At 43.4% G+C, this 1,153,433-nt stretch overlaps 3 protein-coding genes and 1 long non-coding RNA gene across 59 annotated transcripts; 2 read left to right on the top strand and 2 right to left on the bottom strand.

Moving 5' to 3' along the window:
* Positions 1-42,563: 42,563 nt before the first annotated feature.
* pkma (pyruvate kinase M1/2a) lies at positions 42,564-80,299 on the bottom strand. Of its 3 annotated transcripts, none has more exons than XM_067973631.1 (11): positions 80,207-80,299; positions 69,716-69,897; positions 67,532-67,623; positions 63,624-63,755; positions 59,695-59,881; positions 58,571-58,841; positions 57,154-57,304; positions 55,761-55,913; positions 49,522-49,688; positions 43,323-43,504; positions 42,564-43,206 (listed from the first exon to the last, which is right to left on the bottom strand). In XM_067973631.1, exons 2-11 carry the CDS (start codon positions 69,876-69,878, stop codon positions 43,100-43,102), a joined length of 1,605 nt encoding a protein of 534 aa, XP_067829732.1. In that variant the 5' UTR covers positions 69,879-69,897; positions 80,207-80,299; the 3' UTR covers positions 42,564-43,099. The 3 variants fall into 3 exon arrangements, with proteins under 3 accessions (XP_067829732.1, XP_067829734.1, XP_067829733.1); XM_067973633.1 differs by lacking the exon at positions 49,522-49,688 and adding an exon at positions 48,913-49,079; XM_067973632.1 differs by having other exon boundaries at positions 80,202-80,263.
* Positions 80,300-114,635: 34,336 nt separating this feature from the next.
* LOC137304840 (protein mono-ADP-ribosyltransferase PARP6-like) lies at positions 114,636-197,408 on the top strand. 5 transcript variants are annotated; one of them, XM_067973630.1, is made up of 24 exons: positions 114,636-114,785; positions 128,862-129,017; positions 130,764-130,880; positions 132,727-132,804; positions 145,802-145,896; positions 148,574-148,634; positions 152,539-152,629; positions 153,640-153,706; positions 155,196-155,345; positions 156,296-156,446; positions 157,284-157,337; positions 159,473-159,568; positions 162,656-162,748; positions 165,861-165,986; positions 166,940-167,005; positions 174,659-174,726; positions 177,680-177,728; positions 179,973-180,085; positions 182,215-182,287; positions 184,257-184,326; positions 188,092-188,171; positions 193,318-193,381; positions 194,915-194,999; positions 196,986-197,408. In XM_067973630.1, exons 2-24 carry the CDS (start codon positions 129,015-129,017, stop codon positions 197,086-197,088), a joined length of 1,953 nt encoding a protein of 650 aa, XP_067829731.1. In that variant the 5' UTR covers positions 114,636-114,785; positions 128,862-129,014; the 3' UTR covers positions 197,089-197,408. The 5 variants fall into 5 exon arrangements, with proteins under 5 accessions (XP_067829731.1, XP_067829729.1, XP_067829728.1 ...); XM_067973628.1 differs by lacking the exons at positions 184,257-184,326; positions 194,915-194,999; positions 196,986-197,408 and having other exon boundaries at positions 179,976-180,085; positions 188,092-188,174; XM_067973627.1 differs by lacking the exons at positions 184,257-184,326; positions 194,915-194,999; positions 196,986-197,408.
* A 32,991-nt stretch (positions 197,409-230,399) lies between these two features.
* On the bottom strand, positions 230,400-811,111 carry LOC137304833 (CUGBP Elav-like family member 4). Of its 50 annotated transcripts, none has more exons than XM_067973601.1 (14): positions 810,862-811,111; positions 808,645-808,727; positions 415,449-415,500; positions 382,348-382,356; positions 333,045-333,062; positions 275,194-275,322; positions 273,779-273,858; positions 268,341-268,484; positions 266,832-266,976; positions 264,899-265,048; positions 258,337-258,402; positions 249,566-249,649; positions 246,866-246,949; positions 230,400-230,527 (listed from the first exon to the last, which is right to left on the bottom strand). In XM_067973601.1, exons 1-14 carry the CDS (start codon positions 811,103-811,105, stop codon positions 230,400-230,402), a joined length of 1,416 nt encoding a protein of 471 aa, XP_067829702.1. In that variant the 5' UTR covers positions 811,106-811,111. The 50 variants fall into 50 exon arrangements, with proteins under 50 accessions (XP_067829702.1, XP_067829704.1, XP_067829706.1 ...); XM_067973603.1 differs by having other exon boundaries at positions 249,566-249,646; XM_067973605.1 differs by having other exon boundaries at positions 249,566-249,646; positions 258,340-258,402.
* Positions 722,043-738,215, top strand: LOC137304839 (uncharacterized). Its single transcript, XR_010958644.1, has 3 exons — positions 722,043-722,181; positions 730,589-730,636; positions 738,020-738,215. It is a non-coding gene; the product is annotated as an uncharacterized lncRNA (long non-coding RNA).
* Positions 811,112-1,153,433: the final 342,322 nt, after the last annotated feature.

The following is a 1,153,433-nucleotide window of genomic DNA, read 5'->3' as shown; positions in this document are numbered from 1 at the left end:
CATCCAAGACTCAAATACAGATCCCAAATCTGGGGAAGATCTTTCAGCATCTGTTTCATACTCGGACAGAATACAAGAAAAGATTCTCTCACCGCTAGCCTTTAGCTTTCCTCTCTCTCCCCCTCACCTCCCTCAGTCTTTTTTCTTGTGCTCCGCTGTAAGTCAGTACACTCCTCCAAATCTTCCTCTCACTGCTTCTGTTCTACGTATCTTCCTCCTCCGTGTCCTCGCATGTTGAAATTAAGATTCCTACTCTACAGCCTCCTACTGCAACACAATCTACTCCAGGACCTCAACACTACCGTACGCCTCACCCTCTTCAGTCTTCCCCATCCTTCTGCTATCTAGAGACTGAAAATCCAAGGTTTGTGACACTTAACCATTACTTTATGTCCCTTTATCCAGATTTTTCAGTCTTAAACAAACTAAATCATAAGGTTTGGTCAGGACTTGTTGGGGTACTCAATAAAAGTGAGCCCTCCCAGCAAAGAGCTTCAGTCAACGCAAATGCATGTTGGGAATTTAGATGGAAAATGGAGAGGGCGGAGGAATGTCCTGAACTCTCTGCCCGAATTCCAGTTTCATTAGGCTGCGCTCTGGGAGCGCTAACTCAGAAAAACTACCCACTGTCTATTTAATGTGACAAATCCTTCCCTCCCTTTATAACTGACAAATTGGGCAGGACATTACACAAGCACTTTTTGTGGAAACCATATCGAAACATTTTTGCACCAAATCAAAGAGCTTTATTTGCATTTTATTTCATCCAGAGAATCCTTCAGAGTCCCTACGACCACGTATATATATCTGTCCTTTGGAGCAGTCAACAGTAATAAACGCAACAGGGAACCTCATTCTGAAGGTTGATGGGATTCTCTCCAGCTGTCACAAAGCAATGTGATTTCCTATCAATTATTTTCCAAACATAAAATAATCGAAAAGCATCTCAGAACTGGCCTACGGTAACTTTCAAGTGCAGACTTGCCACTTTTTAATAACAGGCGCTGTTTTTATTTATTCTTTTCATAGACTTGGATTAGTTTGTGAAGGGAGATCGAGAAACTGCACGAGCTCCGTCCTGTCGGCAAGTGTGATCCTCATCTCTCTGTGGATCACCCCCACCCCCCGCTTCCCATTCTCACTGACTTCAGTACACGGTTTCAATCAAGCGGAACTCAAGTTTCAGGAATATCATCTCGTCTTTCTTCCGGGCACTCGACAGCCCTCTGATTTGATCATCGACTGTATTTCAGACCTTAGCGTTATCTTCCATTGTCTTTACATCAAAGGGATACTGATGATGTGGGAGGGGTCTGTATGTGTCTGTGGGTTGATATTCCAGGTGTAAAGCCCTCACCCACACACAGTTCTGGTGAAGAGAGTGCATTTATGCCCTTTGGTGTTGGCCTTTCTTATCCCCCCCTCTGTTTTAAACCTGATGAACCGACCGTGTGTTGCCAGCATTTTCAGGCCTCTTCAAACTGCAGGTTTTTATTTTCTCCAAAGTCCCTCATTTTTTTGCTCGTCAATGGGCCACTCGCCATCTTAACTACTTGCGTATTTTTGTTGTTGATTAAAACCTTTTCATTGCCCACACTGAGATCTTTTATATCTGACAATTTTCCAGCCATCTTTTGAGCAGTTTGCAGCTGTTCAAATCCCTCCCTGTCTCTAACCTCCTCCAGCCCTCCGAGATCTCTGCAATCCTCCAAATCTGGCCTCTTGCACATCCCCGATTTTCATTGCTCCACGATTAGCGGCCGTGTCTTCAGCTGTCCTGGCCGTAAGCTCTGGAAGTTTCCCCCCAAAACCTCTCCATCCTCCTTAAACCCTACCTCTGATCAAAATTTTAAGTCACCCGTCCTAATATCATCTTATGTGGCTTGGTGCCAAGTTTTGTTTGATAGTCGCCCCTGTGAAGCGCCTTGGGACGTTTTACTGTGTTAAAGGTGCTATATAAATGCAAGTTGTTGAAGTCTCCAGCAGCTGTTCCCACCATTAACAACGGAAGGCAGTGGGAAGGTGGAGACTTTGATCAGCGGATACGTTTAACGTTAGATCAGGTCAACTTCTGCTACAAGGGGGACAAAAAACAGAAAATGCTGGAAAAGCAGTATCTGTGGAGGAAGAAACAGAGTTAACGTTTCAGGTCGAAGACCTTTCGTCAGAACTGCTACAAGGCCTTGGTTCTATGTGTGTCTCTGTGGTTCTAACATCTGCCTGTTTATGTCGTAAAGTGAGATGATGATTGGATGCAGCCATATATTAAAATTTTTTTTATAAAAGATTAGCTTTTAAATACTGAATGGCACGAAGTAGTCGGCGCAATGAGTACATTTTAAGCAGCGCCTTTGTAATTGAGGCATTTGGTAATGGCACCATTTACCTGCTATAGGCGGCTGCCGGTGATAAACGAGGGTGGTGTAAGTTGAGGGGATTGTATTACCCCTTCTGTTCACAGATTCCAGGATTACTGACGGGGTGCTGCACTGTCAGAAGTGCAGTCTTTCAGATGAGATGTTAAACAGATGCCCTCTCAGGTGGATTTAAAAGAGCCCACTGCACTATTTAGAAGAGGAGCAGGGGAGTTCTCCCTGGTGTCCTGGCCAATATTTATCCCTCAACCAACATCACCATGGACTACTCCTCAGAATCAGTTTCTTTCTTGGACACACGAATCTCCATCAAAGACGGGCACCTCAGCACCTCACTCTACCGCAAGCCCACGGACAACCTCACAATGCTCCACTTTTCCAGCTTCCACCCTAACCACGTCAAAGAGGCCATCCCCTATGGACAGGCCCTGCGAATACACAGGGTCTGCTCAGACGAGGAGGAACGCGATGGACACCTACAGACGCTGAAAGACGCCCTAGTAAGAACGGGATATGATGCTCGACTCATCGATCGACAGTTCCGACGGGCCACAGCGAAAAATCGCGTAGACCTCCTCAGAAGACTAACACGGGACGCAACCAACAGAGTACCCTTCGTCGTCCAGTACTTCCCCGGAGCGGAGAAACTACGCCATGTTCTCCGCAGCCTTCAACATGTCATCAATGACGACGAACACCTCGCTATGGCCATCCCCACACCTCCACTACTCGCCTTTAAACAGCCACCCAACCTCAAACAAACCATCGTTCGCAGCAGGAGAACAGCGTCCACGACACCACACAACCCTGCCGCGGTAACCTCTGCAAGACATGCCAGATCATCGACACAGATACCACCATCACACGAGAGGACACCACCCACCAGGTGCACGGTTCATACTCCTGTGACTCGGCCAACGTTGTCTACCTCATACGTTGCAGGAAAGGAGGCCCCAGAGCATGGTACATTGGCGAGACCATGCAGACGCTGCAACAATGGATGAACGGACACCGCACAACAATCGCCAAACAGGAGGGTTCTCTCCCTGTCGGGGAACACTTCAGCAGTCATGGACATTCAGCCACCGACCTTCGGGTAAGCGTACTCCAAGGCGGCCTTTGAGACACACGACAACGCAAAATCGTCGAGCAGAAATTGATAGCCAAGTTCCATACCCATGAGGACGGCCTCAACCGGGATCTTGGGTTCATGTCACACTACACGTAACCCCACCAGCGAACAAATGTTATCTGTTTTTAATATAACGGGTCATTGACTGTCTTCCTTCTCTCTCTCTCTCTCTCTTTTTTTGTTTTTGGGGGTTTGTATATTCGGTGGCCTTTTTAGGCGACACCTTTCTGTCTGCTCACTGTGATTGCCTTGGCAACGGGCAGTAATCACCAGGCATTGTTCTGTGATCTTAAAATGCGAAGGATTCGAAAATGTTATTTCCACACCGTTCACCTGACGAAGGAGGAAGCCTCTGAAAGCTTGTGGGATTAAAAATAAAATTGTTGGACTATAACTTGGTGATGTAAAATTGTTTACAAACATCACTAAAAACAGACTATCTGGTCATTATTTCATTGCTGTTTGTGGGAACTTACTGTGTGCAAATTGGCTGCTGCGGTTTCTACAACAGTGACTACACTTCAAAAGTACCTCATTGGCTGTAAAGCGCTTTGGGTCGTACTGAGGTGGTGAAAGGGGATATATAAATGCAAGGCTTTCTTTTTTCCTGCCCATTGTGCTGGATGAAGCTCTGTGCTTCAGTAAAATGCTCCATCTAGTGATCAAGTCTGAAACTGCCAAAATTGTACCCATTACAAAAAGGTGAGTTTGAACCTAGATCCTCAACAACTTTACTGCTAAAGGCAACGAGCTACTTCTGTTTCCTTTCCAAATCTGTCTCAAGAGTTTCCTGCACTTATGTTCATGTGTGTTGGCTTTAGCCTGCAATATACAGGGGGACAAGAGAGCTAAGGTCTTCAAAATGCACTGCTCTTTACTCACTCAATTAAAGATAATTCTTTGTATAACTCAACTAAATTTTGTAGGTCATTGGATTCTGAAACACAGCCACAATCATTCTATGATTATAACTACTTCTTTCAAAGTGCAGTCAATTGTTCTGTGATCCATTATCTGGAAAGTGGTCCTTTTCATTATTAAGGTAGTCATGATGTGGAGATGCCGGTGATGGACTGGGGTTGACAATTGTAAACAATTTTACAACACCAAGTTATAGTCCAGCAATTTTATTTTAAATTCACAAGCTTTCGGAGGCTTCATATGTATAAATGCGTAGGCTTCGAGGAGCTCCTGAACATTTACCTGAGGAAGGAGGAAGCCTCCGAAAGCTTGTGAATTTAAAATAAAATTGCTGGACTATAACTTGGTGTTGTAAAATTGTTTACAATTATTAAGGTAGGGCAGTGTCTCACTTTCTATAGTTTGATCACTGCTAATGAGTGCATGCTGTGTGCTGATGGCTGGTCTTCCTGCTGTTTTCCCAGCACTTAAAGCTCAGTGGGTAGAGAGAGCAGTGCCAATATCATAATAAACATCTCTACCACATTCTGGAAATATAATGGAGATTAAAAAAGGTGGGGAGGGAGGAAGGAGAGAGAATGACAAATGCTGGAAATCTAAAATGGAAACAGGAAAAGCTGGAAGTGCACAGCAGGTCCATCAGTTTCTGTAAAAGGGAAAGAGCAAGTTAATGTTTCAAGTAGAAATCCTTCATTGGAACTAGAAAAAGGAAGATAAACAAGCCCCTTTATAAGGCTGAGCAAAGGAAGGAGAGAACAATTTTTAAAGGTTGATTATCAAATATCCTGACTATTAATTTAAAAAAAGTTAATGGGTTTTTCTTTATACTTAATTCATTCTCAGGCTGTGGACGTCATGGGCAAGGCCAGCATTTTTTACCCATCCCCAGTTTCCCTCGAAAAGGTGGCGGTGAGCCACCTTCTTGAACCGCTGCAGTCCGCATGAAGGTACTCCCGCAGTGTGGGAGTTCCAGCATTTTGACCCAACGCTGAAGGAACAGCGATATGTCCAGGAGACATCTAGATCGCAGAGATGTTACTGAGCAAAGATGGACCTAATGCCTGAAGCTGGCCTCATCTCTAGCCATCCACCCCAAAATTTATGTATTGCAGACTTCAATTGCCATAAAAAGGAACACAGGGACTCTGATCAATTTAATTTACCATTTCAATAGAAGTGCAAATTCAAATTTGTGATCCCAGATACATATTTACATACGAAACATATGGAAGGGTTGTCTTTGAGGAAAGATTGAACAGGTTGGGACTCTACTCATTGGAGTTTAGAAGAATGAGAGGAGATCTTATTGAAACATACAAGATTCTCAGGGGACTCGATAGGGTAGATGCTGAGAGGATGTCACCCCTGATGGGGGAATCTAAAACTAGGGGGCATAGTCTCAGAATAAGGGGTTGCCCATTTAAGACGGAAATGAGGAGGAATTTCTTCTCCCAGATTCGTGAATCTTTGGAATTCTTTACCCCAAAAAGCTGTGGAGGTTGAGTCAGACAAATTTTTGATCAGCAAGGGAGTCGAAGGATATGGGGAAAAGGCAGGAAAGTGGAGTTGAGGTAAAAATCAGGTCAGCCATGACCTCATTAAATGGCAGAACAGGCTCGAGGGGCCGAATGGCCTACTCCTATCTTATGGTCTAAAACAGTGACGTATTGAGGGGGTGCTGCATTGTCACAGGTACACTAGATGAGATGTTAAGACTGGGCCCATTCTGCTTGGCTAAATGGCTCCCATGGCACTATTCATTGAGTGTAGATTTCTCTGTGTCTTGGCCAACATTCCCCCTTCAATACCACAGATCAACTGTAAATTCATCTCATTTATGTCCAAAGGATTTTGCTGTATGAAAAATAGTTGGTGCATTTGCCTGCACAGTAACAGTCAGTGCAATTTAGAGTAATTTTTTGCATTTCAAACTCTTTGGGACATATGACACTACATAAATTAGAAAGACAGATTTGCATTTTATAATCACCTCTACAGAGGGATCTCTTCTATATAGCAGCCACCTTTTGTGTTCCTAAATTAATTAAAAGCAATATAAAATTTCCTCTGCATTGGCTGCTGCCCTTTGAGGGATGGAAGGAGATGATCTTAATTGAAGAAACTAGGAGGAACTGGCAGAATTGCTACAGCATGGTAGAATATTGTGCATTGAAAGCACTTGGTCTCAAAAGTGTGGAAACCAGCAATCAGGATAGCTAAATGTGAAGTGCTTAATAGATCTGAATAAAACAAAAGCAAACCAATATCACACAGGTGACCTGCATAAATCAGCCACCTATAGATTATGGCCAATTGGGCCAGTCTTGAGTGGCCAAATGGTTAGGTTGAACAATATTCTCAAACAAACAATGTAAAAGGCACACAGCTACCCCATGACTAAATGGCATATGCCTAAAAAAGTGTTAACATACATATGAAATCTAATCCTTTAATAGTAACTTACTACATAGATTCCAGACTAGTCAATCTCCCATCGGTTTGCACTTGGAGACAAGTTCCAGGTAAAGCAAGATAATTAGGCCAGGATATACAGGCATAAACTTTAATAAATTACAGATATCATTCTAGATGCCAAAAAATGTAAATTGTAGCTGGAAAATCTATTGGTGTACATTCACCTTTACACTTTGGACTTGATAATCCAAAAGAGTGTGTTGCTGGATATACACAATCTTATACAGAGCTGCAGGATGAATGCAAAGGTAAAGTATCTCTAAAAGATAATATATTGAGTTAGGAGGATATGGAATTCATCTCCAGGAGTGAGCAAGGTCCAACAACTCCAGGTTTCCTCGGTGAATTTTATTATTCAGCAGAGATCTTACGCTGACCATCGCAGAATTATTTGAAAAGGATGGCAACAAAAGTATTAAAGATAATAAAATTTTTAAAATGCAATGATTTCTCACTTACGTTGTGTCTTCAAAAGTGATAAGAAAACCCATTAAGGTAAGTGGTTAAATAGGAACAATGCAGAGCTGATAAGAGTAACAGATTACAAGTTAAAAGAATGATTATAGCTACATACGAGCTATTCACTACCTCACCAGTTGAAATCAATGTCAATTAATAAACATTGATATTGTGACACAAGCCAATCAAAGCCAAGTCACATCCTCTGACTTTTGTAGAAGGTGCTGATTCCTAACTGGTCTTTAAGTGTTAAAAAGCTACGCACAATAAATCTGAAGCATTTTAGTGGGGACTGCTTGGTGCAGGGGAGTAATTATAACAAAGATATCCAGGGTATGGTAGCATAGTGGTTATGTTTCTGGATTAGTATCAGAGAGAACATGAGTTCAAATCCCACCATGGCAGCTTGTGAATTTGAATTCAGTTAAAACTAAAAAAAAGTGAATAAATCTGGAATCAGTAAAAGCAATCATGAAGCTGTCAGGTTGTTGTAAAATCCCAACTGGTTCACTAATGTCCTTTAGCGAAAGAAACCCATCATTCTTACCCGGACTGGCCTATACGTGACTCTTAAATGCCCTCTGAAGCCATTCAGTTGCATCAAACTGCTACAAATAATAAAACCAAACCTAGTCAGACATGACAAAGGCCTACCCAGCCCAGTTGATCCTGTAAAGTCCTCCTCACTAACATCTGGGGACTGGTGACTCGAGCAATATCCTGACAGTCGTACTCACAAAATCATATTTAGGAGCCAATGTCCAAACTCCTCCTTTACCATCAAGCCAGATGACCAACCCTGGTTCAACGAGGAATGTAGAAGAGCATGCCAGGATCAGTATCAGACATACCTGAAATTTGCAACCTGCAACATGGGACTACATGCATGCTAAACAGCAGAAGTAACATACTTTAGACAGCTGAGCAATAACACAACCAACTGATCAGGTCAAAGTTCTGCAGTCCTGCCACATCCAGTTGTAAATTGCATTGAGACAGTTTGTTGGACACCTTGGGAGAGGAGGAGGAGAAAAATTTAAGCCAGTGGGCAAGCAAATTAATCTTAAAAAGCATGTCACAAGTGAAAAATTCCATGGTGGGGGGGTCTAGTATTGGGCGAGGGGGTTGCATTGAATGAATCCAACCTGTGAGGGGGAAAGTGTACATCAATAGATTTTCCAGTTACATTTTACTCATGCTGCACATTTATATTAGAAGAATTCCAGTTTGTTACTAAAATGTCAAACCCTGTTTGAACAGTACTTGTATTGTAGAGTTAGAGGCCCCAATGCATTGGGGTTGGATCAGGTTGTTGGTTCAGATCTTGTACATTTTAGGTAGAAGTAGCAATGGTCCATAAAAGAGTCGGAGTCCATTTTGATGAGTGCAGCTCAGTTTATCTTGCTTTAGTGCACAGCCATCTTACTCCTCCCTCCTCACACAAAGCATTTGTGAATGGTTTATGCAAATGTCACATGATCAATAATTCACAAATAAGTGATTATACAATTAGTGCAAGTTTAGGGGAGGAGATTTCCTTCATGTGCTTTTTGTTGTGACAATTAAACATATTCTTTACAAACACATACAATCGGGTCACAAATAAACAACTGACGAAATGCTTGCCCCATGACCATCATTTCAAACAGTTTTAAAACCAGCATTTGTTGAATTAAAAAAAGGAGTAGAAGTGAACAAGTCCTGTGGCCTTTGTGATGCGACTTGAAGCTTTTTGTGTTTTTAAAGGCTCCCTTCCATCTCCCATAGTACCACTAGACAGCAGGGACACACAATTGCCCCCTACACTTTGCATTGCTCTGGCTCAAATGACTGAAAATATATTGGTTGACATTTTTCTGCAGTTTGCATTCTAGTATGGTTAGCCCGTGCTTATCAAGTGAACGTGTTATACGTTCCCCATCACTTCTGGTAGGAAATCACACTGGCGCAAAAATGGACCGAGACCTGGGTTGAATGGGCCTCTGACCCATTACCCCCTCCGCCAAAAAGAATTGGCAGAGGAAAGTCGAAAAATCTGGGCCAGCAAGCCGACATTAGGATTGTCTAACTCCAGGAGCTTGTAGTATAGTTGTAATAAATTTCACAAGAGGACCTATTTAATAATGAAGTGGTACCAGGTAGCAAACCTCATTAAAATTACAGAATTCTATTAATCAGTGGTTTTGAAAATCCAACCATTAATCAGGAACATTCTGCTGCTGACCTTCTGAGTCAGAACAAATGAGCAAAACTGGATCTTTTCACCTTCCTTGAATGAATCAATTTGTCAGGTCTGAATGTGCGGTACTCACGTGACAAGCGGAGTGCCTTGTGGCCATCTGAATTTGCTAAGTTCTCAGCTGGATCAATGGCAGAATTCAACAGCTGTTCCCAACAGACTACAAAATAATGGCCTGTCATAAACAAATGGGAGAAGATTAATGGCACTCAGTTTGGTCTGTCACATTAGAGAAATCTATTAGTCCACCACCTAAAAGTGAACTCAATCATTCTCAGGTATCCTCCAGCAACTAATATGAAGACCTTGAGGTCTTTTCAGGCTTTGACTTTGAAGAAAGTAAAAAAAAGGTCCTTACTATCCAAACCAATTGACCACTGTTTTCATCACACCATTTGTGAGGTATATCAATTTGATGAACCCAAATTCATTATGGTCAATTCAATGAAATAATAGAGCCACATTTGGACAATGTCAGCCTTTCAATTTCTCATCCCTGAACGAGTGTGTAATAACCATCTGATTGGCTGAATTTAAAATATTAACATTCCCTATAACCTGGGTTAATTCTAACAATGTTGGTTCAGCAGGTAATCGATGCATGTTCGTAAAGTGGGTGACTACCATTAAAGCTGACACACAGGTCAGTGCTGCCCAAATAAACTTCATATTTTACATATGGACCTAGTTCATATGGCCCCTCCCTATCTCTAACCTTCAGCCCTGCAACCCTCCAAGATCTCTGCACTCCTCCAATTCTGGCCTCATGTATCCCCGATTTTCACCATCCCACCATTGCTGGCAGTACCTTCAGCTGTCTAGGTCCTAAGCTCTAGAATTCCCTCCCTAAACACCTCTCTCCTCCTTTAAAGACGCTCATAAAAATCTACCTTTTTGACCAGGCTTTGAGTCACCTGTCCCAATATCTCCTTATGTGGCTTTGTGTTAAATTTTGTTTGATAACACTCCTGCAAAGCACCTTGGGACATTTTACTCTGTTCAAGGCACTATATAAATGCAAGTTGTAGTTGGATATTAAGGATCAGAAACATCCTGCTTCGTTAAAATAAGAACTTAGGAGAAGGTGGTGATGGTGACCTCCTACAACACCACCAAAACCATCAGTAAACATCTCATCACCATCTGATAGCAACTTGTTCTAAATGTAATCTAACTGTAAAATAACTATTTAAGCATCAGAGAGGATGATTTGCCTGAACACAGCTCCATGTAAGGTCCCACCCTTTCCTTAAATAGAACTCAACACAGTACACAGCAAACTATTAAAAAGAACAATTAAAGCAGATATTCCCTAAGGAATTGTCCAGCCACACATCAGCTTTTCTACTAAAGTTCAACAGGAATGGCTTAAAATGCCTTTAGCTGCTTTCTGCTCTGACTGAGAAAGGTCATGGTGCTCCTCATTCTGAAAGCAGGAAATAAGGCAACCCAATCAGCCCAGTTACTGGTCATCTAGCAACCACATTATTCTATAGATAAAACATTTCTTGGCCAACATTAGCTATAACGATAGCATTAACCTCAGTCCCATTGGATTATAGGTGCTCACCAGCAAAGCAGGAACAGGAATTGGGAGCAAGTCACCCAGGGCTATCGGTCCTTCTCAGGAAGGTCAATAAACAGAGCACCACCCACATCCTGAGAACAAGCAAAGAAGAAAAAGTCAGATCAACCCTCTTGGCTAGGAACGATGCAGGATATGGAGAGAATTAAAGAGAGTAAAACCAGGTGTGTTAAAATTGGGGCAAAACAAACTATAAAATATTAGAACACAGTGAGCCATTATATATTGTACCCCTGTTTTATTATTATTTAAATAAATGTTATTGATGTGATTATTAAATACAATAGGAATAGTCATGAGGACACAATACCTTGATAGTCTTCAGGGCCACAGGACCCATTTCTCACTCCTCTTGAAGTGTTTAACCACTATCTTGAAAATTCTCCCAAACCAGAGAGGGATCACAAGTAAAGGCCCAAGAACATTATATTTCAGTGCACAGTCATGGCCATGGCCATGGTACCTAGGGGCCTGCAGCAAGAAAATATAGCTCCTACACATCTGTCTACCCTCAATCTAAAAACAGCAACTGTTTTTAAAATACTCTATATTAAAAAAAAACACACACAATATACTAAATTGCTTGCCTTGGTTTTAAATCAGACTATGCCTGGTCTCAATCCTACACCTAGCTGCCACATGTTGTTCAGGGTAATAGCTACTATTTAGCAGTAAGCTGTCTTAGTCTGACTTTTTATCTAGTTGGGAGCGACCACAAGCTGTTAAATAGCAGGAAATCAGTGCCTTGTGTGCCACATAACTAATACTTTGAGTCCATGTGGTATCAATTGACACTAATCTTCTAATCCCCATTGATTGCTAGTTTGCTAATCCCATGCATTTCACACTTTGCACACTTCACTTCCTAAACTGGAGTTTCTCCAAAAAAAACAGCTAATTAAAGAGCAAAGGTCAATTAAGTTACCAAAGTTCCTTTTAATTCAGATTCTGTTGTCCACGAGCCAGCTCCCCGGTGTTTTAAATTGGTTTTTCCCATAGCCTGGCAGCAGACTCGGAGAATAAAGCAACATCAGGCCCTCAGAATCTGAATTAAAAGACCAACATACAAGCAACTGTAATCCCTTTACATTTCACATTTAACAGGTGAAGTGTGCAAGGTGTGAAACGTATGGAGATTAAGTAGCTGTAGATTAGCTGACATTATTCAGAGATAGAGTACTGGTACACCAGTTCACTAGCTGACACTATTCAGAGTATTGGTGTACCAGACATTCGTTCCAATATAATCACAATGGAGAAAAATTTTTGGGTATGAAAACAAGTGACAAAAATGGCAGGGAAGAAATTCTGCCATGGGGTACGAGGGACCCGGAGCATATTGGATGAAATAAATACATAGGCTCTCCTTTTCTTTTTAAAGATTGTTTTAATAACTATCCTGTTGGGACTGTCAAAGTTTGGGCTTGTTGCCCCCGATATTAGAGAGGAGGCGGGACGGCAGCGGGGGGGGTGATTGGGCGCGCGGGTAGCCCGACCAATAAAAAATGTCCGTTTCCCACGCGATCGCGATTCAATTGGTGCCACTTAACGTGGCTTCCGGGTTTGCCGTCGGAAAGCTGCGCAGCGGGCGGACTGCGCACCCGCATCACGGGCTGTCAGCTGGAGGAGCTCTATTTAAAGGGCCATTGCCTCCAATGGCTTTTCCTGGAGCAAACACCCACACAGCACAATGGAGCAGCACAGGGGCAAGGCAGCTCCTAGATTCAACGATGCCTCACTCCAGGTGCTACCGGACGGGGTGAGGAGGAGGAGGGATCTGTTTTTACTCGGCAGACGGGAGGAAGTGGCCTGCCTCTGCCACCAAGAAGGCCTGGCTCGAGGTGGCAGAGGAGGTCACCAGCAGCAGCTACATCTCACGCTCCTGGGTCCAGAGTGCTTCAATGACCTAACTAGGTCAGCCAAAGTGAGTACGCTTACTCATTCTCCTACATTCCATCTTCCACATCATCACCCCCACCCCACAACTCATTCTGCACAGTCCACACTACTCTATCACATCACTCCTCACACCCACTCAAAGCTCATCCTCAACTTACCTGCACTTCCTCAGCACTTCCTCACCTCCCCACCACTACCACTCAACCCAATCCTCATCCAATGTCATTGGCTCTGTCTCATACTCACCCTCTGATGCATCTCTTCAGCCTCACGCAAAGCATTGCATTCATCGGTTGGCCACTTCACCATCACTCCCTCACATGTCTGTTCTTTCACCCCTTCTAGGAGAAGAGAGCACAAAATGCACGCGAGAGGGCGAGGACTGGAGGGGGGCCGCAACAAATCGTCATCCTTACAGATGCGAAGCAGGAGGCGCTGGAGCTCAGCCGAGCCCTCGAGTGCCTGTCCGTCGGGGACGCTGAGACTGGCAACCCACAAACATCTGGTGACACAACTTTAACATTCATCACACACAACACACAACATGAATTGATGTTAACATGTCTTGCCATCTTCAGCACCTCAGTATGCTCACCGTAACGTGACACATCTGTGATGATGCTTAATATTGCCTTGTGTTCTTTTACAGGGCCTTCAGCGACCGCTGAAGGCAGAGGGCGATTCCTCAGAGGACCTGCCGGCCTCTGAGGGGGCACCGTCACATCTTAGCGAGCCATCCACCAGTGCAGATACTCACACCTCAGTGGGTCCTAGTCCTCAGTCAGTTGGGTTGGCACCTGGTGAGTTACCACACACGTGCGCACGAGCAGACACTGGTGGCAGGGATAGCTGCGGAGAGTCTGCGTCGGTGGGAGCACTCCTCTCTAGGCTCTGCTCAGCTGGACGCAGATGCGGAACTCTGGGGGCCATCCTTTAAAAGGAGAATGATCGAGGGACAGCAGCACCTTTGCGAGGTACTGGAACAGGTGCCATGCGCACTCTGCACAATAGCACAGAGGATGGAGGAGTCCAACTCTTGCATGAGTGGAATGGTGACACAGGTACGAGTGCGCATGGCACCTGTTCCAGTACCTCGCAAAGGTGCTGCTGTCCCTCGATCATTCTCCTTTTAAAGGATGGCCCCCAGAGTTCCGCATCTGCGTCCAGCTGAGCAGAGCCTAGAGAGGAGTGCTCCCACCGACGCAGACTCTCCGCAGCTATCCCTGCCACCAGTGTCTGCTCGTGCGCACGTGTGTGGTACTGTCACAGGGACGAATTTAACAACTTTTCGGACCCCCTCAAATTCACACCATCAGGATAGGAGGACACCATGGCTGCACTCACCACTACATCCGAGGACGAGCAACATCACCAGCCTCGCCAGGCACGGCGTCCACCTCCGCCACTTGCAGCTCCACGACACAGTGCTGCGCCACAGGCATCTGCACAAGAGCACAGAGGGCAACAACAGAATGGTGCCGCTTGAGGAGGCCCCATCCACATCTGCCACCGACATGGAGGAGGAGGAGGAGGAGGAGGAACCCATGGGCAGAGCAACGGCTCACCTGGCTGCTCGTGAGGCCAGGGAGTCACTGATATGTGAACGGTTCTCCTAACATCAGAGAGTGTGAACAGTCCAGTCGTCACACCACCTGGAAAGACCAGTGCCCACACTAGGCTGACCACCCCTCTCTGCACAAAACAGTCCTGCAACTACACATACACCCACTGTAAACTCAGCAAAGACTGTGGGAATGGGTCTTCCTAGTCTGTGTGGCTTAACCTTGTCACTGCCTTAATCAACTGATGTGGAGATGCCGGTGATGGACTGGGGTGGACAAATGTAAGGAGTCACACAACACCAGGTTATAGTCCAACAGCTTTATTTGAAATCACAAGCTTCCGGAGCTTTGCTCCTTCGTCAGGTGAGTGACTTCACCTGACAAAGGAGCAAAGCTCCGAAAGTTTGTGATTTCAAATAAAGCTGTTGGACTATAACCTGGTGTTGTGTGACTCCTTACATTAATCAACTGAGCCATCGGGAGAGCGGGATTTGCTGAATAAATGCTCCAATTTCACATTATGTGGAATAGCATCTACATAGGAATCTTCCATGAGCTGCCTCGAAAGGGACATTTCCAGTGATGCTGCAATCAACTTTCTTTTAAAAACAAAAAACGATTAAATATTTCCCACCAGTTATTCTGCTCGAATTGCTGACTAATCAGCAAAGCTTTGCCCCTGGGCATTTCTCCTGATGGCCCGGCTCTGACTGAAACCCTACCACGTGGAGAAAGCACAGGGGAAAACTACAATGAGCCACTCGATGGTCCAGCAAGTTAGAACCTTCAACTAGAAAAACCTCACAAAAGCTTCAGCACATTTTAAGGGATACCACAGATGGAGTTCATTAAAAGTGTAGTTATTTATAATGTGTGTGTGTGTGTGTGCTGCACTGGTGTGACTGTGCATATTTGCATGTGCGTGGTGTGCACGTGTGAGTGTGCGCAGATGTGTGTGTCTGTGTGCGCGCATGCACGTGTGTATATGTGCGCAAGAGTGAGTGGGGGCGCACGCACTGATGTGAATGTGTGTGCGCGCTCATGTGATTTTGTGCGCGTGTGAGTGTGCACGTCTGTATGTGTGCACATGTGTATGTGTCTGTGTCCACGTGAGCGGGAGTGCACACACTAATGTGAATGTGTGTGTATGGGGGAGGAAATAAAGCAGCAGGGAAGAGGGAAAGGGGAGAATCATTGGACGTCCATGAGGGAAATCTTGGTGGATTACCTCTTGATATCAATTTAATGATGTTGCATTCGCATCAAATTAAATCAAATCCCCCCGACATGCAACTATTTCAGAAACAGCATGCCTGTGACTTTTTATTAAAATATTACCTTGCCAATGCATGTTGTGTTTGTGATAAAGCTTTCAAGGGGAGCTTTGAAAATTGTAGTTAAGAATATAACAGGTGATTTATGACACTATAAAGTGTGTTGTATTATTGATCTCCTTTAAAACCTCAATACTGACACTGGGGGATCTTGCATGCTTATGTTCATGTAGTGCAAAATGTAACATCACGTACATATATACAATGTCATTGATATAACTGTCCAACTATCTTAAGAAACAGCCTACTTGCATCTAGAAAGTGCAGATCCTAGCTGACAATTTCTCTTGATTTATTTGAGGACGTTGCAGATAAAGTACCATTTCTAGCAGCATACTTGGTGAGGAATATTTAATATATTTTGTTTTTCAAACAAAAGGTGATTGAATCTTCACTGGAAATGTCCCTTTAGAGGCAACTCATGGACGACTCCTGTGTATGAAACAGTTTATTTGGACTTCCAGAAATTTTTTGGCAAAGTTTTTCACGAAGGGCTTTTCATTAGAAAGACACAGAAAATGAAAGAAAGAAAGCGAGAGATAGAAAGAGAGAGAGAGAGAAAGAGAGAAAGAGAGAGGGAAGGAGAGAGAAAGAAAGAGAGAAAGAAAAGAATGAAAGCCATTGGAAGGCTGCATAGAACTTGGCAGTGGATAAAAAAATGGTTAAAATTAAGAAGTAGAGAGTATCTTGAGAGGGACAATATCGGACTAGAGGGACGGTATGGAGTAATGTGGGAAAATTACATTTACTTTAACAATGGCAAATGTAAAGTATTTGTAGAGTATTACGAATAGATTATAAACATATAAGTCAGAAACTGACAATTCAAAAGGCACTGGGGGATAATTCTGCCCCTCACCTGGGCAGTGACCTGGAAGAATGGATTGCCCACCTGTTGTAGAACCCGCCCAATTTTCCTTCCCATTGAAATCAGTAGACTGAAAATCGGACGGGCGATCCACTCCACCAGATTACCGGCCAGGTGACAAAGGTGAAAGCTGAGTTTAGGTACTAGAGAAATTGAGATTCAATGGGCTGAATGGCATTTTCTCATTCCTGACGTTTCTTACATTCTTACCAGAGATTCCAGATGGATGAACGCTGGCTCCTCCATTAACAAGCCAGCCCACCTTACTTTGAAATACCATTTTCTACAAAATCAACACAAACTGAAATGTCAACTCCTCCAACTCCTTTGGGCACCAACTACAAAAAGAAAAGAAAGAATGTGCCCTGATATAGCGCCTCATCATATCTCAGAATTATCTCAAAACTATTCAATTCCAACCTGAAATATTTCAAAGTCCGGTGACTGTTGTTATGCAGACAAACATGGCGACCATTTTGCACACGGCAAGTTCTACAAACAGCAATGAGATTGAATGGCCAATTTATCTCATTTTGGTGGTGCTAGTTGAGGAAGGAATATTGCTGAGGATACTGGAAGAACTCCTTGCTGTTTTTCAAATAGTGCTATGGGATCTTTAACATTCACTTGAGTCAATGGAACAGGCAGACGGGACCCCAGTTTAACATCTTATCTGCAGGATATTCAGTGCTTCACTATCTTAGTTTTGCAGTGGAGTGTTGGCTTTATCTCATATTCCTGCCATGGGGCTTAAAGCTCGAATGTTTTGACTCAGAGATGAGAGTCCTATCAACCGAATCCAGCTGATACGCAAGCTAATGACTTATATCACCACCAATTGAAAACACACTGATGGTTACCATGGCTACCTAGTTGTGACATTTTAGCAAGTCTTTCACCTCGGTTCCATCATCAGTCAATCAATTTACTCACGGAATGCTACAAGTGACCTTTACTTGAACCGATGGATAATCACTGTTGGTAACCAAGTGATTATTCATTACTCCGACTAATGGAATATCAGAAGTAATGTCATCAGGTGGAAGGGATAACACGATCAATAACTGTCATTTTTAAAGACTCAATGTTAACAGTTCCTCAGAGAGAGGGTACTATTGATTTTGGATGTTTCTTTGCAGCAGTCCTTTAAGCTGCTTAGTTTAACTTGACCAGATTTGCAATCTGTAAAACCGTAACACACAGACAATGTAAACTATATCAAAGAATACAAAGAAGTTTTGACCAAGGATCCAAAACATCTGTTCTCTCCACAGATGTTGCCTGATCTGCTGAGTGTTTCCAGCATTCCCTGTTTTTTTGTGGAAGAGTATGCACTTTGGCCCTGATATTCCACTTCACTGCTCTGACTCGCATATTAGGAAAATTTACTTCCCAAGCCTATGATTTGTTAACCATGGCTGGAAAATCATGGTCCGGGAGTACGGAATTTCCTGATTTATAACTCTGCATGCGCTAGGACACTAATGGAAATTCCCGGCCTCCACAAGTTCAACCTGATGTTTTTACTTTGAGACAGAGAAAAGTTAGTTTCATTGGTAGCCACTAATCCAATCTTCACAGTGACAAGTTCATTGGAAAAAAAAACATAAAAGACAGAAGTTTTTAAAAAGTCCAATATAAAAAGGTGATTTAGTCAGTGACTAATTGAGACATAGAGACCAGAAAGATCCTAGATGGATGTCAGATAAAGAAGAACTTGAATTTATATAGCGCTGTTTCAGGTCTTCAAGATGTCCCAAAGCGCTTTACAGCCAATAAAATACTTTTTGAAGTGTAGTCACTGAAGTAAAATAGGCAAATGCGACAGCTAATCTGAGATAAATGACCAGATAATCTGTTTTAATGATGTTGGTTGAGGGATAAATGTTGCTCAGGACACCAAGAGAAACCCCCTGCTCTTCTTCAAATAGTGCCATGGGATCTTTTACATCTGCCAGACAGGGCCTCATTTTAACATTTCATCTGAAAGACGGCACGTTTGACAGTGCAGCACTCCCTCAGTACTGCACTGCAGTGTCAGCCTGGATTATGTGCTCAAGTCTCTGAAGTGACACTTTAACCCACAACCTTCTGACTCCAAAGATGAGAGTGCTACCCCAAAGCTCCCATCAGTGATGCTCCTGTGGTAAATAGCCTGCTGACATTTGCTCAGTGCCCAGTTCAAATCCAAGTTTAAATAATATGATGAGATAGGGTAACAGAGTGGAACTACAATTAACCTCAGTGCGCTGGGTTAGGGAAGGGAGGAAACCACAATCAGCCAGGGTTCTCATTTATGATTACAAATCAGTTGGGAAGTGAGGGCATTAGGTGAGGTTAGGCTTGGCTGTGGTGTCAAAATGCCTGCTGACACTTAGGGGCCAGTTTTAACCTAACTCACCCGATGGAAAACGGACGGGATTGGGTGCAACATGGTTATACACCCTGTCCAATTTTACTCTCCAATCGAGATTAATATTGGGCGGAGTGTAAAACCGGCATTCCACCCGATCCCGTGGGATTCCCGCCCGGCGAGTTAGGTTAAAATTACCCCCTTTGCTGTCTAGGTTCAAATATGAATGGTCTGGGCAGACGAGGGAAGAGAAGACAGTCTGTGAAACGCCGAGGATGAGAGAAAAGAGAGAAAAGTGTTCTGGTAGATGTCTTTCCTGGAAACAGCCAGACTTTTAACCAACCATTCCCTTTATTCAATCATTCCCATTATTTGTACACTATAGAAAATTTAGGGAATCAATTCATGCATCTTCTTTAACACTGACATGCGCTCCATTGTATATGAGTGGAATTATTCTAACGTTTAGCTCAGTGTCCGTTTCCAAAACAAAAATTATTGAAAAGCAATGAGGAAAAAGAGCCCTGGTTTATTTTATTGTCACTCTCTAGCTGTGGATTACTGAGGCCAATTGTAAGACTCTCTCCTCCACGCCCCGTCTCCCCACTGCTGCCCTAGCTGAACTCAACTAACTGAACGGAGGCTGGAGATCAAACACTGTATCTTCAGGGGCTGCCTGAACCACTGAAGGTACTGAAGGAAATCACTGATTTGTTGCGCAGACTCAGATAATTTTTTTTTTATTTTGGCTGAGCCAATTCACGTGTCACCCATAAATATTCTGAAATAAGTTTGGAAAAAGATGAAAAAAAAAAAAATTTTATGCAAAGTAGACATCTGTGTATCTTTTAAATGTTTCTACTTTATGGTTGCAGAACATACCAACAAAATTGCTTTTATACTGCTGGCCAATATTATTAATTGATGAAAGCATCTTACAGCTGTAGAAAAGGACAACAATGTCCTTCTTCCAGGGAATTCACCAGCAGTGTCAAAAACTAGGTGGATGGAGTTGCCATGACAACTGGATCTTCTGCGGGAGGGAGCTGATTGGGAAGGCAAACTAGGTCATGTTAGCATACGAATTAGCCAGCTGCTATTTCCACTTGGTTACATAGCCACTGGTAAGAACATGAGAAATAGGAGCAGGGGTGGGCCATACAGCCCCTCGAGCCTGCTCCGCCATTCAATCAGATCATGGCTGATCTTCAACCTCAACTCCACTTTCTCGCCCGATCCCCATATCCCTTGATTCCCCTAGAGTCCAAAAATCTATCTATCTCAGCCTTGAATATATTCAATGACTCAGCATCCACAGTCCTCTGGGTTAGAGAATTCCAAAGGTTCACAACCCTCTGGGTGAAGAAATGCCTCCTCATCTCAGTCTTAAGTGGCCGACCCCTTATCCTGAGACTATGGTATGTGATAGAAGCCCCCCCCAGAGCAGGGGGAGTGAGTTTGCAGAAAGAAGGCCGTTTCTTAGGGGAAAATCCCAACTTTTACTCATGGTATTATGGAGGATACATGGTGAAGAATCACACTATGGATACAAGTAGGAAATCTTATTTGTGTAATAATCCGATAAATCTAATACAAACACGATTGACAGATTAAACTATAATGTAATATGACAGGCTTTATTTACATCAAATCTCCTCTCAACCTTCTCTGCTCTAAGGAGAATAATCCCAGCTTTTCCAGTCTATCCATGTAACTGAGTTCCCTCATCCCTGGAACCATTCTAGTAAATCTTTTCTGCACCCTCTCTAAGGCCTTCACATCCTTCCTAACGTGCGGTGCCCAGAATTGGACACAATACTCCAGTTGTGGCCGAACCAGTGTTTTATAAAGGTTCATCATGATTGATGTTGATTTCCACAATTTATATTTCCATGGACACAGCAGCAGAGTAACATGTGTTCCATGGAATATTTGGTGAGGTGGAGCTCCTCTGTCCATCCATATCCTTATAACCATAAATCCTATTCCTAACCAGATATTTATCCAGTTCCTTTTTGGTAGAGTACGTCAACAGCAATAACTGCTTTTTCACAGAGCCTGCTCCACCTAGCGAATTATTCTATATGAAAAACAAAGTTCCTTCTAGTCTTGCACCTGTGTCCTTTTAGTTCTAATTGTCAATTCCTGCCTAAATTTTCACCTGGATGATTTTTCAGTACACTGAGTGGTAAGCCCAGAAATGACTGCCCTATTAACTCCTAAGTATGACTTGCTACTGTTTTACTAGAAACATCAACCTAATTAAAAGAAAAAGGTTCCTGCCTCCTTAAAGTAGCAATCAATGAAATGGAACACAAATGTGTTAAGCATTCACTTGCTACCGTCAGCAGTAACTCACTTGCACCTGTGATGTTGATGATTCTTTGGTCCTTGACATTCACAAAGAAGTTCCCAAAGACACCATCACCGGTGTGAAATCCTGATTTATTATGTATTCATTGCTGTGAAATTAAAAATGGTGTTACACACTTGTGAAAGTATCATTCACTGTGCTACAAAACATTGCAGTCTTAATAGGCACGGACTGAGGATTCTATTTTCTCCAGAAATGGGCACAAATTCAGCTTCCAAGGCCCAAAATGTGATATTTGCAAAATCAAATGTAGACATGACAAATTCAAGATGGGACCTTTTAACACGTTCATTATCTGGAACACAATTAAGAAACAGAATATGTGCACAGACAACTTCGACTTATAATCCTTAACAGGTATAAAAATGTTCGGTTATATTAATATTGAAAATATGAAAAACTTATCTTTTTCCACATCTAAGCTGTATAGGTTGACAATGGAAATATTACACCAGTAACACAGCCTTACTCTGCAGAGAAGGACCTTACTTGCACTCATTGTATAAATCAGTTAGTGCCACTGGTACAATTTCCTTGATGTATTCACTGTGGAGGAATACTATTCTCATAAAAAGAAATACACTTCTCGCAACCTCTCTATACTCCCCATTTCATCTTGTTAATAACAGACAGGAACTGAGATTGACGAACACTTAGATTTCATTAAATAATACTCAATTCCAAATGATAGGACCTTAGGGTAATTAAGCTGTGATCTTCCATACCAATTTAATTAAACATTTTTCTGATTTCATTGGATTCCGCTGTTTTGTAAATTTCTTTCGAAGGGCTTAATGAATGGGTAAACCTGACAGGAATATTCATGGCTTATTACTTTGTAGTGCTGGCTTTTGCTTTGTTCATGTAAATGTATTTATAGCCATTTGTGGATCTCGGGTATTAACCTATGTTGCAAGGAAATTTATGGCTGAGGTCTTGGGAGTCCCAGACATTGGATGAAGGTTAACAATTCATTCACATGAGTCGTGAAGGAATAGCTACATGTCTCTTGCTTTTGGTGTCAGTTCCTGCACTATTTTATTTTTGCATTTATGTAGCACTTCACCATATCCTCAGGACATCGCCAGTTTCTTGTCTGACCTCCATTTGGCCACTGCCCATACAATGGTAAATCAGCAACTCACTGTGGTTGGGGGGAGGGGGAGCTGAAGGGGGAGGGGGGAGGGGGAGGGGGAGGGGGGCGGGGGAGGGGGAGGGGGGGCGGGGGAGGGGGAGGGGGGGCGGCGAGGGAATTCACAGGTCCTGTCGATCTGGGCAGCAGCATTCCCGAGGGCAGCATATGCTGTGCTAATGACAAGCGGTGCTCAGCTTTCTAGCATCAGACACAGATACTGAGCTGTGCAACAAATGGCTTCCATACAATGCGTGCAATCGGGGAGGCTTATGTTGATATTTACACACTGCACTGTGCAGATACCAAGAAAAACACTGCATCGAGCAAACACCTGTAATATACAGTCCCCACCATTTATACCGTCTGCACTTATCACAGGCAGCTGCCTATATCGGGCAAATAGCGCTCGTCATTTGCCTGTACCATCAGAGTCAATTACAAAGGCGCTGCTTATAACGTATTAAGTGCGCCGGCTATTTCGGGCAGTTCTTCACACCTCATTGACCCCGTACAGTATTTACTGATGTACGATGTTCAGTTTTTATCCCCGCCAAAGACTCCAGGAAGTGTCGGTGTTGTTGTTCGTCTCTCCCACGGTTCTCGCTTTGCTGGCAAACTTGCATTTTCTGTTGGTGCTTCTCTCCGTTGGTACAGGAACTGAGTGGAAGCTGCATCCCATATCAATTTATATTTTAGTGTAAGTGTCAGTGGTAGCACTCTCTGCCTTTGAGTTAGGCGGTTGTGGGTTCAAATCCCACTGCAGAGACCTAAGCACAAAATTTAGACTGACACTTCAGTGCAGTCCTGAAGGAGTGCTGTCAGAAGGTGTTTTCTTTCGGATGAGATGTTAAACCGAGGCCCCGTCTGCCCTCTCGGGTGGATGTAAAAGATCCCAGGGCACAATTTCGAAGAAGAGCAGGGGAGTTCTCCCTGGTGTCCTGGCCAATATTTATCCCTCAAGCAACATTAAAATAGATTATTTGGTCAATGCTGTTTGTGGGACCTTGCTGAGCACAAATTAGCTGCTGCGTTTCCCACATTACAACAGTGACTACACTTCAAAAGTACTTCATTAGCTGTAAAGTGCTTTGGGACGTCCTGAAAGGTGCTATAGAAATGCAAGTCTCTCTTTTTTTAGTGACCAGTAGGGCCCTAGGAGATCACAGCAGGTGGAAATTGGTGTACAGCGTTAGGACCAATCCGACCGCTATAAACAGTGGGGACCATATCAATAAACTTCACAGTGTACCTTGGCTGGCTGAATATCGCTGATAGGTAACTAAAATACAGCAACAAACATCTGGTCATAGCGAGAAGCTTCCTTCCTTTCTCACTTGCTATAACGCAGAACAAAGACAATAATTCCATGGTTCTAATCAACTGAAAAACATTTCCCAGCAGAGTACGTTAAGCTTGAGCAAGACGTTGGTGATATTGTGAGCTTCAACAAAAAGTTTGTACCATGGCACTGCGATGTCGTGCTCTTATCTTGTGCTCAGCTGTTTCATAAAACAGGCTCTGTGAATGCCATCTAGTGACAAAGCTGCAAAATAATTCAAACTGAAGTATCCAAAGGACTGAAATAACTCTCAGCGGCTGTGATGCACACATTGGCAGACTTGTATAAATTTCCTCTGCGTTTTAACGCATTTGTAAAATTCACTTATTGATCAACATGTTAAGCTAGCTCACAGAGGAATATCATTCTAAGGCACTATAATGTTACAAATACCATCGAGAGGACTTTTAATCCTTATAGTGTTACCAACCCTCCAGGAAAGTCTTCAGGAGTTAAAGATTAATCTCCTGGACACTGCTGCGAACAACCTGGGAGAAAAATCATTGGGGTATTAACAAAAATGATTTTTTTTCCATTATCTTTGAACACTTTTTTTTATTAATTATAAAAATATTGGAGATGTGAAGAAAAGGCTGTTTGACTGATAGTCCAAGAATCATCCAATCAGGAAATGTTTGCTTTCTAATTGGCCGTGGTAAGGAGGGGTACCGCGAGGATGGACGTGTCGGGGGACCAATGGCAGGAGTGTGGGGGTGGAGCAGTTGGAGGCAGGAGGTCATGTGATTAAACTTCCAGGAATACGTCCAAGCAAAGTTGGCAACCGTAAAGCCTTATGCTACTGGATAACTATTTGTAGTTAACTATTTGTATGGGCTATGGATATTTAACTGCCCTCTGAAGTGGTCTAGCAAGCCGCTTAGTTGTATCAAAAAAATCAGGAGAACTAGGGATGGGCATTAAATGCCAGCCTTGCCAGTGGCACCAATTTCCTGAGAATCAATAAAAGAAACAGTGTTTAGCATTGGATTAACAATATAACATACACAAGTGGGATTTATCTTTCTTATTCATGTGTATAATTTATTCAGATATCGACACTGGGATTACTTTCTCTGTTCTATTTAGCTTGCACAACTACCTCAAAGGTCCAGTCTGGATGTTCATCTCTGTGACTCACTGACATTATAAAATGTTTAAATATTTAGGTTTAAAAATCAGCAGTTCATGAAGGAAGTATGTGGGAGAGAAATACTTAGCAATGAGGCCCATAAAATGACTGATAAAACTGACTTATTCTTCAAACATTACACAGTATCCAAAGGTCATGGAGAGCTAGAAATTTAAAATGTCAATAATTTGAACCTTTTTGTAGATTTTTTTTGTGCTTATTGAGATGAGGAACATCAATGCTGGGAAATGTAAAATGTTTCCACTTTTGGCATCCATTTACAGCATCAATGCTCACAAGGCAGGGAGCAGATAGTGAGCTCTGGGGTAAATCTCCCTCTATTATGCCCCAACAGGCCTTGCACGATGCAGCCATGGGCATCTGATGGAGCCAGGGAGGTACGCTGGAGCCAGGGAGGCAGCCAGGCAGGTGTGGTGCAGCCAGGGAGGCACAGTGGAGCCAGGGGCGTCTGATGGAGCCAGGGATCTAGAGTGGAGCCAGGGAGGCACAGTGGAGCCAGAGCAGCTTAATAAAGATGAAAGGTTAACAAAGTGCATAATGACGTAGAAACTGCAGGTGCACAGAATCACGTGGCTGGTACTGTAAATACCCACTCCTTTCTTGCAGAGTAAGAAAAATACAGGACATTATATCAGGGATAGATCGAAAAGATAGAATTATTTTTCCAAATGAATTATGGGCAGACTCAAAAGGTGTACAAAAGAAGATCACGCAAGGCAAATCGTTTAATTTCGAGCAATTTTATTTTCACTTAAAAAAAAGAGCGAGGAGCCACGAGAACTATCTCCACGGGTGGCATTTTTGGTGCATAGATTGTAAAAAGGCACCCGATGAAGACAGTTTATTCCGCAAATTGGGTTAGTCGCCCTAATTGACTTCCATAGACTGTAGTCAAACTGAGCATCCTTTACAAATGGACAGAGTGTGTTGAGGTCTTGTGCTGTCTGTAGAGGGAGCCAAAGAACATGCTTCCAAGATGACTCCCAATGATCCAGACATCACTGGCCAAGTTAACACTCAAGGGCCGAATCTCCGATTGGGGGGGGGGGGGGGTGGGGGCTCCCAGTGAGGAGCGGTGCTCGAAGAGGCCACTGGTCGAGAACTCTGGAACCCGCAGCCCTGATCTTCCGTCCAATAATGAAATAATGAAAATCTGTTGCCTTGTTTTCCAAAAGCTGTTGAGTTTGTCACCCAAAGCTTGGCATGACTCCATTCCCCATTAAGATTTGCCTTTAAAAACAGTACATTTGATTATCATTTCAATGGAAATCTTGAACTTTGTGCTCAAAGTTAAGGGTTGTTGATGCTAGGGTAATTTCCACTTCAGACACTCCAGGGGCAATTTTAATCTAACCCGCCCATCAGAAAACGGGATCGGGTGTAATGCTGGTTTTACATCCCACCGATTTTACACTCTATTGAGGTCAACGGAGAGTAATATTGGGCTTGGTATAGTACCGGCGTTCCATTCGATTCTGGGGGAATTTCCCGCCAGTAGGTTAGGTTAAAATTACCCGTTCCGTGTCAGCAGCAAACATTCCCAGATCAGGGGAAGACAAGTCTCCTCAATCTCCTTACTGCCCCGAATGTGTCTCAGCCCCAATCTCAGAAGAGCAGCCCTTATTATGTCAGTGCGATATTTTCTGCTTCCCACCCCAGCGGCCCCCGTGGCCTTTCTGAAAGAGCTTATCAACTTAGTGGCAGTTAATGATGAATTAGGGGTAGTTTTGCAGTGTGGACCCACGCCAACTGGGAACTGAATTGGGACGGCGCAAACTCATTTTGCACAGAACACCTACAGCAGACAGGGGACACTCTCGCCCCTCGGTCTGGATTTGAACCCAAGTCCAAGCAAGAGTTGAAAAACCAGTGTCTAACCCAAATCCACTCCCCACCCTCCACTTTGAATTATCTGTAGTGATTGTAGATCTTTTCCATCTTAATTTAAATTTCTAAACTTTAGACTAGCACTGCAAGTTACTTTACAAAGTTTTAAAAAAGCACATTCGAGTGAAAATTGGATCTTAGAATCAATTACTTGACTGATATATTCAACTTCTACATATCAGCAATATATTATCTGAAAACAAACGAAAGACTCATCACCTGAATTCAGCATCATATAATAAACTATAAAGACACACAGTAACAGGTGCGCCCAAGGTCAATTACTCTGAAGCAATCTGACAGCTTTCTGTATCAAAATACAGAGACCCACACAACAGAGGTGAGTCAAAGTCAACGAGTGCAGAGAAATTTAATGGGGTAGTAATCCCCCCGCTTAGACTGAGGACAATAGGAGGGATTGGGATATGGGTCTGGACCTAAAGAGTTTTACTGAGAAAAGATATATTGCTCTATGGGATTATAACTTGTTTACTTATTATGTTGGTTCCTTTTCTGAGGAAGTTGCTCACAAAAAATAAAGACTTGCTGTTACCTTAGGCTGTTAACTGATTCAACACTGTGTTTAATTGACTCATATTAAGCTGTAAAATACAACACTGTGTTTAATTGACTCGTATTAAGCTGTAAAATACAGTAAAGGATAATCTTGGTCAAGTCAAAGTTTATTAGGGGAGATTTTCCACTTTGGTGCTCCTGGCATGGAACAGCACCCTGTAATGTGGTGACCAGGACTGTACACACAGTACTCAAGCTGTGGCCTGCCCAGTGTTTTATACAGTTCTAGCATAACTTCACTGCTCTTATATGCTATGCCTCAGCTAATAAAGTAAAGTATTCCATATGCCTTCTTAACCACCATATCTATCTTTCCTGCTACCTTCAGGGATCTGTGGACATGCATTCCAAGGTCCCTCACTTCCTCTACACCTTTCAGTATCCTCCCATTTATTGTGTATTCCCTTGCCTTGTTTGTCTGACCCAAATGCATTACCTCACATTTCTCCGGATTGAATTCCATTTGCCACTTTTCTGCCCACCTGACCAGTCCATTGATATCTTCCTACAGTCTACAGCTTTCCTCCTCACTATCAACCACACGGCCAATTTTTGTATCATCTGCAAACTTCTTAATCATTCCCCCACATTTAAGTCCAAATCATTAATATATATCACAAAAAGCAAAGGACCTAGTACTGAACCCTGCGGAACCCCACTGGAAACAGCCTTCCAGTCACAAACACACCCATCGACCGTTACCCTTTGCTTCCTGCCATTGAGCCAATTTTGAATCCAACTTGCCACTCTCCCTTGGAACCCATGGGCTTGCACTTTTTTGACCAGTCTGCCATGTGGGACCTTGTCAAAAGCCTTGCTAAAATCCATGTAGACTACATCAAATGCGCTACCCTCATCGACCCTTCTTGTTACCGCCTCAAAAAATTCAATCAAGTTAGTCAGACACGACCTTCCCTTAACAAATCCATGCCGACTGTCCTTGATTAACCCATGTCTTTCTAAGTGACGGTTTATCCTGTCCCTCAGAATTGATTCCAATAATTTGCCCACCACCGAGGTTAGACTGACTGGCCTGTAATTACTCGGTCTATCCCTAGCTCTCTTTTTAAACAATGGTACAACGTTAGCAGTCCTCCAATCCTCCGGCACCATGCCTGTATCCAGTGAAGATTGGAAAATGATGGTCAGTGCCTTCACTATTTCCTTCCTTGCTTCTTTTAACAGCCTGGGATGCATTTTATCCAGCCCTGATGATTTATCTACTTTCAAAGATGTTAATCCCCTTAACAGTTCCTCTCTCACTGAGTCTATCCCATCCAATATTTCACACTCCTCCTCCTTAACTACAGTGCCTGCATTGTCCCTCTCTTTTGTGAAGACAGATGCAAAGTATTCATTAAGAACCATACCAACATCTTCAGCCTCCACACATAGGTTACCTTTTTGGTCTCAAATAGGCCCTACTATTTACTGTCAGCACTTACCATTGTAAGTAGCTATGTCAACATTTCCCACTTAATCTTACTACGTCAACTGTCACAACATACTTGCAAACTTTGACCACTAGTTGGCCCTGTGGAGTGAGTTTCTGAAGTCTGCCAACTCCATGGGCAATTTACTAGTATTTTATAAAATTCCTAAGTTAACAAAATCCTGGTCAATGGATAAAATTCTGGGCAAAATAGGTGTGTATTTATCAAGATCATGTAAAAGCATATTTTGTTTGTTTGGGAATGAAAAGACATGGGTGCAGTAGATCAATTTTACTGAACATTTGCAGCACGTTTTATAATGCTGATGTTATACAAAACTGTGATAGCTTGTTTCCAATGGTCAGCAATATGGGAACAAGAGGCACAAATTCAAGAATCACAAAAAGAATTAAGAAGGAGGTTAGATACACAGAGCGTGGTTAGAATGCGGAATTCTCTGCCACAAACTAGTACTCAGGCAGAGTCCAAACGTTCTTTTCAAAGGGAATTAATTAGTTGCTTGACAAACAGATGAATATTAAAAGAGTATGGAGAAGTGAACAGGAATACTGGATTAGAGTAGGTGTCTCATGTGGAGAAAAACACTGGCACAGACCTGATGGGCCGAATGGCCTGTTTCTGAGCTGTCACAATCTATGGGGTGGAAATACATCGATTCTACATTGGGCTCAATATCAACTTTTGTTTACATTGCTGACTCATCTTTTTTTGTAGGTCTGATTGAATGTAAGACTGTTTCGTGAGTGCAGTTGTCCGTAGTTGTAGTACGCCAGTTGTCCTGTGAATCATGTTTATTAAGCCGATGGCACACTGGACCATTTAAGTCCAAATAGCACATACACCTACCTGACCTACATTCACACGCACCACTTTATCACAAGGCAAGTGAGCGCCTTGTAAAAACATGGAAACCCACAGGAATTGAAATAAATGGTCCCACGCGTCTGTACTTATCAACACTTGCGTTCCATAAATAGAACACCACACATTGATCTGTTCGGCACAGAAAATATCCTATTCCTAACCGTGTGATTAACATGTGAGGTTATCCGCTGTTATCAACCATGGGATATGGGACATTAGCCCAGAGATTACTGTTGTAGGGACTGGTGGGCAAATGCCTAACATGGTGGCATCATATTCTTCCGACCACCATCTTAACAGATGAATCAACTAGTTTAAAGTAAATGGGTTATTACTACTTTAAAACACAGCAACATCCCACCAACAGACTAAGCATCAGTTCACTAATATCACCAGTTATTTTTAGGCTATTGGGTACATCCCACTGGTCAAGGTGCAGCATTCTCTATTTCAGATTAAAAAGCTACTTTTTGCAGCAGTTATAGAGAGAAAATATATGCTCAGGGGCCAAGACTGGCCTGGGAGGTACTAGTAAAAATGTGTTACATCAAGTCCACAGCACAGAAACAAGTCATTTGGCCCAGCCTGTCTATGCTGGTGTTTATGCTCCACACAGCCTCCTCCCACCCCTCTTCATCTCACCCTATCAGCATGTCCTTCTATTCCTTTCTCCCTCATGTGCTTATCTAGCTTCCCCTTAAAGCATCAATGTTAGTCACCTCAACTACTCCTTGTGGTAGCGAGTTCTGCATTCTGACCACTCTCTGGGTAAAGAAGTTTCTCCTGAATTCCCTATTGGATTTATTAGCGGCTATTTTATATTTATGACCTCTAGTTTTGGACTTCCCCACAACTGGAAACATTTTCTCTTCGTCTACCCTATCAAACCCTTTCATTATCTTAAAGACCTCTATCAGGTCATGATGTGGAGATGCCGGTGATGGACTGGGGTTGACAATTGTAAACAATTTTACAACACCAAGTTATAGTCCAGCAATTTTATTTTAAATTCACAAGCTTTCGGAGGCTTCCCCCTTCGTCAGGTGACCTATCAGGTCACCCCTCAGCCGTCTCTTTTTTAGAGAAAAGAGTCCCAGCCTATTCAGCCTTTCTGATCAGGGGCTTTAATGTATTATTCATATATTCTGTTCTTTGTCTCTGTATATTTTTAGCCTTAGGAATGAATTCTGCTTTCCATCTCCCTATTGAAGACTGACTGAATGTCTGTTCCTTTACAGCTTGACATACGGTTACTTATTTGTAGAGTGTGCCTCGTTTACATAAGTACACCGTCAAATAAATATTCATCCAATCCACATGGAAAGCAGCCATAGAATCTCATTGACAACCAAGTGAATAACAATGGTGAACTACAGTCACAATGAGTCCATAAACAAAGCAAACAAAAGTGTGTAATCAAGGAGAATGGGGAGTGCTGTGAGTCACACAAAGAGCATGAGCACTTCCAGTAATAATGGATGTGGAGATGCCGGTGATGGACTGGGGTTGACAATTGTAAACAATTTTACAACACCAAGTTATAGTCCAACAAATTTATTTTAAATTCCACAAGCTTTCGGAGGCTTCCTCCTTCGTCAGGTGAACGGTGTGGAAATGGTCATTTCCATACCGTTCACCTGACGAAGGAGGAAGCCTCCGAAAGCTTGTGGAATTTAAAATAAATTTGTTGGACTATAACTTGGTGTTGTAAAATTGTTTACAAGTAACAATGGAGACGGACGTGTACCTTTTGTCCAAACTGAGGGTAGGCCGGATGAGTAAAAGATGAGATCAAAGGGTGACTCTGCAAATCTTCTGGACTGCCCCGATTTGGTATTGGGCAACCGTACTAAAGTCTATTATTTCTAATAGATGGATCTCTCTATGACATTCTGGGAGGCCTGCTGATGAATAAGGCCCCCATGCTGACCACCAACACGGGGCTTATGCTCAGCAATATAACAAGGAGCAGGGGAACTCAAATTCAGTCAATGGGTTCTGCCTCAGAATAGACGATTACTGCAGTCTATTGGCATGTTACGACAAACTGCGTGATTAGAGAATTAGACAAGATTTTCTAGTTATATTCTGTTCTGTGAAGTAAAAGATCCCTTCAATCCAGTCAGGCAAGTCTGGTGTTGCTTTGTATTTACTCAGGTTTAATTTAGAAGTCTTACTTAACTAAAGTTTATACCCATTACAGACAGAAAACTTGTCCATTCAGCATTATTTACCATTTATAGTAGCCAGATTTCAAAGAAAATCATCCATCACAAGAAATCCATTTACTAGTCATTGGCTAGAAATTATGCTGTGCAGTATAAATGGATTTAATGCCTCTTTTAAAATATAGAACAAAGTAATTTAATATGGACGTGTTCAGCATTTGTTCTTCAACATCACATAGGTTAATTTTTAGGCTATATCTTTAACGAAAGAATATTTAATGCCTAGGACCTACAATAGCCTATTGTAATAACCTCCATCGTACAAATGGGAATATATTCCAGCAGTTAATTCAAAGTCGGTTTATACTTGAAAACAAAATGGTTTATACAGAAATTCAAACTAAGCAATTTAAGCAGCACAGGAGGCATTTTTATGCTTGAATTTTCTTCTTGAATTACCAGATAATTTGAATTGAGCGATTTCAAATTAAGAGGAGTGGACTGCAAAGGCTAAGCAAATATACATTGTTGTATCTTTGCCTTTAGCCTCAGAAATATAGCAAAGAGGGCAGCCTTATCATTGTATTGCATTAGATTAAATTAGATAAGGGATTTATTTTTCAGATGAACACTTGAGGATGAAGTTAATTTGAAGCCTCATCCTGAAGCACTTTTTTTTACAACAACTTGCATTTATAGAGCACCTTTAACGTAGCAAAACATCCCACGGGAACGTTATCAAACAAAATGTGACACCGAGCCACACAAGGAGATATTAGGACAGGTGACCAACAGCTTGGTCAAAGAGGTAAGTTTTAAGGAGCGTCTTAAAGGAGAGAGGTAGAAGCGGAGAGTGCATTCCAGAGCTTAGGGCCTAGGCAGCTGAAGGTATAGCCGCCAATGGTGGAGCGATGAAAATCGGGGATGGGCAGGAGGCCAGAATTGGAGGAGCACAGAGAGCCTGGAGGGTTGTAGGATGTCGAGTAGATAGGGAGGGGTGAGGCCATGGAGGGATTTGAAAACAAGGATGAGAATTTTAAAATCGAGCCATTGCTGGACCGGAAGCCAATGTAGGTCAGCGAGCACAGAGGTGATGGGTGAACGGGACTTGGGGCGAGTTAGGATACGGAGGGTGCAAGGCGGGGGGCCAGCCAGGGGAGCATTGGAATAGTCAAGTCTTAAAGTAACAAAAGCATAGATGAGGGTTTCAGCAGCGGAAGCATGGGGCAGAGACAGGTGATTTTACAGAGATGGAAGTAGGCAGTTTTGGTGATGGAAAGGATATGGGTTTGGAAGCTTAGCTCAGGGTCAGATAGGATGCCGAGATTGCAGTCTGAGGCTGAACAGTCTGGTTCAGCCTCAGACAGTGGCCAGGAAGAGGGATGGAGTCGGTGGCTAGGGAACAGAATTTGTGGTGGGGACCAAAGACAATGGCTTGGGTCTTCCCAATATTTAATTGTGAAGACCGCTGTTAAAAATCTGCTGTTTCTGTGCTTGAACATATTGTGATGTGATTATCAAAATGTTGGTGAATAATTTAGTGTTAGTTAGCATTCCAGTCTTAAGTCTTCCTTTGATTCAGATTCATTTGGTCCACAGAAAGCGCAAATGCTGGAGGCAATTATAGCCATCAGCAGCAAAACTCCAGTCTCCTGGTACTGCACATTTACATGTACATGTACAGGATACAAAGACATTAAAATGATTGGCCTTGAAATGATGCTGTGTGAATGTTGGCACATGAAAACTTAATGCGTGTGTGTGAAATGTCTTGCTTTTTAACAGGGATGTTAACTTGCTTAAAATAAATGGGCTAATGCCTCAATTGAAATAGTTACAAGAGAATTTCAAACGTGTCATGTGTTTGTAGGCTAATATCTTCACAGCATCAACTCATGGTCATCATGTCTTCTCTGCACACCAAAGCTGAGGAACCATGTTTATATTAAGGAATTTCAGCCGGGCTCCCGATAGTTTAGCGGGTTCACAGTGAGTAGCGAAGCCGCACAGTCCGAGTAAGCCCCAGTTCAATGCCTTTCTTTAGCTTAACACTGGCAAGTCTGAATCCACCCAGTTTAGCTCCTGTCAGAAATGGTGCACTCCAGGTAATGATTCCATTCCCCTTTCTGGCTGCTCGTTAAAGGCTGAGCCCAATGGAATGTAACCTTGGTATCTTGGTACACCCTAAACTGAGCTTAAAATCCCAATGCCCATTTCATCACCAAGAATACCTACTTCCACCTTTTACAATATTTCCCACCTACGTCCCTCGCTCATCCCTATCACTGCTGAAACCTAGTCAATTACTTAATCACCAACTTGATTTCTCCAACACTCTGTTCACTGGCCCCCAAACTCTAACCTGCACAACTTTAACTCATCCAGAACTCTGCATCCTGTCACACACCCCTATCATGCCCATCTTCAATATCTCCATTCAATCCCTGTCCCCAAGCACATCGATTTCAAAATCCTCATTCTCATTTTCAAATCTCTTTGTGGTCTCTGAATTCTCTTTGTAAGCTCCTCGACTTGCTATCTTCTTTCCAAATTTCAGAAGCCTGCTCAAAATCTACCTCTTCTTCCTATTGAGGCCCTCCTCCCTGCAAAGTGCCTTGGGACACATTGTGAAAGGTGTCTCAAAATTACAAGTTGCTGTTAGCGCAATGGGGATGAGCACTGTTGCTCTGCAAAATCTAAGAATTTTATTGCTGCCATACACTTCTTGTTTGGTTCTCCTTTAAAAGCAAATCGTGAAATACATCAAGGAAATACACAAAAATGGTGATATCTGCAGCAAAAGCCTAATCAATGTTCAGGGGCACTGATTAGGTAGCTGTCAAAGATCACACTTGGAACCGTATCACTAAAACCATCAGCTTCGTGGTCTGAAGTAAGATAACACATTGATTCTCATCTTTTATGAATAAGCAATTGCATTTAAAAGGCTTTGTAATGTGATTATGGATCACTAATGACTGATTGATGGGACAAACTACACAGGAGAGTACAAGGACACTTTGAATTTCAGGGCAGGGTTTGTATTAAGAAAAATAGTGGTGCAAAAGAAACTTAGCTTGTTGGTGGTGAATTTTATGTCAAATAAATTAATGAGGAGGGAGAAGGACACTTGAGGGCAGATTTCCTCTGATCGCTGTTAGCGACATGTAGTGGTGAGATTTCATATCACTAATTCTAACAAAATCATAAAAAAAACTCTAAAAGATCTTAGTTATGGTGTCACCAACAAATAAACAAAGGAATCTCCCCCCCCACCATGAAAACTCTCGACCAAACAGCCAAAGTCCCTCAATAATGATGGGGGGATGCTACCAGTTTAGAGTACAACCATCTCTTGTTCTATAAAACGCCCCATTATCTCTTGGAAAACACCTCTGTTAGATAGCGAAAAATCTCTCAATATGCTTGTGAGGAATAGCACATAGTCAGTGAAAATAATGCACATGCCAACCCTTCACCAGACAGAGCTGACCCAACAAAAGCACCTTATTCAACTAGTACCCACAAATTGATCATACTTGGACTAGGTACTGGAATGATGGATGGGATCAGACCTCAATTGCTAACGGCAGAATTGTAAAATTTCAAGTAAGTCTAATAATGGAACAGCAAAGTCAACGGTGAGACTATCATAAAGACATACGACTGGAAAAACCCTGTTCATTCATTTCTTTTAAATATCTTATTTACTGAACAATCAGAAAAAGACTGAATTTGAGAAAAATTCTTAACTTTAAACAATCAGAATGAAACCTATTTTTGTACCTTGTATCACAGAAATATACGAGTGAAGTGAAAGTGAGAATAAAGCACTGACTACAAGCTCAGTGTTACTCACCCTCAGCACAGCGACTTTCTCGGTGCCACTATGATGAACTTAGATTGGTCTATTTTTCCGTCCTCTGAGCTGTGGTGTCAGCCAGTATCTTTAACTTACTCAAACCTTGAACATGTGAAGTGAATATCTTATTAATCGCTTTGTGGAAAATGGAATTCTTAGCCCCCCCCCACTCACTTCAGCTCCTTTCTATACAAGGTGACTTCTCCCATTTGCCTGGCCATTTGAGAAAAACAATGACATCTCTCTGCTGTGTATTTGGTCTCTGGCAGATCCAGTATTAGATATATTTGAAATTTTAGAATTCTGCTGTTCCTGTGCTTCTGCTTTGCTGCCTTATATAGTACCACACAGGGAAAATTACTGTGTGTTATCGGTAACAAAATTGTAATTGCACTCTTTACAAATTCATTTGTGATTTTGCTAGAGTGCACAGAGGAAACGTTCCACACATTGAATCAACCACTCTGATCGCTGTTTGAAGTGGAACTGTATATGTGTTCACAGAGAAATCTTTGCGCTGAGTTTAAAAAGCTACTAACACAGCAACCACCTATCAGGCAGTGCATTCCAGATCTTAACAACTCTCTGCATAAAAAAAAATTCTCATCACCTCTGGTTCTTTTGCCAATTACCTTAAATCTGTGTCCTCTGGTTACCGATCCTTCTACCACTGGAAACCATTTCTCCCTATTTACTCTTCATTATTTGGAACACCTCTATCAAATCTTCCCTTAACCTTCTTTGCTCTAAGGAGAACAACCCCAGCTTCTCCAGTCTCTCCACATAACTGAAGTTCTGCATCCCTGGTACCATTCTAGTAAATCTCCTCTGCACCCTTTCTAAGGCCTTGAGGTAGTCACTAATAAATCCAACAATGAATTCAGGAGAAACTTCTTTACCTAGAGTGGTTAGAATGTGGAACTTGCTACCATGTGGAGTAATTGAGGCAAATAGCATAGATGCATTTAACGGGAAACTAGATAAGTACATGAGGGTTAGATGAAGTAGGGTGGGAGGAGGCTCGTGTGGAGCATAAACACCAGCATGGACCAGTTGGGCCGAATGGCCTGTTTCTGTGCTGTGAATTCTATGTATTCCTGAAGGAGTGGAATTATTCTCAAGTATGGTGTCACTGGTACCAAGGGTAAAGGGCAGCGAATTAGGATTAAAAAGATAGAACTACGATAGCTAACAAAATGGAAGGGCAAGATCAAATGGCCAAACGTTACAGGAAATTTTGGCAAATCATGGGACAGTTTCAGCTAAAACTGGGAAAAAACACACTAGTCAAACGGCATGCAATGATAAGGCAGAAATAAACAAATTTCAAGTTATTTTAATTGTTAATTATGCCTCATGATCAACATATTATATGGAATGTTTCAGACAGATGTTGAAGAGTCCTGTTAACTGCTGCTATCCTAGATGCAGAGTCAGCTTTGCTCCTCGACATTGCAATTTGTTAAACAACGTGCAAAGTTGTAGGCAGAAGAGAACAGGATGAATACTGTCAGAACATTTTTAAATATGGCTTGCTAATTGTTTCTCACTTGATTGGTCAGACTGACAGCACACTGGCATCACTCTTTCGACAAATCTGGAGTCTGCCAACAATGCTTTAATTTATACAGCTTGCAGCAGTGTACTTTAAATTGATTTGAACGTGTCAGAAACAAGGACATTTGATGAAATCACTGCATCTATTATGTAAAGGATTAGTGAAAATCAGCAAATTTTGAAATTTAGAAAAATCTGGACAAAATCCTACTTGTCACAATAGAAAAATCACAGGATCTGACCCAAGTTAAATGAAATAGAATAAATTTGAATAGAGAAAATAATAACCAGCTCTGCAAGGAATATTTGTCATCTGTCTTCATATTAATAGTCCGTTGAATTCACGGTAGAAGATTTTGTTCAGTAAGAGACTGCCATCTGCAGCCCACAATACTGTAGTTACAAAAAAACGCACAAGCTCAAAATGTCCTCAGAATAGTTGCAAGTGTCCATTTTACTGTAATCTGGCATTTAAGCCATAGAGGTGCTGCCAGTGGACTGATTTAAGAGGAAAGACTGGTAAATATTGGGCTCCTGAAAAGAGCCAACTCAGCAGGGACCGCAAGCTTTGAAAATAGTAAGAAGGATAGAAAAGGTAAATCAGAACACTGCTTCAAATTAAACTGTGACAGTCGGAGAAGGGGCATGGCTTCAAACTAGCAAAAGCCAATTTTAGTACACAGGAAGTTTATACAGAGTAACACATGGAATGGATTTTCCAAGTACAGTAGTGGAGGCAACCATAGCATCAGGTAGACATTGTGATGGGAGACCCATAGGGTTTTTCTGAAGGGGCGAGTTAACATAAGAACATAAGAAATAGGAGCAGGAGTAGGCCAATCGGCCCCTCGAGCCTGCTCCGCCATTCAATAAGATCATGGCTGATCTGAGTTGGGATGGATCAACTGGCCCGTCGTGCTCCATATACCACCCCCACCGCTTATCGCGAGCATGTTGGTGCCAATGCGGTTTGCGCGCTGTACACGGCGGATGCTGTAGCCAAGAAAGCCCCGTGCGAAAGCCCAGACCCTGGAGGTGGCAGCTGGCTAAGCTCGATTGCAAAACAGAGCCTGGAATTTGAGATGGGAAATAGGGAATAACCTGATGATAAAGAAAACCATTGTGCGAACAGCTGCTTGAACTGCCTGAAATAGCCAGCCAAGCCAGCTTAATACGGTTTAAGCGACACCTTGTAATTGACGCCTACGATAATGGAAAATGGTTAGCGCCATTTGTCAGATATAAGCAGTGACGGTGTAAGTGATGGGGACAGTAATGGGCACAGAAACAGGCCATTCAGCCCATTACATTTGCACCTGTATCTCTTTCCACAGTGTGCCTAGTTGAATCCCACCCTCCTGTTCACTCCTCATACTCTAATATTTCCCTTTTCAAGTGACTAATTCCCTTTTAAAAGAATTGATAGTTTCTGCTTCCCCAAGTCTGTGGCAAGGAATTCCACATTATATCCACCATCCATTAAAAAAAACTTTTTCTAAGCACCCCTTTGTTTTTACCATTATCCTGAAACTTGTGCCCTCTCACCATCTCATTGACCAGTGTAAACAATTATTTATCCTATCATAATCTTTAAGACCTCTATCAAGTCATCCCTTAACCTCCTCAGCTCTAGTAAAAACAGCTCCAACCTCTCAGATCTCCTATCTATCCTGTGATCCAACTATCTTCCAAAGTTTTTTTTTAAAAAGTGCTTTATTATGTAACATTTCTTGTATTAAAGTTCAACTCAATACTCTAAATTTTCAGTTTAAAACAAACATTAACTAACACTAAAACTTCAGTTTTCTATTGCCTCTCTTTACACTTCATCAACTCCAAATAAGATTAGAGCTCAGCATTTAAACAAAAATATCCAGCTCACCCAAAGAAAAAATAAGATAATCATTAACCAGGTGAAATGGTCCTGTGTGCAGTGATATTTTAGTGCATTTGGCATTCATCACAAAACAGTCATTGATTTCTTAATCTATTTATTGCTTTTATATCTTTTATGCAGATTTCACATCAAATTGATGTATAATTCATGGTCAGAAAAGCATTAAGGGGCAAAATCCTTGATCAATAATCTTTACACACCTGAACATTGATTAATAATGATTGGACATCAGGCTCTGATTCAAGTTCAAGATTATCAAGACACTGAAGTAAACTAGAAAGAAATCCCTGAACTTGTTTTGTTCTTTTCTCTAGTATACCAATTAACCTAGTATTGCCCAATAATTAAATCTGCAATTAAATACGGCTTAGTACAGTCCCATCTGCAGGCTGTAAAGTGTAACAGTAAACCCCCCTCGCCCCCATCAAAAGCACAGATAGCAATACTTGAGCTCTGGGAGTTGGTTTACTGGAAAAATTAACAGTATTACAGACACTTCTGCTCACTCTTGCCTCTCGTCCGTCTCTTGTTCACTCCTCGCTCTATGCCTCTAATGCAAACTTGTGTCTCAAGCCCCCGAAGTTCAGCTGGTCAACATGAGTCTGTATTACAGCAATGCTACCATGTAGCGTAAGATCCAGGGAACATGACTGGTGAGGTAGGTAGTAGAGAGGGGGAAGCTGTGGTGGGAATAATGGGCCACAGATTTTGTTTTAAAGAGTTCAATATGGAGCAACGACATGATCACTCAAGACTTTATGGTCTACGAATTAAATGTGCCATGAACATTACGTACAAGTTTTTTAAAAAAAGAAAACTCACTTCCGAAGCCAGAAACTTATGGGTATGTATTCATGAGCACCAAGTGCCCTTATATTTTGTACAATTGGTCATTTGTTAAACTCAACTTATTTGACCCTAGGGGCATCAGACTGTGAATAGGTGTTGGGTAGGATCTGCTTCTAGTGTATGTAGATGACCTCAATCCAGAGAGCAACTAAAAACTTAAATGTAAGGTTGGTGTAGCATCGAGGGAGTCGTTTAATGTCACAGTTCAGAGACTTTCTCTGCCTGTTCTAGTGGTTCATAAAAGACCCATGCCGCCATGTGAAATGTTCCTTCCTCAGCCGTCTGCCAAAAATCATGTTAACTGGGTTGTTCATGTCATTGTGATTTATGGGATCTTGCTGTGTGCAAAATGGCTGCCATGTTTGGCAACAGAAGTGACTGCATGCAAAAATTCCTCAGCTGCAAAGCACTTTACAGCATCCTAAGTGATGTCAAAGTGCTATACAAATGATAGCAAGGGACCTGCTGTGCTATTTGGATATTTACCACTGGTAAATACCCAAAGAAATACAAAATTATAGTTACCTTAGACAGTAAACCCAGGTAGCTACACCTGACTGCCAGATCTGACTTTTTTTTTCAAAAAAAGGCTGGTACTTTTAGAAATTAAATCCATGACCAATTTGTTGAATTTAGGAAAGCAAAAGGCCCTATGCTAAAAACAATGTTGAAAAAAGTGTTTTAATTTTTTTAAAAAAAGTTTATTCTATTGCCCAATGTGTGCTTCTTCCTTTGTTAATGAAATGTTGGACTGATGACAGGTTTAGATTTTCCTGGGGTGACAAGTTTTTTTTTTGGGGGGGGGGGGGGGGGGAGGGAATTTTCTCTGGTTACTTATTGATTCCTGCAAGAGTCCATGTGCAGATAAGTTGGTGAGTTCCCCAACCAGGGAAACCCCTATAATCCAGATATGCCATTCTGTATTTAAGAATAACCTGGTGAAAACACTAGTGGGTGAAAGAACATCTGCTGCTATTCAAGTTAATGAGCAGATCTTGGAATCTTACACATTTTCATATTTGTGGCCAAGACTTTAAGATTACTCAAATCAGAACTTGTGCAGGAGGCCATTTCTGTGCCCCACTTTAATCTTTAAGTGCTTAAATTTCCCAGTGTTTCAACTTCAAGTAACCTGTAATGTACTCCACATCCTAGTAACACTGGAAAAAATCCTAACTTGTCCATTTCTCTCTCCAATACTCATCTTAAGTTCCACCCCGGTTACTGATTCAATGACCAGTGGAAATGGTATTTCCACATTTCTTGAACTCTTCAGAATTAGCACACATTTTATTCCCCTTCAGCTGCTGAACACGGCCAACATATTTTCAATTCTCAACTATACCCACTGATCCTCACCAGCTCCTTCTCTACTCTGCCCCAGTAAGATGTACCTTAGACTAACATCCTCAACTGCAGGGGTGTCCAAGCTAATCCAACTTCAAAGGGCACATAAGGTTTATGCCGAAAGATCTTCATTTAGAATCTATTCACCTGTGAGGCACACCATGAAGAACCACCCTTTCCAAACCCCCCGGATCAAAGTTCAACAGAGCAAAGCTGTGAATACGGCAAACACAAGATAAGGGTTACCTGTGCTTTCAAGGCCAGATTGCCAGGACCCATAGACCACAGTTTGCACCTTCTCTCCTCCTCTCCCCAACCATGCATCATTCTTCCACTTCCCATTGTGACCTGAATACAATTGCCAATTTAATTATCCATCAGGGTCAATTTTGCACAAGCCCATAGCAACCAGATCAGGAGTGCCTATACTCATTTCACACAGCACCCTTGCAGCCAGAAGGGAAGACTTCCATCCCAGTCTGGGTTGGGTCCAAACAGTTCCCAAGGTGAAAAATGTCCAATTAGAAGACTGGGTGATGCAGATCAAACATCATGACATGGGATACTGTCCTGTTCATAGACCAATCTTATTTGCACATGCAAGACAAAATTCAATTTTCTTAAAATTTTGTAGAAGTTAAATGTTACTAGTGATGCTGCACCAAGATCTTTCAGTACTTGGCCCCAAATATCTGCAACCTCAACTGTGCACTTTACAGTACAGGTGCTTATTCCAGGATGCCTCTTAAGCCAGAGTGCAGAACTCATACATAGGACTTGCTAGTTCACATGGTCCAAGATCTGCAGTAGTCAGGATATTCTGAGGATCCAGGAAGTAGGACATGCCAGTCTAAGCAGTCAGTGTTTGATTATGTTTGAAAGTGAAGACAAGACAACAGGAGTAACTTGTGGGAGCTAGCTTTTATTGATGTCATCCACAAACGTGCAACAATTAAACTACATGCTACTCCTATATTCACAACAGCATGTTGTACCAAGTGAAATGTCTGGCCTAATCTCGGACACTGCAGATCAGGTAGGATTTAAACAGAATTGTATAGTATTTCTGAATAATGCACAAGTAATTTAACCAACAGTGTCAGATTAATACTGGAGCACATTATTGGGCACTACTCTTTCATAGGTGTCAAACACAAAATATAAATAAGGGTTTGTGAAGGAAGGTGCACTTAGTACAACACAGCACACTGACTGAAACATTATAATAGTCTTACATCAGACAGTCAGGTGCAGTACAGTGGAGCAGAGTGATCAGGAGCAGAACACGTTATAAACGAGAATGTTGCATTTTCTTTAATTTGCTTAAGTGGAGGTGCTTGAAGGTTAGCAGCTGGCAGCTGCTCTGCAGTACACAAAGCTGCTGCTGCCTAAAGGGAAGAGGTACTGCAGTGGACATCAGAAATTAGTTCCTACACACTCAAGACACTTGCAATACACGCATGGTGTTGGTGGAACCAGATCCTGGGCGCCAGCCAGTCAGCACAATCACCAGGTCACAGGTCTTGAAGAAACCACGAGCCTTGCCTGCAAGTTAAATTGATTCAAGTAATTATGCAGAATAAAGGCAAAGTGCAGTTGAAATCTATTCATTTAGCTTTTTTTCCTTGAACAAAATGAATTTGTTCACGTGCTTAACTTACCGACATCCATGGCAAAATTCACTCTCTGGTCAACATCATCGGACCACACCGCATCAGCCGATTGTCTGAAGAGGACAGGGAAAATACCTCGGAAAAGGTGGGCCTGACGTGCAGTCTGAGCTTCACGAGTTACAGCAATGATAGGAGCACGTGGGCGATATCTGGACACCAGGTGTGCAGACCTAAGCAAACAAAGAGCAAAGTCAGTACTCAAAAGTAATGGGGCAAACAGTTTTATGGCTTAGCAATAGGGAGATTTTCAAATCAATTCCAGTGGATTTCATTTACATCAAACTTTGAAGATTCAGCCTGCTCAACGCCTTAAATACAGGCTCAAACTGGTTCTGAAGTTATGAGATGCAACTTGATTAGAGATTGTACAGTCAGGTTTAAGCATTTCACTGCTCTACTCCGTCTGCAGGTCTCCAAAGGCCAATATTCATTTTCACCCAACTCTTGAAGGCACCAACTCATGTAAAGCCACGGTGCCTGCAGCCCCCATTGCCTTAATAAAAGGCCATTCATTTGAGCAAGAACCTGGACACCAAGTGTTGGCAGGCTAGTCAGCAGGGCATCACAGCTCAAGCCAACCTCAACTTTACCCAATGTTAGCATGGATACCATTGTCCTTTGCACTGATAGAAGAGTAAAGCTGGGGACTCACCTGGCACTTTAAAATATTTTAAGCTCTGCAGTGTTGCAATCTGCAGACCTTATTGCTCAGCAGAAAATAGCCAGTTATAGAGCAGGCTTCCTGCACGTGCCCAGAACAACCCAGCTCATTTTTCCCCAGAGGTTGGAACTTTGGGGAGCCCAGTAGCCAATCCCCAGTGTGAACCCCAGAATAATTATAAGTAACAAACAAAGAGGTCTGAACAAGAATCTGGGCTTGCTGTTCCCACCATAGTTGGGTTCTCTAATCATGCAAGCCACCATGGGAAGCAGAATAGGTCACTGCAGACTTCTATCCATATGTTGATCAAAACAGAGAACCCACTTAGCTCTCAACATCTATCTGGTATTCAACTCAGCAGCAAGACACGAGAATCATAGAAAGTCACGGCACAGAAGGCCCATCGTGTCTGTGCCGGCCGAAAGAGCTATCCAGCTTAATCCCATTTTCCAGCACTTGGTCCGTAGTCCTGTAGGTTATGACTCTTCCAGTGCACATCCAAGTACTTTTTAAAAATGAGTTGAGGGTTTCTGCCTCTACCACCCTCAAGGCAGTGAGTTCCAGATCCCCACCACCCTCTGGTTGAAAAAAAATTCTCCTCAGCTCCCCTCTAATCCTTCGATCCATTAATTTAAATCTATGCCCCCTGGTCACTGACCCCTCTGCTGAGGGAAATAGGTCCCCTCAATTTTATACACCTCAACTGAATTTCCCCTAAGCCTCCTTTGTTTCACAGAAAACAACCCCAAGTCTATTCAATCTTTTCTCCTAGCTAAAATTCTCCAGTCCTGGCAACATCCTCAAATCTCCTCTGTATCCCCTCTCATGCAACCACATCTTTCCTGTAATGTGGTGACCAGAGCTTTACAGTACTCTAGCTGCAGCCTGACCAGTGTTTTATACATTTCTAGCATAACCTCCCTGCTCTTATATTGTATGCCCCAGCTAAGGGAAGTATTCCATATGCCTTTTTAACCACCTTATCTACCTGTCCTATCTTCAGGCATCTGTGGACATGCACTCCAAGGTCCCTTTGTTCCTCTACACCTCAGTATCCCCATTTATTATGTACTCCTTTGCCTTGTTCGCCCTCCCCAAATGCATTACCTCACATTTCTGTGATTTGCAGAGAACAGGAATTAGCTGCTTCATTCAGGACATTGAAGTGCTCAGCATATAGATTTGAGTTATGATAATCTAATTTGAAACTTATGGGCTCAGTGCAAAAAAAAACTGATCAAGACAGTATCCAAAGCTATTTTACTTCCCTTTCCACCACATAGGAATACTACAACATTTTATGCAGAGAACAAGCTAGTTTATGCCTAAAATAGTTAGACTGCAATTTCTAAAAAAATCATTTTAGCTTTACAACTCACTTGAGCCACAGGCACCCAAAAGTATTTGAATACCCAACATTGACAGCAAGCAGAAGCTGTATTCAATCCGAGCCCCTTTAATGAAGGATAATCAGAGTTATGGGCAACAAAGTGCAACCAGGAAAGTAAATTCCATCCTGCTTGAGAAATGTCAAGTTTTATTATCTATGAAATTTCTGCTCAGACCAAGAAATGCTAGCACTGGGAAAGTCATGTATAGCATGGGTCAAGGTATAGTGCCATGTCCTTTACTATATCCCAACTTCACTAAATCAGGGTGAAATGTTTGTATTTTCCATACTAACCATGACATTGCCAAATTAGCAGGTAGTTTTGTGCTTTGGCCTCATGGGTTCAGACTGCCCACTCATGTCATACAGGATACCTATAGCTAATGGAGGCTGTCATCCCATCAGAGTGGACTGGACTCAAACCACTTTTACAAACACAGGCCCCAACAGCTTTCTAACAGAACTTCTTAGCATTGATATTTAAGAGCCTGTGCTCCCCATTTTCTGCAAAATATTGGGCTGAGTGTTCCCTCTACTGTCTTTTTTTTAAAAAATAGCCCTAAATACATCAAGACAACTTTCAAAGTATACTGGAGTTAAGCTGAAAATTCAAGTATAAGCCTGCCATGTCCTACATTCTACTGGTTTAGGTAACTAAACATGGAAACAAAAAGAAATTGATTAATACATTACACAATAGCTGCAATGAGAATGAAATTGTACATTCAGATACAGTTGATTACCCACTTTGTAGAATCAAACCATTTGACAATTAGCTAACAGCTCAAGTGTAAACCCAAGTTAGTGATGGGGTAGCTAAATTTTATGTTATGTACTTTAGCATTTTGCTCTGCCACAATGCACTGTTGTACTAGGGAATCAACAGCCACTTCAAAAAGGTCAATGTAGCATACAGCTGCTTGCATCACTCCATTTCAATCCAAGGAGAAGCTTGCTACAGGTATACAGTACCAGCTGTGTTCACCACATATGAAACAGCTAAAGATTCCACCAAAGCCAGACGATCTCATGAAAGTTAAAGAGAGGCTGGAAAAACAATATTGCTGCAGCTTGATAATGTAAACCAGCAGACCACTGCACTGCTATCATAGGCCAGATAAGTCTCCATGTCAAATGAACAAGAAGTCAATGTCAGATATATAAAGAGGTGAAGATGAAATTGAAACCAAAGGAAAAGGCATATGCAAAGTATATAAATAAAGGGGTGGGCAGCAAAGGGCAATATGAGCAGCTTAGGAAAAAGGCTAAGACAATTGAGAAGGCAAGAAATATTAAATGAAAATATCAAAGAACATAATAAAAATAGTAAAATATTCTAGAGGCACAAGTAACAAAAGGAGAATTAAGATAAGGATGGAGCCACTAAGGGATGAGCAAGATAAATTCACAGGAGGGGATACTGAAATAGATCAGTTTTCACAAAGCCAGAGAAAATGACAACAGTAGAAGTCAAGAAGGATATTACAAGATAGAAAGGAGATACTAGACAAATTTGAGAACAAAGCACTGGGTCCAGGTAGGGAGATGACAGCAGCACTATTATTCATATAAAAAAATAGAAAAGGGAATAGTGCCAGAGGACTGGCAAACAGGAAATGTAATTCCCATCTTCAAAACAGAGATGGAACTAACCCAAGGAACTAGCTTAATGTCAGTGGTAGCAAAGATACTAGAATCTTTGCTAACAGATGAGATAATAAAACATCTAGGAGATGGAGAATAAATCAGGATGGATTTCTAAAAGGAAGGTCATCTTTAACCAACCTTACTGAATTATTTTATTATTGTTGAATTATTTTGGTAGGAGGACGACCACTTATTCCTTGGAAGCCAAGAAACTAAATGGAGTAAATGAGCCAAGAGATCTGGGAATAGAGATATATTCTTTTTAAATAGCTGGAAGTAGCAACACAAGCAATCAAGATTGCAAAAGAAGTAGAGTGCATTTCTAGAGGAACAGAATACATAAGTAGGAAGATAATGTTAAATTTTGTAAAGAACTTTGGTTAGACCACACTTGGGAGTACAGTGTGCAGTATGGTCTCCATTCCACATAAAGGATATTGAGGCACCTGAGTGCAGAAAAGATTTACAGGATGCAACATGAGGAAAGACCAAGCAGGCTGGGGCTCATCTCTGGATGACAGAAGACCAAGAGGAGAACTAATGGAGGTCTTCAAAAATTATGAAGGGGTTCAAAAGGGTGGAGAAATTGTTCCCACTTGTGGGTGAGTCCAGAACAAGGGAGCATAAATATAAAATAGCCACTAAGATCAAATAAGGAATTTGGGAGGAATATCTTTACACAATTATGAGAATGTGAAACTCAGCCATGTGGAGTGGTTGAAGCAGATAGCACTGATGCATTCAAGGGGAGGCTTGGTGCATACATGAGGGAGACAGGAACAGAGATACAGGGGCAAGTTGGGAAGAGGTAATTAACGAAAGAGAAAATGCTCCTGGAGTATAAACACCAGTTGGGCCGAAAGGCCTGTTTCTATTCTGTACATTCCATGGAGGTAATTTTAGCTTCTGGTGATATCTGATCACCTGCCTGTCATATCTACTTAAGTCAATGGGAAGAAAAATAACAGATGGCCTATTCAACATCACCTTTACACTATGTTAAAATTACCTCCCATGTATGTAATTCTATGTACTGGGGGAGAAAAGAGAAAGGAGATAGAAGGGGCCAGAGGAAACATTGAAGTGGTAACTGAAGCAAAGACTTAAAAGAACAAGTCTGGAAGCCTGAAAAAGTGTACCTAAATGTGCCATAAAGCATGGTGCTGCATACTTCAAAGTCAAGACAGCAAAAGTGAGCTATTGTTGAAATTAATCAATAGTTGGTAAAAATTAATGCAGTCATCAATATCCACTGGTCTATGGAGGCACTCCTACAAACAGTTGTCAAAGGCTCCTTCCAATGCTCATTTTGCAGCAAATTTGTAAAAAACAGAAAATGGGAAACCCAGGTAATAAGGCCAAGGCTGATTTACAAGCAAGGCACAAGGAATGATTTTTCGTGCCACTGTGCTTAACTTGCTTATTTGCAGGCTCACGTCCCAGTAGTCATTTACTGGATATGGATGGCTGCTCTTCTGGTCTAGCTTAAAAAAGTGACAGCCTTTTAATACTACGAGAAAGCTGCAATTTTAAGAGCCAATATTCCTAAAGATAGATTTTAGGTCCAGTTGCTCCAGCAAGAAATCCACAAGTCAGTGCTCAGGTTCCTAGCCAGCTATACACCAGTTTCAAATTACATCTACAAAACAGTCCACACAGAGTACTGCATGCAGTACTAAGTCTTCAGAATATGGTCTTACAACACAGTTTTAATGCAGAAGTACTACTACACAGACATCTACGGTTTAAAATCGGATTGACATTTTCAGTTTGGACTGCTCTCTACACACCCTGAAAGGAAAAGGATAACCAGCTGACAGGACAAAAATAGGCTCGTGAAATGTCAACAGTTCAGGGACAAGCAATGGAATCATTCCTACCTTCCAGACTTAGTCAGCACTATCACAGCTGCAGCACAACACTTGAAAGAGGCCTCGACGGCACCAATGGCTGCTACTTCTGATGGATCTCGGGAAAGAGGTGAAAGGCGACGCAGCTCTTCAAATAGCTGCCTATGGTACATGGCAGCCTCAGCCTCACGAGCAATCTGCAGATGCCACATAAAACAGCACCAGGGAAGGGAACATTCCAGTCAGTCACCACCACTTCTGCTCCATTCATCCTGCCTACACCTTGTGCACCGACATTTTCAGGCTACCTTCAACCTACCTGCCAGCCAAGTTCAGCCCAATTGATGCTCTGTTCCAATCATTAGATCTGGACAATTTTCTAACTTGGCAGCTGGATAAAGCCAATAGGTTGGGTGTATTCCTGCTCAAATCTGGATCAATACAAAAGAACACTTGGGTCATTTTGTATATCCAACTTATTTTACTCCAAATTACCCCAATGTCAGTTAGAAAAGCTTTCAACCACAAGAAAGATTCGGCTATCCAGCTGCCAGGCCATTTAACAATCCAGAAGCCTGTAAGGAGAAATGGTTACTTCTAAACCTTCTGCACAGCATCGCTCCTCATTTACTACTCTACCTGCCAGATTTGGTCAAGACTATAATACCAGCAGCAAGGCATTTGAAAGAGGCCTGCACAGCACCAATGGCAGCAGTCTCCGTGGTGTCTACCGTGGTAGGAGAGAGATGAGAGATCTCCGAATACATCTGTCGATGATACATTGCAGCCTCTGCCTCACGAGCTATCTGTAGGCCACAAAATAAGACAGGAAAAGAGAAAGATGCAAGAGAGTCAGGTATATGATACTTTCACTAATGTTAAGATTTGGGTAGTTGTGCAACATTTGCATATCAGGAATATTTAAATGAGAATAAAAGCCCACTTGTATTCAGATGCCATTCCAGCTAGAACAAACTAATGCTCCACTTCATTAAATTAGAAGGGAATCATTCCTTCACTGCAGCTGCAAAGAATCTCAGATATTTGAAACTTATCCAGAATTTTGATTTGCAATTAACAGTGGTAAATTTGTACAGATACATGTGACGAGTTTGATTTTAAGCTTATGATCTCTAGCCATTCTATACAAGTTGCACAACTGCCATCTAAACATGCCAGTGCTCTAGATCATGCAAAAGAATAAAGGCTAGATACATTCAAATTTAGTGTTCAATTGAAAAGTTAGAACAGAAGGCTAATCATAATAGCAGCTGGCACCGTTAGTTGGTTTACTGATTTATTGAGATTGGATGGGTCCTTGGATAATTAAGATTTGAGATCAATTGGGGAAGGTTTTGGGGCGGGGGGGGGGGGGGGGGGGGGGGGGGGAGAAGGGAAGAGAGAGAAAAAAAGAGATGAAATGAGAAAAAAAGACTAATACCATGAGGTCTTCCAGGCAAGCGCTGTTGAAACATCCAACCAATCCTTCTTTCTCCCACTGGAGTTGAATTGTCCACTTGCAGCAAGGAATTTACAGACTGCAAGATCCCAGCCTTCTCCTTCCAAATTCCAACACAATATATACTGATGTGGAATTGGGTTCAAAAACTTCCAAAAATGTGGAACGTTTGCTTCCACACTAATAGAATGTGCTTACTTACAGAAACCAGGTCTGGAAATTATTCCCCATATGGGTATAAACATATTTCCATAAGTGAGCAAACTTTTTTTAAAAAGTGCAGTGGATAAGTGCACTAAGCCTATGAAATACATAGGTTACATATTCATTCTTGCTTTGTGCCAAGTTAACTGCAGAGGGTTATACAATTTTAGATTCAGGTTGGAAGGGTAAAGGCTGTGATACTGGAGCAATGCTTAGTCATGCCTCTTCCACTATAAATTGTACTTGTACAATTAGCAAGGCCAAAGTGCACATTTGATGCCACTGAAGTAAGATATTCAGTATAGATCTGGATCCACCTTTGTTTCTTGTACAAAACTGAAACATTTAAGAACATAAGGAATAGGAGTCGGCCCTACGGCCCCCCGAGCCGACACCACCATTCAATAAGATCATGGCTGATCTTCGCCCTCAACTCCACTTTCCTGCCTGATCCCCCATATCCATTGATTCTCCTAATGGCCAAAAAATCTCTCAGCCTTGAACATTACTCAACTACTCAGCATCCACAGCCCTTTGGGGGTAGAAAATTCCAAAGATTCAAACCCTTCAAGAAATTAATTTAGGTGTTGGGCAGTAAAGTGCTCAATCCCCAAGTCTTCAAGCAAAGCATAACTTGGTAGAACTAAGTTTGCATCTTAAAAAGTCAAGGCATCCTTGAAGAAGTCACTTTACACTCCTACAAATTTTCTACAATATACTGGTCAGTAAACTTTCCTGATAATTGCCATTATGGGTTTTGTGGCTGGGCAGCAACATCAATCTGGTTCTTTCACACAATGCCGTTACTTTTAAGTCCAGGTCGGGTACTTGTGTCTGGGGTGCTGTCTCCCCTGGTGGTGCTTCCCGCTCCAGGCCTGTGTGTCTGGTTCTCCTCTTCCTCCTCCATAATAGCAAGCAGGAGTAGAGCCATTTTCATTTCTTAAAAAAACTGGAAAGTGGCTGTCTGCATTAGCAGGATGAGAAGAGCTTCAATGCTTCCTGGAGCAGCTGACTTGGGTGCCTCTACGCTTGAAAATCTGATCCCAATTTGAAGAGTGCCTCCGAGCCAAGCACAATTGCAAGAAACTCACATGTAACTTGGGAAAGTGACCATTAGAGCAGAGATGCGTTTGGGCAGAGGGGCCGATGACTATCGCAAAGAAATAAAAAGAAATCTGGATGTATTATAATTGCACGTGTAAGTCACTTGCGCCCAATTCCAATCTTTCAGGCCGTGTATTTGCTTTGCATATCAATTGCACGCGTCTGTCTCTGGGTGCAAATACGCAGGAAATTCCAGGCCATTAACTTCTCCAGTGAAGTTGCTACTGTGAAACATTAGTTCAGAGAATATTTAATGTGCCTAAGTCAAGGTGGCTTGGAATGAAAGAACCAAACAAATCCAGCCTGTTAACTTCAGCTGGGCCCTACCACTCCCTCAGAGCAGCAACTGTTACTGGTGTACCACTAGAATATCTGTTCTGTCTATTCTAAGATTAAAAAAATATTGCACCACTTCTGAATTTAAGTAGCTCCCCAGAGATATGATCCAATATTGCCAACTATACTTCCTTTCTAGTTTTAACTAAAGCTTGGGGAGGAGGGAAATGGGGGTGCACACAAATTAAATGCCAATTTAAGATTAGAACTTTCTCATGCATCAAAACCCATGATCAAGCAATGTAACCCATACATCTTCCAAATCCCCTAGAGGATGCTTTGTTGCCTCAGATTAACTAATTACCACTTTGCAATTTACCAGGTGGCTGGACATTTACTGCGGTTGTCATTTCAATGGCCTAAAGGAGATCTAAACAGTCAACTTCTAGTATCTGCATGACTGAAAGCAGTATTGGCAAGACAGTATCAGTGAGCAGCTGCATGGCTGAAAGCATCAGCAAAGCTAAAATTGACTAATAAAACTGGTATCAGCAAGTTTACAGGAGAAATTTTACCCTGTCCAATAGGCAAGAACAATGGACAGTCAATCCAATGCAGTTCTAGAGACTGGTTAATGCACAATACCTTTACTGCCAATGTTCCCAATTTCAATATTTGGGGGTGGGAAGTGGAAGTAAGCCCTTTCCTTTAAGAGTTATACATGGCCACTCAGCCACCTTTGGGAACAAAAAATCCAGCTGTCTAGGAGCAACAGCTAGCCACTTTCTCCCAATACTGAACGAGTCACACAACCCAGAGGGTCTCCCCTCTCCAATCAACTGCACTGGCTTACTAGCCCAAGTACTGAATCATTGGGGTACACCCAAACTCATGACCAAGCATGAATATGTGAAACACAAAGCTGGCACAGGTTGTAAGTGGGTGACAAAAGTACAAAAAAAGTTGTGGGCTGAGACAAGAGGGTTGTCCTCTTGTCTCAGCCCAATCTTCCAGTGAAAGAAGATAGCACAGCAACAGGTGGCCCTGATGAATTTGCCTTGGTCAACTTTACAGCCATGTGTAAAATGCGATTACTGCAGGGCCAGTTTACAGTGAAAACCATTTTGAAAGCAGCTGTCCTCTTACTGGGCAAAATTAAGTACTTGTAATGCAAGACAGCATTATCAGAGAGGGCTGAAGTAGCAGCAAGAAACCCCACTCCAAAAATCTCTTCCTCTCCCTAACAGTGTAGTAGTTTGGTTAAAGCTATTGCAATCTCGGCAGAGTATCGACTTTGCTGTTCAGGTTTCCACATTCATATATTCAATCAACTAGATTTCTTGCAGCCAAAAAAGAGGCTAGTTGAATCCTCAATTAAGCCACATATACTTGGAATTGAGAAGTAGACTGCATATGATTCAATTTTAAGCACCAAATTCCCATTCATTTATACTGCTTAATACAAATTAATGGATAATTCAATTTAAGCACAAAACTTTTGTCAGTGGACTGTAGTCACACCACATACACTAGAAACTTATTTTAAATCATTACCTGCTGTAAACGTTGCAATACTTGGGAATTGGAGTCAAGCAGATCTTTTGCACAAGTTAGCGATTAAATTGATCATCTCACATGCACATGTGCTCATTTCAGTTTGCAACTGAATAAGATTGGAGCACTGGATTTGGTTACTGAGTGCTACTGAATTGCTTCAAATTTAAAATCTGTTCTATACCAAATCTAAAGTTTACATAATAAAAATAAAGACCTAAAATGAAAGTTTATTTTGGGGTATCCTACACCAAAGTTTTCCAGCAGCTTCAAGTTTTTTTTTGGAAAGATTGATAAATGTGTGAAAAGAATCCCTACATGTTCAGTCATACGGTGATATTTCCTGTGGCAGCAAGAAAGGTGCAAGTGCACTTCTCATCTCCAGTTAATCCATCCAGGTACCGATCTTTAAGCAATGTGGGTGGGCAAAGACTTGCACAAGATCACTTCAAATAGCAGAGGATTACAATATAGGCATGTTGTTAACAGGCTTCTAACCACTAATTAGTTCATACGTGCAGATACTTTTCCTCCCCTACCAGATCTTTACTATAAAAAGTGTGCAATTATGCTCTTGGATGACCATAAGAGAAGTGGTTATCAGAAACTCCCAACATAGCTTTTGGAAGAGGTGGTTGTGTCTCACCAACCTGGCTGAATTTTTAAGGAAGCTACTAGGTTGGTGATGTAGGTAGCCCAGTTGAATGGTATTCCTTGTTTGTCAAAAGCTTTTGATGAACATGTATCACAATAGGCTACTTAATAAGATAAAGCCCTGTGGGATTAGGGAACATATTTTGGGTTAGATGAGGAATTGGTTACATTCTTATAGGGAAAAGATTTTATCAATAGCAGTGGTTCTTAGTGGGGGACCAGTTACAAGTCCTGCAGGAATCAGTATTGGTTGCTCTTCAATGATCTGGATGAAGGCATTGGGGGAAACTGTCCTTAGGTGAGAAAAGTAGATTAGATGTGATTGAGAAAATAGATCGCTATCTAGCAGATGTCATTCAATATAGATAAATGTACTGTTATGCACATGGGTTGGGCCAACACCAAACAAGGTTGCAAACTTAAGGCCATTAAGTGAGACCTAGGTGTCAGTACATGAATCTCAAGGCTCGTGATCAGTGCCTCAAGGCTATTGCAAATGCAAATAGATTGCATGTAATGGGGAGTAAACATTAAAACAATACTATTCTTGACTAGGGACATGAATACAAGTTATTAAGTATAGAACTAGGTTAGATGTCAGGGGTTGTTTCTTTTCACAGATTTATCAACCTATGGGACAAGTTGCCAGCTCAAGACAACAAATGAAGGTTCAAAAATGAGCTGGACAGGTTGCTACCTGGTTGACATTATTTAGGTTTAAAAAGGTAGTTGGGGATGTCTCCCAGTCAGCATGGTTGCCTGGAGCTTCTCATTTTCAGGGGTCAGAAAAGAATTGTGTTTCTCCCTCTTACCCCACTGCCAAAATTAGCCTAGGGTTTTTTGCCTCTCTCAGGAGATGGCACAGCTGGCTGGGATGGGACAGAAGATGGGGGTCATGGTGTGACTAAGTTGCACCATGACAATATTGAACAGGCCTGATGGACCAACTGGTCTTTTCCAGTCAAGTCATTTTCATGTTTGTGTGCCCGACAGCAGTTAAACACAAGTGTAAAAGGGTTTCACTACTCAGAATCCAATATTCAAATCTTGTTGTATAACAAGTTTTAAGCCACTGGTTTATTTCAGCAAGCCAAACTAGCCATGGTTACATCTTTTCCCCCCAATGCAAGCGTGGCAGATTCAGCATTACTTTTTTTTTAAAAAAGCCAATTACATTGATCTGGCAATGAGGTGAAAGAAATGACCATTACAGTCAGATGAAATCTGTCAACTTGGTATATGGTGGTTGAGGTAAATCAACCAAATATCTAGTAGCCACAAGGCAGAAAGCAAAGCATCACAGGCAGCTATTTCATTCATTTTAATTAACATTTATTAGTTCAACAGCCCAGGAATCTGCCAATTTGAAAAAGATTGAAATTGCTAATGCAACATTAATGATATCCTCCCCACCCAGTTACATTATGTTGCAAGGTCACTGTACTAATACTGCATTTCCCCAAAATTGTTTGCCTTCGCTTCCTTACAGGAAGCTGAAAACAAGAGTCTCATCATACCACTTCTACATTCATTAGTTCCTAGATCAAATTCCTACTGTCTAATTTGGCAAGTATTAATTGCTTCCAAAAAATTTTGTAAAATTGCAAGGTTGCTGTTAACTACATACCAGGTGCTGCATTTTCACAGCCTCAAGGGGGTAGTCTCCTTTTGCAGTCTCTCCAGACAGCATGATACAGTCTGCACCATCTAGTACAGCATTAGCTACATCACTGCCCTCAGCTCGGGTGGGTCTGGGTTTCTTGATCATGCTCTCCAACATCTGAAAGTAGAGAAAAGCCAAAGGTATAAAGTGCATTCCATAGACATAATTAGAAGCAAGCACTTCAAGCTCCATTAGTCCACCTCACTGAACAATTGCTATATGGTCTGACAAATCATTACCCTTACTTTATATATGCACCAACAGAAGCTGCACTGTTAAAATCTCTAGCTCTGTTGGATAACAGACATTCTGGGTAGAAAGCTCTACCAACTTTGCTGAAGCACAGCACTATGCCAAATTATGGTAAAAAGGTCTAAAGTGGAGGCCTCCTCCCAAGAAATCTGAAACTTAGAAAAAATACAAAATCACTCCACAAGAACAGCTGGCCACTTTCTCCTAGTAATGTATATTGTACATATTTATATCTATAAGAGGTGGAGCAGTTACTGATTAGTAAGCATTTCCATTAGAAAGTTTCTGTTGCAGAATACAGACAGATGGAAGCCAGAGAATTAACTTTCAAAACCAACCGAGTTGTGCACTGGCATTTAACCTCTAGGACCTACATTCAAACTCAACCCAGACAGAGAATGAAAACAGCTAACAAGCAATGGAGACAAACAGTCCCAAGTGAAATGAGCTTGGACAGTCAATGGGTCCACAGCATAAAGCTGCCACTTACTTGGCAATCTTATTCAGATATCATAGGTTAGTTGACATGAAAATGACTGGTAGTCAAGGGTGCTCTTTCAGCTTAGGGATGAGGCAAGAGCACTTTACTCTGCATAACCACACTAACTTAAAACCTGACACTAGGGTGAAGAAATGGGAAAGTTAAATTTCTTCACTAACATCCCCCACCTTGACTAGCACCAAGTTTTTAAAATTTCAGTTTCGTTTCAACTTAGCATATGCTCAAGAATCTTGTGCATTCCCTAATTCAGAACCATAGAAATGTGAATGTCTGCAATTTCAATTAAGATTTTTGGTTCTCAAAAGAAACTGAACACCAATTAATCTACTGTGGAAGGAGGCCAACTCCAAATACCCTATTAGGACATCACATACCTCTTGCTGTGAAAGGAGGCTAGCTCTAAGTACACTACTTGGTTATTGCAACATTCATCTCCGGCAAGAACCAGTTAGACTTTTTAAACTGTAAAATTCATGAGATGTATAATTGAAACATAGCCCCCCGTGAGCATTCTAGGATGGACTTAAAAAACCTCATCCAGCAGCTGGCTATGAAGCACTCCTTTGTATAGCACAATACAGTTTGAAAAAGATAACTACATACCTGAGTAGCACAGATGACAGGTTTGCCAGCTCTGTTGCAGCGCCCAATCACCATCTTCTGAGCAAGGAACACTTTCTCACCAGGAATTTCAATACCCAGGTCTCCACGAGCAACCATAATGCCATCACTAGCCTCCAGGACCTCATCAAATCTGAAGAGGTGAATTTTAGAAACTGATTTATGACTGCCATGTGGGTTCTTCAGTTATACAGATCAAGCACATAGCTATACTTGGGGGGAATAGTTACCACACAGATTCTGGGCTAATTAGAGGAAGAGCCTTTATTCTTCAAGTTACAGAAATACTTCTAATATTGGTCATTCAGTATTCCTCTTAGTTATTGCTAAACTTACAGAATTAGTCTAGATAAAGTTTGCATCAAAAGCAGAAGCTAAAATGTAAGACTCCTTGAGAGCCCAAATATTAGGATACACAACTAGGAATTTGCTCAAATATGAACATTTTGTTAGCCTTTTATTTAACTTGTGCTGGGTTCAAAATAGGATCCAAAAGTAAAAATCAAGTGTACCAAAATTCAGTACTTCCAGTCTGAAAAGCGAAGGACTGAAACAAGATTCAAATGAAATGCTCAAATTTTACCTGGATTTAGCCTCAAAGGCTTAATCTCAAAGTACTTCAGAAGAAGGCTGAAGGTAATGAATGGCATTTAGTAACAGTTGCTCATAATTCTTACAGGCACCTGGAGTGGACACTCCATTAGTTTCTGCACAAGTTAATACTTGCGCGAGTAGAGCTGGCGCGGACTTGATGGGCCGAATGGCCTCCTTCCATGCTGTAACCTGTGTTTCTATAATTCTATATTCGTAACTGCAAAGGCAGCATCATTCCATGTGTCAGATTTGTTTTAACATGGTAGTAGCTGTATTCTAGTAACTGAGCAATGTAAAGTTTGATTAAAATGTGCTTGAAAACTCAGTATTTACAAAAATCAACTCAGGTTGGGAGCCATGTGTCAAAAAGTGTGAACAATCAGATCAAAGCTGGAGAAAATTGAGTCATTTTAAAACAAGACTAATTTTTGGTATCAAACTATTTGTAGTATTAATCGGAAACATGTTTACTCAATTATAAATGTACTCTTGCTACCCAGGAGACCCTCCTTCTCAATCTGAGACAACAGTCTGAACCTGTAATGGAATGAAGTGTCATATTTCCTCTGGGAATTGCCTGCCTTAATCTAGAGATTTAAACCACAGTAAGCAGCAGCCACATACAAAACAAAAGGTGTAAAAATGAGTTCAAGTGCTGTGTAAATAACTGGAGGCTACAGATATGTGGAGAAATGGACACTAGCTAAAATTTGCACATTTGGCACACCCAAGATAGTATATTGCTCCAAATTCCTGATCCTGTCATTATTGGATATTGGTCTGGAGTTAGTTATTGGCCACTCACCGACGCACTCCCTCATGGTTCTCAATTTTGCTGATAATTTTGATGCGCTTTCCTTTTTCACCCAGCACAGCTCGAACAGCATGAACATCAGCAGCCTTGCGTATGAAAGAGGCAAACACCATGTCTACACCTTGCTCGATTCCAAATTTTAAGTCTTCAATATCTTTCTCAGAGAGTGCTGGAAGGTCAACAGCTGCTCCGGGCAAGTTTACACCTTTCTTGCTACCCAGGAGACCTCCATTCTCAACCTCAGTATCACAATAGTTGGCACCTGCAATGAAATGAGCAGGGTCATGTGGGCACAGACTGTACACAGCAAAAGACAAGTCTACAAGCAGGTAAACTTAATAGAACATTAAAACAGGAAAGTAACTGAATACAGATCATACTAGGAGGCAGAGGGAAGAGTCAACTCAGTGCAGTTAGAGGCTTCTGAAGATAACTTATGTACATCCAAGATTGAAAGTTTTGACTGCTACTAACAAGCTAAGAAACACCAGCAACATATTTTATGGCGTAACTAGCCTATTTGTTAGTTTGAAGATTCTGCAAAGTGAGATCCTAGAGCCACAGAACAGGTCAAGTGTTTTTTTTAAATTATAAAGGTGCGTAAATGCAGCACTATGAAATGCCACACTTCAGGGAGTGAAAACATCTCCCTCTACAGGACATAAGCATGTGTCACCAGGAAAGCAACCACCATAACTGCTCCTTAAATCATTTTTTAAAAATCAACACACTTGCTTGTGTTTGCAGGATAGGAACTGGAATAATGACATTTCTAATCAGCATCTAGCCCAGGAGGGGAAAATGGGTGGCACAAAATACAACCACGGTTTAAGTGCTCAGGCATCTTACTATCCGATACAGGACTTCTTTACTGACGACACCAAAAATAGCAAACTGGGGCAAGTCACAAAAACTGAACTGTTTTTGAAGGAAAAAAGGGAACTAAATGGCAGATGCCAAGTTTTGGTCAGTGCCTAAGGACTGAATGTCACCAATAAAAAAGGTAATTTTTGGTGTAAAGAAAACTAGCTTGATGGAAACTACTAGGCTTTCTAGAAGAGTGTGGCATCAAAGTTGCCTTCAGAGATCAGGATCAGTCTTGATAGGGCACTTACCTTTTGACAGCACACGGAGAGCGATCAAGCCATCGTCCACGTAGATTTTACTACCTACGTCAAGCACTTTAGTCAGATTCTTGTAGTCTACCCACAGCACATTTTCATCACATGTGTCTTTATAGGCATCGTCTAGTGTGATTTTAAGTTTGGCTCCTTTCTTCAGTTCAATTTCAGCAGTGCCACTCTGCAGCAAAATGATAGCAAGTGGAGTCACAAGTCACATTTACACTGAACTATAAACTGATATAGGTGGCATTTTAGGGAATTGTTGCTTAGGCAGAGACAGATGCAGGATGGACAGTAGAGGAAACAAGAGTTGATTAAGACTGGAACTAGCTTTAGGATATTATGCTCAAATCAACTATCAATTGTTTGATGCACAAAATAGGCAAGTTACAAATTTTATAAAGACATGCAATTGTGTAGCCTATGCTCAAGCCTGTGACTTCTTCACAGAATATTAAAGTTACCCACTAATGAGCAATAGTAACTGCTGAGAATTACAACACTAATTAAAAAGTGTAAGTGCTAGCCAGCTTGTAATTTGCAAAGAAACAGGGCATTTAGTAACCGTGATACAAACGACAAGTTGATGTTCCCATTTTCCAGACTACTTGTGGGAACAGTTTTTTTTTCCAAAACTCCTTCTCCTGCCCCCTCCTGGCAATATCCCAGCTGGGGAACACTGATGTGCCAGGACTGGCACCTGTAAAGTGGCCATCTAAGTCCAGATGGAGTGTTTGGCTACTGGCATCATAGCATGCAAACAAAGCAACATTCACTTGCATTTTATGACATGGGGTGTGGGGTCATTAAATACAACTGATTAGGAAACCCACCAGATGTCTTTTCCCTAGGGCACCAAAGCCAACTGTAGCACTCCTACTGCAACCTAGCTGAGCAAAGTTCAAAAATCTATGGTCTATACAGCCAAGCTACATGTTGCCTTTACCAAAGGAGCCATCTGGTCCCCACAGAGACCTAGAAACTATCCTTTTCCTGTAGTACTCTGGCTAAAAAGATTAATGCTTCACCAGTGAAGCTGAAAGCTCCCTTGTATCCAATCATGAGGCCCAATGGCTGCTGCAAGGAAGTCAGCAGGGTAAAAATTGCACATTTCATTCATATGGCAGTAAATATCACTGAATTCCACAAAACAAAGGAGTACAATCAAAGAAATTGGCCATTTGGCCACAGGGCTTACATGAGCATATACTGTTGATTGTAATAAGCTAATTAGGCATTCAACACATACAGCTTATTGGCACTTGAACCATTAAGATTCAAAAATACTCCTCTAGGACCAAACAGATTCGACTGCTGAACAGTGCACAAGATTAAATGAACTGATTGTACTCCACTTTGACACTTCAATCACAAACTGTTCTTAAAAAACCAAAATTCAAATAGACTTCAATTTAAAAGAGGTGGAAGATTGGGTACTAAATATTCCTGGACACTGGGGGTATTCTATTGGCCACTAACTAGGGAAGGATACAGAGGTGCAAATTTGCAGGGAAATTACAGAGATGTGCAAGTGCCATGGAGCAGTGATAATGGGGGACTTCAACTATCCTAATAGAGTGGGATAGTAATAAAAAAAGAGGGGGGGGGGGGGGGGGGGGGGGGAGTAATTTTTGAAGTGGGTTCAGGAGAACTTTCTTGATCAGTATGCTTCTGACCCAACAGGAACGAGGCATTACTGGATGTGGTTCTGGAAAATGAGGTGGGCCAAGTGGAGCAAGTTTCAGTTTGGGGGGGGGGGGGGGGGAACATTTAGGGAACAGCAATCATAGTATCATAAAACATTTAGATTAGCAATGGAAAAGGACAAGAACCACTCAAGTAAAAACTCAATTGGAGGAGGACCAATTTCAGTGGGATGAGAACTGATCTGGCCTGGGTAAATTGGAATCAAAACCTGTAATTGAACAATGGGTGATCTTTAAAGAGATGGTTCGGGTACAGTCTAGATACATTCCCACCAGAGAGAAAGGTAGGGCAACTAAAGCCAGAGTAAGATGAAGCAGAAAAAAGGGGCATATGACAGTGGTCAGGTTAATAATACATGAGAACCAGGCTGAATATAGAAAGTTCAGAGGGGCAGCAAAAAAGGAAATATATGGGGAAAAGAGTATAAGGGAATCCAAAGGTCTTCTATAGGCATGTAAACAGTAAATGGGTAGTAAGAGGAGGGGTGGGACCAATTAGGGACCAAAAAGGAGATCTACACTTGGCAGAGGGCATGGCTGAGGTACTAAGTAAGTACTTTGCATCTCTGCCAAGATGATGCTGCCAACAGTAACTACAGACCAGTCAATCTAACCTCAGTAGTGGGGAAACTTTCAATGATAATCTAGGACAGAATTAGTAGTCACTTGACAAGTGGGGATTGATTGGAGAAAACCAGCATGGATGTGTTAAAGGCAAATTGTGTTTAACTAACTTGATAATCTTTTTTGATGCAGTAACAGAGGGTAGGTGAGGGCAATGCGGTTAATGTGATGTATATGGACTTTCAAAAGGTGTTTGATAAGGTGCCGCATAATAGGCTTATCAAAGTTGAAGCCCATGGAATAAAAGAGGCAGTGGCAGCATGGATATGAAATTGGCTAAGTAACAGGAAACAGTAGTGATGAACAGTTGTTTTTCAGACTGGAGGGAGGTATATAGTGGTGCTCCCCAAGGTTGGTAATGCAGAAAAAATGTGAAGTAATCATTTTGGTAGGAAACTCAAGGGTACAATTATAGAACGGATGCAGGAACAGAGATCTGGGGGTATATGTGCACAAATCTTTGAAAGTGGCAGGGCAAGTTGAGAAGGCAGTTAAGAAAGCAAGTGGGACCCTAGGCTTTATAAAGAGAGGTATAGAGTACAAAAGCAAGGAAGTTATGATGAACCTTTATAAAACACTGGTTTGGCCACAGCTGGAGTACTGTGTCCAGTTCTGGGCACCACACTTTAGGAAAGATGTTAAGGCCTTAGAGAAGGTGCAGAAGAGATCAACTAGAATGATTCCAGGGATGAAGGAGTTTGGTTAAATGGATGGACTGGAGCAGCTGGGGTTGTTCTCCTTAGAACAGGTAAGGATGAGAGGAGATTTGATAGAGGTATTTAAAATCATGAAGGGTCTAGACAGAGTAGATAGAGAAACTGTTCCCATTGGCAGCAAGGTCAAGAACCAGAGGACATAGATTTAAGGTGATTGGCAAAAGGTGATATGAGGAAAAACACTTCAAAAAGCACAGCAAGTGGTTATGATCTGGAATGCACTGCCTGAGGGGGCAGTGGAGGCAGATTCAATGATTGCTTTCAAAAGGAAATTGGATAAGGACTTGAAGGGGAAAAAAAAACTGTAGGACTACAGGGATTGGGGGGGTGGGACTAGCTGGATTGCTCTTGGAGAGCTGGCATTAATTAAATGGGCCGAATGGTTAAAGCACAGGAGGCCATTCTATGATTCTAGGTGCATTACTGTTATGTAATTTACATGTGCACTTTGTAGGCTACTGTATTAAATTGAGAGCAGTGATGACATGAGTTTCTAGTCATCTGGCAGTTCGGTAGTTCATGTACTACAAAATGAAATGCTAAAAAGGCAAATTCTATGTAAAAGTCCCAACAAAATTTGAAAGCAGCATATAAGCTACTCCTAGTGAAACAGCTCAGCCCAAAGACAGTGTTGTCCACTTCATTTTCTGACTCAAGCCTGCAACAGAAAATCCATGTTGCTTTCCTTTGATTTACAATGCCATTTTTATAATTTTTGGGCCAACTAGTTCATAATTATCCTAAGTGGCATAGCTGGAACACCACAAACATTGCCACTTCTCCCACCATCACCCAGAGGAATGGCATCACCTACACATTTCATTTTAATTAGAATAGCACACAGTTGAAGTTAAGCATTACACGAAGTACTTACTCCCTTGATAAGTCCAGTGCGGATTTCAGGTCCCTTGGTGTCCAGAGCAATAGCAACTGGTCTGTAGCCGATGGGGTTCCCAGCAAAGCTTTCTGTGGCTTCACGGACATTCTTGATAGTCTCTGCATGATACTGCAAACAAGAGTTTAGTTTAACTTTCCAAAATTTTATACTGAAATTAAGCAAGTGCTTTTGAGAAGGCTTCAGGTAAATATTAGCTTCTAAAAAAGTTATAGAAAAAGTTAGTTCAATGTTCATTTAGGTTCATTAGTTCTTGACCACAAACAAATATACATAACACAATATAATTTTCCCTAGGTGAGAATGCCTTTAATCTCAAGCTAATGAGATCTAATTTTGTAAGTGGGCTGCCTAGTTTGAGAAACATTTTTCATATGTAAAAAGCCTCAAGTGAAGCTACTGATTGTCAGGCATCCTGTGCAGATTTCAAGGCCATGTTGGACAGCCCAACGAAAAAATAAATCACTAACCAACTAGATAATTTTCCTCCACAAGACCAAACCTACACCACCCAAGCAGTTCAATTTGATGACACTGCCCAATACAAAATGCAGCAACGTAGTCAAGTGATTTGGTTCTCAGGACTTTCTGCACATGTCCTACAATATGCATGTGTGCAACAATCCTTAATCCCATTTCCAGTTGGATGCAGTCTGGCACAGAATCTTATGGACAGACAGAACAGTTTCCCTAGCAAATTCACTATTATAGGCACTAAAGTGAAGGCGTGACCCCAGGTCAAATTTGGTTATCTTTATTGATTAGAGCTGCTGGGCAATTTTAACTATCCAGTGTATTACTTTCACTCTGCCAGATAACAGGCCATTTGAACAAATACAATGCTTGGTTTTGTACAAACATTTTAGCAGTTTTTCCCACGGCCATAGAACAGCAACACGCTCAGAGAGCAGACACAAATGAATCTGTTCTGGAGGACTGACTGATTTTAAATATATTATAGATAAGATGACCCAGTCGATTCAGTCTCTAGCAGCAGTTTATAGCACTAAGCATTTTAACAGTTATTTCACTTCCCTGGGAAGTGTGTTTAATCTGTAAAACAGTGGGTATACTTCAGAGGAATTATTCCATTTCAATTTTTTCAATAGCATTGCAACATATTCTGTTATGTTTATGTCACTAAAAAGCTGTATAGCAACGGAATCCAAAATAGCTGACTATGGCAATAAAGTCATAGGATGTAACATGATCTGATCAGGCATAACTGCTGGTTAAAACTTCCATAACTGGTTAGTATTTATCCAAAATATTGATGCTAGCTCTTAATCGTTCCCTTCCCCTTCTTAGTAACAGGATAGAAAATGAGTTGAGTTAGAAAGACTCAAACTATTTCTGCACTTCAAATTATTGCAGTGCCTGTGAGCTGGAAGTCATAGATCTGAATTGCTTTAATGTTCTACAACAATGCCAATTTGTATAAAAATTGCTTCCCAGTCAGTAGGTACTTAATATTAAAATACTTCTCTAGTCTGGCAACAGCTACTCCTACTTTCATTCTTCTATTCTCAGGAAAACTGCCATTTTGAGTCACGCACACAAAAAGGAGACACTATCAGGTTATGGGCTCATGGAATAGCCTGAAGGGAATCCCAAAGATCAACTTTTATTCATTAGGCAGCTGAACTGATTAGCTAAACTACAGAACCACCTATCGTGAAGGACAAAGCAAAGCAGTGAAATCCTCTATGCAAGGATCAAAGTCAAACATTAATCCTGGTTCCAGACAGGCCAAGTAACCCTGTTTACAGCCTGGCTTCCAAAAATGAAGCCATTTTCAGGCTCATCTAATGGCACAGTTGGCAAATACACTGCCTGATCCCATGTTTGATTTCCAAAATATGAAGGCATGCAGGAAAAACAAGGGCTCCTACTTAAGGATCTTATCTAGTACTTCCTGTTAGAAACCAGCTGAGAACAATAAGCTTTGCTATGATGCTTCCCCCATAGTTAAGTAATCAACATTTACTATACACTTGCAGGAAGATATCCACTAGATGTACTGGAGGCCAACATAGGAAACTACAATCCACAAGTTACCTTCAAGGTGAGGAGACAGTATTTAAAAATGTTTTACATACAATTCAAAATAGATCATACTAATTCTACAGGAGCTCTATTACTGCAGATAAAATTATGCATGCATTGGGATACTGCTATTTAATATCTGGAAAGAGCATTGGAATCCAGCCTTGCAAGTAGATTCCTCATCAAAAAAGTGAATAAAGCCAAAAGAAACCCACCAATTATTCCAGAGAACAACTCAGTGGAATGGATGATATTCAGTCAAGAGTTTGCCCTGAAACCAGAATGGAGCCATATACTTGACCTAGACAGTAGGAGCATCAAATGTGCTTCTTGGTACACATTCCTCACTTGTAACTTGAATACAAGAGCACTCAAGTTACATTAATGAAAAGTCTAAGTTAACTGGGTAGGAACGCAAGTAGACCAAATCTCTGTTTTTCAGCACTAACATGTTTTCCTTGCCTTAGATCCATCTTTTTCATTATTTGGAGCATCTATTCTACCATAATATCCATTACTACAGGACACCCCTGCTATGCATTGCACTGCCAGGGAACCTATAAATAGGTAAGCTTGATCAACAGAACATATTGCATTTCACTTGACCTCTGCTATGCAGACATGCACATCAAATGACACATTCCAGTCTTAATAACTGAAAAGGTCTAGCAGACGATCAGTTGGCCTCACTGAGACCAGCCTGCATTTGATAGGTCAAGCATGTGAAATCCTGATCTTCGACCCTCCCAAGATCTGATGTACCCAGTTTGCTTTGAACTGCCCATTAGTGACTCATGTTACAACCATCTGTTTGTCATAATGACCCTTTCAATATTACCAAGCCCTGAAGCTCCAATGAAAGTTATATAGACACTACTGTACAACTTGAATATTTGACTTTTTGGTAACAAGTAACATCTACTATTCACTTTCCAACCACAAAAAGCTTTCCTTAAATACTGCACAAGAGTTCATGTCCAGAGTAATGACTTCAACCTCCCCACATACAAATCCTTCAGTTTTTATGTGGGGAGGTTAAAGTCTTACTCAACCAAAACTGCCAGAGGAAACTTTGTAAAGTAAGCTTATTGGCATTGGTACAATTGGAAGCATCAAGACATACCTCCAGTGGAATTTTACCTAGCAGCCCCAATGAATATAAAACAGAAGCCACTCATGGCTGAGATTGAAGCTATTTTAGGTATTGCAACTGGCAAATTGACCTCAATGCACCCAGCACAGTGCTTTTGCCAGTGACAACTTATGGATGTCTCCTCTCTCCACTGCCTCCTTCCCCAGAGATTGTCCCAGCCAGAAGGGCAAAGAAATACAACTTCTGAAGCACCTACACATGCATAAACCTGTACAGTTATTTAATCTACCCAACAGTATAAAAAGGATAGATACAGCAAGAAAACTGGCATGTAAAAGTGCTACACCATTTCATACTGTAGTAACTGATTTTCAGAAGGATTTGTGTTTTTTTTTTAAACAATGCGGCTCCCAGATGATAGCAGGTTGAGTTGAAAGGAGAATCAGGAAAGATGCTTCAACTACTTTTAGTGCACAATTCTTCAAAAAAAGTAATTGGAATGCTCCATTATTCCACACTGCAGGTGATGTACTAAAAAAGGAACTGCCTACATCATGCAGCACTTTATTTTTACACTAGGACACCTACTGACTAGCAGAGGGTGGTTGACCCCACTTTTCACACTTCAAATGGTCACTCTGGTGGAGTCAGCTAACTGCACAGAGCAGAATCAAATCAGAACCTTCTGACTTGTATGGCTTGGTGCTGCACCAGCACTCCACTTTAAAGAGCTGAATAATGTGGATACCTCGTGTGATCCATGTGAAAAGTTCATCCGTGCCACATTCATCCCAGCTTTAATCATCTCCTTCAGCAGGTCAACAGATCTGGAGGCAGGCCCTGCAAATAACCCGTGGAATTACATCAGTTTTCTACAAGCACATAATTGCTGACAAATTTCTACTTTCCTCTGACAAAGGAGAAATGCAATGCAATACCACCACACAAATTCTCAGCAGAAAGTGTAATGAGGTAAATTGCATAAATTGCCTTATGGCTGGTCCGCTTAGGGATCCAATGCAACACAGTAGCTTTGGAATGCAACCAACATATCCAAGTTAATAGATAAAGGATAAACTTGGAAGAGGTGCAACAATCAGGAGTATATAATCAAGACAGACAGGAATGGATCAGGTGGAGATAAAGTGCAATGCATTAAGAAAGCTATCAGATCTATTTTAGGCCACCAGGTCAGGCAGAGATTAGAAACAGAACTTTATACTCAAAGGAAAGCACGTTGAGTACTCAACATAATTGTCAAGGAAGGCTTCAGCAAGGATAAATTAGGGAGATCCATGTTGAGTAAAAAGGAACACATTTCTGTACATCATTTTGATTGCTACACAATTAAACAGAACCTTCGTTAAGAAGGGATGCACACAGTCAAACCCAGGGTGATGGGAGAGAATCTGGTTGTGCTTAAAGATAGGTTTCCAAGCACAACAGGCCCAACTTTAGGATGACAAATACAAACAAAAATTGCTGGAAATACTCAGCATGTCAGGCAGCATCTGGAAAAAAAGTTAACGTTTCAGGTCGATGACCATTCATCAGAACTGATGAAGGGTCATCGAACTGAAATGTTAACTCGTTCTCTCTCCAGAGATGCTGCCTGACATGCCAAGTATTTCAGCATTTTCTATTTTTATTTCAGATTTCCAGCATCTGCAGTATTCTGCTTTTGATTTAGAATGACAAATATTGGTGGATGGTTGGAAGTTCAAAAGGAAAAATATAAATTACCAATAAAAAAAAACTACTAGGAAGGAAGGCAATTATTGGCCAAAAGTAGTGTGAGAAATAAGGGAAGAGGAAAGTTTCAAATTTAAATCTTCAGTTGGAACCATGGGATAGATGAATATGAGGTTAAGGAAATGGCCAGAAGAGCTAAAATAGAACCCAAATTCAGATTACAGGCAACATTCAAGACAATATGGTTGAAGCAAAATACTTCACTTAGCAGCAAGCAAATCTGAAGAATCCTCAAGCAGCTTTGAAACAGATTGCAAATTGAAAAAAAAGTGCTAGTGTTGACAAAGAGCACTTTCCAACACAGGAGGTACAATTTACAGAATAGAAGATATTAGGAATGATAGAAATTACTGGAAACCAGAATGGCAAGGATTTAGAAGGACAAACCAAGGTGTAAAAGAATAACCCTGCATTTTAACACACCCCAGAAACTACAACCCAATGAACTGAGTTATCAGTAAAACTTGAGAGCATCACAAACACTGAAGTCAGTCAACCTGGCCTTATAGGAGGGACAGGTATGCCCAAGTCTTCTGGAGTTCTTTGAAGAAATCAGATTAAGTGGTCAAGGGGAATTTAAGAGGGTCTTACATGTCTAGATTTTAGCAAACCCAACAATGCCACACGAGACCTGGGCACATTGTGATGAAAGGCAGTACTTGTTTTGCCCCTCTAGCTCTTTCCCAAGATGTGAATGAGCTTTAAGTGGAGTATTTGCACATAGTTCATCTCGTATATTGAAGCTACAGTGAGACTACAAAAATGAACTTTAGATTAGGCACGTAAACCGAAGGAGGCTCAAAGTAGGAATTTTTGAACTGGGGGAAAATAAGATGTATATTTTAAATAAACCACAGTATGCTTACTGTACAAGGGGGCACAGTCACTATCACAAGCTCAGGGGATGAAAAATGGCAAGCTTAGATTCAAAAACATTATGTAGAGGGTGGCAAACAGACTGTCTAGAATACTGCAGTAAACAAATTCAAGACGTGATTTTTTTTATTAACGTTGCACCATAATTGTCTCTGTACATTTAAGTTTTAAATAGTTAGTTCAGAGCCATGCAGCTGCAAAATACTGTCAAAACATCAAATACAAAGATCTTAACTAATTCCATACCAGAGTACACTAAATCTGAACTACAGAAAGCATTTTGTGGCTATTCTGCAATACTTACCGATGGTACATATAATACCAGTGTTCCGTGCAGTAGTTGCTTCGGAGTCGATATCCAACAGACACAGGTGCTCCAGGAAAGTGTCAGCCATGGCAGCATTCAGCTGCTGGCGCTGAATGAAGGCCGTTCCCATTTCATGCGCAGTGTCTTTTGAGGTTGGCATGACTGTTGCAGATTCTATCCTGAAATGGAGAAAAACAGACAATACTTAGTCTGCACTGAGCAGTATTTAGTCAATATTCCATTCCCTGCCTTTACATGAAATTTTTGCAGCTAAAATTCATTACTGGACAGGTATGGAGAGGTGGCTGTAGCTTTTTTTTAAAAAAAGGTACTGAGTTGAAAGCACCCTAATGCGTACTAGGCAGGAAGTTTATACAGTTCCTGTCCTTTCACATCTTCAGGACATCCCAGAGCACTTAACACCAGTGAATTACTTTGAAGTAGTCACGTAAGCAAACAATCTTCACTCAAATGGAAATGCTACCACTGAGTCAACAGACACTAAAATTTGATGAATCCATAACCTTTGTACTACTGCTGAGAAATTCTCAAGTTCAGTGTGCTAGGCATTCCAGAGTCACCTAGTCAACACAACTAGAAAGCCCCAAGATCAATACTGAGCTAGCCAATCTCAATTAGGGTAAGTTGAGACACCCAAACTTGGTTCAGCAACCCTGGGCAAGCAAGAGGAAAGAAGCTAGATCTATTCTAGATCTAGTGCAACTTCTGGAAAATATGTATGCACAAACATCAGGTGAGAACAGAATTAGATGAGTCTGTAATGCTCCCAGTCAAATAGCCTGGTGGCACTCACTATGTTTAAAACAGAATGGAAACTTGGGTGAGGTACTAGAAGGGTTAGCAAGACAAAAGTACTATAAAAGCAGGATGTAAAGTTACTTATCCTCAAGATCTAAAAACAGGTTTTGTTTAAGAAAAGCTTTTGTTGGGAATACATTCACCAACCACCAATTAGCATTCCCCCCCTGGCCACCGGCTCAGGCGGAATCAGACTGTTTGCATCCTAGTCGACCCCATATCCTCTCCATCACTAAGACCGCCAACTTCCTTCACATTACCCATCTGCCACAGAACCTCATTCATGCACTCAATTATTCTAATGCTCTCCTGGCCAGCCTCCCATCTTCTAAACCCCGTAAACTTGAGCTCATCCAAAACTCTGCTGCCCATACCAAGTCCCCTTCACCCCTGTGCTTGCTGACCTACGATGGCTCTTGGTCTACCAATGCCTCAAATTTAAAAGTCTCACGTTAGTGTTCAAATCCCTGCATGGCTTTGCCCCTCCCATCTCTAACCTCCTCCAGCCCTACAACCCTCCAAGAACTCCGCAATCCTCCAATTCTGGCTTCTTGTGCTTCCCCGATTCGCTTTGCCCCATCATGCCTTCAGCTGTCTAGGCCCCAAGCTCAGGAATTCCCTCCATAAACCTCACCGCCCCTCTGTTCCTTAAAACCTACCTTTGATCAAACTTTCAGTCATTTGTCCTTAGTGTCAATTTTTGTCTGGTTATGTACCTGTGAACATTTTACTATTCTAGGTTTAAAATGAGGTCACAAAAAATGCAGAAGTCTTGATTGATGTCTTTGACTCTTAACCTTACTGCCATGAAATAAGTTTGTGCTAAATTCCAAAATTAAAACCAAGGAGAGATTGTTGAAGCCTTCAAGACACTTAAAGTGAAGCTTAATTAGTATGGATCAAGGGTGGCATCCATGTACTAGCTATCCATGTTTACATGACTAGACCCATCACCCTTACCCTGGCAGTGGGATTGTAGACCCATGAGAAAGTGGAGTACTGCAATGGAGGAAATGCAGTCCATTGAATACAGATAAGATTTTAAACCAAGGCCCTGACTATTCAAGTGGTTCAGATACAAGTTAATGATTCCATGGCACAACACAAAGAAAAGTGTTCTCCTGATATTCAGACCAATTTTCTCCCCTTAAAACTACCAAATAGTTAATCTGGTCATTCTAATCATTACCATTTGTGGGACCATGTGTGAAAAATGGCTGCTGTATTCACTTACAAAAGTTATTTCAACATAATTCACTGCACGTGAATTAAACATTAGTCAGTATACAATGATCTTCATGAATTCAGTAAATTCACATTGGGGTTTCCTTCGATAACTGGTGGCACAAGCCCCTCACTAATACAAAAGCAATTAAAATGATTTGTCTTTCAATATAACTTAGTTATTTGGACATAAGCAGTCAGGCTAACTATACTTCAAATGCACATTAAGAATTTCATTGTGTAAACAAATCATTGAATAAATTAGGTTTGCTAGCAGTTTTTTTTAAACAAGTAGCATCCCTCTTACACGATATTAAGACCACAAATAAGTACAATTGAATGGCAAACTTTAAAGACAGCAATTATAAGCATAATTAGGTCAAAACAGCTCTACAGTACAGCTAAATACATTAAGAAGCTAGCCTATGTAAAAGCTGTGCTCACAGGATAATCTTTACCAAGGACAGACTGACTGCTTATACTGCCATGCTATGCTTAAACAGAGGACATAATGGCCTCCAATATACTAGTTGGCAGTGCACATTGCTAACTAAGCATTCCTGAAGTCACATTAAAATCACAAATTAGTATCCTATTTTCAATATTCTTGATTAAAGCACAAGCAAGCAGCACATCAACTCAAAGCCCAATTCCTACATACACAAAGCAATAAAAACACTATCCTCCAAGCTCCCTAAAGGCCTTGAGGCAAAAAGCACCACCTAGCACAGACACTCGTTGTTCAAGTTCATACATGACAGATAATCACTTCAACAGGATATAAGACACTTAGCACACATCAAAACAAGTCAACATCTTCATGAGGAAAGAAAATTGGAGGATATAAACTAAGTTAGACTTAAATAACTTGCATTTATAAAGCACATTTAATGTGAAGAACATCAGTGTTCCACAACAGGGCATATGTAAAATGGATGTCAAGCCAGAAAAGGAGAAATTGAGGGTTAGCCAAAAGCTTGGGTTGAGTAGATGATTTTCAGAGCATTTTGAAGCAGGGGAAGTGAAGGGGTTTAGGGAAAGAATTTCAGGGAGGTGGACTCAAGTCAGCTGAAAGCTCAGTCACCAATTCGGCAGAAAGAGGTGGAGAAAAGGAAAGGAAGATACACAGGGGGCAGAGTCAGGACAGAGGTTTCAGATGGGGGTGGCAGGGGTAGAAAGTTAGCACTAGAGGAAAATGCAGAGATAAAGCAGATCATGGCCATAATGGGATTCAAAGATGAAGATTTTTGAATGAGGCATGGGTGGATGGGAGCCAGTGAAGGTCAGAGAAGACAAGGGTGATGGGCAAATGGGACATGTTATGTGCAGAGTTTTGAACAAGCAGCACATTGGAATAGTTGGGTCTGGAGGCAGCGAAGGCACATGTAATGTTTTCAACGTAGAAGGACCGCGATCAGAGCAGGCACAAGCACAAGCAGTCTTGTGGTGGAAAGGATACGTGGCCCGAAGTGCAATTCGGTCAAAGAACAAGGTTGGGAACAGTAATTCACCCTGAGGCAGTGGTCAGAGTGAGCAATGCTATCAGTGGCATGGTAGAACAGTCTATGACAGAAGCCAAAGATAATAGGCATTGGTCTTTCTAATCTTGAGCTGGAGGAAGTTAAGACTCATCCAGGGCTGGCTCTTAAGGTGACAGGAGTTCCTTATCTCAGACTTAACCTGCACCAAACGTTCAATATGCATCTAAAAAAGAGGTCGGATAGAAGAGTAGAGAAAGCAGGTTCACCAATTAACACAAGCAGCTCTAGATAGGTAACATGATGTGAAATTAATTTACTGTTTTTAAAAAAATAATTTTATTAATGCTATTTAATACTTCAGCATTTAGAACACTAGTCAACAATTGCAAAATGCCTAGCTATAGGAACTGCATGCAGGATTTGTACACTAGTGCTGCTTAATTCTTCTGCGCTCGAATGTAAAGGGGTTACTGGTTACCAACCCCCATTCTTTTGTTCTCTAGTTTTACCCACCTCCCTCAACTCCACTGTTCATGAGGCCGTACCACCAACAGTGGAGCAGGAGGTGGAATACACAGCAGAACTGGATACTTGGAACTCTCCCTAAACTCCACTGCCTTGCTCTCGCCCCATCTTTAAAGGGCCTCCTCCAAACCCATCACGTCTCAATTCTACTGCTGCTTGGTATCAGTTTCTCCTCTGAAATGCCCTGGGACATTACATTAAAGGGGTTACATAAATGCAAGTTGCTGGTCATACAATAGTTCAATATTTGCAAACAGATCGTATGATTCTAAAAATGTAGCAGCACCTTCCTGTGCAACAAAATGTTTCTAGGAACAGTAAATTTAAATTTACCATTGGAAGAATCAATACACCCTTTGGATACACTATAAAAAGGGGCCTTTTATATTATCTGAACTTGGTTTTTTTTGCAACATTTTTATTGGCACCAATGATTAATGCCATTGCATTTCCTGTAAGCTAGCAACAAAAGAATCTGTTCAAGAACCCTTCCCCCACTTAAAATCCTGGGTAATCTTTGCATTTTCCCACTTGTCCACTAGAGCTCAAAGCACACATATTACATATCGCCATATGAATTGCTTAAGATTAATTAAAAATGCCAGCTGGTTTACTTGGCTGATTCCAATTAATTTACAATAAAGTCTAGTCAGTAAAGTGAAATGGCTCTGATCAAAAAGCATTTTTCTGCAGAAGCACCATAACATACCACATCATCTAGGCTCTCAGAATTACACCTTCCTACACAACAGTGATTACACTTCATTGGCTGTGACGCCCTTTGGAACGTCCAGAGTTTGTGAAAGATACTATATAAATACAAATTTGTTATTTCCCTCTTCTGCTGTAACTTCAGAACCCTTTCGATCAAAAGCTTTAAGAGGTAAGCAGTTACTATTTTATGTTGCATACATTAGGTTAAAGGCACAGTTCCATTTGCAACTTTGAGAGCCAAGACAATCAGACTATGCAACTATAGGAGTCAGAATTCCTATCCTCATTCAACATTCATAACTATCTTTCCCAACAGGCATTACTGGTTAGTGATCATGAGTGGGTACCTTGCCTATTTTCACCACCATCGCAACCTGGGAAGCTAATTCTAAAGGCCTTGCTGAGATCAGTTAGCATTGTGAACCAAATTCAGGACTTTCCATACAGCTCATTACCTGGTGTGGCACTGCATTTACCCACTGGGGAATCCTTGTGGCCCCTCCTCCCAAAACCACAATAGCTGCAAGTTCTTTATCTCAAAGTAAAGAACCATGCAGATTTCTTCCTAAAAAGGGGCAGCAAAAACAACCAGTCTTGAGAATGCATTCCTCATCAGCAGGCAGAAGTTTTAAGTAACTAGTGCACATTCAAGGTCTGATCCTTCAAAAGTAACTTCAAAGCTGCTAACTATAGGTAGGGGAGCTCCACTAACTAGGATTTGGTTGCTAATCCCAGATTACAGTAGTGACCTGCAGATTAAGAGATATAGATTAAAACAAGCCTTCACCCTTCCCATAAACCACACTCACGACATCTGCATCACTGCTAAGTAACAGACACCTAATGCTTCAGTGCAACCTTGTAAAGTGATCCAATGATATATGGTCTTTAAGGTCACTAGTCTTGTAATTCTGCCCCAAACCAATTTACAGCTGTGATGGTAGATAAGAAACCAGTTCCAAAATCTATTACACTCCCAAGTGCACCTGCCAATGATATCTGGTGGCAACTAAAGCCACACGTCTCTTTCAAGGTTGAGGAGAGTGAGTATGAAGCAAACCAACCAGTAGCTAAGAGGCACCAAATCTGGCATGTTAAAATACAAGATAGTAGGAAAGGAAGACTTGGGAGTTAAGAGTGCCAAAGTTTGAAGTCCTAGGAAATAAGTGACAGCTAGATTGAGACTAAATAATCACTTAAAGGCAAACTGAATTTGTGCTCAAGCACCAGGTGTAACCATGGTCCTGGGTCTGCCTATAGCTAAAAGCCATAATCCACAATACTGCCATTAACTACAACCAGTGAGATGACCAGTCTTGATTACAGAGAGTCAAGAGATGTTGGAAGTCTCATGGTATTGATCAAAGACTACAGCACCTAATCTAGGAGATATGTATGGAATTTCTCTAGAGAACTAGAAAAGTCATTCACACTGGTCTGTGAAAAAGATTTATGGATGGTCTGTTGATATACCTTACCACTGCAACAGCCATTGAAATACAAACTAAGCTACTGAAATCAATAGTGATCATATCAAATGACTAACTGAACTTGCACCCTTGAGATAGCATCAAGTAGCAGGTAACAACAGGCTCAAATTTATGGTGAAAATAAAAACCATTATTCTTGATATAACAGATGCATCGAGTGCATGACTAATGATCATGATAGTCGCCAGATTAGCAGTACATCTTTTGCTCAAGCAAATTGGTGCTCAAATTAAGAGGGACATAACTGAATTAGACTCGTCAATATGCTAACATGTCTTTCCAGGCAGCATTCTCTGGCCAATGCAGTAGTCTTGGATGAAGGAACAGTGTATTGTGGCCAAATTTGCTGATAATACAAAAGATAGGTGGAAAAGCAAGTTGCAAGGAAGACAGTGTCTGCAAAGGGATATTGACAGGTTAAGCAAATGGGCAAAAATTTGGCAGATGGAATATAATGTGGAAAAATGTGAAGTCATCCACTTTGGGAAGAAAAATAAAAAAGATTTGAATGGAGAAATACTACAAAATGCTGCAGTACAGAGGTGTCTGGGTGTCCTCATACGTGAAATACAGAAAGTCAACACACCGGTGCAACAAGTAATCCAGAAGGCAAACGGAATATTGGCCTTTATTTCTAGGGGGATGGAGTATAAAAGCAGGGAAGTTATGCTACAACTGTACAGGGTGCTGGTGAGACCACACCTGCATACAGTTCTGGTGCCTTTATTTAAGGAAGGATATACTTACAAAGGCAGTTCAGAGAAGGTTCACTAGGTTGATTCCAGGTATGAAGGGTTGTCTTATGAAGAAAGATTGAACAAGTTGGGTCAATACTCACTGGAGTTTAGAAGGATGAGAGATCTTATTGAAACATAAGAGTCTGAGGGAACTCAATAGGGTAGATGCTGAGGGGATGTTACCCTTCATGGAGGAATCTAAAACTAGGCGTGGGGGGAGGGGCACAGTCTCAGAAAAATGGGTCACCCGTTTAAGATAGAAATGAGGAAGAATTTCTTCTCCCAGAGGGTCATGAATCTTTGGAATTCTTTACTCCAAAAAGCTGTGGAGGCTGAGTCATTGAATACATTCAAGGCTGAGTTAGACAAATTTTTGATCAGCAAGGGAGTCAAAGGATATGGGGAACAGGCAGGAAAGTGGAGTTGAGGTAAAAATCAGATCAGCCGTGATCTCACTGAATGGCAGAGCAGGCTCAAAGAGCCAAATGGCATACTCCTGCTCCTATCTCTTATGGTCCAACAGTATATAAATCTACAAAACAAAAGCCACCTGCACAACTACATTCCAGGTGTTTCCTCCAACTGAGGAGAAATCCTGGTGAAGCAGAGGCACATGGGGACATACAGCAAACAGGTACACTAAATTATTGTGTTTATAGAACACAACAGGCTAGGACAGTCTCTTGTTTCAATCTCTGGAGTGTTCTGTAACAGGCTGGGTGGTATTGAGAGAAACCAATTCCATCAGCTGCACTTCATAGTTGGAAGTAGAGGTTCCAGGTTCAGAACATTCGCAAATCCCCGAAAAGGGTCAACAAATGTCCCATTGGAATCATGGACCGAGTGAGAAACAGATGCAGGAAGCAGGTCTTCACTCTGGGGCTCATTATTTAGTGGAAACCAGCAATGCTAGAGACTGACTAAGTGCAACTGTAACATGGAACAATATTTGTTCAAAATGTTACTCATAGCAGCCAATTTTATTAATACATAAAGCCAATCACATTCTCACTGAACAAAAGGCCAATCATATTACAAGATTAGTTTTAATGCAAATTAATTGTTCGTTTTACTAAAAATATGGATTAATCAGATATGACATACAAAAAGCAGGAAATGTATTGCGGTTAAGGTAATTTTGGACATCAAGCTCACAAGGAAGGGTACAACTTCTCAAAATTCTGTGCCGCATCTATCGCTGTGCGTAAGCATTGAACTACAAACTCAATTCCGATTAAATTGTTCAGATGCAGGCAGCTGCTTTTCTAGTTGGTGGGAGGGACAGGGAGGAGACAGATTAAACAGGGAAACGTGTTTTTATGATGGCATCGTTGTCTGCAAACAGATTTCTAATATATAAATGCCATACTGGAAAAAAAGTACAGTGCTGACAGGTCAAGGTCATCTAATTCTGTGCAAGTTTAGTTTTATTTTAATATCACCATTAAATTTAGTGAAATAGAAATCATAGGCGAGGAAATTCAATCTGCAACAAAAATAAGGGCAAGGACAGGTTGGTGGAGGTCGGATGTTGAGATTACAGAGATGCTCTCCCTGCAGCACTAATCTACGTGCCGTGGTAGTCACGTCTCAGTAGCACTGCGTGTACGTGCCGTCTGACTCGTATCCATACCCTGACTCAAAGGAGAAGGGGCGGAAAAAATTTACACGAGTACGTAAAGGAAATAAAACGGTGAATCATTCCGTAAATTATCGAATCACTAGAAAAAAATTGAATTTCGCAACGTAAATGAGAGAACCCGAAACATCTCAAATGACCGGCACTTAATTATCAAAAGCCGACAGTAGAATATTCCGATGTTTTAATACTTAATGAGATTGGGGGCGATTTACAATGCAGCAAACTGAACCGCTCCCCTTGCCCAAAAGGGAATAAAGATTCGGGTTAGAATTCACCAGAAAATGCAGAATTGACCACATGTCGACTGCTGGTATTCCGGTTTCACTTCTCGAGGAAGTGAAGCAATTTATATAGACTCCATTTTCCCTTTCTTCTCTTCCTCTTCCCCCCCCCCCCCCCCCCGGCACAAAAAAAATCAGCAACCTGCACTGATCTTCATATCGATAAGACTTGGGTCCGAGCGATTAAATGGACAAGTCTGGATCTCCATGCAACATCACATTGTAAATCCCAACTTTACTGACCCCACAATTTCCCTGCGATATCTAACAAAAAAAAGCTGGAACTGAATTTTTGATTTATTGATCTGGATAGAACTATCACACTACATTGGGAAGGGTATTCATTGGGATAGGGAGAGAATTCAAAACTCCCACATGCTGGGAAAACAGGTTTTATCGGCAAATGAAGGTTTAATTAATCTTGGTCAGAACCGAATTTGGTCTGCGACACATTTCTGTTTTGGATTTCTTTAGAATATGGACGTAGAAATTTCCATATTTTACACAAACGCTATGGACCATTTTAAAAGGAGACCAAAAATCCTGTTCCGAGTTAGACTGAAACAAATCTCTTTAATGGGAGTCACAAGATACATCAAGGCTGGGATATATATCTTCAAAGCGAAGCTAGCCGGATAATTCGATATCAAAGGCACATCGGGTGAAGGCAGGTCCTGACTCACGAGTGCCAGGTATCACATTGCTGGCCACGAGGAATCATTACTGCCTCCATTACCATCGGGCAAGATGTCTATCCTTCGTGTAAACCACCGGAGATTAAAATTTTAAACCCAGGAACAGGTTACCACCCTGCGGATGGAAAGTTTTACAAGCGACCTGGCAAAATAAAAGCGAGTTAAAACTGATTTGGTGAGGCAAACCAGTTGGGATAAACTTCTGATCAATAAAACATGGATGCAAATTCAAATATAAAATTAATCAAACAAAAAGGGTCGAACAACAAAAATAAGCAAACGTGAAGCAGAAACACATTTCAAGGGCATTTAGTACATTTCATCTCTCCCCGCCCACAACAGTCCGGGAGTAACCGGTTTCAACTCAGGATTAGATGAAGAACAAAAAAAAAAGATTAAAACCATCCCAAGTTATATTTTAAAAGTTTTCTTAGCGCTTAAAAACAAAAAAAGATCATCTGCGGTAGTCCGCACATTCCCCCAGTCTACGTGCGGGGACCGCGCCGCATGATGAACGAGGGCGGGCGGGCGGGGAAAGCAAAGAAATAAATCGCCCTTCAGAGAAAAATCCCCAACCCCGAGCGATCAGGGCAGCGGCTTTAGGATTATTTTAAACGGTGAAAGAGCGGGATAAAGGCACAAAGAGCCGGAGATCGCATGGTCTGAGGTGGCGGGCGGGGGGGGGGGGGGGGGGGAAAGCTGCCGTCTCGTTGACCGGGTTACCGCAGCCGGTTGTTAAGGGCGGCCTACGGAGGAAGGACAATAATCAGAAGCGCTCCCCGATCGACCGTCGCCCCGCGAGATTGACGCCCTCCCTCATAATATTCTTTTTTTTAAAAAAAAAACTACCCGCCGTTTTCTAAAAAAAAACAAACCTGACCGAGATTAGACCAGAGCTGAGATCCTCCTACAAAGTGCGAGCGCCGTGTGCCCGCCTCCCCTCATATACCACCGCGCCGGGACTCACCGCTGGAGGACCGGCCGCTTCACACTCGGAGGACCCGGCTCGGCGTATCCATCCGCCCCTCACCACCCCCACACACAAAACCGGCCCTTTCGACCGTTCTGCCTCACCCGTTCGAAGCGTTTCAACACTTAACGGTTTCGTTATCAAAAACAATTTCAAAAAAAAACCCGGTGGATTGTTTTCAATAAGAGGAATTACTTTTCTTGTAGGGGATGGATTTCACCGCAGGGCTGTGATGCGGATGCCGGCCAATGGGGAGAGGCGTCGAGGACCGCACGTGACCAGGCAGCTTCCCCTGTGCTGCAGAGCAAGTGACTCCTCCTTGCTGAATAGTCAATTATATTATTTTGCTTTTTCTTTGCTTTAAAACGTAACATATTTTGTAATCTATCTCACTCTTAAAAATAAATGCAGCTCCTTATGTTTAAATGGGTTGGTCACTCTCTTTTAGAACTTAGATTTCACTCCTAACAGTTCTCTGATCAATCATACCAGCCAGCTTATTGTATTTGTTAAAAGCACCATGCTTTCAAACAAATAACTGCTTTAACTTCGAGAAATATTCCTTGAAATGAAGTTGCTCTGAATACTCGAACGTAAATTAAACTAACTTAATGCACTATGGTGACATTGAGATTGATGGATTTTTGTTAGGCAAGGATTTAAGAGTTATGGAACCAAGGAGGGTTGATGGAGTTAAGACACAGATCAGCTATGATCTAATTGAATGGCGGAACAGGCTTGAGGGGCTGAATGGACTCCTGTTCCTATGACATTTATTTATTGCCTACTACTATGAATGCACGTAACAAAATATATAGTGAGAGATGATGTTCTTTTCACATAAGTTGAGCAATTTGTGTAACATAATTGATAGAAAGTGCTTGTCATGTGAAGAAATGATTATACGTTTGGAAGAACTTGCCTAAATTGTCAGCTTTTTGGAAAAATGCAGTTCCCAGAATTTGAAACCACAAATGCACAGCAAGTTTGACAACATCTATAAACAAAAGAGACAGGTTAATGTTTCAGCTGTATAGCCCGCAAGTTCTTTCTTTTACACATAACAATCATTTGGAGATGGAGCGGTAGTTTGCAAGGACGGAGGCGGGTCAAGGCTTAGTTTTTTGAGGAGGGTACTTATGAACATAGCAGCTTTGAAAGGAAGGGGATCAGTGCCTGAGGGGAGGGAACTATTTACAGTGACAACTAGCATAAGGGCCAAGAAGAAAAATTGGGTTGTCAGCAGTTTAGTGGGAATAGGGTCAAGGGAGGTGATGAGCTTGGAGCGGGCGTGAGGGGAGAAAGAGTGGAAACTAGAGAAAGATACAGGATCAAGGTTAGGGCAGGGCGACCCACAACGGTAACATGTCTTTTCTGTTTAAAGGTGTTGACAGACCTGCTGTGCATTTCCAGTATTTCCTCCTCTTATTTCAGATTTTCAGCACTTGTAATTTATTTTTCCTTTTTACGGTACATGAAGCTTGCAAGTAAATTCAGTATAGTAGTAAGAAAGAACTTGCATTTGTTTAGTCGTTTTCATTTCCTTAAGAGATCCAAAAGCATTTCACAACCAACAAATTACTTTTGTGGTGTAGTCACTGTCGCTTTGTTGGCAAACCTGGCAGCCAATTTGCTCACCGCAAGGTTCAACAAGTGGCAATGAGATAAATGAAGCACCACAGATTTGCCTCTACCTTCTCCCACACAGTGGTATGGCATGGACATTCTGCACTGCTGCTAATGATGGGGTAGGAGAAGAACAAATTAAACACTGGCATTTAGTTCCTACAGTTCTAAATAGCATTATCAATGCACATTTTGCGGTACAATTTAGCAACGACTATGGAAAATCTGCTCAAAGATCTTTTAACCCTTTCAGTGATTGTACTAAACAACTGCTAATGCAATCAGAAATATAACAAGGTTTCTGTATTGTATTTAATCCAAGAATATTATGAATACAGTCATTGCCTCTTTCTATTTATATATAAGAGACACCATTGCAGATTTTCCCCCCATTCTCTGCCTCCTATCCTGAAAGTGATATCCTTTACTGGGGTACTGTTCCATGGATTCTGGAAGCCCTCCGGTACCTTGCCAAAGAGGCCACTCTTCACCTGTTGGCCTAGAGAATGTCAACTGGCTATTTGACTGCAGAAGGCATCACATCCAAATCTGATCCTTTTTTACCCTATCCCCCATCCCCACACACGCACTCACTGTCATTGGATAACAATCCTCAACAGGAACCCTGGTTTATTTCCCCCCTTCTTCAGCCCAGAGGTAGTCTTGGCCAATTGTAGCATCCCAACTCCTGCTCCAGTTAACTCAGCACAGACCAACAATTGTATGTAAGTCCATCTGTGCCTTTACCCACATCAGGGAACTCTCATCATTATAGATTGAAAGGAAACCATTCCCATAGATGTTATCCTGGGCAGAAAGAGTCACTATTTTACAGGCTTTCCTCTAACTTTAAAGATTTAGTGATGGTTTCTGGCCACCTCGTTTACTTTGATTAGTTAGTGGTTTCCATCAAGTTCGCAGGCAGATATATTCTTAGTACTGCAATAGCTGAGTCACTGTTATCCGTATTGATGTAACCTTAAAAATGCCAATGCTCCAAGTGAAAGAGGCAAGATGTACCATACGTATTAAAAGTTGTAGCTTTGGAGTGAAATCTCAAAATTTAAGAACTGAAAAGCTCTTTCCACAGTTCCATTACCACATCACCTCCTAGGAGTCAGGCACATATGTATCTCCAGATTATTGGAACAATATTTTAATAAAAGTTGCATTTTGAGTGCATTTCTTCAGAATATGTTTTAGTGTGAATACATTACAGATAGGTGTTGGATTATAATCATGTATTAACCTCGCTACAGTAATTAAGCAAAGTAAGCATCACCATTTCAAACTATAGCACTAAGTCACAAAGGACAGCTGGCTGAAATTCAGTATCAGACAAATGCTGCGAGCCATTCTTCCATCCCTTTACTTTGTCAAATCCTCGCGTCAGAGAGGAAGTAATGTAGAGATTGCATTTAAGTCATCAGAAAATGGAAAAGGGAAGTACAAAAACATTGCCTATCACAACTGGAAGACACTCCCCCCATCAAGGAGGTTTAATTTTGGCACAGCACAGGATAGCAGGATATGGGCTGAGGGAACATAGGAACAGGAGCAGGCCATTCAGCCTCTCGAGCCTGGTCTGCCATTCAATTAGATCATGGCTGATCTGCATCTTAATTCCATCTGCCTGCCTTGGTTCCTTAACCCTTAATACCCTTACCCAACAAAAATCTATCACTCTCAGTTTTGAAATTTTCAACTGAGCCCCAGCCTCAACAGCTTTTCCAGGGAGAGAAAATTGATGCTTGCAATTCTACATAAAGCAAAATCTCAGTTTGAATCATGTAGTCAGTAGAGACATTAAGAAGAACTTCCCAGAGAGAGAGAGAATTTATGTCTGAGCTCCAACTCTTGGCTGCTGTCCTAGGGTTCATTAATAAAGTAACTGAGGTAGAGGTCTGGGGCAAGACTACCCATCACAAACTCAGCTGGAGAATGGTGTGTGGAGTGAGATACATGGAACCAAAAAGGAGAGAACATTTGAAAAAGAAGCAGGAAAATAAGGAACCTATTCCTTGGTAACGTTTCATCTTATAAGTAGAAGTCACTACTTAGAACTATTTGAGTTCCATTAAACTCTGCAGGCTAAATTCTGTTCTTTGTATGTGTACTAATGTATGGTTTAGGTTGTTGACCACAAGTATTTTGGGTGTGTGTATATTTAGTATTTGGATTGAAAAATGATACTATAAATCACTTGGATATAAAATTTAGCCCCAAGTCTTATGGGAGAGAATGGTGCTAATTCAGAAACCACTCCACCTCCACTCCTACCAGATAAACATGTGTTCACGTAATGTAGCATGGTTAACTTTGAAAGGCTTCACTTTAGCCATTTGAATAACAGTTGAATGGGAGCATGTTCCAAGGAATCAATAGGGCTCTTACAGTGTATGACAGACCTCAGGAAAGCATATGATTGCACCACTCTCCCAAATGTACTTTTAAACCTTGCCGCTGGTCTCTTGTGAACCGGTGGCAAAGGGAAAGGATTAATAGAGCGATCATGGCTAATTGGCCACTGTGCATGCACAACATACTGAGGGAGTGTTGCATTGTCGGAGGTATTGTATTTCAGAATGAGATGCTTAGCTGAAGTCCTACCTGTTCAGGTGCTTCTTAAAAATGACTTGATGCTATTTGAAAAAGAGCAGGGAGTTGATCCTGGCCAATATTCACCCATCAACCAAAAACAGATTATCATAGAATTATAGAGCACAGAAGGAGGCCATTCAGCCCATCGTTACTGTGCCAGCTCTTTGAAAGAGCTATCCAATTAGTTCCACTCCCCTGCTCTTTCCCCATAAACCTGCAAATTTCTCCTTTTCAAGTATATATCCAATTCCCTTTTGAAAGTAAATATTGAATCTGCTTCCACCATCTTTCCAGGTAGCGGATTCCACATCATAACAAATCAGTCATTAATTGGTCATTAATCTTAATTACAGTCTGTGGAACCCTGCTGCAATTGCCTACTTAACAATAGTGACTGCACTACAGACGTAACTGATTGTGAAGAAGATGTTAAACATAAATCCAAGTTTTCTCTTATCTTGTAGGTTATTCCAAGTGTTTACCATGTTTTGAGTAAAGTGCTCATATACAGGAGTCATACCTAGCACAAAGGAAGATGGTAGTGGTTGTTGGAGGCCAATCATCTCAGCCCCAGGACATTGCTGCAGTGTACCATCTACAAGATGCGCTGCAGCAAATTGCCAAGGCTTCTTCGACAGCACCTCCCAAACCCGTGACCTCTACCATCTAGAAGGACAAGGACAGCAGGCGCATGGGAACAACAACACCTGCACGTTCCCCTCCAAGTCACACACCATCCCGACTTGGAAATATATCGCCGTTCCTTCATCGTTGCTGAGTCAAAATCCTGGAACTCCCTACCTAACAGCACTGTGGGAGAACCTTCACCACACGGACTGCAGCGGTTCAAGAAGGCGGCTCACCACCACCTTCTCAAGGGCAATTAGGGATGGGCAATAAATGCTGGCCTTGTCAGTGATGCCCACATCAACATGAACAAATTAAAAAATAATACTGTAGGTCATAGGATTATGTGCGGACATTAGCATTTGCTAAATACATCCAGGTACTGCCGGCTGTACTTTTTAGTAGTTGTGGTAACTGTCCTGTTTTCACCACAGCTTCATTAATATCAGCTTGTATTTGGCAGAAAAAAAAAGGTTTATCTTTGCAGATAAAGGTTTGCTGCAGGGAAAAGCACTTTAACATGTAAGTTGCTTAATTCATTCTTTCTCTGCTGTTCACATGAGCATTCTGGTGTGAATAGGTGGAATAAATTTAGGCTGTTCATCCCTCCTCCATTCATCCAAATTACAAAACATTGCCTTTGCAACTGGCATACGCATTGAGGTCGTGTTCGGGGATCAAAGGGGTCAAGCCACAATTCGTGGGAATTTTGTACCATCCATTATTGTATCTGCAAACACTGTGTAAGAATGGGTGTCAGGGGAAACCACCTACTCTTGGAAAACAGATCAGCTCTTCCTTGAAAGGCCACAATGCATATCTCACATCCTTTGCTTTTTTGACTCACAGGGACAGAAGAATATTTTCGCGATGGATTCTCCCACAGCTGCTGGCAAATGACCTTCCTTACAAAGGGGTGCACACGGCTGATGTCACTGAATAAGATCATCACGGAGCAGGCCATCATTTCCTTTCTTTAAAATCAAACCTTGCTTTTCTGCTTGTTACCTGCCTCATTGTGCATTATAGATCTGGAAACATATCGCCCTCGAAGCATTCCCGGGTTTTTTGCCAAAAAAATGATTTCCTACATGGAATCCTTGACCTCACGCGGTGAGCTAGAGGGGACCGTCTACTTTCGAATCAAAAATCCACATCTTTGGTAGGTACTGCACAGCACGTTGACTCCGTCGTGAACCCCCTAAGATGCACCTTGGTTCTATCAAATGTTTCTTCAGTTGAGCAGCTGGTTAGGGACAAGATGAGTGTGAGGTGTGAATACATCCCATCACTTGTGCTGCAACCAAAATCATTTGTTAACTGAACGTTTAAATTTCAATTGATCATGGTCAGAGGGCTTTGAGCTTTGAGGGCAACATTCTGTGGGCTTGTTCAATTGTCGGGTTAATCTTAAGGCCCAGGTTCAGTCTGCTTCACTAAATGATCCCACTGAATCTTTGCCTTCCAGGTGCGCTGGGATCACAAAAATTAGGAGATCATTTTTTTCTTTTGTGATTTTTTTTTCATCATTTGGTTTCGTACAGATAAAATTATCTTTTGACACTAAATAACTTAATTCCTTTGTTGGCATAACGTACTTTTCCTCTCAGTTTCAGTTGTTTCAACTTTGCCTTCAACAATCCACAACTATTCTTTTATTTCTTTAATTGTGCTTTTAATTTAATTGAAATAGATTTTGTTTACTTTAATTGGGATTAAACACAATTTCTGATCACAGTAATGTGCCTTGAACTGCAGGATTTTATCACATAATCCAGGCTGACAGTCCAGTGCAGGACTGAGAGAGGGCTGTATTGAGGTGCCTTCTTCAGATGAGAGGCTAACCCAAGGTCCCGTTTGCCTGTTCCAGTGATTTGGGTGCACATAAAAGATCCCACAGCACTATTTGAAAAGTGAGGCGGGTTCCCAGTGATCTCGCCAACACTCCCCTCCCCCCTCGATCAACACCACCAAAAGCAGATTAAGTGATCGTTCATCTCATTTGCTGTTTGTTGGATCTTGCTGTGCACAAGCAATCTGCTGCATTTACCTACATAACAACACCTACTGTATTTAAAAAGTAATTCATTTGCTGTGAAGCACTTTGGGAGGTCCTGTGATAAGCTGCTTGTGACAAGGGTCCACTTTAGATAGTCTTTAGGGTACAGCAATACTGGTTAATCCCATAAGCAGTCCAAGTGTTTAACATTCAGAAGTGTGCCTACACTGCCCAATATCTAATCATGCAATAGTATAATCAAAGGGTGTGACAGTAGGAGCCCCCACCTTGTGATCTGAACTGGATACATGTGCACTCACGCGCATTTCTCCAATCTTCCGAAGGCAGACTGAAACACTTTAGGACAAGCCAGATTCAAATTGTTAAACTGCTTTAATTTACAGACAGGAAGTGAATGCACAGAGTAACAGTCATAATCCAATCTCACCTTGATTCAACTAACTACAGAACCCACCTTACGTACAAGAAAAGTAATGAAAATACGCCACACAATCTCGATTATTGTGCTCACTTAACGTTTCCTGCCCAATGTTTCTGATTCTGGCCTTGAGCTGGGCGAGTTTCCTTTCGCTGTGCCAATTTTCCATCCAAGAACCAGCTGGAAGGCTGACCACGCATGAGTTTTTATCCTTTTCTCCGTCTTCCCAGTCAGTGGGAGGGCTGTCCCTCTGACTCTTTGCCCAGTCGGTGACTCACCAGTAGGTCTGTCATTAAAACCAGCCATCTCTCCACCTCCCCCTCCCCCCCACCCCCCCCCCCCCCCCCACTCCTTGGAATACGGGTATAAGGAAAACATCTCCTGCTTTCCTGACGTCGTGGGCCTGGGATAAGACAAACAAGCCTCAGTGCATCAGTTTGAAATAGATTGTGAGCTGTGACATTCCACAAACCAGCTCGTCTGTGCACAGTCTTCAAAATTAAAGGCTCCAACTGAAAAGTATATATTTTTTAAAAACTCACATTACAAAGGTTAACAACTACAGTTGGAAGGACAATTTAAGGTTAATGGAGAAAACATCACATCGCATAAGCAACATGGTTAGGACAGGTTAATTGTTAAATGTTGTATCAAATGGGATGATTCCGCGATCCCATGATCTCAATGGAGTGCTCTGTTCACAGAGTTTACGGATCAGAGAATTGGTTGTATTCTTATCTCCTAACTGCACTCCCGGTGAGTGTGGCTTCCCTACTGAGAGTCATAGATCACCCCTAATGTTTATTCTCCCTGTATTGGAGTTATGGGGGTAGATTTTCAACTTGCCATCTGGGCATAAAACTGACGTTGCAGATTGGAATTCCCTCCCTAAACCTCTCGGCCTCTCTCTCCTCCTTTAAGACACTCCTTAAAACCTATCTCTTTGACCAAGCTTTTGCTCACCTGTCCTAATATCTCCTTATGCGGCTCGGTGTCAAATTTTGTTTGATAATCGCTCCTGGGAAGCCTTGGGATGTTTTACTACATTAAAACGCTATATAAATGCAAGTTGTTGTTGTGGTTAAAAGTCTACATCTAACTCCAATATACTGATTTCAAGAGAAGTGAAAATCAGGCAGTTTCCATAAGAGGTCATTCCTCAGCACCAGTTTTATGCCCAGGTTGCAAGTTGAAAATCTACCCCATAGAGTGATTGATAATTCTTAAAGTTAATGGATACTCATTAGCAGGATGCCTTATCTCAATGATACTAGAAGTCCCTGCTTAATTTATCTATCTTTAGATACGTTGTTTTCAGGACTCAGGCTCTGGTGCTGGCTGTGGTTTCTGGCCTGAAGATTCTGTACACAATGAATTCCCAATCCCCCAGTCTGTGTTAAGTTAGCTGATCTCAGTTAAGGAGACAGTCGAAGTGCAACAAATGAGCTCCGTGTTCCAGCTCGGGAAGGGAAAAAATGAGTCACAGTTCTCGCTCCTGATTGCTATCCAGCGACCCTGCTGAAAAATGCTTGTGTTTGAAAAGAATAGGGCTTGATTATGATGTCTTCTGCAGAATAGCCTACTGTGACCTGAAACTCGATCTCTAGGGTCCCACACGAAGAATGAGCAGTTGGGCAAGGTAACAGTGAGTCGGCTGTACCCGCGGGGATAGATCCCAGCGTGAGTCAGTGCCCTCCAGTGAGCAGAAAATTGGATGGGAAGAAAAAATAAATTCAGTTGGGCCAGCTTGAAGAAAATGACAAGCAGATGCAGGATGGTTTACGAATGAAAGGAAGGGACATGGTGGGGGGGCGGGGGGGAGGGAGAGGGAGAGCTGACATCCACCACTGCTGTTTTGTTATCTTTCTGCAAACAGTTATAGTGCGACAGAAGTACATCACTTGCTGCCATCTTGGTTGAGGAATGGCAAATGCCACAAGGAAACCTAAAAGAGTGGCAGAGACTAGTGCACAGTGAGGGGGGATACCAAGTTATTCCATGATAGCGGAAGGCCTAGTAAGACATAAGCTGGTCTGCCCCTTAAGTGGAATAAGTTGTGTATTAAATTCCTATTAAATAAATGTCCACACTGTAATTAACAGCTACAAAATTATAAAATTGCTGGTAAACTCAGTTGTGTTCTCTGCTCACTTCTGTGTAAAGGTAATGCTTGATTCTGGTTTAAGAAATGTGATTCTAATACTTCATTGGCTGTAAAGTGCATTGGTGCATCCTGAGGTCAAGAAAGGCGCTATATAAATGCAAGTTCTTTCTTTCATCTAGAGTGTGAAATTCCTGTCCGATAATTTTAGTAAAAAAAAGTTGGCATTAGTTTTAAGCAAGAAATGCCGCTTTATACTGAAGCTAACTTTCCTGCTAAAATTAGTGAAGAATTTCAATGCCTCAGGGTCTTAAAAAGGGCATCAACTTTCCCTGCAAATCTTTACAAACCTAATAACCATTTTCATGCTGAATCATGTCCACATCTTAAAAGCTACTGGGAGCATCATAGATCACCAGTGCAAGTCCCTACCACCAATGTTGTGGGTGCACATCCCAACCCTGCAAGGCACTGGATGAGGGCGGTTGCAACATCGGGGATTGGAGTCAATACAGATGATCTGCAATTCTCACAGGTAGATTGGGAGACTTGTAACATATCTGTGTAAGGAAAAGGTACGACCATCATTGCTACAACTGTTTTCACATTCCTGTACAGTTGCTTTTGGCTGATTTACCACGTTTGTTGCTTCTGTACCAGGAAGCAAAGTTTAAAATAAAAGATTAAAAAAAAATGTGTGAATCATACTTACATAGGTAATCTTCCTCTCTATTTTTACTTTAAGTTTCAATCACTGGTACAGCAACAACAGGCAAAGTTAGCTAAGTAAAAATCACCTGTGGGAGGGGAAAAGAACTGAAGCCAATGAAGGCTATATTTTTGTCATACGTGATTTAGAAAGTGCTTTGGCTTGGCAGCACTTTTGACCGTGGGTCAGAAAGGTGGTGAGTTCAAACCCCACACCAGGACTCGAAAACCAAATCTAGCCTGATGCTCCATTGCATTGCTGAGGGAGTGCTGCACTGTCGGAGATGCCGTCTTTTGGATGAGATGTTAAACTCAGGCGGACATGAAAGATCCCATGGCATTATTCGAAGAAGAGCAGGGGCGTTCTCCCCGGTGTCCTGGCCAATATTTATCCCTGAACCACATTTCTAAAACAGATAATCTGATCATTATCACATCGCTGTTTGTGGGAGCTTGCTGTGCGCAAAGTGGCTGCTGCATTTCCTACATTACACCAGTGACTACAGTTCAAAAGTAATTTATTGGCTGTAAAGCGCTTTGGGACATCCTGAGATCGTGAAAGGTGCTATATAAATGCAAGTTCTTTCTTTTACATAATAAGCCGATGTGAGATATGCCCTAATTACAGTTATGACCAGATCTCACTGACACCATTTATGTATGAGTTATCAAGTCAACCAGTTGCGTTCTATAAATGGGTGCAACTCAAACAAGATCATCACATACCCTTTATTCCTACAATGGCCTGCATTGTTCAACCATGAAGTAGAATTTTAAATGAATTTGATTCATTTATAGGCTTAAGAGCTTCTGTTAAGTGGGCTATACTCTTGCCTCAGAATCAGACGATTACAGTTGCAAACCCCACTCCAGAAAATAAATGCATATTCTAGGCCAACACTAAGGCAATGCTACATTGTTGAAGGTGCCTATTCTTCAGACAAGATATTAAACTGAGGACTTGTCTGCCTGTTTCTTAGGTTCAGAGGAATGGTAAAGCTCTATGTGAAGGGAAAGGAGTTGTTCCAATGTCCTGGTCAACATTCCTTCATCAACAAACACTATCAGAAACAAATTAACTGGTCATTCATGAATCTTCTGTGAACAAAATGGTAGCCATATTTGCCTACGTAACAACAATCAATGCACTTCAAAGAAATTCATTCTACGTGAGATATTCCTGAGAGATTCGATAAGGTGCTGTACAAACACAAGCCTTTAAAACAGTTTGCTTTGTAAAGTTCTTTTTGTCCAAATGCTTGAGAAAAGTGTGTATGAACTGACACTAATAAACGGGAGACCTAAACTAATTAGTCAAAATGGTATCTGCCATTTCTACCAAGACAGAAATAGTGATCTTTATTCACTGCTTCGAGAAAACCTGATATTTTCTGTGCTATTATGACATACACGCTGCAACACCTTAATCTGCAGCAAGTTCACCTCACATTTTGCCACTTTCTCATCCATTCTAACTAAAAAATATATTTATTTGATACGAGATTCATTTATTATAGTCATCAACATGACCTGAAACTCTAACTGTTTTACATAAAGTGTGTCACAAGCCTTAAAGCTACACCGTGTGAAATTTGGCAAACAATCTACTATTTTAACCCATTTAAAATATATAGGTTAATGTCGCTGTTAAAATAGCGGACTAAGGAATTTAATATCAATGTATTCAGCCCTTGTACGCTAATCTTCGCACAGTTTAAGTTCAAAGCCACTGTGGTTTGTTAATATAGTTATCCTAATGCACAAAAAAAGTTTATGTAGATCGTCAGAATGGACCAAACTCTGGACTTGGAAAACAAAACATAACAAATTAGGATTCTAAAACTTGGAGGCCACTAGTCATGAGTTCTTTGAATAAGTATCAGTTTAGATTCTTGTCTTTTGAGTTAGAAGATTATTGTTTCAAGCCTCACTGCAGGACTTCAGCACATAATTTAGGCTGATATTTCAGTGCAGTACTGGGGGAATGCTGCATTGTCAGAGGTGCCATCTTTTGGATGAGATGTTAAACTGAGGCCCCTTCTGTCTGTTCAGGTGGATGTAAAAGATCCTGTGGCACTTATTTGAAGAAGAGCAGGGGAGTTTTTCTGGTGTCCAGGCCAACATTTATCTCTCAACTAACACACCACCAAAAACAGATTCATTAGTTATTCACGTTGCTTGTTGTTTGTAAGGTCTTGCTGTGCACGCTTCAAAACTAATTAATTAGCTGTGAAGTGCTTTGGGAGGACTTGAAGAGATATGCTACGTAAATGTAAGTTCGTTCTAAAATAAAAGCAAAATACTGCGGATGTTGGAAATCTGTAATAAAAACAGAAATCACTGGAAACACTCAAAAGGTCAGGCATCATCTGTGGAGAGAGAAACAGCATTATCGTTTCAGGCCAATGACCTTTCATCAGAACTCGAAGAAGTTAGAGATTTAACAGTTGACGACCTTTTGGAACGAAAGCTCCCAAGATTTCCAGATCTGGCCGTGGCAACAATAACTTATGTTTCTATAATGCTCCTCACGTACAGAGAGACATCTCAATGTGCTTTACAGGGGGAAATGGATAACAAATGAGCAGGAAAGAAAGAAGAGAGAATTTAGGAATGAAAGCATGGTCAAAGAAGAGAGTCTGTCAGAGACTTCCTGAAGGCACAGAGGGAAGTGGCAAGGCAGACATACTGAGAGAGGGACTTCTAAAGGGTTGAATGGAATGGAGGGAGCAGGGAACAAGAATTTTATTTTTTTCTCAAAGTGTGGTTGAGCACAGCAAAGGCCAGATATATTACCCATCACCAAATGACTGTTTTTACAACTGAGTGGCTTGTTAAGCCAATTCAGAGGATACTAAGAGTTAACTACATATTGTAGGACTGTAGTCAGGTGTTCCCAGACCAGGTAGGGGTGGTAGGTTGGCCCTCCCTGAAGGATATTAGTGAACCAGTTGCTTTTTATGACAATATGGCAGCTTTTATGATTATTTTTTTCTAGAACTCAATTTCACAAAATGTTAAAAAAAATTCACAAAATAATAAATGTTGGTGTTCAGAGGGATTTAGGTGTCCTTGTACATGAAGCACAGAAAGTTAACATGCAGGTACAGCAAACAATTGGGAAGGCAATTGGCATGCTGGCCTTTATTGCAAGGGAATTGGAGTACAAGAGTAAGGAAGTCATGTAATGCTACAATTGTACAGGGCTTTGGTGAAACCACACCTGGAGTACGGTGTGCAGTTTTGGTCTCCTTTTGGTGGTGCAACGAAGGTTCAACAGATTGATTCCTGGGATGAGAGGGTTAACCTATGAGGAGAGATTGAGTAGAATGGGCCTATATTCTCTGGAGTTTAGAAGAATGAGAGATGATCTCATTGAAACATATAAGATTCTGAGAGGGGTTGACAGGGTAGATGCTGAGAGGCTGTTTTCCCTGGCTGGAGAGTCTAGAACCAGGGGACATGGTCTCAGGATAAGGGTTTGGCCATTTAGGACTGAGATGAGGAGGAATTTCTTCACTCAGAGGGTTGTGAATATTTGGAATTCTCTACCCCGGAGGGCTGTGGATGCTCATTCATTGAGTATATTCAAGACTGAGATCAATAGATTTTTGGACTCTAAGGGAATCAAGGGATATGGGGATCGAGCGGGAAAGTGGAGTTGAAGTTTGAAGATCAGCCATGATCTTATTGAATGGCGGAGCAGGTTCGGGGGGCTGTATGGCCTACTCCTGCTCCTATTTCTTACATTCTTATGTTACCAATGTGGGATTTAAACTCACAACCAATGGATTTTTTCCCTGGAGAGTAGGAGGTTAAGGGGTGATCTTATAGAAGTCTATAAAATAATGAGGGGCATAGATAAGGTCGATAGTCAAAATCTTTTCCCAAAGGTAGGGGAGTCTATAACGAGGGGGCACAGATTTAAGGTGAGAGGGGAGAGATACAAAAGGATCCAGAGGGGCAATTTTTTCACTCAAAGGGTGGTGAGTGTCTGGAACGAGCTGCCAGAGGCAGTAGTAGAGGCGGGTACAATTTTGTCTTTTAAAAAGCATTTGGACAGTTACATGGGGAAGATGGGTATCGAGGGATATGGGCCAAGTGCAGGCAATTGGGACTAGCTTAGTGGTATAAACTGGGCGACATGGACATGTTGGGCCGAAGGGCCTGTTACCATGTTGTAACTTCTATGATTCTATGATTCTATGATTATTAGTCCAGTATCATAACCCCTACACTGTCAGACTCTATTTCAAGCCAGATGGTGACTCAGTTTTGTAACCACTTGCGTTCGTTTTCCAAGTGTAAAGTGCTGAGGGAACAACATTCAGTTGTGCGTCAGGCCTGCTGTCACCTAAACTGTTATTCCAAAATATCCACAGAGGGTAGCTTCTTGCACTAAACATCTTGCAAGGCAGAATAATTGTTGACAATCCTAGATCTTCACATGAACCAGCCACAATATCTCATGTCTTTGCCGGTGTTCCGCCCAGAATTCTGCTAAGAACAGAGTAATGCGGAACAAAAGATAAGTAATATTTACTGTCTTTATTCATTGTAAACAATTTTACAACACCAAGTTATAGTCCAGCAATTTTATTTTAAATTCACAAGCTTTCGGAGATTTTCTCCTTCCTCAGGCAAATGTTTCAAGAGCTCCTTGAAGCCTACGCATTTATACATATTGAACAATACATGGTGTTTACAGACTGCCCCTGCAACTGCCCGTTGCCAAGGCAATCACCGTGTTCAGACAGAGAGGTGTCACCTGCAGAACCCCCGAATACACATTCAACAAAAAAACAAACAGGGAAAAAAAACAGAGAAAAAAAAAACACAGAGAGAGGCAGAAACATCCGGAAGGCAGAGAGAGCCAGCAAATGACCCATTATATTAAAAACAGATAACATTTGTTCGCTGGTGGGGTAACGTGTAGCGTGACATGAACCCAAGATCCCGGTTGAGGCCGTCCTCATGGGTGCGGAACTTGGCTATCAATTTCTGCTCGACGATTTTGCGTTGTCGTGTGTCTCGAAGGCCGCCTTGGAGTACGCTTACCCGAAGGTCGGTGGATGAATGTCCATGACTTCTGAAGTGTTCCCCGACTGGGAGGGAACCCTCCTGTTTGGCGATTGTTGCGCGGTGTCCGTTCATCCGTTGTCGCAGCGTCTGCATGGTCTCGCCAATGTACCATGCTCTGGGGCATCCTTTCCTGCAACGTATGAGGTAGACAACGTTGGCCGAGTCACAGGAGTATGAACCATGCACCTGGTGGGTGGTGTCATCTCGTGTGATGGTGGTATCTGTGTCGATGATCTGGCATGTCTTGCAGAGGTTACCGTGGCAGGGTTGTGTGGCGTCGTGGACGCTGTTCTCTTGAAAGCTAGGTAGTTTGCTGCGAACGATGGTCTGTTTGAGGTTGGGTGGCTGTTTAAAGGCGAGTAGTGGAGGTGTGGGGATGGCCATAGCGAGGTGTTTGTCCTCATTGATGACATGTTGAAGGCTGCGGAGAACATGGCGTAGTTTCTCCGCTCCGGGGAAGTACTGGACGACAAAGGGTACTCTGTTGGTTGCGTCCCGTGTTAGTCTCCTGAGGAGGTCTATGCGATTTTTTGCTGTGGCCCGTCGGAACTGTCGATCGATGAGTCGAGCGTCATATCCCGTTCTTACTAGGGCGTCTTTCAGCGTCTGTAGGTGTCCATCGCGTTCCTCCTCGTCTGAGCAGACCCTGTGTATTCGCAGGGCCTGTCCATAGGGGATGGCCTCTTTGACGTGGTTAGGGTGGGAGCTGGAAAAGTGGAGCATAGTGAGGTTGTCTGTGGGCTTGCGGTAGAGTGAGGTGCTGAGGTGCCCGTCTTTGATGGAGATTCGTGTGTCCAAGAAAGAAACTGATTCTGAGGAGTAGTCCATGGTGAGCTTGATGGTGGGATGGAACTTGTTGATGTTATCGTGTAGTCTCTTTAGTGATTCCTTGCCGTGGGTCCATAGAAAGAAAATGTCGTCGATGTATCTGGTGTATAGTGTTGGTTGGAGGTCTTGTGCAGTGAAGAAGTCCTGCTCGAACTTGTGCATGAAGATGTTGGCGTATTGGGGTGCGAATTTGGTCCCCATGGCTGTTCCGTGTGTTTGGGTAAAGAACTGGTTATCGAAGGTGAAGACATTGTGATCCAGGATGAAGCGGATGAGTTGTAGGATGGCTTCCGGAGATTGGCTGTTGTTGGTGTTGAGTATTGATGCTGTCGCAGCGATGCCGTCATCGTGGGGGATACTGGTGTATAGTGCCGAGACGTCCATCGTGGTGAGAAGTGTTCCTGGTTCAACTGGTCCGTGGGTACTGAGTTTTTGTAGGAAGTCTGTAGTGTCACGACAGAAGCTGGGGGTTCCCTGTACGATGGGTTTCAGGATGCCCTCGATGTATCCAGAGAGGTTCTCACACAGGGTTCCGTTGCCTGATACGATGGGACGTCCGGGTGTGTTGGCTTTGTGTATCTTTGGGAGGCAGTAGAAGTCTCCCACGCGGGGATTACGTGGGATGAGAATGCGTAGGATGCTTTGAAGGTCTGGATCGAAGGTCTTGATCAGTTTGTTGAGCTGGTGGGTGTGTTCTTTGGTCGGATCTGCGGGTAACCGTCTGTAGTGTTCCTGGTTGTCCAGTTGTCGGTATGCTTCTTTGCAATAGTCTGTTCTGTTCTGTATGACTATGGCTCCTCCTTTGTCCGCTGGTTTGATGACGATGTTGCGGTTGGTCTTGAGAGCGTTGATGGCGTTGCGTTGTGCTCGGGTGACATTCTGGACTGTCTTCTGAGTGCGGCTGATGAATCTGGCATTGACGCATTTCCTGACAGCTTGAGCATACATGTCCAGCTGAGGGCAGCGACCCTCCGGAGGAGTCCAGTTTGACTCCAGGCTTCAAGGAGCTCTTGAAACATTTGCCTGAGGAAGGAGAAAATCTCCGAAAGCTTGTGAATTTAAAATAAAATTGCTGGACTATAACTTGGTGTTGTAAAATTGTTTACAATTGTCAACCCCAGTCCATCACCGGCATCTCCACATCACGTCTTTATTCATGCCAGCGATGCAGAGACATGTAGGTGTTCAAAATCCAATTGAGAGGACTATGAGGTTACTTTCCAATATGCCCTGCCAACAGGGGGCCTTGCCTGTCAACGGTGGGCATTGGACAATTGCTGGCAGTCCAGCCGCCATTTTCTGACACGTTCAATGGAAATTACCCCCCATAAATGTTTTTCTTCTTAAAACAAGGTTGTCAGAGGAAATTGTTCCAGAAACTTATCCGTGTCTGGAGATGTCCCCCGCCCCCGCCCCTTCAAATTTTCACTCCTTCTGTCTTGAAGGCCTTGGGGAGTAGATTTTCCTCTTCATCGTCAGGGTGTAAGAGCTTGGCAGGTGGGGGAAGGGAGCCCTTAGTGCAAAATCGGGTACGAGCTGCTCGTGACTTCCTGTGCAGATTATTCTGCAGTGTGTGTGGACATAATTGTGCCGGGGGTGTTGTAACGGACAATGAAGAAAAAGGAAATCAGAAGACTTGATGATCCGGTGAGTGAAGAGACCGCACGATCGCAGCATTACACCAGAGAGAAGGTTTCAGGTTCAATGCCTGACCTTCTGTCTGAATTAGCTGACCTCAGCCCAGGGCAGTAGTAGGGGTGCAACAACCAGTCTCAGTGCTGCTGGGTTAGGGACGGAACATCAAGCTGGGGTTTCTGTTGTCCGCTGTGCGCGCATTTAGGGTTAGGGCGGGGTCAGGGTTAGGCTGGGCCCTCCACAGTCGAATAGCCTGTCAGGACTCACCTCGCCCCAAAAAAGAAAGGTGCTTGTGGTGTGGTGACAAGAGGCTGCAGCAGGAGGTTAGAACATTGGGAGGGGGGAAAGAAGTGGAAATTTAAAGAAACTGGAACAGTTTTCTTCACCGTTCATTGAACAGGAATGATGAAAGTAGATGTTGGAATCATTGGATTGAAACAAAAACAAAATCTAGGTTTTCATCAGGTTTAAGAATGAGATTCGTCCATCCAATTTTACAATAAATAGGATTTGTGGTAGATAGGACGTTCATAATTAATAATTATGGGCTTGCTAAGAACTATTATAAGGCATTTGACTGAATTGAGTGAAGAACTCCCTCTTCTGGTGAAAGAACAAGTATCATTTGGGCACAGCAGCAGACACATTTTATGGTAGCTGCCGTGCACAACTTGTGCTAAAGGTGTGGTTTTTAGCCTACTTGGGATTGTCGATCAAACGGCAAATACGATAGATGTCATAGTAAAGAATTGCTCAGGTGTGAGCAATTGTTAGCTGTGGCTCAGTTGGTCGTACTCTCATCTTCTGAGTCAGAAGGTTGTGGGTTCAAGTCCCACTCCATGAGACTTGAGTACAAAAAAATCTAGGCTGATAATGTGGGGAGTGCTCCAGTGTTGGAGTGATGCCATCTTTCAACTGAGATCTTAAATTGAGGCCATGTTTGCCCTCTCAGGTTGATGTAAAAGATCCCATGGCACTACTTGAAGTAAGAGCAGGGGAGGTGTCCTGGCCAACATTTATCCCTCAACCAACACCTAAAACAGATTATCTGGTCTTTATCACATTGCTGTTTGTGGGCCTTTCACTGCAGGTTGCACTGCTTAAATTCACCAATAGAGGAATGGTGTGGGGGAGCTGTCCCTGTACAGGGAAAATTTTAAGCACCATTTTCTTGTGGTATCTGAGATGTCTTGCTGCTAGTTTAATTATTTCCCAGGTATATATTATACAGTATTGTAGTTGTAGTGATGAGGTAAGGAGCTTCAGAATGTTGGAGCAACAAATCACGTCAGAGGGGATAATAATTCATTTAGTTTTATACCAGTACCAGGGCTACTTTGTAGTTTTCCTACATTACAACAGTGACTACACTTCAAAATGACTTCACTGGCCGTGAAGCAATTTGGGACGTTTTCTGCACTGTAAGGAGGTAACTTTTAACCTAACTCGCCGGGCGGGAAACCCACGGGATTGGGTGGAACACTGGTTTTACACAACGCTCAATATTACTCTCGATTGACTTCAATGGAGAGCAAAATTGGGAGTTGGAGTGTAAAACCAGCGTTGCACCCGATCCAGTCAGTTTCCCGACGGGCAGGTTAGGTTAAAAAGATTCCATTTTACTCAGATTAACACCCCACAGGCATCCCAAACAGGTGTTAATTTGATGGAAAATCCAGGCCAGTGGATGTAAACCATTGTCCTTTAACATGTTTTATTGTTGGTGTGTTGGAACGTTCAATATTGATGAAAGCTGAATTGATTACTACATTTTTTCAGATGATGTCATGTTCCTATAAGCTGCAATGTGTTCTGGTTATTGATGAGTATACTGCAGAATATTCTTAAATATGGTTAATTTCAGTGATAGAATGATTTACAGAAAGTTGACCCATTCTCAATGGAAATTACAGAAGTCGTAGAGAATTCAGTGCTATACAGCTCAACAGCTCCCTATGAGGGAAGCACGGAGGTCACTGCTCCATTAGCTCCTGCTATTAATATAACAGTGCTTTAATAGATTGCCTAAGCCTACACATCATACATTTTAAATGATGTGTTAACACTTCACTTGCCTACTCAAGATGCAGCTTTGCTACTGAACAGTTCAGTGATGGAAACATGCCCCTTCCAGTTTGAACATACTGTCGTGTTCATATAGATGGCACACCTGGCTATTTTCTCGATGGCTGCATATAATGTCACCACAAGTCCTGGCCAGAATGGAGGTGATTGGGTAATTCCCCCGTCAATCATGCCTGGAGACTGCACTGGGATTGATCGTACGCAAATAATTTGTAACTGTTCTCCACTCATTGTATTTTGCTTGGGAAATAATCCTGCGGGAGACTCTGCTGTAATTTCGGTCATGAGTTCGGAGAATGTTTTCAAAACCACAAGTCCCGCCCCGCCCCGCCTCCAACTCATTGGCTGACACAGAGGTGTAATATTCACTCAGTTTCTTTATTTGTTTTTGAGTTGACGCTGGCACGGCCGCTTTTATTGCTCATTCCTTGTTGCCCTGAGAAGGCGATGGTGCACCTTCTGTTTCACCTTCTGCAGCCCTTGTGGTGATGGTGCTCCCACATTAGTGTTAGGTAGGAAATTCCAGGATATTGACCCAGTGACGATATAAGTACAAGTTAGGATGGTGTGTAACTTGCAAGGGAACTTGGAAGTGATGGTGTCCCCACATCATTGCTGCTCTTGTCTTGCTTGGTAGCAGAGGTCTCAGGGGAAGGAGGTGCTATTAAAATAAATGTGGTGAGTTGCTGCAAAGCATCCTGCAGATTGTAGATGCTGCAGCCACAGTGCGCCGATTGCGGAGAGGGTGGATAATGAGTCCAGCGGCATGGACAGCGATCAAACAAACCACTCTGCGTTGGATGGGGTTGAGTTTCTTGAGTGTTGTTGTGGCTGTACCCATCCAGGTGAGTGGTCAGTGTTCCATTACACTCCTTACTTGAGCCTTGTAGATGGTGGAGAGACTTTGAGGGGTCAAGAGGTGAGCCACTAGTCACACAGTGCCCAGCTTCTGTCCTGCTCTTGTAGCTATAGTGTTGATATGGCTGGTCCAGTTCAGGTTCTGGTCACTGGTGATCCCTCCATGAAGTTGATGGTGGTGATTCAGTGATGGTGGTGCCATTGAAGGTCAAGGGAAGATAATTGGGCTTTGTCTTACTGGAGATGATCATTTTCAGGTTCTTAGTGGTGCGAATGATACCTGCCACTTTTCAGACCAAGCCTGGGTGTTATCCAGGTCCCACTGTAGACTGGCACGAGCTACTTCACAGCTGAACACTGTGAAATCATCAGTGAATAGCTGCACTCCTGACCTTATGATGGAGGGAAAGTTATTGATAAAGCAGCTGTAGATGGTTGGCCCGAGGAACTCCTGCAATGATGTCCTGAGGCTGTGATGACAAGCCTCCAATCATAATCATCTTCCTTTGCTTCAGGTATGACTGCAGCCACTGGAGGATCTCCACTTTGTCCCCCATTGACTTTGATTTTAGTATAGTCCCCACCACTTAAAACATCCACGTTTAAGGCAGGCAGTTGCTTATATTGGCCAAAAAGCGATAACCATTATCCATTTGTATTCACATCAATTTCAAAGTTGCCGATTATAGCGTCTTAAGTGCTCTGTTTATTTCGGGCAGAAGCAACTGTGCTTACTCACTAGTTCGCTCAACCAGGCAATAATCAGCCCAGGAGACTGGCACTAGCCCCTGTTACCACATTAGATCAAACTAGAACAGGAGTGTTAGATGTTCAGTGATTGAAGGAGTGAATAAAACGATCAGTAATAAAGTAGTGGAATAACGTAGACCGGCACCGCTTGAAATTGACGTCAGTGTAAACGGTAATTTTCGTGAAATACAGAGTCGCCAAGATTCCGACTGTTCTCTGAGGTCAAAGGTTAACATGGTATAAGACTAAAGCCAATAGCCAAGTGACTGCACAAGCTAATGGAGTTAAAGGGCCCGATATTACCATGGTGGCGGGTTCATGGCGGGGGGGCGATTGGGCGCGTGGGTAACGCGCCCGGTGAAATCACTCTGCCCCGCGCGCAATCGCAGGCTGATTGGATCCACTTACCTGGTCTTCCAGGTTCCCCGCTGTTGAGCTGCGCAGCAGGCGGACTGCGCATGCGCAGTAAGGTCTGTCAGCTGGAGGAGCTCTATTTAAAGGGGCAGTCCTCCACTGACTGATGCTGCAAGAAATAGGAAAAATTACAGCATGGAGCAGCCCAGGAGGAAAGCTGCTCCCAGGTTTAATGATACCTCACTCCAGCTCTTATTGGATGGGGTGAGGAGGAGGGGGAGGACAGAGATCTTCCCCCCGGCGGGTGGGAGGAAGCGGCCTGCCTCTGCCACCAGGAAGGCCTGGCTCGAGGTGGCAGAGAGGAGGTCACCTGCACCACCAACATATCGCACACCTGCATACAGTGCAGGAGGCGCTGCAATGACCTCAGTAGGTCAGCCAAAGTGAGTACACTTACTCATTCCCCTACATTCCATCTGCCACATCACCGCCCCCACCCCACATCTCCTTCTGCACTGCCAACACTACTCTGTCACATCACCCCTCACACCCACTCAAACCTCATCCTCATCTTACCTGCACTTACTCACCTCGCCAGTACTCATCCCGCCACTACCACTCAACCCAATCCTCATACAATCTCATGGCTCTATCTCATACTCACCCTCTCATGCATCTCTTTCACGGTCAGCCTCACTCAACCTGCCACTACCTGTGCTGCAGCCACAGGGCATGCATCACATATGTGCAGTAGGCAGCGTAAGGCAAACGTGTCGTGAGCATGAAGGGGATGCACAAGGGTGTTTGAGGGTTTGTCATGGTTTTTACTTATATTTAATTTCTGATCAACTCACATCACATATTATATTGGCACCACTACTGCCACGACTTTGCGAATCCTGTCTGGTTTGTGCCATAATGCCCTTTCCTGAGGATCACAATGAAGACCCACAACTGATGCCACCCAATGTGTCACTGCAGAGTGGGTGTTGGTGTATTTGCAGGGCTCTTTTGTGCAGACGACTGAGAGACGGGCAAATCGCGTTCGCCCAAACGTGCCCGCTATAAGCGGTGGGGATTGTACCATGCTTGGTCAAATGCTGCCATGATGGTGACTGCAGCTACTCTCACCTCTGACATTCAGCTCTCGTGTCCTCGTCTGGATCAGGGCTATGATGAGGTCTGGCGCTAAATGATTCTGGCGGAACCTGAACTAAGTGTAGAGTGCGCAGGTTATTGGTGAGTAGGTGTCACTTGATTACTGTATCGATGGTTTTTTCCACTTTACTGATAATTGGGAGGAGGCTGATAGGGTGGTAATTGGCTGGGTTGGATTTATCCTGTTTTGTCGAGGCTGGCAGATACCTGGGCAATCTTCCACCTTGTAAGGTAGATGCCAGTGTCATAGCTGCACTGGAACTGCTTGGCCAGGGGAGCAGCTAGCTCTGGTCTTCAGCACTATAACCGGGATATTGACAGGGCCCATTGTCAGGGATATTGTTGCGTCCATTGCATGCAGCCACTTCTTAATTTCACGTGGAGTGAATCAAACTGGAACCCTCTCTATATTGGAGATGTTGAAGTTGCCAAAGGCTCTGAGAAATGAAGCTTTCTGATCCACTCAGCGTCAAGTACATTGTTAATCAGAGGACATCATTATACCTAAAAATGTATTTTCATCAATCGTCTAATCACTGCATTGTATCTAAAGTATTTGTTAATTGATAGATGTCACCAGCCACATTGTTGGACAAAAGTGGATTTTAATATCAGACAAACTTTCTGATAGACTCTCTGCCTTGTGGACACCAGGAAAATGTAATTGTCCACCTGTCTGGCCTGTTTCTGTGCTGTAAATTCTATGTAATTCTATCAAATCCAATATTTATGAAAAATTTGGAATGGAAGCGACTGGCACATTTTCAAATTTAGTCAGTGCGATTGACCATGATTACAGCTACACACAGTGTAAATGTATTAAAAATATTGCAATGCTGGAGCTTTTGATGGCATCAACAGCTGTCGAAAATAACTGTCAGAATACAGGGGATAAGCACTGGCAGGTTCACATCCCCACACTGACAAAGTTGAGTGCTCAAAACGAAGCCACACGTCACTGAGTTTTGCTTTGTCATTTTAAAAATATGTTTGCACCATATAACTTCATCGCATGTTATTGGTCATGACGCCTCTAAAAGTAAATATTATGGAATAACTTACTAATTCATGAAGAGACAACAGCAATGTAAGCTTGGCTTACATTCTGAAAACCCCCTAGGACTGGGCACTAAATATTTATGCAGTTGATTGTTTTCAGGCCAACTTAATGGCAGTTGGAAACTCAATGGGTCGATCTTGACTTTGTCTGATGGTGTTAGCGAGTCGGCAGCCCGCTTTACATCTCTCCTGATTTCTATTTCCGCTGAAGTCAAAAGCGGGGAGAGATGTAAAGCAGGCTGCCGACTCGCTATCACCTGTCTTACACTATCGCACAAAGTCAAGATCACCCCCCAATCTCTTTTTACTTCTGACTTCTTGTATTTTGGGTGGAAATCAACTCGAGCCACAAATTCCCCAGTTACTGAATGTTAAAAACCCAATACAAAAAAAAATACACTCGAAGAGCTCGTTCCTACTGTACTGACTAGAACTCAGAAAAAGATAGGAACTAAACATAATCCTCAACAACTCCAGACAAGCTGGCTCCAATCAATCACTCAGGGCTCCTAGGTGCTACTTACAAGGATTATGATTTCAGGGGGTGATACAGTACTCTGGTCTCTTATTAGCAACCTACGTGATTGACGTCACCCCTCTTTCCTCAAAAAGTTTTCATCGGTATAACAAAAGCAAGGGTTGCCGTGGGATCTTTTCCGTCCGCCTGGTAGGGGGTAGACGGGAACTTGGTTTAACCTAAAGCTGGCACCTCCGACAGTGCAGCACTCCACTGGAGTGACAGCCTAGATTTTGTGCTGAAGTCTCTGGAGTGGGACTTGAACCCACGACTTTCTGACTCAGAGGTGAGAGTGCTACCCACTGAGCCATGGTTGACACTTTGAGGTCGATTTTGCAATGGTGGGGGGTTGGCAGCGGGGGGGGGGGCGATTGGGCGCGTGGCAAATCCGCATGATCAAAACTTACCGTTTCCGACGCGATCGCATGTTGATTGCTGATGATTAACGCCCTCTCCGGGTTTCGCGCCTCGTTGACAGGTTGGCTGCCGTCAGGAACTGCAACGCGAGGGGGGAGCGGGAGAGAAAGAGAGAGAGCGAGACGTTATCTGGTGCTGGAATGGAAGACCGGGGCGGGGTGGGGGGGGGGGAGAGGGTGAAGATCGGGGGGGGGGGGGAGAGGGGAAGATCGGGGGGGGAGAGGGGAAGATCGGGGGGGGGAGAGGGGAAGATCGGGGAGGGAGATGGGAAGATCAGGGGTGACGAGGGGGACATCGGAGGGGAGAGGGGAAGATCGGGGGTGACGAGGGGAACATCGGGGGGTGAGAGGAACATCGGGAGGACATCGGGGGGGGGTGAAGAGGGGGAGATCAGAGAGGGAGACATCAGACATCGGAGCAGGGTGCAAAGGTAGGTTCATTTTGTGTTTTAACTTCCTTCTATGATGTTTTATGTAATTTATTTAGTTTCTTTTTCCCGGATCCGGCGATGGGCAAGCCGCCCAGGTAAGTTAAAAATCGTTACAATTACTTCATCTGTTACAGGTAAAGTGCCTCAATGAGGTTCATTTGTCTCTTTAACTGTCACCCAGCCCACTTTAATTGCCAGCGAGACTTCCGTTTTCGGTTCGCCCGCGCGCGTACAGGTAGGTCCCTGGGAAACTCGGAAGTCGGTGGGATGGAGCCGGCTTCCGAACCTGAACGGGATTTCTGCGATTTTTGGAGCCCCCCTCCCCGCTCCCCACGCACCCGCAAATGCCCCCCTAAAATTGAGCCCTTTAACAGCAGGACAAGTAACTTGGTGAGGCACGAGATCACCGCAACAGATCCCGTGAATTTATACCCTTGCCATGTGAAGCACAATTTGCTTCGTGATTACTGCAATCTTTCATTAAAAAGAACCTGTGGGAGTAAGAATACCAGTTTCTGAGTGGATCTGAGCAATAACAAATCTTTTGCCCTTACAATCAGTTTTCAGCATGAATATATATTGTGGCACAAGATTCAATTAAGCTGGTCCAATGTGCACTGCCTACCTTTTTGCTTGCTTAACCTGGGCCTACATAGTTAGGATTTACAACTACATTTAAGTTTAGTTTAAATAATTGGTCAATTAAAAAGTCGTATCTACGTTTCTGGCTACTGCATGCTTAGAAAACTGGATAGTGTTCCTTTGTGTGTGTGTGGTTATTATATATGCATTTAATGGGAACAATAGATTATGGCCCTAATTTAGAAAGATGACACTGAAATGTATAATTTTGGTGCATAAATACAAAGGTAATAGTATGTCACTGCAATGACTATACAGTATTGGCAACGCTATCTCAGTGAGTCATGGTATGATTCAATCCACCACACTGTGGCTGTAACTCTAACTCACAGTATCACTCAGTAAAGGAGCTTATTTTTTGTCATGTGTGTATACAGATATTGTTGGACACACAATTGCTGTATCCCTCAACATCTGTTCCATGTTTCAATTCTTTGAAATGGCTTAAATGTAGAATAGATTATGCCTTTGTGTGTTTATTGGAAAATAAACCATATGGTATTGGACCTCAGGACTAGGCTTTCTGGTTTTTGAATGAAGCAATAGGACCGAACCATGATTGAAAAATTTTGAAATTGGTGTTTACTGGATTTGTTAACATTGAAGAAATAAAGTCTGTTCAGCTCCTGGACTCTCCTTGTCTCTCAGTCCATTCCACAGACTTAGTTCACAAACAGGCAACCATCTCAACAGAATCCTGGCTCTCCTCCATGACCGTCAATGTCTGTCTGCTTCACAGGTCTTCCTGGATTCTTCTCTTCATGGCCTTCCCGCTCTCTCTGCTTTACAGGCCCTCCCAGCTCTCTATTGGACAGTCTGCTCCATGGGCCTTCTGGTTTCTCCATGCCGTAGCCCTCCCTAACTCTCTTTTCCGTGGTTCAACTCAACTCTTAGTCCCATGGCTTATATGGACTCTTTATACCATGGGCCTCCTGGATTCTCCACTCCACAGCCTTCACAGAACCCTCTGCTCCATGGCCTTTACTGTTCTAATGCTTGCTCATCCAGGTCATACAATATAAAGCTGACACTCAGGGTTGCTGGTTTTCATCTGATTAGATTCCAATATTGATTTTTTTTTACACTAAAGAAAAATGAAAGTTCCAATAAAATGACGAATTTGAAAAACACGAAAATTTGTTACGTTAAAAAATGAAATGCAAAAAAAGTAAAATCCACTGAAGCTGGAAACCCAACTTGAATTTTAAAGGAGAAGGTTTAAAAGTCCAGCATGAAGAAGAATTATTTATATCACATGGTGGACAGCTTTCTATATTTCCTTTAGCAGTGTGGTAGATTCTCCGATGGTAGCTATGCATTTTAGTGTGAATAGAAACTTACAACTTGCCTTCTTATTTTTTTTCCCTACAATTTGCTCCCTTTGTTTCCGCTCCTGGAAGTCGTTGAGTTTTGCTGGCTGTGTTCCAGAACTTCACCTAATTGGCCAGCCTTCATGTGTGAGCGCGGACTGCAAGTATTGGCAGGCTGTTCAACTGTTGGGAACATCACAGCCGAGTCCTCACCTGACTATTACACACATGCACCTTGCAGCAGGAATCACTGGTTAACAATTAGGAGTGTGAACTCCTGCTGATATTTCCTTTCTCTTGCTCAGGGACACTGAGACCTGTTGTAGCATCTGTACTGAATTCTGGCAGAGATCAGCTAGCTTGACAAAAACCAAGGGCTGAATCTGGGACTTTACTGGTCTGTTTCACTCAACTCCACTTTGGACTAAGTCATTCAAATTGTGGACAAGTGTGTATTTTTTTTCTTGTGCTCTAAATCCATTTTACTAACACTTGTTGATGGTGCATGATGGCCTCAAATATGGCAACAATGCAATTTTCCTTAACAATAGTAGGATTTAAGATATGCATCTTCTGGGTCTTAACAATTGATAGACAGTACACTTAATTACAATAAACAAGCTGAGCATTAAAACACAGCAAACTTTATGTAGATCTTGCATCCCTTGTGGCAAGGCTACCAGAGGACGTGGGGGGAGTTTTATCTGTCAAAATTACTGAGGATCGAGGCAGAGATGAAATGTGATAAGAGACATACAGGACCACTGTGCAACAGCAGTGTGATGTTTGAAGTGTGACGAATGCGCTCAAAACCTTTACATAGGTAGATAAATCCTATCTATTTTCATTAAACATAACTATTTTCTTTCACCATCTATTTTCAGGACCACGGTCACCTCATAAAGTTCCCCCATGTGTTGAAGGATATTTATTTTTGAAAACCTGTTTCCTCAGCCAATCAGGAAATGGATTATAAAGGTTTGACTTGATCACAACCATTTGATGTACTTTTGCGCCAAATTCAGGAAGTGATGAGATAATTTGTTGGTAGCCCAAGTTAGAAACCATATCTGACTTGTTCACAAACAATAGTGAATTGGAGACAAGAATACCCCAATAGTCTGTGCTCCTGCATTATTGATTTTCTATAATTTTCTAATCATGACTGTTATGTTGAAAGGGTTAGATGAAGAGGGGTGGGAGGAGGCTCGTGTGGAGCATAAACACCAGCATGGACAAGATGGGCCGAATGTCCTGTTTCTTTGCCGTACATTTTATGCAATTCTATGTAATGACTGTTGTAAAACAAACCACAAACAGAAGCATAGACTATTTATCATTCACAGCATTTTTAGAATAAACTAAGAAAAACAAGACTGGCTCATGTTTAATTGTGCTGCACAAAATCTTGATGATGTCCTGAAAGGGTTAAGTTAGAAAGTAAAGAATGGCATATCTTTACAATACAATTGCTTGTGTCTGTCATCTACGTCATGACTGTCAAGTCCATGTGTCACTTTTCCTCTTCCTCATTGATTAAGTGTTTAAGTCTGAGTTTATCTTCTTTCAATTGGTTATTTTCTACTTTGAGCATTCACCAATAATGCAAAATTTCAATTTACTCCCTGCCATGATAGTTTCTCACCCACCCCACCATAAACCCATAAAACTAAAATGTATCACATAACACCTAAAAAATTCACAAACTTTCCATCAACTTGGGAGGAGTTGGAAGGCTGAGGGCATGATTGGGGAGAAGGACCTGGCCACGATCAGGGGGAAGGGAGGTAGCCCGGTGCAAGGGAGGCCCAAGGCTTTCGTGTGAGGCCCGGAGGAGCAGTCCTGCCCCTCCTGGCCCACAAAGAAACCTAAAATATAACTAAAACTTACCTTCTGGGCCTCATCTGGCCCAGAGCCAGAAGAAGCCCAGAAAAGGTTTGTGAAAAGGCTTCTCCCGCCTTTTCACAAGCAGATTGATGCACCATGCCAAGCATCCTGGTCTCCAGGTACAACCTCCTCCCAGCTGCTACACACTCCCCTCTGGCACATAACAGGGCTAAATTTGTATTAAATTTGTCCACTGGTGTTCAAAGTCTCCAGTTCAAAGAAACGACTGCAGCCTTCTTTTGCTAAAGAACTTCCAGGAGCCATTGTCTGGCCATTCCTCCTTGCCATACTAAGAATGTATAGGAGCGCCACTTGCTAACATAAGAACATAAGAAATAGGAGCAGGAGTAGGCCATTCGGCCCCTCGAGCCTGCTCCATCATTCAACAAGATCATGGTTGATCTACGACCTCAACTCCACTTTCCTGCCTGATCCCCATATCCCATGATTCCCTTAGAGTCCAAAAATCTATCAATCTCAGCCTTGAATGTTCTCAACGACTGAGCATCCACAGCTCTCTGGGGTAGAGAATTCAAAAGATTCGCAACTCTCTGGTGAAGAAATTCCTCCTCATCTCAGCCCCCTAGTTCTAGACTCTCCAGCCGGGGAAACAGCGTCTCAGCATCTACCCTGTCAACCCCTCTCAGAATCTTATATGTTTCAATGAGATCACCTCTCATTCTTCTAAACTCCAGAGAGTATAGGCCCATTCTACTCAATCCCTCCTCATAGGATGACCCTCTCATCCCAGGAATCAATCTAGTGAACCTTCATTGCACCGCCTTTAAGGCAAGAATTTCTTCAACTTTCTCCTGACCTCAGTGCCCAGGACTGCAATTCTCAAGTGCATCCCGCAATGAGGAGCAAATTCACTGCAATGGCTGGAGCTCCAATGCATGCACAAAAGAACATACTTCATTCTGTGGACTCCTCCCTCCTGGTCTTTGTAGCTTTTCTGTCGTCTGCTCCTTCCTCATCCAGCATGCCTTATATGTGGCTTAATCCTGTTTTCATGACCCTTTAGTTCTTGCTTCTACTGTCAGCCCTGGCTCAGTTGGTCGCACTCTTGCCTCTGAAGTCAGAGGATTGTGGATTCAAGTCCCATTCCAGGCAATTTTATCAAGAGGTTAAATGAAAGTATTTGGATCTCAGTTAAGGAAGTGGAGACCCAGAGGGTGAAATTCCATCTTGGTGGGGGTGCAAAATGGCGGTGGTGGATTGGCCACTCGATTTACACCCCGACTGATTTTCCTTCCCATTGATTTCAGTCTTCTCCCTATGCACAGAAGACTGGATCTCCATTTGCCGAATTGGCCTCCAGTGTCTACCAGTGTCAAGGCCAGTAGTGGAAAAGGGCAAAATGGGATGTGGGAGAGCCTGGCTGATGGACATCACTCTCCCAAAACCTGGTTTGAAGTAAAAATATCTGCAGATAGACAGAGAGGGGAGCAGTTCATTACAGAGTCTATCCAGGGCTCACTGGCAAAGTCAAAAAGATCATTTTTAAAAATGTTGTAAAAACTGTGAAAAAGAAATTGAAAGATTAATTACAAGGGCAGACATTGACATTCTAATGTCTTCATTGAGTGACTGACACAGTAATTCAGGTTCGGTATTAAAAGGTTCTGTTGCGTTTGTAGATAAAATTCAGGATGGACATGCCTATTAGAAGTATTTAACTGAAAAATGCACTGATTGTTCCTCTGAAGACAACAGAGGCATTTCTGCACAAAAATACTAATTATCACACTTTTAAAGAGAATAAAATGGATATCTAGGCGTGAGTGCAAGGCATTGATCTAGTTGAGTTCAGATGGCATCATGAACTCTCAAGATTAAAGCCTGTGCTGTTTTATTATTTATAATATATACGTCAATTAACGTGGGTGTTTTGCTCAGTGTTAGGGCCTATCTGTTGTGCTAGCAGCAGCTGTCATCAACAATGCTGTCTACATGGATATGTCATTGACTTGTGATGCGGTTCACACAAAAGGGTTACTGACTGTGATGTTATTATGGGATATGCTTTCAGAATTAATCCTCAATTGATCACCCAAGGAAATTCTGCATTCGGTAAAACTGCTGTGCGCCCACTGAGCAATCTCATTGGTCAAGTCACCGTGTGCTTTTTCGCACCTTGTCGATAATTTTAAGCAATCTCATTGGCCAATAATGATCGCATAACCATTCGATTTGTGCCATTTTCCAGCGATCGCATTGACTGCACCTCATCAAGCGATAGGCCTCATTGCTTTGCTCTGGATCAATGTCAGTAAAGGCAGGCCAGTGGGGAACAGGGATTCAGCAAGTTGATTCAGAAATGGGTCATTGGTTTCTGGTAACCACATGACCATTTCCATGGAAACCACTGCCCATTGGCTTTGAGGGCGACCATCGATCAGTGGGGACAATGTGACTGTAAAACCTCACTTGCCATTGGCCTATGAGTGCTGATTGTATAACACAGTAAAGACACCTTTAAAAACATTGCCATGAAAGATCAACTAGTATATTCCGTATTTTTTAAGCACTCACGCTGAGCGTATACTGAAGAATTCAAACTGAGGATATGTTGTTATTTCCTATATTTGGCTAATTTCAATATACAATTACTATTAAAAAGGTGCAGAAAATTTGAATGGAATGACAATGCTAAGCATTTGGGCTTTGGGACGATGACACTAAACTGATGTCCATCTCACCTGTATTTATATTGTCCTTTGTCTCTCCACTCTCCTGTGGGCCCATTGGAGGGCCAACCAAAAATTGATTTGACCTCCACTCTTCTGGATACCGCTCTGAGATGTGGACCAGGGAATTTTGCAGATTGGAATGTTCGTTTCAGGTAGTGAATCAGAAGCACCAGCATTTTTAAAATTGCTTTGCACCTCTAACAAAGAACGATGTCTGGAGCAGGTCATCCACGCACAGTGAGGTCCCATTTTTAATATTTTACTGGTGGAGCTCCTGTGGCCTTGCTCATTGTCAGTCAGACGATATGTGTCTTAAAAAGACTGCAGTTTTATGCAGTGTATTATTTTGCTTATGTGGAGCCGTCCCTTTAAGGCAACAAAGTCTAAAAGTTGTTAAGGAAACATAAGCTCGGGTTATTCAGAGTTTAAAAGTTGTTGGGTTGGGGTAATTGTGCAAATTGCAAGTTGCTGGTGGCTTTCAGCTCCAGGTCCACTCTAGAATGGTACCAAGGATGAGAGGCTTCAGTTATGTGAAGAGACTGGAGAAGCTGGGGTTGTTTTCCTTGGAGCAGAGAAGTCTAAGGGGAGATTTAATAGAGGTGAGAGTAAATACGGAGGATCTGGCTGAAGGGTTGGCGACCAGAGGACACAGATTTAAAGCAATTGGCAAAAGAGCCAGAGGTGAGATGAGGAGAATTATTTTTACACAGTGAGTTGTTATGATCTGGAACACACTGCCTGAAAGGATGGAGGAAGCAGATTCAATAGTAACTTTCAAAAGGGAATTTTGGAAAAATACTTGAAGGGGAGAAAATTGCAGGGCTATGGGGAAAGAGCAGGGGAGTGGGACAAATTGAATAGCTCTTTCAAAGAGCTGGCAGAGGCATGATGGGCCGAATGGCCTCCTTCTGTGCTGTATGATTCTAGGTCATAAATACCAGCAGTAAGCAACTTTTTAAAAAATCTTTTTTTTAAGATCATTTTGCTTCTGTTGATACACAAGTATCACAAGGACAATGACATCATGCCTTCCCTAGAAGAAGATGTTGCCTTGATAGACATTGAGAAACGATAGATAAAAGCCAAGGTCCTTGGTGCAAAAACACCACCAAACTTTGAAAACATTAGGAGAGAAGGTGAAACCAATCATTATTCGGGTGACATCAAGTTTGGGTTTTAAAAGTCGGCATATTGTAGGAAGCAGTGAAGGCAGAGAGAGGTAAGGAGTCCCACAACTCTGAGGTCTGGGAAAAATGAGTTACAGCACAATGATTTAAAGTCTTGATTTCAACACACTGAGGATCAAAGAGGAAGAAGAGAATGCAGGATAGTGTATTTATAGATGAGGAGAAAGGAGAAAGAAAGAAAAAACTTCTCTAACTCAGGATAGCCCAAAGCGCTTTACAGCCAATGAAGTATTTTTGAAGTGTAGTCACTGCTGTAATGTAGGAAACGCAGCAGCCAATTTGCGCACAGCAAGCTCCCACAAACTGCGATGTGATAATGAGCAGGTAATCTGTTTTTTTGATGATGTTAGTTGAAGGATAAATATTGGCCAGGACTCCTCTACTCTTCTTCGAAATAGTGCCATGGGATCTTATACGTCCACCTGAGAGGGCAGACAGGACCTCGGTTTAACGTCTCATCTGAAAGACGGCACCTCCGACAGTGCAGCACTCCCTCAGTACTGCACTGGGAGAGTCAGCCTAGATTATGTGCTCAAGTATCTGGAATAGGACTTGAACCCACAACTTTCTGATGAGAGTGATATCAACTGAGCTCCAGCTGACACCTGGGAGACACCAAAAGGGATAGTCCAGGGAAGCAATGGCCATAATTTTAAACAGGGAGATACAAAAAAAAGGTTGCAACAGACAGAGAAAGGCCAGAGGCAACAGATAAAAGAAGGATTATCTTTCAAAAGACAACATTTTCTTGTAAATATTAAATCAAGGTGGGTAATATATTTTTGTAGTGAAGTAAGAATCCTCAAAAGTACTTTAACCTGAGTTTTCTGCCTGTTCTTTATATTTAAGTGACTAAAACTGTTATTTGGACATTTAAAATGCTCTGGGCAGCAGATCTGTAACAGCAATATAAAATGCATCAGGTACAAAACAGCCATTTCAATCAAAGGATCACTTGGTGAGTGTGACTGCAACAGGAATTCCTGAGGGCGGTTACACTGTGCGGCTCCCACACTGTCTCTCTTATCTCGCTGTTAGATATTCCATATGACACATTTATGACACAAATAATTTTTAAACAAGATATAATTTTAATGATCTACCAGCTGAAAAAAATGGACAGTCCTGCAGACTGCGCGTTTGGTATAAAACTGAGTGAAACACAAATAATTAGAGAAAGATGTACTCGGTACAGAATGCCACGGAAAATCACATCTCCTCACTGTTGTCTTACTGGTGCCTTTATATGGCGAGGGTTTGGTAGGTCATTCAGCTGGAAGTCATGTGACTTGCTCAGCACAGAGCATGCCCGAAGCTAATTGTGCCACAGTGCAGCTCAGAGTACATCTAAATCCAAGAGCTGGGAGAACACGGAGCTCAAGATTCATCCCTATCTGTTTCTCGGTGCTTGCCTTCTCTTCTTGCATCTCTGTTGTCACAGTGCTACAAGCCAGCACGCTGGGAGGGGGGAAACATCATCAGAATCCTTGGCCACAGTGAGTACCGTATTGTTACTTTTCATGGCAGTGTGAGCTCCTTTAATCAGACAATGACAACAGGCACTGCTGTGGAACAGCATTAAGCTCACCTACTAGACTGTTCCAAGTAAAATACGCCCCCACCCAGTGCTTCCCTTTGTTGCAATTTAACATCTGCAAATTCTGAGTGTATATATATTTTAATTTTTTTTTTTGGGTGTGTTCATAGTTCCCTAATTTGAATCAGACCTATCGCTGTTTATCAACTAGCCGGTTTGAGCTCTGAATGGTGACATACTGTGCTTTTCTGGTCCCTCTGAACATTTGCGTTTGCCTTTCTTCCGAGTGGAGAGCTATTGGGCCTGTCTGCCGCTGGTCGGATAGATAATAGAAGGAAAAAGTAATCAGTAACCTGGCTGTGCAACAGAGCTGGCACTTATAGTTTTTAAATTAGTATTAAAATGACACAGATGTAAAGTCATATTTTCTATGCAATAAAAATCAAATTTAATAAGGGAGAGAAAGAAAAGGACTGTTGTTTTTCTGGAGTGGGTCATGCCACGTATAGATTTTGTTGACTGAACAGGTCTATTGTTGCAAAATATCAGGACTTGTATTCATTAAAATAATGTCCCTTTTGTAATTATTTTTTACAGTAAAATGTACATCATTTAATTTTTGTCAATTAGGCTTTCAGGCCCAATTTATAATCATGTGCATTGAATACGTTATGCTAATGATATATAATTGTATTGGTTTAAAATCATTTTGTTTGAATCAATTATTAATTTGTTAAATTTGCAAATCTGAAGTGAGAGAATTTTGAAAATGTGCGCACCGTATTGCATAGATTTATGAATCCAGTGTTTGTGGTAATCCAGGATATTTGTACCTGTGTGCTGTGTTGATGTGCACCCAGAATGGCCTGCTAATCAATGCACAGACGGTTACAGGTCCACCACCATTTAATGTAGGACTATCCAACATGTGGCAATCTCTTGAGCCCTGGCAATCCAGTGCTATTTGAACTTTTGTTCCTTGTTTACCAGTTTGTTCTGTTTGAATTTCGGAGGCCTGGAGGTCTGGAAAAGGCTGTTCTTGGTGCTGTTGCTTCATTGGTGGATAATTCCTAAATCAGCAATTTTGAGATATATGAAGATTAATGGGAACAGGAAACCAAACTTAAAAGGAGACCTCCCCCCCCACTGAGGCTCCACGTGTACACATCTATGTGGCCCACTAGGGCTTGGACAACCCTGATTTAATGTAAATAAGAATTTAGCACATGATTTAACAATTTGTGAAGATGATTGTTCGCTGTGAACTCATCAGGGCTGCGATTCCCCTGCTTTTGATTCTTAGCGAAGAAGTAGATATGAGTGAAGAGTGGCAGAATATTGGTAGAAAGCGTCAACAGATTATTCCTCCGCATTTAGCTTCTCTGAGCGTTCCAATCCCCCGAAAACAAGAGCAAAAAACACGTCAATAGTAAAACAAAAAGGCCAATTGAACTTGTTGAGGCCTTGTTAAAGGCCATTAATGAGGGACTTGCGCAGCATTCCGCAGGTAAGGTGACACCTCATAAAATGAGTATTTAACTTCAGGCCAGATTTGGCATTGGTGAGGGTAATGAAGGCAGAAAATTGTGAGCAGGAGGAGAGCAGTGAATAGTACGGGAGTTTTGAAAAAGGCATGAGTGTAGGGGCCTTTGCCTGGCATATCGTAGGGGAGGGAGGGAGGGAGAGGCTGGGAGTGTAGAGGCCGGGAGTGTAGAGGCCATTGGAAGTTTGAATCTCAGCAGCTACTACTCTAGACAGCAGATTTTCCACAATAAATTAAGTGGAAATAATGGAGAAGCAATACCTGAGGAGGCTCAGGCTGAGCATGGAGGTTGTGCATGAGGTCTGCCATCGGTCCCATGTAAACCTCCAGGGACAATCAACCTTTCACACTGGCAGCAAAACACACCATAGCCCCTGGTTCTTCTGCCACAAGGCCCTTCCAGGCACCTATATATCAGGAATCAGTCACCTTGCTTCTGTTGAGGAGATAATGGAAGCTCTCTACACCTTCTTCATCCTCATCAACCCCAAGTCTGACCTGGAGTTAAAATATTCACCTGTTGAAATGCCTCCTTGCCTGTGCAAGTCCCTCATTAATGGCCTTTAACAAGTTCAATTGGCCTTTTTGTTTTACTATTGACACGTGTTTTTTGCTCTTGCATTTGGGGGGGTGGGAATGTTCGGAGCAGCGCTAAGTGCGAAAGAATAATCCATTGACCCTTTCTCCCAATATTCCGCCACTCTTCACTTGTGCCTACTTCTTTGCTAAGAATCACAATCAGATGCATTGGCGCCCTGATGAGTACACAACGAACAATCAACTTCACAAATAGTAAAACCATGTGCTAAATTCTTATTACATTAAATCTGGGTTGTCTAAGCTCCGGTCTTTATCGGCCACATAGGTTTACACGTGGAGCCTTGATGGCCTTATTTTAATTTGGAATCCTTGTTTCCGTTAATCTGCATCTATCTCAAGCCGCTGACCGCAATGGACCACTGTGTCCTCATTTAGGATTTATCCACCAATGAGGCAAGTGTCTCACACTCTTCTGCATACATCTCAGTAGATCAGCCAGTGCAAGTGGGAAGACAGATGAAAGAGGGGGTCTCATTGCCCAGTTCTTCCATTGAGCTCTGCATCTGGGAGCCATTATTTCCTTCTGAATGTATTTACAATCACAGAACTGCTATTTGCCATTCCTGATTAATTTTGTTGTGCGCTGCATATACTTGGGTTGTTTTGGCATTCAGGCAACTGACACCTCATTTCCTACACAATGAAAGAGTGACAGATTGCCAGGTATAGCAACAATGAGTTTGTTTTATTAAGTTGGGCAGTGCTTGTTGTGTTTAATGTGTTTTTGCTGCCGCTTATGCCCCTTGCGTGTTGTGAACTTCTCTGTGCTGATTTGCCAATGAGCTCTGCCACTAAGCACTTCACTAATTGAAGGAGCAGCGTTGATGCATGGCTGCACCGCCAACTGCAAAGGTGCAGGGAATGCAGATGTTATTCATGACTAACCCTGATGGACCTGCATCAGTGCTAATGGTCTTTGGTGCTGTAGTTGCTATGATCTCAGTGCTTTCAGAGGAGGCACTTGTGCAGGGCCACGTGATGGCACAGAACTATCACTGACGACGAGTGCCGACCGGTGCCACCTGTCCGATTCTATGCCTGCCATTGCTGGTGGGCATCTTCTCTCAATTCCCATTTGAGTTTTGTCGGCATTTATAAAGGTTTAAGACTCCTTCCCTCACGATTACCCAAGCAGTGTTGAATCCAACCGTGACAGTATCTTGGACTCCAAAACCCTGGGTGGCAGATTTTATAAAAGATGCTCCTGTGGTGCTGATAAGCTGCATAACTGAGGTCTCCACTATCGATATCACCGGCATTACAATGTGTTCAGTAGCTGCTTACAGTGCTCCAATATATCACTCACAAGAGACTGAGTTACATATCTCAATGATGGACTTTTCCAAACTACACAGACCATCTTCGAAAGTTGTGTGAAAATCTTCACAGAACTGATTCCTTCTAAACTCTACCTCCTACACAAAATCTATCATTGTTTGCTCATCTGCAAATACCATAAGATTTGGAAGTCTACTACTTGTTGAATGCTGAGTCTTTCATTATGCAGATGTTTTGCCTTTAAACATAAGAGCAATGGGGTTTGAGACAGGGTGATGTGGCCCATGGAACGTCCTTCCTGCAGTGTACTCACTTACCCACCATGGTGTGTATATCGTGATTTACATAACCTTGCAGTTTTCATCTCCGATACCTTATCTGGTGCTTTCTTGCTAACATTTCTCTACAGGTATCTTTTACAACTACAATTTTCTGTCATGTCCGTATATGTCCTGTGGTCATTTACAGTAACTTCCGTGCCTTACCTTTGAAGTTATGCAACTTCTTAGGGACCTCCTGTCAGGTCTTCTGACACATCATTCTTCCAGGCTGTTATGCATTGCCACATTTTGTGCTTTCTTCGAGTATTGGAGCTGCTTCCCCCCACCTTAAAAAAAATGTTCTCCATCACTTCATGATGGTATTTAACAGCACTCGCGATGTCTTGACACTTAAACTGGCTTCACGTTGAGCTATTTTTAGCCAAAGTTTTAGATTCCACAACTCGACTCTCACTCTTCTATATTTATGGGGGTTTAGTGGCTTGTACGCTGCTTCTTACAATAGTTCAGAAACATATTTTTTTACCTTTCTCCTTGAACAGGAGAAGGCTGGCGTCTTAGTCCCAGGTACTGGATCGTTGCTGCCGAAACCTGTTGCACTTCAAGTCTTTCACGTTCATCAGAGAGAAGAAACCATCCTTCTTTGTTCTGGATGGCTGTTAGTTGCCTGAGGTGAATACCTCTAGTGTACAGTTTCACACGGTTTCCAATCTAACACACTCTTTTGGATTACTATACTTCAAATATTATTTTGAAGGAACCAAGTTGTGTTTTTAAAACCTTTAAATAGACTTTTACTGCATTTGAAATTAATTTTTGTTGCAATTTCAAAAATTAATTACCATATCTGGAAGAGTCTGTTATGTCCTAGCAAGTTACTGTCTCACTTTTTCTCTGACATGTCACTTGCCTCCACATTCGCCATCCACAGTGGGGAAGGAAAAGTGTAGAATGATCCTAGGTACTCAGGTCTCTGCAGCTGCTCCCAGTGCTGCTCAGTAATCATGGGAGGAGATGGTCACCATAATATTTCCACCCTCCCCTCGCGAAGGTGGATTGTGGGTACTGTTCTGAGGTGCTTCCTCTGTGGCACACAGCAGGTAAAAACCTGACACTATTGGTTTTATCTCGTGCAGGAACTGGATGGCTCTATACAGAAACAAATACCGTGCTGATAGGAAATATATACCCCTCGTTTAGTGTAGAACAGACTTCAAATATGGGCGATGGAAGTTAGAAGGGAAGTGGGGCACAACCTTTTACACAAAGACTTGTGGAACCAATTACCAAGAAAGGCCAGTCATAGGTCAGTATTAGTTCAAGAGGGAATTAGAGGTATTTCTGGAATGATGAGGGATGCGGTGAGAAGGTGGGTTGGAGGGGTTGATCTATCAATCAAGAATGGGTACATCTTACAAGACTCTCAATCTATCTGGGAGGTTCCTGGATCACCTGTTCTAGCTCCTAACTCTTGATTTTCCAGTCAAATCTCCTGAACCTGTGGCACGATATGTTTTATCAATGGAAAGCCATTTTGTTTAAAAGCATCGTTTACACCATTGCCATCTTTACATTTAATGTTATACGGACAGACAGAAGAAAGCCAATGGGACATAAAGGCTTGTCTGATGCCCTGCCGAGCTATACAACTCTTTGCTAGGTGTGGAAATTCAAACAACAGTGCTACAGAAGAGGCCGCCGGTTGTCCTATAAGGGAAGCGAAAGAGAACAATGAACGGGCACTGTTAGAAAAGAAAATGATAGGACACCATTACATGTTATCATTAAGTATATCAACTCTACGGCTTTAGATCTGATACGTTACTTATTACAGAGACTTCATGGCATCTCCCTAAAGGCTCCACAATCTACCTGAAGCATCTCACTAAAAGGCATACACAGCTTTGTTGGGCTTAATAGCCTCTTCCTATTCCTGGTAACCCACTGCTCTTTGGTTCACTTACATGGCTGTTGTGCCTACCAGAGATGGTAGAAAAATGAACACCATCTCATCTCACCGCTCGCTTATATTGCCCTAAAATACCAACCTTACTACTGCGATGGGTTATATAACCCACTTACAGCAAGTATGTACAGCAGGTAGGGTTAGGGTTAGATGTACAGAGACTGCCATTTACATGGTAAATATTCTAACAAATGAGACCCTGGCAGGCAACTATTTGGTTGAAGAGCATGTTACTGGAAAGTCTTAACAAACCGACAAAAACAATCGGAATTTATATAGCATCTTTAACATAAAGAAGATCCCAAGGCTCTTCACAGGTAGGTGTAAAGAAGATGGACGCCAAACCAGGGAAGGAGAAATTAGGACGGGTGACCGAAACAGCTTTGTCGAAGGTACCACCGAATTGAATCACTTTTCCTGATAGCTCATGACCTTAAACATATTGTTTGTGGCTTCTTCTTTTATGGAGAAAGTATATGAGACTCCCTTTGCTAAAACGTGCTTCCCTTTTCAGTTTCCAAAGACAGCCTTACAAAGGGGATCAACTCCAATAATGGCTAATAGAAGAAGCAAATTATGACATTAATAACATTTAGATATAGGCATCAGACAAAAGGTAAAGAAATCCAGACAGCAGCTGATATTTTGTGTGACTGCAACACCTGATATTGATGCAGTGAAGCTGTTTATGTACTGCCATCTCTACATTTAATTGTCACAAGCGCTTTTAAATGAATCATTCCCTCTCCTCTGTTGCTCTTTGTGTCACAAGACTGTGAATCAAGGAGAAGGTTATCCTGTGACACTGAAAGGATATGACACATAGAAACATGACACGCAGAAACATTATTTCATGTTTTGAATGTTTCAAACGCAATTTAGATAGACGTTTTAAATTTATATTTTTGTCCTCCAATAGTGTGATTTCCTCATCTTGCGCTTCCTACGTTTAAGGCGGAACTCATGTTGGGGTACAGTTCCACTCTATGTACATTGTATCTCCATTGGTTGCACGCCCATCATGATAGAGGATCTTATTTGAGAGCAATACAAGTTGTGGGAGAAGGCAGCTTTCGTTTTTCTACTATCTCAGTCTAGCAGAGTAGCGACCTCCATCACCTAGAAGGACACAGGACATAGGTGCATTAACTCCAAGTTCCCTTCCAAGTCACATACCACTCTGACTTGGACATATATCAACCGTTCCTTCATCGTCGCTGGGTCAAAATCCTGGAATTCCCTACCTAACAGCACCGTGGGAGCAGCTTCACCACACGGACTGCAGTGGCTCATTGAGAACATGTTGGAGGAAAGCTTATGCCGGGGGTACTTGCAAGTTTAAGTGAAATGGTTCTCCAGTAAATGTTGTCGGATTTGTCATCCACGTTGCTGCTCCTCGGCTGTGGTGTCTCCATCTACTGGGCTTTCCTGACCCTCCTTTACACCTGCTGCATGGTGACTCCTGATGGCGTACAACACACTGCTATCAGGGCTGTACAGTAGGGCACCCTGGAGCTGTCCAGACAACAGAATCATTGTTTTTGCATGTTTAGTGTATCTTTATGGAGACATGTGCCTCCTTATGTTTTCTTTCTGCTGCAGCTCTTGGTGTCTGCACCAGTTTTATTAATTATGGATTGGGTGGGTATCACTGGCCATCCACAATCTATCCGCCTAGGGTGGAAATGGTTTGAAATAACGGTGGAACTGTTCACCGATGGAGAATAAATGCATCATGGCAGTTTCCAGGGTACCTGCATGATGGTCACATACTACATGTATGCTGTGGCTCAGTGGGTAGCACTCTCTCTTCTGAGCCAGAAGGTGGTGAGTTCAAGTCCCACCCCAGAGACTTGAGCACAAAATCTAGGTTGACACTCCAGCGCAGTGCTGAGGGAGTGCTGCACTGGCGGAGGTGCCGTCTTTAGATATGCAGATAGGGTGAGATAAAGTAAGGTGGAAGGAAGCTCATGTGGAGCATAAACTCTGGCATAGACCTGTTGGGCTGAGTGGCCTGTTTCTATGCTGTAAAAGCTATGTACCTGGATGTTGAAAAATGGAAGTCCTTCTTAATCATAAATGTCAAGGCATTAGTAAAAAGAGCCAGAATGGACACACTATTAGTGAAGCCCTGCAATACTGGGAAAGCGAACACTCTGGAAAAAGTGATGAGCCTCTCTTGCCATTAGCCATTGTCCTTAGGAAAAGCAACCCACTGCCCTCTGCTAGAAAATGTCAATGGATGGATTTAAGGTGAGGGCAGATCAGGCTTGGCTGTGATGCTCCTTTTAGTTGAACAGCTTGCCTGCACTCACTGTGTAGGTGCACATGTAAAAGACGGCCTCTTGGACGAGCTAACAGAAAGCTACCAGTGCCTGTAGAACTGTACTCCAGCGTCAGTCACTGCCTTCAGAAAGGGGAGGGATGGGGAACTATAAAGCAATAGTTGTTTTTAAATCTAAAATTTTGTCAGTCGGTGCATCTTTATTTTGTTCACATTCCTTTGGTTCCAGCTTCCCTACTTATGCTGCTTTGCTCTGTGGCCACTTGCTGTTCTTTGCCCAAATGTGGCAGTGTTTCATAACTCAACTCTGTGGCAGTGGAAGAGAATCCAAGCACATAACATCATGACATCTGTATACGTGCCAACTTCATCAATAGGCACAACTCCCTGCAACCATCATTTTGTCTCCTATGGAGACTGGCATGAAGAAATTTGCAATTCTAAATGTACATTAGTACATGAGGAGTAATCCAGTGTCATCAGTTGCTTGCAGGTAAAATGACCACATTTATACACTGTGGGTTGCCAAAACGTAACCTGGGTTTAACACTAACATGGAAAACTTATAAGTCTTCGCCCAAAGGCTCAGTGTCAGTCGTGGCTCAGTGGGTAGCACTCTCGCCCTTGAGTTAGAACGTTCTGGGTTCAAGTCCCACACCAGAGACATGAACACTTAACGCTAGGCTGACACTCCCAGTGCAGCACTGAGGGAGTGCTGCATTGTCGGAGGTGCCGTCTTTCAGAGGAGATGTTAAACTGAGACCCCGCCTGCCCTCTCAGGTGGACTTAAAAGATCCCATGGCACTAAAGGAAGAAAGGCAGGGGAGTTCTCCCCGGTGTCCTGGCCTATATTTATCCCTCAAACAACATCACTGAAAAACAGATTTCCTGGTCATTATCTCATTGCTGTTTGTGAGACCTTGCTTGCGCAAATTGACTGTTCTACATTACAACAGTCACTGCAGACTGTGTTGTCTGAAAAATGGGGTCAGTCTGCAAGTGTTTGATAGGGAAGATGTAGAGAAATGTTTCCACTTGTGGGGGAGTCCGAAACTAGAGGTCGTAAATATAAGATAGTCACGAATAAATCCAATAGGGAATTCAGGGGGAACTTCTTTACCCAGAGAGTGGTAAGAATGTGGATCTCGCTATCTCGAGGAGTAATTGAGGCAAATTGCATTGATGCATTTAAGGGAAAGCTAGATAAACACATGAGGAAGGAAGGATATGCTGATAGGGTTAGGTGAAGAGGGGTGGGAGGAGGCTCGTGTGAAGCATAAACACCGGCATAGACCAGTTGGGCCGAATGGCCTGTTTCTGTGCTGTAAATTCTATTTAAATGGGAGTGAACATGCAGCGATGATTCCCTCATTAAAAACGACGGCCTTGGCAATCAGCCTAGTTCAATTAAATTCTTCAAAATAATTGTCAGGTTGTGAGCAATAGAATCACAATATTAATGATTTCAATACCAAAATGAAGCATTACTCCACTCTGAGCTTCCTACTGGTCGCTTGCTGTTTTAAGAGGTAGACAGAACAGTAAACTGTAGAAAAAACGCTTAATTGCAATCCTACTGGCTGAATTAGAAAATAATGCTAGTTGCAAGCTCTAAATGAGTATTCATGGCATGTCTCGTGATTTATCGCAAGGACTGTTCTATGATACCTGTTACAGTCTTCGTTAACCTGCCTTTCTTCCTTTATTTCCTGCTCCGGTCTCATGGACTACTTCTCTCAGACTTCCTTCACTGCAGTTGTTAATAGGTCCCACTGACCGCTACTGCACTGAAATCAATCCCCCCATGGACTAAAACAAAAATCAATGATAAACATGTATTACCAAAATTTTACACCATGAATGTGTGCTATCATTAACATTAAACCTGCATGTTGACCTCACAAGTTAAGGCAACATTTGTGTACTTTGTTGTATTTGGTGCTGGTAACTGTGCCTACTCTTGGGAGACGCGAGGAGTGAATGGCATTTTATTGTACGCTTTTGGTCCACACAAAGTTGTAAAAGAACAAAGAAAGAACTTGTATTTATATGGGGCCTTTCACAACCTCAGGACGTCCCAGGACCTCAAGACTATGGAACTCCTTCCCTTCCTCCGACGACCTACAGACTCTTAAAAACATAGGAACAGGAGTAGGCCATTCAGCCCCTCGTGCCTGTTCCGCCATTTGATAAGATCATGGCTGATCTGTGCTCTAACTCCATATACCCGCCTTTGGCCCATATCCCTTAATACCTTTGATTGCCAAAAAGCTATCTATCTCAGATTTAAATTTAGCAATTGAGCTAGCATCAACATTGGCATCGCTAACTACTACTTCTCAATTCTTAACATGGTGATTGTTGCACTTTGGGCCTTGCTCCTCCACCTCGGTTTCACTGGGAAAAAATTAATGTCATAACCCATGAGGTGAAGCTCAGGTGCATTATAAGTGTCACCTGAACCCCTTTGATTAAATTGCAGCTTGATATCAGCTATTTTTAATAGGGAGGACGCTATTCTGTTTAGAGCCATCAAAGACAATGTCACCATCAATGCACCTCATACTGTTCTCTGATGATATTCATACAGGAGGGTTGACAATTTGAAAAACTTGGGAAAAGAAAAAGATACCTCATTGAAAATTGTTTGAGAAAAATATTTAAATCTATATGTTTAATATTCATAGATTTGGAGAATGATCAATGTACTTTTTTCTCTTTAAAGAAATATTGGGTTTTCTTGCTCGTTCATACTTGTCAATTAAATTCATGCAGGATTCAGATTCTTTCTCAATGATAATTCTATTACTGGGATAAATTGTTGTTGCTGCAACTTGCTGGTTTCCTGTGAGCAGGTTTAAGTCGCCGTAATGAATTTATTCCTGTTTCCTTTGAGAAATTAATTTGGAAGTGATGAAGCAATGTAGCATTGAGCAATCCTGGCAAACTGAGTAATGATTCAACCAATGTTTTGTGAAAACTGAAACCTACAGAGCAGTTTAGTGTTTTAAAAAATGTGTTTTCCTTTGTCCTATTTTTAAAAATGTACTTCCTTTTCATCTCTTTGGACCACCTTGGGCTTATAGATTGCTTCCTGGGTCAGAGGTCAAGCTCAAAACCTGCACCCAGGGCTGTCGCCAATGGCACTTTTGAGCTGACCAAAAGGAAGTCCTTCTCGATTTTGTAAACCCCTCTCTGTGGGCTCGCCTCATGGTGTATTGCTCCCCCATTCCAGCGTGGCCAAACTCAAAGAAGTTGGTGTGTGGGTAACTCTGTGGCGCAGTGTATTGGAACTCCAATCTGCTGTGTCACCACATCTTCTTTACCCGTAGAGCATAAAACCGCAAGTGCACCCTTAAATGCAGCAGGGCAACTGTATTACTCTCCAGGAGCCAATACCAAAAAACATCTGGGAACTTTGCCAATGAATACATTTTTAGGCCTAGTTTTTTAGGCTTTTATTAATCACGATTTATTTTCCTCCTTTGTCGACTCCACGTTAAAGGGGAACAAGGCAAGATTCAGCCTGAATTTGCCAGGTAGCCACCACATCACTGTGCCGTATACAGTCGTGGTCGTGGTAGGGAATTCTGATCTCAGTACAAAACTTCTTTTTCCGAGCCTCAATCAAAAATACTCTATGCTTTGAGGTGAAATGTGGCTGTATACGTGTTAAATTCTGTGCAACCAAAGTTTACTACACGTGTACAGGCACAACATAGATGAAAGAAAAGAGCATTATATTGGTAATAAGAACATAAGAACATAAGAAATAGAAGCGGGAGTAGGCCAATCGGCCCCTCGAGCCTGCTCCGCCATTCAATAAGATCATGGCTGATCTGATCCTAACCTCAAATCTAAATTCATGTCCAATTTTCTGCCCGCTCCCCGTAACCCCTAATTCCCTTTACTTCTAGGAAACTGTCTCTTTCTGTTTTAAATTTATTTAATGATGTAGCTTCCACAGCTTCCTGGGGCAGCAAATTCCACAGACCTACTACCCTCTGAGTGAAGAAGTTTCTCCTCATCTCAGTTTTGAAAGAGCAGCCCCTTATTCTAAGATTATGCCCCCTAGTTCTAGTTTCACCCATCCTTGGGAACATCCTTACTGCATCCACCCGATCAAGCCCCTTCACAATCTTATATGTTTCAATAAGATCGCCTCTCATTCTTCTGAACTCCAATGAGTAGAGTCCCAATCTACTCAACCTCTCCTCATATGTCCGCCCCCTCATCCCCGGGAGAGCAAGTATGTCTTTTCTTAAGTATGGAGACCAAAACTGTATGCAGTATTCCAGGTGCGGTCTCACCAATACCTTATATAACTGCAGCAATACCTCCCTGTTTTTATATTCTATCCCCCTAGCAATAAAAGCCAACATAAGAACAAGGAATTTTTAGGACAAGAAAAGGCCTTTAGTCCCACAAGCCTATTTCTTTTTGGAAGATTAATTTCTTCACACCATATCCCTCCATCCCTTTTCCAGAAACACGTGACTGCCTCATTTTGCTTGCAAGGTAACTTATTCCAGTAGTATATTATCCTGGGGTGGAAAAGTTCTGCTTGACTCTTTTTCTTACTCTTCACTTCCTATTTTTTAACCTGTGGCCCTAAGTATTTGAACCCATCACTACAGCAAACAATTTGCCTGCAGCAACAATGTCATTTCCCTTCATAATCTTGAAAACTTTAAGTCAGGTCTCCTCTTTTCCAACGTAAACAATCTCAACTTTTCCTCATAACTTAAATTCCTGATTTAGAAACCATAGAAAAGATACAGCACAGAAGGGGGCCATTCGGCCCATCGTGTCCGCGCCGGCTCGAAGAACAACCAGGTGCCCATTCTAATCCCACCTTCCAGCACCCGGTCCGTAGCCCTGCAGCTTTAGGTGCAGGTCCAGATACTTTTTAAAAGAGTTGAGGGTCCTTGCCTCTACCGCCAATTCGGGCAGCGAATTCCATACACCCACCTGGGTAAAAAAGTTTTTCCTCATGTCCCCTCTAATCCTTTCGTCAATCAGCTTAAATCTGTGTCCAGGATAATCATCACTTGCTTGCCTCTCACATCATCTTCAGGCCACGGAGACCCTTCACCATAATTAAGTGACCAGAACTGCAAACAATATTCCAAATGGGGTCCGCTGAATATCTTCTACAGCGATAATACGAGCTCCCTTGATTTGCACTCTATCCCTTTGTTAATACAACTGGGTAACTTAATCTAATTCATTAAGTTGGCTTGATTAATACAGGACCGGGCTGATTAGAAACAATGGAAAGTTCAAGCAATCCACCCCAAAACCAAGCCTAGTGCAACAAATTGACTTCATGGTCGCATCAGCTCAGATACATTCCTGTCACTTGTAAATAATTTCTGTCTGTCTGTCAGTCAGTAGCAGCAATTACAGGCAAATTGAATGTTTATACATTTGCTTTTGTAATTATCTAACTCTATATTTGCAGCTGAAAATGATATTTGTATTATTCAATTATAAATATGAGATTGATATTTGCAAGCGTATGGCTAATGGTGCAGGCATCCCATCTCTCCCCTCTCCCTCCTCCTCCTCCCTCTTTCTCTCCACCGCTCCCCCCCCCAACAACCCCTGCCAATTGGGAATTGTTCCCCTTGTACATTTCAGTTTGTACAGCTGTCGGCCCTGTTCACCCAGGACACTTCTGCTACCTCCTCTGCCCCTATAATGTCATCTGAGAACGGGCTATTGTTCCCAACTCCTGGTGACATCTGTTCTTCATGAAAGATCCCCAGGCACAATGGTTCCATATTTCGCAGATGTCAATCTCTTATGCCCAGTGTGCATGGTGAGCATCTGCCTGTTTCACCTCAGCTTTTTTGACAGAAGCAGATGGAGACAGAGAAAATAATCGGAAGCAATATGTCCAGAATTCAGGCGGTGGATACTTGCTATTAACATGGTTACTTTAAATCTTTTGAAGCAACATTCTTTAAATATTACCTTTTTCAGATTCTGAATTTAAAAAAAAATATGTTAATTGTTATTTTAATTCAAAGTTACAGACACTACTTACCCGTATTTGCTTTCCTTTCCTTTGATGACAGAGGAAGTTGTTGAGTGATCATCTGTTGTCAAGGAGATTGCATGGTGCAGGCGGTTGTTTGCCAGGCCCTTTCTTCATCATTTCCAATCCATCTGGCAGAATGGAGGACCGAGGCCTAGTCCTAACAGAGACACGTCTCTGAATTTCAGCACAAATGGTGAGTGAACTTCATAGATTTACACGCAGGTCACACATTGTCTCCAAGGTGTTCGATAACACCCCATTATCAAACTTATATGTTTCATTAATTGTGGGAACTGAGTAAGGACATTTATAATTGATGATTACACCTTCCTATCATAGGAGTAGACACAGAATGTGCCATCAATTCCTTATTTAAATAAGATACCTTCTGCACATTAATTGTAAATGGCCTGTCGCGTGTGTTCGTTCTTTAATTACTGCAAGTCACAGGTTATATTTCCTAATCTCTCTATGTGTTTAATTCCCTTTGTATGGCATTTTCCAAGCGCCGATTAACACATTTGCATCAATTCCTAGCTGCCGTATTGAAATGTAGCAATTAACCCATTTAAAATATGTTAAAATAAGACAGATGACAACTGGGTGAACACATTGACCAATGAGCTAGAAATAGTGGAACTCAATCATGGGGATACGCAGCTTTTTAATTTTATTTACAAACTACCCACCTTTTCTCTTTGAATTCTGTATTAGATATTTTTTTAAAAGAAAAATGAAAGACATGCATTGATATAGCACCTTTCACAACCAATGAAGTAATTTTGAAGTGTAGTCACTGTTGTAACGAGGCAGCTAATTTACACTCAGCAAGCTCCCACAAACAGCAATGTGATAATGACCCAATAATCTGTTTTTAGTGATGCTGGTTGAGGGATGAATATTGACCAAGACAGAACTCCCCTGCTCTTCTTCATATAGTGGCTGTGGGATCCTTTTACATCCACCTGAGAGAGCAGACAGGGCCTCAGTTTAATGTCTCATCTGAAAGATGGCACCTCCAACAGTGCAGCATTTCCTCAGTACGGCACTGTAGTGTCAGCCTGGATTTTGTGCTCAAGGCTCTGGAGTGAGATTTGAACCCACAATCTCCTGACGCAGGAGCAAGAGTGCTACCCACTGAGCCACAGCTGTCACCAAACTGACATCCTTGGAACAGTTACTGGGAAGCGCTTGGGGATATCCTGAGGCTGTGATAAAGTGCTATATAAGTGCAAGTTGTTTCCTTCTTTCTTACTTTAACCCTTACAGGTTTAGTATTAAAGTTACTGGGCACAACATTCAACTTCATACAATGGATAATATGGTATTGGTTTCCCATTATACACCCTGCCCTTCAACGGAACGGAAATTCAGGTGGGCTGTAAAACAGGCGGCTGGTCCCATATCGCGAGATTTACAGCTCGAAGTTGAACGTTCCGGCAACTATCTTAAATCGTAACTATGTCCTTCTGCTAATCATCCCAATTATGGTTCTACCCCACAGAATACAGAGTATCTTACACACTTAAGGGCTAATAAATTGGCTGTGGCATTGCCCGCAGTCAGTTGATGAACATAATTTATTTCTATATACAAGATGGTGACGGGAGTTGGCATCGAGACTTCACAAACTCGCTCCACGGAGTCACCTAGTAGGCAGAGCCTGAATCTACATACTGACAACTGACATGAATGGGAAATGTTGACTTGGCAACTTACAATGGTAAAAGTTGAAGGAAAAGCGTGACCAAAAACTATGACAACCCGAAGGTTTGCGGACAGAAAGTTCACACCCTACACCATATTTTTAATAATATATGGATAATGGATACAATACTGTAATAAATGATTTTTGTTGCTGTTTGATTGTACCTTCAAAATTGTGATGAAATTGGATGTATTTGTGTGCTTAATTATTATGGCACTGGTTTCACCTCAGGCTGGGAACAGTGCAGAACGAGGTGCAGCCTGTCTGACGAGGCTTTCCCCAGTCGTGTGGCGGTTTCCTCACTCGAGTTTGAAAGGATGGTCAGGAGGCAACCAGAGCTGTCCGCAGGTGGGATCACATTAAGAAACATGACCCTCTAACATGCTCAGTATTGCCAACTATCGGGATTAAATACTCTCTTTTTGTTAAAACTTTTGTTTACCACTTTTTTTTTTGTACATTCTCTTTCCCCCGATTAATCTCCTGTTACCTCTACATTTGACTATTCCAATGCTCTCCTGGCCGGCCTCCCATTTTCCACCCTCCATAAACTTGAGCTCATCCAAAACTCTGCTGCCCGTATCCTAACTCGCATCAAGTCCCGTTCACCCATCACCCCTGCACTCGTTGACCTACTTTGGCTCCCGGTCCACCAATGCCTCGATTTTAAATATTCTTATCCTTGTTTTCAAATCCCTCCATGGCTTCGCTCCTCCCTACCTCAGTAACCTCCTCCAACTTTCCGAGATCTCTGCGTCCCCTCAATTCTTGCCTCTTGAGCATCCCTGATTTTAATCGCTCCACCATTGGTGGACGTGTTTTCAGCTGCTTAGGCCCTAAGCTCTGGAATTCCCTCCCCAAACCTCTCCGCCTCTCTCTCTTCCTTTTAAGACACTCCTTAAAACCTACGTCTTTGACCAAGCTTTTGGTCACCTGTCCTAATATCTCGTGGATCGGTGTCAAATTTTGTTTGATAATCGCTCCTGTGAAGTGTCTTGGGATGTTTTAATATGCTAAAGGCACGAAATAAATGCAAGTTGATGTTGTTACTTCTCATTTTTGAACTGAGTTCCTTTTTCAGGTCCACTTTTCCCAGTACCCAACCAGGTGATTGACTGGCTGAGAGATGTGGCAGGTCATCTGCTCCCAGGTACATAAAAGGCATCTGGTGCAACCTGCCCTGTAACCCTTCCTCTCCACCTCCGGGGAAGCACGCAGAGCCCCTTGGAAGCTTAACCCTAGCCACATTACCAAGAATGGGATCTTGCCATGTCAACATGACCTGTCTGAGCAGGTCAGAGGCTGGGTATTCTGCGGCGAGTGACTCACCTCCTGACTCCCCAAAGCCTTTCCATCATCTACAAGGCACAAGTCAGGAGTGTGATGGAATACTCTCCACTTGCCTGGATGAGTGCAGCTCCAACAACACTCAAGAAGCTCGACACCATCCAGGATATTGCAGCCTGCTTGATTGGCACCTCATCCACCACCCTAAACATTCACTCCCTTTACCACCGGTGCACCGTGGCTGCAGTGTGTACCATCCACAGGATGCACTGCAGTGACTCGCCAAGGCTTCTTCGACAGCACCTACCAAACCCGCAGCCTCTACCACCTAGAAGGACAAGAGCAGCAGGCACATGGGAACAACACCACCTGCACGTTCCCCTCCAAGTCACACACCATCCCGACTTGGAAATAATCGCCGTTCCTTCATCGTTGCTGGGTCAAAATCCTGATACTAACGACCTAACAGCACTGTGGGAGAACCTTCACCACACGGACTGCAGCGGTTCAAGAAGGCGGCTCACCACCACCTTCTCAAGGGCAATTAGGGATGGGCAATAAATGCTGGCCTCGCCAGCGACGCCCACATCCCATGAATGAATATAAATAAAAAACGACTGGTTTTGTGAAGCCACCTTCCACCAGTCCATCACACAAGAGGCAAGAATACTGGACCATGTACTTGATTTTACTTAAAACTTGTGATGTCCTTATAATTTATAATATATTGCTTGCAAATAAAAAAATCAAATTAAAATATTCAGTTTTTTAAATTGACTCCCAAATCATGATTTCTGTTTGATTTTTATTGCCGTCTGGAGCTTGGCAATACTTTGCAGCTGTACATTATCTGTGCTCAGGTGGCATAAGACGTGACTTTCTTTTTATATCTGCAACTTTTCTTCAGGACATCAAAGGTCAATACTGGACTGATGAAGATTCAGATGGAGACAATGACTCTGATGAGTTCCTGTACGGCGTGCAGGTAAATAATTCTTTGACGTTGTTCACTTGGACGAGAGTCTGAAATATACCGGCTGCTACTTCATTATTCCAGACATTAAAGAGCCATTGGTTCGAGGGGCTGAATGGCCTACTCCTGCTCCTATCTCTTATGGTCTTATGGTTTCATAGATGGGGAAGGAAGATATCTCAACAGGTCTTAAAAAACATTCTCTGAAAGGATGAAGGAAGCTGATTCAATAGTAACTCTCAAAATGGAATTGGATACATACTTGTAAAGGATAAATTTGCAGGGCTATGTGGAAAGAGCAGAGGAGTGGGTCTAATTGGATAGCTTTTCCAAAGAGCCGGCACAGACACCGTGGGCCGAATGGCCTCCTTCTGTGCTGTATTATTCTATGATTCTATGAACACCTACTCTACACCTCTCATATCCTTCCATTTATTGTGTATTCCCTTACCTTGTTTGCCCTCCCCAAATGCATTACATCACATCTCTCTGGATTGAATTCTATTTGCCACTTTTCTGCCCACCTAATGAGTCCATTGATATCATCCTGCAGTCTACAGCTTTCCTCCTCACCATCAACCGTGCGGCCAATTTTTGTATCATCTGCAATTTCACCACCAATTTCATCATGATCACCACGCACAACAACTTATATTACCTAACGTCTTTCAAAGAATGTCCGAAGGCCCGTTACAAATAGCCATAGGGGAAATTGGACGTCAAGCAAGGAAGGGAGAGATTAGGAGAGGTGACCAGAAGCTTAGTTGAAGAGATGGACTTAAATGTAAGGGACATGATTAAGAAGTTTTCAGATGATACAAAAATTGGCCGTATGGTTGATGGTGAGAAGGAAAGCTGTAGTCTGCAGGAAGATATCAATGGACTCATTAGGTGGGCAGAAAAGTGGCAAATAGAATTCAATCCAGAGAAATGTGATGTAATGCATTTGGGGAGGGCAAACAAGGCAAGGAGTACACAATAAATGGGAGGATACTGAGAGGTGTAGAGGAACAAAGGGACCTTGGAGTGCGTGTCCATAGGTTCTTGAAGGTAGCAGGACAGGTAGATAAAGTGGTTAAAAAGGCATATGGGATACTTTCCTTTATTAGCTGAGGCATAGAATATAAGAGCAGGGAGGTTATGCTAGAACTGTAAAAAACACTAGTTAGGCCACAGCTTGAGTACTGCGTACAGTTCTGGTCACCACATTACAGGAAAGATGTGATTGCACTGGAGAGGGTACAGAGGAGATTTATGAGGATGCTGCCAAGACTGGAGAATTTTAGCTATGAGGAAAGATTGGATAGACTGGGGTTGTTTTCTTTGGAACAAAGGAGACCGAGGGGAGATTTAATTGAGGTGTATAAAATTATGACGGGGCCAAATATAATGGATAAGAAGGACCTATTTCTCCTAGCAGAGAGGTCAATAACCAGGGGTCATAGATTTATAGTAATTGGTAGAAGGATTACAGGGGAACTGAGGAGAATTTTTTTCACCCAGAGGGTCGTGGGGGTCTGGAACTCACTGCCTGAAAGGGTGGTAGAGGCAGAAACCCTCAACTCATTTAAAAAGTAACTTGGATATGCAATTGAAGTGCCGTAACCTACAAGGCTACCGGCCAAGTGCTGGAAAGTGAGATTAGGCATGATAGCTCTTTTTCGGCCAGCACAGACACGATGGGCTGAATGGCCCCTTCTGTGCCATAAATGTCTATGATTCTATGATTTTATCAACACTATTTGACATGAATTGCATTATCGTGCTTGAGTACTTTGACAATGAAACAAAAAAGGGTTGCCACAAACTTTTATATAAAGACTGGCCCTTTAAGGACATAAAGTTGTGAACTTATTTGGAAGATTATATTTCTCTTTCCTTGTTTTAATATAGCAAATGCATCTTATGGTTTAATGGTCTGATCACGGATAATGAGTAACAATGAGTTTTTCCTCAAATATCCTTGATTATCACAAAAATACAGAGAACCAAATGATCAGAAACACTACACAGCTGGGAATTGAGAGATATGGAGCCAATGTGGATGGATGGAGTTGGGTTATGGATTAGCCTTGATCTCATTGAATGGCAGAACAAGCTCGAGGGGCTGAACGGCCTACTCCTGTTCCTATGTTTCTAAATCTATCACAAAACAGTGACAAGATTTACAGCGCCAATCTCCAGTAGGTTTTATTCAAGCTTTCACCACATGACTGAGAAAGATTCTGAAGGATGAAAATTGTTTCCTGATTTTTCAATTAATGACAATTGATGATGTGCAAACCTCTGGCGTGTGGCTTGACAATCAGTCAGTCAGCAGCGGTGCACTGCTTAGAGGAGTGCTGTGTGCTGCTAGAGACATTTCTATGTGAGCTAGCTTGTTATGTAAAACAGTGAATGTGATTTCCATTGAACAGAGGTGAAATCAGGCCAGTACAGATGACAGTTGATTCATCGCTCCAGAATTCAGCAAAGACAGCTTCGGTTTCACGAATTTTACTCTGAAAAGGAATTATAATGCCAGGTAAAAGGGGCAAATCTGACCAATAGATTTAAAGTAAACTGAACAAACTTTACAAATGGTCGAAGCTCCATATATTACACCACAAAACTCTTTCATATGTAACAACGCAAGTGAAAGACCTCAGTAACATGCCCATAGTTTGATGACATATTATATAAATGTGTAGTCAACATCATGGTTCCCAAATAGCCCAGCTTCATTTTTCTGGAGCATTTCTGAACTTGACAGCCTTGATTTGTTAGAGCTGGGACAAAGCTCAGCCATTATCTCTACAGATTTGTCATTTTCGTATGCCAGACTTCACCTTTGCTCCCACTGGTTGTGCCTACAGCTCCGTTACCCGCCCCTCTCCCATTACTGCTACACTTTGAGGAAGAATTAGTTCCAATCTAATGAAGCTAGAGTTTATCCATATGAATGCAGAACTGCTGCACAATATATAGACAAAAACACTCATTTCATCTTCAGCTCTTGGTAGAATGACGATTTGTGAATAAGGATCATTTTCCCTCAGTCGCTGTTTGTTATAGATTTCACTGTCTCAGTCCAAGCGTGCAGGGGAAGTCTTGAGAACTCACTCGCATTAAAATGCCTTCCAGTGGTACAAGCCATTCAAGAATTGAAGAAAAGTTACCACGGCAACAGAACTTTTTGTACCTGAGAACTTTGCGATACACGACTATAGCTGAGTAGTTTTCCCACAATACTGACAAATCAATACAAAAAAACCTTCCTATCATGTAATGTGAATAGTGGGGAAAACTCTATAAGTTAACTCATGCTCCTGGGCTCTTTATATTCTGCAGGAGAGATTCGCCCAATTTCATCATCAGGACTCACTATTTAAACAATAATCTTCAAAACAAAATTGGATGGAAAAAAGCAAAAAGATGTTGGGATTCATCACAACTCTTTGAATTGGCTTGATTTTTAAAGATGATTGCTCATTTGTTAAACTCAGAAACTAAAGGTATTTGAGACTTACTTGTTAGAATGCTCAAGGATTAGGTAGCTCCAAACAGATCTAAGCCAAGTATTCTGTCCTCCTTCCCCCTCCCCCCCCACTCCCATAAAGTAACTCTAAATTGATTAATGGTGAAAGGCTCAAGTGAACAACCCTGGAAGATTTATTTGGAATCCAAACTGAGGAACATCTGGTTGCATTAAGACATTAAAGAAACTAAATTATACAATTTTAAAGGGGGTAAGGGACAAAGAGACCTGGGGGTTCACATACGCAAATCTTTGAAGGTGGCAGGACAAGTTGATAAAGCTGTTAAAAAAGCATATCGGATTTATAAATAGAGGCATAGAGTACAAAAGCAAGGAAGCTATGCTAAACCTTTGATAAATCATGGTTTCAGCCTCAGCTAGAGTATTGTGTCCAATTCTGTGCACCACACTTTAGGAAGGTCGTCAAGGCCAAGGAGAGGAGGCAGAGGAGATTTACCAGAATTACACCGGGGATGAGGGACCAGTTATGTGGAGAGACTAGAGAAGCTGGGGCTGTTCTCCTCAGAGCAGAGAAGGTTCAGGGAAGATTTAATAGAGGTGCTAAAAATCATGAGGGGTTTTGACAGAGTAAATAAGGAGAAACTGTTTCCAGTGGCAGGAGGGTCGGTAAACAGAGGACACAGATTTAAGATAATTGACAAAAGAACCAGAAGGGAGATGAGGAGATTTTTTTTTACGCAGCAAGTTGTTGTGATCTGGAATGCGCTGCCTGAAAGGGCGGTGGAAGCAGATTCAATAATAACTTTCAAAAGGAAATTGGATAAATATGTGAAAAAGAAAAATTTGCAGGGTTGTGGTGAAAGAGCAGGGGAGATCTTTGAACTCCGATTGAATGTACCTGAGCATATCCATCTCTACAGATATGTGAACAAAATAGTCACAGAACCATTACAGCAAAATTCCTCAGACCCGTTGTCCCTCAACTTACCATTTGATAATATCAGTGACACGAGGAACAGAGTACAAACTATATCGCTATAGACTGGCCTGGTAAATGTTGGTGCTGTTCCAATACTACTGATATATTTTAAATAAAACTGTCAACTCCCTTGGACTCACAAACATAACAAGAACTGTCATTATAACACACATTGTTGCTTCAGTGAAATTTCATTCAGTGTAATAATAGAAAATGCAGCTGGGGAAGTGGCTGAGGAACCATCTCAAGATTTTCATCGTTACAGTTTAACAACTGGCAAAGGTCAAGCTGACTGACTTTGTCAATGTGATAAGATTCATCAGTTATTACATCCAATTTACAGTGCAGAAACAGGCCATTCGGCCCAATTGGTCCATGCTGGTGTTTATGCTCCACACTCCCACTCCTCTTCATCTAACCCTATCAGCATAACCTTCCATTCCTTTCTCCAAGAGAAGAAGGAGTCGTCTTTCCAACTGAAAACCGATAAGGCTCCTTGACCTATCTCCCCCAGATCTCTCCCCTGCTGTCACTCATGTGATTGCTACAGGGTCAACATCTCATAATAAGTCACGGCTCACGAGGAAGACACGTGATAGAACAAAGAGCTTTCCTCATTTTAAACCTTTATCTTATTGCAAGACCTGTTCAGATTTTAAAAAGACCCTTCAACCCCTTTAAACTTGTCCATTGAGAATGTTGCCCTAACATTTTCCCACTACAGCTTTAATGTGCACCTGAGCAGCAGAAAGAACCTCTCTAAAATAGCACCTGCCGCAATTCTGCACTCCCTCAGTATTGCACTGGAACATCAGCCTAGATTAATGCACAGGTCCTGATGTAGGCCTCATACCAGCAGAGGTGGGAATGCTACTAACTGATCCAAGCTGACACAGTTATGGATAACAATGTTGGGAATTGGAATGCTTTCCCTTGCTTTTTTGCATCCATAAACTCAAGCTAAGTCACAGCACAGATTAAATGCAAGATAGAACTCCCCATACACTATCCCAACGACATGCTTAGACTCAACCTCAGAAGTAACTGATAGACCCTTGCTTGCCATCTACTATTGCACTAGAGAAATTAGTATGGGCTGGTAAGGCCTTTGTAAGAGACACATGCTGGATCTTTGTGTTTGTGTGGAATCGGAAACCCAAACCCCAGATCACCTGAATTTGGCTAAAGTCCAATAGTTGCAAAAGTTATTAAAATGATAAAAGTTATTAAATTGGGTGATTGCAGATTGGCACAAACTTCTAGAAACTACACTGAATGTTTCTCTGAATAGAGACTAGAATGCAAACCAAGTTATTGACATTGTTGACAGAATATCAATGAAGATGGTAAGAGAAAAGAATCTTATTTGGAAATGTGAGAATTTGGAACCCACTTGACCAGAAACAAATTTGATTTGGTCCAGTGTAGTATAAGAAACAATGTCACGTGTGATGCTTAGATTGTGCATTGGCTTAATAATCAGTTGTGCTGATACTCTCAGAATTGTCCATTAGAGCTGACTGAATTTGTTAAGGTTCTGTGGGAATGCGACTGGGACTTTTAAAAGCTTTTTCAGTCATAAGCATTTTATTACCTTAAGCATTGCTGCTTAGCTCAGATCCACAAGGTGATGGTGAAACAATTAGGCTATAAGTACTTTCCATTGCCATAATCTTAACAAGCAGTTTCCATAATATAGGTGATCAATTAAGGGCTCTGAATCCATATTGTCAGCTTAATAGTTGTGTTTATTTTTTGTTAAGAGACATTAGGGCTTGCATGGGTACTCATTATTGAATGCTTTAAGCAAGAGTAGTGCATGCAAGTTCAGCCAGTGTATCCTTTGAGATGCCTGTCTTTTAGACCCACTGAAATAAATCGATAGCCTTGTGGTCTTGGGGATGCCTAGACTCTCACTTCCAAAATGAATTGGCTCTTGGGATATTTCACTCCGATTTTCAATAACCGCTACAATCCCAGGGGCACAGCCTGACCACATGAAGTCTACACAGCCGGAGTTTCAGAAACACTGCGGATAAAAAGACACGCAGCTTTCACAGAGAACAAGTTAAAAAGAGACTATCATAGTTGAGTGCACAATCCATAGAAAACCAGGGAAAATACAGTTGATAGAGTAATTAAGTTATCATTGGGAAATGAATGGATAATATTTGATTATCGGCATTATACGATGTTATAAGTTTAAATTATTCCTTATTTACGAGTGGAAGTAATTAATGTACTCTGCGAGACATCTTTGTAAAAGATAGAAAAGGAGACTTGATATTAGGTCATTTTATTAGGCTGTGCAGGACCCTAGAGCTTCAGCACACTGTGCCATGGAGCGGTAGAACGTGAGTTTGTGCCCGTGACGAGTTTCTGATCTGAGCCATGCTCCATGAGGAATTGCCAGGCAGAAACACAATGCTGGCAAGTTTGGAGGGGGACTTACCCCCTGCCTTTCTCAAGCACCTCTCAGTAGATAGTTATTGTCCATCATTAAGGCCTTGACGCAGGTTAGTCCTTCGATCTGGAATGATGCATGGCATGGGGAGGAGAAATGATAATGATTATCCCTTCATATCTTCATTATAGTGGAGATTGGAAATCTAGTGTTCCCAAACGGGCAAATGTGAATTAATTGAAGAATACCTGAATTTTTCTAGTTTGGATCAATGCTGGTTTTGATTGGCTCCTTTGTGCATATCTGCCACCATTATGGTAACCTTCCATAATGTTGGGTGAAAGATACTAGCTATGGTTGAAAACAGTGTGACAAAGGTAAGAGTCTAGGTCATCCATTATATGGTTGCTGATGGTCCAGTGGGTATTGGCTAATCTCTGCCAGTCCGTTGGACAGTTGATCTCCTAGTAATCTATTGGGAGGGGGTCTAACGTGGCCTCAAGGCAGCGATGCAGCTATCTGTCTCCAAATAGTCTAAAACAGAGTGTGGTGCCTCCTTCCTCCCAACAAGGATGTCACAAAACTCACGTTCAACAATAATTGCTGCAGATTGAGAAATGGTGGCCCAAATATAAAAGAAGTACTCCAACAGAGAATGAAGACAAATCTTCCCTGCAAATGCACTGTGCTTTATTTAAAAAAAAAGACTGGATAATTCAAAGCCATATCTGGGCTAAATTTAGATTTTCATATATCCAGTTTTGACCCAGTTTAGATTTGGAACTTGCTTTGCTGCTCATTCCCAAGCAGTGCATGTCACTGAGTGGTATTCTCTCCTCCATTTAACAGAAGTGGCACATGGAAGCTGACGGAAATGTCTCGTGTCTGTAGGGAACGATTTTCGTATTGCATTTCACCGTACATGGTGGGGACAAAAGCAGAAAGGTGCATTTCCCCCACAATGACATTAACTTACCATCTTCTGAAGTGCTTTGAAGTTTACAGAATCATCTATCGAATTGAGTTTCAAAAAACTGCATGAAAGATGTATCCGCACGGTTAGCAGCAGGCAGAATATGTCCATTGCGCTATCACAAGAAACTTAATTTTGGATGAACTCATACTGTTACAAAAAGGTGCAAAAGGTAAGCAACCAAAGTGATAGGAAGTAGATCCACCTCCCTGAGATTCCTCAGGCTCCCAGTTCCAGATCTCACTTGTACATTTAGGGAGATACCAAATGAAGGTTAGGGGTGTCACTGTCATGTGCAACCTAGCCACTGCTCATTGGGCAGTGCTGATAGATGCCTTGGAATGCATATGCACACCATTAGTCAGCAAATGGTGCATAACATTGAGGTGAGGTAGAAAGGAAAAGAAAGAAACACAATGAAATATAAATAATCAATAAGTTACAGCTAGATAGCAATGCTTTATGTTTCCCTAGCTGGCCGTGATTTTCCACTTAAAATGAATGGATGGAAAATTGCAGATTGAGCACAGAAGCAAACACCCCAGCCACCATCTGCATGTAGAAAAGTTTCATGTCTGGTGCATGCCCCTCACACTTCAAACTTGCAAAAGTATATTAAAAGAGGCAAAAGAATGGCGGTCATTTCAAACTAGTTTCTCCTGATCGGGAACCAGAAATTTACAAGCACTCGCCAATCTGCAAATTTCCCTCACCAACAGCAATTGACCTTTAACTGACCTCAGAATTTACAGCACTGATTAGACTTTGTGGACTTAAAGGGCCGGACCATATTAAACGTAGCCGCAACTTAGCAGCAGAATAACACACTGTGTATTACATGGTAATAATGCTCCTGTCATTATAAAATAGCATATTGTCTGACTTACCATGAGCAATGCCATGGGAGATCCACTAGTTCCCCCCCCACCCCCAGCATATTATAACTGTAAGTAGGGAGCTTATTTAATATCAGAGAGTAGAACTAGATGTGCACATTCCTCAGGAGAGTTGAAATGTCACGCATAACTCTTAGGGATAATTTGCTAATGTTATTGTCAAAGAGTCTGTTAATGAGAAGAAATACATTGCCCATTATCACCTGTAAACCCCCCCCCCTCCCACCCCATACACTTGAACATTGATGATTTGTTATAAAATACTCGACAGATGTTGCTCAAAAATAATACAGTCCTTCCTTTCCAATAGATACATGAAATGGCCCAGTCAGAAATATCAACCCATCAGGTAGGAGCACATCCTTTGGACAGATCACAGTAAAGCTTTCTGCTAGTGAGAGCGTTCAAAATTTTGTTTATTGTAAAACTGCTGTTGAATGGATCACTTTGTTACGTTGGAATCCTCCTAGAGATCAGTTTTTGTTTACCAGGGAACAATTGATCAGAAATAAGACTCAATCTTAAATACACTATGGTTAATGTTTGTTGATAGGAAGAAATTTAAAAAAACAATCTTCCTTAAGATGCGATAACTGAGTATACGAATGTTGTACCAGAGGACTTGATTCAGATCTGAACCTCCTTAAGGATTTTATAGGCCCGTCAAAATTCTTTTTCTTTTTATTCATTCATGGGATGTGGGCGTCGCTGGCGAGGCCGGCATTTATTGCCCATCCCTAATTGCCCTTGAGAAGGTGGTGGTGAGCCGCCTTCTTGAACCGCTGCAGTCCGTGTGGTGAAGGTTCTCCCACACTGTTAGGAAGGGAGTTCCAGGATTTTGACTCAGCGACGATGAAGGAAAGGCGATATATTTCCAAATCGGATGGTGTGTGACTTGGAGGGGAACGTGCAGGTGGTGTTGTTCCCATGTGCCTGCTGCCCTTGTCCTTCTAGGTGGTAGAAGTTGCGGGTTTGAGAGGTGCTGTCGAAGAAACCTTGGCGAGTTGCTGCAGCGCATCCTGTGGATGGTACACACTGCAGCCACGGTGTGCATTGCAATAGGGTTTGATGTATGAACCTTAAATATTGTTTCATTAAAATTTCAATTTACCTCCACATTCTGTTTAATTCACACAGCCTGAAGGACTGGGAAATGTTATGGGTTGTTCCCGATGATGTATTTTCCAGTGCTGGACTGAATGCAGTTTTGGTTTTAAAGAATGTGTAAAAAGATATCCGCTGAACACTGTTGCAATGTAGAATACTTCTGGATCTCAGGCAGACTCTCTGTTTTAATATAATTTGATTTGCCACATGCCTCCCCACTGGACTGTTGTTCTTTGTTATTGTGCGTATTATTGCATGGCACTGTGTTACAGTATAAAACATTTACAATTTCCAGAAATGTCTAGTAATAGCAAAAAAATGTCCTGAAAACTTTATCTGCGTCACTTAAAGAGATGTTGAAAAGATCGCCGTAGAAATAAAAACAAATTTATCTTAAAGGAGTTACAAACAGTGACACAATTACAAAGTTTTAAACAGTGGCAATTCTTAATACTTGCAGCAAAACCACTTTTAAAAAAAATTATAGAAGCAATTTGATAAATCATGTTTATATCTATATCAAAAATCTTACATCTGCTCACTTTTATGGTCTACACAACCTTACTTCCTGTTGTTCTGGTTTTGTCACATTTTTCATGTGCAACTTTTTCCACTGTCAATTCCTATGTTCACATTTATAATGGAAACTTTCTATGTAAACATGTCACGCTGTAATTACACCCTCCCACTATTGGCGATGCTGTAGCACCTCAATTTTGCATCTTACAGCTCCTCAACCTGTAGAGAAACTCGTATACTCCGACCAACTCTACTTTTCTGCTTCCTAAATTGCTGTAGGCTTTACTACAAATAATAATACAAAATCAAAATGTAATAGAAAAGTAAGGAGGGAAGATATAATGTTAAAACGGGGACTCGGCCTGGTCCAATTATCTCCCGCCTTCTATCCGCACTTCCCCTGAGGACTACGCTTGGCCTTGACTTCCTGTGTGCAAAGCCCACAGATGATTGACTAGTAATATAGCAAAAATATTAAGCATAGCACACACTTCCTGCAAGTGTCACACTTACTTCCTGTAATACTTTGGTTACCATACTTGGCCCATCATATTCTTCCGACTCACTGTGAACACTGCCACAGGAGATCTGCTAATACTTTAATAAAAATATATAGAATATGGAGGTGTTCTACCAGATGCATGATGGGATAGCCTGGTTGCTCGGAGTCCAAAATGACAGTGCTGGCAGGTAATAAAGGAAATCGCCCAGAACAAATACTGTTAGAAGAATTTGTTTTTACATATTATTCAGGCAAGAGATTGATACCAAATTACTATTCTTTCAATAATATGAATTCCGGCAATTTGCTCTTTCAAATGATTCAGACACGATGTCAGCATTTTCCATTGCACCTCATCACTCACTTGTACGGCACTTCCATTCCTTTTGGAGGCTATGACAATTTTGTTTTCTCCATCATTCCCCTTGGTCTTGTTGATCAATGGCAGCCACTCCTAAGTGACCTGCTCCCAGGCGTACCCTGATTGCTTGCGAGAGATGCCTAAGGATGACTCTTTAAACTTACCTTGCCCTCTGTGGAGAGGAAACTTGCTGCTGACATCAGGAACCTTGTGGAGGGGGGGGATTAGGTCTGCGTTCCACCCTCTGAGGCAATGCTCTAAGACACAATGCCGCTGACACACCCTACAAACCTTTGTTACTTCTCCCCTCTCTCCTGCTGACTCTTTCTAGGAGATGGTTCCGTTGGAGTTATTATTCTTCCAGTACCTCACCTAAGTGGCAATTCTTCATATGTGAGATTTAGCAGGTTATTAGACCCTGGGTCTCCTCACAGCCCTCACCCCACATTGTCACATATGCACTTTCCAGTAGGGAGGGGTCACTGGATAATGATCAGGAGTTCAAACCCTGACTGATTATTTAACTTCACTAATCTAGTGATGTAAATGCCAATTGCATTGGCCTGAGAGCAGCCCATCTAAGCCAGCATACATCAGAGCTGGAGCCTGGGGCCTGGGGCCTTCCTGCTCTGTATGGCTCAGCAGTGCAGCAGCCTGTGTGCATTTGCCCAGTAAACCATTAGAAGAGGTTGTATTGATGATTTTGGAGGAGCACTGGTAAGGCGACATACAAGACAGTTTAGCAGATTTGTAAACAGAGTAGCAGTCAATTGCGTCGTTGGTGACAGAATGGCAGCATTGCATCTCCAAATGTGTCTGCTGCTAAGGTTTTCTCCAGAAAAGAGAAGGCTGAGGGGTGAAAGAGGTCTTTAAATTTATGAAGGGGTTTGATTGGGAAGACGTAGGGAAGAGGTTTTCGCTTTTGTGGGAGTCCAAAACTAGGAGCCATAAATATAAGATAGTCACTAATCCAATAAGGAATTCAGGAGAAACTTCTTTACCCAGTGAGTGATGAGAAAGTAGAACTTGCTACCACAAGGAGTAGTTGAGGCGAATAGCATAGATGCATTGATGGGGCAGCTAGATAAACACATGAAGGAGAAAGGGATAGAAGGGTATGTTGATAGGGTGGGAGGAGGCTCATGTGAAGCATAAACACTGGCAAAAAATGGCTTGTTTCTCTGCTGTAAATTCTATGTGAAAGTTAAAGACAAAACCATGCATTCAAAAACTTCAACTCTACAGGCAGTTATTGCATCTGCTGCAGTGTGAAATTATACCAGTTTCTCATGTTAAACCAACATTTTTTAAGAGAACCACTGGGGGGAATTCACATTGCAGCGGATAGATCTCCAGCTGCAACTCAACCTGTCCCGTAGAGTGACTCATGGCACTTTTGTGGAAGGAACTGTTGCAGGATCCTGGGCTCCAACCACAAAACTTTCCAACACGACAACATGGGCCCTGTAAAAATTCAAGAGAAAGGACTTGCCTCTTTAAAGGTGAATCCAAACATTACATCTATCACTGAAGAACATACAAGAAATGGAAAGAAAGAGAGTGAGAGAGAAAGAAAGAGAGAGAGAGAGAGAGAGAGAAAGGTAGAGAGAAAGAAAGAGAGGGAGGGGGGAGAGGGAGAGAGAGAAAGAAAGAGCAAGAGTGAGTGAGAGAGAGAGAGAGACTGAGCTGGCCTGAATCCTAGGCAGGCCGAAACATCAGCAGTGCATGTGGTGACAGCTCTTTCTTAGGCAAGCCCCGCAATATATTACAGTGTGTGTCTGTTTTTATAGGGTAGCTGTGCAGCTGATCTATACCGACACCCACAGCTCGACGCAGACATCGAAGCAGTGAAGGAAATTTATGGAGAAAATTCTGTCTCTGTCAGGTAAGTATTTAACGTTACGATTTTCAAGTGTTGCAGAACTGATGGTTATTTTTATTGCGCTCTTTTTCAGCCTGACATTTTGGTTATAATTTTGAGTTTCTTCAGGGAATAAGAGCTAAAGATTCTTTTTAAAAAAAATTCTTATTTAGATCTTTTTAGCTCCATTTTTCCTCGCTCTTTGCTTCTGGGCTTCATTCCATCTGCTGGAAGGATAAAATAGTCCGAGATGTAGACTCTCTCACTGCTGCCGTCATTGCTGCTTTCTGATTACCACTGCAGTATGGGACTGGGCCTGTAAGCTTTACCTTCTGCTCTGTCCAGAGATGGAGCACTCCTAACCTACAAAGGGTTCAGCCTAACAGACAGCTGAGGGGAAATGAGTTTGAATGACAAGTCGAGACTTGGATTCAAACTTGGACCCTCTGAGTAGGATCTCAAATCCATACCTTCCTGATTATATAAGGCCACTTAATCCAAAGTTGTTTATTCCTTTTTAAGTTATTAAGATTCTATGTAATTTGCTGGTTTCTTCACATCCTCTTTTGTTATATGAAAAACATGCAATTTATCATTGTGATACGTGAAAATATTTTTAAAACACATCATACATATCTATCAAATGATGTATTTTGCACTTGACTAGTTGGGGGCTCTTTAAAGAGTATATTGACTGGTACAATTGGAGCAGATTGTAGCTACTGGTATCAATTTTGTGCCAAAGAAAAACAATGCATTTTGATTCTAGTGGTTCACCATTCCTTTTCCTAAACTCCTCCTCCTTCCTACATCTCCCTCCTGCAACTTCAGAAGCCTCCTTAAAATCCATCACTTCTACCTCATCTCCTAACTCCTGCTCATCATTCAATGCCCCTTCTGAAGCACCTGTGGACCTTTCGCTGTGTTAAAGGCTCTCTGCAAAGCGCAAGCTGGTGTTCCTTCATGGTTCTGTAAATACTATGGGAAAGAATAAATTAAAGCAGTACTGTCTGCATGGGAAACTAATTGGCAGATTTCTTCAAACATAAATAGCCATGCCTATAAGCATCTTTGACCATAAGCATAAGTAACCTTGCCTACAAGTAGCCTTATCTATAATAGCTTTGTCTATAACTATCTCTGTCTATAATAGCTTTGTCTATAACTATCTTTATCTATAAGTTGAGTTTTCTAAAATTCTAATAAAAACTAATTAAAGCTGATATTACACCAGCGCCGACATACTGGAACTAAAAATCTTTAGCTTGGCTCGGTTGGTAGCACTCATGCCTCTGATTTAAAAGGTTGAGGTTTTAAGTCTAACTGCAAAACTTGAGCAGGCACTTCAGTGCAGTGTGGAGGGAGTGCTTCTTTAGGTTGAAATGTTAAACTGAGCCCCATTTGCTTGTTCAGGTGGACATAAAGGATCCCACGGCCCTGTTCAAAGAAGAGTAAGTGAGTTCTCCTAATGACCTGGCCAATATTTGTCCCTCTACGAACACCCCAAAACAAATTGACTGGTCTGCTGTCTGGGATCTCGGTGAATTGGCTGCTGTGTTTGTCTACATAACAACAGTGACTAAACTTCAAAAGTAATTCATTAGCTATGAAGTCCTTTGAAACATCCTGAGGGTATGAAGTGTGCTGTATGGATGCAAGTTTTTTCTTTAAACTGTCAATTTGTGATTCTACCACTGTTTTCAAAATAGTTTAACAAGTTGCATTTTCACCAGAATGTATCCATTTTTTTGGTGGGCCTGTCTGGTGATGTTTAAAAGTTGCACAAGTAGCTTGTGCCAATGGTGAGCGACCCTTGAAAGAAAAATATTACACTGTTCATAAAAATGCACAAGTAGAAATGCTCCCATTTTGAAGCAGGCTGGTACTATTCCTTCAGCCACATTTTCCCCCTAAGGTCCTGTATCCAATTAGTTTTATTCCCCGAGCTATCAACACTCACACTTGCCAGTCTTTCTATTTAATTCACTCTTGGGATGTGGGTGTCGCTGGTAAGGCCGGCCTTTATTGCCCTTCCCTAGTTGCCCTGAGGAGGAGGTGGTGTTGGGCCTTCTTGAACCGCTGTAGTGGTTTGATACAACTATGTAGCTCGCTGGTCCACTTCAGAGGGCAGATAAGCGTCAACCACATTGATGTGGGACCGAAGTCAGGTATTGTTCAGACCGGGTAAGGACGGCAGGTTTCCTTCCCTAAAGGACATTAGTGAACCAGTTGGGTTTTTATGACAATCTGACAGCTTCGCGGTCACTTTTACTGAAACCAACTTTTTAAAAATAACTTCAAATCAAATTTTGAAACTGCCACGATGGGATTTGAACTCATGTTCTCGGGGCTATTCGTGCAGACCTCTGGATTACTAGTCCAATAACATAACCGCTACGCTAACATACCCCCTTTTGACAGCCCTCATGAATGATTTGCATTGAATTGCCATTCTAGGTTTTAAATGACAATTTTCAAGAGCTCCAAGTTGGAAGCCTTGAATTGGACAACATTTCCCTGGAGATCTCCCACCGTTTCTCCAGTGTTCCCATCGATCTTGCGCCGAAATTAAGGCAGGAGGTCGGGAGAATTCCCTCAGAAATTCCAAGCACATATTCCGAACATGTCAACTGAGGGGGCCTAAAACCTTGAACGTTTGGACGGGCCGTGATTTACTTATTTTAAATAATTCTTTCTGCAGGGAATATGGGACGATTGATGATCTGGATGTGGACCTGCACATTAATATGAGTTTTCTTGATGTAAGTACTGACTCCAGCGTCAATTGGTTCACATTCCTCCTTTTGCTTTGCATCATCCTGATTTACAGCTGGAAAGATTAATATATAAAAACCCAACACATGTAGAGAGAAATATCAATGTAAACAAAATATGATATTCCCACTGGCCTATAACATCATAACGATTTTAACCGATATCACAATGTAGTTTAAATATAATTTTCTTTTACATAAATTCGGGTAAAAATATATAGAAGAATTTCATATATATCCATAATATATTAAAAGCCTTGCATTTAGGGACCTCTTCCTGCAGGTTTTGCACTTACTTCTTGTAACACTTTCCCCATCACATTTTGTTGCTAACACCCCGATTGTAATTAAACTGCGTAGCCACTGATTCACCGTGAGCAATGCCACGGGAGGGCTGTAGTGTAAATAGAAAAGTCCTGCATCTAGCGTGTGTCTGTCATATTTCAAAAATGTTAAAAGAAAAGGAAAGCCAGTCCTTAATCGCCATTTTCCTAACCTTAGTAACCTGGCCTCTTCCAAAAGGCAGGCACAAAGAATTTACAAGCAGCTGCCAATCTACAGAAACTTGATCAAAAGCAGAATACTGCGGATGCTGGGAATCTGAAATAAAAACAGAAAATGCCGGAAAAGCTCAGCAAGTGAGGCAGCATCTGTGGAGAAAGAAACAGAGTTAACGTTTCAGGTTGACGACCTTTCGTCAGAACCGGAAGATGTTAAAGAGTTAAAGTTTTTAAGCAAGTACAGAGTTGGGGAAAGGGTGGGGGAGGAAGGGGAGGGGAGGAAAGAACAAAAGGGAAGGTCTGTGATAGGGTGGAGGGCAGGAGTGATTAAATGACAAAAGGGATGATGGTGCAAGACAGGGAGGGTGGGAATGGGACAGGTTAAGAAACAAAAGATTGGGCAGGAGTAGCTGTAAATGGCAGCAGCAGAAACTCGATATGTTTAGTTCAATCACTTCCCAAATGGTTGCACACGAAACAGTGGGGTTAAAGGGACAGTCTAGCTTGAGCACAGCCAAATCCTAGCAGCTAAACATCACAACTATGATCCAGATTCCAGGCTCCATGGGAAGAAGATCCACTGGAGATGAATGTAAAGAATCTTACAACACCAGGTTATAGTCCAACAATTTTATTTGAAAAAAAAATGGAGATCACTGGAGATGAGGCAGTGAATTCTGGGCAGCAAAGGAGATATGGTAAATTTCTCCTTCTGTGAGACTGACCATTTTCAAAAAAAAGGTTACATTGAATTCACTAAAGTCTACAGGCTTTCTTGGGTTGTGGTACATTACTTTGCATGGTACTTGCACATACATACAATAGGAATCTTGCATAGCTCAGTATGTTTCATAAGCACTATGTATTGAAGGTTACCAGACCAGAATCATTCGTTGGGATCTTTGGGTGGACATGTTTGGTCAGGTGGGTCACTGGGCACTGCCTGAGTGAGGCTCATTCAACGCAGAGTCTCTCGTGTTACTGTGGGGCTGAACGACAACCCACCTTGATTATCTCACTCATCCAGCCCACTGTTTGGGCATCTTGTGCATTTTCACCTACCCGGGGTCACTGTAAGGAGCCATGAGTTTCACGTGACCATCACTGAAATGTAATAATTGCAGCACCCAGTGCTTGTGGGAAAGGACTTGAAATAAACACAATCATGTCAGTAAAGTAATTAAAAATAGCCTGCTGGCAGCGAGAAAAACAATTAGTCCAACTCCATATGTTCGGCAGTTTACTTAGGGGAGGCTGAGTATTTATTTTTAGTGTTGCAAGACTTCACCCTGAACAGTTGCTCTGGTTTGTGTTGCTCAGACAGAGAGAACTGAGACGTGTTCAAATGACACGTTGCCTCCTGGTACTGGGGGGCGTGTCGACTTTGGTCATTTATCCCCTCGGGTAGAAGTCAGCATTGAGTGGCAGCATTTCCCCCCGAGTCAAAAGCTGATTAGACCTGGTGTGACGGCAACATCGCTGGAGGGAGACACCGAGAGGAAGGACAGCAAGAGAGAGTTGGAGCATGAATCGTACCACATGCTGTATTTATTTAAGCTACTTCAGGACTGACTACAGATGCTATACCTCAGTGGATTGCTCCAACCACGTCACACACCTAGCAGGACTAACGGGCTCCCGCCCAGGGATAATGCTCTTTCATCAAAATTGTTTCAACAAAATTAAATAAAGAAACGTACTTTGCAATGAAACTCCGAGGCAAACTACCAAGAGTTATATTTTCATGTCTATTAATTAGATGAGTCTCTCTGGTTAGGTGGTCTCTTAGGTGGTCCTACTGGTTGGGGGTCGCTGTCCACGACTTCATTCCGGCAGGTCACTGCTGTTGCCTTATTTCAACGGAATTCATTCTGCCTCGAGGCTTTGTGTTTGGCTCACCTCCACATCACCTGTGGACCTGTGCTGACTTGTTGATTCCATGTACCGTCGGGCCTCTGCCCAGCCATAGGTGTCAGGCCTGGCTGGGATTTAGTGGAGTTCCCTTTCGTTCTTGTGCTCTCCAGCAGAAGATGACAACTGACTGGTATTAAGAAAGATGCTGTGTCCTTTCTTCGATACAGCAAGTGAAGAAGCTATAATGAGGCAGAACAATTTTGTATGTGCCAAACGTCCAGGTGGAACGCTGACAGCCAACATTTCACACCTGGTGTCCACACATCTGTTTGCAGGCAAAAATCAGTGGGGATTTAAACTTCCTATGCTGCACTAAAGTTGCCCAATGAGCCACTGTGACTCAATTACAATCATCCCGCTCCGCTCCCAGCATCTAACTGATGCTTATGATGCCAGAGATTGAACCTTGGAAGCGAAGATGGAAACCGGACGTGACGTCAAAGGAAAGCGGCCTATCTGCCAGCGTTGACTTTGTGACTCCCAGAGACCAAACCCAAATAAACCACTTCATCCATTGCTCCCAGCAGAGACACAGCCAGGCCGACAGACCTAGTACACAAATGTAGTCTCCCATCAGCAATTAATATGTACAGTGGGTAACAAAACATGTAATTGCATATTCTTGAAAATATAATTTTAAAAACTGCAAGTAATCAAACCAGATGAGACGCCTTAAATTGTAGCCCCAACTGGAGGCAGAATTACAAGTTCTCAAACCAGCTCTAATTGTAACTGTATCAAAGTGATGTTGTGTAGAAGTGACCTGTCTCCATGAAAAAAGCATAGGATGAAAGTAAAGGTAGAAATGGGCTGAACTTCTCAGTGTAGTTCAGTTCAAGAAACATCATTCCATTGCAGCAGGTCTCGGGCAGTGCCAGTCACGTATTTAACATTCATTGTTAAAACAACCCTTTTCCCAGGTTCAAATGGAGTTTAGATCACAGCCAATGGAACCAAAGAAGCCCATTAGAACACAGGCACGTGGCCCACCAGGTAGTTACATGATCCATATTCTCGGGCCTAGCCTTCACCATAATGACAGGCCCAAGGCTTCTCTATATTTACTTAACAAAACGTGAGGTGCTTCCAAGGGACAGAGTAGAAAGACCAAGCAGTTTGATATTTTCCCAGCAATACAAATCTGTAGCGCTAAGATTTTCTTCCATTGGCTCCAGCTGTTCAAAGATTGAACAAATTGAGCAGAGCCCACAAAGGTATTAATTTTACACATCCTGACGGAAGGAGTCAGCTTCTTAGGCCTAATGACCTTCTCGTGTTCTGTACTTTCTTTGGTTTTTAGGCTGTTAAACAAAACCATTCATTAAAGCTCACATATGTGCAGGCATTTTGTTAGTTTCGTGGTCAATGTAAGCTGTCCCCCTACATTTCCTGCCTGCTTCAGGATCAGATATTACTGACTACAATTGTGTCCATGGAATCAGAGCTTTCTGGATGTAACTAATGTAATTTGTTAATAGGAGGAGATCGCAATTGCCTGGAAGGTGGCGAGGATAGAGCCTATCGTACTCAGAATGAGATTTTCTCTGTCTCAGTACCTGGATGGACCTGGTAAGTGACGAGAGTGAACTTCATTCAAGTCTCTTCTTGAAAATTACCCGAGCTGATTGTATAACAGTGCCTTCAATTTCGTCCAGACAAAACCCGGAAACTGGTTATGTGCACGGGGCAGAGGGTATTTAATAATAACCGGTAACAATGATACAAATCAGCAAATGTGCCAGACTTGCCTTCTCTCTCTCTTCTCCCCCTCTTCCGTCTACAGAATCTCTGGGCTTTGCCCCAGATTCCCCCCCCTCCCCATGGGTGGTTGAACCTTCTCACAGGGCAGCCTCTCAGGATCGTTACACTATCCTGGGACAAAGCTGTAAAAATGGCAAGAGTACAATTAAAGTAGAGGAGACGTAAAATGTGGCATTCAGGAGGCTTCTGGCCGTTCATCCCCATCAAAGTAGCCTACAGGGTAACTGGGTGGCACAGTGAGTTAGGACACTTTCACCCCCAGGACCTGAGTCTGCCTCCAACCCAATCTGATGAATTATAAGTCTCTCCATCTGATAGCAGGAGGGATTCTACGTGAAACAAATCTGGGGAAGTCCAACTCACCTGTGTGTAGGCGAGACCCCACAGCAAACACTGACTCTCATTCGGATTTAGTTGCCGATAAAGTTGGGTTGTCACAGTGGACACTCTCCCAAGGTTAAGATGTTCAGGGCTGTTTTTTTTTTTACATAGAATTTACAGCACAGAAACAGGCCATTCGGCCCAACACTGTGCTGGCGTTTGTGCTGCACACGAGCCTCCTCCCCATCCCACTTTGAAATGAGGGCAGCGACTTACCCGCTCTGATCTTGCCGTCTTCCCGCTGTGCCTCGATGTTAGTCTTTTGAGCAGGCGAGTGGGACACCCGCAGGAAGCCAGTGGGATCCTACTGTAAACAAATCACGGCGGATTCAAAGATTGCTGATGCACCGTGGAAATCAGCATCTTGACCCAGCGGATTATTTGTCCTGGAAGTACCTTTCGCCCTCACAAGTGACGATATTTTAATCACCCAACAGAGCCATCAGTAGAGGTTTTCCAACCATCCAACAAAGAGGGATTCGGCCTTGGACTACAACTGAAGAAGTAAGTGCTATAGTCTCCACCATAAGGGAATGTTATATTTTAAAAGCTAATTTATGTTTACATGTAATTATGTACGCATTTATGTATATTACATAAGTGTATCCCTCTAACATATTGGGAGTCTTGCATCTCACCTGCATTTCCTGCAAGTGGCACACCTACTTCCTGTGATAACTTTCCCATCGCACTCTATTGTTATAAGACAGCAGATCCTCCGTCTCAATGTGAGCAATGCCACAGGAGATCTGGTAGTATATGTAAAATATACACACAGAATACAAGGAGCACAACATTGTGTGCCTTGGTAGAAATCTGGACCTCTAGACTTTCTTGGATCTCTAAAGATTTCGATGGTCCTTACTTGTACAGACTCTTAATATACTGGTTTCAAATGCTGGAGATCATTGTTCACAAAAGGCATTAGTTAATTATTGGACTAAAGCAATGCAATAAAACACATACCTGACATGATGATATTGTGGCACTGAATGGATCTCACTCATACACTCACATAGCCCTGCAAACCCTGATACAGTGAACTACTGAACATCTATTTGATTTGATTGAAAAACATTGCTAATTGGCAAACTCACTTAGCGGGGTTGTAAAGATGGATGGCAGTGGAAAGTTCACACTGATAAGGTAAGGGGTGGTTTGAGGAAGGGGTTAAAGCATATTAGTGGAGCAGAGTAAATGGAACTAAAAACGGGGAGAGATGTAAAATGGGCTGCTGATTCACTATCATCATCCTTACACTATCGCACAAAGGCAAATTGCCTCCATTTTGACACACCGCAGTCTAAAATCTAAAATTTAGTGCTTCCGACAGCTTACATTCGTGGACTTCTGTGTCACTGACGACAGCTGATCTTTCAAAACAAAATATCAAAATTACTCGTAATGGGTCCTATGTGAAACGAGTTTGGAACGTCTCAATCCAGTTCTTGGTGGACGGTTTGTGTGGTAAATGGAAAAATGTCACGTTGGTGCAGTGCAGTCTCAAGTTTGCGCCGAAGCACACTGTTTGTCCAGGGGGTGCGGGGAGCTTTACTTTACTGTACTAGACCTGGGATTGCTTGATGGGGACACTGGGTGCCTGAAATGGAAACGTGTCCCATTTTCCAGCACTAACAGCCCTCGTCTTGATCAACACAAAATTCATAAAAAGAACTACGAATGGTTTCAAATTTTGTCATGAATACTCAAACATGTAGCAAACAAAGCGTAATTGAAAAATAATGGCCCTGAATTTCTTTGGACTTTCTGCTGCTGTGCCCCTTTAACTTCCCCAGAAGTGCGACGGGAATCCCGTTTAGGCGCATAAATCGGGTTCCTGCCGCACTTCCGACCAAGTTATGGCACAGCGGGAGCAGCTGCGAGGAAGTTCCCGGCCAATGGTCCTACAGTCCCGGAGGTGGAGGTGACCGGTGTTGTTTGGGGCGTGCGAGGGGGAGACGATGGTCAATCTCCTGTGTTTCCTACTTTGCAGAATTCTGGGAATGTTCACTTCTCAGCAGTGGAAGCACCTGAGCAACGATTTCCTGAAACACCAGCAGGAGAAGAGGCAGAGCTGGTTTAAATCGAGCGGCACAGTGAAGAAATTCCGGTCGGGACTCAGCATATTCTCGCCGATCCCAAAGTAAAGCACGTCTGGGATTTTGTTTGTGTGTTTGTTTCAAAAACGGTAGCACTTAAGGAAAATTCAGATGGCCGCGATGGAGACTTCTTTAAACTCTGGTCAATGTGTGTGATTCCATTAAGGTAGCGTCCGTCATAAGAAATTTGTGCCAAGCTGCTGTTCATGAATAGTAGGATGCACATCTGTGCCTGTAGTCTTCTCTACCTCACCTGGCCCATCGCTGTAGGGTGGAAGGCAGTCAGCAGAGTTTTAAGTGCTTCCTTGAAAGGGTGAGGATGAAAGGGGCAAGTCACTCCAAAGTTAAAAGCCTTTACACACCTCGAGGTGTCCCATTGCAGAATGGCATTGGCAGCAGCTGCGAATATTGCCGCCTTGCTGCCTTCTCAGCTGGATGGAAACCTAAAGAAGATAGGGAGGAAAAAGGCAATATTTCACCGAATGAATCGAATATCAAACCCATTTTTTAGTTTACGGCAGCAGCCATTTTGCACTCTTTACGCATTTTAGCGACAGAAAAAAAAATGAGAGCCAGACTGGGTGACAGAGCGCAGGTCAAGCACAAAATACAAAAACGTAATCATTTTTGAACTGTTCCCTTCCACATTTGAATGCCATGGTTGGGGTTCTATCCGAATTAGGGCAAGACTTCAGTGTGAACAAAGAAACATTAGTTAAAAGGAAAGTTAACAGTGTATTAGTGTTAGATAGAATCCTTTTCATGCTAAGTTTCAATGAGGTGAGAATTCTACTGATGCATCACTGATGACCATTGTCCATCTATAGGAGCAGTAAGTTTTTACTATTGGTAAGATGCATTATTAAAATCATTGGGAAATTAAGCAGTGGATGTCCACCAAATGGAAAATATAGGCCTCCACATTCTGGTAGTTTGTGAAACATTTGTATTATTCTACCAACTGCTGAAAATAACTCTCCGCTTCTCATTGTAGATCTCCAAGTTTTCCCCTCATCCAGGACTCCATGCTAAAGAGCAAACTCGGGGTGCCAGACCTCAGAGTGAATCGCATCATAAATCGTTCCATCTCCTGCACTATGAAAACCCCCAAACCCGAACTCTTTGGATACCCCTCCGCGAATCAGGCAAGTTTCACCCAGCGTAGTGCAAGTGATCTGAAAACGCTGGTTCATTTATATGGAAATTGAATATGTAAAACTTATTTGTGTAGCAAGGAGATTTAAACCAATGGTTTCCAACAGTTACAGGAGAATGGCATTCATCTGAATTGCTTTAGTTTCAAATGGTCTCTGAGCAGAAATGTACAAAGCACTTTTAAGGCACAATGTTGTTTCCCCACTAATTACCATTGACCAGATTGACCATGACCAACAACACCAAAGAATTGTACAATAAATTATTTTCAACGATACAAAGTACTTCATGACACCCCATGCCCCCCTCCTTCCTGTGGGCAAGAAGCTGAAATCTGTTTGCTCCCTCCCCCATTCCATGGACGACATTGGGAATGTGCCAGTGGAAGGGTCGTCAACCTGAAACGTTAACTCTGTTTCTTTCTCCACAGATGCTGCCTGACTTGCTGAGTATTTCCAGCATTTTCTATTTTTCTTTCAGGAGTGAAGTTAGGAAACACTTCTACACGCAAAGGGCGGTAGAAGTTTGGAACTCTCTTCTGCAATTGGCAGATAATGCCAGCTCAATTGTTAATTTTAAATCTGAGATTGATAGATTTTTATTAACCAAAGGTATTAAGGGATATGAGGTTAAGACAGGTATATGGAGTTAGGTCACAGATCAGCCATGATCTCATTGAATGAAGGAACAGGCTCGAGGGGCTGAATGGCCTACTCCTGTTCCTATGTCCACATACCAGAGCTTGGCTCATTGAGACCAGTATTAATTTATCATCAAGTAATTCTCCATTGCTCAATATCTTACCAATCTTATCTATTGATTCACAGGCTGGGAGTCACTGTAAGAACATTCCAACGCTAGAATATGGCTTTCTTGTACAGGTAAACTCTGAGGAAGTTGTGGCGTTAATAGTTAGCTGAACACTGTCGGCACACCTGTTCCTTTTTAGCACCATCTTCCCCACTTGTGTTTCTTCTAACACCAACATCCATAACACCACCATGTCCTCCTCCTTTGTTCAGTTTATTTTTAAGCAGTCTGTTAATGAATGCTAAGAAGCACAATTAAGGGGCAACCAGCTAGCTGTAATACTGGAGATCCAAAGAAGAATTCTAGTTGCAAAGTAAGTGTTGACACAACTGTGTCAGCCAACAAAGTCGAGGAGGTGGCGGGACTTACTATAAACAGAGTCTATTTAAACAGTCTCTGCAAACTACAGCAAACAGAACTCATGACCAAAACTACAGCAACATCTCCTGATAAAAGCAGGATTATTTCTCCAGGAAAATGCAGTGAGTGGAGGATAGTTACATAATACAAATTATGTGCATAAAATCAATCCCAGTCACTTACAGCTGTGCAGTCTCCAGCTGTGATTGAGAGGGGAATTACCCAATCATTTCCATTCTGGCCGGGATTTGTGGTGTCACCATAGGCAGCCCTCTATTCGAGACAATTGTCCTCTGACATCTCCTGGAGGGCAGTGTCCTCATTCTCAGATTGTTAAGGGGAAGGGAAAGAGTCCTTGCCACACGGAAAACAATTACAAAAGTAAAGTTTAAAAAAATCTTTGAAGAATCCGGGAACTTTCAAGGCAGGGGCAGCAGAGCGGCGATTGTAATATTTTACGGATTTGTTTTTGGGCATCTCGCACAAGTTTTTTCCGTCAGACTCCAGATGTCACATTTTGTTACAGATGCAAAACAATCTTAAACAAAGAGAGAAAACCAGTCATTGACCTGGAGCTTGTAATTTACAACGGCCTTCGGATCTCAGCTAAAGTTACCTGGATGCACCAATTTAGAGTACAGGCCAGTCACTAAACGAAACGTCACAACCATTCTTCAGGCTAAACTATATCCGCTGGTATTTTTTTCAGTTTGCAGTCGGTAACTCTCCATCGGGTATATTGAGCATATATCTGTAGATAAGGATACATTATATAATGTATATATTATAGTCTCTTAGGGAAAAGAATCGTTCTCATCGCTGTGTGTAGCGACTTCATTAATCTTATTTAAAGGGACAATGTCTTTACTATGTTGCTACACGTAGAGATCAAAGCAGTCCGTCCCTTTTAATAGTTATCTCCAGGTTCTGTATTTTTCTCCCCTTTTTGTCCCCCATTCTTCTCCTCTTACAGGGTGTCGGCCAGCTCCCATCTCCCCCCCCCGGCAGATGAAGTGAGAGACAAGAACCAGGCAATGGTCCCCTGTGTAACCATTGTCAGTGGCACTCTGTGATCTGCCAGAAGCAAGCCTGATTTAATTGGGACACGTTTGACATCTCTGTACTTTGCTTCGTTCAGTCAGCTGGTCAAAAGCTAAGAAGATTCACTAATTTATACAACTCTTTCTGTTGATAGACGTCCCTTGGTCATGTTGGGACTCAGCTTTAAATCACTTGAGCGATGAAGCCAGTTGTTTAGTTTTTCAAAGGTCCACCAAAGCTGGGAAGTGAGTCTGTCTTGAACAGTTAGTGTCATTTCCCAGCACTGTATGAGGGATCCTATTCATTCTCTCCACCAAGTTAATATTGACGTGATTGCCCGCCTATTTGAGGTGGGTGCTTCTATTGCTACTGGTGCCAGGCACCTGGAAATTTGCTGGGGTGGAATTCCGGTGGGGCAGGACTTTTGACCATTTTCCACTCCCGGTCACCTATTGCCAAGCCTGAGAGTAGAAAATCTAGACCAGAGAGGGTTATTTCTGTTCATTTCCCTCTGCTGTGTGAATCTGGTGATACCTACAATAGGGCCTATTTTAATTTGGCCAACCTGGCAGGAATGGGGCAGTGGTATTTAAAATATGGCTGAATGCCATTTGGGAGAGTTAGGGTACTAGAGGAAGGTATTTTGATGGGCCGAATGGCGATTTTTTTTTTGTCCTTCACTATTCTTCTGTTCTTGTTACAACATATCAATGCATCACAACATCTGTGTACGTGTACCTCGAAGAAGAATTCAATTAGTTACAGGCATATCGTCATTAATTTATATCTCAATTTTTCCATTCAGACCATGAAATACGCTGAGCAAAGGATTCCCACCTTGAATGAATACTGTGTTGTGTGTGATGAGCAGCATGTCTTCCAGAACGGATCGATGCTGAAGGTAAGCACAATGTAATTGATTTTGCAGCATGGCAGACGTAGAGTGGACGATAACTTGGTAATGCAACAGTTTGATGGACACAGCCGGGATCATGGTGTGATAGAACATAGCCATGGTGTGGTACATAGCCATGGTGTGGTACATAGCCATGGTGTGGTACATAGCCATGGTGTGGTACATAGCCATGGTGTGGTAGAACAGTGATTAACATTATTGGGTTCCCAAACAGCACGTTTGCTGTCTTGGCCTGATTACCAAATCAAAGAATGGTATTGCTATCTGGAAGATTGGCCATTCTCCTGTAACAGGGAGGAAAATTAGAAGGCAAATCATCTCTCAACAAACAGTGACACAGAAACATTGGCTAAAGCTCAGGAGTCTGATCCAGGAAATGTTAACAGCTTCGTGCTTATTTTTACCTCTTCCAAATATAGAGAAATAACTTAGAAACAGACGGAACTTGTAGGGTTTTTCTTGAAAACGTAACTGATATGGCACGACTTAAATAGTATGGGAATCCTTTGTACATTTTCCAACCAGAAGTAAAATAACAAAGACGAGAGAAAGCAAGAAAAAGGAAAGCAATCTCTCACATATCTACACACACGTGTACATATACCTACACACACACACACACGTGTACACATACCTACACATACCTACACACACACATGTGTACACATACCTACACACACACGTGTATACACATACCTACACATACACGTGTATACACATACCTACACACACGTGTGTACACATACCTACACACGTGTACACATACCTACACACACGTGTACACACACACATACACACACGTGTACACATACCTACACACACGTGTACACATATACACACACACACACACACGCGTACACATACCTACATACGCACAGTCTGAGAGTGCCCCGTTAAAGAGACAGTTGACTCTCAGCTTTTGCTTGGGTTTGGGCCTAAATCCCAGAGACGTTGAAACTCATTCTGTACCCAGTTCTTAACATTAGTCATATACAGCAGTTGCACCCATTATTTTAAGAATTTTGTATGTTTCAATGAGATCCCCTCTCAGTGTTCTGAACCCGAGTGAATACAGGCCTAGTCGACCCAATCTCTCCTCATACGACAGTCCTGCCATCCCAGGAATCAGTCTGGTGAACCTTCGCTGCACTCCCTCTATGGCAAATATATCCTTTCTTAGGTAAGGAGACCAAAACTGCACACAATACTCCAGGTGTGGTCTCACCAAGGCCCTGTATAACTGCAGTAGACTCCATCGACCCACCTTGGTTCCATAACCCTTGATACTCTTGGCCTAACAAAAACCCATCAATCTCAGTTCTGAAATTTTCATTTGACCCCCAGCCTCAGCAGCTTTCTGGATCAGCAAACTCAGCACAGGACCGTCCTGATCTCTACATCTCCGCACCGATTGCTATGACCAGCTGTGCCACTACGCGAGTTGATCCGACTACTTTTATGTTTTTAATTTTATTGAAACTATTATTATAATTTCGAAAAGTGCTCACTCCAGCCATCCATAACTCCGTGTTACTGCAAATAAGTATGGGATTCACAGAGGTCACGGGGTTTAGAGATGGCTGTTCCAGAGTGATCATTTAATATACTACGAACAAATGAAATTGATGGGCAGAAAAAGACCAACATGACTAAACACTTCTTCCCACCTCCCCCTCCCCCCGCAGCACGATAACCTCCCCCTCCCCCTCCCCCGCAGCACGATAACCTCCCCCTCCCCCCTCCCCCGCAGCACGATAACCTCCCCCTCCCCCCGCAGCACGATAACCTCCCCCTCCCCCCTCCCCCGCAGCACGATAACCTCCCCCTCCCCCTCCCCCCACCCCCGCTGCACGATAACCTCCCCCTCCCCCTCCCCCCACCCCCGCTGCACGATAACCTCCCCCTCCCCCCACCCCCGCTGCACGATAACCTCCCCCTCCCCCCTCCCCCGCAGCACGATAACCTCCCCCTCCCCCTCCCCCCACCCCCGCTGCACGATAACCTCCCCCTCCCCCTCCCCCCTCCCCCGCAGCACGATAACCTCCCCCCTCCCCCACAGCACGATAACCTCCCCCTCCCCCTCCCCCGCAGCACGATAACCTCCCCCTCCCCCTCCCCCCACCCCCGCTGCACGATAACCTCCCCCTCCCCCCTCCCCCGCAGCACGATAACCTCCCCCTCCCCCTCCCCCCTCCCCCGCAGCACGATAACCTCCCCCTCCCCCTCCCCCTCCCCCCTCCCCCGCAGCACGATAACCTCCCCCCTCCCCCGCAGCACGATAACCTCCCCCCTCCCCCACAGCACGATAACCTCCCCCCTCCCCCACAGCACGATAACCTCCCCCCTCCCCCTCCCCCGCAGCACGATAACCTCCCCCCTCCCCCGCAGCACGATAACCTCCCCCCTCCCCCACAGCACGATAACCTCCCCCCTCCCCCTCCCCCGCAGCACGATAACCTCCCCCTCCCCCCCAGCACGATAACCTGCCCCCTCCCCCACAGCACGATAACCTCCCCCTCCCCCCCAGCACGATAACCTGCCCCCTCCCCCACAGCACGATAACCTCCCCCTCCCCCCGCTGCACGATAACCTCCCCCTCCCCCAGTAGCACGATAACCTCCCCCCTCCCCCCCCAGCACGATAACCTCCCCCTCCCCCAGTAGCACGATAACCTCCTGGGAGAGGCAAAAAAACAGAGAAAAAACCCAGGGCCAATAAGGGAGAAAAAATACCCTTGAAAATTCCTCTCCGACCCCTTCAGGCGATCAAAACCAGTCCAGGAGATCACACGGACCACGTGTTATCTGTATGGACACTGACCTTCTATATGACGTGATCTCTGCCCCAGTTAGGAACCAGTCCAGCTCCCTCTTGAAGGTAAAGATTCAGCTCCCACCTCACCAGCCACCAACACCTTCCAGAGGCTCACTGCTCTCTGGGAAAAGAAGAACGCCCAACACGCAGTCTATTCCTAATCTCCATAGTTTAAGACCTGCTGCTCGTATTACTCTTGCATGGGGCTTGAATTTCAGTAGACTGACGGTCTTCTTTCTGTATTCCACTCCTGCCCAGCCTGCTGTGTGCACACGGGAGCTATGTGTTTTCTCATTCTACACCCTGGGAGTGATGTCAGGAGCAGCAGAAGAGGTCGCCACTGGAGCAGAGGTAGGTAAACAAGCTTTGTCCGTCACAGAGCGAGAGATGGAAGCCATTGGACCTCTCCAGTGGCTCAATGATAAAGTCACCGTTCCCAACCGTACTGATCTCACCCAGTCTGTGGTGAATCAGCTGACCTGAGCCAGCTCTGGGAAATACCCGCCCCTCAGGAGGGCAAAGAAATCAGCTGACTGTGTCTGATCGCTACCCAGCGACCCCTGCTGGGAGTCCACGTGCGCGAGGAAGAGATTGGGCTATGGCTGTGGTGTCCTTCACGCAGTCGAATAGCCTGCCAACGCTCATATGCAAAGAGCAGTCACTTGAGCAAGATGCTGGAGGGCAACTTGCTCCCGTGGAACCAGATCCCAGTAAGAGACTCAACATCTTCAGGAGAAGAGGTGAAAAGAGAAAAGCTGGAAAGAAAAAAAATGTATTGCAGCTATAAAGAGAAAAAAAGAAAGATTTGCATTTATATAGCGCCTTTCACAACTTCAGGATGTCCCAAAGCTCTTTACAGCCAATGAAGTACTTTTTGGCAGTGTAGTCACTGTTGTAATGTAGGAAATGTGGCAGCCAATTTGCGCACAGCAAGATCCCACAAACAGCGATGTGAAAATGACCAGATAATCTGTTTTAGTGATGTTGGTTGAGGGATAAATATTGGCCAGGACACCGGGGAGAACTCCCCTGCTCTTCTTCAAAATAGTGCCATGGGATCTTTTAATGTCCACCTGAGGGAGCAGACGGGGCCTCGGTTTTAACGTCTCATCCGAAAGACGGCACCTCAGACAGCGCGGCCCTCCCTCAGTACTGCACTGGAGAATCAGCCTGGATCTTGTGCTTAAGTCCGATGGAGTGGAACTTGAACCCGTAACCGTCTGGCTCAGAGGCGAGAGTGCTTACCCACTGAGCCACTGCTGACACCTATTAACAGAGAGCGTCCTCCGAAAATTACAACAGCCCAGATTTTCCGATTGACGTGGGTTAACTGATGCTGGTAAAATGACACCAATCAGAAAATCTGAACCAACGTGGCTTCCTTTCAATGTGACTTCCAGGGAGGCGGGGTGGGGGATTATATTATGGGGACCTCAGTAAATTTCTGAAGGTGCTGTAAAGCCTGAGTGCAATGATGCTGAATGATTTCACTCTTACCATTACAGTGAATTGGGATGAACCCCATAACGGGCATCCATATTTCAGTTTAGTGTCTGATTTATTTTTTGTTCTGACTGAATTGTTTTGCTGTGTTTAGATTATGTCACCTGAAGCAGTGTTACTGGGAAATCTTTATAATATTTCTTGCATCTGTCACAAATGGGTTGCCTGCCTGTGTGGAGTCATCAGTCCAAGTATTTTTAAGTCCCAGTGCTTTTCTCCTTCCCAATTGGTTAGTTTCTACTTTCGATGTTCACTAATTGCGTTACCAAGACCTTTCTCCCCAATCACATTCCACCATAAAAAATTCTGAGATGCAGCTGCCATGACAACGGCCCCAACGGCTCAACAACAATTTACATTTATATAGCACCTTTAACGCAGTAAAATGTCCCAAGGGTCTTCACAGGAATTTTATCTGACAAGAATTCTCAAGGGTAACTATACATCCCTCAAGATAAAATTTATAAAACAACCACTTGCATTTTTATATCGTCACTAATGTAATAAATTATCCTGAAGTGCTCCACATAAGATGCTGAACAGTAACAGATGAGCTAGGAGAGGTGAGATGGTTGAAAAGAGTTACGAGGTGAAGGAGGGAGTTTCAGAGGGTAGGGCTGAGATAACTGAAGACACGGCCACTGATGCGGGGGTGGGGTGGGGGAGGAGGGCTGCACAAGGGGCCAGACTCATAGGACTGAGAAGAAAGAGCTGGGATCCAAGATGGGAGAAGATTGCTGAGGTGGGGTGGTGCGAGTCCTTGATAGGATTAATAAATCAGGATCAAGGATTTCAAATTGAGCGCTGGGAGCCATTGGAGATCGTCGACAACACGGGTTGTTGAGCGAATGGGACTTGGTGTGGGAACAGGAATTTTTGGGTGAGTTGAAGTTTCTGTAGAGTGAAGCAAGGGAGGCCAGCGAGAACTATGTTGGAGAAATCGAATCTTGAGGTAACAAAAACTCACCATGTTTTACAATTTTGATGCTCACCCAATGGATTAAGACACGAGTAGCTGAATCATTCCAGCCAAACCGTTCCCAGGTTTGACGTCCAGTTAGTTATATGTTAGCTGATCTCAGCCAGGGTGATAGTAGGACTGCTACAATTGGTTTCACCATCACTGGAGAGGGAGGCGATCATTGTCTAAACATTCTGCTCCTGATCGCTATCCTGCTGATGGTCATTTGGGTAAAATGCTGGAGAGCAATCAGTGGGTGTGGAGCTGTACTCCAGCAATGCCTCTTGGCAGAGAAGGAGGAGAAGGGAGAGGAGGAAATGGGCATAAAGAGGAAGAAATATATTTCTGAATGCAGAATTTGTAATCTAGGAAGGTTCGAGTAACGGCGACATGGAGCGGGAATGTCTGTGACACTATTACTATATGAAATATTCTCTGTCATGGTCTATTGGCCCCTCCCTTAATGTTTTGGGTTGTACATTACCACAGATTATAAGGTACTCTGCAGCGATCAATATTTGCTCCTTGTACAACCCCACTCCTCACTTCTCAACCCCTTCCTGCTTGTCCAAATGTGTTTCTGGAAAGCCCCTTCGACAACACCATGGCTGCTTCTAACTATCCCACCACTGTTGCTGCCATGGTCTCCCCGCCTTTCTGTCACAGCCACAAAAGAGTGACAAGGACGGAGGGCTATCCTGTCATTCTCAGAGCCGCCCAGAAGAAATAAACCTTAATGCTGTCACCTAGACATGAAAAGTATGCAGACCATCACTGTAAATAACAGAACCTCTTACTCCTGATCCTTAGCATGTATGAAACAGAATGGCCTGAGCGGAGGGATGAGACACAATCACATAATGAAGATGTTAAGGACCATTGTATTCTAAATAACTTAAGCATTTCATCTTTGATTAGCCTCGACCAATGCTAAGCTTGAACTAAAAGTGGGGAATGTTACTTGCCTCAGAGAGTGATAACCGAGGACTTATTTTTCAGGTGGTGGACTTGTTAGTGGCAATGTGCCGAGCTGCTCTAGAATCTCCAAGGAAAAGCATTATATTTGAGCCTTATCCTTCTGTTGTGGACCCAAGTGATCCCAAAACACTTGCGTTCAACCCCAAGGTGAGCCATTTAAAAATAACCTTATATCAAACTCCAACCTTATAGCTGATCATATATCAATGAGGTAATGTCACCTCACCGCCTGCACTTCTGGTAATGCCTTGTGTTGCTGGAGAGGGGAGATTTTGGATTAGTCCCTAATCCCCAATTCCCGATGAATCTCTTTTATCCCCTACTTCATCTCATCTATCTCGTTGTGCTTGCCCCCTATTTCCCCGTCCCATGTTTTGTAAACACAAAGGGTAATTGCTAAAAATCATCTCAGTCCACTAACACTGTATTCAACACTAAATTAAAGTTGACTATTCAAACTATATATTGGTCTTTTTAATGGTTAAAGAATTAGAATTTAGCAATTTAATGTGTTGTTTTGCCACATTTTTACCTGATTAGTTTTCTTCTGCTTCCTTTTCATTCTGTTCTTCAGCCCAGGTAGATTTGTAAGTAATCTCCTCCCAGCCCACTCAGGCAGTTATTAATAGCTACTCTGCCCAGTTTTTAAGCGAGTATGGAACTTTCTCAATGCCAATCCCGCCCTCAGATTCTATTGTTTTACCTCAGTGGTTAACTGCCATCAACAGAAATTGTTGTTCACAATAACTTCATTGGGATCTTCAGTATGTAAGGACAAAGTTACACTTTGTGGGATAATTTAGATGAATTTCTACCCAAGAACAGTTGGAATTTTAGGAACGATCACTAAGGAGTTCCACTGGATCTCGTGTCCATCTGAACTCTAATGTCCACCCTTTATTTCCTATTATCTCACCAATTCATTATTCAATGTACAACTCCCATGAGTTTGGACTTCAACCACAAGTCCTTTGTGAGGGACTTCCTGCCTCCATCATTGACAATGTTGGCAGCTTAAGCTGCTGTAAACTGTTATCACAATCGTGCTGTCACCCACAGGATGACCTGTGTCTTACCATTTTCCTGTCCTCCATTTGTAGAAGAAGAACTACGAGCGACTACAGAAAGCCCTGGATAGTGTAATGTCCATCAGAGAAATGACCCAGGTATGTCAACGGTGCTTACTCTACATGGCTGCCCTTTGGATTACAATATTTTCTTCACTGGAAATGCTGCTAAAGACAGAAAATTACCAACTTAGATTAAAGACAATGAACATTGACACTTTGCTAGTTACTGGGATGGATTTTCAACTTGCTGTCTGGGTGTAAAACTGGTATCGCACATCAGCCGCCCTGATTTTCATTACCATTGGTTTCAATCAAAATTGGGCGGTTTTTATAACGAGTGGATAATCTGAAACACCAGATTTACGCTCAGGCAGCAGGTTGAAAATCGACCTCCATTTGTAGTTGTACCAACAATAGCCAATAATATTTATTCTCCTCAGTAAAACCTCAACCTGCCTTGAAAAGACTCCTTAACTCCCTCAGTCTTCTACACCTTCTACAATCTATACTTCATGCCAAAGTTTTCTGATTAGTTTCAGTGTTTTTGACATGAAAAAAACAATTAGGAAGAAAAAAAATGTCTCCTCCCCTTTATGATTGGTTCATTGTTTTTCACAGTAGAAACAACCAATCAGATACACTGGCAAAACAAAATTGAGCTGCCATTGCAGTTTGCTGCTTAACTCTGCATTGCCACCCCCAAAAATGTGGAAAAGCAAAGAAATAAGTTGTAATTTATCTCAGTGTTACCTGCTAATTTGTTTCTGACCCATGATCACCAGCATCATCTGCCGCTCTCTTCCTGGACCTCCCATTGGTACCAACAGTTTACAAACCAGACCTCCCATCTGACATAACCTAGGCCCTTGCCTTACACCTCTTCTAAGCTTGACTCAAGCTTGCTTTTGGATCTTAGCTCCCTGTGTCAGCTTAGCTCAGTGGTAGCACTGCTGTTTGAGTCACACGGTCTTGTGTTAAAGCCCTGCTCCTGGGGCTTGACCATATAATCTAGGCTGACACTTCAATCTAGTTCTGGGGGAGTTCTGCATTGTTGGAGGTCTTGTTTTTTGGATAAAATGTTAAACTGAGTCCCTGGCTACCTGCTCAGTTAGATGTAAAAGATCCCATGGCACATTCGAAGAAGAACAGGAGAGTTATCCTGGTGATCTGGCCAACATTTATCTCTCGACATACACCATCAAAATAGTTTAAATGGTCATTTATCTCATTGCTGTTTATGGGACCTTGCTATACTCAAATTGGCTGCCATGTTTACCAACATAACAATAAGTATACTTCAAAATAATTCATTGGTTGTGAAGTACATTTGGACATCCTGAGAATGTGAAAGGTGCTGTATAAATGCAAGTTCTTTCTTTACCCATTGAGGAATGCTTCAGGAGATGAAATGCTACATTGTTGGAAGTGAAGTCCATGATACAGTTTTGAGTTTCAGATTCATATTTATACACCATTTGATTTCATGGGGGCAAAATTGGACTTGGGCGGGGATGCAAAACAAATGGAATCGCAATTGCCTCTCGTCATACCACGCCCAATATCCACTGAAGTCAGCGGAACCGAATCTCAGGCGAGGCTTATAACGGGGGGCCGATGCGATACCCCTTGTTTTGCCTCCCCGCCCAAGTCCAGTTTCACCCTCTATGTGTTTATGATGCTGTTGGAACTCCAGGAGTATGTTGCAATCTTGTAAGAAATTCACAGGCAAATAAATATTTCCTTCTTGATAAAGTTTCCAGCATCACCAAGACTCCTGGGTCCAGCCGATAGTCCCTAGGACCCTCGGAGCTTTGTCCCATTCCTGCCAAAAATAAATTCACTTAAGGCCTGCTAACCTTGCCACTTAAAGTAGGGGATTTATATTGTGGAGCCTCCTAGTGCTTTTTCTTTTCATAATTTAAAAATGGTTCATCAGATTTTACCCTCACTTCATGAACAATTTCCACTTATTGGTCCTCAGATTCCTTTCAAAAATAATAATAGTAATAATCTCCGTCCAATGCACTGGTTTGTGGATGTCAGAAAGGAATGTGGTCCCCAAAATCCTGAAATCCCATGTAATAAAAACACAGTTTCACTTATTCAGTCACCATAAACCATTGGCTTTGCCTATAATCTCCCAAACTAATACAAGAACATCATGTTGTCTGTTTGCTAAGCAACTTCCAATCGTCAGCTTGTAGAATCATAGAATGATACAGCACGGAAAGAGGCCATTTGGCCCATTATTGAAAGAGCTATCCAGTTAGTTCCATTGTCCTGCTCTTTCCCCATAGCCCTGTAAATTTCAAGTATTTATCCAATTCCCTTTTGAAAGTTACTATTGAATCTGCTTCCACCGCCCTTTCAGGCAGCACATTCCAGATCAGAACAACTCATGGGTACTTTTTGAAAGCAAAACTTTTGGAGTCTAAAAGAATATTTGATTCTGCGTCTGCAAACACGCTGTCCTTAAAGAATCATTTATCAGTTCAGTAACTACAAACATTTGATTAGCAATTTGCTGGATTTGACCAGAGGCTTGTCACTCAATCTTGATGCATCAAAAAATAAACACACTTAAAAACTCCATTCACAAACGTCAATCACCACTGACACATCACCACTGTAACTTAAAATGCTTTATTAGATTTTGTATGAGCTTCATAAATAGGTTCCTTTTGAAAATGGGCATATCAGGAGCTTTCCCCGCATCTTGCCTACAAGAAACTGTAGGAACTATTACTGTCACAAAGTGCCCACGCTTTGAGTTTTAAAAATATCTTGAAATGCATGATTTTGGTTAAAGGCCCACAAGAACGATTGTGATTGACAACAATTTGAAGCAGATTTCTGCAGCTCCTAACAGCTCAGCAAAAGAGACGGACAGTCTGTCAAATGAAATAAGTGAAGGAGGAAGGAAAAAATGGTGATGTAAAGGAAAACACTAAAATTGCAAACAATAAGAAATTAAAGTGTTGCAGCGAGTGGTTTAGTGTGCAAAAAGCCAACTTAATGTGTTTTTCTGTACATCTTGTTGGTCAAACACTGATGAGAGTCACAGAGAAGCCTCTAACTCGGTTCCATGTCTGTCTCACTGCAAAAAGAAAGGGAGTGGGAGGAAATCAATCTACAACTAGGAAACAGTTTCTTTTTATATGTATAAATCACTGAAAAACTCCAAAGCCAAATTCTTCTGCATGTGGTGAATTAAGTTCCTACTTGGGTCTGGAAGTTCTTCCAGAGTGTTTTTTTTTAAAAAAATGTTTTTCCTATTTTCGCCCCTCCTAAATCCTTGGAGTCACATTGGGACATTGTTCCACTGGTGCCATCTGCTACATCACCCAATTGGCCATTCATCATGTGTCAGCCTTGACAGTGAGTGTCGGTAGGCCCATCACAACCAAGTCTGATAATGTTACCGTAAGTCTTCACATACATATGGACACGATGGGCCAAATGGCCCCCTTCTGTATCTTTTCTATGGTTCTATCAGGGGTCGTTGGATAGTGACCAGGGATGCCGAAGGTAACTGTAGCACCCCATACTGCTGTCCCAGCTCAGATGAGCTAACAGCATAAACCGAGGATCAGACATTTCTGCTTTGCTGAGCTGGGTTTTTTAAATTTACGCATTGGGTCATCAGCGGAGCTTTCAAGATTGCTTTGATTATTGACGTTTGCCTCAGTAATCCCAGTGAGAGCAGGCGAAGACTTGAGGCAGTGAACTGAAGTGCTCCCTCAGATGTTTCAGAACACTTAAGATAGGAATATGACAGCAAGTCAAATCACCAATATAATCCTCAGTACATCAAGAAACTCTTTCCAAATACAAGTATGTATGTATGTCTGACATGTAAATTATTCAGTATTGCAGATACTTCACCAGGAAGTCACCTAGGAATATCACCAATAAGTAGCCCAATTTATTTATTGAGAAAGACAATATGGGGCAGATTTTCCTCGTCGTACTCCGTCTTGTGTGCCAGTTTCTGAAGCGTTAGGATGATAAAATTGGAGCCGGTTCCCATAACAACAGGCCTCTGCCTTCTTTGTGCCTGAAGGAGGCATTTGCAGGGTTATTCCCAACATACATTTTATGCAAATAATGCAGGATTGATGCCACAATGCCTCCCACATCATTTTCCGGGGTTTCTACCCAACAATTGCCACAAAGAAGGCGTGCATAGACAGAGTGGGCCCCTTCAGATCGGAGTGTCTGCAAAGGGACTACCAGCGGCCTCTTTGGATCTCCAATAAGGTGTTAAAATTTATTTGGGCCAGCAAAAAAGAATAGTGAAGCAGGAGACCATCTGGCTGCTGTTTCTGATGGGTCCCCCCCACCAAAGGATATGGGCTAGACATCTTTTCATAGATGGTATCTCCACCCAGTGCACGGCCAGCCCATGCAAATAACCTGAACCCAGAACTTCAACCAAGTTCAGATATGTTCAAGGTTGGACGGGTTTCGACGACTTAGGCAGGGCTTCATTTTTGTCAAAGCCCTAATAAACCAACACCTTAGGAGGAATGAGAGAGGATAGTTCAAAGGAGCAATTTCTCATGACTCAGCTTCATTGAGCGCATTTGTTTGGGGTGAGCTGCTTTCCATTTGTGCTGACTTACCTACCCTGCTTGTAATTTTCCTCATCATTCCTTCCTTGTCCTGCTAGACTTTGAGTCACTCAATTGCCTCTTTTTCCATTTGATCTTAATTATTGTTTTAATGATTCAGTGATAGAAGATTTGCAGTACAGACAGCGTAAAAGTAAATTATATGGCTATACTTAGAACACATGTATACACATTGGAGATGAGAAAGAAAGGAGTTGCATTTATGTTTCATAGTATCATAGTATGTTACAGCAAAGAAGGAGGCTATTCGGCCCATAGTGCCTGTGCTAGCTCCCTGAAAGAGCTATCCAATTAGTCCCAATCCCCTACTCTTTCCCCATAGCACTCTAAATTTTTTCCCTTCAAGTACTTATCCAATTCCCTTTTGAAAATTATTATTGAAACTGCTTCCACCATCCTTTCCGGCAGCGTATTCCAGATCATAACAACTCTCTGCATAAGAAAATGTTTCCTCATATTGCCTCTGGTTCGTTTGCCAATTACTGTAAACCTGTGTCCTCTGATTACCGACCCTCCTGCCACTGGAAACAGTTTCTCTTTATTTACTCTATCAAAACCGTTCATGATCTTGAACACCTCCATCAAATCTCCTCTTAACCTTCTCTGCTGTAAGGAGAACAATCCCAGCTTCTCCAGTCTCTCCACATAACTGAAGTCCCTCATTCCTGGATACCATTCTAGTAAATCTCTTCTGTACCCTCTCTAAAGCCTTCACATCCTTCCTAAAGTGTGGAGCCTTTCACATAGCTTCTTTCATAACCTTGGGACATCCCAGAATGCTTCACAGTCATTGAATTACTTTTGAAGTTTTTTAAAAATTCATTCATGGGATGTGGGTGTCGCTGGCAAGGCCAGTATTTATTGCCCATCCCTAATTGTCCTTGAGAAGGTGCTGGTGAGCTGCCTTCTTGAACCGCTGCAGTCTGTGAGGTGAAGGTTCTCCCACAGTGCTGTTAGGTAGGGAGTTCCAGGATTTTGACACAGCAATGATGAAGGAACGGCGATATATTCCCAAGACTGGATGGTGTGTGACTTGGAGGGGAACGTGCAGGTGGTGTTGTTCCCTTGCATCTGCTGCCCTTGTCCTTCTGGGTTGTAGAGGTTGCGGGTTTGGGAGGTGCTTTTGAAGAAGCCTTGGCGAGTTGCTGCAGTGCATCTTGTAGATGATACATACTGCAGCCATGGTGCACCGGTGTTGGAGGGAATGAATGTTTAGGGTGGTGGATGGGGTGCCGATCAAGCGGGCTGCTTTGTCCTGGATGGTGTCAAGCTTCTTGAGTGTTGTTGGAGCTGCACTCATCCAGGCAAGTGGAGGGTATTCCATCACACTCCTGACTTGTGCCTTGTAGATGGTGGAAAGGCTTTGGGGAGTTGGGAGGTGAGTCACTCGCTGCAGAATACCCAGCCTCTGGCCTGCTCTTGTAGTCACAGTATTTATGTGGTTGGTCCAGTTAAGTTTCTGGTCAGTGGTGACCCCCAGGATGTTGATGGTGGGGGATTCGGCGATGGTAGTGTCACTGAATCTCAAGGGGAGGTGGTTAGACTTTCTCTTGTTGGAGATGGTCATTGCCTGGCACTTGTCTGACGTGAATGTTACTTCCACTTATGAGCCCAAGCCTGGATGTTGTCCAGGTCTTGCTGCATGCGGGCTTGGACTGCTTCATTATCTGAGGGGTTGCGAATGGAACTAAACACTGTGCAATCGTCAGCAAACATCCCCACTTCTGATCTTATGATGGAGGGAAGGTCATTGATGAAGCAGCTGAAGATGGTTGGGCCTAGGACACTGCCCTGAGGAACTCCTGCAACTATGTCCTGGGGTTGAGATGATTGGCCTCGAACAACTACTACCATCTTCCTTTGTGCTAGGTATGACTCCAGCCACTGGAATGTTTTCCCCCTGATTCCCATTTACTTCAATTTTACTAGGGCTCCTTGATGCCACCTGAAGTCATTTTGTTATATAGGCAAATGCTAATTTGCTCACAGCAAGGCCCCACAAACAGCAATGAGATGAACCTGTTTTGGTGGTGTTGGTTGAGGAGTAAGGGGATCTTCCCCTGCACTTCTTCAAAGAGTGCCATGGGATATTTTACATTTGCTTGAGCAGGTAGCCAGGGCCTCAGCTTAATGTCCCATCCAAAAGAAACAACACCTGTCAACAATGCAGCAATCTCTCAGCACTGGACTGAAGTCTACATCATGTACTCAAGTCCTCGGAGTGGGGCTTGAATCCATCAACTTCTGACTCAGAGGTGAGAGTGGTACCAACTGAGCCAAGCTGACACATGCAGAGAAGCACGTTTGTATGGAAAGTGTAATGAATGGGTACTGTATCCAGGCAAGAAAGTACATAAAGAAATTGCCTGTCTCACCCTCAATTGTTAAGTGGGGATGCAAAAACTACACATGTAGGAATTGGGACACGTACAAATCACACCCTTCTAGGTGGGCATGGTTTTTTACCTCTTACCCAGAGCTATTTGCTAAATTTGTACAGATGAAAATGCATTATTCTGAATTTGTATCTAACTAGCCTCAGTGTGTGTGTACTAATATCAAACAGCACCAGGGCTCTGGTCACACCTCACCCTGATTGTTGTGACCAGTTTTGGTCATTGAAACACAGAAGGAATATTCGCGCCCCAAAGATGGTGTGAAAGGTGACAGAAGGCCGATCCCTAAAATTAGAGCGCTGAATTATGAGGAACCACTGGAGAAATTTGGGCTTTTCAACACTGAAAGGAAACAACTAAGAGGGGATCTCGGAGATTGATAAGATAGTAAATGGTACAGAAGAGGTAAAGCCAGAGCATTATGTCAAGTCAAACCACGAACAGGGAACGATGAGACACTGAATCAAACCGGTGAAAGGCAAATTTAGTACTGATATAAGGAAATTCTTCATTTAAGGAGGCAAAAGCTTATGGAATCATTTAAGAAACCAGATGCTGTGACGGAGGAGTGTAGGTTGGTTTTGGATGGATGAAGTAGGATGGGTTGAATGGGCTTTCTCAATCTCATCTACTGATCTCATAAATTGATTTTTTTTAAAAACTAAGGCTAAAGTGCAGAGTTTCCCCAACAGGTTAACGACTTGTCATGTCTCTTATAGGGATCATACCTGGAGATCAAAAAACAAATGGACAAGCTGGACCCCCTGGCTCACCCATTGCTGCAATGGTATCTCAACTTAGTGTGTGTGTTTTCGTAGTGTCTTTTGATATTGCTCAGAGTTGCCATTATATTTCCTACATTTTTCTCCCTCCTCTAAAACATGTAATCTGTTTGTGCATCAAGAGATATTTTGAAGACAGTTTTGAAGCACCATCAGCTACTAGTAATAACTGTAACATAAATGAAAGGGAACTGAACCCAATCACATTGTGAATTTCAGTATAGATTAGTTGGAGTGGAATGTCTTGATGAGACTTAATGCATGATTCACCAGAACATATCAAAGCAGGCTGCTTTTAACTAACTGCTTGAAAGCTTAAAACATGACAAGACATGGTGAAGAAAGACTGATAAATACCAGAAATAATATAGATATTACAGTTTATAACTCTGATTTTTAAAAAATCTCAGTTTAAATTAGCTTTAAAACATCACAATTGAAATAGAAATACTTCAGAGCCAATATATTGGTTGGAGAGATGAACGTTTACAGTAGTAACTCTTTGAAGGGACAAAGTATCCTTAAATTACAAATATTTTGAACGCAAAACTTGCCAAGAGTGACAGTTTCAGTAGTACAATCATGGGATCTGGTCAAAGAAGCTGCTTACTCCCTGATCCAAAGTGGGTCAATTGAGTTAATGGTGTTTTAAGCCAAAAGTCAGTGTGACATGTGAAATAGCTCAAACACAGGCAGGCTGTTATCATCTTGCTTTCGCATTTATAGGTCGTTGGTATTGTTCAGGTGGATTACCTGGGTCTCACCTCAAAGCATTTTTCTGAGTATAAAAGTCCTGCACATTTCATACCTCAGCAGTTAATCTGGTTTTATGTAAGGCACGGGGATGGGACACAGTGCTAGATCATAAATCTTGCACTGTATTCTATTGGTTCACTGAGGAGTCAATGTCCTTTCTCTGAAAGTTAATTGTTTCATCCCAAGTTGTGCAGGGTCGTTTTCAAAAAATCTCATCCAATTGGTTTGTCCATATGACCCTCTGTGAATTGGTTCCAGATTACTGTATTTTGAATTCATTCAATACTTTGCATGTATTGCTCTTTGTGAATAAACCTGTTTGGTAATTTAGTTTGGCACCAAAGCGTCTGACAAAACTGGTATCCGTTTTCTGAAGCGATGTGGAATGTAGTGGAATTGCTACATGCTATCCAGTAACTACAAAAGGGTTAATCGTTCATCCAGGGCACATTATCTCAGATTATTTCATTCATAATGTCATATTTCAGTTTGTAGGGAGTGTGGGTTTGCCCGTGGAAGTGGAGTTAATCCATTGGGCAAAAGAAAAAAATACCTGGAGTGAACTTCAATTGTAAAAGTAACGTTGCACTTCAGACTCCTAGGCATGGGAGCTGGGTGTCTTGTGGTGGAATATCTTCATTTTATCCTTAATCATGTAATGGGAAAGCCATTAGAAAACCAGACAGTAAAGAGATGCTCCCCCATATAATGCGACTGTGGTATATATTTATCGACCTGTAATGGCTAAGGGAAGCACTGTTTATTTACTGACTTACTGGACCATCTCTGAGACCACGGAATCATACGGCACAGAAAGAGGCCATTTGGCCCATCGTGCCTGCGCTGGCTCTTTGAAAGAGCTATCCAATTAGCCCCACTCCCTTGCTCTTTCCCCCAAGGGACCTCTTAGAAATTTCGCTTTAAATTCTTTCAGTGAAATATGCACCCCTATCCATTTTCATATTGCAGCAATCTCCACTCTTCCCCCCACCTCCTGCCCTTACAACAGCTTAAGCTCGGACTCACTATGACCAATACTACTGGAGATGGATATATAAATATATTTGGCATGCATCTCTCATACTCGGGAGGGTACACACTCGATGTCACATTTTGTTCCAGATATAAAATGATCTTGAAAATAAAACCAGGCATTACATTTGGGTTCTGCCCAGGAGCCTGAAACTTAAATGTCATTTACTGACCACTAATTCACCTCACAAATTCTCGACCGACTACAGTGACTTGGGTTCACACAAGGAGTAACTGAGCAGTGGCCCTGAAGAGACAGACGAGGTTAGCAGTTAAACATCACCACCGTGTGCCAGACACTGGACTAGCAATGCTTGTAAATAATTAGATTAGTATTTATAAAGTGCTTTCTCACATTAAGATATCTCAAAGCACTTTAAATGGTGCCTTTTGAAGCGTAGAGGCCATTGTCATCATCTTACATAAAGAATGGCTGTCATCCATAGAACCTTGGCGTTTGTTCCCCGTTAATTTAAATAAGAGGAAACTTGAGCATCTCGGGTGTGCAATTTTCCAACCAGTGCTCTCTATACGTGCCAATTTCCCCGGGGACACCCGACAGGGAAATCAGCCCTCATATACCATCCTAAGTAAGTCTGTCACAGTGTGTGACATCCCATGAGAGTTTTTCCCTGCCTACCATGAAGAGTTTGAATTTGGTCTTGAGTCAGCGGGAATTTCCTCGGAGCTTCCGCTGTAACTTTGGCCGTTTAGAAGCGTAAACAAAGTTTCTGCCGAACTTCCAGCGGTGATGCAAGACAAGCCCCGAGGGTCGTGCCTTGCAGATCAGCTGATTTCCCCGAATGCTGGCCCTACCCACCATCATTTTGGCTGCTTTATTTGCCCATCAAAGGAATTGCAACATTATAAAGAAGAAACTTCAAGCCCTTCAGCACTTAACACTCTAGTCATTTATCGCACTGCTGTTTGTGGGATCTTACTGTGCAGAAATTGGCTGCCGCGTCTCCTACAGTACAACAGTGACTACACTTCAAAAGTACTTCACTGGGTGTAAAGAGCTTTGGGATGTCCTGAGGTTGTGAAAGGCCCTATAGAAAAGCAAGTCTTTCTTAATCTCAATCCTTTATCAGGTGGTGGGAGGGGGGAGAAAATTGGTTGGGGGAAAGTTATGGAAATTTAGCAACGCATTATTTTGTGTTTATTTTCTAGGATTATCTCAAGCAACAGGTCACACATCGTGAAACTACCACTTAGCAGAGTAAGTGGCTTCATTCCGTTAAATATTCCCGACCTAGTTTGACTAAATTTATTGTGCTGCTCCGTATTCACCACCCATCAAAGGGGAAGTAGGCCGTTTTTCTGCACATGTTCACACGTGACCATTGGACAGAGTGCGTGTATTTGGAGAAATTGAGTGGAGCTCCTTCATTTACACGGCCTGTTATCTAACTGCTGTTGAAGGGGGTACTGCCCTCTTAAGAAGTGACTGGCAAAGGTTTTATTGTAATGGGCATTCCCCTGATAATCCAGTTGCCAATCACAAAGTATGGAGCTGAGCCAATCAAACCATGAAGGTCCCAGGTTGGACGCCTGGCCTGTGGTGAATTTGTTGATCTGATCACCATTTGGTGATCTCTTTCATCGTGTGGGCATAGGGCAAAGACTGGATTGGGCTCAGCTGTGATATTCTCCAGTTGTATATCCTGCAGATACTTGGGAACAAGTTTTCCTCGTTGGTGAGGTTTCCATAGGAAGCACTTCGAGACAAGACTCCTGTCCACCTGCGTGACCCCAGCAAATTTCCTGGCCGGGGGTGGGGGGTGGATGGTTTCAGGCTGGTTCAAGTATTCACGGTGGTCTGTCTTGGGATCTTAACTTTGGGTGTGACAGTAGGGGAGGAAAGTAGCTGTGGCCATTGCACCAGGCCAGGTGTCCCTTTTTGTAACTCCACCCTCCACTTCCTTAAAAAAGCTGGAAGCCCAGAATACAATGGGGTTCCCAGTGGTGTGAAGGGATGAATGGGCTGGCATAGTCAACGTCTCGTCAGTTCTGGCGGGAAAAACTCCGGAAGTGGTGGCAGGTGTAGGTGGGACCATTCCCGCTTCTACCCGCCCCCAAAACGGGCGGAAATTGAGAGGAAAATTGGGGCCTTACCCATTGTCTTAGCCTGGCTATGGAGAATGTCCACTTCGGTGGTTGGCAGTATGGGGCACTGGTCCCCAGTAAGGGTCAGCGGGCTGAAACAAATCATATCAAAACAAGCCAATGCGCCATTAATGCCTGAAGTTATTGTGATGAAAACGCATGGTCTTTTCTGGCTCCTTTCCAAACCGGAGCAGTTTTCCAGGGAGATAATATCCCAGTGAGATGAAAGGCAGCTTGAAGCAGCCTTCAAGTTGGCAGGTGTTCCCATTATGATTTAGTGTAGAACTCGACAGTTCGTTTTGCAGCCTTATCTTACCTCATGCCAGGAGAAGTCCCAAAAGCTTGCACCTTGTGAGCCACAAGCTGGCGCTGCCTTCTTCTTTATCTAAGATTGATGGCGTCGTGCCATCGATGTGCCGCCTTCCTACTGGACCACTGTGCAGTGGCGCAGAAAGATTTCAAGAGCCCTGCCAATGTTTGCAACGTCCTATTGTGCAGTTCCCTGGTCACGTCTCCTCACCCCCTGTCAGTACCGCAATGCAGAAGCCTGCACCAGTGATAATGGCGGAATAAAATATAGCGACATTTTGGCCATCTTGTAATGGTAGTGCCAGGGGGGAGTAAAATTGAGCCCCTAGTGAAAAACTGCACTGGATTGAAAAATATCACATTAACGTTGCGGCTATTTATTTCACCGATTTGGTGTCTGGTGTTAAATTTCAATATCAAATCCAGAATGCATGGCAGGAAGGAGAGACTCTGGCTTACTTTCACCAACCAATGTTAAAAAGCTGAATATCTCCACGCTACTGTACTGAACACGAGATGGTTTTATTTGTGAGTGAAACACTGAAACGTACTTTTTTTTTCATTATAAAATCTGTACACCTTGCCTGCTGATTCATGGTATTGCCTGGGCCGGTATGAAGCAATAGAGACCCAAAGGTTGCAGGTTCGATCCTTGATCAGTGGTGAGTTCGGCAGGTCGGCAGCTGGGGCCTCATCGCCTCTGGAGTGCGGTGAGAAAAATGAGCAAGTGTTCCAGCTCTTGATTACCATCCAGTGATCGCTGGCCATTTGTGGACATCATCCAGCTGGTCTTGTGATGTTGACACTTAGCTGTCCCGAGAATGGTCCCTAAGGTGACATACCAGAGAGTTGCTGTAGAACCAGACTCTAGCGTGGAGACAGCACCTTCAGGAGAGTGGGGGGGTGGAATTATTTAACTCTTTTACAGTGGAAGAGCTCGACGTGAAGTGACTCCCTCCTCGGTCGATGTCACTGAGAGGGGTGGGGGAAGAGTAACTGTACATAATGCCATGACTTTGTGAACCTGCCATGTCTTTTTTCTTCACAGCAGTTGAAATTCATGCACACGTCACATCAGTTCCTCCTGCTGAGCAGCCCGCCAGCTAAGGAAGCTCGTTTCCGCACTGCCAAAAAGCTCTACGGCAGCACTTTCGCATTCCAGTGAGTCTCAGACCTTTGCCGTGGCGACTGTTTGCAAACAATAAAATAAAAACATTAGCAAAGAGCTGGCCTTTACCAGCGGTTCCAGGATGCCTTGTCAACACTTAATTTTCATAGCCCCCCTGGGTGCAGCATTTTTAAAATGATGTAAATGTTCTGATCTGGAATGCGTCGCCTGAAAGGGAGGTGGAAGCAGATTCAATAGTGACCTTTCAAAAGGGAACTGCATAAATACTTGAAAGGGAAACGATTTGCAGGGCTATGGGGAAAGAGCAGGGGAGTGTGATTAATTGGATAGCTCGTGTCGACACAGGCATGATGGGCAGAATGGCCTCCTTCTGTGCTGTATGATTCTATGATATAAATGTACAGAGGGAAAGTCATGCAAAAAGGCTCAAAATGAATAATTACTTAACAGCACTTTTTATGAGAAAATAACATTCAGAGATAGTTCCATGCGCTTCAATTGAGTATCCATATGAATTTACTGGCAATAAACCGAGTGGTCATTGTTAGCTGGATGAGGCGACCAGAGCTACTGTTGTGAGTTTTACAAATTGCAGTATCACTCTTGGCAAAAAGCTGAAGTAGCTGCTGCCAGTCTGCGATACCAGTTATAAGTCACAGAGACCAAATCCGTCCCTATCCTCATGATGGCAGCTATGCGTTACGTTGTGCAGATACCTCAGTGAGACCCTGCGTTTATACAGCACCGTATCGCAACCCCAGCATATCCCAAAGTGTTTTACGACACGTGCAGTGAGTTACTTTCGAAACGCAGCCGCCGTTGTTATGAGAGTAAATCAAATTTCTGCACAGACCCCATAAACAGCAATGAGATGAATGACTAATTAATTTAACCAAAGAGTGGTGAGAATGTGGAACTCACTACCAGAAGGAGTAGTTGAGGCGAATAGCGTAAATGCATTTAAGGGGAAGCTCGATAAACACATGAGGGAGCAAGAAATAGAAGGATATGCTGATAAGGTTAGATGAAGAGGGGTGGGAGGAGGCTCATGTGGAGCATAAACTCTAGCATAGACCAGTTGGGCCGAATGGCCTGTTTCTGTGCTTTACATTCTATGTGATTTGGTTTTATTTGAGGGAAGAATGTTGGCCAGGACATCTGGTGAACTTCCTGCTCCTTTCCAGATTGTGCCATGGGATCTTTTAAATCCACTTGGACAGGCAGACGGGTCCTCGGTTTATCATAAAGCCAAAAGACGGCAATTCTGACAATACAGCCAATACAGCACATCCTCAGTACTACACTGAAGTGTGAACCTAAGTTATTTGCTCAAACCCTGGAGTGGGGCTTGAACTCATAACCTGCTGATTCAGAGGCAAGAGTGGTACCGACTGAGGCAAACCGACACCTTATAAAATTCTTCTGGTTGCAGTAATGTGAGGTGTTTGCTTCCTTGTTTTTTGAGAGCCTTTTGACATTCTGCCTCTCAGTGATACCGCACAAGAGCGAATCCTGAATCTGCATTCCTGAAGGTGGAGAAAAGTAGACAGTTCTGGGCCCTGCACCTCAGGAAGGATATATTGGCCTTGGAAGGGGTGCAGTGTAGAGTCACCAAAATTATACTCGGGGCTAAAAGGGTTAAATTATGAGGACAGGTTGCATAGACTAGGCTTGTATTCCCTTGATTGTAGAAGATTAAGGGGTGATCTAATTGAGGTGTTTAAGTTGATTAAAGGATTTGATAGGGTCGATAGAGTGAAACTATTTCCTCTGGTGGGGGGAGTCCAGAACAAGGGGGCATCACCTTAAAATTAGAGCCAGGCCGTTCAGGGGTGATGTCAGGAAGCACTTCTTCACACAAAGGGGAGTGGAAATCTGGAGCTCACTCCCCCAAAAAGTTGTTGAGGCTGGGGGTCAATTGAAAATTTCAAATCTGAGATTGATAGATTTTTGTTGGGAGAGGGTATTAAGGGTTATGGAACCAAGGCGGGTAAATGGAGTTAAGATACAGATCAGCCATGATCTAATTGAATGGCAGAACAGGCTCGAGGGGCTGAACGGCCTACTCCTGTTCCTTCGTTTGTTTCTATTAATTTCTAGTAGTGTTGAAGATTGAATTATTTTACTCTAATGAATTTCTCACTCTTCATTTCTTTAACAGTGGCTCGCACATTGAGAACTGGCATTCTATTCTGAGAAATGGCCTAGTCAATGCTTCTTACACTAAATTACAAGTAAGTATTCCCTTACGAATACGAATATCAACTCCATCCCTACTGTCTCAAGAATATAAAGAGCATTAGTTAGAATATTGCAGTCAGTTTTTGGCACCTTACTCTAGGAAGGATGTTAAAACCTCGGAGAGGCTGCAGACCAGATTTACTAAGGTGAACTATGGACGAGAGGCTTTAGTCATGAGGAGAAAGAAATCGGGGGAACTTTGGGAAAAAAAGGTTAAGAGGCGATCTGGTGGAGATGATCAAAATTATCAGGGGTTTTGATAAGGTAATTTATTTCTTCTGGTTAACAAGTTGGTAATAAGAAGGTATAAATTTAAGATCACCAAAAGAATGAGGGGAGAGCTCAGAAGAATTTTATTTTTGTGCAGAGGGTAGTTTGGATATGGGATGTTTTATCAGAATCTATAATAGCTTTTAAAAAGGTAGTGGGTAAATATTTGAAAAACAAAAAATGAAAATGATATGGAGAAAGGGTAAAGGACTAAGTGGATAGCTCTTTCAGAGAGCTGGCACAGGTTGGACGGACTGAATGACTTCCTTCTATGCTGTAAATGTCTGCGATTCTAACATGACCGTGTTAAAATGACAGGTCCTGGCTAATCTTAGGGTGGAATTATACAGTAAACCGGCCTGACACCAGGCCCTGCAGTATAGCTGCAGTCAGCCCTGTTGATCCTGTCTGGCTCTGCATGGGTATAGCTCTGTCCTTGGACGTAAAATATCTTGAGTGAATGAGAGTATCTGTATTCTCAGTACATGTAAATAACACACAAGGGGCCCCCTGAGTACTTTTTATACCAGATTTCTTACCACTTTGGAGTTATACTCTGTATGGTGTTAAAATCAAGCAGTGTGATATTGCAATAAACACACCCTGAGAAAAAAGCTTTAAAGTAAAACATATACACACACATGTGCTAGTTTTTAGTGTGTGTATCATATACATATCTTGCACACCTGCACAGTTTGCTCTGTTGTCAAGTCTCAGATCCTCTGTTTTGGGGACCATCCAGTTTATAGCCGAGACATAAAGGATTTGGCTGGGAGATATGTTCAGGCCATAGAATAGCAGTTATGAATGAAGGCCAGTAAGGGTCCCTTCCAACACACAATATTTATACTATTGTTGACACTCCGTAAAGAACACTTTGCAAGTACATTTTCCCCCCCCGTCTCTCCTAAAGTTGTTGACACATGCTGGCACACAATTCAACAGAATTTGGTGTTCCTTTAGCACCTTCCCTGAGTGGTCTAGATAGTGAATACTGGCAGGCTAATTGACCATTTAGGGCATCACAGCTTAGCCTGGTCCTGTTCTCACCTATTGCTCATGTACCTTCCAGCAGGAGCTACTGGATAGTAATGAGGAGCAGGAACTATGCCCGATTTCCCCTGCCCAAGATCGGAAGTCTTGGCATAATTTATCATCATTGGTGCCCAGGCTGAGATTACTCAACTCAGGAGAGTGGGCATTCAATCTGCTCTCTACTCTGAGTGGCTCAGTTCTGCACGAGGCAATTAACAGCCAAGCCATTGGGAGTTCATGACGGTTTTTTTTAAACTGAAATGAGTTTATTTCATTTCATTCATTACTTTTGCAGTCCAAGAAAATTGGTAGTAATCTGCTTTGCAATGTTGCTTTCAGTTAAGTGTTTCTAACTGAGGATGACACGGGCTCAACAGTACTAATAAAACAGCACGCATTTCAGATTTCCATCCCAGTCCAGACCTCAGTATTCACCCATGCTCCTACAAATAATTAATAGGAACATTTCCCCTGAGAATCGGTTTTTGTTCACATCTCCACGTGGGTTTTTCTAGTTTGACAGAGTACCAGGTGTGACGTTCGTGCTCCAGGCAGCTTGCTGTCCGTGTAAATATTGTGATATACTTAAGCCTTTGATTACAGTCCAAGTATTTGCTCATCTATAGTCATAACGATCACCCTGCTGTCTCTTACAAGCTGCACGGTGCAGCCTATGGCAAAGGGATTTATCTCAGCCCAATCTCCAGCATTTCATTCGGATACTCAGGTAAGAGAGCTTTCTGTGCACCTCACTTCAACTGCCTTCAAAGCGAGTTAACTGGAAGATGTGAGATCAGCTCTTAAATATAACACTCTTTTCTTCAAATGGTCAAGCGTTTCTGTTAACAATGCTTGAGAATTAACTGCAGGTATTATTACAATAGCTTCTTGCTGCACAATACTGGATTAGGACACGTACTCTATTGAGGATCTGAGTGAGGGACTCAGCTTCAGATCTTGGTGCATTTGCACGAACATTCACTATTCTGTTATGTGGTTTATCATTGCCAAAGAAAAGTCCACAAACAATACAAACAATACAAAGTACTGAAACGCTGAAGTAATTTAACCAGGCTGTGTTTTAATCTATTCATTAACCAATTAAAGCAGGGTTAAGATAATGTTAATAGAGGAATGTCACAAATAAGGGCAATTTCAACCCTGTCATTTTCAACTGATTTTATTGTATTTTTACCTTCCAGAACAGTGAGACTCTCTGCCTCAATCAGTGGGAATTTCAGTTGGTGCTGATGGGGTCAGGGGACCAAATTGTGTTGAAATATAAAGAGAAAGGAATGAACTGGGTAAAAAGACATTGCTCGTGCAGTTAAAGGAATATACCAGAAGAGGGCGGTGTACTGGTCTTGTCCTTGAAAGATACCGTCCAATGATTTGATATTTTTTTTAAAAATGAAATTTAAACATAAAAACTCACCACATAGCAGTGGAATCGGGAAGCTCACCTCCAGCTTTTGCTCATCAGATCAGCGATGGACACCCTTTTTCTGCTGGTTTTACTGAGATTGCTACAAAACGTGCCCACTGGCTGCCTGAAATGTTAAGGGGAACTACCAATAAAAAATTTTTGATCGAGTCCATCTCTGCCATTACCAGTGTGAGGTCTCTTATCAGCCTTGCAGTTCCCAATTTAACCCCAAAGTTTTGCTTGGCTGTCGGCTGATATGAACTAATCTGAAGAGCAATGCTTCATGAGTGACAGAGTGTGCAACCGCGTAAAGTAATAAAATATATAGTTTGTAGAAAGTACTACTTGCGATATTAGCATAGGACGGCTTAATATGTTCACATGACATTCCTCCATCTGATGTTTTAATGGAGGCATCAATCCATTCAAGATAGATGGATTTCCATCCCTGTTAAAATAATGGGGAGAGGATTGCTGATGTCTGGCACTGGTATCACAGTTATCTCTAGCCTTAAAAAGTTTTTCACAAATAAATATCATCTCTATCATAATTTTAATAGATGCTCAAAGGTCTAATTCTTTGCCATTGAAAAAGCAATGGGAGCTTTAACTTATAGAGTCTTCTCTCTAATTATTGCCTCCTGTCTAATTTTCACAAAGGTCACTGCTTGCGAAGTTTAAATACTTCACCTCACACTGAGTAATGAGAAACATGTCTGCCTCTATAGTCCATGAAAACATTGGGAAGGTTTCCTCGAGTGTAACAAAATCAGAAACTTCTTCTTTCTGAATGTGCTTATGATTTTGGTACACACAGCGCGAGAGACAAGCTGCTCCATAATGGTTGGACAACGCATGGAACAGACTTTATCTCCTTTCTTCAACTCAGTTATTTTGCTTGGTGTTTTTGAACATTGGTGTTGGCTTGTTTCGCAGAAAGTGTGCAAGGCGCAGTGAAACCTGTCTCAAACATACAGACGTATCACCTGCCCAGAGTAACCATCAAAGTCTAGTCCTAACAATTATGCCTTTTCTAAAATAACCATTAAGGAGACACTGGGTTGCCCCAGTGTCATCAAACAAAAGTGCCCCCCTTTTTAGAGGGGCACAATTAATAAAGAACGTAACCATAAAAAACAAAGGAAACTTAGAAATTTAAATAATAATATTATTACCGCTATCCACTTCACACTTCAGCCCCTGCGGTGCCCACTGGTCGCGGAAGGCCTCAAGTTTACCAGGGGACACAGCGTGCTCCTTCTCCAGGGCCACCCGGGAGCGGACATGACCGCGGAAGAGGGGCAGACAGCCAGAGCGCCCACCCCCAGGGGCCACGTCCAACATGGACCTGTGGATGGCCACCGAGGTTAGGCTCAGGAGCAGACCCACGAGGAGGTCCTCTGACTTGCCCCCCCCCCCACCATCCCTAACGGTTGAGAATTGGACAGAATATATTTCAGAAGACCATCTGTCTAAGTAATTACCACTTGGGTGAAAGAGCCCTCCTGGTCGCTGTGTGTAGGGACTCTGTAAATATGTTTATGAAGATTTCCTTTATTTGGTATTTCTGGTGAAATTATAAACATTCCAAAAGAAAGCATTCGCAATTTCAGGATATCTTCACAAACATATTTATTGCTACACATGATAATTTTTGCTTCCTGAACACCATGCCAGAGATGGCCAATTGAGACAGATTTCACATGTCAATTTTGAAAGGGGTCCATTTCATCTTAATATTTGCCTAATTCTGGTTATATTTTGATCACCATGACTGGAAGGTGCCCTAAGTCATTCTATGGGTCCTCTATGTTTCTCTCTTGCAAATCTCCCGGCTTACACGTTTTACAAAAACCTCACTACATAAAATCATCAAGCAACAAATAATGACTATCTTGTTTCAACACACTCACTGTGTAACATGATGCCGGGCTGGAGACTGGTTTACCTGCTGTATATCTATTAAGATCAGGGCATTTACCAACTTCTGAACAACTAATTAAGACTTTTTTGTCCCACTTGTACGTCAGCATTCTTCATGTGTGAGCTTAGACAGGGTACCAGTAGGCTGTTGACCATGGGATTGGGAGAGGGGTGGGATTAGTCAGAGCCAATCCCAACATCCGCACATTTCAGCGGAAGTCACTGGATAATGATCAGGAGCGCGAACTATGGATGATTTTTTTTTTCCCCTTTCCAAGCCCAACGATGCTGAGATTAACTGGAGTGTCACCACTGCCACCTTGGTTTAGGTCAACCAACTCAGCCCAGACTGGGCACTGAACCAGGACCTTCCTGATCTATATCGCACTCGGTGAGGCACATGCCAACTGAGTCATCGTATTGACAAGAAAATGTGTGTTGTGATACTCCAGGTCAACAAACCATGGAAACTAATTGGCAAGTTTAGTATGTGGCAGTCATCGAACGCTAACTTTTCTGGTTTTGCGTTTATATCAGATGGCAGAAAGTTGCTGTCATTGCTAAATTTATTAACCCAACCTAACCCAATTAGGTAATGGTATCAAGGGATATGGAACAAAGGCAGGTGAACAGAGTCGAGGTACAGGTCAGCTATGATATAATTAAATGGCGGAACAAGCTCGAGGGGCTGGATGTTCAGCGTACTGTTGAGGGGACCACTCCTGTGCCTATGTAACCTCTGACACCAAAAAAAGCATTGACAAATGATCAGTTACAGGTAAATGACGTAGAATAATATGAGTGAATAAATTGAAAATGCACTGATGCAAAATCAACATGTGCATGAACACAGGGACACTGGGGTGCATTTTCCAATCAGTGGTGTTCCCAATATGAATTTTAGATACATTTGTACTGTGTGCGCTTTTTTTTAGTGGCTGCATTAAAAAAGCTCACGGAGAAATTTGGTACGAGTGCGTTGTTAAGCACCTGTACAGGGATAGTGCTGACCAGAAAATATACCCCATTGACTTCTTGGTGGTATTTCCTTTATCAACTTGGCGAAGTCATTAAAACAAAAAATAACTTTGTGCCGTTATGTCTTTTGTGAAGTGGAACAGTAAACTCGAGTTTTCTTTGTAGGAATGGGCAAAGGGCAGCATCGCATGCCATCAAAGGATGAACTGGTACTACGCTACAACCAGATGAACACAATTCCCCAGGTATTAGTACCACACTTCCTTCTTAGTCGCTGCAAGAATAGGCCGTAAGCTTTCTAACTACTCATTAGCCCTAACGATTGATAATTCTTGTCAAAGTGGATGAATGAGGTAGAAATAATGGGTGATGGTTTTGGGATAAGAGCAGCCCAATTTCATCCGGTCTATCTAATCGTACCATACAACCATTCATAGATGGAGGTGGACTCCCTTTTACAGCTTTTTAATTTCCTCATTCTACTACTTTTCTGCTGACTTAAGTGCGTGGACATCACAGGTAACTCAGTTCAAAGTGAGTATCAGTCTAGTGCATATCACAATTATGTTCTTGTGTGCGTACTCGCTGATCCCCCTCTGGGCATTGCTCATAGTCTGGAGCACAGGTGTAATGTTTAACTGTCTATTTGAGTTGTACCTCTAAGGCCACTGCTCAAGTAATGCCTGTAGGGAATTACCTCAGTCGGTCCTGGAGGATGAGAGTTTCTCTAGATGTACACCTATTGAGCATCTCTCCCTGTTCGAACTGACATGACTATTCTGCCCTGCACTTGTTGCATGATTTATAGCATGAGTTTCCTCAGCTTGTCCCCTTGTTCATAATGTTTAGCCCTAGTGTGTCGCAGGAGTTCCACCACTCCTGATGACACCACAATGAGGCTTGTATCAAAGCTCACTCTTTGATCTCCGATCAACGTCTTTTATGGCAGGCCTCAAGTTTTGTTATCCTTTCCTCCAGTTTTTGTTTTGCTTTATAATGCTGTGCATCTTTTGGCAGACAAGACGGCCGTTATACGGCCTTTGAGGGTTGCTTTAGTGATTTCCTAGACAAGCGCTGGTGGAGATGTCACGGTTCTCAATTTCAGATACTACAGTGGGTGAGCTGCAGCCAGGAGGACATTCACTGTGGGTCACCCAGGACTGAAGGGTTTAAGTGCCAGTGGCAGGAATGCGTGGTGGGCTGGCAAGAATGAGTTAGACAGCAACTGGTCAGAGGCAGCTCTGGTCTCAATTTGGGAGCTTTTCACTCATGTTCAGGGTGATTACTTCAATGAAAGGTAATCAATTCTGGAGTAGGTTTTAGGCAGGTTTGAATAGGCAGACACAGAGTGCATAGTTCATCATACCTCTGTAAGGGAAAGAGGCCGATCTGTTCAGAATACAGTTTGGACCAGTTTCCCCCAAGGATGCGAATTAAAATGATGCAAATAATGTAGCAGCAGTCAGATGTGGATTTTTTTTTTCTTTGTTAAATAACTGAAGAAAGTTTATTTACAACAAAAAGAGGCAGTTTCTTCCCTCACATTCTTCATTCAAGTTACAGACGAGAATGTAACACTGAGCACTGAGCCAGGAAAAAGCTTCTTTTTCACAACAGTTAACAGACGATCCCACAAACTGCTTCTAGAGATCAAACACCAAAGTCACAAGTTAGGGGAGGGAGTTTATACCCCATTAGCCCCTCCCCCCTGCCAGGGGTTCTCCCAATTGTAGGAGATGAATCAACATCTAGGATTCTAGGAGTAGGGGGCACAGTCTAAAAATTAGAGCCAGACCTTTCAGGAGCGAGATTAGAAAACATTTCTACACACAAAGGGTGGTAGAAGTTTGGAACTCTCTTCCGCAAACGGCAATTGATACTAGCTCAATTGCTAAATTTAAATCTGAGATAGATAGCTTTTTGGCAATCAAAGGTATTAAGGGATATGGGCCAAAGGCAGGTATATGGAGTTAGATCACAGATCAGCCATGATCTTATCAAATGGCGGAGCAGGCACAAGGGGCTGAATGGCCTACTCCTGTTCCTATGTTCCTATGTTCCTATCCCTTCCCCCACTGCCAGTCTGAGCCAAATGAAACAACTCCATTGCCCTAGACTGGGACATTTTGTCCAGAGTTTACTTTACAGGGGAACTTACTTACAGTGGCACTTTCTGTTTGAGTGCCCTTTACTGGCATTTGTGCTCTACATTGTTCACAGATACTAGGGATGAGAATATGGTCTTGAGCACCACTTGTGATGGGACAGTTGCTCATCAAGAGACATTGCAAATGCAGCATCGACGAGCCTTGCAAGAATTTAGTGTACAAGGTCCCAGTATCTTCATAACATCCCACCTGTATTTTCCAGTGCTCAGTGGGTCAGGTGCAGGGCAGACCTCCATGCCTGACTTCTAAAACATTATATGGGTCATTTTATTGTTTAGAAACAAACCAAGATTAACAGAGATCGCACTGTTCCCAGTTTTCTATTGCTGTAAAATGAATACACCGCGCTGCTAAAACTGTAAAACAAGAGCGTGTTAAATAAAAGGAGATGAACTCAATCGGCATTAAGAATTAACCCAGCCGTAGACATCCATGTCGCTTTTCGACTGTTCTGGCTGCTTGCCCTGGGATGGAGGGTGCAGTTTAGGTCTCCTCCCATAATCACTATGCCTTCCGTTTGGGGGTGAATGAGAAGAGGTGCTGCTTCAGGGCATGTTGGAGAATCCACATTCGAGAGATGTATGTTGATCAGACCCCTGCTATTTGACCCCTGATCAGAATGAAGCAGCCATCCTCTCCGGGAAGGGAGAGGTTTGTTAATCAGTGTGGTCACTCCTCTACTCTTGGCTGAGCAGGAGGCTGCCATTGTTTTGGCCCACATGAGCGTCCTTCATGAGTTTGGCATGTTCTGAGGAGATGAGGTAGGTTTCCTGCAGAAATACACAACGTCTACTCGTTCCCTTTTTGAGTTACGTCAAGATTTTCTTCTCTTTGATTGGGTGGTTAAGTCCTTTGACATTGAGGGAGCTAATTTTGAGCCATGGTGGCATTCGGGTTGGTTTGTTGTGTGTGTCCGTGCTCGGCTGTGCCCTGGTATGAATGCCATTCACAGATGGAGGGGGAGCCTCTATGAGTTACAGACGTACATTGATTTCCCACTCTGTTGTGCCCCCCTCCGCCCTGTCTGAGATTTGAACAGTGTTCCCATGTGTGCATTACCATATTTCTCTTTTCCCCAGTACTGTATTTTAGGGGTTTTCCTTTCCCCTCCTCTTCCCACCTCCTGTGATATCCCAATTCGCACTCGGAAGGTAAATTTCTGTCAAAGGTTTGACTGTCGGACAATGTTGGCCTTCAAATAAAAGCAGAAAATGTTGGAAACACTCAGCAGGTCAGACAGCATCTGTGGAGAGAGAAACAGGGTTAACGGGCAGAATTTTAACTGTGAAAAACGGGTGGGTTGGGGGCAGGGGGAGCATTGAAAATTGCAACAATTTCAGACCCGCCTCCAACCCGCCCATTTCCAGTCTTCACCGGGGTGGGTCGAGGGGCGAGAAACCAACCTGCTCCCAGGAGGCGGGTTGGTCACTAAAACCTTTCAAGAAGGCTGCGGGCCTCCATTTTATTAGATTTTGCGATTTCAACCCCTGGGGGCCGGGATTCCAGAGCCTTCTCCTTCACGCTGCGTGAGAGGAGGGGAGAAGGCCCGAAACTGCAGGTAATTGTCTTGTGGGGCCGGAGGAGCAGGAGTGCTTCCCCCAGGCCCAATAAGTCTACCTGCAGTGACCACCGCCCCCCCCAACGATCGCAGACCACTGCGATGACCCCTGACCCCGACCACCGCCCCCCCCCCCCCCCAGTAACTGACCCCCCGATCCCTCCCCCCATGACTGACTCCTCTGATGACTGACTGACCTGCCTCCCCCTCCGATGACCGCCCCCCCTCCTCCCCCCACTCCCATCCATACAATCTAAGACTTCCTGAATATTTACCTTTTCATGTCCTCTTCCTTGCTCTGCTCCCGTCTGACTGAGACCAGCCTGTCAATCAGGCCGGCCTGTCGGACTCTCAAAAAAAAAACATGTCTTTACGTCAAAATCGTAAGGACATCTGGGAAATCGTACTTCCTGGTTTCCCATCCGCGATTCGACCTCCCGTCCCCTTCCTGGCTCCGGGTCAAACTCCTGGCCAACGTTTCAGGTCGCTGACCTTTCATCAGCTGGCCTTCAGCTGACCCTTAGCCCTTCGCTGAGTGTTGTACGGCTTGCTGGTCACTCAGGATGGCTGGGTGACCCGTGAAGCTTGTCTGCCAAATCCTAATGTGTTTCAAAGGTTTGTGTCCCATTGTATTGCATTTAATATTTCATTATTCAAATAATCAGGCGGGAGGGGGCCTTGGGTGAGGAGATGGGGGCAGGGGAGTGGAATTTCCTGGTGACCTGCAGGGGACATTTAATGGCCTTCGAGCCACTTTCCTTCCGGCCTATCTTAAGTTTTTGTGTTAGCTGCTTTCAGGCTCTGCCAGGCTGATTTCTGCCAGGAATTGGCCTTGGGATCCAGAGCTGATATCCTCCTTGAGAACGGTGCCACTGCGAATTGTAGGTGTTTGAAGTGTGACGCCTGATGGGTGACTTCTGGAGTGCGACAACTGAATAATAGGCGAAGACATCCAACTCCTGATCTCCTGGACTGCTTTCAAACGCCTGGGGGGGGGGCGTCGGAGAGGAATTTTTCCAGTGTATTTTTTCTTTTATTGGGCCTGGGGTTTTCTCTTTTTCTGCCTCTGCCAGGAGGCTACATGGCTGCGGGGGAGTAGGAAGCGTCTGGTCTCGATGCCCCTCATGGTGTGTGGGGCAGGCTGGATGGTCTTTTCCTGCCTGTCATTTTTGTATATTCATAGGCCCCACCATTAATAAAAAGGCAACATGTGGGCGTAGGGGAGCAATTTCAATGCAATGTATCATCCCCATAGTATTGAGAAATGTACGGAGTCGTACAACACCAGGCTAGAGTCCAACAGCTTTATTTGAAATCACAAGCTTTCGGAGCTTTGCTCCTTTACTCACCTGACGAAGGAGCAAAGCTCCGAAAGCTTGTGATTTCAAATAAAACTGTTGGACTCTAACCTGGTGTTGTACGACTCCATACATTTGTCCACCCCAGTCCATCACCGGCGTCTCCACATCATAATATTGAGAAGGCAGGGAAATTATAGGATAAACCCTTCTTTAACAATCCAGCCCTCATTCCTACACCAAATAGCAAGAAGTACGTTTGCAGTTAAACAAAAAAGACCAGTGTCTGTTTTCAATCCCCCGGAGCACATAGTTCAGTTATTTCTTGTGTTATCACCTGACTAATATTTCTATGTTTCTTCTACAGACGAGACCCATTCAGTCCAGATTCTTACAGAGTCGAAACCTGAATTGTATAGCACTTTGTGAAGGTGGGAATCATTTTTGCTTCTTCCACAGCACATGCACATGATATTGTTATCCAAGAGGATTACCAACACTATTTTCCTGTTTAAATAATCCTCCCCCCCCACCACCCTGTTAAGTTCTCTCACAAGTGGATAGGACCTGCTTTCCCAGGTTACCTTGTTTTCTGGTATTTACTTCCTCAGAGGAAGTTCCTCATCTCAGTTCGATGTGGTTTTCCCCCAAACGTGTAGCTGAAATTATGAGCCCATTGCGGCGGGAATCACAGCATTCAACTGCTTTCCAGCCAGTCACCATCGTAGAACTGTTCCATTCCACCAATCCAACTTTATCAGGGAGAAGGTAATTGGTTGCCAATTGGTACATCTCATTCTCAAATATTTCCATCGTTGTTAGAAAGAGCTATTATTGAATGTACTTATTGTCAACGATACCATTGGTTAGGTTGAATCTAGTCCCTAAGTATAAGATACTGGTTACCCTGAACATGTTTTCATGGAGCTGGTTCATTGTTGACTAGGTTTTTTTTTGTCAATATGCGATTTGTTAACACATTACACAATAATGCCTCTTCCTGTAATTTCCAGATTTCCGGGGTGTACCTGAAAGCAGATATACTAACGATCAGTTATAATCTACAAAGCTACACACGCTAAAGGATCAAACAGCACAACTTGCACTTAAATAGGGCCTGCAACAGAGCAAACTCTCCCATGGAGCTTCACACTGGAGGAGAATGGATATCACGTGGGAGTAGGAACAGATAGGGAGAGTGACAAAGATACAGTCGAGGAGACAGATTTTGAAGAGGCTTTTGAAGGTGGGGAGAGATGCAAGAAGGGTGAGGGTGTTTAAGAAGGAAATTGGAGAGTGCAGAGTTGTGATGGCTGATGACTGAGCTGCTAACGGTGGGGTGGGAAGGGGCTGTGTGTACAGTAGGGCTACATTGAAGAGTGAAAGATGCAAACTGGGTTGTAGAGCTGGAGGAGGTTGCAGAGTTAAAGTCAGGCGAGGCCATGGGAGAACTTATAAATGAGGATGAGGATTTTGAAACCAATGCTTTTGGGGACGAGCCAGTGTAGGTCAGTGAGGATAGCAGTGATAGGAAGTTAGTACATGAAGCGGATGATTGGCGCTTTCCAGCCCACTTTAAGCACTGCTAACAACTAACAACTGCCACAAATATAATCTGACCATCAGTTTAGTGACTTTGGGCCTCCAGGAGTACACATGTATTTGCAGGATATTCATGTAATTGTGTCATTTTTGCAGTTGGGTTACCCATGCAGTCTATAAACCTCCTAGAATAACCCACCCTCTGCCATTTTACTCACAGAATTAATCATTAAGAACAAAATTCGTTAAAAAATGATAGTCAATTAGTTGCCTCCCAGCAACATCTGCTGTCCTGAACTTGGCATGACCTCAGCTGAGATCATCAAAGAGCTTGTGGTGAACAAAAATGTTAACGAGACTGAATACAGTCTTACCTTTTTAACCAGTCTCCTTGTGATCATTATTTTTTTTCTTTCTCTTAGTTATAACGTCAAAAGACCTCCAGAAACATGGGAACATCTGGGTCTGTCCGGTCTCTGATCACGTCTGCACTCGTTTCTTTTTTGTGTGAGTAACATGAGCAACATGAGGTTGGGCCCAATCCTGATCATCGCATTGAGTTTGCCAAGATGAATTGGGCTTGTTTCAGAATTATACCTAAATCAGGATTTCTACTAGGGACTGGGTGTGTTGTCAATTGGTCCATTGTCCTTTCACCACTTAGGCCTGTGTTTGAATGTGGACTAGATTGATGGGGACAAATACAACATACCACATGGTTTCTGATGCGATATCGTATTTAAGCAACAGTTCTTCAGTTCCATCTGAAACTATTCTGATGCCATATCCTTGACATGGCCACATGCCTAATGGGTAAAATAGCCTGGTCGTTACAGTTCTGGACTAACAATCTTGAGGTTGTGTGTCCAAATTGCACCATGGCAAGTCGTGAAATTGAATTCAAATAATCTGGTCATTTGTGGGCTGGCACCAGATAAATTTATCTCATAGAAACACATAAGATTCTGAGGGGGCTTGACAGGGTAGATGCTGAGAGGTTGTTTCCCCTGGCTGGAGTGCTTAGAACTAGGGGGCATAGTCTCAGGATAAGGGGTCGGCCATTTAGGACTGAGATGAGGAGGAATTTCTTCACTCAGAGGGTTGTGAATCTTTGGAATTCTCTACCCCAGAGGGCTGTGGATGCTGAGTCATTGAGTCTATTCATGGCTGAGATCGATAGATTTTTGGACTCTAAGGGAATCAAGGGGATCGGGCGGGGAAGTAAAGTTGAGTTCGAAGATCAGCCATGATCTTATTGAATGGCGGAGCAGGCTCGAGGGGCCATATGGCCTACTCCTGCTCCTATTTCTTATGTTCTTAAAATGACTATGAAAGTTGTCAGTTTGTTGTAAAAATCCAACTGGTTCACTAATGTCCTTCAGGGAAGGAACTTGCCACCCATTACCTGGTCTAGCCTACCTGTAACTTTAGTCCCACACTGCATGGTTGATTCTTAAATGCCCTGCCAGTATTGCCAACAACCTAATAACAAAAAAGTGTCCCAGAGCAATCCCTTTCAGTAATGGAGAAGTCATTAAACCCGAGGTTCAGTATCGGTCCTTTTTAAAATAAATGGGGTAACACCTCTGTTAGGATAGTACTGTTGACCGGAGTTCACCGGTTACGGTTATTGGCTTAGTACAAAGAGGAGAAGAGTCAATTCTCTCTTAACTCTCTATTCACTTTATTCACGCCGTTAGATCATATACATATAGCTTATACGTCTGGTTAGATATAGGCTTGCAGTTTACACCAGGTTATACAGTTTTATACCCAAACTAAGATCTAAATGCACACCCACTAGGTTTCTCTGACACTCCCTGAGTGGTCACAGAATTTAAAGGATAATACCCGAAAAGGAGAGCTGACGCTGGCCAGGCGTTCCGTTTTCTCTCTCTCTCGATGTCGTCTCTACGTCCCTGACGTAGGGTCTTCCACTTCCGCGATGGTTGGTCTCCGGAGTCTTCGCTCTGGCTCCACGCCCCAGATCCTTCATTCTTATTCCGAATCTTATCTCTTCAAGCTGTGGCTTAGGCCTACTTGCTTTTTGCCTGTGTCTTCTCCTCATTGGCTCTGTCCCAAGGACTTAGGTAGCATTACCTCATTACTCCTTTTCTAAACAAGGACTTGTGTCTTATCACATCTCCTTTGTCTTTCACAAAACTTGGTTAATTCAAACCGGTTCCAGCCAGCTAAGGCCAGCGCCTGAACTCAGGATACTTTAGTTCAAAAGTCGTTCCTGCCTGTATCAGCAGCTGACGTCTTAGGTTACTTTCTGCAGCCCCTAGCCAACAGTACAGATAAGAAGTACCTCATGCATTTGTGTAATAACATCACCAATGGTAAGTTCTACTCTATAGTCCTTAGGTTGTTCCATTGCAATAGAGAGTTGGTGCTTTTCAACATTTTCTAAAGCATAACAATTGTGGGCTCTTAAATTAACATCAAATTTCCAGCCAACAGTTATGGAGCTCATGACCTTGTCCTTTACAGGTATGAAGATGGGCAAGTTGGAGATGCCAACATCAATACTCAGGACCCTAAAATCCAGAAGGAAATTATGCGTGTGCTTGGAACTCAGGTTTACACTAGCTGAGTCCCAGCAGGATATTTAAGAAAAATTCCAAAGGATTTCCCACAGACTTGAGACCTGTCACAATCATTCCCAATCTTCCTATCCTGGCTTTTGCAAGGATTCTTTATAAATATTTTCAGCAGAATAGTGTTTTTAAAGCCAGGATAAGAGAGAAGTCAGACTTAGTCAGTTTGTCCCCCATGATGCATCAGTGCTGTAATGGTGTTATTATATATATATTTAAATATATATATATATATATATATATATATAGAATGTGCTTTTTTTGTATGACTGTATTATGTATGTTTGACAAGAAAATGTCATCAGTTTCATTAAATTATGTGTATGAAAAAATAAATATTTTGCACAATTTTGACTGGATATGTGATAATATTTTTAATTGCTCTAGTTACCTTTAAAATACAAGGTTTGAGGACCCATGTCACTTCTTTCTTGGTTATTATTTACAAAGACAGTGGTCGCATTAGCAGTCGTCTGAAAAAATAATCAGTGCTGTCTTTTACGTACATGTGTCTTGTGTTTTCCTAAATTAGCAACTAGTTAGTAACTTGAACTATTTACATAACATTGGCTATAAATGGCCAACTAAATAGAGATGGCCAAACATAATACACAATTATTGCTGGTCATCTGGCTTAGGTTTATTTCTTATTGATGCTATCGTTCTTTTATTGCTCCATATATTTTCCACTCCACTGTTGAGAATATTGCTCACGGCTCCATTTAACTTGAATCTTTAAAATTTTGGAATCTCAAACTAATTGCTGAGTTTCATATAATCCACTCCAGCTCAAGCGAGTTTCGGGTATTTGGTCAAACAAGCCCAATTGTTTTTGCGAACGTCTTTTGCAGGGCAAAAACACCACGTGGAATAGTTTGACAGTTGTAGGCTAAACCCTCCTTGCATGCTCACCGTGTTAAAATAAAGACTTGTCACATTACTCTGTTTCCTGCTTTCAATCCAAAACTCTGGAACCTCTCCCCTCCCTTAGTTTTCCTTTCGCTCTACAGTCTACAGGTTTTAAAACCCAATATTGACGTTACTTATTTGTTGATTTACCTCATCTTCTCTCCTACTCTTCTCAGTTTTCTCTGTGCTCTGCATTATTGGCCTTTACCCAGGCTACAAATTTTTTTTAAAAATCCAAAGTACAAAAAACGATTCCAAGATCAGCTTCAGTGACTGTCATCATAACACTTCAACACAGCAGCCATTATACTTGGAGTTTAGCATTAAAGTCTGGCCATGGATATGAATCCAGATAGATTTTCAAGTCATGCCATCAACATGGCCTATGAACTTTACCTTTGACTGCTGTATGAGGATAATAACCCTCTAAGTCTGGTCTACCAGCTCTTGATTAGCCCCTCCCATCTCTCATTAGGGGCAGCTCTCATCAAGACAACGGATATCCTTTGGTACCAACCTTATTTGGCAAAGATTCCCGGAACTGGGTCTGAGGAATGTGGAATTTAATTTTACGCGTAGCTTTATAAAGGATTAATAAAAAATTCTATACTGAAGCAAGTCTCCAACTCCATTAATTCTTGGTTTTGTCTAAATTTCAGCCCAAATGGTTTACCATTGATTTTCAATTTAGTATTATTCCAAAGTGACGAGCCATTCAATTTTCAGCAGGGACCTTGTTTTTCCCTCACCCTTTTGCGTGTGTGTGTTGTCATTTTGGACTTCATATCAAATGTTTTGTGGGCTGGTATCAGTTGTAGCTGGAAAAGTTAAGGTTATTTAATTTGTTCTCGGGATATGTATAACACTGTCGAGGTCATATTTATTGCCCATTTTATCTGTAGCTGCTCTGAGACGACTGTGGTGGGGCCTTCTTAGCGATCATTTGCTTTACAACTGTGAATGACTTTCTAGGCCACTTCAAAGGGCAATAAGAGTCAAACCACTTTGTGTCGACTAAATTCACCTGTAGGCCAGAACAGGTGTAAGTGGCAGGTTCAATTCCCTAAAATATCTTAGTTGGATTTTCTTAACGATCCGGCAGCTTTCTTGGTCATTTTACCAGCTGCTGGCCCAACACTTCCCCACAAGAGAGAAATAAAACCTACAGGACCAAAAGTGCTATTTCAGTAGGGCCCTTTCATCTGGTGTTTGGGAGGCAAGATCGCAGTGCTCCCTATTATCATTCCCAACCCATATTTTGCTGGAGAATAAGAAAAGGAGAAGGAAAAGGCACTGAATTCTGGCTCCATCTATACCCCACATGCCAGGTAGGCCGCAAATGAAGCCTGAGGCACACGGAGCAGCAAGAATGCTGAGTGAAGAGAAAGTGGGCCATAAATGCTTCAGTGACGTATTACCACTGAACTGTACAGTAACAGATTGAATGAACGGTGCGGAGAATATCACATACTTCAGTGTTGCCAACGGGGACAAACTGGGAACCAACAGCTTTCAGTTGCCTTAGAACAATAAAACAAGAGACAAATTTGAAGCTTTCCACTGGACTGTGCTTTATTTCAGTCAAAGCAGAATAGCATTAACTACAGAACTACTGCATTTTTACACTACATTAAATTGTCAGAATTACAGGGCATGTTCTGCTTGTGTATACAACCTCTAATTTAAATTACATCTCTGGCAGGAAAGAAAACAGGAGGGAAAAAAATCTCCCCCCAAAAATAAATAAGAGCAGTTGTGTGGACAATTAAATTATTAAAAGTCAAGAAGCAACAATGAGAACAAATTACATCCAGAATACTTTAAACCTGATCATAAATAGTAAATAATAAATTATTTAAATATTGGATCTTAAATAGACAGACCATACAAATATCCGTTGTGGCCTGGTTTTATTTTAAATTTCATTTAATATTATTCCTCATGGTAAAACACTGAAAATCTTAAATTCTTTTTTTTCTTCTTCTGTGAATTATAAAGAAAACCATTGATAAAGAAAGAAAAATATGCTATAGTATATATACAAGTGCAGCAAGATCTCAGTAGCTAGTTTGCAGTACCTGTAATTAGAGGAATTTGTTAATTAAAAGCTCTTATCTGTTATGCATTTTTCTGCTGGCTCAATGCAAGTGTGATCCCCTTTATCCTGGCTGACTTTCATGAACGTGAAGTCTACGCAGAGCAGAAGCAAAGGCATTTACAATATCTGTGGTAATGTAAGATATGTTATTCCTCTTTGTTAATTGCTGACGTCTTTTTACATGTTGCTGCTGTTTTACTGCCTCTCTTCATAGTAGAAAATGACTAAAATTAAGGTCCCACAATGTAAAGGATTTGTTTCTCAGGCAATGTAGTATTTATTTATTACCGTTATTTCAGAGATGGTTCTATTAACGACATGAGCAATCCAGTCCTGTATTTTGTATATGTTATGATGAGGAGGCAGATATTCTAGTTACTGCGCTTTGGCGTATTATATCGTCTAGGGCACGGTAGCATAGTAGTTATATTACTGGACTAGTAATCCAGAGGCCTGGACTAATAATCCAGAGAACGTGAGTTCCAATCCCACCACGGCAGTTTGAGAATTTGGGAATTGGGCGGGCGAGGGAAAGCGTCTGGTCACAATGCTCTGGCCATCATGAGGAGTGTGGGGCAGGTTTGATGGACCAGCTGTCCTTTTCATATGTTCGTAATAATGTAAGGAAGGGGAGAATGAGTCTCAGTGAGGCCAGGGTTACTCACAGTGGGAAAGCAAATAAGGGCCTATGTGCTAAAATAATTCATGGCAAAGATATAAATCGATCACATAAAAGTGCTGTCCACTTGCAGTATAAATAGAAAACTCTCATCACCCGCCGAGAAATCCAGTTTTAATTTCAAAGAGTGGGACTGGATAATTGAGGAGCCTCAGGGACGTGAATTACAAATCGCCTCGTCTATGGATACAATAATTGTATCACACAGGCAGGTGTTGCATATTCTCCTCACTGCGTTTCTCAGGTTTCAAAAGGATTTAAAAAAAAATAAGGCTTCCAGTTCTTTTCCTTTTTAAAGCCAGTAGAGCAGAATCAAACCCCTCCACTAAACCCCCATTGTAACACGGCGAGAGTGGAAAGTATAGGAAATGATTCCACCACTTCTGGCCTTAGGTTTGGACCTGGAATTTCTGCCGACGGGAGATTGACGGAACCCCCACCCTCGGGGAAACGGCCAAACGCGGCCGTCAATACTGTTTCTCCGGAGGTTCCGCCAAAATTGCGGCAGGAGATCCACGCGCAAATTCTCCTCGTGTACTTAAGTGCAACATCAAGCAATCGCAGGATATCTAAAGGTGCTTTGCTCCGAGAGCTTCTCACTGGTATCCACCATCAGCAGTAAGATACCAAGAATAGCAAAGGTGGTCAGTGACGCGCAAGGCTAGCTGAATTTTTTTTTTGCAATAGAGCTGTTGCTGGATTATTTCAAAGGTGCACTCCTCACAAAAGGCAAACGTTAACCTTTAGGCTTCTTCTAAGATCTTTAAAAAGCGCTCTCATTGCCGTGAGCATTTTCAGCGCTCTTGAACTAGAGCGGATGAATTAAAATCCTTTTCTTTCCCTTGGTACAAAAATAAATCTACAAAATGGCACAGAAAGCAAATGCCTTGAGGCACAACATAATAATACAATTAAACTCTTTGCTGTTTGTTAACACAGATATTTGGCTTGCAATTTATAAATTCCTCTGACAAAGGCGTTTTTAATTTGTCAGATTTGTCAAACACTGGATTTCACATCTTTCTCAGTCATCAGAAGGAAATTAATGCAAAGGAAAGGATTTAAAAATTAAGTTCACTCTTGGATAGCATAAACTTTTACTTTGCACAGTATTGGGGGAAGGGACATTCTTTGTGTGTATTGGATTGTATTAGCCCATCTGTTGTGGCTTTGCATTTGGGCAGTCAAGTCCAAGTGTAGTCTTCAGGTGAAGTGGGATTAGAGGGCGGTGGGGTAATTGGACCAAGGTGTGTAGATGTAAGTTTACGGCAATTCGGGAAGTGGAAGAATTGGTCGGAACTCGAGAGTTTGTCAACAGAACAGGCTGAGGAGCCGGGAGATGCAAAAGTGAGGGGCTGTAGCACCACCACTGTTAAGAAGGTGTAATTGCAACGTGACAAGTTTACATAGGCAGTTTTCATTATGAAAGTGGATATAGGAATCCATAGTGTGGAAAAGTTAACAAAAAATTGACAACAGGAGGTAAGATTTTGTAGACGGGAAGTGTGTGCAGATGTATGATTTTAATAAGCTATAAATAGGTGTGCAATGATATGAAATGGATGCAATTTGGTGTCACTTAATCATTCCCTGATTTATATCATCTTCTCTTTTAATCTTCTCAAACTTTAACCCTTCAACTTGGTGTCTCAATTTTTTTCTCTCAATCAGCCCAGTGAGATGGAATGAAAAGTACTGGGTCAAATAAGTTGGGAGTCTCAATATGAAGATAGGAGCCCATGGCAGAAAACTGACGACATCAAGAATTCACAGGATCTTAAAGGAGCAGTGTTTGCTCTCCCCACTGCTGTGCTTTTTAAGCCCCTCACATTGAGCACCAGTGTCCTGTCTTCTGTTCAGTTATTGATTGGTTGGAGGTGCACTTTGAATCATACAGCGCAGAAGGAGGCCATTCGGCCCATCGTGCCTATGCCGACTCTTTGAAGGAGCTATCCAATTAGCGCTTGGGGCTGACTCATCTTTGAATTAGAGTCATTGCTGAAATTGAGAACAACTGCGCAGAACTGCCCTAACATATCACACTCATTGGGTGGCATCTTTTGGTGCAAACTATTTTAGGTCAGTAAGTTGAACAACAAAAGAAATGTCAACTCGAGCCTACATGATGGACCGGATCTCCTGGTGCATTTGAGTTGTCCGCAGGCAGTGCTTTATTTGTCTATTAAGACTGTGTTGCACCCAGATTCCACACATTCTTGTTTTCATGGGGAAATATCCTAACGAATGAATTTTGCATTTCGAAGTTCCTTTCATGTGTCAGTGGGGCTCCCCAAGAGATGTAATGTTTTTAGAATGCATGATATCTAGATGTAGACTGAGGAGGAGATCTGCAAGGAAATGTGAGCCATATCAATAGAAGAATTGCAAAAAAAAGATTGCTTACTGCATCATATACACTTCCCCTCCCAGTCTAATGGTCTGAAATAGCACTGTGTGACATTAGTAATGAACCTGTTAATATAATTCCTATGAAATGTCTTTGTTAACTACCTGACAAAGACATTACTCTTAATTTTAGTTGAGCTAAAGCCTTCATTAAGTTGTGAACAGTGGAATTTTATAAGAACGGGGTTCATTACTAAAATCGCATGGTGTGATTTCAACCTACATGGCCCCAATTTCTATCTTCTGATGTAGGACTATTTGCTGTTGACTTTGTTACAGTATTGTTACTAAAATATGTTAAAAGATTCATTTTAACTTTCTCTCGATCTACAGCTATATAGGATCTACATTCTCTGCACTGTATTGCCAACTGAACTCTGATTTCTCTCTTTTTTTGGGTGGGGGAGGTTAATTTTTATGCTAATCAAAGTGAGGGAGGTAAATGGTGGGAAATGAAAGACTTGTACATGTCACACATCTGGTGTTTGCACAAGCAGTCTCTGGCCATGTGAAGTTCGTCATCTCCACTTGAACAACATGTCTTAACCATCGCCTCAGAAGAGCATTCCCTATTGGATCAGTCAGTTCCATTTCCCACATCACCTATCATGATCAGAATGTAAATTTAATGTCAAATTAAGGACAGTTTTGTGCCCAAATTCATTTCATATAACTAACAGATGGAGACCTCTCGCAAAGCGCTCCGTTTCAATCAATCAGGCTTGGACTCACGTCCCAGACAACTTGCAGTTCACTAACTTCACTGCGTCAACTGGTCCCTTTAAAAAAAACATTTCTCAGGGGACTTTTTTTCAAATCACAAAGAAAACATCTTTTTCTATAGGTAATTAGGTAGCATAACAAGCGAGGGCAGAGAGAGGCCACTGTAATGAGGACAGACGTCTCACATGGTTGAAAAGTACAGAAAGACTTTGAGAAGTTGGAATGGGGAGTGATCAGGCCAGTCTGATTCACTTGTACTTTCCTTTGCTGCCAATGGTAGCCCTAACTTTGAAGGGTGGTCTGTAAAGTAAATGAGATGCTACAGCTGCCCCCTGATATATCGAGAGCTGCCTAAAGAAGGGGTTTCTGAAGCTGCATCTGAAGGCAGCAGAAGAGCCTATCATCTTTTCTGGCCAAAGTCAGCCCACCCTAGATATGGATTCTTCTTCTCTGGTATGAACAATCTTTCTCCAGCCATTGGAAAAGATCTGGCAGTCAGAAAACAAAGTATGGATCAATGATGTTAAGACAACTGCACAAGCCCAAACTTGCAAATGCTCATGGAATTTTACAGCACCAATAGGGAGTATATTACACTTCTTTTTTTGAAGAGTGCTTCAATATAAAGAAAGGCGATCGACTTCTCATAGGCTAATCAATACTTTTCAACCACCAAGTCAGCATCAGCTCAGCATTAAACGTACAAGGTTCCAGATAACATCACTGGCTGGACTAATGTGCAATAGGTGGGAGAAATGTTATCTGAAACTTTGCTACTGATAGTCTGTGCTGATATTTTGATCTGGAGGTGAGGAATCTCATGGACATGATGCATAAGGCATCAGGCTAGATGGACCAGCTGGTCTTTTCCTGTCCGACATTTTTGTATGTTTGTATGCTTATATAAAATGTTGAGATGCAACAGCAGAAATTCCAGTGTTCCAGGCATATTTAGGGAGGCCTGCTAGCAACTTGTGTGGTGCTGCTCCAGTTATAATCTTGTAGAGGGCTGATAGTTTAGACACATCTCATTGATGTTGTACTGTATTTATTGTAGTACGAGAAGCTAATAATGTGACTTTTTACTATCGTAAGCCTAGGAGCTAGAGATGGGTTTTCTCAGCAGCACCATTAGGAAACCTTAAGTTTTGTAAAGTACTCTTAGTGGCAAATAGGGCTGAGATTTTTAGAGGATTCCCATTCTGCTATAAACTATTCCAGCCAACTTCTCTGCTCGATTCCTGCAGTACATTTCTGAGGTGGTTACCAAGCCAGTTAATACAATGCTTGTAACTTGATACTACGTCAGAGTACAGGCGGTAGGACATCATCACAATCCAACTTTCTCAACAAACTTACTGCCTTTGTGTTCTTGGTGCATTTTTCTACGCACTGTCTGATTTTGCTTGCAGTAATTTGTCACTGTTCATTTTTCGAAAGGGAAGATTATCCATTCTGTTGAAGGTGGTTGCCATTAGTAATGAGAACAACATTGCTGATAACATCCAAGAGGCAGCTGATGAAGATAAGAGTCACAGTGGGTCTTGGCACACTTCCTTGAGGTGCCCCATGTACGTGTTGCAACAAGGCAAGAATTAGCCACTTATCATGACCCGATGTTTGATTTTCTAAGGGGTTTGTGTGTGCAGTTGAAAAGCTCACTAGGTATGCTGCATGAAGTCAGATCTTTCAACGTAGTTGGGTTCCATATCTCAAATGCTCCAAAAATGCTGAGGGTTTCTGCTTTGGATTTGTGCTGGTGATTGAGAATCACTCATTTATCAATCACAACATTAAGAGGGCCTTACTTTGACTGATTTAAAAGAAAGACTTGCATTTATATAGTGCCTTTCACGACCTCAGGATGTCCCAAAGCTCTTTACAGCCAATGAAGTTCCTTTTGAGGTGTAGTCGGTGTTGTAATGTAGGAAATGCGGCAGCCAATTTGCTCACAGCAAGGTCCCACAAACAGCAATCAGATAATGACCAGATAATCTGTTTTTTAATGATGTTGGATGGGGGATAAATATTGGCCTGGACACCGGGAAGAACTACACTGTTCAATTAGTGACTGTGTGGCAGTTTACTGTGTTTGAGGTCCTGCAAGAGTTTCTCAATAACTATAGTTTTGATGAATTTTGATGTAATTGGGTGTTGGTACACTAGTTTGTAGTAATCAGGATATGACTTTGATCCCTTCATGTGAATAACCATTTCTAGTGCCTATCCACTCAGTTGGGACAATACCAGTTGCTGAGGACAGTTGAGAAAAAGTTAAGCAGGGAGCATTTGGTTCGTCTCTAGGGCTTTGAGAATAAAAGTATCTTCGTGATTAACAACAGAAATTTTTCCAAGATCAAGTCTTTGAAGGAAATATTTGACATTTTTGTGCTTGATTGCAATTTGGCTGATTGGGTTGTTTGCTGCATGAGAAGGAAAATTTGCTATCAGATCTTGGATTCCAGAGGACAGCTTAACAAATATAGTGCTCAGGAACGTAGGACCATTAGGAACAGGAGTAGGCCATTCAGCCCCTCGAGCCTGATACACAGGAACAGGAGGAGGCCATTCAGCCCCTCGAGCCTGCTCTGCCATTCAATTAGATCATGGCTGATCTTTAGCTAAACTCCATTTACCCGTCTTTGCTCCATATCCTTTGATACCAAATAACGTCATCTGATCCACAGAGCTGTCAGATGTCACTGTCTTTCTCAAGAGAAGGGGTTGTGTTGTTGGGTTTGATATTGGAAACAGATTTGACAATCTTCCACCAGGCCGTGGAACCTCTTGGAGAATAATGTGGATTGGAATGGTACTTTGGAAGAACCATTGAGGGGTTCTTTCCATGCAGGTACTTAACAAGGAGGAATGCTTTCTTCTCCATCTATTTGCCTGATCTTCCCCATCCACCAAAGAATTTCTATAACTTGACCAGCACATTGTGACACCAAGGCTGTTAACCCAATGCCAATTGTTAACTGCTTGGATTGGAGATCATGCTTTGCAGCACTAGTTATGGTCTGCTTGATCTCAGTCCTGATGAAGTCTGGATCATTTCACTGATAAATGATATGTCAGTACAAGGCAGCAGCTCCCTGATTTGGACCCTTCCTAAAAGCTGCCACGTAGCCAAACCTTCAGTTTGGTATCCTTTCAAGATGTCAGAAATTCCCCTCGACTCTGGATCAAAGGAGGATGAAATGCTCTTGTTGCCATGTCCTTTTTCAAGGATTATTTATGATATTGCTGTATATAATGACGAGAACAAGCGGTGGTCAGGTCATGTCGAGCGGTGCTTTTGCCGAGTGCATTAAGGCGATAAGAAGGAAAGAAAGAAAGACTTGCATTTATATAGCACCTTTCGGGATGCCCAAATGTGCTTAACAACCAATGGAGTACTTTTTTGAAGTGTAGTCACTGTTGTAATGTAGGAAACAGGCCAGACAATTTGCGCACAGCAAGCTCCCACAAACAGCGATGTGCTAATGACCAGATAATCTCTTTTAGTGATGTTGGCTGAGGGATAAATATTGGCCTGAGACACCAGGCAGAGCTCTTCTGCTCCTCTTCAAAATAGTGTCATGGGACCTTTTACGTCTACCTGAGATGGCAGACAGGGCCTCGGTTTAACATCTCATTCAAAAGACGGCACCTCCGACAGTGCAGCACTCCCTCAGTGCTGTTTGTGCTGCAAGTCTCTGGACTGGGACTATGAAACCCACAACCTTCTGATTTAAAGGCGAGAGAGTTACCACTGAGCCAGAGCTGACACAATACAAGAAATTGGTCAATATATAATCTAAGTAGGTATTACAGCACCAACTAAATGTGCATTCATATACCTTCAACGTAGAAAAACATCTCGAGGCACTTCACAGAGATATGAGGAGAACGGATGCCAAGTCAAAGGAAAGATCAGGCGAGGTGACCAAATGCTTGGTCAAAAAGGTGGGTTCAAAAGAGGTCTTAAAGGAGGAGAGGAAGGCGGAGAAACTGAGCAGTTTAGGGAGTGAATTACAGAGGGTCGAACCCAGGTGCTGAAGGCATGGCTGCCAATGGTAGGGTGATGGGAAGGTGGGAATGTACAAAAGGCCGGAATCAGAGGAATGGAGAGTTTCGAGGGGTTTGCAGGTGACAGAGATGGAAAGGGGTAAAGCCACTCAGGGATTTAAACACAAGGATTAGAATTTTAAATTTGAGTAATCAGGGGAATCGCGAGCCAGTGTAGGCCAACAAGACGGGGGCAAACGGGACTTGAGGGTAATTTTTTGTATTTGCATGACTGGTGGAGAATCTTGCTCACTGGCTCTACATACTGGGAACTTCTGTCCATTAATTTTAATGGGTGGAAAATGGTGGGCAGCGAGCCCATGATCTCCCAATACACGTGGCCAGTAGACAAGGCCATATTGTGACAGGATTAACTTGGAAAATTACCCCCCGCATCAAGCTGGGCAACAGACCAGATAAGTGAGGGTGTTAATCACTTGGTATAGTACAACCATGCTTCTTAGTTAACTTTCCCGGTTGCAAATAAAGTTACTAATCAGAACAATAGCTTGCCTGAGGCAGAGAATCCACATGGTGAGTTTGTGGGCAGTCCAACATGGAACTCATAGGAATGTTTCCCAAAAATGATCAACTAAATCTAATTTTTTCAAGGACACTCCTTAAAACGAAAAGCTGTGGACATGACGGCAGCTGCCGTTGCTGATAGTCCCTATTTCACCCGCATGAGGTTTCTTTCTTGTATCGCCCGTCTACAACAAATCTCAGCCAAACACTGCCCAGCATCATGAAAAGAACTCGAGATCATTCTGCCCACTGTTTACCTGAGGTGGTCAATAATTTTCAAAGGCGGTCACAAATGCCACCATTCTCAGGGAGCCGTCTGCTGTCCAGAGGTTAAACGTTAGACTTTCAAATTATTCCACTGGCATCAGTTGTTTTGTCAGTTCTGAGCCTGCCCATTATGTAAAGTGCTTGGTGACAGCAAATGAGAGAATTGAAACTACCTGTACAAATGCATCTCTACTTCACCATGCACTAACATGCAAAATCAATCAAGGGCAATGACCCAGCCCTCCACAAATTGTTGGCACCGGATGAATCTCATCTCCCCACCTGGAGACCTGATACTTTTAAACATTGGTCATTGTATGTACATGATGAAGGTGGTTCCATTTTCCCTATTGCTCAGATGGAGACAAAGAAAGGAACAGCAATTATCTGAGTTGCTTTCTCTACTGCCTCTTACAGAGCCTCCATTACATAGTTGGTAATTATGAATGCAAATGGTGTATCTGCTGAGGTTAGCTAAGTCAATGACCCCAATCTCTTGTCTCGAGGTTGGATTTTTTTTTAGGATACACTCATACTATTTTGAGACTGTTGATACTCGAGGTTATCATGAAACGTTGTCGGATTTGATTTGTAAATGAAGAAGAGTTGAGTGGCAGGGGCATAGAGTCTGTAGGCAAGGAAAATGAGTGAGAAATGGAATTGGGACATGGGTGCAAAGTTTGATGCTCACTGCATCACAACATTAAATGTGAATGCGTGGAAGGTGTACAAGGCTAGGGTTGAGGTGAACTGTAAGGCAATGTTTGGGGAGCTGTGCCAAACTGGCAGGACTTATTAGTACTAACAATGCATGCAAAGCACAGAGATGATCCATTCATTGGCACTGTCAACAATTATCTTAAACAAAGACAAAACAAATGAAGTGTACAAGGAATATTGCTTAGCTCAGCCATCTTGGACAGATTATTGTTGCTTTTGCCCACTGAAGCTTGCAACTCCAGTTTTGTTACTCTTTTGTTGTGTAGTTAGTGCACCTTACCTACAAGTGGCAATGTAAACAAGTCCTCGCTCACACACATTCTCGCGTGCGTGAGTGTCACCTCCTACAGTTCCGGTCGTGACGAAAACGCTAATGAGCTCACAAAACAGATAACACTCTGAGCAACAGAATCACTAAATTGCCTGAGAAACATTACGTTAATCATCACTGGGCTGATCTAGTATGAACAGATTTAGTATTTATAGTACTAAATAAATACTTAGGAACAGCAACAACAGCATTTGTATATTTTACATGTAACCTCTAGTGCTTTTATGGTGAAAGTTCCAGTATTTCATCAGCTACTGTACATAAGGACATAGCTCATGAGTCAGCTCTTCTGTAATATAAAATGAATGTTCCGCTCTCATATATTTGCAGAATCGATTGTCTCTCCACTGTCTCAGCGCCTCCCAAAATACTTAAGTGTTCCTAAAATGACTCTTAAATCCTATGAAGTCTTTCCTTGTACGCAAGTATTTTCCCCTAAATCACCATGAAATGTTATGATCTATTTTTTTTTTACTTACAACTATAAGATAAGATTTAAAAAAGTTTGGTCCTTTGGTCCCTAATCATCTAAGGAATGATGTGACTTTACAGTAGTAGAACTTTTAAATCCCTGTGCCAGCTTCAGAAATGACCCTTTATCTGTAATATCCTTCCTGTTTCAGAGGCAAGGATGTGTCTCGTTGGCTGTAGGCACACAATCTTATCCAGCTGGCTTTGGTTTTTTTTTTAAAGTCAGTAATTACCATTTAATCCTCTGAACAACAGTTATTCAGTACTTCTGGATTAACTCAGTCATGGTGTGTCTCAATGCCCTTTTATCACAGTTCCAGTGCGAATATGAATTTTTTTTTGTTGTGATTTTTTTTGTTTTGTTTTTGTTTTTTGTTTCCATCCACTTCCATTGCTTTTTCCAATCGCTTCTGAAGTATTTTCCCCTTTGAAATCTAATCTGTTTTCTTCCACAGTGATACGCAGCAAAAAAAAAGAGTCATAGTTTTCAGACTGCACTTGTGAGAAAGGTTCACTGAATGCGGCGGTGTTTCCATCCTGAGAGAGAAAGAAAGAGAGAAAGAGAGAGAGAGAGAAAGACAGAAAGGAGAGAAAGATGAATTAATACAACAGGTAAACAGTAACTGGTAGTGACCATCCATAAACCATTCAGTGGCAAAGCTAGGCCCTAGAATTACCTAAAATGGATGATATCATGTCGGATGTGCCCTAGGTGGGATGCGATATATTTTCATCAAAATGCAAGACCTTTTCTCCATACGTTGTTAAATGTTTTGTTAAGAACAAAGATTCGGGGAACATTTGCCAGAAATGGAGGGATTTTCTGTGAAATGAGTTTGGGGAATTTTCCCTTTTTGCACCTAAAGGTGGCACCAAGTACTTTCAAGATGCAACATGGAGATTCCTCTAATTTACCATGACAATCTGTCCTAACCACAAACTCAAGAGTTACCAGTGCCACACCAGCACACTCTTTCCATTAACTGTACTGAGTTGTGTAGTTTTTGTAGAAATTGAGTTTTGAACGTTGCAATTGAATTTGCAGGAGGCACTTGAATGTATTTGCAAGTGATTTCTGTACATCAGCTAACTTCTTTGACATAGGAACAGGCTGGGATGACCAAAAGAGAATAATGAGGTGCTTTAAACATTCAACTGGGAAATGGGAAAACAGAAAAAACAGATTCCTCCATGGATTTGAGGTCAAAGACACTCCCTGAGTCAACTGTTGGCAGATGTCTACCAGAGTCCTGAGAATGAAAACAATGCAAAGAAAAAAACACACGCGTTTAAAATGCAACTAAACTTTACTTGTGCCACCGAGGGGTCCTCAAGGTGCCCAGAATGATTCCAGACCTTTGGAGGCTAAGTTACGAAGAAAAGGTCAAGAGACTAAATTTATTTACGCTGGAGAGATAACTAAGGGGGAGACATGATACGTACCTTCAAAATACTAAAAGGTTAAAGTAAACAAATTATGTAACTTGGACAAGATGCTCAGTAGAGGACACAAGTGCCAAATTCGTCAAGGTTCACCTGAGGTTAGGGATTAGTAAAACTTTCCCTCTCCTCACGAGTTAGTGGAGATGTGGAACAGATTCCCAAAGAAGGGAACTGATTCAAGGTCAACCGGCTTCCTTAAAATGTTGCTGAATTGATACTAGTTCTTTTCAGAGGGAAATTAAGGAATGAAATTCGTGCTCTGTGCAATCAGGGATTAAATGGGAGAGAAGTCCATCATACATGAACTCTGGTGGAGTGGGTTTGAGGGGCTGAATGGCCTTTCCTCACTGTGGATTTTCTTATGCTCTTAAAACCAATCTTCAGTCACTATTTTAAACCTGAGACTATAGGGCTGATTTTATAAAATTGTGCTCCCAGTAGGGAGCCTCATCTGTCGGGAGAGGATATTGGGAATTTGAGCACATGCTTGGCACGATTATCGGTCCATGGATGGAAAATCACAGGAAGCGTACTCCCAAATTCACTGCCGGTGGGCGAGACTGCCTGTGGGAGAGCGATTGTATGAAAATAGCTCCTGTGCCCTTAATTTGCCTTGTTTAAACTAGCTGAGCACAGTTAGACCAGACTGCAGACATCCATCTTACTCTTAGTTTTCCATCTGCCAATAATGGGCATGGATAGCAGCGGGGTCCAGAAGTTTACTGGGAGGGTAAGAATATTTCTACTGATGCAAATGAGAGATAAGTAAAAAGTAAGTGTCAATAGGCTGATGAGTGAAGATCTCCCTCTCAAGTTCCCATTGTCCCTTCTTTCCCTTTCACCCTCTGGAAGGAGAAACTTTCCCTGCTGCTGTTTCACCATCTGTCTATCTGTAACATTACTGGTCTTGAATACTAGTGTATATCAATTAACTAAAAAGACAGTGTTCAATGGGCTTTCCCAAACCCAACTGTAATGCCATCAAGCGAATACTGAGATGTAAGTAGAAGCAATCAATGTAGCGAGGGATGTTTCAGGATTTGAGCTCTTCTGGAAGAACGGAGATAAGCAAGGATGGAGCTGCCTCTTGGGTCATCCTTTCATACAAGTTTATACGAGTAATGATATTCTTATAGCGGACTGTTCTTACTAGCTTACCTAATCTGCAAGCTAAATTTGGGGTATTAAATAGGCTTTTGTCATTAAGATGGAGCGCAAAAACAGAAGGGATGTAACGAGAAAAATAACCTGAATGAGATGAAAGGCGATTGCAAAAAGGTCAATATAGAACGGAAGAGAGCAGTGTTCAAATGTTGCAAAACAGTTGAAAAGGGATTAAAGCATTAACTTGATGATCAGGGTGATTTGAATGCTGATGTGTTCATGCAGCTAATGATGGGATGGTTGCATAATGATGAAGTGTAGAAGGTGGCATAGGAGCATAGGAATGTACAGGGCTAGAAATGACCATTGCAATCCATCCTAGTGACCGGGAAACCTCATATCCCACAATAACTCTCATATCCCTCTATCCAATTTTTCGCCAGGCATTGATCGAACTCTGTCTTGAATTTGCTGAGACTGTTACCATCTCCCACCACTGCTTCCCTTTGGCAAAGTTCCATGCATTCACCACCCTTAAATTTAAACTTTCTTTTCACTTTTGCTCTTCTAAGTTCTGGTCCTCCTGTAGAATATGTTACTGTATTAAATATATTGACATTTATCTTGCCTAGACCCAAAATCGATCTAAGTGGAGAAACCCAGTTCTTGTGACCTTCTTGTTGCAACTTCAGTGTTAAACACTTTGAGCTATCCTGGCAATAGGAAGATATGTCATGGCTAGCAATTTGGTGTTATAAATATCTCCACGAGTGATTATGATGGACTATTACAAGGGACAAGAATGCATTGCAGTCGGCCTCCTGGGTGTAGGTATCTATCATATTACACAGTTGGCCTGAATGTATTCTCGTAGTATGCTTTTTGTCTCCCACTTCTTTCCATCCTCACCTAAACGTGACCATGTAAGATCCTGGACAATGAGTGTCAGCAGGCTATTTGACTGTGGCGGGCATAGCAATTGAGTTCTCATCTGATGCTCACGCACAGGCATTCCAGCAGCGATCACTGGGCAGTGATCCAAAGCAGGAACCCTGGCTGAGGTTCCTCCCCCCCCCACCCCCCTCCCTAGTTTGGGGACACCGAGGTCAACTGTAGGGGCTCATTTTCCAACCTGGCTGAAATTGGCTAACTCACCAGCGACTGCCGCTGGGATCCTCCTGCTCTGTGTGGCTCAACACACAGAAACTGGGTATTTATATTGCCTAACAAAAGTAGGTGTCACAAACTCCGTTCCATGGCCATCAACTCCATCCCTCTCCCTGGCCACAGTCTGAGGCTGAACCAGGCTGTTTGTAACTTTGGTGTCCTATTTGACCCTGAGATGAGCTTCTGATCACATATCCGCCCTTTCACCGAGACCACCTACTTCCACCTCTGTAACATCGCCTGTCTCCGCCCCTGCCACAGATCATCTGCTGCTGAAACCCTCATCCATGCCATTGTTACCACTAGACTTGACTATTCCAATGTTCTCCTGGTCGACCTCCCACCTTCTACCCTCCATAAACTTTAAGCTCATCCAAAACTCTGCTGCCCGTATCCTAACTAGCATCAAGTCCCGTTCACCCATCACCCCCTGTGCTCGCTGACCTACATTGGCTCCCGGTCCAGCAACGCCTCGATTTTAAAATTCTCATCCTCGTTTTAAAATCCCTCCATGGCCTCTCCCCTCCCTGTCTCTGTAACCTCCTCCAGCCCTACAACCCTCCGAGATCTCTGCGCTCCTCCAATTCATGCCTCTTCTGCATCTCTGATTTTAATCGCTCTGCCATTGGCCGCCGTGCCTTCAGCTGGCTAGGCCCTAAGCTTTGGAATTCCCTCCCTAAACCTCTCCACCTTTCTATTTCTCTCTCTCCTCCTTTAAGACACTCCTTAAACCCTACTTCTTTGACCAAGCTTTCGGTCACCTGTCCTAATATCTCCTTATGTGCATCGGTGTCAAATTTTGTCTGATAATCGCTCCTGTGAAGTGGCTCGAGACATTTTACCAGGTTAAAGGTGCTATATAAATGTAAGTTGTCGATGTGCTGTTGTTCCTCAAACTTTACCAGGTCCAAGTAACATGTGGCCTACATGGGCCTTTTCAAGTACAGAATGTCCCTCTTAAGATCCAATTGAGGCTATTTCTAATTAAAGCTAAAAGAGCTGGGGAAATATTTTAATGTTAAAATATATTTCATAGATACATTGATTTTCTACAATGTGTGGCTACATGACAGGCAAATGGAATAGTCAAGTACCAAGGATCAGAAAGTTTGAACCTAAACCGGCCTGGCTGTGCCACTGAATAACATTGAGCTTAAAAATCCATCCAGTCACTACAGCTGAAAATTCCACTGCATCTGAGGTCACAGGGTACACCCAAGCTTGTTAAATTTTTGGAATTTTCACCAAAAACAAAATAAAAAAAAAAAACCAAAAAACAAATTAAGTGGTTCAAATGCTGGCACTGGTGCATGCTGGGATAGAAAGAACAATCATGCTCATTTTAGTTTCATCGAACGCAAAACACTGCAGCTCCTTCTGATACCAGAAATAAAACACAATCACAAGTGGCAACCCCACAGCAACAGCAATATCCATTGGAGGACCCTTTTCATTTGCTTTTACGGCCTTCACGGAGCGAGATGAGGTAAATATATGAGGTGACACAAAATTGCCTTGTGGTACGCGGCCCTGAGCCCGTTAACTCAGGTCGCTGCGCGTCATTTCGCGAGTTTTGTGTAGGCTGTCTCAGTAACCTGAAGACCACGTTAAGTCAGTGGAGCCTTACGGATTGAGGGGAGAACACAACCAGAACGGTTTGGAGCACGCACAGGACAAAATTTAACATTGCACAAGGGAGTGGTTGAGAGGGGTCTTTGAGAGGCAATGCCTTGGGTTGAAGCATTGACGGCAACAGCAAAATGGGAAACATTTTTTTTTTCCTCGGTGAAGTTGATACGGTCGTTTCTTGTCAGATGCTTAATTTCAGGGCTGTTACAGCATCGTTCACGACCTTTAGTTTATTGAAGTATTTAGGAATAATGTGTATATATATTTAAAAAACTGTAAAATGTTTTAAGCAGAAGTTTGAATAACTTCACACTGGATCCAGAGACCTTTATACATTTAATTTTGATCTCCGCTGAATAGAAAAGGGGAGGGAGCCAGAAATTAATGACAATCTTTGAATATTTATGAGTAAAGCTGTTCAAAGTATCGAGACTGTCTGGTTGTATTGTTTCTCAGTGTTCAGCTTTATTACCTTGCTTTTGCGGCTTTCCTTTACATCGGCAGGAGTTTTGATAGACGTGAGTTCCAGGTGAAGGTGAAAGGGCAGGGGTCAATATACAGGCTAATTCCTCATGAACGTGAACAGGTTTATGAGTTATTTTTAAGTTTAAAGATTAAATGCGTGAATGTGGAGTGGGGAAGGGGCAAGAGCACTCCACAGCAGTCCTGAAGACAGTTGCCAGCCCCCCACTCAGCCCCGTCCTGATCGGCCCCCCTCTCCCTCCCGATTGTCCCATCCCTCCCGCCCAATTCCATCCTCGTGGAACTGGCAAACTGCCTCTGGGCAACCCGACTGCCATTCGCAGCTCACTGGCAATATGCGGATGAGGCCCGAGGCCCAATTTCGGGTGAGCATCGGGCTGGAAACGGGCCGAAAAGAATTTCCACCTCATAATGTGTTCAGCCTGACGTTCCCCACTCTGCCATTTTAACCAGGTTAACATCTCCACGGAAGCAGGAGTGGGGAGGAAATCCAGATGAATGTATTAAATGATTGTACATTCGCATCCCACGCTTTAGTTACAAAGCCAGTCTTTTTTTTTCATATATCTTATTTTGCAAACTTACTAGCTCCACTTTTTACTTGATTCCGAGCAAGCACACAAAGATCCCAGGGATTAAATGAAGCTTTGCTAAGATTTTGTAGCAGAGAAGCATACAGGCAATTTTGTGTCACATTTTTTTCCAGAAGAATTTTGATGTAATGGAATGATATACAATAATACTGTAACCATATGAACAACAGGAACTGGGTTTATATATCAAGTGAAAAAGGTCCCTGAATTTCTTCATTTTTTTTGGTAGATAATCATTAAAGTGGAGACATCAAAAAGGCATCAATTGCTCACATACTCATGACCAGTGGTGAAAGAGAAAGGAAATTGCAGGAATAAAGCCAACTGTATATCCATTTTTTCTCAATAATATGTTACACATTCAATATGGCACAACACATAACACTCACTACGACAGCAAAGGTCAAAGGTCACGATCTGGTCAAGATAGACCAATCAGCACTCCAAGTTTACTTACAACGACCACTAACGGTACCATGGGCAATAATAATAAACGCACGTCACAACCGCAAAAAAACGTGACCTCACGTCATGCAACGCAGCGACAGTCCGTCACATGACGTCATCAAATGACACCTTCACTGCAAACGGGCAACTTACGGGTTGGGACATGTCTCTCCCGTGACTGCTAGGGTCGCTAGGTAACGTCATAGAGTTTTGAGAATGACTTGTGGTCATCTGGAGCTATGATTGGGCCCTGCCTGGTTTGGTTGTGGTTAGTTGTAAAAGAAGAAAAAACGTTTGGAGATGTAGAATAATCCTGTTATCTTGACTTTCTTTTTGTTTTCCTCTCTAGACTGACTTTCTTTTCGTTCGCACAAAGCATTTTATCTCTGTCGCACACAACTGTTTTGACAACAAAAAGACATTTAACAGGGATGCAACAACATAACTTATACAACAAAACAAGATAATGCGTTCAAAGGGCATTATTACACCCTTGGGCATAATGCCTGACTGACTCTACGGGTAGTAGGACTGTATTAGAGTTTCACATCATCACCCAAACTGGGCATCATGGTCCTCTGCTACATTTTACTTTTCAAAGAATTATTTGAAATCAGAAGGCTTCAGCTGGAGTATTGTGTCCAGTTCTGGGCACCACATTTTAGGAAGGATGTCAAGGCCTTGGAGAGGGAGCAAAGGAAATTTGCCTGGCATGGTGCCAGGGATGGGGGACTTCAGTTATGTGGAGAGACTGGAGAATCTGGGATTGTTCTGCTTAGAGCAGAGAAGGTTAAGGGGAGATTTAATAGAGGTGTTCAAAATTATGAGAGGTTTTGATAGAGTAAATAAGGAGAAACTGTTTCCATTGGCAGGAGAGTAGGTGACCAAAGGACACAGATTTTCAATAATTGGCCAAAGAACCACGGGGGAGAAGAGGAGAATTTTTTTTTAGGCAGCGATTTGTTATGATCTGGAATGCACTGCCTGAAAGGGTGGTGGACGCAGATTCAATAATAACTTTCAAAAGGGAATTGGATAAATAATTTAAAAGGAAAACATTTGCAAGACTATGAGGAAAGAATAGGCGAGTGGGGCTAATTGGATAGCTCTTTCAAAGAGCTGGCCCAGGCACGATGGGCCCAATGGCCTCCTTCTGTGCTGTATGATTCTATGATAAATTGGTTCTGTTTCCACTCTTTTTGCACCTTCTCATTTGACTGATTCATAAATTGGTTGTTTGGAATAAAAATAGAAGACATTTTAGGAAGACGAAATGGTTGTTAGATCCAACAATCCCGCCCCTTTTTAATAGATTTCAACTTTACTGACCTGCCTTGCAACCATCTTCTGCAATTCTTCCTCTCCCCAGAAAAGTACCTAATTCCATCTTGAACCCACTTATACCCATCCCCATCAGTGGACTTTACGGGAACTTATTCCACAGTCTATTATACTTGGTGTAAAAAACGTTGTGTCTAACTTCCCTCTTTACTCCGCGGTAACTCCTGGATGAATAAATGCACCACATAATTTGGTCCTGACCAGCGTAGGCAGGGCAGGTCCCAGGGTTGAAATAGTCTATCCAGGTTAGTTGGTTGTGCCAGGCAGAAGTGAAAGAAATGTCTTCGGGCTTGGGAAGGTTATTGGACACCATGGTCAACCGGGGATGAGCGGATATAGAGAGTCTTGAAAGACTAGTGCTAATATTCAGAGAAACAGAGAAGGTTAAAGTGGAGCGGGAGGGGCGACTTAATAAAGAATGTTTAAAACTACGAGTAGGTAAATCGTGAAAATTGCTTCCACTGGTTGGTAAACAAATAACAAGGGAGCATAAATTTAGGATTAGTACGAAAAGCATAAAGGTTCAGAGAATTTGTTTTAATGCAAAGGATTAGAATAATATGAAATACATTACCGCATATGTCTATTAAAGCCAAGTCAATCACATTTAAAAAAGAATTAAATAAACACATGGAGAAGAAAAAGAATATGGGGAAATGGGATTAAACAGCTCATGCGGTGCTAGAACTGCAACAGATACAACGGGCCGAAGGGCCTTCTCCTGTGCTGAAATTTGTATTATTCTATGAAAAGGCAAAGGAGGCACAATGCTGCATTAATTTGCAACTCTGTGTGACTCACTAATGACTTCTGAAAGCTTTGATACAGTCCTAATAGACAGCCTCAAGGGAGCTGATCCCAGGGCTGGGGTCTGACCCCAGGGCCCAGGTCTGACCCCAGGGCCTGGCTGAAATTTCAATGTAGGCCCACGATTCCTACATCCCACTCAGTCAGGACGATGGAAGGTCCTGAGCCCCGGACACTAACTGCCCTGCTGCAGTCAGTACTGGACTGCCAGGTGGCTGGGCCTCAAGAACGTTAGCCAGACGTAGTCAGTCTGTAGCTTCTCCGCTATTTAAGATGGCGCTCACTCATACAGCCCAGCTGAGAACGGTCAAGCTCGGCCCAGCCGAAGCAAATGACAGGCAGGCCCAGGGCGCCAATCTGTGGCACTGTGGCCAGGCACCAAAGCACTCAGCTTCCTCGGGCTATACAGAGGGCCGACACGGACGTGAATTCGATCTCGTTTCGAAATTCAAACACCAATACCAATAGAAGAGATCACCTGTGTACAATACAGATACATCCATAGCCCCTTGTTATTTGAATTATTTTAAAATCAGGCATATCAAGGCCACCCAAAGGTATAATAAAACAAACAGTGACGATGGTTTCTTGGCAACAATGCTAAGATATTTGCTCTTGGGTCCTGCAACTGCAGTAGTTCACAGTCTGTTCTGAGCGAAACAGTTTTTAGTAAACAGAACCTCAGTTTTAGTTCCGTCATCTTGAAAACCCATCACCTTTCGTGTAGCACCAATTCTCTGTGAATGTCAATTTGATTTTTTTGTTGTTGTTTAACTGATCGACGAAACCAAAGCCACTTATTCCCACCTGCTTCACATGTCACCGGGCAGAGTTTGCCCTTTATGGAAAAAGAAAAACATGGAACAGAGAAAAGGCGTCAATCGGATGTTGCCTCATTCCAAAGTAAAAACAGCGAATGACACAATCAGACATGGACTCGGATCGGAATGGGACAAATCCCAAGGGTTCACATGAATTAGACCATTTGACGGTACGTTCACTTATCACAGTAGGGAATTTGCATTTAAAACAGACTCGCCAATCTCCCGTGGCATTGGGTAGTCGGGGAGGGGGAGGGGGAGGGGGGTTCTGCAGCATGGTTGTGATGTGTCGCTGCTAACCTGGCCTGTCCCTTTAAGGCCACTTCACGATAAAACTCCCTGTGGGAATCCAAGTAATTGTAAGTGCTTGTTAATTGCTCAGGTCAATAATTGGCCAGCAAGTGGAGTTTTTATCATTTTATTTAATGATTCTTTTGCATCTGTAAGAAAGTGCGATGTCTGGCGTATGACATCTGACACGTGACAAGTATACTGTTATGTGTACATATAAAATGTGGATCTCCCGTGGAATTGCTCAAAGTCAGTCAGAGGATGTCAGGGGACTGGAATATTATCCCATGCAATGCACGTGTATTATTCTGCTGCTAAGTGTGGGCACACGTCCATCTTAAGGTTACAATGCATCACGGATGTTAAGCAAACAATGAATGAGTTTGTACACAGTACAATTATGAAGCTGTAGACATTGTGACTCAAGCATTTTCTCATTTACATTCCAAATGGCTGCCTTTGCTTCTTTGCACTATTTTTCGCAGACGATACAAAAGATTTTGCATCAGCAAGAGCGGTGGACAGGAAGTGCGTAGATATGCAAAGTTTATAGGATTATAATTTGCTGGTGGTCTTTTTTTCGTGGTTGGCGGGAGGAAACGGTCTGTCTTAAGCTGTGTTTGTTGTAATAGGCCAAAATTAGGGGGCGGAGTTGGGCGACTCGTGTCGCAGTGCCACCAGTGGTGGGAGGACTGAATTTAGGCATTAGTGTTACCCACTAAAAGTAATTGGAGCAGGTTTAATGTCACACTTTAGATGTTACCAATGTCGTAATAGTGCGACAATATCGTGACAAGAGGAAACAGACGTGACAAGCAGCAAATCTTAATAATTTATTGTGTGTGTGTATTTATAAAAACACACACATCCCCTTTCCCTTTTATATTAAAGTTCAATTGGGTTAATATGTGCGTGAGGGGAGTAGGGTACAGGTCGATGTCAAGGCCCTTACCACTTCAAGATCGGGCTGAGATAAAACATCCTCCAGCTCAGCAATGAAGCCATCCTGTTTAGCTCCCACCAGAAACTTCACATTCTCACCTCACCCCCACCCCCTCACATTCTCCTGCCCCCTCTCCCCCCCCCCCCCTCCCTCCTCCCCCAGTTCTACCCCTCTCCCTCACTGCCTGCTCAGGTTGAATTTGATGGCGGTGTACTTATTTGACTCCGAGCTGAGCTGATTAACCCATATCCTGCCCCATTACCCGGACCCTCAACACCCCCTCCACTTCTGGAGGACGCCCGTAACCTCTCACCCCCCCGCGGTGCCATTAAAGACGTCGAGACAAGTGTGGCTCGTTGTTGCTCTCACACATCTGGAACTGGGCAGGGAGGGGGGGGGGGGAGGGAGGGGGAGACATGGCTCGAGCTCTGGTGTCCCCATGGCCGCTGGTTAAAGGTCACTGCAAACCGAAACGAGCTCAATAGGTGTCATTTTCCAAATTTACACTTCTGGCGGAGGATCTTGTTCACTGGGACCGGGTGAGGGAAATTAGATGGCAGGAAATTCATGTGCAAGCACGCCTGGATTTGCCTTGTCTGCTATCAGTGGGCTGTCGACAGAGGCGGAAAGTGACCCTTAATAATTAACACCTTCTACCCCATTTAAACAAGTGACGAAAAACAACTTCTGTTTTTTAAAGAAATATTCCCATTGGCGTCAATTCCACTTCCAGTAAACAAAGGGGAAGTAGGCCAGGTAAAACAATTATCTCCCCCCCCCGCAACAGTAGCCGGACTCGTGCTGGGTTTGTACATGGGCTACGTGCAAGTTCCTAATAACAAACACTTGCATTTATATAGCGCCTTTAACATAGTAAAAGGTCCCAAGGTTCTTTATAAATGCAAGTCCCAGTGCAAATGGTGGAGTTAAGGTGGGAAATTGGGTTTGATGTACAGGATCAGCCATAATCTAATTGAATGGCAGAGCAGGCTCGAGGGGCTGAATGGCCTCCTCCTGATCCTATGTCTCTTCCATACATAAAGAGGTGAGTGCAAAGTCCCGATGCGAGGAAGCACTGACGTCGCAAAGTCATTTGATTGAGTCTGGCCTGACGACACTACTTTGGTGAACACTTGCAGCACACTAACCAGTCTGAGAACGCTGGCTGTGCAGCGTGATTTACAGCCAGCAGCACTCGCGTGCCTTCTAACAGTCAGGAGAGAGCTCTGAGCGTGCGTGCTTGGGTGTTCGAGAGCGTGAGCAGGACTGTGCACGTTCCCAAACACCTTTTCAACTCAACCTGGCACCATATTGTAGTTCCACCCCATGTCCACCCCTTTGCAGAAACGTAAATGAGGTGGTATAACTGGACTCTAAGCCCACCGTGGCCTCCCCGGCAGCTTCTGATAAAAACATTCCATGACCTGACCCGAGCACAAGATTTTCTCCATATCAGAAATTACAATCAACTCCCACACTCTGCCCCCATCATATCTGCTGGCGGTATCGTACACCCTGTAAAACACAGGAGACAGCATGGAAACTGTTGATGTTTGGTTAATTCTAAGAAGTTGACTCCAAACTTTGCACAAGGTTGATATGCCCTCCATTGAAGCTGATATACTGTTATTAAGCCGTCATTATCCCCATCATCCTCACCCTTGCTGACCTTCTCTAGTTCCCTGTCCCCCAATATATTAAATTTAATATCCTCACCCTTCTCTACATGTCCCTCCAGGGTCTTGCCTCACCCTATAACCCCTCTCAAACATTCTAACTTTGGACTCCTGTGCACTCTCCCTTCACTTCACAGCTGGAGGCAGAGCCCGTCAGTAACATCGGTCCTGTTTTCTGGAACTGCCTTCCTTAAATCCCGCCACTTCTTCCTCCCTGGGTAAGACCCAATCTCTTCAACTGAGCTTTCGGTCACCCCTCCTAACCTCCGCTGTCCTCGCTCAGCCCATCTTTGGGAAGTACTTTGGGACATTTCATTATGTTCAAGGCACCATACAAACTCAACTTGTTGTTAGCGCCTCACTGCACTGGTCACCTTCATCGATCCAGAATGTACATCCTCCCCTCTGGAAACTCTTGTTCCCCTTTTGCATTTTCTCGTATCCCTTCAGCAATATCCTTTTATCTGTGGGATTTTCTCAATTGGCTGTCGGCTTGGCTCAGTTTATACTGAGTCTCCTCTCTGACTCACAAAGCGGTGGGTTCAAACCCCCACTCCGGGCACTATCTAATTATTAGAATGCATAATCTCGAAACCACAACTGATTTTTAAAAAAATAGAAATCCATTTACTTCTGTGTTTAGTGATGTGGAGATTTTCATCCAGAATAATAAGGTTTTTTTAAAAAAATAAATTAGCAAAAAAATGTAGGAATTATAATATTAATGATAAAAGACCTGAAGAAATTTGATGTTGTTTTATCCTTAAAACCAAATCATCTCTCCAGTTTGATCAAATCTGTGTGTTTTTTTTCACGACACTACTTTATAGTGGATTAAACAATCCCTTTTTAAAACACATTAATCTCTTCTGCATTTTCCAGTTTACAGGAACAATTGCCTCCTCTTGTGGTAAAGCAAAGAATCACACCTCTGTTCAGTCTTTTCATCCTCAACAAAGCATTGACTTAAAAAAAGAGGAAGTTATCCCTGATGACACTTCTGCCCCATTTATATCTCACAGAGACCATTTTCCCTCCTTCAACACCATCCTTGACAGACAAGCCTCAAGCTGTCTGGTCAGAAAACCGGTGCCCAGCTCCAGTAATGATGATGTTAATAACAACAACAACTTGCCAACTTGCATTTATATAGCGCCTTTAACGGAGTAAAACTTCCCAAGGCCCTTCACAGGAGGAATACGGTATGGCCTACAGGGTCAAAGGCTGTAGAGAGGCAGAGGAGGTTGAGGAAATGATAATACACCATGGATGCAATCACAAATAATATCTGTGAAGGATATGCTGATAGGGTGAGATGAAGTTGGGTGGGAGGAGGCTCGTGTGGAGCATAGCCAAGTTGGGCCGAATGGCCTGTTTCTGTGCTGTAATTTCTATGTAATATAATTTGTGACTTTGATTAGGGCTGTTTTTTGTGCTCTGGCATCAACAACAACGTGTATTTATATAATGTCGTTAACATAGTAAAACATCCCAAGGCGCTTCACAGGAGCGATTATCAAACAAAATTTGACGCCGAGCCGCATAAGGAGATATTAGGACAGGTGACCAAAAGCTCGGTCAAAGTGGTAGGTTCTAAGGAGCGTCTTAAAGGAGGAGAGAGAGGCGGAGAGGTTTAGGGAGGGGATTCCAGAGTTTAGAGCCTAGGCAGCTGAAGGCACGGCCACCAATCGAAAATCAGGGATGGTGCAAGCGGCCAGAATTGGGGGAGTGCAGAGATCTCAGAGGGTTGCAGGGCTGGAGGAAAAAGTTACAGAGATAGGGAGGGGCGAGACCTTGGAGGGATTTGAACACAACAACGAGAATTTTAAAATCGAGGCACTGCTGGGCTGGGAGCCAGTGTAAGTCAGCGAGCACAGGGTTGAAGGGCGAACGGGACTTGGTGCGAGTTAGGATACGGGCAGCATTTTATGACGTAGCTGATTTTAAGTGTGCTTTCATAAAATTGAGCAAAAGAGCAGAGAATGAATGACCTCTCCCCAAGCTCCCCACTGCCAATTTAAGTGATTTTTGTCTCCTTTTCACCATCTTTGGTGATCACCTCTAATAATTGGGCTTGTTTTATTTTTCGGTGAATCCATACTGTCTGAAATTGTAAGTGAAAGTACTTCAAATATGTAAACATGAAACACATACAGACACACGTACAAACTAACACTCCACTAGCCTGATATCTAATGCTGGAAAATAATGAGGGCACGTACTCAAGAGAAACAGGTTATGCATAAATTACAAATCAAACGTACCTTTGAAGTGAATTTAAATGAGCAAACATTTTAAATATAACACAAAACAAACAGTTTGCAGTTAAAGACAGACATTATTCCCTGTCAAACACACCGACATCTCCTTTTTAATCTCTAATTAGGACCAACTCTGTGTAATTTGGTGGGGTTGACAGGACTGCATTTTGTTCTTATCAGGCAGAATGGTCACAACTTTGTGAGAGGATATTGAGGATGGCACCCTCTAATGGGGCAATTTCAGCATTACATGGAAAATACAGTAACAAAAATACAGTCGGTTAAAGGGGGCATTATTGCCTCAATTGGGAATCTTTAGGCAGGCTCAGTTCCATTTACCTCCCCTGTTATGTTGCCATATTTACGCTGCATGGATTACAGCACAGACTTTTTGAGCGCATTGTTTTTTTAATCTTAAAAGTAGAAGTCTCACAGGAGAAGTTTCTGTTCACCTCCTTTCCCCGTTTTATAGAGGAAAATAATGGCCTGAGCAGAATTCTTTTGAGGTGTCGTTAAGTGTCACCTTTCAGTTAGGTGTTGCTCACTGTGAGGCTGCTGAGGTCTGACAGCCAGCAGCCCCGAGGGTCCAGGGGGCGGCTTGATAGCAGACGTCAGAGGACGCAATCGAGCCACACTAAAGGCTGGGCGTGCAGCATGACAGGATCCAGGGCCTCGGGAGCAGCTCTCAGGCTCCATCTTAAGTCACAGGTCAGGCTGTTTGCTGCAGAGCCTCTCAGGGATACGTGGAGGCACTCCTTTAGGTGACACCCACTGGGGTGGCCTAGCTGAGGGGGAGATCCAGCTCCGGGAGGGGGACCTCTGCACCAATAAGATACTCGATGTTTCTACTAAAATGTCAGAAAAAAAAACTTTGCTCTTATAAAATGGAGAGAGGGAAGTATGTTGAACATAAGAACTTTTAAACTTTCCTTCCCCTTTAGGTTTTTAAGATAGAAATAAGATTTTTTTTTAAAGTTTAAAGAATAATGAGTAGCAGCAGATATGATGGTCATTGTGACTGCATTCTCACACTATATTCTGGTTTCGGTAAAGTCCCTCGACACCGCCCCTTTAATTGCTGAGGGAGCCAGAACTTGGATTTTCTGACTGCATACTCTGGAGGTGAAGCTCATCCTATTGATACTTTTACTGGAAAAGACAACTTGAGGACAAAAGGGGATTTCCAGCTTTGTACACACAGCAACGTTTTGGGTAAAAGATTCTAAGATAGACTCGGATGAAGAAGGCCAATCTGCCCATCCTACCTCTGCCTTCCCGCATCAACTATATCTTAGTGATTCCAGGGCTAATGCTAAACCCCCCTATCTAGAAATCCATTCCACTTTGTATGAATAACTTCCTGCCATCAGTCCTAAACTTGCCCCTCACCAGTTTACCCCTTTGTCCTACTGCTATCGCTCAATTTGCAGTAGTGCTCCTGCTTTATATTTTCTATACTATTCACTTTCTTATAACACCTCGGTGTAGACACTCCTCAATCACCTCCTTTGAAGAATGAAAAGACAAAGAGTCTCCAGAAAAGAAAAGAAACAATTAGGCTCTATTACGCTGCCCGATTGTGTTGGTTCATGGAAGATTTTAGGTTGGTGGTTTTGCAAATTAATTTTAGCGGTAACTTGAAACGTAATCTAACCAATGCAATTTCAAGCGCATTTTAGGTGCAATTTCCCGATTGCGTCCAAAATGTAAACTCTACCCCCTTGTACTTATCTTCAGTTTCTTCCCTATAGGCATTCTTTAGGGTTCTTCTCTCTTCCCTAACTACCCTCTAATAATTCTACTGAAACACTATCATCTTTTCCTTCTGCAGCAACCCTCATTCCTAACTTCCTCTTTGGCCCTTCTAACATGCTCCTGAATGCTTCTATATTCATCCAAGTGGTTTTCCTAATCTTTCTCTCCATAGAATTTGTTTTTCTTGCTTATTTTACTTTTGATTAATTTGTTTATCAATCTAAGCTTGGTAATCTTAGGTGTTTATTTATCCTGCATGCTCAGCACTGTGCCTTCAAAGGTGTTCCACTTGCCTTCTAATTATGTGTTGTTGTCCAATTCGGCCCCTCCCCACCGAGTCAAGAGAAGGAACTTTATTCCCTTTATACCCATGAATTCATATCAGATTACATCTATCAGTCCAACTCAAGATCGCAGGATATGAATTGTCCAGTCAGAGAATGGAGTTTGGTTCTCATAAAGAAAAGTTAAATGGATCCTTGTCTTTCAAAAATTTCTGGTCTGAAAGACAGAAGTCCAGTTCACCTAAAATTGAGATGGTGTGATACTGATATGGTCATTACCACCATTTGTAAAGGTATCAAAAATGGCATTTCTTAATATCAAAGATAGTTGGAATTCTGATGGGATGCTTAATAGGGATACCATAATATCATATATTAAACGGAAAAACAATTAGAATTCTTTTCAGTAATTCACAATTATATTGATGTTAGGTTTAATATCTTTAATGTAATTAATTTTCACATTCTGGAATTTCCATTCACTGTTTCATGATAATCTCACCTGCCCAGTGCTCCAGATCTGCCATATTTGGGGAATGCTTTTGACACAATCTAGGCTGACATTCCAGTGCGATACTGAGGGAGTCTGAGATGCCATCCTTTGATGAAACATAAACTGGGGTCCTACCCGCCTGTCCAGATGAGTGTTAGCAATGGGGAAATGGTAGGGTTTGGTATTCTGGAAGATGATCTCAAATGGGACAATGTGTCTTCTTCAACTTGTGATCTTTACTGGTTACAGCACTCAGTGTATGAGATCAAACCATCAGTCAATAAAAATAATCTCCCTTCGCCTTTAAATAATAGCCTTATTTTTAAGTTTTACCAATAAAGCTGCTTTGTGACAGTTCCAAAACTACAAATCATCATTTGTAGTCTTGTATGTTTGTGACTGTCAGAAAACACCTTTATGACACATCGAAAAAGAAGAGAAACTCCATCCAATCCCAGACACTGAATTGGTGCAATCATACTGTGTGATATTAGCAATAATTGTATTAATCCATTCATATGAACTTCCAATGCCCAACACTATATATTATCAAATTTACAGTTGCATGCATTTCCTTTCCATTATAAATTCCTATGTCCATATTTATAATGGAATTTCCTATGTAAACTTGTCACGCTGTACTTACAGCCTCCTGCCAACAGTAGAATCATAGAATCATAGAAGTTTACAACATGGAAACAGGCCCTTTGGCCCAACATGTCCATGTCGCCCAGTTTATACCACTAAGCTAGTCCCAATTGCCTGCACTTGGCCCATATCCCTCTATACCCATCTTACCCATGTAACTGTCCAAATGCTGTTTAAAAGACAAAATTGTACCCGCCTCTACTACTGCCTCTGGCAGCTCATTCCAGACACTCACCACCCTTTGAGTGAAAAAATTGCCCCTCTGGACCCTTTTGTATCTCTCCCCTCTCACCTTAAATCGGTGCCCCCTCGTTATAGACTCCCCTACCTTTGGGAAAAGATTTTGACTATCTACCTTATCTATGCCCCTCATTATTTTATAGACTTCTATAAGATCACCCCTAAACCTCCTACTCTCCAGGGAAAAAAGTCTCAGTCTATCCAACCTCTCCCTACAAGTCAAACCATCAAGTCCCGGTAGCATCCTAGTAAATCTTAGTAGCACTGCAGCAATTCAGTTTTATGTTATCCACTTCCTCAGCCTGTATTTCAGAGAAACTCTTACATTCCAACTAACTCCCTTCCTCTGTTCCCCAAATAGTCCTAAAGTTTGCTATTTAACTGTAAATGACGTCAAATCAAAGTTTTATGTGAAAATAAAAACAGAATGTACCTTTTTAAAATGGGGACTGAATTACATCTGTGCGCCCAGGTCCAGTTATCTGCCACTCTCTAAACCTGCTTCAGCTGAGGACTATAGCTTGATTCCCCGTGTGCAGTACCACGGGAGATGGACTGTTTTAACAGAAATGATAGTCCCAAATGGGCTTTCGATAACCCACACTGGAATTTCACATGATTGTGTTAATACATTCACTGCGAACGTCACACAACAAGATTTCAACCCTGGGGCCATCTGGGGCACTCCTTATGTCTGACACGAAGTAACAGACAAGACGGAAGCTCTCTCTGCCGCTATCACTTCCCCTATACCCCTCACCCACCCACACACATACACACCCACATACATACCCACATACACACCCACACACACACGTCAAAATAGGTCATATTTTGTGCACAGTGTGTTCACAACCATGTGAAAATCACTAAAAAAACTTTTGCACACAAAAATAATTTTTAAAGATCACATGCTGTGGGTGGGGAGAGGGGGGGCTGAAGAGGGGGTGAAAGATTGTGTTGTTTAAAAAAAATTGATTCTACCTGGAGCGGAATGTGGAAGGAGCTTGCTTTGTGAAAATTCAGAAGGCTACTGTCTGACGCAGTTTCCTATATTACAATGCCAGCGAACTGGAAGGGCTTTCTGACATCCTTGATATGGACTACCAAGGGGCACAGGCAATGCTACCCTATCGTCACTGGGCAAAGGAGTTACCTGTGTTGAGCTGCCATAGCCGCCCGTGAGACAACAAGACCCCTTTTAACCTGCCACTGCCTCAAAGCGGGGGGTCACGTTATAGAGATAAATGCTTGACGTTCGGAGTGAATGCTCTTGAGGGATCTTTTCACGAGAACATCTTTGGTCTTAAGGCTTCCTCGTAACAGCACAAGTGGCATTCCCATTCACTATTCCTGAGTTAAGTTGCACTTATTTGATTACGACACGTCACAATATCGATCAGAATGAATTCTGCCCTCACGTTCAAAGAGTAATTTGCCTTTTGTTTTGGATTAATCCCGAAGTACTGTTGTAAAAATGTGACAAGTACACTTTTTAACTTTTTAAACTTTGACTGGATTATGGTTTTTTTTTTGTAAAGAAAGTGCTTACTCTGACATTCACATTACTGCAAGGTTGGAGTGAGTAACCTGTGGTAATATTCTTGTTTTGACTGCAGCACTGTGTGGCGCCATGTGAACTGTAACCTGTTCCATGCTCACACAGTGCTGGGATGTCTACCTGTTTAGGAGCGTGGGAAGGTCAGTACGGTCGGTTAGCATCTTTTGGTCGTTTCAGTTGTACTTTTAGCCTCTTCATTCCAATCTGAAAGCCGTTCATAGCCTGAATGGCAGCCTGAGCACTGGCAGGATTGTCAAAACTCACAAACCCTGGAAATAGCAAAAGATACATTTCAGAATGGTGAAATCTACTGACCGCCTAGTTCTGAGGTCCCTGAAACATGGCCAGGGATTCAGACACAAATGTCAATCACATCCTCAATTTAAAGACCTGACCTTTTAGGCTTGGACCTCATGAACCATGACCATCACACGACCTTCTGAAATAAAGACAGAAAATGCTGGAAATTCTCAGCAAGTCAGGCAGCATCTGTGGAGAAAGAAACTGAGTTAACATTTCAGGTCGATGACCCTTTGTCAGAACTGAAACATTTAACTCTTGTTTCTTTCTCCGCAGATGCTGCCTGGCTTGCTGAGTATTTCCAGCATTTTCTGATTTTATTTCAGATTTCCAGCATCCGCAGCATTTTGCTTTTGACACCGACCTTATGATTTGGTTACGAGTGTATTTCTCATGACCTTGCTCGTGGCAAGTCAGAGGATACGTTGCTTGAGAATGACAGGAGCGTTATACCACGTAACGCACAATGTGTAAGTAAGGGAGGGGCTTACATTCTTAAAGGCCTTTCCTAATTGATGTAAAGGGACTGCTTTGAGGAAAGCTGCTAAGATGGAGCGGTGTTTAAAGTGGACTGGCCCTTTAAGATCCCACTGCTTCCTGTTTCGGGGGGAGAGTGTTATAAATAAGATCATAAAACCAATTAGAGACTAATTGCTTTTGCTCAGGGGTGTTTGTTTAGGGGGAATAAATCCCATGATACAGCAATTCAACCCCTTCCGCCAAAAACTGGGCAGAAGGGAATGGTCCAGTGCCCTAGATTAAAAGCTGCTTACACATCCCTGGCTCCTCCCCATGGTCAAGGTCAGAAGAAACCAGCAGGAAACGATTGGCTTTCTTTCTCCATTTAAAAAAAATACTTTTTCTTTACAGTACACTTGTTCAATGATAGGCTCGCTAGATATTCAGTGGTGTTTAATTATGATATTTGAACCAATCAGACGCAAGTGTGGCACACACTTTGCCTACGTGACATTTTGAGGCGTGACGGACGAATTGCTTTTATTAAATATAGATATTTCATCCTAGTTCCATCATCGTTCTAAAGGAATAGAATTGAAAAGCAGAGGGGTTACGTTAAAGTTGTATAGAACCTTGGTTAGACCACACTGTGCACAGTTCTGGTCTTTGTATTACAAAAAGGTATAGAGGCACTGGACAAGGTGCAAAAAAGGTTTACAAGGATGATACCAGAACTGAGTGGTTATCAGGAAAGACTGAACAGGCTGGGGCTCTTTTCTCTAGAAAAGAGAAGGCTGAGGGGTGACCTGATAGAGGTCTTTAAAATTATGAAAGGTAGACGTAGAGAAGATGGTTCTATTGGTGGGGAGTCCAAAACAAGGGGTCATAAATATAAGATAGTCACCAATAAATTCAATAGGGAATTCAGGAGAAACTTCTTTACCCAGAGAGTGGTCAGAATGTGGAACTCGCTACCACAGGGAATAGTTGAGGCAAATTGCATAGATGCATTTAAGGGAAAGCTAGCTAAGTACATGAGACAGAAAGGAATAGAAGGTTATGATGATAGGGTTAGATGTAATTGGGAGGGAGGGAGGGAGGAGGCTCGTGTGGAGCACAAACACCGGCATGGATCAGTTGGGCCGAATGGCCTGTTTCTGTGCTGTAAATTCTACCTTTCATCCTTCTTGAAACGGGACTGGTCGGAATGGGATTGTTTTCAAACTTCTCCATGGCTGCTGTTGGTGCTGTTCTATGTTTGACCCAACGGAAGTGCAGCTCTCTGGTGCAGGAGTGATGTCTCTCCGAGCTTTTCATTTCCCCTCCCCTTTCCCTACTCCCGAGAGACGGTGCACGTTTCCAAGACCTCCGTCGTTAGGCCTAGCTGGCTTTTAGCAAAGAAAAAACCCAGCCACTGAGGAGATTGGAATCTGAATAACTGGGATTGGAATTCAAGCTTTCTGAATGGAAATTCACCATCCAATCGCTTGGAGTTACTAGTGCAAGTACATCTGCTTCTTGTTAAAAATACCGGGGTAGGCGGGGTGAGGGGAGCATTTATTCTTTGTTGGCTATTTTTAATGAAGTGGACACAAGGAAGAAGCATTTTATACTTTTTCACTAAAAATAATAGGAAAATACACTGCCAGATGTAAATTAAACACTAGAGAGAGGTAACAGGCCAGTTCTGCAAAGCTCCATGCTCAAATAGTGCCTCTCTTGAGCGCACAGTGGATTGTAGAATCAGGACTGATCTCCATGTCCAATTTGCAGTCCTATTAAGTCAGGCTCCACAACAGCTCGCAAAATTCATCCTAATTTATATCTTGTTACAATCAGAAAACTTTGGTAACTGGCCTCCCAGTAAAGGTCCTTGATATTTTCCTCTCTCATTTCTTCCCAAAGACTTGAGGATAAGTTACTTGCATCCTTGAACATGTCACATCTGATTTGTACTGTGGATCTGGAGATAATCTTGTCCTCACACCATGGCCGGTAATCTGCCACAGCAGATCACCCACCTGATTCTCATCCCTTTGAGGACTACAGCAGCACTTCTGGACTAATATAACAGGATCGCAATTTAAAAAAAGAAAGATCTTGCATTTATATAGTGCCTTTCATGACCTCAGGATGCCCCAAAGCACTTTACAGCCAATGAGATACTTTTTTTTGAAGTGTAGTCGCTGTTGTAATATAGGAAACATGACAATTTGTGCACAGCAAGCTCCCACAAACAGCAATGTGATAATGACCAGATAACCTGTTTTTTTAGTGATGTTGGTTGAGAGATAAATGGACACCGGGGAGAACTCCCCTGCTCTTCGAAATACTGCCATGGGATCTTTTACACCCATCCGAGAGAGCAGACGGAGCCTCGATTTAACGCCTCATCCGAAAGATGGCACCTCTGACAGCGCAGCACTCCCTCAGTACTGCACTGGAGCGTCGGCCTAGATTTTGTGCTCAAGTCTCTAGAGTGGGGCTATGAACCTACGACCTTCTGACTCAGAGGCGAGAGTGCTACTCGCTGCACCACTGCTGACACCTAATTTATGTCTGACATACAGAGAGAGCAACAAAGTCATTAGGAGTTCCAAAGTTTTTACCAATCAGTTTTTATTAGCAATGCCTTTATGGAGGCAGTCCAAGGTTGACCATCTGTAGTCTTTCTCCAGTTGTCGTTAGTAGCCTTTAAAAGTACGTGCGCTGGTCCTGATTTAACAGTAAAATGCCCTACAACCGTCCAAGGAGTCATGTTCATTTTCCTGTCTCTAACATGAGGTTGTAAAATTGTCCCATGTAGCTCTTTAGAGCAGGGTCTGGTGCACAGCAGTAAAAGGGAGCTGATGTGATATTCTGACATTGTTAATAATTGATTGGTGTGAGATTACCAATGGGGAGCAGTAGTAAATGGAACATAATTCTCCGAGTGATGTTGGAAAGACATAATTCCTGAGTTTGCATTACTGGTCGAATAAGTTTCCATAATCCTGATCACCTACTTTCATTTATATCAGAAATTATCGGTACAAAAATAAATTAATTACTGGTTATACAATAAGAAATATTGGTGAAGGTTAAAGATGGATGCCCAAACTAAACCCAATTTGGACATTTTAAGTTTGAGTTGGCCTATCCCTTCAATGCTGCCGAAGGTTTTATCTGATAAAGGTCACGGAGCACCATCATCACCTCAGGCTACAAGACACGTACAGGTATTGTCGTTTCTTCATTGTTGCTAGGCAAGGACCTGAAATCCCTGTCCACCATTATCATGGGACCACCATCGCCACAGGGACTGCAGCAGTTCAAGAAGGTGGCCCACCACCACCTTCTCCAGGCAACTAAAAGATGGGCAATAAATGACGGCCTTGCCAGCGACGCCCACGTCCCGAGAACAACTGAATTAAACAAAATGAGGGAATGAAGATGACCCACTGCATCTTGCATCACACATGGGTTATGTTGACACCACTGGGAATTATTTGAGATGATGGGGTTTTAAGGCATTTTGCCTTCTCTTTGCTTTTGTCTTCTGCCAAACTCTGACAAAATCCAAAACCGCCCTGATTAGTTACATGTTCAATTATTTTCCCTATCTCAGAGCTCTCAAGCCAACACTTCCAAACATGCTCAATAAACACCAAGGTCAAATTGTTTGAAAATAATTTATCTGGGCCCAGAGTTTTACACTATCGACACTTCTTTGACTAATATCGATGGGTGTTGGGCAAAGACACAGGCAGTCGGAACACTGGGGGCGATTTTAACTCTACCCTCCAGGCAGAAACCAGGTAAATGGGCAACTAAAATGGTCCAAGTTACTGCCCTGGAGGAGCCGAGAGCTGACAGTTCCCGATTTTAACCTGTCAACTGAGCAGGCGCCATGGACACCCGCCCAAAGCTGGAGAAGTCACATTTTACACGTGTACAACGGGACCCGACGGCAATTTTAAACTCAGCGGCCTGAGCGGGAAGCCGCAGTGAGTTTCCTGCCACGTAGAGACAGAGGGGAAGTGGATCGGGGCCAGAACTTTCTTTGTGTGGCCAGGAGGAGCAGGAGTGCTCCTCCGGTCCTTACAAGGAAAGGTTAGGCCTCCCCTGCCGGGGACTTGCCCCCCCCCACCCCACCCCTCCCCCACCCTTCTCTCCACTTCCCGATCGTGAGAACCCCACGGGACGGCCCTACTTGATTTTGGCGGGCGTCCATTGCTTCTCGACGACTTCCCATCGGAATGGGTGGGAAGCCGGCTGGCAGGATTTAAACGAAGCCCGGGAGTTAAAATACCCCCGGCCTCATTTCTGGAGCAGCGGCCGAGGTGCTAATTCTACTCACCCACCGAAAACTGGCCCGGGGTTAAAATTGGGCCTACTTCTTGTTACAGTGCCAAGCGATGTAATACCAACATTTTGGATGGCAGGTATCCTCTCCATTTTGAGACTGCGAGAGGAGAAAAGTCAAAAGAAACTAGTCTCAAAATGGCGTTAGGGTAACTTCTATAATGTTATAACCTTTCTGTAAGGTAGTTAGACCTTAAAATTATGAAAGAGAAACTATAAAGGAAGACTAGAGGAACCTGGGCCTATCAGCCTTGATAGAGGGTGACAGTGTGAGGTCTTTATAGAAGTAAACAAGATATTAAAGACGTAGAAAAAGTAAATCTGAGCTACTAATTAAATAAGTCATGACAGTAGGACAAGGGGAGCATAGGTTCAAACTGGTAAGAGTTTAGTTTAACTCTGATGCCAGGATGAATTTCTTCACAGAAAGCACGAAGAACAGTAGGAAAAGACTTCAATAGAGAACAGCAGAGGTGAAATCTTAGTGTTCATTCAAGAGCTCGTTGGATGGTGTGGGAGAATTGAAGGATATTTCTTCTGGATAGTTTAGCAAAGATGGGCCAAGTGGCCTTCTCATCTGTATTGCCTTGTGATCGACCTGTCCTCTGGACTGAAGAATGATGTGTGTATGGGCAAGGAAATAGTAAAACCCAAAAAGCTGAGAAAACAATTTTAAAATGGGGCAAAACAAAGGGATATTCACTCCTGATATCAAAAGGAAAAGAAGCCATTTTATCTTATGGAATATATTAAATTATGAGGACGGCTTGCATAAATTTGGCTTGAAATCCCTTGAGTACAACATCAAAAACAACAACAGGGGATTGAGTGGTGATTCTGATCGAGGTGTTTAACAGGATTTTGACAGGGTAGATACGGAGAAACTATTTCCTCTGGTGGGGGAATCAAGAATGAGGGGACATAATCTTAAAATTAGAGCCAGTCTGTTTAGGAGGGAAACCAGGAAGCACTTCTTCACACAAAGGGTAGTGGGAATCTGGAATTCTCTTCCCCCAAAGGGCTGTGGATCCCGGGGGTCAATTGGAACATCAAGACTGAGATCGGTAGATTTTTGTGAGGTAAGGGTGTCAAGGGATCAAGCAAAGGCGGGTAAATGGAGTTGAGATACAGATGAGGCACGATCTAATCGAATGGGGCTCGAGGGGCTGAATATCCCACTCCTGTTCTCATTAGAAAATAACCAGGTAACCCTGCTCGTTTTTTTGCTTACATTTCGTCTACATAATTTAAAAGGGAAAATTAGAGTGTGCGTCAAAAATTATTTGTGGGGTACTCGAACTACAATGGCAGAGTTTAAATAAGACCAGCCTTTTATTCCTTCTTTCCAATTAACATAATCCTCCAAAGAGCCCAGGAAACTCTCATTTGAGCAGGGCAGTCGCTGTGACCAAAGTTCAGTGATGTTGGCAGAATCTCTGTGGCATTTGACCACGAGCTGTCGTTGAGATTTTGTATACACTCATTTATGAGACATTATTTTATTTTAAGCTTGCTAACCAAATGGTGAAACTCAGCAAGGGCAAGTTTAGAATAACAGTTCCCAACTGGTGTGTCTAAACAAGACACTACAGTGGTGATTTTATGAGGCCGTGCTCTTGGAGGGGAAGCTTCGCCGGTCAAGGCCGCATATCAGAAATTCCGGCCCACTGACCACGATTTCCAAACCTTCATTTGATCTATTGGTACGGGGTTAAAAATAAAGACGTGCATTTCTATTGTGCCTTTCACGATCTCAGGACATCCCAAAACCCTTTACAGCCAATCAAGTACTTTTGAAGTGTAGTCACTATTGTAATGTATAGAAACATGGCAGATAATTTGCGCACAGCAAGATCCCACAAGCAGCAATGTGATAATGACCAGATAATCTGTTGGTTCTTAGGTGTTGTGATCGAGTTAAGGGGACACTGGTATCTGGTTCTGTGATCTGACTCTACAGCACTACATTACCAAATTATACATTTCACAAGTCACAGGATAGATAGTTAGAGAGAGAGAAAGAGATGGATAAAGAGATAGATGGAGAGGATGAGAGTTAGAGATATTGATGGGTAAAGAATTACAGAGGAACATAAAATAGGGCGAGAGCTTGAGAGAGATCGATTGGCAGAAAGGAAGATGAATTAGGAGATAAAGAGAGAAAGAGCGAGACAGAGAGATGGATTGAGAGATAGATGGATGGAATGAGAGAGTTGGATAGATGAGTAAGAGATAGATGGAGGTGGGTAAAGAGATAGAGAATTACAGAGAGTTAAAATGGGGAGAGAGCTTGACAGAGATAGATTGGAAGAGAGATAGAGAAATGGAGATGGATAATGATAACGAGAATGAGAGAGAGAGAGAAATAGAATTATTTCATGCTTTCATCGAATTGTAAGAAGGCAGCTTAGCTTATTACCTTGGTGCTGCTGAAGGACAATATACTGGAGTGGTTCCAACTACCAGCATAAATGGGATTTTAAAGGGATTCAGAAAGGTCCAAATATTCAAGGGCTAAATGCAGATCGCTGCTGTTCCCTGACGGTTGACAGACAATCTGATTTCATGCAACCAGGGAATTAATTCAGGACCGTATGCATATTTCAGCCTTGAAATGGCAGTGACATTTTCCATGACCTGATTCTATGAATAAAGTATTACCATCTTATTGTGGTCAGAGCTGCTGAAAATTCAGAGCTGAGTGATATGGAGATATCAAGTAGCATGACTGACAGATCATTTTAACTGGCTGCAGCCTCTCCATACTTAACTGCATGAATTATCAGGCTCCCAGCTGCCATTTATAGATCAAATCATATAAGAGCAGGTCACGTTACAACTTTGGGCGTTCAGGATGTTAATGCTACCCTTTTGAGCCGCATCTCGATAACAATATCATCCCAGTTCTCAAAATGCAAGTTGTTTTTCCTAATTATTTCACAAAATGCTTTGGTAGAAGCTCAAAGGGATCTTAGCCTCCACATTTCCAGGCGGGGTCCCAGGGCAGCTGAGGGCATCGCGTTCTTAAAACTCTGCTACCGAGACGTCATATTGAGCGCTCCGTCAAATTCATGCTACGGTCTATCTACAGGGCATTGAACGCCAAAGCAAATTCCTTATGAAATGGTCCCATCCGATATGTTAATTCTTTCGGTTGCTAATCCATTGTACCCTTGTGCACTTCCAGCAGTTTCTGGGTTTGGCATCAATGTCCATAGGAGCATAGGAACATAGGAACAGGAGTAGGCCATTCAGCCCCTCGTGCCTGCTCCGCCATTTGATAAGATCATGGCTGATCTCTGATCTAACTCCATGTACCTGCCTTTGGCCCATATCCCTTAATACCTTTGGTTGCCAAAAAGCTATCTATCTCAGATTTAAAATTAGCAATTGAGCTAGTATCAATTGCCATTTGCAGAAGAGGGTTCCAAACTTCTACCACCCTTTGTGTGTAGAAATGTTTTCTAATCTCGCTCCTGAAAAGTCTGGCTCTAATTTTTAGACTGTGCCCCCTACTCCTAGAATCCCCAACCAGCGGAAATAGTTTCTCTCTATCCACCCTATCCGTTCCCCTTAATATCTTATAAACTTCGATCAGATCACCCCTTAACCTTCGAAACTCTAGAGAATACAACGCCAATTTGTGTAATCTCTCCTCGTAACTTAACCCTTGAAGTCCGGGTATCGTTCTAGGGCTCATATCTTTATGAAAACCTCTTTTACTCATTACCAACTGGGAGATCTACTGTGATGTCACTCATGGTAGCCTGGAGTAGACCACTGCTCTACAAAAGTTGCTTTAGGTGCTAAAAACTTAGTTCTTCCTTCCTCAAAACCTCTTATACCCAGTTATTTACATTCTAAGAATATTTTATTGTTGCTTTATCTCCCTTGCTTAAGATGCAAAGACTTAACTTATTGGTCTATTTTACCTTCCTCCCACCCCAAAAATCTTCCTCCAGTTTCTCAGTTATGTACATGATTATAAAAGACATCTTTTCCACTGTCCAGGGAGGTTTTTAATGATCATACGAAAATGACGGGCAGAGAAAGATCACCTGGCCCATCAAAGGTGTCCCTCATTCATGATGGATGGAGCTCCGAGTCTAGACACTTCCCTCCCCCTCCTCCCCCGCAGTCTCCCATCATCAAGCCAACACCTAAGCAGGTGGTCATTTGCCACAGTCCAGGCCCACCTGGCTGACTGGCTCCAGCCGCAATATCTGTAATTGGCATCAAACGCTTTCATAATAACCTTCCCCCTGGTCAGAAATCACAACAAAGAAAACTAAGCAAGACTGTCAGTTCCGAATTTTTACTGAATGGTTTAAACTGTATTGAGCACTGAGAAAAATGAAACCTTTTTTATTTTTGATGTTCTTCTGTTCCGGTGCCTGAGCTGGACAGGTGCAATTTGCAAATTTTCGGTCTAGTTATCACAGTATGCTCGGACTACTGTAGTTCCACAGGAGCAGGGCCAAAATTACAATTTTCCACGATGCAGATTTCTCTCACTTATAGAATGGGGATGGTGTAAAAACGGGTGATATCGAATTAGCCCGATTAAAGTCCATGGAAAGGAAAAATCGGGCGGGATGTATAACGGGTGGCCAATTCGATATCGCACGTATTACAGTGTCGCCCAAAGTTAAAATCACTCCCCCTAGTGTGGGCTGGACCCCACACCTTCTGGCCCAGAGGTGGGACGGCCATCAGCTGAGCCAAGCTAACAGAAGATTGTTAGCACTGGGAGACTGAGAACTTTCCCCTTTCGGGCAACCCGTGTCTGTAACCTGGGAGTGTTTCTCAAAGTCAGAAGAGCAAAGTCAGCTATCTCCATTTTCCCCCCATTGACTCTCTGCAGTCTCGAAGATTGTCAAGAAAAAAAGATTTCTATTGATGTAGTGCCTCTCAGATATGCCTCAAATCACTTTACACAGAATGAATTAGAAATGCAAAGCAAAATCCCACAAAAACAAAGGGGACAAATGACAATTTTGATGGTGTTGTCTCGAGGAGGAGTGGTTTTTCGGGTAGACTATCTGCTCACAGTACCCTGGTATCTTTAACATCCACCTGAATAGGCAAGCATGTTAAAGATTATTGGCAAACTCTATGAATGTTTACCCCTTGGAAATTGAGATGGTTGTCCAAACTCATTTCATGCAAGACCCTTTGAGAAAAGGAGGAAGGTGGCTCTTATCTCATCAGCTTGGGCTGGATTCTAATCCAGATCCCAGAGGTTAAAATGTGCTACGGCACTGTTACACCCAGTTCCTTTACAGCTAAATCGTAAAGCCACTACTGAAAAAAGGGCACAGCCTAAAACATTGTCTTTCTCAGAAATTCTGATTTCCAACCTTTTGTGTAGCGGCACACACCTATCATTTCTACAGTGATTAATTACTGCACTTAATGGTAGGCCCCCCTGTGTATGCATTTGTAGATAAACTAGCAATTATCGTTGCTGTTCGTCCTCATGAGGGCAATGTTGATCAAAGTCTAATATCTTCTTGAGCAGAAATAAGAATAGAAGCATACAATGAGGGAAGATGGCACTCTGCTGCCTTTTATATATTTACAACAAAAGTTAACTCTTTCAGCTTGCTTCCCTCAGTCATCTCCACTTAAGATGTACAATCTTAAGACCCAACCTTGACTTTACATAAAATTACACAGAACTACATAGAATTTACAGCACTGAAATAGTCCATTTGGCCCAATGGGTCTGTGCTCCATAACAGTCTCCTCCCATCCGACTTCATCTAACCCTATCAGCTAGATTTTACCTAACCATCACTTCTCAACTTTCTCCGTCTTCTCTCTTACTCTTTTCAACCTGACCTGTGCTATGGGTCTTAGAGTTATATAGGCCATTCGGCCCATTGTGCCTGTGCTTGTAACTGTCCTTTATTTATCTTTCTCAAGTGTGAACAGCCCACACTAGTACACGTTGCTTCATTTCACACTTGCTTTGTCACATTTTCACAACTCATTTACCTAATGAAGGAGTCTTACAGCGAGTACATCATTTCAAACGCAAAGTCTTAAAAAAGATGTCTAGATCCGCGGCTCATTTTCAAATATAAAATTTTCGTTTTATCAGCATTGATTATGCGAGGGGTTAAAAACTTACGAGATTATATTGTCAGATTCCAGTTTATATTACCACATACAGACTGCGGGAGTCATTTTGCAAGGTTCAACTGCTGTCATGGTAAATGCAGATCAGAGACTCAGGGTTACAATTTTATAGTTTTATCTATGTCTTAAAACCCGAGCTCGGCTTTACTTAACCACTACTCCTCGACTTCCTTGGCTTCTCCCTTACGGTTTTCAACCTGCTCTGTGCTGAGGGGCTCCGTCTTTTATTTATTTTGCTCAGCTCAAAAACAAAACACGCTGCCATAATGTGAGCAACTTAAATGTGGATTAGGCAAAGGGAGAATTATTCTGGTAAAATTATGTGCTACTTGACTCCCAAATGGTTAGTACAGAGCTCTCATTGCCCAGATAACAACCTCCCCCCATAACATGATTTCACCCACCCCCCCAACCACCCAACAAATGAAAGCCTAAGTGAAGGACTGAGGCCCATCCTGCAGGAACATAGGAACAGGAGGAGGCCATTCAGCCCCTCGAGCCTGTTCCGCCATTCAATTATATCATGGCTGATCTGAAAGGACAGGAACAAGATTGAAAAGAACCGGAGAGAACGGACACAAATCAACAAGTGGTTATTTGGTCGAAGCCCATCCAAAGTTTTCAAAGCCTCTAAATTATACGAGGAAAAGTGATGACCCATTTGATTTTTTTAAAAAAACCTGCCTGCAATGACAAGAAGGCCATCAAAAGTATCTACTAAACCTTTGTCTCTGCTTGTGCTGTAAACCTTGCTGCAGTTTAAACAATCCCATTTTACATCCATGCCAAATTCTGTGAATGACTCATTGCAATTCTTCAGCAAAAATTTTTTTAAAAAAGTATCCCCAACACTTAACATTCAGAGGTAACTTTGCAAAAAGTAGAACTTAATGTTTCTCTCGGAACTTCTGTTTAACTGGAATAAGCTGATGATTAACAGTTAAAGGAGGAAGTAACTGTAGGAGAAAGACTGCAAATTGCAATGAGTAAAGGGGTAAGCACTGCAAATAAGTAATATGATGTGCAAGTACTGCAGATTGCAAGGGCTATGACTGGTACTAACACTAGAAAGTGCTGTTACAATTCTTGGAGCTGGTTAACTTTACGTTCAGAATTCCATTTTTACAACTTCCTCAGGTGCGAACAGCTTATAGCAGGGAATCTCGAGAGGACTCGTCACCAGGGAAGTGCCTCTCAGTACCGTTAGAAAATCCCGTTCGGTTATTAATTCCCACATAATTTTGCATTAAAACTTCAATATGATTCTGCTGTTGCACCCACCTGTGGATTATGTGAATATTATTCCGGAATGATGAAATCAAAATGGCTTCTGGCTGACTTCATAGAGTCACAGATTGATACAGCACAGAAGGAGGCCATTCGGCCCATCGTGCCTGTGCCGGCTCTTTGAAAGAGCTGTTCAATTAGACCCACTCCCCTTGCTCTTTCCCCATAGCCCTGCAAATTTTTCCCCTTCAAGTATTTTATCCAATTCCCTTTTGAAAGTCACTGTTGAATCTGCTCCCACCGGCCTTTCAGGCAATACATTCCAGTGCAATCATTGTCACTCCCACATTCCTCTTTATGGCCATGAGTACATTGTGTTGAGATTCTATAGCATACATTTTAGTTTAAAAAAATGATAAGACGGTGACCGTCAGCAGTAATTTAATCTAGGGATTTAGATGAGATTGATACACCAGTTGTGTTGTTCCTCCAATGATGTACTGGGTACGTGCACTTGTCTTGTATGGGACTGAATCACACATATATTAGAAGGTCACAAGTTGCATCTGTGCTGATTAGCTGTTCACTTCCCAGGCAGGAGCTGCACGTACAACAATTGGCCTCAGTACCAGTGGGCCAGGAAGTTTGAGGGGGGGCGGGGGGGAAATCAGCCAGGTTTTCGAGATCCCCTGCTGGAAAGTGTGCCTGTGTGGACAGACCAGACTGGACTGTGATGCCCTTTCCAGGCGAATAGCCCGATAAGCCTCACTATGCTAGGCTCAAGTACAGCTATTCGGGTGGGTGATTGAAGGGCTGTGGGGAGCCCAGGGAACTGTATTCCAGCAGGAATCAGCACCATCGGGACAGAAAAGGGACAAAATTGGATTGAAAAATATCATTTAAAAAAATCTTTCGGGCTTAGTTCTTGTGCCTCAATTCACCGAAATCCCCAGAGTAAAAGATAATTTTTTAAATCCTTATGAACCGTCCATAATTTGACATTGTATAATTTGAAAACACCACGCTGACTCATTAATTTCTATACCTGTTCCACTTCTGTCACATTTCAACTGGCTCCATGGTAAATAGCTTACTCTGCCTCAGCTCACATGTGCAAATATACATGGAAAAGCCTACTCACGCCAAACACAGGTGTGAACAGCCTATCACAAGCCTCACTGATACACACTCTTTCATTTCACACTTACTTTATCACATTTTCACATCTCATTTACCCAAGGAGAAGGACGATGTAGACATAGAAATACGGCAGGGGGACTGTGATATACTCGAACATATTAACATCGAGCGGGAGGAGGTATTGGCGGTTTTAGCAGGCCTAAAAATGGATAAATCCCCAGGCCCGGACGAAATGTATCCCAGGCTACTGTGTGAGGCAAAGGAGGAGATTGCGGGGGCTCTGACACATATATTCAGAACCTCTCTGGCCACAGGGGATGTGCCAGAGGACTGGAGAACCGCTAATGTAATACCATTATTCAAGAAGGGGAGTTGGGAAAAACCGGGGAACTACAGGCCAGTGAGCCTAACATCAGTGGTAGGAAAATTATTGGAAAAAATTCTGAAGGACAAAATTAGTCTCCACTTGGAGAAGCAAGGATTAATCAGGGATAGTCAACATGGCTTTGTCAAGGGAAGATCATGTCTGACTAATTTGATTGAATTTTTTGAGGGGGTGACTAGGCGTGTGGATGAGGGTAACGCAGTGGATGTGGTTTACATGGATTTCAGTAAGGCCTTCGATAAAGTCCCCCACAGGAGACTGGTCAAGAAGGTACGAGCCCATGGAATCCAGGGTGCCTTGGCACTTTGGATACAAAACTGGCTTAGTGGCAGAAGGCAGAGGGTGATGGTCGAAGGTTGTTTTTGTGACTGGAAGCCTGTGGCCAGTGGGGTACCACAGTGATCGGTGCTGGGTCCCTTGCTGTTTGTGGTCTACATTAATGACTTGGATATGAATGTAAAAGGTATGATCAGTAAGTTCGCTGATGATACAAAGATTGGTAGGGTGGTAAATAGTGAGGAGGATAGCCTCAGTCTGCAGGACGATATAGATGGGTTGGTCAGATGGGCGGAACAGTGGCAAATGGAATTTAACCCGGAAAAGTGCGAGGTGATGCACTTTGGAGGGACTAACAAGGCAAGGGAATACACAATGAATGGGAGGACCCTAGGCAAGACAGAGGGTCAGAGGGATCTTGGTGTGCAAGTTCACAGATCCCTGAAGGCGGCGGAACAGGTAGATAAGGTGGTAAAGAAGGCATATGGGATACTTGCCTTTATTAGCCGAGGCATAGAATATAAGAGCAAGGAGGTTATGATGGAGCTGTATAAAACACTGGATAGGCCACAGCTGGAGTACTGTGTGCAGTTCTGGTCGCCACACTACAGGAAGGATGTGATCGCTTTGGAGAGGGTGCAGAGGAGATTCACCAGGATGTTACCAGGGCTGGAGCGCTTCAGCTATGAAGAGAGACTGGGAAGATTGGGTTTGTTTTCCTTGGAGCAGAGGAGGCTGAGGGGGGACATGATTGAGGTGTACAAAATTATGAGGGGCACAGATAGGATGGATACTAAGGAGCTTTTTCCCTTCGTTGAGGGTACTATAACAAGGGGACATAGATTCAAGGTAAAAGGCGGGAGGTTTAGAGGGGATTTGAGAAAGAACTTTTTCACCCAGAGGGTGGTTGGAGTCTGGAACTCACTGCCTGAAAGGGTTGTGGAGGCAGGAACCCTCACAACATTCAAGAAGCATTTGGATGAGCACTTGAAATGCCATAGCATACAAGGCTACGGACCAAATGCTGGAATATGGGATTAGAGTAGACAGGGCTGATGGCCGGCGCGGACACGATGGGCCGAAGGGCCTCTATCCGTGCTGTATGACTCTATGACTCTATGACTCTAAATGCAAAGTTGTAAAATGACGACGAGATCCCCGGCTCATTTGAAAATATAATATTTTTTGTTTTATTGGCGTTAATTATGTGAGGGGGCTGAGGTTTAAAACCTACAAATGTAATTGACAGATTCCAGTTTATATTACCACATACAGGCTACAGGAGACGACAGGACCAGCTGTCAATGGGGTAAATGCAGACCAGAATCTCAGGGCTACAGTGTTGTCGACAGATCTCTTACCCTCCCTCCTGTCAAGCCAGCGTCTGCATCAGCAGTGCAGCCTTGTAAAATGACCCCTTATATTACATCTCTGTTCATCCATTCAAAAAGAATCTCCTCCTTTCCATCAGAGCATCCTGTTTCTCAACTAACTCCAAAGTCGATGCCTCCACTCCCCGATCTAAAAGTTTAATTCGTATATTGTGTGTGGAAGGGAACGACCCGATTGCTTGTTTGAACTCGAGCTTCCTTCTCCGATTACTACTTCAAAGTAATGTTTTGGATTTACCTTTGCAGTACTGTTTGCCACCTTGTATACCTCTAGGAGGCCCTGCCTTAATCATCTCTGTTTGAGCCATTCCGGCCAAGCTTTTCCAACCTCATAACTCAGTCCTCCAAAGCCTCCACTGGACGACATCGACAGATGCTAATTCATAACAACACACGCAGCCTATATTTAATAAAGCCATTGCCCTTCCCTCACATTGTCAGGCTTAGCAATTTCTCCAAGTCAGTTCCTCTGATGATGGTATCACTCACAGAACTGTTCACAAAATAAATGCACGTTAAATTTAATATGAATCACAATTGTATTTCGAGGTTTAGAGGGGTTCAGATGAGGAGATCCCAGCTTTGAGTGAAACTCCATCTCGTCTACCTTTCTTATTCCCGTCTTCTGTTATTTAAAGTCCTGGCTCCACTTAGCGTTCAATGAAAGCTCACTTAACACCTTCAATTGGCTCAGTTAAAGACTCCGGATAAAGAAACCTCAATAGAAAATCCTAATCGTTTACAATCGTTTTTTTTTTTGCTTTTAGAGTCGGTTCTGTGCATCACTATTTCTGCCCCAACAGATCAAAGGCCCAGCCCCAATTCCTCCCCCCACCCCGCCACGCACCCACCACCCTCACTGATTAAGGGATTTCACTCACCGAAGCATTTACTTTGGTTGGTGGCACGGTCAACAAACACTTTGGCAGAGATGACGTTGCCAAAAGGCATGAACATCTGCATGAGCTCAGCGTCCCCAAACTCCTGCGGCAGATGGTAGATGAACAGATTGCAGCCCTCTGGTCCTGAAGGAGAACAAATAGCGCTATCAGATACTTACAGTATTCAAGTGCCAAGGCATTCCGTATTAAATCATTCCACATCACTGCACGCAGAAGAATGGGTGGCCAAGGGAGTGACGACCAACATGTATGCCTCTCCGATTGGTACAATACCTCACCCCAGAAACAAGGAGGGTCCTCCATGTGTCTGTATTTTATCTCTGGGTCAACCAACCTATTGTAACACGAATGCACAAAGTAGATCTTATTTTGTGTCTATTTGTACATAGCGAATGATATTGTCTTCAGGCAGGTTAACTGTGAGGGTGTTGAGGCGTCAGTAATGAAGAACAATGAGCATCTGACATCCCAGTGCCTTTTAGGCTGGATGGCTCCATTTTGGCCGGCACAGACACGATGGGCTGAATGGCCTCCTTCTGTGCCGTAAATTTCTATGATTCTATAAATCCAAATGATCTGGACATCGCAGGATAAGAAAGTGTAGTTGGCAGAGATGTGTGTCCACTACTGTCAATGCCCCTGGTAGTGCAGTGGTTATATTACTGAGCCTGTAATCCAGTAGACCTGGACTAATAATCCAGAGAATGTGAGTTCAAATCCTATCATAGCAGTTTGAGTTCAGTTAAAAAAAAAAATCTGAAAATATAAGGCTGGTGTCAGAAAAAGTGACCAAGAATCTGTTGGATTGTCATAAAAACCCAACTGGTTCACGAATATCCTTTCAGGAAGGGGACCTGCCATCCTTATCAGGTCTGGCCTATATGTGACTCCGGTCCAGAGGCCTAGCAAGCCACCCCGTTATATCAACCGACAGAAGAAGGCCCACCATCAACTTTTCAGGGCGACTAGGGATGGGCAATGAATGCCAGCGATGCCCACACCCCGAGAAAGAATTACATTTTTAAAAAAAATTCCTGCTTCTGGAGTGCGATGTGGTTGCCTCTGGCTGTAAAGTGTACTTGTGTGGGTGTCTAAAAGAGGGCAGGATTCGGTTAGGCTGTGATCTCCTCTCCAATTAAAAGAGTCCGCTGACTGTTTGGGTTCACACGTGATCACTTGGTGCGACAGGACTTCTGGCACCTGGCGCCCAGCAAAAAAAATTCGTGTCTTCAGGAGAAAGACAGGGTAGAACTGATCTTAGTTTTCCAAAAAGCACCTACCTACGTTGCATTCCATTATTCTACAGATACGATTGATAAAGATCACTTCCTTCAGAATCAATTCTTTATCATGGTGTACAGAGCCATTACAAGATTCCATTTTGCACTTCAGATTAACAGGATGGAGGGGGGGTGTCAGGAGAAGAGATTTTCAACGTGGAATGAAGAATCTTTCGGTAGCATTACAACGTTTCAGAGATCGTTCTCCTTTTCAAAAAACAAAATCGTCAAATGACACCATCAAATAAATTGCTGAACAGGTGAGTCAGAAAGTTGCCATGGGAAAGGGACATCATCTGCGGGAGTGTGTGTACGTACCAGGAATCGTTTAGCTCGTTGAAAGTATCTTTTAAGGTGGTGAAACAGGATTGTTTGCTGCACACTTTCAGGTGACCATAGCACACCAACAGAGTCAACATGACTTTATCGAGTTGCAGCCATCGCTTCATTCCAGAATCATTTCAAAGGGGACATTGTCAGCCCATTTGGGAGGGAACTGATGGAAATGATTAGGGTACCAAATTAAAATAGTCTAATTGGTTACCAATAGCAACAGCACTATCCATGATGATGCTCTGCCATTCTGTGGGTGGCCCCTTGATTCACCATGTTTATGCTCCAATATTTTGGATTACAGAGTGATAGGACACAGGTCCTCCCCCTTTTCCTCATACTTCTTCCCGCCACTGTGAGTCCTCGATCTCAGCCAGGCTACACAGAGGGAGGGGCAATCAAAGACTGCTCAATCTGTGCCATTTGTTTGTGGCTGCCTCAGACTCGTATTGGCAGAGGCCACCGAGCCGCCATATTGGTCGGAGAATGATTGCATGGCAAGAGGAGGGGTGGGAAAACCTAGAGAGAGAGAGAGAACTTATTCCATTTCCACAAAGAAACCTTGGATAGTGAACTGTTAATACTGCTCACAAACCATGAAAAGAATTCAGTCAACTTGCAATCATGTTGGATGCAATCTATCGGGAGTTCCTAATGTTCTCTTTTACGCTTAACTGATCGATGGCAATAAAATAATACCAAAAGGCTGTGGCCTGCCATGACAAGTGAGCCTGATTGGATTACTTATGAAGGATGACTTATTGTCACCTCGTGAGTGAAGATATTTGTCATGTCATCTGACACATATACTTGTAGATTTTCGACTAAAAGAAAGAGTTCCTAATCTGAGAAAATCACTTGAAGCTCGCTTTGTCGTGTCACATTGAGACCAGATCAACAGAAATATAGTTTCCATTTCTGCTGGGATTTAACCACCAGTCATATAAATCCGGGCCTGTTTCACTTCAAGCCAAAATGCTCTCAAATTCCCAATAAACACACACCTTGGGATTAACGGTTGGCAGAAATCATGCAGCGAAGTGAATCTTTCTTTGTTGTCCATTTGTTGCTTCAAAACTGGCAAGTAACATTCAGGTAAAATTGATCAAAGCCTCCTTTGTCTTACCTTCTCTTTGTTGCTGAGGAATTATGGGGGGTTGCTGTGGAAACGCCTGACTAATAGGAGCGTAGGCTGCTGGATAGGCCGCTGTTGAATTGCAAACAGAGAGTCAGTCTCACAAACCATTTCATTTCTTCAACATGGTCAAACAATGTAAATAATCAGTTCAATCAATTCAAATTGCTAAAGAGCAGAACAATGTCCAAAAATATTGGTACATTACAGGGTTCTCTAGAGTAAAGAGAGGGTAGCCCTGTCATTGGAAAATTAACGTTCAGTAGTAACCACTGTGGACTAGAACAACATTGGGCTCAATAGCAATACTACATTATCCCAAACCTTGCCTCAATTTAAAAGGCCAGTGGCCTTCAGAGACCAAATCCTTTTATTTCATTCCCCCATTTTGGCTCTTAACAGACTCTTATATTGTCAAAACATTGCTACATTTTCAACTAGTATTTGAGAGTTCAAAGTTATTCAATGGTCAGCCTGGGCCGGACAGTGTGCACAAAGTCCTGTGACAGTTATTTAAAAAGTTGTTTGCTTTGAGGACCTGCCCCCAATGTTCTGCCACATTGGAACGCACAGGAGTTATTATTTCAGCGCCATGTGGCGCCATGTGGCCATGTGCTTCGTAGCGGTACGATGCCACTTCATGCCCACGGTTCCTCAAGAGTTGAGTTCACTATCTCAGCCACGAGGCAGGTAAAGAGCAGAGGCTGGAAGGAGGGGGGGGGGCAATGAAATGGCAGGGCGTTTGACTCCCCCTCCCTCAGGCCGCTCTCATGCATCCCCTACCATCTGATTCAGGAGGCCGAGGTACAGGTTACCTGGCTGCACTCTCAACTGGGGATTGGAACATGGAGCAGGAAGATCTAAACAAGGGGAGGAAAAGAAAATAATTATTTGATATTGCAGTTCACTTTTTTTTAAAAATATTGGCAGGAACTGAAGTACTTATCCATCCATCTACTAATAAAAAAGATTCTTAGCACCCTAAAGTTAAAGGCCGTTCCCACACTCCCAACAGGGCTCGAAGGGAGCACAGGTCAGAGATAGGGTCGCCCTGATTCTCCATCCCACACTCCTGGTGAGTAAGAGCGGGGAATTAACCCCTTTGTTGTTCAAAAACAATCAAAACACACAAATTTTTAGGATCAGGAAATGACCATAATGGCCAAATAAGGGCATAATCTTAAAATTAGAACTAGGCCATTCAGGGAGCTGTCAGGAAATATTTCTTCACACAAAGGGTAGTGGAGGTTTGGAACTCTCTCCCCCAAAAAGCTGTCGAGGCTGAGGGTCAACTGAAAATGGCCAAACTGAGATTGATAGGTTGTTGGGCAAGGGTATTAAGGGTTACAGAACCAAGGCGGTTGGATGGAGTTAAATACAAATCAGCCATGATCTAACTGAAGGCTCGAGGGGCTGAATGGCCTGCTCCTGTTCCTATGTTTCTAAAAGCCTTGGGACGTTTTTACTATGTTAAAGGCATTATATGAATTCAATCGTTGCTGTTGCTCATTTCGGATTGAAAATTTAAGTCCATGTGTGGATCAACAGTCTGAGTCCTGTTACAATCAGATTAGGAGTTTTTAGTTCCATTTATTTCTTTTAAAAATAAGTTGTGGCGTGATGCCCAGTCGATGCCACTTCTGCCACGTAATTACTTAGCAGAGAGTGCCAACCTCCTCCTGACTCAAGGCAGCAAAGGTGCCAAATGGTCTCTCGATGGAACAAACTGCTTTGGCTCCAGCAGACTTTTTATTTTCTGTGCGACGTGCCACTCATTCAGGGGACAGGATTTTGCTTCGCTTTATTCTATATTAAAATAATTAGGGAATTAAATCTCCAACCCAGCCGGTCTCGCCTCCTCTGGGTCAGAACGGAGTGACTGAAGCCAGTCGGGAGCTCGTCGCGTCGAGCACTGCGCTGGGAAATGGGTTGGATGAAGCATGTACAGGAACGAACCGACAATCTGTTCAGCCCACCTGTCTGAAAATGGCAGCCCAAACTGTCTCAACCTCAATCCAACGCTTTGCCTTTCAGTAAAATAGAATTCTTTTTTGTATCTTATTTTCCCTGATTATCTCCCCTTTTGCTCCTCCACTTCTGACATTCGCTGACTATTCCATAGAATGTACAGCACAGAAACAGGCCACTAGGCCTGCTGGTCCATGCCAGAGTTTATGCTCCACACGAGCCTCCTCCCTCTGAGCCTCCTCCCTCCCCTCTTCATCTAACCCGATCTGCATAAACCTCAATTCCTTTCTCCCTCATGTGTTTATCCAGCTTCCCCTTAAATGCATCTATGCTATTCGCCTCAACTACTCCATGTGGTAGCGAGGTTTTTTTTCACTGGGGTAGTTTCTCATTCAATGCTTCATGTGTGAGCCTATAAAATGAGCGTTAGCAAGCTAAGAGACCCTGGGGTGCATGTGTCGGGGGGAATGGATCCACAGTCAAGCCAGAATCTGCCCTCACCTAATTTCCAAGTACCCGAATGCACTTTCTAACAGGGTCACGAGATAGCAATTGGGAGCAGGAACCCTGGCTGGCTTTTCCCCCCCTCCCGATTCCAGGGCCAATGAGGGAAACTTGGGGTGAGCCGCCTGCTGCTGAATCTGGAACTGTTGTGGTTTGCGTGCTTCAACATTACATAGAATGTACAGCACAGAAACAGGCCATTCGGCCCAACTGGTCTATGCTGGTGTATGTGCTCCACACGAGACTCCTCCCACCCTACTTCATCTCACCTTTTTCAGCATGTTACCTGGTGCACTAACTCAACGGGGAAGTTTTAAAGTATTAAAATTATACATGCCCCAAAATTCCTGGGGAGCATGGTTTAATGACAAAATGACATGGCGGGGGGAGGGGGGGTTGAAATTTAGGGCGGAACCCTGTTCCAGCAGTTATTCTTCCCCTTTGTGTCCAAGTTGAAATTCTGGGCCATCATAATACAAGTTAAATGAGGGAACTACTCTATTTGAGCAACTCCCTGTCCCTGGCGGTGTCCAGGGTTACAAGGGCTGTGGAGGTAGAGGAGGAGGAGGGACAGTTTACAAATTTGGAGACCTTTTTATAAATTATTCACAGGGCGATTGCTTGCATTGCCAAAACTGACAGAAGATGGGAACCGCAGTTGTGCCAGAAACAGCATGGGCGCTGGCCCAAGATCCCGGGGTCAGGGATGGGGTCAGGGACGGGGTCAGGGACGCTGTCAATGGGCAGGCAGATGTTTCCCTTCAGGTCTCAGGTCTATCCCCCAAAACCTTCTCAGAATTTCAGGCTCTGCTTATCTGGCAGATAGTTGGTGCAGTATTAATAATTCTACAATCACAAATATCAAATGGCAGCAAAGAAGCCCTTCCAAAGTTAGCCCCGCTGTGTTCTATACTGTTAGTCAAATGGCAGAACATTCTGGAAACCAAGGACTCAGATTCCAAGAACTAAATAGTCTCATCTTCATGGTTAGATCAAATATGTAAGATTTTTTTTTCCCCCATGGACAATAATTTCAGACTGATAATGCAGTTCCAGTGATAAAGCAGTTTTCATCGTTCCAAGTTGTCTTGTTTACTCAGGACCAGACAGTCTTCAGCGAGGGAACAAATGAATATTACCCGCCAACATCATAATGCCATTTATCAGTTCTGTCAGAAATTATCCATCTAGCTTCATTCAAAAGTTGTGGACCTTGTAATTGCTACTCTGAGCACTTCATAGGAAAAAGTAATTATTGCCTCTGAGTCAGAATGGGCTGTACAATGTGTACGGCACTCTGTGACGATTTAAGACCATGTTTTGGAGTAGTTCACAATGAGGGAGAATCTCGTCCTATCTGCGGTATACAGCAGGATACAGGAATCGCTGCATTCAGCGCCTCTCTTGTTCAAAGGTGGTTATGTCCTCAATGGGGAGTTGGAACAGGCTTGTGTCCATTCTAAAACTCCACTACAGATGCTACTGGCTTCCCCCAGTGACCCACTCGATGCGTGAACTGCCCAGTGTTGACCAGGTATGACCCAGGATCGGACGGCCAGGGCAGTAATAGTTGCACTACAGGCTCGTCACAGTGCCCCCGAGCTAGGGACGGAAATAAAATCAGTCCAGGTTCGTGCCCCCGGTTGCCAATCCAGTAAACTCCTCCTGGAAAACACACGTGGGTGGAAATCCACTGAGGGCAGGGTCAGGCTCCTCTTTGATGCTCCCGACAGTTGAAGACTTTGTCAACACTCACTGGCTAGGATTGCGCATGAAGATTGGCCACTTGTGTGGTGTACAGGAGGGTGGTGGGTGCCTGAGGGACGGTGTCCCAGCATCAACAGTACCTTCAGACGAGGAGGGGAAGAAATTAGAGGACAAAGAAATGCTAGAATGGGCCCCGAAGAAAAATCAAACTATCGCAGATCCCAAAACTGCTGCAATTTCAGGCACATTTTTATGCTATTGCCCTAATTTTACTGACTTTTTTAATATTGGTAATCAGTGATTTAGGGGTCAAATTCTGTTTGATAATCGCTCCTGTGAAGCACCTCGGGATATTTCACTACGTTAAAGGCGCAAAATAAATACAAGCGTCGTTGTGATGCAAATTAGCTTATTATTGTCCAATAAATACCCCCCGCCCCACCCACACCCCCATTCCCCCCGCCCCACCCACACACACTCCCCCCCCACACACTCCCCCCACACACACACTCCCCCCCCACACACACTCCCCCCCCACACTCCCCCCACACTCCCCCCCCCCACACTCCCCCCCCACACACACTCCCCCCCCACACACACTCCCCCCCCACACTCCCCCCCCCCACACACTCCCCCCACACACTCCCCTCCCCCCACACTCCCCCCCCCACACTCCCCCCCCACACACACTCCCCACACACACTCCCCTCCCCCCACACACTCCCCTCCCCCCACACTCCCCCCCCCCACACTCCCCCCCCCCACACTCCCCACACACACTCCCCTCCCCCCACACACACACAGACACAAACTATTTTTATCGGAAGATAAGAAGTTATTTCAAGACAATTTAATCACTAGTAATTCCCCTTTATTGGATCACTTTCACCTTCACCACCTGATTACTGATGTCGAGGAGTGAATGTCGAGGAGTGAATGTCGAGGAGTGAATGTCGAGGAGTGAATGTCGAGGAGTGAATGTCGAGGAGTGAATGTCGAGGAGTCGAGGAGTGAATGTCGGGGAGTGAATGTCGAGGAGTGAATGTCGAGGAGTGAATGTCGAGGAGTGAATGTCGGGGAGTGAATGTCGAGGAGTGAATGTCGAGGAGTGAATGTCGAGGAGTGAATGTCGGGGAGTGAATGTCGAGGAGTGAATGTCGGGGAGTGAATGTCGAGGAGTGAATGTCGGGGAGTGAATGTCGGGGAGTGAATGTCGAGGAGTGAATGTCGGGGAGTGAATGTCGAGGAGTGAATGTCGAGGAGTGAATGTCGAGGAGTGAATGTCGAGGAGTGAATGTCGAGGAGTCGAGGAGTGAATGTCGGGGAGTGAATGTCGAGGAGTGAATGTCGAGGAGTGAATGTCGGGGAGTGAATGTCGAGGAGTGAATGTCGGGGAGTGAATGTCGAGGAGTGAATGTCGGGGAGTGAATGTCGGGGAGTGAATGTCGAGGAGTGAATGTCGGGGAGTGAATGTCGAGGAGTGAATGTCGAGGAGTGAATGTCGAGGAGTGAATGTCGAGGAGTGAATGTCGAGGAGTCGAGGAGTGAATGTCGGGGAGTGAATGTCGGGGAGTGAATGTCGAGGAGTGAATGTCGGGGAGTGAATGTCGGGGAGTGAATGTCGAGGAGTGAATGTCGAGGAGTGAATGTCGGGGAGTGAATGTCGGGGAGTGAATGTCGGGGAGTGAATGTCGGGGAGTGAATGTCGAGGAGTGAATGTCGGGGAGTGAATGTCGGGGAGTGAATGTCGGGGAGTGAATGTCGGGGAGTGAATGTCGGGGAGTGAATGTCGAGGAGTGAATGTCGAGGAGTGAATGTCGAGGAGTGAATGTCGAGGAGTGAATGTCGGGGAGTGAATGTCGGGGAGTGAATGTCGAGGAGTGAATGTCGGGGAGTGAATGTCGGGGAGTGAATGTCGGGGAGTGAATGTCGAGGAGTGAATGTCGGGGAGTGAATGTCGGGGAGTGAATGTCGGGGAGTGAATGTCGAGGAGTGAATGTCGGGGAGTGAATGTCGAGGAGTGAATGTCGGGGAGTGAATGTCGAGGAGTGAATGTCGGGGAGTGAATGTCGAGGAGTGAATGTCGGGGAGTGAATGTCGAGGAGTGAATGTCGGGGAGTGAATGTCGAGGAGTGAATGTCGGGGAGTGAATGTCGAGGAGTGAATGTCGGGGAGTGAATGTCGGGGAGTGAATGTCGGGGAGTGAATGTCGGGGAGTGAATGTCGAGGAGTGAATGTCGGGGAGTGAATGTCGAGGAGTGAATGTCGGGGAGTGAATGTCGAGGAGTGAATGTCGAGGAGTGAATGTCGAGGAGTGAATGTCGGGGAGTGAATGTCGGGGAGTGAATGTCGAGGAGTGAATGTCGGGGAGTGAATGTCGGGGAGTGAATGTCGAGGAGTGAATGTCGAGGAGTGAATGTCGGGGAGTGAATGTCGAGGAGTGAATGTCGGGGAGTGAATGTCGAGGAGTGAATCACCCTCCCGTTATCGATCAGAGGATCACAACAATAACATGACAGTGATATTGCGTTGTTGGGCGGTGGGGGCAGGGTCCAGGGGGTTTGAGCATTGCCCCTTTCCCATTCGGATGTGGGTTAAAACCCACCCATGACTGACGGGATGAAAATCTCTGCTCTCTACCTGAAATCTATTTTCAGTTTCAGCAGTTTCCGGTCGTCTTCGTCTCAGCAAAAAAAGGCCGACGATTTCCTTTTTTGCGTTAAATCGGTAATCTCACTTAGAGTAGGCCAGTGTGGGGAAAGGGTCCCCTTCAGAGGCTGGGTTTAAAGCATTGAGCTGCAGAAAAACACAGGAAGCTTTGCTCTGCAGCGGAACTCGATAAATTCATGAAACTAAATTTAAAATTGAAGTGCCCTGCTCGCATGTTATTAAAGAGAATATTTTACTATTCTCTTCTATTACTACTTGGGTTTTTCTTATCCACCAGAAAGTATATATAAAACATGTTTCCACTTGTGGGGGAGTCCAAAACTAGGGATCATAAATGTAAGATAGCGACTAATAAATCCAATAGGAAATTTAGGAGAAACTTCTTTACCCAGAGAGTGGTGAGAATGTGGAACTCGCTCCCACATGGAGTAATTGAGGTGAATAGCATAGATGCATTTTAAGGGAACGCTAGATAAGCACATGAGGAAGAAAGGAACAGAAGGATATGCTGATAGAGTTAGATGAAGTAAGGTGTGGCACAGACTAGTTGGGCCGAATGGCCTGTTTCTGTGCTGCACATTCTATGTAATGATATAAAAACGCTTTCATGTGTTCTCATTGCTGTTGTTATTCTGGGCACAACATGAGATCAGACTCGGGAAGTTTTAAACATTGAGGACTGGACTGATAGATAGATAAATCGATAGAGTTTTATTGAGTGAGGGCATCAAGGGATGTGGAACTAAGGCATGTAAATGGAGTTGAGGTACAGATCAGCCAGGATCTAATTGAATGGCGGGGTAGGCTTGAGAGGGCTGAATGGCCTACTCCTGCTCCAAAGTATATAAATGGCGATTTGACAAGACTGCACCCAAAATCGAAAGCATATGGAACATTGGTCACAGAAAGGACGAGTCACAGTACTTGTGCACACTACCGGCAGCACCCATTGATGTAACAAGGTCAACGAGCACGGACTTCAAATCTTCAACAAAGTTAGCCACTCCCCCCAAAAGGCTGACATGCTCCTCCCCCCACCCAGAATGCTCCAGTGCCCTCAAATCCTGTTATTTAAGAAATATGTACACTTTAAGTTCTGGTCACTGATAGCATCCCAATTTTACAGTGCAGTGTAAACATCACCGTTAAGTCAACATCATAGGGTCCTGATGGTCGCTATAGCAACGCCACCAAAACCGAGTAAGATTGTCCCACCAAAAAGTTGCATACCTGGGAGTCTTTACAAGGCAGCAAACTCGAATATTGCTTTCACAGCTTGTGAAGTCACTCCGAGATTACTGCCTTGTAATTGTTCCTCAGTATCTATTTATCCAATCTTCTCCCCCCTCCCTTCCTCAGAGTGCTGATTCTTACACTGGGCTGCTCTCAGTAGTTCACCCAAACAAACCATTGTTCATATACGAGCCTGGGCTGCCAAGTGCTAGTGGGCTATTTGACCAGAGCAGAGCCTGGTCCAGCCCTCACTCAACGTCCAACAGAGAGCCACAATGGGCAGGAGTCTTGACCGATGGTCTCCTGTCCTGGTCCAGAGGTGCTGAAGCCAATTGTAGTATCCCAACTGATGCCTCAGCGGAGCTCAGCCAACTCAAGACAGAACCACTAATTGAACCTGGAATGCTTCTGGTCTGTCTGGCTCAGTACTATACTGGGTGGTGCATTTACTGTAATTTTCTTCATCGTATTCAACCCTGATATGTTATAAAAAACAAATCCTTCAAACTGTTGGGAGACTAAGCCCCCTTCTCTCCCCAACCCTTCATCTAACTCATGTTATTTGCTTTTACTTGTTAGCGTAACACTGAGCTCATTTTTTTCCCTCGTAAAAATCAACAGAATTCAAACAAAACAGGCCATTTTACAAAACAGGCTGTAATTATGTATGCAATATTAATGACCTGTATAGTGCTGCATGCCTGCATAAGCTTGCTGTAAGGGATCGGCCACTGTTGGACTTTGTGCTGGGGAGAAAACAGGAAGGAGAAGCAGAGAATGAATAAGGCAGATTAGTCACTGTAAAACACAGTGCACCTGCGGAAACACCACCTAAAGCAGAATGGAGCCACAAAAGAAAGTTTTAGAGCAAGCGAGAGGGAGCGAACAAAAGAGGAGAGAGATTAAGGTCAGACCAAAGGCGTGGATTCTGCAGCATATAATAACCACAAAGTAGAAACACACAATCGAGAAGCCCACAGATTATACATGTATGTGATCTCCTGGACCGGTTTTGATCGCCTGAAGGGGGCGGAGTAGGGAGGGCATCGGAGAGGAATTTTCCACATTTCTCGTTGGCCCTGGGTTTTTTCCCCTGTTATTTTGCCTCTCCCAGGAGGGGGAGAGTGGGGTAGAAAGGGTCTAGTCACACGCTCCAGGCATCACGAGTGTGGGACAGGCTTGATGGACCAGCTGGTCGTTTCCTGCCCGTCATTTTTGTAGGTTCCTATATCACTTAGCCTGGGTCATTGTCGGATGTGTGCCCTCTAATGGTGCAATGGAACCATGAGATGCCCCTTGTTCTGTGTGGCTTGAAACGCAGTGGCCACTTCATCGACTAATCGCTTCAAACTTTACTCATTAACTTGTTTTTGAATTCATTGAGCCTTTTTTGGGGACAGCCAGGTCATGTTAAACACACGACTAACTTTTCACAACTTCTGAGCAGCGTATCAAACAATGACGTTTGTCGTGTTTGTCCTATTCCAACCGCATCTAAAAGAAAATATTTCATTACACGAAAGATGACCCTCTGACAATATGTAACATACAACAAACAGACACTGGGTGCGAAATACATCATTTGCGAGGTTTAGTAATTCTATAGACTGGCAGTGATTTATTGCATTGCATTTCCATCGGGTGGAGTGTGAACTGGAATTCCACAAAATGGGAGTGAATAGGAACACCCTGAAATTGAAAAGTATAAGAAATTATGTGACACATTGGATTGAATGGAAAGTTAGACCATTGAAAATAATTTAAGACAATGAAACTCTGTAAGATGGGACTTAACAAGAAGCGACTTGAGACACTGTAATCTTGGATTCAAATACGTATTTAAACAGTCAATAAAATTTGCTTGGTCAATTTGTGCTTGTAGAATAACGCCACAGAATGATGGCTTAATAACACGCAGAAGTATGTGATGGATAGTACTGATCCGTAGAAGTGGGTTTAAAGGCTATTGAAAACAAGTGGACATAAAACTTTCATGTCAATCATCTGTCTGAAATGAGATTTGAATTGAAAGCCATTCGTCTGCCAGTAAAAGCTGGATCCTCAATCCCTTGCGTACTTAAAGTAAAAACATTTATTAACCCCAACTCACACTCAAATGGTCACTCAGGTTTTCTATAATACATCCTAAATTCAGAAACATATCCTATTTAGAGGTTAGAGATCAGACTTAGATTCAAGCACTTAAAATCTAGTTGATTTGAAATCCGTTACCCATTACATATATATTTTTTCAAAGTGAACAAGTCTTCAGGGCAGTCTCCAGATAGGATTGGATGATTGGATGTCTTAAAATCATACAGCACAGTAGGAGGCCATTTGGCCCATCGAGCCTCTGCCGGCTCTTGGAAAGAACTATCCAATTAGTCCCACTCCTCCACTCTTTCCCTATAGCCCTGCAAATATTTCCTTTTCAAGTATACATCCAATTCCCTTTTGAATGTTTCTGTTGAATCTGCTTCCGCCACTCTGTCAGTTAGTGCATTCCAGCAGTCATAATCTTGGATGCAGAAGCTTACTGTTATCGCCTGGGAAATAGATAGCTCTATTGGGCACGCTCCAGACGATTAGATAAATAGATGCCTTGGACATGTAGGCACTAGACCACGGGTACCAGGAATATATACAACAGGGTAAACATCTTAAACGCTTAGCAGATATGCAGCATTTTTCTTTTAACCTTCCAGTTACTGACAAAAGAAGCCACTGAACATAGAAAGGTTGGGGTTTGACTTGTGACTGGTAGTACGGTTATAGAATAAATATTTGTCAAAAGTCCCGCAACATTAGAATGTCATTTTCTTTAAGGCGCAAGCATATCAAGTCACTGAATCTGGTCAATTTTTTTGTTGTCAAATAAATGCATTTCTAATTGAAATCCATTTTGATGCTTTTCCCCAGTACTGTTTGATATCAGTGATTGTTCTTTCTGTCAATAACTGACCCTGTTTTGTTTTACAAGCTTTATGTAATACTTTCTATGATTCTATGATAATATGAGTTGAGTAACTCAATCATTTTCTTCACATGAAGTGAATCCTTCTTAGAAGACAAAAAAATATTTCACGTAAGTAGTTTATTTTTATCAAGCAATACGTTAATAAATCTATCTAGGTTCTGTCTCACCATGCATCCAATTATCAAAGTAATCTATTTATCTATCTTGACAATCCATCCATTTATCCAGCCTGACAATTCATCTAATCATCCGTCCATTGATCCATCAAGATAATTTTACACAGCAGCCTTCAATCAAGGTTTTCTATATATCTATTTTTCTATCTGGCTAATCTATCAATCTGATCTACACATCTGTCTGGCCTATGCAATATAACCTAGCCTTCCACTTTTCCAAGTAATCTCTCTAACCATCCATCTAGGTATTCTATTTAACCAATCATTTCTTAAAATTGTTTATTCATCCATCATCTATTTATCCCTCTGGCCATGTATGTGCTTATTCCTCCATTTAACTATCCATCCATCCCTCTAACTCTCAACCTAACCATTCAGCTATCTGTCTATCCAACCATCTATCTAGTCATTCATTCATCTATTCATTTAATCCATTTATTCATCTATTATTTAGACAGCCAATATATCTCGATAGTCATCCAATTCTAAAAATAAATGTGAAGATCAAAGCAGACAACCAACTGGACCTGATCATAGACCATTAATCGTGACTGATCAAGATTTTGTTTTTGCTTCAAAGCAGCTGTTTGATGCAAAATAAGTTCAGGTTATTGCTGACATCGAACCTCAATTACTTTTAAGTAAATAAATTCTGTCTAATTATACCATTTAAAAATCCATTTGACTGATAGTTTCTATTTTAATGAGATACAATTGCATTCTGTTGCTGCAGTGTTGCGCTCAATAATTATAATTATAGAAGAGTTTTAAGTTGTATTAGTGGGATTATGAAGATGAACACATCTTATTAAACAGAGCCAACCATAGCTTGCTAACTTCACAGAAAGGAGAAACAAGTACAAACTTGAATAATGAATGAAAATTGCTCCACATTAATTAAAACTTACACATCTTAGAAAAACCATCGCAAACACATCCGTGTAAGTGCTCCCTCTGTTTGAGAGTGCAGCAAAAGCAATTCTTGCCTGAAGCAAAATCAACTGTGCGTATACACTTACTCTCCCATTGGTTTAGGTAGGAGCCAATGGCATCCACGGGAATACATCTGCCACTGTGTAATTTAAAAGGCAAAATAGCTCTGTTTATTTTTTTTAAACATAGAGGGCTCTAAGTTGGGCCGTGTAGCGTCCATTGTGTAGGCACTACGCGGACTCCTAAGGACCCAAAACGGCATCCGGAATGCACGCGCACACTTCTAGCGTGAAGAGCGCTGGACGCCATAATGGTAAAGGCGTTCACGCACGCACAGATAACGAAGGCCGGCTGCGTGTAAAGTAGGGAGGATATGTGGTAGATCAGTGTGCGACGCTGATTTAAAGGGACAGATGTGATTTTAGAACTGAACGCTCCACCAATGCACTGTCTTAACCTCGCAGAGCTGAGCAGGTCGTAAACAGCATGGAGGACCCTGCACCACCCCCCCCACCAATGCTGTTTAAAGGGATCATGCAGGAGTTACAGGTTTGTTGCTGGATTATTGCTCCTGGCTGCTGATGCATTTCTACCTGTTTTTGGAGGTCACCTATACTTGAATACTAGGACTAGGGGACAGAGCCTAAAAATTAGAGCCAGGATTTGCAGGAGTGAAGTTAGGAATTGCTTCCACACGCAAAGGGTGGTAGAAGTTTGGAACGCTGTTCGACAAATGGTAGTCGATGCTAGCTCAATTGTTAATTTTAAATCTAAGATTGATAGATCTTTGTTTACCAAAGGTATTAAGGGATATGAGGCTAAGGCAGGTATATGGAGTTAGGTCACAGATCAACCATGATCTCATTGAATGGTGGAACAGGCTCGAGGGGCTAAATGACCTACTTCTGTTCTTATCTTCCTATGTTCCTATAATAAAGTTTCAATACTCTACAGGGAGTGGGCTGACTAGCTCACAGGCAACAGCAAGGGCACTGTCAGAGTGGCAGGGGTGGTTCAGGAATGCTGTCATCCTGAGAGAGGACAGCAGGTTCATGTTCCACGGAGCCACTGCCACTTGCTGCCTCCTGTTATCTGCCACCTTCTCCTGCAAGAAAGCGGGACGTGTGTCGGTGAGTGTCCTGCAAGATGTTTGGGTGATGTGCCTGTCATGGTTGAATAGCTGTCAGTGTGTGTGACCTGTGAGTTGTGGGTGTGCGGCTTGCAACAGAGGTAATGTGTGAGAGTGAGAGGAAGCATCTGATTGGAAGAGTGAAGTATTGGTTGAAAGAGTTTGTTGGTATGTGGGTGATGGGGGGGTGTAGTGAGTGGAGCAGTGGATGTGGCTAGTGGTGCAGTTGGTAGGAGATGTCACTTGACAGTTGACCTCACTCACCTTGACCACTCGTGTCAAAGCATTGAACTTCTTCCTGCACTGCATCCATGTTCATGGTACTATGCGTCTGGCATTGACTTCGTCCCTTACTGCCTTGGGAGCATATGTCTGGAGGGTCTCTTGCCCCTTCTGCGGATATAGGATGCCCCTCCTCTGTCCACCTTTTGCACCAAGGCCTCTAGTGCATCATTAGAGAACCTGGGTGCACGCACCCTCGCAGGCCTGGTACAAACTCAGATTGGCAGAATCTGGTGTGCAGATTGGAGGATGTGGGATTTAGTAGTACGTAACCTTTATTCAATGTTTTAACATAACTCAACAGTTTGTAAACATAGGAACAGGACTTGCATCTGTGTTTTACGTGTGCGGTGTCTGACCTCCGTTCAGACCTCATTTGGACCCATATCTTATATTTTGCAAATATCAGAGTCCCGCAAATGTTGAGCAGCCCAGTTGTTGCTCATTAAAATTTACAGAGGTCCCATCATCACCGTGCTGCACGATATCACAGCACAGATTCACTTCACCACTGACTTCCACCACTTCCTGCAGCCACACTGCACCTCCCCTTTAAGAGGTACCAGCTGCCTTTAAGTGGTGCGAGCCACTCGCGATACTGGGCCCCCTGCTGGTGAACAGCCACTCAATAGCGCAGGTAGCAATCAGGTAAATCGCCAGGCAGCGCGAACGTTAGGTGCGTTCGGTTTCGGGGATTATCCAGTGTAACCGCTCGGGTGTATTAACATCGTGTTTCATCGAAAAATTAAACATGGCATGTTAGAATATTGTGGGGGGGAGGGAGTGGAGGGGAACAATTACTCTGATCACTATGGAGAGTACTATTGCGTGGCACAGAGTCTTGCTAATGGTGAGTCATAAAATCAGGGCTATAATGCCGTAGTCCTGTCTCTGCTCTCTCCCTCCCTCCCTCCCTCAGTGGGGCTCTCTGCTGGAGATGGCATCTCACAAAATTACCCCCTTCATTTGTTCACAAAGACTTCCTCCAGTTGGTATTTCTAGTGAGTCTGTAAATGTGTTCTTCACTTACGATGCTGTTATAGGTTGGTGTCCAGACTAGCTGCTTCCCTGAGCATTACTGTATTGTACAATTTCTTTTTCCCCACGTTTTGGAGAGAAAACAAAAGGACCAAACACAGCTAGGTCTCATCTTCTGTAATCCGACCGTGATCTCCAAACACTATACAGAGCAGCAAACTGTTAGCACACAATCATCTTAGTGTAAATTTCAGATACCGCACTCACTGATGTGACATGCACTGCCATCGGCGATACCATACAAAACCTCACAATGACGTTCTCTGATATATAAAATTTAGGATCCAAGGCATTTGAGTGTGGATTTTCCTGGCCTTGCATCTGGGCATTCTGGATTGTTGAGATGCGGGGCAAATTGAGCAAGGAGGAACATATATCCATTCATTTAAATGGGTGGAAAATCTGGCGGCCACTCACATGGACATGCATTCTTTCGTGTCTGATTTTCCTGTTTTCACTGCACCATGGTGATTCAGAACACCCAGGAACATCTACCCTATTTTGTCTAAGGTTCCTCTCTTGTCACTTGCTCTTTAGTACAAGATTATTTTTGTATGGCTCCAAAAGATATTAAAGGTTTATTGTATTTCTGAGAATAAAGTAACTATTTTAAACCAAGCATGCAATTTAATCTTTAATGTTCTGGCTTTTGATCCAAAAAAAAAAGCAGCCGCCATAAGTTTGTGATTTGTTTTCCCAGCACATACCTGGGTACGGATGAATGCCATTGGCATAGATGGTATCTGACGTTGGCTGCCCATTGGTCTGTGGTGGCATGGCACTAAATCCATTGACTCCAATGGGCGTAGCTATGCTGGGTACAGCTGCTGCACTGATACCCGGGGGTGTACTGGTGCCTATAGAAGAAAGCGAACAACAATCTGTGAAGAAAATATACTCCTGTGAGCATAAGTCTGAAGCAAAACCAGGCTGTTCATTTACAGTGGCTGCCATGTATCTCTTTGCAAGGCAGCAAGTCCCATTTATAAATAGACATCAGGGGTGTAAAATGATATCATCGCTCATGTGCAATAAATTAGGGCATTCAACCTGACCAATCAGTGGAATTACTATTACACCAATGAATTGGAGATAGGCCAAGCAAAGGAGATAGCTGAAATAATGTTTTTAAACCAATGTGAAAATATTAAAGCAAGCACAAAGTTCACTCTAACTGGATTGTTACATTTCATTAACTAGTTGTAGTGGTTATAACACAGTCTTTACAAATGCTTTTAAGATGACATTACAAACTATGCCTTTAGGAAATCTTCCCCCTAGCTTTTCAGTTCACACTTTATACTATTTTCAGCAGCACTGGTTAATTTGCTCGTGTTAAATTCCTGCCTGTGCTAATTTAACGCAGGCTTTACACCAATTAAAAGGAACGGTTTAACGACTGTGTTAAAATAGCATCAGCAGGAATTTACTCCAAGTTTGTTAACCAGAGCACCAAAAAGATTGCATGTAGGAAATTAAACTGCCCCTCCCTCCCCTCTGGCCCCCCCCGCCCCCCCAATACAGCTTTTCAAAATAAAAACCAGATTGTGGAGCAGTGCTGAATGAATGGGCAATGTGATTTTTTTTCCTCGTTTGTAGAAAATTCTTGCTTATCACATTTATTTCCTGTTGTCACAATTTACTAACTCTTTTATGACACTGGCGGTGATTAGATAAGATGCCTGAAGTGTATTATTGACAGCTGCTTCTATCACCTTTAATAGGTAACACTGGAAGGCCTACTGGCTCAGTGGTAGTATTCCCGCCCCTGAGTCAGAAGGACTGGGTTCTGAATACTGGATTGACATCCCTCAGCGGTGGGGGGGTCTTGCGTCCGATGGGCGTGGGTGGACTCCCTCCCTTCGCAAAGGGTAGGTGTGGGGCTCCTTAGCCTTGGTTCAAGCCCACCTAGGAGAAGATACTCTGAAGATAAAACTCCATGAGAAAAACATCAGGAAACCACCTCAGCTATTCTTCCCTAAGTAAGTGTGTGTGTGTTATTTGAGTTATAGGACTTGCCCTAGGGCAGAAGACAACGGACTGTAAGGTCAGCCATTTAGTCCTCCCATCACTGGTGGCTCTGTGGGTCGAGTCACACAGGTCTGCTGCCATTTTGTCCTCTTACAACAAATACAAGTGGGCCCATGGTGCAGCTCAATACCATTCCAGAAAATGGGGGCACTCCCAGATGTTCTAGCTGACAATGAGGCAATCAGTATCTCAATGCGATACCTGAAAACGGGGCTACTCCCGGAGTTCAGCATCATACCTGACAATGGGGACAGGAGGAGGCCATTCAGCCCCTTGAGCCTGTTCTGCCTGATCACGGCTGATCTGTATCTCTACCCTCCTTGCCTAACAAAAATCTATCCATCTCAGTTTTGACATTTTCAATTGACCCCCAGCCTCAACAGCTACTCTTCCCTAAGTAAGTGGTATGTGTGTGAGAGTTGAGTGATAGGACCTGCCCTAGGGCTGTCAGACAATGGCATGGTAATGGTATCTTTGGGGATCCTAACCGCTTTCGAGTTTGTGCGCCGAAAACTCAGGATCACAAACATGTGCCGTGTCACCACAATCTCTGTGACCACCGAGGAACTGGAGTGGACAGTGGGCCTTTGGCGCAGGTCGGTGACGTACCTGACGATGGTGTCATTGGCGTTGCTACGAGTCCGTTCACATTAAAGGCCGCCATCTGCTGCATTTGGGCTGCTGCAATTGCAGCCATTGGGTTCAAGTAGGTGCCCTGTGCTGCCGCCATTAGAGCTGCCTGTTGCTGCATCAACTGAAAGAGAACAGAAGTGGAGCTTTTCATGTAAAGTCCTCTCCTGCATTATGCATCGCAAATCCTGCTTACACATGGGTAAGTACCCACGCAGACATTTTCACACACACACTAGCGACAAGGCGAAAATATGCCCCAAAATTGAAGAGTATGCATTGGGTGCTTGGGCTAAATATTGGCACTGAGCAGGGGGGCCCCTTCTCTGCATCTAGCCAGGAGTACCATCCATTCCCCAGCACTGACACCCTTCATCTAAATCCACATAAAAAGGTTCGATAGGATAGCACCTTAGCTTGAAATGCTATTGAATGAAAGACTTAGAGAAGGTTTTTTTCCTGGTTTGGAGAGGGGGAGGTGAGGGCAAGCAGTATTAAGAAATAATAAATACTGACAGTTAAGAAATTTGCGGTTGGGCAGAACGAGCTTGATTGTAATGGACTAGCTTTGTGATGGGCCACAATTGAAGTAAATTGAGTGGAGAGTTGCTGCCATATTCCGATGACACGGGAGAAATGATCTGAACAAGACGGCAATAATTTAGGCAGCAAGAGATCTGTACATGTACTGTCTTGTTAAACGTAGAACAGATTGGATATTTGAAGGGTGAGGCTGAAGAGTCGAATCCCTCATTCTTTTAGTCTAGCCCCAATTCAACAAGACATGTATACATGAAGTTGCTATTAAATCATGGTTAACATTCTTCATTTTGTTAAGTTACTGTACCAAACATTAATGCATTGTGACATTCTGAAGATATCCTCAGATTCAGACAGTCAGTAAAAGTAAATATCAAGTCACGTTGCTCAGCATTTCATTGTGTCAACAGCCTGAGTGTGACCATTTTTCACAACAGGAAATTGATGCTCAGAACACACTTACGGATTTATCAATCATTTTGCGAGGAGAGACCAGAGAAACTAGGGCTATTTTCACTAGAAGGTTAATAGATGATCTGATAGGAGGATGCAGAATTACGAGGGGTTTTGCTAAGTCAAATAGGGGAAAAATTATGTCTATTGGTCAGTAACCAAAGGGCATAAATTTAAGATCAGCATCAAATGAATGAAGGGAGAGGTTAGAGGGAATTTTTCTAACAGGGCTGTTAGGACATGGAGTGCATTTCCAGAGAGAGGGGGAAACAGAGTCCATAAAGGGAGTGGGACTCCATGGATAACTCTTTCAGAAAGATGGCATAGGCGTGATGGGCTGATTGTCCTCCTCTTTGTGCTGTAAGATTCAAATGATTCTGTGCAGTTAGGTCTCTGGATTAAGAAGCAAAAAATAAACTTAACACATCAGCTGCACCCTATTTAGTGAACTGCGGTGTTTACGTATTACAGCTGGCGCAGTGCTGGGTTACCTACCGCTTGAGTGTAGGCACCGTATGCGCCAAACTGGATTGCCATCGGATTAAAGATCCCAAGCTGCCCCGCCATCTGGTGCATGCGTCGCAGTGTGCGTTCCTTATCTGTGTCTGCAAATTTCACCACCAGACTGGACGATGCCCCCTGAAGGAAGGAAGGAAGGAAGAGAGATGTTCAGGAGAACAGAAAGCTCTTGGCTGGCCAGTCACACATCGGCACAGTTCACAGGGTTTGCAATGCAATGGAATTATACTTTATTGTTTGATCAATTAAAAAAAAATTCTTCGAAGATGTGTGATTAAGCATAGACATTTCACATGTCGATCAATCGTGGAATATCACACAGTACGGATGAACATTTGGGTTTTGAGACTTACGTACTGAAGCTGAAGAGCAATTGCTTAATACATTGCAGGTGAAATGTGACCCTTTCTAAAGTCACTTCACCACCTGCTCATTTTGCAGCCAGATACTTTAAGCAGGCTGCCTGTTTTTCTTTTGAAACTTTTGATGGAAACCAGGCAGTTAATACTTCGTGAAATTTGGATTATATGAATCTAAAGTCGGTTAAAAGAAATGGCAGTGTGCAACTGGGAAGAGCCCACTTATTTCACAAGGGAGATTTGACGCAAGAGTCTAGACCAAGATAATGATGTACACTCCCAGGAAATCACCTACTACCTCGAGGCCATGGGATGAATAGCCGTTAGATCAACAGGGGCGGCATAATATGGGTTCCCCGACCACTGTGACCCCAAACTGATCTGTGGTGCTTCTCACTTGCAAGATTTTTCTTTGGCCCATTGTACCGTTAGTGAGTGTTTAGTAAACCTAGTTCCTATGTTCTTCAGTAATTTGATTAAACATTTTCCCTCCTGTGCACTTTTACTTTTTTGTATTTTTAAATTACAATTTTTATTCACACATCAAAATTATGGTCATCCTTTTTAAAGAAAGAAAGAAAAAGACCTGCATTTATATAACTCCTTTCACAACCTCAGGATGTCCCAAAGCGCTTTGGGTGTAGTCACTGTTATAATGTAGGAAAAGTGGCAGCCAAATTGCGCACAGCAAGATCCCACACACAGCAACGAGATAGTGATCAGATAATCTGTTTTAGCGGTGTTGGGTGAGGGGTAAATATTGGGCGGGAAGAAATCCCATGCTCTTCTTCAAAATAAGAGTGCCCTTGGATCTTTTACATCCAACTGGGAGGGCAGATAGGGACTTGGTTTAATATCTTACCTGAAAGACAGCACTCTGACAGTGCATCAATCCCTCAGAGCGACATTGAATTGTCAGCTTAGTCTTCCCTGGAGTGGGACTTGAACCCACAACTTTCTGACTAAGAGGTAAGAGTGCTACCCACTGAGTCACAGCTGTTAACAGACACTTGCACTTGGGTTGTTTCCAAAGGGAGAAAAAGTAGAATGTAGTTCATTTCCACAATGGAATTAAAGATTTCTGGGTTTCAATCACTATTAGGAAGTTCCAGGTGGAAAGCACAAATTCGAGGCCATCTCATAAGGACGGAGTCCGCCCATGAAGCCCCTCCACTAGTGACTACACTTCAAGAAAGTACTTCATTGGCTGAAAAGCGTTTTGGGATATCCTGAGGTCGTGAAAGGTGCTGGAAATAAACGCAAATCTTCCTTTTTTTTTCTTTAACTTACACAGGATAAGATGTATTTTTCAGCCTTCCCACGTCTCCAGTTTTAGTCACTAGAAGCCATGTGAAGAGATGTGTTCGAAAGGACAGAGACAAACAGACAGCACAACTTTAACAGGGAGGGTTGGGGGGGGGGAAATAAGAAATGAAAAGAAAGTCAGTGTCAGAGGAATGCTGAACGTCTATTATAACCACGGGGTCTGTTTCACTCTGCTGCTGCCTCATTGATGACAACGTTGGCTACAGCAGGCAACACATTTGTTTTTTTTCGCTTAATTGTTAGTTTGTCAAGTAAAGGGACAACAAGAATAACAGTGCCAAAATCTCTTCCCAGAAATCTGCTATTGCTGGCTTGCCTTCTGCCACTCCAAATAACAATTTGCCAAAGCGAATCTGTGTAAACCGCAAGACCTGCATCTTCACTTCTATCAAGGTTGGCACACAAATGAAAATCAATTTATTTTTCTTCCATAACAGGCCCCTGTTTCTATCGACTCCACAGCTTTCCGTAGCATATGGGTAGCAAGACTGAACGGAGTACGAGTGAGGCTGCCATCCTAATTAAAGTGCTCTTGGAGCCCCTGGGATTAAAGCTACTAACTTAAAGATAAGCTATCAAGAGATTTTCATGTAGGAAGAACAGTGTTATCTTCCAAATAGCGTAGACGCAAGACGCTTTCTGCCATATGTTCCCTCAGTCTATTGACACCAGCGTTCCAGCCACAGATAAGCTCAGAATCCGACTGAATCTGTGCTGAAACTTTCATAAAGGTTACAGTCAAAACACAGCAGAATGTTTTGTGTTGCGGGTTCCTTTCTATTAACTCGAATGAATCATCTATCGATGAAGGGGGAAATGAGGAGAATTTTATTTTTTACGCAGCGAGTTGTTACGATCTGATTCTACGATCTAATATTTTACACTGACATCTGATCCAATTCATGTTACAATATGCACAGAATAATTGATACTTCTGAGTGACTGCGAGCCAGTGATCAAATTGAGGAGTTAACATAATGTTAAAGACCTTGGTCATGCCGCCTAGATAGTTTTTAACTATGATCTGAGCTCCAAGGTTAATTTTTATAACATACAGTGTTTCACTACTTTATAAAAACTTTACTGTTAGCCCATGGTTGTACCCCATGCCCTCAATATGAAACGGAATCATAGAATCATAGAAAATTTACAGCACAGAAGGAGGCCATTCGGCCCATCGTGTCTACACTGGTTGAGAAACGAGCCACCCAGCCTAATCCCACTTTCCCACATTCAGGTCACGGCTCTTCAGGTGCACATCCAGGCAGTTTTTAAAATGAGTTGAGGGTTTCTGCCTCTACCACCCTCTCTGGCAATGAGATCCAGACCCCCACCACCCTCTGGGTGAAATTTTTTTTCCTCATCTCTGCTCTAATCCTTCTACCAATCAGTTTAAATCTATGTCCCCTGGTTATTGACCCCTCCGCTAAGGGAAATAGGTCCTTCCTATCCACTCTATCTAGGCTCCTCATAATTTTGTACACCGCAATCAAATCACCCCTCAGCCTCCTCTGTTCCAAGGAAAACAACCCCAGGCTATCCAATCTGTCATCATAGGTAAAATTCGCCAGTCCTGGCAACATCCTCATAAATCTCCTCTGCACCCTCTCTAGTGCAATTACATCCTTCCTGTAATGTGGTGACCAGAACTGTACGCAGTACTCAAGCTGTGGCCAAACTAGTGTTTTATACAGTTCCAGCATAACCTCCCTGCTTTTATATTCTATGCCTCGGCTAATAAAGGAAAGTATTCCATTTGTCTTCTTAACCACCTTATCTACCTGTCCTGCTACCTTCAGGGATCTGTGGACATGCACTCCAAAGTCCCTCACTTCCTCTAAACCTCTCAGTATCCTCCCATTTATTGTGTATTCCTTTGCCTTGTTTGCGCTCCCCAAATGCATTACCTCACACTTCTCCGGATTGAACTCCATTTGCCACTTTTCTGCCCATCTGACCAGTCAATTGATATCTTCCTGCAGTCTACAGCTTTCCTCCTCACTATCAACCACACGGCCTATCTTTGTGTCATCTGAAAATGGTGAACATCAATGTTGGTGAGACAATTTCTGCAGTTTAGGGCAGCTTGGGGATCTGGAGTCATCTATATGTCTCACGATGCAATGTGTTCATGCCCATGCATGCACCATGTTGCTCCGAGTTGTGAAAGTGAGAGACGGAGAAGTTTAGGGAGGGAATTACAGGGCTTGGACGGCTGAAGGCACGACTATCGACGATAAGGTGAAGGAAGTGGGGGATGAACAAGAGGCCAGAGTTGGAGGAGCCCATAGTTCTCGGAGAGTTGTAGGGCTGGAGGAGGTTACTGAGTTAGGGAGGGGCGAGGCCATGGAGGGATTTGAACACAAGGGTGAGAATTTTAAAATTGAGGCTTTCGGGGGCTTGGAGTCAATGTAGGTCAGCAAGCACAGGGGCAATGGGTGAACAGCACTTAGTGAGAGTTAGGATAAGGGCAGTTTTCAATGCATCCCACTCATGCTCATTATAACTGCAGTTGGTAATATCCTGCCCAGCATGGAATGGATCCATATAGACCAGCAAAGTCACAATATGATCCATGGTCTGTGTTAAGTCAGCTTAATTCAGTCAGGGTGGCCGTTCTAGGTGCTAAAATTGAACATAAAGTACCCTTGAACTATAGTGGGGTTAGAAAGAAAATCAGCCAGGTTCACCATGCTGATCATTATCCAGCGACCCCTGCCAGTAAGATCACAGAGCAGCTTTACCCTACCTCATCTGTTGTGTGCACATCAGGTAAGGACATGGGTAAAACTCCACTAGGATACACCCCATGAAAGAAAGAGGTTACATTTATAGAACAGCTTTCATATCCTCACGATGCCCCAAAGCGTTTCATAGACGATGAATTACTTTTGAAGTGTAGTCACTGTTGTAATACTGTAGGCAAACGCAGCAGCCAATTTGTGCACAGCAAGCTCCCGCAAACAGCAATGAGAAAGTGACCAGTCAATCTGTTTCTTTGTGATGTTGGCTGAGGGGTAAGTGTTGGCCAAGTCACCAGGAGGACTTTCCAGCTCTTCTCTGAATAACGCAGTGGGATCTTTTACATCCGGTCTGCACAGGCAGATGGGGCCTCGGTTTAACATCGCATGGAAATGTGATGCCTCCGACAATGTAGCACTCCCTCAGCTCTGCTCTGAAGTTTCAGCCCAGATTATGACTATCCCATGGTGGAAGTGGGGGGGAAGCCTGCCGCCTCTCATGATCTAGGCCCACTGGAATCATAGCCACTTGGGTGAGGCACTGGAACGCCAGTCAGTGCCTGCAGAAGTGTATCTCGACAAGAAGAAACAGCGGCATGAGATGAGGAGAGAAAATTAAGGAATCAAGAGAAAAGTAAAAGGCAATAATACATTAAAACCTCTGGTCCTGGCTTTATGCCACTGAAAGGGCAGTACTGCACATCTTTCTTTTGTGCTGACGAGAGGAGGTTAAAGACTGTAATCTCAAGATCAGCAGTAGTCCCCATTGAAAAATAAGAATTGCATTACATTGTCCAAGGCCCGGCTTTATGCAGACAAGCATATATATCTCGTTATTTTAATAAAGCAGCAGTAGACAACGGTGCTGCAGAAGCTTTTATAATATCAGCGACAATGCAAGATAAGTAAATATAATCTTTACACACAACACAGCGCATTCAGCAGGCCACAAATTATTCATGAGCTTGTTTCTTAGTGTCTGACTTACTGGCATAGTCTGGCTTCCATGCAGGCTGTTAATGGCTGCTTGGGCTTCTGCATGAGAGGAATATTTTACAAACGCACAGCCTGGGAGAAGAACAGAAAGAAACAGAGCAAAAAAACAAGAAAGCAGAGAGAATTATCTTATTGTAGGACTATTACTCATGATGCCCCATTATGATGAAATTCAACAGGGTGAAAGGCTAGAACCCCAACACAGTAGAAACATTACACAGAATTACACCGAGCCTACAGAACAGAAACAGGCCATTCGGCTCAACTGGTCCATGCCGGCATTCATGCTCCACACGAGCCTCCTCCCACCCCTCTTCATCCAACCCTATCTGCTTATCACTCCATTCCTTCCTCCTTCATGTGCTTATCCAGCTTCCCCTTAAATGTATCTATGCAAATCTCCTCAACTACTCCATGTGGGAGCGAGTTCCACATTCTAACCACTCTGTGGGTAAAGAAGTTTCTCCTGAATTCCCTAATGGATTTATTGGTGACTATCATATATTGATGACCTCTAGTGTTGGACTCCCCCCGACAAGTGGAAACATTTCAGCTCCAGGTCCAGGCTGGACGCGGCCCGTGGGGGCAGTCTCTCCGACTGCCTGCATCTCTTCCACGGCATTCTCCGTGCCCAGGTGTCCCTGGAGAAGGAGCATGTGGTATCTGCCGGTACACTTGAGGCTTTCCGAGACCGGTGGTCACTGCAGGGACTGGAGTGCATCCTTGACCAGTATGACAAAATTATTATTTGACTTTGTTTATTCATTTGGTTTCGATTTGTTTTTAAAAAATAAAGTTACGCCCGAACAAAAAAAAAAGTGGAAACATCGTCCCTGCAACGACCCTATCAAATCCTTTCATAATCTGAAAGACCTCAATCAGGTCAAACCTCAGCCTTCTCTATTCTGGAGAAAAGAGCCTCAGCAAACAAGTCCATATTGGTTAATTGCCACATTAATTTAAGCATCTAAATGATTGAAACCAGGCTGGTTGTCCTCACATTGGATTCAATCAAGTTCCCATTAGTGGATACTAATTAATCATTCATTTAATCAAACTGAATCACTGAAGGAGATAAATATCACTTAGTTCCCAATCTAACTGAGCCTGCTCTCGGTTTGCTAACTAAGCTAGCTAACTCCTGTACTGGTTGATTACTAAATTAGTAAACCAATGAAATTCATGTCAGCTACCAGCGCAATTCATGTCAATCAATTAATTAAACTGAGCGACCTAACACCAAGTCACTAAGTTACCAAGTTACCTAATCTGCAGAGCATCCAGCTGGTATACCAGGCTGACTAAGTTAGCTAACAGGTAGAGACCATCCTACTTAACTGCCCTGTAACCATGTATAAACATACTTAAAGAAAACAATGGATTGAGGTAGGAGGGGATAAGACAAACCTTTGCTGGTTCCATCAGGGCCTCTAAGAATGGTGCACTCTTCAATAGAGCCAAAGGATTCAAAGAGCCTTCTGACGTCATCCTCCGTTTGCTGTTTCCCCAGCATACCCACAAAGAGCTTTCTGTCTTCTGAAACAAAGAAAGGGCATCTTAATCCTCTAAGGAGCCAATGGCTATCGCACGTTTCAAAATACCATGGGTGTACTAGTTATCAGAGAGCTATCCCCCATGAGAAAGGGAACAATTACTACATTTTCTGCAGTTCCCAGTGTGGAAAGTTACGAAGGAGAATCAATAAAATGGATGAGGCATGGACCATTTCCTAATTGATACAATCATTTAGAACAAAAATGGGGGCAAAAACTATGTAAATAAAAAGAGCAAGCGCCTCTTTACTTGTTATTTATATGCCAGTTAGATTTAGAATTTCCACAGCAGTCTTCCAAAGATTAGTGAACCCTTCTCAGTGTCTGCACATTCACTGAACCTCCCAGCCTGACAGAAGTTAGCCCCGAGAAGTGCTACTGTTCACATACTGCCACTCGCAAGATGCAGACGAAGTGACGGAATGTGATTCGTTGCTGCGGCCCTTGTGCATCATTGCAGTGTTTAGGTTTTATATCTTGTCGGATCAAGGGCGGGGGCCAAGAATCTTTCGAGTGCTTTGCACTTCACCAGGGATTAAAGAAACCACTGAAAAGATTTGTTTCTTGCATTTATTTTTTTCACAAGGCAAGTCGATATTTCCCTGTCGTAGGGTTCTGGGATCCTGTACTCGCTATTGGCTGAGAAAGCAGGCAGTAGTGCTCACTTGCAATCTGAGAACGCGTCTTGGTCTAAGCACTGCATCTGTTAGCAGCCATAATGAATTGTTCACTGAATCGGAGAATCTCGAGCAGTCACAAAACAACTTGCATTTATATAGCGCCTTTAACGTAGTAAAACGTCTCAAAACGCTTCACAGGAGCGATTATCAAACCAAATTTGACACCGAGCTACATAAGGCGATATTAGGACAGGTGACCAAAAGCTTGGTCAGAGAAGTAGGTTTTAAGGAGCGTCTTAAAGGAGGAGAGAGAGGTAGAGAGCCGGAGAGGTTTAAGGAGGGAATTCCAGAGCTTAGGGTCCAGGCAGCTGAAGGCACGTCAGCCAATGGTGAAGCGATTAAAATCAGGGATGGGCAAGCGGCCAGAATTGGAGGAACGCAGAGATATCGTAGGGCTGTAGAGATGGAGGAGGTTGCAGAAATAGGGAGGGGTGAGGCCACAGAGAGATTTGAAAACAAGGATGAGAATTTTAAAATCGAGGTGCTGCCGGATCGGGAGCCAATGTAGGTCAGTGAGCACGGGGTGATTTAGCATACAGGCAGCTGAGTTTTGGATGCGCTCAAGTTTACAGAGGGTGCAAAGGGGTCAAAGATGAAATCTTATTGAAAACAAATTTCTACTGGCCATTTCTTTGGCTGGTGTTTCCTTGTGTTTCCTCTTCTTGGCCAATTGAAAGGCAGATGAGCAAAGATGGACATGGTCATATCAAAATAGGAAGGCTGCTAACAACACTGGTCAGTAGCCCCTGGAACAAGAGTGCACCCAGGAAAGTTAACTTGGTCCCAGTGTTAAAAGGATTAATGATATGAAGAAAAGAGTAAGAATTCATCTTTTACAGATATTTCAAGAATGTTTTTGAAGATTACCACTAGTGATTGAATGTTTTTACCATTCTTAAATCTAACTCCCTGCTAGAGAAGGTTAGAATGACAGGCAGACAGATGGCAAATGCAGTTCAATGCAGAGAAATGTGAAGTCTTGAGAAAAAGGAGCAGTAATAGGAAATATACCCTATACAGGGCTTTCTTTGTTGGTGTATAAATTCAACACAACACAAACTCTGCTTACAGATCATTAACTCCCAATTTGGAATGTTAAGACGATATCCCAATCAGTTGGATTTTGTTTCATACTGACTGCTAATTCTTTAATTGACAGAGCCCTTCGAAAAGCTTACAATGGCAAGGCCATTTGGTTCCATGTTCATCCACAGAAAACTATAGTCCCCCTATCACGTCATCTAACTGTTTCTTGAATGATTCCCGAGTTTGTGCCTCCACAGTAGACCATCTCCTGGTGTTGTCACCCTTTGCATTAAGAAATTCATCTTGACAGCCTGAGTTTGCCTATTAACAGATATTGATAGACAGAAGAGGAATGGCTGCAGACAGTAGCTGGATTTCATTTAGTTCAAGTTCAAATAAGTCCACCAGATCTTATGAAAATGCAATCATCTGAATTATTATGTAATCCAAATTATTATAAAGGGAGATAGTTGATTAATGGGGGTTTCCTTAGATTCCCCCTTGTTTCCATGCCTTATGCCTTAAAATGCCAGGCCAGAAGCATTCTAGCAACTTAAATTATGCGTAGAATTCCCTCCATGGCACAATGGGTAGCAATTTTGATTTAAGATACCAACGTAGAATCAGTCTGATGTACCGCAGAAGAAATTCTGCAGAAAGTTTCAGCTCTAACAGGCTGCCCTGGCCTTGCAATTTCCAAGTACAAAGCAAACAAATATGAGATGAACTGAGAGATACGAGGCAAACCTCTGCCTTTGTGATATTTAAGAGTATGTGGCAATTCTGGAGAAGACAGTTCCCTCTGAACCCCAGAATTCCTTTATTTTATTTGTCCCCATCATATATGTGCGTCAATCATACCACCCATGACCTGGCCCTTTGACCGAGACCTACATTTATTTTGTTCCAGTCCAAGGCCTGCCTGCTGCCTGGAAGTGTATCTACATCCTGTTCACTGGCCATCCTTGTCCTTGAGCTCTTGTCAAGGTCGCATGCAGTCCCTGACTTCGGTCTGCATTCTAATTGGTGACAATTATTCATCGCACCTTGATATGGGGTTTATCCGCAAGAAAACAAAACTAAAAATAAACCTGATGACTCATACGTAGTGAGGTCACGAGGTATAAAACACATTGTTCATGAACAGGATATGGTCACATATTCATAGCAATTATCTGCACTTTTACAGTTTTTATAAAAATATCTTATACCTTTATCATCTGTTTTTCATGTACAGAAGAGGCCATAGAATGTCATGTGATGCACTGAAGTAAATTGGGCTCCTCAGAGTCTTCCAGGAAACGTGCCAATTAGTGCTGGTTGAGTTGTTGCAATACTGCAGAAGTACTATTCTTATCCAACCAGATAATGACCTACTTGTGACATGCACAGTTCATACGTACACAGAGGCCATTTCTGGATGCTCATTCTGCCTGAAATGGGGCCTACTTTCTCATTCAACGCATCTGATTATGTTATGTGGGGGGGAGGGGGGACAGTGTGAACCAAGATATCTCAGTGTGTAACATAACCCCTCGTGAATGAGTTTTGCGATTTGCCGTGATCTGTTTGTGCATCAGACCCAACTCCTATACCTTGGGGACACCACTGTCATTAAAAATGAACGGGCGGCCTGATCTTTTTTTTGTGCTACCTCTGTGCAGAGAGGTCCATCTGTTCTGTTACCATGGTAATGGCTATACCTCAATGACATCATTACAAGGGAAGTCAAGTCCCAACGATGACATTAATTTCCATTGTGTCGCTCTCATGTTTTCCAGCTACCAAAGAACCAAAGATGGGCCTTCCCAGTTTGATTCATTAGCCGACTTTAGAAATGGTTCACCTCTGCTCATTTATACTTCATTTATTCAGTCCACAGGCTCTGATCATGTTGTTTGTTTAATACTAAGCATAGTGCACTAATTATATGCAGATAATTATAATAAAAGTAAACTAGCAACAGAAAGCTCCTCTCAAGTATAAACAGCCCTTGTGCTATCAAGATAAATGGAGGATTCAGCTGATGGGTACTTAGCTGTTTTATCTTCTCTGACTTACAAAAGTATTTATCCAGCTGCTACAGACACTAATGTCATCACTACTTTAGTTACCAGTGTGGCTTTGGGTTGACATCACAAGGTGCAACATCTTTTTATGGCAGTTCTTTTCCCACCACCTTAATGCACCCAACCCCAGATTATTAAAATGGAGGAATTTCATCGGCAGACATTAATGTGTTTGTTGCCAATCTAGCACAGCATGAGTTCAACCCACAGAAATGTTTATGGTCATCCTTGGTTCCTTGAAGCTCACTAACCTTTGATACGCCAACCGGATTTTTAAAAGGTTGCTGGGCCCCATCCCAGAACAGGCCTTTAAATGACCAATGCATAGCCTATTTACATAGCAGTTAAGTATGTCTGTAAAGAATAACAAATACTTACTGTACAAATTCATAAAGTATACCCTGAAGTTGCAGCTGAACAGTCAAGTATCTGGTGAGATAGTTGGCCATGTTATCATAGGGCTAAGTTAGAGAGTAGAATTTGCTAGATTGCTATTGTCCGTTGGAGATTAAATTTAGGAAGATAGCAACTAACTCCCTCCCCTCATATATACATTGCTGAAACTACATAGACCAAACTCAGACTTCATAAAGGCTTTAATAATAATGCACAAGGATTTATAGATGTACTTTTTGTTCAGTAAGTGTAAGTTATTTCACATCAATTTGCGTATATAATTTAGAGACATCACTTAACAATCAGTATTTGACAATGCTGGCATTAAGCAAATGGTTTAATCCAAACTACACTAGCCAAGAGTCTAGGAACATAGGAACAGGAGGAGGCCATTCAGCCCCTCGAGTCTGTTCCGCCATTCAATTAGATTATGGCTGATCTGTATCTTCACTCCATTGACCCGCCTTGGTTCCATATCCCTTAATACCCTTGTCCAACAAGCCTGCAAGATGGAGCCTGTAAGCAAAGCTTTAACTGATGCATATAAAGTTATCTTGAAGCTTATTAAGGTTACTCCTCTTCGATTTGTTCTTGGACTACTATGGACCCCAAAATAAATTCAAATAAGAACTTTACATCTATTGAAGTGGACAATTATTCCTCCTCTGCTCCCCCCTCCTCCCCCCTCCCTCCTCCCCCCTCCCTCCTCCCCCCTCCTACCAGCAAAAGAAATAGGAAGTGCTTTAAGATTCCACCTCACCATGAAGTGTACAAACACTAGCTACTTTGCAATAAAATCACTATAAAGTAAGCCAGTCACTTTTCACAAAGATTGCAATGGTAATTTGGCAGACTTTTTTTTCAAAATTGCTTTGCCCATTTAGAGAGACCTGAGGGAGCTGTCAAATCTTGCATCTGAATCGATAAGATGCAGAAGTGCCAAAGAGCAAAAAAGACATCCACAGACTTAAATCTGAATATTTTACACAAGGAACTGGGAACCGTCAGAAAAATCATCAGATTTAATAACTACGCTGATCAATTCATTTTTTTTAATGGCGTGGTGTGCATAATATTTTTCATTTTGGTTAATGCTTACTCATAGATGGTGCAGTAAATCAACAGAACGCAATAATCCTCTAAATAACAACCAGAATTAATGGCTTGAAAGACACTCATTAAAAGGTCCTGTTACCCTCTTAACTCTTCCTGTCCCAGTTATTCAAATTTCTGATTAATTGGGGCAGGAATAACACTGGAATACCTGGAACAATCCTTTCTTTGGTTTTGCTATCTCTCCCCTCCTCATCGAAAGATGCTGATTCATGTTGAGGTATGGTTCGAAGGGCATTGGCACCCCGGGTATTTTCATTGGGTGAAGATTCGTCTAGGGTGAGCCTCGGCAGTGGGTGTCTGCAGGCTCCCAACTGCAGTGGGCATCACAGCTGAGCCTAATCTTCTCCTCACTTGACGTCCATACATGTGAACTTCCAATGGGAGCCATTGAATGGCAATCCAGAGCTGGAAAACTGACTGTTTCCCTCTCTTTAATCCAAGAAGGTTAAGGCCAATTCAAGTACTATTAATGCCACCTTGACCAATTCCAGTGCCACTAATGCCACCCTGGACAATTCTAGTACCACTAATGCCACCTGGCAAATTTTGTACCACCAATGCCACCCTGGCCAATTCTAGTACCACCAATGCCATCCTGGCTAATTCTAGTACCACTAAAGCCAACCTGGCCAATTCTAGTACCACCAATGCCATCCTGGCCAATTCTAGTACCACTAAAGCCAACCTGGCCAATTCTAGTACCACTAATGCCATCCTGGCCAATTCTAGTACCACTAAAGCCAATCTGGCCAATTCCAGTACCACCAATGCCACCCTGGCCAATTCTAGTACCACTAATGCCAACCTGGTCAATTCTAGTACCACTAAAGCCAACCTGGCTAATTCTAGTACCACCAATGCCATCCTGGCCAATTCTAGTACCACCAATGCTACCCTGGCCAATTCTAGTAATACTAATGCCACCCTGGCCAACTCTAGTACCACTAATGCTAATCTGGCCAATTCTAGTACCACAAATGCCACCCTAGCCAATTCTAGTACCACTAATGCCACACTGGCCAATTCTAGTACCACTAATGCCACCCTGGCCAAATCTAGTACCACTAATGCCACTCTGGCCAATTCTAGAACCACTAACGCCAACCCAGCCAATTCTAGTACCACTAATGCCACCCTGGCTGAGATCAACCAACTCAGCAAAGATGAGAAACTAAGCCATCAAAAGAACATCCCATTTCAATGAATGCACTAAACTTCCTTGGGAAAACATAAACTGGACATCAGCTCCTATCTTGCCTTAACCTCTTTAGTGCATTAATTGAAATAGAATGTTCCCTTGATAGTTCAGGTTCTCATCTTAGTGTAATCCAGTACTCAAAGTTTATTATGACCTCTTTCAATGCAGTTTGCCATTTCTAGCAGACTCGTGATTATTGACAATCTGCCAGAAGCAGGTGGAACTGGGACTGGGAATTGCGCCAGGTCATTTGTACCTGGATACAGTACAAACATGGCATAAGGTGACTGTAGACTTGATATCTTATGAATTTCATATGGGTTAGGGTTAGGATGTTCTTCGCATAAAGACTGGTCAAGACGTGGAATGGTAGACTGGTGGAGTTATTTAGGGGATGGTTGGGTGCGGTGATGGTGGGAGCTGTAGGTTCTTTTTTGGTGGATGAGTCAACGTGGGCCAAATGGCCTTGCTCATTCATATTTATTTTGTGATCTTGTGATGTTTAATTTTTTCTTCTTCTTTATGTCAGCTATGTATTTATTTATTTATTTATTTTTAAAAGTAGAAAATGGAGAGCATAAAGGAAATCCCGAGGTGAAATGATTTTGTTATCAAGGTGAGCGATTGCGTATTTTTATACTGTGCGTGTTAGCGAAAAGGAGACCAAACGGTAATGCAACTCAGATCTTTGGTGATGAATGTGGAGAACAGCAGCTCCTTCGAACATGAGTCCAAACTGAGAAACACGTGAACTAAAAGTCGAATGAAGGAGGAGGTTCTTTATAAATGGAGTTGTGAAGGTGGGCCAGAGTGAGACTATGCTGTCCGATAAATTCTACATCAGTGATTTCCTTTAATAAGTATTTGGATGTAATTCTTCTATTTCTAATACATTGATGTCCTCGCTGAAAATACTGTATGTCTTTGAATGAAGATGTCCTCAAAGTGCCAGTGAACAAACATACCCAATTGTAGAAGTGTGCAATTCCATTCAGTTTTATTTTTAAGAAGAAGTACCTGCATTTATATAGCGCCTTTCAAGACCTCAGAACTGTCCCAAAGCGCATTACAGCCAATGAAGTACTTTTGAAGTGTAGTCACTGTTCTAATGTAGGGGTCCGGGACAGCCATTTTGTGTACAGTAAGATCCCACAAATAGCTATGAGAGAAATGACCAGATAATTTGTTTTGCTGTTGTTGGTTGAGGGATAAATGTTGGCCAGGACACCAGGACACATGAATCCTCTGCTTCCCTACAGCACAAATTTGTATCTTTGGAGAGAGACATCAACCAACATCTGATTAAAAGCCATGTCCATCCAAGACTGGAATACTGTTCTCAAACTTGGACAGGGTATAAGATAAAGTTCGTCACTGGATAGGTGTCCTCCAACCATTCTCTCCATCACAACTTGTCTGATTTCTTGGTTTATATCAATATCATACTATGATCATGGTTCCTCTGATCTATCCTTTCTTGTCCCTCCTAAGGTGCAGGTATGCCCCACCTGACCTGCTCTTCCTCCTCCCAGTATCCCACTGTGTTGAAATCAAGACTTATGCCCAAAATGTAACTCGTTCTTTTCCGGGACCTCAAAACTGTGAAACTCCTCATTTTCCTCATTCTTCCTATCCTCCTACAATCTGCAGCTTTTATAACCCAAACTTACTGCTTTCCCAGTCACTCCTCGGCTTACCTCACGTCTTCTCCTATTCTTTTTAACCATGACTGTCCTCGGCAAGATGGACCGTGGCCTGTCATCTAGGTTTCTTCATCAAAAGTAAATAAAAGAAAACTGGACAACGATACACGACATTCAACTGAATTTTAAGAAGTTTAAAGGTTGCAATCATTTCTTTCTAGGTATTTGGTGGGCCATCAGCTAAAACGTTGCTTGGAAAAGAGTAATACTAAAGGGAGCGAGCAGGAGACTGAGCTAAGAATAGGTGGCTCATGCGGAGAAAAATACCAGCACTGACTTGATGGACCAAATGGCCTGTTTCTGTGCTGTAACATTCTATGATCGTACTGAGATTCATCAAATTTTGTTTGTTCGACACAAAATCCAAATTAAAAGAAGGAACTATTAGCGAGTAGTTGGGTTCATCTAATTTTGAACTCAATAATAAAGAATGAAATAGTCTCTACTTTGAACATAGGACCAGGAGTAGGCCATTCAGCCCCTCGAGCCTGCTCCTCCATCCAAGCAGATCATGGCAGATCTGCGTCTCAACTCCATTTACCCGCCTTAGCTCCATATCCCTTGATACCCTTACCCAACAAAAATCTATCCATCTCAGCCTTGAGAGCTCCAATGACCCCCAGCATCCACAGCCTTTTGGGGGAAGAGAGTTCCAGATTTCCACTACCCTTTGTGTGAAGAAGTGCTTCCCGATTTCCCTCCTAAAACACCTGGCTCTAATTTTAAGATTATGTCCCTATATTCTTGATTCCCCCATCAGGCAAAATAGTTCCTCTGTATCAACCCTATCAAATCCTTTCCGCATTTTAAACACCTCAATCAGATCACCCCTCAATCTACTATACTCAAGGGAATACAAGCTAAGTTTATGCAACCTGTCCTCATAATTTAACGCTCCAAGCTCCTGGTCAAAGGAAAATCAGGTGGGTTCCCTTACAGGCATGTGCTCTGATCGCCCGATTTTCCAATATCCACTGCACCTCGACAATTCAGTGCATCCAGGCACAGACTGAGGAAACTCTCCCCAGTAAATTTAAATAAATGGCCACTTTAAGTTGCGTATACATCTACAAACAGAAGCAGAGCTTAGTTTTCTGATTTAGGATTGATCCATAAATGTGCAAACAGTACCATTTGCAGCTCTTTTCAAACCTGTATGCCCACCAAATTTAAACAGTTTAAAAACCAGTGAATAAGAAACATAAGAACAAATCGGACTTTTGGCCGCGATTGGCAGGGTCCATGGGGTGGGATGTGGCCTTCGATTGGACACCCCCGATATTAAAATGTCATAGGTTCAATGTGAAGTAAGATTGCTGAGTTTGTCCTGACTAGAAACCCCTGTTAAGGAAGAGGGCGGAGTTTGTGAAACCTCAGTCTATCAAGGAACCAATGACTTCAGGAGAGATGGAGCGGGATCGGAGGGGGCAAGAAAATTGGCAGAAAAAAAGAGCATAAAAAAGAGGGAGGGACTAAGATGGAACATTACTTGAAGGCCTTCCTAAGATCCCCCTAAAAAATCAATAAAATCGAATAGTGACTTTCAGAAAATATGATTTTTTTTATTCATTCATGGGATGTGGGCATCGCTGGCATGGCCAGCATTTATTGCACATCCTTAATTGCCCTTGAGAAGGTGGTGGTGAGCCACCTTCTTGACGACTGAGTGGCTTGCTAGGCCATTTCAGAGGGCAGTTAAGAATCAACCATATTGCTGTGGGTCTGGAGTCACATATAGGCCCAGATCAGGTAAGGACGGCAGGTTTCCTTCCCTAAAGGACATTAATGAACCAGATGGGTTTTTACAAAAATCCAGTAGTTTCATGGCCACCATTACTGATACTAGCGTTTTATTCCAGATTTTATTTAATTAACTGAAACTGTTGTGGCAGGATTCGAACTCATGGCTCGAGGATTAATAGTTCAGTAACATAACCACTATACCACTGTACCCAAAGAGTTGTGAGAATGTGGACTGGTCTGCCCCAGATGACCATAGATGCAAAATCAACTGCGATGGGTAAAAGGGAAAGATATTTATTTGCAAAATAAAGTCAGTAAGGGTTATGGAGAAAGGAGGGAGAATTAGTTGCTATGGCTAACAAAATGGTGGAGCAGAGCCAGTGGGCTTACTCTTGTTCCTAGTTCAACAGGAAGGTCACGGTGGACAAAGCTGTAGAAGTTTAACAACGGACCATCATTGTATGGCACATTACTCTAAGCTCAGTAGTAGGGGCAGGTCTCCTAGGTACAGACAAAAGTGAAGGGAGGGGGCGGGGTGTGCTTATTGTGTAAATAGCAACATTTTGCGAGTTAGAAAGAATTATCCTTTTCATTAATCTCATTCACAGGCTGGAACTGTTCCAGAGTCAGAAGGTATTTAGTCATGCTTCAGTGAGTTTCACTTCAAATTAACCAATTTTCCATTTCGCTCATTAATGCTTATCTTCCCGTTTAGGTTTGCCCAGAGGGGTTTAGCATTGCACACAAATTGAACCTGAAGGTTCTTGGGACTGGAGACACAATAGTGGAAAACAGAAGAGCAAAAGCAGAGTAGATTTGGCAAATTATTGGCATTTGGAGATCTTAATCATTTGTATTTTAATGCACATAAAAATAATGAAAACCTTAATATGAAGGCATGTTGCAGCTTTTATAGCCCCTTAAAGGGACCGTGACACAAAGAGTTTCTGGTTTGGAAGCCAAAACAAGTCCTATTTGTATGATAGACCGATGATACCACTGCATTGTTGGCGGTGCTCCCAGAGTTTGATAATATCAGAGACAGAAGTGTGAGGTGGGTGTATCGATCGCACGGTGAACAAATTAAGCCGAGGTCCAGAAATGTAAACAAAATCCATTTTCTGGCCCAATAGGAGATCAAATCAAAATCAGTTGTGCTGTTGTTGCTCAAGGCATTGGGCAGACTCTATATGGAGCACTGCAATTGTCGGAAACATGTAGTTGCCTTGTGAGGGCAAGCAAGAAAGATCAGTCTGGATTTCAGAAATTTGGTCTGAGGGCAGCTTGATTAATTTTGGCCTAAAGAAAGTTTGCGAAGAGAAAAATGATGTCAAAAGACAGGAGGACTGTGTCATTAATGAAAGTTCAAATTTAAAATCACTAAAATGCTGAATAAACTCCATGAAAAGGGGAAATTATAGGTTTTAGGAGCCTCAGCTACAAACATAAAGGGCATCTGAACATAAAGGTAAAAGGCAAGACCGTTCTATTGGAGAGCTTCTCAGCTCTCAATAACGCACGGGCGCACTGGCCTTTAATGTCCGGGATCTTGGTTTAAATCCAGACCAGACTTATGGGTTGAAAGTCTTATCTTTCTGCTGCCTGTGCTATGTGAAATGTGCTTGTCAGTCTTAATCTGGTTGCAAGTGGGCATGGACCTAAGGCACAGACCTACTTTTAATTTGACGCTAAATTGACAATCTCACTCATGGGATGGCTGGGGTGGGAGATGGGGGAAGTGTCGCGCCACTGGGAAAATGTCACATTGGCGTAGTAAAGGATGCTGTTCTGAGGCTGGAGCTACGGCACAGTTTGGAGCTTTACTCTGCACCTAACCCATACCACATCTAACCCGTGAGTGCTTAAACTGAACACCAGATGCTTGAAATGGAAAGTGTTCCACTTTCCAATTGTAACCTCCCTCATCTTGATGATCACAAAAAAAAATGACAAATAAATATGAAATAAATACCACATTCTCACAGCGGTAACTGGCACGGGAATATAAGGGGCACTGCTACATTCACATGGCAAGAGAAATATTGAAATGGCAGCTCAGTGATCCTCCTGTAGCTTGTCAGGTGAATACCATGTACCTAAGATCTGCGCACACTACCTGCCAATTTACACGTACATAGTTTCATTGATTATAATCCATCTGCCCACATTCACAATGGCCTGTTTACACATATAGATAGTCGGAGGCACCTGATCTCTCACAAGGACCTTACCTGTTAACTGTAGAGAATTTGGAAGAGGCCAGCCGTCTGCAAAAAAGTCACACATATAAACTGCATTGTATCTACACAACTTAAGTGATATGTTATTACCTTAAGACACACCACAAGATCACAAGATAATTATGAATGAGGGAGACCATTCAGTCCATCTTAGCTCATCCATCCAAAATTACCCCAAAGTCCCCTTCACTGTAGGCTTGCCAACTCTGGTTGGATGTTTCCTGGAGGTTTCATCACATGACCTCATGTCGCCAACTGCTCCGCCCCAGTCAAAAAGTCATTTTTCCCCATCTCCAATATTTTTATCACCAATAAACGAAAGTGTTCAAAAAGAATGAAAAAAAAACACATAATTTTTTTTAATGCCCCTGTGATTTTTTTTCTCTCCCGGGTTTTTGCTCACAGTAGTGTCCAGGAGATTAATCTTTAATTCCTGGAGACTCCAGGACAATCCTGGAGGGTTGGCAACCCTACCTCACTGCCACATCTAATTGGTTCTTAAATGATTCCAGGATTCTAAGACTCTAAGACTCTATCCAGGAGTCCATTCGAATGAGTTGATCACTCTTTGTATAAAGAAGAACTTGCCTGGTTGGACCTTTAACCAGTTTGAACCTGTGACTCCCTTGTTGCTCTCTCACAATTTAATTTAATTGCCTTTCCAATACCGTTTACAATTTTAAATGCCACAATTAGATTGCTTCTCAGGCGCCTCCCTTTGAGGCTGAAAAGCCCAAGTTTTTCCCAGCCTTTCCTCGTAACTCAGACCTTTGACTCTATGGATCAGCTTTGTGACTCTTCTCTGCACTGCCTCCAATACTTAAATGTCTCCCTTCTGACTCGGTGACCCAAAGCAGACCTCTCGATTATTTTTGTGAAATTTGAAAGTAACACCAGGGCAACTCAAAACGTTAAGGGATCTTGGCTCTCAGATCCACCCTCTGCCCAAAAGGCAGAAGATCCTGAACTCAAGTCCCAGGGTTCCATATCACTCCAGCTGGTCTGGTGAACTTCACATGGAAGCTTACACTCCAACCAGAAGGCAGAACATCAAACAGAGGTGCAATATTTCATTGCAGGCAGAAGAGAAGATTAAAAGTACTTTTTGAGGCTATTACTCTATTCATTCTCAGGATGGGCATCACTGGCAAGGCCAGCATTTATTGGCTATCCCTCGTTGCACTGAGAAAGTTTGATACAACTGAGTTGCTTGCCAGGCAGTTAAGAGTCAACCGTGTTGGTGTGGGACTGGTGTCACATATAGGCTAGACTGGGTAAGGACAGCAGGTCACCACACGGACTGCAGCGGTTCAAGAAGGCGGCTCACCACCACCTTCTCAAGGGCAATTAGGGATGGGCAATAAATGCCGGCCTCGCCAGCGACGCCCACATCCCATGAACGAATGAAAAAAAAAGGTTTCCTTCCCTAAAGGACATTAGTGAACCAGTTGGGTTTTGTTAGGACAACCCAACAGCTTTATGTTTTTTTACTGATGCCAACTTTTTATTTTCAGATTTTATTTTTAACTGAACTCAATTCTCAGGTGGGATTTGAACTCACATTCTATTGAAATATTAGTCCAGACCTCTGCTTTATTAGTCCAGTAACATAACCACTACACTACTGTATCCACACGCTCACGATTATGTGATCTCATTCGGATTCAGTACTTCAAGTCTATTCCTCTTTTTTCTGCTCATTACATGTTTTATTTTCATTTTTTTTTGGTGCCAATCTTTTCCCCTCGTCTTCTAAGATGCTGAACCATGCTGGGGTGGAGTCCCATGAGTGCGGGCGCCCCACTGGTACCAAATGCCAGGTGGTCATTCTTCAAGTGTAAGCCCAGAGAGTGAGTGCAGTCAGTTTTCTTTGTCTATGAACGGAATCACGGCCAAACCCCATCCTATTCTCACTTGATGTCCACAAAGGTGCACTTCCCAACACAGGTGATGATCAGAAGTGGAAACTCGAGCTGATTTCTTTCCCTCTCCGCCCCATCTTACCCAGCCCAGGGTAACTGAGTCCAACTGTAACCATATTACAGTTACCCTAACTGAGATAACCTAACTCAGCACAGATCAAGGATCGAACCTGGGACTTTCTGGTTTAATTTCCACACCAGACCATCGGGGCTCATCAACATTCTTAATCAAAATAGGTCAATATACATTTTCCGCAAATTGTCTGACACAAAAAGGTAAATATGTCGATGTTAAAGATATCAAAATGGGGCAACTGAAGTCTGTCGTAGAACATGAAGAAATTTGCTAATGCCAACAATATAGCATAAACAGTGCCTTTGAAGTATTAGCAAAGTATCTTGAATAAACATCCAAATGTAATGATTCTGGGACAGAATCTGAATGAATCACAGTCACGTCACAATGCTTCAGCGATTCTCGAATACTCTGTGAATCCACTTAACAACTGCCTAGTCAGAGCTTGTATCACAAGATAGATCTGGATGTGGATGGCCATTCACATCAAAGCTCATCTAGCCACAGAAAACCTGAAGCATTTTTGTCTAAGGTTTTGCACAGTATTAGTTTCTTTAATTCTGTCACACGAGGAGAGACTGGAGAAGCTGGGGTTGTTCTCCTTAGAGCAGGGAAGGTTAAGGGGAGATTTAATAGAGGTGTTCAAAATCATGAAAGGTTTTGATAGAATAAATAAGGAGAAATTGTTTCTAGTGGCAGAAGGGTCGGTAACCAGAGGACACAGATTTAAGGTAATTGGCAAAAGAACCAGGGGCGAGATGAGGAGAAATTATTTTATGCAACAAGTTGTTATGATCTGGAAAGCACTGCCTGAAAAAAAGGCAGAAATTGGATAAATACTTAAAGAGAAGGGCTATGGCGAAAGGGCAGGGGAGTGGAACTAATTGGCTAGGTCTTTAAAAGAGCCGGCAAAGGCACGATGGGCCGAATGGCTTCCTTCTGTTTGTATCATTCTATGATTCTAGTACATAAAGAGTTAAGGACTCGCTACACTCACGGAAAAATGTTCTGGCTCATTTTCCTTACATTCTGTTGCAATAACTAGTTGTCTTGCCTAATGCAGTGTTGTCAAACTGTAATTGCTGACTTGCTGACAAGGGCGTATTTTACCGCCCATCACTAGTTGCCCCAACACAGTGGTGGTGGGGCTTCCACAACTGTATCTGATATTTGCCGATGAATAAACAGAGTTGGCAAGCAAGGGGGTTGAGGAAGGGAAGGGAAAATCAAAGTGACGGTCATGTCTGGGACAGTCGCATATCCTTCCCAGCACCGGCTGAGGCCCAGGCAACAGTTGTCCATCCATTGGTAGACTACATGGCCCGGAAAGAACTGGGGATTGAAGAGAAACAGGGCTCCATACTCACAGGCAAACGGGAGAATAAAATGATTGCATGTTACTATAGAGTTTGTGTTACTATACAGTATCTCATTTCTAATATTCTTAAAGATGCACAATTAACAGGGCACACTTGAAAAGAAAGATGCATAACAGAGACAGGACTGTCATACCTCAGTCAGTGCACACTGTAAAGGGATTATCCTGTGCCTGGTATATAGTGACACTGGCACCTCATTCCATCTACACAATAAAGGTACAGTATTATTCTGCGCTACGATTACAGTGCTATTCACATCTCGTTCCAGGCACATAATAACAGGATTACGCTGAGGTATGATTATAATACAGCACAATGGGCCAGATGTTTCCTGATTTGCATATAAACAGACTATAGACTTTTAAGATTTTCATTATAATAGGTTCTCTGTACACTGTGAAGAACACAGCCCACCATGAAAGCACTGTTAACCTTTTAACTTCCAGCATGTTCTGGGAAATTTTAGTCTCCCAGGCCCGGGCATTTTTTTTTTGCAAGTCACACTGTGATATTGGAGCATGCAGTAAGATCACAGCAAGAAAGCCATTAGAAATAGATTTATTGCTGCAATATTACCCTTTACGTCTCAAACACCTGCAAACATTTTAAAAGAAGCATGGTCAATTTTAAGCAGGTCAGCCTCGAAAATCCACGGGCCTGCAATCCTGGCAATGATGGTGGAATTGCGCCTGCCAGGAACCCCCGCCACTGGCTCTGACAGACGTTTCGGGGTTCGGGGAGGTTCCCTGATTTGCATCTCAATGATGGCTGCACTACCAGGGCTACATTTGATCCCCCCCCTCTTCACCCTCCCCCACTGAAGAGGGTGGGAATTCTAGCCGTAGACCGCCTGACCAGGTGGGAGTTGTTTCCACTTGTGGGGGAGATCAGAACTAGGAGCCATAAATATAAGATGGTCCTTAATAAATCCAATAGGGAATTCAGGAGAAACTTATTTACCCAGAGAGTGGTTAGAATGTGGAACCCGTTACCACAAGGAATAATTGAGGCGAATAGCATCGATGCATTTAAGGGGAAACTAGATAAGCACATGAGGGAGAAAGGAATAGAAGGATATGTTGATGGGGTTAGATGAAGTAAGGTGGGAGGAGGCTCGTGTGGAGCATAAACACTGGCATAGACCTGTTGGGCCGAATGGCCTGTTTCTGTGCTGTACTTTCTATGTAGCCAACAGAGGGGACCCTGTTTGCCCATTTATAAGGAAGTGCTTTAAAATTTAGGGGGATAAAAAGGCGGCTATTGTCTTCAGGAGTCTTCCAGGCCAAGATCACAGTGGGCCCCACTTCTGGTAGTTGCCTTGGAGATACATCTAGTTTTACCAGGTGTTACTCAACTGACCACATGCCACCCCCCACTGAAGGCCCAGGACAAGGGAACTCCCAACTTCGGGACTCCCATCTCTTGTAACAATGGCAATGTTTGAGGCGGGTGGAGGCTCATTTCATTGGAAATAAAAATTGATTCACTATCGTCCATTTTACACTATTACAAAGTCAAAATTACCCCCACGGAGTCTGGCCATGAGTGAGGAATAAACTAACACACACACTAGCTCTTTGACCAAACTTTTGGTCACTTGTCTTAATATCGCTATATGTGGCTCGTTGTTAACTGATTAGGCTCCTGTGAAGCGCCTTGGGAAGTTTTAGGCGCTAAATAAATGCAAGTCGTTGTTGTTAAGCAAAATACTGCAGATGGCTGGAAATCTGAAATAAAAACAGAAGATTTGCGCCCCCTGGGGTTTACCTGCCTTTCTTCCACCACATTCCCGGTCCTCGGCATCTTTCTCCGCTTTGCCAGATTTTCTATGTTTCCCTCCTGCTGTGCTATTCTGCTGTAACCATTTACACCTCCGCTGGGCTCATCTTTTGTTTCACTATCACCTCCTTGCCTCGCACCATCATCCCTTTTGTCATTTAATCACTCCTGCCCTCCACCCTATCTCAGAACTCTCCCTTTTGTCCTTTTCCTGCACCCCTCGCCCCCCCCGCACCTTTTCCCTGGCTCTGTATTTGCTTAAAACCTGTTCATCTCTTATCATCCTCCAGTCCTGATGAGAAGTCATCGATTTGAAACATTACCTCTGTTTCTCTCTCTCCTCAGATGCTGCCTGACCTGCTGAGTGTTTCCAGCATTTTCTGTTTTAATTTCAAATGTTACTTGCCCATTCACAGTAGAGGGAGGAACCCCAGCCTGTGCAGTGCTCTCTGTTGGGAATGTGAGAGTCCGTCCTGCAGTGAGGGATACGGTGTCCGTCCCAATTTTGGACTCTGATTGCCATCCAGCTGGTTTCTCGATGAGAGTATCTGTTTCTTCCAGTGGCCTGTCTGGAAATTTCTACATTCAAAACTAGACCCTAAAACTTTTTAAAACGGAAGACCACTTTTTCCCCCTTTACTAGTCGGTAAGGGTTTCGATGAAATTTCTATTATTATGAAACGAAATGTCAAACTTAATTGAACATGCCCTGAGCGTTGAGCCTGGAAGCATCTGTTGCAACACTATCTATCCCCCTGTAGATGGTGCTGCCATTCCAAATTACCACAGCTATTTAGCTGCGACAGATTGGTGCATTTAGTGATTAACCCTTTGCTGACTGCTGCAGCACCCTCCCTGCACCAAAATAGAACTACTTTTTACTTCATAAAACGAATTAAGAAGTGATCTGGAGTTGAGTATACATCCCTAATCCCACTTCGTCATACTTGACACTACAGATTTGCCAGTGATTACATTTCGAATGGATGGTGTTTTGACGGTAACTGTGCAGGTATTTGACACACTGGGAAGAGATCCTGGGAGCACTTGAAGGATCAAACTGTCATTCTGGTTACACAGTGTTCAGAATCTAAGAGTTGGCCGAGTCCAGGCCTATAGCAGGCCTGATTCCAAGAAGCTTTTAGACGTTGTTGCCTATTTTTAGAACTGATTGAGAAAGACAACTAGGTGCTTGGAGACTCTGATTTAAGACAATAGAAAATGAAGGCAAGCAGCTTAGCTGATAACTTTTATGAAGGGGCCTTTTACATGGAATTACATAGAATGTACAACACAGAAACAGGCCATTCGGCCCACCAGGCCCATGCTGGTGTTTATGCTCCACACGAGCCTCCTCCTACCCCTCTTCATCTAACCCTATCAGCATAACCTTCTATTCCTTTCTTCTTCATGTGTTTATCTAGCTTCCCCTTAAAAGCATCTCAGCTCTGCAAAAGCAGCTTTTTGATATGTAGCAAGTATTTTCACAGACGTGTACCTCACATTGTCATCCACAATTAACTTTTAAAGCTCAATTAGCGTTAACAAGTAAACACAGCTTCTTCACTTTTGTAAAGGACAACAACAACTTTCATTTATATAGCGCCTTTAATGTAGTAAAATGTCCCAAGGCGCTTCAGAGGAGCGATTATCAATCAAAATTTGACACCGAGCCACGAAAGGAGATATCAGGACAGGTGACCAAAAGCTTGGTCAAAGAGGTAGGTTTTAAGGAGCGTCTTAAAGGAAGAGAGCGAGGTAGAGAAGCAGAGAGGTTTAGGGAGGGAGTTCCAGAGCTTAGGGCCTAGACAGAGATCTCAGAAGGTTGTAGGGCTGGAGGAGGTTACAGAGATAGTTGGATCATAATAAACATGGCTTCCTCTGTGTACAGCAGTTTGAACTGCACCCCATGTGCGCTGGACACTTGGTACTGGGATGAATTCAGTCACATTTTTCAAGTCTCCAGTTCTATCAGTTACCTATCTAGACCTTGACTCTGTATTGGTTTTAGATTGCAGTTATACTGCCACTTTTGCGTTACTTCTTTTTAAAAATTTGATCTCGGCATATGCGCGATACTGGCAAGGCCGCATTTATTGCCCATCCCGAGTTGCCCAAACGATTGTTTTTATAACTATCATTTTAGAGGGCATTAGGAGTCAACTGCGGAGCGTGAGACAGGTGTCCTGTGTAGGCCAGATGGGATAAGATACTTTAGAGAAACAGGTGGCATTTTCAGCAATCCGGCAGTTCTCATGGTTTTTTTTCCCCTGGTGATAACCCATAAATTTATTGAGTTCATCTTCGCAACTTGCCATGGTGGGATTTGGAACTCGACCTCTGCGTTGCTTATCCAATTCCACAATCTCTATGCTACCGCACCCTTCATAGAAATCCAAAAATGTCAATATAACTCAGGGGTCAGATTCTCAATGTAATTCGATAGTGCATTTCAGCAAGAGGATTGAAACCTTCAACAGTTGTGAATAGAACGCGAATTTTCAGATGGCAGCATAATTCTGGTTTCCCACAGCTCGAATGTTTTGGTAGGACCTTTGCTCTGACTCACGCACGGATGATAGCTCATCATCACTGATGTCAGACATGTCTAGGGACTGGCTTTGGGATCATGGAAAATCAATGAGCTGCAGTATAAGTGGTGTCTTTGCAATCAATGGCAGGTCAACCAGTCTCTCCTTGCAATTGGCAGTATAGGTGTCAGTTTGGCTCTTTCCTCAGTCAGAAGGTTGTGGGTTCAAGCCATTTTCCAGGATGTCAGCATGTAATATAGGCTGACATTTCAACACAACACTGTAGGACTACTGCATTGCAGGTGGCACTGCCTCTTGGATGATAAGTACAACCAAAGTTGCATCTGCCTGATCCCATGTCACTCTTCGAAGAAGAGCATAGGAGTTCTCCCCATTGTCATGGCCAACATTTTTATCCCTCAACCGACACCACCAAAAGCAGATTGACTGGTCATTTATCTCATTGCTGTTTGTGGGACGTTGCTGTGTGGAAATTGGCTGTTTGCCTACATAACGACAGTGACTACACTTCAAAAGTAACTAATTGGCTATGAAGCGCTTTGGGATGTCCTGATGTGAAAGGTGCTATATAAATGCAAGTTGCTTTTTCCTTCTTTACAACTGAAGCCTTAGTCTCGGTGCATACTGGCAAATGAATGAATGCTTGTCTATTGGCTCCAATGTGCATTATGTCTGGAACGAGTTGCGGGTTTCCCAGACATCTTTTGAGCACCCGTGCATTTATTGCGTGTACAGATTTACCCTCCGGCACTGCCAAGGGCAGCTCCTGCTTCAATAACGGCCCCTTGAAGGTAAATGAGGAGATGCTGCTGCCTCTAGGAAGCACAGAGACATGCCTTCGTGGCACTGACTGCTCCCCTCAGGTGCTTTCAGAGCCAGCGTTGCAAACACCCGAGGTCAAATTCTCCCAATCATCCACTGTAAATGCTTTGGCCCTTTCCCCCGGGGGGTCTCTGCAAATCTCCCACCGAAGTTGCTGCAGACGATTGAGAGAATCCCGGCAGAAATTCAACCCCGCACTGTGCGCGGTGGCACTGGTCACCGTTCTGTCTGACCACAGGTGGGCGGAGCACTCAGCCTGTCTGAACTGCAAAGTGATTTGTCTGTCCGTACCTTCCCCAGCCAGGGGGAAAGTTGTGGATCACAATTTTTGAACAACTATACAACGTCGCACATGTGTAGTTGCTTGTCTGTTGTTGATGGGAATTTTATTTTTATTTGGTTTGTGAGATGTGGGCAGCTCTATCAGAAATAACACAGATTGGCATCTTATTCCATCCTGATTTCCAACTCGGAGATGTTTGAGTGGCCAGCAACAATGGACCACTACTGACTTGGCCGCACATTCAGGACCCAATACAGTAAACAACATTGATTTGTTATTTCTTGCTAATTTTTTCCTTCCCCTCCTCTCCCTGAAGGCATTAATTCCTTGAACCTTACCCAGGATTGTCAATATCCATGTGTGAGCTTTGATAATTAAGTGTGTTTAGGCTATTTAACCCTGAGGCGTATCACAGCTGATCCCCAGTCTGTCCTCACCGATGTCCAGACACACCTGCACTTCCATTAGGGTGGCTGCTATCTCGCAATCAAAAGTGACACAACTGGCTGACTTTCCCTTCCCTGACCCAGGCACGCTGAGGCCAAATCAACTCCGTCTGAGATCAGATACCTCAGCATAGGCCACCTGGGACCTGGGACCTTCCTTGTCTGTATGGTGACCTACTATCTCCATAAACTCAGTGAGCCATTAAAGGAACCTTAGTCGGTTATTTCAAATGGCATTGGAATTGCCTCCATCGAGGCTTCTCAGCTGAACATGGAGACTGAAATGGAGAGTACTAGCTTGTCTTTTACGTAAGAGGTTTTCAGTGTCTTTTTACATGATCTACATCGGGGGAGGGGGGAGTACTTTACGTTGAAAAGTGCTTTCCTCTTTATTTACCCTCTCCTTCAAGAGATCTCTGCAGACCAAAAGCAATTTTCATACACTCCCATTCAATCAACTTCTGCGCAACGCATGTGGAATTAGATTGGAATCTGTTTGAGTGTAAAGAATAATGCCCACTGACAGCTTGCCTTGTACACTTAGTACCTTCAATGAATTAGCTGGCATTTTTCTAAACCATACTTTACCAAGGGATTTGTCCCTGCTTTGACCTTTATTTTAACACTTCACAAGTCATTGGATAATCGAGACACAAAGGTCATCGTTGACACTCAAGAGGGGTCTTGGAAAGTCAAGTCTGGGATTTATATATTTTTAAAAACGTCTTTATTTTTTTCAGGTGAATATTGTATCCACAAGGGTAAGGAATGTTCTTGTTGGGGAATGGGGCATTTTTCATTTTGCATGCTGGACTGTGTTGCTGGCTGGTGTTGCTGACTCTCTGCCTTCAGGAAGGAGCTGGATTGGTTCCTGACTAGGGCAGAGATTGTATCATGTAGAAGGTAAGTGTCTTTATAGATAACACTTGGTCCGTGTGATTCCCTGGACTGGTTTCAATTGCCTGAGGGGAGACTGAGAGGAATTTTTCAGAGTATTTTTATTCCCTTATTGGTCCTGGTTTTTTTTTCCCTTTTGTCTTTTGTCTCCCTCAGGAGATTACATGGCCGTGGGGGGGGAGGGGGGAGGGAGGGACATGGGGAAACGGGGAATTGTCTGGTCACGATGCTCCAGCCATCATGGTGTGAGGCAGGATTGAAGGCCCATCAATTTTGTATGTTCGTATGACACTCAGGCCCCGGGGGAGCTGGTGGGAGGGAACGAGGGGGAGGACCTGATTTGAAATTTTTGGAGTCCCGGCCGCAGTCAGGCAGATTGAGAGACTGTTGGGCAGGAAGGCCTGCGGGTACCAGGCCACAGCCGGGGAGCAGGGAGGAGGGAGAGAGTGTGAGATTTTAACACCTTTTTGCAATATGGAATTGGACATTAACTTAGAAACAATGGACGGCTTTGAAAGATACAGCATCAACCAAAAAAACAGAACAAATTGCTGGCCCCTTTGTGCAGCTGGACTTTTGATTGATTTAAAACTGCAGTTCTATGGGAAAGTCTCTAGAAGTTTTAAACAAGACAAATAGAACTGATACCATTGAGGAACTATTGAGACAATTAGAACCATGGACACATAAAAGCAGATGGGCACAGATAAGGAGGGCCTTCACATTTTAAAGTGCTGAGCTAATTGTACCTGGTTTTGAATGAAGTAACTGTGCATCATAGAGGCCTAATCACAGGAGGTGATTGGACAGAATGACACTTCTGCCCCAAAATGCAAAGACACCATAAAAAGAAGACATGGCAATGGAACCGGCCCTGCAGTCAGAGGACAGAGAAACAGGAGCTCACCTCGAGAAGGAGGACAACACCAAGAAGAAGCAGCCTTGAGTACGACGGACTGATCACCCAGAAAAATCAACCATCACTCTCTACTTTGGAAAGGTTGCATGAACTTGTGCCAGTAAAGTTGTTTGGCCGTAAAGCAATTTGTTCATGTAGTACTTTTCCAAAAGTTTCCGTCCAGAGTTCACCAACCCTTGGGCGTCGGTAAGGACCGGTGTTTGGATTGTGTAGACAAACACTACAGGAGAGATCATGGATCGGGGGGACATCAGGAGGAGGTCCGGTTAGATCGGGGAGGGGGGGCCCTGAACAGATCTGTCGGGGACCATGGAGAGATCAGTCAGGGGCCGGAGAGATGGGGGGGGGAGGCATGGATAGATCACGGGGTCCATTTGTTGCGGTGGGGGGGCGGTCCGATCGCAGGGAGGGGGAGTCCAATCGAGGGGGTCCGAACGCGAGATTGGAAGCAGGTTTGCTTGGGGGGGTTCTGGGGGAAGCATTCCGGCTCCTCCTGGCCCACAAGTAATGCTGGAAAGGCACTTGTTGGACACGGCCATTCTCGCCTCCCTTCAGTTGCCAGGTTTCCTGAGCCCTGGGAAACCCAGCCCGCAGCGATTAAATTTGAAATGGAGGTAAAATTTGAGACACGCAGCCTCATTAAAATATTTAAATGAGGGACGCTCCTCTGGAGGTTAAAACTGGAGTGGGCGCGTTGGAGGCAGGTTGGGGTCGGGTTTCCCATTTTTGAACTTTTAACCCGCCCGCTCCCCTCCCGCCCCTCTTAGGGGGTTAAAATTCCCCCCTGAGTGTCAGTACCAAGCACTCCCATCTCAAGTTGCATGTTTAGATGCAGTGTGAAGTACATCTATTCTGCCCAAGAACATGCACTGGCCAAAGTGACATTGTTATTCTCTGCATTAACCTCTCCCAACCAGGATTGCAAATTTATTGCCAATTTAATATTGAACGAGAGACAATTTTGTGCTAGGGAACCATTCTCCCTAGGAACTGGGTTGGTGGATTATGGACTGGACCCTTGGCAGACAGAGAAGCTTTTCGTCTCAACACTCTCGGCTGGATTTGAACCCTGGTCCCTTAGGTGAAAGGTCCAACACAGGCTCCACTAATCCTCGCATTCTTTAATCAAATTATTTTCTATCACCGGGCAAGATACCTCACCAGACAGTCACTGTTTGTAAGCAGAAGAAAATGCAATGAGCAGTGACATCATCGAGTCACCAATTGTAACTACCTCCCCGAATTTAAAGTAGGACTGGAATCAGAACAAAAATCAGAATTCTGTCATCACAAATGTTAGTAATGTAGGAACAACATAAGTACTGAGGGCTTCGATTGTCCAATGGAACTATACCAGCACGAGTCTGTCCTTCGGAGGGGGAAGGCACAGAAAAGGGGACAAAATTAGGGGGGACTATACACTTAAAATAAAAGCTACTATACATTGTCCAGCATTTCTATCTTTGTCCAGGTTTAGAAGAGGAAGTTGTGGATGTTAATAACAAGAAATACTGTTTCATTTCTCACTGTTGCCCTGGAGGCTCCCTACACAGAACTGGTGACAGTGTGGAGTGCAGAATATGCATTACAATAGGGAATCTGTATAGTATATAGAGAATCAAATGCAATACAGTATCATTTAATAATGCTGCTTGGAAGGCTATCTTAGGGATTTTTCTGCTTGTGAAATACTACAAAGTGTTAGCTGAGCAGGAAAAATACGTAAAGAGTATCTGTGAGGTGCCTTGTCATCAGTTTTATTTGGGAAATTGTTTGATTTTGTATTTGCGTCACATTGTATCTCTACTGATGGTCCCAATGGCCCGATATTCTCACCATCGAGATGTTGGGTACAGGCAATGCTGCTCGACATCAACAGCCAAAGCTTGTGCAGCAGATGCACCTCATCCTGTCCGCACCACACACACACACACACACTCACACACACACACTCACACACACACACACACACTCACACACACACACACACACCCACACACACACACACTCACACACACACACTCACACACACTCACACACACACACTCACACACACTCACACACACACACACTCACACACACTCACACACACACACACTCACACACACTCACACACTCACACACACTCACACACTCACACACACTCACACACACACACACTCACACACACACACACACACACTCACACACACACACACTCACACACACACTCACACACACTCACACACACTCACACACACACTCACACACACACACACTCTCACATTCACTGTCATTTTCACACTCACGCACTCTCATATTCACTCTCACACTCACACACTCACTCTCACACTCACACTTTCACTCTCTCACACTCACACTTTCACACATTCACACCCACACTCTCACATTCACTGTCACACTCACACACTCTCACACACACTCTCACTCTCACACTCACATTTACACTCTCTCACACTCACACCCACACATTCACTCACTCACACATTCTCAACCTCTCACTCATGCTCACATTCACACTCTCACACACACACTCTCACATTCACATACTCACTCTCACACTCACTCACACGGTCACACTCACACACGGTCACACTCACGCACAAACTCACATTCTCACACTCACACTCACACTCACACTCACTCCCATGATCATATTCACACACACTCTCACAATCACAGTCTCACACTTACACTCTCAAACTCACACTCCCACACACACACTCTCACACCCACATCTCTCACACTCACACTGACTCTCACACTCACATACTAACACATTCTCACACTCACTCTCACACTCACATTCACATGCTCACACTCTCTCGCATTCACACTCACACTGTCACACTCATACTCACACTCACTCTCACTCACATCTCACACTGTCACTCTCACACTCACACTCTCACTCTCACACTCACTCTCGCACTGTCACACTCACTCTCACACACTTTCACTGTCTCACTGGCTCTCACTCTCACACTGTCACACTCACGCTCACTCATTCTCACTTTCAGACTCACACTCACTCAGCGGGCTGATATTTCCTCTTCCCCTAGCCCAGGTCTGGTGAGGTCAATTCTAGCAGACCCGAAGCCTGCCCTGGCTGAGATAGAGTAGCTCAACATGGATTGGGGAATCGAAGGTGGGATTTTCTGCTCCACGTGACCACAACAGGCAGTGCATTTATCCTCTGAGTCATCGGAGCCACTCACATTTTTAAAAAGAGGAGAGAACGAGAATTCGATGAGCCCAAGGCAAGGATGCATTCTGTCGAAAAAGAAAATTAAGGAGAAGGCTCTAATTCTTTAAAGATCGCAGATTGGCTTTTAGACAGACTAAAGAAGATTTAATAACACCAAGAGTGAGTGTGTGTAGAAACTGCATGTAGACCTTGGTTATTCTATTATAAAGCATCTCTTAACTACAGCCCTGCTCCTCATTCAGAAAGAAGGGTCAACATCAAGAATTCCTTGATGACCCGGGAACACATGTCACATTTAATTATGAGGCAGACGTTGACAGGGGTAATTTTCTACTCAAATGAGGCTGTCAAATGCATTTACTCTGGAGTGCTAAGAACGAGCAGTGGATAGAGCCTTGAAAGCACAGGTTCGTAAAGGTTTGTATTAGGTTTGTAAAGGCAGCAGTCGAGCGAAATTAAACAGATGTTCTTTACAACAGTGCCTTTAGGATCCATTCCAAATATGAGTTTTATAATGAGGTAATAAGATACGTGTCTAACGAAAGAGATTTGTTACAGTATGAAATGCTGGCCATCACCGGTCAGTTTTGCTATGAGTATTTCTTTCCCTCTTGCCCTGCTCACAACAACCACAACTTGCATTTATATAGCGCCTTTAACGTAGTAATCCATCCCAAGGCGCTTCACTGGAGCGTAATCAGACATAATTTGACATGAACCACATGAGGAGATACTAGGACAGGTGACCAAAAGGAAGCTACATCATTAAATACATTTAAAACAGAAATAGACAGTTTCCTAGAAGTAAAGGGAATTAGGGGTTACGGGGAGCGGGCAGGAAATTGGACATGAATTTAGATTTGAGGTTAGGATCAGATCAGCCATGATCTTATTGAATGGCGGAGCAGGCTCAAGGGGCCGATTGGCCTACTCCTGCTCCTATTTCTTATGTTCTTATGTGACCAAAAGCTTGGTTTTAAGGAGCATCTTAAAGGAGGTAAGAGAGAGGTGGAGAGGTGGGAGGGAATTACAGGGCTCTGGGCCTGGGCAGCTGAAGGCACGGCCGCCAATGGAGGAGCGATGAAAATTAAAGGGATGCGCAAGAGGCCAGAATTGGAGGAAGGCAGAGTACATGGACACTGTCCGCCCGCACTATCTACACCATGCCTTCTCCCCTGTTCCCAGTTGGCTCTATCCACTCATCCCCTCACACTGCAGGCTGAGCACATTGTGGTCGCACTCACCCGAACTGAGTGACTATGATTTCACCTCTAGCATCCCCTGAGCAAAATCCATTGCTCAGGGAGACAATCACACAGTAAAGAGAGAGGTTGGTGCTGCAACAAGTCATGCGCCTTCATTATATAAGGGCCCAGCCCATGCACCGAGAGGGGAGCAGTGCTCGCAGGCACACACAGTTAATGATTTTCATCCATTCATTCTGACAAGCAGAAAGCCATGGGCTGTGTGTCCGGGATGCATTTGCTGTGAGCAGAGCTCCCCACTGGGAGGATGTGAGCACAGAATTGTCCCTAATAGTTTATTAAACAGGGAGTTATCAGCATGTGCTCTATCAAAGCTTGATGTACTTCAAAAACCCCACCTATATGGCACTGCTTCATGGGCAATGAACCTTGGGCATCGCAGTTACTCTAAAGTCTCATTCACAATAGAAAGTCTTTAATTTATATAGCGCCTTTCACAACCTCAGGATGCCCCAAAGTGCTTCACACCTTTTGAATTGTAGTCACTGTTGTAATGTAGGAAATGTGGCAGCCAATTTGCGCACAGCAAGATCCCACAAACTGCAATGACCAGATAATCTGTTTTTAGTGATGTTTGTTGAGGGATAACTATTGTCCAGGACACCATAGAGAACTCTCCTGCTCTTCTTCGAATAGGATGTTTTATGTCCACCTGAGAGGGCAAACGGGGCCTCGGTTAAATGTCTCATCTGAAAGACTGTACCTCCGACAGTGCATCACTCCCTCAGTACTGCACTGGGAGCGTCAGTCTGGATTATGTGCTCATGACTCTGGAGTGGGACCTGAAACCACAACCTTCTGATTCAGAGGTGAGAGGTGCTACCCACTGAGCCACAGCAGACACCAATATTATGACTCTCACTTGGAGCTTACTTGGCGTTAGCAAAGATAAATAAAAGGAGCTTTGTTGGCCTTGATGGGCCCTTTGCGAAAGTCACCAGTGGCCCTTTGCACCAAAGGGAAGAAAACAACATTGTTAGTTTGTGTCCTTTGCCTCCAGAGGCAATAATGGCTCCAAGTTGAATTACAGTGCTGCCTTTGAAGGCAGGGCTGTGATATAAATAGGATAATATCGAGGGGTATTTTATACAGTATTTCTGCAGAAAGCTATTTTGAAACAATATGCATTTTATCAGAACTTGTGGCATATAAAAAAAGATGAATCATGGTCAGATTGGGACCACCGGGGAATTAAAAAAATACTGAACACTAGACCACCAAGGAGTGGACTGAGGAAACAGGACTAAACCCTCAGGGGACCTAACATACCTGCAAGATCTCCAGGGAATTAACTCAAGCACAGGTCCTTACACCAGAGAACATGAACGCAAACAGGACTAGACCTCGAGGGAATGGGCCGAGATATATGAGCTAGACCTCCAGGGATCCTAAGAAATACCCATCTCGAGGTTGTCATGCAATGATGTAAGCATGAAAATCAAACCCATAATTACTAGACCGTGATAGAAAATGAAATTATTGACACTATAGGAATATTTCCCATTCTCTCCAACTATTTTCTATCCATCTAATCATGGCGGGGGGGGGGGGATATTCCAATATTTGTCCTGGGCGGAGTGGGCAGACAGAAAACCATGGAGGCGGGGGGCGAGTGTATGAATTGCTGATATGCACTCCTGCCAGACAAGGCCGCATGCCGGAAACATGTATCCGTAAGATTTACTCCATTAAAACAACTACAAGCACAGCCACTTTACTCCCTCGAAAGATGGACAGGCCCCAGACTTCATTCTGATGAAGGTCTAATGATTATTGGTCTTCTTTTCATGGCTAAGCACTTAACCCCATTCGATAGCAGGCTCGAGATGTTCCCTGCTAATCTGGCTCCTATGTTCTCTGGCCTATTCTCTTGAGATCTAACGCTGTTTGTGTTATAAGCTCACTGCCCGAGTCCATTCGTTGAAGGTCTTGTGTATGTGTTAGAGTGCCTGATAGTCTAATGACGTTGCCTCGGTGCATTCCCTGTTGATCTAAGCATGGAACTTTTGATTAACATATTCCAGGTACAATCGCATAATGCTCTCATAATACGTTCCTCTGTGCGTTACTTTTCCTCAGGCATTAATCCCTTTTTAGGTAATCATACTACACGCAGAAATGTAATATGAACACATTAAGTGGTTCTACATGAACTTTGTCAATTGGAAGTTCTGCTCTCCTGTGTCCAATATCTGTTCAATTCCCCAGTGGCTCCAACCAGACCATCTTTCATCCATGCCACAAATTCTAGATTTACTTCTGTCGAAAAATGATACGTATCTAACAAAGCCCAAACAAGAAATAAAAGGGACATTCCCTCATCCATGAATAACTGATCCCACAGAATGCAGGCAAACAAAAGACATTGGAGCCTTTTCCCTTCCAGAAAATGAGACCCAAGATTGCTGTTAAAAACAAAGGCAGAAATCCCTTCTCCTGAGGTGCCAAGTCTAACTTATGTACGTGAGTGATCTCTCCCATATCAAACCACCGTGTAGCTTCAACGTTAGTCTAATATGGCTTAAGTCTTAGAATACTATATTATTGATCTAAACGACATAGCAAATCAACAGCTCAAAACCAAATGACTCATTGTCGGCCTGAACATAATTCAGTAACTTGACACTTGACCAACCAAATGCAACCAAAGTGCCTTTGGGGGTGAGGGAGAGTCCCTGGAGAGTTAGAGTCAATGCAAAGAGCGGGTTCTGAAGGCCACAAATCCCAAGCTGTTACAACACTGAACATGTTAGTTTTAGACTTATGCAAACTGTTATAACATCATTTTTTTCTCAGGAAGTACAGCAGTTACCAGTCCCGAGACACCCATTACCAAATGAGCACCTCAGGGCTGGTGCAGTGAGGCTCCAGAATTCTGCTACTGCAGGAATTTTTTTAGCAGATGTGTGGCGCCAGTCAATAAATTCAGATATTTAAAACTATTTCTATCGGGTTCCTTTTTCCTGCCTCGCGCTGTAGTGAGGATGGGTGTCTGCCTGAGCGTTGTGACTGTCACGTTTGTTGAATTACTGTCGGGTGAGATGCTGCTGCTTATAAGCTACTCTGTGTTGCACTAGAGCTTGAGAGTGCATGCAGTGAACAGAGATTGTTGAGTAGATTTTTCTCTTTGGCATAATTGCCAGTACAAGTGTGGTGTAGGAGGACTGGTACCCCCCCCTCCCCCCCTCCCCGCCCCCCCCCTCCCCCACCCGACTAACACACGCTGACCCCATTGAATTTCCCAGGGTCAGGCCCATTTAAATATTTTTGGTAGGTTCCCGACAGTATTTCCACTTTGGGGAAGATATGGCAGCTTGTCCAGGAGTCTGGTTCCCGTAGCAGGCAGCCCCAAAAAAGCAAAAGGTTTTAGGGCTTCTGACAATAAAGAAAAAAAATGTCCTGTTGTGAATCTGTCCATTGGCCGCCTCCAAATTGATTGCACTCTTTTACTCTCCATCTTCCCCCTTTCACCCCCTGTGTCCCCGACACTGAGTGAAGCCACGATTGGGCTTGGCCATGATGGCTGCCTGGTAATAGTGTCTGTAAAAACACGTTGTCAAGGTTCGCACATGGCCAACTGGTTGAGATACCAGAGGGCTGTCAACCTCCATTGAACCTTATCGTAGCCTGTGGCAGAATCTTCAGGGAGAAAGGTGGGGGCGGGGGGATTGGAAAACAATAGTATCGCCATAGATTGAGATCGTCCGGTCATAATTTTCAAAAACCTCCTGCTACAATATTTTTTTTTTGCCATGTGATTCCACGGGCTGCTGCTACTCGCCAAAATAACGTTATTCCTCAGTATCTTTGTGTGGCTTCAAACAGCCTATTCCACTTCCAGGAGTCAGAATCCATGACAATCTCTAACAGGGTACATTGTCTGCATTCAGTCTGAGACATCGATAACAAAAGTGTGTATAATTTGCTCAGTGAACAGGGATCGCAGTCCAGCAGCAAGCTTAATGTGGCCTTTTGAAGTCACACGCTGTGAAAGGAGGGCTTTCACGAGATGAATGTCTCAAGCTGCTACCCTTAATCAACACATCCTGACAGGGAAAAATCCAGGAGTGATGGATGGCAAAGGTTCTCCAATATACCTCTGTTGATAACGCTGATGATATGCTCATAAGTTATGGTGTCCGCAGACTCTATATATGATTGTATGGTTCCAGTCACTAACCATTAACCTAATATGGTTGCTATATGCAGCAGCAGTTTACAAGTGGGAAAGAAATCCTTTATATAAATGTTGTCCAGATCTTTGGCCATTATAATGTTGGGTCTGCAGACAATTTTCCCCAACGTGAGTGTTGGTTGCTATTATGGCTGGAATTCAACATGTCAACAACAACATAAGAGATTATGGGCTTATGCGTTACAGCGATGCCAAACATATGGCTTGAGGTACAAGACCTGCCAATGTTATGTCTGATAATTGCCGCGGGATTTGGCTGTTCTCAGTTTCACTCCAGCTGAACAAAGTACTGCACAGAAGCATAAGTTGAACACTAGGATGGTAGGAATGGATGGGGGGAAGGAGGAAGAGAAAAGCAATAGACTTTGGCTTTCGTCACTTCTCCCTTCTCATTCTCTCCCACCTTCCCCCCAGTTCCCTAGCCGAGAGATTGTTTACGTAACCAGTGCCACTCTGTAACTATCAGCTAAGGAGTGCGCAAAAGTGGTGTATGGTGACCCACCCTCGGACCATTCATGCCCCGACACAACGACCAAGATTGAAAATGCAGCACCTGGCGATTCAAACAGTGAATTGGCCTCCTACACCCTAGTGTAGAAAAGTGGTCAAAAGCTTCAAAATAGCTGCCAACAGTTCCCAAAAAGAGTTAAAAAAGCCCAAAACATAATAATTTTGAGATATTGGAAGTTCAAGGAGCACAAACATAGCGACAGACATGTGTCCAGTCTGCAGCATATCTTGGATTTCGATAAGTGACGATGCATCATGCAGCTAAGCCGTGTTGTAACGATTTTACCTGTGAAGACTTGTAAAGATGTGAATGTTCAAAGGCTTTCAACTGCAAGCTGCAGCTTGAATGTGTGCCCTACTGGAGTATGGATATGCGCAAGAAGCAATGCTAAAGTTGTGTGGGGGTTTGCAGAGGCCAGCAGTGACAGGCAACTGCATGCAACAGGCAGTTCAAGGGGAAGCTAGATAAGTACATAAGAGAAAAATGAATAGAAGGATATGGTGATAGGGTTAGATGAAGTAAAATGGGAGGAGGCTCGTGTGGAGTATAAACACCGGCATAGACCTGTTGGGCCGAATGGCCTGTTTCTGTGCTGTAAATTCTATGTAATTCTATATAACACTTGGGGTACCTACTTGGTAAATGATATCATTGGGTAGTCTGATGTTGGCAGCTTTCTTAAGGTGTGTCATCTTCTTCTAGATTGGTTCCCAGGTCCTGTTAGCAGTGTACACAGCACTGATCCTGGCTATCACCTCTTGCCAGCCCTGCTGCATTGCTGCCTTATGGGAACGGTGCCCTAAAGTGCCGAATGGTGCAACCCACCTCTTTGCCAACCAAATCTCTTTGAGTGACTTTGCCCCGAATTTCATCCGTTGTTCTATGAGTGAAACCCATTCCCATCGCAGCCCCGAGGCTGTAACACGGAGGGGCTGGTTACCCGAGTCACCGATGCCTGCTTGGAAGACGAGATTTGATCCGTCTAGGACTAGAAAAGAGTTAAAAGCTATGTTTCGATTTTGCAGACAATTCTAGACAGCATGCACTCTTCGCAGAAGGTAATTGGACCAAAGCCCCAGGTGTTTGAAGACCTCGATGACACCCGATTGCAAGAATCCACCATAGATCTGGATGAATGATAGCACGGAGGCCTCGACCTTCATCATAACAAGAATAAATGCTGTTCAAAAAACTTCATCTGCTCGTATCAGGCATCTTGCTGACAACTGCAGATGGAATCGGCTGGCAATCAGATAACCTTTACCGGCTTATTTCGGAGAAAAGAGAGAAAAAGACAAAAGAGGAGCATATAAGCCCGAATGATATCTTCGGAATGCAAATGCAACATTGAAGGTAATGCAAATAAAAAGCTGCATTTCCATAAAGAGCATCACAGTTTTACTGACAGCTGACAATTTCTGGTCTAACCTTTCAATTTCTCGACAAACAGCATTAAAAATTCATACGGCCTTTTTCAAAAACATCGCAAATGCTGCCAAGTTTTTCATTTTCCTTCTCAAACTGCTGAATTTTTCAAGGAAAACATCTTTTCAAAAACCGCAACAAGGAAAATAAAAAGTAAAAAATGATATTAAATGTGTTTCAAAAACAGGTGGGATGATTTCCTCCAGTCCGATTACTTATAGTAGCATCGTAAATGAATCCAGGAAGATTTCCTATGGCCATCACATCCAGTGAAATTTCAGAATCTTTCTGCCCCCAACAGATGGCAGAGACGTTAAACAAATATTTTGTATTTGTCTTCACAGTAGAAGACACAAAAAGCATACCAGAAATAGTGGGGAACCAAGGGGCTAATGAGAGTGAGGAACTTAAAGTAATTAATATCAGTAGAGAAAAAGTACTTGAGAAACTAATGGGACTAAAAGCCAATAAATCCCCTGGACCGGGTAGCCTACATCCTGGGGTTCTAAAAGAGGTGGCTACAGAGGTAGTGGATGCATTGGAGGTGATCTTCCAAAATTTGTTAGATTCTAGAACGGGTCCCAGTGGATTGGAAGGTAGCAAATGTAACACTGCTATTCAAGAAAGGACAATTAGGGATGGGTAATAAATGCTGGCCTCGCCAGCGATGCCCACATCCCATGAACGAATAAAAAAAAATCAGTAGCCAGGAAAATGCTGGAATTCATTATTAAGGAAGCGGTAACAGGGCACTTAGAAAATCATAATATGATTAGGCAGAGTCAACATGGTTTTATGAAAGGGAAATCGTGTTTGACAAGAGTAAGGATGTCTTACTACAATTGTACAGGGCTTTAGTGAGACCTCACCCGGAGTACTGTGTACAGTTTTGGTCTCCTTATCTAAGGAAGGATATACTTGCCTTGGAGGTATTGCAACAAAGGTTCACTAGATTGATTCCTGGATTGAGAGAGTTGTCCTATGAGGAGAGATTGAATAGAATGGACCTATACTCTCTTGAGTTTAGAAGAATGAGAGGTGATTTAATTGAAACATATAAGATTCTGAGGGGGCTCAACAGGGTAGATGCTGAGAGATTGTTTCCCCTGGGGGGAGACTCTAGAGCTAAGGGGCATAGTCTCAGGATAAGGAGTCGGCCATTTAACACTGAGATGAGGAGGAATTTCTTCACTCAGACGGTTGTGAATCTTTGGAATTCTCTACCCCGGAGGGCTGTGGATGCTGAGTCGTTGAGTATATTGAAGGCTGAGATAGATAGGTTTTTGGTCTCTACGGGAATCAAGGGATATGGGGATTGGGCTGGAAAGTGGAGTTGAGGTCGAAGATCAGCCAAGAGCGGAGCAGGATCAAGTGGCCGTGTGGCCTACTCCTGCTCCTATGTCTTATATTCTTATGTTCTAACAGTGCAGCTCAACCCCAATCACAGAAGACCATCTCCTACTGTTTGACTCTGGTATTTTCCATTTCCCTCAGTAGCCACCTATGAACAAGACTGAATTAAAGTAGAACCCATTGCTGCTGTAGACCTGTGCCCTTTAGGAGGTTACATAGAATTACATAGAATGTACAGCTCAGAAACATGCCATTCAGCCCATCTGGTCCCTACCCGATCAAACCCTTTCATAATCTTAAAGACGCTATCAGGTAAACCCTCAGTCCTCTCTTTTCTAGAGAAATGAGCCCCAGCCTGTTCAATCTTTCCTGATAGTTATAACCTCTCAGTTCTGGTATCACCATTGTAAATCTTGTTTGCACCTTCTCCAGTGCCTCAATTTCCTTTTTATAATTTGGGGACCAGGTGGATTGAAATTTATTTCATGTAAGACCCTCAAAGCCAGAAGACATTCATCCCATTAGTGTGGTCTGGACAGGAATTCAGGTCCAGAATTGATGGGCTGATATCTAATCAACTGCACCACTCAGTGCCCAGCTTTATATATAGACATTTAAGTTTCGTGTGAGATGCCTTTGTCACCTTCAGACTAGACGATTCCAAAGCTCTTCCGGCCAGCCTGCCATCTTCCAGAAACCTGTTCACCTGAAACCCTGCTGCTTATATCCTATCCCACACCAAGTTCTGCTCCCTTATCAGGGACTGGTAGGAGTGGAAGGGAGGTGTTGGATTTTGGTAACACTGGGGGAAGTTCTAGGGTGTGGGAGAGGTGTTTCATGGGGTGGGACCACTGGGTGGGTGTGCGGAGTGTATGTGACATTGATGACAAGGGTCATCTTGGAGTGTGGGAGGACTGCAATGGCAGTGGTGGGCTATGGAAACATTAGGGAGGAAGACAGCTGGGTGTGGGATTACGGGGAGAGGGGGGGTCTTAGGTGGATGGGAATAATGGGATTGTGAAGGCGGCATGCCGCTCAGAAAGTGGAAAGGGTGGGCAGAAGTGGTGAGAGGAGGCAAGATGGAGAGGGGACAAAATGACAGATGCGTGGAGCTGAAACAGTGAGGAGAGAGCAGCAAGCATCCCTAGATTCTGGAAGGGTCCCATCTGATTGGAAAATAGCAAATGTAACTCCTCTATTCAAGAAAGGAGGGAGTCAGAAAGTAGGAAGCTACAGGCCAGTTAGCTTAACATCTGTCATAGGGAAAATGCTAGAATCTATTATTATGGAGGTTATAGCAGGGCACTTAGAAAATCTCAATGCAATCAGGCAGAGTCAACATGGCTTTATGAAAGAGAAATCGTGTTTGACTAATTTATTAGAGTTCTTTGAGGAAGTAACAAGCAACGTGGATAAAGGGGATCCTGTGGATGTGGTGTACTTGGATTTCCAGAAGGTTTTTGACAAGGTGCCACATCAAAGGCTACTACAAAAATAAGCGCTTATGGTGTGGGGGGTAACATATTAGCATGGATAAAGGATTGGTTAACTAACAGGAAACAGAGAGTAGGCATAAATGGGTCATTTTCAGGTGGGCAAGATGTAACGAGTGGAGTGCCACAGGGATCAGTGCTTGGGCCTCAACTATTTACAATCTATATCAATGACTTGGATGAAGGGACCGAATGTATGGTTGCTAAATTTGCTGATGACACAAAGGTAGGTAGGAAAGTAAGTTGTGAAGAGGACATAAGGAGTCTGCAAAGGGATATCGATAGGTTAAGTGAGTGGGCAAAAATTTGGCAGATGGAGTATAAAGTGGGAAAATGTGAACTTGTCCACTTTGGCAGGAGGAATAGAAAAGCAGTATATTATTTAAATGGAGAGATTGCAGAACTCTGAGGTACAGAGGGATCTGGGTGTACTAGTACATGAATCACAAAATGTTAGTATACAGGTACCGCAAGTGATTAGGAAGGGCAGGGGAGTGGAATATAAAAGTAGAGATGTTTTGCTACAGTTGTACAGGGCATTGGTGAGACCACATCTAGAATACTGTGTGCAGTTTTGGTCTCCTTATTTAAGAAAGGACATAATTGCTTTGGAGGTGGTTCAGAGAAGGTTCACTCGACTGATTCCTGGGATTAGGGGGTTATCTTATGAAGAAAGGTTGGACAAGTTGGGCCTGTTTGCAATGAAGTTTAGAAGAATGAGAGGTGATCTTATTGAAACATATAAGATCCTGAGGGGACTAGAAGGGGTAGATGCTGAGGGGATGTTTCCCCTTGTTGGAGAGACTAGAACTAGGGGCCACAGTTTAAAAATAAGGGGTCTCCCATTTAAGACGGAGATGAGGAGAATTTTTTTCCCTCAGAGGGTCGTGAGTCTGTGGAACTCCCTTCCCCAGAGATCGGTGGAGGCAGGGTCATTGAATATTTTTAAGACTGAGTTAGATAGATTCCTGATTAACAGGGGAGTCAAAGGTTACAGTAGGTGGATGGGAAAGAAGGGTTGAGGTCACAATCAGATCAGCCATGATCTTATCAAATGGCAGAGCAGGCTCGAGGGGCCGAATGGCCTACTCCTGCTCTTAATTCATATGTTTGTATGTTCGTAAGCAGGAGGGTGCAGAGGGATGAGAGCTGAGTCAGAGCCGGTGCTTAAAAGGGTGAGAGGACACTCCTTGGGCAGGGGTGGGGGGGACATGGAGGGATTAGCAGTGAGCCTGAAGATTTTTGTGGGGCCAGGAGGGGCATGAATGAATACCCAGTACAGTAGCCCTGATGTAAAGTCCTAATATAAAGCCAGACTTTTGTTTTTTCCTTGATCAAGGCAAGCAAGTCCAAAAATGTTATAATATATTGAATGCTAATATTTAAGTAAATATTGTAATAGCTAAAATCGCATTGACATTTGATTTTTAACACTGGAAAAATGTGGTGGGAACAGATGATCGACAGCGCAGTTTATGTGCATCACAAGGAGCTTCACACTTGCTTCTCCAAAATGGGCATTATTGCCACCATGTCACCAAATTAAATGGCGGCATCGAGGGCCCAATTAATATTTTTTTACCAGGCGTTATCCACGCATGACAGTATCATGACAAAGATGTGCCATGGGCATGCTCAAAATCATGATTAGTAATCTCATAGTAAGGGATCCTCTGGGGAAGAGTGATCATAATATAAATTTCACATTGTGTTCGAGAGTGGCATACTTAAGTTCGACACTACAGTCTTAAACATAAACAAAGCCAATTACATAGGTATGAGGGGCGAGTTGGCTAAGGTTGATTGGGAAATTAGATTAAAAGATATGATGGTAGTTAAGCAATGGCAAAAATTTAAAGAAATATATCATAATTCTCAACGAACATACACTCCATCAAGGAATAAAAACTCCACGGGAAAAGTGATCCATCCGTGGTTAACTAAAGAAATTGAGGATAGTATTAGATTAAAAGAAGAGGCTTATAATGTTGCCAAGAAGAGTAGTAAGCCTTAGGATTAAGAGAGTTTTAGAAACCAGCAAAGGATGACCAAAAAATTGATAAAGAGGGAGAAAATAGAATGAGAATAAACTAGAGAGAAATATAAAAACAGATTGTAAGAGCTTCTACAAATATGTAACAAGGAAGAGATTAGCAAAAGAAAACGTGGGTCCTTAGAGGCTGAGACAGGCAAAATTATAATGGGGAACAAGGAAATGGCAGAGATGTTAAACAAATATTTTGTATCTGTCTTCGCAGTAGAGGACACAAAAAAACATGCCAGAAATAGTGGGGAAACAAGGGTCTAAGAAGCGTGAAGAACTTAAAGTAATTAATATTAGTAAAGAAAAAGTACTGGAGAAATTAATGGGACTAAAAGCCGACAAATTCTCTGGACCTGGTGGCCTATATCCTAGGGTTCTAAAAGAGGTGGCTGCAGAAATAGTGGATGCATTGCTTGTGATCTTCCAAAATTCCCTAAATTCTAGAACAGTCCCAGTGGATTGGAAAGTAGCAATTGTAACCCCGCTATTCAAGGAGGGAAAGAAAAACAGGGAACTAGAGGCCAGTTAGCCTGACATCAGTCGTTGGGAAAATGCTGGAATCCATTATTAAGGACGTAGTAACTGGGCACTTAGAAAATCATAATATAATTAGGCAGAGTCAACATGGTTTCATGAAAGGGAAATCGTGTTTGACAAATGTACTGAAATTTTTTGAGGATGTAACTAGTAGGGTAGATAAAGGGGAACCAGTCGATGTAGTATATTTGGATTTTCAAAAGGCATTCAATAAGGTGCCACACAAAAGGTTGTTACACAAGATAAGGGCTTATGGGGTTGGGGGTAATATATTAGCATGGATAGAGGATTGGTTAACGGAAAGAAAACAGAGCATAGGGATAAACGGGTCATTTTCAGGTTGGCAGGCTGTAACTAGTGGGGTGCCGCAAGGATCAGTGCTTGGGCCTCAGCTATTTACAATCTACATTAATGACTTAGATAGAGGGGCCGAGTGGAATGTGTCCAGGTTTGCTGATGATACAAAGCTAGGTGGGAAAGTAAGCTGTGAGGACGACACAAAAGTCTGCAAAAGGATGTAGACAGGTTAAGTGAGCGAGTGAGAAAGTGGCAGTTGGAGTATAATGTGGGGAAATGTGAGGTTATTCACTTTGGTAGAAAGAATAGAAAAGCAGAATATTTTTTGAATGGTGAGAAACTATTAAATGTTGGAGTTCAGAGAGAACACCAACATGAAACACAGAAAGATAACATGTCGATACAGTACGGAATTAGGAAGGCAAATGGTATGTTGGCCTTTATTGCAAGGGGGTTGGAGTACAAGAGTAAGGAAGTCTTACTACAATTGTACAGGGCTTTGGTGAGACCTCACCTGGAGTACTGTGTACAGTTTTGGTCTCCTTATCTAAGGAAGGATATACTTGCCTTAGAGGGGGTGCAACGGAGGTTCACTAGATTAATTCCTGGGATGAGAGGGTTGTCCTATGAGGAGAGGTTGAGTAGAATGGGCCTATACTCTCTGGAGTTTCGAAGAATAAGAGGTGATCGCATTGAAACATATAAGATTCTGAGTGGGCTTGACAGGGTAGATGCTGAGAGGTTGATTCCCCTGGCTGGAGAGTCTAGAACTAGGGGGCATAGTCTCAGGATAAGGGGTCGGCCATTTAAGACTGAGATAAGGAGGAATTTCTTCACTCAGAAGGTTGTGAATCTTTGGAATTCTCTACCCCAGAGGGATTGGATACTGAGTCATTGAATATATTCAAGACTGAGATTGATAGATTTTTGGACTCTAAGGGAATCAAGGGATATGGGGATCGGGCGGGAAAGTGGATTTGAGGACAAAGATCAGCCATGATCTTATTGAATGGTGGAGCAGGCTCGAGGGGCCGTATGGCCTACTCCTGCTCCTATTTCTTATGTTCTTATGATCAGGCCATGGGAATTAAGTGTGACAAGAAAGGAATGCAGTTGCAAGACAAAAAAGAGGGAGAAATGCACATTTATTGAGTCCAACTGGAACACTTCTAAAAGCTGATTAGGTCAATTGAAAATTTCAAAACTGAGATTGATAGATTTTTGTTGGGCAAGGGTATTAAGCGTTACAGAACCAAGGCAGGTAGATGGAGTTAAAATACAGATCAGCCATGATCTAATTGAATGGCAGAACTGGCTCGAGGGGCTGAATGGTCTCCTCCTGTTCCTATGTTCCTATGCAACTATCAAGGTGACTGGATTTTAGAATGCCCTTCCAAATATCTCTGTTGCAATAAAAGGCTACTTTCCATTCTGTGATGTCGTAATAGAATGGCTTTCGAGGTAAGAGTAACATGATTCTAAGGTTCAATAGATAAACCACCCCACTCTGTTTACGACACTCTTTAGCATTCTGTGGACCTTCCTGCTAATACACTTTGCTTTGAAGTCTATTGGCCCAATTATGTGCATGGGGAGAAGATTGTGTGTTATGACCTTGTTGCACAGAATGCAGGGAACATTGCTCATGATTTGCCAAAAAGCCTTATTTGTAAAGTTCATAAGATTATCTGTGAATACATTGCTTCCGGCATCTTGCACAGAAAAACAATGCAACACATACTTTATAGTGATGAAGGTGTTAAAACTTCATGTATCCTTACATGCTAGAAAGTTGAAAAGATAAATTATAAACTAATGGTTTTTGATGCAAGATATCTACACATTACAATCTGGCAAAATCAATTCACAGAATAACTCATTGGCAGGTACTGTACAATAAATACAGATGGGTCTTCAGGGGCCATTGACTCAACATGGAGTGCGTTAAGTATCTTCCCATCCAGCAGCAGAAACACAGCTGGATATATTAAAGAAAGTCCTTTGGTAGCTGTAAAAAGCCTGCAGAAGATGATTAGAGGAGGTTACTCTGTTTCTGTCTGTCAAATAAACATAGAAGTAATGACTGTAACAGCTGCACTCCCATTACATTAGAAATATATTAGCTAAATGCCTGTTTTAAAGCTGTACTACGGTCAGGATGCACATCACAGAGTCCATGGTATACAGAGCTTATTCAGCAGGGGACCCAACTAAATATCTGCCACTGACCGGTACGAATACAGCCAGAGACTTGGAGGAGAAAGTCTTGATTCAGATTCAGGTTGAGCCAAGTTGACAACACGTAACAAATGAATGAATGCAAGTGGCTGCATATGTCATCAGAATCTGAATGCACAAATATCTAATAGATGTGAATTTTCACCATTTGGACCTCAGCATTTTAAGGAAAACGCAGCCAAGCTCCAGATGTTTTATGTACCCTTTAGCATTAAAGGTACTGGATTGATACATTTACCTGCTTTAGATCGGTGTAGCTATACTGCAAGCTCCACACCACTGTGCACTCAGGCACAACGGAGCTCTTCACATGTTTTTTAAAATTATTATTCATATTCAGGATGTGGGCGTTGCTGGTAAGGCCGGCATTTATTGCCCATCCCTAGTTGCCCTTGAGAAGGTGGTGGTGGGCCTTCTTCTTGAACCGCTGCAGTTCACGTGGGGAAAGTACTCCCACAACGCTGTTGGGTAGGGAGTACCAGGATTTTCATTCCGTGATAAAGAAGAAACGACGATATATGTCCAGGGATACCTCCTGTTGATCAACGAGGACATGGTAATGGCAGCGATAACGGAGGAGTCAATGGTCCTATTTGTACCGTCAACCTGGCTGAATAAAACAGTGCTGAGATATTTTAGGGGAAGAAACCAGGGTAGGTGGATCAAAGATACGCTCGGCCCTGTTTGTGAAAATTGCCTGATCTCTAAAACTGGGTCAGTTATGACCCTTACCCATAGTGAAGTACTTACATTTCACTTTGGCCAAATTCAGTTTAGAGATGTTGGTCCCAGTTCAGCAGATGCACATCAACAAACTCTGCTGGTACAAGTCTGATAATTTTACTGGTTAATCACAAATTCAAGAGAGGGTTATTCTGATCACGTAAGGGAGTGGTGTTTATGTGCACCAAAGCACAAAGGAATATTGCTGAAGTGTTAGCAGCATAAAGGTGACCTTCAGTGCAAAGGAACTGAAAAGATTGCTGGAAAGGTCAGAGCTCAAGGCATGTCATGGTGCAACTCTTCTGAAGGACAGATCCTTTGAGAGGCATGACAGTGCTTTGAAAGAAGGATCTAAAGCTGCCGGAACTGATTGAGATGCCTACACTAGAATGTTAAAAAGGACCACTAGAACATATCACTACCAGAACACTGTGTGCCAATTGGCCTGCAGACAGATTGTCCTTGCCTTGACTTTCACAAGTTTTGATCTTCTTATCCTACTTTGTTTATAATATTAATGCTTGACAGAAATATTATTTTGATTTTGTAGGACTATTTGATATGGTTGAAAGAAGGCGAAGAGATAGTTTAGATTTCTTGAATACAAAGGGGTGGAAGTTATGTTACAGCTGTACAGAGCTCCGGTTAGATCCCATCTGGAGACTGTGTTCAGTTCTGGGCACCGCACCTCAGGAAGGATATATTGGCCTTGGAGGGGGTGCAGTGCAGATTCACCAGAATGATACCGGGGCTAAAAGGGTTAAGTTATAAGAACAGGTCGCATAGACAAGGCTGGCATTCCCTTGAGTATAGAAGATTAAGAGGTGATCTAATTGAAGTGTTTAAGATGATTAAATAATTTGATAGTGTAAATGGAGAGAAACTATTTCCTCTGGTGGGGGAGTTCAGAGCAAGGGGCATAACCTTAAAATTAGAGCTAGCCCTGAACGGGCATTTCTTCACACAAAGGGGAGTGAAAATCTGAAACTCTCTCCCTCAAAAAGCTGTTCAGGCTGGGGGTCAACTGAAAATTTCAAATCTGAGATTGATAAATTTTTATTAGGCGGGGGCATTAAGGAATATGGAACCAAGGCGAGTAAATAGAGTTAAGATACAGATCAGCCATGGTCTAATTGAATGATGGAACAGGCTCAAGGGGCTGAATGGCCGACTCCTGTTCCTATGTTCCTAGATTTAACTACTTTACACAGAGGGTGGTGACTACATGGTGTCGAGTGCCTGGGGAGATAAAGAAAGCACCTGCATTGAAAAACCACCTTATCACATTCTCAGGCTGTGTCAAAGTGTCTCACAACCAATTAAATTATTTTTTGAAGTATAATGATTATTATTATGTAAGCAACCCTAATAGCCAATTCTGTACATAGCAAGATCCCACGAACAGTAAATGAAACGAGTTGCCTATTAATCAATTTTTTTTTTGGTGGATTTAGTTGAGAGAAATATTGGCCAGGAAACCAGGAGAACTTCCAACTCTTTTCCAAATAGTGCCATGGGATCTTCAACACCCAAATGAACATTGAAAGAGGCAGACAGAGCCTCCATTTAACATCAATTCCAAAGGATGATACTTCCAACAATGCAGCACTCCCTCGGCAGTCCACTCGAGTATCAGCGCTCAAGTCCTGGAGTGGGGTTTGAACCCAAAACCTTTTAGCCCATAATGGGAGAGTGCTACCAACTGAGCCAAGCTGACAGTGCAAAAGAGTACTGATAATACCTACAATACTCAGTTCATTGTTATTTTATCACTTTTTCAACGACAACAAATATTATTGCAGCTGTAATTTCCGACTCAGAGCAAATTTGCAAGCGCTGGAAACAATAGAATTTAAATTTAATTTATCAAAAAAACTGCAGTCTTGCTGGAATCTGTTTTAGTGATGTTGGTTGAGGGATAAATATCGGCCGGAACAATTAATATCAGCACCGTGGGGTTAGAAGGGAGAAATATCGACCAGCGTTCCTTCTACTGGTCACTTTCTAGTGCCCCATGCTGGAAAGTGAACACGTGAATGTTGGGCGTGGACAGGGTTGGGCCCAACTACGATGAAATAGCCTGTCGACGCTCATCTTCTGGGCTCTCGCATGCTTTAGAACGGCCGCATGCCAGAAGGCAGCTTGTATCCCAACTCCAGTGTAAGCCAGCAGTTTCAGGAGAAGAGGGGAGAAAATTGGGAGCGGGGGGAGGGACGAAGTGGGGGGCTGGGGGAGGAAGTTATTTTATTAAGAAAAGAATTGCGACTTGAGCAAGGTATTGAAGGGCAGAATGAGTCAGGCACCTTCAGAAAAAGAGGAGAGGAAAAGGGAGAAAGTCGGAGGGGGAGGAAGTTAAGGGAAAGAGTGAAATGTAGTTTTCTCTCTCTACTTTCTCCTCTTCTTCCAACATGGCCCCATGATATTCCTTTGTCTCTGATTCTATTGAAGGCCTAATCTCATTTATTTTAAATGGGTTAATCGCTCTGTTAAAATAGCAGACAAAGAAACATCGTAAGAATGCATTTACTAATATCCCTAACAGTGATTTCTAGGCTTATGATTCCTGAAGACTTCGAAGGGTATAGTCTTCATATAGAAGTTTCATTCTGAATGACACTCGACTTAAACTCTTCATAACTGACTGTCCGAACCATAGCACAATGCCACTCGAACAGCACTGAGCGTGTGCATATATTTTTGGCATGCACATTAAGAAATTCCTGACAATAATGACTCTAGTTTTGGAAATTACTTTAGGATTTTGTTTCTCAGAAGGCTGTGGGATTTTAGCAAGTGCAAATTATTAACAATTTGTACCCCACTGTATATGAACTGAATATACATTCTGTAGAATTGAATTACAACCATCAAAGGTTGAATGGCCTTGGCGTTCACATATATTAATAACCCTGGCCGGCGTGGACTGAGTTACGCAGACCAGGAGGCCTCAGACCCGATCCCTCATCTATGCTGAGTTAGTTAGTCTTTGCTGGGGACACTAAAACTGTCAATCTCACAAAACAAAAGTGCAGATCATGTCCTCCCAGTTCATCCCACTGTGTTTCATAGAATCAGAGAGTCTCATAGCACAGAAAGAGGCCATTCGCCCCATCGTGCCTGTGCCGGCTCTTTAAAATAGCTATCCAGATATTTTCCTTCTCAAGTATTATTCCAACTCCCTTTTGAAAGTTACCACTGAATCTGCTTCCACCTTTCAGGCAGTGCATTCCAGTGTTTATTTTACCATTTGATATCTGGACGTATTGGTGTTGGGTGGCTGTATTAAGAGCAACACTGAAGAAGAAAACTTAATGACCCAGGTTATGCCTTCAAAATTAACTGGGTGAGCTGTGTTAACCTCCTGCCCTGTCCACTTTTGACCAGTTGGACAAAACTATCAGCAATAACAACAATGACAAGCGTCCCTCTGAACATATTAGAGATATAGTTCCTCTGTTCCTTCCGAAACAGAAGAAGGAAGAAATAAAGAAAATAAAATGTTTTGAAAACACAGTGAGAACATTATATTTTTCATATAATTCAACATGAGGGCAGTCAATAAAGATGCATTGTCTCTCTATTGTTCCATTATTCTCTTCTAAATACCAAGTGTCCCCTAAAAATGCAATATAAGTAATATTAATATAATTAGAAACAGAATGATCTTTACAGACAGGAGATAATACAGTAAATTACTAAGTTACTTCTGTTGAATGTCAGGTAGACATGAAATAAAAGAGAGGGAAAGTTCCTGAATGGAATGGGCTGTCATTATGAAGTAAAAGCACACATTGGACTAGCATTCTGAGCAGAATGTTCTAGAAGACAAAGTAGCCCAAAGGCAACGCTTCTTTCCCAAAACCAATGCCAATTTACAAAGAGTAAAATCCCTGTCCAGGCTCAGGAATTTTGGGGTCCTCGGTGGTTCAGGATTGACATGAAGAATGACCACTTGAGCATGATACCAATGTCCATGGGCAAGTCAAGACTTTCAGGAGAAGGAAGGAAAGGGATGATAGATGGGATGGGAGGGGGCAGAGAGCTGGTCAGGTCTGTAGAAAAAAAGTCTTTTTAAAGCACGCAATCATTAGCTGCCAAACTTAGACTCAGGCAATACAGAAACAATTACCACATTATAGAAAATTCTTCAAGACACAAACTATTGACAACCCTTGTGGTAAACTGATAATTAACTCTGGGTGATAATAATTCCAAATTCATAAGCTTTTTTTTTCAGCTATGTGTCAGCGTCACGAGAAATACCGAGAGCTTTTCACGCTTATTCCTCTCCAAATTATGTGAGTCATAAAATTAATAATACAACGATTGTGCAGTTGATATCTTTTACCACCCACTCTAGGTCAAAACTCCTGTTTGGATTTTGACAGTACTGAGCGTAATTATGCCCTTACAATGTTAAATCCAGGGATCAGCAGCCTTGTTTCTCAACAACAACTTGCATTTATATAGCGCCTTTAACATAGTAAAACATCCCAAGGCACTTCACAAGAGCGATTATCAAACAAAATTTGACACCAAGCCACATAAGGAGATATTGGGACAGGTGACCAAAAACTTGGTCAAACTTGGTTTTAAGGAGTGTCTTAAACGAGGAGAGAGAGGTCAAGAGGCAGGGAGGTTTAGGGAGGGAATCCGAGAGCTTAGGGCCTAGGCAACTGAAGGCATGGCCGCCAACAATGGAGCGATGGAAATCGGGGATGCGCAAGAGGCCAGAATTGGAGGAGCGCAGAGATCTCAGATGGTTGTGGGGCTGGAGGAGGTTACAGAGATAGGGAGGGACGAGGCCATGAAGGGATTTGAAAACAAGGACGGGAAATTTAAAATCGAAGCGTTCCCGGACTGGGAGCCAATGTAGCTCAGGGGTGATGGGTGAATGGGACTTGGCACGAGTTAGGATACGGGCAACAGAATTTTGGATGAGCTCAAGTTTACGGAGGGCGCTTGTCATAGATGCTCAGCTCAGCTGACCAGCTCGAGACTTGACTTGATGGATCCAAGTCAATACGTCTATATGTGAAATGCACCAACTGACAGTCTACGAGACATGACTGTGATACCAACCTTTTTTATTTCATTGATGGTGTCAGCTGTGGCTCAGTGGGTAGCACTCTCATGGCTGAGTCAATAGGTTATGGGTTCAAACCCCACTCTAGAGACTGGAGCACGTAATCTGGGCCGACACTCCAAACGCAGTACTGAGGGAGTGCTGCACTGTCAGAGGTACCACGTTTTGGATAAGACATTAAACTGAGAACCCATCTACCCTCTTGGGTGGGCAGAAAAGATCCCATGGCAGTATTTCAAAGAGTAGAGGAGTCCTGGCCAATATTTATCCCTCAACCCAACTTCACTAAAAAACATGATCTGGCCATTAACATGTTTGTGGGAGCTTGCTGTGCGCAAATTGGCTGCCACGTTTCTTACATTACAATGGTGACTACACTTCAGAAAGTACTTCATTGGCTGTAAAGCATTTTGGAACTTCCTGAGTTTGTAAAAGGTACTACATAAATGCAAGTTCTTTCTTTAAGTCTTATGGTATCTCGTCCGATAGGGTCGATTTCATGAGCACACGTTCCGCAGAGCCTTGCACGCTGGGAGTCTCAGGGATGCACGCCGTGATTTTCCGACCATTCATTTTAAAGGGGAGCTCGCTCAGTAAGCGGACCCTGCTAGGAACACATATTGATAAAGTTTATCCTATAATGTCCATTAGTTTTTGTATGAGACCTGTAGTCTGGTAATCACACGCTGTGCCTCTAACAGCCGTTTCCCACCCCCGCCCCACCACCTCCAACATTCTGCCTCATTAACCCATCCCCTTCTTCTCTCCCAATGAACCTTTTGCTCACTGTGTTCTATGAATTTCTCCAGGCTGTTACCACCAGTGCTTTTTTTTGCTTTGATCCACTGATTGATCCTCTTAAGCTATGGGAATAAAAATAGAAACTGGCGAATGCTGAAAACCTGAAGTTAAAAAAATTAAAATAGGCGAGAAACGCACAACAGGTGGGTCAACATCTGAAAGAGAAAGACACAACTCTCACACTTCAAGTTGTGACGAAGGGTCTCTGTCTGAAATATTTAACGTGACGTTCCTTCTTTCAGCTACTGATGGCCCTGCTCAGTATTTCGAACGCTACTTTTCATGTAAATTTCTGTGATGGTCATAAATATAAGATAGTCGCTAATAAATCCAGAGGGTGGTTAGAATGTGGAACTTTCTACCACATGGAGTAGTTGAGGCGAATAGCATAGGTGCATTTAAGGGGAAGCTGGATAATCACATGAGGGAGAAAGGAATGGAAGGATATGCTGACAGGGTAAGGTGAAGTAGGGTGGGAGGAGGTTCATGTGGAGCATAAACTCCGGCACAGACCAGTTGGGCCGAATGGCCTGTTTCTGTGCTGTACATTCTATGTAATTCTGTGTAATTAATGGTCAGTTGATGAATGTAAGTTTATTTCTTATATACAAGACAGCAATGAAATTGGGAGAGACATTTCAGAAACTTGCTCCAAGGAGCCATCTAGTGGCTAAACCCTGCAGTGACACCATGACAGTTGACATAGCAAAATTAATTGAGGAATGTTGACATAGCAACTTACAGTGGCAGATATGTTCAAAAAGGCACGCCCAAAAATTGTGACAATCCGGCAGCTTTAATGGTTACCTTACGTGATGCTAGCTCACAAATTACCAGGTTGACTGAATTCAATTCGACATCTTGCCATTGTGGGATTTAAACTCATGACTTCTAGAGTACTAGTCCAGAACCATAACCATTTGTCCACCAAACCTGTACTGATGGTGTAGGCATCGGTGCGGTGATCTGGAGCCAGCTAGGTGCAGCACTTGTAGTGACCGCCTGCAGCAAATTGCATGTGTGAAGCCTGATTTTGCCCAATAATTGTAATGGATGGAAGATCCCAATCTGCAGGCGCACGATTTCTCGCACTGTGTTCTGCGCGAGTGCCAATCCCTGTCGGGAACGCCGGATTGTGAAACCGGCCCCATAAACGTCAAATCCATGCTCCCGCTGATTTGCATATTCTTCGTTTGTTAATGCTAACAGATCTTGGTGTTCTGATTTAATATTAATCCATCAATCAGGCATCAAGGAGGGCTTTCCTCAACCTCCTGGACCACGATATTCATACGGGCTGAAACAGCAGAGAAAATACCGAAGGACAAATTGAATTAGGCCTTTCAGAGCCAGATTGCCAGGGCCTCAAGCCTACTTGTGGTCCTCGGACCACAGTTTGGTCACCGCTCCCCTGCTTCTCGGCCTTGTATTAAAAAGCAGGTGGCCAGGAGCGTGTTACAAGGTTGTAAAATAATGTGAATAGAAGAGAGGGGGGTCAGATTGTGTTAATCAAGTAGTTCATTCGTTTCTGGCCCACCCCTCTACCACCGACACTGTATTGTCCTACTGAGCCAACCACTATTCTCTATGCTCAGTTTTCTCCAGTTGCACAGAAAAACAAGGAAGCAGAAAATCCTGGTTTATGTTTACCTGCCTCTTACAAATCCTGTTATCCCACAAATGATAAAGAATCCAATAAAGCGACAGTGATTGTCAAGTGGTTGCTATGGAGCTTTTTAAGTTTTGAACACAGTATGAAGATGAGGCTGCAGTTGCTATGGTGGATTAGTATAATCCGGGCTGCACAATAACTCAGAAACCCAGCTGTGCCTGTCATGTGGAGGAATTGAATGAACAGAGTACCTTGCACATCTGTGATCAGATTATAGATTATCCCAATGTTAAATGTAATTCAACTGAACACAATTGTAGGCAAGTAATCCCTTGTGATTTACCTATTTTTAAAAAAAAAAATCAGAGATACACTTGAAGAATGATAATTGGGATACCTCAGAGGAAATTAAACTGCAACACATCATCCCCATTAAGTGAAGTCTATCGGTACTGATTTATATAAACTGGAACAAATCTGTGCCTGCCCAAAGTGTTGGGTTGCCAACCCTCCTGGATTGCCCTGGAGTCTCCAGGAAGAAAAGACTAATCTCCAGGACACCGCTGCGAGCAAATCTGGGAGAAAAATCACAGGGGCAATAAAATTGTGTTTTTAAAAACGTTTTCTTTGAACACTTTTGTTTATTAGTTATAAAAATATCGGACACGGGAATAAAGGCCGTTTGGCTGACAGCGAAGAATCATCCAATCGGGTAATAAAGAGTCTATTCACTTTCCGATTGGCACAGGTTGGACATGTCGGCTGACCAATGATGGGAATGTGGGGGCGGGGTGGGCGGAGGCAGGAGGTCATGTGTTGAAACCCTAGGAATATGTCCCGTCAGAGTTGGCAACCCTACCAACATGTCTCAGTTATAAGGGCCTCCCAACCACCATATGTTTGGCAGGAGTCTTACACAGGAGATTGCAATCTTTTGCACATCCGCCACAGGACTGCAATCCTTCATATGTATTGGCTGTGCCGGTAACTCTAAAATGAGAGGGAAAGCAAAGAAACACTTTGGAGACAAAGCTGTGCCAGTGTCTGTGGTTACAGTGAAAACCCTTCACCGAGGCCTGTGCATCCTAATATTTTAATAGAGGCCTTTTGCCATTGAAAGCTGTCTCTTGTGGGTATATATATTTTTCTTTGTTCGCTGATGTTAGTGTGTGAGTATAATGCATGTTGCGTTAACTATTGATAACAAGATTTACTGTTAGTTACAAAGGTTTGTGAAGCAGTCACAGGAAAAACAGCGACTGCCACCCAAAATGTAATGGATTTCATCCTTCGAACCTGCTGCGCTCCCCTATCTGGCTGGGCTGCCTCTAACTTGCGTCCTGAAGAGTGATAAGTTACATAGGAGCATAGGATCAGGAGTCGGCCATTCAGCCCCTCGAACCTGTTCCACCATTCAATTAGCTCATGGCTGATCTGTATCTTACCTGCCTTGGTTCCATAATATACATGTTATTATATAGATATACACAACTGTGCTATCAATGTACTCTGTGTGTTGAGAATCTATCCCACCAGCATTGCAAGGTGAAAACGAGTGTACAATTATTCTCGTTTGTAACAATAGTTTTTCTAAAAAATGTTAAATTTTAAAGATGTAGATTTTCTGGTCTGTTAACCGTGAACTGTTTGCTGCGTCTCCTGTTTCTGCTGCTTGTTTGTCACACTTGGTTTCTTGAAGTGATGTAAGAAACAACTCCGCAAACTTCGAGGAAGAGCGGAATATTCAGCCGTTGCTTTTTCTAACGTTCCAGCAGGGAAAAGGAAGGAAAAGTTGCCACTTTCAAAGTCCAATGCCACGTGGGATGTGGGGAGAGAGAGAGAGGAAAAGGATAAGAGGGCAAGAAAGACGAGGCAAGCAGAATACGTGACATTGGCCACCCCCTCCGGCCAGTTACCAGCTTGCCACATGTTACCCATGCTTATGTTTTTGGCGTGAGTCGTTCCTCGGGTATATGGCTCAGTAATGGGAATATTTAAGAGCCAGTGTCTGAATGATCCATTGAAGGAGAGTGTGTAGTGGTGAGAATGTGGTCGAGGCAAATAGCATAGATGCATTTAAGGGGAAGCTGGAGAAGTACATAGTGGGGAAGGGAATGGAAGGATATGCTGATAGGGTTAGAGGAAGATGGGTGAGAGGAGACTCGTGTGGAGCATTAACACTGGCATCGGCCTGTTAGGCTTAGTTCTACGCTGTAAATGCTATGTCATTCTATGTAATATGTTGCCCAAAAAAAGAGGAGGGAGGGGGAGGGGGGATTTTAAACCTGAGTGGATTTTGGGTGGTCGGGGAGGGGGTCGCAGGGCGAATGTGAAACATGCCCGCTGTCAGAACTTCCAGGCCCGGATACTGGGCCTCATCTACATCCCGCTGGTCAGCTTCCAGTCTGAAATGGGCAGAAAGTAGCAGCTGGCCGGCGGGCGAAGGGAAAGTTTGGGCAGCGTGGAGGCCTCTCGCCATCATGCAGGCAAGTCGCAGGGTCGTTTGAAATGCGTGTGGAGGAGGCCCAGGCTTTCCTTGTGGGGCTCGGAGGAATGTAGGAACAGGAGTAGGCCACTCAGCCCCTCGGGCCCGTTCCTCAACACTCCTGCTCCTCCTGGCTCCACAAAGGAATGTTCTGCACTCACCTTGGAGGATCTCTTCTGTCTGGAAGACCTGCCTCTGCCTCGCAGGTGGATGACCAGGCCTCACTTAAAATACCATCGGGATCCTACTGACAACACAGGACCACGATTGGCATTTAGGCACGAAGCTCCCGCCTGAGGCTAATGGGTGCCACATCCGCCGGCAAAAACCATCAGTGTTAAAATCAGAAAACTGTCGGGAACGGAATGGGAAATGAGGCTGCTCCATTTTGCTCTGTTCCCACCCAGCCAGGAGCGTTAAAATTTCCCCCGGGGTTTCTGCTACCTTCAAGTGGTGCGGAGAACCAAGAAGCTGGTGACACTACCAGCTGTGAGTGAAGGCATACCTGCAGCCTTTGAACAACAGAGTCCTGCAAACTCCAGCCTCCCATGCAGACATTCTTGCTCTGCGCCTGACATCTTATTTTCGACCAGTACTTACTCCACCACTGCAGTCAGAGCACAGCAAAGGTTTTGCTGTTGATTGACTGTTACTTTCATAGAATTACATGGAATTTACAGCACAGAAACAGGCCATTCGGCCCAACCGCTCCATGCCAGTGTTTATGCTCCACACGAGCCTCCTCCCACCTTGCTTTATCTAACCCCATCAACATATCCTTCTATTCCTTTCTCCCTCATGTGTTTATCTAGCTTCCCCTTGAATGCATCGATGCTATTCGCCTCAACTACTCCCTGTAGTAGTGAGTTCCACATTCTAACCTCTGGATAAAGAAGTTTCTCATGAATTCCTTATTGGATTTATTGGTGATTATCTTATATTTATAATCCCTCGTTTTGGACTCCCGCACAAGTGGAAACATTTTCTCTACGTCTACCCTATCAAAACCCTTCATAATTTTAAAGACCTCTATCAGGTCACCCCTCAGCCTTCTCTTTTCTAGAGGAAAGAGCCCCAGTCTGTTCAGTCTTTCCTGATAGTTATAACCTCTCAGTTCTGTTTTCACCCTTGAAATTCGGATATATTTTAAAGAAGGTTAGTTGCGTTGGGGAGGAGCAGTGTGCTTTGTGCAGACGTAGTATATTTACATTGGAATCATACAAGTGGAACATTGCTCCAATATTTCTGCTTTGGGTATGTGTATAGGGAACCCCAACAATCTGTGCCTTGTAACTTCCTAGTTAATGAGCGCCTCTCTTTATTTGTAGATCTGCTGACATTGGACAAATCCTAGATGTTGTCGTGAAAATCGTCTACGTAGGACTTGTCCAAGGCACTACAGACTGAGTTGGTATGAGAGTTGGTATGGCCTCTGTACATCGCTCTCCTCCTTTAAGTCGCTCCTTAAAACCTACCTCATTGATTAAGCTTTTGGTCATCTGTCCTAATATCTATTTACCTGGCTCGGTGTCAAATTTTATCTGATAATGTGAGGCGCCTTGGGACATTTTACTATGTTAAAGGCGCTGTATAACTGGAAGTCGTTGTCAAGAGCAATACGAGAGCTGAAAACTATGTACTGCTCCAAGGAAAAGAGGCGATCACTGCTGACTCTGCACAACAGGAGCCTAGCCTGGCCAGCAATGCTGATGGCAGGAAACATCTGGAGTGAATGCAGTGACTGGAAGACAGAGAGGGTGGCCGAAAGTTGGATTGTCTATGAGATATAGAGTAAAGAAAGAACCTGCATTTACATAGCACCTTTCACATCCTCGGGATGTCCCAAAGCAGTTTGCAGCCAACTAATTACTTTTGAAGTGTGGTAGGCAAACACAGAAGCTAATTTGCACGCAGCAAGCTCCCACAAACAGTAAATGAGATAATCTGTTGTGATTGAAGGATAAAAGAAGCATGAGATCTTTTACATCCGCCTGAACAGGCAGATGGGGCAATTTAATATCTCATCCAAAAGACAGAACATCACTTGGGGAGTTTGCTATCTGACTGACTTACCCAGCATGTTCTCGCACTCACCTGTTCCAATTTCCTCAAGGCTTTTTCTAACCATTTTTTGCACCCCTCCCCTCACCCGAATGCCACTTACACCAATGTAAAAAGCTGCCTTGCCCATCGATGCCATGGCTGACGTAGTGTTGCCCAATGTTCTGACATGCTGAGGCCTCGCAGGTTGCTCTCCCCAGCACAGCCAGCTATCACGTTAACAAGCCAGAAAACTTAACCTTTCTCAATCTTGGAAGCACAGTGTTTATTTTAATTTCCTGTTGGAGCGTCAAATTAGCAGGGCCTTCTCCGAACAGTTCTTGATAATTAAGTGTTAGTTAGCACTTAGCATCTCTGAGGCTTTTCACCAGTTAGTGTGAAAATTGTCCAAGAATGGATTCAACACTTGTTGGGGAAACTTGAGCATTTATTTTCACGGTTGTTAAATTTAATACGTTAACCCTACAGAGTTGGCGGGACCAGATTTCACATCTAATATTAAAAATAGAACAAAGTGCAGATAAGAAATCAAGGAAGCTTGAAACATAAAGATGGGTTAATACATTAACCCGTCAAGAGTAAAGCCTGTGCATGATTGTCACAAGATAACAAGAAAATTAAAAATGAAGCAGGCCATTTGGCCCATCTTAGTTCATCCATCCAGAGAGACCCTTCGGTCTCCCCACTGTAGCATCTAACTGTTTCTTAAATGACTCCAGGATTTTCGCCTCCATTACACTGCCTGGCAGTCCATTCCATGAGTTGCTCACTCTTTGTGTGAAGAATAACTTACTGATACCAGTCTTAAATTCACCTTCTACTAGTTTGAACCTGTGGGCCCTTATTGCAAACGTGGTCTCCTCACCCCACCTCAGATGTCTTCCTCATCACTTGCCAATAAAACAGATCTGTTAATATTCTATAAACCCCCCCACATCCCGAATCCCCTTTCTCGACAATGATTGATTCAGTTACGTTTTAAAGGTATCAACTGACCCTGAATTAACTTTACTATTGTGTTTATAGCACCCTATAAAGGAAAGCTGCTAAATGGCAAAGGGAGTAGAGGGGTTGCTTCACAATGTGGCACTTGAGATGGTCCTAATGATCTTGAGATTACCCCCGGATGATGGAGCAGTGAGGCTAGGGATTGAGCAGCAATCAGAAGTCAAAAGAACAGAAGGTGCAGGATGGTGTGTGTTGCTGGAGAAGATTCCCCAAATTGGGTACGGCAAGGTTAAGGGGGGGGTTTAAAAGTGAGAGCGAGGATCTCTAAGTCCACAGAGAGACAGAAAGGGGACAGAAGTGACAGGAGTGAGGAACTTTGTGTGGGAGAAGACTCGGGCCATTTCTGGATGAGCTAAAGCTTATGTAGGATGGAGGCATGGAATGAGAAAGGACCATTCATCTCATCAGGCCCACTTCTTCCACAGCCCATTCTCCATCCCTCTTGTGGAGTCGACTTCATTTACTTGAGGGAAAATCGTGAATAAACACGCTGTAACCCCAAAGGGAATCAGTGAACTTGCAGACTGTCAATCTCCGCTCCTCTGTTTATCAATCCTGACCAGATGCCTCTACAAATGACCCTCTTTCTCCATCTCCCTCTCTCCCAGTATCCCAGGGGACAGAGTTGCCCTTTGAAGTATTTGAACATCTGAGCTTATGCTAATCCTTATCATCATTAATCTCTTTCATAATCAAATATTTATTTTGTGAAATGAATCAAGCCTGTATCAACTGATTTTACAAGAGTCTTTTGCACAGATATACTGCTCAGTCGCGAACATAAAATTGTAACATCCAGTCTCACTTCTGGCTTACTAATTTTGAACCTGCATCCTTCAGTTCCATGTGTACAGCAATAATGAAACATCCTGCACAAACCTTTATCATCTCTGCCTCTCAGAACTTAGAATTTATTTTTTAACATATATATATATATTCTACAAAAGTGCCTGTTCCCAAGACCACTGCTGATTAATGTAATTCCAGATTGCTGAGGTGAAAACACAGCAGGAACGTATTTAAATTAGAGAATTAATATTAACTTGGCAATGTGAATCTGCGCCTCGCTCTGCCTAACAGGGTATATATTTTGTGCTCCCTTGCTTGAAACTGTGTTCGGCAAAGCTCTGCCTCTCATGCATATCAACAGAATTCAATGCAGGCCTCAGTGGTCTTAAAAGAAAAGATAAGTGCAGTGTAACTCAAGCAGCACTTGGGGGCACTCACAAGCTTTGAAAATGTTCGACAGTGCTGCATTTAATGAGGGACTAGCGACACCTTATGTTTGAATTTTGAATCCACGCCTTTCAGAGCAATCCCGGGCAAAGCCTTCACGGGAATTCTTCTGCTCTTTTTTTGTATCTTCTTCTGGCATCTGATGGTTGATCTTAAGAGGAGCCCACTGTACGTTTCCAGAAATTAATTCAATTGGGAATGGACTTGGACACTGGTAATTTCTTCAGTCATAGTAAGTCATGCAGAGATTGGCCAGTGCCAGCCAGCATTTACACAGGAGTGATCAATTGATTGATTAGGTTCCAGTTTCACTCGAAGACTTAAGCCCAAAATCTAGGGTGGGGCTTGAAGGCAGTATCAAGGGAGTGCTGCATTTTTGGAGGCGGCGTCTTTCTGATGAGATATTAAACCGAGGTTCCATTTGTCTGTTTCAGGAGCTCAGGTGCAGAAGAGCCATGACAAAACGGACAAGGGGAGGAGAGTAAACAGGGTCATGACCAGACAGGACAGGTGATCACGATTGGGGAACAGAGGATAGGAGTTGGGAGAGACTCGAGGTGAGGTTCTGAGGTTGGGCAGGAAGTAAAGGAGACCAAGTGACTACCCAATATTGGGAAAAATGTAACATGCTCGGGAGGAACAGGTGACTTTGGACCTATGGTTCCCAGAGCTCTCCACCACTGGGGTTATCCTCATGTCATGTCTGGGTCTGTTGTGGGCTAATTGATAGAGATTGATTGCTATGATTAGTCAACAACTCCATTATTATTGTATCACGTGACTATCAGGATGGTAGGAGGTGAACTAGATGGATTTTGGTCTTTTTTCGACTAGTAATTCCTATGTTCCTATGAAAAGACAGGACAAGACTTGACAGGGACTTGAAGGTGACCTCTTCACTTGGTTGAAGAGCTTAATTCAATGGTAGAATGTTTAGCTTTACATATACATTGGATGCCATGACATTGCGGAGAGTTACTTTATGAGAAAACAGAAAATAAAATACACAACAAAGTGCAGGTGCCAATGTAGGTGATCAAATAATAAAGAGCTGACTTTGATCAACTAGATCCACTCCAGTCAAAGATCTAGGTGACATTGATGCCTTAAGTACATATGGCCACTTCAAGCACAGAGAAAAAATGGGGGTCACTGCCCTTTTAAGGCACCAGGACAAAGAAGGAAAAAACATTTATATAGCACCTTTCACTACCTCAGGACGTCCCAAAACGTTTTACAGCCAATGAAGTACTTGTTGAAGTGTAGACACTGTTGTAATTTAGCAAACGTGGCAGACAATTTGCCCACAGCAAGGTTCCACAAACAGCAATGAGGTAATGACCAGATAATCTGTTTTTAGTGATGTTGGTTGAGAAATAAATGTTGGCCAGGACACTGGGGAGGACTCCGCTGCTCTTCTTCAAAACAGTGCCATGGGATCTTTTACATTGACCTCAGAGGGCAGACGGGGCCTCAGTTTAAAGTCTCATCCAAAAGGCAGCAGTGCAGCATTCCCTCAGTCTTGCACTGGAATGTCAGCCTAGATTGTATGCTCAAGTCTCTGGAGCAGGACTTAAATTCATAGCTGTCTGACTCAGAGGCGAGAGTACTAGCCACTGAGACATGGCTGACACCATAAAACAAGTGTTAGCACAGTTTGCAGAACCCCCTATATCATTTCTTGTTTACTAACCTTTTCATTGTTTATTTCAGATTTGAAAAGCAACTTCACACCTAATTTTCAGAGATGACCTACACTTAACAGCTGCTGGCTGAGTCACTCTCAGAGCAAACACTCTTATGGCCACATCTTCACAGTGGCTGTCTGCACTGGCAAACACTATGAATGTGTGCTGGGCTCTTTCACTGTCTGACAGAGCTGACGGAGGGGAAAATAATAGCATTTTTCAGGAGAACTTCCATCACAATCACTTCAACAATACTTGGGATTACACAGTTAAAGGAGAGCAGGCTGTAATTTAAAGTTTTCATTTAGTCCTGGGCAAAGATAAGAAATTGAAAAGAAATCATTTCACTGCTGACAGTCTATTTTCATTTTGCTTCATAAAGGTCTCTCTGTGCCAGTGTAGCCCATAGAAGGGGGATTGTAGGTGCTATTGTGATTGTGTTTCTGAACCTACAAGGACTACAATGATTAGCTGATCAATCGACTTTAAACTGTAGTCGATTAACACTTTTATGGTTCAGTAATTACAAAAGAAGACAGAAAATAAAATGAATGGTTATTATAAATGACACTTTCAAAAGAGTCTGCTCTCTCTTTGAGCAGGTTGGCATATTGGTAACCTGATCATCCATTGGTGCAGAATTATAAGTTGGGAAGTGTGTGATTGGAATTCCAGATCACCTTTGCTAGCTTCCGAAATATCCCGGGACTGCACTCCGCTAGACAGGACAATGGGGTAGTGCAGTCAGGAAGTTTTTATCCCTGCGACATCAGGAGTCAAAAGCCAGAATATCCAGGACTGACCTCAGATAGGCTGGGAGAGTATCTCAGTCATGAAGATAGATCTTGTATTTATATAGTGTCTTTCACAATGTCCCAAAACACTTTACAGCCAATGTTGTAATGTAGGAAACACAGCAGCCAATTTGCACTCAGCAAGATCATCTGTTTTAGTGGTGTTGTTTGAGGGACAAGCATTGGCCAGGACACCAGGGAGAACTCCCCTACTTCAAGATAGTGAGAGGGCAGACAGAGCCTTGGTGTAACACCTCATCTGAAAGACAGCACGTTTCCAACAGATGCAGCTCTCCCTCATGTCCCTGGAGTGGGACTTGAACACATGACATTCTAACTCAGATGGTTAGGAGTGTAACCCTCTGAGCCACAGCTGACACCTCACTGAGGACCCAATCTTGGTTGTGCTTTTGTCGGGAGGTGTGGAGCAGAGGCTGGACTTTTGCCAATAGGGGACGAACCAAGAGAAAAATCAATGGGTTGATCACAACAGGCACATCTCACACTTCTTCCAGCCACTGCTTTGAAAGCAACACTAGCAACAAGGTTTTATAAAAAGATTGTTTTGCTCAGATTAGCTATCTCTAACTTGCAGCGAGCAAAATGGGCAAACTCCCATGATTGATAGAACATGAAGATAGAACTTGCATTGATACAGCACCTTTCATGACCTCAGGATGTCCCAAAGCGCTTTACAGCAATGAAGAACTTTTGAAGTGTAGTCACTGTTGTAATGTTGGAAACGCAGCAGTGTGATAATGACCAGATAATCTGTTTTTCAGCGTTGTTGGTTGAGGGATAAATATTGGCCGGGTCACCGGGGAGAACTCCCCTGCTCTTCTTTGAATAGTGCCATGGAATCTTTTACAGCCACCTCAGAGGGCAGCCGGGGCCTCGGTTTAACGTCTCATCCAAAAGACCGCACTTTCAACAGTGCAGCACTCCCTCAGTACTGCACTCGAGTATCAGCCTTGATTTTGTGCTCAAATCTCTGGAGTGAGGACTTTGAACACACAACCTTCTGAGTCAGAAGCAAGAGTGCTACCAACTGAGCCACAGTTGACACCTTTAAGACATCTTTGGCAAAGTGGCTTCAGTGGACACAGTCAGGTATTTCTGGGGTGGAGACCTCCTGGGGCAGATGAGCATCAAAGGTTTTCCCTAGTAATGTCAGTGCCCACCACCCCATGCTAGAATCGTGGCCTGCGGAATGTTCGCCCCTACATGTGAAGGACTTTGCAACATTTCAGAGAAACAAATGAGGAACTGTGTGAAATGAAGCCTTTTTCTCCTCTCCTCCTCTGCTGAAGGCACTGAGTCCTTCCGGGGATAACGTGACATGAGCACAGGGCACCAGCACCTTACCTGAGCATGATCCTTGGCACGAGTGTAGAAACTATTCAATTGTGGACACAATACGGCTGAGCCTCATCCTTTCCCACCCAGTGTCCACTTTCAGCAAGGGTCATTGGATAAAGATCAGAGCTGGAACTGTGGAGAATTTTCCTTCCCTAACCCAGGGGTGCTAAGGCCATTTATAATATCTCTACTGTGATTCTGGATTAGATAAGTTGAGCACAGGCCAGGGACTGAACACGAGACCTTCCTGGTCTCAGCTACTCACTGGACAAACTCACCGAGCCTTTGAGAAAGCCTTCCTTACATACTTTTGAACTTATGAATGAAATGCACTATGCCTTGGGATAGTGAGCCATGGGATGCACAGTACGTTCTGCAATCTCAGCATCGCTGTCAGATCAGGGTACCAGGCAGAAGCCAGTGCCACTCCGAATCGATCCACCAAGGGGTATGAGAGAATGGCCCTGTGCGTGCTACCCATGACTTTCTGTCCCTCTTTATGAGGAGTCACCCCTTCTGAAGCCACAGCTGATGTTCGGAAGTGGCCATGTCGGGGAATTGTCGGTACAAAGCTACACCCTGTGACATTGTAACATCTTGAGACAACACTCAAAACTAACATATAAAGAAATATTATATAAGGTTTTACTAGGGGCCATAAATATAAGATAGTCACGAATAAATCCAATAGGGAATTCAGGAGAAACTTCTTTACCCAGGGAGTGGTTAGAATGTGGAACTCGCTACCACAAGGAGTAGTTGAGGCGAATAACATAGATGAATTTAAGGGGAAGCTAGATAAACACACGAGGGAGAAAGGAATAGAAGAATATGCTGATTGGGTGAGATGAAGTAGGGAGGGAAGAGGCTCGTTTGTAGCATAAACACCGGCATGGACCTGTTGGGCTGAATGGCCTGTTTCTGAGCTGAACATTCTATGTAATTCTATGTAGGACATTAGAATGAGGTTTCTAGTCACCCAGACATATAGAAGCCTAACTGAATTCTCAACAGCCTTGTTTTGAAAGGTCCAGTGAAAATGTAAGGAGTCTATCGTGCCCCTAGTTTGTTAATTCAGTCTACCACCTAATGAATTTGGATTTTTCGGAAATTAATTGGTACAAACCAACATCAAAGGACCCAACTCTGGGAAAACCACAATGGTCTCCTCCCATCACCGGAGGTTTGCAGACCAGGACTCTGGGTTAGCAGGATTTTTTTGCTTCAATCAGTTCCAGTCAGACAGGATGAAAGCATCCTTTGAAATTTCAACAGCTCAAAAGCAACTCTGCCCTTTTCTCTGCGTTCAAAAGTTAACATTTAAAAAAAAACAAAGCTTGACACAAATTCTTGACAGGTTCTCAATCGTTCAGCAAGTCTGAAGGACATTTTCATTTTTCTCGGCAGGGGGTGGAGTATGAACTTTTTAAAACACTGAATAATTTGTGGAATTAAAATACTCTGTTTGCTTGGCAGATGATTGCCCTAGAGGGGTTAAAAATACAGGTTGGGACCACAATAAGAGCTGGACTTCCTGAATAATGGGATGGTCAAAATAGCAGGATTTGGTATAATTGTGATTTCAAAACAAGACTTGAAAAAGGCAGTCAACTTAGTCGGGTCGACAAATTCGAGGCACATGCAACTTGTGAGGCAGGATCTTGGAATTTAAGAGCACAGAAGTAGGCTACTTGACTTACTCTTTCCTGTTCAGGCTCTCTGAAAGAGTTATCCATTTAGTACTGTTGCCCTGCCCTTTCCCCATGCCATTTTAGAGTTTTCTTTTAAAAAATATTTATCCACTTCCCTTTTAAAAACTATTATGGATTCTGCTTCCATCACTCTTCCTGATAAGAAGCTCCATTTTCTAACAATCCACTGGGTGTAAAAACAATCTCCTAACTTCTTCCTTCACTCTTTTAGCGATGATGTTAAATTTAACCCCTCTAGTTACCAACTCACCGACCTGCGGAAATAGTTTTTTCCCCAATTTACTTTATCGAAACACCTCATAATTTTGTACACCTCTGTCAGATTCCACTGTGTGAGCAGACACCATAGTTCCAGAGAGAAAGACCAGGGTGGGAAAGAGAGTGAGGGAGAGTGGAAATGAGATAAGTGCCAGAAGTATGGAGGAAGTAGTAATGGCAAAGTAGAGTTCCTGCTCACCTATCTCCTTGGTTGGTGGCACATTGTGAGGGGGAAACATAAAGAAAGAACGTGCACTTATATCATGCCTTTCACAACCTCAGGACATCCCAAAGTGTTTTATAGCCAATGAAGTATTTTTGAAGTGTAGTCACTGGAAAAATGGCAGCCAATTGTGCACAGCAAGGTACCACAAACAGCAATGTGTTATTGACCAGATAATCTTTGCGTTTAGTTGTTGGCTGAGGAATTAATGTTGGCCAGGATACCAGAAGAACTCCCTGCTCTTCTTTGAATAGTGCTGTGGGATCTTCTACATCCACCTGAGAGGGCAGAAAGACCTCAGTTTAATGTTTTATCAGAAAGACGGCGCCTCTGACAGTGCAGCACTCCCTCAGTACTACACAAAAGTGCCAGCCTAGGTTAGTCTCTGGTGTGCGGGCTTGAACCTACAATCTTCTGATTCAGAATTGAGCATGCTACCACTGAGTCAAGGCCGACACTTTGAAACATGAAGCAGTTCCAGACGTGGTTATAAATGGCAGCCCTGAAAAACCGAGTATCTCAATTCTTGCCATGATATGGTTTATTTAACGTGTTATATTCACATTTTATTAATTTACTGCTACGCACACAGGTCTGGTACTGAAAGTACAACAAATAGTGAAATGTGCATCTACGAATGGGGTCTCGACTCCAAGTTAATAGCTGTTATAATTCCGATAGACCATTGCAGTTCTTCACAATGATAAATCTCTGTTGCCATGGCAAACTACAATTACTATAAAGAAACACTAACTTATATTGGCAGCTAAAATATTTCACAAAGTGCCATAAACACCCATCTCACTGAACAAACTGGAGTCTTTCCCATGACTCCTGGCCTGATGGTATCCTCATTCACCTGCCTCACAACGGAAATGGCCTCCTTCAATCGAAAGAAAAATTACATTTCTCATTGATATTTTCATCACTAAAGGGACAGTTGCATTCATTCACAGTCGCTGTGGGTTAATTCCACTACGATCTTGGGAACAGCTGAAAGACATCAGACTGGGGCCAACTCAATGAAACAAAGAGGAACAAGATCAAATTCCTGGGGTACTAGAAGAAAGGAAAGTTCTAGCAACTCTCACAGATTTTTTTTTTGTTGAGTGCTATAGGCTCTGGTTTCTTAATCTCATTAAAAATTTCCCAAATTTGCATTTATATAGCGCCTTTAATGTAGAAATATGTCCCAAGGTGCTTCACAGATTGGCCTCAGTACCTTACGCTACAGAGGAGAAAAAAAATCAGCCATGATTTTTCACTCTTGATTTGAGTGATCGAGTAAGCAGTGAGGAGAAGAGGATTCGAAGCCAAAGGAGGAGAGATTTGGAGGAGTGAGCAGATGCTTGGTCAAAGTGATGGGTTTTAAGGAGGGTTTTAAAGAAGGAGAGAGAAGTGAGGAGGCAGAGGGAATCCCATTTGCATGTCCTGGGAGTTATTATGGCAATCGTGAGTTATTCGTGAGATTGTGTGGCAAGTGAGGGGAGTCGGAGACTGGATGGGTGAGGCTGGATGGACCAGATGGTCTTTCCCAGACTTTCTCTTTCATCTCATCAACCAGAATAACAGCAACTTGCATTTTGCCATATAAATTGCCATAACTTCCCATTTAAACATTGTGGCTACAAGAGCAGGTCAGAGGCTGGGTATTCTGCAGCGAGTGACTCACCTCCTGACTCCCAAAAGCCTTTCCACCATCTACAAGGCACAAGTCAGGAGTGTGATGGAATACTCTCCACTTGCCTGGATGAGTGCAGCTCCAACAACACTCAAGAAGCTCGACACCATCCAAGATAAAGCAGCCCGCTTGATTGGCACCCCATCCATCACCCTAAACATTCACTCCCTTCACCACCGGCACACAGTGGCTGCAGTGTGTACCATCCACAGGATGCACTGCAGCAACTCGCCAAGGCTTCTTCGACAGCACCTCCCAAACCCGCGACCTCTACCACCTAGAAGGACAAGAGCAGCAGGCGCATCGGAACAACACCACCTGCACGTTCCCCTCCAAGTCACACACCATCCCGACTTGGAAATATATCGCCGTTCCTTCATCGTTGCTGGGTCAAAATCCTGGAACTCCCTTCCTAACAGCACTGTGGGAGAACCGTCACCACACGGACTGCAGCGGTTCAAGAAGGCGGCTCACCACCACCTTCTCAAAGGCAATTAGGGATGGGCAATAAATGCCGGCCTCGCCAGTGACGCCCACATCCCATGAACGAATAATTTTTAAAAATTATACCGCCTTTAATGTAGAAATACATCGCAAGGCGCTTCACAGAGGCGTAATCAGACAAAAATGGCTGTCAAGATAAAGGAGATATTAGGCAGAGTGACCCTGATGAAAGAGATGGGTTTTAAGAAGGATCTTAAAGGAGGAGAGGGAGGTGGAGAGGTTTAGGGAGGAAATTTCAGAGTGTGGGCCCTAAACAGCTGGAGACATGGTATAAAATAGACAACCTTTCACTTCTTTCTGCCTATGCGCTATAGAAAGTACATTTTAACACAAAGCTGCAGATCCCAGAACAAAAATAAGACACAATTTACAAATGTAAATTCTAAAGACAGCCAAGCGATTGTCTTCAGTGTCCCTGAGCTGGGGGAATCAGCCAGGATTCTCACTCCTCACCGCTACCTAGTGACCCTTGGTGTAAAAGATGGAGCCGTGGACATTGGGGTGGGGACGGACTAAGGTCAGCTGTGATGCCCTCCATGACCAAATAACTTATCATCATGCAAAACTGCACTCCAACGCCTTCAGGGAGCAAAACAGCAAAGCAACCGTACTCAAAACACAAGAAGAAAAATAGGTTGGAAAACCAAAAAAGCAAACCTTAAGTGTTTTTCAGTATAATCCGGGGGAAATGGGAGACAGATTTATTCGAGGGAGTTTTGCCCGATATGCTGAGAAATTCAGATCGATCTTTCTAACTTTGCAGCATTTTTCAGCCATCTGATTTTGCCAGGAGCTAACTGCGCAATTTTAGCTTAAAGTGCTGCAGTGCGAGGCATCAAAATGGACACTGACTTTCTGAACAGACGTTTAGCAGCTCCCGATATTTGTTCAGCATCATTGCTGGAGACAAACAAATATCTGCACAGAAGTGGCGCCTCTCTCTCTCTCTTTCTCTCTCTCTCTTTCTTTCTCTCTCTCTCTCTCTCTGCCTTCCCAGTGCGTTTCAAGGATTCCGCCTGCGGGGTTCGAGTGATTCCTCTTTTAAGTTATTTTTTTAAAAAGAAAAATAAGCTGGGATTGAGCTAAATGCCAGGGTCTGTGCATCAGTGTGGAGTCTGATACCGAGTGACACAGCAGGACTCGCCTGAACTATGTGTTTCCACAAATCTACGCTAATCAAATCTGATGGGGCAGCAACTCAAACTCTGACCAGAGGACTGCTTTCAATCACCGTGTTTACATTTTTCTCCCCTCATAGAGCACTGAGCTGGAGAATCATATTATTGTTAAAGCTTTTTCTTTCAATTTACATTGGGATCTCCTGTGATATTGCTCATGGGTAGTCTGCACTCACCATTGCTTCTTATTGCGGAGATAATGACGAAAGCTACCCGTTCTTGCAAACGATGCGTGCTTTGCTCGCCGATTCCAATACTCCCCTGGCTGGCCTCCCAACTTGCACCCTCCGTCAACTTGAGCTCATCCAAAACTCTGCTGCCGGTATTCTAACTCGAACTAAGTCCCGTTCACCCATCACCCCTGTGCTCGTTGACCTGCATTGGCTCCAGTCTCAATTTTAGAATTCTCATCCTTGTTTTCAAATCCCTCCTTGACCTCGCCCCCTCCCTATCTCTGTAACCTCCTCCAGCCCTACAACCCTCCGAGATTTCTACGCTCCTCCAAATCTGGCCTCTTGCGCATCCCCGATTTTCTTCGCTCCACCATTGGCGGCCGTGCCTTCGGCTGCCTAGGCCCTAAGCTCTGTAATTCCTTCCCTAAACCTCTCTGCCTCTCTACACCTCTCTCCTCCTTTAAGACGCTCCTTAAAATCTATCTTGGTGACCAAGCACCTGTCCTAGTATCTCCTTATGTGGCTCAGTGTCAAATTTTGTTTGATAATCGCTCCTGTGAAGCGCCTCGGGACGTTTTACCACGTTAAAGGCACCAAATAAATGCAAGTTGTTGTTGTGACATGTTTTTAATGGATTGAAAGTTTTGTAGTAGAGATCGAGAGTGATGTGGGGAACAATTTAGCAGCATCATTATTATTCTTTCACCTCTGGTACGTGTCCGAATCCAGCCCAGACTGATGGAATAGAAGTCTCCTCTTTCTGCCACTTGTAAGGTCCTATATGAAACAAGGCAGTCTTAACACAGCTAATAGAAGGCACAGGCTCCAAACCCCACTAGTCTCGTGCAGAGAAGCCTCAAAAGATGGCTGATGGGAGGAAATGCAAGTGCTCCACCAGTGCAGCTGGAGTTGATCTTCTGAGGTTGAGTTTAACGCACATTGGGATAGACTTTTGACTTTGTGTGATAGTGTAAAACGGGGGCTAGTGAGTCGACAGCCCGTTTTACATCCTTCCGCATTGACTTAAAATGAAATAAAAATGGGAAGAGATGTAAACCAGGCTGCCGACTTGCTATCACCCGTTTTATACTATCGCACAAAGTCAAGATCTACCCCACTGATTTTGGAACTTTACCATGTGTCAAACCCACTTGGCTTGGGAGTGCTTAATGTTAATGCAGAAGAAGTGGGAAAGCATTCTACACACTGGCACTGATATCTCTCATCGTGATGAACACATTCACTAAAAATATAAAAGTCAAGAAGAATAATTCTGACTTTGGGTGATAGTGTAAATCAGGTGAGATCGTTAGCAGGCAGCTGATTCGATATTGCCTGTTTTACACTCATGCCCAAAGTCAAAATTACCTCCAAGTACAAGGCAACTGTGAAGGACTGCAGCTTCGATTAGGGTGACTCCCACCCCACACACCCAGTCCCTTTACAATCCCCAGGGTCAGGTACCAATAAGTCTGTTTACCTCTCATGCATTGCTTTGGAAATGGAGTCAAGCTATTGGGAATGGAAACATACCATTTCCCGCAGATACACAGCTGAGCGAGAGATCTAGGAGCAGCTTGGCCAATTTAAATTAATTAAAAACACAGAGAGAGAGAGAGAGAGATGTGCAATGTGGGTAAGGGGCATATTGCCAGGTTTGATTTCCCACACGGTGAACTTATAACCTTGATTGTGGTATCAGATGGAAATAGTGAACAGAGGGAAGGAGGAAAATAAATCAGAGAACAAAGAATCACTCTGCTGCCTTCAATTCCACACCAGAGTGTAGTTTGATTCTTCCTGTTTAATTATTTTTTTCCCTTATTGGCCCTCGATTTTTTTTCTGGTTTATTTTGCCTTTCCCAGGAGATTACATGGCTGTGCGTTTGTGTGTGTGTGTGTGTGTGTGTGTGGAGAGGGGGGGATTTGGGGGGAATGGGGTGGGGGTTAGGATGTGTATAGTCATGAGACTCTGGCCATCAGGAGTGCGGCGCGGACTTGATGGATCAGCTGGACTTTTCCTGCCCGTTATTTCTTATGTTCTTGCTACTGTCTCATTTTTCCAGTTCTTTGCCTGGGCTCAAACAGGAGGTGGTTAAGTATCGAGTACTGCAGATATAAGAGCATTAGAAAGCCAGTGTAGGCCATCCATCCAAACAAGCCTTCTCCTTCAAAAGTCCACATACAATCTAATGTATAATGGAATCTATCCCATCCCATTTCATTGTCCAAGGGAACCTTCTGTTAAAAAAAACTCCTTGATCTCCAAAAGCAATCAAGCAAAACTCCAAAAGATTCACTCATCCCTACAATTCAAACCCAGCCTATTGTAGTTATTAATTCCCGCCCCCGCCCCCCCGACCCCAAATCCAGCTACAGAGGACATTCGTGCCTCATGAGACATTTGTCCATCTCAGTCGATAGCTATCCCTAAAGGGATAACTGATTGACAGATAGCCATACGCTAGAGCATCTATTGAGGGCATCTTCACATCAGATCACACTGCCCTCGATGTATAGTGCTCAGCCAAATTGTATTTACAAACGCTGTAACTGAGTATGTATTTGGAAGGAACATGGTCCCAATTATCAAGTGGCTTTGGTTGTGCTCCAGCGCATGCATTGAGCTAAAGCCTTTACTCCAGGACAACGGCACAGCAGAACCTAACCGGCAAAAATCAGTGTGATTTTTAAAAATATGATCCACACATTCAAGATGGATTGCCCTGAAGGCCACAATGCTTTATTTATGCTCGGGAACAGATCGACAATCTCTTCGAAAAATAAGCTAGTGAAGGAAGATTTCTCTTGTGAAAACGTTCCTCGCTAGGTTAAGTTTTATTTTTCTGAGAGAGAGATTAACCAGAGGAGCAGGATTCCAGAGGAGCTCGTGGGGGCTGGCCTTTCAGTTTTCATTTGTTCTTGGCATGTGGGCAACATTGGAAAGGCAGCATTTATTGCTCATCTCTTTTCTTGAGGGCATTAAGAGTCAGCCGCATATTGTGGTAACTCGAGTCACATGTAAGCCAGACTGGGCAGTGGTGAATAGTCCCAACAGCAATATCCAGGCTATCACCCCAAAAAGTCAGGTTTGATCCTTCAAGAAATTTGAATAGTCTGATACAGATATTTGTTTTGAAATTCATAGAGGGTGCCCTCCCTACACTGTCAGGGAATTGAATGCCAAAGATGAGTAGATCCTGCCTAGATCACCAGGGAATCAGATACAATACACATATACTCCCAGACTGACAGAGAATAATATACAATGCACATATACTTCCAGACTGTCAGAGAATAATAGACAATGCACATATACTCCCAGACTGTCAGAGAATAATATACAATGCACATATACTCCCAGACTGTCAGAGAATAATATACAATGCACATATACTCCCAGACTGTCAGAGAATAATATACAATGCACATATACTTCCAGATTGACAAGGAATCACACACCTCACATATATGCACAGGGAATCAGAAAGTGCACATATAACTTCAGAAGACCCAGAGAATCAGACATTTTTGTAGACCAACAGGAAGTTAAACACTGTATGCATATTTTGCTCCCTCCCAGACTAACAGGGAGTCAGCTCCTGTGGACCAAAACCCCAGACTGACATTTACAGATAGACCCTGCTTACCACCACTATCCCCAGTCAGAACGCGGAGAATGGGCCATTGGGCACAGGGAACCTTTGACCTTTTTCAAAAATCAAAATGTTCACATACACTCTCCTCCAACCCCACCCAACCCCCACCCCACCAACACCCCCCTACCCCACCCCCCCACCCCACCAACCCCCACCCCCCACCCCACCAACACCCCCCTACCCCACCCCCCCACCCCACCAACACCCCCCTACCCCACCCCCCCACCCCACCAACCCCCACCCCCCCACCCCACCAACACCCCCCTACCCCACCCCCCCACCCCACCAACACCCCCCTACCCCACCCCCCCACCCCACCAACACCCCCCTACCCCACCCCCCCCCACCCCACCAACCCCCACCCCCCCACCCCACCACCTAACCAGACATAATTTAAAAGATGCTGCCTTGATTATAGGGAAAGCAGATGAATGCACATTAAACCCCTTCCTCCCATGAACACTGGGGAATCAACCACTTTATACATGTACTCTTCTGGACCACCCAAGTTTCATCCATTTTGACCCCAGACCACCATGGAATTAGACACTGCATCCATTCCCTCCCCCCCTCCCTCCCTTATAGGAAAGCAGATTCAAGAAGGCGGCTCACCACCACCTTCTCGAGGGCAATTAGGGATGGGCAATAAATGCCGGCCTTGCCAGCGACGCCCACATCCCGTGAACGAATAAAAAAAAAAGACATATGGATACAAACCTCTCTGAGGATACCAGGTAACGACATACTCCAAAAATGATCCCCCCCACAATCTCAGCACCTTCTACACCCAAATCTAGATGTTCTGAAATGCTCCAAAACATTGGACTTTGGCCCCAATTTGAATTGATGAGGATTGGGAGATCAGTCCTGCTCCGATCCCTGATTATGTATTCCCTTTACACATGAGTGCTTTTGTATAGACTTGTGGCTGCTGCTTTACAAACTGGTGTCGAATGCAATTTGTCATAGTTTTTCTTATAAAAACACCATTGAAAAATATTTTATGTGTCACTAAATTAAATCAGAGCAGTAAAAAGGGCATCGTGCCTAAAAGCATTCCTTACGGTTTTTTTTCTCTTCTGCTCTAAATGACTCGATGATTGGTGTTATAATTTAGAGACCTGTGTTTTTAGCATTTGGAATACATTAAGCACTGCAATAACATTTTAGCAGATTGATCTGTAATTACTGCAGCTCCTTGCTAGACAACCTCTCTGATATACCACGTCCCCTCATTCATTCCTTACAGCTTCTTCATTTTTAGGGAAAATGTCTCAAATGCCCTCTCTGACATGCCCCTTGTTTTGATCGTACAGGTAGTGCTGTAGGAAGAGTCAACATCCCAGCAACATTAAGTTCCTCCGCCATACTTGCTGTTATTTTTCTTAATTTTCACTTTTACTAAAGGGACAGGCACATTTGACTCCAAAAAGGTTCCAATTTTCTTTTAAATAGAATGTTCAGCACCGAAACAGCCCAACTGATCCGTGCTGGTGTTTATGCTCCACACGAGCCTCCTCCCACTCCTCTTCATCTCACCCTATCAGCATGACCTTCTATTCCCTTCTCCCTCATGTACTTATCTAGCTTCCCCTTAAATTCATCTAAGCTACTCACCTCAACATCTCCTTGTGGTAGCGAGTTCCACATTCTAACCACTCTCTGGGAAAAGAAGTTTCTCCTGAATTCCCTATTGGATTTATTAGTGACTATCTTATATTTCTGGCCCCTAGTTTTTTGTCTCCCCCACAAGTGGAAGAGAAGCCAACGTCAATGTTCAAGGCCCAGAACGCATGTCACAACCAAGGCTGAGAAGAGTAAAAGAGAAGACAAGTTAAATCAGGAAGCAGTGGTTAGATGATGCCATGTTTTAAGAAAGAAGGAATGAAAGAACTTATATTTATATAGCGCCTTTCTTGACCTCAGGACGTCCCAAAGTGCTTGATAGCCAATTAAGTATTGTTGAAGTGTAGCTGTTGCTGTAATTTAAGAAACACGGCAGCTAAATTGCACACAGCAAGGTCCCACAAGCAGAAATTAGATAATAACCAGATAATCTGTTTTAGTGATGTTGGTTGAGGGGTAAATATTGGCCAGGACACAAGGGAGAACTCCCCTGCTCCTCTTCGAAATAGTGGTCGTGGGATTTTTTACATCCACCTGAGAGGGCAAACGGGGCCTCGGTTTAACATCTGATCCGAAAGACGGCATCTCCGACAGTACAGGAATGGGACTTAAACTCACAACCTTCTGACTCAGGGGCGAGAGTACTACCACGGTTGACACCTTAAAACATTGGCTAAAATTTGTTTGGTGGAAGGAAATATTGAAGAAATAAGGAGGGTTTCTTTTTGAGGATTTTCCGGAGAAATGTGTTCCCATTTGGAGTTCTGCTTCACAGTTGGCACTCATTTCTCCTGATAGCCAAAAGGGTTAGTAGTGGTATGTGGGCAGCACTCTCAACTCACAACATCACTGCTGTGGAACTTCACGATGTCACTGCAGACAGGATTAAATGTTCACACTCAGGCTGCCCAACTGTGCAAAGATATGTCCTTCAGTTCAGCTACTGGTACACTGCTGAAACCACAGTCATATCATTTATACGGTTATTCTGATGCTCTTGTATCATGCAGTTTTTCTCTCTCCCCTCTCTTGTTCACATACAAACTCACTCACAATAAACATTTCATCGTCTCAGTTATCTCCCCTCTGACAAAGGAAAGTACAATTGTTTAATCTTCCATGAAAAGATCACACGTACATCCCTCCCACAGAGTTGGGTTTATTTTTAGATTTATCTGTGGCATCTCTTTGTGAAATTATAGTACATTTAAAGGTTATTTCTTATTACATGCAATTAAAGGGGAAGTGTATTTATCTAAATTACCACATAATCCTAAATGTTCTAAAGGACGATACATGCAATCTTACAGGTGCCTCAAAGTCAGTCTCTTCATCTCCTGCGTCTTATGTTTTAAGATGGCTGGTGAGGAGCAGCCTAGCAGCGGACATTTTGTGTAGAATTTCTTTATCAGTGGTACGAAATTCAACCGAGGGACATCGTGAGGAGAGGAGGCGGCAGTCCCAGCTCACCAGGGAACTGGGAAGGAACTTCTTGTTGCTTCAGAAAGGTTTTTACGGGAAAGATTTTCTGCTGGTTTTGCCACAGACCAGGAAGAGGGTTTTAAAACACAAAACTCAAAAAAAACAAAAGGCTGACACAGAAGGAGCAAGAGCAAGGACTTATATCTCCCTTTTTGTGACATTTAGGGTGTCCATATGACAATTGGCACATTATCACCTTTAAATAAGAGACAGCCTGTTTTCATGAATGTTTATGAAGTTGAAAACTGCAGACCATGTAAATGTATATCAACTCCGATGTAGGTAATAGCAGATACTTGGGAGCAATTATCAGACAATAATTAGCTGACAAGAGTAAAGTTAAAGCAGTTTATAAGGGTCGCCTGAGACCCAAGATTAGAATACAGTCTTAAAATCCTACTGCTGTAAAGCTGTTAATATATATGCTCACAGAAAGGCAGAGCTTGATAAGGAGAGGAGCAGTCTCTAATGTGCAACATCTTATTCCTGCCATCAAGACGGTGCTGTTTTTAATGCGGCCTGTTCCTTTAAGGCCTAACTGTGGTAAATAGGCACATCCGGAGGTCAATTGGAATGCAAGGGCAGATGTTCTATTTGGGTGGCCCTTTTGATTCTGCCTTGCTCGCTGAAGGACCTTAGCTCCAAGCAGGCTGGCTCACTGCCCTCTGATCCATCGTCTAAGTGGCCTTTATTTATATAAGCGAGCTTTGCCTGAGGTTGTTAGCAAGCGATTCAATTGAAAGAAGCATCACAGCCAAGCTCGATCCAGTCATTGTCTAGGCCAAGATTCTCCCCCCGGCAATATTCCTGACACAAACGGGAGCTCTGACCAAAAAGATCCGGGAGCAGTGTTAGAGAGGCAGAAGAGTTCCAATGATTGCAACAGATGTCCAACTGAAGACCATGGATAAGAGCAGCTGCTTCAGCAGGAGGGGAGAGGAGTCCCCGAGGCTCCCTCTCCCTCCATGGGGATACCTTGGGCCATTACCGCTGGTTCCCAGAGCCTAGCGCCACCTTCCCCATGGCGGCTGTGGGAAGTGATGGTGAGTGGGCCAGATGGGAGGGAAATCATCCGGGGATCCAGGACCCTCCATGGGAGGGAAGAGGGAATTACAGTGGTTGGCCTCTATTCCCCCCCCATCCCCCGAATCTTCCCTCATTTTCCAACAACATCTGAGGAGAATCTGGCCCTTAATGTCCTTATCCACATATGCATACTTTACAGCAAGGGTCACTGCTTACCAATCATGAGTGGGAAACTATGGTTGATTTTTTTTCCCCCTCTGTAGTGTAAAGTGCTGAAGCCAATTTTTGCTCTTGTATCATCACCCTGGCAAAGATCAGTCAGTAGCACAAACCAGGGATCAAACCTAGGAACCTCCCTAGTCTTTATGACTCAGTTGGTTGCTCACTCACCTCTAAGTCAGAAATATGTGGGTTTAAGCCCCACTTCAGAAACTTGAGCACAAAATCCAGGCCGACACTCTAGTGCAGCACTGAGGGAGTGCTGCGCTGTCGGAGGTGCCATCTTTCAGATGCCCTCTCAAGTGGACATAAAAGATCCTGTGGCACTATTTCGAAGAAGAGCAGGGGTGTTCTCCCCAGTGTCCGGGCCAACATTTATCCCTCAACCAACATTGCTAAAAACAGGTCATTATCACATCGCTCTTTGTGGGATCTTGCTGTGCGCAAATTGGCTGCTGCGTTTCCTACATTAGAACAGTGACCACACTTCGAAAGTACTTCATTGGCTGTAAAGTGCTTTGGGCTCCCGAGGTTGTGAAAGGCGTTATATAAATGCAAGTTATTTCTTTAGTTCTGCACTCGGCAGTGCAGCTGCTGACTGAGCCACTGGAAGAGCTCGTCTCTGTTTAATGAGGGGGCGTATTCTTTCGTTACCTTCTGTAGGAGCAGTGCGGCTGGTGATGAAGGGCAGCGGCTTGAAGCTCTGTGTTTCATAGGTAGGGCAGCACTCAAATGAGACGATCGTGACATGAGTTTGGGTTTTTATTGGGAAATCATCTGCAGTTGATTAAATCTAGGTTGAATCACACCCCTGTAATTACTAAATGCTAAGTTTTTATAGGCCTGCTATAAATCAACTCAAGCACTGTACTTAAATGCCTTTCTGCTTTCCGTTCAGCCACAGCATGACCGTGTGATGATAACATTGTTCAGACCCTTACAGAGAGGGATTCTCATAGACTTCAGCAGTATCTTCAATAATGAATGAAGATGTGGCAATAATCATAAATAATATCTGGTCTGTAATGGTAACCTGACATCTTTTTTTCTCGATTGCATTGTTGTATTCTGCATGATCGGATACGATATGGTCTGATACCCAGACTGAGGCTGTTTACATTCAAATCTACACTCCTCCTCACCCCTGACGTGCTGGTATAGGTACCAGCTGTGGCTCAGTGGGTGGTACTCTTATCAGCTGAGTCATGAGTTTCAAATCCCACTCCAGAGACTCGAGCACAAGTTCTAGATTGAAACTCCAATGCAGTACTGAGGGAGTGCTGCACTTTTGGATGAGATTTTTGTCAAGGCCCCCCTCTGCCCTCTCAGCTGGACGTAAAAGATCCCATGACACGATTTCGAAGAAGGTCAAGGGAGTTCTCCCCGGTGTCCCGGCCACTATTTATCCTTCAAGCAACGTCATTAAAACAGATGATCTGGTCATTATCTCATTGCTGTTTGTGGGATCTTGCTGTGTGCAAAATTGGCTGCTGCATTTCCTACATTACAACAGTGACTACACTTCAAAAGTACTTCATTGGCTGTAAAGTGCTTTGGGACGTCCTGAGGTCGTAAATGGCGATATATAAGTGCAAGTCGTTCTTTTTATTTCCATGTTTTATTCCATGATAATGTTAGGGAGGCTTTGGCAGTGTCGATGATAATTCTGAATCATGTTTGTCAATTGGTAACGATGTCAACACACAACTAGCCTCTCAGAGCTAGTGAGACTGACTGTTATTTTATATTTTATTTGTCCCTCCCAGTTTCTCCCCCTTTCTTATATTCCCTCCTCTCATGAACTAGGAGCTGGCAGCTTGGCCTCCAGCCCCAGGCTCCTCTATAATTAATGACTCAGTGGGAAAGTGGGATTAGGCTGGGTGGCTCATTTTCGGTCGGCGGGGACACGATGGACCGAATGGCCTCCTTCTACGATTTTTCTACGATTCTATGATTCTTCGTCGATACCCAGGCATGACAACTTTTCAATTTCCCTCACTCCCTCTGCACACATGCCAACTGTCCGAGTTTACCGACAGTCAACTTTTCACACTTGGTGTCCAGTTGTCCACAGCGCCATTTGCAAATAGTTTTGGGAGATCAGAAATTGCAGCTCATTACATGTAGCAGACGTCACTGTCTGGAGAAGAAGCTTTGGTAGGGGTGAGGGGAGAATCAGGAAAGAACAGTGCCAGAGTGAATTGGGGGTGAAAATCGGTGAAGAGTACAAGCATGGAATGGGGAGAGGCTGTAAAGGGGGGAGGAGGAGAAGTGCCCCAAAGTTAATTGGAGCAGATAGATAGGAGCATTGCTCAGTGAAATAGAGAGGGAGGGAGAGGGAGAGACAGCCTTTATATCACTGTGACAACCACTTAAGCAATTTTAAAGCAATCCAACAATCCGATATTGGTAACAGAGTATCAATACATATCCCCAATTGCCCTCAATTTCTTCCCAATTTCTTGTTATACAAGATGATGGAATGTTGGATATACCGACAGCTTAAGCTATGACAAGTCTGTGTCTCACTGCACTTTCAGTGCAGTTATGTGTCATCGGCCTATATTAAGGCTCGTTTCTCAGTTCTCTGCTTTCCAGGGGCTGTACTAGCTTTTTTTGAAGTTATTGATTAGCTTTTGATTGATTTCTGCTCGGAGGGGCTGTGAATCAGGATCACGGCCAGTCCATGTAAAAATGTCTTTCATTACGGGAACATCTCAGAGACAAGAAGGTTTAAATCTTATCTCGGAAGAACGGGTGGGTTAGGGCGGTGGGGGGGGGGGCGGGGGGAGGAGGAGGGGGGCTGTAAACATTTAAAAAATCTAAAACGCGACTCTCTCCCCGATAATCCCCCCGATGATCCACGACCTCCCCTGGTGACTCGCGACCCCCCCGACGACCCCCGGCCCTAATGCCCCCCCATGACTCCTGACCCCCGATGACTCCGGACCCTCCCCCCCATGACCCCCAACCCAGACGTAAAATTCTGCCATGGCCTCGCTCTCCCTATCTCTGTAACCAGCCCTACAACCCTCTGAGATCTCTGCTCTCCTCCAATTCTGGCCTCTTGCACATCCCCAATTTTCATCGCTCCACCACTGGCGGTCAAGCCAGCAGCTACCTCGGCCCTAAGCTCTGGAATTTCCTTCAAAAGGCATTTGATAGAGTGCCACATAACAGGCTTGTCATCAAGTTGAAGCCCATGGGATAAAAGGGGCAGTGGCAGCATGGGTACGGAATTGGCTAAGTGAGAGAAAACAGAGAGTAGTGGTGAACGTTTTTTTTTCAGACTGGAGGGAGGTGTACAGTGGTGTTCCCCAGGGGTCAGTACTAGGACCACTGCTTTTCTTGATATATATTAATGACTTGGACTTTGGTGTACAGGGCACAATTTCAAAATTTGCAGATGACACAAAACTTGGAAGTGTAGTGAACAGTGAGGAGGATAGTGATAGGCTTTAAGAGAATATAGACAGGCTGGTGAAATGGGCGGACACGTGGCAGATGGAATTTAACACAGAGAAGTGCAAAGTGATACATTTTGGTAGGAAGAACGAGAAGAGGCAATATAAACTAAAGGGCACAATTCTAAAATGGGTGCAGGAACAGAGAGATCTGGGGGTTTATGTGCACAAATCATTGAAGGTGGCAGGGCAGATTGAGAAAGTGGTTAAAAAAGCATAGGGGATCCTGGGCTTTATAAATAGAGGCATACAGTACAAAAGCAAGGAGGTTATGATGAACCTTTATAAAACACTGGTTCGGCCACAACTGGAGTATTGTGTCCACTTCTGGGCATCGCACTTTAGGAAGGAAGTGAAGGCCTTAGAGAGGGAGCAGAAGAGATTTACTAGAATGGTTCCAGGGATGAGGGACTTCAGATATGGGGATAGACTGGAGCAGCTGGGGTTGTTCTCTTTAGAGCAGGTAAGGATGAGAGGAGGTTTGATAGAGGTGTTCAAAATCATGAAGGGTCTAGAAGAGTAGATAGAGAGAAACTGTTCCCATTGGCGGAAGGGTCAAAAACCAGAGGACTTAGATTTAAGGTGATTGGCAAAAGAACCAAAGGCGACATGAGGAAAAACTTTTTTATACAGCGAGTGGTTAGGATCTGGAATGCACTGCCCGGGGGGGTGGTGGAGGCAGATTCAATTGTGGCTTTCAAAAGGGAACTGGATAAGTAGTTAAAGGGAAAAAATGTGCAGGGCTATGGGAATAGGGCGGGGGAATGGGACAAGCTGGATTGCTCTTGCAGAGAGCCGGCATGGACTTGATGGGCCGAATGGCCTCCTTCTGTGCTGTAACCATTCTATGATTCTATGAACCTATGATAAACCTCTCCACCTCTACACCTCTCTCTCCTCCTTTAAGACACTCCTTAAAACCTACCTCTTTGACCAAGCTTTTGGTCGCCTGTCCTAATATCTCCTTATGTGGCTCAGTGTCAAATTTTGTTTGATAATCGCTCCTGTGAAGCGCCTTGGGACATTTTATTACTTTAAAGGCGCAAGTTGGTCTTCTTGTTGATGTACGGCAAGATGATATTTCGATGAAGTCAAATAACTTGCACTGGACAGACAGCAGTGGACAAAGTGGGCTGCCTCACGAGCCACTAGGAGACTCTAAGTAACTGGAGAGTTGAATCCCCTCACCAGTCTCTCGTCTTTGATACCCTCCTCTCTTGAAGGCCGGGGTACAATTCCATGGGCAGTGGGCACCCTCTGGTACCCTGTCCAAGTGACCATGCCTCATGATTGAGTGTCGGCAGGACATTTCAGCCACCCATCCTGAGCTACTTGTTTAAAAAGCTGTCTTTGCAAAAACCAAAGTGCTGTGAGGCTGCCTCCTTGTGATGGTCTCAGACCCAATGCCAAACCCAAGCTGATTCCAGTTCGGCTGCAGATACGAACATACAAAAATGACGGGCAGGTAAAGACCAGCTGGTCCATCAAGCCTGCCCCACACTCATGATGGCCGGAGCATCATGTTTAAAAAAAAAGACCTGCATTTATACAGCACCTTTCACAACCTCAGGATGTCCCAAAGCGCTTTACAGCCAATGAAGTACTTTTTATTGAAGTGCAGTCACTGTAGTGATGTAGGAAACCTGGCAGCCAAATTGCCAACTGCAAGATCCCACAAACAGCAACATGATAATGACCAGGTAATCTTTTTTTTAGTGATGTTGGTTGAGGGATAAATATTGGCCAGGACAGCAGGGAGAACCCCCCTGCTCTTCTTCGAAATAGTGCCATGGGATCTTTTACCTAAGAGAGCAATTGGGGGCCCAGTTTAACGTCTCATACAAAAGACAGCACCTCCAACAGTGCAGCATTCCTTCCGCACCACACTGGGGTGTCAACCTGGATTACGTGCTCAAGTCCCTGGAGTGGGACTTGAACTCACAACCTTCTGACTCAGACCGCTACCCACTGAACCACAGCTGACATTTCCCCCTCGTCCTGGGAGAGGCAAAAAAGCGGGGACCAATAAGAGAAAGAAGTAATCTGGAAAATTCCCCTCTGAGCCCCTCAGACAACTGAAACCAGTCCAGGAGCGCAGATGGACCAAGTGTTATCTGTAAAGCCACTTACTATTTACGCGATGCGATCTCTGCCCCAGTCTGCACCACACAATTTGCGTTGCTACAAAACCAAAACTGCTGGCAAACGATGCAAAAGAAAAGTGGCGCAAGAACTGAGTTTTGTTGCAGTTTTTGCTCTCAGAGACTACTCATCTTTGGAGTTCAGTCGTCAGAGAAAGAGTCCGATCTTTTTGTTACAGTCCCTACACTGGAAGGCTCTTCTTTGAGTGATAACCATTTATTTAATAATATTAGGAGAGCAGTTGGTCCTACTGAAAGCTGCATTAGTGTTTGGAAACAGGCTGCATACTGTAAAAATACTGCACTGTTCTAAGTGCTTTTTTATATAAACATCTAACACTGCTGATGAAGGGAATATGGCTTTTTAATGCTTTATTTAAACCTTTTATGCTTTCCCGAATTTCGTTAGGATAAACACAGTCAATCAATCCATTAAAAGTGTATTTTATTCATTTTAAATCTTACATCTTTCAAAATGAAACATTTTTTTCACGATTTGTTTTAAGGAAGACATTGTTTTAACAGGCATCTGTGACATGAAAAGATACAGGTTTTGAATTGTAATCTGATAACTCTCTCCCAGTGTTGTGTAGAGAGGGGTGATACTGTAAATTTTTACTCACTTCTGGGTAGGTTTGGTTATCACTGGCATGAAAGTGTGTCTTTGATGATAGACGGGAGTTTGTATTTTTGTTGAGAGAGAATATTGATATGGCTTTTAAAGGCAATGTGGTAATTGTTCAAATTATTCACTTTTAGAAAGAACTCGCATTTATATCGTGCCTTTCACAACCTCAGGACGTCCCAAAGCCCTTTGCAGCCAATGAAGTACACTTGAAGTGCAGTCACTGTTGTGATGTAGGAAACGCAGTAGCAAGTTTACTCTTTGGGTGCAGAGCATTATATAATGGGAGCACTGTTCGGAATGTTGGACACAGAGGATAGTATGTGCCTTATACAGCTGGCCCGATTGTCAACCCATTTATATTTACCGGGTAAGGACTGAAAGCCAAGGGAATGCACCTCCCTCCTTACAGCATCCTCACTGTGCTGAAATCAAAGCTCATCGCACTGTCTCTCTTAGTCGAATTCATTCTTTCCCAAACTGTGAAACTCATTACCCCCTCCGCCCCTCTCAATTGTCCTACAGTCTGCTACAGGCGTAGGAACTGGACGATTTCCTGCCCTCAGCCCTCAATCTGTGGCAGAGTTGCCCATTTGGCTCCCAACAACTGCCTTCAGACAAGGCCTAAATCTGCAAATAGTTCAGGCCTCCTGACGCCGGCTTTGGGCAGGCGGTGTGGCTGCTCCACTCAATTCACACCCGTTTTGGGCGGAAGTCGATGGCGGCCGCCCCTTTCACTCTAATCAATGCAGTTGTGAAAAGAGCCCCGTACTGTATTTGCATTGGATGAGATCCAATTGCCAGTAGTGAAGGGTGGCATTATGATTGTGAGAACGGCTTCTCAGACTGGTGTGAACTGCACAGCAGTACAATGACACTCAACAAGAGGTGACACACTCAGAATGGGGGGATACAGTGACATATACAGTGCGAACCTATAGTCAGTGAGAGAGGGCACACCTAGACCTGCAGTGTATCACACCAGGCACAATCAGCGATGGCAAACCCAGAACCGTAGGATATTGTGCCAAGCACATCCAGACTGATATAATATTGTACCAGGTATAATATCTCCCCATACACAGATGGTGAGGGATGGCCTGCCCAGATTGGTAAGATATCATGTGAGGCACAGTTCCACCTTCTCAGTATCGACTTTGGTGCTTTCAGCCCTTTTTATTTCTTTTCGTGTTGTCTGTGAGGCAAATCAGGAAAAATTGTCTTGTGGTTGAATGGAAGTCGGTGGGTTTTATTGGTAGAAATAAGTTTTTAATTCAGCAGATGTCAAGCCCGTGAGCTACAACAACGTGAAGCAACTCTTAACGTACACAAATCTACTTCATTTAGGTCACTGTGGTCTCACAACAGGGTGCATTTCTGCCTATTTATCCTCTGTAAGATAATGGAATTATTGCTCAGGACGGGTTTCTCCTTAATGGAGATAAATAGCAGCAATATTTATTGAGACGTAAAGCAGATAAATAGAAGCAATAATTATCAAAACATAAATTATTTACCAATAATGCTAGCATGTTTATGGTCTCCCGTTCGCCTGGCTGGTGTGACCAAGGGCATCTTCTTGATTTCTGCACTAAATCACACATAAGTCAATATTCTCCACATGCTCAGGATGTTCTCTGGAGGTAAGAAAAGCTGCAGTTTCATTTAAAACGTTGACAATACCCTGATCAGAATGAAATAGGTCATTTTATGAGAACGTTTGCAATAGATGGAGAGGCGAGTGTTAGTCAGGCAACCGGAATAATAGAGCAATACCGGACAACCTTGAAAGCTGATGCCAGTCCTGAACCGCACAGCTTAAATAGAGAATAATGAATACCTGCGAGCGGTTACTTGGTAAATATCTAGGGGTGCAGATAATACAAACAAGGCCAGCAAAACACGAATGCTTTCTAACCACCTCTTGAGCCCTGTTGTTAGAATGCAGCCTTCCTGTTATTATTTATTAAGAAAGAACTTGCATTTATATAGCACCTTTCACAACGTCCCAAAGTGCTTTACAGCCAATTATGTACTTTTTGAAGGGTGGTCACCATTGTAATGTAGGAAGTGTGGCAGCCAATTTGCGCACAGCAAGATCCCACAAACAGCAATGTTGATAATGGCCAGATAATCAGTTTTTTTTTAGTGATGTTGGCCAGGACACTGAGGGGGAGCTCCCCTGTTTTTCTTTGTAATAGTACCGTGTGATCTTTTACATCTACCTGAGAGGGCAGACAAGGCCTCGGTTTAACGTCTCGTTCTAAAGACTTGAGACTTGAGCACATAATCCAGGATGACACTCCAGGGCAGTACTGAGGGAGTGCTGCACTGTCGGAGGTGCTGCCTTTCAGATGAGACGTTAAATCGAAGCCCCGTCTGCCATCTCAGTTGGACGTAAAAGATCCCACGGCACTATATGAGGAAGAGCAGGGGAGTTCTCCCCGGTGTCCTGACCAATATTTATCCCGCAACCAACATCACTAAAAAACAGATTATCTTTTCACTAGTCTCGTTGCTGTTTCTGGGATCTTGCTGTGCACAAATTGGCTGCTGCGTTCCCCTACATTACAACAGTGATTACAATTAAAAAATACTTCATTGGCTGTGAAGCATTTTGGGACATTCTCAGGCTGTAAAAGGTGTTATACAAATGCAAGTTCTTTGTTTATCTGTTCACCAATGAAGTATTTTTCAGCTCAAGAACATTAGGGCAAATTTTTGCCTTGAACTCCTGGGCAGAAAGTATTGCTCCAGTGCAGCACAGAGAGGAAACTCAGGCACGGTCCACCATGCAGCGCCAAGCTCCACGCCTAATTTTCCTCTGTGCAGCATAGTTTCATAATGGGTACAGCACAGGGAGAGGCCATTCGGTGCATCGCGCCTGTGCCAGCTCTTTGTAAGAGTCCCGCTCCCCTGCTCTTTCCGCACAGCCTGTAATTTCTTTTCCTTCAAGTATTTGTCCAAATTCTTTTTGAAAGTTACTACTGAATCTGCTTCCACCGCCCTTTCAGGCAGTGCATTCCAGATCATAACAACTCGCTGCGTAAAAAAATGTTTTCTCGTGCTGCTCTGGTTCTTTTGTCAATCACCCTAAACCTGTGTCCTCTGATTGCCGACCCTTCTGCCACTGGAAACAGTTTCTCTTTATTTACTCTATCAAAACCGTTCATGATTTTGAACACCTCTATCAAATCTCCCCTTAACCTTCTCTGCTGTAAGGAGAACAATCCCAGCTTCTCCAGTCTCTCCAAAAAACTGAAGTTCCCTCATTCCTGGTATCATTCCAGTAAATCTCTTCTGCGCAACCGCTAAGGCCTTGACATCATTCCTAAAGTGTGGTGCCCAGAATTGAACACAATACTCCAGTTGAGGCCTAACTTGTGATTTTATAAAGGTTTAGCATAACTTCCTTGCTTTTGTGCTCTATATCTCTATTAATAAAGCTCAGAATCCCATATGTTTTTTTAACAGCCTTCTCGACTTGTCCTGCCACCTTCAAAGATTTGTCTATGTGCACCTCCAGGTCTCTCTGTTCCTGCATTCCCTTTAAAATTGTATCATTTAGTTTATATTGCCTCTCCTCATGCGCTGTGCAGATGTTTTACAGCCAGGTGCTCCAGATGAAAATCTACTCCATTAGTTTCAATTCCCTCCTGTTCAAAAGAACGAGAGATATCTTTTTTTTTAAAAACGTACTCTCTTTCAAAATGTAGAAACTTGTTAAGAATCCGGCTTAACATTCTCACGTCCCCTATTTTTCCAGCGCTGTTAAACGGTATCTGTGTCACATTCATTTGCGCCAATTTATTTTAATGGCAGCGCAGTAAAAGTGACATTTTGTCAATAAGTTTTAATCCGTCAATAAAAAAAAAAGTTTCGTGATTGGGCGAGGAAGATGAAAAGTACCGAGATTAAAATGTGACACTTTAAGTTAAAACGAAAATCGCCGTGGAAAGTACGGAAAGAGATCCGAATAACCATTAAAAAAAAAAGAAAATTCTGTCAAAAGATCAGAACAGCAACATGAAACAATTTGCCTCTTAAAAGGGCGGCAGATTCAGTTTGCTGCAGCATTAACCACAACATGGATTTTGTGAGGAAAGAAGTCTAGCCGTGCTGTTAAGATTAAAAATGTTAAATAAGAAAACCAAAATGACATTATAATTTACTGGCCTGCCTTCTCGCATAATACAAAAATGTCAAACTTGTCACTTGACCTTTTAAAGAGTAAGTTATGGAAAGAGACATGGTTAATAATGGAGTATTAGAGCTGCTTTCACTGGCTGGTGAATTGCCTTGTACACCTCATCGATCTGAAATAGGGTGCGCTCTCCCCAATTAAATACGGAACGTGAAAACTCAAAGATATATTTTCCCTGTCTGGGTGCCTGAATTCCACAAACTCATCCATCCAATCTAGATTTTTCTCTGGTTCTCCGCACCTCTTACATATTTCCGGAATTTCCTGCTGTTGACCCACAAAGTATTACCTGGCTGGGCGAGGGGAGGAAATCAGACACCTTAATGCTCGGAGTGAGGTGACGTCCATAAGTTCCCCTCCGATTTTCTCCCTTCTTAATAATAAAATATTTGCGTTTATTGCTCATCGTGTCGAAACGTCCCAGGATGTTCGGCACAACGCTTCACTTTGAAATGCAGTGACTGGAGTGAGGTAGATAAAACATGGCATTCTTTGTTAGAAATATCCCACCCACAGCAACCAGGTCCATCAGCAGTTAATGTGCACAGCATTCTAGGCCAGAAGTGTTCCACAAACAGCAATGAGATCAAATGCACGCACTCTGTCCCCCAACGCCCTGTGGATTTTCGGGGCCGCAATGTATTTCCAGGATTTCCTGTGCTTATTCAGCAACAATTTGCAATTATATGGTGCCTTTAAAACGTCTCCAAGGCCCTTCACGGGAGCGGATTCAGACAAAAATATTGACACCGAGACATGAGGACAAGTGACCAAAAGAGGTGGATTTTAAGGAGCGCCTTAAAGGAGGAGAAAGAGTTGGAGAAATGGAGAGGTTTAGGGAGGGAATTCCAGAGTGCGGGGCCTAGGCAGCTGAAGACACGGCCAATGGTGGAGCGAAGGAAGTGAGGGATGATCAAGAGGTCAGAATTGGAGAAACACAGAGTTCTCGGGGCATTGTAGGGCTGCAGGAGGATGCAGAGATAGGGAGGGGGCGAGGCCATGGTGGGATTTGAACACGAGGATGAGAATTTTTAACGTGAGGCACTGGTGGACCATGAGCCCCAATGTAGATCAGTGAGCACAGGAGTGATGGGTACACAGAGTCAGCTTGGTGTAATTGGTGCTTTTGTCTATCTATGACTGAGGTTATTTGCAAAATCTTCGGTAGACTTCAATGGAGCTTGCATGAAGATTCCTGCGTGTCTATGCGATAGACAGCTTAGATATTGGAAATGATCCAGTCCTGATATCTGCTCATGCAAGTGCTCTCTGGGCAGAACTCTGCGTTCTGAGTTTCCCTTCCTGCTAGACTGAGCTTCCCATCATAACTACTTAATCTTAACCATAGGGATAACTGAAGGCAGTCAGAACCTGGGAACTGTGTTCAGTACAGGACAATTACTGCAGCAGGGCTACTAAGTAAAATAGCACACTCTAAAATTTGCAGAGGTAAAAGGAAAATCCTACGAATGCTGGGTTTCTGAAATAAAATCAGAAATGCATAGCAGGTCAGTCAGCATCTGAAAGCGAAAGATAGGTTCATATTTTGGGTGTTGTAACAGCTATTCAGTTTGATACAAGAACTTAAGAGCTGAGTGCTGCATTAGCTATGCAATTTTTTTTATTCGTTCATGGGATGTGGGCGTCGCTGGTGAGGCCGGCATTTATTGCCCATCTCTATTTGCCCTTGAGAGCCGCCTTCTTGAACCGCAGCAGTCCGTGTGGTGAAGGTTCTCCCACAGTGCTGTTAGGAAGGGAGTTCCAGGATTTTGACCCAGCGACGATGAAGGAACGGCGATATATTTCCAAGTCGGGATGGTGTGTGACTTGGAGGGGAACGTGCAGGTGGTGTTGTTCCCACGTGCCTGCTGCTCTTGTCCTTCTAGGTGGTAGGTGGGATGTGCTGTCGAAGAAGCCTTGGCGAGTTGCTGCAGTGCATCCTGTGGATGGTACACACTGCAGCCACTGTGCGCCGGTGGTGAAGGGAGTGAATGTTTAGGGTGGTGGATGGGGTGCCAATCAAGCAGGCTGCTTTGTTCTTTATGGTGCCGAGCTTCTTGAGTGTTGTTGGAGCTGCACTCATCCAGGCAAGTGGAGAGTATTCCATCACACTCCTGACTTGTGCCTTGTAGATGGTGGAAAGGCTTTGGGGAGTCAGGAGGTGAGTCACTCGCCGCAGAATACCCAGCCTCTGACCTGCTCTTAAGTAACCAGTTATTTTCAGATTGCAGAAGTGAGTCAGTCGGCAAGATGAAGGAGTTCTCCCCGTGTCCTTTCTGACATTTATTCCACAAGCAACACCTAAAACAGATGATCTGGTCATTTATCACATTGCTGTTTGTGGGATCTTGCTGTGTGCAATTTGGCTGCTGCGTTTCCTACATTACAACAGTGACTACACTTCAAAAGTACTCCATTGGTTGTAAAGCACTTTGAGACCTCCTGAGGCTGTGAAAGGCGCTATATAAATGCAAGTCTTTCTTGATTTTTTAAAAGCTATAGTTTCCCTCCCCCCATCACAGCTTCTAACTCCCTTTTGGATAATACTTGAATTTTTTTCACCCTGTGACCGACCTGGAAATTCACTTCAGTCTCTGCATGAAGAGATGCTTCCTGATATCTATCAGTCCTGAACTTTCAATATTGACTGCATGAAAAATAACTGCAGAACATACTTCAATATGGTGCAATATATATTTTAAAAAGGCAACACTTAAACAGAGAAACTCCAAAATCTCCCTATTCAAAACTTTACCTCATCTGAATTCATGATATTAAAATGCAATATTAATTGAGTATTAATGGAATTAAAACTTAAAATGCAAATATTCAGTGCATGTCCAGGGTTCAAGTCTACAATTGGCTCTAAATTTTCCATGACAACCATGACAATTAACTATAATATTTGTAAATGTTAGCTGCAGACTTTTAAATTGGAAGGAAATGTCAGGTGAAGCATTTTTCTAAATGTCACTATGAATGCCCTTTTTGTGGAGGCCGAAAGATAACAGGCAGAAAGCAAAATATTTCATTTTTTTGTTCCCCCCTCTTAAATAATGATGTACATATTATACAAAGTGCCGCAAGCAAATTTGAAAAAAAAAACACAATCCAGCTACGGGCAGCTCACTCATGCAGGGCGCTGATTCCACAGATTGGTGGCAGGCGTGTTCACACCCAGCACAAGCCACACAGCCATTCTGTGTTGTCAAATGGATGAGGAAGGGCCAGTTGTCAAGTGAAGACCAGGTCATTGTGCCTGGTCCTTGTAGTGACGTCACATTGGCATTCTGATCACACCAGGGCGAAAGTCAGCTGTGGCTCAGTGGTTTGCACTCCTGTCTCTTAAGTTCATGAAAGTTGTGGGTTCAAGTCCTACTCCATGAGACACAAAATCTAGGCTTGACGCTCCAGTGCAGAGCTGTCGAAGGTGCCACCGTTTCAGGGACAAGATGTTAAACTGAGGCCCCGTCTGTCCTCTGAGGTGGATGTAAAAAGTCCCATGGCACTATTTCAAAGAAGAGCAGGGGAGTTCTCCCTGATGTCCTTGGCCAATATTTATCCCTCAACCATCATCACTAAAACAGATTATCTCATTGCTGTTTGTGGGAGCTTGCTGTGTGCAATTTGGCTGCTGCATTTCCTACATTACAACAGTAACTGCACTTAAAAAGTACCTCATTGGCTGTAAAGTGCTTTGGGATGTCCTGAATAGGCGCTATATAAATGCAAGTCTTTCTTTCTGATGCAAAGCAGATTGCGATGATTCCCTTGTGGCATGCTGAACTCAGGGATTGCTATAAAAGGTAGGAGCTATTCCCATTTCTTTTCTTTCATTTAATTTGAAGGAAATGAAAGTTTATCCAATGGACCTAATATCCTAGCACTCTCACATTTAAGAACGTGAGCAATGTAGAATGAGAGCAGGCCATTCGGCCCAATGAAATTCATCTCTCTGGTACCCTAAACTCTCAGCCTTGCGAACACTGCAGGCACATTAGACAGTAACATTTACTGGTCCCTGAAGGTTAGTTATTGTGTTACTCTACAGTCACTCTCACGAGCTGTTATCAACGTAAAATGAAGGTACAATTGGGTTGAAATTCTGTTGTGCAATATTAGTAATGAACAGGCCTCAAACCTAGAAGAGAGAGGGAAGCTTAGATTTAACTGTGGTCTTTTCTGGTCCTGGACATTCCTATATTCCTTATAACAATTGGATCGTGCAATGGGAGGGGCGCGGGTACTTTCCAAATGGCCTTTCTCATCTGTATTTATGAAATCCGTTTGTCTGTTATTTTAACAGGTGCCAATCGTTTTATTTAAAAGTGTTCATTCATGTAGTGGGTAGAAACATTTCACACAAACACATAACTTTGTGTTAATTTCTCACAGCTGGATTACAATCAAATGCGTTTTTTAACACTATTTTAGAGAGAAAAAACTTCAAAAATTCATTTGGAGTATAACAAGTGAGCAATGTTAAAGTCTATTGTGGGATTTTCATCTTTCAGCTACACCTTTACAATACTTCTTGGAAGAGTAAAAACTCAGCAGTAAACTGGAGGAATATACTGGGAATCACTATATTGGGAAAGAGACCTCTAATTTACCAATTTATTTTAGATAACAGGTAATTGAAAGTATGCTTTTAATATAAAGGTTGAAAAAAAATGTATTTTCCTTTAACTTGGTTGCCCGTGTCAGATTCTAAGAAGCAATTTTAAACTCAAAGCACATGGCATCTCATCTTAAGGTGCTTGTGCTTACTGGGGTACAAGTTCTACAGGTGCTGACAGTTCTCCAGTCTCATCTTTTATATGTCAGCCTGGACAGTAAGTTGTAGCAGGCTGTTCAACCAAGGGGAGCAGCACAGCCAAGCCTGATCTTCATCCGACATCCACACACACACATACACAAGCGCACAGGCATGCACACACTCACACACACACACACACACACACACTCTCTTCTCACACATGCACACACTAACACGTGCACACACACACGCGCACACACACACGCACACGAACACACTCTCACACTCACACTCACACAGACACAAACACACACACTTCCCAGCAGGGGTGACTGAATAGCATTTAGGAGTTGGAATGCTACCTAATTTTTGTCCCTCCATAGATCAGGGCATTGATCCTAATTTTAATTGTTGGCATCAGCAAACACAACACAAAATAGGGACTGGACTTGGAGCTTTCCTGGTTATTAATTTTATAGCTGTTAGTTGGATCTTGCTGTGCATAAAATGGTCCCCACATTTGCCCACATAACAACAGCCACTGCACTTCAAAGTAGTGTACTGTATGCAAAGTGCCTGGATCTGTTTTTGAGTGATGTGATAAGGAGCAGTATAAGTCCAAGACTCTCTTTCTTACTCGTACATCACGGTCTGCTAAATCAGCTTTTCTCAACTGTCCTTGAGCTACTTTCCTCCAAAATTGCAGACTCCACAGACAAATTAATGAACTTAGTGATTAATGAGAAGTGTCCTGTTGGGCTATTTTTTTTCATTGTCGCTAAGGCAATCATCTTCTTTGGAATCATAAGTTTCAAAGCTCACATTCCCGAGACTGCATTAGCAGAACATAAAGTTCAGCGGTTATGATAAATGGGGAAAAACTTTGTTTACTTATGAAATGGTGTAAAGTCACCGATATTCTCATCCCTCCTGCTAATAGCAACGACGCCAAAAGCACTGCCTGTGTTGTTGGTACCTCATGTATCCTTAAATGACAAAATAAAAACTTGTCAGTATAAATCCTTCTCTTTAGGGTCATCATTCTCCAGAAGCTGTCTTTGAAACTGCCCAAAAATAAAAATTTTTCCCCACCTGTGTGGTGTATAATTAAACGATACCTGTCAGATATCTGATTTTTTAATTTTATTCCAATTTTCTCCCCTCACTTGAATTCACTAACCGCTGATGGGCATCACTTGACTTGGCCATTCTCTGCCCGAGTCTAGATGGCGAGTGTTGGCAGGTTATTATGAGGGCATAACAGCTGAGTACAGCCCTGTCCTCACCCAACATCCTATGCGCCCACTTTCTAGTAAACCCGAGTGGACTACTTGCGGACTGCCAGGTAGGCTGGCCTTTCTCATCTGGCTCAGCTTCTTGCTGGTTAAAATCACTGAGGGAGCATATTTCGAGAGTTTAATTGTTATAGTGTGTGCTTGCACATCGCAAAGTCGTATCATAAATTATTCATATACATGCAAGAAAATGCACACTCCAAAATGCTGGAAACTGCAACAAATCGTAGAATCATAGAATGACATGGCACAGAAGGAAGCCACTCGGCCCACTGTGTCCGTGCCAGCTCTTTCCCCAAAGCCCTGCAAATTTTTCCCCTTCAAGTATTTATCCAATTCCCGTTGTCAAAAATCTAAATTTGCTGAGAAGACAAAGCAGTCATCTCCCAGCTCGCCCCCCCACTCACCCCCCCGCCCATGGCCGCAGAAAGAAAATCTTATGCATGATGTCCAGTAAACCCACTTCTAAAATTGCCACTCCGTTACTGCTCAATCGAGATCAGCCAAATTAGCACAGACCTGCCATGGACAGCACAACCACCAGTTCATTTACTAATCAATCGGGTGAGCCACTAGTTAAAATGTTTACCTGCGTTACTGAATTGTAGCTAAAATATTTTTTAAAAATGGTTTTTCAGTTCAGATGCGGTTGTCTGCTCCAGCAAAATCTGCTTCATCAATCGTGGAGTTGAGCTTCTGCCCTGAAACATATTCCTGGACATTTCATACATACACATCCATAAAAATAAATACCTACTACATGAAGAAACATGTATGAGGTAATGAAGCTGGTTGGTAAGGTCAAAGAGATGAAACAAAACCATGATTACATTGTGTGATTTGACTTGAAGTAATTTGAACTTTGAACAAACCGTGTACATATTATTGGTTTCTAACATTTATAAGATTAGATGTCTCTTTTTTACGATATATCCTCAAGGCTTTCTCTCAACCTTTAGAACTGCGAGGGATCATGCATGAAGGTATACTGGGAGAAGGAATGCAGGAAAGGCACTCTCAAATCGAAAGAAAAGACACGCTCGGAAAGTTATATACATTTGTAAACCATTGTCAAGAATTTAGCATATGGCGGTACCTGGTAATTTCAGCTATGCTTCTGGCCTAACATCACCCGCTGCTCAAAGAGTGATGGTCACATTGGGATAGCTTTGGAAAATGAGGGTTTCCATCAAGAGATCTTTTAAAGGAGGCCTGTCTTTGTCGCTGAGGAAGAGAAGGCCTGGATTATGATGGTATCTTGCTCGAAAGTCCGTAGAGTCGGTCCTTTTCCACATGATCGAGGAACATTTCATTGCTGAATATTTACAATCGGGTTTTTGCTCAATACGTCAGGCTAGAGGGCTTATTTCAGGAGATTTCATAAAATCTTTTGCCAGAGGTTAGACACAAGAGGAAAATACTCTGCATTAATGCCACCAAAGCACCATACAGGTTTGCAGCACAGGAGGAGGCCATTCAGCCCATCATGTCTGTGGCAGTACTATGCTAGACCAATTGAAAACTAACCCATTGCGACTTCCTCTCCATATAACCCTGTACCTTCCTCTGGTTCAAATATTTATCCAATTTTCCCTTAAAAGATGCAATGGTCTCTGACTCAACCCTGTTGCAAAGCATCCCATGCTCCAACAACCCACAGTGCAAAGAAATTTCTCCGAACCTCACTCCCTTAGTGACAATTTTAAAGACACGACCTCTCGTCACAAACTCCCAAAGAAAGGAAATACTTCTTCCTTGATTCACTCTATTAAAACCCTTCATAATTTAAGAAAACCTCTATTAAATTTCCTCTTAGTCTAATCTGTTCCAGTGGAAATAGCCCAGGAATCTCAAGACTCTCCTTATAACTAAAGTTTCTCATCCCTGGCATCATCTACACTGTACCATCTCAATGGCTTTAATGTCCTTTCTATTAATGGGGTGCCCAAAACTACACACAGTGGCCTAACCAATGTTTTGTGGAATTTTTTCTTTGCTTCTTTATACCCGTACTCGTTCCCTTATTCATTAAACCTAAAATATTGTTGCCCTTTTCCATGGCTTTATTTACCTGCACTCGTACTTTTAGGGAATTTTGTATCTGAACCTCCTGGTCTCTCTGATTTCCCATCCGACCAGTCCCCGCTCCCATCTACAGTGAAAATATAAGCCTGAGGCCCAGAGGAAAAACAAAGCTGGGAGCTGCACAAGGACTGCAAAAGTAAACGTTCAAAATATAGACAACTCCTTTTAAACTTAAAAGGTAGTTGGACAGATATTTGGTGAGAAAATCAATTTAAGGTTACAGATTGTGAACTGTGTTTTCTGTTTTTGAACACTGGAGCCAGCCACCTGGACTAAAATGGTCTTTTCCATACCTGTACATCAATGTAAAGTTAGAGTTTCTCAGGAGTTAAAGAAAGAAAGACTTGCATTTATATAGCACCTTTCACAACCTCAGGATATCCCAAAGCACTTAATGAAGTACCTTTTGAAGTGTAGTCACTGTTGTAATGTAGGAAATGTGGCAGCCAATTTGCACAAAGCAAAATCCCACAAACAGAAATGTGATAATGACCGGATAATCTGTTTTTTTTAGTGATGTTGGCTGAGGGATAAATATTGGTCAGGACACCAGAGAAAACTCCCCCGCTCTTCTTTGAAATAGTGCCATGGGATCTTTAATATCCACCTGACAGGTCAGACGGGGCCTCGGCTTAACATCTCGTCTAAAAGACAGCTCCTCCCTCGGTACTGCACTGGAGAGTCAGCCTAAATTATGCGCTTGCGTCTCCGGAATGGCGCTCACAAATGAAACTCACAACACTCGGAGACGAGAGAGCTACCACTGAGCCACAGCTGACACTGCCCGTTTTACCCATTTTGTCTTTTTGGGGCAGAGATAAACTTTGCAGAACCTTTCCCCAGGAGATTAAATGGGTTGGGTTGATTCCACAATAGAAGGGACTGTATACCGTCTACGAAAGCAATGGGTTCGATAGGCCAAGAGGTCCTTTCTCGTTCTATGCTTTTCCTAGGGTCTAAACTGTGAAGCCTGAAGAGAACTCAAGAAGTGACATTGAAGTGGAATACATTGAAAGGGCAATTCTCATCAAGTAAATTGCTTTACAAGACCATTTATTAGGTTAGTAAAATGAAGGCGAGTGCAATGATGCAATCAGCAATGCCAATCAGGTCCGATGCTGTGGCAAACATTCTGTACATAAAAACTGCATTCTAAAAATCCTCACTGTGACTCACAGTCAATATGGCAGCAGAGGAGCAGGCCTGAAAGACCCACTGGGCTGAGGACTTCCCTTTCAAGTATCTATAAGGAACTGTTTGCCCTCCCTAACTTACGTTGATGCCAGAGTTTACAAATTACTATGACTGCCCATTCAAAAATACAAACAGAATCTTGACCAGCCGAGGTTAAAATCAATAACTTTCAGCTGAAAAGAACTTGCATTTTTACAGCACCTTTCACAACCTGAGGATGTCCCAAAGCTCTTTACAGCCAATAGGAACATAGGAACAGGAGTAGGCCATTCAGCCCCTCGTGCCTGCTCTGCCATTTGATAAGATCATGGCTGATCTGTGATCTAACTCCATATACCTGCCTTTGGCCCATATCCCTTAATACCTTTGGTTGCCAAAAAGCTATCTATCTCAGATTTAAATTTAGCAATTGAGCTAATATCAATTGCCGTTTGCGGAAGAGAGTTCCAAACTTCTACCACCCTTTGTGTTTTCTAATCTCGCTCCTGAAAGGTCTGGCTCTAATTTTTAGACTGTGCCCCCTACTCCTAGAATCCCCAACCAGTGGAAATAGTTTCTTTCTATCCACTCTATCCATTCCCCTTAATATCTTATAAACTTCGATCAGATCACCCCTTAACCTTCGAAACTCTAGAGAATACAACCCCAATTTGTGTAATCTCTCCTCGTAACTTAACCCTTGAAGTCCGGGTATCATTCTAGTAAACCTACGCTGCACTCCCTCCAAGGCCAATATGTCCTTCCGAAGGTGCGGTGCCCAGAACTGCTCACAGTACTCCAGGTGCAGTCTAACCAGGGTTTTGTATAGCTGCAGCATAACTTCTGCCCCCTTGTACTCTAGTCCTCTAGATATAAAGGCCAGCATTCCATTAGCCTTCTTGATTATTTTCTGCACCTGTTCATGACACTTCAATGATCTATGTACCTGAACCCCTAAGTCCCTTTGGACATCCACAGTTTTTAACTTTTTACCATTTAGAAAGTACCCTGTTCTATCCTTTTTTGATCCAAAGTGGATGACCTCACATTTGTCTACATTGAATTCCATGAAGTATTTTTGAAGTGTAGTCACTGTTGTAATGTAGGAAATGCGGCAGCCAATTTGCGCACAGCAAGATCCCGCAAAGAGAAATGTGATAATGAATAGATCATCTGTTTTAAGTGTTACTTGAGGGATAAAAATTGGTCAGGAAAACTCCCCTGCTCTTCTTTGAATAGTGGCCAAGGGATCTTTTACATCCACCTAAGAGGGCAGACAGGGCCTCGGTTTAACGTCTCATCTGAAAGATGGCACCTCTGACTGCGAAGCACTCTCAGTCCTAAACTGGAGTGTCATCCTGGAAGACGTGCATCGAGTCTCTGGAGTGGGTCCTAAACCCACAACCTTCTGACTCAGAGGTGAGAGAGCTACCCACTGAGCCAGAGCTGACACCTTTAAGCCAAGAACAAATCTCACTGACATTATCGGAGCACTGCTCTTGGAAGGTTTCGAGACAGAAAAGATCACCTGACTTTTCTAAACTGCTGAATTTAGGTAAAAAAATGTTAAGTGTTGCTAAAGAGGAAAATGCAAGGATTAGAGCGAGTTTCTAATTAAAAAAAAAATCCCAGCAATTATCACATTATGTGTGAAATTACCACTCTGGGGTTTTAATATGTCTTGAAGCAGCAGTTTTATTTTTAAGCAAAACTACCTTTGCTGCTCAAGGCACAGAGACAAATACAGACGTGTGAAGTTCTGGATTTTCGGTTTTTCGAAACTCTTGTGTGTTGAGTGTCATCAAAGGCACTGTTCCTATGGTGAAGTGTCTTGCAAGACAGGCCACTGTGTTTATGCACGGAGCAGGGACTGAGGGGGGCACGCAGCAATCGGAAAACCACATCATGTCGCCAATCGTGTCTGCTGCTACAAACTAGTTTTATATTTGGTTTTAAACTTATGCCCTGAAATTATCTGATAGGATGCTGGCAAACAATCATGGGATTGCTGGAAATATCTCACTGCTATTTTAAGCAGATTAATGCTGCTGATATAATAGCAGAGAGAGGAATTTCAGATGAATGCATCAGTGTTCGGCTGCTCGTCCCCAAAAGGTAATTTCAAAACCTTAAAATATAAGTATTAAAACTGCTTTGAAAAAGTACACAAAATTACTGCTGCCACGTTGCGGACTGGGCGGAGTTTTCAAATCAAGTTGTTCCATGAACTGAGAGTACAAAGAGGAGGTGCAAGTCGACGTATAACGTATTCTCCTTCTTATTTGGGCATCACCACCCTGTCACGCCTCTAGGTGGCGTCTCAATAGGAGGTTCCCATTATAAAATGACCTGTCAGACTGTCACGCCTACAGCTGCACACTGCTACCACTAGATGGAGTTTCATTGGCTCCAGAAGCTGCAGAATCCCTATACCGACACCTACAACATTGCTAATGCACCGAGGGATGTTCACTTAGTCCCAACTTCCTGTGGCCAACACCACTGGAGACTGACTTGCCTGAAATAAAATGAAAGGGTGCTGTATATGCACAGCAGGTCGGCCAGCGTCTGAAAGAGAAAGACGGATTAAATGCTTCGGGCGGGACCCTTCCATCAGAACTCGCAGGACGATTTCACGATTGCTTTTTGGAATGTTATCTTTTTTTTTCCCCCCCCCTTTTCCAGATGTTGACTCAGCAGCTGTCCAGTTCCTGTTTTTGCTCCTTAAAACTGAACGGGCTCGATCTTGATTTCAATGGGAATAAAAATCGGGGAGAGATGTAAAATGGGCCGCCATCTCACTCTCACCCGTTATAGACCGTCGCACAAAGTCCAGATCTACCCCCAACCACTGTTAAAAAAACCAGATAATTAAGACTTAATTGCAACCGGAAAGGCCTCTGCGCTTAAAAAATAATGCAGCAGTTAATATTCTGCCTTGGATCATCTTTTAACAGGGTGACACACAAGTGTGGGACATTAGTTACTGCACATAATTTACCCTGTGCAACACGCATTATAATAAACCTTACAAAACCCATTTTGAATCAGGGCACAAATAGGCTGAAAATCTGTGCTAGCGAGACTGCCTAGTATATCTTTTGTTATCTTACAGAGTCAGCATGATGCAACTGTCAGAGTTCAAACTCTGCTATTTGCTTTTGCACTAAATCTCAGTCCTTAGTAAAATAAAGCTGAAGACCTTTCTCCTTTGGGTAAACTCAGAGGGGGAAGAGCAGCGATGGGACTGAAGTGAAACAACGGTGAGGTCTTGTAATGACCTCTTCTGAGAAGTGAGATGGAGGGCCTGCAATTGCGTTTCCTCCTGTCTGGCATTTTGAAAAAACCTTTTGGCGCGTTGGGCTGAATCCTCACGTTGTGGGGTAAGCTTCATCCTCTCCGAAACAGCCTCTCTAATTTACAGGTTGGTGATATCACCGCACTGCGGCTCGAGAACAACAGCAGGGTCTGAGGTTTAAACCGTCGCCAGGCTGGTTAGGGGAGGTTCTGGCAAGTTATGTTCTTCAAAAACAGGCCAACATGTTGCCCACTGGTGCATGTTTGAGCTGCAGCTAAATTTGCTACACTGCAAGCTGTTGCAATTTATTCCCCCCTCTTTCTTTTTCTACGTGTATAATTAGCGTTTAAAAATGTCCTGGGATAGACATGACTAGCGTAGTGATATTGGGGTTCAAAAAGGCACAGAATCTATTAGGCTGAGTAAATAACCAGCACAACCTGGTTCCTGGTTTGAGACAGAGGACCACTAGATAGCAAGGGAGGCATTGGCTTCTGGATATAGGCTGTAACAAAACGGTCTCTATTTACCAGACGATTTTAAAATTCTCACCCTTGTTTTCAAATCCCTCCATGGCCCTCGCCCCTCCCTATCTCTGTAACCTCCTTCAGCCTACAACCCTCTGTGCTCCTCCAATTCTTGCCTCTTGCACATGCCAGATTTTAATCGCTCCACCATTGGCGGCCGTGCCTTCAGCTGCCTAGGCCCTAAGCTTTGGAATTCCCTCCCTAAACCTCTCCGCCTCTCTGTCCCTCTTTAAGAAGCTCCTTAAACCCTACCTCTTTGACCAAGCTTTTGGTCACCTGTCGCAATGTTTCCTTATGTGGCTCGGTGTCAAATTTTGGTTGATAATCGCTCCTGTGAAGTGCATTGGGATGTTTTACTACGTTAATCTCATTGAAACATACAAAATTCTTACAGGGCTCGACAGGATAGATGCAGGGAGGATGTTTCCCCTGGCTGGGGAGTCTAGAAACAAGGGTCACAGTCTCAGAATAAGGGGTCGGCCGTTTAGGACTGAGATGAGGAGAAATTTCTTCACTCAGTGGGTGGTGAATCTTTGGAATTCTTTACCCCAGGGCTGTGGAGGCTCAGTCATTGAGTACATTCAAAACAGAACTCGATAGATTTCTAGATATTAAAGGCATCAAGGGATATGGGGATAGTACAGAAAAATGGCGTTGAGGTAGAAGATCAGCCATGATCTGATTGAATGGCAGAGCAGGCTCGAGGGGCCGGATGGCCTACTCCTGCTCCTATTTCTTATGTTCTTATGTTAAAGGCGCCATATAAATGCAAATTGTTGAGGTTGTTGGGTCCTTAATATAAATATCAGTGCAGAGCAACAATGAACGAAGCCAAGACAATGTTGAACATAGGAGATATGGTAATGTAGTGGTTACGGTACTGGACTAGTAACCTTGAGGTCGTGAGTTCAAATCCCATCCTGGAAAGTTGTGAAATTGAATTCAATAATTTGTTGGCTGGGTCCAGGAAAAAAATGACGATGAAGCTACCGGATTGTCATAAAAACCCATCTGGTTCACCAATGTCCTGCAGAAAGTCAACCTGTCACCTCTACCCAGTCTGACCTACACGTGTCTCCAATCCCACACAATGTGGTTGAGAATATCCTCAGAGTAATATGGGATGGGCAATGAACAGCATCACCCAAATAAAACTACGTACACCTCTGAGGGAGCCGTGACCAAACTGTATGCTGCTCTCATCAGAACACACCTTAAATACTGTGCTGGTCACCGAGACACGGGGTTACACACAAGCACCAGGGGCAGTGCGACGAGGAGCCATGAGGCTGATCCCTAGTGTCAAAAGAGCAGGTTTAGGCCATCCGGCCCCTCGAGCCTGCTCTGCCATTCAATCAGATCATGGCTGATCTTCTACCTCAACACCATTTTTCTGCACTATCCCCTGAGCTACGAGGAAAGACTGGAGAAACTTGGGCTTTTCTGACTTAAGTTCATCTATGCTAGTCACCTCAACTACTCCTTGTGGTAACAAGTTCCACATTCTAACCACTCTCTGGGTAAAGAAGTTTCTCCTGAATTCCCTATTGGATTTATTAGTGACAATCTTATATTTATGGCCCCTAGTTCTGTTCTCCCCCGCAAGTGGAAACATCTTCTCTACGTCTACCCTTTCATAATCTTTAAGACCTCTATCAGATCACTCCTCAGCCTTCTCTTTTCTAGAGAAAAGAGCCCCAGCCTGTTCAGTCTTTCCTGATTGGTATAACCTCTCAGTTCTGATATCATCCTAGTAAATCTTTATTGCACCTTCTCCAGTGCCTCAATATCCTTTTTATAATACGTAGACCAGAACTGTGCACAGTACTCCAAGTGTGGTCTAGAATCATAGAAAGATTACAGCACAGAAGGAGGCCATTTGGCCCATCGAGTCCGTGCCGGCTCTATGCAAGGGCAATCCAGCTTGTCCCACTCCCCTGCCCTCTCGTCATAGCCCTGATTTTTTTTTCCTTTCAAGTACTTATCCAGTTCTCTTTTGAAAGCCACGATTAAATCTGCTTCCCCCACCCCCTCGGGCAGTGCATTCCAGATCCTAACCACTCGCTGCATGAAAAAGTTTTCCCTCATGTCACCTTTGCTTCTTTTGCCAATCACCTTAAATCTGTGTCCTCTGGTTCTTGACGCTTCCGCCAATGGGAACAGTTTCTCTATCTATTCTGTCTAGACATGTCATGATTTTAAATACCTCTATCAAATCTCCTCTCAATCTTCTCTGTTCCAAGGATAACAACCCCTGCTTCTCCAGTCAATCCACATAACGAAAGTCCCTCATCCCTGGAATCATTCTAGTAAATCTTTTCTGCACCCTCTCTAAGGCCTTCACATCTTTCCTAAAGTGCGGTGCCTGGAACTGGACACAATACTCCAGTTGTGGCCGAATCAGTGTTTTATAAAGGTTCATCATGACTTCTTTACTTTTGTGCTCTATGCATCTATTTATAAAGCCCAGGATCCCGTATGCTTTTTTAAACCGCTTTCTCAACCTGCCCTGCCACCTTCAACGATTTGTGCACATAAACCCCCAGATCTCTCCGTTCCTGTACCCCTTTTAGAATTGTGCCCTTTAGTTTATATTGCTTCTCCTCGTTCTTCTTACCAAAATGTATCACTTTGCATTTATCTGCGTTAAATTTCACCAGCCTGTCTATATCCTCTTGAAGTCTATCACTATCCTCCTCACTGTTTACTACTCTTCCAAGTTTTGTGTCATCTGCAAATTTGGAAATTGTGCCCTGTACACCCAAGTCCAAGTCATTAATATATATCAAGAAAAGCAGTGGTCCTAGTACTGACCCCTGGGGAACACCACTGTACACCTCCCTCCAATCCGAAAAACAACTGTTCACCACTACTCTCTGCTTCCTGATACTTAGCTGATTTTAACCAAGGTTCTATACAGGTTTAACATAACTTCTCTGCTTTTCAATTCTATCCCTCTAGAAATGAACCCCAGTGCTTGGTTCGTTTTTTTTAAGGTCTTATTAGCCTTTTTAACTTTTTTGGATTGGTACAATATGCAACAATGGCTCTTGTGTTCCAGGTTATGTTTTGAAAAAATCTTGTGCAGTGTGTGTGCAAACACTTCAGATGTACAGCACAACTAACCTAAACTCAATCTATACTAGCCAGGTATTAGCAGCCCAAAATATCCCAGCCAGTCAAAGGTTTTACCAGCAAATATCCAATGAGTTGGTAAATCTTTAATACTCCACTCAACTCGTTGCTTAGCACGTAGGAGTTAAAGTAGAAAAAATATTTGTAATATAAAATGATAATCCGTTTCTATCAGAATACAGCACTGTAAATATTTACAACCTACGACACTTTGGGAGACCCAGAGCACGACAGTTTTCAGCCCGTTGGTCCACTCTAACCTTGAATTGTTTTCCTGGATACGTTTACTGCATCAAACTTGGCAGAAACTTCAAAAATCACTCACACAACAAGCGTCAAGGTGACATTTTAAATGACAACGGTCCATTAAATGAAGGGCAAGTGCCATTCAATCTGACTGTTTACCAGCAGAACTAAGAAGCATCTGCCTCTAGGGAAGTCCAGGCTTCATCAGCAGTAGGGTTCAGCAGAGGAAATGGAATTTCCACCCCATTTAAAGTAGACATACTTGAGCAATTAGACATATTACCAACTCACAAGTGGTATAAGACAGTGCAAGACTTCAAATTAAAGGGGCAGTACCGTTATGATAACATGTATTTTATTCACCGTCTGGGTTACAAATCCTATCTGACAAAAGTCTCCCCTACTTTACAATTATGTAAACTCGGTTGTATCGGTTTATAAATCACATCTTAAAGAAGATACGTAAAAAGAAAGACTTGCCTTTCACCACCTCAAAACATCCCAAAGAGTTTTACAGCCAATGAGTTACTTTTTTTTTGAAGTGTTGTAATTCAGGAAACGCGGCAGCCAAAATGCGCACAGCAAGATCCCACAAACAGCAATGTGATAATGACCAGATAATCTGTTCTGGTGATGTGGGTTGAGGGATAAATATTGACCAGGGCACCGGGACATAGAGGAGAGTGTGAGAGATTTACTCCGCACAATGTGGAATGAAAGTGTCACGCTGTTCTTTAGAAAAGGGGTTAATGATCCTGTTACACATAAGGGCAAATTTTCTAATGGTGCAATCCCACAGGAGAGCCTCACCCGCCAAGGTTTACTTCATAGCACACAGAGGAAACCTCCCCCACCCATCTCCCGAATGGAAAAGCGGGAAGGGTGTTAGGGGAACTTCCAATTGCATGGGAAGGTCAAAATTAGCTGGTACTTTGTGATTTCAGGGAGTAAGCAACTTTTGAGTCCATTTTACACTCATCTGTGTTTTTAGCCATTACCGACTTCATAAGATTTTCCCAAAATCGAGCAGTGATTTTCTTCCCGGTTGTATTGTTACCTCTGGTGCGATTCGAACAGTGGGGGTGAGGGGGAGCCAGGAAATTAGGCAGGGAAGGCTTGCATCCAGTCCCCTCTACAATCACGCCCCACAGTGTTCTCCTTACGGGCTCCGTGCCTGCATTATTAACTCCTGTTCAGCCTGAGTGGCTGCCTAATTATGTGAGCATCCAGCATGCTGATGAGCGCCTTTAACAGATCTGCTCACATTTCCCATGAATGGACAGTCATCCCTCCTAACATTATAAACAGCCGTTAAAGGAGCAGTGGTTAAACGTCCAATTTAAAGGGATGGATAGATTGCCAGTGTACATATTTCAATTTTGGAGTGCATGTTTGTGTATTCATTTAATAATTTATGTTTCCACCAATGTTTAGATTATTAATGTGCTTTTCGCAACTAATGTTTGATAATAACAAATGTACTTGTTTTCCAGGTCAGATCATGGAGAGAATGTTCATGAAATGAGAGAAGCAGCAGAATCATTATTACACCAATATCAGAGAGAAACTGACTGTACAGAAACTCTCTCCGAGAGTTACGTACAGCATATTAAAGAAGATGGGATCTGTAACAAGGGCAATTAAGGATGGGCAATAAATGCCGGCCTCGCCAGCGACGCCCACATCCCATGAACGAATAAAAAAAAACCCCACAAGACCAGTGTTCATGCCATCGGGTACCAAGGCATCAAACTGGAAGCCACATCAAGTGCGATGCTCTGTGGCATGTCACTGTTATTTTAATATTGGCCGTGTGTTGAAAGTGGAGACTGCACTGCTGTAAGCGACTGTGATTGACTTTACGCACATAATTTGTATTAAGTAACTATCCTCCACTCATTACATTTTGCTGGAGAAATAATCCTGCTTTTATCGGGAGTCGCCACTGTAGTTTCAGTCATCTGTTCTGTTTGCTGGAGTTTGGTGTTTAAATAAATGCTGTTTGCTGAGTAAATAAACTCTGTTTGCTGCAGTGCGTGGAGGCTCTGTTTAAATAGACTCTGTTTGCTGTAGTGCGTGGAGACTCTGTTTAAATAGACTCTGTTTGCTGTAGTGCGTGGAGACTCTGTTTAAATAGACTCTGTTTGCTGTAGTGCGTGGAGACTCTGTTTAAATAGACTCTGTTTGCTGTAGTGCGTGGAGACTCTGTTTAAATAGACTCTGTTTGCTGTAGTGCGTGGAGACTCTGTTTAAATAGACTCTGTTTGCTGTAGTGCGTGAAGACTCTGTTTAAATAGACTTTGTTTGCTGTAGTGCGTGGAGACTCTGTTTGAATAGATTCTGTTTGCTGTAGTGCGTGGAGACTCTGTTTGAATAGACTCTGTTTGCTGTAGTGTGTGGAGACTCTGTTTAAATAGACTCTGTTTGCTGTAGTGCGTGGAGACTCTGTTTAAATAGACTCTGTTTGCTGTAGTGCGTGGAGACTCTGTTTAAATAGACTCTGTTTGCTGTAGTGCGTGAAGACTCTGTTTAAATAGACTTTGTTTGCTGTAGTGCGTGGAGACTCTGTTTGAATAGATTCTGTTTGCTGTAGTGCGTGGAGACTCTGTTTGAATAGACTCTGTTTGCTGTAGTGTGTGGAGACTCTGTTTAAATAGACTCTGTTTGCTGTAGTGTGTGGAGACTCTGTTTAAATAGACTCTGTTTGCTGTAGTGTGTGGAGACTCTGTTTAAATAAACTCTGTTTGCTGTGTAAATAGACTGTAAAATAGATTCAAATCTAAGTCCCATCCGCCTCCAACTCATTGGCTGACACAGTTGTGTCTATACTCACTCCCTATCTCTATATAGGTAGATGTAAGGAGCGGACCTGAAGACACAAAGAATCCAATTTATTTTGTCTCATGGCAAAAAATGTATATCACTTTCCCTTAAAGAAACAAATTTACCCCATTTTATAAAAAGACCTTGGTCCATAAAATAATGTCCCTCACGCTGTTCGGCTGTAATTGAGTCAGTACAGTGTGATGCTCATCTTGTTGCTGTTCTGTTAAACATGTGATGACTAACACACTGAAATAAGATTGCGAATGTCACACCATGCAAACACCCCTGTTATGACAGCATTCATGTGGCAAACCATCTAAAATGGCCTGTCGAGGTTGATTTAGTGGGTTCATTAAAGCTTCATCACCCCATAAAGCTTATCAATACAGTCTGTTACTCATCAAAAATTGTGCTTGAAGAGCAATTCATTTAGCCGAGTTTTGCATTTGTTTGTGGTGAAAACTGATTTTATGGGCCAGCACTAGAAAAAAATAACGATGAAAGCTGCCGTATTGTCATTACAACCCAACTGGTTCACTAATGTACTTTAGGGAGAGGAACCTTTTATGTCTACATGGTGTGGTATATGTGTCTTCAGTCCCACACTACATGGTTGAATCATAATGCCCACAGGGCAACTAGGGAAGGACACATGGGCAATCTTGCCCAAGTGCCAAGAACAAGCATGAAAAACACACTGAAATCCTAACTCAAATACCTTGATTGAAAATATAGCAGAAGTGCTCTCTTCACTTCTGCTGCCTGTAGGTCATGGAGTCAGCAACTAACAGCTTAGAGGGCTCTAACTTTCAGTCTGGCCCTCCTCTTCTCTCCTGAGAGACTCTTGCTGAGGCAACCTCACTTGACGCTGCTTTTAATTGACAGCCATACCTGTGCTCTGTTCAACAGGGCTCACAGGACAACAATCAGGAATGGGGTCCCTGGCTGAATTTGACCTTCTTTACTTCAGCTGGTCCAACTGATCTGTTGAAAATCCAACTTATGCTTTTAAAAGATTTTAAAAATCCAGTTAATTGTGAAAAATAAAAGTGCTCAAAATGAGTCAGAATTCATCATTTTTGATTTTATAATTCAACATTGTTCTGAGGGAATATGCCCCCGGCCCGCCCCCCACCCTTTAGAAATGCACCAGCAATTCACCAGAACTAATGGAGGTTTTAAAACCCTTGATTATTCACACATAGGTGAATCCTCCACAACAGCTTGAAAGCCAAACTGTTCATCGCAGAAGAGGATTACTCCGGGTTCAAATTTATTCTCCCTTCTGCTGCAGAAATAGGAGATAGCACCTCCGTTGCTGACTCCATACTATGTATTGCTATCTTTGTCAAACGGTATCAGTTGTGCCAGTAGATATAGCAAGAGGAGAGGGAGGTGTTGATGTGACTGGAAATATCCCTCATGCAACATATGGTTTGGTTTCCCACCTGCAATCTGTGTGATCTCAATCTCCATTTGAGAAAGGATTATGTTGTCAGAAGAAGTGGATTGTCAGAATATCTAAATATCTTTTTTATGGCTTGTACTCTCTACTTTGTTGACATTCAGTTAAGAACATAAGAAAATCCAATGTGAGAAAAGGCCAATCAAGTTCACTTCATCCAGTGTCCAGGTATGAATATTCTATGATGGATTTCTTCACTACAACCAACACCTATTGATCACCAACTTTTGGGGAAAACATACCTCCTTCACCAACCCCACACCCCCACTGAAAAAATCAAACAGTGCTGTTACTATCTCCATGACCCTTGTCCTTTCCATTAGACATTAATCCAGCTCCCCTTCTAAAGGTGTCAATTGACCTCAAAGGAACTATCGTCTCTGCGATGGTCTTTGTTTTTCTGAATGTTCCTCTCTTGTTCTTCCTGAGCTTCATGCACATAGTCCTACAGACAATTCCTCCTCCCTGTATCTTTCACTGTGTTACATATCAAGTTTAACTCTGGAGGTGGGAAATTGGATAGGGTGGCCAGTTGTGAAGGGCCTGCAGGGGAGGATTATTAGCATCAGGAATAAAAAGCAGAACTTAGAAGCAGCAGGTAAAGTACGTGCAACAACAACTTGCATTTATATAGCGCCTTTGATGTAGCAAAATGCTCCAAAGTGCAGAACCTTAGCAGCAACTGCAATACATTTGAAAGCCTCTAAGATGCAGAAGCCACCAGTGACTGCCATAAAAAACGCCTCCCAAACCTCAATCCTGCGTTCTCTTACTGCAGGTGAGGATCCCCTTAATTATCACTTAAAATATCTGCCACCTGACTTGTACCACCCATGGTTGGGGGCGGGAGCAGGAGCTGGCAGTAGTCAGACGGGTCGAGACGAAAATGGTATTGTGATGTTAGCTGTGTCATTTGTCCCCAATTTGCATTTTTGTATGAGTGTCTCAGACATATATGTATAAGGAACATGGTGGCAGAGTAGGAGTCCATTGTAATCTTTTCTAAATCACTACATCTGAATAGTTTAAATGCAGGAATCAGCCAAATTGAGTTGCTGCAACACTGCTAAGATAGCATGTCACGTGCACAGAACAGATAAAGTAAATTGTCCTGCAGACACTTGGTGCAGTATGGTTAAAGGGACAGGCATATTTGAACCTTTGAACTAGCCAAAATTTGGAATTTGTTTTAAAACAAACATGCTTCACCCCTTCCCTCCTTCAATTTAGGTTGATTCAGTTTAGATTTTTGTTCACTGCTCAGCCTATTTTGCTTTCTATATTACATAGAATTACATCGAATCCACAGCACAGAAACTGGCCATTCGGCCCAAGTGGTTTATGCTGGTGTGTATACACCACACGAGCCTCTTCCCACTCTAATTACCTCTTCACACCCTGCCCACCAGTATCCCTCTGCATCAACCCTCCCCTTGAATACATCAATGCTATCTGCTTCAATCACTCCATGTGGCAGTGAGTTCTACATTCTGACCTCTCTGTGTAAAGAAATTCCTCCCAGATTCTTTAGTTGATCTGTTAGTGGCTAACTTATATTTCTGCTCCCTTGTTCTGGACTCGCCCACAAGTGGAGACAGTTTCTCCACATCCACTCCTTCATAATATTAAAGGCCTCTCAGGTCTCCTCTTAGTCTTTTTTCCAGAGAAAGGAGCCCCGACATGCTCAATTTTTCCTGATAGTTGCATCCTCACAATTCTGGTAACACCCTTGTGAATCTTGTAAATGTAAGGGTTAATCGGGAAGGTTATGTCTTCTTAAACAGACATAGCTATTAATCCAAAAATTGATTATTTGAGTAACTTTTTGTTACGTTAATACAGACCTGTGATCTCCATCAGTCTGTTTGTCTCCATTGGTCCTCTCTCTCCCCCAGGCTGCATTCACACCACATCTGTAGCATCATTTTGCTTCCGATCGATGCTGCAGATACGATGTATATGCAGAATCTGAAGAAGGGCAGTGTCTGAAATGTTAATATTTTGCTTTCTTTACAGATGTTGCCTCACTCGCTGAGAGTTCCCAGCATTTTCAGTTCTTTTTCACACTTTACATTTTACTGTCAGTGTGAAATTAAACTAGTGGAGTGTGAATACACCAGACGTCTAACTCTTTCTGTCTCTCCCAACACCCCCTCAATGGAAGCAATTCTTGTTTCCTGGAGGCTGCTGACGTTTTCAGAATAGATCTCTTTCTAAAAAAAAATTTAAATGTTAAATAAAAGAGTTGACAAGTCGGTTTGATGGGGTGGGTTTACGAGCAGGTAAAGGCAATCCACTTTAAATGAAGGAGCAGACGGACCTTAATGTGCAGATGCACAGGTCATTAAAGGACACAGCACAAGTAGATAAGGCCATAAAAAGACAAACAGAATCCTTAGTTTTGTATCAAGAGGCACAGAATTCAAGAGCAAGAAGATAATGCTGGACCTGTACAAGACCTTAGTTAGGCCGCAGTTGGGAGTATTTCATACAGTTTTGGGCGCCCTATTATAGGAAGGATATAAAAATGATGGGAGAGGTGCAGTGTGGATTCACTAGGATGTTACCAGGAATGAGGAGGTCATATTTATGAAGACAGAATTGAGACGTTGGGGCCATTTTCATCAGGGCTGAGAAGGTTTGGGGCGATATAATAGAGGTCTTCAAGCTCATGAAGGGTTATGATAAGGCAAATAGTGACAGGTAGTTTCTATTGATTAGTGAGATGCCAACAAGAGGCTAATCATCTGTAAAAGAATCACAAACAGAATTTCTTTACGCAAAGAATGATTAGAATCTGAAATTCTCTGCCAGCAACTGATTTTGAGGCAAATTATTTTAACTGAGAATTAGATAGTTGCTTGAAAGGGGGAATATTAAAGGGTATGAGGAGCAAGCAGGATTAGCTAGGTGGCCCTTGTGGGGAAAAACTCCATCACAGACTATTCCCCATCCCTGCTATGCATGCACAATGGATCTGTATAGGGACAAGCATGATCCAAATCGCTCTGAATGATCTCATTGACACTACCGAGACAACGCAAAAAGATCTTCTGATTATTAAGGTCAGTCAGGGAGCTCAATAGTTAGATTGTAGGGGTCAGTGCTGGGGTCGTCATCCAGTACCACCTCTGTTGTCCCTACAAAATACATTCATGTGAATGTGAATAACTTTGTGGAACCTGCTACCACATGGAGTAGTTGAGGTGAATAACATAAATGCATTTCAGGGGAAGCTAGATAAACAGATGAAGAAGGAAGGAATAGGAGGACATGCTGATAGGGTTAGAGGGGTGGGAGGAGACTCGTGTGGAGCATGGACCAGTTAGGCTGAATAGCCTCTTTTTATAATATTAATAGTGTACATCACACACACCTTCCTGCACCTACACATCTCCTTGCTGGGGGACAGCTCGTTCTGTGAGGAAAACCAAGATAAAATGGGGGAAAAAATACTTTCTGGAAGAAGAGCATCATTCTAAGAAAAAGATAAAATTTGAGACTTACTGTAACATCTGAGAGTGCCAGATTCCAGTGTCTGATTGTGGTGTGATACCTTTCACTCAAATATCTCCATTTTTCACAACATTTTAACTGAAGGCAATAAACAGTTGGCTCAGCAATAAAAAGAGGTTTACAGCCAGTGTCAGTCTCGGGTATTCTGCTGTGTCACTGATACTCAATAATCTTCATGCTGACATCATTAATGTAGGTTTAAAATCTAGAAATAATTTATCATTGGTTACTGGGAAATTCTATGGCTAGAACCTATTATGAAGAAGAATATTAAAAAAGAATTTCCATTTCTACAGTGCCTTTCACGACCTCAGGACGTCCCAAAACACTTCACAGCCGATGAAGTACTTTTTGAAGTGCAGTCACTGTTGTAACATAGGGAAACACAACAGCCATTTTGCACACAGCAAGATCCCACAAACCGCAATGAGACAATGACCAGATAAGCTGCTTTAGTGATGTTAGTTGAGGGATAAACATCGGCCAGAACACCGGGGAGAACTCCCCTGATCTTCTTTGAATAGTGGCATGCGATTCTGTCCACCCGAGACGGCCGACCGGCCTTGGTTTAACGAGTGGGGATTGAACCCCATATATATATATATATAGGCCTATTCTAGGTTATGGGTGTTGTCTTTTATATTCCCTCAGGTTTAGTGGTGGTGGTCACTCCTGTAAGTAGTCTGAGCACCTTACATCCTGTGCCTGTTCTGCCCAATATCAAACTATACGATAGCAGAAACCAGGAGTGTAACAGTGGGACCCTCTTGTGATCTGAACTGGATATTCGTATCTTTTACACATGCCCCTCCAATGTATTTGAAAATGAACCGAGAAAACTCATGGTACGATGAGGGCAGATATGAATCGTTAACTGCTTTATTTCTCACACAGCAGGTGAACATACAAAAATCAACAATTATGATCAGGCTCACTTAATTGAATCAGTACAATTTATCTTTGCTAATAATACAAAATAATGAACACGCTACATTTACCCATGTCAATGGGCCGCCTCACTTGATTCAGACAAAATAACTTCCAACTACTAAACTTTTGAGTCTGGTGAAAGACTGCCCTAACAGCTTTCTGTTTAAAAACCTGACGGTCAGTGTGTGTTTCTGTCCTGATTTTTATCTCCCTGTGTTCACAACTGAAGGGGAGCCTTATTCGAGGCAACCTCTTCCAGTGCCCCTGACCAGTGGCAGGGCTATTCTAGGTTATAGGTGTGAATTAGATACTTATTAATTACCAATAAAGGCTAACAAATTGCTCAAAAAATGTGTGAATCTACTTTGCCTTATAAAAGCAACATTTAGATGTAACTCTTTTCCGAATCCTCTGTGAGAAAATGGTCAAATATCCCAACAATGTGACAAGCACCTGACTGACATCTCTTACAAAGCTCTCAAAGTGTTTGACAGGCAATTAGTTACTTTGAATGGCAATGACTGTGGTTATGCAGGAAAACGGAGCAGCCATTTTGCACATTGCCAGGTCCCACAAACAGATCGAGATAAATGGCCAGTCAAATTATAGAATATAATTTATATATAATTTGACTGGTAATGGATCTCATTTCAAAGTAACTCTCGATGTGAATAGCTTTGAGAATATATATATATATATATATTTATTTACACACACACGTACATACACATACATACAGAGAAAGGAAAGGACGAGAGAGAGACAGAGAGCACTTCTGTCACACTTCAGATGGAACACTTCAAAGTATCAAAAGTATTAAGAAAGGGAATGAAAGGCAGCCATTTCATGCTCGTTTCTTCTGTCCTGCAGTTGGAAATCTATAAGCACTTGCTTCAGTGAGAACAATTAACTTCTAATTGGCCTCAGGATGTTTACAGCAATGAGATACACAACCTTAAAGTGACAGGTGAGATTAAATACAGCTCCACTTTAACAGCTGAATATTCCAATGCAGTGAGCAACACCAGCTAAGATCAGCAATATATAATAACTACGTAGCAAACCAAGAAACATAAGGTAGCGCTGAAATATCACAGTCCCAAAAGTAGCTCAGTGAGGGGTTTCACTTGATGGCTCTGTGCTTTGTAGAAATCTAGTCAACACTACATTATTCAGTTGTACATAAACATACATATATATCAATCAAAAGGGATTAATTCAAGGAACTAAGTATGAACAGATAGCCTACCGACTATTTGGTTGTTAATTTTAGCTACAGTTGAAGTTCGGGGATAAGATTTCCCTAAGTATTCAAATTTCTATTGAACACGAGTAAGTTTTAACCTCGTGTTCCCTCACCGACTGAATGTGCAACAATGTGCCCCACCCCCAATCTTCGGCCCGATATCATATTCTGCACAACGGCAATCCTCAACTGCAATCTGGATCATTTGTGGACACGTTTGGTGAGGTTTTCATCAGCTCTCATTTGTCCTGTGTGCTCCAAGGTCATCCAAGGTTAGATTCAGTGCCAGAGGTGATTGAATCACATCTAACATTGAATGAATCATTCTCCAAGGATCAAAATCAATCAGTGCAAGGAACATCCAGTCAATTCAGACTGCAACACCTTCCTTCCTCACCTTTCTAAATTACGGACCTTTTATAGAAATGGAGAAGTCCAATTATCGTCAGTTCTTTTTTAATATGGAGTAGGTTCTGTCCTTTTGTGTAACCGCAATTGCATTTTTAATCCTGATATAAATGCAGAATAATTGATTTGAAAGTAAAAATTGTGATTATAAGTCACTGACTGTATGTCTAGTTTGCAAACTGGTGAGGCAGCATTGGATTCAAAAAGCATGTCGAGCTTCCCCGATGGTCCATTTGGTGAAGCCAGTGTGTAACTGGACCAATGTAAACCAGGAAGGTCCCACATTTGATTCTTAGCCTACTTGAGTTAACTATTCTCCTCAGGGCAGTAGTTGCTGTGCTAAGTTGACCTCAATGCCAAGTTCTTCCCTCTCGATTGGTGGCCAATCTGGAAAGTGGAAGTGTGCGGAACTCAAGTGAGAAGAGGTCAGAGCTCAGCTGTGATGCCCCCTCCAGTCGAATGTCACTGTGCGGGCTTGCACATGAAGAATAGCCAAGGTATCAAAGGCAACCAGTGACTGTGGAGCTATTAACTCAGCACAAGTCAGCACAAGAGATAAGGGAAGAATACTGGACAATATGTACACAGCCTACTATTCATATTGATGGGGTTACTGGAATAGAGCTTCACAATGTCACATCAGGGGGAGCTCTGCACAAAATGTCTCCCTGCAGGCTGCCTCCTGAGGGCAGTTCTAAAGCATAAAACACAGTAATCATGTCCAGGCATCTCCCTTTTAATATTTAGGACTACATGACAACTCAGTAGATACATTGTCCCTTTAAGAGTCTATTTGAGCGTTATATATAGAATAATCAATGGCACCCAGCCCCTTTAGTGACAGGAGGTGGCAAGAGATTGCAGGCGTTTGGGAATGGTTCATATATAATTTGTCTTTCAACTTGTGAAGTGATAATAATTCTCAATCATAATTCTAAGAAAAGGAGAATCATCAGTTATCAGTTATTCTTTATTGACCCCATAGCTTGGGTTTATAGATCTTTAGATAATGCCCATTACATATGATTTTTGCTGTCAATATTTTAATCCCATCTCTGGGCAGTAACTAATTTAAGTGATCTGATGGGTGCATTAATAGTCTACCTTAGCCACTTTCCCACAGCACATTGCACTTCTCTCAACTCTACAGTCACCAGCACGACACGTACAGTCACCAGCACGACAGAAGTCCAATCTCTCCAGCACAGAACCACTTTTCCAAAAACCTAGTCTGTGCGGAATCAATTGATCTCAAACAGGGTAACAGTATAGTAGCTGCACTTTGCCTCAGCACCCCTGAGGTAGGATCGCTGCTCCTGTTGGAAAGTGTATGTGTTCGGACACCAGATGAAGACAGGATTTGGGCTTGGCCAAGCCAGCACTCACTGTCTAGGTCCGCACATGAAGACCAACCGTTTAAGTGAGGTCCCAGCGGGCTGCCACCACCTGTGGGATCACACTGCAGAAAGAGTCAGCCCTTTCAGGAGCCGGAGATAAGAAAGACCCTTTAGGCAACAGCAGAAAACATGACAGAGCTCTCCTTTGATATATTTGTCCAAAGAGCAAATTCTACATTAGTATACTTGTACCTTCATTGTGTAATTGTTATCTAGTTAGGTCTACTGATTGAGTGGAGAGATCCTCTCCAATTCCTGCGTGTCCCTATTCATCTGACTTTCAATGCGATGCGTGCGTCCAGGATTTGGTTGTTCTCCCACTCGTGCACCCAAAACAACTGAGACCCATCCGTCAATTCGACCGAAGACTCCATTAGTTGGTAGCACTCTCCCCTCTGAGTCAGAAGGTGGTGGGTTCGAGTCCCATTCCAGAGGCCTGAGCACATAATCTAGGCTGACACTTCAGTGCAGTGCAGAGGGAGTGCTGCACTGCCGGAGGTGCCATCTTTCAGATGAGACGTTAAACCAAGACCCCTTCTGCCCTCTCAGGTGAATGTAAAAGATCTCACGGCACAGTTCGAAGGAAAGCATGGGATTTCCCCTGGTGCCCTGGCCAACATTTATCCCTCAAACAACACCTAAAACAGATTATCTGGCCATTTATTTCACTGCTGCTTACTGGAGCTTGCTGTGCACTGATTGGCTGCCACTTTTCCCTACATTACAACAGTGACTACAATTCAAAAAGTACTTAATTGGCTGTAAAGCACTCTGGGACGTCGTGAGGTTGTGAAAGGCGCTATATAAATGCAAGTTCTTTCTTTTATCCCTATGTACATTTAACAGCAATCTACTACATTGTCTAGTTTAACAAAGCATAGCTGACATCATGGTACGCATGCCAGTGTGCAATTACGTCCATGATTAACAACTGTTGACAGCTATCACAGCCGCCCATTCCCATATGGCAACAATCTCTCGCTGTCTCCTTTCACTGAAGGACTAATGCCAAGCCTGTTAATCACAGCATGCATGATTCTTAAAATGCAACTCCCTGATCACGACTTGAAGTTTCATAGTGGGTTTCTCGAAGAAAAGGGGAGGGGGAGGGAGGTGAGTGGAGAAAAGATAGATGATTACAGGCATCATCCTAGGGTACACGATTATACGCAACTCGCTTGCCCCTGAAATCCAAAACCATTAAGAACTTAAAGTCATCTTAAAATACCATCAGTTACCCTGTAATTGTTTATTTGATTTCAGATGACACCCTGCATTTTTTTTAACACTCTGCACTCACAGAAAATCAATGCGATACATAGCTCTTCAAGATTGAAAAATGCACTGGGCGCTGGCCACCGATTGATAAAATAAGAGACATTGTTTGCTGTTATACTTCACTTATTCAGCTTAATTGCACTTTTCATTACTTCTGCAGGGCAGCTTTCATTGTGTTCACGTGGCGACCTTTCCTTCTCCCCATGACCTCGTCTCGGGGAAAAAAAATACAATGACCTTTGTTGTCACTGTCTTAATCTGTCATTCCGGACAGTTACTGTGTGTCAGGTGGCCTCACTAGTTCTTAAGATGCTAAATCATGCTGCAAAGGCAAGATTGGTCCATTGCCACAATCGCCACATTCTGTAAAATGGGTCTATAAACAGCTCCCCAATCAAGGCCTTTTTATCTATGCGTGTAGCAGGAATTAAAGATTGGTGCTTTTCTTCTTTGCACTTAATGAGGTGTATTGATCCCAACATGAATCGGGGGCACTGGGCCCATCCCAGCACAAATCTGAAGCCCTGTGACAAAGATCGAAATTTGTGTTGTTATAGATAATGGTGAAAATTTGCAGCTACAAGAGCAGCTCTTGGTGGTAATTGAAAAGGGAATAAAAGGGCTTGATGGATTTGACCTCCATCTACTGTATTTATACTCCAATGGGGGAATTTAACCATCACCCCTTTGTAAACTCAGAACAGCGAGAGATGGCCTGGGCAGCTTTGTTCTCAGGTTGACCCTTAACATGTAATAAAATGTGTTAGCTGCTGCAGCGAATCAATGGACGATTAAATAGATGAACTCAATTAAGATTTAAAAGGGAATGCTTCATGGATTTTTTTTTTGGTTTAATCCTCTCTCTTCATTTGTCTGCAGGAGCTATTCCCTGTCAGGTGACCTCTTCAGGATGCAGGCTGACCAGTAGATATCTTCATGGTCACGGTCAAAAGTTACCCGACCCCCATTGTGAATGCATCTAGTTTTTACTTCTGTGACCAGCCGAGAGGAGGTGCCCTCGCTCCAGGAGAGCTGATTATCCCAGACTTTTAAAACTGTGTCCTAACAGGGCTCTTTAATTTGGGATGTTCCCAGAAACCAAGGCAGCTCATTCTCAGCAGAATGCCTATGACAAGAATCCCTGAGACTCAGCGCATGACCATAGAGATGGTTTGCAAGTTTTATACCTCCCAAGATGTTTCGGTCTGTTGTTATAGATTTGATAGTCAATTGAGAAGATGAACTAGCCTTGTAAAAGGTTCATTTCTACATGACTTTGGATTAAATGAATCCAAATGGAAAATAGATCAGGACAAAGTCCCCGATGCTCTTCCCCAGAAATGTGCATTAACCCCAAAATTAGACCAGCAGATTCTAATGCAGCAGCCTGACAGCGATTTCTGGATTCTAATCTTGGTCTGAAGCACGCATTTTGATCTCACCTAACCATTTTGTTATGTTGTATAGATAATATTTGTACAGAACAATACTCAAGTCTTGAAATGTTGATGATGCTCATCCCCATCATTGGCCAAAAAGGCCAATTATTCCATTATACAATCAGAGAGAGCAACCTCGGTAACAATGACTTAAATAATTACTAAGAGCAAGTGTGGGATGGGGATTCATTAATGTAACTTGTAACTTCAGACTGGTGTTCTGAAGATTTTGATCGATTGTAAACAATCCCCCTTTTTCCTCAAATACAAAAGTTTCAACTTCTAGGAAGCTTTATCTGTGAATATTCCCTCCTCCTCCCTTCAAGGTCCAAGATTAAATAACTTGAGAAGAGGCTATGACAGCGCAAATTGTACATGCTGTACTGAAATAGTAGGCTTGATAGGCCAAATGGAATCAGCTTATGTCCTTACACAATCCAAGATGATGATAGACTGGGAGTCCACCACAATCATTTCAACAGTGTCAACTCTCAGGAGTATTATCTGTACAATCTTGACACTGAACCATCTAAATGAAAAAAACCTCCATTCAAACACTTCAAAAATAGTAATATTGAAATGTAGTGGGATTTTAGTTATGAATGTATGGAATTGGTGGGCAGGAAATGACCAGCTGGTCCATCATGCCTGCCCCACACTTACGATGGCCGGACCATCATGGCTAAACACCTCGTCCCTCTCCCCCACCCCCACACCAATGTCTTGAGTCATTCTAGTTGCGACATTATTTACATTGCCAATTTCTGGATTGCAGGCCAGAAATTCTTGACAATGATCCTGCTGCAAGTTTTACTCTGGAGGTCAATCGATTTTGGATTCACTGCACAATGAAATGTGTAAAAAGGGTAATAATGCGCGGCTGCACGTAAACACAACTAATAGGCTTTACTGTTTGAAGCAGGCAGGAGATTAACAAGGTTTCACTTACCCTCTGGGTCTTATTAATCTCCATAGTGTTTACTCTGCTCACGTGGATGGAATAATACAACAGTTGCACAAATATCCATTGACGTCATCCCATTTGTTGAAACATTTCCGGAATACAAAGGGCCAGAACGTGGTTTTATTGGGCCCTTTAGAGTGCGTGCTGACACACTGTGCCTCACGGTATTGTTTCCATTATTCTATTTAATTCTGGGTTCTTGTTCATCCCCCACCTCCTCCGCTCCACCATTGGCGGCCATGCCATCAGCTGCCTAGGCCCTAAGCTCTGAAATTCCCTCCCCCTCTCTCCTCCTTTAAGACACTCCTTAAAACCTACCTCTCTGACCAACTGTCCTAATATCTCCTTATGAGGCTCGGTGTCAATTTTTGCCTGATTACGCATCTGTGAAGCGCCTTAGGACGTTTTTACTATGTTAAACCGCTGTATAGATGCGAGTTGTTGCTTGTTATTATGATGTGAAATGAGGTACAATTCCACGGGCATGGGGCTAGCTCTCAGGGGTCACACCCAAGTATTCATTCCTCATGTGTACTGCAAGAAGGTGCTATTCAACCATGGGGTGGCGGGGTTGTGGGGGGGGGCACAGCTGGCCCTCTCCTCATCCGATGTTCATGCCTGCACACTTTCCAGCAGAGATCACTGTACAGCAACCTGGCTTATTTTTCCCCATCTTAGTCAAGTGGTGTTGTAACCAATCTTAGTGTTCCCATGGTCACCTAGCTCAGCTAACTTAGCACAGACCAGGGCTTGAGTCTGAAGCCTTGCTGGTCTATAAGGCTCAATACTACACTGGGTAATGCAGTTCACCACTCAGCCATGAAGAGAAGTCCATCATTTCTCATTTTAAGTAAAGAAACACACAACAAATAAAGCCTAGATTAATGTCTGTTTGAAGCCCAAACATTGCATTTGCCCAGTTTTTTCCCATTTAATGCCCAGTTCTCCATACTTCAGTCTTCTTTTGCAGTAGGCCATCCAAAATCCCAAGAGCATGAGGTGATTTTATTTTAAAAAACACAAAACATTTTGGACAGTCACAAGACAGAGAGCTTCACAGAAACAGATTTATAAGACTTACTGTGTCCAAAAAGATGTTTAATGTAAAAACAGTGATAGCCCGCGATCTATATTTTTGGACACTAAGGGATATGGGGAACAGGCGGGAAAGTGGAGTTGAGGTCGAAGATCAGCCATGATCTTATTGAATGGTGGAGCAGGCTCGAGGGGCCGGATGGCCTACTCCTGCTCCTATTTCTTATGTTCTTACCACCTTAGCTATTACAAGCATGCTCTCCGAGGAGCAAGGTCACATTACATAACTAAAAGAGAGTTGCCTTGCAAGCAAAATTCCTGGATGACTCAGGGCCTTTCAAGTTGCAAAGTCACCTGAATCATTAATGCCTAGCATGATATAATTATGGCTAGGGGGGCAATCTGCAATAAGAAACAGTCTAGTTTCAAATATACAGCTGTTTTTGAGGGCACTGCAATGGCACATTACCCTAGCAGCCATTTGAATCCAATATGTTGTGTGAGGTAGAATAGAACAAGGGTCCATCCTTGCCATTCCACAAGGCGAATAATGCTCTCTCGGTCCTGCCTCCAGTGGCACCCACTCACTATCGCATGGAGAAGATAACATGGAGAGTCATCCCAGATATTCTTGTGCCTTGCACTCCCATCCGTTAGTGATGCAGTCGGTAAGGTGACAGGAGTTTGGCAGACCTGCTCTTATGTTAAATAAACAGTGGGGCAAAATACTGGGCACTGCTCGGTCTGTGTGTGTTCTGGGATCATTACATCCTGTCTTGCTGTTAATAGGTAATCTACATGCTTTGCTCAAATACATAACACTAGAGAACAGGTTGAAAGCAACTATATGTGGAATGCAGGAAAGTAGACAGTAAAAGATGCAACCTTCACAACTTGCAGTCTCTGTATCGTTTCTTTATTAATATCTCTCCCTTAAGGATATCTACAGATATTATGATAACACGGGTTAATAATAGGGCAGTCTAGGAAACATATAGGTGCTTTAATTCGATTAACCTACATTGGCCAAATTCAGCACATTCTCGCAAAGAGGAAATGACTTGGATTTAAAATGTTCTCTTTCATTGACCCTCGGTTTTGTTTCCCTCACTTTTTCCCTTCTCTGGGTTCTTTAATCAGGAAGTGCGAGTGAGCATCTCAGAATGACTCACTTCTGTCTGGTTATATAGATTCTTTTATCGCAGTAAAAGAGAAGACTGACGGGGCCTGGTACGAGGTCCTTAAGGTTATGAAGGGTTTCGATAGGGTAGACACGGAGAAGAGATTTCCACTTGTGGGGGGAAAGTCCAAAACTAGGGCTCACTAATGAATCCAATACGGAATTCAGGAGAAACTTCTTTACTCAGGGTGTGGTGAGAATGTGGAATTCGCTCCCACATGGAGTGGTTGAGACAATTAACATCGATGCATTTGAGGGGAGAAAGGAATAAAAGGATATGTTCATAGGGTGAGATGAAGTAAGGTAGGCGGTGGCTCATGTGGAGCGTAAACACCAGCATCGATCTGTTGGGCAGAATGGCCTGCTTCCGTGCTGTAAAATTCGATGTAATTCAATGTAAAAGATGCAGTAAATACCACTGTTGCATGTGGCCGCTTCAATACTCATTCAATCGGCTGAACGGCTTGAGGGAAATTGACTGCATTTGGTATCGGAATCACAATTTCCCCATTCTGCCGCTGTCTCCGTCTCCAGTACTCACCCAGCAGAGTTATACACACACACACACACACACACACACGCGCGCGCATCCAATTTTTCACATCAAGCCAAGCTACTCAGCAAAGCCAAGGTTCAATGGCCTCTCCATGAAGGCAGCAGTGAGGATTAAAACCTAAACCATAGCCATCAGTGCTCGGTCCCATTAGCAAGCTGTCACTGTTACAACGCTGGAACTGTGCTCAGAATGAAGCCACTGGAACGCTGCCTCGACAAATGATAAACCTGAATGGGAAGGCATGAAATTGGAAAGGTGAAGAGGCACGATGACAGAGAGAGGACTTGCTGGGGTGAGAGAGAGAGAGAGAAAAAAAACTGCATGTGATGAGGCAATCAAGATAGTCTGGGAAGACTTTAAATTAGACAATCTTACAGAGCTAGAAAGAACAGGTGGTATCGCAAACCAATCATGTATTTCTCTATCAAATTACAATCACCCTGCACTATGTCAGGCAGAATACTAACACAACTATTAGACTTTTAGCAACACTTTCTCCGGATTTTTATCCTCTACTTGTTCTCCCCCTCACATACATGTATCAGAAAGATTATTCCTTTTTTGCCAACCTGTGCTGAGTTTCAAAATTGACATGGGAGAAATAAAATTGAACACAGTCAAGTCTTTTCCCTCATTCTTCTTAATTTTCCTTCCTTCTTTCTTATTCTTACCTGATTCTTTTTATTTTGTTTTTCCACCTTCCTTCCTTCACTTAACGCGCGCATGCAACGGATGCAGCGAGAGAGTAAGATCCCAAGTAAAGGTGAGCTGACAAAGAGTCCTTGTTCATCCCCCCCATCCCTCTCCCCCCGCCCCCCCATTCCGCCCCCACCGCCCCTCAAGGGGATTCCAAACTCATTCCTATCAAATCTGATGAAAAAGAATGAGTTGATGACCTGGACAGGGTATCTATTTATTGAAGCAGTAATTGGATGTATTCGACATCAGACAGGAGACAGCTCGCCAAATTCTAACAGGGGAGAAAACAAACAGATGCTGTTTAGATAACAAACCCTTTCTATCAGACATTATCAAGAAGGAAGCCATCATTTAATACTGAGAGGAACAAAGAGAATGAGGTCAGATCTATTAAGACCCAGTGATAAAATGTGTACTCTTTTTTCCCTTGTAAAATATTTGCACAACTTTTAAGAGAAAATCCCACTGCTTTCATTCTAATTACGGCATGGAATTGGTATTCTGAGCTGAGCCGCATTGTATTCAGTGAAGGACAGAAGAATAGTAATTGCCTCATTTCTAAACCTAGGAAGGGTTGTTAATAGCCTGACATGCTGTCCAGTTATTTTACCATCTCCCTGAGTTAGCTGGAGTATTTCAACCAATATTTTGTGACGGCTAGCTGCCCTATTACGACAGTCAATTTCTGTTAACTGAATAAACACCAAATGCTACTTGTTCTTCAAGAACGGACACTCAAAAGGAAGGATGACAATGCCACCCCGTTTCTTAGCACAATGTCAGGGAGTATGTGTCGTTTATTAATATTAATAAAGAAATGACACAGAGTCGGGATCTTTTATCCCTTTCCTTTCGGCAACCACCACCGGTTTAGACCTGTTCTGTCTGGTTACTGTGCAAATTGGCTGCAACGGAACATAGGACCAGGAGTTGGCCATTCAGCCCCTCAAGCCTGTCCCGCCATTCAATTAGATCATGACTGATCTGTATCTTAACTCCATTTACCCACCTCGGTTCCATATCCGTTAATACCCTTGCCTAACAAAAATCGATCAATCTCAGTTTTGAAATTTTCAATTGACCCCCAGCCTCAACAGCTTTTTGGGGGAGAGAGTTCCAGATTCCCACTCCCCTTTGTGTGAAGAAGTGCTTCCTGACATCACCCCTGAATGGCCTAGCTCTAATTTTAAGGTTATGCCCCCTTGTTCTGCACACCCCGGGCGCTAAATTGGGCCGTGTAACGCCCATTGTTTCAGCGTTACATGGCCTCCCGAAGTGCCAGGATGGCGTCTTGGCTGCGCACGCACGTTTCCAGTGTGACGTGCGCCGGACGCCATCTTGGTATAGGAGTTAGCGCAGGCGCAAATACCGAATGCCGGAAGCTTGTAAAGTAGGGAGAAAATGGACACAATCAGTGTGTAACACTAATTTAATGTGATAGACACCATTTTGGGACTTAATGCTCAATTCAACGCACAATCTTAACCCCGACCATCTGAACGTGTCTTAGAGTGCCTGGAGGACCCTCTTCTGCGCTATTTAAAGGGACCGTGCAGATTTACAGGTTTGTGCCTGGATTATTGCTTCTGGCTGCCGAGGCATTTGCAACTGTATTTGGAGGTGTTCTATACTTGAATACTAGGAGCCTAACAGTTAGAGCCAGGACGTACAGGAGTGAAGTTAGGAAATGCTTCTACATGCAAAAGGTGGGAGAAGTTTGGAACGCTCTTCTGCAAACAGCAGTTGATGCTAGCTCAATTGTGAATTCTAAATTTGAAAGATTTCTGTGAACCAAGGGTATTAAGGGATATGGGGCTAAGGCGGGTATATGGAGTTAGGTCACAGGTCCACCATTATCTCATTGAATGACGGAACAGGCTCGAGGGGCTGAATGCCACTGTCACTTGCTGCCTCCTGATATGTGCCACCTTCTGCTGCAAGAAAGTGGGATGTGTGTCTGGGTGATGTGCTTGTCATAGTTGAATAGCTGCTGGTGTGTGTGACCTGTGAGTTGTGGGTGGGCGGCTTGCAACAGTGGTAATGTGTAAGGCTGAGAAGAAGTATCTGGTTGGAAGAGCTTGTTGGTATGTGGGTGATGGGGGTGTAGTGTTTGGAGCAGTTGGTAGGAGACACCACTTGACAGTTGACCTCACTCACCTTGGCCACTCGTGTCAAAGCATTGAACTTCTTCCTGCACTGCATCCATGTTCATGATTCTGTGCGCCTGGCATTGACTTCGTCCCCCGCTGCCTCCCACTGCCTTTTGGGCATATGTCTGGAGGACTTCTTGCTGCGGATATAGGATGCCCCTCCTTCTGTCCACCTCTTGCAAAAAGGCCTCTAGTGCATCAGCAGAGAACCTTGGTGCATGCACTCTCGCAAGTCTGGTACAAACTCAGATCGGCAGATTGGTGGGGCCTGGCATGCAGATTGGAGGATGTGGGGTTTAGTAGTGCGCAACGTTAATTAAATGTTTTAACATAACTCATCAGAATGTAAACATATGGATGGGACCTGCATCTGTGTTTTACACGTGCGATGTCTGATCTCCGTTCAGACTCCATGCAGACAGCAGGCTGTTATTTTCAGCAAATAACAGGTACAGGCTACCTTTAAGCGATTTCTAACAGACATCCTGCCTTTAAGAGATTGGAGCTCCCCCGTGCTGGTGGAAAGTGTGAATTGCATGGAATCCTCGCGCCAACGCTGATTTCCAACGCAGATTGCAGGTAAGTCCTCAGGCCTGACGAAAGTCATGTCCTGCCTGCGCAGGGGCCATTGAGTGCAGGGTAATCTCGGATCGCGCTACCCGCACCCAATAATAGGCCATATCCAATTTCCCCCCCCCCCCACCAAGTTTACATACAAATCAACAGTGACAAAGGAACATAGGAACAGGAGTAGGCCATTCAGCCCCTCGTGCCTGTTCCGCCATTTGATAAGATCATGGCTGATCTGTGATCTAGCTCCATATACCTGCCTTTGGCCCATATCCGTTACTACATCCCTGACTACACTTCAAAAGTAATTCATTGGCTCTGAAGGGCTTTGGAAAGTCCAAAGATAACAAAAAGGAGTTCTATGAATGCAATTTATTTATTTATTAAATATTTAAGCAAAGCATGTAGATTACCGAGTTACCAGACAGACAGGATGGAAAGATCTCATAGCATTTTTAAAGCAACTTTAATAGTTTATTGGACGTTACACTTGGGATGATCCAGACAGCAAAGTTTCACTGTCTTCAGTATGTACATCATTTTATTTACACTGAAGTTATTAGGCCTCGATTTTAAATTGCAGGGGGCAAGAACACCCGTCTGAAGCAGGTGGGGTCTCCTTTAAATATGCAGATCAGGCTCCGATGATGTCATTGGGGCCCGATCTGCGATTTTAACCAGAGGCCTGAGAGGGGGAGCAGTCGTGGCTTCAACACCAGGCCAAACCTGCCGAGACCAGGTGTTAATTTTATGATTAGTGTTAATTGTATTCAGGTGGTGAGTATCAATTGGGGACTCTCATGTATCCTTTTTATAGGAGAGTTTATCTAGGGTGTGGTGTGTGTGTGTAAGGGGGAATCTCCGTGAATGAAGGCTTGGAAGCAACTGAAGACCAGGCTTCAGTATTCCATCCTTCACCACTGGGCTATTCAATTTTAACACCAGGAGTCAGGGCCAAGAAGAGTCCCAGTGCGGAAAGTTATCCTTCGGGCTCCACGAGGAAATCTTGGACTTCCATTGCTTAAGGATCCCCCTCACCCACTTACCAAAGAGCCGAGGACCATTCCCTCCGGTCCCTGACGACTGCCTCCAACCACTACGATTTTAACAGCCGAGGAGCTTCCAACTTGGGAAGGGAGTATTCTAAGATCTCCACCCCCCCCCACATCGTCCATGCTCCCCATGCTATCCCTCAATGGAGATAGTCACACATTGCTTTTCGCTCGACACCTCATGGACTATAACAGTAGCGTAGTGTCAAGTTGGGTTTCCAATGTGCTCGGGAGAATACCTTGGAGCTCCCGGAATTTATTGAAACATATTAGGGAGGGAATTCCAGAGCTTAGGACCTAGGCAACTGAAGGCACGGCCGCCGATGGTGGAGCGATTGCTGGCATTTACCGGCTGCGGTGTGGGCTCTGTGCATGGGTATGAGCAGGTGGAGAAAAGCCGTCTCCTGGCTGAGAGACCATGATTCAGAGCCAGGCAAGAGTCACATAATACAAACAGCGTACAATTGCTGCAAAATAAATGCACCCTTAAGTGAAAACACAATCTTCGGTACAACACTTTTACTCAACGGTTGTAATTTTACATTTCTGTACCCTGCCAAACAAAATGGCAGCCCCTGTGGCAAGTGCAGCTAGCAGCGGCCATTTAAACAACAACTTGCATTTATATAGCGCCTTTAATGTAGTTCCAAAGCGCTTCACAGGAGCGATTACCAAACAAAATTTGACACCGAGCCACACGAGGAGATATTAGGGACAGGCAACCAAAAGCTTGGTCGAAGAGGTAGGTTTTAAGGAGCGTCTTAAAGGAGGAGAGAGAGGCAGAGAGGTTTAGGGAGGAGATTCCAGGGCTTAGGGCCCCGGCAGCTAAAGGCACGGCCGCCAATGGTGGAACGAAGAAAAATAAAAAAAAAACAAAGACTTCCATTTATATCGCACCTTTCATGTCCTCAGGATGTCCGAAAGTGTTTCTCAGACAATGAATTACTTTTGAAGTGTAGTCATTGTTGTAATGTGGGCAAATGCGACAGCCAATTTGTGCTCAGCAAGGTCGCACGAACAGCAATGTGATAAATGACCAGTTAATCTGTTTTGATTGTATTGGTTGAGGTTAAGGGATGAATGTTAACCAGGGCACTGGGAGAACTCCCTGTTCGTCTTCGAAAAATTGCCATGGGTTCTTCCACGTCCACCTGAAAACGTTTCAGCTTCTCACCGAAAGGCGGCACCTCCAACAGTGCAGCACTCCCTGCACTGATGTGTCAGCTTAGATTATGTGCTCAAGTCTGTAGTGAGGCTTGAACTCTCCACCCGGAGGCAAAAGTGCGACCACTAAGTCAAGCTGACACTCATGTTTCCTGCGGCCAGTTCTCTGTTTTCGGAGGCAGGGAGAAAAACCACTGCAGGAGATGAAGCCCACCGTCACTGTCGGCGGGCAGACGGGGTTGTTTCTGTGGAGGGGGCAGCGTGTAATATAAATGGGGTAAAACAGTCATGCTCTGCTGAGACTTAGACAGTGGAAGATAGAATTGTTAAGGAGCTTCAGCTCTTGAACTGAAGACGTTTTTTTTTCAACTAATACTGCTTAAAAATATATTAAATTAAGAGAGACTATGTCATCAAGTACTTTTTTTTTTCCAGGGCTCTTTTTTATTGTAAGTACAATAAGCATTAATGTTGGTGCCTTCAGGCTTGATTAGACATGTAATCTCGTGTGAAAGGGAATGAGAAGAGAAAACAAAGGATAAATGAGCTCTTCACTGCTAAAGTGCGCGGTCGCCATTAAATTAATTGTTTCCATTCATGTGTGACGTCCATCAGATGTTCTAATGGCTGGACTTTCACAAAGGCAAACCAAACTTCCTTCTTTTTTTAACTCTTAAACTACCTGCTCCCTGCAATGTATCCTGTTCCTGCTGCATTGCTCCCACCTCTCTTAAATTGTGCTTATCAAGGTGAGGGTTGTTAGGGCTGAGGGATGGAGCTGTTCTAACGTCAAGTAGGCGGATCATCTTCAAGTCCTCAGAGTGTCGGTACAGCATAGCCTCAAAGCTCCCTCTACTCTGACAGTCAACCCCTAAAAGAACACCCCTTACTGCACCAAATGTGGAAGCTTCCTGTTTCACACACCAGCTTCCTGTGACCTCTCTCTGGAGTCAGTTTGGAAATTAGTGCTGAATTAGGGACTACTTTATACTACAAGGTCCATAGCCACTGGGGAGTGTATGATGACAACCCAAACTCATTTTACACAGGGCCCTTACAGCCAGCAGACAGACCAGATCTTTTCTTTTTATTCATTCTTGGGGATATAGGCATCGATCGCAAGGCCGGCATTTATTGCCCATCCCTAATTGCCCTTGAGAAGGTGGTGGTGAGCCGCCTTCTTCTTGAACCGCTGCAGTCCGTGTGGTGAAGGTTCTCCCACAGTGCTGTTAGGAGGGGAGTTCTAGCGACGATGAAGGAACGGCGATATATTTCCAAGTCGGGATGGTGTGTGACTTGAATCGTCATCCCATCACTCAGGCTGGATTTGTACTTAGAGGTAAAGAGTGTGAAAGACCAGGGTCTGACCCACTGCACCACCCAATTCACTCCCACATATTGTGCCCCTTGCACGTTGCTGTCTTTAATCCATTTTATCCTCTGTTGCTCAGTATTCTTCCCCTTTGCTCCCAGCACTCTGCCCCGTTATCACATCCCTAATTTTTTCTCATCCAGAGTGCAGAAACAGTCAGAACAATTGAAGCAGCCACAACCCCAGCTCTCTGTGTAGCCTCGTCCCTTCCCAACACTCTGTGTAGCCTCGTCCCTCCCCAACTCTCTGTGTAGCCTCATCCCTTCCCAGCTCTCTGTGTAGCCCGGTCCCTTCCCATCTCTCTGTGTAGCCCAGTCCCTTCCCAACTCTCTGTGTAGCCCGGTCCCTTCCCATCTCTCTGTGTAGCCCGGTCCCTTCCCAACTCTCTGTGTAGCCCGGTCCCTTCCCAAAACTCTGTGTAGCCCGGTCCCTTCCCAACTCTCTGTGTAGCCCGGTCCCTTCCCAACTCTCTGTGTAGCCCGGTCCCTTCCCAACTCTCTGTGTAGCCCGGTCCCTTCCCAACTCTCTGTGTAGCCCGGTCCCTTCCCAACTCTCTGTGTAGCCCAGTCCCTTCCCAACTCTCTGTGTAGCCCGGTCCCTTCCCAACTCTCTGTGTAGCCCAGTCCCTTCCCAACTCTCTGTGTAGCCCAGTCCCTTCCCAACTCTCTGTGTAGCCCGGTCCCTTCCCAACTCTCTGTGTAGCCCGGTCCCTTCCCAACTCTCTGTGTAGCCCAGTCCCTTCCCAACTCTCTGTGTAGCCCGGTCCCTTCCCAACTCTCTGTGTAGCCCGGTCCCTTCCCAACTCTCTGTGTAGCCCAGTCCCTTCCCACTCTCTGTGTAGCCCAGTCCCTTCCCAACTCTCTGTGTAGCCCAGTCCCTTCCCAACTCTCTGTGTAGCCCGGTCCCTTCCAACTCTCTATGTAGCCTGGTCCCTTCCCAACTCTCTGTATAGCCCAGTCCCTTCCCAACTCTCTGTGTAGCCCGGTCCCTTCCCAACTCTCTGTGTAGCCCGGTCCCTTCCAACTCTCTGTGTAGCCCGGTCCCTTCCGAACTCTCTGTGTAGCCTGGTCCCTTCCCAACTCTCTGTGTAGCCCGGTCCCTTCCGAACTCTCTGTGTAGCCCGGTCCCTTCCGAACTCTCTGCAACAGCGTCTAGCCACTACCGACTGCAATGTGTTCCAGAGAGATACAAGGAAAAATACTACGGATGCTGGAAATGTGAGATTAAGGGTTGGAAATACACAATAGATCCATCAGCATACGAAAAGAGAAAAGATAGGTTCGTATTTGGAGCAGAGACCGGTCATCGGTTCTGATGAAGGATCTCTACCTGAAATATCGACCTGTCTTTTCTATGGAACATTTTTCAGTTCTTATCAGCAACACATTCTGCCCCTGTTCCCTGTTGACGTCGAACGGCCTCTGTCCATACATCCTCCGTTCCCAGCGTGTCTCAATAGAGTTTGTGCCCCACTCTCAACACTCGACAGTGTATCTCCCTCCCGGTACTCAGTCCACAATTCACTAGCAATGTCCTCTGCTTCCTTCTTCGACCTATTTCACTGTAGGGTAAATTCTGTGAGGCAAGACACTCAGCATGGGATCAACGAGAGCGAGGAAGGGAGAATGGGACTCGGAGGTCAGTCTGCCTGATTAAACGGTGCTCCCGATTTTTGCGGTGATTAAAATTAACGACTGGAAAATTGAGAGCGCTGCAAATCAGGAACATTGACCTCTGAACCCGATTCCCTGAACCCGCCTGCTTGTCAAGCAAGACTCCTGGCTTTTCCTTGCCAAATTTACCTTTATATCCCTCAATTACATCTCGCTCCATAAACGCTTCTAGCTGTCTCTTGAATCATTTGTGTTGTTCACTTTAATGGCCTTTCCCTGGTAACATATTGCATTAGTCCTTGGATTAGAGGATTCCATTTGACCTCCCGACTTGTGGAATAATTTTCATCTGAATAACATCAATGTGACTTGATTTCAATCAATAGAATACATCCATTTTAAATCATTTCCAAAGTGCTCATGTATAAAAAGAAAAGCTTTGAACCTAATCATTACATAAAAATAATACATTTGCATTCATTCACTTGCATGGCCTCCATTTTATACTCTAATGAAGTCTAATGCAATGGGTTTGAACATGTCCTAACATCACTTTGTTCTTTTCTTCCGATTACTACATGTGCACTCATACAGTTGCTTGCCATCAAGTACTATATAGACTGTGCAGCAGAATAAAAAACTTGGTGTTCAAACTTGAAAAATGCCCACTGTCTCTCCCTTTCTTTCCAGGTCATTGTGTTATTCAAGTGCTGTGCTTTCCAAGTTCCAAAACGTGGGCTCAGAAATCAGAACACAAATGAGAAAAACCTTCTCTTCGCTTAAAGTTGCAACTCGTTTTTGTGGCTTGCTCTGCTCTGTTCATGAAGATACAACCCTCTTGTCATGCTGCAGTTATATAATGATGTGGAGATGCCGGTGATGGACTGGGGTTGACAATTGTAAACAATTTTACAACACCAAGTTATAGTCCAGCAATTTTATTTTAAATTCACAAGCTTTCGGAGATTTTCTCCTTCCTCAGGCAAATGTTTCAAGATCTCCTTGAAGCCTACGCATTTATACATATTGAACAATACATGGTGTTTACAGACTGCCCCTGCAACTGCCCGTTGCCAAGGCAATCACCGTGTTCAGACAGAGAGGTGTTACCTGCAGAACCCCCGAATACACATTCAACAAAAAAACAAACAGGGAAAAAAAACAGAGAAAAAAAAACACAGAGAGAGGCAGAAACATCCGGAAGGCAGAGAGAGCCAGCAAATGACCCATTATATTAAAAACAGATAACATTTGTTCGCTGGTGGGGTAACGTGTAGCGTTACCGGACACCGCGCAACAATCGCCAAACAGGAGGGTTCCCTCCCAGTCGGGGAACACTTCAGCAGTCATGGACATTCATCCACCGACCTTCGGGTAAGCGTACTCCAAGGCGGCCTTCGAGACACACGACAACGCAAAATCGTCGAGCAGAAATTGATAGCCAAGTTCCGCACCCATGAGGACGGCCTCAACCGGGATCTTGGGTTCATGTCACGCTACACGTTACCCCACCAGCGAACAAATGTTATCTGTTTTTAATATAATGGGTCATTTGCTGGCTCTCTCTGCCTTCCGGATGTTTCTGCCTCTCTCTGTGTTTTTTTTTCTCTGTTTTTTTTCCCTGTTTGTTTTTTTGTTGAATGTGTATTCGGGGGTTCTGCAGGTAACACCTCTCTGTCTGAACACGGTGATTGCCTTGGCAACGGGCAGTTGCAGGGGCAGTCTGTAAACACCATGTATTGTTCTATATGTATAAATGCGTAGGCTTCAAGGAGCTCTTGAAACATTTGCCTGAGGAAGGAGAAAATCTCCGAAAGCTTGTGAATTTAAAATAAAATTGCTGGACTATAACTTGGTGTTGTAAAATTGTTTACAGCAGTTATATAAAGTCTCCCCCACCCCCTCTCCCTGCATCCTCACTCTTTTTGCAATCCCGACTCATCGGGAGGTCTCCTACTCCAACTCCATCACCTAACCATCACCACTACCACCAACAACTTACATTTATATAGTGCCTTGAACGTAGTAAAACATCCCAAGGCGCATTACAGGAGCATAATCAGAAATAATTTGACACCGAGCCACATAAGGAGGTATTAGGACAGGCGACCAAAACCTTGGTCAAAGAGGTTTCAAGGAGCGTCTTAAAGGAGGAGAGAGAGGTAGAGAGGGAGGGAATTCCAGAGCTTGTGGTCCAGGCAGCACCACTCTCCAACCTGCCTTATGCTCTCTTCTACTATGTACTTTGGTGGTGTCCTGCCCTCTCGCTGGGTGCTCCACCTGGGCTCCTCAATATTAAAAGAAAGCGGTCTGGATACCAGCAGGATTTTTTATGGTGGGGTGAGGACATGGGCTCCAGTCACAAGAGAAGCAGCCAATATATTGGGACCTCCCACCCACTGTGTTGCTAATCACGTAGTTCAACATGTTAGTCGCATACAAGCACGATATTTTCTTCTCGAGCTAAGAAAAAATATAATTGAGTCAGCATGAGCTGAATTTTGTTTTAGTGACGGAATCAAAATCGCATATGCCTGATGTCTTACAGCACCCTTTTACAGCATGAAAGGATTGGGGTATGATAGTACTGGTACTGGACTAGCTGTCTGGAGGGTGTGCGTTCCAATATTATCATGGCAATTTGTAAAATTGAATTCAATTGAATGGGGAAGGATCAGTGATGATGAAAGCTGCTGGATTGTAAAAACCCAACTGGTTCACGAATGTCCTTCAGGAAAGGGGAACCTGGCCTGACTTCAGCCCCACACCATGTGAGAGACTCTTCATGTCATCTGAGGTGTAAAAATGACGCCAAAGTTACTGGCATTTCTCTTTTAACTGTACAGGATGTTAATTATATCCATGTGATTTATATCAATTAGTGTTAATTGTATTCAAGTGGTGTGTATCAATTGGGAACTCTCTTGCACCCATTTTTTTTGAGAGCTGATCTAGGGTGTGGTGCGGGTGTAATGTGGATCTCTGTGAATAAAGGCTTGGAAGCAACTGAAGACCAGGCTCTAGTATTCCATCCTTCACCACCTGGCTATCCAACTTATAACACAGGACATGTATCCCAGCCAAATTCAATCTCCCGTTTCTTCCTGTAGGTCCTGTTTTCAAAGGTGTTAGAAGTTTGGAACTCTCTTCCGCAAATGGCAATTGATACTAGCTCAATTGCTAAATTTAAATCTGAGATAGATAGCTTTTTGGCAACCAAAGGTATTAAGGGATATGGGCCAAAGGCAGGTATATGGAGTTAGATCACATATCAGCCATGAGGGGCTGAATGGCCTACTCCTGTTCCTATATTCCTACGTTCCTATGTTCCAAAGAGGATTTTTGTTCACCGGATACATGATTGCCTGAATCTGAACTAAAAGTGTTTAGTTCTGTAGGGGGAGGGAGGTCCCAATATTCTGGTTGCTTCCCTTGTGATTGGAGCCAATGTTCTCAAATTTCCCTCTTCCTGCCATAAAAAAAATCCAGATAGTTGAATTTTCCTTTAATATTGAGAGACGTAGGTGAAGAACACGGTGTGGGACACCACGAAGATTAAAAAATAGTGGAAGAGAACACAGGGTGAAATCGTACAGCAGTGGTTAAGAGACCCTAAACTTTAGCTTTCAAAGCTTGAAGATTGCAGCGGGAAGGAAAGACTAAGGGAGTTAAAGAATTCCGCAGTTTCAAAATCCTGGGACAGACGTTGTTGGGAGTGGGGTTTCGCACGATGAGTTGCGATTGTAACATGAGCAGGATGCAGCGTGGTACGAGGGCAGTGTTTTTCATGAACAGCGCAGAGCAAGCGTGCGGTCACCCGATGGGAGTTGGCACGCTGTGGTTTGGCAGTGGCAGTGATGCCACCAGGTGCAGCTTGTACTCGCTTGACAGGAGGGACAGCCTACTGCCATTGGATGCGATTGGCACAAGGCATTTGGCAGAAAGGGCGGCGTCACCAGCTGCATTTGGCACTTGTAAGCAGCACCACTATCAGGTGCACCCTTGCGCTCGACTGTGATGTTACCAGTCACAGTTGGCACAAAGTGCCTGGCAGTGGCAGCGACCTCACCAGATGCAGTTGGCATAACTGGCACAGATACCCTGTACAAATAGTGCAAATCTCTTATACAAATGCCACAGTGATCATGTGAGATACTGGTCTTAACTTTTACACAGTCTGCTTCTCAGGGCCAATTTTTTTTTTAAATAGAAAAATAATAAATTTATCTTTTGCACATGTTGCTTCCCTATTTAATATCTGCCTACAGGATACAAAAACTTCACGAGCAACACTTCCAGAATAAAAAATTGCTAATATAAAAATAAAGCAATATTCATTCAGAGTGACGTTCTGCACTCACTGTTACTAATAACAATAATTATTTGGCACCTTACTGCATTGAAACAGCTCAAACCCTGAACAATGAATTCCTTTCGAAGTGCAGAGACTGATGATAAGTAGATAAATATGGGATTCTGTAACAGCAACATCCCATAAACAAAACAATGGGGTGAATGTGAAGGCAACGCTTTCTTTGGTGGCGTTGTTTGAGGGTGGGATGTTGGCCAGGAGACCGAGAGAACTCCTTGCTTTTCTTTCAAAAGTGCCGCTGGTTCTTAGCAGAAATGGCCTTAATTTAACATCTTGTCCAAATGACAGCACCTCCAATAACGCAGCACTCCCTCAGCACTCCTACACTGGAGTATCAGCCTAGACAATGATCTCTCTCGCCTCTGAGTCAGAAGGTTGTGGGTTCAAGTCCAACTTCAGAGACTTGAGCACAAAAATCTGGGCTGCCACTTCCAATGCAGTACTGAGGGAGTGCTGCACTGTCGGAGGTGCCGTCTTTCAGATGAGACCTTAAAACGAGGCCCCGTCTGCCCTCTCAGACAATGGAAAAGATCCCATGGCACTACTTGGAAAAAGAGCAGGGGAGTTCTCTCCAGTGTCCTGGCTAATATTTATCCCTCAACCAGCACTCACTAAAAAACAGATTATCTGGTCATTATCACATTGCTGTTTAAGGGATCTTGCTGTGCCCAAGTGTTCCCTACATTACAACGGTGAAAGGTGCTATATAAAAACAAATCCTTTCTTTTTTTCTTAGCATGGGGCTCAAACACAAAAACTGGCCCAGAAACCTGAGAAATACCAACTACATATTGATGTAGCTGTGCAAATGTCATTCACTGGGCAAATGTCTGTGGGAAGATCTCACCAACTCGATGGAGTAGAATAGTAGCAGCATTAAAAGGTCACAGGGTCAGTTCAGACGAAGAACGCCCTTCGGCCCATTTAACCTCTTCGTTCCAAGGTGCCAACGCTGCCATGTTTGTTTATTTACAGCTATTACCACCCAACCGGCAGAACCTCAGTTGAACGTCTCGTCTAAAGGGCGGCAGGTCAGACAACGCGGCGCGATCGCAGCATTAACCCTGGAGCGTCAGCGCGGTTTGCCGCCACAGATTCATGAGCGTGGGACTTGAACCCGTGGCCTTCGAGGCCAGAGCCGAGAGCGCGAGCAGCAAAGCCGAGCTGACACAGCGTGAGCAGACGGAAGCCTCCGATTTTTGCCTTTGCTGTGAGCTCACTTTGTTTGCCCTTCCCGATGTGCCCAGGAAGACAATGTCAGCCTTTAACAAGGAGCACTTCAAACGGCACTAAATTTATATGGGCGTGACTAGCAGCTGAGCAGGACAATAATAGGGCTCCATGAAAGTCTGTGCTTATTCTACTGTTTATTTTTTTTTATAGTTATTTTATTTCATTTTTTCTTGACAGCTCTTTTATCCTAGATTGCAGTGATAAATGACTTCATCCATTGAATCCTGAGCCACACATCCAATTCATCTCTTTAAATGTTCTGGCTGCCTCCCAAGCCGTGCCATTTGGACATTGTCTGCTGAAGGCAGCCACTAATTTATGCAGCGCTGCAGTAGAAATAGGATTTGAAAAGAGGTTTTCTCTAGCGTACCTGAAAGAATTGATTCCTGCCACCTGAATCTGAAACTAAATCCGCTGCGTGCCATCACTTGGCACAATCAGGCCCCGCACTGAACAGCCCGCGCCATTCAATAGGCGACAACTCATTCGCAGAGCGTCCTCTTGGCAAAAGAGCTTAATTCGCCAGAAATGAAACATTTTGTGCTTTGAAATACAAAGAAATAAAGAAAGACTCGCATTTATACACGTCCTTCATGACCTTAGGATGTCCCAAAGCGCTTTTTTTGAAGTGTAGCACCATTTTGTTGGATGTGAGCAGAATTAGCCAAAAAGAAGCCCCAAATTTCTTGCCACCCTTTCACCAGGACTTCATTTTATATTTATTTCTCTCTTGCCCAGTGTGGAGCTGAGTTATACAGACGCCTCGATTATATCCCCAATCCATGCAGGATGCACTGGTCTCAGATGAGGTGTGTTGCTTCAATAGCCTGGAATTACCGAAGGGAAGAAAATCTCCCGGGATTCCCGCTCCTGACCGCTATCCATTCCGCTAATTCCTCGCCATCTGATGCACTTCCAGAATTTTTCACCGGAAGAGATATCAGGCCTGTAATAAGATTGTCCAAATATGGGCGGGCATATTACAATGGGAGGCAAATGATGGGATGATGTTGTGCAAGGCATTTCCCATTATTTTCATTCTAGCAACGCTGGACATGATGGATGCTTGGTCCTTTCCGGCGTCCAGTACTTCAATGATCCACGGGGAAAGAGTTAAATTTCAATGGCAGGTTAGCCCACGGCAATCGATTGCAGAGCGGCGTTTTAAAATCTTCAAAATTATTTTAAGTGTTTGTTCAAACTGCTGGCACTGCCGGCCAACTTACAGTGCAGCAAAGGCGCCCCACCCAGCAATGTCCCTCCCACCCACCTGAGGCAGAGAGCCCAGGGGCTCGGTAAAAGGCCCCCACTCCCTGCCCTCAATGGGTAAACGACCCTGACCGTTGGAAAAAAGGGGCTGGGTTCAGAGGTGCAGGCAAGAGGCAGCCAGACGTCCCAGCCCATCGAGAATCCACCACCATTACGGCTTATAGGAAATTCAAGGCTCACTTATCTTCCACATAGAATCATACAGCTCAGAAGGAGGCCATTCAGCCCATTGTTCCTGTGCCAGCTCTTTGAAAGAGCTATCCAATTAGTCCCACTCCCCTGCCCATTCCCCATCGCCCAGCAAATTTTTCCTTTTCAAGTATTTATCCAATTCCCTTTTGAAAGTTATTATTGAATCTTCTTCCACCGCCCTTTCAGGCAGCGCGTTCCAGATCGTAACAACTCACTGCGTTAAATGAACTCTTAACCTTCTCTGCTCTAAGGAGAACAGTCCCAACTTCTAGGAATATAGGAACAGGAGTAGGCCATTCAGCCCCTCGAGCCTGTTCCGCAGTCTATTCTAGTGTGCACCTGGTGGTAAGTACATCAGTCTGGTATAGTGAGTAAACCTCCAATATTGCTTCAAGAAGGAGGCTTAAAATGCAGAGCTGCATCTACAATTCCCTACTCCAGAGTTACCAACGTTCAGCCACGTCGTCACGGCAACCCTTTCCCCATAGCGACGGAGAGAAAACGTGGAAGAAGAATTACTCCGATCCATTCTCGTACATCTCCAATGGTTTGGCTGTAGAGCAGCCTCGGCGGAGACTGACCAATGGGATGATGACTTGGCCTCTATTCTATTTGATTGGGATATCATAAGGAGAAGGGAGAAAGCAATGGGAGGTGAAGGGTCAGCATAGATTAATTTTTAGGGAGTAAACTCAAAGTATTTAGGCAGCAAATAGCTGACAAGTGACTTTGAGAAAGGAACGAGGAGCCTGCTTGAAGTTCACACGCTACTGCTCCTTTGTATATTACACGAGAAACATATGTTGATAATCATGTCTCACTGGGGAGTGTGGCTTCTTCACACTACTGTTTCTATGTGATATATACAGTCTTGCCTTTGTGCCAGAGAGTTATCTAATTTTTTCAGGACTGGGCAGTCCCACAATACCGGCGGGCTATCCTCGAGCAAGGGCAGCACCCGCAGTAAACGTATGCAGGCACAACTAGATAAATGATTACCGAAAGATAATATAAAAGGGCAATGTACACAGCGTAATTAGCAGCTGTGATCAGTACAAGTGTGTGCAAAGCCTCCTCCAGGTATCTGCCATTTTCCTCTGTTCTTAGTTTGACTCCAGTTACCAGATTCGAAAAAGAAATCTCAATCGTTTACAGTACAGGTGTGTGGCAGGCAGGTTCCGTTGGTTAAGTGTTAGACTGGGGGTCCAGAGGGCCCTGAGTTCGAATGTGGCCAGGTTTCACTCAGTCTTTCAGTCCCGAGGTGGATCTTAGCTGTAGAGGGGAGAGCAGGAGACTGCGGGGAGGCTGTGCTCAGTACGTGCAGCGTCCTCACAGTAAATGTCCTAGGACTCTCGCCCATTCCAGCTAAAGAAACAGAGATCAGCACTGCCTTACATTATATCCTTGTGGCGATGAGATATATCTGTCCATTATATGATTACTCCTCCTTCCCCCTTCCCAGTTTTGCTCAACGATTTTCCATTTCCTGAATTCAGAAGGGAGCAGCTCCCCTTTTAAAACATTAAACAAATTACAAATCCAAAATCTAAAGCAAACATTGTTGTATAAAAAAGCCAGCAGACACACACAGTTCATTCATTATCACCAGATCCCGACCCACATTCACTGATATACAGAAGTTAAAATCAACGAGTGGTTTCTAAGATATACAAGCTATGATTTACAAATCCCAATATCAGTGCTTGCTCCATCGTATGGTACAGTATCATTACACGTCAACCCATATGATTTGTATGTGAAGCCTGCTGTCAATCAGCAACTGTCATGACGATGACTTTGGTTAAAGGAAGAAGAAAGCTAAAGGTTATACACAGCAAGAAACACTTATGCTTGTATGTGTTATAAAGGGTAAAGGCAGCCGGGCATGTGTTCGAAGACAGTTTGAGTGAGCTTAATATTTCTGATATTGGCTCACCCCTTTCATAGTAGTAGAAATGTGGAATTCTCTCCCCCAAAAGGTTATGGATGCTGGGGGTCAATTGGAGCTTTCAAGGCTGAGATCGATAGATTTTTGATGGGTCAGGGTATCGAGGGATATGGAGCCAATGCAGCTGAGGTACAGATGATCAAACTGAGTGGTGGAATAGACCTAGGGGCTGAATGGCCTGCTCCTGTTCCTCTATGTCACGTAATACGCTGGAGGGTGTGTGTTAGCCAGCATGTGGTTAAAGTTTTATTTAAAACAACCTAAATTTCGAATTACAAAGCTAAAAGGTTTTGAGGCTGAACCTAGAAGAATGGCATTCCAGCAATGAGACAATGAAGAGGTTCATGGAGTACACAATTAAAAGGGAATGGTCATGGTATAGTTACGTTAGCCAGTTGTATTTTGGTTGTATGTGCAATATCATGAATCACACGATATAGTCTTCATTTTATCAGTGAGAAAAATGATGAACTCTTCTAGTTCGTCTCCCTCCCCAAATAACAAAATAGTCTGCAAACACGTTTCGATGAAGACACTGTCCTTTTAAAATCCCAAAATCAAGTGTAAACATTATTAGAATGTTAAAATTGTTTTCATAGTGAGCCAATAAACTTTCACATTCATTTGTTCATTTCTGATGACTTTTTGAATATGTTTAACATTGATTGCTGATGACGTCATCAAAAGAATTCACTTGGGTACTAATGACAACATCAGGGGAAATAGCTTAGGTGCTGACGACATCATCAGGGGAATTAACATGCATGCTGATTACATCAGGGGTGGTAGCTTGGAGACTGATGACATCTTCGGGAAGTAACAACAACTTCTTGCATTTATATAACATCTTTAACACAGGAAATGTCCCAAGGCACTCAAGGGCCGGAGGGAGAATAAATAAATTAAAATAGATAAAGGAACAGATGCTGAACCATGAAGGGAGGGCTATGGGAGAAGGTGCCTGAAAACTTGGTCCAAACGATGGGTTTTAAGAAGGTTTTAAAGAGTGAAGAGATGGAGGGGTTTAATGACCATGTTTCAGAGAGTGAGGCCAATGTGGCTAAAGACTCCATAACCATTGGTGGGGAGAAAGGAGGGCAGGATGCACAAAAGGTCAAAGTCAGCAGATCGAAAAGCGCAGGAGTGGATTTAAGACTGAAGGAGGTTGTGGAGATTGCGTGCCGTGGAAGGATTTGAGGAAAGAGACTTTAACTTTAATGCATTGGCAGGCAGGAACCAACACTGGTCAGCAAGGACGAGGGCGGGGGATGATCAGGACACGATATAGGGGACTACATTTTGGACAATTTGCAGTTTATGGAGGATGGGTGGCCAGTGAGGAGAACACTGGAGAAGTTGAGTCTTAAGGTGACAGAAGCATGGATAAAGGTTTCACAGTTGTGGTGAGGATAAGGTAGGGGGCAGAAGTGGGCAACACTGTTGAGCTAGAAATAAGTGATCTCGGTGATGGATCAGATGTGGTGTTCAAAACTCAGCTCCAGGTCAAAGAAGATGCCAAGATTTTGCAAGGTCTGGTTCGGCTTGGGTGAGTGGCTAAAGAGGGGAATGGAGTCAGGAGGGCAAGGGTGCGGAGTTTATGGCTTCTGTTTTCCTGATGCTCGGTTGGAATAGATTTCGTCTCGTCCATGGCTGATTGTCAGGCAGGCAGTCCAATAGTGCAGAGATGGATGTGGGATTGAGGGAAGTGGTGAAGAGGTGCAGCTGGGTTCCATCAACATAACATATGGAAGCTGACCCCCATGCCTGCAGAAGTTGTCAATGAGGGGCAGCATGTAGACGTAACTTCAGAGGAAGGTGGACGCTGAAAGCATGATTAGGAGATGTGGCTTAGATGCCAATGACGTCTTGGGAAATAGGTTGGACACTGATGACATCATCGGGGAAGTAAATTGGATGCTGATGACATCATGTGGGAAGTAAGTTGGATGCTGATGACATCATCGGGGGAGGTTGGATGCTGATGACATCATCGGGGAAGTTGGATGCTGATGACATCATTTGGGGATGTTGGATGATGACGACATCATCATGGAAGTAACTTGGTTGCTGATGACATCACTGGGGGGAAGTAACTTGGCTGCTGATGACATCAGCTCAGACGGGTCATTCACCCCAATGCTGTGGTGGAGCTAAATTAACGAGTACAGTTGAAATGTTAAAAAGTAGTCCAACATTCCAGGTAAGTGACCACCAATCGATGGAAACTCAGCTCCTGCCCAGCAGTTTTTTAGGCAAGATATTTAAAGTAAATTCCCGGGCGATCTTTGAACTGGATCTGCTCTAGTCTAAGTCCTTTGGTTTAACCCTGGCCCAACACGTACAGTATCTGCGTCTGGCTTCACAAGTGTCTGAATTACTGTCACTCTTAGGGAGGAGAAGATGTTCGATCGCTTCATCTGACATAGAGCATTACCTGACATCACAGTGCTTACTACACTAGCAAGAAGAGAAAACAAACGCCCATAAGCAGGCAACCTGCGTTTCCAACGAGCCAGGGAAGGGGCTGGGACCAACAGATTAGATTCATCAACCTTGATGCCGACTGCAATTGCTTTAACACTCTGACATTGCCAAAAAAAAAACAGGATTATTTGTAAACAGCACTCCTGGACTGTCAGTAAAGCAACACATTTGTGTATTTGCCAATTGGGAGAAGGGACATTAAGTGGACAAATTAAATTGCACTTGGCATGGAATGCTATTTGTCAGTAAAATCAGGCACATGATTATCGATTAAATTTCTTGGCTAGCTGGCTACACACAACAACACAATGTGGTGATTTGTCAGGCCTAGGCTGCTTTGGCTGATGGAAGGCCTATTTTAAAAGGCACATGTCTAATTTTGGAGTTGATAACTACCTCCTCGGCCTTCGCTGTCTGCAGGCTTCACCTGAATCGGACGGTTCATCTGCAAAAATAATAAAGAAAAGGCGGTTAGGCATTCGGGAGCATTTGTGAGTGAAATACATTAAACAGAGGACCTAAAGCCAACGAGGAATTGTTTCTCCTCCATACTTGACGAAGCAAAGATACACTTTCTTGCCATGCGGTAGGACTTATTTTTTTGCCAGTTTTCTCCGACAATCTTCTCCCCTCTCCTTCCGGAGCTCCACAGGCACTGGCTGCTCTCTGAGACCTTTACGGCCTGAGAGACACGGCAACGGCCATCGTGGCTGCAAGGAACACCACAGCTCAGCCTGAACCGACCTTCACCCACACACACACACACTCTCCCAGTCACCAGGGTGGGCTCTGTTTACTCCTCGTTGACACAGTGGTGCTGAAGCCAGTTGTGTGTTAGGAGCGTCCATCATCCTCCATTTACTGCCCCCACCCACCCCGTCCCACATTGAGTCTGACATTTTCTTTTCGCTCGGTGTCTGTCGTTAAAGCCTCTTTCAGCTCAGCTGCCAACTTTGTGTCACATTAGTGCCAACCTGGGGAGCTTCTCATTCCTATAAACCCACATTCAGTGAAAACTGGACTGAGGTCTGCCCAAACGCCTTGAATAATAGATTACAAACATGCTTTTAAGGAGAATCCATAATTTCAAAAAAGGCAAGAATGTAACGAGATATCCTGTACACTAAAATTCAGAATTTTTTTTGCCGTCAAACAGGAGAACAGTTGGGGAGCGACAAACGGACTCAAAGTTACTGATCTAGAGTGAAGTGAAAAATTTGGGCCTTGCTGTGATGCTCTCCCTGGTAGAATAGTCCAAAAGAAAGACGTGCAAATATATATATCGCCTTTCACGACCTTAATTCTCTATTGATAGGGTTAGATGAAGACGGGTGGAAGGAGGCTCATGTGGAGCATAAACACCAGCATGGACCTGTTGGGCCGAATGGCCTGTTTCTGTGCTGTACATTCTATGTAAGACTTCCCAATAATGTACTTTTGAAGTGTAGTCACTGTTTAATATAGGAAACGTGGCAGCTAATTTGTGCACAGCAAGGTCCCACAAACAAAAATCTGATAATGACCAGATCATCTGTTTTAGTGATGTTGGTTGAGGGATAAATATTGGCCCAGGACACCGGGGAGAACTCCCCTGCTCTTCTTTGAATAGTGGCCGTGGGATCTTTTACATCCACCTGAGAGGGCAGGAAGGGTTTAACATCTCATTCGAAAGGCAGCGCCTCCGGCAATGCAGCACTCCCTCAGTACTGTGGGGTGTGAAGTCACAACCTTCTGACTCAGAGGCAAGACTGCTACCACTGAGCCCCAGCTGACATCTCTAACCGATCCTAACTGCCTAAGCTCAAATGTGCAGAATGACCAGTTGGGTGACGTACTGGAGGTTTGCTGGGTGCCCTTAGAACCATTCCCCAGCCTGAGTCAGGACCTTCAGGACAGAATAGCAGCAATGGAATTCCTTTTCCAGTAACGGTTCCTCTGCCTATTTAAAGGACTTTTTTTCATTATTGAGTTTCCACAATTAAAGCTCCATTTTTCTTTTTGGCAGTTAATTTTTTATAGCAGGATAATAGACACCCCCCCGCCAATTCACACTGCCCAAATGCAATTCCTTAATCTGTCATAAATTCTTTATTTTAAAATTAATCTTCTCCTCTAATGGCCTGTGTTCATCCAACACTCCTCATTCTAAAAAGTAAATAATTCATTCAGAAATTAATCCTGACTGAGATTTACCCACAGAGTAAAATAAGTCCTCACGAGTGGACTGCTCTTCCAAAATGAACTGGTTGGTATAAAGTGACTGCAACAGAGGAGATTCCCGCAGTCTGCTGCATCCAGACATTAATCGGTATAAAAAAAATTATCCTAATAACAAATGATAAATGCAATTTATTTCCTTAAAGTGAACCTGTTTGCTACCAAATGTAATTCATTTGTCAGTAATATTTACGTCATGTCTATGCTGAAATATTGATATACATCTTGACTTCTTGTGATTGAAAAATCCTGGCTTCAATAAAAAGAACTGTGAAAATGTGAAAGGTAATATTCTCAGGTGGAATTTTTTTTTAAACTACATATTAAATGAAAGAAAGAATTTGGATTTCTAAAGCACCTTTCACAACCTCAGGATGTCCCAAAGTGCTTTACAGCCAATGAAGTACTTTTGAAGTGCGGCCACTGTTGTAATGAAGGAAACGTAGCAGCAAATTTGCGCACAGCAAGATCCCACAAACAGCATTGAGATAATGACCAGATAATCTGTCTCTTTAGTGATGTTGCTCAAAGGATAAATATCGGCCAGGACACCGGGGAGAACTCCCCTGCTCTTCTTCGAATAGTGGCCATAGGATCTTTTATGTCCACCTGAGAGGGGCAAACGGGGCCTCGGTTTAACGTCTCATCCAAAAGGTGGCACCTCCAGCAGTGCAGCACTCCCTCAAAATGGAGAACGTGAAGGATTTTTCACCACCATGAAGCTTTAAGGGGTTGATTCCCTTGGCCGTTGCACAGGAACCCCGCTGTACGTCCAGCTCGGGAAAAGGTTGGGACCTGGATTATGCTAGGTTCTGACCTTAGCGGAAAACCCCAGCCCACTTTGTAAGGGGTGGAGGGTCTGACTGCTTCTTGCAAGGCCAACAGTTATCAGAGGGGGTGAGGCTGGGGGATCCCTGAGAATGGGTATCCCTGCTCACTCATAAAGGACTTAGCATAACACTCCCCATTGAGACAAACTCCACCATCCTCCAGAAGAGAGGAAGTGGGCCCCATCGGTGGGAGGGAGGTCTTGGGTCTAAGCTATGTAGGTGGACTGGACCCCCAAGATGGGTACATTTTTTAAAAAAAGGTTACTATTAGTGCTCTTACACAGGGGGCCAGAGGGGGTGATGAAATGGGGTTTCTTGAACTGGCTAGCTCCCCCCTCAGATGGCTACCAGTGACTGACAGTCCAATGCAAAGAAGGTGTCCTCCTCTGACCCTAGAAAGTTCCCTGGAGTCAATGCTGGAGGTCGTAACTATTGGGATTATGTCCAGTGCATTTGTGGGGTCAACATTTCTGAATCACAAGGAAGAAAAGACTTGTATTTATGCAGCACTTTGTCACATCACGCTAAAACATTTCAAAGCCTTGGAGATGATGAATTACTTTGAAGTGCGGTGATTGTTCTTGCAAAGTCAAATGCAGCCATTTTACGCACAGCAAGATTGCCATAAAGAGCAATGAGAGCAGTTAGTTTGTTTTTGGTGGCACTGGTTGAGGGAGGATTGTTGGCCCGGACACCAGGATAACTCTCTGCTCTTTTTCAAATATTGCCATGGGATCTTCAATGCTCGATCTGTAGAGGTAGACAGGGCTTTAACACCTGAGATGACATTATATCTCGCAAAGCTGCTTTTCATTTCTTTGTAAACACACGGGGGTAGATTTTCAAAGCTGCCTGGGCATAGAATTGGTGTTGTGTATTGGCTGCCCGTTATAGAAACTGCCAGGTTTTCTCTCTCGAACTCGAAGGGGCTGAGGTCAATTGTAGCATCCTGACTGCCTCCTTGATTGAGATCAGCGAACTCATGACAGACTGGACATCAAACTGGGGTGCTCCTGGTTTCTATGGCGTAGCTATTTTCTGGATCAACTTGCGGAAGCATTGGGAGGGTTGGGGACAGAGGTGCCTCCTTCCATCAGCATTTTCATCACAAAGTTGCCATGTCACACGCAGCGCATTTACAAAGAACGGAGAAAAAAAAAGTGCATTTTCATGACAATGGTTGTGAATTGCAGCCCCTCAATCCCTCCCCTTCATTACGGTGACAATGATTCCTGTTCTTGGTGAGTGGTCAGATGGACCACCATTGCTCTTAGAGTGCTGTACATTCCTGTGTCCTTATGGGGTCTCTTTAAAATCTAGTCTACTAAGTATTTGCTGACAGCAGCACATTGACTTAAGATATGAACTGGTACTGTTAGCTCACTTTTATTTCTCCCCAAATGCCTTGTGAAATAAAAGAGAGTTGAGAAATGCTCGCCTGGCGCTGCTACTTGACAGACTGGCGGGATACTATAAATGTGAGACTTGATGCGCTATCTGTGCATAACAACAAAAACCAATAAAGGTTCTAAGCCCACAAACATCCCCAGGTACTCGACTTCTCCCATCAATAATCTGAGTTGAAATACAATCCACAGGGGTGTAATCATCCTAATCCTACCTGGGGACATGGTGAAGAATTACTCTGATGGATTCACTTGGCATCGAGGAGCAAAACGCAATTTGCAAAGGGCTATTTGGACCAATTCAATTCAGGACTTTGAAGGAAAACGGATTTTTAAAAAAATACACTTCTTCCGAAATCAGCTTCACCAATGTTTATTTGGCCATAAGTTCTCTGCTCTACGGTCCAAGGTAAACTTACTGCAGAGTTGCAGATAAAGAGTTGGCTCTAACTAAGGCGGAGGCGTCCAAGGCTTTGCCTTTGTGGGCTGGACCATGGAACCTTTGAGGGCCACAAGTAAAGTGTTTCTATTAAGCTGCATTTATCTCAAGTCATTGGTACTAACCAATCTGGAGGATGAGTGGGTCATGGTAGGAGGTCCAACCTTCTGTCCTTGAATGCCGAATTGTTCTAAGACCATGGGAGCCATGTGTAAAGATCGTAACCATGTTTCCATATATTTCCAGCAATCTCAAGTTGTTGGTAGTATCCGACCTGCATGTTCTGATTCAGGATTTATTCACCAATGAGGCAACAGCACTAAGAATGGCCCTTCCCAAATCTCCCGGCACACAAGATTCAAACAAGTCAGCAAATAAGAATTGTAATCACAAATAGGATTTAGTTATTGGGTTTTGAAGTCAGATTTCCAGGATTTGGAGAGGCAGCACATGGCTACAGGTTGAACACCATTTCATCAAGGGACTGAAATCAAACTGTGCACAATTAGCAATGAACGGGTTAACACCTCTGTATGAAATTGCACTGTGGTTTAAAAGGTGTTAACCCATTCATTTTAAACAGGTTACTATTTCCCCTAAATTGGCAGACAGAAGGATTTCATATAGATGTGTTAATCCACCTGTTACTAATATCACACTCTCTGATTTCAACCCATATGTTAATGGTGTTTTAAAAAATATTGGTGTAAAAATCTGAACATACTGGCAATACACAGTAGGCGTGTCAAGCTGGATGCTGGAATGTTTTGGCAACCAAACATTTGAGAAAAGGAAACGTTTTGGGGTAAATAGTCTGTGGAGCAGCAGTTGAGAAAGTATATTTGGTACATTTGGCAATGGGACAAGAGGTGCTGGGTTGAAGCCCAAGTGAGAACTCCAAACAAATCATGACTAAAAAACAATTAACCCCATGCGTGTATGTGGGCAGGCTTCCTATTTAGGCAAAGGGTTTTCACCCTTTCTCTGCATGGGACCCTTTTAATCACAATCCTGGAGAACCCCCTCCATCCATTGACGCAGCTCCAAGAAACCCTAACCTAGCTTTTGAACAACATTGCTACCTACCCAAAGGAAAACAGTGCTATCATTGAATTGTTTATTAGCACATAGCAACAAAAGTAACATGCTCGTAATTCAACAAAAACAGAGAAATGGAGAATTCTCAGAAGACCGTGCTTAAGACATGTCTAATGATCTCACCAACCTCAGCACTGCTAGGGTCCACAAACCTATGTATTAGGATATAGGAGTAAAGGGCATTTGCTAACAAGGAATACTCCAGTTTAAGGCTAATAATTGGCTTGAACTCAAGTATTCATCTGAAAATTATAAGATATTAGAAAACATCCAATTCAAGAACATTTTTAGAAGCTCACCTCAACTTGCTCGCCCACCTGACTGGTGAGGTGGGTCTTTGCCATTTTACCGAAGTTAGGCACGGAAACCTGACCTGCCTTCAACCAAGAAACATCCCCTACCCGTACACTACTCAAAGTATTCATCCTGGGGAACCAATGGCAGGTGAAAAAAATGTAATTTTCCATGGTCAGTCTTGGATTTATGGCCTTGATTAGGAAGTCGAGGACTTCGCAATTACATGTGTGACACAATCATGCATTTTGATGTGAATAACATCACTGCATCGAGTGTTGGCCAAACAAATGCTCTTTAAGTATAATTTTGCAGTTTCCCTGCCAGCCTCCTTTTGATCCAGTGTCTCTATGGAGATTTGACGAGAGTCAAATGCATTAAAATTCCTGCTCTGGCTCTGCTTCTCGAGTTAGATGCTGTTCGTGGCTCATTAGCATTTACTACTGAAAAATCCGCAACAGATGCTAGACATTCTGGGCATCTAACCGTCATAACAACATCTTCATAACATGGCAAACGTATGAAGACGGTGTTCCATCACATCATTGCATTGTACTATTCTCGCCCTGACATCTCTTGTTAAACCAGAGCACACAGAACAACAGTCCCAAGCTAGCAGGGAGCGTTCAAAGAGATGCAGAATGGCCTTGACAACTTTTAGCATTGTGATTGTCAGTGATACGTCCCTCATTTCCACAGACCCCCACATTGCATCGAGTGAATAGTTTGCTTCCCACTTGCCTGCTGAATCACGGCATAATGACAAACAAGCTGTGGCATCTTTGCCTGTTGTATAATGGCTTTATCGCAGAGTTGCAAAAGCTTTATCGGTGCAAATATTGTAGCATCTTGCGTGCCTGTGCGGATTGACTGTAGTTGGGATGGATTTCAAAAGGCTTGAGTAATGTATTGTTTGTCCTGTCAGCTATGAGTTCAACACATGTTGATTTATGTTTGACAAGGGTGTTTGAACACAATTGGCTGGCTGACTGATTTCTGATGCAATGCAACATGGTACAAGATAACTATCATGTTGGGATTGACGTGCATTGCATTGGAGCTCCAAAATACTATGCTGCAGCGTGATATGCCTACAGTTCATACCAGAGATACTCCACATGTTGTCAGCCGTGGCTCAGAGGGTAGCACTCTCGCCTCTGAGTCAGAAGATTGTGGGTTAATAAAAAAAAATGATCTGGTCATTATCACATTGCTGTTTGCGGGACCCTGCTGTGGGCAAATTGGCTGCTGCGTGTCTTACATTATAACAGTGACTACACTTCAAAAAGTACTACATTGGCTGTAAAGCGGTTTGGGACATCCTGAGGTTGTGAAAGGCGCTATATAAATGCAAGTCTTTCTTCTTTTGTGTTCATTATTGATCTGTCCTATGCGGCTGGTGGGAGATGTTAAGCTAACACCATGGCTTTCCCTGTCCCCCATTCGCCCTCCCCCACAAAAGGGGAGTCACATTGAGTCATTCATGCACTTCTTCCGGTGACGGTGATAGCATGACACTGGCCGAGGTCTGGGAGTAAGGTAGGTAACTTTTCTCTCAGTTAGGGAGTGTGTGTAGAGAGGGAGGGGGAGGAGGAAAAGGATAGAACAAAAATCGAGTGAGAGACAGAGAAAGAAAATGATAATGAGTGGAGCAAGAAAATAATAAATAAATGCAAGAAACATGACATAAATTCAGGTAAAGATGTCAATATTGGTCACTACCCACACAGACCGGAAAAATCCGAGGTTGAATTCTGGTCAATGCTGTGTTAGTTGGCCTCAATAGGTGGGAGTAGGAGCAGAACAAGTAACTTTAGTGTCTCTGGGTTAGGAAATGGGGAAAGAATCAACCAGGGTTCCCCTTCCTGATTGATACCCAGTGACTCCAGCATGAAAGTGGATCTCTGAGGGTGGGATCAGGATCAGGTTCAGGTTCAGGATTGGGATCAGGAGCAGGATCAGGATCAGGTTCAGGATTGGGATCAGGATCCAGACCAGGTTCAGGATTGGGATCAGGATCAGGATCCGGATCAGGTTCAGAATTGGGATCAGGATCAGGTTCAAGATTGGGATCAGGATCAGGTTCAGGATCAGGTTCAGGATTGGGATCAGGATCAGGTTCAGGATTGGGATCAGGATCAGGATCGGGATCGGGTTTAGGATTGGGATCAGGTTCAGGATTGGGATCAGGATCCGGATCAGGTTCAGGATTGGGATCAGGCTCGGCTGTGGTGTCCTCATGATTGGAAAATACACCCTACGCTCAGCATGCGGAGAACATGTTAAGGAAGCTCACTTGTGCGAGGTCCTGGAAGGTGGTTGGGCCTCTTGGCCTCTGACCAATCTTTTTTTACTGGGGGGAGATGGGGGGGAAAGAGGGGAATTTGTTTTTTATAAATAATTGATTTGATTAATTTTTTCATTGTGTAGAACACAATCTCTCTTTCATTTCATTCCATTTAGAAAGCATCAGCATGACATGTGTGTCCTGTAATGGAATGCACACTCTGCAGGCACAGAGATTTATGAGTACAAACTTATCTCTCGGAGTTTAACAGTTCTATTTCCAATTCCGCAATGAACAGCGAGAGTTTTTTTTCTCATCTTAGCAGTAAAATTCAGCCCTGCTTCAATCTCAAAATTCCAGAGATGGCATTTGAGACAGAATCAAACTTTAGACTGGGAGCAATATCGAATCCGGGTTATTTTTCAGAAAGATCATTGTAGTTTTCAACTCTTTCTCTGAGAATCAAGATTTGGCAGTGGATTGAGTCTGTAGAAGTGAGAATTCAATTTTCTTTGGCATTCATCAAGCCTTCAACTGAATCTTGATCCCAGTCCACCTGTTGATTACTGAACAGGACTAGAATACTGGATTTTGCTTTCTACATCTTCATCCAGGTGGTGAGTGTTCACTGGATTCTTGGCCATGGGCCATCATTCTTGAGCCCAAGCTTGACTTGGCGTGCCTCAAGATCATTGATGTCCACCTGACCCACCAGAGATGTCCTCCATTTAACGTCTCCTCCAAAGGACATACCTCTGACAATGCAGCGTTCCCTCGGTGCTGCATTGAAGTGCCAGCCTAGGTAATGTGATCAACGCAGCACTGAAGCTTGAAACCACATGCGTCTGACTCTGACGTGGGAGTGCTACCAGATTGAGCCAACTTGATGCTGACACTAACAGGGGGAACAATCTGGATAGCAATGTGGAAGTGGGGAGCAGCTAGCAAGATGATAGAAGGCACAGTCAAAGTCTTGAGAAGGCTTTTGAATGAAGGGAGAAAGGTGGCAAGACAAAGAGGTTTAGCAAGAGAATTCCAGAATGCTGTGCATGGAAGCTGAAGGCTCTGGCATCAACAGTGGAACAGAAAGAGAGGGGTCTGCTGTTGACCAGGATCAGAAAGGTGGTAAGTTTTTGCTGGGACATTGGACTGGATTATAAGGATGTTGCTTCAAAGGTTTATTGGATCCAACTGGGGAGGAGTTGTGGGGGGGAGGTGGCAGGGAGAGAGATTTCCTGTGATTGCTTTGCGTTAGCAATATCATGAATAAGGCAGGAATGTTCTTCTGGTGGCTATTTAAATATGTCCTTTCAGAACACCTACAATTTCACGAGACATAGGAAATCCTCCCGCTATGTCTACATGTAGCGAAAAGAGAACATCTTCTCAAATGTCCAACTATTCATTGGACAATTAACATTGCAATTGGATGTTACAGAAAGGATCTAAGGTGTTTAAGTTAGACAACTTGTCAATACGATAAAAACAAAGGTTGGGACAGTATTGATGTTCTGCCACTTGATGTGATGTGGTATCAGTGGCACATTCAGTAAATAAAAAAGTCACGTTATATTTACAAAGAATGCTGAGGTGATATAACGGCAGAATATACTCTCTGCTTTGAGCCCATGAATACAATATCCTGCAAGAGAGACATGAATCAAATCGGACACATGAATCCAGCCTAGCCCTCTAGTTTTGGAAGAATAGTTCTGAGAGTGGATTATATAGTTTCACCAACTAATGTAAGAAAAGTTAAAAGAAAGAAGACTAAAAGTTTGCATTTATATAGTGCTTTATCATGTTCTCAGGGGGTCTCGAAGAGCTTCACATCCAATCAATCACTTTTTGACGTGCAGCCCCTGTTATATAGGCGAATATGGCTGCCAATTTATGTACAGCAAGGTCCCACAAACAGCAAATGAGACAAATGACCAATTAATTTGTTTTGGTGGTGTTGGTTGAGGGAGGTAATGTTTTCAGGGCACTGGGAGAAGTTCCTGCTTTTTGTAAGTGCAATACGATCTTTCACGTCCACCTGAACAGACAAACAAGGCTTCACCTTCACACCTCATCTGAAAGATGTCATCTTCGACAGTGCACCTGTCCAGTACTGGAGTGTCGTCCAAGATCATATGCTTCGGTCCTGGAGTTGGGCTTGAACCTGTTACCTTTGTAAGAACATGGCAGCAACTGAGCCAAAGATGAGAAAAGCCGATTTGGCCGATTAAAGCTTGGCCCTCTGGCATCCGAATCCTTCAAGCCTAGCATCCAACTGCATTTTAAATGACTCTAATGTCCTTTGCTTCGACTATTGCTTGGCACATCATTCCAAAAACATTTAGTATCCTCTTCGTTAAAAATTTTTCTTAATGTTGCTTTTAAATTGTACTTTCCACTAATTCAAATGTACGTTCTCTGGTCCAAATAGCCTAACTATCTAAGAGTCAAGAAATCTCGTTGACCCTAGAAATTTCCAGAGAATTAGACACAGCATCTTTTTTTTATTGACTTCTACATAGAATCATAGAATGATACAGCACTGAAGGAGGCCGTTCGGCCTATCGCGCCTATGCTAGCTGTTTGAAAGAGCCCATCCAATTAGTCCCACTCCCCTGCCCTTTCCCCGTAGCCCTGCAAACTTTTCCCCTTCAAGTATTTATTCAATTGCCTTTTGAAAATTATTATTGAAACTGCTTCCACCGCCCTTTGTTCCAGATCGCAACAACTTGCTGTGTAGAAATAATTTCATATTAAAATATGTAGATGCACATTAAAAAACTGGAGAGGTAAAATCACCCAATGTCCCAGATGGAGTTAAAAAGAGTGGACGAAATGACACCAGGTTACGATGTTTCCTAATCGATTTCCTCGCGACTATTCCTGGAATCGTAGAATTTTACAGCATGGAGGGAGGCCATTTGGCCCTTAGCACCTCACTGGAATGCTGAACGAGCTGTCTATTCAGTCCCATTCTAGGGTTCGAGGTAAGGGAATAGATTGGAAAACAAAGTATGTTGATGGCATGTCCTTTCCCCATGCCCAATTTTTTTTTCTTTTTCAAGTATTCATCCACTTTCCTTAATGTTTCTCCCTGGGTATGCTCCAGTGAAACGACAAGCTCTTTTAACACATTTACAATGTCACCAGAAATTGCCGAGGGAACCATCACAAACTTATCCACAACATCATGACAGATAGCAACCAGAGCAACTCTCACCCTCCAGATAAACACTAAACTTTGTAGAATTTTCCTTTTCTCTTCACTCCCTGAAATGCCCTTATCCACCTGTCGACAATTAATTTTTGTTAACTTGCTTTTAAGGGGATAATCTCCGAAAGCTTGTGATTTTAAAATAAATTTGTTGGACTATAACCTGGTGTTGTAAGATTCCTCACATTTGCTTTTAAGGGGGCAGGAAAGAAAATCAATGGAGCGGTTTCACCTTTGACCCTGGGTCGGGCAGTTTATTAACTTAAGCTGAGAATCATCAGATTTATATCTTGTTGAGGTCAGGGTTTAGGAATTGTGACCCAGGATGTTGATATTGCTGTTGATGCCTCAAAGGAATGAAGCTACGTTCTCAATTTTTAGTCTAATTTAGCAAAACACAAGAACAGGCTGCTCAGTAAATCAATAAATAGCTACTTTGTGTCACTAAATTTGATGTAGTAAAGGATGGCTTGTGTGATTATAGGGCGTGTGTGCTTGTATTTTGTCTCACGATTCAGGCTGCTGCTTGCTCAGGTGGCTTAGCTTTTACCGAAGGAGTGAAATTGCTCTTTGCTGTTTGTAGCAAGTGGGATTATCCATTCACGTGAAATTAATCTTTTCACTACTTTTAACAAAGTCTTTTGAATAGAATCATAGAATCATAAAATGATACAACATGGAAGGAGGCTATTCGGCCCATCGTGCCTGTGCCGGCTCTTTGAAAGAGCTATCCAATTAGTCCCATTCCCCTGCTCTTTCCCCATAACCCTGTAATTTTTTTCCCCTTCAAGTATTTATCCAATTTCTTTTTGAAAGTTATTATTGAATCTGCTTCCACCGTCCTGTCAGGCAGCGCATTCCAGATAACAACAACTCGCTGCGCTAAAAAAAAAATTCTCCTCATCTCGACAAATAAACGGAAACCAGTGGAATTTAATATCTCAGCTTCTACTGAAACTCTCATTCATACCTTTCCCAACTCCAGACTCAATTATTCCAATGCCTTCCAATCCTCCATCCTCTATGAGCTTCTGCTCATCCAAAAGCTCATCTTCTCCCTCACCCATCGCTCCCGTTTTAGAGTTTCCTCAGCTTCTCCCCTCCCTCTTTTCAATCCGAGTGACATCCCACATAATGGGCCTTACCTCAGTTCCTCAATAATAACAATAAAAAAAAGCACTTGACCCAAGCAAGGACCTCGGAATGGAGTTATACTGCAGCTTGTATGAACTCAAGCAGGTGCGAGGCGGTTTCCTGAAGGGAGTCGTGCAACTCACTGCTTTAATGCGCTTGGTGGTCTCTTGCTAATGTTGCACCCAAAACTGCTTCTCATTGACATAAAAGTGACAGTATAACTGCAGCTTTAGATAAATTAAACCACATCCATAGTGGGAGTTTCTGGTCATGTTGGACACTTCAGATCCAAAAAGCAAAATGTTCCAATTCCTCATTACAATTTAGAAGTTTAAATCACCTTTATTTAAAAATATAGTTTCCTGTTAAGTGTGTTCAGTTGTTTAGATTGAATTTCTGAATGAATCATTAAATGGGCTCTGGTATAAAGATTCGCAAAGTTGGCTGTTCCTTTCGGATCTGGATCTTCACCGAGTTCAAATAACATTTCTTGGCACCTAGTTGAGCATTCATCAGGATTCAAATGTATTGCCAAAAAAAAAACTGATATCAGAATGTAAAGATTGGGATTTGGTTCTGGAGTTAGGGGTTATACACCTCTTCCTGTCAGCCAAATGACTCTCTACAGTTGAAGGTTACTGCACTCAGAGTTTCCAATAGGATTCATTAAATAAGTACCATCGGGGGAACTGAGTGGAATACCATGCTGTCTTTCATATCTGGGACTTGGTTTCAAATCCAGCTCAGGTTGAAGGAATGCAAGCTTGCTTTTACACAGGAACAGGAGTAGGCCATTCAGCCCCTCGAGCCTGTTCCGCCATTCAGTTAGATCATAGCTGATCTGTATCTTAACTCCATCTTCCCGTCTTGGTTCCATAACCCTTAATACCCTCGCCTAACAAAAATCTATCAATCGCAGTTTTAAAATTGTCAATTGACCCCCAGTCTCAGCAGATTTTTTGGGGAAACAATTCTAGATTTTCACGACCCTTTGTGTGAAGAAATGCTTCTTGACTTCACCCCTGAACGGCCTAGCTCTAATTTTAATTATGCCCCTCTTGTTCTGGACTTCACCACCAGAGGAAATAGTTTCTCTCTGTCAACCTTATCAACAGCTCTTTGTAATATATCTAGTCCTAGATAATAATTTGATTTTGGGCAGTGGGTGCAGTCCAAATCTACATAAAATTTGTCATTAAGTTGCCAATCTCACTGAGGCAATAGCTGGCATTGGAAGTGGAAACACTCATACTTCTTCGATGGAATGTTCATCTGAGGCTGGGATTAAGGTCCATTTTGGGGCAAAGTAGAGGGAGTTGGGTACATGCTTAGCAACTGCTGTTGATGATATCAGTGGGTGAATGCTTAATATGTTTGTACGATGTTCCTTTGAAAGATGGAACTTGCATTTATGTCCCAAGATGCTTTAAAGCCAATGGATTTATTTTCAAAATCTGGTCAACTTTGCAATGTTGGCAAACTTGCACACAGCAAGATCCCATAAATAGCAAATTTTGATAGTGCTGTTTGAGGGATGAATGTTGGCTTGGATACCAGAAGAGCTCCCTGCTTTCTCTGAACAGTGCCGTTGGATCTTTTACATCCACTCAAACAGGCAGATGTAATGTCTCATCCAAATGTCAGCACGTCTGACAACATAGCCACTCCCTCAATGCTGACGGCAGCTTCAGTCCCTGAATGGAGCTTAGAATCTACAACCTACGGACTCAAAGGCAAGAGTGCTAGCAGCTGAGCCAAGCTGACACCTAACAATCAAAGGAAGCTCACATTAAGGTGTCACCGATTTTTATTATTAAAATATGTTGCACGACACAGTTTTTAAGTCATTTTGATTACCTTGAAATGCCGTTATTTCAGAGAAGCACCTTGCCACTCTAAGGTAGAAGTCAAGGAGTCTAAGTCCTTGCTTACGCCGAGATCCAGTGTTATAATCAGATTTCAGCATTCAAGTCCACTCCGCCTGGTGTTGCTCTGTCCTGGTTATACTGTCAACCTTCAATGGGGCAGCCTCACAGACGGTTTGTTTTGCTAATGCACGTTGAGGTGTGTTTGGCCCACAAGAGGCGGACAATTGTTTTTTTTGGTAGCAGTGCGGAAGTTCGAATGAAACCATTTGCGGAATCGACAGTGGGTTGTGCCTGCAGGAGTCGGCACAGAAGGATGAGCTGACAGCTATGGAGTGAGGAATCTGTTCTCCTGTGGTGGGGAGAGGGGGGAGTGGGGGGAAGGGGAGAACGGAACAGGGCCTGACTTGCTGAGCTTCTCCATGCATTTTCTGCTTTTATTTCAGATTTCCAGCATCCGCAGTATTTTGCTTTTGATTTAGGGTCACAGAGTTTCCTCACTTGTGACAACGCAGCCAAATTGCATGTGGTGACGGTTCTCCCACAGTGCTGTTAGTTCGGGAGTCCCAGGATTTTGACCCAGCGACGATGAAGGAACGGCGATATATTTCCAAGTCGGGATGGTGTGTGACTTGGAGGGGAACGTGCAGGTGGTGTTGTTCCCATGCAACTGCTGCCCTTGTCCTTCTAGGTGGTGGAGGTCGCGGGTTTGGGAGGTGCTGTCCTTACTGTTTTACGCTGGCAACACGTCCAAATTACAAGCGTCGTGAAAAGCACAGCCAAGGCGGGTGCGGTTTAAACTGGCACTGGCTCGATGAGGGTGATTTATAATGACAAATGGAGGTCGGGTTTGGGCTAATTGGTTCTCAGGATAAACGTACAGGTCAGCTACAGTTAACCAATGACAACCAGCTCGTTTTAAAATTTAAATCCTGAACACGGAGGAGCAATCATTCCCTTTTGCCAGGTTCGCCATCTGGATTTTTGTTAATTGTCCTAACTTTCAATTTGTCTCTGTAAATGAGGGATAAGTAGATACATTTAAAGGCGATGTCGCGAGAAGCCATGCTGGTAAACACAGCTGGATGAGATTGTCAATCTACAACATCAGCCAGGCAGAGTTGGGAAAGTTATTAAAACAAGATAAGTTACATTCATAGATGCATTTAAGGGGAAGCTTGATAAATACATGGGGGAGAAAGGAATAGAAGGATATGCTGATAGGATGAGATGAAGTAGGGCAGGGCGAGGATTGTATGGAGCTTAAACACCAGAATAGACCAGTTGGGCCGAATGGCCTGTTTCTGTGCTGCAAATTCTGTGTAATTCCAGGCAAGTTAAGCAACATTAAATCTGAGTTTTGAAATACAGAGTTCGAACTGAAGTAGGTACGGTTTGTAGTGACCCTTTCTGGCCAACAGCAGCAGAGCAGATTTGTTCCCGGAATCAAGTCAAAAGCAATGACATGGCCCCTTTAATTGCCGAGCACTACAGTTGATAATAAAGCAACGTGATCACTCATTCTCACCACAGTGACGCTCAGCATTCCCCATTTCTGGGTCACCCTCGCTGTGAAGGCCAAGACAATTAATTAAAGAAAGATGAAAAGGTGTCCCAGCCCCCTTCCCCCCCCAGGTACCGAATAATCCCAGCAACTCGCCACAGGGGCAGCGGGAAGGGCTCCATAATATTGACGTGTCTCTGCACGTACAAGTAATATCACCTCCTACTGTCACTCCCCATCGGCTGGTGCAGCTTTAATGAGTCTAAGCAGCAGAACCGGTTAGACTCTCGGGCACCTTGGCATCCGGCAGTCAGCGGCAGGCTCCGCGGGGTGGCGAGAGACTCTGGCTGAGCGCCAGCTCCTGACTCAAGAGTGCTCGTTTGTCATTACAAGTGGGAAAACCATTTGGAATTTACTTAGGCCTCGACTATCTATTGATGCACTGCTGCTGTCACCTTTGTCTAAACTAGCCTTTCTTCCTTAACAAAGATAACACTTCATTTATTCATCTAAAGTCATGCCTCCGGTGAAAAATTACTGTTTTATTACTCACACTAAAAAAATAACTTGCATTTATATAGTGCCTATCATGACCTCAGGATGTCCCAAAGTACTTTACAGCCAATGAAGTATTTTTGAAGCGTAGTCACTGGAGAGTCTAGAACTAGGGGGCATAGTCTCAGGATAAAGGGTCAGCCCATTTAGGACTGAGATGAGGAGAAATTTCTTCACTCACAGGGTTGTGAATCTTTGGAATTCTCTACCCCGGAGGGCTGTGGATGCTCAGTCGTTGAGTATATTCAAGGCTGAGATCGTTAGATTTTTGGACACGAGGGAATCAAGGGATATGGGGATCGGGCAGGAAAGTGGAGTTGAGGTCAAAGATCAGCCATGATCTTATTGAATTTAGAGAAGGCTTGAGGAGCCTTATGGCCTACTCCTGCTCCAATTTCTTATGTTCTTATATAATGTAGGCAGCCAATCTGTGCACAGCAAGCTCCCACAAACAGCAATGCAATAAAGACCAGATAATCTGTTTTAGTGATGTTGGTTGAGGGGTAAATATTGGCCCCAGGACACCGGGGAGAACTTCAAAATAGTATCATGGGATCTTTTACTACCACCTGAGAGGGCAGACGGGGCCTCGGTTTAAGATCTCATCTGAAAGACAGCACCTCTGACAGTGCAGCACTCAAGTGGAGTGTCACCCTCAAGTCTCTGGAGTGGGTCTTAAACCCACAACCTTCAGGTTCAGAGGTCAAAGTGCTACCGACCGAACCATGGTTGACAGCTATATATGCTGGCAGCATGTTTTTTTAAATATATATATGTATCATATACACAAATATTTTTGCTTTGGCTTTGGCCTCTACTATAACTGATGAGAGTCTTTTACACTTCCGCTAACTGCATTGTAAAGTTGCCAGCCCTCAATTTGAAATACATCAAAATTCTCTCTACAAAAAAATATATGATTCCCTCTCAAAGAAAAAATTTTCATGCCTGGATTTGACTGCACTAAATCACATATATTCATATATCTGTGAGCAATGCCATCGAGGATCGATTCCAATTAAAGGTGTCTTGACATCTTATAAAGTGTCGTTCAAGATACTTTATGTGCAGGTTACACCTTGTGGTGATGCAGTTCAGTCAAATCAACTTCTACACTTGTTCAATCAAATGGATCAGTTATACTGTGGCTATGGGTCTCCGATCGGCATTTATAGAGTGTGATGTACAGCCACTGAACCTGAGTTCCATTCTTGGTTCCCATTTGACTCTCACTGGGTGCATTTTCAGTGCTGAAAAGATGGACAGCTCCCTGCATTCAAATTGAAGTTGAAAAGGTAGCTTGCCTGGAGGTGGTCGAACATGTTTGTTAACGATGGCTGGCCTGTACATTCAACCTGAGGGCCAATTAGCCAAAACCTGATCTCCATTTATCATTTGCCATTGTAAATCAACTGATCTCCCCTCACTGAACCTGTGCCAGATTAAACCACGCCTCACCTCATGACTCTTGAAATTTGAATGCATTGCCAGTGTAAACTGTGAGGAAAGTTGTGTACTGTGTATTGAATTGTAACAATGGGATCATAGTGTGTACAATCTGCATTGTATTGGTTTGAATGGCATTGCTTGGAATTGTGTCCTTTTACATTGAGCTGTTTGTATCTTTAAATTTTATGAAATGAAGTAAATTTTGAAATATTAAAAAAAAGTGAAACTTGTGAGCCCGTTCTTTGACTGCACCTCACAAACACGTGACCTTCACCCCTAGAAGGACCATCCCGACTTGGACATATATCGGCCATTCTTTCATCACCGTTGGGTCATAATCCTCCCTAACAGCACTGTGGGAGAACCTTCACCACACGGACTGCAGCGGCTCAAGAAGGCGGCTCACCACCACCTTCTCAAGGGCAATTAGGGATGGGCAATTAATGCTGGCTTTGCCAGCGACACCCACATCCCCAGAATGAATTTTTAAAAAACACCTCTGGGTTATAATAGTCAGGAGTTTGATCGCCAATCTGACTCCCGAGTACTGCCAACATTTGCATTGAGACACATCCAAAAGCGATTGGCATAATGATCTCAAAATGGCCTTACACACACTTACAACGCCTCAGCAACACAAGATAAAACATAAATAAGGAAAGTCATTCGGCCCATCTTCGCTCACCCATCCTAAACTAAACTCTACAGTAGCCCCTATCCCACCATCTCTTAATTGGTTCCAAGATTTTTGCCCCGACGACTTCCTGATATCAGTCAGAAAGTGGTTCTTCAAGTGAATAAATCACCTCAATCGATCAGACACTTCCACACAGAAGCTCAAAGAACATGTTGCCAATAAAAACTATCTTACTAACAAAAATCTTATTAAAAAGAATCACAGAATCATAGAATGATACAGCACAGAGCGAGGCCATTCGGCCTGCCGTGCCTGTGCCGGCTCTTTGAAAGAGCTATCCAATTAGTCCCACTCCCCTGCCCTTTCCCCGTAGCCCTGCACACTTTTCCCCTTCAAGTATTTATCCAATTCCCTTCGGAAAGTTCCCATTGAATCTGCTTCCACCGCCCTCTCAGGCAGTGCGTTCCAGATCATAACTCGCTGCATTAAAAAAAATGCTCTCATCTCACCTCTGGTTCTTTTGCCAATTACCTTAATTGAAAATGTACAAATATATCCCATGCTTAAATGAGTTCATTTTCTCTCACTCTGAATCCAAAAACAAACTTAGTTTAGGGACAGGTAGGAACAAGATAAGAAATTCAAATCTGTTTTTGTGGTTCTGATTTTAGATTCTGAGCGAAATATTTTTGAGATTGCCCATCGGTTGAACCACTAGACATGATCACTAGAGGGAGACACACTGGCACAGCTGCACTGTAACCCCCATTCAGAAATTCAGAGTGAAACAACAGGAGCAGATCTCAGGAAAACACTAATGTTACTTAACCCCCTGAGCACTGCCAGCAGCAACCTTCGTCTTAGTACATCTGCTCACACAGGCCCAGAACCTCATCGCTTCTGGGGCCTTATCCTTTCCTAATTTCAATGCAGCCTGTCAAAAAATGTACAGAAACTCACTCTGATGACGCAAGTCATTAAAGACCCAGCACCTAAGTGGCCTTCAAAGCAGTATTTGAAATCGGTTTTCAATTAATCGGCTTCAATAAAAATAAACAGAACACGTGACGTGAATAAAACGGGCAACGCAGATAAAAAGTAACAGGGAAAACAAATAACAGGTAGCAGGCACAGGCAAAATAGGGAAGGAAAAGCAGACAAAATAGAAGCAATAATTTTAAGGTTGTGGGTTCAAGCCCCACTGCAGTGCCTCGAGCACAAAATCTAGGCTGGCACTCCCAGTGCAGCACTGAGGGAATGCTGCACTGTCAGAGGTGCCGTCTTTCCGTTTAAAAGTTCAACCGAGGCCCCGTCTGCCCTCTCAGGAGGATGTTAAAAGATCCCACGGTGCTATTTCGAAGAAGTGCAGGGGAGCTTTCCCCCGATATCCTGGCCAATGTTTATCCCTCAACCAACATCGCTAAACAAAAAACATATTATCTGGTCATTACCACATTGCTGTTTGTGGGAGCTTGCTGTGAGCAAATTGGCTGCCACGTCTCCCTACATTTCAACAATGGCTGCATTTCAAAAGTACTTCATTGGCTGCAAAGCGCTTTGGGATGTCCTGAGGTTGTGAAAGGCGCTATATAAATGCAAGTCTTTCTTTTTTTCTTTTTTGTAATAGTTTTGCCAGCAACATAAACAAGTGGGGTGCACACAATATGATCAGAAAAAATTGAAATATGTTCTTATGCTATAAAGCCCCCCCTCTACACACTCCAAAAAAAATCCAACAGTCGAACTTGGTGTAAGTAAAATAAAAGTTATACTTCAGGTTGGCACAGGATAAGGATTCCTCACATAGTCTGTTGTGGCTGCTGGGTTTTGTAGGTTGAGATCGGAGCCTTTTCAGACTGCTCAGACACTCGAGGGATTTGTTTTCAAATCACAAGAAGGAGAAGAGTCCCTCAACTAAACCACAGGTTTTGCCCATTCTTAAACTAATTAGCCTTCCATTCTCCTTTGCATCCTGCTTGTTGGTTTTCCAGGAGAGGCAGGATTGGAATCTGTATTTTCTGCTGTTGTATAAACAACATTAGCTTCTGTTAAAAACCAGCTGCATGCTCCCAGCCCAGAGCTCATGTATAAATGCTTTCTGTTAAGTGCAGGTTACAAACCATAAATGTAGCCAACTATATAAACAAACCAGTAAAACAGTGTAAAAAGTCGGTTAGTCAGGTGGTGAAGGATGGAATACTAGGGCCTAGTCTTCAGTTGCTCCCAAGCCTTTATTCTCAGAGATCCCCATTACACACCTCCGAGATAAGCTCCATTCGATAAATGGATACAAGTCCCCAACTGATACCCACCACCTGAATACAATTAACACTAATTGATATAAACCGCATGGATATAATTAACAAACAGTGCATCTCAGTTCAAACAAGGCCCATCACCAAATCCACAGGTTAATCCATTCGTGGAGGTGAACGCAATTTATTTTCTCAGTTGGTCTTGTGTAGGGGTCCCAAAACTCTGTGGTCTAGGGTAGATCTGTGGCCATGGAATTGTGGTGGCCTAGGGACCTTGGTTATATGCAACTAAACTCAACTGAAATGCTAGGCGTAGCAGTCTGATGGAGAGTTGACATTTATTTTCCATTGGGAGACCTAGGTGAAGGGTTAAGGTCGACAGCGTAGGGTAGCGCCAAGGTTAAATGGATTAGGACAGAAGATGAGATGAATCAGGGTGTAGCGATTAGTTTTTAATGCGTGAAGATTGTAAGAGGAAGGAAATGTTAAGGTAGGTAATGAGCTCCACAGTTTTGAGGTCCTTGGAAAGAGTGAATCATTGGAGACAAGTACAGTGAGTCCAGATTTCAATAAAGTGAACAGCATGGAGGGCAGAATATTCAGAGCTTAGGAGGAACAGAGGGGAAATCTAGCAGGAACACTAAACGTTCCTCTCTTGCCCCTCCTCATTTCCACATACATCTCTCACACAATCTTCCACCTCACTAAAATAGAGATATGAAAGGAGGGAGAGAGCCTGGAGCTAAGAGCTGAGAGAGGGTTCACCTGTACACAACAAGATTTTAGTTACGGCCTTGCTAGAATTGTGGGATAGATGTTAGAAGAGTCTCCCCAGAAAAGGAGCAGAATTAAAGTATACTCGATGCAGAGCCTATTGTTATTCTTTCCTCCGATCACTGTGTGTTAGCAACATCGTAAATATAAAGGGAAGATTTCCTCTGGTCGTAGTGTGTTAGTAACATCGTAAATACAGAGGGAAGATTTCCTCCAGTCGTAGTGTGTTAGCAACATCGTAAATACAGAGGGAAGATTTCCTCCAGTCGTAGTGTGTTAGCAACATCGTAAATACAGAGGGAAATTTTCCACCGGTCGTAATGTTTTAGCAACATCGTAAATATAGCAGGAAGATTTCCCAGTTCTAGCGAAATCGCAATTGGTGGTGGCCTGGGGGAAAACCAGTGTATCTGCCCACACGGTTGTAAGTGTCAGACAGGGTTGTTAACCCTCCAGGATTGCCTTGACTCTCCAGGAATTGAAGATTAATCTCCTGGGCACAGCTGCCAGCAGACCCGGGAGAAAAATCAGAGAGCTATAAAAAAAATTATGTTTTTTTTTTCAATTTCTTCGATGTATTAATTATAAAAATATCAGAAAAGGCTGTTTACTGGGCAGGGCAGTTGGAGACGGAAGATCATGTGATGAAACCTCCAGGAATACGTCCGACAGTACTTGGTAAACCCCAGACAGATGAGGCAAAAGGAGGAAAAGACAAAATAATAAAAGGGGTTAAAGGTCATCCAAATACCTCTCCTTCTCCCCCAAAAAATCTATCAATTATAAAATTAATAATTTCTGTTTTGCAATACTGTGGCTGACCTCCCAGTTTATGCTGGCAGTTAGTAGGACATTCTGCACGACAGTGAATAGCAAGGTTTGGGGCCTAGTACAATGGTCCTGTCTTATTGCTCTGCCCACCGGTACCTAAACAGTATCTTCTCAACCGGCCAGGATTCAGGAAGAAGAGGCCATTTTCAAACTGTGTGTTTTATATGTTTGAAACGATGCTTCGGACAATCTTGTGAGAATCCTCTTGTCGAGAATTCAGTGCATTGAAAAACAACCGGGGTGACTCTTCATGTAGTGAAAAGATGACTTCATTTTTGGGTATCCGGTCTGATCCAGCTGGATCTGCTCCTTCAAAGGGCTGAAAATAGCCATCAAAGAAATCTCCCAGGGGTTAGCTGGAGACAGAAATTTACAGCTCCCTTTCCTAATTTTTAGGATTAATCAGCCAAAAAACAAATGGGTCTCAGATGGCTGCCCGCATCTGTAGGAAGTGCCTCTGCAAAACTATTCTCATCTCTTAATTGGGCCAAAGATCTGGAGGTACTGGCAATAATCTTTCTTTCTTAGTGATGTTGGTAGAGGGATAAATATTGGCCCAGGACACCGGGGAGAACTCCCCTGCTCTTCTTCAAAATAGTGCCATGGGATCTTTAACGTCCCCCTGAGAGGGTGAGATGTTAAACCGAGGCCCCGTCTGTCCTCTCAGGTGGACGTTAAGGATCCCATGGCACTATTTTGAAGAAGAGCAGGGGAGTTCTCCCCAGTGTCATGGCCAATATTTATCTCTCAACCAACACAAAAAAAAACAGATGATCTGGTCATTATCACACTGCTGTTTGTGGGGCCTTGCTGTGTGCACAAAGTGGCTGCCACGTCTCCCACATTACAACAGTGGCTATATTTCAAAACTACTTCATTGGCTGTTAAGCACTTTGGGACTTCATGAGGTCATGAAAGGCGCTATATAAATGCAAGTCTTTCTTTCTAAAATATAGCTTTATTCAGGCATTTACAAGGGTGGCTGTTAGCCTGGATACACTGGATCTATGAAGCAAGAAAAGATGTGCAGGCAAAAAAAAAGGCTGGAGAGAAGGGTAAGAAGCTTCTATTTAATCATTTCATCCTGTGTCGATGTAGCTTGAGCCTATCGATATATAAAGTCTTACATTTAGCACATGTCTATCACACTTTAGATGACACAAAAGATTCACAAGGATGATATCAGAACTGAGAGGATATACTTATCAGGAAAGACTAACCAGGCTGGGGCTCGTTTCTCTAGAAAAGAGAAGGCTGAGGGGTGACCTGATAGAGGTCTGCAAGATAATGAAAGGGTTTGATAGGGTAGACGCAGAGAAAATATTTCCACTCGTGGGGGAAGACCAGAAATAGAGGGCATCAATATAAGATAGTCACTAATAAATCCAATAGGGAATTCAGGAGAAACTTCTTTACCCAAAGAGTGGTAAGAATGTGGAACTCGCTACCACAAGGAGTAGTTGAGGCAAATAGCATAGATGCATTTAAGGGGAATCCAGATAAGCACATGAAGGAGAAAGGAATATAAGGATCTGCTGATAGGGTGAGATGAAGTAGGGAGGGAGGAGGCTCATGTGCAGCATAAATGCCAGCATAGACCAATTGTGCTGAATGGCCTGTTTCTGCACTGTAGATTCAATGTAACTCAATTTCAGATGCATAACAAACAGAGAAAGAGAGGCAATTATTTCATACCAGTTTCTTCTGACCTGGAGCTAGGAATTTACAAGCATTCATCAAACATTGCATATCAACAGCAATTAAACCTGCAATCAATCTCAGGATGTGCCTACTCACTGCCCTTAAAAGGGATTGGCACACTTTAAAGACACCTCCACTTTACAGCAGTAGAATACCGTTGTGTGCTCCCAACTTTAGAAAGCAGCATATCCTCCAATTTACTACCAGAGACTTAAGGGAGACCCACGAGTTGGACAAAGAAAAACTTCTCAATTACTTTCCCTTTTACAGTGAACTTTTTTTTGTCTCTCTCTCTTTTGAACTGCAACTACAGTTCAGTCTGGTATCTTGCTGATAAAATTCCTCCATCACTCAAGCCCGATTGGAAAGATCTACAATTCCACCCTCACAAACCTCTGCTCCAACTTTCATGCTCCAGTAGTTTAATAGATTCAAACCTTCTTTTTTCTCTCTCTCCCCTTTATTCAATCAAGTGTATAACTTTAGAAAAAAATTCTTATCCTTATAAATGTCAGATATTCTAGCCTGCCCTCATCACATCCCCTCCCCGCCTCCTTCCCTCCCAAAACTACAGCTGCACTCTTGCCAAGGGCGGGGGGGTCAGAGGTCATGAGTGGAACAGAGGCAGACAAATGGCTATGGCAGGCTCCTAGAGAGTTCACGCCAACAAAGTTTCATTCGGCACCCCGGGATGAAATGTGTGCCTTGACAGATATACCTTATCAGAGGCAATTCGGCCCAGATTCACTCAATCCCACACATTTGCCTCAAAGGCAAACTGATCTGCCAGATACAAATTGCTAAATGTTAACCAGTGGATCTCGAACTATTTATATCTTACAGAAGCTCTGCTCCTGCTGGCGTCCCTGGCTCTGTCGCTATATGTAAACTTGACAGATTCACTCTAATCCTTTCCAGCCTCAGACTTTGTATGGGGAATGTGCAGCTCTATTGATTTTTTTTTTTGAAAGTCGATCCAACATGCACACAATATTATGTGTGACCGGCCATCCATAGTTATTACGTTTCGTGTTGCATTTTCTGAGGGGATTTTTTTTTAAAATAAAATTTTGTTTCGAAGCTGTAATATTTTAGCTGAACGAGAATCATAGAGCAGGTAATTACGAATCAGATTACATGCAAGGATTAAAAGGGTTTATTTTCAGGAGCATTGACGGTTGTTGTACATCTGATGTGCTGTTGGAATGCACGTTACTGCCTACAGTTCCCCCTGTATAGTTCTTAGTTGTGGGTGAGCCATCAACAACAGCTTGCATTTATATAGCGCCTTTAACATAGTAAAAACATCCCAAAGTGCTTCACAGGAACAATTATCAGACAAAATTTGACACCAAGCCTCATTAAGAGCTATTAGGACAGGTGACCAAAAGCTTGGCCAAAGAGGTAGGTTTTAAGGAGCGTCTTAAAGGAGAGAGAGGTAGAGAGGTGGAGAGGTTTAGGGAGGGAATTCCAGAGCTTATGGCTGAGGCAGCCGAAGGTACGGCCGCCAATGGTGGAGCGATTAAAATCGGGGATGCGCAAGAGGCCAGAATTGGAGGAGCGCAGAGATCTCGGAGGGTTGCAGGTCTGGAGGAGGTTACTGAGATAGGGAGGAGGTGAGGCCATGGAGGGATTTGAAAACAGGGATGAGAATTTTAAAATCGAGGTGTTGCCGGACTGGAAGCCAATGTAGGTCAGCGAGCCCAGGAGTGATGGGTGAACGGGACTTGGTGCGAGTTAGGATACAGGCAGCAGAGCTTAACTGTGAGGATAATGCTGTTTACGTCATTGTTGGGAAAAAAAATGTTGCTTTAATGTCGAGGTCCACTGTGGTTTAACCTGCTACTTTTCAAAAGCTGACATTTTATCAATTCCCATAAATCACCCTGGGCTGGTGACAAAAAAACCATGTTGGATGCATTTTTGTCCCTGACTTTAACATCTTAACAAGCACCAAGGCAGATTATCTTTTAATATTAACTGTAAAGAAACAGACCGTAGGTCATCTCAGCTCATTTGCATGAAAAATGGGTATTTGCATAATTAATATTTGCCATTTTTTGTGATCACATCTTTTCTCTCAAAAATTATGAATAGAAACAAACCTTGATATGTATTTAGATCAAACCTTCAACTCTTTTTGCTGGCAAATATGTGTTAAACACTATATCAGTAGCTAAGGCTCTCAAATCAAGAAGGTCCCAGGTTTGATCTCCGTTGTTTAGTTTGGTGGTATGGGGGCTTTATCTGGCTTTAGTGCTTCTGGGTTACAGAGGGAATGAATCAGCCAGGGCTCCTGTTCTTCATTGCTATCCAGCTGCTGAAGGTTTGTGTGCCTGATGTTAGGTGGTGAAAGGATAAGCCTTGGTTTGGATGCTGCACATGGTTGGAATGCCTGTCAACACTCACCGTCTAGCTCAACCTCAAAGAACAGGCGCAAAGACCAGGTACTGACGGGCACCATGGAAAAGTGCTCATGTACTGTTCGAGAGAGAGGTAGAACGGTGGAGAGGTTTAGGGAGGGAATTCCAGCCCTAAGCTCTGGAATTCCCTCCCTAAGCACGTGGAATTACTGTTCAATTCCTTCAAATGATAGCTGGAGCTGATTCTGGCTGGGGTGGAGATCACTTTGTACAAGAGGTAGGTACCTGGTGATGTTAATTAGGACCAAGGGGCAACGGAGAAGAATTTTCCAGATTTTTCCCCTCTAATTGGTCTGTGTTTTTACCTGGTTTTTCACCTCTCCCAGGACATTACATGGCTCTGGGTGGGGTGAGGTGGGAGGGGGAGTGATGCATAAAGCATTACAACTGTGTGGGACAGGCTGGATGGACCAACAGGTCTTCTCCTGTCCGTCATTTTCTCATATGTTCACACTCCACTAAAAGGGTAATATCTTCAGAAGAGGGGAGGGGAGAAAATAGCAGGAATAGAGCTAAATCAAATAAATGGATCTGGCTTAATTTAAGAACATAAGAAGTAAGAATAGAAATAAGCCATACCGCCCCCCCGAGCCTGCTCCACTATTCAATAAAATTATGGCTGATCTTCGACCTCAACTCCACTTTCCCGCCCGATCCCCATATCCCTTGATTCCCTTAGAGTCCAAAAATCTATCGATCTCAGTCTTGAATATACTCAATACCTGAGCATCCACAGCCCTCTGGGGTAGAGAGTCCCAAAGATTCACCAACCTCTGAGTGAAGAAATTCCTCCTCACCTTAGTCCTACATCACCCACCCCTTATCCTGAGACTATGCCCCCTATTCCAGACTCTTTGGCCAGGGGAAACAGCCTCTCTGCACCTACCCTGTCAAGCCCTCTAAGAATTTCATACATTTCAAAGAGATCACCTCTCATTCTTCTAAACTCCAGAGAGAATACTCAATCTCTCACAGGACATCCAGCTTGTCCCAGGAATCAATCTAGTGAACCTTCGTTGCACTGCCTCTAAAGCAAGCACACCCTTCCTTAGGTAAGGAGACCAAAACTGCACACAGTACTTCAGCACTCCCCCGAGTACCTGTTTAGATCTTTTTATAATAAAAATTACATTTATCGTGGACCTTATCCAAGTATTTAAACTCAAAATAGCCCACAATTAAGCAGCACTTTGTGATCCTTCCTCACCTGGAAGTGATGTGGGAAATAATTGTGACCATGATTCAGATGAACACTGTACACCACGGACTCCAGTATACGGGAGCTGTCCGTTCAGCACCATTGCTACTTTAAAAGTCTAACATCATACTGGGGGATTTAAATGAGCACAGAAGTTGTCTTTCCAGCACTACTCGTGTTTTGCTTTCAAAAAACATTTTTTTAAAATAAAATCCGTTTTGGGACTAAATAGATATGAAACCAAGGCAGATAAATAATTCCCCTCATTACAATAATTATCTTTTTTTTATATTGAGATATCTCTCTCTGCTTTTTCTTATTCATGTGCACACACTACTACACGAAACCTGAAGGGACTCATCCTCTGGGAACCTGACTCACTTTTCCATCTGGAAAGCATATGTTTCTTTGTAGCCCATTCTTCTTAAAGAAGTCCATCTCTATAATGGCATATCTGCATCTCATCTCCGTAATACTCTATTGGACTTGAACTATCTCAATTCTGATAGAATCTCACTCCTAGTACTGTGGTGGCAGAGTTAACTTATTAACATCTCCTGGTAGTCAAGGATTCTATTTTATTGACAATCTGATGGATGGCAGGAGCCTGTCTGTCCACCGCATTGATTATCCTGGTGGTCTAGAGAGCCCACCAATCTCCCTCACTCACCACTTCTCCTTTCAGGCCTCAGATTCTGATAATCAGAGTTTCAGTAGGATCCAAATTCATCCAAACGTTCATCTCTACTGCCTGAAATCCATTCTGCCCCGAACTGCTGAACCTGAAACCTCATCCAATTAGGGCTGTTGAATGTGAATGTCAATGTAAGGTAGGAGTCAGAGATACAGCCTTGGTCTAGAGCTCCCATTTTATCTTTACCTACTAACAAAACAATAGCCTAGTATTAAAATGACAATGCTCATTTTCCTTTAAAACAATGCTGACAGTGTTGTTAATAAGTTGTATATTTATATTTGTACTGGGAACTGCTGTGTAAATGAGAATAAAGATCACAGTGCAGTCTAGGCCCTTTCTTAACTGTACGCGAGAATGTGGAAATTTGCCATTGATGTGTCAGTCAGAATTTCTCCCTCTGTTCTTCAGACGGTTGAAAAGAGACAGAATTTCCTTTGCTGGCCCACCAAGATATTTCAGAAACCATTAAAAATCAACTCAACACAACAGCCTTCACAAGTTGCTCAACTGCAATGAAAATATTGCAGACAATGGGACTTGTCAAAGCTGATAGAAATTAATAGTTGTCAATCAGGAGTCAGCATAAATCCAGCGGGCAGGATCAGTTCAGTTGGTGCTGCGTTCCCAGACTGATTTTGGCAAGTGCTGGTTTAGTTGACATGTCTGTGGAGACAACTGATTGTTCCCCTCCCATTCCTCCTCCACCCTCCTCCTCTCCTCAAACTGCTGGCTCTTGCTAGCCTATGGTTCTATGAGTTATGGCCTCCCTCTGGTAACTCACTCAAGTCTGAGCCTAGCAAATGTCAACAGTCTATTTTATCATGAAGGGCATCGCAGCTGAGGTCTATCCTGTCCTAAACCAATGCACATAGACGCACACTTACCAGCAAGTGTCACTGGACAGAAATTAGAAGTGGATTGGCTTTTTTATTCCTCCTTCTCTAGCCGAGAGTTGATGAGATCATTTGTATGCCAACCTGGCTGAGATGAGCTGATGTAGCACCAACCTGAGGCCCAGCTAGTTTTGTACAGCTCATTTCCAAACTGGGCGGTACATGTAATAATCCACTTTTTCTTGCAATCTCCCACATGTACTGCTAGCATTCCCCAGCCACAAAAAGTCAGAAGACAACCTCGTCCAACTAACCTATGTTCAGAGATGCTGAGCAGAGAGAGATTACAGGAAACAAGAAGTGTGATAATTCTACTTTTGTAAAAACTCTGCCTTTTGCAGGATATCCTCCAGAACTTTCACTTTTACATTTTGGTCAACCTGTCCGATTATCTCCTCATGTGGCTCGGTGTCAAATTTTGTTTGCTAATCCCTCCCGTGAAGCGCCTTGGGACGTTTTACTATGTTAAAGGTGCTATATAAATGCAAGTTGTTGTTGTAGATGTTTGAACATTGGCAGCATTGATTGCTTTGCCTATGGCATGGCATTGTGAGCTGAACCACTACCCAAGTTAAAACCTGATTAAGTTTGACAGAATACAAAGAAGGAAAAGAAAGAACTCTCCATCACATATATGCGACACTCAAAGACTTAAAATCACACTCCTACAGTTAAAATCTCACATACGCCAGGTACGTAGATATGTGGTGGCTTGTTTGAAAAGACAGTTGTTAAAACCAAACATTTCAGTAATTCTCTGTGATCTTAGAGTCCTTCCTTCCGAAAGGACCAGAGGGATCTCTCCAATCAAGAAACAGCAAAAGCAAAATATGACGTTATTTGTGTTGACATTACATATGCAAATGGTTTAAAACTATGTTCAAATTAGAGTCAAACAAGCATTTTAATGTGCGTGTATGTATGAGGGATTCCTGTAGCCCACCGATGAAGGCTCTTTTGTTCGATTTACTTCAGAGAAGATTAAAGAAAGAGACAGCAGTGATCTGTTAAATATGCAATGGAGTCTGAAATAAAAAAGACTTGCATTTATATAGCGCCTTTCATGACCTCAGGATATCCCAAAGCACTTTACAGCCAATGAAGTACTTTTGAAATGTAGCCGCTGTTGTAATGTAGGAAACGCAGCCGCCAATTTGCGCACAGCAAGATCCCACAAACAGCAATGTGATAATGACCAGATAATCTGTTTTAGTGATGTTGCTTGAGGGATAAATATTGGCCAGGACACCAGGGAGAACTCCCCTGCTCTTCTTCAAAATAGTGCCATGGGATCTTTTACGTCCACCGGAGAGGGTGGATGGGTGCCTCGGTTTAAAGTCTCATCCAAAAGACCACATTTCCAACAGTGCAGCACTGGATTGTCAGCCTAGATCATGTGCTCAATTCCCTGGAGTAGGACTTGAACCCACAACCTTCATGAGTCAGAGGTGAGAGTGTTACCCACTGAGCCATGGCAGACAGATGGGGACAGAGTCAAGATGGGCTCAAAATACATCAGTCCTATTTAAAAACCTGGTAAAGTGCTTATGCAAGTGATGTTAAAACCCTTCCCATAATATTAAGCAACTCCCTCCCCTCTTTTAATTCTCCAGCATCAGCACACTGTTTGCACTGGTCATAAACACAACCATTAAAAAAAAGCCACTTATTAACTGTCTGAACAGCCCTAGACGTTTTATGAGCAAATAAAATCATCTTCATTTCGGTCAGCTAATTAACATGGGCCCCAGAGTTTGAATATTCCAGCGGGGGTCAGTGAGCTAAAACCTAATTAATAGCAGCTCGCAGCTGTGGATAGGGCCAACAATTAACACTGTCCCAGGATAAAGCTCAGATCTCCTTGGCTATCTGATGGCAGCTAACACTGCCTCTGCACTCCATGCAGTAACAGGAGGAAGGAATGAGGAGGGCTAAAAACCCCCAAACAATGAATTTAAAAGGACTCACAGGACGGCTAGCACCATCTGTCCTGCAGGATGAAGATGTGCGGTATTCTTTCCAATTTTTGACCCTATCCTCCACTGCCCCACCCCCCCGCCCCTCCCAATTTTCCCGTATGCTTGGAATAAACAATATTCTGACTCGCACTCCACTGGGCGCTCAGGACAGAAAAGTAGTGCAAAGCAACCCATGGTTTCCCAGTTTACGCACCTGCCAGGCAAGGCTTACTGGGAGCGTGCCTTCATAAAGGATTCCCCGTACCTTCGCACTGTCCGACACATGACGCTCCTCAGGGCTGAAATGGAAGCTGATCCTAGGCTGGAATATTGCTGAGCACCTTAGACTTTCAAACAGCAAATAAGACCCTCCTTCCACAACAAAGAGAGCACTCTTATTAAGAATTTCTATTGATAATATTGATCTTAAACTTGGTGCAATATAGTAAATGGCTTCTTAAGTATCATATTGCCAATGGTGGCAGCCCAATTTTAGGGAGGTGGCCTCAAACAGGCGTTTACATATGCAAAGAGTTGAACACCTGTTTCAGGCACGGGCACTGAACGCCTATACAAGAGCCTTTACCAATATGGCGGGTGACGTACTTTTGGTGCAGAATGCCCCCATGCACATCGTCTGCCATATTGGATGATTAGGTGCCCGTTTTAGGCCTTTAGAACGGGCAAGGTCTCAATGAATTGCTAGGCCAATGCATTATTTCTCAGGAGAGCCCTTTCAAATTGCTGTGAATTAACACCTATTAAATCCCTGGTGGACTGATGTTGAACTGAGTGGAAATACTGCTCATTTAATGGTGGTACTAGAAAGATGCACAGCTGAGGCCAACTTAAAACAGCTCCTTTCAAAAATACTTCCCTCTGAAAATTATTTTAGGTACAAGCTCTGTGCGTTTGAGATCCAATTATTTCCTGTCACTGTGAAGTGACAGGAAATAATTTCATCACAGGGTGAGTTTCCTGGATTGTTTTGAATGAGGGTCAGGCAGAGCCAGGGACTTCCCTAGAGGAGGGAGGTTGTGTCAGAAGGAGCCTGAACCCAGGCTTTTCTCGTCCACCTCGTGGTGGCTGATTATTGAGTTATTGGCCTGGGGCTGGGTCTAGAGCCCACACTTTTGCAAGGCACGGGGGAGGCTCTATAAGGAAAAGATAGAGAGACACTTATCTCATCGCCACCAGATGGTGGCGTGACGCAGTGCTGATCTCTGTTTCTATTGCCGAGCACCAGTATTTGTGACAGTGGGGCCAGCCCTGCACACAATCCCCGCAGTCTCCTGTCCTCCTCGCACGCATCCCGAGACGCAGCACTCAAATTATCCACCTAGGAGAGAGAGAAGGCTGAGTGAACCCCACTGGGTTGCAGACCCAGGACATTACGGTCTCTAGCGCAGTGCTCACCAGTTAAGCTACCCACCGCTTTCTCTCACTGGAAAGTAATGAAAACTTAAAACTAAGGGGGAAAAAAAAGGACAGACATTGACATCAAGGCAAAAGTAAAGGCAGTGGAAGGGTGAAAGTTTGAAAGTAACTTTTAAAAGGGAATTGAATATATACTTGAAAAGGAAAAATTTGCAAGGCTATGGGGAAAGAGCAGGCGAGTGGGACTAATTGGATAGCTCTTTCAAAGAGCCGGCACAGGCACGATGGGCCGAATGGCCTCCTTTTGTGCTGTATGATTCTGTGATTTGTCCAGTTGATATATTTTGATTTATTAATGTTGGCTGGATAATAACGCATGAATGCTTACTGGTCATAGGCTCACCATAGACAAGGTGGCTGACTTCTGGGCAGAACCTTAATCTGCGGCCCACACCCCGAAAGAGAATTCTGCACAGCACAAGAGTATTCAATTTGACACTCGGATGTACGTCAGGCTCAACTCACTTGCTCGGTGATGAAAAAAATAATTGCCACCCCACCCCTCCCCAATTTTTCTGCTTATTGCTGCAGTGAAGGAATGGTCAGTCGGGGTCATTATTAAGAACAGGAGGGTCTTTCTACACAGGAACCCAGCACTGAACAACACCGACTCTGTCAGGTGCTTGATTTCACCCTTTGTCTTGACAAGCAGGCATCCTATGCAAGTGTACGTGACTTATTTAATCTCTCCTTAAATCACAAGGATTTGGAGCCCTGATTAACAAAATTTAATTACATTAGTTCATCGCAGCTCAAGATCATTGAAAGTTAATTCATTTTTCTTTTCCGCAGCTGCAAGGCTAAAGTGTTCCCCAGTGTGTATTCTGAGAGGCTATGTCCACAAATACAGATGCTTCTCTGAATGAAATTTCGGAAACCCTGAATGAGAAGCAAGAGCTATTTATTAGTGGTTGACGGGCCACAGCTTTTCTAATGGCACGAAAGGGGGTCCCGGCCAGATCCACCCTGCTGCCTATGTATTTCCCAGAGTATTTTTTTTTTTCCCCTAGCTCCCATCTTCACAAAACCGTCAGTGGCCAGAAACATATTAAAAAAAAGATACCCAGCTTTCCGGCAGCAGCTGTTCTGACATATGCTGGGTGAGAGGACCCCATCAGACGATAGGAGGGGAGTGGGGCAGGGGGTCGTTTGCATCAAGGTGACCAGGGTCAGCAATCCAGAGGGTGGGAAGGGTAGACCTGTAGAGGCCTGTTTGTTTTTACAGTGGTGGAGGCTTGGTGAGTTGACGCAGACACAAACTGGCAATTATGGGTAAACTCCCAGTCAAGTACGAGTACATTTTAGAAACTGCAACTTCGATTTAGAAATCTTCCAAAAGGGACCTGCGGCTATATATATTTTTTTAACACCGGCCCTGTTTGGATTACATTCTGACCCAGAGCTCCAGACAGCTCGAGCCAGCGCTGACGAGGAGTATGAAGGTATTGATGAGGTCTAGCACTGCACCAGTTAATTCTTTGGCAGCTGCTCGAGCAGACATTGCCACTTCAGCTCTCCGGAGAACTTGCTCTCCCCGAAGCTCGGCATCTACATCGTGAGATCCCCGGAGCTAAACATACTGGCTCCATGCTGCAGGGATGCAGCTTTCCCATCAGTACGGAGCCCTGGTCCAAGTCCAGGTTCAGGAGCAGCTTCTCGGCCCATTCTAGCCGTCTGATTTAATGTCCAGTGAAGTATGAAGAGTTGCAATCAGGACTGGGCCTACTGATATTCATCCCACTATTCATTAGGAGGGACATTCGCTTTTCATTTTGGTTTAAAAATATGACCTATTTTTAATTACCCTGGGAGAGTGGTTAAAATGTGAAATTCACTACCACATGGAGTAGTTACATAGAATTGCATAGAAACAGGCCATTCGGCCCAACTAGTCCATGATGGGTGTTTATGCTCCACACGAGCCTCCTCCCACCCTACTTCATCTCACCCTATCTGCATATCCTTCTATTCCTTTCTCCCTCATGTACTTATCTAGCTTCCCCTTAAATGCATCGATGTTATTCGCCTCAACTACTCCATGTGGGAGTGAGTTCCACATTCTCACCACTCTCTGGGTAAAGAAGTTTCTCCTGAATTCCCTATTGGATTTATTAGTGACTATCTTATATTTACGGCCCCGAGTTCTGGTCTCCCCCTCAAGTGGAAACATCTTCTCTACGTCTACCCTATCAAACGCTTTCACAATCTTAAAAAGATTATTTGAGACGAATAGCATAGATGTATTTAAGGGGAAGCTAGATACGTAGATGAGGGAGAAAGGAATAGAAGGATATGCAGATAGGGTGAGATGAAGTAGAGTGGGAGGAGGCTCGTGTGGAGCATAAACACTAGAATAGACCAGTTGGGTCGAATGGCCTGTTTCTGTGCTGCACATTCTATTTAATTCTAAGTAATTCTATGATGTATCTCACTCTCAAAAATAAACACAGCACTATGTGTTTAAATAGTTGGGTGATTGTTCGTATCATAAATCCTGCCCATGACAGTTCCCTACTGTTGGCAGCTCGGTGAAAGCTCTTGTGGAGCTCAGGCCTGATCTCACTCACCTTCATGTCAGGTTTGGCCCTACCCCATTACAATTCACAAGTACTTTTGTGGACTTGCAAAAAAAAATGCAGCTTGCTGTAATTTATCTGTAAACCACTAACTTTTTTTTTCATTCTGCCTCCTTCATTTACAACTGTAACCTTTTGAAGGGGAATAGGTTGGTGCATTGGGTTAAAACACTGCCCTTCAATCTCTGGGACAGCCCAAACAGATGGGGTAAAAGTCATTCATAGGAACAGGAGGAGGCCATTCAGCTCCTTGAGCCTGTTCTGCCATTCAATTAGATCATGGCCAATCTGTCTCTTAACTCCATCTACCCGCTTTGGTTCCCTTAATACCCTTGCCTAACAAAAATCGATCAATCTCAGTTTTGAAATTTTCAATTGACCCCCAGCCTCAACAGCTTTTTGGGGGAGAGAGTTCCAGATTCCCACTCCCCTTTGTGTGAAGAAGTGCTTCCTGACATCACCCCTGAATGGCCTAGCTCCAATATTAAGGTTATGCCCCCTTGTTCTGGACTCCCCCACCACAGGTGATAGTTTCTCTCTATCTACCCTATTAAATCCTTTAATCATCTTCAACACCTCAATTAGATCACCCCTTAATCTTCTATACTCCAGGGAATACAAGCCTAGTCTGTGCAACCTGTCCTCATAATTTAACCCTTTTAGCCCCGGTATCATTCTGGTGAATCTGCGCTGCACCCCCTCCAAGGCCAATATATCCTTCCTGAGGTGCGGTGCCCAGAACTGAACCCAGTCTGATGGCTGTGGGTTCAATGCCAAATGGGTTTTGGCAATCGCTAGCTTGCTCCTGGTGGGCACAGGTCCACGTACAGACTGTTCAGAGTTTGGAAGTTGGTGAGGTGTCAAATTGTAATGTCACATTAATGCCGGTCAGAGTGCACGACTGATCTTGAGTGGAGCCACACTGTATCTGACCAATGTTGTATCCGACCTGGGGGTGGCTCATCAAAGGGTTTCATTTCCTTTGTCACTATTTTTAACCGGCCGACCAGCTCCCTTTGAATTCCTGTCTGTGCTACTCCACCTGGTTGTCAGCCCATGTATTTTAAATGGGTTATGGCTGTGTCAGTGTAACGCAGACAGGAGTGTAGCATGAACGGGTTAACCTCTATAGCACACAGAGGGAATTAAACCCTCCAGGTGAAAAATGTGGGGAAATAATTAATTGTCTCATGCTAACAATTCTCACCCAATAAGCACAGAGCAGAGTAAATTAAAGTAATTATTTTTAAAATGGAACATGAGCTACCTAGGCCCCAAGCTCTGGAATTCCCTTCCTAACCCTCTCTACCTCTCTCTCCTCCTTTAAGACGCTCCTTAAAACCTACCTCTTTGACCAAGCTTTTGGTCACCTGTCCTAATATCTCCTTTTGTGGCTCGGTGTCAAATTTTGTTTGATAATCGCTCCTGTGAAGCGTCTTTTACTATGTTAAAGGCGCTATATAAATGCAAGTTGATATTGTTGCTCTCTGCTTGCTGACTCCTTCTCAGCATCAAGTAAACACGTACCAGTCCAAAAGCCTTCGTTTGGACCCACAAAATGAATAGGAGGCACCATTCGAATATAATGGGCTACAGCGCAAGGCATACTTAGCTTTAAGCTTGGTTGTTGAAATACTGCAATTTTCCTGTTAGTTTACTGGTAAAATGTTATTTGGACAATGCAAATTTGATAAAGCATTTCAGAGCTATCAGGGTTTAATGTGAAGCAAAGTCTATAAACGGCAAAATGCAGCCACTTAGCTTCTGCAATGTGTTATCCAGCAGCTGCTCGGGTTAACTGTTAACTAAAGAACCAGATGGTGGCTGCGATCAATTTAACAGTCTCGCTTAGCCAAATCCCCTTCCTGATTTTTTTTTCCCTTTCCCATCACCTCTGCCTCACAGCCAAAGCTCTCATACAAATCGTCCCCCCCATTCCCTTGCATCCGAGCGAGAGAGAGAGAGTGCCTTGTCCTCAGAGCTGCTCTCTGCCTCACGCCCCATCTGGCTCGTTTATCTGAATATTAGCAAAAAAAGTAGTCGGTGTCATTCGATGGTCATAAAAGCCAATTAAAGCTGCTTAAACCAACCGTGATCCCATCACCGTGACAGAGGCAGGGAGCCAGACGCTAGGCATCAATCTGCTCCCTTCTCCTGTGTAACCACACACTGAAAGATAGCGGTCAGTTCATGTGGCTCTGTCTTTTCTAATAAAACCCATAAAGAGAGATTGGGTTTACCCCAGTGTCTTCAAATAAAAACAAAAGTGCCCCCTTTTTGGAGGGACCATAAAACAAAGGAAACTTATAAACCTAAATAATAATGTTATTATCGATGTCCAGTTCACAATCCAGTCCCTGTGGCTCCCACTGGTCGCAGAAGGCCTTACATGTACTAGAGGACCCCGTATGCTCCTTCTGCAGGGCCACCCGGGAGCAGACAAGACCGCGGAAGAGAGGCGGCCAGCCAGAGCGACCACCCCCACGGGCCACGTCCAACCTGGACCTTTAAATGGCCACCTTGGCAAGGCCCAGAAGGAGGTCCTCCAACTTGACTCTGCTGCAAGAAAAAACAAATGCATGTTTGTGCCTGAAACACACACACACACAGACTGGAAGTTGCATCATTATTTGTGTGAATTTGTTGTGGATTTTTTTTTTATAAACAGGCAGACAGTTTTTTTTGTTAAAGCGTCTTCACTCGGTACAATTCTGACCCACCTCTAAATGCAAAAAGATCCAACAAGCTCTCCCATGAAGTTGAGTGATCTCAGAACTGGTGCATTAGATTTGCATTTTATCTAAAGCAAAAACACACAACCACCAATCAAGAAAATAAAACACACAAGCGCCCGATGAGGATGCAAATCCTACATTTCCAACGCAGTGTAAATAGTTACAAACATGGAAGAGAATGGATGAAAACTACGTCTCAAACTGGGGAGGGAACGGTCCACGTGTGGGCGACAAAAAGCAGAAGAGTTGGGTCATTCCACTTGCAACGATGCAACCAAAATGCATCGATACTAACATCTGGACACATGTTTCTTTCTAATATCATTGAGCTGTCATCTTGTAACGTAAGTGCTGTTGTTATACAGGTTTCTCTCACTCACAACCTGGATTTCAGTGAACTGTAACGGGTTGCATGGCACAGCAAGAGAGTCCATGGGCGCCCCGTGATATAGCCCATGTCAGTGCCGTAGGCTTTCAACGGGCCTTTTCGGTGCAGCCAACGAAAGGAAAGACGGCTTGGTTGACAAGGGTTAGCGTGCAGCCTCGGGGAATCCGGGGAGGTTCGCTTTCAGGTTGCAGCCGGCCGTGTGTTGAAAGTGGAGAGCACCAGAACAGATCTCAGCACAATATCATACAGCTTCAATTACACACAAACCTAGAAATGGCTGTTGGAGGCTATAATGGGAGAATTAGAGTACTGGAGGGATGGGCTTCGATGGGAGAGTTAGGGTACTAGGGGGATGGGCTTCGATGGGAGAGTTAGGGTACTAGGGGGATGGGCTTCGATGGGAGAGTTAGGGTACTAGGGGGATGGGCTTCGATGGGAGAGTTAGGGTACTGGAGGGATGGGCTTCGATGGGAGAGTTAGGGTACTGGAGGGATGGGCTTCGATGGGAGAGTTAGGGTACTGGAGAGATGGGCTTCGATGGGAGAGTTAGGGTACTAGGGGGATGGGCTTCGATGGGAGAGTTAGGGTACTGGAGGGATGGGCTTCGATGGGAGAGTTAGGGTACTGGAGGGATGGGCTTCGATGGGAGAGTTAGGGTACAAGGGGGATGGGCTTCGATGGGAGAGTTAGGGTACAAGGGGGATGGGCTTCGATGGGAGAGTTAGGGTACTGGAGGGATGGGCTTCGATGGGAGAGTTAGGGTACTGGAGGGATGGGCTTCGATGGGAGAGTTAGGGTACAAGGGGGATGGGCTTCGATGGGAGAGTTAGGGTACTGGAGAGATGGGCTTCGATGGGAGAGTTAGGGTACTGGAGAGATGGGCTTCGATGGGAGAGTTAGGGTACTAGGGGGATGGGCTTCGATGGGAGAGTTAGGGTACTGGAGGGATGGGCTTCGATGGGAGAGTTAGGGTACTGGAGGGATGGGCTTCGATGGGAGAGTTAGGGTACTGGAGAGATGGGCTTCGATGGGAGAGTTAGGGTACTGGAGGGATGGGCTTCGATGGGAGAGTTAGGGTACTGGAGGGATGGGCTTCGATGGGAGAGTTAGAGTACTGAAGCAATGGGCTTCGATGGGAGAGTTAAGGGACTAGAGGGAAGGGTTTCAGTGGATCAAATGGCCATTTTATATTGATGGCTTTTCTCATGTCGTTAACATGCCCACTTTTAAAATGTTCTCAAAGCAGTACACACCTTAAGTTTCCTTCCCCCAAATATTAACTCCATTGAGAACAATGTTCTGAGAATTACCTGGGATGCTCCAGTCTTCCTCATGGCTGTTTGTGGATTTGGTATTGGAAAGGTTCTGGGAGAAAGTCACTCACCCACCCGGGTTCTCCACTTTATGGAAAATTGGGAGCAATCATATGCAGGATGGATAACACTTAAAGAGTGAATTGAGGCTAAAATGGAGAACGGCCTCTCCCTCACTCCAGCCTTCCCCTGTGATTAATAAATATAATCCTTAGTATTGAGCTAAACAGGCCAGGAAGGCTTCAAGATCCATGTCACAGTCTACACTGTTAGCTGATCTCAGCTGGGTCACCAAAATCAGCCTCAGTCCCTCTGGATTAGGGGTGGAAACGTAAACCAGGGTTCCCACTTCCGATTGCTGTCCAATGACTTCTGTTGGAAAGTCAGATGAGGACAGGGTCAAGCTCATCTGTAAAGCCTCCCACAGAGGAACAGCCTCTTGACACTCATACTCACCTGTGAAGAATGTCTATTTGTCAAGTTGCCCGATGAACAGTGCCCCAGAATGAAGTCAGCACATTCAGGAAGGGAGGAAAGAAAATTAGAGAGGAAAAATATGGCAAACAGGATATTCAGACAATGGGCATCAGTCTGGCTGATTGGCACAACTTTCATCTTTAGTTTTTTTTGAAACATGAAAGAAGTGAAGAGTAGAAGTTTGAAATGAGTGAATGATTAATACAGTTATGTTGGCAGAAAGTAAAGAGGGCTTCTTACATTTGGTTAATAAAGTCCCTCTTTCATGTATTTGATATACTTAACACTCACTCTCGTGATAATAGATGAAAAGTCAAATGAAAGGAATTGGTCTTAACTTATCTTCAACCGAAAGGACTGACAGTTTCTACAGCTACAGAAATCCATACATCACTACATACAGGTACTTTTTCAGTACATTAATTTTACTCCTCCGTATCTTATATGAGTTGGGAAGAATATTAAGAATGATAAGACTTAAAAGAAATTAGTCAAAGTGACAAGAGAATTTGCAGCACAGACATACTTCAACTGAAAATTGTATTTTGTACAGTAAACCTGCACTGTAACAAGGACTCGGCTCCATCAATTACCATGGGAAGCAAATTTGAACACTGAATTTTATCATTATATATTCTCTATGGCTTTTGCAGAAAGCAATACAAATGATCCGTTCTTTCAAATGTCCTGCATTCTGGAATTCTCTCCCTAAACCCCTCTGCTTCCCTATCTCTTGCCCCACCTTCACTTATGATGATAGGGTTCAAGGAAGAGGGGAGGGAGGAGGCTCATGTGGAGCATAAAGACCGGCATGGACCAGTTGGGCCGAATGGCCGGTTTCTGGGCTGTACATTCTATGTAATTCAACCCAGAACCACACCAAATCTGCCTCTTCTAATTCCTGCCATTTCCCCCAGCGTCCCTTTAATCTTGGAACCTTTCCCCGTGTTAAAGGTGCCAATAAGTGCAAGTTGTTGCTGTTGGAGTATTTCTTTTCCCCCCCATTGTAAATGCAGCCGAACTAAAGCCTGCTTTTACCCGAAGGAGTTGCTGGAATACCATCCCTGAGTACCTTCCCCAAGCTTGACTCGATATTTTTACAAATCACCTTGTGCATAACTCGTACACTTTCATTCGCCTCAAACCATTCTGGTGTAAACCACACCCATATCAGAAAAACAAGGCCTCAAATCATGAAACTTCCTGTGATTTAAATTATGGCCAAAAGCTTCTTTAAGTGAGGAGAAATTGGATTCCATTATATTCTTTGCAAAAAGGAAAGTCACAGGAGCGAGGTTTTTTTTAATGTTTCTATGATTTTGAGGTGAAGGATGTTGGTGTTGGGAGATAGAATTTTTTTCCCACTTTTTACACCCCAGTGTCAGTGTCCAGCTCTCCCACCTAAGGTATAGGAAGGCTGCAGATCGGGACCTCAGAGCTGAAGCAAATGATATATTGCTGCATCTGGTTTATTATCCCTCAGATTCGCTCCGAAGCGGATATTTTTGGGAACCTCTCGGCCAAAGGTGCTGTACCCGGGGAGCAGATTGCGCTGCAGGCATCAGGTCTGGAACGTCGCAGATATTGCACCGTGCCCAACTGCGTATCGCGGGGATGGCGACCAGTGCAGAGGCACAAGGGGCTGAAGGGAGAGCGAGGCGGCAGCTTCCCCGTATCATGTTTTTGCACCCGGCCGATTTGGCCACCGTTGACCCTTGGGGCATTTTCCGGGTGCCTGAAACAGCGAACTCGGCCATCGGGACAGCAGAAGAGTTCTCCAAATTCTTCTTAAAATGTTACATTTCGTCAGTTCCCGGCAGTCATTTTACTCCTGGAGGGGGGCCTTTTAAAAGTTAAATGCACTCTTGTCTGCCATAGCAATGCTGGATGCCAGTTACATGCTGGCATCACTTGCGTTTAGCGTCGCTAAGCTGGTAAATACGATGCCGTCCCATCAGTACTGCCCACTTTGACGACTTCCATCCATATTTGGACGTGCATTCAACAGTCACCATCACTTATGGCAGTGAACAATAGCAAGCCAGCAAAATGGCTCTCCACCCAAATTTATGCCTCTGCCCACGCCAGATCTGCTTGAAATCGGGGCAGAACGCGAGCAGGAGATTGTGCATCCCATCTCCAACTCTTCATTGCTTCTTTCTCTGCTTTCTACCTACAACAGGTCCTTGAAGGCCTGTTGTAGCTCCTCACCACCTCAGCGACCAGACTCTTAGCCTTCATGAGGAGCAGAAGGTTCTCCCCGGTGCCCTGGGCAACATGCAGCACTCAATCCAACATCACCAAAAACAGATGAGCTGGTCAGAGTGCTGAGTGTGGGATCTTGCTGTGCACAAAATGGCAGTCACGTTTACCTGAACAGTTACTCAAAGGAACTCATTTCACACAAAACGCCTTGAGAGGTTTATGACAGACATGATAAATTGCTATGTAAATGGAACGCTTTCGTTTTTAGACTAAAGGTATATTTTATTTCATTTTTAAGATTCATTCCCTTAGGCTCACATTTAACTAATAGTTTTCAATGAGCGAGAGGTAATTTTGCTGAATTGAGAACAGGTCTACTCAGGAGAAACTTTTTTAAAAAGTGAGATTGGGCCCTGACTCTGGATTCAGGCTGCACATACATTATAAATGCAATGGAATTGCTTGACGCCAACATTACATCTGTAGTGTAAATGGACCCTTAAAAGTAGCAGCAGCACTTTTTTCCATTAAAATTTAAGTTTGCTCCACTTTTCAATATTTATCATTTTCTACACTTAAAGGTTCCGTTTCCCTGCCTGCTAACAATACCGTAACAGAATGATATTTTATTGAAAATAACGCACGGTTTGTGGCTTCGAAAATAAAAGATAAAAATCAACAATTAGAAAAGAAACTAGTTCATTAAATCGGTAGTCAGCTGTATACAGTTTCCTTTCCTTTGCTGGCTGCTATTGATAATATCGAGGTAAGGTTTCCTCTGCAAATCCATTTATGAAGAGAGGTTTTGCAATTTTGTTCGACAGAGAGTGCTGAGGAAATCTTCCCCTTCAATCTCTGAAAAGTTCTGCTTTTTTTTGAGTGTGTTCTTGAAGCTCTGGTTCTAGAATTGTAAATTTAAAGTAATTTCAAACTCTGTAGAATGATGAGAAAAAAAAAGACTTGCATTTATATAGCACCTTTCATGACCCCAGGACTTCCCAAAGAGCTTTACAGCTAATGAAGTACATTTGAAGTGTAATCACTGTTGTAATGTAGGAAACGTGGAATCAATTTGCATGCAGCAAGCTCCCACAAACAGCAATGAGACAAATAATCTGTATTTAATGATGTTGATTGAGGGATAAATGTTGGCCAGGAGAGAACTCTTCTGCTCATTCTCAAAATATTGCCTTGCAATCTTTTACGTCTACCTGAGAGGGCCATGGCTCGTCCGAAAGACGGCACCTCCGACCAGCACTCCCACAGTACTGAACTGGGAGAGTCAGCCTAGATTTTGTGCTTAAGTCTCTGGAGTGGGACTTGAACCCACGACCTTCGTGACTCAGAGGCGGGAGATGAGAAGGATGGCATTAAGGTGTGGATTAACTTTCTTGACTCTCGTGTGTCCGCTGACATTACGGCAACACGTGTGGGTTAAACAATCAGCTGGTAGACAATGTATAGCTGCTGTGTTTGTAAAAGGAGACAGGCAGCTATTTCTTTGCAAACAGTGGAGGGAAGACATAGGTCATTGAAGGAACAAGTGATTGTGAAATGGCTAAACGTTTCTGATCAGGCTCTGGCACAATGAATGAGCCAAGTTAGCGAACACAAGAAGGGGGATTAGGAATGAAAACTGAAAGGTCCAAATCAACATGAAAGATCATTGGGGAACAGATTCATTCCCAATGCCAACCCCCACCACCCCCCCCCAATTTGGCAAATGACCAGCTTTTGGTGTTCAAAATTGCAGATTAGGCGACTTCATTTTCTGGAAACTTACTGCGTGCTCCGTCAGAAAATGTCCTGTGCGTTTGAGCGTGTAATCTAAACCAACGCACCAGTGCAGTGCTGAGGGTGTGCTGCATTGGGAGATGCCATCTGCTCTGGTTGATGCTAAAATGCCATGCTACTGTTCGAAAAAGAACAGGGAGATCTCATGGTGATCTGGTCAATATCGATCCCTCAACCAGTACACTGTCACTAAAAATGGATTAACTGGTAATTTATCTCGTCGTTCCTTTGGGATTTTGCTGTGCACAAAATGGCTGGTGCCTATACTGTAAAGTAACTCAGTGTACATAAAGCACTTAGAGATGTGATAAGGCACCATATAAATGTAGGTCTTTATTTATTTTTAAGGATCAAAATTGAGCACAAGACAATGGGCAAAGTTCATCCTTTTGGCGCATGGTATTGTTTGCAATATGAGCAATGCTTAGTGGCACAGCCGCTTTGCTAGTTTGCTCAGCTGTCAAGCATCAATCTTCTAAAACACCATGAATTCATTGGAAAATGCTCACTTCTGAACAATCACCCTACATAGGAACATAGGAATTGCTAGGCGAGAAAAGATCAAGGTCCATCTCGTTCGCCTTCTACCATCCTGGTAGTCACATGATACAACAATAATGGAGTTGTTGACTAATCATAGCAATCAATCTCTATCAATTAGTCTACAATGGACCCATAAATGACATGAGGAAACCCCCAGTGGTGGAGAACTCTGGGAACCATAGGTCCAAAGTCACCTGTTCCTCCCAAGCACTTTACAGTTACCACATGTCATGTCTGAAATTACTCATGTATTGTATCCCAAAATATTATTTTCTTAAAATAATCTATCTAATTTGAATGAATCAATGCTAACTACTTCCACCGTCTCCCTAGGGTTACCTACACTTATCTCATTACTTAGTTTGCTGATATATTTTCTATTGAACAGAATAAATGAATAGTTTGTAGCATGAGGAATGAGGTGACATGAGGAAACACTTTTTTTATGCAGCGAGTTGTTATGATCTGGAATGCGCTGCCTGAAAGGGCGGCGGAAGCAGATTCAATCGTGGCTTTCAAAAAGAAATTGGATAAATACTTGAAGGGAAAAAATTTGCAGGGCTATGGGGAAAAAGTGGGGGAATGGGACTGGATTGCTCATACAAAGAGCCAGCACGGGCTCGATGGGCCGAATGGCCTCCTTTTGTGCTGTAACCATTCTATGACTCTATGATTCTAACTTAAAGCTTCTGAGGGGCTGAAGACAGCCCCTGAACCCTCTGCAAATTTGGTTACACATATCAGTTAGCTGAGTATTTATCCTCATAAATGTTTTCGCCATTGCTTTGGTTCAAAATATAACCAGTGAATCTCCTAATGCCCTGGTAGTGGACCACCCAGTGCAGTATCAGCTGTTGCTCAGATGGTAGCACTCTCACCTCTGAGTCAGAAGGTCATCAGTTCAAATCCCACACCAGAGACTTAAGTACATAATCTAGGCCAGCACAGTACTGAGGGAGTGCTGTGTTGTCGGAGGTCCTATCCATCTCTCAGGTGAATGTAAATGATCCCATAGCACCATTTGAAGAAGAGCAGGGGAGTTTGTCCTGGCCAACATTAATCACTCAACAAACAGATGATTTATTTCATTGCTGTTTGTGGGACCTTGCTGTGTTCAAATTTGCTGCTGTGTTTCCTATGTTATAACAGTGACTACATTTCAAAAGTACTTCTTTGGCTGTGAAGCACTTTGGGACATCCTGAGGCTATGAAAGCACATTATAAATACAAGTCTTACTTTTCTTCTGTCTTCTTTCAATTGAGTCATACAGGCCACAAGGTCCCAGCTTCGAACCCAGGCCTGTGTTTGAGTTATCTGATTTCAGTTTGAGTGCTACAGTTTGGTCAAGGGAGGGGACAAAGCAGCAAGCAGCAAGCTTTGTACCCCTCCCGATTGCAATCCAGTGACTGCTGCTGCAAAGTGAGGGACAGTGAACCATTACTTTATATAAACACAAATGTTTAGAAATACAAGAGGAAGATGTCCAATTTGGGCTGGCCTGACATCACAGTATAAAAGTAAAATCACACAGCAATTTCAACCAAGAGCCATAGAATGATGGAAGCTTACAGCGCAGAAGGAGGCCTTTCAACCAGGGGTGGATTAATGCACGGGTCTATGGGGCCCGTACACAGGGGCCCCCAGCCGAATATTGGGCCCCTGTGCAAACATGGGGCTCCTGGTCAAACTCACCATAACGCAGGAAAACCTTATGCAACTGCTGGATCAAAATATTCTATTTAAAAACACTATCAGAAGGGGACGAGGCGGAGTTGGCAGATTCATTACAATATAAATACTGACATTTGCTGTTGCAGTTCGCGTTGGTGTTTTAATGGATTGGGGGTTTGCAGGGGGGTTTGTACGGAGAATGTGGAGCGACCCCTAATGTTCTCGGTGCCCAGCATCCCAAGAGTTCGTAATCCGACTCTGCATTCATCTCATCGTGTTGGTGCTGACTCTTCAATAGAGCAATCCAAAAGTAATCCCACTCTCTCTGTACCTTCGTCTGCCTCAAATGCTTATACAGTATGGATAGACCATGTAAAGACATACTATGCCAATGTTATGTTTCCATGGGAAATATACTATGTTTGTCATAACTGGATAAGTCGCAGCCAGCAGTATGCCACAATCGATGCAGATTGTAAAACTGACCTTATCCCTCTACTGACTTTGTCATTCATCAACCTAACTTTCTGCGTTATCTATCACAGCACGCCACTGATCCTGACGTATTTCCTTATCTCTTCTTGTTCATCTGTTAAAGGGTTTAAATCGCGACAGAATGCAAAGGGGAATATGTCTTCAGCCCAGTGCTTACTGCATTCCAATAGGCAGCTTTTACAGGAGGCTGAAACTATTCGCATGGGAAAGGCAGCTCCTGACAAGCATCCTCCGGCAATATAAGCACCCCCCTCCTCATTCCACAGTTCCTGCACACTTCTTCTGGCTGCGCAATTATTACCAGCACTAAGAAGGACTTGGTTGACAGCTTTCACCCCTTAATTTATGTCTGCATGATCAAATTTCAGTCTATGCCTCACCCTCCTCTAATCCCACCACACAGGCATATGGCACAGACAGCTGTAGAACAATGAGTGACAGAAGGAGAAGGGGCCTGAGTTCCCCCTCATGTCAAATCAAGAACTGGGCCTTGTCACTTTGCCTGTCATCGTCATAATACCCGGGCAAATAACTGTGACCTTCACCACATGTGCGGAATGCAACTCTACAATACAGGCTGGCAACAGCAATACTCTCTCTCACTCTCTCTCTTTGTAATCTAAGCAGGGTTGGTATTATTAAAATGTTTCACCTTTTGAATTCAATTCTGCCCTCCAAGCCTACTTATGTATTTAGAACTAAAATCGCAAAGCTTTAAATCCTTTTTATTTTAAGTTTGTCACTAGGTGCGCCCGCAACTAAGTTTTATTGCATAAAACAACAAGCTATCTCTACAGCCAGTGTTCATTAGGTCAATGGCTCATCTGCATTCAGATCTTATTTACAGATCCGAGCTAATCTCCCGTGACATTCCTCATGGGTAGTCTTGGGTCTGGAGCACTGTTATGGTTTTAGATGGTAAGAAAGAAAGAACTTGCATTTATATAGTGCCTTTCACGACCTCAGGACGCTCCAAATCGCTTTTGAAGTGCAGTCACTGTTGTGATGTAGGAAACGCTGCAGCCAATTTTGTGCACAGCAAGATCCCACAAACAGCAATGTGATATTGACCAAGTAATCAGGTTTTTTTATTAATGTTGGCCAGGAACTCCTCTGCTCTTCTTTGAATAGTGTCTTGGGATATTTTACAACTGCCTGAGAGGGCAGACAGAGCCCTCATCCGAAAGACAGTGCAGCACTCCCTCTGTACTGCATTGAAGTGTCAGCCTGGTTCAGGTACTCAAGGCTCTGGAGTGGGACTATTGAACCCACGACCTTCTGACTCAGAGGCGAGAGTGCTACCCACTGAGCCACGGCCCACACCTTGACCCTTGGCCTATACCTTTAAGGTCATCGCTTCAAATAGGCAAATCCAGAAAACTGCATGTGGTTATAAACTGCTATGGACATTACTTGTAAGTTTCAGGCTCCAAGTCAATGACTAGTTTTCTGAGAGATTTTTTACAGATTTTTTTGCATTCGCAATAAAGTGTGACACTTTGAGTGTTTGGATATATTGTACCATTATTCAAGTTTGGAGGCAGCAGAAAGTCTCAAATAAAAAGTCCAGAATTTAAAGCTTTGTTTAATTTATTTATTTTCATTAACACTGTTGTAGAGATATTGATGAAGGAAAAATGCAAATTAATTTAAACTTTCCTTAAGTTTTATATATTTCTTGGAGTTCATTATAAAAACAGATGGACAGTAAAGTTTTGGAGATTTATTGATGTAAGTGTGGTATTTTACTCATATCCCTGCATTACAATAGCGACCACACTTCAAAGAGTATTTCATTGGCAGAGGCTGGAGTCCCTTCCCCCGTTTCTAAATCGAGTATTCATCGACCATTCCCCCTACTCCCCACCCTCCGCATTGTAATATTGTCACTTCAGACTCACCATCACATAGAATTACATCGAACGTACAGCACAGAAACAGGCCATTCGGCCCAACTGGTCTATGCCGGTGTTTATGCTCCACACGAGCCTCCTCCCTCCCTATTTCACCTTACCCTATCAGCATATCCTTCTAGGGCATCTGGGCAATGCCACAGGACACGTGCTGGTGTATTAAAGTCTTGACATTCATTGATCTCAATTCAGGCATCACGTATTGTCAAACATTCCCGTTTTTGTGTCATGTTGTTAAAAATGGAATTAAAAAGCAAAAGAGAGCAGATCATTTTTTGCTGGTTTCAAAGAAACTTCCCTTGAAACAAGAAACAACCTCTAAGTTTCTCTCAGGCTGTGCCTATTTACAGCAATATGACTTTAGGACCCTAAAGAGGCTGGCCATATTACACAAAGGTTCCCCTCAGCAGCAGAATAATATATGGTCCTTATAAAACAGCAAACCCCCCTGACTTGATGTGATCTACATTGTAGAGCTGGATTTTCCATCTTAATCCAATTAACCCACAGAACTACCCAGTCAATATTCCAAAATTAGTACCTTTTTAGTCATTTGCTGCAGGCCTGGTGTGACTTTAACCTGCACTGGCAATGTAAAAATTACAATGTACATTAATATCAGCTGATCAGGGCACATCTCTGATTCTATCATATAATAAATAAATTCCATGATTCTATGATTCCATCCCTATCTGAAGGATATTAGTGCTGGGGAAGGGAATAGTTTTCCACGGTGAAGTATTAAAGACGTCAAGGTGAGGTTTGGCATGCTGATACGTACAGTAAAATTCCCTCAATCGTGCCCCAAAAATGTCTCTCAGCCCCAACCTTAGAAAAGCACCATCTACTGCATCCTTCTGAACCCAAGTTCAAGGGGTGAAAATGAAATGTGTTGAAGTAATAAGCTCTTATCAATACTTGCTCCTAGAGAAACTTTACTCCTTTAGCCATTTCCCCCCAGGTGATTTTCATAAATTGTACGTAAAAGATCCCATGGCTCTATTTGAAGATCAGCAGGGAGTTATCCTGGTCTCCTGGATTTTATTGCTCAACCAACTGGCCATTTATCTCATTTGTTGTTTGTGGGACCTTGCTGTGTGCAAATTAGCTGCCATGTTTGCCTACAAAACAATAGTGACTACACTCCACAAAATAATGCACTGGCTGTGAAGCACTTTGGGATGTCCTGAGGATGTGAAAGACACTATATGAATCTCGTGTACCAGCTTCCCTTCTGCAGAGATGTGTTGTGTTACATAGTCACATTGAGTTTACAGAAATAGAAACAGGCCGTTCAGTCCAACTGGTCCATGCTGGTGTTTATGCTCTGCAGGAGCCTCCTCCCACCCCTCCTCATCTCACCCTATCACCATACCCTTCTATTCCTTTCTCCCTCATGTGCTTATCTAGCTTCCCCTTAATTGCATCTATGCAATTCGCCTCAACCACTCCTTGTGGTAAGGAGTTCCACATTCTCACCACTCTTTGGGTAAGGAAGTATCTCCTAAAATTCCTAATGGGTTTATTAGTGACTATCTTATATTTATGGCCACTAGTTCTGGTCTCCCCCACAAGTGGAAACATTTTCTCTACGTCTACCCTATCAAACCCTTTCATAATCTTAAAGACCTCCATCAGGTCACCCCTCAGCCTTCTCTTTTCAAGAGATAAGAGCCCCAGCCTGTTCAATCTGATAAGTATGGGGGAAGGGGAGAGTCTCGTTGCATTTGTCTTTGCACAGGTTTCAGACTGTAGTTTTCAGTGCAATACCCCCACATTCACATTCGATCGCACTGCTGACCAACCTAAAAGCCGTGGCACAATCGAAGGGGGCTCCATCCATCGCTTGTCTCTTTGCCATTAATCCAGCCGGGACCCTCAATATTTGAATGTTTGTCAACACAAATTTCTGGATTGCAAGCAAACTAATTGCTGACATTGGGACTTTAAGTAATGAGAGCACAGCAAATGACAAGCGCGTGATAAATGATCAGATCAAGCCAGGCGCCAACTATCGAGGGATACCAATTAAATAATCATCACCCTTTTAAAGCAAAGGATACTCTTCAGTAATTATAAGGCAGAAAGAAAGGATAGAATTGCACTTTTTAAAAAACAAGCTTGATGGCGCCACGTTTGGTTTGGTTTGTGACCAAATAGTCCCACGTTTGATTGGGCTCCCCAGGAATTTCTAAAATGTTAAAAGTCTGCCTTTCAAAATCAGGCGTATAAATCCCTCTGGTGCCACACTGGCTAATGTGTTCCTATAAAATTCCTTTCTGCCCTATTTTAACTATGTCAACAACTGCTTCTTTTGAGCAGGTTAGTGACTGTGTTGATATAGCCCTGCGTTAATCAATGCCTCACTAAAGGAAATGAAACACCAAGAAGTTCGTTCCCTTTTCCCCGCCCCCCCTCTCCATTTACTTTTGTGTCTCGTGATGCGGAGGCACGAGTTCCTTTGAGGGTCCAGATGAATGTTGAGCAATGATAAAACAATCATCAGAACTCAAGCCATTATTTCACCCCCCACTTCCCAGCTTCACCATAAACAGACGCCCTCCCCCCGCCCTGCCCACCCCCCCCTTCCTCCCCTCCCACCCCACCCCCCCCTTCCTCCCCCTCCTCCTCCCTCCAAACAATCCAGTTTTGGACTTGGCGACTGTAAGCACATTATTTTCTGGAATGAAGAAATCTGTTGAAACTGAGGGTACAGTGTGTTGATGTGTTCGTCTGGCAGAGTCAATCCTGTCATAATCCTGATCAGGGTTTCTCCAAGGATCACACCTTTCTCCCCTTCACCTTTACTCTGTGTATGTTTGCTTTATCCTGCATATTCCATTGTCTGTGCTTCCTGTAGACACACAATTGTATGAAGATATCTAAATAATGTGAAAACTTTTTTTTTAATGGTTTTACACCTGTGTATATGAGAATTGTTTTGAATCTAAACTTATGTACCACCTAAGATGTATCTTTCGGATGAGGCGTTAAACCGAGGCCCCGTCTGCCCTCTTTGGTGGACGTAAAAGATCCCAAGGCACTATTTTGAAGAATAGCAGAGGAGTTCTCCCCGGTCCTGGCCAATATTTATCCCTCAACTAACATCACTAAAGATTATCTGGCCATTTAGCTCATTATTTGTTTGTGGGATCTTGCTGTGCACAAATTGGCTGCTGCGCTCCTACATTACAACAGTGATTAATTACACTTTAGAAAGGGCTTCATTGGCTGTAAAGCACTTTGGGACGTCCTGAGGTTGTGAAAAAAAAATGATGTTAAACCCAGCCACAACGTTCTTTCGTATTGTGTAGGAGCAGGAGAGCTCTGCTCATTGAGGAGGTAATATTTAATACTGGGAGAGTATAGGAGGGAGCATTACTTCTCTCATAGCACTAACAAAAAGTTTTAGAAAATCCCCAAGAGGCCCAAATGCACCCAGCTGAATGTTTTTAAAATACAGCTTTGCATCGGACTGAAGTTATACTGCACCTGTAGCGATGCCAAGTGCTATGAATCTATTTGCTAGAGCTGATACATCAGGTGCCACGTTCTCTGTATAACAACAGTGATCACACTTCAACAGAAATTCATTGGCTGCGAAGCCTTTTGGGAGATTGCAGGAACGCAAAGGGCACTATATAAATGGAAGTTTTTTTTTCACCAAAAATATAGCAGCGTTGTAAATAATCTACGGAAACTAACTGGAACTTTGCTATTTTTCAAACCTAAACTGCAATATTGTCACATATATATTCTTTCTTTCTTTATCGTAGCAGGACTGATGTCCCATGCTCACCATTTAGTACCCACAAGTTCAAAGTCAAATAAGACCACAGGCTGAATTCATCAGATCATACTAATAAAGGAGAATTCAATGTGTGTTTTATAAGTATTGAGTGAACCAGGAGACTGCAAGGCTCTCGTACTGTAGGTCCAACCAGGACACTTGAGTTTGAATGCTAATCTCAACTGACATTTGCTCTCGGGTTTCCTACAGAGGGCCCATTTTAGCAAACTGGGCCAGGACATCTGAAGGAGGGAGGAAGTCCCTATCCACAATGGCTCAAGTACAACTGTTGACAGATTGGTCAAGGAGTCCCATTGAGAGGGTGTATGGAGGTGTGTGCCAGTTGTATTGTACTGTCCTCTTCCCGGTGAAGAACAGCATAGGACTCAAAAACAATTGTGCGTTGCTACAAAAGCTGCTTAACTACAAAGGATCTGAAATAAATAGGTTATACAACTGCTGTACTCATTTTTGTCACCACATATTAATGTCCACTTGTTTTGCCTGCTGTGTCACATACTTACAGTGGCTGCATGCACCAGTTCCAGAGAGAGAAGCACAGTAAGTCAGAAACAGACAGAGAGCGCAGAAAGAATCAGAGCGCAGAATTAGACAAACAAAGCATAGGTTGAAAGGGTGCAGAAGGAAAGAAACAACACGCCTACAAGAAAACGACAGACAAAGCACAGAGAGAAAGAGAGATGGAATGCACAAAAAGGGATAGATTGCAGACAGAGAAAGAGATAGACAGAAAGAGAAAGAATACAGATTGGAAAAGAGCATAAACAGAAAGACAGAACATGGAGGGAAAGAGAGGGCAGGCAGACAGTGGGGAATGAGGCAAATCACAGAGAGAGAGGCGCAGAGCACATAGTGAGAGGCAGGGCTCAGAGAGAGAGTCAGAGCACAGACAGAGTGAGAGACAGAGCACAGAGAGAGAGACAGAGCATAGAGAGAGTGAGAGACAGAGCACAGAGTGACAGACAGAGCAGAATGAGTGAGAGGCAGAGCACAGAGTGAGAGAGAGAGAGCAGAGCACAGAGTGAGAGGCAGAGCACAGAGTGAGAGAGAGAGAGAGGCAGAGCACAGAGTGAGAGACAGAGCACAGAGTGAGAGACAGAGCACAGAGAGAGAGAGAGCACAAAGAGAGAGAGAGGCAGAGCATAGAGTGAGAGACAGAGCACAGAGTGAGTGAGAGGCACAGCATAGAGTGAGAGGCAGAGCACAGAGAGAGTGAGAGACAGAGCACAGAGAGAGAAAGACAGAGCACAGAGTGAGAGACAGAGCACAGAGAAAGAGAGAGAGGCAGAGCACAGAGTGAGAGGCAGAGCAGAGGGTGAGTGAGAGGCAGAGCACAGGTAAGCAGAGCAGAGAGAAAAAGACAGGGCACAGAGAGACCCAATGCAGTGAGACAGAAAGAGCTGAGAGAGACAGGGTACGGATAGAGAAACAGAATGATGAAAGAAGTAAAACCACTTAACCTCACTATCTCTCTTTCTACCTTCATAAATCTGCTAAAAATCCAGGAAGAGTCTGACAGAATCTAATGCCTTTATATTTTCTTAAACAAATATTCAATTTTGAACATTCTCAAAGCTTTTCACAGGGGAAGTGAGGATGGTGGGATAGAAGTGAAACTAATAAAAATGACGGTGAACACTGTATCATTTCACTAATTCTACGGTAATGCCATTATCCCCTATCCTATGTACATTATATATTGTGCCACCTTTCACACCACTATAAAGAAGAAATCATATCCTCATAATACAGGAAGTACCTTGATTCAATGCACTGTTAAATACAGGAAACTTTTCAACAAAGTCTGTCCCTGTTATCTAAGGCGACTGACATTGACTTACAATAAGTAACAGAGTAATTGGCGAGTGTGCAGTTTCGGAGTGGGGAGTGCTCTCTCCCCCCAGCTTGGGCATCGAGTTTAATAGACGATCATTTATATGCATTTGCAGTTTGAACACATTTAATTAGATGTAATGATCCCATAGTTGCTGGGGCAATGACACATGGAAAATGAGATGACACAGGATTTAAATTAACTGTCAGTCAGCCTGTCTGGCAGCAGATCCGCCTGGAAAAGAGTCAGGGCTTGCAATATATGTTCTGCATCCAACCAGTTAATCCAAGGCAGCGCTGGATTAGAGGCTGTGATCAGATCCGTGCCTTCAACAGATGGGTCGGACAGAATCATCGCTCTTCTGGGCTGTTTAAAATTCATTCATCACAAAATCAAGGTTAAAGAGATTGTGTCCCCTTGCTTAACCCCTTCCAGACTTGGACACTGCATTAGCACGAACTTCATGATATTGATACAGACAAATATATGGGTGCACAAACAGAACGCATGACGCCGATAATGAAACTGCAATGCCTAGCTAAGTAACAGTTTATCGTGAAAGTATTATATTGCATATAGAATATGTATATGATACATGTATATTCTCATCCTTATTTTCAAATCCCTCCATGGCCTCACCCCTCCCTATCTCTGTAACCTCCTCCAGCCCTACAACCCTCCAAGATCTCTGCGCTCCTCCAATTCTGGCCTCTTGTCCATCCCCGATTTTCATCGCTCCACCATTGGCGGCTGTGGCTTCAGCTGCCCAGGTCCTAAGCTCCGGAATTCCATCCCTAAACCTCTCCGCCTCTCTCTCCTCCTTTAAGATGATCCTTAAAACCTACCTTGTTGACCGAGCTTTTGGTCACCTGTCCTAATATCTCCTCATGTGGCTCGGTGACAAACTTTGTTTGATAATCGCTCCTATGAAATGCCTTTGGGACATTTTACTATGTTAAAGATGTTATATAAATGCAAGTTGTTGTTGTATAGGGATTGTGTTACATAAAAAATAACTTGTAGACAGGATAATGTTATCAGACAGTGACAAGAGTTCAGCTTACCCTGCAAATACCAAGATCCAATCGTGGACAGTTTTTCAAAGCCACCTGAAGCCGCCCAGGTATGTTACCACCAGAAATAAATGACTGCATGTGTTACTCTAGTTAAAATATATATAAAACTTTTCTTAAAATTTAATTTGCCCATTTTTCATGCATGAGTCTTGACAGTAATTATCAGCAGGCACTTTGGACATGGGGAGCAATGTTAGGAACAGGAGTAGGCCATTCAGCCCCTCGAGCCTATTCCACCACTCAATGAGATCATGGCTGATCATGGCATATCCTAACTCCATCCACCTGCCATGGCTCCATATCCCTCGCTACTCTTGGCTAGCAAAAATCTATCGATCTCAGATTTAAAATTATTAATGGAGCTAACATCTACTGCTTTTTGTGGGACAGAGTTCCACACTTCTACACTTTGTGTGAAGAAATGTTTCGTAACTTCTCTCCTGAATGGCCTGACTCTGATTTTAAGGTTATGTCTCCTTGTCCCGGACTCCCTCGCCAGCAGAAAAAGTTTCTCTCTATTTATCCTATCAATTCCTTTCAAAATCCTAAAAACCTCAATCAAATCGCCACTTAACCTTCTAAATTCCAGGCAATACAAGCCTAGTTTATGTAATCTCTCCTCATAATCTAACCCTTGGAGCCCTGGTAACATTCTGGTGAATCTGCACTGCACTCCTTCCAAGACCAATATATCCTTTCTAAGGTGTGGTACACAGTGCTCCAGATGTGGTCTAACCAGGGCTTTGTATAGATGTAGCAAAACTTCCTCCCCTTTATATTCTAGCCCTCTAGGCATAAAGGCTAAAATTCCATTAACTTTTCTGATTATTTTTTTGTACTGATTCAAGCTGCATTTTACACTATAACTGCATAATCAGTGCAAAGTGAAACCACTTTAAACCAACACTAGTTATACTGTGAGTGAACCCTAAGATTCCATTGCATGGGGAGTAAGAAACTACAGGTCTGATTTTAACTTTCGGCCTTGGGGGAAAACAGGTGGCATCGGATTGGGCATCCAATGTAGATCCTGCCCAGCTACATGAAACATGTTTTCACTTTTGTCCTGTCTTATTCGATAAGACAGGTTTCCAGTGCATTGTTTTGGAGTCAGGGTTTTTTGCCCTGAGCTTGAATGGCCTTGTCTTTCATTCATTCATGAAGGAGGAATTGTTGTGGTCTTTATGTGCAGTGAAATCATAAAACACATTGGCCCAGAAGTTGCTTGGAAAAGAACAGAGAGCTCAACAGTGCTCACCATTGTTAGTGGCCAAATTGAGGAGAAAGTTTCCGCGTTCGCACATGCTCAGTGAAACACGGAAATCCGGAACTTGCTCCTCCTGGTTCGCCGGCGATATGACAGCTTGGAATTAAAGGTATATCACCAGCTACCATCAGTGAAATCATTGAACCAGCACCAACTTACTCATCCGCCCAACTGGAAAGTAACTAATATCACCACAAAACAGGTACACTTAAAAATACGAGGTCTAAACTAAGTTTTAACAGTAAGTCTTAATAACTGCCAAACAACTAAAAATTAATTTTTAAAAATGTGGTGCCTCATTACTCCTTATTTTAATAGTTTTTGATCATTAAAAAAAAAAATTTTTTTTACTTTTCCCTTCTGTCTCTTTAATTTAATTATTTCTTACCCTCTTTTTTTTTCGCTGTCTACAACTGTTTTTACAATGATTTTAATGTACCTTTCACTTCTTGGATTTAACGTTCCAAGCCTGCAGAGACAGTTAACGCAGCTTGTCAAAAAATGCTGCAATCTGATTAGACGAGGGGAGAGATCGATCCTCTCGCTGCTCCCAGGGGTCCGAGCTTCGCTGGAGCTAACACTGGGCTCTTCTCCACTTCCTATTGGAGGAAGTGCCCGAAGTAAAGACCGCGGTAAGTTAGTGGGTTAGTATAAATCTATGGAGCGGCGAGGAGTGTTGGTTTGCTGCTCCGAGCAATTTCTCAGCCATTAATTTTGAATGGCTTTGTGATGTGACCACACATAGCAACCAAGCAATTCTTCCTCCGCAGTTATTTGTTAGAGATATATATATATATATATATCATAGAATCATACAGTACAGGAGGCCATTCGGGCCATCGTCCCTCAGTGAAAGAGCTATCTAATTAGTCCCAATCCTCTTGCTCTTTCCCCACAGCCCTGGAAAGTTTTCCTTTTCAAGTCTACATCCAAGTCCCTTTCGAAAGTTACCATTGAATCTGCCTCCATCTCCCTTTCGGGCAGTGCATTCCAGATCATAACAGCTGGCTGCGTAAAAAAAATTCTCCTCATCCCTCCCCCCACCTCCGTTAGCTTCAGTGGAAAGGAAAATCAGGCCTGGTGCATAACGGGAGTCCGAACCGCTACCGGCCACTTTCCACGACTACCAAGAGTTAAAAGAAGTCTTCACAATTCAAGGCTAAACCCGAGTGACAGGGCAGGATATTGGCAAGAAATGGCTGAATATTGCAGAACACAAACAGAATTAAAGTATCAGCACTTTCAGGTTATCTTCACTTACACACTGGTTTAAGGAAAAGCATCTGTCTGCACTAGATATCTGGGATGTAGCACAGAATTTCCACATCAGCCTCCGTGGGCTCATCTTCTCCAGGGTTTTAACTGGAAAAGTTCAAAGTCTCTTTTTGGAACATCTCTGCAGACCCTGAATATCTCTGGGGTCACTTGGTTCTGTTAACACTTTTCTATTATTGGAGCCTGCTCCAGTTAGAAATTCATAGAAGCTTTTTAAACATCTAATTACGAACTCTTGCTGGTTTTTGTTCTCACGCCCTTATTTTGTGCATGTCTGCTTGGTTCCTTTGGTAACACTCCACCTGCAAATTGGGGGCTCGAGCCTCTCACGCCCACAAGTTAAACTCATACTCCACTACTGAAAGATTGTCAAACTATTGGGGGGTGCCATTCTTTGGATGGGTTGTTAAATAAAGGCCAGGGGAAGGGGGGAGAACTGGCTTCCCCAAAGGGGCACAAGATTCTTCGGGCTTCTCGTAGAAAAGGGAGGGAGGGTGGAGGGGGGCACCGATAATACAGCACAATGGAACCATTCATGGGGGAGCTCACGAAACCTCTCGATTTGCCATAGGGGCCGGTCCGCCCCTGATAGAGGCCCTAGGTACCCGTGGGTGGACATTGGAGTACATTCAAAGAAGAGAAAGGAGTTCTCCCACTGTCCTGGCCAACATTCCTCCAAGGAAACACCGTTAATGTCATCTGAAAGACAGTGTTGGTGCAAAATGGGTATCTCATTTGCCTACATAATAAGTCATGCCCATTCAGAAGAAGTCATTAAATGAAGTACTGTAAGGTGTTTTGCATTGGTAAAGGTTAGTCTTACTATCTCTTCCCTCCCTAATATACCATTCCTCACACAATTTCAACCTCGCTAATGGCATTTTGATTAGAATAGAATGGTTTCAGCACAGAAGGAGGCCATTCAGCCCATCGAGCCCATGCCAGCTCTCTGCAAGAGCAATCCAGCTAGTCCCACTCCCCCTACCTTTCCCCGTAGCCCTGCAAATTTTTTTCCTTCAAGTACTTACCCAATTCCCTTTTGAAGGCCACGATTGAATCTGCCTCCACCACCCCCTCAGGCACTGAATTCCAGATCATAACAACTTGCTGCGTAAAAAAGTTTTTCCTCATGTCACCTTTGGTTCTTTTGCCAATCACCTTAAATCTGTGTCCTCTGGTTCTTTCGCCAATGAGAACATTTTCTCTCTATCTACTCTCTCTAGACCCTTCATTATTTTGAATACCACTATCAAATCTCCTCTCAACCTTCTCTGCTCTAAGGAGAACAACCCCAGCATCTCCAGTCTATCCACGTAACTGAAGTCCCTCATCCCTGGAATCATTCTAGTAAATCTCTTCTGCACCCTCTCTAAGGCCTTCACATCCTTCCTAAAGTGCGGTGCCCAGAACTGGACACAATACTCCAGTTGTGGCCGAACCAGCGTTTTATAAAGGTTCATCATAACTTCCTTGCTTTTGTACTCTATGCCTCTATTTATAAAGTCCAGGATCCCGTATGCTTTTTTAACCACTTTCTCAACCTGCCCTGCCACCTTCAACAATTTGTGCACATATACCCCCAGGTCTCTTTTTTTCCTGCACCCCCTTTAGAATTGTGCCCTCTAGTTTATATTGCCTCTCCTCATTCTTCCGACCAAAATGTATCACTTCGCACTTCTCTGTGTTAAATTTCATCTGCCACGTGTCCGCCCATTCCACCAGCCTGTCTATATCCTCTTGAAGTCTATCACTATCCTCCTCACTGTTCGCTACACTTCCAAGTTTTGTGTCATCTGCAAATTTTGAAATTGTGCCCTGTACACCCAAGTCCAAGTCATTAATATATATCAAGAAAAGCAGTGGTCCTAGTACCGACCTTGGGGGAGCACCACTGTACACCTCCCTCCAGTCCGAAAAACAACTGTTCACCACTACTCTCTGTTTCCTGTCACTTAGCCAATTTCATACCCATGCTGCCACTGCCCCTTTTATTCCATGGGCTTCAACTTTGCTGACATTCCTATTAGTGGCACTTTATCAAACGCCTTCTGGAAGTCCATTTACACCACATCCACTGCATTACCCTCATCAACCCTCTCTGTTACTTCATCAAAAACTCAATTGAGTTAGTTAAACACGATTTGCCTTTAATAAATCCGTGCTGGCTTTCCTTAATTAATCCACACTTGTCCAAGTGACTGTTAATTTTGTCCCGGATTATCGTTTCTAAAAGCTTCCCCACCATCGAGGTTATGGCCACTAGAGCATTCACAAAGCTGGCCCAGGGGAGAGTGGCTGATAATTTTCTCTCTCTCCCTCTCTCCTTCCAGGGGGAGATACGGGTCTGAACTTCACCCCCTCCCCTGGGCACCAGCAACATGTGTACCATCCACAGGATGCACTGCAGCAACTCGCCAAGGCTTCTTCGACAGCACCTCCCAAACCCGTGACCTCTACCACCTAGAAGGACAAGAGCAGCAGGCACATGGGAACAACACCACCTGCACGTTCCCCTCCAAGTCACACACCATCCCGACTTGGAAATATATCGCCGTTCCTTCATCGTCGCTGGGTCAAAATCCTGGAACTCCCTTCCTAAAAGCACTGTGGGAGAACCTTCACCACATGGATTGCAGCGGTTCAAGAAGGCGGCTCACCACCACCTTCTCAAGGGGCAATTCGGGACGGGCAATAAATGCCGGCCTCGCCAGCGACGCCCACATCCCATGAACGAATAAAAAAAACAGCAGCACACTTGAGATTGGTGATACATCATAATTGCACAGGTGAACACAGCACCAACCAGTCTGTGGTACCGCGCCATCGGAGTGCACAACTAGCCAGAAAGAATAAACAACGTGGACGTTAAACCTATCCCAGCTCTTTTTAACCATTTGATTTGTGAAAGGGCGTTGCACATCCCCTTGAGGTTGCAGTGACTCAGTTTCCTCACAGAATACTAATTAATGCGTGTCCTTTGTGTTGTAAATCCGAGCAAAGAGTTTGGATTTGGCGGACTCCTTTGATGTGATTGCTTTGATCTTAATGCAAATAGTACTATTCATGACCATCTTCTGTGAGGATTCGTTCCCCTTCCCCCGCCCCATGAAGACAAGTCACAAAACTGAAATAGAAGCTCGAGAGTTCCAGAAGCAACACAATAGTCTATGCACAGTGCTGCAATAACATTAAAATGGGAGTCAACGTAGGTCAGTGAGTACAGGGGTGATGGGTGAACGGGACTTGGTGCGAGTTAGGATACGGGCAGCAGAGTTTTGGATGAGCTCACGTTTACAGAGGGTGCGAGGTGGGTGGCTGTCCAGGAGAGCATTGGAATCGTCGAGTCTAGTTCATTCTTCCAAGTTTATATTACTGCTTTGTTCCGGTCTCTACCCAGACCTGTTGGAGACTGGTTCAGGAGGCAGGCCTGGGACTATTGCATCAGAGTGCAATTCCACAACGCATGTAGGCCAGGGAATCTTGATGCTGTTTTTGCACCACATTGCAGGCATGCTGGCACACTGAACCTCACTGTGATTCGCAAACTATGGGAAGTCATTCTGATGGACAATCATAGGGGCAAAATGGGTCTCCGCCACCATCAGCTTTGTGGAAATCAGGTTACTCATGTTGAGCCTACCATTGACAGAGTGCAGCCCACACACTGGAAATCAATGATATTGGAATAAGGGGAAAAATGACCTATGGTCTTACTTGGGGCATCTGCCCAAGATAATGAAATTGTATCTCACTCGCTGGTATTTTTTTCAGCCTCGTCCTGTTGGATATGTTGTACAGGTAAATATTACTTCCTTTTAATTTTTTTGCCTCAAAGTATTTTTTGTCTGGTGCCTCCCAATCAGAGAGCGGGCTCCCCTTTCCCAGGTCTCAGCCAGGCATTACCCAAAATCTGTTTTCTTTTTAAACCACCTTTCTCTTCTCCGCTTTCCTTGTGTGCTTTATAACGTGAACACATTAGTTATCAATGAAAAGACCTTTCATCAGCAAGATTAGAGTTAAAGGCATAATCCGACCTCCTGCCTCACCCCTAAACTAACCCTTATCTGCTTTCGGAATTGGGATAAAGGGAACGGTGTCTCATGTGAGGGACGCAAATTAACAAAAAAGCTGAAAATCCACTCCCATGTCGACTTCTACAGACAGTGTGGAAAAGACAATTTCGAATCCTTTGCATTTTAAGATGCAAAGGATTCAAAATTGTCATTTCCACACTGCCTGAGGAAGGGGAAAGCCCCCGAAAGCTTGTGGGATTAAAAATAAAATCGTTGGACTATAACTTGGTGTTGTAAAATTGTTTACAATTGTTAACCCCAGTCCATCACCGGCATCTCCACATCATGACTTCCACAGAGGCCTTTTCCCTCCCGAATACACTATTCTCCACACAATTTGCACCAGGCCATTCAGGAGAGAAGTTACAAAACACTTCTTCACACAAAGGGTGATAGAAGTGTGGAACTCTCTCCCACAAAAAGCAGCAATTATTCATTTTAACTCTGAGATTGATGGATTTTTGCTAGCTAAGGGTACTAAGGGATATGGAACCAAGGCGGGTGGATGGAGTTGGGATACAGGTCAGCCATGATCTCATTGAATGGCGGAACAGGCTCGAGGGGCTGAACAGCCTACTCCTGTTCCTATGTTCAGTGCGTAGTGACAACCTTCAAAGTCATTTCTGAATTGGGGACCTTCAGATTTGCCCAGTTGTTATAAATTCAATCTTCTGCCATTTCCCTGTAACACAGAACATTCGAGGCTGGGTTCAAAGCTGATTACACTGAACTTCAATTTCAGAGATCCCCAAATTGGAATTCCAAATCCGAAACTCAGATCTGGATTATCCTGATGTGCAGCAGCCTTGGGCTCATTTTCATTTAAGTGTACGGTTCTGCAGTCGATGCACAACATAAGCATCAAATTAAGTGGCTCCAATCTCACCTTTGTAAATGCTAATCTATTCATTCCTCATCTGATCAGGTCAATTTAGCAGCTCATTTTACACTAAATACAGTCCAACAGTCTAGCCAGTGTAAATGGCATTGTTCTTATTTCATCTCTTACTCTCCCACTTTGTGCTCCTCTCCGCACTCCCACCCCTCCCCACACACTCCTAATTTGATAGTAAAGAACTTACATTAATATAAGGGCTTTCATACACTCAGCTGTGGCTCAGTGGGGAGCACTCTTTGCCTCTGAGTCAGGAAGGTTGTGGATTCAAGTCTCACTCCAGAGACTTTGAGCACATCGCTAGGCTGACACTCCAGACCAGTACTGAGGGAGCATTGCACTGTCAGAGGTGCTGTCTGTCAGATGAGATGTTAAACTACGATCCAGGTACAGCACAGAAGGAGGCCATTGTGCCTGTGCTGGTTTTCTGAAAGAGCTATCCAATTAGTCCCTTTCCCCATAGTGCTGCAAATATTTGCTTCTTAGGTATATATTCAATTCCCTTTTGAAAGTTACAATTGAATCTGCTTCCACCACCATTTCAGGCAATGCATTCCAGATCGTATCAAATCATTGAGTAAAAAAAATTATCTGGTCAATTATCTCATTGCGGTTTGTGGGATCTTGCTGTGCGCAAATTGGCCGCCGCGTTTCTCTACATAACAACAGTGACTACAATTCAAAAAGTACTTAATTGGCTGTAAAGCACTTTGGGATGTCCTGAGGGCATCAATGGCGCTATATAAAAGCTAGTTCTTTCTATCTTCTTTCACGACCGCAGGACGTCCCAAAGCATTTACAGCCAATTTTTTTTGTTGTGCATTCACTGTTGGAAGGTAGTAAAATGTTCTCCAGGTTCTGAGGTCCTTCAGAAGGTACTGCGCAAGACCCGTGCAGGCGTGGCCAATTCCCAAAGCTCCTGCCTTGCCCAGCCAGCTGCAAACAGAACGTGGAAACCGTCAGGAATCTCCAGACCAGTGGCCCTGAAGGTCCACTTAAGAACGAGGTCTTCTCGGCCTGAGTGAGTCTGTCAGGTCGCACATTCGACTTGCTGTTGGCTGCATGCAACCCACACCTCAGGAACTGCCCCCACCAGCGCAGTTCTCGCACCAGCACAGGTCTCGCTCAGCATTAAAACAGCTCAGGTCGTGTCCTGTTGGTGAGAAGCGATGGTCTGAAGTTAACAAGGACGCCGCAGGCTAACGTTCCACCTGACTTCATTGCTGCCAACAGCTTCAATTCATCTGCATTGCTTCTCGCATAAAATGCTTTACAGTGGTGAGCTGGACAGTGAGCAGAGAGTGGGAGTCCAAGACTGAAGGCGTATTCAAAGAGGTAACAACTGAAAATGCTGGCGATATATAGCCGAGGTCAGTCAGTAAAGAGAAAAGACGGATTATGTCATTTTGGGTAACCTCTTTCATCAGCTCGAATGAAGGGTATAAACTAAAAGCATCATAATCTGTCTTTTCTCTTTATAGAGGATGACTGATCTGCTGTATATGTCCAACATTTTCTATTCTTGTCACCACTGCCCTCACTAACTTCCATTGCTTTTTATTTACCAGCACATTTACTTTAAAATCCTCATCCTTGTTTTCGAATCTCCCAAGGCCTCGGTCCTCCCAACTTTTGTAATCTTCTCCCACCCAATGTCCCAGTGCACCCTCTTCATTTCAAACTCTACCTACTATGTGTCCCTTCTGACCCATTTTTCAACTACACCCCTGCACTCGGGAATGCTCTCACTAAACCTCTTCACCTTGCCACTTCTATCCCGACTTTCAAGCTCCTCTTCAAAAATCTCCCTCTTTAACCTTTGGTTACCTCATGCTCAGTGTCCTCCCACCTCCTGTGAAATGCCTTGGGACATTTGTTATGTGAAAGGGGCAATACGTCCATCTAGAATCATAGAATCATAGAGAGTTACAGCTCAGAAGGAGGACATTCAGCCCATCGGGTCCGTGCCAGCCGAAAAAGAGCTATCCAGCTTAATCCCACTTTCCAGCACTTGGTCCGTAGCCCTGTAGGTTACAGCTCTTCAAGTGAACATCCAAGTACTTTTTAAATGAGTTGAGGGTTTCTGCCTCTACCACCCTTTCAGGCAGTGAATTCTAGACACCCACCACCCTCTGGATGAAAAAAATTCTCCTCAGCTCCCCTCTAATCCTTCTACCAATTACTTAAAATCTATGCCCCCTGGTCACTGACCCCTCTGCTAAGGGAAACATTCCCTCCCTATTCACTCTATCTAGTCCTGTCATAATTTTATACATCTCAATTAAATCTCCCCTCAGCCTCCTTTGTTCCAAAGAAAACAACCCCAGCATTTCCAATCTTTCCTCATAGCTACAATTCTCCAGCCCTAGCAACATCCTCGTAAATCTGCTCTGTACTCTCTCTAGTGCAATCACATCTTTCCTGTAATGTGGTGACCAGAACTGTACGCAGTACTCAAGCTGTGGCCTAACCAATGTTTTATACAGTTCTAGCATAACCTCCCTGCTATTATATTCTATGCCTCGGCTAATAAAGGAAAGTATCCTGTATGCCTTTTTAACCACCTTATCTACCCGTCCTGCTACCTTCAGGGATCTGTGGACATGCACTCCAAGGTCCCTCACTTCCTCCACACTTTTCAGTATCCTCCCATTTATTGTGTATTCCCTTGCCTTGTTTGCCCTCCCCAAATGCATTACCTCACACTTCTCTGGATTGAATTCCATTTGCCACTTTTCTGCCCACCTGACCAGTCCATTGATATCTTCCTGCAGTCTACAGCTTTCCTCCTCACTATCAACCACACGGTCAATTTTTGCATCATCTGCAAACTTCTTAATCATGCCCCCTACATTCAAGTCCAAATTATTAATATATATCACAAAAAGCAAGGGACCTACTATTGAGCTTTGTGGGACCCCACTGGAAACAGCCTTCCAGTTGCAAAAACACCCATCAACCATTACCCTTTGCTTCCTGTAAGGAATCTTACAACACCAGGTTATAGTCCAACTGTTTTATTTGAAAATCACAAGCTTTCGGAGGCTTTCTCCTTCGTCAGGTGACCTGGTGTTGTAAGATTCCTTACATTTGTCAACCCCAGTCCATCACCGGCATCTCCACATCTTTGCTTCCTGCCATTGAGCCAATTTTGAATCCAATTTGCCACTCTCCCTTGGATCCCATGAGCTTGTACTTTTTTGACCAGTCTGCCAGGTGGGATCTTGTCAAAAGCCTTGCTAAAATCCATGTACGCTACATCAAACGCATTACCCTCATCGACCCTCCTTGTTACCTCCTCAAAAAATTCAATCAAGTTAGTCAGACACGACCTCCCCTTAACGAATCCATGCTGACTAGCCTTGATTACTCCGTGCCTTTCTAAATGACGATTTATGCTGTCCCTCAGAATTGATTCCAATAATTTGCACACCACCGAGGTTAGACTGACTGGCCTATAATTACTCGGTCTATCTCTTTTTCCCTTTTAAACAACGGTACAACGTTAGCAGTCCTCCAATCCCCCGGCACCATGCCTGTAGCCAGGAAGCTTAGGAAGATGAAATATTGGAGTGGGGTTAGACCTTCCTGCAAGTGAAATTGTCAATTATCATCTTCAATTAAACTAAAAGCATTTTGACCAAGTCTTTTTACATTATGGGTATCTATCTATATAGTCTGGTGGAATATCTGTACATTTTTAAACCCCCATTCTCCGTCCTTGATAACATATTTGGCAACTTGGTCCACTTAAGATGCCTAGTCTCTTAGAGTGATTCACCTGCCAATTCTCATCCTTGGGTTCAGCTCCCTCCATCGCCTCGCCCCTCCCTATCTCTGTCACCTCCTCCAGCCCTACAACCCTCCGAGATCTCTGCGTTCCTCCAATTCTGGCCTCTTGCCCATCCCCGATTTCCTTCGCCCCACCAGTGGCGGCCGTGCCTTCACCAGTGCCTGGGCCCTAAGCTCTGGAATTCCCTCCCTAAACCTCTCTGCCTCTCTCTCCTCCTTTAAGACACTCCGTAAAACCTACCTCTTTGACCAACCTTTTTGGTCACCTGTCCTAATATCTCCTGATGTGGCTCGGTGCTAAATTTTGCCTGATAACGTTCCAGTGAAGCGCCTTGGGACGTGTTACTACGTTAAAGGTGCTATATCATTACAAGTTGTTGTTGTGGGGTTGGTGTCTTATCTCCATTGATCTAATTTCTTCAACCCCCAATCCACCCTGCTCCCAAACCAAGATTAAACCTGAAGCATCCTATTAGTCCAAGGCATAATATATAGGAATGTACCAACACACACTGTGCCAGCACAGTAAACCCAATACAAGCACTTAACAGGATCACTGTGCATCTCTGCCTGCTTCTGCACAGAAGAATGATATATAAATAGCCCAAAATGAGGGCTGCAGCAGCTTTCATTTGAAATAACAGCCACTTTACATAAAATTCAAATTAAACCATCTTGTAATAACATGGCTAGCCATGATTGCACTGTGTAGAACTTACATCCTTATGATAATTCTACCATAACAGAATGGCACAGCACAACTGTTGTAGGCCAGCGGAATTATCATCTAATCCTCTTTCGACTCCATTTCGCACTATTAAAGCAGTTAAAAGTGTGAAACCTGTCATTCTAATCTCACAAACAGCCCCGCTTGTCAGCCGTGAGGCGCTGGAGCAGCAACGATAAACAATACAACTGGAGGAGCCGAGCCGTCTGAAAGCTGCCGCAGACGTCCGTCTGCTGAGCGTCTGATAATAACAAGCTTTCTTTCTCTTAGGCTCGGAACTGCACATCTCCCATGCGGAGAGCTTGCGATTCAACTAGATGGAGCGGAGGAGCAGGGCTCGGAGGTTTCACGGTTCGATAATGAGGCTCAGTTTTAGGAACATAGGAGCAGGAGGAGGCCGTTCAGCCCCTCGAGCCAGTTCCACCATTCAATTAGATTATGCCCCCTTGTTCTGGACTCCCCCCACCAGAGGAAATAGTTTCTCTCTGTCTACCCGATCAAATCCTTTAATCATCTTAAACACCTCAATTAGATCACCCCTTAATCTTCTATATTCAAGGGAATACAAGCCCAGTCTATGCAACCTGGCCTCATAATTTAACCCTTTTAGCCCCGGTATCATTCTGGTGAATCTGCGCTCCACCTTGCAGTTTTCCCTGGGAATGATCTTAGCGAGTATTCCTGTTATTCCTGATTTTGCGATGTGCAAACTTTGAGAAATCCAACCTATCTCACATTCCACCATTATCAGTCTAGCCTTTATCAGACAGGAATTTTCCAGAGCATTTTTTTCCTCTTAATGGCCCAGAGTTTTTCTCTGTTTCTTTTGCCTCTCCCAGGAGATTACAGGTCTGTGGAGAGTGGAGTTGGAAGTGCCAAGTCATTATGTGTGTGGGGCAGGCTTGATGGACCAGCAGGTCTTTTCCTGCCAGTCATTTTCGTGTGTCTTAGAACCACGTCATGCAGAAGCAGTTGATGAATCTCTTTGCAAATGAACTGCCCAATGCCAAATCTGAGCCACAGTATCATGTTCAATCACCGGTCTGTTTTGAGGCTATAGATCTCAGGGTGGCAGGCAAAGACTGGACTAGAGAGGAGCAAGAATCAGCTGTTCATGATTGATAGCTGCTGGAAAGCCTGCGTGGGTGGACATCAGGCGAGGCCAGGATCAGGTCCGGCAAAGACGAGATCCACAGTTGAACAGCCTGCTAGCGCCCATCGTCCAGGCCCGCACAATGAAGTATGGGCCACTTTGCCAAGAAACTGGAGGGCAGCTGACATATTGGCCAGCAGAAGTCAGTGCCTCTGGATCCAGATGGAAGAAAACTGCAAGGGTGAAAGAAATAGATGCCTTCGATAAGGTAAATGCAGAATATTACTTCATTGTAGGAGCACCATCACCACACGGGCTGCAGTGGTTCAAGAAGGTAGCAGTCCACCACCGCCGACTAAAGACATCTTGAGATCAGCAATAAATGAGGACTTGAGAGTGTCGCCCACATCCCCGGAACAAATAAGAGAAATGTAACAGGAGGGTGGGAAATTACATTTTAAACAGATATTAGGAAAAATTGGTTTTCTCAGAGTAATAAAACTACCAGGTAGGGGAATAGAGACAACAAGAGGAGAAGTGTTCAAAAAGCAACTGGCCACTATAATGGGAAATTCAGGGTCCGAAAAGGATGAACTTCGATGGGTCAAATGGTCTTTTATTGTCTTTGACTTTCCCTCTTCCTTCTTGGGTATTAGCTGAGGTTAGCTCAATGGTAGTGCTCTCACCTCTGAGTCAGAAGGTTGTGGGTTCAAGTCCCACTCCAAAGACTTGAGCACAAAATCTAGGCTGACTCTCCCAGTGCAATACTGAGGGAGTGCTGCACTGTTGGAGGTACTGTCTTTCAGATGAGATGTTAAATTGAGGCCATATCTCCCCTTTCAGGTGGGTGTTAAAGATCCTACTATTTGGAAGAAGAGCAGGGGAGTTCTCCCCGATGTCCTAGTCAATATTTATCCTTCAACCAACATCACTAAAACAGATGATCTGGTCATTATTTCATTGCTGTTTGTGGGACCTTGCTGTGCACAAATTAGCTGCCGCGTTTCGTACATTACGACAGTGACTACACATCAAAAGTACTTAATTGACTTTGGAATGTCCTGAGGTTGTGATAGGCGCTATATAAATGCAAGTCTTTCTTCTTTTATTTCCTTCTTATATTTTGTGATATGCTGGGCTCCTTGTGCTGGGAGATCTGCTCCAATTACACTGCAATATAAATATTCAAGGCAACAGACAAAGAGCAATGGATTGTGACTTTCATTTTTGGTCACTGAGCTTCTCTTGTTGGCCAGTGAAGATCTCTACAAGCGAGCCAGTAAGACAGCTGCTTAAAACCTGGCCAGAGTTGAAGAAATTTAAAGTAATGCCGGTAGAAAATGTTTAAAAAGAAACGATTTGGGGTTCAGCCAAATGAGCACAGTGGAGAAACAAAAGTGGGAAAAGGGACAAGCAATTTTTTTCATGCAAAATGTTTTTGTGGTGTGGAACTACAAGTGGCTGCTGAAATCAAGATACAAAATGTAAGGGAAAATTAGATAAATATTTGAAGAAAGATATTAAAGAGTGTAGAGAAAGAGAAGAGAAATGGGATTAGATATCTCCACAGTGGCTGCAATCAGCACAGACACACTAGGCCGATTTGCTTCCTTCTGTAACAAAAATTCCCCTGATTCCTCAAAAAACGGACTATATACCAGCTAGGGATTGGAACAAATGAATGACCCGAGTGCAAAGATTTGTGAGCGAATACTTCTCTTAAATATGAGGTCAAGGTCAGCTCATGTGGGTCTCTGGAGGACGTGAGTTAACGGCATTACATTGTGGGCAGTACCAAGGGGGAATTCTAAAAAAAAAAGGGCAATGAGATTTCAAAAAAAAATTACATTTATTCTCTTCTGCCTTATGGTAAAAGGATTTTATTTTTTAAAACAATATTTTCTTTGAAAATTCCCTCATTTTTAATTTTTAAACAGATTTTTTATTCAGAAATTTATCCCAAAACAATTAAGGTTCTCCTGATGGCTCAGGGGGTAAATGCTCAGCCCAGTGTGGTACAAGTGGGAAAGGTCGCAGATTCAATGTCTGCGTTGAGATTAAAGAAAGAACTTGCATTTATATAGCGCCTTTCACGACCTCAAGACATCCCAAAGCGCTTTACAGCCAATTAAGTACTTTTGAAGCGTAGTCACTGTTGTAATGTAGGAAAACGTGGCAGCCAATTTGCACACAGCAAGATCCCACAAACAGCAACGAGATAATGATCAGATCATCTGTTTTTAGGTGGTGGTTGAGGGATAGATATTGGACAGGACACTGGGGAGAACTCCCCTGCACTTCTTCCAAATAGTGCAATGGGATCTTCTACGATCACCTGAGAGGTGATACCTGAGATAGTTGATCTCTGCCGGGCTGACATTCTGGGGTTGCAACTTTGGGAAGCGAAATAGATTCTGATCCCGATTACTCCCCAGCCACTCCCGTTGGTAAGCGAGCACTTCTGTGCATCGGGTGGGGACAGGATGGAGCTCGGCACTCAATAGAATTCTTTTGAGAGGAGCATTCTCTTTCTCACCAAACAGATTTTTCCTGTCACTTCCAATGCCAGCGATGTGGTGACATTTATGCACAACATGGTGCATTTCTAACATAATTGACATCATTGTGTCTTGTGTTTACTAAATAAAAGGCTTGCCAAACATAACTAACACTACAATAATACTTTCATTGATATTGTGCCGGAACAGGTAGAAATATTTATCAACAATTCATACAATCATTACCTTTGGAGCATATTAACTATTGTTATGTAGTAAACATTCTGCAGCTCCAATAATCCACAAACAGCAATGAGATGATTGATCTTTTAGTCTGTTTTTGGCAGTGTAGGTTGCTAACCAGGCACTAGGAGAACTGCCTGGAATCTATAACAGTCACCTAAATAGGCAAATGTATTTCATAGAATCACATATAATACACAGTACAGAAACGGGCCATTCGGTCAACTAGTCCATGCCGGTGTTTATGCTCCATACGAGCCTCCTCCCACCCTACTTCATCTCACCCTATCAGCATACCCTTCTTTTCCTTTCTCCCTCATGTGTTTATCTAGCTTCCCCTTAAATTTATCCATGTTATTCGCCTCAACTACTCCATGTGGGAGTGAGTTCCACATTCTGACCACTCTCTGGGTAAAGAAGTTTCTCCTGAATTCCCTATTGGATTTATTAGTGACTATCTTATATTTATGACCCTAGTTTTGGACTCACCCACAAGTGGAAACATCACATAGACATTTAAAAAAACATTAAAGTCCAAACCACATAAACTGTTGGGTTCAGTGCGTAGTAACAAACTTTAAAGTCATTTTTGAATTGGGGATCTTGAGATTTGCCCAGTTATAAATTCAGCCTTCTGCCATTTCCCTGTAACGCAGAACACTTGAAGTTGGGTATAAAACTGATTCCTGGTTTTGGAAACAGGATCTCAACAATAACGCTTGATTCAAAGAATGGGACTTTTGACAATGCTGCCCTCCTTAGGTGCTGCACTGCAGTGATAACCTAAGATTACTCACTCAACTACTGGTGTGGGGCTCTAACCCACCATCTGTAACCCAGAGGTTAAACCATTGTTAACTCTGCCGAACTGACCATTTCATAAAGAAGGTGTCCTTTTAAATTAAAACTGAAGGATTCCCAGGAAATCTGAAAAGGAATGAATACCGAAAGTGAAGAATTCTATCAACAGATTGAACTTCACAGTGACAAGGTTAAAAGCTGCAAGGAAGCTACTGGTACCAAGTGGCCTCAATGTCACTGGGTTGAGCAGGAGAAAGTTAGTCACATTTCCTGCTGTTCCTTCCTTCTTAGGTGTTAGCCATGGCTCAGTGCGTAGCCAGAATGTTGTGGGTTCAGGTCCCACTTGCAGAGACTTGAGCACAAAATCTAGGCTGGCATTTCAGTGCAGTACTGAGGAAGTGCTGCACTGTCAGGGGTGCCGTCTTTCAGATGAGCCTTAAACCAAAGCCCTGTCTGCCCTCTCAGGTGGATGTAAGAGGTCCTATCGCACTATTTCAAAGAAGAGCAGGGGGATTCTCCTCGGAGTCCTAGAAAATATTTATCCCTCAACCAACACCTAAAACACATTATCTGGTCATTATCACATTGCTGTTTGTGGGATCTTGTTGTGCGCAAATTGGCTGCTGCATTTCCTACTTTATAACAGTGACTACACTTCAAAAGTACTTAATTGGCTGTAAAGCGCTTTGGGACGTCCTGATGCTGTGAAAGGCACAATAGAAATATAAGTTCTTTCTTTCCAGTGATTCCATCTGGAAAACACTATGGATTTTTCTATGTTGCTTTCCACAATCAAACAGCCCAAGGCGTTCACTGTCTCGACCTACATATGAAGAATGACCAGTCGGACAAGTGGGGGAGAAGGGGGCCCTTCGGGTTCTCATGTGACCTTACACCAGCATGACTCAGCACCTTCAAAAGAGGAGGAAAGATTTGAGGGGGTGGAAAACCACTCTAATGGAAACAAAGCAAGCTGTTCACCATGGCAACCGTGCACAGCACACATTATTCCGACAGCACCTCCCTCCCCTGTGACCTCGAGCACCGAGAAGGGCAAGAGGAGGAACGTCATGGCAAGACCACCACCTCCAAGTCACACCCCACCTTGACTTGGACGAAAATCACCGTGCCTTCATCGTCGCTGGGCCAAGATCCTGGATTCCTGCAACCAACACTGTCGTAGGGGGCACAAGGAATGCAGCGGTTCAAGGTGAAGTTCCATCAGGGCAACTACGCTTGGGCAGGAAATATGGCCTCGCCAGCGACGCCCATGTCCCAAAAATAAATGTAAAAACAAGTTTGTGTCAGGTATTTCTCTGAGGCGGCAGATGCAGCAACACAGTATGTTGTATGGAATAACAAATGCTGACAATCCCTAGGATTCTAGTGCATAAAAGGAACATATAGATTATTTTGTATAGAAGTTATATACCCCATTGATCCAACTAGACACCAGACACTCCTGGTTTTGTCTTGCATGTGTAGTTTAGTTGCTCCCACTAGCTGTATAAATACATCAGATTCTAGTTGCTTGCAAACTGCGCCTCCTTCGAGAGGTGGTCGTGAAGTTTGATTAATCACTCACGAAACAAGTAAAAGAAGTAATTATGTTTACTCCAGCTGGCTGCCTTTTTCTTCGTACCCGACTGCAGCTTAGCGCCAATGAAAAGGTTAATGAAGAAAAATCAGAGCCAGCAATGTCAGAGGATTTACCACTCGGAATGGTCTATCTCGGCAGATTTCTCACCCTGGAGATCAGAAAGAAGGTTAAAAGTACTAAGATGTCCGCCCATTCTTCATATTAAACAGCCAACACTCCTGGCCCACTCTTTATATTGAAACAAATCTCCAGTCAGCATCACATAAATCACCAGCGCACAATGTATCACCGGAGCCAAGTCACAGTGTACAGCATCAGTTCTTCAAATGACCCCTCTCTTATCACACTGACTGCTGTACGCAAGGTGATTCAGGCATTCCATTTCTTTCTGTTAAGGAGAGCCTGATAATGTCACCAGAGATAGATACAGATCCACACAGTGAACATCAACCGTTAGCTTATCAGACTGTCTTCCTCAAAGCAGGAATTAAATCTCCTCCCTTTAACTGCCCCTGCACAACACACTCACATGCACATCCAAATTGTCCATTTGAATCTAGGCTCTTCTCTTCCCATTTGACCTCAAAGGTTTGACCCCATCATTTTTTCTTCTACATCTAAGAAGTCGACGTTTTACGACTTTTTTTTATTAAGGTTACAGTAATCTGAAGTAAAGGCTGCTGTAAATTTTTCTCCCTACTGGGTTTAGAACTCGGTAGTGACAACAGTGATGTGCAACTTGGTGTTTTTCTCACAGAAACAGAGATAAAGCCCAAGAGCAAAAATGGGAGAGAAAAACACAGATAAATACACACACACACACACAAACACACATAAATACACACACAAACACACATAAATACACACACATAAATACACACACACACACACATAAATACACACACACACACACACATAAATACACACACACACACACACATAAATACACACACACACACACACATAAATACACACACACACATAAATACACACACAGACATAAATACACACACACGCACATAAACGCACACACGCACATAAACACACACACATAAATATACACACACACATAAATGCACACACATATAAATACACACACACACATAAACACACACACATAAACACACACACATATAAACACACACATACAAACACACACACACAAACACAAACACACATAAACACACACACAAAGACATACACATACATAAAGACATACACACACATAAACACACACACATACATAAACACACACATACACATAAAGACATGCACAAACATAAACACACACATACACATAAACACATACAAACAAACACAAACACTACACACAAACATACACAGACGGACACACACACACAAACACATGCACACACACAAACACATAAACACAAACAAACACAAACATACACACAAACACACACAGATGGACACACACACACACACACACACACACACTCTCTGACATATAAACATTTTGGCCGACTTCCTGCTTGAAACATATCTCAGGTTTTTTTTTGCTTTTCACAGTGGTTGTGACACAGTGACCAAAAATCTCTGTTCCCGATTCACCAGCCACTTTGCAATTCAAGATAAGAAAAGCTGTCTTATCAGTCGCACTGATATCAGCAGCAATTCAGCAGCACTTCCAACCTGAGTCCCATTTCAGTGACTTGGGCTGTCCTGGATCAGTTTCCAGTCGATACAGAGACACTGGCTGTCCTCGGTGCTTTGAAGTATATTTCAAAGGGGTGATTTTGTTTTGGGGAAAATCTGTAGAAAATTAAATGTCACAAGTTGTGTCATGCAGAGGTGAGAAGACAGAGAAAGAAAAAGCTTCTCTTACCTTCTCCTCATTCCTGCATTCTCTCTCTCCATGATGGATACTTCCTTATTTCCCTATCGTATATCTCCTCTAACGATACTCAATATCTATCGGTTAGTGATGGGCACCTTCTTTATTGGTCACTCATACTATTCCCCTCCCTTGTAAGGTACATAGGAACAGGTGGAGGCCATTCAGCCCCTCGAGCCTGTTCCGCCATTCAATTAGATCATGGCTGATCTGTATCTTAACCCCATCTACCCGTCTTGGTTCCATACCCTATCCTAACAAAAATCTATCAATCTAAGTTTTGACATCTTCAATTGACCCCCCCCTCCCAAGCCTCTACAGCTTTTTTGGGGGGGAGACAGTTCCAGATTCCCATTACCCTTTGTGTAAAGAAGAGCTTTCTGACCTCTGCTGCCTGTTGCAGTGGTTCATGTGGATGCAGAAGATCCTATGGCATTATTCGAAGATGATCAGAGGGTTCTCCTGGTGTCGCAGCCAACAATTCCCCTCCAACACCACGACTAAAAGTAGCTTAACTGAGTATTCATCTCATTTGTCGTTTGTGGGGCCTGGCTGTGCACAAGTTGCCTGCCACATCTATCCACTTAACAACACTGACTGCATTTCAGATGTAATTCAGTGGCTGTGAAGGACTTTAGAATGTCTGCAGGATATGATCAGACACTATATCAATGTAAGTTCTTTCTTTAGTATGGAATGTTTGGAGAGACAAGAGAGGAACACTTAGAGGGGCACCGACCATTGTGTTTGCAATAAAAGAGTAATAAGAAAGGTTGTGATAGAGAGAGTGAGATTGGAGGCCAGGGGTGAGAGAAGGATCATAACTGAATGTTGGACTGAGAAGTGCTACTTGTAGACCCAGAAGGTCTAAATCACTCTATTATAACAATCAGTTCAATTATTCCTGCAAACCATTACCATTTGGCTTCTAAATACTCCTCAGAACTATAACTTGCATTTATATAGCGCCTATAATGTCCCAAGGTGCTTCACAGGAGCGATTATCAAACAAAATTTGACACCGAGCCAAGTAAGGAGATATCAGGACAGGTGAAAGAGGCAGGTTTTAAAGAGCGTCTTAAAGAAGGAGACAGAGGTGGAGAGGCGGAGAGGTTTAGGGAGGGAATTCCAGAGCTTAGGGCCCAGGTGGCTGAAGTCATGGCCGCCAATGGTGGAGCGATGAAAATCGGGGATGCACAAGGGGCCAGAATTGGAGGAGCGCAGAGATCTCGGAGGGTTGTATGGCTGGAGGAGGTCACAGAGATAGGGAGGGGGCGAGGCCATGGAGGGATTTGAAAACAAAAATGAGAATTTTAAAATCGAGGTGTTGCTGGACCGGGAGCCAATGTAGGTCAGCGAGCGCAGGGGCGATGGGTGAGCAGAATTTGGCGCAAAGTTTTCAAAGTTAGGCTAGCAGCAGCTTTAAATGTTTGTTTGCTTTTTAACAGCGGCAGAGCTAAGACGTGCATGATGAAGTAGCTTATGGAAGACTGTTGTCCCCAGGGTGTTACGCTACAGCTCGCTAGGCCACACAAAATATGAATATAGTGATATTATATTACTGCACAATACAGTGCGAGCGCATAATTCGGCAGCACTTCCAACCTGAGTCCCATTTCAGTGACAGGACCACTAGAAATTTTACTGCCGTAATGTTTGATGACTTCCTTTTCCCTGCAGACTTTATACTGTATTGTCCTGTGAATTTATGAGTTAAGAAAAAACTAATTTCTCCTGAGTTCTTACGTTAGCTACCTGACAGGCTGACGAAAGGCTAGGCTGCATGAGAATTGCCCCCCTGTGTCCTCAGTTTAGATAAAGGCAAACTATTTTTGATGGGACATGCAATCTTTCTGTGCCCTTCAGGGTGTAATTTGCTCAATAATGTCATGTTTTAAGATACAGCTGCTTGGCATGTGGAGGACTGAAGATGCAGCTAGCATCAATTTCATGGTGTACTCTTTGCCCCCAGTGGCAAAATATATCTCCTTCTATTCTCTCCACCCCACCCCCCCCGCCCCCGCCTTGCCAGTCCATCAACCAACCCTGCCAGCTTCTGTATGTGTAACAAACGGAACAGCTCCTGTCTGGGGCAGAGATTGCATCGTATAGAAGGTCAGTGTCTTTATAAATAACACTTGGTCCATGTGATCTCCTGGACTGGTTTCGATCGCCTGAGGGGGGTCGGAGAGGAATTTTCCAGAGTATGTTTTCCCTTATTGCCCCTGGGTTTTATTCTCTGGGTTTTTGTCTCTCCCAGGAGATTTCTTGGCTGCGGGGAGTGGGTGGGAAGTGGAAGGGGAGGTGGGGGAAGAAGTGTTTTGTCGCGATGCTCTGGCCATCATGGTGCGGGGCAGGTTTGATGGACCAGCTGGTCTTTTCCTGCCTGTTAATTTCGTATGTTCGTATGTAACTATTAAGCTGCAGCAAGTTGTCCACACTGACTCCAAGCACAGAGCTCTCTGGAGCAGAGGCTGAGTAATTTCCTGTTCAGATAGGAACATACAGCACCAACCCCAACTGCGGGGCCTGGGAAGCAGCAAGTGACCAGCAGCACTGCCACTGTAATTCAATACTTAATTTTGAAATGCTTCCTATGACTTCTCAGTCAAGGAAACACACGGGCAAAACAGCAGAGGTTACCGAAGAGCAGGCCTCAAACCAAATCCAGTTGCAGTGAAAACAGTTCTGGTATGATCGTGGATCAATCCCAAATCCCAAGTATCTTCACTCCCAAACTTCTGGTTGTCCGGCACACTGGAGATCTCAAGCAGGGCCACGGGTCTCAAGCTACTCTGGGTCATGGCCCTAATTAAAGCTTTTAGCTCTTTGCATACATGCTGACTGTTTGTGTGAGTCTAGTGTTTGGAGGTCACTGCCCACTTCTCCACATTTTGGACAAAAACCTCTGCTGTTTTGTGCAAAGTAAACGTATAACTGAGGAAACAAGCAGTTTGGCTTTTACATGAGCCACAGTTCAATGCGCGAGAGAAAAACCTTCCATCCAACAGGTGGGGAGCGCCTGTGTGCAATCATAGAATGATGGGATCATAGAAAGGTTACAGCATGGAAGGAGGCCATTTCGCCCATCGAGTCCATGTCGGCTCGATGCAAAAGCAATCCAGCTAGTCCCACTCCCCCGCCCTTTCCCCGAAGCCCTGCAAATTTTTTCCTTTCAAGTACTTATCCAGTTCCCTTTTGAAGGCCATGATTGAATCTGCCTCCACCACCCCCTCAGGCAGTGCATTCCAGATCCTAACCTCTCGCTGTGTAAAAACGTTTTTCCTCATGTCACTTTTGGTTCTTTTGTCAATCACCTTAAATCTATGTCCTCTGGTCCTTGACCCTTCCACCAATGGGAACAGTTTCTCTCTATCTACTCTGTCTAGACCCTTCATGATTTTGAATACCTCGATCAAATCTCCTCGCAACCGCTCTCTAAATCCGAATGGCCTGACTCTTGTGCTGTAAATTCTATATAATTCTATGTCATTTGGTCACCTCCTTTCGAGACTGAAAGTTTCTTCAGCCTTTCCTCATATCTCAGTATTCCAAGGTTTGAATGTCTCCTTTGTGCTTTGCTGATCAAAAGTGGACACTATAATCAAGGTATTCACAGGATTTCACTCAAAGGCAAGCGAAGATTAAGATTTGTGACACCAGGTCACTTCACTTTAGAAAAAAGGGAGTGAACAGGACTGGAATAGATCAGTGTGATCCTAATGGCTAATGCCACCATCTAGGAAATATCAAATCCCACCACACTTCTCATACCCCTCCAGCAAATTTTTCCTGGTTGTACTTATCAAACTCTCTGGTACAATCTGCCCCCACCGGCTCCCTTGGCGATGTAGTCCATAATTTCACCACCCTCTGCGGGTCAATTTGGAAGCACTCAGGCACCTGCTCCCTGGCCGCTGTTTGGTGGGGTGTTGATGCCGCGGTCTCCCAGCGCACAGTGATTGGCAATCCCAAAGGAGTCTCGCTAGACTCAGCAAGACCGGCTGCTGAGGAGACTCAACAACAAAAAAAAGAACAGATGTTTCTGGTGAAGGACCTCAGCGGACGCGGCAAGTCTATTTTGGATGTTGCTACCAGCGACATGTGTGATCCGAAACTGTCTGACTGCAGTTTGCTTTAAGTTGCTGTCTGCTGGAAAACTGCTGGAAAGAGCCAGGGAGAAACAAAATGGAAGCATGTCCATATATGGGTTAAATGGGCTACGGTCTCACCGATTGGCTGTGGTTGGGTGATGACATGGTCCTACGGATTCCACATGGAGTTAAGGGGGGCGAATAAAGAAACAGACAGTTTCAAGACTATGATCGCCTGTTCTCCAAAGGATTGGGTGTAATGTCCATCTTTTGTACTTACTGCGTGTTAACTAATCGCGCTGTAATCATTAAAATTACCGATTGCCACCGCATTGGTTGTTTTGTCGGACTGATCGACACGCGTGACCCAGTGGCCCTAACATAGCAACCAATCAATGCAGAAGCAGGTGTGGATGGTTTAGCAGAGGCAGGGAGCAGGCCCACATTGTCTGCCAGAGAACGGGGTTTGCGAAAGGGGGGGGGCCGAAAGCAGGGTTAAAAATAAAAAATGGAAGCGCAGGCCGGAGGCTGCAGATCCTGTCAACCTGCCAGAGAACGATTCATTTCTGCCAATTGTGAGATACTGCAGCCGCAATTCAAACAGGGGGAGGCCATACCAATACGCCTGTAAATACCAAACACAACAAATTAACTTTAGTTTCTTTTTACTATCGATTCCTCTCACTTTAATTGATTTTTTTTTGTTGTTTAAACAGCCAGTACATGGCACAGTAGGTTAAAGCATCACCTGATATGTTATGGATTCACACAGATCAAGAAAGTAACAGGTCTGCAATGAAAGAACTCGTATTTCTATAACATCTTTCACAACCTCAGAACATCCCAAAGTGCGTAACAGCCAATGAAGGACTTTTTTAAAGTGTAGTCATTGTTGTAATGTAGGAAACGCGGCAGTCAGTTTGCGCACAGCAAGATCCCACAAACAACATAATGACCAGGTAATCTGTTTTAGTGATGTTGGTTGAGGAATTAATATTGACCAGGACACCGGGGAGAACTCCCCTGCGCTTCTTCAAAATAGCGTCATAGGGTATTTTACATCCACCTGAGAGGGCAGACGGGGCCTCGGTTTGACGTCTCATCCGAAGACGGCACCTCCGACACTGCAGCACTCCCTCCGTCCTGCACTGGAGAGTCAGCCTAGATTCTGTGTTCAAGTCTCTGGAGTGGGACTTGAACCCACGACCTTCTGACTCAGAGGCGAGAGTGCCGCCCACTGAGACATGGCTGACTCCTAAAGAGTTAATTCATCTTGGTCAGGGAAGCAGTGAAGGTGCTTCAAATGACATTGCTACCCGTAGGCTAAGACGGGCAAAGGATGGGAAGAAGATCAAACAAGGCTCCCACTGCTGATTGCTACCTGATGACCCCTGTTGGATGTTACATCAGGATAGGATGAGGCTTAGCTGTGAGATCCCTTTGTGCCGCCATGCTTAAGTTACCTGGTAATATTCATTGTCCAAACTCGGATAAATTACATAGAATTAGATAGAATGTACAGCACAAAGATTTGCCATTTGGCCCATGTTGGTGTTTATGCTCCACACGAGCCACCTCCCTCCCTACTTCATCTAACCCTATCAGCATATTACCTATTCCTTTCTCCCTCATGTGTTTGTCTAGCTTCCCTCTTAAATGCATCTATGCCAATCACCTCAACTATTCCTTGTGGTAACAAATTCAACATTCTAACCACTCTCTGAGTAAAAAAGTTTCTCCTGAATTCCCTATTGGATTTATTAGTGACTATCTTATATTTATGGCCCCTAATTCTGGTCTCCCCTACAAATGGAAACATCTTATCCACATTTAACCTATCCAACCCTTTCATAATCTTAAAAACCTCTATCAGGTCACCACTCAGTCTTCTCTTTTCGAGAGAAAAGAGCCCCATCTTGTTCAATCTTTCCTGATAGATATAACCTCTCAGTTCTGATAGCATTCTAGTAAATCTTTCTTGCACCTTCCCCAGTGCCTCTATATCCTAGTGAAGAACGTCCTCTCGGGTAAGGTACCAGAGGGCTGACCGTGCCGACAATACCAGGCCTCGACATGAGTCAGCGGCTTCGCACGGGGAGAGAAAATAAGCAGTGAGCGCTGTCGACATGTTGGAGGGCGGGGAACTGACTTGAAGGAGTTCTTGAGGCTGGCTGTGCAAAGGAGCTGAACCAAGACACACTCACACACACACACACACACACACTCACTCACTCACACACTCACACACATACAAACACACACTCAGAGTTGAAGTGACATGATCACTGAAGCTCCAAGGTTAATGATTGTATTTCAAGTGATGTTAATTTAGTTTCTCCACTCTGTCAATTCTTTCGATGACGACCTCAAAACTCACCGATGAAATAAAAATATATTTTTTTTAAATTGAAACTTAAAAAAAAACTAAGAGACGTGAATGTTCGTAGTAATTTACTTCACTGATTTTTTTTTTGAAACAATGGATAAATTTCAGCTCCGACTGGACGTATCCCCTCCTGAATTCAGTGATTCAGTGAAGAGTGCATGTATGGGCATTGGGTAGGGTTACCAATCCTCCAGGAATTAAAGATTAATCTCCAGGACACTGCTGCGAGCAAAACCCAGGAGAAAAATCTCAGTGGCATTAAAAGAAGTGTATGGTTTTTCTTGGGAAGACTTTCATTTATTAGTTATAAAAATATTGGAGATGGGGAAAGGAAAGGCTGTTTTACCGGGCGAGGCAGTTGCAGGTGGGAAAACATGTGATGAAACCTCCAGGAATATGTCCAACCAGAGTTGGCAACCCTAACATCGGCTGAGGATAGAATCGGGCTTGGCGGTAATGACCCCCGGGGTCAAATTGCCAACCCCACTCACTTTTACACGAGGGGTGATTTTCTGACGTCGCACTCCCACAGGGAGCCTCGCCCACCAGGAGCACATTTCGTCCGTAACAATCATGCACTGCGTGCGGCCGCAGCTCTTAACATCTGCTCTCGGGGGAGAGGGGCAAGTTATAAAACCACCCCCTCGGCCCCCATCCCGGCCTCACTCAGTGCTTCGAAAAGGGGAGGAAACGTTCTTTTTTTTAAAAAAAAGCACCAGTCACAATAATTACTTCTTTCGGAGTTCTTGAGTTAGAACCGTGCCCATCTCCTTGCGCTGAGGGATGACGTAACTAAATGATAAATAATAAAGGTAGGAGGCTTATTTGCACAAGTTCAATTCAGAGCACAAAGAAGCCACAGTCCTGCCACACAGAACTCAACAGACCTGCACTAGGCCTCGACTGACAGAACAACCTGATGAAATTGCGCACTAAAAAAGATATATGCTAATATATGCTAATAGATTCAAAAAGCAGAGAACAGAAGTGCCTGAGGGTAGTTTGATTGGCAGCCCTGCTCTTTGTATATTATTATATGGCTCTTCATTTCCATTCACTATTTACATGCAAGTGACTTGTTTCAATCAGTGGTTTTACAATTCTCTTCATAACATACAGCAAAATTAGACACTGAAGGAAATGTATTCAGCATCCCCTCCATCTCTCCTCCTCAACACCCATCTATCGAGAGTGCTGCCAGATTGGACTTTCAGTTTTAAGATGTGCTCCGGTCAGTCTGGCCTCTTGCGCATCTCCGGTTGTCATCGCCCCACCATTGGCGGCCGTGCCTTCAGCTGCCTGGGCCCTAAGCTCTGGAATTCCCTCCCGAAACCTCTCCACCTCTCTTCCTCCCTCTCTCTGCCTTTAAGACGCTCCTTAAAACCTACCACCTTGACCAAGCTGTCCTAATATATCATGTGGCTCAGTGTCAAATTTTCGTTTGATAACCCTCCTGTACAGGGCTTTGGGACATTTCACTACATTAAAGGCACTTTATAAATGTGTTGTTGTTGTTGTCGTCGTCGTCGTCGTCGTCGTCGTTGTTGTTGTCATCGTCGTCTCCAACGCCTTTTGTTAAAGTCCCTCAAAAGTGTGATCGACTTGTCTGTCTTATGCATCTTTCGTAAAGTCAAACCCATCCCAGCCAGAGATCTTTCAGCCAGGCTTGTCATGCGAGACTGACAGTAAATGTTCAAACTCACAGAACACATGAGAGAGGAGTAAGTGCCGAGTCCAAAGATATTCAAAAGACTTCCGCTATCTGGGAGGTCCTACCTTTTGGAAAATGACTACGTTAGGTCGAAAGTGGACCATTTGAGTTCAGCTGTGGTTGGGACACGTGGAACACAATTCGTCAGGCCTGTGCAGTGTGTCAACTGGACAGCGGTAATGACCCCCGGGCTTGGCGGTAATGACCCCGGGGGTCATTACCGCCAAGCCCGATTCTATCCTCAGCTGTGTCCCTCTATCCACACATTTCCCTCACAAAAGGACAGTGTTAATCTAAGAGGTCTGAATTGAGACAAGACTTGAGTTTTTCTTCCCCAACATCTCATGTCTGGCCCCAATCAGATGCCTCGTCTTCAGTTGGTTTGCAATCCAGTCAAGAGGATAATAGCAATCTTCCGTCTCTCTGCCATAAAAGTTAACTATCCCAGTAACTACCGAGCAGCTAGCTTTAGAATATGATGAAAATTGAGCCAACTGTGGGAGATAGATTTTAGTGAGATGCTTTAAATCCATTGCCATTTGTTCTTTAATTAGAAGAAGGCCCTTCAGCCCATTTAATCATATCCTTCCAGCAGAAAATAATCAATAAGGCTAATGGGATGCTGGCCTTTATATCTAGAAGACCAGAGTACAAGGGGGCAGAAGTTATGCTGCAGCTATACAAAACCCTGGTTAGACCGCACCTGGAGTACTGTGAGCAGTTCTGGGCACCGCACCTTCGGAAGGACATTTTGGCCTTGGAGGGAGTGCAGCGTAGGTTTACTAGAATGATACCCAGACATCAAGGGTTAAGTTACGAGGAGAGATTACACAAATTGGGGTTTTATTCTCTAGAGTTTAGAAGGTTAATGGGTGATCTGATTGAAGTTTATAAGATATTAAGGGGAACGGATAGGGTGGATAGAGAGAAACTATTTCCGCAGGTTGAAGATTCTAGGAGTAGGGGGCACAGTCTAAAAATTAGAGGAGTGAGATTAGAAAACATTTCTACACACAAAGGGTGATAGAAGTTTGGAACTCTCTTCTGCAAACGGCAATTGATACTAGCTCAATTGCTAAATTTAAATCTGAGATAGATAGCTTTTTGACAACCAAAGGTATTAAGGGATATGGGCCAAAGGCAGGTATATGGAGTTAGATCACAGATCAGCCATGATCTTATCAAATGGTGGAGCTGGCACGAGGGGCTGAATGGCCTACTCCTGTTCCTATGTTCCGAGACCAATCTTACTGTCTTGCCATTACTGGTTATTAATATCCACCTGAACATGCAGACAAGACCTTGGTTTAAGTGGGGAGGATAATACTCCCACTGTTTTCTGGCTGCATGCAAGGTTGCAAAGCCCATATATAATTTACCGACTCACCCTAAGGTCAGCACCTCTCACAATGCAACACTCCCTCAGTACTGCACTGGAGCTACAGCCTAAAGGATGCACTCAAGTCCGGGGTTCGAACCCATAACTTTCTGGATCAGAGACAAGAATGATTGCATTCTTGTCAACTGTGATGTCAGGGAGCACTTCTTCACGTAAAGGGGGGTAGAAATCTGGAAACTCTCCTCCCTAAAGAAACTGTTGAGACTGGGGGTCAATTGAAAATTTCAAAACTGAGATTGATAGATTTTTGTTAGGTAAGGGGATTAACGGATAAAGAACCAAGGCGGGTACATGGAGTTAAGATACAGATCAGCCATGACCTAACTGAATGACAGAGCAGGCTTGAGGGGTTGAATGGCCTCCACCTATTCCTATGTTCCTAACTGAGCCAAGCTGACACAATGGAAAGCACTGCTGCAGGAAATTGGACTTCCCCTAAGGGAGTTTGATTGGATTCTATGTAGTCCTGAATTGAGGCAGTATTTGTAACTTAAACCACTCAACCAAGGTAATGCCAGTGAAGTGAATCTAATTAAAAAAATAAATTCAGCAAAAATCTACACCTTCTTTGAATTTCTGTCACTGTTTTATTTTCTTTGTTTTTATTCGTTCATGGGATGTGGGCGTCGCTGGCAAGGCCGGCATTTATTGGCCATCCCTAATTGCCCTTGAGAAGGTGCTGGTGAGCCGCCTTCTTGAACCGCTGCAGTCTGTGTGGTGAAGGTTCTCCCACAGTGCTGTTAGGTAGGGAATTCCAGGATTTTGACCCAGCGACGATGAAGGAACAGCGATATATTTCCAAGTCGGGATGGTGTGTGACTTGGAGGGGAACGTGCAGGTGGTGTTGTTCCCATGTGCCTGCTGCTCTTGTCCTTCTAGGTCTAGTTTAGAAGATGCTGTCGAAGAAGTCTTGGCGAGTTGCTGCAGTGCATCCTGTGGATGGTACACACTGCAGCCACTGTGCGCCAGTGGTGAAGGGAGTGAATGTTTAGGGTGGTGGATGGGGTGCCAATCAAGCGGGCTGCTTTGTCCTGTATGGTGTTGAGCTTCTTGAGTGTTGTTGGAGCTGCACTCATCCAGGCAAGTGGAGAGTATTCCATCACACTCCTGACTTGTGCCTTGTAGATGGTGGAAAGGCTTTGAGGAGTCAGGAGGTGAGTCACTCGCCGTAGAATACCCAGCCTCTGACCTTCTCTTGTAGCCACAGTATTTATGTGGCTGGTCCAGTTAAGTTTCTGGTCAATGGCGACCCCCAGGATGTTGATGGTGGGGGATTCAGCGATGGTAATGCAGTTGAATGTCAAGGGGAGGTGTTTAGACTCTCTCTTGTTGGAGATGGTCATTGCCTGGCACTTGTCTGGCGCAAATGTTTCGGCCTCCGTGAAGTGTTTTGGGACTTCTTACTGCGCTAAAAGACACTGTATCAATGCAACTTGTTGTATTGCATTGATCCCTTTGCTTATAAGAAGCAGCTGATTTTTCTTCAAGGTAACACAAGATCCGAGGATACACAAGAGCTGGGACTATTCAAGATTCCAAGAATACTTGGATTACTGTGTTCACATAAACATTGGCCTTGAGTATCAGAGAAGCACATGCTTAAGAATAGACTTAGGAGTAATGTCACAAACAGGGAACTTCAAAGTATTAAAGGCCAAATATTCCTGCAGGCAGCGCAGCTATATTAAACTTTTGGAATAATGTAACCTGCTGTCTCCCAGGTAAAACATTTCCTCGATCTTTTACATGTCAGTAGATATACGTTACCACTGCCGTTTTGAATAGAGAGTCAAGGCAGGACTAGGACAGGCAGAATTCTTGACAATTAAGCATAAACATAAGTGAAAGAGGAACGGGAGGGAAGAGAAGGTTTGGAGACGTGAAGAAAAGGCAAAACGTCGAGGACAAAATTGACAAGGGAAGATTACAAAATCAAAAGCAATAGCAAAACAAATGGAGAACGAAGGCAAATAAGAGAGGGGGTTAAGGAACAGCAACAATAGAGCAGAAAGATCGGAAAGAACAATAAAAAAAACAAAGATACAGCACAAACAATGGTAGAAAGGAAAATAGCAGAGATAGAGAAGTATCAGTAGCAAAGGAGCAAGAGGTGCAAGATGTGAGAAAACAATGTTTCAGACATGGAAATATGAACACAATCAGGAGAAGGCAAAGCTAAAATAGGCAAATAACTGAAGTGTTGCTTTTCTTAGTGATTTCCATTTGCAGAAAATCTGTGGTGACTATAAGGGGGAAGGGAGACAAGTATGATCTAAAGAACACCCAATCAACAACAACTTGCATTTATGTAGCGCCTTTAACGTACAGAATTATCCTAAGATGCTTCACAGAAACATACGTAAAATGGATGCCGGGCCACAGAATGTAAGATTAGGAGACAGATGATCAAATGCTTGGTGAAAGAGGTGGGTTTTGAGAAGGGTCATAAAGGAGGAGGAGAAGGAAAGGAGAAGTGTAGGAAGAGAAATCCAGAAAGTGAGACGTAGGCATGCCCCATGATTGACTGCATTCCCTTAGATGGGCCTTTTTAATTCCCTACCAACACTGGACACTGTTGCATACAGGCTATTATAGAAAATGTGACACTCCATTGGTACTATCCACTTGGCTTTCTCCAACCTTTTTTGGGCTTCTGGCACCCATTAGAAGTGTTACATCGAGTTACATCAAAGCTACAACACAGAAACAGGCCATTCAACCCAACTGGTCGATGCTGGTGTTTCTGCTCCACACAAGCCTCCTCCTTCCCTACTTCATCTCACCCTATCACCCTAACCTTCTATTCCTTTCTCCTTCATGTGCTTATCTAGCTTCCCCTTAAATGTATCTATGCTATTTGCCTCAACTACTACTTGTGGTAGCGAGTTCCACATTCTTACCCCTTTCCAGGTAAGGAAGTTTCTCCTGAATTCCCTATTGGATTTATTAGAGACTATTTTATATTTATACCCTCTAGTTTTGGACTCCCCCACAAGTGGAAACATTTCCTTTATGTCTACTCTACCAAACCCTTTCATTATCTTAAAGACCTCTTTCAGGTCACCCCTCAGCCTTCTCTTTTTTAGAGAAAAGAGCCCCAGCCTGATAAGTATATCCTCTCAGTTTTGGTATCATCCTTGTGATGGATGAGCCAGAAATGGCATAACTCAAGAGAACTTCGCAACTGGAACATTGTTTGGCTAGCAAGACCCTTCATCTTGATAGCTCCTCCTTGGCCAGGGGAAAAAGAAATCTATCAAGGTCTCAGAAGTGCTAGGCTGGGACTTTGATCTGCAATAGATAGAGGAGGCAAGGCAGGACATTCATCTTTATTGCGCTTGCCTTTCCTAAAAATGAATTGGGCAACCGATCCTAACTGTTGAGGTCAGTTTCATATGCTGGTTTGTTGTGGGAAGGGGAGGAATGGGGGAATTCCTTGTCTACAAGGTTAGTCCTTTCTTTAAATGGACTGAGCAATGTCTCAGGAGGTTAATGCACCACTACCTCGTTTTTCTCCCAGATTAAGTCAACTGCAAAAACCAATGAAGGCTCTGATGAAATTGCTGATATATCCGCTGATATGATCTTCACGGTCATTCTACGCCGCAGCTCTCTCTTAAAATCAGGAGTAGTGAAATGCTGACGTGAATTAAATTGGAGATACTGGGGAGAAGAAAAAACTTTTGGAAGAAAATGGGCTGATTGCCTGAGGAATATTTCTATAGATTTTTAAGGCAATGCTTCGAATAGCTGTGTGTTGGTATAATCAGGGAGGAGAAAATACTGTCTGAGATGCTGTGACTGACTTTCAAGACATTTAGAAATTCAGCTTGTATAGTCTGTCAGAATAGAAAGTGGAGTTTTTATTATATTTATTTTTTCTCTCCATCTATAAGTATTATTCAGGTGCATCACCTCCCTGAACCCACAGGCTTTCGAGTGCTTTCATATTCCACAAAAGAGGATCCATCCAAAGCCCATCCACACAACAATGATTGTTGCCATAGGGATGGGTAAGAGTTTTCATCTGTTGCTATGGTTCTCTGTGGCTTCCTGCAAGGGGCATCTGCTCTCAAACTATGGTTGCCATGGAGATGCAAAGCACACAAATTTATTTTTGAATCTGTACCAATAAAGCCATGTAAACAGCAGGAACAGTTTCATTTGGAGCATCAGGGTGGAACTTACCGTGGGCGATATCATAGAATCATAGAAATTACAGCGCGGAAGGCGGCCATTCACCCCACTAAGTCTGTGAGGACAAAACGGGCAAAAGCATTCTTCTGACATCCCCAATTTAAGCGATTTAATTCCATGGGGCTGGAATATAAAGGGGCGGAAGTTATGCTACAGTTATATAAATCTCTGGTTAGACCACAACTGGAGTACTGCGTTCAGTCCAGAGGACGGATATCTTGGCCATAGAGGGGGTGCAGTGTGGATTCACCAGAATGACACCAAGGCTGAAAGGGTTAAATTATGAGAACAGGTTGCATTGACGAGACTGAGATTGATAGATTTTTGTTGGGTAAGGGCATTAAGGGATATAGAACCAAGGATGGTAATTGGAGTTAAGACACAGATAAGTCATGATCTAATTGAATGGCGGAACAGGCTCAATGGGCTGAATGGCCTCCTGTTATGTTCCTAGGTGCTAACCCATTTAAAATAACTGAGTTAACGACGTCTCCCTTAAAATGGCGGTCAGAGGAATCTCATACGAATGCACTAAATATTCCATCTAATAATATGACCAACAGGAGAGTGGGGCTAATTGGAGAGCTTTTTCCAAGAGTCGGCACAGGCACGATGGGCAGAATGGCCTCCTTCTGTGCTGTATCATTCCATGATTCTACGATAACAGTGATTCCTGCCCTTCTCCGTTTCTGTTCTGCATCCCTGTGGCATTCATGGAATTGGAGGCTCAAGTGATTAGCTGAGCGTATAAAAAAATAAATGATATTGAGAAGTGGCTTATTGGAAATAAAAATGGTGTGGGATCATAGGAGAGCATAGCCCTCCATCCCCAAATCGGGTCAGCTGATCTCGGCTGCTCCAATTCTCCACATTGTCCCCGAACTCGGGAAAGGAATAAAAGATATCAAGATGGATTACTGCTCCTGCTCATTATTCAGTGAGCACTCGTGTAACGTGTGTTGACGTCGGGTGTACAGGATTATGAAATGCCCCCTGAGGTTGAATAGCAAGATGATACTCACAGATAAATAACGGGGGTGCTGGGGTGTCCATGGAACCTTTAGCAAAAGATGGGAGAAAATAGGAAGAAAAAAAAAAATCCACCAACCTCAAGGACGAGTGACATCAGGATGATATGACCTATGACCTTTTAGTCCACAGATACAGTAAGAGATTTTATTTTATGGATTTATCTTAGATTTGATCCCTCAGTCATTCCAGTAAATCAGTGCTCAGACTTTACTCCTCCTGGTATGAATACAATTAAGAACATACAGAAAAAGACCAGTCCCATTCAGTAATGTTGCAACTAAGCATCATGAACCCCAGTGTTCCCCACTCACATTTGTCAACAGCTCTTGAGAGAACAAAACCATTGGCTGGCATGGTACAAGCATTAATAAGTTCAAAATGTTAAATAGACAGGAATTTAAATCAAAAACCATAAGACAGGCAATGTGCAGCACTTTAAGAAATGTTTTTACTGGACACCCTACTGCCAGGAGAGAGATTTTTATCCCTTCAGTCTGGGCTGCATTAAAACCACCGTCTTAAAGTTGAAGGAACATTGATATAACCCACCAAATATCAACTGATGGATATTTGGGGGTCGAGCTGCCGTTTCCGCTAGTTATACCAGCGCAGTCTGGATACAATCGGTAAACCTAGCAACAAAACCATTTCCTCTCGTGTTTTCCGCTGGTTCAAGATTCCAATCACTCGAATCAGGCCCCGCCCGCAAAGCTGGCCACGCCCCCCCTCCGGGTCGAAATTGCGAGATTCCAAACAATTGCGCTGGTTCGGGAAAGCTCTTCAAACTGTGCTCGTTTCCTTAGACACACAGGCACCAGTAGACATGTTTTAAAAGCTTCTTCATAACAAAAAATATTTAATTCACTAAGAAACAGACTAGTGTACACCAATGAAACTAGTAAATGGATCAGTATAGGTTTTTCAAGTCATTTTCAATGATTTTAAACCAGGTTACTCACAGGTGGACGACTGGATACCCTTATTAAAAATACTTATTTTTACTGATAAATCCATTTTCAGCTGTATGATTAAAACTGCACCAGTTTACCACTCTTAAATACATCAAAGGAATGCTTTTTAATGGAAAGAGAAAGAAAATAAATAATTATGTCCTATGTAATCGCTGCCCGATTGCGTTGGTTCATGGAAGATTTTAAGTTTGTGATTTTGCAATGAATTTTAGCGGAAACTTGAAGCATAACCTAACCAGCGAAATTTCAAGCACATTTTGGGTGCAATTTCCCAAAACTCTACCCCAGGATGTATAACTCTGCTTGTCACCTGAATTGGAGATGAGTCGTTTCCGAAGTTTGTTCCACCACTCGCATTTTAAAAATAAGTTTGAAAGAAATATATTAACTTTAAAAACTTCATAATGTGTTTGTTTGGAGGAATCTCATTTGTTTGCTATTTTAACGGACCTGCGGGTTACCAATGTTTTACGCCACTATCTCACACCGTCATTTCAAAGTCTTGCTCTTCAAATGATATCACAGTGGATGCTTGGCTATCGGCAGCATCGCAACAAAATTGCACACTGACCTCAGAGATAAATCGCCTCATGAAAAGAGTCAAATGTCACTTTGCACTTGCGACCTGAATATTCGTGATGTCTAAGTTTAGCAAATATTTAGGAACACACACACACACACACACACAAACATTAATAATTTATCTCTATGGAGATCAACAGACATGATGCCGAGAGGACCCCCCCATTACGAGAATCCTCTGCCATATTTCACAAGAGTCTGTCCGTTAGCAAATGGATGTACGTAGGACTTTGCCAGAAATGAACTTTTTACTGCTAAAAGCACACAGTTGTACTTGGCATTCGCAATCCCAGAGAGATCCTCTCTCCCTTAAGAACATGATGTGGAGATGCCGGTGATGGACTGGGGTTGACAATTGTAAACAATTTTACAACACCAAGTTATAGTCCAGCAATTTTATTTTAAATTCACAAGCTTTCGGAGGCTACCTCCTTCCTCAGGTGAACGATGTTACCCTTAAGAACAAGCTGCTCCTCTGAGGAACACATCTGCATTCATCAGGTGCTGTGCTCCCCGATGGTCCAAGTTTTCTTTCAAACTTTTTTTGCGTGGGGGGATCCCCTGCAAGTATCGATGCGCTCCCTGAGCCCCCCACCTCCCTGTTAATAGTGAACACTCTCAGGGACACTTGTCCTAATTTCTGAAAAACCTGTCAGCTACACAAAGGAAAACAGCGTTACGATTGAAGAAAATATTGTTGTTATAGAATCATAGAATGATACAGCACAGAAGGAGGCCACTCGGCCCATCATGCCTGTGCTGGCTCTTTCATGGGGCTAGCCAATTAGTCCCATTCTTTCCCCTGAAAACTGTTCCCCTTCAAGTATATTACATATTATTGGTATACAGCAATAGAAATAAGATAGACGCAAGTCAACACATGCAGAAAAATATAAAAATCCGATAACAGATGGACAGAAAACTGATAATGAGGGTTGCAGTGTGTTTTCATTAAATCCAAGCTTAGTTTGTCAAAATTAACTTGTTGTAACAGGAATTATTCTTAGCTCTTCCCACTTTTATGAATTGATCCCAGTACTGATGGACAGGGATCAATTTGCTTTTAAACCACATGTTTCGAGTGAAGCAGTGACAGATTTACCGTTGTCTCAGAAACAGATTGTATTGCAAGAACAGCTTTTGCTGATGCAAGTGTATCCACTGTACAATAAAAGTGACCCTATGCCTGGTGTGACACAGGCCTATTGAGTGTCACTCATCTTGCAAGATCACAAGATAAATACTGGTGAGGACGACAATTCAGCCCATTTTACTCATCCATTCCCCTTACGACATCCAATTGTTCTTGAAATAATTCCAGGGTTTTTTGTCTCCACTAATTTACCAAGAAGTCCATTCCATGTGTTGCCCACTCTTTGGGGTTGATTTTAACCCCCAGGAACGGGTGGGTTGGGGGCGGGCAGGAGTTGAAAATAGTTGTTCCTTTGGGTCGCAACTGCAAAATTTTCTGACTTTGCATTCCCAGTGGGAAGCCTGTACTTTTACGCTCAGATGTTAAACCCGTAAAGAAAGCTGGGTTGCGGCTATTTTCAACTATTTTCAACTCCCACCCGCCCCCAACCCATCTGTTCTTGGAGGTTAAAATCACCCACTTTGTGTTGGACAAGAAATTAATCTTAAGTTTGCTCTTCCTAGTCATAGAGGCCTGAGTTATGGGGAGAAACGGGAAGAACTCTGGTTTTCCAGCCTTTAAAGGAAACATCTGAGCGGTGATCTTACAGAGGGATATAAGATTGTAAATGGAATGATAAAGGTAAATCTGAAAAATTACTTTCCATTAAATTGTGAGAGTAGAACAAGAGATCACAGGTCTCCTTATAAAGGGCAAATATCAGGATGTGAAAGGGAATGGGAGTTTAGAAGAATGAGAGGTGATCTCATTGAAATATATAAAATTCTTACAGGGCAGATGCAGGGAGGATGTTTCCCCTGGCTGGGGAGTCTAGAACCAGGGGTCACAGTCTCAGAATAAGGGGCAGGCCATTTAGGACTGAGATGAGGAGAAATGTCTTCACTCAGAGGGTGGTGAATCTTTGGAATTCTTTACCCCAGAGGGCTGTGGAGGCTCAGTCATTGAGTACATTCAAAACAGAGATTGATAGATTTCTAGATATGAAAGGCATCAAGGGATATGGGAATGGTGCTGGAAAATGGTGTTGAGGTAGAAGATTATCCATGATCTTGTTGAATGGCGGAGCAGGCTCGAGGGGCCGGATGGCCTGCTCCTGCTCCTATTTCTTATGTTCTTTTTCACACAGAGTGAGCCACACATGAAATGGTCTCCCAGGTATAGTGGAGGCAAAAAACCTGGAATCATTAAAGGACCAAATAGAGGACTTTAGGGTCATAAGAACATAAGAACATAAGAAATAGGAGCAGGAGTAGGCCAATCGGCCCCTCGAGCCTGCTCCGTCATTCAATAAGATCATGGCTGATCTGATCCTAACCTCAAATCTAAATTCGTGTCCAATTTCCTGCCCGCTCCCCGTAACCCCTAATTCCCTTTACTTCTAGGAAACTGTCTCTTTCTGTTTTAAATTTATTTAATGATGTAGCTTCCACAGCTTCCTGGGGCAGCAAATTCCACAGACCTACTACCCTCTGAGTGAAGAAGTTTCTCCTCATCTCAGTTTTGAAAGAGCAGCCCCTTATTCTAAGATTATGCCCCCTAGTTCTAGTTTCACCCATCCTTGGGAACATCCTTACCGCATCCACCCGATCAAGCCCCTTCACAATCTTATATGTTTCAATAAGATCGCCTCTCATTCTTCTGAACTCCAATGAGTAGAGTCCCAATCTACTCAACCTCTCCTCATACGTCCGCCTCCTCATCCCCGGGATTAACCGAGTGAACCTTCTTTGTACTGCCTCGAGAGCAAGTATGTCTTTTCTTAAGTATGGACACCAAAACTGTATGCAGTATTCCAGGTGCGGTCTCACCAATACCTTATATAACTGCAGCAATACCTCCCTGTTTTTATATTCTATCCCCCGAGCAATAAAAGCCAACATTCCGTTGGCCTTCTTGATCACCTGCTGCACCTGCATACTAACTTTGTGATCTTCTTGCACTAGGACCCCCAGATTCCTTTGTACTGCAGTACTTTCCAGTTTCTCGCCTTTAAGATAATAACTTGCCCTCTGATTTTTCCTGCCAAAGTGCATAACCTCACATTTTCCAATATTGTATTGCATCTGCCAAATCTCTGCCCACTCACCCAGCCTGTCTATATCCCCCTGTAGGTTTTTTATGTCCTCCTCACTCTCCACTTTCCCTCCCATCTTTGTATCATCTGCAAACTTTGATATGTTACACTCGGTCCCCTCCTCCAAATCGTTAATATAGATTGTAAAGAGTTGGGGACCCAGCACCGACCCCTGCGGAACACCACTGGCTACTGGTTGCCAGTCCGAGAATGAACCGTTTATCCCAACTCTCTGCTTTCTGTTAGATAACCAATCCTCCACCCATGCCAGAATATTACCCCCAATCCAGTGATTCTTTATCTTGAGCAATAATCTTTTATGTGGCACCTTGTCGAATGCCTTCTGGAAGTCTAAATACACTACGTCCACTGGTTCCCCTTTATCCACCCTGTACGTTATGTCCTCAAAGAACTCAAGCAAATTTGTCAGACATGACTTCCCCTTCGTAAAGCCATGCTGACTTTGTCCAATTAAATTATGTTTATCCAAATGTTCCGCTATGGGTCACTCTGGATGGATGAAATAAGATGGGCTGAATGGCTTTCCTTGTCTGCAGTTATCTTGTGATGCTCAGTCCGAATGGATAGCACCTTATCTATGGATCCATTCCAGATTGAGGACTTCATCATCTTCCTATCACCTGGTTAACTTTGCTCATTGAAATATTGGGGTAAATTTTCTGAGGAATCCTCCCGACACTAATGCATATCAGAAAACCAGACTCAGAAAATTGGTTAATCCTATCTGTTTTCTCCATGTGGAGATCTACAGCTTTAATATAATTGACTGCTTGGATTTCAAGGAATAGCCTGTGGTTGGTGTTGAGGGGGGAGAGTAATGATGGAATTGCTAATAGACGGAGGAATGCTAAGGTGACATTTCTGAAAGACCGACAGCCACCATCACAGCAGGGTTGTTGGGGATAGGTGGAGACAAAGCATTTCCTCAGAGGGGACAGAGGAGAATCAGAGTCTAAGTCAACTTTCCGATGGCGACTGGTGCACCCGGTCGGACTACTGCGAGAGGCCTGGCAATGAACGGATGGATTTGGGAGTGCAGGAGACCGAAGGTCATCTTTGTGACTCAAACCGCACAACTGCTTCCAAAATGAATCTCCAACCCATATTTAGGAGGACATCTGGCAGCGTGCCTGGAATCAAGCCATGGAAAGATCTGCGGCCCAATTCTCTGCTGAAGCAACTGCAAGAAGCTAGGAAAGAGTTACCGATCACTTTTGCTCTGTTCCCCCTGCAATGGGGGACAGAGCAAGAGTGAAGAAAAGAAAAAGATACTGATAGAAAAGATCATGAATCCTGACAGAAGTGTAACAAACTGGGCCAACTCGAAAACTAAATTTCTTCAATTACATCCCTAATTGGCCTGAAGCAAAGCAGTAATCTATTCCAATCCATCTCTTCCCCATGGTTATATTTTTGGTGTGATTCCTACAATAAATTCTTATCCTATCCCGACAGCTGATACAGAGACAAGATAAATAGTCAGGGGGATTTGTGCAGGACTGAGATTTTTTCTAATCCCAGACCTGTGGCAGGTATGGAAATGTGACATTGGGCTGAGGTTTATGAATCCTGCGTCTGTTAGTTATCGTAGTTTATTGTGTGTGATGAACTTGTGCGTTTGGTGGCTGGGTTCTGGTGTTCTTCAAAATAACTGAAAAACAAAAGTGAACCTCAAACACCAAGTATGTACAGGGTGTTAGAAACTGGACAGCCATGTGGGGTCGGATAGAATACTAAAGCCTGGTCTTCAGTTGCTGCCAAGCCTTTATTCACAAGCTCAACATTACACACCCTTCCATAAATGGATACAAGAGAGTCCCCAATTGATACTCACCACCTGAATACAATTAACATTAATTGATATAAATCACATGGACACAATTAACACAGGTGGGATGCCCAAAGCGACACTGAATGAGAGTTGCACATTTTAAGAATTTCATTTTATTTTTTTTCCCCTGGAATCATCCCCAAAAATGAGGGTACTTCTCAAACTATTCCCTTGAGGAAAGGCGGGAGCACGTGCATACCAGGAAACACGGATGTGTATTCTCCTGCCCCAATCACCAGCCCACCAGGGGTAGGACATATTCTCATCAATGGATTGCACGAGTGAGACCAATAGCCGAAAGACCACTATGCATCCAATCCCTCACACAAACACAAGTGCGCGCGCACGCACACACACACACACACACACACACACACGCACACACACACGCACACACACACGCACACACACACACGCACACCAAATGAGATCACTAAGGAAGATAGATCCATCCACACATCCCCATCCTCCTACACCCCCTGCTGTTACCATTATGGAATATGAAGACCAATATTCCGAATGGACAGGAGCACACATTGGAATATTGGGCACAGAGACCCACATGGCCATTGGACACTAAGCTGCCTCCTGCGGTCAAGATGTTTTCCTTCTTTTTTAAGGCTGCGCTACTGACTGGCATGAGCAAATTGATCAATTTTTAACATAATTCTTGGGAAACAGAGAACGCTGTGGCACCAATTCGTCCTCATTATTTTCTACTTAAAAAATAGGATTTGGGGGATTGAGTTAAAATTTTGCCCCCTTCTTCTCTGTGACCTGGGTTTGAACCCAGTCAGACTAATAGGCTATAAGTATCTGAACTGATAAGCTGGCTCAGAGCCACACTCGTGAGCACACACCACAGATCAGCCACCTTACACTATAGAGTCGATTCGAGAACCTGCTCTCCTATCGAGTGAGGTTCAGGGCCTCCCACAATAAGCTCTAATGTGCCTTAAAGGAAAGTGTTGTTTCCTGGCAGTGATATTCCCCAACTTGATGAGAGCAAAAAAAAACATTTTTAATGATACCCAAATGATTGAATTGAGTAGAATTATCGAATCTTACAGCACAGAAGGAGGCCATTCAGCCCATCGTGCCTGTGCCAGCTCTTTGAAAGAGCTATCCAATTAGTCCCACTCCCCTGCTGTTTCCCCGTAGCCCTGCAAATTTTTCCTTTTCAAGTTATTGAATCTGCTTCCACCGCCCTTTCAGGCAGCGCGTTCCACATCATTACAACTCGCTGATAAAAAACATTTCTCTTCATCTCCCCCTGGTTCTTTTTTCAATTATCTTAAATCTGTGTCCTCTGGTTGTCGACCCTCCTGCCAGTGGAAACAGTTTCTCCCTATCTACTCTATCAAAACCCCTCATAAGTTTGAACACCTCCATTAAATCTCCCCTCAACCTTCTCTGCTCTAAGCAGGACGATCTTTAGGTTTGAGTAAGCTCCCAAATAACTAAACCTGGACAACATTTAGATTTTCAACAGCTTGTGTTCACAGAATCTTACATCGGGAATTCAGGAGAAACTTCTTTACCCAGAGAGAGGTTGGAATATGGAACTCGCTACTACAAGGAGTAGTTGAGGCGACTAGCATAGATGCATTTAAGGGGAAGCTAGATAAACACACGAGGGAGAAAGGAATAGAAGGATATGCTGATAGGGTTAGATGAAGAGGGGTGGGAGGAGGTTCGTGTGGAGCATAAACACTGGCATGGACCTGTTGGGCCGAACGGCCTGTTTCTGTGCTGTAAATTCTATGTAATTCTATGTAACAAGCAAGAGGGCATGGCCTAAAAAAAAGTGCCAGTTCTTAAAAGACTTGTACACGACCAGGAGTGGCTTGATGAGCTGTGGATAAGTCAAGAGCGCACAGGGAATTGAAAAAAGATTTGACTCCTATCAGCAATGTGCTTTTATCAGATTTACATACAAGGTTTATCCTGTCGAACTACATTATCGCACAACACAGTTCTGTTTCAGCAGATCCAGGGCCTCAGGCTCTGCCTTCCCAATGCAGTCTGAAGAAACTAACCTTTGTACCGAAACCAGCTTATGTTATATTCACTGTCACTGATAAATTCACTACCGTTGGTTTTTGCAATTGTGTCTTAGACCACTATGTACAACAGACATTTTTTGGAGGGGGGAGGAGAGGAGGGGGGGGGGGTGGGGAAGAGAGGAGGGGGGTTTAACCAGACAGCTCATACAGGACCTCATCTCCGTTGTAGTCCTCAGCTTCATCTGATTTGTCTACTTTCATCTCCGTCCCTTTTTCTCAAGGCGTCTTCACATAGGCATAAACAATGATTAAATTTGCACACATACGACCTGCCTGCTCCAGTAATATATAGAGGCATCAAGTCACAATCCGCAGGAGATTTAAAGCAATATTAGTCTGTGGTAAATTGGACTGAAGCAGCCTGTGCTGCTTTGCGTCTGATCAGTGACACTATACTTATGCGCAGCAGAATGACAATCTATTATTATTTTCAACTAGTCGTGATAAAAGTATTAAGGGCAGAAAGCTTTTCAATTACTGAAATGCAAAGCTCAATTAAGAATAAACACATAAGAGTATTCATTTTATCCTTTATTTCCTCACCACCTCTCCCGAAGGCACTGACTCGGGCTGGATTATGATGCTGCAGGCCTTGGCAGGCTCCTGGGGACCTCAGCCTACGTGGCCAACCTTCACATGAGTGGCAGCAGGCTGTTCCACCCTGGAGGGCATCACAGCCATACTTGATTAGGCTCTCACCTGACGACCAGACTTTTAAGAGGGCTAGCCATCAAGATCAAGAACATCGGCCAAATTATGGCCTCCCTAGTCTAGGGGCCTTGAGACCGATTGTAACGCACCAAATGCTGGCTCAAGAGGTAACTCAGGATGTGTTGGACCAAGCCTGGGACTTTCTAGTCTATTTGGTTTCATACCACAGCAAAAATATTAAATATTTTACTTCTAAGAATCTACTGGGTTGATTTTCATTATCTGGCACACAATGGGCGGTCAGTGGGCAGTGCCCAATTGACTTTTGTCCTTGGACCTGATTTAAACATAGGAGGGAGGAGCTGTTAATCGTGCTGCTTAAAATTATCATCCTTGTTTTCAAATTCCTCCATGGCCTCACCCCCTCCCTATCGTTGTAACCTCCTCTAGACCCACAACCCTCCGAGATCTCTGCGCTCCTCCAATTCTGGCCTCTTGCACATCTCCGATTTTCATCGCGGTCGTGCCTTCAGCTGCCTAGACCCTAAGCTCTGAAATTCCCTCACTAAACCTCTCCGACTCTCTACCTCTCTCTCCTCCTTTAAGATGCTCCTTAAAACCTACCTCTTTGACCAAGCTTTTGGTTGCCTGTCCTAATATCTCCTTATGAGGCTCGGTGTCAAATTTTGTTGACAATCGCTCCTGTGAAGTGCCTTGGGATGTTTTACTACGTTAAAGGCACTATATAAAAGCAAGGAGCTATTGTTGTTATAGGCAGCTCGTAATTTGAGAGGGCAGGAAATCCAGGGGGGCAGAGACTGAAGTGGGCATGCAGTAGCATCTTAAAGGGAAGGGCTGAAAAGATGGGGAGGGAGTCCACAGAACAGCAGATTGAAGCGGCAGAGATAGGTAAAGAGGCCTTTAAGGTTTAAAAGTCCCAAAAATAATGAAGGAAAAGTAACTGCCAGACTTGTTTCTAGCTTCACTGAAATGTAGCTTCTAATCCCTTTAAGTAGCGTTGCAAATGGCCGCCCCTTGGCTTGAGGAAGCAGTGGTGATTGGCACAAATATAACTAACAATATCGTAGGATCCTCATTTTAATATGTTAATTAGATGGCCTCTTGCCCTCATTTTGATGATTTTTGCCCCTATATATATATATATTCCATATTTTGAAACATTGGCAAATTCAAATCCTATCAAAATCAAATATGTATTAGTGCATAAATGCAAGTTCTCTCTCTCTCAACTGCAGTGCATCACCATGTGTTGCTCCGTTTCTTTAAGTCATCCTGTAGAACACATCATTCTCTGTGCCAAGGGGTATGGGTGGTCTCAGTCACTCTGGAGCTAACTGCTTGGATGTGCAGGAGACGTCCCTCCATACAAGGAAAGAGAAAGGAAACACTCCCTGTCTCGTCTGATGGTGGGGCTGACACAGAAGACTTTGTGTGAGGGGAATCACATGGTGCAAGCTCCTCCTTGACAGAGTGCATTGGAGGGTCCAAGCAATGTGATACCCCTCAGCAGTGTCATTTTACCCAACTTTGTGTCACATCTTGTCATTTCTCTTCCATGGCATAGGAAAGCTATCTGAACAGTCAGTTGAAATTCAGTCAGTCATTTCTCGGTGTGGGGTCCCCTTGGCGAATTCTGAGCTCTCCAGACCATTCCCTGAAAGTATCAGCACACTGCTGAGAACCCCTGCAAATACTGACACACTCCGCGGGACTCCCTGCAAATACTGACACACTCCCCCCTGCAAATACTGACACACTCCGCGGGACTCCCTGCAAATACTGACACACTCCGCGGGACTCCCTGCAAATACTGACACACTCCGCGGGACTCCCTGCAAATACTGACACACTCCCCCCTGCAAATACTGACACACTCCGCGGGACTCCCTGCAAATACTGACACACTCCGCGGGACTCCCTGCAAATACTGACACACTCCCCCCTGCAAATACTGACACACTCCCCCCTGCAAATACTGACACACTCCCCCCTGCAAATACTGACACACTCCCCCCTGCAAATACTGACACACTCCCCCCTGCAAATACTGACACACTCCCCCCTGCAAATACTGACACACTCCCCCCTGCAAATACTGACACATTCCCCCCTGCAAATACTGACACATTCCCCCCTGCAAATACTAACATACTCCCCTCTGCAAATACTGACACACTCCCACGACCCTCTGCAAATACTGACACATTCCTGGGACCCTCTGCAAACATTGACACGACCCCAGGAACCCCTGCAAACACTAAACGCACACCCACTATCCAAATTTCCGAAAGACAGTGTTATCATTGCAAAAATAATTTTTATTGCTATAGAGCAGGATGGCTTGTAAGTTATCAAATGCAGAAAAATACATGGGCCGATCCTCCGATTGAGTACTCACAGGGAGTGCTGGTTGGTAAATCGTGGGCCAACAAACCTTGATTTTCGGTTCGTTTTAATTAACGGTCGTGAAATCAGGGGCTGCGGGTCCATGGTCTCTTGAACGGTGCTCCTTCCCAGCGCCCGATTGGAGAATCAGAGTTTGGGAGACAGATTGCTCCTGGTGCATTGGCGCATTTGGCTCCAGAGAGACAGAAATCTGGTCACCTGGCACCAATCGCTGCAATCCCCTAAGGTTTGTGTACCCCAATTCAAAAATCCTGTGATTTACACGAGGTGTGCGCAGTCCTGGAAGGACGCAGCTCAAATCAGCCTGGTTTTTACACATCAACAACAACTTGCATTTATATAGCGCCCTGACCCCCAAGTCGCATAAAACGTGGCGATTGAACCAGGGCCTCGTACATACAAAGCATGCGCTCTGCCACTGAGCTACATCCCCACAGCTCAGGGCCAAACTACTGGCTGGAAAGTGATGTTGGCAGATATTACAATTCACATCCATTTTATGCGTGGATCCAGAATCGGGTCCAATGGCCTCCTCAATTCAAACTGAACGGCTAAATCAAATTGCAGCTGTCTCAGGTATCCGTGACGATAATGTCAACTATTTATCCACATAAATATGTGCATCAAAATGGAAATTCAAAGTCTGCACCTCGAGTATTTATGTGTCTACTTTCTGTCTAAGTGCTAAGGGACCTGGTTGTCTTCTGTTGAAAGGTTAATTAATAGGATTTCCCTATCTGAGACCCGACATTTCACGATAATTGAATTTATATTTTATGGTTACAGATAGAAGTTAGTTTAGGGCAAACAATAGAATAAAAGAGTGTAACAAAAAAGGAATACAATTCACGTTCTCCCTGTGGGTCTCTCTCCCTCTTGCCCTCCAGTCTTTCCTCTATCTTACCACGGATATTAGTGCGTATTTCAGCTTTTTAATCTCTAGCTATATTGATTGCTGATGAATGTCACATGATAAATCTGTCTGTCCATCCACATCTATCTTAAGGTGTCAGCCTTGGCTCAGTGGGTAACACTTTTGCCTCCGAGTCAGAAGGTTATGAGTTCAAGTCCCCCTCCAGCGTCTGGAGCCCATAATCTCGGCTGACACTCCAGTGCAGTACTGAGGGAGTGCTGCACTGTTGAGGTGCCGTCTTTCAGATAAGATGTTAAACCGAGGCCCCGTCTGCCCTCTCAGGTGGATGTAAAAAAAATCCCAGGGCGCTATTTTGAAGAGGAGCAGGGGAATTCTCCCCGGTGTCCTGGCCAATATTTATCCCTCAAAACAACATCATTAAAACAGATTATCTGGTCATGATCACATTGCTGTTTGTGGGAGCTTGCTGCGCACAAATTGGCTGCTGTGCTTCCTACACTAAGAACAGTGACTACACTTCATTGGCTGTAAAGTGCTTTGGGACGTCCTGAGGTTGTGAAAGGCACTATATAAATGCAAGTCTTTCTTTTGATCTATCTAATAAAATACTTGGAGGCCGAATTTCGGGGAAAGGCCTTTTTGGTGGGATGGACCGGAACTTCCAGCCACTCCATGGATGCGTTCCGACTCTATCCCACAGTCCAGGGTCAGGGGCATTTACCCACTGTCGATGGGCACCCGTGCCATTTACAGCACATCTGCAGTGCCAGCCTCAGGAAATTGCCAGTGGTGACTGTCGTGGGCGAAGTAGTTGGGCTGTTCCATTCATTAAATAGACCGGGTTCCATAAATCCAATCTATCGTTGGAAATTGGAAACACCCCAGCCTTCTCATTTTGTAATCCCCCTTGGCAACACTTCTGCAACGCCATGCCCGATTATGGGCAAGTTTATCATACTCTAAATCGGATGGAAATTTTGATAAGTGGAATAAAGGGATAGCAGGAAGAGGAGCAATGCTCCTCTGGACCTCACAAGGAAAGCTGTGGACTTTCTCCACCACCTTTTCCGAAAGGGAGACAACCCCTGAAGCCGATCCCGTCACCAACCTGGTGTCCGCAGGCAGCCCCGGGGCCGCACGATTTTCCGCTGCTTCCTGCCAACTTCCCGTCCGGAAGGGATGAGAAGTTAGCGAGCCAACAGGATTTAAATGAGGCTCTGGGCTTAAAATAGCCTGAGTCTCATTTCTGGAGCAGCGGCCGAGTTTCCAACCTCACCTCGCTATCCCAACCTCCCAGAGTTAAAATCAGGCCCCCTCGAGTCCTGTGTCCAGTTCTGGTCGCCAAAACACAAGAGAGGTATTCAGGTGTTTGGCGTAGTGCAGAGAAGAGGCAGGTGACTGATCTCTAGTGTTAGAGATCTGAGAAAAGACTGGAGGAACTTGAGGTTCTCAGCCTTGAAAGGAAACATCTGAGAGATGATTGTGTATAAAATAGTTAAGTTAATGGAAAAGGTAAATTCAGAAATTGCCTGGATGAGTGCAACTCCAACAACACTCAAGAAGCTCGACACTATCCAGGACCAAGCAGCCTGCTTGATTGGCACCCCATCCACCACCCTAAACGTTCATTCCCTTCACCACCGGCGCTCCGTGGCTGCAGTGTGTACCATCCACAGGATGCACTGCAGCAACTCGCCAAGGCTTCTTCGACAGCATCTCCCAAACCCGCCACCTAGAAGGACAAGAGCAGCAGGTACATGGGAACACCACCACCTTCACGTTCCCCTCCAAGTCACACACCATCCCGACTTGGAAATATATCGCCGTTCCTTCATCGTCGCTGGGTCAAAATCCTGGAACTCCCTTCCTAACAGCACTGTGGGAGAACCTTCACCACACGGACTGCAGCGGTTCAAGAAGGCGGCTCACCACCACCTTCTCAAGGGCAATTAGGGATGGGCAATAAATGCTGGCCTTGCCAGCGATGCCCACATCTCATGAAGGAATTTTAAAAAATTAAATTGTGACAAGGGGGTCAGAGGGTCAAACTAGTAAGAGGCAATGGAAAGGACTCCCAGGTAGAGTAGTAATGGTGAAAACTCTGGAATCATTTAAGAGTGAAGTGGAGGCTGCAAAGTGGGACTTTTGGTTCATTCTGGATGGATGAAATAAGATGGGCTGAATGGCATTCCTTATTCATAATGATCTTGTAATCTGGACTTGAGACTCATTTCACCCTTACAGCCAACGCAAATCCCATCAGTGCATTTTGCAAAAGTTTATTTTGATTCGAAACTAAAGAATCTATTTATATTGAATAGAAATGTAATGGCAGGCCATTCAGTGACATGCAAACAATTCAATTGTGCCGCGTCCTTTCTCAATCAACATGCAAGCTGCCTTGCAGAGACAGTCTGTTGGAGCAACACAGTGCTTTTAAATAACCTTCGCCAACTTTTCTTTGCACTAATCTAAGTGTCATATTTTAAAGAAAAGAGAGAGTGGGGGGGGGGGAAAAAAACCTGAAAATAATTCAATTCATTGAGCTATTAGTATGAACGAGGATAATGGGAGTCCATGGAAATAAGGTCCTTATCTGTGGAACGCAGCGACTGATAACTAGCACACAGGGCGTAAATATACGAGTGGAAACTTTCTCTCTTTCCCCTGGCAACCAGGATGGAAGCAATGCGTCATCTACTATCATTATATGTGCATTAAGTGCAGATGAGTTTCCATGGCGACAATCCTCAGTGTTGCTTCGCCAGGGAGACCAAAATGTCACAGCCGTAGATGATGTCTGGGGCCCGGATAAGACTATCTCATGAAAATCACTGCTCGTCGAACAAATTCCCGCTTGCTGCGTTCTCTCTCTTTTCATTCCACATCGAACATGACAACCGGCTAACAAATGATTCTGTTTTGTTTTTTTTTGCTCTCTCTCCGCCCCTCCCCCCACCCCCTGCAGCCCCCACCCCCCCCCCCCCCCCTCCACCCCCCGACTTCTCCTCTGTATGGCAGGTAGATGTAAACGGCTGATTCGAAAGCAAAGTCGCTTTATTAAGAGATAGTCTAATCGCATCTTTGCATGGCACTAATTCGCCAAAGTTACTATTTGAAAGATCAAGTGGCTAATTGCTAAGTGTGTCTTCCCTCCGATAGCAACAGCCTGTCATGCTTTTAGATGTAATATTCAGCAGTTTAAGCGAACTTTAGAATTCAATTTGATGCAGTTTTCCCTCTGTTCTATTATTAAGGCTGTATTGATTTCCTTGTGTTTGTCGACCGATTGATATTTGAAAATGTCAGAAAGGATAAAGGCTAAAAAAGTTCAGAAAAATTACATTCTTTTCATTTGATTTCTTGGTATAAAACACTGACTTGTAAAGCACAGTGCCGGGGGGGCTGGATTGTTAACTCTATAAGATCTGGGGCTGGGATCAAGGGGCTTTGAGGGAGAAATTGGTATTCGTCAAGTCCATTTTTCAGGCGCAAAATGGGCACCATGTATACCAATTTCTGAGCCTGATCTGCACTGGAAGCATGGACACATCATATTGGTCCTCGTGTTTTTAAGCATCCCTGGCGGCCACCTGAAAGCAGCGGTGTCCCAATTTAAATATGCAAATTCATGGAAAACTAGGCGGAGTGTGCGTCGTGCAAGCTCCGCCTAGTTTTTCCAGATCTGCAGCGGCCGTGGGAATAAAAAGCTAGCTTTTTAAAAAAGTTTTTACTTACTTTGATGTGGAGCCAGGAGGAGCACCTGTCTCCTTAGCAAAAAACTGCCCCCCCCACCTCCCCCTCAATCTCGTTTGCCTCCCCCATGCTTCCTGGACTTAACTGCAGGCCAGGTCGTTGTCGGAGCCGGCCAAAATTGGGACAGCCCGGACCATCGAGCTATTTGGGGGCACTAGATTGGCAGCCCGCAGCTCGCCATTATTATTACAGTGATGCTTGAGGACCAAATTCTCACGATCCTTGGCCTCCGTCCTCAGGCAGTGCGATTGCTCCTTGCATGTATTTGGTGCCCCGAAAACCAATTTCCACCCCTTTAAGTTCAGGAACTTGCCGAACCCAGTGGTGATCTTCTGAACTACCTTGATGAGATGGTCCTTGTAGTAAGTGTGCGGTCTAGAGTCACCCCGAGACAGACTGGCCAGGGTTGTGTGCCAGCCCTTCACCATCCAAGAAGATGTTGCGTTCTCGTGAAGCGTTGGCACGAGTACGATGGAAGCATGATGACGCCCGTCTTCCGCACACCGGGCTTAAGTCTCCAATTTGTTTTTGCAATAGCCGCTGATGGTTGCTATGTCCTGGTTCAAGTTGTCCTCTGACAATACAGCACTCCCTCAGCATTGCCTTTTCCAGCCTATGTTGTGACCTCAGGTCTGGAAGTTGGGCTTGAGCTTCTAGCCGTCTTACTCAGAGGTGAGAGTGCTACCAACTGAGCCATGCGTTATTCAGCCAGGGGGGGAGTCCAAAGAGTCTACCAACGGGGCTAACTGAATCTATGCAGTAGCTGCTCAATGTGAGACCTCCTTTCTATGGGGAAACATTTAACCTGTACAAACCATCTCTCCTGATGGCTCAAATCCTATGAAGGATGAAACCAGGGCACAGTAGGTTAGCTGACAGTGTTTATTTATTTGAAAGCATTCTATTTTCAAATATAAAATGAGATGGGCCCAGGCCACTATTACAGAACTATTGATTCCAAGTTGTCTCACTGACACAGCGTTGCTCTCCTGTTAAATGCTCCTCAAAAATATTATTATTTGCTGGTCTCTTGGTACCGCAGATGAGATAAGTACCTTCAGCAATGACACTGTGAGGAGCAGAAGTCCTTATTTATCCTCACCTCCATAGTGATTGTGTTCAATAAAGCTATAATGGGAGGCACACATCATTGGAGGTCAGGTAGATAATACCAACACAGAGATAATATTTACAAACACGGTGCAAGTTGTAAGATTCAAATCTTGCATGTCCAAGTTGCTTCCCTCCTGGTTAGGTTATTAGATGGATCTCCCGTGGCATTGCTTATGGTGAACCAGATGACTTGCCGTTTTATAAAGGCAGAAGCCTTGTACCAAGAAGTGCACAATGTATTATTCTGCGTCTGAGGTACACCTGTGTCACTTTAAGGCCACAAAGTCTAATTGTTGTTAAGTAAACACAAGGAGAGGTCAATCCGAGTTTAATTGCTGATTGGAAGGTGCTTGTGAATTTCAGTCTCCAGATCAGTAACTGGCTTGCTCATTTCTCAAAGATTGTTTTACATCTGTGACCCTTTGAACCGTGACATCTGGAACGTGACATATGTATGCTAGGTGAAAAAATGTTACACGTATGTAACATATCTCTTTGATTTTCTCCTTCCCTCTCCTGCATTGCCAGAGACGCCATCCTTCAAAGGGGACGTCGAACCTGTCCTGTCTGCATCTTCCCCTGCTCCCGATGGATGGCACTACGAGAAGAGAGCAAGGAGTTCTCCCACTGGCCGACGAACTCAATTTATCAGCCCTTTTTTCCCTGTCCCGAGGCCCCCAAGCGGGAATAACTCAAGACGAAGGGAAACGGTGGGACTTACAACTTTGTCCCGGCATTGAGGCTGAGCACTGTGAAAAGATACGGAGAGTTATTGTTCTCACATGTGGAGCGGAGATCAGTGCGCGGGATGAAACGCAAAAAAAAATGATCTGATGCTTGCATCGCAGATTAGTTCATCAACATAGAATCCATCAAATTCCATTATCCTCTGCAAATGACCTACTGGAACAGCTATGCCTCAGCCAGCTGTGTTGTGCGTGTGTTTTTTTGTTTAAATAGAGATGATATCCAAGCGACTGGAATGGAGAAGGCTTTATAATTTATGATTTATAATAGCTTTATATGGCAAGTGCCGGCATTTCGTGGCAAGATAAGGAGAGGCGTTGTACTGGCGCGCACCAGTGCCCGAGATAACACTCTTATCTCGCCACTAAATGCTGGTGCTCAACATACAAATGCATAATAAAAATCATACTACAAGGTCTTTAATCGGCTAACAATTTGGGTTAATTTATTAGCTGATGTAAGTGCTGCAAAGGCAAAGCAATAATCTGCACAGTTCAATACAAAATTTAAGTTGCTACTCAAAGCTAGTATTTTCTCTTCGATTTCACTCTGTCCACCTCTAAGGGGCTAATTCTAGTTGGATAGAGGTGCCTGATTTACCAGTCACCAGTGTTATACTGAGGAGACTTGCCCCCCTGCCCCACCCCACCTTATTCCTTCTTAAATTTCCCCTCAGGATGTGTCCAACACTTACAAAGCCACATTTATAGCCCAACCCTAGTTGTGTACAACTGAGGAGCCTGGTCTGTAAGGCTCAGTACCACACTCACCATGGGAGCTTCTCATTGTTGTTTCTATTTTAGCCAAGCAGTCCATTCCTCTGGAAGTTGAAGATTTCCTGTACAATTGTCCCATAAAACCTGTAATTCAGTCTGCTACAGAACACAACGCACAAAGGCAATCCTTCGGTCCTTGCTAGTCCCAAATTATCTTTCCCATTGGACCCTTTCCAGTCTTGCTTTATTTCAATGATAATATTGCAGTCATTGTTCTTCTGAACTTTTCTCTTGTCCTTCCTAAGGTCCAAAATAGGCCATCCCAATTGCTCGTCCTCCTCTCTGTATTCTCACTGCATTGAAATCAATGGGTCAATTTTGCACGGCCTTGTACACCAGCAAAGCCTCGTATGCAGCAAGCTCATGTTGGAAAATCACAAGAGGCTGGTCCCAATTTTCTGTCCATCGGTTTAAAGGATGGAAAAGCGTGATTTCCCAGTAAGTGCCAGTACCATGGAGCCTTGTCAAATTTACCCTCAAGTATCATTGCACCATCTCTTACTCATACCTATTCCTTGGCCAGAGCCTCTAAATTATAAACTCCTTATCTTCCTCAGTCCTCCCTTCCTCCTACAATGAAAGTATTTATAAAACTAACACTCAGTGCCTCTATTTAATGACTTAACTCATCTCCCCCCCGTCTTGGTGTTGTCCTGCATTACAGGCCCTCAACTTAAGTTTCTCAGTTAAAAAAAAATAGTATGTTGGTCCAAACTATGTCCCTGCGACATAAATCTGTGAGTGGTTAGCTATCAGAATATTCTAAAACCCTCACTATATTCATTAAAAACACTCATTTTACAATCTTAAACCACATCTTCCCTGCTCCTTGCCAATGTGTCGAGCCAACATCTTTTGTTTAAACTCCGCTTGAAAATCTCTGTACTTCCAGATTAAGATGGCCTTTAAAACTTTAATCTCAAGGAGAACACTCTTACTAACAGATTAGTGAGGGAACAAACAGTCATCATGAAGTGGAAGGAAGGTGTACTGGAGGCTTCAATTATGGTGGTGTTGGTTATCCCACACCATTTTGCCTCCTGGCGATATAATTACCAACACGGTAACTGTTCTGTCCCCCTGACATGTTCAGTTTAATGTTTGCATTGTTGCCAAAACCAGACTGCACTTGATAAAAGAGAAAGGTTAATTTATTTGATAAAGATGTAGAATTTTTTTAAAAATCACTGTACTGCCCTGACGTTCTCCAGGGGATATATGAAGCACTTGGACTTACTTTGGGCCATACGGGTCAGGAAGATCCCAGGTTCGGTCCCTAATCTCTGATGAGTGAGCTGTTTTCAGCCATGATGGCAATAGGGGACTGCACAGAATTACATAGAATGTACAGCACAGAAACAGGCCATTCGGTCCAACAGGTGTTTATGCTCCACACGAGCCTCCTCCCACCCTTCTTCATCTATTCCTAACAGCAGAATCTTCTATTCCTTTCTCCCTCATGTGTTTATCTAGCTTCTCCTTGAATGCATCGACGCTATTTGCCTCAACTACTCCCTGTGGTAGCGAATTCCACATTCTAACCTCTGGGTAAAGAAGTTTCTCCTGAATTCCCAATTGGATTTATTAGTAACTATCATATTAATGGCCCCCAGTTTTGGTCTCCCCCACAAGCGAAAATATCAATTAGCCTCGACATTACTGGATTAGGGAGGGGGTAGAAAATTCAGCCAAAGTTTCCATTGCTGACCTCTGCCAGAAAATGCCCATGCATGGAAATCGGGTGGGAGCAGAGTTGAATTTGGCTGTAATACCTTTGCTGGTTGTAAGATCTGTGCACTGTCTAGTCTCACGCAAGAAAATAGCGCCTGGGTAATGTAATGGAGGATCCCTCAAAACCTGTCGAACTGTCCTCAGTGCAAATCTGCGGGAGGGGAAAAATTGGAAAATGGAAGTCACTGCACGTGGTCAAGTTGAGGGCTTCCGCTAAACCTATGCACAAGTCTTATAATGATCAATATTTTATCTGACTCTACTCAAAGGAATATCTGTCAAGTGTCAATTTCTATTATTGTGTTGTGTGTGTGCTGATGTGGCAGAGTCCACTTGTACAAATATGGTACAGTCAACCTCACTGAGTACTTGCCAAGTGTTGGTATTTTGTTGTTTGCAAGTTGAAGTGGATGGGTCCACTTGTCAGAAAAATAGAGGAGAGTTGATCCTGTTCAATCTCTGTCAAGTGACTCTTTCTGTAATGTGAATAGAGATTGAAATTCCACCACCATTTTCGACTTTTAACCATTGTATTCGCTCCTGTTAACAATCATTTTAATCCCGAGACTGCAGACAGGTCCAGAAAAATGACAGTCTCCTTAGGTTGGTTGGCTTTGTAACTCAGGCACTGTAACACTGAAAAATACTCATGAATATTACAGCACTAAAAGTATTGCCTTATAAAAGAAAGAAAGGAAACTTGAATTTATATTGCACCTTATCAAGTACTCAGGATGCTTCACAATCAACAAATTACTTTTTGTTGACGTGCAGTCCCTGTTGTTTTGCAGGCAAAAGTGGCAGATAATTTGTACACAGCAAAATCCAACAAACAGCAAATGAGATTAATGGCCAGTTAAACTATTTTTGGTGTCACTCGTTGAGGTAAGAATGCTGGCGAGAACAACTCCCTGTACTGCCACAGGATCATTCACGTCCATTCAAACAGGTTGTCGGGGCCTTGGTTGAACGTCTCGTGCAAAAGAAGGCACCTCTGACAATGCAGCTCTCTCTCAGCACTACATTGAAGTGTCAGCCTAGATTATGTGCTCAAGTCCTGGAGCGAAGCTTGATGCCACTATTTTGTGACTCAGAGGTGACCCAAATGGAAGGAAGGAAGGAAGGAAAGGAGGAAAGAAGATTTGCATTTATATAGCATCTTACCATTTCCCCAGGATGTCCCAATGTGCTTCACAACCAATTATTACCTTTTGAAGTGCAGTTGTCGTTGTAATAAAGGCAAACACAGTATCAAATTTGCACACAGCATGTTTCCCACAAATAGAAATTAAGACGAAGAACCAGTTATGAACATATGAAATTGATGGACAGGAAAAGACCAATTCGTCCATCAAGCCTGCCCCCCCACCATGATGGAGGGAGCATCATGGCTAAACACTCCTGTCCATCGCACCCCATCCCTCCTCCCCCAGCCATGTCATCTGGGAGAGGCAAAAAAACAAGAGAAAAAACCCAGGGCCAATAAGAGAAAAAATATTCTGGAAAATTCCTCTCCGACTCCCTCAGGCAATCGAAACCAGACCAGGAGATCACATGGCTCAAGTATTATTTATAAAAGACATATACCTTTTATATATTACATTGTTAATGATGGTGTTGGTTGAGGGCTGAATGTTGGCCAATAAACCAGGGGAACTCAGCTGCCCTTCTTTGAATAATGCCATGGGATCTTTTACATCCATCTAAACTACACTGACTTTTCTCTGCTTTCAATCATAGAATCTTAGAATTACAGAATCGTTACCCATCGAGCCCGTGTCGGCTCTTTGTAAGAGCAATCCAGCTAGTCCCGTTCCCCCGCTCTTTCCCCATAGCCCTGAAAATGTTTTCCCTTCAAGTATTTATCTAATTCCCTTTTGAAAGTTATTATTGAATCTGCTTCCACCGCCCTTTCAGGCAGTGTATTCCAGATCATAACAACTCGCTGCGTAAAAAAGCTTTTCCTCACGTTGCCTTTGGTTCTTTTGCTAATCACCTTAAATCTGTGTCCTCTGGTTCTCGACCCTTCTGACAATGGGAACAGTTTCTCTTTATTTACTTTATCCTTGGTTACGCCAATTTTCCAGGTACAAAGCATGGGAACAAGGGACGGAGACCCATTGCGCCTGGTCCCTGCCCTCTTTGCGATTCACGCGCATTTCCAGAGTTTTCCTCGGGCATGGATGGAAAGCTCCCCACCTGAAATAGGCGGAGAGCATTTAAATCCAATATTAACGAGGTGGGAGTAATGTCAAAACACCTCCTGCTTCATTCTCCTGGGTCTCCACTTGGTGGAGGCCCAAACGCAGGAGTGCCCACCGAAGGTGGACCTTAGAGGTTATGCCCAGCTCTCTCAGATTGAAGGATGCGATGAAGACCCTGCTAGCAACCTCCTCCCAACTCAGAGCAAGTAAGGTCTTGCTTTTCAGGGCCAGCAAAGTGGATGAGCACAGCTGGATGGGACATCTGGCTGCTGTTTTTGGAGAGTGGCCAGAAAGGGGCCAAAGCCAGTGGCCATTAACGCTTCAGTAACGCATTCAGGCTTCCAGCCCACATCTGGGCGCACACACCCATTCACAACAACACTTCAGTCGGGTGCAATGCAACAGCTAATGCTGGAGTAAAACGAAGGAGTGTTATCAGCCCCCTTAAATATAATATTAATTTAAAATATTTTAAAAAATCAATCAATTCTACTTGCCCTGTTGTCCCTTTCTTTCCAAGTCTCTGCCTACTTTACTTGCATTCATTTTAATATATTTTTATTGGCAGCTCCGAGGTAAATCACTTTTTTACATGTTAAACGAGGAAGGGGTTGACAGAAAAGCAACGACAGAGTGATAAGGGTTAGCTCCTCAGAAAAATATAATAATGTGTGGAAATTCTGTATTATGTAAAATCGCACAGCAGCCACCAATGAAGGTTTTGTCCTTTCAAAACTGGGGGCTGTGCCTGGAGAAAACATTTTGTGCCGGGCGACATGTAACCTCCTCCAGTCCTACAAACCCTCCGAGAACTCTACGTTTCTCCAACCCTGGCCTCTTGGGCATCCCCCACATCGCCCCACCGTTGGCACCGTGCCCACAGTCGCCTAGACCCTAAGCTCTGGAATTCCCTCCCCAAACCGCTTCACCTCTCTCTCCTCCTTCAAGACGCTGCTTAAAACCTACCTCTTTGACCAAGTCACCTGTCCTGATGTCTCCTTCTCGGGCTTGGCGTCAATTTGTGTCTGGTTACGCTCCCGTGAGGCGCCGCGGAACGTCTCACTGCGTTAAAGGTGCTATATAAATGCAAGTTGTTGTTGAATGAGCACTCCCGGTGCAGAGCGTGGTGTGATGGCAGGACGTAGCGTGACCTTGGACACGGGGGTCTTCACACCCCACACGGTTATTTGGCCGCTTAAAATTTACGGATGGAGAAAGCTGCAAGGAACACTGACCTGATTCCCGAATTCCCAATATGTGCTCCTGTTTTATGAAGCTTTGAATCGGAATGCCAATCCCTTGCATAACACAAATGTGAAGTGACTGGTTCGGTCATCAGCGGTGATAGCAATTTGAATGAAGGGCATCAAATAGAACCTTATGGGCACATAAGTATGGTTTTTAATATAGAATATTTCTTGTGACAACACCTTAAAATTGTCCTACATGCTTTTCCATTCTCTCTACGGGTTCTCACTGTAGCGAAATCAAGATCCATTTCACTGTCTGTTTAGTCCCATTAGGTGAGTACTTTGTTTTATGCCCAGGCTACACATTTTAGCCCGTTAGCAGCCTGTCGGAGGGAGCTGAATTATTTTAACCATCATCCTAAACTGCAAATTAAAAGCGATAACGCTGCGAGAAAAAAAACATTTCACGTTTCAGATCGTTTCCCACTCCAATTGAAAGTCCGCACAAGAAAAAAGAATCATGTGACAGAAGATTATTACTGATATTTTGCTCCCGATAAGTAAATAAAATGTGAGGAGCAGGTTAATCAATGTGCGTGGGGACAGGCGATTCCTGAAAATTGAATGTTCTTGCCCTCTACTGATGAAATTTAGATAGCACTGTGCGTGAAGAGATGCCAAAGCCTGTTCAACTAGAATCTGTCGTTCCAGTTTACTGTGCTCTTAATAAAATGGATGATAACCTCTCATTAGAGCAATGCTTTCATTCTTTCCTCACCATTTTCCTTTAAAGCTTCTTTTTCCTTTCCCTTTGATTTATTTCCCCCACCCCCCCTGTAATGTTGGTCTCTCATCTCTTTCCAGTGACTTGTTTTTATGCATGTATGTCGCCGATTTGAATTTTTCAAGACTGTTTTTCCCCATTCTTGGTGGGTGTTCCACTTGGCCCTAAACATTTTCACTTAAGGTCATTCTGAGGACCCTTTTTCTCCTCACTTCAAATATCCTTTACTCCACTGGACAATACCCTTCCTTTCTACAATCTGCTCCTCGATTCAAAATAGCTTCATTTGAGCTATCTCTTAATTTGGCCTCCTCGTGTTGTTTTATTAAATTGCCTCATTCATGCTACTGGATAATTACATTCCTTTTCAGGCGCAAAATTACTTCAAATCAACAGGAATAGACTGCACATCATTTCTGGTATTCTCATTCACAGAGATACTATAGAAGGCACCCTCTCTATACAGACTGATTAGCGACGCAGTGTGGGAACTTTTGGATTAAGGGTCTTCCAGTGACGTCAAATCACCTGTTCTTGCTGCTGTTCCCGTTCAGTGAAATTCACCTCATGAAACCAAAAGCCAAGCGTGTGATCCAGGTCTAACTGGGGGAGAGGGAGAGGGCGATCCAGGTCTAACTGGGGGAGAGGGAGAGGGCGATCCAGATCTAACTGGGGGAGAGGGAGAGGGCGATCCAGGTCTAACTGGGGGAGAGGGAGAGGGCGATCCAGGTCTAACTGGGGGAGAGGGAGAGGGCGATCCAGGTCTAACTGGGGGAGAGGGAGAGGGCGATCCAGGTCTAACTGGGGGAGAGGGAGAGGGTGATCCAGATCTAACTGGGGGAGAGGGAGAGGGAGAGGGTGATCCAGGTCTAACTGGAGAGGTGTGGATTAACCTGAACAGCAAAACAGAAGATTTAAAAAAATTCCTTGTTCAGATGGGATAATGGCATTATGACAGCAAGAGCATGGTGATTGCCCAAACTGGTGCTCCCAGCGTGGGGAGGGGCCTCTCACGGGAAGCATATCTCACAAAATTACAGGTGCACGGAATGAGAGCGAGAGAGAGAGAGAGAGCAAGAGGGAGGGAGCGCAAGAGAGGGACAGCGCAAGAGACCGAGAGCGTGAAAGAGTGACAGAATAAATGCAAATATAGCCCTGCAACTTTTATCTCTGTTTTCATTGAAATCAATGTAACAATAATCACAATGAGATCTTGGGGTTGAGATGAATGATCAACATTAGATATTGGGAAGGACTCTCGTTTTCAGCTTTCAACAGAAGCCGTTGAATTGCAAAGATGAAGGCACCAGTAAAAATCCTGAAATTCCATTGAAATATAACCTGAATTTGAATTAACCAATTGCCACAAACCAGTGGCCCTGATTAGAGGGAATAACAGCTCATCCGTATACAACACAGGGAAGGCCACCGATTCTCCAATATTACAGAGGAACAGGCAGAATAATAATGAGTTCTCCAGAACACCAATAAAAATATCTGGAATTTTATTTAAAAAAACACATGGAAAGTTGACATATTCAGTGACCATAAAACAGTGGTCCAGACGGTGGTTGATGTCTCAATGTTTGTAGAAACCTCTCTCTCAGTATAACTGTGAGAATCCTTAGGCTTAGGGACCCTAAAAGAATGCTGACCTTACCCCTTGCTAAATAGTTCACGACCACTGTATTGCAACACGCTGAGGGTCGAACAATAGCATTCATTATAAAGTATCCTGTTATGTCCTAACGGTGCAGGTGACTTGATAAGACATTGTGCAACTGGAACATTCTGTGGTTTTGAGATGATTGTCCGGTTGAGTTGTTTACTGGACATTGTGCAGCTGGAACAGGTTAATGATTACCTTGACCTTTAAGTGTTTTGAACTATGTAACCGGGGCGTGACTCCGCTTATGATTGGCTCCTGATAATCTGCTGTTATGCTAATGTGCTAGCTGTAAATGTATAAGAATGCAACACATTGAATGTAACTTTGCCTTTCTCTGCTGGATTCAACGGACTCCGGTAGGAGTCACTGGGGTGCACGAGAGTAAAACCCCGCGGAAAATAAAGATGTGTTTAATTCTGAAGGTGTGTTCGAGTCAGTGTTTGCTGAACCAGACTGAGGGAAAAGAACCCAGATCAACAACTGTACGTGGAGATGTCCATTCAATGATCGGCGTTCCAGACATTACCGAGAGACTTCAAGCTGCGCAAATTTGAGATGTGGATTATTCGAAAGAACTTGCATTTATATCACGCCTTTCACGACCTCAAGGCGTCCCAACGCGCCTTAAGACGCTTCAAAGTATGTTTGAAGTGTAGTCACTGTTGTAATGTAGGAAACGTGGCAGCAAACTGGTAACAAGGTCCCACGAACAGCAATTTGATAATGACCAGATGATCTGTTTTAAGCGATGTTGGTTGAGGGATTACTTTGGCCAGAACACAGGGGGAGAACTCCCCCGCTCTTCTTCAAAATAGTGCCATGGGATCTTTTACGTCCACCTGAGGGGGCAGGCGGGGCTTCGGTTTAATATCTGAAAGACGGCACCTCCGACAGTGCAGCACTCTCTCAGTACTGCACTGAAGTGTCAGCCTGGATTATGTGCTCAAGTCTCTGGAGTTAGACTTGAACCCAAGAGTGGTACCATTGGATCAAGGCTGACACCTATTAATATCTTTTAAAGTTGATACATTCTGTCCGAAGATGTCACCAACCCATTTACTAAATACCATATTGCATCCTTTTTACAATAATAATATCCTATAATAATATTTTTAAACATGCACGTCTGGTCATCAGTCTAAGCTAGTGAAATTCAAATTTTTATAAACTTAGGATGGTTAACTCATCTACACAGAGTAGATGAGTTAACCATGCACTGTCCATAGCATCTTTTTAGTTCATCAAATGTCAACAGATTCCCTGCTTGTAATAATTACTTGAGGCAGAAACCGTCCTCTGTGCAGAATTAAATCATTAGCACTAAAAAGTACATTACATAATCAAAGGTTTGAGGGGGCTGATTGAAGCAATGACTTGGACACTTGCCTTTCAATTCTCGGACCTGGTTCGAATCCAGCCCAGGCTAATGGGATGAGAGGCTCCTCTGCTGGCAATAAAGAGCCTATATAAATTGAATTTGGGCACTCTTAATCTAGTTACTAATGGGTAATGGGCCCAAAGCATTGAAGTGCCCGAATTCAATACCAACTAGCACTAAACTGGCAATTGCACCAATTTAGTGCAATTGGATTGTTGGTGTACAACGTAGAAAATGTCATCCTGCTGCAGCAAGGCTTCACTCTCCTGAGGTTAAAGGTGAGGCTCACTGTTAGCAGAGCAGAGGGAGCTTTGGTCCGTATCTACCTGGTAGGACTTGATGCTGACCTGGAATGGAAACGAGTCCTGCAATCCAGTATTAACGTCTCTCATCTTGATGGGCACAAACATTCACTTGGAAGGAAAATAAATGTCAGACAAGTTTTCCAATCCAAAATGAGTCTGTTCTCAACGAATGCATCTATTATGGGATGCTGCGGCCTGAACCCACTCCACTCTATTCCTCCTTTCCAATGCTGTGCAATTTTGTAACACGGCACAGAATGGTATAGAAAAGATAAATCCAGAACACTACTTCAAGTTAAAGTGTGATGGTTGGACATGGGGCCACAGCTACTAAAGATTCATTTAGTACTAATAAAGAAAGGCTTGCATTTATATAGCGCCTTTCACAACCTCAAGACGTCCCAAAATGCTTTATAACCAATGAAGTACTTTTGAAGTGTAGTCCCTACACTGTTGTAATGTAGGAAACTGGCCAGCCAATTTGTGCAGAGCAAGCTCCCACAGACTGCAATGAAATAAATGACCAGATCATTTGTTTTAGGTGTTGGTTGAGGGATAATGTTGGCCAGGACATGGGAGAACTTCCTTGCTCTTCTACGAAATAGCGCCATGCGATCTTTTAAGATTTGACAGGGCAGACGGGGCCTCGGTTTAACGTTTTGTCCGAAAGACAGCACCTCTGACAGTGCAGCACTCCCTCAGTACTGCGCCACTATTTCAAGTTAAACTGTGATGGTAGGACAAGAGACCACAGAACTAAAGACACACTTAGTACTAAGTCTCTCGCAAAAAAGTGATCAACAATGTGAAATGGGATTTTGGGCGGGGCAGTGGGGGCAACACATCCAGAATCATTTTAAGAGACACCTAGATGCTGTGATTGAGAGATTGTCGGTTCTTTCTTGATGGAAGAGTGGGTTGAAAGGGCTTCCAAAACTATCTTGTGACCCAGCTCTGAAAGCATTAATGCTGTAATTAGGGAATGTTATCCTACAGGCCCAATTTACTAAATGCCACTGAGCCCCTCCTCCTTCCTCTGCTGCTGCAAAACTCCAGGCATTTCGCAGCAGACGCAACGGCCCACGATTTGCCCATTAACCACTTTGTTATTTTGTTTCTCCAAATTTACAACTCCCCCATCCCCCCCGTGTCTGGTCCTGTGAGCCAACCTATGGAGAAACCACTTAGAAAGTAGGACCATAGTCAAGTCTTTATGCAATCCTTTCATGCTGGACAGTCCAGCAACAAATTAAACGAGTGATGAGGAATCAGCAGGTAAATACCAGCTCACCAACCTCTATACGCTGGGAATGAGCCTCTCAGCCTCATACAGTATTTTGCCCCAGACTTAATGAAAACCAGCCGAATTACATGATTATTTTGTAATTATCTTTGTATTTCTTTGTACTCCCTTGGCTGGGTAAATTATTATGGATCCTGCATTAGTTTTAATTTAACCTCTTGTACCCTGCTTCTCCTCCTTGTAAAGAAGAAGACTGCTTTTTATATTATTCTTTTCAAATGGTGGCTTATTGGTAGCACCCTCACCTCAACTTTCAAAAGGGAATTGGATAAATATTTGAAGAACATTGCATGGCTGTGGGGAAAGAGCAGGGGAGTGGGAATGATTTGATAGCTCTTTCAAAGAGCCAGCACTAGCACAATGGGCTGAATGGTCTCCTTCTGTGTTGTATGATCCTATGAAGCTCACCTTACAGCCAAAGAGGGAAGACTTCCATCCCAATAGTTTGGGACGAATTTGAACCCAGGACCCAGAGGTGAAAGATTTGCTTCACCACCCAGTCTGACCACCTTTAGAAAATTCTAAAACTAGGAACCATTAAACTGAAGTTAGAGCACGGTAATATAAACAGCAACTATCATTTATATAGTGCCTTTAATACTTTAATTTAGGAGAACACCCCAGGCCGCTTCACAGAAGCATGAGGAGAAACGCATGTGAGCTGAAGGAGAGATTAGGAGGGGTGAGCAAAAGCTTGGCCAAAGAGATGGGTTTTAAGGAAGGTCTTAATGGAAGAGAGGCAGCTGGAAGGGCTTTAGGAAAGAAATTCCAGAAAGTGGGATGTTGGTGACTGAAATCACAGCCAGCAATGGTGGGTTGAAAGCTGGGCTGCCATGATACAACTGGCTAATACAGTGTTGTAATCTTAACCTCAGCTACTTCCCCAATGTGAATCTTGCATTGTAATTTTTAATTATATTCCGTATGTGCGTCTTAACATTCCCTCTCCGCCCAATGGGAACTAATAGTACAAGTGAACTCAAATATGTACTTATTACTAGGCTTTCACAAGTAGTGGTGATTATCGTACACAGTGAAACCCTTCCCTTAACATACATGTGTCCTCACAATCATTCCTAATTGTATAATTCTTCTCATGAGCTTTGGTTCATCCATAATCAACATCCTTTTCATTCGAGTACAAAGCGTGCTCCTTATCTTCACCCTCCTCTCCAAAGCATACTGTGCAGAAGATGAAAACTGTCCATTTGTGTTTATACATAAAACAGTGTACGTGGAACATTAACTCACAATACACTTTGTGAAAATCATTAGATTGGTGGCTGGGCCATCAGGTGTACCGGCCAGATTCAAAAAAAGCCATCAACGGCTTAGCAACAGAAGAGCAGCTATTATGATATAATCGATATAGCAACCATTGCCGCAGTATAGTCAGGCACCTAAGCAGCCTGTTATTATTACAGGTTCACTGTTACAGGATGTAGTGCAGTAAAAAGAACTGACGATACATTGGCTCCGTCATTCAATAGCCTTCAGTTCTGTATTCCTAGATCCTGCCTTTTCAAACCTTTAATGAGGGGGATGGCCGCCATTTTGTCAAGCTTGAGGCAGATGTAGAGACTCGATACGAAACCATTCTCCTTTTTCTTACTTACGGTTTTCATTTGTTCCTTTTTATCATTTCCCAATTTCCATTTTTTAATTTCTTTCTTCCCGTCTCACACATTCCTTTCCCAGGCTCAAAGAGTGGACAGGTAACCTACTCCCAGTCCTCCGGTAATGGCTTTCCAAGTGGATACCGACAGGATGTACGAGAGCATTACAGGTAGACTTGCCATCCCAATTCGGACTTCTCATGGGAAGTGAACCACCTTCCTGCCCCTCTCTCCTTCCCTGACTAGTCCTAACTGAGATCAGGTAAAATCAGGACTCTGAATCTTTGGCTGACCATTTTGCATCCAGTGAGATACAGTGATCAAACGGATCTTACTACATCGCTTCTTCACTAAAACTGATCCAAAATTGATTCTTATCTAAGGAGAATAGCAACAGGAACTTCTGCCCCTCCTGTACTGCACCTCACGTACATAATCCAGGTCATGTTATAAAGGCAATTGAGAAGTTGCATTACCAAAATTCAGAGAGAAGCTGAGTATTTTTGCTCTGATCTTCCTCTCTCAGAAAAGTGATACAATAGTGCACTGTACAATGTGGAACTCGAGCCATGCTGGCCAGGAGGATACTAGGTTGATCCTGGGCCTGTACTGGGTCATCTGATCGCAATAGGGTAGCAGTTAGATGCTAGAATTGGCCTCTGGGCTAAAGAGGGGAATAAATAAACCCCAGAACAGGCTCTTAACATTATCCCAGCACAGCTGCTTAAAAGTGTGCACAGGTGGATATCTGGTAAGATCACGAGCGAGCTTGACGGTGATGCCCTTACAGTCGAATATCCCGCTGACACTTGCTGCCCAGGCACAGACAAGAAGAATAGCCGAGGTATCAAAGGCCTACCAGCAATTGTGGAATTCTATGTGAAATTTGAACAAATTATACACACGAACATTCGAAAATGACGGGCAAGAAATGGCCAGCTGGCCCATCAAGCCTGCTCCGCACCCCTGATGCCTGGAGCACGTGACTAGACCCTTCTCCCCCCCCCCCCGCCCTCCCCGCCCTCACCCTCATCCCCTGCAGCCATGTAAACCCAGGGCCAATAAGGGAAAAGAAAATATGGGAAATTCCTCTCCTACCCTCTCTGGCGTTCGAAACCAGTCCAGGAGATCACATGGACAATGTGATCGTTAAACCACTTAGCTTCTATATGATGCCCCAGACAAGAAGCAGTCCAGCTCCCTGTCAAAAGGCGTGCAGAGACAACACACGTAACACAAGTCAGCAGCGCATATATATTATATGGTACCTTGTAACAACTCAACCAGGCAACATCTAAACTATCCAACTAAATGGTCAGAACTAAAAACCCAACTGTCTGATTGATTCTTTTGACCATAAAAGTGAATGTCCCTCTGCTGGAAGGTTAAGCTGTTAGAGGGCCGATGTATTTAGTCTGCGTTGGAACAGTCTCACAAGCCACTGCATTTTAATTAATCGAGAGAACAACACTGCTGGTGCTGCTGCTTGCTGCTCAGCAGCAGTCCCTGGCCAAATACACATAGTGTTTGACAATAATGTCCCCCATGAGAAACAGTTACATCCAGTGTTAGAGATTTGCTTCAATGTGTGGCCATTTGTAGCACAGGGGTGGGTACTTAAAGAAACAACCAAATAAGGGTGGAGGATAAAACTATGGGATGTTCTCGTTGCTTCTCGAGAGAGGTTTAGGAACGAAAGAAGATCGCCTGCTTAACTCGGCCGTTGAGAGCGAATCGGCCCGTGTAAGGTGGCCATCAAGGGGTGAAATCATCTGGTGTCCTGGTCAATATTTATCCCTCAACCAACATCACTAAAACAGATTATCTGGTCATTTATCTCATTGGTGTTTGTGGGATCGTGCTGTGCGCAAATTGGCTGCCACGTTTCCTACATTACAACAGCGATGACACTTCAAAAAGTATTTCATTGGCTGTAAAGAGCTTTGGGACGTCCTGAGGTCATGAAAGGCGCTATACAAATGCAAGTTCTTTCTTTCTTTGATAAAAAGACCCTCTATGATGAGGGTTGGCTCTCTGGCTAAATTTTACTGAGACCAATTGTTGCTGCCCTACGGTCACCCCCGGTTGGGATTATTTAACTCAGCACAGATCGGAGCTTGGAATTGGGCCTTCCTGGTCTATCTGGCCTGTTACCAGAGGCCTGTTGCCCACTGAGCCATTTTGGGGATCTCGGAGATCGTTCTTGCTGTCTTATTAAACGGTAAGTCCCATAATCAGAACATCACCCTAAAAGAAAAGTCGCACAGAACTGCGTTTGGATTTAATATCCTTGTTAACTTCTGTTGATTTTTAAAAATATTTTGGTTTAAACGCCGCATGCTGGTGACATCAGCTTGGAGGAGTTAATGAACCTGACGGTGCAAGGCAGCTGAATTAATGCGCACAGTTGAAATGAAACAATTGCGGAAACACCCCTGGGTTAATGATAACGCTGCTGATATGCACGCGGCCTCCTGGAAGTTTCAGGGCTCAGGACGTCCTCTGAGCCTCTTCACCAGGTAATGTCATGAGCGCACAGTATCAAGACAAAAAATACATGTTATAAAGCCAGAAGGGAGAGGCAGAGTGGCAAAGAGAGAGGGAGAGGGGAAGGGGAGAGAGAGAGGGTGAGAGGGGAGAGAGGTGGAAATGAGATGTGGGGAGAGAGAGAGAGGCGAGGGAGAGAGGAGGGGAAAGGAGGGAGAGAGAGGTGTTACAGAGGGGGGAAAGGGGAGAGAGGGAGAGAGGAGGGACAGAGAGGGGGAGCGACAGAGGTTAAAGGAGGGAGAGAGTGAGAGAGGGAGGGAGAGAGGCAAAGAGAGAGGGGGAAGAGAGGGAAGAAAAAAGAGAGGGAAGGGAAGAGAGAGGAAAGTGAGAGAAGGGAGTGAAAGAGAGGATGAGAGGGGAGAGAGGAGGGGAAAGGGGGGAGAGAGAAGAGATACAGAGGGGGTGAAGGGGAGAGGAGTGACAGAGAGAGGGAATGGTAGACAGAGGAAGTGGGAGAGAGGGGAAGTGGGAGAACGAAAGAGAGAGAAGGGCAAGAAAGAGAAAGGCATTAACAACAGATTTAAAAGGATACTTTTGTCATAAAAAAAGTGTTTGGCAACTTATTTTGTTTAGGAAAAAGCGGCAAAGTGAGACGAGGCCTGCACCATTTTGTTGCAATGATGTCATATGCAAGTGACTCAATGATGTGTTTTAATGTGACTCTGTCATGGCCTGTGTGTTCATAAAAAAAGTTTGTTGAATATTTTTATCATGAAGACTGTGCACAAAAGAATGCCACAGAACATATAAAAATATGGGCTCTATCCTACATGGACAAGATTGAAAATGAAGACCTAAGAAAGACAGTGAGACAGAGGGAGAAACAGAGGCAGAGAAAGAACTGAGAAACACGGAGACAGAGGGAACCTTGACAGAGTCAAAGAAAGACAGATAGGCCTGGAATTTCCAATCACCGTTACTTCATCACCAGCGGCAACCCATTTGACATCAATGCCTGTGTTAAAACAACGCAGATTGGAAAATCAGCAGAGAACAGCGAGATAGATTGAGAGATAGAAAGAGAGAGAATTGTAAGAGAGAGAAAGAGACAATCGCATGAGAAATCGATTCAGAGAAAGGACTGTGGGAGCGGTAAAGAGAGAATTGTGATAGAAAACTAAAAGAGAGCAACAGGACCGAGAGATGGAGAAATTGTGAGAAGAGACAGAGACAGAGATCTAAGACAGACAGAGACTGAGCGAACTGTATACATATAGGGAGAGCCAGAGAGACGCACACAAAGAACACTGAAAGACAAGGAGAAAACTTTGAGTGAGAAAGAGAAACAGAGACAGACAGACAGAGAATGTGTGTGTGTGTGTGTGTGTGTGTGTGTGTGTTTGCACGTGCATATATATATAGCTTGTACTCTTATCATAAGACAAGCCACACATTGGTGACACAGCCTACCCTTGTTGTAAGCCTCTCCTTTAGAAATACTATCATCGGTAGTTACTCACCCCAACATTATTGGCAGCCTCTCCTTTATAACATTATCCCTGCCACACCTAGTGCTTGCTTTAAGTCTCCTTGTTATAATGTTCTCTGTTGCACATTCCATTGATTGTTGTAAAAATCTCCTTTTAACACTATTATGGTTGCCAGGCTCATGACTTGTTCAGGTTCCACCTTATGCCCTGAGATATTACGGGGTCGATTTCAACCCTGCCCAATGTCATTGGCGTGAGGCCCGAGCCATTTTGAGGGCTGGGCATACATTAGACTGTTGAGTTGTGAGCACTGTTCTGGGGGAGCCTTCACACCGAGCCAAAGAAGGAGATATTAGGTGATTAAAACTTGGTCAAAGAAATAGGTTTTAAACAGCATCTTAAAGGAGAGAGAGGCGGAGACGTTTAGGGAGGGAATTCCCGAGTTTAGGGCCTAGGCGGTTGATGGCCTGGCCGCCAATGGTGGGGCAATGGAAGTGGGGGATGCACAAGAGGCCAGAGTTGGAGGAGCGCAGAGTTCTCGGAGGGTTGAAGTGCTGGAGGAGGTTACAGAGATAATAAAGAACTTGTATTTATATTTATTTACAACCTCATGATATCCCAAAGCGCTTTACAGCCAATGAGGTACTTTTGAAGTGCTGTTGTAATATAGGAAACGCAGCAGCCACTTTTGCGCACAGCAAGGTCCCACAAACAGCAATGAGATAAATTAGTAGATCATCTGTTTCAGGTGTCAAGAGATAAATATTGACCAGGACACTGGGGAGAACTCCCCTGCTCTTCTTCGAAATAGTGCCATGGGATCTTTAATGTTCATCTGAGAGGGCAGACGAGGCCTTGGTTTAACGTCTCATCTTAAAGACGGCACTTCCGACAGTGCAGCACTCCCTTGGTACTGCACTGGAATGTCAGCCTAGATTATGTGCTCGAGTCAGCCTAGATTATGTGCTGGAAGTGGGATAGGCCATGGGGGGATTTGAAGACGAGGTTGAAAATTTTTAAATCGAGGCAATGGTCGAGCACAATCAAAAACAGATTAACTGGTTATTCATCTCATTGCTGTTGCTGGGATCTTGTTGTGCACAAAATGGGAAACGCGTTTGCTTTGAAAACAGCAGTGGCTAAACTTCAAAAAGTAATTAATTGGCTGTAAAGCACTTTGGGACGTCCTGAAAGGTGCGATACAAATGCAAGTTCCTCCTTTATAATATCTGAAGTCACATCTCAGTCTCAAGTTTACAGAGAAATGGAAAAGAAAAACTTTTTTTCTCTGTCCGACAGAGGAAAATAATTGCTGCAGTCGTTAAAAGCTCAGCTTCCTTTGCCAATAGAGAGAGAGAAAAAAATGATGCGTTCTCGTGTAAGTAATTCAAAAGACGTTTGAGTAAGGAAAATGTCACTTGTGCCAAATGACTAACTAAAGCCTTGGCGTCAGGTACTTCTTCATGTCTCGTGCTTGTCTTCTGAGGGAAAGCTACTTTGCGACCTGCGCTTTGCATTTCCATCCGTAAGACAGCCTTGATATACTGCATTATTAACAGCTAACAAATAGGTCGCATAATGCACTTTTTAAACGTGGTGCTGGGTTGGGGGAGGGTGATGGGGGGGTAATTGTTTGGCGGGGTGGCGCATGTCGTCTTTAATTTGCGGACGGACGATTATTTTTCCGTTTCAGCACATTTATTTTTCGTCCATAAGCATTCAAAATACACTATTAAAGTCTGTCACTTTGCCAAATTACTTTCCATAAATCATCTGCCGCCCGTCTGATGTGGGTGAAAAAGCATAAAATCTTCCAGGCGACCTTCAGTTACAGGGCCGAGGTTGCAAACAGTTCCAAACAGCTTGTTCGCCAGGCTCTTGAAAGAAAGCAAGTCAGAAATGTAACCTTGGGCTCATTATGCAAGGCTCATTTGCATATAAATTAGAATATCATTGGAGACACCAAGCGCTACCTGCATTGGTGATCCAAAACTCGTTGGGCCTACAGTTGAGGCCTGCTCTTCTGCTGGTCCCTGATAATTTATAATAATTTAATGTCTTTCATTAATCATCATTTATTTTGCCTGTTTGCATCAGTGCAGTGCATCACCAGATCACGTCTGCTCTGAATGTATACTCGATGTGCCTCTGACAGAGCCATATTAGCCTGTGCCATGCCAAGCATTAGTTTACACGATCAGCTAATGTAATAAAAATTTCAATTTTCACCTGAACATAAATCAAAATCAGCTCCACTTTACAATACTGTAAAACTTTCCGGGGATCTAGAAGGGCTAATATTGCAAGTCAGCACTGACAATAGAACATGCCACAAATTTATGCCATATCTAAAAATCCAAGATTTGTACAGCTGTGTTGTTCCAAATAGAGTCTGTTGCTAAGTGATTATGCCAGGCCTTTCTCTCCCTGTTAACTCCGTGGCCTCTGCTAGTTTTGATGTCCAGCCAGTGCTCACGCTACATTGAAAGTAAGTTTACACCGCCTTAGCATCAGAGGTAAATCATTTAAACTGAGGTATAGTGTGTTAGTGGTACACTGCCTGTTTGCACTGGGAGTCTGGGCCTTGATTGATGCTCAGACAAAGGGCTGTTATTTGTTTGCGATGAGGCAGCAGAGAGAGGACAACCCAATTCAGGTCAACTGGACAACAAAGTCCAAAGAACTAATTCTCCAACTGTGCTCTTCTAAGATATGCTTCGATCGGCATCTGCGAGCAGCCTGATTGCAGCCTGGAACCGTTCTGGGGACAACCCGAATTCCGGAATGTAGGCCATAGGTTCACTTGAATAACTGGCCCCTGCGTCAATGGGGGGGGAGGACGCACCGTGATGCCAGTATCACTTAGTTTAGGCTGAAGCAAAGCTGATTGTGACTGAACCACAATGGGCTTCTTTCCCCATTTGATCAGCTGCCTCCTGACATATTGACACTCCTGATACGTGAAGGGATTCAGCTTTTTTTTTTCTGCAGAGTTGTATCTACTGTCAGGCCTTTGTAGGGTAAAGTGAGAAGAGCAGCTTCCTTATCTGCGCTTCATGTATTCAAGCTTTGAGACCTCTAATGGATTACAGAGCTCCTGGTGCACACAGGGAAACAAGGCTATACAGTTGGGTTGAAATCATACCCTGTGATACTAATAATGAACACATTAACAAGGTTGCATATAATTCTTCTGTCCATTATTTTAATTGAGGTTTTTTTTGAAAAGGGTTAGCACCTTTAATATCCTGTCAGTTTGGCTCAGTAGCATTCTCACCTCTGGAATATGGGATTAGAGTAGACAGGGCTGATGGCCGGCGCGGACACGATGGGCCGAAGGGCCTCTATCCGTGCTGTATGACTCTATGACTCTCTATGACTCTAAGTCAGAAGCCTGTAGATTCTTAAAGCTAAGTTGGCACTCCAGTGCAGTGTTGAGAAGGTGTCCCTTTGTTGGAGATGTTAACTTTTAGATACGAATGTTAAACCAAGCCCCAATCTTTAATGTTCGGGTGGACATTAAAGATCCCATGACTCCGCTTGAAGAAAGCAAGGAGTTCACCGCGTGTCCTGCACCCACTCAACCAACACCACTAAAAATAGAGTCATTGGCCATTATCTCACTGCTGTTCGCGGGGCCTTGCTCTACACAAAATGTCTCCCAAAACAACGGCCATTATACTTCAAAGTAATTCATTGTATGTAAAGATCTTTGCAAATGTTCCTGAATTGTGACGAGCTACTTTATAAACTATATATAAAAAAAATAGCAGGCAAATGAACACATTCATTATTAATATCGCAGAGAGAATGTTCAATCCTGATGAGAGATGAAATCAAGGAGTTTTATTATAATGGGAGCTTCGTAACAATAATTTATCATAATAGGTTAACAATAAAGAGACGCTGTCGGAATGGTGTTTATTGGAGGTTTGTAACAATAAGTTTCACTAATGAGAAAATTGTAATAGATTTAGTTATAACGGTAATATTTTAATAACTGGCTGTGTTTGCAGTCCCAAAATGATTTATAATAATGAGGCTGGAATTTACCATTGGTAGTAATAGTGGATAATGGGTTAACATGTTTGTGTGACATCCCTAGGTCTGCAATTTTAATGCGGATATTGGCCCATTTATTTAAAATAGGCTAACACTCATGTTAAACAGAGAAGAAGGTCATACAAACACATTAAGCATTTGTTCACGAATATCACCCACAGTAATGTTTGATCTATGGAGTTTATAATAGAATTTCTTCTATGGAGATTCTGTTATGTCTACTCCTCTTCATTCAAATTATCTGATGCTTACCAATTTCCTTTGAACATTAAATTCCCACTTTGCTGTGTTATTTACATTGCTTAATTGAAATGATTGGATAATTCAATTTTTCTGAAGCACAGAAAGACAACTTTGAATTATCAGGAGTATACTGTATGTGTGGGTTTGACCACAGACCGTAAAACCCATTATAATTTATTTTAAAAGGCAAGTTACAAGTACATACTGACTCCGAAAGTTAACTTGTCACTGAGAGAGTCGAGGGGAAATAACACTGGTGTCCTAATGAGCGCCACAGACTCATTCCAGTTGTGCTTTACAGATGTGGGTAGCAGCAGGTCTTTTTACTCAAAGCATCTTCAGACCCAAAGCAATGATTGTTCTCCAAGGGCAGAGCCATTTAACTGCTGTGCCATTTTGTGACACTGAATGGTCCTTCCAAGGGCAAGACTGATGGCAGCGTGCAATCAAGTCAGTTCAGCCTCACTACCCCGCACTGGCTTTGCAACTTTTTCAGAACAGCTCCCCATATTCCAGGAAGGACTCCTGCTCCATCAAAGCTGCTCCATCACCTGCAGCTCCTCGCCTGCCCGTCAAACCGTCTGGACTTGAAATGAATCCAGATGGCGCGGCTGTGGTTGCTGTTGGCTTCCCGGTCGACTGCAGCACGCTGGCGGACTTGTAGACTGCCCCACTTCTTATACAGGAGGCTTGAAAGGGCTCATTACTGCATCTGTGCGCGTGCGTGTTTCTGTAACTGAGACTGATAACAGTCATAATATCTTACCCGTACGCTGATGAATACAATTAAAACTGTGCATTCAAGTTTCTGACTTTCCGAATCAGTTAAAATAAGAGTGCTAAATAATCCCGTTCCTTTACATTGATACCCAGCCTTTTTACTTGGTCAGTGTAAATAGCCTATACTTTCCACGGTTCATAAGATCTGACAGTGCAGAAAGAGGCCATTTGGCCCATCGTGCCTGTGCAGGCTCTTTGAAAGAGCTATCCAATTAGCCCCGCACCCCTCCTCTTTCCCCACAACCTCGCAAATATTTTCTTTTCAAGTATTTATCCAATTCCCTTTTGAAAGTTACAGTCGACCCTGTTTCCGCCGCCCTTTCAGGCAGCCCATTCCAGATCATCACAACTCGTTGTGTTAAAAAAGGTCTCCTCATCTGATCAAAGAAGAGATGCCGGGAGGGAAAGGGAGAGATGTTCCATGGACTGATGCCATTAAGGGGGCCTGAAAAGTGGTAATAGGTTCCTGAAAGAATTATCTCTATTCCGATGGTACAATCTCTGTAGCTATAGCAGCGTGCAATCCCTCTATAGTGCATGAGGACTGATTGAAGTTCTGATTCTTTTATAGGCACTGGTTCTAAAGCTTATGATTAGCAGCTTCAGCTATTGTAGAGCTAGAATATACTCCACAGAGAAAGTAATGGCAAAATGTGTGTTGCAACCGAGTTGATTTTAATCCTGTAGGGGTATGGGGGCTAATAGTTAAACCCAGAGGAGTTTAAGGGCCTCTCCTCCAACTCGAATGGGGTTGCCATTTTAACAAATGTCTGTGTGAGTGAGGAAGCAGTGTTTGTAAGGACACTTGTAATTATAGTGCACTTTGCCACCATCAAATCTCTCAAAGCGCTTTAGCATAATGGATAACATTTTTGAAGTGGTGAGTGTTGGGGGACCTGGCACGGTGGGGAGAGATTCTGGAAATGTTGGAACAGAGGGAATTGTCATAATCTGTCTGTGTAAAGGATATGGAGCTCCTTTTGTTTTGTTTATCTGTGCATTGGTACACTCTGTAAGGATTGTTGCCCAATTGAACATTTGCACGTTCACCCAGTAATTTCTATTGTCATTATAGCCGGCTAATATCATCAGCTCACGATAATTCAAAGTCACTTTGTGTGTGTTGAAAACATTTGAATTATCCAACAATTTGAATTAAGCAACGCAAAAAACAAGTCTTTCTGATAAGACGTTAAACCGAGGCTCCGTCTGCCCTCTCAGGTGGACATAAACGAGACCATGACACTATTTCGAAGAAGGGCGGGAGAGCTCTCTCCGGTGTCCTGGCCAATATTTACCCCTCAAACAACATCACTAAAACAAATGATCCGGTCATCACCACATTGCGGTTTGTGGGATCTTGCTGTGCGCAAATTGGCTGCTGCGTCTCCTACATTACAACAGTGGCTGCACGTCAAAAAAAGTACTTCATTGGCTGTAAAGCGCTTTGGGACGTCCTGAGGTCGTGAAAGGCGTGATATAAATGCAAGTTCTTTCTTTTAAAGATGGGAATCTAGTGCCGCAAAATAATTTGAATTATCTGTTAACTGTATCCATGTGATCAATTAGTGTTAATTGTATTCAGGTAATGTGCACCCATTTACAAGAGAGATGGTCTAGGGTGTGGGGTGTGTTGTTGTGTGGAGCTCAGTGAATAAAGACTTGGAGGCAACTCAAGACCAGGCTCCAGCATTCTATGCTTCACCACCTGGCTATCCGCTTTATAACATGATCAGATAATTTGAATCAAGCAGCTTTGAATTTATCACTGACAGTCATTTCTAGGTGCGAATCAGATTGTAATCCTGTCCATGCTTGTTCTTTTAAATTCAAAATAAAGTAGAAACATTTCACTGAATAAAAAATAATTTGATGACTTTAGTAAAAAAGCCTCACTTTGTCTGAGTACTAAGCTCTCTTGTTAGAGGGTAAGTGATCAACCTGGACCCCCAATTGCTGCATTGCTGATAGAGCATGCACACTCAAATCAGAATGATTACCATATAAAGAAGGCAAGGTGTGATGTTGCCGAACATTCTTCGTCATGGAAGCAGCCCCTTGAGTTGAAATACATGTCCCTTTTTTAATGGGCCATTTATTTCAAAAATCCAACAGCCATCAGAAACACGTGAAAAGTTTGTGGGGGAAATTTTCGACTTTAACGCCTAAGCGTAAAGTATTACCTGGGTGGAGCACAGAGAGAAATATCGGAGGAGGGATGTGAGAAAGATGTAAGTGGATCGTAAGAAAGACCTTGCATTTATTAGCGCCTTTCACGACCTCAGGACGTCCCAAAGTGCTTTAAAGCTAATGCAGAAATTTTTGAAATGTAGTCACTGTTGTAACATAGGAATCGCACAGCCAGATCCCATAAGCAGCAACAAGATAATAACCAGATTATCTGTTTCAGTGACGTTGGTTGAGGGATAACTATTGGCCAGGACACCAGGGAGAACTCCCCTGCTCTTCTTCAAAATGGTGCCGTGAGATCTTTTACATCCACCTGAGAGGGCAGACGGGGCCCGTGTAAGCCTGTGGCAGAGACGACCTGACTTTCCTTCCATTCGTCTAAATGGTGTTGTGGTTCGGTGATCCTCCCTGCCCGATATTCCTCTCTGCACTCCGCCCAGATGGTAGAGATGTAAATCCACTCCAGGACCTTTAGATTTCAGATGGTTTTGATTTGCATTGATAAGAACATTGGGCTGAAAGTTCGTAACGAACGGAGCTGACTAGGAATCCCTACACTTTAATGACACTAATGCGCAGAGCACAGTAGGGAAAGGGAACTCGTTCAGCTCAAACTCCAATGCTCTTTCCCTTCTTGTTCCCTCCAATTTTCTCCCCTTCTCTTGCGAAGATGTTGACTGCTAATTGAGTCGCTTGATGCCCTTCAGTACTGTCGAAACTTAACACTATACAAATGCATTAACACCCAAACAAAGTAGTACAAAGAGAAACTTGCCCATTCTATGGAGCGAGTGACAACAAAATATATGGCAGTGGGGGTGAAGGGAAGCATTATAGCCAAGTCAGTTATCATCTGACTTTCACTTAGCTTTTCCAGCATGAGTCACCAGGCAGTGATCAAGATTGAGAATCCTGGCCGACTGTTGCCCTCCACAGCTCAGAGGCACTGAAGCCAATTCTAATGGCCTCATTTCCACCCTGGCTGAGATCAGCTAACTCATGGCAGACTGGAGTTTGAACCTGGGATCTTCATAGTCTGTTTTATCAGTACAACACTGAGCAATGCACTGAGCCACTAGGGAAAGCCAGAGCTTCTTTTGTAATTAAAAATGTCTAATTAATTATTCCATTACATAAATTTATCTTTTTTTTAATATATCTTTTCCCTACACATTTCTACCTCCCCTCCTACCCCCCCCCCCCATCTTCTTCTCAATAACTCCATACATTCCCTTCATTCAAGAGGTGAGAGGTAGCAGTGGAGATAATGGTATTTGAAGACGGTATTCAAAACAACGATATAAGGTATGCTTGAACTGGGGAGAGAAAAGCAGGGCGATTTTTTAAAAAATCAGCTCAGGCACCCCCATTAAGTGACAATGGCTAAATCTAAACTCGTTCCAATCCAGTGGTGGATTTGAATGGCGAGTTATCCTGGGACTTGCCTCCATCTCTATTTGGTTTTGTTCTCATGCTAGATTTCCTAGTCAACATGAACTGAATCCATCCTTTCACTTCCCAGGGGCACATAACAGATCCCATGGCACTATTTCAACGAAGAGCAAGGAGTGCTCTCAGTTTCATAAAAGGAAAGGCTTGCATTTATATAGTGTCTTTCACAACCTCAGGACATCCCAAAGCGCTTTACAGCCAATGAAGTACTTTTTTTGAAGTGTAATCACTGTTGTAATGTAGGAAACGCAGCAGCCAATTTGCGCACAGCAAGATCCCACAAACAGCGATGTGATAATGACCAGATCATCTGTCTTAGTGATGTTGGTAGAGGGATAAATATTGGCCAGAACACCAGAGAGAATTCTCCCACTCTTCTTCAAAATAGTGCCATGGGATCTTTTAAATCCACCTGAGAGAGCAGACAGGGCCTCGGCTTAACATCTCATCTGAAAGACGACACCTCCAACAATGCAGCACTCCCTCAGTACTGCACTGGAGTGTCAGCCTGGATTCCCTGAAATGGGACTTAAACCCACAACCTTCTGACTCAGAGGCGAGAGTGCTACCCACTGAGCCACAGCTGACACATAGGGGCAGGAGTCAGTCATTCAGCCCCTCGAGCCTGTTCCGCCATTCATTTAGATCATGACTGATCCGTACCTCAACCCCATTTTCCCGCCTTTGCTCCATTTCCCTTGATACACCCTTACCAAACAAAAATCTAATCGATCTCGGCCTTGAAGGTTCCAATTGACCCCCAGCATCCACAGCCTTTTGGGGGCGGTGAGGGTATCATGTCCCAATAGTCACCCTCAAGCAAGCCACCAAAACAGATTAACTGGCTTGGTGTGCACAATTCTCTGCTGTGTTTGCCTACAAGACAACAGTGGCTACACTTCTCAAGTAATTTATTGATTGCGAAGCACTTTGGGACATCCTAACCACGTGATAAAGTGCAGTAGAAACACAAGTTCTTTCTTCCCTTCTCCGCACAGCATTCAGAAACCCCTAACGGAGATGAGAACCATGCTCCCTTTTTCATTTGTTTAAAACCAACTGTGCAATTCATCTCTAAATACTCAAACCTTTGAGCAATGTTGAAGCTTAAATACACAAATTACTCTGTTTGCCTCAAATAACTTTGATCTGAGATTCCACTACATTAAGTACTCGTCTCTGATTGCACTTCTGAACTTATAAATAATTTACCGTTGAAGGACACACACAGTTCGGGTTTGAAATCCTACGTTTACCTGACCTTTTCAAGATGGCATTACGGTTAGAGACGACCTTCTGATTTGACTGCGCATCGCGGTTGACATTGCAAGACGGCGACCTGTAATGAATGCTCTACCAAGGTGGGTCATGGAGTGACGATTTTGCATAACTAACCGAACGGAGGATAATTATAACATTCCACTCAGTTCAGGCAAGAGATCGGGCTTGGTCTGTGAGGCTCAGTACCCATTCCACATTATGGATTTATGCGCCAATCATCAGACAGCTTAGAAGGGTTTTTTTTAAATAATAATTTCTTTTGCTTTTTTTTGAGGAGAGAGGTGCTTCAAGTGAAAGAATTCAGGGGACTCAAATAGTTAAAGCACGGCTCTCACTGCTTTAGACAGAATCCCACCCGTTAGGTGGGAGTGGTAACACCACTAATCTTAGCTTGCCTAAATAATGAGTAATTGCGCTTAATTGAATGAAGGTTTTTCTGCTGAGGCTCTTAACCAATAGTTATGGATGGAATGATTAACTACTAACTAATCTATCAAGGGATTTTGAAATTCATGCTTCCCTACCTCTCAAATACAAACAAGAGAATCTCTTTCTTACAATTATTCTTACAATTACAATTTCAAAATTTGCAAACGACATGAAATTTGGGGGGTGTAGTTAAGGGAAAGATAGACTTGCATTTATTTAGCGCCTTTCACGACCTCAGGACGCCCCAAAGCACTTTACAGCCAATGAAGTACTTTTTTTGAAGTGTAGTCACTGTTGTAATGTAGGAAACGTAGCAGTCAACTTGTGCACAGCAAGCTCCCACAAACAGCAATGTGATAATGACAAGATGATGTGGGTTTTTCTTTAGTGGTGTTAGTTAAAGGATAAATATTGGCCAGGACACCGGGGAGAAACTCCCCTGCTCCTTTTCAAAATAGTGCCATGGGATCTTATACGATCACCTGAGAGGACAGACAGGGCCTCGGTTTAATGTCTCATCAGTACGTCGCCAGCTCCGAAGAAGGTGTTAAAATGCAAGAAGACGTTAATAAACTTGCAGAATAGGCGTGTAATTGGCAAATGAATTTCAATATAGTTAAGTGTGAGGTGGTGCATTTTGGTAGGAAGAATAAGGAGGCCACATATTGCTTGGATAATAAGAATCTAAATGGGGTAGGGGAGCAGAGGGATCTGAGGGTACAGATACACAAATCACTAAAAGTAGTGATGCAGGTTAATAAGGTCATAAAAAGGCAAATCAAGCACTGGGGTTCATTTCTAGAGGGATAGAATTGAAAAGCAGAGAAGTTATGTTCAACTTGTATAGAACCTTGGTTAGACCACACTTGAAGCACTGTGCACAGTTCTGGTCTCCATATTATAAAGAGGATATAGAGGCACTGGAGAAGGTGCACAAAAAGTTCACAAGTATGATATCAAAACTGAGAGGATATACTTATCAGGAAAGACTAACCAGGCTGGGGCTCTTTTCTCTAGAAAAGAGAAGGCTGAGGGGTGACCTGATAGAGGTCTTGAAGATAATGAAAGGGTTTGATAGGGTAGACATGGAGAAAATGTTTTCACTTGTGCGGGAGTCCAGAACTAGGGGTCATCAATATAAGATAGTCACTAATAAATCCATTAGGGAATTCAGGAGAAACTTCTTTACCCAGAGAGTGGTAAGAATGTGGAACTCGCTACCACAAGGTGTAGTTGAGGCAAATAGCATAGATGCATTTAAGAGGAAGCTAGATAAACACATGAAGGAGGAAGGAATAGAAGGGTATGCTGACAGGGGTAGATGAAATAGGGAGGGACGAGGCTCGTGTGGAGCATTAATGCCAGCATAGACCAGTTGGGCCAAATGGCCTGTTTCTATGCCATAGATTCAATGTAGCTCAATGTAACTGAACTAGCAAGAGGCTGGCAAGTCTCCCAATCCATCATTTCTTAATTAAAGAAAGGGATCCCTATAAATATTATATTTCTTCTATTTTAATCATCGCAAAGGAAATTAACTACCCTGGAATATAATTAAATCGCGCTGTATGGGTGTCTTATCAAGAGGCGAACCTATAACACAGGCTATAGGGCATTCTTAAGGGAGGATGTGTTAAGAGTGGGAATCTGCATTATTTGTTCCACAGTGGAACAGTAGAGGAAGCTGGGAGTTACGCAAACAAAATGCTCTGGAGGTTTCTGGGTAGACGGATGGGACCCCACGTTTCCACAGCTTGATAAGGAGTAAACGGGGCAATTCAATTAACCCCAAACTGGGCAAATGGAGAAGAATTCAAACTTCTTTTGTTATACAAAAAATCCAGGGGGGAAATTAGGAGAAATTTTTGGACGCAGCGAGTTGTTATGGTCTGGAACGCATTGCCTGAAAGGGAGGTGGAAGCAGATTCAATAGAGAATTGGAGATGTACTTGAAAAGGAGAAATTTTCAGGGGCTGTGGGGAAAAAGCAGGGGAGCGGGACTATTTGGAGAGCTCTTTCAAAGAGCCGGCAAGACAAGATGGGCTGAATGGCCTCCTTCTGTGCTGTATGATTCTATGATTCTACATGGAAAACTGTTCTGTTTTAATACTGTCCCTCTGAATTTCTCCCTTGCTCTTCTGAAAGTACTGACTCTTGCGGAGTCACTGTTCTAAAAGTGGCGGGCACCCTCTAGTAACACAATAACGTGGCTGTTCTTCAAATCTGAGCCTAGACAGGCAGTGAGTGTCAGGAGGCTATTCCACCAAGAAGAGCATCACAGCCAAACCTGATCCAGCCCTCATCTGCATATCTTTTGAGGCATGAGTTTAAAGTTCTGTGTGTAAAGACTGTCTACATTTTTACAACTTAAGATTTCAATATTTTCTTTTAAAAAAGGTAAGAGTCAAAACTGAGCTAAATTTCTGAACTGATACTTGATTGGCTCCTTCTCCCTCCCATATGGGTGTTAGATCTTTTTAAATCCCCGACAGTTATATCTAGGGCATGCAATCTGTTATTGCTCAGATCTTTTGATTCACCAAAAGATTGTGCACAAGCATTAAGCTGAAGAAAGAAAAATCAGAAAAGAACAATATTTGACAAATAGCTGCTCAGTGAGGAAAAGCCACAAGTGATCGATCCATTGAGAAATAATTGGAAAAATAAACAAATGGATGTCACTTGCAAGATCTTGCACCTCCTAATATCTAAATGTGCCATGGTGCGCACTCCTGTATCCTCACTGTGTTGACAGCAAAGGAGTGATTCCATAATCCTTAGCTCCCAGTGAGGAGATGTACTCAGAGGGAGCACGGGTTAGAGTTGGGCCTCGACACCATAGTCCTGATTCTCCAACCTGCACTCCCTTTGAGAACAGCTCCCAAAGTGAGAGCATGGAACCATGTCTCGATTCCCTCCTCTGACACTAACTCATCACTTTCCCAGATCTCAAAGCCGCAGAACTCCTCATCTCTCTATCTCCCCATTCCTTCTGGAATCGGCAGGTTTCTAAAAACCTGAGCGTGGCGTCAACCTCGCTACGACTCCTCGTGTCACCTCCTCTTCTACTTTTCTCAATTTTTGAAAAGCCGGTGAGATTGCTCACCAAGGCTGGGGAGCAACTAACTTCAGTTCCAATTGGAGATGGAGGAGGAAGTGAGTTGGCATTTCTAGTCTTGGTTTCGGCACTAGGCAACAGGAGGTTTACTGGTCCTGTCCCATCCTTGAAATCCCAATGCAATCTCACCCCAACCAAAGCTGGCAGATTGTGTGGGGCAGGCTTGATGGATCAGCTGGTCTTTTCCTGCCCGTCCTTTTCATATGTTCGTAGATTGCGCATACCATAAATGAAAAACCACAGTCCCCTAAAGCAACTCTTGTCAGATTTGTCACACTGCTTTTCCGACATCCAATACCGGATGAGCAGAAATTTCCTCCAACTAAATATTGGGAAGACTGAAGCCATTGTCATCGATCCCCACCACAAACTCCATTCCCTCGCCACTGACTCCATCCCTCTCCCTGGTTACTGTCTGAGGCTGAACCAGACTGTTCGCAACCATGGCGTCCTATTTGACCCTGAGATGAGCTTCTGACCACATATCCGCTCCAACATCAAGACCCCCTACTTCCACCTCCATAACATCGCCCGTCTCCTGCCTCAGCTCCTCTGCTGCTGAAACCCTCATCCATGCTTTTGTTACCTCTAGACTTGACTATTCCATTGCTCTCCTGGCTGGCCTCTCACCTTCTACCCTCCATAAACTGCAGCTCATCCAAAACTTTGCTGCCATATTCTAACTCACACCAAGTCCCATTAACCCATCACCCCTGTGCGCTGACCTACTCTGGCTCCCGGTCCAGCAACGTCTCGATTTAAAAATTCTTATTCTTGTTTTCAAATCCGTCCGTGGCCTTGCCCCCTCCCTATCTCTGTGACCTCCTCCAGCCCTACAGCCCTCCGAAATCTCTGCGCTCCTCCAACTCTTGCCTCTTGCGCATCCCCGATTTTCATCGCTCCACCATTGGCGGCCGTGCCTGGGCCCTAAGCTCTGGAATTCCCTCCCTAAACCTCTCCGCCTCTCTTCCTCTCTCTCCTCCTTTAAGACACTCCTTAAAACCAACCTCTTTGAACAAATTTTTGGTCACCTGTCCTAATATCTCCTTATTTGGCTCGGTGCTACTGTGAAGCGTCTTGGGATGTCTTACTACGTTACAGGCGCTATATAAATGCAAGTTTTTGTTGTTGTTACACTCTAGCTTCCAATTCTTTAACCATGTTTAATTTGAAGGGCAAGATTAATAATAAATTCTTAGAGTGAGTATATTATTTTTTCAAAAATTAAGTTCATGAAGACCTTAACTAAGAATTAATATGAAATAATATGTTTGCATCTGGATGATGCATCATATTACTTATTAAGAATTGTTTCTCTTGCTTCCAAGGTTGCATCATGCCTCCTCCGCATGGTCTAGTAAAGAGAGTCTAGTGATTCGTTTACAGTGTAAAATCAGCTCTGCTCGTTAAAGGAGCGCACTGACCATCAAACAAACATATGTAAAAAAAATAAATTCTTTCTCTTCGCTGCCCGTCACTGGATTATTATTTTTTTAATTTTTACTTTTGTAACCAAGTCACGTCATGAGTAGTTGAGGACATGTTGCCTTGGGCTTTTGGGGAAGTTACAAAATCCTCAGCTACAGCAATACAATTATGACCGTCTCCTGCCTAAAACATTAAAAAGCTATTTTGCTTTAATTATTTCTTGTGCTATTGCTCTGTGAAATTGCTTTGTTCTCTTGCAAAAATTTAAAAGTATGATAGTTATATTCAGGCAATTACATCCCTGCCCTCCAAACACTGGGCAAGTGCTCCCAACAGCAATGAAGTCACAGGTTTTGTGAGATATATACATGATCAGTGCCTTTTTAATATACTGGTGGTCCTGGCTTAGCATTCTCATGGTAAATGAGAGGATATAGTGTTTTATAAGGACAGGGACATTAGAGAATGCAATGCACAATGTATCATTCTGCTGTTATGTGCTCAGTGGGCAGAACTCTCCCCTCTGAGACAGAAGGTCATGGGATCAAGTCCCACTCCAGAGACTTGAGCACAAAACCTCAGCTGACCCTTGGAGGTGTCGTCTTTCAGATGAGATGTTAAATAAAGACCCTGTTTTGCGGGTGGGAGGGGGTGGTGTAAAAGATCACATGGCATTATTTGAAGTCCAGGGAGGTGAAAGAGCTCCCCTGAAGGGCTGGAATTGATTACAGGGTTCTTCCGTCCCTTATTTTTAAATGATATGTACAACAAACCCCTTTCCTAATTGGCCCTGCATGCGGCCAGCCCCACTCTACCACACCAGGCCCCATCGCAATAGCCATGTTCCAACCTCCATGAGGCGGCCTCCCAGGCAAGCTGCAATGCGCCAGGAACCTGCCTGAAAGATGGAAATCAGGCTAATGCTGAGAAACTCGTCAGGCTCCATGGTGCACCAGTCAGGCGGGCGGGAGTCCCTCCCCATCACACTTACAGCAGAGACATCTCAGCCTCTGTGGCCAGAGGGGTTCCTCCCTGCATGTGGCATTCTCGTTGTTGGCAGCATCACTTGGTAGTGACATGAGGGTTTGTTTCAACACCATGTGCATCATCACTTTGTGTGTTTGTGGACAACAAGGGGCAGCTAAATACTCTTTCACAAAGACGTAATTGATGCTCATTCGCGGACAGGAATGGAGAAGTGACAGTCTCATAAAAGCAACTCTTCTTATCCGGATCCTCGATTTTCCGCGATAATAGAGGAGGCCCCACCTGTGTATAATGTAAATTGGAGGACAATTGAGAGCATTCCTATACTTAGTCTGATGCATTGAGTTTTTAATTCTGTTTGATCTATTTAGATTAATCAAGTTGTCAAGATGTCAAGGAGCATACAGGGTAAGATAAGGCAGAAAAGGAAAGCTTATGTCAGCCACCGAGAACTCAATACTACAGAAAGCCTAGAGGAGTATAGAAAGTACAGGGGTGAAATTAAAAAGGAAATTAAGAAAGCAAAGAGAGAGCATGAAAAAATATTGGCAAGTAAAATCAAAGAAAACCCAAAGATGTTTTATAAATACATTAAGAGCAAGAGGATAACTAAGGAAAGAGTAGGGCCTATTTGAGACCAAAAAGGTAACCTATGTGTGGAGGCAGAAGATGTTGGTGTGGTTCTTAATGAATACTTTGCGTCTGTCTTCACAAAAGAGGGGGACGATGCAGAGATTGTAGTTAAGGAGGAGGAGTGTGAAATATTGGATGGGATAGACTCAGTGAGAGAGGAAGTATTAAGGGGATTAGCATCTTTGAAAGTAGATAAATCACCAAGGCCAGATGAAATATATCCCAGGCTGTTAAAAGAAGCAAGGAAGGAAATAGTGAAGACACTGACCATCATTTTCCAATCCTCACTGGATACAGGTGTGGTGCCGGAGGATTGGAGGGCTGCTAACATTGTACCATTGTTTAAAAAGGGAGCGAGGGATAGACCAAGTAATTACAGGCCAGTCAATCTAACCTCGGTGGTGGGCAAATTATTGGAATCAATTCTGAGGGACAGGATAAACCGTCACTTAGAAAGGCACAGAGTAATCAAGGACAGTCAGCATAGATTTGTTAAGGGGAGGTCGTGACTGACTAACTTGATTGAATTTTTTGAGGCGGTAACAAGAAGGGTCGATGAGGGTAGCGTATTTGATGTAGTCTACATGGATTTTAGCAAGACTTTTGACAAGGCCCCACATGGCAGACTGGTCAAAAAAGTGCAAGCCCATGGGATCCAAGGGAGAGTGGCAAGTTGGATTCAAAATTGGCTCAGTGGCAGTAAGCAAAGGGTAATGGTCGACGGGCATTTTTGTGACTGGAAGGCTGTTTCCAGTGGGGTTCCTCAGGGCTTAGTGCTAGGTCCCTTGCTTTTTGGGGTATATATTAATGATTTGGACTTAAATGTAGGGGGCATGATTAAGAAGTTTGCAGAAGATACAAAAATTGGCCGTGTGGTTGATAGTGAGGAGGAAAGCTGTAGACTGCAGGAAGATATCAATGGACTGGTCAGGTGGGCAGAAAAGTAGCAAATGGAATTCAATCCGGAGAAGTGTGAGGTAATGCATTTGGGGAGGGCAAACAAGGCAAGGGAATACACAATAAATGGAAGGATATTGAGAGGTGTAGAGGAAGTGAGGGACCTTGGAGTGCATGTCCACAGATCCCTGTAGGTAGCAGGACAGGTAGATAAGGTGGTTAAGAAGGCATATGGAATACTTTCCTTTATTAGCTGAGGCATAGAATATAAGAGCAGAGAGTTTATGCTGGAACTGTATAAAACACTGGTTCGGCCATAGCTTGAGTACTGTGTACATTTCTGGTCACCACATTACAGGAAAGATGTGATTGCACTAGAGAGGGTGCAAAGGAGATTTACAAGGATGTTGCCAGGACTGAAGAATTTTAGCTATGAGCAAAGATTGGATAGGCTGGGGTTGTTCTCTTTGGAACAGAGGAGGTTGAGGGGAGATTTAATTGAGGTGTATAAAATTATGAGGGGCCTAGATAAGAGTGGATAGGAAGGACCTATTTCTCTTAGCAGTGAGGTCAATAATCAGGGGGCATAGATTTAAGGTGATTGGTAGAAGGATTAGAGGGGAGCTGAGGAAAAATGTTCTCATCCAGAGGGTGGTGGGGGTCTGGAACTCACTGCCTGAAAGGCCCCACATGGCAGACTGGTCAAAAAAGTACAAGCCCATGGGATCCAAGGGAGAGTGGCAGCAACTCGCCAAGGCTTCTTCGACAGCACCTCCCAAACCCGCGACCTCTACCACCTAGAAGGACAAGAGCAGCAGGCACATGGGAACAACACCACCTGCACGTTCCCCTCCAAGTCACATACCATCCCGACTTGGAAATATATCGCCGTTCCTTCATCGTCGCTGGGTCAAAATCCTGGAACTCCCTTCCTAACAGCACTGTGGGAGAACCGTCACCACACGGACTGCAGCGGTTCAAGAAAGCGGCTCACCACCACCTTCTCAAGGGCAATTAGGGATGGGCAATAAATGCCGGCCTCGCCAGCGACGCCCACATCCCATGAACGAATAAAGAAAAAAAAACCCTCAACTCATTTAAAAAGTACCTGGATGTGCACTTGAAGAGCCGTAACCTACAAGGCTACGGACCAAATGCTGGAAAGTGGGATTAGGCTGGGTGGCTCATTTTCGGTCGGCGCGGATATGATGGGCCGAATGGCCTCCTTCTGTGCTGTAAATTTTCTATGATTCTATGATTTTAAGTTCCCCGTGGGTGAAGATTTGAACCTCATTTTTCCATTTTGTTTATTCTGGCAAAAATTGCTGGTCACATAACTCCTGTTGACCTGACTCTAAACATCGGAGCTTGCCTGGACACTAAATGCTACCAGATACCCGGGCCCCCAGACTACAGCTGGTTATCCTGTTGGGTCAAAAGCCCGGGGACTGTTAAAATCAATCAATTTAAAAACTCTCAACAGCATTTTAACAGGTTTATGACAAACTAAACCTTGACTTGCATGGAAATTCTTGCAGATAATCGAGAGCCTGGACAACAGGAGAGTGGATGATCACATATGGACACTGGGAATGCAGATATTCCATTGGTGTAGACAGTTGAGAGTGCGGATAACGGGAAAGTGGAGAATCAAGGGCCTGCTGCAAGTTTTCTTTTCCTTTGAAAACCAAACTTGAAGGGAGCAGGCTGTACATTATATAGAATAAGAAATGATAATGATCAAAGATGAGACCAACATGGTCCAGGATCTGAAAGCCTGATTGCCTCTCGCTCTCCATTGCCCCTTCTTTTGAAAACATCCTGCAGATTGTTTCCGATAAACCTTCAGTAATGATATTGCAAAATGATACAATGGTCTTGCACCAAGAGTCATTTATCTGACCACTGTGTCTGTGAAAGAAAAACCTGCCTATATTTAAAGTCATTTATCACCGTACTGAGACTCCAGCATGTTTACAGGAGCAGCAGAAAAGCTACAGAACGTTCAACAAAACATTTGAACTTCCAACTCCATGTGCACACGACCCCTATTATACATATATATTCACACTGTGCGATGACACTAGGGAGTGGGTTAAAGGCTGTAACCTGGTCATGGGGATTTGAGATGCTATTTGTAGCTTTGCTCTCTCTCTTTCTGAGATCACCTCAATTCTTAGATTAAGTTACTAGCCACGTTACTGACTCTCAGTTATTTATTCATTTCACATGTACAGTGACTGGGTTGATCGAACATATTTCATATGCTGATCCGACAACAATGAAGTTACAGGAAAGTCAGACTTTACGTTGGGTTTGTTAGATCGGTTTGCTACAAATTGAAAGACTTGCATTTATATCGCCCTATATCCCATCTCTCAGAAACGTCTCAGAATGTTTCAGTGAGTTACCCTGAAGTGCAGTGACTACTCTTATGTTGGCAAATGGGCCAGCCATTTTGCATAAAGCAAAATCCCACAATGAGATGAATGACCACTCAATCTGTTTTTGATGGTGTTGGTTGAGCGAGGAAGGTTTGCCAGGATAGCGGAAGAGTTCCCTGCTTCTCTTTGAATACCGCCGTGGGATCTTCTGCAGCAAACTCAACCACTGGGGCAAGGGATCGAACCTCGATTTAACATCTGATCCAAAAGACAAGCACCTCAGCTCTCCCTCAATACCACATCGCAGCGTCAGCTTAGATTTTGTACTCAAGTCCTGGAGTGGGACTTGAACCCACCGCCTTCAAACTCTGTGGTGAGAGAACTACCCACTGAGCGAATACTGAGACTTGCAGTCAGCTACATCCTGCCCATTTCTCCAGGATAATCGTAAACCACAATCGCTAGGAAGTGTGAGCTGAGGAAATAAGAGGCTTCAGTTTGGCCCTTTGAGTCGGGACTACAGGACAAAAGGCACTAAACTGATCCCTACCCATCTGAGACTACTTCCAGGCCAGATATTAAAAAGGCAACAACCTTTATGAAATAAAATGTTAATCAACATCTTTTTACCTTTTGTCGTTAGAAGAGGATTTCATCATTTTAGCACTTGTGATTGAGGTGTGTTGACAAGGTATGTGCGACTGTATTTCTCCATTCCCTCCCCATTTTCTCACGCTTTTGTTTGTGTGGCCCTCTCCTATATCTTTTCACCTTCCCTTCTTTTGTCCTTTTTATATCTGTATCATCCAATAGTTATCCCTCAACCAACATCACCAAAACAGATTATCTGGTCATTTATCACATTGCTGTTTGTGGGATCTTGCTGTGCGAAAATTGGCTGCCGCATTTCCTACATTACAACAGTGACTACATTTCAAAAGTACTTAATTGGCTTTGGTACGTCCTGAGGTTGTGAAAGGCGCTATATAAATGAAAGTCTTTCTTTTTCTCACTGATCAGCTATTTTTGATTAAACCGTTTGCTGGTCTTTTGGCCCACCTCTTCTCTGTGATTGGTGTGTCTGCTGCTCTTTGTCTCTCTGTTTTTCCCAACATTGCTAAAATGTCTATCTTACAGTCTTCACGTTCCACCTAAAACATCGTGATCTGTCGTTCCCCTTTACAATGCTGACTGACCCGCTGTCTATTGCCTTTATTGACTGCAAATCAGAAAAAGTTTGCGAGTTTTTTTTTCATTGAAAAATATCAAAATCGCTCTCTCCTGTGCTGGAAATAGAACTTTAGGGAGAACTTTTAAATTCTGTCAACTTAAATCATCTCTCTAGGTTAAATTTGCTATTTATTATTCTCACTCTTTAATTGGGCAGCGTTGTTCTGTCACGCCTCTAGGTGGCGTCTCAATAGAAATTTCCCATTATCAAGCTCCCTGTCACATTGTCACACCTGCAGCTGCACACTTCTTCCACTAGTTGGAGCTTCATATGTCTAAAGGGTAATTACGGTCCTTGATGTGTCCAATCATACATCATTTAGCGCCTTTCATGACGTCCCAAAGCACTTTACAGCCAAAGAAGCACTTTTGAAGTGTAGTCACTGTTGTAATGTGGGAAACACAGCTACCAATTTGCGCACAGCAAGATCCCACAAACAGCAATGTGATAATGACCAGATAATCTGTTTTAGTGATGTTGGTTCAGGGATAAATATTGGCCCCTTCTCTTCTTCAAAATAGCACCATGGGATCTTTTACGTCTACCTGAGAGGCCGCGGTTTAACATTTCATCCAAAAGATGGTACCTCTGACTGGAGTGTCAGCCTAGATTTTGCGCTCAAAGTCTCCAGATGTGGGACTTGAACTTACAACCTTCACACATCAGAGGAGAGTGCGCTACCCACTGAGCCACAGCTAACACAAAAAAGCTACTAGTACCTCTAATGTGTCTAAAGGGTAATTACGGTCCTTGATGTGTCCGATCATACATCATTTAGATTACCTTAAAGGGGCACAATATTTGTTGCCAGTGAGAAAAATAAATGTATCTCATTTTCGTCGCTAATAAGTAGATGCAGCGCCACATTCAAATGCAAGTTGCGTTGCACGTTGATGAATGCAAAATAAAAATTTGCCAAGCATTTTTTCATTAAAGGTAGTGCCTCTTTGCAACGTACACGACTTGGGGTCATAAAGTGGCCTCTTTAATCATTATGATTTAAAGCCACAATTCTGCCTGGGTTCCAGGAGCTGGCTGGGCATTCGGTCTTTATAAATGGGCTGAGTGCGAGGGGGGTTTTTTTTTTGCTTTGAGAATACAGGCTCCAAGATGTTTCAATGCTTCCCACCCTTCAATTGTTTGGGAGTAATTTAATGATTTAACATTTCAGTTTCGGGATCCAAAAAGAAGTGAAATATGGCCCATAATTTATTTATCGATTTATTGCACCGTTTTGTAGCAGAACTCAATTAAGTCAAAATGACTTGTTTACAACGAGCGGCTGAGACAGACGACACACGCATAAACATCCAAATAATAGGGGACATCAACATAATCTGACATTATACACGCAATTAACATTCTAGATATTACCAAGGAAACCATCCAATTCAGAGGGATATACCAAGGAGGGAAATTCTCAATTAACACCAGTGATGGATTTATCTACTTCACTCTTTATGGTGTTTCTTCTTAACCCCGAAAGTGGAAAACCTATTTATTGAAGGGTTTGTGCTGTATTTTCAATTGTAACAAAAAAAAAATGACCTTTAAGATGCATTTTCATACTGTGCACACAATCAATCGCACTGCCAAGTTTCTGATCTCATTCCCTTCTCCATTTTGCTCTAGAGTGGGCAGGAGCAGAGATCAGACAATTCCCAGCAAAAGAGAAGAACGTGAGATTCATTCGCAGGCTGTTCCTGCACATCTCTTGTTGACTCGATCAGGGCCCGAACATTAGGTGATGCCCAAGTTTTGCTTCCACAACCTTGAACATTAAAAGGACAACGGGTAAGATAAGGGAGATCGTTTTGAGGGAATAAGTTGTACAATGTAATGAAATTTGATTTCAGCATAGTTGGCGACATTAAGTGGAGGAACAGTGTGTAGTTTGGCATATTAGTCTCTCCACACCACCCTCCATCTCATTTTCCTTCCTTTTTTGTGGGGAGACGTCTGAATGTCATTGCTTGCCCACCCCATGACAAAACAGAGCAGGACTATCATCAGAAATTCAGCAATTTGATCATTATTTCTCTGAACTTTCCTCTTGTGCTTTTTCCAGCCTTTAAATATGTCATCCCATTTGCTCCTCCTTCTCCTATATCCTCAGTTGGCAGCACTCTCATCTCTGAGTCAGAAGGCTGTGGGTTCAAGTCCCACCAATGCAGTAATGAGGGAGTGCTTCACTGGCGGATGTGCCAGTCTTTTGGGTGAGACGTTAAACCGAGGCTCCATCTGTCCTCTCAGGTGGACATAAAAGACCCCACGGGACTATTCAACGAATAGCAGGGGAGTTCTCCCAGTATCCTGGCCAACGTTTATCCCTCAATCAACATCACTAAAACAGATTAGCTGGGCATTATCACGTTGCTGTTTGTGGGACCTTGCTGTGCACATATTGGCGGCTACATTTCCTACATTATAACAGTGAGTTACATAGAGACTACAGCACAGAAACAGACCATTTGGCCCATTGGTCAATGCCGGCATTCATGCTCCAAACAAGCCTCTTCTCACTCCTCTTCATCTAACCCTATCAGCATATCCTTCTTTTCCTTTCTCCCTCGTGTATTTATCTAGTTTCCCCTGAAATGCATCTATGCTATTTGCCTCAACCACTCCTTGCGATAGCACGTTCCAAATTCTTACCACTCTTTCAATACATTTCTAAAGTACTTCATTGGTTGTAAAGCGCTTTGGGATGTCCTGAGGTCATGAGAGGTGACATAGAAATGCAAGTCTTTCTTTCATTCATTCCTTTTGAGCTGAAGTCAAAATTCATCACAATGTCTTCCACCCTAACTTATTCATTGAGTTGCTGTTGTTGAAGTGTTCAGACCCACTGGGCCCCCACCTCTCAGCCCAGGCCAGTCCTGAGGTTAGAAGGTGGGATGGGCTCTAATTCTAAAACACAACTGCACCGAACAAAGCATCTCTGTTTATGTCTTACGGCACGTGGTAAGTTTTGGCTTCAGAGGTCAGGAGGTCCTAGTGCTTAAGGTCAGGTCAGCATAAGCTACCCGCCTGTATTCATGCCAGTTAGCAGTTAGCACCTGTGTGGGTTAAGCATTTGAACGCTGGGGAAGAGTGGTACAAGCTACTCTCAAGTGGGGTCGGGCATTATAAATGTTCTGAACCTAGAGGTGGGGGGTGGGAGTGGGCAGCAGAAATGCATCGAAACCCTAGTAGAGAGGGTGCATTTTGGCTTATTTTGGGCTGATTGAATGCATCTGAACCTGAGAGGTATGGGGAGATATGTATGTAAACACATGGAGAGGGAGTACGTGTCTGACCTCTTTTACACTGGTTGGGATAGTTCAGTCTAAATTTGGAAAGATGTGTCTAAACCCCGGTGAGATAGATCAGATATCTGCGTGTGAACCTGCAGAGGGAGGAATGGAGAGCCAGTTATTTGAATCCTGGAGGGGAATGATTAAAGAACAATTCTTTGCCTGAGGTGCATGGGAGAAAAGCATCTGAATCGGAGGGGAGTTGGGGACTTGTTTCCCATTTGGTGCATCTAACATTGCTGAGATCAAGGACTCAAAAGGTGCAGTAGATCACAGGAGGAAAACCAATATCTCCCCACTGCATGGTTCTGTGCACTGCTGCTCAAAATCAACTGCATTATTTAAAGAGATAAAAACTACAACAGTTGAGAATTGGGAGAAGGCAGTGGGGCTCAGCAATAGCTCCATAAAAAGTCTCTTTTTCCCCTTTCCCTCTGATTTCAATATCATCAAACTTGTATTATGACATTGCTACTCATATTTCAGGTTTAGTGATGAGCCAGAAACAAACCATTTCACCTCGTAGTTGGGAAATCGTTTCCTTTTGAGGCATTAAGTCATTAGCATAATCAGTACCTCATATTAGTTTATAACACTGCAGTCATTAAGGTCCATGTCTGTTTTTACTCAAATGCCAGCAGCTTCGTTATTCAATGCTTTAAATCAATGATTGGCTCGTGGCTTTTCCCATCTATTCCGGATTTTTACTCATGGGCTGCACTCTTTCCAAATCTCCCTAGGCTGACACTCTCAGTGCAGTACCCAGGGAGTGCTGCACTGTCGGAGGTACCGTCTTTCGGATGAGACATTAAACCGAGACTCCCGTCTGCCCTCCCAGGTGGATGTAAAAGGCTGCGTGGCATTGTTTTGAAAAAGAGCAGGGGAGTTCTCCCCGGTGCCTTGGCCAATATTTATCCCTCAACCAACATCACTAAAACCGATTTTCTGGTCGTTTATCTCATTGCTGTTCGTGGGAGCTTGCTGTGCGCAAATTAGCTGCCGCATTTCCTACATTACAACAGTGACGACACTTCAAAAGTATTTCATTAGCACTTTGGGATGTCCTGAGATCGGGAAGGATGCGAGAGAATTGCAAGTTCTTTCTTTTCTTTGACACTAGTTTAACTGAAGCTGTTGCTTTGCAGGTCATTCAGAGTCTAATATTTTAAGCTGTCCATGCAAATTTCTGTCTCTCTGAACCTACCAGTTTGGTAAGTTTTAAGCTTCCACGCTAGAACAAACACTAATATTACAGAAATAAATGTTAGGGATAGTTTTATTTCTGCAATATTTACCCTTAACTAAACAGCCAACAAGTTAAAAAAGATTAGTTAAAAATGAAGCATTTAAAGCACGTTAATTCTAATCCCTCTATCTTCCCTTTTTTCCTCCATTCTCACTTCTCTTCCTTCCTCTAGTTTTGCTCCTGGTCCGGCAATGCCTCGATTTTAAAATTCCCATCCTTGATTTCAAATCCCTCCATGGCCTCACCCCTCTCTATCTCTGTAACCTCCTCCAGCCCTACAACCCTCCGAGATCTCTGCGCTCCTCCAAATCTTGCCTCTTGCGCCTCCCCGATTTTCATCGCTTCACCATTGGCGGCCGTGCCTTCAGTTGCCTGGGCCCTCAGCTCTGGAATTCACTCCCTAAATCTCCACGTCTCCACCTCTCTCTCCTCCTTTAAGACGCTCCTTAAAACCCACCTCTTTGACCAAGCTTTTGATCACCTGTCCTAATATCTCCTTATGTGGCTCATTGTCAAATTTTGTTTGAAAATCGCTCCCATGAATTAACGTTTTACTACGTTAAAGGCGCTATATAAATGCAAGTTGTGATCGTTGTGCTCAATCCAACAAACTCGCAAACTTTGAATCTTCCTGGTCCATTCCATACTGGGCAGCACATTCACCAGCTGAGTTATTGGGGAGTCAAGATGATACATCTTAATGCAAAACATCAGAAAGTTTTTAATCCTTAGGAGATTATGAACACATCTTTGAAAAAAAATTTAAAAACTGCTGCAATGGCTTCATTTGAATCCCTGTAATTATTTCATCTTGTTGTAGCAATCAACTCAATCATAGTGTTGCTTCCAGTATCAATACACAGAGATTACTAGTTATTTGATTTTGTGCTGATGAAATTGACCTGAAATTAACAAGTAGATCATCAGCAAATTGGATACTGTAACTTTAATTGGGTTTTGCTGAGGCAAAGCACTTCTTGCCCCTGAAGTGCATCCTTTCCAGGCAGTGACACAAGTACAGCGGTACATGCAAAGCTAGGGAAATAGTAAAGGGGCTGCTGCAAGGATCACTGGCAGAAAGAAAAGCTTAGAATATGCCACACAGCGCCCTTACAAACATCATTGTTAAGAGGAGGTCTGATGGACATTATCACGATTATGATGGACTTTGATACGGTTAATCGAGGAAAATTATTCCCACTGGTTGGCAAGTCTGTAACGATAGGGGGATCAATTTAAGATCATCGCTAAAAGAACGAAGGAAGAGTTTAGGGTAAATATATACAGGAGCATTACTTCTCTGTAAAATGCCACGCTTATAGTATACCGTATCCTAACTCACTCCCAGTCCTGTTCACACATCACCTCTGTGCTCGCTGACCTACATTGGCTCCTGGTCCAGCAAGGCCTCAATTTTAAAATTCTCATCCTTATTTTCAAATCCCTCCACGGCCTCGCCCCTCCCTATCTCTGTAACCTCCTCCAGCCCTACAACCCTCCGAGATCTCTACGCTCCTCTGGCATCTTTGCGCATCCCCGGTTTCCATCGCTCCACCATTGGCGGCCATGCCTTCCGCTGCCTTGGCCCGAAGCTCTGAAATTCCCTCCCTAAACCTCTCTCTCTCCTCCTTTAAGATGCTGCTTAAAACCTACCTCTTAGACTAAGATTCCTGTCCTAACATCTCCTATGTGGCTTGGTGTCAAATTTTGTCTGATAACGCTCCTGTGACGCACCTTGGGATGTTTTACTGCGTTAAAGGTGCTACATAAATACAAGTTGTTGTTATATAAAGAAGCATAACACCTCTGTAAAAAAGAATGATTACAATACATAGAGCAGTGTTACAGCTCTGAAAAGCATAGCTCCTTATAAAAATCTAGGACTGCATTACACTCGCATGACACAACTGGCTATTGCTGTTAAGTAAGAACATTTTGGGCAAAGTTGGACAGCCATGACACTTGCCTCTCCCTTCACCATCATCCATCACGTTAAGTTTGAGTAAACACTGTGACTCGTTCTTTGTGAAAAGACATAGTGGGTTAGGCATGATCGGTTATTACAGTGAAGTCATTATCTTCTAACACGTGCAGCCCAGTAATCACAATATTAGCATCAAGTCTTCGTTCTCAGTTTAAAACCTGAATGAGAGTCTTTCAAGATGCTTTAAGAGATAACAGGCTCCCTTTTATGCAATAAAGACACTTCAATGAATAAAACACATCGCTGTCCTCAGGGGCTGTAAATAATCATCAACAGGCGGCTGTTGACTCTGATCCAAATGATTTTATTTTAGAAATTAGCACTTTTCTACACTAAACAATCTCACTAGTGCTTTGTCAGATGTGAGTAAAATGTGCTTTCTTTTCCTCTCAGTTTATTATTTGGTTTTCCCTCCTGTTCTCCTCTAATGAAATCTCTTCAGGATTTTCCCGATCTCCATCTGTTCATGTGAACGCTAAAGACGCACCACGTAAATGTGAAACGGAATGAACTGCACCAAAAGGGAAGACATTGTTACAAAGGTAACTGTAGTTCAATTGTCACTGGAGAGAGTCCAGGGAGAATCTAAAAGAGACAAATCAAGCTGTCTCTCCCGAGTCTTACAATATCCGTCTTAGAATACGTACAAGAATGTTACACCACTTTAAAACTGGGTAATTATAATATATGTACAGGAGCATTATACTTCTGCAAAACAGACATACAAAAGTGTTAGACCTCTATAAAGGAGAATGATTATAATGTTAGTATAAAAGTGTGTTATACCTCTATAAAACAGAATGAATATAAACAGCAATGTTACAGTTCTGTAAAACAGTTATAAAGGTGCATTTCACCTCTGGAATAAAGAGACATAGTAATATATGGAGGAAGGTCATACCTCTGTAGCACATCACATCTCTGCAAAACAGCGTGATTTTACCAACAACTGCTTGCATTTATATAGCGCCTTTAACATAATAAAACATCCCAAGGAACTTCACAGGGGTCTTACCAGACAAAATCTGGCACCGAGCTACATAAAGAGATATTAGGACAGAATAGCTCGGTCAAAGAGGTAGGTTTTAAGGAGTGCCTTAAAGGAGAATAGAGAGTTAGAGAGGCGGAGAGGTTTAGGGAGGGAATTCCAGAGCTTAGAGCCTAGGCAGCTGAAGGCACGGCCGCCAATGGTGGAGCGATTAAAATCGGGGATGCGCAAGAGGCCAGGATTGGAGGAGCGCAGAGATCTCGCAGGGTTGTAGGAGGAAGTTACAGAGATAGGGAGGGGGCGAGGCCATGGAGGGATTTGAAAACAAAGATGAGAATTTCTTCATTCGAGGCATTGCCGGATCGGGAGCCAATGTAGGTCAGTGAGCACAGGGGTGATGGGTGAATGGGACTTGGTGCAAGTTAGGATTTTAATATTACATCTCTGTAAAATAGACATGCAGGAGCATATTTTACCTCTATAAAACACTGATTATAATATAGATCTCCAGTGCCATTCAATGTGGGTTTTAAAGGTAATGACCAAGAAATATCTGAATTAGTTTAAGTTTTCCTTTCTTAAATATCTCTGCAATAATATTTAGCTACTAAAAGGTTGCACTTAAATAAACATATTTAAATTCAGGACTTTTAATTAGAACCTCCCTGCAAACTTAAATAATACTACAATCCTTGCAGAATTTCTGCTGTTCATAGTAATCATTTTGTTTGGTGATTCTTCACCTTGCTTTGATATTATATACGAAAACATCCTCAAAGTCCAGTTGATTTCACCGCTCTTTAAAATCCCTGGAGAGTTTTCATCAGCAGCAACTTTCCATTGATGGAAATTACAGCTTGTTAACCTGTTGAGCCTCTTTGTCCAGCTCACACTCTTAAGTTTTCCCTTTCCTTGCAGAGAAATGACTGAGTTCCAATTGGCAGCTCCATACTACAGTACTCTGGAGATGGATCAGCTGGCCGTGTAGGGAGCCACGGGCACCTTGTGGCATAGCATGTTAGAGCTGAGTTGTGCTGTGCCCCTTGCCACCCTGAATAGGCACAAAATTACTGGTGAAACCTGGGTGCGAGTTGGGAATTTCTATTGCAAACAAGCTTTTACAAATCCAAAATGATCTGAACCTGGTTTGCAGTATCAGGTTGTCCACAATTCTGTACTAATTGGTATTAAAATGGCTGCCTTAGTGAGCCCATAACAACAGATGGTGATGTCGGAAGTAGCAAAGTCACACTGGTGTAGTAGAGGATGATCTTCTGAAATTACAAACATGTGAACAATGGCAGACAGGAAAAGACCCTTTGGTCCATCCAGCCTGTCCCACACAATAGTGATGCCTTGTGTATCACAATATATACACTCTTCACCCCACCCAAAACCATGTGATCCCCTGGGAGAGGTGAAAAAAGCAGATAAAAACCCCAGGGCCAATTTGGGGGAAAAAAATTCTGGGAAATTCCTCTCTGACCTCCTTAGGCGATCGAAACTAGTCCAGGAGATCACTCTGGCCTTGATAATTCTATGCGCTACCCACTTTAGCTAAGGTAGTGGTGAAGGTGCATCATTGATACAGTATAACCCCAGTCCTTTCTTTGCTTTTAATCTACGCTATACGTAACCTGGGATAATGCTTCATATTAACACTGGGAGATAATAGGATGAAAATGAACCGTGACATCTTCCATCTTGACAAGCGTACATAAAAAATAAGTGGTTCCTCCCCTGGTGAACGAGCGAGTAAATGCACTGCAGGTCGTGGTACTCAAGAGACAACACCAGATTCAACCCCTGGTCTGTGCTGAGTAGCAGATTCCAGACGGAGCAGCAGCTGAGGTTGCTACGATGGGCCTCGGCCCTCCTGCTCTAGGGGAGGGAAAATTCAGCCAGAGTTCCCTACTCCTGATGTCCTCCCGATGATCCTTCCTGGAAAGAGGGGACGTGCGGAAGTCAGGAGCCGTATATCACCCGCGATGCCCGTCATAGTGGAATAGCCGACCGTCTGAGCTCACATATTAAGAATGGCTTAATAAGTGCCTCTGCAATACGCCTCAGCAGGAGACTCAGAGGATTAAATTGGATAGGGCAGGAAACCAGGCGCGGGTAAGGCGATCCACGATTAACCCATGCCTGGTGCTTCCTTCGTAGGCAGGACGAAACATTTGTCCTGCCTCAGTACTCTCCTGAAAGCAGCGTTCCAAATCATCATTGCCACAAGTATTGATTGACATTTGTACTTTTCACCAGCAGGGGGGTCCACAATCTCTTAAAGGCAGGCTGTCTGACAGCCTGTTAAAATCTCTTAAAGGTAGCCGGTACCTGTTATTTGCTAAAAATAACAGTCTGATGTCTGGATGGAGTCTGAACAGAGATCAGACATCGCACACGTAAAACACAGTTGCATGTCCCGTCCCTATGTTTACAAACTGATGAGTTACTTTAAAATATTGAATAAAGGTTGTGCACTACTAAATCCCACATCCTCCAGTCTGCCGCCAGACCCCACCAATCTGCCGATCTGAGTTTGTACCAGACCTGCGAGGATGCGTGCACCAAGGTTCTCTAATAATACACTAGAGGCCTTGGTGCAAGAGGTGGACAGAAGGAGGGACATCCTATATCCATGGGGTGGGTGGGGGGATGAGCACGAAGCCGTCCAGACATATGTCCAAAAGGCAGTGGGAGGCAGCGGGGGACGAAATCAATGCCAGGCGCACAGCATCACGAATATGGATGCAGTGCAGGAAGAAATTCAATGCTTTGACATGAGTGGTCAAGGTGAGTGAGGTCAACTGTCAAGTGGTGTCTCCTACCAACTGCACCACACACTACACCCCCATCACCCACATACCAACAAACTCTTTCCATCAGTACTCAACTCTGCCAATCAGATGCTTCCTCTCACCCTTACACATTACCACTGTTGCAAGCCACCCACCCACAACTCACAGGCCACACACACCAGCAGCTATTCAACCATGACAGGCACATCACCCAGACACAGTGTCCCGCTTGCTTGCAGGAGAAGGTGGCGCATAACAGGAGGCAGCAAATGGCAGTGGCATTCAGCCCCTCGAGCCTGTTCCGCCATTCAATGAGATCATGGTTGATCTGTGACCTAACTCCATATACCCGCATTAGCCCCATATCCCTTAATACCCTTGGTTCACAGAAATCTATCGATCTCAGATTTAAAATTCACAATTGAGCTAGCATCAACTGCCATCTGCAGAAGAGCGTTCCAAACGTTTCCCACCCCAGCAGCGTTTCCTAACTTCACTCCTGCACGTCCTGGCTCTAAATGTTAGGCTATGTCCCCTCGTCCTAATATTCAAGTCTAGGAGACCTCCAAGAACAGGTACAAATGCATCAGCAGCCAGAAGCAATAACCAGCAACTAACCTGTAAATCCTGCATGGTCCCTTTAAACAGCGCTGGTGGAGGGGTCCTCCAGGCACTCTAAGACATGTTCAGATGGTCATAGTTAAGACAGTGCATTGAGTGGAGCGTTAAGTCCTAAAATGGTGTGCATCACTTTAAATCAGCGTTGCACACTGATTGTACGCATTTTCTCCCTACTTTACATGCTGCCGGCGTTCGTTATTTGCGCATGCGCTAAACCCTTTGGCAAGATGGTGACCGGCTCATCCAAGACGCCACCTTTGATGTTTGGGAGGCCGCATAGCACTGAAATAACGAGTACTAGACGGCCCAATTTCTAGCCAACAGTGTCTTCCGGAGAGGAAGGGAGAGAATTTGAAGAACAAAATTGGTGAATATGAAGAACAAAATGTTACGTTCTAAATCTGTAACGGCAGTCATTTTAATGGTCACATCATTGCAAAGCAGTGCTGTGGCACTGAGGGTCGAGGTGAGATGGGGGGTGTTGGGAGGGGGGGTGGGAGAGAGGTCTGTAACCCTGTCTAGTAGTGGTCTAAGGTAATTGAATGACTGTCACACAGCACTCTCTGTCAGCCACTCAGACAGGCTTAGGATCTTCATCTGCAGGAGATGGGATGTGAATGTCAATCAATCCTCATTTCAGCAGAACCCCAATGCGAGGAAAGGTCTCATCTCTTTCCGGCAGATCAAAGTGAGACGTCCATCAATAGCCACACATGTCAATTGTCAAATTAAGCTGTGTGCAATTGCATCTCTTTATCGTACTCTCGACTGGGTTGTAACAAAGTTACCATCTACCACTACAAACAAAATTTCAAGGAGGTGAGGGAGTGGAGGGAGAAGGAACAGAAAAGGTGCTCCAATAGGCTTTATGTCAACAGGAATCTCTCTTTAACTCAGTGAAGATGGCTTTTGAAGTCGCTTGCTAATAAGGTTCTGCAGTATTTACTGCATGGTTGGTCCTGACTGTTTTCTCTCACCTGGGAATACATGTAATTAGTATAGAATAATAGTATATGGAAGACTGTTTGAAGCAAATCATCTGTCTGGCGTGGAGTCGGAGACTCGTAGGAACAGAATTATATAGGAACTGCTTGGAAAAAAGAAAAGAAAATCGGTCCCAGGTTTAATTCTGTGTTGAGTTGGCTGGTCTGAGCCAGCCTGGCTGTAAAGACCTCGAACTGGCTTCAGTGCTCCGTTGGTCGTGTCAGGGGCAATAGGCCAGGAATCATCGTGATCCTTAGCCTGTTCTCACCCGACACGTGTACTTGCTCCCCGGCCCCAATGGAAAGTGTGCCCGTCGGGTGAGCGCAGGAGGGGGCTCAGTTACATAACCCGCCAGCAAGTGTGGCACAAGAGAAACGGCCACTTGAGAAAGTGCCAGAGGGCAAGGACAACAGCCGAAAACAACGTCCCAGCAAGACTCGGTGCCTGCCAGAGGTAAGGAGGGGGGAGAATTAGCAGAGGGGGGGGGGAAAGAAAACGTAATATTTTACTGATAATTATTGGAATTCTCAGTCGCAACTGCATTTTTCTTCATTTGTTCTCGGGCTGTGGGCGACGCCTGGCAAGGCCGCATTTATTGCCCATCCCGAGCTGCCCTACCGGAGGAACCAGCTTTGAACAGTGGTCGGGCCCGATGGAGCAAGCAAGCAGGAATTAACATGCACAGTGGAAATGATACAATCACTGGAGTAGCATGGGGTAAATGAGTGTATCTGCTGATGTTAATTCAGGTCCCATGCACTGTCGGGCTCAGTAATTCCTCAAAGCCAGTCCGCCTGATGATATCGTCAGGACTCTCGGTTTCAAGAAAAAAACATATATTTGCACATCTGTATACGTACATCTGTATACACTTACATCTGTATATGTGCATCTGTACATGTACATTTGCGTTTGTACATCTGATGCACCAAATCAACAAAAATAGGCTGCAAAAAGGATACTAATTATAATTCTTAAATGATGTTCAAAGTGAAACCTAATATTGAATTTCCTTATTTAAACCATTGGTATTAGCATATGAATAAGTGTTAATATTAATAAAATTACTAATATTGCATTAGTCCTATCAAGCTTTCTCTGAAATCTTCTATCCATATTCTTGATAACAATCACAACTTCAAAATTACTGTATTGGATGTCTGTCTATAATATATTAAAAATCTTACACTTGCACCCACTTCCTGTCAACTCTCCTGGTTGTGAGTTCCTAAGTGTGTATAATTGCACCTTCCCCCCAGTAGAGGGGCTGTAAACACACCACTGGCAGGAGGGTCTAATTGCAGCATGGCAAATTTACATAGGCAGTTTCCATTATAAATGAGGACAGAAGCATTTAAAATAGTAACAGAAAAATAAGGATAGAAGGTGTGCTTTTAACATGGAGGCCGAATTACTTCTGGTCTTAATATTCCCGATCTAACCTCACTTCACCTGCAGACTACATGTGGTCTTGACTCCCCATGTACAACGCCAAAGGAAAACGAGTAGATTATTAAAAAATCTTGCAAAACGCACACACTTCCTGTCCACAGAGCTCATTCCTGTTGTCGTGACTTTTGATTACACTTTTCTATTGTAAATTGCTGTGTCAACATTTCCCATTCAATTCTGCTATGTAAACTGTCACAGTACAGTGCAAACTGTGGCTACTAGGTGGCTCTGTGAACTGAATTTAAGTCTCCCTATACACATATATAAAAAACAAACTTATATTATCAATTGACCATGGGTAACGGCACGGGTAATTTACTGGTTACAGCACAACTTTCATCTGACAGTACCTGGTCTCCTATTTTAACAGGTGTGTCAGCTCTTGTAGTTGAGTCAGCTGGGATAGGGTGTGAGATCTAGTGAGCTGGGAAAGTGAGCTGTGGGAGTGAGCCGAGAGTCAGCTGAAAATGAGATGGGGGGCGTGCTTAGAAAGGGAGACAAGCTCCTGAATCACCCGGAGGGACTGGTACAATCGGGGGGGCGGGGGAAATGCTTAGCGAGTGCTGATGACAGGCAATCACTAAACCTTTCTGAGTGAAAGGGATACACATGGAGGTATAGTGGTGGCTGAGGCACCGAATATTGACACCTTATACAGAAGCGAAATACTGCGGATGCTGGAAAACACTCAGCAGGTCAGGCAGCGTCTGTGGAGAAAACATAGGAACATAGGAACAGGAGTAGGCCATTCAGCCCCTCGTGCCTGCTCCGCCATTTGATAAGATCATGGCTGATCTGTGATCTAACTCCATATACCTGCCTTTGGCCCATATCCCTTAATACCTTTGGTTGCCAAAAAGCTATCTATCTCACATTTAAATTTAGCAATTGAGCTAGTATCAATTGCCGTTTGCGGAAGAGAGTTCCAAACTTCTACCACCCTTTGTGTGTAGAAATGTTTTCTAATCTCACTCCTGAAAGGTCTGGCTCTAATTTTTAGACTGTACCCCCTACTCCTAAAATCCCCAACCAGCGGAAATAGTTTCTCTCTATCCACCCTATCCGTTCCCCTTAATATCAGAGTTAATGTTTCAGGTCGATGACCTTTCCTCAGAAACGGAAGGGGTCACAGATTGACCCCCTTAGACGTTCTTTGTTATCCATTTGGATTTGTTTTTTAAACAATAAATACATACTTTACAGAATTCTAGTCTGTGAAAGACAGAATTAAATGTGGAAGTTCAATGTCATATTTAGGCAAAAGGGATAATTATCATGCAGGAAGATACTCCTCATCAATACATTTAGAAACCCGTTCTATCCTTTACTTATTTTAGCATTCAAATGTTTCTGAAAACAATTTAATTTATTCAGCTAAAAAACAGAAAATAAATAGTCCAAAGAGACTTCTGTTTGCTGCAGATAAACCACATTGAAGCTTAAATTAATTAATAGTCTGCTTGCAATTGTATTTAGAACAGAAAGGAGCACGAATTTATCATTACAAAATCTATATTTTTATTTTGCAGGGATGCTCATCATTGTCTGGATTTTTTTTAAACAGAAATCCTGCAGGATTAGTTTCTACAATGGGATTAAACTGGAGTATTTATTTCCCAAGTACAGCTCTCCGTCTGATTTAAAACAAATTGTAGGAGTGTGCATTTTATAAAACTGAAATATTAACCACTTTGTTCCCAGAATTCATTTAACACAATTTTCACTTTTTTTTTGACCTCTGGTAAATCCAAGCTTTTCTGTTTATTTTTCCTAGATTTGAACTGCAAAATGCTGCTTTCCTTATTCTCTCTATTCTATCCCCACCCTATTTTTCATCTGTTAAGCAATGTATGGTGCAACACACAGAGAATACATGGAGATTGATGCTGATGACATGCACACAACTTTCATTAAATGTTACATTCTCTCTCCCCACAGAGCTTTTAACTTTAATTCCCCCCAACCCCCTCTCCCCTCCCTTAAACCTCTGAGAATTTCCTGGGAATATTTTTCAAAAATAAAAAAAAAGAGCTGACTGCAGAGCTCGAATTATCTGTACATGATTTGTTGTTTTTAAATCTTCAGATGGTTGGGTTTCCCATCAAGGCCTCTGACCTCTCCGTGTTTCCAATGGTGGGTATGGAACATGGCATTTTGCTGCTTAGCCTCGGAGCAGAGGGATTGCTGCTGGATATCCAGTGATTCCTACTGGATCGTGGACTTTGAATGAGGCCAAGGTTAGGCTTGTCCAGGAAGGCCCCCACTTTTTACTAAAGCAGACCCTCCTCATAGGAACATAGGAATTGCTGGACAAACAAAGACCAGGGTCCATCAAGTTCGCCTTCTACCATCTTGGTAATCGCATGACACAATGATAATGGAGTTGTCGACTAATCATAGAAACAAATCTCTATCAATGAGTCGACAGCAGACCCAGACATGAGGCGAGGAAACCCCCAGTGGTGGAGAGCTTTGGGAACCATTGGTCCAAAGTCACCTGTTCCTCCCAAGCATTGCTACACTTACCAGATGTCATGTCACAAATTACTCATATACTGCATCCCAAAATATTACAGTATTCCCCAATACCATAACATGCCCCATGGCCGAGCGGTGAGGGGTAATGGGAGCTGAAGTCCAACGATAACTTTTGCACCTTGCAAATCTGGCAAAACTGGTAGGCTTAACTAGAAGGCCAGATAATTGGTGATTTTTTTTTAATTGACCACAGTTCATTCATTGAAACAAGAACAAGGCTACACCTTTCAGTGGATAGTTCAAAGAGAGTGCCATGGCAGGGGCTTGTCCTGAAGCTTTCCTTTATGTTCGTTCTCTCTCTTCAGGTCTACATTCCACTTGCTAGCTACAAAGGTGCACAGGTGACTACAGAAGCTCCCCAGGCAAGGGCTACCACAGCGCCTCTCATGGTTTTAGTCAGTGCGCCACATAATATGGCACAAGACCGGAGAGATGGTTCCGAGATTAATTCCCTGTTTGTGCCGAGTTGGCTAACCTGAGCTGGGGCAGCAGCAGAGACTAAAACTGACCTCAGCGCTTCTGGGTTAGGGAGCGGAAAACAAAAGAGGAACTCCATTAATTAGTGCAAGTGCGACATTTCACAACGAACCCTGGGAACTCCTACACCCAATGCCTGTGATATAATCTGCTGCCCAGGTATCAGAGGCAGTGAAAATTGCAGTTCCTGAGCAGATCTGAATGGTAAAAAATCTCGTGCTGCATCAGTTGCCCTACATATAATACCTCGAAACATGGGACCAATAAGATGCCTACTTTGTTAACTGGAATGATTCTGGATGACAAAAGTGTAATCTGCACTTGTCTATCCCGTTTAAACTTATCAACCAGCTCATTGACTACAATATGGCAACCAATCTCGATCTTCCAAAATGAGTTGTATACGAGATGCGAGGAGTTGGTTCTGACTATTCCTGTGGAAAATGAGAAAACACAATTTCACTAGAAGTCGAGGCGCATGTGGGGTCCATTTTAATTTTGATGGGAATCCACAACATGGAAACAGCAATATAATATTTTCCATACTAATGACATCATTTGCTTTTAAAGGTTGGCCCTCTTCGTGGAACTATTCATTGTTGTTTCGATAGGGCAAAGAGACAAAAAGGCTGTGTGCAACTCTTGTCCGAATCAGAAGGTTGTGGGTTCAAGTCCCACTCCAGACACCTGAGCCCATAATCTAGGCTGACACTCCAGCGCAGTACTGAGGGAGTGCTGCACTGTTGAAGGTGCTGTCTTTCGGATGAGACGGTAATCCAATCCTGTTGATTCAACATCCCATGGCGGTATTTAGAAGTTGTTTTTTTATTGGGTTATGTGCCACGGGCTCTCAACGCACGTGTCTTGTGCAGTTGTCAGCAATCTTCAAATGAACCTGGCAGATGTTCTAAAGCTGGCCTCCAGCAAGACCCCAGTATGAAAAGACTCACCAGTCAGCCAGTCCAGGTGGATCCTCTGAGTTTATTTTGGCATTGATGTTGGCTGTGCAAAAACTTGCGTATCCAGGAGAGTTCTCATAGAAGAAAGAACTTGCATTTATATAGCAACTTCCATGACCTCAGAACGTCCCAAAACACTCCACAGTCAATTAAGTGCTTTTGAAGTGTAGTCACTGTTATAATGCAGGAAACGCGGCAGCCAATTTGCACACAGCAAGGTCCCATAAACAGCGATAAGGTAATGACCAGATAATCTGTTTCAGTGATGTTGGTTGAGGGATAAACATTGGTCAGGGTATCGAGGAGAACTCCCCGGCTCTTCTTCGAATACTGCCATGGGATCTTTTACATCCAACTGAGAGGGCAGATGGAGCCTCGATTTAATACCTCATCCAAAAGACAGCACCTCTGGCAGTGCAGCACTCCCTCAGTACTGCACTGGGGTGTCAGCCTGGATTATGTGCTCAATTCTCTGGAGTGGGGCTTGGACCCACATGCAGTACAAAAGTAGCTGGAGTAGAGCAGGGAGTTATCCCAGGGTCCTGGCCAACACATCTCTCTCAACCAACAACATGAAAAGCAGATTACCTGGTCGTTCATCTCACTGCTGTTTATGGTATATGTATATTGTACTTGCTGCGTACAAAAAGTTGTTGTATTTGCCGACTTAAAAAGGATTCATTCTACGTTGAGGACTTTGCAATGTGACACAGTTTGAAAAATAAGTCATACTTTGTCTCCCTTCTTGTATCACAATGGTGACTAATTTTGATGGAATTTATGTCCCGTGCCTGCTTACAAGCAAATCAATCCACCAAACATCTTTTCCCGTGAAAACAGTGCCCCTTTAATACAATGCTGACTAAAGTTAGAACTTTAATGACTAATCATCAAGCAAACCTGCCTGCACTGCATTGCAAGCTGTGCCCATTTAGATGTTGAAGCACTCAAACTGGCTGACAAACTAGATTAAATGAAAGATGACACCTTCATGTGAGTGGAGTCGACAGTGACATTAATTCCTCGTACCAGTGCTATCTTGAGCGCTGGCCCATGTAAAAGATCCCAAGAGGTTGTGAGCAGCGTGGGCCCCAGTGACGGAAAACACTTCTCGTGGACAGTACTTAAAGAAAACTGCCACTGTGACTTGGTATTATTTAAAAGGGCAACGACACCTTAATACATATATATACTTGTGTCACCAATCTTTAATAATTTGCTGACACAATTAATCGCCTATCAAATGTTCTGAACCGCATGCTCTTGGGAGTCAAATGAGGTAGATAGCTTTTTGGCAACCAAAGGTATTAAGGGATATGGGCCAAAGGCAGGTATATGGAGTTAGATCACAGATCAGCCATGATCTTATCAAATGGCGGAGCAGGCATGAGGGGCTGAATGGCCTACTCCTGTTCCTATGTTCCTAAATCCAAACACCAACATTTTCTTTTGCTTCTTGGTTGATTCCATTGCTTCTCCCTTGCTGCACAGGATTCTGAGTGGGACTACATTAACTTTGGGTGGCTTGTTCTAATCGCTCCTCGATACGGTTACCACAGAGCGTCTGCTCATTAATAAAAGCAGATTTTTCTCAAGGCCTAAATGAGTCAACAAAATCTGAGGGGAGAAAGTGAGTCAGCATTAAAGCCAACTTGCTTTTATAGAGTCAGTTAAAAAGGAGGGCACTTCCATTTAAGGTGAGATCTGAATAGTTGCATCACTCCAACTTTATAAAGCTTATAAATGTTACTCTGTAAGGTGATTCCACAATCCATCTTGTCTACTGCGATGGTCTCATTGTTTAACTGTGAGCTTGAATAAGTTAACTTGAAATTTTCCTTTAGGATGGCTAATGTAAAATTAAAAAAACTGATATTTATTTATTGAATCATGGAATGATACAGCACAGAAGGAGGCCATTCGGCCCATCATGCTTGAGCCGGCTCTTTGGAAGAGCTATCCAATTAGTCCCAATCCCCTGCTCTTTCCTCATAGCCCTGCAAATATTTCCTTTTCAAGTATAAGGTGTCAGCTTTGGCTCAGTGGGTAGTACAATCACCTACTGAGTCAAGAAATTTGTGAGTTCAAGTCACACTCCTGAGACTTGAGCACAGAATCTAGGCTGCAGTTCTGAGGTAGCACTGCACTGTTGGAGGTGCCATCTTTCAGATGAGACACTAAACCAAGGCCCTGTCTGTCCCCCCAGATGGATGTAAAAGATTCCATGGCAATATTTCGTAGAAGAGCAGTGCAGTTCCCCCCTCCCCCCCCCGGTGTCCTGACCAATATTTATCACTCAACCAACATCACTAAAAAACAGATTATCTCATTTCTATTTATGGGGCCCAGCTGTGTGCAAATTGTCTGTCGGGTTTCCTTATACACTTCAAAAGTACTTCATTGGCTGTAAAGTGCTTGGGACGTCCCACATGACTTCAGTCCCACACTATTGTGCTTGACTCTTAATGCCCTCTGAAGTAGCCTGACAAACTATTCAGTCACGGCAATTAAGGATGGGCAGTCAAAGTGGGTCATGCCAGAGTTGCCCACATTCCAAGAACAAATATAAAAAACCTATTTTAACACAGCCGTTAAACCATGTGGTTTGTTCAAACAGCAGAGAAAAGAATTTCATATCAATATGTTGATAAATGTATTACTGATACTGCACAATGCAATTCATTAATGAAACCTGGCAGATAATAATTAAACCCCCAGTGAAGCTGACACTCACGACCAAGGCTGACACGTGAATAATGCCCATCTTGGTAAGCAGAGGTCCTACGCTTCCCAGACGATCAGACCCTAGTGAGTGAGTCAATGCCTTCAGGAAAGAGGAAGGGAAAACTGAAGAACAAATATATCACCAGGTTTCTATTTTAACAGGCGAACATTTACAGCCATTATTTTAGACACGACAAAACTTTTTGATGAATGGTTGCCATTAGTGAACGCCAATGCGAAGTTGATTCATCAATCAGTTAATGGATTAATCATTGGGTCTCTATTGATCATTCATTGCAGCTTGAATCGCGTCTTTTGGGGAACAGGGATGGGAGGAGGAGGAAGAGAGGGAGGTGGGAGAGAGAACAAAGAATCTGGTGAAACTACAGTCTAAAATTAGCTGCCGAATCTGACAGGTAAGCAGAGGCACATAGCCTCGTATCCCTGTGACAACAATAATTGATCATGACAGAGCAGCGACAGGAGGGACTATCTAAATCTGGCAGCACATTCAGTGCTTCGCAGAAGAAGAAAAATGAGGATTTCGAAGGAACTAAAGTCTGGCATCATTCTCGGGTTGACACAAAAATGTGTTCATGTCGTGTATGTACCATCCCATTGCACTGCGCAAGCAACTTGAAAAGAATACAATTCATTCAATGAGATGTAGCAATTGAAGACCATAACAACATCACTAGAACAGATGATCAAGTCATTACCTTATTGCTGTTTTTGGGACCTTGCTGTGCGCAAATTAGCTGCCATGGTTGCTACATTTACAACAGCGACTACACTTTGTTCTTGGAATATCAGTAACCCAGACAAGACCACTTTTATTGCACATCCTACTGAATAATCCTACAGGGTTACAACCGCTTCATAGTTCAAGCTCTCCTTTTGTTTTGCATTGCGCTAATATCGCTAGGGTGGGGTTGATGGGAAATTCATCTGCCCACACTCTCATTACAACTGGAATCTCTTGACAGGCGCAAAACAAGGGGCAGGGACTCAGGGTAACAGGTTCCCTCACCATTTCGAGAGAAAATTCCCATCGTAAGATATCAACCTGGAGCCAGTAGATTATTGGAAAAGAGTTAATGAAGATCAGAACATCTTTGAAGTTAGCAATGTTTGGGATGTTGACAGGGAGACGCCATAGAGACAAGTTGGCCCAATGCCAAGCACATGAGCCTGAAAATGTGGAGCGTGCAGAATGTACACACTGTAGGGTATATTTCTTTGATCAGTGAACTTCATGTGCAATTGCTTAAGGCACTCATACTAAATTCCTTGTGCGCTATTTTTAAGCAGGAGTTAACCCATTTATTTTAAATGAGCACAAACTTCAAACATCAGAAAATATCACCTCTTTAAAGCTACCACACACATCTCAGTGCTGTTTTACTGGTCTACACTTAAAGGGATATGTATTGCAGGTGTCAGCCATGGTGGCACTCTCGTTAGAAGGTTGTACCAGGACTTGTCCACATAATCCAGGCTGACACACCAGTGCAGTACTGAAGGAATGCTGCACTGTCAGAGGTGCCATCTTTCAGATGAGAGGCCCCATCTGCCCTCACAGGTGGACGTAAAAGATCCCATGGCACTATTTTGAAGAAGAGCAGGGGAGTTCTCGCAGATGTCCCTGGCCAATATTATCCTTCAAACAACACCTAAAACTGATTATCTGGTTATTATCACGTTGCTGTTTGTGGGATCCTGCTGTGCGCAAATTGGCAGTTGTGTTTTCTACATTACAACAGTGACTACACTTCTAAAAATTGCTTCATTTGCTGTAAAGCGCTTTGGGTCGTCCTGAGGTCGTGAAAGGAGCAGTATAAATGCAAGTTCTTTCTTTCTACAGCTCCTTGGTGGAAGGGGGAATCGCATGAACCATTTCTCATCGAATTCAGCATGACTTCAGCACCTTTGGGGTGGGAGGGGAGGAGGAGGGAAGAAAAGGACAAGGAAATCAAGAGGGGGGGATTTAAATCTTCTGATAAAAGCCTGTTTCAAAGTAAGAGAATTGTTGCAATGAAATATAGTTCAAGCCTTTGCTGTGTAGCGTGAAACATCGGCCGCAACCAATATGGCGGCTGAGCACTGGAGTCGTCAGGGAGCGCACTGTTCCAGGAATTCAGTCTGCTCCCCAGCTGCAACGATGCCCTTTTCAAGTAACCTCTCACATTATCTTGTACAAAAAGGTCTCCGCAGTTTCAATCAGGCTCCCAGTGGAGAGCAGCCCGCAGCATAAAACTGGGCTAATTGGTGCCAATCTCGTTTGAGCTGAGAGGCCATGAATATTATATGTATATGAGAGAGATGTCACATTAACGCAACACAGGGGGTTTCTTCAGAGGTTGCAGCTAAGTGAAGGCACCCTTGTCAGCACTTTGTAGAAAAGCCACGCAGTGCCTGTACTACATTCAATCCAGGTCACACTGCGCCTTGGGAAAGTTTCTTCTGGTAAACGGCTTTCATAATAAGTACATTTTCCATCACCTACGCCCGCCCCCCTCCTTCCCAAAAATGAGACGAAACCACGTTAAAAAAATAACTTGGAGCGATGGCTAATTTTCATAATCATTGCTGAAACTATTTCTGCCCCTGTTATTATTTCAAGAATCCCTCCACAATTTCGGACCGTATGTACATCAGCTTGGCTCAGTTGGTAGTACTCTTGCCTACGAGTCAGAAGATTGGGGGAAAAGCCTCGTATCGGGTTCTAAGCTCATAATCCAGGCTGGCACTGCAGTGCAATAATGACGGAGTGCTGCATTGGTGGGAGGTGCAATGCTTTAGATAATTCATTAAACTCGTCGTCTCATTCTCTCATTCCCTTAACCCCCCCCAAATCTGCCTGTTCCAGTGGTTCAGAAATGGCACTATCCTGGCCAAAATGTGTTCTTCAACCACAAAATAATTATCCCGTTGTTCAACTCACTGGTGTTTGTGGGTCATTTCTAGCTCAAGATGGCTGCCATGCTTCCCTACATAGCAACTGTCGCTGCACTTCAAAAATATTTTAGTCTGAGAAGTGCTTTCAGGCATTTCGTTATGTCAAAGAACTTGCATTTTTGTAGCAACTTTCACATCCTCAGGACGTCCCGAAGGCTTCACAGGCAATGAATTACTTTTGAAGGGTAATCACTGTTCTTTTGCGGGCAAATATGGGAGCCAATTTGTGTGCAGCAAGGCCCCACAAACAACAAATGAGATAAATGACCAGTTAATCTACTTTCGCAGGGGTATATTGAGTGATGAATGTTGGGGAGGACGCCAGATAAAACTCCTTCTCCTTCTGTTGATATACATAAATAATCTGAATTCCTTTCCAATAAATAATTAACAGTTACATAAAATAATTAAGTTAGATTCACCTGGTGCAGTTACGTGGTCCAGGGAATAAAATTGAACTAAAACTGAAATCAGACGTACCTGTAGCACCACCTGCAGAGGTTGAAAGATGGGCGTTAGGGTGGGCAGTGCCACCTAATGCTGGGAGGATTGAAAGGCAAGTAAAATTGGCAAGGATACATAGAATTTACGACACAGAAACAGGCCATTCGGCCCAACAAGCCTATGCTGGTGTTTATGCTCCACACCAGCTTCCTCCCACCCTACTTCATCCAACCCTATCAACATATCCTACTATTCATTATCTAGCTTCCTCTTAAATGCATCCACTTCCCCTTAAATACATATCAAACAGTTAAAAGTTTCTCAGAGGCACAGCACCAAGTGTGATGAAAATTGTGACACAGGAAGTAAATGTGCCAAATAGGAAGTCTACACCAGCACAAGACTTTTAACACTTCATATATTAGATCATAGGATTATTTTGTCCTGAGCAGCGTTATGACAGGAATAGACTTCACCTCTTCCTTCCCTGCTCCTCGATGAACGCTGACAGGCATTTTAAAAATTCCTAAATATAGATTTGGGTGCTCATATAGTGTCTGGATACTCCCTATCTCTGTAACCTCCTACAGACCTACAAGCCTCTGAGATCTCTGCGTTCCTCCAATTCTTGCCTCTTGCTATTCCTCGATTTTCTTCGCTCCACCTCCGTGCCTTTAGCTGCCTAGGTCCTAAGCTCTGGAAATCTCTCCCTAAAACTCCCCGTCTCTCTGTCTCTCTCTCCTCCTTTACAATGCTCCTTAAAACCTACCTTTTTGACCGAGCTTTTGGTCACCTGGTCCTAATATCTCCTTATGTGACTAGACGTCAAATTTTGTTTGATAATCGCTCCTGTGAAGAGCCTAGGGACCTTTTATTACGGTAAAGTCGTGATATAAATGCAAGTTGCTGCTGTTGTTGGACACATTAACAGCACTGTAGGGGATTTTCTCTTCCCCAATTTTGAATTACTATTCAGTCAATGTCTTCAGTAGCTCTATGAGCAGCTACAAGAGAATGTTGAGACTCCGAGCTGTAATGATCCATCATTTTTGATCCAATTCTTTACGATGGGGATTTTTCAACATACTTGCCAAAAAACCTCCAAAGAGAGATGGATGCCAAGACACAGGATTATGGGATTATTAAACTGACTAGTACGCTCCAAGAACCCCCTACTATAGATCCAGAAATTCTTAGGGAGCTGCTCTGCTGGCAAGAGAGTGGCAGAGCTGGTGGCCCATAGATCCACTCCCAAATCCAAGGCGACGGGCTCCTTACCATGTTCAGGTGGGCCACCAGCACCTACAAGGTTGAAACAGTAGTGCCTGGCCCCATTGGAGGGCCCCAGAGGCCCAAAATGGTGCCATAACGCTCTAGTCCAGCCCAGAAGCTCTGGGAATGGCCTCACCAGACACGGAGTGGCCTTGGCACTGTAGCTTCCAAAGGAGTTGTCGGGCCATTTCTAGAAGGTAAACTGAACCCCCCTTCAGGATTGATTATCCTACATTTAGGGGCCTCTACTGGGCCCATAACAGAACCTGTTAGGGGACAAGATTTCCCAAGGAAGTTTGGAAGCTCTCCCAGCCAGATCTCTTTGACCTGGTGGTGGAGTCGGCAGAAGTTGCGCCCATGGCCTCTCCCCGCCAGATTTAAAGGGCCAGTACCAATGGGGTGGGTCCCTGCTCTATCTGGGTTCTGCCCAAAATTCCTTGCAAGCTTTCCGTCCTCCCCAGCACCAGGAATTTTGGCACCAAAATTTGTAAGAAACGCCCGGGATAAACTGAATACTCAGTTTGACCGTGGGATACGTTATTTATTCCACTCACGAGGAAGGTCTTTGTCACATCGTGTGTTTACGCCATTTCTCCGGGATTTCTGCTGATTCTCTAAGGTTTCTGCCCGGTTAGGGCTACAGCGAGCGATCAGGACAACCCCCGTGGAAATTCTTCCCCAAATGGACAATCCAACACGCTCTTCCTCCTCCCTGCACCCTCGCGGTGTTGAAATCAAAATTTATCACGTTGTATCCTGCTGTAACTCATTCTCTCCCCGGATCGTAAAACAGCGGAAATCCCAACTCTCCAGATCTTCCCTTCCTCCCTACAACCTATAGGCTTTTAACGACCAAGCTTAAAGTCACCGAATCACGACATAATTTACCTTATTTTCCCTCTTCTTTACAACCTTAGTGGCGACCTGTACTTTGGGCCTTGAGCCCTTCAGCTAGATTCCTCAATTTAAAGAAAGATAATGGTCAAGTTGGGCCCCTTTTTCTTGGACCTGAAAAGTTTTGATGGATTTGAACTTGTGCATGGGTTTAAAGGGGTACTGTCATTATGAATAAGTGTTTGGCAAACTTTGTTTGAGAAGGGCCAGAAGCCAGGGATGTTATTTCAATATGATAACGTCATCCGCGAATCACATGATTTAAGTTATCCTGTTGTGAATTTCTAGACAACAAAACGATTTGCAAATACTTTTTGATGCCTTTAATATCGCAGTTCCCATTTTTTGGCTCAATCTCTGTCCTTTGCATAGTCCCAGGCTCTAGGGAGAATTGTTCCTAAAAAAAGTATTTCCGTCACTGGACTGTGCGTCATTAATACGGGATTGATACTAGCGTTGCCAACCCTCCAGGACTGCCCAGGGATTAAAGACTAATTTCCAGGACACTGTTGTGAGCAAAACCCAGGAGAAAAAATCATAGGGGCATTAGAAAAATTGTTTTAAAGATGTTTTCTTCAAACACTTTTGTTTATTAGTTATAAAAATATCGGACATGGGGAAGAAAGGCTGTTTGACTGATAGTGAAGAGTTCATCCAATCAGGTAGTGAAGAGTCTATTCACTTTCCAATTGGTGTAGGAAAATGGTGCATCATGAGGATGGACATGTCGGGTGACCAATGGTGGGAGTGTGGGGGCGGGGCAGTTGGATGCAGGCGGTCAGGTGTTGAAACCTCCAGGAATATGTCCAACCAGAGTTGGCAACCCTAGTCTGATGCTGTTGTAATCCGGAATAATTATGCATCCCGGACAAATACCATCGCAGTCTCTCTCTCTTAGCCAGGTCAAATACAAGAATGTAATTATGGAGCACTGACTACTGAAAGCAGTTTGAAAGAGGGAATAGTTTTATAATGTAGACATATCAACTCTCGTGCATTTGGTACAAGTTTCACAAGGGACCATAACCTCCTGCCTGAGGATCTCCGTTGACTACAATGTGCACTGTACACTGTAATTCCCATCATTTCTCTTAGCTGGAGTGTGAGCAGAACTGGAGATTGCTTTGAAGGCGGGGCAAGCACAGTAAAACCGATGGGCCGTTCTTAAAACAATAGAGGCTCTCGTTTCAATAGAGGGCTTTCACTGCCTCCAGGAATGCTGGGATGGGACCTAGCCTTCACGAGCGTCTCTCGCTTTGCCTCGTGCTCCAGCAAGAGAAAACCAGAACCAAATGGTTGCAAATCTCAAGAGTGAGGTTGGCTGCAAGGGGAGAGATAGAAATGCAGAAAATAGAAGGCAGAGAAAGAGAGACAAAAGAAAGTCAGGGAAGAAATAAGAGGAAGGGATGTATCCAGGTTGTGATGAAGGTTCTACAGCTGAAACATTTACCCAACTTTGCTCTTTTCAGACGCTGTGCATCTCCAGCATTTTCTATTTTAACGCATCAACAGTATTTTGCTGATCCAGGTGACCCATATAACAGACACAGCATATTGATGTTTTGTCTGTGAGTCTGCACATCAGGTATATGGTTCGTGACTGAAAATCCCACATCTAGCATTTGACCAAAGCCAACAGTTCTGAACTGTCGGAGGTGCCTTCTCTCGAATGAGACGTTAAACCTAGCCCCGTCTGCTCTCAGGGTGTACGTAAAAGATCCCACGTCACTATTTCGAAGGAGAGCAGGGGAGGTCTCCCCAGTGTCCTGGCCAATATTTGTCCCTCAACCAACACCTAAAAACAGACTATCTGTTCATTATCACATTGCTGTTTGTGGGATCTTGCTGTGTGCAAATTGGCTGCCATGTTTCCTACATTACAACAGTGACTACACTTCAAAAAAAATACTTCATTGGCTGTAAAGCGCTTTGGGATGTTCTGAGGTTGTGACTGGCACTACAGAAATGCAGATCTTACTTTATTTACTTATGTTATGATACATCGTCTCACAGCACCGAACACGCACACCCATTACAATCCATCTGCGGGTGGGACTGCATCAGAGCTTTGTAGGGGTAACAGTCGCACACCATTAAAAATGGAGCACGGGCTTGAGGTACTGGCCACAAAGCTTGACAAAAACAAGTATAATTTTGCGCAGCACTAGCAACAGAATCACAAACCTGTTTACAAAAAGTAGGCTTACAATTTTGTTACACACAGCGCACAGAGAGGAACAGTCCCCAATATGTGGTTAAGTAAAGGTAGGACTTTATTTCATCTTTACAAACAGAAAGATGCATTTACAGTGATGCGCTGCACAGCACTTCACTCCAATATCGGGCTTTATTGTTCATAAGTTGCTGCAGATGCAATACCTGATATGACCGTGCCTCTGATATCCATTCTGATATAACTTCAAGCCCTGCCTTTGCAACACAATTTTAACGAAGGTGGCGAGCAGCAATTCTTGGAGGGCATTCCAGGTACTGTAGTGTACTAGTTACTACTATGTTACTGAACTAGTATTCCAGAGTCCTGGGCTAATAATCCAGAGAACGCAAGTTCAAATCCCACCATGGCAATTTGAGAATTTGAATTCAGTTTTAAAAAGTTGGTATTTACTGATACTGGTATCTGTAAATAAAGTGACCGTGAAGTGTTTTGTTGTAAAACTCCAACTAATGCCCTTTTGTGAAGGAAACTTGCCGTCCTTACCCGGTCTGGCCTATACGTGACTCCAGTCCCACACCAAAGCAGTTGACTCTTAACTCCCTCTGAAGTGACCAAGCAAGTCATTCAGTTGTGTCATATCAAGGGCTGACCTTACCAGCAACACCCACACCCTGAGAATGAATAAAAAGGCCACGACCTGGAACCAGTATTACACAATGCAAAGCAAATGTAACTAGAACAGAGGCGGGTACAGATTTAAATGAACACAATTTGACCCAACGGATGTCACTTGCAAACTATTTGCTTTTGTTTTTCAAAATTTGAGTTGGAAAGCTTTTCCCGCATTGATTGGCAAGTGTAATTTCTCTGTCCTGCACAACAAGTTGACATAAAATAAACAGATTGCAACAGTGCCCCATGTAAGAATTTTCACTCGCTAAAATACCCTTTCCACCCTGATAAACAGCTGATAAAAAAAGAAATTGCCTGTGATCATTCTCCCTTAAATCCATGCCCCTCAATGATTAGCGTGTAACTATTTTGTGTAGGCTGCAATAAGCTTAGCAGACCTGAACAACAACTAGAATTTATATCATGAAACGACCTGTGGCGCTTCACAAGAGCGTAATCAGACAAAAATTGACACCGGGGTTAACGGAGGAGATATTGTGAGAGGTGACTGAAAGCTTGGTCAAAGACATAGGTTTTAAGGAGTGTTTCAAAGGAGGGGGGAGAGAGGTGGAAAGGCGGAGAGGTTGAGGGAGGAATTCAGATCTTGGTGCTGAAAGCACGGCCGCTAATGGTGGGGCGAAGGGAGTGCACAAGAGGCCAGAGTTGAAGGGGCGCAGAGATCTCGGAGGGTCGTAGGGCTGGAGGAGGTTACAGAGATATGGAGGGGCGAGACCATGGAGGGATTTGATCAGGAGGATGAAAATTTCAATGTCAGGATGATGGTGGACCGTGAGCCAATGTAGGTCAGCGAGCACAGGGGGTGATGGGTGAACAGGACAGAAAGTATCAGGTTTGATCCTAGTTCTGGGCTGGGTTAGCTGAGATGGTACATTTGGCCCCTTCACCCCTAGTATAAGAAGGCAAAAAATATCAGCTGGGATCCCCAATTCTCATGGAGATCCAGTGGCCCCTGCCGGAAAGTGCGAGTGCATGGATGTTGACTAAGGATAACATTGCTGTGCTGTGATGCCCCACAAAGTTGAATAACCAACCCTTCAGGCTCACAGATGAAGAATGGAACATAAGAATAGGCCATTCAGCCCCTTTGAGCCTGTTCCACCATTCAATTCGATCATGGCTGATCGGTATCTTAACTCCGTCTATCCGCCTTAGTTCCATTACCCTTAAGACCCTCGCCTAACAAAAATCTATCTCAGTTTTGAAGTGGCAAGTTATCGGCAGACGGACGGCCCAGAGTCAAGCAAAAGTAAAGAGCCATCTGACAAAGGGGAGGAAATTTAAAAAAATGAACAAGCACTGTACCAGTTACAGGCCATAACTCAAAACACTTTAAATCAGAAGAAGGATTTGAAATAAAAAAGAAATCTCGTTTCCAACCTTTCCTCTCCCCACAGTCAATGAAATGAAATCACGGAAGACAGGATGTAGTTTCAAATATACAACATATAACGTGCTATAAACTAACAAGCCAGGAGCACAGTGTTCAGTGTCATTCAGGGGCTCGGGACAAATGAGTCGACTGTCTAGGTGGGATTCTTCCGACACGCTCAAATCTGCACGGAGACGCACACACAAAAAAAAAACAATTTCCGGCTTCTCGGATGCATTTAAGATAAAAATGGGTTTGGAGGATTGATGGATGATGTGACCTTTGCTACGTTTTATTCCACCATAGAATCTATTATTTTTCTGCTTTTGTTTGGTTTTTCTCCCCCACCACCCCAATAGTCAGTCTGTATGTTCTCCTCCATCCCCGTTAAGGTGCTCCTGCGCCACCCACCAGCCAAAAAGGACGATGCAGTGGACTTTTTCTCAGGCCGAGGTGCTGAGGACCATTGCAATTGCTCTGACGCCCCCTTTGCTGAGACAAACACAATTTGCACATGTTTCCCCTTGTGGGGGAGTCCAAAACTTGGGGCCATAAATATCGGATAGTCACTAATAAACCCAACAAAGAATTCAGGGGCAACTTCTTTACCCAGAGAGTGGTTGTAAGATGGAACTTGCTACCACATGGATTGGTTAAGGCGAATAGCATAGATGCATTTAAGGGGAAGCTCGATAAACACGAGGGAGAAAAGAATAGAAGGATATATTGATGGGGTTAGATGAAGCAAAGGGGGAGGAGATTTCTTGTGGAGCATAAATTCCAGCACAAACCAGGTGGGCAGAATGGTCTGTTTCTGCGCTGTGCATTCTATTTAATTCGATGTAATTTGTTTTTATACAGCATGCAAAGAGCCTCCTAAGGTGTTTCACAGGTTTAAGGGAACCGGAAGCCTAGTCAAGAAAGGTTGAGTGACCAAAGTCTTGGTCAAAGAGATGAGCTTTGAGGAGGTTTTCAAGGGATGTGGGAGAGTTTTAGCGATAACATTCCAGAGAACGGGACTGGGATCAAACCTGGGATCTTGCTGGTGTGTATGATTCATTACCACTGAGCTTTTAGAGGATTCCAATTCTGGATTTAAGTAAAAATTTGCTTCTATCCTTTATCATTTTAATTAGTTACCTAATCTTTGGTATAGAAACATGAAGAGGAGCTAGCTGTTGGATACAATTTATATCTCACTCTACAGCACTAACCATAATGCACAACTCAGTTATTTACATCAGGCCAGCTCACACAATCAATATAAGTCATATCCTGCTGTGTCTCATTATGTATCCTCTATTTAAATCATATCCCGTACTTCCTTATCAATGCACTGTCTATTTAAATCATATCCTACTGCTCCTTGCTATATCTCCTCCATTTAAATCATATCCTACTGCTCCTTGCCATATATCCTCTATTTAAATTACATCCAACAACTCCTGATCATATATTATCCACTCACTTAAGCATCATGTTTTTAACAAGTACTCAAATCTCAGAATTCAGTTTTGGAGTGTTTAGTTTGCGCAGGAGTCCATTTTTTTGGAGCAGTTAATCTTGGGAGTAAAAGGATTAATGCAATAAACATCAACATTCAAGAGCTACGAAGGAATTGCTAACAGCCACACAATACAGATACAAACTAATTGACATTAAATATTGTGTTAGCGGTACAGAAATGCCATTACTCGGTTAGTTTAATCGGTAAATGTCAAGCTCTTCTGCAGACATGGTTTCTGTCACAATGAAGCAATACACGACTGCAGCTCAAAGGTCTTTTTTTCCCTCCAGCAGCTTGGAGAAATGAATTAGCTGCTTCACAGGCAGCTCTCCGGGTTACTGACCCTTTGAAAGTTGCACTACCCTTTTTCCTGGGCCTTCGCGGCTCATCTTAGCTGCAGAAGAAAAAACTGTAACAGATTGATTTAAAGGAAATGCTTCCATTTTAACCTCCGCTCAGACCTGGCAAATCTTTATCCAAAAGAAAACTGGCGTGAATGGGCAAAACAAAACCACCATGTGGCTAATGTTTACATGCGATAAATGGTAGCTGCTTGGACGGGTGAAGGGTCATTTTGGGGCAGTCCCTATTGATTGTGCCATTAAAGCAATAAGATTCCCCTCCCCTCCTCTTTTTCGGCGCGATATAGAATCAGAAAATGACCCAGCACAGAAGGAGTCCATTCAGCCCTTCGTGCCTCTGCTAGCCCTTTGAAAGAGCTACCCAATCAGTCCCAATCCCCTACCGTTCCCCCACAGCTCAGAAAATGTTTTGCTCTAAACATGAATGGTTACCTGGGTGACCATAATATCCTACCCAGTATGGCGATGGTGGGTGGAAAGATCTCTTTCTTTCAGGAGCGCCAATGCACGACTTAAAAATGTAGGCAGAAGCAGACTTAAAAGGGTTAATATCAACATAGCTAAGTGTCTTATGCATCAGCAATGGAGGGCATTGTCATGTGATCAGCAGTGCGATGGCATAATCACTTTGCTAGCACACACCTGCCACTCACTGGAATTATTAATCTCAAGATGGAGATATAGGAACCATGCTGTGTAAGTTTGAACCACCTCAGGTAAAGTTTCCGACATTACAATAGTGACTACACTTTAAAAGTACTTCACTGGCTGTAAAGCGCTTTGAGGTGTCCTGAGGTCGTGACAGGTGCGACAGAAATGCAAGTCTTTCTGTTCTTTTTATACCATGGATTGACTAATGTAGTGGCTTGATAGCAAAGTTTATGGATGGGTCTCTTACAAAAAATGACCAAATGCCCTCCCTCCTCCCACTCCCCCATCCACCATTAAGGGTGTAGGCCTTTAATATTTTAAATATGGTTCACTTTCCATTCAGAGGAGCAGCTGATGTTCTCCTCCTCCGGCCCTACAACCCTCCGAGATCTCTGCGCTCCTCCAATTCCGGCCTCTTGCACATCCCCAATTTTCATCGCTCCACCATTGGCGGCCGTGCCTCCAGCTGCCTAAGCCCCAAGCTCTGGAATTCCCTCCCTAACGTTCTCTGACTCTCTACCTCTCTCTCCTCCTTTAAGATGCTCCTTAAACCTACCTCTTCGACCAATGCTTTTGATCACCTGGTCCTAATATCTCCATATATGGCTTGGTGTCAAATTTTGTTTGATAACGTTCCTGTGAAACGCTTTGGGACATTTTAATACATTAAAGGTGCAAAATAAATGCAAGTTGTTATTGTTGCTTTTCTTGACACCAAATTGCACCTATTTGCTCTGTATTTAATACTCCAGTCTTATTGCTTCATAAAACACTGAACTTTAAAAGAGACCGAAATATATATATTTCCAATCAAGTAGAAGCAAATCTTGGCTTCTAATTTTTCTCAGCAGCAGTCCATCAACCAGAGTATGTTTTGTGCGTCTTCAACAGTGTGACCGGAGTACTCCCAGAGGCCTCCATTGTCCGTGCTCCCACCAGGCCTGCAGGTTAAGCCAACTGCACAGGAAGAATAATGTCTACATTTGCAATTGTGCTCAGTAACTCAGTACTTCTGCGGGGTATCAGATAACTGCAGCTCGCCTTGGCTCATCACAAGCTCCCACTTGAAACTGAAAGTCGCTCTATCCCTCTAGCTCTGGCTTATACAGAGGCCAATTTCAAACCCATCAAAAATCGAATCTAATTAAACCTCCACAGTCACTTTCCACAGTGTTCACAGTATCCTGACTTTTTAAAACTAATTAAATCTCTAGCTAAATAAAAAGGCACAGGGCCTTATTTTATATCCTTTATGTCTTTGCAGGCCCACTGTTCCATTGGGTTCTGGTGCCAATAATGTTTGGTGTAATTGCTTGTGAAGAAAATCAATGAAAAATCATTTGAATGCATCAATGGCCTAGCCAGGCATTGGTGGCACACTGAGGGGATGTGCCAATATTGAAGTGCCCAAACAAAGTTCGCACAAAAGACGTTTTACACTGAAGCTATGGGCATATGTCGCTACCCATGCGATGTCACCAAAAATGATTGTTAAGAATAATTTACTATTTATTAAAGAGAACGTCTTGTTCTCAAAAGGACAAGCGCCCTCTAGCATTTTTAGAATTAATATCAAGGCTGTGGCAGAATTTTCCCATCGTTAAAAATGATACGATTCGAATAACTTGCAGCAAGACAGGGATTGGCGACGGAAAGGTCTCATCGCATCACGAGCCGCACGCTCCTCTGTGCTTAAAAGTGGCGTCACCTCGGCAACTCCACCTCTTCAGCAAAGAATTAGTGTTTATTTGTATGCTCGTGAATCACCTTGGTCATGGTTAATCAGAGGAAACGGTGGCCCAGGTTTTCTGATAGTAATGACAACAAGAGCCTATAGGTTCCCATTGGTGTTCTGATTGAACAAATCAATTGTGTTTTCTGGCTCCAATTCTGGCCTCTTGTGCATCCCCGATTGTCTTCATTCCACCATTGGCGGCCGTGCCTTCAGCTGTCCAGGCCCTAAGCTCTGGAATTCCCTCCCTAAACCTCTCCGCCTCTCTACCTCTCTCTCCTCCTTTAAGATGCTCCTTAAAACCTACCTCATTGACCAAGCTTTTGGTCACCTGCCCTAATATTTTCTTATGCAGCTCGGTATCAAATTATGTCTGATTGCACTCCTGTGAAGCGCCTTGGGACGTTTTGCTACTTTTTAGGTGCTATATAAATGCAAGTTGTTGTTGTGTTTGCTGTAAGAGGCTGAGAGAGGTGACAGCACCTCCTCTGGAGTAAATGGGACTAGCTTGTCATACTGTTTTTTTTTGAAGGGACAACACTGCTATCTCTGGAGGGAGTAAGAACAGCAGGTGTTACCGTCACAGCGTTCCCCATTGATTTCAACATGCCAAAAGTGTCACAATCATAAAAATCTCAAAAGGTTTCAAGATGTTTATGTAGGTTTTCTTTATTTGAAGCAAATGTGTACTAGCCAGGTCCACAAAAGACGATAGGGGATTTTTCGTGAGGCAGCGATCATGGCTGTGTTTACATCTACACGGTAGATTCTGCAGGTTTTTATACCACTAAGCAGGAGAAAGTGGAATGAAAAATACTTTGGGAGTTTCCCCTCTCTCACCAAGCCACTGCAAAGGCCTGTGAGAGTCATAAGTCACAAATGTTAGGCACCAGCATAATTCATTCTGAGGCAAATAGCATTTGCACGCAGGGAAAGCTGCAGCCTCCATCTTCCCTCGTAAGATTAAGGTCTGTTAGTGTTAACTGGGCTGCCCCATTGGAACTTAAGTTGTTCCATTTTTCAGTCAAAACCCAGCATCAACTGATTTAAATTCACTGAGAAATCAATTGCTGCCTCAGAAAGAAAAAGTTCCCAAAAAGGAACATCTCTTATCAATCAAAATCCCATTATGCAATGTTGATCTTATCTTTAAATTTTAAAGCATATATTCTTTAGATTTTTTTTTAAAACAGGTCTTTCAAGTCTGATTAGACAACATCAAATTGAGTCCAATATTATGGAGATAAAAAGCTGATGGATAGTATAAAAAAACGGTTACATTAACCGTGAAGCAGCAGAGTGCTTGTCATTCTTCCCCATGAGAGCAGGTCCCTGCCAAAGTAAAGCTTCTGTATAGGCTTAAGGCATGTCACCTAGGTAATGTGGGAGACAGGACTACTTTCACGTATTTAGGGTTGTCAGCTTGGCTCAGTCGATAGCACTCTCACCTCGGAATCAGAAGGCTGCGTCCCACTCCAAGACTCCAGCACACTAATCTGGGTTAACACTCCAATGGAGTACCAAGGGAGCACTGCATTACTGGAGGTGTCGTCATTTGGATCAGATAGACCCTTTAGACCTGCCTTCCCGCTCTGGTGGATGTTACAGATACAACGGCACAAGTTGAAGAAGAGCAAAGAGTTTCCTCATTGTTCTGGCCAAAGATTCCTCTTCAACCAACACCAGGATAATCAAATTAACCAGTCATTTGTCTCATTGCTGTTTGTGGGATCCTGCTATGCACAATATAATGGTCATGTTTGCCTACTTAACACTTCAAAGTAATTAATTGTATGTGAAGCACCTTGAGATGTTTCTGAGATGTAAAGTGCGACATAAATGCAAGTTCTTTATACATATATATATATATATATATATACATATATGGACCCTTGAATCTTATACTGCCTGTCACTCCAATCCATCGACCATTTTATGGGTTGGGTGCAGGAGGGTGAAGAATGTCTTGCTGTTAAACTATTTCCCTCGAGCACAAAGTCAATTTACATTATACTCTTAGTCCATAACAAATGGCCTAGTTCTGGAATGTCATCATCTGCGATCACTGACCGTTTTGGTTGAAAAATAATTCATGAGGCAATGTGAGATTCTTCCAGTTAAACGACAGATAAGCTATGCAAATTAACTAAAAGCTTAACAGACATTTCTAATGTTGACCAAATCTAAATTTTGATTGACATGTAAAGCTAGGGTTTGGTGCATTTTGACAGTGTGATGCTTTAATGTCACACTTGGCATTTAGGACTCAACGCAAAAGATGTAATTAAGAGGCATTTTACAGATACATTCAAATTCAAAATGCGCCTTAAAAGTTCATCATCTTCCATTCAAATGTAGTCAGTTGTCATTAAACCTCTCACACCGAAACATTTTCTAATATGGCTCCCTGTGGGCTCCAATACCATAAATTAGGTTTGTCTAACACCACAATAATGTCAACAGCAAGTTAACACTCTTCAAACATTGAATTTTGAGAGTCAGCAAGCTTTATAAAGTATGTAAAATATTACTATCAAACTTTCTGACAACCAAAGAGCTGCTGAAAAAAAAACAATTTAGCTAGACATTGTATTTTGGTAAACCTATGAGATGCCACATCTTATATCTGTTAAAAGCACGGAGATAAGGGAGTTGGGGTTAGATGTTTCTTGGGGACATGTTGGTCAATGTATCAGATGGCTTTATAAAAAAAACTAATTGTCATTGCCTGTTGCTACCTTGCTGGCCAAATTGGACCTTGTCTCAACATGCACATCAAAGTCCTGCAGAGATAATTGTAGTTCCATGGGCTCAATGACACGTGACAAACATGTCATTGAGCCCATGGCCTGTCTATGTTAGGAGGTTGTTGACCGTTATTTGCAAACACGGATAATCATGAAACTTGTCATTTATATTTCCATTTTAGCCGAAGATGGGAGAAAGTTGTTCAGCATGGTGTTTATGTAATTGTGGTTATTGAAAAGATGAGCACGAGTTTCTCTGATCCTCATTCGGTAAAAGCAGAGAGTAACGTAGATACACACCAGAAAGCCCCTGGTTCAGTTCCCATTCTAAGTTAATTGATCTCAGCAGGATAGCAGTGCGGCCTCATTTCAATGATTTGGGTGAGCCTATTCCCAGGGGATGAATTTCAGGCCTCTTGCCTCGTCGGCAAAGGCCCTTGGGCAAGTTCAGTGGGGGTGGCGGAGGGGGAAGGACAACAGGAGGAAGGTCGATCGTGAGCCGACAGGGCCCCCTCGGGAGTGCTGTGGAGCGGAGAGGAGCAGTTATGCTCCTCCTGGCTCCAAATCAAACTTTTGCTTTAAAACAAAATGCGATGAATTATATGTTGGCAGTTGCTGCTTAGCTGCAGTGACTGCTGAAGAATCCTGAACGGAGCAGGCCCGGTGCCTACTGTCCAGCAGAGGAGGCTTAAAACAGGCATTAGGCCTTCATTTACATATGTAAGGGGCCTTACGCCTATTTAAGGCAGCCGCCAGAGACACCTGAAAGAGCGCCCAACACGATACTGGGGTCGGATATCGTTTAGGCATCTTTGGGGGCGTGGTGCATTCACACCAGAAATTGGTACGTTTTGAGCCCATTTTCCATTCGGAAAAGGACCAATTTCTTGCCCAGCTTATAAAGCGTAAGGTAGAGCGGGATAAGTCGGCCAGCAAGTCGTGGCGATTCGCAACTCACGGCGTAACTCTTCTTCGCCTGAACTTGCTAGCCGATTTGCGCATTAATAACGGTGTGTGTCGTGAACGCACCGTTATTTTTCCAGCGGGATTTGGGCCAGTATTGTAGCGTGAATGTGTGAGGTAAAGAGGTTCACAGGTTCAGGTCTCTGAGAAGGAATGAATTACTGCCCATCTCCTCCCCGACAGCTACCACTACTGTACCTTGTGTGTCGATGCTCAAGTGCAGAATTACTAGGTTGCTGGAGCATGCATTAGTATAATGAAAATCTGTGAGTTGCTCAATAAAACCCCAGTACTATTTCTCTGAATGTTGAAGGGTCAATTTGGTAAGATATCTGCCCTTGTTATAATTGTCTCTGGCCGCATACTGTGGTGTATCATTTTAATAAATATATATATATATATATACACACACGCACAGAGATATGGTCTAAAGTCCCTTGACTGAACAGTTGGGAAAATTCTACAGGAATATCACCCAAACGATTCAAAGCAAAATATCTGCACATAACCACCAGTGATGGACAGAATGATACAAAAATACAGTATAATGGTTTGGTGCATTCCAGTAGATTTTTTTTTATCCAGCTCCTGTCAGAGCAGGTCAGAGGCAGTGCTGTTAAATCACAGCTCACGAAACTGTGGAGGGAGCAATGCAATTAGTGATTGACAGTGCATGACATCAAGGAGAGAGGCTGACCCATGTGAATACATTGGGAGGCAGAACTTCTTGCTTGGTGCCAAAGTTGCTCTTAGTCGCTAGTTGTGCCTTGAGTCGTCCCCAGCAGATAAATCTCCGTCTAATGCTGTCTCCAGTGCAGCCCTTGCAGTGAGGAGGTTGTTGCGAGAGCTTCTGTCTTGCAGGCACTGTGAAGTTTATTTTCTTCAAATTTCCTCTCTACTGAAGGCACTGGGCAAGAAATTGGTCCTTTTCCGAATGGAAAATGGGCTCAAAATGTACCAATTTCTGGTGTGAATGCACCACGCCCCCAAAGATGCCTAAACGACTAGAGACCAGGAGACCCCCGGTTAGATTGCTGGTTTGTATTAAGTTACCTGATCTCAGCTTGAAAAAAAGATAAACTTGCATTTGTATAGCGCCTTTCACGACCTCACAACATCCCAAAGCTCTTTTCAGCCAATGAAGTACTTTTGAAGTGTAGTCACCGTTGTAATGTAGGAAACGCGGCAGCCAATTTGCGCACAGCAAGATCCCGCAAACAGCAACGGGATAATGACAAGATCATCTGTTTTTTTTAGTGATGGCGGTTGAGGGATAAATGTTGGCCCCAGGACACTGCTCTTCTTCAAACAGTGCCATAGGATATTTTACATCCACCTGAGAGGGCAGACAGGGGCCTCGGTTTAACGTCTCATCCGAAAGATGTGCAGCGGAACTTCCTCAGTCCTGCACCGGAGCACAGCCTAGATTAGGCGCTCGAGTCTCTGGAGTGAGTCCGCAACGTTCTGACTCGGAGGAGAGGGTGCTACCCACTGGGCCACGGCTGACAAGGAGCAGTGAAAAATGGGGGACAAACATCTTCTCTAAACAGACTGAAAACTCTAGCCACCAGTTCATCACCAAGATTATTCATATACTTTCAATAAATCGGCTTAAAATAACCAAGGTACTGTGGTGTGGATAAACTGATTGCATTTTTCTGAAGGGCTCTATAGGTATCACCAAGGATTCCCACAGCAGCAAACAGTAGCACAAGCCATCTGTAATTTAAGTACAATTGAATTCTAACCAACATCGTCTTCTTGAAATTAAGCTAATCTGATTGGGTGTCTCTGGCCTGCTTCAATTGTTTTCCACTGCAGTGAGAATTGCAATAAACACATACTCCCTCCACAATTTATCAGGTTTGAATTGAATGTGCTCAAGGTGTTGATAGGCCTAATGTGGTGCATTCATTTGCTTCAAGTCAATGAAACTATCTGACAACCACAAACCCAAATTACCTCATCTCTCTGGAGCCTGCCTCCGTCTCTCTTGTTTTCGCTCTCTCTCACTCTCTCTCTCTTTCTCATACACACCTTTGTCTTACTTTCCCTCACACACACACACACACCTCTCCATCTCTCTCTCTCCCTCTCTCATACACACTTCCATCTTTCTTTCACACGCACACATCTCCTTTCTCGTTCTCACACACACACATGCCTCCAACTCTCCCTCTCTCTTACTCTCACACACACTGCCATCTCCCTCTCTCCCTCTCTCTTACTCTCACACACACTGCCATCTCCCTCTCTCTCTCTCTCTCTCTTACTCTCACACACACTGCCATCTCCCTCTCTCTCTCTTACTCTCACACACACTGCCATCTCCCTCTCTCTCTCTCTTACTCTCACACACACTGCCATCTCCCTCTCTCTCTCTTACTCTCACACACACTGCCATCTCCCTCTCTCTCTCTCTTACTCTCACACACACTGCCATCTCCCTCTCTCTCTCTTACTCTCACACACACTGCCATCTCCCTCTCTCTCTCTTACTCTCACACACACTGCCATCTCCCTCTCCCTCTCTCTCTTACTCTCACACACATGCCTCCAACTCTCCCTCTCTCTTACTCACACACACTGCCATCTCCCTCTCTCCCTCTCTCTTACTCTCACACACACTGCCATCTCCCTCTCCCTCTCTCTTACTCTCACACACACTGCCATCTCCCTCTCTCCCTCTTACTCTCACACACACTGCCATCTCCCTCTCTCTCTCTTACTCTCACACACACTGCCATCTCCCTCTCTCTCTCTTACTCTCACACACACTGCCATCTCCCTCTCTCTCTCTTACTCTCACACACATGCCTCCAACTCTCCCTCTCTCTTACTCTCACACACACTGCCATCTCCCTCTCTCTCTTACTCTCACACACACTGCCATCTCCCTCTCTCTCTCTCTCTCTCTTACTCTCACACACACTGCCATCTCCCTCTCTCCCTCTCTCTTACTCTCACACACACTGCCATCTCCCTCTCTCTCTCTTACTCTCACACACACTGCCATCTCCCTCCCTCTCTCTCTCTTACTCACACACACTGCCATCTCCCTCTCCCTCTCTCTTACTCTCACACACTGCCATCTCCCTCTCTCTCTCTCTCTCTCTCTTACTCTCACACACACTGCCATCTCCCTCTCCCTCTCTCTTACTCTCACACACCTCTCCATCTCCCTCCCTCTCTCTCTCTTACTCACACACACTGCCATCTCCCTCTCCCTCTCTCTTACTCTCACACACTGCCATCTCCCTCTCTCTCTCTCTCTCTCTCTTACTCTCACACACACTGCCATCTCCCTCTCCCTCTCTCTTACTCTCACACACCTCTCCATCTCCCTCCCTCTCTCTCTCTTACTCACACACACTGCCATCTCCCTCTCCCTCTCTCTTACTCTCACACACACTGCCATCTCCCTCTCCCTCTCTCTTACTCTCACACACCTCTCCATCTCCCTCCCTCTCTCTCTCTTACTCACACACACTGCCATCTCCCTCTCCCTCTCTCTTACTCTCACACACACTGCCATCTCCCTCTCTCTCTCCCTCTCTCTTACTCTCACACACACCTCTCCATCTCCCTCTCTCTCTCTTACTCTCACACACACTGCCATCTCCCTCTCTCTCTCCCTCTCTCTTACTCTCACACACACCTCTCCATCTCCCTCTCTCTCTCTCTCTTACTCGGACACACACATTTCCTCTCTTGCTCTGTCTCTCACACACTCACGCCTCCTCTCTGTCTCTCTCTCTCGCATACACCTCCGTCTCTCATGATTTCTTTCCCTCACACACACACACAAATATATATGGTTATCCAGACTAAATTAAATTTAAAATAAATGAATGGAGCTGGTCTTCTCCATCCAAATATAAATATTCCATTCACAATATATATCTGATATCTAAAACATTTTGTTGTGTTTGGAATTTTTTTAAGTTATAAAAGGTGTCAAAATCAGGCCAGTACAATAGCTGTGCTGGGAATGTCACCAATCGGTTTTTTGGACTGAGCTGTCCAGAATTTTTTTTTTAAATGATCGAAAAGACTGTATTACCGAATAAATTTTGGGACTTGACTGGTGTTTGTTTTGCTGCTGCTGAAAATCTTATAAGCCGATGTCTCTGCATCTCAAGACGCTAAAAAGCACAGTAGACAAATGGTGTTCTATTTTAAAAATCAAACAAGCCTTCGGGTATTTGGTTTAGAATTTCGAAACTACATGGAATGTGCAGCACAGAAACAGGCCATTCGGCCCAACTGGTCTGTGCCGGCGTTTATGCTCCACACGAGCCTCCTCCCTCCCTACTTCATCTCACCCTATCACCATATCCTTCTATTGCTTCAAAATCAAAAGCAAAATACTGCGGCTGCTGGAAATCTGAAATGAAAACAGAAAATGCTGGAGAAGCTCAGCAGGTCAGGCAGCATCTGTGGAGAAAGAAACAGAGTTAACGTTTCAGGTCGAAGACCTTTCGTCAGAACTGGAAGATGTTAACGTGTTGAAGTTTTTAAGCAAGTACAAAGCCATGTGTTTATCGATCTTCCTCTTAAATGCATCTGTGCTATTCACCTCAACTACTCCTCGTGGTAGTGAGTTCCACATTCGAACCACTCTCTGGGTTAAGAAGTTTCTCCTGAATTCCCTATTGGATTTAGTAGTGACTATCGTATATTTATGGCTCCTAGTTCTGGTCTCCCCCACAAGCGGAAACATCTTCTCTATGTCTACCCTATCGAACCCCTTCATGACCTTAAAGACCTCGATCAGCTCACCTTGATTGGCATGCAGCCAGCTTGCCATTCAGACTGTTTTGGTCCAAAAGGCCCTGGCCTTCTAATCCAACGATCTCTCCCCCTCTTCTGTTCTGACTGATCAGGAGCAACACAGCACAATACAGTAAAGCCAGTCTTAATTGCCGGACTGGCCTTGCATGTAAAACTGTTTATCATCTAGGCCCAGTGGCACATCTGTATCAATTTTACATCCCGAACGGATTATGAACATTGAAAAAATCGCCCGGTTAAGTGCGACCAAAAAATCAATCAGCGTGTGCTTGAGAGGATGATAGACTCACCACATGCCTTGCTGAAATTTGTAAGCTTTTGTTAGTCTGTGCTGGGACTGCTAGATATTCAGTGTACATTAGAGCAGATTCTCCTCTTACCCCCTATATCAGGGTCCGAGAACAGGCTATCGCAGTCTTTAAACAAAAAATATAGGATAGACATACTGGCAGGTAGATAGTGTGTCTGCACTGGCAGTGATAATGAGCTTGTGGTTCACATAATGGCCTCCGGGTTAGTCCATCAGGATAATATTTTATAATACAATTACTACTGCTTTAATACTGTGCCATGCATTACGATTGTTCTGTTTTGCCAATCCTCTGCGTTGATTCATCTTTCATATCGTAGCAATCAATGGTTTATATACAGTTAAAAAAGCACACCGAATTGTATTAATCAGAATTTTATTATCTCAATAGACACTGCGGTGGCAGATGGAACGACAGGATTTTAAGATTTCAGCAACCTAGGATTTAAATTGCGTGCTTTTTGGCACTGGAAATTTGACTGTCACATGACTGAATCCAACAAAAAGGTCAAGTTAAACATTCTGCCTTAAAAGAACCACTTCCAGGTCACCTCTCAGTCTTTTGTTTTCCAGAGAAAAGAGCCCCAGCCTGTCCAATCTTTCCTGATAATCGTACCCTTTCGGTTCTGGTATCATCCTTGTAAATCTATTTTGCACATTCTCCAGTGCCTCTATATCCTTGTTGTAATATAGAGACCAGAACTGTGCACAGTACTCCAAGTGTGGTCCAACCAAGCTTTTATACAAGTTTAACATAACTTCTATGCCTTTGAATTCTATCCCTCTAGAGATGAACCCCAGTCGTTTGTTTGTACTTTTTTTTGGCCTTATTAACCTGCGTTGCTACTCTTAATGATGTGTGAAACTACTCCTAGATCCGAGTTTGGTTTAGTGTATGTGTGTGTGCATGTTGCTTCAAGTGTGTGCGTGTTTGATGTGTGTTTTGTATGCATGTGTGTTCAGAGTGCGTGTGCGGGTTTGTTGTACATGTATGTACTGAGTATGCACATGTGTTTCTGGTGTACTTATGTCTATCAATGTACCAATAATAGACTACATGAAGAATAATAAAACATTTGGAAAATGTTGAAAGGCTGTAACACACTGAGAGAGTTTGGATGGCAAGGTAAATCATTAAGCCGATTCTACTACCACTTGCATCGAGGCAAAACAGTTTCTGCATTGCAACAATATAAACTCTGCCAGTATAATGTAAGGAATCTTCCAACACCAGGTTATAGTCCAACAGTTTTATTTGAAAATCACAAGCTTTCGGAGATTATCTCCTTCGTCAGGTGAGTGAGTGAAAGGTTCTCAAATCGCATATGCATCAGCAGCGAGCCAATGGAACCAGCCGTTTTCTCCAAGGAATGAAACGGGGCTGGCATTTCCATCTTCGGTGACCCCCGCCAGAGAGCGACGCACGCTGGCAGTATGACTCGGGTCCGCCAGCTCTGTGCTGCTCTGACACCAGTGCTTGGGGTTCATTGCCTGCCTTAAAATAGCAACCAAAGGGATATTATGCGAATGGGTTTTAAGTCTTAGAATCATCCAGCACAGAAGGTGGGCATTCGGCCCATCGTGCTTGTGCTGGCACTTTGAAAGAGCTATCCAATTAGCCCCACTCCCCTGCTCTTTCCCCATAGCCTTGCAATTCTTTTTCCCTTCAAGTATTTATCCAATTCACTTTTGAAAGTTATTATTGAATCTGCTTCCAACGCCCTTTCAGATCATAACAACTCACTGCGTAAAAAAAACTTCTTCTCATCTCCCGTCTGGTTCTTTTGCCAATTACCTTCAATATGTGTTACCGACCCTCCTGGCAGTGGAAACAGTTTCTCTCTATTTACACTATCGAAACCCATCATAATTGTGAACACCTCTATTAAATCTCACCTTAACCGTCTCTGCTGTAAGGAGAACAACCCCAGCTCCCCTCCCCTCATAACTGCAGTCCCTCACCCCGGTACCAATCTTCATCTACTAATATCATAAACAGTCATTTGTAGGCTTATTATTCTAAGTTTCTAATTGACACGGGAACCCTTTATAAGAACATAAGAAATAGGAGCAGGAGTAGGCCAATCGGCCCCTCGAGCCTGCTCCGCCATTCAATAAGATCATGGCTGATCTGATCCTAACCTCAAATCTAAATTCGTGTCCAATTTCCTGCCCGCTCCCCGTAACCCCTAATTCCCTTTACTTCTAGGAAACTGTCTCTTTCTGTTTTAAATTTATTTAATGATGTAGCTTCCACAGCTTCCTGGGGCAGCAAATTCCACAGACCTACTACCCTCTGAGTGAAGAAGTTTCTCCTCATCTCAGTTTTGAAAGAGCAGCCCCGTATTCTAAGATTATGCCCCCTAGTTCTAGTTTCACCCATCCTTGGGAACATCCTTACCGCATCCACCCGATCAAGCCCTTCACAATCTTATATGTTTCAATAAGATCGCCCCTCATTCTTCTGAACTCCAATGAGTAGAGTCCCAATCTACTCAACCTCTCCTCATATGTCCGCCCCCTCATCCCCGGGATTAACCGAGTGAACCTTCTTTGTACTGCCTCGAGAGCAAGTATGTCTTTTCTTAAGTATGGAGACCAAAACTGTATGCAGTATTCCAGGTGCGGTCTCACCAATACCTTATATAACTGCAGCAAAAGGAAGTGGGCATGTTTCTTCCTTACAATTCTCGTTTCTTTCACATTGCTACCAAACTCAACACACTTCCATATGGAGCAGCAATATACAAATACAACTTTAAACTTCATGTGAATATGATCGTTATTATACTTATTATGATGAGTGGACATGGAATTGACTCTGATAATGCATTAGTAATGAATAGCTCAAATATTCTTTGATCAATAAGTATTGCTACTGACTCGCATTGGACATGTCCCTTAAGGGAATTACACTATCAATACTCTTATTTCATTATCTCCTTTAAATCCCTTTTACCTTTCACATGAACAAATTTAGTTACTTTTAGCTCCTTTTCACTCTAACCCTCACACCCCACCCCACCCCCCCCTCCGCCCCACAAGCTTATTTGCCCTCACCGTGACCACTTGCCACAACACACTCCCTATTGTATGTGCGATGGGTAACAAATCACAAAGCCTTTTTGTCAAGAATGATTTATGAATTCCCGACTTAACACCATTGTGGGAGCACCTTCACCACAAGGACCGCAACGGTTTAAGGAGGCGGCCCACCACCGCCTTCTCAGGGCAACCAGGGATGGGCAATAAATGCCGGCCTTGCCAGCGATGCCCACCTCCCGCGGGTAAATAAACAGTGTACAGAGAATAGCTTCCTCCTCTGTTGGAACACACTGGGTTATGGATGCTTTGCAGTTGGACGGGTGGATCATGCCTACCAAAGCAACCAGGGGACTTTTTAATCTCCTCCATCTCGTGCTCGATTCCAATGCCATGTTCCATCCAGCAACCTAGCTAAAAGTACTGCTTTGATAAAACACAACGTGTTCACCCCTTGAGTGTCTGAGTGCAAAAATGAACTGCCCGGTGTGAAGTTGAGCTGCATGGACAATGCGGTTTCTTTTCTCCTGGTATAGACTGGTTGGTACTTTCACATGAAACACCTTTCCGTGTTTCCTACATGCAGTTGCTAACCCCTAGGAATTTGATCTGGATGTGTTCAATGCGGTCCCAGGTTCGATTCTTGGCTTTCGCTGAGCTAACTGATCCCAATTTGCCTAAGCAAGTATAGATTAGGAAGGAGGACGAGAGGGGGCTGCAGAAATATTTGCGAGGGCTCCTGTTTCTGATCATCATCCAGTGACCCCTACTGGAAAGTGTGTGTAGAAGATGGGTGGTTTTTTCATGAGGTCATTGTTCCTTTAAAAAGACTTTTCAAAACACGCTTCATTACAATCAGCTTTTTGAACAATTTCTATTATAAGTCTCACTTTTTACAAGGTTTTCTGATTGAATACTGGTCGACTCAGTTGATCCTAAAAGCTTATTTACAATGGATCACTCTTGGGGATCTTAAGGCACAGCAAAGCATGCACAGTATAAGTCAAGATGGCACACCTCATTAAACGTCTCATTATTAAGATTTTGACACTTGTTATTTTGTAATAAAGCTGAATTTCCAACAACAGTTCTCATTTGGCTGCTTTCAGCCATGGCTCAGTGGGTAGAACTCTCACCTCTGAGTCAGAAAGTTATGGGTTCAAGTCCCACTCCAGAGACTCGAGCACAAAATCTAGGCGGACGCTCACAGTGCAGTACTGAGGAAGCAACGCACTGTCGGAGGTGCCATCTTCTGGATAAGATGCTAAACCAAGTCTGTCCTCTCTTGTGGATTTAAAAGATCCCATGGCACTATTTTGAGGAAGAGCGGGGGAGTTCTCCCTGGTGTCCTGGCCAATATTTATCCCTCAACCAACATCCCTAAAACAGATTATCTGGTCATTATCACATTGCTGTTTGTGGGATCTTGCTGTGCGCAAATTGGCGGCTGTGTTTCCTACATCACAACAGTGACAAGGCTTCAAAAGTACTTCATTGGCTGAAAAGCGCCTTGGGTCGTGAAAGGGGCTATAGGAATGCAAGTTCTTTGTTTTGTGGAAAGTGCACTGTGCAAAGGTGCTTTTATATTACCCAGTTGTTCTCATTCTGTTTAAGGAAAGGAGCATCCGTGCAACTCTCTCTCCCTTTCCCCTTGTACAGTTGGATGATGACCCTGCTGAGCTGTGCCCTGGCAGATCAGGGCTTGTCTCCCACAACACGTTGATAGACCCACATTTTCATGGCTCTATGATGTCACTGGTGCCCCAAGCATAGAATCATACAGCACATAAGGAGGCCATTCGGCCCACAGTGCCTGTGCCGGCTCTTTGAAAGAGCTATCCAATTAGTCCCACCCCCCTGCCCTTTCCCCGTAGCCCTGCAAATTTTTCCACTTCAAGTATTTATCCAATTCCCTTTTTGAAAGTGACTGTTTAATCTGCTTCGACCACCCTTTCAGGCAGCGCATTCCAGATCATCACAACTTGCTGCGTTAAAAAAAAATGCTCCTAATTTCCCCTCTGGGGGACACTTATCCTGTGGATTGCAGCTGACAATTGGGAGACTCGCATGTCTACAGTATAATAGTGTCTTAAGATGTTCTTTGCGAATGAGTAGTGCCCGGAGAGGGAGAAATATTGAGTGCAGTATGGGTAAACATCAGATAAACATATACTTTATCCAAATCTGCCTTAAGGGGAGTAAATAATGACAAGTCATTGAAAAAAACACAAGCATTCGCTTAAAATGCTAGTTTTCCTTCCTTCCTTTAAAATGCTTTATGTTACACATCTGCGATGTGAGATTTTGAGTCTGCTCACAATTCAGGACGTTGACTTGAGCAGTGACTCATACCAGTGGTCCATGAAGCATCATCATCAGTAGTTATATTGCGCCTTTCACACAGATAAACATAAGGAATCTTACAACACCAGGTTATAGTCCGACTGTTTTATTTGAAAATCACAAGCTTTCGGAGGCTTTCGGAGAAAGCTTGTGATTTTCAAATAAAACAGTCGGACTATAACCTGGTGTTGTAAGATTACTTAGATTTGTACACCCCAGTCCATCACCGGCATCTCCACATCATAGATAAACATGACATGTGAGCCACGACAGTCCACGAACTGACCCGTCTAGTTTTAATGCACATCTTCAACGCTTGGCCTATTAACAAATAAACCCTTTTGGGGGTCATTTCAACCCAACTCACTGAGGGGGAAACCCACGGTATCGTGTGGAATGCTGGTTTCACACCCCGCCCAATATCGCCCTCAATGGCGGGGTGTGAAACCAATGTTGCACCCGATCCCCATCAGGTTTCCCGAGGGGTGGGCTAGGTTAAAATTGCTCCCTTTGTCTCAGCTGCCTTGGCTTTTGCAACCTGTGAAAATTCAATTTATCTGAAGCACAACACTTAAATATAACTCCTTCTCAAGTTTTTTCTGCGAAGAAAAAAAAATGATCAAAGATCTCAAGATGTGACACCTGCTAAAATGTCTGCTGATCTTTATGTTTTCAGCTCTAACACGGGCATTCGCCAGGTATGTTGACCTTTTCTTTTTATAAATGCTGGCTGACCTGCCGTGTAATTTCCAGCCTTTACTTTTGTTTTGTTTCATTTCCTTCTCCCCGTTGCCTTGGTGATAAGCTGTGATTTCTCTACTCCTCTTGGAGACAAGAAACCTGCTCACTTCTGTTATAAAATGCTTCAAAACAAACCGTATGCATTTCTGCTTGGTAGCTGGTTAACTATGCACGTTATGGACTCAACTAAAAGAAAATACATCCAGTTATACCACCTTATTATGTCATCGAAACAATGATATATTACACAGAGATCAAAAGAAGACTAGAAAAATGTTGCAAGGTTATTACATAGAATTACGCGCAATTTACAGCACAGAAACAGGCCATTCGGCCCAACTGGTCTATGCTGGTGTTTATGTTCCACACAAGCCTCCTCCCTCCCTACTTCATCTCACCCTATCAGCATATCCTTCTATTCCTTTCTCCTTCATGTACTTATCTAGCTTCCCCTTAAATGTTTAGATGCTATTCGCCTCAACTACTCCTTGTGGCAGCGAGTTCCACATTCTCACCACTCTCTGGGTAAAGAAGTTTCTCCTGAATTCCTAATTGGATTTATTAGTGACTATCTTATATTTATGGCCCCTAGTTTTGGACTCCCCCACAAGTGGAAACATCCTCTCTATGTCTACCCTATCAATCCCCTTTGTAATTTTAAAGACCTTCCCCTCAGCCTTCTCCTTTCCAGAGAAAAGAGCCCCAGCCTGTTCAGTCTTTACTGTAGTTATAGCACTGTGGGAGAACCTTCACCACATGGACTGCAGCGGTTCAAGAAGGCGGCTCACCACCACCTTCTAAAGGGCAATTAGGGAAGGGCATTAAATGCCGGCCTCACCAGCGACGCCCACATCCCATGAACGAATAAAAAAACAATGCTCAGTTCTGGTATCAATCTTATAAATCTTTTTTTGCACCTTCTCCAGAGCCTCTGTATCCTTTTTGCAACATTGTAAGACATTGACAGGATTTGGATGTCTAAGCCCTTCATACAACAAATCACTTATTGGAACGCAACCATTTCCACGATCAACATCCCATAAACAGCAATAAGATGAATGACCAGGTAATCCTATTTTTTTGCTGAGATTGGTTGAGGGAGGAATGTTGGCCAGGACACCAGAAGACATCCCACCCTCTTTCACATGGTGCCATGGGATCTCAAACATCCGCCTAAAACAGGCAGACGGGATCTTTTTGTAACATCTCATCCAACAAATGGAAAACCCAGAACTAAATGCAACTTAGGGAGCAATGGGGTAAGAATTTCTCTGGTTGCCTCTAGCTCTGCTCAGTTGGTACCAGTCCTGCTTCTGAGTCAGATTCAAGCACCAGTCCAAGACTTGAGGGGTATCATCTAGGCTGAATCACCCATACAGTGTTTACAAGTGCTGTATTGTTGGAGGGTAGTAAAAGCAGCTCCCTTATCCCAATGACAGAAACACAGGGTCACATTTTCAGTGGAACATAGGAACAGGAGTAGGCCATTCAACCCCTCGAACATGTTCCGCCATTCAATTAGACCATCACTGATCTGTAGTTTAACTCCATTGGCCCGCCTTGGTTCCGTAACCATTAATACCCTTGCCTAACAAAAAATCTATCAATCTTGAAGTTTTGAAATTTTCAATTGATCCCCAGCCTCACCTTTTACAGGAGGGGTGGGGGGGAGTTTCAGATCTTTCCACTACCCTTTGCGTGAAGGGTCTATGATATTGTCAGCTTACACAATGAAATTCAACTGAGTGAGACGTGCACTTGTGCAGCCAGTCACTTTCCTGTACTGTAAAAGCACTTCATCAATGCAAGCGTCATGCCGGGAAAGAGGACGCTCCATTCATTCAATGAAAGGCGAATTACCATGACAATGCTACATTTTCTTTCGCGTATGTTCACCAGCAACAGCTGTGCACTGCTGTCTGTCATCCTCAGCCATCTGAATGCGCAGACCCATTAAGCATTAAATAGCTTTTAATGCGCAATCTGCATCACCAGATACAAATGATCAGACAGTTAAATAAAGATTATGCGAGAAACATTCCCCTCCAAAGTGCCGAACGCAAAACGCCTGGAAAATAATGAAGTATTATTTTAGGAGGAAAACACAGAAAGACTTTAATTGATCCATTTCTGTTACAAGAAGAACCCATTGCTTTTTAAGGTATTATTATTTGAGACTTAAACGCAGTGGTTAGATATATTTTCTTAATATGCCAGCTGATCTCCTGCGGCACGACTCATGGGTAGGCTAAGGTTGGAGGTACGGATGTTTATGGAACAGGCTGGATGGACCAGGGGGCCTTTTCCTGTTCAGCATTTCCATATGTTTGTATGTTCGGAATGTTTTGTTGCTCATCTCGTGAGCTCTGTAGTGAAATGGTCCAACTAAGTCCTGAGGTTAATTCGAATTTATTTATTATTATTATTATTATGGCTGGAAGTTTCTCCAGAGTGGCTCCTCTCTGTGTTTTCGCAAAACCCTCTCCTGGTTATCTCCAGGTCAGAAAAATCAGCAGGAAATGACTGGGTTTCTATTTCTTTCTGTACATACGTTTTAAGGCTGTTAAGTTGTGATTTGTGTCTGTTTGATGCACAGTGTGACATCTGGAGTGTGACATCCAGCTATAAAAATAGAAGTAACTTGACTTGTTTATCGGACTCTTGTTAACGGACTCAGAGGGCTGGAGTTCCAATCTCTAGTCTGGATCTTCACACTCGTACATATAATGTCGGCTGACACATCAGTGCAGTACAGAAGCAGTGCTGCATTATTGGAGGTGCCATCTTTCAGACGGAGTGTTGAACTACCTGCTCTGGTGGTTTGCAAAAGCTCCCATGGTATTATTCGAAGAAGTGCAGGGAGTCCTCCTGGTGTCCTGTCCAATACTCCTCCTTCATGATAAACAGACTAATCCCATCGTTGTCCGTGAGAATCTTGCTGTGTTCAAAATGGCTGCTGCATTTGCCTACATAACAACAGTGACTGCACTTCACAGTAATTCATAATATGCTTTGGAGAGATAAACGTTATAATAATGTGTACATAATGTATTATAATAAAATACTACACAATTGAGGTAACAAGGTCGCTCATCTTTGGGAACTCCCATCCACTCTTACTGAATAATTCCACTGACTGGTGGCCATTGTGTACACAGAATGCTCTACATTGTTGTTATAGCATTGCTGTCTCACATATTTACGTCCCATTTTATTTATAGGGTAAATGGCTCTTGCAGTGGACGTCGATTCACTGAATTCCTTCAAGCGAGAGCTGGACCTGTTTCTGGCTCGGGTGTAGATCACCTCTTACAAAAAAGGTGGGTGCTGCATAGAATTATCCGGGCCAGAGTGATCTCCTGGATTAGGTTTGATCGCCTGGGGGCGGGGGGGAGGGGGTGCGGAGAGGAATTTCCCGGATTTTATTCCCGCCAAATCGGCCTGGGTTTTTATCTGGTTTTTCGCCTCTCCCAGGAGATCAGATGGCTTTGATGTGGGGCGGGAAGTGTATTTATTGTGATGCGCAAGGTATTACAATTGTGTGGGACAGGCTGGATGAACCAAGGGGTCTTTTCCTGTCTGTCATTGTTCGTATGTTCCTATGATTTGATATCAGTTCTGCTTAGTAATCAGCAGTTGCACTTGCCCCGGGGACGTTTCCTGTAAAATTGCTGTAACTCAGGGAGCCACACGCAGTACGTGTAGAAATTAGTGGGATTCATCGACCGGATGCCATGGCAACAAATGGTAGCTGTCACAGCCAAGATCCACCACCCTCTCCTGTCCTGGTCCAATGTCTAGCTGAGGGTGACACGATAGCAATTAGGAGCAGGAATCCTGGATGATGCTGCTCCCTAACTGTATTCCTTACTAGGCTGGCACTCCCAGTGCAGTGCAGAGGGAGTGCTGCACTGTCGGAGGTGCCGTCTTTCAGATGAGATGTTAAACCAAGGCCCCATCTGCCCTCCCAGGCGGATGTAAAAGATCCCATGTCATTATTTCGAAGAGCAAGAGAGTTTTCCTGGTGTCCCGGCCAATATTTATCCCTCAACCAATATCACTAATAACATTATCACACTGCTGTTTGTGGGATCTTGCTGTGCGCACATTGGCTGCCGCATTTCCTACACGACAACAGTGACGACATCTCAAAAAGTACTTCTTTGGCTGTGAAGCGCGTTGGGACATCCTGAGGTCGTGAAAGGCGCTATATAAATGCGAGCTCTTTCTTTACTAATTCAGCACAGAGCAGAGATTGGATCTGGGACGTTTCTGCTCTTTGCACGACACATGGTCACATTTCCGGACTGGCGCAGCCTCTTTTGTTTCCTAATCGAGTCTCAAAATTAACTCACTCATTACCAAAGCCACAGCGCTGAGTGGAGTAGCACCAATTTGCCCTGATACATCGGGGGAGGGGAGGGGGGAAGTGGGGAGTGGGGACGTATTATATGGTATGTCAGTTATTGGAGAGAGGGGCCCCGCACTGCAGTGAGTGACGTCGCAATGGCACCACACAGTAAATGAGTTGAAGTAACTACTGTCAATGGATAGCAACATCTCAATGAGAGGCATCATTCTTCCGGCCTCCTCTACAGCACCCATCTCTTTACACAGCTGTCAGTCGCAAATCAGTCATCCTTATGTCGTGCGAGCGTTCCGCTCGACATTCAACCCGCTTCTGAGGCCTTTGATGAGTTGGTATTTTAAATTATCTTCCATCCAGGATCCAATTTGTCAGAACCCTGGGTGATTTATTGTTAATTTAACAAGTTCTGCTTGAGTTCATGTTTCCAGGAAAACCAAGGCCAAGAGCCGAGAGGAATTTTACAGCTTTCATTTAAAGTAAATAGGGTCTGTTCCAGTAAAAACTAAACCTTCAAATAATTCACTGAGAGAGAGAGAGAAAAAAAACAAGGGGAGAAAAGAATTGTTTCCCGACCGAACAGGAAGTGGCAATTACTGTGGGTCTGTTGTAGTGTGTCTTTAATTTTTAAAAAAATGCAGAAAAGAAATTACTGCTCTGAATACCGCTTAAGGGTTAGGTAATCACAGAAAGCTTCACCACAACGCAAATTCACACAAACAATGTTTCATGGGCTCAGACATCGACTACAGAGGCTATTCCCAGTCATGCAGCGAAATACTGTACCGTGCAGACTGACACGAGTTCCAGCGTTGAAATGTTAAGTCTCTTGGAAGGACTGTCCCTCTCTAGTGTCAGCTTGGCTCAGTTGAGAGCACTTTTACCTCAGAATCAGAGAGTTGTGGGTTCGAATCCCACCAGGGTTGCCGACTCTGATTGGACGTATTCCTGAAGGCTTCATCACACAATCGCCTGCCTCCAACTGCCCCACCCAGTCAAACAGCCTTTTTTTCTCATCGCCAATATTTTTATAATTAATAAACAAGAAGTGTTCAAAGAGGGTGCAAAAAAGATTCACAAGGATGATACCAGAACTGAGAGGTTATACCCATCAGGAAAGATTGAACAAGCTGGTGCTCTTTTCTCTAGAAAAGAGAAGGCTGAGGGGTGACCTGATAGAGGACTTTAAGATAATAAAAGGTTTTGATAGGGTAGATGTAGAGAAAATATTTCCACTTGTGGGGGAGACCAAAACTAGAGGTCATAAATATAAAACAGTCACTAATAAATCCAATAGGTAATTCAGGAGAAACTTCTTTACCCAGAGAGTGGTGAGAATGTGGAACTTACTACCACAAGGAGTAGTTGAGGCAAATAGCATAGGTACATTTAAGGGGAAAACAGATAAACACATGAGGGAGAAAGGAATAGAAGGTTATGTTGATGGGGTCAGATGAAGTAGGGAGGGAGGAGGCTCGTTTGGAGCATAAACGTTGGCATAGACCAGTCGGGTCGAATGGCCTGTTTCTGTGCTGTAGTTTCGATGTAACTCAATGTAAAATGGAAAAAAAACACTTTTTTAAAAATTCCCCGATTATTTTCTCTCCCGGGTTTTGCTCGCGGCAGTGTCCATGAGATTAATCTTTAATTCCTGGGCAATGGTGGAGCGTTGGCAACCCTAAATCCCACTCCAGCATCTGAGCACATAATCTGGGCAGACAGTCGAGGGTCGATATTAACCTCCCACCCCGGCCCCTGGAGGATGGGCAGTTCACAGTGAGCAGCTCAGTTACCCGATTGGAACTTGCTCCTTTCCCATCGCCCGTGATCTTAACCTGCGGGGTTCTGCAGGCGGATGAGGCAGCCGCCTGAAGCGGAATTTATACAAATTGGGGGTCCTATTACGTCAACCGGGCCCTGATGGCGTTTTAACCCAGGCGGTCGCAGCTATCCCGCTGGGTGAAAGCAGGTTGGTGTCTGTCAGCAACTACGAAGAGGCCCAAAAGTTACATCAGGAACTTTCCTCTGTGGGGCCAGGAGGAGCAGGTGTGCCCTGCCTGGGACTCCCCCCACTTCTCTCCCACAAGACCCTCCCGAAACCCTTTCCCCGCCACTTACCCTGCAGGTGGCCAAGGGCCGTCCGATCCCCCGTAGCTAGCAGCCATTCCGCGCCCTATTCCCACCCATTCCGGGCCAGAAGTGCACCGGCAGCATTGAAATGAGGGCCGGTGGGTTAAAATGACCGCAGGACTCCCTCTGCCACTGGCAATGGGAAATTAACTCACTTCCCCACTGGAAATCCGCACCCAGTTAAAATCCCTGTTAGAATGCAGTACTGAGGGAGTGTTGCATTGTCAGAGGTGCCGTCTTTCAGATGAGACATCAAACCATGTCTGCCTGGTCTAGTGGATCTAAAAGGTCCCATCGCAGTACTCAAAGAGGAGCAGGTTGTTCTGCACATTCTAAACAACACTTCTCCCTCAGTCAACAGGAGCAAAACGAGAATAACAAGATAAGAACTTAACTCATTTGTTGCTTGTGGGACCTTGCTGTGCACAAATTGGCTGCCGTCTTCGCCTACATAACAACAGTGACTACACATCAAAAAAGTAATTAATTGGCTGCAAAATGCCTTAAGATGTCCCGGGGATGTGAAAGGTGCCAGATAAATGCAAGTTCTTTCATCAGTGCAGGGGTTTTCATATTTTGGTGTGTGTGTGGGGACCCCCATGCAAACAATGACACGCTCCTGGGACACTCCTCGAATACCGACACTTCCAGGAATTCTTTGTCCTAACTTCAAAAAAGACAACATCAGTTCCTCACAAAACAAAACAGTGCTGGCATTGCAGAAAATATTGTTTATTGTTCTACACCAACAGAAATAGTGTGCTAGTAAGTCTACCAATGCAGAAACTAGATGACAGATGAACAGAAAACTGATCCCTTGGGCATCCTTAGCCTGTGGTGAACCTGGGCTGAAAGATCTTAGCTGAGACCATCCTTTTCCAACTCCTGGCAAAACCCTGAAGCCAGAGTCCTGCCTTGGCACCAAACTCCAGTTTACTCATCGTTCCTATCCTTGCTCAGCTTCACTCGCTGCCTATTTCCCGGTGAATTGAAATGAATGAGACACAAAGGCCTGCTGGTGATCTACTGAAGTGCCCGCAACTCACCACTAGAAGCACCGGATCGTGGCATCACCCCAGTGTCAATCTGGAAACATTGGATCACCAAACGCTACCAACATTTCTTGAGCAAAATTAACCTCGCTAAACGGTGAAGGTACGGAAGTTAAATCGGGGACCAATTCAAATTTACGGTAAATTTAGATATTACAAGTTTACTCGAGAGGGAAAATGTTCCGAATTGCAGTATTTAGCTCTGTTTCACTTCAGAGTTTACCTGTCAAGTGCTTAGCTTTTTAAAAGCCAACATCTGCCTCATTTGTTTCTATGGAAGCTCATCGCTGTTAAGTGTATAATAACACGAGTCACTTTCTGTTAAGTGTGTAGTTTTACAGCTCCCACCCTCATTCTTAACATAGCAAAATGCAAATCTGTTAATAGTTCATTTAGCTCCTAAAGTCGAGTCAATTTAAATATGCTCTAAGCTCTTCACGCTTTTAACTATCTATTACAATGTAATAATGGATAACCACCTGTATTGGCCTGAGGAGATGAGGATAGGCAGGTTGATCTGAAGGACAAGACCACAGCTTGAAATGTTCCATCAGCAAGCTACTGTCGATTGTTCGGTTTCAATGGAGCAAAGGACATGGATTAATTGCCATTGTTCCCAAGCTGGCATCTTCCTGATCTTTGGCAGGCCATGGAGGAGGAGGTGGTGGTTAATGAAGCCTAGATGCTTCCCCAACAAGTGGGAGAGTGGATAAATCACAGACATGTCCCACCTTTGCACTACTTAAAAGCAATATTGGCACCCCACCCCACCCAACCTCTCCCCTACACTCCCAGACTGAAACCCTCAAAGGGATGGAAGAGCAGACAACTCTTTAAATGAAGGATAAATAGTCATTCTCAAAAAGAAAGACATGGATTGCGGGCTCTCATGTCTGACTCTCGCTCCTTAATGAGAAAGACAACACGAGAATAAGAGAGAGAGACTTTCAGCAAAGTATTTTTTAATGCAGAAAGACAACCTACCATGTTCAAATAAACATTGCATTTAGGTCTTGTAGGTTGGTTTCAGAAACTTAATAGAAATTCTGTCAAAGTTGCCAATGAGATTTTTTTCTCTCTCTGTCCTGTCCTAAAGGCATTGGCCAGTTTTCTGCCTTCGCACGTCCGTGACCGAGAGTTATCGTTCATTATAACGAGTGGCTGAAATCATTTCCCAACTGAGAGAAGATTTAGGATTCCGATTCCCCATTTTGAATCAATTGAACAGGGGCAATGCTTAAGGTGGTCTCTGACAGTGTGGAGAACGGTGACACATCTGTGAACAGGCCTGTACCTCTCTTGAAGATACAGGCCTGTCTGCTCTCACAGGTGAGTGAAGCCATGTAGAACAAAACCAATACGTGGCCAATTTAATCCATGCCATTGGTGATGACCCCTTGCCAAAACATTGGCCAATTCAGGTTGAAACCTGGCATTGGGCTCCTGCTTGGTTAACCCGTTGAACAGTCCAGTCTTGTTATTAAATGCAAAGTTAAAAATGATCCACTCTAAAGCACTGCAAATCCTTAGAGTAATGACTTCAAACATGCAATCAATTCTGTTTAGTCCATGATTTAATCAATTCATTGGCTGTTGGTATTGCTGCTGCTCTGCTAAATCTTTGCTTTAATTTCCATCCGTTTGCATCCTGTGGTACATTGATACAAGGTGCTCCTGGGAATCCAAGCTAGGTTCAGACAGCTTCCCTCCTCAGTTACAAGGTGGATTCCAATCACTGCGACAGCCGTTGTCCCAATCTAAAGATTTGGCCCAGGGAAACCAGGCAGACAAAGCTCACAGGTGGCACGGTGCATCAGAAAACTGGCAAGCTGTGCCGCGGAATGGTGGCACAGGGGTTTGCACCCACAATTCAACGCGCAATGTTGATCTGCAATTAGGGGAGGCCTAAGGTGGACATTGGGCATGGAGAGCAAAAGGGATTTTAAAAAGTCATTCTGCCAGCAGGTCGCTCTGCACTGTTCTCATGGATGCTCTGGAGGACAGTTTGAGAATGGCAATGGTTGAGGCCTGCAGGGATCCTGTGGGTGAGTATTCTGAGCTTTTGAGAGCATGGCGTGTGGTACGGTGACGTACGAGATAAATAAAGCTCGTGGACTATCAAACTTGGAAAGAGGCAAACAAACATATAAGTTAACTGGCAAAAGAACCGGGGGGAATATGAGGAGAATTTTTTTTTTACGCAACTAGTTGTTATGAGCGACAGCTGGACCTTTTTCTGGCTGGGGCGGAGATCACCTCTTACAAAAGATAGGTACTGCATAGAGTAATCAGGGCGACAGTGATCTCCTGGACTAGTTTCGATCGCCAAGGTGGGGGGGAGTGGGGGGGAGGAGAGGAATTTCCCAGATTTGTTTCCCCCGAAATTGGCCTGGGTTTTTATCTGTTTTTTTGCCTCTCCTAGGAGTTCACATAGTTCTGGGGTGGGGTGGGGACTATATATATATATATATATATACAGGGATGCACAAGGTATCACAATTGTGTGGGACAGGCTGGATGGACCAGAGGGTCTTTTCCTGTCCGTCATTGTTTATATGATCTGAAATGCACTGTCTGAAAGGGTGGTGGAAGCAGATTGAATTGTAACTTTCAAAAGGAGATTGGATATATACTTCAAAAGGAAAAAAACTGCAGGGCTATGGGGAAAGAGCGGGGGATTGGGACTAATTGGATAGCTCTTTCAAAGAGCATGATGGGCGATGACACTGTGATTCTATAAAGTCTGCTCCCTGGTCCCTTGAGGTGAAGATTCTGGGAAACAATTGATGAATTAGCAGCGGCTTTAAGTGAATTTTCTACTCGATATATGTTTTCTGCCTGGACACCTTACTTATGTTCAAAATATAACATTTTTGAAAGCAGCAGGCTGGTGCTGTGGTGGGCCATGCTTTCATTCAATGTGGGCATTTCTGGTCACTGCAACATCACAAAGCCATTCGGGCCTTAGTGATGATGAAGTGGAAAGTAATGAGGCTGATTCCTGGTGTTGCAAGAGATGAGCTATGAGGAGCAAAACGGCAAGCTAGGCTATTCATATTTTTAAATTCTCATCCTTGCTTTCAAATCCCTCCATGGCCTCGCCCCTCCCTATCTCTGCAACCTCCTCCAACCCTACAACCCTCCGAGATCTCTGTGCTCCTCCAATTCTGGCCCCTTTCGCATCCCTGATTTTCATCGCTCCACCATTGGCGGCCGTGCCTTCAGCTGCTTAGGTCCTAAGCTCTGGAATTCCCTCCCTAAACCTCTCCGCCTCGCTCTCCCCCTTTAAGACGCTCCTTAAAACCTATCTGTTTGACCAAGCTTTTGGTCACCTGTCCTAATATCCGCTTATGTAGCTCAGAGGTCAAATTTTGTTTGATAATCGCTCCTGTGAAGCGCCTCAGGACGTTTTACTATGTTAAAGGCGCTATATAAATGCAAGTTGTTTTCGTTGAAAGGAAATGTCTTAGAAGAAAATTTATAGAGGTATAGATGATACTCAGTGGGATGGCACCTCCAACAATGCAGCACTCCCTCGCCGTTGCACTGAATTGCCAGGTTAGATTACATGCTCAAGTCTTGCAGTGAGGCTCAAACCCACAACCTTGTGGCTCGGAGATGCTGAGAGTTAACAACTGCGCCAAACGGTTAATCGCGAAGCAGTATAAGTGGAGAAAACAGCTTACGACCAACCACCTTCATCTTGCTTTTGTGACTCTATTACCATATTGCTGCAAGATTTATGTTTGTAATTTTGTTCTACAGACAGAGGCAAAGCCATCCACTGATTTAGCGAGAGATACTTTGGTCGGTCACCTTGAATACATGCATTGTATTAACGCAGGTCACAACTGCGGTGCAACGATGGGTTAATTCAGCCTTCAGAAATCAGGATTCTCACGAGACTGAGGGAACAAAAAACAAACATACACGCCATTTTTTTTTTAAGATGGAATTACATAGAATGTACAGGACGGAAACAGGCCATTCGGCCCCACTGGGATATGCCGGTGTTTATGCTCGACAAGTGCATCCAACCCTATCAGCATAACCCTCAATTCCTTTCTCCCTCATGTGTTTATCCAGCTTCCCCTTAAATGCATCTATGCTATTCGCCTCAACTACTCCATTGTGGTAGCAAGTTCCACATTCTCACCACTCTCTGGTTAATACCCAATCCTTTCATCTGCACTCGAGGCCTTTTATTGACCATGTAGCGAGTTGTAGAAAGAATTGAAGGGGAGAAAAAGAATGTGCTGCTGGGCTTTATAAAGGGGAAGGAGAGCAGGAGAACGGCCATACAAACTCAGGCAGCTTCTATTAAGGGCACAGAAGGGAAATGTCAAGCAGCAAGCTGACTTAACGCTCTTAGAGAAAGCAGAAAACGTTGTTGTTTCCCCTAATATCAGTCCCCCTAAGCTCTAAGTGCTGCAAACTGTCCCTCCTCTGTGCATCATCCTCTCTGGGTTGAAATCAGGGCAATTTTCAAAAGGTTTTGAGAGAGTAAATAGTGAACGATTGGCAGTGGTTGGCAGAAATGGTACTCGCACAGGGGGGAGGAGAGCATCAGCAGAAGAATGAATCGGGGAGTTGGAAGAATGTTTTCACACAGATGGTTATTAGAACATAGAATGCTCTGCCACAAGTTGCTATTGAGGCAGAGACTACAACATTTCAAAGGCGAACTGGATAAGTATTTGAAAAATTAACGTATTACAACATGGGGAGAAGGCAGGGGACTTGAATTGGAGCAGATAGCTCAGCTAAAGAGTTAGCACTGATGTGCTGAATGGCCACCTTCTTTGTTGTAAGTTCTATGATTCACCATCTCCTACCCTGACCACTCTTTACCTTGACTTCAAAATTGGAAAATTCCTTACCCTTGCAATCACCCCTTTCTCCTACAATCTACAGGCTTTTAAAATCCAAAACTTGACCTAACCATTTCCCAATTTATCTTGTCTTACTTGGAATTACATAGAATGTACAGCACAGAAACAGGCCCGACTGGTCCATGCCGGTGTTTATGCTCCACTCGAGCCTCCTCCCACCCCTCTTCATCTAACCCTATCAGTATATTCCTTTCTCCCTCGTGTTTATCGAGCTTTCCCTTAAATGCATCTTCCCTTAATTCTTTGTAGCCATGACCGTGTGTTGCAAGTTGGACTTTGCCCCTTCAGCTAAATATCTCAATAACAAAAGTGTAACTATGTGCCGATCTACCAGTGAAAAGTCGTTCCTTTTTTAAGGTGTTTTTTTAAAACTTGTTGCACCTGTACTTCAGAATGCCCGAGAACCACACCCATCGAGCATTTACATTGGGAAAACTGACTCCTTAATCCGGACGTCACAATCATAAGTATGGTCTGTGATTCTGCCATTCGGATAAGGGAGCTTGTTCCAGTAAATGTGAGGAGTCATTGTACAGACATTAGTCTCCTTCAACCTGATCTGCAGATGTATCAAATATAAAAGTGTCTTTAATGAAACACCTTTTTAAAAAAGTGCCACAGAAAGCAGATCGCAAATCCCCATTACGCTCCTAGGAGTGTTTCATCAACCCTTCGAAATTGTTTCTTTTCATACAACTCCAAACAGGACCAGAAAACTGGCCAGACTTTCCTCTGTCACAACCACCCGAATTTGAGATGAGGCGGGGGGAGGAGGAGGAGGAGGGAGAGCATAGGATGGACCGCTGGACAATTCCTCGCTTGCATCCTTCAGGAGAAATAAAAAGGGTGGGGAGAAAAGTGATGAAAGATCATAAATAATTTTTTTTTTAAATGGGAAGTGAATCCCCAAAGAGAATAAGCAGGGACGTTGCTGCATTTAAATATCCTGCTTTTCTCCCTGTCCCAGCTACGATGCCACACAAGTTTATTCAGAAGCCTATCCTTGAGCGCCAGCTGCTACAGTTAATATTTCCACTTGTGTTGTTCAGGCAATTTTTTTTAAGGTTGCGAACAATAGCTGCATATGTGAGTCTCATTGTTTTAATGTCTGATAGCGTGATACACGTGAATCCATGCCTTCTTTTATCACCCAGTCAGGATTTATCGAGAAGTAATTTTTCTTTGCATCCGAAGTAATTCTAAATACAGATCTTTTTCCTTGACTTGGTTTGACAGTTAATTTCTACTCTCTCTGCCCGCCTGCCCCTCCTCTCCCCTCCACCTTTCTTTTCCCCCCTCTATCTGCACCTTGTGCTGGCAGGTCTGAACATCTGCAAGGTGGGAACTGCTTTTTTGAAACAAGGGCGTCCTCAGGGGCGAGGCAGCCCATGTTATTGGTTTCCCTTGGAGAAATATGTGCTTGTGCAGGAACCCGTGTGCGCCAAGAGCGAAAATCGGAAAATTAAATTACTGCCGAATTTGACATTTTTGCTCACTTGTTCCCTCTTTACAGGTGCCTTGCAGTGTTGTCATAGTGAAATGCAACAGCTGGCCCATATGGTATGCTGCGTCGTTTAAATTCCCCCACATCTCTTAATTAATGACTTTGTAGTCAAACGGGAGGTCAGAATCCCGTGTAACGTAAAAGATTACAATTCCCTCCACATGTATTAAAAAAAATACCCTTTCTAATTGGTTTTTGCTTCTATTTAATGGGAAATACAAAGATATCAGCCAAGGCAAAGGATTCTAATTGTCTGAAAATGCTGCAATTTAATAATTAGCTTCTTTTCCTCCATTCAATGCGAAAAATGCAAAGCTCCAGAATGAAGGGAAAATGCAATCAAATAATAGAGTGAAGCTTGATAGTAAGAATGTATTAATTATGTATGGCTTCATTTTATTAACCGTGTTGCATGAAAAATGTACTATAAATCCTTGTAAAGTTATGAAGTTGCTTATCAGGATTACAGAAAGAAGGAACGTAATTACTTCTTGCATTGTGCTAGGGGTTGTGATGTGCTCCTTCCTGCTGATTCAGCGTACATCTGTATGGATGCAATCAGCCAAGAGGCCTGTTATCGCTTCTGAAGTATTTGCTACACGTTCTTCCTCCTTCTCAAGCCCTCATGGTGTTGAAATTGCATCCCATTGTACAGCCTCTCCCACCCCCACACTCTCCAACTAATTCTTTCCCAGAGCCTTAAAACTATGGAATTCCTTTCCTCCCTCAGTTCTTCCCTTTCCTCGACAATCTACAGGCTTTTTTTGGTTTGAAAAGATTTTTGGTCAGTAAGGGATGTGGAACAAAGGCGGGTAAATGGAGTTGAGGTACAGATCAGCCATGATCTAATTGGATGGTGGAACAGGCTCGAGGGGCTGAATGGCCTCCTCGTGTTCCTATGTAACCCAAATTGGCGTCATCTAATCATTCTTTGCCTCTTAGTCTTCTGAACATTGTGTGCTGAGGCATTGGACCTTCACCTTAGTTTCTCAATCAAATAAATAATTGCCAACTTGTTACTGTTTCCCCTGTTAGTACTTGCCCTGAATACAGTCAGTCTTCTACATACTGATTAGAGATGGCATCATATTTAAAGATGATGGATGTTCTGATGGATTCTGACTTGTTTCCCCCTCCAAAGTTCTCTCCTGCAGGTGTTGACTCTTGCTTGGTTACAGTTCCGTGGATGACAAATATACCCCACCCAAGCGCCCACTCTTCTCGCGGGGACCTAGGCAGTGTGCGTTGGCATGCTACGCCCCCCCCCCTCCACCCCGAGCCCCCCACAGCGGGCATCACAGTCAAGTCCTGTTGCTTCCTCGCCCAGAATTTGAATCTTTCCTTGCCGTTTAGGGATGGTTGACTGGGTGAGCAAAAACGCGAGTAACACAACCCATCTCCTATCACAGTCAGAGGCCTGATATCGATCTCCCTGTAGCCTAACATCCGACAACGGCTTGTGCACAACATTGTGTGTAAAAAAAAAAATTGACAGAAAACATGACTATTTCTCAGACGCTGAAAAAGAAATGAATACATTTCTAAGCCTCAGGAAGATTAAAATTGATTTTTATCTGTTTGTATTAGCTCTCCTCTTGCTACAAACACAAGCTTTCTCGCGAAGCATAACATCCTATTCGGACCTAACTACAATCAGGAGTCTAGCCTGCTACCAACCGCAGCTGAAGATGTGCTCCGTAAGTCTCCCTAATGGTCTATTCACCCACATTGCAAATGTACCGTCATCCTGCTTGCACCTGCCATCAGCAGGACCAAGCAGCAGCGATACAATCCATCACGTAGGCAGGTTCAGTAGCTGTTCGGTCCCCCACGTGACAGGTTTCTAGCTTTCATTAACGTTGATCCTGAAACACTCATCGCCTCAGTGCAAGGGGTGACGGTATCAAACCAACCTAAATCCAAAATTTCCCTGTAGGTTCCTTAATCCCCTGCCCCCCTCCCTCTTGCCCCCTCCCCCATGCTCTAACTCAAAAAGCTGTCGGCATTTTGAACCCTCGAGAGTGAACAAGGCTGCAATTTTTAGCAAATATTTTATTCCCAGGTCCCGCATCATCAGTAGTTTGTCGCTGGAGGTAATATTGAGTGGCGAATGGAATTCTAAATCCAACTTGGGACAATTGTATTTACTGTAAACTTAGGTCCAACTTGGTTGACTTTTATTCAAAAGAAAGAACTTGCATTTATATAGTGCCTTTCATGACCTCAAGACGTCCTAAAGCGCTTTACAGCCAATTAACTACCTTTTGAAATGTAGTCACTATTTTACAGATATTACAGATAATCTGTTTTAGTGACGTTGGTTGAGGGATAAATATTGGCCAGGACACCGGGGAGAACTTTCCTGCTCTTTGTCGAAAATAGTGCCATGGGAGGGCAGACGGGACCTCGGTTTAACGTCTCAGCTGAAAGACGGCACCTCTGAAAGTGCAGCACTCCCTCAGTATCATCTGGATTATGTGCTCAAGTCTCTGGACTGGGACTGGAAGCCACAACCTTCTGATTCAGAGGCAAGAGTGCGAAGGAACAAAATATTTTTGGATCAGTTTTGTGAGGCGTATTCTCATATTGGCACTAATTGGGTGAATTTTTTTGTGCTTTTTGGATTTTCACAACTGCAAGGGTGGATGCAGTGACTCTAGTTAAATTAAAAATGATTGTTCAGCTTGTAAATGCAGCACCAGGTGTGGTATCGAGTCCAATAGCCCAGGAAAGATCCTACGTCTAATCCTCAAACTGTAATTAGTTAGCTGATCTTGACCTGGGATGGGGGGGGCAGGCGGGGAGTTGGGAGTAGAGGTGCTAACATTTACCTCAGAACCAGAGAGGTGGGGGGGGGGATCAGAATAATCAAGGAGGGCTCCCACTACTGGGGACTGTCCGCTGGAAGGCACGCATACATGGGCGTCAAAACCCCAGCTCTGGTGCCCTCCATTCATGGGAACGTCGGAATTGCCAGACAAAAAAAGATCACGGTCCATCTAGTTCACCTTCTACCATCTTGGTAGTCACATGATACAATGACAATGAAGTTGTTGACTAATCATAGCAATCAATCTCTATCAGTGAGTCTACAACAGACCCAGACATGACATGAGGATAACCCCAGTGGTGGAGAGCTCTGGGAACCATAGGTCCAAAGTCACCGGTTCCTCCCAAGCGTGTTATACTCACCACCTGTCATATCTCAAATTTCTCGATTACTGAAAGGAACATACATGCTGGGCGAGGCTCACATATGAAGAATGATGACTTGTGTGCAGCATTGAAAAGTTGCTAGCCTCCCGTAACTCACCCCAGGTTACTTTGACGGCACCTCCCTCCCCTCCAACCTTTATCACCGAGAAGAACAAGAGCAGCAATTTGTGGGAACACCGTCACCCCCAAGTTCCCCTCCAAATCACGCACAATTCTGACTTGAACATACACCGACGTTACTTCTGGCTGCCGGGTCAAAATCCTAACAACCTTGTGGGAGCACCATCGTCACAAGGAGAAGGCCCACTTATCACCCTCTCAGGGCAGCTAGGGATGAGCACTAAATGCGGCTCTGCCAGTGTCACCCCCGTCCCAAGCACAAATTCGAATCAAACTCGGAGCTTTCAGTGTGAACGCTGCCCTCTTTCTCTTCCACCAAAGTTTGGATTTCTGGCCTGAATTCCTCAGGCAGATCACACCTTAGTGCAATTTGTCGGATTTTGTCCATCAGTCGCGAGTGGTACTTTGACTTCATCAGAGTGCTTGCTGAGAATGTTTTTCTCCATGAGCTGCGCCCAAGCGATCTTCCACGGCCGGACACAATAAGAAGCAAATTTGCCCCGTTGACTAAAATAAGTCAATAAACACAGCCTCTCTGACATCCAAGATGGCGTCTTGGATGCCCACGCTTGTTTCCATGCTGGACGCCATCTTGGTATAGGAGTTGGCGCAGGCGCAGATAAGGAACGCTGGAACCATGTAAAGTAGGGAGAAAATGGCTTCAATCAGTGTGCAACGCTGATTTTAAAGTGATAGACACCATTTTGGGACTGAACGCTCAACTCAATCTACAGTCTTAGCCCCGACCATCTGAATGTGTCTTAGAGTGCCTGGAGGACCCCCCACCAGCGCTATTTAAGGGGACCATGCAGGATTTACAGGTTAATGGCTGGATTATTGCTTCTGGCTGTCGAGACATTTGTAACCATTTTTGGAGGTCTCCTAGACTTGAATACTAGGACGTGGGGACATAGCCTAACATTTAGAGCCAGGATGTGCAGGAGTGAAGTTAGGAAATGCTTCTACACGCAAAGGGTGGGAGATGTTTGGAACACTCTTCTGCAGACAGCAGTTGATGCTAGCTCACCTGTGAATGTTAAATCTGAGATTGATAGATTTCTGTGAACCAAAGGTATTAAGGGATATGGGGCTAAGGCGAGTATATGGAGTTAGGTCACAGGTCCACCATGATCTCATTGAATGATGGAACAGGCTCGACGGGCTAAATGCCACGGCCACTTGCTGCCTCCTGATATGTGCCACCTTTTTCTGCAAGAAAGCGGGACATGTGTCTGGGTGATGTGCCTGTCATGGTTGAATAGCTACCAGTGTGTGTGGTCTGTGAGTTGTGCATGGGCGGCTTGAACCAGTGGTAATGTGTAAGGGTCAGAGGAAGCATCTGGTTGGAAGAGTTGAGTACTCATTGAAAGAGTTTGTTGGTATGTGGGTGATGGGGGGTGCAGTGTTTGGAGCAGTTGGTAGGAGACACCACTTAACAGTTGACCTCACTCACCTTGACCACTCATGTCAAAGCATTGAACTTCTTCCTGCACTGCATCCATGTGCATGATGCTGTGCGCCTGGCATTGACTTCATTCTATCGCTACCTCCCACTGCCTTTTGGGCATTTGTCTGGAGGGCCTCTTGTCCCCCACCGCACCCCACCCTGCAGATATAGGATATAGGTGCACGCATTCTCGCAGTCCTGGTACAAACTCAGATCGGCAGATTGGTGAGGTCTCGCGTGCAGATTGGAAGATATGGGATTTAGTAGTGTGCAACCTTTATTCAATGTTTTAACATAACTCATCAGTGTGTAAACATAAGGATGGGACCTGCATCTGTGTTTTACGTGTGCGATGCCTGATCTCCTTCAGACTCCGTGCAGACATCAACAAATAACAGGTACCAGCTACCTTTAAGAGATTTCTAAGAAACATCCTCCCTTTAATTGAGCTCCCCCTGATGGTGGAAAGTGCAAATTGCATTGATTCCAGTGCAAGGCCCGGAATGGGACGCTGATTGCAGGTGAGTCCTCGGGCCGGCCGAAACTTGCATCCTGCCTGCGCAGGGGTCATTGGGCATGGGGTAACAGCACATCACGCTACCCGCGCCCAAAAACGGCCCCTATCCAATTTTTCTCCCCCATCATCTTTTCCAATCTTCCCTCTTCAGTTGTTAAAATGCATTGACAAACATGAAGCTTAACACTGTGGAGACAAGTGTAAAGTAGAAACATAGGAATAGGAGGAGGCCATTCAGCCCCTCGAGCCTGTTTCGGCATTCAATAAGATCATGGCTGATCTGTGACCTAATTCCGTATACTCGCCTTAACCTCATAGCCCTTAATACCTTTGGTTAGCAAAAATCTATCAACCTCAGATTTAAAATTAACAATTGAGCTGGCATCAATTGCCGTTTGCGGAAGAGAGTTCCAAACTTCTACCACCCTTTGTGTGTAGAAGTGTTTCCTAACTTCACTCCTGAAAGTCCTGGCTCTAATTTTTAGGCTATGTCCCCTAGTCCCCAATCAGCGGAAATAGTTTCTCTCTATCTGCCCTATCAGTTCCCCTTAGTATCTTAACTCTATCTACTCGCCTTGGTTCCGTTACGGCACATAGGAAGAAAGACTGGGCCCCAGGCTTACTCCATGAACAGTGTTAAAACAGCTAAGGATGAAGTTGAGTGAAATCTCGGAGCCTCATAGGCCTGAGTGTCAAAATGTCCCCTCAGTGGGCAGTAGCAGTCAAAATAGCAAATAGAATGCTGAACGAAAATGGACTAAACAGTAGAGTGTAAGACAGAGGAAATCATGTCCAGTTCCTCTGTCTTTGGTCAGATCTCTGGCTTCAGGGATCAGCTTTATACTTTTGCTCTGAACTGCCTCCAGTCCTTGTATGTCTTTCCGGGACACCGGAAAGACATACAAGGACTGGAGGCAGTTCAGAGCAAAAGTATAAAGCTGAACCCTGAAGCCGTAGATCTGACCTTTGAGGAAAGACTGAACGAAACTTGGGCTATTCACCCCTAAAAGGAGGCGTCTGAGAGGTGACATTGTGGAGATCGTTTCAGATAATGAGCGGTACGAAAAAGGCAAATCTTAAATATTACTTCAAACTAAATCATGAGAGCAAGCTAAGGAGGGCACAGGCTCAAACCACTAAAAGGCAAGTTTAGAACCGACAGCAGGAAGCTCTGCACACAAACAGTGATCAACACATGGAATGGACTTCTGACAGTAGAGGTTAAAATTTAGCAATCATAGCAGTTGGCTGTTACAATTAGGGAAATTTAGGATTTTTCTGGTTGATTGAATCAAATGGATTGACTGGCCTTCCTTATTCTGGACAATAGACATAACAATGTATAACTATAAGTACACATACATCGAAGGCTCTGGTGATCTTATGTGGAATGGGTCCAATTCTGATGTATCCAGTCTCAGCTCAGCAGTTAGTATATGTCCAAACTCTGACAGTGGTTATACATATACTAGTTTGGGGAGGGGGGTGGGGGAAGAGAAGGGAGGCAAGAGGAGAGGGAGGAGTAGCGACTATATTTCCAATTTAGGATGGGATTAGTGAGACACCTTAGTTAGTCCAGTTTTGAGAGACCTCGGTGTGTCGGACATCAAAATAATTGTAGCAAAGATAATGAAGTGAATCAGGAGATAGTAATTAAGTGACACCCAACTCGAGACGCCTCACATTTGCCTCATCAAATCTAAAGTTGGGATTTCGAATTCTGAGCCTGAATGTTAATCCCTAAATAAAAGGTAGTTAGGTGTTCGTTGCTATGGAGGGGAAACAGTTTCAGCTGGAAACCAGCTACAGGCCATCTAAATTGTTTGTCTTCTTCCTCTCCTTGGGGTCAGTTTATTAGCACTTTCATTCTACCAACATGCTTTCTCTGTTCCTTTTAGCTACTGGGCCTTGTCAGAAAAGCCTGCAGAAATCTCGTAAATACAACTCCTCACCTGAACAGCACAGCTCCCCAGATGCTCCATGTATCCTCTTAATGGCCAATTAGCTGTACAGCAATGTCATTTGTAAAGCCCTTAACCCCAATACAATACACTTCCTGACACACATCAAGTCTGGGGACTTTTCCAGGCATTTCACCAATTTAAGAGTGGCAAAAAAATTGCTGGAAAATTTTGAAGCCGTCAAGCGTTTTAATTAAAAACAAAAGCTCGCTTGTCTTTGGTTGCAACAGAGTGTCTCCAAATTAGTCAAAAGAAAAGCAAATTGTTTTAGTTTAGAACAGTCTCGATACTCGATGTCTACACTCCAAAGGTGACCTAAAGATCAACCATGAACATGACTGACAGCTACTCACCTCTTGACACTGAACCAAGGATATTCTGCGCATTGAAATAAAGTATTGGAGGGGTCAGGGAGAGTTGCTGCTGATTTAGGCCACTGTCAAGGCCATTGATTTGTACTTTTCATGGCGAGGTGGGTGGAATTGCGGGTTAAAACACCAACTAATATTCCCGAACCCCAGGTAATACAAATGGAATTTGACTGTTTTTTAGTCAGGATAAACCAGTGACTCGCGTCAATAAAGACCTGTTCCCACTGTTAATTGTATCATGTGATTTATATCAATTAGTTTTAATTATATTCAGGTGGTGAGTATCAACTGGGGACTCTCTTGTATCCATTTTATATGAGAGCTTATCGAGGGTGTGGTGTGTGTGTAAAGGGGATCTCTGTGAATAAAGGCTTGGAAGCAACTGAAGACTGGGCTTTATCCTTCACCGCTTGGCTATCCAATTTAGAACACCCACCTCATAACCAACGAGTAGAAATACATTTTAATTTCCATCTCTCATTTTTTTTTGTTGCAAGAAACGTTTTATTCACTTATGCATAACGTCTGAAATTTTACAACAACAACTTGCATTTATATAGCGCCTTTAATGTAGTGAAACGTCCCAAGGCGCTGCGCGGGAGCGTAATCAGACAGAAATTGACACCGAGCCAAAGAAAAGGATATTAGGACAGGCGATCAGAAGCACGGCCAAAGAAGTAGATTTGATGGAGAGAGAGGCAGAGAGTCGGAGAGGTTGAGTGAGGGAACTCCAGAGCCTCGGTTCACTGGGGACGTGCACTGCCTGGTATGGCACGATGTAATACAGGGAGGTACATGATTCAGCCCCTGGCACATGTATTAAGTTAGCTGACCTCAACTGGAGTGTTGGTGGTCACCCCAGTGCCCCTGGGCTAGGAAGGTAGGTGAGGGTGGGTGAAAATCAGCTTGAGGTTCTGCTCCTGATCACAATTCAGTCACCTCTGCTGGAAAGTGTGTGCAACAGCTCATGTGCTTATCAGTGACTCCTGCTTCATTGTGGCAACTTTCTCCCAAAGGGGTTGACTCGTGCTGGGGTAAGAGTCCAGGGGTGTTGGTCAACCTCCAGTACCTCACCCATGTAGCTTCATTGTGAGTATTGACGGGCCATTCAACCACACGTGGTGGACTATCAAAACCTGTTTCTGTCCTCAGCCAACATGGACATTTTCCTGCGGAGGTCAGAGGATAAAACTCTGGAGTCAAACTGCGGCCAATTTTCCAGCTCTGTAGCTCGGGAGCAAGAGGCCCAATTGTGGCACTCCTATCACCAACAGCCATGGGTCTGCCCACACCCCACTCCGCAATCGGCCGACAACACCCCTACCCGCCCCCCGCAATTTTCCGACTCACCCCCGCGGTCGGCCGGACCCCCCACTCCCACCCCGTGATTTTCTGACCCCCCCCCCCGCAATCAGCCAGAACCCCCCCACACGATTCTCCGAACCCCCCCACCCCCCCAACGATCGGCCGACCCCCACCGCTATGCCCCGATCTTTTCTGATTGCCGGGGACCGTCTTCGACCGCAAGCTTTCCTGCCCGGCCCGGTCAGCCTCTCGATCTGGCCAGCTTCTGGGCCGGAAACAGAGTAAAAAAAATGACAATGGGATCCTGCTGCTAAATTCGGCAGGACCTCCACATTCCTGACATTTCCGGCTGCAAACACGCTCCCCCGCTCCCCCGTTCCCTCCCCGCCTCCCTATAAATATCGTGGCCACTATCACTGCTTTGAAACAGCCATAAACTCAAACTGGAACATCTGACCTGTTGGCCGCCAAGGTAACCTTGTGTTGCCAGAAATACCGAAGCTCTTGACTTGTAAAATTTTCCAAACCTCTTGGTTTGAGACCAAAAGTAAATAATCGGTGTAAACACAGTCATTCACATGATAATAGCATTCTGTCAATAATGCCCTTAAGGCCACCAGCTCTGAAGAGCTTGGAAAATATTTTCAGATACTTGAACAGAAAACAATGCTTCATTTTTAAAGAGAACAATATCCCAGTTTCGCTGCTCCCTCCTGCGGGAACATTTTGTAGAAGTAAATTGCGCAAAGTATGCGCGAAGTTTCATCTCTGAACCAAGCAAAAGCCCTATGTCCTGAAGCCAATCAGACTTTAAACTGGAGCACTCCCACCTGGCTCCTACTCCTTGTGTTTCCTGCAATGTCTTCATATAAACTCCGCTATCCATATTGACAGCCACCCTCTCGACCTTGTCATCTCACATGGCCTCTCTACTCCCATCGTGTCAATCACGGATAAGACCATCTCTGATCACTTCCTTGTATCCCTCTCCACCCACATCCCCCTTCCCCCTCCCAACCCCACTTCCTTCAGTGTCCGCCCCAGGACAAAACTCTCCCCCAAGTCACTCACAACGGCACTTTCAAATTCCCAACCGTCTAGCCCTTTGGCCCTCCATCCACCATAACATTTCTGCAGCTACCGATCTGCTCAATCACACCCTCACCCACACCCTTATCCCCATTAAAATATTACTCTCTCTCACTGTGTTCGTTCCCTATGTAACGGTCCCCATCTCCGTTCCCTTCAGTCCAAGGGTCGCAGACTTGAACATTTATGCGGGCCACTGGTTTAGCCATTCGTCGTCAAATCTGGCTGGACCACATAAAGCACTATTGGGTTCTGCTCTCCTCAGCCAAAACTGCTCACTTATTCCAGGATCATCCTGGAATGCAAAGATAATCCCTGGCTTCTCTTCTCCACTACAAACCATCTCCTTAAACCCCTCTCCCCTGCCCCCTCCACCTTCACCTCCAATGAAAAGTGTGAGGAGCTCATGGACTACTTTGTCACTAAGATTGAGACCATCCATTCAGCTGCCTCTGCTGCTTCCTTCCCTTCCCCTAGCCCACCGAGCCAAACTTCCCCTACGGTTCCCCCCTGCACAAGCCCCGAACTCGCATCTTTCTCCATTTTCTCTCCAAAGTCCTTGAACGTGTTGTCACCCCCCAAATCCGTGCCCATCTTTCCCGCAACTCCATGTTTGAATCCCTTCAATCAGGTTTCCGTCCCTGCCACATTACTGAAACGGCCCTTATCAAAGTCACAATTGACATCCTATGTGACTGTGACGATGGTAAACTATCCCTCCTCATCCTTCTCGACCTGTATTCAGTCTTTGACATGTTTGACCACACCATCCTCCTCCAACACCTCTCCTCCATCATCCATGGGACCGCGCTCACCTGGTTCCATTCTTATCTATCCAGTCATAGCCAGAGAACCACCTGCAATGGCTTCTCTTCCCACTCCCACAACGTTACCTCTGGAGTTCCCCCAAGGATCAATCCTTGGCCCCTCCTATTTCTCATCCACATGCTGCAGCTCGGCAACATCATCCGAAAACAGAACGTCAGATTCCACCTGTATATTGACGACACCCAGCTCTACCTCACCACCACCTCCTTCGACCCCTCCGCTGTCTCTCATTTCTCACACTGTTTGTCTGATAAGCAAAAATTTCCTCCAACTAAATATTAGGAAGACTGAAGCCATTGTCTTTGGTCCCCACCGCAAACTCCGTTCCCTAGCCACCGACTCCATCCCACTCCCTGGCCACTGACTGAGGCTGAAAAAGACCGTTTGTAACCTTAGCATCCTGTTTGACCCTGAGATGAGCTTCCGTCCACACATCTGCTCCATCACCAAGACCGCCGACTTCCACCTCTGTAACATCGCCCGTCTCTGCCCCTGCCTCAGCTCATCTGCTGCTGAGACCCTCATCCATGCTTTTGTTACCTCTAGACTCGACTATTCCAATGCTCTCCTGGCTGGCCTCCCATCTTCTACCCTCCATAAACTTGAGCTCATCCAAAACTCAGCTCCCCATGTCTTAATTCATAACAAGTCCTGTTCACTCATCACCCCCTGTGCTCGCTGACCTACATTGGCTCCCGGTCCAGGAACACCTCAATTTTAAAATTCTTAATCTTGTTTTCAAATCCCTCCATGGCCCTCGCTCCTCCCTATCTCTGTAACCTCCTCCAGCCCTACAACCCTCCGAGATCTCTGTGCTCCTCCAATTCCTGCCTCTTGCGCATCCCCGATGTTGACTGTTCCACCATTGCCGGCCTTGCCTTCAGCTTCCTAAGCCCTGAGCTTTGGAATTCCCTCCCTAAACCTCTCCGCCTCTCTCTCCTCCTTTAAGATGCTCCTTAAAACCTACCTCTTTGGCCAAGCTTTTGGTCACCTGTTCTAATATCTCCTTATGTAGCTCGGATTCAAAATCTTTTGAAAAACGCTCCTGTGAAGCATCTTGGGACATTTTACTACGTTAAAGGCGCTATATAAATGCAAGTTGTTGTTGTCCCACTAGATACAGTAGTATTAGATAAAAGAAAGAAACATTTGCATTTATATAGCACCTTTCACGGCCTCAGGATGCCCCAAAATGCTTTGCAGCCAATGAAATAATTTTGAAGTGTAGTCACTGTTGTAATGTAGGAAACACAGCAGCCAATTTGCGCACAGCAAGATCCCACAAACAGCAATGAGATAATGGCCAGATAATCTGATTCAGCGATGTTGATTGAGGGATAAAAATTGCCCAGGATGCCAGGGAGACCTCTCCTGCTCTTCTTCAAATTAGTGCCATGGGATCTTTTGCATCTGAGAGGGCAGATGGAGCCTCGATTTATTGTCTCATCCAAAAGACGGCACCTTCAGCAGTGCAGTACTCCCTCAGTACTTCCCTGGAGTGTCAGCCTTGATTTTTGTTCTCAAGTCTTTGGAGTGGGACTATGAACTCACAACCATTTTAACTCACAGGGGTAAGAGTGCTACCCTCTGAGCCACAGCTAACACCTAAAGAAACTTGCAAGAGTCCTGTGCTGGTGCGCTACACATTTTAGCTGGTCGAACTCCAGCTGTATCCTTGGGGGTCCTTAAGCTTTGGATTTTTCCCACCTGTCTTCGCTGATTATAAGTGGGTTGTGTCCCTTTGGGAAGAGACTATGCAGTCCGGGGAAACAGGCCCCTAACTTACCTGGGTTCCTCAATAGTTTGATTTGGAGATTCTTAAACATCACAATGAGCTTCAATGAAAAAAAAATGCAACTGAATTGCCAATATCCTCAACTATCTACATTCTTGTCGAGTTACCTCATCTGTTCTTGATCAACCTTGGGAGTGTGTTATACAGCGACTCTTCACCTCATTTCATCAATTAAAAAAAAATTGTGGATTGCTAAAATCAGACTAAACAACCAGACTAAAAAGGGTTAAATCATGGGTGTTTCTCGACTCAACAAAATACCAGTTTGGCTGAAGGTATTTCAAAGACTGATAATAGTATCAATCCAGTTAGTCGTTTTTGAGATGGTCTGACACAGACAACAAGGCAAACAGTAATCCTATTATTGCTTTCTTGATGGCTTTAATATGACAGTATTATTTCCATTTTGTTTTGAATAGATTAGATTTCCATTCTCTTCATAGGGTTCTCCTTTAAAGAGACAGTATCACTTTGTGACAGCTTACCTTGTTTACATCTGCCGACTATCAGAAAATCCAATCTAGATGATATACCTATTTAGGATGGAATGTTTGAAGTTTACTAGCAAGGTTCGTTGCATTGCCAATATCTCCAGTAATTCCAATCTTACAGTTGGCTAAAAGCAACATCATCTTTAGAACCTGTTCATATGTTCCATCATAGCTGAGAAGTTCCCCCGATGGCTCAATGGGTAAAGTGGTGATTAGCCGGGCCATTTAAACCAAGCAAGTCCCAGGCTTGATTCATGGCCTGTGCTGATTTAGCTGATAGAGCTAGGGACCTGGAGTTGACCATGGCCCTTTTGGTTTAGAACGAGCAAAATCAGGCGGGTTCCCTTCTACCGATTGGGGTTTAGAGGGTTAAATTATGAGGACAGGTTGCATAAACTTGGTCGGTATTCCCTTGAGTACGGAAGATTGAGGAGTGATCTGATCGAGGTGTTTAAAATGTTAAAAGAATCTGATAGGGTAGATGCCGAGAAACTATTCCCTCTGGTGGGAGAATCAAGAACAAGGGGACAGAATCTTAAAATTAGAGCTAGGCCATTTAGGAGGGAAATCAGGAAGCACTTTATCACACAAAGGGGAGTGGAAATCTAGAACTCTCTCTCCCCCAAAAGGCAGTGGATGTTGGGGGTCAATTGGAGCTTTCAAGACTGAGATCGATAAATTTTTGTTCGGTAAGGGTATCAAGAGATATGGAGCAAATGGAGTTAAGATACAGATCAGCCATGATCTAATGGTGGAACAGGCTAGAGGGGCTGAATGGCCTCCTCCTATTCCTATGAATCCCATCTGTTTCTCTCCCCCCCCACCCCCCCCCACCCCGGCTTGCCTGGGGATGGCTGAAGCCAATTGTAACACAATTACCGACACCCAGAAATGTTTTTTCTCTTCTACATTCCACGCTTATGTTTTAATATGTGAATAAATAAAACGTGAGGGTGGGGGGGTGGGGTTTTGGGACAGAGCGGAACATCTGTCTGATCACCTGCCGATGTCCTTTGACCCTTTCAGAGATCCTATTTTAAAAGATTTTGACCAAGTGTCCACACCATTCTGGCACAATCTATCCCAGCGGGCCGGTCGGACCCTCGAAGTGGGGGGGGGAACACGTTTTTTTTAACGAATATAAAAACAGTCGGTTTCTATATACAGCCAATCTCTGCAATTGACTCTTTCAAGGTTTTTGGGGCGGGGGTGGGCAAGTGGAAAAGAGTTGAAAATCCTTCTTACAACAGGGAATCAAAGGGCAATTTTTAGTCCTAGTTAGTAGCCATGTATAGGACAGACAGTGGTCTGTGCAATAGGTCGCCAAGAGAGCTGAGTGAAAGGGTGGGATTTAGACGTTGAACTTGGCACAATTTAAGACTCCACCCCCTATCTGCCCCTGTTTCTATTTAACTCAGTCCGAGTCCCTTGCTGCTTTTCGCAAAAAAAAAAATCTATCAAAAAGCAGATGACATCTCGAAAACAAAAAACATAAGAGGCCAAATGTGAGAAAGAACTCAGATGAGTTTTACCTTTAATCAATGCTGGCCCTTCCTTACAAGCCTCCCTCCTCCTAAATATATTTGCACGGCCTTAAGATTCTGGATTTGGGCTCGTCCCATCCTTGGATAATTGGAATTTCTAGATCAGATTGAAATGTTTAATATGGGCCGGGTCGAATCGGAGTGTAAAGTGTTAACTTATGTTCTGCAGGAGTTCAAAGGGCAAACCATACCTCTGGCCTCTCTGGAGCCATAGTTTTCCACAGGCTGTGTGTATGCATTTCAGCTGCAGAGCGTAAGAGTGCACATCGGGATTATAATGAAAGATTTCCCTTCCTGAGTTGTACAAATCACTTTGCCTTGACCTTCAGAGCAGTTCTGCAGGGGTGCTGATTAACATGAAAAGCTAGAATCATGATCAAACCATGATACAATCGTGCCCTATCAATACTATCATACAACTGAAGCAGACCCAGGCCTTCGTTGCCATGGCAACCACAGCTGATAAACATGGCCACAGGCCATGGTTACACTGTGTGCACTGAGCACGTTACCACTGCTGCCCCCGAGACAAATAACATTATCTCTGTGGAAAATGCCACTCTTAAATCCTTTTTTTTCATATAAATGCTAACAGGTCAATCATTCTTTGATTTGGTGTCACTCGCACAGCTGAATTACAGGCCAGGGTAGCTTCTGCATTGGGCAGCTTTGTATTTTCCCAGCCCAATTCAGAGTTTAGGTATATCATCTAGATTGGATTTTCTGAAAGTCACTGATTTAAATGGCAAAGAACCACCGTGATATTGAGGAACATTTATAGGCAGATCCTTACCCATCGATATCCGGCAATCTTCAGGTTAAGCAACTGACTTTTAAACAACTAATGCAGTTCTCCCTGGTGTCCTGGCCAATATTTATCCCTCGACCAACATCACTCAAACAGATTATCTGGTTATTTATCTCAATGCTGTTTGTGGGACCTTGCTGTGCACAAATTGGTTGCCATATTTCCCACATTATAACAGTGATTACATTTCAAAAAATGCTTTATTGACTGAAGAGTGCTTTGGGATGTCCTGAGGTCATGAAAGGCACTGTAGAAATGCAAGTCTTTTTTTTTCTATAACATAGAAAAATGTCCAAAGATACTTCACAGGTGTATAATCAGACAAAAATTGGATGCCGCACCAAAGAAAGAAATAATAGTGTGGTGACCAAAAGTCAAAGGGGTGGGTTTTAAATAGGATCTTGAAGGAGGAAAAGGAGGTGAAGAGACAGAGATTTAGGCAGGGAATTCCAGAGAGTTAGGGCCTGGATGGCTGAAGGCACGGTTGCCAATGGTGGGGTGAAATACAGAGGGGACGCACAAGAGGCCGGAGTTAGGCAAGGCCATGAAGGAATTTAAACACAAGGATAAGAATTTTTAATTTGAGGCACTGGGGGACTGGGAGCCGATGTAGGTTAGTGAGGACAGGAGTGACAGGTGAGCGGGACTTGGCGCAGTCAAGTCAGTCAATCTGCAAGATAGAGTTTGTAAGAGGGACATTGAGTGTTTCTTGTGTCTTCATAAACAGGATTTTATAGCACCTCCAGGTTTTCAAAACTTCAGGCTATTTTCATGCAGGGAAGAATTGCTGTGGTCACTATGCGTAGCAATATTGTTAATACGCTCATAAAGAATTCTTCTGATTAATATTCCTCGCAAAATCAACGTGTTCATGACTTTGATAGAAGTACCAACCAGAGGAAGCCATCCTGAACGCATTGATGATGTCATGACTGGTGCAACGCTCTCCTTCTCCCCAAAACGGTCTAAAATCTGTCAAACAATTTAATTTCTTATTTTTGGTGATCACGCAGTGTTGGTTTATTGACAAGCTAAGCAGCTGCATATTGATGTATGGAATTTGCCAATGAATTAGGATAAGTTGTTTTCTGCCTCTGATGGGCTACAGAACCAGAAGAACATGTCAGTTTGTAAGTGATACGAGTGTGTTTATCACTCCATTTCTAATCCTTCATTGTCTCTTTCTCTACTGACTCTCTGCATCTAATTCTCCGTGGCCCGTTGCAGCTCTTTGTATTCCATTGGACTAATGCATTGTCTACATGCATTACTCCTTTCTAGAATTAATTCACTCAAGTGACATTCAATTCTAAAACAGCCTACATTCCAAGCGGTGAATATAAAACACTTTGGAACCACTTTATTGGGTGCCCAGTGCTGCTAATACAGGATGGAAACACCGAGGTACCTTGATAATCATGCTTATCAAGAATGCTCGTACTAGGACAAGTGCGCAGCTCACTGGCAAGCTGGAGTCTGCTTCTTGATACTGGCTCAATTGCTAAATTTAAATGTGAGATAGATAGCTTTTTGGCAACCAAAGGTATTAAGGGATATGGGCCAAAGGCAGGTATATGGAGTTAGATCACAGATCAGCCATGATCTTATCAAATGGCGGAGCAGGCACGAGGGGCTGAATGGCCTACTCCTGTTCCTATGTTCTTCTACCTGTGATTGCCAATACACCGGATACCTGGTTTTAGCATGGCTGCTGACAGGGAGTGTGCAATGGCAATAAAGACCTTCAGAGAATCGGAAGGAGGTTCAATCTGTGCTCTCACCGACTTCTTCGTAGCTGGTTATCAAGGCTGGGACCAGGTCTTAATTGAGGAACAACACTTGTAGCCAAGTGCAAGAAAATTAAGTAATAAGTGGGCAGATGGGAAGCGTAAGCTAATGTATGTAAAAATAAAAGGAGGAGGAAAACCTAAATATTGATGGTCCCTTTAATTTGAGATTGTTGCTAACGGTTATACCTTTTCCTTTGCACTTTTTTTATGTGAATAGTGCTGATTAGTGTCACAATGTAGTATGAGCATTTATAGATGCTCACTTACTTCAGTCTATATGCTTCATATCAGTTTGAGCATTTATAGCAATTCCTTAACAATCAACAAATGATTATGATATCAGGCAGCTGGTTAAATCCAGTCAGCTAGTCTGCATGATGGAATTTGTAAGAAAAGCTGAGTTACGTTGAGTTACGTCGAGACTAGAGCACAGAAACAGGCCATTCGGCCCAACTGGTCTATGCTGGCGTGTATATCCGAGTCTCCTCCCACCTCTCTTCATCTAACCCTATCAGCAGATCCTTCTATTCATTTCTCCCTGAAACACTGCAGAAATTAAATGTGCTTGAAATATTAAGAAATCCATTCTTTCTCGTTCATTTGTGGATTTTAAAGAACACTCTTTCCCGTTCAATTGAAGGACCGTACAAATTGCACATACTTAATACTTATTATTTATAGTAGAGCACAGAATGAGAAAACAGTGGACCGTCCATGTTTTGGACCTTTAAGTAAAAAACAATAAAGCAGCTATTGCCTCCGTCTTCACTCCAAAAGGGAATGAAAATTCAGCTCCTTTAAGTGATCTGTACTAAGTTATTGCTGTTATTTCATCATTGCAGCAACATTAAAGCTTAACTTGATAAGCTATTCGTTAATGTATTAAATCAGAGCAGCAGTCCTGACAGTTGCAGTAGTGGCTTGCAATTGGAAGAGTTCCAAATGGTGCTGTTGTACAGTGACATTATCACGTTGCCAACACACAGTAACTTACGAGCCTGCGCTTCCCATTAATTTCAACGGGGAACAGAGTTATCGGATTTGAAATCCAGTTACTGACAATCACTAATGGCCCCCCTTCCTCCCAACACCAAAACAAGCCTTGCTTACAGTATACCAAAGGGACAGATACCAGCAGACTACGAACTAATCATTGCCGAGTTGTTCTTCGTTTTTTTTTTAAAAGAACAATTGTCCATTTACTGCATCGGAAGGGCCTGGGAAACCCGCATTGCATGTCTTCATGCGTCGGCCGCATTGGGGGCTCCCAGCACTGCCAGCTGGCGTGCCTCACTACTGGCACTATATGGAAGTTTTGTCGTTCCACGTCAACTTCTGTGCCTCATCATAGCAACAGTGCACATGGAGTTTATGCATAAAATGCAATTTGATCGTTGTACTCAACTCAAACAAAGACCAATAGATTTATAGCAGAGGAACTGGTGTTTTGCTATCAGCACAGTTTTGGAGCTGCCTTAAGTTGTGCAGTCTCAATTCTGTATAGACAGAGTTCTGGTATTTGTAATGGATTCGGGGTGGTGAGGGGACGGTGCAAGCAATCTACCCAACCCTCATTATAGCCTTCAGTAGACATGGTGCTCTATATGTCAGAGCCATGCCAAGTATAAAAGAAAGAAAGAGAAAGAAATAAAAAGAGAGAGAAGGAGAAAGAGAGTGAGAGGAGAAAGGAAGGGAGAGTGGAGAAAGAAAGGAGAAGAGAATGAAAGGAGAAAGAATGGAGAGAGGAGGGAGGAGAGAGAGAGAGAGAGAGAGAGAGGTTGAGAGAGAGAGGGGGGAGGAGCGAGGAGAACAAGATAGAGGGGAAAGAAAAAGGAAGGAGAAAGAAAGAGAAGAAAGAAGAGACAAAATAAGTAGACCAAGGAGAGAGAAAAAGGAGAAAGAAAAGAGAAAGAGACAGAGAAAGAAAAAGATAGAGAAAGCAAACAAAAAGGGAGGAGGATGAGATGGAGAACGAGAGAGAAAGAGACAGAATGAAAAAGAAAGAGACAGAACGAGAGAGGAGAATGCAAGAGAAGGAGAAAAAGAGAAGGAGAAAGAAAGAGAGAGAGAAGTAGAGAGGTCATGTGTGAGCTGAGACAGTGGATGTCAGCATGATATAGAGCATCACAGCCAAGCCTGATCCAACATCTGCACATAAATGCTTTCCAGCAGGGGCTACTGGATAGTGATAAGGAATTAGAATCCTGACTGATTATCTTTCCCCTTCCTTGCCTGGGGGCACTGTTACTAATGATAAAACCCCATTGCTGAACTGGCTGAGATCAGTAAATTCAGTGCATTCCTGGTGTCGTTCAATGCCACACATTGCATTTGACTGTCAATCTTTATCACGTGGCAGAGTCCCTCAAGGCTTACCAACTGAAAGTCTTTTACATTTTGCAATATTGAAAAAAATAGATCAGAGGTCAACTTTTGTACTGATAAAATAGACCCAAAAGGAATGGGGATTGATTTTCCTGTGACCCAACAGCATTCCTGAAACTTCCTACCAGAAATGACATCATGCATTTTGGAAAGGAAAACAGTTTAAGGAAGGAGAAACTAAATGGTTAACAGAGTGGAAGAACAGAGACATCTCAGGGTGCAGATCTCTGGTGGTTGGAGTGCAGATAGAAAAGGTCCTAAATAGACAAGTGAGATTCTGGGTTTTGTGCACTGTTTAGGAGCATTTAATATAAAGCAAGGAAGTAATGTTGAATTTGTATGAGAGGTTGGTTAGGCTACAGTTCAAGTACGGTTGCAGTCTTTTTTTGTTCTTGTTCTTGAAAGCATTAAGAGGCAACCACATAGCATGGGACTGAAATCAATTGTAGGCGCGGCAGGTTCCCTCCCCAGAAGGGCATCAACAAACCAGTTGGGTTTTGACAACAACTGGGCAGCTTTCATGGTTACTTTCTCGTGCTAGCCTATAAATTACCAGATTTATTTTATTAAATTTCGCTACTTGCCATGGTAGGATTTGAACGTATGACCTCTGGACGACTGGTTCAGTGCCATGACCTCTACCCCTTCTAGGCACCTCATTATTGGGAGGATATTAGAATCGTGGAAAGTGTACAGTAAAGATTCACTAGAACATACCAGGAAAGAAAGGCTAAAATAATGAAGAAAAACGTTAAAAAAACTGAAGTTTTTTTCACTGCAACAGAGAAGGTTAAGGGGGAAATCTAATAGAAGGTTTTGAGAGGATAAATAGACAAAAATTGTTTACATTGCTTGGCAAATTGGTTCCAAGAGGACATAGACTCAGAATGATCACCGGAGAAACAGAGTGGGAATTTAGAAGATTTTTCTTCACACAGGTGACTAGAACTTGGAATATTTTGCAACAAGCGGCTACTGAGACAGAGATGATGATATAATTTCAAAGAGAATTGGATGAATATTTGAAAAGGAAGAATATAAAAAGATACAGGGAATGGGCAGGAAAATGGGACGAGGGTAGGTGTCTCCAATGAAGAGCTCGCACCAGTATAGGCTCAATGGGCCAAATGGCCTCCTGCTGTGCTGTAATTTCTATGATTCTATGAACTTTTCAAACAATTTCAAAACTTGCAGATGATATTAAACTTGGAAGTGTAGTGAACAGTGAGGAGGATAGTGACAGACCTCAAGAGGGCATAGACAGGCTGGTGGAATGAGTGGACACATGCCAGATAAAATTTAACGCAGAGAACTGCGAAGCGATACATTTAGGTAGGAAGAACGAGGAGTGACAATATAAACTAAGGAATACAATTCCAAAGGGAGTGGAGGAAGAGAGAGACCGGGGGTATATGTGCACAAATCGTTGAAGGTGGCAGGGCAGATTGAGAAAGCGGTTAAAAAAGCATATGGGATCCTGGGCTTTACAAATAGATGCATAGAGCACAAAAGTAAGGAAGTTATGATGAATCTTTATAAAACATTGGTTCGGCCACAACTGGAGTACCAATTCTGGGTACCGCACTTTAGGAAGGATGTGAAGGCCTTACAGAGGATGCAGAAAAGATTTACTAGAATGATTCCAGGGATGAACAACTTAAGTTAGGTGGATAGACTGGAGAAGCTGGGGTTGTTCTCCTTGGAACAGAGAAGATTGAGAGGGGATTTGATAGAGGTGTTCAAAATCATGAGGGGTCTAGACAGAATAGATAGAGAGAAACTGTTCCCATTGGTGGAAGGATCAAGAACCAGAGGACACAGATTTAAAGTAATTGACAAAAGAACCAAAGCCGACATGATGAAAATCTTTTATACGCAGCGAGTGCTTATGATCTGGAATGCACTGCCTGAGGGGGTGGTGGAGGCAGATTCAATTGTGGCTTTCAAAAGGGAATTGGATAAGTACTTGAAGGGAGAAAATTTGCAGGGCTGTGGGGAAAAGGTGAGGGAGTGGGACTAGCTGGATTGCTCTTGCAGAGAGCCGGCATGGGCTTGATGGGCTTGATGGGCTGAATGGCCTCCTTCTGTGCTGTAACCATTCGATAATTCTATGATTCTAACTCATGGTTTTCAGATGAGTACAGGCATTCTAATACTTCTGTATAGACAAAACAAAAGAACAAACAAAAGGAAGAACTTGTATTTATATCGTGCCTTTCATGACCTTAGGACGTCCCAAAACACTTTAGAGCCAATTAAGTACTTTTCTGAAGTCACTGTTGTAAAGTAGGAAATGCAGCAGCCAATTTGCGCACAGCAAGATCCCACAAACAACAATGAGATAAGACATCTCTCCTTGATATATACACAACTTGTAAGTTCCAGTCCTCATTTTTAAAACTTTTCCACACTTATCAAATGCACTAATTCAAACTTTAAAAATGCCCCACATACACTATGCAAACTATTAATGCCTTCTTGCAGGTAGAATTAAGAATATAACAAGAAATGGCCATTTAGCCTTCATGGATCACAGTTATAAAAAGTTGCATGGTTTCCCCCGCCATCTTGCAGTGACATGTTGATGTTATAGAACCGTAGAACCATAGAAAAGATACAGCACAGAAAGGGGCCATTCGGCCCATCGTCTCCACGCCTGCTCGAAGAACAACCAGGTGCCCATTCTAATCCCACCTTCCAGCACCCGGTCCGTAGCCCTGCAGCTTACAGCACTTTAGGTGCAAGTCCAGGAGTTGAGGGTCCCTGCCTCTACCACCAATTCGGGCAGCGAATTCCATACACCCACCACCCTCTGGCTAAAAAAAGTTTTTCCTCATGTCCCCTCTAATCCTTCCACCAATCAGCTTATATCTATGTCCTCTAGTTCTTGAACTCTCCGCTAGGGGAAACGGGTACTTCCTGTCTACTCTATCTGGGCCCCTCATAATTTTGTACACCTCAATCAAGTCTCTCCTCAGCCTCCTCTGCTCCAAGGAAAACAACCCCAGCCTATCCAATTTCTCCTCGTAGCTGCAATTTTCAAGCCCTGGCAACATTTATATTATGGTTATATTATAGGTTACATTGTGTATTCCACAAATTTAAAAAAAAACTCTTTCCCAAAAACGTTTTTTTTAAATTATAAAGATAGTGTCCCTTTAAGAAACAATCCCATTCTCCCCTTCCCCACAAAAGGTGAAACCAGGTAACTAAGTGAAATGAGTTTGGGCAGTGTCGGCCCAGTAGACACAAATCCACCCGGAACTCTGATAAATGTCTAACTAATTTGCAAGAAAGAGTATATTTGAATCAGGAGTTCTATAAACTCCAGATAAAAATAGGCAATTTGAAAATCTTTGTACCATGGACTATTGAATCATCCACTCTGTAATTCAATCTCAACCATAACTGAAAAACAATCAAGGATTTTACAAAAGTGGTTCCTTGAATTTCTATGCTGTTGCCTCCAAATCGACTGAATTTCATGTCCTGTGAATTAAAATACGGATAATTGAGGAACTTTTTATCTTGCGATATTTGCATTAAATTGTTTTAATCAGATCACAAATTCTCTTTATACAATGGCAGTGACTGGGATGTGTTTAGTCTACTAGGATTCAATATAATGGCAGAGTCTGGAATGTGCTTCAATTCATTGTTATTCTATTAAAAAGCAACAAAATGGAGATTGCTTTGTTCCCTTATAATTCTATGCAAAGGGAATGAATGAGCTGTGTACAGATTCTGTGTACACCCAGAATGTAGAAACCATGGAATGGGAAAGGCCGAGTTAGCAGTGAAACAGCCAAACATCACAAACTAAAAAGAACAAAAAAGTCTTGCCTTTTATATAGCGCCTTTCACGGTGTCCCAAAGTGCTTTGCATCCAATGAAGTACTTTTAAAGTGTAGTCACTGTTGTAATGTAGGAAATGCGGCAGCCAATTTGCGCACAGCAAGATCCCACAAACAGCGATATGGTAACGACCAGATAATCAGTTTTTTAGTGATGTTGGTTGAGGGATAAATATGCGCCAGGACACCAGGGAGAACTGCCCTGCTCTTCTTCAAAATAGTGCCATGGGATCTTTTACATCCACCTGAGAGGGCAGACGGGGCCTCAGTTTAACCCAAAAGGCAGCACTGGAATGTCAAGTCTGTGGTGTGGGATTTGAACCCATGCTACCAACTGAGCCACAGCAGACCAACTAGTCGACAAAAGAAAGCTCCAAAGACAGCAAAGAACTCCAAAAAAAAAGGAATTAAGAGGTACAGGAGCTCGGGCTAATCTCTTCCTCTACTTGGTTCCCAGAACAGCCTCGGTGAGAGCCCAGAAATTGTAACAATTCTACAATCAGGGTGATCCGACCCGCTGGTACTGAAAACATTAAAGATGAACAGGAAAATAAAACTACGACAACAAATTCCCTTGCTGCCTCTGTGCTGAATACCCCGTGTATTTGCCTTGAGAAACAAGCTTGAAATTAGATTAAAGCATCAAGTCCACTCCTAGTTCCTGTTCGTTTTTCATAACACATCTTATTTTAATTTCATGGGGTGGGTTTACTCAGTCTTAAGCCCACTTTATGCTGCACTTGGTTGATCAAACAGTCACTTGCAAGTTATGGTTTCACACCGCAGGATTAACGATTGCAACAGCAGTGCAGCAAGTTTATCGAGGAATAATTTGCTGTTGATTATCAGGAGAGTCCGTAGCCAGTAGATATTATAAAATGATAATTCACCGCAGTGAATAATCGCTTAATGGTCCAATCCATGAAAGGCATTCATAACATATTTAAAAGCTACGATAAATCGGGACACTCTGCACTCGATCACAAGGCACCTATTAATACGCATTAGAGAAGCCAAAGATTAACGACTCCAGTGGAGAATTCAAATAGATCAGTCCGTGAGAGAGGCAGGGGAAAGTTCAGGAAAAATGAAAGTGATTCAGTCTGCAGCTATTACATGCAGCCCCTGTCACCTAGTCACAGAAAGAATATTACTGCCCTTAAGAGGGTGCGGAGGGGAGCAATGTATATTATCATACACATCAGGACGTTAAGTTAGGAGCAAAATAATTACCAGTTAATCTGTCTTATGGTTGTGCTGGATGAAGGCAAAATATTGGTCCCCACATCGGGAGATCTCCTTGCTCTTTCTTAAATATATATTGGGATCTTTGATTATGCTTGAAATATCCTGGCGTGATAGGTCCTTGATTTATCAACTCAGCCAATGGGCAGACCTCGGAAGCAGCAGTCCCTCAATGCCGCACTGCAGTGCCGGTCTAGATTATGCACTCAAGGCCTCGAGTGAGGCTGGAACCTCTGCCTTCGAGGCAGAAGTTCTACTGGCCGAGCCAAGTCAACAGCAACGACTCTGTCTTCTTTTGTTAGCTGTAAAACAAGGGAGAGTAAGCAGATCGACAGCAGACGGATAGTGCTTCTTCTGTCCGCTGAGCACCACGGTGTAAATAACCCAATACCTGGGGAACTGATGGGACCACCAGGAATGGAGATCCATGAATCTGCAGTCCTGTTAAGGCTGGCGGTCTCAGGGGAGTCAATGCGAGGAGGCCCGTCCTATGCATTTGTCTGGATTTTCTGATCGAGCCCGCCAATAGTGGGCAGAACACGAGACGGGTGCTAAAGTGGGTGGAGTTTAAGGAGAACGCAACTCCTGCCTGATTCTGTTGGCGGCCACCCGATTTACACCATCTGTCCTGGTCATCATTCCTTCCCAACACCCCCACCCTACCTCGCCTTAGCCAACACTGACAGGCTGGTCATCTCAATGCTGCTTTGTGAGGTCTTGCTGTGCACAAAATGGCTGCTACAAGCAAAATATCAGCACTTCAGAGACAGAAACGTAGAGTGAAAGCTGGAAAGTGATGAGTGGAGATCCGTTCCAAAACATGATGTCTTAATCCGAATGTTTATGCACCAATCTAATGGTATCTGAGAAGCGAGATGAAGAAGATCAGGAAAGGGGACACAAGCAACAGCCCAGTTACACCTAATTATAGCTCAGCCCGTGCTGTGGCCTGTCAATTGGGATCTACCAGGCAGTCTATAGGATAATTTCTTCACTTTCCCTCAGGGTAGAAGACTTCAGTGCCGTAGTTAATGGCTCCGTATCTGCCCCATTAAGAATTGCTGGCGTTGGCCCACTGTCTATAGTCACCGGCCCATTAACACTTGTGCGGGCCTATCTCCAGAGGTTAATGGGGATAATCAACGCTTGAAGTCAATGGCTAAATTTGGAGTGGCTCACCGCCATTTTGAAAGTCTTTACCTCTTGCAAATTTAGGACTTACTGAAGATAGAGTTGTGCAGTCTTAAAATTTTTACATTTTTAACATTTCTAAACAACCAAATCCAACAACAACAAGTTGCATTTGTATAGTGCCTTTTTGCTGGACCTTGACCCAACATAGGTCAGCAAGCACAGGAGTGATGGGCGAATGGGACTTAGGATACGGGCAGCAGAGTTTTAGATGAGCTTAAGTTTAAGGAGGGTGGAAGATGCCAGAAGAGCATTGGAAATGTCGAGATTTGAGGTAACAAAAGCATGGATGAGGGTTTCAGCAGCAGATGGGCTGAGACGGGGCAGAGGCGGGCGATATTGCAGAGACGGTCTTGGAGATGGAGAGGATATCAGGTGGGAAGCTCAGCTCCAGGTCAAATGGGACACCGAGACTGCAAACATTCCATTACAAAAATACACTTAAAACAAATCTACCGTCCGAGTCAAACCAAACAGGGCTCTCATACACTACATCAAAAGCAAAATACTAAAGATGCTGGAGACCTGAAATAAAAGCAGAAAATGCTGGAAAAGCTCAGCAAGTGAGGCAGCATCGTCACGAAAGGTCATCGACCTGAAACGCCAACTCTGTTTCTTTCTCCACAGATGCTGCCTCACTTGCTGGGCTTTTCCAGCATTTTCTGCTTTTATTCTCTCACATACTACTGTGTGAACAGGAAAATCCTGCTCTGTACAGGGAAAGTCCTCACTGGCACTTGTTTAGTTCAGATACTGGGAGACTGACTTTAACATGCTGGCTCCCTACGTTTGCACTGCTAAGTCCAGCGGCAGAATTATACAGCCAGCCTTTCATTTCGTGGGTCTATTTTGTCTGACACTGGAATAACGCAGCCAGAATCAGCAGTGTAAATGTAAGGAACCAACACGCTGATATCTGTCTCCCAGGATCTGAACTGAACAATTTTTGAGCATTTTTTTAAAAATCATCCTCACCGAGACCTGCACTGTATTTTCTGTTTATTTTCAAACATTAAAAATTGAAAAGCTTCCCCAATTTCGGGTTGCTAAACATGTGCCTCGTTGTGCATGAATGATGGTTGAAGTTAGTTGAAACTTTAGTTTTCATACTTCAAAGAAGGAAGATATGTTGCGAGTTTTGGACCTTCCTTGGGCCCGGATTGTTTACGCTCATTTTAAACTCGGGTGTATCCTAATGAGATTGGCAGGAGATTTAGGTCTAACTCGACAGCGGCAGAATGGGTGCATTTCCAGGTCTAACTTCCAGGTCGGCTCAAAGGAGGAAATTCCAGGCCTATCGGGGTTTTCTCACAAACCAGGCCTTCCAGAAACAAGCCTGGAGCCTCGGGGCCAGATATTAAGTTTAAAACCGCTCATTGGTATTCGTCCCGGGTGGCTGATAGGAACAGACTGTGGTGTTCTGATTTAGGGATCGTACACTGGTGAGGCACCAGGATTAAAAACAGTCCTTTCCAAACGTCCAGGTCTCAAAATTCAGAGGACTAACCAGCAAATAAGGGATTCCAATGGGGAATTCAGGAGAAAAAAAGATGCATTTAAGGGGAAGCTAGATAAACATGTGAGGGAGAAAGGAATAGAAAGTTATGCTGATAGCGTTAGACAAAGGGGGTTGGGATAAGGCTCGTGTGGAGTGTAAACCATGGACCAGTCGGGCCAAATGGCCTGTTTGTGTGCTGTACATTCTAAGTAAGAAACACAAGCACCAATAAGACTGCGCTGCCTGTGCTTGGAGGGCTGATAATATCACTTTAAGTGATGCAGCCTGTTAAAGTGCTACGTAAAGCAGCCCACCATCAATCAATGTCATGCAGATCCATAACATTCAGAAATGGTGAGATGTTAAATATATAAGCTTTCCTTCATTGCTGGCAGAATGTGTAAAATATCCACAAATTGTTCCTCTAGGAGTAATAAATACTCATTACTTTACCTCTCCTGCACTTTATGTGGCTTCATAAACCTTTGCATTTTAATAACAATAATAGTGAGGAATTGATTCAATGGAATTATTGCAGACATCTGCTTGTGAACTGCAGTGACCTCAGTCAGAATTACTCTTGTAACCTATTCGAAACTAATAGAAACATTTTTTTTTTCCTCCCAACACATCAGGTTCCCTGAAAGCTTTAGCAACTTCGTTTAGCTGTAAATCACCAGACGGCTGGAATTTACACCTGACATTTGAAGAATTCTTCTCATTTTTGGCTTAAGGTTTTAAAAAAATACCGCTTAAGAAAAAATCCTCCAGCTGGGCTCTGTCGCTAAATTGATGCAAGTTCCAGTTATTTCTCATTTCCATTCACGCCTGCCTCAACGTTACGACTCATAAAACAGGACTACAATCCATTATAAAGTGACACCGCTCCCCTTTTTAATTAGAGGCCCACCCTTTGTTGGATGTCCACATTAGAAAATAATTTGTATTGCAAAATTTAAAGACGTTCAAAATAAGTTCTCTTCCATTTTTTTATTCCCTTTCTTTACTCTCCATCTTCCCTTTGCAGTCGATCCCAATTTGCTTTCAGGGCAGCAGAGCAGAGTTGGAAAGCTTCCCGTGGTGTTTAGTACATGACTCGGGGAAGCAGGATAGGCTTAGGGAAAAATATATCTCTGTGGGTGCCCGGGAGATTTTTTTTCCTTCTCTGTAAACCTCTGAGCTCATTATAAACCTCCCGACCCGCACTATGGCTCAGTGGATAATTACTTCACCAGTTGTAGTACTGAGCCTTACAGATCCCAGGTTTAATCCCCAATCTGTGCTCGCTAAGGCCTCTATAATCAGACCTGGTCCCTGAGCTAGGCGGAAAGCAGCCATTCCTGATCGCTATTCAGTGAAACTATAAAATGTTCTACTCAGACTGCTCCTTTACTGTGTCTACTTCAGGTCACTGAGATACAAGGGAGACATTCAGGCCTTAGAGATAAGTCAGGGTCGAGCCACGGGACTGATCTCCAACATCCAAGGATCGAGTCCTAAAGGCAGACTGGAGAATCTTGGGACTTTTCAGCCTTGAGAGGAGGTGACTGAGCCAGACCTCGTAATAGGTTTTTAGCAGTAATTGAATCAAAAACCATGAGAATAAGACACGGGGACAAAGATTCAAACTACTCGGGGGGGCACATTTAGGACTTACCTCAGGAAGTTCTTCACACAGAAAGTAATTAACACATGGAATATACTTCCAGATAGATTAGTGGAGGTAAAAACCCTGGAATCATTTAAGAAACAAATGGATGCTGTGATGGGGGAAATGAGAAGATAAGACACATGCAATATACTTCATCTATATTCATCTTCTGACTTCTACTAGAAAGTACATATACATGGATATTGGTTGGGAAAAAGATTACACTTAGCTGTGATGCTTCCCCATAGTAAAATAACCTGCTGATATTTGCTATCTCGGGCCATTTGGACAAGCTATAAAAGGACAACCGGTGGTTTGAAACTGTACCACACGACCATGAATGGCTGAACAGGCTTCAGGAGCAGAATGGCCTACCGCTGTTCTTTTTTTCCTCCCGATGAGCCAGCATCTTTCAGGGAAGAGGGGAGAAAATTAGGTGCGGAGGGACGGATAAAACAGTGAAAGCAATTAGAAGGGCATCATGGCGCTCCCGTTGGGCCATGGACCTGTGAAAGGTACAAGTGAGTGTTTGTGATTCTTCACACATCGAGCTCGCAGACTTGGCTAAACTAGCAAGGGGGCGCTGACACCAGGTGCCAAGAAGTGTGAAGGTAATGACCAACACCGACATATTTAAGGACACTGCATTCAGCAGAACCTGTTTCTGAATCTGCCAACTGTGTTCCTATTAGATTCAACAGCTTCTCTATTTTGAAAGGGGCAGCAAGAGGAAAATATGGGAGCTGCCGTCCCAGACTGATCTTGCTCTCCCCATAGTTGACAGTTTTTGGCTGACCTGTCCCTGTCGCCCAGTTCAGGTGGGCGTTAAAGATCCCAGGGCACTAATTCAAAGAAGAGCAGGAACTCAACCAGTCTTCATGCCAGCATCCCTCACTGAACAGATGAACTCATTTCAAGGCTGTTTATGGGACATGGCTGAGCAAAGAACAGCTGTTGTATTTGCTTACACAATGACAAGTCGCTGGAGTTCAAAAGTAATTCAATATGTAAATATTTTCGACCAGGCTCTGTATAAAGTCAAGTGTTATTGTTAATACAGCCATTGGTGTCAGTGGTTGAACATTAACTGTTAAAAACACTCAGTACTTCTCCAAATACTATATGGTGTGTAACACACATCAAAGTGTGCTTCCAAATGATAAGAATGTGGAACTCGCTACCACAAGGAATAGTTGAAGCAAATTGCATCGATGCATTTAAAGGAAAGCTAGATAAGCACACAAGGGAGAAAGGAATAGAAGGATATGCTGATAGGGTGAGATGAAGTAGGGAGGGAGGAGGCTCGTGTGCAACATAAACACCGGCACAGACCGGTTGGGCCGAATGGCCTGTTTCTGTGCTGTAGACTCGATGTAACTCGATGTTGGAATGAGATGTTTGAATGTCTATGACATTGTTTGAAATCTTGGTAAATTACTGCCTCATATGACGCTGCTAGTGAAATTTTTAAAAATTCATTTTGGGGATATGGGCATCGTGACCAAGGCCGGCATTTATTGTCTATCCCTAGTTGTCCTTGAAAAGGTGATGGTGAGCCTTCTTCTTGAACCGCTGCAGTCCGTGCGATGAAGGTACTCCCTCAGCGCTGTTAGAGAGGGAGTCCCAGGACTTTGACGACGAAGGAACGGTCAAATGGGGATGGTGTGTGATTTGGAGGGGAACGTGCAGGTAGTGTTGTTCCCGTGCACCTGCTGCCCTTGTCCTTCTAGGTGGTGGAGGTCGCGGGTTTGGGAGATGTTGTTGAAAAAGCCTTGGTGAGTTGCTGCGCGCTATCCTGCAGTCACACGTTATCCCAAATGTAATTATATATACAGGGTGTGCGATGCAGTGAAGTGAAAGCTAGCATCACTGCAGTCCAAGTCACATGATACAACACTTGTCCACCAGGGCATCTTGCACCAGAAAAACAAAAAGTTGATGATACTGCAATATGGTCAAAGGCTGCAGATCTATTGCCTGCATCAATTGGAGACCAGCTTACATTAAGGGTGTCACATAGACTGCAGTTATAAATTGTTGTAAAATGGCAATATGACTTAGCCAAAGGCTCCAGCAATATCCACTATGAAGAATAACACAGAGAGTATTTCACAGGCATAACGCTCCTTGGGATTCTCCCTGATGCTGACTACGGTTTGAACTTTGACCTCACGGTTGAAAGGAAGAAAGATCTTGCAGTTATAATGTTTCTTAGAAACATCCCAAAGTAGTTCACATACAATTGTGCAGTCATTGTTCTGTAGCCAAGTACGGCAACAAGATCCCACAAACAGCAACAAAATCAATAACCAATTACTCTGCTTTTTGGTGAGATTGGTTGAGGGAAGAAAATGTTGGCCAGAACAACTCCCTCCTCTTCCTCAAAAAGTGCCGTGGGATCTATAATATCCACCAGACGTGGCCTCTCGGTTTAACGTCTCATCCAATGGCGGCACCGCTGATAATGCAGGACTCCCTCAGTACTGCACTGAAGTGTCAGTCTCGCTAATACGCTCAAGTCCTGGAGTAGAACTGGCACCTACAATCTTCTGACTCAGAAGCAAGTGTGCTACCAACTGAGCCAAGCTGACACCTACAACACCACTGCAATCCATCAATGTGCTTTCTTACACGTTCTAGCCCGAGTGTTGTACGTGCATGTATGTGTGTTTACGACAGCAACTTGCATTTATAAAGCGTCTTTAACGTAATAAAACATCCCAAGGCGCTTCACAGGAGCGTTATGAAATAAAAAGACACTGAGCCACATAAAAGAGATATTAGGACAGGTGACTAAAAGCTTGGTCAAAGAGGTAGGTTTTAAGGAGCTTCTTAAATGAGGAGAGAGGTAGAGAGGCAGATTTGAACACACAGATGAGAATTTTAAATTCGAGGCATTGCTGGACCGGGAGCCAATATAGGTCAGCGAGCACAGGGTTAATGGGTGAATGGGACTTGGTGCCAAGTTGGATCCGGGCAGCAGAGTTTTTGATGAGCTGAAGTTTATGGGGGGGTGGAAGGTGGGAGGCCGGCCAGGAGAACATTAGAATAGTCGAGTCTGGACGTAACAAAGGCAGGGACGAGGGCTTCAGCAGCTGATGGGCTAAGGCAGGAGTGGAGGCGGGCAATATTACGGAGGTGGAAGTAGGCGGTCTTGGTGATGGGGGTTGCAGGGTCGGACATATACACACACATTAAATGTGAACTTTTTTAGGGCAGTCATACTACAGCATCAGTGTGAAGTGGTTTGAGACTCACACTGATGCAAACTGTGTTGAGTAGCTCAGGTGAGAAGTCACCAGAATTGCATTAGGGTAAATGGTGTGCGACACTTCCAAGAAATAATCTAACACCACTTAAGCTTCACATTGCCTGCAGTATCCAATGAGCCACCTGGGATTTTCTTAAAACATCATTTACAATCTTAGTTGAGAATGAGTAGGGTCTACTTTCTCTAGCTGAGACAACTGTGCAGATCCAGAAGTATAACTTGAGGTTCATTGTCCCTGTGTTACTTCAACTGAGTCTCAAACCATATATCCTAAGGTATGGTTATGGGCTCTCAGGTGTTGAGAAACTGAGTCAGGTAGCCAAAAGAAAACCCAAATTAACAGGAAAAGAAAGTCCTAAAAATACAACACCTACCAGATGACGACCCACAAACAGTGTAGAAAAACCTATTTTAACAAAGCTATTAACCTGTTTAGCATTAATAGATTTTAGAATGGATTTGCCAAATGCATGTATGAGATCTCTGCAATTGGTAACAAAAGCAATTCTTCCCCAGGTGTTAAATCTCCCCTATTAACCCTGTATTTATGACACCTTACCGATAATGACTACCTTGTGTCTGTAAATGTGTCCTATTCCCCGGGTTTACTAGTTTATGTGTGCGAGCTTGACTCAGTTAGTAGCACCCTCACCTCTTAGTGAGAAGGCTGTAGGATCAATCTGTACTCCAGGGCTTGTGGATATAATATAGGCTGACACTCGAGTGCAGTACTGATTGAGCGCTGCATTTTTTGGAGGTGGTGTCCTTTGATGGAACGTTAAACCAAATCTGGCAGTTCAGACATATTTTGAAGATTCTATGTAACATGACGCCCATCAAAACCAGATTCACTAGTCATTGCTGTTTGTGGGATCTTGTGCAAAAATAGCTGCTGTGTTCACCTACATAACAAGAGTCATTACACTCTAAAAGTGTACGTGATGCACTCTGAGGGATACGTTAAGGCACTAAATAAATGCAAGACTTTTGTCTTTATTTTATTACATATTAAACAGCTGGCACTGTCTCTCTTTTCTTGCTTAGGTCTGTTTATGTTCTTTGTGTTTTTTCTTGCCAACCTGTTTCTGATACGATAAAATTCTGAATGAAAAGCATCTAAAAATGACAACCTTTGATCGATTCTCCCAGCCACAATATCCTTTTTGTTTAAGAAAAGAGAGGAAACAATTTCTCAAAAACAAGGAAAAATGAATCATTAAATTGGATGATCAATGAGACCTCGAAGGAATGCGACAATGTCTTATTTTAAAGATTGCAGTGTTATAATTACGAGACACATTTTTAATCATCCAGACGCAAAAGATATGCAGATATTGCAGGATGTCTGTAACGAGCAAACCCCCAATCCATCGCCTTCCGAATGACATCTATGGACTGTTAATGACAACTGTTGCCAAGGGTGCTGATCGTCGTGAGTGCAGCTATTTCCGAATGAATTTCCATACATTAAATCAACCCATAATTCCAGTCAGCACCTCAGGTTTGATAACCCAATCATTTCCCTGCCTCATTATCATCATGGAGCCTATTATGCATTTGTAAATATGCAACAATTTACTCCCTTGAGGTGGGGGTGGGGGAGGGAGGGAGGGAGGTGTTGAGATGCCAGTTTCATCCCTCTACACATGGGTGCTTTTCACACATGATTCCGCAGTAAGCAGCCTGTGCCAGGCCATCATTAATTCAAAAGGCACAAATTAAAAAAGCAATGTTGGTTTCCATTGGATGATTTCTCACAGCCAATGGATCTTGCAAAGGAACAAATTGCTGGTGTGCTTCAGAGGGAAGAGTGTTGTTTATTTTGGAGACGTGTAGACACAGCGACCGAGTGCTGACCCACAAAGTAAAAGTTATGGATTTATGTAAGAGGTTAGGGGAGATTTCTTTACATAGGGGGTTGTTGGGAGCATGGAATGCTTTGCCTTTGTTCGAGGCAGAGGCCGTTGCATCTTTGGATACGCAAAATTGGATAAGCATTTGAAGCAGAGGACGATACAGGGCTGCAGAGAGAGAGCGGAACTCTAGTATTAGTCTCGTATTGCTCTCGCACAGAGTCTGCACAGGCATGATGGGCTGAATGGCCTTCTTCTGTTCTGCAAACATCTATGGTTTCTCGCCACAAATTAAAAGTTGAAGTCAGGTCTGGGCACCAGTCATCAGCATCACCCTTTTGCTACGTTATATAGTCAGGGTAAAACAAATATCAGACAAATGCCCCTTTAGAGAGAGACTTGCATACATAAGGCACCTCATCATGTCTCTCAGAAACTTCATATACAATTACTTTGAAGTACGTTGACTGTTATGTAGGCAAATGTGGTACTTTGTGCACAGGAAGATCTCATAAAAGTCATTCTGACGAATGACCCTTTAAGCAGTTGAAGGAGGAATTGTTGGCCCAGGACACTGTGAGAAATCCTGGTTCATTTGACGATGGGGCCACGATCACAAGCTCTAAAGTGCAGCCCATCCCACATATGGATTTGAGGAGATAGTTGGGCGGGGGACACATACAAAAACATGTTCAGCATGGCAGTTCTCACCTGTTGTTATATTGTGTGAGACCCATGCTCGTGCTGCTGGCTCCCGGACACCAGGTCTCATGAAGATAGTGGCAACTCCAAATTAAAATTATCAGATTCACCAGATCCAGCTGCCAGGAAGACCCAGTAAAAAAAAACATGTCTGCTAGCTGAGACCTTCACACTGAGAGCCGAACCAATAGAAAAGCAACTTTCCAACCAAAGTCGAGCCAGTATGCAAAACTCCTTCACCAACTCCTAATTACAGAGGTGTGAACAGATGTTTGGAAACTAGAGAACAGGGAATGACAGAGAAACCACTGAAGGCTGTACTTTTACACAAGGGAGGGGCTCAGAACACAGTCTCTTCAGGAAATGTTCAAACCTTTATATAAGTATTACAAATCTGCTGTGCACTTACAAAAACAAAACTGTTTCTTTAATAACAAATGGAGGGTCAAATAAGCACAGTCATTACAGATGGTACTTCAGACCTGATACCAGCTCCTGTTCACAGCCCTGTGTTATATTGAAAGTCACTTGAAAGTCTGCTGGATATAACAGTCCTACTTGTTAGCCATGGCTCAGTGGTACCACTCTAGCCTGTGAGTCAGAAGGCTGTGGATTGAAATCCCACTCCAGGGACTTGAGCACAAAATGTAGGCTGACACTCCCAGTGCAGCACTGAGAGGTGCCGTCTTTTGGATGAAACATTAAACTGAGGCCCTGTCTGCCCTCTCAGGTGGACGTAAAAGACTCCATTATTTTGAAGAAGAGCAGGGGAGTTCTCCCCGGTTTCCTGCCCAAGGTTTATCCTTCAACAACAACTAAACACAGGTTATCTGGCTGTTTGTGGGACCTTACTGTGCGCAAATTGGCTGCTGCATTTCCTACGTTACAACAGTGAATACACTTGTAAAGTAATTCATTGGTTCTAAAGACTTTGGGACATTCTGAGGTCACGAAAGGCGCTATATAAATGCAAGTCCTTCTATTTTTACATGAAATGAGTTTGGGTAGTCTCAAACCAGTTCCTAGCGGGAATAAGCCCATGTACGGTATGAGAGTGTCCATAATTCAACACTAATTGGCAACCTCACTCAAGACGCTCCACTGGATGGATGGCTGGTGGGGGAAATGAAAAAATATCAAGCTAGAACAGGAGGTGCTGCTTTTCTAAGATTGAGGATGGGGGAGTTTCAGTTATGTGGAAAGACTGGAGAAGCTGGGATTGTTCTCCTTAGAGCAGAGAAGGTTAAGGGGAGATTTAATAGAGGTGTTCAAAATTATGAAGAGTTTTGATATGGTAAATAAGGGGAAATTGTTCCCACTGGCAGGAGGGTCAGTAACCTGAGGACACAGATTTAAGATAATTGGTAAAAGAGCCGGAGGGGAGATGAGGGAAACATTTTTTACGCAGCGAGTTGTTATGATCTGGAATGCGCTGCCTGAAAGGGTGGTGGAAGCAGATTCAATAGTATCTTTCAAAACGGAACTGGATTAAATACTTGAAGGAGAAAAAATTGCTGGGCTATGGGGAAAGAGTGGGGGAGTGGGACTAATTGGATAGCTCTTTCAAAGAGCCGGCACAGGCACGATGGGCCGAATGGCCTCCTTCTGTGCTGCAAGGTTCTATGAAATGTTGGCCAGGACTATGTCAACTGTTTGTCCCAATGGACCTCACTGCATTATTACATCCTCTTCTTTGGCTCTCAGATTCACACATTTCTGATGGGGCTTGAAGTTGGCTTCCAGGGTTCCCTAACAAGACATTATAGGCAGAAGTTGGAATTTGGCAATAGGAAATGTTTTTAGGGAATAAATGTCAAGCTGCACAGTGTTGCGGCCAAACTGATGTAAAAATAAACGTAACTCTTCAAAAGGAAGGCTTACGGGAGTTGGTAATTCCCTGAGATGAGACCAATTAGCCTCCTTCAAATGCCAGAGTAAGAAAAATAAACATTATTTACTCAGAAATATATGTCACTATTTTTTTCTAAAATATTGCATTTTTAGATTGCATTGGATACTTTTGAATGATAAAATGTCACTCAGAACATTAGTTGAAATGATGTTGGTTCACTTTATGACACTAATACTGTAAGATATTAAATTGCTGAAGACAAACCTTTTACGTTTTGACAGGCACGAGTCACTCATTAAAATGTTAAGATTAAAGGGGCTAAGCTTGCAAATACATACCTTCAGCTTTACTGCTAAATTTATCTTGCTCCCTTAGGAAGACTCAGCTTATTGCATCTCTCAGAAACAATCATACGGTGAGGTACTTTGCGTGAGTTCTTTTTTAAATGGAGTGATTGTTGGTACGTAGGCAAAGCATTTTTTGCATAGTAAGATCTCCATAAATACCAAAGAGATGAATGACCAGTTCATTTGTTTTTTGTGGTGTTGGATGAGAGAGGAATGTTGCCCAGGTAACTGGGAGAATTCTCTGCTCTCACTGTAGGTGAGGAGCTGTTTGGCAAGGTTAGTGAGGAGGGATGTATCTGTGGCACTTCAAGTAACTGCACTAGCTTTATTTGGTCAAGCTATCACTTGTGTTATTGACTCACTGTCAAAAATTTAGGGACCTGGGCACTGCAATGGGTTAGACACTGGCCTTTCACCTCTACGGCCTAGGTTCAAATCAAACCCAAACTAATGGGATGGAGGTCTCCTCTTACTGCTGGCTGAAAGGGTCATATGTGATATGAGTTTGGGCAGTCTCAATCCTCCTGGGCATAGACCTACTGTACAAAGCTGCACCTAATTTAGCCCTAATTGGTAGTGTAACTCTTCAGTTGGTCTGTAAAATGGAAAAAAAATGGTACACTGTACTGTAAGGGATACACTACTGCGATTGTCCCAAAAACATGCTGCAGCTTCAGAGTAAAGGTAGCTTTGCACTGCATCTCGCCGTGCTTTCCCTGATTTGGAATTCCTTTTTTACTATTCATTCTAGGGATACGGGCTTCGCTAGGATAGCCAGCATTTATTGCCCGTCCTTAGTTACCTTTGAGAAGGTGATCCCTCTTCTTGAACCGCTGCAGTCCATTTGGTGCAGGCATTCTCACAGTGCTGGTCGTTGGGAGTTCCAGGATTTTGACCTAGCGACGATTAAGGAACATTGATACATGTCCAAGTCAGGATGGTGTGGGAACTTGGAGGTGATGGCGTCCCCAAGAACCTGCTGCCCTTGTCCTGTCAGGTGGTGGAGGTCACGGGTTTGGGAGGTGCTGACAAAGAAGCCTTCTGACACTGGGTGCCTGAAATGGGGAGAATTCCATTCACCAGCACTGAATTCCTTCACCTTGTTGAGCCGCTAAAAAAAAAAGCTCGGGTTTTAAATGGATTAACCATTGCATTAAAATAATGGAACAAGCGTACTACCAGGGAAAAGTAACCTCCCGCAAGTTATTCCGATATTAATAGTGGAACAAGGTACGTAGCGTGAATTATGAGCAAGACATGTCAGATTAGATTTGCTAAGAGTGGATCCTAACCATGATATTGTATGTCAAGGGGCAACAAAACTAGTTGCATGTTTGGAACATGGAAAGAAAATCTCAAGTGGCATTGGGTTTGTTAGTTGTTTTGAAAGGGGCCTTTAGCAGGTTGTTAAAGCAAGAATGTAACAACACATTTATAACATCAAAGTGTATCATGTGCTCAGTGGAATGGAAAAGTTTCATCCTGAGCACTACTTTCAACTTAAACTATGATGGTCAGAGAAAGAAACAAACTGGTGAAAGACTAGTTCAGGATTGAGGCCAGATAAGATTTCTTCACACAAAGTGCAGAAAAGATTTACTAGAATGGTTCCAGGGATGAGGGACTTTGGTTACGTGGATAGACTGGAGAAGCTGGGGTTGTTCTCCTTAGAGCAGAGAAGGTTAAGAGGAGATTTGATAGAAGTGTTCAAAATCATGAAGGGTTTAGATAAAGTAAATAAAGAGAAACTGTTCCCATTGGTGGAAGGGTTGAGAGCGAGAGGATACAGATTTAAGTTGATTGGCAAAAGAACCAAAGGTGACGTGAGGAAAAACATTTTCACGCAGCGAGTAGTTATGATCTGGAATGCGCTGCCTGAAAGGGCGGTGGAAGCAGATTCAATCGTGGCTTTCAAAAAGGAAGTGGATAAATAATTGAAAGGAAAAAATTTGCAGGGCTACAGGGAAAGAGCGGGGGAATGGGACTAACTGGATTGCTCTTACAAAGAGCTGGCATGGGCTCGATGGGCTGAACGGCCTCCTTCTGTGCTGTAACCATTCTATTCTACAATACTAACTGAATGACAATGTTATCTAAAATTATTAATGCTACATATAAAAGAAACAAAACTCCTATGGCTTTATGGATTATTTCCAGTAGCCGTTCTTTTGTAAAATACAATCTGGCCTTTCTTTTCTACAACCTGAGTCACATTGACTTACCTTGGAGACTACACGAATTTCCAATTTTTCTTTCTCTTGTAATTATTTCTTATTGAGATTCTTTACAATGTGACCTTTTCCATAAAATGTACCACCGCGACCTTTTAGCGACTGCTATTAATTCTTTTTTTAAATCACCAACCTTTATGCGTCCCTGTTTTTGAATTCTTTTGTATTTAATTTAATTTCTTTTTTTTTAAAACTTCTGCCATTATGCTGACTCTTTTCTGGCTGAGACGAATAGCTCTGGGCTCTGAGTGTAGTCATCACCATCAATATAGAGAGAAAAAAGAAAGACTTGCATTTATATAGCGCCTTTCATGACCTCAGGGCATCCAAAAGCCCTTTACAGCTAATGAAGTACTTCTGAACTGTAGTCTCTTTGTACTGCAGGGAAACGCAGCAGCCAATTTGTGCACAGCAAGATCCCACAAACAGTAACGTGATAATGACCAGATAATTTGTTTTAGGTGTTGGTTATGGGATAAACGTTGGCCCGGACACTGAGAAGAACTCCACTGCACTTCTTCAAATGGTGACCATAAGACCATAAGAGATAGGAGCAGGAGTAGGCCATTCGGCCCCTCGAGCCTGCTCCGCCATTTAATGAGATCATGGCTGATCTGATTTTTACCTCAACTCTACTTTCCCGCCCTTTCCCCATATCCTTTGACTCCCTTTCTGATCAAAAATTTGTCTAACTCAGTCTTGAATGTATTCAATGACTCAGCCTCCACAGCTTTTTGGGGTAAAGAATTCCAAAGATTCACGACCCTCTGGGAGAAGAAATTCCTCCTCATTTCTGAGACTATGCCCCTAGTTTTAGATTCCCCCATGAGGGGTAACATCCTCTCAGCATCTACCCTATCGAGTCCCCTCAGAATCTTGTATGTTTCAATAAGATCTCCTCTCATTCTTCTAAACTCCAATGAGTATAGACCCAACCTGTTCAATCTTTCCTCATAAGACAACCCTTCCATACCTGGAATCAACCTAGTAAACCTTCTCTGAACTGCCTCCAATACAAATATGTCCTTCCTTAAATAGTGGTGTCATAGGATCTTTTATGTCCAACAGAAAGGGCAGATGGGGGGCCTTGGTTTAACATCTCATCTGAAAGACGGCACCTCCAACAGTGCAGCACTCCCTCAGCAGCGGCACAGCCTAGATTATGTGCTCAAGTCTCTGGAGTGGGACTTGAACCCACAACCTTCTGCCTCAGAGGCGAGAGTGCTACCCACTGAGCTATCGCTGACCCCCTGTATGACATATAGGGCTTCATACTGCGACCGGTTGACAGCACACACCGTTCTCATTGTGGGTGGACAGCCAAAGCTCGTCTCCGAGAGATGTACAGGTTACTGGACAACTAGTCATTGCTGGGGAAAGGGGTGTCACAAACAAGTGAGAGCAAACTGCGAGCATGTTTTATTTTTAAATAGAGAAACCAAACTGAAGGCCTATAATGCAACACCAAAATGACAAGACAAGGTGAATCAAGAAGTAATGTTTAGGTGAGGTCAAAGATGGGTTTTCAAAGGCAAGAAGGGAAGACTGAGGGAGTTCCACAGTTTGAGGAGCTCGAAGTAGAATGGAAGATAGTGCAATTGATCTTCATTTCAACATACTGGACCGTTTCGATCTCCATTTTGAAGTGTGGGAGGAGCAAGGCAGGAGATGTCAGAGGTGCAATGATCATTAGAGCAAAGATAAGAGAGAGACAAGAACATTTGTATTAGAGAGAGAGAGAGAGGTTGTTATTTAATGCTTAAAATAAAGTAACAAAGTGTCTCAGCCAGCCATATTCCTCTTATGATATTGTAAAAAGATGCACTTTGCTTGGAGGAAAGTTTTAAGCTTTTCTACCATTATTTTCACTCAATCCACTGCATGTAGTTGTTCAAACAATGTCTTAGTTTTGAGTTATGCCCAAGAAAGATAAATGGAAGGTGTCTTTTGATCACTACATGTAGTAAAATCGTAGGTGCATTCTTTACAAATATGCTTATTTGTGACACAAGTAACACAAATCTTCCCTGCAGTGTTTCATTTTGAAGATCCCAATTAAAAAAAAGCCCATTAAAAATAGCAAAAGGCTTGGAAAAGTCCAAAGGTATTGCATTACTTCAAATGCTCTCATCCACCGCACTCTCTAATTCCTTATGACTGCAGCCTCTTCCTCCTCTCTCTCCCTTGTGTATGCGATTTCAACACTGAAGAAGTGGTTCACCAATAGAGTGCCAGCAGTGTGAGTGAAATGGGCAGATAGCAGATATTTCCAACACACTTTGAGGTGGTAATAAGATAAACCTCAAAAAAATACCGGCACAATAGAAGGTCATATCATAACTGTTCGCAAGAAAACCTTACCAGTTAGCAAGCAGGGAGTGAATCTCAGGCTATAGGTGATATGGCAAGATGCTTGGTTAGTGGATAAATGCAGCACATGGTGTGGTAATGAGCCATAGAGGCCAGAATGGCCCAGGGTTGATCCCTGATTTGTTAGCTGGTTTCTGCTGAAGCAGTGGCTGAGGTATGTTATTGGGAGCTTTGCTCTTCTCTATGGCTAAACTGGTAATGGTTGATCCAGATGCTTAGTGAGATGGTAGTTTACTCCTCTTAATTTAAAGTTGCTTAATCTGAATTAACGTGCCTTCAGCCGCCAAGGCTCATAGCTTTGGAATTCCCTCCCTAAACCCCTCTTTGCCTCTCCATCTCTCTCTCTCCTCCTTTAAGACACAGCTTAAAACCTATCCCCTTCACCAGGCTTTTTGGTCAACAGTCCTAATGTCTTCTTCTTTGGCTCGGTGTCAATTTTTATCTGATTACGCTCCTGTGGACCACCTTGGGGTGTTTTACTACATTGTAGTATAAATGCAAGTTGTTGTCTGTCAAGTCAAATTGAAATTGTTCAAAAGAAACTCCCCCCATGCTGTTTTATTTAAATTGCTTAATTTGAACTACTGGATAATTTCATTTCTTTTGCCGAGCAACATACATCGTTGTATCAACAGTAGATAGTATTCCAATCCCCAACACAAAACATCGGCAAAAGAACTAGAGGCAAGATAAGGAGAATTTTTATTTTACGCGGCGAGTTGTTATGATCTGGAATGCGCTGCCTGAAAGGGCGGTGGGAGCAGATTCAATCATAACTATCAAAAGGGAATTGGATAAATACTTGAAGGGGAAACATTTGTAGGACTGTGGGGAAGGGGTGGGGGAGTGGGACTAATTGGATAGCTCTTTGAAAGAGTCAGCACAGGTACGATGGGTCGAATGGCCTCCTTCTGTATCATTCTATTATTCTGTCTCTCTCTTTGATGAGCACAAATAAAAAGAGCTGATTTGAAAAAAGGATAGTATTCCAAAAAAATAGGGAAACATATCTAATGATAATGTAAAATGTTTTAATTCGTAGGCCAGAAACCACTGTTGGAGATATTAGTGGCCGACTGTTTAACACATTTGGATGATGTTCCTCCATCCACTGTTTTAAGGGAAGCAATAACCCATTTAAATAAATGGGTTAACACCTACAGTAAAATAATGGTATCAGACATGTCACGCTAATGCGTTAAGCATTGATTTCGAACATTACCAAGAGCAATTTCTAGGCTATAATCTCTGTGACCCAAGGTTTCTTGTGATTATTATGTTGGTGAATGACAGAATCGAGTAACACTGGACACGGTCACTACTAAAACATACTTGTAGGCAATGACCGATTAAAAATTCTCAATTTCATTTCAAATCTGGGGAATGTTGAGAATCCAAAGTTATTAATTAATTCCTTTTGACCAGGGGAAGGGGAGAAAGAAAGCAGAATGCACCTGGAGACTTTAGATAAGGTTGTCATGGAGGATTGCTTTGTGCCACTTTTAATGCTGTAGGTTAGAATGCTGTTGCTAAAAAAGAACTCTCCCAATATCCCAACTGGTACACACACTGCCCAGTGTGGTGGCCCGGTCTAGGGTTGCCAACCCTCCAGGATTGCCCTGGAGTCTCCAGGAAGTGTGAGCAATCCAGGAGAATCACCATTAAAAAAAAATGGGGTGTTTTCAAAAAAAAAATCTCTTTTGTTTATTAGTTATAAAAATATTGAAGATGGGGAAAAAGGCTGTTTGACTGGTCGGGCTGGAAGGAGGAGCCAGGTCATGTGTTGACACCTCCAAGAATGTGTCCCACCAGAGTTCTCAACCCTAGCCAGGTCCCAGGTTGGACACCTGCTCTATGTGGCTTGAGGATAGGGGAAAGAGAGACAGAACCTGGGGTTGGAGAGAGGGTGTAAATATAGCAAGAAAGAATTTGCATTTATATAGCATCTTTCACAACCTCAGGAAGCACTTTACAGCCAATGAAGTACTTTTTGAAGTGTCATCACTGCTCTAACATAGGAAACACGCCAGACAATTTGCACACAGCAAGATCCCACAAACAGCAATGAGATAATGTCCAGATAATCTTTTTTTGTGTGATGTTGATTGAGGGATAAATATTGGCCAGGACACCAGGGAGAACTCCCCTGCTTTTCGAAATAGTGCCATGGGATCTTTTACATCCACCAGAGAGGGCAGACGGGGCCTCGGTTCAACGTCTCATCCGAAAGACGGCACCTCCGACAATGCAACACTCTCTCAGTACTGCACTGGGAGTGTCAGGCTAGATTATGTGCTTAAGTCTCTGGAGTGGGACTTAAACTCATAACTTTCTGAATCAAGAGGCAAGAGTGTTAGGAACTGAGCCACGTCCTACTCAGAGAATCTCCTAGAGGTTTCGGGAGGGAATTCCAGAGCTTAGGGCCTACGCAGCTGAAGGCACGGCCATCAGTGGCATCGTGAAGGAAATCGGGGATGCACAAGAGGCCAGAATTGGAGGAACGTTGCGTTCTCGGAGGGTTGTAGGGCTGGAGGAAGTTACAGAGATAGGGAGGGGCGAGGCCATGGGGGGATTTGAATACGAGGATGAGAATCTTAAATTTGAGGCATTGCTGGACCGGGAGCCAATGTAGGTTGGCGAGCACAGGGGGTGATGGGTAAATGGGACTCGTTGCGAGTTAGGGTACGGGCAGCAGAGTTTTAGTTGAACTGAAGACATGGATGATCAGGCTTGAACGTGGTGTCCACTTCCTGGAAAATAGCCTGCTGACAATTCCATGCGGAGGCTGACACATGAACATCGTTCACCTGACGAAGGAGGAAGCCTCCGAAAGCTTGTGAATTTAAAATAAAATTGCTGGACTATAACTTGGTGTTGTAAAATTGTTTACAAACATGAACAATAGGTAGTTGGACATCAGCCTCCTGTGCAACTGTATTCCAATACGAGTCAGTACCTTCTCGGAGGAGAAGAAAATTAGAAGGGTAGAGAAAGGTTTTTTTGATTTTTTTTTTAAAACTGTGGAGAAACTCTCACAGAAGGTGGGTCAGGCTGACACATATTTCCAGGACTCAGCTTTTGATCTTTTAAGCTCCGGCGAATTTTCAACAAAACCCACCTGACATCCTCAGTAGCCGAGTACAATTGTATTACTAATCTTCTAACATGTCTGGTCTGCATCTCCGATACTGGATACAAAAGCACTGCGAGTGAGGGCAGCAAAGCCATGCATAGCTTCAGGCAGTACATGACTCACAAGCACATTTGTGCTGATGGGTGTTTTTGGTGGGAGGGGGTAGGGTTTGGAGGGGGTGGCGTGAAAAGAAATAAATTGATCTTTGTTCATTTTTCACATTTTGGCTTGCAGACATGATGGATATTATAACACTCCGGGAGACTGAAATAAATGACTGCCACATGCAGGAAACCAAAGACAGACTTCTCGCATCCATTGTTCAGGGAGCCGGGGGGGGGGGGCAAATTCTCCGAGTGGGACTGGGAATGACTCTGGAGAAGTCACTTCTACTCCCATTAATATTTCAGCGCAGCTCTGGTAGCTGCCCTACCCCCCGAGTCCTTGCTGTAATCACCTGTCTCCACAACAAGGGGACGAGGGCCTAGATTTTTAAACCCCAAGAACGGGTGGGTTGGGGGCAGGAGGGAAGATAAAGATTGTGAAAAAAAATACTAAAACCCGACCCCAACTCGCCTCCATTTCCGGTTTTAACGGAGGTGGGACGAGGGGCCGACCAACCCGCTCTCAGGGGGCGGGGCGGTCAGTGAAAGCTTTCAAGGAGGCTGCGGGCCTCCATTATTACAGATTTTTTTATTTTTGACCTCTGGGGGCCGGGATTCGTGGGTCTTCTACATCACACCGCGAGAGAGGAGGCGAGAAGGCCCGAAACTGCGGATAAGTCCCTTTATTGCACTGCTTGTCGGCCCGAAGGAGCAGGAGAGCTTCCCCCCAGGCCCAACAAGCCTACCTGCAGCAAATCCCCCCCACCACGATCTCCGACCCCCCCCAACGATCTCCGACTCTACCCGATGACCCCCGACCCCGCCCATGACTGACCCCCCCCCACCCCGATGATCCCTGACCCCGACCCCCCCGCCCCATGACCGAACCCCACTCCCCCCCAATCTTCTCACATCCCCTTCCTTCCTTTGCTCCCGTCAAAATCGTAAGGACGTCCGGGAAACCCGTACTTCCGGATTTCCTGTCAGGGAATCACCTCTCCCCACCCCCATGCCCACTTCCCGGCTCCGGGTTAAAATTTAGGCCATAATCCCACAAGTGATGTTTCCCTAAAAGTCTCCAAAACTAAGGGCCATAAAATATAAGAGAGTCACTAAGAAATCCAATAAGGAATTCAGGAGAAGCCTCGTCTTTCAAGGGAGGGGTGAGAATGTGGGACTCACTATCGCTTGGAGTGGTGGAGGTGATTAGCATCGATGCATTTAATGGGAAGCTAGATAAGTACAAGATGTAGAAAGGAATAGAAGGATATGTCGATAGGGTGAGATGAAGTAAGGTGGGAGGAGGCACATGTGGAGTTTAACCACCAGCATCGAGCTGTTGGGCCGAATGGCCTGTATCTGCACTGTAAAATTCAATGTAATTAGAACCATAGAACCATAGAAAAGATACAGCACAGAAGGGGGCTCGAAGAACAACCAGGTGCCCATTCTAATCCCACCTTCCAGCACCCGGTCCGTAGCCCTGCAGCTTACAGCACTTTAGGTGCAGGTCCAGGTACTTTTTAAAAGAGTTGAGGGTCCCTGCCTCTACCACCAATTCAGGCAGCGAGTTCCATACACCCACCACCCTCTGGGTAAAAAAATTTTTTCCTCATGTCCCCTCCAATCCTTCCGCCAATCAGCTTAAATCTATATCCTCTAGTTCTTGAACTCTCCACTAGGGGAAACAGGTACTTTCTGTCTACTCTATCTGGCCCCCTCATAATTTTGAACACCTCAATCAAGTCTCCCCTCAGTCTCCTCTGCTCCAAGGAAAACAACCCCAGCCTATCCAATCTCTCCTCGTAGCTGCAATTTTCAAGCCCTGGCAACATTCTTGTAAATCTATGCAAAATTAGAGCCACGCCCTTCAGGAGTGAAATCAGGAAGCACTTCTTCACACAAATGGTTGTGGAAATCTGGAATTCTCTCCCTAAAAGGCAGTGGATGCTGGGTCAATTGAAACTTTCAAGACCGAGACGGATGGATTTTTGTTCGGTAACAGTATCAAGGGACATGGGCCAAAGGCAGGTATATGGAGCTAGATCACAGATCAGCCATGATCTTATCAAATGGCGGAGCAGGCACGAGGGGCTGAATGGCCTCCTCCTGTTCCTATGTTCCTGTAAGATAGGTTTACAGTGAAGGACATTGAAGCAGGCGGTGTAAGTGGGTTCAACATGCAATTAGGTGTGTTTATGTTTATGGAGAGAGAGAAGGGATTGAGGGACATGGTAAGAAGAAGGGAGATGGATTTGAGATCTACCGAAAAGCAACAGAGTTTCTTTGGACATAATGGCCTTTTCCTGATCCTAAAAATTCTGATGTTCTTTAACTGGAAGCCAGACTGCATGGGGGAATTATTTGATTTTTTTTTATGTTCATCTGACACAAACACATAAACTGAAGTGCACTGAATTGGACAATTTGGGATTTATAGGCAAAGAAAAATGCAAAATTTGGCCTATTTCAGTCAAAGTTCAGTTCAAAAGTGTCCAATTCCCCCTCTCCCTTTACAAAAAAGGGTGACACAACTGCCCATGAGCCAAATGTTTTTTCTGTGCTCCACTAGTTTCTTGGTTAAGAAAGTATTTCAGGATAAAAGAACTTCTCCATGGAATAATGGATATGTGGGAGTGATTACATAGAGAAGAACTGATGCCTGGGAGGGACTATATAGAGCATGATGGGCATTTAGATCTAATTAAAAAGAAGAGTAATGGATATCTGAGAGTAACTACTTGAAATAATGGACATTTGAGAGTGATTACATTGAAATGATGGATACCTGAAAGTGAGTATATAGAGAATAATGGATACCTTAGATTGATTGTAAGGCAGAACTCTAAATGTAAGGTTCAGAAGCAAAAATGAAGCACAAGAGGGCTCTGACTTTCCAAATGCAGAGATTAGATTACTGCCTTGAGATCACTTCAGACTACCTGCTACTTCTCGTAGTAATATATACCTGAAATATTATGAGGTGCTTTTATTCTGCTTAGCTCTATTTCTCCATTAGCAGCTGTCAATGAAGATATAGGCTGCCATTGTACTCCACGTCATTGATGAGTAACAAGGACCATGCTGAAAAATTAATGATAGGTATGTTATTACCACAGGGCTTCTGAAAAGTATTTAGCACTTGGTTGCAGGGGAATTCTGTTGCTGGGATATGTTCTAAAGCAATAATCTATTTAGGCCTGCTTTTCTTCCCATGGCATTTAACAGGAAATGGAGCCTTGTCAGATATAGCACCATGCCAACAAGACACAGCCTCACCAATGTTTGGTCTTGGAGCGTTTCCAGACAGTCTGAGTTGCAGCAATATCTTTTGAGGACAGCCTTAATCCCACCAGCTAGCCTGAGCACAAACATAATGCTGGTTGAATTAAGCAGTAATGGCCACTTGTGTATACAATGCTGCATGTTGCCAAATTGAAGGTAAGCCAAACGATAGCATAACAAGACGCAAGGCTGAGACTTCCTATCTTCCAGCCCGTCTTCTGCAATTCACTTAACGTTTTTCACATTTCAGTTCCACATTGTTTTTTTAAAAAAATAATTCACATATTTCAAAGGGCAGTGATGGAGACAGGGTCCTCTCCGATTTGCTTTTGTCCTCTCCTCAAACTGCTCATTGCCCTGGGGTGTGGGCCCATTGGAACCAGTTCCCTCCAGTATCTCCACCATTCTCCATGTGTGAGGCCAGACAGGAAGTTTTGGCAGGCTATTAAACTGTGAACTCACAAAACACACACACACTCAACACACACACACACACTCACAGAGACAAAATACATGTTTCAGCAGGGGTCAGTGGGCATTGATCAGGAGCAAGGATGTTGTCAATTTTTCCCTCCCTGGGGGCACACTGTAACTAAGTCATACCTCTACCATCCTCTGGTTCAAACCTGCCAACCCAGCACAGACTGGAGACTGAGCACAAGGCCTCCATGGTGTATGTGGCTCCATTCTACGCCAAGTCAATGGGATGCTTGTCTTTATTTTTAAATCATATTTTGTGCTGTTTATGTAATCCCACTTGTGATTTGAAAAAAATTACAAAAATCAAAGAAGCCAATCTTTCCTTAATTGAAGATAGCCTGGAGATTATACGTAGCCAAATGTCCATTTCACTTACCATTATTAAAGGAGCACTCCAGAATAATAGCCTTACCTTCAAACCACTCCACTGTTGAATCTTTGGGTGGTCAAAATGTCACCTACATGTAGCATCAAGAGTTAAGCAAGGATTGGAGTCATTTTATGTCTAGTGGTTACAGTGTCAATCTGACTGCCTAAACACTAAATATTCTCTCCGGATCTCAAGATATACACATGCACCATCTGTTAAGATAATCCAATGTAGGTTTCTGAGGCTGAATATTATGAATTAGAGATAGGGCGCCACAGAATGTATCTGCTCCGTAATACAGTGAATGAAAACCTCAACGTTTTGAAACCTTATTTAGTGCAAAGGCAAATAACACAGCAAAGAGCTCACACTACATGGATTTCACTCAATCAAATCACTCTTTAAAAAATGAACTGTCTGTGCAGTCCACAAAAAAAGGGACAACCACATTAAAACAGGGATAACCACATCACTCAAGTTCGTATTCAGTCCTCCAGATCCAAAGTAATGTGGAAAACTTCCTCAACTTTTCCAAGTTTATCATTTTGCGGAAGGGCTCTCTCTCGACACAAGTTTGGAGAAATCTCTGTCACGCTACAGCTTTGCCAAATCTGTAAATTTCCACGTCACATTTAAATGCAAAGCAACCAGCCATTTCCGACTGATTTCAGAAAAACCTTTCCAACAAGAAATATCCTCTAACTAACCTCAAGCTGGATCCAGGGGCAATTTGTCTCTAAATTACCTCAGGTTGCACCCATTACAGCAAAGAGACCTCATGGCCTTAAACTCCATGTTACACACAGCTCTCCCTGAATAATGGCCCAGAATTTCTTGGAAAGTTTCGATGTAACAACCCCGAGGAAATTTAAGCAACTGATCGACACCCGTTTTATGTCGAAACATCGAGACGTACAAATGTACTCGATTATTTGCGCCTCCCCTGAGGCTTTACTTTAACTTTCCATCCAAAGGATGGCACCTCTGACAATGCAGCACTCCCTCAGTACAGTACTGAGGCAACAACCTAGATTATGTACTTGCAATCTGTGAAACTTTACACCAAAATTAGCCTACATTGGGCAAAATGGATGTCTCTTTAATGAGCTGGCACCTAGCGGCACATTTTTTTTTGTTAATCTATAGAATTACACTAAACCTTTAAGTGCCATGCCATTACATCAAAATTACACTGACACGCCAACATAGTGACAAGCCATTTGAATAAAACACAGGAACTCACTTGGGCTAGCTCTTATTGGCTCTTTGATCAATAAATCATGGGTCCCCGGTTTGATGAAAACTGTTAGAAATGCCAATATAGTTAATTGGGAAAACAAGCAATAATGTGTCTTATTTCTCTTTAAGCAGCGAGTAGCGAGCGATTGCAAATACACACCTAGAGGGGTTCCAATCGATCGCAAGGTAGTTCAATGTTAAACTGATATAGTTCAGTCTATGTGCTTGATACAACCCAAGGTCACAGTTCAATACTGATTTCCCACCTGAACTGATCTCAATTAGCTTGGTTTGTGAAAATATCTTTTACCTTTCAAAGTGTCTGCAGACTGCCACAGGAGCCAAACCTGTCATTATTATTGTCACCAGATAAATGTAAAACCTTTGTTCTCATCTCGAATGCTACTAGTTAATATTCCTGACTACACCTCTTCTTGCATTGGGCTTTCTGTTGTTGACACTGAAATAAAGATTTGTATTAGTCAACAATCCATTTGCATCAACCATCCAGTTGAGTGGCAGCAGACAGCGTGCCAATGGATAGGGAATGAGAAGAACTTGCATTTATATAGCGCCTTTCACGGCCTCAAGACGTCCCAAAGCACTTCACAGCCAATGAAGTACTTTTGAAGTGCAGTCACTGTTGCAATGTAGGAAACGCAGCAGCCAATTTGCGCACAGCAAGCTCCAACAAACAGCAATGTGATAATGACCAGATAATCTGTTTTTAGTTGTTGGTTGAGGAATAAATATTGGCCTGGATACTGGGGAGAACTCCCCTGCTCTTCTTCAAATAGTGCCATGGGATCTTTTACATCCACCTGAGAGGGCAGAAGGGACCTCAGTTTCAGGTTTCATCCAGATGATGGCAACACCAACAGTGCAGCACTCCCTCAGTACTGCACTGGAGTGTCAGCCTAGATATTGAGCTCAAGTCCCTGGAGTGGGACCTTAACCCACAACCTTCTGACTCGGAGGCGGGAATGCTGCCCATTGAGTCACGGCTGACACTTAACTAATCTTCTAAAGCCTGATGTATACAAAACCAAAGTTCCCTAATAATACTTGGAGAAGGCATTGAAAGAGCTTGGTAGTATGATGGATATGGTACTAGTCTAGCAAACCTAGCAAGTTGTGAAATTGAATTCAGTTAATCTGATAAATGTGTGAGCCAGAAACGGAATGGGGAACAGAGATCTGGAGTGGCCAGGAACGGAGTGGGGAACAGGGATCTGGAGTGGCCAGGAACGGAGTGGGGAACAGGGATCTGGAGTGGCCAGGAACAGAGTGGGGAACAGAGATCTGGAGTGGCCAGGGACGGAATGGGGAACAGAGATCTGGAGTGGCCAGGAACGGAATAGGGAACAGAGATCTGGAGTGGCCAGGAATGGAGTGGGGAACAGAGATCTGGAGTGGCCAGGGACGGAGTGGGGAACAGAGATCTGGAGTGGCCAGGAACGGAGTGGGGAACAGAGATCTGGAGTGGTCAAGAACGGAGTGGGGAACAGAGATCTGGAGTGGCCAGGAACAGAGTGGGGAACAGAGATCTGGAGTGGCCAGGAATGGAGTGGGGAACAGAGATCTGGAGTGGCCAGGAACGGAATGGGGAACAGGGATCTGGAGTGGCCAAGAACGGAGTGGGGAACAGAGATCTGGAGTGGCCAGGAACGGAGTGGGGAACAGAGATCTGGAGTGGCCAGGAACGGAGTGGGGAACAGAGATCTGGAGTGGCCAGGAACGGAGTGGGGAACAGAGATCTGGAGTGGCCAGGAACGGAGTGGGGAACAGAGATCTGGGGCTCGATTTTACCAGGCCTGCGGGTTTCCGGCGGGTTGGGTTTCGGGAGCGTGGTCAACACGCTCGGTGAAATTAGTGGGTTGCCTGCGCGATCGTAGCAGGCAAACCACTAATTGGAGCCACTTACCTGCTCCTCCGGGCTCCGCGCTGCTGGTCTGCGCGTCGGGCGGGCTGCGCATGCGCAGTACGATCTGTCAGCTGGAGGCGCTCTAGTTAAAGGGGCAGTCCTCCACTGACAGATGCTGCAACCAATAGAACAAATTACAGCATGGAGCAGCCCAGGGGGAAGGCTGCTCCCAGTTTAATGATGCCTCACCCCAGGTATCATCAGATGGGGTGAGGAGGAGGGGGAGGACAGAGCTCTTCCACCTAGCGGGCGGGAGGAAGCGGCCTGCCTCTGCCACCAGGAAGGCCTGGCTCGAGGTGGCACAGGAGGTCACCAGCACCTCCAACATATCGCCCACCTGCATATAGTGCAGGAGGCGCTCCAATGACCGCAGTAGGTCAGCCACAGTGAGAACACGTAGTCTTTCCCCTACACTCCGTCTGCCACAACACTGCCCCCACCCCACATCTCCTTCGGCACCGCCAACACTACTCTGTCACATCACCCCTCATACCCACTCAAACCCCATCCTCATCGTACCTGCACCTACTCACCTCGCCAGTACTCACCCCGCCACTAACACGCAACCCAATCCTCATACAATCTCATGGCTCTATCCCATACTCACCCTCTCATGCATCTCCCTCACGGCCAGCCTCACTCAACCTGCCACCACCTGTGCTGCAGCCACAGGGCATGCATCACATATGTGCAGTAGGCAGCGTAAGGCAAATGTGTCGTGAGCATGAAGGGGATCCACAAGGGTGTTTGAGGGTTTGTCATGGTTGTTACCTATATTGAATTTCAGAACAACTCACATCACACATTATATTGGCACCGCCACTGCCATGTCTCCGCGAATCATGTCTGTTTTGTGCAATAATGCCCGCTCCTGGTTATCACTATGAGGACCCACCACTGATGCCACCCATTGTGTTACTGCAGAGTAGGTGCAGGTGTATTTGCAGGGCTCCTCCACGCAGACGACTGAGAGACATCGGCGGTATACCCGGCTGCACCCTGGAAGGATGCGGTGGAGAAGTTGTGGAGGGCAGTGGTGACTTTGGCGTGGCCAGGAACAGAGTGGGGAACAGAGATCTGGAGTGGCCAGGGACGGAGTGGGGAACAGAGATCTGGAGTGGCCAGGAACGGAGTGGGGAACAGGGATCTGGAGTGGCCAGGAACGGAGTGGGGAACAGAGATCTGGAGTGGCCAGGAACGGAGTGGGGAACAGAGATCTGGAGTGGCCAGGAACAGAGTGGGGAACAGGGATCTGGAGTGGCCAGGAACGGAGTGGGGAACAGGGATCTGGAGTGGCCAGGAACGGAGTGGGGAACAGGGATCTGGAGTGGCCAGGAACGGAGTGGGGAACTGTTGCTGGATTAAAACCAACTGATTCGTTATTTCATTGATGTTCTTCAGGGAAGGGAACTCGGCTATAGCTGCCCAGTCTGGCTTACACCTAATTCTAGTCAACACTATGCGGTTTACTCATAAAAGCCTCTGGAATGCCTTAGCGAGCCACTTAGTTCAGCACCACTAGGAATAAGTAATAAATGTGGCCTTGACAGTGCCACCCACATCCCAAGATCAAATAATAAAAGTTTTATTTATTTAGTCGGTTATTTGATCGCCGTGATGTTCAAGCCTGGAAACTCTTTGTGCCGCATCACCACTCGGGTTGCCAACTCTGCTTGGAGATATTCCAGGAGGTTTTATCACATGACCTCCCGCTACGAACCGCCCCGCCTCCACATCCCCGCCATTGGTTACCCGACATGTCCATCCTCGCAGTGCACTGCCTTCCCACGGCCAATTGGAAAGCGAGCAGACTCTTTTACCCAATTGCATGATTCTTGACTGTTGGTCAAACAGCCTTTCTTTCTCCCTCTTCAATATTTTTATAACTAATAAACAAAAAGTGTGCAAAGCAAATGAAAAAATACACACAATGTGTTCCCCTGGGTTGCTTGCAGCAGGGTCCTTGAGATTAGTCTTCAATTCCTGTAGACTCCAGGGCAATCCTGGAGGGTTGGCAACCCTAATCACAACTGTACGAGAACCGCTGTTTAATTGAGTGCACTGAAGCCTTTTAATTGGGCTGACCTGCTAGGAATGAAACTGTTTCTTTTATCAAATTGTCTGTATCAAGTCTGGCCTTACATGTAAATGGTGCTGAGAAAATGTCCCCACAAATGGCTGATCCACATGAACCATACTTTAGCAATGGTATAATACTATAAAAGTAATGACACCAGATCCTCAATCATCACTGCACTGCAGGCAGTGCCAAGGAACAGTTGCTATGTGTTTAAGGTCACGCACAAGTCAGCTGTACTGACTGCGAACCAAAATATCTTGTTCTCTCTTTTGTTAATGACTCAACTTTGGAAATGAACCTCAACTCAATATGACCATTACCTGTTAAAAGGCCAAGTTGCAGAAATAAAAACGTATAAGCACAGTGCAACAGTGACTCTTATCTTTGGTCAGTGTGCTGTTGGGCACAAACTGAAACTCATTATCATAACGGTCTCCAAACCAAACCACTTAGAAATCCACAGAAGTAGAATTTCTGTTTCCCTGCTACGAAGTTCACGCTCTTCCTACCTACTCCACTTACCTGAGCCGGTGCAAGTTGGCACTAATGGTGTGCCCAAGATTACTGCTGAAGTTAAACCAGCTAGCACTGCCTACCAGCATACAGCCCAGGAATCTGACCTGTTTATAGCACTTTATCATGTGTCTCAGAAATGTATGAAGGGGCTTCACGTAGAATAAATTTCTTTGAAGTCCATTCACTGTTGTGTAGGCAATGTGGCAGCCATTTTGCACAGAGCAAGGTCCAGCAAACAGCAATGAGATAAATGACCAACTAATCTATTTTTCTGGTTGAAGTTAGCCAAGACATATGGAGAACTCCCTGCTCTTCTTCAAATATGCCACTGACTCCTTAACATCTACCTGAACAGAGAGAGACTCAATTTAATATCTCAGTTGAAAGACAGCACCTCCAATAATGCAGCACTTCCTCAGCACTACACAGAAGTGGGGCTTGAACTCATAACTTCCTAACTTTGGCAAGAGTGCTATAAATGGAGCCAAGAATTAATAGAGAGATTATTCATGGAGGTCAGTCTCCAATAGGTTGTAAAATGTGAATTGGGTGCATTGCAGTGCAAGTCAGGAGTGTGATGGAATACTCTCCACTTGCCTGGATGAGTGCAGCTCCAACAACACTCAAGAAGCTCAACACCATCCAGGACAAAGCAGCCCGCTTGATTGGCACCTCATCCGCCACCCTGAACATTCATTCTCTTCACCACCGGCGCACTGCGGCAACAGGATGCACTGCAGCAACTCACCAAGGCTTCTTCGACAGCACCTCCCAAACCTGCGACCTCTACCACCTAGAAGGACAAGAGCAGCAGGCACATGGGAACAACACCACCTGCACGTTCCCCTCCAAGTCACACACCATCCCGACTTGGAAATATATCGCCGTTTCTTCATCGTCACTGGGTCAAAATCCTGGAACTCCCTTCCCAACAGCACTGTGGGAGAACCTTCACCACACGGACTGCAGCGGTTCAAGAAGGCGGCTCACCACCACCTTCTCAAGGGCAATTAGGGATGGGCAATAAATGCCGGCATCGCCAGCGATGCCCACATCCCATCAACGAATTTTAAAAAAATTGCTCATCCAATTTTATTACCAGGAAATACCACAGCAGTTTAACCAGCACTGCACACTCCCTTTCATCTCTTGGTCTCTCTCTCCCAGACCCCTACATCCGAATACATCGTATCCACCTCCAAAGAATGAAAAGTTGAGCGAATCTGATGGGATTGAACCAAAGAACAATCAAGGCCACAACGCTCAATCAACTGCTGAGCCTAAATTAATGGAGGGATGGGGATTGCAGGGAGATAGATACTGACTGTGCTTGATTGCTGCTACAAGGAATTACTGCCACAATTCGTGGCACTATCACCTTCCCAATTACAAAGTGACAGAGGAGGCGGCTTGCACATTTTTTCAGCCAGAGATCGGTGTGTAGCAGCTAGCAAAGGGGAACAAGTGATATTTGTTCTTTGGAAATAAGGGGAAGTAAGTGAAATTAAAAAGCTAGTAAATCCTCGTGAATTGGTTTCCAGCTCTGTGGCAATTTCCTTTCGAAAGTCACTACTGAATCTGCTTCCACCACCCTTTTCAGGCTGCGCATTCCCGATCATTGCATCTCGGTCCATCACCCAAGGTTCAGAATAGTGATGAAGAAAAAAAGAACTCCCTGACATTTTGTTTCCCTGCTGAGTGTTTTTGGGTGTATGGCGCCATTGCCCATTGGCATTCCCCGCGATAAAGCCCACCTTCCCTTTATTTCCTGGACTAATATCACTCGAAGTTAGCATGAATGATGCTGCCAAGGAATCATGTGCTGTGGGAACACCTTAATCAGGCATGTTTTAAATGCATGAATAGGCTTCTTTTCTGCCCACAATACAGCAACAAATCTATTTGAAAGGTACATTTTAAGTTCCTGGTCACTGAGCAGCCTCACACTTAATAGCAAATTAATTTTTATAATGTTCTGATATGCTACTAAATTATGTATTATGGTTATTAATCTTGGTTGTGGAGCAAGAGAGAGGCACACACACAAATGCTATCTTTCTTTCACAGATTAATGAAAAGGGTGGGACAATTATGCACATTTATTGGTACAACTGCCTATAGATTTGTGAGACCAAACATGGCGTCCCAAGCATTATTTAATAAACAGGAAGGTGCCACTTTCATGTATGTTTCAAGGCAAGAAGCTCAGCCATTCATAGAATCCTAGAATCATAGAATGATACAGCACAGAAGCAGGCCGTTCGACCCATCGTGCCGGTGCTGGCTCTTTGAAAGAGCTATTCAATTAGTCCCATTCGCCTGCCCTTTCTCCATTGCCCTGTAAACGTTTCCCCTTCAAGTATTTATTATGCCAAAACAATGCTTGGGGCCAAATGCAGACAGGTGACCTGCTCCCATATCGAACCCAAGAGTGTTGATTCCTGTCACGATTCCCCAAAATGTAAGAAATATTTTCTCACATGCCTCCAGCCTTCGAAACGAGAACAACACTTAGCCAGTCGGGAAATATCTAGAAGAGAGCCCATTTGATTTAGTTTCTGCCTTAGGAGGGCAGAGGAGGGCAGAGTTTAAATACCTCAAAGTGAACAACATAAGCCTTTTGTTTTATAGTTCCTGTCAAAGCTGCCAAACTGAATCTTAAATCTGATATTCCTTGCTTTTCTGTTTTTGGACGTGCAATAGATGTGACGTTACCCTCAAAGGCAAATGTGTACTTATTTTACCTTTTATTTATGCAGGGATTTTGTTTCAATTTCTAGGTCTAATTTCCCTTCCCCGTGGATATATTTTTGACAAAACGTTAAAATGCTTTCTAGCAAAAGATTCCGTGGTTAAAATGGTGGCATGCAATATTAACAACAAACTCGGCCGCACATTTTCACATTTACTCAAAAATTATCAGCACAATAAAGGATGTCAACACTGGGGGCATCAATAAGCTAAAATCGTTCACAACATTAAAAAAAATAACTGTTGTAAACCCTAGGTGAAGGGGCAAGGTTAATGGTGCAAGTTACCATCAAGAAACAGGAGAAACGATAAGGTACATAGATAAGTAATAGTTAGGGTCAGGCCCTATGTTAAATTAGCAGACAAAGGAATTTCACACGGCAGCTGTATAAATAGTGCATATTTGTCGAGGAGTTGGGACAAAGCAGCCCGCTTGATTGGCACCCCATCCACTACCCTAAACATTCACTCCCTTCACCACCGGCGCACTGTGGCTGCAGTGTGTACCATCCACAGGATGCACTGCAGCAACTCGCCAAGGCATCTTAGACAGCACCTCCCAAACCCGCGACCTCTACCACCTACAAGGACAAGAGCAGCAGGCACATGGGAACAACACCATCTGCACGTCCCCCTCCAAGTCACACACTATCCCGGCTTGGAAATATATCACTGTTGCTTCATCGTCACTGGGTCAAAATCCTGGAGCTCCCTACCTAACAGCACTGTGGGAGAACCTTCACCACATGGATTGCAGCGGTTCAAGAAGGCGGCTCACCACCACCTTCTCAAGGGCAATTAGGGATGGGCAATAAATGCTGGCCTTGCCAGCGACGCCCACATACCATGAATGAATAAAAAACAATGGGAGTTTAAATTCATGGGTTACATAGAATTACATAGAATGTACGGCACAGAAACAGGCCATTCGGCCCAACAGGTCCATGTCGGTGTTTATGCTCCACATAAGCCTCTTTCCACCCTTCTTCATCCAACCCCATCAACATATCCTTCTATTCCTTTCTCCCTCATGTGTTTATCTAGCTTCCTCTTAAATGCATCTATGCTAGTCACCTCAACTATTCCTTATGGTAATGAGTTCCACATTCTAACTACTCTTTGGGTAAAGAAGTTTCTTTTGAATTCCCTATTGGATTTATTAGTGGCTAGCTTATATTTATGGCCCCAAGTTCTGGTCTCCCCCGCAAGTGGAAACATTTTCTCCATGTCTACCCTATCAAACCCTTTCATTATCTTAAAGACCTCTATCAGGTCACCCCTCAGTCTTCTCTTTTCCAGAGAAAAGAACCCCAGCCTGTTCAATCTTTCCTGATAGGTATAACCTCTCAATTCTGGTATCATCCTAGTAAATCTTTTTTGCACCTTCTCCAGTGCCTCAATATCCTTTTTATCATATGGAGACCAGAACTGTTCACAATACTCCAATTGTAGTCTAACCAAGGCTCTATACAAGTTTAGCATAACTTCTCTGCTTTTCAATTCTATCCCTCTAGAAATGAACCACGGTGTTTGATTTGCTTTTTTTTTAAAAATGGCCTTATTAACCTGCGTCGCTACTTTTAATGAGTTGTGTATCTGTTCCTCCAGATGTAGTATTAGTCGGGCTATTAAATGTCATGGTGGCTGTAGACCACCAAAATTGACCACTATGCTCCTGAGATAAGGAGGGGGAACAATCAGAAAGGGTCCCTGCTCAGCAATGTTCGGTTTTCGTGCTGGAAAACTGCATGTGGCTGTCAGCCCAGGAACAGACTCAGCTTGGATACATCCCCACACATTCGAAGAGGCGTTCCGATGTACAGGTCAACTGTAATTTAGCATTAATAGAAAATATTCGGATAATTTGACATTTTGACAATATTTTCGGTCTGGTTTTCAATATGCAGTGCGACACGCACCACTGTTTGGCATGCTTGCCAAGTTCACCTATGCCCGATATTTCAGCTGTCCAATAAATAGCAACTAGCAGAACATTATATAATGGTCTGTCACAGCCATTATAACCTTGCCTGCACATTAAAAACATTCTTCTCACATCTAAATCTCGGAAGTTCTTCAAATTTTGCGACTGCCACAAAGTTTAACAAGCTTGCAACGGAAAATTTCCATCCTCCCGGATCGACTGTATGTAAATTTTGACTGAAGAAACATGTATATTAAGAGGAAATTTATTTCCCAGGGCAGAGAATAGAATTGTTGTTTTTCATTTACTGCCGTGAATTGATTAAACCGCTCCCACGTGCTAGGAAGAACGTACAATGGGACAACGAGGGAGGTTGGGCCACTTTGCTTCGGAATACACACAGGCCAGGGCCAAAACTATGTCGTGGCCCACTTACGAAAATAAAAGCGAGTCCATTTCACTGTTAATCTACACTGATGGTTGTCTCATGCCATTGCCCACTAAGTTGGAAGATGCATTGTTTTACAAGGAGCAGAACTATATCACGCAATATTGCTCATAAGTGTGAGCTATGTGCAGCTTTAAGAGTCAAAGATCTAATTCTGGTAAATAAGGGACAACTGAGGAGAAGTGAAGGAAATTGTCAGATAATGATCACATTTAGATGCAGTTGGGGATAACAAGCGAACAATTGATGTCAGAAAATTAAACTTATCTGTTAAAGTCATTAACTTTGCCTTTTGAACAGTTCTGTAGCTACAAAATTTTCCTTTTAAGATGCTTTAAATTTTAGACACAATGCACATTTAATTACCCATTTATATCAATGATCAATATATTCATCTCTAGTTAGTGGCTGACCATAGATAGTTTTTAAACTAAGAAACCTGTCAAAAAGTTCCAAGGCCAATAGTACAAGATACCACCAAGAGTAAAAGTCGAAGTTAAATCTAAAAGTAATGGGTATCAAAAGTCTACAGATCATAGAAGGAAGGGAATACAACTTGGGGAGTTAGAGAGTTCCACAGTCTTGAATTCTTGATTTCACTGTGCAGATGTAGGAAGGAGGAATAACATGCAAGACTGTGTATTGGGAGTTTGGGAAGAGCAGAGGAGCAATGAATGATATCAGAATAAACCTGCCGGGGAGTGGACCTTAAAAACTTTCCTTAAAAACATCCACCTGAACAGGAAGACAGTGCCTCAGTTTAATGATTCATCTGAAAGACAGCACCTCCAACAATGCAGCACTCCCTCAGTCGTGTCAGCCTAGATTACGTGCTCATGCCCTGGAGTGCTTCTCAGGTAGAGGGATGTTAGTGCTGGAAATGACCTCATTTCTATTTGATGTCCAGCGTCACCATCCAAACACCTCAAGGTCAGATGCAACATTGGTCAGGTGTAGGGTAAAGCCACCTATACTCCTCCACAACATTGTGCCTCAACCCCAACTTCAAAAGAGTATCCTGGACATCAGCAGTGTGATATTTTTCCAGTTGTCACCTTTACAATCATCGTCATTGTTCTGTGGGAGATTGGCAATTAGTTCCAACTTCTATTTCTGTCTCAGAAAGCTGTGGGTTCGATTACAGATGAGTATGAGAGGCATTGGCTTGGGGTTTAGTATGTAGCTTTGATACTCAAATACCGAGCCTTCGCTGCCAACTAACTCAAAATTGCATAATGCCTGTAATTCCCCTGAGCAGCTATATTAAATTCAGAACAAGGCCATAGTGGCAATAAGATCCTTTGCAGCAATATTATTCACTTACAGTGACTAAATAAGCTTGCTCATCATGCTCCTCTCAAATGTGTTTGTTTGGAATGAGTAGGTTGGAAATGGATGAATGAAATTTGGCCAAGTGTCAGATCGATACAATCAAAAAGCCAGGTTTAAATTTCGACAAATGACTGAAGTCAGGAACCATTAAAATAAAAATAGTTCAGCTGTTGTCAATGGCCAAGTGAAAAGTCAAACTTTGCGATTGTCTAATGTGACTGGCATCAGATTTCTTAAAAATTAAGATGTTTCTATCCCACAAGCAATCTGAACTAAACCAAGACCAGAGGCAAGTTTCACTTTCACATGAACCATTGGCTCTGGCCTGGGGGCTATAGAGGTTCTGACTAAGATTTCAGTTCAATAGACCAGAGTCAATACAGTCTGAATGGGAGCTCGTAAATTCTTCTAATGCCAATTGTGATGTCTCTGTGTGCCTTTTATAGAGACAGGTTAATGAACAAGTGACACTTAGGATGCAACTTATGGAGACTGAATATTTTACTTCATGCCTCCCTGTGCATCTGGTTTGAACAGATTCTTTCTAACTATTGAAACAATGCATGGAGATTACTGAGCTAATATCTGGATAGGATGCAGCGATACGAGAACTTTCTTTAAGCAACTTTATCGATATGTTGGACCAATATGATATCATGACATCACAGTTATCACAGCCAAGATATATCCAAAGAGGGAGCCTTTATTAAACTGTTAGCCTAGCAAAAGAGAATGCTAATGATATCATTGCCGATATTACAATGGTTGGCACCTCAAAGATGTCACAATTTACTGGACACCCAAACGGAGAACAAAAATAATTTGTAACTAATTGGCAGCCTTCCACAGAAAGAAAACAATGAGTGTAAAGGTGACAACTGAAAATATCGTCCAAGATACTCTTTTGAAGTTGAGGTTGAGGCATAATGGCTGCGGAGAGAGGCGGGGGGGTTTGGGGGTTGGGGAAGGAGTTTAATCATGATGATCCAGCCATCAGGAGTGTGGGGCAGGCTTAGTGGACCAGCTGGTCTTTTCCAGCCAATCAATTTTGTATGTTCGTATAACTGCCATTCACTGCTCTCCCAACACTGCCATTCCCCACTCTCAATGGCTCTGAAACTTTTGGCTTTCAAAAGGAAAGTTATTGGTCTCAGGTCGAAGATGGGGGCTTGGCCTGTGGACAGACTGTACGTAGCGGAGGTCTCTGGGGCCGGTGCTGGAAGCAGTGAGTGGAGGGCTTTACTCCTACAGATGTGGGGTGGGGGAAGGGGGGGGGGGGTTACAGGGATGAGATTACATCCTTGCTCACACACAACGAATGGCCATTTGGCGAGTTATAGGAGGACTACTGTCACCAGAGAAACTGTGTCCAACCCATGAGGAGAGGGGGGAGAACTCATAAGAATGTGGCATGAATAATGGACACGTTTCCAGTTTAATATTCTGAAAGCATAAATAATGCCCATATTCAAATCAGTATTTCCCCCCACGCAGTGTGTCTGATCAACACAGATGTAATGACATTTATTTTAGAATATAGATAAACATCATTACATAATATATAATTATATAGTGATAATGCAATTAGTGTTCGCACACAGAGATTGTAATCATCGTTAATGAATCCCTGTTGTGAACACTGAAATGGGCTAGGACTGGACAAAATGTGATATGAACTCCAGAAGATCACAAGGTCAGGTTAGAGAGTTTAAAATAGAAATCCAACAGTCCCTGTAGCAAGAAAAAAGTCCTTATTGAAAGCGACTACCAACAGAATAGGGCATCTTAAATCTGCTGTAGTCTGGATTAACAGACTGTATTTTTTTACCAACTTCTGTCATTTACATTCGCTGTGAATTATAGGCCTCCGTGCAAACAGTGGCGACTCAGTGAGGAGTGGACTCTGAGCGTTAGACTGGGCTAAAAATAGAGCCCCTTTAAAGTGGAAGAATGCACCAACATGCTACGAATCGCAGGCTGCAAAAATCAGAAGGTTTTTTTTATATATTTAAGAAAAACTTTCAATGACCTGCATCCCGCTCTGCATCATTTCCCATTATTTCCAATTAGCACCTCTTACAAGCTGTCTGGAAACCAGAAAAAAAACACTTTGTAATACAACAAGCGAACTGTTCATCAGCTTTTTCTTCAACTGTTTAAAAATGCATTACACTCTGCGCTGCTACAAACTGTTAATCTTCAGTTTTTTTGTATATTCTGTTTTCTTTCGTTTTTCCATTTTACTTTCCTTGCTTTTTTTAACCCTCAGACGGCTGGTGGATCTCCTCCTGAGCCCCACTCCAGAGACTTGTGCGCCTAATCTAGGCTGGCAGTCCCAGTGCAGTTATGACGGAGCGATGCACGGTCGGAGGTGAAACCTTTCGGATGAGACGTTAAACCAAAGTTCCCATCTGCCCTCTCAGGTGGATGCAAAAGGTCCTACAGCACTATTTTGAAGAAGAGCGGGGAATTCTCCTTGGCGTCCTGGTCAATATTTATCCCCCGACCAGTATCAGATCATCCGGTCATTATCACACTGCTGTTTGTGGGATCTTGCTGTGCACAAATTGGCTGCTGTGTTTCCTACATTACAACAGTGACTACACTTCAAAAAGTAATTGGCTGTAAAGCACTTTGAAGTCATGAAAGGCGCTATATAAATGCAAGTCTGTCTTTTTTTTCTTTCTCAAACAACTTTTTAAAAAAACTACAAGTGAAATGTGTCTCTTAACATTCAGCCAACGCAGGGTAACACAAAATAATATGGCCGTGCTAATGATTTTGAAATAAGGTAATAGGCTCCACAATTGGACTAAAAGGGCCACTGTCTCTTTAAGTGCGCTGTGATTGATTGATAATCAATTCTTGAATCCTTCTGCTCCTGTACTTCTTCACCTACCCAGGCCACAGTAATCCAAAGCTCATTCGGGCAGGAGTTATTTTCTCTCAATGAGTTAAATTACAGCAGTGCCTGACTCCATTCCTTTGACCAGAGATATTGGCGGCGATTCAGATCCTAATAAATAATGTACACCACTTGAGGATTCTGCCTGCTAACAAACATGGCAATATCCATTATTTAAATCAGCAGCAGACTTGTATTTCATTGTATCTGTAACATAAAGTTTCACTAATGAGGAGACGTTTGACAGAACACTAACCTAATTGGAGGTGAGGTGAGTTCAGGGAAGGTCATTCCGAACACAGAGAAATATAACTCAAGTGTTCTAGAGGCTAAAAAAAAATTAAATTAGATTCTGGCCATGCAAAGAGAGCACAGGATCCTGAGCTAACATTATCCAGCTCCTCTCTCTCTCTCTCTCTCTCTCATTCAGCGATCATACACTCCATGCAACACTGTAGTGCCAGTTCTCCAACCCGTACTCCCTTTCAACGAGACCCCCTCATTGGAAGCATACACATGTATACACACACACACACACATATGTACGTACACACACACACAAAGTACACACACAAACATACACACACAAACATACACACTTGCATTTTCATTTACATTGCAGAAAGGCTGCAGAATAATCCATAACACTCACAGTTCCATTGCAATATTGTCCAGAGGCGGAGTGAGGAGGGGGGACCTTAACTCACAACAAGACACCAGTTTTTGAAACCAAGACTTTATATGGGTATTTGGTGTGAAGAGGGAGGGTGAAAATTTCACCAGGCGCATTATAAGTGGAAGTTGTTGAAGTAAACTTTGAAATGAAGCCTTATTTAAATATAACAATAGGGTTATAAACTGGTTGTTTTATGTCAGGTTGCTAGGTATCAGAGACTGAGGCCTTATAGACAAAGTTGGGGAATATTTTATAAATATAATTTTTTTTTAATCATCATACCATGCTCACTTTAAAAGGAACAGAGAGCAAGGGCTGAATATTCCTTTCCTGAGGGTTCGGTTATCCTTCAGATACTGCAGCATGTCAATACAGTACAAACACACTCCGAGCTCTGATAAAGCCTGCTCCAAAGAAGACCTGCATCTACCTCAAAGCACAGGATGGGTGGGTTGCTCTGTGCCCGCATTGTTGGGGGGGGGTTGCCCCACATTCGACGCAGGCAGGGCGAGGGGATACTGAGGAGCAGCACACACAGCTGAACAAATAGCAGGGAACACCAGGCACTGACAGTGCTCGGCATAATGCTGTTGAAATCTTTCTCCACGCGCATTTTCAGACTCTCCCAAGCTGCGCTGGGAGTCCCCTGCATCCAGCTTAGCAAATTAATTTTTTTTTAAATCAACATCGCCTGCAATTTTAATTTTTTTAGTATTGCTTTTTAAAAAATTATTTTTATCCTTCTCCGCAGAGTTGAAGGAATGTTATTCAGGCAATTCTCTCATCGATCTTTAGTAGGTCCCCTGTGACTGTATTTATTTATTATAACTTGAGTATATGTAGATTAAGTTTGAATGATGTGGTCATTCGACTTCCCTGAAGATACTTAGGATTCTTAATTGTAGTTTTTGCATCAAGTTAAAATTGCAGCAATTCTCCTTCCTGGGTCATTCATAGTTCAATGTCACATCAAACTCAAAATACATTGTCCTCAGTCTGAGCATCTATTTATTAAGAGAGTGTCGGCTTGGCTCATTTGGCAATACTCTCACCTTCGCCACCTCCCAAACCCGCGACCTCCACCACCTAGAAGGACAAGGGCAGCAGGTGCACGGGAACAACACCACCTCTAAGTTCCCCTCCAAGCCACACGCCATCCCGACTTGGGACTATATCGGCCGTTCCTTCATTATCACTTGGGTCATGATCCTGGAACTCCCTACCTAACGGCACTGAGGGAGCACCTGCGCCACACGAACTGCAGCGGTTCAAGAAGAAGGCCCACCGTCACCTTCTCAAGGGCAACGAGGGATGGGCAATATTTGCTGGCTTTGCCAGCGATGCCCACATCCCAAGAATGAATTAAAAAAAAGGTTGTGAGTTCAAGCCCCACTCTGGGAATCATTCACATAATCTAGGCTGACACTCGGATGCAATGTTGAGAGAGCGCTGCATGGCTGGAGGTGCTGTTCTTTGGACGAGACCCAGCTACCTGTTGCAGGTGGACATTAAAGATCCCACGGCTCTATTTCAAAACCTTGCATTTAAATCCTCATGGTCATATTGAAATCCCTCAAGGCTTCTCTCCTCGTGTTATCTCTGCAACCTTGCCCAGCCTTACATCCTACGGTCCCATGACTCTGACCTTCTGTGCATTCCTCCTTCCTTTCACCCCAGCATTGGTGACAGAGCCTCCACCTAACCATGAGCAGGGCCATGGGGGTTCACTGGTAAACATATAAAAACAAGGACAACGGTGATCTGCGATGTGTTCAGAGATCATAAACCATGATAATAATCACGATCAGCATCTATCATCATCAGACCAGAAGGATTCCATGTTAGATCCCTGGTTAGAACGGCCAGCTAAAGGAGGAGAGAAAAAAAATCAGCCAAGGTTCCTGTTTCTGATTGCCATTTAAAGAAGAAAGAAAGATTCCCATTTATACAGTACCCATCAAGCCCTCAAGATGTCCCAAAGCGCTTTACAGCCAATGAAGTACTTTTGAAGTGTAGTCACTGTTGTAATGTAGAAAACGAGGCAATTAATTTGCGCACAGCAAGATCCCACAAACAACAATGTGATAATGACCAGATAATCTGGTTTATGTTTTAGTGATGTTGGTTGAGGAATAAAATGTTTGGCCAGGGCACCATGGAGCACTCCCCTGCTCTTCTTCAAATAGTGTCATGGGATCTTTTACATCCAATTGAGAGGGCAGACAGGCATCAGTTTAACGGCTCATCAAAAAGGCAGCACCTCTGACAGTGCAGCACTCCCTCAGTGCTGCATCGAAATGCCAGCCTTGATCAGGGGCTCTAATCCCTGGAGAGAGGCTTGAACCCACAACCTCTGCCTCAGAGGTGAGAGTGCTACCCACTGAGCCACGGCTGACACTGCTGTTGGAAAGTGCGTGTGTGTGGAGGGTGGGTGGGGGGGAGGATCAGGCTCATCTGTGATGTCCTCCATTTGGTGGAACAGCTTGTTGATACTTACGGCCTGGACTCACACATGAACAGTGGTCACCTGGGTGAGCCACTGCAAGGTCATCAGCACACAAGGAAGCGGAATGCAGTAGGACTCGGCCAACTGCACGATTTGGAAGGGAGAGAAACGGTTATCTGAGCCTTCAGATCAAACTACATTAGAACTCCTCCTTTGTGTCAAATTCAATGATTAGAAGCAGTTTGCCATTTTCCACAACATGGTCCAAATGAACCCAACCATTCAGTTTCTTAGCCTTCAGAAGCCATAACCAATATATTGTGGGATTGATTATATGGTGTGTGTGGTGTATATAGAATACATACAAACAAGCAAAGGTTTACCAATATTCCTGAAGCTACCTGTTCCCAACAATCTTCACATTTCTACTAGCCTCCTTGAATTCCCTAATTGCCCTGATTGCAAACTCACCGGGGTAGAAATTGGATGGCAGTGCAACACGGGTGCTATGGGACTGGGCGCCCATTATACACCCTGCCCGTATTTCAATAGAGCTGAATATCAGGTGGATGTATAATAGGTGGGCAATGCCGTACTGCCCGCTTTGCGCCAAAGCCCAAGATCAATTTCTACCCCACCATGTATTACCCACAATGGACACCATCAGTGCACGGGGCCCATTTAGCGGCAGGTCAGATGATTATTTCTCCTCCTTTATTTTCTCTCTCCCCCCATCCTCCCCATTTATCGAGTTGTTTGGAATGGAGGCTACATGGGGTGCAGTTGAAAGTATTGGATACAACTCACCGATTTTGCGCTCCCAGTCGCTGGAAGGGTGCACAGGTTGGAGAATCGGTGCTACTATGTTGTAGCCCTACCTCCAATCACACTCCCTCTCAGTGTGACTCCTCAATGGGAAGGTGGGGGTCGGTGGCCTTATATTAGAACAGTCGCACTCTTGTTTTTGGTGCTGATAGTCTCTCAATGATCTGTATATTAACCCAAGCTTTTACTGTCCAATGTTTCTTCTTGCAGTTTGTTCAATCTGACAAGTAAATAAAATTTGATTAATCAAAAAACAGGGAGAAATGTATTGAATCATTTCAGTAGCTGGTGCGTAATGAAAGCTCGAGTTCCAGGCTCTGCCATGTCCCAGGATAGTCCTATCATGGCTTCTTTCACAGTTCTTCATGGTTGGTCACTTTTTTATTTACCTTTCGAAAGGCGAGTTCACGGCTCCCAGTACACTTTCAATCCAGCCTTGTCTTTTGATTTGTGCCTTCACGATTCCTTGAAATTGCCATCGTGGGCACACACTGCCCATCTGTTCTGCTTACATCTCCAAATCACCTCCACTACATCCACAGTAGGTACTTGTATTTTTTATTTCTGCGGCAGCGTTGTGGGCCTGGTGGGACACCACCGAGATGCACAGCTTTTATTCCCACAAATGGAACACACTGAAATGCATTGCTGCGCCTGGGAAAATATCCAGCTGCTTGGGTTTTCATCCTGAGCTGCCCACTGTGTTCAGTTCGTGGGCGATCTCCCCCATCTTTTCTGCTCTCCCCACCCCTCAGTATGGAACATTAAGGGGTGATCTAATTGAGGTGATTAAGATGATTAAAGGGTTTGACAGGGTAGACAGCCAAGACGGCTGACGGTAGAATGTTAGAGAGCCTGAAGGTGACAATGGCATGGTTGAAGGACAGTGGGGAGAGCAGTAAAGGTGGGTAATGCTCCAGAGGTAGAAGTAAGTAGTCTTGGTGAGAGATAGGATGTGAGGTTTGAACTCAGCTCAGGGTGAAACAGGAAAACCAAGGTTGTGCACCATTGGATGTGGCCTAGGTGATCACTCAGAGGTGGGGGGGGGTATGCAATCGGGGGCGAGAGTTCGGCTTTTTAGTGGGATCGAAAAGAACTTCTCCAGCCTAATCAGTGTTAAGTTGAAGGAAGTTCTGCCTCATTTATGACTTGATATCAGAAAAGCAATCATTTCTCAGAAACAGTGACTATTGTTACATAGGCATAATGCAGCAGCCATGTTGTACCACAAAGAGCAATGAAACAGAGGGGTGGGGGGGCGGGTGGAGGTGGGAAAGAGTTCCCTGCTGTTTCGGATTTACTACCATGGGATCTTCCACACCTAAATGAACCTTAACTGGTTGAACATCTCATTCAAAGGATGTCACCTCCAACAAAGCAGCAGACCCTCGGTACCGTACGGTAATGCCATCTTGTTAATGTGCTCAAGTCCCAGGTAGAAGCAATGCCAATGCTACAACTTTGAAATTCTCCAAAACTGGCACTGTGGGAAAGACTATGGTTGGCTCGCACTGCCAGGTCATTTTGAATTGTGTGGAAGCGACAGCTAAGACTCTTCTAATGATACTGACCTTGACCTCTCTAAAAGGAAATCCATGCCCAGTTACATCTTGTGCCACATTTCCCGTTGGCCCAATTTGATACTTTTAATGCCTGGCACAAAATTACATTTTTGCAGCAGTAGCTGGCAGCTATTAAGGCCTGGCATTTGTACTGACTTAATCCTGTGCATAGCCTAAAATTCAACGATGTAGATTAAAAGACCTTGCTTCTCCAAAGAAGCCACGGATTTTCTATTGAACTGGAAGTGATTAGCCTTTAAAATATATTGGCTTTCAAACAAATAGGTTTTCAATAAAAAAAAATGAAAGGCTCTAAAGCTTTCTCTTCTTAAATACTTACTGCAATTTGGAATTCAGGGAATTCTAACAGGATCGCAATGAGATCCACCTTTTGCAATTCCCCAGTTCAGGAAGGAAGCCTGGGTAAAATTAGCAACTTGGGATTTTTATAGCACACGAGCAGAAAAGCATGCCGAGCATGAGACGGGAAATATTATAGAGGGCTACAGCCTGTGTTCTCAAAGAGGTAGGTTTTTAAGAGGCTTTTGGAGAAGGGGGAAAGGTGGTAAGATGGAGCGGTTTTGGGAGAGTGCTCCCAAACGTGGGGGTATGGGGCTGTTTGATAGACTCCTGAAGATATACTTTTCACCAGTTGGCTAATGCAAGCTAGGAAATCAGTGTGAATACAAAGCAGGGAAAAGGCTTTATCCTGAAACCACACTTTTGCTCACACGACTGACCAAACTGAAATACAGCCTCTGGCCTGAACTCCTACTACTCATCTGCGACTGGATGACAGGGTTTGATGAAGTTGCTGGTTCCTGTCCATAAACCCTGAATGACAGAGCAGTTCAGAACCCACAGGACTGCCTGATATACCCATTCCAATTCACACTGTAATTTAAGGCAAACTAAAGGTTTGTTTTCCATAACAGGTGAAAGTTTGTTCCTGGCACTGTGGACTTTGAACTTTGAATCAATAATCTTGAGTTTGTTTCACTGCCTTATTTCAGATGCCGAGACTCCCTCCTGAAATGGTCCTTGGAAGCTGTTCTCCATCAATTAGATGTCTCTGTTCCCCTTTTCTCCCATTGTTTTCTCTTTCTTTTAGGGAGTGCAGCTCTGTACTCTGTTCGCTCCTCTAATTTAACGACATTCCCTCTCGTCTTCCCGCTCTCAGTCTCACCTCCCTTTCCATCCTTGCTCCAAGTAGACAAGTTTCATGGAGCGGAGTTTTCTGGTCAATTGAAATCATCTTGCTTACCAATTTATCAGATCAGTAACCAGAAGTGAGGCCAAGATAACATAACTGAAAACACAATGACAATCACTGATCGGCCTCACTACAAATAGTTTTAGAAAGGATAGCAGAAAATTGTAAAAAGTGTTAAAAAATATGCTCCACAAACAGCCGACTGCAGCACAAAATGGATGCCACAACCAACATGGTGGAATGCCAATAGGGTTGCCAACTCTGGTTGTACGCAGTCCTGGAGGTTTCATCACATGATCTCCTGCCTCCAATCGCCTCACCCAGTCATACAGCCTCCCCACCTCCGCCAATCTCCAATATTTTATAACTAATAAATGAAAGAAAATGAAAAAAACATTTTTTTTTAATGCACCTATGATTTTTTTCTCCCTGGTTACAATGTCCAGTAGATGAATCCTTAATTCCTGGAGACTCCAGAACAATCCTGGAGGGTTGGCAGCCCTGCATGACAAACTCGCTTTTAGAATAGTCTTGTACACAAGAGCCTTTCTGAGAAGTCCCCTTTGTCTTTTTTTTTGCCAACAGATCTATAACCAACATGACCCTGCTCTACTCTAGCCTCAATTCCCTTTGTTCTCAACCTTATTTGGTATTTATTTTTAGTGAGGCTGAATGTGACATTAGCTGCAGACATACCTCTGTGCTGATAACTGGATCAATACCATATGTAGGTCAAAGGCTACAGGTGGACAATCAGGTGGGGGTTGGTGGCACAGAGGAGGACACAGCCTATTGGAAAGAATGATTTTTAAAAAAGGAACTAATGTGTTGAGATTACTTTTGGATAATATGTTCGCGCGATGACATGAAATTCCTCGGTGTGCTGTCTAAATGCATTTGTTAATCCAATTAAAGTAAATGGGCAAGTTAATGCATTAAAATACCTTATCGAGAAACTGTGCTAACGCATTCATTACAAATACCGCCGACAGCAAATTCATCCCTTAAGAGGCTGCTTAGCTTCTCTTGCACCAACACTGCGGAGTCTGAGGGACTGGTGGCTGTGAGCTAGGCCCTGTGTGTTCACACTGCTAAATCTAGCTGCTTTACCCCAGCGGCAGAATTGCAGACCCAGTTTGGTTGTTTTTAAAAAGTCTACAGTGCTGGCGCTGGGATGAGGGAGCTCGATTGAGCAAAGTTAACGCAGGGTTCTGGCACACAGACAGCCGGAATCCAAACTAAAATAAGCCCCAGTGTAAAAGCAGCTTTTGAAAATTGACATTGGGGATAACTGGGAGAGAGGGAGTGAGAGAGATGGGTAGCGAGACGGAGGAGAAAATAAAGGAAGTGACAAAGAAAGTGTGAGAGAGAAGAACGACAGAGAGAAGGATTTAAGGGATAAAAGGGTCATATCCAAAAGCGAGGGCTTATTTTCTCTTCCGCATGCTCAATAATCTGTCATGCATTTCCAGTATTTTCTGTTCTTATAGAGAAGATGTGTGCTTGAGAGATAGAAAGAGAGGAAGAGAGAAAAAGGGAGGGACATTAAGAGAAAAAAGAGGGAGCAGAGACAGAAGAAAATGGATCCCATTATTACACGTTACTGAAATCTTAGTGACAACACTAGTGTGTGCGTGTGTGTGCGTGTGTGTGTGCGTGCGTGCGTGTGCGTGTGCGTGTGCATGTACGTGAGCTAGAGGTGCAGAGAGACAACAAAATGGCAGCCTCACTGACCTAGCTTGCTGTGGACAGTTTGGTTCTCACTCTTTCACTGCCTGGCACTCTGCCATTCTGCAGTCTAGTAGATGGCTCACAATACACTGCATTAGTATTAGTAAAACAGCCTTCGGTGCTCCGTCCTTCCAGCATTCTCTCCACTCATTCAGTTCCTTCTCTGGTTCCCGTCTTCCTTAACATCCTTGTTTAGTGTGCCTTTACTTCTGCTCAGTTGCAATTCCTTACTGTTGCTGCTGTTCCATTTAATTTTGTTCTTGTCCGTCTCAGTATTATGTAATGTCCTATCTTCTCTCTTGGCACTTTTAGGTTTCCTTTAATAGCATTGCACTGTCCAGCTCTTGTGTTCAGCTCTGTTGAGACATTAAACCAAGGCCCCGTCTGCCTGTTCAGGTTAAATATTCCATAGCACGATTTGAAGAGGAACAGGGAGTTCTCCAGGTGTCCTGGCCAACATTCTTCTCTTGACCAACATCACATTAAATGATCATTTATCTCATTGTTGTTTGGGAGTCCTTGGCTGCTGTTCACCGTCATAGCAAGTGACTTCACTTCAAAAGTAATTCATTAAATGAGAAGCACTTTGGGACATCCTGACAACCTAAAGATGCTATTTACATGCAAGCTCTTTTGATTAGTGATTTATAAATATGTTTCGACAGAGTGCATTATGACTCTGGTATAATCTTCCTTTGTAATGATGACATCGAAACCCACCCCTGTTTACACATCTGGCAAACGTACAGGGCAGATTTTTCCTATTTTGTACTTGGCTGTTAAATAATCGTCCAGGTGCAGCACGGAGAGGAAAGTCAGGTGACGACGATTGCACATGTGTAAAGGAGCCTCCCCTCAATGTTCCACCCATTAATTCAGAGAGACAATCGGGCTACTCCACTACAGACATGTAATTGTCCCCATCTGATTTCCCTCTACGTGTTGCATCCAGCTGGTTATTTAATCCACAACATAGGAATTGCCAGACGAAAATTGACCAAGGTCCATTTTGTTCGCCTTCTACCATCTTGGTAGTTGTATGATACAACAATAATGGAGTTGTTGACTAATCATAGCAATCAATCTCTATCAATTAGTCCACAACAGACCCAGACATGAGGTGAGGAAAACCCCCAGTGGTGGAGAGCTCTGGGAACCAGAGGTCCAAAGTCACCTTTTTCCACCCAAGCCGTTACTCTCACCACATGTCATGTCTCAAATTACTCATATATTATATCCCAAAATGTTACTTTCTGAAAGAAATCTAATTTGCAATTGAATGAATTAATACTAATTGCTTCCACCGTCTCCCTAGGGAAAAGCGGAAATTATGTATTTCATATTGTCCTGTATGCACACAAGACTGAGCACGCCAAGAAACAAAACCTTCTTTATTTCTCTTGCTATATTTACAGACTGCTGTTTACTCTCATGTTCTCCTTGTCTCTCTATGCCGTTAGTTGTCTTACCAGGTGGCATTTTGCAATCCGGTGCTCCCAGGATAGCACAGAAAAAAGCAGGTGATTTTTCATTCCATAATCATGGCTGTGCATGGGGACTTAGTACTTGAGGGGCCAAAACTGGCCTCAGCTTCCCCTGTGCTATAGGCGGAAAAGGCCAGCTGGGATTCCGGCTCCCGAGAGCTATCCTGTGACCCCTGTCTGCATCTAAATGTCAAGACCAGGCTTGCCCGAGATGCACTTCATGGTCAAACATGCCTGGGCTCATGTGTGAAGAATGACCATTTAGGCTAGCTACCCGAGAGCTGCCAGTTAACTGGGGAACCTTACCCATCGCGAGTTGGCACCTGCAGGAGAGGAGGGAAGAGAACACAAGAACATAAGAAATAGGAGCAGGAGTAGGCCAATCGGCCCCTCGAGTCTGCTCCGCCATTCAATAAGATCATGGCTGATCTGATCCTAACCTCAAATCTAAATTCATATCCAATTTCCTGCCCGCTCCCCATAACCCCTAATTCCCTTTACTTCTAGGAAACTGTCTATTTCTGTTTTAAATTTATTTAATGTTGTAGCTTCCACAGCTTCCTGGAGTGAGGAGGGAAGAAAAGAAGGCTGAAAATTTGAAGGATAAGTCTAGAGATAGATGATCAAATGCTCTGATTTTGCAACACAATAGGACCTGTGCAGCCGGGACCTTGGCGATGTCATCTGTGAAAAGTATATGGTTGGACTGAATAATATCGATTGCAATGGGAGACCACTGTCCTGAAGTTTTACTGCTTGAGGCATCAGCGAGAAATTCCACAGAATTATTTTCTTTGAAGTTTCATTTGTGACTCTTTGTCTCTCAGAGGTGATTAAATAAATTGAGTGGAAGTCTACAACAGTGCAAGTGGTACAGGCTCTGTTAAAAGGAACAGGTTCGAGGGGCCAATTCTTGTTCCATGTAATGTGTACTAATCTTCTGTTCATCACCTTTACTTTCTCTCACTCTCCCAGGTCAGTGCCATCTGATGCTCTGAGATAATTAATTCAGAGGGAGCTGACTCGACAAGATGAACTTTGTGGGACCCCCACACTCAGTGTGGAATCTCGTTCAACAGGAGCACGAATTGGAGAATTGGGCATGGAAGTTAGTGTGACGGATTCACAATGCTCGACTGGGGGCACCATGAATCGGGGGCAGCTCCCATCAAGTGAGACTCCACGTCAAGACCAGAGTCTGGCAAAATTTACCCTGTATATGTCTACGTCCAATTCTCCTCCTTGAATCCACTGAATGCGAGATGCCCGTCATCGAGTATCTGATGCCCCCATACCTGTTATGCCCAATGCCCCTCGTGCTTCTGAAATCCAGCGTCGCATAACCCTTGTGCCTCTAATGCCTAGTACCTTGTGTCCATTGCCCATCAATGTCCACGTCCAATGCTGGATGCCCCTTATGTTCTCCCCCGTGCCTCCTAGACCAGCTCTCGCATGACTGACTCTGTACCCGTTTTGCCCCAACCTTAACGCAGATCTACCATCCTGTGCTTTCCTCAGCCAATCTGACAGAAACCAACACTAAATCTCAAAGCCAAGAGTTCTCAAGTGGTCTTCTCATTGTTGACCTATAGATTAAGGTTCACCCGTCAATTTTTTGTCACCGATCGGACTGTTTTTTTAAATAGTTTTGAGATGGTCCCTTTATTTCTTTAGGAAATTATCTTTTTTTCCCCATTCCAGTTGCTTCAATCGCCCCCTTATTGCATCAAACATATTTTTAATTTTTTTGTTGTTGAACAAAGCCTGTCTCAGGCTAAGGTGACCAGATTTGCAATTTGCAAAACAGAGACACCCAGACAGCAGGCAGCCTATTACACAGACTGCAGATGTGTGTGATTAAGTAGCTCATTATGAGTTGAAGTCTCCATTAACTGGTTGCAAATGTATGTTTTTTTGAATTTCAAATCATGTGCATGTACGCATGTATGTGTACTCCATATATCACGGATTACATATTTATATATAGATGGCAAGTCTTTCTTGATGCATAATTATATACATAATGGATTGGGATTCTGCCTTGTTCTTTTTTTGTCCCTTGCTGTGTGTAAATTCTCCCAGAGTGTTCTGAGATTACTGCCACAAATTCTCTTTAGCTTCTGACTCGGGTTTTGATACAACTGTCGGGTTTATATTGTCGTACAAGAGTTTTCCGCGGTGAGTTCAATACGGACATGGAGCGTGACAGAGTGTGGGCTCGTGGTCTGTCCCTCCCCCGCTGGGATCCTTCACCCCACTGGATTTCCCAATCTTAGCCGCACCGCGGTGGGAAAATGCTGATTGGAAGCTGAGTTCTGGTCCAGAAGGAGGGAGAGTCACGAGTGAAAAGATTACGGAACTAAGAAGTACAGGGGGGGCCTTACTAGTGTGACCACGAGGGACCACAGTTGCTTGGATGTTAAGGTCCTTTCTCCCCTTCCAATTTTCCTTCTTTACACCGCTTTTGCTGAGAGGAGGGGCATACCCAAGTATAATTCATCAAAATACCGATAGTCTCTGCTCCTGATTGTATCCAGTAACCAGAAAGTAAATGTGCGGAACCTAAGGTGAGCACAAAGAGCCCTCTGCGACTGCCATCAGGCTCAGGTGTGGTAGTTGACTTTGTCTGGCTTTAAGTGTCACAGTTGGCTCAGTTGGTAGCACTCTGGCCTCGGACTCAGAAGGTTGTGGGTTCAAAGCCCCACTCCAGAGTCATCAGCACGTAATCTAGACTGGCACTTCAGTGCTGTACTGAGGCAGTGCTGCACTGTCGGAGTTGTTGCTTTTAGGATGCAATATTAAACCGAGTTCCCATCTTCCCTCTCAGGTAGACGTAAAAGATTCCATGACACTATTTGAATAAGAGCAGGAGTGTCCTGGCCGACATTTATCCCTCAACCAACATCACTAAAAAACAGGTTTTCGGATCATTATACCATTTGTGGGAGCTTGCTGTGCGCAAATTGGTTTCCCTCAACCAAACATCACAACAGTGACCACACGTCCAAAGTACATCATTTGGGACGTCCTGAGGTCTTGAAATGCATGGGGTATAAAAGCAAGTTCTTCTTTCTCACATATAACGAATGGACAAGGGGCAAGTTATGAGAGGCCATTTGGCATCCATCAAACCTTCCTCCAACAAGGAGTCAATGTCTTCAGGACTGGGGTGCGTAGAGGTGCGGGGGGGGGGCGGGGGGAGAAGAGAAGATTGATAGAAAAACACAATGCTGCCCACCTGAGGAGAGATAACCATCAGGTTGCTCATATATCCTATTAGAGGGAAGTGACCAAATGCAAAGGAGGGGGGGGTCACATTCAGCCTTTGCTCAGTGCATGCCAATCAGGTCAATTCAGCCGACTATGACTTTCCATTTAGCACTAGCCCCCCTTCACATAACATTTTACATAAGGTCCATTCATGTTTATAACCTCAAAATTACTACTGGCAATATTAGCATACAACTGCTTAATACCCTTGAGTGACGTTCATTTGTCCATTACTTTGACAGAGACATTGCCCTGTTCATTTTAAATGAGCTAATGCCTCCATTAAAATAGTGGATAGGGGATAAATCCATCCAATAATAGCACGCAATAATCTCATGTCGGACCGTGAATAAAAATGAGAAGCAGGAGTTTGGGTATGAATTCTTTTTGTTGTGCATGTGAAACAGAGAACCAGTGAACTCTCGGGACAATTGGAATAATCCAACACTGATCATTTTTTCTTTACTTACAAATTCTCACCGAGATTGGTTTTAAAAAAAACGTACAGTTTAGGCGTTGGAATATATATTGTTTGAAAAACATCAAATCTCTGTGCAGCATCAGTACAAGCAGCATCCTGTCAGGGTCCAGCTTACACCACACACTAATATACGTTTACACTGGTTCCTCGGGAGAACTAATTACAGCTCACAATGCTGACAGTAATACGCATTTTTCAATAAAGCAGTAATTTGATTTTTCTAATATCCTGTTTCACCTGTGGAAACCCAGAGACTGCAATGGCACAAACTGAGAGCTGTGTTGACTTGCCCTCTCATAAATCTGGTTTTGAGAGCCTCCTTGCTTTAAATCACACTCTCTCTTAATATTTTCCTTGATGTCTATCTTTGTGCTGCTGCTCCATCCGTGTTGCTCTCTCTTTCTTCCCTGCCTGGTTAAGGTGGATGTTAAAAATTCCCTGCCACTATTCGAACAGCAAAGTTCTTCTAGTGTCCTGGTCAAAAAACAGACCAACTGGTCATTCTTCTTATTGCTGGTTGTGGGATCTTGCTGTGTGCAAATTGGCTGTCACATTTGCATACATAGCAGTCATCGTATTTCTAAGCAATGAGAGCTTTGAGATATTTCTGGGAGGAAAGAAAGAGTTTGCATTTATATAGCGCCTTTCATGACCTCAGGACATCCCAAAGCGCTTTAAGGCCAATTGAGTACTTTTGAAGTGTAGCCACTATTGCAATGTTGTAAACGCGGCAGCCAATTTGCACACAGCAAGGTCGCACAAACAGCAATGTGACAATGATCAGATAATCTGTATTAGTGATGTTGGTTAAGGGATAAATACTGGCCAGGACACCTGCTCTTCTTCAAAATAGTGCAGTGGGATCTTTTAGGTCCACCTGAGATGGCAGACAGGACCTCGATTTACCATCTCATCCGAAAGACGGCACCTCCAACAGTGTGGCACTCCCTCAGTACTGCAGTACTAGATGATGTGCTCAGATCTCTGGAGTGGGGCTTGACCTTCTGATTCAGGTGCGAGAGTGCTATCTCTCAGCTACGGCTGAAGCCTCAGACGTGGTAAGGTTAAATAAATGGGTTTTTCTTTCCTCCCTCTTTTCCAGGTAGGTTCCAGGTTTGAACCCAGGTCTATATGGAGATAGTTGATCTCAGCTGAGGCACTAACTGGGGCTCCCATCGGTCTTGGAGCCCCTTGAGTAGGGAAGGGAGAAAAAAAGGCGCCAGTGTGTCCAATCCCAACTGCCATCCGGAAACCCCTGCTGGAAGAGGATGTGTGTGATCATCAGGTGGAAACAGGATTAGATTTGGAATGCCCCTCATGGTCAAATAGCCTGATGACTGGCAAGGCTCACACACCAGGAAGAGCCATTTGGGTAGGTACCATAGAGTGATCACACATGTGGAACTCTGCTCCACCACAAATCCGTGCCTTCAAAAGAGGACAACAAAAGATTGTAGGCGGAAACATAGTTAATCTGATTCCAGGTGTCGGGATTTAGCATATTACTCTTTAAGTATTTACTATTCTGAAAGCATTGATATCACCAGTTTGGAATAATAATCATTATAAGGGAACGTTTTTAATTCACAATTAGCTGATCTCCCACGTTGTTACTCACAAGCATTCGCGACCTGGAGTGCGTTTGTGATGTTTAACCACTAAGATCGAGCCGTGTTTGGAAGCTGTCCGTTTAAGACCTGTTGGCGTACTCTCTGTGGGACATAGGCACACCCTGAGTACAGCTAGAGGATAATTATTGACGTTTTTTGTACGTTGGCAGATGCTTGTAAATCCCTGGCTCCTGCCTTTGGGGAGAGACCAGGTTGCAAGGTCAGAAAAAAACAGCAGGAACTGACCGGCTTTCTTTCTCTGTTTTTTTTTTATTCATTTGACTCTTCGAATCATGATGTTTGAAGTGTGAGATATGCAAGCAAAACTTTGTTAAATATAAACATAAATTTATAAGTACATCATTCACCTTAAATAGCTCTGAAGAAAAGTGTTGCAATCTCAAATACAAAAAACTAAATGCCGCAAGCAGACAGAAATTATACTCCCCTTATGATGTAAGCAATGAAGAATTACACCTCTCCATCTCGCAGTCCGTCAAGAATGTACATTGTAAGGTGTTGAGTGTGATCCCTCTCTCAGCAATTTCTATCCTGAGCCGTTCCACAGACTGAAGTGGCCATTTTGTGCCCGATGTTTCATCCCTGCAGGTCCATGTGCTTAAAATGATCTATCACCCTTCAGCACTTGACTAACTTAAACTACACATACGATCGTCAGCTTACAGGGCCACAGTTCACAACACAGTGACTACTTTTTTCAAACAGAATGCATGTGTGCTCGAGGGATGTTGTTACCAGCCAACCGCACAAAATAAATAAATGTGGAAAAGGCAATAGCTTTCAACGTAACAACAACAACTTGCATTTATAGAGCGCCTTTAACGTAGTAAGACGTCCCAAGGCGCTTCACAGGAGCGATTATCAAACAAACCGAGCCACATGAGATATTAGGACAGGTGACCAAAAGCTTGGTCAAAGAGATACGTTTTAAGATTTGCCTTAAAGGAGGAGGAGAGAGGTAGAGAGGCGGATTTTAGGGAGGGAGTTCCAGAGCTTAGGGCCCAGGCAGCTGAAGGCACCGCCGCCAATGGTGGAGTGAAGAAAATCAGGGATGCGCAAAAGGCCTGAACTGGAGGAGCGCAGAGATCTCGGGGGGTTGTAGGGCCCGAGGAGGTTACAGAGACGGGGAGGGGAGAGGCCGTGGAGGGATTTGAAAACAAGGATGAGAATTTTAAAATCGAGGCGTTCCTGGACCGGGATAAATCCATTGAGAATCAAATCACACTAACCACTGATCACAGGGATTCCACTAATTAGCAATTGCACTAACCAGTGGTCACACTACCTAAAACAATGCTCTCATCCGCAATCATACTAGTTGAGATATTCCATCAAACAGCAGTCACACATAACAGATGGATCTCACAAACTAGTGACCTTACTAACCAAATGATCTACTAACCAACAGTAACACCAACTGAAGCATTGCAATATCCATTGCAATAACCCTAACCCTAACCCTAACTGGATTACTTCACTAACCATATTAAGCAGTTCCTACTGTCTATGTACAATTTTGATAAATAAAAAGAAAGACTTGCATTTATATAGCGCCTTTCACGACCTCGGGACGTCCCAAAGCACTTCACAGCCAATGAAATACTTCTGAAGTGTAGTCACTGTTGCAATGTAGGAAACACAGCAGCCAATTTGCGCACAGCAAGATCCCACAAACAGCGATGTGATAATGACCAGATCATCTGTTTTAGTGATAAATATTAGCCAGGACATCAGGGAGAACTCCCCTGCTCTTCTTCGAATTAGTACCATGGAATCTTTTATATTCCCCTGAGAGGGCAGACAGGGCCTCAGTTTGACATCTCATCCGAAAGACGGCACCTCTAACAGTGCAGCACTCCCTCAGTCCTGCTCTGGGAGTGTCAGCCTAGATTATGTGCTCAGGTCTCTAGAGTGGGACTTGAAACCATGACCTTCTGACTCAGAGGCGAGAGTGCTACCCACTGAGCCACGGCTAATTGGCAAATTAAATGCAAGATAATTGGCGACAAAAGGGCTGTCACTCAGTATGAATCAACTTTTAACATCTTTACTTAATAGTGGAGAGAGCACCGACTCACAGTTCACTGTTTGTTCCTGTTGTATTGTGACGTTTGTAGCAGATTAAATGGGGAAACTTTGAGCCAAGCATTAAAGTTCACAAAGGTCACAATTGCTTGTTGAACAGAGGCTTGAATTACATGCATTAGTGCTTTTGTATTAATGTAATCTGTTGACCATGGATCTATTCTAATGTTAACCTGCCGCACTCCACTACATCTCCCACCACTGTCAATCAGCTTCGAACCGGGCGCCACCCAGAGACTGAACCAAAAGTACGACTTTCACCATCTCTGCGCGTTAACCCTTTCGAGGCTGGAGGATTCACAAGTTTATTTTTCCAGTCTTCTCCTCTTGGTTAGACGTGGCCAGTTCCAAGGGCACAGTCAGCCCTTCTTCACCTCACTAAAGCAGCCATGCTTCATGTGTAAGCTGATATACAGTGAGCATCAGCAAGTTATTCAACTTGGGGAGGGTGGAACAGAGCTAAATCCAGTGTCCACAGACTTTCTAAAAAGTGCCACAGGAGTGGGAACCCTGGCTGGTTAAATCAAATGGCACTGAGGCCTACTGTGGCTCTCCTGTCACCTGGAACTGATCAGCTACCTTGGCACGTACCAGGGATCAAACCTGGGATCTTATCCATCTGTATAGACTTCAGGTTCTTAACTCATTTATTTTTTACAATGTGATTTTATATTTTCAACCTCTCTTTTAATTTTTAAAAAAATCAATGCCAACAAGGCTTCAAGGCCTCTCCCAACGGTAAAAAAAAGACTTGCATTTATATAGCGCCTTTCATGACCTCAAGACATCCCAAAGCGCTTTGCAGCCAACGACACACTTTTGAAGTGTGGCCACTGTTTTTAATCATCGCACTGCCGTCTGTGGGATCTTGCTGTGCGCAAATTCGTTGCCGAAGTTTCCTACATTACAACAATGACTACACTACAAAAATACTTCATTGGCCGTAAAGCGCTTTGGGATGTCCTGAGGTCATGAAAGGCGCTATAAAAATGCACAATCTTCCTTTTCTTTCTTGCTGATATGATTTTTGCCTGCCCTGGATGAATGATAGAAAGCTCACTATTACTTGTTTTTGTTCGGTTATCCCTCCCCCCATTTTCTCCTCTAAGTGCTGACCTTTGGCCGTGGTAACGCAGTCCTCATGTACCTCACTGAAGTAGCCATTCTTCATGCAGAAGCGTTGACAGTAAAGATTTGGCTGGCTCTTTGATCATTGAAAAGCAACAGAGTTGAACCCATCCCCATTCAACATTCCAGTACTGGTCAGGAGCAAAACGCTGAGCTCATTATTCCCATCTTGTATTGTAAGGGCGCTAAGGCCAATCGTAACCTTTATTGCTGTTCTGGCTGAGGTCAACTAACTCAGCACAAACAAAGGACTGAATCTGGAACCTGGCACACCTCTGTACCACATTAAACATCGGCTTTACACTTTGAAGGAACTGTTTTACTCTTTCTAATATCTCGATGTAAAACTCTTCAATTGAGCACTTCAGATGTCACAATTCAAATTGTCAAAAGTATCAAAAGTAGACAGATTATTTCATGCCGGTTTCTTCTGACCTGCAGTCAGAAATTTACCAGCACCCGCCAACCTGCAAACTTCCCTCATCGACAGCAATTAGCCTCCAATTGACCCCAGGACATACCCATTTCTATGCACTTAGACTTTGTGGCCTCAAAAAGGACAGGCCAGTTAAAACCCGCGACCTCTACCACCTAGAAGGACAAGGGCAGCAGGCACATGGGAACAACACCACCTGCACGTTCCCCTCCAAGTCACACACCATCCCGACTTGGAATTATGTCGCCGTTCCTTCGTCGTCGTTGGGTCAAAATCCTGGAACTCCCTTCCTAACAGCACTGTGGGAGAACCTTCACCACACGGACTGCAGCGGTTCAAGAAGGGGGCTCACCACCACCTTCTCGAGGGCAATTAGGGATGGGCAATAAATGCTGGTCTTGCCAGCGATGCCCACATCCCACGAACAAATTTTAAAAAAGTTAAACCCAGGGCAGCAGAATTATACATTATTGCCAGCAGCACAACAGTGACTACACTTCAAAAGTACTTCATTGGCCGTGAAGTGAGCTAGGACTTCCCGAGGATGTGAAAGGTGCTATATAAAGTTCTTTCTAACATGCATTACATAGTAGAATGCTTCTGCTACTGTGAGCTTTGACCTGATTATAAGATTTGGAGGTAGTGATTTTTAACTCCTGACTCACATGAACACAGTGTACTCAAGGATCGCATGACTCAAAACTGAAATGATACATTACCACAGGGCTTCTGCTGAGGTGAGACCAAGTTCCATTTGAGCAATGGAACGAAGAAACATCATGCCCAGTGCACAGTCTAATCTCATCCCCACTTGGGTTACTGGTGTTCTGGGACTGTATCATTAACAGCCGAGTACTCCTCAGGTCACAGTGACTGGCTGCTTTCAGAGCGAGGCACGGTTTGTGCCAAAACCAACAGGGGAAAAGGCAAAAGACATGAGAAGCTTTGTAGTCTTTGGTAGATAAACATATAATTAAACACTGCACCCAAGCTTCATTGGCCCCAGAGGATTAAATTCAAGATTTGTGTCCTTAACTCTTCAAATTCCTCTGTCGCCTCACTCATCCCTATTTGAGTAACCTGCCCAAGGCACAGGGCCCAGCCTCCACTGCTCTGACTTCAGATTATTTCTCGTTTCCCAATCTCTGTCCCTCCACCATCGGAAAGAAAGACTTACCATTATAGAGCGCCTTTTAACGACCTCAGGATATCCCAATGTGCTTTATAACCAATGAAGTACTTTTTAAAGACAATTTGCACACAGCAAGGTCCCACAAACAGCAATGTGATAATAATTACCTGAAAATCTGTTCTTAGGTGTTGGTTGAGGGATAAATATTGACCAGGACACTGGGAAGAACTCCCCCTGGGATACAGTTCTCGGGGGTTTCCTCTGGTACCTTGTACAAGTGGCTTTTCTTCACGTGTTAAGTCTAGAGTCTCAGTAGGCTATTCCACTGTGACGGGCATCACATCACAGGGATCATTGGACCGCAATCAGAATCGGGAATCCTCCGGATTAATTTTTTCCAGTTTCACTAGGCCAAAGGCTCTCAGTCATGGCTACCCAACCGTCAGCATGGCTAAGAACAGCTGCCTCAGCATGGAGCAAGGGTCAAAATTGGGACATTCTGGTCTGTTACTGTTCAGACATTTACTAACCGAGCCAGCAAGGCAGCTGATATTTCGTTTTCAATCATGATAACGATTAAGAATGAGCAGAAAATGCTTGTATGTATTTGTTGAGCTGTCAGATCTAAACCCGACAGTCCAGCTTTAAGAATGGTTCCTGCAGAATCCAGCTTTGCAGCAGTCTCTGTTTTTGTTCCATGTTTCCAGTGCCCGCAGTGTGTTGCCTTTCTGTTGGTGTGAGCAGAGGCTTTGCAATTGCGCTTCCCCTTGTGGCAAGTTTTCAAACACGACTGCCCCGTTCGAGGAGGTCAAGAAACAGAGGAAGAGAAAGAACATTTTTTAAAATTGCCACCTGCGTCACTTGCTAGCAGAACGCTGAAGGGTGGCATCGGCCGGGCTGGGGACCGGGTTCTCTCCGGGTGAAAGCGGGCAAACTAACCAAAGTAAAAATTCAGTAAGCATGTTGGTCGTGACCTCAGATGCAGCAGCAAGAGAGGGGCAGCAATTGGCCTCAGTATCCTTGGGCTGTGGGGGTTGGAATAATCCAGAATTCCTGGATCATGGCTAGGGTGAGAGTTGCAACGACATCCCACTGACAAATTACCTGCCAAAGCTTGCTGCCTAGGCCAGGGGTTTCCAAATTATGCCCCGGGATTACACAAATTGAGGTTGTATTCTCTAGAGTTTCGAAGGTTAAGGGGTGATCTGATCGAAGTTTAGAAGATATTAAGGGGAACGGATAGGGTGGATAGAGAGAAACTATTTCCGCTGGTTGGGGATTCTAGGAGTAGGGGGCACAGTCTAAAAATTAGAGCCAGACCTTTCAGGAGTGAGATTAGAAAACATTTCTACACACAAAGGGTGGTAGAAGTTTGGAACTCTCTTCCGCAAACGACAATTGATACTAGCTCAATTGCTAAATTTAAATGTGAGATAGATAGCTTTTTGGCAACCAAAGGTATTAAGGGATATGGGCCAAAGGCAGGTATATGGAGTTAGATCACAGATCAGCCATGATCTTATCAAATGGCGGAGCAGGCACGAGGGGCTGAATGGCCTACTCCTGTTCCTATGTTCCTAACCCATGAACCCTGATATCCTGGCCTGTGAAGTCCCCCCGACAATTCAGTTCTATTTGCACGTACTTGCTGGTTTGTCCGGTTTAAATTTTGAGAGATCTGAAGGTTTGGAAAGGGCAGTTTTAACACTGTCACCTCATTCAATCCTAAATCTGTTAGTAAAGAAAGAAGGAACTTGTGAGCTGTGAGGTGTCTGCAAATTAATCGGAACATTGATTTAAAAGTTATACGTGCCCCACATGACTCCATTGTATGCAGCTCCAGCCCACATAGACACAAGGCACGTTGATTCCAAGTCAAAGCTCGCATGTTAAGGATGGTCACTTTGATGAGGTAACCGAAGGTGTCTGAGTCCTATGGAGCCCAACCTTCAACCTCAAAGATAAGTAAGCATCTTAAGGTGAAGAAGGCAGAAGATTGAAATGGGATGTTGACAGGGAAAAATGGGTGTCTGGTAGAATTAAAAGCATATGGTGATGTTGTGCCTAAATGTTTTCTACAAAAATGCAACTATTAAGAATACCGAAGAGATACTGTCCCCTTTAAAGCCTTCTACAGAACAAGAGCATAAGGGCTGTTGTCTCTTTAATTGGCTGTGCAGAGGACGATAAATGCAGCTCGCTGAACAACGGCCGTCTCCAATTACTTTCCTGTTGTCTAGGAAACAATCAGAGGCCTGATGATTGCCAGACGCGCAACCCCACTCAACTCATCAGGTCCGTGTTGAAAGAAGGTACAGGGTTGTTTAACAATCAGTCGTGCACTTAGTTACAACGTGACAACCTGAAATGAGACCTCTTAAAGTTCAGGGTCTGTTAGACCATGTTTTATTGTTGTAGCGTGGAAGAACCTGCCAGTCTCTAACCACCGGGTTCCACTAATGCTGTTAGACGGTTTCAAAATCATCATCATGTTTCTATTCATCTTTATATATTTCATGCAGTTTTTCTGCATAATTGAGTTTGTTTCAAGTCTATTTACTCAGAGGACAGCATTCCCATCAAATCCAAAAATAAGCGATTTTTTGACTCAAGGTATATTCCTTTCTAGAAAGCTTAGCACCACGCGCACATACACAGAAATGTTTCTCTTTAAAGTGTAAGAAACCTTTCATACAAACTAGATTGCTCATTAAGAACAGGTGGCTGCTTAATCCAGGTTCAATTAAAATGGAATAAATAAGTTCTGTGGGTGGAGTGAATGCTTTGAGATGCACACGGTGGCGTCCTTTTCTGACTGTTATGGGGCAGTTGCCTTCTGCTATCTCGGGCAGTAAAGCAGTGCTTTATATTCCTATTTAAATCGCCAAATAGATTTCAAACCATTCAGGCCTTTAAAAGTCAGGTGGAGTCACTATAACGGTGCCTGTCTCTGCCATTCCAACTGGTGTCTGCTGGCAGCAACTGCACTCGAAAAGATGCAGTCAGTTTTATTGCTACTTTTCTCTCCTCTCCTAATGCTGCCAGCTCGTCCCTGCAGTATGCTTCCAGGGCACCCAGTCTTTTGCAGCACCACTCCCAAGGTGGCTGCCAGTGAGTGTAGGAAGGATAGTCAATGATAGAGGGCAGAGATGCCGACTTGCAGCATTCAATACCCGAGACTCTTGAGAGTTTCACAATTTTATTACAGCTTTGCCGAGTTTCCGGAACTTCAGATTTTTGGGAAGAAAGGAAAAGGAAAAAGGATTTATGGAGTGCCTTTCACGACCGCAGGATGGCTAGAGGCGCTTTACAGCCAATTAATTACTTTTGGTGTAATGTAGGAAAAGCGGCAGCCAATTTGTGCACAGCAAGCTCCCATGAACAGCAATGAGATAATGACCAGATAATCTGTTTCTCGTGATGTTGGTTGAGGGATAAATATTGAAGTTGAAGCTTGGACTTTTACTGGAAAACTTGGAGTCTCCATATTCAATATAGCAAGTCAACATCTCTGGCAGGAGCATCAGAGCCAAGGCCCAGTGACCTAACATCCATACATAGAAAACTTGCGAGTCATTTTAGCTCCACAGCCATTGTCAATTGACCCACCACTGAATGAGAATTCAACCTGGGGCTTCTTTGCTCTGTATTGCTTGGTGTTGCATCAGTTAGTTCCTCTGTCCATTTGTGCGTATCCGGAGCTCAGATGGTGTCTTTGGTGCCTAATTGGGCATCGTGCCCACAGATGCCCATGGAAACCCGAGTTCAAATTTGTTGCCAGTAATATGATGCCATCCTCAGTAGTCCTAATACTGTGATGTATGGACCACTATCACACACCTCCTCCAGGATGACCTCAGATCATCATGCCCATTGGAATTAAAATTGTGGTAGCATTAAATGTTTATTCAAAATATGTAAATTAGATTATTTTCAAAAGAAATAAAATCTCTGACCTGCTCTTCCAATCTCACTTGATACTGTTCATTCCTTAAATAAGATATTTTCTTAATTGGTAATTTTATTATCTTTTAGTTCAGAATATGTGTTTCAATTAAGTTTGGGATAACTTGTAGAACAAAATGTGGTATTGTGCACAATAATGAGTTCCAGATTAACGTGGTGTCATGCAACATAACTGTGTATTCTAGATGAATGCGGCACCATGTACTGTAACCTATTCTTGATCGATGTGGCACCATGTACTGTAACCTATTCTAGATCAATGTGGCACCATGCACTGTAACCTATTCTAGATCAATGCAGCACCATGTACTGTAACCTATTCTAGATCAATGTGGCACCATGCATTGTAACCTATTCTAGATCAATGTGGCACCATGCATTGTAACCTTTTCCAGATCAATGTGGCACCATGCACTGTAACCTATTCTAGATCAATACAGCACCATGTACTGTAACCTATTCTAGATCAATGTGGCACCATGCATTGTAACCTATTCTAGATCAATGTGGCACCATGCATTGTAACCTATTCTAGATCAATGTGGCACCATGCATTGTAATCTATTTTAGATCAATGTGGCACCATGCACTGTAACCTATTCTAGATCAACGCAGCACCATGCATTGTAATCTATTCTAGATCAATGTGGCACCATGCACTGTAACCTATTCTAGATCAATGTGGCACCATGTACTGTAACCAATTCTAGATCAACGCAGCACCATGCATTGTAACCTATTCTAGATCAATGTGGCACCATGCACTGTAACCTATTCTAGATGAATGTGGCATCATGTACTGTAACCTATTCTAGACGAATGTGGCACCATGTACTGTAACCTATTCTAGACGAATGTGGCACCATGTACTGTAACCTATTCTAGATCAATGTGGCACCATGTACTGTGACCTATTCTAGACGAATGTGGCACCATGCACTGTACCCTATTCTAGATGAATGTGGCACCATGTACTGTAACCTATTCTAGATCAATGTGGCACCATGCACTGTAACCTATTCTAGATGAATGTGGCACCATGTACTGTAACCTATTCTAGATGAATGTGGCACCATGCACTGTAACCTATTCTAGATCAATGTGGCACCATGCACTGTAACCTATTCTAGATCAATGCAGTACCATGCATTGTAATCTATTCTAGATCAATGTGGCACCATGCACTGTAACCTATTCTAGATCAATGTGGCACCATGCACTGTAACCTATTCTAGATCAACGCAGCACCATGCATTGTAACCTATTTGAGATCAATGTGGCACCATGCACTGTAACCTATCCTAGACGAATGTGGCACCATGCATTGTAACCTATTCTAGATCAATGCGGTGTCATGCTACATAACCGATTATTCTAGACTGATAGGGTCTACACAACATAATGTGTTATTTGGCATCATTGTATGACATGAAGCATGTTATATAAAGCATTTTAAATAAAGGTGATGTCATGCAGGTTAACGTACTAATCTGGAAGAACTAAGGGATTATGCAACATGACCTGCTGTTCTAGATCAATGTGATTCCATGAAGCAAAATTAATAGCCTTAGATTAGCTCAATATCATGCAGCATGTGTTTTTTTTTCACATCAGTAAGTGACTGCATTTCAGCACACTTTTCCAGATCATTGGTATCTTACTTCAGAGCAACATAATACTGTGCAACATTACTACGCATCATAACACATTATTTTATATCACTGTACGACCATAAAGATAACCAACAACAACTTGCATTAAAGAGCACCTTTAATGTAGAAAAACGTCCCAAGGTGCTTCACAGGAGCATAATCATAAAAGGTTGGCACCGAGCCAAAGGACATATTAGGAGGGGGAACTAAAAGCTTGGTCATAGAGGTAGGTTTTAAGGAGCGTCTTAAAAGTGAAGAGGCGGAGAAGTTTAGGGAGGTAAATACAGAGCTTATGGCTTGGACAGCTGAAGGCACGGCCGCCAATAGTGGGTCAAAGGAAGTGGGGGACGTACAAGTGGCCAGAGTTGGAGGAACGCAGAGTTCTTGGAGGGTTGTTAGACTGGAAAAGGATTATGAAGGGGGGAGGCCGTAAAGGGATTTGAACACAAGGATGAGAATTTTAAATTCGAGGCGTTGGGGTACAGGGAACCAATGTAGGCCATTGTGCATAGAGATGAGCAGGACTTGGTGCGGGTTAGGATAGTTTTGCATGAGCTGATGTTTATCGGGGATGGGGGGGGAATTGATAAATGAGAGGCCAGCCAGGACAGCATTGGAATAGTCGAATCTAGGGGCGACAAAGGCATGGTGAAGGTTTCGGCAGCAGCTGGGCTGAGGCAGGGTGGAAGTAGGTGGTCTTTGTGATGGAGAGGATATGGTGTTGGAAGCTCAGCTCTGGGTCAGACAGGACGCTAAGATTGTGAACAGTCAGCTTCAACCTGAGACAGTGGCCATGCGCGGTCGGGGGTGGGGGTGGGAATGTGGACAGAGGTGGAGAGAACATGGAGCTGCGGTGGGGTCCGAAGACAATGGCTTCGATCTTCCCACTGTTCAATTGGAGGAAATTGCGGCTCATCCAGGTCATGGATGTCGGATAAGCAGGTAGACAACACAGAGGTAGTGGCGGGGACGAGAGAAATGGCGGAGAGATAAAGCTGGGTGCCACCATGTACATGTGGAACCTGACCCCCATCCTATTTGACCCTGAACTGAGTCACCGAGGGGCAGCGTGTAGATGAGGAATAGGAGGGGGAACAAGGAGAAATCCTTGCAGGACTCCAGGGCAATGATACAAGACATTAATAAGGATTATTTTGTTGATGCGCTTCAATTTTCTCCTTAAGATTCTTGCTCATGCTAATGTAAGGCTCCAAGGGTACTGTCTCATCTACCAGCCATTCTCCATGTGTGTGCCTGGACACTAAGTGCAGGCAAGTTATTCTTCATTATCAATTTCTTATTTTCTGTCTCTTTTTTGTCATTACCTCAGCTTTACAGGGTCCATAATCTTCCTATTTTGTCCTTTAGCCCTTCTTCTTCTCTTCCTTATCCTGCAGAGGGCATCACAGCCAAACCTCTATCCTGTCCTCATCCGCCATCCAGACATCCTGTCCTGTTCTACCTGTAAGTCACTGGACAGGTTGGGAATCCTGGCTGATTTCCCTCCGCCTCCATGTTCCAGAGGCCATTGGACCCAATGCTAACACCCCAGGTGCCACCTCAGTTGAGATGAGCTAACCCTGCACAGACTGGGGAACGAATCAGAGATCTGCTTGCTTTGTACGTCTCAATTGCACACTGGATAAGAAACGGAGCTGTCGAGGGAGCTGTACTTTTGTCTTAAAGGAAAAGGTGCTGTTTGACAATCTGCTGAGGAAAACTCAGGTCGCAGCAAGGTCACCATGTCGGCCATTGGGGGGGGGATAAATGTGTCTGCAGCAAATGTTGTATCTCCTGTGGCTTAAACTTTACAATACTGCTCACATTTTGTTTTAGTTTAACTTCATTTTTTGGAAAAAAAAACTCAAGAGAGACCTGCAGATCCTATGATATCATTTCTCTGTTTACAAAACTAGTAAAGTCTCACAAGATGACAGTAACCTTAAAATAACCAGTGAAATGCAGTCCCAGAGGTATTTTAGGAAAGGAAACAGTCATTTTAATTAAGGTGCACACCATACTGGCACTGCATCCAATTACAGTCCCCAGGATGTCCACCAATTAAGGGTTGGGAATGAAGCCCCGGCGAAAGTGTACTAATTGGAATGCTTTCTGGAGAATAAACAGTGAGACTTCAGGGTTTGTTCAAATTTCTTGCAATAATTAACCGGTAGAATGTAAGCTGGAGAGGAAAACAGTGTGTGCTAGTATTGAGGCCATGATAATGTGTTTCTAAGAGAGGCCATGATACGAAGGATTCCACCAGGTAGGTTTTTGCATGTTGCTGTTTAGGAGCAATGTCAACGGCTACAGTTCAATACTCGGCAGCCAAGAAAAAGTAGCATTGATTGAATCAGACTGTTGTGTATAAAAGTACTGATACAAGAAGCAGCACCAATAACTGAAGAAAAGATAAGAAGCAAGGACTTGGATTTATACAGCGCCTTTCATGACCTCAGGACGTCCCAAAGCGCTTTTGAAGTGTAGTCACTGCTGTAACGCAGCAGCCAACTTGTGCACAGCAAGATCCCACAAACAGCAATGTGATAAATGACCAGATAACCTACTGAATCAGAGGCGAGAATGCTACCATCTGAGCCACGGCTGGCACGTACTTTGAAATGTCTACTTTTCAATTAAGCAGGTGAATTGGCCGGGGTTCCCACTTCTGATCATTATCTGGTGGAGCTGCACATGCGTGGACACCAGGTGAGGACAGGATTGAGTTTGGTGTGCGATGCCCCCCAATGGTAAATAGTCCAGGCTGGCACATAAGGAAGGATGGGGTGCCAGAGGGTGACCAGCATAGGAGGAACTGTACCCCCAATGTGGAATCAACGCTTTCCGGAGAGCAGGACAAGGAGGAAAAGCCACAGAGAAAATGGGCAAGAGAAAAATATAAGGAAATAAAATCAACAGACAAACCCCAAAGGAAGGGCCAGAAAAATAGAAAATACAAAACAGAGAAGGAAGAGAGGAATATACTCGTAAGAAAACACCAAAGAAGTATAAAAATTGATTAAATATTGCAATACAAGTGTGTAGACATGGGAATGAAAACATAGTGTGAAAGATATGGAAATTTCTCATTGTTTCCGGGCTTTTTCTTGGTCTGTTTGCAGTTATCTGGGTACAAATGGGAAATAATAAGGAACGACAGCCAAATAATACAGGAAAATAGAACCTGAACACACAAGAAAAGCAGACGGATTACAGAGAAATGGACATAAAGCAAAACAAATGTGTAATGCACAGAAATAGTCTTATAGTAATGTTGGCAAAATGAAGGGGGAGTGGGATATATATCTTGGGAAGAAAGTGACTCTGTGTGAGAGAGAAAGAGTGAGAGGGAGAGAGATGGAGAGATAGAGAGAGAGGAGAGGAAGAGATAGAGAGATAGAGACACAAAGACAGAGAGAAGTTAATGGTATTTTTCAAATTTCAACCCGGACCTGGTGATCTCGACCAGTCCTAGATGTTTCTGCGCGATATAGTTTTATTAATTTTCCAATATATTTCTTTAAACAAATATAATGAAAGAAAAAGGATGAACTTGCATTTATATAGCACCTTTGACACGCTCAGGATATTCCAAAAGTGCTCCACAGACAACAAATTACTTTTCAAGTACAATCACGGTTGTTAAGTAGCTGTCAATTCGTGCTCAACAAAGTCCTTCAAACAGCACCCACAAGCTCACCCAGAATTTGGCTGCCCGTATTCTATCCGATATCAAGTTCTACTTATCCATCACCCTCTGACCTTTACTGGCTCTCACTCCCCCAAGGTCTCAAATTGAAAACTCTCGTCCTTGTGTTAAAATCCCTCCATGATCTAGGCCCTCTCCATCTCTAAAAACCTCTAGCCCTACAACCCATCCCCATACCTTCTGTTCCTCGGACCGCGACCTCTTATGCATCCCCCCCCCCTTCTTTTTGCCCCACATTTAGTTACCGTGCCTTTAGCTGCATAGGTACCATTCTCTACCTTCATCCCTAAACTCCTCCGTTTCTCCCAACTCCCTTTTCTCCTTTAAGACCCTCCTTCGAGCCCACCTCTTTGACTAAGCTTTTGGTCACCCTTCCAATCATTCCTTCTTTGACTCAATACCTTGAGACGATATTAGTGGTGCTCTATAAAGTGGTGCAGTTCTGCAGATCAGACAAGCTATCTTGCAAGAAGCTTTGTCAGGCAAAAAGGCCCCAAGACAGCGAAGTTAGCAAATCGGATAAAATCCAGTTATGGCAAGGGATACGCCAAGTATCCTCAACAACTTGCAAAGGCCAGCAATCTTATTACTAAGTGTTTATAGGCTGTGTTGGGAGGATGTTTTTCCACATTTTGATGGGGTATTCTCAAGGTTCCCAGGCACGATCCCTGGCTGCTCACAGGGCTACAGTGTGGGAGGCAGTCAAGAGAATAATGAGCAAAGGCTAGAACCTTGAGCAGAGGTTAGAATTGCTTTTTATAAATCATTATATTTTGAACTTGGAATAAAATATTAATAGCATAATTTCCAGTAATAAAATGCTTATTCAGTCTGAAGTTTGGATTTCTATTACGGTCCCAGGGTTTATCGGGCTTGTTTTACAGACTGCAGTCAGTGTGCAATCTTTCTGAAGGAAGAGCAGGGTGGGGGAAGGGGAAGGAATCTACAATCCTAACTCTAAAAAAATAAAATTGTTACAAAGAATGAATATTAAGGAGGTACAAAAAGAGACAAGAATTGAGAAAAGACAATTCAATCTATATCCCTCTGACATTTCAACTCACCCAGCCCATCATCCAACTCAGACATGCAACTCGCCATTTCTTCATTACCACTGGATCAAAGTCCTGGAGATCCCCCACCAAACACCATAATGGGAGGACCATCACCACAAGGACTGCAGCGGTTCAAGGAGAAGGTCCAAAGGCCTTCGCAGGGCAACTAGGGATGGGCAATAAATGTGGCCCTGCCAGTGTAGTCCCCCTCCAGAGAACACATTTTTAAACCATTTTGCACTTTCTGAATAGTTTTGATTTCATCACCTTAATTGGCAGATTTTTCCCAATATTATGAGTAAAGAACTTTTTTCCATGGTCTGTTTTAAGTTTTAATTTTCACTAATTTAAATTTATTTCGTCTTGTACCATGGGCCTGACCCCCCGTGAAGTAATATTCTGGGTTCACCTTTCGACCGCATTTAATAATAATTTAAATATCTTGATAAGGTTCTTAATATTGTGGGTTCTTAATATAATGTTATTATTCTTTTCTCATAATGAAGGGCACAATCTTTGGGAAAAAGTGAAGGGAAACGTTTAATAAGAAAATCGTTCTTGCACAGACTCTGCAATGACTTAAATTGTGTTCTAAAATGTTGATGAGTTATTTGTGTATGGTGACATTATCCTTTCATTGGCAGGTTCCTATCTGGCGCTGCTCTCTTTTCAAAGGTCCCTTTTTGAGATATGCCTTCTGCCTGTAGGGTTTAACTCAACAAAACCTGATAACTGCCTCCTTATAATTAACCCCCTGAAAGGTGAATTCCCGATTAAACCTGACAAAGTTCAAAAGCAAAAATATCATCTCTGAAACGAATGAAATGGGGAGAAAGGTTCTGTCGCTAACTTACCGTCAACAATCAAGTCAGCCCAAAATCGGCATATTCTTCCCTTTATAAAGAAAAAAGTAGGGTCCCATTGATAATTTCGGTCTGCAGTTGTACTGTTTCCTCAGCTTGCTGTGAATTCCCAACTAAACTCAAAGTTTGCTGATCATAAGTACATTGTTTTAGTTTCCACCCAAAAAAGCATGGGTTTGCTCCGGTTCTCGTGACTTTTTTTTTGTTTTGCCAAAATTGAGGGAAAATAGAAAACCGTAAAGTCCATGGCCTACTACTAAATATGAGTGAAGTTTGGGTCTGTACTTTGGTCCCTACATGCCTTCCCCTGTTGTGATTCTGGCTTTAGGCTGATATTGGGGGATCATGTATTTTCCAATTACTACCAGTCCCAGAGATGACAAAATGCAACACTTCCACCATCGTTTATAGCAGCCCAGAGGGAGACAGGCGTTGGACACATTGTCTAATTACTATCAATGGAGCAGTCCAGATGGTGTCTCAAATGACAAAACTACCTTGGAGTCACTGAGACACATCTCTAACCAAGTACACGGTCAAAATTTCTGAAGCAAATCTTCTCACTGTTGCAATGGAATGCTTCTATTGCCATTGCAAGAGGCCACATGATGTGCGGCCTGAAGTAATATTGGATTTGCATTACCAGATTATTAAAAGTGAAACACTGAACTACTGGAAAACTAACTTCCTTGTAGAGGTCACAATGGGAGCCCAGCTCTCAAAGAGTTAAGAGAACAGCAGTATCATGGAGTACGACATTTGCACACTCCTTAAGCCAGCCTTACAGGGGCTTTATAGTGAAGAATTGTTGCGACAATTTTTCCCAGAGTGTGTCAAGGCGTGGAATTGGCAAAAGCAGAGAGAGTAAATTGGGTTTTCACCTTACAGTTATTTGCTTCTGTAATGCGGGTCCCTGTGAGACTATACCCTGCAGGAGATAATCCATCGCACCACTGCATGCTATTCCAGGACATACTCTTAACCAGCGGACATTCATTTCGGAGCATTTTCGCACTTCCAAGAAGGAAACAAGCTGCCTCTTGTACTATTAAAAAAAAATTGGAATTCTTGGAGCCGACACAAAGTAGCCTCTAACTCTCTGGCTGATTTCACAATCCAGTCAAGTGTCCATTACCAAACACATATTCGAAGCAACATTTAAGAGCAGCTGTCACAAGCTAATTATGAAACATTTCCCAGCTTTATGACCACGGTGCTGTTATACTTGTCAAGGGACTTTGTTCCACAATAGTAACTGCCAACAGAAGGCTGCAAAGAACAGAAGAAGAGGTGAAGGGTGTTGGAAAACATCCATGCCTTCACTCCTGGAACCTGGGATAATGGGATCAAGGGCACAGTTATACCACAGGTACTGGTTTGAGACCGATACCCGTTGGCATTGGTTATACTGCCAGCACGACAGGCCTTAAATTACTGTTGGTGATAATAGTGTTTGTAGGTCGTTCGCCTGTCTGATAATTTAGTAGGGGGCATTTGTTTTAATTCAATGCGGTAGACCAAAATAGTGAAATACAATATTAAGGGGTCAGCTTGGCTCGGTGGCAGAGCTCTCACCTCTAAGTCAGAAGGATGTGGGGATCAAGTCCCATTCCAGAGACTTGAGCAGATAATCTAGGCTGACACTCCAGTGCAATACTGAGGGAGTGCTGCACTGTCGGAGGTGTCTTCTTTCGGATGAGACATTAAACCGAGGCCCCATCTGCCCTCTCAGGTAGATGTAAAAGATCCCATGGCACTATTTTGAAGAAGAGCAGGGGAGTTCTCCCTGGTGTCCTGGTCAATTTTTACTCCTCAACCAACATCACTAAAACAGATTATCTGGCCATTGCTGTTTGTGGGATCTTACTGTGCGCAAATTGGCTGCAGTACTTCCTACATTACAACAGTGACTACACCCTGAAGTATTTCATTGGCTGTAGAGCGTTTTGGGACATCCTGAGGTTGTGAAAGGCACTATATAAATGCAAATCTTTCTTTTGTTTAATGTTACTGGAAATAATCCATGGAAGGAGAAACTCACAGTGCTGTGCTCCCTGTGTGAAGTGTGGGTTGGAGAAAGAGTTATGACACTGATTCTCCAACTCAGGCTCCTTTTGAGTGCAGCCCCTGCTGGGAGTGCGGTATTGTTGAATATATCCTGTAAAACTAGAAACTAAGGTCAGAAGATGAAGGGGGGACATCCTATACATAAGACATTGAGCTGGGTGCTACAGTAACTCATCCTAGGACCTGCACTCCACTCTCTCTGGTTCCTGGCCTCCTGTTCAGGAGGGAAAAAAAGAGAGATAGAAAGAGAAAGGCAGGAAAGAGGGAACTAGGGAGGGTGGGAGAAAGAGAAGGGAAGAAGAGGACACTATTGCCAATTTTTGTCATCATGATAGACTTAACTTTTTGTTTTTAATGTCATTTATGTTTTGGATAGGATACAACATCTCATGCAACTGCAAGTCTCTGTCCTGGTATTGACAGCATTGCCTGTTACAAGCAAGTGAGCGTGTGTACGCATCTGTGTATACACACGTGTGTGCGCGTGTACATATGCGTGTGTAGACGTGCATATGTCTCCCCCTCTCCCCCATATCTTTGTTTGTGTTTGTCTGTCTCCCGTTCTCTTCCCACCTTTCCCACAATATAGAGGAATTCCCATGATTCTGTTACCAGATGCTCTTACAGTGGGTTTACTTTGGATTGCAGGAGTGCGACGACCAATGAACAAATCCACAGATCCACATTTTTGTGGGCCTACAATCCTGGTGTTGGGATGAGGGAGCGGGTTTTAGCATTGATGTTACCATGGGAACGCGAACAAGGAAGTTGCTCTCCCACAATCTGAACCAAAAAAAAGCAACAAACGCACAAACAGGCTGAAGCCAAATCCGAATAAATTCTTACCGACAATAAATTGTTGGCGAGATTGGCTCTTTAATTTACAGGGACCTGAGTGAATACCGCTGAACACTGGGGCAGATGCAGCTGAGCTGGAGAAGCACGTCTCAATGGCATTTGTCCCAGGAGTGGGGAGGGATGGGGGGGTGACCTTTAATAGAATTTCCATCCCTTGGCTGTCAAATTTTTGAATGGAAGAGAAAAGCCCAGAACTGCAGGATCAGCACATCAATCAGCCCTAGCATGTCATCACATGGGAACATTGCCCAAGGGGCAAGAAAAGCTAATGATTGCTTCTAATATAATACATGTCTTACTAGGGACAAGCAGCAAACAAAATGTGATATTTTAAATTGGGCAATTGGGATGTTCAAAATGATGGTTTCACCGTTTTTGAACTCTCTTGGGAGGGATGAGGAGCCAATCTATGGGAGGAGGTGGCACACGTACAGGTAATGAAATGGTGTGTTGTTGCTGCAGTTTAACAGGTGCTAGGATCTTAGGCTAACTAGTGCAAACTAGTGATCCCCGATGACCTGTGTCAGCTCCAGGCCCCTCTTCCCCACACCCCCGTCCCCACCCATCCCTCCGATGTCATCACCGGACAGCGTAATGGAAGCTTCCAGCTGGGAGATTGGGAACATTAGGAGTTGGGAGCTGCACAGCCGGAATGGCTGGTCTGGGATTGGGAGACTTGCATGGTATGCTGGAAGGGAGAAGTCCTAGAAAGAGGATCAAAAAGGATAGAACAGGGTACTTTCTAAATCGTAAAAAGTTAAAAACTGTGGATGTCCAAAGGGACTTAGGGGTTCAGGTACATAGATCATTGAAGTGTCATGAACAGGTGCAGAAAATAATCAAGAAGGCTAATGGAATGTTGGCCTTTTTATCTAGAGGACTAGAGTACAAGGGGGCAGAAGTTATGCTGCAGCTATACAAAACCCTGGTTAGACCGCACCTGGAGTACTGTGAGCAGTTCTGGGCACCGCACCTTCGGAAGGACATATTGGCCTTGGAGGGAGTGCAGCGTAGGTTTACTAGAATGATACCCGGACTTCAAGGGTTAAGTTACGAGGTGAGATTACACATTGTATTCTCTGGAGTTTCGAAGGTTAAGGGGTGATCTGATCGAAGTTTAGAAGATATTAAGGGGAACGGATAGGGTGGATAGAGAGAAACTATTTCCGCTGGTTGGGGATTCTAGGAGTAGGGGGCACAGTCTAAAAATTAGAGCCAGACCTTTCAGGAGTGAGATTAGAAAACATTTCTACACACAAAGGGTGGTAGAAGTTTGGAACTCTCTTCCGCAAACGGCAATTGAAACTAGCTCAATTGCTAAATTGAAATGCGAGATAGATAGCTTTTTGACAACCAAAGGTATTAAGGGATATGGGCCAAAGGCAGGTATATGGAGTTAGATCACAGATCAGCCATGATCTTATCAAATGGCGGAGCAGGCACGAGGGGCTGAATGGCCTACTCCTGTTCCTATGTTCCTAGGAGTAAAGATGAGGGAAGTTATTCAGTTTATCTTTTCCATAGAAACCCATGAGCACCATCAGAGCATCTAACTGCCTCCACTACCCTATCTTGAAGATTGTTGCCAGTATAAATCAGTGTGTGACAACAGTCCTGAACGTGCCTTTTACCCATCAGTATCTACGTCCCCTTGTCCCACAATCATGATTCAACTGAGAGCAGTGCTCAGAATTAATCCTGTCTATCTCACTCGGGGGTGAGTTTCTTTGGACCTTCTCTCACCATTGCTCCTGGAACTTTAGCAGTTGTTAGGGCTTCAGCAGAAACCCCTTGACGCACACAAGTGGGGCTTCCAACGAACTTTAGGCAAAGTTACGGCGGTGGAGCATGAGAACTCAGAGGAAGTACCCCCGAAGTACCTTATCTACCTTCATTAGGGCCCCTCCCATTCATCTCCTTTCCAAGCTTAAGTTCCTTTAACCTTTCCTTACTCCTCAGTCCTCTCACGTTAGGGGTCAGATTCTGAAGGAGACAGAGTTTTGTGGTGTTTATAGTTCCGTAAACAGCACAAAATGTAAAAGATGAATGGCTGTTTCGCAAGTATCTGCACTAATGATGGTATCGGCCGATATTAATTGAGCCACCGGATTTATTACCATTTTATTTTTATTCTCGTCATTGGCAAAGCCGCGTTTACTGCAAGTCCCTCGTTGCCCTGGTGATGGGCCGCCTTCCTGAACTGCTGATAGTCGTTTGATACAATCGAGTGGCTTGCTAGGCCACTTCAGAGGGTTGTTATGGGACTAGACTCACATATAGGCCCAGATCTGGGTAAGGACGGCAGGTTTCCTCCCCTAAAGCACATTAGTAAATCAGTTGGCTTTTTACGACAAATCTGACAGCTTCACGGTCACTTTTACAGATACAATTTTTAAAAAAATTTCCAGATTATTTAAACTGAATTCAAATCCTCAACCTGTCATGGTGGGAATCGAACTCACGTTCTGCTGAATATTATAATATTATTACTAGTCCCGACCTAGCTGGATTTCCAGCCCAGTAACATAACCACCGCACCACCATACCCCACAAACAAAAGTCTTCAAAATAAACATACAGAAGTATGTTTTAGGGGTTATGGGGAGCGGGCAGGAAATTGGACATGAAGCTGAGTTCGGATCGGTCAATGCCCTGTGGGTGGCGGAGAGGGCCCAGGGGCTATGTGGCCGGGTCCTGCTCTGACTTCTTGTGTTCTTTAGATTTGTGGTTGGGATCAGATCAGCCATGATCTTATTGAATGGCGGAGCAGGCTCGAGGGGCCGATTGGCCTACTCCTGCTCCAATTTCTTATGTTCTTATGTTCTTATAAGTAGAAATATTAAAATGAATCAGATCAGTCAGCATCTGATGAAGGGCATTCACATTTTTTCTTTTGTGTTTTTTTTTATTATTTAGGGCCAGTGATTTGTTGACGAAATACACCGCACAATAAAATCTCTTAATTTTCACTCCACAGTGTAACTTTTCCCCTTTGTTTTTTCTAATCACCGACACTCTTGTTTTAGTTAGCGGCATCATTTCAAGCTCTGTCACTCACAGCCGTGCTTCAGGGTGAAGGGAGGTTCCAGCTAGTTACTGTAACACCTGCTCATGCAGTCATCAGGCACTCCACTCACTGGCACGGCTTCAATTTAGAGATCGAGTTCAAGTGCCACTGAAAGAAAGACTTGCATTTATAAATCGCCTTTCACAGATATCAGAATATCAGCTTTACAGCCAATGAAGTACTTTATTTTTTGAAGTGTAGTCACTGGAATGTAAACGTCACCGAGCTAAAACCATTCTAACTTGGGACCTGCTTTTACAGTAACCCGCTGGACACATTCTTCGGTATTAGCTAGGCTGAGAGAGAGGACATAACGGTGGCATTTTAAAACCTGCTGCGGATTAAAACGTCTCATAAGAGAGACTGCAAGAAAAATACCACAAAAGTCTTTCATTTTAAGCCAATTTCCTCGCAATTTTCGCCGTGCTAAATAATCATTTAGTGGCTTTATTTGCCAAAAGGCACTGATGGTGAGAACTGTCTCCTTAGGATTTTGGTCATCATTTATTTGGCAGCCATCTTTTGTTTGTTTACAAATGCAGGTCATCATGATGTAAATTGTGTGGAAACGCATCAGCCCTTCACTAATGTGTGTTGTAAAATTAATACAAGGTCACATTACAACAGTGACCACACTTCAAAAGGACCGCATTGGCTGTAAAGCGCCTTGGGATGCCCTGAGGACGTGAAAGGCGCTATATAAATGCAAGTTCTTTCTTTTCTTCTGCCTTGTCAAATGAGAAAGGTTTTGCTGAACCTTTCTCATGACATCAATGCCCTTCTAAATGGGCTATTTAAAAAAAGACCTTGTGTCACATAAGGAAAAATTCCATTTATATCGAGCATTACTACATCTCTCAAAAGCTTCTCTCGAGTGCTTTGCATTCAGTGTAATTCATTACATGCGAGGATCACTTTTGCATTGGAATATTCTATTCGATTATCGTATTTGAAAACGTCCAGGTAAGATTTGCAAAACAGGAAACGCGTTGCTGAAGTGCACATTTATGATTTCCACGCAAAATAATAGAGGTGATCTTTCACCACAGTCCTTCGCCAGAATGAATACCATGAATGCTGATCAACTGTGGAAGATAGTTAGGTTTGATCGAGGGTATCCGCGTGAGACCCTCCAACAGGTGACAGCTATTAGTCCGTCAGCTCCTCTCAGTGAGTCAGCGGCAATGAATTGCTCTCCTCGACTGTCTGAGCCGGACCAGCGATTTTTAAAAGCTACAATTAAAGGCGTCGTTCAGAGAAAAAAAAAACACAAGTGGCACAAACAACAACAGAAACTGTGGTCAAACGGTCACGGCGGAACTTTTAGGGGAGTTGAGGATAAGGCCTGACTGAAGGACTCAACCTCCAGTCCCATTATTTTGAATGAACTGCCAATTGCCAGTTCCCTCGTACAGTGCAAGTGAAGTCCATTATTGACAAACTGAACAAGTTGATTGGCACTGTGGGAATCCCCCATAATACAGCAGTGGTCGGGTTGCTATATAATTGGCATCTGTGCTGGGGATGCTATTGTATGTGTGTGCAGAAATCAGGTCCACACAGGAACAGGCTTGCGAGTCAAATCCCCCCCTCCACTCCAAAGCTGAAGACCCCACAGACTCTCCCTCGTGTGGCTCGCACACAAACCTGTACCCATGGAAACACATAATTATGCGTTTTCGTTCTCATAGGCTCGACACATCAAAGACCCATTCTCGCACCTCAGGTGGTGGGCCCATGCCCGAGTCCAGACCCGGACGTGTCAGCAGGCTATTTGGGTCTTGAGAGGGCCGTGCCTGATCCTGATCTCACCCATACACAGTGCAGTAATCAGGGGATCACTTATTAATTTATTCCCCTGCTCCCTAGGCCTCGAGCGCTCAAGCCAATTATAGCACCATGAGCAGCTGCCACACAGGTGACGCACATACCGACGGTGTCTTGAACATGCCGACTTCCCTGGCGACAGACGTCACTTGCTCTGCTTCCGTGTACTTACTGGGCTGGAATTAGGGTTGCCAACTCTGGTGGGACATATTCCTGGAGGTTTCATCACATGACCTCCTGCCTCCAACCGCCCCGCCCCCACTCTCCCACCATTGGTCACTCAATATGTCCATCCTCGCGGCGTCCTGCCTTCCCACGGCCAATCGGAAAGCGAACAGACCCTTCATTACCCGATTGGATGATTCTTGACTGTCAGTCAAACAGCCTTTTCTCTCCCCATGTCTGATATTTTTATAACTAATGAACCAAAGCGTCCAAAGAATTATTTTTTAAAAACACAATTTTTTCCAATGCCCCTGTGATTTTCCTCCTGAGTTCGCTCGCAGCAGTGACAAGAAGATTAGTCTTTAATTCCAGGAGACTCCAGGGTAATCCTGGAGGGTTGGCAACTCTAGCTGGAATTCACACACACGCACAAACAAATGCAAAGGAGGTTTGCCTCCATTTGCCAAGTTCAAAACTGGACAGAGGGCGGAGCTAGGGGCAGGGGCAAGGGGCATGAGTCAGGATTATTTCTCACCCTTTCTCAGTGCAGGTCTGCACGATCCTGTCTCTTTGCCAGTTCTTTGTACCAACGTTGCAGACTTAGATTAAGTGTCGTTAACTCTCAGGGACAGATCGCTCCCTCTCCTCGTTCCTCGTTAAACTTCACTTGGAGGCCTCGAAGGGTTTGGAGGCTTTTTTTATTTTGCAGCTTGCGACCATTTCAATTCGATCCTACATTGCGAGCCCCACAGCGCCAGACGCAGAAAGAAAAAAAAAAAATTCTGCCAGAAATAAGGTACAAACGGACAACGAAACGGCCCAGAAAACTGGACATTTGCTGTCCGGTTGACATCACAAATAAAAAGGAGCACCAGGTTGTCCAGTAAACAGAATGTCTGTCTGACGAGCAGAAAGGTTGCAACACTGAATCCAACTTTGAGTGAAAACGTACTGCAGTTTTTATTTTTAAAAAAAGGAACGAGAAATTTGTCAGAAGCAACAATTTTTAAATGGCATAATTTACAATTCCCCAGAGTTCTTTTTAAAAAAAAAATGACATAATTTAATTAAAGCAGATATATTTCTCCGTTATAAGATAGCTCTTTTTTACACAACGAGGATGGTTTGAATTGTGGCTTAAAAACGTTAATGGAACTGTTCCTTTCATATTAAAAGAGCTTTGAAAAATGACTGCCAAGGTCTTGGCATATTAAATACAGCAATATTTGCTATTCCACTTCACTCTAAGAAAAACTGTTCAATACAAGTTTGACATTATACATATGCCATATTAAACTTTAATGCAATTATTTATTAGGAGCGCCAGCTTATAATGTGGGATAAAGATGGAATACCTCATTCTGATTTGCAGTTCAGCAGAAATTGTTTTACAGTTAAGCACACCGAATATTTTAAATACAAAAAAAAACACACACAAGCGCCAAAAAAAAGAGGGATTGCGCTATGAAAATTCATCTCGGTTCAGGTTAAGCATCTCCAGCTGCCCCAAAACAGCCAATGTTCAGATTAGAGAGTTTTATAATGAATGCCGCTGACTACAGGAAGGGAGAGAATGCACTAGTAATTCAGAAGAATGATACTTGGTTTTTAAACCGGCCAAAGGAGGTATTTAAAAAAAAAACAAATTAATTTTTTTTAATTTGTACTCTCACTCACTTTCTTATTTAAATTTTGTCTGCTCTCCCCATCTTTCCCTGCCATTTAATTTTTCTTTATTGCGTTGGTTTAATGAATTTTTCATCAGGAATTTATCTTCATGTTTGTTTAATAGGTTCCCAGTCAGGATTTGCCGGGAGGAATCCATGAGCTGCACTTCACGGTAAGCAGCGGATGGTACAATTTAAAAAAAAAATTATGCTTCATTTTTTCTTTCCCACTTCAGTTTTCTCCCCCTCGTCTCCTGCGCTGGAGTGTGGTTCCTCACCCATTCATCATGTGTGAGGCCTGAAACGAGTGCGTGCAGGGGATCTGATTGTGCAGGAAATCAGAACCATCCCCGTCCTGCAAACATCCAGCAAGGGGTGACGGATTCACCAGAATGATGCCAGGGCCCAGAGGGTTAAATTACGAGGGACAAACTTGCATAAACTTGGCTTTGTATTCCCTTGAGTGCAGAAGATTGAGGGGTGATCTGATCGAGGGGTTTAAAATGTTAAAAAGGATTCGATAGGGGAGGTACGGAGAAACTATTTCCTCTGGTGGGGGAGTCAAGAACGAGGGGACCATAATCTTAACATTAGAGCTTGGCCGTTTAGGAGCTAATTCAGGAAGCACTTTTTCCACACAAAGGGTAGTAGAAATCTGGAACTCTCTCCTCCAAAAGGCTGTGGATGCTGGGACAATTGGAGCTTTCAAGACTGAGATAGATCGATTTTTGTTCGGTCAGGATTTAGATTTGCCTTCCCTAATCTAATGCTACTGTGGCCAATTACAGCTCCGTGGGTGACAAGGAACAATTCATAAGAAATAGGAGGAGTAGGCCATTCGGCCCCTCGAGCCTGCTCCACCATTCAGTAAGATGATGGCTGATCTTCAACCTCAACTCCACTTTCCTGCCCGATTCTCATATCTCTTGATTCCCCTAGAGTCCAAAAATCTATCGATCTCAGCCTTGAATGTACTCAACGACTGAGCATCCACAGCCCTCTGGGGTAGAGAATTCCAAAGACTCACAGCCCTATGAGTGAAGAAATTCCTCCTCATCTCAGTCCCAAATGGCCGACCCCTTATCCTGAGACTGTGCCCCCCAGTTCTAGACTGTCCAGCCAGGGAAAACAGCCTCTCAGCATCTACCCTGTCAAACCCTCTCAGAATCTTATATGTTTTAATGAGATCACCTCTCATTCTTCTAAACTCCAGAGAGTATAGGCCCATTCTATTCAATCTCTCCTCATAGGACAACCCTCTCATCCCAGGAATCAATTTAGTGAACCTTTGTTGCACCGCCTCTTTAGGTAAAGAGACCAAAACTGTACACAGTACTCCAGGTGTGGACTCACCAAAACCCTGTACTCTTGTACTCCAATCTCCTTGCAATAAAGGCCAACATACCATTTGCCGTCCTAATTGTTTGCTGTTATCTGCATGTTAACTTTTTGTGCTTTGTGTACCATGACACACAAATCCCTCTGAACACCAATATTTAATAGTTTCTCACCATTAAAAAAAAAATCTGTTTTTCTTTTCTTCCTATCAAAGTGAACAACCTCACATTTCCCCACATTATACTCCATCTGCCATCTTCTTGCCCACTCAATTAACCTGCCTATATCCCTTTGCAGACTCTTTGTGTTCTCCTCACGGCTTACTTTCTCACCTAGCTTTGTATCATCGGCAAACTTGGATAAATTACACTCAGTTCCTTAATCTAAGTCATTAATATAGATTGTAAATAGCTGAGGCCCCAGCACTGATCCTTGCAGCACCCCACGAGTTACAGCCTGCCAACCTGAAAATGTCCCGTTTATTCCTGCTCTCTGTTTTCTGTCCATTATCCAATCCTCTATCCATGCTAATATATTACTCCCAACTCCATGAGCCCATATCTTGTATATCAACCTTTCGTGTGGCATCTTATCGAATGCCTTTTGAAAATCCAAAAATACTACATCCACTGGTTCCCCTTTATCCACCCTGTTAATAACATCCTCAAAAATCTCCAGTAGATTTGTCAAACACGATTTCCCTTTCATAAAACCACGTTAACTCTGCCTAATCATATTATGATTTTCTAAGTGCCCTGTTACCACGTCTATTAATAATAGATTCCAGCATTTTCCCGACAACTGATGTCAGGCTAACTGGCCTGTAGTTCCCTGTTTTCTCTCTCCCTCATTTCTTGAATAGCAGTGTTACATTTGCTACCTTCCAATCCACTGGAAATGTTCTAGAATCTAGGGAATCTTGGAAGATCACAACCAATGCATCCACTATCTCTGCAACTACCTCTTTTATAACCCCAGGATGTAGGCCATCAGGTCCAGGGGATTTGTCCGCTTTTAGTCCCATTAATTTCTCCAGTACTTTAGTTTTACTAATATTAATTTAAGTTCCTCACTGTCACTACACCCTTGGTTCCCCACTATTTCTGGTATTTTTTGGGTCTTCTACTGTGAAGATAGATACAAAATATTTGTTTAATGTCTCTGTCATTTCCCTATTCCCCATTATAATTTGTCCTGTCTCATTCTCTAAGGGACCCACGTTTACTTTTGCTACTCTCTTCCTTTTTATATACTTGTAGAAGCTCTTACAATCTGTTCTTATTCACAATCGTATGACTCACAGACAGAGACCTTCCAACCATCAGTATGACTAGTAGCTGGTGTTCATTTTAAGCTGGGGGAAGGAGGTGCATGATACGTTCTTTACGTGGAGGAGACAATTTGTTCGGAACTCGGTCCACTCCAAGGACACGCCAGTGCAGTGCTGCACTGTCAGAGGTGCCGTTCTCCAGATGAGTCGTTAAACCGAAGCCCTGTCCGCCCTCTTAGGTGAACGTAAAAGATCCCATGACACTATTTCCATGAAGAGCATGGGCGTTCTCCCCAGTGGCCTGGCCAGTATTTATCCCTCAGCCAACACCAACAAACAGACTGTCTGGTCATTATCACATTGCTGTTTGTGGGATCTTGCTGTGCACAAATTGGTTGCCACGTTTCCTATATTACAACAGTGACTGCACTTCAAAATGTATTTCATTGGCTTTAAAGCACTTTGGGATATCCTGAGTTCATGAAAGGCGCTATATAAATGCAAGTCTTTTTTTTCTTTCCTCATTTATCACCTTATGCTCTAATTCGAGCATACATTGGTCCTGGCAGGTCACAAACCATCTTTTTCTGCACAAAATCTATTTCTCTTCCTTTCACCCCCCTCCCCCCCAACCCCTTGAGAGTCCTGTATATTCTCCTGTACGCCAAGAACTGATACAATTCCTCCAATAGTTTGATAAGTTGCTTAAAAATAAAAATTGGGAAATGTCACAAAATCCCGGTGGTATACTGGGGGTAGCAGTGTTCTTTCAATCTGAAGTACTACCCTCCACCCCCCCCGAAATATTACAATGTATATTTGTGATATAATTTGAGAGCCGCTATGTTGGATCTTCCGATCTGCACAGATCCACTTAGATAGTAAAGTGCAGCTCTGCCTTCAGCCCGCCTCTGTTGTGTTAAGCAGTGGTTCAAAGGGTTAAAAAGAGGCAACAGGTTAAAGAACAAAGACCTTGCAATTTATACAGCACCTGATCACATCCAAAGTGCTTTACAACCAATGGATTACTTTGGAAGGAGAGTCATCATTGTTAATGCAAAACAAGATTCCACAAACAGCAAATGTGATAAATGACCAGATAGTCTGTTTTTGCTGACATTAGTCGAAGGAGGAGGAATGTTAAGCCAGGACACTCGCTACTCTTCTTCGAGTCTTCGGAACTTTTCTATCTATCTGAGCAAGTAGATGGAGCCTGAGTTTTACATCTCGTTCAAAAAATGACATCTACTACAAAGTAAAGTTGGACTTAAGGTATCCACTTCGAAGTCCCACAGGAAAATTAAATCTTTTGAAGAGTCTTTGAAACATTATTATAGCTCAGGTAGCAGCTCTATTCTGGAGAACTGTAGCAGTTCCAAACAAATGGACATACTGAATATTCCGTTTTTCCCATGGGCAATGCTTACAATAGTTTATTCTCTTACAACATGTGTGGACTGTCTACTTGTTCCCATTAAGAATTTACCAGAGCTATGAAGAATTGCACTGCAGTGTTGTGAATTGTGCCATTTGTAGTCAGTGAACTGCCCAATACAGTACCAAGTCAGTTGGGGGCAAAATGATTCCTCGTTCCAACTCCAGTCTGTGCTGAGTTACCTGATCTCGGTTTGGGCAGCAGTAGGAACACTACAGAAGGGCCTCAGTGCTTCTGGGCTGAAATAGGGAGAGGGTGGGGGGGGGGGTGGGGGTTCAGACAGAGTTCCTACTCCTGATCACTATCCGTGTTGGAACGGCACACAACATGGAACAAACGTTGGGTGAAGACAAGAATGGGCTTGGTGCCAACGCCCCCCAATATGGTCAAATCACTTCTCGCCATCTAATCTCAAGGCTCACACATTGAGGAGTGGGCACTTGGGTGAGGTACAAGAGGGCAACTGGCACCCGCGCAATGTTACCCTCGCAAGAGACGGTACCTTCCGGATGGGATGGGGGATAAAGAAATCATAAAAAGAGGTGAACCGCGACCATGAGTAACATTACGACACACACACTTAATGGGCGGACGTCAAATTCCACTCACCACCCACCTACGGGTGGGCATGATCATCAAAATGATGAAGAGGCAAATTAGAATCATAGAAAATCTACGGCACAGGAGGAGGCCATTCGGCCCATCGTGTCCATGCCGGCTGAGAAACGAGTCACCCAGCCTAATCCCACTTTCCCGCATTTGGTCCGTAGCCCTGCAGGTCACGGCTCTTCAGGTGCACATTCAGGTATTTTTTAAATGACTTGAGGGTTTCTGCCTCTACCACCCTCTCAGGCAGTGAGATCCAGACACCCACCACCCTCTGGGTGCAAAAGGTTTTCCTCATTTCCGCTCTAATCCTTCTACCAATCACTTTAAATCTATGCCCCCTGGTTATTGACCCCTCCGCTAAGGGAAATAGGTCCTTCCTATCCATTCTATCTAGGCCCCTCATAATTTTGTACACCTCAATCAAATCTCCCCTCAGCCTCCTCTGTTCCAAGGAAAACAACCCCAGCCTATCCAATCGGTCATCATAACTAAAATTCTCCAGTCCTGGCAACATCCTCGTAAATCTCCTCTGCACCCTCTCTAGTGCTATTACATCCTTCCTGTAATGTGGTGACCAGAACTGTACACAGTACTCAAGCTGTGGCCTAACTAGTGTTTTATACAGTTCCAGCATAACCTCCCTGCTCTTATATTCTATGCCTCGGCTAATAAAGGAATTAAGGGTTCATTTACTCGCATGCCTTCTGTGCTGAAAAGGTTCCCAAATATTTTTGCACGAAGACCAGGCCCCTTTTAAGTTGTCTTTGGTTTTTAATGTTAAAGACTTGCGACAGGTGTCGTAAATTAAAATCTAGCACAGTCAGCCACCTGATAGAATTAAATGCCACCGCTCGCAGTGCTGGCTATAGCCCACTGGGGGCTTCAGCCGCCGTGCAGCCTATTTATCTTGTCAAGCTGCTGTACGTGACATGTCTTCTGTTTATCTCTGTGAAGTCCCTGACCCGCCTCCCCCCAAATGTTTCGGTTTTCCTGAAGTCAACTGCAGTTCTGCGTGGGAGTTTCTCTAACGTTCAAAATGTCTCAAGTCCAACCCATGTTGGGACAGGGAAGTGATTGACAGCTGAGTCCTGGCAACTATGCAATGCATCAGGCAATCATCATCATTTTAAATCTCACTTATGTCATTTGATTGGGGCATCTGACAGCCCCAGTTGTGATTTATATCATGGAGCCAACTTTTAAGCTCTGAAATATATCTCCAATAAGGATTTTATGATTTTTCTGCATAACTGCAGAGTGAATTATGAGGTAAACAACAGAATAAAGTCTTGAAGGCTTTCCGCATTGAATTTCTCCGCGCTTGGGAGAAGATATAACTGTTTTGTACCATCTAAGCCTAGCAGAACAGAACCCTTTTAGGGTGTCAAACACTCCATTCAAGTGAGGGATGACAGTGTTGGAGAATCAGAATGTATTTTTTCCTTTATAACCTGTGGGAGGATCAGACACAATTTGATGAAGTCTTAAGCTGGCTTCTACTTTGCCAATATAAGGGTCTTGTTGAAAGAGATCTAGGGGTAGTACACAGAATTTACAGCACAGAAACAGGCTATTCGGCCCAACAGGTCTGTGCCGGTGTTTATGCTCCACACAAGCCTCCTCCCACCCAACTTCATCAAACTCTATCAGCATATCCTTCTATTCCTTTCTCCCTCATGTACTTATCTAGCTTCCCTTTAAAGGCATCTATTTGGATGGCTATTTCTTTCAAAGAGCCAGCACAGGCATGATGGGCTGAATGGCCTCCCTCTGCGTTGTATGATTCCATGAGACAGTCAAGCCCTAGAAGTGGCACACAGAAGAGCCGCAAGACTGATCCCTGGTATCAGGAAGTGAATTACAAGGAAAGGCTGGAAAATCCTGGAGTTTTGATCCTTAAAAGTTGGTAATTAATAGAGGTAAATAAGATATAAAGTATAGGAAATGTAAGCCTGGAACACTACTTCAAGCTAAACCACAACAGTAAAGCAAGGGGCCACAGGTTCAAACTGGAGAGGACAAACTTTTTAACTGGTGTCAGAAAATTCTTCTTCACACAAAGAACAAGCAATTCTTTAGCAGAGACAAAAAAATCTTAAACTCACTCACAGTTGGAAGCTGCCATGGAAACAAAGGAGTAATGTAGGCTTTTCCTGGTTGTGTGTGTGCTAAGATGGGCTGAATGGCCTTTCTGATTGGTATCCATCCTGCGATCTTGTAGTTCACATTTTTACATTTCTCACACAAACCGCGAGCAGTAAAAGAAAAGTCAGAAAATTTATCATGCTTACAACGCGTCTTAATTATCAAAAAATATTAAAGGCACAACGATTGGTAGGTAGAGTCCTGCATGGTACATTAGGCATGAGTGCATCATAAGTGTCGCCAACATTAATGCCCCAACTTGAGGAAAGATTTTCTTTTCATACGATCAACGCCTGATTGAGTGAGATTCCTGAATTAACCCCTACTGTTCTGGGAACCAACAATCTTGTTAAGTGCTATCCATCTGCTGGTACCACAGACACGATAACTCTTTCAAAAGTGGCTAGGCCAGGGTGACTGGAATTCACTATAGTGGCTAGAACATTGGAACAGGAGTAGACCATTTGGCCAATTCAGCCTGCTGTGCTATTTTCCTATCTGTGGCACCTCTTCATCTTTTTGATCCCAATTCTCTGCCCTTTCCCTATTGAGCAAATTTCCCATTTGGGCACCGCTGGTCCTGATTTCCCGTCTATTTAAAATGGCACAGTCTGTACAGGTGAACATAAAAAGTACTACGGCACTATTAGAAGGAAAGCAGGGGTGTTCTCCCCGGACTCTGGACTAATTTTACGCCTCAGCCATCACCACCCCCAAGAGCAGATTAACCGAGTATATATATCTCATATTTGTTTGCAGGTCCTTGCCATGCGGAAATTGACAGCCATGTTTATCGACCTGACAAAAGTAACTCGTTGGATGTGAGGCATTTTGGGACTCCCGGAGGACGCAAAAAGCTTTATACAAAGGCAAGTTTTGTTCTTGCTTACCGCCAACTATCTCTGAATAAACCAGAGATCAAACCTGGAACTTTCCTGTTTACCTCGATCTCACACTGAGCTGTACCTTTACTGAGCCATTTTAGGAGATCTGACATCAACATTAAATTTGCTTAAATGCCATTTACCCTTCAATTGTTCAGTATAATGTCTACTGACCTAGAAGATCCAGCATCTAATTCCGCCCACCATCTCAACATCTACCGAACAGCTCTTCACTCGGTACATTTTTCACACGAGAAACACATGCACACACAAACATCAGATGCTCCTGCACGGTTTGCCTCGTACCTTTACCGTTCAGCAGGTCACACGTCGGGAATGTTTGGGCTTGAGCTAATTGGAAACGATCCTCCTTAAAGCAGAGCTCGGGAGTGTGGAAAGCTCTTTCTTAGTTTGAGCCGACAGACCAGTCAGAAAAGTATATTTGCTGATTTATACTCTGTTTTTGTAGGTCATTATACTTCACACGCAGGGAGTCTTTGCTATCAGAGCGTGCATTAGCTGATACATATATTGAATCTGCGCGGTTTAGAAACTGTAAACAGCATCCTTAAGAACACCAGAGGGGGGTTAATTAATTCTATAAACTGCAAATTAATATTTCTTGGTAATAAAAATGCTTGTAGCATCGGTCCATTAGTTGCCCTATAAAATATCTCACTTTAACATGCATCCTAGCTTGTACTACAAATTATTGCTTATAATAATAACATTCAACCTTTTATGGTTTGAATTAGCATTTTTTGCCTTTTGTGTCTCTTCCCTTTCTTAATAATTGGGCTGCATGGGAGAGGATTATCACACGAATACTGAACTGTACGAGGCTTCGATCCGTGAAGCCACAAACTGTGAGGCCATTAAGTTTAGACATTTGAGGAACGTTTCTGCAGCTGGATTTAATTTTTCTTTAAAAGGATGCAGTCACTGCGTCTCAGCTTGGGAGTGGAGGACTCAACTCTAAAGCCCAAAAGGCCACAAGTCCAAAATCCCAGTTGAATTCGGTCAAAGACATTGCACTATCGTGTTCCCAACAGTGGAGCCAGGACTTTCAAAGATGGTGAGGGTAGGTGGTCACTTCAGAGGGGCAAGTGTACCAATATTTGATATCACGTGTTATAGGTGAGGGTAGAATGTTTGAGAAATAGCAAAATGCCTACACTCTGTCCATGGTTCCCACTCTCAGCTATCTATATTGGATCACCTGGAACGTGTAGCAGTCTATTCCAACGGGCGTGTGGACTGCAAAGCCACTCACCTGTTCCCCGTGCTCTAATCCTCTCTCTGACTGATTGTTGCTCGGGGTCCGTCACCTACAACAAGCTCACAGGCAGCTCGGGATTGCAAATATACCAGGGTGGCTTCTGTTCTTTTTCCACTACCCGCTTCACTGTTAACTTGACCTCAGTTGGTACTGGTGTTGTGACCGGGTCAGAAAGTTGTGGGTTCAAACCCCTACACACGGACCTGAGCTCATCATCCATGGTTGACCCTCCAGTACAGTGTTGGAATGTCCCCTAGATGAAAACCTGAATCAAGGTCCCATCTATCTGTTCAGGTAGATGTTCAAGATGCCATTACACTATTCAAAGAAGAACATGGGGGTCATCCTGTTGTCCTCACGAGCCCTGGTTCCTCACCCAATATCACCAACGAACAGATCAATGGTCCAGTCATCTAAATGCTGTTTGTGGGATGTTTCCAGCACAAAATGTTTGCCATGTTTACCTAAATAATGTTACTCCCGCTGCAAAAAAAGTGTCCAGCATTTTTGATGTGTTTTATCAATGTAATAAGACATGAATTATGTATTTCTTTCCAAATTTAGGTCACTAGATGACGCCCATGGCTTGGAAAGGCATGAGTAGAAATCTGAGCCAGTCCAAGTCCAGCTGGGTGAGAATTCTTTTCCTGAATTTATATTCTATTGGAGTCTAAGCACAAATTAGCATCTTAGCAGACGGCAATTGATACTAGCTCAATTGCTAAATTTAAATCTGAGATAGACAGCTTTTTGCCAACCAAAGGCATTAAGGGATATGGGCCAAAGGCAGGTATATGGAGTTAGATCACAGATCAGCCATGATCTTATCAAATGGCGGAGCGGACTCGAGGGGCTGAATGGCCCACTCCTGTTCCTATATTCCTATCGTCTCAGGAGTTTGTTCAACCTTCATCTGAAAGTTTACTCAATATGGGTCATTCATTTCTTTCCTCCCAATTTTCTCCCACCCTCTTGAAGATACTCACTCCTGCCAATGGATCTCTGGTGCCTTATGCAAATGGCGATTCTTCATGTGAGCACTGAGACAGTGAGTGTCGCCAGGCTATTCAACTGTGGAGGGCATGATATACAAGCCTAACCAACACCCACGCATGTTTTATTATTCATTCTGAGGACATAGGTGCTGCTAGCTAGGCCGGAATGTATTGCCCGCCCCTAGAGGCCCTTGAGAAGGTGGCGGCGGGCCTTCTTCCTCTTGAACCGCTGCAGTCCGTGTGATGAAAGTGCCCCCACAGTGCTGTTGAGTAGTGAGCTCCAGGATTTTGAACCAGCCACGATGAAGGGGTTACTGGGTTAGTGGGAACCCTGGATGATTTTCTTTCCCCTTCCGTGCCCAGGAGCACTGAGGACAATTGTAGCATCCCTACCCGAGATCTGTTAACTCAGCACTGACCAGCAACTGAGTTTGGGTCCTTATGCATTGGTGCTACACGAGGCATGGGAATCCATATTAAACCAAAGCATATTTTTAAAAAATCCACCATATTAATGAATATCCCCTGTAGATGCACATAATTTGCATGAAGAACCTTATTAAATTGGATGAAAACATATGAACCCCTAGATCAATCCCTCATTGGCAAACATTGCCCAGGACTCTTCATTGGGATCCCTAGCATTCATTCACTTTCATTATCAACTCACGAGAAATTGTTGTAGGGGCCAATGTTTCATTAAGGAAATCAGAGACTGAAGGGCTGACAGAGGCAGTGATCAACAATCTTATGACATCCCAGTAAAATAGGGCTGGATTAAAGGGAAAGTAATCATTAATGATTATCCCATCATTCCAAATATTATGAATGAAGATATCTGTACTATTACTGGAGGGTCTCAATCACCCATTGTTGCAAGGTTTTAGACTCCAGATTTTTTGGGTAGAAGCAGACATTTTGGGTAGAACTCCCCCTTCTGTGACATCGTGATACTCTACTCTTGTAAAAAGGATCTGATTACAAAATGGTTGCTTCCAGACTGTCTAAAATTACAGCTGGTGACAAGGACTGCCGAGGAACATTCCAAACTTCATCTTTAACCATTTTAATGTCAACAACGAGCCCATTGTTTGAATACATAACAAATATCACAAGACTCTGTTGTGTGAAATGCTTCCAGACATTTTGGAAAAGAAAGATACAAGTAATTTTTTTTCTCCTATATTAAAAACTGTAAATCAACATTGGGATACCAGTGAGTCTGTGTCGATCTCTGCCTTCCCTGACCAGAGACTTTCACAGAACTGGCAGTGGAATTCACCATTGCCAGCTCCAAATTTCCCAAACAGACATAAGTCTCAAACTGGTGCCTGTAGTGCAATAGCAACACTAGTGCACAATGAGCCTCTGACTGCTTTGTGGTCGATTGGCAGCCTTGTGAATGGGGAGGGAGTGTGGAGCAGCACCGTCAGGACAGAAAGAAAGACTTGCCTTTATATAGCGCCTTTCACAACCTCAGAGCATCCCAAGGCGCTTTACAGCCAATATAGTACTTTTGAAGTGTAGTTACTGTCGTAATGTAGGAAACGCAGCAGCCAATTTGCACGCAGCAAGGTCCCACAAACATGCATTGAGATAATGATGACCAGATAATCTGTGTTTAGGTGTTGGTTAAGGGATAAATATTGACCAGGACACCGGGGAGAATTCCACTGCTCTTTTTTGAACTAGTGCCACGGGATCTGAGAGAGTCCACCTGACAGAGAGGGCAGACGGGACCTTGGTTTAACATCTCATCCGAACGACGGCATCTCAGACAGTGCAGCACTCCCTCAGTACTGCACTGGAGTGTCAGCCTGGATCTTATGCTCAAATCCCTGGTGAGAAAACTGACAGAAAGTAGTCATGATTAATAAAGGCTGCTGTTCCAAAACTCAAGTCCAACTCCAGAGACTTGAGCACATAATCTAGGTTGATGGCCCAGTGCAGTACTGAGAGAGTTCTGCATTGTTGGAGGTGCCGTCTGCCTGCTCCAGTAGATCAGAGTGATGTACAAGATCCTGTTGAACTATTTGAAAAGAACTTGGTGGCCTAGTCGAGATTCCACCCTCAAAAAATACCACCAATAGAAAAAAACAGATTAACTGGGGCATTCATCTCATTTGCTTAAATCCCACCTTATTGACCAAACTTTTAGTTACCCCTCCTAATCGCTGTTCCTTAGCTTAGTGATCATTTTCCTTCTTGGGATGTTTTTCTAAGTGAAAAGCGCTATCTAAGGGGAGTGGGACTAATTGGGCAGCTCTTTCAGAGAGCCGGCACAGGCACAATGGGCCAAATGGCCTCCTTCTGTGCTGGATCATCGTATGAAATGCAAGTTGTTGTTGTCGACTTTTCTATGTGCAAATTGGCTGCTGCATTTGCCTGCATAACAACAGTGACTACACTCTAAACAAGTTTGTCAGCGGATGTGAGGCACTTTGGCACATCGTGACACTGTAATTAGGCACTATTGCAGGCTTCGTACTTATTCCCTGTCGTACAAGCCGACGGATAAACCCGTGCAAAAAAAGTCTGGTTTTCAATTAATTAAAAAGCTTACACTTCAGTGTGGATGAAGTTAAACACTGAAGTCACTTAAGCTTCTTTGTAAAGCGTCAGAGAAGTTACCATGACAACGGGTGCAGCTTTGCGATCCACTAATTCGATAAGTAATAAAAGTAATTGTTTTAAGACCATGCCAATATGCCAAAGGTAATATGGTCGCTCTTGAATTCCACACTGTGGAAATAGAGCATATCCCATAATGAATACCTGCAGTACTGAGTTGTCATGGTTATTTAATAATTTACATTAGCGTCTAGGGAGCTGGTGTCACAGTGAGTTAGAACACTGTCCCATCACCTCAGGTCTGGGTTCACATCTAGCCCAGACTGAAGTGATAAAAGTCAATGACAAATCACCTGTTGTTCATTTTCTAAGTTATGAAACTGACCTGAAACTGACAGGGATGCTGTAGTTATAAAGCAATGCTTCTTCTGGGAATTTAAAGTCACAGTACACGCTGCGTAAAAGCTGACAGGACACTTGCATCATTTGTATGGGAGCTGTGTGTCCTGTATTTCCATCTCAGATGCGAGACAAATGACTGCCCGCTGCTCGACATCACCAGCACAACTTGAACTGGACTCACAGATCAGCATCCCAGCTGTGGTGGAAACGCCGCATATTTTTTTTTTGACTTCTCCCCCCCCTCTAGTTTTCCCTATTCCTCTCCTGAAGACATCGACTCCTTGCTGGGGTAAAGGAAGGGCTTGCATTTATGTAATGCCTTTCATGACGTCCGAAAGTGCTTTCCAGCTAATGAAGTAATTTCGAAGTGTGGTCACATTTGTAATGATGTGGAGATGCCGGTGATGGACTGGGGTTGACAATTGTAAACAATTTTACAACACCAAGTTATAGTCCAACAATTTTATTTGAAATTCACAAGCTTTCGGAGGCTTCCTCCTTCCTCAGGTCAATGTGAACATTCACCTGAGGAAGGAGGAAGCCTCCGAAAGCTTGTGAATTTCAAATAAAATTGTTGGACTATAACTTGGTGTTGTAAAATTGTTCACATTTGTAATGTACGTAACGCGGCAGCCAAATTGCACTGTGATAACGGCCAGATAATCTGCCTTATTGATGTTGGTCGAGGGATAAATATTGGCCAGGAGAGCTCCCTGCTCTTCTTCAAATAGTGACATGTCATCTTTCACATCCATCTGAGGGGGCAGACAGGACCTCAGATTAACATGTCTACTGAAAGACGGCACTCTGACAGTACAGCACTCCCTCAGTACAGCACTGGGAGTCTCAGCCTGGATTTTGTGCTCAAGTCTCTGGAGTGGGGCTCGTGAACCCACGACCTTCTGACTCAGAGGTTGAGAGTGCGACCCACTGAGCCAAGGCCGACACCGTAATGTGTAAAGTCTAAAATAAAATGCAGGCAACCAAATCAAGGAAGAGTCAAGCAGAATGTAAACAGGTCACTTCCCAGATCACCTCCACAAACCCCAGATTGTCGCCTGTGAGCAAACATTTACACCTGGGCCTGATTTTTCTTTGTTTAAATAATCTTGATGAGCGAGCAGAAAGCAAAGGTCTCGCTACTTGCATGTTAGAGATGGTTTATGGCTCGCAGCAGCTGGTTCCATTGTTTGAGGTGCTTTAACCTTCACACTCTGATAACAGATTATTGCTGCCTCATGCAGAAGGCAGCACTTTGAGCCAAGCCTCCTCTTGCACACACCTTGTGTTTGTTCCCAAATATTATCACCGGAAGCATAGTGGCTCTATTCCCACCAGGCACAGCCTAACAAATAGAAATAGTTATCATTCACTTCCAACTCTACTTAACACCCATCTGTTCCCTAATTATTCTCCATGGGGGAAATGGCAGAACTCAGTTAGTTCCCACATGTTTGCGAAGCTCAGCACTGGTCCTGCTGAGCTACCGTATAGATATGTGTTTAAAAACAGTCAGTTTCACATGTTGAAATCGACATTCCGGCCTCTTGCGCATCCCCGATTTTCATCGCCCCACCATTGGCGGCCGTGCCTTCAGCTGCCTGGGCCCTCAGCTCTGGAATTCCCTCCCTAAACCTCTCCGTCTCTCTCTCTCCTCCTTTAAGACGCTCCTTAAAACCTGCCTCTTTGACCAAGCTTTTGGTCACCTGTCCTAATATCTCCTTCCATGGCTCGGTGTCAAATTGCGATTGATAATCGCCCTTGTGAAGCGCCTTGGGACATTTTGGGGGGTGGGGGGGGGGGGGAGGGTGCAGGAGGAGAGGGAGAAAGTAACAAGAATGTACCACGAGACAGAATCCGTTTTAATTCTGGAAATAATTTCAATTTTAATTTTAGTCTCGGCCCTTCTCAAATTTTACTCGGAAAGGCGGGTTCCCTGATGAGGCGCCCCTATGAGGAGGGTCAGCTGGGTGAGATTTTGCAGGCTGGCAGCCCCTATTTTTCCGCCTGGAACATCAGGCGGCTGTGGCCCACGGTTTCTTGACCTGCGCTCCCCTGTGAACATTACTCCTTACCATGAACTCCCAGTTGGGAAATCCCACACGAGAACTGCAGGCAAGAAAAGACAATCGACTCCTTTTAGTCCATCCATTCAGGAAGATCCCAAAGTGCCCACATTTCTGTGTCTCCAATGCAATATTGGGGGGGGTTGCACTGTCGGAGGTGCCGTCTTTCGGATGAGACGTTAAACCCAGGCCCCGTCTGCCCTCTCAGGTGGACATAAAAGATCCTGTGGCACTATTTCGAAGAAGAGCAGGGGAGTTCTCCCCGGAGTCCTATCAATATTTATCCCTCAACCAACATCACTAAAAAAACAGATGATCTGGTCATTATCAGATTGCTGTTTGTGGGATCTTGCTGTGCGCAAATTGGCTGCTGCGTTGCCTACATTACAACAGTGACTACACTTCAAAAGTAATTAATTGGCTATAAAGCACTTTGGGACGTCTTGAGGCCGTGAAAGGCACTATATAAATGCAAGTCCATCTATCTATTCATCTAGCTGTTTCTTCAATGATTCCATGGTTTCTGCTTCTACCACTCGAGCTGGAAGCCCATTCCATGTGTTCATGACTCATCGTGTGAAGAGGGACTTCCTGAGTCAACCTGGTGGTCTCCTGAAGCAACTGAAGGCTGTAGATTCCGACTGACGAAACTCGTGTATGCACTTGTAACACACTACTGCGCGGATTATTTTTTTTACACAGGAATATAGCTCAAGCACTTTAAGCTTTTGTAAGCAAATTTAACTGTGCTGAATTTCCACACTCTAATCTCTTGTTCCCAAATATTTAATCAGATCTTCAGTTTCATTCTTGGGGGAAATTTTAGCCAATTTTCCTGCTTTCCACATTTTCGTCCTCGTCGTTTCAGGAATTTTATTTTCCTACAGTCTGCGTGTCAAAAAAATTCATAATCATTCTTTCCTTTCTCACCAAGAGATAACAAACATGGTACGAGAATGATAATTGAGGAAAAGAGGTTGGATTCTGTAGCACCTCTCACATTCTCAGGATGTCCCAAAGCATTTCACAACCAATGAATTAATTATGAAGCGCACCCACTGTTGCTTTGTGGGCAAGTATGGCAGCCAATTTGCACACAGCAAGGTTCCACAAACAGCAAGTGGGATGCAGAGACACGCAGAAGCAGTGAGGTAAACAGAGCCAGAGACACACGTTTGAGACACAGATGCAGAGATACAGACAGAAAACCAGAATTACATAGCGAGAAACAGAGATAGACGGATTGAGAAAAACAGAGAGACAGACACATAAGGATCAATTTTAACCTTGAGCGGTTTGTGGGCCGACAGAGGGGGTGGGGTGAGTGCAAAACACACTCGTTGGCACATGTTTCAGGCCCAGGGTATTTTAACTCCCAGGCCTCATTTAAATGCCCCATCTCCACTTCCCGTGCAAAATGGGCTGGAAAGGGCGTAAGATGGCTTTCGACGGGGTTAGATCAGGTGGTCCTTGGCTGCTCATGGGCTTGCAGGTAATTGGCGGGGAGGGGAGCTCCAGGAGCGTTTTGCAGGGGGAAAGGGGAATCCAAATCCAGGGAGGCCACAAATTTCCACGGGGGGAGGCTGGTGGAGCCCTCCTGCTCCTCCTGGCCTCTCAAAAGGAACATTTTACACGTACCTCAGTGGGCCCTCTACGTCCTTCCCACCAGCTGTTGACCTGCTTCAGCCTGGCGGGAAAGCCGCAGAGGTTTCCTCATAAGGCCATAAGAGATAGGAGCAGGAATAGGCCACTCGGCCCCTCGAGCCTGCTCCGCCATTCAATTAGATCATGGCTGATCTGATTTTTACCTCAACTCCATTTTCCCGCCCTTTCCCCATATCCTTTGACTCCCTTGCTGATCAAAAATTTCTCTAACTCAGCCTTGAATGTATTCAATGACTCGGCCTCCACAGCTTTTTGGGGTAAAGAATTCCAGATTCACGACCCTCTGGGAGAAGAAATTCCTCCTCATTTCCATCTTAAACGGGCGACCCCTTATTCTAAGACTATGCTTCCTAGTTTTAGATTCCCCCATGAGGGGTAACATCCTCTCAGCATCTACCCTATCGAGTCCCCTCAGAATCTTGTATGTTTCAATAAGATCTCCTCTCATTGTTCTAAACTCCAATGAGTATAGACCCAACCTGTTCAATCTTTCCTCATAAGACAACCCTTCCATACCCGGAATCAACTGAGTGAATCTTCTCTGAACTGCCTCCAATGCAAGTATGTCCTTCCTTAAATAAGGGAACAGAACTGTACGCAGTACTCCAGGTGTGGTCTCACCAGCACCCTGTACAGTTGTAGCATGACTTCCCTGCTTTTATACTCCATCCCCCTAGAAATAAAGGCTCACTCAGCCTCCGGCCAAAATACCGTTAACGTAAAAGGCCTCCGAATTGCAAAAACGCGCGAGGCCCCTGCGTGCTTTAAGCGGGGGCCTTAACCGCTTCCAGAACCCTGCAGGTTACAACCGGAAAATGGCGGGATAGGGTAGCATTCTGAGCAGCTAAGTATCCACCGGGTGGGTAGGGTTAAAACCCCGCAGAAACCATCTACAGCGAAAAAAAAATTAAATAAAAATAAAAAAGAACCTAAATAAGGTATGTGTTTAAAAAGAGATGAAAAGAATGTAAATAAATTGAAAAAAAGAGAAGGGGCTAATAGAATGAAAAAATTGTATCAAGAAGGAGGTTCAGTTTTCCCTCCCTATTTGATCACTTGGTATGAGATACAGGACTGTCCCTGACTTTGCGTTGCCAACTCTGGTTGGACGTATTCCTGGAGATTTCATCACATGTCCCCCCACCCCTCGCTGCCGCCATTGGTCGCCCAACACGTCCATTCTTGCGGCACCCCGCCTTCCCCAGCCAATTGGAAAGGGAACAGACTCTTTGTTACCTGATTGGATGATTCAGTCCAACAGACTCCTCCCCATCTCCAATATTTTTGTAACTAATAAATGAAAGTGTTCAAAAAAAATTGAATTTTTGTTTTCATTTTCTTTGATGCCCCTATAAATTCTCTCCCGGGTTTTGCTCGCAGCAGCGTCCAGTGGATTAACCTTCAATTCCTGGAGACTCCAGGACAATCCTGGAGGGTTGGCAACCTTGCCCTGACACTGGTGTAGGCCAGTTTAAAACTGAGGCCCTTCTAAGGAGCCATAAAGTACATGGTGATGCTCAAAATTAACATCACTGGAATGGCCTAGCTGGTCGGCAAACACTTCTTGTGAATTTTGACAAGAAAATTTACCTTTTCAAAAAAAAAATCAAAGGAATAACTTCAAGAAGTAGGAAAGTCTGTGACCAGTACATTTTTTTAAAAACACACCAAAAAAAAAAGGAAATCCTTTGAATAAACAGTACAGCCCGAATCAAAACTGGCCTGTTTGCAAACCTGGGTTAATCAGTACAAAAATTGCTCTTAAATTTTCTACGAACAAAAGGGGAGCAGTTCCTTTAAACCTCCAAGCGAGAATTCAGTCACGGAGGGATGCGTCGAGTCGCACACTTGCTACAATAATTACTCTGACGGCATCAACTCCGTGCGTCCTGGTGGGACAATGGCTAAGAGGCCAGCTTCACGCGCCTTTGCTTTCAGTTTTGCGGCCTGCCCGTGACTGAGCATTTGAACCTCCCACATGAATGATGATCGCTGTCAAGGCCCAGTGCTTAACACAAAGCATTTTTTTTTTGAGTGAAGTACACTGATTGTTTTAAGAACGTGCCACAAACAGTGGAATTGTACCATAACTTTTGACGGGGTTTGCGATTGGAAAGAGCTTTCGAAATGTAGGAAGTAATAAAAAGTGCTAGACTTTGGAAAGGCTTACACCAATTCTTGGAGGGGCCATGGGCTCACAACATAAAATAGTCACCCCAATCAGCTGGCAATCTCATTTAGACAAATCTTTTAACGGTCCCATTTTAATCAGGTGTCCTGACATTAACTACTTGCATTTATAGAGTGCAGTTAACGTAATAAAACGACTCAGACAAAGATCGACATTAAGCCACATATGGAGATATTAGGACAGGTGACCAAAACCTTAATCAAAGAGGTAGGTCTTAAGGTACGTCTTAAAGAGGAGAGAGAGGTGGAGAGGTTTAGGGAGGGAATTCCAGAGCTCAGGGCCTAGGCAGCTGAAGGCATGGCAGCCAATAGTGGGCCGATGGGAATCGAGGACGTACAAGAGACCAGAATTTATATTCTCGGGAGGGTCGTAGGACTGGAGGACATTACAGAGATAGAGAGGGGCAAGGCCATGGAAGGATTTGAACTCAAGAATGCGATTTAAAACAGTAGCGGTGTGCAAAATTCTCAAGCCAGCTCATCTGCCTGCCCTGCAGAACATTCTGCTCCTACCCACAAACGCCAACCCGAATTCTATTCTTTCAACGCACAGCAGGCCGGCGGTTTCGTGCGCAAGTTCGGGCAGTCTCAATCCATTTCCTCGTTGGCGTGGGCACAGAACACAAAATTCAGCAGCAGTCGGCAGTGCAAGAAGTCACAGGGTGGCTCGTGCGTGTGAATTGGAAAAGAAACGGATAGACTGGCACAGTTTGGGAGCCCTCCTGAGGCAAACGACTAAGCCAGAGCAAAGGATAGCATCTTGGGTATGGCACTTGACAAGCAACCCAGAAAAGGTCATGAGTCTAAATCCCACCATGAGTTGTGATGGTCTAATTCACTAACAGTTTGGTGCTAACACTCGAGGGACTGAAATGGAAATTGTTCCATTCTCTCAACACCAATGTCCCTTGATGAGCACAAAATTCATTCAAAAAAGTAAAAGAAAAATTATGCTGCATTTTATTCTCTTATAAATTTAAATTAAATGCCACCATGAAATAAAGCACAAATCTAGTAACGTTACTGAAATTTACAACAGGACTGAAATTAATGCAGCATAAACTTAAGACCACATCACTGAATACTAATACATCCTTTAATATTTAGTATACATACAGCAAATCTGGCCTCTGCACGTAAAACACACATCTCATAGATAGTATATCGACTGTGCTATTTCCTTGTCATCAATTGCAGATTATGATTCGATAAAGCTACAGTCATTGCGATCATTAATCTTTCAGTGTGAGCGTCATCGCTCGTTAATTACTCGGAGTGCTCGTTAATTACACAGAGTGTCCTAGTTACTGACATCGCTGGGCGACAAAAAACAGAGCAAATTAAGAAGAAATTTGTCCCATCAACTTTGCAGAATAACTAATATAAAATGATGGCCACAGAAGCAATGATTTCAAAGCTGTAATTTTATCTTGAGGATGAGATGACAATTATCAACCACTTGAGTTTTGTTCTTGTGCGCTCTACGATGTCATCTGAAACCTTCAATCAGATTACTGCTCTGTAATCACTCCCTGGAATCTACACACACACACACACACACACACACACACACACAAAGTACCAAGGCCCATTATGCAGATGCAAGACTTGCATTTCTACAGCACCTTTCACGATCCCAGGATGTCCCTAAGCACTTTACAGCCAATGAAGTACTTTTGAAGTGTAGTCACTGTTGTACTGTAGGAAACGCGGCAGTTAATTTGCGCACAGCAAGATCCCACAAACCGCAACGTGATAATGACAACACAATCTGTTTTAGTGATGTTGGTTGAGGGATAAATGTTGGCCAGGACACCGGGGAGAACTATGCTGCTCTTCTTCAAATAATGCCATGGGCTCTTTTACATCCTTCTGAGAGGGCAGACAGGGCCTCAGTTTAATGTCTTATGTGAAAGATGGCACACTCTGACAGTGCAGCACTCCCTCAGTACTGCATGAATTGTCAGCTTCACTTATGTGCTCAAGTGTCTGGAGTGAGACTTGAATCCATAACCATCTGACTCAGAGTCAAGAGCGCTACCAACTGAGCCAAAGCTGACACCAAGTGTAGTCACTGTTGTAATGTAGAAAATGCAGAACAACACCAAAGTTGAAAAAAAAAGCAGGAGATTGGCTGAGGTAAATCAAGAGCTTGTAAGTTGGGTGATTCCAAACCTTGTACTTAAAGAGTTTGTAGATTATAGAAGGCAGGTAAGACTGAGGAAGACAAGACGATCCATAGCTTTAAGACCTGGAAAGAACGAGTTGGAGCAGGAGACAGTGCGGTGAGTCTCGAGTCAACACAGTGAAAATGCAGGCAGCAGCCAGCGCCTGCAAGTCAGGAGCTTGGACTTAAGCAGAAACGAGAGGAAAGTTTAGAGGAGTAATGGCCACAGAATCACAGAATGTCATAGCAGAGAAAAAGGCCAGCGTTTCATAATCAATCCAGGTAGCTGGACACACATGGCACAGTTAAACAACAATGTCCAGTGTTATACGGGAACACAGTTAGACCCAAGAGTGGATAATTGGTCAGGGAAGGTAAGTAACCTTCTGTTGTGCATATAGATTAGATTATTTAGATAGACTAATCGATCTCCCATGGGGTTGCACACGGAGAGTTAAGATCTAGTATAGTCTTCAGATGAAACTGGATTAGAGGGCAATGGATAATTGAAACAGGGCACGCAGACATAGTTCAGTCCCTATACATCCTGTACTTCGATTTTATATTATTTATAGTTAAATAGCAACATTTAGTGCAATTTGGGAAGCAGAAAAGTAGGAGCTGGTTGGAGCGTAGGAGTTTCTCTGTAGTACAGGCCGAGGGGCTGGGAGATGCAAAGCTGAGGTGCTACAGCGCCACTGCTGGGTATGAAGGCGTAATTGCAGGGTGACAAGTTTACATAGGCAATTTCTTTATGGATGAGAAAGGCCATTCAACCCATCATAGTTCATCCATCTAGAACGACCCAAAAATCATTCCACTGCAGCATCGAAATGGTTCTTAAATATTTCTAGGATTTTCATCTCTACTGCTCTGTCTGGGGTCCATTCCATGTGTGGATCACTCTTCATCAGAAGAACTTCCTGACATCAGTCCTAAATTTGCTTTTTACTAGTTTGGGTCTGTGGCTCCTTGTCCTACTCTTAAAACTTCATTTCAAGTAATTTTCTGGATTTACATTTTCCCATAACATTCACTATCTTTTATCCCTTTAAGATCATCTTTCAGATATAATTAGGTGTATGGTAATGTACTGGTTATGTTACTGGACCAGTAATCCAGAGGCCCTGGACTAACAAGCCAGAGAACACAAGCTCAAGTCATAATGTGGCAGTTCGAGAATTTGAATTCAGTTTGAAAAATCTGGAAATAAAAGTCATCAAGTTGACGTAAAAACCCAATTGACACACTAATATCCTGCTGGCCTTACCCAGCCTGGCCTGTATGTGACTCCAGCCCTACATCAATGTGGTTGACTCTTAACTGCCCTCTGAAGTGGCCTAGCAAGCCACTCAGTTGTATCAATTGGAAGGCAGCCCTTCTCAGGGCAACTAGAAATGGACAGTAAATGCCTTGCCCAGATTCTGAGAATGAATTAAAAAAATGCCTCCTTTCAAGGGTTAAAAGCCCAAGTCTGTCCAGTCTTTCACACATATCTTCCCAAGTTTGCTTTTCCTTTTTTTTCCAATTAATTTTCTCCCCTCTCATGCTCCACCTCTGAATGTGTTGATCCTTGCTGGGGTACAGTTCCATGGGCACCAGTTCCCTTCTTGAACCTCACCCATCTCCAAGCCTGGACCTGAAGGATCAGCTGACTAGTCAACAAATGGGAAGGGGGGGGGAGGGTGCGGGGAGCACCGGGTCAAACCAAATCCTGTCCTCCCCCAATCTCCACTTCCTGCAGAGTTGGCTGGACAGCAATCAGGAATAGGCAGCCCAACAGTTGTTCCCCTCGCTACACCAGAGGCGCTAAGGCCAACAGTGGTAGCAAATATCCTGCCTGGACTGTAATGTTTAGCTGCACACTGCATTAAACAGCTGAAGTATTTGAGGGGAACGGGGGGAAGAAACTAGCTTTTTCGATTTTTAACGCAAGGTACAAGATCTAGGGGCCATAAATATAAGATAGTCATTAATAAATCCAATAGGGAATTCAGGAGAAACTCCTTCACCCAGAGAGTGGGACTCACTACCACAAGGAGTAGTTGAGTGAATAGCACAGATGCATTTAAGGGGCAAACACATGAGGGAGAAAGGAATAGAAGGATATGCTGAAAGGGTGAGATGAAGTAGGGTGGGAGGAGGCTCGTGTATAAACACCAGCATGGACCAGTTGGGACGAATGGCCTGTTTCTGTGCTCTACGTTCTATGCAATACACTCTATTAATTTTTCAAACACCCCACCTTACCTCACTCACCATGCTACCTCTAAACTGCAGGTCACTAGTTTTTCAAAACTGTTTGCTTCCATTCAGGGATCCATTTCACAAGTATTTAAACACGAGTCTTCCCCTCCTTGTTGACACACACATTAAAAATGCGAGCAGGAATATTTTTCCCTACTCATCAGTCTCGTGGACATATTTGCTTACCTAAAAACTTAAAAGTTTAATGTCAGCAGTGTATATAATACAATTTTGGTTCTAGTAAATTTAATCATACCTATTCAAAATTCTGCATTCAGATTGTGTGCAAATATCCAGAATGTTTTCAAGAGGCAGCTTAATGTGTCTCACTTGGAAAAACTTAACCCCTTAGAACATATTCCTCAAACAGGTGAATTGCTGACGGATAAATGGCAGGAAGGAGGGAAAGCTGATAATGAAAAGCTGTCAGCTTTGTTCAGTTGGCACCATTCTCACCTCGAGTCAGATAGTCACAGGCTCAAGCTCCACACCAGGAGTTGAACATTTAATCTAGACTGATGCTCCAGTGAAGTGCTGAGGAATTGTTGCATTGCTGGAGGTACCGTCTTTCAGATGAGGTGTTAAATCAAGGTCCTACCTACCAGCTCTGGTGGATGTTAACAATCCATGGCATTCTACAAAGAACGGAGAGTTCTCCTCGTGGCCTGGCCAACATTGCTCTTTCAACCAATGTAACCCAAAAATCAGATTAACTGGTCATGCATCTCATTGCTCTTTGTGGGATCTTGCTGTGTGTAAAATTAGCTGCCACGTTTGCTACATAACAATAGTGTCCGTACTTCAAAATAATTAACTGAATGTGAGTTATGCTTTGAGATGTCTCGGAGAGATGTGATCATGTGCTCTATAAATGTTAATCTTTCTTTAATGTCTACGGGTATATGTGGAGAGAGAAAGAGACAGACATAGAGAGAGAACAGAGAGAGCGAGCGAGACCAACACACACAGATCGAGACACTGAAATGGAGAGACTATAAATCATAGAATAAGAATGTGCAGTACCATCCCAGGAGTGATGCTTGTTAAAGATGTGTGCCCAGCAGGGCTCTCCTGCTGGCCTGATTGGGAAATGCACTGCCCAGTTTGCACTGCAGGCCAGGAAAGTTCCAGGTTCAGACCCTGGACTGGACTGAGCTGACTTCACCAGTGGGAAGAAAAAAAAACAAAATCAACCAGGAATCCCAGCCCTGTTGTTCATGTATTGTAAACAGGTGACGTCTCCTTTAAATCAGCAGACAGAGGAACATCACGTGAACACTTTAAGGCTTCCTTTATTAATATCCCGATCAAGAATTGTCAGATTTTTACTTGAGGACATGCAACGGGAACCAGTGAACGGACAAAAAGGTACAGGAAGAGTTGGATCAGAATATGGCAGCTCGAGGATTATTCCCTTCTTGAGGAAGACCTCAAAATCCATACGCAGCAAACAGGGTCAAATGGCTAGTTTGAGATTAAAAGAGGAACGTGTTAACACATTCACATGAAATACCTTTAGTATTTATTTCATAAAATTAGCAGACAGGAATTTCACATGAACGTGTCGACATGCTTATTATTAATGCTGTAAAGTGTGACTTCAACCTCAACATCGCAAGTGGTATCAAATATTTTTGGATGATCAACTCATAGAAAGAGAAATAAGAGTCAGGCACTTGATATACAATAGAGATGTTTTTGAAGAGTTTCAGAAGTGCACTCTGTGTACAAGAGTTATGGGTCTCTCGTATTCAGCAATGGATACCGTAACTCATTGTCACCTGTTAAGTATGCTCTATATGTTACCATTTCTGGGCTCCAAAACTCCTCCAAAAAGATTTATTCTTCTCATCAATGCCAAGTAATTACTTGCTTGGAAGTACAATCGGGCGACAATAATGGATGTACATTTGTACTGTCTCAGAGAATTGAAGCTATGTTGATGAATTGAAGGGCTCAAGAAGTGTCCATCATGGTTTATAATGAAAGAGCTGCCAGCTTCCAATATCTGAACACTTGGGACGGACAGGCTAAGGAGGCTGAGATGTGAGGTTTGTTTCTTGTAGCTGGTTTGAACTTATGGGCCGGTTATACTGCAGAGTATGCGTCAATGTGAAGCAATATAGGGTTTTCATCAATGCAAACTCTTTCCACTGGCAGGAGGGTCGGTAACCAGAGGACATAGATTTAAGATAACTGGCAAAAGAACCTGAGGGAATTTTTTTTTTTAATGCAGTGAATTGTTACGATGTGGGACGCACTGCCTGAAAGAGTGGTGGAAGCAAATTCAACAGTAACTTTCAAAATTGGATACGTACTTGAAAAGGAAAAATTTGCAGGGCTATGGGGAAAGAGCAGGAGAGTGGGACTAGCTCTTTCAAAGAGCCGGCAGAGGCACAATGGGCCAAATGGCCTCCTTCTTTGCTGTACGATTCAAACAGTCTCGTGTAGGTCAGAAGTAAAGTTATCAAAATCCAGTTTAGCGAAGTGGTTTGAGTTCATCGACAAGAGGAATCCTTGCCCTGCTTCAACTTCTCATTGTTTGCAGTATAAATTCAGGCCTAGGCTCAATTTCAGGTTGACATTGGGCTGATAGCTAGATATGATGACACTAGGGTTGCCAGCTCTGATTGGGTGTATTCCTGGAGGTTTCATCACATGACCGCCCACCTCGAACTGCCCGCCACCCACACCTCCGCTATTGGTCGATCCTCCGGGCGCACTGCCTTCCCATGGCCAATTGGAAAGTGAACAGACTCTTTATTACCCAATTGGATTCGTCTTGACTGTTAGTCAAACAGCCTTTTTTCCCCATCTCCAATATTTTTTACGATTAATGAATGAAAATATTCAAAGAAAATGAAACAAAAGCAACAATTTTGTTTAATATCCCTTTAATTTTTCTCCCAGGTTTTCATAGAATCATAGAGGTTTACAGCACAGAAGGAGGCCATTCGGCCCATCGAGTCCACTCTGGCTCTATGCATGAGCAATCCAGCTAGTCCCACTGTCCCACCCTATCCTCGTAGCCCTGCACATGTTTTTGTTTCAAGTACTTATCCAGTTCCCTTTTGAAGGCCATGATCGAATCTGCCTCCACCACCCCCTCAGGCAGTGCATTCCAGATCCTAACCACTTGCTGCGTAAAAACGTTTTCCTCATATCACCCTTGGTTCTTTTGCCAATCACATTAAATCTATGCCCTCTGGTTCTTGACCCTTCCGCCAATGGGAACAGTTTCTCTCTATGTACTCTGTCTGGACCCTTCATGATTTTGAACACCTCTATTTTGGACACAATAGTCCAGTTGTGGCCGAACCAGTGTTTTATAAAGGTTCATCATGACTTCCTTGCTTTTGTACTCTATGCCTCTATTTATAAAGCCCAGGATCCCGTATGCTTTTTTAACCGCTTTCTCAACCTGCTCTGCCACCTTCAACGATTTGTGCACATATACCCCTAGATCTCTCTGTTCCTCCACCCCTTTTAGAATTGTGCCCTCTAGATTATATTACTTGCAGCAACGTCCTAGTGATTAATCTTCAATTCTTGGAGACTCTTGGACAATCCTGGAGGGTTGGCAACCCCCTAGGGGTGACATATAGATGCCACTTTTGACCAAGTCCAAAATTAGACAGGCTGTATTATAAAGGTCAAGGGGTAGGATCACGGTTTAAGATTTTTTTGATAGTTGCTTTGCTGCTGATAAACTCATTGAAAACCTTAGCAACCTGAATGACAGATACTTACATAAATCACCGGAGTGCAGAAATAAGTAGATAAAACTTTTGGGAAAAAAAAGAGACTTGATGCCCTGTTTACAGTTTAGAAGTTTCCAGGCAGTCCACTGATAAACCAGATCGTCCAAATCAAAAAAAAAATCACAGGGACATCAACACAAAGCCTCAAAACTGTTAAATGCACCAGTTATCCCACACTTCGTTATTTGCTACACATCTAATAAGCTTCACACATCTGCCCTGCCTTCTAAATACATTTGGAAAAGCAACCGGAAACATGGATTTCAAGTGGCACTCCTCAGCTTCGAGCAGGGATGAGCACATTTAGGAGATGAAGAGATTCCTCACAGTCAAGTTCAAACCAGAGCATGATGGTTCTTTGACCTTTTCAATGCAATGTGAATCGGACCTTAGAAAATGTACATTTCACAGAGGATCATTAGATTCTGCATCTGTGTGCATCCAAACAATGCCAAAACTTGGAGTCATGATAATGTCAGTACTGGTTCATTGGAGAGTGAAAAGTCCTTGTTAGTGGGAATAAGCATTCAGATTTTGTCAGGTTTGACGGCCAATTCTGAAAACACAGGTCTTGCCAGACTCACACTTGCTTACAATCACCACCATCTTCAGGGTGAGTAAATCAGCACCAGACTGCAGGAGATCAATGCTTCTCCATCCTATTAGAATAGCAAATAAAAAGATAAAATGATTGCAAAAAGTATTTAAATAACACTTACTATTGTTTGAGGAAATCCAGTGCCATACTGGCAAGATGATATCTGACAAAACTATTTTTTTTATTTATTTGTCAATTTTTCTCTCCCACCCTAGGCACCAATTATTTCCTTGTGTACGGTCCGATGGACTACAGTCTTCCTTCTGTACCTCACCCAAGGGGCCGTTATTCATGCATGACCCTTGGCCGTCAATGTTAAAAGGTTATTTTTCCATGATGAATATCATAGCTGAGCCTGACTTTCACCCTGCATCCCCAAGTTTTCAGGATAGTAAGAAAGAAAAACCTGGGTGACTTTTTTTTCCCCTCCTTAATTTCGGGCTGCAGATAGTGACACCACTATTCCCGGCCAGAATGGAGATGATTGGTTAATTCCCCTGTCGATCGTGCCTGGAGTCCGCACTGCTGTAAGTGACTGGGATTGTTTTTAGGCACATAATTTGTATTATGTAACTACCCTCCACTCACTGCATTTTCCTGGAGAAATCACCCCGCTTTTATCGGGAGAAGTTGCTGTAGTTTCGGTCAGGCAATCTGTTTGTTGTAGTCCGTAGAGATTCTTTTCAAATAGACTCTGTAGACTGTTTGCTGTTTAAATAGACTCTGTTTGTCGAGTAAATAGACTTTGTTTGCTGTAAAATGGACGAGTCCTGCCCCGCCTCCAACTCATTGGCTGATACAGTGGTGTCAATAGACATTCTGCTAATTTTAACACAATAAGGCTGATGTGGTGCCCCCAACTCCAACAACACCCTGGTTGAGATGAGCTAACTCAGTATGGAGTGAGGGAGATCCAACCCTGGATCTTCCTGATCTGTAAAGCTCACTGAATAAATACCTTTAGCCAGTGAGGGGGGAGGGGGGCAAAACTTTTTAAAAAAAATTAAAAATGATTTTGTTTAATTGGGATCTGCACATCTAGGCCTGAAGTGGAAAAAATTGAATCACGATCGTGGATTTGGAAAATGAACAGTATTTACCATTGTTTCATTTCTAATACCCTGTAAGAAGACAACGCATTCCCTCCCCCACTGTCCTGTTCTTCCTCCTCTCCTTAAGCCAATGACTCACGTTGGATTACAGTTCCTGGTATTCCATTTGCCCTCATCTAAGGGACCATTCTTCCTGTGTAAGCTGAGACATCAAGTACTGGCAGGCTACCCGACAATGGAGAAGGACCATCAGATCCAAGCCAGATCGTGTCCTGGCCTAACATACAGGCAGGATAGCAGGAAAACACCAAATAGGAACAGAAGTGGGCCATTCAGCCCCTCGAGCCTGTTCTGCCATTCAGTTAGATCGTGGCTGATCTGTATCTTAACTATATCTATCCTCCTTGATTCCATATCTTTTAATGCCCTTGCCTAACAACAATCAATCTCAGTTTTGAAATTTTCAATTGACCCCCCAGCCTCAACAGCTTTTTGGGGGAGGAGAGTTCCAGATTCCCACTCCCCTTTGTGTGAAGAAGTGCTTCCTGACATCACTCCTGAATGGCCTGGCTCTAAGTTTAAGGTTATGCCCCCTTGTTCTGGACTCCCCCCACCAGAGGAAATAGGGTAGACAGAGAGAAACTATCAACTCCTTTAATCATCTTAAACACCTCAATTAGATTTTTTTAAATTTCTTCATGGGGTGTGGGCGAGGCCAGCATTTATTGCCCATCCCTATCACCATTTAATAGCGATCAGGAATGGAAGATCCTGTCTAATTTACCCAACCCCAGCCCAGGAACACCGAGACCATGTGTAACATCCCTAACAGCACCCCGATTAGGATCAGGTACCTCAGCGCTGATAACAGATTGAACCTGGGACTTCTGGCACTGTATGACCAAGTACTGCACTGCTTACTTACTGGGTTACCAAGGTAGCATCTTGTAGATTTTTAATCAGCTCTACTCAACTGAAGGACTGAACCCATGTACCATCCCTGTGAGTATTACAACACATGCACCTGGCTGGATAAACTGGGGTCTTTCTGGGCTCTAAAACTCCAACAAAAGATTTATTCTTCTCATCAATGCCAAATAATTACTTCCTTTTCCTTCAGCTACATGGCCATCGCAATAACCTTTTAGGGAAAGATGATGGATATGGGGGGGGGGGGGGTGGGGGAGCGGGGAGGGTAGTCCCAAAAAATCCTCATGCCATCAAGAGAGCAGAAGTTCTTAGTGGTGTATAGCTAGGATGTCACTCAGGAGGGGTCTCTATTTTAGTACTGATACCCCTCCCAACCTAATGTTGTTTGCGTTCCAATTTCTACACACATTTCTCCTCTCCTGAACGAGCCACAGCTGTCGTCAGCCCTCCGACGACTCTTCCCAGTCTCCATCCTTCACCTGGGAGCCGAGCGAGGCTGTATGGTTGTTAGCTGGCATCACGGGGCTGAACTGTCCTACTCTCCCCGATGTGCACACATGCATCGTGTTTGGGAGCGGATATTAGCCCAGAGGCAGAGGAGCTGATGGCAGCAGCAGGGGCAGTGTTTCGACTAGCATCAGCTGACTGAGGACAAATGACTGCCTTGTGGTCGATACTACATAGATTTACCTTCCCTTCATTTATAAGGGATGCTTTTCTTCCCAACTTGTTTCAGGGGTGTTTGTTTTGCCGTTCGCTGTAAAGCAAAGACTGAATGAAAAGGAATAACTTTATTAAAGGTTTTAAAGCATTATAGTTAGCAGTGCCCCCCTCAACTTACATCTTACAGCTTCTTCCCAGGACAATCTGTCTCAAACTAGCTGCCTAATTGATACGTCGTCAGATACTGATTGTTAAATTATAAACTCAAACGGATATGAAACATTGATACTAAAAGAAACATCTATAAATGCTCATACTGCATCATTACAAGCTGGACTGTTAACTTAGTCAGTGATGAATATATGCAGATGCTAGTTTTCATAATGTCTGGTGTAGAACAAAAAAAATGAACTGAAATTCATTTCTATGTAAATTAAGCAAACTGCCAACATTCTTTGCTGCCAAGATTAAACCTACTGGAATCAATTGAACTTTATAGCAAATCCTATTTCAATTAAAACGCTGCAATTAGTCTAACACTAGTCAAAAGATATGGATGAATATTCATTCATTTATTAATGTTTTTCAGGCTTTGAACTGGGATCATGGAGACATTAAAATGTTGGAAGAGATTAAAAGAGGAAATAACATGTCGTCGGTGCTGGTTTGAAAATACCCAAAGGGGGTAAACTCGCTCGGAGAGCACGGGCTGAATGGGAGTTAACGTTTTATGCCCTTTCACGCAGAAATGTACATCTTTGCCGGAGTTCTTTCCAGACGCTCAGGTGTGTTAGGGTATGCTATAAGCGATGTGCAACTGATGGGCAATAATGGGAGGCACCTGCACGGATGCAGCTCAAAAATAGTTATACTGCCACTTAACCGGTATAAACAGCTCTTGATGGGGCAACTGGTGGTGCAGAATGCCACTTCCATGAGAAACGGAAGAAGAGCAGAACTCTCTCCCCCAAAAAGCTGACGAGGCTGGAGGGCAATTGAAAATTTCAAATTTGAGATTGATAGATTTTTGTTAGGCAAGGGTATTAAGGGTTAGGGAACCAAGGTGGGGCAGATGGAGTTGAGATGCAGATCAGCCATGATCTAATTCACTGGCGCAACAGGCTCGAGGGGCTGAATGGCCTCCTTCTGATCCTATTCAGTGCAGAATTTCCCCATCAGGATCTGAAAATCACACGACATGCTGCAAAAGAGCTGATGAGCAATGCACACAGAGGGTGAAGTGAGCATGGAGCCATGTACCAGGAGATGCTGGGGAGATATTTAGAAGAATCTAGAAGAAGCAACTTGAAGAAAATGGCGAAGGAATTTTAATGAGCATGGAAAAATGAATTTAAAATTCTCATCCTGGTGTTCAAATCCCTCCATGACCTCGCCCCTCCCTATCTCTTAACCTCCTCCAGCACTACCACCTTTGGCGATCTCTGCGTTCCTCCATGGCCTCTGGTGCACCCTGATTTCCATCGCTTCACCACTGGCGGCCGTGCCTTCAGCTGCCTAGACCCTAAGCTCTGGAATTCCCTCCTTAAATCTCGCCACCTCTCTACCTCTCTCTCCTCCTTTAAGACGCTCCTTAAAACTTACCTCTTTGACCAAGCTAATATCTCCTTACGTGGCTCGGTGTCAAATTTTGTCCGCTAACACTCCTATGAAGCGCCTTGGGACTACGTTAAAGGTGCTATATCAATGCAAGTTGTTGTTGTTGTCTACCATATATGGAGGCTGCCATGTATGTAGGTCACTATTGATGATAAGGAAAGTGCCAGGCAAGTTTGCTCGAGTATCTCAGTACACTGAACCAAAATTGTGTATGTCGCAAATGTAGCACAAATCATGAACTACCGCCTCAGGACCCAAAATAAAAGAGGAACCTAGATTGATGCAGCACAGAAAGTGTGAAGACTGACTATAATTATTCACAGGTACGTTGATGAGTAGAATGTACTCAGTCAGCTCGCAAACATTCTCTCAATCTTTCTGTAAACCCAGTACTTTGCAATTCAGATAAGCAAAGCACGAGGCCATAAAAGCTGAGCTGAGCCCAAAATGCACAACACAAACTATTTGCTCATTCAATGCCTATTTGCCTTCACCTTACAGGAAAAGGGCTGCCTTCAAAAGGAAGGCATTGAACGTAAACAAGTGGAGGGACGCACCAGGTCAAACCTCTCGCCTGCTTCGAAGACGCTGTCTTTGGGAGCTGTAGGTGATGCAGGTATTGCGTAAAGGAGAGGAACCTGCTTCAGGTTTGTGTAATTATAATCATTCACCTTCTCCGTGCAAATGTGCGTCAGCAAATGTGAAGCAGTAATTGTGCTGCACCACAAATGGTGCCATTAACTGTCTGCTTAGCAACAACAATACACCCAACTGTGTAAATGGACTTATCATATAATGCTCTTTCTTCTTGCTGCATATCTGCCAGGACCCCAGAAACAGCAAGGCAGATTCCCTCAGTAACGAGCCTCACTGCAGCACTCAGCCAGCACCATGTGAAACAAGCACCAGCCCAGTGACACACTGCCCCGGATGGTTTTAGTGTCTGGGGAGGGTGGATCGTTTCTCATGAGCTTGATGGGGGGGGGTGCAGGCGATGTCTCAAGAAGGACTGGCAGCTGATGAGTAGAGGGCACATCACCACCCAGGGTCTATCAGGAGTTACTTTGTGACTCTGACCTCAACCGGCCACTGAAAACAGAGGATGCTTCAGGGCCACGAGTGGGTCCATCGGTCACTTGCCTCCTTGCCAAGCAGGATGCAAACAGTTGGACAACATTGAGCAAGGGTTCTGCGCTCTGCAGACTGCTACCGAGTAGCTGGCAGGAATCGGTGGCATCTGCAGGAGAGACCTCAGGCGTGCAGGCAGCGAGCACAGTTGCAGCATACTTCACAAATGCTCCCACTCACGTCGTTAAGATTTGGAGGTCCAGACCTCCAGAACACAGTAATGGCCAGCTTCAAGGCACTTAGGGACAAGTAGCGAGTGAGAAATTCAGAGGCACGGTGACAGAGCAACACTCTGTGGTTGAACACAGCGGTGGTTGAGAGGAGGGGGATGCGTCGGTACATACATATAAACCACCTTATCTATACTGCAGTGCTTCTTCAGAAGGCAGCTGACATCTATGAACAATGACGGACAGGAAAAGAGGCTCTGGTCCGTTCAGCCCGTCCCACACAATTGTGATGCCTTGTGCATTTGGGGGAAAAAAATCTGGGAAATTCCTTTCCAACCAACTCCCCCCCCCAACCTCTCCCCCCCACTTTAGGCAATCGAAAACCATCGGAAACCTCTCTGGCCCTAAAGCTGAACTATAAAGGGAGCATAAAATAATGAATTAAAGTGACCGTCGCACCGTGAACCGTAAGAATCCAGGTGTGCAGCTAAAAGTGATGTTTTGATAATGATAATAATGATAATGTTTCAAAGGATATGGGGAACGGGCGGGAAAGTGGAGTTGAGGCCAGAATCAGATCAGCCATGAACTCATTGAATGGCGGAGCAGACTCGAAGGGCCGAATGGCCTACTCCTGCTCCTATCTCTTATGTTCTTATGTTTTTTTCATTAATAATGCTGCAGGTACTAAGCCATGAAGATCAGAAATGGTCCCAGGTCTGATTGCCTGTCTGCAGTGAATTGATGCCTACGTTTGGGAGGAGAAACCACCCATTCCCCATCGCTGTCCAATGACCCTTGCTGGGAAGTGAGTGTGAGTACACGTCAGGCAGGGGAAAACGGTGAGGCTCATCTGTGATGCCCTTCAAGGTCAAGTATCTTGCCGACCTCACTACCTTGGCCGACACGCACGTGCTTGGGAAGGTATCACAGGACTCCTAGTGCATATAGAAACGCAGCATGAATTTGTACTTTCAGTAATGGAGGGGAGGAAATTAGGATTTAAAAAAAAACTATCCCCACCATCCCCCTCCACTGGAGAATGCAAGTATCAGGCAAAGGGAAAAAAGGGAAGTCAGTGGAAAACAGAAAACAATGAATAGGAGTAAATAATTGATGTACAACATCAGATTTTCTACAGTAACTCAATCCAGTGCAGTCACGTGAAAGCTACATCAAAATCTCTCCCAACTCGAGGCAGGGAGTCAGTGTTTGTATTCAATCTCTGTCAGAGTCACAGACCAGCCTTCCTTACAAGCAGGTCTGAGGGACACACTCGACTATCCACAAAGCCCTGTGTCTGAATTCGAGCGAGGGTTGTTATGAAGCCAGTCCCTTGCAATAGTGACGTGGGACGGCCTCAGGCTACTCCCTGTTGATGGAACTGAGGGAAGCACAGTTTTAGTGCAATAAGTTTGAAAGGACTTGGGGTTGGCACATGGCGAGGGTTGCCAACTCTGGTTGGATGTATTCCTGGAGGTTTCATCACATGACCTCCTGTCAGCAACCCACCTCCTCCCAGTCAAACAACCTTTTTTCCCCCATCTCCATTATTTTTATAACTTATAAACAAAAGTTTTCAAAGAAAATGGAACAAAAGCACATTTTCTTTTAACGCCCCTATGATTTTTCTCCTGGGTTGTTCGGAGCAGCGTCCTGGAGATTAATCTTTAATTCCTGGAGACTCCAGGACAATCCTGGATAGTTGGCAACCCTACACACGACTTGAAAATAGGTCAACATTGTGATCCCTTTCCCCCCTGGTGGTGGAGAGCTTTGGGAACCAAAGGTCCAAAGTCACCTGTTGCTCCCAACCATATTACACTTACATGTCATGTCTCAAATTACTCATATGCTGGATCCCAAAGGACCCCAGTGACTGAAGGAGCTCTGCCAGTGGCAGTGTCCTTTCATCTCCCAAAGCTGGGAAATGGGGAATCCAATGAAGAGCCATAAATCTTGAAATGAGTTCCATTCAATCTCTACTTGGCTCCGAGCCAGTACTGACGACGAGTTTAACCTGAAATATTAACCTATCTTTCTCTTTCAGATGCCGATTGACTATTTTTTATTCGTTCATGGGATGTGGGCGTCGCTGGCGAGGCCGGCATTTATTGCCCATCCCTAATTGCCCTTGAGAAGGTTCAAGAAGGTGGTGAGCCGCCTTCTTGAACCGCAGACTCTCTCTGCTTTCTCTCTCACTTCAGATTTCTTACATTCGCAACTTTATTATTAGCCCAAGCAAGTTCCCAGTCGGCATGAATTCACAGCACAAAGCTGACGTTAATTTGATGCTAAATTGGAAATTTGCAGGCAGATTCTGCTTAGTAATGGAAAACTCTCAGTTAACGTGGGTCCGCTCTTCTTATTTTCAAGTTCATTGTGGTGCAGAGTAGAGGAAGCTTAACTCTGCATCTGACCAATGTCAAGTCCCACCAGGAATCTTTATGTTTGTAATGGCTGCAAACAGTAGTAAAGTGTTCTATTCCACAATGAGCACAAATTGAGTCGCTCTCTAGGGAGCCTGGACACCCAAAATAGTTTACCTTTCGTTGAGAAGAGGAAGTTACAATCAACTGTAATAATCTCCTCATGCGTTTCTAACTTTTCCCCTGCTTCTTCCCCTCCTCTAACAAGGCGGTGATTCATTCTGGGGTTGGCGGGGGGGGTGGTCACAGACCTTCTCCCGGTACCTTGCCCCAGTTGCCAGGCTCTCCTTTTTGTGAGCCTAAACTGAGCATTTCCAGGTTAGCCACAGCTTTGCCCGACTCTTGACTTCAACCATCCGCGGGCACATGCTTTTCAGCAGGAGTAACTGCCGGCTGACCAGGAGCGGGGCCCCTGACCGACATATTATCCCCTTCCAGGGCCAGGAGCACAATGGTCAATTTTAGTGTTCCCACCCCCACCACAACTAAGGTCAGCTAACTCAGCACAGACCTGAAACTGGGCCCTCTCTGGGCCGTATAGCGCAGTAATATGCCACGCAGCTAGGGTTGCCAAACTCTGGTTGGACGTATCCCTGGAGGTTTCATTAACAGATGTCCACCCTCCCACTGTCCTGCTCTCGCCATTGGTCGCCCAACATGTCTTCCCATGGCCAATTGGAAAGCGAACAGACTCTTCACGACTCAATTGGATGATTCTTGATTGTCAAACAACCCTTTACCCCCATCTCCAATATTTTTATAACTAATAAACAAAAGTGTTCAAAGAAAATGAAAAAAAAAACACAATTTTTTTTTCATTCCCCTATGATTTTTCTCGCAGCAGTGTCTTGGAGATTAATCGTCAATTCCTGGAGATTCCAGGACAATCCTGGAGGGGCGGCAACTCTACACGCAACACATGCACCTACTAAGAAATTGGGGTGGACCTACAGTTACCGTCCTTTGAAATTATCTCCTTTTTTGCTTGCAAGGAAATTTTGAAATTGGTCTCATGCGGTACATTCACTTTCCTCTGTTAATATAATCATTAATCCACTTAAACAGGTTAATAAATGCATTAGAATAGCAGGCGGAGTGATTTCAACCGAAATGCACTGATAACAAATATCGGAGAACAATTTCATCCCCTTGATTTCTTTATTCTCATTTTTTTTCAGTGAGGGTTTATTGGTTTAAAGATTATGTTGGGAGGAAAGTTACAGATTAAAGAAAAAAAATAGTGTCCTTTAGATGAGATAAAATGCATCATGCAGTCAATTAGGCCGTTATATTCCAGTGTGATTATTTAGCAGTGCTTTTGAAATGTTAATTGTTGCTGGCCTGTTGGGTCTCTGCAGAGTTGGGGGTACAGCAGTTTAGATGGAGTCTCTGGCTAATTATCGCAACCTGGGTTTTTTTTCCGCTAGATTCAAATAAGCACATGTAGGATTACCACAGCAACAACATCTAGAGCCTGCAGAGATGCCTGGCAGAAGCAGCAACAGCGTTCCTAAGATGTTAGCAAGGTTCAAGTAAGGAGAATTTCTGGATGTTTTTCACCAAACATCAGCAAAGCTTTATAAAAATGGTTGGAACGAGAAATGCCACAGCCCACCAGTGTGACACTTGGTTTACATAATCATCGATTAGAAGCCATAAATCTTCGAGTACTGAATGAGCTCTTTAGGTTTCAAAATGTGGGCTTTGCTCCCTTCATACATATCCAGAAACGATTTCTGATCCATTCTTACCAATGGTTATTGAACAATACAAAGGCCAGACAATCAGAATATTTTTGGAATAAATCTTTCTTCAGTTGAAAATAATTTTTAGGGGGCATTAATGTTACTGCAACCCTCGAAAGGGTAAAGGGCAATAAGCAGGCAGTCAAATAAACATCAAATTTTTACGTCAAATTTTCCCTCGTGAATAAAGCCAGACCAACATCAGGGGAAGCTTGATAAATCTACAAGGGGGAAATACTTGGAACCTTAGCAACCTTAGTTGGTAAAAACACAAAAATCCACCAATGATATATGATGCAAAAAAAATTATTCATAAACAAATGAATAAACCATTTTAAAATCAACAGAAATGGGTGCAGGGGGAATACAGGGCAAGGTTAATTATAATGGTATTGTTGCACGAACTGGTTTGCAGGAGTTACTGAGGACTGATTCAGGGAGGCTGAATTAATATGCATTGTGTATTTCAAGTCAATGATAATTCTGTTTATTAAAAAGAGGGACCGATGGTGACACTGAGTCTAACAGCAAGAGGGAGCTTAATTAATATGCACAGTTCATTATGACTGAGGTCATTGGTTTTCATGCAAAAAAAAAATGGACGGAATTGAGGAACGTGATCCTGAAAACATCCCAGAAATCCATGTAATAAGAAGGGAATTTGCCTTATTCAATCAAGGCAAACAGTGGCCCTAATTATAACTGTAACCTGAATCTGAACCTTCCATTGCATCATAGATGGCGACAAGGAAGTATTAATTTCTCTGTGTTAATCTCAGCTCCCTCACACTGATTACATCAAAAGCTCAAATTCTTTATTCCTAAATCTACAGTAGACAAAAAATGGTGGACACTACTGTGCGAAAGATGAAATGAAATTATGTCCATGATAACAAGCGGTGACCTCATCTGTACATTTATAAATAAAAACTTGATTGGTGTTTCAAAAGTTTACCAAGACAAATGATCGAGCCCTTGGACCTCTTGTTCGCCCAGTAGCTGCAGGGCAGGGTTGAATCAGGTTATTGGTGCAGCTGCGCTGGCTGGTGGTAGGAGCAATGCATGTTTGTGGGTTGAGGTGGTTTGTGCGGCCTTGGTGGCGGGGGATGGGCAGCGACAAGGGGTCCCGTGGACATGGACGAGGGTTCTTGCTGATTGACGTAGCTGGGTTAAGGCTCTGATCTTCTTTCTATTTTTGTTTCCCCCCCACCCAACACCACAATGGGGGTGTAAACATGACACTAAATTCACAACACCAACTTGCATTTTATACAGCGCCTTTAATGTAGTAAAATGCCCCAAGGGCCTTCACAGGAGTTTTATCAGACAAACTTTGACACAGAGACAGATGAGGAGATATTAGGACAGGTGGTCAAAGAAGTAGGTTTCAAGGAGCATCTTAAAGGAGGAGAGAGAGGTAGAGAGCGGGAGTGTTTTAGGGAGGAAATTCCAGGGCTTAGGGCCACAATAATGATGTATCAAAAATCCATGCAATACATGAGAGAAATCCCTACAGGGGTATAGGTAGTAATCTGAAGCATGTTCCTGCATTCACACCACCTGCTGCCAATGGAGTCCCCTGGCTGGAGATTGACCAATCGTCTATGGTGATGAGGGACCCAACATAGCTATTAGGATTAGGCTCATCCACGGTTCAGGCCAGTAGACCCTATGGCTTCATAGTGTAAAGAATATTAGAAAGAATGGTGTCACTAACATATTTCAGGGTTCAAACGATGGCAATAAACCACTTCAGCTTCACTTCATAATGTACTACATTACATCGGAACCAATGGTAGTTTATAGTACACCCCTCTGCAGTGCACTGCAACCATTAAACCGTTATCGTATATATTCACTGGGTACGGTAGAGTAGTGGAACTGGGTACGGTAGTGTAGTATTTATGCTACTGGACAAGTAATCCACAAACCTGGACTAATAATCCAGAGAGTGTGAGTTCAAATCCCACCATGGCTGTTTTTGAATTTAGTTTGAAAATAATCAGGAAATAAAACACTGGAAGGGACCATGAGGATGTCGGATTGTCGTGAAAACCCAACTGGTTCACTAATGTCCTTTAAGGAAGGAAACCTGCCGTCCTTACCCAGTCCGGCTTATATGTGACTCCAGTCCCACACCAACGTGGTTGACTCGTAACTGCCCTCTGAAGTGGCAACTTGCATTCCAAGAACAAATTTAAAAAAAACACAGGCACGCTCATATTATAATAGACAATTTATTTCCCACAGTCTGTTGCCAAAATCAGAAGATAGAATACGATTGGAACAGAACCAGTCTTGTGACATCAAGCACCCTCAACATCCCACGCCAGTGCTGTCTGATTCAGAAGATTATAGGCTAGTGTCCCATACCCAGGATTCAAACTCATCGTCAAGTGCTCTGGTATAACATCGAGGAAGAGTTGTTCCTTGTTGGAGGTGCAGTGTTTTGGTTGAGACACTAAACCAAGGTTCCTGATTAAAATTAAAAGATCTCATGGGATTATTAAAAAAAGCAGATCATTCTCCTGGTATCCTGGCCAGAATTGCTCTCTCCTCAATAGCTGATTCATCTGCAGGCTGTTTGTGAACCGTTGTTGTAGCATGGCTGCCGCAGTTACTGCCATAACAAAATGACCAATTGTGAGACATGCTTAAAGACATTTCAATGCAATAAGGCACTATATAAATGCATGACTCATTATAATTATCATAACTTCCCACTAACATGGTGCTGACTCCACCATTCTCAATGTACCTGTCAGAGAATGGTGAAAAGTAATAGCAGTGAGTGTATGGCAGTAATTGAATCTCAAGGTTCTGTGAACATAGATCTATACAGCCTCCCCTTCCCAAATCCAAGTTTCGTTCACACTGTTTATAGCATTATCAAAACTGCTCGATTGAATTACTGCCTGTCCTGCGTCTATTGTTATATTAAAACCGCACAAGTGAAATATCATTTTTTTTAAAAAATTAGTTTGAATCGTCAGAGAAAAGCGATCAGATTAATTCCGAACACCTGAAATTAAAATGGCTTGGATCCAAAGACCGAGGGGAAGAAAGTGTCAAAAACACTGATGGTTCACCTCCAGCGGAGTTCCGAACTATACGGCTCAACTAAGTGTGAACTTGGCTCAGTTGGTAGAGCTCGCACCTCCGATTCAGAAGGTTGTAGATACGAGCCCTGGTTCAGGGTTTTACCACATAATCCAGGTCTGCCACTCTCAGTGCTGCACTGAAGCAGTGTTGCATTGTCGGAGATGCCATCTTTTAGGTGAGATGATGTTAATCTAACATCAGTTTACCAGCTACTTTGGGCATTAGAAAATCTTAGGGCATGACATGTCCCACTCTGTTGACTTGAGCACAAAATCTAGGCTGACACTCTAGTGCAGCATGGAGGGAGTGCTGCACTGTCAGAGGTGCCATCTTTCAGATGAGACGTTAAACTGAGACCCCGCCTGCCCTCTCGGGTGCACGGAACGGATTGCACGGCACTATTTTGCAGAGCAGGGGAGTTCTCCCTGGTGTCCTGGCCAACATTTATCCCTCAACCAACATCATTACAACAGATGATCTGGGCAGTATCTCATTGCTGTTTGTCGACAAACTGTGCACAAATTAGCTGCCGTGTTTCCTACATCACAACAGTAACTATGCTTCAAAAAGTACTTCATTGGCTGTAAAGCGTTTTATGACGTTGTGAAAGGTGCTATATAAATGCAAGTTCTGCTTCACATTCGAGAAGAGCAATAATTATCTTACAACCATCATCACTAAAAACAGATTGGCTGTTGATGGGACCTTGCTCTATACAATTTTGGTCTGTGTTTGCCCACAGGACATTGATAACACTTCAAAAGTAATTGATTGATTTTAAAATCAATCTGGTTTAAACACTGCGATAAAATGTGGTGAAGTGCTTTGAGATACCCTGCATATGTGGTGAGGTGCCATGATATCAAACAAAAGGCCCAGGTAGACTGTGTGGAATCGGCTAATCTCAGTGGGGCAGCAGTGCTATGATTGGCCTCAGTGGTCCCTGAACTAAGGAAAGGGCAGGAACAGACGATTGGGAACTTTCAGTCCATTTGATCTCATGGTTCCAGAACAATCACCAACCAGCCAGGGTTCTCACTCTTGCTTGCCAACCAGTGACCCTGGCCGGAAAGTACAGCCGTGCAGACATGGGCTGCGTTGCCCTGCTCTGTCTGCCTAGGTTCACTGTATAGGCTCGCATGAAGAATTGCCACATGGGTAAGGTATCGAGAGGGTGATCTGTGAATGTGAAACCATATCCAGCAGGAGTCAGCAGCGTCAGAAGAGGACAGGAGATAATTGAAGAAAACATTCTCCTGTTAAATTCATAAGACAGGAGCTTTGAAGTGACATTTACGGATTTGGACGCTAATATTTGTAATTTCAAACTGCCAACAAGCGTTAGCTGCCCTCTCACTGCGTATCAGGCTCGGAATTCAGCATCTAAAATGAAGGACGCTCATAATTTATCGTCAAACTGTTCATCAATTCACACACCGCACAGGCGTCCTGGAGAGAGTCAGGCAATCTGGGAGAAGAAGCATGCATGCATGGAAAACACAGAGTTAAAATGACCAAATGTCAAGCTTTTTAATTCAGAGCTGTTGATTAGTCTGAACCCAGGTCTGATGTGAGACAGATACAGATGAAAAGGCCATATTTAAGAGTTTCCAATTATCAAGCAGTTTCATGGTAATTAGTCCGGCTGAAAGAATGCATTAGAGGCTGCCACACGCTAGCTTTCTGTCATAAGCCTAATGGCTTTTACACCCAGCCTATCTAATCAATACCCTCAGCCAGCAAGACTCTCTTCAAAGTTCCAATTAACCACCAATTAAACGGTCTTACCAGTGCAGGAATTTGATAAATATTTCCGACAATTCACCGTAAAAAGTATCTGAAACTTTTTTTTAATGAAACGGAATATGAAGAAAATGAACTACAATTACCTGTCTATCAGGTCACAGCCTATAACTGAGAGCTGGTCCCTGTTTCTGAAGCCAACATACAACTCACTCACAATTGTTCAATTCTGTTTTTGACTGAGCGAGATGGAGCCAATGCAGATTTGATGATTTTTGGTGGTTAGTAATGCAGGACAGCGATAATGGAGTTTTAATATATTCACGCTATATGTTCTCAGGAGGAAGGGGTATGGGGGGGGAGGGGGGGGAGGGGGCCGCAGGGAGGGAAGGGGGAATTAAAGAGTAGCAACCATTAGCAGACAATAATGGGGTGGTTGCTGTGTTCTTGCCTCTGGACCTGCAGTTACGAGAATTCAGAATCACACCAGAGGCTAATTTAGTAGCTGGAGAAAAATATTCTACACTCAACTTTCCTCTTCCTCTCAAAAAGGTGCTGCTTCATGTGGAGGGGTGGTGTTGCCCTTTGGTACCTTGGAGAGAAGAAAAAGGAGACGAGAAGAAAAAGGAGAAAGGAAAAGAAGAGAGAAAGAATCTTCCATTTATATAGCGCCCTTCAGGATCTCAGGATGTCCCAAAGTGCTTTACAGTCAATGAAGTACAGTCACTCTTGTAATGTAGAAAACACGGCAGCCAATTTGCACACAGTACGGTCTGACAGTGCAGCGCTCCCTCAGTATTGCACTGAAGTGTCAGCCTAGATTTTGTGCTCAAGTCCCTGGAGTGGGTCTTGAACCCACAACCTTCTGACTCAAGAGGGGAGACTGCTACCCACTGAGCCACGGCTGCCACCGTGGTCCCATTCTTCATGGACAATCCTAAACAGCGGGTGTTGGCATCCGATTTGATCGTGGGCAATATCACGGCCGTACACTATTCTCACCTAACACCCAAACACGTGCACTTTCTGCAGGAGTTACTGAATGGCAATCAGCAGTTGGAAGCACAAACGCTGGCTGAATTACCTGCCCCTCCCTTCTCCAATTTAAGGATGCCGAGGCGAACTGCAGTGTTCCTACAGCACCAATGGCTGAGGCAGCTAACTCAGAGCAGACGGAATTAAAAGTGAGAAAATTCTACTCTGGAAGGCTCAGTTACCAACTGGCCTCTTTGGAGCAAGTTGGGTAGGGGGGGGCGTCCTAACTTGGCAGCTGACTGTAAAGAGAGCACTCTGCTGATGGTGGATGAGGGAGGTGTGGTGTTAAACTGAGGTTATCCAGAGATGCGTTGTTTGATATTTCTGGTGTAACAGAGTGAGGGACAATACATGCGCCATGGGATTTTGAGTGCTCCGATAGGGGTACAGTTTTAATAAGTTATATCAAATGTCAGAATGACCAAGGCAAGGAAGAAATCGTTGGCCTTTAATCAGGAACGACTCCCAGCCTGGGAGGATAAAAGGCGGGGAAATACTTCAGTACAGCAGGTTGGAGAGGAAGGAACTGAGGGTGAGAAGGTGCATGCTGGAAAGTTATCCCTGTTACTGTTGTGTTCACCATTGCACTTAAAGACGCAACTGCGGTCGGTGAATAAACTGGACTTGTTTTAACCACTGAGCTCTGATCTGTGTGTCTAATGGACCGATGGGTCCTGGGCCTGCATCAACTTGTTACATGGGGTTTTGGTACATTTATGCCAAACCAACCACCATGTCCTCTTTCCTCCCAATCAGTCTCCTCCAACAGACCTACAAGAGAGCAGAGATGCACAACAATGTCATTCCTTGCACAACAGTATCTTCCTTGGCAGCCTGACAACTTTTTCCACGATATTAGAATGCACAATTCTTTACCCCGAGTGGATTTGAGGCCGAGGCTATCTATTATTTAAAAGAGAATTGGATGAGAGTTTGACAAGCAAGAATATAAAAAGGATATGGGATAAGAGCAAGATAAATGGGATTACAGCAGATAGCTCCAGTTGACAAAGTAGAACCAGCACAGGCCCTGTTGGCAAATGGCCCCCTCCTGCGCTGTAGTTTCAATGAACACATAGAAAACCCCCTTTAAACTTCAGTGAAGGATGGAAAAAAAACAACAGAGAATTGGGTGACGTTTTCACTAACTCTGCTTGAATTTTGCATGGCTACCTTACAATTGCATCGGTGATGTTCTATAAATTGCCCGAGTCTGTAACACTTCTGTAATTATTCGGAGATCCTCATTATCACTAATTATCAGTGATCAAACCACCAAACTACAAGAGGAATTGGAAAATTAGAAACAAAAAGATTCTCTCTCGCTCTCGAGAAAAATGGAACAGCGGAGATGAAATAAATAAATCAGAAACCACTTCCAGTTTTGTGCGTTGGTCAAAATGATAAAGAGTAGTAATTTGCCCCATGCACCTTTAGGCCGCCAGCTCTCTACACCCTCTCTTAAAGGTGCTGACTCGTGGTAGAGTACAGGCCGTGGGTAATCCATCATCCTCTTGGGTCCCCTCCAAACTGGCCACTTTTCACGCGCTGAGTTTCGACTACAGGAGGGAGAGATGTGATTTGCGGTGCTTTCCTGTGCGGGATGGGCACTGTGAAGTGAACGAGTGCCCGATGAGGTCAGCCCGAGGCCCGCTCAAAATTGAGCCTTGGGCCTCAGCTTGCATGAAAGCAGTGAATGTCCCCAGGAATGGGTTAATATTGATGAAGGGTCCCAGCAGAGTGTGCCTATAATAGCAGGGGCTCCCTGGGGCCATGGCAATATTTGCAGGGGGACACTCTGAGAAAAGCACCTGCTTGGATAAGGAGTGTCAGCAGGCTATTTGATTGTAAAAGGCCATCGGAGCCAAGCCCGAATCCGTGACTGCCTTTGATTTTGTTTCTCCCGCAACACATTGATTGATCAGCAAGACATTTGTTTCAAAATGAATTTCTTGTTAAATAGTCTATACCCCTGACGAACAATTAATCACAATCGACAGCAGGCAGAGTCTTTATCTGGGGGGGGGGGGCGGGCAGAATTAAAGGCATAATACAATAAATTCTAAAATAAATATTCTATGGGAACAGAAGCAGGGGCTTCGCAAAGCTAAGGTTGCCAACTGCAGTCTCAGTACGAACTCCATAGTAACGTAATGGGTTTTACGTCAGAAGACTGGTGAGGGAGAATTGGACAGGAGGGCAGTGAAGCTGTGTTCAATCCTTTACAGGAGTAGGTTTATTTATCTTGGGAGGTGGTCCCGAATCTTTGAATCCGTCCCACTCGCACCTGCTACCCAGTGCCAATCCTCCTTGCCACCTGCTCCAGGTTACGTGTGGCAGCTCCATATTAACCACGGGGCACACAGCCCGTTATCTGGGCTGCATCAAATGTTGGTCGCAGTGAATGTACTGAAAAGATGGCCAACGTCACTGGCAAAACAAAGGAGGGGCTTACTGGGAATATATCTAATCTTGTGAAGCAGACGAGTACAATTATTTTTAAGAGAAAAACATGTTTCAACAATCTTTGCACACAAACGGTTTTCCATTTCTTCAGAAAGATAGTGATTAAAATATTTTTTGTTTTCAGGAAAGCAATAACCTGTCTTCCAGTGCAAAAATGTACCACAGTGTTAGAGCTCTAAGAGCATGTGTTCCTGTATAACACATATGGTGTTAGCACTCTGTGATACACTGGCGTTGAAATGATGCCGTGGGATATAAGGGTGCAAACACAATTAATGTGTCGGTATGAAATTCCACTGAACAATATTTTAACAGAGGCGTGAACCCGTTTAAAATAAAATGGGATAGCACTTGTACTGAAGGATTAGAAAACAGAGAGAAAAAGGAAAATGTAAAACAAACTTGCATTTCTATAGTGCCTTTCATGACCTTACGACGTCCCAAAGTACTTAACAGCCAATGAAGTACTTTTGAAGTGTGGTCATTTTTTTCAATGTGGGAAACACAGCAGCTAATTTGTGCACAGAAGGTCCCATAAACAGCAATGAGATAAACGACCAGATTATTTGTTATTGGTGGTATTGGTAGAGGGTTAAAATGTTGGCCAGAACATAGAGTAAAGTCCACCGTTCTTCTCTGAATAATGCCATAGGATCTTCTATATCGACTTGAGGGGGGCAGACAAGACCTCAGTTTAATGTCTCATCTGAAAGACAGGAGGTATAAATTAATCTTGAGCGATGGTGAAAACAGGCGCTAAGGAATCGGCAGCTGGTTTTGCACTTTGCCCGACCTTCTTTTCGATTAACTTCATTTGGAAAGAAAATTGGGCCGAACGTAAAACAGTCTGCTGGTTTCCAATTGTCCATTTATACTCCAGCACCTCCAGCAAAGCAGCACTCCCTCAGTGTCCCCCTAGATCGTGTACTCACATCTCTGGAGTGGGGCTTGAACCCAAGAACTTCTGGCTTAGAGGCACAGTGAGCCAAGCCTGAAACTGGATACCTTTACCAACAGAGGTTATATGGGAACTGATCGTAGCGTATTAAAGTATACAGACTGTTAGCTCTTATAAAACAGAGGCCTTGCTTTATAATTGATTTATAGATGATAGATGTATGTACACATACAGTCATAGCTCTCTGCACATTAGTGTTTTCTCAAATACTCTCTTACTGTTAACAGAGTCTATTATAACCCTTGTTTTGTGTCACAATACTGCTGAATCAAGTTAGCCATGAATGAGAAAAGCCATTCAGCCCATTTTAATCCTAAAGTCCCCCCATTGTAGCATCCAATTGTTACTCAAAAGATTTCAGTTCTTTCACCTCCACTATTTTTGCTGAAGTTTATTCCATACATTGTGTGAAGAATTCCTGACATCAATTCTAAATTTTACCTTTCGCTAGCTTGAATCTATGTCCCCTTGTTCCAATCTCGCATTTTAACAAACATAATATTCCTAATTTACCTTTACTATCACTTCTCAAGACACTTCTTTTCCAGGCTGAAAAGCCTGAGTTTCGCCAGTCTTTCCTCATAACTTAAATCTTTGACCCTGGGGTTCAGCCATGTGGCTCTTCTCTGCACTGCCTCCAACGCTTAAATGTCTCCCTCGTGTCTCAGGGGCCAGTCTAGACTGAGTACTTAAGGTGTGGTCTAGCGAGACACTGTACAGTTGGGTCAACACTTCCTCCTGTTTTTACTCTATAGTTTCAGTTATATAGTTCAGCATTCTATAATGTTGTTGATCGCTGCTCTTCTGCCCAGGACTTAACCTGAACACATACTTTATACACACAGGCCTCTGCTGGAACCAACTTGTAAAATCAAATCTATTTTATCAATGTACAACTTTCCTTGCTTGTTCCTCTCAAGTTCCAGATGCTTCACTTGAAACACTCTTCCTCCTCAGAGGGTTGAAACTGACCTCAATGAAAGCCAGTCTTCGACTCCAACTTATTCTTTCACAGCACCTCTAAACCGTGGAATTCCTTACTCCTCTTTAGTGGTCTCTTGACAACATACAGCCTTGTAAGGCCCAATCTTGACATCACCAGCTTACTACCATTATAGAGACAGAGAGATATAGAGATAGATACAGAGACAGAGAGATGGAGACAGAGAGATATAGAGATAGATACAGAGACAGAGAGATGGAGACAGAGAGATATAGAGATAGATACAGAGACAGAGAGATGGAGACAGAGAGATATAGAGATAGATACAGAGACAGAGAGATGGAGACAGAGAGATATAGAGATAGATACAGAGACAGAGAGATGGAGACAGAGAGATATAGAGATAGATACAGAGACAGAGAGATGGAGACAGAGAGATATAGAGATAGATACAGAGACAGAGAGATGGAGACAGAGAGATATAGAGATAGATACAGAGACAGAGAGATGGAGACAGAGAGATATAGAGATAGATACAGAGACAGAGAGATGGAGACAGAGAGATATAGAGATAGATACAGAGACAGAGAGATGGAGACAGAGAGATATAGAGATAGATACAGAGACAGAGAGATGGAGACAGAGAGATATAGAGATAGATACAGAGACAGAGAGATGGAGACAGAGAGATATAGAGATAGATACAGAGACAGAGAGATGGAGACAGAGAGATATAGAGATAGATACAGAGACAGAGAGATGGAGACAGAGAGATATAGAGATAGATACAGAGACAGAGAGATGGAGACAGAGAGATATAGAGATAGATACGGAGACAGAGAGATGGAGACAGAGAGATATAGAGATAGATACGGAGACAGAGAGATGGAGACAGAGAGATATAGAGATAGATACGGAGACAGAGAGATGGAGACAGAGAGATATAGAGATAGATACGGAGACAGAGAGATGGAGACAGAGAGATATAGAGATAGATACGGAGACAGAGAGATGGAGACAGAGAGATATAGAGATAGATACGGAGACAGAGAGATGGAGACAGAGAGATATAGAGATAGATACGGAGACAGAGAGATGGAGACAGAGAGATATAGAGATAGATACGGAGACAGAGAGATGGAGACAGAGAGATATAGAGATAGATACGGAGACAGAGAGATGGAGACAGAGAGATATAGAGATAGATACGGAGACAGAGAGATGGAGACAGAGAGATATAGAGATAGATACGGAGACAGAGAGATGGAGACAGAGAGATATAGAGATAGATACGGAGACAGAGAGATGGAGACAGAGAGATATAGAGATAGATACGGAGACAGAGAGATGGAGACAGAGAGATATAGAGATAGATACGGAGACAGAGAGATGGAGACAGAGAGATATAGAGATAGATACGGAGACAGAGAGATGGAGACAGAGAGATATAGAGATAGATACGGAGACAGAGAGATGGAGACAGAGAGATATAGAGATAGATACGGAGACAGAGAGATGGAGACAGAGAGATATAGAGATAGATACGGAGACAGAGAGATGGAGACAGAGAGATATAGAGATAGATACGGAGACAGAGAGATGGAGACAGAGAGATATAGAGATAGATACGGAGACAGAGAGATGGAGACAGAGAGATATAGAGATAGATACGGAGACAGAGAGATGGAGACAGAGAGATATAGAGATAGATACGGAGACAGAGAGATGGAGACAGAGAGATATAGAGATAGATACGGAGACAGAGAGATGGAGACAGAGAGATATAGAGATAGATACGGAGACAGAGAGATGGAGACAGAGAGATATAGAGATAGATACGGAGACAGAGAGATGGAGACAGAGAGATATAGAGATAGATACGGAGACAGAGAGATGGAGACAGAGAGATATAGAGATAGATACGGAGACAGAGAGATGGAGACAGAGAGATATAGAGATAGATACGGAGACAGAGAGATGGAGACAGAGAGATATAGAGATAGATACGGAGACAGAGAGATGGAGACAGAGAGATATAGAGATAGATACGGAGACAGAGAGATGGAGACAGAGAGATATAGAGATAGATACGGAGACAGAGAGATGGAGACAGAGAGATATAGAGATAGATACGGAGACAGAGAGATGGAGACAGAGAGATATAGAGATAGATACGGAGACAGAGAGATGGAGACAGAGAGATATAGAGATAGATACGGAGACAGAGAGATGGAGACAGAGAGATATAGAGATAGATACGGAGACAGAGAGATGGAGACAGAGAGATATAGAGATAGATACGGAGACAGAGAGATGGAGACAGAGAGATATAGAGATAGATACGGAGACAGAGAGATGGAGACAGAGAGATATAGAGATAGATACGGAGACAGAGAGATGGAGACAGAGAGATATAGAGATAGATACGGAGACAGAGAGATGGAGACAGAGAGATATAGAGATAGATACGGAGACAGAGAGATGGAGACAGAGAGATATAGAGATAGATACGGAGACAGAGAGATGGAGACAGAGAGATATAGAGATAGATACGGAGACAGAGAGATGGAGACAGAGAGATATAGAGATAGATACGGAGACAGAGAGATGGAGACAGAGAGATATAGAGATAGATACGGAGACAGAGAGATGGAGACAGAGAGATATAGAGATAGATACGGAGACAGAGAGATGGAGACAGAGAGATATAGAGATAGATACGGAGACAGAGAGATGGAGACAGAGAGATATAGAGATAGATACGGAGACAGAGAGATGGAGACAGAGAGATATAGAGATAGATACGGAGACAGAGAGATGGAGACAGAGAGATATAGAGATAGATACGGAGACAGAGAGATGGAGACAGAGAGATATAGAGATAGATACGGAGACAGAGAGATGGAGACAGAGAGATATAGAGATAGATACGGAGACAGAGAGATGGAGACAGAGAGATATAGAGATAGATACGGAGACAGAGAGATGGAGACAGAGAGATATAGAGATAGATACGGAGACAGAGAGATGGAGACAGAGAGATATAGAGATAGATACGGAGACAGAGAGATGGAGACAGAGAGATATAGAGATAGATACGGAGACAGAGAGATGGAGACAGAGAGATATAGAGATAGATACGGAGACAGAGAGATGGAGACAGAGAGATATAGAGATAGATACGGAGACAGAGAGATGGAGACAGAGAGATATAGAGATAGATACGGAGACAGAGAGATGGAGACAGAGAGATATAGAGATAGATACGGAGACAGAGAGATGGAGACAGAGAGATATAGAGATAGATACGGAGACAGAGAGATGGAGACAGAGAGATATAGAGATAGATACGGAGACAGAGAGATGGAGACAGAGAGATATAGAGATAGATACGGAGACAGAGAGATGGAGACAGAGAGATATAGAGATAGATACGGAGACAGAGAGATGGAGACAGAGAGATATAGAGATAGATACGGAGACAGAGAGATGGAGACAGAGAGATATAGAGATAGATACGGAGACAGAGAGATGGAGACAGAGAGATATAGAGATAGATACGGAGACAGAGAGATGGAGACAGAGAGATATAGAGATAGATACGGAGACAGAGAGATGGAGACAGAGAGATATAGAGATAGATACGGAGACAGAGAGATGGAGACAGAGAGATATAGAGATAGATACGGAGACAGAGAGATGGAGACAGAGAGATATAGAGATAGATACGGAGACAGAGAGATGGAGACAGAGAGATATAGAGATAGATACGGAGACAGAGAGATGGAGACAGAGAGATATAGAGATAGATACGGAGACAGAGAGATGGAGACAGAGAGATATAGAGATAGATACGGAGACAGAGAGATGGAGACAGAGAGATATAGAGATAGATACGGAGACAGAGAGATGGAGACAGAGAGATATAGAGATAGATACGGAGACAGAGAGATGGAGACAGAGAGATATAGAGATAGATACGGAGACAGAGAGATGGAGACAGAGAGATATAGAGATAGATACGGAGACAGAGAGATGGAGACAGAGAGATATAGAGATAGATACGGAGACAGAGAGATGGAGACAGAGAGATATAGAGATAGATACGGAGACAGAGAGATGGAGACAGAGAGATATAGAGATAGATACGGAGACAGAGAGATGGAGACAGAGAGATATAGAGATAGATACGGAGACAGAGAGATGGAGACAGAGAGATATAGAGATAGATACGGAGACAGAGAGATGGAGACAGAGAGATATAGAGATAGATACGGAGACAGAGAGATGGAGACAGAGAGATATAGAGATAGATACGGAGACAGAGAGATGGAGACAGAGAGATATAGAGATAGATACGGAGACAGAGAGATGGAGACAGAGAGATATAGAGATAGATACGGAGACAGAGAGATGGAGACAGAGAGATATAGAGATAGATACGGAGACAGAGAGATGGAGACAGAGAGATATAGAGATAGATACGGAGACAGAGAGATGGAGACAGAGAGATATAGAGATAGATACGGAGACAGAGAGATGGAGACAGAGAGATATAGAGATAGATACGGAGACAGAGAGATGGAGACAGAGAGATATAGAGATAGATACGGAGACAGAGAGATGGAGACAGAGAGATATAGAGATAGATACGGAGACAGAGAGATGGAGACAGAGAGATATAGAGATAGATACGGAGACAGAGAGATGGAGACAGAGAGATATAGAGATAGATACGGAGACAGAGAGATGGAGACAGAGAGATATAGAGATAGATACGGAGACAGAGAGATGGAGACAGAGAGATATAGAGATAGATACGGAGACAGAGAGATGGAGACAGAGAGATATAGAGATAGATACGGAGACAGAGAGATGGAGACAGAGAGATATAGAGATAGATACGGAGACAGAGAGATGGAGACAGAGAGATATAGAGATAGATACGGAGACAGAGAGATGGAGACAGAGAGATATAGAGATAGATACGGAGACAGAGAGATGGAGACAGAGAGATATAGAGATAGATACGGAGACAGAGAGATGGAGACAGAGAGATATAGAGATAGATACGGAGACAGAGAGATGGAGACAGAGAGATATAGAGATAGATACGGAGACAGAGAGATGGAGACAGAGAGATATAGAGATAGATACGGAGACAGAGAGATGGAGACAGAGAGATATAGAGATAGATACGGAGACAGAGAGATGGAGACAGAGAGATATAGAGATAGATACGGAGACAGAGAGATGGAGACAGAGAGATATAGAGATAGATACGGAGACAGAGAGATGGAGACAGAGAGATATAGAGATAGATACGGAGACAGAGAGATGGAGACAGAGAGATATAGAGATAGATACGGAGACAGAGAGATGGAGACAGAGAGATATAGAGATAGATACGGAGACAGAGAGATGGAGACAGAGAGATATAGAGATAGATACGGAGACAGAGAGATGGAGACAGAGAGATATAGAGATAGATACGGAGACAGAGAGATGGAGACAGAGAGATATAGAGATAGATACGGAGACAGAGAGATGGAGACAGAGAGATATAGAGATAGATACGGAGACAGAGAGATGGAGACAGAGAGATATAGAGATAGATACGGAGACAGAGAGATGGAGACAGAGAGATATAGAGATAGATACGGAGACAGAGAGATGGAGACAGAGAGATATAGAGATAGATACGGAGACAGAGAGATGGAGACAGAGAGATATAGAGATAGATACGGAGACAGAGAGATGGAGACAGAGAGATATAGAGATAGATACGGAGACAGAGAGATGGAGACAGAGAGATATAGAGATAGATACGGAGACAGAGAGATGGAGACAGAGAGATATAGAGATAGATACGGAGACAGAGAGATGGAGACAGAGAGATATAGAGATAGATACGGAGACAGAGAGATGGAGACAGAGAGATATAGAGATAGATACGGAGACAGAGAGATGGAGACAGAGAGATATAGAGATAGATACGGAGACAGAGAGATGGAGACAGAGAGATATAGAGATAGATACGGAGACAGAGAGATGGAGACAGAGAGATATAGAGATAGATACGGAGACAGAGAGATGGAGACAGAGAGATATAGAGATAGATACGGAGACAGAGAGATGGAGACAGAGAGATATAGAGATAGATACGGAGACAGAGAGATGGAGACAGAGAGATATAGAGATAGATACGGAGACAGAGAGATGGAGACAGAGAGATATAGAGATAGATACGGAGACAGAGAGATGGAGACAGAGAGATATAGAGATAGATACGGAGACAGAGAGATGGAGACAGAGAGATATAGAGATAGATACGGAGACAGAGAGATGGAGACAGAGAGATATAGAGATAGATACGGAGACAGAGAGATGGAGACAGAGAGATATAGAGATAGATACGGAGACAGAGAGATGGAGACAGAGAGATATAGAGATAGATACGGAGACAGAGAGATGGAGACAGAGAGATATAGAGATAGATACGGAGACAGAGAGATGGAGACAGAGAGATATAGAGATAGATACGGAGACAGAGAGATGGAGACAGAGAGATATAGAGATAGATACGGAGACAGAGAGATGGAGACAGAGAGATATAGAGATAGATACGGAGACAGAGAGATGGAGACAGAGAGATATAGAGATAGATACGGAGACAGAGAGATGGAGACAGAGAGATATAGAGATAGATACGGAGACAGAGAGATGGAGACAGAGAGATATAGAGATAGATACGGAGACAGAGAGATGGAGACAGAGAGATATAGAGATAGATACGGAGACAGAGAGATGGAGACAGAGAGATATAGAGATAGATACGGAGACAGAGAGATGGAGACAGAGAGATATAGAGATAGATACGGAGACAGAGAGATGGAGACAGAGAGATATAGAGATAGATACGGAGACAGAGAGATGGAGACAGAGAGATATAGAGATAGATACGGAGACAGAGAGATGGAGACAGAGAGATATAGAGATAGATACGGAGACAGAGAGATGGAGACAGAGAGATATAGAGATAGATACGGAGACAGAGAGATGGAGACAGAGAGATATAGAGATAGATACGGAGACAGAGAGATGGAGACAGAGAGATATAGAGATAGATACGGAGACAGAGAGATGGAGACAGAGAGATATAGAGATAGATACGGAGACAGAGAGATGGAGACAGAGAGATATAGAGATAGATACGGAGACAGAGAGATGGAGACAGAGAGATATAGAGATAGATACGGAGACAGAGAGATGGAGACAGAGAGATATAGAGATAGATACGGAGACAGAGAGATGGAGACAGAGAGATATAGAGATAGATACGGAGACAGAGAGATGGAGACAGAGAGATATAGAGATAGATACGGAGACAGAGAGATGGAGACAGAGAGATATAGAGATAGATACGGAGACAGAGAGATGGAGACAGAGAGATATAGAGATAGATACGGAGACAGAGAGATGGAGACAGAGAGATATAGAGATAGATACGGAGACAGAGAGATGGAGACAGAGAGATATAGAGATAGATACGGAGACAGAGAGATGGAGACAGAGAGATATAGAGATAGATACGGAGACAGAGAGATGGAGACAGAGAGATATAGAGATAGATACGGAGACAGAGAGATGGAGACAGAGAGATATAGAGATAGATACGGAGACAGAGAGATGGAGACAGAGAGATATAGAGATAGATACGGAGACAGAGAGATGGAGACAGAGAGATATAGAGATAGATACGGAGACAGAGAGATGGAGACAGAGAGATATAGAGATAGATACGGAGACAGAGAGATGGAGACAGAGAGATATAGAGATAGATACGGAGACAGAGAGATGGAGACAGAGAGATATAGAGATAGATACGGAGACAGAGAGATGGAGACAGAGAGATATAGAGATAGATACGGAGACAGAGAGATGGAGACAGAGAGATATAGAGATAGATACGGAGACAGAGAGATGGAGACAGAGAGATATAGAGATAGATACGGAGACAGAGAGATGGAGACAGAGAGATATAGAGATAGATACGGAGACAGAGAGATGGAGACAGAGAGATATAGAGATAGATACGGAGACAGAGAGATGGAGACAGAGAGATATAGAGATAGATACGGAGACAGAGAGATGGAGACAGAGAGATATAGAGATAGATACGGAGACAGAGAGATGGAGACAGAGAGATATAGAGATAGATACGGAGACAGAGAGATGGAGACAGAGAGATATAGAGATAGATACGGAGACAGAGAGATGGAGACAGAGAGATATAGAGATAGATACGGAGACAGAGAGATGGAGACAGAGAGATATAGAGATAGATACGGAGACAGAGAGATGGAGACAGAGAGATATAGAGATAGATACGGAGACAGAGAGATGGAGACAGAGAGATATAGAGATAGATACGGAGACAGAGAGATGGAGACAGAGAGATATAGAGATAGATACGGAGACAGAGAGATGGAGACAGAGAGATATAGAGATAGATACGGAGACAGAGAGATGGAGACAGAGAGATATAGAGATAGATACGGAGACAGAGAGATGGAGACAGAGAGATATAGAGATAGATACGGAGACAGAGAGATGGAGACAGAGAGATATAGAGATAGATACGGAGACAGAGAGATGGAGACAGAGAGATATAGAGATAGATACGGAGACAGAGAGATGGAGACAGAGAGATATAGAGATAGATACGGAGACAGAGAGATGGAGACAGAGAGATATAGAGATAGATACGGAGACAGAGAGATGGAGACAGAGAGATATAGAGATAGATACGGAGACAGAGAGATGGAGACAGAGAGATATAGAGATAGATACGGAGACAGAGAGATGGAGACAGAGAGATATAGAGATAGATACGGAGACAGAGAGATGGAGACAGAGAGATATAGAGATAGATACGGAGACAGAGAGATGGAGACAGAGAGATATAGAGATAGATACGGAGACAGAGAGATGCGGAGACAGAGAGATATAGAGATAGATACGGAGACAGAGAGATGGAGACAGAGAGATACGGAGACAGAGAGATACGGAGACAGAGAGATGGAGACAGAGAGATGGAGACAGAGAGATGGAGACAGAGAGATGGAGACAGAGAGATGGAGACAGAGAGATGGAGACAGAGAGATGGAGACAGAGAGATGGAGACAGAGAGATGGAGACAGAGAGATGGAGACAGAGAGATGGAGACAGAGAGATGGAGACAGAGAGATGGAGACAGAGAGATGGAGACAGAGAGATGGAGACAGAGAGATGGAGACAGAGAGATGGAGACAGAGAGATGGAGACAGAGAGATGGAGACAGAGAGATGGAGACAGAGAGATGGAGACAGAGAGATGGAGACAGAGAGATGGAGACAGAGAGATGGAGACAGAGAGATGGAGACAGAGAGATGGAGACAGAGAGATGGAGACAGAGAGATGGAGACAGAGAGATGGAGACAGAGAGATGGAGACAGAGAGATGGAGACAGAGAGATGGAGACAGAGAGATGGAGACAGAGAGATGGAGACAGAGAGATGGAGACAGAGAGATGGAGACAGAGAGATGGAGACAGAGAGATGGAGACAGAGAGATGGAGACAGAGAGATGGAGACAGAGAGATGGAGACAGAGAGATGGAGACAGAGAGATGGAGACAGAGAGATGGAGACAGAGAGATGGAGACAGAGAGATGGAGACAGAGAGATGGAGACAGAGAGATGGAGACAGAGAGATGGAGACAGAGAGATGGAGACAGAGAGATGGAGACAGAGAGATGGAGACAGAGAGATGGAGACAGAGAGATGGAGACAGAGAGATGGAGACAGAGAGATGGAGACAGAGAGATGGAGACAGAGAGATGGAGACAGAGAGATGGAGACAGAGAGATGGAGACAGAGAGATGGAGACAGAGAGATGGAGACAGAGAGATGGAGACAGAGAGATGGAGACAGAGAGATGGAGACAGAGAGATGGAGACAGAGAGATGGAGACAGAGAGATGGAGACAGAGAGATGGAGACAGAGAGATGGAGACAGAGAGATGGAGACAGAGAGATGGAGACAGAGAGATGGAGACAGAGAGATGGAGACAGAGAGATGGAGACAGAGAGATGGAGACAGAGAGATGGAGACAGAGAGATAGAGACAGAGAGATAGAGAGACAGAGAGATAGAGACAGAGAGATAGAGACAGAGAGATAGAGACAGAGAGATAGAGACAGAGAGATAGAGACAGAGAGATGGAGACAGAGAGATGGAGACAGAGAGATGGAGACAGAGAGATGGAGACAGAGAGATAGAGACAGAGAGATAGAGACAGAGACAGAGAGACAGAGACAGAGAGACAGAGAGATAGAGACAGAGAGATAGAGACAGAGAGATAGAGACAGAGAGATAGAGACAGAGAGATGGAGACAGAGAGATGGAGACAGAGAGATGGAGACAGAGAGATAGAGACAGAGAGATAGAGACAGAGACAGAGAGACAGAGACAGAGAGACAGAGAGATAGAGACAGAGAGATAGAGACAGAGAGATAGAGACAGAGAGATAGAGACAGAGAGATAGAGACAGAGAGATAGAGACAGAGAGATGGAGACAGAGAGATGGAGACAGAGAGATGGAGACAGAGAGATGGAGACAGAGAGATGGAGACAGAGAGATGGAGACAGAGAGATAGAGACAGAGAGATAGAGACAGAGACAGAGAGATAGAGACAGAGACAGAGAGACAGAGACAGAGACAGAGAGACAGAGACAGAGAGACAGAGACAGAGAGACAGAGAGATAGAGACAGAGAGATAGAGACAGAGAGATAGAGACAGAGAGATAGAGACAGAGAGATAGAGACAGAGAGATAGAGACAGAGAGATAGAGACAGAGAGACACACATAAATAAAAGAGCAGCTTCCCGAATCTTTAAGGGAGTGAACATGCATCAGCATTGGAGTGCAGTCCCATTCCCAACTCTCATTGGGCTGCTCAAAACGTTCCCATCTCCAACTGGCAGAGCAGGTCTTTCAGAAAGCGAAGATGCATTTCGAGGTCAGCAGATTTTATTATTAGGCTGATGTATTTAAAATAGTTCCGTTAAAAGTCTTTCACAAACGACATCTCTTTGGTGGAGTTTTTTTTTCAATTACAGAACGGCACAGCTGTGAACCATTAAATGAAAAAAAAACAGTTGAACATCCCTAAATATAAAGGTTTACAGTAGAGCCAATCAAACCCTCAGTGTAGGTTTACTGCCGCTCTGTGGAATCAGTCAAACTGGAAGGCCCTAACTTTATCTCCAGGCGGGTTTTGGACGAGTATCACTGTGCAGAGCATTGGAAACTGACCCACTGCTCCAGAAACGAAGCCCGGATGATTTTAACTCCGGGCGGGTGGGCAGTTAAAATCGCCCAGGTTACTGACCTGCCAGAAAGCCGGCAGGTCAGTAACCTGGGTGATTTTAACTGCCCACCCACCCGGTTTCCACTCAGTGTCCGAGCTTTTTTGTCTCTTAGAGCAGTACCCCAGGGATGGGAATGAAAATAAATCTAACAGAAATATCAACTGAGCTCAATCTTTCTCGGGTTGTGAAGTTGATTTATGTCAGACGGGAGGAGACTGGTGTTCACAGGCTGAGCAAGGAGGTGAGGTCTTGTTCAAGGCAGTGTCCCACAAAAATTTCAATGGACGATCAAGACCACGATGGATAATTCAATCGCGGATAATTAAGGCATCACTGCCTAGGTTTACCGAGAGTTCCACATGGACAGTTAAACCCCAACGATAGCTTTACACAGTGAAGGAAAAGGTTCGCATTTTATTAATCACTTTAAAAAATGTCAGTGTAGTTTTTTGGGCACAGTTCATATAAAAAGGAACATTTCAAATAGTCTCTAGATGGAACGCAGATAATAAAAGGCAATTTCCACTTTGAAAACAAATATATAGAAGGGAATTAGAAGCCCTGACGATATATATCCCGTGACGATATAGATCCCTGACGATATAGAGCCCACGACGATATATATCCCCGGACGATATATATCCCACGACGATATATATCCCTGACGATATATAACCCTGACGATATATAACCCTGACGATATATATCCCACGACGATATATATCCCACGACGATATATATCCCACGACGATATATATCCCTGACGATATGGATCCCTTGACGATATGGATCCCTTGACGATATGGATCCCTGACGATATGGATCCCTGACGATATGGATCCCTGACGATATGGATCCCTGACGATATATATCCCTGACGATATATATCCCTGACGATATGGATCCCTTGACGATATGGATCCCTTGACGATATGGATCCCTGACGATATATATCCCTGACGATATGGATCCCTGACGATATGGATCCCTGACGATATATATCCCTGACGATATGGATCCCTGACGATATGGATCCCTGACGATATATATCCCTGACGATATGGATCCCTGACGATATATATCCCTGACGATATGGATCCCTGACGATATATATCCCTGACGATATATATCCCTGACGATATGGATCCCTGACGATATGGATCCCTGACGATATGGATCCCTGACGATATGGATCCCTGACGATATGGATCCCTGACGATATGGATCCCTTGACGATATGGATCCCTGACGATAGATATCCCTGACGATAGATATCCCTGACGATATATATCCCTGACGATATATATCCCTGACGATATATATCCCTGACGATATGGATCCCTGACGATATATATCCCACAACTATATATATCCCTGACGATATATATCCCTGACGATATATATCCCACGACGATATATATCCCACGACGATATATATCCCACGACGATATATATCCCACGACGATATATATCCCACAACTATATATATCCCACAACTATATATATCCCTGACGATCTATATCCCCTGACGATCTATATCCCCTGACGATATATATCCCTGACGATATATATCCCTGACGATATATATCCCTGACGATATATATCCCACGACGATATATATCCCACGACGATATGGATTCCTGACGATATGGATCCCTGACGATATATATCCCTGACGATATGGATCCCTGACGATATATATCCCTGGCGATATATATCCCTGGCGATATATATCCCATGGCGATAGATATCCCTGACGATAGATATCCCTGACGATAGATATCCCATGGCGATATGGATCCCAGACGATATGGATCCCAGACGATATGAATCCCAGACGATATGAATCCCAGACGATATGAATCCCAGACGATATGAATCCCAGACGATATATATCCCATGGCGATAGAGATCCCAGACGATATGGATCCCTGATGATATGGATCCCTGACGATATGGATCCCATGGCGATATATATCCCAGACGATATATATCCCAGACGATACATATCCCATGGCGAGGCATAAACTGGTGGCAAAAAATAAATCGGAATTTTTATTTCATTTTTGCCCAGTGTTTTCCTCTCCTCTCCTGAAGGCATCACTTCTTGTTCGGATACAGATCCACCAGTGTTGGATTACCTCACCCAAGTGGCTATTCTCCAGCCACGAGCCTAAATGGTGAGCGTCCACAGGCCATTCAAAAGTGGAGAGCACCACAGCCACACTTCATTCCCATATAAAACAACGTCATGCATTTATAGAGCGCCTTTTGGGTAGTAAAATGTCTCTAAGCGCTTCACAGAAGCGTAAAACCAGACAAAATATTGACAGAGCCAAAGAAGGAGACATTAGGACAGGAGGCCAAGCACTTGGTCAAAGAGGTAGGTTTTAAGCAGCCTCTTAAAAGGGAGGAAAGCGAGGTAGTGAGGTGGAGAGGTTTGGGAAGGGAATTCCAGAGCCTAGGGCCTAGACAGCTGAAGGCACGGCCGCCAATGGTGGAGTGAAGGAACTGGAGGATGCACAAGAGGCCAGAGTTGGAGGAACACAGATTTCCTCCAATTTCAAATACATTCATTTTCCAGTGGAGATGGTGGGAGTGAAGAGTAATCACTGTTCAGGATTGACAAATCCCAGGTGATTTCCCACTCCCTCACTGCAGCAAGGCTAACACTGGATGAGATTAGCTAGCTCAACACAGACAAGGAATAGAATCAGAGACCTTCTAGACTGTGCAGCTCGGTACCATATCGGGCGATGCCTTTACCCACTAAGATATTGGGGAAACTGGAAACGGCGTTTGACGCAGAACACAAAACAGAGGACTAAAAAGAGAAGGAAAAAATATAGACGAAAATAAAAGGATGGAACTTACACAATCAAAGCATAGAAAGAGCAGACCTGGGGATGGAAACAAGAAGCAAGCTGTAAAATGCTTGTAAAAACAGGGACTCTTCTAAGTGAGTTACAGTACATTTTCTAATGTGCAGTGAGATACTACTGTACACTATGGTAGCATGTAGCAGGATTACACTGCACAACAGAGCGAGGAAGGGGTGGAACATAGATACACCTCCAAGTGAAAATGAGAAATTCAAGACTTGCAAGGTCTTTGGAGCCATTTTTACATTTCAGCAAAGCAATCCCAAACCTGAATTACTTACTGCTAACGTTTCATATCCTGCAAGTGATACAGTGCTCATTGAAATTGTAATGTTCAAAAGGTTTAAAAGCTCAAATACACATTTATTACCAAATCTACACTCCCCTGTTTCTCAGTGGAATACTCCACTGGTCTTGTCAGATCTTAGTCATGTGACATCACTCACTGGAAAGGTCCCTGTAAAAAAAAACAGCGAGATGCATGCAGTAACATGTGAGGCATTGATTCAGAATTTGGATCCTTTGTAGACCAACCTTTTATTAAATCATCAGGATTTTAAAGGTTTTCTTTTTAAAAATGTGCCAAATCCCCTCACGCAGGACATTACCAAGACTGAATGAGGTTGGAGAGGTGACGTAAGTTAGGCATTATTGGTTAGGTTTGGGTTTTAAAGCATGGTAGATTGTAGGAGGAAGGGAAGACTAAGGGAGACAAGGAGTTGCATACTTTTGAGATCTTGTGAATGAATGAGTTAGAACAGGAGACAGTGCAACAAGTCTCGATGTCAACACGGTGAAGATGCAGGAAGGGGAAGAACTTTCCCTTATGCTTTAGGACATTTTTCTATGTTAAAGGTGCTGGATAAACGAAAGCTCTTCAATGCCATAGTTGCAGATAAGAAAGATTGCAACCAAGAAAGAGAGAGAGAGAGAGTAGAAAAAGAGGGCGCGCGAGAGAGAGAGAGAGAGTAGAAAAAGAGGGCGAGAGAGAGAGAGTAGAAAAAGAGAGAGAGAGTAGAAAAAGAGGGCGCGCGAGAGAGAGAGCGAGAGAGAGTAGAAAAAGAGGGCGCGCAAGAGAGAGAGTAGAAAAAGAGGGCGAGAGAGAGAGAGTAGAAAAAGAGGGCGAGCGAGAGAGAGTAGAAAAAGAGAGTAGAAAAATAGGGTGAGAGAGAGTAGAAAAAGAGAGAGAGTAGAAAAATAGGGCAAGAGAGAGAGAGTAGAAAAAGAGAGAGAGTAGAAAAATAGGGCGGGAGAGAGAGAGAGAGTAGAAGAGGGCGAGCGAAAGAAAGACAGATATTGGAGGCGAGAGAAAGATAGATAATGGAGGAGAGAGAAAGACAGATATTGGAGGCGAGAGAAAGATAGATAATGGAGGAGAGAGAAAGACAGATATTGGAGGAGAGAGAAAGATCACTTGTCAGACAAATTTATAGGAGCGCTGAGTCAGTGAGGAGAAAATCAGTATTTGGCACAAAAGGGACAGCCAAGCTTGCTGAAGGCAGCTTTAGCAACTGAGATCAACTTTGGATCAGAGGAAAAAGGGCAAGGATTTCAATAACTGAAGCCATGTCTACGATTAATTTGTTTTAAGGGTTTAACAAGTGAATTCTCCCCCAAGGGAAAGCCCAGATAGTCAATTTCTCTGATCGAGTAAGGTTGGATCCAAATCCTTTCCTTGTGCATCTCTGATTCACCCAATCATTTCCTAAGTTGATTCTCCGTTAGTAAATAAGTTTCTCAGGCAACACCTTGAAAGTTTAAACTTCACAAACCCAACTTCCATTGTTAAGCTTTTCCAGCAGAATTTATTAATTGATTTTTGCTTGCGAAGGTAAAATAACTATCAGTTTAAAAATGAATTTTAATTAATATTTGCAGTATACTTTATGAATCACTTAGCTACTGAGCTCCAGTCACTGTGGAACAGAGCCAGGCAGACGAGGAAGGTCCCAGGTGTATTGCCTGATCTGTACAGAGTTAGCTGATCTCAGCCTGGAGTGGCAATCGGGGTTGCTATATTTAGCCTCAATGACTCTGGGGTATGGATAGGGGTTGCTAACCCTCCAGGATTGTCCTGGAATTAAAGATTAATCTCCAGGACACTGCTACAAACAAACCCAGGAGAAAAATCACAGGGACATAAAGAAAGAGATTTTTTTTTCCCCTTTTCTTTGAACATTTGATCAGTTATAAAAATATTGGAGACAGGATAAAAAGACTGTTTGATTGGATGATGCTTGATTGTCAATCAGGTAATTAAGAGCCTGTTTTCTTTTCCAATTGACGTGGGCAGGTGGCGTGCTGCAAGGATGTATATGTTGGGTGACCAATGGCGGGAGCGTGAGGGCGGGGCGGTTGGAGGCAAGAGGTCGAGTGATGAAACCTCCAGGAAAACTCCAACCGGAGTTGGCAACTCCAGATATGGATCAGAAAATTCAGCCAGAGTTCCTGATCCTAACTCCTATCCTGTGGCTCCTGCTGGGAGACACGAGTGTGTGGGTGTTGAGTGAAGATAAAATTAGGATTGGAGATGGTGGCTCATCCACCAAACTCTTACTTTCACCCAGTCAAGGGTCACACGTGGGGTGAGATACAGGAGGGAGTCAGACCCCAGCAACGAAAGCAGTAAAAACAGAATTTAAAAAAAACTTGCATTTATATAGCACCTTTCATGACCTCAGGACGTCCCAAAGTGCTTTACAGCCAATTAAGTACTTTTTGAAGTGCAGTCGCTGTTGTAATGTGGGAAATATGACAGCCAATCTGCGCACAGCAAGATCCCACAAAAAGCCATGTGATAATGACCAGATAAATTGGTTGAAGGACAAATGTTGGCCAGGACACCGGGGAGAACTGCCCTGCTCTTCTTCGAAATAGCGCCATGGGATCTTTCACATCCACCTGAGGGGGCAGACGGGGCCTCGGTAATGTCTCAACCAAAGAGACGGCACCTCCGACAGTGCAGTATTCCCTCAGTGTGGGAGCGTCAGGCTAGATTACGTGCACAAATCTCTGGAATCGGATTTGAATCCTTCTGATTTGAGGAGGCGAGAATGCTAGCACTGAGCCACGGTAAATAAAACTAAGCAAAAAACGGACGGAATCAGTTAACTTTGTTTTTCCGTCCTGAAGTTACTTCACATGTTCCAGTGAAATAATTAAAATATACAGTTCTTGAGATTGCCCAGAGTTTTATTTTTAAACTTGTGGTCTCTCCTCACTTGTGTTGATAATGACACGTGGATTCTGAGAAACCCAAACTCTTCAAAGGAACCCTCGTGTACTTGTCTCCAAGGTAAAAATAGCCATGGAAAAACCCCTAAAGCTATTTGTTGAGAGAGCAGACAGATAACATCATCAATTCAAATCCCTAGTGTCTGACAGTAAAGAACATGTAAAGCAGTCGATTGAAAAAGTACCAGCGGATAGTTCGCAGAACGAGAGAACCGAGTCGGAAAGAGAAAAAAAAACATATAAAGCACTTTCAGTGGCAGGATACCAGAAAGAAGATCACATTTCTTTTATTTATGCAACAGACCAGCCACTGAGATGTTCATTTAACTTGTCATTTGTCCTTTCTCAATGTTAAATTTCCACAAGTGTTAACAGCATGCGCTCTTCCAACTAGAACTGGTCAAATATTTATCAAAGCAAAATTAAATATTACGGCCCGCAAACTAATCTATTGATCGCCTGTATGGTTTTATGTGGAATTTGACCTCCAGAGCTCAACAAAGTGAAAATAAATATTTAATTATTCCCTAAATAAAAATCAATATTTCACAGAGTTAGCTAAATAAATTGGTCCCATAAATTCTCAAAATGTGCCTGCGACAATTAAATTCTCCAGTGACAGGCAAGATTCTCCCCCTGCTGTGGTTTGGAAAGGTAATGAGAGGGCTACCAAGGTAGGTATTTATTGTTTGTTTCTAAAGTCGATAGCTTCTAATCATTCACTCCGACTCTCATCAGGCGCTCTGACGCTAGAAGAGCAGAAGTTACAATCAGAGTTGTTCACCTGCCATCTCTTAACACACTCCTTCCAAAATTTCTCTCTCTGCTCTTTTAACAGAGGTGTTACTCCGAATAAAGAGGCTGGCATTAAAGTAGCAGAGAGAAATCTGATGTGCGTTAAGCATCTGTACGAGAACAGCCCTGATCCTAACTTCTACCTTTGGGAGTGCAACCAACAGAAGGAGTCCAGCTCCCTCATCGCAACCACAAAGATCCATTAAAATGTGGATAAGTGAGCTGGTTTTTAAGTTATGTAAATGCAGGAGGTGCTCTCGTGAATTTGCCAACTGTAGGTCTCCCTGTCAAAATGCAGCCCCAAAAACTTAGAGAGACCAGTCCCTCACTTCCAGTGCAAAAGTTAGAGAGCAGGACATGAAGTGAGACCCATTTCAAGTGTGAAGAGATAAGGAATGCCATAACCAGCCAATTCTATCCTCATGCACAGTGCATAATGTGCAAGAGCAGATAGTTCACTCTCATTTTGTAAAGAAAAGAATTTTGTATGGTACCACATCATACCCAAGATGTCTCAAAGTGCTCCACAGCCAATGGATTGCTTTTCAATTAATTCAGTCACTGTCATGCAAAATGCAGCAGCCAATCTGCGTGCAGCAAGGTCCCACAAACAGCAATGTGATAATGATCAGATAGTCTGTTTTTAGTGACGTTGGTTGAGGGACAAATACTGGCCAGGACACCGGGGAGAACTCCCCTGCTCTTCTTCGAAATAGTGCCATGGGATCTTTTACCTCCATCTGAGAGGGCAAATGGGCCTCGGTTTAACATCTCATCCGAAAGACGGCACCTCGGGCAGTGCAGCACTGGAGTATCAGCCTAGATTTTGTGCTAAAATCCCTGGAGGTAAGAGTGCTACCAACTGAGCCATGGTCGGAGTGGGGCGCGCACACACGCGGTTCAGTTGGTAAATCAGCTCTCCACTGTGGAACTGAGCCACAGAAACTAGACAAGGTCTTAGATTCGAGCCGCTGTCTGTGCTGAACTGCTGCTGTAGGGACACTGCACAGTACGAGGATCTGCTGGTTACCGTGAAACTAGGTTGCCAACCTTCCGGGATTGCCCTGGAGTCTCTAGGAATTAAAGACTAATCTCCAGGACACTGTTGCGAGCAAACCCTGGAGAAAAATCATAGGGGCAATAACATTTTTTGTTTAAGTTTTATTTTCCTTGAACACTTTTGATTACGAGTTATAAAAATGTTGGCCGACAGTGAAGGATCATCCAATCGGGGAGCGAAGAGTCTATTCACTTTCCGATTGGCATATGAAGGTGATGCACCATGAGGCTGGAAATGTCGGGTGACCAATGGTGGGAGTGTGGGGGCGGGGCTGTTGGAGGCAGGAGGTCATGTGATGAAACCTCCAGGAATAGGTCCAACCGAAGTTGGCAACCCTATGTGAAACCATGACTCGGGGGAGGGAAGGAAATAAATTAAGGGGGGAGGGAAGGAGAGGAAAAGGAGGGGGAGAAGAAAACCCAAAATGACTACATAACTAGAAAAGGCTGCTCGGTCCATGCAGCTCGCTCCTACTGCTGGACTGAGTACAAATGTGAAGTGCCCCAGACAATTCTTAATCTTCTAGGAGAGGGAGAGTGTTTGAAAATAACAATGAATGAAGTAAGACCTCTGGAGATTTACTCCGACACCCCAATGGCAATGAAGCAATAACTCCAGGACATCAGTCTGACATTAGAGCACATCAACTCCTGTAGGCTAACTCTCAATTGTACACTCGCTGTTTGCAGAGGGACCAATCTTCAAGTGCGCGACAGTCTATGATGGAGAAACTTCCTCGGATCTATATGAGTTTGCGTAGAGAGTAGGTGAGTCACACAGAGCGAGAAGGTCCCAGGTTTGATTCCTGGCCAGCACTAGGTTCGCTGATCTCAGCCAGCTCAATGTTAGGAGTGCTAACAGTTGGCTTTAACAACGCTGGGTTAAGAAGGGGAGAACACTCCCACGGTTCCTGCTCCCGATCGCTAACTGGTGACCCCTGCTGGAAGATGTAGAGATTCAGTGAGAACAAGCTTGGGTTTAACAGTCATGTTCCTTGCAGTTGAACAGTCTGCCAAAACTCTTCATAAAGGATCACACGTGAAGAGCGACCACTTACTAGAGATAGCTGGGGGACAGTGTGGAATCGTAATTCAGTAAGGAGAAGAGAATGTGTCACCGACCAGCGATTTCATCAATGCTCTGTTGACTTTTCATTATATTTTTTAAATGTGTACGATTCCTTAGGATAGAAGGGAGAGCACACTTTTTTCTCGCTCTCCCTACTATCCCCACAACTCATGCGCATTAAAACAACAGTGAAAAATCAATACATCTTGAATGAAATCCAAAGGTTGGAAGCATTGGGAGGGGAGAGAAAAAATAAACACTGGTCGTCTCTTTAAAAAAAAGGCAACCCACTCCCTCCTTCTCCCTCTTCCTGCGACATTTGAATCCCATGGCAAAGGATAACCCCAGTCCTACAAAAGTTGAACACTTTCAAGTATGAAGAGCTACAGCCTCGATGCTACTGTTGGCGATATAAATGATTAGTTTACCCACAGGATATTTCGGTGACTGCTACTTTAACAAGGCATTAACCAGATAGAAATAAATGGGTTAACACTGCCCTTAAAACAGTGAATAAAGAAACGCAATGCTAATGCACTAAGCTCTTATCTGCTAATATTGCCAACAGTAATGTCTAGGCTTCAATATCTTTTTAAGATTTACAACGTGATTTAGCTGTAAATACATGCCACATGCGTTCTGTATCTTACCACTACCGGAGAACATGAACATTTTTGTACCACTCAACGATATAAAACTTTAGAAAAAGAAATTCCTTAAAAGTAATAAAAATTGGGTGGGCAAATAGATAGGAACAGGAGTAGGCCATTCAGCCCCTCGAGCCTGTTCCGCCATCCAATGGCTGATCTGTATCCTAACTCCATCCACCCACCTTGGATCGGTAACTCCTAATACTCTTGCCTAACAAAAATCTATTAATCTCAGTTTTGCTAGATGGAATAAAATAGTGTGTGTGTGTGTGTGTATTGGAGGCAAAATCGTAAACTTGTTTATAAAAAGATATACAATTAAGCTTCCCCTAGAAAATCGATCCTTCGAACTACTGAGGGGATAAAGGGAAAACAATTCTCTCTTAAACTGGAATGTACATAAAACAAAATGCTGCATTAATCCGAATCGAATTTATTTTCTTCAATCCAACCAACAGGCAGAATTAACGATCGCGTCAGGATTCTGGCAACCTAGCAGCTGCCAATCATTGCTCCTCTCCAAATACGGTTCTCTGAATGGAAACTCAGGAGACGAGTAGGTGGGGCTCACTCAGCTCAGCTTAAAGAACACATGGTTAATTTTTCTTTTTTTTTTAAAAAAAAGAGATGCAACGGGACACTGGTCACAAATGAAAAAGCAGGCAATCGAATTTTATCAAACTCATTTTCGCACTTCAATCATTGAGACTGCCAATCATTCATTATTGATATTTTTTTTTTTACACACTGCTGCTAACCACTTTCAAGGTGAACCTGTTAATTTACCGCAATGTTAAAATCGCTGATAAAAATACACACGCGCACATAAACACACACACGGCAACACGGTGCAGTGAGCTGGTTTCAATTCCCTGGCACGCAAGCAAGAGAAAATGAAAACATTCATAATGCCAGGGGTTTCCCCATCACGCCTCGTCCACTGAAATGGGCATTTAACTGAGACCCTTCAATTAGCATATCCTCCGATACCGAGTCTCTTAACAGTTAGGGTTGGAAGGTTGTTAAGATTTCAGGAGGTTAATATGTAGGTTTTCAGGATGCATCGCTCCCCAAAGGTGGAGGCCTTTATTGCCCATACCTCATATCTCACCATCTCTTTGCAATCACTGCCTATTAGCAACAATGGCTAGTCAGTAAATCACTTTTACTTATTTATACTAAAATCATTATGATTTTGCTTCTGCCATTCATTGAATTTTATGCATCGTTACAGCCGTTTAGTGCAAGTCGTAAGATCATTCTTTAGCATAAAACGATGAATTAGAGTGGTCGCCATTCAATGTAAATTATTCTGTTAGTGGGAGCTGCATTCTGTGTGCATCACTGTTAGTGTGACCACTCTATAAAGGGGAAGGAAAGAAGAGAGAGATTACTTCCTATATTCCTCCAATTCCGGCCTCTTGCTATTCCCCGATTTTCTTCACTCCCCCATTGGCGGCCGTGCCTTCAGCTGCCTGGGCCCTAAGCTCTGGAATTCCCTCCCTAAACCTCTCTCTCCTCCTTTAAGGCGTTCTTTAAAACCTACCTCTTTGACCAAGCTTTTGGTCATTTGTGCTGATATCTCCTTATGTGGCTCTATGTTAAATTTTGTTTGATAATCGCTCCTGTGAAGCACCTTGGGCCGTTTTACTACACTAAAGGCATTATATAAATGCAAGTTGTTGTTGTGTAATGCATTCCCCCATTGCCATTAGTCTAGAAACATATTTTTCTCCTTTTAAAATGAAACCTTTAAGTTGTCTGCTGGGCAGAAACTCACCATTTCAGTCTCTATCCCCTCTCAGGAGCAGGAGTCTCACCGACAGGGAGAGGGCTGCCTGCTTCATGAAGCAGCTTCATCCATTTTAACAGGCCTTGCAACCTCCGACCACTCTGAGACTCGATTCAGTACCGCCTTTACCACAGGTAAACCACTCCTAACGGCAAAGCTTGTGACAATACCCAAAAAATTTAATCAAGACTTGTGACTTACGTTCGGTATTGAATTGCGCCTCTTAAAATCACCTAACTGTTTCCACTGGCAGGAGGGTTGGTAACCAAGGGACACAGATTTAAGATAATTGGCAAAAAAGCCAGAGGTGGGGATGAGGGGAATTATTTTTTTTTTTAAACTTAGCAAGTTATGATGATCTGGAATGCACTGCCTGAACGGGTGATAGAAACACATTCAACAGTAACTTTCAAAAAGGAATTGGATAAATACTTAAAAAAGGAAAAAAATTGCAGGGCTGTGGGGAAAGAGCAGGGGAGTGGGACTAATCGGTAGCTCTTTCAGAGAGCCGGCATAGCAAGATGGCCCGAATGGCCTCCTGTGCTGTATCATTCTATGATTCTATCAGTACTGCGTCCTCTGAGTGCCAGAAAGGAAAATTATTTTAATAACACAGTTTAGTTTTTCTTTTAACTGTCTGTCGAGGATTTTGAATTGCACGTCATATGTAACCTATTGAAAATATTGGTGTTCCCAGATCATGGGTACAATTTTCCTGTAAAGTACCTGATTTTTCCTGATATCATTAATGTTTTCACTGAGCATTTTCCAGTATACACCCAATGTTAAAAAAAAACAGGCCATTAAAGATATGAAAACAATGGATCAATTTCAATGATATTTTGTTCTGTATTCATAGTATATAAATAAAAAAGATAGAACCCTTCTGCCTGATAGAGGGTTACAAACAATCCTCACTAAAACAATAATTAGTATTGAAAAAACTTAATTAATGGATAGTCCTGTGTACTCTACCTAGGATAGAAAGTTTGTGTTACCTTTGACTCCTTGTTGCAATGCAAGCAAAGTCTTTTATTAGTATTCAGTCACATTTTCTGCTTCTGTTTTGTTTTCATTTTTTATTGACGAATCTAGGTGAAGGGTCAAGGCTTTTATTGCCGGACATCACGGAGGTTGGATAGGGAACGAGCTAGACCAAGAAGTAGTATTATCAATCTTGAGTTTTAAAAGCCTGCAGGGTGTAGGAGGAATGGACACCTGAGGGGAGTAAGGAGTTGTATAGATTTAAAGGTTCTGGGAATGAATGCCCCTGAACAGCGAGTAGTGTCAGAGTCTGGAATTCAACACAGTGAGAAGGGTAAGCATGTGAGACATTAGGTGGAACATGAGAGAGAGAAGTCCAGAGAAGCAATGACCATAATAGCATTAACAAAATAGAGAAGGACAAAAAAAAAACAGTTGGGGGGGGGAAAGAGAGAGAGAGAGGAGAGAGGAGAGAGGAGAGAAAGATTTAATGAGAGAGAAAGAAGTGAAAGAGAGCGTGAGAGTGTAAGAGAGCATGAAAGAGAGAGAGAGAGAGAGAGCACGCGTAAGCAGGCACACACTAAAACGAGTGTGCGAGTGACACTAGATAAAGATTTCTTTGCACATTTCCATAATGCATGCCACAGCTTTAAATTGTGCCTGGGCTCAAATATGACAGAGAACTCTCAGCAGCCGCTCTTGTGCTGAAGAGGTGATTAGTTAAGACTGTCGTATGTTAAAGAGAGGTATGAGGCACAACATGTCCTCAATAGAGATTAAATATACAGCATCCAACCAATCAAACCACTGTATTTGCAAGCACTATGATCAAATTAATAATACTTACACATGTCATATACTGCAAAGGTCATACCAGCAGACATTGTATAAAAGTACAAAGCTAGGCAGTATGAATACTGATTGAACCAAAGTAAAACTTCAAAATGCACAGTAACAAAAAGGCACCTAAGTGAAAGGCACTAAGACACAAAGCAACTGATGGGATTATTTTATTAGGGGCAGAGATACATATGAATGTCCCATGCAGATAAATTCAAGTATGCACTGAATGCTGGTTAAGTCAGATATCAGAATTAAATCTTATCCACTGCCTGGTGTGATACTGAGCCCTGGAGACCAGGAAGGTGCCATGTTTGATCCATGGGCCGTGTTGCGTTAGCTGGTTTTGGTATTACAAGTGGCCTCGGTGCTCCTGGGTTAGGGAGGGAGAGAGAAAATAATCAGCCAGGATTCCCACTGCCCTGGAAAGTGCTTCTGTGTGGATGTTGGGACGAGGACAAGATCAGACTTGACTTTGATGCTCATCTAACACTGAATAGCCCATTGATCCTCACTGCCTCGGCTCACCAACTGGGCGAGATGCACAAGGACCACTGGAACCGTAATGCCAGGATGAGAGAAAACTTAGGAAAAAAAAGAATCTCAGTATGATAAAAGCTCGCATCCAAATCGACATTGATGGAATAGCCAGTCGACATAATGATTTCCCTTGTGATGCGTTCTCCATCTCAGTTGGGCCTTTTTTTGGATGTGGAGCATATAGAAGAGAAAGTTACTCCTGAAAGGGAGAGTGGAAATAAACTACCACGAGGGGAAGATAACAACTCTTGCTCTCCGGTAAGTCTAGCAGCTGGTTAGAGCAGTACTTGAGGAAAAGTACTCGGACAAGTTGACCAATGGCCATCGCATTTGGGGAACTGCATGTTGTCTGATGGGTAGGGAGGGATGGAAAACAAAACAGTGGCTTGTTTCATAACGACTGGACACACAACAAGTCATCCACTTTCCAACTGCTCACACTTTACCAACAGTTGCTCCAGAAAGTAGCATATGTAACCCTTCAAAACCCATAACTGCTAGCCAAATGTTCCTATCTGCAATACCACTTCCAGCATTGTTGTGGAGCGTTCTACATTCAAGAGACAAGACAAATCAATGCCTTGCTGTCTGGTATAGAGTTAGTTCACGCACCAGCCTCTCTGGTCAAATGGATTAATACTTCTCTTGCCAATGCATTCATCATTAAATCCGGTTCAAAGGCACTGGAAAAAAATATTCATTTAAAAAAAAGATTCAACTCAAGCACATCCAAAAACACTGCTCAAAACAAAGCATGAGTTAGAAACATCACCTTGTGGTATTCATTAATAAATAAAGCCAGACACTAGGAGCTGGGAGCCGAGGTCAAAAAAGTTAGATTAATTCAAACATTATACATTTAAATGGATCACAATGGAATTGAAATATCTCTTGTACTTTTCCTTTCCTAATATATATATATATATATATATATATATATATATATAAAAATACTGGATATCTTTTATGTTTCTACGAAAGCTTTCAATGTCCCATTTGTTATTTTTACTGCTTCATTTTGCTTCATTCTGAATTTAGTTAGCATATCTCATCCAGTCGGATTTTCAAATATAGCTGGATTGTCGCACACATTTTATTAATAAGGAAAAGGAATCTTAATGCCGGGAATGAGACATTTTTCATACCCGGTACTCCCAGGTCAGGTATCGGATGTGTTCGATACAGAGTAAAGTAGAGATGCAACGGCATAAAGAATTTGGAGTGTATGGGGTGGGGGGCAAGTGGGAGGAAAGAAATTGGTGGCAATTCCAGGATTTGAAGGGGGTAGACTAGGGGGTCGAAGCCTTGCCAAAAGAAATTGGTGGGGGGGGTGTTTACATTCTCCCCTTTACTTTGGAGTAAAGTTCCTTAAACACAAAGTGTAGCAACTTGTCTCAAATCCAACCTTATGCAATGGAATGTTTTCCTACCTTTCGCTCTCAGTGTCAGAGTCAGATAATTCGAGGTCATGGTCACCACAGGCCAGATGCAAAGTAAAGCACCCTCTATGTTGCCCCAATCTCAGAACAGTACTCTACTGCACCAATGTAATTTATTCTTTTTATGCTTTTTCCTTTGAAGAGATGGACAGTTTAATTCTAAATAGCATTCAATTATAGACAGTATACTATGGATTTATGGCTTCTAAAAACTTGGTTAAAGGAGGTTTGTACCCATCTCATTTAGGATGAACATAGCCATTATCGAAAGGAAGAGATCTTCATCACATCAATCTAGCCTTAAGTTGACACGAAATGCCAGAGGTCAACAGGCACATTAAAAGCCACCACTATCTCTGGTCACAATCTTCTTTCCACATAGTTAGTAGTAACACATAAATAAATCCAAAATATTACAGTGGAGGGCATCCTATGGATTTATCAATGGTGAACTGCATCTTAAATCATAGGGTTAGACAGCCTAGGGTTACCTTTGAACATACCTCCCCAAGCCCAACAACCCTCTGAGAAATCGGTGTCCCTCCAATTCCGGCCTCATGTATATCCCCGGCTTCCTTTGCCTCATCACTGAGGCCATGCAGTCAGCAGACTAGGTCCTAAGCTCTGGAATTCCCTCCCTAAACCTCTCCAGCTCTCTCTCTCTCCCTCCTTCTTTAAGACGCTCCTTAAAACCTACCTCTTCGACCAGGCTTTTGGCCACCTGGCCACATGTCTCCTTCTCTGGCTCAGTGTCAGTTTTTGTCTGATAACGCTCCTTGTGCAGGGCCTTGGGATGTTTCACTACATTAAAGGCGCTATATAAATGCAAGATGTTGTTGAGCTGGTTGACTAGGAACATAGGAACAGGAGTAGGCCATTCAGCCCCTCGTGCCTGCTCCACCATTTGATAAGACTACCCTTGCTAATGAATCTTGACCTTTTAGACTGGGCCACCAAAGAGAGGACTTTAGCAGCAATACCTGCAAGTAAGGATGAGAGGGAATACCAGCAGGACCGTTTCCAATTGTGCCAGTCCTCCTTCTGACTGTCAGAAAGGTCCATGACCTAGAGCACCACGTTCTCCAAGCTGAAGGAGGTGGGAGTTGGGGTGAATAATGCCAAATGGCAGCTTCCAAAACTAAAAAGCTCGCAAACTCCGAGCGGAAATGCAACTGCATTAGCGCCTGAGCACTAAGGGTGAGGTTATATCATCCACAAGGCAGATCCGAATTTTTTCCAGGAGATTTCCCCATTTTAAAGTTGCTTATCCCATTTAAACCACGCGCCTCTGTAGAATTTAGAAGTGGTATAAAATCGCAGCAAAACGATGGCAGCTGTGATGTTCGAGACCTGAAGGTGTATCAAGTCACCTAGGAGGTTTACATTAGAACAAAAAAAAACACAACACAGAGCGGCAAAATCAAATCCTGAATAAAATCAGGGGCATGCAAAATAAAATACAACCAAAACAATTATAACAAAAATCATTAAAGAAAATGGAGGGGAAAAAGAACAAACTTATGGTACATTAACAGGTCCTAAAATGTTCGATTTTAAATGCACCATGGTGATATTCCAGCCTGTCGAAACTTCCCATTGTCCCAAGGACAATTTCACAAGATTCCTTTGCATCACTCAATAAATAGCAAATGCTACACAAAATTAATTGTTCAATTCCTTTTTAAGGTGTAATCCTCATAGGGGAACTGTTAATCATTTATTAACTGCTCCTGTAGGGGGAGGAATGTAATTTTGTATTTTCAGATCAACAAAAAAAAAACAAATTAGCTGAAAGGTGGAGCATTCTATTTTAGCAAACGAACTGCTAAGAAACTTGAGCAGTTTTACACTCGAATCTAAGTAGTTTTTTAAAAAACAAGGCAAATCAGAAGATAAAAGCTTTGCAGTCATATAATTCAAAGTGCCATTTATACAGCGTTTCCCACCGACATGAAAAAAACAGCAGAAGAACACAGGACTGAAAAACACCGATATTTTAAAATTAACAAAATATGTCACGATTAGTGCAAAGAATGACCCCCCCCGCCCAACACTGGTGATCACACCCCCTAACTAACAATCTTTCCTGATTTAACAAAAAAAAATTACAATAAATATTCATAACTTTTAATGGGACACAGATAAGCAAAGCTCTGAAGAGCACTCAAAACCTTATGCAGTGTTACATAATAAAATTTTCACCAGCCCTACAGTGAAAAGCTAGAGTTTCTCTTGTCAACCTTTTGTGTGAAGTACAAGTGCCTGCTGCAGCTTAGTAACAGCCAGCTTCCGTAATGAGTAACTGCACCCAGTGGCTTTGGTGGAGAACATGTTCGGAAACAGATTGTTTAATATGATGTTATCACAAGAAACTACAGACCTCGTTCACAAAGGCTCTTAATTCGCATTTGCCTTCTTTTACCTTGAGTACCAACACCGTCTAAGCAACAACAACACACACACACACACACGATATATATTTTCTTAAAATCTGCCTCCTCGTCACACAGCTGAAATGCTGGACAGCTCCCTTGTTCCCAAACTGTCAAAGACGCATTATTGGAACATTGCTTGATAGACATGGCAACGAATCAAACGGGAGTTCTAAATAGAACGTCAGGCTGTAAAAGACACCAATGTCATGGGGAGGCGTGTCTCATCTAACTACCTTGAAATTAAGCGACGTAGATAAATGTCAAGTGTGGCCATATGTCTGGAGTGAGAGAGAGTAAATTTCACACTCAGGAGAGAGCATCATTTTTTCAGAAAAAAACATTGCAACCGTTTCACATCTGCCACCAACTTTAGTAACATAATCTCACGACAGATTAGAATCCCCTATTGTCATTGTTGCCATTAGAAAGAATGTAAATTGCATTTGGAATTAAGCAAAACAATATTTACTCGTAAACAGCTGTCCTTATTATTTTTCCAGAGTCAAGAATACAACATTTATTGGAACAATATTTTTCGCTGTCTGTCCTATGTATTTGGACACGGGAGCACAGACAGTAATAATGTGACTGATGCTATATTTCCTCGACAATATCCCTTGGTCAAAACAGCGAGCATCAAGTGAAATTTCTCGTCTATTTGTGGTGCTCGTTTTCAGACTATTTTTGTTTCCCCTCTTTGTGTAGAGAGGAGTCCTCCTCTTATAACACAGACTGCTACGTTCATCTTATCAGCTTATATTTGTGACTAAAACAACAATGCAAATACTGCAGCATGACGCATCTAAAAATTTAATTCAGCTCATTGTAGCTCAGAGGAAAGTATGATCGGCTGAACAAAACCCAGCAGTGCAGTCCATTATCACCAAAAGTGCACAGAAAACAGGCACAACTGCATTCAGAACACACACACACACACACACACACATTTAAAAAGGATCAAAAGTGCCGAGATGGAAAACATTTAAAAGGAGATCTAAAATGGTGGAGATAAAACACTGGTGTCGTGCCAGTCTCACGCGTCTTAACGTTTACGCAAGCCGTTTGTTCCGCGGGACAGGCAAACCTCATTTCAAATCGAGAGTAGCAATGCACGGTCTCTCAACGGATTTCTTTCATCCATTTAGCGAGCATTTGTACCACGTGAAATCTTGCAGCGATCTTGTCTGCTGCAATGTCAAGTTCTGTAGCTGACAAGATAGATTGACACGTTACTTTATGGGGGAGAAAAAAAAAAGCATGAAAGGGAGCCCTCCTCTTCTGCTCGGTTGCTGAAGCAACTGGTACACTTATACATGGGTGCCACTGTTAGCAAGAGAGCTCACAAAGAGGAACAGCCAAGACACTGCGTTTTGCAAAAATATCAAGGGGCGCGGGTGGAGGGTCAGATCTTTTACACTGTAGGAAAATAAAAATGTATCTACTTACCCCTGGCAACGTCTTCTGCTCGTGTAAAGCACTCTGAGCTTTAAGAGCCGAGTCTCTGGCACAATACGTGAGGAAAGCACAACCTACGTTAGAAATGGAGCAAGTTACTCTATATTACAAATACTGGTTCATTCATTTCATTAAGTGCCGCAGATAAGACAGTAAAAATTTGCCTCATTGCTCACGTTCACTGCACATCTGCCTTTCCCAGGCAGCCAATTTTATCCCCCCACCCCCCCCCTCCCCACTTCCTTGACCAGTTTCCCCGTTCAAATTAAATCCAGGCTCAGAGATTAAGCAGGCACCAGAAGCCAAAGTACAGAAAGAGGTTTGCTTATAAAACAAGCTCGGTCACAGGCAGATTTTATTTTTGAAATGTTCAACTAAATAGTTAATTGAAACTTTTAAGTCAAATCATCTAACTCGGTCTACCTATCCAATGTCAAGCTTAACAAGGGAGTATTTGCTAAGATAGAGAATGTGTATTCTAACTGCTTCAAGTTACGTACAAGAGCATCTTCTGGAGCGCAGACCTGATTTGTGGTCGAATCTTTCTATTCCCAATGCATAAACTTAGCATGAATTCCTGCATTGCCTACTGTGGGCATCACCATACCCAGTCTACAGCCAGCATATTCAAGTGACAATTAATGCAAAAAAGCTTGGAATAAAGATTATTTCCCTGCAAAGACACACAGAGCAAGGAGGATCGCCAAGCTACTGCACACTGCTGTTAACGCCAGCTTGGAACAAAAAAATCCAGACACTCTGCAGATAATTCTGACAGAACTCACTGAAACTGAAAGCTAAACTATAGTATGATCACATCTTATTAACATGTATTGCAACAGATGTCAATAGTTTTGCTACTTATCATGGGTGTTTTGAGAGCCTTCTCTTTACATGCACATTGGCTGAGAACAAAGCAACTGCTTGCCAGTCAGGTATGTGCCTTATCTGTGTTATTAAGATTTGACTTATAAATGGGTACACATTAATGTCCACAGCTCATTGTCCAAGCTAAAGTTATTGACAGCTCCAGTTACATGAACTCCAAAACCCAATGGGGGAGAACGTATTTACATTAAGATCTACATGCCATTGACAATTTAACACAAGCTAAGGTCAGCCATTGCATGCAAATATTTATATTAATTGACCATATTTTTGTTATCAGTCCCTAGCGTGCAATGTTATCTATAGCCAGTGAATTCAGCCCTCGGAAACAACTCAAGCCTATAAAAGAGTAAGGGAACTGTCAGGAGCAAACAAAAAACAAGTCATTGGAGACCCCCAAAATCCAGAAAGACATCAATGTTCGATTTGGGTTGGAAAAAAAAAATGCAACTAACTTGGGATCAATACGATTTACCTCAACAAGAACTAAATAACTGTGAATCAATCCATGTCGTTAACAGACAATTTGCCACACATGGATCAAACCGGCGGAGTATGTGGTCCTTGATCACTCAGAATTCAAAGTAAAAAAAAAACCCCACAGTCGAGCTGAAGTAATAGATCAGACAAGTGCCATCAAACTGCTGAGAGCGGCGGCAATCCTTACAGTTAATCAGGATCATTTGCTAAAATATATTATCTTGTAGTTTGTAAATTTCACTAAACTTTATCGTGGCTAATGACCGAAATTGACACTAATGTGCCTTTAATTCGTGGGTACCAGAGTAGCCTGGATTAAATATCCTCCCCAGATCTGTGTTAAACCTTCTGAATTTGCTGTAGAAAATACGAGAGGTCAATTTGAGCCTTGTACAAAAAAAAAATATAAATACACCTCGACTCCTTCAAAGTGTCAATGTTTTTGAAAAAAAAAAGGAATTAAATGCAATTTAATGGGGGCAAAACTTGGCACCGAAACCTCCCACCGACCAACTGGTTTATGTTGGGAGTGGAGTCCGCTGCCGAGCTATTGAGAGGAGAGAAGGGGGCTGCAAATGGGAAATGTTTTGTGCAAATTCTCAAGAAACTTTAACGACGGGTCAGTGAAAGTAACGGGGCAAAGAGAGACCAAAAAATAAATAAATACTGGCCAGATATCTGCACTAGGGTGGGGAAAAAAAATCCAGATAAAAGTCAACCTCTCTCTCTCTCTATATATATATATATATATATAAACACACACACACACACAGTGCTCCCAGAGTCTTTAGATCAGCATCCACACTGCACAGAAGAAATGAGAGGCTCAGACCCACAGACCTTTGTGCATACCGGTGAAACGGTCCTTCAGTACAGTCAGTTCGTAAATCTTGCCAAATTCCTCGAAAAGCGGCTTTAGGTCCTTCTCCTCCAGGTTGCGGGGGATCTGGCCGATGAAGAGTTTGATGGCGTCGTGGTCCTTCATCGGGATGGTGCTCTGACTGTGGCTCAACCCGTTCATCCGACTGCTGCTGCCACTATTGTTATTGTTGTCTAGCTGCACTCCGTTGGTTACAGTGGCCATTTTCAAGCTCTGCCTCTCCTCTCTCTCACTGGCCGCTCACGTCAGCCTCTTTAACTGGGAGACTCTGCAAGCCCTGACGTCAGGGTTGCCTGGTTGGTGCTAAACAAATGTGGCTGGATTCACACACACACAGGAGCCTTAAAGACACACTAACCCCACCCCGCGCCCCTGTCCCACCACCAAACACCCCCACCCCACCTCCGCTTCCCCTTCTGCAATCCAGTCTGTAGAGAGAGAGAGACAGAGAGAGAGGGAGGGGAAGAGCGAGATGACAGCACCACACTTTCCAGTCAGCCTTCTCCTTAACCCACTGCCTGCTGGATCTGGGAGCCCCTGTAGCTCTTGCGTTTGTTCTCCGAGGATTTACCGGAAAGTTCTACATTGGATTATGAAGTACAATTTTTGAAGGGAACTTAAAACGGTCGCACTTTCTAAATTTTGTTGCCTCTCCCATTCTTCCTCCTTCACAACAACGCCTCTAACTTCGTAAAATGTCCCGAGAGAAAAATTTGACGCCGGGCCATTGGGAGACATTAGGACAGGTCGTCACGGTGGTAGGTTTTAAGAAGGAGGAGAGAGAGGAAGAGAGGCGGAGAGGGTTTAGGGAGGCAATTCCAGAGCTTAGGACCTAGGCAGCTGAAGGCACGGCCGCCAATGGTGGAGCGATGAAAATTGGGGATGCGCAAGAGGCAAGAGTTGGAGGAGCGCAGAGATCTCGCAGGGTTGTAGGGCTGGTAGAGGTTACAGAGATAGGGAGGGGCGAGGCCATGGAAGGATTTGAAAACAAGGATGAGAAATTTAAAATTGAGGTATTGCCAGATCGGGAGCCAATGTAGGTCAGCGAGCACAGGGGTGATGAGTGAACAGGACTTGGTGCAGGTTAGGATAAGGGCAGCAGAGTTTTGGATGAGCTTAAGTTTATGGAGAGTGGGAGATGGGAGGCCAGCCAGAAGAACATTGGAATAGTCGAGTCTAGAGGTAATAAAGGCATGGATGAGGGTTTCAGCAGCAAATGAGCTGAGGTGGGGCACAGATGGGCGATGTTACAGAGGTGGAAGCAGGCGGTCTTAGTGATGAAACTGATATGTGATCAGAAGCTCATCTCAGGGTCAAACAGGATGCCAAGGTTGCGAACGATCTGGTTCAGCCTCAGACAGTGGCCAGGGAGAGGGATGGAGTCAATCGATAGGGAATGGAGTTAGCGGCAGGGACCGAAGACAATGGCTTTGGTCCTTCCAATATTCAGTTGGAGGAAATTTATCCAGTTTATCCAGTACTGGAGACAAGCAGTATGGCAAATCAGAGGCAGTGGAGGGGTTGAGGGAAGAGGTGGTGAGGTAGAGCTGGGTGTCGTAAGTGTACATGTGGAACCTGATGTTGTGATTTTTGATGATGTTGCTGAGGGGCAGCATGTAGATGAGAATTGGGGGGGGGACCAAGGATAGATCCTTGGGGGACTCCAGAGGTCATGGTGCTGGAGTTGGAAGATAAGCCATTGCATGTGATTCCCTGGCTATTACTGGATAGATAAGAATGGAACCGGGGAGTCCAGTCACCCCCGGCTGGGTGACGGAGGAGAGGCATTGGAGGAGGATGGTGTGGTCAACCATGTCAAAGGCTGCAGACAGGTCGAGAAGGATGAGGAGGGATAGTTTACCATCATCACAGTCACATAGGATATAATTTGTGACTTTGATAAGGGCCGTTTCAGTACTGTGGTAGGGGCAGAAACCTGATTACAGGGATTCAAACATAGAATTCCACGAAAGATGGGCATGGATTTGAGAGGCGACAACACATTCAAGGACTTTGGAGAAGAAAGGGAGGTTGGAGATGGGGCAACAGTTTGCAAGGACAGAGAGGTCAAGGGTGGGATTTTTGAGGTGGGGGGGCGCTGAAGGCAGATTTAAAGAGGAGGGGGACAGTACCTGAGGGGAGGAAACCATTAACAATATCAGCTAACTTGGTGGCAAGAAAGGGAAGTTGGGTGGTCAGCAGTTTGGTGGGAATAGGATCGAGGGAGCAGGAGGTGGGTCTCATCGACAAGATGAGCTCGGAGTGGGCATGACGGGAGATAGGAGAGAAACTAGAGAAAGATGTGAGTTCAGGGCTAGTGAAGGGGGGAACCTTGGGGAGGTTTGACTTGGTGGGCTGGGAATGGGAGGGAAACAGCAGGGGCAACTGATCAGATGGTCTCAATCTTAATGACAAAGTCCATGAGCTCCCCGCATTTCTCGTTGGAGATGAGGGTGGAGGGGGCAGGGGAGAGGGGTTTAAGGAGGCAGTTTGTAGTGAAGAGGACAAGCCTGGGGTTTATCTTTGCATTCCAAAATGATCCTGAAATAGTGAGCAGTTTTGGCAGAGGAGAGCAGGACCCGATGGTGTTTTGTGTGGTCCAGCCAGATATAACGATGAATGGCCAAACCAGTTGCCCACTATAAATGTTCAAGTTTGTGTCCCTTGGACTTAAGGGAACAGAGGTGAGGGCCATACCAGGGGAAATAACCAGGCTGAGAGAGAGTAATGGTTTTAATGAGGGCAAGTGCATCAAAGGTGGAGGTGAGGTTGTGATGGAGCAGATCGGTAGCTACAGAAATAGTGAATGGAGGGCCAAAGGCTAGACAGTTGAGAATTTGAATATGCCATTGTAAGTGACTTGAGGGAGAGTATTTCCAGGGGCGGATGTGGAAAGAAGTGGGGTTCAGAGGGGGATACAAGGAAGAGATCAGAGATGGTCTTATCTGTGATTGACATGATGGGAGTAGAGAGGCCACGTGAGATGGCAAAGTCGAGGGGGTGGACGTGAATATGGGTAGGGGAGTTTGTATGGAGGGAGAGTTTAAGAGAGGATTGGAGGGCAGTGAAGTCAGAGGAGAGAGGGCATGATGAGTTGAGATGGAGGTCAAGATCACCGAAGAGCAAGGAACACGGCTGATAGGGAACTCTGCCAGTTGGTAGCAAGTTACTCTTTCTTTTGTCCAACACTCTGGCAAAGCGACTCCTCCTCCCCCACCACCCTGACACGTGGCCTGCTCCAGACTGAATCTCCCCTCCCACAAGGGTAAGTGTGTGTCCACGAGAGGGTGAGAAAGAAAATGAAAGAGAAAGAGAAAAAAAGAGATTGTGAGTGACAAGGAGCAAGAGATAGATAGAGAGTGACAGACAGGGAGCGAGAGAGAGTATGACAGAGACGGAGGCGAGGGGGGGAGAGAGAGAGAGAGAGAGGGCAAGAGAGACAGACAGATAGACAGGGAGAAAGAGAGGGGGGAAGAGAGAGAATGTGACAGAATGGGAGCGAGAGAGAAAGAGAGAGAAAGAGGAGAGTTAATCCACATCCTACTGCTCTTACAAGGCACTTTATCCTGTTTATATACAGAGGGGGAGCATTGGAATGTAATCAACAATGCCTAAACATCCCTGTTGATCGCTATCACCACAAATCATCCTTGTTCCAATAAAAGCTAAAATAAATGCAAGGAGTTCTTTCTGAAGCAGGTAGAGTTCCATTATGGTGCCAACGTTGCTCAGTGAATGCTGGTGCTTTGGGTGTAGGTGTTTCTAAAAAGTGAGCCTGGTGCATAACTCCTTAGCGTGGTGAACTACCTGTATCCAAGGTAAGGTCAGGCTTGGACTCGATGCGATTGTTCTCAGTCCTGAGATTGGCTTCTTGCAGATAAATGCATTCCTATCTGGACTGAAGAATTGCACATTAAATTGTGACTTTACTTAAAATCCAGCACAGGCACGATGGACTGGATCGTCTCCTTCTGCACTGTAAGATTCTATAAAACCCAAACATTTTACACCTGGTGGACTTCATCGCTCAGGTCATCAGATTGCTTCAATGCAGTTGGGTGAGGCGTTAGCACGGAGTTACAATGCTTGAAGTTCGTTATGTTGGTGTTTGCTGACTGAAAGTTTTCTATCTACCAGCGGAAGGGAGAGAATGGTGAATTTAATCAGTTTACTGGTAACGAAACCAACAATATCGCTGCTGGCAAACTTCCCCTCAACCACCACCAGGATAATATAACCAATTGGATTTTTTTCAATATACCCATCAATTTCCTATTTCAAATCATCAACCTGTCAATTTCATGGAAAAATGTTTCGGTTTTGGGACTAGTTAAAATCATCCATAGAGAGATTATTACAATATCCCAATACCTTGCAAAGAAAAATAGCAGCTCTTCAAAGCAATGAAGGACGATATACTTTTTAAAATTCTATTTCATCCCCATATTGCTGTTCCTTGTATCCACAAGGAATTATGGGATGATGGGACAATTCCCACACTCTGGCACACTCCACCTGTAACTCCTCACTCCCACACTCCCCACACTCCACCTATACCTCCTCACTCCCACACTCCCCACACTCCACCTATACCTCCTCACTCCCACACTGCCCACACTCCACCGATACCTCCTCACTCCCACACTCCCCACACTCCACCTATACCTCCTCACTCCCACACTCCCCACACTCCACCTGTAACTCCTCACCCCCACACTCTGGCACACTCTACCGATACCTCCTCACCCCCACACTCCCCACACTCCACCTATACCTCCTCACTCCCACACTCCCCACACTCCACCTATACCTCCTCACTCCCACACTCCCCACACTCCACCTATACCTCCTCACTCCGGCACACTCCCCACACTCCACCTATACCTCCTCACTCCGGCACACTCCCCACACTCCACCTATACCTCCTCACCCCCACACTCCCCACACTCCACCTATACCTCCTCACTCCCCACACTCCCCACACTCCACCTATACCTCCTCACTCCGGCACACTCCCCACACTCCACCTATACCTCCTCACTCCCACACTCCCCACACTCCACCTATACCTCCTCACTCCCACACTCCCCACACTCCACCGATACCTCCTCATTCCACCACCATTGCCCTTTCTTTCAAGAGCTCTTCAAAACCAACCCCTTTGACCATGTATTCACCTCCTCCCCCCAACTCTGCTCCTACTTTCTCCCAGCTATCCATCACTTCACCTGCAAAAACACATTGGGGCATTTTGTTTTAGTGGAAGGTGCTATATAAATGGCAGTGCTTGTTGCTTTAGTGCCCCCATTGCTGCCATGGCTGAGACTAGATAACTTAGCACAGACCAGAGACTAAATCATATTCTACGGTTGTTGCTATCCCATGACAAAACCACCAGGAGTTGGTTCAACAGAGGACACCCTCATCCTGCCATATATTAATATATACATCTACACATTATATATTATACATATGACTGAGGAAATTCACATTTTAGGTAAACCCCCCCTCCCCGCATTGTGAACATGGGTCAAAGGGGCAGTGTTGAGAGGTGAAATTGTTGAAACACATTTTACCTTCTGTACAGTGGGTTCTAGTGGGCTGTATGAGGAGATCTGGAGTTACCAATTTCTTAACTGAATTTTCGTTTGTTGGTATTGGATATTGTATATAGGAGAAAAGTAGCAATGGAAAAGTTTGTCACAAGACTGATCATAGCTCTCACAGTGTTGCACTCACAGATGTTTCAAGACAGGCTACATCTAGCATCTCCAGGTAATGTGCCTTACTGCACCCTCTACACTGAGGCAGTAATACCTCTTTAAGACAGGGATTCAACAATTCCCTGGATGGCTTAATGGGTAAATGAACCATAGTGTGAATCATGTAGGCCAGGGAGGTCGCTCATTCAATTCTTGGTCCATAAAAAGTGATCTAATCCTAGGGGCACTACAGCAGCAAGTACTGCCACTAAAAAGCATTTTGCAAATGAACAAAATGTACCAACGTGTTATGCAGGCAGAGTGACTGCTATCAAGAATGAAGGAGAGGCAAAGTTAGCAGGAGGTGATCAAACACAACGAAAGAGTTGGTTTTTGAAGAAGGGTAGCAGAGTGAGGAGGTTTGGGGAAAGAGTGCAGAGGTGCTGTGGCTGAAAGTTCTGCCACAGATGATCATCGAATAGGTCATAGAATCTTACAGCACAGAAGGAGGCTGTTTGGTCCATCATGCCCGTGCCGGAGCAACAGGACGCCGAGGAGATCAAAGTCAGAGTGTGAGAGGATTGAAGAGGTGGGATGGAGCAAGACCAGGAATGGTTTTCAACATGTGGATGTTGAAATCGATTCACTGGGAAGGATGGGGCCTGGTGGTTGTGCAGGACATGGTGTGGGATAGGACACAGGCCAGAGTTCCCGATGAGTTGGAGCTGATGTAGGATGGCACTGTAATTCGTCAGAGCACCTCTGGGCCAGGGGTGGGGGCGGAGGGGGGGGTGGGGGTGGGAATGGGGGCGTGTTGTTGGAAAAATCAATCAGTCAGAGTTCGTGCTCTTTATTGGCATCCAGTGACCTCTGCTGGAAAACACACGTGTAGACATCAGCAGAGGACAGAAGCAGCTCAGAGGTGGAAACCTCCATGGTGGACCAGCCTGCTCACACTTACCATCTAGGCTTACACATGAAGAATGCCAAGGTGGCAGAGGATGACTATCACCGGTTTAAATTTTATGGTACTAAAAATGCAAAGGCTTTTGAGAAAAGATGGGAAAAAGGATGGAGAATATCTGGGAGGAAAAGGCACTCAATAAATAGAATGATTTAAATTGCAGACCCTGCACAGGGTTGTAATATTCGTAGGACCCTGTCAAGGCAGTTAAATTGTACAAATAGTCTCGTTAGTATTTTTATGTATGCTAAATCTGGGAGCACTCTCCAATGTGGCAGTACGAGTATTGAGGGAGTGCTGCACTGTCAGAGGTGCCGTCTTTCGGATGAGATGTTATACCGAGGCCCCGTCTACCCTATCAGGTGGACGCAAAAGATCCCATGGCACTATTTCAAAGAAGAGCAGGGGAGTTCTCCCCGGTGTCCTGATCAATATTTATCCCTCGACCGAAATCACTAAACAGATTATCTGGTCATTATCACATTGCTGTTTGTGGGATCTTGCTGTGCGCAAATCGGCTGCTGCGTTTCCTACATTACAACAGTGAATGCACTTCAAAAGTATTTCATTGACTGTAAAGCACTCCGAGATGTCGCGAGGTCGTGAAAGGCGCTATATAAATGCAAGGTTTTTCTTTCTTGATGCGTGCTTGATACGTCCCTAGTGCCTCTAACATGCTAAGAGTTATCTTTGTTTGGTGCAGTGGATTTCTGCTGACCCTTGATGTCTGGATTTTGTAGAGAGGAGGAAATTGGCTTTCCCAATGCAGTACAAGTGTGTTGGAGCCATTGCCTGCTGGTAGTCAAAAAAATGTAATTTGTGATATTCAATCCATTAGGGTTAGTTAAACATAAAATCCATTTAACAGAAGCACACGTAAAATGAAAATCTCAAAGCCAGATAGCCACCAGGTAATGAGAAAATGGAGTATTGTATCGCACACTGATTTGGGAAGCAAGTGATTGTGGAAAAAAAGGATATTCAGTGTTAAGACAGCTGGGTCCCACATTAATGTCTTTTCACGCTCCGCACACACCTCCTCCCTCATGGTGCGGTGGCATCTCTTACCAGCAGAATTAGGATATTTATGTGCCTAACCTCACAGCCTCAGAAAAGCACCCTCTACTGCAACAGTGTGACATTTCCATTTCACACACCAGCCATCCTTGTGGCCTCTCAGAGTGAGATTGCCAATTAAGTGCCAATTAGTGCCAAATTATACGCAGCTGTGTGCTGTGGACTCGTGCCCATTAGGAAGTGGGTCGTAGCAGTCTGAAGTCACTTCCCTTAGACTTCAGAGAGAGACAGCCCTTCATTCCCTCAGTCTGGGCTGGATCTGAAGAGGTCCTAGAGGTGAAAGGTCAATCCTCTCAGTCTGCTGATTAATCATTTTCAACAACAAGAAAAAATTGCACCAACTGTATTTAAATTTCTGGGGCACTTTTGAAGAGCTGACTTTTTGAGGTGCCCGACGTTCAAGTAGAATCAAAACCAGGTTCACGCCGCCACCCCCAATTAGCGCTGATGGGTTTCTCCATCTTACAGAGTTTGAGTTCAACATGAATTTATGAATGAATGAGGTGTTTTCTCTTCAAAGCAATGGCATTGCATTATTTAAGTACATTAGACGCATGAAAAATTTAGGTCTGTCCTGAACACGAGCATATGCAGGTCAGGGTATGAGAGAATTACCCAGTGTAATTGGGCAGGGGCAAGCTATGACTGAAGACCACACTTGGAGCACTGTGCACAGTTCTGACCTCCGTATTACTGAAAGGATAAAGAGGCATTGGAGTGGGTGCGAAAAAGATTCACGAGAATGATACCAGAACTGAGAGGATATACTTATCAGGAAAAGCTGAATAGGCTAGGGCTCTTTTCTCAAGAAAAGAGAAGGCTGAAGAATGACCTTATAGAGGGCTTTAAAGATAATAAAAGGGTTTGATAGGGTAGATGTAGAGAGCATGTTTCCACTTGTGGGAGACTCCAAAACTGGAGGAGGGCATATATATAAAATAGTCACGAATAAATCCAATAGGGAGTTCAGGAGAAACTTCTTTACCCAGAGAGTGGTAAGAATGTGGAACTCGCTACCACAAGGAGTAACTCAGGCAAATAGCATAGATGCATTTAAGGGGAAGCTAGATATGGAAGAAAGGAATAGAAGGGTATGTTGAATGGGTTAGGTGAAGTGGGGGAGGAGGAGGCACGGTGAAGCATAAACGCCGGCATAGACCAGTTGGGCCGAATGGCCTGTTTCTGTGCTGTAGTTTTGATGTAACTTGATATGAGATATCTCCCATAAGCCGCTCTATAAATCGGCCGAGATGAATAAACTTCAGAGAAAAGACCTGACAGCAGAAGGCACAAAGGGAATACCAACTTTATACCACATAACACAATACCCCAATCGTGCTGTGTCAGCTATGCCTCAGTTGGTGGTACTTTTGCCAGAGTCAGAAGGTTGTGGGTTCAAGTCCCACTCCAGAGACTTGAGCACAAAATCTGGGCTGATACTCCAGTGCTGTACTGAGGGAGTGCTGCACTGATGGAGATGCCATCTTTGGAATGAGACGTGAGACCTCTCAGGTGGACGTAAAAGATCCCATGGCACTGTATCGAAGAAGAGCAGGGGAGTTCTCCCCGGTGCCCTGGCCAATATTTATCCCTCAACCAACATCACTAAAACAGATTATCTGCTCATTATCTCATTGCTGTTTGTGGGAGCTTGCTGTGCGCAAATTGGCTGCTGCGTCTCCCTACATTACAACAGAGACTACACGTCAAAAGTACTTCATTGGCTGTAAAGCACTTTGGGACATCCTGAGGCCGTGAAAGGCGCTATATAAATGTATTTCTTTCTTTTTTTAAAAAAAATCACTGTCTTCCGTTCCTTCCTTTCCCCGTCCCCAACCCTGCCCAGCCACTTCCTGTTGGTGGGGTGAGTCGTTCTCCACCAGTATTGTTCTGGAACCAGACATTAGGGGGTCAAGGACTGTAAGGGACAGCTTTTGGCTGAGTTGCCACTGTTCTTCCTTCCCTTCATCCTTGTGGATGGAGCAGTTACATTCTTAGCAACTAGCATCAGATCAGTGCCATCTCCTGACAGCCTGACTAAAATCAGGAGCTGTTACAGTAAGAAGAATTATGGATGCGTCCAACCTCTCCACAGCATGCTGCGTTTGTACATGAAAGGACTGTAGTAGCAGACTACCCAATGACATCAATTGAAATGCTCTTTGATGGGAGTTACTTGTGCCCCGTTTGCAAGGATCAAATTTAAAATTGATACTTTCCAGACTCCCCGAGAGGCTCAGTTGGTAAACGGACTGTATGGTATAGTACGGTACGGAATCACACAGAATGACTTGATCCTTGATCTACGCTCCTGTTAGCTGGTGTCAGTCTGGAAGTCACTACAATTAACCTCAGTGTTCCCAGTGTAGGGAGAAAGAAAAGAGAGTCTTTCTGCTCTTAGTTGCTGTCCGCTGCTGAGGGAAGGAGAAAAGGTTATATCGGTGTACCAATTAGGGTAAATCTCTCTTTACTTTACCACAACAAAACCTCAATGCTACCCTTAGAATAACCGATATGGTGCCAGTGCCATTTTTTCCAATATTGTCAATTGGGTATGGTAGCATAGTATGTTACTGGACCAATAATCAAGTAGCCTGAACTAATAATCCAGGGAACACAAGTTCAAATCCCACCATGGCTGTTTTAAAATTCGGTTTAATCCCCAAAGAAAAAGCTGGTATCAGTAAAAGTGACCGTGAAGCTGTCGCATTGTCCTAAAAACCCAACTGGTTCACTAATGTTCTTACCCGGTCTGGCCTATACGTGACTCCAGTCCCACATCAACATGATTGGCTCTTAACTGCCCTCTGTAGTTGCCAAGCAAGCCACTCAGTTGTATCAAGTCATTACAAAAAATAACACTACAGAAAGGGACCCACCATCACCTTCTCAGGACAACTAGGAATGGGCAAAAAAAAAAAAAGTGGCCTCTCTGAATAAGATTTCTGCCAATTAGTAGTAGTTCTGTGCTTAGGGCCTACACCACTTGGTACTGATTTAGGTTGCTGAAACTCATTTTGTAACGGACCCATCCAACCAGTAAGCAGAGGACACCTATCTTCTAAAACAAGGAATAGGGTGAGTATTCCTAATAAGACATGCAAATCTTTGGCACGTGACTTTGGCTATGCATGCACAACGCAGACAAAAAAAATGACGATGACATAATCACTTATTCACAGGCAGTGGCATTTTGTTAAGTAATTGACCCATTTGTACCTAAACCATCAGAATCGAAATCATCAGGTACTCAATTCCAATTTAGATTGACAAATCATCCCTGGTGACAAGGATCTGGATCAGATGGAACCCTCTCTTTGTCTCTTTTGCCTGGAACAGCTATGGGCATAGTTTCAGCCAGAATACTCAATGGAACATCAAGTAGCCTCAAAGCAGCTGGAGAACGCCGCACTTCCAAAGAGAATAAAAATGGACTGCAGCCACCCAGCCTTGCCCATTATACTGCCAGATGAGCAGACTGTTTTTTTCTAGCTGCGGTTGCCTCAGTCTATCAACCTGCAAAGTAACTGTGAAGCTGAAAGGACGAGAACAGGGTTTACCTCCAACATGATGTTACCCTCACAGATGTGGTCCAGAAGAACAACTTTGTAACAAAATCATTAATTCTAATTGACATTTTCTTGCCACTTTACTTCTCCTTAAAAGGTATCAGTTCTAGTTGGGCTATGGCTCCATATCAGCAGCCCATGTACATCTAGCACATTGCCCACAGAACCACTGTCAACAGACTATTTGACTGCCTATTTGAGGCCTTCTGAGCTCAATCCTGAAAGACTTAAGAGGTACAAAAGCGAGGAAGTCATGCTAAACCTTTATAAAACACTGGTTATGCCTCAGCTGGAGTATTGTGTTCAATTCAGGGCACCACACTTTAGAAAAGATGTCAAGGCCTTAGAGAGGCTGCAGAAGAGATTTACTAGAATGGTACCAGGGATGAGGGGACTTAAGTTATGTGGAGAGATTTGATCGAGGTGTTCAAAATCATGAACGGTTTTGATAGAGTAAATAAGGAGAAACTGTTTCCAGTGGCAGAAGGGTCAGTAACCAGAGAACACAGATTTAAGGTGATCGGCAAAAGAGCCAGAGGCGACATGAAGAAACATTTTTTTTTTAAACGCAGCGATTTGTTATGATCTGGAATGCACTGCCCGAAAGGGTGGTGGAAGTAGATTCAATAGTAACTTTCAAAAGGAAATTGGATAAATACTTGAAGGGAAAAAACTTACAGCGCTATGGGGAAAGAGCAGGGGAATGGGACTAATTGGATAGCTCTTTCAAAGAGTCGGCACAGGCACGATGGGCCGAATGGCCTCTTCCTGTGCTGTACCTACTATGATGGTATGATACTTCCAGACAATTCTTTAGGACATTTTCCACCCCCCCAGTCCACAAAGGTTGATGCCAATAGAAACACCCCAAACCTATCTTGGCTGAAATCGGCTAACTCAGTGCCTAAGACTTTCCTGGTCCTCATGCCTCAGAACCACACTGTGCAGTGTATTTAGCCACTGAACCATTGAGGCAGTCTCAGTTACTTTTTTGCAAATGAATGCTACCACAGCATTGATATGATTCTGATTTCTCACTCACAGACATACTTTACTGTTTGACTGGTGTTGCAACATAGTATTAAAGTACCTGTACCGAAAGGATCAAAAGCAGAAGGACATAAATAATTAAAAGTGATATTGGACTTGAATATGCAAGAAAGGCCACTCAGGCTATTGAGTGGATTTGTTCCAATAGTCTTTTTAAGAAGTGGATGACGACACAGAAAATAAAATTACCAGTATCAAAAACCCAAATGTCTGCTGGATGGTGGTAAGTTGGCCTAACATGTTGATGGTTAAACGGTCTGTAGTAGAGTATTGGAACTTCACTTTGCCTTTGCTGTAACTTCCTTACATTTAGAGTTCACCATCTTGGCTGTGCCTAGGGAAAGTGTCAAGTCAATAACAGTCTACTTGCCATCCAATCTATCCAATCAAGATAGATTGGATGGCAAGTCTCTAACGTATGTGTGGATAGATATTAATAAATATTAATAAATAAACTGCACAGAAGTTCCAAATTGTGAAAATTGGATCTTTTTCTCCCAGCTTTCCTGCACTCAATGTACAATGGTTTTGAATTAATCCTCACCAGCTAATCAAGGCATGTTGATTATGGGCGTTGCAACCAGACAGGATGCAACAATCTCACAACATATTTAAAGCTGCATAGTAATATACTGGGCATTACTATGACCCCCTTGGACCTTTAAATGGGTCCCTCAGGTATAGCATGGTGGGAGGGGGCATGGGAGGGGGCAGGGAAAGAGAAGGGAACATAAAAGTGGAAAAACAGCTTTAAAAGGCAAAGTAAATCTTAATAAAATGGCATAAAGCCAAAAGCGAATTGGACTTTTGAAATGTAACAATAAGCACGTAACAAAACTGAAAGTAAATATAATCTACTGTCCCTTGTAACAGTTCATTCACAGAGTGTAAAATGATCTAATCACCAAGCGCATCTACGAATTCCATTTTCATTCTATAATGATTTATTAAAAGTTCCTAATCTGGTGATATGCACTTGGACACTTTCTTTCGAGATTGTTTTTTTCTCGGCATCATGGAACTACTGAATTACATGCAGCAGCATCAAGTGGACTCTTTCAAAAGGGAACTGGTCACCTCCTATTAACATCATAAATGTTTAACAGGAATTGAAGCCGATTTCCTTCCCACAATCCCAGCTTGAAGCAAGCTACGGGAAAGCACAAAGGGAACAACAGAGAGAGAATTGGGTAAAGATGTGAATTAAAAGAACAAATTCAAAATGCATACTTGGATACATATTTTACAGTGTTTTACTCACATTCCGAACACACTGAGTAAATGTACCAAGAGTATTATGACTAGCACTTTAATGGTCAAATGCCCACATCCAAGAGACAATCCAGAGCCTTGTATTATTAATGTAAGGAGTCGTACAACACCAGGTTATAGTCCAAAGCTGTTGGACTATAACCTGGTGTTTTGCGACTCCTTACATTTGTCCACCCCAGTCCATCACCGGCATCTCCACATCATTGTATTATTAAACCAGCGAGTGGTACAACATAAAACTTTCCCAGTTGCGGAGTTTCCACTCCCAGTCAGGCCAGCAGATGTAAGGGTTTCTACAGAATCCATATGATATTAAAAAACATTACCGCTTCTTCAGTGGATCATCAGGTGGGATGCTACAAAGTGAAGAAGTAGTCCATTAAAGGGAGAGCAAGGAAAGAAAGGAAACAGTGAGGGAATGCAAATCAACCCGTCACCCTGCATGATTGTGCCTCCTTGCATGCGTTAGCTCATCGCATTCCAGCACACGCCATAGCCCAGCATGGTCGACTCTCCAAACTCAATAGGGAATGACTATGCTGAAAATGGGCATTTGCTTTTCAGAATCTACTTCTCGCACCACTGTAATAAAAGTCAAAGGCACTAATCTTTCATTGTTCAGCCCATTATACCTCCAGGCACATGCTGTACCTTGACACTTTACTGGGAGTCGGATTTTACGTGCAGAGATGGATTACCAACCGATCTAAATGTAAGAGTTGGTGAAGAAGGAAAGAGGTTAAATGCTTTCCAGGAAATATAAAAAGGGTTCCGAAGATATATGGTAATTTACATGGTCCATTCTCTTCATTTTACTCCATAAAATTATTCATTCCACTTCAGCTACAGGAAACTCAAGTTTGCTTTAATTTTCAGAAGGCATGTAACATATTGCTGTGGTCTTCAAATCATGTTCTATGTTTTCTAAATCAATGCAATATTAAAAAAGCTAACAGATACATCAAACCAAGGTGAAACTGCATAATAAGAACAGATAACAGAGGTCATGTCTAAAGGGGGATGTCTAAAATGACAAAGGGAATTGGTGGGATAAATGTGGAGAATATATAAAATGTGGAAATTCAGGAGAAACTTTATTACCCAGAGTGGTTAGAATGTGGAACTCGCTACCATAAGGAGTGTTGAGGCGAATAGTTATGATACATTTAAGGGGAAGCTAGATAAGTACATGAGGGAGAAAGGAATAGAAGAATATGCTGATAGGGTTAGATGAAGAGGGGTGGGAGGAGGCTCATGTGGAGCATAAACACCGGCATGGACCAGTTGGGCCAAATGGCCTGTTTGTGTGCTGTAAATTCTATGCAATTCCATGTAATATCTTGGTGCTGATATAGGGGGAACAATATTAGACAGCACAATAGAACCACTGAAGTTTATAGCACAGAAATGTCTATAAGAGCTGCCCAAAACAAATCCCACTGCCTTGCTCTCTCCGCATAGCGCTGTAACTTCCTTTGCTTCAAATATTTATTAATTCTTCCCTTAAATGATTATAAACTATATGATTAAAATGAATTCATTGAACTATATAAACATGATTATAAATTAAGGACGCTTCAGGAGTCTCTATATTGTACAGCAGAGGCCAGCAACACTATATTAGAGACTCAAGACTGCAAATGTTGAAAGTGACAACCTTAGTCCAATGATACATTAACAGACCCACGTTCTCATGGGTCTATCATTCCCTGAATTCCAGGGTGTTTACATGATCAAGTGTAACTGATGCAGGGTAAACCACGTGTCTGCCTTCAGCTGCGGTCCTGCATGTGGAAGAACACCAGGCATCGGACTCGTCTTCTCCTTCTCTCTGATGTCCTTGTGTCAGTTTCAGATCACACCAACATTCTGAGGAAGCGTGAGATGCAACTTATGCTTTGGACTGGAGTCGATTAATATCTTATCTACACAATTGGCATCGATAGAAAGCAGGTTCAGCTTTGTCAAGGATTCAAACTTAGTGCAACTCGGGTCTGAAGACACTCAAGCACATTTAGGGGATAAGTTCATGGTCATCTCCAGGAGTTGGTCTGATACCACTCAGGCTTTGTACCAGCTACAGTTCAATGGCAAATTCCTATTTTAGGGACACTTTGCGATATAGTAAACTTGTGACAAACATTTCCCTCTGAAAGGGTTCTAATTAAAATGAAAATGGTGCCATCAATCATACTTCTGTTCATCAATCACAGTTGTTTGCATAGCCAACTTTAACAAGTCTGTTGGACTGCCTGAGAACTTTAAAAATGAAGCTTAAAATCTTTTGGATGTTAACTGTGAAGTGATAGGATAGTTGACTTTCTGCTGATGTTAATATTTCACTGGCACTCAGGTGGATTTGCCTCTACAACAACTTGCGTTTATACAGCGTCTTTAACATAGTAAAACATCCCAAGGCACTTCACAGGAGCGATTATCAAACAAAATTTGACACCGAGCCACATAATGAGATATTAGCACAAATGACCAAAAGCTTGGTCAAAGCATCTTAAAAGGAAGAGAGAGGGAGTTAGACAGATGAAGAGATTTAGGGAGGGAATTCCAGAGCTTAGGGCCTAGGCAGCTGAAGGCACGGCCGCCAATGGTGGAACGCTGAAAATCGGGGATGTGCAAGAGGCCAGAATTGGAGGAGTGAAGAGATCTTGGAGGGCTGGGGCAGGTTACAGAGATAGGGAGGAATTTGATTGTCAGATGGTGGGGGGGAAGGGAATGAGGGGGGGGCACAGGTTCAAATTGGAAATTTTAGCACCAATTTCAACAAGTCATTTTTCACCCAAAGAGAGATCAACATTTCTAAGTAGGGTTAAACTTTCATTTTGCGGTTTGGACAAATGGATTAACATCGCACCCTGCCAATTTAAAAGATCTGAAAGCGATTGACAAAATGAATTACAAAGCGACCATTCTGTGCCAGCAACATTTCACAAACAGCAAATGATAAATGACCAGTTAATCTGTTTTGTGGTGGGAGGAATGTTGTCCAGTAAACCGGGAAAACCCCCTGCTTTTCGTTGATTAGCGCTGTGGGTTCCTAAATGTCGACCTGAACAGGAGCCCGATTTAATGTCTCATCTGAAGGACGGCACCTCTGACCATATTCCATAAATCCCAAAAGTGCTTGTTCCGGGAAGTTTTAGTCTGTGTGTGAAGCACCAACACACACAACTGTCCACTCCCTGCCATTAGTTGTGTAGCGACACAGAAATCATGCAAATCAGTTTCTGCAACCAAAAGGAATTAATATAACAATCCGTAGTGACACAGCGAAAACAGCAGCAATCCAAGGCACCTAACAGGACCCACACCATTCAGGAGAGATCAACAGATGTAACATTGCCTATATTAAATAAAATATTCACTTTCCAGGTCCCTTTATCCTCTTTTCTTTTTCCAGTCTTGAACAGTCTCTGCATATTTCTCAAGTTATTTGCTCCCTCTGCTTTCTTCTGTTATCCAAACGTGTACTTTTCCTGTTTATTTCATGATTAATTTGCAACTTTTCAATGATTTTTTTTAATCCTTTGATGTCAGCTCTTCCCCTATTTATGCATTCTTTGGTTTCTCCATCTACTTTTGTGCTTTTACTTTCATTTTCATTTCCTGAATGAATCTATATCATTCTTTCCATCCTTTTGTGATTTTTCCACATGAACTGTCACTTAATGTCCTCATAAATTTATTTAATGTTTTCGCCACTAATTTAATGCCCTTAATTCCATAAACAGTAATATATGATTCAACAGAGTATGGCCAATGTGATTGCTAATGAGAAGAGTATGCAAGTCAATGGGCATCCTGTTGATGGGAGCATCTGTTTAATGGGAGTCATTTGCTTGGGCATTTATTTACCTTGTACTCCCCTTCAAAGTCTGTGTTTAATAAGAATGTCTGAGCAAAATGTATCCGCAGACACTCTGACCATATACATGCAAGGCTGGTCATGTGTTCTCACATCGGGCTTCATTCTCACTTGCTCACAAAGTCTGACTTGATGCTTAAACTGTCATAATTAACTGCTCTGCTTACTGTAGGTATGGATGTCCCCAATAAAGATGCTACAGTGGTTCCACATTCACCAGAGAGAATGGTTGACAAGTCTAAGTAGTCTTGGTTGTTACCCTCTGGAGTTTAGAACAATGAGAGGTGATCTCATTGAAATGTATAAAATTCTTAAAGGACTTGACAGGGTCGATGCTGAGAGGCTCTTTCCCCTGGCTGGAGAGTCTAGAACTAGGGGTCATAGTCTCAAGATAAGGGGTCTGCCATTTAGGATTGAGATCAGGAATAATTTCTTCACTCAGAGGGTTGTGAATCTTTGGAATTGTCTACCCCAGAGGGGCTGTGGATGCTCAGTCACTGAGTATATTCAAGACTGAGATTGATAGATTTTTGGACACTAAGAGAATCAAGGGACATGGGGATAGGGCGGGAAAGTAGAGCTTAGGTAGAAGATCAGCCATGATCTTATTGATTGGCAGAGCAGCTACTCCTGTTCCTATTTCTTATGTTCTTGTGTACCCATGGTTCCTGGCACAGAGGTACTGCTCGAGATGCCCAATAACTGTTACCCATAGCTGGACTGACGCAACTCAGAAAATCTCAAATTTTCAAGACTTCCATTATTTTATTTTTATTTTTTAAAAAATGAAGTGTCTGTACAGGGGAATAACACCTATTCTATTCTTTACTGCCAGATCAGGTATAGTACAGGTTAGATATAGAGTACAGCTCTGTCTACACCGCCCAAAGTGACTTGATCAGAATTTAGATTGACCAGTTCTACTACCCATTTTGAATTGATGGCTTCACATTGAGGTCAAATTTACAGATCTCTCTGGCAAGGCCACCCAAATAAAATTTAGGCAAAGGTTACAAGATCAGCTAAACTTATAGTGTTGGCGTTTACACCGGCTGCTGTATGCCAAGAGATGCAAAGCAAACTTTGAAACACTTTCAAACTTCATCTTTCGCCTAGCAAAGAGGCAATTGTCCCATCAGTTCTTTTTTTAATGTTAACGGGCATTTGTGCACGCAGAGTGAAAATCTATGGATGTAAGTTTCGACTCATGAGCAGAGCAGTATTTTATTCTGGATGGACACTATAGTGTGGAGCTGGCATATAACTCAGCTCCACATCATCATAAAAAGAAATTGCATTTATATAACGCCTTTCACAAACTCAGGGATGCCCCAAAGTGCTTTACAGCTAACGAAGTACTTCTTGAAGTGTAGTCACTGTTGTATTGTAGGAAACACGGCAGCCAATTTGCTCACAGCAAGCTCCCACAAACAGCAATGTGATAATGACCAGGTAATCTTTTTCTAGTAATTTTGGTTGAGTGATAAATATTGGTCAGGACACCAAGGAGAACTCCCCTGCTCTTCTTCGAAATAGTGGCATGGAATCTTTTACATCCACCAGAGAGGGCAGTTGGGGCCTTGGTTTAACATCTCATCTGAAAGATGGCACCTCCGACAGTCCAGCACTCCCTCAGTACAGTGCTGGTGTCAGCCTAGATCTTGTGTTCAAGTCTCTGGAGTGGGACTTGAACCCACAACTTCTGACCTCAGAGGTGAGAGTGCCACTGAGCTACAGCTGACGCCACAGGGAGTACAGAGAACTGCCTCTTCCCCATATACTACCTACACCCTAGAAGGAATCCCCCCACTGAACCAGTGTGATGTTTCCATTTTTCACACTAGCAATCCTTGTGAACTCACTAAACGTGATAAGAGGAGACTTTCACCCTTCGGTCTGGGCTGGATTCAAACTCAGGTGCCAGAGGGGACTCGTTAGTGCTTTAATCTGATGGTGACACACAACCTCTTTCTGTTTGCCAAATTTGAAAAGTACTCTCCATCAATGCAATCTCATTAGGAATCTTCGGAGATAAAACGTTAAAATTAAAATATTCAATTCCAAATTCCTTATTGATTTTAGATTATTTGGCCTGTTTAACTTCATATTTTGCTTTGTACTCTCCTCGCTGTTTCCTGATGCCTAGGTGCAACTGTCCATGGTGCTGAACACAATCAGATTACAGTACAATGTACGGCAGAATCTAAATAGCTCACAGTTCAAACGATGCTCCCATTCATGGGAAACCAATAGATATTTTAATGTTTGATTATTCATATAATTTTTTTGTATTATATTACTCTATATTTTGTTTTAAATTAAACATGAAATTTGAAGGGTACTTTTATAAAACAGAGTAAATATATATCAAATTTTACACAGTAACCGAGTGTAATTTTAGAATAATATGCCAGTCTTGAGATTTAGATTATGAGATAGCCTAATGCCAATTCAATTCATTTGGGGATGTTGAAAAGGTAATAGGAATACCAGGAATTGTATTTACTGACAATGCACAAGAAATCGGTTTTGGAATTGCAATTATAGGATATCTTAAGAAATTCCTGCTGGCAATGAAACTCAAAGGTAAATTTTACAAGACTGTGGTGTGGAACTTTGGTTGATGAGAGTGCAGTTTGGAGAATTGGACATGGCGGTCAGTATGCACAATGTACAGTGCTCCCAATTTCCTGACATCCAAAAATCAATCAACGGAAAGTTGGAAGTTGCACAAAAATGCTCACACTGACCTCTGTGCCTTATTCTCTAATCTAAGCTCCCGACAAGTGTCAGGAGCACCGCCTTACAAAAATGTACCCTTTGGCACATCTGTATGACATTCTTCTTTCTGCTATTTTAATTCAAGTGTTAACCAACTTATTTTCAACACTCCTGCCAAGACTGTTGACTCATTTAAGATGAATGGATTAACACTTGCAGAGGAATGTCATACGAACACATCGGCCAGGAAATCTTCTCAGAACTGATCCCAATCTGCCGCCCTAAATTCACCTTAAATAGGGTTCTGGTGAAGTTACGGTGGTGGAGCAGGAGCAGTTCCGAGGAAATTCCTGGCCATTAAGTATTTATCTGGTAATATCACCGAGTTATTTCCGGGCTTATAGCTACACTTATTATCTCTTTCAATGCTTTCAGCTAGTCATGAAATTCTGTACTTAACCATTGCAAAGAACAGCAGGACTCAGATTGCTGGTTCAATGGACTTTGTGGCTTTATATTGCTATGCTGTTCGTTTTTTTTTGCCTGGCCAATTTTCTGACCTCCTGAACATGGTGACTCACACTGGATATGGTTCCACAGCAATAAGCAGCTCCCTGGTATCACAAGTGACAATTCTTCCATCTGTCGGCTTGGATAGGCTGGCCCGGGTTTTCCCACAATTGCGGAATTGGGGGGTGGGGCAGCATCTTTGCTGAGGTCGGACTATTGTCCATCACAAAGACACACCCCCTAACGCCAGCCTCAAGTCTATTTACATTATCCTGGGGGCTTCATTGAAGTGTCCTGGAAGGGAAGGGGGGCAGGGACAGAGATTGGCTGCACTGGCCTCAAATCATACCATGCTCAGTATCTTCTGTGCTAATGGAAGAAAATATAAAAAAAAAAGATTTGTTGGCAAATCGTGCCAAAGCTTTTATAGAATCAATCGCAGGGCTCTTAATTTTAAATACTCCTTCACCACCTTAATGCTGTGCTCAAGGGACTAACCGGTCATGATAGCACAATTGAAGGAAAAAATGTTGAATGATGCATTACCATTGTTGGAACATTACCATGGACCCACCCATGGAAAATCAAGAAGTAAAAATATGAATTGCGATGCAGAGGAGCCATTTTTCATTCTTACCCACTCCGGTTTCACTGACTGGTTAAGGGCCCAAGCACAGAAATCACTAAAAACTAGCAGACAGGTACAAAAGGCTAATGAAATGTTGGCCTTTATCTCAAGAGGACTGGAATACAAAGGGGTGGAAGTTATGTTACAGCTGTACAGAGCACTGGTTAGACTACATCTGGAGATACTGCCTTCAGTTCTGGGCACCGCACCTCAGGAAGGATATATTGGCCTTGGAGGGGGTGCAGTGCAGATCCACCAGAATAATACCGGGCCGAAAAGGGTTAAATTGCAAAATCAGGTTGCATAGACTAAGCCTGTATTCATTTGAATACAGAAGATTAAGGGGTGATCTAATTGAAGAGTTTAAGATGATTAAAGAATTTGATAGGGTAGATAGAGAGAAACTATTTTCTCTGGTGGGGAAGTCCAGAACAGGGGGGCATAACCTTAAAATTAGAGCTAGGCCATTCAGGGGTGATGTCAGAAAGCATTTCTTCACATTGTCTTCACATTGTATTAAGGATTATGGAACCAAGAAGGGTAGATGGAGTTAAGATACAGAACAGCCATGATCTAATTGAATGGTCGAACAGGCTCGAAGGGCTGAATGGCCTCCTCCTGTTCCTATGTTCCTAAGTCTTTCTTTTTCTTCCCCCAAAGATAGTACCAATGAAAGAATCCAATGGCTCATTATGATCACAAGACAAACCTTCCTTTCCCTTGTAGACTATCTTGGATCTTTCCCACATTCCAGTGATAGCTCAACAAATAAAAATGAGAGAAGGATAAATTATAAAAAGTTAATTTTGTGGGACTCCAATATTACTGCTCCTGGCAAGTTATGCAAGGGAGGTAGGGAGAGAGAGCGCGAGAGAGAATGAGCCAGAAAGCAAAAGAATGTGAGAGCAAGATAGAGAGTGTGAGGTTTTATACAGTTTCCATATAACTGTGCAAGCCATAAACATGAATTACATCTCACGTCATTGTGCATAGTGGATTGCACATACTGAGAATGTGTGTTTTAGAATGGCAGTCATAGGATATATAACTACAATTAAAACACAGATTGAACTATCAAAATCTTAAACGTAACTATGTCTCCCAATGCTTGCAATTTGTGATTGAATTCTGTAGTGAATCATGGTGAGGAACTGCATGCCTCACAGAGCCAATGCACTGTACACAATAGCTGCAGAGAGAGGGAGTATACAGCAAATGAAGAATTCCAGTCAATAACATGGCAGTACTCCAGTTGAGGGGTTTCAAATGATATGAACCATAAAGACAGTTTGTCATTTTCAGCCAAGATTAGATTAGTACTGTAAAAAGGCTAGGTTATTATTTTTAATATGTTTGTGAATTTTTAATTTTTCTCATTATTACAGTGGTACATTATTGTTTGAAGTGGAACGGAATGTCACAACTCGTTATTAATGTAAAATATAATAGATCTATAATGTAGGAAATGTATTAGGCTATTATATTTACTTCAATAAATAATAATAAAATTGATTTAAGTCAGCCATGTCCCCCTATAAACAAGTTATTAATATGTATATTTTCCCACAGGGAAAAAGACAACTAGAATTTCAGGGTGTGATATATATGCAGGTGCAGTCTACATGCAAGTAAATATGGTATTCATAACCTTCTAACTGTTACTATACTTCATTTTCTTTCTATACAAAGATTGTTACAATTATTCTTACACACATCATTAAAGTGCAAATAATCAAAAAGGGTATTTATCGACTCCTGTATTTTTGCTTTCATTGTAACACTGACAAATTTGTTGGAGTCACAGTGATATAGCAGCACCTGCTATTTTTAGTCTCCTTTATAAATGATCTCACTGAAATTGAAGTCTGTCTGGCAAAGTACAGCTTGCAACAAATCAATACAAAAAGTTTGATGCTACTACAGTAGAGAGATCAGTGAGTGCTCTTTCTCTCCCTTTCCGATCCACTCTCCTCCTCCTACCCCATTTTTCTTTTTAAGAAAAAGAGCACCCGCAATATTTGGGCAGATGATGCAAGACCATCTCTTGGAGGTAGTCTCAAAGTGACTTCACGCCCGCCACAGTAGCAGCTTGAAGCCAAGAGTTCTTAAGTGGTTCATGAAACCACCAGAGAGCCTTTTAAACTTAATTTTAGTGGGTCGGATTTTGCTCTGAAAGTAATGCCTCACCGTTATTTCCGTGCATCTGGTACAGCAACTTCTGGTGACTGCACGTACTCAGTCAAACGCGGAAATCCAGATGTTGCTCTACCAGATGCCCTGCTCCTCGGTAAGCTTCGCGAGAATGGCTCACCGTTCAATGAATGGAACAGTGTGAAGTTCCTGCACTGACCTGATGGATACAAACTGATCTCGCCAAAAAAAGATACATCAAGTTATTTAAGTCTAATACACTTTTAACAGCGTGCTCAGTCTTATTTACTACCATACAGCCTCTTTGGTTCTGGCTACCAGGTGGCGTTGTTGGGAGGGCGTCTGAAATCACCATTTTGTCACCATGTTGATTATATTTTAAAAAAGTATATTTATCAACTGGCCATGGGAAGCACATTTTAACCTCTTTCTGGGTAAGGAAGTTATACCTCATCTCTAATATAAAATAAAAACAGAAAATGCTGGAAATAAACATCAATGCAGGCAGCATCTCATAGAGTCATAGAGTTATAGAGTCATAGAGTTATACAGCACGGATAGAGGCCCTTCGGCCCATCGTGTCCGCGCCGGCCATCAAGCCCAGTCTAATCTAATCCCATATTCCAGCATTTGGTCCGTAGCCTTGTATGCTATGGCATTTCAAGTGCTCATCCAAATGCTTCTTGAATGTTGTGAGGGTTCCTGCCTCCACAACCCTCTCAGGCAGTGAGTTCCAGACTCCAACCACCCTCTGGGTGAAAAAGTTCTTTCTCAAATCCCCTCTAAACCTCCCGCCTTCGACCTTGAATCTATGACCCCTTGTTATAGAACTCTGAACGAAGGGAAAAAGCTCCTTAGTATCCATCCTATCTGTGCCCCTCATAATTTTGTACACCTCAATCATGTTCCCCCTCAGCCTCCTCTGCTCCAAGGAAAACAAACCCAATCTTCCCAGTCTCTGTGGAGAAAGAAACAGAGTTAACATTTCAGGTCAATGACCCTTCATCAGAAGTGGAAAAAGTTGAAGATTAAACAGTTTTTAAGTAAGTATAGAGCCAGGGAAAGGGGGGGGAGACAGGAAGGGGAGGGGAGGAAAGAACAAAAGGGAAGGTCTCTGATAGGGTGGGGGGCAGGAGTGATTAAATGACAAAAGGAAAGATGGTGCAAGGCAAGGAAGATGGGAATGGGACAAGTAAATAAACAAAAGATGGGTCTCGAGGAGCAGCATCAGAACCATTAGCAGCACTTGCTGTCCAAAAAAAAAAGGGGAGCAGTGGTTATGATGGCTATGAGTGGTTATAATTCATCTCTTCTCTTTTCAATCTTGTTCCTATCCTGCATCACATCTAACACAGAGCAAACCCACGCCAACTGAGATTGGTTGAGAAATCTTGCTTTAGTATCGAAAATCCAAGATTTATAAATACAATTAAAACACAGATGAAACTGTCAACTTCTTAAGCATAAACTATCTCTTCTGATGCTTGCAACTTATGATTGAACTCTGTAGCGCATCATTGTGTCGAACAGCATGTGGCCAGAATTCCTTTGATTGCTCTGTGCAGCAATATCGTAAATGTGTTTGTGAAGGTTCACTATTTCTAGCTTAAAAAAGGAAATCTTTCATGAACACATTTACGATGTCATTACATGTAACGATCCGAGGAAATCTTTGCCCCATGACTCAAAATGCTGCCACACTGTACTTTGCAGCTTTACTTTGCCTTCTTGCTCTTAGCTTCAGTTCCAGTGTACAGGAAAACCCAGACAAATGTTAAAATCGGTAAAATGAAACAAAAATTTAATGCACAATATAGTTATTAAAAGACATTGGGGGTAAAATTTGACTTTGATGGGGGATGCAGAATGGGCAGAATTACAAAGAATTTACTGCAGAGAAACAGGCCATTCGGCCCAACTTGTCTGTGCTGGTGTTAATGCTCCACACGATATTCCTCCTACCCTACTTCATCTCACCCTCTCAGCGTAACCTTCTATTCCTTTCTCCCTCATGTACTTATCTAGCTTCCCCTTAAATGCATCTATGCAACTCGCCTCAACCACTCCTTGTGCTAGCAAGGTCCACATTCTAACCACCCTCTGGGTGGAGAAGTTGTATTCCATCCACCTCCCGTTATACATCCTGTCAGATATTCAGTACCATTTGCGTCACATAAGTGAATAACAGATGGGGCGTATAATGGGCGTCAGATGCAATATTGCCCATTTTACGTCACAGCCCAAATCGAATTTCTCTGACTTTCTGTTAAACTTTTGCAGTACAGTGAATCACCATTATCCACCATAATGGACAGTTCTTCCCCTCCCCGTGGGTGACAAGAATTGGAGTATTATTGTGCTAAGCTTCTGACCCCAGATCCTCTCCATCATAAAGACCGCACCTATTTCCACCTCCATAACATCAACTGCTTCCCTCCCTCCCTCGGACCATCTGTTGCTGAATCCCTCATCCATGTCTTTGTCACCTAAATCCAAAACTCTGCTGCCCATGTCCTGTCCCACTCACCCATCAGCCTCACTGGCCAACATCGGTTCCCGGTCCCTCCAACTCCTCAAATAGAAAATTCTCATCCTCATGTTTCAATCACTTCACGGCCTCAACCTTCCCTATCTCTGAACTCCACCAGCCCGACCCGCTCCCCGCAACCTCCACACCCCCCTGCCCCACTCCCTTCACCACCACCTTCTCAAGGACGAGTAGGGATGGTTAATGAATGCTGGCCTTGCCAGTGACGCCCACTTCCCATGAACGAATAAAAAAAAAATTCTTCCAACTCTGGCCTCTTATCTATCCCCTGCCCCTTGTCCCACCATTGGTAGATGTGCCTTCAGCCATCAAGGCCCCACATTCTCGAATTCCCTCTCTTAAACCCCACCACCTCCTTTAAGACCCTCCTTAAAACCTACCTCTTTGACCAAGCTTTTGGTCACCCTTCCTAATATCTCTTTCTTTGGTTTGATGTTCATTTTCTTCTCTATGCTTCTGTGAAGCGCCTTGAGACTTCTTTTATATGTTAAACGTGCTATATAAATTCAAGATATTGTCATTACGTATCCATACACACACGTCAGGTGAGAATGAGATCGGACTCCGCTGTGATTCACCCTGGAGCAGAACGATCTGCCTTCTTGACTTTAGGAGGCTCATGGTTTAATGAGAACAGGTTTAATGAGGCCAGAAATGAAAGACGAAAAAAAGAGAAAATTAGGGAGTAAAATACCCTCAAGAGAAAAATCAAAACAGAGAAAAAAAATCAGAAACAAAACAAAAAAGCAGATGCTCCTAATAACTGAAAGCAGGGGAAAAACTTAATGAAGGAACTGCTCTGATATTAAATGCAAGAGCTTCATGTCATTTTGTGATGTTTAATCCACTATTTTAAGTTGTAATTCCAAAGCTCTCTTGATTGGCCTCCCACCTTGCACCCTCCATAAACTTGAGCTCATTCAAAACTCTGCTGCCCGTATCCTAACTCGCACCAAGTCCCGTTCACCCATCACCCCTGTACTCACTGACCTACATTGGCTCCTGGTCCGGCAATGCCTTGATTTTAAATTTCTCATCCTTGTTTTCAAATCCCTCCATCGCCTCGCCCCTCCCTATCTCTGTAACCTCCTCCAGCCCTACAACCCTCCGAGATCTCTGCACTCCTCCAATTCTGATATCTTGCATATCCCTGATTTTAATCGCTCCACCGTTGGCAGCCGTGCCTTCATCTGTCTGGGCCCTAAGCTCTGGAATTCCCTCCCTAAGCCTCTCCGCCTCTCTCTCCTCCTTTAAGACGCTCCTTAAAACCTACCTCTTTGCCCAAGACTTTGGTCGCTTGTCCTAATATCTTCTTATGTGGCTCGGTGTCAACATTTTGTTTGATAATCGCTCCTGTGAAGCGCCTTGGGGCATTTTACTACAAAAAAGGCGCAACATAAATGCAAGTTTTTGTTGTAACGATCTGTGGTAATGGAAGGCGGTAAGAGAAATGCTCCAACTATTTATAACAAAAACAGGACAATATATAAACATGGGGAAATGTTCCACAGCAAGAGAGATCAATAGGACAACATTAGAGACAAACGAACATCGATCAGCAACCCCACAACAAAGGGAACAAAGTACAAAAAGAGAAACGGTGACAGTGAAAAGGCTGTAGTCAGAGCAGTGAAGGTAAATCAAACACTCTCGTGACAAAGACAAGCCTTTGCAGGCAGATGGACACTTGCACCTTTCAAAGGATCAGCTCCCAGGAACGAGATTATGAAGTGAAATATTAAAAAAAAAAATAGCCCTCGTAAAACCTGGCACTTCTCATGAGACCCGAAAGGATTCGTCCCTCAGCTGCCCCTGTCCGTCAGTGAATTACTGCGCCTGTAACAGCATAGAAAAACTTCCCCGTTGAATAGAGAAAGATTACTTCGCCTAATGCTTCAAATTTAAAATTCTTGTCCTTGTGTTGAAATCCCTCCATGGCTTTGCTGCTCTCCAACCTTCTCCAGCCCTACAAAGTGCTCTCTCAACCATCGCTCCCCCATCCCCCCCAAAAACTCTGCAATCTTCTGACTCCAGCCTCTTACACATCCCCCCTCCTTTTGTCCCACCATTGGAGGCTATGCCTTCAGCCACCTCAGTCCCACTCTAGAATTCCCTTGCAAAACCCATCAATCACCTTATCCCCTCACCTAATTTAAGGGCCTATTTAAAACTACCTCTTCGAACATGCGTCTGGTCACCTTTCTAATCTCTCATTCTTTGGCTCGGCAAAAGATCTTCGATAGACCCTTGTGAAGCACCTTGGGACGTTTTTCTACGTTAAAAGGTGGTAAATAAATGTAATCAGTTCTACTGTTGTTGATGACAGATGTTTGCATGTTGAGGGACCATGGGGGAGTTGTCACCAGTGTGGGGGAGAAAGATGGCCCCCTCAGGGGAAGGAATGATGTGGGGGGGAAGGAGTCCCAAGGGGGAGCCCTCTTGGGGGGGGGGGGCGGAAGGAGTGACCAGGGGGAGCTCCCTCCGCGGAGGGAGGAAGGAGTGAGAGGATGTGATTGAAGTCCTGTGCTCATGGAATTGCCATGCTGTAACATTGTAGAGCAAAGCTTGGGGAGAGCGACAGACAGATGGGGCGGAGAGAAAGAACAACTACAACATGGAAACATGCTCCTGTGGTAGTTTTATTAGAAACTAATTGCAGATGTAATTCTGATGCACACACAAGGACGACGAATACAAAGTGAATAAACATGAGGAGAAGACCTTTCCTTTGAAGCATAAATAGTAAGCATTGACGAGCTTAGAATTCAAGCTTTAATAGCTGTTTGAATTATTTCTGCGATATCTTATTAAAAGAACACGGCAGTAAGAACATTAATCATTCACGCCAAGATAAACGGTGCTACAATTTGTTGAAATGGAGAATTGGGATGAAAAGCGTCTCCAGGAGACAAATGGATGTACCTCCATGTTTTGGCATCTATATTGCCAGGCAACCACCTTCACTCAGCTCCTAGTAACAAGCAGGAGAGAGGTGAGCAGAGACTGAGGTTGTGGAAGAGGCACGATGGAGGGTTCAGTGAGTAAAAGCTGTTGAGATTAATCTAGTTGCTATGGAACGGTGTTGACTTATTATTGAAATTTGTGTGCCGTTATTTCGGATTCTAAAAACAACACAAGGGTTTTTCCTTCTGTTTATCGCTCTGTTGCCTCTCTCTCAAGCTGGTTGGGTTTACAACCAAGGTGAACCTAGTTGAAATGCTCTTGTTGCCAAGAGCTCCCACCTGAATAATCCCCTTGAGCAAGGGACAAACCCTACTAATAGGGTTTAAGTATTGTTGGGCGGATAACAAAGCCTGGGATTTTCTGATTGGCCATTTTAATGCTGGTGTTAAGCAGTTCAAATTGAATGGGTTAACGCCAGCATTAAAATAACGTTGATTAGAACATTTAGGCTCAGGAGAGGAGAGGCTGCAGGAATTCAACTGAAAAAGATGGGTACCCCCTCCCTCCCCAACACCTCTCCACCGACAGTTGGTCTTCAATTGAGAGTAACTTTAAGACGCTGCCCCTTCTTAGGATGCCGTTACCCGAGTGGGCATTACCTGCAAGTACCTAGACCAGGTAACCATTCTTTATGTGTGAGCCTTTGACAATGAATGTTGACGGGTGGTTCAGCTCTTGGGGAAGAACACGGCCAACTCGGGATTTCGATTATATCTCTCGCACACAGGCACATGCACTTCAGCAGGGCTCATTGGTCACAGCCCTGGAACCCTCGCCCAATGGCATCAAAGCAGAAGGTAGAGACGAATAAAACCCAAAAAACCTTACTCTCTTACTTCAGTTGTGGGTCAGAGTGTGGCTGTGAATTGGATCATTTGGTTCCCGGTTATATAGAGAGGTAAAGGGACTGTAGCAGAGTGAGTCACATAGGGCAGGAAGATCCCAAGTTTGATTCCGGAGTTGGCTTCTCTCACCTACGTGGTATTTGGGACATCAACAGTGCTCCTGGGCTAGGGAATGGAAAAAGTCAGCTCGGGTTCCTGCTCCTGCCTGCTCTCGTGACCGCTCTGTGATTGGCAACGAGCAAGGGTCAAATAAGGCTCAGTCAGTAGGAAGCTCCCTAATGTACTTACAATAATCATAGTCAACGCATGGCGGCTTGGGTGAATTAATGGGGGCTGCAACTGTACCGCCTCACAAGGCAGGGCCTTCAGGAGAAGGGAGAAAACTGAACAATTGACGGAATTGTACCCTTACGAGGAGTCGAGTGTCTTTGGGAGGGGAGGGGAGAAAATTTGCAGGGGAGGGGAAAAAGAAGACAGTGGAAAGTCTCACTCTAGAATAGCAGAAAATATTTACTGTAGTCTGGCCTAAAACTACAACCTGCCCTTAGTCTCAACCCGTGCAGTGCAGCAATTCATCACAGTATTACATGATGTGGTTAGGAAGCCTAACACGACTGTGACCCAGAGATATATAATGAGCCTCCCAAGTTTAGATAACCCCTGAAAGGCTGTAGTATTACTGCAGAAAGATCAAAAGTGGAACAAGATTACAAGTTTTTGAACATAAAAAATTAATATGTTTCCAGTATCACAGTAGGTACAACACAGGAGGCGGCCTTTCGGCCCATCGTGCCTGTGCCGGCTCTTTGAAAGAGCTATCCAATTAGTCCCGTTCCTCTGCTTCTTCCCCATAGCCCTGTAAATTTTTCTCTTCAAGTGTTTATCCAATTCCCTTTTGAAAGTTATTATTGAATCTGCTTCCAACACCCTTTCAGGCAGTGAATTCCAGATCATCACAACTCGCTGTGCAAAAATATGTTTCCTCATCTCCCCCTCTGGCTCTTTTGCCGATCACCTTAAATCTGTGTCCTCTGGTTACTGAATCTTCTGCCACTGGAAACAATGTGTTCTTATTTACTGTCAGAACCATTCATGATTTTGAACACCTCTATCAAATCTACCCGTAACCTTCTCTGTTCTAAGGAGAACAACCCCAGCTTCTCCAGTCTCTCCGCATAACTGAAGTCCCTCATCCCTGGTACCATTCTAGTAAATCTCTTCTGCACCCTCTCTAAGGCCTTGACATCCTTCCTAAAGTGCGGTGCCCAGAATTGAACACAATACTCCAGCTGAGGCCTAACCAGTAATTTTTTTTAAAGGTTTAGCATAACTTCCTTACTTTTGTACTCTATGCCTCTATTAATAAAAAAGCATATGAGATCCTGGGTTTTAACAGCCTTCTCAACTTGTCCTGCCATCTTCAAAGATTTGTGTATGTGCACCCCCAGGTCTCTCTGTTCCTGCACCCCCTTTAAAATTGTACCATTTAGTTTATATTGCCTCTCCTCATTCTTCCTACCAAAATGTATCACTTCACACTTCTCTGCGTTAAATTTCATCTGCCATGTGTCTGCCCATTTCACCAGTTGGTCTATGTCTTTCCTGAAGTCTGTTACTATCCTCTACATTGTTTACCACATTTCCGAGTTTCGTTTCATTTGCAAACTTTGAAATTATACCCTCTATATCCAAGTCCGGGTCATTAATATATGTCAAAAAGAGCAGCGGTCCTAATACTGACCCCTGGGGAACATCACTGTATACTTCCTTCCAGTCTGAAAAACAACCATTCACCACTACTCTCTGCTTTCTGTCCCATAGCCAATTTTGTATCCATGCTGCCACTGTCCCTTTAATCCCATGGGCTTTATTTTCGCTAACAAGTCTATTATGTGGTACTTTATCAAATGCCCTTTGAAAGTCCATATACACAACATCGACAGAGCTGGGGGAGGTGGAAATGACGACTGTTTCAATTATGTACCGGGTTAAAGGGAATCGTTCTCTTTTAGTACACAATGTACCCATACAAGGACTCACTCAGACACACGCTGTACAGGACTGTACTGTACAAAGCATTTACTGACTGGATAGATTGTAAAATAAAAACAAAATCAAGCAGGAAGCAGAATTAACTATTTCATTGACTTTTAAAAAAAAATGTAAATTGTTCTCAAGATGTGGGCAAGGCCGCATTTACTGCCCATCCGTAAATGCTCCAAGGTGATGATGGTGGGCCTTCTCTCTGAACTGCTGCAGTCCTTATTCTGAAGGTGCTGCCATGATGGGGTCATAGGGAATTCCAGGATTTCAATGATGCCTTTAGTTCTGCAAAATGTCTGAGTCGGCATCCTGAGGGACTTGAGGAAAAACACTTAAACACTGACAGTTGGCATATAGCAAAAGACCACAGATTCATAGTCAATTGACATGATTAAAATGAGGACTTGGAAAGTCCAAGCATTAGAGGATTTGGGAAAAAGGTAGGGAATTGCGATTAAAATGGTGGAACTGGCATGGCTAACAAAATGGCGGAGCAGACCCAGTGGGACAAATGGCCCACTCATATTCTGATGTTTCCACGTTCAAGAGAGAGTCTGTGCTGGTTAGGATTAGAAAAAGTCGCACCTACTACAGTCCCTCCTACCTTTTGCATTTCTTCTACTTTCTTTGTACAAGTGCACAAAGTGACTCCCCCAATGACGCAAGTAGTTAAAGGCTAATGAATTATCTGCAAAAATTTGTGTGTGCAAGTGTATTGCAGTAATAAAGCTTTGAATTTTCCCAATACGGTCCCCCTCAAGACTTTTTGCTCAACTCTGCTTCAGTTTCATTCTCAACTCTTCTTCCATTTCATTCTCCCCAACCCTCCCACCCCATCCCACCCCCCAACAACAATTTTCTCCCACCTTTCATCTAGGGCTTGACTCATGGAGGAGTGAAGTTTATAGGCATCAGCTGTCCAACTGGCAATTCTTCACGTGAGCTTGAACAATGACCATCGGCAGATTTTTTTTGAAACGATGGATGGGGAGGAGGCATCGCAGCAGAGACTGATCGTGATGCAAACTTTCAAGCAGGGGTTTACTGGAGAGCAACTAGGAGCAAAAACCATGGATGCTCCCCCCGCCCCCTCACTAGTCCAAAGGTAATGCAGCTAATTGCAGCACCTCTACTGCCATTTTGCTCGAGATCAGCAGACAGGGGCCATCTGTAGGGTTCTGTCCCTCATCTTTCTCTCGCAGAAAATCACTCAGTCCTGCTCAGATGTCTCTCCTTCACAGTACACTTCTGAAGGTTCCCCTCCTACCGGTCACATGAAAGACATCCCCCATATCTTGTCCTCCAGAGTCCATGCAGTAACTTCCGGTGTATCCATCTTGGTTCCCTTCTCTTCCACATTTGCATGGCTAGCCCTAATGATCATCTGGATTCAGTTACCACATGAATGCCAATTGACACTCAGCTCCACCTTGTCCATCACATTCAGGGCCGTTACTACTCTCTCCAATTGCCAAGTTGACATTCCAATCCAGATGAACCAAAATTTTCCTGCTAAATATTAGCTAAACCAAAGTCACTCTTAAGATCCTCCAGTTGCAGCTCCATCAACCTTCCCAGCTTCTACCTCAGGCCAACTCTAAAGGTAGAACCCTGCCGTAACGCTATGCTCTGAGCTCAGCATCATCCCGCACATTACCAAGGCAAATTTCTTCCAGCTCTGAAATATCACCCAGCTTGGCCCCACCTTTCCCCCCTCTGCTGCTAACATCCTAATCTACCCTCAAGTAGAGGCTTGATTTCGCCAACACTTCCCTTACCAGCCTCTCCACAAACTGCAACTCATCCAGAATGCCATGGTTAACATTCTCAGCCATACTCCCATCGCTCCTATCCTTGCCAAACTCCACTGGTTCCTTGTGCCCCAGAGGGTCGACTTTAACATTCCTGCCCTCATTTACAAATCTTTCATTCTCCTAGCATCACCCCTCCCTACTTCCACGGTGTTCTAGCCTCATGTCCCTACATGCACCCTCTACTCCTCCTCCAACCCATTTCTCACTCCTTACTTCCTCTGCTCCATCATTGGTTGTTCCTTCAGCTGCCATGTATCCACCCACCCCCCCCACCCCCTCTGGAACTCCCTCCCTCAGTATCTCCACCTAGTCACCTCCCTCCCGGTGTTCAAAATCTTGCTGAAGACCCTTCTCTTCTAATGTACTTTCATCCCTGTCTATATTCTATCCTCTTGCTTAACATCCACTCATGTTCTACTGCCCTTAAGCAAGGAGTGGATCTCTCTGCTATAGAAATTATTTTATGGCTCTGTTCCACAACAGATAGAGAATTTACGAACAAAGTCTTTGGGGACCAACTGAGTTTTTGAGGAAGCTCTCTATTTCAGTTTTGGTTACACACAAACTATGGGCAACATTTAGAAAACCCCAGAAGACGCAGACAACTAAGAGGGAATACAAGATATTGGACTGCATTACAGGAATCTACTCAGACTCCTCCCATTCTCCGTTATATTGAAATGGGTAGATCACTGCAAGGTTAACTTGAGGACCTTTGAAGTTATATAGAAACGCAACTGACTGGAGATGCATGGGTCTGCCTCGGTCTCCCTCGGTCCATCATACAAACAGTCAAGGCACCGATAACTGTACTCCAGATCGTATTGCCAGAAAGTGCCCATGTGAGGACAGAATCTTGGCTGGCTGTGATATCCTTATGGTCAAGTAGTCGGCTTCCACTGACCACCTCCATTCACCCAGCATTAGCTTCTTGGTGAGGGACCCCCCACCACAAAATCAGCATTAAGGCAAGAGTGGCGAAAATTTGGCAGGAAGCAGGAGGAGGGGGGGGGGGGCGGGGGGAGAAAAAGAACGAATTGTTTTTAAAATAAATGTCCAGTTTTCATATATTTTAAGCATTTGGAAAATATATTTAAATAAGGTCATTTAGAAAGGCACAGCAAGTTGGTTCCCGACATGAAAGTGATCTCCAGCTTTCAGAATGCTTGTTCTAATCTCAGGGTCCTCTTCCCAAGATTAAGCAATCCAAGATACACAGTTGTGACGCCCCTAATATGGAGATACAACAACCCTTGCAGCACAATGAGCACTTGCACCATCTGTGTGCTCTAGTTATTTTTTTTTTGAGTGAATTGCAAGCCCCGAGCTCTTAACGTGATCACCTCCATCCATCTTAACTGCATCAGGTCACAGGCAGAGAACAAAGACTTGATCAGATGTCAAGAGACTTCCCCTCAGAGCTAAAGCCTGAACAGGCTGGGACTCTTTTCTCTAGAAAAGAGGAGACTGAGAGATGACCTGATAGAGGTCTTTAAAATTATGAAGGGGTTCAATAGGGTAGACGTAGAGAAAATGTTTCCATTTGTAGGGGAGTCAAAAACTAGGGGACATAAATATAATAAGAAATCACAAAGAAATCCAATAAAGAATTCAGGAGAAACTTCTTGACCCAGAGAGTGGTGAGAATGTAGAACTCGCTAACACAGGAGTGGTGGAGGTGAATGGCATAGATTCATTTAAAGGGAGGCTAGATAAGTACATTGGGAAGAAAGGAATAGAAGGCTATGCTGATAGGATAGATGAAGTAGGGTGGGAGGAGGCTCGAGTGGAACATAAATGCCGGCGTAAACCAGATGGGCCGAATGGCCTGTTTCTGTGCTTTAAAATTCCATGTAAATATGGGACAGGAAATGCTTCATTTATCACCCCTTATTTTCATAATACTCAAGCCCCAGGTAACATGGATTCATAGTTAAAGCAGCAAACTGCAGTGTCATAAATGAGGGAGTGCCGCAGTGTTGGAGGTGCTGCCCTTCAGATGAGACAGTAATCTGAGACCCCGGTCTGCCTGTTCTAGTGGATATTAAAGATTCTTTGGCACTCTTCAAGTGACAGCAGAGAATTTTCCCAGTCTCCTGACCAACATTCCTCCCTCAACCAATACCATTGCTGTTTATGGGATGTTGCTGATACAAAATGGCTGCTGTATTTGTCCATGTAGCCTCCCCTTAAATGTATCTATGCCACTGCACTTGAACCTAACTCATTGTGCTTGAGAAAACATTGAGACGTTCCAACATGTTAAAGACGCTATGGCCCAGAAATTACTCACCCGAGGATGGTGATCATCAATGGCGTCCTCTCTCTCCGCCGGCGAAGACAGGGAGCAAGTGTTTGTCCGCAGGACGTGCAGACAGCTTTGCCACACCGGTCAGAGCAACTTCTGGCCCAATAAAGTCAAGTGTTCTGTGATTAACAGTTATCAAAGGCCTTCATAAAAAAATAAAATTGGATTGTGGAATTATGGATTAATCCTAAGGCATACTTCTCAACCTACCTTCTACAAGGCACAAGTCAGGAGTGTGATGGAATACTCTCCACTTGCCTGGATGAGGTGCAACTCCAACAACGCTCAAGAAGCTCGACACCATCCAGATCCAAGCAGCCCGTTTGACCGGCAGGCCATCCACCACCTTAATCATCCACTCCCTCCACCACCAGCGCACCGTGGCTGCAGTGTGTACTGTCCACAGGATGCAGTGCAGTAACTCGCCAAAGCTTCCTTGGCAGCACCTCCCAATCCTGCAACCTCCCCCATCTAGAAGGACAAGGGCAGCAGGTGCATGGGAACACCTCCAAGTTCCCCTTTAAGTCACACACCATCCTGACTTGGACATATAACCGCCATTCCTTCATTATCACTGGGTCAAAGTCCTGGAACTCCCTACCTAACGGCAATGTGGGAGAACCTTCACCACACGGACTGCAGCAGTTCAAGAAGGCGGCTCACCACCACCTTCTCAAGGGTAACTAGGGACGGACTATAAAAGCAACGCCCACACCCCAAGAATAAATGTTTTTAAAAACCTGCAATTGGTTGAAAGGCTGAAAAATGGTTTGAGACAGGAGCTCAATTTTCTGTAGAACCAGCAACTCAGCTGGCATTGCCAGCTTGGGAATCTTGTAAGTCACTGTCGTTTTTCACAGGGGCACTGTTTAACGTTAGAACATCCTGATTAAAGTGGAGCAGGTGAGAGACCCTAATTGGGGCCAAGGTCACTTCAGGGTATTAAGACAATTTTTCCATTGATCCACGGTTGCTCTCACGCCCCTCCTAGTGGCCAGTTATGGAGTGACACCGGGGAGAATTAACTTCACATTTAAAAATACGACACCTCAGTCAATGGGCAGTCGCTCAGGTTTGTGTGGGAGTGTCAGGTTAGATTATGAACTTCAATATGGATAAGTGTGAGGTGGTATATTTTGATGGGAAGAATAAGGAGGCCACATACTCCTTGGATAATAAGAATCTAAATGGGGTAGAGGAGCAGAGGGATCTGGGTACAGATACACAAATCACAAAGTAGCGATGCAGGTTAATAAGGCCATAAAAAAAGCAAACAAAGCACTGAGGTTCATTTCTAGAGGGATAGAATTGAAAAGCAGCGAAGCAATGTTAAACTTGTATAGAACATAGGTTAGACCACACTTGGAGTACTGTGAACAGTTCTGGTCTCCGTATTACAAAAAGGATATAGATGCACTGGAGAAGGTGCAAAAAAGATTTACTAGGATGATACCAGGACTGAGAGGTTATACCTATCAGGAAAGACTGAACAGACTGGGGCTCTTTCCTCTAGAAAAGAGAAGACTGAGGGGTGACCTGATGGAGGTCTTTAAGATTATGAAAGGCTTTGATAGGGTAGACGTAGAGAAGATGTTTCCACTTGTGGGGGAGACCAGAAATAGAGGCCATAATATAAGATAGTCACTACTAAATCCAATAGGAAATTCAGGAGAAACTTCTTTACCCAGAGAGTGGTGAGAATGTGGAACTTGCTACCGGGTGTAGTTGAGGCGAATAGCATAGATGCATTTAAGGGGAAGCTGGATAAACACATGAGGGAGAAAGGAATAGAAGGATATTTTGATTGGGTTAGGTGAAGAAGGGTGAGAGCAGGCACGTGTGGAGCATGAACACCGGCATAGACCTGTTGGGCCGAATGGCCTGTTTCTGTGCTGTACGTCCTATGTAACTCAAACCCACCATCTTATGACGCAGAGGCAAGACTGATGCCAACTGAGAGCCAAGCTGGTGCACGCTTAAAGCAAAAGTGGGTGAGCTAAAACAGTGAACAGCGGAGTTCAACACGAGCATGTTAACGAGTGTGTTCCAAATATTGCACAGCAGGTACTCTCAACCCCAAAACCTTGCAGAATCCAAAAGAGTTCTCCATTTTCTTGCAGTTCTGCTAACTTTTTGTGTTTGAAATGTGCTTTGTACTTTCAAGATATTGATCCGTTTAGGACCGTGGCAAAATCACCCAGCCAACCAGAGAGTAGACGTCCAGAGCTGGTGCCATCTATACAAGTCTTTATGACTCCAAGTATGAGAAAGTTTGTATTTTGCTTGTGTAAACTATTTCTAGGCCATTCTCGAGCTGCAGTGGGATTAGCCCAGGCCCCATTGCTCTTTTGTTTTTCAGTTAAATCTTTTTTTTGGCCTGCGATTACTGCAGAATCAAATCTTGCCAATAACGTACTATAATCCAGATCACTAACGGGCATCGAGTTGCACCTTTTGGGTCTATTGCATATACAAGATTGAGCTCGAATGCATGCCAAGCTTTCAGGAATACCATTTGCATCTTGTTCCCCTAAAACCAGCAATAAAAAAAAACAGACTGTTGTAATGACAACAGCTGGATTCAGAAGTGAGAAGTGAGCCACTCTTTGTTAGAAACATAAATGCCATATGGAGCAGAATGATTTCCTCCGTGCACTATTGGTAATGAACCAATACGCTTTTCTGTACAAATGTGTTTACAGCTTTGTTATACCTGGTGCCTTAATCATGCCCCTTACATTTAATTCTAAATTATTGATATATACCACATTCTCGAATACTGGCCCATCAACGTCTGGTGGTAAATGAATCTAAAGTCCTGGTTTCATCTGCCCTACCTGGCGATTCAATCTAGCAGTAAAGAAACACTTCCTGATACTTGTCCCAAACTTTTGCCCTTCATGCCCCTGAACAGAAGATTTTGTAAATATATTAAGAAAAAGAAAAGAAAGAACTTGCATTTCTATAGCATCTTTCACAACCTCCGGACGTCCCAAAGCGCTTTACGGCCAATGAAGTACTTTTGAAGTGTAGTTGCTGTTGTAATGTAGGAAACATGACAGCCAAATTGCGCACAGCAAGGTCCCACAAACTGCAATTTGAATTACAACCCCCACCTTGAGATAAAGGCCAACATTCTATTAACCTTTTTGACTACTTTTTGCACCTGTGTACTAGCTTTTAAGTGATTTGTGTACATGGACACCTAAGTCCTTTTGTTCTTCCACAACTCCAGTCTTGCACCATTAATAAAATATTCCAGTTTCATTCTTGGATCCAAAGTGGATGATCTCACACTTCCCCAAAGTGAACTCCATCTTCCACAGTTTTGCCCACTCACTTAATCTGTCAATGTCCCTTTGTAACTTCCTGCTGCCACCTAGACAATTTACATCTGCAAACTTGGATATGCAACTCCCTATTCCTTCATCCAAGTCATTGATATGTGTGGTGAAAAGCTCAGGGCCCAGTACAAATCCCTGGGGAACACTATTTGTCACATTCCGCCAATCGAAGAACAAACCCTTCATTCCTGCTCTGTGTCTCCTGCCTCCCAACCAATTACCGACCACATTAGAAGGTCACCTCAAATTGTGTACGCTCTTAAATTTGCTAATAATCTCCTGCGCGGAACTTTATCAAATACCTTCTGGAAATCCAATATTTATCCCTCAACTGACACCACGAAAGCAGATTATCTGGTCATTGTCTCATTGCAGTTTGTGGGATCTTGCTGTGCGCAAATTGGCTGCCGCGTTTCCTACATCACAACAGTGACTACACTTCAAAAGTATTTAATTGGCTGTGAAGCACTTTGGGATGACCTGAGGTCATGAAAGACGCTATATAAATGCGACTTCTTTCTTTAAAAGGAGGAAGGGATGCTTCTGTTGTACAGAGCCTTGGTCCGTCTCCATCTGGAGTACTGCGTTCAGTTTTGGGCACCAAATCTCACGTAAGATATATTGGACTTGGAAGCGGTACAGCACAGATTCACCAGAATGATACCAGGACTTAAAGGGTTAAATTATGAGGACAGGTTGCATAAACATGGCTTGTATTCCCTAGCGTATAGAAGGTTGAGAGGTGACCTAATTGAGGTATTTAAAATGAGAAAGGCACTCGATAAGGTAGATACAGAGAAACTGCATAATCATAAAATCAGAGCTAGGCTATTTGGAAGTGAAATCAGGAAGCACTTTTTCACACAAAGGATAGTGGAAATTTGGAACTCACTCCCCCAAAAGGCTATGGATGTTGGGTCAATTGAAATTTTGAAGACTGAGATTGATAATTTTTTTGTTAGGCAAGAGTATCAAGGGATTTGGAACAAAGGTGAGCAAATGGAGTCGAGGTACAGATCAACCCTGATCTAATTGAATGGCAGAATAGGCTCGAGGGGCTGAATCCTACTCCTGTTCCTATGAACCTGTTCCCTCACATCTGAAATTCTTGGTCCTTTCTTACTGTGCAGCAGCAAGGTTAAATGTAAAGGATATTATCTATCCAGATTTAAATAAGCAATAATAGGTGGAGTCTAATACTAAATGTAGAGCTGACTCTTTACAACCTTTTAAGCACTCTTATTAGGAGTAAATATGAAAGAATACTGAAGGATAGAGACCTGCCAGTAGGATATCACACTTGTAGTGATGTTTAACATACATGGAGTGGAGGATATACACCAGGGACTGATGGGTGTTAGAATTGGCTTCTGCATGCATGGACTGGGAGAGTTCAGCTTGCTCCTCATTGATATTCAGTGGCCCTTGATGGAAAGTGCGGGTTTCATGACATTAGGCAAGATATTGGATTTGGCTGTGGAGCCTTCTATTCAGTGTCTAGGCTCATCATTGACGATTTGGTGAACTATTGAACAAATGAAGTACTGAACAAATGGAGGTACCATGAGACTGTATCTCAGCAAGTCATTGCTTGCAGAAGAGAAAAGGGAAATTAATAATGGGAGAACTATGGGTTTTGGGGGTTTTTACTTACCCAAGTACTTTGCAGATATAACGTGACTGGAATAGACTTGAGGTTGGAACTGTAGCACCTTGTAAACACAAGCTCCCTCTCCGTTCTCCCTGCCTCAGAAACTGCTTACACTATTCTTTCAGATCCAGTTTTAATTGAGATGTTCAGAATTTTTCAAATCTAATCTCGTGCATTCCTTCACACAGGGAAAAAAAGCTCCCAACTGACAGAATCCCTGTCCTCAGATTCTTTTGCTGACTGTTTTTAATTAAAACACTGAATTAAAAAAATAATGAATGAAGAGATTGTCATGAATTCCTTTGTAGCATAGCAGTCTTGTGATCAGCACATTTTACTGGAAAGTAAGGGGAGAGGGGGCATTATTTCCTTATTTTAGAAGAGAAAATTGCAAGAGATTATATTGAGGGGACGTCCATTGATAATGAAAACTGGTGGAATATCAAGGGTCCCTTTCTGCTTAATCTGACGTCGAGGCTTTGAAATTACGTTGTGCATAATAGTGTAAACTCTTAATGCGTTGGTTTGAAGTTCCTTTGTCCACTATTATAATGAAGGTTAAAAATAGAAAGGAAAAGAATTATCAGTCAGATTGTGCAAAGCCTGTCGAAGGAGTAGGATCTAGAGGCAACATGAACTTTTTCTCCTTAGGGAGTGTCCTCTTTTATTGTTTTATTGTAAATGGGTAATACCTCCCTTAAGATAGCTGATCCAAGAATTTCACATGTTATTGTTTGGACAGCCCAATTTCAAGGTCAGCAAGTTTTTATTTCTGATTAGTCTGATTGCAATGTGTGTGTGCAGATTACAGCCATTTTTTCCAGCTTTAATGATGATATTCTTGAAGAAAAAAAAAAGTGCCAATTGCTTGTCTCTCCCTGGATCCCAAACCCTTTCTTTTGCCGGTCTCCTGGTCCCCAAGGTCTGACTCCTGTGCCCAAAACTGCCTAGATGGTAAATGGACATTCAGATAGCAACTAACAAAGAGTTGGTACAGGTACGAAGGGCCAAATGGCCTCTCTTTGTGTTGTAACCTCCTATGGTTTTAATTACTTAAATCGGCAGAATCAAGAGTTCTGACTTCTATTTTCAACTTCATTTAAAAAAAAAATGTTCTCCAACAATTTTCTTCCTCCCTTGCCAAAGATATTGACTTCTGCAGGGGTGCCACAGATTCCGGTTGTCCATTATTCACGTGTTGACAGCCTATTTGACCATGGAAGATGGACCATCAAGCAAGCTCCATCCTATCCTCACCCACAGGAACCTTGACCGATGTTCCCATCCCTACCCTAGACTAAGGATCAAACCTGGGACCTTCCTGATCTTTAGGAGTCATCTCGTAAATGAATAAATTATTGAACCAGCAGGGGAGCCATATTAGGATTCTTGAGGGCATAAGGATGGAGATCCTGAGGGGACTGCTACTGCTTTTCTACTGGCCACAGGCAGTCCTAATGACTCAGTTGACAAGCATCATGCTCAGGTCCCAGGTTCGATTCTTGCTCTGTGATTAATTCTCTCTCCGGTGGGAGTTCTACTTTTGTCCTCGGCACCTCTGGGCTAGGAAGAAGGGGATGTGAACAAAAAATTCATCAAGGATTCCCAATCCTGATCACTATCCAATGATTCGTACTGGATAGCAGACATGTGGACGGTCTGCTAGGAGAGGTCCAGGCTTTGCTGTGAAGGTCCATATAGTCAATTTTCTGCTGAGAAAAAAATTGTCTAGGCCTAGTCCCATGGAATCCAATCCCAGTAAGAGTCACTGCCTTCAGGAGAACAGGGGGGAAATTGGAACATTTCTAAGAATAAACCTTGAGGTAGCTTCCTCTCAGCAAGCCTCCACAATTGGTTCTTGTAAGTTGCTTTCCCAACACCACTTGTGAGAATCATTGTCTTCTCTTCCCTAAGGCCTAGTTTCCTTTCCTTCACAGATGCAGCCGATTCATCCTGTATCTCTTCTCAGTATTTCGAACAGCTTTTAAAATGGCAGACTTACCCAATTTTGAATGCCACTTCATAAAGCACAATTCTAAAAGGGGTACAGGAACAGAGAGACCTGGGGGAAAATGTGCACAAATCGTTGAAGGTGGCACAAATCGTTGAAGGTGGCAGGACAGAAAGCAGTTAAAAAAAGCATACAGGATCCTGGGCTTTATAAATAGAGGCATGGAGTACAAAAGCAAGGAAGTCATGATGAACCTTTATAAAACACTGGTTCAGCCACAACTGGAGTATTGTGTTCCAGTTCTGGGCACCGCACTTCAGGAAAGATGTGAAGGCCTTAGAGAAGGGTTCAGAAGAGATTTAGTGGAATGATTCCAGGGATGAGGGACTTTAGTTGTGTGGATAGACTGGAGAAGCTGGGGTTGTTCTCCTTGGAACAGAGAAGGTTGAGAGGAGATTTGATAGATTTAAAATCATGAAGGGTCTAGGCAGATAGAGAGATGCTGTTCCCATTGGCAGAAGGGTCAAGAACCAGAGGGCATAGATTTAAGGTAATTGGCAAAAGAACCAAAGGTGATATAAGGAAAAGCTTTTTTTAACAGCGAGTGGTTAGGATCTAGAGGGGTGGTGGAGGCAGATTCAATCACGGCCTTCAAAAGAGAACTGGATAAGTACCTTGAAAGAAAAAAAATTGCAGAGCTACTGGGACAGGGCGGGGGAGTAGGACTAGCTAGATTGCTCTTGCACAGAGCCGACACGGACTTGATGGGCCGAGTGGCCTCCTTCCGTGCTGTAACCTTTCTATGATTCTATAATTCTAAGTGTATTGATTGCATAACCCCTTTAACCCAAGTTTACATTCATCAAAATTGGTTTTGACTTGTTATAATGGTTTTTGAAAATCAAAATGTGGGCCAAAATCCAACACATAACAGGAATAAAACAGCCAAGCTTTAGAAAATCTGCAAACAAGCCAACATGAGATACAGAATATATTATGGGGCTGTCTGAGTATCTGAACAACACAATTTACTGCATCATGTTTCACACTTGGAAAATCTCTTCCAACTTTCAAGGGAAAAAAGGTCCAATATTTACATTTAGCCAAATAATCTATCAAATATTTAAATCAGATTTTGTTCTTCCCTGGAATAATGCAGAAAGGATCTTTCTACAAAATTGATATATTTTTTTAATTACTTTAAGTGATTGTTAAGTGACCAAGATTTTTTCACAGTAGAATATACTTCATTTATTCCCGATTGTTTTATGTTAATGGAGGAGGATACTGTCTCTTTAAGGACAAGAGGTAAGAAAAGCTTTATTTTGCTTCTCAAGCTTACTCCATCTACAATCTGTCGTGTTGTGAATTTTCGTCCCTATTTGTTTAATGTCCCGAGGGAAAGTTCTGCATAATTCCTTCCTGACTATTCTCCCGAAACCAAGGCCAAAAAAAGTTGTCTCAACCTTTGACCCACATTGCTTCCAGTCCAAGCACAGTTAAGCCAAGAAACCTGGATATATAAATGCAAACACTGTGCAATCAAAATATATGATGGCTTCATAAAATATATAATATATATATATGCAAATGTACTTTTTTTTTGAGAATTCAATATCAAAAGTTGTTCCCGACCGCTGAAGGTAATCAAGACTCAAGAATATTTATCTATCTTCAAATCTTCACCATTCAACCCTGGCAACTGTCCAGTAACAGCAACTATTACACCCTGTGGAATATTTGATCACTTCAGCCTATACACCAGGGATGTAGCTAGTAATTTGACATTTGACTGGTGTCTCCACAATCTGTTGTTCTCCTCAGCTCTGCTAAGCCTCCATGTTTTAATTCTGGGTTGACGTGTGGATTTTTAAAAACTAAGTGCTATGGCGTTTTCTCTTTACCTTCAAAACCTCTTTAAAGCTTATCGATTTGATGAACCTTTTGATCATCCCTCCTAGCTGTTCCACTATGGTTTATGATTGGCATTTTTTTTTTAGCAGAAGAATTTCCCCCCAGTTTCATAAATGTTGATTTTCCAAAAAGAGAAACGACTATGGCACCACACAAATTGCATGATGGGATAGCTTAGCAATTTGGAAGCCTGAAACCAAATTGGTGGCCCTGGCAATGACAGGAAGAGGTCAAGACATTAAGACTGTCTTATGTGTCCAAGGCAGGAAGGGCTCAGGTTTGATCCCCGGTCTGTGCTGGGAATGCAACTGACTGTAGTGCAAATTGGTTGCTGCATTATCACAGTGAATACCCTTCTAAATACTTTATTGGCTGTGAACCACTTTGGGATGCCCTGAAGTCATGAAAGGTGCTATATAAATGCAAGTTTGTTTGTCCTTTACTACTTGAGTCAAAGTGGCACTATCTGGGAAGAAGATTGGAATTCAAGAAAAGATTGCTCGAGAAAGTATTTAATGTTTTAGTGATTTTATTTTCTAGCATATATCTCATTTAAGAGCGTCAACGAGTGATTTCTTCGACTGCAGTAGCTATACTGCAGCAAGAGCTCTCCTAGCATTTTCTCTTTCAATTGGCTTTTATCACTTTTTCAGTTATAATTTTATTTCTGATTTGCTCTTAGTTTTTTTCTTTACGATTAAGACCTTTAATGTATTATTGCCCATCACAATATCATATGGGTTTGGAAGATGATTTGTGAAAGCTTGCAATAGATTGCTATCTTTTGCATTCCATGTCTGATACAATCTATTGCCTTGAAGTCACATTTTTATTAGTTGCGTCCCCTTATAATGCATTCCTGTTGGTTACATTTTACAGCTTTCAGATCTGTACTATTAGCTGTAGTATCATTCATTAAACCTCAGTCCATTGAACCCGAATAATGGGTTTGATATATTCACAAACACTACCACGGGCTCAAGCTCAAAAGAGGGAGGTGAACAGACAGTTTATATTCAACTAAGGAAGTAGTGAATGTACAGAAGGAAGTCCCCTGGGTGGCAGATAGCATTGGCAAATTCAAGAAAAAAAAAGTCTTGAACTTATGGAGCGCCTTATCACCTCTCTCGGGAAATGTCTCCAAGCTGCATGCACAATTAATTACTTTAAGTGCACTCACTACGCTTGTGTAGGCAAATGTGACAGCCATTTTGCATGGTAGCAAGATCGTACTAACAGCAATGAGATGAATGACCAAGCTGTTTTGGTGAGGGTGGGGGTGGAAAGAATGTTGTCCAGGACATCTACAGAGCTGCCCGCTTTTGTTCCAATATTGGCATGGGATTTTCAACATTCAGTTGACTCATTAGAACAGGCAGATGGGACCTCAGTTTTAACACCTCAGCCAAAAGTATAGGAAGGAGCAGGATGATCAACAATTGAAGAGCACCAGAGATACAGCATTACATGATATTTTTCAAATTTTGGGGCCAGATGGAATACAATGGTCTTTTCAGTCATGTGTGGCCTTAACTTCTTTCAACTTAATTCTCTTTCAAGCAGGGACCTTGTCTGGTGATTTTTTTTTGGCTCAAAAAGGCAGGAATTTTCTTGTGTCAATCATGGGGATGTGCAAAACTTTGCACTTTCTAGCCTCTGCCTTCAGCATCACGTACTATCATATCAAACTAGATGACAGGCAAAACTCCTTCTATACTAACCCTAAATGTTAACTTGGTTCAGTGGTAGCACTCTCACCTCTGGGTCCTAGAAGGTAGTGGGATCAAATCCTATTCCAAGTTTGAGCACATAATCTCGGCTAACACTCCAGTGTAATACTGAGGGAGTGGTACATTGTCATAGGTGCTATCTTTTGGTTGAGACATTAAATCATAGCTCCATCCATCATCAAAACAGATTTATCTATTTCCGTTTGTGCTATATTTACCTACGTAACAGTGATGACACTTCAAAAGTAATCCATTGACTGTAAAGCTCCTCGGGACATCTAGAGGACATGAAAAGTGCTATCTGAATACAAGTTTTTTCTTTCTTATCCAACTTCAGAAGAACAGTCCTACTGTGCCAGTGTCATTTATAATTTTCACAGCAGAATCAAGAACTGTTTTGAAACTGCCCGAATTCAATTCGCTTTGGCCTTGAATGCTGGATTCAAACCATACGTCTATGCTTAGGCCTCTTTCTTAATTATTTCCCACCAAAACTCTGCATGCTATTATATACTTCAATTCAGCCTTAAACTAGAGGCACCATAATCAATGTTGAACACATGATTTACATACAGCTAACAGCAGATTATCTGGTTTGTGGAACCTTGTTGAGCGCAAATTGGCTGCCTCATTTCCTACATTGCAACAGTGACTACATTTCAAAAGTACTTCATTGGCTGTAAAGTGCTTTGGGGTGTCCTGAGGTCATGAAAGGCACTGTATAAAAGCAAACCCTTCTTTCTTTCTAATTACTGGGGGCTGACTTTTTTGGTGTTGGAGTGCCATTTAATGACATGTTGTGTAACTAACCCGTCTTTTGTAGCCATCCTTCTACAGGTGGGATGTTCTTCAGTCTTCTCCTAGGAAGGATCACCAAATTATCAAAGATGATCTTCTGGATAGGCCTAGGCAGCAAACCAACCACCCACACACACACACACACCCCACCCAAAAAAAGGTGTCCCCATTATTTGCATCTTTCATTTTATCACTAGGCAGAATCTTACCAGAATTTCAGTCTAACACTTGAATCTTTTCCAGGATACTTACTGCTTTACCTAGCCGTACATATTTTGTGTTAATGGAGTTTTATATAGCCATATTGGTTACCAATTAATTATTCTTCTCCTTTTCTGAACTTGTGCTCTGGGATACACTTTCACAGTTCTGACTGCCCTTCATTATCTTGCCCAAGTCGCTATTCACTACATGGTGAACCTGGACAGCAATTATCTACATACTACTTGAAAATGGAGGGCAGCGTAGCGAAGATCAATTTGTCCTTACCTGATGTCCACTTTTATAAACAGTTAAACGGGGAACTGAGATTAGTTTTTCCCTCTCCACAGCACTGGGGCCAAGGCCAGGTATAACACCCCTAACCACCAACTTGGCTGAAATCAGTTTACTCAGCACAGTCCAGGGAATGAACTTGCAATTAGGCTCAGTTACACACTGCCATAATCAACTGAGCCATTACATAGAATGTACAGCACAGAAACAGGCCATTCAGCCCAACTGGTCCATGCCAGTGTTTATTCTCCACACAAGCCTCCTCCCACCCTACTTCATCTAACCCAATCAGCATATCCTTCTATTCCTTTCTCCCTCATGCGTTTATCTAGCTTCCCCTTCAGGGCATCGATGCTCCTTATGGCAGCACGTTTCATATTCTAACCACTCTCTGGGTGAAGAAATATCTCCAGAATTGCCTGCTGGATTTATTAGTGACTATCTCATATTCATGGCACCTTGTTTTGGTCTCCCCCACAAGTGAAAACTTCTTCTCATTTGGGAGCTCTTGCTAATAAATTCTCATTTGGTTTTCAGCAACCATCCAATCAAACCCTTAAAAATCTAATGCACCTGGCAGACATACCCCAGTCTCATTAGTTGTGTTAACGCAGATTGTAATTGCAGACTGTCGAAGTATTGACTAATTCGTGTATTAAACTGCTCTCAACAAGCGTTTACATCTCATACAAGTGAACTAAGTACTTTGTATATGAAAAGGTCTTTAACCCAATGTACAACATGAGGTTTTCCATTCTTGCTTTAGAATTGAGCCTCATGTATTCCCATTTCCAGAGTATTCCCCACTGACTTATAACCATGTAAATAAAGATGTGTCTCTCTTTGAATTGGATCTCCCTGTCTATCTGGCAACTTGCAGAATGAACTCCTTAGCCCCAGTAATTCAATATTATTATGACAAAAGCTTGGGCCCACACAAGATTCGATAGCTTTCTTAACAGTATTGAATGCGCCTTCGTGAGCTTTTTCTGTTTAATCTCCGACAGCTCTTCTACCGTGTACTGGAAGGTTCCGTTCAATATCTTCAGGGAACCTGTAAAACCCTGAGGCAACCACGAGAAATGAAACAACCCAAGTCATTCATTTTAGCTGACACCACTTTATTCTGCTGCATCAGGTACGTGATGCGACACACTCATCGTTGGCGTGTATCCTCTCCTTTAAGCAATCGATGACTTCTGACAATATTCTACCCTGTTCTTCAAATTTTATTGTTCCCTTTAGTGTGGAAATCACTGGTGGAGGTTTATATTTGGACGAGGGCTGAATGTGTTTGCATGTCATTCCTTTTTGTGGTATTTTAACAGGGATGTTAACCTATTTATTTTATATGGGTTAATGCCTCCATTAAATAGCAGAGCAGTGTTCATAGAATCACACAGCACAGAAAGAGGCCATTCGGCCAATCGTGCCTGTGCCAGCTCTTTGAAAGAGCTGTCCAATTAGTCCCACTCCCCCCTGCTCTTTCCCCATTGCCCTGCAAATGTTTTCCTGTTCAAGTATTTATCCAATCCCCTTTTGCTATTGAATCTGCTTCCACCGCCCTTTCAGGCAGCGCATTCCAGATCATCACAACTCGCTGCATAAAACAATTCTCCTCATCTGGGTGGTATACTTAATGAATGGTCTTGAACTGAGGGAGAGCGGACGTCAGGAGAGAGAGAACTCAAAACTGTCGATGTCCAACAATTGCAAAGCAAAACAAACAGAACACTAAGCTATATTTCCAAAACAGGAAAAAAAATGTACAATTTGCAATCCCAGCGTAGAACTTTATAAAATCTATCCTTATAAGTCATAGACCATCCAGCTGAAGCTGTAAAATGCTTTGGATTCAGTTCTGGTTACCCATTGCCCAAGTTTCGGATTATTTATACATTGGCCAGGATTTTAAATGGGAAAAACGGGTGAATTTGGGATGGGGGGGGCATTGAAAATTGCAACAATTTCAGACCCACCCCCAACCCACCCATTTCCGGTTTTCACCGGGATGGGACGAGGGGCAGGCATCCAACCCGCTCTCAGAAGGCGGGTTGGTCACTAAAACCTTTCAAGGAGGCTGCGGCCTCCATTTTGAAAGGTTTTGCGATTTCAACCGCTGGGGGCTGGGGTTCCCGGGTCTTCTCCTACTCGCTGTGTGAGAGGAGGCGAGAAGGCCCGAAACTGCAGGTAAGTGCCTTTATCGAACTGCTTGTGGACCCGGAGGAAGAGAAATACTTCCCCCAAGTCCAACAAGCCTACCTGCAGCGAACCCCCTCTATAATTGCTGACGCCCCCCACAACGATCGTGACTCCCCCAAACGATCACGACCCACCCCTACAATCGCGACCCCCGCAATGACCCCCGATCCCGACCTCCCCTGCGGTGACTGACCCCCGATGACTGACCCCCCCCCACCCCGCCCCGATGACTAACTCCCCCTGGTGAACACCATAGCCTGCCAATGCCCCCCCATGGCACCACCCCCCACCCTCAGATACATCCAATCTCAGACTTATCTGAATGCTTACCTCTTCCTTGTTCTTCTCCCGTCCGACTGAGACCAGCCTGTCAATCAGGCCGGCCTATCGGACCAGAAACCAACAACAAAAAATAAAAGATGTCCTTACGTCAAGATCGTAAGTATGTCCAGGAATCCCGTGCTTCCGGGTTTCCCGTCCGTGATTCGAATCCTCTCCGGCTCTGGGCTAAAATTATGCCCATTCTTTTCACGGAAAGGACTTGGAAACGAGATATTTAAGATGCATTTTTTAAGCTAAAGCTTGCCTAAAAAAGATATTAGCTTCCCAAGACGGCCCCATGCTCAGTTCTACATCATTAGGTAGATGAATAGCAATTAAAGTGAGAGATGGGAAGTTCTCTCAACGACTGAAATAATGGACATTTCATTAGCCATGTTTGGTTATTGAGAGAGACAACTTTGAACCTTGGATGCCTTCTTTTGATCTGTTTGGAGGCTGAAAAAGAGGCTTTTTAAAACCAGAACACAGTCATCGCGAGTCAGTCAAGCAACTGAAGGCTGTTACATAAGAACATAAGAAATAGGAGCAGGAGTAGGCCAATCGGCCCCTCGAGCCTGCTCCGCCATTCAATAAGATCATGGCTGATCTGATCCTAACCTCAAATCTAAATTCATGTCCAATTTCCTGCCTGCTCCCCGTAACCCCTAATTCCCTTTACTTCTAGGAAACTGTCTATTTCTGTTTTAAATTTATTTAATGATGTAGCTTCCACAGCTTCCTGGGGCAGCAAATTCCACAGACCTACTACCCTCTGAGTGAAGAAGTTTCTCCTCATCTCAGTTTTGAAAGAGCAGCCCCTTATTCTAAGATTATCCCCCCTCGTTCTAGTTTCACCCATCCTTGGGAACATCCTCACCGCATCCACCCGATCAAGCCCCTTCACAATCTTATATGTTTCAATAAGATCGCCTCTCATTCTTTTGAACTCCAATGAGTAGAGTCCCAATCTACTCAACCTCTCCTCATATGTCCGCCCCCTCATCCCCGGGATTAACCGAGTGAACCTTCTTTGTACTGCCTCGAGAGCAAGTATGTCTTTTCTTAAGTATGGACACCAAAACTGTATGCAGTATTCCAGGTGCGGTCTCACCAATACCTTATATAACTGCAGCAATACCTCCCTGTTTTTATATTCTATCCCCCGAGCAATAAAAGCCAACATTCCGTTGGCCTTCTTGATCACCTGCTGCACCTGCATACTAACTTTGTGATCTTCTTGCACTAGGACCCCCAGATCCCTTTGTACTGCAGTACTTTCCAGTTTCTCGCCTTTAAGATAATAACTTGCTCTCTGATTTTTCCTGCCAAAGTGCATAACCTCACATTTTCCAATATTGTATTGCATCTGCCAAATCTCCGCCCACTCACCCAGCCTGTCTATATCCCCTTGTAGGTTTTTTATGTCCTCCTCACTCTCCACTTTCCCTCCCATCTTTGTATCATCTGCAAACTTTGATATGTTACACTTGGTCCCCTCCTCCAAATCGTTAATATAGATTGTAAGGAATTGGGGACCCAGCACCGATCCCTGCGGAACACCACTGCCTACTGGTTGCCAGTCCGAGAATGAACCATTTATCCCAACTCTCTGCTTCCTGTTAGATAATTGTAAACAATTTTACAACACCAAGTTATAGTCCAGCAATTTTATTTTAAATTCACAAGCTTTCGGAGGCTACCTCCTTCCTCAGGTGAACTCCACATCGTTCACCTGAGGAAGGAGGTAGCCTCCGAAAGCTTGTGAATTTAAAATAAAATTGCTGGACTATAACTTAGTGTTGTAAAATTGTTTACAATTGTCAACCCCAGTCCATCACTGGCATCTTCACATCCTGTTAGATAACCAATCCTCCACCCATGCCAGAATATTACCCCCAATCCAGTGATTCTTCATCTTGAGCAATAACCTTTTATGTGGCACCTTGTCGAATGCCTTCTGGAAGTCTAAATACACTACGTCCACTGGTTCCCCTTTATCCACCCTGTACGTTATAAAGGAGTTAACTGCTGTCCTGGGCAGTAGAACGGGGTACAGAAAGATTGTGCTTTTATATTGAGTTAGACAATCCACCAATGTTGGCCAACACTCGCCTGTTCTTTATTTTGTAATACGACGTGAACAGAAGTTATACTATTGTACCGTGCTTCTCACTGCACTCAAATGTTCTGTATGTTTTGCCTGTTGTGGAATAGATCCAGTTCAGAACACAAGGGAGCTCCATTGCTAAACTCCTGGGTCCCACTACCAGACTAGTAGACATAGGGCAATGGGAGTCAACTTCTATTGCAGGTGACCAGGCTGCTTAAGGGAGCAACTAATGTAACTGAACCCAACAACAACAACAACTTGCATTTATATAGCACCTTTAACGTAGTAAAACGTCCCAAGGTGCTTCACTGGAGCGTCATGCAACAAAATTTGACACCGAGCCACATAAGGAGATATTAGGGCAGGTGACCAAAAGCTCGGTCAAAGAGGTAGGTTTTAAGAAGTGCCTTAAAAGGAAGAAAGCGAGGTAGAGAGGCAGAGAGGTTTAGGGAGGGAATTCCAGAGCTTAGGGCCTGGACAGCTGAAGGCACGGCCACCAATAGAATCAAAATCAGGGATGCACAAGAGGCCAAAATTGGAGGAGCGCAGAAATCTCGGAGGATTGTAGGACTGGAGGAGGTTACAGAGATAGGGAGAAGCGAAGTCATGGAGGGATTTGAAAGCAAGATAATAATTTTACAATCGTGGTGTTGTTGGACTGGAAATCCACTAGTAGATATAGGGCAATGGGAGTCAACATCCATGAGAAGCAGAAGACCAGACTGCTTAAGGGAGCTACTAATGTCACTGAACCCAAGTAGATATCTCTGGCAGACCTGAATTTGTAACACCCAGACACAAGAGAAGCACCTAAGCCCTGGAAGCGATTCAGAGAAAGGGCACGAGTCTGATCACTAGCGACAGATGACTTGGGTTATGAAGGAAGGTTAGAAAAAAAGTCTTCAGTCTTGCAAACAAAGTGAAGGATAAGACACTAAGTGAAATAGAAAAGGTTAATCCTGAACACTATTGGAAGTTAAACCAAAACTGCACGACCAGGGAACATAGACAAGTACACGACAGAGATCAGGAAGCACTTTTTCATGCAAAGAGTGATGCATAGTCTTCCAGGTGGGATATTGCATGAAAAACTCCAGTCATTCAAGAGGCAGTTAGGTGTGAGGAGAGGATCATAGGTTTCTCCAGAACCATGAGCTAGTTGACCCAAATAGCCTCCCTCATTTGAATCCTCCTTGTGAACCTTGGCTGTTATCTATTTCCCAGTCAGCTCGCTGAAGAGCGGCACTGATAGGAGGTCGATGTACCATGTGCTATTTTTAACCAGCTGCTTTGTTAATTAAACTGGATTCTTGTATGTGCGTCCATATTGACCAGTTACACATTAATCTTAGCACAACCCAAACTTGGATGCAGAGAGTAAAGTTGTGAATTTGTCGAATAATAATCCAACTCCCATTTAATCTATTGCCTATGCACTAAGATAAATTTCACCCCCTGAATTAATAAATAGAGATTAAGTGATGCCAAGTTTGGGTTTTAGAAGTCTGTAGATTGTGGGAGGAAGGGAAGACTGAGGGAGGTGAGGAATTCCACAATTTTGTGGTCCTGGGAAAGAAAGAGTTAGCTTAGGAGCTTCAATTTCAACATAAACGGAGATATAGAGAGGACGAAAAGTATGTTGGTCATGGAGCTGGAGCTTAGGAGGAATGAGAGAGGGAAGCAATGACATTAGCAGAGAGAGAATAATAAAGCAATGAAAAGAAAGCAAGATACATTATAGCAAAATATTCTGTCTTGAGTGGGAATTAAATTATATTTAAGCATCATTTTGCTATTGGCCAATAAAAATATAAATAGATTATAGCAGACAATTGATTAAGCTTGCACTCTTAGAATGAACTTAACAAATCAAAAGTGGAACATTACAAGTTCTGAACCAGCTCACATACAAATGAATCCTAAAAGTTAATTTTGGACTGTTGTCCTATCCAGTAATGGATCTTTTGGAGGTTTTCCATTGAAATAAGGGGCAGAGAGTTGAATGTATAAAGGTGAATTAGCTCCCTGTATCTGTTCTAGGACATTCATTATAAGCAGAAGAGACAGCTCTTAAGTGTTAACGCGTTCTGTTGTGTAACATATTGTAAGGATAAAATAGGGACTGGGTCGAGTTGCCCAGTAATAATGATGAATTCACGGGGAATCTGAGCTCGACTTGGAGTAATAGCTTCATTGCAAAGTAACTTGTAAAACATTGTACTATACGGCCATTTTACAGCATAGCTATTCTTTAACTGCTACGACCCAGTCACCTATTTCTTCCAAAATGTGTAATTGCAAGTAGAGCAGTGTTCTTGCTGCCATTTTGAATGTGGAATCAGTGAGCAAATTGCAGCTGACCAGTTGGAACCAAATGCCTTCTCCATCGACAGGCCTGTGTCCAGTCACTGCAGGCTCATCCCCACACCTAGTCCATCGACAGACCCATGTCCAGTCACTGCAGGCTCACCCCCACACCTAGTCCATCGACAGACCCATGTCCAGTCACTGCAGGCTCACCCCCACACCTAGTCCATCGACAGACCCATGTCCAGTCACTGCAGGCTCACCCCCACACCTAGTCCATCGACAGACCCATGTCCAGTCACTGCAGGCTCATCCCCACACCTAGTCCATCGACAGACCCATGTCCAGTCACTGCAGGCTCATCCCCACACCTAGTCCATCGACAGACCCATGTCCAGTCACTGCAGGCTCACCCCCACACCTAGTCCATCGACAGGCCCATGTCCAGTCACTGCAGGCTCACCCTCACACCTATTCCATTGACAGGTCCATGTCCAGTCACTGCAGGCTCACTCCCACACCTAGTCCATCGACAGGCCTGTGTCCAGTCACTGCAGGCTCACCCCCACACCTAGTCCATCGACAGGCCTGTGTCCAGTCACTGCAGGCTCACCCCCACACCTAGCTGATGTGGAAGGCCGGCAAATCTGCCAGTTTAGAATTGTTGCCCTTGTGTATCCACAACGCACAAAGTAGAAAGGAGAAAGTGCACTCAAAACAGCCTATCGGTGCATAACCAGTTAATAGGTAATTAATAGTATAGATTAGACATAATGGTGCAAGACCATTTTAGATCACTGCAGGTGGAAAATCAATATTTAATGAGGGAACAATTAGGTTGCTGCAAAAATGCAGACTTTTAGAAAGGAATGAGTAGACAAAGGATCGTTCTAGCCCTTAAGCTAAACATACCAAAATGTGGGGCGGTTTGGAGGTGATAAAGCTCTTTGCCTCTTACAGAAAGAAACTTTAGGAGAAGGGTTTCCTCTGATCGCCATGTGCTAGCTACAGAGTATAGATAGCAAAGAGAGTCACTGCATTTGCTATTTTCTACTGAAACCAAATTATATTCCAAAGGTAACATTGATGATTTCTCCAGAAATACTGATCAAAGGAAATCTTTCCGCTGGGTTTGTGGCATTGCTAACACAGAGACCAGAAAAAAAAATCTTTGTCTACAATTATTAAGAACTTGCCAAGACTACTTAAACCATTCTGATTATGTAAGCCTTCTATTATCGAGGTTTTGCTAAGTCAAGAGATTCAGCAAGAGACTTGTATGTTTCAATATTAGTCAACAAAGAAGGAAACCCGTCTAAGAAGGACCTGGTGAGTCATTGTCCTTAAATACACATGGAATTGAAATCATTTTATGAAGGTTAGGTATGATGTTAGATAAGCAGAGGGCTATAATGGGAATCCACTGCCTGCTCCCAACACATACTCAAAAAAAACTTGAAGTCAAAACAGTGAAAATCATAAATAACTCAGCAAATTTATTCTTAAAATGACGTCAGATCACAAAATTGACATTGGACTGATGAAGTTGCCCGAGGAGTGAATTGTTTTGGGATGCACCATTCTTTTGCTGTACGAAGCATAATGAAACTTGGGTGTGTTTTGTTTTTAAAACATTTTTAAGAATTAATTTTGCTCCTTTATTCTTCAAGGGAGTTCTCAGTATTCTGGGTAACATGCCCCTTTAACCAATATTATTATTTTTTTTTAAAAACACAGATTGACTGCCACGAGATACAGAGGAGTGAGCTGGGATGGTTCACCTGTAGAGTTTCTCACCCTCTCTGTAGGGATGTACAACCCCCTTTGTCCAACCAAGGCTGGAACAACTTACATTTATATAGGATCTTCAATGCGTCCCAAACTGCTTCAGAGGCATAACCATAAAAATCTATGCAGAACCAAAGATGGAGATCCACCTAGGCCTCGTGCTCTGGAATTTCCTCCCTACATTCCTCTGTTTCGCCACTTCTCTCTGCTTCACAATCCTCCTTAAAATCCACCTCTGATCAAGCTTTTGGTCCCCCTTCCCAATACCTCATTCTATGATCCTATGAGTTATGACGTATGGCAGGAAAAGGCCAGGTAGTCCATCAAGCCTGACCCGCACTCTTGATACCTGGAGCATCATAACTAGACACCATACCCCTCACTGTCCCCACCTCCCCCTGCCCCCATTCCCCCTAATCCAAGGCCATGTATTGTACAGTGTCTTAATATCAAGCCAACCAATTTTAAGGTGAATGTCAAATTCTGTTTTCATTGTAATTCCCGACAACTCTGCGCTCCTCCAACTCTGGCCTCTTGCGCATCCCCCGTTTCCTTCGCCCCACGATTGGCGGCCGTGACTTCTGCCGTCTACGCCCTAAGCTCTGGAATTCCCTCCCTAAACCTCCTTGCCTATCCACCTCTCTCCACCCTCCTTAAAACCCATCCCTTTGATCAAGCTTTTGGTCATTTGTCCTAAAGACTCTTTCTTTGACTAAATATCAATTTTTGTCTGATTATGCTCTTGTGAAGCACCTTGGGACGTTTTCTACCTTAAAGGCACTATATAAATTCAAGTTGTTGTTAATTTGGTAATCAAAGGCACTTTTGAATTGATATCTGAGATTTAGCAGTACTGGGGAGGGGGATTATGGTGTTACATTAACACGGAGTGTGTTATCCTGGAGTGGAACCCCTGAAGATTGGCACCACTGGGGGTGATGGCCCTGATGTTTGATAGCATTGAGGGTTCCCAAGGTCTGGCAGCACAGGGCTAAGAATCACTTGCCTGGTGGGGAACAGGTTGGAGATGGGTCCTTGCATCAGGAATCTTTCAGGGTCAGAGGGAGCTGATAATTGGCCACAACAGGTTATATACAGCAATTTGGGGACTAAAAACGTGAGCACCAGGGCCTTTAAAGAGGTTGGTTCTCTCGGGGCAAAACTTGGTGGACCAACATCTAAAAAAGCCATTCACAGAACCCACTGACCGTCGGAGATATCTCGCAAAAAGTGTTTTTGCTGAGCCAAACTGACCAACAGCATATTGAGACGTGTAAGCAGTCCTGAAAATCTACGATGGATAATGTAGTCATCAGTGACCACAAGAACATAAGGAGCGGACAAAAGGGCATGCATTGTTCTGGGATTCCCTGAAGAATTCCCTGAAACTGTGTGAAGCAGAGGATGCATGGCCTTATGCCAAGTGCTTTCCAGTTTGGCATAACTAACATTTGGGATCCAATCTGGGGTTGCTTGGCAGCAATACGGAGTACTATCCAAACTTCCGTATAGATCATAACCTGTAATGCTTACACAATAGTGCAAGCTGCTTTGGCACGGATTGCTGAGGAAGTTGGCTCACAGTTAACCCGCTGGCTGAATATGTTACAAACCAGATGTCATCCTCCACCCAACTCTGGGCTGAGGCTTGTCAGGCCTTCCACAAGGCGACACCTGGCCTAACTGCAAGGAATGGTGAGCCTGCTTTAAGTGTCACTGTGACGAAAGTGACCTACAGCTCTAAGGCAGAGAATACAGATTGCCAGCCCTGATCCTCTACCCACAGACCCATACCAGGCAGTGCTGAGGCATCGATAGCAGCAAGCAACATAGAACAAAGACCTCTACTTCATGGTCCATTCTACTGCTCTAAGTAACAACGACAGCACTGCTAAAAGGGGGGAACATGAGCGAGGGGAATCCTCATTGAGAAGTCCATCAGATTAAAATTCTGTCTCCATAAGTGTACTGAGTTTTAGCCCTGAGACTTAAGGTAGATGTGTCTAGACCCATGGCACCTCCTTACTCAACCTACGAGAGTGCTCCAAGTGAGAGGAAAGTGGGAATGAGAAAAGTTCTATTTGCGAGCACTGTCGTCCTCCATTTGAATGGAATGTGAAGGTGGGGGGAGATGATTCTCGAGCTGTGTCATCCCTCACCTTAACGAGCACTAAAAAAATCGTGACTTATATTATTTCTTTGCCAGCCAGACCGAATTTAATTGAAAAGACTTTTATAGGAGTGCAGCTGACGGGAGGTACTTAGGTCACCCTCCGCCAGCCGCACTGGGTAGTATAAATATCCCCACGCTCAGGAACTGATGGGAGGGGGGGAGAGGGCGGGGGATATAGACCCACAAAAGCCCTGGATTAAGAGGGCAGGGTTCCACCTCATCTCCAACATGACTTCTATTTTTTCCCAACCCAACCAGCACCCAGCTGTAAAAGTAAAAGGGGGGAGTGCAATTCATGAAGGACGCTCTCCTGAAACAAGTGAGGAGGGAACGTTCGGACAACATCAAAGCACCTTAAGGAAAGTCAGAATGGACATTGGCGAAAAAAAAACCCCATTCCTTATTACCTAAGGCAATTAAATGTAATGCTGCAGTATTTAATCAGAATTCATTTTCACTTTTTTGGAATTGTGCTGGTTTTATTACAGTTCGGAAAGAATTTATGTATAAAACGTAGGTATTTTGTTAAATTCAGATTTGGGGATGACAAACCAACGTTATGAATAATCAGCTATTTAAGTGATGTATGAGACAATAAATTCATTATTAATGAATTTTAATGCCAATAGCCAGAGGCAAAGAACCCTTTAAAGGAGCATTGCTATCTTGGTCAAGTCTCTCACAGGACTCTTTGCAAAACTTAATATCTCGGCCAATTCTGCCTGTGTGCAATGATATAACAGCCCTTCATCTAATGCTGATACACCTTTAAATTAAGGGATCTATTTTCAAATGTCTCGCTGGGACACCAACGTCCTCTGGCTGCTTTGATTTGCAAAAGATGTCCCATTGTATTTTTAAAACATCTTTGTGGGTCTGTAAGGTTTGTGCATTAGTCCAAAGCCAACTGGTTGGTGCGGCCCATAAGGATGTTTCTGAAACGTTTGGGGAAACACAATCTTTTTCTCCCCTGCATAAATTTTATTCAAATAAATTCCAGCCTGGGATAAACATGGCAAAAGAACACATTCTTAAAATGCTTTTTTCCCCCAAATCTTAAGAAGTTTCAACAGTTCCGATTCTGGATTTTGAATTGTGGGAGAGAAGGTGAACTGCCAGCTATCCGGTTCTCGCCTGGAAAAATTGGGCGCATAGCAGAGGAAAATCTGCCAGAACCAATTCTCAGGCAGGGCCTTTAAATGGGTGCCCAGCAATCACACCCAAAACAGGCAGGAGGCTGTTTAAATATGCAAATCGGGGGTTGTAGGCATGCTTGCAATTTTCATGGAGAAATAAGAGGAGCGTGCAAGCCTCATGCTGGGCCCACATCTTTCCGGTGTTGTGAGGCCTAAGTGACAGTGTATAAAGGGATGATGGAAAGGCCTCTCCCAAAAGGGACGTTTTATATTTGTTTTAAGACTTCTGCTCCCCGCTGCCCCACAAAAATCTTCCAGCCAGCTGACTGTCTGTTTTCATCTCCCCCCTACCCACAGCATCCATTCCTCCCCCCGCCCCGCCCTACAAAATCGTCCTTATCTGCCAGCCAGATTGCTGATCCCACATCTAACCTTGCATGAGCTTTAATTATCTCCAATTAAATATCATTTTCATATGTACTTAACTGGAGCTTGAATTACTGTGCCGAGCATTCCTGAATATGTCTTAATTTCTTCTGATTGACGTGGACAACAGCGACAAGCCCCTCCTGTTCATTTTGGCTCCAACAGGTAGCAAAGGACCATTCCCTTAAAAAGATTTACAGAGCAGGCCAATACTTACTGTTTGCAAAGTCACTTCTCCTGACCAAATCTGGTGGGAAAGCCTAGAAATTTAGTAACTGATTTTTAAAAAAATATATACATACAAACCTGAAAAGTATAAATCATGGATTTTTGTTGAGAAATGTTTATAAATTCATTTTTTTAAGTGATTGACAATAAAACTAGCCATTCACCGAATTTGCTGTTTATAAACCCCTTGCTCCCCTCTCCCTTTGTCAAAATTTCAGGCAGAATGGAAATAGGAAATAATTTGAGGGAGCGAAAGTACAAATGAATGTGTTTACATGAATGCAGCATAAAAGCATGAATTTTATGACAGGAAAAATTACATATACACTAGGCTATTTAAGCAATTTATTAAAGCAGTCGTGAGGAGGAGAGAGAAGGACATTTTTTAATGTGTTCTGAAGGGTTATAGCACCTTTTCTGTTTCTACTTAATTCCAGAAGAATGATTGTTTAGATATGCAGCTATATTTATTTGGTTATAGTGGGTAAGAGAACATTATTTTCCCTCAACCAATTTGAAAAAAAAACTCATGTCACTCGGGGAGATCTCTTATAAACCTCCTTCCAATTTCTTTCACTGGAAACATAGATCCCCATCCCTCTCTCGTAACAGCGAGACCTTTGACAAACCAAGGCAGATCTGATAGTATTCACATGAGTTATGAGATGGGTCTGTCACACCTCAAATGCATGACTTCTAGAATATCAGCACATCACTAGTGAACAAATATTACAAAACAAAAGAGAAAGAAAGACAGTCAAATCCTGGGCAAAGGAGAAGAGCAAAGCAAGCTTCTAATCTAGAGAAACTGCCAACAGCAACAGTCGGTAGCCTCTAATTAACCTCAGGGTGTGCCTATTTCAATACTTCCCTGCAGGAAGTACCTGATCCCTGGCCTTAAATGGGTAGTTAGCACCTAAACATCAAAAACTGCGCTTCAGACCCTGGACTACTGGGGAGCATCATTACTGAGGAAATCAGCCATCAGCAAAGGCACAACTTGGTCGGTCAGAAGGAAACCAAGTTAAAGACAGAGAAAGAGCTGCACTTATTAAGCTGATATGCTCATGTAACTTGTTGCATGAATTTGAAGATGGATAAAATATAACGTGACAGACTTGTCTTTCTAAGGTTGCAGATACACAGGTCCATCAATGCAATGCCTCCATCATCAATTCTCCAATGATCGTGCCTTTAAAAGGAGCACTGTCCTCGTGCAAAGTGCTTGACAAACCTTTTCAATTGTGATAGTACAATACAACGAGAAGCCACATCAAACTAATCATCACATCACTTGCATGCCTTTTTTCCCCTCCGAACGATCCATAAGGATGACACTGGATTACCCCAGTTTCAGCAACAGATAAAACAAGTTTACCCCACCCCCACTTTAAGGGGCACAACTAATAAAGGAACTCAAAATATAAAACATACTTTCAACAAAAGGAAACTTATAAATCATTATATTTGTTATTGTTGATTCGACCTCCATTCCTTACGGTGCCCATTGGTCGCAGAAGGCTTCGAGTGTACCAGTGGGCACCATGTGCTCCCTCTCCTGGGCCGCCCGGATAAGACCGCGGGAGAGAGGCAGGCAGCCAGAGCGCCCACATCCATGGGCCGCATCCAACCTGGACCTATAGATGGCCACGGTGGCCAGTCCCAGGAGCACATACCACTTGCATGTGGCAGTATTGTGCTGAAAATAATGCACAGATTTTAACCTTCCAAATATAAACACTTTAACCAATATTTATTCAAAGAGATAAAACCCTTTTAATTGGAATAACTTACTAGAATCTGTGGTACTGGTTAGATGTCACCATCCATGGCCTCTATGGAGATCAGTTTTGCACTGCAGGTTAAGAGTTTGAAAGCCTCTGTTCATCTTCCTGCAGCTCCAGTTGAGGGACTATTAAATGATTTTTCTTTGACTTTGATAGACTTAACATCATGGAGATGTTTACTGTAGTCACATAATTTACATTTGGTGTCACAACAACAGTATTAGTGATTCCTCCCTAATCATGAAGCCATAAAATGGATTCAGGCCATTTGAGAACTGCCATGATGTTGGCTCGGGGCCGCAGAAAGTAACCCGAGACGTCAGCTGCTGAAACACACAGGCAAAAACGACTTTTGAACTGAAGTAACCTGAGTTCAGTCGCTGGCCATAGCTGGCTGGAACCAATTTGAATTAGCTAAGTTTTGTGAAAGACAAAGGAAATGTGATAAGACACAAGTCCTTATTTAGAAAAGGAGTAATGAGGTAATGCTACCTAAGTCCTTGGGACAGAGCCAATGAGGAGAAGACACAGGGTAACAGAGAAAGCCTAAACCAACGAATGAGCGAGACAGCACAGCTTGAAGAGATAAGATTCGGAATAAGAATGAAGGATCTGGGGCGTGGAGCCAGAGCGAAGACTCTGGAGACCAACCATCGCGGAAGTGGAAGACCCTACGTCAGGGACGTAGAGACGACGTCGAGAGAGAGAGAGAATGGAATGCCTGGCCAGCGTCAGCTCTCCTTTTCGGGTATTACCCTTTCTATTCTGTGACCACTCAGGGAGTGTCAGAGAAACCTAGTGGGTGTGCGTTTAGATCTTAGTTTGGATATAAAACTGTATAACCTGGTGTAAACTGCAAGCCTATATCGAACCAGACGTATAAGCTATATGTATATGATCTAATGGCGTGAATAAAGTGAATTGAGAGTTAAGAGAGAATTGACTCTTCTCCTCTTTGTACTAAGCCAATAACCGTAATCGGTGACCTCCGGTCAACAATGATAAGTCCAAATGCAGTTCCCATTAAGTTCTTCCTGTTTCTCTTTGAGGGCGGGAGTTCTGTTTTCAATTGATCAGTGGAAACACAGCTGGTCTGGATTATGAATGGTCAAAAGACTCATTGATAACTCAGTAAACTGGTTGATTTGCATAACTGCATTTGGGTTTGATCACAAAGAAAGTGCAGCTGAGGCGAACAATTCAGACCTTCTAGCTCCTCCTTCCATTACATCTGACTTGTGCCATGGGATAGTGTGATGCAGCAGTTAGTACAAAGTATTCCGCTTGCTAAAACCCTTGTCACTAATCTCATAGAGTTACTCTAGTAAGATTGATAAGATTTGAACTTAATTTAGTATCAGTAAGTCTGTGATAGTAATACAACAGCCCAATGTCGCACGTTAGCTTAAGTGGTTAGGATCTCAACATTTTTTTATTGGAGCAAAATCATACAGAGATGTGGGTGAATCACGATTCTTGTGTTACCTGGACCACAAAAGAAAATTTCACCAATAACACCCGTTCATCAAGTAGCTTTAACTCGCAAATTGCTTATTTTGTATTTTGGATGAGAGGTCAAATTGACACCCCTTTTTGCCTGTTTTGGTGGTTCTGGTATGTGTTAAAGTTCACGTGGTTCTCAAAGTTAAGATGGCGGCGGGCGGGAATTGAGCAAGAACGAGGCGGTAAGTCTTTGGATGGCTATTTTAACTGTGCACCAGCCCCGGGCGCATTTGGTTAAAATTCCTCCCCCCCTACTTGTTTCTAACATTGGTTTGGACGGTCTACTTCAGTGACCTCCTCAGATAACTAGCTCCAAATTCCATCTGACTTTGCCTCCTAATATTGATTCAAAGTGTGTTCCGTATATTTACATTTTTTACTAATGTGAAGAAGTGATCAGTTCCTTTCATAATCTGGAAACCTTGATTAGGGGCAGCCTGAACCCTTCTCTGTTTGAAATCGCAATTAGGGATGGGCAGTAAATGCCGGCCTTGCCAGCGCCGCCCACATCCCATGAACGAATAAAAAAAAAAATCGAACTTCCTTAATGTCTCCTTCATAATCCCGACATGACAACAGTGACCGCACTTCAGAAAGTACTTCATCAGCTGCAAAGCACTTAGGGACGTCCTGAGGTTGTGAACAGCGCTGTAGAAATCGAAGTCGTTTCTTTCTTTATAATTTACATTGCTCAAATCAGGAATTATGGTTGTCCGCTTCTCAGTTGCACCTGAATTCATCATCATTGCACTTTCTCGTTCTCTTCCCCCCCTGAAACATGGTCAGCAGAATGACTTCAGTTCAGTCCTGCGGACTCTGTGCCACACAATGAAATCTGGCTATGACAGCAGTGTGGAGACAGTCAATTAATTTAAATTCCCGCACCTGACAGTCTACTTGTTAATTTTTATCAGTCCGCCTGCATATCTCACCTTAAATCGCACTAAAGTCACTCCACTCTTAATATTCTAGATCTGAATGCTACAAAGTCTTTTTTTTTTGCACAAGATAAATAAAGATGGTAGCTGGCTCTTTTATTACCACTGTCATTTTATTTGACAAAATTTATTTCAAATACTTTGAATTTTATGACAGGACAATGAAACACAAAAGAGAATAGTACTGCAGAAGGCAACAGGATTTGAAACCCGTAGGAATATTGCTTCTTTAAATAAATACAAAATAGCGAAACAGCAACATATTCCTATATGTCATAAATATAATAAGTACATTTTCAGGTAGAAATGACTTTGATTTGAATGACAGAATGCCATCTAGCTGACACATCTGACGGCTGATGGGATTGTTCTCTTAGACACCCGAGACTGTCTTTGACATCTTCTTTATATGAAAGTGGATGTAGAATACACATTTTCAATTCGCTTTTGGAGTCACCGAATGAAAGTCAAGCAGGAAGCTATAATGTACCAAGGGAAATAGGAAGAAAGAGAGAGTGAGTGAGAGACAGAGAGAAAGAAAGAGAGAGAGAAAGAATTCTTCTTCATAAAGAAGGTAAGTGTCTTTATAAATAACACTTGGTCCATGTGATCTCTTGGATTAGATTTGATTGCCTGAGCAGGGGGGGGGAGTCAGAGAAGAATTTTTTACAGTATTTTTTTCCCTTATTGGCCCTGTTATTCCTATCCTTTTTTTTGCCTCTCTCAGGCTGCAGAGGGGAGAAACAGCTGAAATATAGAGATCATGCCATGTTGCTATTCATTGTGGGCACATGTCATGTGTTTTTTTGTACCTGTATACATTCCTAGAGATTGTTCTGCATTAAATGCCATTTTTTAGCCATTAACTTAATTTGTCCACATCCCTTCCAATGTATCACTCTTCCCTCTTCTTGTCTGGACAGATCGCTTGATAAAATTGTCAGAAATGTCCTCCCCCATGTCATTTACAAATAGTGTAAATGTAGAGGCCCTAAAACAGACCCCTTAAATCCTCCACTTGTTACTGCTGCTCAGATACAGCCTATTTTTCATCATCCTTTGTATCCAATTGCAAGACCAATTTTATGCCTAGCTCACTTAACTGCCATCTATTCAATGTTCTTTAAAAGCTTTGATGTAGAAATTTGTCAAGTCCTTCCTGAAAATCTATTTTATTTACCCATCTATCACTAATTTAATCATTTCCTCAAATATATTCAGGAGCTATGACCTATTGCTTGTACAACCAGAGCTGGCTTCTCCCTTGCTAGAATAGCTGAGCCACAATTACCCAGTTAGCGTATTATTTGGACAAAAATAGCTTTCGTCTCTTGTTTGGTTTGTGAGGGATGTTAGTTCTTTGGAATAGAACATTTTCTGATATTCTGTACCCATGGTCAGCATCAGACATTGAATGATACAGCATGGAAGGAGGCCATTTGGCCCATCGTGCCTGTGCCAGCTCTTTGAAAGAGCTATCCAATTAGTCCCACTCCCCTGCTCTTTCCCCATAGCCCTGCAAATGTTTCCTTTTTAAGAACAGATGCAAATCCCTTTTGAAAGTTATTATTGAATTTGTGGCCACCACCCTAACATGTAAAGGGTTCAGCATGGTGATCTGTCAGGCTAGGTGGATATGTGGCAGAGTTGAGCTAGATTGGGGTTCAAAGGGAGAGTTAGAAATGGGCGTGCCTTCCATAATGCTGAATACCCTCCCTCCGCAGTGAAGAGGGGGGAATACGGGAAAATGGCAGCTATGGAACTCAAAACTAAACACAGGACAAAAAAACAAATGAAACATTATGCAGTTTTATTCACCAAGAGAAACAAATGAAATACAAATTGTAAAGGAAGTTGTGCAGTGAGACGATGTTTCCAGAAGGTTTTGCCTCTGAAAAACTCGAGTGGATATTTAAGAAGTTGGATAATTGGCATATGGATAATGGAGACTTTGACTGTGACATAAAGACATTCTTAAGCCTTAGCATCCCAGTCAGAGTCTGTCCATGTACACAACATTGCCTTACAAAGCTTCATTGCACTTCTATCTCCTCGTTAAATCCCTACTAGTCAATATGCAATCTCACATATCCATCTATTATTTCACATCTAATATTGCAATTGAACTTTGCACTTGTAAAGCTTTTGGGTCTTTATCCTAGATTGTTTTGGCTCGTGCGTTTTAGCTCACTCTTGGGGGTGAGGCCCAACTCCTCAAGCCTAATGAGAGTGTTTATGTACCTGGGTCTCCAGGTAGGTTTTGGTAATGTCTCAGCATAACCAACAACAAACCTTTGTTTGGTAATTAGGTACTGGACTACCTTATGCCACCACAGAATTTCCATTCAGTGTTTGAAAGCGAATAGAAACTAACAACAGACCTTGCTTAAAGTATAAAACGTGAAGCAAATTTATTAAATAAATGATGAATAAACAGAGATATATTAAGTTGGTTCGAGGACTGTCATCTAAATTCCGAGAAAGATAAAATTACAAACAGATTGCAGCTCTGGTAACTCATTTTTATCACGTGGACTTGACTCGTAGATCCACACAGAACTTTCTAGTCTACCTATTATTCTAAACTGTCCTAAGTTCCTCCTTTAGTAATCTCTTAAGACAACGGCCAAACCTGAGAGAATTGTCCAACTGTTGCTACAGCTTGTTCATCTTCAGCTTTGTTTTCCAGACAGTCAGCTCATTTGACTCTCTCTTCCCTTGACAGCCTCCAACTGCTAACTGCCCTTCTTGAGAGACCACCTTGCCTTTTTTATAGCAGGAAGTAAGTAGGCAGGAGACTTCCTGGTGAGTTGAATAGCCAACCTCTCAGGTTCAATAAAAAGACTGTCAGTAAAACACTAACGGAACCAACCACCAGTCCGTATATATAATTTTAAAAACTGTGAATCAGAGATTCCCTCCTAAACTTGTTGCCAGGGACCACGCCCGTTTCAACACTGTGTCAAAAGGCTGAGTTTTCTGGCAGCTTGGAACTTTCTGTACAACAGCTAAGATTTAAAGTGACAGCTACAGATGAACTTTAGACGAAAACACCTGCTTTCCGTCACCATTGGCCGTTTACTACAGCTGTGGGAACCAGTGAGCTCGGAATGGCAGTCTGGTGAATCAGTACTGCCTCAAATCAGCACTTCTAGACAACGGGAGGGGCAGGAAGGCTCCACATTAGTTAGCCATTACCAACATGGTCATGCAAGCTCGACCCACTGACGTCAGCCATTGCAGATTTGATTCATCTGTGGAGAACCTGAACATTTTTACTAGAAAAACAAAGTAAAGATGCAAGAGGAGGGGATTGGCAGACTCGTGATAATTTTTACAAACAGGCAATTTGGAGTAAGCTTTTAATAACTGTCCTCATTGTAATTTGTCACTGATTTTAGTTACGTGATGCTATAGGTAATTATAGCTATTAGTTTTGATATGCTGAATATAATCATGTGATACTTACAAGTGTATATGTGACTAAGCAATGGAAAGTTCCTACCTGAGATTGTATAATTTGATAAACTTGGAGCAGTAAGTCAAGAAGCATTAAAAGTTGCTGGTTGGCTTCTGGTTGAAATCACTGTGAATCTGACCTGTCTCAGTAGTTAGATAATGAAGTCACCTACATTACAGCACTGTAGGCCTTTCAGTATATTATGTAAGGTAAAAACATATCAGCTTCTGAGAGGGCTCGATAGATTAGATGCTGAGAGGATATTTCCTCCGGCTGGAGAGTCTAGAACTAGGGGACATCAAGGTAAGGAGTCGGCCATTTAGGACTGAGATGAGGAGAAATTTCTTCACTCAGAGGGTTGTGAATCTTTGGAATTCTCTACCCAAGAGGGCTGTGGCTGCTCGGTCATTGAGTACTTGAGATCGACAGATTTTTGGACTCTAAGTGAATCAAGGGATATGGGGATCAGGCGGTAAAGTGGAGTTGAGGTCAAAGATCAGCCATGATGTTATTGAATGGCGGAGCAGGATGGAGGGGCCATATGGCCTACTCCTGCTCCTATTTCTTATGGTTGAGAGTGAATTAAACAAGTGGATTTTTAAGTAATGGATGAATTAATGGCTTGAAAATGTTGCCATTGTAAACTTTCTAAAGTAAGTCTAAAACAAGTGAATAAACTGTGCTACTATAGTGTGTACAATGTAAGGAAATAATGGGCCAGAGTTTAATGGCGTTCACCATTATCAGTGCGTAAATCGTCCAACAACTTGTGGCGAGGAAGAGATACGCCATGATTTGCAAATCGCCACAAGTTGCCGCACCCTCCACCATTAGCCTCGTGAAAATGACAGCTCGCCCTCAACCTCCCTGTGAGTTTGAAGAAATTGCTGCATTTGCACATTAATTGGCAATTAAATGCGCTGCAGAAAGTTAGGGCTGGTACTTAACAGCGTAAGGACCCTTTTAATGATGAGATTTATGTTCCTGCAATGTCACTCACCTCTCTGGCCCAGAAAGGGAACAATTGAAACTCTGGAGTCTCATTCCTACAGGCAATAAATTATTCTTAGAGTTAAAAATAAAAATTCTTACTTTTCCTTCCTTTTTTCTCTCTCTCTTAATCCAATTTTTCTTTCCCTCTCTTTATTTCACTTTCTGTATCTGTAATTTCTATTATTCTATATACAGCTACACAATTCTTTAATAAGACCATAAGAGATAGGAGCAGGAGTAGGCCATTCGGCCCCTCGAGCCTGCTCTGCCATTTAATGAGATCATGGCTGATCTGATTTTTACCTCAACTCCACTTTCCCGCGCTTTCCCCATATCCTTTGACTCCCTTGCTGATCAAAAATTTGTCTAACTCAGCCTTGAATGTATTCAATGACTCAGCCTCTACAGCTTTTTGGGGTAAAGAATTCCAAAGATTCACGACCCTCTGGGAGAAGAAATTCCTCCTCATTTCTGAGATATGCCCCCTAGTTTTAGATTCCCCCATGAGGGGTAACATCCTCTCAGCATCTACCCTATCGAGTCCCCTCAGAATCTTGTATGTTTCAATAAGATCTCCTCTCATTCTTCTGAACTCCAATGAGTATAGACCCAACCTGTTCAATCTTCCCTCATAAGACAACCCTTCCATACCCGGAATCAACCTAGTGAACCTTCTCTGAACTGCTTCCAATGCAAGTATGTCCTTCCTTAAATAAGGGCACCAGAACTGTACGCAGTACTCCAGGTGTGGTCTCACCAGCACCTTGTTGTAGCATGACTTCCCTGCTTTTATACTCCATCCCTCTAGAAATAAAGGCCAATATTCCGTTTGCCTTCCGGATTACCTGCTGCATCTGTATGTTGACTTTTTGTGTTTCATGTACGAGGACACCCAGATCCCTCTGTAGCACAGCATTTTGTAGTATTTCTCCATTCAAATAATATTTTGCTTTTTTATTTTTCCTCCCAAAGTGGATGACTTCACATTTTCCCCCATTATATTCCATCTGCCAAATTTTTGCCCATTCGCTTAACCTGTCAATATCCCTTTGCAGACACTTTGGGGTTAACTTTCGGATGTCTGAGCGGGTGCGTTCATGGCGGGGGTGGGGGGGCTGCTATAATTCAGGATTCCCGGGGTGGGTTCGGAGCCCGGCTCCAACCCGCCCACTTCCGGGTTCCCCAATGACGCGCTAAGATGCTCGCGCAGCCCCCGCCTGCGGGGCTCCCACCGACAATTAAAGTCGGCGGGATCCCACTTAAAACAATTAATTAGATAGTTCAGGTCATTTGCAGATCTGATTGGGAGGATATTTTAGGAGGGGTGGGAGTTTCATCTCAACTGAGCGTGTTTCCCGTACTGGGGGAAACACTCCCAGTTGAAACAGACGTGTTGTAGCCACCAGCCTGTGGGAGCTGCAAAGGTCCATTTGACAGGTGTCTGGGGAGACCCTCATTCATTGCAGGAGGCCACTCTGTCACTTTGGACAAAGTTTGGCCTCCACCACCCTCCTCCTAACACTAAAATTCACAAACTTGGAACCTCATCTCCGGTGTGCAGACACATTTACCTACCTTGCGGACCCCCTCAAACATACATCTTGCAGATGGGGGCCGTCATAGCTGCAGTCATGACCTCCTCGGAGGACAAACAGCATCACCAGCCTCGCTGGCCAAGCCGTCCACCTCTACATAAGAACATAAGAACATAAGAAATTGGAGCAGGAGTAGGCCAATCGGCCCCTCGAGCCTGCTCCGCCATTCAATAAGATCATGGCTGATCTGATCCCAACCACAAATCTAAAGAACACAAGAAGTCGGAGCAGGACCCGGCCACATAGCCCCTGGGCCCTCTCCGCCACCCACAGGGCATTGACCGATCCGAACTCAGCTTCATGTCCAATTTCCTGCCCGCTCCCCATAACCCCTAATTCCCTTTACTTCTAGGAAACTGTCTATTTCTGTTTTAAATTTATCTAATGATGTAGCTTCCACAGCTTCCTGGGGCAGCAAATTCCACAGACCTACCACCCTCTGAGTGAAGAAGTTTCTCCTCATCTCAGTTTTGAAAGAGCAGCCCCTTATTCTAAGATTATGCCCCCTAGTTCTAGTTTCACCCATCTTTGGGAACATCCTTACTGCATCCACCCGATCAAGACCCTTCACAATCTTATATGTTTCAATAAGATCGCCTCTCATTCTTCTGAACTCCAATGAGTAGAGTCCCAATCTACTCAACCTCTCCTCATATGTCCGCCCCCTCATCCCCGGGATTAACCGAGTGAACCTTCTTTGTACTGCCTCGAGAGCAAGTATGTCTTTTCTTAAGTATGGAGACCAAAACTGTATGCAGTATTCCAGGTGCGGTCTCACCAATACCTTATATAACTGCAGCAATACCTCCTTGTTTTTATATTCTATCCCCCTAGCAATAAAAGCCAACATTCCGTTGGCTTTCTTGATCACCTGCTGCACCTGCATACCAACTTTTTGATTTTCTTGCACTAGGACCCCCAGATCCCTTTGTACTGCAGTACTTTCCAGTCTCTCGCCATTAAGAAAATAACTTGCTCTCTGATTTTTCCTGCCAAAGTGCATAACCTCACATTTTCCAATATTATATTGCATCTGCCAAATCTCCGCCCACTCACCCAACCTGTCTATATCCCCTTGCAGGTTTTTTATGTCCTCCTCACTCTCTACTTTCCCTCCCATCTTTGTATCATCTGCAAATTTTGATATGTTGCACTCGGTCCCCTCCTCCAAATCGTTAATATAGATTGTAAAGAGTTGGGGACCCAGCACCGACCCCTGTGGAACACCACTGGTTACTGGTTGCCAGTCCGAAAATGAACCATTTATCCCAACTCTCTGCTTCCTGTTCGATAACCAATCCTCCACCCATGCCAGAATATTACCCCCAATCCCGTGATTTTTTATCTTAAGTAATAATCTTTTATGTGGCACCTTGTCGAATGCCTTCTGGAAGTCTAAATACACTACGTCCACTGGTTCCCCTTTATCCACCCTATACGTTATATCCTCGAAGAACTCAAGCAAATTTGTCAGACATGACTTCCCCTTCATAAAGCCATGCTGACTTTGTCCTATTAAATTATGCTTATCTAAATGTTCCGTTACTGTCTCCTTAATAATAGACTCCAAAATTTTACCCACCACAGATGTTAAGCTAACTGGCCTATAATTTCCAGCCTTCTGCCTACTACCCTTTTTAAATAACGGTGTTACATTAGCAGTTTTCCAATCTGCCGGGACCTCTCCTGAGTCCAGGGAATTTTGGAAAACTATCACCAAAGCATCCACAATCCCTACTGCCACTTCCCTCAAGACCCTAGGATGGAAGCCATCAGGTCCAGGGGATTTATCCGCCTTGAGTCCCATTATTTTACTGAGTACCATCTCCTGAGTGATTTTAATCTTATTTAGCTCCTCCCCCCCGAGAGTCCCCTGTTTGTCCAGTGTTGGGATATTCTTAGTGTCCTCTACTGTAAAGACTGAAACAAAATATTTGTTCAGCATTTTTGCCATCTCCATGTTTCCCACCATTAATTTCCCGGTCTCATCCTCTAAGGGACCTATGTTTGCCTTAGCCACCCTTTTTCTTTTTATATAACTATAGAAACTCTTGCTATCTGTTTTTATATTTTTTGCTAATTTCTTTTCATAATCTAACTTCCCTTTCTTAATCAATCCTTTAGTTACTTTTTGCTGTCTTTTGAAGAATTCCCAATCTTCTATCCTCCCACTAAGTTTGGCTACCTTATATGTCCTTGTTTTTAGTCGGATACTATCCTTGATTTCTTTACTTAGCCACGGGTGGCTGTCATTTCTTTTACACCCTTTTTTCCTCAGTGGAATATATTTATTTTGAAAGTTGTAAAATAACTCCCTAAATGAACACCACTGCTCATGTACCGTCTTACCCTTTAATCTATTTTCCCAGTCCACTTTAATCAATTCCGCTCTCATACCATCATAGTCTCCTTTATTCAAGCTCAGTACGCTTGTTTGAGAATCAACCTTCTCACCCTCTAATTGGATATGGAATTCAACCATGTTGTGGTCGCTCGTTCCAAGGGGATCCTTAACTAGGACATTATTAATTAATCCTGACTCATTACACAGGACCAGGTCCAAGGTTGCCTGCCCCCTTGTAGGATCAGTTACATACTGCTCAAGAAATCCATCCCTGATGCACTCAATGAACTCGTCCTCAAGGCTGCTCTGCCCAATTTGATTTGTCCAGTTAATATGATAATTAAAATCCCCCATAATTATGGCTGTTCCCTTATTACATGCCCCGACTATCTCCTGATTAATACTTCTTCCAGCAGAGTTGCAACTATTAGGAGGCCTATATACTACGCCCACTAATGTTTTTTTTCCCTTATTATTCCTTATCTCCACCCAAACTGTTTCATTATCTTGATGCTTTGTCCCAATATCATTTCTCTGTATTACAGTGATTCCTTCCTTTATTAACATAGCTACCCCACCTCCCCTTCCTTCCTGCCTGTCCTTCCTGATTGTTAAATACCCTGGCATATTTAATTCCCAGTCGTTGTCATCCTGCAGCCATGTTTCTGTAATGGCCACAAGATCATACCCATACGTAGTTATTTGTGCCGTTAACTCGTCCATTTTATTACGAATGCTACGTGCATTCAGATAAAGAACTTTCAAATCTGTTTTGTGACGCTTAGTTCCTGCTTTTTCCTTTTTTAACACTTTACCTATTACTCCATACCTTCTGTCCCTTCCTGTTACGCTTTCCTCTCTCTCCCTGCTCAGGTTCCCAACCCCCTGCCACTTTAGTTTAAACCCTCCCCAACAGCACTAGCAAACACTCCTCCTAGGACAGCGGTCCCGGCCCTGCCCAGGTGCAGACCATCCGGTTTGTACTGGTCCCACCTCCCCCAGAACCGTTTCCAGTGTCCCAGGAATTTGAATCCCTCCCCCTTGCACCATTCCTCTAGCCACGTATTCATTTGAAATATCCTCCTATTTCTACTCTGACTAGCACGTGGCACTGGCAGCAATCCTGAGATTACTACCTTTGAGGTCCTATTTTTTAATTTACCTCCTAACTCCCTATATTCTGCTTTTAGGACCTCATCCCCTTTTTTACCTATATCGTTGGTGCCTATGTGCACCACGACAGCTGGCTGTTCGCCCTCCCCCTCCAAAATGTTCTGTAGCCGCTCCGAGACATCCTTGATCCTTGCACCAGGGAGGCAACACACCATCCTGGAGTCTCGGTTGCGGCCGCAGAAACGCCTGTCTATTCCCCTTACAATTGAGTCCCCTATCACTATAGCTCTGCCACTCTTTTTCCTCCCAGCCTGTGCAGCAGAGCTACCCGTGGTGCCAGGAAGTTGGCTGCTGCTGCCTTCCCCTGATAAGTCATCCCCCCCAACAGCATCCAAAGTGGCATATCTGTTTGAGAGGGGGATGGCCACAGGGGACCCCTGCACTACCTGCCTGCATCTCTTACTCTTCCTGGTGGTCACCCATTCACTTCCTGCCTGTATACCCTTTACCTGCGGTGTGACCAACTCGCTAAACGTGCTATCCACGAGTTTCTCTGCAGCTCCACAACACAGTGCTGAACACATCCACCTGCACAGCAGGAGGGAGGGCAGTTGTAATGTATCTGTCAGCCTGTTTAAGGCGGCAGAATGTTGCTCACCCTGAATCCGAACGGCCGTTGTCAGGGCCTGAATGGACTCACTGTTGAGCCGTGCTTGAAGCTCGATGGAGGCTAGCCTTCCCTCCATCACAGACATTCCCGCACCTACCCGCGACACTATCTGAGAGATGCCTTCACGTCCCTGTGACGGTATCTCGGAGATACCCTCCTGTACCTGTGCCACCATTTCCCTCATGCAGGAGCTGGACTCCTCCATCCTCTGCGCGATTGTGGAGAGTGCGCGTGGCACCTGTTCCAGCACCTCGCAAATGTGTTGCTGCCCCTCAATGATTCTCCATTTCATGGCTGGCCCCCAGGGTTCTGCAACTGGGTCCAGCTGAGCAGAGCCTGGAGAAGAGTGCTCCCACCGACGAGGACTCTCCACGGCTGCCCCTGCCACCAGGGTCTACTCGTGCTCACATGAGCGTGGTGACTCACCATGTGCAAGCCCAACTAACTGAGGACGGGGACCCACCGAGGTGTGTGTATCTGCGCTGGTGGATGGCTGGCTCAGATGTGACGATGGACCCTCAGAGGCCGGCAGGTCCTCTGAGGAATCGCCCTCCGCTGTCACGGCGCTCGCAGATGGCCCTGCAAGAGAACAGAAAGCAATATTAAGCATGTGGACAGATGTCGAGGTGCTGCAGATATCAAGTGATGTTTAGATCATTCGCTATCATGAGTGCTGAGTGTTAGATTTCTGTCACCAGCCGTTTGTGCTTTCCTAGTCTCCGAGTCCGCCACGGACAGGCACTCCAGCGTCCGGCTTAGTTCCAATGGCTGCTGCTCTGCATCCATTAGGACCACCTCGTGTGGCGAGCCCCCTCCAATCCTTACCCTCTCCCGGGCATTCTGGCATCTCTTTTCCTATCAAGGCAAAACACAGAGAGGCGCGATTGAGTGATGGTTACATAGCGACCCGCTGCATGCATTGGTGTGGGTGGGGGTGACCGTGAGGGAGATGCATGGGAGGGTGTGTTTGAGACATAGCCATGGGATTGTATGAGGATTGGGTTGCGTGGTAGTGTTCGAATGGGAACTGGGGCGGTGAGTAAGTGCAGGCAAGGTGAGGATGATGGTTGAGTGGATGTGAGGAGTGATGCGAGAGCGTTATGGTGGCAGTGTAGAAGGGGTTGTGTGGTGGTGGAGGTGATGTGGAAGACGGAGTGTGGGAGAATGTGTAAGTATACTCACTTTGGCTGACCTGGTTAGGTCATTAAATCTCTTCCTGCACTGCACCCAGGTTCTGGACACTTTGCTGTTGCTGGTGACCTCCTCGGCCACCTCCAGCCAGGCCTTCTTGGTGGCAGAGGGAGGCCACCTCCTCCCATCAGATGGGAAAAACGTTTCCCTCCTACTCCTCACCACATCGAGCAGCACCTGGAGTGAGGAGTCTGAGCAGCCTTGCCTCTGGCCTGCTCCATGCTGCCAAAATGGTTCTTTGCTGCAGGAGGAGCATTGGAGGACTACCCCTTTAAATAGGGCTCCTCCTGCTGATGCGGTCGCACACTGCGCCCGCTGCGTAGGTCTGGAATGGGAAACCCGGAAGCATGCGTATGTACCTTCAATTAGGCTACGATCGCATGCAGAGCACCCCGATTTCACTGGGCGCGTTACCCAGGCGCCCAGTTGACCCCCCCCCAGCTGCCAACCTGCCTCCCTCCTAATATCGGGCCCTTTGTGTCCTCATCGCAACTTGCTTTTCCACCTATCTTTGTATCATCAGCAAATTTGGCCACAAGACACTCTGTTCCTTCATCCAAGTCATTGATATATATTGTAAATAGTTGAGGCCCCAGCACTGAGCCCTGCGGCACCCCACTAGTTACAGATTGCCATTTTGAAAATGACCCTTTTATCCCGACTCTTTGTTTTCTGTTAGTTAGCCAATCCTCTATCCATGCCAGTATATCACCCCCAACACCGTGAGCTCTTATCCTGTGCAGTAATCTTTTATGTGGCACCTTATCGAATGCCTTTCTTTCATTCATTTTCGTTCAGGAGGAGGCACTAAAAGCTAAGTCAAATTTGAAATGGGATTCAGTAACTTTCATTGTATTACGTTGTACTTTCTCATGGTGCCCTCCTTTTTTCTCAAAGATAATTCTGTTGTGGATCATAGGCCCTCATTATCCTTCTCTCCGATACTATTCCTGATGCATTTTAATCACGTCAAGCAATGGATAATCTTTGTAAAAGAACCATTTTGATTATAGTAATCAATGCAGTTGATTTTCTAAGACAATAACAATATTAATAACTAACTTTCCACACTGTGTAACGTTTTATCACAAATTAATTGGCACCAGGAAAGTCCAAAGTTGCATATATTAAAGAATTCGGCACAGAGAGCAGGGGCTCAGGGAGCCCATCTGATTGAGATGAATTAACACATGTAGTGAAACTGACTGGGGGGAGGGATTTCTCTCGGTTTGTTATTTGTTGCAAAATCATTAACGCCATTCTTTATGAACATGTCTGATTTCGCTACAATTTGCAAACAAAATAAATCTTCCCCTTAAATCACTGAAGCTCTGTGATCGGAACAGGTCACCCACTGATCTCCAATCAGCTCCTTCCTCTCACTGGGTTCAGTGACCCCTCCTTGTCATTTTACCCAGTATCTACTCAACAGTATTTTAAGTTGGCATTTCAAAAACAGCTAGGGTCAGGGAACAAAAGAAAAGCTTTTAAACTGTCAAACTTCTGACAGGGATAGTGGCAATAAGATTTGCTATTTAAAGCGGGACTGAGTACCTTCCTCTATTTCTTCCTCCTCTCCTGAAGGGATTGGCTCTTGTTTGGGATGGAGTTTCATGGAACTGGCAGTGCCCTGATATCTTGCCCATGTGACCATTCTTCATGTTTGAATCTAGACAGTAAGGTACATTATAATTAGGTGCCAGCCTCGGCTCTAGTGGGCAGCACTCTTGCCTCTGAGTCTCGAAGATTATGGGTTCAAATCCCACTTTCAGAGATTTGAGTACATAATCTAGACTGGTTACTCCCTGTGCGGTACTAAGGGAGCACTGCACTGTTGGACGGTGCTGTCTTTTGGATGAGATGTTAAACCGAGGCCCGTCTGCCCTCTCAGTGTAAGATTCCATGCCACTATTCAAAGTATGGCTGGAGAGTCTCCCCATGTCGTGGCCAATGTTTATCCCTCAAACAACATTACTTAAGAAAACAGATGATCTGGTCATTATCTCATTGCTGTTTGTGGGACCTTGCTGTGTCTGCAAATTGTCTGCCGCGTTTCCTACATTACAACAGTGACTACACTTCAAAAAATGCTTAATTGGCTATGAAGCATTTTGGGACGTCCTTAGGTCGTGAAAGGCTCTATATAAATAAATCTGTCTTTTCTTTTCCCACTAATGCCAAGGCTAAGACCAGCTAACAGCACAGACCAGAAATCGAACTTAGGACCTTGATATGGCTTAATGCTACATCAGGGAATTCCAAATAGGCCATTATGGAGAAAGTGCTTCAACAAATGGGGAGAGGGGAAGGAATGGCAATTATTCTGTTCATGGTTTTTAGTGAATATGTTCGTGCACTCGTGTCATACTCTTGTGTATGCTGAAATAAATTTGATGCAAACTGGTTCACCAGTGCAGGAAAAATAGTGCAAAGAGGAATTTCAACCGCATTACGTCTACGTCTACGTAAAGCTGAAACAACGTATTTTTGCCGTTGGAAGTCAAGGTAGTTAATTTTGCGCAGCTTCAATCCATTTAACTTTAAGCTAGTCTTTCCCTCACAATCCATTTCCTCACGGAGTCTACAGAAGAAATTCAAAACCATCATTTCAAGTCTGACATATATTATACTCTGAGAACTTCTGTCTACGAATCCCAGTAGAAAAATTGCAAAGTCCAGCGTGAACTCATTAGTACGGAGCTCTGCAATCAATAGAATGACAGTTGTTTTGCGGCAAAAAAGAAATCTTTTCAAATACATAAGAATAGAACGCAGTGAAAGTATATCTGGCGAAGGCACGCATTAGCTATCAAAAAAAAAATGAGATGAGAAATCTCTATCGTTCATCACCTCTATCATTTTATAAATGGAACATTGAATTGAGGTTCTGACTCTTTGCATCCTATCAAGGGAACCTGAAGAAATCACATCATCTTTGTCAACAGACAGTCTAATGAATTTCTGGCTTTGGGACTGTGTTGCATTTAAAATTCTAACGAGATGTCTCTCTGTATTTACATAACCCGCTGAAATGATATCTCACAGATGATCTACAGGGACACTCTTAGCTGGAAATATTTAGGTGCCATCTTTGATATACTTGTGCATCTTGTTTCCAACGGAAGCGTCTAAGATGGGAGAAATATTGTGGAAATTAACTGGAAGCAACGAAGCGGGGTCTGGGCTGGGTTACTGCGATGATAGCACTGCACTCTACTGAACGTATGCGACACCCAGTTAGTTCATGCAAATGTGCTTTAGCCACCTTGAGAATACATAGAATTACATGGGGTCTCCAGCACAGCCATTCGGCCCAACTGGTCTCTGCCACCGTTTATGCTCCACACCAGCCTCCTCCCAACTACATTTCATCTAAATCTAATCAGCTGAGAATACCCAGGGTCATGGAGATGAGGAGAGAGGATTAATTGACCTGTTGGCATTTTACAGCGCTAGTCACGAACGAAACATATAAAGTAACTTGGCTATTTCCAAAGAGGTTTTTGTTTTTGTCAATTTGTATTTAGGCTAAGGGATGTCAGCACTGGGGAAATGGATTCTTTTCTTTTTTTGCATAATCAAGAGTAGAGAGGACATCGATTAGAAACAGAGTAAAGCTCAGTTTATTCAGCCCCAAAATGTTGTCTTCAACCTTTTTTCAGCCTCCAACATGTCCACTAGCACGCTGCACTCTGACTCTTCACACAGATTTCTCAAATTAAATAAATACTTTCCTTTCCATTCCATCAGTGGACATTAAATAGCCAATACTGTTCTCTGATATATCCCCGTTCTGATTTTAAAAATCTTTACATACGAAAATTGACGGGCAGGAAAAGACCAGCTGGTCCATCGAGCCTGATGGCATGAGCATCATGACTAAACACTTCCTTCCCCCCTTTACCCCACTCCACCCCTCCTCCCGCTCCCTCCCTCCACCCCTCCTCCCTCCCCCTCCCTCCCCACTGCCATGTAATCCCCTGGGAGAGGCAAAAAACCTGGAAAAAAAACCACGGCCAATAAAGGAGAAAGAGATCGGGAAAATTCCTCTCTGACACCCCCCCTCAGGTGATCCACGGTCCTTCCTCATGCTACCTCTGCAATCTCCTCCAGATTTACACCCCAACTGATGCTCTTGTCTCCTCTGACTCTAGTTTGCCCCCTCTCCACCATCTGTGACAGCATCTACAGCTGTCCCTGCCCTACTTTCTAGAACTTGGTCCTTGAACCTCTCAGCCTTTCTCCCTGAGTCAAAATTGCGAGATTCTGCCGATTGTGCTGATTCGTGATTGCGTCCATTTTCATATCATATCATATTTAGTTTACATGGAGACTGACTCGTGTACACCAGTGAAACTAGTAAAATGGTTCAATATGGTCTTTTTAGGTCATTTTCAATGATTTTAAATCAAGTTACTCACAGGTGGAGAGTGGGACACCCTTATTAAAAATGATTATTTTTAGTGATAAAATCATTTTCAGCTGTATTGATAAAACTTACTTACCATTCTTAAATACATCAAGGAATACTGTTTAATGAAAAGAAAAATAAACGATTACGTTGTCCGATAGTGCTGGTTCACGGAAGATTTTAAGTTTGTGGTTGTGCAAATGAATTTTAGCAGGATCTCGAAGTGTTACCTAACCAGCACAATTTGGGCGCAATTTCCCGATTGCGTCCAAAGCGGAAACTCTACGCCAATAAATTTAGTCCCCTTGGAATAAACCTCGAGCATATCTTTGGTGCAATTTATTTATCCTGAGTCAATACAGCACGCAGCTCCCAGCTCTGTAGAGGTGAAAAAAACATGGCTCGTTTAATCTCTTCTTCCTGCCACTGTCTGACAATTAACCCCCCCCCGCCACCTCCCCTTTAGTACTGACCGACACAGAGGCTTCTCTTTTTGTACGTAATAACATGAAGCTTAAAATGAAGTGGAGGCTTTTATTTAAATACATTGCTGTGTAGATTGACAATGTATTAAATTTGCCCTTGTGTGTCGGACACTTCTTATTTGGGCATCACCATACGGTGAAACCCACAGGTGGGATTTTCCCAATGCAAAGCCACCGGGCATCCAGCTACACCTGCAGATGCACACTTCTCCCACTGGATGGAGCTTGATAAGCCCCTACCTATACCGACAGCATCACCAACGGACACTGAGGGAATTATATATGTCCCGACTTTCTGTGAGCCACAAGAGTTCTTTTAGTATATTTAAAAATGTCACCGTGCCTCTTTCTGTTAGCTGTGAGGGGAGGGCATATAAAAAATAACACACAGCATGAAACTATGAGGGGTTTTGATAGAATAGATGGGGAGAAACTGTTCCCACTGGCAGGAGGGTCGGTAACCAGAGGACACAGATTTAAGATAATTGGCAAAAAAGTCGGGGGAGAGTTATGGGGATTTTTTTTTTACACAGCGATTAATTATAATCTGGAATGCACGGCCTGAAAGGGTGGTGGGAGCAGACTCGATAGTAACTTTCAAAAGGGAATTGGATAAATACTTGAGAAGGAAAAATTTGCATGGCTGTGGGGAAAGAGCGGGGGGAGTGGGACTAATTGAATAGCTCTTTCAAAGAGGCGGCACAGGCACTATGGGCCGAATGGCCTCCTTCTGTGCTGTAAGATTCTAAGAGGATGAGACCCCAGCAGGCTACTGACAGTCACGCACTGCAACACTTCCTCGTTTGTTTGATCTGTGCAGTGTGTTTGACAGATTGGATCATTCTTGTTTTTATACTGTTTTTTGATGATGGAGAAAGTAACCAGGTTTATTATGGTCGAAAACAACTTTACACACAGTAAGTATTCAGCAGCTCACTGCGAGCTTACGACCTCTGGGGGTAATTTTAACCTAACCCGCCCGGTGGGAAACTGACAGGATCGGATCGGCCATCCGTTCCTCCCCATCCACCCCCCCGCCCGCCCCGATTTTACTTTCCATTGACCTCGGATGCCATTAAAATGTGAAGCCGCTCAGATGCGTTCAGTGTCTTGCAGATCAACTCATCCCTCCAGTTCGGATCTAATCGGCTGCTGAACTGCAACGCTGCTGTAGGACTTGCTGGTGTTAAGGGAACTTCTCTGAATTCCTAAACTGATATTTCATTGCAGGAGATAGGGGGCCTCCCAATTCCTGGACCCATTTATTGGTTGTGGTTCACTGCATTAAGCCTCATCACAGCAACCATAAAACAATTAGGATTAAAAACAAAAACTTAAGACAAACGTTTTAAAAATAGATTAATGAAAAAAGCTATATGGCCCCTTTCACGTCCTCAGGATGTCCCAAAGCGCTACACAGCCAATGACTGACTTTTGCAGTGTAAACACTGTTATTATACAGGGAAATGCAGCAGCCAAATTGAGCTTTAAACATCGTAAGAAAGATGGTTCCAAAAAAAATGCCTGCCCTTGTTCCCTGGGACTGTCGAATTAGGAGGAAGACAGTCATTCAATCAAAATCCTCAGCACGTGAATCTGTCCAAAGATTGTAAACCTAACCTTCTCTGCAGTGACCACAAGTGTAAAGACAGAAAGTACTTCATTCAATTAACACCTTTCATGTCCTCAGAACCTCAGATATTGACTGTCCTCCAAAATCACTTTGCAGATGCAAGGGTCTAAAAAGTTTGTTTGTGGCTTTGATGCCAAGATCTTTGAAATCTGGCATTAAAAGCCCTTTTAGGATAACCAATTGTTTCTTATGCATGGGCAAGGCTGGGATATCTAAGCCTGATTGAAACAAAAGGGCTTCACCCACAACACATCCTGTAGCATGGCTCCCAAGCCATTGGGTCAGGAAGCACGTCTTCACACTAAGGGGGTGTGAAAATCTGGAACTCTCTCCCCTAAAGAGTTGTTGAGGCTGGGGGTCAATTGAAAATTTCAAAACTGAGATTGATAGGTTTTTGTTAGGCAAGGGTATTTTTAAAAAATTCGTTCATGGGATGTGGGCGTCGCTGGCGAGGCCGGCATTTATTGCCCATCCCTAATTGCCCTTGAGAAGGTGCTGGTGAGCCCCCTTCTTGAACCGCTGCAGTCCGTGTGGTGAAGGTTCTCCCACAGTGCTGTTAGGAAGGGAGTTCCAGGATCTTGACCCAGCGACGATGAAGGAACGGCGATATATTTCCAAGTCGGGATGGTGTGTGACTTGGAGGGGAACGTGCAGGTGGTGTTGTTCCCATGCGCCTGCTGCTCTTGTCCTTCCAGGTGGTAGAGGTCGCGGGTTTGGGAGGTGCTGTCGAAGAAGCCTTAGCGAGTTGCTGCAGTGCATCCTGTGGATGGTACACACTGCAGCCACTGTGCGCCGGTGGTGAAGGGAGTGAATGTTTAGGGTGGTGGATGGGGTGCCAATCAAGCAGGCTGCTTTGTCCTGGATGGTGTCGAGCTTCTTAAGTTTTGTTGGAGCTGCACTCATCCAGACAAGTGGAGAGTATTCCATCACACTCCTGACTTGTGCCTTGTAGATGATGGAAAGGCTTTGGGGAGTCAGGAGGTGAGTCACTCACCACAGAATACTCAGCCTCTGACCTGCTCTTGTAGCCACAGTATTTATGTGGCTGGTCCTGTTAAGTTTCTGGTCAATGGTGACCCCCAGGATGTTGATGGTGGGGGATTCGGCGATGGTAATGCCGTTGAATGTCAAGGGTATTAAGGGTTACGAAACCAAAGCAGGTAGATGGAGTTAAGATACAGATCAGCCATAATCTAATTGAATGGCGGAACAGGCTCGAGGGGCTGAATGGGCTACTCCTGTTCCTATAGTGAGAGTATATGGCACTTGGTTCAGTATTCCACTTGTCTGGCATCATGACTTAATCGTGTTGCACATTCAATCGGGTTTTTACCATGTTGCAAATTTCTATTTTCCTGCTTGGCTTAGAGTCTTTTATGCTTGTGGTTTATGTCTCATGCTAATCACCTCAATCGTGCGTAGGAATCTCAATTGCCAAGAAACAGATGCAAGCTATGCTGATGCAATTGTAAAAGTGATGGGTGCTGTCCATGCTGGAAGGAACTAAAACAAAGAATTCACCGAGGAGATTGACGGGCTGTACACAAAGCTGCTGGTTGAAGATTAAATGATATTGAAGAACAAACATCAGATTTTCACCTTCACAAGAGCAAAAGACAGCTTGTTTAAAGTAACTACGACAATAAGAATGATCTCCTAGATGAAGAGGGATGGGAGGACTACAAGAAGCCATTTCAGCAACAGGAGGACAAAGGAATGGCGTGAAGCCATCAAGTTCAGTAGGGAAGCTACTGGTGGAAGTCTCCATCTTCTGCACTGGTCAATGAATTGAAAATAGAGTTGTGAAATGAATAATTAATGAGTAATGAGTAGAGTTAATTGATGATGAGATGGTGGAGTGGGATGACAGACTTGCAAAAACTCTACTGAAAGCAGGCTAACTTATTTGGAGATGGTGAGCTTCGTTCAATCAGGTGAGAGAGGAGGGGGTGTGTGTGAAAGTTGGAATTTTGAGCTCTGTCACGATGGCAACAAAAACTGCTCCATGAACAGCCAACTGAAAGAAAAATTGGCTTGAGGGAGCCTGTGGTGTTACAGGACTGTAAAGTCTCATTTATTTCTACTCACAGCCACTGCTTTCTGAAAAGAAATGCAATCTCCATTTGTGTCACAGTGTAGAAAAATAATCTCGGCTTTGTTCGTGTCAATGGTTTGCAATATATGAAACCCTTCTGCTCAAAAAATCCTCATTGCTTCCAATGGTCTGACACTGGCAATAGTGCCACAGGCCTTTCAATTAAAAGACAAACCTTCTTCAGCAGCACCTCCCAAACCCACCACCTCCACCACCTAGAAGGACAAGGGCAGCAAGAACACCGCCACCTCCAAGTTCCCCTCCAAGTCATACACCATCCCGACTTGGACATATATCGGCCATTCCTTCACCGTCACTGGGTCAAGATCCTGGAGCTCCCTACCTAACAGCGCTGTGGGAGAACCTTCACCGCATGGACTGCAGCGGTTCAAGAAGAAGGCCCACCACCGCCTTCTCAAGGGCAACCATGGATGGGTAATAAATGCCGGCCTTGCCAGTGTCGCCGATATGCCAAGAATGAATTTAAGAAAACCTTTGAGGGTGAGACTTGGCTTTTCACTGCACTAGTTTTCTAATTCCTTCAGAAAAAAGGTGAAAAGCTCCATATTTCTGCATCTTTTTAACTCTCTGTTACAACATATAGTGAAGAGAGACACAAACTTTAATCTTCACACACAACATCGGAATGAAAACCAGGCTGAAATCCAGACTTCAGTTGCACCACTTCAGGTTAATTTGCTGAATCTCAAATTTGGCAAACTCAGAAAACGTCGGCCTGGATGTACCTCTTCCTTTTAAAGAAAAAAGTCAGGCCTGTGGGCAAAGATACCATTAATCTTGGTATCATGATGGTTGGCAGGGAAATGACAGCTGTCTATGGCAGGAGCCTTCGCAATGAAGACAGTTAAAAGAAAAAGGGAGCCTGTAGGAATACTTTCACTACAAGCTGCTCCCCATGCATCTACAAGATTTGAAGGGGAAAAAAAAACACTGTTTCCCAGCACCAAGGCCTCCACATCAGCGTGCAGGCCAGTCTGATGTGCAATCTCTTGTGCAAATGAAAGGAGACACCAAGGATATCTGTGGCTGCCCCACTAATATATCTCAACACAGCGCTGTCTTTAATTTCCATTAAAAATATATATTCCAATCAAACCTTTTAGTTCCTAAAAAAAATGCATCATTCCTCTGAGGGATGTCCAACTCCTGGTGTAGACTTGCCAACTCTGGTTGGACGTATTTCTGAAGGTTTCATACCGTCCTGTTAAACAACCCTTCTTTTCCCATCTCCAGTAATTTTATAATTAATAAATGAAGAAAATGAAAAATAAAAAAACTAATTTAATGCCCTTATGATTTTCCTCCTAGGCTAGCCGCAGCAGTGTTCGGGAGGTTAATCTTTAATTCCTGGAGACTCCAGGGCAATCCTGGAGGGTTGGCAACTGCAGCCTAGTGGTCTATGTCCAATCTCTTGCAACTAGCTGCAAAGTCTCTGTTCACATTCCTTTCTGTTATACCGAGAGTTGAAAGCTAGCCTGTAGATGACAAGATCGACCTTCTGTTTCACTAATGTATGAATTTTAAGACCTTGTAGTCCTAAAGCTCAGACTTACGTCCCTAACAGATGCTGTAAGGCAAGAGTCTACATTCAGGAGATCCTTTTTTTATGGCAGTGGAGAATCTTGCATGGTGAGTATCGGAAAATCATGGGCATGGTGCCCACCTATCCCCGATATGCTCTGGCATTGGGTGAGAGTCCCCAGCCACTGCCACGCTCTTGGAAAATTACCCCTCCAGAGTCACTGGGCTAACAGGCCATTATTAAAGTCACAAAGATACCAAAGACCACTAAGAAAGAAAGAAATTGCATTTATATAGCACCGTTCATGACTTCAGGACGTCCCACAGCGCTTTAAAGCCAATGAAGTATTTATTAAAATGTTGTCACTGTTGTAATGTAGGGAAACATAAACAGCAACAACAACTTGCATTTATATAGCGCCTTTAACATAGTAAAACATCCCAAGGTGCTCACAGGAGCGATTATCAAACAAAATTTGACACTGAGCCACATAAGGAGATATTAGGACAGGTGACCAAAAGCTTGGTCAAAGAGGTAGGTTTTAAAGAGCATCTTAAAGGAGGAGAGAGAGATGGAGAAGCGAAGAGGTTTAGGGAGAGAATTCCAGAGCTCAAAATCACTGATGACATAAAGACAACTAAAAGCACTGTACAATTTTCAGTGGAATTGATTCACGTTCAATTGGCCACTTAAGGCTTTCCTCATTTGGAAAGGACAGATAGAAACTGAGCTACACAAACCACAAGGTCCTAAGTTGGATCCAGGTCTGTGCTGGGTGTGCTGATTTCACCTGGGGAGTGGTAGGTGGGGTCTACAATTAGTCTCAGCGCCTCTGTTTAAGGAGGGAACAGGAAATCAGCAAAAGTTCTAGCTTCATATCACTACCCAGTGACCCCTGCTAGAAAGTGCACGTTCAGGGACATTGGATAGAGGACAAGTCTGAACTCAACTCTGATGTCCTACTATGTTCAATAGACTGCCAATGCTCACAGCCCAGTCTCCCACATGAAGAGCAGTCTGTCGGACAAGGTACCCGAAGGTGGCCAGCTTCGATCGAACTGTACTGCAGCAAGAGTCAGTCATTTCAGGTCGGTGGGGTGCTTTCAAGAACTAAAGTGGCATTACCTTTAGACTAGTCAGCATTCTTTTTCCTGAGACATTAAACCGAGGCCCCGTCTGCCCGTAAAAGACGGGCATTATTTTGAAGACGAGCAGGGGAGCTCCCCCCAGTGTCCTGGACAATATTTATCCCTCAGCTACCATCACCAAAACAGATTATCTGGTCTTTATCACATTGCTCCTTGTGAGAGCTTGCTGTGTGCAAATTGGCTGCCGCATTTCCTACATTACAACAGTGACTGCACTTCAAAAGTACTTCATTGGCTGTAAAATACTTTGGGGCATCTTGAGGTCATGAAAGGCGCTATAGAAATGTAATTCCTTTCTTTCTTTTCGAGCTGTGAATGAATATAGCCTGAAAATTACTCTTGGTCACATTGTAACTGAGGCACAAACGCATTTAAAATAAACAGGTAGGAAAAAACGAGGAAAAGAAATATTATAGCAATGCGTCAAGGGTTAACTCTGCCTTGTTAATGAGGCGTTAAATATTTGATGTGGGTTAAAATCTGACGAAGGAACGTGCTTCAAACACGGTAAGCATTTGACTATTAATAGAGCTAACAGTAATTTCTAGACTGATGTTTTTTGGCCAACGAAATTCAGCCAGTCTTTTCAGCAGCAGTTCCTATCATTTTTATTTCAGTGTCCCGACATTAATATCCGAGCAGAATAAGGAACGCACTGTCGAAGAGTTACACAATAAAAGTGAAACTAAAAGTAATATTTAGAATCATAGAAAGGTTACAGCACGGAAGGAGGCCAGTCGGCCCATCGAGTCCGTGCCAGCTCTATGCAAGAGCAATCCAGCTAGTCCCACTCCCCCGCTCTATCCCCGTTTCTTTCACCTTCTATAACTCCAGCAACACAGTAGCTCCAGTACAAGTCGGGTACCAAGACTGTGGTGCCCTTTTTGTTAAGCCAAATGGGCTGGTTTCGAAACCATCAAAAATGTACTACAGCCCATTCTTCAAGCTCGAGCAAGCTTATACTGTTATCAGGAACTCCTGTTGAAATATTTAGCATCTGCTTTCCACTAAAAAAAAATTCTGCTGTAGTTTTTAATTGCAATGAAGAGATTTAGAAATTGTTAAACCATTTGTTAGCGTCATTTTAATTACATCTTGCTAGCAGGTGGAAAGAATGCATTCTACAGCAGTGATATTGGATGTGGTGTGTAATTAAGCTTAGGAATAATTAGAAGAAAGGTTGAGCAGGGCTGAATTTTAAAGGCGTATACAGCCCTATGTTATAAAGAAAGAAAAGAACTTGCATTTATATAGCGCCTTTCATGACCTCAGGACATCCAAAAGCACTTTACAGCCAATGAAGGACTTTTTCAAATGTAGTCATTGTTATAATGTAGGAAACGCGGCAGTAATGAGTTGATGACCAGATGATCTGTTTTTTAGTGAAGCTGCTTGAGGGATAAATATTGGCCAGGACACTGGAGAGAATTTCCCTGCTCTTTGTCGAAATAGTGGCCGTGGGGTCTTTTACGTCGGCCTGAGAGAGCAGACGGGGCCTTGGTTTAACGTCTCATCTTAAAGACGGCAACTCCGACAGTGCAGCGTTCCCCTCAGTACTGCACTGGGAGTGTCAGCCTAGATTAATGCGCTCAAGTCTATGGAGTGGGGTAAACCAGAACCAGGGAGTCCAGCGCAAAAAACCTTGCGGAGAGATCAGATTGATAAAAGGGTATTCTAAAGTCATCCATGTTATAAATTATAAACTACCAAGGGAGAAGATTTGCCTCAATCTGCTACAACAACAATAACCTCAACTAACTCCACGTCCTCAGTGGATTAGTGCAATATTGATCCAGATGGACAGCAAACTCATTATTCTCTAGCTTCACTTGATGTAAAGACAATTGAGTTCAGATGGGTCACGTTTTCATGCATTCTATGCATCTGTATGGCCTCTATACATCTTTAGCCAATTCTGTGCCTCAGCAAGTTTGTGTGTGACAGATAGATGCACAGTCATAGCAATCAAAATCCTTAGTGTACCATCTTTCATGTCTGACGACTTGGCTTGCTCTCTGCTGTATTATTTCAGCAGGCTAATGATGAATGGTGGCGTGATGTAGTGTTGTTACCTTAAATGGACTTGAAATATAATAGTTTCTCTCTGTATTTGTATTGATATAAATACCTCATCGTGTTTCGCAGTGCTTCAAATGAATTACTGACACTTTTTTGTTAGGTAAGCAAATATGACAGGCGCTTTGCGCACAGCAAGATCCCACAAACGCCGATGAGGTAAACCACTCATGAATCTGTTTTTGGTGCCGTTGGTAAAGGGAAGAGTGTTGGCCAAATATACCAGGAGAGCTCCGCGGTGTCCTGGTTGGATGCCTAAAGCAGGCGTTAGGTTCGTTGAATATGTAAATTAGGGGCCTCATGACTGTCAAAGGACCCTCTTGACAAATTGGTCACCTCATGAGAAGGGGAGGCGTCAGGCTCCCCTTCTCATGAGGTGACCAATTTGTCAAGAGGTGACCAATTTGTCAACCCGCTCAGGATTCTTCAGCGACCGCCATCCAAAGACATGTTTTTATTTCAAAAATGCCTTCCCATGGAGCCAAGAGAAGCTGGGCTGCTTCCTCGAATCCCCCCTCCTCGTAGCCTGCTCCAAACTCCGCACCCCCAACATTCCCCCCCCCTTCCAGGACTTACCTGACAGCCGCTGTTAATGAAGCAGGCGGCCCGACATTGGTTTCTCCTGTGGGGTTAGTTGTCTGTGGCTGTGTGACCAGCTTAACTCGGGCCACTTGCTTTGACCCCTCACTAATTTCTACCCCATTGTGTCCAGAAGAACCTTCTGAAGTTGAGGTGAGGGGGCTACCGACTGAGAACTGAGCCAAACGAATGGTAATTAGAGCATTTAACTGCTTTATAAAGAAATATACAATGGAAGGGTTACGAAGGGTAATAATATTTGATGGACACATGTGAAGATCCAGAAAATACCATTTCAGTACGAAAAAGCGAGAGAGAGTGAAATGAGGGGCCAGAATACAAAGGGAACGCCGCATTGTCAGAGGTGCTGACTTTTGGATGAGGCATTAAACCAATGCGTGCTCTGGTGGGTGTAAAAGGTCCCACGGAGATATTTGAAGAAGAATAGAGAGTTCTCTTAGTTTTCTTGGCCAGTGTTCTTCCTTCTACCAGCACCACCGAAAACAAATTAGCTGGTCATAATTCTTTAATTCTCTACCACAGAAGACTGTGGAGGCCAAGTCACAGAATATATTTAAGAAGGAGCTGGATAGATTTCTAGACACAAAAGGCATCAAGGGGTATAGGGAGAGAGCGGGAACATGGTATTGAGATAGAGGATCAGCCATGATCATGTTGAATGGCGGAGCAGGCTCGAAGGGCCGAATGGCCTACTCCTGCTCCTACTTTCTATGTTTCTATATTTTCTGTTTGTGGGACCTTGCTTTGCACAAATGGGCTGCTGCGTTTTCCTACATAACAACAGTGACTGCAACTTTGTTGTAAAGCACTTTGGTGCCATTGACAGGACATGGTGTTATATAAATCAAGTTCCTATTTCTTTCTATAGCCTTTGTTCTCTGAAATATTGTTGACAATTTTTTTTCCCTCATATTTTTGTTCTTTCCTCCAATTTGTTCCTTCACATTTATAGATAGTCTCGCAGGTTCTGATACAAAGTAAAGATTTCTTAACCCAGCTGTCAGAAACTAATGGAGTTAAGAGGCTAGCTTTAAAAGCTTTCTCTCCCCGTAGGTTCAAATCTGGAGAGGGACAGTTTTGTCACCAATCTCACAAAAACAATTATATCTTTTTTCCTGATCGCTTGACTAACGTTTTATTTTTCTTCCTGGAAATTAAGAGCTGTTCCTAAATCTGCACACCACAGTCGCTAGTAATTTGGTCCTTAGCGACTGAGATAATTGCTTGTCAGTCTCACTACTTAAATGTAATGCTGATGGGAATTGTTCTAAAACCAAAACCAGGTGGACAATATGTCTCCCTCTCAAAATACATTTTCCTTCTTTGTAGCATTTGCAAACTCCAGGGTGATAATAGCTCAAGATCCACAGAATAAGATCATGAGTTCCATATTTATAGCCATTTGTCCCATTCCTACATAAAAGGGAAAAAACAAGAGGAGTTCCTTCTAAGGCACTCATTCCCACTGCATGAGTTGAAATTCCGCTCTGTGCTACTTTTAGCTTCACACGCTTACGTAAAATTCCTACACGCTCCACTTGTGCACAAACTCTCAGCTGACACTCCAGTGAAGTACCGAGGGAGTGCTGCACTGTCGGAGGTGCCGTCTTTTGGATGAGACCTCAAACTAAGGCCCAGTCTGCCCTCTCCGGTGGATGTAAAAGATCCCATGGCACTGTTTGGAAGAAGAGCAGGGCAGTTCTACCCAGTGTCTTGGCCAATATTTGTCCCTCAACCAACATCACTATAACAGATGATCTGGTCATTATCACATTGCTGTTTGTGAGACCTTACTTTGCACAAATTGGCTGCCGTGTTTCCCTACATTACAACAGTGACTACACTTCAAAAAAAAAAGTACTTCATTGGTTGTAAAGCACTTTAGGATGTCCTGAGGTTGTGAAAGATGCGATATAAATGAAAGTCTTTCTTTCTTTCTATGATATAATGACTCCATTTCAGTGGGGAAAATAGGAATGTTGTACGCTCACATTAATGAATGCGTTAAAATCTGCAAGCAGCTGAATTTCAACCCCAAGGTCTGTTAAATGCCTTGTGCATCCTACTCTAGCCTAAAACAACAGTTTGTGATATTTGCGGATGAATGCTTAATGTGTTTGCATGGCACTCTTCTTTCCACTCATTTATCAAAAGTATTAACCCATTTAAAATAGCAGACAAATGACAATAAGTTTGTTTGCAAATATCGCCAACAGTCCTGTCTAATTTTATACTTGGTAGCGAATAAATCATTGGGTTTGACTTCAATGCAAAAGAAAATTGGGTGATGTGTAAAACATGCTGACGCTTTTCCTATCATCTATTTCTCGTCTGTTGATAAAAGTTAAAATTACCCCCATGTGCGGTATATTAGGATTTGGACGCTTATTGATTTCCTTTTTAAGAACATAAGAACATAAGAAATAGGAGCAGGAGTAGGCCAATCGGCCCCTCGAGCCTGCTCCGCCATTCAATAAGATCATGGCTGATCTGATCCTAACCTCAAATCTAAATTCATGTCCAATTTCCTGCCCGCTCCCCGTAACCCCTAATTCCCTTTACTTCTAGGAAACTGCCTATTTCTGTTTTAAATTTATTTAATGATGTAGCTTCCACAGCTTCCCGGGGCAGCAAATTCCACAGACCTACTACCCTCTGAGTGAAGAAGTTTCTCCTCATCTCAGTTTTGAAAGAGCAGCCCCTTATTCTAAGATTATGCCCCCTAGTTCTAGTTTCACCCATCCTTGGGAACATCCTTACCGCATCCACCCGATCAAGCCCCTTCACAATCTTATATGTTTCAATAAGATCGCCTCTCATTCTTCTGAACTCCAATGAGTAGAGTCCCAATCTACTCAACCTCTCCTCATATGTCCGCCCCCTCATCCCCGGGATTTTGAATAATGAATTTGAATTGGAGATGAGAAGAATTTTTTTTACACAGCGAGTTGTGATCTTGAACGCACTGCCTGAAAGGCTGCTGGAAGCAGATTCAATAATAACTTTCAAAAGGGAATTGGATATATACTTGAAAAGATAGCATTTGTAGAGCTATGGGGAAAGAGTGGGGGAGTGGGACTAATTCAACAGCTTTTACAAAGAGCCGGCACAGGCACGATGGGCCGAATGGTCTCCCATTGCGCTCGATCATTCTATGATTCTATGAAGACTTGTGTAGTCCATCTATCAATCCAGCCAAACTGGCTCGGTAGGGATGAGCCATCTCACTGAATGCTTTATTTGTCCTCTGCCAGTTTGCTCTTGCTCCTGTTTTGGGCAATGGCTTCTTGCTGGGGTACAGTTCCATGGTTGCTCTCCGATACACGTGCCTGAGCAATCATTCCTCATATTTGCACCCAGATACTGAGAGCCAACAGAAGCACCATCGCTCAGCCAGCTCCTGTCTTCATTATCTGCATCCATTTCCAACAGGGAGGTCGGAGGAAACCCTGCCCAATTTGCCCAGTTTGCCCTTTCCATATCCCTGGCCGAGCTTACCGAACTCAGCACAAACTGAAGATGGAACCTCAGATCTTTCTGGTTGTGGTATGACTCTGCTACTCACCCGCTGGATAACCTGACTGAGAAATCAGCACACAGAAAAAAGATAAAGCAGCAAAAAGAAACAAATTGCTGGCTTAACTTGTCTGTAAATATCTTTAATGGGTACTGCTCTTAATGAAGAAGAAGTCATGAATCTTTCAAAGTGTTATACAGTTCAATAAAATGTGTTTTCAAGTGGACTCCATTAATGGCTCAAATAATCAGCTATTTAACTGCAGGAGAGGTCAGATAGTGGACTTCAATAAATTATTATTCATGAGCTTAGTAATGAACTGAATTACCTCATCAGCAGTCAAAGTAAATATCAACACTTTGGAAACAAATTGGGAGACTTTAAACCTAATGATCTGAGTGCAGCCGGGGACAAACAGAAATGCACCATTAAATTAACCAGATAAGCTCCCACTACAAGAGAGGTCCTGCCTGCTTCATTCTCTCTTCACCATAATTTTTTTTAAAAAGTTTTTTGTCCCTTGCCCTGCCCTGAGGCCCTGATTTTTCCACGGTGCTCTGGGCCACCTCAATCAAGTGGCCTCTCACCTAAGTGGACATTCTTCACACGGAAGTCCAAACCTTGAATTCTGGTAGCTTACTTGACTGTTGACAGTATCACACACAGGAACATAGGAACATAGGAACAGGAGTAGGCCATTCAGCCCCTCATGCCTGCTCCGCCATTTGAAAAGATCATGGCTGATCTGTGATCTAACTCCATATACCCGCCTTTGGCCCATATCCCTTAATACCTTTGGTTGCCAAAAAGCTATCTATCTCACATTTAAATTTAGCAATTGAGCTAGTATCAATTGCCGTTTGCGGAAGAGAGTTCCAAACTTCTACAACCCTTTGTGTGTAGAAATGTTTTCTAATCTCGCTCCTGAAAGGTCTGGCTTTAATTTTTAGACTGTGCCCCCTACTCCTAGAATCCCCAACCAGCGGAAATAGTTTCTCTCTATCCACCCTATCCGTTCCCCTTAATATCTTATAAACTTCGATCAGATCACCCCTTAACCTTCGAAACTCTAGAGAATACAACCCCAATTTGTGTAATCTCTCCTCGTAACTTAACCCTTGAAGTCCTGGTATCATTCTAGTAAACCTACGCTGCACTCCCTCCAAGGCCAATATGTCCTTCCGAAGGTGCGGTGCCCAGAACTGCTCACAGTACTCCAGGTGCGGTCTAACCAGGGTTTTGTATAGCTGCAGCATAACTTCTTCCCCCTTGTACTCTAGTCCTCTAGATATAAAGGCTGATCCTGCCCTTGCCCAGTGCCTGCTTGCACACTCTCAACAGGGATTAGCGATCAAGGGCGGGAACCAAGGCCGATCTTCTTTTCCCCTTCTTTTCCCTAGCACAGGGACATTGAGTCTGATTCGACATCCCGAACACCATTCCAGTTGAGTTCAGCCAACTTCGCACAAACCAAGGATCGAATCTGGTGTGCCTTCCTCGCTCAGTACCACATTGGGCAGTGCATTTATCTGCTAAGCCACCGAGAGAACGTAAATAATGGGGTTGAGTTTCTCCTTGTTTCTGCACGTTAGATCAGCGCAACCTGGACGGAATCAGCCAAACCAACCAGGAATTTTAAACGTAGATGCGTTACGCCCAAAACTACTTACGTCGTGCTTTCCACTGGTTCAATTTGTCCGGATCAGGCCCCGCCCGCAAAACTGGCCACGCCCCCGGTCGAAATTGCGAGATTCCACCAATTGCGCTGGTTCGGGAAAGCTCTTCAAACTGTGCTCGTTTCCTTAGACACACAGGCACCGGTAGACATGTTTTAAAAGCTTTTTCATATCAAAAAATATTTAATTTACTAAGAAACTGACTAGTGTACACCAATGAAACTAGTAAATGGTTCAGTATCGGTTTTTTAAGTCATTTCCAGTGATTTTAAATCAGTATACTCAGGTGGACGACTGGACACCCTTATTAAAAATACTTATTGTTACTGATAAACCCATTTCCAGCTGTATTAATAAAACTACACCAGGTTACCACTCTTAAATACATCAAGGAATACTTTTTAATGGAAAGAAACAATAGATTATGTTCTATTATGCTGCCCGATAGTGCTGGTTCATGGAAGATTTTACATTTGTGATTATGCAAATGAATTTTAGCGGACCTGAACTTTATCCTAACCAACGCAATTTCCTGGTTGTGCCCAAAGCTGGAAAAACTCTACCTAAATCTCTTTTAATAAAACAGGTCATTTACACTGTAGGTGATGTGGGAATGCTTCCAGTTGGTTAGGTCTCTGGTTGCTTTTGTCTGGACAATACATTTTGCATAAAAATTTGCAAGTGTGCAAATCCTCTTTGAATTTTGAAATCACAAATGGGAAACTATTGTATTCATTTGCAATAATGAAAGACACTCCACTCTCTCCAACACTTGCCCCAACTCCAACCTTCCCTTTCTTTTCAGAGTTCTGGAACACATTATTGCCATGGAACTATTCTCCCACCTCTTCTTTCACTCCTTCTTTGAGGCCTTCCAATATGGCTTCTGTCCGCACATGGCATTGAAATCCCACTAGTCAAGTCACAAATGACATGGTGAGTCATTGTAACTGTGGCGTTCTCTCTCTTCATCCTCCTCGCTCTCTCTGCTGTCTTCAATACACTTGACCATTCCACCCTTCTCTAACATCTCTCCTCTTCCATGGCACTGCTTTCTCCTGGTACTGCTCATACCTCCAACAGCCTCTCATTCCCTCCTCGTGTGCTCACTCCAGTGTATCCCAGGAGTCCATTCTTGGTTCCCTCCTCTTCATCTAGCCCTTTGGCAACATCATTAGGAAGCATGGAGATCATGTCGATGGCACCCATGCTCTACCTTCCTGCCTCCTCCATCAATCCAAAGGCTGTTGCTACATTCTCTAACTGCCTGGCCAACGTCAAGACTGAGCAAAGCCATGGCCATCCTTTTTGGATTCCACCAGCACCTACATGCCTCTGACTTTGATTATATCATCCCCCTGGCTTCCCCAGCTCAAGCTTAGTCAGCACATTCGAAACCTTGTGGGCTTGTATTCCCTTGAGTATAGAATGTTAAGGGGTGATCTAATTGAGGTGTTCAGGTGATTAAAGGAATTGATAGAGTAGATGGAGAGAAACTATTTTCTCCTGTGGGAGAGTCCAGAACAAGGAGGCATAACCTTAAAATTAGAGCTAGGCCATTCGGGGTTGATGTCAGGAAGCACTTTTTCACCCAAAATTGTAGTGGAAATCTGGAACTCTCTCCCCCAAAAAGCTGTTGAGGCTGGGGGTCAATTGAAAATTTCAAAACTAAGACTGATAGATTTTTGTTAAGCAAGTGAATTAAGGGTTAAGGAACCAAGGCGGGTGGATGGAGTTAAGATACAGATCAGCCTTGATCTATATGAATGGTGGAACAGGCTTGAGGGGCTGAATGGCCTGCTCCTGTTCCTATGTTCCTAATCTTGGCATGCTGCATGACCTCCAGAGCTCAGCTTCTTCCCCACATCCCCTTCATTCCTATGACTGCTTTCACCCATCTCCGCAACATTGCCTGACTCCCTCTGTACCTCTTCCAGACCCACCTGCTGCTGAAACCTCAGTCTATGCCTTAGCCACCTTAGGCTATACTTCTTAAATGCTTTCCAAATGACCTCCTACGCCAAACATCCATAAGCTCCAACTCTTTCTGAATAGCGCAGACTGCACCCTCAGCAGCACACTCCCATTACCACACCCTCTCCAAGCTCCAAATGGCTCCTTGGGCTCCAGCAAGTTGACTTTGAAATTCTCTTTCTCACTTTCAAACCCCTAGATGTTCTTCACTTCCACTACATTAGTGGTCTCCTTCAGGCAACCTATGTTCCTCTAACACCAGGTTTCGAAGAATTTGTTCTTTCAATCTGCTGCATATCGTGCAGGTTAGGTCATGCTATGTAGCACATTTGAACAACAAACTCTTTAAAGTGGTGCATTCTCCTGGACTTACCTACACTTAGTTCCAGTGCAGAATTATGAAATATATATCCTATTCTCGTTGTAATGCAGGCTCTGTTACGAAGCTAATGGGCCTTTTCTTCCAACCTTTCCACTTTTGATTTTGTGCTGTATTGTGGGGATGTACCTCATTATACCAGACAAAGAACTTGGTTCCCAAGGACTATGTTGTAATTAATCTACGTTGTGGTGACTATTGAAGGATAGAGTTAACTGTGGGAGTAAATACTATAAATTCAAAGCACTTTTCCCCAGGATCACTATGTTTAAACAATTATTTTTCAAAAAACTAAACTTGCAGAGATGCTGCATGGAGCCTTGTTCATAGCCATTTTGTCAGCTGTCCTTGCCTCATTGTTCCTTATCACTGAGTGGGATTTTTTTGTGTAAAGAACCATTGTTTGACACCTCTTTATTTTTTCAATCTGCAAAGACTATTTGTGGAGACACTGTTTTCAAAGAATTGCACCAAAAATAGTATTAGTGTTTGAAAATCACTCAAAATCCGTAAAAGAATCAAGTATCTCCAAATATCTTTCTTTGTTGGCCATCATTACCAAGAGTACTTTTATAAGCAGCAAGCAGCAACCTTTTTTGCATTTCCATGACTTGGGATTCTATTCAAACCCAGAATAACACTTCAGTAAAGTACTGAGGGAGTGCAGCATTGTCAGAAGTGCTTTCCTTCGAATGATATGTTAAACTAAGGACCTATCTGCCCTCTTCACTGACTCAGATGGTTACTGATGATCGTATGGCACTATCGTAGAATGGTGAGTGATACTGGTGGCCCAGGTTATAGTCTCTCCTCAACCAACACTGCCAAAAACAGATTAGTTAGTTATTCGTCGCTTTCTGTTTGCAAAATGGCTGCTGCATTTGGCTGCACAATAGGCACGGCACCTGTAGCCATCTACTTACATTAGGTACCTGAAGTGTTGTGACCTACAAGGCTATGGACCAAGTGTTGGAGAGTGGGATTAGGCTGGGTGGTTCATTTTCAGCCGGCAAGGACACGATGGACCGAATGGCCTCCTTCTGTGCCATAAATTTTCTATCATTCCATATGATTACAACAGTGACTACACTTAGAAAGTACTTTGTTGGCTGTAAAGCGCTATGGAGCATCCTGAAGTCGTGAAAGGTGCTATATAAATGCAAGTCTTTCCTTTCTCACCTATATCAATAATCAAACATTTTGTGCACGTGCTTCCTATCCAGCTTCCTGTTGTGGCAAATTTTGATCACCTTTTCGAGTCAACAATGATCATTTAAACTATCCATGTAAACTGGGAAGTTCCTTCGCTCAGTCAGTCTCCCTTTTCTCCTATGGTCTACAAATCCAAGCTGAGTGTCAGCCAAGGATTCAGCTCGCCTTCTCTCCTACTCTTCTCAACCCTGGCGATGGCAATCAAGGCGGGGAGAAGGACTTGAGATACGGAACAGGCTCGAGGGGCCGAGTGGCCTGTTCCTATGTTCCTACTGGTTTCGGTGTTTTACTTCGGTTTCTTAACAGTAGAATATTTCGCAGGAGCAGAAGGCAGGTAGAAAGAAAATGGCATCTTTAGCAGTTTACTTGTATGAATCACTGTGCCTTGTAACAAGTTAACGGGCAGCAAATCTTACCATTTGACAGATTAATTTGAGCGTTTGAATTTCTATTATGTAGTGAACATCAGCTGTGCTCTGTCTCTTAAGAATGTTACTACAATTGGATGGTAACTTGGGCTTTATGCAGAGAGAGAGAGATAGGAGACAAATTTTCTGTCAAGGGTTAGCAGTTTTTCATCTGTGGAATCACGTGTGAGTATTGTTTGTAAAATAATATTTTAAAAAAAGATTTGCACAGGGCTGATAGGAGATGTGTTACCCGCGCCAGCAATAAGCTGGCTGCAGAGAGAGAAAAAAAATCTTCGAAGTGTCCAGGTTACCGATGATTAGAAATGTTTAAAACAGCACAGGGACAGGAGAAAGGGTCGCAAAATGAATTGCGGATAGAAGGATCGGTCTCTAGCATATTATGTAGGTGTGACAGCTAGAGTGAAGGAAAGGCAGTCTGGCCATACTGACTAAGAAAGAATCTAGAGATGGTGATAGTGGGGAAAGATTAGTTTCAGAAAGTTTTGTTCCTATCACTTTACGCGTATTGTGGAGTGGGGGAACAAACTGTTCAACACGTTTTCTAAAAATGATTCAATTCTCCTGTCATTTGCCTAATTTACTCAACTGCGAGAAGTGGGAACAAGTCCTTTCTTCACTCAATATTCGGAGCAGACTCGGCTAATGTTCCAAAAATAGTAGCTGTTCATAATATTCCCGCTGTGTGTGCTTAACTTTCCAACTTTGTGACTCACTGCCGTTGTAAATCTTTTGCAAAATCGGTAGTTTGGGAAGGAACTCATGTGAAGAGGGTGTCACTGTAACCCCTTGTCGATAGTCGTTCTGCTTGCCGACGGTGAGAACATTTATTGTAATCCTGACGTTGAAGAGGGGGCAGAAAATCCAGAGAGCTGGTCACTTAAACCAGTTCCCTGGCAACGTGTTAAAACACACCACCATCATTGCTCCCTCGGTTGGTGACTGCTCCGTCCACTGCGAAACGAAGCCACACACAGACCATGAAAGTCTCACGTTTCCACCCTATTCTATGATGACCCTCAGCCAGGGCCACAGTCGGTCCGTCATACTTGGCCTCAGCACCCTGGCCTGGGGAGGGAGAAAAAAACATCAGGGTGCTGCTTCTGATTGCTATCAGTGACTGGACACTGCAAATGCACGAATGTTTAGTGCAGGCAGTATCAGACTTGGCTGTGATGCCCCCCATGCTAGAATAGCATGTTCCTACACAGTTTTAGGCTTGCATGCGAGGACTGGCCACTTGATTGAGTATTAAGACAGCTGCTGGAATATGTGAACGATGCCCTGGCATTAGTCAGTGTCCTCACTAGAGGAGGGGAGAACATTTTGAGTGTGCGTGGGGGAGAGGAGTTTAATAGTTACCAGATTTTCAATGTGGCAGATGTAATTGCTTCACTTAAAAAATATGCTACCTAAAAACTGCCTTCCTCAATTACAATAAGTTAGCTTGAAATGTAACCTATAGGATAAAATGCAATTTAGTTGTATGTTAGTTTGGTGAGTTGGAAATAGTCTTGACATGAGTCAGAAGTTTGTAGGTCTGAGCACAATACCAGGATTTTGAGCTTATAATCTATGCCTACAGCCCTGTACAGTAATGGGGGAGTGAAGCATTGGTATAATTTGGACTTTTCCCAATACTTGTGTCTTATATTTAGAGCTAGATGACAGTTTCCATAAGCTAACCAAGGCACCTAAGAACCAGAACTTCTGAGTCATTGAATACATTCAAGGCTGAGTTAGACAAATTTTTGATCAGCAAGGGAGTCAAAGGATATGGGGAAAAGGCAGGAAAATGGAGTTGGGGTAAAAATCAGATCAGCCATGATCTCATTAAATGGCGGAGCAGGCTCGAGGGGCCGAATGGCCTACTCCTGCTCCTATCTCTTATGGTCTTATGGTCTAACCTGCTGTGTATGTTGTAGCATGCCCAGGTTCAACAGTTCACTCCTAATTGTGCTATATTGCACACTGGGGAATGCATTCACCGAGTCCTCCTCAAGGTGGAAAATACTTGGCCAGACAGGCTAAAACCACCTCAGTGGATTTATCTACAAGTTAAGTAACACACAGATGCTAAAACAACACAACAGCAATGGAGCCAGAATCAGTCCACAGTGAAGTTTTGTTTCCTTTTAGAGAACAGTGTTCCTTACAGTCTGATAAACAACAAGACTTTTTGATGAAATAGATTTGCATCTTGATAGACTTTCAAGATGAGATGTTACACATGGACAATGTAACTTTCAGTTTATTACCAAGAGGTCGGAGGTCTTTTGCTGTTTGAGCGGGAGTTTGCGCTGTGGGACTTCTTTCTGATACTGCAACTATTTATTTTCATGTAAATAGAGTTTACTAGATCTTGCACCTTAGACACAGTGTTAGTACTTCAATCTCGTCATTTCCTCCAAACAGAGCTTCCCCTATAATGGATTTTTCTAATGATTCAGTGTTCAGTGAAAGAAATTATCAATCTGCATATATTAACATTTCAAATAAGCTGTTCCAACCACCAGTGCAGCTTTTCACTTAATTGGTTTCTGAACAACAGCATTGAATCTTTTCCTTTTGATGCAGCATCGATGGTCTCCCACTTTTGAATCTTGATAGTGAACGACAGCTCTTAATTTAATTTTAGCTATTTAAGAGAAACTGTAAGGTTATGTTGATAGGAAGTGGGGAGGGAGGAGATTCGTGTGGAGCATAAACACCAGCATAGACCAGTTGGGCCGAATGGCCTGTTTCTGTACTGTACATTCTATGTAATTCTATGCATGAAATGAAGTCAGAATAAAGGGAATTGGACATAGACTTGAAAAGGATAAATTTTCAGGGCTCCGGGGAAAGAGCAGGGGAGTGGGCCTGATTGGATAACTCTTTCAAAGAGCCGACACAGACAAGATGGACCAAACGGCCTCCTTCTATGCTGTATGATTCTACGATTCTATGAATATCCTTATTGTCACAATGTTAAACCATGTTTCAGGTCGGCATTGCTGATTCCATGGACATGGGGATCTCCAGGCCAATATTCCTCCCTTAGCTAATACCACACACACACACACACACACACACACACAATTAACTGCTCATTCATTTCATTCCCGTTAGTGGGGTAATTTTGGTGCAAAATAGCTGCTCAATTTGTCTATGTAGCAACAGCTATGGTACCTTAAAAGTATTGAATTGTGTCAAATGCTTTTGAGATATTTTGATGAGACAAGATGCAATGGACACTATAATATTCTGTACCACATCTGTGGCAAACTTACTCAATAGTCAGACCCTGAACATGAAAGCGGCTGCAGACCTGATTATTATTCCGATCTAGCATATATACTGCTTTCCCCCAAAAAACTCCGGCCTGTGAAAATATACTTACCTCAAGTGTTTACACTGTATTGAGGACAGAGTACGAAACAAATCTTTTGACACAAAAATGCACACACTGCCCTTTCTTTCTGATTTCTTTTTGTCAACAATTTTAAAGAATTCTACAGTATCCTCTCCTGCAAGGCGCAGAATTATTGGACCCACCTTACTGATGATTCAAATTCCCCATCCTATCTCTGCAACCTCCGAGATCTCTGCGCTCCTCCAATTCTGGCCTCTTGCGCATTCCCGATTTTCATCCTTCCACCATTGGCGGCCGTGCCTTCAGCTGCCTGGGCCCTAAGCTCTGGAATTCCCTCCCTAAACCTCTCTCTCCTCCTTTAAGATGCTCCTCAAAACCTACCTTCTGACCAAGCTTTTGGTCACATGTCCTAATATCTCCTTATGTGGCTCGGTGTCAAATTTTGTTTGATAATCACTCCTGCAAAGCGCCTTGGGACAATTTACTACATTAAAGGCGCTATATAAATGCAAGTTGTTGTGGTTATTTAACAGCTTACTACCAAGTATCCTCTTTTTTTTACCTGTTTTACTTTTTGTGACTAGAATCTCACCAGGACCAAAATGCCATTTACATATGCTTATAATTTATTTATTGCTTATAATGAGTATCCAAGCTGCTTTGTTTACAGTACTGCTCACAGTTGGAGATCTTTCATTATCTGCATGGTGTTTTTTTTCCAGACACCAGTGAAGCCAAGTCAGATAAAGATTTCAGAATGACTGCTAAGAGTTGACTGTTTTCAATGGCCTGTCTCTCTTTACAGTCATACCAGCATCGAGTGCACTGCGTCTGAAAGCCGGTTAGAATCATAGAAACCATAGAAAAGGTACAGCACAGAAAGGGGCCATTCGGCCCATCGTGTCCGTGCCGGCTCGAAGAACAACCAGGTGCCCATTCTGTTCCCACCTTCCAGCACCCGGTCTGTAGCCCTGCAACTTACAGCACTTTAAGTGCAGGTCCAGGTGCTTTTTAAAAGAGTTGAGGGTCCCTGCCTCTACCACCAATTCGGGCAGCAAATTCCATACACCCACCACCCTCTGGATAAAAAAGTTTTTCCTCATGTCCCCTCTAATCCTTCTGCCAATCAGCTTATATCTATGTCTTCTAGTTCTTGAACTCTCTGCTAGGGGAAACAGGTACTTCCTGTCTACTCTATCTGGGCCCCTCATAATTTTGTACACCTCAATCAAGTCACCCCTCAGCCTCCTCTGCTCTAAGGAAAACAACCCCAGCTGATCCAATCTCTCCTCGTAGCTGCAATTTTCAAGCCCTGGCAACATTCTTGTAAATATTCTCTGCACTCTCTCCAGAGCAATTACATCCTTCATGCAACGTGGTGACCAGAACTACGCACAATACTCCAGCTGTGGCCTTACCAGCGTTTTATACAGTTCCATCATTACATCCCTGCTTTTCTATTCTATACCTCGGCTAATAACGGAGAGCATTCCGTATGCCTTCTTCACAACCTTATCTACCTGTACTGCCACTGGTTCTGTGTTACTTTGATTCCAGAATGTTCTGCACAGATGAGAACTACTGAGATTGAATTTTACCCTTTCCTTATGGAAAAGTTTAAACACGGATCACATTTCTTTTTATATTCATTTTTGGGATACAGACATCACTCTCAAGGCAAGCCCATCCCTAGTTGCCCTTGAGAAGGTGGTGGTGGGCCTTCTTCTTGAACCGCTGCAGTCCGTGTGGTGAAGGTTCGCCCACATTGCTGTTAGGAAGGGAGTTCCAAGATTTTGACCCAGCCACGATGAAGGAATGGGCGATATATGTCCAAGTCAGGATGGTGTGTGACTTGGAGCGGAATCTGGAGTTGGTGGTGTTCCCATGCACCCGCTGCCCTTGTCCTTCTAGGTGGTAGAGGTTGCAGGTTTGGGAGGTGCTGTCGAATAAGCCTTGGCGAGTTGCTATAGTGCACACGGCAGCCACGGTGCGCCGGTGGTGGAGGGAGTGGATGTTTAAGCTGGTGGATGGGCTGCCAATCAGGCGTACTGCTGTGTCGTGGATGGTATCGAGCTTCTTGAGTGTTCGTAGAATCATAGAAAATTTACAGCACGGAAGGTGGCCATTCGGCCCATCGAGTCCATGCCAGAGCAATCCCACTAGTCCCACTCCCCCACCCTTTCCCCGTTGTTTCTTGTTTCAATCACAAAATAGGTTTAGATGAAAAAGTCCACTTGAACTCATCCTTCCAAAATTCTAACTCTGCTGTCTCCCTATTACAGGTTCAAACTGTTTCTTCAATTAATCCAGCGTTCTGTTCTCGACCAATCTTCCTGGCAACCTCATTCTAGCTGATCATTCTCTTTGTACAGCAATATTTCTTGGCATCTGTCCTAAACTTGCCCTTCACAACCTTGAACAAATAGCCTCTGGGTCTGTTGCTTTGGGTTCAGCCAGCCCTGATTTCTGCCTACGTAAAAATTGAATTCTTGTTTTTCTCTTGTGCGATGTGAAAGAAAACGCATTAAAGAATTATTCATATGACGAGTGAACAGCCAATACTTCTAAAATGTTGAACACTTGATGGATGCAAACTATGCATCATGAGGTTAGAAACTATTCATCCTAATTAAAAAAACATTAAGTTAACTAACCTTCCTGACTTGCTGGACTCTGGCTACTTTATCAAAATTTTTACACTTCATTAGGTAAATATTAAAATATAAGCTCTCATGTTTTGAAGTCGTGCTCCTGAGGAACATTTACCATGCAGGCCTGTCTGCTGCTCCCAGGTTGGGTAAAACTATCAGGTCATGCAAGACCATATTGTCCTTGGGCAATTTTTGGTTTTTCGTCTTCCTCCAATGGGCCTATGTTGAACCAACCATTTGGGGACCGGGTGCCAACGTGGGTCACCAAGGACAGGAGTGATAGGTGAGCAGGACTTGGTGTCATCTGCTGTTCAGGTGGACATTAAAGGTCCAATGTTCCTCTTTCAAAGAAGAACTAGTGTTCTGCCGATGTCCTGGATAACATTTCTCCTTCATTCAATGCCGCCCAAAAAAAAAGATTTAATGGTCACGCATATCATTGGTGTTTGTGGGGTTGTTGGCACAGAATGGCTCCATGGTTACATATGTAACAGTCCAAAAGTAATGTGTTTTGTGAAAAACTTTGAGACATTTTGATGTGATAACATATCAGATAAATTACTGTGAGCTAGCTGCCCAGTGGTTGAACTACATGGAATAGGTACAATAGTCTAGTGGTTATGGTCCTGGACTAGTAACCCTAGAGGTCACGAGTTCACATACCACCCTGGAAAAATTGTGAAATTGAATTCAATAAATTTGGTATTTTCAGAGCTTTTACCAGAAAATGACCATGGAAGCTACTAGATTGTTCAAGGAAGTGAATCCAGCATCCCATAGTAGTCTGGCTTGCTTACATGTAACTCCACATTGTGGTGCTAACTCTTAAATCACTCGAAGCAACTAGGGATGGGCAATACATGCTGCCTTGCCAGTTTTGCCCACATCCTATGAAAAAATGAAGAGCAATGCTCATAAATTTTTGAGCATAACATTGCTGGATGGTTTATTTGCTTCTAACCACTGAGGTATCCCAGATGACAACTAGTTAAGTATTTGGAGAGAAAATTAACTGAATACAGTGGACCTCACTTATACAAATTTGCTGGTAACTATCAATGGAACACAGATTGAGAGTTCATCGAGCTTTCAGTTACTGCAACAAAGACTCAGTTATAACTAGCGGAACAGTTTGATGGAACTGGAGGCTTGAAGTAGTGTCACAGCTATACTGTAGATAGGTTGGCACCAGCTTTACAATGATAAGGACTGGGTGTGCCAAGTGACACTGCAAGTGTGACAAGAAATTTGTACAAGTAGTGATTTCCTGGGAAATCTGCCCCTTTCTGTCCATTTGCTGTCACGTTGGATGTGTTTGGCTTTCCATGCAATGAAGGCAGAGCTGTGAAAATGAGTATTTACACCCACCATGGGCCGAAATTCGAGCACCGGCAGACAAATGCTGGTGAAAGTTGTTGGGATCTTCATGGCCATAAATAGTTTACTCTGTAAGCAGCTGCAGTCTGAGACTACATCTGGAGCTTGACTCATGTTGCTTTTCGTTTAACTAAATTGCATGGAGGTTGGTGCAGTTACAGTGCAGATTCATAGAATCATACAGGACAGAAGGAGACCATTCGGCCCATCATGCCAGTGCCACCTTTTTGAAAGTGCTATCCAATTAGTCCCACACCCCTGCTCTTTCCCCATAACCCTGCAATATTTTTTTCTTTTTCAAGTATTTATCCAATTCCCTTTTGAAAGTTACTATTGAATCTGCTTCCACCGCCCTTTCAGGCAGCGCATTCCTGATCATAACAACTCGCTGCGTAAATAAAATCTCTCCTTATCTCCCCCCTGGCTTTTTTTGCTAATTCTGTGTCAATTCGACAAAATAATTTACAGAATAACTGTTTGGTTACAGTGTCTGTTTGGAGTTTGACAGTGTGGTGTAGGTGAATAGGTTAATGCACAAGTGGGCCATGACTGAAACCAGAACAGTAGTGGAAAAGATATTCTTGTCCATTGGTCTGTGATATCCTTAGCTAACAGCAGCAGCAACACAACCCTTCCCCTCCCAAGCAGATGTATGCCTCGGATAGCTTTGCAAGAAGATGAGGAGGATGCTGAAGGGAAGAATTAAAGGAGTTGGCAGAGGGAACTGAAAGCTTGGTGGGTGAGATAGGGTTTATAAGAGGCTACTGAAAGAAAGAAAGTAATACTGAAAATGATAAGATACCTCTTTCCACTTCTCCTAGTCTGGAAGCTCATTTCTCACTTGCTGACATAGAATTTACATCACAGAAATAGGCCATTCGGCCCAACCGGTCTATGCCGGCGAGAAAGAGGGAAAGTGGTTTTGCAGAAGCTTTCAACAATTAGGGGCAATGTGACTGGAAGGTCCCCTCACTATATTGGGGCAAAGGCTGTGAGTAGCAAGCACTAATCCGGTGTTGGAGGAACGGAGGGTGTGGGATGAGCGAATAGCTTATGTATGGAGCAAAGATAGGAACTGCAATGCGAAGCAAAGTTAATGTGAGAGTGATTGCATTGTACTAATCCCCAGATCCTGCCAGACTGGGCATTGGTTTTTGCACAGACTCTGATAGGAGTAGATGAAGTGGGGTGGGAGAAGGCTCCTGTGGAGCATAAACGCTGGCATAGACCAGCTGGGCCGAATGGCCTATTTCTGCAATGTAAATTCTATGTAAGCAAGTGAGAAATGGGCTTCCAGACTAGGAGAAATAAAATATCTTATCATTTTCAATATTTCTCCCGGACTTTATTCTGTTTTGTTGGTGAGTCTTCCTGAACTCTGGGCTTTTCTCTCACCTTCACTTATTCTTTTCTCTCCTCCTTTCAGTTGTTCTTTCTCTTCACAGAACAGATTTTAATAAACAAGGCTCTGGCTGCATATTTCTCTGAAAATCAAATTAATATGAACGCAAACAGAAAAGGTTTACCATCAATCATTGCAGCACCGTATGCTAGAGTATTTGCGAATGTTGATATTTTTATTGCATTATTCCAACCCAAACCACACGGGTCCCACCAGAGTCTTGATAAGTCCACAAGACAACCAGTGACAGCACAGCACAAGCTTAACAATTCCACTCCTCACCTGAATGAGTACAAAGAGAACAAAAACATTAGGGGGGGAAAGAAAATCATAACGATTTTTTACAGTCATTGCAATGCTATACACTTTCACCCTGTACACCCTATAAATCTCTTTCCCATAGCTATCAGCCACTGAGAAGCTCAATAACTGATGTAATCTGACTATAAACTGTACATTAGTGGTGCTCTTTTTATTAGAAATAAATGACTTCCTCACATTGAAGCCATCAGCTAACTTTTATAGCGATCAATAGTTGGCAGCAATTTGCCAAGGCATCACCCAAGACGATTGGGATGCAAAAGGCATCATTTAAATTGCTCTCCCGTTGACCTCGGGAAAGTTACACTTCACTTTCCTTTGACCTTAAGACGGGGAGATTGGATTTGCATTGGATTTGTACTGGATGTTTACATGGAATGTAAGCAGAGAAGTAACCAGCTAAGGACACTCCTACTGCATGGTGCCCAACTGTAGACATCATGTTCGGCCAGCAAGGACAAGTTGACGTACTTTATGAATGAGAAGCGTCATTGACTGTTTGGATGGTGTTATATTATTTATGTGTATAAATCTATTAATACATTAGAAGTCTTGCAGATAGCATGCACCTCCTGTAAGTGTCATATTTACTTCCTGTACCACTTTTCCTGACACACTTTCTCTGTCGCACCTTGTTAATCACTCCCCTATTGTTCTAAAATAGTATGTGCTCTGCCTCACTCTGTGCAATGCCATGGGGTATCTGGTAGTACTTCATACTTCAGAAAGTGTCAAAAATATTTTTAAAAAGAGAGGGTATTCCTTTCCTTGGTAATCTGGCTTCTTCGACAGCTGCTCCCAAACCCACGGCCTCTACTACCCAGAAGGACAAGGGCAGCAGGTGCATGGGAACACCACCACCTCCAGGTCTCGCTCCAAGTCACACACCATCCTGACCTGGACAGGATATGGGCAGCTGAGTTTTGAATGAGTTGGAGCTTGTAGAAGGAGGAGAATGGGAGCTGGCAAGCAGGACTTTGGAGAAATCAAGCAATCTTGGTGATGGATAGATTATGCAGTTTGAAACTCAACTTTGGGTCCAACAGGATTCCAAGGTTTGACTTGGCCTGAGCAAGTGGCTGAGGAAAAGAATTAATCGGGGCAATGGAGTGGAGTATATGGCAAGGTGAAAATGAGAGCTTTGATCTTCCTGATGTTCAGTTAGATACGATTTTACCTGAGCTATGACTTAATGTCAGTCAGGCAGTCTGACAGCACGGAGATGCACAGAAAGGTCAAGTAAAGTGATGGAGAAGTAGAGTTGGAAAATTAACACGATGAATCACTTTGGCAATGCAGCAAATATTATTTAGGCAAACATGGGAGCTATTCTACACCAGCAACATCCCAGAATCGTAATGGGATGATGACCAATTAATTTGTTTTTCTCGTACGGTATTGGTTGAGGGACGAATGTTGGCCAGGACACTGAGAAAACTTGCTGTTTGGAATAGTGCCAGGGACTTTTAACATCCATCAGATAGAACTTGGTTTAATGTTAAGTACAGATTTTCTTTTAACCAAAGGCTAATTCCTAATCTAACATAAGCAACACCTCACGACACAGCTTGCTGCAGTAATATTGTGTTATAAACTATGATAACTATAGGAGCTCCTTTATCTCTCTCTGTTGGATCTGTTAGAATTTACAAGTGAATCAAACATTTGGGGGATAATTTTAACCTCACCCTCCCGGTAACTTCAGTGGAAAGTAAAATCGGGCAAAGTGTAAAAAACAGGGGGCCGATCCAAGCCCTCCAGTTTCTCACTGGTCGAGTTGAGTTAAAATTACCATCTTGATTTCCTGCTAGTTTCACACTGGTTTCACAAAAAGATGGTTCGGGGAAAACGGCTGCCACATCCCCACTTCCCCTGCTCTCCCCTGTAATGATGACCTCTCTCCGCTCCCCACTCCCCCCAACCTTGCCTGCCTCTCTGCCGCATGGGACCAGGCTGACAACATTTCAAGGAAAGACAATACTCTTCCATGCAGTTTTTACTCATGTGAAGGCAGTGATATTTTTAGATTTATAGTCTGCCTTCAAATATGCTTGGCTGGAATCCACGCAATGGAGAAAGTGGGTAAGGGGTAAAGTCTTGTGTGAGCAGGTGGGAGTGGTGGCCATTCTTTGAGTCTTTGGTAGGCCAGTGTTTGGTACCAAGGGTTCGATAGTGTAGTGACTATGTTACTGGACTAGTAACCCAGAGAACATGGCTGTGTAAGAATTTGAATTCCGTTTAAGAATTTAGCAGCTGGTATCAATAAAAGTCACCATGGAGCTGTGAGGTCATCATAAAAACTCAACTAGTTCACTAATTTCTGTCCTTAACTGGTCTGGCCTATACATGATTCCAGTCCCACACCAACGTGGTTGACTCTTAACAGCCCTCGGAAGTGGCTGAGCAAGCATCTCAGTTGTAATTAAACCACTAAGGAGGCAGCCCACCATCACCTTCTCAGGGCAACCAGGGATGGGCAATAAATGTTGGCCTTGCCAGCGATGCCCACATCCCAAGTATGAATAAAAAAAGGCTAGATTTTTAAGTTTTGTTCTTTGACTGAAAATAATAAGAGTATATAAGTATTATATACCAGTAAGAACTGAATGTATGAATTTAAAATGGGGACTGAGTATGTATATAATTTATATTATATATTACATAGAATTTACAGCACAGAAACCGTCCAACTGCTCCATGCTGACGTTTATGCTCCACACGAGCCTCCTCCCACCCTACTTCATCTCACCCTATCAGCATAACCTTCTAGTCCTTTCTCCCTCATGTGTTTATTCAGCTTCCCCTTAAATGCATCTATGCAATTTGCCTCAACTACTCCTTATGGTAGTGAGTTCCACATTCTTACCTCTCTTTGGGTAAAGAAGTTTCTCCTGAATTCCCTATTGGATTTATTAGTGACTATCTTATATTTATGGTCCCTAGTTTTAGACTCCCCCACAAGTGGAAACATCTTCTCTACATCTACCCTATCGAACCCCTTCATAATTTTAAAGACCTCTCTCGCCCCTCAACCTTCGCTTTTCTAGAGAAAAGAGCCCCAGTCGCTAGTATCTAGTTAAAAATTTTACAGCAGCGCACCTTGATGCCCTCTAACCCTGATTTAGCTGAGGACTACATCTGGTCTTAACTCTCCGTGTGCAATGACACAGGAGATTGATGAGTAGATATACAAAATCATTGGACCCCGAAAAGAAGGACCTTGCAAACTTTGGGCAGGCGGCTTATTCGCCCATCCAGAAGCCTACATAAAAATGGATGATATGGGCGGCTCGAGGGTGGGTAAGTCACCTGGGCGATTTTAATTGCGTGGTCTCCGCCTGGTAGGCGGGGTTAAAATCATCCCCTGCGATTCTAAGTCACCGAAAGGATAATAGAGTTATAGGAGAAGTTACAAGGAAAAATCATTGAAGCATGTAGCGCGCATCAGATCTATTCCTGGAGAGAGAGAGAGAGAGAGAGAGAGACGGGATTGAGGGAAATGGTAACAAAGTGAAGCAATGTGACTAATATATATGGGGAAAAAGAAACATAATGACTTTTTTATCTTCCTAAAAAATTTTCTATTCCGTGCAATCAGGTACAAACACATCCTGTTATCTGGAATCACAGCTGAGTGCTGCATCGTTCAGCCAATGCCTGTGCAAATGGCATGTTAAAAGGCTTTGGGCTTTGATGGGTTTGGTATAAGCAGAGAAAATTAACACCCTAATAGACCTCTGGACGTTTTTAACATCAGCTGCTACTTTAAAAAACACTCTAAAGATTAATTATCGCTATTTGCTTTTCGAATGTTGCTCATGGATTACATTCAATTACACTAAAGCAGCACACAGAGTGAGCGATTGTTTACTGTGGCAGGGAATTTGTGTGTCGGCTTGCCTGCTTGTTCCGCTGTGCAATTTCAACCAACGCGAATGAGGCACAAGCGACCGAGTGAAGGAAGGTGGATGCGAACCTAGATAAGATCTAATTACATAGAATTACAGCACAGAAACAGGCCATTCGGCCCAACTGGTCTGTGCCAGTGTTTATGCTCCACATGAGCCTCCTCCAACACTATTTTATCTCACCCTATCCGCATATCCTTCTATTCCTTTCTCCCTCATCTACTTATCTTGCTTCTCCTTAAATGTATCTATGCTATTCGCCTCAACTACTCCTTGTGGTAGCGAGTTCTACATTCTCACCGCTCTCTGGGTAAAGACATTTCTCCTGAATTCTCTATTGGATTTATTAGTGACTATCTTATATTTATGGTCCCTAGTTCTGGACTCTCCCACAAGTGGAAACATCTCTTTGTCTACCCTATCAAACCCTTTCATAATCTTAACGACCCCTATTAGGTCACCCCCTCCGCCATCTCCTTTCTAGAGAAAAGAGCCCCAGCCTTTCCTGATAGTTCTAACCTATCAGGTTATGTTTATGATTAGTAATGCTGCTGTGCTGTGTATTGTGATTTCATTTTGATAAAAATATGGATCACGCACGGTACATTGTCATACAGTAAAACTACTCTATTAATAAGTGTGATGGAACAACCTGCATTAAAACTCTTCACAGTGCACCTCTTTAATTGTTCTTTGTAAGTTCTTTATTTTTCAAGGACACCGTCCATGAAATGAGTTGTTTGGGCAAATTATATTTACTTGATGATCGAACATAACCAATTCAACTACCGTTTCAAGAAATTTATTTATATATTTCAGTAGGAACATAAAAACAGAAGAAGGTCATTCAGCCCCTCGAGCCTATTCCGCCATTCAATTAGATCATGGCTGACCTGTACCTCAACTGCATTTTCCACCTTTGCTCCATATCCCTAGATACCGTTACCTAACAAAAATCTATCAATCTCAGTCTTGAAAGCTTCGATTGTCCCCCAGCATCCACAGCTTTTTGGGGGAAAGAATTCCAGATTCCCACCACCCTTTGTGTGAAGAAGTGCCTCCTAAATGGCCTCGCTCTCATTTTAAGATTCTGTCCCCTCGCTTTTGATTTCCACACCGGAGGAAATAGTTTCTCTTTAATCATCTTAAACACTTTGATCAGATCACCCCTCAATCTTCTATACTCAAGAAAATACAAGCCAAGTTTATGCAACCTGTCCTCACAATTTAACCCTCTTAGCCCGGTATTATTCTGGTGAATCTGCCCTTCAACAATCACATCTTCTCCTTTGTATTCCAGCCTCCTTGAGATAAAGGTCTGAAGGAGATCTTTTAGTGGTGCTCCTCACAGTGAATCAACTGTTACGTTGCAAGGAAGGGTGGAAGGGAAAGGGGTTGCGCTCATCGCCATTGAGGTAATTTAGAACAAAGATTTGCAAAAGATCTTCTCGGAGCCTGTGCAGTAACTTTTTTTTTTATTGGTTCCTGGAAGATAAAGAAGATGGATTTTGCGAGAACCACATGTCATCTATGGGATGACCACACACCTGCTGGCAGTGGAAAAGACTGGCCTCACCGAACTTTATAAGGCAAGCCCCTTCTCTTTCCATATGCTCCCCAGCTGATGGAAATTGTATGCAGATAGCCAAGCCTGCATGCCAGTACTCTGGGCCATGCAGAATTGGGTGAGGTGGCAATTCTGGGGAATTTGCTGGGTTTTTTTCTGCATAACCATGAAGGTGTGTACTAACTGAGAGGAGGTGAACTATCATTCACTGGCAAAAATGTGAGGACAGTAGGGATGACTCCCGCATTTAGCAATGACCCATCGGAGGTCCAGCTGCAGGAGAGGCAGCAAAGCAGGGCAGCCTTGTTAGAAGCTCTGTCGAAGCAGAGGTTCGAGCTGGATGGGTACACCTCTGATTTCACCGGAGTCAGGTATGAAAGATTTACTCAAATGTAGAGTACCTTGGGACGAGTGGCATCTTCACAGCCATCTGGAAGGGAGCCCTAATGCACTGGGGAACAAGTGATGGTCAGTGTTATCTCACAAACACTGTAAAGAAAGAAAGAACTTGCATTAATATAGCACCTTTCATGACCGCAGGATGTCCCAAATCGCTTTACAGTCAATTAAATACTTTTGAAGTGTAATCACTGTTGTAACGTAGGAAACACGCAGCCAGTTTTGCGCACAGCAAGCTCCCACAAACAGCAATGTGATGATGACCAGATAATCTGTTTTTATGTGTGGGTTGAGGGATAAATATTGAACAGGACACCAGGGAGACCACTTCTTCGAACAGTGCCATGGGATCTTTTACGTCCACCTGATGAGGGAAGACTGGGTCTGCGGTTTAACGTCTCATCTGAAAGACGGCACCTCCGACAGTGCAGCACTCCCTCAGTACTGCACTGGAGTGTCAGTCTAGATTTTGGGCTCAAATCTTTGGAGTGGGGAATTGAACCCACAACTTTCTGACTCAGAGGCGAGAGTGCTACCCACTGACCCGCTGATTAGTACCACTTGAACTTTGGGCATCCACTTACAAAGAGTCTGTGGCTTGCTGGATCTGACAGAGTGGGTGATCAGTTGGAAAGGTTCAATGGGGTTAATTTTAACCCCCCGCCCGGCTGGAATGGAACAGATGGGGAGGGGGGGCTGTTAAGATGGTGGAGGGGGGGGGTCTATCATGCCATGTTTCTTGATGCACTGCCATCCCCACCATCTCTACTTATCTTAATTCAGGCACGAAAGAGTCACCCGGCAAGTGGGGGCCTACTTTACATTGAAAAGTCACGGTTTGATGACATCATTGGCACCGTGACGGTATTTTAACTTCTGGATTCAGGAGGAGAGCAGGAGGCTAATTGTGACAGTGGAACCATGGTGGGAGTCCTGGAGTGTTCAGAAGAGGCCAAGGTGAGTGTATGAATTTATTTTCTGTTGGCTTTCCTCTTTTTTGACGCTTTTAATAGTGCTGTCTGAACTGTGACCTATGTTAGATATCAGATTTTCATACAGCATACATCTATAGATGTAAAATTCCTTTACTCACGGCAAAACAGTCTGTTTTAACGGTAATTTGCTTGCAACCTTGTTGCTTTGAGATATAGATTTCTTACACTTGTGAGGTAACAGCCGCCGCCCTCTCCACATAAAGAGTCATGACCTGGTGCTTGTGAATGGGATTGTTCCACACAAGTACGAGACTTTGACCAGAAAAACGTATCGAGAGTAGTAGTAACGGCAGAGATGGAATGGCTGCCTGTAACCTTCTGGTGACTGGGTGTGTTGTACTTCAGTACAGCAGCAGAATTACTTTGGACCAAAGTGGCAAGATTCACATGACGAGCAAGCTTGATAGCAGTGCCCTTGCATCTGTTTAATTTAGATCACTCATTACTAGGACTCATGGTCGGTGTGATCTCCTGGACTGATTTTCAATTGCCTGAAGGGGTCGGAGAGGAATTTTCAAGAGTTTTTTTTGGTCCCTTATTGGCCCTGGGGTTATTTTTTGGCCTCTCCCAGGTGGGGTAGGAAGTATCTAGTCACGGTGCTCCAGCTAGGATGGGCGTAGGGCAGGCTTGAAGGGCCAGCCGGTCTTTTTCTGCCCGTCATTTTTGTATGTTAATATTCTGTGAACAACAGCAGCGAGGAATAACATCGTTACTGTCACGGTGATGTTTCCCATCGCCTTGCTGTTCTTTATGGGTCTCAACAGTGACATAGTGATTGTCAACGGCAACCCAGTCAACCAGTCAGATAAGTGAAAAGTAAAGCATTATGCTGCCGTTAGAGTGAGAACTTTGGTCTATTTTAAAACTTGTGGGATTCAGCGCACGATTGATTTTTTTTTTGAACTCAGCAAGTCTTGTTCAACAATCAATCACGAACTTGATCCTCCTCATTAGAAACAAAACTGATCTTACTGCAGCGCCCGAGTAATACTGCGTGTTGTAGTTTTTATTCTGTCTTCTTCATATCTCTGTACATGACTACCACCCCAATCCCCCCTAGACTCTTCCGTAGTTCCCCAATGATACCCCTGTGGAAGTGTGCGAGACGAGTATGACTTGTCTTATTTTTTTTCACAAGTGAGGCACCGCATGGTGGCTCAGAATTGAGCGTTGAGAACATTAATCCTCGGGTGCAAATAAGAAGCTTTACTCGTCGTTTCTGCTCCCCCAACCGTAGCAGTTGAAGGCACAGAATAAGCTGCTGCACCAGAAGGCCATGTTTTATTAAAGAGCCCCTGATAACGATCTGCCATTGATGAGTTGCATGAGCACATTGCTTGGCTGCGTTCCTCGTGCTCTTGCTCTGGCTCTGTGGAATTCTGTAGATCTGCTTGTCACACCATGTGGTCCCACAATTTGGACGCGTTTGGACTTGAGAAAGTTTGGGACCTCGTCCAAACATTTGGATTATCCAAAATCTGAAATGCAGAACAAAATACAGTGAGAAAGCGTAGCTGCACATTTGGCCAAACTGGTTTTAATCATTCTAGTCTCTCGGAATAGTGTGTATTAAAACATCTGCTGTTAAGGAGCTTTAAGTTGATGGATCTTTGAGTTTGTTCCCCAGGGTTTGATTATGGCAGCGTAAGAAACATTTTAATGAATAAGGCCATGCAATCAGTCCATTAAGGCCCCTTCACAATTCATGTATGACTACCTGAATCATAGACCTCCCCCACAAGATCTCCATATGAATAAACAGATCTATTAATATCTCTATATCCCTCAAATCACTTAACAAAAAGAAAGGCTGGCTTTTTTTTTTAATCATTAAGGAGTAGGCAGCTTGTGGTAGTTCTATGGTTGTGCCAGTATGTCTGGATGAGCATGTGTGTGTCCACAGAGCTGTTTCTAAAACATTGGTTTAGAAAATGCTTATTCTGGGTTTAGCACTGCAGGCAGCACTGCTACTGGTCAGAAGCTATAGTCACACAATGTAGGTACTGTAAACATTATCTCCCTGTCATGTTTGCTGTTGCACTGGGGCAGCTTGGAATTAGGCAAGAAGATTGGTGTTTACAGTGCGCTCACCCCGTCCTTGTTCAAAACAGTGGCCTAGGAATTGGTTGACACCGTGCCCATTAACAGGCGTAAAACGGGCGCCGAAGCGCCCAATATCGCGGGCAGCCTGCACGCGCACATTTCCGCGCTGGAAATGCGCCACCGCCATATTGGTAAAGGCAGACAAAGAGGCACCCCCAGGGCAGGCGTCTGAAACAGGCGTTAGGCCTTTTATTCGCACATAACACGGGCCTAACGCCTGTTTCAGGCGCCTTCACAAAATTAGTCTGCCTTAAAGGCAGCCAGCGCCGGCCTGAGCCAGCTGCGTTCAAGAAAATGTAGTCTACATGTGGCCTAACCAGCGGCCCTTAAAGGGACCACTGGAAGCAGCCACTAAAATGGTGAGTTTGTAAAAAAAAAAATATTTCCAAGAATGTGCAGCCAGAAGAAGCAGGAATGCTCCTCCCGGCTCCACTGCAGTGCCGAAGGCCGTTGCCAGCTCCCAATCACCGCCCTCCTCCCCCCACCCCCACCAAGGGCTTTCCTGAGGGCCACTGTAGGGCACACAGTGGCCCGAATTCCAATGCCAATTCAGCGGCGAGCTGCCTGGGGACACCCAGCTTGCATTCTCAGCTCGCCGGTCTCATTTAAACGAGGCCCAATATTGGGTCTGCCTCATGCCCTCGCGTTCTGGCGCCCATTACACGCCAAAAGGCCGACGCGAACCAATTTCTAGGCCTGTGTCCCAAACTGGCTCCAATGTTTGCTGAGGGGCACTGCTCCAATGTTAGGGTGCCATAATTCCTTACTCATAGATTTGTCACCCAACATCTCTATCCCAAAGCCCATTGAATTTTAGGGACACAATCACAGTGAACCAAATGGAATTGGTCTGGTTTATAATCTTACCCCTATAGAAAGAAAGAACTTGCATTTCTATAGAGCCTTTCCTAACCTCGGACGTCCCAAAATGCTTTACAGCCAATGAAGCACTTTTGAAGTGTAGTCACTGTTGTAATGTAGGAAACGCTACAGTCAATTTATACACAGCAAGCTCCCACAAACAGCAATGTGATAATGACCAGATAATCTGTTTTAGTGATGTTGGTTGAGGGATAAATATTGGCCAGGACACCGGGGAGAACTCCCCCCTGCTCTTTTTCAAAATTGTGCCGTTGGATCTTTTACATTCACCTGCGAGGGCAGACGGGGCCTCGGTTTAACGTCTCATCCGAAAGACGGCACCTCCGACACTGCAGCACTCCCCCAGTACTGCACTGGAGCATCAGCCTCGATTTTGTGCCCAGAGATTTTGTCTCTGGAGTGAGAACGTACCAGTAATGAAAATTGAATCAAACATTTGCGTTTTCCTCGTCTCATCACAGTGAACTTTTTTTTATTTTGGCTTCACCAGCGGCCTATCCGTTATCCTGGTCTCCATTAATGCTTTCACTGCTAATACTCGGCCTCTTGCCATGGCTACTTGGGAAATTTGTAATTCTGATTAAAAATTCACCAATAAGCACAGTAACCAGATAAATGTAAGGAATCTTACAACACCAGGTTATAGTCCAACAAATTTATTTTAAAATCACAAGCTTTCGGAGATTATCCCCTTCGTCAGATGAATGAGTGAAAAGGTTCTCAAATCGCATATCTTGTACTATGTTGGGACAGCATCACACCAATCAAAAGGTGTCGTTGTTATTCAAACAGGCCATTCACGGAGAACAGCACGTCCCAGTACACTGGATATACATTTGTCCACCCCAGTCCATCACCGGCATCTCCACAACATAGTAACCAGATAGACAGGAAACACACTCGGCAACAAAAATTGGAAATAATACCACTGTACTCATGGCACTACTAAAATACAAATATATACAATATAGTATACACATACATACTGAGGGGAGATATGAAATATTTGTGCACACACTTATTTTACTCTGATGGTTTCTATACTTTACAATGGCCAGTTGAGTGAAAGACATGCACGTTCTTCCTGTATGTGGTGAATGACTGTAAAATAATGTTTCATAAATACCAACACAGCAGGAAATCAGAGGCATGTGAGCAAGTTAAAGACATAGGAGACTGACTTTGTCACTCCATCTCCTTTCCACTCTACAGCTAAGGCTTGAATGCTGCCTACGTTGATAGGTTGAGAGTTTTCATTCCCTCTGCCAGCTGCAAGCACCCCCAAATGAAATGAGCACCCCCCCAGCTATGAGCTTCTCTTTACGTGTGAGCCTCGTCAGAGAGTGGCTTTTGACCGCTGGAGGCATGACAGTTAACCCTGCCTTGACCCAAAGTCCAAACACGGCACTTCCCCCAGCAGGAGGTCACTGGGTTTCAATCAGGATTGGCAACTTGGCTAAACCTGGGGCGGGGATTGGAGGCCGTCTGTAGCACCTGCCTGAAGCCGACTAATTCAGCATTGAGCGAGGATCAGGCCAGGGCCTGTTGTCCATGAGGAAATTAGAGTTTTTGACGTAATTTTATGTTTTTGTGTCATCACTTGTCTGCAGAGAGGAGACAAAACTACAGGGAGTGAGCAGGGCAACATGATTAGTTTTGAACTGCCCTGGCAAAGAGCTGGCATGGACATGACCATCTGAAGAGCCTCCTTCTGTGCTGTAACCTTCGATGTTTCAATAAATTTGGGTGTATTTAGCAATCCCACACTCCTAGCAGGGAGCTACACTTAGAGATCGGGCAACAATATGGTGGGACCAGGTCTGAGCTGTGTTCCCTTTAAGCGCAACTCCCAACTGGGAGCACAGCCTGGGTAACTTGATCCTATAATCTACTGCTTTAATCATGGACTGGAACGGAAAGAAGTAGGTGGATATTTTAATTCAAAGTTCTTTACAGAGCCTGTAAGAGGGTGAATATTATGCAGTATTTAATATCTGTGTGTCTTTTTTTTTAACACATCCAGGAAGCGATGCTCCTTTTAATGACTCTTTGATCTCATCACTGATCTGATCTCCACTCAGCTCATTTCTCTCCATGTATGTTCTTCAGCGAATTATCACAATTTATTTTGCAAATATACAAGCACGTGTGATATCTACATATTTATCTAAAACTTCCAAGGCCTCCCCCCATCCCTCAACTCCTGCGTTTCAACAAACGGACTTGGAAATAAGTTGAAGGTTTCTAGTGCAGATGAAAGCCTCTCGAAAAGGTTTCGAGTGGAAGTGAAGTTTTTGAATGTTTCCTGAAAGTTCTGCAAAAAAGCTATATGACCACTAGCACTCTGATGGCATATGGGTAGAAAATCCAACCAGTTTAACTTTAAAATACATCGGATCAAAGGATTTTGGTGTTTGGAATAAAAGGTACTGTATATTTTATAATGGAGCACACAGAGAACTGAGAATTTTCCCAAGACTACATCTGGTGGGGTTTCCTTGGGGAATGAAGAAAGATACTTTGATGCCTGCTTCCTCCCTTGAGGAAGCCTAAAAGGCAGAGGCTTTGGAAATGCTTTATGGTATTTCATTATAAATATATGATTTATTTATGAATATTACAAGGACTGTGATGAAAAGTTTTGCCTGCATGACACAGAAAGAGGATAGAGAATAAAGCAGAAAGGCGAAGGGGAGATGAAAAGGCAAACTCTGTCGGATGGGTAATGCTTTCTTCAAGATGCCATCAGTTTCTGTAAGTTATTTCAATTTTATTGCAAATTGTAAAGTTTGACTGTCGTCAGTGGGTAAGAGTTTTCAAATATATTGGCATTTTATTTATGTTAATCCGAGGCTCCGTCTGCCCTCTCAGGTGGACATAAAAGATCCCATGGCACTATTTCGAAGAAGACCACAGGAGTTCTCTCCAGTGTCCTGGCCGATATTTATCCCTCAACCAAGATCGCTAAAACCTGGTCATGATCACATTGCTGTTCATGAGACCTTGCTGTGTGCAAATTGGCTTCCTACATTACAACAGTGACTACACTTCAAAAAGTGCTTAATTGGGTGTAAAGCGCTTTGGGACGTCTTGAGGATGTGAAAGGCGCTATATAAATGCACGTTCGTTCATTCGTTCTTTATTTTGACACTCCTATTGACATATTTAAGGGCAAAGCCACTCATTTTCAACTGTATTTTCTAAAGGTGCATAAAGCTGGTATTTCTGCAGGCGTGAGTGTGTTTTTTTAATTGAGAAACCTTGGAGGAGGCCAATGTCCGTTGTGCAGGACAAAACCAAGATTGAAAGGAATGGCAGAGATGAGGTAAATCAGGAAGTGGTGGTTAAGTGAGACTAAGCTTGGGATTTTCAGGTTAAAGGAGGAAGGAAAGACTGAGGGAGGCAAAAAGTTTTGAGGTTGGACGAAAGGGTTAGCGTAGAGGAGACGGTCTCGACTTTCAGTGTGGTGAGAGGGGAGGAAAAGCATGTAACGCAGCTTAGTGGTCACAAGCTCAGTGACCATGGTGGAATCAATTAAACCAGAGACACAAATAAAGATTGTGATTGAAAGAGAGATTTGAGGCGAGAAGGAGAATGGATTACCTATCATAGGAACATGGGAATTGCTAGATGAAAAAAAACCCAAGGTCCATCTAGTTCACTTTCTACTACACTGGTCGTCGCATGATACAATGATAATGGAGTTGTTGACTAATCATAGCAATCGACCTTTAAAAATGACAAAGCATTTTTTGTACACCAGACTTGATGTGGCCTTCAAAACGCAATGATATTAATGAGATACAAGTGAATGCAAGAGGAAAAATGGCGAGCAAAGGTGATGAAATGTTGACAGCCCGAAATGGGCTCCATAAAGAGAACGTTACTGCTGAGGATGTGAAACTGGCAGTGACTCAGACTGTCCAATGTGAACTTCAGCACCAAATAAAAAATCACCTAGACACAGGGAAGATGAGCCTGTCTACTTGCATATCAGTCGGGAAATGTTATTTTCTTGCACATTAGCTGTTACATGTCCTGCCACAATCAGGGAGTGGGAGTACCCAAGTGGGACTTACATTATTTTCATTCATAATTAGAACCTTTGCTTCAAGAAAAGGCATTTCTGAGTAAGCACAGTGGTGCAAAGTTAGATGTAGCCATTTTAAAAAAAGAAAAAAATAGAATCGTGTCAGCTTGGCTCAGTTTGGAACACTCTTGCATCTCAGAAGGTTGTGGTTCCAAGGCCAACTCCTGAACTCAAGCACGTAATCTGGGCTGACACTTCAATGCAGTCCTGAGGGAGTGCCGCATTGTTAGAGTAAGGTCCCATCAGCCGAATGGTCCAAAGGCACTGTTTGCAGAAGAGCAGGGGATTGCCCTGGTTTGACATTCTTGCCTCAACCAACACCACCCAAAACTGATTCATTGGTTATTCATAGAATTACATAGAATGTACAGCTCAGAAACAGGCCATTCGGCCCAACTGGTCCTGGTGTTTTTGCTCCACACGTGCCTCCTCCCACCCCTCTTCATCTAACCCTATCAGCATAACCTTCTATTCCTTTCTCCCTCACATGTTTGTCTAGCTTCCCCTTAAATGTATCTCTCTGCTGTTTGTGGGATCTTGCTATGTGCAAAATAGATGTCATATTTGCCTACATAGCAACAGTGACTCACTTTGAGATGTTCTGAGAGATGTGACGAGGTGCTATATAAATATAAAGTTCTTTGTTGAGCAGACCTGGAGCCTAAGTGTGGGAGCAGTGGAACAGCAACAGGAGAGAGAGGGCCTCTAATGCTCTTGAAGTATGAATGCTTGATTTTTTTTCAGGTATTGTAATGAAAAGTGTGGGGTGGGGGTGGCGTTTCATCTTGAACATGATTCATCTTTAGATGAGTATGTAGAGTATCTGCTTTAAGTGAACGCTGCAAAATTAAGAGGGGATTTGAGCAGCACTGAACAAATATGCGATCGTTGGAGATGGAGCAAAAGAAAAATTGAAGACCATCAAGTGTATGTTCAGCCTGAGGAATGGACTTGAGTCCAATATCTTGGTGAAGAATGAAACTCTGTATGAAACCACGTTTAAGCCGTGAACGGAGGAAGGTTTCTTCTGTTTGCCGCGAATAGCAAATCGTAAATGCAAATTTACAGAATGTAGTTACTGCTTTACCACAGTTGCGAACAATGGGTCCCTGCTGCCACACAATCAAATTCATAATGCAGCATCCGTCATCTGCTTTCAGCATTACACTGATGGTCATGTCTTCACGTTTGTAATTGCACACAATCTTCATCTACAACACAAATCTTTAACCTTTCTTAAAACGTAAAAGCTGAGGGACAGCAAAGGCTTGGAAATCTTAAACAAATGCACATTTGGATTTCTTGTGAAGTGAATTTTTTTTTTTATTCGTTCATGGGATGTGGGCTTCGCTGGCGAGGCCGGCATTTATTGCCCATCCCTAATTGCCCTTCAGAAGGTGGTGGTGAGCCGCCTTCTTGAACCGCTGCAGTCCGTGTGGTGAAGGTTCTCCCACAGTGCTTTTAGGTTGGGAGTTCCAGGATTTTGACCCAGCAACGATGAAGGAACGGCGATATATTTCCAAGTCGGGATGGTGTGTGACTTGGAGGGGAACGTGCAGGTGGTGTTGTTCCCATGTGCCTGCTGCTCTTGTCCTTCTAGGTGGTAGAGGTTGTGGGTTTGGGAGGTGCTATCGAAGAAGCCTTGGCGAGTTGCTGCAGTGCATCCTGTGGATGGTACACACTGCAGCCACTGTGCGCCGGTGATGAAGGGAGTGCATGTTTAGGGTGGTGGATGGGGTGCCAATCAAGCGGGCTGCTTTATCTTGGATGGTGTCTAGCTTCTTGAGTGTTGTTGGAGCTGCACTCATCCAGGCAAGTGGAGAGTATTCCATCACACTCCTGACTTGTGCCTTGTAGATGGTGGAAAGGCTTTGGGGAGTCAGAAGGTGAGTCACTCACCGCAGAATACCCAGCCTCCGACCTGCTCTTGTAGCCACAGTATTTATATGGCTGGTCCAGTTAAGTTTCTGGTCAATGGTGACCCCCCAGGATGTTGATGGTGGGGGATTCGGTGATGGTAATGCCATTGAATGTCAAGGGGAGGTGGTTAGACTCTCTCTTGTTGGAGATGATCATTGCCTGGCACTTGTCTGGCACGAATGTTACTTGCCACTTATGAGCCCAAGCCTGGATGTTGTCCAGGTCTTGCTGCATGCGGGCTCGGACTGCTTCATTATCTGATGGGTTGCGAATGGAACTGAACACTGTGCAATCATCAGCGAGCATCCCCATTTCTGACCTTATGATGGAGGGAAGGTCATTGATGAAGCAGCTGAAGATAGTTGGGCCTAGGACACTGCCCTGAGGAACTCCTGCAGCAATGTCCTGGGGCTGAGATGATTGGCCTCCAACAACCACTACCATCTTCCTTTGTGCTAGGTATGATTCCAGCCACTGGAGAGTTTTCTCCCGGATTCCCATTGATTTCAATTTTACTAGGGCTCCTTGGTGCCACACTCGGACAAATGCTGCCTTGATGTCAAGGGCAGTCACTCCCACCTCACCTCTGGAATTCAGCTATTTTGTCCATGTTTGGACCAAGGCTGTAATGTGGTCTGGGGCCGAGTGGTCCTGGCGGAACCCAAACTGAGCATCGGTGAGCAGGTTATTGGTGAGTAAGTGCTGCTTGATAGCACTGTCGATGACATCTTCCATCACTTTGCTGATGATTGAGAGTAGACTGATGGGGCGGTAATTGGCCAGATTGGATTTGCCCGGCTTTTTGTGGACAGGACATACCTGGGCAATTTTCCACATTGTTGGGGAGATGCCAGTGTTGTAGCTGTACTGGAACAGCTTGGCTAGAGGCGCAGCTAGTTCTGGAGCACAAGTCTTCAGCACTACAGCCGGGATGTTGTGAATTGTGACAGATACTCACTGAGGAATATGTCAAGAGAAAATTAATAGAACAAAGCTGATTTCCTATCATCATTGATAAGATCAAATGCCTGCTCCATATTGGGGTGTAGTTGTTCCATGTAGGGAGTCAGCTTCAAGATTTCTTCAAGAAGGAGCTGGATTAGTTTTTGACTGGAGCAGAGACCGCACCATATAGAAGGCAAGTGGTTTTACAAATGATACAAGGTCCATGTGATCTCTTGGACTGGTTTCAATCGCCCGAGGGGGGTCGGAGAGGAATTTTCCAGAGTATTTTTTTCCCTTATTGGGGGTTTTTTCTCTTTTTTTTGCTTTTCCCAAGAGATTACATGGCTGCAGAGCAGAGAGGGGTGTGAAGGAGGAAGTTTCTGGTCACAATGCTCCAGGCATCAGGGGCGTGGGGCCGGCTTGATGGACCAGCTGGTCTTTTCGGTCCTGTCATTTTCGTACGTTAGTACGTAGTTGTTGTGACTAAATTATAATTAACCTATTCTAATTAAACTCTGAAGCAAACAATCATCCTTTGAATGGAAATGAAGAAGCTATTACCCAACTCCCATGCGCTCAAGGTTCTGGCTGGGTTACCTGGGCTTGGTTGCAAACACACAACTAGAAAGTAACTCGAGTCCAATTCCAATTCCAGAGTCATTATTAATGGGAGGGAGGTGGGGGAAAAATTATGCAAATCTGAAATCAAAACGGAAAATGTTGGAAATGAACAGCAGGTCAATTATCAACGGAAAAAAAACGATAGGGTCATTTTGAGTGGGAACCTCTCCCTGAACCTCATACCTGGAACATTAGTCTGTTTCTCTTTCAGACGCTGGTTGACCTGTTGCAGCTTTGCAGCATTTTCTGTTTTACCCCAGTCATCATTAATTGCTTCACAAAGAGAGGCAAATACTTTGCTTTGAAAGTACTTTCTATTATGTGTTTCAAAATGCTCGAGGGTTTAGTTTCCCCGTGTAGCACACTGGTGACCGGGCTTCCATCAAATTCCTGTTTCTGCTTCTTTTGATTAACTCTTTTGAAGGGCGTGAGTTAACAACTGTATTAAAATAACACATTCAGGAGCTTGATGATAAATCATTAACTTTTAAGGCAAAAGTATCACACGTATAACTTGTTAAAAGGTTTCGAGTATCCCTTCCTTATAGACACTCACCTAAACCAATGTCTTTACTCACAGTCCGTTCAAGGTAATCAGACCTACAGTCATGTAACAACCAGGAGCAGGTGTAAAATCTCCAGAGATAGGAGTCAAAAGAAAAATCAAAGTACTCTTTGAGGAAAAATATTCTTTTTGTGGTTTCAATATAGAGGGCACGTTAATATAATACAAATATGTATCAAAATGAGCACACGTATTCAAACATATTGTGATTTATCTTCCTTTGTGTGTGTCTCTTATAAACTTGCGCCATTTTCTCTGCAGCTCAGTGCTGTAACATGTCTGTTCAGGATTTGCACGTGTTTAAATGGGTTTTATTAGTGCACACAGCGCAGGAGAGAATAGTTTCAAGTGTCTGTTCACACCCCTGACCAACGGGTTCACAAAGCGCAAAGAAGTGGCCGTGCTCAGTGATTTGATGGATCCACAGAAGTTCACGGGGAGAACTGTATCAGTTCTTGCGTAAGGTGAGTAAATATGCCCAGGCACGAACAGAGCCTGCCCACTGCACACGCCAAGGGAGAAAAGCAAACTCACAGCCATTTTGCATGAGAAGCTTGCCAGTTCCCATCGAGTGGGCTCGGATCTGACAGCAGTTGTTGAACAAAGCTTGCCAAACTCAAAACACCAAGCTTGTACCACCTCCCACGAGTGGGGAGCTGCCAGCTTCTTCAAGAGAAACAGCTGTAATAGTTTAGCACTTCTAAATTTCAACTTTCTGCACCTATCTACTCAAATAGGCTCCACTTCCTCCCTTCGATTTCACCCCCAGTTTGCCTGGTGGGAATAAACAAAAAGAGCGCTGTTTGTAAAATGCGACGTTACATCAAATTGCCTCAAAAGTCTCAGCGTTTCTTTCTGTGATCCGCATGTACAGCCTCTTATGAATAGCCTAGCAACACTCAGCCATGAACAGCATAGCAACAGGATGAATCCTGCAGTCCTTCATAGCAATTCACGCTAGAATTTGAATTACTCCCACCGTATGAGACACTGCTGTTTTGTTTATCTCTGACAGAAACGGAACACACGACTGGGAACAGTGGGTTTCGTGGCTTATCCTCCTCACTACAAAGAGTGTGCAACTCCTCTCAGTCAGGTCTTCCTCACTCACAAGATAACCAGTGAGGTTTACTCTTTATTCAGTCCGTGACACCTTTGGTTCAAACGGAAGGGGCTCAGACCAGGTCAGAAACCATGTTGTGGTTTGTTGTTCCACAGATTCAACAATAACTTGCGTTTATATAGCGCCTTTAACGTAGTAAAACGTCCCAAGGCGCCTCACAGGAGCGTTGTCAAACCAAATTTGACACCGAGCCACATGAGGAGATATTAGGACAGGCGACCAAAAGCTCGGTCAAAGAGGTAGGTTTTAAGGAGTGTCTTAAAGGAGGAGAGAGAGGCGGAGAGGTTTAGGGAAGGAATTCCAGAGCTTAAGGCCTGGACAGCTGAAGGCATGGCCGCCAATGGTGGGGCGAATAAAATAGGCGTGAGAGGCCGGAATTGGAGGAGCACAGAGAGGGGCAGTCACGCTGCTGGGAGTGTACTATAGACCCCCCTCCCCAAACAGTCAGAAGGAGCTAAAAGAACAAATATGTAGGCAAATTTCTGAGAAGTGCAACAAAAGGGCAGTAATAGTAGGGAATTTCAACTACCCTAATATTAACTGGGATACAATCAGTTTAAAAGGTATAAAGGGTGCAGAATTCTTAAATTGCATTCAAGAGAACTTTTTTAGCCAGTACGTAGCAAGCCCAACAAGAGGGGGGGTTCAGTTCTGGGTTTAGTTTTGAGGAATGTAGCTGGGCAGGTGGAAGGAGTATCAGTGGAAGAGCATTTTGGTGGTAGTGATCATAATTCAGTTGGATTTAACATAGTTATGGAAAAGGACAAAGATAGAACAGGAGTTAAAGTTCTCAATTCTAGAAAGGCCAATTTTACTAAGCTGAGAAGTGAATTAGCAAAAGTGGACTGGAAACAGCTACTTGAAGGTAAATCAGTGTCAGAGCAGTGGGAGGCATTCAAGGGGGAGATTCAAGGGGTTCAGAGTAAACATGTTCCCACAAAGAAAAAGGGTGGGGCTGCCAAATCTAGAGCCCCTGGATGACAAGGTGCATACAGGGTAAGATAAGGCAAAAAAGGGAAACTTATGTCAGGCACATTGAGCTCAATACTACAGAAAGCCTAGAGGAGTATAGGAAGTGCAGAAGTGAAATTAAAAGGGAAATTCGGAAAGCAAAGAGAGGGCAGGAAAAAGTATTGGCAAGTAAAATTAAGGAAAACCCAAAGATGTTTTAAAAATATATAAAGAGCAAGAGGATAACTAAGGAAAGAGTAGGGCCTATGTGTGGAGGCGGAAGATGTGGGTATGATTCTTAATGAATACTTTGTGTCTGTCTTCACAAAAGAGGGAGACGATGCAGAGATTGTAGTTAAGGAGGAGTGTGAAATATTAGCTGGGATAAACATAGTGAGAGAAAGTAGATAAATCGCCAGGCCCAGATGAAATGTATCCCAGGTTGTTAAGGGAGGCTCTAGCCATCCTTTTCCAATCCTCCCTGGCTACAGGTGTGGTGCCGGAGGATTGGAGGACTGTTAATGTTGTACAGTTGTTTAAAAAGGGAGAAAAAGAAAGATCGAGTAATTATAGGCCAGTCAGTCTATCCTCAGTGGTGGGAAAATTATTGGAATCAATTCTGAGAGACAGCATAAATCGTCATTTAGAAAGGCACGGGTTAATCAAGAACAGTCAGCATGGATTTGTTGATTGTAGGTCGTGTCTGACTACCTTGATTGAATTTTTTGAGGAGGTAACAGGGAGGGTCGATGAGGGTAACGCGCTTGATGTAGTCGACATGGATTTTAGCAAGACTTTTGACAATGTCCCATATGGCAGACTGGTCAGAAAAGCAAAAGCCCATGGGATCCAAGGGAAAGTTGCAAGTTGGATCCAAAATTGGCTCAGTGGCAGGAAGCAAAGGATAATGGTTGACGGGTGTTTTTGCAACTGGAAGGCTGTTTCCAGTGGGGTCCCGCAAAGCTCAGAACTGGGGCCCTTGCTTTTTGTGATATATATTAATGATTTGGACTTGAATGTGGGGGGCTTGATCAAGAAGTTTTCAGATGATACAAAAATTGGCCGTGTGGTTGATAGTGAGGAGGAAAACTGTAGACTGTAGGAAGATATCAATGGACTGATCAGGTGGGCAGGAAAGTGGCAAATGGAATTCAATCCAGAGAAGTGTGAAGTAATACATTTGGGGAGGGCAAACAAGGCAAAGGAGCACACAATAAATGGGAGGATAGAGAGGTGGAGAGGAACAAAGGGACCTTGAAGTGCACGTCCATAGATCCCTGAAGGTAGCAGGACAGGTAGATAAGGTGGTTTAAAAAGGCATACGGGATACTTTCCTTTATTAGCCAAGACATAGAATATAAGAGCTGGGAGGTTATGCTGGAGCTGTATAAAACATTGTTAGGCCACAGCTTTAGTACTGCGCACAGTTCTGGTCACCACATTACAGGAAGGATGTGATTGCACTAGAGAGGGTGCAGAGGAGATTTACGAGAACGTTGCCAGGGCTGGAGAATTTTATCTACGAGAAAAGATTGGATAGACTGGGGTTGTTTTCTTTGGAACAAAGGAGGCTGAGGGGAGATTTAATTGAGGTATATAAAATTATGACGGGACTAGAGAGAGTGGATAGGGAGGACCTATTTCCCTTAGCAAAGTGGTCAGTGACCAGAGGGCATAGATTTAAAGTAATTGGTCGAAGGATTAGAGGGGAGCTGAGGAGAATTTTTTTCACCCAGAGGGTGGTGGGGGTCTGGAACTCACTGCCTGAAAGGGTGATAGAGGCAGAAACCCTCAACTCATTTAAAAAGTACTGGGATGTGCACTTGAAGTGCCGTAACCTACAGGGCTACGGACCAAGTGCTGGAAAGTGGGATTAAGTTGGATAGCTCTTTTTCGGCCAGCACAGACACATTGGGCCAAATGACCTACCTCTGTGCCGTAACTTTCTATGATTCTATGATCTCGGATGATTGTAGGGCTGGAGGAGGTTACAGAGATAGGGAGGGGGCGAGGCCATGGAGGGATTTGAAAACAAGGATTCATTCAGGCATTGGCATTTTCACTGCCTCCAGGACATTTTATGCAGGACTGCAGTACTTGGCTGGCAAAACATGTTAATCACGACGTGTAAAAGATTTGTGGGATTTGTAACAGGATGTCATGCGGCCAAATCAACAACCATGAATGTGATGTGATTCTAGAGCAGTCTACACTTCTCACCTCAACCTCAAGATTCAACTAAAGCCTTTAATACAATTCCAAGTATTCATTTTCCCAAAGTGAAAGTATGTGTTTTTTGAAGTATCAAGCCATATCTTCCAATTAATATTCTACTTTTTTCTTCCCAGGATACACAACTATAACCAAGAAGCCTTGTATAGAACCTTGCTTAGACCACACTTGGAGTATTGTGAACAGTTCTGGTCTCCTTATTATTAAAAAGGATATAGAGGCACTGGAGAAGGTACAAAAAATATTTACTTGAATGATACCAGAACTGAGAGGTTACACTTATCAGGAAGATTGAACAGGCTGGGGCTCTTTTCTCTAGAAATGAGAAGACTGAAGGGTGACCTGATTGAGGTCTTTAAGATTATGAAAGGCTTTGATAGGGTAGACTTAGAGAAGATGTTTCCACTTGAGGGGGAGACCAGAACTAGAGGCCATAAATATAAGATGGTTACTGATAAATCCAATAGGGAATTCAGAAGAAACTTCTTTACCCAGAGAGTGGTTAGAATGTGGAACTCGCTACCACAAGGAGTAGTTCAGGCGAATAACATCGATGCATTTAAGGGGAAGTTAAATAAGCACATGAGGGAAAAAGGAATAGGATGTGCTGATAGGGTGAGATGAAGTAGGGAAGGAGGAAGCTCATGGTGGAGCATAAACACCGGCATGGACCTGTTGGGCCGAATGGCCTCTTTCTGTGATGTAGGTTCTATCCAATTCTATGTATAATGGGTTAGAGGAACTTAGAACAGTAGAAATGTTAGCACAGAAAGAAGCTGTTTGGCCTACCCTGCCTTTGCTAATGCTAGGTCTCCAATTTGAGCAATCTGCTCATCCCCTTTCCCTGGCCTTCCCCATCCTATCCCTATATCCTTTTATAGTGTCTAAAGATGTTGGAGTCTCTGCCTCAATAACCACTTGTCCATGTTCTAATAACCATCTGTGAGAAAAATGATCTTCTAACTCTTCCGTTCATTCCCCATTTTAGTGATAATCCTTAATCTATGTCCCTTTACTACCAATTTTCCAAACTGTGGAAACAATCTTTCACAGTTTACCCTCTAAAGGCCTTTCATCATTTGAAAAAACCACTATTAGATTTCCCTTCAACCTTCCCTGTTCCTGTGAAAAAGAGCCCCAAATTTTCTTTATAGCGATCTCCTTTCATTGCTGGTATCATTCTAACGAACCCTTGCTGGACCTTTTCCATTGCTATCCTTCCTATAATGGGAAGCCCAGAACTGTACGCAGTAATCCAACAATGGCCTAAGCGATGTCTTGTACAAATTCAGCATCGGCCAAACGATGACTCTTCCTTCAATTTTCCCCTTCCCTCCTCATCTGGCTATTTCTCACTGCTTCATCACAGCTGTATGGCTGAGATAGGGAACTTGGCAGTCTGAGAGGCCATGATGGGAATTCAAGATCAACCTTCTCACTCTGTGACATTGAACTTTGGTCCTATAATGGGCTGTGTAGCCTCAAAATTCATTTTAAATCTGTAGCACTGCAGATGAAAGTACATCAGGCATTTATTTCCCCTTCATTCTGCTTCTCTAATACAATCATATTTAGAACCATGAATGGCTTCGGATTCTAATTTGGCTAGTTTATTGCAAAAAAAGATCCTTACTGGAAACAGAAAAGATGAAAAAAACTCAAACTACCTTGTTTTTTTTATATATACTAAAATACTGCCCCCTAAAGTCAGTTCATACATATGTTTGAAGATGCAATGTTTAATTCATTAGAAGTATTGCTCCAATGTACAACATTCTTCATGTGTTTGGCAGTGTCCATTAACACTCTCATATTGATAATTCTCATCTGTAATCGAAAGGCTGTTTCTGGATATATATGCTGCCTGATCTTTTAGACTGTAAGATAAATCTGAAATTACAGCCACCGACAATTACATTTCTGCACATCCTTATGCATTGTTGCTTTCTTCACCTGCGTTTTAATGCATTAAAAGTATTTCATCTGAAATGCGCGACTTTTAAAAAATATTCCATTCTAACAGCATGATTAATGCTTTGTATTTTCTATTGCGAAAGGTACAAGCAAGCTTATCAATAGAGATAAGTGTGTGGAAATGTACGCGAGCACACAAGTGACAAGGCAGAAACACATCCAAGAGTTAAGATGATGCCAACAAAAAAGCAAAATGGCAGCTCAACCCCCAAGTCACTACCTTGTAGCACACTCCAGCTTGCGAGCGATTCTTAATTACCAGAGTCCGTGTTTGCTTCACTGATTTCCATTCTTACTGGGCAAAACTGGTGACTCTTTATTCAGTGCTTGATAACTTTAGCCTAAGTTGTCAGCCGTGGCTCAGTGGGCAGCATTCTCACCTCTCAGTCACCAGGTTGTGGGTTCATGTCCCACTCCAGAGAGTTGAGCACACAGTACAGTACAGTACTGAGGGAGCGCTGTACTGTCGGAGGTGCCCTCTTTCGGATGAGACGTTAAACCGAGGCCCCGTCTGCCCTCTCAGGTGGACGTAAAAGATCCCACGGCACTATTCTGAGGAGCTGGGGAGTTCTCGCCGGCATCTCTCAACCAATGTCACTAAAACAGATTATCTGGACATTATCACATTGCTGTTTGTGGGATCTTGCTGTGCGCAAATTGACTGCCACAGTTTCCTTCATTACAACAGTGACTACACTTCAAAAAGTACCTTGTCGGCTGTAAAGCGCTTTGGGATGTCCTGAGGGTGTGAAAGATGCTGCAGAAATGCAAGTCTTTTCTTTCTTTAATGGTTGGGGTTCAAACAAAGTCATAAAATGTGACTGAGAAGCACAAGCAAATCCTTTCCCTCATTTTGCAAATCCCTCCATACTCTCACTCCATCCTATTCTCTCAGTCGTATTCAGTCCCACTTCCTAATGTATATCCTAAGGTCTTCTATTTCTGATCTGCTGTGTGTCCCCTCCCTTATTCCACTTTCAATGGTAAAGTCTTCAGCTACCCTGCTCTTCTAATAAACCCCTCCACCTTGACATCTCTTTCTCTGCCTTCTAAACAGAGTGTCTATTGACACCACTGTGTTAGCCAATGAGTTGGAGGCAGGGAAGGACTAGTCTATTTACAGCAAACAAAGTCTATTGACTCAGCAAACAGAGTCTGTTTAAACAGTGCACTACAGCAAACAGTCTACATAGTCTATTTAAAAAGAGTCTCTACAAACTACAGCAAACAGATCTCCTGACTGAAACTACAACAACTTCTCCTGATAAAAGCAGGGTGATTTCTCCAGGAAAATGCAGTGAGTGGAGGATAGTTACATAAGACAAATTATGTGCATAAAATCAATCCCAGTCACTTACAGCAGTGCAGTCTCCAGGTGTGATTGATGGGGGAATTAACCAATCATCTCCATTGTGGCCAGGAATAGTGGTGTCACTATCTGCAGCCCCTTCTAAAGCCTTCTTAAAATCTGCATCTATCAACATGCCTTTGGTCACCTTCCCATAACAGTTCTCTCATCTCTTGCTCCTGGGTGACCTCTAATCTCTTGCAAAGTGCCTCAGGACATTTGGTCTGAAAAGATGCCAGATAAATGTAAGATGTTGTTTGCACAAATCGTCTTAACCTCAAGATTTGATTACAGCCTTCAACTCAATTCCAAGTATTGATTCTTCGACAAGGAAAGCTGGTAAAATATTTGTTTTCCTCTTTTCCTTGAAGGTAAGACCTCAATGTTCTTCCAGTTATTTTTCCTTTTCCCCTTGGGCTACATACCAATTGTAACCAAGAAGGGTCAGTGGGTAACCTGTTCCTGGTCTCTTTCAACACCATCATGGACTGGCTTCTAGGGAGGTGGGTGAGAGCAACACAATAACGAGCTGCATGTGTCTACAAAGAAGATAGTGTTGCTTCAATACTAAAAGCAAGGAAGAGCACTGTAGCTTCTGGTGAAATGTGTTGTTAGCTGGTCTCGTGTGTATACCCTGTGAAAAGGCTAATGGAATGCTGGCCTTTATATCTGGAGGACTGGAGTACAAGGGGGCAGAAGTTATGCTGCAGCTATACAAAACCCTGGTTAGACTGCACCTGGAGTACTGTGAGCAGTTCTGGGCACCGCACCTTTGGAAGGACATTTTGGCCTTGGAGGGAGTGCAGCGTAGGTTTACTAGAATTTAAACCCAGACTTCAAGGGTTAATTTACGAGGAGAGATTACACAAATTGGGGTTGTATTCTCTAGAGTTTCGAAGGTTAGGGGGTGATCTGATCGAAGTTTAGAAGATATTAAGGGGAACGGATAGGGTGGATAGAGAGAAACCATTTCTGCTGGTTGGGGATTTTAGGAGTAGGGGGCACAGTCTAAAAATTAGAGCCAGACCTTTCAGGAGCGAGATTAGAAAACATTTCTACACACAAAGGGTGGTAGAAGTTTGGAACTCTCTTCCGCAAACGGCAATTGATACTAGCTCAATTGCTGAATTTAAATGTGAGATAGATAGCTTTTTGGCAATCAAAGGTATTAAGGGATATGGGTCTAAGGCAGGTATATGGAGTTAGATCACAGATCAGCCATGATCTTATCAAATGGCGGAGCAGGCACGAGGGGCTGAATGTTCCTAAATATGTAAGTGGGTGGAATAGTCACAAGTCAAATTGGACACAAAAAAATGTAAAGCACTCTGCACAGAGGAAGAAATAAAATAGGCAACCTACGTCCTCCATGAAGAGTGTTGAGAAAGCAAACAGTAAAGTTGAAAGAGAACTGGGGGTATTAGTAGACACTGGGGGTAAAACCCGACTTCAGTGGAGGTGCAAATTGGGCAGTAGCGGAATCAGTCGCCATTATACACCCCCCCGCCTGACTTTTTCTTTCCATTCACCAACTGCAGGGAGGGCAGCGCCTACAATGCATGGTTTGGGAGGATAATTTTCATGGTAGCGGATCAACCGCCTGTTACACATCCCGCCCAATTCTCCTTTCCACTGAAGTTTGTGCGGGGTGTATAACGTGCGGCCGATCCTTAACGCCACTCTTCTGCCACTGCCAAATCTGAACATCTAGCCCCTCGGTGTTGTCAGAAGGTTATGAGTTCAAGACCCACTCCAGGACTTCATCACATAATGCAGGCCGACATTAAACCGAACAGTGGTCTGGTCAGATCACGTCGAGATTATTGTTTTCTGTTCCGGTTAACACGATGCAATAGAAGCATTGAAGACCTGGGTTGTGCAGAGAAGAGCCATGAACATCACAAAACAGAGTTGTGAGGAAAGACTGTAGAAAATTGTTCCTTTTTAGCCTTGAGGAAGTCAACTAGAATGGTGATTGTATAGATCATAACAACTCGCTGCGTAAAAAAATGTTCCCTCATGTCGCCTCTGATTCTTTTGCCGATCACCTTAAATCTGTGTCCTCTGGTTACCGACACTTCTGCCACTGGAAACAGTTTCTCCTTATTTACTCTATCAAAACCGCTCATGATTTTGAACACCTCTGTTAAATCTCCTCTTAACTGTCCCTGCTCTGAGGAGAACAACCCCAGCTTCTCCAGTCTCTCATGAATGAAGTCCATTTCCATTGGAATGAATCAAAATGGATGTCGGGAGGGTTCGCTACGCCAGGTTACTGACCAATCGATGAGGGTGATAACGACCCTCCATGGTTACACCACGTGCACCAAACAAGGAATGGACTTATCCGTCCGACCTTTAAAAGTGCTTCAGGAGATTTAATTCAGTTGTACTCTATTTTGTCCTGAGCAGTGATTGAAAGACCCATTGCAAACTGGGTGGAAATTATTTTTTAAAAAAACAGGAACAGCCAGGAGAACAGATCTACACTAAATGGAAAAGGTCCATCTGCACTGTGCACAACATTACAATGACTGGTACGGTAGTGGTCATTCATTTCCAAAGTTTAACAATATAAAGAAATCATTTGTTAATGTTTTTTTTACTCTGAATGTATTCGCTGAGTTAACATAGTCCAGACAAAATAAAATGCTGTAATAGCACTTACACCGAGATATATTATACACACAGAGCGATACCCAGTTGGGAGCATGTGAGGAAGTGTTAGGGATATAATTCAAAGTCTGCGCACAGTGCTGCACACATTTATCATATAGCGAATTCACAGAGACTACATAATGAAATGCATAGATCACATGCTGAAATACTATATAGTATTTACCATATAGTGAAATGCATGCAGTAAATTTGTGTACAACTTATTAATACATTTAGCAAGCACTAGATTTGATAATGAGAACAGCTGGTTCGATTAGGAATAGAGTTTTAAAAATATGTGCCCCTCCCACCCCACCCACTCCGCACCCTATTGGTTCATTTGATTACGCCTCGAATTTAAAATTCTCATCCTGGTGTTCAAATCCCTCCATGGCCTCGCCCCTCCCTATCTCTGTAACCTCCCCCAGTCCCACAATCCTCCAATTCTGACCTCCGGCGCATCCCTGATTTTCATCGCTCCACCATTGGCGGCCGTGCCTTTAGCTGTCCAGACCCTAAGCTCTGGAATTCCCTCCCTAAACCTCTCCACCTCTCTCTCCTCTAAGATGGTCCTTAAAACCTACCTCTATGTCCAAGCTTTTGGTCACCTGTCCTAATGTCTGTTTATGTGGCTGGGTGTCAGATTTTGACTGATTATCCGTGAAGCACCTTCGAACCTTTTACTACGTTAAACGTGCTTTTTAAATGCAGGTTTGTTGTCGTAAGTGCACAGCCCAGTGTCGGGCAACTGGGACAAACAAACCAGGAAGGCCCCAGGATCACTGCTCTGTGCTGAGTTGGCTGATCACAACCAGGCCAGTGCAACAACTGGTCTCATTACCCCTGGGCTAAAGGAGGGAAAAGTCAGCCAAGGTCTATTACCTCAGCGAGCTTTAGTGAAAAGTTCTCATGTTGGGTGAGGAGAAGGTTCTGGCTCAGTTTGTGGTGCCCCCATTACTCACTGTCTGGACTCAAATGAAGGACTTGAGTGAAGTCCTTCATTTGGGCCGAAGGGCCTGTTTCCATGTTGTAACTTCTATGATTCTATGATTCTATAAGTACCGCAGGGTGGGAACTGGGGGGTAATGTTTACTCTCTGCCTGGCGGGCAACTGGTGATGGCAGATCATCCGCCTCTTATGCATTCTGGCTGATTTTCCTTTCCATTGCCTTCAGTGCATCGCGGTTCCCTGATCCTTACCGCCTAAAGTGGAAATCACCCCATTGGCATCCTCAGAAGGTTGTGGGTTCAAGCCCCTCTCCGGCACATGATCCAGGCTGACGTTTGCGTGCAGCCCCGAGGGAGTGCTGCGTTGCTGAGGTGGTGTCTTCAGGACGAGATGTTAAAGTGAGGGTCCGGTGCTTGCTCTGGTGGATGGACAAGGCCCCCATGGCACTATTCGAAGAAGAGTAGGGAGTTATCTCAGTGTCCTGGCCAACATTCGTCCAGATTATCTGGGTCTGTCAATTCATTTGCTGATAGTGGGACCCCGCTGTGTGAAAATTGGCTGCCGTGTTTGCCTACATTACAAGCAGTGACTACACTTCAAAAAGAAATTAATTGGCTTTATTTAAATGTCCGTTTTTTTTTGAAGGAAGGAAGGGGAAACAATTAGAAATATTTTCTCAGGCCACAGAGATCAACGATGAAGGTTTAAAGTATGGAGAGGAAGATTTTGAAGGGTCAGCCAAGCTGCCTTTATACTAATGCAGGGAGTCTAAAGAATTAGAGGTAACAGCCATGATCTAATTGAAGGTGGAACAGGCTCGAGGGGCCTGTTCATATCTTCCTGTGTTCCTATCTATACATAGCTTACTGTTTTATTAGCATTGGTTTAAATATGTGAGCAAATATGGTAGCCAATTGATGGAGCTTAAAGGATGCTCGATAAAGACAGCCTGATTAATCTGGGTGGAGGAGAGATATTATTCATTAAATATGACACAGCGGCTATTGACAGAATAGCAAAAGAGAAATCTGGGCAGAAATGAGTAAGTAAAGAGCTGCAAAAAAAACATTTAGCAACTATTGAGCAGCAGCTGTAACGAACAGCTTAATAGAAAGTTCTTTAGGTGAGGGAGTGAAGAAGTGGGGAACTGTAATTGTGATATTTTAATATCCCAGGTCGGTAAACTCAGTGACAAAGGAGTGCAAATAGTTACACAGACATAATAGAAGAGGTGAAAAAGAGCCCAATTTATGTTTCAGGGAGGATTCCCCCTGCCACCAACAGTACTCACGAACAGGTGCACTTATGGACTAGCAAACAATGATGGACAGGAAAAGACCCTCAGATCTATCCAGCCTGCCCCACACAATTGTGATACCTTGTCCATCGCAATATATACACTCCCCACCCCACCCAAAACCATGTGATCTCCTGGGAGAGGCAAAGAAAAAACAGATAAAACCCAGGCTGTTTTGGGAAAAAAAAAATCTGGGACATTCCTCCCTAACCCCACCCCGCTCCCCATTTAGGCGATTTAAATTAGTCCAGGAGATCACTCTGGCCCTGATAATTCTACTCTTTGTACCACTTGCACAGTCTCACCGTGAAAATCACGCTTCTGAGCTTCATTTCTGCCCATTGGGCTTTGCCCATTGGCGATGACAAAACCGTGTGAGCGGCGAGCTGCTGAGTACGTTTGTAGTCAGAATTTGTCTCTGGATGCCCCACTCTGGGGAAATTCACCTCACAAGTGATCCTACAGGCCTTGCTACCATCATGACTTTACTGCCCTGCCATCAACATTCTGAGCTGTGATTGTGGTAATTCTGTAATGTAAAAGGGATCTTCAGAGTCAGCATTCTGCCTTGGACATATATCGCTGTTCCTTCATTGTCACTGGATCAAAATCCTGGGATTGTGAGCCAAAGTTGTGGGAGCACCTTCACCGTTCAAGAAGAAGGCCCACCACCACCCTTCTCAAGGACAACTAGGGATGGGTAATAAAGGCCGGCCTTGTCAGTGACGTCCACATCCCGAGAATGAATTAAAAACATTTTTTAGCAGTTCACTAGCGATGATCAGTAACCTGGAGACAAATGGACGCAAGTTTTCAGGATTTGAGTTATGTCTAAAGCCAAAAGTTACAATCTAGATGTTCAAAGCTTTACAAGAGCTAAACTATTGAGGTATTGGAAAATAAAATAATCAAACAGAAATTAGATTTTTTTTCTGATCTATTTGAAGGAATATGAAAAGGAAATTGAGGGAAAGTTGATGGCCTGGTCTAAAACAGGCTTAACAATAGAAAGTTTAGGGCAATGATAAATCTAGAAAGCTTTGTCTGGGGAAGGGACAGTGACCAGTGGAGTTACGCAGGGGTCTGTTTTTAACAGAAAGTATTGAAAAACATCTGAAAGAGAAAAGACAAGTTAATGTTTGGGTGCAGACCCTTCTAGAGAGCACTTTGTCCTCTGAAGGGTCTTCACTCAAAACAGTACAATGTGGCCCAAAGTTCCGATCAACCCACTCCACCAGCAGAGGTGTGACAGATTGGGGCTGTAAGTGTGCCCAAGCCCAAAGCTGTAGTCCCAAATTGTGGGAATTGGCTGAAAGCCAGTCTGCTAAGGGAGGCCCGACCAGGAACCCAAGGTTTAAAAGGTGTTCAGTTCTGAAGGGAGCGTTTTTGGCAAGAAATAAGATAATTGGTCCCCACCCGGGATCAGCTATTTTTGCTTGGTAAAGGTTTTGCGGCTTTCGGAAGAACTCACTCCCGCCTGGTTTCAGCTGGCGAGAGATCATTTTACGAGCACGTACTGGGTGCAAAAGCCCTGGTAGCCCGGGAGATTCTCCAGACACGCCCCCTTGGCATGGACAGGGTGGGGGCAGAAGATCGGTCCAAATCCCCTCATCACTAGAAAATGGCTGGAGCTAAAAATCGGGGTGGAATCCCAACAGTACTGGGTTACACCCCAAATTGGGCTCAGCGGAATTCCAGGCCCAATTTTAACCTCACCCTCCCCTGTTAGGAAACTGATAGGATCGGGTGCAACATTGGTTTTACTCATTGAAACATATAAAATTCTGACAGGGCTAGACAGACTGGACGCAGGGAGGATGTTTCCCCTGGTTGGGGAGTCCAGAACGAGGGGGTCACAGTCTCAGGATACGGGGTAGGACATTTAGGACTGAGATGAGGAGAAATTTCTTCACTCAGAGGGTGGTGAACCTGTGGAATTCTCTACTACAGAAGGCAGTGGAGGCCAAGGCACTGAATATATTTAAGAAGGAGCTGGATAGATTTCTAGACACAAAAGGCATCAAGGGGTATGGGGAGAGAGCGGGAATATGGTATTGAGAGAGAGGATCAGCCATGATCATTTTGAATGGCCGAATGGCCTACTCCTGCTCCTATTTTCTACGCATGATTTTATTCCCCATTGAAGTCAACGGAGAGCAATATTGTGCGGATTGTAAAACCGGTGTTCCACTCGATCCCGTGGGAGTTAGGTTAAAATTACCCCCGATGTCTTTTCTCTTTGAAATGCTGACGGACCTGCTGCATTTTTCTTGCATTTTCTGTTCTCCCGTCTTCTTGATTCATACTGCCTCTTGGCATTGGGGCAGATGCAAATGATAAGAGAAAATAAGCACTTTATTGAAATTTAAATGGTCACAAAATGCTTTTGATGTGATTCCCACATGGCCTAACTTTTTGATTGTCAGTCATTGCAAGTAGCACAAAATATCTAAAACCTAATTTATGACAGTGAACCATTCCATGTCTGCATTCTATAGTCTAAAAATAATCTGACTATAAGCAATAACAGTCACCTTGGTTGACTGTATAATATTGAGTCATAGATAGAAAAGCATCTCCACTGGACCTCGTTTTTATTGCCAGGCACTGGGGATTTTCAGTGACTTATTGCTCAGATAATGCAGAAATATTATTCTCACAGCATTTTTATTTAGCGAGAGGAAGATAAATTCCGGATGAGTTATGTTTGCAAATCTGATCAAATCTATCTTTATGGGAATTAGTGTCAATTGAAATTTCTACCAAAAAAGTGACTTTATAATCCTGACCTTATTTTCATTTATTGTGAATATTGCTTAATTCTTGAGCTAGAATTGCTGAGTCCAAATGGCTTCATCTCCTTCTAACCACTCTCCCAATCCAATCCAATCACTTTTACATCTGTAGGTTCTCTGCCCCCATCACTCATAAAACTCATTTTCTCCATGAAGCCCACTACTTGCTTTTGCAGCTCTCTCCAACTCAGCTCCTCATCTCCAAACCCTTCTTGGGCCCTATGCTCTCTGACCTTATCAGCCTCAGCCTATCTTCAAGCATTGTTCCAACCTCTTGTAAAAACTGCTCTGTCATCGTCTCCTCCTTAAAAAGTTTACCCCTTGATTCCTGTATGCTCGGAGGCCACCATCCAATCCTCAATCTTGTTTTTCCCTCCCAAGGCCCTTAAATGCATTGTCGCTGCCCAACTATAAGGTTGTCTCTCTCGCCCCTCTTTGTGAGAATCCATCTAATCTGGTTTCCAATCATCCTATGGCACCAAGACTGCCCTGGTCAAAGTCACCAATAAGAGCCTTTGTGACGATGATTGTGGCTCACTAACCTCGGGTATCATAGGAACAGAAGTAGGCCATTCAGCCCCTCGAGCCTGTTCCGCCATTCAATTAGATCACGGCTGATCTGTACCTCAATTCCATTTGCCTCCCCTTGAACTTGTCCTTCTTGAGCTCTCCACTGCCTTCAACACTGACCATTCAATTCTCCTGCACCACATCTCATGCATGGCCCATCTCCTCATCACTGTTTTCTCATAGTTCTATGCTTATCTATTCCAATAAATTATTATATTTGTGACTGTTTTCTGCTCCGGCATTTGATGCCTGCTTTTTTTTTGAAAATTGCAAATCGAATTAATCTCAATGTTGGAATTTTCACAAAACCCGGTATGTACATGAAGCTAGAAGCCATAGCAACTAATTCTGTCCTGGATAAAGTGGCAATTATGCAATTGGCCCCTGAGGCCACAAAAGGCATTACCAGACAATTCTTTGCATACTCAGGAATTGCATACAGCTATTCCAAATGTCTCTGGCCTTCCTGCAATTCTGTAATGTCAGTGAAGAGGAATCAATTTAATTTGGGGCTATTCTTCATGATTGTTAAGAATGCCACCTACATAGCTTGTGAACCATACAGGAGGAACACTCTTCACTCTATAGGAGTCTAATAATTCACAATACTAATAGCAGCACAACTAAAATCTACCAGTCACTTACCCAGCAAGCCAGCACAGTCGTTCATTGTGAAGTTACTGCCACTCCTAGCAGGATTCTCCTGGTTAGTCTGTACGTTTCTTTAGGAGGCCCATTCCTTTCCAGTCTGTACCTTACATACTCTATACCATGACCGGAACATATAATATGTTGTGACCAAAGAACAATCACAATTAAATATGAAAGTATCAAAAAAGAAGTCCACAGTTAAGCACGTAGCTATGAACTGCAATAATCAATTTTGACGGTGTTCCTTCATTATTTGATGGTTCCATCTAAATCAAGTCCACTCAGATACAATGCTGACTGATGCAGGTTTATCCTGTGTCCCCATTACTTTCAATAGCCTCCAATGTAAAATTGATCTTTTCCATGGAATGGAGATGTATGAACAGCCCAGTTGCATACATATGGTTCATCTGAAAAATGTGCTTGCTTTACAATGAACAAATCAAAGAGCGATTATTGCTTCTCCCCCTTCTCACCGATGTACCTGCTTCCTGCAACCTCCTGCTCATTCTCCAAGCAGTCAGAATTCCATTAAGTGAGGTGGTGTTTCTCCATACTCCTCAGCATTGGTGAAACAGCTCGAGAACTTTAGACAGGAGTTTCAAACTTTCTAATTAGTGAGGATGTGCTTTCCTTCCATCATTAAATGCTGGCTAACACGCCCAGATAGTTTGGTAAAAATCAAGGTAAGAGTTTACGAAGCAATGGTTATCCTTATATTATTATTTGGATCTAAGTATTGGAACATGAGAAAAGTTAATGAGCAAAAGATACTAACAGTAAAGATGAGTTGGTTGAGAGGAATACTAGGTGTATCCAGGATGCAAAGAATCAAGAATTATATAATAAGAACATTGCTTGGGCAACAAACTTGCACATCCCCGACTTTAATCGCTCCACCATTGGCGGCCGTGCATTCAACTGCCTGGGCCCTAAGCTCTGGAATTCCCTCCCTAAACCTCTCCGCCTCGCTACCTCTCTCTCCTCCTTTGAGTCGCTCCTTAAAAACTACCAAGCTTTTGGTCACCTGTCCTAATATCTCCTTAGGTGGCTCAGTGTTAAATTTGATAACGCCCCGTCGAAGGGCCTTGGGATGTTTTACTACGTTAAAGGCGATATATAAATGCAAGTTGTTGTTATACAGAAGATCCAAGAAAGGTGACTGCGATGGTTTCAGGCACGTTTCAAGAATGGAAACGGCTAGAATACCTTTCGCAGCTCTGCACACAGAGGTACATGGAACAAGAAGCAGAGCAAGACCAAGGCTCTGGATAGACAATGTCGAGAGTGACTTGTCCCTGAAAGGGATACAGATGCCCAAAGCGGCCAGGGCTCTTTCAGAATTGACAACAATGGGGTCAATTCATCGGCACTGTATAGTGCCATGGGGTCTGTTACGTCTGCCTGAGAGGGCAGATGTGGCCTTGGTTTAACATCTCATCTGAAAGATGGATCCCTAAACCATGATGGGACGGGAGCAGTGGGAATAGTAAAGACAGTAATTAATGCTTATTTTTGGTAACTGCTTTTTAATAGGGTTGCTACAGGTGACTCTCACTCCTGGACAGAATCAGCTGCCAATGTTATGATGAAACTTGCCATTTTAAAAAGTGTACAGTTAAAAGATACTGGTTAAGTGAAAAGTCAGCCAGTGTTGTCGCTCCTCATTACTGGAAAGTGTGGGCGTGTGGATGAAGGTGAGGGTGGGATTGGGTGTCAGATGAGAACAGGACTGGACTTGGCAGTGATGTAACCCTGTGGTTAAATAACCTCCCAAAATGCTCATACATGAAAAATGGGCACTTGGGTGAGGAACAGGGGGGTGCTTTGACTTGTGCTGAGGTCGTAAAAGGCACACTATCAATGCCACATTGTACATATAGAATTGCATCCCAGTAAAGAGTTAATGCCTTTGGAGAAATAGGGCAAGAACACTAGAGGGGGAAATTGAAAGGAGGAAACAGCACTGAATAGGTTAATATCTCACTGGTTAGCTTGGGGTGAGGAGGTGGGATGTCATATAAGTGAGGGTGGAATGATCCAGGCAGCTGACTGGTAGACACACGAGACCCAATTAAAGCACCTGTACTGTAGGCTCTGTGCTGGGTCTGCGCTGGCTGCTATCTCACCAGTCGACCAGAAGTTATGTCATCGTAGCCTAGGAACCAGAGATTGTAGCTCAATGGAGTGTGCAAACTGGAAGTACACAGCTTCATGGTGCAGGAGAGTAGAAGCCCATTAGTGTTGCGCTCCACTCTGTGGCTGCCAACAAAATGGACCAGCACCGGGAAATGTCACCCTGGTGCCGGGCTGTACCACTGAAGGTGGGCAGACTTGCAATGATTCATTTCGAATGCATTAGAAGCAGATAGCAATTAGTTATGTGAAAGACCCGAGCCAACAATTGCCACCCTTGCTTCTTTTAAACAATGAGGATAAGCTGCGATATAAAAAGAAAGCAAAAAAAAAAACCCCATAACTATAAATGGTGAGTGCTCAGAAGAGCAGCTAAGAAAAAAGAAATTCCATAGGAGCTTTGTGCAATGGTGCGTGAATAATCTGCAATAATATACATTGCTCTCCTGGAGATCAGTGCCCTGTACTGGGATTTTATTATTATGATATGCTCCTTCAGCAAGCTCCCCACTGTGTACTATACTTTCTGCCTTGGCTTTTGATATGATTTAATAGTCTGAAAACTGAAGTCTTGCGTAAGTGGAAGTTTTGGGGATTGCTCGATGCGATTCGCCTATCTCCTTTTCAATTTACCGCACACACTTGACGAAGCCCCTAAGTGATTAGGCTCAGATTATACAGGAAGTATACCTTCGTAAGCTTCCTTGCTAATTTTTTTTCCCCTCTCTCGCCTGTGGAATTGATTTTGTGCTCATCAAAGTGAGAGACTGCATTGTCGGAAGTGGAATGTTTCCTGGCTTTTCGAACGGTGTCAGCATCGAGAGCTCCCCGGTTAAATATGACTGGGGTTCTATTTACAGTGAAAGTCCCCTTACATTGCCCCAACAATGAGGGAGTCAAAATTCCTCTGGTCGCTAGATGAAGGGGACATTGTAGATATGTATCTGAAGATTTCCTGTGTTCTATATTTCAAGTGAATCCTGCCCTTTTGGAATGTGTTTACAGCTCATATCCTTACTGGTATCAAGTCCCGCTCACCCATCACCCCTGTGCTTGCTGACCTACATTGGCTCCCAGTCCGGCTACGCCTAAATTTTAAAATTCTCATTCCTGTGTTCAAATCCCTCCATGGTCTCGCCCCCTCCCTATCTCTGTGACCTCCTCCAGCCCTACAACCCTCCGAGATCTCTGCGCTCCTCCAATTCTGGCCTCTTGCACACCGCTGATTTTAATCGCTCCACCATTGGCGGCCGTGCCTTCATCTGCCTGGGCACTAAGCTCTGGAATTCCCTCCCTAAACCTCTCCGCCTCTCTCTCCTCCTTTAAGACGCTCCTTAAAACCTACCTCTTTGACCAAGCTTTTGGTCATCTGTCCCTAATATCTCCTTATGTGGCTCGGTGTCAAATTTTGTTTGATAATCGCTCCTGTGAAGCACCTTGGGATGTTTTACTACGTTAAAAGCGATATATAAATGCAAGTTATTGTTGCTGTTTTTCAAGAGGTACTGCAGAGAGGAAACCTTCACAATTGCATTCATGATGTTGCTACGTATAATGGCCAACAAAACTCTTTTCCAACATGCCTTACTCAAAACCTCAGAAGAGCACCCCGTAGCCACAATATGAACTTGTGAGATTTGGTGGTGCCCCTTCATTTGAAGGAACATCTTCTATTGAGCCTATAATTGAGTGGATTCTCCTTGGTGCTGAATTCACCCCCTTTATACTGCAGGCCAGATTCAGTAAAATGAGCCACATTAAAGAGAGACAGACTTGTACTTATTTAGCGCCTTTCACAGCCTCAGGATATCTCAAAGCGCTTTACGGACAATGAATTACTTTTTTTGACGTGTAGTCACTGTGGTAATGCAAGATTTGCGCATGGGTAGTCACCACAAAGCTGCTGGGAGTCTCATTGACAGTGGGGTAAGGTCAGGAATTGCTAAAGTGCATCACTAGCCTGAATGGGCAGGGCTCAATGCTCAACCTGCCCAAGGCCAGAGCCCAAATAGTATACCTGACGTAAGTGTTGCTGGCGGGATCTATTTAGTTTTGGCACCAGCGGCATCAGGGATGCCCACATCGTTTCCCACAGTGTTTCTAATGGTAGTTGGCGCTTGATTGTATAAACTACAAGATGCCTCCTAAAGAACTGAGGACTCAAAGCCGCGATGCTTGGGAGGCTTGGAAGTAACAGTGAAAACTCTCTGGGGTCAGCGACTCAGAATGATGGTGTGCCGTGAGTTTGTGAATTCAGGAATTAGAATTCCACTGGTGGGGGTAGCTGGCAGTCAGAGCTTCGGTGCTTTGTAGCGTCGCCAAGTTCTGTTCACCTATAACCCCTATGCTTGCTGACCTATACTGTCTCCTGGTCCACCAACGCCTCAAGTTTAAAATTCTCGAATCCCTCCATGGCCTCGCTCCTCTCTATCTCTATAATCTCCTCCAGCCCCACAACCCTCCAAGAGCTCTGTGTTCCTCCAACTCAGGCCTCTTGTGCATCCCCCCCTTTCTTCACTGCACCATTGGAGGCCCTGCCTTCATCCATCTAGGCCCTAAGCTCGGGAATTCGCTCCCCAAACCTCTCTGCCTCTCGAACTCTCTCTCCTCCTTTAAGACGCTGCTTAAAACCTATCTTTTTGTCCGAGCTTTTGGTCACCTGTCCTAATATCTCCTTCTTTGGCTCAGAGTCAAATTTTGTTTGATAACACCCCTGTGAAGCGCCTTGGGACGTTTTACTATGTTAAAGGCGCTATATAAATGCAAGTTATTGTTAGTGTAGAGAACTCACCACCTTGAGCCATCAGGAGCTCAGGATTCAGACTCACAGTAATCACACCATTCTGTTGGGTCATGGGCTCAGGAGTCTCAGCACTCCATAAATTGGGGTCTAGGAGTCAGCATGATAGAAGTGTGTAGGGCTGAAATGTGGAACTCATCAGGATTGTGTGCGTTAAATTTAGTATTGATTGTGTCACAGGCAGACCCAATGGGCTTGTCAGACATGAAATATTGACACATGTGATAGCTGTAGGCACCGGGTTAGCACCATAGGCTATTGATGTAAGGAATCTCACAACACCAGGTTATAGTCCAACATTTGTCCATCACCGACATCTCCACATCATAGGCTATTGAGGCCTTCTTTGATCAAGCCTTAATTGTGATCTTAGATAGCATCGTAACATAGCAATGTTTTGGGCAGAAGGAGACCATTGGTCCATCTTACCCACCCTTCTATACATCCCACCAGATGCCTTACTGTGATTCTGGAACTAATAACCCTGAATTCTTTTTACTAACTAAGTTAGCTTACATATTATATAGAATTTACAGCACAGAAACAGGCCATTCGGCCCAACTGAATGCCGGTGTTTATGCGCCACACAAGCTTCCTCCCACCCTACTTCATCTAACTCTATCAACATACTCCTTTCTCCCTCATGTGTTCATCGAGCTTCCCCTTAAATGCATCCATGCTATTCGCCTCAACTACTTCATATGGTAGCAAGTTCTATATTTCAACAACTCTCTGGGTAAAGAAGTTTCTCCTGAATTCCTTATTGGATTTATTAGTGACTATCTTATACTTATGACCACTACTTTTTTTAATATCCACTATGGTTTTCTGTTCCACCACCCCTGCTGGTAATCTGTTCCACAACCCCTGCTGGTAATCTGTTCCACAACCACTGCTGGTAATCTGTTCCACAACCCCTGCTGGTAATCTGTTCCACAACCCCTGCTGGTAATCTGTTCCACCACCCCTGCTGGTAATCTGTTCCACAACCCCTGCTGGTAATCTGTTCCACTATCCCTGCTGGTAATTTGTTCCACTATCCCTGCTGGTAATCTGTTCCACCACCCCTGCTGGTAATCTGTTCCACAACCCCTGCTGGTAATCTGTTCCACAACCCCTGCTGGTAATCTGTTCCACCACCCCTGCTGGTAATCTGTTCCACAACCCCTGCTGGTAATCTGTTCCACCACCCCTGCTGGTAATCTGTTCCACCTCCCCTGCTGGTAATCTGTTCCACCACCCCTGCTGGTAATCTGTTCCACCACCCCTGCTGGTAATCTGTTCCACCACCCCTGCTGGTAACCTGTTCCACCACCACTGCTGGTAATTTGTTCCACTATCCCTGCTGGTAACCTGTTCCACCACCACTGCTGTTAATCTGTTCCACAACCCCTGCTGGTAACCTGTTCCACCACCACTGCTGGTAATTTGTTCTACCACCCCTGCTGGTAACCTGTTCCACCACCACTGCTGGTAATCTGTTCCACCATCCCTGCTGGTAATCTGTTCCACCATCCCTGCTGGTAATCTGTTCCACCATCCCTGCTGGTAATCTGTTCCACCATCCCTGCTGGTAATCTGTTCCACCATCCCTGCTGGTAATCTGTTCCACCATCCCTGCTGGTAATCTGTTCCACCTTTCTATCAACCTCTTACCAAAAAAATGTTGTCTTTTGACATTCTTAACTTTAATCTGTATCTTCAAGTCTTCGAATTGTGTGCCCAACAGAAGGACTTAGGTCCATAACCCTGAAAATTTTGAAAATCTCCATTAAGTGTTCCCTCATCATTCTCTTCTCAAGAGAGTGAAGTCCCAGGGTTGGCAATCTAAGTCATCCATCTAAGTTCAAGAAGCAGCCTCATGGCACTCCTCTGGAATCCCTCTAATAACTCAACATCCTTTCAACAATACCGAGACCAAAAATGAACGCAGTACTCCAGAAGCAGCCCACCAGACACATTGTCAATTCGATATCTTTTCAATGGTATAGGTTTGAGAGTCAAGCCAAATGCAAATCCCTGATAGCTGTTGCTTTACCCATACAGGATGAAGTCTCCCAGTTACTTTAACAAGTTGGAAAAATATGACCAAATTAATAATTCTACCATTGCATCACAGTCATTCATCGCACTGCCGTGATCCATGCCTAATCATTAGCACCTCATAAACTTTGCAAAGACAAGTAGAATATTCGTATGATGTGACATTAATTAGAACGAGATTCATAGCTGCTATGTATTCAATTGAACAAACACCATTTGGCAAGTTAAATATACTTTATAAGAGTTTTCCATTAAAACTCATTGCCATTATCGGATCATTTTATTCTCAGCTGTGTCTGTCTGTAATTTTCCTTGACAAATTAGGAATCTGTAAATCGCTATATTAATTACAGATTGATTTATAAATATTTTCAGTCTGTTCAACATGTTCATAAATTATGTACAAACATTATTAAGCAAAATAATGAAAAGGTATAATCAGGATTTATGAGAGTCTTGAGTCATTTTCTGGTCGTAGAATTTTACAAATTGATCACCCGAAAATGTTCTTCCCGCTAATTGAAGAAATCAATTATTTTTGAATTCACTGCATCAGAAATGCATGCGGAAACTCACATGATCTAATCGCTCTTAGGTGACAGCTCAGACTTTGTTAACATATTGTCTAATGAAGCTTTGTGAAGAGACTGTACTTTCAAGGCTGGATTAACAGCTGTCAAAAATCAGTAAACCAGCAGTGGTCTCAGAGCTAGGTGGCTGACACTTCTGCTCATTTTCACTTTGTTTACGTTCCACGTTTCTTTTTTCTCCCCCCTCTATTTGAGACACCGTTGACAGACTTACAAATGGATTTGTACTTTGCCTTTTAATCTTCACATAAAAAGGATAATAAAACAGAGAATAATGGACACCTGGGAGTGATTGCATGGGGGTTAACACACAGTCGACAGTGAATTGCGCGCAGTACATTATAAACTGGAACAATGCTCATCTCCACTCCTCGACTTCTGTCACTACCTTGGAGCAGGCTCAAGAGTGCGTTATTTTTTATAACATGTACAAATGTAATGCTGCTTATTACTTACTGAGGTTTTTTATTGGCTGGCCGGCCGGCAACACAGATAACAGCAGACAGATGGCATCTACGATCAAATCGCATGACTTAAAAAAATAAATTGAATTGCACTATTTGGACAGCAGTGATATCTGGGTTGATTTCACTGGAGAATAGCACGGTGTGTATACATTATAAGGCAGTAATCTAACCGAGGGCTTCAAATGATGGTGCAAACTGTGAGAACAAAGCCTATGATTTGATTTCCCTCATCCTCTCTTCAAACTTGGTGGCATCTTTCACAGTAGGCCGTGATCTTTCTCTTATGCTTCTCAATCAAAAAAGTTTGTAACTGTCACCCGAACTCCTGGGTTAGATTATGCCCTGGAATCGCTTCAGGATCTGCACATTTTTATTTATGATCCATTGGAGCACAAGAGAAAATAATCAAGGTTCAGAGAGTTAGTCAGCTCATAGAAGCCCAGCTCTCTTGTACTGCAACTCACTTAGACTGGAATCCAACTGTATTTTGAATGCTCCTAAAGTCTTTGAGTAAAACATTTTTTTTTATAATACATCTGTATTAAATATACTTTTCACTCATTTAAATTCATGTTCTCTGGTCTGACTTAACCTTGAAGTGACATTCTGGGCTTGCCTTTGATACTTGATATCTGTAAGTGAGTTTCTCCTTAACCTGCCTCTCTCTCGACTATGGAGCTTGAGTTTCTCGAATCTTTCCCCATGGCTCATCCCCCCATTACTTGGAATCGTTCTTCTTGCTCTTTGCTGCATTCTCTCCAGCATTGTCCACAGTATTTCGAGTTTGGTCTCACCAGTGTAAAGTCTCAGAATGATTTCAGCTCCTTCCGTTCTGGCTATGTCTCCTCACATTCCATTTGATATTCTCATTCTATTGCACAATATGCATCTCTTAACATTCGTCAGTGTTAAATTTAATTTGCCATTTGTTTATCCAGTTGGACAACTGTACCTCTCTCCTCCTGGCAATCATTAGCTGCGTCCACTGCCTTTATTATTCTCTCTATTTTACTGTTGTATTCAAATTTAACAAGCTTACAATTGGTTTCTATATCCAGATCATTTTTGTAGATAAGAAGGGCCAAAGTGCTCAGCCCAACATCTGCCCCCAGTCCGACACGACCCCTCTCCGTTCCTCTCCATTCCTCTCTGAGCTTTTATCCAAATTCTCGTCCAGTCCCACTTTCTTTCCTTGAATTCCCATTTTCTTTTTTACTTTTATTAGAAGCCTTTCAATCAAAACCTTGTCAAAGATTTTTGGAGAGTCAAATTAAACTATATCACAGGGTGGTCCACTGTTTACTTTATTTGTAATATCCTCAAGAAAGACAAAGGGGAACAATTTTAACCTAACCCGCCCAGCGGGATACTGAGGGGATCAGATTGGCTGCCTGATTTTGACCTTGCTCCATTGAAGTTAATGGGAAGTAAAATCGAGCGGGGTATAAAATGTGCAACTTAACTGCCCCTGTCAATTTCCCGCTGGGCAGGTTGGGTTAAAATGACCTCTTAGGAGATTTGTTAAGCAGAATCCACGCTGGCTGTTTCTTATTAAGCTGATGCTGTATAGTAACTCCTCCATCTTACTCCTTAGAATGGTTTCCATTAGTTTGCTCCCTATCGATGATAGACTAATGGGCCTGTAGTTCCCTGGGTCAGGTACATGCTACCAATCTAAACGATGCTTCCTTGCTTCCAAATCGGCAAAATCTCAACTACCAAAAACAAATTAATTGGCAATTCATTTCACTGCTGTTTGTGGGACCTTATTGTTTGAGAATTGGCTGCCATGTTTGCCCGCATAACCTCAAAGAGTAAAGCTTTGGTTGTAAAGTGATTTGGAGCGTCCACAGGAATTTTTAAATGGATGTTCTTATTTCGCTCTGTTCTTTGCCTGCTTGTTAACTCAAGCTAGATGTTTCATTTTTGTTTTTGCTTTCCCCAAGATATAATTTCAACTTCCTTATCTTCCAAGTTCTGCTGTATATACAAAGCTACTCTGCTCCCCTATCATCATCTCTATCAATGTAAGGAGTCACACAACACCAGGTTATAGTCCAACAGCTTTATTTGAAATCACAAGCTTTCGGAGCTTTGCTCCTTCATCAGGTGACTCACCTGACGAAGGAGGAAAGCTCCGAAAGCTTGTGATTTCAAATAAAACTGTTGGACTATAACCTGGTGTTGTAAGACTCCTTACATTTGTCCACCCCAGTCCATCACCGGCATCTCCACATCATCATCTCTATCGTTCCTGATAACCCTGCAAATTGTATTCACTGCCGTCTTTTATGGTGAGCCATGTTTATATGATCCTTGTGACATTGTAACAGTCTACCACTACATCTGCTTTTATGCTGGATGGGTGAGAACAAGATCAGACTATAAAATCCTCCACTGTCAAATAGCCTGCTAGCATTCAAGGCTCGTACTTGAAGAATGGTCACTTGGGTGAAGTACTGAGGGGCTCTCGGTACTGGTATTAATGTTGCATATCGAGAGTCAGCACATTCAGGGCAGGAGAGAAGAAAATTTGAATTTCTTTAAACCGTAGATGTAATTAAAGCATTAAATTAGTGGTTAGCTAGTTGGAGGAGTTTCGATGTTGTTGGTTTTATAAATAGCAGGGATTATTTTAAGTGTAAACTTGGTTGGTGCAGGAGGGGTATTTGAATGTAAATAGAATAAGAACAAAATGGTATACTTCCCAATCACTGAATCCTCTGCGCACTTTTTTAGGAACTTTAAGAACAGGAATAGGTCATTCAGTCCCTCGGGCCAATCAGTTAGATCACGGCTGATCTGTACCTCAAATCCATTTACCCGCCTTAGCTCCATATCCCTTGATACCCTTACCCAACAAAAATCTATCTATCTTAGTCTTGAAAGCTCCAATTGTCCGAGCATCCAGAGCCTTTTGGGGGAGAGAGTTCCAAATTTCTACCTCCTTATGTGTGCCTTAGGCAGGCATGAATCCATTTATTTCAAACAGGTTAGCCTCTGCCCAAAAACCGCCAGTGTTGTTGATTCATGATGACACTTACAGTGCAGAATGGATGGTTGTAATCTTGGCTGACATTCCAGTGCAGCACTGAGGGAATGCGATATTGTCGGAAGTGTCGTCCTTCGATGAGCTGTTAACCTGAGGTCATGTCTGCCTATTTGGGTGGGCATAAAACATTCCATTGTACTACTCAAAGAAAAGCAGAACTCTCCGAGTGTCCTGGTCAACGTTCCTCCCTCAAACAACATCAATAACTTGCATTTATGACTCGTCCCAAAAAATACCATCAAAAATCAGACTAACCGGGTCTGATTTTTCTGCTGAGTTTTTTGGGCTAACGCTCACTACTGTGGCTGTTAAATCTGTCCGGAAAAGTTAAGTAAACAGTGGCAAATGTAAATTTCAGACCTCTGGCAGTATCAAAGTGCCACTGATACCTGGTTGAGACCAATCGAGGCCTGTACACAGCATTATTTGCTTCCCAGCGTTGTCTTTTGCAAACCTTTACTTCAATACTCTGCTTGTTCTTTGCTTCTATTTTGAGCTGTAGTTAAAATAATAAAATTCTGGGCAGCTGTCAGCATGAGCAGCATTACTGGTGTTTCTTTTTAGTGTTCAGGCACAGAGGGCAGTGGGCTGAAGGGCAGTAGAAAATGCATCAAATCCCAGCCCCTGGAATTAGGCTTCCATTGGGAGCATGTCTACTGTCTCAGAACCACTCACCTGGATGTGTAAACATAAAGGCTATTGGAATCTTGGCCTTTATCTCAAGGGGTTTGGAATTCAAAAGTGAGGAAGTGATGCTTCATTATACAGAGCCTTGATCATATATTGCCAGCCAATGATACATTAATGTAAGAATGTCCTGCATGTTTGGAGATGGCATCGTTCAGATGAGATGTTAAACTGACATCCTGTTCTAGTGGTTTAAGTGGAAATTAAAAGTAGCAACTTAAGTTAACAAGGCCATAAAAATTGCAAACAAAGCACTGGGGTTCATTTCTAGAGGAATAGAATTAAAAAGAAAGAAGTTAGGTCAAACTTGTAAAGAACTTTGGTTAGACCACACTTAGAGTACCGTGCACAGTTCTGGTCTCCATATTACAAAGGCACAGCAATAGAGGCACTGGAGAAGGTGCAAAAGAGATTTACAAGGATGATACCAGAACTGAGAGGTTATGAAAGACTGAACAGGCTGGGGCCCTTTTCTCTAGAAAGGAGAAGGCTGAGGGGTGATCTAATAAAGGTCTTTAAAATTAGGGAGGGGTTTGATAGGGTAGACGTAGAGAAGATGTTTCCATTTGTGGGGGAGTCCAAAAGTAGGTGCCACAAATAGAAGATAGTCACTAATAAATTCAGGAGAAACTTCTTTACCCAGAGAGTGGTTAGAATGTGGAACTTGCTACCACATGGAGTAGTTGAAGTGAATAACATAGATGGTTGTAAGGGGATGCTAGATAAATACAGGAGGGAGAAGTGAATAGAAGGATTTGCAGATAGGGTTAGATGAAGTGGGCTGAATGGCCTGTTTCTGTGTTGTAAATTCCATGTAATTCTTTGACTTTGCAGATCCCATGGCAATATTTGAAGAAGAGCAACTAGTTCTCTCGATGGTCCTGGCCAACTACAATTCCTCATTCTACAATCCCACCAAAAACAGATTAACTTGCCATTCACCTTATTGATGTTTGTAGGTCACTGCAGGCACAGAATGGCTGTTGTGTTTGCCTACATAGCCACAGTCACTGCACTTCAGGACCAATTCATTGCGTTGAGAGCTTTGAAAAACCCTGACAGGAAAAGGCAGCCAGAGTATGACGTGAAATGAGAGACCACATAAGCTCCAGTCCAATGCACTGTTCATTTTGAGCCACCTCGAAACTTTTTAATTTTCCATCATGCAGAAGCCCCCCACCCACCACCCCCCCCATGCAGATTCTATACACACATGTTTACACTCAAACACAGACCCCCATTATCTCTGAGTTGAGGGTGAGGCAGCAACCAGCTGCATAACTTGGGTCTCTCAGCCAACGTTGTGAAACGCCCTTCAAGTCTGAGACTATACTAGCATGAGTATAACAGACCCTCAAAGAAATAATCTCACAAATGAGAATACAGGGGTTATATTTTCTTCCATTCTCTGATTTCAGTGAAAGAATTAGATGCGGGTATAAAGTTATGTTCTAATTATTCATAAAATGAGCTTAACAGGGAAAATATAGCCCAAATGTTCAGGATTATATCATGCTATCACTATTATTAAGTAATCCATTCTTTTTCTTATACTTCTTTTCCTGAATCAGTTTTGTTAAATTTGAAGTAGCTTTTTTTTAAACAAGTTCTGAATTACGCAACATGTGATTGCAGTAAATGAGTTCGGGCACAAGTCTTTTGACATAGCTCATGTCCTCTCTGCACACCTGCAGTAACTAAACTTAGCCTTGTGGTGTCCTTCCTGGGACTAAGGGCGGTGTTGTTAATGACAACCAGATGGCATCTCTCCTACAACTCATTTATACTGTAAACTGGGAGGTCAGAACAGACCTGACATCTGCCGCGGTCTGACCGCCAGCTGACGGTGTCAGTGGTGTGAGTTCTGCGCTCCACATCAGTGCTGGTACAAAATGAAACCACATCTGCCCTTGATGTCAGGCCAGGATCAATTTAGAGTCTGCAAAAATGTAAAATAATAGCCAAATTTGCTGCTGAATTAACTCCCTCACATTATCGCAGCAATGGTCTGATGCCAATGTGCATTTGGCGTGGCCATTTGCCCACGTATAAGATTTAAAAATACACAATTGAGCCATGAGATCTCCTGTGCTAGGAGCCAACAATGTAAATGGGGCAGGTCTGCTGAATGCACCAGAACAGAGACCAGATGGAGACATCGGGCTCTCAATGTAAATAAGGTATCTTAGAAGTAGACCAGTTAGACCACACAGAAGTATATCACCTCCTGACTCCCCAAAGCCTCTCCACCACCTACAAGGCACAAGTCAGGAGTGTGATGGAATACTCTCGATTTGCCTGGATGGGTTCAGCTGCAACGACACTCAGAAAGTTCAACACCATTAAGGACAAAGCAGCCCGCTTGATCGGCAGCCCGTCCACCAACTTAACCATCCATTCCCTCCACCACTGGCGCCCTGTGGCTGCAGTGTGTACTATATACAGGATTCACTGCAGCAATGCACCAAGGCTCCTTTGGCAGCACCTCTCAAACACGCAAGCTCCACCACCTAGGGCAGCAGGTGCCTGGGAACGCCATTACCTACAATTTCCCCTCCCAGTCGCACACCATCCCGACTTGGACATATATTGCCGTTCCTTCATTGTCGCTGGGTCAAAATCCTGGAACTCCTGACCTGACAGCACTGCAGGAGCGCCTTCACCACATGGACTGCAGCGGTTCAAGAAGGCGGCCCACCACCACCTTCTCAAAGGCAATTAGGGATGGGCAATAAATGCTGGCCTTGCCAGCGACGCCCATATCTCAAGAATGAAGAAAAGTAGCTTGAGCTTTTCTTTGGCTCCAACTGTGCAGTGTAATTTGAGCATGAAATCAGCCAACTGAAAACTAGGCAAGTACTAATAGTACCAAATCACTTAAGCCCCACACCGGCTGTCGTGTTGTTGAAACTGGGACAAAGTGAAGCTGAAGAAGCTGCATTGGCATTGGACCTCCTGGAACTTTTGGAATTTAATTTCTAACTATTTTTAACATTAACATCACTGTCCTATTGACAACATTAAACATTTAACTAGTGGTCAGATAAAGCATGGATCCACACAGCTCCATTATTCCTGACCAAAGACTTCATAGTATAACTCAGGCCTACTGGCTCACCATTGCTCTAAGCAGCTCCTACTCTTAAAGTAATCTATCAATATATCGTTAAACGTTTTGTGTATGTGCACACTTCCTGGACAACTTCCTGTTGTCATGATTTTTCCTCTTGCCTTTATATCAACATGTAAACATCCTATATGTAAACAGTTGCCTGTAACATTGTAGTTACAGGCTCTGGCCAGTTGATGGCACTGTGTATTGAGATTCTGAAGTATCTCTCCCAATTATGTTGCCATTTTGTATATATAAAAGCTTATCGATGACCATGGGCAACTTGTTAGTTTATTTTAATGGGTTAAAGCCTCCTCTAAAATAGAGGAAAGTGGAATTTCAGATGAATGCTCTAATGCATCCTCCAATAATTTCAGGGCCTGAGGGACTTGATCTTTTCTGGTAGTGCACTGCTTAACAAATTCACAGAATATTCCTTTGTGGAGACTTTTTTAAGTCATTTATTTGAAATGGGCTGTGTTAGAATAAAGTATTAAGCAGTGGTCCATCAGAGAAAATTAAACCCCAGAACGGCTCGAATAGATTTTAATCATGCTTAAAAGAAAAACAAGTTCTAAGCACATTACTGCAGAGTTACTTATTCTGTATGAACCAGTTCAAATACATTGCTGCAGTCAATAAGCTATTAGTATAATATCCATAAACTTTCTATAGATAGAAGTCATCTGCTATAATGAAACTCACTTTAGGAACTTTGTAAAGTTGACCTGGATGTGTGAAGTTTGGCATTTTCTTAAAGTTAACTGGCAGCCTCGAGAACCCAGTACTTGGCGTCTCAATATTAAAACCGCTTTTCAGGAATTACTAATTGAAAACGATCATGACAATTCCAATTAAACGGCAAACAGACAATTGGCAATTCAATTACAATTACTTGGTTCCACCGAAAGTAGCCAATATCATTACAAATTACACACATATAGTCATTGATTACTGCTCAGTCAACTTTTCAGCTGCATGCCAAAGTCTTGACTTCAAAATCATTTTTACTTGTGGTTACTTTTAAAAACCATTGTGAGTCAGTACAGGTTAGAACATGGGATTAGCAACTGCAATTGTAAATTAGATGCAAGTGGGAATTGGACCAGAGTTTAGACCACACTGAAGGGACAGTTTTATTGAGTTCAATTATATTCAAAATATTATAATCGTTCACACCTGAATGAATAGCTACCAGCAGAGTGAAGGGTATCACAAATTTTCCATTAAGTATAGTTCATCTTAATTGAGAAAAGTTTAGTGTCATGTGTTGGGATCTCAGTTGCTTTTTTGCTTGGTGTAATGGGGAGAGGGTAGGGGAAGCTGTATAAAAAGCTAATGATGTTAGAAGCAACTAATAGAGTGAATGTGGCAAGGGGAGACTTCAAATGAAAGGGAACTATTTTTGCCAGACAATTGCCAGATAAAATAATTTGGATTTTATTTTTAAATTAAAATATTCTTGAACAGCAAAATGGAAAGTAAAAGAGGATAAAACTGGACACTTCTTAGAACTTTCAGGACTCGCAACATCTAGATTTTTTAAGTCTATGTCTGATTCAGAATACATGAACCCCAATGACAAATCATGATTTTAAAATATTTTCCCTTTATAACATATTTCAGGAAAATTAAAAAGACTTGCATTTATGTGGTACCCAATCACATATCTCAGAAACGATCTCAAAGCACTTCAGATACTTGGATATCCATTGACTGTTGTTGTGTAGGGCAGAGACAGCCATTTTGTACATGGCAAGATCCCACAAAAAGCAGTGAGATGAATAGCCAGTTAATCTGTTCTTTTTGAAGGACAAATTTTGGCCACGACACCAGGAGAACTCCCAGGACATATTTGAAATATTTCACAGGAGCTTTAACATCCACTCATAGAGGCAAATGGGTCCACGGTTTAACAGCTCATCTGAAGCCCAGTACCTCTGACAACACAGCACATCTATATCAGCTTTGATTTTAAGTTCAAACTACTAGTATGGGGTTTGAAACCACACCCTTGAGACCTAGAAGCAAAAGTGTTATCAACTGGGCCAAGCTGTTTATCTGCTTCAAGGTGCATTGTTTCAGACAATATTGTGTAATTGCAAATGTATCCAGCAGAGGTACCGTAGTCATGGAGGTTATGCTATCACTTGTTTAATTAACTACTGGCTGAGGCACTCTGAGGCCTCTTGAAAATAGTGGTATTAGAACATTTTCCATTAAGCCTTAGTTGGAAGATGTAGTGGTACAAACTAACTAGCAGAAGACCACAATGAGGTGCATTACACTCAAGAAGCTTGACACCATCCAGGATAGAGCAACTTTCTTGATTGGTGCCCCTACCACTGAACTCAGTATCCACCCCCTTCACCATTGGTGCACTGTGCCTGCACGATCTACAGGATGCAATGACGAAGGAACGGCATCAAACATCCAAGTCAAGAATGTGTGTGACTTGGAGGGGAATGTAGAGGTGATGCTGCTCCCATCCCAAGACATTGCTGTTCTTGTGCTTCTTGGTGGTAGAGGTCAGAGGGAAAGGAGGTACCCTCGAAGTAACTTTGGTGAGTTGATACAGTGCATCCCATACTGCAGCCACAGTGCACTGGTGAAGGTGAGTTCAGTGGTAGGAGCACCAATCAAGCAAACTGCTCTGTCCTGGATGGTGTTGAACTTCTTGAGTGTTGTTGCAGTTACATCCATCCAGGAGAGTGGCGAGTATTCCATCAGACTCCTGACTTGAGCCTTGTAGATGGCTGAGATGCTTTGAGAGGTTAGGGGGTGACCCACTCATCGCAGAATACACAGCCTCTGCTCTACTCTTGTAGCCACAGTGTTGATATGACTCGTTAAGCACCTGGTGACCCCCAAGATTTTGACAGCGGGGAAATCAGTGATGGTGGTGCCACTGAAGGTCAAGGGGAAATGGTTGGACATTCTCTTGTTTGAGATGGCTATTACCTGGCTCTTGTGTGGCATAAGTGATACTTATCGCTGTCCTGGTGGAGACTGGTTATGGACTATTTCATTATCAGAGGAACTGTGAATGGAGCCGAACCATGTGGAATAATGAGAGTTCATGGGACATGATTTCTGAGAGTGATGCTCATTTTAACCCTGTAGCTGAATTAAAGGAGGCAAAAGTACCAAACTTAAACTTGGACAAGAAACGGTTAATTTTTGTAACAGATGGTTGAGTGGTGGCATTTGACTACTTGCAGTCTAGTGGCGGAATATGCATTCATTGTCCCGACTGGACTAGTGGGAGGTAAATATCCATTTTCTATGGTAGTGTTGGCAGACTGATCTGACCAGGGACAGGGGCATCCAATACTAGTGGTCCAAGGAATTATTCTTTGTTTCTCTTGCCAGTCTAGTGAGGGGATACATCAATGTCCAATCATCAATGTCCCGTCATCAATGTATTTATCTTCTTTAGGGATGCACCAGGTTCCTACTGGTGTATCAGTGCTACTATTGTGGGTCCATGTGCAAATGACACAATTCATAGGATTATTATCAATTCATATTGAGTTTTTGGCATGTACTCAAATCTGTTCCATTAAATATGTGAGTATTTTCAAAATAAAGATCAGTCGTAAAAGCAATTTTGAATCTAAACTGATCTGAACTTAGGCAAACAAAAATACATTAAAGAAACATTTAGCACCTGAATTTCCTCACAGGACCTGAATTTCCTCGGACTTTCTTCCGCTCTGCCACGTTAAACGCACTTTCCGCCCCACTTCCGATGACATTACGATGGCGTAACCGCGGACAGTCCGAGGAAATTCAGGGCTTTACTGATCAGGCCTTCCTTTTGCTATTGCGGGCACCGTTTGTACAGAGAGACGTTTAACGGCAATGTTGGTACGATGATGCTCGCAGCTTTGCGATCGATTAAAACAAAACAAAACATCTCTCGCAGCTCAATAACAGTGCTGCATTTTTTTTTCCTTAAAGGGGCAGTGTCCACCGGTAAGAGAGTTTAGCAAGCAGAGTTAAGCAGCAATAGGATTCTTAGTGAGTTTAGTTTTTTTTTGGAGAGCCTCTGAAGCCCCACAAAGTCGGGGAATGAGGGGTGATGAGTAGCAAATGCTAAATCATGGAGAGTATACTCCTTGCACAGACTGGCAAGTTTCCTAATTTCCAACTATGTACAGTTGATTGACTTCATTTGAGGCATCTTGATTGACTTGAAGTTTTATAGAAACGATTTGCATAGACCATAAGAAAGTTAAATGAGAAAACCAGGAGAAAGAATAAGAGTCAATGTAGCAAATAATTAGAGTCAGGATTGAGCGGTATGTATGTGAATGCATAAGGCGTTCAAAACAAAATTGGAGAGCTAGAAGCATTAATAAATATGGAGGGGTACGAAATAGACGTAACAGAGATGCAGCTTAGGTTTGGACAGCACTGGGAACTGCTGAGAGATGTCCGAGAGGAGGTAGCAAGGGCTCAGATCACAATTTTTTTATCCTCTGTAGATATTGTGGCAGGAAGGTAGTTAATGTAACACCATTATTCAATAAAGGAGGCAAGCATAAACTGGTTGCCTATCGACCGGTTAATTTAATGTCAGTTGTGGGCAAACTGTTCGAATCCATAATTCAAGATGAAATTATTAAGCTTTTAGAGGTGCATGGGTTAATAAAGGACAACCAACACAGATCTGTTGAGAGCAACTCGAGTGCGACAAACTTAATGGAGTTTTTTTTGAAGCAGGGACCAATTGGGTAGATAAAGGGAATGCGGTCAGTGGTGTGTAGGGGTATATGCATATTCAAAAGGCATTGAATAAGATGGAGGAGAAATTGATGGGCATTGCGCCCGATTTTCAGGCACCTGATCTGTGCCAGTGGATGGCTGCTGCCATATTGGCCCTCGCTGTTTTTAGGGGTCCTTGGCGCCCGCCTGAAATCAGCGGTGGACCAATTTAAATAGGCAAAGGAGGGTCCTGCGCCTGTTTCAGGTCCCTTCAGCAAAATATGTGGAAACGCATGCATCATGCTAGCTCCAACTAGTATTGTCAGCCCTAAAGGCGGCCTAACCAGCGGTCTTTAAGGAGACGCCAAAGAAAAGATTGGGAAACTTATTTTTACTTCCCCTCCTGTGGGCCACTGCCCCCCCCACCTTTACCTCCGACACCGCCCAGGAGTTACTAAAGGGACAACGCCGGCTAGACAGCAGGCCCATATTCAACACCCGCCATCAGGCGAGCTGCCTTTGAAGGTTTAACAGGGCCGGCAGCACATCTCTATCATTACACTGGGGCCCGAGGCCCAATTTCTGATGAGCCTCAGGCCTCCTGGTTCAGTTCTGCGCCTGAAAATGGCCCATAACAAATTTCTAGCCTGGTGTGTCTTAAGAGGCTGCAAACAAAAATTTAGGCATATGTTATAAGAGTTACTGTAGCAGAATTGGGTAGGAAGACTGAAAGGAAACAAAGTGCTAGAGTTATGGATGTTGCAGGGATTGGAGAATGGTTTGAAGGGGTCTACCCAGGGGTATATTGGGTGCAATATACATGTGGGTATATATTGATTTGGATTTGGGCATGATATTGCAAATTTGCTGATGTCACAAAAGTAGAGTATTTGGCAAACAAAGAGGATGACTATAAAAGAGTTAAGGAAGACATCAGAAGAATGGGCAGGTAGGTGGCAGGTACAATTTAATGTGAGATGGTATATTTTTAGAGGAAACAAGGAGAGGGTGTATACACTCAATGGAAGCATGTGAGATCTATGCATTCAAATAATCCCTAAAATCATGAAGGCAAATCACACCATAAAAAAGGCCAAAAGTATTTTCTGCTTTAGAAATAACCACATAGAGTACAGGAGTAAACAGGTAAAGCGACAATGGTCGGTCACAGTTAGAGTTAACTGGGAGTTATTTTGGATGCCCGACTACAGGATGTTTGAGGTGTTCCATTGCAAAGAGCATACATACAGTGTATAGATTATCAGGATGATATCAGGAATGGGCAACCATAGTTATGAAGAGAGACTTGAGATATTGAGACTATTTCCATTGGAGCAGACTAGGCTAAGAGGAGATTTAATAGAGGTTTCTAAAATTAACAAGAGTAATTGAGACAGAGACCCTTTCATCTTTTGAAGAAAAAGTGGAAGAAGAATTTGGAACAGAAGAAGACACAAAGCTATGCGGCGGGGGGGGCGGGTTAGTTTTGGATTGTTCTAGCAAAAAGCCGGCACAGATACGATGGGCTGAATGGCCTCCTCCTGTGCTGTAGACATTTGTGGTGCTATGAAATACACTGAGCCCTTCCTTTCCCCCCTTGCTCCTGATTTTGCACAACTTCAGATACACTGCAAAAAAAAATGTGGCGGATGCAAAGTATATAGTCATAGCGATCACGTTGCCAATTGAATCTGACACAATAAACAAGAAAATCTTGCAGACACGAGGGGTGATTGGGGAAAGCTGAGGTGCAGGGAGGGTAGCTCGGATGTATGGGGTTACAACTACGTAGCCCTGTCTCAGAGCCTGCGAAGTGGTTCCCCGTTTCGAGTGTGGAATCACACAATTATCTCAAAGTATTCACTGCAGCTTGAACACGTATTCATCAGCCAGAATAGGGGAATATAAGCTGAGGGTTATTTGAGTGTGAGCATTTGTGAACCTCAGCCTTGCCTGAAGCTTCCCAATAAATTAATCAAAAGTTCTGCTTCTCCCTCTCCTCTCCTCTCCCTCCCTCCCTCCCTCCCCCCTCTCCCTCTCTTCCACTTTCCCTCCCTCCCTCCTCCATCATCCATATCAATCAACCAATTCAGATCTAGGTGGGTCACAGCTCATTCCAGACCCATGTTTGATTGAACAAATGTGACTTGTCAAAGCAATACATAAAAAAAAAGGCCTTGTACTGCAGACAGGATCTACAGTCATGCACAAAACCATTAAAAAGTTAATCAAGGCAGTAAAAAGATAATAAATGATTTGTTAAAGTGCTAGTCCTGAGAAGGTGAAACAACTAAAAATGAAGCATTTTCTTTGCTAGTTTTCCAACTATAACCAAGATTTCTAAACCATAAAATAGGGTAATTATGGTAATTTTATTGGCCTTTAACACAACAGCAGCCATTTCTTAACCACTACACCCGTCTGTGTTTTGGAAGCTTATTTCTAATAATTCAGTTAGCTCTATGACAGAGTTGGGACATTTATAAAGAAGGGAAGGGAGGGGAAAAATCAACCATGGGTTTTTGCTCCTGGTCACTATCCATGATTATTTGTAAAATCTGGTGTTCACAAAGGCAGGACTCAACACTTTTTGCAGATTCACTAGAATAATAGGGTTAAATTATGAGGCCAGGTTGCATAGACTAGGCTTGTATTCCCTTGAGTACAGAAGATTAACGGGTGATCTAATTGAGGTGTTTAAGATGACTAAAGGATTTAATAGGGTAGATGGAAAGAAACTCTTTCCTCTGGTGGGAGAGTCCAGAACAAGGGGGCATAACCTTAAAATTAGAGCTAGGCTGTTCAGGGGTGATGTCAGGAAGCACTTCTTCACACAAAGGGGAGTGGAAATCTGGAACTATCTCCCCCAAAAGTCTGTTGAGGCTGGGGGTCAATTGAAAATTTCAAAACTGAGATTGATAGATTTTTGTTCGGTAAGGGTATTAAGGGTTAAGGAACCAAGGTGGGTAGATGGAGTTAAGATACAGATCAGCCATGATCTAATTGAATGGTGGAACAGGCTCGAGGGGCTGAATGGCCTCCTCCTGTTCCTATGTTTCTTTGTTTTTCGGAAGCAGGTCCCACCTGAGAATATGTTAAAAGAGGGACTCAGCTTTTAACTAGAACTGTGGATGAAGAGACTGTTAATAAGTACTGGGGTTTGTTTATGTCTGGTCCCATTAATTCAAGGTCATTGTTACATCTCAAAAGTCTGTTAGTGACTTTTTTTTATTCTTAATACACATGTTATTTATAATTCCCCTTCTACCTGTTGCCGCTATTTCCATTCTTGGGCTTAAAAGTACATTTCAGGGTTTCAAAGTTATTTATGTTAGAACTGTTACGCTGTGTATTCATTATCTCAGGACACTAAATAACTTGCAGAGAATCAAGGACAGCGCAAATTGTACACAGAGTATCAGAAGGGTCACACTCAATGGTCCATGGACCTTGCTTTGTTCTGTATTTTCTGACCAAGCAACGAGTGACAAAGAGCAGATTATCCAAAGAATCTTGAGCTCAGTCCTGATGAAAATTGAGTACATCTAATATGCAAATAGAATTAACAAACGTACAAATTTAATTCCTCTCCACTTTACACCTGCCTCGTACAGATTTATTTATTAAATAGCCAGCCACTCAGATAGAACTTTAAAAACTCTGACGTGTTTTTGTGTTTTTGTGCAGATCCTGTCTGCAGTACAAGACTTTTTTTTTATGCATTGCTTTGACAAGTCACATTTGTTTAATCAAACATGGGTCTGGAATGAGCTGTGACCCACTTAGATCTGAATTGGTTACGTGGAGAGACTAGGGAAGCTGGGATTGTTCTCCTTAGAGCAGAGAAGATTAAGGAGAGATTTAATAGAGGCGTTCAAAATCGTGAAGGGTTTTCATAGAGTAAATAAGGAGAAACTGTTTCATCTGGCAGAAGGGTCAGTAACCAGAGGACACAGATTTAAGGTAATTGGCAAAAGAGCTAGAGGTGAGATGAGAATTTTTTTTTACGCAGCAAGTTATTGTGATCTGGAATGTACTGCCTGAAAGGGAAGCAGATTCAATAGTAACTTTCAAAAGGGAATTGGATAAATACTTGAAGGGGAGAAAATTGCAGGGCTCTGGGGGAAGAGCAGGGGAGTGGGACTAATTGGATAGCTCTTTCAAAGAGCTGGCACAGGCACGATGGGCCGAATGGCCTCCTTCTGTGTTGTAAGATTCTATGAAATATAATTTATAACGATATTTATAGTGCAAAAGAATAAATAAACACAGTAAAATGGTCTGGGCCGACATTAAACAAAACACAAACGTTTGCTATTGAGTGTATCTGTGTTCCAAACCAGGAAGCACCAAATTAATCATTGTTTCTTATATCAGGTAATGGAAGAGTTTGTATGTGTGTTAAGGGGCAAGGGTTAAGGGTTACGTTTTAACGTAAAACCCCTATTCAAGAAGGGAGTGAGATAGAAAGCAGGTAACTATAGATCAGTGAGCCTAACATCTGTCATTGGGAAAATGCTAGAATCCATTATTAAGGAAGTAGCAGCAAGACATATGGAGACTCATAATACAATCAAGGAGAGTCAAAATGATTTTATGAAGGGGAAATCACGTCTGACAAATTTATTAGAGCTCTTTGAGGAAGTAACGGGCAGGGTGGAAAAAGGGGAACCAATGGATGCAGTATACTTGGATTTCCAAAAGGCATTCGATAAGGTGCCACATAAAAGATTACTGCACAAGATAAGAGCTCATAGTTTTGGGGGTAATATACTGGCATGGATAGAGGATTGGCTAACTAACAGAAATCAAAGAGTCGGGATAAAAATGGGAATCAGGGGGAAAATTTACCAGTGGCTGGAGTCATACTTAGTACAAAGGAAGATGGTAGTGGTTGTTGGAGGCCAATCATCTCAGCCCCAGGACATTGCTGCAGGAGTTCCTCAGGGCAGTGTCCTAGGCCCAACCATCTTCAGTTGCTTCATCAATGACCTTTCCTCCATCATAAGGTCAGAAATGCGAATGTTCACTGATGATTGCACAGTGTTCAGTTCCATTCGCAACCCCTCAAATAATGAAGCAGTGCCTGCATGCAGCAAGACCTGGACAACATCCGGGCTTGAGCTCATAAGTAGCAAGTAACATTCACGCCAGACAAGTGCCAGGCAATGACCATCTCCAACAAGAGAGAGTCTAACCATCTCCCCTTGACATTCAACGGCATTACCATCGCCAAATCCCCCACCATCAACATCCTGGGGGTCACCACTGACCAGAAACTTAACTGGACCAGCCATATAAATACTGTGGCTACAAGAGCAGGTCAGAGGCTGGGTATTCTGTGGCGAGTGACTCACCTCCTGACTCCCCAAAGCCTCTCCACCACCTAAAAGGCACAAGTCAGGAGTGTGATGGAATACGCTTGCCTGGATGAGTGCAGCTCCAACAACACTCAAGATGCTCAACACCATCCAGGACAAAGCAGCCCGCTTGATTGGCACCCCATCCACCACCCTAAACATTCACTCCCTTCACCACCGGCGCACTGTGGCTGCAGTGTGTACTATCCACAGGATACACTGCAGCAACTCGTCAAGGCTTCTTCGACAGCACCTCCCAAACCCGCGACCTCTACCACCTAGAAGGACAAGAGCAGCAGGCACATGGAAACAACACCACCTGCACGTTCCCCTCCAAGTCACACACCATCCTGACTTGGAAATATATCACCGTTCCTTCATCGTTGCTGGGTCAAAATCCTGGAACTCCCTTCCTAACAGCACTGTGGGAGAACCTTCACCACACGGACTGCAGCGGTTCAAGAAGGCAGCTCACCACCACCTTCTCAAAGGGCAATTCGGGATGGGCAATAAATGCCGGCCTCGCCAGTGATGCCCACATCCCATGAATGAATTAAAAAAAGGGTCATTTTCAAAATGGTAATCTGTAACTAGTGGGGTGTCGCAGGGATCAGTGCTGGGGCCTCAACTATTTACAATATATATAAGATAGGTGGAAAAGCAAGTTGCGATGAGGACACAAAGTGTCTGCAAAGGGATATTGACAGGTTAAGCGAATGGGTAAAAATTTGGCAGATGGAATATAATGGGGGAAAATGTGAAGTCATCCACTTTGGGAGGAAAAATAAAAAAGCAAAATATTATTTGAATGGAGAAATACTACAAAATGCTGCGGTACAGAGGGATCTGGGTGTCCTCATACATGAATCACAAAGTCAACATGCAGGTGCAGCAGGTAATCCGGAAGGCAAACGGAATATTGGCTTTTATTTCTAGGGGGATGGAGTATAAAAGCAGGGAAGTCATGCTACAACTGTACAGGGTGCTGGTGAGACCACACCTGGAGTACTGCGTACAGTTCTAGTGCCCTTTTTTAAGGAAGGACATACTTGCATTGGAGGCAGTTCAGAGAAGGTTCACTAGGTTGATTCCGGGTATGGAAGGGTTGTCTTATGAGGAAAGATTGAACAGGTTGGGTCTATACTCATTGGAGTTTAGAAGAATGAGAGGAGATCTTATTGAAACATACAAGATTCTGAGAGGACTCATGGGGGAATCTAAAACTAGGGGGTATAGTCTCAGAATAAGGGGTCGCCCGTTTAAGACGGAAATTAGGAGGAATTTCTTCTCCCAGAGGTCGTGAATCTTTGGAATTCTTCACCCGAAAAGCTGTGGAGGCTGAGTCATTGAATACATTCAAGGCTGAGTTAAGCAAATTTTTGATCAGCAAGGGAGTCAAAGGATATGGGGAAACAGCGGGAAAGTGGAGTTGAGGTAAAAATCAGATCAGCCATGATCTCATTAAATGGCAGAGCAGGCTTGAGGGGCTGAATGGCCTACTCCTGCTCCTATCTCTTATGGTCTTATGGGCAGCGTTAGAGGATCATGCAACCTGTGCAATTGAACGGACCTACAGCCTATCAGGGGCCCTGAGCAGATCCAGTGTAAGAACATCTACCTGATGGTCATAGCTGATCCCTGAACATTTTGTCAACTATTTTCAAATAACCTATTGCAAACATGCCTGTTCACGGTTTGACAAGTGCAGAATGGGCATCAGATTAAGTCGGTAGTGTTCAGTATCATTGTCTAGTGAAATGTAGGAGATCCAAATCAAACATTTGCCCACAAGGCAATCACTGCTCCTATGGGCCGCCCAACTCACCTCCTGACTCCCCAAAGCCTTTCCACCATCTACAAGGCACAAGTCAGGAGTGTGATGGAATACTCTCCACTTGCCTGGATGAGTGCAGCTCCAACAACACTCAAAAAGCTCGACACCATCCAGGACAAAGCAGCCCACTTGATTGGCACCCCATCCACCACCATAAACATTCACTCCCTTCATCACCGGTGCACTGTGGCTGCAGTGTGTACCATCCACAGGATGCACTGCAGCAACTCGCCAAGGCTTCTTCGACAGCACCTCCCAAACCCGCGACCTCTACCACCTAGAAGGACAAGAGCAGCAGGCACATGGGAACAACACCACCTGCACGTTCCCCTCCAAGACACACACCATCCTGACTTGGAAATATATCGCCGTTCCTTCATCGTCGCTGGGTCAAAATCCTGGAACTCCCTTCCTAACAGCACTGTGGGAGAACCTTCACCACACGGACTGCAGCGGTTCAAGAAGGCGGCTCACCACCACCTTCTCAAGGGCAATTAGGGATGGGCAATAAATGCCGGCCTCGCCAGCGACGCCCGCATCCCAGAAACAAATTTTAAAAAACTTGCTGCCGCCTTAGCCCACAGCAGAGGAATCAATTCCTGGTGTACTTGCCTAAATGAAGCCTACGTCTGGCCAACCCTTCAATGGCCCAAATAGAATACCTCCAACTGTAGCTCCAAGCCTTTCAAAGATCAACTTAGATCTCTACAGGGAGTTTGTGGAAAACTCTTCCAGTGAATTCGTGTCCTGCTCAAAGTGGGCATTGTGCCTGCTGTGAATTAGAAGGAGGTCACCTTCTTGCACCTCTGTGATTTTCTTGGGGCTGTTTGCACAAAACAAAAGTGAGTCCGTTCTCAGCGCTTGTGCACACTGGGCCCTTCTTCACGGAAAAAGTGGGTCAAAGTAAATATATTATCATAGTGCAGTGCTATCATCTGTGGAAAGGACAGAAATGTAATGGATTATAAAGTGAAATTGTGACTGCAGACATGTATTCAGGATTTTAAAATTAATAGTATTCTATTTGCATTTCATCATTTTTAACATTAATGACCTTGGAGACTAGAGCAAATGATTTCAGGCCTTGCCAACTGCTGCGTCTCCTGGCACTGTGCCCCATCAGATCCCACTATTCATGGGCAAGTTTTGCAGCAGCTACCGAGTCTCCACAAGAGTCAAGGGTAACGACTGTTGGCAGATCATGCGGCGACTGCTTCCTATTTGTTCTGCAGGTTGACTTCTTAAATCCGTCTCCCTCCGCGATCTCTGCGCTCCTCCAATTCTTGCCTCTTGCGCATCCCCCGATTTTCATCGCCCCGCTGTTGGCGGCCGTGCCTTCAGCTGCCCAGGCCCCAAGCTCTGGAATTCCCTCCCTAAACCTCTCCGCCTCTCCGCCTCTCTCTCCTCCTTTAAGACGCTCCTTAAAAACCTACCTCTGACAAAGCCTTTGGTCACCCGTCCTAATATCTCCTTATGTGGCTCGGTGTCAAATTTTGTTTGATGATCGCTCCTGTGAAGCCCCTTGGGATGTTTTACTATGTTAAAGGCGCTATATAAAGGCAAATTGTTGTTGTTGTTTCACTGATTCTTCTGTTGCTTTGTTTGAAGTACAGATGTTTTATTGAGCGGTCTAGAGTCTTAACATACCGTGGTGCCCCTTTTGACCGGGCTGTAGCCTTTACACACTGAGGTCTTCCTGCTGTCCTTGAGTTTCCTTGTAGATGAAGCTGTGTACTTTACGGATATCATTTATGGTCGGGGGACTGGATAATCTTTTCTTAGACAGTCATAGACTTTGGTAACGGCTAAAATGGTGACTCCCTTTAAATATCTCTGTGTATAATACCTTCTCAGCTATTCACTTCTTGATTTATGATCTCATTTGGATTATTACTGCACTCACTATCTTCTCCCCATGTGTCTGATATTTGCTTATTAAGAGCAGAAGTTCAACACTAAAATCTGTCAGTCTCATTGGTTTCTGTTTTGCCCATTCTCAGTTGTTGTATTAGTTCATAGAGTTCGCTACGATAGTGACCCCTGACATCGGGAGATGGGAAGGGGAAGGGGTTGAGATAAACCACGTGTCCTCCACTATCAGTAATTATAGAATTATAGAATCATATAGCACAGAAGGAGGCCATTCAGCCTATTCTGCCTGTGCTGGCTCTTTGTCAGAACTATCCAATTAGTCCCACTCCCCCTGCTCTTTCTCCAAAGCCCTGCATTTTTTTCCTTTTCAAGTATTTATCCAATTCCCTTTTGAAAGTGACAATTGAATCTGCTTCCACCGCCCTTTCAGGCAGCGCAATCCAGATCGTAACAAATCGCTGCGTTAAAAAAAAATCTCCTCATCTCTTTTTTTTGCCAATTACCTTAAATCTGTGTCCTCTGGCCACCGACCCTCCTGCCAGTGGAAAGAGTTTCTCCTTATTTACTTTATCAAGTCCCCTCATAATCTTGAACACCTCCGTTAACCTTCTCCTCTCCAAAAAGAACAATCCCAGCTTCTCCAGTCTCTCCGCACAACTGAAGTCCTTAAGCCCTTGCCTCAGTCTGGTAAATCTCCTCTGCACCCTCTCCAAGGCCTTCGAAGCTCCCTCTTTCCGAAGGAAGACTATTTGAGAGGTGAGTGACAATAATGGGAAAAGGGATTACTGAGGGGATGAGGAAACTAAGAAAGGAATTCACAAAAAAGTACCTTTTTGGTTTGCCATTTCTGTTCAGGACGAATCAAGGCAGATTGTGCCGTTTCCCCTACAGTCACTGAGTAATACCAATATTAAAAGAACTCTTATTTCTTGTTTGTTGAGAGATTAGTGATGGAAAATACCATCTGGAGCAGTGTAATTACTCAGTAAGGTAAACCGCTTGGATATGTTTATGGAGATTGAAAAATTAGCTCTCCACTATTAGCTATATGAATTCTACAGTCTGGTGCAATGTACCTGCCCGAGCAGGTAAATAAATCTAATAAGAAGGGTCACATCTTTTCCAGTAATGTGAGAGGAAGTTTAAATTCACTCACTTATTTCAACAACTCGAATACCCGTGAAGGGGATTTCTCTTTTTCTTCTTCCTTTCTTTAATTATCTATTATACGCTGCATGACCGTGGCATTGATTCCAGTACAGCCACATGTTTCATGCCTTTATGGTCACAGACGACTGTCCAGTGGAGGCTGAATTGCACTTTATTTAATGCTTTGGGAGAGTTTAATTGGGGATTGAGTGGCATAGAAAATACACCAGAGCCTGCAAATTACCATTAACAGTGTTAGTCAGCAAAGACCTAACACATTCTGTGTGACATTTGTTTGTCTGCACAGGTGCTAATTTGTTTCCTTTAAAAGGGTTAATGCTTCCACTAAAACAGAAGACAAATGATTGTCATATTGTCGAGTGTATGCTAATATCATCAACAGTAATTTCTAGGCTTACATTCTTAGGCACTGCCCTTTCAGTCTAGTCAGATGACTTTTTCTCACTGCAAATCAGTCACGGTTATCTCAATCTAGCTTCCAGTGAGCATAATTACACTGCCAGAAACGACCCCAAATTGGATTATTAGGATCTATTAATTTTAATGCGCAGAAAATCACAGGCTTCATGCTCTCAAATTCCCACAATTCACTTCCTGGGAGCAAAGAAAAGAAAGACTTGCATTTCTATAGCGCCTTTCATGACCTCAGGACGTCCCAAAGCGCTTTACAGCCAATGAGGTACTTTTCACGTGTCGTCACTGTTGTAACATGGCAGCCAATTTGCGCACAGCAAGCTCCCACAAATAGCACTGAGATAATGAGCTGATAATCTGTTCTTAGTGATGTTGATTGAGGAATAAATATTGGCAAGGACACCAGGGACAATCCCCTGCTCCTCTTTGAAATAGTGCCATGGGATCTTTTACATCCTCCTGAGAGGGCAGATAGGGCCTCGGTTTAACATTTCATCTGAAAGACGGCACCTCCGACAGTGCAGCACTCCCTTGGTACTGCACTGGGAGTGTCGGCTAGATTTTATGCTCAAGTCTCTAGAGTGGGACTTGAACCCACGACCTTCTGACTCAGAGGTGAGAGTGCTACCCACTGAGCCATGACTGACACTGTCTTTCTTTCATAGGCCCCATGACAAAGAGTGTATCATAGAATCGTACAGCAGCATACCTGCATGTCAAACACCAAAAGCAGCAGGCTATAGACAAAGCTAAGCGCTCCCACAATCAATAGATCAAAGCAAAGCTCTGTAGCCCTATAACATCCAGTCAAGAATGGTGGTGGACAACCAGGCAACTAACAGAGCAGGAGGCTCAATAACTTTCCCATCCTCAACCTCTACACAGTGCACACGAGGGCAGGAACAAGGCTGAAGTGTTTGCTATCATCTTCAGACAATGCACCGAATGGATGATCCGACTCGGCCTCCTCCAGAAGACCCCACCATCATAGGTACCAATGTTCAGCCAATTTAATTCACTCTACATTATATTAAAGGTGGCTGAGGGCACTGAAAATAGCAAAGGCTATGGGCTCTGATAACATCCCAGTGTTAGTGCTAAAGACCTGTGCACCAGAGCTAGACGCTCCCCAAGCCAAGCTGTGCCATTGCAGCTATGACAATGGCATCTACCTGACAACATGGAAGATTTCTCAGGTAATAGCTCCTGTCTCCACCCCTGCCTCAGCTCATCTGCTGCTGAAACCCTCATCCATGCCTTTGTTACTTCTAAACTGGACTATTCCAATGCTCTCCTGGCCAGCCTCCCACCTTGCAGCCTCTGTAAAGCTCATCCAAAACTTTACTGCCTTATCCTAACTCGCACCAAGTCTCGTTCCCCTGTCCTCGCTGCCTAAGGACCGACATTGTCTCGATTTTAAAATTATCATCCTTGTTTTCAAATCCCTCTATGGCCCCGCCCCTCCCTATCTCTGTAACCTCCTCCAGCCCTACAACCCTCCGAGATCTCTGCGTTCCTGCAATTCCGGCCTCTTGTGCATCCCCGATTTTCTTTGCTCGGACATTGGCGGCCGTGCCTTCAGCTGCCTCAGCCCTAAGCTCTGGAATTCCCTCCCTAAACCTCTCTCTCCTTCTTTAAGACGCTCTTTAAAACCTACCTCTTTGACCAAGCTTTTGGTCACCTGTCCTAATATCTCCTTATGTGGCTCGGTGTCAAATTTTGTTTGATAATCGTTCCTGTGGAGCACCTTGGGACGTTTTACTACATTAAAGGCGCTATATAAATGCAAGCTGTTGCTGTTGTTCAAGGAGATGACCCGCCATCAGCATCTCAGGGCAAAGAGGAACAAGCAGTAAATGAGCTGGTGACTGAAAACAATTTAGATCCGATTTTATGTGCCCCCATTCAATTTTCTCGCTCTCCTATTTTCAGGGCGGTGGTACAAGCTGGCATACAGTTCCAAAAGGACTTCAGTATTTCACCAAAGTGGTCATTTTTTTATGTGTGAGCCTAAACAGGGAATGTAAGTAGGCTATTCTACTGGGAGGTGCGTAACATCACAGCTATGTCCAGTCCTGTTCTCACCTGACATCCAAACATATACATTACTCGACCAGGGTTCCTGGATAATGATCAGAACCTCAGCTGATTTTTCCCTCTCTATCACAGGGTCCGTGAAACCTTTGTAGTGCAATTACTGGATTGGCAGGGATCAGCACAGGCCAGGGATCAACTCCGGGCCCTTCCTGACTACACTGCACAGTGCACAATACTCAGTCATTGAAGGAATCCTGCGTAGGGAAGAGTTTTAAAAGTTTAAGATAATGCGCAATAAATTTTAGATAAGCATGTCTGTAGGGAAATCCTTATTTTGTGTGATTCTTGGACACCAGACAAATAGACAAGCAAAGAAAGTCACCCTCACTCACGGTAATTTCGTTAATCAAAAGTGATTATTTAATGATGTTATCTTTCATACGAGCATTCATGAAGCAAAATCAAGCCGTACATATGACTTTCCTCTATAAAATCCCGTTATATACTTAATAATTCGCAAAGTTATTATGTAACAATTCAGACACACATCAGGCAAATCATTAATACACACACAACCTTTAAACCAAGGATTTTGGTCAACGGGGCTGAAGATTGATCAGCTCTTCAGTACTCGAGGGCCTCTTCTTCTTGCGTGATGTTCAACTGCAGTGTGCGGTCCTTGTGACTGCCGGGTGGTGAGGAAGAGAAGAGAGGACCTTAAAGTCTTCTTTTTATATTGTTTTTACCAATTGTAAAATGTCAGTTCCTGACATTTACCTGAGGAAGGAGGAAGCCTCCGAAAGCTTGTAGATTTCAAATAAAATCGTTGGACTATAACTTGGTGTTGTAAAATTGTTTACAATTTACCAATAGGACATAGGATTAGGGAGGGTCATTCTTTTTGTCCATTCGCTCCCTGTTGCTAAGACTCAATCTTCATACTTCAATGATTGACAGTTTAGGCTTTGATTGTGTGACTGGAGACTCCTTTGATGTAGATAATTGTAAACAATTTTACAACACCAAGTTATAGTCCAGCAATTTTATTTTAAATTCACAAGCTTTCGGAGGCTTCCTCCTTCCTCAGGTAAATGTTTACCTGAGGCAGGAGGAAGCCTCCGAAAGCTTGTGAATTTAAAATAAAATTGCTGGACTATAACTTGGTGTTGTAAAATTGTTTACAATTGTCAACCCCAGTCCATCACCGGCATCTCCACATCATGATGTAGATAAGAACAAGGGCTCCATTTTAAAACCGAGCCGAGAGAAATTGAGGTTAGGAAACCCATTATTACGGGTTTCCCGGATGTCCTTATGATTTTGACGAAAGGACGTTCTTTTTTTTTTCGATTTCCCGCATGACTGACTGGCCTGATTGACAGGCTGGTCTCAGTCGGACGGGAGACCAGCCAGGGAGAGGATGTCTTCAGGTAAGTCTGCAGGTAAGTCTTTGTTTGTACGGATGGGGGGGGGGGCACGGGGGGCATGGGTGGGCACGGGGGCATGGATGGGCATAGGTTGGCATGGGGTCGTGAGTGGGGAGGAGGGATCGGGGTTCATTCACGGTGGGGGGGGGGGGGGGGGGGGTGTCAGGATCGGGGGTCATCGCGGGGGTCCGTAATCATTTGGTGGGAGGATCGGGGTGGGGGGGGGGGAGGATCGGGGTCAGGGGTCGGGGATCGGGCGTCCACAATCGGGGGGTCAGGTGTCCGCGATCATTGGGGGGCCGCTGCAGGTTGGCTTGCTGAGCCTGGAAGAAGCACTGCTGCTCCTCTGGGCCCACAAGCTGTGCCTTTCTAGGCACCCACCTGTTAGTCTCTGGCCTTCTCACCTCCTTTCACGAGGCGTAAAACAGAAGGGAATCCCGGCCCTCCGGGGTTGAAATTGGGAAGTCCAGAAGAATGGAGGCCTGAAGCCTCCTTGAAAGGTTTGAAGGCCCGACCCGCCTCCTGGGAGCGGGTTGGTCGCCTGTTCATCTTCCCCCTCCGGTGAAAACCGGAAATGGCAGGTTGGAGGCAGGTTGGGGACGGGTCTGAAATGGTGGCAATTTTCAATGCCCCCCCCCCTGCCCCCAACCCACCCGTTTTTCACTTTGAAGATTGAGCCCCATGTGTTCGAACAATGAGCTGTGAAAGGCTTCTCACATTTCTATGCCCAGACACTCTTAATGGTCCTTGCGTCTCCAATTTTGATGCTTCAATGGCGTCAAATCCATTCCTTATACCTTTTGACCATATGCTGGTTGCAACACTGTTTGATGTTTTACAAATCCCAGTTCTTTTGAACTGATTGCCAGATAGGAATGAGAGGCCCATGCTTTTTCACACCTCTCATTGCCTTCCTGATCCGAAGCCTTTGATGTATGTCCTTGTTGCCTTTTCTTACATTACCCCCTGCTGTGTTGAAAAGCTTATGCTTCCAAATGCTTATGTGTTTTGAAAACCTGACAATGCTCTAAGCTCAGTATTATCCATTGAGCTTATTTATTTAATAATCTAGATATCTATCCGCAGTACAATGTCCTCGACCCCGAATCTCAGACTTCTCCAATACCATCAATGTCAGTGAGGGAAAACCAGGACTTTCGAGAACACAGTTTACCACATTACTGCGTTTGCAGGTTTTCAATTGTCTTTGTTTAAAAGGGGTACAGTTAACCCTTTCCTTCAAATATCTTTTGTTGAAAGGGTTTTGAACCCCACATTTCTGATATAGTCCTTGGGTCAGTTTTCAATATTTATGGTCATCAATTTGCTTCGCAACGCACCCTGTAATGTTCAAAAGTTGCCTCCAAGCATAAAACTAATTTATTTTGACAAACTTATTTTCTAGAAAGCATCTTATTGTTTACGTGTAAGTCTGGGTCATAACTTAGTGCATGACGTAATGTCACCCCTCTCCCTGGCAATGATTTTGGGACAATTTGCAATGATCTGTGACATTAACCAGTCTTAAAATGTTGCTTAACTCTGTTCTTCCAGGGGCCTCTAGTCAATTTTCGGAGAAGCTATAAAAACAAATATCCTCATTCAGTATCACCTCGCACAGCTCAATAGACATACAGATAAAATGCAACCAATTGCAAGGCTGAATATTAAAAGCATTACTGGCACAATATTAAAGGGACAATATTATCAGGAATTTCTCACTTCCAAGCCAGAAACCCCTGCAAAGTAAATATATGGGTTATCAAGATGGTAGGATAAGTACAAGTTTTCAATAGGCTTTGTAATATTTTTGTACATTCACAAGGCTTAACTTAAAAATAAAGCAATGATTCGAATTCTCACCATGTGCGTTGCTGCTTTTTCCATTGTTAATATATGTAGGCGTATCCTGTAAATCTATAATATTATAATCATAAAAAATGATTTACTCATTTCCTCCATGCCACTGAACACATTGAAACCCACGAACAAGGGCTGTTAATCCCCTTTATAATACTGTTTTCAGTAACTGTACATAAAAACAGCACATCGGAGGTTTTGTGCGAATCTTCTATTTGTAAAGATGCCTGTGCAAAATGGTTAAGCCAAACAGAATGCTTTCATACTGTTAGCTGTGTTAGGTGTCAGGAGTGGCTCGGTGGTAGCACTCTCGCCTCTGAGTCAGAACGTAGTGCATCCAAGTCCCACTCCAGAGACTTGAGCACATAATCCAGGCTGACACTCCCAGTGCAGTACTGGGGGAGTGCTGCACTGTCGTAGGTGCCGCCTTTCGGATGAGACGTTAAACCAAGTCCCCGTCTGCCCTCTCAGGTGGACGTAAAAGATCCCACGGCCACTATTTCAAAGAAGAGCAGGAGAGTTCTCCCCATTGTCCTGGCCAATATTTATCTCTCAACCAACATCACTAAAAAACAGATTATCTGGTCATTATCACTTTGCTGTTTGTGGGAGCTTGCTGTGCGCAAATTGGCTGCCTCGTTTCCTACATTACAACAGTGACTACACTTCAAAAAAGTACTTCATTGGCTGTAAAGCGCTTTGGGACATCCTGTGATTGTGAAAGGCGCTATATAAATGCAAGCCTTTCTCTTCTTCCTTTTAATATTCGGAGGGTGAGAATCATCTGTTGGCGATGTAAATGGACAAGAGCTTAAAATGTTCATGAAATGGCCTTTGACGGCTTTTATTTTAGAGGAGGCGTAACCCATTTAAAATAAGTAAGTTAATGCCTGCAATAAAATAGTAGACAGAGGAATGTCAAATGAACGTATTATGCATTTGTCCAGTAACTTTGCCAACACTAATTACTATGCAATAATGCTTTAAACCTTGTCCACCATAATAATATTAAACAGTAATTGTGACTATAGGGGTGACTGCATGATCCCACTTGCAGGTAGTGCTGGTTGGAGCATCGGGATTGCATTGTTGTAGCTCCCGGTGAGTGGAGCCGCCCGCAGGAGCTGTGGCATTATCTCATGTATTTAAGTTAGACATTAGCAAGCGAATTGAGGCTTGCACATTTTAAAATGTTTGTTTACTTCAGTTCTGCAAGTGGTGGGGAGGTGGGGGGAGACGACAGAAGATAATGGGGAGAATTTTCTTTTTAACGGTGAGAAAGTTCGATGGGGGGGGTGGTCAAGGTAATAGTACAGGACAGTACCAAGGTGGAAAAGAGTAGGAGAGAACACAAAGCAAGTGGTTAGATCATGAAGTGAAACACTTAGAGACGCGCTGAGGTTGTAAAAGGTGCTATATAAATGCAATTTTTTCTTTCTTTAGCAACATGAGACTTTTAACATTCACCTAAAACAACGGATAGGACCTCATCTCATCCAAAGGTTATCACCTTCCACAATGCGATACTTCCTCTGCACTGCACTGAAGTGTCAGCTTAGATTTTGTGCTTGAGTCTTGGAGTGGACCTTGAAACCGTGACCTTCTGACTCGGAGGTAATAACACTACTAACTGAACCAAGCAGGCACTTTTAGGAGTAGCTGTATATAAATTTAGGACATAGAACCATAGAAAGGATGCAGCACAGAAGGGGGCCATTCGGCCCATCGCGTCCGCGCCGGCTCGAAGAACAACCAGGCGCCCATTCTAATCCCGCCTCCCGATACCCGGTCCGTAGCGCATTTAAAACAAAGTGGCTGCTCTTTTTCAAAGATTGCTCTTGAGACCTGAGCAACACTGGCTATCTTGAGAAGGTGACTGTGGTTCTTCTTGAAATATCAATTAGTTTGCAACTGGATTACCAAATTTATTAAAAATTCAATTGCACAAGGTGCTATGGTGAGACTTGAACACACAGTCCAGTTCAGTACCATAACCACTTGGTTACTGTACCCGTGACTTCCATTACTCAATACGGCAGATATTATTGGTCCATGTTCTCACATGATTACTATAGACCAAACAGCAACATTACAGGTTTATTACCTTATTACAGACCCACCGATATATACTTTCTGCGGAGAGTTTAATGAGTAATTAATGTGCAAATCCAGCAAGTTCTTAAAAATAACAGGGAGGCTGAGGCCGAGATGCTGTTTTCGGCAAAGCAAATGGGCAAGTCCATCAGCAAGTTCTGCCGATTCGCAACTCACGGTGTTTCTCTTAATTCCCTGAACTTGCTGGCTGATTTGCGCATTAATAATGGCGTGCATCATTAACATGCCATTATTATTTTTCCAGCAAAATCTGGCTCAATATTACAGAGACAAGAATTTTAATCTTTGTAAATAATTTATATGAAGATACACATTCGATTTGAAAAGATATCCGAAAACCGGCATAGCAAACAAAAAAATACAAAATATCCACACGTACACATAATAATAAAAAAAGTAGCATTACGGATTAAAATGCTCTGGAAAGTACTTGAAGTTTTTTTTTTAACATTTGCAGATTTGAGGATAATTTTATGTTAATTGGAAATGAGTTCCATAATTGAACAGCAGTAAAAGCGTAGGAAGATTTACCAAAATTAGTTTTAATAGCAGGACGTCTACAATTTGCATTAGTAAATGACCTTGTATTATAATGTGATGCTGACCATAACCGAAACAATCTAATAGATAAGCTAGAAAGAGCAGCATTATTGAAACATTCATATAAGCCGGCTTGAGACTTGTCTCTTTCAATTAATGGAAGCAATTTGAATTTCACTAAGACAGTGCAAAACAATCTTCAAACTTACAGATCTGAACTTTTTAATGGCCCTTTCCAGCTTCAAAGGCCTTGTTCTAGCACTTTCTGTAAAATGTAGACTCTTACTGGAGCAGAACCTTTCCAATGTTTAAAATCTGGTTAGAAAACCAACACTTTTTTTGTCTCCTGGGTAAGTTTGCTTCTAAATTTACAAATCAGAAGCAGTTCACACAATCTGAAATGACTGTAATGGTATGAACATGGGGGAATGCAACCTTAGCTCTAAGGTTAAGCTATCTCCAAAACCCACAACCTCCACCACCTAGAAGGACAAGGGCAGCAGGTGCATGGGAACACCTTCACCTCTAAGTTCCCCTCGAAGTCATCCACTATCCCGACTTGGACATATATTGGCCGTTCCTTCATCGTCACTGGGTCAAAATCCTGGAACTCCCTACCTAACAACACGGTGGGAGCACCTTCATCATAGAATTACATAGAACTTACAGCACAGAAATCGGCCATTCCACCCAACTGGTCTGTGCCGGTGTTTATGCTCCACACGAGCCTCCTCCCACCCTATTCCATCTCACCCTTTCAGCATATCCTTCTATTCCTTTCTCCCTCATCTGCTTATCTAGCTTCCCCTTAAATGCATCTATGCTATTCGCCTCAACTACTCCTTGTGGTAGCAAGTTCCACATTCTAACCACTCTCTGGGTAAAGAAGTTTCTACTGAATTCCTTATTGGATTTATTGGTGACTATCTTATATTTAAGACCCCTAGTTTTGGACTCACCCACAAGTGGAAACATCAGATGGACTTCAGCAATTCAAGAAGAAAGCCCACCTCAACCTTCTCAAGGGTACGTAGGGATGGGCAATAAAAGCTGGCCTTGCTAGCGGCGACCATATCCGAGAACTAATATTTTAAAAAATGATAGTTTAGTCCTAGTTGTTGGATGTAAGGTGTAACAAGATGGAGGAATTATTTAATAAGATTGTTGATTCACTTTGATCATCAGCAAATCAAACATGAGATCTCAAATCATCATCCTAAAAAAAACAGACTTGCATTTATATACCGCCTTTCATGACCTCGGGACGTTCCAAAGTGCTTTACAGCCAATGAAGTACTTTTTGAAGTGTAATCACTGTTGTAATGTAGGAAACGCTGCAGACAATTTGCCCACAGCCAAGTCCCACAAACAGCAGTATGATAATGACCAGATGATATGTTTTAGTGATGTTGGTTGAGGGAAAAATATTGGCCAGGACACCGTGGAGAACTCCCCTGCTCTTCTTTGAAATAGTGCCATGGGATCTTTTACGTCCAGCTGAGAGGGAAGACGGGGCCTCAGTTTAAAGTCTCATCCAAAAGACGGCAACTCAGGTAATGCGGCACTCCCTCATTATCGCACTGAAGTGTCTGCCTTGATTATGTGCTCCCATCTCTGGAGTAGGACTTGAACCCACGACAGTCTGAGTCAGAGGCAAGAGTACTCTTGTACTATCTTACCCTACTCTTGTAGCCTCCCTTATTCTGCCTCCGATTCGGCTTTGGACTTTGAAAAAGTTGGCAAACCCAGTCATGTGTGAATCATAGCCAGGCCTAACAACTCTCTCACATTCAATCTCACACATGAAATTGTGATCTCCTGCTTTCCCCTTGACGATGACTGTCTCATGCCTCTGCCGTACCAGTAAATCCTGGCTTCATGGCTTTCTTTTGCTTGTGTCTCACTGAAGAGAAAGTGAAAGAATTCTATGGAACTCTATGGAGGTACAGCGTTCACAGTGCCACTGAAAACTCCCTCCTAAAACTATAGTCCCTAATAACCATGTTGTTGTGAACAGGCAATGGGCAGTTCCCCACAGTGAAGGGGGAAAATCAATGGGAGAATCGTCAAAAGGCCATTCATGTGCAACTGCTAGTGGCCAGTTGGTCAGGTTCTGGGAAATGGCCAAGATGTGGCCTGTTCGCAGAGGACAAGTTGTGTTTGTCTCGGGGGACCTAGGAATGAGAGTAAAAAAAAAATGAAGTAAAAATAAGAAGGTAAAAATTCTGCTTTATTACCCAGCAGGGATTGTATGAGGCTAGAAATTGACTTCCTGCGAATTAAGAACCAATCAGCCATTAGTTGAGCCACGGATGCCAGTTTCTATTCATCACTGTCCAATCATTGCCAACTTTCTCTGGCAGATGGTATCCCTTAGTCTTCGCACAGCTTTGCTGTTATATGACAGCAGATGGAGCTGAGACAGTTATAACAGAATTCCTTAGACAAGGGTACAGTCACGCAGCCCCTTACTACCTACTGAGAGGCATAATAAGGGTCACAGTTCAGTTTAACATTCCACCAGTCTTTACTAAGAACCTGGCCTCTTCTTCCACTCCCTCCCCCTGCCTAGTTAAATCATTCACCACGAGTACTATTTATTCAAGGCATCGGACCCAGTGAATAACCATTTTCTTGAACTTCTAGGCAACCATTTGAAAGTGGGATGTCTGTTTACAACAATTATACACATGGCTAAGTTTAAAATATACGTGCAGAGCAGGGGAAAAATGCAACAGGGACCTTTGGGTCAAAATGCAATAAATTGGGTCAACTCAATGGCCTTCTCTTCTTCCTAAATTTATTCTCTGTGTCACCAAATATGTGCAGCGTTACGTGGCTAAGTGCACAATGCAAACCGCCACCACATATAACCGAGTGCTTTCAAATAACTTCATATGAATGGTTTAAAAGCTGTCCACAGTCCTGCACTTCTGTGCCGTAGACACAATAGAACATTTTGTTTAGACATTAACACTGTCTGCTTTTGCCTCTGTAATAATTCACAACTGACAAAAATTTATATTTATTACATATGGCCAATATTATATTTGGGCTAAGAGCTGAGAGGCAAAGGGGACTTATATTATTTTTATGTACCTGCTGTTTTGTGGCTGTTTGCAGGCAATCAGATTTACACTCCCCTTCACAACTGCAGAGGCTTTCATGCACACTATGAGCTTGTACAGTCCAAATTAAAATGGCCTGAAAGATTACTCCACCAAACAGTTGTATATCCACATGTAGGTGTTCTGAGGTGATCAAGAAGGTCAACGGAATGTTGGCGTTTATTGCTAGGGGGATAGAATATAAAAACAGGGAGGTATTGCTGCAGTTATATAAGGTATTGGTGAGACCGCACCTGGAATACTGCATACAGTTTTGGTGTCCATACTTAAGAAAAGACATACTTGCTCTCGAGGCAGTACAAAGAAGGTTCACTCGGTTAATCCCGGGGATGAGGGGGTGGACATATGAGGAGAGGTTGAGTAGATTGGGACTCTACTCATTGGAGTTCAGAAGAATGAGAGGCGATCTTATTGAAACATATAAGATTGTGAAGGGGCTTGATCGGGTGGATGCGGTAAGGATGTTCCCAAGGATGGGTGAAACTAGAACTAGGGGGCATAATCTTAGAATAAGGGGCTGCTCTTTCAAAACTGAGATGAGGAGAAACTTCTTCACTCAGAGGGTAGTAGGTCTGTGGAATTTGCTGCCCCAGGAAGCTGTGGAAGCTACATCATTAAATAAATTTAAAACATAAATAGACAGTTTCCTAGAAGTAAAGGGAATTAGGGGTTATGGGGAGCAGGCAGGAAATTGGACATGAATTTAGATTTGAGGTTAGGATCAGATCAGCCATGATCTTATTGAATGGCAGAGCAGGCTCGAAGGGCCGATTGGCCTACTCCTGCTCCTATTTCTTATGTTCTTATGTTCTTATTATTGCCCTGTCTGGGCAGAGAGTGCAATAGTGCAGGATACATGAATGGCTCAGTACCCAAGCACTGTATTTACTCACTACTCCCTCATGGGAGTGAAGTACGTTATATTTATCAGGAAAGACTAAACAACAGGCTGGGGCTCTTTTCTCTAGAAAAGAGAAGGCTGATGGGTGACCCGATTGAGACCTTTAAGATAATGAAAGGGTTCGATAGGGTAGACGTAGAGAAAATGTTCCCACTTGTGGGAGACCAAAACTAGAGGTCACCAATATAAGACAGTCACTAATAAATCCAATAGCATTAGTGGGATATGGTGATTATTCTCACAAAGAGCTGGCATGGGCTCAATGGGCTGAATGGCTTCCTTCTGTGCTGTAAACATTCTATGATTCTATGAATTGTCGCATTCCAGATTTTTTAAACAATTGATAACACCACGTATTTTACCGATACATTGACAAACACATTGACACCACATATGTTGCTGCCTGGTGGTGTCAGTAATTCTCCGGAATAACTCTTGTTTGTTGGAGAACGAAGACCTGGTGGATAATTGAGCAGTATAGAGGCATAGGTTGGCTCTGCATAAATAGAGGGCGCATGACAGGAAGTGATGGTGTATGAAAAATACTCCATTGAATGACACCTGACCTCTTCAATCATGAATGTCACAGGTACGTGTGATGTATCTGCTTGGTATTGCAAGTGGTCTATTTCTCATACACCAACACTCCCTGGCTGTATTCTATTGATTCCATCTGACTTGTAGTTTCTGTAATGGAATAAAGATCCAATTCTTGGCAGTTTGTTGCAATTGGGCATGATGCAGGTTCTGGTACAACTGGTAAAGCCATTCCTCTTTTTGGCTAATCTTTGACAGCTGCTGTTGGATGTAAGATATTCAGCTGCTCGACTGGGATATGACTGTCAACATCTGGATTGGAGCCCTTACTTACTGTTTAAAATGCTTCCTTGGGAAGTACCGCCGTTAAGGCATGAAGCGAAAAAGCAGAAAATCGGGATTTAAAAAAACAGAATAAGCTTTAAGGACTCAATTTATGCAAAATTAATGCACTTATCAGTTTTGCATGAAATTCTTCAATCTGTCAGTTTAATGAGGATGGCCCCATATTTATGTGCTGGCATGGTACACGCTGGTGATGAGGAAGCTCACCGTGCTAGAGCGTATTGGAAAATCGCAGTCACTGCACCCACATTCAGGCAGGTTCACCACCACCAGAACCTAATCAAAATTACCTCCTTGAAGTTAACTTAAAATAGCATTCCACAGAATTTCATCCGAAGGTGCTAATACGTTCATCCATAATACCGCACAGTGTGACCAGCCCAGAAATATGGACCTTCTTTCTGATTAGATTTGTTGACACTCTGCAGTGGGAACTTCTTACTTGAGGTTGTTAGAGTAGGCAGTTATACAGCCAAACCTTGTCCTTGATGACCCTGAGTACATTTGATGTTCTAATTTGGGGCCGACTTCGATCTGTTGTGCTAAATATCTGGGCAATTCTTTTTTGTAGATTTATGGATGTAGCAACTCTGTGAAATTGGGGCCTGCATTCTCTTGTTGACAGAGAAGGGAGCATAAATGAGCAAGGAACAATTAAATCCTCACATCCTTACCAAATGCAAAATATATTTAACGAGGCAGAAATTGCTCGGAGCAGCAAACCAACACTCCTCGCCACTCCATAGATTTATACTAACCCACTGACTTACCGCGGTCTTTACTGGGTGCACTTCCTCCAATTGGAAGTGGAGAAGAGCCCAGCGTTAGCTCCAGCGAAGGTAGGACCCATGGGAGCAGCGAGAGGATCGATCTCTCCCCTCGTCTAATCAGATTGCAGCATTTTTGACGAGCTGCGTTAACTGTCTCTGCAGGCATGGAACATTAAATCCAGGAAGTGAAAGGTACAACTTTAAAATCATTGTAAAAACAGTCATAGACAGTAAAGAAAAGAAAGGGTAAGAAATAATCAAATTAAATATGAGTCAGAAGAGAAAAGTAAAAAAAAATTTTAATGACCGAAAACTATTAGCATAAGGCGTAAATGAGACTCCACTTTTTTAAAAGTTAATTTTTGGTTTTCGGCAGTCATTAAAACTTACTGCGCTGTTAAAACTTAGTTTAGACCTGGCATTTTTATGCGTACCTGTTTTGTGGCGATATTAGTTACTTTCCTGCCGGGCAGACGAGCAAGTTGGCGCTGGTTCAATGATTTCGCTGATTGCAGCGTGCGATGTCCCTTTGATTTGAACCAATAGGAGCAAGTTCCGAATTTCTGCATTTCACTGCACATGTGCGAACGCCAGAACTTGCTCCTCGATTTTGCCACTATCAATGGAGAACGCCGTTATTTTCTGAGCGATTTCTGCCCCATATATTACGTCGGCAAAACGGGCGCAGCTTCGGGCACAATTTGGGTGCAAATACCCGATTACGCTAAGAAGGAAACTCCAGGCCTGGATCTTTAGCTTTGTCGTTGGGAAGACAATGCAAAGTAGGAAATTCTTGTTTGGTATTGTTCCATTTGGCAAAGTTTCAGAACCAAATCTTGCACCTATTACTTTCAAGACACCAACAAAAGGCCATAAGGATGCAGATTAAGTAAAGGGGGGGACAGATATACCAGCTGGAGCTTTGCTGAGTGCTTGCAGTCAGGACAATCAGTCAATGCTAGATGTAAGTAAGCATTGATTCTAGTTGGAGAGTGAACTAGCTAGGTGTTAACAGATTTCTCCCATTACTGTCGCAACTATGGGTTGTTAATCCATCAACAATAACTTCTGCATGATTCTCGCCCGAGTGGTTATAATATAACAAGTTTAATAGATTGACTTATAACAGAGTTGCACTACAGCTGTCTTCAACATTACATTCAACGGTATTATAGTTAAAACACAATTGCCTACAGATTATATTAATGACAAGCAACCAATACAACCTGACCTGTCCACGGGTCGTGGTAGATCAGACCTGACCTTTGCAGCCTGCGGCAACGGGTTTCCGACTGTCCCCTCTTGAGATCTCTAACTTTTGGGAGGGAGCATGCCCTATCTTTATGCTATTTGACTGTGTGGTTCTGTACTTAAGCACTGCTGGTCTTCTCTCATGGTCGTAAATCTTCCCAGTTTGCTGACTCTCAGAAACCATTAAGGATTGTTTAATGTCTTAGTGTTTACATAGCCTTTCCCCGTTATCAGGTCTTAGTATGTTTATAATAGGTTAGGACAACCTGCCTCTTGAATCTTACTGTTTTTCACTATTCTAATGCCTCAGCACTCTTTCAATGACCTCTTGGGTTTCTGAAAGTTATTTTCCTCACAGAGATGTGGACCTTTGCCCTCCTATCTACACCTGCTCTCTTGTTAAGATGCATGGCACAATGCAAACCAGTATTTTCTACGCTTCTTTTAAACCATCTTCTTACAGTCCTGGTGGTCTGGATTTTCTTTTTGTTCCAGGATACTTCTCATGGACACTTCTCACGGTGGCAATTTGAAGGCACATCAGAAAAGTGGTCCATTGTAGTAAATAAAATCACGTCGAATTGAATTTGACAGATGCTGAAGAGGGAATCATGAGCAGATGGTGGATAGTAAACTGTAGCCAAAGGAACATCTGTGTCCTTGAGAAGTACGTCTGTCCAAAAGACTTCAGAGATGCTGGATTCCAAAACTTTTTGCTTCGAAGAATGAAGTTCAACTCCATGTTAATGTGTTTTTTTCTGGGGGGTGTGGGGGTGGATTATCTACAAATTCTATGATATGAAAGGTGGCAAATCGAGAGTTAAGATCTGACCCCACTCTGGAGAGAAGCAGAGTGAGACTTTCTAGAAAAGGAAGTTAATAAGACAAACAAAAATAAACCCAACACTTTTCTAATTCTGCTGTTGTTAAGCAGCTAACATTATGGTGTGCTGAGATATGGAACATGGATCCCATAGGACCAGTGAGACAAATTTGAACTGGTTTGACTCGAGTTACCTCAGTATTTGCATTTAAATGCAGTGCCCATCCTCTAACTGGACTGCCTACTAGACTGATGGTTTTAATTTCCTTTGATAGGTCATTAGGTTTGTCTAAAATTTCTTTGTGCCTATTTTAATGATGTCCTTAATCCATTTATTTTAAAGCCCCAAGACTCATATTTCTTGGAAGAACATCCATCTTGATTTGTTTTATTTCATGTGTTGGGGGCTAATCTTTACTATATATTAAGGCAAGAGATGTCAGTGTTGGGAAATGGGACATTTCTCCACTTTTTTTCATCCAGTAAAAGCACCAAACAATCCCAAAGTCAAGTACATTGCATGTTGGATAAAGGAAAAAGTTCCCTCTCTAAACTATTGTAACTTCAGAAGCCACACCCCTAACTGCATTAATGCAACATTTCTATTCCCACCACCAGCCACCTTTGTGAACTCTCTGGGTGACACAGTCAAGCCACAGGTAGTTTTGTGCTATAATCTTGAAAAAAAATACGACCCTTGTAAATATTGAAATCTGCCAACCATCTGTTTTTCACATGGACATTAACTTTCTCAGGCCCTTTTCACACGGTCTTTCAACCACCAAGATGAAAAGGGTTGGTATGAATGTGGAATGTTCTTTTCTCTCTCTTAAATTTAATAAAATAACTGCTATATCTCAAATAGGCTGCCAATGGGAAACCAGAGTGTTCTGAAGTTCCCAAGACTTTCTGATTTCCAGTCCCTTGTGAGATGCCTCCAGGATGAGCAATAGCAAATTGGTTTGGATTCTGGCAGACTTATTTCTCAGGCTGGCCTGCTCCTCTCAGCGTCAGAACTATGGCTAATTCTTTCACGTAGGTTCCTGTGCATTAGGATTGGTGAAGCAGTGAACCTTTTGATGTGTTCATGCATGGCCTCAGTGTGGTCCTTCTGTGAAGGATGCAGTTATATGGCACGACCAGTCCGAGACCAGGAGCCATCGAGTGTGAAGTGCAATTGGCAAGATCCTCGTAATATTCCTGGTGTGAATTGTGCCCTCCCCATCATGTGTGCATGAGACATGGGCCGAGCTCCACTTTCCCTGGCAACTACCTTCTAGAGAACTGGTGGGAACGTCTCAGACCATGTAGAAGACTCTTAGGAAGATTATAAAGTATCCAGGACACCCAGTGGAACACTGAGCACTTCTTAAATGCGGTTTCACAAAGAGGTCAAGAAATGCTCCATGTGGTGTCTCAATGGGTCAGATATTGACTATGAGGAGATCTTAATCATTTGGGCTTAGCATATTCTGAAATCAGATCTGAACTTGACTTCCAAGGTATACAGCCACTTTCACATTGGTATGCACCTCAAACTAATTTGTAATATAACTGGACCTGAAACACAACAAAAGAAATTTCAGCCATGTAGGATTAATAAAACAAAACTAAACAGTTCCTCAACAGCTGCAATTTAAAGTTCTAACAGAGTTATTAGCAGCTCAAACTGCCCAAATGTTCGAGATATCATTAAAAAAAGGACTTCCACAGCAAGCCAATCACAGAGTGCATGGAGCAGACTCAAGGCTCAATATGTCCATCCAATGCAGAGCAGCAATGAACAGAGCCAAAGGATGTTGCATTATTTAGCCAAATCAATAGAATGCACGTCAGATAATATATTTTGTGGTCATAAATTGTATTGTATATTAAATAATAATCTAATCTGTAACTATTTAAATTTTACTTCTCTGTTATTTGAATGAGTTGAAGAAAATGGTGGCAGCTGAATTGGTCAAATACGGTTTTATTGTTCTGGCTTATCCTTGCATTGGCTAACCCAATTGGCGGAGAGATGATCTAATTAAATAGAGGACCATGCAAAACTTAAATAGTAGGTCATAACTGACAGTTTTCAAAAGTGTTAGGTGATTTAAATTGTTAGTATTAGTGGAAAAACGCTTAAATGTTTGTACGATGTTCCCTTTTCCACCTTTACAATGCATGCCTGTTTTCTGAGTCAGAATGTCATGGTTTCAAGTCCCATTCCAGAGACTTAAGTATATAATCTAGGCTGACACTTCCAGTGCGGTACTGAGGGAGAGCTGCACTGTCAGAGGTGCCGTCTTTCGTTGCCCCTCTCAAGATCCCATGGCACAATTCGAAGAAGAGCAGGGGAATTCTCCCCGTTGTCCTGGCCAATATTTATCTCTCAACCAACATCACCAAAACAGATTTATCTGGTCATTTATTTCATTGCTGTTTGAGGGACCTTGCTAGGCGCAAATTGGCTGCCACGTTTCCTACATTACAACAGTGTCTACACTTCAAAAGTACTTAATTGGCTTTAAAGCATTTTAGGACATCCTGAGGTCATGAAAGGTGCTACATAAATGCAAGTTCTTTCTTTTTAATGTCATAGAATTATAGAATTATAGAATCATAGAATCATAGAAGTTTACAACATGGAAACAGGCCCTTCGGCCCAACATGTCCATCTCGCCCAGTTTATACCACTAAGCTAGTCCCAATTGCCTGCACTTGGCCCATATCCCTCGATACCCATCTTACCCATGTAACTGTCCACATGCTTTTTAAAAGACAAAATTGTACCCGCCTCTACTACTGCCTCTGGCAGCTCGTTCCAGACACTCACCACCCTTTGAGTGAAAAAATTGCCCCTCTGGACCCTTTTGTATCTCTCCCCTCTCACCTTAAATCTATGCCCCCTCATTATAGACTCCCCTACAAATGTCTATTTGTTTATTTTGAATGGGTTAGCTTCTCTCCTAAAAGAGCAGTCAAAGGAATGTCAGACAAATGCATTAAGTGTGCCACTAATATTGACAGCAGTCATTTCTAGACTTCATTTTGTAGTTGCCTCATAAAAGCTTGAAACTTCAGCACAGTCGGTCGTACCTAAATACTTCAGAAGAGTCAAGGACGAGAAAAGGCCAGTTGGCCCATCGAAACTCATCCCTCATGAGAGTGCACAAGCTCGTTTAACTTGGGATGCTTACAACCAACAGAGAGAAGCTTTCATCCCCTTCAGTCTGGGCTGCGTTCCAAACCAAGTCCCTGAAGTAAAAGGGCAGCATTCTAAAAAATTCTACACTTTGTCCCTTTCCTATTTTACCTTTAAATAAAAAGATACGATGCATTTTAGGGAGGTTTGCTCCAAAAGCAGTTCCCACACATTCTTTTGCACAAAAGGTAACGGTGAACTTCGCTTGTAGAAGTTATTGAGAGGCAGTGCAGGTTGAATGCGATGTATATATTTACCATTACGTATTAAATAACAGAATATGGTGCCCACTGGAATTGCTATTTTGAAATGGTCAGCTACTGGGAAAATGGCTAAATGAATGCATCATTTGAAACCTTTAAGCCTTGTCGAACTGGAAAACATTTTGCCAGTGTAGACGAGAAGGGCATTAGGTTCGACTCCCGGTCTGTGCTGAGTTAACCGCTCTTGACCAAGGTCGCAGTTGGAGTGCTACAATTACAATTATAGTCCCCGCCGTTTTTCGAGGGGGTTGCACAAATCGTTGACTTTAGAAGGGTGTGGGAGGAGGAATAAGAAGGAATAAGGCTAGAAACATTTACAGGAATAGATTGAAGAGAAGCCATGAAGGGATTTGAAAATACAGTCGAGGATTTTCAATTTAATGGAGACAGGGAGCCAATATAGGTTAGCAAGGATGGAGGGGGAGGGGTGGGGGGTCGTGATAGACAAGTGGGAATATAACTGCAGCTTATGGTCAAAAAAGAGCACAGTGTTGGAAAGTAGCATCTAGGCCCTAAACAAATGAGAAAATTATATCAATATTAGATTAGAAGTATAATAAAAAAAATACTATCACAGTAATTTAAACCGTCTCATAAGAAATCTTTCCCTACCCCACATGTTTTGGTAGTTCTGAATTATTTAACATTACATAGATATAAATTATACAAATTTAAGGAGGCCACCAGAACTCAATTTCTTTGATATCCCGTTAGTAAATAATATATTAGGGGCACTCAGCTCTGCCTCTCCGCCTCCTCCATTGACCCAAGGCCATTGCTGCTCTCTCTTTAAGTTTCTCTCCAATATTTAAGACATGGTTGACTCATAACATCCCCCTCCCACCCCAGTTAAATGAGTGAAAAACCATTGCCATCCGCTTCGGCTCCTCAAATCAATGTTATCAACACACGTGTGCACCTCAGTCTCCATCTCCATCAACATCCCTCCCTGACTGCCCCCCAAAGGCGAAGCCCAGAAACGTTGGTCGAAAGAGAGAAAGAACTTGTGTTTCTAAAGCACCTTTCACGACCCAAAGCGCTTTGCAGCCATTGAAGTACTTTTGAGGTGTAGTCATTGTTGTAATGTAGTACTGTTTGACCCTGGACTCAGTTTCCTCCCTCTACATCCAATCCATCACCAAGTCCATCTTCCTCCACCTTCGTAACTCTGCCCATCTTCACCACTGCATCTCCTCCGTCATTGCTGAAGCCATGACGCTCACCTTTATCGTCTTGCTAACATACGTTGGCTCCTGGTCTGGCAATGCATCAATTTTAAAATTCTTATCCTTATTTTTAAATCCCTCCATGCCTCGCCCCCTCCCTATCTCCGTAACCTCCTACAGCCCTTCAACCCTTCAAGATCTCTGTGCTCCTCCAATTACTTTGCTCCATCATTTGGAGGCCGTGCCTTCAGCTGCCTAGGCTTTAAGCTCTGGAATTCCCTCCCTAAACCTCTCCACATCTCCACTTCTCTCTCCTCCTTTAAGTCACTGCTTAAAACCTACCTTTTTGACCAAGCTTTTGGTCACCTGTCCTGGTATCTCCTTATGTGGCTCGATGTCAAATTTTGTCTGATTACACTCCTCTGAAACACCTTGGGACGTTTTACTACGTTAAAGGCGCTATATAAATGCAGGTTTTTGTTTGATTTTGCCAATGCTGTCGTTGTCAACCATCCCACTTCCATCCGCCACAAACTACGACTCGTCCAGAATGCCATGGTCTGGATGCTTTCCTGCACACTCCCATCACCCTAAACCTCACTCAGCTCCACTGGTTCCTCATCTTCACCTTCAAATCCCTCCATGGCCTCACCCCAACCCTGCCTCAGCAATTTCCTCCACCCATACGTCCTTATGCTCGAGCTCCAGTCCTTTAACACCAGCTAACTCCTCGTTCCCCACTCCTCGACCGGCAGTCGCTAAGCCCCACCTTCCAGACCTCCCTCCCTCAACTCCTTCACCTTCTCAACTCCCTCCCTGTTTTCACAAGACTTCCAAAGACTGATCTCTTGGACCACTCTTCACCCCTTCCTCCTCTCTGCCCTCTCTCCTGCTCAGTGTCCTCTCCTTTTGTCCCCCATCCTATTAAGTCTGCACATGAGGAATACCATACTTATTCTTAATTGTATATGCACTGTATACCACACATTATTCCACTGCTAATGTTGAGCTGCCTACCTTTAAAGGCCACACAGACTAATTACTGCAAATCCTGAGGTCAAATTACAAGTTAATTGCTGTTGCTAAGGAACGTTTGCACTTTGGGAGGTGCTTGTGAATTTCTGACTTCAGTCAGAAAAAAACTGCAATAAAATGACTGCCTGTCTTCATCTTTTTTTCCCATTACATTCTGTGTCTGAAGTGTGATTGGTATGCGCCTATTGCAAAGCTTTATACTAGTGTATCAGGAGATATGCAGAAAAAGCAGGTAAATTGATTTGAGGTAAAAGAAAGAAAGGGCTTGCATTTATATTGCGCCTTTCAAGACTTCAGGATGGCCCAAAGCGCTTTACAGCCAATAAAGTACTTTTGAAGTGTATTCACTGTTGTAATGTAGGAACCAAGACAGCCAATTTGCGCACAGCAAGATCCCACAAACAGCATTGTGGGAATGACCAGATAATCTGGTTTTAGTGATGTTGGTTGAGGGATAAATATTGGCCATGGGATCTTTTGCGTCCACCTGAGAGGGCAGATGTGGCCTCGGTTTAACGTCTCATCCAAAAGACAGCACCTCCGACTATTCAGCACTCCCTCAGGACTGCACTGGAGTGTCAGCCTAGACTTTGTGCTCAAGTGTCTGGAGTGTGAACATATAGGAACAGGAGTAGGCCATTCAGCCCCTCGTGCCTGCTCCGCCATTTGATAAGATCATGGCTGATCTGTGATCTAACTCCATATACCTGCCTTTGGCCCATATCCCTTAATACCTTTGGTTGCCAAAAAGCTATCTATCTCACATTTAAATTTAGCAATTGAGCTAGTATCAATTGCTGTTTGCGGAAGAGAGTTCCAAACTTCTACCACCCTTTGTGTGTAGAAACGTTTTCTAATCTCACTCCTGAAAGGTCTGGCTTTAATTTTTAGACTGTGCCCCCTACTCCTAGAATCCCCAACTAGCGGAAATAGTTCCTCTCTATCCACCCTATCTGTTCCCCTTAATATCTTATAAACTTCAATCAGGTCACCCCTTAACCTTCTAAACTCCAGAGAATACAACCCCAATTTGTGTAATCTCTCCTCGTAACTTAACCCTTGAAGTCCGGGTATCATTCTAGTAAACCTACGCTGCACTCCCTCCAAGGCCAATATGTCCTTCCGAAGGTGCGGTGCCCAGAACTGCTCACAGTACTCCAGGTGCGGTCTAACCAGGGTTTTGTATAGCTGCAGCATAACCTCTGCCCCCTTGTACTCCAGTCCTCTAGATATAAAGGCCAGCATTCCATTAGCCTTCTTGATTATTTTCTGCACCTGTTCATGACACTTCAACGATCTATGTACCTGACCCCCTAAGTCCCTTTGGACAGCCACTGTTTTTACCTTTTTACCATTTAGGAAGTACCCTGTTCTATCCTTTTTTGATCCAAAGTGGATAACCTCACATTTGTCTACATTGAATTCCATTTGCCACAGTTTTGCCCATTCACCTAATCTATCAATATCCCTTTTTAATTTTATGTTTTCATCTACACTGCTTACAATGCCACCAATCTTTGTGTCGTCGGCAAACTTAGATATGAGACTTTCGATGCCTTCATCTAAGTCGTTAATAAATATTGTGAATAATTGAGGCCCCAAGACAGATCCCTGCGGGACTCCACTAGTCACATCCTGCCAATGTGAGTACCTTCCCATTATCCCTACTCTGTCGCCTTTCGCTCAGCCAACTTCCTAACCAAGTCCGTACTTTTCCCTCGATTCCATGGGCTTCTATCGTAGCTAACAGTCTCTTATGTGGGGCTTGAACCCACGACCTTCTGACTCAGGCGAAATTGCTGCCCACTATGGTCTAACTGAATGGTAGAACAGGCTCGAGGGGCTGAATGGCCCACTCCTGTTTCTGTGTTGCTACGTACAAATAATGAGACTGGGAAACAACGGCTACAAACAGGAATTTTAACATGCGGTTAAACTCTCAGGCTGGTAGCCATGGTATCAACTCACAGCAGGTAGCATTCTGTTTGTATTATCTGGCTCTGATTCTGAAGCCCAGGTCCAGGAGAGAGCTCTGTACATGTGTGCTTACAGACATGCACCCTCGGCAGCTACATTTGAAATGATTGAAAGCACAGGTGGAAGTGTCCACACTCTGAAAATAAATGAGCTCTGAGTAAATTCATGAGATGGGCAACGTCATAAAATAACCCTGATCTCCTGAACATGTTGTATACCCAGTTTGACATTGCACTGGACTTCAATTCCCACTCGACAGACTCGAGCACAAAATCTAGGCTGGCACTCCAGTGCAGTACTGAGGGAAAGCTGCACTGTTGTACGTGCCGTCTTTCGGATGAGATGTTAAACCGAGGCCTTATCTGCCTTCTCAGGTGGACACTATTACGAAGAAGAGCAGGAGAGCTCTCCCTGGTGCGCTGGACAACATTTATCCCTCAACCAACATCACTAAAACAGATTATCTGGTCATTATCACATTGCTGTTTGTGGGATCTTGCTGTGCGCAAATTGGTTGCCATGTTTCCTACATTACAACAGTGACTACACTTCAAAAAGTATTTCATTGGCTGTAAAGCGCTTTGGGACATCCTGAGGTCATGAAAGGCGGTATAGAAATACAAGTTCTTTTCTTTTTTTTGATTTGCCTGTCCTGGTTTGAAGAAGAGTGGGGAGTTTTCCCGGTGTCCTGGCCAGCGTTCCTTCCTCAACCAACACCACTAAAAACAAATTAGATGATCATTCTCGCCTTGTGCAAAATGGCTGCCATGTTGACCAGCACAACAACAGTGACTGCAATTCAAATTAATCCTTTGTATATAAAATGCTTTGGGACGTATCTGGAAGATATGATAAAGTGATGAACATCTACCTTTCAAATATCGTCCCCTAAACTTCCTAAGCATTTTGAAGCTCATTGGTACATTGACCGGTTAAAGGCTCTCTTCATTCCCAGCAATGTTCTCTCCTTTTTTAAAAAAAACACTTCATTGTCCATAATTTCATTGAAAGAGGTGGGTTACGTTTACGTTTGACTGATTCTGGACATTGACTGTGTGCAAATGTCATCTATACTGAAACACTGAAGCATTTGCAAAAAGGTTTAAATAGCCCAAGTATTACTGGATTGTGATTTAGACGTAACCATTACCATCAATATTTCTCCGTGTGGGATGCTGGTGTTCATCAAACATCGGGCTCTTGAATCATAGGCAAATGTATATTTAACAAAGTCCAAGATACTTTATCACACATGAATTAATTGGTTTGAGGGTCCATTAGGGGGTTGGGGGAAGAGAGGTTAAGCATCTGAATGGCTGATGGGACTAAATGACTTACCTTCACCTGCCTTTGCCCAACAGCTACTGAACTCTGGACAAACTCCATGACCCCGGCTTACTTTTTTGAGAAGCGTTTCTGTTGGATTGAACTTGTGGCAAAGGCAACTGGATAGAATTTGATCTCGCACAGTGTGCTGTAGATCGATTAGTCCTATCAACAAACGTCTTATCTCATCGCTATATCAGTGGTAAATGGTAGATTGGTAATCTGTTTATAGAAAGACAGGATATCGGTACCAGGGGCTAGTGTCGTGCCAACTTGTTCTAGAAATATTCAAGTCTTTTTCAAACCCCTACGTCCAGCATGCAAAAGGTTTACAGCAATCCGTGTGAGTACAATCTCCAGACTGTAGTAGTGATTTTGACTGGGATACGCAGTGTCACAATAGGAGATACCATTCAGTGATGCTAACAGCATCTCTGCTGTTCTCATCATTGAACGTCAAATACACAAAAGGATTTTTCGAAAAAAAAATCTTGCATTCCAGTTAGGAATGTAATTATTATATCTTCATTAATATCCTACGGCACTGCTCACTGACAAAAGGGAATAAAGGTCTCTTCGTTCTCCGCTTAATCGTTTTGCTCTTTGTCTTGAACTCTTTAATTCTTTCTGTTTTCCGTTCTATTTCTATTTTTTCCCACTTTTTTCTGTCTCCCACTTTTATCCTCTCACTCTCTCCCGTTATCTCTCTCTCTCTCCGTATGCCTCTGGTTACCTCCCACATTCCTGTGTGTTTTCAACTCTCTTTTTTCTCACTCTTTCTCTCTGCCTCTTTCTAAATGTCTCATTACGTGTTTCCTTGAGTAGATGTGGGAGGTAACCAGAGGCACTGGGCCAATCCTTCTAGGTAAAGACACCATCTCTTACTTTATACACAGACAGATTATTATTACCCCATATTATGTTTTATTTTCCTTCATTTTATTTTTTGATTTCTTGTTTCTTTTTCTCATTTTCAGGTATATTTCCCCCTGTTCACTAATATTAATTACTTGACTATGTTTTTTTGTTATTCGTTCATGGGATGTAGGCGTCGCTGGCGAGGCCAGCATTTATTGCCCATCCCTAATTGCCCTTGAGAAGGTGGTGGTGAGCCGCCTTCTTGAACCGCTGCAGTCCGTGTGGTGACGGTTCTCCCACAGTGCTGTTAGGAAGGGAGTTCCAGGATTTTGACCCAGCGACGATGAAGGAACGGCGATATATTTCCAAGTCAGGATGGTGTGTGACTTGGAGGGGAACGTGCAGGTGGTGTAGTTCCCATGTGCCTGCTGCACTTATCCTTCTAGGTGGTAGAGGTCGTGGGTTTGGGAGGTGCTGTCGAAGAAGCCTTGGCGAGTTGCTGCAGTGCATCCTGTGGATGGTACACACTGCAGCCACTGTGCGCTGGTGGTGAAGGGAGTGAATGTTTAGGGTGGTGGATGGGGTGCCAATCAAGTGGGATGCTTTGTCCTGGATGGAGTTGAGCTTCTTGAGTGTTGTTGGAGCTGCACTCATCCAGGCAAGTGGAGAGTATTCCATCACACTCCTGACTTGTGCCTTGCAGATGGTGGAAAGGCTTTGGGGAGTCAGGAGGTGAGTCACTCGCTGCACAATACCCAGCCTCTGACCTGCTCTTGTAGCCACAGTATTTATATGGCTGGTCCAGTTAAGTTTCTGGTCAATGGTGACCCCCAGGATGTTGACGGTGGGGGATTTGGCAATGGTAATGCTGTTGAATGTCAAGGGGAGGTGGTTAGACACTCTCTTGTTGGAGATGGTCATTGCCTGGCACTTTCTGGCGCGAATGTTACTTGCCACTTATCAGCCCAACGCTGAATGTTGTCCAGGTCTTGCTGCATGCAGGCACACGTTCCATGTGTGTGTCTGTGTATCTTTTGTAGAGACATATTTGAATAGAGGCCTCAGGTTTTGGAGATTGAATCTTTTATTCAGTTCTGCATTCAATCTCCTATTATTGATTTCCTCTTATATACAGGGTGCTGGTGAGACCACTCCTGGTGTACTGCCTACAGTTCTGGTGCCCTTATTTAAGGAAGGACATACTTGCATTGGAGGCAGTTCAGAGAAGGTTCACTAGGTTGATTCCGGGTATGGAAGGGTTGTCTTATGAGGAAAGATTGAACAGTTTGGGTCTATACTCATTGGAGTTTAGAAGAATGAGAGGAGATCTTATTGAAACACACAAGATTCTGAGGGGACTCGATAGGGTAGATGCTGAGAGGATGTTACCCCTCATGGGGGAATCTAAAACTAGGGGACATAGTCTTAGAATAAGGGGTCGCCCGTTTAAGACGGAAATGAGGAGGAATTTCTTCTCCCAGAGGGTCATGAATCTTTGGAATTCTTTAACCCAAAAAGCTGTGGAGGCTGAGTCATTGAATACATTCAAGGCTGAGTTAGACAAATTTTTGATCAGCAAGGGAGTCAAAGGATATGGGGAAAAGGCGGGAAAGTGGAGTTGAGGTAAAAGTCAGATCAGCCATGATCTCATTAAATGGCGGAGCAGGCTCGAGGGGCCGAGTGGCCTACTCCTGCTCCTATCCCTTATGGTCTTGTGATCTATTGGTTGATTCTGTGTTCTCTGGTTATATATTTAAGCAAAGCAAGTTGGCCACAGATGTTACACTACCTTTCCTCTTTCCAATCTTTCATTTCTCTGTTTACTTGACATTTTACTTTTAATTTCTCAGCTTCTTCTCCTTGAGTTTTTGTTTCTATTTTCATTCTTTTCTTGACCTTTACTCTCTTACTGGTTCCCTTTCCCCCTCCCTTCCAATTTGCTCCCTTCCTCTCCTGCAGGTACTGACTTGCGCTGATGTGTGGTCCCACTAACGTCAGCAGTTCCCTGACATCTCACCTTTGTGGCCGTTTAATTGTGACAGCCATCACCCACAAGGCTAGTTGACCAGGTGTCTTGGTATCACTCCCGCCTCTGAGTCACGAAGGTCGTGGGTTCAAGTCCCACTCCAGAGACTTGAGCACAAAATCCAGGCTGACACGTCAGTACAGTAATGAGGGAGTGATGCACTGTTTGGATGCTCAGTCGTTGAGTATATTCAAGTGAGATTGATGGATATTTGGACATAGAGCGGGAAAGTGGAGTTGAGGTCGAAGATCAGCCATGATTTTATTGAATGGCGGAGCAGGCTCGAGGGGCCACGTGGCCTACTCCTGCTCCTATTTATTATGTTCTTATGTCAGAAGTGCCGTTAAACTACGACAGTAGAAGATCCCATAGCACTGGTGTCCTGGCCAATATTTATCCCTCAACCAACATCACTGAAAAACAGATTATCTGGTCATTATCACATCGCTGTTTGTGGGACCTTGCTGTGAGCAAATTGGCTGCTGTGTTTCCTACATTACAACAGTGACCACACTTAAAAAAGTATTTCATTGGCCGTAAAATGCTTTGGGACGTCCTGAGGTCGTGAAAGGCGCTGTATAAATATGTCTTTTTTTTCTTTCATGCGCGGCGTTACAGGCAAGGCTATTTGTCTGTGAGAGGCATGACAAGCAAGCCTAAGCTTTGCCCAAAGTCCAGACGTGTGGACTTAGCAGCAGGCTAACAGCAGTGGGAATATCAGCTGATTTTTTTTTTAAACCTTCTCCTTATCCCGGGACACTGAGGTCCGTTATAACACACCTGATACCGTCCAGCAAGCAAATCCGCACAGCACAGACTGAGGGTTGATTCTGGGATCTCACGGGTCTGTAGGACTCAGTTTTTAAATCCCAGTTGATCAAAATCACTTTTATTTGCTTGATTAACAGCCAAAAGCAATGAAAGTTCTGGAGGAAGATTCCCTCTACCAGGCTCATGATATTATTGTGAAGGTCGATGTAGTGAATCTTCATCCAAACTGTGTTTCTGCCCGGGCGTTAAAATCGAGCTCATGATGCCTGAACGGTTAGAATTCACATCTTTGTACTGAACTTTACCGGAAAAGTTAATGGTGCATAAAGCCTGTGAGAGTAGGCCGAAGTTTTCCATTAAAACAGCCTGCAAAAGCATTCGGATCAACTTTGGTAAATCCCTGTTACTGATTCGAATTCATAGCACCAAAATAAAACATGCTTATTCCGACAGTACAGAGCGTCCCCTTTCTTAATTATGATTTTTAATCTTGTATGTTTAATTTATCTTCTTGACGATTCTGTCTCCTTCCTCAGAATGTCCCGCCCCCAGCCCCTTCATTCGTTCATCCGCACAGGCTGACACTCTGAGTTTGATTAATTTTTCTGTTCCCTTCTGCAAAAAAGCTGGAGCCTCCTTTGACTCAATGCACCATTTATATCTCAGCGGCTCATTCACACCCGTTGGAAACTCCTTGCTAAGGACACTGAGCACTCAGGAATAAATGCCCCAGAGTTTATTTCATCCTCTCCTAGCGCAGAGTTTTAAAAACTCCCGTCTCTTAATGCCAGATTGAGTCTGGTGTTTGTAACTGTGTGAAGAAAAGTCTCAGCACCTGAGTTTAGTTGGTAATTTAATACCACCCATGAACTGAATCTCTGCAGCCATAAATATAAACCCTATGAGATCGTGTTTTAGTTTGATCTTCCTGTTTCAAACTGAATATGATTTCTACAGGGGTTGCGGCAAGAATGAGGCTTGAGGGGGCTGTTGCTTGTGTTATCTTAAAGCGGGAATAATGCAAATAATTTTTTAAATCTTAGCATTGAAAACTATTTTCTCACAACTTTCTTCTGCTAATGTTTTATTGAAGGTCATTCTCGTGCCTCTTTTTAAAAAAAATGTTGCTATCCTGAACTTCTTAAAATCGTGGTTGGGTCAACCAAAGTTGTGTGCATCGAGTGGCGGCAGTAAGCAGGCCCACCAAATCTCCCACGTGTATGGACTGTGTCAGCTAATTACTGACATTTCCCCTTGTTTACTTTTGCAGCAGAGTGAGAGAACATAAGAGCTCAGAATGGAGTCGGGAATATCCCAGCATTCATTGTGATAATTATGGGCCCTCTCTTAACATTATGGGCTGTCCAGTTTTAATAGAGGCCTTTCACTAAAGTTGGGAACGCTGGAATAGAACTGCCTCCATTGCTGTTACTTTGCTTTTTCTCAACATCATGCAAGGGAATACACTTGAAAGAAAGAAAGACTTGCATTTATATAGCACCTTTCACAACCTCAGGAAGGCCCAGAGCACTTTGAGGTACTTTTAAAATGTAGTCGTTGTTGAAATGTAGGAAACATGGCAGCCAATTTACGCACAGCAAGATCCCACACAAACAGCAATGAAATAAATGACCAGATAATCTGTTTTTTAATCTGTTGGCTGAGGGATAATTATTGGCCAGGACGCTAGGATAACTCCCCTGCTCCTCTTTGAATGGTGCCATGGGATCTATTACCTGAGAGGGCAGGTGGGGCCACGGTTTAACGCCTCATCCGAAATACGACACCTCCGACAGCACAGCAGTCCCTCGGTACTCCACTAAAATCCAACAGCCAGCTGAACTGTGAAGGGAGTAGAAACAGAGCAAAGGCAGTGGAGAATAGAGAAAGACCAGGACAAGAGAATAAGAAAGAGGAGAGACGTGGCCTACCTTAGTGCCTTGGACCATATGGCAGATACAGCTTGCCACTTTTAGCAGGTTTATCTTTTTTTTTGGCGTGAGTAGATGCTTCAAGTAAGTGGCTCATGGCAAAAATTCTCACTCCTAGCTGGCAAGTATGAGAATGGAAAATATCTGGTGCTTTTCTGCAGTTGGAGCTAAGGTACATTAGTGGGACAAAATACATAGACTTCAAGGGCTAAGTTACGAGGAGAGATTACACAAATTGGGGTTGTATTCTCGAGAGTTTCGAAGGTTAAGGGGTGATCTGATCGAAGTTTATAAGATATTAAGGGGAACGGATCGGGTGGATAGAGAGAAACTATTTCCGCTGGTTGGGGATTCTAGGAGTAGGGGGCACAGTCTAAAAATTAGAGCCAGACCTTTCAGGAGCGAGATTAGAAAACATTTCTACACACAAAGGGTGGTAGAAATTTGGAACTCTCTTCCGCAAACGGCAATTGATACTAGCTCAATTGCTAAATTTAAATCTGAGATAGATAGCTTTTTGGCAACCAAAGGTATTAAGGGATATGGGCCAAAGGCAGGTATATGGAGTTAGATCACAGATCAGCCATGATCTTATCAAATGGCGGAGCAGGCACGAGGGGCTGAATGGCCTACTCCTGTTCCTATGTTCCTATGGCATTTTCATTGCATCTGAAAGAAAGAACGATCCTGTATTGACTGTTTTCATGCCCTTAGGATATCTGAAAGTACGCCACAGCCAATTAATTAGTCTTATAATATAATTACTGTTTCATGGGCAGGGACAGCAGCCAATTTGCACAGTAAGATCCCACAGACAGCAATGAGATAAATGACTAGTTAATCTGTTGTGGTGAGTATAGAAGATTAAGGGGCAATCTAATTGCGATGTTTAAGATGATTAAAGGTTTGATACGGTAGATAAAGAGAAACTAATTCCTCTGGTGGGGGAATCCAAAACAAGGGGGCATAACCTAAGGAAGGATATACTTGCCTTAGAGGCGGTGCAACGAAGGTTCACTAGATTGATTCCTGGGATGAGAGGGTTGTCCTTTGAGGAAAGATTGAGTAGAATGGGCCGATATTCTCTAGAGTTTAGAAGAATGAGAGGTGATCTCATTGAAATATATAAGATTCTGAGAGGGCTTGACAGGGTAGATTCTGAGAGGGTGTTTCCCCTGGCTGGAGAGTCTAGAACTAGGGGATGTAGTCTCAGGATAAGGGTTCGGATATTTAGGACTGAGATGAGGAGAAATTTCTTCATTCAGTGGGTTGTGAATCTTTGGAATTCTCCACCCCAGAGGGCTGTGGATGCTCAGTCACTGAGTATATTCAAGACTGAGATCGATAGATTTTTGGACTCTAAGGGAATCAAGGGATATGGGCACTGGGCGAGAAAGTGGAATTAAGATTGACGATCAGCCATGATCCTATTGAATGGTGGAGCAGGCTCGAGGGGCCGATTGGCCTACGCCTGCTCCTATTTCTTATGTTAAAATTAGAGCTAGGCCATTCAGGGATGATGTCACACAAAGGGGAGTGGAAATCTGGAACTCTCTTCCCCCAAAAAGCTGTTGAGGCTGGAGGTCAATTGAAAATTTCAAAATTGAGATTGATAGATTTTCATCAGGCAAGAGTATTAAGGGTTATGGAACCAAGGAGGGTGGATGGAGTTAAGATACAGATCTAATTAGATTCAAGGTAAAAGGCAGGAGGTTTAGAGGGGATTTGAGAAAGAACTTTTTCACCCAGAGGGTGGTTGGAGTCTGGAACTCACTGCCTGAAAGGGTTGTGGAGGCAGGAACCCTCACAACATTCAAGAAGCATTTGGATGAGCACTTGAAATGCCATAGCATACAAGGCTACGGACCAAATGCTGGAATATGGGATTAGAGTAGACAGGGCTTGATGGCCGGCGCGGACACGATGGGCCGAAGGGCCTCTATCCGTGCTGTATAACTCTATGACTCTATGACTCTAATTGAATGGCAGAACACGCTTGAGGGGCTGAATAGCCTACTCCTGTTCCAATGTCGTTGGTTGAGGGATGAACATTAGCCAAGTCACTGGGAGAACTCCCTGCTTTTTCATGTTCACCTGAACAGATATCATAGTATCACAGTAGGTACAGCAAAGGAGGAGGCCATTCAGCCCATCGTGCCTGTGCCGGCTCTTTGAAAGAGCTATCCAATTAGTCCCACTCCCCTGCTCTTTCCCCATAGGCCTTTAAATTTAAAAAAAAACTGGCGGAACCCAGAATTGAACTAGGGACCTTCCACCTAATGCTCTCCCAACTGAGCTATTTCAGCCCCACTCGATAGAAAGGGTCTCATCCAAAAGGTAGCGTCTCTGCACGACCAGCTGAAGGACGCTCACCATGCCAGACCTGATTTGGCTGCTGTCAAAATGGAGTCTGTCCATTCCCCATTCTTCAGCCCTAATGAGCGCAAAATAAACCCACGTTTTTTTTCTTACTTCCTTGTAACACCAGCAGCCGACCTGTCAACCCAACTCCACCCCTTCACTCGCAAATGTACTCGAGCAGAACAAGTAAGCAGAACGCTGAACCGCAGGCAAAATGTCGCAGCTGCTGTAAATCTGAAACGAAAACAGAGAATGCTGGAAACATTCAGCCGGTCAGACAGGATCTGTCGAGAGGGCGGGAACAAGTGGAATACTGGGCTGCATTGTGAGTCAGTCAGTGACCAGGCAATCTAATCTATGGCCGAACAGCCATTTTTATTTTCGTGCAGAATTTATGAATAATTCACCTTTTAATGACTTTCTCACTTGTTATGTGAAGGAGCTGACTGGTGCTCAGGTACAGTTACATAGAATCATAGAAAGGTTACAGCAAGGAAGGAGGCCATTCGGCGCTCGTAGCCTTCCAAGTGTCTCACCCAAGTTGTTGCTCTTCATGTGCAGGCCCTACAGGAGTGAGTATTGACAATCTATTCAGTCATGGGGGGAGGAGCATCACCACCAAGACCAATCTTGCCCTTCATGACATCCAAAATTACCTACCTTTTAGTCGGTGTCTCTGGATTGTGATCATGAGTGAGGATTCGGGCTCATTTTCCATTTCCTAATTCATGAATGATGAAGCCAATTGTAGCCCCTCCTCCTTGTCGCCCCTCCCCTCTCCTCTCCTCTCCTCTCATAGGAACATAGGAACAGGAGTAGGCCATTTAGCCCCCTCGTGCCTGCTCCGCCATTGGATAAGATCATGGCTGATCTGTGATCTAACTCCATATACCTGCCTTTGGCCCATATCCCTTAATACCTTTGGTTGCCAAAAAGCTATCTATCTCACATTTAAATTTAGCAATTGAGCTAGTATCAATTGCCGTTTGCGGAAGAGAGTTCCAAATTTCTACCACCCTTTGTGTGTAGAAATGTTTTCTAATCTCGCTCCTGAAAGGTCTGGCTCTAATTTTTAGACTGTGCCCCCTACTCCTAGAATCCCCAACCAGCGGAAATAGTTTCTCTCTATCCACCCTATCCGTTCCCCTTAATATCTTATAAACTTCGATCAGATCACCCCTTAACCTTCGAAACTCGAGAGAATACAACCCCAATTTGTGTAATCTCTCCTCGTAACTTAACCCTTGAAGTCCGGGTATCATTCTCCTCTCAGCTAATTCAACACAGGCTATGTGTCAACCCTGGAAGTTTCCTAGTCTGTCCACACCAGAGAGTGCACTCACTAACAGAGCCATCTGGTTACTGATAAGTACCATGAGGTCAGAAGTCACTCTGCTCTGACTAGTTGTAACTTTTAAACTCGTGCTTATTTTTCTGCCTAGAATATCCTATCATAGTGTCTAATCCATGCCCACACTAAAAAAAAGGTTTTGTTTTCTGAAACAGAAATGTATTTCTCATAAGGTTGGCCAAAGAGAATCCAGGAAATGGTCATGTGATATATGTTTGTTGCTCCTCCCCTCACATGACCAGATAGAGAAGCTATTGTGGAGCAAGTGGCTTTAAAACTTGTTCATAGATTAAAATTGTACTGTTAATTTACTGTAAGCTATGGGTAAATTTTAATAGTAGGATGAAGCCAATTGTCCCAATTGTGTTTGGGGTGTCAAATATGAACCAATATAAATGAATTAAGGAAAAGAAAATGCCTTCAGTTGATGGTGAGTGCTTGTTTTGTGTGGAATGGATTGACAAGTGACAAGTTGGAAGATATCACTGATTGACAAGTGCACTATAGTGTGACTTCCATCATTTTCCATGACTAGATAGTACAAAGCTCCCAAGATGATGCTGTGGCCAACAAATAAAGTCAGGTGTATAATAATTATATAGAACGTACAGCACAGAAACAGGCCATTCGGCCCAACAGGTCTATGCTGGTGTTTATGCTCCACACGAGTCTCCTTCCTCCTTTGTCTCACCCTATCAGCATGTTCTTCTATTCCTTTCTCATGTGTTTATCCAGCTTCCCCTTAAATGCATCTATGCTATTCACCTCAACTACTAATAATACAGCCAGGGACTACATGGAAGACTTTTGTAGGGAGTGGGAATAAATAAAATCAGGCTGAGGATAGAAAGGTGCAACTTGACTGTCACAAGATAGCAAACAACATCTGTTTCTTGCCCTGTAGGTTGTTTGTGCCCAGTAGGAGATGATTTTAATTTTAAAAATTATATTCATTCTTGGGATGTGGGTGTTGCCAGCAAGGCCAGTATTTATTGCCCATTCCTAGTTGCCTTGAGAAAGTGGTCATCATCTTTGTGAACTGAGTGGCTTGCAAGGCCACTTCAGAGAGCAGTTAAGAGTCAACCACATTGGTGTGGGCCTGCTGTCACAATGGCCAGACCGGGTAAGGATGGCAAGTTTCCATCCCTAAAGGACATTAGTGAACCAGTTGGGTTTTTATGACAATCCGACAGCTTCATGGTCACTTTTACTGATACCGGCATTGTTAAAAAAAAAATGTGTCTCTAGATTACTTTTTTAAACTGAATTCAAATTCTCGAACTGCCTTGGTGGGATTTGAACTTGTGTCCTCTGGATTATTAGTCCAGGTGTTGTGTCAGTTCTTGGCAAGTTGTGTAATGTCCTTTAGGTAAGGAAGCTACCACCCTCGCCGCTTTGGTCTATATGTGACTTTAGTCCCCACTGCATGGTTGACTCTAAGTGGCCTAGCAAGCCGCTCATCGTGGGAGCACCCTTGCCACAAAGACTAGCGTGGTTCAAGAAAATGTCCACCATCAGCTTCTCAGGGCAACAAGGGATGGGCAATAAACCAGCGTCACCCACATTCTGAGAACAAATATAAAACAAAAGCACTCCAATGGTCGGAGGGAGGGGGCAGTCACTCATTATAGAAGTGTACCTCCTGATGGTCAGTGATATTAATGACAGCCAAAGGGCAGACTGCAAGTTTATATATTAAATTCCCCTGACTGAATTAGCGAGCATGCAACAGCGAGTGATGTCAATGGGCACCTAAAAATTAAACCATGAAGGGTGAATGGATACTCTCTGTGCGCATACAAGATGCAAGTTAGAAAGCAAAATGTGACTGTAAGGAAAATTAATTTTATTGTGAAATATAGCCACCCTTTTATTAGCAGCGTTGGACTTGTTCAGTGTCTTGAACTTATCTTCACTACACCAGCACTCTGAGGGATTGGGGAATTGTGAAACATCTAGAAAAGTTAATTGATGTCAGTTTGCTTTCAGATATATAATATAAAGAGTCTACGACACTCTTAGTCTCTTAGTACTTCAAGCAGCAATTTCTGAGCTCTCAGCCGAACAATATAAAGTTCTTTTCAGCCTTTGTTCAATTCAAACTCGAGCACTTTCAGACAATTTAGGATGAATAGGTTAGACCCTTTTTTTGTGCCAAGCTGTCCAAGGGAATTTAGTTTGCACTTGAACAGAGGCACTGCGGTAATTTCTAAAAAAAATCATTAATTTCGTTATCCTTTAACAGGTTCATTAGATTGCGTTATTTGGCATCCAATTAGGTGATGTACATTGCTGGAGCTGGCGAGTTTACAATGAACAGCTCCCACTTGCTGAATAAATGATGAGTCCATGTTGTTGAAAAGTGTAGGAGCAGGTTTGCCAGGTAAAGTCAGCAGCCTTGATATTTATTATTACTCCAGTGAAGTGTTCATTCTCCCATCACCCCCTGTGCTCGGTGACCTACATTGGCTCCCGGTCCAGCAATGCCTCATTTAAAATCCTCATCCTCGTGTTCAAATCACCTCCATGGCCTTGCTTCCCGCCCCCCCCATCTCTGCCTCCTCCAGCCCCTACACCCCTCCCAGATCTCTGCGCTCCTCCAATTCTGGCCTCTTGCGTGTCCCCGACTTTCTTCGCCCCACCATTGCCGGCCGTGCCTTCAGCCGTCTAGGCCCTAAGCTCTGGAATTCCCTCCCTAAACCTCTCCGCCTCTCTCTCTCCTCCTTTAAGAAGCTCCTTAAAACTTACCACGTTGACCTGTCCCAATGTCCCTTTATTTGGCTCGGTGTCAATTTATTGTCTGATTGCTGTCCTGCGAAGCGCCTTGGAACCTCTTACTATGTTAAAGGCGCTATATAAATGCGAGCTGGTGCTGAAATAGTTGCACTAATTTATTTGACTCCATTTATCGGTAATGTAAAAACAAAATATTCCAATTGATCCAGAAATCGTTTTATTTCTCCTTATCTTCACGTTCTGGGGTAGAAATTGTTGCAACTGTTTTTCGGGTGTAAAATGGGTGCAACGCTCACCCATTCAGCAGTGGGACGGCCTGTGCTCACTCTACACAGGCACTTGACCCACTGTTAAACTTGTCGGGCCCATTATTTAGGCGTTCCGGGCGGACGCCTAAAACAGGCGTGAGGCCCCTTGCACCACCACCTTCTCAAGGGGCAATTAGGGACGGGCAATAAATGCCAGCCTCGCCAGCGACGCCCACATCCCGTGAACGAATAATTTTTTTTTTTAATTTGTTAATCAGGAGCAAAACACCTGTTGCAGGACCGCGTGCCAAATTGGGCTGCCCTGTGCACCGACCGGGCCTGCTCTGCTCTAGTTCTCCGGGCGTCCATGCGGCCTAGCAAGTGGGCGCCACCGTAAAGCTAAGTAAAAAATGTATTTACTTTTAATATGGGCCGGGCCAGGGAGAAGCAGGAGTGCTCTTCCTGGCTGCACAGTACTCCTGATGGCCGCTGATCGGGTGCCCCTCTCCCTCCAGAACTTACCTCATTCATTGATTTTGAAGCACTCTGGGACATCTAGAGGATGTGAACGTGGCTATTTCAAATGGAAGTTCTTTCTTTTTGTGCATTACATCGTGGAAGGCTTCTGTGCTATTAAAACAGGGCCTCACCCAACGTGGCATGAGCAATGCCATGGGGGAGGGAGGTCAGGTAGTCTATTGAACTATGTTAAATGTGTTATCAATACATTTTAGCCCTATCTATATAACTGTGCTTGATTTTATTTTTAACAAGCTGCAGCCAGTACATGTCCTTGCTGTTTGTAGCCACGTACAGGGATAGTTAGGGACCGCCAGTAGATGGGCAAAGATTTAAAGTGATCGGCAAAAGTGCCCGAGACGACATGAGGAAACATTTTTTTACACAGCGAGTTATAATGATCTGGAATTCACTGCATGAAAGGGCGGTGGAAGCAGATTCAATAGTAACTTTCAAAAGGGAATTGGATAAATACTTGAAGGGGAAAAAAAATTACAGGGCTATGGGGAAAGAGCAGGGGAATGGGACTAATTGGATAGCTCTTTCAAAGAGACGGCACAGGCACGATGGGCCAAATGGCCTCCTCCTGTGCTGTACCTACTGTGATACTATGATTAAAGCAGTGTCACATTTCAAGGCTTTTTTTTTCAATGCTGCTTCTGTAGGGAAACAAAGTGAGTTATTTTTGCTGCCCTTTCAAAGCTAATTATGAATTCATTTTGGAGTCTTAAGTCCATTCAGTGTTTTTCTTGTGTTCTGCATAAAAGCAGATTAAATACTGCAAGAAAATGTAATGAAACGTCTGAAGAAAATGTAATATTTGAAATTATTTTCTCAGGACATAAACAAATATGAATGTAATTTGAGCACATTTTTGATCCTTCATTTATGTCAGTAAAGAAGTTAGAATGAGTGAGAAAAAAAACACTTTAAAGATGTCTGAAATGGAATTGAGTGTTTCATTCTAGTCAAGATATTTTTCATTATGCTTTACATTTAGAAACCAATCTGATTTTCTGTTCTGATGCTGAATGTGGAGGAAGTTGCTTAAACAAATTGTCATCTAATAGGGCGTTCCTCTGTCAACTCCAACCTCTCTCTTTGTCATAACCTTTCTTGTCTTTTCCATTTCATCAATGCTACTATAGTTCTTAATCCTCAAAAGCTTTCCCCACTTCCTCTCACGCTCCTAATATACCATCCTAAGCACTGCTTCCCCGCTCCACCCTCACTGCATTGGAACCAAGACGAATCGCACTGTCCCACTACTCTAACACATTCTGACCCAAGACCTCTGGGCTGTGGAGTTCTTTATCTCCCTCAGTCTTCCCTTTCTCCTACAAATCACTTCACTTAACCACGACTTGATTTATTCCAGATCCTCATCTTTTTTCATCCTTGCAAAATACAGGCCTTGACCCCCACCTAAGTTTCTCAGTTTAAAAGGAGCGCCAATAGATTCTGTCCAACCAGAAAGTCAGTGTTTTGACCCCAGAGCTGCACAGAATTGAAAATCGACTGCTATCAGTTCAAATCCATATTTTGCTGAAATTTACACATAATCGCTTGGGTGATTTTTGTCAGATTAGGCCGCCACATTGTGGAGAAATAAACCCTTGGCTAGTTTGACCGTGATTGGCGATTGTGCAGAAGACCATGACTCTAACTGCCCTACCCTCCAGCCTGTTCAGTATTTCCCAATAGTTATAACCTCTCGGTCCTGGTATCATCCTTGTAAATCCTTTTTGCACCTGCCTCTATACCCTTTTTGTAATATGGAGACCAGGGGGGGGTGATTTCAAACCCCAAGAACGGGCGGGTGGGAGTTGAAAATAGTTGGTGTTTTTTTGGGTCGCAACTGCAAAATTTTCGGACTTTGCATTCCCAGTGGGAAGCCTGGACTTTTACGCTCAGATGTTAAACCCGGAAATAAAGCCGGGTTGCGGTCGCGACCCAAAAAAACCAACTATTTTCAACCCTCACCCGCCCCCAACCCACCCGTTCTTGGGGTTTAAAATCACCCCCCTGAACTGTTCACAGTCCTCCAAGTGTGGTCTAACCAAAGTTCTATACAAGTTTAACATAACTTCTCTGCTTTTCAATTCTATTCCTCTAGAAATGAACCCCAATGATTTCTTCACATTTTTAAGGCCTTATTAACCTGCGTTGCTACTTTAATGTTTGTGAATCTGTACCTCTAGATCCCTTTTCTCCTCTATCCCATTTAGACTCAACTATGTAACCATTATCACATTAACATCGTAAGAACAGTTTCCTGTGTTGTAAATGTATTATTGTGAAAAGTTATCTGAAATCAAAATATTTAGCTTCTTTTTAGTTCCTTTTCAAATGAGTATAAAGGTTTTCTCTTGGTTCCTTATGTTCACACATTTTTTAGCCTCCAGTTGGAGTTTGTTTCATCGTCTGTGTACTCTGTAAACGTGGTAAGGGTATTTCCTACACAGTAAATGTCCTTTTGATCTTCTCCATGTCAGCTTAGCTCAGTCAATAATACTCTTGCCTCTGGGCCAGCAGGTTGTGGGTTCGAAGGCAACATCAGAAATTTGATGCTGCTATCTAAGCTGGCACTCCAGTGCGATAGTAAGGGAAGGCTGCATTGTTGGAAGTGCTAGCCTTCGGATGAGACATTAAATTGAGGGTCTGTGCTGGTTGCTTAGATGGAAATTAAAGATCCCATAATGCTAGTTGAAGAAGAACGGGGAGTTCTTCCAGTGTCCCGGTCAACATTCGTCCTTCGACCAACAGCACCAAAACCAAACTAACTGGCCATTAATCTCTCTTCCGTTTGTGGAATCTCGTTGTGTGCAAAAGGACTCCTGTGTTTGCCTACATAACAGTTGCTGTACTTAATGCAATTCATTGCCTGTGTAGCATCTAGAGACTTTTCATTCCCTCCACTATTTCAAGTCGATCTACTGAGTTTGCCCCCACCTTGCACACTGAATGGGAACTGGTAAAACTCAACACAAATTAGACCAACGCGTTTAAATAGCAAGAGGGATTTGAAATAACATCCTGCACCCACTGGACTCCGAAATCAGCACTTTAGCCACACTTGTCTTCAGCTCTATATTAATTTTTTATGTCCTTGTTAAACAAAAACAAGTCAGCCACTTTCTCCTGCATTACTGGTATCTCCGTTAATAATTTAAGAACAATGAGTATAACTGCGAGTAACGATTATCCTATGTTAACACACAATTCTGGGAAGAACAAGGCAAACCTATGCATTTATATTGTGGCTTATGAAACTTGACTTATTTATTTCATCTAATTAACCCTGCGAGGGCTTTTGCAGAACTTCCACAGCAAAACAAAATGCCTTTATTTGGAGAATACGCAGTGGGTTTTTGTAATTACATTTTAGAATATTTCATCAAAGATTGGAGTAGAAAATCATTCCCACATAATAAGATATAGCATGAGCATTTGTAAACATTCCTTCTCTTCAGTAAGCGTGGTTATGATCCGTGTGTCCACAGGAAAGAAATAATATCCACAAGCAGACCAAGTATCCTGTGAACTGGAACTTGCATCCTTTTGTTTGTTGTGAACAGAGTTGATATGCTACAGGACTAATGATTGGCACAGGCACAATGGGTTTAATGATCTCCTTCTTGGCTGAAATTTCTATGATTCTCTGACTATTTAATGTTTCAGGAATCATAGAAAGGTTACAGCACGGAAGGAGGCCATTCGGCCCATCAAGTCCGAGCCAGCTCTATGCACGAGCAATCCAGCTAGTCCCACTCCCCCGCAGCCCTGCAAATTTTTTCCTTTCAAGTGCTTATCCAGTTCTCTTTTGAAGGCCATGATTGAATCTGCCTCCACCACCCCCTCAGGCAGTGCATTCCAGATCATAACCACTCACTGTGTAAAAATGTTTTTCCTCATGTCACCTTTGGTTCTTTTGCCAATCACCTTTGGTTCTTTTGCCAATCACCTTAAATCTATGTCCTCTGGTTCTTGACCCTTCCGCCAATGGGAACAGTTTCTCTCTATCTACTCCGTCTAGACCCCTCATGATTTTGAATACCTTTATCAAATCTCCTCTCAATCTTCTCTGTTCCAAGAACAACCCCAGCTTAAGAACATAAGAACATAAGAAATAGAAGCAGGAGTAGGCCAATCGGCCCCTCGAGCCTGCTCCGCCATTCAATAAGATCATGGCTGATCTGATCCCAACCACAAATCTAAAGAACACAAGAAGTAGGAGCAGGACCCGGCCACTCAGCCCCTGGGCCCTCTCCGCCACCCACAGGGCCTTGACCGATCTGAACTCAGTTTCATCTCCAATTTCCTGCCCGCTCCCCATAACCCCTAATTCCCTTTACTTCTAGAAAACTGTCTATTTCTGTTTTAAGAAAACTGTCTATTTCTGTTTTAGAAATAGCTTCTCCAGTCTATCCACGTAACTAAAGTTCCTCATCCCTGGAATTATTCTAGTAAATCTCTGCTGCACCCTCTCTAAGGCCTTCACAACTTTCCTTTTGCTCATACTATTTCATATTATATTAGCAGTGGCTCAGTGGTAGTACTCTCACCTCTGAGTCAACAAGTTGTGGGTTCAGGACCCACTCCAAAGACTGGAGCACCTAATCTAGGCTGGCACTTCAGAGCAGTACTGATGGAGTGCTACACTGTCAGAGGTGCCATCTTTCAGATAAGATGTTGGACTGAGGTCCCATCTGCCCTCTAAGGTGGACGTAAAAGATCCCATGGCACTGTTTTGAAGAGGAGCAGGGGAGTTCTCCCTGGTGTCCTGGCCAATATTCATCCCTCAACTAACATGACTAAAAAGAGATTATCTGGTCATTTATCACATTGCTGTTTGTGGGATCTTGCTGTGTGCAAATTGGCTGCCACGTTTCCTACATTACAACAGTGACTACACTACAAAAGTATTGCATTGGCCGTAAAGCACTATGAGATGTCCTGAGGTTGTGAAAGGCGCTATATAAATGCAAATCTTTCTTTTTCTTATTATAGTTACATCAGCTCACTCTTTAACTGGAGCTATCGATTCTGATTCTATTTTCCTGTATCTTTTTCAAATACTTATCCAGTTCCATTTTAATTGATGTTATACTGCCTGTCTCCATAGCAACTGGTGGTAAAGCATTCCACGTTCTGATAATGCTCTGTGAGTAATAATTAATAACAACAAATTGCATTTATATTGCACCCTTAATGTAGTAAAACATCCCAAGGTGCTTCACAGGAGCGTAATGAAACAAAATTTGACACCGAGCCACATAAGGAAATATTAGGATAGGTGACCACAAGCTTGGTCAAAGAAGTAGATTTTAAGGAGCGTCTTAAAGGAGGAGAGAGAGGCGGAGAGGTTTAGGGAGGGAATTTCAGAGCTTATGGCCTAGGCAGCTGAAGGCACGGCCTCTAATGGTGGAATGAAGAAAATCGGGGATGCACAAGAGGCCAGAATTGGAGAAGCACAGAGATCTCGAGGGTTGTAGAGCTGGAAGAGGTTACAGAGATAGGGAGGAGTGAGACCATGGAGGGATTTGAAAACAAGGATCAGAATTTTAAAATCGAGGCTTTGCCGGACTGGGAGCAACTATAGGTCAGCGAGCACAGGGGTGATGGGTGAACGGGACTTGGTGCGAGTTAGGATACGGGCAGCAGCGTTTTGATTGAGCTCAAGTTTAGGCAGGGTGCAAGGTGGACGGCCAGCCAGGAGAGCATTGGAACAGTCGAGTCTGGAGGTAACAAAGGCAGGGATGAGGGTTTCAGCAGCAGATGAGCTGATGAATCTGACAATGAATTTCTGAATACAACGGAATCCAAAGAGTTTCATCCATTGGCTGCCCGTCAAATTTAAGTGATGGTGCCTGGGGCTCAAATCCACTACCTGAATTCAATCAAGAAAAAAAAGCATAGCTTATCTGATGCCAATCTTTAATTCACATTACTCTGTCTAACTAAAGCCATATAAAGGAGGCATAATACAGATTTGTCCCAATTTGCCCAAGGCAAGATTCCACTTTTATCACATCAATGTTTCATGTCAGTTTGAGTAAGTAATTTAAAGACATTCCCTCAGCAATCAGTATATGATAATATATCAATTAGGCAACAGGTTACATCCAGACTGCACAAGCTAAGAGTCTGCAAGATATGGTTTGTAAGCATGGCCTGAGTACCTGAACACTACTGTATATAAACTTGTTTTAAACCCTAATCGTGTTATTCCTTTATAATTAAGTTGTGGATTACAATGACCCTAAAACAAGTTCAAATAAGACCTTTACAAACATGTGACATACCAAAAAGTTCAAGAAACATTGTTGGCAAAAGTGAACCATTGGACCAAGAATAATTATTCCAACAAAGTTAAAGGGTCCAAAGCAGACCACACTTTAATTAGAGACTGCACCCTCTAAAATGACGGCATTTTGGTCTTTCTAAAAGTATGTATTGTATTCTCTTCCTATTGCTACAACTATACAAAGTCCTGGTTAGACCACATCTGCAGTTCTGTGTTCAGTTCTGGGCACTGCACCTTAGGAAGGATATATTGGCCTTGGAAGGAGTGCAGTGTAGATTCACCAGAATGTTACCAGGGCTCCAAGGGTTAAATTGTGAGGCGAGATTACATAAACTAGGCTTGTATTCCCTGGAATGTAGATGGTTAAGGGTGATTTCATTGATTTTTTTAGGATTTTGAAAGGAATTGATAGGGTAGATTGGGAGAAACTTTTTCCGCTGGTGGGGGAAGTCTAGGAGAAGGGGACATAGCCATATGATCAGAGCCTGGCCATTCAGGAGAGAAGTTAGGAAACAAAGGGTGGTAGAAGTGTGGGACTCTCTCCCACAAGAAACAGTAGATGCGAGCTCAATTAATAATTTAAAATCTGAGATCGATAGATTTTTGCTCGCCAAGGGTATTAAGGGATATAGAGCCAAGGCGGGTAAATGGAGTTAGGATACAGATCAGCCATGATCTCATTGAATGGCGGAACAGGCTGAATGGCCTATGCTATTTTAGGTCTCCCATGTCACACAGTGTACCCTAGGACTTTGCCATTCCATCGGTAACCAGCCGCTTGGAGCTGAATGGAAGGAAAGGTGAATCAGTATCCTTGGTAGTGAGGCACCTGGCCTTTAGTCAGGCCCTTGATGAGGAACTGCAGGGGGGGCATGAACATAACACTCCTGTGGCTTGCAGATTGATGCCCCAGCATAAGAAGCCACCAATTCTCGCACAGGTTCGCTCATTGTTAAGAGTTTAAAGGACGGAAGTTCCAAGAAGCATCATTATGGCAACATCCTTTATTATTTTTGGACTTGTCCTCAAAATGTACTGCCAAATTATTGAGTTAGTAAAGTCTGTGTAGCTAACATTGATTATTAATAGATGTCTCATCCATATAAGCAATTTAATGGAGTTAATGCATTACAGACTATCTACTAATCACAAGGACATAATTCTCACTCTTTTACCATTCTTTAAAAAGCATGTGTTCATGTTAGTAGTTATCAGAGAAAGCCTTTAAAACTGTTTTATTACCATAGTAGTAATGTGTTTGGCTACCTAAATGATGCCTTGGAAACAATTAGGAGACAGTGGAGCTTTAAGGTGATGTATCTACATGGATTAAGTGTCAGAGTTGAGAAGCTGCAGGTTGAATTTGCCACCATCCTCATGAGAATTTTACAGGCGGTTACTAGCACAGCTGTAACTCCAGCTTTTCAAACTGCACTGATAGACATCCCTCAAGGGAACAATTAAAAAAAAAATCTTGTTACCTTACTGCACGTATAGGAAAGAAGCCATGATGCTTGATTACTCTGATAAACTGAGAGCCATTAACCTAAAAATCTTATCATAGAGGCATGAGCTTAGGAAACCATTCTGGCAGAAACACAGAACTATCAACAATGTGCAATACTCAGCCCCTTGATCAAACCCAGTCCCTGAGTCATTTACCTCTCACTTAAATTGGCCGGGATCTTTCATAAGAATTTAATCACCTATTGACCATATTACTGGACAGAATCTGAGATTGCATGGCTGGTTGATGCAGAGTTGGGAGAATGAACAGATGGTGGTCATGGTTTACATATAAATTGTACCATTACAGTATGGGACAGGCTCGTTGGACCTGCTGGTCCTTTCCTCTACTTTATTTATATATGTTTGTATATTTGAAACCCTGAGTGCCATTTCTAGACAACGGGGGTGAGGTAGAAGGAAGGAATCCTTCAGATTGTCTGCTTGCCCCAAGTTAATTCCATCTTCTGCTGGCCAACATCCATATTAGCTTTGCTGAGGTCATAAACTTGGACCTTTTTTTTCTTGAGATGGATAATGACAGTAGGTTGGAATACATTCAAATTGCAGGAGAAATGTTCTAGACTCTAGATTGAAATGATTTAATGTGCAGAAATCCCCTGGAGTAGTTGTAATGCCAAAAATACCTTATCTACTTAACTCATTCACCGTCAAAGATCTGGCTTACGAACATACGAACAATGATGGACAGGGAAAGACCCTCAGGTCCATCCAGCATGCCCACCCAATTGTGGTATCTTGATCCTATTTCTACTGCAGCTCATGGCTATCAGAAAGCAATGTTACAGGGCAGTTGGGAACCAACAGTACTATGACAGTGCTCAGTGAATAAGTTGCTTAAATGATCCCACACTGCCCGAGTGTTTTTTAAACGTTTGAAGGAATTTATGTGTCTGCCGCTATCTTTGACTAAATTCATTTTCAGCACAGTCGTGATCTCAACTGAGGTCGAAGTCAGTTGCTACAAATGGCCTCAGAAAACCCAGGGTAGGGGAAGAGATGATCAGCCAGGCTTCCTGCTTCTCAGCAGTATGACTCCCATCTGCAAGTGTGGGAGTCCAGCAAGGACAGGACCGCGATTGGCTGCGATGGTCACAACAGTTGCTGTCTGAGTTCACACTTGGAGAATATTGACTTGCACAAGCATTGTCACTACATGTCTGCTCCACACTAGCATGTGTTGCCACCTGCAGGAGAGAAGGGGAAGGCAGGACACTGGAGGAGACGAAAAGAATCTTGGCTGAGCCACATTCGGGAAATTATCCTGTAAATTCTAGTGACTTGTTTCTTCCAATTGTCCTCTTCAATTGAAATTGATGATCTGGATATCAGATTGGGTCAGATCACTGTGCTTTCCTAGTCACGTGATGTTTTGGTGAGTGATTTTAAAGCGTCAGGATTTTACTAGACAAATCTCAGAAATAATTATTTCTGGCAATACTGACCCTTGTTTCACACGAAAAGCCAGAGAACCGTACTAGCTAACGTTTGTTACAAGCAAAATCTGACCATCAGCTTTGCTGTATTGCATAGTTTCATTAAACAAGTTGACATGAACAGCAGGGGCTCAATGCCCTTAGAAAGGACCATTCATCAGTGTTTGGTGCAGATCTGAGAATTCATAAACCCTCCATAAATGGATTAACAAACGTTAGCGAATAGCCGATTTTAGCCTCTTGAGGTCATTTTAAGGGTGGATTCAGGCAGAGCCCAATAGCTGCACAGTCAGTTCAAATAGTGGATGCTTTGTTGCAGGTCAGACTTAGATTTGGAGAGCCCGCTGAAAAGGAAGGTTGTGGAGTATCTCCATAACAGACAGAAAAGTGAATTGTATAGAGAAGGCTTTTTTTTTGTCATAGACCATGTGTACAGCAGGCAACATCAGCGATATCACAGTGGAGGAGAGGACAGAACGCGTAGGAGGCATGTGACCCTTACTAGGTACTACCTGCCTCTTTAATTGGAATGAGAAAGCTTTACTAGAATTCCTTTTTCTGGAAACTTCTTGATCTTAAATTCTGCCCCCACAACATTTCAGTCCAAATCATGCTTCCATTCCTTAAGTGTGAGCCTAGATATGAAAGGTCCACTCCACTGCTGGAAATGTGAATGATTAGAACCTCCAGCGACCAGCTTACCCTGGCTAAGTTAACCAGGTCAACTGAGATGGATAATTTAGCACCTTTTGTGTTTGGTTTGTATCGTAAGACCGTACTCACAAAGAACGAGGAAAAGACTCATTTGGGTTTGAAGGGCAGCAGCAAGAAGGGAATTCCATCAAATCCGTATCATACCCAAGTTCTAAAGGTCAAAGGTGGTGCATTAACCCTATGTACCACTCAGTCCCCTACTACTGATCGCAGTCTATTCTAAATATCTAATACTCTGAAAAGAAAAGTTGGTTAGTCATTTTAGCAACTGTCTTGTATTAGCAGAAACATTTTTTGTAGCACCGATTCCCACTTAATCTGCCCTTTTCAACTTGCCAAATAAAACCCTGAGCTGAGCTTTCTACCACATGGGCCTCTTCCACCCCTGGAACATTGTCTGCCTACATCACTATCTCAACTCTTCCTCTACCGAGACACTCATCTGTACCTTCATCACCTCTTGTATCAATTTCTCTCTTGTTCTCCTTGCCGACTTCCCCATCTCCACCCGTCACAAACTTCAGCTACACCAGACTCTACAGTGCTAGTCCTCTCCCACACAAAGACCCCTACACTTATCAACCCCAGCTCCACTGACTCTTTGTGTGACAGTAAATGGACTTCAAGGTTCTTGGCCTTGTTTTCAAATCCCTCTAAGGCCTTCCCAAAGCTTGTTTGGGGAATTGTTCTCCAGTCACATGTCCAGTTAGCACCATCCATTCCTCTGATTCCAGGTTACTGCCTTGTCTCTGCATCCACTGGTTCACCATCGGGAACCGATCATTACACCACTGCTCTCTGGAACTCTCTTCCAAAAGCACTTTGCTTCACTGCCCATCTTCCAAAAACCTATCTCTCCATTCATGCCTTTGCTCTTCCCACCCTAAGTTCCTATGCTTCTTCCTTCTTTCTACCCCTATAAATGCTCTAAACATTTAGTCATATAAGGAACGCTATATAAATGCAAATTACTAACACTCAGTTTGTTCTAATATTGTTAAATGATGCCAATTTGCTTTGATGTACCATTCCAGCTTCCAAAGAGATGCTTAGAAAACCTATAGACTGTTCTGTAAAGCTTTGCCAAAAGTAATGGGGAAAATCACATTTAAAACTGATTAGCTTTAGCCTTTATGTGGTAACTGGAAATTTCAGGCACTGTTTAATTCCAGAGACCCACTGCCAATACAGAAGCACTAAAGATGTCCTGTGGTACTATGAATATTTGACTAAATTTTTCATCATGCATCTGTTCCTTTTATTTTACTCTTAATATTTTAGAAGCATGAAAACAAAATCTGTTTAGGTTTGTGCAATAAAAATATCATTCACAGCCCCTTCCATTGCACTTGCCGTCAGCAAAAGCATCACATGATCAGCAAAACTATTTACAATCTTCTCATCAACACCAGGCGCATATAAAAATCTTCTGAAGAAGGCAAACCAAAAATTGGAGACAGATTTGGCAATTTTTAAAAAAAATTGGAAGGACAACACTAATGTAAAATTGCAATAGCTTCAAAGGAAAAGTCTTGGCGAGTGAAATTAGACATGGATGGTAGGACAGAATGGGGATAGTGAATCAGTAACCCGTTTTACACTCCTCCTGATTTTCTTTTCCATTGAAGCAAATTTCTTCAGAATGGCAAGATGACACATGATGTGATTGCTGTTTTAAAATTTTAGAATTCTCATCCTTGTTTCCAAATCCCTCCATGGCCTCGCCCCCTCCCTATCTCTGTAACCTCCTCCAGCCCTACAACCCTCCGAGATCTCTGCGCTCCTCCAGTCCTGGCCTCTTGCGCATCCCCGATTTTTTTTGCTCCACCATTGGCAGTCGTGCCTTCAGTTGTCTAGGCCCTAAGCTCTGGAATTCCCTTTCAACCTCTCTCAACCTCTTAAAACCTACCTCTTTGACCAAGCTTTTGGTCACCTGTCCTAATATCTCCTTATGTGGCTTGGTGTCAAATCTTGTTTGATAATCGCTCCTGTGAAGCACCTTGGGACATTTTACTACGTTAAAGGCGTTATATAAATGCAAGTTGTTGTTGTTTTGTAGAACTTAGAAAATGTTAAGAGGCAGAAAAACCCTCGCAAGTCATTTCAAAAGACAGCAACGTTCCATCACAACTTGTCCTAGAATCATAGAATCATAGAAGTTTACAACATGGAAACAGGCCCTTCGGCCCAACATGTCCATGTCGTCCAGTTTATACCACGAAGCTAGTCCCAATTGCCTGCACTTGGCCCATATCCCTCTATACCCATCTTACCCATGGAACTGTCCAAATGCTTTTTTAAAGACAAAATTGTACCCGCCTCTACTACTGCCTTTGGCAGCTCGTTCCAGACACTCACCACCCTTTGAGTGAAAAAATTGCCCCTCTGGACCCTTTTGTATCTCTCCCCTCTCACCTTAAATCTATGTCCCCTCGTTATAGACTCCCCTACCTTTGGGAAAAGATTTTGACTATCTACCTTATCTATGCTCCTCATTATTTTATAGACTTCTATAAGATCACCCCTTAACCTCCTACTCTCCAGGGAAAAAAGTCCCAGTCTATCTAACCTCTCCCTATAAGTCAAACCATCAAGTCCCGGTAGCATCCTAGTAAATCTTTTCTGCACTCTTTCTAGTTTAATAATATCCTTTCTATAATAGGGTGACCAGAACTGTACACAGTATTCCAAGTGTGGCCTTACTAATGTCTTGTACAACTTCAACAAGACATCCCAACTCCTGTATTCAATGTTCTGACCAATGAAACCAAGCATGCCGAATGCCTTCTTCACCACCCTATCCACCTGTGACTCCACTTTCAAGGAGCTATGAACCTGTACTCCTAGATCTCTTTGTTCTATAACTCTCCCCAACGCCCTACCATTAACGGAGTAGGTCCTGGCCCGATTCGATCTACCAAAATGCATCACCTCACATTTATCTAAATTAAACTCCATCTGCCATTCATCGGCCCACTGGACCAATTTATCAAGATCCCGTTGCAATCCTAGATAACCTTCTTCACTGTCCACAATGCCACCAATCTTGGTGTCATCTGCAAACTTACTAACCATGCCTCCTAAATTCTCATCCAAATCATTAATATAAATAACAAATAACAGCGGACCCAGCACCGATCCCTGAGGCACACCGCTGGACACAGGCCTCCAGTTTGTCGTCAATCCAATTTTGTATCCAATTAACTACCTCACCTTGGATCCCGTGAGATTTAACCTTATGTAACAACCTTCCATGCTGTACCTTGTCAAAGGCTTTGCTGAAGTCCATGTAGACCACGTCTACTGCACAGCCCTCATCTATCTTCTTGGTTACCCCTTCAAAAAACTCAAACAAATTCGTGAGACATGATTTTCCTCTCACAAAACCATGCTGACTGTTCCTAATCAGTCCCTGCCTCTCCAAATGCCTGTAGATCCTATCTCTCAGAATACCCTCTAACAACTTACCCACTACAGATGTCAGGCTCACCGGTCTGTAGTTCCCAGGCTTTTCCCTGCCGCCCTTCTTAAACAAAGGCACAACATTTGCTACCCTCCAATCTTCAGGCACCTCACCTGTAGCTGTCGATGATTCAAATATCTCTGCTAGGGGACCCGCAATTTCCTCCCTAACCTCCCATAACGTCCTGGGATACATTTCATCAGGTCCCGGAGATTTATCTACCTTGATGCACGTTAAGACTTCCAGCACCTCCCTCTCTGTAATATGTACACTCCTCAAGACATCACTATTTATTTCCCCAAGTTCCCTAACATCCATGCCTTTCTCAACCGTAAATACCGTTGCAAAATATTCATTTAGGATCTCACCCATCTCTTGTGGTTCCGCACATAGATGACCTTGTTGATCCTTAAGAGGCCCTACTCTCTCTCTAGTTACTCTTTTGCCCTTTATGTATTTGTAGAAGCTCTTTGGATTCTCCTTTGCCTTATCTGCCAAAGCAATCTCATGTCCCCTTTTTGCCCTCCTGATTTCTCTCTTAACTCTACTTCGGCAATCACTAAACTCTTCAAGGGATCCGCTTGATCCCAGCTGTCTATGCATGTCATATGTCTCCTTCTTCTTTTTGACTAGGGCCTCAATCTCCCGAGTCATCCAAGGTTCCCTACTTCTACCAGCCTTGCCCTTCACTTTATAAGGAATGTGCTTACCCTGAACCCTGGTTAACACACTTTTGAAAGCCTCCCACTTACCAGACGTCCCTTTGCCTGCCAACAGACTCTCCCAATCAACTTCTGAAAGTTCCTGTCTAATACCATCAAAATTGGCCTTTCCCCAATTTAGAATTTTAACTTTTGGGCCAGACCTATCATTCTCCATAGCTATCTTAAAACTAATGGAATTATGATCACTGGTCCCAAAGTGATCCCTCACTAACACTTCTGTCACCTGCCCTTCCTTATTTCCCAAGAGGAGGTCAAGTTTTGCCCCCTCTCTAGTCAGGCCATCCACATACTGAATGAGAAATTCCTCCTGAATACACTCAACAAATTTCTCTCCATCCAAGCCCCTAATGCAATGGCTGTCCCAGTCAATGTTGGGAAAGTTAAAGTCCCCTACTATTACCACCCTATTTTTCTTGCAGTTGTCTGTAATCTCCTTACATATTTGCTCCTCAATTTCCCGTTGACTATTTGGGGGTCTGTAGTACAATCCTATCAAAGTGATCTCTCCCTTCTTATTTTTCAGTTCTACCCATATAGACTCAGTGGGCGAACCCTCGGATATATCCCCTCTCACTACTGCCGTGATGTTCTCCCTAATCAAGAACGCAACTCCCCCTCCTCTCTTACCTCCTGCTCTATCTTTCCTATAGCATCTGTACCCTGGAACATTGAGCTGCCAGTCCTGCCCCTCCCTTAGCCATGTTTCAGTAATAGCTATAACATCCCAGTCCCATGTACCCATCTATGCCCTGAGTTCATCTGCCTTGCCCATCAGACTTCTTGCATTGAAATAAATGCAGTTTAATCTGGACTTCCCTTGGTCTTTGCCCTGCTTTCTGCCTGAGGAGTCAGTGCAACAGAGAAGAATGGCTCTCTTATTGACTGGCACGTATTCCTCCAAGGTTTATCCAATGGTAGAGGTGCAGTAAAGCAACAGTTAATGCACTTGACTGGTGACTTCTTAAAAGGCTGAGCAGAAAAATGTAAAATTCAAAAGTGGAAGGAATGCAAACTGAATGTGTCCGATTAGCTTTAGGGCAATAGAAGTGAACTTCACTTGTCAATAATTAATGGCTTTTTTTTTCTTGCTCTCCCACGCAAGACTTTAGGATGAGGGGATGGAAAAGAACAGCATATGATGAAATGGGATGATGTCCAACTAAATGCAGAAACAAATTCCTTAATTATTCTACTGAGAGACAAACAAAGACATAAACTGGCATAAATCCCAGAAACCTCTGGGCAATTGAGCCTTAAGCTTGTGTGATACTAAACCAACCAGAACGAGACTGAGTAAACATCCATCTGATTGATGCCAGCAAACGCCCTCTAAAATGTCTTGCCTTCTGATCGCCTCGTCTACATTATGGTAAATCTCTGTTATCCGAAACCAGATGAGTGCTGGTACGAAAGCAGAATCAAACTATGTATGTATTTATTTATTTATTTAAGTAGTGTTTCAGCAAGTCAACATAGTCGCAAACCAAAAAAAATTGAATACCCGCTCAGCTTGCAAGCACATGACAGAGATAAAACGATTGGGATATCTGTTCCAATCTCAACTAACACAAGTTACAGGCCATAAAAACCCGAACAGCATCAACAATTACAGCACAGTGAATGGACAAGCACTGCAACACCCCTTCCATCTCAATGATGTCCATCCACATCTGGAATGTTTTCCATAACAACGCTGTCTTTAGCCATAGCCTTCCCTTCCTGCTACAATCTAAAGGCTCCTGGAACCCAAGCTTGATACGACCTACTCAATGCTTCTTAGTTTATCTCATCTTCTGTCCTATTGCTTTCAACCTCGCTCTGCATTTGGCCCTTCACCTAGGTTTCTTAATTAAAGATAAATAATAGGTTTTTAAAAGCCATCCAGCAGAACTAACTATCCACAGTGACCAAAACAGCTGGAATTGTCCACCATTGTCTGTGACCACACAATCTTTGCAAGAACACTCCTATATTGTCAACAATGGAAGGACTAACCATCCAAAACAACTATTTATACTAAATGAAGAGGAATAAAATCTATTCACTATCTCTGGGGTGTTCAAACAATGGGCTGTAGATCTTATTCAGTCTGTAAACTAGACTATCTGGCCTGAAAAAACCCCAGCAATTCTGTCTCTATTTGTGCTTATAATTCTTAACTCCACTAGCATCTCCTGTTTGAAATTCACTGAGCTGGGGGTTTGGACCTGTTGACAGCTTGGGATATCTGCAAATTAATGGGGACATTCATTTAAACTTCAAATATGGGTTTACATCACACAACTAAGTGCCCAAGAAGACAAAAAAGTTCAGACACTTCTACAATATTTGGTAACAAAGATTGATCACTGTTCATGTTAAAATTAACTCCACTGTTAAGTGTTGATGAGGCCGCCCCACAAATAATTTTCCAATAATTCTTGCTTCTACGCTTATAATATTTTAGTCGTGCCAGTAACTCTCAGCAAATGCAGCAAATATTTTGCTGCCGTAGAATGATTTCACGATTGTTCAAGTTTTACGTAACGGGGGACGATTTCCTCTGCGCACTACGTGTAATCCTATTCATAAAGAATGGCTTCCTGATTTTGTTGCAAACAGTGTGCAACAAATATCTTCCCCAATGACGTTTAACTTCTTTCTGTTCTACAAGGTACAGATCCAGTTTGTTTTAAAAAGGTTGCAGAATCTCTTCAATTTAGCTGCAAATTTAAATAGATCTTCATTAAAACAAGTTTCCATTTTTAGAACAAGCTATCATTACAACTTTTCACAGTGACTTCATTCACTCCAGCCCATATGTTCCTCAGGTGTCAGCTGTGGTAGCACTCTCGCCTCTGACTGTACTTCAGAAGTACTTCATTGGCTGTAAAGCGCTTTGGAATGCCCTGAAGTCGTGAAAGGCGCTATATAAATGCAAGTTCGTTCATTCTTCTTTTAGCTTTTAACACCTAGTTGTTGTCTCGTTGGACAAAGCCAGGCACTATTGGAATACAGCAAAAGGAACTCTAATATCAGAATGTAACCCGAAACTTCAGCACTATTTAACACTTGTCTTTTTCACACTCGTAAACGAGCAGAGGTAATTCACTGTCACCAGTTGATTTAGAGTTCTTAATTTGCAGAGGTTCACTCACTTTCATGAATGGGAAGAACTGACAAATTATTAAAGGTCTCAATCATCCAGTGATGTCCATCACAATCTAACAGGACTATACTGTTGTAGCAAACAGTTGTTCAACGCATGTGCATTTATTTTAAGACTTTTTAACATGCATTTTGTGCTCATTAATGTGAGGGATATTAGTGCCAGGGAATGAGATGTTCTCCATTTTGGACGTAAAGGGGTAGAATTTCCATTTATGGAATTTCTCCCGGGTTTCCGCCCATCTTAAGGTAAAGTTCCGACGGGAGATTGGGAGAAGCCCCACGGAAAATTTTAGCCCAAAGTATCGTCATCAAGTGAAGGTCGCTAAATGCAGCGTAAAGCTCTACCCAACAATGGGGGGAGTGAAATTGGAGTTGGGCAAGGGGCACAAAACAGGTGGAATCACATCGCCCCCGCCCCCTGTTATGCGCCCACCCCGAGATTCAGCTCCATTGCAATCGAACTGAATACCTGGTGTGTCGTATAACGGGAGGTGAAAACAATTTCCTCCTGGTTTGCGCCTCCGGACAATAACAATTTTACCCCCTCGTGTGTCTCAGTTCCAGCCACAAAAGAACACTTCCTCCTGCACCAGTCTGATATTGCTCTCCCATATCGACCATCCTATGGCCTCTGATTGTCCATCTAGTATAAGATTAAAATAAAAACAGAAAATGCTGGAAATACTCAGCGAGTCAGGCAGCAAATGCAGAGAAAGAAACAGAGCTGACGTTTCAGGTCGATGACCCTTCGTCAGTACTAGGATTAAAAGCAGTTTTGTGCTGATAGCCACTAAGAACTGGACCGAGACTGCCCAATCTCTTTAGGACTCTTACAGCTAGCAGGTACAAGAGACCTTTCATCTCATTCCTTTGGGCTGGATTGGAACTGAGAGATGAAAGGCAAGATTCCATCAGACAGCAGTTTCCAGTCCCTCAGTGACTGTGTGAGGGAAAAAATTCAATAGGGCCCATTTTCGGGCGTAGATAGCGTGAACTGCTATTACCCCACGCTCGACGGCCCCTATGCAGCCAGCACGTGAATTTCGAGCTGCCTCTACTGACCATGATATCTCCGTGCAGCCGACGCTACCCGTGCTGCTGAGAGGCTGCACGGAGAATGAGGAAGCCCCAAAATGGCACCTGCTCAGCACCCATCGTCAGTAGCCTAAAGGTGCAGGTGCACATTTTAAACGGGACATGCACAGTCCACTGGGAGGAGGGAAAGATGGCCGCAAGGATGGCAGGACCGGCGCGAGAGATGGCCCCACGCTTCTCCGATGATGCTCTGGAGGCCCTGGTGGAAGGGGTGGACGAGAGGAGGGCCAACATGTACCCGAGGGAGACCCTCCAGACTGCACCTCCGCAGGCATTGATAGGCTGCGGCGCAGGCAGTGAACGCCAGGAGCATTGCACTACCCACGTGGGCGCAGTGCCGAAAGAAGCTCAATGATATAACACGAGCGGTCAAGGTGAGTGAATGCAAGTATCAAGTGGCACATCCTACCAACTGCACCACTGCTCCACGCATCACCCACCAACAAACACTGCCATCCATACGCAATGCTGCATTTGGCGTGCTGCATCTCACCTGCACATAGTACCACACTTGCAGGCCACACAACCACTACTCACAGGTCACACACACTGGCAGCTATTCGACAATGACAGGCACATCACCCACACACCTTGCAGGATACTCACTGACACACTGTCCTCTCTCTTGCAGGAGAAGGTGGCGCATAACAGCCAGCAGCAGGAGAGACCTGAGGGTGGACGGGGATGCTCACACGTCCTCACCCCACCTAGAGGAGACAGTGCTTCAGATCACTGGGCAGGCCGTCGCTGCAGTCGTGACAACATGCTGTGCTGGAGGTCCAGATGAAGGGGGTCTCTGCATATCTAATGCTCCTTCTCGTTTCCCACATCTCCCTCCTCCCATAATCTTATCTGACTCATGTGCTGCAGATGCTGTCGGCACGCACGTCTTACTTGCTCCTCTCTCCGCTCCACAACTCAACCTGTTTCCCTTTGTCATTGTAGATACCCAACAACACATGGTGGCACTGTCCGAGGAGGAGGAGGTCACTGAGGCCACACCATCACTCAATCTGACACTTGCTTCCACTAGCTCAGAGACTGACATCGCGCGTCTTTTGGAGGCTAGTTTACAGGAGGGTTCTGCATGTGGTGAGACACCGGGCACAAGTGGGCAGGAGCCGGGGTGGGGGCAATGGATACCGCAGGTACCAGCTTGCTGGAGGGTGAAGTCACTCACTAGTTCTGCTGCAGAGGAGTCAGATGAGGACTTCAATGGGGCCAGGCCACAGAAGACAGCTGATGGGTGAACACCAACAAATGCTTGGGGCACTGGGAAGCCTGCCAGAAAGCCTGCGCACAATGGGAAGGGGCATGGAGGAGTCCAGCTCCAACTTGGCACAGGGCTTGGAGCCCATTCTTTCCAACATGGAACGGGTGGTCGTCCCCATCAGTGCACCTGTGGAACCCACCATGATGCAGTGCCTGATGGCCGATGACGTGGCTTCCATAGCAGCACAAACCGATGTCATCAAAGGTCTGCAAGCTACAGTTGCTGCTCAGACTGCTGCCTTGGAAGCTCAGACTGCTGCTATCGTGGGTCTGGGTTCCACTGTGGAACGGGGCTTCCAGGACATCACAGCACTCCAGCAATCCGTTCTCCAGCTGATCACCAGGATTGCTGAGGCGCCGCCCCGGGAGAGTGGCAGTGGCGCCACGGCAGGCAGACCTGCTGTCCTCTCTTAGGACGACAACATTCCTGTTGCCACCCCTGCTACTCCGCCAGTGCCCTTGTTGTTGTCTAGCGACCAGCCAGGGCAGACTGCTGCAACCCATGCCATCTGAAGCTGGGCACTCCCAGCCCCAGAGCTGCTCGAGGTCATTCTCCAAGGCCATCTGGACGTTCCTCCATTGAAGGCCAGCAGCCTCCCATCACCCATGCTCCAGCCACTGGGGAAGCACTCATAGGAGCACTAGGAAAGGTAAAGGGGCACAGACAACAGGCACTGAGGCAATTCACAAGGGTGAATATTTCTGTTCTGTTTCCATAATTTCATTTATTCATTGATAAATGTGACTTTGAATTTGCATTTGGTGGTGGTTTTTATTTGTGTGATGAGCTGAGGGGAAACCAATGTGTAATCAGATGGAGGGCGATTTGATTGTCTTGTGGGAGCGGAAAGGTAGGGAGTGTAGGACTGTTGGTGAGTTGGGGGATGTAGTTGACATTATTGATAGCAGGCACGGATCAGGCGAGAACGCAGAGCCCTTGCAGACAAGGCATGTGGTCCCTCTTGCACCCTTGCATTTTCCTCCACTTCCTCTTCCGGCTCCTCCCCCTCCTTCTCCTCAACCGCCTCCTCCTCCACCTCTGGTCTTCTCCGATCATTGGTGGCAAAGGCTGGTCCCTCATGATGGCGAGGTTGTGCAGCAAGCAGCAGACCACCATGAATCTTCCCACCCGCTCAGGGGAGCACTGCAGGGCTCCTCCAGACCAGTCCAGGCAGTGGAAGCGTTGTTTGAGGGGGCCTATGGGGTGCTCCACAATGTTGCGTGTGGCAGCACGGCTCCCATTATAGGCCTGCTGTACATGTGTGCGAGGGTTCCTGACCGGAGTCATGAGCCACGGCGTGAGGGGTGAGCCCTTGTCGCCCAGTAGCCAGCCTTTGACTTGCCGAGAGGGGTGAAAGATAGCTGGCACGTTGGACTGCCGCATAACGAAAGCGTTGTGACTGCTCCCAGGGTAACGGGCATTGACCTCCATGATTTGATGTGTGTGGTCGCACACCAACTGCACCTTCAGGGAGTGGAAGCCCTTTCAGTTGACGAAGACGGCCGAGTTGATGTGCGGGGCACGCAGGGCAATGTGCGTGCAGTCCATGGCACCCTGCACCATGGGGAAGCCAGCAATGCGGGCGAACCCCCGTGCTCACTCGTTCTGCTTGTCTCTGTCAAGAGGGAAGGTGATGAACCTGTTCCTCATCTGGTACAGTGCGTCTGTGACCTCCCTTATGCAGCAGTACACTGCATACTGTGAGATGTTACACATGTCACCAGCAGAGGCCTGAAATGACCTTGAGCCGTAGAAATTCAGCATCATGGTGACCTTCACAGCCACAGGCAATGTTGTCCTCGCCCTGCTCTGTGGCTGCAGTTTTGACCGCACCAGTTGACAGATCTCTGTCATGGCTTCCTTGGTGAACCTCAGGTGTCAGATGCAATCCTCCTCGGTCATGTTGAGGTAAGGGAATGGTCCCAGAAGGCCCTCGTTGGATAGCGCCTCCTGCTCACTGCCCTGCGCCGCCTTCTCCTCCCTCTTCTCGCAGCTTGACCTGCTCCGCGTGGCCTCTCTGCATCCTCCCAATCATGCTCAATGCTCAGTGGGAACCCTAGCAGACCACCCATGGTTGCCGGGAATGTTGTTCAACCACGGTTGTAACTTTCCGACCCGTAAGGCAATACCTGCCAAACCACTCTCAAATGTAGTCTAGGATCTCTCAGTAAGTACAGGGAGCTTCAATAAACACTCCCTATTCCACCAGCAGCCAGAAGCAATAATCCAGCAACTAACCTGTACATCCTGTATGATCCCTTTAAATAGCACTGGTGGGGGGGGTCCTCCAGGCACTCTACGACATGTTCAGGTGTGCGCGGTTAAGACTGTGCGTTGAGTTGAGCGTTAGACACCATTTTGGACCTTATCACTTTAAATCAGCGTTGCACACTGCACGCATTTTCTCCCTACTTTCCATGCTTCCGGCATTCGGTATTTGCGCATGCGCTAACTCCTTCACCAAGATGGCCTCCGGCGCACGTCACGCTGAACACGTGCGTGTGCAGCCAAGTCGCCATCTTGGCGCCTCGAGAGGCAGCGTAGCGCCAAAACAACGGGCGCTACACGGCCCAATTTAGCGCCCGATGTTTCCAATCTAATTGAGCGAGGTAGGGCTGTATTCCAGTGGTGCTGATTGGACAGTTCCTTCTGTGGAAACACTAACTAATCTAATAAAGTGATGTTCGATTTCCGAAATACAAACAGAAAACGCTTAAAAACACAAAGCAAGTCAGTCAGCATCTGAAAGACGGGAGAAAATACAGGAACGAGGAGACTTTCCTGCCGAATTCTCCCCTTCAGGATCCTGTTGCTTCTTGTCGCTTTTCAGAGCCATATTTAACTCACTAAGTCTTTCTAGTGGCTTTTCACATACCTGACTTTAGAGATCTATGTACCCTTCGCGTGGCTTTCTCGAGGTTTATATGATTTATTAGCTGTATTTATTAAGTATCAGTCTTGGTTGAGTGGTAGCACTCTTGCCTGGGAGTCAGAAGTTTGAGGGTTTAAGTCCTACTCCAGAGACTTGATCACAAAATCTAGGCTGACATTTTAGTGCAGTTCAGTTGAGATGTAAAACCAAGACCCCATCTGTCCTCTCAGGTGGACATAAAGGGCTCGATATTGCCAGGGCTGCGGGGGGGGGGCTATTAGGCGCGTGGGTGACGCGCCCGGTGAAATCAGTCTGCCCCGCACGCGATCGCAGCCTAATTGAATCCACTTACCTGGTCTTCTGGGTTCCCCGCTGCTGATCTGCGCGTCGGGCAGGCTGCGCATGCGCAGTAAGGTCTGTCAGCTGGAGGAGCTCTATTTAAAGGGGCAGTCCTCCACTGACAGATGCTGCAACAAATGGGAAAAATTGCACCATGGAGCAGCCCAGGGGGAAGGCTGCTCCCAGTTTAATGATGCCTCACTCCAGGTATCATTAGATGGGGCGAGGAGGAGGGGGAGGACAGAGATCTTCCCCCCGGCGGGCGGGAGGAAGCGGCCTGCCTCTGCCACCAAGAAGGCCTGGCTCGAGGTGGCAGAGGAGGTCACCTGCACCACCAACATATCGCCCACCTGCATACAGTGCAGGAGGCGCTTCAATGACCTAAGTAGGTCAGCCAAAGTGAGTACACTTACTCATTCCCCTACATTCCATCTGCCACATCACCGCCCCAACCCACATCTCCTTCTGCACTGCCAACACTACTCTGTCACATCACCCCTCACACCCACTCAAACCTCATCCTCATCGTACCTGCACTTACTCACCTCGCCAGTACTCATCCCGCCACTACCACTCAACCCAATCCTCATACAATCTCATGACTCTATCTCATACTCACCCTCTGATGCATCTCTTTCACAGTCAGCCTCACTCAACCTGCCACTACCTGTGCTGCAGCCACAGGGCATGCATCACATATGTGCAGTAGGCAGCGTAAGGCAAACGTGTCGTGAGCATGAAGGGGATGCACAAGGGTGTTTGAGGGTTTGTCATGGTTTTTACTGCTATTGAATTTCTGACCAACTCACATTACATATTATATTGGCACCACTACTGCCACGTCTTTGCGAATCTTGTCTGGTTTGTGCAATAATGCCCTTTCCTGAGGATCACAATGAAGACCCACAACTGATGCCACCCATTGTGTCACTGCAGAGTGGGTGTTGGTGTATTTGCAGGGCTCTTTTGTGCAGATGACTGAGAGACATCGGCAATGTCCCCGGTGGCACCCTGGAAGGATGCGGAGGAGAAGTTGTTGAGGGCAGTGTTAACTTTGACAGCGACAGGTAAGAAGATGGTGCTCGGGCCAGCCGGGATCAGCTCGGCATGAAGGAGGCTGCAGATGTCCACGACTACATGTCGAGTGACTCTGAGCCTCCGTGTGCACTGCTGCTCAGAGAGGTCCAGGAAGCTGAGCCTCGGTCTGTGGACCCTGTGGCGAGGGTAGTGCCCTCTGCGACACATCTGTCTCTGCAGTTGCCCTCCCTCCTGCTGTGCAGGTGGATGTGTCATAGCACTGTGTTGTGGAGCTCCACGTGTCAGAGGTGGACGGCGTGGATGGCGAGGCTGGTGATGCTGTTCGCCCTCCGAGGAGGTCATGACTGCAGCTATGGCGGCCCCCATCCGGAAGATGTACATCCAAGGGGGTCCGCAAGGTAGGTACATGTGTCTGGACCCCGGGATAAGTGTGGAAGTTGGTGCATTTGATTGTCAGGAGGAGGGTGGTGGAGGCCAAACTTTGTCCCAAGTGAGTGGCCTCCTGCAATGGGTGAGGGTCTCCCCCCACTACCTATCAAATGGACCTTTGCAGCTGCCACAGGCTGATAGCTGCAACACGTCCATTTGGACTGGGAGTGTTTCCCCCAGTACGGGAAACAGTCCCAGTTGTTTCTAAAATCCCACCCCTCCAGACATATTCCCTTAATCGGGTCTGTTAATGACCTGAAATAGCAATGTAAATACTCTCAAGTGGCATCCCGACGGCTTTAATTGCCTGCGGGAGTCCCACATGCGGGGGCTGCGCGCGCACGTCGGCGCGTCTGTGGGGAACCCGGAAGTGGGCGGGTTGGAGCCGGGCTCCGGACCCGCTCCGGGATTCCCCGATTTTCGGAGCCCCCCTCCCGCCAGGAACGCACCCGATAGCGGGTGCTAAAATGGAAGCCAAAAGATCCCATGGCACTATTCAAAGAAGAGCAGGGGAGTTCCCACCGGTGTCCTGGCCAATATTTATCCTTCAACCAACATCACTGAAAAACAGATTATCTGGTGGTTATCACATCGCTGTTTGTGGGACCTTGCCTTATGCAATGTGGCTGCCTCGTTTCCTACGTCACAACACTTCAAAAGTACTTCATTGGCTGTCGAATGCTTTCGGATATCCTGAGGTTGTGAAAGGTGCTGTAGAAATGTAAGTCTTTCTTTCTCTTTGTGAAAATAATTAGCATATCTGAACTCTTAACTTCCACCTGTTGTCCGCCCCTTTCCGGTTTGTCTTGGTCAAAATTGGAAGGATTACTCCCCCTCCCCTCTCCTCCCCAAGTTCTGATGGTGGCTCTCATTGAAATACTAGCCTCTCTTTTTTTTTACAGGTGCTGACTGACTCACTGTGCATTATAACATGTTCCTGCTTCATTTCCATTCTCTAGCCATTTATGATTTTTATTTTTAGCCCTGATATGCAGCACCATGCTGGTTGAGTGACGCTGAGCAGCTTTAAGGACGTGTCACATAAAGGTCATCGACCTGAACTCTTCCCTTCTCCACAGACGCTCTGACCTGTTGAGTGTTTCCAGCACTTTGCGTTTTTATTTCAGATTTCCAGCACCCGCAGTATTTTGCTTTACTGAGTAGCGACGTTTTATACCTTGTTAATCCACTAGTCTGTTACAGTAATATAATGCAGGCATTCTGATCGGACAGCTTTCCTTCTCTCTCGTATCCTATTGCCCCGTTATTTTTTCAAATGCATTTTGTGTTTTTAATTCTTAACGGTTTCTCGGTTGGGATTATTGTTTAAGGGACCTGTCAGCGACAGCATGATCTTCTGATATTTTTCTCTTTTTATTCTCAAATATTTCTGTAACGTGTGTGCCATAACCTATTTTTGGTGTCTCCTTTGAAAATTTAAGAGGTTGAACCGCACACCAGTAATATAGTTTTTGAAATTCCTCAGTCCCTTATTTTAACCGAAGCGTTAACTCTGGTCAATATAAGTAACTTACACCCCTCTGCTAAAACATGACAAATGAATTCCATCCATATGTGTTAGCAGGATCATTACCAACATCACACAGCAAGATTTCATCCTATTTGTGTATTTGCCACTCATCGGAACGTTAGGAACAGGAGGAGGCCATTCAGCCCCTCGGGCCTGTTCTGCCATTCAATTAGATCACGGCTGATCTGCACCTCACCTCCATTTTCTCACCTTTGCTCCATATCTCTTGACACCCTTACCTAACAAAACTCGTATCTACCTCAATCTTGAAAGCTCCAATTGTCCCGGCATCCACTGTCTTTTAGCAGAGAGAGTGTTCTAATTCTAAATTTCTACTGCCCTTTGTGTGAAAAAGCGATTCCTAATTGCGCTCCTGAAAGGCCTAGCTCTAATTTTAAGATTACGGCCCCCTTATTCTTGATTCCCCCACCAGAGGAGATAGTTTCTCCGTATCTACCTTATCAAATCGCTTTTAACATTTTAAATAAATGATCAGATCACCCCTCCATTTATACTCGAGAGAATACAAGCCAGGTTTATGCAACCTGTCTTCATAATCTAACCCTCTAAGCCCCTATTCTGATTATGTGCAGCCATTTAAACAAGTGTGATGTCTCTCTGCAATTTGGAAGCAGACATATAAAGACCCATAACAGCACAGAAGTGCTTCATTAACATATGTTGAAATAATCACAAGATCAAAGATGCAGCAAAAAATAGGCTGTGGTGGAATAAATATATTTTCTTGAGGTTATCAAACATATTTTCACAACCTTGGCTGACAGCCTACAGGAGCTCATTAAAAACTCAAAAAGATGGAATGAGTTAGTAGAAGAAAGTCAGCACAAAAATCTTCACGGTTTACAGCCACTCTCAATAGGTGCAGCATTGGCACATATATAACTCCAGAGGACCCTCAATGTATAGCTTATCGATGAATATAATACCTGGTTTTATACTTTTATCATCGTTAGTGACTGCACTCAGTAGAACAACCTGCATGTAGCTAATGGAAGCCCTGCACAATATATTTACATAAGCTTGCTGTCCAATGCACTTATTGGTTGATCTTAAGGAGACATATGAGAGGGATACGGGTCGATTTCTCCCCCTCACCCCCTGATTATTTTTTTCAAGTTGTTCTCTTCTCACATTTCAAAACAACCTGGTGGTTTTCATGTGGCTGAAAAGTGCACCAGATATAATTTGCATGTTTTAACATAATGCACTTGACTGATTAGGCAGAAAATTAAATCATTAAAAAAATTAATTTGTATAACATGGTGTATTTTAATTAACATATTTTGGGTTTCACTTATTTGAATTCATTTGAAATGGGATTGTCAGAGGCCAAGAGCAAATTGAAAGGGGCACGTGAAGATGGTTACAGGGTGTCATCTCAGAAGATTGAACTCATCTTGGATAGGAGAACGAATGGGTTAGAGAGTTTAGAGAGGAAAAAAAGAATTCTGGTCTTGCCAGTCCATCGCCTGCCCCGTTATGTTCAAAGTGTAGAGCACTCAGTCCATCCAACAATGCCAGCAGACCAGGTAAGGATGGGAGGTTTCCTTCCCTAAAGGGCATAAGTGAACCAGTTGGGTTTTTAATGACAATCTTCACGGTCACTTTTACTAATACTGTTTTTTTTTTATATAACCAATCTCAAACTGGCATGGTGGGACTTGAACTCACATTCTTCCGGATAATTAGTCCAGCTTTCTGGATTACTACCGTACCCTATACTGAGGCAGTGTGTGCTACATGGTCTGATGAGCCTGTCGTTATGGAGTGTATAATCCAGTTTATCGTGAGCAGTGCCACAGGAGATCATCTAGTTTATTATAACATTTGTAAAATAAGCCTTTACATTATTCCTGGTTACAATCTCAAATTGGCAAATAAGCAAGTAATCTTTAAATGTGTTAAAAAGCTGTCAGAGTTTTTTTTTTAAAAAGAAAATAGAAGAAGTCCAAAGTATTATCTGAACAAAGTATATAAGTGTTATAGTTAATAACTAAGTGATGAAATTCTACTTTCTGGCTCAGAGGGTGAGATCTAATTTTCTTTAAGTTTCATTTAAGAACTCATTTGACTCACTCTCTGCATTTATTCGCTAATTGTGTTCCATCTAGTATAAAATAAATACCAAAGCATGACTGATTCTGCAGTCACACTGGGTTCCCTGACACTATCTTTATAAGACATTGTTTAATTCAGGGATTTGAAATTATGAAGCGATTCACTGCAGTACAATCAGAGATTGATTGGGAGTTACACTTTAACAATTGAATCTCCAGCTTGTTGAGTATATTTTCCAACCTCTCTGCCAAAATCAGCAATAACAGAGAACTCCTAAGAAACATCTGCTGGAAAGTTGCATGGGGGATAAAAAATATATATATGTGACACTTCTTGGCTAATGGAGGTATTGTGCACTCTTTAGCAAAAAGAATGCATTTATATATTATCATGTCCCTCAAAACCATCTCAACGCATTCCACATTCAATGAATCGCTTTGAAGGGCAGTGACTGTTGTTCTGTAAGAAAATGAGGCAGCAAACAGCAGTGAGACAAGTTGTCCGGTGAATCTGTTTTTGGTGGTCGTGCTTGGGGGGAGGAATGTTACCATGGCAACTCCCTATTCTTCCTTAAACAGTGCCCTGTAATCTTTAACATCCACCTGAACAGGCAAGGGGTGAGGGGTGGCCTGGGTTTAACAGCTCATTTAAACAGAAGCACTGGTTCAGTACTGCCCTGGGATGTTGGACCTATTTTAAAGTCCTAGAGTCAGGCGTGAACTCATAACTTGTTTGCTCTGAGGCACGAGTGCCACTAACTGAGCCCGGCTTAAACTTGACTTCATTCTCCTTATTTTAGTTTGATTTCCTATCCTTTCCTGTTCGCTCTGCAGTTTTTTTTTAAAGTGTGTTGCAAAGCTCTCTTGAAAATTGCTTTGATGCCACCTTTTCACTGCTTAAGCAATACTCACAAACAATAGCTCACAGCAAGTCCCATGTGTAACGCGATTTGTTGTCTGAGTACCACAATTTTCCATAGAAAGGGCTGCTTGCCATGAAAATGCTGGTTTCTGAGCAGATCTGAATGATATCAAATCACTTGGTGTAAGAAATCATTTGCTATAACTATTTTGCATGACTTGTGGGGATAGAAGCAAGCAAGAGAGGGAAAACTCTCTCTCTCTCTCTCTCTCTTCCCCGCTATCCCTGTGATTCACATATTAAAACAATAGTGCAAAACAAAACTAATGAATCATTAACTTAACGTGCGTTAAAACTACAGAAGGTTAAGACACAGAAGGAGGCAACTCGGCCCATCGTTCCTGTGCCAGCCCTTTGCCAAATTCAAAACTAATGGGCTAAAAATTGATGAAGAGGTACTAGAAAGGCTAGCTGTACTTAAAGTAGATAAGTTACCCGGTCCAGATGGGATGCATCCTAGGTTGCTGAGAGAAGTAAGGGTGGAAATTGCAGAGTTACTGGCCATAATCTTCCAAACATCCTTAGTTATGCCAGAGGACAGGAGAATTGCAAATGTTACACCCTTGTTCAAAAAAGGATTTAAGGGTAAACCCAGAAACTATCGGCCAGTGAGTTTAACCTCGGTGATGAGAAACTTTTGAAACAATAATCCGGGATAGAATTAGCAGTCACTTGGACAAGTGTGGATTAATTAGGGAAAGCCAGCACGAGGAAATATAAGCTAAAGGGCATAACTCTAAAACAGGTAAAGGAACAGAGAGATCTGGGGTTTATGCACACAAATCATTGAAGATGGAAGGGCAGGTTGAGAACGTGGTTAAAAAAGCATTCGGGATCCTGGGCTTTATAAATAGAGGCATAGAGTACAAAAGTAAGGAAGTCATGATGAACCTTTATAAAACACTGGTTTGGCCACAGCTGGAGTATTGTGTCCAGTTCTGGGCACCGCACTTTAGGAAAGATGTGAAGGGCTCAGAGAGGGTGCAGAAAAGATTTACCAAAATGATTCCAGGGCCGAGGGACTTTAGTTATGTGGATAGACTGGAGAAGCTGGGGTTGTTCTCCTTGGAACAGAGACGGTTACGAGGAGATTTGATAGAGGTATTCAAAATCATGAAGGGTCTGGACAGAGTAGATAGAGAGAAACTGTTCCCAATGGAAGAAGGGTCAAGAACCAGAGGACATAGATTTAAGGTGATTGGCAAAAGAACCAAAGGTGACATGAGTAAAAACCTTTTTACACAGTGAATGGTTAGGATCTGAAATGCATTGTCGGTGGAATCGGTGGAGGCAGATTCAATCATTGCTTTCAAAAGGCAACTGGATAAGTACTTGAAAGAAAAAATTTGCAGGGCTACGGGGATAGGGCGGGGGAGTGGGACTAGCTGGATTGCTCTTGCATAGAGCCGGGGCGGACTCGATGGGCCGAATGGCCTCCCTCCGTGCTGTAAACTTTCTATGATTCTATAATGCCACTGTCGAAATGAAATTATCAGCTATGTATACAGCATACTCAAACTTTGCTGGAGTCGGGCGGTCAGTCCAGAATTGTGGCTCCCAGTGCTTTCAATGTAGTTGCTTCAAAGTGCCTTCTTGTGAGACACATCATTGGTGCAGCCCAACACCACGGAGACCCGATCTAATGGATCCCAGTGGAGGATGGTAGAAATTTGTCAATTCTTTTTCTATGCATAAAATGGGGGAGTAATTTGATCTAACAGTACTTGCTCCTAAATTTATCCTCCTTTTTAAGCAAACAGTGCACGATTAATTTAATGGGGCTTCATCTGGTTTAGGTGAAAGTATTTCCCATTACCTTTCATGGTTTCACACCGTCACGCTATTGAAAGTCACTGTCAGAAGTTTTTATTTGAACTCAAATGGCTCAGTTGCTGGAACTAAACCAGGAGACTTGACCTTGTTGCTCCCTCCCTCCAACTAGTTGCATTCTCCCTATTGACAGTTGTTGTCATGGCTGCTACTCTTGGGTAATCTAATGGTTTGCATTCAACTTTATGCTGTTATCAATATATTTCCACAAGTTAAAAATATATACAAACATGATCTTAGTTCCCCTCTTTGTTTGAAATGAGATCTTCCGTTTCCCATCACTTTCCAGGATAGTAATTGCTATTAATACCTAATTCTGTATGCCCTCTTGAGAGTGGTGTTCTCCTGCACCTTAAAGCATCAATGTTAAGGACTCGTTAATCTGTATGAGTTTGCTTATATTACCCACTGACGGGGAAAAAAAAACAAGCTCCTGTTTTAACTCCAAGAGCAGGAGAGGCAAGGGAGCTTGTCCATTTCCAGCTGTGATAATCCTGAGGCTCACAGAGTAACATAATCTATTGTGGAGCGATCTGTGAATGTTGCTTTCCATTTGCTAATCAGGCCTTTGAGAAGACGACTGAAGGGACATGGGCCCCTAGTGCAGGACACCACCAAAATTGAAAAGTTTAGGAGAGAAGGTGGGGCAAATCGAGAAATAGCATCTAGGTGACACCTAGACTGGGTTTTAAGAGCTTGTAAGAGGAAGAAAAGTTTCAGAGATAAGGAATTCCATCGTATGAGGTCTTGGGAAGGAATGAATTAGATTAAGAGTTGATTTATTTTATAATCTGGCTAAAATTTCTTGTATGTTGCTTTTGGTTTATGTGCATTTCACTAATATAATGTTAGATATGTGCCATATCTGTCAACCAAAAACAGATTATCTGGTCATTTATTTCATTGCTTTTTGTGGGATCTTGCTGTGCGCAAAGGAACTTCAAAAGTACTTTATTGACTGTAAACTACTATGGGATGTCCTGGGGTTGTTAAAGGCGCTATATAAAATGTAAGTCTTTTTTTAATATAGCTTGATTTAGTTGGTAGCACTCAGAGACAGGAAGCTGTGGGTTCAACTTCCGCTCTCGAACTTTAAGTACATACTCTAGGCTGGCACTCTAGTACAGGACCGAGGATGTGGTACATTGCCAGACGTGCCGTCCTTCAGCTGAGGTTATCGAACTGAGGTTCTGTCTACCAGTGCTGTTGTTCAAATGGGCATTAAAGATCCCAGGGTAGAGCGGGGAGTAGCTGAAGAGCAGGGAGTTCTTGTGGTGTTCTGGTTAACCATCCTCCATCAAGCTACATGACCAAAAACAAATTAATTGGCCATTCATCCAATTGCTCTTTGTGGGATCTTGCTTTGTGCAAATTGGCTGCTGCATTTCTAATCTCTCTCTTCTGGCTCGGCGTGTATTTTCCTTACACCTATTTGCGAAGTTCCTTTGGATATTTCTGTGCATTAAAGCTTCTACGTAAGTGCGAAATCAGCATTGTTGCATTTGCTTACATAACAACAGTAACTAAGTAATCTGTTGTATGAGGTGCTTTCTGATGTGTTTCCGATAAGAGCAAGTTATATCTTTCCAAAAAATGTATTTAATGCAGAGTATAAAGTTAACATTGCAAAGAGAAATCTGAAATGCATTTGATCTAAATAGATTAGCACTGGTGAAAGGATTAACTATGTTGCAGCATTCACAGAGTAGGAGATGTTAAATTGACATTTATAAGGTGACACTGGGCCCACTCATTTTATATTATTTATGCACAGTTGTACAGCTGAAACTATTTCCTCCCTAATTTTCGTCCCTCCCCTCCTGAAGTGGGTGGTCTCACTCTGGGATATGGTTTCACAGACACCTGCACCCTCTGGTACCATCCTCCAATGTGATCATTCTTCATCTGTCGAGCCTTGACATTGAGGTCCCAAGTTTGCTCTGTCCTGCTTTGCCAATGTAAGTATGGGGCAGCCAGACTTCCTTCCACTCACTGGTTGCACCCCAAACGCAGCGATCGACTCCATTAGGGCAAGCGGCCTTTTAAATTATAAATGCCCCTCTGATGCCCTTAACACTGTTGGATGCTAGGGGCACACAGGCATCTCTTGTACCCGGTATTTCTAAGGCGCAAATGGCAGGTAATATGTTATCTGATTTATTGCTCTCATTTGCATGGGGTCATAATATGTCTGGTCAGGGCTGTGGAATTTCATGCCCTGAATGTAGACAGATTATTCGTGCATTGGGTGGGGATCAGGCATTAGATTATGTCTTTGTTTGTCGTTCGCACAAACATACTTTCTATCGGGTCACTAGACAGTGATGAGACGCAGGAACCCTGGCTGATATTTCTTTCCCCCTGCCTAGTCCAAGGAAGCCATGATCCACTGCAGAAATTCCTTTGCCATCCATGGGTGTGATACAGACATGTGGGTCCAAGTAGAGACCTTCCTGGTCTGTGACTGGAATAACTTACTCGGATTAACACACCAATTAATGGGCTCAGTTACTGTTTTTGTGTGAGTCAAAAACCCCATTTCTCACATTGAAACCCATGTCAGAAGCTTCCAACCCCTTTGCCCACACTGGACAACTGCTCTTTCACTTCTTGTCAGACAACCAACAGAAATACTGCCTCTTATGAAGTTAACATTTACCGTATATGGCATGTTACAACCTTATGTCTATTATTAACCTTTCCAAACCATCAGGCCCAATGAGGGGAGTAGTTGCCATTTCCTGGATGTATCTTGGGTAATTGTTTTTTTAGCATTCCCTCCTTAATCCTGCATTTCAACAACAATAATGTGCGTTTATATAGCGCCTTTAACGTAGTACAACAATGCGCTTCACAGGAGTATAATCAGAAAACAAATTGACACCAAGCTAAAGAAAGAGACATTAGGACACGTGATTGAAAGCTTGGTCAAAGAGATAGGTCTTAAGGAGGGTCGTAAAGGAGGAGAAAGACGTGGAGAGGTTTAGGGAGAGAATTCCAGAGCTTAGGGCTTAGGCGGCTGAAGGCACGGCCGCCAATGGTGGGGTGAAGGAAGCGGAGGATGGGCAAGAGGCCGGAGTTGGAGGAAGGCAGAGATCTCGGAGGGTTGGAGGAGGTTACAGAGATAGGGAGGTGGGGTGAGGCCATGGACGGATTTGAACACAAGGATAAGAATTTTAAAATTGAGGCGTTCGGGAACCAGAAGCCAATGTAGGTCAGGAGACAATACTGGGATGACCAGCGGCCTGTAACTCAAAGTTGTATCCCTCGCTATAAGTGACAAAGCTCAAATCTCCAATAAGTATTAAAAGCATCACTGCTATAAAAGTGAATAAATTGCTTATTTTTTATCGTGTCAAATACCCAGCTGTCTGTTGGAATTGTTCTTAGCTTAAAACTATAACTGATAGCCCTTGAGGATCCAGGCTAAAAAATCTGATACTGATAGTGCCTTTAGTATGCAGTCAGCCCACTGACCAACCAACAAAGTCAAGGTGCATTGATTTTAATCGTGGGAGCCCTGAGCCTGCTAACTCCAACCAGGCTCTCCGAGAGATGGAGAGAGAGGGAGGGGTAGAGCTCAGAATAAAGCAGCTATGATCAGGGACATCAAAAAAATAATGTAAATGCAAGATCGATATTTTAGATCTCTATTGTTAGAAGTTAGAATAGTTCCATTCAAATATTGGGAAAAAAGTCGATCAAACAAGAAGAAACTGAATTGTTGATGGAACTGCAGGGGCTCAATCAGCCAAAATGGAGGGGCTCCCATAGAGAGACAAATGCTGTTTTAATGCGCTGCTTTTCATTGCATGCCAGCGGCGAGCTTTGCCTGTTCATACGCTTACTGCATTGTGCTGATTAAATTAAAGTCAACAAGCCTTTGTTGGTTGATCAATGGGTTGGACGTGTCCTAAAGGCACCGTCAGTATCAGGTTTTTGAGCGTGAACCTTCAAGAGTTCTTCAGCCAGAGTTTTGATCTAAAAGCAATCGCCAGGTATTTGGCAAAATAAAATGATGCAATATTAGTCACACGGGGTTACGTGGAAAACGAGGCAGAAAAATTTTTGCCTATCCAGAAGACTCACCACCCACAATCTTCCATCCGCTAATTTTAACGGACGGAAGATCGTGAGCAGAGCGCTCGTGATTGCCTGACGTGTGCGGCCTAAGAGCAAGGTTCCCTGCAAACTCAGAAAATTACCCGCAATCTTTTTGCGTTTATTGAGCAACTTTGGGATTCGAAGAAAAGGTCAAGTTAGAGTAGCACGTCATCCTAATGCAGGAAACCACCGAGGTCGAAAAGAGTAGAAGACCAGATGAGATCAATTTAGGAAGTATCGATTCATAGAACGGTTACAGCACAGAAGGAGGCCATTCTTCCCATCGAGCCCGTGCCGGCTGTTTGTAAGAGCAATCCAGTTAGCCCCATTTCCCCGCTCTTTCCCCGTAGCCCTGCAAATTTTTTTCCCTTCGAGTATTTATCCAATTCCTTTTTGAAAGCAGAGATGAGGTGCTGCCAATCTTGGGGTTTTAAACGAAAGCAGGAAGGAGGGGGGGGGGACTGAGGGAGAAGAGTTCTGATGTGCTGTGGAAGAATGCCTCGGAGCAGAATCTAAAGATTTGAATAGCGGGGCTATTCCTCCTCCTTCTACCTACACGTAATGTGAGTTTAGCTGCAAGGTACACCTGCAGAAATAAGACAGCGTGCGTCTCAGAAATGTTAATGGTACTTGTTACCCTTAGGGCATATATTGTTATTAAAAAATCCTTCAATAAATAGAGGGCTTAAAAAATATAAAAAGAAATACACAGTTATCTTAAAAAAAACCTTTATCTTCAGGGAGCTTCAGCAATTATTTTGGCAGTTAAGATGTTTTCAAATTGCTTTGTATTCCCACTGATAACTGTTATTATACATTGTATTACTGGATGGCTGGCTGCCAGAATTATGCAGGCATTCCTGCCTCTCTTTTCGTGATGCCTCGTACGACTAATCTTTTGTGCAGAACTCCCTTCATCAGCACAACTTACAAAGGCTATGGGGATGAATATCTGTGGGGGTTCACCCGCTCGTCTGTCTTAAATTCGATGGAAGAGCCACGGGAAACAGATGGCATCGGCACCATTGATGCGGTTTCTTCCCCGTGGCTCTTCCATTGAAGTTACAGCGGAAAAGCAGGAGAACCTTCTCCGAAGATCCACCCTCAATGATCCTCGTTTGGGAAGACATTGGTAGTTTGCCACTTGCTACCTTAGGGATTCTCCAGATGGACCGCAATGGTCTCTTCCAGTCCTGTACAATTCGTGTGTACCAACTTTTGAATAAACGTAGGACGGCCCCTTGTTTTTTTCCAAAGAAGAAAATGTATTTTGCATGTTGAAGTAGCCAATTGTCTCTCTTTAGTTTGGACCTTAGATACCACATGTCCTTTCCATAGATCATTCCTCAACACCAAGCATCTCTACTTGTATGGTCAATGCCTTCTGGCACATTGTTGGACTTTTCACTTCTGCCTTTAATGGAAGGGAGGCAACGAGGGACTGAATTGGGGTGAAATTGGACATGGGCAGGAACACAAAGCAGGCGGTATGGCATTGGTCACCCATTACAGCCCCTGCCTGATATTATTCAATGCCATTGACTTCAATGGAATTGAATATCGTGTGTAACGTATAAGGGGCGGCCAATGCAATTGTGCCTGTTTTGTCTCTCTGCCCATGTCCAATTTCACCCCGAGTATCTCTCTTCAAAAACCCATCACATAAAAAAATATTATGGGTCCTGAATTGGTTTGAGGCTAGTGTATGTAGGACCGTGAATTAAATTCACGCCCAGACCAGAGTTTTGAATGTTTTTTTCACTTTTTTAGCTGCACCACTCATGATGATAATGACCAGAAGCAACAAATGGCTACAGCTACCCTCTTCACTGTTTGCAAGACCAAGAGATAAATACAGATGAGAAGGCCATTCAACCTGCCATAACTCATCCATCCGGGGGAAAAAGAAATGGCAGTCCCTCTTATTAATTCATCTAACTGAATCTTGAGGACTCAAAGGTTTATGTCCCCACTACCCTAACCAGGAGACCATTCCAAGTATGGTCACTCTTTGCATGAAGGAGTCCTTCCTGACATCTTTCACCAGTTTTAGCCAATGACCCCTTGGCATGTCTCATCTTCCCTTGATCTAGTGCTCTGAATTTACTTTAACTACGTCATTAAAGATTTTCTTCCGCACATGTGCATAAATTAACATATACATTATATTTGGCATGTGCGTCTTTCTTTTTCTCTGGCCAATCTATTCCAATCTGACAAAAATTACATCCTCCACTCACATCCAGTTAAAGTACCCTAATTACTTGAAAAATTGTGGCTAGTTTCTTTGAAGCAATAATTTGAGTGCTGTAGTGTAATTTCTAGGTGCTTCAGACAGATTTAGTTCTGCATTGCTGCATCTTTGATTCAGTTCACAATATCATGGCACTAAAGAATAATTGCTATCCAAAGTTCTACATTGTAAAGATCTTTTACATACTTGTATACTGTATTCAAGTATTGCAGTGAGTGAAAGACTCACTCTCAAAATGGATCCCAGCAGTATGGCTAAAATGGCAGCTCAGTGGACAATAACTAAAGATCGACAGAATGATGGAAGGATGTCTTTAATATGTACCTGTTGGAGCATTGGTGTCAGATACTAGAGGTGAGAGATTGCTGCATCTATCTATGTCGCAGTGAAAGAAAGAAAGACTTACATGTGCCACCCCTTGCTGGCAATGATGGATTGCAGAATCATCCCTAAAGAGAAAGAAAATCATGCCAGGCTTTTTTTTTTAACCTCGAGCCAGAAATTTAGAAAAACCTGGAAATCTGCAAAACTTTCCGAAGAAAACAGTATTGGAGAAAGAACTTGTATTTAGAAAGCACCTTTCATGATCCCAAAGCACTTTACTTTTAAGTGTAGTCATTATTGTAATGTAGGAAATGCAGCGGCCAATTTGCCCACAGCAAGGTCCCACAAACAGCAATGTGATAATGACCTGATAACCTGTTTTAGTGATGTTGGTTGAGGGATAAATATTGGTCAGGACATCGGGAAGAACTCCCCTGCTCTTCTTTGAAATAATGCCATGGGATCTTTTGCGTCTACCTGCGAGGGCAGACGGGGCCTCATCCGAAAGATGGCACCTCCGACAGTGCAACACTCCCTCAGTACTGCATTGAGTGTCAGCCTAGATTTTGTGTCCATGGCTCCGGAGTGGGACTTGAAGCCACAACCTTCTGACTCAGAGGCGAGTGGAATCATGATAAACTGACTTGATCTGATTGTCAGAGACTTTCAGCAGGAGGCATAGGGGTACAGATCAGGACCAGGAGCACCAGTGCGTCCTTCCAGTGCCATGGTTTGCTGACTCCTTTTGAAGCACTGTTGGGGATGTCCCAGCTGTGATCAGGGGGATTGATTCTGAAACTTTGAGACAGAACCATACTACATAGTGCCTTTACTCAATGGGGGCCATTTAACACCACGGGCGCAGGCAGAAAACTGGATCGGCTGCTCGGTTGAGAGGAATATCTGGCAGGGTCCATAAAGGCTGGCCTATCCGAAAACCGCTAGCTTTTCATCCGTACCTAAAGTGAAAATGACCCCTGCTGGTTAATGAGTTTTTATTGAGCCAGAGCGTCTGTGTGAAATTGCATCTGTAAATTCTTAATAAGGACTCCCACGAATCGGCCTATAGCCAAAGGAGGGACATTTGAAGTATTCCTGACCTCCTTGGAGACTTGTATGCGATAGAGCAAAGCCTAAGGAACCGTTTGAGGCCTGTGCACCTGTGGAAATGTTTCTGTGAAATGGGGGGGCTTGCTACAGTTTAATTTATGTACTCACTTTTCTAAAGTTGGCTCCGTAACTAAAAAAGGCTATCACCCAATATAGAAATATAAAGAGGCACTAATATAAAGATCTGGAATTTCACTGAACATCAACAATTCCTTGAGACCATTTGACGATTCAAGCTCTTACTGTTGCACATTAGGGTGATTGACTGGCGGAGCCAGACAGTTGTCAGAAGTGGACCATCCTATCTAAATGGGGAGGGATTAGGGGAGGGGATGGAGGCTCGAGGTAGGAAACATGGGTGGGCAGATAATTTGAATGTCAACTTCAAATTGCTTCTTGTTAAATTGGTGCCTTCCATAACTTTGCACTGAGTTATTATTTTACGGTTTAAAATAAATACATAAGATTGTGTCACGGTGCCAAATTTGAACACAAAATATAGCTACTGGGATCAGTAAAACCTTCTTAATTATAAATAAGCCTTTCACAATGTTCTTCTTATATTGACAAAGTTGCATGGTAAGATTAATAAATCACAAGCACAGGAGCTTAAAGCTGCAAGATATGCAAAAAGCGCAGTGTGTTATGTTTACTTGTTTAGGGATTAGTGATGTCATCCTTTTGAAGTTATACAATGAAAAGACTTCTTCAGTTTTGTTGTGGTAGCTGACTAGCTCATTGAGGGTACATTTCAGAATACCCTACTGAAGCGAAGGACCCCTATAATTCTTCCGTACTGAGGTATACGGTTTAATTTTGCAGTCTGTGGTGTTTGCTGTTTGCATCGGAACGTTTTTGCAGATTGTCAGGTTGTTGTAAGCGTTTCTGGCTCCAGGTAAAAAAAAGAAAGCCCAGCATGACTTTCTTTCTCTTTCGGGGGAATCCTGCAACCCATCATTGCCAGCAGGGAGTGGCGCTTTTAGGGACTGCATCTTGGGAACTCGTGGGCATCAGTGGGTAGCGCTCTCGCCTCTGAGCCAGTAGGTCATGGATTCAAGCCCCCACTCCAGATACTTGAGCACAAAATCTAAGCTAATGCTCCAGTGTAGTACTGAGGGAGTGCTGCACTGTCGGAGGTGCTGCCTTTCAGATGAGACGTAAAACCGAGGCCCTCCCAGGTGGACGTGAAAGGTCCCGTTGCACTATTTCAAACAGAGCAGAGGTGTCCTCGCAAATGCTTATCCCTCAACCACCAGTGAAACAGGATATGTGGTCATTTTTCGCATTGCTGTTTGTGGGATCTTGCTGTGTGCAAATTGGCTGCGGCATTTTCCTACATTACAACGGTGACTACACTTTGCAAATACTTCATTGGCTTTGAAATGCTTTGGGATGTTGTGAGGACATGCAAGGCGCCATATAAATGCAAGTTCGTTCTTTCTTTCCATCCATTATTTGAATGGACCACTCCGTGCCGGAAGCTGAAAACTACCAAACCATCCATTTTGTTTCCTACTTTGACATGTTGGGAGTGTGAAGTCTGGAATATGATAAGCACTCCTGAAACTTTTATGCAAATAGATTCTGTGCCAACACGAGTATTTACAAGTATGTTTGTATCATAGTTCTAAATTATTAAACTTCAGCTGCCATCCAAAGACTTGTCTGAAATTTATACCATAACAGACAGAAGATAACAACTGAAATCACAAGTGTTACCTTGGTTCAGTTGGTGACGTTCTGGTTTCTGATTCAGAAGGTTTATAGGTTCAAGCCCCACTCCAGGGACATGAGCATGTAATCAGGCTGACACACAGGTACTGAGAGGGTGCTGCATTTCAGAGGTTCTGCCCCTTGCATGGCACATTAAACAAAGGTCCAATCCACCTGTTCCCATGATCTGTGCGAATATGAAAGATCCCATTGCAATATTTGAAGAAGAGCAGGGAGTTCTTCCTAAGTCCTTACCAACATTCCTCCCTCAACCAAAAACAGATTAACTGGTCATTCATCTGATAAAATGATTGAGGGATATTAAGGTAAACAAATCGATCGCCAGTTTTGCCCACATCACAACATTGATTGCACGAAGACATGTGACAAAGTATTATATAAATCCAAGCTCTCAGCTATCTGGTAACAAACCATACATTGTAAAATTTGTAATTTATCAATTCCTTGAGGGTTAGAGTTGCTAATGTTCATGATTTTGTTAATTATTTATTTGTTATCGTTTTAATGAGTGCAATTTTCAGGATAATTTTTCTCTCTTTCCCTTCTATCCCATTAAATCGGTGCAAAATTGCCAAAAATTTAATTAAATCGGAGGATTGTGGTGATTCTCAAAGACGTGAGATATGAAACTTGATAAAAAAGCACAAAATCATCCCGAGTGAGCAAGATTCACTATTTATCCTCACTTAGGATTATAACTAGAAGAATGAAAGGGAAAATGGAATAATTTTTTTTTTTACACACAGGCGATTTATTAGAACATGGAATATCTTACCACAAGTGGCTACTGAGACAGAGATTGAACATCATTTAAAAGGGAATGGGATTAATATTTGAAAAAGATGAATGTAAAAGGATTGGGGGAGGGGACAGGGAAATGAGATCAGGGAAGGGTAGTTGCATTTGACGTGTTAGCACTGGGACAGACTTGATGAACCAAATGTCCTTTTCCCACACTGTAATTTCTGTGACACCTTCAACAGGTTATAGTTTTGTCAACTTCTGGGGCAAGACTACTTAAAAGGTGTCATCTCTGACTGGGGGTGTTTTCAGGAAGAATTGGCTGACAGAGGAGCCAGGACATTGTGGCTTTGAAATTATTTTTACGAGCACTTAGCTCGTTGGCCTGAAATTTCACACTGCGCCATTTTTACTGGAGGCATTAACCCACTTATTTTAAACTGTGTGCATTTGGAGCTTAGGAGGAGCAGGAGAGGATAGATCAGAAGAACAATCATCATATTAGTATTGAGAGAAAAAGTCTCTTTTCATCACAGCTTCTATCAGGGCAGGCAACTTTTTCTTGTATCTTGTCCTCCATACCTGCTCTGAAAGTTTAGTTTTAAGGCTAACATAATGGCTATAACATCTCAGTGGTGCTTACATGGGCAACTAAATTAACAGGCACACAAGGCTACAGCTCTGAACAACAGAAGAATACTGTTTCCCTACAACGGTGACTATATTTCAATAGTACTTCATTGGATGTAAAATATTTTGGGTCGTTCTAAGGTCACGCAAGGTGCTATATATAAATGCAAGTTTATTTTTCTTTCTTTTCTTTTGCCTCTTCGTCCTCCATTACTGTGAGTGAGAACATAAGAAATAGGAGCAGGGGTAGTCCATACGGCCCCTCGAGCCTGCTCCGCCATTTAATAAGATCATGGCTGATCTTTGACCTCAGCTCCACTTTCCCGCCCGATCCCCATATCCCTTGATTCCAGTAGCAGAACTTTCAGCCATCTTGGCCCCCACATTTTGGAAGTCTCTCCCCAAACCCGTCCCACTTTGCTACATCCCTCCGCTTCAATAACCTCCTTAAAAGCTGCCTCTTTCCCCACACTTTCAGCCCCGTCCACTACTTTCCCTCCGATCTGACCCCAGTTGTGAAACACCTTGGGAAGTTTTGCTACATTGAAGGTGCCACATAAATACAACTAGTTGTAAAAATGCAAGTGATATTTTCATCAACATTTTGTGGAAGTGCACCATCACTTGCTTGACACAAGGAGGTGCTGGGCATTGATTTTGCTCCATTGACCATCCCAGAGATATGGTTCTAGTGATTTTTGCATAAAATTCCTTTTTCATGCTAACAGGACAGATAGAGAGACAAAGACAAGTGAAAACTTGGCCTGGAGCAGAGATGGGTGACATTAATGTTGGTTGACATCTGAGTATCTTAACTATTATAAAGTCGGACAACAAGCTTTAATAATTTGATGAGAATCTATAGGAAGTAAATGAGCCAGCAAAGCGTAGGGAATATAACATCAACCTAGCAGTCATGATAGGCCAATTATGTATCTTTGATTACTGTAAATCCTCTGGATGGAGATATATCATGTCAGTGAAAGATGTTTTTCTTGGAGAGGTCACTGGAAGTAGATGGCAGACAAAATGCCTTTCAGGCAGAATTGTTCCAGTCCAAGGTTGTGTTTAATTCATGAATTGACAAACTCTGATTACCCATGGCCTTTGAATTAAATCCAGGCTTCAGACTTCAACTGAATAATCTCAGACTTCTATCAGAAGGCTTTACAAATGTACATTTGGCAGGATTCCATTTGTACAGCTTCACTTCCACTGGTAAAGACAAAAAAAAAGCAATTCTATTTAATAGAGAATACCTAATAATAGAATCTAACTTTTTTTAAAAATTAGCCCCGCATCAAATTACTCAGGACGTCTTGTCCCTCACAGAACTGGAGTGCAAATTGAACGTAAATCTTTGGGCCAGTTGTACAACCATTTAGGAATCAATGCAAAGTGATTTTGGATACGCACTGAAGTAATGCTGGTGGTATAACTTAGAAGTCAAGTTGGCGCTCTGACCTTGCTAAAGGCAAAAGATGTGAGACCACCTTCAAGAGTTTGGGCCTCAATATTTTAATTGCTAAAATAAAAGCAAAATAATTCTGGAAATCTGAAATAAAGACAGAAAATGCCTGAAAACATTCAGCAGGTCATTTGCGGAGAGAGAGAAACGGAGTTAATGTTTCAGGTCGATGGCCTTTCATCAGAACTGGAAAAAGTTTGAGATTGAACGATTTATAAGCAAGTAAAGAGCCAGGGAAACAAAGTGGGGTGGGAGGAAAGAACAAAGGGAAATGTCTGAGATAGGGTGGAGGGCAGGAGTGATTAAATGACAAAAGGGATGATGGTGCGAGGGAAAAGGAGGTCATAATGGGACAGGTAAAGAACCTTTTCCCTTTTCCCTGGCTCTGTACTTGTTTAAAAACTAACATCTTCCAGTTCTGAGGAAAGTTCACTGACCTGAAACGTTAACTCTGTTTCTCTCGCCACAGATGCTGCCTGACCTGCTGTGTGTTTTCACCTCAATATTTTAATATAGCGCTTCTTTTACCCATATCTTTGAGTGCTGGAGACGACAGGGCTTCTTGCCTGTTTGGCCACGAGTGAATGATCAGCTCCACACCCACGAGCATCCCTATTGGAGATTAACCTCTACGGGAATTTCCTCCCATTAATCACCCAGCAAAGCGTCAGTAATTGGAAACGAAATTGTCCTGATAGAGGGAGAATGGGATGCTAGTGATTCACTACATAATGCTAAGTGTTAAAAAGGAGATAACTGTGCACAGACCAGTGGAGTCCTCCCTTATTTTATATTTTCAAACTGCTAGACCATGTCACATCTTCACATGCTTTTGTTTACTTCAATATCGCTTCAAAAAAAAGGAGAAAAATTCCATCAAACTGAAATTAAAAATGGCTTTACAAAAGCCGGTAAATTTTATATATGACCGAAGGCCCAAAAGAAGGATTTCAGTGGCAGTCAAAGGCAAATTTAATTAAATGAGTAATATTTAAGTTGAATAATAAGGCGCAGAGATTTTAATTATAACTTGAATGCATTGTGACCTAGATTCTGCAATTAATTCAGAAATCATGTCTATCTCTTATATGGAAAACCCTTGAATTAACAGCGAGATTCACATAGTCTGACTGTAAACTCTCATTTGTCCATATCCCTTTTCTTTAACACCATATTTGTTAGCAACCCCAATGTGATAACTTTTCTTCAAAATATTTGATAATCGTCAAAAGTTGGGTGTAACAGAAGGCATTATCTTTCACTTAAGAACTAGCTTTAGACCACTGGAAGGTCGAGGAAAATCATCTCTCCTTTTTATGTGGGCAGAAAGGAGGAGAGTGAGCAGTGCTTGTGATATTGTTACAATATCTCCTGATTGTTTGGCAATGGAAGTGGGGATCAGTGACACACAGTGGAGAATTAATTCTACAGTTTTTCTTTCTCTCTCTCTCTTTTACTCGCTCCATCTCTATCCATCCCTCTCTATCTATATCTCTCTCTCTCTCTCTCTCTCATTCGCTTGCTCTCTCTCTATATCTCTCTCTCTCTCTATCTATCTCTCTCACTCGCTCTATCTCTCTCATTCGCTTACTCTCTCTATCTCTCGTGCTTTCTCTAATTTGTAAATTTTCAGCTCAAGCTGTGACAAACAACCAAAAGGTAATGTTACAGGAATAAAACTAAATGCCAGGAAAAGTTTTTTTCAATGTATTATTAACTGAAAACTGTAAAATGAAACATCTAAAACATAATTTTAAAATAAAAGCAAAATACTGCAGATGCTGGAAATCTGAAATAAAAACAGAAAATGCTGGAAACACTCAGCAGGTCAGGCAGCGTCTGTGGGGAGAGAAAGAGAGTTAACATTTCAGGTTGATGGCCTTTCATCAGAACTGGAATAGGTTAGTGATTTAATAGTTTATAAGCAAGTACAGAGCCAGGAATCACAACCATTGCTCCCATTTTTTCGGACAGCAGGTGCTGGTAATGGTTCTGCTGTTGCCATTTACAGCTCCTCTGGACCCATCTTTTGTTTCTTTATTGCCCAATTACCATCCCCCTTTTGCTTTGTACCATCATCCCTTTTGTCAATTAGTCACTCCTGCCCTCCACCCTATCACAGACCTTCCCCTTTATTGGTCCCCCTCCCATTTTCCCCAGCTCCGTTCTTGCTTTTAAACTGTTCAATCTCTAGCCTCTTCCAGTTCTGATAAAAGACCATCGACCTGAAATTAGCCCTGTTTCTCTCTACACAGATGCTGTCTGACCTGCTGAGTGTTTTCCAGCATTTTCTGTTTGTATTTTAAAAATTAATTTTAATTGAAAATGAAACACTTTGAAGCTGCTCTCACCTGTCATCCTTTTGTTCTATTTCCTCCTCTTTTTCTGTCCTACGCTTATGGTTTGTAACTTTACCTCATTCCTACCCGACTGAATTCAGGCATCCCATGGGCTGCTCTCATTAAACTCCATTGGTTGGCGTTATTTTTTTATTCATTCATGGGATGTGGGCGTTGCTGGCAAGGCCAGCATTTATTGCCCATCCCTAATTGCCCTTGAGAAGGTGGTGGTGAGCCACCTTCTTAAACAACTGAGTGCCTTGCTCGGCCATTAAGAATCAACCACATTGCTGTGGGTCTGGAGTCACATATAGGCCCAGACCCACATCAACGTGGTTGATTCTTAATCGCCCTCTGAAATGGCCTAGCAAGGCACTCAGTTGGTAGGTTTCCTTTCCTAAAGGGCATTAGTGAACCAGATGGGTATTTACGACAATCCGGTAGTTTCATTACTGGTGCTCTTTTTTTTAATTCCAGATTTTTATTTAATTAATTGAATTTAAATTCCCCAGCTGCCGTGGCGGGATTTGAACTCATGACTCTGGAATATTGGTCGAGGCCTCTGGATTACTAGTCCAGAACATAACCACTAGGCTACCGTTAGCAAAGGTCGGTAGCAAAGGTCGCGCTCCTAGACTCTCCACTAGAGCACGGTGTGTGGCATAAAGAGGAAAATAAATGAAAATGTCACTTTAATGGGGGACAATGGTGGAGGAATTAAGCCTGATAAAAGCAGACTCTACTTAAGTGCTCCATGCACTGATTTCAATGCCTTCAGTTCTATTGCATCAAATTTACGACTTCAAACTGATTTCAGAGAAGGTGCAGTGACCCTTACCAGTGCCCTAAAAAAAAAGCCCCCCCTCCCCCTGCTTTCAAAATTGTGACATCCCAGATTTGCAAATTTGAGATCTGTTCAACTTAGATAAGAGCAAGCTGTCTTGTTTAGAAAGCAAATTCCGCCTCAGCTTTTGTCCCTCTCCGGGAAAGATGGAGAAAGATTTATTTCAGTACGATTACAGGTGAAGCAAAGCAAACCTTGCATCTGCCTCTGATCCCACGTAAAATGGCGATAAGATGCTTTGTGCAAAGTGGGGGGATAGAAGGTTCTTGCAATGTAGCAGCTGAGTTTTAGATATGGAAAATGCTGACTTGAGGCACGGGGATCCAGGTGGAAAAGTCATGGATTTAAAGGGACCCTGTCATCTTGGTCAATTGTTGCAGGAAATTTTGTGTAGACCAAAAAATGTGACAATGGATGGTGTGATATGCCAAATCATAAAAAGATTGGAAACATAATGGGGCAGAAATCGTCCCCGAAATAACGGAGACCTCAACAGCGTGGAAATCCGGAACTTGCTCTTATTGGTTCGCCGCTGATATGACAGCTTCGAATTAAAGGAACACCGCACGCTGCAATCAGAGAAATAATCGAAAAAATGCAAACTTGCTTATCTGCCCAGCCGGAAAGTAACTAATTACGCCACCAAGCAGGTACACTTAAAAATACAGGTCTAAACTAAGTTTTAACAGCGTGGTAAGTCTTAATGACTGCCAAACAACTAAAAATTAATTTTTAAAAATGTGGAGTCTCATTACTCCTTATTTTAATAGTTTTTGGTCATTTAAAAAAAAAATTTAAATTAAAAATTTAACTTTTTTTTACTTTTCCCTTCTGTCTCTTTTATTTAATTCAGTTATTTCTTACCCTCTTTTTTTTCGCTGTCTATGACTGTTTTCACATTGATTTAAAAAGTTGTACCTTTCACTTCCTGGATTTAACGTTCCAAGCCTGCAGAGACAGTTAACGCAGCGTGTCAAAAAATGCTGCAATCTGATTAGACGAGGGGAGAGATCGATCCTCTCGCTGCTCCCAGGGGTCCGAGCTTCGATTGAACTGACGCTGGGCTCTTCTCCACTTCCTATTGGAGGAAGCGGCCGACGAAAAGACCGCGGTAAGTTTAGTGGCTTGGCGTAAATCTATGGAGCGGCGAGTTCACCGCTCCGAGCAATTTGTTACCCCGATCTTGACGTTGAGCGAGAGTGTAAAAACCGGTGATAACGAGTCGGCAACGCGTTTTACAACTTTCGATTAAATGGAAATAAAAATGGGGAGAGATGTGAAACAGACTGCTGATTCGCCATCACCCGTTTTACACGATCGCACAAAGTCAAGATCGACCCCAATGTAAATGAATTAATGTCAAAATAATAGTTTTGTAATAGTTTATGTTGCAAAGTATTTCTTCTCATTCTTCTACTCCTGCCTACAAATTTGGCCGCTGTTAGTCGCTTAATTTAATATCCTGACAATGCTTATTGATCTTTTATATATAAAGGTTTGACTACTTTGTAATGTTTTTCTCACTTTAATCTTTATAAATATAAAAGCCCCTGAAAGTACACTGCAGGATAATAGAATACAAACTCTGCTATTTTAGCAGGGGCCTTACCTCATTTTTTTTAAATAGATCCATTGAAATAGTGGAGAGAAATTTCAGACAATCACATTAATCCTTCAAACAAGAGTATCCCACAAAGTAATTTCAGGGACACGATGTCCTGAAACATTAATAAGTCTCTCACTTTTCTACTTTAAATTACTCTTTACATAATTGGCATTGAGTGAAATTGCTTGAGATAAACCAATATTGTCACAGTCCCACTAAGAACATTGGTCCCATCAGACACAAGGGAGGTAGTGCAATGGAGGGACATGAGGCTGGTTACCTCGTGTTTGAGTGCTGAGTTAATAGGATAGGCTAGAAAATCTTGAACTCTTCAACGAAGGTAAATAAGAAAGAAATAAAGAACTTGCATTTCTATAGCACCTTTCACAACCTCAGGATGTCCAAAAGCACTTTACAGCCAATGAAGTACTTTTGAAATGTAATAATGTAGGAAACATGACAGCCACAAACAGCAATAAGGTCGTGACCAGATCATCTGTTTTTTAGTGATGTTGGATTAGGGATAAAATTTGGCCAGGACACCGGGGAGAACTCCCCTGCTCTTCTTCAAAACAGTGCCATGGGATCTTTCACCTCCACCTGACAGGGCAGACGGGGCCTCGGTCTAACGCCTCATGTGAAAGACAGCATCTCGAACAGTGCAGCACTCCCTCAGTACTGCACTGAAGAGGGAAGCTTATCGTAATATAAAATGTGAAATTATTAAAAAAAAGGCTAATCCTGAGCATTATGTTAAATTCAATGTCGACTGCAGGACAAAGACATACAGGTACAAGCTGGTAATTGGGCAAACTCAGGACTGATGCCAGGAAGCATTTCTTCACACAGTGTGATTAATATTTAAATGGATCTTTCCGTAGGGTAGTGGAGGTAAACCTTTGGACCCGTTCAAGAGGTGCTTAGCTGCGTGATGGGGAAATCGTAACTTCCTATGGAAGGGTGAGCTAGATGGGCTGAATAGCTTCCCTCATTTGTACTTATCTTTGCAACAAGAAACATTACGATGTGATGACATTATAACTGGAACTAACGCTCCCTCTCCAGTTGCTGTTCCACACCCAATATTTTCAAGCTCTATGGAGCCAAAGCACGGACCTTTAGAACTAAATAGGAAGAGCATCTTTCTGTGTATTATTTTTCTCAAGATACTCAAATTTCCAGTTCCTGAAGGCTTAAGTGGAAGAATCAGGTGCGACGGAGTATTTTTAGGGATAATTCCAGGGCGCAGAGTGCGGTTTTGCCATTTAGAACATCGCCAAGTCTATGGGATCTCGTAATCTTTCCACCAAAATGACTTATTCCAAGTGAAAACAGTGATCGTTTTGTCTGTAACTCATAATCAGCAAAAAGTCCCACACTACCTGGTTGCTTCTTAATATCCTCAGGGTAACTAGAGATGGGTAATAAATACTGACTCGTCAATGTTGCCCAAATTTCAATATTTTCTTTCCAATCTCTCTGCTAGTTCACTGTAGCCAGTTCTAGCATTCCCAACGACCACTTCATAAGCCACCAGTAAACTGAACCTTCCTGATCTATACAAGTCGGTGTCACAGTGAGCAGTGCAATCATCAGGCGAGCTTGAAGTTCTGTGCCTTTAATTCTTTTTCAATCAGTGGAAAACTCACCCGATTGTCTAAGCTTGGTGTCAGTCAGTTTAGTTGCTGCATATTTTTACATCAGTACATTTAGTGGGGGGGAGAGGGCGGGGCATTAAGATGAGGGTATGTCAGAACTAGAAACGAAACACTCTTCTATTTGGGGTGCTTAATGTCAATTTTGCGTATTCCCGGGCCAGATATAGCATGGGAATTGGGTCTGCAAAAAGATGGTCCAAGCTACGGCTGCTTGCTTTCAGGGTGAACTCATGCCGTTTGATGTTAGTCGCGGGAGTGTTAACAAAGTTTGTATGAAGTTCCTTTGTCCCCCATTTTGGCCTTAACCTACTTAAAGTAAATGGGGTTAATCCCTTTGTTAAAATAACAGACAAAGGAATTTCATACAAATGCATTAACAAGATCATTATTAACATAGAACCATAGAGCACAGAAGGAGCCATTCAGCCCATCGTGCCTGTGCCGGCTCTTTGAAAGCTATCCAATTGGTCCAAAACCCCCTGCTCTTTCTCCATAGCTCTGTGATTTTTTTCCTTTTCAAGTATAAATCTAGTTCCCTTTTGAAAGTTACGATTGAATCTGCTTCCACCACCCTTTCAGGCAGTGCATTCCAGATCATAACAACTCGCTGCGTAAACAAATTCTCACCTCCCCTCTGCTTCTTTTGCCAGTTATCTTAAATCTCTGCCCTTTGGTTACCGACCCTCCTGCCAGTGGAATCAGTTTCTCCCTATCCGCTCTATCAAAACCCTTCATGATTTTGAACACCTCTATTCAATCTCCCCTTAACCTTCTCTGCTCTAAGGAGAACAACCCCAGCTTCTCCAGTCTCTCCACATAACTGAAGTCTTTCATCCCTGGTACCATTCTAGTAAATCTCTTCTGCACCCTCTCCACACCACACGATTTGAACTCATTTGTTTTCATTTTCTTTGTGTGGAAATGAGAGCAGTTACACAAGGAGATAAGGGTGTGGGTTGTGCAGGAACACGTCGTCCTGATAGAAACATTGAAGGATTGCTCAAATCTACCAGTAATTTTGGTTCTTAATTTTATTCTACTCTGTATTTCAAGCTACAGTTGCGCTCTTGTCCCTGGAAGGTGGAATATCTCCTGACAAGTGACGCCTCTTATCTGAAATTACTCATTTGCGGTTCAGCCGGCTGCTTGTAACAGGGCTGCACAAAGCTATTGACTAATTCGAAAGGAAACTGTGTGTTATTTTTGGGCCGTGATTGCTGTTTCTCAAATTGCTCCTATTAGTGAGCGTGGGTGTAATGCGATTTGGAAAGTAATTTAATACAATGTGCTTGACTGTGAGCACAGAACACAAAACCAGAGGACACAGTTTTAAAATGAACAATCCTCAAGTAAAGAAGGAATGATGGATGTGTGGAATAGAGTCCCATCAAAAGCAGTTAGGACCAAGATCAGAAGATTGGATGATCTTTGTGAACCCATCATGAAGCCATGGTTAAACGGTTTGTAACCCTCTCCGCCTCTCTCTCTTTCTTTAAAACTTACCTCTTTTGGTATCCTGTCCGAATATCTCCTTATGTGGCTTGGTGTCAAATTTTGTTTGGTAACATCCCTGTGAAGCATCTTGGGACGTTTTACTACGGTAAAGGCACTATGTAAATGCAAGTTGTAGTTCTTGTTGTAGGTAGTCAGAACTTCTAAGGTTAAGTTTAAAACTTTTTATGGGACAGCTAACTTTTCAGTTTAGCCGTCATTCGGATTCTGGTGAACGGAGGTTTTAGAGCCTAAACTAGGCCGTACGTTCCTGCCACTTCTTCACTTATCCTATCTTTTCTTCACTCGTTTCAACTTTTGTGATATGCTGAATTAGGTGTCTTCACCTAAGTTTCTCAAACAAAAGAAAACTTGCTTAATTTGGGTATTGGGTAGTCCAATAGTTTCATTCATTTTTTCCTAGGACCTGGTTCTGAATCCAGCCCAGACTGATAAGATGCAAGTCTGTTCTCTCTGTTGGCTCCTAAGGTTGGACATCATATAAGTTTAGGCATTCTGTGAATCTCTTTTCTTCACTTAATATTCTTAACTACTTGAAATTATTTAATATTAGTTTGTAAACGCATTGCATTTATAATAATTTCTTAGTCTTCTATTTCAATGGAGGTTTTAAGTAAATGGGATGATGCCTATGTTAAAATATCAGGCAAATTAATTTAATAGAATGCGCTAAGGATTTGTACACTAATATTTGGACATTGGGATCTCAAGACCCTTCCTTGAACCTTTTCCAATGCATCCATGTCCAGTTGAAGTTAAGGTGCCCAAAACTGCACACGAGGGGGTCAATTCTCGGTTGCCGTGGCCAACGGATTTATGGTCGGTGGAACATTCCTGATGTCACCGGCTAGAGGCCTGACCAAATTTCATGCTCAGGCCTCAGTACTATTCCCTCAGCAAACTGCCTGCACATGTCGAGCAGCCCGCCAATTTGGAGGAGACTGAAAACCCGACGGATTCTCCACTAGATGGTCGAAGTAAGTTAAAGGGGAGGGGGGGAGTGATACTGGGGGAGGGCCATGGAGGGTCGGGCATCAAGGGAGTCAATTTTTGAGGTGCAAGGAGCAGCGTTAATGCTCCTACTGCCCCCCCCCCCAAAAAAAATATTATTTACAAATTATTTTATTGAACTTCTCTTAAGTAGCCTGCAACAGTATCTTTAAGGGCCTCTGGTTAGGCCACTCATCACCAAGTATCGATGTGCTTCACACATTGGTGTCTCAATACTGCTTCCAATGGACATCATAGGACCCTTGATTTGCATCTGCTAAGGAGGCTCCTGCCTGTTTCCAGCAGCCACCTGGGTGCCCATATCAAGGACCTCACCAAAATGCCAGTGGCCTTGATGTCGGTGGGAATGGGGTGGTAAGTGCCACACTGCCATTTTCAATGCCCCATTCCCGCCTGGCAGAGGGGTTGAAAATTGGCCCCGATATGTCAAAGACACTCTTACCAATGAGTTGCACACGGTTAAATTAACCTGCTTTGAATCGTAATCAACTGCCTTCGAGATGTACATCCCAATACTTGATGAGTCTTGTTTTTGCAGCTTCCTAGTGAGTGGATAATTTTTTAGCCTATTTTTAGAAACCGCTTCCCATTTAAATTATATTAGAAATGTTCCCATGGACCTCATCATGAAACATTACGGAGGGCTCTGTGATTGGATGAGACAAGCCAGTAGCAGCACTTCCATCATCAGAACCAATCCATTTCACGGCTTAAAAAAACCCATTTACAAATCTAATTGGATATGATTATCTGTGCAACTAATGGTGACATTTTTTGCTCTCCATACAGTCCAGAAAGATCCAGTTTTAATACATTGTCTATGTCGGGTTAGCTAATCACAGCTGTCATGGCGATACAGGCACTGAAATTGCCCTCAGCGACACCATGTTGAGTGGTGGGAGGGGTGAACCAGACAGAATTTCCAGTCGTGGTTGGAGATGGAGAAACAAGCAAAATAATATTACTCACATGCGGCTTGTTGCTTATTTCTCAGCTCAATATAACTAATTGTCGGGTGTTATTTTCCAGTCTTGACCCAGGCTAATGACAAATTTTAAAAATAACTCAACCATTTCCTATGATTTAGGCAGTAGCATAGCTTACTTAATGAAAAATGTTTTGTAGAATGACATAATTCATTAAGTATTCGTAGAAAGTTATGTACACCCACTATCCTCTGTCAGAAAGATATTAAAGCATATGATGAGGCAATGTAAAAGACAGCTCTGTAGTTAGCTCAAAATGGAGTCTCATCCCTAGAAAACTTTGTAAAAAAAAACAAACAGTAAAAAATTCAAAAAATGTGGGGTCAGTGCTGCGAGGGTGCCCGAGGAACATAGGAATTGCCAGACGAAGAAAGACCAGGGTACATCTGGATCGCCGACTACCATCCTGGTAGTGGTATGATACATCAATAATGGAGTTATTGACTAATCGTGGAATCAATCTCTATCGATTAGTCTACATCAGACCCAGACGTGACATGAGGAGGAAAAAAAAGAAATAAACAACTTGCATTTATATAGTGCCTTCCACGACCAAAAGCACTTTACAAACCAATGAAAAACCCCAGTGTTGGAGAACTTTGGGAACCACAGGTCCAAAGTCACCTGTTCCTCCCAAGCACTGCTACACTCACCAGATGTCATGTCTCAAATTGCTCGAATACTGTATCCCAAAATGTTATTTTCTGAGAGAAATCTATCAAATTTGCATTTGATTGAATCAATACTAACTGCTTCCACCGTCTCCCCGGGGAGTCTGAACCACAGTCCGATTACTCGCTCGCTGAAATTTCCGTTTGATACTTTCACTTTGTTGAGCATTCTAGCAAATGTGCTGCACCTTTAAGTTTTGGGGCTTCACTTCTCCACTGCACGGATATAGAAGATGATGCTTTTTGTCAGGTAATTCGTAAAACAGTCAGAAAGGAAGAAACTAAAGAAAGACTTGCATTTATATAGCACCTTTCATGCCCTCAGGATGTCCCAAAGCGCTCTACAGCCAATTAAGTGCTTTTGAGGTGTAGTTGCTGTTGTACTGTAGGAAGTGTCATATACAATATTTGCTATTCCTTTGAAGTAAACTATGCAATTTAATCATAGTAACCAGTTTATAAAAATCATTATCACCTCATTTTGCCTTGAACTATCCTCACTTTTGTCCTTTAATCACTCCTACCTCCTCTATCCCTTTTGTTCGTTTCCTCTTCCCCCTTTTTCCCTGGCTCTGCATTCGCTTAAAAGCCGTTCATCTCTAACATCTTGTAGTTCTGATGAAAGGTCATCGACCTGAAACGTTAACTCCATTTCTTTCTCCACGGATGCTGCCTGACCTGCTGCGTATTTCCAGCATTTTCTGTTTTGATTTCCGATTTCCAGCATCGGCAGTATTTTGCTTTTATATTTTATTTAAATCAGAGATTGTTTAAAAATGATAAAACGTCTCTTCAATGGCATTATAGTGAATGAGCAATTGGGCTAAACACACAGCGATTTTTTTACCTAGCAAAAAATCCCTCACAGATTTGTGACGAAGCAATTCTTGTAACCCAAGAGTGTAATGAATTGTACGTTAGCTGTGTCTTGAAACATCTATCTTAAGAGCACAAAAAAGTTGCAGCACATTGGAGGTTGAATTATTTTAAATCAGGTTCAGCCTTTAATAATTGGTTTAATTGATTTAGTAATTATGTAGTAATGCATTAGTGCTTTGTTTAATTCACTGCAAAAATTGGGAGTTTGCAGCCAGATTAGGTCTGCTGCCAAAACAACAATTCAGAGTATAAAAATAATTCTTTGCAATATTTTTTTTTCATATTTATCTCGAACACCAATATTTAGAGCTGAAACAAGTTTAACTGAATTGCACCAGATAATGTGTTGTTTTTTTCCCCCCTTTCTACGTGGTTGAATCTTTCATGAGAAAACTTTTTGTTTTAAATTATTAACGAGCAGAATATAATTGCTCCTTTGATGACTTGGTGGATAAGTGCAATGGCTGGTGTGATAATGAGCCATACAGGATCAGTAAAATCCCTGGTATAATCTCCAGGCTGTGCTGAAGCTGACACGAAAGATGAGAGAAGCAGTAGGGGTACTATAGTTAGCTCAAGAGCCTTTTGGTGGGGATGGGAAACATTGTCCTGCTCCTTCTTGCTGTCCAAAGACACCTCCTTGGAAATGCATATATGTGAGGATAGGATTGGGCTCAGCTACGATGAGCCCTGTGGCTGAATAGCCCATCAACATGTTGTTGTTGTCTCAGCTCACACATGAAGAATGGGCATTTGGATAAGTTCTCAAAGGTGTCTAGTGCCCATGTACCTTTACCTCAATATCAGTCATCACCATTAGGAGAGGAGGGGAAAAAAACCCTGGAAGAGAAACCAAAAAAGGTTAAATAAAATCAACAATGAGCATTTGTTGGATGTCATTGCTTAGCAGAGTTTGCTTTTCTAGGATTCCCCCGCACAATAGAATAATCACACAGGGGATCCTCGAGACAGGGCTCCACCTTTGGAGAACGTCCAACTCGGGTTATAAAGTTATGAAGCTCCGAACTGATGCTCGGTGATAATGAGAGTCACTTGTTGCAAACTGTCAAGTCGTTCCACAGCTGCAGCTTAACATCCTGACACAACCGAAGCTCAAGAGGTGACCTTAAACTTTAACGTCACCACGTCTGTGCCTTTGAACTTTATATTTCGTGTGGAGTGTCTGTGATAGCCAATGAGTTGGAGGCGGGGTGGGATTTACGGCAGGACTCACAGCAAACAGTCTGTTTACAGCAAACCGAGTCTGTTTACTCAACAAAGCAAACAAAGTTTATTTACAGAGTCTGTTTGAAAAGAGTCTCGACGAACTACAGCAAACAGAACTCATGGCCGAAACTGCAGGGTGATTTCTCCAGCAAAATGCAACGAGTGGAGGATAGTTACACACAAACTACATGCGTAAAATCAATCCCAGTCACTTACAGGAGTGCGGTCTCCAGGCACGATTGACAGGGGAATTACCCAATCATCCCCATTCTGGCCAAGACTAGTGTTGTCACTATAGGCAGCCTTATTCATGTTCTGCAGCAGGAGAACTGATGCAATTTATTTTCCCCGAAGGAAACGCGATTTAGCAATGACATCAATTAATCACTGGGCCTCTAATTACAATCCAATTAGCCTTTATCACATGCCAGTAATGTGCACACACCATGAACACCTTCCACTACTCAACTTTCTTTAATCTTAGATTAGTTTATTTGATTGCCCAAGGGTCACCTCCACAAAAGGGTTTGTAGGTCAATAGGTGAAAGGTCAGCTGGTAAATTGCAGTCCGAGGGCGAAACATTGCCAACGCTTAATATTGTGTAATGACCATTGGTTTCGAAAGGTCTCTGAAGTAGTTCCATCGCAACCTGCCGCTTTCTGTAAAAATGCATTAGTCTTAACAAAAGGTATCATCGTTACATCATCAGTATTTCATTTCTGACCTGCACAGTGATTCCAACCCCTTGTAAATCAATAAAGACAAATGATTGCTTGGTTATCTAAAGGAAAGGACTGCCTTCTGGAGATAAGCAGTGTTCTGGAAATACGTTAAACTGTGGCTCTCTGCACACCTTGATCAGATGGAGCTGGACTGAAGTAATACAGTTTATTGACCTGCATGGCGAGTTTGCGATCAAGGTCATGCTGCACATACTGTATGAAATAAAGAAGATTTGGACTCTGAATTGCTGTCTCCGCTATATTTCCTCATAGATACGCAGACACTGAAATGATCTAGTTTAATATTATGTTATTTCTTTCAATACCAATTTTTTTAATGTATTTGCATATGCAATGTATGGTTTGGCATTTTTGCTGCAGTTAAAAGTATTAAATATCTTCGGTCTGCTATCATGTGCCTCGATGTGATAAAAATGCAAGAAATTAGACTAAAGGGTTAGATCCATAAAGAGATAAGCCCAGTCTGAACTCTTCACTCATTCTCTTTACATGCAGGCATTTTAAGCGGCTAACCTTGAAGTTTGTTCTTTGACTAGTGCATTGGTTTGGACACGAGGACCCTAGTCCATATAGACTGCCCATAAATGGGAAGCAAGACTCTATTGTCTTGCATGCAATGAGTTTGAGCAGTCTCAATCCGCTACTTAGTGAGCATAGCCCCAAACAACAAACCGCCCTTAAACTAACGCTAATAGACAATCTCACTCAAAGGTCAAAGGGCAAATGGTGCTGAGGATCACAAAATGCCACATTGGTGCAATAAGGATGTTCTTCTAAGATTTAGTCTGAGGCACATCGTTGTGGAGGGTACGGGAAGCACTACTCTGAATTTTAACTGTGCTATAACTGTGTCAGCAGTGGCTCAATTGGTACCACTCTCGCCCCTGAGTCAGAAGGACATGGGTTCAAGTCGCAGTCCAGAGACTTGAGCACAAAATCTAGGCTGACGCTCCAGCGCAGTACTGAGGGAGTGCTGTGCTGTCAGAGGTGCTGTCTTTTGGATGAGATGATAAACCGAGGCCCCATCTGCCCGCTCGGGTGGACATAAATGATCCCATTGCACTATTTCAAAGAAGAACTCTCCCCGGTGTCCTGGCCAACATTTATCCTTCAACCAATATCGCTAAAACAGATTATCAGGTCTTTATCACGTTGCTGTTTGTGGAACCTTGCTGTGAGTGAATTGGCTGCTGCGTTTCCCACATTACCAATCGTGACTGTGCTTCAAAAAAAGTTCTTCATTGTCTGTAGAGCATTTTGGGTCACCCTGAATGCAAGTCTTTCTTTTTATACCTGACCTGGGAGTGTTTAATACTGACACTGAGTGGTTAAATAAACTGAAAATCACAGGCATCGAATGCCGATTTTCTGGTATGCGCTAACAGCAGGTGATGTATCTCAGTGCCGGCTTAGTCTCAGAAAATGTAGCCTTGAATATCTCACATGGAAAATATTTCACTGCCCCTCACCTATACCGCCCCCCACCCCAGAATTTAACGAGCGCAAGGAAGGGAGGAAATGAAACTGAAAATTATCATTAAAATGTTAGAATTAATTATCCCCCTATCTTTCTGCCGCTCTGTTGGAAATACCAGATCTGTTGTTTTCAGGGTTATTTTGTGATTTTTTAAATTGGGATGTTTTCTGAAAGTTAACTAATTTTGAAAGTTAAAAACGAATCTCGAAATAAAACTCCTCAGGGGCTACAGAGAAGCTTGCAGCAATAATTTGAGAATGAAGCTGTGCTGTAAACCACTCATGCTGTGGCTCTGCTCTACCTGCTGTCTTATTGCCTGAGGAAATGGAGACTACTTCTGTACAAGGAATCTTCAGAGGCCAAGCAAATGACTGAAAGCTGTTTCTGGTTTATTAGTCAAAGGCACAGAAGTTCTCCAACTCCCACTTTATTCCAGTACAAGAGACAAACTATAGCTTAATCAGAAACAAATCTTGACATTGCCTCTTTTCTGCTGTTGTCTCGGGACTGTTTCCTCATCAATGTCAGCTTCTTTGCTTATCAACAGGAAGGACCATTCTCTGAACATCTGCTGTCAGGAGTGTTAGCAATTCTTGGTTCTCCCTCGTGCAATGTCGTTAAATCAAAACTTTCCGGCAAAATCTCCCCATTTCAGACCTTACCAATGAAATGTTAAAAAGCAAGTATGTCGTATTCAACCATTCAGATCGGAAGGTGCCAGTTTGATTGCCATTCTATGGTGAGTTAACTGATCTAGGCCCTGATGTGATACATTCTAGAACGTTAGGGGAACGTCAGGGAGGAAATAGCAAAGGCCCATATCACAAACGTTCGCAGTATCCATAATTAGCCCATGTCTGTCAAAATGAATATTAATTTTATCCCACATTATGGCCCCCACAACCTGCTCCAAAACTGATGTTAGGTTGGCTGGTCTACAGCTTATGACTCTTTTTGTGCAGAGGTGTGACACCAGCAACGAACCAGTCTTCTGCCGTAACTGCCATCTCTCTCACTCTCACTCCTCTTTCTCTCTCACTCTCAATCTCACTCGTCTTTCTGTCTGTCTCTATCCTGGCCAACATTTAACGCTTAATCAACACCACCATAAACAGATTATCTGGCCATTTATCACATCGGTGTTCGTGGGATCTTGCTGTGTAAAAATTGGCTGCCATGTTTGCCTACATAACAGTGATTACACTTCGAAAGTAATTCTTTGGCTGTTAAGTGCTTTGGGACATCCTGAGGACATGAAAGGGGACTATATAAATGCAAGTTCTTTCTATCTTAGTAGAATCATGAAGTGGATAAATATTTGAAAAATCAAAAAGCTTAAAGGATAGCAGAAAGAGCAGGGAAATGGGACGAAGTGGATAGCTTTTTTAGAGAGCCAGTGCAGGTATGATGGACTGAATATCCTTCTTCTGTACTGTCAAATTCTGTGATTCTTAAGTAGTGCAACAGTAGGGAAATTGTAATTCACAAGGAAAAAAATCGCCCGGGGTATCTTTTCCTGATTGTTAACTAATGACTTCTGTGGGAAATTGCATGTTTATGGATGTTCCCGTCACATTGGTACTTTTGTCCTTCTCAGTTGTAAAGGTGGCAAGGGAGGGAGGTGCTGTGCAAGTAAACTTGGTGATTTGCTGCAGTGCATCCTGTAGATTATATGTGATACAGCCACGGTGCAGCAGTGATGGAGGGGTGTGAACAGGGGCTCTGATTTAGCAAACTGCTCTGTGTTTGATGATTTCGAGCATCTTGACTTTTGTTACAGCCGCACCCATCCAGACGAGTGATGAGTATTCCATCACGCTCCTGACATGAGCCTTTTAGGTGGTGGAAAGGCTTTGGGGGTCAGCAAGGGAGCCATTCATCACAGAATACCATCCTCTGCCCTGCTTTTCCAGTTACAGTGCTGTTACATCTGGTCCAGTTCAGCATCTGGCCAATGATGACCCTTCAGATGTTGATAGTGGGGGACACAGCGGTGGTGGTGCCATTGAAGGTCAAGGGAAGACGGTTGGCCTTTCTCTTATTTGAGATAGTCATCACCAGACAATGATGTGGATGTTACCAGCCACATGTCAGCCAAAGCTCAAGTACTCCCAAAGGTGAGTCTCAGCTCCCAGTGGCCTTCAGAGTATCTTCACTGGCCCAGAAATCTAGATAAGTCTCGATAATATGCCCAGAATAATAAACAGAACATTTTCCTTTAGAATTGCTTTAGCTATTGGATCTAGCCTGTGTCACCACGAGATTTCTCATTGTGTCTTCAAAAGCAGGTGAATATCACCACCACAGACCTTGTTTTAAGCTTTAACTACCAGATGCATTTGATGAACAATAGATGGGCAAGCAAATAAATCCCAGTAATATAATGTATATATTTACAATAGGTGCTAACTCCTCAAAATAAGAAACATGATAAGTAGTTCTCTAAAATAAACCAATAATTTTGAATTGTGTGGTTTGGCACCTCCCTCAAGCTACCTGCTATTAGACCAAAGCAAATTACCTTTGCAATACTTGCATTGATTTAAGCCAGGGACATGATTCTGAATGCAGCTGGCTCTGAATTTGTGTATTGTGATTCAATTAAAGGATCCACGGACATGCTAAGACTGGGGGAAAAAAGTTTCATTTTCATCATAACTTTTATGTAGATTAGTAGATTCTACATTGGCTTTTTCTCCCCCTGGAACAGAGAAGATTATGGGGGATCTAATTAGGAAAGTTTTTGAGGGGAGGTAGTGAAAGATTGTGCCAGTTGGTGAATCAGTAACAAGGGGGCACAGACTGAGGATCATGACTAGAATGAAGGAGGAAGTCAAAAGATTTTTTTTTCCCACAGAGGGTCATTAGAACATGGAATTCTTTATCACAAGTGGCTAGTGAGGGAGAGAATATTACATCATTTTAAAAGGGAATTAGGTAAGTATTTGAAAAGTACTTGGATATAGGAAAAGTACAAGGAAATGGGATTGGAGTAGACAGTTCGAGTTGTAAAGCTAGCACTGACACAGGCATGATGATCTGAAAAGCCACCATCTGTGCTGTAGTTTCAATGATTCTGCTCATTGCTTACAACATGTGTTGCAGTAAATTAGAATAATGTGAAGTATGTACAAGCAAGAAGACTACACTGATCCAAATTGGTCCAGACTATAAATAACATCTTCTGGAACATTCTCTGAAATCCATTCTCATTCTCAACGTAAATGAACAGATTTATGCATGCAAATATCTGCACAGCATGCCTTTACAGAATGTTAATTTTATAGTACCAGCTGGGAAATTTGTCTTTTTTTTTCTAAAGGAAATGAGGTGCCCATAACACAATAGACCATTGTTCTGGGTTTGCCTGTTCATGCACTCAACACGTGATTTACAAATGGTCTCTCCAACTGCTCCTAACCACTGTATCAAAGGGGTAATCAAAGGAAACAATCTGTATATCTCACTACCAGAGATTTATCACAGAAAAATGCAGATGCTGATTAACTCCAATCATCTTCTCGTACTGCACAAGGCATCAAAAGATATTAATCCATTGAATAATTAAGATTTTATTTTAAAGAAAGTGTTTCTGCTTTTCTGTGTTCCCTTTGTTTTTCTTGAAAATTCAGTTCACAATAAAATCCCAGAAATAAAACACTCTATCAAGTTTTGCATTATTATTGACCTCAAAACTCAAATTTACTACTTATCGCTGGGTTCAAGGCCCCCTCCAGAGATTTGAGCACAAAATCTAGACTGACACTCCTAGCGTAATACTGAGGGAGTGCTGCACTCTCAGAGGCGCTGTCTTTTGGATGAGATATTAAACCGAGGCTCCGTCTGCCCTCTCAGGTGGTCGTAAGAGACTCCTCGGCACTATTTCGAAGAAGAGCACAGTGGTTTTCTCTGGCGTCCTGGCCAATATTTATCCCTTAACCAACATCACTAAAAGATCAGATCATCTGGTGTTTATCACGTTGCTGTTTGTGGGACCTTGCTGTGAACAAATTGGCTGCCCCGTTTCCTACAGCACAACAGAGTGACTACACTTCAAAAGTACTTCATTGGCTGTATGGCGTGTTGGTACATCCTGAGGCCATGAAAAGCACAATATAAATGTAAGTCAGTCTTTCTTCATACTGTATTTAATTTGGATTTCCCTGTTTGTCACATTACTCTGTCACACTTCAAGTGTCACGCATTTAGAAAAAAAAATCAACAAATCACACACAACAATATACAAACAGTAAAAGAAAGCCAATCATTTCCCGCTGCCTTCAGTAACCAAGCACTTTCTCGATGAGAGGAGGCAAACTGCTGCCATTCCAACATCACCAATAATTCACTTCTATGTGACCTCTGGATATATTTATTTACATCACTTCCCCACTGGGAGTTCCTGAGCAGTGGCCTTAAAGGGGCAGGCCAGGTTGGCAATCAAACATCACAATTGTGCTCAAGCTACCTGTGATCAACAAAATGGAAGATCAGTTTATAACTGAGGAAAAATTTCTTCACTCAGAGAGTTGTGAATCTTTGGAATTCTCTACCCGAGGGCTGTGGATGCTCAGTCGTTGAGTACATTCAAGACTGAGATCGATGGATAGTTGGACACTAAGGGAATCAAGGGAAATGGGGATAGGGCGGAAAGTGGAGTTGAGATCAAAGAGTTGAGCCATGATCTTACTGAATGGCGGAGCAAGCTCGAGGGATCATATGACCTACTCCTGCTCCTAATTCTTACGTTCTTATTAGTTGTAATTTGGGTTCAGTTACCCTTTAAAGTTCGCACACTTGTAATATATTGAGTAGATTAATATTAAGTAAAGACTATTATGTAAAACAACGAAACCTTGTTCCTTCCAGCTGACATCCTGTGACAACATGTAGTGTAGCACCCCCAGCCCCAAGACCCACTGTGCACTGTAAGGCATCACTTCTATGCTGGCAGGATAATCCACAAGGCTGCTCATAAGCATAAAGGCTGATCACAATCAAAGGCAATTTGGAAATGTTGGCAATTGATGAGGAATTACTGGTCAGAAAAAGGAAATACTGGAAAACTGTCAAGAAAGCTGCTGGAATACAATAGACTGAAGTGGATATTGTTTGTTCACATATGAGAATCACCTTCAGGACCAATTTTCAAAATTTTACAATTAATTATGATGTCCCTTGATGTTCTTCAGTACGTTCTTTCTGTTCCTCATTGACTACTCATCCCCCACCGTATTGGCATTAAAATCCTCATCTTCAATTTCAAATTTCTCCACAGCTCACTGCCAAGATCTGCAATTGTTGCTACCCAACATTCCATCGTGTAGCCTTTGCTCTGCCATCTCTGGTCTACTGTGCATCTTCTCCTCTCTTCCCTCCATCTTCATTGCAGAACCTTCAGACTTGCCAGCGTCACCCACATCCCATGAATGAATGAAAAAAAAAAGACCCTACGTAATGGCACTGTGTCCCAAAACCCCTCCCCCTTTCCCATCTCTCACCTCAGCTCCAAAAAACTCCCTCAAAAAATCCCCTCAAACGTCTACCTCTTTGCCCATAACTTTGGTCATCTCCCTTTAACTTCTTCCTGCTTGGGTTTCCTGACTCTCCAGTCAAACACCATGTCTCATATTGTGAAAGGCATTAAAAAAAACTGCAAGGTTTTGTTGCTGCTTTATTATTGTTCTGTTGATATTTGTTTCAATATTTGGAGGAGCTGTTTCAGTGTCGATGTTAAACCAGTCAGGCTGAGAGGGCTGAATTGACAGGGACAAGCTCGCTGAAGCACGGCAAGATTATATTTTCCATTGGTTTTTCATCTCCGTCATGCTGTCAGACTCAGTAACTCTTCCCAGCCAAACTCCAGAACAATATCATCAAGTAAGGAAAGTTGTTTGTTTAACTTGCCTTCAGTGGCTTCCTGAAAGCTTTGCCACTATTTAAAATGGGAAAGAAAAAAATTCCAAGTTGGAATATATTTTTCTCCATTCAATAACTTCAGTTAAAAGCAAATGTGAATGTGAAGCAATGTTTACCAATATCTACTCACACCAATTTTGTTACTAAAACTAACAAACATTGGAGAATAAAGCCCAAGGACTTCATGCTGAGTGCTCCTCTTTGTCACAGTGTATTTATTTTTAAAGTGGCACCAGTGGAAAAATTAATTCACTAAAAGGATGTTGCTCCGATGAGATTTCAGGAAGGCTGAGCTCCTGGAGCACAGCATTCTGATAAATCAGTTTGAATGCAACTATATTGGAGCAGTTTACAAGATGCATGTATTTGTTTTTCGATTAAACTCTGCTGCACTACCATATGTAGCTTGACGTAAGGGAAGCATTGAAGGGCTGGTACAAGGAAGTGCCATAAAGCTGATCCCTGCTCGCAGAGTCTTGAATTGCATGCTCAATTGGGCTCCTCATCTTTGAAAGGAAGTAACTAAGAGGAGACCTTATGTAGAGTATTTCAGACAGTAAGTGGCATTGAAAAGTCAAGTTTGGCCACTGGTCCTAGGTAGGACAAGGGGCGCAAGTTCAAAATGGTGAAAGGCAAATTTCAGACTGATGACAGGATGTTCTTTGCACGAGGAGTGACCAAAACACTGGAATGGACTTTGGGGTAGAGTGGTCGAGACCAAAATTAGAGTCTGTGAAGGAGGGACTTGTGGGGGAGTCCAAAACTAGAGGTCATAAATATAAGGTAGTCACTAATAAATCCAATTGGGAATTCAGGAGAAACTTCTTTACCCAAAGAATGGTTAGAATGTGGAACCATGTACCACATGGAGTAGTTGAGGCGACCAGCATAGAGACATTTAAGGGGAAGCTAGATAAGCACGAGGGAGAAAGGAATAGAAGATTATGCTGATGGGGTGAGATGAAGGAGGGTGGGAGGAGGCTCGTGTGGAGCATTACCACCAGCATGGACCGGTTGGGCCAAATGGCCTGCTTCTGTGCTGTAGACTGAATGTATGTATGAGGGACTGTAGAGGGGAAATTTTAACTTCCCCCGATTGGTGCCAAAGGAACAGGCGAACAGTTGAAATGGAACGGCTCCATTTCCCACTCTGTTCCTGCCGATCTGTGATTTGATCGCCACTGGTTTTGACTGGACATGAGGCTCAGCAGATGCCTCATTGATGAAAGCCAATTGGGGAGACAAGACCCCAATATCATCTTGACCCACCGCTGAACAGGGAGCCCGCTGTGGCTTCTCCGCTGGGTAAAGCTGTCGGTGGGGGGGGCGGGGCCACTGAAGGCAAGTTTAAAAAAAAACTTTCCTTAGTGGAACCAGGAGAGGCAGGAGTGCTCCTGTAGGCCCCTCGGGAAAGTCCGGGCCTCTGCGCCCCCCCTCATCAACTGTGAGACCCTTGGGACACCCCACTCTCCCGCACTTAAACTTTCTGCCAGCAGCTTCTACCGATCTTCGTCCTCGCCCACTGACCAGCTGCCGCTTTCCGCCACCATGGGTCAAGCAGCTAACCAGCAGCATTTAAATGAGGCCCAGCTGTTAAAATCTGCCGGGCTTCCCACTCAAACTCTCGGTCGGAATTACTGTCCGCTCCCTCCATCCTTTCGCCGGCTGTTATAATCGGCCCATAGGTTTTTCTGGCTGAAAAGATGTGATAAGCCAAACGGCCTACCTTGTCCGTATAACTATCTTACGGTCTTTGTATAATATACAACATTTTTGATTGAGAAACACCTCATAGGAACATAGGAACAGGAGTCGGCCATTCAGCCCCTCGTGCCTGCTCCGCCATTTGATAAGATCATGGCTGATCTGTGATCTAACTCCATATACCTGCCTTTGGCCCATATCCCTTAATACCTTTGGTTGCCAAAAAGCTATCTATCTCACATTTAAATTTAGCAATTGAGCTAGTATCAATTGCCGTTTGCGGAAGAGAGTTCCAAACTTCTACCACCCTTTGTGTGTAGAAATGTTTTCTAATCTCGCTCCTGAAAGGTCTGGCTCTAATTTTTAGACTGTGCCCCCTACTCCTAGAATCTCCAACTAGCGGAAATAGTTTCTCTCTATCCACCCTATCCGTTCCCCTTAATATCTTATAAACTTCGATCAGATCACCCCTTAACCTTCGAAACTCTAGAGAATACAACTCCAATTTGTGTAATCTCTCCTCGTAACTTAACCCTTGAAGTCCGGGTAAGATTCTAGTAAACCTACGCTGCACTCCCTCCAAGGCCAAAATGTCCTTCCGAAGGTGCGATGCCCAGAACTGCTCACAGTACTCCAGGTGTGGTCTAACCAGGGTTTTGTATAGCTGCAGCATAACTTCTGCCCCCTTGTACTCTAATTGTATTATCAATCACTATTGTGCATTTCTCTGCTCTGAATCTTCAAAAGCCTTTTGCCAGATACTTTGCTGAACAAAGATTCCCCTTTCAAGAGAGGAATTTCTCAGATTTTTTTCCCTCAAATTGGCCCTGGGTTTTTACCTGTTTTTTCACCTCTCCCAGGAGATCACATGGTTTCGGGTGGCAACTGTATATATTGTGATATACAAGGTATCACAATTATGTGGATGGACCAGTGAGTCTTTTCCTGTCCATCGTTGTTCATACGTAAGATAATTCCTGCATCATAAAAGAAGAAGCAGCATTGCCTTAAGTTGCAAATGTACACTTAACAAAGACCTTCATGGTGACAGCACCATTACTGAGTCATAGTGTATTAATAAATAGAAATACACATCCTGTGATCTTATACCTGAAATATAGTATAATCTTCCATTTTGGCACATATGATGTAACTTGTTTGTATAACAGTCTTGCATAAGTTATTGTGAGAATGAAAGATTGGAAAAATGTAAATATTTTGTTAAGTACTGGCCAAGCACATTTAAGTTGTCACTCAGACGAGATGGTGTTCTGCTTAATGTGTCATCTCAATACTGAGACTCATCATTTCCTAATGATGTGCCGCACAGCGCTTCTGCAAGCTTCATTTCACCATTACATAATACCCAAGTATCAGACTGCATCGAGTATAATGTGCTTCAGGTAGCCTGAGGAGAGGAGGCAAAGCGTAAGCAAATGCTCGTGCTTCTCTCCATACTCATGCACGGGGAATTAGTGTACCAGAGCTGAAAGCATTGAGATTCTGGCCTCAAAATCCCGATCTTATCTGCGCTCGCGCGGTTAAGGCGCAAAGACCCAAAACTGAGCTTATCTGTGGCTGAGCTCCTTTTTCTCATGGATGAAATGGTCAATTGGGCCTTTGCCGTTGAAGTGATGCATGGAATAGTGGCTTCTTTCAATTCTGTGGCCCCATCCCCTTCCCTACAACATCCCCCTGGCATAAAGAGGAAGAAATGACCTGATTCCTGCCCTCTGACAGTGGTGCTTTTTAAGTGCCCACTGAAACTTGATTCATTCCCTTCTCCTACTGGGGCAAAGATTCACCTCCTTTTATTGTCTCCCTATTTTGAGCAAGCCCAGTTTGGGAGCTTGAAAGTCTCAGGCCCAAAGCCATGTCGCACTATTGATAACAGGGCTGGCCAAGAAGAGTGGTTTTAGCTGTTTGGAGTTGGCCTGTATTCAGTAGCAGACTGTTTACTCTCTCGTCACCAACAGTCACTGATCTGGGCGCAGAAATGATGAAAGTCAGAGTTTTCTTCACTAAACCTTCAAAATAACGCTAAATTATTCAGCAATGTTTATGGTAATAAATAAATAGCAATCACTATAATGCAGATCCAAAACATCTTGATATCTAGGGCTGGATTCTTCTTTGTGATTCCCCCCTAAAATGGGGCCGGATTAGGTTGAGAATGAGGTCAAATCTGGCAAAGAGACCTACCGCTGCCTCACTGCCCCAACCCCAATTTCTTGTCCCCACTGAAACTGCCGTTGGCCATCCCTTCCCCCACTTGCCACATGCAAATACTGAGAGGGGAAAAAGTGGAACCTTGAGATTTGACCTCATTCTCAACTAATCCTGTTCCATTTCAGGTAGGCTCGCTGAGGAGAATCCAGCCCGAGATATGAAGATTGCATCACCTCCTTCAGTTCCTTGAGTCCTTGGGAACTCTCCATCTCTGCTGTCTTAAAATGTAAGGTGAAGGAGTTAGATGAGTGGATAACTCTCAGTTCATGACGTCCCTTTCATGTTTTCTAGGTCTTTTGATGGATGTCCTTAGAGGTGGCATCTGAAGGATCCTCCAGCCTACCATTTCTTTTCCTAACTGTGTTACGCCCCACTTTGAAGCCATGAAAATCCATTCTCTTCTCCTCATTCTCTGAATATTCCATGTCTTCTTTCTCCGCTGAAGAAGCAACGTTGCTTCGGCAATGGATAGAGATGTGGATAAGTCATATGTATGAATGTAAAATTTCTACATGCTAGGACACTCCATGGCATTGCTTGTACACCAAAGACTGGAGAAGAAGAAACAAAGGAGAGGGTTGTTCTGAGGCGGGACAGGGTGCAAGAAGGAGGCAAGAACTGAGCTCAAGAAGTGGTAAGCACGGGACGCAAGCAGTAAGAGACCCATGGAGTGCTCGTTGATGGTGACAGGATTGGGAAGGCAATAGGACTATTGGTTAATCAACTGACTGGTCAGCTTTGAACATGGAGACTTACCTCTTTGTTTGCTGGATTACCTTGGAGCAGAGAACTTTCATAGGTTGCAGAAAGAGAGCTAATTAACAAATCCTAGTATCAGACTGGTTTTCACAGTAGAAACACTGAACCGCTTTGAAAGGGAGCTAAAAAAAACATTTTGTAGAAATGGTTGGTTCAATGTTGTTCCATTAAAAATGAACCAATTGGAAAACTGGGACATAAGCCAACAATAAATCGATCGGAAAGCATGGTCAGATAGTCACTCCAGATTTTTTTGAACTGTTGATAGAAACGATGTTACATTATCTGAGACACTGACCTCATCTCTGCTCTCAACATTTTCCGGAATGCCACAGCAAGTGGGCGGTCAACACTATAGACGTGTTGTGATATGCTTTCTGAAATGATTCAGGGATCCACGTCATAGTCGCCTACGTTACCTGTGACTGATGTTTTATACAGTGTTGGAATTATGTCAAGATACTTTCCCAAAATTAAAGGGGTCATCCGCTGTGGTCTCCTCCATCAGATGAGATTAAAAGGTAAGGTCATTTTCTGTTCTGCCGGAGTCAGTCTCTGGTGATGTATCTACATCCTCGGTCTTGGGCAGGTGAAGTTATTCTTTACATAGAAGGTGATCAGCTGATGGTAGCAGTTGCTAGACTTATTTGAGAAACGAGTAGATGCTATAATGGAGTAGGGTTGCCAAAATGGGTCAAAAGACCTTCTGCATCTGCATCTATCTCATTTTTGTGTGAAAATGTAGCATTCTTACCGCTTAGCAGTGACTATGTGCGGTTAATGTAAAAGAGCCTTGATTCATACATGACAATTCAGCCCTTGATCCCCAGACTCTGTCTGTGTTAAAAATATAGTTTTCATTTTAAACGCCTTTCCTTTAAAAATAGTGGATGAGGTACCACCGGGTGACTGGCGCCTGTGAAGTTGTAACCAAGTGAGAGAATTAACAGCTTCAGGAGAAAGGAAAAAAAACAGGAGAGAAACTTGCAGAGAAATAAATGACTCATAAAGTTAATGGAGAAGATGAATCCTGCTGCTAGAGCATTCGAAGGGTAAGCAGTCAGTGATTCCTGCAGTCGCGAAGGCCTCAATAAGGTACCATAATTGAATATAGCTCCTTTTAAAGCATCGTTTTTTAAACTCTGGTCTGTGAAGGGATCCTGGGAGTCAGCAAGATCATCATGGCTCACAATGAGCAGTGTCTTGACAATACTGTACCGGTTCCGAATTTGTTGATTTATTGGCAGCCTATGAGGTAAATTTTACGATTAAGTGCGAAGCTCCATATAACGGGAGGACATAACGGGAATTTGGACACAGAGATCGCTGTGGCCCACGGGATTTTCCATCCATAACTGAAACATTAATTTCAGTCGTTGTTCCATTGCTGAGACAATGTTCTCAGTGTCTGTGGAAGAGGCTGTGATTAGGAAAGTCCAAACTGTGTGCAGTCTGTTTTAACAAATCTACGAGAATATTATTGTACTAATGGACCACTGTTTGTAGCCGCCAAGATCCCACTCTCTGGAACACCCTACCTAAACACCTCCACCTCTCCACTTCCTGTTCCTCCCTACAATACCCTCCTAAAAACCTAATTCTTTGACCAAATGTTTGGTCACCGCTTCTAATCGCTCCTCTTTGGCTTGGTGTCCGTTTTCCTCGTGCCTCTATGAAACGCCGTGGGACATTTTGTTTCCACTTTATAGATGCTATATAAATGCAACTTGTAGTTGTTAAGCTCTTTGCTTCTGTCAGCTTATCCCATTAGGCCCCAAGTTTAATGCCAAGAAATTGTAAAATATTCCCTCTTTCTATCATGGGATGTGAAAACGGCTGTCTTTTTCAGACAGAATGTTGCCGCATCTAAGAACACTACACTTGGTGCACTGACCAAACTGCAAATTAGAAAAGTAAAGTACATTTTATAACTGTTATCTCTACAATGACACGTTTTGTGTCTGCATCAATGCCAGGTTCCTGTTTAATTTTTGCAGGATCAGATGACAAAATGAAAAAGAGACAGCGTCCATGACAGTTACCCTTACGTGAACCTAAGAGAGACAACAACACCAGCTGAGTGTCCCAAAGACCTGGGAAAGAAATGGCAGCAACAGTGCATGAAGGTTAAGCACTGACCTTCCAGGAGAATTGTAGTCCATGCGAGAAACCGGCTGTGTTTCCTCATAATTTTCTGGGTATTCTGCCACTGATTTGGTCCCCTTGAGCCTTCTGGGCATAGACCATAGGAACATAGGAACAGGAGTAGGCCATTCAGCCCCTCGTGCCTGCTCAGCCATTTGATAAGATCATGGCTGATCTGTGATCTAACTCCATATACCTGCCTTTGGCCCATATCCCTTAATACCTTTGGTTGCCAAAAAGCTATCCATCTCAGATTTAAATTTAGCAATTGAGCTAGTATCAATTGCCGTTTGCGGAAGAGAGTTCCAAACTTCTACAACCCTTTGTGTGTAGAAATGTTTTCTAATCTCGCTCCTGAAAGGTCTGGCTCTAATTTTATTAATTGACCAGCACCCATTGTCTGCAGATGAGCCTCACACTATCACTCACATGGGATCCACCGATATGTTATAAAATTGAATTACGTTTGGGAGTAAGTCCAAAGTTGTTAAAACTCTCAGCTATTGTTTGTGCTCCGTGCACTATTCCCAATCTGGTTGGACCAACCCGCATTCCATTCCCAAACTGACAAACACAGTTACAAACGAATTAATTGATTATTAAAGTCTCTTCTGTTTTTTCAATATTAATTGATTATGATTGATTAATCAGCACAGCCTTAATCAGCACCCTGCTGTGCAGGTCGATCTGCCCTGCACTCTCAGGATTTCACTGCCCATGCTTTCTGAAGTACTCGGCTCCGTGCCATGGATTTCCAGCCAGGGTAGGTAAGAACAACTAGTATCTGTTATTTATCTACAATCTTTACACTGGACAGTTCAATTTAGTAGGAGGAAAACAGATCATTTACAGCGAGGCCCTGTTGCAAGGTTAGAGTCATTTTTTTCAAATTGGGAAGCCAATCACTACCAATGTTGAAAAGAGTAGGAGAGAACATGAGGAATGAAAGATTTTATTTACATAACGCCATTCCCATCTTCGGGATGGTCCCAAAGCGCTTTACAACAAAGTATTACTTTTAAAGTGTAGTCACTGTTGTTCATTAGGAAAATGCCGCGCTCAATTTGTACATCACAAGATCTGGCAAACAGCAAATGAGTTGAATAACGAGTTAATCTGTTTTCTGGTGTTGGTTGAGGGATGTGTGTTGGGCAGGTCACTCAGAGAATCCCCTGTGCTATGGAATCTTTTACGTGGTACCTGAGCATGGCAGATGGTGCCTCGGTTTAACATGTCATGTGAAAGATGGCACCTCCGACATTGCAGCACTCCCTCAGTACTGCACTGGGGTGTCAGCCTAGATTACATCATCATATCCTGGAGTGAGGCGTAAAAGCCAGAGCCTTCTGACTCAGAAGTGAGAGTTCTACCAAGTGAGCACTTAGATAAGATGAGGTAAATTAAGATATAATGATTAGATGATGTGACACTTGGCCTCTTCTTGGTTGATCCATAAAACTATCAACTATTAAGAAGATCACCTTTGGAGGTAGTTGCTGTCAATTAAATGGCAGTTTGTTTAGAAAGTGCCTCTGTGGATCATTGTCTGGTGGGTACTAAGCTATACAGACCAGAAGGTCCCTGGTTTGATTCCAAGTCTGCATTGAGTTAAATGGTCTCAAGTGGTGTAACAGTAAAGGTTCAATTGGCCACAGCCCCAATGTCCTGAGACTCATTCTGGGAATTGTGTCCGTATTTATGTTGTTTGGGCATTAGCTGAGCTGTAATTCCCCGCTCCTGTGGTTGAATAGTCTGCAAAGCCCACTGTCCTGGCTCAGATGTGAAGGATGACCATTGAGTGAGCTATGAGAATAGCTGTTGACACCTTTGGAACCAAATCCAGCCCAGATCCAATGCCTTCAGTAGCAGAGGGGAGAAAATGGGCAAAAACAGAACCAGGCCATTCAGGAGAGAAGCTAGGAAAGGGTGGTAGAAGTGTAGAACTCCCTCCCACAAAAAAGCAGTAGATGCTCACTCAAGTGATTATTTTAAATCTGAGAACGACGGTTTTTGCTAGCTGAGGGTATTAAGGGATATGGAGCCAAGGTGGGGTGGATAGAGTTAGGATACAGATCAGCCATGATCTCATTCAATGGCAGAACAGGCTCGAGGGGCTGAATGGCCTACTCCTGTTCCTATAACAAATTTGAATGGCAAACACGGTAAATGTTGACAGAAAGGAGTGAGCAAAAATTGAGACAGCAGGAAATAAGGTTTGTGGACAAGAAGCACCCAAGATTCTTTTAAAAATGATTTGAGATTTTTTCGGTAGATCCCCTCTTGCATTACTCACGGTTCAGAAAGAAAGAACTTGTATTTATATCACGCCTTTTATGATCTCAGGACGTCCCAAAGTGCTTTGCAGCCAACTAAGTACTTTTGAAGTGTAGTCACTGTTGTAATGTAGGAAACACAGCCGCCAATTTGCGCACAGCAAGATCCCACAAACAGCACCGAGATAATGACCAGATCATCTGTTTTAGTGATGTTGGTTGAGGACACCGGGGAGAACTCCCCTGCTCTACTTCGAAATAGTGCAATGGGATCTTTTACGTCCACCTGAGAGGGCAGATGTGACCCTTTCATGCCTTATCTGAAAGACGGCACCTCCAAAGGTGCAGCACTCCCTCAGCACTGCGTTGGGAGTGTCAGCTTGGATCTTGTGCTCAGGTCTCTGGAGTGGGAGTTGAACCCACAACCTTCTGACTCAGAGGCGAGAGTGCTACCCACTGCAGCTCAACTTAGACAATGTATTATTTTGTAAAGTAGGAGCATTATACCATGTAATGCACGGTGTATTATTCTGCTGCTAAGATGCGGCTGTGTGTAACTTGGTGTGACCCTTTAAAGCCAGCAGGTCTAAGTGGTGTGCCTTCTTGAAGTTAATTAGAGACTAGTTGCTCACACGGCAGTTCCTGAAGCCAGTTACTTACCAGACGAAATCAGCAGGGAGTTTCCTTTCCCATCTACATTGCTTTTTCTGTAAAAGTGTTACAGACAAATTTGCATTGAGTGACTAAGTGTAGACCTGATGTCTGGTAGACGGGTGTCAAAATGATTGTGCGTGTAATATTATTTTTTCTTCTCCCTACCAATTTTTGTCACCAATCTAACTTCAGTTAAACCCTCCTCCCCACCACCCTCCCACCCCACTCCATCCTCTGCTCAAATACAGATTTCATGAGAGTCGAGTAATTCTTTTAAAAAAACCCATTAGGGTTGATTTTAACCTTACCCAGCAGAGACCGGGCGGGTAGGCAGTTGAAACCATCTGGGAGACCTACCCGCCAGCAAGGCCTCGATTTTAAAATTCTCATCCTCGTGTTCAAACCCCTCCATGGCCTCGTCCCCTCCCTATCTCTGTAAACTCCTCCAGCCCTACAATCCTCGGAGATCTCTGCGCTCCTCCAATTCTGGCCTCTTGCGCACCCCCCCGATTTCCATCGCTCCACCATTGGCGGCTGTGCCTTCAGCTGCCTAGGCCCCTACGCTCTGGAATTCCCTCCCTAAAGCTCTCCGCCTCGCTACCTCTCTCTCCTCCTTTAAGATGCTCCTTAAAACCTACCTCTGTGACCAAGCTTTTAGTCACCTGTCCTAATATCTCCTTATGTGGCTCGGTGTCAAATTTTGTCTGATGTGGCAGCGCCCCGGGACGTTTTAATACCTTAAAGGCGCTATATAAATGCAAGTTGTTGTTATCTTGCCTGATTCCGGATTAAAGCAGGGCCTATTGTTTTTTTAAAATTTATGTAATGGTAGGACAGGAAGAGGCCATGTTGCCGCCTGTGAATGCGGAATTTTTTTTTTAATTATTAAGATTTTGCTAAGTATGTATTTTTTTCACTTGGAAACAGATGAGTATTTGGAACAAAAAGTTTATTTCAGGCAAACTTTTCTGCGTGGGGATCTCCTTGCATGTACTGACACATGCATGGATGTGTCCTATATACTCCTCAGTCCTCCCTGCAAATAGTAACGCCCTCTTGAAAGCCCCTCTGTCCCCTAACGTCTGAAAGACAGTGCCAGCGACACAAAGGCCGGGAACTGCCTTCCGAGCTGCTCCTTTTTGGCCACCGTAACTTCAGCAGAGACGGGAGACTCCTTGCATGGTTCCCTCAGACCTGGCTCCAAGGTCATGCTTTAGTTCGCCCTTGCTTTACTTGAAAACCGCTCGTGACACACCAACAAACATTTATCCCAGCAGCAAGCGATCTTTGTTGCTTTTAATAGCTTTTATGCCAAAGTCTTTGTTGTGTGCTTCTGTCCTAATGACAGGCTTTGATGAACCAGTAGCCAAGCAATGTGAAGCTCAGGGCAATCCCACTCTCTTCTTGAGACAGAAGGCTCTTCTATCCTCTCACTATCTAGCCCAACCCAATTAGGCTACAATAATAGCAACGTATTGAAACCCAAATGGTGAATAATAAATTATGACATTTCAAAATACAAAAAAGAATTAAAAATGTAAATTTAGAGGCCCCAGAGAATCCTGTGCAAAGAGGTGTGATTAGTTTAGGATTACAAATCTGACGTCCTCTGACAGATGCCATTCTGATTCAGATTCCAAATGACAGCTGTGTTGATAGAGATTAAAGTTAACATTCTGCTTTCCCACGAAAGCAAATTAATTGTGACATTTTTATATGTCTTTCATTAAAATTTATCCAGTTGCGATGATAAAGCTATTACACAAACGGCTTCGGAATTAGCCCAACCTTTCATGAATTTATGGCTGGTCCCAGACCCCAGCAAAAGCCCGTCTCAGTCAAAGGCCAGCGACAAAGTCTGACCCGTTGTCATCTCTCACAGTGCAGTGACAAGTTGGTAAATAAATATCTGTGCCAAGCAATGCAATGTGTTTGATCTGTGCGACAGAGCCCCATATTTTGAGTTCTGCTATTTGCACTGAATTCTTTACATAGGAACAGGAGTGGGCCATTCAGCCCCTCGAGCATGCTCCGCCATTCAATCAGATCATGGCTGATCTGTATCTTAACTCCATCGACCTGCCTTGGTTCCGTAACCTTTAATACCCGTGCCTAACAAAAATCTATCAGTCTCAGTTTTGAAAATTTCAATTGACCCCCAGTCTCAACAGCTTTTTGGGGGAGAGAGTTCCAGATTTCCACTCCCCTTTGTGTGAAGAAATGCTTCCTGACATCACCCCTGAACGACCTAGCTCCAATTTGAAGGTTATGTCCCCTTTGTTCTCGACTCTCCCACCAGAGGAAATAGTTTGTCAATGCTATCAACTCCTTTAATCATCTTAAACACCTCAATTATATCACACTCAATCTTCTACACTCAAGGGACTACAAGCCTAGTCTATGCAACCTTACAGCTAATAAGAACTGATACAATAATACAGATAGCACTAAAATAGAATCATAAAATCATACAGCACAGAAGGAGGCCAATTATCTTAAATCTGTGTCCTCTGGTTACCAACCCTCCTGCCAGTGGAAACAGTTTCTCCTTATTTACTCTATACAAACCTTTCATTTTGAACATCTCTATTAAATCTCCCCCTAACCTTCTCTGCTCTAAGGAAAACAGTCCCAGCTTCTCCAGTCTCTCCACGTAACTGAAGTCCCTCATCCCTGGTACCATTCTAGTAAATCTCCTAAGCACCCTCTCCAAAGCCTTAACATCCTTCCTAAAGTGTGGTGCCCAGAATTGGACACAATACTCCACAAATATTATTTGTTAAATTGATTTTTTTTCTCCTTTTTGTACAAAGATCATGACGAATGAAGAAATGCTCGGGCCTGTAGAGAAAGTTCAAAACTTGACTCCCTTATCAGGTTCCAAATTTAAGAGAATAGGCAGGATGGTCGTATTTGGACAAGGAGTGGAGAGCTCTGTGAAACGGCAGTTTTAGCTGGTTAAAATCCAGCAGTGCCCAAGTTGCACACTTGACGGTTCCCAGGCTTTGGTTTATGCCAGCCCCGGCTTAAGCTCTCTGGGCTTAATTAATTGTGATGTGACTCGAGTGTGCAGTCAATGTCAGGTAAAGGGAAACTACTTGTATGGATTTCTCAGGAGCTTAGTTGGGGAATGGATTTATCCAAATGATCGACATCCTGGTTCCAAAGAAAAAAGAACATAGGGAAAAATAAATGATTCACTTTCCTGGTCAAGTTGAAAATTCTTGTTGACAATAATGGAAATTATTAAGAATTTGGGAGGAAAGGGTTAAAAGATTTAGCATTAGAAATTTGACCAAAATTATTTTGCAGCAGCTCTATTATATACTATCTGTAAAAACAGGTTTTATAATCATTTGGACAGCATATAATTATGTCCTTGTATGTTTTTGAGGGATACTCGATCAGAAGAAGCTCCAATTATCTGAATTTTAGCCCAGTTCAATTTTGTGTTTAACACTCAGCTTTAGTGCTACCACACAGGGCTATCTGCATGCTAAACATCAAAGGCAGCAAGTTATAGATGGACCTACGTGCTCCCACAGCTAACAGATCAGAGCAAAGCTCCGTAGCCTTATCGCATCCAGTCGAGAATGGTGGTGGACAACCAGGCAACTAATGGGGGTAGAAGGGTCCATGAACATCCCCATCCTCAACCTTGGCGGAGCCCAGCGCGTGGGCGCAAAAGATGAGATTGAAGTGTTTTCAAGCATTTTCAGCCAAAAGTAGATGGCCTTACTCGGCCTGCTCCTGAGGTCCCCACCATCATAGATGTCAATGTCCAAGCCAATTCAATTGGCTCCACGTGATGTTAAGAAGTGGTTGAGAGCACTGGACACAGTGGCCATGAAAACATTCCCGTTTTAGTGCTGAAGACTTGCACACCAGAACCAGCTACATCTCCTGGCCTTAATATTGGCATCTGCCCGACGATGTGGAAGATTGCCCAGGTATGTTGTATCCACAAAAAAAGGATAAATCTAACCTGGCCAATTACCCCCACAACGGCCTCTTGCCAATCATCAATAAAGTGATCAGAAGACTCATCAATAGTGCAATCAATTATCTACTCACCAATAACCTGCTCACTGATGCTCAGTTGAGGTTCCATCAGAGCCATTGAGTTCTAGATCAAATTTTGTTTGATAATGCTCCTGTGAAGCACCTTGGTTCATTTTATTACGTTAAAGGCACTATATATATGTTGTTGTTTATCCAAAATTGGATGCAAGAGCTGAATGTCAGAGGGGAGGAGACAGAAGATGCTCTTGACATGAAGTCAGCATTTGACTTCAATGGATGCAGCATCTGCAGTCGATTGAGGGAAGAGAGTTCCAGATTTTCAGATATCAATGACCTAATAATAGAGGTCTTTAAGATTATGAAGGGGTCCTATAAGGTAGAGGTAGAGAAAATGTTTCCACTTGTGGGGGGGTCCAAAACTATGGGCTATAAATATAAGATAGTCGCTAATAAACCCAATAAGGAATTCAGGAGAAACTTCATTACCAGAGAGTGGTGAGAATGTGGAATTTGCTACCACAAGGAGTAGTTGAGGCAAATAGCATAGATGCATTTAAGGGGAAGCTAGCTAAGTACATGAGGGAGGAAGGGATAAAGGGTTATGTTGATAGGATAGGTGAAGTAAGTTGGGATGAGGCTCATGCGGAGCATAAACACCAGGATAGACCTGTTGGGCTGAATGGCCTGTATCTGTGCTGTAAATTCTATGTAGTATGACGCCAACGAACTCTTGGGAAAAGGTGAAGAAGTTGAAGAGAAAACCTGCCAGTGTCTGGAGTCATACCTGACACAAAAGAAGATGGTTGCAGTTGTCAGAGACCAAATATTGCAGCCCCCGCACATCGCTTCTGGAGTTCCTTGGGGAAGCATCCCCCAGCCTAACCATCTTCATCTGCTTTCTTCATCAATGACCTTCCCACCATTATAAGGTCAGGGGTGGGGCTGTCCAATGACAACCTCACTGAGTTCATCTTGTTTATTCCCGCAGCTCATCATTTTCCCAGCGCTCTTCCAGCCATCTCCACCTCCATTGTTTTGCCAACTGAACCTAGGAATTGGCCAGATATTCTCGCGCGACATGAAAGTGCCACTTAATGTTTAGAACTGTTTGGGTACACCTGTTCTCAAAGTGCTGCGGAATTGTTGTGATAATTTTATTGAACTGCCAGCATTCTGTGGCATACACCCGGACAGATGCCATGGTCCTGTTGGATAGAATATAAAAACAGGGAGGTATTGCTGCAGTTATATAAGGTATTGGTGAGACCGCACCTGGAATACTGCATACAGTTTTGGTCTCCATACTTAAGAAAAGACATACTTGCTCTCGAGGCAGTACAAAGAAGGTTCACTCGGCTAATCCCGGGGATGAGGGGGCGGATATATGAGGAGAGGTTGAGTAGATTGGGACTCTACTCATTGGAGTTCAGAAGAATGAGAGGCGATCTTATTGAGACATATAAGATTGTGAAGGGGCTTGATCGGGTGGATGCGGTAAGGATGTTCCCAAGGATGGGTGAAACTAGAACTAGGGGGCATCATCTTAGACTAAGGGGCTGCTCTTTCAAAACTGAGATGAGGAGAAACTTCTTCACTCGGAGGGTGGTAGATCTGTGGAATTTGTTGCCCCAGGAAGCTGTGGAAGCTACATCATTAGATAAATTTAAAACAGAAATGGACAGTTTCCTAGAAGTAAAGGGAATTAGGGGTTACGGGGAGCGGGCAGGAAATTGGACATGAAGCTGAGTTCGGATCGGTCAAGGCCCTGTGGGTGGCGGAGCGGGCCCAGGGGCTAATTGGCCGGGTCCTGCTCCTACTTCTTGTGTTCTTTAGATTTGAGATTAGGATCAGATCAGCCATGATCTTATTAAATGGCGGAGCAGGCTCGAGGGGCCGATTGGCCTACTCCTGCTCCTATTTCTTATGAATAGTCTTAGCTTAGTTTTATGCCAATTTCCCAAGATTTCCATATATGTATGAGGAAATTAGAAGAGGGCTGATGCTTTTCAAACTCACGTATTAAATCATTTTTTCATCAGCTGTTATCTGGTCCCAAGGGTAAGTGAAGCTGTTTACTTAGCCTCGATCAGCGCCGTTGCTGTTGTAACTTCTAGTTGATTTCTTACTTTGAGTTAGTTTTAATAATTAAAATGTTCTCTGTTGATATTTATTTCTAAAGGGTAAACTGCGATCAGTTATAGCCGGGTACAGTTATACCCTCACTTTTGTATCACCGCAAAGTGCAGTCAGGTTCAGAACTCATTACCTCCTGGGGGAAAACATCTCACGCACTTGGGCTTGATGCTTCATGGAGTATAACCACATTATGGTGTTAAGCCAAGTTTTTAAAAAAATGGGCAAGGGAGCTCTGCTGAAATGTGTCCAATGGTGGCAGAAGTGCATACCCACAGCCCCCCCAGTGTGATAGGAGCCTCACCAGAAATGACATGTTCTCTGCAGCCACCAGGCATAACCATAACCATTGAACCAGGCGTCTTGTAGAATCATTGAACTCTCTTTTAGAAGACAATCTGTTACAATATTCATATTCACTGTGGGTGTCTATTCTGTTGGATGTGTAATGGTGATATTAAAAAGAAGGTAAATTGGTTGTACTACTTCAAGATTGACCAAATAAAAGGGCACAGTTCAACTGTTGGACAGGAAATTTAGGACTGGTTTCAGGAAATTCTTCTTCGAGTAAGGAATGGCCAACACTTGGAGTGGACATCTGAGTGGGGTCATGAGGCAAGAATCATGGAATCTTTTAAGAGATGGTTGGAGGCTGTGATGAGAGAATCTGAAGGTTTCATTTGATGGATGATCTAAGGTGAGTTGAAAGGCCATCTTCAACCACATAGAACTCGTGAACCAAAACAAAACAGTTGAACTTGGTCCATCCGGACTGCAGTGATTCCTCCAAGCACGTTGCTATCCACTACATTTTATTGGTAAAGGGCAGTGTTGCCGTCGCCTTATTTAACATTTTGGAATGAATATAATGCAAGAAGAAATCCCATTTAAGCCAATGCATTTTAGGTATTTTAATATATTTCTTCTGCGATGGTCTTAATTCAGCACCTCAAATTGCTTCATCCACCATCAGTGCCAGAGCTGGCACCACCAGTATGTCAGATATCTCCACATACTCTCTCCAGGCACAACCCAAGTTTGCAAGGAGACAATCTATAATTGTCGTGCTCGATGTTTTTTTGCAGTTCCAAAGAGCATAGTTTCAAAATTTCACAGACCCATGTTGCACTGGACTCAAAAGTTGATTATGATACTTCAGAACAAGACCACTGAGTTTTCAGATGTATCTATTTTCCATGATGATAGAAGGGACCAACCTGCTTCTTGATGTATTAGATTCTGGCCATATTCTGGCCCCTCCACAGAGGAAGCCCATACGTTTCCATTTGTTGCTTGTAAATCTTCTTTGAAAAATCAGCAATTTTACAAGAGCTAAAAGCTTGGTCAAAGAGATGAGTTTTAAGGAGGCTTTTAAAGGAGGAGAGGGAGCTAGAGAGGTTATGGGGGGAATTCCAGAGCATAGGGCTTAGACGGCTGAAGGCACAGCCACCAATGATGAGTTGAAGGGAGGGGGAATGCATAAGAGGCCAGAGTCGCAGGTAGGGTTGGTAATCTAGAAGAATGAGATCATATGGACTAAAGTGCTTTTTTCATCTGACTCTATCTCATGATCTTTTGTTTACTCCCTTAGCTCTCCCATGCATAATGTCCCAACATTAAACTCTGCCACTGAGGAAAATGGACGTTGATTGCAAAGTTCCAAAGCTTCTATAGAAGACCAAGCTTCTGCCTGAAAAGACGACCTGAAATCCACCCTTTTGACACAGTGAGGATCAAGAGGTATGTACACTTCTGATAGCGTATTAAAATATTGGGAAATCTGTCCCTGTAACAGAGCTCTGTAATAGAATAACAGCTGGATTTCTGCACATGTATGCAGTCAGTCCTAAGTCAGTTTGGGCCACCAGGTGCAGTCCTGGAATAATCACACACTGCAGTTCATCTGTCTTTCTGCAGGCTGCTTTGATTCGGTGCCAAACTAATTGCAACTGCACATCACTATAAATGAAGATTACTCGGGTCACAAGATTGCTGAAATAAAATATGGAAGAGATAAGCTCATAAACAGGGATGATGACAAGAGGCTAGATGCCGTTTGGAATTGTGGTATTGAAATTTGCAAATCAAAAATAACAATAAATGGAGACATTGGAGGGGGTTTGACATATGATTTATATTTCCAAAGTGATTGCACATGGGTGACAAAAACTCCTGAGTGAGTTAACAATCAAAGCTATGATTGGATACATAAATCATACCCCTCCCTGGAGTATTCTTACTTTGTCTAGTTGCCCTTTCGTCTTCTAGGTAACCCTTATGCTGTGTATCGATGCCCAGTCAAGAAGTTAGGGAGCTGACCTATCTCTCTCCATCCCAATCCCAATCCCAATCTCCCAAATTGCTCCGATCGACTCAGCCTTCCATTTTCCTTCTTACCTTTAATAACCAGTCTGAGATTGGGTACTTCCCAGTTGGTTTGGATTTTCCTTCTGTGCATTGATACACCTTTTGTATCTAGTACTCAGTTCAGCTTTTCAATGGCAAAAAAAAACATTTTGCAGTAACTTTTGTTAATGACATATTGGGCTCGATGTTAGCAGGGCTGCGGGTTCTCGGCGGGGGGGCTATCGGGCGCCTGGGTAACACGCCCGGTGAAATTAGTCAGCTTCCCGCGCGATTGTAGCATCCAATCCACTAATTGGATCCACTTACCTGGTCTTCCAGGTTCCCCGCTGCTGATCTGTGCGTCGGGCGGGCTGCGCATGCGCAGTAAGGTCTGTCAGCTGGAGGAGCTCTATTTAAAGGGGCAGTCCTCCACTGACAGATGCTGCAACAAACAGAAAAAATTACAGCATGGAGCAGCCCAGGGGGAAGGCTGCTCCCAGTTTAATGATGCCTCACTCCAGGTATCAATACATGGGGTGAGGAGGAGGGGGAGGACAGAGATCTTCCTCCCGGCGGGCGGGAGGAAGCGGCCTGCCTCTGCCACCAGGAAGGCCTGGCTCGAGGTGGCAGAGGAGGTCACCTGCACCACCAACATATCGCCCACCTGCCTACAGTGCAGGAGGCGCTGCAATGACCTCAGTAGGTCAGCCAAAGTGGGTGCACTTACTCTTTCCCCTACACTCCGTCTGCCACATCACCGCCCCCACCCCACATCTCCTTCTGCACTGCCAACACTACTCTGTCACATCACCCCTCATACCCACTCAAACCTCATCCTCATCTTACCTGCACCTACTCACCTCGCCAGTACTCATCCCGCCACTACCACTCAACCCAATCCTCATACAATCTCATGGCTCTATCTCGTACTCACCCTCTCATGCATCTCTTTCATGGCCAGCCTCACCCAACCTGCCACTACCTGTGCTGCAGCCACAGGGCATGCATCACATATGTGCAGTGGGCAGCATAAGACAGACGTGTCGTGAGCATGAAGGGGATGCACAAGGGTGTTTGAGGGTTTGTCATGGTTGTTACTTATAATGAATTTCTGACCAACTCACATCACATATTATATTGGCACCACTACTGCCATGTCTTCGTGAATCTTGTCTGGTCTGTGCAATAATGCCCTTTCCTGAGGATCACAATGAAGACCCACACCTGATGCCACCCATTGTGTCACTGCAGAGTGGGTGTAGGTATATTTGCAGGGCTCTTTTGTGCAGACGGCTGAGAGATGTCGGTGATGTCCCCGGTGGCACCCTGGAAGGATGCGGAGGAGAAGTTGTTGAGGGCAGTGGTGACTTTGACAGTGACAGGTAAGAAGATGGTGCTCGGGCCAGCCAGGAGTAGCTTGGCATGAAGGAGGCTGCAGATGTCCACGACTACATGTCGAGTGACTCTGGGCCTCCGTGTGCACTGCTGCTCAGAGAGGTCCAGGAAGCTGAGCCTCGGTCTGTGGACCCTGTGGCGAGGGTAGTGCCCTCTGCGACGCATCTCTCTCTGCAGTTGCCCTCCCTCCTGCTGTGCAGGTGGATGTGTCACAGCACTGTGTTGTGGAGCTCCACGTGTCAGAGGTGGACGGCGTGGATGGCGAGGCTGGTGAGGCTGGTGATGCTGTTCGCCCTCCGAGGAGGTCATGGCTGCAGCTACGGCGGCCCCCATCCGGAAGATGTACATCTGAGGGGGTCCGCAAGGTAGGTACATGTGTCTGGACACCGGGGTAAGTGTGCAAGTTGGTGACTTTGATTGTCAGGAGGAGGGTGGTGGAGGCCAAACTTTGTCCCAAGTGACAGAGTGGCCTCCTGCAATGGGTGAGGGTCTCCCCCCACTACCTATCAAATGGACCTTTGCAGCTGCTACAGGCTGATGGCTGCAACACGTCCATTTGGACTGGGAGTGTTTCCCCCAGTACGGGAAACAGTCCCAGTTTGCTCCAAAATCCCACCCCTCCTCACATAATCCCTTAATTAGGTCAGTTAATGACCTGAAATACCTAAATAAATACTTTCAAGTGGCATCCCGCCGGCTTTAATTGCCTGCGGGATTCCCACCAGCGGGGGCTGCGCGCGCACGCCGGCGCGTCAGCGGGGAACCCGGAAGTGCGCGGGTTCGAGGCGGGCTCCGGTCCCGCTCGGGGATTTCACGATTTTCGGGGGCCCCCCCCGCCAGAAACGCACCCGGTAGCGGGTGCTAAAATGCTGCCCATTAATTTTACTCCATTAATTTTAATGCGTACAATTCACCAAGACAGAAGTGAGCGAAAATTGTTTTTCTTTTGCACGCCCTTCAATCCCTTGAATTGCTCACCTTAAAACAGAGGAAAATCAATAAATGGTTCTAGAAATGAGTTTAAAATGTTTTCCTCATGGAATGTGGAAAGGGCTCACTATGTTGAGAGTAGTCCAGGATAAATGATGCTATCTTCGAAAGCCTGGGCTCAATACTCAAGGATGGTAAGGCCCAGATGGAGAAGGGGGTCGTGGAAATAAGATTGTAGGTCAGCTGAAAAGAAGAAACCGCTGGCTATTTTAAGAAGGATTGGGATGGCATTGAGGGTGATTTGTGGGTTCAAGCCCCACCCGAGGACTTGGGCACATAATCTAGGCTGACACTTCAGTACGGTACTGAAGGGGTACATTTGGAGGTGTCGTCTTCTAGATGAGATATTAAGCAGCCTTCTCAGTTGGACTTAAATGATCCCATGTCACTATTTGAAGGAGGATAGCGGAGTTCTCCTGTTGTCCTGGTCAACATTTATCCCTCAACCAACATCAATGAAACAGGTTATCTGATGATTTATCTCCTTGCTGTTTGTGGGGCCTTGCTGAGTGCAAATTGCCGACATTACAAACAGTGACTACACTTCAAAACTAATCCTATGGCTGTGAGGCACTTTGGGACATCCTGAGGACAGGAAAGACACTATATAACTGCAAATTTGTTCATTCTTTTAAGACAGTGGTATAGCATGGAGGTCATTTGCACCATCCTCCCAGGTATCCATCGCCATAAACTCTGCTCCATATGTCTCTACACCTCCATCCATGGCCTGCTTGCTGTGGAGATGCTCTTTGAACTGGGATTCAAAGCTTTCCACCTTCTTTGCTTTCTGACCAGTGAAACAGGCTGGATTATTCTAGTGTCACACAGCAAATGAAAGAGGCTTATTAAAATGGAAATTATTATGAGCACTATTGGTCTTTTGGCTTGTGTTTTATTTCTCTCTTTATCTTTTTTGTGCCTAGCTTCCACTTGGCTACTACTCAAGGATGACACGATTGCAGTCAGGAGCTACTGTGGAAAATTGCAAGCATGGAACGACATCCCATCGCTTTGCGATACAGTGCGTTGCGACATTCCCTCGACTAAAAGCTAGTGAGTAAGCTGCGTTCTGATTAGGAAAATAAGAAATAAAAGCAGAAAATGCTGGAAAACACTCAGCAGGTCAGGCAGCATCTGTGGAGAGAGAAACGGATTTAACGTTTCAGGTCGATGACCTGAAGGAAAGTAAGAGGCGATCTGTTGGAAGGGGTAAGTGGTAGCAGGCTTAGGGCAATGGAGAAGACTGCTTCGGCAGCGCAAAGGTAGACACGGGCAGCTTGTTGGGAAGTTAATGGCAAAGTCAGCCAGCTACTGTGACAGTGTGTTTAAAAGAACTTGTGCTGATGGACAAGGTGCGAGATCGCATGCTGTTAGAGTTATCAGCAGGATGTAAATTAGTTGAGACTTGTGTGACTGCAGTTAGTGGCAATCATGTCCATATACGTGCGAAAATTTGGAAAAACTGAATCTTAGAAACTGGCATGAGTGCACCTCATTAACCCAAGTCTCATCTCACTGACAGTGTACTTTCCTGTGGCCTTGAAAGATGTCAAGGATCAGAGGTCCTCGTGTGTTACTAAGTGATTACTTAGCATGACATCAAAAGTGGTTGTATTGTTGCTGTATAAGGCGTTGCTAAGGCCCCATCTGGAACACTGTGCGGCGTTCTTGTCATTTAATCACGGGAAATTGCTGCCCTTGAGCAGGTACAGAGGTGAACGACGCAGTAGATAATTCCAGATAACAAGAGCTTAAGTTACGAAGAAAGATTAAGGAAGTTGGGTTTTGTTTCACTTAGAAAACTGGAGACTTTGAGGAGATATTTTCAAGACTGAAAGGAAATTTGCAAAATTGACCCGGGCAAATTGTTCATTAAGGCGAAGGCTTCAAATTCCAGGAGCATAAGTTCAAACTTAGGAACCTTTCAAGTCGATGGGAAGTTCAGAGAAAGGAGGGAAGTCAGACGGAGCTGTTTCACCCAACGAGTGATGGAATTGTAGAATAAGTTACCAGGAAAGGTCCACTGAAATGAAAAGTCTCAATGAGTTCAAGAAGCAATTCGAGGCCTGACTCCCTGATCAGGTGCTACCGGTGATGCTCGCGCTGATCTGGAACTCACATAGATGTATTCAGGATGATGGTGAGAAGTTGGGTTGGTGGGGTTGATTGTCAAAAAGCAATGGCTTTGCTGGGCCTTAATGGCCTTTCCTTGTTCCCAGCAAATCTTACGATGTTTGCTTGTAATGTTTATCTCCATATAAACCTCACCACCAACCAGAACATCCTAATCACAGTCGTACCAGAGCTATTGAAAGCTCATCATGTTTGATTAGTTACAGAAGCTTATTCAGCAAAACTGTGGGATTGTAAATTGTCTACGTGCTCTTGTTAACCCTGTTGGTTGTGTTAAATTGTACTTTTTCATCGCTCTGCTACGTTTATGGCACACTAAAACATAAAATGTTGGGCCCAATCTGTACCATGATGACCGGATTGTGAAACAAATCTATGTATAGTTTTTTTTAAAATGTGTGGTAAACTTTAAAAAGTAGTATATCTCCTCAGATACCTTCACTGCCATCTTGAGTGGGTCTCAGTGAAACTGCAATATGTGTGTCTATGTAAGAATCAAATGTTAATTTATACCCATGTCCTCTAGCTCACAATTTGAGTCAAATATTCAACAACTCCTAAGCATTGCAGCATTTTAAAGATCTGAGTCCCATCTCTCCTTCAATCTCCTTTAATCTCCAGTGTCAAAAGGTTCAGTTCTGTGAGTCTATCCTCATAACCTGGAGCCCTGAGCCCCCGAATCATCCCTTGTCTGAAACCCTTCTAACACGTCAGTGAACGTGGTGTTCAAAACTAGACACAAACGTTAAACCTCAACCAGAGAGAGAGAGAATCCAAATGGGAGAAAGAAACCAAACAAAAGCACATTGGAAGTTTATAAATTACTTGCGACAATATAAATCTGTAAATGTCTCTCAGCGTCCAAGATGGTGGCCTTTTGAACAGAACTTTCACAATAGACTTTTCTTGATTAGCTTGCCTGTAAACTCCCAATACAATAACACTGTTCCATTAATCTTATTTCATTTTATCCTTGGGACTGTTTTATACACTATTTTTCCAACAAAATATTGGCAGAGGCCTGGAGGATGTGCAGATGACCTGTTTCTAGCCTTCTGTCAGTATAACCATGCAGACAGCTGTTAGGATTGTATGATAGCTCTCTGGGGTGACTTCACCATTCATTTTCAATCCCTACCAGTTACGGTATTGATTCTCTTGATAAATTAATAAAAATACTCTCCTCATCACTTTAGACGTTGCACCCGCATTTGTATAGAATGTGTCACATGTTTGACCCGCCCCCCCCCAGTACGCCAAGGAAGTTGGAAGCTTTCTCTGAGGATGAGTAAGTCAAGGCCTTAAGATTTAAGTAAGAAAGAATTACTGTAAACCTTGAACTATTACTGTGATTACTTAATTCAATCAGAGTTTGAATTGACTATCCTCAACAGAATGGCGTAGATTTTGACTTTGTGCGATAGTGTTGATAGCGAGTTGGCCACCCGATTTACATCTCTCCCCATTGACTTTTCAAGGGAAATAAAAATGGGGAGAGGTGTAAAACAGGCTGCCGACTCGCTATCAACCCTTTTACACTGTCGTACAAAGTCAAGATCTACCTCATCGAGTGTCGGCAGCACAAAATCTTTCTTCTTTTAACTCTAGGAAAAGCTGCACATCCCACTGTCGTTTCCTTTATCTCACTGTAGGAGAAGCTTCACTGATCTCACTGTAGGACGAGCTTTGTTTACCCCACTGTAATGGGGAATAACATTTTGTTGTCACAATTTAACACTTTCACTATGATGTCAGCCTGGTATTTAAATGTTTTCAACCCAGATTTTTTTTAAAACAAAATTAAAAATGCCAGCACTGCTCGATATTTAACGTTGAACAATGTGGAACGGTAGAAGTTAATTACAATTTGGAACAAAATATTTGTAATTCTATTTCTGCCTTTTTCATTCATGGGTAATGAAAGCTCAGTTATTTATGGAATAAAATATGTTTCCCACTTTACACAACTCTATATAACAGCAAACAGCCTTTATTCCTTATTTTAATTAGAATCAACTCGTGCTTTAGAAATTATATATGTATGGCTCATTTTTATTTAAGATTAACCCAACAACCAGAAAATTAGTTTAGCCTGGCCTTCCTCAAAAATGCATGGCATGACAACACTGGGAAATGGTAATCTTGAAAGACCATACCTTAAACCGACATTTGTTGTTTCCATCTCTACATAATTTAACGCTGCTTTTTTTAGAGGCAATTATACAAACAAGACCATGGTGTCGACTGTCATCAAATATTCTCAGCATATGGAGCTGTCATTCCTTTCCCAGTGAGGGTTCTCACCATGATAATTAGCAAAGGTTAGGACCCGGAGCCCAATTTTAGTGGGCTGACTGACATGCAATTATTTTAGGTTAGGAGCAGTAAAACAGATAGCAATTACAATTTCTAACAGGTGAAAAAGCGGAGACAGTTTATTTAGGTGAATGTATTGATGAGACTGAGCCAGCCATCGTAGAGTTCACCTCACTTCTATCATTCGTAAGTATGGATCTGAATTCAGGAGAAGCAGTGAAAGATGATCTAATTATATCAACCTCCGCACTTCAGAGATGTGTGAAGTCTGAGGTTAATGTCTGCCGTCTTTCGGTTAAATACCTTTCCCGTAGCACTATTGGAAAGAGCAGGGGAGTTTTCCCCGGTATCCTGGCCAATGTTTATCCCTCGACCAACACCTAAAAACAGATTATCCGGTCATTATCACATTGCTGTTTGTGGGATCTTGCTGTGCACGAATTGGCTGCCGCGTTTCCTACATTACAACAGTGACTACACATCAAAAGTACTCGCTATACAGCGACTTGGGACGTCCTGAGACCATGAAAGGCACTACATAAATGCAAGATCTTTCTTCTTTAATATAACAAAGAAACAATTCTCACATGGGTGAATTCCCTCTTTTTTAAACAGCTTATCTGTGTCAAAATAGTGTAGACAGAAGTTTATCTGAACACACTAACTGGGTCACTCACAGTGCATTAATACTGCAACATTAGCATCACTGCAAAATGGCGTCCACTTTGCAATGACAGTGGCCCTAATCCAGACTCAGGAGAGAGGTGACATCAGATTCCCTGGAAGGGGTAATCTCACGATGCCTGGGTTTGGCAGTCCTTGCTGCACTGCCACTCGCACTCTCCAAACTTTTACATTTTATCTGTTGCAAGAGGAGCTCTGTGTGCGTGGGTGAGATCAAACACAGACAAAACTCTCTCCTGGGCTCAGTTGGTATCTCTCTCGCCTCTGAGTCAGAAAGCCATGGTTTCATGCCTCACTCCAGGGACTTGAGCACATAATCTAGGCTGACACTCCAGTGCAGTACTGAGGGAGTGTTGCACTGTTGGGGGTGCCATCTTTCTGATGAAATGTTAAACCGAGGCCCACCTGCCTTCTCAGGTGGACTATTCAAAGAAGAGCAGGGGAGATTTCCTAGTGTCCTTGGCCAACAATTATCCCATAGCTAACACCTAAAAATAGATTATTAGGTCATTTATCTCATTGCTGTTTGTGGGAGCTTGCTGTGCACAATTTGGCTGACAGTTTTCCTACTCTACAACAGTGCCCACACTTCAAATTACTTAATTGGCTGTAAAGCGCTTTGAGACATCCTGAGGTCGTGAAAGGTGCTATATAAATGCAAAGTTCTTCTTTGGACAGAAGCATCGAAGCTTCAGCCAGGCAGGGTGCACTGGGTACTGCACGGGCTGGAATAATTCAAGTTATAAACAGTAAGTTGTGGAGCAACTGGGAATAGTAAGATTCATGAGCGATCATGGTCTCCTGGAGCTTGCTTAATTGGCTTAGAGGGTCTGAGAGGAACTTCCCAGGGTTTCTCCTTGATGCAGCATAACAAATAGTGCATAGAGGGAATTAAGCCACAATCATGTTAAGCACCACATGTTAAAAATGCCAAGGGCAAAGTCTTTTATGTAAGATTTTTTTTTTGTTGTTGCTTGTATTGCGAACTAAAATGCCACAAAGCAACCTGCTCTGGTGGCTCAATTGTAAAGTGCACCGCCCGGTGTGAAACTGAGCCACACGGACCAGCGAAAGTTCACCTTCAATCCCAGTTCTCTGTTGGGTTAACCGACCTCAGGACTCAATTGAGGTTCTTTAACTGAACTCTGAGATCTTGTGTTAAACAGGGGGAGGGAGAAAAACTGACGGGTTTCCTCATCGCTAGTCCAGTGACTCCTGTTGGAAAGTGCTGACCTATGGAGTACGGCTGAGACCAGATTTGGGATTCCTTTGTTCAGTTGCTGCCAACATTGACTTAACTAGCCTCATTAGGTGGACTCTAGGATGACATAATGAAGCAGTCCGAGCCCGCATGCAGCAAGACCTGGACAACATCCAGGCTTGGGCTCATAAGTGGCAAGTGCCAGACAATGACCATCTCCAACAAGAGAGAGTCTAACCACCCCCCCTTGACATTCAACAGCATTTACCATCACCGAATCCCTCACCATCAACATCCTGGGGGTCACCATTGACCAGAAACTTAATTGGACCAGCCATATAAATACTGTGGCTACAAGAGCAGGTCAGAGGCTGGGTATTCTGCGGCGAGTGACTCACCTCCTGACTCCCCAAAGCCTTTCCACCATCTACAAGGCACAAGTCAGGAGTGTGATGGAATACTCTCTACTTGCCTGGATGAATGCAGCTCCAACAACACTCAAGAAGCTCAACACCATCCAGGATAAAGCAGCCCTCTTGATTGGCACCCCATCCACCACCCTAAACATTCACTCCCTTCACCACCGGCGCACTGTGGCTGCAGTGTTACCATCCACAGTATGCACTGCAGCAACTCGCCAAGGCTTCTTCGACAGCACCTCCCAAACCCACAACCTCTACCAACTAGAAGGACAAGAGCAGCAGGCGCATGGGAACACCACCACCTGCACGTTCCCCTCCAAGTCACACACCATCCCGACTTGGAAATATATCGCCGTTCCTTCATCGTCGCTCAGTCAAAATCCTGGATCTCCCTTCCTAACAGCACTGTGGGAGAACCTTCACCAGACGGACTGCAGCGGTTCAAGAAGGCGGCTCACCACCACCTTCTCAAGGGCAATTAGGGATGGGCAATAAATGCCGGCCTCGCCAGCGACGCCCACATCCCATGAACGAATTAAAAAAAACATACTGAGGGTGACCTCCACCCATGGGATTATGTCCCACCACTGCCTTCAGATGAAAAGAGGACAGAAATTTTGTTCTCAAATATCACTAAGTTGCCACTGACCCATGTTAATGAAGACCAGGCATGCAGTTAACAAGGCCTTAACCCTTGTTTTACCAGCCAACCTGTCTTTTCATCAGGCTTGAAAATAAGGAATAAAAGGCGTAAAAGTGTTACCCCTGAATCTATGGGGTAACCTCCACTCCCCCTCTCCCCTGGCTCACTCTGCCTCCATTACTGAGGCGTATGCGACTGGGAGCGAAACCAGCAGTCAACTTTGGGGTGGCCTGGCACCTCGAGAGAAACCATGGCAACAGGAAGGTGGAGGAAAACTGTACAGTGCATCACAAAAAAAATGGAACAGCAGCATCAGATGTAGGTTCAGGAGTCAGGCCCTGGTTCCTTGCCGTTTAATTCTGTGGTCCGAAGTGCAGGAAATGTCGTACCTCTGTAATGAAATCAGTTGTCGGAGAATTCATGGTTTAATATTCTTGCTTGCAGCCAATACTTCAGGGACCCCTCAACATGGTGAGGCATTGCCCCAATACTGAATTTTATTCTAGTGGAACAAAAGTGAACTTCAAGAAAAGAACAAGGCTTCATAATATGCAGATATCAGTCATAGGTTTTCGTCAAAAATCATGTTGCATTAAAATTCTAAAAAGTAATAGGTCTCTTTGAAACAGTATAGCATTTAAATACGTAAAACCCTGAATAAATAGGTAAGAGTCTAGCATCAAATTGGTGTGGTCAATCACTCCCAATTTTTGTTATAGTGACGATGCCTTAAGCAGATTTTCAGCCAAGCTCCTTATGTTGTCATTCAGTTTGTGACGGCATACAATTCATTCAGTAACAGGAAAGCACAGTGCAATTTGGGGATAGAGCACAAGGTATGGATTCAAAATGAGGACTGTTTGCTGCCAGGGCCAAGGCCACCAGAACCTTCCAATGTTCTTATTACTGAACTTGGTAACTGTTTATTACTGGGTGGTTTTGTTAAGCTACTTCAGAGGGCATTAATGATAGAATCTTACAGCATAGCAGGAGGCCGTTCAGTCGTGCCCGTGCCAGCCGTTTGAATGAGTCAACCACGTCGAGAGGGACTGGAGTCACATGTAGGGAAGACTGGCTAATTGTGGCAGATTCCCTTCCTTGAAGGACATTAGTGAACTGAATGGATTTTTACTACAATCCTGCAGGTTTGATGGTCATTTTCCCCAGTGTCAGGCCACAGATATCAGGTTTGCTGTATTCAATTCCACAAGTTGCTATGGTGGGATTTGAACTCACAACCTTTGGGTTACTAGTCCAGTACTGTAACTCCTGTACTATTGTACTTGTTGTCATATTAGCGGTGCGGGGTTGCTTTAAGAATCTTTCACAGAAGTGTACAGTAAAGGAAAGTACCACTTGAAGTGTGCTGCACTTTGTCACTCACTACCCTGTGTAGCAGTTCTGGTCACTCATATAGTGTTTTACCATCGTAGGTATGTCAAGGTACAATAAAGCCCCACTGTTGCTTTAATTGTAAAACACGTTATCCTGTATGAGCTTACATTTTGATGAAAAATGTAAGCCTGAATAAAAATGAAATTTCTTTCTTTTAAAATTAAGGGCTAGTTTTCTTATTCCATTCCTTATGTATCCAGACTGTTTAACAAACCCACTTCCAGCACTGAATTCCATGGTGCCGGGTTAATCAGCTCTGCAGACCTTGTGATCAATCCAAATGAGAACAATTAGTCCCTCCGAGCTACCTGTTATGGATATCCATCCCATTTAGAACAAAAAGTTGAACTGAGCTTTTAAGTGAAATGCTCAATTTGAAAACGAATCTTAATAATCAACAACTTCACATCTATTGATTCTTGGCCCTATTTTCCTGTACATGCCTATTATGTATTGTTAACTGATTTTCTACTAATCTTTCAAAGCGCTTGTGACAAATGTAGCCAATCTTTTAACAACCTTATGACGGCCTGTGCTATGCCTAACTCAATGGTATAGTAGTCTGTTCAGTAAATGATACTCACGATAGGATATCTTCGAATCGTACAGCACAGAAGGAGGCCATTCAGCCCATCGTGCCTGTGCTGGCTCTTTGAAAGAGCTATCCAATTAGTCCCACTCCCCTGCTCTTTCCCCATAGCCTTGAAAATCTCTCCTTTTCAAGCATTTATCCAATTCCCTTTTGAAAGTTATTATTGAATCTGCTTCCACCGCCCTTTCAGGCAGTGCATTCCAGATCATAATAACTCGCTGCATTAAAAAAAATCTCTTTATCTCCCCCCCAGTTCTTTTATCAATGATCTAAAATCTAATGTCCTCTGATTACTGACCCTCCTGCCAGTGGAAACCATTTCTCCCTATCTACTTTATCAAAATCCTCATTGGGTGATGGTCTTAAATTAATATCATTATCTTGTCAATGATTCTATTTTCCTGATACCACTATGGTCAGTTTTGCTCTGAACCCTCCTCTCTTCTTCCTCTCATGTTTCAAATACACCATCCTGCTTGTTCTTCCTCCCTGCGTCCTCGTTCTTTTGAGGGATAAATATTGGCCGGGACAATCGGGAGAACTCCCCTGCTCTTCTTCGAAATTGTGCCATGGGATCTTTTACATTTACTTGAGAGGTTCAACGTCTCATCCGAAAGACGGCACCTCCGACAGTGCAGCGCTCCCTCAGTACTGCACTGGAGTGTCAGCCTGGATTTTGTGCTCCAATATATGGAGTGGGACTTGAACCCATGAGCATTCTGACTCAGAGGCGAGAGTGCTACTGTATACTGTAAACATGTAGACTAGACACAAATGACACCATATATTTTCCAATGGAAAGCTATTCTTACAAGGACATGCTAGCCATGTCCAAATTTTCTGAACAGAGAAAAAAAAGACAATCAGATCTTTCCTACATTTTCAGGATTGACCCAATCTGGATGCTTTCATCAGTTTGGCTCATTGCCCGTTCCTCTGCGTTACCTGCAGAATGTGACCCAGGCTGATTGGGAGTGGATCTGTCGCGACTGAAAGTCCAAACTGCATTTAATACTTTGCTGAGATTCAGTCTCGCAGGCAGTCGCGATCAATAAAATGTCCAAGCACTTGGCATCAAACTGTGCAGTGCCCTGACGCACTGATAGCACCAAAAACAACAGCGAGACAGCTAACTGAATAGCCCCAAGCGATATTTCACACTGTCACCTTGCCACAAGAAATATGCAACCTGGGAAAAAGTAAATAAATTGAAATGAAAAAAAAATTCCTACAAATGCTGTATCAAATTGCAAACCAATCCAATCACTTTAAAGGAACATAATTATCTTGAATGAACTGATTAATTGTTTTCACCTTGTAATCCTTTCATTAGTGATGTTTATTCTGACATAAAGGAGCTGCTAGAACTTTTTTATTTGATGAGATGTTGTAAAATACGCTTTGAAATGAACCCAGGGATATTTTTAGTGCAGGGGTCACACATCCTCATGTTGCCTCTGAAGTTTGAAGGCTTCATCAAAAGATAAAGGCAAAACAGAAATGGCGGCATCAAGTGTTAATCTAACACGTGATGTAGCGATGCATTTCTCCCCAAAATGCACCACTGCATTGCAGAAGTGTGGCCCCTCTCCTTAGCATAAGTTTGTATGTGAGATACTGGTAGATCTTCTGTGACGATGCTCGCAACGAGTCAGAGGATATGCTACAGTCATAGAGTCATTGAATCATAAAATGATACAGCACAGAAGGAGGCCATTTGGCCTATCATGCCTGTGCTGGTTCTTTGAAAGAGTTATCCTATTGGTCTCATTGTCCTGCCCTTTCCCCACAGCCCTGCAATTTTTTCCCCTTCAAGTATTTATCCAAAGCGTGACAGGAAGTAAGTGCGATATTTACAGGATGTGTGCTGCACGCGATTGTCTGGTATTTGTTGCAGCTGGCGGAATTACCCCACTTGGAAAGTAACTCCCAAGGTCTTTGCTTAAAGGGAAAGTCTTGGAAGATTATCCATTCAAAATCTATATGGTTAAACCTCGCTTGTAATGCTTTGCTGTTCTGAGATTAAATCAAAAGCCCACTAAAAGTGTTGCAGACAAAATCAGTCTTCACAAAGTAATCTCCTGCATCATGCTGGAAGCAGCCTCTTTGCATAGAATTAGCACATGATTTAGTGAGAAATGTGTATCAAATTCACAGAATATCAGCCCATTTGTTGACATTTAACTTGCGAACAGAGGGATAGTCCATCTTTGAATGCGTGAATGACATCACGCCAAGTCAAGGCCAACAGCAACAAAGGCAAGTGGCATTTTGTTGTAGTTGCTTTAAAATTTAAGCCTGACGCTTTTAGGAAAGCAGGTAGGCATTTGCCAGAAATAAAAATAGAAAATACTGGAGAAGCTCAGCAAGTGAGGCAGCATCTGTGGAGAAAGAAACAGAGTTAACGTTTCAGGTCGAAGACCTTACGTCAGAACTGGAAGATGTTAAAAGAGTTAAAGTTTTTAAGCAAGTACAGAACCAGGGAAAGGGGGGGAGGGAGGAAAGAACAAAAGGGAAGGTCTGTGATAGGGTGGAGGGCACGAGTGATTAAATGACAAAAGGGATGATGGTGCAAGGCAAGGAAGGTGGTAATGGGACAGGTTAAGAAACAAAAGATTGATCAGTTTGCCAGAGCCTGTTACATGTGAAGCAGTGGGGAGGGAGGGAGTATAAAATAAGACTTGTACCTTGCTCTGATTAGCATCTAACTTTAATTTTTGGCATTTATATTTGGACGGTCTGAACGCTGGACTCTCTATACCCAAGTTTAGATGCTGAAGTTATCCAACTGTTTATCCATATCCATAGCAGCTTCTCCTGCCGCTGGCATTACTTGTGTACAGTTTTAACTCTTTAGTTTAACTATGTTAGAAAGGCAGATCTAACACCTGGGATTGGACTCTTGCCCAATAGGGAGAGGAATTCATTTGCTGCACTAGACCTTTAAAGTCTGCAGCAGCTTAAAGGAAGAAATGACGCTTTGGAACGTTAACTGCAGAAATTATCTGTGCAGCTGAAGACAAGTCTGGCAACAGCCTGGCAAGAAGCAGGGCGGCCTGCTTTGATGAGGAAACTATGGCAATCTCGCTGCAGCAAATGTAGCTGATGGGGGACCACCTCAACCCATGAAATGAGCACTGGGTGAGGAAGACAGTGAAGCAATGAGGTGGCAAATTCCATCAATACAAATAGCGCTATGCAGAGAATGTGGGTCCAGCGTCGTAAGAGCTTCAATGACCTCACCAGGAGAGGCAAGGGAGAGGACGCAACTTAACTTTATATTCAGGCACTGTACCAACTATCACTGTTGTCACTTGTTATGTTCTGCCCATGCATGTTGTGAACGCAGTGCCTGCTTCAGTCAGTGACCAGAAATACATGCCAAGTGCAAATGGGATGGAAGCTCGGCACAATGGGTCCTTTCTACCTGGCACCCTGAAAATAGATGCACACGGGGCCTTAAGATGAGAAAAACCTAGTTCCACCGATTTCTAGGTGGCTGTGGGGTTGGGTGTATGTTCTCGCGGGAGACAGCAGGCCAAAGGTGACTGGTGGTGATGTGAGAATGGATGGATATAAGAACATAAGAAATAGGAGCAGGAGTAGGCCGTACAGCTTCTCGAGCCTGCTCCGCCATTCAATCAGATCGTGGCTGATCTTCGACCTCAACTCCACTTTCCCGCCCGATCCCCATATCCCTTGATTCCCCTAGAGTCCAAAAATCTATCCATCTCAGCCTTGAATATACTCAACAACTGAGGATCCACAGCCCTCTGGGGTAGAGAATTCCAAAAATTCACAACCCTCTGTGTGAAGAAATTCCTCCTCATCACAGTCCCAAATTGCTAACCCCTTATCCTGTGACTATACCCCTAGTTCTAGCCTTTCTAGCTGGGGGAAACAATCTCTCAGCATCTACCCTGTCAAGTCCCTCATAATCTTATATATTTCAATGAAATATCCTGGATTTTGCTTCATTACTTTTGGGGAATCAGAAAACCTATGCAGAATTTTCCCTCAAGAGATGAAATGCTTTGGGCAGAGTCCTTGATATGATAGATCGTACATGTGGTCTGTAGAAAGAGTGGGTTCGAAGGGCCTCATAGTCTTCTCCTATTCTGCTTTTTGATGTTCCTATGAAGGGACGGAGTATTAGAGTCAGCTGGCCTGGGAGCATTCTATTGTGACTTGGCAAAGAGTCACAATTTGAGGAAGCCAAACGAAAAGGTGAAAAGTGACTACAATGGTATCGTCAACACTCTGTCCTGGGAAGTCCCAGCACAAAATTCAAAAGTGGGAGTCTTCGGGTAGCAGTAAAGCAGAGCAGGAGGAGCCATTTAAACACCGCATTAGGACTCCCTGCGAAAATTACAAATGTTAGCAACACTGCTGCAAAAAAATTGGAGGAATAATTATTTTGATGGAGCTGTCCTTCAAACTGAGAACGAGCGACGCTGTTTTTGTCACGCATTAATGTGATCAAGTCGAATAGAAATACCCTAAGGAAGATCTTCAAACAAAATGTCTATTTTATTCCTTCTCAAAGAGCCTGTGTTGGTTAGAAGCTTGTCAGTTATCCCCTCAGGGCAATCACTGATCATTCTTTGCAAGAGAAAGCTCAGTAGAAGTAGCCATGTGGGCTGTATAAATTAACACACAAGTTCCCATACCGTTCTAACTCAAGGCCTCAATTTATCACTCCTTTTCCTTCCTGCTGGTTGATGTTCCAGCAGCTGCTACCACAAGGAATAGTTGAAGCGAATAGCATAAGGGGAAGCTAGATAAGAACATGAGGGAGAAAGGAGTAGAAGGATATGCTGATAGGGTTAGATGAAGAGGGGTAGAAGGAAGCTCGTGTGGAGCATAAACACCAGCATAGACCAGTTGGGCCGAATGGCCTGTTTCTGTGCTGGAAATACTCTATAACTATGTAGCATTTCCATTCACCTATTGACTTCCTAGGATTTGCCACCCATCTAGTTTTTCAGCAGGCTGTCCATAAGTTTTGAAGAGGTGAATTGGGTACCAATTGTCTTTTTTTTGAATGAAGGTCTATTTTTTTTTCATCCTTAGCTGTTACGTCTCCTGACCTGCAGGCATTTATCATTCAGGTTAGGAATTTGATGATTTTCAGTATCAGCAAAGCAACTTTCAAAAGTCAAGCCATGATCCCATCCCCTGCCCCAGTGCTATTGCACTTCTGGTCTGGCTTTGAAATTGGGAAAAGGTGCTAAACCCAACTGCACCCTAAAGCTTTACTCTCACCAGAATAAGAACACAAAGACTGAAGCCAGAAAAGGCCATTCAAACTATCAATTCTGCTGCATCCAGACTCCGTGTACAATTAATCTGATGAAAGGTCATCGACCTGAAACGTTAACTCTTTCTTTCTCCACAGAGAGGCTGCTCAGTGTTTCTGGCATTTTCTCTTTATTCTTCCTTTCAAACCATCTATTGATCCCCACTTTAAGGAATAGTTTCCCTACCCCTGAAAATAATCAAAGTGTTCTCAATATGTTTATAACCCTCAATCCCTTTTCTCAGATATCTTTAAACGTGACCATTAACCCTCAATTTAATGCTTTGTCTGTCAGTCTGTTCTACATATCCATTGTCCTGTGAGAACATTTATTTTTCTGATTGCTAACCTTGCTTGTGGCTTGCAAATGTTGTACTTGTGTTCACAATCCTACACTCCATAATCTTGGATATTCTGAACTATTCTGTAACTGGATTTTACTTGCTAGCAATCCCAGCAACCTGGTTAATATTGATCTCATAAGCCTAAATTAAATGAACAACCTGGGGACCAATTTTTTGATTAACATAAAGTATTTGTTCTAAAACATTCTTACATTAATGAGAGGGAGTATCTCACTGAAATTACAGTGATCTGTATCTGAAGGTTGATGCCCCATTATTCTTAAAACGTTACCTGTATTGATCCTGTCCTGAGAATATATTTCTAATGGGTCATTTCCAGTTCATGGCTCTTTTCTAGTTTTGTAACGTGAATGAGTGTAGCTTTTGATGGCATCTGTTAGGACACAACAAGTTTACAATGTTTTATTACATTGTTAATAAGCCATTAACGCTGCTAATGTTACTTCCCAGGCAACAGCCAAGATACTTGCTTTCTACCTCTGCAGTCATAAATATATGTTTTTTTGCCAGGAATTATCATAGATCTAGGTAAAAGAATTCAGAAAACTTTAATCAACCCAGTTCAATGAGAGTGGACCAAGAAGGAACTTTTTCTTTCAAAGTTTAGTTCTGACTTTAAAGATTTATGTATTGTGAAATGCTATAATGTTCACACAGAATCATACAGCACAGAAGGAGGCTATTCAGCCCATTGTGCCTGTGCCAGCTCTTTGAAAAAGCTATCCAATTAATCCCACTCCCCTGCTCTTCCCCCATAGCATTGTTTTTTTTTTCCTTTTCAAGTATATGTCTAATTCCCTTTTGAAAGTTACTATTGAATCTGCTTCCACCGCCCTTTCAGATCATAACAACTCCTCATCTCTCCCCTGGTTCTTTTGCCAATTATTTTAAATCTGTGTCCTCTGGTTACCGACCCTCCTGCCAGTGGAAAGAGTTTCTCACTATCTACTCTATTAAAACCCCTCATAATTTTGAACACTGCATAGGACTAGTAACATCCCTTAAGTGACAAGGCATCAACACGTTGCTTTCATATCCCACCAGAAACAATTGATAGTAAAAGTATGCAGATGGGAATTTGTTATCTTTCTCGGGTTGTTGCTCAGTATGGTTGCTTGTCAGGACAGTTGAAGCATCTGTTGCAGTTGCAATCTCCAGGCATCCATTCCATGGCCCTGTGGTCTACATTTGGAGTTCCTGCAGCATTCATTTTTTGAGTCCGAACCAACAGCTGCCAACGAAACTTACTGTGTCTGTTCTTGGTCCCTGGCGTCGCAGCTCCATTTGGCTTTGGGTCAAGCTTGGAGTGCCTAACATCTGCCCAAGGAGCCCGAAGCATTGGCCAGCATTCAAGCTTGAAGCAATCATCCTCCTTTCCATCAAGTGTCCATCCCTGGTCTCTGAGCATTGGCAGGCATTGGAAACTGCAGAAAAGTTTAGAAATCCACTTAATTTGTCCATGGGAATTAGTGTTAAGTGGAAAGAGAGAGTTTAGTGATAGAATGTATTGAAGATTAGATGTTTCATAGAATACTACAAGGACAAATCCATCTATTGCTGCCCTCGTTTACTGAGCAATAGATTGGAGCTCTGTCTGACACTAGCCTATTGACTTCCGATTTTATCTATGTAACAAATTTCTACTTGGAAGCGAGTTGTGATAGAATAAAATATTTTATAGAATCATAGAATCATACAGCACAGAAGGAGGCCATTCGGCCCATAGTGCCTGTGTCGGCTCTTTGGTAGAGCTATCCAATTAGTCCCACTCCCCATCTCTTTCCCCATAGCCCTGCAAAATTCTTCCCTTCAAATATTTCCCTTTTGAAAGTTACTATTGAATCTGCTTCCACCACTCTTTCAGGCAGCACATTCCAGATCATAACAACTCATTGCATAAAAAAAATCCTCATGTCGCGGCTGGTTCTTTTCCTTAAACCTGTGTCCTCTAGTTACTGACCCTTCTGCCACTGGAAGCAGTTTCTCCTTATTCACTCTATCAAAACCATTCATAATTTTGAACACCTCTATCAAATCTCCTCTTAACCTTCTCAGCTCTAAGGAAAACAATATAGAAACAAAGGAACAGGAGTTGGCCATTTAGCCCCTCGAGCCTGTTCCGCCATTCAATGAGACCATGGCTGATCTGTGACCTAACTCCATATACCCGCCTTAGCCCCATGTCCCGTAATACCTTTGGTTAACAAAAATCTATCAATCTCAGATTTAAAATTGACAATTAAGCTAGCATCAATTGCCATTTGCGGAAGATAATTCCAACCTTCTACCATCCTTCGCCTGTAGAAGTGTTTCCTAACTTCATTCCTGAAAGTCCTGGCTCTAATTTTTGGGCTATATCCTCTAGTTCTAGACTCCCCAACCAGCAGAAATAGTTTCTCTCTATCTACCCTATCAGTTCCCCTTAATATCTTGAAAACTTTGATCAAATCACCCCTTAATCTCCTAAATTCCAGGGACTACAACCTTAGTTTGTGTAATCTCTATTCGTAATTTAGCCCTTGAAGTCCAGGTATCATTCTAGTAAATCTACGCTGGACTCCCTCCAAGGCCAATATGTCCTTCTTAAGGTGCGGTGCCCAGAACTGAACACAGTACTCCAGGTGCGGTCTAACCAGGGCTTTGTATAGCTGCAGCATAGCTTCAACCCCCTTGTGTTCTAGTCCTCTAGATATAAAGGCTAGCATTCCATCAGCCTTTTTGATTATTTTCTGTACCTGTCCATGACATTATAATGATCTATGTAGATAAGCCCCTAAGTCTCTTTGGATCTCTACTGTTTCGAGCTTTTCACCAACTTCTCCAGCCTCTCCACAGAACTGAAGCCCCTCATCCCTGGTATTATTCCAGTAAATTCCTTTAACACCCAGTCAAAGGCCTAAATAAAATTCTAAAACTTTTCTCCCCTCCTCTCCTGAAGGCATTGAGTCATTCTCCGAGATGGTCCCTCTCGCATCAGCAGCCCTTCATTCCCTTACCCACGTTGTCATTCTTCAAGCGGGAGCCTAGGCTGTGAGTGCCGCCAGGTTATTCGACTATGGAGGGGGGTTAGAGCCAACCCCGGTACGGTCGGAGGTGCCGTCTTTCCGATGAGACATTAAACCGAGGCCCCGTCTGCCCTCTTGGGTGGATGTAAAAGATCCCATGGCACTATTTCGAAGAAGAGCAGGGGAGTTCTCCCTGGTGTCCAGGCCAATATCTATCCTTCAACCAACATCATTAAAAACAGATTATCTGGTCATTATCACATTGCTGTTTGTGGGACCTTGTGTGTAAATTAGCTGCCGTGTTTCCTACATTACAACAGTGACTGCACTTCAGAAGTACTCAATTGGCTGTAAAGCGCTTTAGGATGTCCTGAGGTCATGAAAGGCGCTATATAAATGCAAGTCTTTTTTTCTTTCTAACCAATGCTCACAGATGCATTTCCCGGCAGCAATTCTAGAATAGTCTTCAGGGACAGGAACCCCGGTTGATTGTTCCTGTCCCTCAAACCCACCCGAGGGAGCTGAGGCAAATCGTAGCGTTCTAACTGAGGCCCAGGCTGAGATCAGTTCGTTCGCCGTGAACTGGGGATCACACCTGGAACCTTCTGGCCATTGTGGCTTGGAACTACGCCACACGGTATATTCACCCGTGATATCTCGGGGAACTGCGATTGAATGGAATCTAATGGGTTCCAAAGATAATTCTATTTTCTGGTGACAGCATCTTTTTTTATTATCCACACAAACACCGGGTTACACTGACTGTTTTTGCTGTGGAATATTACTCGACTCTTTTCCCCAATCAAAAAAAAATGGATGCACCATTAATATTCCTGGAAAGGTGAAGCATTGTAAGTTCTATGGTTATACTAGTGAACCTCCCATAGACTTGCTTACAGTTAGTCAGAGGAAATTGGGACAGGCTAAAATGACCAGTGGGTATTTTCCTGTCTGTCATTTTCGGATGAAATGGATGGAAATTAATATCAGGTGGTTTCTATAACGGGCGGCCGATCCACAATGCAAGTTTTATGCCCGGACAGCAAGTTGAAAATCTGTCTCCATCAAAGTAGAGGGCAGACCCGGGCAACGCGAGCCATGGTGCCACCAGTGGCGGGTGGACTGAATAGCAGACGTTACAGTGTTAACCCATTGAAAGTAACAGAAACAGGCATCACAAGCACACTTTAGACGCTGCGGTAGAAATCGCGTAGCCCCGAGCTGCCGGCGCAAACTGGACGCTGGGAACGATCCCAGCACCAGAACTGTTGGCCCGAGGCCCGTTGGAAAGCCTTTTTTTTAAGGAACTTACTTTTTTGGAGGCGGGCTCCTGCAGTCCCTTTGAGGCCCATTGGTTATGCCACTTGTAGACCTGGTCATCCTGAACATAGGAGGCCCGATGTCGGCTGCATTCAGGGCAGCCCAACTTCAGCAAGGGGTCATCATTAACATATTCAAGGGGCCAAACTCCCGTTTTAGACATCCGCCCGGGATGCCTAAAGGATAGATCCCACGAATTTAATAAGTGGGACCAACGCCGGCACAGATTGGGCACAGGCCATCCCATTGCTAAATTGGTCTGCTTTTTGCCAATGTCTTAAAAGCGTTACTAAAATATGATAAATGAAATGGGAGTGACAAAGTCTCAAGAATGTTATATGTAAATATAGATATGTGATAGTGTATTGTGGTTGATATCATTTTTCCAATTTATCATTTGTAGTTTTCCAGGTTCAAATATACCATTTCCCTAAACTGCAGTAAATTCTAATCCAGTAGTCTTCACCAGTCCAACAGAAAACAATATGGAGAAGCGTGTGTTTGAAGTGTGTGTGCACAAATATGCGTGTATGTGAGTGTGAGCGTGTGTGTATGCTTGTGTTTGAGTGTGTGTACGCCTGTGTGCGTATGCGCCTGTATATTTGTGTCCGTGTGTGCGCATGTGTGCATTTGCACCTGTATTGTGTGCCTCTGTGTGTGTTTGTGTGTGTGTGCATGTGCACACGTGAGTGTGTGCTTGTGTGTATGTGTGTGTGTGTGTGTGTGGATGGGGTCATGCCCTGAAAATATTCTTGCTTGAATCGTAATATTCTACAACCATGATGGCTTAAATATTGAAGAAATACAAGATTAGTGATGAGCGAAGTGTTTTAACAGCTCACAAACCACATTAACTGTGGGGATGAGGGATGGGAAGGTTTCAAATGTCCATTTCTGGTACAGGGATCAATGGGTTCATGATGATTTAGATTGGGGAAAAACAGGCATCTATATCCTTGTTGGTCTGCTCATCCTCAGAGCTGTGTGATGAATTTTGTCAGTTGTCGGCCAAACTGCTCGAGGGGATGGCTCACAGAAGTGAAGTGAGCCCTACAGAGGATTAATAACATCAGGAGCCAACATTTTGTGCCAACAAAAATAGATTCTTGCATCTTTTCTAAGTGAAGCATTTTGCTTTTGCACTTCTGTACTCGAGTATTGTTTTCAAAAGTCTATTTTGTCCAAGTCCAGTAAAGTTTGTATTTGGACAATGAAAAACAGTCAGAGAAAAAAATCCGTTAACCATTTTAACGGCACAAATCCATGATTAATAAGGCAGCAGTTGGAGTACTGGAACGGGCCTGGACTAAGGAAGGGAAACGCTAGATGAGAATAGGATCAGGGTCAGGCATGCTGCCTCCCATGGCAGTATTCGTGACCTCAGGATATCCCAAAGCACTTTACAGCTAATTTTGAAGTGTAGTCACAGTTCTAATGTAGTTAATGCAGCAGCCATTTTGCGCACAGCAAAGTCTCACAAACAGCAATGAGATAATTGGTGTTGATTGGGGGTAAATATTGGCCAGGACTCCAGGGAGAACTCCCCTGCTCTTTTTCGAATAGTGCCGATGGACCTTTTACATCCACCTGGGAGGGCAGACGGGGCCTCAGTTTAATGTCTCATCTGAAAGACGGCACCTCTGACAGTGCAGCACACCCTCAGTACTGCACTGGGCATGTCAGCCTAGATTTTGTGCTCAAGTCTCTGGAGTGGGACCAGGAACACACGACCTTCTGACTCAGAGGCAAGACTGCTACCAACTGAGTCACAGCTGACAGTATTAAATTCAGTGTTAAAGTTTGTGCTGGTAACTATATGCAAACCACACACCATTACTGCACAGGTTTAGGAATGCTATTTTGTGCGTTCATGCAGAACAATTTGGTGGCCGTGTTAAATTGAGCCAACAAATAGCAGGCTTTTGGTCCATTCAAGTTTCTATCTGGGACCACAAGGGGCTTGCTTTTGTGGACATAGTCAATATGAAGTCAGATACGTACAACTTGCGAAGCAATGTAAGTAGCTTGCATGCTGCGTTGGAAAGCAGCTTGGCAGGACTTCATTCTGTAGGTTACTGCAACCGAGATGGGACCTGGATTATGGTCCACTGTGCAAGATTAGTACAGCTGGTATCCAATCTGCTGTGTGCATTGGTTTAGCTGTCAGAAGAGCACGATTGCAATCTGCTCTGAATGTTTCAGTTGGACTGCAATCTGCTACAGGGGGTTTGGATATTCTGACAGGGATTGTACAGTTTCTGCTGCGTATTATTTATTTCCAGAATGTCTTCAAAGTTTATCTTGCCGGATAGATGGCCACCGAGAGGTTTTGAAAGCCACAGGACAATTGGATTTGGTCTATCTTAGACAGGACAAGGCCTCCATCGTCAACAATGTACCTGCAGGGTGTGGAAATGCAAAGCAACATGACATTGACAACAGGGGTCATTTTGCCCTCCAGTGAGACAGCAGCAGGCCTTCATGTTTCCATCACTCGGCTGTCTTGTGTCATCAACAAGCCCAGTGCACAATCTCTCAGTGCAGAACGGGCTATGTCTGCCCCTTACCCTGGACACAGAAACATAGGCAAAACAAAAATGACTCCTCCCACTCTATGTAGTTGTTCAATGACCTTGTAGATTGGGAGTCCAATAAATAAGAGGGATAGAGTTCATCGCACACAGTAGGGTATATTTCCCAATGGGTGCGTTTTGGTCCAAAGTAGTACTGATCAGAAAACATACCCTAATATTCAACAACCCATCTTCTAACCTCACATTACAACGACACCATTTGTCTATCTTTCTGATTATATTATTTCACATGACCTTTATTCAGGAAGTAAAATCAAACTTGATATTGCGTGCAGATTTCAATAAGTTATGTATAGAATTACATTGAATGTACAGCACTGAAACAGGCCATTCGGCCCAGCAAGTCCATGCTGGTGTTTATGCTTCACACGCGCTGTATGCAGACTTGCTCCCCCTCCCTATCTCTGTACTGTAAGAATAGACAAAGGCTGCAATTCTTGTCTATGTATCAGAAATGAGGGTTCTGGACACAGGGGTCAAACACCTAGAAGTTTATTAAGGGTTACAGGATGATACTCACAAACAGAAATCCACAGTGCACGGCGCTGCTCTGCTGTCGAAGATCACACCTTACTGTCATTGAGCTCAACGTTCTGGAGATAGGCAGGGGGCTGCCCTCCAACACTTAACTCAAATGGCTTTTCATCACGTGTGAGCACACGGACTGAGTTGGCAGGTGTGTAATCGACCATCGGTAAGAATATGAGAACTTTCATTTTTACGGCATTTTATCTCATCCCAAAGGGCAGAGGTCACTGCACGGCGATCGAGAACCGCAATTGTTTTATTGCCCCTCTCTTCCAATCGCTATTCAGAACCTTTCCCCCATCACCCCAGCTGATCTTTGACTTTATTCTGTAGTTTAGTGCTGCACTGGGCAGTGCATTCCCTCGGAATGAGGGGGTTGGGGGGTGGTGGGAGGAGACAGATTGTGTGGGTAAAAGCTAAAAATCGTCGCTGACCGTTTTCCTTAGTTATTCAGTGTCAGTTCGGCTCAGTTGATAGCAGTCTTGCCACTATTGCAGCAAGTTGTGGATTCGGGTACAGTCCAGAGCTTGAGCACTTAAGCTAAGCTGACACTCCAGTGCAGTGTGGAAGGGGAGCTGCATTATTGGAGGTGCTGTCCTTTGCCTGAGATGGTCAAACAAGGCCTCATCAGCCAGTTTGGGTGACGTTAAAGATTCCGTGAATAATATTCCATGAAGGCAGGGAGTTCCTCTGCTGTCCTGGCCAACATTCTTCCTGTAACCAACGCCACCAAAAAAGAAACTGATTAATTGATCGTTCGTCTTATAGAATCGTACAGCACAGAAGGAGGCCATTCGCCCCATCGTGCCTGTGCTGGCTCCTTTGAAAGAGCTCTCCAATTAATCCCCCTCCCCTGCTCTTTCCCCATAGCCCAACAAATTTTTCCTTTTCAAGTATTTATCCAATTCCCTTTTAAAAGTTACTATTGAATCCGCTTCCATCGCCTTTTCAGGCAGCTCATTCCAGATGACAACAATTCGCTGCGTAAAGAAAATTTCTCCTCATCTCCCCCTCTGGTTCTTTTGCCAATTATCTTAAATCTGTGTCCTCTGGTTACTGACTCTCCTGCCTGTGGGAACAGTTTCTCCCTATGTACTCTAACTAAAGCCCTCATAATTTTGAACATTGCTGTTTGCAGAAAATGGATTCTGTGTTTGCCTACATAACAGTCACTGCAATTCAAGAAGTGTTTCATTGTGTGTGAAGCACATCCCTTTGAGATGTATCTTGTGTGATAATATTTTAATAGCGTTTTAAATTGTCCAAGGCCGAATTTTATCATAATCGCTATTCCTAATGTTGTGGCCAACTTACTACAAAAAGTTCAGGGTAAAAAAAAAATTGTTGACAATTTAACTCCAAAAAACCATTCTCGTTTATGCTTGAAATCATGAACTGTAATCAAGAATGACCCCAATTGTGTTTGGGAATCTCAGTCCAGCCCTGCTTTGGTATTTTCACCAGTAATTCTCACTGTGTCTTATGTCAAAAATAAGAAAAAAACGGAAGATGCTGGAAATATACAGCAAATCACGTCAGCAACTGTAAAGAGAAAAGATAGGTTAGCATTTTGTGTGTCAATGGAATTGCCTTGGGATGTTTGGTTACATGAAGCTGTTATCATAGTGTCATAGTAGTATCGTAGTATGTTACAGCACAGAAGGAGGCCAATCAGCTCACCGTGCCCGTACCTGCTCTTTGAAAGAGCTATCCAATTAGTCCCACTCCCCTGCTCTTTCCCCATAGCCCTGTGAATTTGTTTCCCTTCTGCAATTTATCCAATTCCCTTTTTAAAGTTACTATTGAATCTGCTTCCACCGCCCTTTCAGGCAGCGCATTCCAGATCAGAACAACTCGCTGCGTAAAACAAGGTTTCCTCGTGCTGCTCCGGTTCTTTTGCCAATCAACTTAAATCTGTGTCCTCTGGTTACTGACTGGAAATAGTTTCTCCTTATTTACTCTATCACAACCATTCATGATTTTGAACACCTCTATCAAATCTCTTAACCTTCTCTGCTCTGTGGAGAACAATCCCAGCTTCTCCAGTCTCTCCACGTAACTGAAGTCCCTCATCCCTGGTACCATTCTAGTAAATCTCTTCTGCACCCCCTCTAAGGCCTTGACATCCTTCCTAAAGTGTGGTGCCCAGAATTAAACGCAATACTCCAGTTGAGGCCTAACCAGTGTTTTATAAAGTACAACTTCCTTGCTTTTGTACTCTATGCCTTCATTAATAAAGCCCAGCATCCCATATGCTTCTTTTAACAGCCTTCTCAACTTGTCCTGCCACCTTCAAGGATTTGTGTACATATAACCTTGGGTTTCTCTGTTCCTGCACCCCCTTTAAAATTGTACCATTTAGTTTATATTGCCTCTTCTCCTGTCGTTGGTCACGGAGGGTTAGGAGCTGGTTAGATGGCGGGAGTGGGGGCGGCTGGGGATAAGGCCGTAAAGAGGATTAAGGACCCGAAAAGAATAGCAAAATGTATTGGATTTTTATGCTTCATAGAACGCAGGTAAAGAATATAAACACTCAGCAATGACATATGTTCACTCATGTAAGTGCTTTGGTAGGGCTTACTGTAGTCTAATACTTTTGGTAATGGGTGTCTGATAAGATTAGATTTTAATAACATTTTGTTATCATGCTATTACTTTGCATCCATTTAAGCTGCATATTCAATTTGCCATGCAAAAATTACACAATGATCCTGTTAATATACATTTAACATTGATACATAAACTGAGATATAATCTTAATTGGAAATTCAGACTGCACAGTAAATGCATTAAAAGATGATGTCCTGATTCTGTTATTTTGCGGTGTGATGCTCGCTTATATGAATTTACACTTGCAGTTGGACAGAAAATTCATAGAATTGGTTCAAAGATTGTTTTGTGGCTTATTAGTTTAATCCCTGCTTTTCAGATACACGTGGAGAGGAGCCCTCCTTTCAATGAACACAAATGTTTGATATCTGTGAGCTTGACTCAGTTGGCAGCACTCTCGTCTCTGAGTCACAAGGTTGCGTTTTCAAGCCCCACTCCACTGTAGGCTGTCACTCCAGTGTGGGTTCCCTGCATTGTTGGAGGTGCTGCCCTTTGGGATGAGATGTTAAACCCTCCGAAATATGATGCCTGTTCAGGTAAACATTGGAGATTCCATTGCGCTGTTGGTAAAGGAGCAGGGTGTCCTGTCCAACGTTCCTCCCTCAGCCAACACCACTAAAAATAAATGAACTGGTCATTCATCTCTCTGCTTTCTGTGGGATCTTGAAATGGCCGTTACGTTTGTCCACATAAGTAGTCTCAGCCATCTATGCTTTGGATGTGGTAAAGCATTAAATAAATGAAAGTATCTCAAGTCTTTTTTTTTATTCTAATGCAAGTAATCAACAGTAACACCTTAAGTGCTCAGCTAGTTGTCCTCTGGTGCCTCATTCTTCACCTACGAGCCTAGACAATGAGGCTATTTACCATGGAGGGCATCACATCTGAAGCTAATCCACTTTTCAACTGATGTCCACACATAAATGCATCTGATGTCTGCACATTCATGCAGTTTCTGGCATGGGTCACTACAACAACAACTTGCATTTATATAGCGCCTTTAACATGGTAAAACATCCCAAGGAGCTTCACAGGAGCCATTTACAAGCAAAATTTGACACCGAGCCACATACGGAGATGTTAGGACAGATGACCAAAAGCTTGGTCAAAGAGGTAAGTTTTAAGGAGCATATTAAAGGAGGAGAGAGAGGTAGAGAGCCGGAGAGGTTTAGGGAGGGAATTCCAGAGCTGAGGGCCTAGGCAGCTGAAGGCACGGCCGCCAATGGTGGAGCGATTAAAATCAGGGATGTGCAAGAGGCCAGAATTAGAGGAGCACTGAGATCTCGGAGGGTTGTAGGGCTGGAGGAGGTCACAGAGATAGGGAGGGGTGAGGCCACAGAGGGATTTGAAAACAAGGATGAGAATTTTAAAATCGAGATAATGATAAGAAGCAGAAACATTGGTCATTTTTACCCTCACTCCCTAATTTGGGCACGATGTTCCGTTAATGCCTTTAATTTCTTTGATTTCTTTCATTAAGCTGCTATTGCCTCATGCGAATATTGCTTCTGCCATTTAACCTTCTGTTTTCCACTTCAGCACTTTATAGATCATTCAATTTCTTCTCCCGCGTGTGTGTGTGCGCGTGAGTGTGTGTGTGTGTGTGTGTGTGTGTGCCATTGTGTGTGTGTGTGTGTGTGTGTCAGTGTGTGTGTGTGTGCCATTCCTTTTTAAATGCTGTTCATCAATAATTCCTTTCAGTTCTGATGAAGTGTCCACACCTAAGACATTAACTTGTCCGTTCCCTCTCCGCAGATGCTGACTGACCTGCCGAGTGTTTCCAGCATTTTCTGTTTTTATTTCAGATTCTCAACATTTGCAATTATTAATTTTTCCAAATTTGTAGGTAATTGTGCCCAACCTGCAAGGGTAGATCAGATGCTTGGGGAATATCACACATGCAATACTAGAACAGGGGTTAATGGTCGTGGGAGAGGTGGACGTGCGGGCCACCTCTGTTAACTACATTTTTCTGTTGCAATTTATTGAAAAGGTTAGCTTCCTGAACATATCTGAGGGCCCCATTAGAGTTCTGCCATGTTGGCAGCAGGACTCAGCAGCAGGGTCCGAACGTCTCCTCAGGGTGGAAAAACGATTGAACACAGATAAACGGAACTGAGTGTATGTCTTAACCACACACTCACACACATGGACGCCCACACATAGACAGACACACATGGACAGACACACATGGACAGACACACATAGACGCCCACACATGGACAGACACACATGAACGCCCACACATGGACAGACACACATGAACGCCCACACATGGACAGACACACATGGACGCCCACACATAGATGCCCACACATGGACAGATAAACGGAACTGAGTGTATGTCTTAACCACACACCCACACACATGGACGCCCACACATAGACAGACACACATGGACAGACACACATGGACAGACACACATGGATGCCCACACATGGACATACACACATGGACGCCCACACATGGACAGACACACATGGACAGATAAACGGAACTGAGTGTATGTCTTGATCGCACACCCACACACATATATACCCACACATATATACCACACACAGACACCCACGCATATACACATACACACACACCCATCAAAACAAGTTTCAAGTACAATATCTCATCCCAGGCATCCTGCAACCCTCTGGCCTAAACATTCACTTCAGTAATATCAGACTTTAGCTATATCCTCATTTTTAATTCCACACCTGATCCCTGGGCTTTGAATCTCTCCCCTTTCACCAGGCATCCCCCTTCCTTGGCTATTTACATGCCCTTTGTCTCTTTAACGTTTTAATGTTTCTGCCCATTACTTGACTGAGGTGACATCATTCCACTCATGATCCCTCTCCGGGTTTCTCCCTTCTCCTGAATGTATTAATGTTCTCGTCCGCCTCTCATGCTTCATTCTTCTCTGTTCCTTCCACAGGTGCTGACCAACCTGTTGTGTTTTTCCAGCATTTTCTGTTTTGGGTATCCGCAGTGCTTTGTTCTTTACAAATGTAAGGAATCTTACAACACCAGGTTATAGTCCAACAATTTTATTTTAAAATCACAAGCTTTCGGAGATTATCTCCTTCGTCAGATGAATGAATGAAAAGGTTCTCAAATCGCATATCTTATACTATGTTGGGACAGCATCACACCAATCAAAAGGTGTCGTTGTTATTCAAACAGGCCAGTCACGGAGAACAGCACGTCCCAGTACACTAGATATACATTGTGTCTATTACACAGGCAGGCAGAAAGAAACTCAAAATGGCAGAGAGAGAGAGAGAGAGAGAGAGAATTTAAAAAACATATAAATTTTTTCCCCCTTTTTGCTGGTGGGATTACGTGTTGCGTGACATGAACCCAAGATCCCGGTTGAGGCCGTCCTCATGGGTGCAGAACTTGGCTATCAACTTCTGCTCGACGATTTTGCGTTGTCGTGTGTCTCGAAGGCCGCCTTGGAGAACGCTTACCCGAAGATCGATGGCTGAATGTCCTTGACTGCTAAAGTGTTCCCCGACTGGGAGGGAACCCTCCTGTTTGGCGATTGTTGCGCGGTGTCCGTTCATCCGTTGTCGCAGCGTCTGCATGGTCTCGCCAATGTACCATGCTCCGGGGCATCCTTTCCTGCAACGTATGAGGTAAACAACGTTGGCCGAGTCACAGGAGTATGAACCATGTACCTGGTGGGTGGTGTCCTCTCGTGTGATGGTGGTATCCGTGTCGATGATCTGGCATGTCTTGCAGAGGTTGCCGTGGCAGGGTTGTGTGGTGTCGTGGACGCTGTTCTCCTGAAAACTGGGTAACTTGCTGCGAACGATGGTCTGTTTGAGGTTGGGTGGCTGTTTAAAGGCGAGCAGTGGAGGCGTGGGGATGGCCTTAGCGAGGTGTTCGTTGTCATCGATGACATGTTGAAGGCTGCGGAGAACATGGCGTAGTTTCTCCGCTCCGGGGAAGTACTGGACGACGAAGGGTACTCTGCTGGTTGCATCCCGTGTTTGTCTTCTGAGGAGGTCTATGCGATTCTTCGCTGTGGCCCGTCGGAACTGTCGATCGACAAGTCGAGCGTCATATCCCGTTCTTACGAGGGCGTCTTTCAGCGTCTGTAGGTGTCCATCGCGTTCCTCCTCGTCTGAGCAGATCCTGTGTATTCGTAGGGCCTGTCCATAGGGGATGGCCTCTTTGACGTGGTTAGGGTGGAAGCTGGAAAAGTGGAGCATCGTGAGGTTGTCCGTGGGCTTGCGGTAGAGTGAGGTGCTGAGGTGCCCGTCTTTGATGGAGATTTGTGTGTCCAAGAAAGAAACCGATTCTGAGGAGTAGTCCATGGTGAGTTTGATGGTGGGATGGAACTTGTTGATGTTATCGTGTAGTCTCTTCAGTGATTCTTCGCCGTGGGTCCATAGGAAGAAAATGTCGTCGATGTATCTGGTGTATAGCGTTGGTTGGAGGTCCTGTGCAGTGAAGAAGTCGTGCTCGAACTTGTGCATGAAAATGTTGGCGTATTGGGGTGCGAATTTGGTCCCCATGGCTGTTCCGTGTGTTTGGGTAATGAACTGGTTATCGAAGGTGAAGACATTGTGATCCAGGATGGCGTCTGGAGATTGGCTGTCGTTGGTGTTAAGTATTGATGCTGTTGCAGCGATGCCGTCATCGTGGGGGATACTGGTGTATAGTGCCGAGACGTCCATCGTGGTGAGAAGTGTTCCTGGTTCAACTGGTCCGTGGGTGCTGAGTTTTTGTAGGAAGTCTGTAGTGTCGCGACAGAAGCTGGGGGTTCCCTGTACGATGGGTTTCAGGATGCCCTCGACGTATCCAGAGAGGTTCTCACACAGGGTTCCGTTGCCTGATACGATAGGACGTCCGGGTGTGTTGGCTTTGTGTATCTTTGGGAGGCAGTAGAAGTCTCCCACGCGGGGAGTACGTGGGATGAGAGTGCGTAGGATGCTTTGAAGGTCTGGATCGAAGGTCTTGATCAGTTTGTTGAGCTGGTGGGTGTGTTCTTTGGTCGGATCTGCGGGTAACCGTCTGTAGTGTTCCTGGTTGTCCAGTTGTCGGTATGCTTCTTTGCAATAGTCCGTTCTGTTCTGTATGACGATGGCTCCTCCTTTGTCCGCTGGTTTGATGACGATGTTTCGGTTGGTCTTGAGACCGTTGATGGCGTTGCGTTGTGCTCGGGTGACATTCTGGACTTTCTTCTGAGTGCGCCTGATGAATCTGGCATTGACGCATTTCCTGACAGCTTGGGCATACATGTCAAGCTGAGGGTAGCGACCCTCCGGAGGAGTCCAGTTTGACTCTTTCCTCTTCGGTTGCTGTACCGTGGATCCCTCTGTCTGCTGTTCTGGATCATTGATTGTCTCATTGGGTTCGCTGTTGAAATCTTGGGGTTTGTGGTAGAATTCCCGGAGCCTCATTCTCCTGATGAATTCCTCTGTGTCCGCCGCGAGACTAGTGTGGTCCATTTTGGTGGTGGGGCAGAAATTGAGCCCTCGGCTGAGAACCTCGATTTTGTCTGGTTGAAGGGTGTGGTCGGACAAATTGATGATGGACTTCCCTGTGGTTGTAACCGTGGTACCGGGGGAGGCTTGGTTGTTCTTTACACACACACACACACACACACACACACACACACACTCACACTCACACTGATGTGCAAGGGCAGTAGTGGATTGGCCGTCGATTACACACCGAATTTCAATGGAAAGGAGAACGGGTGTGTAACTATCGCCTGTTCTGCGTCCCCTCGAAGTTGAATTTTACTCCCGCAGTTTCCCCAGAACCGAATGCTAAAAATGAGCTTTGCATAAACAAAATGAGCATTGTGTTCGTCCCTCCCTCTCTCACCATTGCATAAAATGGAGTGTCCTGCACATCTCACAGATGTGTATAGGCATACTAGGTGATAAATCAGGTGCAAGTGTGCCTGCGGGCACATTTCTTGATGGCTAGATGCTAATGGATTAAGAATTACCTTGTGCGACTGCATATTGCAAATGTGCCTACTCGTGGGAAATGAAAGTTTCACCCATGGCATCGAGCACATGTAAATAACTCTTTGTGGGGGGGGGGGGGGACATGGTGCATTAACTCCGTCATTCCCAAAGGAACCCAGGCTCCTAAGCAAAAATCGGATGGTGCTGCAGCTGGATGGAAAACGGTGTGACCTGCCTCGGAGGAAGCATCATGATAGTTGTGTGCAGCGAATGAGTTAATGGAGTCAGGGCCACAGAGACTAATAAGTTGGTGGAGAGCCAAAACTTATACCATTAAAAATTGAATTGGCATATATTGTAATACACAATGACTAGCTGGAAGGGAGCTAAAGGCAGGAACACAACCACAGGGTTTAGATATCTTGTGTAAACAATTCAGGCTTCATTCTGACAGTTTATGTCATCTGATGTGAACATTCCCCCCCCCCCCCCCCCCCCCCCCATTTGTGTTACTTTTGCAACTGCCACTTAGCGATCTGTTACTCTGTACTTTCCAGCTAGCAGATGTGGACTTATCATTCTAAGCAACTGCCTGGTTCTGTTGCCAGCCATTGACCTAAGCAGGATAGAAGGCTGCGCGTGATGTACCTTGAATTTGTCGTTCATTTAGTGTGCATGTTGAACATGAGCAAAGAATATGTTATTCAAAGCAGAAGTTTTATGCATTTCTGATTTGACTGGGATTGCACATTTGGTGCACGTTACTGCAGACAAGACTGCTCCAGTATTGATCTGGAGTTAATTGGGAATTGCAAAAAGCTAATGTCGGATAAGTAGTTATATTTAATGCCGTGATAGAACTGTCTTACTGAGGCTGTTTCTCTAAGCATGGAAAAACTTCAAGCATTTGACCTCTCAGCATGCCACCCAGCACATTAAAGCCTCCGTTTTTCAGTTGTATTCCATTCATTTTAATGGATTACTGTCAACGTTTCGATTGGAACACTTAGTCCTACATATTGCTCCTTGCATGACATGGCACTAATCGAATTGGGGGCAAAAAAAAACAAGTATGAGGGAAGTTGGACGGTGTAACTGCTTAGTACACTGCACTTTCATCTCTCGGTCCTGAATTTGAATCCATCCCGTCCCAGAAAGTCTATTTTCTCTCTCTCTCTGTTACAAGCGTTCTACGTAGAATATAAAAACAAGGAGGTATTGCTGCAGTTATATAAGGTATTGGTGAGACCGCACCTGGAATACTGCATACAGTTTTGGTCTCCATACTTAAGAAAAGACATACTTGCTCTCGAGGCAGTACAAAGAAGGTTCACTCGGTTAATCCCGGGGATGAGGGGGCGGACATATGAGGAGAGGTTGAGTAGATTGGGACTCTACTCATTGGAGTTCAGAAGAATGAGAGGCGATCTTATTGAAACATATAAGATTGTGAAGGGTCTTGATCGGGTGGATGCAGTAAGGATGTTCCCAAAGATGGGTGAAACTAGAACTAGGGGGCATAATCTTAGAATAAGGGGCTGCTCTTTCAAAACGGAGATGAGGAGAAACTTCTTCACTCAGAGGGTGGTAGGTCTGTGGAATTTGCTGCCCCAGGAAGCTGTGGAAGCTACATCATTAGATAAATTTAAAACAGAAATAGACAGTTTCCTAGAAGTAAAGGGAATTAGGGGTTATGGGGAGCAGGCAGGAAATTGGACATGAAGCTGAGTTCGGATCGGTCAATGCCCTGTGGGTGGCCGAGAGGGCCCAGGGGCTATGTGGCCGGGTCCTGCTCCGACTTCTTGTGTTCTTTAGATTTGTGGTTGGGATCAGATCAGCCATGATCTTATTGAATGGCGGAGCAGGCTCGAGGGGCCGATTGGCCTACTCCTGCTCCAATTTCTTATGTTCTTATGTTCTTATATGTTTGGCCCGTTTCAACCGAATTGCTTTTGGGCTCATTATTGGCACTAAAAAGTGGCAGATTGACCCTGTGAGAAAGACTTGCATTTATATAGCGCCTTTCACGACCATAGGATGCCCCAAAGCGCTTTACAGCCAATGAATTACTTTTGAAGTGTAGTTATCGTTGTTATGTGGAACACAAGATTGGCTGGCATGAAAATTTAAAATGCCTTACTGATACAGCAGGGCTGAGGATTGAAGCACATTAATGGATTAAAATAGATTTTTAAAGTTTCTCCTTGGGATGTTGGTGATGGTGGCAAAGCCATATTTCTTGGCCACTCCTAGTTGCCCTGAGAAGATGGTGGTGGGGCTGCCTTCTTTATCTGCTGTAGTCATTGTAGTGACGGAGCTCCCTTGATGACATGAGGTTGAGAATTCCAGGATTTTGACCCAGTGATGATGAAGGAACGGTGATGTACGTCCAAGTCCAGATGTGTAGCTTGGAGGAGAATCTGAAGGTGGTGTGCTGGACCTGATCTGCTAGCAATTGGTGCTGGCAATGAACGCCTAATGCAAAAAAGCACAGCATTTCCCAGCACTGACTTTCCTTTCTTAGAGTATAAAAATTTTAACTCGAAAGAATTTCACATCAGAAGATGTGAAAATTACATTGGAGGTAGATTTTATGAATGAACATTCAAGAGATTTTATGAATGAACAAGTATTCTTAATGAATACTTTGCATCTGTGAAATATTGGATGGGATAAACATAGTGAGAGAGGAAGTATTAAGGGGTTTAGCATCTTTGAAAGTAGATAAATCGCCAGGCCCGGATGAAATGTATCCCAGGCTGTTAAGAGAAGCAAGTGAGGAAATAGTGAAGGCTCTGACCATCATTTTCCAATCCTCACTGGATACAGGTGTGGTGCCCGGAGGATTGGAGGACTGCTAACGTTGGGCCATTGTTTAAAAAGGGAGCGAGGGCTAGACCGAATAATTATAGGCCAGTCAGTCTAACCTCGGTGGTGAGCAAATTATTGGAATCATAAATCGTTATTTAAAAAGGCACAGGTTAATCGAGGACAGTCAGCACGGATTTGTTAAGGAAAGGTCATGTCTGACTAACTTGATTGAATTTTTTGAGGAGGTAACAAGGAGGGTCGATGAGGGTAATATGTTTGATGTAGTCTACATGGATTTTAGCAAGACTTTTGACAAGGTCCCACATGGCAGACTGGTCAAAAAAGTACAAGCCCATGGGATCCAAGGGAAAGTGACAAGTTGGATCCAAAATTGGCTCAGTGGCAGGAAGCAAAGGGTAATGGTCGATGGGTGTTTTTGTGACTGGAAGGCTGTTTCCAGTGGGGTTCCACAGGGGTCAGTACTGGGTCCTTTGATTTTGGGGTATATATTAATGATTGGACATGGATGTAGGGGGCATGATCAAGAAGTTTGCAGATGAAACAAAAATTGGTCATGTGATTGATAGTAAGGAGGAAAGCTGTAGACTGCAGGAAGATATCAATGGACTGGTCAGGTGGGCAGAAAAATGTCAAATGGAATTCAATCTGGAGAAGTGTGAGGTAATGCATTTGGGGAGGGCAAACAAGGCAAGGGAGTACACAATAAATGGGAGGATACTGAAAGGTATAGAGGAAGTGAGGGACCTTGGAGTACATGTCCATAGACCCCTGAAGGTAGCAAGACAGGTAGAAAAGGTGGTTAAGAAGGCATATGGAATACTTTTCTTTATTAGCCGAGGCATAGAATATAAAAGCAGGGAGGTTATGCTAGAACTGTATAAAACACTAGTTTGGCCACAGCTTGAGTGCTGCGTACAGTTCTGGTCACCACATTACAGGAAGGGTGCAATTGCACTGGAGAGGGTACAGAGGAGATTTACAAGGATATTGTCAGGGCTGGAGAATTTTAGCTACGAGAAAAGATTGAATAGACTGGGGTTGTTTTCTTTGGAACAGAGGAGACTGAAGGGAGATTTAATTGAGGTCTATAAAATTATGAGGGGACTAGATAGAGTGGATAGGAAGGACCTATTTCCCTTAGCAGAGGGATCAGTGACCTGGGGGCATAGATTTAATGTAATTGGTAGAAGGATTATAGGGGAGCTGAGGAGAATTTTTTTCACCCAGAGGGTGGTGGGGGTCTGGAACTCACTGCCTGAAAGGGTGATAGAGGCAGAAACTCTCAACTCATTTAAAAAGTACTTGGATGTGCACTTGAAGTGCCGTAACCTACAAGGCTACGGACCAAGTGCTGGAAAGTGGGATTAAGCTGGATAGTTCTTTTTCGGCCAGCACAGACACGATGGGCCGAATGGCTTTCTATGATTCTATGAACACGCACTGCACAGAGCTTTGCAAAATGAATGCACGTATCATCATCATTATCATCATCAAAAACATTAAAATGAAGGAACGTCCAAAGACGTTTCACAACTAGGCAGAAGGAAAATGGACAGTAAGCCAGGAAGGGCTGGGTGTTTAAGGTGGTTTTTAGAGGTAGAAAGTGAGGTTGAGAGATCTGGGGTGGGAGTTCCAGTGGGTAGGACTGAGACAGTTGAGGTGAGTGCATCCTGCAAGATTTTCCATTCACTATCAATAACTAACAGAATATCATGGAGGGCGTGCTAAACTCAACACCTGGATTCCTGGTTTGTGCTCCTGCACTAATTCTGAAAGTCTACACACATCTAAAACTGGAGCAAATAGCCTCTCGTTGAATTTGGTCTGAGTCCAGCCACTAAAATTGCAATCTCCTCCTTACGGCTTAAAGGCAAAGTGAAAAATGGCTCAGCTTCATCCAGCCACTGGAAACAAGTTGGAGCTTAAACCTAGGAAATGGCAATTTTGGTTCGGCTCTGTGAAGCCACTCAAGTTTTTGGGTATGCCTGCACTTTGGGCTAATGATCAATATAACATTACCTTGGGAACAAGTGAGGCCTCAGGGGAGAACTCAATCCTGAATTAAAACTGTGGCATATTCTGTTTCCTGTATCATTAGTACTTGCCTACATCAGACAATTATACTGTGCAATAAGCGTTATTAATTGCTCATAATTGCCTCTGGAATAATATGAATTTGTGATCACTGAATCTTGCAGAACACTTGGGGCCTGGCATTGAAATTGGCATATTTCATAAATCTTTTGTGGAATCTGCCGAGACAATGCTTAACCAGTGACATCTTTCTATAGTCTATTAGGCTTAGAAAGTCATTTCACCTCCTTGAAGGAGACTTTTCGAGCCTAATAGAGCACAACTACAGTCACAAGCCACTTAGTTAATTACACTCTTTAAATATAATTGTGTAAATATTAGGCCGGAATTTCCTATTTTGAGTATTCCCTTCACAGCTGGCTGACTAGTTTTAGTGTGAAAATTCTGTGTGACAGCAACTTTCTGTCCACAGTCACATTTGAAGACAATGCTAAAACAGATTTTGATTTTCTCTGTTAATGGTTTACATTGAGTGCCTTGCACCAGTGCTTAGCAAAACAAATAAGCTTGATCCAAAGGTCCATCATAAAGACAGGTCATTTTCACATTATCCATTTGCAAAAGCCTGCACGACCTTCACTCCACCATTGGCGGCCGTGCCTTCAGCTGCCCAGGCCCTAAGCTCTGGAATTCCCTCCCTAAACCTCTCCGCCTCTCTACCTCTCTCTCTTCTTTTCAGACACTTCTTAAAACTTACCTCTTTGACCGAGCTTTTGGTCGCCTGTCCTATTATCTCCTTTTGTGGCTCAGTGTCAAATTTTGTTTGATAATCGTTCCTGTGAAGCACCTTGGGATGTTTTACTATGTTAAAGGCGCTATATAAATGCAAGTTGAATGTTTTTTTTTAATTCATTCTTGGGCCAGCATTTATTGCCCATCCCTAGTTGCCCTTGAGAAGGTGGTGGTGAGCCGCCTTCTTGAACCGCTGCAGTCCGTGTGGTGAAGGTTCTCCCACAGTGCTGTTAGTTAGGGAGTTCCAGGATTTTGACCCAGTGACAATGAATTAGCAACAGGGATAATAGGAACAGTATTGGGACCTTAGACTGACTGATGCCGGCTTACCTTATTTTTGTACTTGCTGAGAACTGCTGGCAGGGCACAAGGAGGAGTTAAATGGGGTGTAAATGAACTACGGCTTTAAAAAAAAAGCAAGTGTGATAATCATGTACGTATTTGGGCAATGGAGGTTATAGGGCCACTGGTGGCTGGACAGATCAGGCCATTCTTATGAAGTAGAGAATATATGAAGAACTCCCACTTGTCGGAGAGTAGAGAGGCCAGGACCAGGGTCACCTGCTCTCCAAAAGGCCAGGGTATTAACCATCTTTTGCACTTACTGCCATATTATAATGATTATTAAAATTGCTGATTGCCTGTTGGTTGTCTCGTGAAATCCCTTCACATTAGGAATAACAGGAGCCTGGACTGAGTAAAATAGTAATTGGAATGACGTAAATGTCATCTTCCATTGCCCACTTTGGCCGATCTACTTGTTTTCATTTTATATATTTTACCGCTGTCTCGCAGTGCCAGATGATGCATGAGTCAGAGAAGATTAGAGCTGACAGCAGTTCTGTGCCTATAACAGTTTCTCTATCTGTAACATTTTCTCAAATCTGAGGTGGACTGTGAGTTGAACGAATTAGTTATTCTCTAACTGGGAATTTAGACATGGTGGGAAAAAGTTACCTTTGGTTCTGGAAGTTGCTAATAAATTTTTAGAATGCCTTAAATGGTCTTTGCTTTATCAGAAGCTGGGCTGGAAACAATGAATTATTATACCAATATTGCTGCAATATATCCCTTGTTCGTGTAGCTGTCACGGTACTGGACTAACAATTCAAAGGTTGCGCGTTCAAATCCCATCATCGCAAGGTGGGAAATTGAATTCAATAATTCTGCTCATTTTTGGGCTGGCACTCGGAAAAATGGCCGCGAAAGCTGCTGGATTGTTGTAAAAAACCCAATTAGTTTGGGGTAGGGAACGTCCCACCTCAACCTGGTCTAGCCTACACGTGACTCCAGTCCCACACTTTATCCTTAATGCCCTCTGAAATGGCCTGGCAAGCCACTCAAATATAAAAACAATTACACCACCGCCACCCTCTCAAGGCAGCTGGTGATGAGCAACCAATGGTGACTGCCCCACATCCTGAGAACAAATTTTAAGAATCATTTAGTATCGGCAATGTGAGAGGGTTGGATGACTTTTCCATTCACTCTTTTGGCACCATTATTTTTTTAAAGAAGTGATGAAAGTCAAACCAATGAACAATTGTTCTTAAAATTTAAGTTCCCTCTTAAAAAAATTACTTCTCTGCAAAAGTGTCTAACAGGATGAGTGAGAAACTGGACTCCGTTTCACCTGTTTTTTTGGGCGTAAAACAGGGGCAAAAATGACTAATTGCGTGGGGCTCTGTCCCGTGACTCAAGGGCGCCTGAAATACCCTCAACATCATATTGGGTCAGGCTATATTGAGGCCTCCCTGGCGCTGCATTAAACAGGCATTAGGCATATGCTAATGAGGGGGCTAACGCCTGCTTAAGGACCCTACTCTTAAACTGGTCAAAAACTAACTGGAGTTTGTGCTGCACAAGCTCCAACTAATTATTCAGGCTCTAAAGCAAGCTTAAAGTGACCGCTGGAGGCTGTGAAGATAAGGTAAGTAATCTTGTTTTCACTTACCTGAATGCGGAGCCAGGAGGAGCAAGAATGCTTTCACCAGGCTCCACAGCAATACTGCAGGCTGTCAGCGACCCATGCTCACTCCCTTCCCCTTCCCTTCCTTTCCCAGGACCCGCCTGAGGGCCGCTGCCACTGTCAGAATCAGCCAATCTTGCTTGGGGCTTGACCGCCAAAGCTGCATCAGGACGCCCAATTGGTAATGGTAATGAGGCCCGAGGGCCAATTTTGGGGGATCCTTAGGCTGACCTCTTCAGGCACATTTTGTAGTCACAAACCAATTTCTCCCCTGATGTGTTCTCCCAGTCGGGGAACACTTTAGCAGTCAAGGACATTCAGCCACCGATCTTCGGTTAAGCGTTCTCCAAGGCGGCCTTCGAGACACACGACAACGCAAAATCGTCGAGCAGAAATTGATAGCCAAGTTCCACACCCATGAGGACGGCCTCAACCGGGATCTTGGGTTCATGTCATGCTACACGTAACCCCACCAGCAAGGGAAAAAAAAGTTATCTGTTTTTAATATTCTCTCTCTCTCTGCCTTTTGGGTCTCTTTCTCTCTGTCTGTGTAATTTGACACAATATGTATTCAGCATACTGGGACCTACTGTTCTCCGTGGCTAACCTGTCTGAACACCAACGACACCTTTGATTGGTGTGATGGTGTCCCAGCCTAATATAAGATACGCGATTTGAGAACCTTTCACTCACTCACCTGACGAAGGAGATAATCTCCGAAAGCTTGTGATTTTAAAATAAAATTGTTGGACTATAACCTGGTGTTGGAAGATTCCTTACATTTGTCCACCCCAGTCCATCACCGGCATCTCCACACAGATGGGAGAAGGACCACATCGGGCATGATCCTTATACCCGCAATCCCTATCGATCCCAAAAGTATAACATGAGAAATCTGTATGTTTCCTCCTGTCTTGCTTTCCTTTCCTTTCTACTTTACTGTTCTGTTTGCATTCATTACTTGGCATTTTGTACTGGTTTCCTTTTAGAAAGGATGCAGCTAACTCCAAGAGGTAGCACTGAGGTTATTAAGTAAGAGTCAATCCTCATTACAGCAAACTTGGCTGATACAAATATATTGGTCGAATCAAAATTTGTCCCTGACCCCAGGTCCCTAACGCTGTGTTAATGTCTATACAGTTTGACTTTCAATCAGTGAATTCTGTTATGACAGACACTTGTTTAAAACAAGCACATTCATATTCCCAGGGTGCAATCTGGAATGAATTGTAGCCCCATTGTGACAAGTACACTACTCTAGTTGGTTTGACACTGCCAAGAAATGTGTAGTGCCACTACAGCTTTGCAGATGCAATTGAACATGCATGTGTAGCAACAACAACAAAAGCAAGAACAAGAAAGGAGCTTGAAACTCTTAATTGAAAAACCTCCTTGGCCAAAGCCCACTAGATTACCCAGATTTAACTAGGGTTTTTTTTTTTGGACTCATCAAGCTCAACGGTGGTGGGAATGCAGCAGTTTCTATTTCTGGCATCCAGTGTCAGTGTTGAGCATTCTCAGGTCAAGTATAGCACAAGCTAGATCCAAGATAAACTTCTCCCTACTCTGTCCCGCGCCTTAAGCAAATCCAAGTCTTAGCTTTCCTTTGGGTTACTTTTCTCTCACGTCGTTTTCCAACTTTATCTTTCTCTATTCAGGTTTCCATGCACCATTTCCTTACCCAGGAGAACGTGAGATGCTTGTGCCCCTGGCACCTGTCAATACAATCTTGGACATCAGAAAGTGCACAATGGCACCAAGAGTTGTCTTTCTCTCTGATTCTTCCTCTATTTTCTATTGGAAAGAGACTGTTCTTGTTTACCATCTCTCCAAGAATCGGTTGCATATTCACTGCGTGGAAAACTGTGTTTGGGGGACATCTCACATTTTATCATCCCAAAGTAGAATCCATCATAGAAAAGACTTGTATTTATATACTGTCCTATCACATCTCAACATTTCACGTGTACAGTTCCCATCACTCACACTGTCCAAGCTTATCATGGGCAGCCGCCTATGTCGGGCAAATGCTGTTAACCATTTGCCATTACCACAGAAGTCAATAACAAAGGCACATCTTATAAGGTATTAAGCATGCCAACTATTTTGGGCCGTACTTGCCTTGTACTTACCCATTTAAAAGGCTCTGCTGATTTCAGCCAAAGTTGGGCAGTTTCAATCAGCTGCCCGCACCTCATTAAGGCGCGATTACCTTAGTGACGATATTCTGGTTGCAACCATTAATAATTAGGAGAGGCGGTTGCTGCATGAGATTTCCCGTTTTTTTAAAAATACGTTGGTTACTTCTCTTTCCGGTTTTACCAGCCATTGCCTATAGCGGGCAAATTGCGTTAAAACCCAACACGCCCGCTATAAGCGGTGGGGGCCGGAATTAATTATTTTGAAGTGCAGTGACTATTGTTATGTAAGCAAATTCATGAGCCATTTTGCATGCAGCAAGAACCCACAAAAGACAATGTGATGAATGACCGGTTAATCTGATTTGATGGTATTGCTCGAGAGAGAGAGAGAGAGTGAGAAATATTGACCAAAAGAATTCCCTGACCCCTCTTCAATTAGTACATGAGGTTTTTTAACATCCGGAACCACCAGAACAGACAAATAGGGTTTAACGTCATTAATTCTGGCAACGTAGAACTTCCTCAGTGCTACACTGGGGTGTCAGTTTAGATTAAAAGCTCAAAACCCTGGTCTGGGGGTCACAATCTTCTGACCCAGTGATGAGAGTGATAGGTGCATTAAATGTTACTTTTGGACAGCACATAAAACAAGGGGAGACAATTCTGTGCTGATGGAAGCTGTACTAATGCGAGAGGGAATGTAGCTTTTGGCATCAACTGAACACCCATACCTGGCGGTCCACAAAAAGCCAAGTACCCCCACCCAACTTTCTGTTTAAGGAAGTTAGAAGCTGGTCAGGCTTCAACCACAGTAACTGGTCACAATACTTCGAGGGTCTGTGGGTTACTGAACAACAGTAGAGTCTTTCTTTCAGGGGAGCTTTAGTGCAATGGCACTTTTAAGGAAGCTGGGTGAAAGTCCATAGTGCAGAACACCACTAAGAATACTTAAGAAAAGACATACTTGCTCTCGAGGCAATACAAAGAAGGTTCACTCGGTTAATCCCGGGGATGAGGCGGCGGACATATGAGGAGAGGTTGAGTAGATTGGGACTCTACTCATTGGAGTTCAGAAGAATGAGAGGCGATCTTATTGAAACATATAAGATTGTGAAGGGGCTTGATCGGGTGGATGCGGTAAGGATGTTCCCAAGGATGGGTGAAACTCGAACTAGGGGGCATAATCTTAGAATAATGGGCTGCTCTTTCAAAACTGAGATGAGGAGAAACTTCTTCACTCAGAGGGTAGTAGGTCTGTGGAATTTGCTGCCCCAGGAAGCTGTGGAAGCTACATCATTAAATAAATTTAAAACAGAAATAGACAGTTTCCTAGAAGTAAAGGGAATTAGGGGTTACGGGGAGCGGGCAGGAAATTGGACATGAATTTAGATTTGAGGTTAGGATCAGATCAGCATGATCTTATTGAATGGCGGAGCAGGCTCGAGGGGCCGATTGGCCTACTCCTGCTCCTATTTCTTATGTTCTTATGTAGGATGAAAAAATTACATAGTTAGGTGAGGCCAAGCTTAAATTTGTGGATTGGACAAGAAAGGGGAGAATGAGGCGGGGGAGGCATTCCACAGTTACTAGATGCTGAGAACGATTGAGTTCGAACATTGGAGCAATTAGTCTCGACTTGACCATATTATGGAGGCAGATCATGTAGGATGGTATATTTAGAACATAGGAGGAATAATAGTAATGATAAATAGAGGAAGACAAGAAAGAATATGATGAAAAAGAAAGAAAGACTTGCATTTATATAGCGCCTTTCACAACCTCAGGACGTATCAAAGCACTTTACAGCCAATGAAGTACTTTTTTGAGTCACTGCTGTAATGTAGGAAATGCGGCAGCTAATTTATATACAGCAAGGTCCCACAAACAGCAATGACCGGATAATCTTTTTCTTGATGTTGGTTGAGGGATAAATATTGGCCAGGATACCTGGAGAACTCACCTGCTCTTCTTCAAAATAGTGCCATGGGATCTTTTACATCCACCTGAGTTAACATCTCATCTGAAAGACGGCACCTCCAACAGTGCTGCACTCCCTCAATAATGCACTGGAGCGTCAGCCTAGATTTTGTGTTCAAGTCTCTGGATTGGAGTCTCTGACTCAGAGATGAGATTGCTGCCATTGAACCACGATTGACACTATGGGGAGAGAGAGAGGTTGGAGGTTAGATGGGGAGAGAGAGAGGTTGGAGGTTGGAGCAGAGATAAATTTTATCTATTGGACCAGTAGCTTCTGGAGTAGTGCTAGGAACTGCAATAAAAAACATTCAAAATAAAACGATTTCTTGTATGATGAGACTACACGTGATACAGTGGTGACAGTTAATGGGCATTGATTCTGTTTGCTAGGTGAAACATTTACATATTCATTTCCACAGCAGGGGAGAGAGGGGCAGGAAGAACAAAATAAACTGCTGATAACTCGCTACCACCCACTTGGGGAAAATTGCACCCTACGAACTGTGGCAAGCTAGTTATTAGTCACGGGATGACTGGACGAGAGCAAGCTGTGCGAAAGAGGAGTACTGTAATTTGGTCTCTTGAGCAGCTTGTGTGTAGTCAAGACGGGGACACATCCCAAACAGAGGTGGCGCAATGTTAAAGGGAAACATATTACATAAAATCATATAGAATTTACAGCATAGAAACAGGCCATTCGGCCCAACCGGTCTGTGCCGGTGTTTATGCTCCACACGAGCCTCCTCCCTCCCTACTTCATCTCACCCTCTCAGCATATCCTTCTACTGCTTTCACCCTCATGCGTTTATCCAGCTTCCCTTTAAATACATCTACACTATTCGCCTCAACTATTCCATGTGGTAGCGAGTTCCACATTCTAACTCCTCTCTGGGTAAAGAAGTTACGGATGCAGATACTTTCCCTCATGTTCTAAACCTTGTGGAGAAATCGAGTTCATTACTTTTTAATGGAAATGCAAGGCACGTTGAAAAAGGATAGATCACTCACAATATTTACTGTTTTGGTTACAGGATGTACAAATACCATCTCCACCCTCACCCCAAGAATTACTGCTTGAATTGCAACTGCTACTCATTATCCAGTGTGTATTTTGTTAATGTCCCATGTGGTCTATGGACTTCCTACCAGAATTTAGCTCACAGTTTAATCAAAATTGCAAAGGAATAATTTACACATCAGTAATTTCATCCTGCTACCTTGTCCAACTTTTGAGGTTCGACGATGCTCTATTTACTCTTTGTTTGGACAAATAAGCCATGAGGAGTGATGTGCATAATGCTGCATTGACGTTAGAGCTAGGGTCATTGTCAGAGTGCTGCAGGGATCAATGCTGGTGCCTTTGCTGTATATAGATTATTTGAATCGGGTGACAGAATCAAATACGTCTAAGTTTGCAGATGATACTAAATGAAGCAGGGTCCAAACAATAGGAACGGAGCAAATCAAATCGAAAGGGACCTGGATAGGTTGGGAAGGTGGGTTGCATGTGGCATTTAATATTAGATAGATAGATAATCTTGCATTTCTATAGCGTCTTTCGTGACTTCAGACTTCCCAAAGCGCATTACAGCTAATTAAAGTACTTTTTGAAGTGTAGTCACTGTTGTAATGTAGGAAACGCGGCAGCCAATTTGGGCACAGCAAGATCCCACAAACAGCAATATGATGATGACCAGATCATCTGTTTGAAATATGCAAGTTAATGAGACAAGGGAAGAAAATTAAAATAAATTGCATTAGGCTATGGGACGCAACTCGGGAGAGCGACCTAGGTTTGTTGGTAATTGCAAACAGTGGAGTGCATGGCAACAGCAAGGGCAGCTAACTGGATCTTGGGATGTGCAGCCTGAGGGATAGAATGCATAGCGTAGGAGGTGATGAGTCTGGGGAAAAAAATTCAGGGATTGGATAGTTATTTGAGGGAGTGATTGAGAGGTGGTCCCACAAGGCGGACTCCGGGATCTTTTCATTTGCGTATGTTCCCATGTGCCTATGTCTCGATCGCTATCATTGTGAGAAACAGAGTCTCTCAGCTCCCTCCTGATGGCAAATGAATTTGACAGTCTTTACTGTTCAATAATTTCCCAACTGAAAATAACTTTCAATAAATGTAAAACTAAATTATGGGTTTGAATTTCCTGTCAAGGAATAAACAGAATACTCCATGGGGACAAATTGGATGACTATGAGTTTATCCCACTTGTGAGGCCAAGTCTTTGTTAGCGGTGAGATAGGCTGTGTACTCAGTTTGCAATTACTGTGCCTTTTATAACCTAAGTCAACATCACTCAATGCAATGAGTGCTGTGGTTGGCTTCATATTTTTGTACATAGATTATAATTCTCCGATCTGTTTTGGCTATCAATCCAGGTCTAATTTTTGTGGCAATTCAGTCTAGAGCATTTAATTTATCCCAAGACAATTTTTCTCTAAGCCCTGAAAAGAGAAAATATTATTTTGTATATCACCTTCACGGGACTATCAATGGCTTATTTGTTGCTGTACCTGGAAACCAGCCTCCATTTTGTATGCCACTGTTGTGAATCATTTTTCTAAATACTAGAGATCTCCCATGATGTTGCTCACGGTAAATTGAGCATTACCCTGTTTTGTAACGACAGAAGTACTGTAGCGTGTGAAGAATGATATTTTTTTGGGGGTTGCCTGTCCCTTTAAGACTACAAAGTCTAATTGCTGTAAATAAGCATGAGTGTGGGGTCACTGAGAGTTCAATTGCTGTCAGTGAGTGAAGAGTGCAGATTGCCAGGTGCACCAGGCAAACTTTCTTCATTGGCCACAGATAAATTGCAATTGTTCCTAGCCTGAAATGACTGCCTCTCTTTCTCTTTTTTTAATACTTAGTGACTAGTGTGACAGCTGATTTCAAAACCTTTTAGGAATTAGCCTCTAATTGACCTCAAAATGGACCTACTTACAGCAATTGGATCTTGTGGCCTTAAAGGGAAAGGCCGCTTTACGCACAGGTTCACAGTAGCAGCAGAATAATACACGGGCCCAGAAATTACTCACCCACAGACGCCGTCCCTAAATGGCGTCCTGTCTCTCGGCCGGCGATCAAGTTCGCGAATGCGCACACGCGCAGTAAAACCCCGAAATTGCTCCCACTGGTTCACCGGCGGTTTGACGGTTCTGAATTAAAGGGACATGATACGCTAAAATCATAGAAATCACAAAACATCTGCCTAGCTGGAAGGAAGATACTTACGCCACCAAAAGGTACTCTGGAAAATACCAGCCCTACTCTACTTTTTAAAAGCATGGTGACTGTTAATGACTGCAAAACAACAAAAAAATTAAATTTTAAGAATGTGGAATGCCAAATTACTCTTATTTTAATATTTTTTGATCATGAAAAAAATTTTAACAATTAAAAATGATATTTTCTGTGAGTTTAATTAAATTAATTCATTTGCTTGGCTTTTTATAAGTTGTGTTAAATTTTTATTTAAACTAACGTACAGAAGTTTGCTTTAAATGAATGAGTTTTGCTTGCCTACTGGTGGACTTCTCTCCTTGACAGATTCTGTGGGCGGGGCTTTCCAATCCCAAGGTCTCTTTCGACACGAAAGGAATCTGCGCTGAAATCACAGCCCATGGTCTTTTATAAAGCAGCACGTCCTCTGGGTCACTGCGAGCAATGCCACGAGAGAGCTGCTGGTGTGAAAGTATCCAAGACGCGGCCCCCGGGCCCGCAAGGAGTCTCTGAGCCCTTGCAATCTGGCCCACAAAGCCTAGGCAACTCAGCTCTACTTGTGCTCCTGCTTCTTATTGACTAGGTTTCTTTTATTTGAATTTGGATCATGGAGGTTTGGAAAAAAGGTCTATTTTTTGTCTCATTAGTGGATAAATCCTAAATCAGAACACCCAAACCTGTATCAACAACTTGAAATGAATGCCATTTAATGGGAACATGAATTTAAACATTATATATGGTCCTGAGGTATGCATTTATGCTGCCACTAAAGGCAACAGCTCGGATACTGCTGTGATAGTGGATTCTAGATAATTCAGCCATGATTCATCAATCTGGGGTGTTGCTGTACAATGTCAGGAGAACTTCTCGATGGGTTGAGCTGCCTGCAATGTACACTTTCACTCTGTTTCTATGGCAACTCTCGCACCCAGCCATTTAACATTGGATTTAGTGCTTAAGAGAATTTAAACTCTAAATCTTCTGCAGCATATAACTGACTTTATTAAAAAGGATTATTATAATAAATGTGAACTAAGCTATTAAATCACTGTTTCAGTGTTTAATTTTGATTGTATTTGTATTGCGTCTGGATGTCTGTTGGTTTTATAACGGAACATTTTTAC

The sequence above is a fragment of the Heptranchias perlo genome, chromosome 38 (assembly GCF_035084215.1).
Source record: "Heptranchias perlo isolate sHepPer1 chromosome 38, sHepPer1.hap1, whole genome shotgun sequence".
NCBI classification, from domain to species: Eukaryota; Metazoa; Chordata; class Chondrichthyes; order Hexanchiformes; family Hexanchidae; genus Heptranchias; species Heptranchias perlo.
Note: the sequence above shows the minus strand (reverse complement) of the source record. Positions and strands in the feature narration are given on the sequence as shown.

Coding starts and splice junctions, on each gene's coding strand:
- pkma (XM_067973631.1), bottom strand. CDS start 69,878: ATGCCAACCTCAAAAGACACTGCGCATGAAATGGGAACGGCCTTCATT. Junction 55,914..57,153: donor CTGTCATCTGTGCTACTCAG/GTATGTAGTTAT, acceptor CTCTACTTTCAG/ATGTTGGAGAGCATGATCAA. Junction 43,207..43,322: donor GAATTTTGCCATGGATGTCG/GTAAGTTAAGCA, acceptor TTTAACTTGCAG/GCAAGGCTCGTGGTTTCTTC.
- LOC137304840 (XM_067973630.1), top strand. Junction 153,707..155,195: donor CTTGGACTACAACTGAAGAA/GTAAGTGCTATA, acceptor CCTACTTTGCAG/AATTCTGGGAATGTTCACTT. Junction 162,749..165,860: donor AGGTCGCCACTGGAGCAGAG/GTAGGTAAACAA, acceptor CTTATTTTTCAG/GTGGTGGACTTGTTAGTGGC.
- LOC137304833 (XM_067973575.1), bottom strand. CDS start 811,105: ATGGCCACTGTAACCAACGGAGTGCAGCTAGACAACAATAACAATAGT. Junction 275,323..415,451: donor AGACAGCGAAGGCCGAGGAG/GTAGTTATCAAC, acceptor TCTTTGTTTCAG/AAGACAGAAAGCTCTTTGTG. Junction 265,049..266,831: donor GCCAATGACACCATCGTCAG/GTACGTCACCGA, acceptor TTTCTTCTATAG/GCACCAGTACACCCCCGGGT.